The sequence below is a fragment of the Trachypithecus francoisi genome, unplaced genomic scaffold, assembly GCF_009764315.1.
Source record: "Trachypithecus francoisi isolate TF-2019V2 unplaced genomic scaffold, Tfra_2.0 Lachesis_group9, whole genome shotgun sequence".
In the NCBI taxonomy this organism is placed as follows: Eukaryota; Metazoa; Chordata; class Mammalia; order Primates; family Cercopithecidae; genus Trachypithecus; species Trachypithecus francoisi.
The window spans coordinates 22,155,198-23,100,676 of NW_022681474.1; the positions used below are offsets into that span (position 1 = coordinate 22,155,198).

The following is a 945,479-nucleotide window of genomic DNA, read 5'->3' on the forward strand; positions in this document are numbered from 1 at the left end:
ACTTCCATTTAACATTGTACCAGAGGTTCTAACCAGGGTAATTTGGCAAGAAAATATAACAAAAGGCATCTATCTATATGGGAAATGAAGACAAAAAAAGAAAAAATGATATTTGCAGATCTTATGCCTAAAAAAAAAAAAATCCCTAAGGAATTCTTATACCTGTAAAAAAACTATTAGACATAATAAATGCATTTGGCAAGGTTGCAAAATTAATAAACAAAAATCAATTGTATTCCTATCTATTAGCTGGTATATGCTGGATTTCTTCCCCCTCCAAATTCATATGTTAAAGACCTAACTCCCAGAACCCGAAAATGTGACTGTAATTGGGAATTGAGCATTTAAAGAGGTGTTCAAGTTAAAATGAGGCCATTATGGTGGTTCCTAATCCAATCTCACTGCTGTCCTTATGATAAAAGAAAATTTGGACACAAAAGAAGATGTATACACAGAGAAAAGATCATGTGAGAACATGACCATTTACAAGCCAAGAAGTAAGGCCTCGGAAGAAACCAAAACTGCTGGCACCCTGATCTGGGACTCTTAGCCTCCAGAAATGCAAGTGTTTACACCACTCAGTCAGTGGTGTTTTGTTGTGGAAGCCCAGCAAACTAATACGAGAACCATTCGGAATTAAGAGAACGATTTCATTTATAACAGCATCAAAAAGAACAAAATACTTAGAAATAAATATAACAAAACAAGTACAATGCTAGTACATTGAAGCTACAAAACTACATAACAATATTGAAATACATTAAAGAAGAACAAGATTAATAGAAAAACATCTCATATTCATGGATTGGAAGACTTCATATTGTCAAGATGGCAACAGTCCCAAAATTAATCTGGAGGTTCAATTAAATCCCAATAAAAATTCCAACAGCCTCTTTTGGAGAAATGGACAAGCAGATTCTAAAATTTATGTGAAAATGCAAAGGATTCAGACTAGCTAAATCAATCTTGACAAAAAGAACATAGCAAGAGGACTCGCACTTCCTTGTTTCAACTCTTACCAAGAAGCTACAGTAAGCAAAGCAGTGTGGTATAAGGATAGACAGGTATATTAATGGGATAGAATTGAGAGCACAGAAAGAAACCTATATGTCTACAGCCAACTGATTTTCAACAGTGATGTCAGGATCATTCAACGCAGTAACAATCTTTTCAACAAGTGGCTGAGACAATTGTATGTCTTTTTTTTTTTTTTTTTTATACTTTAAGTTCTAGGGTACATGTGCATAACGTTTATATCATGTATAACTCCCCAATGCAATCCCTCCCTCCTCCCCCCTCCCCCTGATAGGCCCCAGTGTGTGATGTTCCCCTTCCCGAGTCCAAGTGATCTCATTGTTCAGTTCCCACCTATGAGTGAGAACATGCGGTGTTTGGTTTCTCTTCTTGTGAGAGTTTGCTAAGAATGATGGTTTCCAGCTGCATCCATGTCCCTACAAAGGACGCAAACTCATCCTTTTTTATGGCTGCATAGTATTCCATGGTGTATATGTGCCACATTTTCTTAATCCAGTCTGTCACAGATGGACATTTGGGTTGATTCCAAGTCTTTGCTATGTGAGTAGTACCGCAATAAACATACGTGTGCATGTGTCTTTGTAGTAGAGTAATTATAATCCTTTGGGTATATACCCAGTAGTGGGATGGCTGGGTCATATGGTACCTCTAGTTCTAGATCCTTGAGGAATCGCCATACTGTTTTCCATAATGGTTGAACTAGTTTACAATCCCACCAACAGTGTAAAAGTGTTCCTATTTCTCCACATCCTCTCCAACATCTATTGTTTCCTGACTTCTTAATGATTGCCATTCTAACTGGTGTGAGATGGTATCTCATTGTGGTTTTGATTTGCATTTCTCTGATGGCCAGTGATGACGAGCATTTTTTCATGTGTCTGTTGGCTGTATGGATGTCTTCTTTTGAGAAATGTCTGTTCATATCCTTTCCCCACTTTTTGATGGGGTTGTTTGTTTTATTCTTGTATATTTGTTTGAGTTCTTTGTAGATTCTGGATATTAGCCCTTGTCAGATGAGTAGGTTGCAAAAATTTTCTCCCATTCTGTAGGTTGCCTGTTCACTCTGATGGTAGTTTCTTTTGCTGTGCAAAAGCTCTTTAGTTTAATTAGATCCCATTTGTCATTTTGGCTTTTGCTGCCGTTGCTTTTGGTGTTTTAGACATGAAGTCCTTGCCCATGCCTATGTCCTGAATGGTACTACCTAGATTTTCTTCTAGGGTTTTTATGGTATTAGGTCTAACATTTAAGTCTCTAATCCATCTTGAATTAATTTTCGTATAAGGGGTAAGGAAAGGATCCAGTTTCAGCTTTCTACTTATGGCTAGCCAATTTTCCCAGCACCATTTATTAAATAGGGAATCCTTTCCCCATTTCTTGTTTCTCTCAGGTTTGTCAAAGATCAGATGGCTGTAGATGTGTGGTATTATTTCTGAGGACTCTGTTCTGTTCCATTGGTCTATATCTCTGTTGTGGTACCAGTACCATGCTGTTTTGGTTACTGTAGCCTTGTAGTATAGTTTGAAGTCAGGTAGCGTGACGCCTCCAGCTTTGTCCTTTTGACTTAGGATTGTCTTGGCAATGCGGGCTCTTTTTTGGTTCCATATGAACTTTAAAGCAGTTTTTTCCAATTCTGTGAAGAAAGTCATTGGTGGCTTGATGGGGATGGCATTGAATCTATAAATAACCTTGGGCAGTATGGCCATTTTCACGATATTGATTCTTCCTATCCATGAGCATGGTATGTTCTCCCATTTGTTTGTGTCCTCTTTTATTTCACTGAGCAGTGGTTTGTAGTTCTCCTTGAAGAGGTCCTTGACATCCCTTGTAAGCTGGATTCCTAGGTATTTTATTCTCTTTGAAGCAATTGTGAATGGAAGTTCATTCCTGATTTGGCTCTCTGCTTGTCTGTTACTGGTGTATAAGAATGCTTGGGATTTTTGCACATTAATTTTGTATCCTGAGACTTTGCTGAAGTTGCTTATCAGCTTAAGGAGATTTTGGGCTGAGACGATGGGGTTTTCTAAATATACAATCATGTCATCTGCAAACAGGGACAATTTGACTTCTTCTTTTCCTAACTGGATACCCTTGATTTCTTTCTCTTGCCTGATTGTCCTAGCCAGAACTTCCAACACTATGTTGAATAGGAGTGGTGAGAGAGGGCATCCCTGTCTTGTGCCAGTTTTCAAAGGGAATTTTTCCAGTTTTTGCCCATTCAGTATGATATTAGCTGTGGGTTTGTTGTAAATAGCTCTTATTATTTTGAGGTACATTCCATCAATACCGAATTTATTGAGCGTTTTTAGCATAAAGGGCTGTTGAATTTTGTCAAAAGCCTTTTCTGCATCTATTGAGATAATCATGTGGTTCTTGTCTTTGGTTCTGTTTATATGCTGGATTAAATTTATTGATTTGCGAATGTTGAACCAGCCTTGCATCCCAGGGATGAAGCCCACTTGATCATGGTGGATAAGCCTTTTGATGTGCTGCTGAATCCGGTTTGCCAGTATTTTATTGAGAATTTTTGCATCGATGTTCATCAGGGATATTGGTCTAAAATTCTCTTTTTTGTTGTGTCTCTGCCAGGCTTTGGTATCAGGATGATGTTGGCCTCATAAAATGAGTTAGGGAGGATTCTCTCTTTTTCTATTGATTGGAATAGTTTCAGAAGGAATGGTACCAGCTCCTCCTTGTACCTCTGGTAGAATTCAGCTGTGAATCCATCTGGTCCTGGACTTTTTTCGTGGGTAGGCTATTAATTGTTGCCTCAATTTCAGAGCCTGTTATTGGTCTATTCAGGGATTCAACTTCTTCCTGGTTCAGTCTTGGGAGAGTGTAAGTGTCCAGGAAATTATCCATTTCTTCTAGATTTTCTAGTTGATTTGCGTAGAGGCATTTATAGTATTCTCTGATGGTTGTTTGTATTTCTGTGGGGTCGGTGGTGATATCCCCTTTATCATTTTTTATTGCGTCTATTTGATTCCTCTCTCTTTTCTTCTTTATTAGTCTTGCTAGCGGTCTGTCAATTTTGTTGATCTTTTCAAAAAACCAACTCCTGGATTCATTGATTTTTTGGAGGGTTTTTTGTGATTCTATCTCCTTCAGTTCTGCTCTGATCTTAGTTATTTCTTGCCTTCTGCTAGCTTTTGAATGTGTTTGCTCTTGCCTCTCTAGTTCTTTTAATTGTGATGTTAAGTGTCAATTTTAGATCTTTCCTGCTTTCTCTTGTGGGCATTTAGTGCTATAAATTTCCCTCTACACACTGCTTTAAATGTGTCCCAGAGATTCTGGTATGTTGTATCTTTGTTCTCATTGGTTTCAAAGAACATCTTTATTTCTGCTTTCATTTCGTTATGTACCCAGTGGTCATTCAGGAGCAGGTTGTTCAGTTTCCATGTAGTTGAGCGGTTTTGATTGAGTTTCTTAGTCCTGAGTTCTAGTTTGATTGCACTGTGGTCTGAGAGACAGTTTGTTATAATTTCTGTTCTTGTACATTTGCTGAGGAGTGCTTTACTTCCAATTATGTGGTCAATTTTGGAATAAGTGCGATGTGGTGCTGAGAAGAATGTATATTCTGTTGATTTGGGGTGGAGAGTTCTATAGATGTCTATTAGGTCCGCTTGGTGCAGAGATGAGTTCAATTCCTGGATATCCTTGTTAACTTTCTGTCTCGTTGATCTGTCTAATGTTGACAGTGGAGTGTTGAAATCTCCCATTATTATTTTATGGGAGTCTAAGTCTCTTTGTAGGTCTCTAAGGACTTGCTTTATGAATGTGGGTGCTCCTGTATTGGGTGCATATATATTTAGGAGAGTTAGCTCTTCCTGTTGAATTGATCCCTTTACCATTATGTAATGGCCTTCTTTGTCTCTTTTGATCTTTGATGGTTTAAAGTCTGTTTTATCAGAGACTAGGATTGCACCCCTGCTTTTTTTTGTTCTCCATTTGCTTGGTAGATCTTCCTCCATCCCTTTATTTTGAGCCTATGTATGTCTCTGCATGTGAGATGGGTCTCCTGAATACAGCAGACTGATGGGTCTTGACTCTTTATCCAGTTTGCCAGTCTGTGTCTTTTAATTGGAGCATTTAGTCCATTTACATTTAAGGTTAATATTGTTATGTGTGAACTTGATCCTGTCATTATGATATTAACTGGTTATTTTGCTCATTAGTTGATGCAGTTTCTTCCTAGCCTCGATGGTCTTTACATTTTGGCATGTTTTTGCAACGGCTGGTACCAGTTGTTCCTTTCCATGTTTAGGGCTTCCTTCAGGGTCTCTTGTAAGGCAGGCCTGGTGGTGACAAAATCTCTAAGCATTTGCTTATCTGTAAAGCATTTTATTTCTCCTTCACTGATGAAACTTAGTTTGGCTGGATATGAAATTCTGGGTTGAAAATTCTTTTCTTTAAGAACGTTGAATATTGGCCCCCACTCTCTTCTGGCTTGTAGAGTTTCTGCGGAGAGATCTGCTGTTAGTCTGATGGGCTTCCCTTTGTGGGTAACCCGACCTTTCTCTCTGGCTGCCCTTAAGATTTTTTCCTTCATTTCAACTTTGGTGAATCTGGCAATTATGTGTCTTGGAGTTGCTCTTCTGGAGGAGTATCTTTGTGGTGTTCTCTGTATTTCCTGAATTTGAATGTTGGCCTGCCCTACTAGGTTGGGGAAGTTCTCCTGGATGATATCCTGAAGAGTGTTTTCCAACTTGGTTCCATTTTCCCCCTCACTTTCAGGCACCCCAATCAGACGTAGATTTGGTCTTTTTACATAATCCCATACTTCTTGCAGGCTTTGTTCATTTCTTTTTCTTCTTTTTTCTTTTGGTTTCTCTTCTCGCTTCATTTCATTCATTTGATCCTCAATCGCTGATACTCTTTCTTCCAGTTGATCGAGTCGGTTACTGAAGCTTGTGCATTTGTCATGTATTTCTCGTGTCATGGTTTTCATCTCTGTCATTTCGTTTATGATCTTCTCTGCATTAATTAGTCTAGCTGTCAATTCTTCCACTCTTTTTTCAAGATTTTTAGTTTCTTTGCGCTGGGTACGTAATTCCTCCTTTAGCTCTGAGAAGTTTGATGGGCTGAAGCCTTCTTCTCTCATCTCGTCAAAGTCATTCTCTGACCAGCTTTGATCCGTTGCTGGCGATGGGCTGCGCTCCTTTGCAGGGGGAGATGCGCTCTTATTTTTTGAATTTCCAGCTTTTCTGCCCTGCTTCTTCCCCATCTTTGTGGTTTTATCTGTCTCTGGTCTTTGATGATGGTGACGTACTGATGGGGTTTTGGTGTAGGTGTCCTTCCTGTTTGATAGTTTTCCGTCTGACAGTCAGAAGGACTGTCTGTTGGTCTGTTGGAGATTGCTTGAGGTCCACTCCAGACCCTGTTTGCCTGGGTATCAGCTGCAGAGGTTGCCGAAGATAGAATATTGCTGAACAGCGAGTGTACCTGTCTGATTCTTCCTTTGGAAGTTTCCTCTCAGGGATGACTCCACCCTGTGAGGTGTGGGGTGTCAGACTGCCCCTAGAGGGGGATGTCTCCCAGCTAGGCTACTCAGGGGTCAGGGACCCACCTGAGCAGGCAGTCTGTCCGTTCTCGGATCTCAACCTCCGAGTTGGGAGATCCAGGGCTCTCCCCAAAGCTGTCAGACAGAGTCGTTCGCCTCTGCACCGGCCCCCGCTGCTTTCCCTATTGGACCTCAGGTGTGGGCTGTCCCCAGAGGTGGAGTCTACAGAGACAGGCAGGTTTCCTTGAGCTGCTGTGAGCTCCACCCAGTTCGAGCTTCCCAGCGGCTTTGTTTACCTACTTAAGCCTCAGCAATGGCGGGCGCCCCTCCCCCAGCCTCGCTGTTACCTTGCGGATAGATCGCTGCAGACTGCTGTGTTAGCAGTGAGGGAGGCTCCGTGGGCGTGGGACCCTCCCGGCCAGGTGTGGGATATATTCTCCTGGTGTGCCTGTTTCCTTAAAGTGCAGTATTGGGGTGGGAGTTACCCGATTTTCCAGGTGTTATGTGTCTCAGTTCCCCGGCTAGGAAAACGGATTTCCTTCCCCCTTGCGCTTCCAGGTGAGGCGATGCCTCGCCCTGCTTCAGCTCACGCTGGTCCGGCTGCAGCAGCTGACCAGCACCGATTGTCCGGCACTCCCTAGAGAGATGACCCCAGTACCTCAGTTGAAAATGCAGAAATCACCGGTCTTCTGTGTTACTCGCGCTGGGAGTTGGAGACTGGAGCTGTTCCTATTCGGCCATCTTGCTCCGCCCCTCGAGACAATTGTATGTCTATATGCAAAAGAATAATTTTTGTTCCCTTCCTCACATTTTATACAAAATTTATATAAGATGGATCGAAGATCTGAATATGAAAGCGAAACTACAGCATTCTTAGGAGAAAAATATAGGTATAAATCGACCTTGGAATAGGCATAGGTTTCTTATACATGACACCTATAGTAGAAGTAACCAAAGAAAAATATATACATTGTGCTTTATCAAAACAAAATAAAAGGTGCGTCAAAGAACACTATCAAGAAAGTGAAAAGACAACTCATATGATTTCATTTCTTTCAGAAAATGTTTGCAAATCCTACATATTTTAAGAACCCAACATCCAGACTATGTTGAGAACTTGTACAACTCAACAATAAAAAGGCAATCCAATTAAAAATGAGAAAAGGTTTAGAGAGAATCTTTTCCAGAGAAGATACACGAATGCTCAATAAGCCCAAGAAAAGATACTTACCATCAATAGTCATCAGGGAAATGCAAATAAAAACCAGAATGTCATACCACTTCACACCAACTGGGATCACTGTAATTTTTTTAAGTGAAAATTAACAAGTATTTGCAAGGATGAGGAGACATTGGAACCATCATGCATTGCTGGGAAAGTAAAAAGGTGCAACCACTGTAGAAAACAGTTTGTCATTTTCTCACAAAGTTAATTGTAGAGTTACCAAACTACTCATATGTTCACACAAATTGTGCTTGGATTTTTAAAGTCACGTTATTCGTGATATCCAAAAAGTGGGAACAACCCAAATGTCCAATAACTGATGGACTTCATCTTTTTCCATAGTATAATTCAATGGAATATTATTGGAAATAAAAAGGAACAAAATACAGATATAGTCAACAGCATGGGCGAATCTGAAAACATGCTAAGCAAAAGAAATCAGACACAAAAGGCCATATACTGTATGATTCCATTTATGTGAGCTCTCCGGAAGGAACAAATTCCCAGAGACAGAAAGTAGATTAGTGTTTGCCAGGAGCTGAGGAGAAAGGGGAATGGGCAGTGATTGTTAAAGGATATGGGGTTTCTTTTTGGAGTGATGACATGTTCTGGAATTAGATGGTCGTCTGGATTTTACCACCTTGTGGGCATACTAAAAACCACTGAATAGTGTACACTTAAAAAAGGTGAATCTTAAGCTATGTAAATTATATATCAATAAAAATTTTGTAGAGATGGAAATAAAAAGACTGGAAATCTAGGGCAAAAGAAAACAGGATGAATGCAAGATGAGGAAAGGAAATTCAGTACAAGTCATGTTGGCGGACACTAGCAGTGGTGGTGCCTATGGGAATCAGAGCAGTCCTGCCTCCAACCCAAGAAGCCCTGTGATCTGTGCCAGGAGTAACAGCCTCCACTAGGGGCTCTGCAGAAGCACAATTTCTCCTGGGGCTGATATTTGAGAGTCAAATTTCCTGCAGTTTAGATATTTCCATCAGTTTAGCAAAATCTGGATAGGCTATAAGGCTGACAACTGTGTCCAAAGCAATAATCACTTGAGAACTTTTCCATGTGCCCCATCACTCTGCATTGTACAGCATATTCTTTAACATGTTTATTTCATTTTTCAATTCACTAAGTGCTTGCTGAGCACTTGCCCATTTTCCTTTATTAGCAAAATGCAGGAATTTAACCTATCTTTGAGCACAATTTGGGAATAAGATTTAAGTTTCTATAATACAATGTTGCCATTTAAAAATAAAGATAACATAATGCTCCTACCCCCTTTTGAGAATATAGTGTTCCATTTTATTAACATCTTTTCTACTTTTTTTTTTTTTTTTACATTTTTATGCTTTGCTATTTACTGGTCAAAACCACTTTAGTTCATTCAGATTCAGAAAGGAGACTATAAGCATGTATGCCATGTTAATGCAGGATATTGTTTCATTATGAATGTGCCTATATTGTTAATTTCATCTAAATAGTACATGCAGTATTTATAGGAGGCTAAAAGGCATAAAGTATTCTTGTATGTGAAACGCTCCAATTAAAAAGAGTTATGTTAGCTGTTAAGTAAGTTTTAAAAAGATGTTTATTCATTTCAAATGCCGAATTGATAAAATTTTCTCCTTAAAACTGTAAAGAACAAAAAGCTGGAATTACCCATCAACAGTACAATAGAATTCCAGTTTATTCTCAGAGCAGATCAGCCAAGATGAACAAACGAGTCTTGTAATTGCATACCAGAGGTCAAAAATTAGCCCTACCAAATGAGGAGGGAGAGGAATTGCTGAGACCTAGAAGAAAGGTCATAATATTTGGACTGAATAAAAGCAATTCACTAATAGCAATTTCCCTTTATCTGACAGCAATTGTAGAAAGTTTTAACAAATCCTGTTAAAATGGACAAAAACTATTTCCTGAATAGTTAAGAAAAGATTATAATAAATGTCAAGTATTCTACAGCATGTATAGAATCTCATTTCCAAGGGAGTAAGCTGTTTTCTTCAGCATCCTGTTAGCCAAGTTCCAATTTTGGACAGGTCCTAGGAAACACAACATTGTTAAAGACAGAGATGAAACAAGGTGATTAATTGTAAGTACATTTCTATAGATAGTATTGCACTTGGAATGTGTAAAAATCTCTCTGAAGCTTGGTAGAGATAAGGGTTGTAAACAGATTTGAAATCCACACAGCAATAGGTCACATGCTAATCTTTGCCCAGAGTTCTATGTTGTTGAGAATGATTCTGATATATTATTTTAAAGGAGAGAGTGTCATATGAATTCCAGATCTTTGTCATGGACAAAGAATCTAAGTGCTATTCATTTGTGGTTCCTGATTCATTTGTTCTTTGAGAGATTAGCTAAAATGAAGGGAGTGGGTGAAAGAACCACTAATTCTTTTCCTACATCTATAGTAAATACAAACAGACCTCCAGCCATTACTATATCTCTCCCTCCTGTCAGACGGAAGATGTAACATCTTCCACGAACGCTTACTTTGTTACTACAAAATGGAAAGAGACACTTCTACTGTGGTGAAATGTATATGGCAAACCCACATAATTTAGGCCACAAAATACCCTACTTTAGCCAGAATGATAAGAGTAATCTACTTTTTCCATTTCACTCTGAGCATACTGTCCTACATACATTTCATTTATTCGTTCCTTGCTACAATGTAAAGGCAGAGTATACTTTTAAAAATAATTATTCATCAACATTTAAGACAAATGATCAAAGCTTGAGTTTATTGTTATACAATGTTGCTCTTTCACCTTTATTTCTGAACAGCAAATCTCATCAAGCATGATTGAGTTTGCTTACTTGTATCTTCTCCCATACTTCTGCATTTACTATGTGTATAGCTCTTCATAATAAAATTGAGATAGGAGTAAACCAGTACAATTCAGCAGCATCAGTGACTTAACCAAACATATAAAAGTCTTTCCCGACTGACCCTGAATGACCATTTACCCCCTTTCAAATTTTGACATCAAATTTCTACTTACAAAAAATATATAGTTTCAATCAGGAGGGCAGAGCATTGATGACCCCAAGTAACAAGAAAAATGAACGCTGCGAAGACGCACATAAAATAATAAAGGAAAAAAGAAAGAAAATGATAGCAAGGATAGGTGGGGATTTACTTGTTCTCAGAGGAGGATACACCTATTTTTCTACTGTGAAAGAAGGAGAGATAACCCAGTCTAAAAAAAGAGATGCTTTCTTGAAATGGTTTCTGCTGGATTCCCCATTATTTTAGATATCATGGGAGCTGGAGTTGTGCAGAATATTTTGGGATGCTTTCCACATGGATTTATGATTCTCAAAAAGAATCAGCATCAATTAAACTATAGTTGACCCTTGAACAGTATGGGGGTCAGGGGAACGGACCCCCTACACAGTAGAAAATTCATGTACAATTTCGACTTCTCATAAACTTAACTACTAATACCCTACTGTTGTAAGAAAATCATAAGGAAGATAAAATATACTTACTGTTTATTAAGTGGAAGTAGATCATCAGACTTTCATCCTCATTGTCTTCACATTGAGTGGGCTGAAGAGGAGGAGGAAGAGACTGAGTGGACTGAAGAGGAGGAGGAAGAGGAGGGGTTAGTCTTGCTGTGTTAGGGGTGGCAGAGGAGGAAGAAAATCCATGCAAAAGCGGACCCTCCCAGTTCAAACCCCTGTTGTTCAAGGGTCAACCGCACAATCAAGTTTTGATGAGAAGACTCAGTTTTCAAACTCGATTTTAAGCAGGTATGTATCTAGGTACTCAAATTCAGATGTAATATTACATGGAATTTAAACACTCCTGGTTAAGCAGAAATAGAAGAATTGTTACCTAAGTAGAAATCAACCTATGGGAGGAAAGCTCAGGGAAGAGCCAGGGTCCTGGCATAATAAAGACTTGTAGGCATGACATATGTTTGTGTTTATTCGTGTATATCTGTTGTTTGGAAATAAAGAGCAAATTGAGTATTGGATTAAGGGAAACACATTTCTTGTGAGAGAGCCATCCTTTGAGCATCACATTTGCAAAGGTAGATTGATTATCCGGATCCACTTCCAGTGGGTTTTGTTGCAAGCTGAGACATCTATTGACAGCATCCATAGACTCTTCAGAACTTGGAGTGGAAAGGAACTTGAACTTAGAACACATGGAAATTTGTTACGTGATTGAAGTCTTCTCTCACTTTTGCTTCAGAAACACTTAAAGCCACGTACTTTGCGGTAGGCAATGTTCTACATTTATTAAATATAGAGCTAACTCATCCAATCCGTTGCAACCACCTTATAAGGGCGTTACTCTAATTCTCTCCATTTGATGGATGGATAACTGAGGCTAGGAGATAAATTGCTCATTGCAGGGCAGGTGAAATTCCAGCCCAGGTTATCCGGGCTTTAGATCCTGTACTTTTAACCAATAGCGCGTTGCTTCTTTTCCTTGTATTTATCTCTTTCAAAAATGATTAACTGTATGCAAAATAATATAACTAACGAGAGGGCCGACAAGGGTTAACGCGGAAACAGATCCCCGAAGTGAAAAAACAAAAACAAACCGGGGAGCCAGATCCCCTGAAAGCCCTGGTAGGAAATTCAATGGGCCTCCTGTTCCTTTAAACTCTCGCTTTCGCCCCCGCTGACACTTTACAAAGCCGCGGCGGCAGCGGCGGGGACCACGCTGCGGCGCGCCACCCTCCGCCACCCTCCCGCGCAGGGCTGGGGTCCGAGGGGGCTTCGCGGAGTCGGTAACCTAACAGGCTCTCGTTTGCTTTCTCCACACCCAGCCACTGCCAGACCCAGCCTCCGGGAGGGAGCGAGCTATGGTTAACCCTTTCGTGCCCACGGAGACCCCGCCAGGGTTGGGGCGGGGCGCGATGGCCCCCCGCAGTCAGGCGCGAAGGCGGCCTGGACGCCAGGTGGGTGGGGGGAGCAGTTGGCGGAGCTGCCCAGGACGCGCGAGCAGAGTGCGGGGATGGCGCCCAGGCAGCGCGGAGGTACGGCTCCGCGCTCCCCCGCTAGCTCCCCGGACTCGTCCCCTCTCCCCGCGCTCGGGGGCAGCCGGCTGCCGGGGGCGCGCAGGGCTGGAGTGGCCCTCTCTCTCCCCTTCGCTAGGCTCCCCCGGCTTAATCTGTTGGCGGGGACTCCTCAGCCAGCCCCGAGGAAAGTGCAGTCATTGGACAGGTCGGTGCGGGCTGCCGGTTTCAGGGAGGAAGGTGGGAGAAGCCTGGAGGAGCGAAGGGGAGGGCGGAGGGAGGAGGGAGGAGGGTGCGGCGGCAGATCTGGCAAATTGCGAGCTGCCTTCCCTCCTCAAAGTGTGGAGCAGGAGCGCTGGGGAGCGTGGCGACGGCAGCGTCTCCTCCGCCACCAAACTCCTGGGGCTCCGCGGGGGCTTGGGGCCACCTCCTCCTGAGCCTGGAGGAACCCTCTCCCGATAGGTTCTAGCCTGACTCCCTCCCACCCCACCCTTTTCCTTTCTTCTTCCTCTCTCTCTTTTTTTTTTAAAAACACACACACACACACATTTTTTTTTTCCTGCCTTCGGACCTCAGACTGCTGCAGCCCGAACGTTCCCAGGGCTCAGCTCTTTGGAGCTGCCCATTCCTCCCGCTGCGAGAAAGGACGCGCGCCCTGCGTCGGGCGAAGAAAAGAAGCAAAACTTGTCGGGAGGGTTTCGCCATCAACCTCCTTCCCGCAAACCTAAAAACCTCCTGCCGGGGCCATCCCGAGACAGAGGAAAGTTCCTGCAGAGCCGACCAGCCCTAGTGGATCTGAAGCAGGCAGCAGCGGCGCTGGCTGTGGAATTAGATCTGTTTTGAACGCAGTGGAGCGCATCGCTGGGGCTCGGAAGTCACCGTCTGCGGGCACCGGGGTGGCGCTGTCCGAGTGGAACCGACAGTTTGCGAGCCCCGGCTGCAAGTGGCCTTTCCTCCCCGCAGTTGTTGTTCAGAGTCGGGTGAGGGCTGCGAGTGTGGCAAGTTGCAAAGAGAGCCCCACAGGTCCGGAGAGGGCTGCGCTCCTGCTCGCGTTCGCTTCTTCCTCTTCTCGGTTCCTTACTGTGAAATCGCAGGGACATTTACAAAGGCCTCCGGATCCCACCGAGACCGATCCGCAGCGCTTGGCCCGGTCGCGCCTCTTGAATCGGGAGCCCCCGAGCACCGGCGAAGGACTGGCGGGCTGGGTAGGGAGGTGGCGGCGGCGGCATGGCGAGGTTCCCGAGGGCCGACCTGGCCGCTGCAGGAGTTGTGTTACTTTGCCACTTCTTTACGGACCAGTTTCGGTTCGCCGATGGGAAACCAGGAGACCAAATCCTTGGTAAGTAAGATGCACTTTGGCTTTTTGATTTTGTGCGCAGCTGAAGACCTTCCTGGAACTCTCATTCCCCCTACTCTCTCCCCCTACATCACCTGTCTGCCCTTGGGAAACTTATTGCAGTTGCTTTTCGGGTAAACTTAGGCTTCCCAAATGGGGAAAAGAGGGTTAACAAGAGAAGGACGCCGGGGACTAGGGGTTTTCTTGAGGCTTTCGGGCTTACTTCACCTGGGCGGCAGGGGGTAGTACTGTCTCCCCCAAGTAGCCCCGGGAGGGCTCCATTGTGAGAGCAAGCTACTTCTGTGGATACATCTCCTAGGACCTGGCATCTCCAGGCTGTGTGCTCTACGGCTCCTCCTCCTTCCTCGCTGCTGGTTAAATTAAGCGAGTGTGTGATGTGGGGTGGGTGGGGGACTTGGTGAAAGCCAGGGATTGCCGGTCTCCCCTCTGCGTGAGAAAATTCCCTGTGGCAGCAGCTGCCTTCCCCTGGCGATCCCCAGTAGCTCAGTCTAGTGAACTGGGCCAAGCGGGCCCTGGAAGTGGAGTGGGGTAGGTGCGGCCGGCGCAAAGGTGGGGAGCAGGTGGGAAAGGTGGGGGCGGGCGCGCCTCTGGATGCTTATACCCCTGCTCCCATTGTCCTCCGCCTGCCAGCTTCACAGACAGGTCTGAACGCGCAGACGGTTCCTCAGAGTGCCCTGATTTTGTCCCCGAGAGGACCCCCAACCTCTGCATCCTCTTAGTGGCTGTCCTGGCAGGTGCGCGTCCTGCGGGGAGCCGCGCCCAGGGGACGATCGCCGAGCGGAAGGCACAGGGCTGCCTCCTGGGACCCTGCCCACCGCGAACTGGGTGCCTACTCCCCATTTCTGCCTTTCAGTGAAGAAAGTGAAGACCCAGGCAGAAAGAGATCTTGGCAGAAATTGGTGAACTCGGATGGACTTCGAGAGGAGGTGAAACGAGAAAAAAAGAAAAAACTTGGAGGGAAAATAAAAGAAAACGAGAACTTACTGCTTAGGATAATCAATTTGTTCTTTTCTGGTGTGTGTGTTTGTGTGTGTGTGTGTGTAATTTAAATGATTGCCCAGAAATTATGCCTGCATCCTCAACAGTCAAACTTGAGAGTCACAGATGGAAGGCTGGGGGTACACCTGGGGATGCCAGGCAAGGTGAATCTTGAAGATCTTGAAGGAAACCCTTGAGTGAAATTTACCAAGCCGCCACTTAGAAGACAGTCACAACACTTCGCCTGTCCCTGGTGTAAACTGTTCTAGATAAAACACAGATACTGACTCTGCGCTCTTATTTATGGTTGGAGGGGTGTGTGTGTTGGGGTGTATGTGTAGGGAGGCAATAGGATGACAATACTTTTAAAGCTGAGAATAAAATGCAGATTTCTTGGGTGTTGATTTGTCTTTGTCACATTTAATTGCTCTGCATTAATGGACATAGATTGTTCTTGACTGTGTATGATTTATGACAGTAGACTATACCTTTTGTTTATTTCTCTGATATGTTTCACTGGTCGGAAAAAAATAACACTTTTAGCTTTCCAGGAAAGAACACATTTATTTAAAAATTGCAACAGTAATTTTCATGTACTTATTCATGGTATGAATAGATGCTTAATGAAAACAATTTATTCCACCACAAACGAGGCTAAAAGGATATGTGTGCCAACATGCATCCCAAGTTGTTTATTTAAAAACTTCTTTGGCACTAGGAATAAAAACTGCATTTGCAGTAAAAATAAATAAATAAATAAATAAATGCCAGCAAATGTTTATCTTTTTATAAACCTTTTCCAGTAATGTTACTGAAAAAAGAATATATGTACACACACACACAGATACATACACACACACACTTGCTATGCCAGGAAGTTCAGAAATTGAGGATGAAATTCATCCCGAAGTAAGATTGGCCATATAATTAAAAGCTCTTGTTGTGGGAAATATAAAATACTTAAAATGTTCAACATCAATGTACTGGTATTTTAAGATAGTTGAATATTTCTGATGAGAAATATACTCTAGAAGCCCATATATTGATAGGATTGATTTTTAAAAGAATGATTTTAAATTCCTTGGCAAATTTTCAAAGACTTTTATAAACCAAAGTAGCTTCTTTCCTGGACATCAATTTACATGTAGTTTTATGAAGAAAATATTGTAATTAAATGGTTAACTTACTGAATATATAAAAATGGCAAGGTGAAACAAAAAATACACAATTTTTTTGTAAACTAGTCTATATAAAAGTTCGATATGGGGGGAAAGTCCAACAGTCTTGAAATTTGGCACACAACAATCAGGATTTTTATTACAGACATTTTGGCACTGGAAAAATATCTGATTTCGTAACAGGGACTTTTTATTATGCATTACTTTAGTAAATGCTGCAGTTGACTTTATTGCCACCAGAGGGCAGAGAAACTGCTAATTTCCTCTATTCCCTTTTCTGTTTTAGAGGGAAGTAGTTTATGTTTATCATATAATTTACACTTATTTTAGTTGTTCTTTCTCTGGTTAAAGATTTTTTTCTGTTATTTCCTGCTTTTGTTGGAGTTAAACAATTTACTTTGAATTATTACTAATTTGTAGAGTTTGTTATGAGTGTGTTGCTGTTGAGACATAATCACTAAAGTCTGTTTGCATATAAACCTAGAGCAAAATAGTATAATAGAGGGTTTAATTCAAGTGAATATTTATTATAAAATGGATATCTGTCCATATTCTTGGGCAAAGGACAGGTTAATTATTTTATCAATCAATGACTTGAGGCTACATGCAAAATTTTAAAAATATGAAATCTGAGTTTCTTTTTCCTTTAAAGAATAGATACAAGTTTTGAAGCTTGAGGTTAGGTAAGTTTGGACTGAGACATAATTGTAGTGTAGAACATTTATGTCAAAGATAATGTTTTTGTTTGTTCATGAATGTCTACATAGAGGTTTGGAATTATTATTATTATTATTCTGAGTAGGAGTCTCACTCTGTCACTCAGGCTGGAGTACAATGGCACAATCTCCAGCTCACTGCAACCTCTGCCTCCCAGGTTCAAGCAATTCTCTTGCCTCAGCCTCCCGAGTAGCTGGGATTACAGGCGCCCACCACCACGCCTGGCTATTTTTGTATTTTTAGTAGAGACAGGGTTTTACCATATTGACCAGGCTGGTCTCAAACTCCTGACCTCATGATCCGCCTACCTCGGCCTCCCAAAGTGCTGGGATTACAGGCTTGACCCACCGCACCCAGCCTGGAATTATTATAATCAGGAGAATTTGCACATTTCAATGTGATCTTCAGAAATAAACCCTTGCTCCAGACAGGTTTCCTTACTACAAGAATCAGATACTCTCATGCAGAGATGTAGAAAATATATGTCCTTATCAATTAGTTTTGTCATTTTTTCCTAAAACTATCTCCTATTGCAGAAACATTATGTTTTTAAAGAGGAATGAGTTGATCAACAACCTTGATCATGGGATCTAAAGTCTTCAGCTGCAGGCTGGGTGCCATAGCTCACACCTGTAATCCCAGCACTTGGGAGATCGAGGTGGGCAGATCACCTGAGGTCAGGAGTTCGAGACCAGCCTGGCCAACATGGTGAAACCCCATCTCTACTAAAAATACAAAAATTAGCTGGGCATGGTGGCTGACACCTGTAATCCTAGCTATACTTGGGAGGCTGAGGCAGGAGAATCACTTGAACCCAGGAGGTGGAGGTAGCAGTGAGCCGAGATAGTGCCATTGCACTCCAACCTGGGGGGGTGACAAAGGAAGACTCTGCCTCAAAAAAATAAAAATAAAAATAAGTAAATAAACAAATAAATAAATAAATAAAGTCTTCAGTTACTTCCTCATCACATTAAATACAGTCCCTTCTCCATGGTCTTCACGGCCATTGCAGTGTGGCCTCAAGCACTTTCCCACCCTCTCTCCCCTGCCTGTTCTTGAATGCTCTCACCAGATGAGCTGCTGGAAGTTCCCTGAGTGTGTACCATGCATTAACACTTCTGCCATTCCTCCTGCTCTTCCTTTTCTAAGTCCATCTCCATCCATCCATTTTCCAATTTTTCCTACAGATTTATCTCAAATGACACTCTCCACAAAAGGATGTGTTGTCTTAGAATTCTCAGTGCACTTTATGCCTTCTTCAAAGGCACTTGCTTGATACTGTAGGGTTTCCTTTTCTTTCCATTTCTGCCTCTCTCTCATGTATTCTATTAGACCAGACCATACGTCCCTGAGGTCAGGGTCTGCTGTCATTTATTTCTGAATCTGCTGTGGCAACTACCAATAAATAGTTGCAATAAATGGTTGTTGGACTTAATTGAACTGAATAGAACTATAGTTCAAGCTGAATTATTAATTTGAATGCCACCACCTTGGGAGACTTTTAAAATAATTCCCATGCTAAGACTTTGTCCATCAATAGGATAGAAATAAATTTAAAACTAACTTCAGAGAGTAATTGTTGAAACCGAAGCATAAGATCCAGAAGCCTGCTAAATTATCCTTCTGCTATTAGGTGGGACTTTCAAAAATTCATTCAACCATTCTTCTGTCCTGCTGGTTTCTGAGTGAATGTTCACTCACGTTCTTAATCTCATATCTTTTTTCTTTTACATATTTCTTTAAAAAAATTATTTGTTTTAATTTTTATTTTTAATAATATGTATTTAAGCTGTGCAACATGATGCTTGTTTATTTTCAAATTCTGTGTATAAGAGAAAACCAAATTGCATTTGTATTTCTGTGTCTGAATTATTTTACTTAGCACAACGTCCCCCAGGTTCATCCATGCTATCACAAACAGCAAGATCTTTTTTAAGGCTAAATAATATTCCATTGTGCATATATATATGCACTATATATGCAATATATAGAATACATATGCACTATCTATGCAATATATAATATATATGAAATACACATGATATATATGCACTAGATATGGAATATATATGCATTACATATGCAATGTATATGAAATATATATCCAGTTATTCATCATTGGACACTCAGGTTGTTGCCATATCTTGGCTATTGTGAATAATGCTTCAGTTAACATGGGAGTGAAGATACCTCTTAAAGGCGCTGATTTTCTTCAGGTATATATCCAGAAGAGAGATTGCTGGCTCATATGGTGGGTTTATTTTTAATTTTTTGAAGCAACTTCATATTGTTCTACATTCCCACCAACGGTGTGAAGGGTTCCCTTTTCTCCACATCCTCACCCACACTTACTATCCTATTGTCTTTTTGACAGTAGCCATCTTAATATTAGTAATTGTGACATGATACCTTATTGTGGTTTTGATTTGCATTTCCCTAATGATTAGTGATGTTGAGGACCTTGTCATATATCTGTTGGCCATTTTTTTTTGTCTTATTTGGAGAAATGTCCATTTTTAGGCCCTTTGCCCATTTTAAAATCAGTCATATACCTGAAGCCTTCTGTTGATAGATAGGACTTTCAAAAAGTGTATTCTACTCTTCTCCTATACTGCTAGTTTCTGACTGCATATTTCCTTATGTTTTTAATTTAATATCTTGAAATACAGTATACATATATATGTACATATGCATACATATATGGTGGTTGTGGTGTTTCGTTTCACTGAAGCTGAAGACTACTAAATCATTTTGATTACTTGTGAGATTGCTTTTGAATTAAACTGTCTTTAGGCCTTATGCCACTAAACTATAATGAAGGAGGCTTTAGAAATATTGTCTCGGCTGGGCGTGGTGGCTCACGCCTGAGATCCCAACATGCTAACACTTTTTTGGGGGTCCGAGGTGGGTAGATCAGGAGGTCAGGAGATCAAGACCATCCTGGCCAACATGGTGAAACCCCGTCTGTACTAAAAATAAAAAAATTTGCCAGGTGTGGTGGCACACACCTGTAGTCCCAGCTACTCAGGAGGCTGAGGCAGGAGAATAGCTTGAACCCGGGAGGTGGCAGTTGACAATGAACCACTGCACTCCAGCTGGGTGACAGAGCAAGACTCCATCTCAAAAAAAAAAAAAAAAAATTATCATAAAACTTGTTTTGAGGTGGGTTCAGTGGCCCATACCTGTAATCCCAACACTTTGGGAGGCCGAGACAGGGGGATTGCTTGAGCCCATGAGTTGGAGACCAGCCTGGGCAACATAGGGAGGAGACCTCATCTCTACAGTTTTTGTTTGTTTTTTTTTTCCAATTAGCTGGGCATGGTGGTACACACCTGCAGTCCCAGCTACTTGGTAGGCTCAGGTGGGAGGATGGCTTGAACCCAGGAGGTCAGGGCTGTAATGAGCTGTGATTACACCACTGCATTCCAGCCTGGCCAACAGAGTGTGACCCTATATCAAAAAATAAAATAATAAAAAACTTGCTATGGTAGCTGTTACAGGGAGGTAGATGAGGATATTCTGCAATACATTGCACAGTGTCTGCTCCCCGAGATATTATGCCATGAGAAAATGAGAGAGAGAAAGAGAAAGAGACAGAGACAGGGTGAGAGACCTTATATTTCAATAACAGACATAGGTCTTTTGAACTTGTTTGTATCTTCTGGACATTATAAATAGGGGCTAGGAGTTTTACCATTTAAATTTTGGTTTCTTGAAATCTCAGTGCACAATTTGTGGCCCACCTCCAACAAGTATATAAATGTTCTGGCCTACATTTGTGTGCTAGCTTACCTCTGTCTTCATCTTACCTTTCTCACTTAAAATCTCATTTGGCATTTATTTGGGAAAAAAGCAAATAAGATTGAATTGCCATAATACATAAGGTTGTGTATCACGAAGTTGCTTTCCGCTTTCTCTTCATCTGATGAATTCCAGCCCTTTGGCTTTATTCTGAGCACATTTTCCCAAAGCTTTAATTATCTCTGTAGAGTACTCCATTCTGAGAGGTCTTTCTTCACTGAGTTCACACAGGATGTCTTCCCTCACTGCCTCCCACACAATGATTCTGTTAAGCTAAGGAAGTTACTACAGAATGACAGAGTAAGTAGTGATGCTTTTATCAAGACAGTTTCTTCCACTATTTATTGTGTTATAAATTAACAGGATAATAACTGAAAAAAGATGAGAATATAAAATATTCCACATGTGTTTATAACCAGACAGTGAACTCATTTCATATTTATTGTTTGGTTTTATTTTCCTCTTTTTAATTAAAAAGGTGGTAAGCTGGGGAACGATAGTATAGATTTGTATATTTAAATAGAATTAGAGGTCTTGTCAGGGACCTGTTTGGAATTAGCCCGTTAAAGATTACAGATCTGAACACGGGGTCAGACACTAAGTGACCTTACTGGAAATGCAGACTTTTAATCTCTTCCTCCAGAGGCCATCAAACCAGATCTAAGCACTAGTACCTTTCCCCTACCCTTCAAATTAAAATAGGCTGTTCTCACTCTTTCTGCTTGAGGCCTTATCATAGATAGCGGTCTGTGATTTTTGTCAAGAGAGGGTCACAGGCCAAGATGTAGACTGACTTCCTTTTTACTTGTCTGGAATCTTATTACTCAATTCCTCAATTATTTTTTACTCAATAATTGGACATTTTCCTTAGAATCCATGTCGCTCGAGGTCTCATCCTGTAGGTAAGGTGTGTAGCTCATTGAGGCTTTGAGAATATGGAGAGAATGTTAAGAGTTTGCCCTATAGAAAAACTGAATAGGAATTCGAATATTTAAAAGTCAATTTTCTATATATTCCTTGGAGTGTTCAGTAATATAAAAAGTCTAAATAGAACTGATATATTCTCTTTGAGTATGATGCTTCGTAAGTACACTCTGGTTCATTTAGATTGGGATACTGTATTCTTGGGTCCAGCTGGAATATGGAACATTGGACATTCAATAACGTTTTTTGGGTAGTAGTTTTATGCTTCTGTGTGTATCCACTTGCAGTAGTAACTCCTACCGTTTTCTCTCTGAAACCATAATATGAACATCCAATAACATATTTATTTCCCTAAAGCCTAAAAGGGAAGTAAGATAGGCAGAATTTATCATTTAGAGCATGAAATGCACCAATAATGATGAGTTTTAAGATGGGAAAGTATCTAAGGTACATTTCAGGTATTGTTCATGCTGAATCTATTATATTTCTTTGCTTAATTCTTTCCGACATACAAACTTAAGCTGTAGCTACCACTGACCTAATGAACCTGGTTATTTATATGCTGTCTGTTTGTTCATTTGTCTGGTCAAAAGGGCCCACTCACCTTCCTGTGGGCATAGCTGGCGGTAGCAAGTCTGGTATTACAGCCGACTTCTCCTTTTGGCTTTCTCTTCTCCTTCTTCTTTTGCTATCTTTTCCCTTGAATTCATTGAGAAATGTCCATATACAAATTACATAAATACCATCTACATTGCAAAATATTCCAATGCAAAGTGTATGTGAAGTAATTTTTGGCATACTGAGTCATGTTCTTAGTGGATATGGGTTCCTGTGACTTCAAGGAGTCCTGTCCTGAACTTTTAACTTTAAGATATTTAACCTCCTCATTATTTTGCCAGTCCACAGTTTTATGTTAAAGATTGCCCAAAATGTACTGCCTGTCCATAATTCTTTCAAGAATTATTGCTTCTGATATTAGCCATTTTAATTCTATTTATTATTTATATAGGTCCTGGGAATATACACCTTTGAGTTTTTTGTTGTTCTTGTCATTTAGCCATTTAATTTGCTAATTCCAAGAAACAAAAATTGAACTAAGAGCCATACCACTGTGTCTTTGCACTTTTTTTTCCCTTGGTGCTTGTTTGGAGCAGAAACAAGAGGATCATTTTAGATTATTTTGTCATATAACAAACATTTGAAGAATATTTTAATACTTTGAAAACTGTGGATACCCTGTGAAAATCAAGTTGACTTGTGAGGTTAAAACAAATTTTATTTCACATTTTAGTCTGAGAGCATTCTTGCTATATTACAAAGATGTTGCTCAGTGCTTTATTTTCTTAGGCTGGTTTTGTTACACTGGCATAGGATATTATATTTCTTGTATAATGTATAGTTGTACCTAATTTGATTTGTAACCTGGCTTTAAAAGTTTTATGTAGCTTTAAAACATGTTTACTTTTTTGTTCAAAATGAATGAATTTTATGAAAACCTTTTGTTTTATGTGAAGTGTGAGTAAATATAGCTCCTATATCGGAATCTTGCGGTCACATTTGTTAATATGGAAAGACTTGCAAAATGCTGATGGTTATGTTGTGAAACAATTTTGGTGGAGACTGAGTTGTGTAATAAATCACATCACTTGCTGTTTTGTTTTTAGCAAATGCATCTACTTGGGTTGGTCTTAATTGTAATCTGCTCGTCCACAACTGATTTATTCAGTTTTCCATCCATGGATAATTAGTGCTCTTCTGAACGAGGGGGTAGGAGCATCCTTGCAAATGTATTTTCCTGTTTACATGCAGGAGTTGCTTGGCTTATATTTAGAGCTAGAATTTCTGGGTTATTGGGTTTGTGAAAGGTCTACTCCAAAAAGATAAATCCTGAAATAAGCCCTGCTGAGATAATCTACTTTGACGATAAAGGGGGTGGGGGAACCCATAATTATCCCTGTACTGATACACAGTCTTAATTACTATAGCTTTATAATAAGTCTTTATATCTGACAGGACAAACCCGTCCTTCTTGTTCTTGCTCTTCAGAAGCTGGCTCTTTCAGGAGGTTCTTTCCTTTTCCAAAGCCATTTTAGAATAAACATTTCAGATTTTGCTACAAACTTTTGGGCTTTTGATTGCAATCTTATTAAATCTCTGGGTCATTTTGTAAATAATTCCATTTCTAAACAACTGGGAGACTACGTAATTTCTTTTCTACAACATCTAATGGCCAGAGCAAGTACCACAGGGTTTCATAACAATTTTTTTCTTTTTTTAGACAGATTCTCACTCTGTTGCCCAGGCTGGAGTGCAGTGGCACAATCTTGGCTCACTGCAACCTCCACCTCTCAGGTTCAAGTGATTTTCCTGCCTCAGCCTCCCAAATAGCTGCAACTACGGGCGCGCCACCACACCCAGCTAATTTATGTATTTTTAGTAGAGATGGGGTTTCACCATGTTGGCCATGCTGGTCTCCAACTCCTGACCTCAAGTGATCCACCCATTTCGGCCTACCAAAGTGCTGGGATTACAGACATGAGTCACTGCGCCCAGCCATCATAACAAATTGTTAATAGTGACTATTTGACAGTGACCATTTTTAGTTGAAATGAAATGTCCAGATGGAGAGCCGGAGAGGTTTTCTTATCACATCATCAAACTAACCATACATCTAATTGTTTCCTAGGAAACAAATGGGGAATGATAGTTTAATTAAAATGGACAACTCAGCTAAGGGAAAGAAATGTTAACACCTGGCTTCTTAGGAACTATCACAATGGAGGAGTGAGCTCAAGGCAAGTAACACATAGACACGATGATATTTTTGCAAAGTGCCTCTTAGCATCCTGTCCCTGGACCAGCAATGCTCCAACAAAGACTTTGTCTTAAATTTGCTGCATCTTAAGAAACAGCTTTGGAAAGAACGGTAAAATCTCCAAGCTTTAGGATCCTCCTTAACATTTGCTCGCTAGCTGATTCATTTCTATCCCATTGGAGATTTACTTTGAAAGAGAGTACAGTTTGCAAGTTGCTACCACTCTGTAGATAATAGAATTTGTTATTTGATTTAGACTACAGGCATTTGCAAATGAAAGGGGTACAATTTCCTTGTTTGATTTGAAAATGTCAACTCCACCTCCAGACTGGCTATGGCTCTGAACTCAGGCTCAGTGATCTGAGTATTTTTTTAATCAGGAGTACGTGGAAAAGCCAGGCGGCTTGTTTTATTTCTTAGTTGTTTAGCCTTCTTTATCTTTTTAACATCTGTTGTTCATTTCAGATATTTTTAAAAACAAGCAAGATTTAAAGTCATCCTGCACATGACAGTCTCATTGTCTGGACGTTGCAAAACAGTTCCATGCAGGAAGCCAGACTGGTGCAATCTCAGTTTTGTCAAGCTGTTTTTAGAAGAAATGTTTGAAAATAGGCATGGCCAATAAGAAGCTGATTTTTTTTTATGCCAAGTACTTTTGTTTGACTTCCGATGGCTTTTCTCCAGCCCCCAGTTCTCCTGTCCTGTCTTCAACAGGCCTGGCCTTTCTAGCCTGGCTTACTGCATAGGCTTCCCACCTTGCCTCCAAAATTGCCCTGCCGGAACCCATTCTTCATTCCACAGCCAGGAAGATCTTTCTAAAATGCAAATCTGGCTGTGTACTTCCTCTGTTGGAACCACTCCTGTGCCTTTCTGTTGCTCTAATGCTGAAGGTATCTGGTCCTGTTTGACCTCTTCAGGTTCAAGTTCAGCACTTTCTGCCCTTCCCCAGGATCCCCGTACGTTGTCTCTGTTCTGAAATTCTGCACGTGCCTTTACCTCTTTTGGGCGCACACATTTTCCTCCTTTTTTTTTTTTTTTTTTTTTGGCTTTTTGGCTTTTTGTCCTTCAGGTCTCCACTTAGCCTTGATGTCTTCATCGTTTCACTGATTATCAGTAGTAATTACTTGTGCCTGCATTTGACTATAACCCGCCTTCTGTGACTGATTCCCCAATGCTCCCTAGCTCCAAGCATAGGAAGCTCTCTGAAAATTTGCTGTAGGATGCTTGTTAGTGTTCCACTTTTACAAATGGTGCTGTGTTTGTTCAGGTTTATCCCTCATGCAAAGAGTTTTGTTGATACTTTCTTACCACATGTTTCTTTGGGCAAAATGTCTAAGTCACAATTTCTGTAATGTGATGTCCTGGGTTAAAATATCAATGACAGGCCAGACATGGGGGCTTATGCCTATAATCTCAGCACTTTGGGAGGCCTCTACTAAAAATACAAAATATTAGCCAGGCATGGTGACAAACACCTGTAGTCCCAGCTACTCGGAGGCTGAGGCACAAGAATCACTGGAACCCAAGAGGTGGAGGTTGCAATGAGCCAAGATCATGCCACTGCACTCCAGCCTGGGCGACAGAGGGAGACTCCATCTCAAAAGTAAAAAATAAAAAAATAAAAAAAGACAAAATGTACAGAGAAGGTAGAGATGGAGTGACTGCAAAGTAAGAGAATTTGTCATACATATTTGTGAAGAATTGAGAACTCATTTACAAAGGATGATTTACAAATGATCCAGTCATATTACTAAGCTAGCAAGAACAAAGAAAGGGATAGTTTAACCGGTGTTATCAAGAGCAGTTTTAAATTTCTGAGCTTTGTAAATCTGAATAACATTTCAAAGACTGTGAAAGGACAAGATTTTAATCCTCTCTAATAATTTATAACCCACAACTTGAATTGTCTGATAAAATATTAAAACTGGTTACTTTGCTTCTCTGGGGAGAATTCCGTAGTTAAAAATGATATATGGATAAACAATGAATGAAATAGAAATTAGAGATAGAGCCATGAAATTTGCATAATTAGCTTTCCACCTATCTCAAGGCGAAAGAGTCCAACTGGGAAATTCCCCTTGGGAAATAGATATTTAAGAGATTTTTCAGGTACAGACCATTGGACAGCCTTTTAAATATTTTTCAACAAAACGATCAATACAATCTCTTAGTACCACACTCAGTGACTTGAGTTAACTCTTTTCACGGTTTTAATTGTGATCCACTTGCTCACGTTTTAATCCATTCAGGTCAGCTTCTTCCATGTAATCAACGGTTTGTTTCTCTTATATTCAGAGAACATTTTTTTTTTCTTACCTTGGCTTTTATTGTTTTTATTGAAACATTCTCCAGAGTTCTTTCTCTCTTCCATACTCATGGTACAGTCTGAACATCTGATATTTTTATCTCCTCAGTATCTCTTTCCCCTATCCTTTGGTAACAGCACCCTCCCATTATTTAAGAATGTCCTCTCCCCACTCTGTTATTCTCCTGGTTTCTTTTAATAGTGGCATATATCCCATGACCAGCTTGTGTCTTAAAAGTGGCCATGCAGAGTGTACCTTCACCCTTGGACCTCAGGCTAATCGGTCTTTCTTTAACTATGCTTTGGAAAAGGGAAGGTTTTTTTTTTTTTTTTTTTTTCCTGGGAGTTGCTGCATTGGGAAGATAAAAGTCTAGAGCCATCCATAGGCCATCTTGGACTGCCCAATCGGATAAAGCAGGAAATTCTGATTTTGAGTTGGGATTTGTTACTTGCCACTGAAAGAGTCTTGAGAGATCCATCAAAGTGTTCAACTATATTGCTATTTGTATAAGTATTCAATTGAGGACTATTCTTCCCACTAAATTGTAAGCTCTATGAGGGTAGGAACCAAGGTTTGTTTCCTTTTTTTTTTTTTTTTTTTTTTGCTTGTTTGTTTTCTTGGCCCCTTTCATAGTGCACCTTTTCATAGAACGCAATTAATAAATACTTAATGATTTTTTCTGCATAATTTCATTTGGTAGGACATATTATCAGTGAGCATTAAAATGATTCAAATCTCAGATGTCGAGTGACATTCACCAGATAAGTCATAATTTGTGACTGTGATAGATTCTTTCTTCTCTGTTGGTTTTCTTGGGTAAATTTTGTCCCATTCTGATATTACATATTCAATTCTTGTACCTGGGTCTTCTTTTTCTCATCTTTCTTGGTGTTTCACTTACTGTCTTCCTTTATTTGGTCGGCAATTCCTGTCGTCATTTTATTTTTCCTGTGGGTATAGGTAAACTTTCCAGGCACTGAAAAACCATGAAAGAGAAGGCTGTAACTCATTTTTTTTTAACTTTTATTTTAGGCTCAGCCGTACTTGTACAGGTTTGTTATACGGATAAACTTGTGCCACGGGGGTTTGTTGTCACCCAGGTAGTAAGCTTAGTGTTCCTCCCCTTCCTCCCACTCTCCACCCTCAAGTAGACCCCAGTGTCTGTTGTTCCCCTCTTTGTGCCCATATGTTCTCATCATTTAGCTCTCACTTATAAGTGAGAGCATGTGATATTTGGTTTTTTGTTCATACATTAGCCTGCTAAGGATAATGTCCTCCATCCACTTTCCTGCAAAGGATGTGATCTCATTCTTTTTTGTGGCTGCATAATATTCCATTGTGTATAGGTATCACATTTTCTTCATCCAGTCCACCATTGATGGACATTTAGATTGATTCCACATCTTTGCTATTGTAAATAGTGCTGTAATGGACGTTTGCGTGCATGTGTCTTTACGGTAGAATGATTTATATTATTGACCCAGCAATCTCATCACTGGGTATGCACCCAGAGCTTTAAGTCTTTTATGGATGACATATCATAGCTTTTGTTAGTCCAATAATCTGTACCCAGAAAGAAGAGGCAAAAATCCTATCAAACAGACCATCAGTGCTCCATAGCCAATGCTTATTCATTTTGTTTAATTTTTTTTTTATTGGGATTCTCCCGAACTTTAAAAATTTAAAAATAAAACAAAAATAGCATAACTACGCTCCAGACATAGCACCTACCACATAGTAGGCTCTTAATTTAAAAATTGTTGACTGACTTATTGAATAGCCCGCAAAGGTCTGTCTTGCGTCTAATAAATGCATTGACTCATTTCTCTTTCCATTCATTTATTCAATAACTAATCAGTAATTAAAAAGAAACACAGAGAAATGCATCAATGCACTTATTAGAAATAAAATAGGCTGTTGTAGGTTAATTGGAAACCTAGCCATTCTGTCTCATATTCTTTATACATAAGTTGGAGACTGCCATATGTTACACATGTATGTGTGATGTGTACTTAAAATATATGACGTTTCATCATATAATTTGAAATATCTCTGTGAAGTTCAATTTGCCTAATTTTTATATTAGTTAACCTTTTCCTCCACCAGGGTAACTTCAGTTGGAAGATGTTTCTACTGTCAATTGAATTTTGTAATTCACTGTGTGAGATAGAAAAAGACATGGTTTCTATACATAAGGGGTGTGATTTACAAGAGACTATATGCATGTATATAACGTGGATATAGTGCAAGGGACAAACCCATACTTGTAGTTGCACAAGAGAGCCGGGGAAGAGTCCCGCGGGGGTGTGCGTTGTGGGAAAGTTCTCCAGGGAAGACAACATTTGATTGTCTTGTGGTTGCTAAAAGGATGCTTTTGATGCCAGATGGGCTTGAGTCCAAATCTTGGCTCTGAAATTTCCTTGCTGCCATTTTGACCTTGGGCAAAAATATTAACCCCCAAACCTCCATTTCTTCATCTGTAACACAGCAGTAAAATTACTCGTCTCTCTAGTCATACTAACCGTTGTGAAAAATGTCTGCTCTCTGAAGGTTTGGTGGGTTTCAATAGAAAAAAATAAGGACGTTGGAAGTGGGAAGTTAAGGATGTCAGAGGCAGAAACAAAAATGGGCAGGGCAAGGCATGGCGTTTTCTCTGAAAACTTTACTTAATCTTATTAAATATTAGTTATCGATGTATCTATATTTCAAAGTGCCAGACATAGAGCCATATCACCTTCGGTCTAGTAATAGTCATGTACGGTGCTACTGTTGCAGGTCTGGGAAAAATTCAGGCCAATGTGAGCCTTTGATGGCCACTGGAACAGTAAATTGCAGCAGCAACCTCTAACTAGGAGTGCTGACTGCACCTCCAGCAGGCTCAGACTTGCATGGCTGCCTGCGGGAATGCAAAGCATTTCTCTTATTCACAACCCTCCCCCTCACTCATTGATAGCCTAGGGCCAGATCTGGATGTGGATAACATTATTCCAGTAAAACGTGCAGTACAAGAACACTCAAGGAGTTTATTTTTTAACAAACTCATGTTGTGTAAAATGAGATGAGGATCTCAGAAACAGTTTTGTTTTCTTGGCATGGGCTGAGGACACGAAATGAAATTCTGCTGCGTCATCTACTTTGAAGCAAGAAAATAATACTTTGACCTTATGAATGTATTTGATTCTAGGGATAAATAAACCACCTTAGGACATCACACAATTCCCTTGGATGACAAGTTAACTTTTTTTGGATAATGATGCTCTGTGTATAAAGGGATCCAAAATGCTACCTGTGCATTAGTGAATTAATCAAAAAGGTAAGCAAATCTATGTGTAAGAACAAGACAGCTGTCCTAAGATTGCATCAATGAGTAGAAGATAAGAAATGTCAAAATAAAAAATGAATACAAATCTTTAAAAAACTTGCAGAGTTCAGAGTTTCCTGGGCATTTCATATTTCGCTTTTTTGTTTTTTTCCTCCAGAACTGTATGGAGGCCTTTAGTGTTTTAGTTGAGGCCAGCCCTAAACATATGGACAGTAGAAGTGGACGTCTTCATGGTGTTACTTGAGAGCAATGGAACCAGTCCTTATTCCTGCATGAACTTGCAGGTTGTCACTGACTTACGGAGTCATTTATTTGGGTTTAGGTAATATATCTTGGGAAATGTGAAATATTGCAAGGAGGAGGAATGGTCATCCATATCCTCTGCATTTGAAACCTAGAACAGGTGTGCTAAAAAGACACGTATAGTGTCCAGGTTTCAATGGACTGGGAAAGGAAGCCTTTGGCAAGGCCCCTGATTAGACCAAGAACAGCACAAAATCACTGAGAGAGAGAGAGAGTGTGTGTGTGTGTGTGTGTGTCTGTCTGTCTGTGTATGTCTGTGAAGAGGCAGGGGATAACAAAGGCAGAGGGACAGATGTATCAAAAAGGGGCTGAGAGAAAACTGCTCAAGAAAGAGGTTAGGTGGCTCTGAGGACCGAATCAATATCCCATTTGCTACACTATCTGTATACCATCTGTGCCGCCATTTCAATACACATCTGGCAATAGACTGTTTGTTAATATTACCAGACGTTAGTAGAACTTTTTAAGCTTCCCAAATTATCTAATTGGATTAGCCTATAAACTAAACAAAATTGGCTCAAGATATAATTGTTTTGAAAGGACTGAGATGAGTGAATTAAAGTGACATTACTATGCTGTTAGGTTGGGGTTGATGGTGAGGTTTAGCTCTGCGAATAATTATTTATTCACTCTACAAACATTTGCTAGATGTAGCCTATCCTCCTAGCTTTGTGATGTGAAGGGATACAAAATACAGCCTTTGCCAGGTAGAGGTTACCATGAAGTATTGAAAATAGGAAAGTAAAAAGGACAGTTGTAAGAAAATGTGCTGTGTGTGTGTATGTGTGTGAGAGAGAGTGGGTGCATTCACTGTGGCATTGAGAAACGGGAGCATCGGTCTTAGCCTAGAGAGTCAGGGAAGACTTCCTAGGGAGGTATGTCTGGGTCTGCATTTGAAGTGTGAGTGACAGGAGGGCAGAGTTGCTGGAAGGGCATCCTGAACAGAGAGAACAATCCTGGGGCAGAGAACTGTGAAATCTTCAGGGAACTGCCCTTGCCTGTTGGGCAAGAGCAGGCGCAAGATTAGGAAGGGCCTTGCACACCCAGCTGGGTGTTGAATTCTCCCATGAAGTGGACAGCTGGCCTAAAGTGCTGACATTTCAGACGTGAGCAACCGCACCCAGACCGATTTTTTATCAGCTGAGTGACAAACTCAGATGGACTTTTAGAAGGGTCTCTCTAGCAGTGGTGTGGAGAGCAGCTAGGAAGGGCAGGCCCGGAGACAGGCCAAATTCAGCACTACTGGATCAATAAAGATGGAGTGTGATGCAGGCTTCAGATAAGAGGAGGACAGCTAAGATAATTCTCATGTTTTCCAGGTGCTTTAGGGAATAGAAAAATGAGCTCAACCTTAGACTTGGCGAGTACTGAGGTGCTCATGGCATGTAGCAGTGGCAACAGCAACTCTCCCAGGACTGGGGCTCAGCAGGGAGGGCTCAAACGAGTTCAGGATGTCAAATCATTGAAGTGTACCTGGTGGTGGTGGAAATCAGCCAGTGAGCAGGAATAATCAGAGAAGAGCAGAGGGTCAAGGCTAGAGTCTTAGAGAGCTGGTCTGGGAAGGGGAAACTGAGGAATAGGCCCCCAGGCAGGAGATACAGGAGGAGCAACGTAGAGTGAGAGGCAGATTAGGAAAAGCATCACTAGGGCAGATCAGGGAATTCAGTAAGAGTGGTTTTGGTGGAGGAATGGTGGCTAGCTGGTGGCAGATTGTGGTAGGATAGTGATGAAGATCAGAGAAGGATGCAGTAATGTGGATGACATACCACCCTTTTAAAAAGCATGGCTGGGATCTGGGTGTGTTGACTCACGGCCGTAATTTCAGCACTTTGGGAGGCTAAGATGGGAGGATCGCTTGAGCCTAGCAGTTTGAGACCAGTCTGGGCAACAAAGTGAGACCCCATCTCTCCAAAAATAAAAATAAAAATATTAGCAGGATGTAGTGGTGCACATCTGTGGTCCCAGCTACACAGGAAGCTGAGGTGGGAGGATTGCTTGAGCCCAAGAGGTTGAGGCTGCAGTGAGCCAAGACTGGTCCACTGCACTCCAGCCTGGGCAACAGAATGAGACCCTGTCTCAAAAGAAAGTAAAAAAAAAGTATGGTTGGGAAGTAAATGACAGAGAGGGAGTGGCCAGAGGGGAACATAATGGAAGAGGGTTTTTTTTTTTTTTGCTGGCAAAGGAAATTTGAGCTCATTTATAGGCATGGGGGAAAACAATCAGTAGGTGCATAAGTGAGTTGAGAATCTGTATGACCAATACAGGAAACCATGTTAGGATCATTGTCTCAACAAAAATGATCACAGCCCTCCAAAAACGCAACTTGACTTTGAGAAGGCGTTCTTTTATCACATGCAAGAATATTGCTGTGACATCCAATAAAAATTTAATTAAGGCTTAGATGATATCACATTTTATGTAACCTGAAATCCTTAAATCCATGAAATCACTCAAATAGAATCAAGTCTGTTGGAAAGAGAATCTCATCTTAAGAAGTGACAGCAGGAGAAATGAATAAGTTCCATTTTATTTTATCAGTGAAGTCTGGGGCTACGAAATGGTTCTAACAGCGTAAAGAAATAATAGCCACTTTCGAGAACAGGGTATGTAAAATAATTTGTTCAGTTTCAGCCACTTTTTAAAGCCAATTTTACACCCTGAAAGAAAGGCAATCCTGACTCCATTGTTTTTTCGCCAATAAGTAGATCGGGAATTACAATAATAAATAGAAGAATGTTGTTTTTCCTCGCTGTAATTAATTTTAAGGTTCTTGCGAAGATGAGTTTTTGTGGTGATTAAAATAGTCCCTTGCACATATTAGGTACTGAGTAAGCATTGTGAAATATGGATTTTCTAGCCTTTATTTGTGTTTAAGGAATCAAGGAATAAAGCTCAAAATTGACTTTCAAGAAATTTTTGGAACTTTCTTCTCCCTAGGAAACTGTAAAGTCTTATAAAAGAGGCATTATTTATTTTCTCCGACTATTTCCTGCTAGGTGAATTGAAGGTTTTTTGTTTTTTTATCAATAGTTGTTTTATAAGATTGTTTGAGGACTAAAAGGGCTGATTGTAATCACCTGTAACATGCTACCCAGCAAGACATTCCTGACCAGGTTGAAGTTAAAAAAAAAAAATGAAGAAGTGAAATATCAAGCTTATGCAAGTTTGAAATTACAAACAAGAACAAAAGTTAAAACCCATAAGCCCTTCTTATCAGTAGATTATCTTTCAGGATAGATTATATGGTTGTTTCTCTTAGTAATTGCAACATTGCTCTGTGTTCTCAGTGAGTGAGAGACAGAGAGACAGAGAGAGACAGAGAGAGAGAGAGAGAGAGAGAGAGAGTGTGTGTGTGTGTGTGTGTGTGTGTGTTTGTTGGTGGGCAAGCAGGGACAAATAAAGGAGTTGGAAAGAAGTAAAGATGATAAATGGGTGGCTTAGGTCAGGTTCTGGTAATTTTACATTTATGGATGAAGGCTAAGGTGGTTACATAGTTTGTGCTTGCTTAAATGTTCCGACCTAGTTTAACTTTGTAATGCATTGCAAACACAAAAAAACACCAAAATGCAAAATTAATGGATTTTGCAATTTGTTTTATAAGACATACAGAAATGCTAACATCGAATAAAAATGTGCATCGGTCTGCAGTGATCATTCAGCTTGTAGCTGAAATTGTTAGGTCATTTATCATTGTTTGTCTATGTAAATTGCTTTGTCACATGCTTCCACATAAGTCACCAACAGAGGCCTATCCTTTTTGTTTTGGTTTAGTTTATTTCTTGTTCACGTAAGACTTTTAACCTGACAAGATATTAGCAAAAAGTGACTAACATAAAACCATTTCCTCTGTCCATTACTTGCATTTTGGTGAAACAAGAAGGAAAAAATAGTTACAATTCAATAAATTTATATATTTATTGATTTATTTATTTTTGAGACAGGGTCTCGTTCTATTGCCCAGGCTGGATGGAGTACAGTGGTACGATCAGGACTCACTGCAGCCTGGAATTCCTGGGGCTCAAGCCGTCTTTCCACCCCAGACTTCCAGTAGTTTTAAATTTTTTTGTAAAGACAGGGTCTTGCTATGTTGCCCAGACTGGTCTCAAACTTTTGGGCTCTAGCAGTCCTCCCACCTAGGCCTCCCAAAGTCCTGGGATTACAAGTGTGAACCACCATGCCCGGCTAATAGATAACTTTACAAAATTTAAACATCTAGTTTCTAAATACTCACTTGTATTGCTAGAATAGTTTATGGAATTACTTATTTGCATATAAAAGACTGGAAACAACTCAAGCTTTTAATATTTTCTATGCTATTTGTTAACTTTACTCTGTGGTTTTCTAGCCCATGATAATAAATACAACATTGGAAATCTGTAATTAGAGGAATTTAAGTCCTAGTAAAACAGACAAATCACTTTGCTATAGTCTCCTTAAATTTATGGAGGTGTTGAAATGCTTTTGAAAAGTGTGAGCTCAGATGAACTTAAGTCAATTATTCAATCTTATAGAACAAAGATAGAAATATTTGTCTGCTATAAAAGCCTATTTTGGAAATTGAGTGTGACAGTGTACACAACTGCAGCCTGTTCAAACAGTTCCATCTGAATTATGCTTAATTGAATTTATTTTCATGGTTATTTCATAATTGGGAATAAGGATAAATAAGTGTGATATAATTGCCGATTTTAACAATGTGCTGGTTGATTAGAAAAGTGGTGACACATGCAAACTGGATTGTGGCACTCACCAGTGAATTCTGATGACTGTGGGTGTTACAAGTTTAAGCTTCAATTCCTTATAACCATTGCTTAAGATTACTGCTCTGGGGCCAGGTATGGTGGCTCACGCCTGTAATTCCAGCACTTCGGGAGGCTGAGGCCAGTGGATAACCTGAGGCCAGGAGTTCAAGAGCAGCCTGGCCAACATGGTGAAACCCCGTCTCTACTAAAAATACAAAAATTTTCCAGGCATGGTGGTGGGTGCCTGTAATCCCAGCTACTTGGGACACTGAGGCAGGAGAATCCCTTGAACTCGGGAAGCAGGGGCTACAGTGAACAGGTATCCCACCAATATCCCACCATTGCACTCCAGCCTGAGAGACAAGAGCAAAACTCAGTCTCAAAAGAAAAGAAAAAAAAAAAAAAGTTACTGCTCTGCTACCTTCAGCTTAGAAACAACAGAGAAAGGTCTAGAAAGCTTGTCCAACCCACGGCCCACGTGCCCTGGGCATGTGGCCCAGGACGGCTTTGAATGCATCCCAACACAAATTCGTAAAATTTCTTAAAACATTATGAGATTTTTTTTGCCATTTCTTTTTAAGCTTATCAGCTATCTTTAGTGTTAGTGTGTTTTATGTGTGTCCCAAGAGAATTCTTCCAATGTGGCCCAGGGAAGCCAAAAGATTGGACACTGCTCGTCTCGACTCAGCTCACAGGGGCCTTAGAGATCTCGCCTGGATTTGATTCCAAGTTTCATCGATGATTAATTCTGTGTCCTTGGGAAATTGCTTCACCCGCAATTCTTTGGTTTGGTCTTCTGTAAAATCAAATGATAATGCCCACCTCACATGTTTTTTTGTTTTGTTCTGTTTTTTGTTTTTTGTGATGATGAAAATATGAAACATAGAAAACTCAGTACCTGCTCTGGGGCATTCATCAGTGGTAGCTGTTACTTGTTTGTTAAACAGATTCTGGAGATACTCAACAGAGATGAATGTGTAATGGCAGACTCTTTAGAATGTAGATTTTGGGCATACATCCATTTACTTTCTTGCTGCCTGTTAAGGTTACAATATGTATTAACATCTTATGATAATAAAGGTTGAATGAAAATTTACTTGCTTTCATTCTACATAGCCATTGAGATCTTCAAACAATCTAAAATTTCATCATTTGAATAGGTTGGCAGTAGAATTTTTTAAAATCACTTCATGATAAGGAGAAATAATTGAAGACAAAAACTAAATGTTAACTAATTTCCTGTGTAATGTTACTGTAAGCCTAAAGGGTTTGTTCACCACTCTCCTTTCATCTTCTGATGCACTGATGTCTTGCAGATTCTTTTCCTTCACTAAAATCTATCTTGGAAATGCCAGTGGTCACCAATGTGTTTTGGATTGACAGTTAATGTGTATATATAATTGTGAAATGCTAATTTTTTTTCTGGAAAGGAATTTCTTAGGATTAAAACTAAAATAAAAGTTTTATTCATTTGACTACAGAGAAGGGAGAAGATTAACATTAACTAAAAACTCAAGTGTTTAAGCTTTAGATAAGTATGCAGCTTTCAAATAAGATTACAAAACTTTCCTAGGTGGAGGATTTAGGGGCTATCGGGTCCAATCTCTTCATTTTACAAATATAACCCAGGACGTTTATATGACTTTTGAAGGTCATAACCATAGTTGTGGCAGGCTCAGCCTTAAAATACTCTTTCAATCTTACTGTTATTAATATTAAATTTATCATTAAAAACTAAGTAAGTTCACAGTTCCAAGACAGAGTACATTGAATAGTAAGCTTTGGTAATAAAAATGCAATAAAAACACATTTTGTTTAAAAATTACACATCCTTATGCCTTGAGCCACAATGTATACATTCTTATTTCATCAAGGAACTTCTAATTTATATGACCTCATAAAAATTGAAAAAAAATTACTAGCAAAGGACAGTAAGGACTGGCCTATCCTCATTATTGCACTAAACATCATACCTGTGATATTACATGATTGAAGAGAATTTGGTAAGGAGTGTATATAATTGGTATATAATTTCAATTTTATTTTGGTGAAGCATTGAATATTACTGATTAGATATATACTATTCATGTCATTTGCTATTATCAAAGAAGTGATTATGACAGTGAAACAGATGTCAGAAAGCAATTACACTAATAACAACATGATTACCACCACCAATTTAATTCCAGAAACCTGCCTCGAATCCTTATGAAGCAAGTAATTTTCCTCAGCTGTCTAGAACAGGCATTGATCTGTGTCCTTCACCCATCACAATCTAAAAACATTTCAGCATTTTTGATTAATGGTACCATGGAACATCAGCGTTCGAATCCTTCTCTTTAAATCTTACATCGTTTTCCAAGTGATGTAATTTCTTTTTGAAGCTTGTTTTCACAGATGGAGGCTTGTTTCTTAGATTTGTTTTATATATTTGACCATGATCACACTTTGAAATGTGCGCATGATGATTAAAAAATCAGCCCATGCCTATTCTTTATTTTTCAAGTAACGTAAATTTCTAACTTGTTCTTCAGTATGTCTTTTGGTGTTCTACCTTTTTCACTAAATTTCAGTGTTTCCATTTTAAAATTTAATGCTTTTCCTTATTTCATATTTCTTTCAAGTTATGAAGGCAATTCTGTTCATTATAGATATTTTAGAAGATACAAAACAGTATATAGAAGAAAAAATCTTGTTTATCATCTAGCAGTCAGAAATGACCATTATTAGAATATTGTATGTTTCAGGGTTTTTTTTTTTTTTTATTGCTGCTTATCTATCTATCTATCTATCTATCTATCTATTGTTGTATCTATCATCTTTTCCCCCTCTATTTTGGTCACTAGCTGTGACCTCAGACAGCTAGACTTCTGTGCCTTTCTTTCTTCATTTGTAAAATGAGAATAATAGCAACCCCTACCTCGTATGTTACTTTGAGGATTAAATTAGTTAATTCAGGTAACGTGACTAGCAGAATGCCAGATATAGAAAACTTTCAGTAAGTGCTAATGATTTTTATTCAGCATTGCTCATTTATATCTTATGGGCCTGTACATCTTTTCATTTCTGTTTGTATTTTATAGTGTACATAGTAGTATATATGTACATAGCAGTATGTTTATAATGTACACAGTATTATGTACATTATAACATACAAAAAATAATACAAATGAAAAGAAACAAAACACCCCAATGGATAATCTGTCATGCCCCACATTAAAAACCACTTGGGAGCAGGCACAGTGGCCTGTGTCTGTAATCCCAGCACTTTGGGAGGCCGAGGTGGGAGGATCGTTTGAGGCCAGGAGTTCAAGACTAGGTAGAGCAACATCCCCAAATCCTCATCTCTACAAAAATTTAAAAAATTAGCCAGGCATGTTGGTGCATGCCTATGATCTCAGCTACTCTGGAGGCTGACAATTGTCGAGGAGAATAAATGATACTATTTACAGGTAGCTTCAGATCACTATATTTACATCGAGGTTTCAGATATACTGCAGTCATTTTGATAACTTGGTACTCTCTGGTGTTATCTGTGTCTCTTCACTGAATGGAAATATGAATCAAGGACATCTTAACATGTTTTGAGGCTTAAAATACTCACGGATGTACAGTAATGGGTTTCCATGCTGGGATTACTTTTAGGGTTCAGTTAAATGTATACATTTCCCACCCCTGTCCTTTCATAAGAAGTGTCCTGACAATTGCAGCTCCCAGTGTCCTTGCTCTCTGTTGATTTCTCCCATGTACTACCCACTGAAACCATGATCATTTAACTACCTTATTTTCCCACTTGTTTGAGTCACAGCATAATGAACATCTTTATAAGTAACACTCATGCTAACTTCAACTCAAAGGCCTAAAGATTATCTGCAAAACCTAAGCCAGTAAGAAGCTTTTATCTTGCTTGGACAAGGTGAATTTGAAGGCAGCTAAACACATTGCAAATTTAGAAGAAGGATGTAGGTCTTAACTTGTGGATAGACTTTTTCTCATATATGGGTTAATGAATATCCTTCTCTCCCTTGTGAATTCTTATTAATATAGGCCGTAAATAGCTGCATTCTTTTTTGCTCTATAAATGTTTATATTATCTGATATGATGTAAACAAATCTGATAGAAGTAACTAAAAAAAGCTGTGCAGAGCTGAGTTATAAGTGTATTTAGTGTTTATTAGCTGAGATGTTTTCCCCACATACCTTCAATTAAAAAATATATTTTTATTCTTTATTACATATCCTCCTTCTTAGTAATGCTTTTAACTTATGTCACATTTTTTTCTATAAAATTTACCGGACCCCTAATGTCTATGCAACAATCTGCCACTATATCTAGAGTATTTTGGTTTCCCACCAACATAGTTTTAAATCTTATTTAGCACAATTAACTTATTTATGAATACTGTTTGAAAACAAAGTGTCCATGTGGTAAACCGGCTTTTCACTGCTGCATTTTAAAAGATAACGAATGCAATGGAATACCTATTTTTTTGTTTTGTTTCACAATTTAAGGCTAAGGTATTAATTTGATAATTATTCAATATCAATTTATCCAATATCAGTTTATTCTCATGTTCTTTATTTGTAAAGTTTTTCTGGGTTTCCAAAGAGTCTACCACTTAATACCGTAGTATTCCTCCATAAGGGCTCCATCCACGGGTACCACTGGGAACTTCTGGCTGCATTAAGATATTTTCTAGTGAAGAAGAAAATCTGAGAGAGAAAAATAAAAGTTAGAAAATAAGAGAAGTGAGAAATATAGAGGAAGAATGAGTAAATAACTAAATGTGGTATATATACAAAATAGTTATCTGAAAGAATGAAATTTTGTCATTTGCAACAGCATAAATAGAACTGGAGGTCATTATATTAGGTGAAATAAGTCAGGAACAGAAAGAAAGATGCCACATGTTTCTCATTCATATGTGGGAGCTAAAAAAATCTGATCTCCTGGAGCTAAAGAATAGAATGACTGATACCAGAGCCTGAGATGGGTGTGTGGGTGGTAAAGGGGGATAAAGAGGGGTTGGTTAGTGGGTATAAACATACTGTTTGATAGAACAAATAAGCCCCGACATTCCGTAGCAGAGTGGAGTGACTGTAGTTAGCAAAACTGTATTGTGTATTTCAAATAGCTAGAAGAGAGGACTTGAAGTGTTCCCAGTACATAAAAATGATAAACACTGAAGGTGATGGGTGCCCCAAAAGCCTTGACCAATCATTACATATTCTACACATGTGACAAAATGTGGCACATATTCTGCACATATGTAAAATATTATGTATCTAAATAAATCAATAACAATGGAAAAAATTTAAAGAAGAGAAAAGACAGACAGGAAAGACAGAGACTGTAGCGGGCAGCAATCTCAACATCAATTACCTCAATTTCTCTCTTGCAGAACATTTTCTGACATGACTGTGAAAAGCAAAAGTATGATTTGTTGAAAAATTAATCTGACTTTTAGTGGAGAAACTGGATTAGGAGCATCGTTTATTTTGTAAATTTGTTTTTGAACCAATGGTTCCTATCCCAGTAGGTGGAGAGTTTCAGTCAAAAGGACTAAGTAACCAAAAACCTGAATGAAGCTGGACATTTTCCTCGATGCTCACTGAAGTCTGTGCCTGAGTGGGTAGAAATGTAGTGACTTAGTCAAAAGTGATGAATTACAAACCACTGTACACTCACAAATAGAGGAGGGCCTTGCTTTTCAAAGGCTACAGGAATGAGGGATTTTCTAATACGATGTTGAGGTCATATAAAAGATCACTGTCTTGTCTTTTCTTTTGTCTTTTCTTCCCTCCTTTTTTTTTCTTTTTGAGGTAGGTCTCTTAAAAGCTCTGTTGTCCGGGCTGGAGTGCAGTGGTGTGACCATGTCTCACTGCAACCTCTGCCTCCCAGGCTCAAGTCATCCTCCCACCTCAGCCTTCTGAGTAGCTGGGACTACAGGCGTGCATTACCACACCTGGCTAATATTTTCATTTTTTAACATTTTGTAGAGATAAGGTCTTCCTATGTTGCCCAGGCTGGTCTTGAACTCCTGAGCTCCGGCCTTGACCTCCCAAAGTGCTGGGATGAGCCAATACACCTGTCCAAAAATGTCACTTTTAATGGCCAAAATTCACAGGGTACTGGACATTGGAACCAGGAATATAGCCCCAGTTTGGGTTCAGGATCTAATTGTACAAGAAAATATCTTGCTTTGGTTATTCACTTCTTATGTGTGATAGGAACCCGCTGGGACATGACACAGGTTCTTCCTTAGCAAGCTGTCTGCTTCCAGACGTGGTTCTCATAGGGAGTTGCCCACCCCCAACCTGTGGGGCAGGTCATTTCCCTTCTCTGCTCTCCACGTTCCCTGTCTATGGAAGAAGGCCCTTGCACCAGGTCTGAAATTCTCACGAGGTATGCCATAACACAAACGTTATGCCAGTGTGCCCATAAATTGTAATAAACATGTAGGATTTGTTTTTTGCCGCAGCTTTGGAGAGACAATTATGGTGACTTCTTGTCAGATGAAATGTTAAACTGAACTGTAGAGAGTAGGGGTAATTTATCGCAAGCAGGAGGTGAAGTGTCACGTTAAGCCTGTGCCGCGTGGTGTTCCTTGGGATCTTTGAAAACTCTTCTTCTGGGTGTTAATGATAGAGCAAGGCCCTGGCAGGAAATCCTTCTCCCCAGGAAGTCATGCCATGTCAAGGGTGACCAAATTAGTAGTGATGCAGGGCAGGCGGGACCCAAAGTGGAGTTTACCCCATGAGAGTTTTTAGCTTTCCGCAGGAAATAATTCAAGGGCAAGCCAGAGGTAGAAGAAAACAGCTTTATGAAAGAGGCAGTGTTACAGCCCTAGTGATGTTACAGCTCCTGCAGAGCAGTCTAGCCCCTCAGCAGAGAGAAGCAGCTCAGGGCAGTTTTGCAGTGCTATTTATACCCACTTTTAATTGCATGCAAATTAGGAGGCAGTTCATAAAGAAATTTCTTAAGAAGGGGTAGTCTCTTTTGGGTCATTGGGTCATTGCCATAGAAAAGGGGCGGTAACTCCCAGGTGTTACCATGGTAATGGTAAATTGACATGCCATACTGGTGGGCCTGATTGAAAGCTGTTTCCTTCGTGGTCCCGTTTTAGTCAGTCTTCAATCTGGTCCAGTGTCTGAGCCCTGGCCCTGGAGTTGAATCCCACCTCCTGCTTCAGTAGGGCTCTATCTGTGGAGGGTATTTATTTAATTCCTTCAGGTCAATTCTCTTTATTTCCAAAATAGCCTGCCCAGGTCAAAAATTTACAAAGCTGCACTCAAAGATTTCTTGAGTCCAACCTTTGACTTATTCCTTCGTACCTCAAGTGTAGTCATGACAACGACCCTAAAGAATAAATATAAACCTGATGCCTGTGCCAAAGGTGAGTAATTTGGATCTGGTTGTGGCAGGAAAGCTGTTTTTAGAGGGGGAGGAGGAGGAGGAGGAGAAAATAAAAGGAAAAGAGCATTATTTTTCTCCACTAATCCCCTATGATTTGATGTTTTTTACCATAGAAGGTAAGATTAGAAAGAGAAAATGCGGGCTTTATGAAGTGATTAAATCTCAAGGAGGCAAAAAGAAAGTCAAATCTTACTGATGGGTTCTGAATCAGCTTATGAATTATCTTCTGGCTTTCAAAGGGACTGCGTTATTGATGTGATACCTTCCGTTTATCTTTTTGCATATATCATACCTCTCTTTCATTATAAAGAATAAATCCTACTATAAACTTTCTTGGTCCATTACAATAAAATTGATTTTTTGATTTGTCCATAATAAACCCAGCGTGGAAGACTTCCTTTATCTCACTAAACTTTTTTGGGGGGTCTGATATCAGTTACTCCATTGGGAGCCAATGTCAGGATACACAGCATGGGAAGAGGGTAACGTGGAAGGACAGTCTCATAGGCCAAGACCCCAAGTCACATAGTTGATCTGGCATCAAGTGGCCATCTCCGAAGTGTGACACATTTCCTGTATTAGTCTGTTTTCACACTGCTCGTAGAGATATACCTGAGACTGGGTAATTGATAAAGAAAAAGAGGTTTAATGGACTCACAGTTCCATATGGTTGAGGAGGCTTCACAATCATGGCAGAAGGGAAAAGGCATGTCTTACATGGCAGCAGGAAAGAGAGAGTGTGTGCAGGGGGAATTCCATTAATAAAACTGTCAGATCTTTTGAGACTTATTCACTGTCAGAGAACAACATGGGAAAAACTCGCTCCCATGCTTCAGTTACCTCCCACCAGGTCCCTCGCACAACACTTGGGGATTATTAACAGTTCAAGCTGAGATTTGGGTGAGGACACAGCCAAACCACAACACTTCCCCCCAAAATAATTTATTGGTCATTGTGTTCTATTTTACTTGAAGTTCTTCCTGAAAATAATTCAGCATTTCATAGGCTTTTGTATAAAATGTTTCAATGTGCATGCTTTCTGTATTTGTTTAGAGGGTAGAGGAAAGTGCAGATGATTCCAAATAGTGGATTTTCATGTGTGGCAAAATAAATGATCTGAGAACTTCTTCTGGGAACTCAGAAGGAGTCACTTTGGTTTGTGCAGGTCTGCAGAGCACATTTTAAGAACTACTGGCATAAGTCATTATCTCTGGTGGAAAAGGCTGCCTGGCATGTAGCTGTTAACTCAGTGGTTGCCCAAGTGCAGAGATTCAGCATTACCTGGGAATTCATAAGAAGAACTCTGGGCTTCAACTCAAATTTGCTAAGTCACAAACTCTGGGGGTGGAGCCCAGCAAACTGTACCTTAACAAGCCTGCGGGAAATTCCATACACATTTAAGTTTGAAGATCACTTTACTGCCCCCGTTCTCATTTTCTAATAATCCCAACCTCAATGTATTTCAGCCCAATGTTTGTCATAGCTAACATACATTCTGTTCTAAATGGTGTTATGGACTATGCTAAGCAATTCACATGCATGATTATGTTCTTGCAACACCACTATCACATAGAGTCTATATTTTGGCTTCATTTTAAAGATGGGGAAACTGATGCTTACAGTAATATACTGTACTGGGATTACACAATTAGTAAATAGCAGGGACTGGGATCCACAGTGTTTAACTCCTAAATCTGTGTGACTAACCATAGAACTATTCATTGTGTGTACCTACTGATTGCTAGGCAGTTAGATGCCAGTGTTAGAATAAAATAGTCCCCTACCCAGTGGAATCCCATTTTCATACATTAGAAATTGAGGTCGGGTGCGGTGACTCATGCCTGTAATCCCAGTTTAGGAGGCTGAGGCAAGAGGATCACTTGAGCCCAGGCGTTTGAGACCCCATCTCTATAAATTTTTTTTTAATTAAAAAAATTCTTTAAATTTAATTAAAAATTTTTTTTAATTAAAAAAATGCTTTTTCAGTGGAAGCCGTTTCACCTAGAATATACCATTTTTCTTCTCCTTTAATCCAGTTCTGTGGCCACTATGAAAATGAGACACAAGGCATACCTATTCCTGGAAGCATTCTCTGCTTTTCCTTATGGAATGGATCCCTTCTTTACACACTTTGCCTCCGTTTTTGTTGTCATCTGTTGCTGAAGTTTGATGGTTTTGCACTGTGTGTGTCTCTTACCTCTACTCCCTGCAGATGAATTGCAAATTCTTACAAGAGAGGGACTCTATCTGTTGGTGACTTCTCTCAGTTCCCCAGCAGGGTTCTTGACACAGGAGTCATCCAGTGAGGGTTCTTGAATGATAAGGATGTTTGTAAAATCTCTTCCATGCAAGTACAAATCTAGGTTGGGTGAGGGAGGGAACCACCTGAAGCACTGGAGGGAAATGGCTAAAATAAATTGAAAATACTTAGTAAAAGTACCGAAAGAAGAAATAACTGTTGTCATTGTTGTTAATTTGAATTTCCAAACATCTTCCATGTAAGTTAGTAGAGAATTTCAAATGTTTCCACAAAGTACCCAGTAGGATTGCAGTACTCCATCTTGTGGCTGTGTTGTACCCTCAGGCTGTTCTTTTTGGCTGCACTTGAATTTCATGAAGTGATGCTGTTTGCCTCTAAGGGCTTTGGAATGGGAGGATGGCAGGTTTTTTTAATGAACTCATTCTTCTTCCCATGAAAAGAAGCTTTCAGAAAAGACAATTTCACTTCATTGCTGTAACGTTGAGCAATGATACAAAAAAGTTTTTCACTTTAAGTGAGAAGTAAGATTTGATTATGTGAAGAAGGAATCCCTATTAATGTCCTATTAATATCCTATTAATATTTTGTGTCACATATATTTAGGAAATTTTAAATTCCTTTATGACCCTTCATTGCCCTTGTTTTTTATTTAATCATAGGGATTTGTGGAATTTATACAAGCAGTTTTGCAACCCACATGTGTACATAGTTTTAAAAAGGAAGAATAGTATTTTTGTTATAAAAGAAACAAGTTTATTGTAGATAATGGAAATTAAAAAATAAATAACAATAACGTAATTCAAATACATGTTTCTTTTCCATGTGGTGAATTTATTGATGTGTATTATAAACTAGGATATGTATATGTAGACAAGTATTCTCTCTTGCTCTCTCTCACACATAAACACACAAGTTGCCAAATTTTTTCATGAAAACCTACTTCTACAAAATGAAATCTAATATAATATGATACATGGTATAGTTTGACTGTAGCCCCACCTGAATCTCATCTTGAATCATAGTTCCCGTAATCCCCACATGTCTTGGGAGGGATCTGATCGGAGGATATTGGATTCTGGGGGAGATTCTTCGTGTGAACTCATTCACTATCTCATGATAGTGATCTGATGGTTTTATAAGGGGCCTTTCCCCCTTCTGCTTGGCACTTCTCCTTGCTGCTGCCATGTGAAGAAGGACATGTTTGCTTCCCCTTCCACCATGATTGTAAGTTTCATGAGGCCTCCCCAGCCCTGCACAACCGTGAGTCAATTAAACCTCTTTCTTTGATAAATTACTCGGTTTCCGTTATGTTCTTATAGCAGTATGAGAACAGACTAATACAGTACATATTATATCTGTTATCCTATTTCAATGGATGGGATGGGTTATTTTGAAGTTGAAGGACTATAAAGAGACATAGGCCCTTAGTGGTAGGAGAAAGTATAGGAGAAAATAAATTGCAGTAGAGATTTTCCAAAGTTCTTCCTAAAGGGAGGTCTGCTTCACCTGTGGTGTGGGCTTTGAGGATGGTCCAAGTAGGGCAGTCTCTAGCAGCATTAAATGTAGTTCTCTATGTTACATTTCCTTACTCCCTAAATTATATTAAGGTAATTTCATTGACCTAAGGTGGTAGTCAGTAATTGTCACCCACCTTAGCAACATTCATCAATATACTTTGCACCCTCTAAAGAGAGCAATGGTCAGGAGGGTGGGTGATGCTCTTTAATGCTAACCTCACTGCCTGACTTCACTGACAATAATTGCTTTACATGTCAATTTCCTTGTCCCGTATAGTTAAATTAGAAATATCCCTTATCTAACCTAGGAGAAAACTGCACCTGCCTAGCTGGTAGGATTTTTTTTTAGATATGCACACATTTTGAATAAGGAAAAATTAAATGTGTATTTTCCACAGCAGTAATTTTCAGTACGTAATACTAATACTTCCTTTAGTAAAAGTCTCTCTACTTCATAATAGTCAGTGAGAAGTTAGCTGAGTTGTTTCTAGATAATGGTCTTAAAACTTTTGAACATGTACTCCTTTTACTGGGCATTATAATTAAAAGGCAAAATGCAAAGCAAATTTGCTAAAAAGATTAATATCTCATGAATGTTTCATCACGAAAGACCCAACTAATCGTCTAATCGGTTCCTCCATGACCACTACTTACACACTCCATACTAAGAGACTCTAAAGCAAGAAACCTGCATTTAAATTACTATCTGTTAAATTCTTTATAAGCGCCACCAAAATATGCATTTTAAATAAAATACCCTGTACACTCCACTTTAGGAAAGACATGAATTTTAATGCATTTCCAAGGAGCAGATAAGAAAGCAAATCAGGGCTTACTCAGTGTTCTCAAATGACAACCCCAGACCTGGAGCTAAGTAAAAAATGGATTCAGCCGTAAAGCCCAGAGTCCTGTGCTGTTGGAGCTCAGAGGGCTTTCTGCCTCAAAAATAGGAGACCCTGCATATCATTCAGTTTGCTTTCACAAACATTTTGTCGAATGCTTACAACATGCCGCGCATTCAGATATGTAACCCCAGAAGATTTAAAGAATCACAAGACCTACTTTTTGCTTTGGAAGTGTTCAAAAGTAAAGGATTTTATGATAAATGGGCAAAACTAGATGTATAAACAAAGCATTTTACGACATTGATAAGGGTTATAGTGATGTCTTCACAGTGCTGTGTTTTTGGACGTAGATGGGGAACAATTATTCTTTCCAAAGAAGGTCAGATCTCGGGAAGATTGCTTTTCTCTTGCTCCCCTGTCATCATCCAAAGGAATAAAGTAACATAGATTAGGGCCTTTCCTATAATAACCTCTCAAGAAATATTTGTTCATTTGACCTGAATTGTAGCATTTCTAGTTCTTAAAATATTTAGGGTTTTTGTTGTTGTTTTTTAAGCAGTAGTTACACTTAACAATTCATAGCTTTTAACAAAGATTTCCTGCCTGCAACTTACCCCTCTTCACATGTTTTAGCTCCTCTCTTGTCAGTAACCGTTTATGACTCTGAGAAGCTGCCTTTGACGGAGCGTATGACTAATCAAGAGAGCTGGAATAACCCACGCTTTCCTTCAGCTCTTTTCCCTCATTTTTTTTTTTATTTTTTAATTTTAAATTTTATTTATTTATTTATTTTTTGAGACGGAGTCTCGCTCTGTCGCCCAGGCTGGAGTGCAGTGGCTGGATCTCAGCTCACTGCAAGCTCCGCCTCCCAGGTTTACACCATTCTCCTGCCTCAGCCTCCCGAGTAGCTGGGACTACAGGCGCCTGCCACCTCGCCTGGCTAGTTTTTTGTATTTTTTTAGTAGAGACGGGGTTTCACCGTTTTCCCTCATTTTTAATTTTTATTTTTACTTTTACTTTTTTGAGACAGAGTCTCGCTCTGTTACCCAGGCTGCAGTGCAGTGGCACGATCTCGGCTCAATGCAACCTCCACCTCCTGGGTTCAAGCGATTCTCGTGTCTCAGCCTCCCCAGTAGCTGGAATTACAGGCATGCACCACCATGCCCAGCCAATTTTTTGTATTTTTGGTAAAAACATGGTTTTGCCATGTTGGCCAGGCTGGTTGCAAACTCCTGGCCTCAAGCAATCCACCCACCTTGGCCTCCCAAAGTGCTGGGATTACAGGCATGAGCCACTGCACCCGGCATCTTTTCTCTTATTCTTTGAAGAAGCCAAGGTATTCAGACCTGAATGAAAGCTAGCAGATGGCGATAATAAGGAGCAGTGATTTTAATCAAGAAAGAGCCTGACATTTGCGTTCAGGGATAAGAGAAAATACTGGATCAGGCCACAAAAAGGTAATCTAGAATCTTGTTCAAAGTGTGGTCCATAGCAACATCGGTTTCACTTGGGAGTTATTGAGAAAGGCAGAATCTCTGCAGACCTACTGAATGAGGATCTGCATTGTAAACAGTTTCTCAAGGCCGGGTGTGGTGGCTCACGCCTATAATTCCAGCATTTTAGGAGCCTGAGGCAAGAGGATCACTTGAGCTCAGGATTTCGAGACCAGCCTGGGCAACACGGTGAGACCCCATCTCTACAACAAATTAAAAAATTAGCCAGGGATGGTGGCTCATGCCTGTGGTACCAGCTAGGAGGATCCCTTGAGCCCAGGAGGTTGTGGTCCCAGGTCCCTTGAGCCCAGGAGGTTGAGGCTGCAGTGAGCCCACATCACACCACTGCACTCTAGTCTGGGTGACAGAGCAAGACCCTGTCTCAAAAAAAAAAGAAAAAAAAAAAATTTCAATAAGCTCCTTTGCATATTAAACCTTGAGGATTGTTCCAAGTTCAGTGGAAAAGTTTTTAAATCATTGAAAAATGAGAAATACAAATGGATTCTAGCAAGTAAAGGTTTTCAGCCATCATGATACTGTTCCATCTCATATTCCACAAAGTCTGTTGACCATAGATAATATAATATGCAAATGATGGATAATTACATCAAAACACATATTCAGCCAAATGGATGATATTGTGGACTTTGTACCATTTAGTTAATTAAAAAATCTATGTTTTTATGATGGAGTTTATTATTTTGTCTAGTCTACAGAATAGTGCCCATTGCAAGACCCTTCTGAGGTGAGAACATTACCACGAGTCAATTATTAAGTAAAAGAATCTGATCATGTAAATATATTTTTTGATCTCTTCAAATTGTAGTGGTAGTTCTAACCCAATCATGTTCTTAGTCTGACACAATAAAATAAGCAATATAATCATCACCAGGCTGAGTGAAAATACTTTTTACTAATTTTGCAGACACAAGCTAATCAAGATAATTTGAATCTTGGACACAATTCAAGAAAGCCATTTATTTAACTACTCTGAGATTCATTCTTTCAATTGCTCAATAAAGGTTACAGATAAAGATAATACAGAAAATAGAGTACAGTTTTAAAAGGCTGAAGGAATGGACAAGGTATCAAATGTGGAACCTTTTATTATCTGAAACTGTAGGACTTAAAGTGAGTAATGCCTTGGTTTTGTTCTTAGATTAAGCATCACAGTTCATTAGAAGCAATACTAATTATTCCTATATTGCTTATTGAATAAGAACTGCAAAGAATATGAACATTACTTTCTCTTTGCTGAAGAGTGCATGTGTAATTAGATTGTACCACTTTGCTGTAACAAATATCCTTCTTCCTTCTGTTTCTCCTCCTTTATTTATTTATTTATTTATAGATATGAGGTCTCACTATGTTGCCAAGGCTGGTCTTGAACTCCTGGTCTCAAGGATCCGCCTGCCTCGCCCTCTCAAAGTTTTGGGATTACAGGTGTGGGGAACCACCCCCAACCTCTCCTTATTCCTCTTCTCTTTCCCCTTAGAGTTTCTGTCTCTGTTCAGGATCTCTAGAACACTGAAGTTGAGTTAACTTTCCATTACTGCTTTTTGGGGGGTTTGCAATTTCCCGAAAACTAGAGAGAAAACAAAGTGAAAATGAGGGATGAAGGGACACAGTAAATGGAAGGCCACAGTTTCATAAGGAAATATAGCTGGGTGCTTGATTCCACAGGTTGTGTCTCCTGCCAGGTTGTTGGAAATGAACATATCTTGGAATAGATCTTTTTGCGGATCAATTGCTTTTCTGACTTCTCTCATCCTTTGTGTCTCTTTGGTCCAAATTTACCCCAAAAGGCTTTGACTCCCCTTTACTTACTCTAGCCCTCTGCGTAGGCTCTGCAGAAACCAGCATTTCCATGGTTCTGGTTTGGTCAGACCTTGGCACTGGAGGTGTTGTGGCTCCCACTGTGGTGAGTGCCATGGAATCAGCACAGAAGGCTGACCCTTGACCCCTAGGGAGGCTGCGTCTCCCTATGGTGACAGGAGACAAGGCTATCATAGCCACAACTGGGTGTCTTACATGTGCTATCAGACTGGCTGGAATTTCTGGGGGCTGCTCTCCCCTGCAGCAGGGTGAGTGGGTGAGGCCTGGGAGGCAAGTGGCCTCAGCAGATCGGGACATCATATAAACTGTTTTTAGGACAGTCTCTACATAATTGCCTGAAATGATAGCATCTTAAAGGAAAACACCCATTTGTCTTTCCACAACAACCAGACTAGCCTAAACTATAGTATACAAAAGGCCTAGATATGTTGTTTTTAATATAAATCAGTGGCTATCAACCCAAGGCAATTTTGCCTCCCAGGGGCCATATGGCAAAGGCTGGAGACATTAGAGGTGGTCACAGCTTGAGGGGTCCTACTGGTGTCTAGTGAGTAGAGGCCAGAGGTTCTACTAAACAAGCTGCTATATACAGGACAGTGCTCTACAACAATTATCCAATCCAAAATGTCTTGGTTGAGAAATGTTCATATAGACAAAAACCTAGATTTTTTTTTTTTTACATTACAAGGTAAATTTAATATTTTATTTGGCGAGTGAAGTTAAAAAACCTCAGTTCCTGTCCCTTAGTTGCAATTCTAGCCTAGCCTGGCCTTCCACAAACACCAATGTCTTTGGGTAATCAGTGACCCTGGGCAAGAGGGGTCCCAGGACCTCCAGGGAAGGTGTTGGAGGGTGCCAGAGGCAAATTTCACATATTTAAAAATGTATCCTTAGCCAACTGCACAGTGATGAGAGGTTGGGCTTTGATCTTTACTCCCAACTCCTCTGTTCTACATCTTTATAATCCTTGTGTTCAAGACCAAGAATTCAGTCTAGAATCTTTAAGTCACCCCAGTGCTGAGAATTTATGGAGTAGACACACATCTGTGAGGCTGGCCGCCATTTTTATAACAGTTTTCCATGGCGAGAAAAATGTGTTCTATTAGAAACATACGTACAGTCATTAGAATCAGTTCAGCATTCATTTAAAATATTTTTACATATCTCAATTTGAAGAAATCTCCCACAGTTCTTTTTTTTTTTTTTTTTTTTTGAGGCGGAGTCTCGCTCTGTCGCCTGGACTGGAGTGCAGTGGCCGGATCTCAGCTCACTGCAAGCTCCATCTCCCAGGTTTACGCCATTCTCCTGCCTCAGCCTCCCGAGTAGCTGGGACTACAGGCGCCGCCACCTCGCCCGGCTAGTTTTTGTATTTTTAGTAGAGGCGGGGTTTCACCGTGTTAGCCAGGATGGTCTCGATCTCCTGACCTCGTGATCCGCCCGTCTCGGCCTCCCAAAGTGCTGGGATTACAGGCTTGAGCCACCGCGCCCGGCCTCTCCCACAGTTCTTAAAATGACTTTTGTTATTACTATGAATAGATTCAACTGTGTTAGAACTACAATGGAAATTACTTCAGGGCAGGAATCTTTGTTTTATTTATAGGTGTATCCAACAGTTTGTTGTACTACTAAGTAATTTTGGAGACTTAGTAGTAGAAATGACAGTTTTTATGAGAGAAATGTATAAATACACAAGTAATTAAAACTCAAATATGGGCCGGGCGCGGTGGCTCAAGCCTGTAATCCCAGCACTTTGGGAGGCCGAGACGGGCGGATCACGAGGTCAGGAGATCGAGACCATCCTGGCTAACACTGTGAAACCCCGTCTCTACTAAAAATACAAAAAACTAGCCGGGCGAGGTGGCGGGCGCCTGTAGTCCCAGCTACTCGGGAGGCTGAGGCAGGAGAATGGCGTAAACCCGGGAGGCGGAGCTTGCAGTGAGCTGAGATCCAGCCACTGCACTCCAGCCTGGGCGACAGAGCGAGACTCCGTCTCAAAAGGAAAAAAAAAAAAGAAAAAAAAAAACTCAAATATGATTTTTTTGGTTGTTCTGTGTTAATATATTGGAGGTACCAGGCCCACCAAAGTCTGGTGTCATTTCAAATTATCATCAATGGTTGCCTTTTGAAGTCCTTGAAATGGAGGTTTTTCCCACTTTTTCCCCCTTAGATATTTATATTCATGGAATCAAACAAAACTGGATTGGAGTCCTAGCTCTACCTCTTATTTCTGTGTACCTTCAGGCAATTTATTTGAACTTTCTAAACCTTCGTTTGTTCCTTTGTAAAACTTTTAGTACAGATCAAATGTTCCTTATCTGAAATTCTTGGGAGTAGAAGTGTTTCTGATTTCAGATTTGTCAGATTTTGGAATATTTACGTTATACTTAGAGGTTCAGCATCCCTAACCTAAACATCTGAAATCTAAAATTCTCCAGTGAACATTTCCTTTGAGCATCATCTCAGCCCTCAAAAAGTTTTGGATTTTGGAGTGTTTTGGATTTGGGATTTTCAAATTTGGAATGCTCAATCTATATTAAATAAGCTAATATAATAGGCATAGTTTAGTGCCTACAACAAAGCAAGTATTCAAAAATTGGGTGCTATTAGGCCAGGCACAGTGGCTCACACCTGTAATCCGCGCACTTTGGGAGGCCAAGGCGGGCAGATCATGAGGTCAGGAGATCAAGACCATCCTGGCTAACATGGTGAAACCCCATCTGTACTAAAAAAAAAAAAAAAAAAAAAAAAAGCAAAAAATTAGCTGGGCGTGGTGGCAGGTGCCTGTAGTCCCAGCTACTTGGGAGGCTAAGGCAGGAGAATTGCTTGAACCTGGGAGGTGCAGGTTGCAGTGAGCCAAGATCACCCCACTGCACTCCAGCCTGGGTGATAGAGTAAGACTCTGTCTCCAAAAAAAACCGCAAAAATAAATTGGGTGCTATTTAAAAACTGGTTATGTCAGATTTTATCAATCAGAGATATTTTGTCAATTAATATATTTACTAATAGTGTCGAATGTTTTGTGAACTATTTATTGTTTACATGTATATTATATGCTTTTCTTGATCTTTGTCTTTTTCTATTTTTTTGCTTTGAGGCTTTGGCTATGATAACATTATACTAATAAAAGTGATTTACACACACACACACACACACACACACACACACAATGTCAGCTCTCCTTATAATAAACTTGGTTTGTCAGACATCATCATCTGCCAGTTTGATGGTCTGTGATGAACTTGGACCCAGAGATGGGCATTGAGAACTTTCTCCAAAAAGTACACATTGAGTTTGAGAAGCATTTGTCAATCACTGTAAGTGTAGCAAGAATTCGAGCCTTGTTCAGAGTTTTGATGCTCACTTCATCTTTTTATATCCCTGTCTTCCCTGGCCCTGACAGCTCAATGCTGGCATTTCACACATTTCATCAGCTTTCTCCAAACCAAAAATAAACTGTTTCCAGACATAAATAAAAAGGGGAAATCAAAACAACTTGTACTAAAAATGTGAGAATTCTGAAGACTTTTTAATTTATTTTCCATTACTTCTTATTTCACAAACATTCTTAAATATCTTTTTTTATTGTATCCTCGAAGATACATCATACCATGGTTATGGGGATAAAGAAAACAATCATTGCTGAAATAATTTCCATATTGGAAAAATCATCAGGGAAGATAGATATGTACAATATAACTAGGATCATGCAAACTGAATTTCTGCTGTGGCTCTTTTATTTTTAAAGTGACAAATAATAATAGTCATAATTTATTAAACACTTGTATGCCAGACATTCAGCCATGCCCTTTAAGTAGCGTATTTTATTAAACTTTCACAATAAGCAACAGATTACCTAGTTTACAATTCAGGGAGCTAAGGGGTACAAAATTAAGTTACTTGCCTAAAGTTCTACAACTAGCAAGTTACAGAGCTAGTTGAGACCCTCACTAGAATAGGGAGTCATTTTATTATTTATTTCAGTTTCCCACAATATAATTAACACTATTTACTTTTTAGATTTCAATGACAGGAGAAAACCAAAATGGCCTACAACTAAATCCTCTCTTGCTGTCCTCTACATCTGTAACCCACACACTTCTTAAAGCTGTATTAATATTAAAATTGCAAACTGAACCCAATCAACTGAGCAATAAGATCATTTGTGCTCCTAATTAGAACTTCAGATAGAAATGAATCGTTTATATTTGTGTACTTTTTTGACTAAGAATTATTCATATACTTAAATATTCTTCTCTTCAGTTTAGAAGATATCTAGAAAAGGTATAGATGAACAACTTTTCAAGTTAGTGGCAATTGTCTGAAGGGTTCATTGTCAGGCCTCTCTTTTTCCAGTTTGTAAAGTTTGTATCCATGTATTGGTATGGCTGCACAGTTTGAAGAAGCAAATTGCCTCATGCCTCAGAGTTCAAACAGGAAACTAACAAAGACATTAGAGATGTATTAAAATATATGCCTGTTCTCCATTCCTTTCAGTGGCTGGACATGCTTAGGTTCTGAAGTATTATTTATGGGAGTAGAAAAATATCCACAGGAATAGATGTAAAGAAATCTTATTTACCCAATTTATAATGAATCAACAAATCCATGGGCAATTGATTCATTATCAGAATATTTAAAACACCATTTATTTTCTCTAAGAATTGGTGGTTTTGACGTTTTAAATCTATTTGTTGGGAGACTTTTAAAAATTGGACTTGCCTGTTGTTTGACTTACATAAATATATTCTTGAAATTATAAATGACTTTCTGTTCATCTGTTTGCTTTTATTACTGTTGTTTGCGAGCAACATGCAGCTAGGTTGGTCAAACGCTCATCTGGCCTCTTGGAGGAACAGAACCAACAGTGGAAAAAGGACAGAAGATATGAATAGCAACAACAGTTGAGAGTTACTGATTTCTGGGGACAAATTTTCAAGAAAAAATCCCCCTAGGGTGACTCTAGTCCCCCAATTTACCCTCCTTCGTCACTCATTCTTCCCATGCTCCTTTATCTGCCAGGGGCCTGCACCATGGAGCTAACCTGCTGTCTCCCGTTTAACTGTGGGCTCCTGAGGTGTACCAGGTACTCCTTCTTCAAAGCAAAATCCTCAGTGTTTGATTTTGATGCAGTTTCAAGAACAAAGTAGTGTTCAACAAATACTTGTTGAATAAATGAGGGGAGGAATTCTTGAAATCATTCTCCCTTTTACTTTAAGATTGCAGTGAACTTACACCAAATTAGGCATTCATTGAATTAGTTAATATTACTTTGTAAAAATATAAGTATCTTTAGTAGAGTCAGAGACTCTTGGGTTAATAGAAATGAATTGGTTTAGATTTCTGTCTTCTTAACATCTAACTGAAATTAGCTGCACTGAAGAAACATAAGTTTAATTGAGGGTGTAAGGTGTAGGGGAGAGTTTGGGAGAAGGAAAGTAAACAGTGTTGGGGATAGTGAGTAGTTTGCATTGTAGAATGGTCCAGTGGGCAGGAAGACGGGAAGTAGAAGGCTTCATAATGGCACTAGAAGCCATTAGGAAGGTAAGAGAGACTGGTAAAGAGAAGACTGAAAATGCTCTCTTAGTCCATTTTTGTTGTTATAAAGAAATACTTAAGGCTGGGTAGTTTATACAGAAAAGAGGCTTATTTGGTTCATGATTCTGCAGGCTATCAAAAAAGCATGGCGCCAACATCTGCATCTGATGAAGGCCACAGGAAGCTTCCACTTATGGTGGAAGGTGAAGGGAAGCAGGGATCCCATGATGAGAAAAGCAGCTAGAGAGAGAGAGAGGAGGAGGTGCCAGGCTTTCTTCAACAAAAATCTCTCAGGGAACAAGAGTGACAACTCACTTACTCCCACGAGAATGACACTAAGCCATTCATGAGGGATCTGCCCTCAGGATCCAAACACCTCTCACCAGGCCCCACCTCCAACACTGGGGACCAGATTTCACCATGAGATTCCACAGGGAAAAAAAAATAAAAAAACAAACAAACAAAAACCCCACACAATAGCACATGCCAAAGCAATGCTGTATAACCACAAACTCTCTAATGCCCCAGAGACAGCATTAAATGCTTTATATCCTTTCCTTGCTGTAATTTTTCTTGTTTCCAACACTCATTTTTCAGACTATACCTTTTGGTGTTACACTTCACACATATTATAGGTCAAGTAAGCTGTAGTGGGTTGACCTGAGGACCTATCCCCATTTGTTAAAGCCTTTCCATGTGGAAAATGCACAGGATAGCATTTTAGAATTTTAAGGAATCTTAGAAATCATCCAACTCAATGGATTTTTAACTTTTTAAGATTCAGAGTCCTATTTTTATTTTTATTTATTCTATTTTATTTTATTTGAGATGGAGTCTCTCTGCATTGCCCAAGCTAGAGTGCATTGGTGCAATCTCAGCTCACTGCAAACTTCCCTCTCCTGGGTTGAAGCAATTCTCCTCCCTCAGCCTCCTGAGTAGCTGGGATTACAGGTGCGCTCCACCATGCCCAGCTAATTTTTGTATTTTTAGTGGAAACGAGGTTTCACCATGTTGTCCAGGCTGCTCGAACTCCTGATCTCAAGTGATCCACCCACCTCAGCTTCCCAAAGTACTGGAATTACAGACATGAGCAATTGTGCCCTACCAGAAACCTATTTGTATTCAAAGAAAATCTTACTTTAGGTGAAATGTGTCATACAGATAAAAGCAAACCTGATCTGAGGGTGAGTATAATCACACTACTAACAGGACCCTCTTTCTCTCTTCTCTCTCTTTTCCCCAAGGGGGTCTGGCCTCTAATTAGACCTTGGCTTTGTCATGCTGGGTGCAGTTTGCAATCATTGATCTGAACAATTATGGTTGTTCACTGGTGAAGTAAATCCAGTGACTTTTATGAGCTTGGCAAAATGAGTTAAGAGCAAACTAAGTCTGGTCCCCAGTCCAGTGTGCTTGCCATAGTACTAAGATTTTCCAGCAGCAAGAATGCCTGGCATAGGGTCCAATATAGTGCCTAGTGCACTTCATAAATACATATTGACAAATGAGTGAAAGAAATGAATGAAAGAACACTAAACTCGATATCACAAGAGTATCTAAGAGTGCAATGTTCTGGCTGTTTTTGAATAGTCTGGGGGGAAATGAACCAATGGAGAATGAATTCACTCTCTGAAGGCACCATTTTCTCTACTCAATCTGCCTTTACACTGTGAGAAATCTAAACTTCCATGAGAATAGAAGGCATGTCTGTTTTGTTCATCATCAATAAATATCTACTATACCCAGGGCCCAGCACCACCTGAACAGACCAGATGCTCACTAAATATGTGTTGAATGTACTGTTTATGGATATTTCCATCTGTACAACTCTCAACTCAGCAGGTGGAACTAAGCTCATTCTCTTCTGTGTTGCAAGCATTTAGTTAAAAGTATGTACATAGTCTTCAGGACCAGAAAAAATCTGGGAGCCAGGTTTATCTAATCTTCTTTACTCCTATTCTGTGCAGCTAAAGGCTTGTCAAAGTCTGGTAATTTTACCTTCTCAACATCTCTTAAATTTGTCCCATTCTTTCTGGTCCCCAAGACACTTAATTACTGCAGGACCCTTGTATTGCTTTGTTGGGTGATTTTTCTTTTTTTCTTTTTCTTTTTACTTTCTTTTCTTTTCTTTGAAATGGAGTCTTGCTCTGTCTCCCAGACTGGAGTACAGTGGCATGATCTCGGCTCACTATAAACCTCTGCCTCCCAGGTTCAAGTGATTTTCCTGCCTCAGCCTCCCAAGTAGCTGGGATTACAGATGCCCACCACTACACCTGATTAATTTTTGTATTTTTTGTAGATATGGGGTTTCACCATGTTGGCCAGACTGGTCTAGAACTCCTGACCTCAGGTGACCACCCACCTCTGCCTCCCAAAGTGCTGGGATTACAGGCATGAGCCACCGCGCCCAGCCAGCTAGATGATTTTTCTTTTGCAGTAACCTCTCGGACAGACACTTCCAGTCAGTGTCTCCTTCCTCTTCTTGCCTGATTGGTCTTTCCAAAGTAAAACCTCACTTTACCACCTTCCTTGCTTAAAAGTTTAATGTCTCCCTAGCCACCGTGAGATTGTCTGAACACTTTTTTTTAGCATAACATTCCAGTAACCTTTTCAGTCTCATTTTATGCCTCTCCATTCTCAGCCTCCCCTAAATGACTCGAGTTCACCTACAGCACTATCGTCTCTCATATATATTCCTGTTCTTTTCATCCATGGTTATCTTCTGCCCCTGATTCTTTGCCTTGCAATTTCTTTCTCATCTTTCAAACCTCAATTCAAATGTCCAATCTTTTTGACCTTTTCTGCAGCTCCTCTGACCCCTAGCCCCACCTCATTTAGAGTTGGAGCACACCTTTTAGAACCCTTCTGGATGCTAAGATGATTGACTTCATGCTAATATCTCCACTGGACTCTGAACCTGATGGCTGGAACTCCTCCTTCGTAACCTGCAACTACATCAAGATCCTGGTCTTTTACTCAGAGAAGGTGTTATTTGTAGGCTACTCACATTGATTAACAAGTGGGATTGATTTCAACCACCTAGGGAAAAGCCAGCTCGTTTTCTTCAAGTTTAAATATAGGAGATATGTTAAATGGTGATATTTAAAGGTAAACAATTCTTCACATAGGAGATGAGGAAAGATGTTCTAAACATCTGCTTTTTTGGTAGAACCTATAGTGGCAAGTTATATATCAAAAGAATATAGTAATAAAAAATTATGAATTATAGATATAGTTATAATTGATGCATAACCTGACAAATTATTTAAACTAAAGTATTACAATCCAGCCAGCATCTTGAATCGGTTGTATTCTCTAAAAAGCTTTTGGTTCTTGTGACTAGGTTTATATCAATCACTCATGTGTCCCGTTCCTCAGATATGGTGTTTTTATGTAAAATGTGAAATTATGGAATTAGTCCCATTCAACCAAGAAGCAACAATTTTATGTAGCCAATACTTGTTTATTCATTAAAAATATTTATTAAATGCTTACTATTTTCAAGGCACTCTTTCAGGCACTGGAATTTCGCTAGTTATCTAAAGATTTGCAGTGAAGATAGCCAAGTGTTACAATAAGACAATAGAATTGTGGAAAGGGAGAAGAAAGAGGGTGAAGGTTCTTTTCCTTTCATTTGTGTTTTCTTCAAGTTTAAGAATTTGAATCAGCTCATGAACCATAAATGAGCAAGTTTACTGGGTTTATGTATAGCTGGTAAAGACATTTATAATACCTAAACTACACAACACGTATCCAGCAGCTACTCATTTTTCTTTTCTTTTCAACATGAAACTTCCCAGTCAGGGAAAAATGGAAATAAATGGTGTAGGATCTATTTACACCCTGCCAAGAGATACGCAAGCTTCTTAAACTTGTATAGGTTTGCATATGTTTCTTTTCATTGCCGTGAGTCCCCAGAGCCCTGATCTCTTATTCTTTCAGAATATAGAGGTGTGGAGGTGAGTTCTATGAAGCTGCAACTCTATGTAAATCTGCTCTGAGGAACAGCAGAAGTAGGTTGTAAAGAGCTTCCTATAATCCACGGAAGTGGCGTGTGTCTGTCTTTTATCAACCCTGTTCTGGTTTTCTTTTTAAATGACAAGAACACATGGGAGCCTTCCTTTTGTGGTTTTAATTTTAGAGGGTAAGAGGAGGCGATTTTAATCTTTACCATGTAAAACGAACCACATCGCTCATCGTTGAATCTTCATGTATTTCAATTTTCAATGGCATTGGAGACACCAAGGATGTGAATGTTGTGCTATTATGTTTTGGGGCCCTTTTCCCTCCGGGTTTTGTTTAGATGAATCTTGGATCTTGCATAGATGTTTGTGCAAAAGTTGTATTGACAAAGACATCTGTGCAAATCCCAGTTCAAAACAATGTTTAGTTCTGGGAATTGTTTAGAAACAGCTGCCGTCTGACATTACCTTCTAGAAGTGCTTGCAGGGCTGGTACGTTGCGTGGAGCATTTTGTGTTTGACTCTTACAAACTGATAACTGGGCTGCAAAGAAATTATATTTGATGTCGTGAGATGTTGTATATTAGACAGAACATCCTAGAATACAGGGAGCATCACTGCCCACTTCAAACAGGCCTGCAGAAAGGCAAGCGTGATACACAGCACTTCCTTGTGTGTAAGCTTTGTTGTACCGATAACTCCAAGGATGGAATTTTTGCTTGAATAAGTTAATGACTTAGTACCTGAAGGAAACAAGACATGCATGCCGTGACTTAATTTCATATTATTTTAATATATTTTGTAGCTTGTATATTAAAAGTTAACAAGCATTGTATATCAGTTCAAAGTAATAAATAAGCTATATGTTGGATGAGAGAGAGTAAAAACTTTTTTTGGAAGTTGTAGACCAAAGATACTATTCAAAATATTTTTTTAATATCAGCGGAAAAGAGTATTAGACTTGATAAATGTGTAATTTAGATACAATAATTAATGAAACATATGTTGGTCTCTGACTAATTAAAGCTAATTATCAATGTATAATACAACATACTACTTTCTTAGGTGAGGGAGCAAAATGCATAAATTGAGGCAAAATGCCATTTTAATTAAATCTGGGAAGATTAAAAAAAATTTTTTTGAGACAGGGTCTCACTCTGTTGCTCAGGCTGGAGTGTAGTGGTGTGATCATGGCTTGCTGTAACCTCAAGTGATTCTCCCAGCTCCTCCTCCTGAGTAGCTGGGACTACAGGCAGGTGCACCACATGTAGTTAATTACTTTAAAAATTTTTTTTTTTTGTAGAGATAGAGTTCTCACTGTGTCATCCAGGCTGATCTGGAACTCTTGGCCTCCAGCAATCCTCCAGCCTTGGCCTCCCAAAGAGCTGAGATTATGAATGAGTCACCTTGCCCAGCCAAGATTTTGAAATTTGAATATAAGAAAGAATGATTTCATGCTGATTAATCATATTTATGTTAGTTAGGCTAAAATAGGCATCTATCTGGCACATATCTTAGATTAATTCTGATACTATCACTAGGAAAGCCTATTTTGTCTCCTGATTTTGATTTTGGTCTCAAATTCTTTGTGAAAATATATGAAGTCTAAACAATGTGAAAATCAAAAATGGAACAATTTAAATATTTAATTTTTTATCAAAAAATATGATCTTTCTGCTAATAGTAAAGCTTCAGGAAAAGTGCTGATGAGATGCTGATATTTGGAAAAATGAGAGAAGATGGACACTTGATGAGAATTAGCTAATTCATTGTATTATACATGCTACTATTATTCATGAGGCAGCTATGATAAGCATTGTGCTAAGCAGTGAAGATGCAGTGATGAATAAGAGGCAGATCCTTCAAAGACAGCACAGATAAGTGAACTGGGCAAACAAGTAAAGAGGCTTTCTCAGGGGTGAAGGAAAACAAATCAGGAAGGAATTCACATCGGGCCATAGTCGGAGTTGAGAAACACCTATGGTAAGTTTAAAGGGTGAGTCAAATGGGGCTTCCTCCCCTGAGTTTGGGAGGGTGAGTGAGAGTTGGAAAAGCCAGAGAAGGCCAGGAAGAGAGGCATTCTTGCCTTTGAGGGTCAACTTCATCAGTATTCACAGAAGGGAGGATGATGTCTAAGGAAAAGGACCACAGTTCAATGTGGCTAGAGGAGGTTATAGGAGAGAGAATAGACAAGTAGGAGTTCTTCTTCTTTAGTTGTTTTACCAGCAAATTCATAGTTGTTAGATTGTCTCTCAATACTGTATTCTGCATAGAACCAGTGACGAAAGCAGTGGAGGAGGAAAGTAGATTTGTGTAAGACCATGGATTTTCTGAAAGCTGGGACATCTCAGTGACTCTTTGCCTGTAGCCAAAGTTAAACCTGCACAAATGACTTCTCTCTTGGGCGCTCTGCTGTTTCACTTTGGGTTAAAATCTTTTGCTTTCATTTTGAGCATAAGAGTCCAGAATGCTGATGGAAAAACCTTGGCTCTTTGTTATTTTTCAGAAATGTATTTTTCTACATGACAGTGGTAGAGGTGGGCTGCGCTTCATTTTGCAAATAGTGAAAAAACTTTACTGTACTCTGGAGGTTCTGCCCTCTCATTACTGGAAAGAATGGACCCAAAGATAGCCTCTTTGGCTTTGTGTTTTTATGTCTTTCCTATGTCATTATCATCTACTTTGCTACTTCTCTGCCATTTAGCATCCCAGAGTATAATGGGTAGTAAAAAAACGTCGAAAATACCTCCAAGCACCTGAATTTTCCTGTGAAAATTCGAATTCAAGGTTGTTCCTTTCTATTTCAGCCCTTGATCATCTTTGGAAGCTTCATAAACAACTGAGACTTTAAAAATGGAAAATTTAGAAAGAACAAACCATTACTGCAGTAGTAAGCGTAAAGTCAGTTTTCACAGTTGTCTAACAGGTTTCTTTAAGCTCTCTTTCTGGAAATACACAGTCTTAACTTCCAGCTGCCTGACACATGACGAACATTTACAATATCATGCCCTTAAATCCTCCTTCGATTTCCTAACAAGCACACAGCTACCATTGCCACCTTCCTGGTTATTATTTCAGCCATCTCAGAGATTCTTTATGCTTCTGCTGGCTTCACAAATTCACACCTTCCCCCCTCATTTATACTTCATTGCCAATGAAAAAAATAAATTACTGGAGTGGATACATTGCAAAAAAATTATCTTGTAGGCAATTTGTAGTTTTCTTGGCTCTTTAGAATGATTGAAAACAAAGGAAATTAGACATTTTGGGGGGGATGGAACTGCATAGCAAGATAATTGATTTCTGTAGTCTTAAGGTATTCTTTATTTGTTTAGTGGCTTAAACAATACAAATTTATTCTCCTGCATTTCTGGAGGTCACAAGTCCTCAAATCAAGTTGTTGAAATGCTATATTCCTTCTGGAAGCTCTAGGAAATAATTTGTTTCCTTCCCTTTTGCAGCTTCTAGAGCTCATCTGCATCCCTTGGCCTGTGGCTCCATCTTCCTTATTCTAAGCCAGCAAAGTTGCATTTCTCTGATCTTTCTTCCCTCCCGCTAAATCTCCTGTTCTGCCTCTTTCTCACACTTAAAAGGAACCTTGTGATTACACTAGGCCCACATGGATAACTGAGAATAATCTCCCTATCTTAAACTCAGTTGAGTAACTTTAATTCCATCTGCAATTTCCACCTGGAATTCCCCATTCTGTTCCCAAACTGATTTGGGGTTCATTCACCCAGTGCACAGAACAAGACAATACTGACACCAGGATTTGCAGCGAGAGAAAATGAACTAATTACTCATGGTCCCAAGCAATGAGAATAGGCTGCTACTGCTTAAGACTTGAACTTCCAGGTGGCCAAAAAGCAAAGAATTGAAAAGGAGGGGTGCATTTTAGGAAAGAAGAACTTACAGGCAAAATTGTAAATCAATACATGGAGGTTATACATTGGTTTGGCCCAGCAAGGTGGGATATCTTCAAGTGGGGGCTTACAGGTCATTGGTAAATTTAGAGATTCTTTGATTTGCAATTGGTGAAGGAAGCAAGGCTTTATCTAAAAAGTTGGGGTCAGCAGAAAAGAATATTAGTTTGGCCTGTGGGTGTGACCTATCCAGGTCCCTCAGGAAGAAATTTAGAACAAAGAATGACAATTGAAATTCAGTCCTCCTTTCCCTCTTTTTTTTTGAGACAGAGTTTCGATCTCGTTGCCCAGACTGGAGTGCAATGGTGCGATCTCGGCTCACTGCAATCTCCACCTCCCGGGTACAAGCGATTCTCCTGCCTCAACCTCTTGAGTAGCTGGGATTATAGGTGCCCACCACCACACCCGGCTAATTTTGTATTTTTGGTAGAGATGGGGTTTTGCTATGTTGGTCAGCCTAGTCTCAAATTCCTGACCTCAGGTGATCCACCAGCCCCAGCCTCCCAAAGTGCTGGGATTACAAGCATAAGCCACCACCCCTGGCCTCTGTTCCCTCTTGTCTGAGGCCTATGTGACAGGGCTCAGCGTTTTCCATCTGGTGGAGATCTGGATTTCTGTAAAACATCTCAGGGACACAGGTCAAGGAGGTATATTCAGTTTCTACGAGGAGCCAAACATCTGGTGACTTTAACTTACCGGGGGGCTATTTTTCAAGCTATTATTAACCTTCTTGCTTCTCAGGTTGCTCACTGACTCCTCAAGGCTAACTGGGTACGTGGAATTTCTCTTGAAGGGACTCACAATTTTTCCTTTATTTCCATGCTTGTGGGGAGGTGTGTGGCAGCCTTCTAGAGGCCACTCACAAACTGAGGCTCATGGCCTTCTTCCATATTCAGACCAACAGCATCACATCTTCAAATCCCTCTCTCACTCACCAGTCTCAGGGTACTCTCAATGTGAGAATAAAGACCTGGGTGGAGGTAAAGTTTCATCCTTGGAAACTGCAGAAAAAAATATATTGTGTGTGTATACATGTACCCTTGAAAAATCAGAAGGAGAGCCTGTCTGAAATTTGGTTATTTGTTGTCAACATTAGTAAATGCATTCCAATAAAATATCTGTAAGTTACCAGCATTCAAAATATTAGAAAGTTTCAACTAGGTTGAAACAAGTCCTTTGTCAATGCCAATTTAGAAATTTAAACTGTTATTTGGGGGCTATAGAACCTGTTTCAATGTGATAGGTGGCTTTGTAATATTTTTATTTATTTTATATTTTTGAATTGAATTGAAAAAGCTCTTTTTTTAACTTTTATTTTGGGTTTTGGGGCTATATGTGGAGGTTTGTTACATAGATATATTGTGTTTAATGGGGAATTTGTGTACAGGTTATTTCGTCACCCAGGCAACAGGCATAATACCTGATAGGCAGTTTTTTTATCCTCTCCCTCCTCCCACCCTCCACCCTCAATAGTCTCCAGTGTCTGTTGTTCCCTTCTTTGTGACCATTTGTCCTCAATATTTAGCTTAATAGGTAATTTTATATGAGATTTGAAAGTCTTAGTCTAGTGATCTTCATGTGCATTAAAATAAGGGAGTCCAGATACCCAGGAGTTCTGCCAACATTTAGCAAACTATTGGCACATTCTCAGAAATAGCAACCATTGTCCTGCAATGTCTGTACCTGATCAAAATGTAATGTAGTTTATTCATTTTCCGACTCTATACTTTATTTTATTTATTTATTTTTTGAGACGGAGTCTCCCTGTGTCTCCCAGACTGAAGTGCAGTGGCACGATCTTGGCTCACTGCAAGCTCTACCTCCTGGGTTTACGCCATTCTCCTGCCTCAGCCTCCCGAGTAGCTGGGACTACAGGCGCCCGCCACCACACCCGGCTAATTTTTTTGTGTATTTTTAGTAGAGACAAGGTTTCACCGTGTTAGCCAGGATGGTCTCGATCTCCTGACCTCATGATCCACCCGCCTCGCCCTCCCAAAGTGCTGAGATTACAGGTGTGAGCCACTACGCCCGGCCTTTCCGACTCTATAAAATTAGCTTGTAAAGAAAAGGTTAACTCTATACCATTGAAACAAAAAATATGACCCTTATTTTTAAATTCATGTTTAGTTAAGTAATTATCTAGTTAGTGTGTGGAGTCCACTGCTAGTGTATATTCTGTTGATTTATTTTTTTTAAATTGACCCTCTATTTAATAAAATACATTTGTTTTCCTTGAAAAATGTTGTAGTGTATTTACTCTATCAGCATATAGTTTTTGACCTTGACACTTTCTTCTTTAAATATTATTTCAAAACATACTAAGTATATAGGAGTTACCAAGATGAAGCATATTTGTGGTTAATTCAAAACTTTTAATGAGAAACTGCAAACCTTAAGTTAAAATATGTAAGATATTTTATTTCTTTTAAGTTTTTAAATGTTGACATTTGATTATACCCTCGGTGATAATTTTTTAGTTAAAAATATGCTAGCACCTTCTGCCCTATCCCACAGATTGTTATAGGCATATTAGAATGACTTGTCATGGGCTTTAGAGTCAGAGAACTCAGGGTTCAATATTTGGCTCTATACCTTTCGACCTTTAATAATTGTGAAAAGGGGCCTTGTGTGGTGGTTCATGACTGTAATCCCAGCACTTTGGGAGGCCGAGGTGGGTGGATCACTTGAGCTCAGGAGTCTGAGACCAGCCTGGGCCACATGGAAAAACTTTGTCTCAACCAAAAGCACGAAAATACGCCCTCTCAACAAAAAGTACAAAAATTAGCCAGATGTGGTGGCATGCGCCTGTGGTCCCAGCTACTTGGGAGGATAGCTGGAGCCTGGGAGGCAGAGGTTAAAATGAGCTGAGATGCTGCCACTGCACTCCAGCCTGGGCAACAGAACAAGACAAAAAAAAAAAAGAAAAAGAAAAAAAAAGGAAGGAAGGAAGGAAGGAAGGAAAGAAGGAAGGAAGGAAGGGAGAGAAGAAAACCAGTACATTAAATTTCTCTAAACCTACATTTTTTTCTCATTTGTACAACGTATTAATAGCTATATCATAGGAATCTTGTGAGGATTAAAGAATAAGCACAATGTGGTTAATGTTAAATTTAAACATTTAATTAATATTTAATATTATATCAAATAGTATTTCTTTGTATTTAGTTATCTGAAATGTTTAATTTTTATCTTATTTAATGTAATAGCAATGCTAGAACCATAGCTATAGCTTTATTAGTTTTTTTTTTTTTAACTTTTTATAACTCCCCCCCACCCACTCCCCCACCACTGCCAGCTCGCCTTATGTTTTTGGTTAGAAAACAAGTGCAAATATAATTTGGGATTAATTGTGGAGGAATATGCAATAATGCAATGGTCATCAAAGCCTTTAATAAGTCATCGTGAGCTTATCCTTTCATGTTGTTTTATAAAAGCACTCTATGGGGGTTTGGACATTCTCTTGAAGGGACAAGATAAGGGTAATTTCTGGTGAGACTCACATAGTCTTGGAGAGGAAAGCAGGATGATCCCTAAGACAGAGTAAGGATTTCTTGGCAATATTTTGCACAAATGAGACAAAGGGAACAAACGGGGTCTTATTCAAGCGACTATTATAAAATGATTGAAATGAATGAGATACTTCAACATAAAACCCAAATTAAATAAAGATAGACACGAAGGAGGAGAAATGCACATCAAAGGGAAAAAGTCAAATCACTAGGGTAATTCAGCAAAATTCAAAGTGGAAAATGTAACATCTGTGCTTCACCTTTGCATATAGTTAAAGGTGATGGATTAACTGAAATATTGTATGAAAAGTGCAAATGCTTGTATCATTTCCTGGCATTAGTAAGTACTAAATGGAACTTAGCTATAATTACTATTCCTTTTTTTAAAATTTTTATTTATTTATTTATTTATTTTGAGATAGAGTCTCTCTCTGTCACCCAGGTTGGAATTTAGAGGCACAATCTCAGCTCACTGCAATCTCTGCCTCCCAGGTTCAAGTGATTTACCTGCCTCAGCCTCCCAAGTAGCTAGGATTACAGGTGCCCACCACCATGCCTGTCTAATTTTTGTATTTTTAGTAGAGATGGATTTCACCATGTTGGCCAGGCTGGTCTCGAACTCCTGACCTGAAGTGATCTACCTGCCTCAACCTCCCAAAGTGCTGGGATTACAGGTGTGAGCCACCACACCCAACCTACTACTACTATTTGTACTTCAACTATTACTATTATGTTACATTTGTTTCTGTGTCATACCTGTTTGGTGTTAGGCTCAGATGAGGAGAGAAAATGTCATATATAACTTAATTACTACTTGCTGTGCACTGGATTCTCTGTTATGTGCTTTACATGCATGATCTCATGTAATACATACAGCAAAGCAGGTTCCATGAGGTAGGTTCTGTGATTATCTCCTTTATACAGATGAATAAGCTCAGATTTAGACTGAATGAATTGCCCAAGACCGGAGCTGGGATTTGACCTCTGGGCAGTTTAGTTGCTAGGAACCATTAGGAACTGATTTAATGCTTTCTCATCACAAGGGATTGGCAGGGACAGAAGGCAGGTGGAGATCCTCTTGGAAGCTGGAACATTATAGTATTTAGTGTCCCAAAGAAGAGAAGAACAGCAAAGCAAGAGGTAATGATACAGCACCATCTTTTCTTCCTAAAGAATTAGGACCTCATGAAGAGAACTGTTCACATATACTGCAAAGGGATTGATGAGGACCTTGTCATTCTTTTAACCACATTGTGTTGACTTGGGGACACACCATCATGAACCTTTTAATAATTACAAGATAAATTTAAAAAGCTGTCAAAACATAGAAGACAGACCATAGCATCATGTTAGTGTCAAATTGTATCACAGTGAGAAATTTTATTATAAGGTGTCCTTTTTTAGATTCTTTGAGCTAAAAGTCCTTTTCAAATATAATCTTATCAGTGAGGACCATCCTGATATTTCCCATTTAATTTTGCACAACGATCGCCCAATGTCCATTTCTTGTCTATTTGGCTCCGATGAGTCTTATCCCCTAGTATATCATAGAAATGACTTATATCGGGCCAGATGCATAATCCCAGCACTTTGGGAAGCTGAGGCAAGTGGATCACGTGAGGTCAGGAGTACGAGACTAGCCTGGCCAACATGTTGAAACCCTTTCTCTACTAAAAACACAAAAAATCAACCGGGTGTGGTGGCGGGTGCCTGTAATCCCAGCTACTCTGGAGGCTGAGGCAGGAGAATCACTTGAACCTGGGAGGTGGAGGTTGCATTGAGCCGAGATCGTGCCACTGCACTCCAGCCTGGGCAACAAGAGTGAAACTCTGTCAAAAAGAAAAAAAAAAAAAAGTTACATCATTTACCATATGTCCCTTTCCTTAAATGTACACCCTATAGAGGCAGGCATTTCTGTCTTTTTTATTTACTCTTATATCTCCAGAGCCTGGATGGCTTTAGGTACTTAGTAAGTCATGATTGATGAATGAGAGGCACCTTTTCAGGGTGAGTAGGCTGAGATGCTGGTTTGGAGCAATGGGTGAGTTATTTTTCTTCAGAAAATCCAACAGGTTCAAGAAAGAATTTCAGGGACCATTAGCCATAGAGTAGTCCAGGACATGAACGAAGGCATCTGCAAAGGCAACGCAGGTCAAGTAAGGGAGACATTGCAGAAGACAGCCGAGGCCATTTCATCCCTGAGGTGACGTTCAGCCCCATAAAGGTGAGCATCCAGATGTAAAGAATACACTCAAAGCAGGATTGGAAAGTCAGGGAAATCTCACTCACCTTGACAGTGGTGACAGCTCTGTTAGAAGGCATGATAGGTCAAAGTTGGCAAACGTAGCAAAAATGAAAATCGGGATCAGAAATCAGTGACCTCATAAGGAGAATCAGCCCAGCCGAGCAGGTGTCAGTCATTAATTATTTTGTCCTAAGGTCACTATGTACTTGAAATGTTTTTGTAGTTTTACCCTTAAGTGCTTAGTAAAGTTCCCTGAATAACTTTGACGTTGGCTTAGCTTAACTAAGGGGAAAAGCATTTCAGCCCCACCTAGACAAATGTGGTTTGGAGTTAGGATGTTCCAGAGGAAGAAGGGTGTCAGCTGTGGAGTTAAGCAACCGGGTGGGGTTCAGGGGAGCTGGGCAGAGTTAGAGACAGGGTGGGGGTGACTGGACTTGGGTTGGTGTCCATGAGTTCCCTCCAGGGTGTTGTCTGGCAAAGAGGGTCTGTGGTCATAGGACATATGTGTTCCCTGGGATAAGTCAACCCAAATGTAAAAAAAAAAACACTTGTTGCACCCTGGGACATGCTTTTAGAGTTTCTCTGGGTCTCCTTGAAGGTCACCACTGTGCGGGAAAGAGTCTGGACTGTTTGGTTCACTCCCGTTTTTCATATGTCTAATCTTTATGCTGATTCAAATGATTACAAAACTCCTAAGGGAACAGTTTGGCTATTGGCACCAAAGAATTGTTTTGACAGGAAATCTCCTAATACAGCAAAAGGGTCGGTACAGTTCAAAACAAGGGTGTTCATGCAGTGTTTTTATCATGTGCGCCAGAGTTCACCGACGTTCACGACTGATGTTTGTCCACGGAGTTCCCGGAGTGCTTTGTGGCAGAGATTTCAGGTGGAGAGAGCCTAGAGAATGATAAAAAATATATATATATATCTTCTATGGGATGCTGACTGATTCCATGCTTATTGGATGGCACACTCAACAGAGTAGTTTGTGGGTCTGTTTGTTTTGTTTTGTGGATTGTAGTTCTAGATTTAAAGGGAGTGTGTATCTAATCTGGCTTCCCACTACTGAATTATTGGGATTAACCGTCTCCTTCTCCCACTCCCCCACCCCTCCTCCCTTCCTCCTCCTCCTTCTCCTCCTCCTTCTCCTCCTTCTCCTCCTCCTTCTCCTTCTTCTTCTTCTCCTTCTCCTCCTTCTTCCTCTTCCTCCTCCTCCTCTCCCCTCCTCCTCCTCCGCTCCTCCTCCTCCTCCTCCTCCTCCTCCTCCTTCTTCTTCTTCTTCTTTCTTCTTCTTCTTCTTCTTCTTCTTCTTCTTCTTCTTCTTCTTTCTTCTCCTTCCTTCTACTCCTCCTCCTCCTCCTCCTCCTCTTTCTCCTTCTTCTTCTTCTTTCTTCTTCCTCTTCCTCTTCTTCTTCGAGGTGAGACCTTACTCCCTCAGCCAGGCTGTAGTGCAGTGACACAATCATGGCTCAACGCAGCCTCAAACTCCTGGGTTCAAACCATTCTCTCCATTCTCTCTCCTCAACCTTTGCAGCAGCTGGGACTACAGGTGTGCACCACAGTTCCCAGCTGAAATGACCATTTCTTTAATCTAGTGTTTGTCAAAGTATGATCCTTTGCACACTGAACCAGAAGTGTAGTTTTAGCAAATCTGGACTTGACCAAAACATTTGTAAAATATCTTAAAAAACATTATATAAAGTTTACTTTTTACCAACAAAAAAAGTACATGATAAGGAATTCCATTTCATTTATTTGGTATCACAAAGATCTATTTCCACTGCAAAGTAAGATTAGGGGTGTTGGGTGGCATGCAGTATTTGGTACTCCCTAAAATGATCTGGCATCAAAAGGAGGTTTGAGAGTAACTTCTGGGAACCAATTTTTGGTTCTTATGAGGACTTACCATAAATGATTTGTAAGGTTTTTCCTTTATGTTGAAGCCAGATTTCCATACTCTTAAGACTTCAAATATGCATCTGGGTGGCCAAAGAAGGCAGAGAGGGACACAGCCAGCTCAGTAAGATAGTGGGTAGATGTATAAACCTCCTCTCACTAAATTAGGCTTAACCCAATGCACAGCTTTCTAGCAAAGTTCAGCAACACTTATGATCATAGTGGATTATCTCTGTTATTCCTGCCAGTGAAATCAGTAGCAAGTGTAGGACTATTAATGAGCTTGCGTTTGTGATTTAATTTAGAGTGCAGGTCTAACTTCAGGAAAATGGCATGCAGTAGACCTGCAGAGTGTTTGAGATGAAGCCTTTTTTCTGTTTAGAAACAATTTCTATTAGGCAGACATGGAACAATTTTCTTTTAAACCATGGAATCTCCCCTTACTGGTTAGCATTGAGGGGAGCAACTCGCTTTCTAGAAATAGAGTCTTCCTAAGTTCCACAGGGCACGTCAGCTGCTGTCTCTTTCCTACTTTGCTCAACTTCGGCTGATCATTGACTCTCGATCATGTTCATTGTAAAAGACGTTGCAATGTGTAGGAATTGCAGAAGTAGGATCCCTGCCCTCAGAGGACTGTAGGTCTAATAGAGGAATAAGTAAAACACACAAACACTTGGAAAATAAGGTGTCACATGCTTGAGAACAGGACCATATTTTGCTAAAGAACTGAATGCGTCAGATGCGGACAAGCGAATTTTCTTTCTACGAGCTGGAGTATTCTTAGATAAGGCTTCTTGAAAGAAATAACATTTGAATTGAACTTTAAAGAGTATGTGTGATGTTAGTAGATACAGTTAGTGGCAGAAAGCATTTCAGTTAAAGGGATCACAAGGCCAGAAAAGCTGAGGGCTTGTCTAGGGGACCTGGGGGAAATCTGGCTGGACTGTCAGGGAAGTTGGAGGATTTCTCAGAGACAAGGATGGGAAGGTTCATTGGCACCTGTTCTTGGAGGTTCTTATGCAAGGCTAGGGAATGTAAGCTACTTATGATCTGGGGGAAGCAACTGTCAGAATTGTTGTAGAGGAAACCTCGTCATGGGGTAGATGATTCATCTGAATGACTTCTCTGGCACCCTCTAAAGCATCACTCCTTAAACCAATCATATCTTTCTCAGACTGAAGGTCCAAAAATTAAATCATACATGCAAAGCAGTTCGTCAGTGCTCCATAGTATATGGTTAGCCTTATAATCCTTCCTTAGGATCCAATATAGGAAATTGTGCAGAAGGCAGAATTGTATGCCGTTTAGTTTTTCAGTTAATGTTCAATAATATGGCTGCGATAGAAAATAAACAGGAAGGAAATGTTGCATGGAGTTAGTGGCTCTTTCTCAGTTTTACTCATTGATTGTGTCACAAAAAGTAGATAACTGAAGGTTGTAATGAGCATCATGGACATAATAGAATGCTATGGTTTTCATTCAAGAAGAACAATCCAAGAGGCCAAAAAGATAAAATAGAATAAAGTTCATTTTTAGAAATATTTTTAAGCAGAAATTTTGAATAACTAAGTTAGGATTAAGCCAGCTAATGACCTTAATAATTGACAGTCATAGAGGTGGTAAAAGGTCCAAAACTTGGCTAGAAAATAAAAGATAAATAAGATGGAAATAAAGGTACTGTATGGTGTGTGTGTGCACATGTGTGCACTAGTCAATGTTCAATCTCTTCCCAGTATGCTCAGCTGAGCATGAATAGGATTCAGAGTTCTTACTATGAATTTCTGTTTTATAGCAGAAATGGAAATCCAAAATGTGATTAATTCAAATTTTCTAAGACATCAACAGCAAAAATTGTTTCCTTCAACTGTCTATTTTCCTTTCAAAATAAAATAAAATGCAAGCATTTGACAATCAGAGCGATGAGAGATTTTTGTCATCTCTTTCTAGTTCAATGTCATGTAAAATATGGGACATTTTGATTAAGAGAGAATAGCTTGACATGTTGATTTTTTGTGATGTGTGCAAAAGCACACTACGCAAATTTACTTCTGAAATTTTTGTAACATTTTTCTTGAAAAAAATAACCCTAGCAGCATTTTTCTAGAGCATTTTCTTTAGACAGACTCCACAAAATTTGAGGACAATCAGTGGTGGGGATTGCAAGTTCAAACACTGGTTCCCAGTTTATCCTTCCCCATTTCTTATTTTCAAGTTCATTTGCACTATGGTTCTGGGAGAGTAATAAAGGAACCAGAAGGAAAAAGAAAAATAGGTCAGGAGGAAAGATTTGGGATTGCAGAGTAAGAGATCTCTTCTATTGTGGTAAAATGAGTTTTGCTATCTTTGAAACTGATTTGAAACCAGTAAGAGAAAATTACGCTTCAAAATTTGAAAATCTTTGCAGAAACTGGATCTTTTCCTCAGCTTGATTGTGGTGAAATGTATACAAAGATGTGATGTTGGTTTCTCAACCCTCTACGCACACTGTGCTGCATGTATATCTTCCTCTAAGAAAGGAAAACATTTTAAAAGCCAATTTTTAAAGAGGAAACAAAGCAATTAGCTGGGCGTGGTGGTGCGTGCCTGTAGTCCCAGCTACTCTGGAGGCTGAGGCAGGAGAATCGCTTGAACCCTGGAGGCAGAGGTTGCAGTGAGATCGTGCCACTGCACTCCAGCCTGGACCACAGAGTGAGATTACATCTCAAAAAAAAAAAAAAAAAAAAAGACAGAAAAAAACAAAGTATCACTACATCTGAGTAGTTACGATGGAATCACTCCGTATGCGTCTAGTGATAGGAACTCTGTATATCAGTATTTTTCAATTCAATTTCTAAGTGTTTCATAGATTTTTGAGCTATGACTGTTGCATAGCAGATAAAAGCATTTCTGTTTCTAACAACTGTAACTGTTATCAGGTTAACTATTATCTTTTGGCTAGCTTAAAGTTGTTCAACTCAGATGTTTCCTAGGTGTTATTACAAATTACATTGCAGGTACTTAAAAAACTCATACAAAAACATATCCGATCTTCTGGTAATTAATATTAGCCAGAGATTGCCCACATTGAAGGAAGCTTAGAAAATATGTGATTCTATCTAAAATGAAAATTCAATTAAAGATTTGGAGATGGCCTCAATAAATTGTTTGCATTTCACTGAATATAAGTTGATCATTGAATTCTGTGATGATAAAATAACATTTATTGCTATTTATTTTGTAGATCAGCAAAATAAGGGAGGGAAGGTGAAGTGAGATAGAATGAGAAGGAGACAGAGGGAGGGGAGTTGAAGGGAGATAGAATGAGAAAGAGAGAGAGGGAGAGGAGAGAGAGAGAGAGAGAGAGAGAGAGAGAGAATTAGATGATATAACTGTAGTAAACTGGGACTTGACCAAGTTTTTCTGGGTCACCATTATTTCTATTACTTTGTATTCAAATCCAACTCCATAGATTGTTTGTCGCCTCCATAACTCATTCTCCCTTTCTTCCAGGGTAATACAATTCTTAGTTGGGCACACAGCTGTTAGCTTATGAAGTATTTTCTCATGCACCCATGTTTCTAGATATGACTGTGTGTCTAAGCTGTTGCCCAATGTGAGTAGAAATGTTGTGTGCAAAATCTCTCTTACTTTTACTTTAAAAAGTAAAAGATTACTTCTTTTCCCTGTGGGCTGGAATGTGGACCTGATAACCTAGCTTGAAGTATGCCTTCAAGGGCCATGCCCTAGTGGATAGATGAAGTGGGTGGCACCTGTGTCCCTGAATGACCTCATGGAGCAAAACCACTCACTCAGCCTGGCCGCCTGCCCGCCTCTGGAGAAAAAAATAAACCTGTAACTTCATTAAGTCACTATTTGGGGCTTTCTTATAATAGTTTAGTCTATCCTTAATTATTTCAGCGCTTGAAGTATATTCTTTAAAGCTTCAATGTGTTTTCCTTCCCTCTTATTTGGTCCTCAGCATGGGTTTTGCATCAGTGGAGTAATGTGTCCTACTGAACAAAATGCCAGAAAGTAAGTGCCTTGGTGGGGCTTCAAACAGCTGCCAGCAGCATTGCCACAATATGTCCTATAAGGATCAACCCTGATGAATTTTGAGAATATGCATAGTAAAGACATTTAGACTGGGCTTGAGCAAGAATCTGTCAAGTCATTGAAAATAAGTAAGAATGTTCTATAAGCTATAAATGTACTTTTTACAAATTATTGGCTATCAGATATGTGGATGTAAATATTTGGAAAATATCAGATGGGCATCACATATTTCTTAATCAGACTCTAGATTTTTTTAGAAAGAGATAGAGTCTCACTCTGTCACCCAGGCTGGCATGAGATTATACCATTGTAGCTCATTGCAGCCTCAAACTCCCGGGCCCAAGTGATCCTCCCATCTCAGCCTCCTGAGTATCTGAACCACAGCCATGCACCAGTGTACAAAAATAAAATAAAAGCTTTTCCCCATCTCTTGGATTTAAACAATGTATCTTCTTGGAAAAGAGCATAAACATTTAAAGAAACATTAAGGTTGCAAATTCCATTAGTAAATACGATCTTGACTCTAGCCGAAGTGAAATAATTTTTTTTGCGAATGATAGAATTCCCAAAGAAAATCTTTGGATTACTATAGTAGTCAATTCTAGGCAAACTCCTTTAATTTCTAATGTGCTCATTGGCATTTGGATTATTTAATCCGTCAATAAGCTATCTTTAGCCCCGATAGTTAATTGAAGCTAAAATGGTTTAAGGTCTTTCTGTTTTATTAGTTGCATTGCATAGTTTTTACAAATTAATTTGTTTTTATTGCCAAAATAAATCATTTTGTGTCTTTTTTCCACTAACACTTTTCAGTTTCAAATTGCCCTGTCATCTCCCACATATTAGAGAAGATATATAAAATGAACTCTGGCTTTTTCTGGATGTCATACTATTTTGAAATGGCTTTCATTAGGCATTTTGATTTTCAACTGTAAACTTGAGTCATTCCATGGGGAATTAAGAACAAGCAGAGGGTTTCTCCTCCACAAATATATATATAATATATCCTTTTTAGCTTAGTCTAATCCCAAACTTCCTTAGTTTTGATTGATGCCACTGCCTTGCACAGGTTGACTGGTCTTTAAGTAAGTGGTCTTGTCTCTGCCTGTATCATTAGCCAGTGAATCATTGCAGAATCTAGGGATTAAAATTTCTTAAGCATGCATTAAGAGGAAAAATAACATCCCTTCAATTAGGGGACTAAAGCAATGATAGGATAGGTAATTAAGACCCTGAAAATGACAACTTCCAAAATACCCTAAAGAATAAAATGCGAAGTGTAAGCCTGATTACATTTGAAATATTTAGGCTCTGTTAGATTTGACGATTTAGAAAATAATATGAGAGTATCACAGTGCTGGGCACATAGAATGTACTCAGCCAAGGTGTGCTGATTTCTTGCTAAATATTATTCATCTAGAATGATGTGGATGCTGTTTTATGTAAATTCTGGCAGTCAGTGAGCTTTATATCTCTATGTATGATGGTGCGAATCAAATTGTGCCATTATTTTTTTCAATTTTAAATGCTCACTATGTACTAGACACTTTGCCAAGTGCTTGCATTTCGACAAACACACTTGTTTAGCGATTTATGTATTAGACATAGGTACATAATAGAAGGCCTTGCATTGCAGGTCGAGAAGGTTGTATTGACTTCAGGAGGTAGTGGAAATTCATTGCACACATATGATCAAGAAAATGCAGTAAACCTACATTTTAGAAGGATTAATTTAGGTATGTCTTATAGGATGAATTAAAGTGTGAAGGAAGTAAAGATGGGACCCCAGTTTGGAACTTATTGTGAGTAATTCAGGAGACAAGCAGATAGTGTAAAATTATGGCTGGTCAAACTCTGATTTTTGTGGTCAGTGAGTTGATTGGGTTTTCTTGGCCATTCTAAATGTTTGGAAACCCCTAATCTAGGGACTTCTCTTTCCTTCTGTTATATTATTGGAGGAGAAAAATGTTATGGTGAGTTTTGAAACAAACTTTTAGTTGTTTTGACTCATGTGGACTGACGTTATTTTGAAGTGGCAAAACCATTCCATGTAAGAAACCACAACATGAGATAACATTTTAGACCGTAACTTGAGGATTTCAAAACAATGAAAACACAATGTATGATTAGTCCTTTAAAGCTTGGGTGACTACTCTTTGAGGTGTATTTATGAATAATTTTTTGGTATATGATGGTATCTATTACATGGCAAAGTTGAATAGTGATACTTAAAAAATCATTTTCTATTTGGAATCAGTGAGACAGCAACCCTATTATACTTTTCTTAAAAACATACTTGCAGTAGTCCTCCCTAATCCATGGGGCATATGTTCCAAGACTCCCAGTGGATCCCTGAAAGCTCAGATAGAACCAAATCCTGTATGTACTATAATTTTTCTATACATACATGCCTATGATAAAGTTTAAATAAATTATACACTGTAAGAGATGAACAATAACTAATAATACAATAGAACAATTATAACAGGATACTGTAATAAAAGTTATATAAATGTGCAATCTCTCTCTTTCTCTCTCTCAAGTTATTTTATTGTACTGACCTCATCTATTTTCAGACAGCAGTTGACTGTGGGAAACTGAAACTTTGGAAAGCAAAACCCAAGATAAGGAGGACTACTGTATTAAAATTAGAAATGTTGCTGAAGTGATATTTTGGAATTATCTATGAAATAAAGCATTCAGGACTTTCCATGAGTTACCTATATTCTCTCAACATCATCTATCTTTGCTTTCATTATTCTTTTTCTATTTTCTTATTCCTTTAATGCCTCTACCTTATGTCATGCTGTTATTACCCCCAGGATGTTTAATTTCAATTACTGCATCTTCAAGAACCATTTAACATACTATGGAAATCAGTAAAGATGATTCACAAAAATAACTTTGCATGTTTTTAATTCTTAGGAGTTTGTAAAAACACTTTTCTATCAATTATCTCATTTTAATTTTCCTAACAATCTTATGAGATCCAGAATGTTATTTTCCAATTATTACACAAGAGTAATTTAAAATTAAGTTGTGCTCAAGTGAGCCTTGAGCCTGCCTACATCTTTGAATGAGTTGAGGGTTTTTTCCAATATCCCAGTTACCTCCCATTTCTCCTATTTCTGAAATTTATGTGTAAGATGCCATTTTTATTTATTTATTTATTTATTTATTTATTGAGATGGAGTCTTGCTCTGTCACCCAGGCTGGTGCACAGTGGCATGATCCCAGCCTACTGCAACCTCTGCCTCCCGGGTTCAGTAGATTCCCCTGCCTCAGCCTCCTGAGTAGCTGGGATTACAGACATGTGCCACCATGTCTGGCTAATTTTTGTATTTTTGGTAGAGACGGGGTTTCATCATGTTGGTCAGGCTGGTCTTGAACTGAACTCAAGTGATCCACCTGCCTCGGCCTCCCAAAGTGCTGAGATTACAGGCATGAGCCACCACATCTGGCCACCAAATTCTTTTAAGAATGGAGCCTTTCACTTTCTCCCCCATTGACTCCTTTATACTGAGAATCTTTCAATGCTTAAGGCTAAGGCTAGTTACAAAGACTTAATTAGTAACTGAGCGCTTTCTAATTCAATGGATAACCTACTAGATTTACTGATTGACATCATCTATGTGATGCCAGATAACAGAATTTTTAACAGAACGTTCCTACTTTTTGACACGACGTGGCAATAAAAATGTTAAAGATTTGTTACATTATTAAGAAAATGAAAAGGGTCAAAGAATTTCAATAATTACAGTACTAAATAAAAATTGCTTATATATTTCCTAATTATTGAAACTGCCAAAAAATTCTGATAACTTCTCCAGTTTCCTGTTGTAGAAGGCATGGTTATTTATTAGCAGTTTTAAGTGATTGGGTCATGACAGTTCATATATCTTATTATTATGCAAAGTCCATATTGACAGTGTACTAATTCTCAATGTCCTCCTCATTTAACTGAAAGAATGCCTAACTTAACTTAATGTTCTAGTTACTTCTTCATGCAATCATCTTATGTTGTTAGACATTTTGGAAAGGTTTTGACTGCTGGTTCCAGCTCAAGTTCATGTGTTAATACTTGACATGTTTCTGATAATGTTGACATTAAGTGCTTACTAAACGCCTAGTTAAGTGACTAGTAGACTTTTCTCGTGATGGATTCCTAAATGATGGAACTCCAGCTGATACTGAAATAATTTGAATGTTTAAAATAAGATTCAGGTTCATACAAAGTTAGAGTTGCTTGTTTTTCCTCCTAAGATATTAAACATTTCACTTATGTTTCCGCCACTACTCCACACAATAAACATCAATGCATTATTATCCATTATTCTAGAGTAGCAATGTGAACTTGAGTATACCAATAAAGATAAGGGGTCAGGCAATTTCCATTCTTTAATTAAGGAAAACAAGAAGCCCAGAAGAGGGTCAATATCATTAGGAAGCTGAATAAATGTTTAGGTTCATAAAGGAAATGCAAAGGAAGAGGTTAGTGAAATTTGAAAAAATCGGGCCAAAAACTAGTAGATCCAGGACTTATATCCAGTTCTGTCTGACTCCAAAGTCAGGTGCTTCTTTTTCAACTCTGCTGCCTTGCTTCCATAAATAGATGTCACGAAGCTATGTGGTAGAGCTAAATCGATGAATCAAATATAATAGCGTGAAAAGTTTCGAAGGACAAATATTAAGTTCTGAACTTGGATTCAAAGAAACAACTCTGAACAAATGGATGAGATGTGGATAAACAGTAGCATATGTCAGAAAGATTTGTTAAATGTAAGTTCACTATTGGCCAACATTCTGACAAGGCCAGCCAAGACTATGCCTTGAACAGTGTTAAAAGCAGAACAGTATCAAGAACAAGTAAAATGAAAGCACCGTTATAGAGTGGTTGCTTGTGCTTGAGTCTTGGTTTTGTTTTTGCTTTTGTTTTTCCTACACTACCAAGGAAAATTTGGCAACAAATATTTCTTTTTCTTTTTCTTTCTTTTTCTTTTTCTTTTTTTTTTTTTTTTGAGACAGAATCTTGCTCTGTCACCCAATCTAGAGTGCAGTGGAATGATCTCGGCTCACTGCAAGCTCCGCCTCCCAGGTTCACGCCATTCTCCTGCCTCAGCCTCACCAGTAGCTGGGACTACAGGTGCCCGCCACCACGCCCGGCTAGTTTTTTGTTTTTGTAGTTTTAGTAGAGACGAGGTTTCACCGTGTTAGCCAGGATGGTCTCGATCTCCTGACCTCATGATCCACCCGTCTTGGCCTCCCAAAGTGCTGAGATTACAGGCGTGAGCCACCGTGCCCGGCCACTAAAATTTCTTAAGAAAAGAATTTGCAAGTTAAAAATGCATATCTTATATGGAATAATGTAAAGCATGAGAGATATTTAGTTAGTTACAAGGTAGCCTTGGTGCTGTGATAGTTGCCATCAAAACTCCACCCTCTTCTTTTCGATATGCAGATTATTTTGTCCAGATTTAATGTTCATAGCATGAAATTCAAAACTGAAAATCATCATTCTCTCCCTGTTTTACGTCTGTATAGGTTACTCTACTTCCTACATGAGTTTATAATGGTTGACTTCAAATGAGTGGTTGGTCACAAGGAACACACACAAAGTAATCCTGAGAACTTACGTCCCCTTTTCTTTTCCTAGAATATTGAAATAGTTTGAATAGTGTCTCCTAGGATCAATCTTTTGGCTGCTCCTTTCTTGCTATTTCTTTCTGCTTTCTTCAAACTTGGAAAAAATTTCATAGAGAAGGATGGGTAACGAAAAGGAAAATTCAGTTTAAGCATTTTGCGTCAAATTCTACGAGCCTCTCAATTGTCCAGTGTTCCCTCACCTCCACCCTTGTTAGTGGTACGGAAGGGCATCTCTGTTTAGATCAGTGATGTGCAAATATTACTGTCTCTGGATCTGCTTAAACTTTTTTTTTTTTCTTGAGAGACAGGATCTCACTCCTGCCCTGGCTGGAGTGTGGTGGCGTGATCTATCTCAGCTCACTGCAGCCTCGACTTCCTGGGCTCAGGTGATCCTCTCACTCAGCCTCCTGAGTATCCAGGCCTACAGGCATGCACCACCACACTTGGCTAATTTTTGTATTGTTTTATAGAGATGGGGTTTCGCCATGTTGCCCAGGCTGGTCTCAAACTCCTGAACTCAAGCGATCCACCCAACTCAGCCTCCAAAAGTGCTGGAATTACAGGCATGAACCACAATTACAGGCATGCCCAGCCTAAACTTTTAAAAAGTATTGAGGACCTATTAACAATAATTTGTTTATTGTGAGTTACATCTCTCGATATTTACTATGTCAGAAATTAAAGATGAGCGTTTAAAAAATTGCCTAACAACTTCTTTAAAAATATAAACCCTTACATCTTTACATGAATGAGATTTTTATGAGAAAAAAGGTGAAATTCTGAAAAGAAAAAATCTTAGAAGAATCATAATATGTATGTTTTTGCAAATCTCTTCAGCATTCAACTCAATGGAAAATGACTAGATTTTCATATCTGTTTCTGTATGCAGTCTCCCATGCTATCCTAGTCATATAACCTCTGGACAGTTTCGCTGTATACTTGTGATAGAATGAGAAAGAAAAAGATAGTGTCTCCGTATTAATATGAAAAGAATTTTTGACTTCATAGCTCCCTTGAAAGGATCTCAGGAACACCTACAGGTTCCCAGAACACCCTACTTTGAAAACCACTAGTTAGGATATTAGTGTGTGTTTTTAAATCTTCTAATTATGCCCTTTGTAGTTACCAATAACATGTTCTGTATACTAGAGTATGGATCAGTTATTCATTGAAACATCTTATTAGAGAAGCTAGTGATTGAAACTTGGAAAATAGCCTGGGTGTGGTGGCTCACACTTGTAATCTCAACACTTTGGGAGGCTGAGGCAGGTGGATCACTTGAGATCAGGAGTTCGAGACCATCCTGGCCAATATGGCAAAACCCTGTCTCTACTAAAAATACAAAAATTAGCCAGGCGTCATGGCTGGTGCCTGTAGTCCCAGTTACTTGGGAAGCTGAGGCAGGACAATCGTTTGAACCCAGGAGGCAGAGGTTGCAGTGAGCGGAGATGCGCCACTGCACTGCACTCCAGCCTGGGTGACAGAGTGAGACTTTATCTAAAAAAAAAAAAAAAAAAAACCCCGAAAACTTGGAAAATAATTTATATAAGTGAAATGTTGCTTCAGGAGTACCTGGGATAAATAAAAAGTGTGAGTGCATGCATGTTCACAAATGTATGTCACACATGTAAAATCTAAACACGTTTTCTGTTAATCAACAGAGAATGAAATAATAGAAATCACTCAAAATATCGATGGTGGCATAGACAGTATTTTCTTCTGTCTTGGGTGTAAAAGTGTTAAAACTTATTCAGGTCACTTGACACAAAAGTAAGAGTAAAATAGATTATTTCTTGAAATAGTAATAGACAGCTTTTTATAATTACATAGACAACATTAGCAGGATGTAAGTCACTTACAAATGACATTAATGCTAAGCCAACCAAAAGAAGGAAGAAAATACAACTTTGAATTACTTCTGCACAGCCCACATTCTGTCATGTATAATTTTTTAATTGCAGTTTGCTGTGTGGTCTTGTGAAGGAACACGCCTATCACTCCACTTCTGATGGTGCAAGATGCTTTGGTGTTCAACTGTGAGAAATTATTAATGGATTTTCTATAATTAAAACGCTCCCTTTTTGAAGAGCTTTCCTTTCATACCTTTAATTTTAAAAAACAAACTAGGAGACTAGGCTATTGCTTTGGCAAAAGAATGATAAGAAAGTATCATTTAGCAAATATTTATTGAACTGGGTAGATCAAAGGTGATATGAATTTCACTCCCTGATTCTGGGAGTGTACAGGACAACTGGGAAATGATTCAAATGTATCTAGGATTTGGCATAAGTTCCAGATTTTATTTTACAGGCCAAGTTCTTTTTCTTCTGGCTATTGATTTCCAACAAATTGTTTGGCAACCTTCAAAACAGTAATAATAAAAATGAACAGGAATGGATTACCAAGAGCAGGGTGCAGTGGTCTAGAGGGAGTTAGACCTACAATGAGATCACTATCTAAGAGAGGTTGAGAGAGGGGTGGTCTGAGGAGTTGGGAGGAAAAGCAGGTTAGTGGACAGTATTGTAACCAGAGTATGGCTGTAGGGCACAGACCAGCAGTCATTATCAGGGAAGCTCATTCGCAAGTGAGGGATGCATTTTAAGTCAGGCAGATGGAACAGAGACAAGGACAACGTTGGAAGAGATGGTACTTGCACAGATCTAGGTGACCAAGTGACATACATCCAAGAAGTTCATCAAATGATGAGGTTTGAGGTGGGATTAGCCATCCTTATGAGATGTGCAGAGAGGTAGGGTGAAGCTGGTAAAATCAAGGAAAGCACAGTTCCTAAAAAATGTCATTAAAAAGGGACATAAGTTGGAAATCAGGCAAGATGTATTACCTGAGTATATAGAACAGAAATGTCACAGTTTTGACATTGCCAACCAGTATTGTTTGGTGACTACCTCCGAAGGAATTTCACCTGTTATGAACATAAATTAAATACTTTGGAGTAATTTGATATACATCTTTTCTCAAGTTTAGCCCATGGCTTAATCTTGCAGAAGGTACTAGAAAAAAAAATACCATTATCTCTGGGAAACATTTTTTATGGTAATATAATAGAGGCCAAATTTTGACCCATTGCTTTATTGGAAAGCTCATCCAGGACTAGTATTCACTTCCTCCTTGTTCATGACTTAAAGTGCTTGATCATTTTGGGACACGGTACATCCCATTTTATACATATTTTTTTAATTGTCTTCAAATTCATATGATGACAAGCTCTGTCTATTCTTTTCATTGCCAGTTATTTTTATTTCTCTTAATGGCCATGTCACTCCGGCTATTAATCATGCTCTTGGGACCATGAATTAACTCATTCAAGCCACTCGGGCCCCTCCGACTACACTGGAGCACAACTCATTAAATGACTCATTATAATTGTTTTCAAATCACTAGGGACTCATTTAATAACTTGCTGGAACCATTCAATTAAATAGTGTCCTAGTGCCCTCAAAATGTATCCCTGTTTAATGACTCAGGCACTCTTAAAAAGAGAATTTATTAAGTGACCACAACTATGCTAGGGTTATAAAGTGGAGTGGGTTATTTTCTTATTTGCTTTCTTTTCCTTTCCCTATCTGTGGCCTTCCCAACATGTCTTACTGAGGCACCAGCTATAAATATGTATAAATAGTACAAAAATCTTGGACTATTGCAACTATAAGAGATAGTATGTTTGTTGGCCTTCAGTTTAGACATCTACAGGCAGGAAAAACATAGATCAAGAGAGGCCTTGATATTTTGTGCTCTGAGATGAACTCCAAATAGTGCCAGCCAGCAGGTAACCCATATAATTAAAATGAGGACTAACTGTGTAGGCACTGGGTTAAGTCTTTCTCTGAATTTTCTCACTGAATTCTCACAAAAATACTATGAGGTTGTTGGTTTTTAGATTAGCCTGGATGTTACAGAGGAACCAATTGAGGCTTAGAGTAGTGACAGGTGGAATAAGTAGCAGAACTGGGATCCTAACAGAGGCAGGCTCACGTTTCAGGGCCCTCTCTCATTCATTCATTCGTTCATGTATTTATTCCAGTTTCAATTATTAATGCCCACTCTTGTGACAAATTTGATAGCCTGCTGTGAGTAAAGGAAAGGGAGTCTATTATGTCAACTTTTGGGGATAGTCCTGGCCTTCCTCTAATTCCTTTGAACTCCACAGTCATGATAGAGAACTGCGTTTTTCATTTTGTTAATTAATTTTTTAAAAAATTTAATTTTGTTTTAAATTTCTATTTTAGATTCAGTGGGTATATGTGCAGGTTTGTTACCTGGGTATATTGTGTGTGATGCTGAGGTTTGGGTTATGATCCCATCACCCAGGTACTGAGCATAGTACTAGTTAGTTTTTCAGCCCTTGCCCCTCTCCTTCCCTCCCCTCCCTAGTGGTCCCCAGTGCCTGTTGTTGCCATCTGTATGTCCATGAGTTCCTGATCTTTAGCTCCTATTTATAAGTGAGAATATGTGGCATTTGGTTTTCTGAGAACTGCTTTTTTTTTTTTTTTGGAGACGGAGCCTCCCTCAGTCGCCCAGGCTGGAGTGCAGTGGTTGGTGCCATCTCGGCTCACTGCAAGCTCCGCCTCCCGGGTTCTCGCCATTCTCCTGCCTCAGCCTCCCAAGTAGCTGGGACTATAGACGCCGGACACTACGCCCGGCTAATTTTTTGTGTTTTTAGTAGAGACGGGGTTTCACCGTGTTAGCCAGGATGGTCTCGATCTCCTGACCTCGTGATCCGCCCTCCTCAGCCTCCCGAAGTGCTGGGATTACAGACGTGAGCTGCCATGCCCGGCTTTTATATATATATATATATATTTTGTATTTTTAAGTAGAGACCCAGTTTCACTGTGTTAGCCAGGATGGTCTCAATCTCCTGACCTCGTGACCCACCCGCCTCAGCCTCCCAAAGTGCTGGGATTACAGGTGTGAGCCACCACACCTGGCTGCTTTTTCTTTTTTTTTTCAGTCAAGAACAGCTAAAACCCACATTTTAAACTGAACGATGTATAACGTAGAATAATTATTTAATACCATTTAGACTTCTTGTACTCGTGCAATATAGTTAGATGTGCGTGCATCTGTATATAATGTATTTCTCTCAGTGATACTGATAATTGCCAGCATAGATATGCTCCCTGCTTGTAGAAGTCTAGAATACATATAAGTCACTTGGAAATATTCAGCTCCAGGAAATTCCTGTCCCCCTCCTTGCTGCTTTCCTTGAGATTCCATCATTTCTGACTTTCCCATGTAGGGTCTAACTTCTGACCTCATTTCTTCGTCACTGATCTGCCATGCACTCTTCTCCCTATGCAATTGCCTAGACATCTGTGATTGCTTCTCTTTTATGTCTTTCTTTCTCTGTCCAGCGCCCCCACTCCCAAAAAATATAAGAACCCAGTTGAGGAGTTAGAATAAAGCAAAATATGCTGCATTCTCCTTAAAAAAAAAAAAAAGTATTGGGTACTTAGTATTTCTATTATCTGGATAGTAATACCAAAATGCAATATTATAGTGGTTTGTGTGTCACTCCATGTGAGTAAAAGCACATGATTTCTTGGCTTTCCATTTTTCTGTGTCCCAATTTAAAGTTCCACACACAGCTAGCTTTTTACCTTCTTTTCCCTGCGCTTTCTTTTCCCTCTTTCTCTTTTCTCCCATTTTTCTTCCACAATCTTCTGTAATTAGCGTTCACATCTATTGGATTGTGCTGTAGAGTTTTGAATGACATTATCCAGAGTCTAACATGGGAAATACTATTTTCTGAGCTGTGCTCCTTAACTCCTCAAGCACCTACTGCAGGTGTTGGAAAAAGAAAGCCGCGGCTCTCCGCCTCTGCCTCCTCCTTAAAAGCTTCCTGTGTCTTCCCTACAAAGAGATTGGAACTAATTTTAGACCAGTTGCCCTTGGGAGGTCGGTAACCTCTGGAGCGATTATAAAGCTAGGCATGATTGAGGAAACTTCTCTTTCGCTTGTAGATTAATTTCATTTAGCTGTTATAACTTATTTTTTGAAGTAAAACTCAAGTCTAATAAACCAAAGAATTGGTTTCACCTTCAAGTTCTCAAAAAGCCAAAGCCAAATAACATTACATGTGAAATTGCTTCTTTGATTTAAAAAATTGGATTTTTGTTTTTACAGAATAAGTCAAGGGATCCTTACTGAAACAGAGAATAGCCTAGTTTTATTCTCATATTAGATCATTCTCTCTTAATTTGCTTATTTATAGAAAAAAGAACTCATGCAAAAAGACACTTCTTTTCATTAAAGTAAAACAAGGGACTTTAGAATGATAGAATATTAATATTGACAGTGTGGAGAAATATTCAGGTTACATTATTTACTGTAAAAAACATATATACCTGGTACTCAGCAGCTACTTAATAAATGTTTACATATAACAATAATACTTAATAAATACGTAAATATTTCTTCTACTGTGTGCCAGCCACTGTCTAAGGGCTCTTAGTGAATTCTCACAACCACTTAAAGAGGTCTGTGCTGTTATCATCTCTGTGTTGGAGGCGAATGTCTGTGGCGTGGTGAATTTGAATGACCTGGTTTGTCCAAAGTCATTCAGCTAGTAAGAAGTTGAGCTGGATTCAAACCCAAGCAGCCTGGCTTCCAAGATCCGCTCTTAACCACTATGCCACACTACTAGCCCAGTGCTGTTAAATAAAGAACTTGCTTGTGGAATCACATGCCAAAAATGCTTGTTGAAATAATTCTACGCAGGAAGACTTCAGATGTAAAGTTACGACTAGGACTCCCACTGAAATTGCTTAATGCTGTGTACATAGTCATGTCTAGGCATATTGATTGCTGTAAATTCTTAACTCAGATAGTTCCTATGATTTCATCTTTGGCTATAAAAGCCCAGTCTATAGTAGAATTGTATGTAAAGGAAAATAGCTTTTATAAATAAAGGTAAACTTCTTATATTTTGGTATTTCTTCCGCTTTCTCCTGCAAACCATTCCCGTATTTGATGGTCACTTTCTGCAGCAATATATTTTGATGTTCTCTGGTGGGCTGGCACAATAAGTCTCAATAAGGATTTTGTTTATCTATAAATAAAACCCTTAGTATATAGTACGAGCTAAGACCCAATCAGACAGCAGAAGGAGCCTGGCTTTCTTACTGTTGGCCTAGTTGAAATAGTCTTTTTTTTTGCCACTGTTACAATTTGCCATTGTCATCACAATCAGGTTCACTCAAGGCAGTTCAATTCCATAGATATTTAGAGATCTAGGTTTATTTTATATTACATCCTTAGGACATGGCTCTGACCTTCATCAAAGAAGGATAATAATCCTGTTTCAAGGGGCCTGGCATAGGTGATTATATCAGCTTATGCACGCTATGGTGGGGGGATGCCTAGGTGTGGGGATTACTTTCATTCAGATGTGGCTGTGACAAGCACACATTTAGCTAGGAGTCCAGTGTGCTGAATTGTAAGCCCCACTGTGTACTTACTTCCAAGGCTGGATATACATTCAGAGTGTCTAGTATTCTCCATGTTTGTTGTAGGAAGCATTAAATAATATTTGGAAGAAAAAAGTACCATATCCAGTTATTTCATTGGTTGAAATAGCTGACGACTTATAATAAAGTAGTCTGTGGACTGCTTAAACATTTTGTAGTGAATTCCAGTGTGTGCATTTTTATAATGATATTCTCAGTCTTAAATATCTTTAGAAAGTCATCTAACATAAATAAATTGAGAAAAGTTTTCCTAGTATGAGGCTGGTCATAAACGCCACCTGATAACTTTGAGACTTGTTTTAAATCAGGTGGAAGCTCTGTGCAAAAAGGTGGATTTGTGACCAATATAGTAATGGCTCCTTTTGCAAGAAGCAATACTTCCGAAATTAAGGGGAATGCATTAGATGTATACGTAATAACAATTGAAAATAATTTTGGAGACAGAACTTATTGTAAGTGAAATTCTGCCATAAGTGAAATAGTCCTTTATAGCCTTTCGATTTTCTCATCACCATGTCATGTCAGAAATGACAACTCATGTCTCCTCAACTAGTTACACAGCCCTTCACAGCACTGTTTCCTTTGTGGAAACCTCATAAGTGAACTTTGAAGAAGGAATCTGTATATTCGTGAGTAGAGTTTAGTAAATGACTTTACCAGTTAGGGGGTCAACCATACTAACAGCTCAAATCCCTTGAACCCTCTTCAGTGCTCTAGAGTTGGATTTGGTGTGATTCTCTTCCCAAGAAAAGAATGAATTCAGAGAACCACCCAGAGGAGGAAGTCAAAGCCCAGTTTTGAGAAAGAGAAATTAGCCTGGACACAGCACCACAGGCTGTAGTGCAGAACTGTGAGAAACCTTCTGAATCATCCAAGGAAAAAGAAAGGTACACCTTGATGAGAAAAGAAATTTCTGCAGTGTCCCTGAAGTCCCCAAGGTCCCAGAAATCCCTTGCAAACACGACACAAAACAAAACAAAAACAAAAACAAAAAACTGGTGTTTTCCTTTTTTTCCATTAGCACAATCCTAGAAAGTTAATTTGTTTCCCAAACTTATCTATGACATACTGTAAAAATTCTCCTTTATGCCCTGGTGCCATGAATCAGAGATTCATTTTAATTTTAATTTTAACCACTTTCAATTTCAATTGGAATTTATATATTCCTGAGGGGACAAAAGTGGGTTGGAGGACATTTATTTGGCCATATCTATTTGTAGATCCTTTTATTTGAACTACTTTTCTTTTTTATTTGAATTTTTAAGTATCTATTTTGAAATTTTAAGTAATAAACAGTTGATAACCAAATATTTTCTAATTTAACTGGCGTAAGTATTTTTATTTTTATCTACAATCTTACACCAGAACTATCAGATTTTTATTATTATACATAAAGTTCTGGGGTACAAATGTTCAATATCACTTGTTATTAGCGAAATGCGAATCAAAACCACAATGAGATAGCATCTCACGCCAGTTACAATGGTGATCATTAAAAAGTCAGGAACCAACAGATGTTGGAGAGGATATGGAGAAATAGGAACGTTTTTACAATGTTGGTGGGGGTGTAAATTAGTTCAACCATAGTGGAAGATAGTGTGGCAATTCCTCAAGGATCTAGAACTAGAAATACCATTTGACCCAGCCATCCCATTACTGGGTATATAACCAAATGATTATAAATCATTCTACTATAAAGACACATGCACATGTATGTTTACTGTGGCACTATTCACAATAGCAAAGTCCTGGAACTAACCCAAATGCCCATCAATGATAGACTGGATAAAGAAAATGTGGCACATAATACAACATGGAATACTATACAGCCATAAAAAAGGATGAGTTCATGTCCTTTGCAGGGACATAGATGAAACTGAACTACTTTTCTTAACAACTAGGGGAAGTCTTGAAACAGGGAAGTCATAATTGTATCTAAGAGGATGATGATGGGTCTGGAGGTGTCACGGGGGCCAGGGGACAAACCAGCCCAGTGTGGTAGAACTGGGTGCTTTTAAGACAGGTGAAGGGCATGGAAGTGAACAGCATCCAAATGTTTCCACATTCTCCAGCAAAATGGTCCGATAGAAATTTGATGAAAACCACAAAAGTGAGCTTCCTGTGCAATTCTAAATTTCCCAGTAGCCATATTTTTCAAAAGTCAAGCAATGGATGGAATTAATTTAAATATATTTTATTTTAATATGTGGCATTATACATATCAAAAATGTTATCATTTCATTGGGTAACAAATATAAAAATTACTTGTGTGGTATTTATTTTCCATGATTTTCCATTTGATTCCATAATACATTCATTGTATGTATTTAAAATACATCCAGTGTGTATTTTGCACTTAGAGCACATCTCATTTTGGACTTGCCCCATTTTACTCACTCAGTAGTCACATGTGGCTAGTGGCCACCACCTTGGACAGCTCAGCTCTGAAATTCCCTTTGATCAGGCCCCTGAAGTAAGCTTTCCAGCCACCATGTGAGATCATCTTCTGCCCTTGAAAAATCATGCTAAGGGCTGAGCATGGTGGCTCATGCCTGTAATCCCAGCACTGTAGGAGGCTGAGGCTGGTGGATTGATTGAGGCCAGGAGTTTGAGGGTGCAGTGAGCTATGATCATACCATTGCACTTCAGCCTGGGTGACAGAGCAAGACTCTGTCTCTAAAAAAATTTTTAAAAGGAAAAGTAGGTCTGAGAAGGAAGCCCACTTCAGAATCGTGGTACCACTCCAGGAAGGTCCTGGAGCAGGTCAAGGTGGGGGGGGCTCTAGTTGACCCTGCAGTCTTTCACTTTCCTTCACTCCAGGCTTTCAGTTCAAAAGGTATCCAACTGCTCCTCTCTTGATCTGCCATGATCTTGGCTTAGTTATTTCACAGCCATTGAGAGCTGACTCAGCAACAATCAGGCTGAGTCCAAGAAAGCAGCCCCTGAGCTGACTATATAAACTAACTTTGCAAACACAGCCTTGACTTTGCATACACAACCTGAGCTTTGCACACACAACCTTAGCTTTGCACACACATGGAAGGGAAGGCAAATTCTGGCAAATCATGATGCTCAGTCTGGCACCAGAGAGAGGCAGAGAATTGCAAGAATTGCAGTTCAGAGCTTGAATATTGATACAGAGCTACTTGCATTTTGGTTGGATTATTTGATAGCTGTATAACCTTACACTAGTTCGTTAACTAGGTTTTCTGTATACAGTGGTTATTGTTGGGATGGAATGAAGGAATGAGTATAATGTGCCAGACATAAATAAGTCCTCAATAAATGCTTGTTATTGATATCATCGTAACAAGCTTCATGGAAATTCCTGTCACTCACTCTGGTAGGGAGATTTCTACCTTTGATTTTTGTTAGATTTGAGCTTCGTGGATAGCAGTTCTGCACAATCGTGGGCTTTTGGTAAATAACACTTATGATTGTGGAAGAGAGATAATTTTGGGCAGAAGTTTACAAGTGCCATTAAAGTAAAATAAAATGGCATCAGGAACAATCTTCCTTGAGGTGTCTGCATGGCTCAGACTCTCAGTTTCTTTGGGGCTTTGGTCAAATCTTAATTTATCAGTGAAGTCTTTCCCGAGCATTTTGTTACACGGTAGCTTCTCTGCCTCACAAATCCCAAAATGTCTCCATCTGTCTGCTTATTTTTTTGCATAGCTCTTAGTACCACCTGAGGTTCTTTATATTTACTTGATTATTGTCTTACTCCCTATTAAAACGTAACTTCCCTAAAAATGGGGAATTTTTGCCTATTTCTTTGCTGCAGTCCCCTGTCACCTAGAACAGTTTCTTGCACGTAAGTTTCTGCCCTAGGGAGTTTTACATTCTTTTCTTAGCAGCAAAGCTCTTTTTGTCTGTGAGTACACGACTCATCTTATTTAAAAAGCCTCTATATTTCAGAATGATTTAAGTCTGTTTCTTTTCTCCATGTATCTTCCATGATTCCCTTCTTTCCCTTCTTCTTCTTTTTTTTTTTTTTTCTTGAGATGGAGTTTTGCTTTTGTCACCCAGGCTGGAGTATAATGGTGTGATCTCGGCTCACCACAACCTCTGCCTCCAGGGTTCAAGCAGTTCTCCTGCCTCAGCATCCCCAGCAGCTGGGATTACAGGCATGTGCCACCGTGCCTGGCTAATCTTGTATTTTGTTTTTTTTTTTTTTTAAATAGAGAGGGATTTCTCCATGTTGGTCAGGCTTGTCTCGAACTCCCAACCTCAGGTGATCCACCCGCCTCAGTCTCCCAAAGTGCTGGGATTATAAGTGTGAGCCACCACACCAGGCCAATTCCCTTCTTTAGTCAAGAGGGAATTAGGAAAGCAGTTTAGGGAACAGAAAACATAAGTATATGCTTCTGTATTGTATTTAAATTTTTAAACTTTTTTAAGACTATATATAATGTATTTTTATTTTAAATAAACACTTTTACATGTGAAATAAACACTTTTACATGTGAAAAGCTGACACCATGAGAAATTAGATATGTCCAAGACCTTGGAGTCAGTTAGTAGCAGAGCTAGCAATAGATGTTGGATCTCCCTAATTTGAGAACGTGAGATTATATATGATAATTTTCAGATGTAATAACATTCATTATTAGTAATATAATTAAATAATTTTTAAGTAGAAAGACTAGCTGCAAGATTTGTTTTTGCAAAAATGAAAGTTCTACCATGTTTATCTTCTTCTGTAATCAATGAAACTGAAAAAAATACCTGTTTGCCCTGTAACATCAAACTCATTAAGAAATTATTTTATCTTGAGTACCACAAACTTGAAAGTTATATTTATTATTGATTTTTTGAAAAGAAAAATAAATAATATTATTTCCAAGTAGACAGACAGTTTGAAGCTTAACCTTGAATCATTTGCTCAATAAGTACAAAGAAGAGGGAAGCTAGTTTATTTTTTATTTGTATTTTTTTGTTTTGTTTCAATTTTTATTTTAGATTCAGGTGGCACATGCACAGGCTTGTTACTGGAGTATATTGTGTAATGGTAAGGTTTAGAGTGCAAACGATCCCAGGCAAGACAGTTTAAACTTGACATCAAAGAATTTAGATATAATAATCATCAGATTTGTTTTGGTTATATATAGGTAAATTCTCTTTCTCGTGCTGCACTTAAGAATTTTACATCTATATAGTGTCTGGAAACGTTAAAACAGGTTTTAATTTACACGTATGTCTTGCAAGCAGAACTGGTGGAAAATTAACGGTGACAACAAAAATTAACTTACAACAGCCAAAACAAACTTTCATCTAGTCTGGTGAGCCTAGCTGGTAGAAAATTAACAGCAACAGCAAACTTTAACGACAATGAAAAAACTGACGTTAATGTAGAGATTAATGCCTATGGCTTATATATTTATTTGTCGGGGAAGCAGAAAACGAGGAATTTTCTGGATCAATGGAAGTTGAGACCTGTCCCACTGTCAAATAATTGGAATTGTCAAACTCCAGAGTACTTACTTACTCCTTGCCCATAGACATGTTTGACCTAGAACAATTTCTTACATGCAACAGACATTCATGAAATATATATTAAAATAAACCTTGAAGGGTGAATTAAACAAATATTTGCTTAGAATCTACAATGGTATAGCCACTGGGCTGGATTTCGTATACAGAGTTCTTGCCCTTGGGAGTTTTACAACTTCTTTTCTTAACAATTTGTCTATGCTAGAAAACAAAAAGAGAAATAGAAATAAACAGATTATAAAATAAAAACAACCCAGAAACTCAAAAGATGGCCCATTAACCACATGTAGAATTCACTCAGGATTTGCGAAGGGGAAGGTAACCATTTTCTTTGCCTGTCTCCTGCTACTCCTCTTCCACCCTGGCTTATGTGTTTTCTGTTTTCATCCCAGAGAATCCCCTCCAGTCCCATTGAGGCCTCTCAGACCAGTTGTTTATCTGACTTTTGCCCTTAAAGCTGCTTCTCATAACTTTTCATTACGCTTATGTAAAATGTGCACACATCATTGATATGCCAGTCACTTAAGGAATAAGAATAAGTTATCATAAGGTCCAATTTCTTTTCTAACCAGGTGGTTTATGAAGATCAAACAACCTGCTTGCCCTTCATCTGCTACTAGAGCTGGTGATGTTCTGATAATTAAACATTTTGGCATTTAAATTACCAACCGTTGCCTAATTGAGACATCATTTCTACAAAATTAATGCAGGATTTTTTGATTGCACGTATTATATAAGAATAAGTACTCATGAACCTTATCAAGACTCAGAAAGGACCTTTGAAGCTGAGTCACCAAAATCAAAGCATAAAAGGAGCATTAGTTTGCTAGTAATTGTAAGTTTTAAATATATATTTGGTCTGAAAGTATCACTAAATTCTTATGGGGAAAAAGTGAAGTTGTAAAAATCTATAAATCATTCAACTTCATATAGTAGCCAAATGTGAAAAGATGATAGGATACTAAATTAGCAGTATATATTACTACAATAAATACTAGTTAAGTATTTTAGATTTCTTTAACACCTTTATGTATACATGATATGAAATGGGTTAATTTGAGTATTTTTTATTAATCTGGCTCACTAGTTCTAATTTTATGTTAATTTCAAATCTTGATATTTCTTGGGACAAGAGCATCTGGTTATTTAACTTTTTGCCATATTTTCCTAGATGGTTAGAGAATTATTACACTTAAAGTCTTCAAGATGCATCACAATGAGAAAAGATATAGATGTAAAAATAGGAAATGTATCACACTTCTTCGAATTTCAATTTGGCCACATTATTTTTCTATGTCCCACTTAAAGGAACTTTAATGATTATTTCCAAAGGCATATAGCCGGTGAGATTTCATGTGCCTACTTAATTATCTGATTATCTTCATCACTCCACAAAGGATTTTGAAAAGCACACAGTAAGACGGAAGTACAAATAGATGCAATATGAGAATTAGAGAAAATATAGAGAACAGAAGATCAAGGAGGGTCTGGGAGGTGTATGGTGGGAAGTGGTATTTGGAATGACAACTTATCAGACACCTCTTTTAAACAGTTAGTCAAGTTGAGATTTTGGTTCTGAACTTCTTGAAGAATAAAGCAAAAGAGAAACCAACAGTTACAGGGTTCTCAATGTCCATTATGAAAATGTATGCCATTTCTTTAAAAGGAACAAAATTTTTCCTCAACTTTAGGTGAGAAAAAAAGCAAACACTATGCAGTATTTCTTCAGGTTGAAATGTAGTGGTCAAAGGTTTTATCAACATCCACATAGTTTTGGAAATAATGGATACCTCATGGTTTTCTGTGTTCGGGTTTCTTATTTATTTATTTATTTCTTATTTCAATAGGTTTTTGGGTAGTAGGTAGTATTTGGTTACATGCGTAAGTTCTTTAGTGGTAATTTCTGAGATTTTGGTGCACCCATCACCCAAGCAGTGTATATTGTACCCGATGTGTAGTTTTTTATCCCTCACCCCCACCTGCATTTTGCCCAGAGTCCCCAAAGTTCATTGTATCCTTTTTATGCCTCTGTTTCCTCATAGCTTAGCCTCCACTTATGAGTGGGAGCATATGGTGTTTGGTTTCCATTCCTGAGTTACTTCACTTAGAATAAGTCTCCAATCCCATCCAGGTTGCCGCAAATGCCATTATTTCATTCCTTTTTATGGCTGAGTAGTATTCCATGGTATATATGTATGATGTGTGTGTGTGTGTACACACACACATATATGTATATATATACACACATATATATATGTATAACAATTTCTTTATATACTAATTGATGGATGGACATTTGGGCTGGTTCTATATTTTTGCAATTGCAAAGTGTGCTGCTATAAACATGTGTGTGCAAGTATCTTTTTCATATATTGACTTCTTTTCCTCTGGGTAGATACCTAGTAATGGGATTGCTGGATCAAATGGTAGATCTACTTTTATTTCTTCAAGGAATCTCTACACTATTTTCCATAGTGGTTATACTGGTTTACATTCCCACCAGCAATGTAAAAGTGTTCCCTTTTTACCACCTTCACGCCAACATCTTTTATTTTTTGTTTTTTTGATTATGTCCATTCTTGCAGGAGTGAGGTGGTATTGCCTTGTGGTTTTGATTTGCATTTCCCTGATAGTTGGTGATGTTGAGCATTTTTCCACATGCTTGTTGGCCATTTGTATATCTTCTTTTGAGAATTGTCTATTCCAGTCCTTAGCCTACTTTTTGACGGGATTGTTTGTTTGTTTTTTGCTGATTTGTTTGAGTTCTTTGTAGATTCTGGATATTAATCCTTTGTCGGATGTATAGATTATGAAGATTTTCTCCCACTCTGTGGGCTGTCTGTTAACTCTGCTGATTATTTCTTTTGCTGTGCAGAAGCTTTTAGTTTATTTAAGTTCCATCTATATCTTTGTTTTTGTTGCATTTGCTTTCGAGTTCTTGGTCATGAAGTCTTTGCCTAAGCCAATGTCTCAAAGGGCTTTTTTGATGTTATCATCTAGAATTTTTATAGTTCAGGTCTTAGATCCATGTTGAGTTGAGTTTTGTATAAGGTGAGAGATGAGGATCCAGTCTCATTCTTCTACATGTGGCTTTCCAGTTATCCCAGCACCATTTGTTGAACAGATTGTCCTTTCCCCACCTTATGTTTTCGTTTGTTTTGTTGAAGATCAGTTGGCTATAAGTATTTGGCTTTATTTCTGAGTTCTCTATTCTGTTCCATTGGTCTGTCCTATTTTTATATCAGTACCATGCTGTTTGGGAGACTATGGCCTTATAGTATAATTTGAAGTTGGGTAATGTGATGCCTCCAGATTTGTTCTTTTTGCTCAGTCTTGCTTTGGCTATGCGGGCTCTTTTCTGGTTCTATATGAATTTTGGGATTTTTTTTTCTAGTTCTGTGAAAAATCATGGCGGTATTTTGATGGGAATTGCATTAAATTTGTAGATTACTTTTGGCAATATGGTCCTTTTCACAATATTGATTCTAACCATCCATGAGCATGGGATGTGTTTGGATTCGTTTGTGTCATCTATGATTTCTTTCTGCAGTGTTTTGTAGTTGTCCTTGTAAAGGTCTTTGACCTCCTTGGTAAGGTATATTCCTAAGTATTTTATTTTATTTTATTTTATTTTATTTCATTTTATTTGCAGCTATTGTAAAAGGTATTGAGTTCTTTATTTGATTCTCAGCTTGGTTGCTGTTGGTTTATAGCAGAGCTACTGATTTGTATACATTAATTTTTTATCCTGAAACTTCGCTAATTTCATTTACCTGTTCTAGGAGCTTTTTGGAAGAGCTTTTAGGGTTTTCTAGGTATACAATCATATCATCAACAAACAGCAACAGTTTGACTTCCTCTTTACCAATTGGGATGCCCTTAATTTCTTTCTCTTGTCTAATTGTCTAGCGAGGACTTCTAGTACTGTGTTGAATAGAAGTGGTGAAAGTTGGCATCCTTGTCTTGTTCTAGTTCTCAGAGAGAATGCTTTCAACTTTTCCCTGTTCGGTACAATGTTTGCTGTGGGTTTGTCATAGATGTTTTTTATTACCTTAAAGTATGCCCCTTCTATGCTGATTTTGCTGAGGTTTTTAATCATAAAAGAATGCTAGATTTGGTCAAATGCTTTTTCTGCATCTATTGAGATGATCACGTCATTTTTAATTCTGTTTATGTGGTGTATCACATTTATTGACTTATGTGTGTTAAACCATCCCTGCCTCCCTGGTAGGAAACCCACTTGATCATATCAGATTATCTTTTTGATATGCTGTGGGATTGAGTTAGCTAATGTTTTGTTGAGGATTTTGCATCTATGTTCATCAGGGATATTCGTCTGTAGGTTCTTTTTTTTTTGTTATGTCCTTTTCTGTTTGGGTATTCGGTGATACTGGCTTCATATAATGATTTAGGGAGGATTCCCTCTTTCTTTATCCCGTGGAATAGTATCAATAGGATTGGTACCAATTCTTCTTTGAATGTCTCATAGAATTCAGCTGTGAATCTGTGTGGTCCTGGACTTTTTTGTTGTTGTTTTTTTTTTAAAAAATTACCATTTCAATCTCACTTATTACTAGTCTGTTCAGAGTTTCTGCATCTTCCTGGTTTAATATTTCCAGGAATTTATCCTCCTCTAGGTTTTCTAGTTTATGTGCGTAAAGGTGCTCATAGTACCCTTGAATAATCTTTTGTATTTCTGTGGTATCAGTTGTAATATCCCCCATTTCGTTTCTAATTGAGCATATTTGGATTTTTTTTTTTTTCTTTTCTTGGTTAATCTTGCTAATGGTCTATCAATTTTGTTCATCTTTTGAATGAACCAGTTTTTTTTTTGTTTCATTTATCTTTTATATTTTTGTTTATTTGTTCGTTTCAGTTTCATTTAGTTCTGCTCTCATCTTTTTTACGTATTTTCTTCTGCTGGGTTTGGGTTTGGATTGTTCTTGTTTCTCCAATTCCATGAGGTTTGACCTTAGATTGTCTGTTTGTGCTCTTTCAGACTTTTTGATGTAGGCATGAATGCTATGAACTTTCCTTTTAGCACTGCTTTTGCTGTATCCCAGAGGTTTTGATAGGATGTGTCACTATTATTCAGTTCAAATATTTTTAAAATTTTTATCTTAATCTCGTTGTTGACCCAATGATCATTGAGGATCAGTTTATTGAATTTCCATGTATTTGCATGGTTTTGAGGGTTCCTTTTGAAGCTGATTTTCAGTTTTATTCCACTATGGTCTGGGAGAGTACCTGATATAATTTTGATTTTCTTAAATTTACTGAGGCTTGTTTTGTGTCCTATCATATGGTCTGTCTTGGAGAATGTTCCATGTGCTGATGAACATAATGCATATTCTGCAGTTGTCGGGTAGAATGTTCTGTAAATATCTATTAATTCCATTTGTTGTAGTGTATAGTTTAAGTCCCTTGTTTCTTTGTTGACTTTCTGTCTTGATGACCTGTCTAGTGCAGTCAGTGGAGCATTACATCCCCCACTATTATTGTGTTACTGTCTATCTCATTTTTTAGGTCTAGTAGTAATTACTACTAGATTATGGCTGCCTCTGCTGAGTCATACAGGTCACTAGGGAGGTGAGGGAAACCCGGCAGTCACAGGCCTCACCCCACTCCCACATAGCCCACAGTCCCAAAAGCTGGTCTCACTCCAACCATGCCCCAACCCCTGACCACCCCCAGCAATAGCATCAAGTCTGTTTCCAGGCAGCTGGTGACCAGGGCTGAGAATTTCCCCAGACCACAAGCCTCCCTGCTGAGAAAGCAAGCAGACTCACAGTTTTTCAGTGTCTCATGAAACCTGTAGCAGTGACCCAGTTCCTTCAGAGGGTCTGTGGATTCTCTCGATTTCTTGGTATGTTCCTGTGGTTCTTAGAGCAAAAGTTCACAATGTGAGTCTCGACATGCTGCTCTGTCTGTCCAAGCAGGAGCTGCAAGCTTGTCCTGCCTTCTATGCACCATCTTCCTGTGTTAGGGTTTCTTAGCATAAGCCAAGGACGTATGTTATTAGGAAAAAGATTTTAGTAAGTAAGAATCCTACATTTGAGGGGACATCCTTGAAGTCTATAAACTACTACTTCTTGGGAAGTGAGACCCTCTTTAATCTCCACTTCAGTTAGTGTCATGTAGAAAAGGGACACCCTCCCTCTACAATGTGTGCTGGCCTTTTAGGTTATCAGACATCATTCCTGCAGGATGCTCTTTGACCCACCTCATATGCACAGAAATACTCTGTGCTGCTCACCACTTTCAGGTTGACTTTAAGATGTAGGCATAGGTAGCACCCTAAATCTTCATGGGAAGCAGAACCTCATGTGCTCTGATTGGTTCACTGTAATTGTTTCCTTGTTGATAGATGAGCACAGTTTCCTTTTCCCTTTGTTTATTTTAATTGGCATATGGATGGGTTCTTGGATGATTTCGGCATAGCCATAGCCATGAATCCAAAAGGATAGTCAGTGCAAATAATTTAACTAGAGGCCAAAAGAAACATGGCCCAAGCATCCAGCTATCTGATGGTTTGGGTTTATTGAGATATAAAACCTTTGGCAAAGTGATACTTTTAAGCCATTCTTTGTAAATATTATTTCTCCTAACTGGGTTTTTGATAGACTCTGGAAAATAAGCAATTAAAGGTTGTTTTGGGGTTCTCTTGTAAGAGACCCAAAGGAGGCATTCTGAGTAAGTGGTCTCGGGAAGACTCACACACTTAAAAATCAACAGAGTGCGGGAAAAGGTGGCAGGACTGGTGATATTTTGCAAACACTGAGGGTCCCTATAATGAGTGCTTTTTGGATTTGCTTATCTAACTCAACCAGTCAGCCACAGAAAATTCTCAATTGCACTCCCAATTAAATTATGATTTAGAATAAATAGCTCCTTTTGAATACCCCAGAATGAATTCTTTAATTGCAAAAGGTTCTCTGAAGTTACAAAATATTAGACTTTTTTTCGTGATGTCATTGGATATAAGCCAAATTAATTTAGGATGTATCTGCCAGATACCATGATTTTAGTTTTTGAGTAGAAGATTTTAAGACAGTCTTTCTGACAATAATTGACAAGTGGTAATGACCATTTATTGAGGCTATTTCTAGTTCATTCGTTTTTACAAGAAATATTTACTATGAACCTGTTATATATCTGGGCCCTGTTCTAGTGTTGAAGAGATACAACAGTGAAAAAAAAAAGACTCAAATCTCTGCCTTGATGGATCTTACATTTTAGTGATGTGAAACAGACACAAACTAAACTGAATGATAGGGCGTGTTAGACATTGATGAGTGGTATGGAGTGAAATAAAGAGGGAGGGACTAAAGTGTGAGTGTGTGCGTGTATATGTGTGTTCACGTGTGTGTGTGCATGTGTATGTGCACATGCGTGTGTGTTTTAAGATGTGTGTTACTATTATTCAGGCATAGGGTGGTCAGTGGATTAGGAAACAATTGGCACTGAGTGATAGTTTGTTACTCACACTCCTACAGGAGTAGGAGACACATCATGCCACAGCATGCAAGGTCACATGGGGAAGCACCAGGGTCAGTCAGGAGGAAGATGAGCAAAAGGAAAATGTGAACAAGAGCTTGTATTATGGTTTATGTAGCAATAAACAGGTGAGGCAGGGGAAACAGATTCTGGATTGGCTAGTGTGAATATTTTTAGTGGATTCTGTGGTATAGGGACTGTCCTTAGTTGCCCGTTACATAACTCTGGGGAGATTAGGGCAGGTGGACAGTGATTGTGTGAGAGCCCCATAGGGGAGGTGGTTGGGGGTGTGGGCCATAGATTGGTTGGTTTGCATATCACAGGTGTGCTCATAGGCCAGCGGATTTTACTATCCCTAGGGAGAGACTAATCCAGGAAGGGGCAGTTTCTCCTGAGTCAGCAAGGCCCCAGCACCAAAAATACAGATAATAAAGACATACTTAATGCTATGTACGTGTGTGTTGTTGCTCTTTTAAATGAGGTGGTCAGAGAAGATTTCATATATAAAATGACATTTGGGCATTATTGTTCCCCTAAAATGCTAAGCATTGCTCTTCTGTCTGCCTGGATCCCGGATATCTATGCCTCTCATTCTCCACCCCATGTTTGACAGTGAACAGACTGCACAGACTTGTGTGATAGCCTGCCTGTCACCTGTTTGAGGGTTCTGATATTTTCTTTTCTTCTTTTTTTTTCCCGAGCAAGGAAGCATGCGTGCAACTGATCAATAATTAAAGTTGGTCAGCTTCAAAGAGATGGCAGTGTAACTCCTAAAAAGATTTATTGTGGCATGGTAATCTTTTTTTTTTCCGTGGAAATGTATTTATTAAATTTCCCTTTGATTTTCAGGAAGTAGAATTTTATTTTCTTGAGTGCTAAGAGCCTGAAATTCTGGCCTTAGATGATAGTGGTGACTCTCCATGATCATTTCCTTTAAGGATCTTGCTGTTTCTAGTTCCAAGAAACACTTTTTAAAAAGCTTAAGGTTTAACCACTTGTGTCTTATTACCCAGAAGTAACATTGACTATTCTGTTGTTTGTCCCAAGATGTTTCCATCCTTGTTTATGATGTCCTCACCCTCTCCCCACCTTCACAGTAGATAGAAAAACCAACAAGTTAGCACAGGAACACAGAGAAGAATGGTGTTCTGGGATCAACATTATGAAAAGGCAAACCGAAGATGGACTCAGTCCATGATCTGCAAAACCAAACAGAACAGCAAAATAACCATACCTAAACAATAACATTAAATATGACTAAGGAGGTCATGGAATATTAAAGCAACTGCGACATAGATAGCATACCTTATTATGTTAGCTTTCCTAAATCTGTGGCTAAATCAGCAACACTGACATTTTTAGTAGAGAATGCTTCAACAGAAAACAGGAAATCAGCTTACTCCAGTGCTCTTCAAATGCTTTTCTTGTATATCACTTAAAAGAATGTGGAAACCTATCTATTTCCTCGGTTATTTTACAGTTGACATAAAAGTACCTGACTGCTAATAGCAGACTGTTCCGTCCTTGGCTGTAACTTTATTGCCATGAACCTCACACACACACCTCTCATCTTCAGAAAATCACGTGGACTTTATCGGCAAAACAGACACAGAATCTGACCAGTTTTCAGACCCTCACTGGTACCAAATGGGCCCCAGCTACCAAATCTAGTGTTTCAAAACCTTTCATTGTAAGATTTAATCACTGTGTTACAAAAGAGTAATTTATTGCTATAAAAGCATGATGTCACTCTTTAAAATAAATCAACTTTTAAAAAATAGCAATTTATAATTCACAATTATTTACTAAAAATGTATATGTAAATAAGATCCTAAAATAATTTTAGATGGTTGTTTTTATCCTTAAAATTATGTTTTCATTGTTATTGTACCACAAAATTTGTGTCAACATAATTTATTTTCAGTTGTAAAATCTTTTACTAGTCAATTTATTATCATTCTTTGAAATAAAAAAACATGGTTTTTTTTGTTTTTTTTTTGAGACGGAGTCTTGCTCAGACGCCCAGGCTGGAGTGCGGTGGCGCGATCCCAGCTCACTGCAAGCTCCGCCTCCCGGGTTCACACCATTCTCCTGCCTCAGCCTCCCGAGTAGCTGGGACTACAGGCGCCCACCACCACGCCCGGCTAATTTTTTGTATTTTCAGTAGAGACGGGGTTTCACCGTGTTAGCCAGGATGGTCTCGATCTCCTGACCTTGTGATCCGCCTGTCTCGGCCTCCCAAAGTGCTGGGATTACAGGCGTGAGCCACCGCGCCCGGCCAAAAACATGTTTATAAATTGAAATAGGACATTTTAAGAAGTTTTCTCTAGGGGTAAACTACAATATTTTGATTTATTTCTCTATATTGAGTGAGTTGGGATTACAATTGCTAGAAGTACCTAATTGATCAAAATATCACAAGTATTTTCTGTTTTCTGATAAGCAGTTATTAAACATAAAAGATAATGTACAGCTGAAATTTTATATCTAAAAGAGAGGGATGGGGGTGGGAGTTAGGGCCACTGATTAAGAACATTCTTCTAACATAGGAGTTGAATTGTCCTTTGCTTGGAGCCCAGGAGATGTTAACACTCCTAAAAAATGCACATATTAAGATTCTAATGAGTGAAAGGTATTCTCAGGGATCAGTTAGAAGACATAGTGAATGTAAGTTTAGGATCAAGATTATGTCTGTACTTCTCAGTGGTAATATGACTTACCTGACAATATACCCTACATATATTACCTCATTTATTCGGCACAGCAGTTCTTGAGACTACATCGGAATACTGTCCATGGGTCTTTGTGTATTTCCAGGGAAGGGAGTTTCTAAACAGAGGCCCCAGAAAGCTCTGTCCCTAAAATAAGGCGACAACCTTGCTTTTCTTTGCTAAGTATTGCTATATTAAGACCACCTAATTCTCCTTAATTTGAGTTTTTGATCACCAAACAACTTTGATTTCGCCACCAAAATAAAGTTCCCCTCAAGGAACGCATACACTAGCAAAGTAGTCCTTATGACGGTTTCCTATGATGTGTGTACATGAAAATGTCAGCATTCAGGTTTGTATATCAACCTCTCCTGAATTTAGATAGTGTGAGTTGTTACTCAGAAACAAAGTTTATATGGGCAAGAACTGCAGCTGTGGACCTGTAAATGAGGTGACTAGCCTCATAAAAGCTGAGAATCCCTGAATCAAAACCTCAGGGATGTTGGTAAATATTGTCTGACAATTTTACACCACACACTCACACACACACTCACACACAGATGAGATCATGAAGCTAATCTCATTTCTTTGTGTAGATTCATATTTATCTAGCCCAAACTAGACGTTATTTTCATTTTGTAGAAAAAACAGAATTTATCCCAGAGTCATACCACCTCAGCATTGCATTATCCACACGCAAGTTAGCAAGAAGAAAGAGATTAATAAGGCTTATAAAAGCCAGTATATATTTCACCAAAGTCACAAATCAGACTTGACAACAGCTTGGCAAGAGGTCAAGGAAATGATCAGATGACCACAGCAGAAGAGAAAAGGACCAACAAATCTATTTGCTCTTATTTACTCTCTCAATTGTTTTACTATTCATTCTTGCATTCATTTATGTATTGAATGATTCATGTATTAGTGAATGCTTTTGAGGTCAAGCAGTATTCAGTGTAGTAGAGATAGCAAGAAGAATAAACCATGATCTCTACTTCGGAGAAGCTTGTTGTCCAATGGCTAGAGAGAAGAGACACTGGTACATAGGTCCTTACACAAGTGATGGTGGTGATCATGACAACAGCAACAGATCCTTTTGTAACACTTACCATAAGCCAGGCACTGTTCTAAGAGCCCCTAGATATCAAATGCTGTAGCTGCTATAAAATGAGTGTATGTTCGATGTATTTCTAGAGGACTCATTAGAATGTCACCTTTAGTGCTGTTCATACTTGGGACCCTAAAATTCTACTTTCACATATTTTGGGAAATATTTAGTACAGAACATAAAATCAAAAATCAGTGTTGTGTTGTGTCTGTGTTAGTCTTTCACATACATTTTACAAAACCTGAGTGGTCCAGGGTGATGTTATAATTTTTGAAGTCACCTTTGTGTAACAGCAATATCATTGACATCCACAAACCCCAGGGACAAGGACAGAACAATGACTAGGGAATTGTACACTTTTATGTATATTTGCCTGCAAGTTCAGTGGATTTGTACTTGTAAACCTCTTTCGTCTTTGGAAATTAAATGTTCATTATCCAGGGAATCAGGATACTGCTGCTATATAATAATAATGACAATCAGAACAACAGCATTTTTATGACATGTAGTATGTGTTTCCCGCATTTTTCTAAGCTCTTTAGATGGATTATCTCATTTAATCTTCACAACTCAATAAAGTTGATACTACTATTATAACCACTATCCAGGTGAGGAAAATGAGTCACTGAGAGACTGTGGGATTACGGATCTGGTGCCTTCTGTGAAATGAGAAAGGAGTGGGTCCTTCCACTAGAGCTCTGATAACTACCCTTTCCCTTTTGGTCACATGAATGTTGGAGAGCCATCACTTTTTCAGTGGTTGTTTTTTTTTTTTTTTTTTTAATTTAATTTAATTTTTTGAGGGAGTTGTTATTAGAAGAGGCACAGGAATGTTGAGGAGCTGCTTCAAAGGTGGAATATAGAACATTCCATGCCTATCCTCACCAGCTGCCACTATCTAAGAATAGCCTAGTTCTGACCGGGTGTGGTGGCTCACACCTGTAATCCCAGCACTTTGGGAGGCCGAGGTGGGTGAATCATGAGGTCAGGCATCCAGGACCAGCCTAGTCAACATAGTGAAACCCTGTCTTCACCTAAAAATACAAAAACTTAGCCTGGTGTGGTGGCGGGCACCTGTAATCCCAGCTACTCGGGAGGCTGAGGCAGGAGAATCACTTGAACCTGGGAGGCACAGGTTGCAGTGAGCCGAGATCATGTCACTGCACTCCAGCTTTGGGGACAATGAGAGACTCTGTCTCAAAAAAAAAAAAAAAAAAAAAAAAAGAAAGAAAAAAAGAATAGCTTAGTTTGTGCCTCATCTCTCTCTCAAAAGTTTGGACCTTCTTGGGGGTGTGACTTGCTCACCAGCAAATGGGCTGCAGGTATTACCTGGTGTTAAGCTTCATTGATCGAAGACCATATAATATTTGAAAGTGTGAGTACAGATTATCTAGTGTGCATGCTTAAAAACTGAGCCAAAAACATGAAAGGAACCAGTGAGCATGTTGATCATTTTGAGATAGTGCTAAAAACTGAAATGTGTCTGTGGAACGGAATAAAAGTCTAAAGTTTACCCTTCTAGGTATATGTCATCTATCCACATTTTAAGATATAAATACTTAATTCCATTCTTACATAACTTTAAATACTGAATGCCTCCTGTAAACATTTTCCAATTTGCTCTAGCATAATTTTAAATAAAACCTCCTTAGCCGTCTCATTCCAGTTCTCTAAGGTTACTGTGTTGCCATATAAAATTTCCTATATTCTTTACATTATATTTGCTTCTGATGGTAAAAAAGTAGATATCAGCTTCAGTAGAGCCTTTGTCAAACATCCAAGGCATGAGAGGTGCTAGACTTATGGATTCATAGACAGAACTTAAGGGACCTCTGAAGTCATCTCGTTTCACCTTATAGTTGTGAAAACTGCAGACCCAGATAAATGAAATGACCTCCCCATTGAAGCCAGAGCCTTTGGTGAGTGAGCCAGGTAGAACCCAGTTCTCTTGTCTCTAGTTGAGGACTTTTTCTACCATGCCAAGGCACATACAGTCTTTTCTATTTTTAGTTCATTAAAAAAGAAAATTACTGTATCAATGAAGTATGTTACAATTTTTCTGGGTTACAGATCAGTATTGAATTCTGTGCGTATATAGATAGTGAATAGATAGACACATATTTAAGAGTGTATGTTCTTTTTTTTTTTTTTTTTTTTTTGAGACGGAGTCTCGCTCTGCCGCCCAGGCTGGAGTGCAGTGGCCGGATCTCAGCTCACTGCAAGCTCCGCCTCCCGGGTTTATGCCATTCTCCTGCCTCAGCCTCCCGAGTAGCTGGGACTACAGGCGCCCGCCACATCGCCCGGCTAGTTTTTTGTATTTTTAGTAGAGACGGGGTTTCACCATGTTAGCCAGGATGGTCTCGATCTCCTGACCTCGTGATCCGCCCGTCTCGGCCTCCCAAAGTGCTGGGATTACAGGCTTGAGCCACCGCGCCCGGCCAAGAGTGTATGTTCTATGTAAGCGAATTGTTTCTCTTTCTTTGAAATTTCTGTCTGTGTCTCACAATATTTCCCTGAAGCTATTTCTTTTCTCTAAATAGCCTCCACTCTATCTTGACTTATTACTTGTGCCATTTTCTTTTGACTTAGCTTACATTTCTCCGACTGATTCCACATGTTACTTTCAATCACAGCATCTCAAGACTTTGGACGAACAGCCCTGCAGCATTTCGCTTCTTTGGCATTCTAAAGGGAATTTAGTCTGAGTGAGCAGAACTATTAGAGCTGAGATGCTGAATGCTTTATCTTAGTTTTTTTTTTTTTTTTTCTTCTTTTTGCCTGTTTTTCTATAAGCCAGTTAATATTTTAAAAAGAAAAACAGGCCGGGCGCGGTGGCTCAAGCCTGTAATCCCAGCACTTTGGGAGGCCGAGACGGGCGGATCACGAGGTCAGGAGATCGAGACCATCCTGGCTAACACGGTGAAACCCCGTCTCTACTAAAATATACAAAAAAAATTAGCCGGGCGAGATGGCGGGCGCCTGTAGTCCCAGCTACTCGGGAGGCTGAGGCGAGAGAATGGCGTAAACCCGGGAGGCGGAGCTTGCAGTGAGCTGAGATCCGGCCACTGCACTCCAGCCTGGGCGACAGAGCGAGACTCCGTCTCAAAAAAAAAAAAAAAAAGAAAAAGAAAAACTTGTTTTGTTCTTTGTCTATGAATGTAGACTTTTATAAGCTTGTCTTGAAACCAAATTCATCAAATGAACAGGAATCAATCTGAACTTTCCCCCTTTGAACATTCTGGTAAATTGTTTAACAAAATGGGCTAGGACTTAGCTATAACATGAAGAGAATGGGACTATGGGAGGTGAATATACAAGTTAGTTATCAAACATCTCTTATGTAGGCTAGCAAGTCCTGCCTTAATCTTATGACACATATGACTTTGATATCACTTTTTTCAGATCAAATTTATTGGTCCTGGACAACAGGAATAATGATATTGGTAATATCTGTTGATAAGAGATATTGGTGCCATTTATTTTCTTTACTCCTCCTTAAAGATCCTTTTTCTACTTATTTTAAAAACAATAATAATTAACATTAGGAATAACTTTGAAAACTGCCACAAATCCTTTTAGAAGTTAGTGGTATATAAAGTCTGAGAACATAAAAATTGATAAATGACAGCAATTAAATATGATAAAATAAATTTAGGACCTCGCTAGCTCCTTCTCTAGCTAGACAGTGGATTTTTCTTCTGATTATCATCCAATGAGCTCATTATATTTTTTAAATTACTAGCTTTCCTAACTGTATAGTGCAGAAAACCAGGAGCTACTGGAGCTGTGTTAATCTGCACCTCTTTCCTAGGCAGTTTAATTATAAAAAAAATGCAGCTGAAAAGACGGTGTTTTCTTAAGCTTTGACTCGAGAGCATGAGTTTTAGTAGGCTCTAGTGTCCTAGATCTCACAAGTTGTTAAAGTATCTGAATGTTTTTGAATGCAGCTATACACAATGAATTGAATCCCCAAAAGAAATCTAGGAACATCAGTGATAATGGTTTGGATTTGTGTCCCTGCCCAAATCTCAAGTCAATTTGTAATCCCCAGTGTTGGAAGTGGGGCCTGGTGGGAGATGGTTGGATCATGGGGGTGGGCTTCCCCCTTTGCTGCTGTTCTGTGATAGAGGTCTCAAGAGATCTGGTTGTTTAAAGGTATGTAGCACCTCCCTTCTTTCTTTTTTTTTTTTTTTTTTTTTAAGGCGGAGTCTCGCTCTGTCGCCCAGGCTGGAGTGCAGTGGCGCAGTCTCGGCTCACTGCAAGCTCCGCCTCCCAGGTTCACGCCATTCTCCTGCCTCAGCCTCCCAAGTAGCTGGGACTACAGGCGCCCGCCACCTCGCCCGGCTAGTTTTTTGTATTTTTTTAGTAGAGACGGGGTTTCACCATGTTAGCCAGGATGGTCTCGATCTCCTGACCTCGGGATCCGCCCGTCTCGGCCTCCCAAAGTGCTGGGATTACAGGCTTGAGCCACCGCGCCCGGCCTCCCTTCTCTCTTTTCCTCCTGCTCTGGCCATGTAAGATGTGCTTATTTCCCCTTTGCTTTCCGCCATAATTGTAAGTTTCCTGAGACCTTCCCAGCTATGCTTCCTGTACAACCTGTGGAACAATGACCCATTTAAACCTCTTTTCTTTATAAATTACCCAGTATCAGGAATTTCTTTTTGTTTGCTTTTTTGTTTGTTTGTTTGTTTGTTTTTTATAGCAGTGTAAGACCGGACTAATGCCCTCAGTTTTATTCCTATTAGTGCACTGCTGACTTCAAACTTAGATGTTTCAAATTTCAACTCTTTTATTTGCAATTATTCATTTAGTAACTCAGTTGGTAACTGAGGTCATTACTTAAAATTAAGTCGAAATGTAGGGTAAATGTGTAAATCTCTTACTTCACTGTAGTGTTTTGATCAATTATGATGGATGAAAATAATGGCGCCTGCCAGCTTTAGGAGGCTGTGCTGTCAGCTATCAATAGCAGGTGATAGAAGAGTATGCTGGGGGTGGGGAAGTACATTCATTATTGTTTTCTGTTTCTTCTTTTTCTTAGAAAATGTTTATAGTATCTTTTGTAATATTACATTTCAACCTAGACCATTTACTGTGGAAATAGAAAAGTTAATTTCAACTACAGCTTTTTATTTTAGTTATACCCAAATCATCAATTAGAGTAGTTAAAACACACACACGCAGACACACACAGACACAAACACATACAATGGTAAGGATTATGCTTGAAAGGAAAAGATAAGATCCTCCATTTTCTACTGAAAAGGAAGATAAAGTAGGGAAGGAAGGAAGCGGGCAGAGGAAGGACAGGAGGAAGGGAGGGGAGAAAGGGAGGGAGCGAGGAAAGAAGGAAGGGTGGGAGGCAGGGAGGCAGAGAGGGAGGGAGGGAGGAAGGAAGGAAGGAAGGAAGGAAGGAAGGAAGGAAGGGAAGGAAAGAAGAAATACATCAAGTGAAATTACTTTGAGAATCATTTTTTCTTTTTTTCGTTTCTTCTTGTTTTGTGGAATATTAAAAAATAATTGCATGGTCTTATTAATCTCTCTGATTCCTTACTTTTCCATCCAATTTTAATTCTGAAAAGAAGAGCTAGGTAAAATATGTAATCATTGGGATTCCACTTCATTACTATATACAATCACTATATTCTGTCTCAGTAGATATTCCATTGATTTACTTGCATTACACAATGGGTTTTAAAGTTACTTAGAATCTGCATTTTTAATATCTTTATTAATTCACCAAATTGCAATCTTCCATAATGCACATGACCATTCACGAGAAAGAAATGATAAGTAAAGAGTTGAAAAGTTAAAGTTACTTCAAGGATTTCTTAGATTCTTTTTCAGGCCAAAGCATTTATAGCGTAAAGAGAAAAGCGAATATAAAACAAGATCTTGGTACTTTCATGTAATGACCTAATTTATACCTTTGAACAATTCTATAGCATAGGCTCCATCTTTAGGATAGGAACACAGAATCTGAGAGAAACTTAGAAAACTGAAGCCCAGGGTCATGCAAGTACAATCGTCAAAGTCTAGTCCCATACCTTTATGACCTGAAACCATGAATTAAAATTGTACGTCTTCTTGATGGATGGACAGTTTTATCGAGACAATTCCTTTCTGTCTCTGATAATTTTCATTGGTCTGAAGTCTACTTTATGTGATATTAATGTAGCCACTCTAGCTATTAATGTAGGCTCTCTGGATTTCTTTTGATTGGTGTTTGTATGGCACATCTTTACTTTCATACTACTTCTATCAATAAAATTAAAATTAGTTTCTCGTAGACACTGTATTGATGAGTCATATATTTTTTAATTTGCTCTACCAATCTCTGTCCTTTAACTAGTATATTTAGAACATTTACACTTAATAAAATTATTGGTAATTTGTTAAGGCTTAACTCTGCCATTTTAGTATTTGCTTTCTGTTTGTTTTCCTTGATGGTTGTTTATCTACTTTCCCTTTCTGCTTTCCTGTGAGTGATTTGAACATTTTTAGTGTTCCATTTTGCTCTACCTATAGTGTTTCTGAGAATATCTTTTTGTATATTTTTTAGTGGTTACTCTAGAGATGATGCAATACCTCTGAAACTAATCAAATTCTACTAATATTAATATTTTGGCACTTCAAATGAAATGTGTGACTCTTACTATCACTTAAGACATTTTAGCCATCTCACATTGTCCTAAATATCTTCTTTACATACATTGAGAACTATATTACAATACATAATTTTGCTTTCAATCATCAGACTTAATTTTTAAAAATCATGAGGAAATGAGTAGTGTGTTTTATTTACCCATATATTTTCCTACTCTGTTGTTCTCCCTTTGCACTAATGTTCCAAGTTTCTTTTTGTTGTCATTTTCTCTCTCTTTGAAGAACTTCCTTCAACAATTCTTTTAATTAGGCCACCAAGTTGTTTCTTGCATCTGGAGGTCCCTAGAAACTCAGTCTTCTCCATCTCTACCTTGTGGAATCTTCTGCTGCTTGATGCATTTGTTTTATCCAAGGTTTTAGGTACGATAAGAGGGGGGACTAAGGCAAAATATGCTAGCCCCATCATTCTGGAACTGGAAGTCCTCCCTATACTTTTTAAAATTTATTCAAGTTAAACCAAAAAAACGGCTGCTGTAGCCTCTGCAACTTGCTGAGAGCTCATTTAGGAATAGAGAGCTTATTTTTCCCTTCCCTCTGTCTCAGCTCGAGCCTAACAGCCAGGTGGTGCTTTCATGTGTACCTCTCTTGCATCCTAGAAAGTACATCTGCCTTGGAAATGCTCTGTGGGTAAGAATGTGAGCCGTATCAATGCAGATAAAATATTCATGGGGAAATTATGTGGAGGAAGTTGCGTTTTTTTTTTTTTTTTTTTTTAATGGAGTCTCACTCTGTTGCCCAGGTTGGAGTGCAGTGACAGGAGCGTGGCTCATTGCAACCTCCGTCTCCTGAGTTCAAGCGATTCTCCTGCCTCAGCCTCCTGAGTAGCTGGGATATACATAGTAAAATACACATATTTTTTAGTAGAGAGGAGGTTTCACCATGTTAGCCAAGCTGGTCTCAAACTCCTGACCTCAGGTGATCTGCCCACCTTAGCCTCCAAAAGTGCTGGAATTACAGGCGTGAGTCATCGGGCCTGGCCTGGAAGGAGACTTCTTGTCCCTTTTTCAACACACATATGGATAGATGAGCAATCGAAGTCTGAAAAATGCTCAAGTAAATATTACGATGGTAACAGTAGCCAACAATTATTTATAGGCACTATGATAAGCTATGTACTATTTAAAACAATTGTCACACTCTAGGAAATGATTATTTATTATTATCATCATCCCCATTTAACATACCAAGAAATTTAAGTCCAGAGACAAATCTCACTGAGCTACATAGTGGTAGAGCTGCAGTGAACTCAAACTTCCCCCCAAAGATCAGTGGATTAGAAATAAATATGTACGATACCTGGCACCTATTCAGTGCTTGAAAACTGGAGTAATAGTCATAATTACAATTTTCTATAATTTAAATAATCATGTCATCCAGGTATACTCATTTCCCAACATTGAGTCTCTAGAGCAAAATTCCATGTATATGCAGAGCAGAGATTTTTGTAGCAACAGTGGTTAAATATAGCTTTTCAGCCATTCGAAAAGAGGGATGATTAGAAATAATAAAAGTATTATGTAAAGAGTTTGAAGATCATTCTTTGTAAAGGGCTCACTGGTAAGGTGTGGCTTTTGACTGATTTTCATCATCTAAGTTGGAAAGTCAGTATCAACAATATCTCAACTCTTCTAGAAAACTGTGAAGTTTATTTAGTCAGGGCTTTTCTTGAGTCTGACTTTTGCTTTATGTTGCTAAGAGTGGGATAAGGATTGAGTCTAACAGTGCAGTTCTAGAAAGAACATCTTCATAGTGACTTGAACATTGCTCCGAGGCTGGGCACAGAGGCAGGATAGAACTGTGTTCAATTTTTTTGGTACTGCTATAACAACATTAAAGATATTTTATGTTTTGGTGGGCTGCAGTTTGCTTTAAGCTCAGCCGGGCTACCTTATAAACAAAAATATATTTTCCATGATACTTCAAATCCATCCTGAAATTAAGCATCAAAAGTATCACAAAAACTTAAATCATGCTTTATACTCATCAAATTCTATGACTTTCCTTTGAATTTTGGACATAAATTCTCGCAAATGGTTTTGAAATTCTTGAAAGTATCTGATTCAATTCAGCCTCGATCCTTTTTAGCAATGAAAGGGAATGCAGTTTCTGAATGTTAAGCATATATGTTCAGTCTGAATTTCAGTAACTGTCCTTTTAAGTTTAGGCTGTTTGTATTTCCTCACATCAGTAAGAAAGGGATTCAGACAATGTGGGTCTCTTAGAGGCCTTTAATTCTCCAAAAGTTCATGATATGTGTCAACAGCTGAGTAAACGTTTTAATGGGTATTTACAACCTCTCATCTGAATGCATTACGATCAAATAAATTAAATGCCTATATTCTGCTTCAGCTGCCTGTGAATAACTCAAACTGGGGGACTGGACAACAAAGAAAACACACAATCATGATCAGTTTTTCTCTCATGTTAAAGCAGTGAACCTACTTGCAAAGTTCACAGCACACACTCTCCTGGTGAGTTATGCAAAGAGAACCCACCGTATTTCTCCGTGGGTTTGAATGAATTAGTGGAATATTTTTACCCTTTCTATGCTGGTGTCCCATCACTGCGTTCAGCACTTTTGGATTGAGGTCTAAGTTCCCACACTCCATTTCAGCCATTGGACAGTTTGTGTATGGTAGCCTTATAGATACTATCTTCTTGCCAGAAGAGTTGAGCAGGTCAGGTATCCTAGTTTAGATGCGTTACCTCAGGCATGCAGATTTCATCTAGTCCTCCACTGTTTGAGAGAGATCAAGAGATCTGTGGTTTAAGATGTGTGGCTGGTTCATGAAAGAGTCAGGAAATTCCACCTGGTCTCTTCAAAAGAATGTGATTAACCTGGGTTGCAGGAGTTGAGAAAATGTTTTGCAAAACAGGTGGAGCTTCCTCCTATAAGCGTAAGTGACCAGAAACACAGGGCAGGTAGAGTTCAAGGTCAGTCCATTCTCTGCATTAAGGGAAGCTGTGAAAGGAAGGCCTTGGAAAAATTGAAAAGCACATATGGGCATGGAGGATCGTGAGCTGACCGATCTTTTCTAACGTCAAGTAAATTAAACACAAGCTGAGCAAATCAACGCAACTATTTTGTAATGAAATAAAGTTTTCAACTATGATGTATTTTAAAACAACAAAAATGGAAGCTTGGCCTGACCTCTAACTTTGGATTTGGGAGGCTTGGAAATTGTATAAGAGAACATATTAAAGAAAAGTAAAATATTAGCACAGGCAGTACTTTTCTATATGTTAATATCGAGACTCTTGACGAACGTAAGTAGGTTGGTTATGTAAGCTTTTCTTACCTCAAACAACAAATAAACTTTCTTAAAAGGGCATGGGTGAGAATGGCTTCCCTTTGGGTACCAGGAAATAGATTGCTAAGCATTTCTCAATTTTTAAGAAGTTATTTCATCATGTATGGAGTGCAAGTTGAGTTGCAGGGCATATAAGCATTATTGTATTAAGTATAAATGTGCATTCCTGCATCTGAGGGTCCTGTGAGGTCCATCTCCCAGGAAACAATCTGAATAGTTACTGAACACATGGGATGGGTCAGGGCAGATTGTGAGAAGCATAATGTTGATCATGTAAACTTAGATTTTGTACGTTTGTAAATATAGGGTATTTCCTGTATTGCACTGTGGCTGTAAACTAGGGAGAAATGTAAATACAGGGGCTAACTCTGTAAATAGTTTCTGATTATTCCTAATAGTGTGCTCCTTGAAAAGTGCTTTTCAATTAATGCCATATGTCAGATTCTTATCCAAAAAGGTGAAAATAAAAATCCATCTTATAAACACTTTGGTTTTAATCGATATTGGGTGTGCTTTTACAGTGTTGTGCTTATTTTGGTTTGCACAAAAACCTTATTAAAAAAGGACATTATCTTGCATGTAGGCACTTGCTAAGAGGAATACAGCTTGCTGCTGGAGAATATTCTAAACTGACAATCTTGTTGGGAGCCTGCTGTAAAAATATCTGCAGCTTGGAAGAATTGGAGATGGCTAATAACAATGACTGTAATTAATAGCTAATTTTTTAAGGAAAGAAATTAACAAATTGAGCTGATAACTGAACCAATTAAAAAACGAGAAGCAAAACGAATTCAGAGAAAGACAGCAATATGTATTGTCCTCACAGTTATTTCTTATGGACGTGTTTGGTGTTATATAATACATTTTCTTTCTGATATATACCTGCAGCTGAGAGTGGTGATTCTTGGCCCATCAGACCTTTGGTTTATTTAGCCTTTCTCTTCTGACTTTTATTATTAAAACTTGCCCTTTGGTCATGGTGTGTTCAAACTCTATCTAGACGATTCCATTCTAGACACAACACAACAAGGTGATTGTAAAAAGTTACTATGTTTAGTCTGCAAAAGAAAATGCTAGGCAAACACTAGGTGTGAACTACCTTCTAGTGTTTGAAAGGCTGTTTGAAAAGTCAGAGATTTATGGTACTGCAGAGTTCCCGAGTGTTGATTTAGGAGCAATGGAGTAAAAGAGAAAACAAATGACCACTTTACCCACCCCCAAACACACACTCAGATAATTTTATAACAACGACATTCTCACACAGCAGTCAGTGGCTGGAGGTGGTATCTGCTACCACTTTACCACTTTTAGATGGGGCAGTGTCTCTTGTTTCCTCTACCCCTGCTAATCCCCAACACTGAAGCCAAGCTCCTGTGGCTGTCGTGGTTGCATGTGATACGGCAGTGCCGGGAAAGGAAGAGCGTGATCCCTTTTAATGATACATAATGGGGGAAAGGAAGTGCTGAGTAGAGGCGGCTGTGGTCCCTGGCTAGGGCTCCACCCCCACAGACCTAGGTGAGGACAGGCATTTCCTCCCTTAATGTTGCATTTCCCAAGACCATCCTGGCCTGCCACAGCCCCATCCTGTGCCTATAAAAACCCCAGAGACCATGGCAGGCAGACACAGAGATGGCTCGATGTCCAGAGGAGCATGTATTCCTCAGTGGAGGAACACAGGGTGGCTGGATGTCAAGAGGAATGCACAAGTGTTTGCAGCATGCCACCAGGTCATCGACTGGTGGAAGGACGAGGAGTTTCGCTGGGACAGTGAGAAGGAGCGGCCAGGCTGCTGAGCAGCCCCACTCTAGGGGAAAACCCTCCCACACCATCCCCCTTTTAGATTCCCCCATCTGCTCAGAGCTACCTCCACTCAAACAACCCTCCCACTTCAGCCTCCAAAGTAGCTGGGACCACAGCCATGCACCACCACACCTGGATAATTTTTGTATTTTTTGTAGAGACAGGGTTTCACCTTGTTGCCCAGGCTGTTCTTGAACTCCTGGACTCAAGCAACCTACCGGCCTAATCCTCCGTAAATGCTGAGATTATAGGCATGAGCTACCATGTCCAGTCTTTATTCTGTTTAAGTGAACATTTAAATTAACTTTAGTTGGTATGATTTTTATGATTTTTATTACCTTATTTTATATATATATATATATATATAGAGAGAGAGAGAGAGAGAGAGAGAGAGACAGGGACTAGCTCTGTTTCCCAGGCTGGAGTGCAGTGGCATGATCATAGCTCATTGAAGCCTTGAACTCCTGGGCTCAAACAGTCTTCCCACCTCAGCCTCCCAAGCATCTAGGACTATAGGTGTGCACCACCATGTCTGGCTTTCTTTTCCTTTCTCTTTTTTTTTTTGCAAAGATCAAAGATGGGGTCTCACTATGTTGCCCAGGGTGGCCTCAAACTTCTGGCATCAAGTGATCCTCCTACCTTGGCCTCCCAAAATGCTGGGCATATAAGCCACTGTGCCCAGCCCCTAATTTGTATGAATTTTAAAAGCAGAACTTTGGTTTCATAATTTTAAAAGTATCACTTAGAATGTGACTTACAAAATCATCTTGATTTTTATGTGTTAAACTTGAGAAAGTATGTTCACAGGACATAATAAGAGACAATTAATCAAAAACCTAGAGGATATGTGATTCTGTAGATGTTTCAGAGGGACAGTTTCATTCCTGTTGGTCATCTTCCTCATAACTAAATAATGAGAACCTCTCTTCTTCTGGAAAGCTATGACATTAACTTAGGGATTTGGCAAGTATTTTAAGAAGACATGATTCTTGCTTTCACAGAGCATAGACTCTCAGATGATTAATTGACTTAGACCACGCATCATTACGTAACCAGACAAAAACAAAACATGCTAAGTTAATTTTACTCTTAGCTGCATTTTTCCCCATCAAAAACTCTGCTATGATTACAATTTTCCTCTTCCTTAAGGCAGCAGCTCTAGCTTTCATGGAGCCAGTGGGGCTACACAGGGCTGCAGTACAATTGTGTTGTGTGGTCTGGGGTCTGCATATAGGCCCTGGCCTAGGGAGGCAAGGGGCTGAAATCTAGCCTGTATTCCATGTGCCAAGCCCAGTGTGTTAGGGCCAGTTGGGACAACTGTGTCTATCTTTTATTATTATTTAATTTTTATATTTTTTAATTTTTTTGAGACAAGGTCTCACTCTGTCTCAGTCTGGAGTGCAGTGGCACGATCTTGGCTCACTGCAACCTCTGCCTCCCAGGTTCAAGTGATTCTCCGGACTTAGCCTCCCAAGTAGCTGGGACTAACAGGCATGCACCACCATGCTCGACTAATTTTTGTATTTTTAGTAGAGACGGGGTTTCACCTTGTTGGCAAGGCTGGTCTCGAACTCCTGACCTCAAATGATCTGCCTACCATGGCCTCCCAAAATGCTGGGATTACAGGTGTGAGCCACCGCTCTCAGCCAGGACAACTGTGTCTAAATGTTTCACCCAGAGGACACCCAATTCTGATGTCCACAAAAGTGCTCTACAGGCTAGCAGAGGCTCTGGAGCTAGACATATGCTTCTGCCTGCCCATTGTGAATTGAGGGATAGTGCTCCAGTGTGGTTAAAAACTTATCATAATTTGTACTTTATGGGGCTGTTCCTGGAGGGTAGGGTTATGTGTGTATGTTGGCGCAGAGAAGCAGTGAGACACACATCAGTGATAGCTTTGTTTACCTTCTATTTTTTTTAAGCACAGATTCTGGGATCAGGAGGAAGAAGATGGTGTTGGACGTGAGGTTTCCCTCTATGAATCATGATTCCACTTGACTTTAGCCTCTTGGAGTGTCCCTGGGGTTGAGCTTTTTGGAGGCTTCATTTGTGACCAGTACTGTGTGTGTTTTCACTCAGTACAGTTTTGAATAGATGCTACTGCATTTACTTTATGGCTTAATAGTATGGGACTCAAGAAGAAAGGATAAACGCTTGTCACCTTGGAGAGTATATTCAAGACTCAGCTTAGTGATTTGAGTGGCAAAATCCAGCTCAGTGGTTCAAAAAATAAAGTATGTTTTGAAAGCTCATAAAGTTGGTCTCCAGTGCCAGAAATTCCCATTTTGGACTGGCTTCAAGGCAATGAAAGCTCAGACACTGACTCATTGAACTATTTCCTTATTAACAGACATAGTACCAAGCATTTTTGAGGGTTGAAAAAATAACTGAACTGTCGTCCAAAACCTTTGAGCCTCTCAAATGCAAAGTTTTTTAAAACTCTTAATTTTGAGACTTTTGTGATTTCAAAGGAAATCTGATCTATCTCTCTTTATATGTTGTTTATTCTTAACTTATCCAAATGCTATTTGGCCAACGTTGGCTTATGTTTAAAAAAAAAATCTCTTAAGTCATTTTATAAGCTGCTCAGGGCTTTATTACTTTAGACCAGGAAGTTGTAAATTGCCAGCATTAAGCAGAAGATGTGTTGTTGAGTGCTAGTTTTATTTAAAAAGAATGAGATTTTATGTATTTTTGAGCAGATTTGCTTTATTGACAATCCACCCCAAAATATCATGTAACAGTTGAAATTTCCCTTAGATACACTGTTAGAAAAGTCTTGCCTAAAAAAAAAAAAAAAAAAAAACAACAACAGCAAGAGACATAAAGTATTGCTTAGTTAGAACAATGACCATCCAGATTATTTTGATGAAATATAGAATTAACACAGGGTTTATCAAAGAGTTATGTAAGAGTAAAAATCAAATGATTTTTATCATTTTTCTTCATGCTAATAAAATGTTATTCTAAGGGCATGGCATTATTATATATGTTTATTAAACTGAATACTTTTCATTTGATATGGGCAGAAAAACATTGCTTTATCCAATTGCTACACTGAGGCAATTAAGGATAATTGTAAAAATTCATGACAGTCAATAGAAAATGGGGGAGAAAAAGGATCTAACAAGCCTTATCTTTGATTCCGTGTGAAAAGATTGATTTGGATTTTTTTTTTCCTAGCAAAAACAGAGATATAAACCCTGCTCAAATTTTGTATAAAATCAAGTTAATAATCTTCAACTGATTCCCTCTATTACTATTTATCAATATACAATTTGGCCAGTCAGAGCTCAGGCCTGTAATCCCTGCACTTTGGGAGGCCGAGGCTGGTGGATCGCTTGAGCCCAGGAGTTCAAGACCAGCTTGGGCATCATAGCGAGACCCTGTGGCTACAAAAAAAAAAAAAAAATACAAAAATTAGCTTGGTGAGGTGTGCATGCCTGCAGTCCGAACTCCTCACGAGGCTGAAGTGGAAGGATTGCTTGAGCTGGGAGGTGCAGGTTGTAGTGAGCCATGATCACACCGCTACACTCCACCCTGGGTAACAGAATGAGACTCTGTGTGTGCACACTTCCCAAAAGTGCCAACTGGCCAGCACTTACCCAACCTCTCCTCCCCAGTAAAAAACTTTCTTATAAAAGCCTCAGCTTGTAAGCCATCAGGGTCTCAGCCAGACTCCTGACTGGGGCCCCTGGCAGGCTTATTCCTGTGAATAAACCTGTTTGGCCATTGAGTTGCCTCCTGTCTCTTACTCTCTTCGTTTACATTTTCCTAACATTGGGTGCCGAAATCTGGGGCCGGGATCTGGACTTCTTGGCAGAGAGGTTGTCTCTCGCAGCTTCCCATTCTCAGGCCCCTCTACCACCCTTCTTTGCACCTTCACAGCCCACTATCCTTTCTATATACCCCATGTGTTATATATTATGTATATAATTTACCGATTTCCTTTGAATTTTATGTACAGGCTGGCAATTACATTGACATTTCTGATGAGCGAAATCCTGTGATTCCTTGGCAAGGTTATGTAATAGTGGCCAATAAATGTCCTTATGTATTCACAGATGAAAACATTGAAACATAAATGGAAAACCATCTTTCCCAGCCACAACATGAGTAGCGTGGTTCCAGATAGAGTTAAAAATATATATATAGCTGTGCAAAAGCTCTTTAGTAATGAACAGGCAACCTACAGAATGGGAGAAAATTTTTGCAACCTACTCGTCTGACAAAGGGCTAATATCCAGAATCTACAAGGAACTCAAACAAATATACAAGAAAAAAACAAACAACCCCATCAAAAAGTGGGCAAAGGATATGAACAGACATTTCTCAAAAGAAGACATCCATACAGCCAACAGACACATGAAAAAATGCTCATCATCACTGGCCATCAGAGAAATGCAAATCAAAACCACAATGAGATACCATCTCACACCAGTTAGAATGGCAATCATTAAGAAGTCAGGAAACAACAGGTGTTGGAGAGGATGTGGAGAAATAGGAACACTTTTACACTGTTGGTGGGATTGTAAACTAGTTCAACCATTATGGAAAACAGTATGGCGATTCCTCAAGGATCTAGAACTAGATGTACCATATGACCCAGCCATCCCACTACTGCGTATATACCCAAAGGATTATAAATTACTCTACTACAAAGACACATGCACACGTATGTTTACTGCGGCACTATTCACAATAGCAAAGACTTGGAATCAACCCAAATGTCCATCTGTGACAGACTGGATTAAGAAAATGTGGCACATATACACCATGGAATACTATGCAGCCATAAAAAAGGATGAGTTTGCATCCTTTGTAGGGACATGGATGCAGCTGGAAACCATCATTCTTAGCAAACTATCACAAGAAGAGAAAACCAAACACCGCATGTTCTCACTCATAGGTGGGAACTGAACAATGAGATCACTTGGACTCGGGAAGGGGAACATCACACACTGGGGCCTAGCATGGGGAGGGGAGAGGAGGGAGGGATTGCATTGGGGAGTTATACATGATATAAACGTTATGCACATGTACCCTAGAACTTAAAGTATAATAAAAATAAAAAAAAATAAAAAAAAATAAAATAAAATAAAATAAAATAAAATAAAATATATATATATATATATAAAATCCCCAGACCTGTATTTAACTCTCAGGCAGTCCGTGTAAATCATTTGGGGGAGATCTGAAAAGACGACAGATACCCTGTGTCCATGCTTCGTCTCTATCAAGTAACAGATTTTGGTAAAGACAGTCAACTTCTTGATGGTTCAGTTTCCACGTTTATAAAATAGATATTGGTGTCTGTGTGTTCACCTGTAATAAAGGTGACAAGTTAGTGCTAGTAAAATGTACTTCACTCCCCAGATGGAAAATGGAATTTCCTAGTGCCCATTTCATTACCATCTACAGAGATCATCATGGCCTGTCCCACATCTCAATGAAGTTGTAGTTCTTATTGGTTACCTCGCCATGCTTTTTTGGAGGTTGACAGTAAATGGATTCAAAATTGGGGTGAAGTTAAAGGTCTGCAAACTGTGACTATATAGAATATAAATTTGTGAACCTGCTTGAGACAGCCCAGTTAACTCACTTAAGTTCCAGCTGTGACACCAGTGAGCTGTATTTAACATCAAAGTGCCAGAGAAGGTCACCTAGGTCCTGCAGGAAAGTCTGTCCAGCTTATTGCAGCTCAGCTGGAACCAGGAGGCAGCAGAAGGCACGGAGAGCCTGTGTGGCCTCTGCACACCAGTGAATTTATCACCTGGCATGTGCTGTAGCAGCCAAGCAATTCTGCTGTAAGTGGGCCTTGTATGGACAGTTTTGAAAGACATATGACAGACCTGAAAATAGTCAGGAGGGAGTTGAGCAATCCCTCATTTCAGTGTAGTTAATGACAGAAGGGCATGGAGAGGCTTTTGACCTGCTTTTAAAAAAAATTATGTTTTTAGCAATTAACATTTGCATACCTATCTTTGAAAATAAGGCCACTATGAAGTTTTATGCAAAATTATATTTACAAAACAAACATGGACTTTGCACAGACTTTGAGTAAGGGACCGCTATGGGGTGACAGAGAGGAGTTGAAGTCACAGACTGATGAGTTGACTTTTCTGTTTAGAATCTGCCCATGCCAAAGCGGGCTTTTATCAGCCTCTGTATGACAATACTTAGGTGAGGAATAACATTCACTGAGTTGAGGTTGCCTGCTGTTTTCCACACAGTATACTGAGAATGTGTGCAGTCTGATGAGTTTTTCTCAGTAGCTGTTTTGTACTGGGGTTGATCGTCTAAATTCTATGCTCATTAGATTGATCTGCTGGCATTAGAGAGCTCCCATGTATGAACGCTCAGTGTATCCACATGGAGGCATTAGGCAGCAACCTCGGGGAGCTAAAGTTGATATTTTTCTTTATTTTTTAAATATAGGCCAAATAGGAATAAACATAGAAAATTTCGAGAGTAAAAGAGGTGACACAAAATACCATTCTACCTGGTCTGGCTTAACCAGAAATGAATTTAGAGAAGCAGAATTGCCAGTTTCTCACACAGCAATCTCCGCCGGTTATGAATCTGTGACTTTCTATCATCCCTTGGTATAAAATAAAGGCAAGAAATAATGACTTTTATTCGTGCTTAGCCAATGATCCAGGTGAGATTACGTCCCCATTGGAGTGGACAGGGCCTCCATTGCAGCTTAGTTTTATGGAAATTACAGTTCTGTACAGGGTGGGTGGCGGGTTTTTATTGTCTGCAGTATTGCAGTATTACATTGTCAGAAAATCACCTAAAGGAGTAGAGGAGAAAGCGCTGTCTGCTTAATAGAGGCGTCAGCAGGCAGAAATCCACGGACTCGCTGCACTGTGTTCATCTTGCCAGAGAAGTATAATAGCCAGTTACTGGAAAGGGCTGATTGAATCACTTTCTCAAGAATCTCAGATGGAAAAAAAAAAGGGCAAATGCAGAGTTCCTTTCCATCTTTTCCCATTGTTCTCATGTTGTGGGAAGACATTGGTTTTGAGAGTGGATTCAATGTCAGTTTTGTTAAAAGCATGCTCTTCTCCCAGTTTCAACTGTGCCTTGGAGAAATGTATGGAAGACTTCACAGTGAAATGAGAAAGCACATGGTTTCAGTTACTGAAATAAGACACCACATGTGGTGTAGCAGTGAGATGGGATAATTATTTGTATATCTATAAAGACCAATGAGAGCCCTGGACATTTTGATCATTGCATCTTTTATTAAGATAGACTTCAGAAGTTCACAAGTAGCTCCTAAGAGTTTTCCTCAATGTGAATAATGACAGTTGTCCTAAGTCTTTCTGTCTCTTGCCTCATCTTCATTTCTAATGTTTGAGCCCCAGAGTCATCAGCCTCCCTTCTCGCTGACCTTATTGATCTGCCCTCTGATGTACTATGATGTCGTTGCTGACAAAATTGACTTATTCATTCAGTCATTTATTTATTCAGTAGTCATTCAGTTTGTTTGGAGTGCCTAAAACATTCATGGTGCTCTGTTAGAATTCTGGGAATAAAAAGATTGGGCAGAAAAATCAATCCCACCTTGTGAAAGTAACACACAAGACACTGAACTGCAATAGAACAGGGTAGGTGAAGAGTCACGGGCATTGGGAGTGCAAAAGAGGGAGTGACACCAACTAGGAGATCCTGGAGGAAGCTGACATTTCACTTGGACTCTGAAGGATAAGATTATTTTTTCTAATGAATTAGGAATGAAGTCAATCCAGGTAGAGAGACAAATTTATAAAAGCAGGGAATTGGCCGGGAGCGGTGGCTCATGCCTGTAATCCCAGCACTTTCGGAGGCCAAGGCGGGTGGATCACAAAGTCAAGAGATGGAGACCATCCTGGCCAACATGGTGAAACCCTGTCTCTACTAAAAAAAAAAAATACAAAAAATAGCTAGGCGTGGTGACATGCGCCTGTAGACCCAGCTACTTGGGAGGCTGAGGCAGGAGAATGGCGTCAACTTGGGAGGCAGAGCGAGCTGAGATCGCCCACTGCATGCCAGCCTGGGTGACAGAATGAGACTCCATCTTAAAAAAAAAAAAAAAGCAAGGAATCATGGATAGGTATAACATCCTCCTGGAAAAATGAGAACTTCAGTGTCACTAACTTCTTTTATATGTATATTTTATTTCAATAGCTTTAGGGGTACAAGTGGTTTTTGGTTTCGTAGATGAATCGTATAATGGTAAAGTCTAGGATTGTAGTGCACCCGTCAACCGGAGTAGTGTACAGTGTACCCAATAGGTAGTTTTTCATCCCTCACCTCCCCTACCTTCCTCCATTCTGAGTCTCGAGGTCCATGATGTCACTCTGTATGCTTTTGTGCACCCATTGCTTAGCTCCCATTTATGAGAAGATGCAGTATTGGGTTTTCAATTTCTAAGTTAGTTCATTTAGAACAATGACCTCCAGTTCCATCCAACTTACTGCAAAAGACGTTATTTCTATCCTTTATATGGCTGAGTAGTATTCCATGGTGTATACATGTGACATTTTCTTCGTCCACTCATCTGTTGATGGGCACTTAGGTTGATGCCGTATCTTTGCCATTGTGAATTGTGCTGCAATAAACACACATGTGCAGGTGTCTTTATGATATAGTGATTTCTTTTCCAACGCCACTAAATCTTAAGTCTGTAGTAGGTTGTGAAAGACTTTAGGTCTGGGGGAGGAAGTCGGGACAAACTAATGATGGACACAATATACCATTGTATGAGTTTTTAGCTTTAGATACCAGGGTAAATTGAATGCCTTAATTTAATTAAGGCTTTTACAAATATACCTTTTTGTAGTGCAAATAATCTGTGTTTATTGTAAAATTTGGAAAAACAGGTAAGTAAGCAGAAGAAATTAAGAGACCTATATCCTTTTAATAATATGGGGGCACTTGGGAGACCATCCTATGATGAAGTGTGCCAGAGATTCAGGCCACCCCTTGGTGGGGCTTAATTCTCAGGACCTTGCTGCATTTGAAAGAAAGGAGAGTAGACTGGAGTTTCACTAGTTTTTTTTTTTTTTTTTTTTTTTTTTTTGAGACGGAGTCTCACTCTAGCCCGGGCTGGAGTGCAGTGGCCGGATCAGTTTTATTGTAGAGATCTCATCTGTCCTAGATTGAGTGTCTTTGGTGATGGATGGAAGGGAAAACAGGACTTTTCTTTTCTTTTCTTTTTTTTGAGACAAAGTCTTGCTCTGTCGCTGAGGCTGGAATACAGTGGCCCAATCTTGGCTCACTGTAACCTCCGCCTCCTGGGTTCCAGTGATTCTATTGCCTCAGCCTCCCAAATAGCTTGGATTACAGGCGCATGTCACCATGTCCAGCTAATTTTTGTATTTTTAGTAGAGACGGAGTTTCACCATGTTGACCAGGCTTGTCTCGAAATCCTGACCTCAGCTGATCAGCCCACCTTGGCCTCCCAAAGTGCTCAGATTACAGATGTGAACCACCATGCCCAGCTGATAGGGCTTTTTATCATTCTAAAAAGAACCCGTTCTTGGCTGGGCATGGTGGCTGGCTCATGCCTCTAATCTCAGCACTTTGGGAGCCTGAGGTGGGCGAATTGCTTGAGGTCAGGAGTTCAAGACCAGCCTGGCCAACGTGGTGAAACCCTGCTCTACTGAAATAAAAATAAAAATAAAAAAGAACCCACTCTCTAGAGGGTAGGAGTTTTTTACTGGGAAACTCAAATGGGACCAGAGAGAGCCCTTGATTCATACCCAACCCTCAGATTTCTATCTTGGAGAGTTAGCCTAACTAAGCCTTCCGTGGTTTCAAAATTGCCTTTCTGCATGTGGAGTAATTAGGTTCTGGTTCAGCAACGTGAAAGGTTAAATAGATTGTCAAGAGAATCTCTATTTCTTTGTGGAAATGTGTCCACACCTTTTAACAACTGACTGACAAATACATGTTTTAACAGTAAATCTTTTAAAACTCATGTTCTAAAGTGCCCTTGGATCTCTTTCCTTCTGACTTGGAAGCTATTTGTACACGTGCCAGCACACACAGGATTGAGATCAATTTTTTCTCTCTTGTGCAGGATCAGAGTCTAAGCAATGACTAGCACAAAGCTATGAGTCAGGAAGAAAAAAATGAAACAAAGCTGTGTTTCCATCCAGGCACTCTGAAATATAACCACTGATATGAAAAAACTGCCTGTTGGTTGCATGTCCCAAGATAAAGGACAAGAGAAGAGTTTCTATTGTAATTTTATGTTAATGCTCCCCACATTCATTTCACACTGTCCATACTCAGTTCCAGAAAATCACTTTGTAGGTGGAACTGTGTTAGTGACTGTCATTCTGAAAGTGCTGTGGTGCTAAGTTTCGTTGGTCTGTTTGCATGATCCAGAAGGAAAATTTCTCCTCCATCCTGGAGGATGTGTCATTTGAACATCTTTTAGCACTCTCAGAAGAACATAGATGTTCATTTATTCATTTTTTTCTCCCTAGAATTTCATTACTCTAGCCCACATTTTTTCTTTTTTCTTTTTTCTGTTTTCAGATAAATTTTAAGTTGCCCAGATTCCCTTAATGTCATTTACACAGGAGGCATTATACTCTTCTTAGGCCCAAATTCTAAAATTCCATTTTGGGAGATTATTTCATTAAGAAACTGACTGAAATCAATTTTAAAATGAGGATGAAACGTCTCAGTTGGAAACAGTAGCACTTCAGTAGCAAACATTTATTGATTTATAGAAGGATAGAAACTTCCTTTTTTTCAAAAGCAGCTGGGATGGTTTTTTCCATTTGAGCTCTCTGCAAACCACTAATAAGGTCTTTAGCTCTGTGATCTTAGCATAATTCATGGTTGTCAAGAGGGATATTTGCCGACTTAAAGGATATGTTGACTCTTATCAATGAAATGCAATGAAGCTGATATTTGTACTCGGAATTTTTATTTCGGGCACACTGGGCCTGTTCTGAATACATAGGAAGACCAGAACAATAATACTTGCTCTGTGATAAACAGAATGGTATATTGATTTTGGAAAATATGTCAGCTCAATTTGGAAGATTGCTAAACCGTATAAAACAGAGCCAGTTAAAAAAAAAAAAAAAGCCAGCATGGTGGCTCACACCTGTAAATCCCAGCACTTTGGGAGGCTGAGGTGGGTGGGTCACCTGAGATTGGGAGTTCAAGACCAGCCTGACCAACATGGTGAAACCCCCGTCTCTACTAAAAACAACAAAAATTAGCCAGGCCTATTGGTCAGGCACTTGCAATCCCAGCTACTCAGGAGGCTGAGACATGAGAATCGCTTGAACCTAGGAGGCGGAGGTTGCAGTGAGCCAAGATCACACCTCTGCACTCCAGCCTGGGTGACAGAGAAAGAGTCCGTTAAAAAGAAAGAAAGAAAGAATGACTATATATATAAAGAGAGAGAGAGAGAGAGAGAGAGAGAGAGGAAGGAAGGAAGGAAGGAAAGAAGAAAGACAGATGGAAAGAAAGACAGATGAAAACAAAGAAAAGATGGTGTGCTTGTGTTTGCTGAATGATGGGATTCAGCACAGCCAGTGTTGTCTTCTGGAACCAGCAAACACCCACATGAAGGAGAGCCGGTCCGATTAGTTAGATGACTTTGGGTAGATGAAGAGTACAAATGCATGGCAGGAAAGAGGTTTTCAAGAGCATGATCTGTTTCCCCTTGCGAGCTGAACCTGGACTCTTCAGAAGTCGTGAGGACAGGCCAGCTTGGCACGTTTTCTCCTTTTCAGCTTCCAGCCTGCACTCCTCCTTTCCCCTGTCACCTCTGAATGCTGTGTGGAGGCGCTGATCTGCCTAAGACCCAGGCTGTGAGCCAAGCTGTTTTTAATGACCGTCCTTAAGCTTCAGCCCAACAGCTGTTTTACAGGTGCGCATGATTCAGCAAGTAACTCACTGTGAGTGTATGATTTAAAAGGTGCACGTAAATCATTTGAAAAGGTATTTTAAATGCTCCGGTGGGCTCGCTATTTAAAGGAATCCTACAGCCAATCTTTTTTGAAAGGGAAGACTCTCCTAATGCCAGTAAGGATCACCGCCCCCTAGGTTTGGCCTTGTGTATATATGATAGATTTAAAGTGGGGTGAGATATATTTTCAGGCCGTCATGCTCTGCAGAGTCCTAGATTGAACTTCACCAGCTTGTTCATCAATGTTGTCGCTGCCTTCCTGCCTCACAGAAGCATCAGCTGGTTTGGCAGGAGGAAAAGGCAGATCATCTGCGCCTCTATCTGACTCACCTTCCCAGCCATACAGAGCAGTTTCAGGCTTGTCTCCACATTCCTTCTTTCTGTGAATGAAGAATCACATGGTCACATAAAAAATATTACTGGAGTTTCAAGGATGAAAAATTCAGGAAATATACTTAATGAAGTTTAATTTCAAAACAGGAAATATCTTCTAATTTGGGAAGTATGGGTGTGTATGTGTGTGTGTGTGTTTAAGCTAAATAATGAAATCTTATAAAAACTTCCTGCCTGAAGAATTTTGCATGACTGTACAAACAGATTTTTGATACTGTGTATCACATGCTGTTCAAATAACCTGGCAGTCCTAGTGGGTCCTGGGTCCACATCCCTTCCTGCTTCGTTGCAATCATGATGACATAGTATTCGCTATTTTTGTCAAAATGTTGACAAAGTACCAGAAACCAACTCAGTTGCTGGTGTTATTCCTACTCCTAATTTGTTTCTCAATTCTTCCAAAGGGTCTGTTTTTCACTCCTCTATTTATTTTTTTCTCATCCTTCTCCATACTCCCTCCACTTTCTTTTCTCTTGGCACACATGTGTCTTTTCTGATCTTGAACTTATCTTCCCTTCCAGCCTTTCCTTTCTATATACCAGGACCATTCAGTCAGCCAACTGGAGTTATCAGGGTGACAAGGCTCCAAATATCTCTCAGCACGTATTAAAATAAACTTGCACTTTCATAGACCTGCCTTCAGCATCCTTCATTTATGTTTGTTTCACACACTATACAGCATTTTATTTCTCTTTATTTTTGATTTTCTCACTTGGGGATTATGTTTACTTCTGCAAAGCAAGACACCAATCATATGTACTGGCAATGGAAGGAGAGCAGAAGATAGCTCTCCATGCAAAATGACTTTTAAGTAAATCATAATCTTTGGATAGATTATCCTCATATCTCATATTGGAGGTTTTAGTTGCAGAACATAAAGTCAGAATGTTATGGGAATAAAAAAATAATGCACACATTCTTTCTGAGCATGTTTGAATGCTACACTTTCCAAACCAAATGTTCTGAATTTGTTGTGCTCCATTTAGGTAATATGTCGCCTTTGAGATATACAGAATGAAGTTCATGACTTTGGGTCAAGTAGAAAGTGATTTGGAAAACGGGGAGGGGATTTGGCCTGTTCAATTACCTTTTGTATTAGTCCTTTTATCTAGGACACTCTTGCTGCCACACATAAAACTTCCCTTTGCAAAAGAGAGGTTAGATAATACTTTGACAGCAGAAGAAAATCAGTGTCAAACAAACAAGCATGGTACCAAGCATGCAAGTGTTGTTAGTTAGGCCTGGGTTGGACTCCTGGGTAACTCACTTGGTACTTGGGAGATCTTTGGCAAACTACTTAACTCATGTCAAGCCAAGGTTCTACTTGAGCAGAATTACTCATTATTCTTTTCTGTTTCCTCTTTTCCTTAAATACATTTTATAGTATCTTTTATAATATTAAATTTTGGCATAGATCATTTACTGTGGAAATAGGAAAGTTAATTTCAACTACAGCTTTTTATTTTAGCTCTACCCAAATCATCAATTAGAGCAGTTAAAACACAGGTACACGCAGTGGCTCATGTCTGTAATTCCAGCACTTTGGGAGGCTGAGACAGGTGGATCACGAGATCAGGAGTTCAAGACCAGCCTGGCCAAGATGGAGAAACCCGTCGCTCCTAAAAATACAAAAATTGGCTGGGTGTGGTGGCGGGCACCTATAATCCCAGCTACTCAGCAGGCGGAGGCACAGAATTGCTTGAACCCTGGAGGTTGCAGTGAGCCGAGATCTCACTACTGCACTCCAGCCTGGGTGACAGAGCGAGATTCAGTCTCAAAAAACAAAAACAAAAACAACAAACAAAATACACACACACACACACAATGCTGAGGATTATGCTTGAAAGGAAAAGATAAGTTCTTTCATTTTCCACTGAAAAGGAAGATAAAGTATGGAAGGAAGGAAACGGGGAGAGGGAGGGCAGGAGGGAGGGAAAGAAGGAAGGAAAGGAAATGGAGGATGGGAGGGAGGGAAAAAAGGAAAGAAAGAAAGAGAAAGAAAGAAAGGAAAGAAGAAAGTAAAGAAAGAAGAAAGAGAGAGGGAGGAAGGAAGGAAGGAAGGAAGAAAGATATCAAGTGAAATTACTTTGAGCAATCTTTTTTTCTTTTTGTCAGTTCTTCTTGTTTTGTAGAATATTAAATAATAATTGCATGGTCCTATTAATCTCTCTCATTCCTTACTTTTCCTTCCAATTTTAAATCTGAAAAGAAGAGCTAGTTAAAACACGTGATCATTGGGATCACAATTTATTACCATATACAATCACTATATTCTGTCTTGGTAGATATTCCATTGATTTACTTGCATTACCCAATGGGTCCTAAAGTTATGTAGAATCTGTATTTCTAATATCTTTATTAATTTAGCAAATTGCCATCTTCCATAATGGTCATGACCATTCATGAGAAAGAAATGATAAGTCAAGAGTTGAAAAGTTAAAGTTACTTTGAGGATTTCTCAGGTCCTTTTTCAGACCAAAGGAAAGGAAAAAGCCAGCCTAAAACAAGGTCTTGGTACTTTCGTGTAATGACCTCGTTCACACCTTGGAACAACAGACCAACAATAGAGATGCCACTTTCTGCATAAGGGTGATAGTTTCAGACTCAACCAGTGTGAGGTTTCCTATTGTGATCACTGCATTGGTCACCTTGATGGGAAGCAAACATAAGTCTTGTTAATAGTCTTGGCCTGACTCCCTTCAATCTCCTAATCAAATTCGCCTATAATTTGCTGAGGTGTTTTGGTGGCGAAAGAAAGATTATGGGCATAACTTCTACTTCTTTTTCCATATTTTGGTATGGTTGATTAAAATAAACGCAGTGTTCTAGTTTAGCGGTTCTTCCTATCCAAGGCAGTTCCTAACTAGTTTGCTTTCTAAACTGTTTCTTCAGGGATTCCCTGAGTTTTTATAAGAGCCATCGAATCATCTATAATGATGGGGTCTTCCTCGAGACCTGTTCTTTTTATGTTTGTTTTACTAAGGTGAAACAGGCCCTTTCACTGGCTTTTTAGTAAAAAATATTCAAAGAAATATCTCTGATGTATCTCAGGACTTGTAGGGTCCACAGTATTTCAACATCAATGTTGGCCTTGCTAATGCCCCAGGGCTGCCCCTTTTCCAGAAAAAGTATGTATACTCCTCTTGAAAATTTAGTAGAAGAGTCAGAAATTCATTGTTCTGCTCATCAAATCATTGACCATTCATCGGTGGGGGCTTTTAGCTTCTTTGCAACTACTGCACACATGACCTGGTCTGGCCCTTCCTCGGAGTTCACGGGTGGTGGAGGCTGACAGTGGGAACGTAATGCTCTTTGATAAGAACAGTGGTCTCCTCAGATGCTCCACCATCAGCCACGTACTTCTGCGCTTGGCTTTGGTTAACAGGCTGGCCAGCTGCAAGAGAGGCACGGCAAGGCATTACCTTGACAGCTGACAGGTGGTGTGGGCCTGGAGTGAGGGAAATAATCTGCAATCTGGAAATTTGCCATACTGCAACCTGGCCCATGGAAGAACTCAAGGATGCACGAGCTCCAGCTCCTCACCTTTCATCTTAGAGAGAAATATGGGCTGTGAGAGTTGACCAGAGGAGGTGCATATGTCCAGGAAGCACACCTGGGAGCTCAGGCTGGACATGTCACCACTTCCTCTTTGGCTCCAATGCACATTTCTGGCTATTGTCATCAGTGGTTAGCAAGAGGAAAGAGATGCTTGGCTCAGCATCCGAGAGAATTCAGTCACCCAAGAGAATATTAACACTGATGCATTGACCTGCCTCCTATGTTTTAGTCCTGTTCATGATAATGACAGTGAAGTGTCACCTCCCCAAGGAAGTGCAGCAAGACCATAAACAGAGTCATAAATGCCACTCAAAGCAATTAGTATTCAAAAGCACACTTTAGGACAGTGAAGTTGTAACTACGACAACTCTGCCGGCAGACTAAAGAAATGAACATTCTAGTACAACCATCAGAAGAAAAGTGTGGGCCAGAATCACATCCATCCAATAGCTAGATCCTGTTACAGCGATTCCTAGTAGATATCTAAAGAATTAATCAGTATCTGTTGTAAATCAAACAGACAAACATGTCTTAGTTCTTAGTTCCATTTTGATATTAAAACAAAAAGTTGAAATTATTGAGAAACAAAATGTATAAATTTGCTCATGGAGTGCCTTGATTTCTTTTTAACAACATTTTTATTGAAGTCTAATTTGCATATAGAAAAATTGCAAATTCTAATTGTAAGCTTGATATATTTTCACTGGGTAACCAGAACCCACATTAAGAAGCAGGATTTTACTGGGACTCCAGAAGTCCTGCATACTCTGCTCTGGAAACTCCCCACTCATCTCACCTCTCTCAGGGTCTCTATTACCGTGAATTCTAATAGGATAGATTGTTTTTGTCTGCTTTATACTTTATTTCGGGCGTTGGCAAATGTTTTCTGTAAACAGACAGATGGTAAATATTTTAGGCTTTAGAGACTATAGAGTCTCTGTTGCTACTAGTCAAATCTGACACTGCACTGCAAAAGTAGCAGTAGATCATAGCAAAATAAATGGGCATGACTGTGTTCCAATAAAGCTTTATTTACAAAAACAGGTGATGGCTGGATTTGGCCTATGGATCATAAATTCGCCAACCTCTGCTTTATATAATGCCTGACAATACGTTTGTGAGCTTTATCTACTGGTGAACTGGGGAGGGCTCACACCAGCTTACGAGAACTGATCTCATTGTGCACATATCATCCCAACTATGCATGCAGTGATGTATTGTTGGTAACTTGAAATAGTGCATGGTGGAGTATTTATGCCAAGGAAATTGACAAAGGTTACAAATTGTGTGCCTCCCATCACGGACCATTTGCCTTAGAATGTGACAGGGTTGGATCTCAATGGCAATTCATTTGATATCCCCAAGCCTCTGTTTCTTCATCTGCATTGGGGATATGGAAACATCCAGAGATACTTTATATATGAGCTGCTTAGCAAATGACTGTTACATAATATCCTATTCTGATGCAATTATGGTCTTCTAAAATATTCCAGATATTGGCAGATATTGACAGCCCATCTCAGCACTTTTTATTTTTTCAATTTAGTTCTTTGATGTTCTTATCGACTTTGGAAATGTCTCTTGCATGTGTTCCTTGCTCTCCAATGACACTGAGACTTAGACCCGACCCTCAACATTTCTTATCTAAAATTGTCCTGATTTCCTTTGATCCTCCTTTCCTTCAGTTCATCCTCCACAATGATCTCCAGGATTATGTTTTTCAAAGTGTTACATTAATCTGCTTGTGGGACAAATTAATGGCTCCTGATGCCCTGAAATTAAATGTAGTCATCTTTAGCATGTCATGGAATGGTCTTAGTCCCACATCTTTGTGGTCATTTCCAGACCTTTGCTTGGTCTGCCCTCAGTCAGAATATGCCAGGGTTTTGGTCTCTGCACAGCATCTTCCCAGGTCACTTGTTCTCAATTTTAAGGGCCAGTTTACAAGATACCTCTTCACTCTTCACTTCCTCCTTTTCTAACCCCTGATGGCCACCTCATCCACAGCAGAATGAATTGTTCCTTCATCTGTGCTCCCATGGTTATAGGAGCTTAATGTTATCGGAATACATATCACATTATTATCGGAACACACACACACATTATGTGATATGTGTGTGTGTGTGTGTATATATATATATATATATATATATATATATGCAACTTCTATGAGGACAGAGGCTGTATTTTTCTTCAGAATACTGTCCTGACATAGCTTTTCTGGCATGCCAATAGATGGCTAGAATGTAACTCAGAAAAACAAGGAAACACAAGGACAGGGGTAATGGAGGTTTCTTGCCACCACCCGGTGGCAGCGCCAGCCATCTCTGGGTAGGTTCATCTAAACAGAATTTCTTTCTAGATGAGGAAGGGTTCCTGGTCAGATGGACCTATGAGAAAGAGGCAGAGAAGGAGGCAACGACCAGTCCGTGGTCACTATCCTGTCTTCAGAACACCTTTAGGGGAGCTCATAACTCACTTAGGTGGCATGGTATTGACTCTGTCTGATATCAGTGATAATCATGGCTTTAGGCACAGGGTAGCAGTAGCTAACACATTTTCCTTCAGCCCTGGATGCCTTTTGCATTTGACTTCTCAATGGTTATAAAAACTCATTACCTCTATTTGCATGGTGGCATCGCTAGCCCTCTTGATTTGCAAACCCATGTCCATAGGCACAAGATTGTATACATTACATACAGGAAATGTTGGTTATCTTACCTCGGCATAATCCCCTAGCACAGTGGGGAGGCTTGAGGCTCTAACTCAGGCATAAGCATTCAGTGGTTCCCGTGGCAGGCATCTGATCTCTCACAAGCAAGAGTTTCAGTGACCTGGTACCGTGGGAAGATGAAATTGGAAAGGTAGCGTATTAGGCCATTCTCATATTGTTATAAAGAAATACCTGAGACTGGCTAATTTATAAAGAAAAGAGGTTTCGCTGGCTCACAGTTCTCCAGGCTGTACAGGAAGGATGGCAGCATCCGTTTCTGGGGAGGCCTCAGGGAGCTTTTACTGATGGTGGAAGGCAAAGTGGGAGCAGACATCTTACATGGCAGGAGCAGGACTGAGAGAGGGTTTAGGGGGTGGCTATACAATTTTAACAGCCAGATCTCAGGAGAACTCACTCACCATCACGAGAACAGCACCAACAGGGAAATCAGCCCCTGTGATCCAGTCACCTCCCACCAGGTCCTACCTCCAATGTGGGGATTACAGTTTGACATGAGATTTGGGCAGAGACACAGATCCAAACCATATCAGGCAGTGAGACCAAGTTGTGGATGGTCTTGAAATGTAACTTCAGACATGGGCTTTACTGGGTAAGCAATCAGCAGTACATGAAGGCAGATTACCAACAGTGTTGTAATTAGAGTTAGGTCAGAGGAGGATTAAGCTGGCAGTTGTGTGCAGAATTAATTGGAGCAGGAAGAAACAGAAACCAAACAATCTGTAAGTAGTCTGTTGCAATAGTTCAGAAAAAAATGTGATGATGTTCCTAAGTGAAAAAGTGGCAGTAAGAATGGGTGTCAAGGATAAAGTGGACATGAAAAAACTGAGATAGACTTTTCTGAACTTCAGAGCCAGTTGTATATAACGAGGAGGGAGATGTATCCTGTAATCAAAGAGTGAAATGCAAACATATTTCAAGGTTTTATGCACCAGTGGCTGAGAAGGCTCAAATGAAAAGAAGATAAATACGAGATAAACAGGTGCAAATGTGTTGAATAATACAAAGTAATCAATTAACACATCTGAGTGTCCCCTCTGAGATATCTGTGCTGTGCTTCATAAATTAATGAAACAGTCATTTCTAGGCTGAGATGCAATAGGACTTTAACAATGTAAAGTAACATTAGTAGTGATCTCGACTACAGACTAAGTTGGGGGAATAGATTACACCCCCTCTGGAAATGAAGACAAATCTAAAGAAAATACTGCTTTAAAAGAAAGAATCTCAGGGAGTTATATCTGCCAAGAAGGGACAACCCTGGTCAGAGTTTTCTCAATGATAGTTAAATTACATCAAATTAGGGTTTGGGGACATGATTTTTCCAAGATGCGCCCTCCCCCCAAAAAAATTGTACAGTAGCTCTAGGATTTATCTAGCTACATGTTTAAACTTCTATTTCCAACTTACATGCAAGATTTCGTAACTGCAAGCTCACAGAAAGTAGAATTTAAAAGGGCTGAAAATTTTCTCCTCTTCCTTTTTTTCCCCCTTTGGAAAAATGTCACGTGACGATGTATTTGTACCTACCCGAAGAAAGCATAGGAAAGGACTTCCTTCATATAGTGATGTGTGGAAAGGAAAATGGAACACAGTAGTTGAAAAAGACCCGTTATTTGTAGGGTTCTACTCCAGACTTTTGTTGGAGGAAATGTGACAAATGTGGCATAAGTAACAGAAAATGGGCATGTTTTTGAATTATGAGCAGAAGGGAATTCTAATTTTCCACCTATATAGCTTATAAAATCTGAAAGATGTTTATATTTGGACTTGAGATGTCAAAGAAGGAAATGAATTCCATTGGTATGGTTGGCTTTTTGTATAATATGTCTATGTACATGGATGTTTAAGCTGGTTGCTTGAATAAATTCAAATTTTCATAATTTCAAAGAGTTTAGGTGATTTAATATAGTCATGCAAAAGAATCTCAATACTAGAGGGTCTTATCATTGGATCAATTCATATGCTGGAAATGGAAGATAGAGAAATAACATGATCTAATGTCATACTAATTCTACATTCTGGGAGAACTTACTTTATTTAAAATATAGTGAAGAACCTTGAACCTAGTGATGTGATTTGTACTAAGATGCCTAGAACATGGAAATATATACTCTAGTAAAAATATTTTTTTAATCTGCTAAGAAGTTTTAAATGCACATTAACATTCAGAATGATATATAGAATCAAATAAACCATTTGCATGATTTATACCTTTAAAATAAATCTGAATTTTGGCTACAATTAATGGAATACTTTTATTATTATTATTTGTATTTCCTAAGACACGTCATTCCTTCATTGTATGCTTTACTTGGGTAGGTATAAGCACATCTCATTACTTATTGAAGCTTATTTTATTGTGCAAAAAAAAAAAACAAAACCATTTTTCTTGGATGTTCAACCATTTCTAAAACAACTTTCTGAAAATAAATCGTCATTGTCTCCTTGAATAATAAGAAATAAAAGAATACATGCCAACTGCCTATTACTCTCAAATTAAGAATTTGAAGACATTTCAAATTCTATTAAGAATTTCTATTAAGAATTTGAGACATTTTAGTACTTTTGAGATTTGACAAGAATTTATGAGACAGAGAAGCAGTAGAATTAAATATTTCATGAGAAGAAATTCTGTCAGAGTAGCTGTTAATAATTCTTCTAATTGTTGTACCTGTAAATGTTGGATATTCCTAATTTGAGCTATCTCTGACATGTGGGGTGTGTTTAACATTTAAACAATTATCTTGTTTGGTTTCGGAAGCTGACATCACGCAGGAAGTAGACTGCTAGAATCATTTACTTGTAGAGCTAAAGAATTTCAGGGTGAGAAGAGATTAGTTCTTTAATTTTATAGGTAAATAAGCTAATAAAAGCAGAATTCAAATAGGATTTGATTAAATTTACACAGCTATGCAGTGAGAGAATTCTTAATCCCTAGTGGAATTTCCCATGCCTCTGCTTCATTTTATCTCAAGCATAAATGCTTCTGATTCCTAGTCATGGAAACTTCCAAAGACACTTCCCAAAGAATAAACATTCTCAAGTAACTAGATGTGCAAAAGGCAGGACTGTGTGAGTCTGCTCTGTATTTTCACTTTGTAGAGATAATGTGTTCTTATCATGGTGCTCCCCTCCCACACATGGATCCCTGAACCAAGATGAGCAAATCAGAGCCCTTTCTCTTGGACCTGGGAATTGTGACAGAGAGTTAGTGTCATATGACTGTCCTTTCCCAGTGAATGCAGGTGTCCTTGGTGGCATCGTGTAGCTCTTGGAGGAGCTGCAGCTGATTGTTTCACAGCGAGAACGTGACGGGCAGAGCATTTTGTTGGAGCATTGCTGGCTTCCAAGGTCTGGGTCGTGTGATTCGCAGGAACCAGCAGTATTGACTATATAGCACACCACTGAACCTTGTTTAGGAATTCATCTTTTTTGTTCTCTTTCTCTTAAGCCAGTTCAAATGGAGTCTGTCACTTTAAATAATGCCTAATCCATGTTTATCCTTTTGAAGATCTTTACAGAAGGGAGAAGAATGCCTTTTGTGACTATTGAAAGTACAAAGAACTTTACCCTTCACTCATGGAAATGAACGTGGCCACCCACGGTTTTCTTTTCCTTCTTTCTCTTTTTTCCCCCTTCACTTCATACCTTTTGACTCTACTAACGTGTTGAGTTCTCATTATGTACTGTGGATTGTTTCACATAGCTCTTCTCATTTTATTTCAACGAGCTATTCAGTATTTTTTTATTTTTTCATAAGATGAGGTACACCTATTTCCTAGTCAAGCCCATTTTGTATTGTATTTGTTTCCAGCCTTTGACATTTAGAGAAAGAAAAAAAAAAAAAAGAACCTTGGTTTTGGAGTGGAGCTTTTTAACGTGATTGAAGTGTTGTACACAGAAGCAGAAAGCCCAAGTATTATTTATCTTGAACTAAGGGGAAGATTTATTAACTATCTACAGTGACTATTTTGTAAAGGTAGTGGGTAATTTTGCAGTCATTCTCTATCTTTTCCAAAGACCTAAGCTTAAATGGACCTAAACTAAAATATTAGAGATGCAGTTGAAAAGAAAAGATTGTCCAGATGGTAAAAGCTGTCGACTATCATATAGTGTGCTAAATAGTGCAACACAATACCTTCTACTATGCTAAAAAGACAGCATATTTATCTGTCTGGTATTTTGTGGTTATTGTTTCCTCTAATAATTTTGAGTACACTGTCTTATGGAGGTTGCATTTAATAACTTCATACATTTCTCTTATGACAGGCAAATTCTGTAGTTACTATGTATTGTCTTACATGACTCAAAACATTTCTCATTAAATCTAACTGAGCCAGGCACGGTGGCTCATGCCTATAATCCCAGCAGTTTGGGAGGCCGAGGCGGGTGGATCACTTGAGGTCAGGAGTTTGAGACCAGCTTGGCTAACATGGTGAAACCCGTCTCGACCAAAAATACAAAATAATTAGCCGGGCATGGTGGCGTGCATGTAACTCCAGTTATTCAGGCGTTTGAAGCAGGAGAATCACTTGAACCCGGGAGGTGGAGGTTGTTGCAGTGAGCAGAGATGGCGCCACTGCACTCCAGCCTGGGCAACAGAGCGAGACCCTGTCTCAAAACAAAAAACAAAACAAAACCAGAAAACCAAAAAAACTAATTGGGTTCTTCAAGAAATACTATAAAGAAAAGCCAAATCTACTTTCTGGAGTATATTAAATCATTTTATCCTTAGTTGACTAAATGTTCATTTAAATATTTGCAGGGGAAAAGTCAAGCAGTTATTTTTAATAATGAGGAGATGTATATTATGAATAATTATGCCTCCAGTTAATTCAAAAGCAGCATTTTGGCCACTAATTGTAATCTCACCACTTTTAAAAGTCTGTTTGTCATGCACTTACGTAGAGAAGTTATAATAATTTTGTTCAGCTTCCTCTCCATCCTTATATACTTGCCATTAGAGTGGCTAAAGATCAGATGTAGGCTGAACATTTTCACATAGGAGGAGTCTGGAGCTGAAGTGTGGAGTTACCCCACAATTATTGAATAATCCAGATTTAGCGAACTTTTGCTGTTTGCTGATTTAATAGGGCTTTTTTTTTTTTTTTCTTATAAGTGTTCTGCAACGTTAGGATATTTTTCAGTGTACACATGTATCTTTACAATAATAGATGCTACATTTAAACATTTCTGTAATGTTCTGTATAATCTACTTTAGGTCTTGGGTGAATATCTTATGCTTCTAATGTAAGGAGTTTTATGTCTTCGCCATATTTCTCTCAGAAACAAGACCACACCCTTTGCAGAGTGAAAGTTCTTTCATTGAGAAGCCATTATGTAGAATTCATCTCATATAGTGCTTTAGCACATAGGCATCACCGTATACTGTTGGCATGGCTTTAATTTATTGGTCAAGACCTGTTGAAGCACAAAATTGCTGTGCATTGTAAAACATTAGACCACATGAAGCTCCCTGGGCCACTGGCTTTCTTCATACACTTTGCTGAATATTTTTCCCTTTTCCCCTGTATCCTACCAGCCTTCTAAAGAAATTCTTCAAGTAGGAACAGTCTCGTCTTGTCCTTTTAGATTTATTAAATCAAACTGAGCCATCCTAAGAAAGTGGGCTATTTCGGTGACGTGTTTACTTGAATGAACAGGTAATAATAAAGGTGATTCGTGTTCCATTTTGGAGGAAGTGGACTTTTGCTATGCATTGTTTGTTGGGAACATCACTTGCCACATTTGATAGAATGTTGCCTTTGCACCATTAAAATGGCTTGGTATTAATTCTTACTACTTTCCTCTAAAAACTTGTGGGCTAATTTTTACTTTCCCAAAGCAATGATGCAGAAGCAGCCACAAATTTCATAACAATTTGAAGAATTTTAGATGATAACTGTAATGTTCTCATGAACCTGAAATCAGTTTGGTATGCTTTTCAGTGGATCCGGAATTTCTCGAGTTTTCTGGCAGTCTGGTGGTAGTAAATATTCTCCTGAAGAATAGAGAAATGCATGGTATAATCCCACTGAGAAGCCATACCATTGACTTCTGTATTTAAAAAATGAAAATAAGGTGCAGATTAGGAATCTATTTTTTTTCCTTCAACTTCTGACATGAAAATCTTCAGAGTATGTATGAATTCACATGGATATGCCAGATATTATATACTTGGAATGCGTATTTCCTTATCTGTTAACTCGTGTGGTTGGTAACTTTTCAAAAAAACAAAAGATGTCTGCATTCATATTGTTGCATGTTTTAGTGAAGTTTATGTTTGTTAAAAGAAAATCCTTAGGCAAACTAAATTTAACAGAATTTAATCGAACAAAGAACCATTGGTGAATCGGGCAGTCCCTGAACAGGAATAGGTTTAGAAGCTCCAGGGCTACCATGTGATTGAAGAAGATTCATGGGCAGAGAAAGGAAAGTGACGTACAGAAAATGGAAGTCAGGTACAGAAATAAAAGCACTGGTGGCCAGAAGTGATGGCTCACGCCTGTAATCCCAACACTTTGGGAGGCCAAGGAGGGCAGATCACCTGAGGTCAGGAGTTTGAGACCATCCTGGCCAACATGATGAAACCCCATCTCTACTAAAAATACAAAAAAAATAGCCGGGTGTGGTGTCAGGCACCTGTAATCCCAGCTACTCGGGAGGCTGAGGCAGAAGAAGCACTTGAACCCGGAAGGCGGAGGTTGCAGTGAGCCAAGATCGCACCACTGCACTCCAGCCTGGGCAGCAAGAGCGAAACTCCATCTCAAACAAAACAAAACAAGAAACAGAAGTATTGGTTACCGCTTACCGTTTGCCTTATTTGAACCTGATTTGAACAGTTGGCCACCTTCGATTGGCCAAAACTGAGTGACTGGCACAAGAGTAGCTTACAGTCTGTTTAAACATCCAGTTATGTGAGGAGGCAGCTTCATGCTAAACTTAATTTAACATGTTCACATTTCTGCCCAGATAGATACATGAGCACCTGTGGACTTCTTGGCCTTTTAAAGGCTTCTTCTGCTGACCTAGTAACTGTACTGTGGCTCCTCACTGAAGAGTCTGTCTTTTTGTCAGTGTCCCAGGTGGTTTAACAAGGGAGTGTCTTGAGACAATTTAAAAAATCTTGACGTGCTTGTAGCCGACCAAAGTCATGCAGTCCTGCTGGTATTCTTCCCGTCCTGCAAACCTTCAATTTGTTTGGAAGTGGATACCATCCTGGCAACACTCACCGAGGATCTGCTTTGCCAAGGTCAGGCTGGCCTGGATTCAGCTCTCTTGGCCTTGGTTTTTTATGCTTCCTTGTGCAGCCCAGATGGAACGGAGGATGGCTTTTAGCCTTGCGGTTCTAGTGAAATCCTTGGCTGAGAGCGGTTTGTTATGTGACCTGAATTGTCTGTGGGTTCATCAGATCCGCAGAGGACTCCATAGTGTTTCCATATTATCTTGTCTGTGCTTCCCAAGTACACTCATATGCTTACGGTCAAGTCAATTGCCTCTTGATAGCAGTGAATTAACTGAGTCTTGTGGAGTGAGAAGAGCCTGTATCTAACTCCAACCGACTACTTTCATTCAATGCGACAAAGCCCCGGTTCACTCCAATCAGATATGAAGGATTTATATTATGCTGTTCCCTGTTAAGTTGAAAAAGGTTTCCAGAGGACTGTAAATGTATTTTCACACTCGCTTTCAAATCCCCTGTTATAATTTTGGACAAGACCATGCAAGACAACGTGGGTTCAAATTGGACCCAATACTGTGTCCTGCTCAAATTCTCTTTGCCCATTAAGGATAACAATGGATCAGGCAGAATGCTCCCAGTATTGAAATCACTGTTAACATCATTTTGAATTGGTTGTGGCATAACAGAGAATTTTCCCAAGGCAACTCAGTTGATCTGAGGAATCTGCTGATTCCTCATGGAATCCCCTGCCTCCAGTCATCTCCTCCTTTACGTAATTCTAGACACCACTGCCTGAGTGAGTAATCTTCGAAATTGTAGCTTTAATAATAAGGGATGGGGAAGCCTCTCATTGTTTAAATAAAAAAATACAAACTTATTAATATTCAATACTCTCTATAACTTTTCTTTCTGGCTCCAGCTTCCACTCTGTCTCTTTGCTCCAACCAAATTAAATATGTTGTGTGTGATAGGAAGAATGATGCCTTTCCCTCCGCTGACCGAAGATGTCCACATCCTATTTCCCAGAACCTGTGACTCTGTTACATTACATGGCTAAGGGGAAGGAAGTTTGAAGAGGGAATTAAATTTTCTTATCAATTCCTTTGAGATGGAGAGTTTATCCTGGATTAATCTGGTGGGCCTCCTGTAATCTCCAGCAGTGGTCCCAGACCTTTTTGACACCAGGGACCGGTTTTGTGAAATACAATTTTTCCATGGACGGGGCGAGGGAGGGATGGTTTGGGGATGATTCAAACATGTTGCATTTATTGCACACTTTATCTCAACTAGACAGTGCCATCTGTGTGTGATGGGAGACAGAGGCAGATCATCACGCATTAGATTTTCCTAAGGAGCACGCAGCCTAGATCCCTCCCATGTGCAGTTTACAATAGGGTTTGTGCTCCTATGAGAATCCAATGCCGTCGCTGATCCAACAGGAGGCAGAGCTCAGGCGGTAATGCAAGTGATGGGGACTAGCTGCAGATACAGATGAAGCTTTGCTTGCTCACCTGCCACTCACCTCCTGCTGTGCAACCCGGTCCCTAACAAACCACGGACTTACACTTGTCTGGTCCATGACCCTGGGGTTTTGGACCCCTGATCTCAAGGGTCCTTATAAGTAAAAAGGGGAACCAAGGCAGAGAGAATAGAGATTTAAAGATTCTCGACAGCTGGCTTTGTAGTTGAAGATAGGGGAAGGTCACAGCCAAGGAATGCAAGTGACCTTTGGAGGCTAAAACAGGCCACCAAAAAAAAAAGAATTATTCCCTAGAGCCTACAGAAAAATGCAGCCCTATGGAAACTTTGATTTTAGTTCAGTGAGACCAGTTTTGAACCTTTGACCTCCAAAACTGTATGGTAAGAGATTAGAATTGTTTCAGCCTCTGCGTTAGTGGTAACTTGTTACAGCAGCAATGGGAAACACACCATTGTTGAGTGCAGTAGTTGTAAAAACAGACTCGGAGCCCAGGCTCTCAGGTTTGAATCCTGACCCTGACCCTAGCTCTGTGTCCCCGGCATTTTCTAGGACTTGGATTCCTTTCCCTGCTCAGTGATGCTCAGATAATAAAATATCTCCTTTCTCCAAAAACATCTTGTGCTTTACTACTACTATGTTTGCTAATATTATTAGGTTCACAGTTCTTTTTGGAAAAAATTGATGTGTCTCATTTAATTTGGCACTAATATTGTATCTTCCCTAAAAACTTTCTGTAATACACCTCAGGGTAATTTATGTCTCTCTAGCTTTGCTGTTTAACAAGTTATAACTTTTCCTATAGTTAATTGTTATATTTGCTTTACTGTCATTACTAATATTAATAACTCTTTGAAGAGATGGATAGGTTTTTTTTATATATGAGTCCTTCCTTCCCTCCAGGGTCTAGAAAAGTCCCTTGCTTATTGCAGATGTCCCTCAATGCTTCTGAAATTGAACTTCACTATTGACATGCGTCTTGTGAAATTAAGGGTCCAATAAGATGTTTTATGTTTGAGACTATGTTACTCACTTTAATAACTAAATGAGATCATGTACAGTGCAGTAAGCACTTTAGAAATGTTAAAGGATGAAATGGTTAAATAATCTTATTTAAGAACTTCCTGTGAAATGGATTTTTAAGTTCACAACTGTCATTTGTACTACAATTCTTCATTAAATTAATACCCAAAGGTATCCTTGGCATGTGTTATATAGTAAAGGCTCCAGACATTCAGTATATTATTATTAGGGCCTCAGAAGAAGGTAAAAATGAATAGAGATGTGTTCTCATTCCCATTGCCTAGTTCTCTACGGATGCCATTTCTCAAATTTCAATGAAGGAAAATGGAGAAAATAAGACTATTAACAGCAAGCAAGTAGAGAATGGCTTTGCAGAATGATTTTTTTTTTTTTTTTTTTTTTGGTATAATGGAAAGAGTGCAGTGCTCTCAGTTAAGAATGATTTTGATCTTCCATTCTACTCTTACTCAGAGTAGAATGACCAACAGTTTGCTAGTTCCACATCTCTGTTGATGGCGGATAGTTTTTTCTATAAATGATGCTTGATTGTTTCAGTGGAAAACTATATCTGGGGTCAGAAAAATGTGTGACTGTGTGGCACTTAATGCTGTGAGCTCTGAAGGAAGAGAGACCTGAATGTGGACTCCAGCTTTGTCATTTAGTGCTCCTGTGCCTTTGAGCCATGGTTAACCTCTCCAACCCTCTCTTTTCTTGTGGAAAGGTATTAATAATAAAAGAACTTACCTTTAAAAATGGTAGTTACTATTATTTCAGATGCTCTGCTGCTCATATTGTGTTTCATTAAATAATAAAACATTGCATAATTATTTAATAAGTACATTAGAGTAGACATACATTGGCCGGGCACAGTGGCTCACACCTGTAATCCCGGAACTTTGGGCAAATCAGGAGGTCAAGAGATCGAGATCGTCCTGGCCAACATGGTGAAACCCCATCTCTACTAAAAATACAAGAATTATCTGGGTATGGTGGTGGGCATCTGTTGTCCCAGCTACTCGAGAGGCTGAGTCAGAATTCCTTGAACCCAGGAGGCAGAGGTTGCAGTGAGCCAAGATCGCGCCACTGCACTCCAGCCTGGCAACAGAGCGAGACTTCGTAAAAAAAAAAAAAAAAAAAAAAAATTGACATGCATTATATATTTACATTTTAAAGCTATTTTAATGTATAAAACATATGCTCTGATATTCATTCTGGAAGGGTCTAGGGCCTAAATTTGTAACAAAGCATTCTACACATCAAAATACTAATTTTTGGGTGTTTGAAGACTAAGGCTAGTTGAATACTTGACTGTTAGTAGTCTAGTGTGAGAAAAATTCTGATATGCAGAAATAAAAGCATTAACAGCTGTTCTGACATGATCATTTTTCAATGCTTGTCAGAGCAGAGGACTCTGAATATCTTCTGAGAATACATGAGGCTGGATGCAGTGAAAAACTAAAACTACTAATAGAAATATGAGGGGGTAGATCAGAGATGCAACTTCAACCTCACATGAAATGTGATCAACGAGATTAACATTTTAGAGCACTATTATAAAATAACAAGAATGGTACTTGGTAAATGCAGCTTATGTTAGAATGTATATGGAATATTCATTCCTTAATATATACGGATTTGCTGTGTGAATATGTAATAGAAAATGATAATTCATCTCGATATTGGAGACTTCTGGAACATTGGGACTAGAAAATAGCAATGCGATAATAGAGAAATTTTCTTGCTCCAGTTACATGACACTTTTTAAGTGAAAGTGTAGTTAGTAATGTATGTGTCCTGTTGGCCATAACACAATGGTATTGTTTAAAGAACGTTAACTGAGTCACAGAAGATGTACTGATCATTTTATCCATGCTCAATATATGATAGGCAGATACATTATTATAGCCTAACTTTTGGAGACCAAAGTGAATTATTGATGGGAAGGCTGTCTTTCAAAGTGATATTTCCCCTTAATAAAGTAGACAGCAAAGGAACATGCTTTAAAGTAATAAGAGCCACCTATGACAGATCCACACCTAGTATCTTACTGAATGAGAAAAAGCTGGAAGCATTCCCGTTGAGAACTGGAACATGACGAGGATGCCCACTCTCTCCACTCATATTCAAAATAGTACTACAGGTCCTAGACTGAGAAACCAGGCAAGAAAAGGAAATGAAAGGCATCCAAGTAGAAAAAGAAGTCAAACTATTTTTCTTTACTGACAATATGATTCTATTCCTAAAAAACCCTGAAGACTCTACCAAAAGATTCCAGAGCTAATAAATGACTTCAGTCAAGTTTCAGGGTACAAAATCAAGGTATGAAAATCATTAGCATTTCTATATGCCAATGTGTTCAAGCTGAGAGCCAAATCAAGAACACAATCTCCCCTACAATAGCCACACACACAGTATACCTAGGAATACATCTAACCAAGGAGGTGGAAGATCTCTACAAGGAGAACTACAAAATCTTGTTGAAAGAAATCACAGATAACACAGACAAAGGGAGAAACATTACATACTCATAGATTTGAATAATTAATATTGTTAAATATTGCCCAAGCAATCTACAGATTCAACTCTATTCCTATCAAACTATCAATGACATTTTTGACAGAATTAGAAAAAAAACTATGCAAAAATTCATATGGAATCAAAAAGTAGCCCAAATAGCCAAAGCAACCCTCAGCAAAAATAACAAAGTTGGAAACGTCACATTACTTGACTTCAAACATAGTATATGGCTATAGTAACCAAAATAGCATGGTACCAGTACAAAAACAGACACATAGACCTATACAACAGCCTAGAGAACTCAGAAATAAAGCCACATGCCTATAACCATCTAATTGTTGACAGAAATAAGCAAGGGGAAAAGGAGTCTTTGTTCAATAAATGATGCTGGGATAACTGGCTAGGCATATGGAGAAGAATGAAACTGGACTCTACTTTTGGCCATATACAAAAATTAACTCAAGATGGATTAAAGATTTAAATGTGAGTCCTCAAACTGTAAGAATCCTAGAAGAAAACCTAGGAAACACCATTCTAGACATCAGGCTTGGGAAAGAATTTATGACTAAGTCCTCAGAAGCAATTGCAACAAAAAAATCTATGAGTCAGGCTTAAGTAAAGAGCTTCTGCAAGGCAAAGAAAAGGAACCATCAACAGAATACCCAGATAACCTACAAAACAGGAGAAAATCCTCAAAAACTAGGATCTGACAAATGTCTAATATCCAAAAATCTATAAGAAACTTAATTCAACAAGCAAAACAAATAACCCCATTAAAAAGTAGGCAAAAGACATAAGCAGACGCTTCTCAAAACAAACGCATACACAAACACATAGGTAGCCAACAAACATATGGAAAGGATGCTCATTATCACTTATCATTAGAGAAATGCAATAAGGTACTATCTCACACCGATCATCACAACGACCATTATTTAAAAGTCAGAAAGCAACAGGTAGTGGCAAGGCTGTGGAGAAAAGGGAATGCTCATACGCTGCTGGTGGGGATGTAAGTTAGTTCAGCTATTGTGGGAAGCAGTTTGGAGATTCCTTGAACTTAAAACAGAACTATCATTCTACCTAGCAATCCCATTACTGGGTATATATCCAACAGAAAACAAATTGTTCTACCAAAAAGACACCTGTACTTGTATGTTCATTGCAGCACTATTCATAGCAAAGATGTGGAATCCATTCAGGTGCCCATCAATGGGGGATTGGGTAAAGAAAATGTGAGACATAAACACTATGGACTACTACATAGCCATAAAAAAGAACAAAATTATGTCCTTCGCAGCAACATGGATGCAGCCAGAGACCCTAATCCTAAGCAAGTGAATACAGGAACAGATAACCAAATACCGCATATTTTCACTTATAAGTGAAAGCTAAATATTGGGTACTCATGCACATAAAGATGGCAACAGTAGACACAGGATACTACACGGTAAGGGGGGAAGGAAGGGGAACCAGAAGTGACAGGCTACTTGGGTACTATGCTCAGTACTTGGGTGACAAAATCAGTCATACCCCAAATGCCAGCATCATGCCATATACCCATGTAGCAATCCTGCACATGTACTCCCTGAATCTAAAATAAAAGAAAAAGTGGTATTTTCTTCCCCTTCTCCCTTTCTTCCTTCCTCCCTTGAGTATCCAGATCTCTCTCTGTCCATCCACTTGGCTACTTAACAGCAGCTGTTGTTTGAACCATAATGTGAGTTATTCATTAAGTCAGCCTTTTCACCAGCTGACTGGCTGCTGACTTTCTGAAAAATGACACTGATTTCTTAAGATCCTCAAATAAGTAATAAAAATCAACGATCTAAATTCATTCAACCTTAATTGAATAAATACTGTATGGATTCTCCCACAGGATCTCAAAAGCAAACCAAAAATTGTTCAGCTGAAATTAAACAATCTTTGACTGTATAAAACTAATGGGAGTTGAAATGCAGGAAATTCCATTTAGCAGTCAAAAACCCCAGAGCATACCAGACTTATTCAGAGCATTGCATCCATCTTTTGTTCAGAGAATATACAGGGAAATGTTGAGTATCTGAATTTCTAAAATGATTGCTTGGGTGAAGAGGACCTACTTGGATGTGTAACTATTTAAAAAGCAGCTATCTTGGAAATACAATGAGCTATAAGTGAAATCTGTAGAAGAATTGGCTAGTTGTTACTTGCTTCAGATTGTCAAGAAAGAAAATAAGACTTAGTCATGAGGGGCACATTTTAAACAGGTTAACCTGTCTTTGTCCAGAAGGGAGTCAACCTAAGGAAATGTAATTTTAATTTTAATTATTTATTTATTTATTTTTTTGGTCACTCTCCCAGGCTGGAGTGCGGTGGTGTAATCTCGCCTCACAGAAACTTCCGCCTCCCGGGTTCAAGTGATTCTCCTGCTTCAGCCTCCTAAGTAGCTGGGATTATAGGCACGTGCCACCACACCCAGCTAATTTTTGTGTTTATTAGTAGAGACAGGGTTTGACCATGTTGGCCAGGCTGTTCTCGAACTCCTGACCTCAGGTGATCTGCCCACCTTGGTGTGTAACTTGGAATTCTATAGTTTCTGTACTTTTTTTTAGAAACAAATTTCAGATATTATAGCTATCGTTTTCAGACCTTATTTATATGACTAGTTAGTATAGACTGCTGTGTAGCAAATGAATTGTGGGGAGATAGCAGTGAGAAGAGAGTGACCATTGAGATTGAGTGGTTGTGATTCCGAATAGGGATGTGGAATGGAAGGGAAGAGAAGTAGTGTCATTTGATTTAAGTATTTGGGGTACAGCCAATAGCACTTGCAGCAACACTGGATGTATATACCTGTGAGTGTGTAAGTGCACACGTGCTTGTTTGTTAAGGGTAAAAAGTGTTCCCAGAAATGGGAGATGAAGCAGTAGGAGAAATCTGGGGTAACACCCTTTTGTTTTGAGCAATAAAACAGAAACAGGTCTAGCAAAAATACCAATCCTGTTTTCAGTTTGATCAAAAGTTCAAATTTCCAGTAGGTCTAGTAGTAGTATTTAGCATTAAAATCCATTCTTCTGGATTTGTCTAAGACTGGAAAGATCAGAAGGCAAAAGACATTTCAATTTTCAATTTCAGAGCTGTCAATGTTCTATCTTTCTTGAACTCTAAAATTATTTTTCTGACAGGAGTTTATGATCATCATGCTCAAAGTGATCTCTAAGAGTGATTTTAAAAATTTTATTACAAATTTTCCTTAATGTAAAATGAAAAGAAGCTAGCTTGTTTTTTTTTTTTTTCTTTTAAATATGACAGCAAACATACTGTTTTGATGAAATGATGTTCTTCTAAGCCTTGGTGATTGTTTTAATTTCAAAGAGTCTGGAAATGAAAGTGACAGCTGATAACTTTTGGAAGTGTGGGCGGGGTGATGAAATCGTGCATTTAAATCATGTTAAAAGCTTGGCTTGTGTCTTTGGAAGCTTAGTAATTTACAGTAGTCATATAAATCCAGCTGAATCTGATGGAAGAAGGACTGAGGAGGTAGACTTTGGAATAGGCAGAGATTATGAGAATAATAATCAAAGAACAATTGATTCAGTTAAGCAAAATGTGTGGGCTTATCTTTTAAAGCAATTTCTTTGTAGATAGTTGATGAAAAGTATAGTAAGCCTTTGGTGTATTGACTGTTTTCTCTATCAGCCCATTTAACACTGTCTCCTGAACACAGAATTTGGTGTGTATTATTAATCTTTTATTATCCTTATGGACATTTTGAATAAAATTACTCTCTAAGCCAATTTTATGTAATTGGCAGCTAATGTAATTGGTGAATGCTATTTGAGAAGAAACCCAGGAGTAAGCATCTAGCATCTTATAGCTTATTCAGATGTTTCAGATGATCTGCATTTTGTAAAATGAAGTAATTTATTATTTGCACATGACATCTGATTTTTGATGATACATTTGTAGTCTATATTGTCTATATAGGACTTAGAACAAAAACGTAGGATGAATGTTAATTTTGTTTTCACAATACAACTTCATTTACATGGAACTTATTTTAAATTTAATTTAAATGAATTATTTCAGAATGACTTAAAGACTATTATCTTGGGATTCTATTCCATTTATTGACTTTTTTGAACTTAAACATGATGTTTAATACAGATTGCTCACATAGAGAACAAATAGGCATGATGAAATTGTTTCAAGCTGGTTAGATGGTATTGGATGTAAGTTGGAAAAACATATTTCTGTCACAATTTAAGCAGTCAGCAAATAATCAGGACACCTTTTGGTCTACTTAAAGGAGAGTCATGTAAGTAATGCCTTAACCGGCACTCTTGCTTCCCCATCCCTGTCGTATCTGTCTGTACACCTCTTTCAGGACCCTTTTCCTAAAGCAAATGGGTGATTGTCCTACCTTCTTGCTCACAAATTCCTAACTCTCTGTTATCAACTAAATCAAGCCCAGATTGGGCTCCAGTTGGGCCTTTCTTGTTGCCTGTAATTATTTCTCCTTCTGCCTTTCCTTGATTTTTCTTTTTTTTTTTTCCTGAGACAGGGTCTTGTACTGTTGCCCAGGCTGGAGTGCCCAGTCTTCTGAGTAGCTGGGACTACCGACATGCACTATGCCCAGCTCATTTTTCAATTTTTTTTTTTTTAAGAAACAAGGTCTTGCTATGTTGCCCAAGCTGGTCTCAAACTCCTGGCCTCAAGGGATCCTCCCACATAGCCTCCCAAACTGCAAAGATGACAGATGTGAGCCATTGCACCCTGCCTCTTTCCTGGATTTTGTACCAAATTGAACTATGTTTCTAGAAAAATGACATCCCCCCACCCATCTCCAGGAAATGCACCCTCATCCTGATTCCCCCATCATCGTCTTTCTACATTGCACCCGTCTTCTCTAACCAGTGGTATCCAAGGTTAGGGAGAGAAAGCGCGTGGTGCCAGGTCCGAGGGCTATCTTCATTCAGGTTGAGTGGCTTTATTAGCCACAGTTTCCTCGTCTGTAAATGTAATACAGCACTTTTAATATACAATGGTTTTGGGGACCAAATAAGATAAAATACATAAAACACATACACAATACCTGGAATACATTGGGTGCTGGGTAATAAGATAAATTCCCAGCTTAAAAAAAAAAAAAAAAAAAAAAAAAGTTGTTCTCAACTGTTTTCTGTTCCCACACTGGAAATAAGCTCTCCTCCTTTGAGGCGTCACGGCACTTCATTTTAAATTTTCAAATATTCTTGGCTGGGTGCAGTGGCTCACGCCTGTAATCCCAGCACTTTGGGAGGCTGAGGCAGGCAGATCACCTGTGTCAGGAATTCGAGACCAACCTGGTCAACGTGGTGAAACCCCATCTCTACTAAAAATACAAAAATTAGCCGGGCATGGTGGCGGATGCCTGTAATCCCAGCTACTCAGGAGGCTGAGACAGGAGAATCACTTGAATCTGGGACGCGGAGGTTGCAGTGAGCAGAGATTGCAGCATTGCACTCCAGCCTGGGTGACAAGAGTGAAACTCCGTCTCAAAAAAAAAAAAAAAAAAAAAGCATCATTTTTTTCTATTAGAGTAGATGTCAGACTTATCATCTCTATTAGGCTGTAAATTCTTGAAACTATAAATACTTTATTGGTTTCTGTAATCTCCACAGCATTGAAACAATCCCTTTAAATGAAAATGAGTCTTAATTGACTGGAAATATTAGTGAAAGAATGGCAGCTGCTCTCAGGTGCAGATGTCTAAGCACTTGAATAAATTTTTTAAAAGAATGTAAAATATCTCAGTAATCATTTTTTATATTGATTGCATGTTAAAATGAACACATTTTGGATCTGCCGGGTTTACTGGAATATATTACTAAATGTAATTTTACCTTTAAATTTACCTTTTAGAAAATGTACAATTACATGGGTGTCTCCCATTCCATTTCTATTGTACAGCTCCGGAATCTCTGTATTAACACTCCTCAGCGAAAACATCAGCTCTTAAAGAAATCTGTGCACTTGTGAATTTACAAATCTCTGATTGATAATAGACATTAGCTGATTTATTGTGTGGATTAATAGGTAAATGAATGAATGAGCAAATGTACACATGGAAGGACAGAAGGAGAGATGGAATAAAAGATCAGTGAAGGCACAGATTGTATCTGTCTCACATATTTATGTGTCCCTAGCATCTAGAACATTCTCTGTCAGTTAAGTGCTTATAAGCATGTCTTACATATTAGCATTATCTAAAAGTTTAGATTGGCTTAGTCCAAGTGTATTGAACTACCTCAATACTGGAATGTCTATGACAAATGGCTTGCTTTACACCCATAGGTTACATGATTATTTTGATTTTATAGTGCAGATAGTGAAAACTTAAGACAACTTAGCAATTAAGAAGTGCTACTGGGAACAATTCTGTTTAATTATAAAAGGGCAGTTTTAGATATCTACTGTGTGAGCACTTGCATAATTTGTGAAACATCAGCACAAATGTTCCTGTCTTCATCTAGGGCAACCCAATTTATGAAATTCAACAATTTGGAAATTTTATAAATCATCAAAAAGATGTCCATACTTTATTTGAACACTGTGACTTTTAGAGTTCACAAGCAAACTAGTACCAACTTACTTCCATCTCTCATTCTAGTCTTTGAACTGGGACTGTGTGGAAATTAGTTTTTGAGCAGAGAGTTATATTATTGACGTGTGTCACATTTTAAGAAGGCTGTTGCTCTCTTTGTAGTTTTTTGTTGATTCTATAAATGATTTACTGTAAATGTTCATTGTGAGAATATGTGAAATACAGAATGTTTAATATAAATAAAAGATCTGAGTTTCTGATACCCCAAAGCAGCCCTTAAAGTAGTTTCACACATAGTTCCAGACAGCGTTTTAGTCGTGCCCACATTTGGATTACATATATACAATTTTACAAAAATTAGATCAATTTTGTAAGCTTCTTAACTTAATAATATGCTGGAAATATCTTCTTTTCGTATCAACACATGAAATTATCACGTTTATGCCAGGGTAATGTTGCTTTAAATTCATGCATCATAATATATGTAACCTGGCTCCTCATGATGGGTATGTCAATCTTTTCCAATTTTTGATACAAATGACACTGTGATGAAGTGACTCGTGCATTCATTTTTGTTCACTGATTTGATGGACCCTTTAGTAAAAATTCGACCATACGTTCTTGCTGGGTCAGGGTTATGCAGATATTAGTACATGTTGCTAAACTGTCTTCAAAGAAGTTGTACCAATTTACATTCTGTTTCCACATTCCTTGGCAATACAAATCTGGTTTTTGCAATGAAAGTTATTGGGACAGTAACGTTTATTCTTTAGAGTTTGAGTTTTATGCAAGATTAACCAATATAAATACTCTTCTGATTGTGATCTCCTCAAGGTGAAATAGTTAAATTATTCTTTTGAGATTGTCTAACTTAGATCTGCATATTCTTGTAAGTTCAGCTTTCCGCTAGAAGTTTAACCTGTTTTTCATTGTATCTAAAACCTTATTGGATTAACACATGTTCTTCTTAAATGAAAGTTGTTGTTTCTATGTATATTGTTGGTGTTTCACGTAGAGAAGAGCAGACGAGGATAATAACCCACTTCTTTATCACCTCAAGGCAAAATCAAGCTTGATTTTATAGCAGTGAGGTACTTGTTATATAGTATACTCTCTAAGAGAGACACAAATAAATAATTCCACGGTTGTATTCACACCTGTCTCATGCTATTGTGGAAAGTGAATGTTTAGATTCCTTTCTGAACTGAGAGAAATTTCTTGAGCACTCACTATATGCTTGAATAAATATGTAATAAAACCTACAGACCTAAAATAAATTATAACCTATTCGCTCTACTATTCTTTGACATCTAAACATGTAACTTTGAACTGGAAAACTGATGTATTCCCTTTGGCCGTGAATGAAATGTCTGAAAAGCCAAGTATCTCTGTAACCATATCTCCTCTTGTTCTAAATTTAATTGGAATTGCATGTAAAATATTATGGACCAGGGCATTTAGAATTAATACCTCAAAGGCTGCAACGTAGTTCAATACTTGAAGTTCAAATTAAGTTCAGAAACTCAACTAGACCTTGTTTCCAGAGAAGTAAGGCAAGCAGTTTGCCAGTGCCATCTAGGCACATTATTTTGTAGCTAACAGGAAATTTTGAGCCACGAGCAGCCACTAACAGATCATTAGATCAAGTTTTGTGGCCTATGGCAGACAGGCTTCTGATTAGAAGTTGAAACAGAAAGCAACATAGTTGTTACTCTTCTTTGTGATATCTGAATAGAAGGGAGAAATCAAGCTAAATTTGGACTGTCATTTCCTTAAATGTTCATTTTACAAATGAAGACATTAATGCTGAGATGTTGAGCAGTTTACCCAGGATTATCATCCCTTCCATAAAAATCCCACTATCCATCTGATAAGCCCTTTTTTAAAAATCTTACAAAACTGTTGAATGATTTTTAAGGAAAGGATAATAAAGATACCTGGAATGATCATCTTGGTGTTTCTGAGAAACACATTTCTAACCAAAAAGGAAGATGAAATCAAAGAGCTTATTACTAGAAATAATGGGGTCAAAGCCTCATCCAACTTTACCTTTTGATAAAAAGCTAAAAAACAATTCATCACTGCAAAGAAAACAGCAAGTAATAAAATGATATCTTTATAGCCGTGAGTTTATTTGGTGCCTTTCTTAGCAAGGACATTGTCCAAGCTTTTATTACATTTATGCTGACTGTGTGTTAAGAGTTCATATCTTAATTTAAGAATCCTGAAATGGCTTGTCTCCTTGATACTTACTTAAATTAAATTTGGAAATATTTGTATCTGAGATATATCACAGTGTAAATAGCATAGGTCTTTATTTAAATCAGTAATTTAAAACCTGGGGTCTATGCATCATTTATAAACTCCTCTCGCAGGGGTGCCAGATGTATTTAGAATGTAAAACGTCCAGTAACCCAAACGGAACCCTAGGTACCCACAGATTTTGAAGATCTTCTATGAAGAGCTTGTTCAGCACTTTCACCCCCAATTCTATGACCTATAGAAATACAGAGCCATGGCCAGGATATCTGAAAACATTCAGGACATTTTCTGTGTCTCTGTTATTTCAGAGTTCTGTCACCTACCTATTTTTTCTGTGTTGTGCTGTGTGGCACTGATGTGAAAATCCACAGCATCTTTGAGCCCCTCCCTAAATCACTCACACAAAAAGTAATTATTTCATAAATACTTGCTACAGAAAGGGAAATTTGGAGAAGGATTTTAAACTGCAATAACAAGGCCAGGCAAGACGGCTCATACCTGTCATCCCAGTGCTTTGGGAGGCTGAGGCAGAAGGCTTGCTTGGGCCTGAAAGTTTGATACCAGACTGGCAACATAGCGAGAGCTCGTCTCTAGAAAAGAAAACAAAAAATTAGCAAGGGTGGTAGTGCACACATGTCGTCCTAGCTACTGGGGAGGCTGAGATGAGAGTACTGCTTGAGTCCAGGAGTTCCAGGTCACAGTAAACTGTGATCACACCACTGCACTCCAGCTTGGGTGACTGAGTGAGACCCTGTCTCTAAGAAAACTAAATAAGAAGAATAAAATAAAATAAAATAAATGCAGCAACAAAAACTGGCAAAAGGAAACAGAGGTTACCTCTTTGTAGTGTCTTTTGGGCAGTTCAACCTATTACATTGGTGAGGATGGGGCCTCTTGATTTTGCTAGCTCCTCTCCTTTTCCTTCCTATTCTCTCCTCTACCATCTTTTATTCTTCTATCCTCCATGAAGGTAGAACACTACTCTCCAGATACTCTAAAGTTGAGTTGTTCAAATGTCCTACAACCCTGCAGTCATACCATCTACTGAAACACGTATTAAAATATCTTTCCAAGCAAAGGCAGTTCCTGTTTAATCCCTTGACCAAGGAATTGTGGTGCCAGATTACATATTTTTTCCTTGCATATTACAATAAAAATTTCATATTAAAACATGAAAGTGACACAGACCTTGAACAATGTTGCTATTTGCATAATCAGTTGCTATTTGCATAATCAATTGGGATACAAATCATCAGCGTACATAGCTTGCTGTCCCTGGAAACTAAGAATAGAAAATCAATGGAGGCTTAAGTGTAGCAGTTTATTTAGCGCCTCAGGAAGCTGAACAGCAGTAAGTTACTTTCCTTGAGTTGTATTTCTGTGTTGCCAGGTAGTTCTGAAAGCTGCTAGTTAGACCATACAGCATGGGCTGTTTGAATTTACTTAGCTGTTGTTAGCAGGATGCTTCCTGTGTGTTTTTATAACAAAATTCTGCAGTGTTTTGGGGTAGTACTTCTGTGATTTCTCACTGGTAAAATACCCCAAATGAAATAATTATTGCATTGTTCTCATGGAGATGGATGTAACCCCACGGCAGAGATGTACACTGTGCAAACTCATTATTTTCAAGATCTAAATAGAAGTCGTTGATTTTTCCTGCCTATATCAACAAGCATCATGACAGTCCAACCAAATGAGATGTGGTACTTTGATGATCAATGTGAGGCCACAATTGGATTGTTGTGGAGCTCTAAGCACATCTGAGTGTGTGTAACTTAAAAACCTTTTGTTGCTAGCATTCTGCCAAGTTTCTGACACAAGTGTCACATTAAAGGAAGCTTGTAAGAAAAGTAAAATTGTTAGCAAAATCTCACACACTAGAAGTGACAAAAATTGCAGAAGGAGGGTTCAGCAGGAATCGTTGTCCTATGACATGATCAGTTCTAGAATTCATGCAGTGAGCCAGGTTAACTTTCCGGGAAGTTATGGAAGACAAAGCCGATCTTGTTAATGTGTGCCGTTCACCTAAATGAGTCAAATGGCACTGATACCCACATCAGCCATTGATGATTGGGTGGTACCTTGCACAAAGGTCTTGGAAAAATGTTTGCCCTGGGGAAGCATCACAGTGATCTATGAGAGGAGTCAATTTGATCAGCCTCATCAGGGTTTGCCTCGACTTCTGAATTGAAGCTTGATTGCTTTGCATGGGCGATGTTTTTGCTGTGCTAGGAGGGCCCTCAAAATGATGACACATTTTCTACCATGTCATGCGCTTGCTTACAAATCTGAAGGATCCATTTTCTGTTGTGGCAATTGGTGTATACCAAGTGAGCAGAGAGCTTGCTCCAATTATAACATCTCCTATGCCTTTTTTTGAGAGAAAATGATACTGAATGTATTGCCTTTTATCACGTGGAAATGAGGTGTTTTTAGTGACTAGATACTTAGTTGTGTTTCAAATGTGGAAAGAAATAATCATGGATTTTTCTTGCCATAAAGCTAAAATTTAGGAAAAATTCTTGTATATGAGATACGTGTTTCAGGAAATAAAGGGATGAATGTTGCAAGTTAAATCTTACTGAGTTTAGTATACTTAGATGATTTTATGTCTTGTCATTTTTCCCTGGAGAGCTTACAGTGAAAATGCATCCCAGATCCTCTGTTTGAAACTGGGATTCTACCTTACAATAGTAATATGATAAAATGTGATGAAAAGGAGTTTTTTTGTTTGTTTGTTTGTTTGTTTGTTTTGAGACGGAGTCTCACTCTGTCCCCTTGGCTGGAGTGCAGTGGCGCGATCTCGGCTCACTGCAAGCTCCGCCTCCCGGGTTCCCGCCATTCTCCTGCCTCAGCCTCCCGAGTAGCTGGGACTACAGGCACCCGCAACTGCGCCCGGCTAATTTTTTTGTATTTTTTTAGTAGAGACAGGGTTTCACCGTGGTCTCGATCTCCTGACCTTGTGATCTGCCCACCTCGGCCTCCCAAAGTGCTGGGATTACAGGCGTGAGCCACCGCGCCCGGCTTGTTTTTTGGTTTGATGGAGTCTCGCTCTGTTGCCCAGGCTGGAGTACAGTGGCATGGTCTCAACTCACTGCAACCTCTGCCTCCTGGGTTCAAGTGATTCTCCCACCTCAGCCTCATGAGTAGCTGGGACTACAGATGTTCACCACCATGCCTGGCTAATTTTTATATTTTTAGTAGAGACGGGGTTTCACCATGTTGGCCAGGTTGGTCTTGAACTCCTGACCTCAAGTGATCTGCCTGCCTCAGCATTCCAAAGTGTTGGGATTACATACAGGTGTGAGCCACTGCGCCCAGCCCAAAACTGAATTTTATTCAAGACAACAAAGCTTGAGGATTTTTGATGTGGTTACTTAGCACTCTTTCAATTGATAAAGACAGCAAAGGTAGGCTGTTCATTCATGAAATTTTTACTGACTAAGGGCCAGGCACTGTGGAAGACCCTAATGATACAGTCATAACCAGAGTGACATAACCTTGCCCTCCCATGTACTACGTGTCTGTCCGGCTGATGCATGCGTCACGTTGCAGAAACCTTGTGTGAGAGGAGGAATATGAGTCCATCTTTGTGTGCATTAGAATTTACTTCAGTATATCTGTTATGTCTAAACCAGTGTTTCTCAAACTTTATGGGAGATCAGAATTCTCTTGGAGGCTTTTAAAACCATAGATTGCTGCATTCACTTCCAGACTTTGATTCAGTAGGTCTGAGGTTAGTCCCAGAATTTGAATTTTTATCAGGTATCTGGGTGATGCTGATGCTGCTAGTCTAGGATCACATTTCCAGAACCACTGCTCTGAAAATTTACAACTGCAAAAATATGGAATCAGCACAAATGCCGGTCAATCAACAAGTGGATAAAACAATGTGGTATATGTACATACCGTAGAATACTACTCAGCCATAAAAGTGAACAAAATAATTGCACTCACAGCAACCTAAATGCGATTGGAGACTATTATTCTAAATGAAGTAACTCAGGAATGGAAAACCAAACATCATATGTTCTCACTTATAAGTGGGAGCTAAGCTATGAGGACGCAAAGACATACAAATGATACAGTGAACTTTGGGTAGTCGGGGGAAAGGGTGGATGAGTGAGGGATAAAAGACTACACATTGGGTACAGGGTACACTGCGTGGGTGATGGGTGCACCAACATCTCAGAAATCACCACTAAATAACATAGTCATGTAACCAAACACCACCTGCTCCCTAAAAACCTATTGAAAGAAAAGAAGAAAGAAAGAAAAAGAAAGAAAGGAAGGAAGGAAGGAAGGAAGGAGAGAGAGAGAGAGAGAGAGAGAGAGAGAGAGAGAGAGAGAAAGAAAGAACCACTGATGTAAACGAAGGCCAAAACTGTCTAAATACAAATGATGTGAAGTGTGATGGTGTGACTATTAAACAACAATTCACTTATGTTACTGAATAAATGCTACAGCAGAAGAATCACTGTCCCAGTAAAATTCAAAAAAAGTCTGTTTGTTTTTGCTCTTAATGTTATCATGAAATTAAAATAAAGCATTTTTAAATTATTTATTCTGTAATCATATAATTTATCTTACATTCAAAAACTATCCAAATTGAGCAGTTGCTGATAAGACATTCAAAAATCTTTTTTTTTTAACAAGAGGAGTGCAAGTTACAGATTAAGAGACATAACTTCTTTATGACTGCATAATATTCCATTTACATGTGGTACATATACAAATATGTGCCACATTTTCTTTATGCAGTCTACCACTGATGGGCATTTAGGTGAATTCCATGTCTTTGCTATTGTGAATAGTTGCTGCAATAAACCTATCAGGGGCAGAACAATTTATGGTAGAACAATTTGTATTCCTTTGGCTATATAGCCTAGAATGGAATTGCTGCGTCAAATGGTAATTCTGTTTTAAGTTCTTTGAGAACTCGCCACCATGGCTGAACTAATTTACATTCCCACCAGTGGCATGTAAGTGTTCCCTTTTCTCTGAAACCTTGCTGGCGTCTGCTACTTTGCAGCAACATGGATGGAGCTGGAGGCCATTCTAAGCAAACTAAAGCAGGAACAGAAAACAAAATACTGCAGATTCTCACTTATAAGTGGGAGCTAAATGCTGAGTATATATGGACACAAAGAAGGGAAAAACAGCCACTTGGGCCCACTTGTGGGTGGAGGGTGGGAGGAGGGTGAGGATCAAAACATTACCTATCAAGTACTGTGCTTATTATCCGGGAGACAGAATAATCTGTGCACCAAACCCCCATGACACACAATTTGCCTATATACCAAACCTGCATATGTACTCTTGAACTTAATTTTTTTTTTAAAAAGAGACATAGCTTCAAATATTGAGAATATAGCATCTAATTTATTAATGGTTTATCCTGAAAAACTATTTATAAATCATCAAATAATATACATTACTTATATTTGGGAGTCCATTTCGACCTTTTCTTGAGTTTTATCTGAAGTGTCTGCAGCCATCTTTTTTTTTTTTTTTTTTTGAGATGGAGTCTCTGTTTCCCAGGCTGGAGAGCAGTGGTGCAATCTTGGCTCACTACAAGCTTCACCTCCCAGGTTCATGCCGTTCTCCAGCCTCAGCCTCCCGAGTAGCTGGGACTACAGGCACCCGCCACCTAGCCCAGCTAATTTTTTGTATTTTTAGTAGAGACAGGGTTTCACCATGTCAGCCAGGATGGTCTTGATCTCCTGACCTCGAGATCCGTCCTCCTCGGTTTCCCAAAGTGCTGGAATTACAGGCGTGAGCCACCGCGCCCAGCCATGCAGCCACCTTTACTTATAAATCATGTTTATTTTTTTATCTTTCCTGATTGTGTAATAGACTGTGGCTCAGAACCCTCCCTTCCCTATCTGTGGAGAGACTCCTTTGTCTGGATTCTTTCTGTCCGTAGCTCACTTTGTACATCAGGTTTACAATGTTTCAGAAGTAGACATTAAAGGAAGGGGAATTCCTTGCACATTCATTTCCCCTGAAATCAGAAGTAACACACTCCATTGAAACCTACTAGAGTATGAACACTTTTCATTACTGTTATTTTCATCTGATATCTGATGTATTTGACCCAAGAATACAGATTCTGGGGAGGACATGATGGAAAATGTCCAAAGACCCGTTTTGATGAGCGCTGATTAGAACCAAGCTTCTGTTTCTTTAGGCTTTAGATCCTGCCTGAAGTCAGAAAATGAGTTTGAACTCAGGTTCTTTGGGAAGGTACCAGTAGTTTTTCACCTTCTACATGCAGTGATTCTAAAATGTGTAAGTGCAATAATGGCAAATTCAGTATTGGATAAAATATAAAGAATATGGCAACTAGGAACACTTTGCCAAAACAGCATCATTGGTTATAAGCAATGGTCTGCCGGTGAACGTTTAACAACAGACTCTCTAAGGAAAGAAAAAGCCCCTGATTTGTAGCCTTTGCCAATTTCTTTGGCTACTCCCACCATGGCTGAAGACTGAAGTCAAATTACTGGCCAGACCACACTGAAATGGATTTGGTAAGAGATGCAGACCATGGATTCCTGGGAGCCGGCTCCAACTCACCCCTAGAGGCTTACAACTTTATTTTTTGTTGGTTGGTTGGTTTTCAGGTGGGTGAACACAGCAATAAGGAGGTAGGGAGGTTGTGCAGATGTTCCTCAGTCCTTTATGAGGGCAAAATGGAGTTTCAGGATTGGCCCTTTTCCCATCTCCAGCTTCCCATTCCTGCGTAATATATTAAATAGCTTTCCATTTTTCATCACTGCAGAAATAACTCAGAAATTCAAAAGAACAATACCCTGAAAGGAGTTAAAAACTGATCCCTATAGGAAAGATAATAAGCACACATCATCCTAGCTATATTCATGTAGCAATGCCTCTGAGCCTTGGGCGTGGGTTGCTTATGCAGATTCTCTGGCACAGGATCACACACTATTGTCACAGCACTTGTCCCCTTGCTGTGTTGTTATTTGTTTGCGTGTCTTTCTGCCCCAGTGGACAGACCCTGAGCTCCTTGAGGGCGGGTACCATTTGTTTTTGTTTTTGTTTTTCTTCACTATACCCAAACCTTAGCAGAGTGCCTGGTTAATAACAGGCTCCTTTCCTGCATTCTGTGCCTCCATAGGGGGCAACTCTAAGAGCCTTTCCAGCTTCAGATCTCCCTCTGGGAGCAACCCAGGCTTCTGCTGCAACCACTTTGCAATTAAATTTTCTCTTTGCTTAATCCAGCTTCCCTCATGCTTTTGTAGGTAGGAATTGTTCCTGAGAGTGCTCCATAACAGATATCCTGCTTGCAAGCCCCCATTTCAGGGACAATATTTCATTTATGACATTTTGAATATTGCATAGAGAGATTTGGAAATTCACTTGGCCACTTTTCTACAGTAATGCATTTCACAGCATGAAATAATTTGCATTATTCAAAATTGAGTATCACATGAAACCAGTCTCCCTTTGCTTGACGGTATTATTAAACTAGATGATCCATTAGAATCTTTGACTTCCTAAAAATGTTTCTAGCACTGGGCACTGAAATCACCTGACTTAGCTGTGATTAATGTGATTGACAGAGTTTCAAGGCAGACTCCAAACACTTCAAGAAGGAGTTCTACCATAATCATAAAGTTTTATCCTGGATATTTTTGAATAATTGCTATGGACTATTGCTCATTTTTTGGCAGGGGTAGGTACTGTCATTGAAGAGGTGGATATGTGCCTTTGGTCCCAAGGCAAATGCTATGCTTTTGCAAAAGAAATCATCTTTTAATAGAACTTACTTTCACATCACCTGAATTCCTTAGTATGTCGTCTGAGATTCCTGGGTACCAACAATTCTCACGTGTTCTGTGTGTCACATTGCCAGTACAATCAGACATCTGCTTCTGGAATAATAAAGCTGTGTTTGTGGTGCCAGCACATACCTCAGCTTCTGCGAGTCAGGAAGCGTATTGTTGCATGTACTGGAACCATCCAGGTCTGCAAGAGCACAGCAGATTTCTCTGGAAAACAGGTTTTCTTTTTTTGTTGTGTTTTTTGGCTTTTTTTTTGTTTGTTACACAATTCAATGAAAGTGTCTTAATGGATGAATCTCAGAAATCAGGATGATTAACTTTAGACTTTGGCATGGACTCAAACAGCCATTATTAACACTGCGCTTGTGTGCCCTGGTTTTAGAATGAAATTCCTAATTTAATTATATCCCAGTAGTCCTCAATGGATTGACAGTGCCCTTCTTATTAATAAGATCTCAGTCTCAATTCCAGAAGATGTTTCTTTTAGGTATCAGTAAAGTGGGACAAGTAGACCTTCAGCAATTTTCCTGAATTAGGGAAGACTAGGAAGTGCTATTACAACCACATTGTAATCACCAGTATTACAAATTAGAGAAATATGTAACTATAGAGCTGCAGGTACTAAAAACACAGAGTAAAGTCATATTTCTTTCTTTCTCTTTATATATATGGTATATATATAAACATACACACATACATATGTATAGTATATATGTACTCACATATATACTACATATACATATATACACATATAATTATATGTGCATATTGTATTATGTGTATATACACATATAATATATGTGTATGTACACATATATTATATATGTGTGTGTATAATATATGTGTATATACACATATGTATTAGCCATTTTATTTTATATGTATATATACACACATATAATGAATGTGTATACACATATATAATATATATGTGCACATGTATATAAAATATATATATTATGTGTGTATACATACACACATTTAGATAGATGAGTAGACCAATGTAGCTGTATGATATAGATATAGAAATAGATGCATATCATAATTTGGGTTACATTTTTAGATGGTGTAAACCAGAAAGTGAAATGTCATTAAAGGAACTTATTTTATTAAATTGTCTCATGAATTTAACACACAGTTTTGCATTTGATGATTGAACTTGTCTTTCTCTTCCTTTTCCTTCCCTTCACCTTTCTTAATGCCACTGAACATAAAGCAAGACTGTCGTCCCACCACACTAGGCCTGAGACATTCCCACTGTGCTGAGAGCCCCATAATTTGAGAACAGGCCTCCTGGGCAGATAACAGTTTGCGTTACCATTTTTTAATCCCTAACATCTTCTGTGCTTCCCTCACATATCCTGGCCTGAAATGCAGAGGCCAGCGGGAAACACTGGGGAGAGGGCTCCCTGGACCTAGCAGTGTGATTATCACAGCTGGTGCTGGGTCGCTGTTTTCACAGCCACTTCCTGGAGCTGTGAATAGTCTGCCCAGACATAAATCCCAGCCCCTCTCTGTCAGTGCTAACAGATGGCAACCTCATGGCGAGACTTGTTTTATGGCACAGATTTTATACTCAGTTGTAGCAGCCAACCTTGTATAAAATGTGACTATAATGACACCATCACAGTCCTCACCTCTATCTAGAAAGCAAAATGTGTAACATACATGCTTTGGCTGCGTATTAGCTGCGTCGATCTAAATTTTGTGGATGTGGAAAATCACCAATGGACTTGTTGAGCAAAAAATAGTAATTTAGGGAACCCATGTGAGTTCATTAACATTCGCATATTGGGCTAGATTTTTAAAAGATATGCCTAGAACATGGAAAGATGGTAACAGTATCAAAGACAAGTAAAATGAAAGGATAGGAACTTCATTGTATCCGGATGAAATCAGACAAACAAGGGAATTTAAAAAGACAAATTAAAAGAAAGCAACAAAATGGGCTGAAAACACAATATTATTTAGTTATTGGGGCTTAAACCCGGAAAAAACACTATTTCATTTCTTACTTTAATGAAACCTAATCTTCAAACTAGAAAAAGTAGAATAAACATACTAAGAGAAGACAATTGTAATAATAAGTATAATAATAAACATAAGAGGAGATTAAATATTTGAAAAATGTGTTAAAATCAGACCTTACCACTTAAAATCAGCTCAAGATTCCAGGCACAAATGAGTGATGTTACAGCATAGTGAAAAAACATTGCAGATACTGTGTCATGACCACTTTAGCAGCAGGACTTGCTTTCTTTCTTATTTTAAAGCAGACAAAACAGTCAAAGATCAGATCATCCTGCATCAAAAGTGAATGTAGCATTAGGCTATATTGACAGAAGTTTGGTTTCCAGAAAAATCAAAGATGCGTCCTAATTAAGACTTTGATATTGTGTTTTCAGAGAACATGTCTTACATTGATGTTGATGAAACAGATCTGATTTCTATCAACTAAAATTATGAAGAAAAGAGAACAAATATTATGTGCATTAGCTGAAAGGACTTGGAATATTTTAGCCTAGAAAAGACATAAAGAGAAAGATAAGTTAGTTCAAATCTTTGAAAGGCTCAGATTCAGGCCTCATTTATGTCATTGCATTGGACAATAGAACAATCAGTAAGTTGAAGTTACAAGTAAACAGGTCTCCACTCAGCGTTAAGACAGGTTTTGTACAATTGCCAGCTGTTTAATTGAAGTGGAAATGAACTGCTCTGAGACAGTGAACCCTGTGCAAATGGAAAGTGAAGTCAATTGTTCAGGTTTATGGTGGAAGGAATTCTTGTATTATATGAGTGATTAAATATGATGACCTCACAGATCTCCTTCATTTCTTTTTTGTTGTTGTTGAGACAGTGTCTCCCTCTATCTCCCAGGCTGGAGTACACAATCTCGGCTCCCTGCAACCTCCGCCTCCCAGGTTCGATTGATTCTCCTGCCTCAGCCTCCTGAGTCACTGGGACTACAGGCGCACACCACTATGCCTGGCTAATTTTTGTATTTTAGTAGAGATGGGGTCTCACCATGTTGGCCAGCTGGTCTCGAACTCCTGGACTCAAGCGATCCACCTGCTTTGGCCTCCCAAAGTGCTGGGAATATAGGCATGAGCTAACACACCCGGCCCATTTCTAAAATTCTGTTTGGTTTTGGGGCATAGTGTCATTTTGAACTTATTCAGCAACTATGCAAGGTTGTAATATTTGAGCAGTGCTATTCATTCAAGCCATTTTACTTTCATATATTGTAAATAGCAGCAGGATATAGGGGAAATACTCAAATAAAATGTCTTTCAGTGATGTAGATGGTATCCTGTAAAACTATTGATTAAATACCAACATCATTGCCACAGATGGCATAACCCAGTGTCAGACCAGTAAGCTTCATCAGGGTAAGGCCACCAATCCAAAAATTGAAAACAGGTGGCAAAAGTTCCCTGGGGGACTTGGCATCTGTAAGTAATCAGTTACTGTAAAGCCCTGGTCAGACACAAAGTAGCTTCATTGCTGATGACATTTTTAATAGCTGAAGAACCTCACCACTTTATTTAATTATAATTTTAATATACAATACACACGCAGTTGATCACCTTTGACAATTGTTTGATTCTCTTCTACTTTCTTAGCCTAAGTTACAATATGATAGCCAGACCTTTTATTTTGGCGACACCAACAGATCAGAAATGCATGATGGAAGCCAAGATGAACTTGTCTGTCTCTATAGCTAGAAGGTTTCCATGTTGCATTTTCTCTGGTTCCTCCATTCATCCGTAACTGATCCTTAAGGAGAAATCAAATACATATGTGCTTGGTTTCTGTTCAGTGGAAATTAAATCCCACAAAAACCAAACTGTGGTTTGAACTGAAAATACTCATTTTTAAGGTATGTTACCAACATTTCTGACATGATATTCCACCAACCTCCCCCTCCCCAATAGAGATGGAAGTAAATTAAAGTTTATTCATAGCAAAATTGACATATAAGACAATGGATAGAGACATAAATTGCTAACATTGTCCAAAATCGGTATTTTCAAAGCCTTGGATCTTCTACTTCAAAGCTTTATTGGAAAGTACGATGGAAAGTAAGAATTTAGTAGAAAAGCCAGACTACACCATTTGGAGAAAAATGAATAGCTTAGAGTCCTTTGGGCATACCATGGGAAGATCTCTGTAGATTTCTGAATGCTATTGGCCAGTATTTCAGTTAATACGGTAAGATAATTTTTCTTCTGACTGTACTCAGTAATTTGTCAGAAAAGCATTTGCTTTATGGAAACAGTAAGTTTCTGCACATATAACAATTGAGACAGGTCATAAAATAGAATAGAAATATAAAGGAAAACAGCAGAATGATTTAAAATACCCTGTTTTTGGAAAATAAATGCTATGTGAAGTCAAAATATACTGCATACAATCCAGAAGTTTACTCACCTCCACATTTTCTGTTTTCTCCATAGTTACATAGAGAACTCTAAGGCAGAAGTCTGCCACATAAAGTGGCTACAATTTTAGTTGAAATGAAGAAGCAATACAGGGCATTGGAAGAAGTTTAATCTCATGCCTACGTTCTTGAACATGCCTCTGTCCCCCAGCCTCTTCCCTACACTGGGAGAAATTTTATCTTCATATGCCGCATTGTTTTCTACTAGGCATTATTCTCTTCTCTAAAATGAAGAAAGCATTTTGCATTATTGGCTTTGGTCAAGGCTTCGGTTTGTATTTTATTAGTTCATTCTGGTCATGAATGGCTGATTTATTGTTTGAGAAAACCTTTCTGGTCATCATGGCCTTCATACTTGGTATACATCAACTGTCTCATCATCATAATCAGGAGCCTGGATATTTTTAAAGTTTAAGAAAAGTAAGCCCCTTGACAGATTACAATGACATTTCCAAGACACTTCATATGAGGCAAATGGAATCAAGCAATAGACAGTGAATGCCTTCCTGTGTATAACTGTGATGTGAACTTAAGCCTTCTATATATAATGAAAGCCCTGTTGGATTACACACATCACCCTTCAGATGTCATAGCTGTTGCTAACTGCAAAGCACAAGTAATAGTCTCCTCTACAGCCAATGGAGACATTATCTTGGCTGCCAATTTTTTTAATTCAGAAGATAGATATGGCATTTTCCTATTGATTTCATTGTGTAAACATAAAGACGTATTTTAGACCCTTTTGACTGTGAAATTCTCAAATCCTCAAGTGTGGCTTTGTAGCTCCCAGGGATACTGCCGTGGTTCAGGAAGGGATTTCTGGGGAGTGGGATGCAACATCAGGGTGGCACCTCCATTGGTTCAAGAACTAGGGCAGTGAAAAAGCAATAGATAATAAGCCTGGTGTTGCACTGATGCCCCTGAGTAGTCCTAAAACAGTCCCAAGAAATCTAGACTAAACGTATTCTACCACGGAGTCTCTCTCTGAGCTTCGTTCCAACCTCACAGAAGGATTTGCTGAAGTTGGCTTGGACGTAAAAAGCGTAAAATCCCCTAGGTAGGTAAAGATTAAACCATGCAGCTATTTCTAGAAACTTGAAATTCTGCACTGCTCCTGATTCTCTTTATCTTAGTAAGATTTTTGATTTTAGATATGATTTAATATAATATACAGTTAATTGATAAGACAGCCCATTGGTGATTATTGTTTAGAGTTTCAAGAAGCTGACTTATTGACTCATTGTTCCTCTTCACATTTTGTTGCTTACCTTTTAGTTATTTCTGTTTTTCAAGAAGCTCTTGAGAATGAGAGGAGCAAACATGCCTGTGTTTTTTATATGCTAATCATAACATGATGAATGAGTTATTTCAAGAGGTGAAAATCATTGGCCAAAACTAAATTTCCCAGTTCACTGTATATTAGGATTTATCACATAGCTCAGTTCCTTGTTACCATGGGTAAGCAGAAAAGTACTATAGGCTAGTTACTATTTTGCCCTTAACAATCAAAGTTGTTATACCAGAAATCAGAGGTAAGAATTAAATAAGAGGGCTGAAATGAGGGGGCTGAGATGTACATTGTTTATCCTGGTGAGTAAGAAGGCTGGATAGGGGCTGGATTTAAAGGTTGGAGTTTGAAATTCTTGGATAAAGAAAAGTGAGCAGCTTCTGGGCAAAAGAAATACTTTTGGGCTTTTCTACATTCTAAGATTTATTAGGAAACTGTTGTTCTAGGCTTTTCTGCTTATCATGTGTTCTTCCCATTTATTCATCTCTCGACAAACATTTATTAAACTCCTTTTTTATGAAGCAATGTGTCTGATCGTAACTTGTTATGATCATAACAAGCTGGGATTATAACAAGTTAGCTCAGCCCATCCAAGAAGGAATGGAAGATGTGTTTACATGTGATACAAGTCAGCATATGTTCATTGCCATGCCGAGAGGGAGAAAGTTCTTGTGAATGTGTAATCAAGCTGGGGATCTGATGCGGCAGGGGTGGCTAAAGCACAGGGCAGATGAAGGGAGAAATCCCAGGAACAGGGAGTGACATGCGTTCTGCATAGAGGGAGGAAGGTTCAGTAATTACTTGGGGAGTGGGAGAGCAGTTCAGTTCATTATAGCTACAAGGTTTGAAGGGTGAGTTGAGACATCATTTGAAATGGACTTGAAGATCAGACTAAGATGTCCAGCCTTTATCCTGTGGACAATTTACAGCCAGTATACATTTTTGAGCAGAACTTCTGATACTGTGAAGATATATCTGGCTGCTTATCAGTGTTGGACTGGATAAAGGAAATGTGGTACCTCTACACCGTGGAATTCCATGTAGCCATAAAAAGAATGAAATCATGTCCTTTGCAGCAACATGGATGCAGCTGGAGGCTGTTATCCTAAGTAAATTAACACAGAAACAGAAAACCAAATACCCATGTGGAATCAAGCTGGGGATCACTCAAAAGTGGAAGCTAAACACTGAAGACTTATGGACATTGAGTGAGAAACAATAGATACCAGAATCTACTTGAGGGTGAAGGGTGGGAGGAGGATGAAGATTGAAAACCTACACATCGAGTACTATGCTCACTACCTGGGTGAAGAAATAATTTGTACACCAAATTCAAGCAACATGCCATTTGCCCACGTAACAAACCTGCACACACATCTCCCACAAAATAAGTTGGAAGAAAAAAATGATGTATCTGGCAGTCGCGACCAATGGAGACTTGATTAAGGAGAGAATGGATACAGGGCACAGTTGAGCTGTTAAAATAGGGAAGAGATATTTTTTAAAAGCCTGAACTTTAATGTAATGTTGGAATAAGAAGGAAGTGGTACTTAATTGACCAGTTGGAGAAGTTTGAGCTAATTCGTGTCCTTAGGGTGCTTTTTGCTGCACTGATGAAACAAATATATTTAAAACCTCACTACTTCCTGTATACATGTAGTAAATAATCAGAATTACGAAAAATATCTAAAATTTTATGTTAACTTGTATTTTTGCTAAAGGAAAAACCTATTAAGATTTTAATAACTTTTCTTTTCTTTTTTTTTTTTTTTTTTTTTTTGAGATGGAGTCTCGCTCTGTCGCCCGGGCTGGAGTGCAGTGACCGGATCTCAGCTCACTGCAAGCTCCGCCTCCCGGGTTCACGCCATTCTCCTGCCTCAGCCTCCCGAGTAGCTGGGACTACAGGCGCCCACCAACGCGCCCGGCTAGTTTTTTGTATTTTTTTAGTAGAGACGGGGTTTCACCGTATTAGCCAGGATGGTCTCGATCTCCTGACCTCGTGATCCGCCCGTCTCGGCCTCCCAAAGTGCTGGGATTACAGGCTTGAGCCACCGCGCCCGGCCAAGATTTTAATAACTTTTCTATGGTGGAAGCAATGCAATAACTCTTTCAATCCACAGATTAAAATTTAGATTTTTAACTTAGAGTCCTAATGAGATTTAGAAAGAGTTCTTAACTTTGAATTTTAATTATATTTTTTCTTAATAAGCTGTGCCTATAATTAATTTCTATATCTTTGTAAAAATTTTGTCATTTTCAATTGATGGAGGTGTTTTGATTAACTTTCTTCAAGATCTGAGTGTGTGTGTGTGTGTGTGTGTATATATATATGCATATACTCATTGCTATTGTGCTTATTGCAATGCACAAATTACTTTATTGTTTTCATTACTGTCAAGGAATTGGTAGGAAAAGAAGGATATTTGTTCAAAGATACTTTAGGTTTTCCACTTCTAATTAGAATTTCGACTTTCTATTTAGAAGTTAAAATCTGTAAGTAGAAACATACAAAAAAAATTGCTTTGGTAGACCCTACAGAATCAGAAGACATGCGTTTTAGGCTTACCTCTAGAGAAACAGCAGTTTTTCCAGTACAGGAAAAAGTTATAATACTGGAATTTTCCCTCTGATTGCCAGTCTGAGAGGAAGTGGTTGGGGAATGGTGACCCACCAGCCCGAAAGCCCCAAGAGCAACCATTAATAAGCACTCTTTGGTTGAACACCCATCATTATGGGGACCAAGCTCCCTGGGAGAGCGCCACTGTGCCTCCATTTGACATTCAGAATTGTCAGTAAGAGAATGAATGGAAGTGTACAATGTCTTCCTGAAACAGACTGAAAAAGTCTTCATTTGGAGGAACGAATAAGGAGCTAAAATTAGAACATCTCATTTTTTCATGAGAGTTTTATAGGTGAAACTAGAATCATGATAGTTACTTTGATTATGCTAAAAAGTGAGACTTGGGATCTTTTATGTATACCATGTTTTAAGTGCCAAACATTTTCAATACCCAACTTTTGAGAGTCTAAAAGGACAGAAAGCAAGTTTGATAGAGAGCATCAATAGTTTGCCTTTTGAAGCTCTTTTTGAAAAGCTAGAGAAAGATTCAAATTATCTAGATTATGTGGCTGTTCCTTTAAGTAGGATTACTTATGTCACGTTTGCATCAGGAAGTAGGTAAGTGGCCAATTTCTCATGTAGTTCCACAATCTTCAACAAAATCAACTTATTGCTGGATCCTCATTGCACCACGAGATGTAAATTGTTAGTTCCACAACCAGCTGGTGGTTTCTGTGGCCCAGGGAGGGCTGTCAGCCAGTCTATGGGCTGAAATGTTGGTGACAAAGCAACATTAACATGGAAATATGAAGTCGCTCAGAGGCCATACTTCCCTGGCTGATGGCTGGACTCTTAGCTCAGAGGAAGAAGGGAAAAATAAATTGCCCTGGTGTTTACTGGGTCTGGAAGTGAAGTCAAGAATTATCTTGTATGTGGGGAGAAAAACTTTCAGGGAGAATGAAGGAAAGAAACAGATGAGTATACAATTAGGGGACTTAATTTCCAAATCTTGTGGTCTTCTCACAGATAGCTGTAAATGCCCTGTACTATCTCTTAGCCACTTATAAACTCTGTAAGGATGGGGACCGAGTCTGGTTTGCTTACTATTATACCCGTGGATAACCTAGTTGGCATTCAATAGATCTCTACTAAATAAATGAGAGAACAAATATCTACATTTGGCCTGTAATTATGTTTAGTAACAGAATCATGGCAGTTCAAATAATGAAACAATGAAATGCTCTGGTCTTGATTCTTCAAGGCAACTTGTTGAAGGACCTAGGAAAAGGTCATTTTCTGACCTTCATAATGAAAATGTTAGATAAGTTTATCATTATTCCATTTTCACAAAAGTCATATGAACACATAAAGAGTTTTAAACCATCATCGGCTCTATCATATCCCACTTCCCAGAGGCAACTGTTTTCACTTTTTTTTTAGCTATATTCTCATGATATTTTTCTACTTATATCTAAATAATATGGTAATAGTGCTAGCTCTGGTTTTTCAACTTTAATAATTATCTCTTAAAACATAATGGAAGGCCGGGCGCGGTGGCTTACGCCTGTAATCCCAGCACTTTGGGAGGCCGAGGCGGGTCGATTACGAGGTCAGGAGATGGAGACCATCTTGGCTAATACGGAGAAACCCCGTCTCTACTAAAAAATATATAAAAAATTAACCGGGCATGCTGGCGGGCGCTAACCGAGTAGCAGTCCCGGCTACTCGGGAGGCTGAGGCAGGAGAATGGCATGAACCCGGGAGGTAGAGCTTGCAGTGAGCTGAGATCACGCCACTGCACTCCAGCCTGGGCGACGCAGCGAGACTACATCTCTAACATAATATAATATAGTGTAATGTAATATAATATAATATAATATAAAAATTTTAGTTCTTTAAATTTAATCCAGCCCCCGTCACACACCATTCCCCCAACTTTCCAATAATAACATTGTTAGCTATGTTACTAATAAAAGCACTATTTAGAGATGAGAAGTTTCAGATATTATGTTTTCCTTTATCTCTCTTTTAAGTTTGATTCCCTGTTTCACAAATTTCTTGTCTTTACTTTTCCTTGATTTACTGTCTGATTTTGGTACAATATATCCTCTAGTAGTTTCCTGGAAAAGAATACTTTGGACTGAGATGGATGGATCACTTGAGGTCAGGAGTTTGAGACCAGCTTGGCCAACATGGTGAAACCTCATCTCCGCTAAAAATACAAAAATTAGCTGGGCATGGTGGTGTGTGCTTGCTATCCGCACTACTTGGGAGGCTGAGGCAGGAGAATGGCTTGAACCTGAGAGGGGAAGATTGCAATGAGCTGAGATTGTGCCGCTGCACTCCAGCCTGATGACAGAGCGAGACTCCTTCTAAAATAAATAGAGAGATAGAGAGATAGATAGATAGATAGATAGATAGGAAGAAAGAAAGAATATGTTGGAGATAAATATCTTAGTCTTTGCATCCCTAAGTGGCCTATCCCCATGCAAAGTTGGCTGCACAATGAATTTGAAGTTGAAATTCATTTCTCCACACAATTTTGAAGGCACTGCCCTTTTGTCTTCTAGTTTTCCTGTGTTATTGTTGAGAAATCCTAAGTAATTTTTTGTTGTTGTTTATTTTTTTGTTTTATTTTGTTTATTTATTTATTTTTTTGAGACTGAGTCTCTCTCTGTCACCAGGCTGGAATACAGTGGTATGAACTTGGCTCACTGCAACCTCTGCCTCCCAGGTTCAAGTGATTCTCAGGCCTCAGCCTCCCGAGTAGCTGGGATTACAGGTGCCCGCCACCACACCCGGCCAATTTTTTGTATTTTCAGTACAGACGGGGTTTCACTCTGTTGGCCAGGCTGGTTTTGAACTCCTGACCTCGTGATCTGCCCTTCTTGCCCCCTAAAATGCTGGGATTATAGGCGTGAGCCACTGTGCCTGGCCCTAAGTCATTTTAATCTTTGGCGTGCAATCTCTTCTTTCTCTCTTTCTCGGTCTCTTAACTATTTTTAGCTGCCATCAGTGTACAAAAATTTCATGATGATGTGCCCAGATGTGTGTATAATGCTTCCATTGCAGGGCACCCAATGTATTCTATCAGTCTGGAAACTCATCATTGCTGGGAAACTTTCTTGGATTATTTCTTTAATTTTTCCCTGTCTATTTTTTCCTTGTTCTCTCTGTTTTATGTGTGTGGGGGGTGGTCTATTATCGAGGTCTGAGGCCTTCTGGAATAATATTTTCTGACTCTCTTTTATTTATTTTTTTCATTTTCTTGTCCTTATTTTTTTCCATTTCTTCCCCTTATTTTTTTTTCTTTCAATATCTGCTTTTAATTTTTCTTTTATTGTAATACTGTAATTTCAATTTCTAGGAGTTATTTTTCCCCTATTTTTTATTTAAATAAAATCCTGTTCTTATTTCATGAATAAAATGTATTCTCTGATCTTTCTGAGGATATTAGTGACAGTGTCCATCTCATGGCATAATATCTGTTCCCTTCAAATTGCCTGTATCTGTTTAGTCTCACTTGTTTATATTAGATGCATTCCACAGATATTGTGAAGTCCTTGGCTGTTTGCTCGTATTGTGAAATGGGATGCTAGAAAGCCGACTGGCATCACTGTAGATTGATCCAACCAGGTCTTTTAATCAGTCTTTTGTGCTGGGGAGATTCTGGGACCTCCCACTACATGTATGGGCTCTGACCAACAGTATCCATGTCACCCAGAAGATTGTTAGATGCAGAATCTCTGTCCTAACCCCAAACCTACTGATAAAATCTTTCACAAGATCCCCAGAATAGGAGCATTGCCCTGGAGAACAATCTTCTATCCATCTACTTGGAGGGCCTAAGCCTGGGCATTAGCATTCTAGGAGGCCACTGGGGGAGGGGGCAGAGGGCAAATGTTTCCATATTCTGATGATAATCTTTCAGCTAATCTCGTGATTATAAGGGCAATGTTGCTGCTTTCACCATTGCACAGTATGTTAGTCAGTCCAGGAAGCTGTGACGATGTATCATATACTCCGTGGCTTAAACAATATACATTTATTCTTCATAGTTCTGTAGGCTGGGAAATTCGAGATCCCAGTGCCAGCTGATTTGATGTCTGGTGAGGACTCTTTCTCTGGTTTGCAGATGGCTGCCTTCTTGCTGTATCCTCACATGGCAGAGGGGGTGGGGCAGGGAAATCTTGTGTGTCTCTTTCTTTTTTTATAAGGGCACTAATTCCATCATGGGAGGCCCACCCTCATGACCTAATCTGAGCCTAATCACCTCCCAAAGGTCACACCTCCAAATGTCACCCAATTGGGGATTAGGCCTCAATATATAAATCTTGGAAAATGTAAACATTTAGTTAATAGCACCTGGTGTCTCTCTGTTTTACCGTTTCCAGATAATATGCCTCCAGTTTTCTGCTAAATTGAGTGGATCATCTGTTAGTCTAGTTGCTTCTTAATCTTCCTAAATTTCCTACCCTACCTTCCCTATGTTTCTGGTATATCCAAACCATGAACAAATCCGCATTCTATTTTTCTGGTTAAAAATAAACTTTGTATCTCTTCTATTCTTTTCCATTTTATTTGTTTTATGGATTTCCGGTTTTTAAAGGTCCCTATACCTGGATTTTAGTGAGTTTTATGGTAATAGCAGAAACAAATGCATAGATTCAGCTTACAATCTTTAACCTGAAGTAGCTTAATCTTTAAGATTCGTCTGACTCTCAAATTGTACATGTCAATTTCTCTATTATCTCTATAGACTAGATATATCTTGTTACTTGGATTTTTTTCTTACTTTTTTCTTTATATTTTATTTTTATTCCACTGTTTATAAAACCCTGAGCTCTTTCATTCCTACTTGATTCATATATGCAGTAAAGAGTGTTGTGTTCAAAAGGATTTAGTTGTATAGAAATCTTCTACATATTCTTTTTTGAAAAAGAAAATCTTCAGGTGTATAGAAGAAAGTTTTCGCGTTCAAATTTAATTTCAACCCAGTTCTGATGTCAAAGTAAGTTATCGCCAGCAGAATTCAGTGTTACTAATGGGTGTTAGAGTTTCAGAAATATAACAATAGCAGGTGTGTTTTGTTTCTAGATTCACCCCTCAGTAATTAGTTGGCATTTGAATTGGATTTTAAATAGTGTGCTACCAATCACTCATAATTCCACATAAAACTCACCACTTTAGTTTTGATTACAATTGGACCTGCTATTTGATGATTAGTAAATTGGAGGCGTGAGAGGCAAATAACTCATTATTACAATGATGGTTTATTGGTTACTCTGCAAAGTATTGATTACAAGATAAGAGTAAGTTCTCATAATTATTTCTTACATCTGTGAAAATGATGGAACAAGTTCAAAGTAATCTTGAGTATTATTATCTACAAGTATTTTCTTATATGTATGAATGTATATATAAAGTGTGTATGTTGTGCAACAGGAAACAAAATAAATGTCTCTTGATAAAAGATCTCCAGGTTGAAGATTCTCACTCCATGTTGACATAGTAGTTCTTCAGCTTTAAAATATATTTAACTTGATTTAACCAAATATTCATAAACTTTATTTGCTATGGGGCCTTTTCTCTCCCACTTCTGCATAAGACTTTAAATGCTCCCATAGAAAAAAGGAAGGGGGAGATTAAAGCCAATTTTGTGATACCTCTGCATGATACGAACTTTGTGCCTCCTGAGCCTAGTTCAGTACTTAGCACAGTATTCAATAAATAGTTTCAAAATAATCTGAGCCAATTTAGTTAAGCTTTACTTCTTCCTTTCATCTATCTATCAATAGATAGATAGATTTTTTTTTTTTTTTTTTAATTGAGTCTTGCTTTGTGGCCCAGGCTGGAGTGAAGTGGTGCGATTTCTGCTCACTGCAAGCTCCACCTCCCAGGGTCAAGTGATTCTCCTGCCTCAGCCTCTCGAGTGATTGCAGGTACCCGCCACCACGTCTGGCTAATTTTTGTATTTTTAGAAGAGACGAGCTTTCGCCGTTTTGGCCAGGCTGGTCTTTAATTTTTTTTTTTTTTTTTTTTTTTTGAGACGGAGTCTCGCTCTGTCGCCCAGGCTGGAGTGCAGTGGCCGGATCTCAGCTCACTGCAATCTCCGCCTCCTGGGTTCATGCCATTCTCCTGCCTCAGCCTCCTGAGCAGCTGGGACTACAGGTGCCCGCCACCTCGCCCGGCTAGTTTTTTAGTAGAGACAGGGTTTCACCGTGTTAGCCAGGATGGTCTCGATCTCCTGACCTTGTGATCCGCCTGTCTCGGCCTCCCAAAGTGCTGGGATTACAGGCTTGAGCCACCGCGCCTGGCCGAGGCTGGTCTTGAATTCTTGAACTCAAGTGATCCACCTGCCTTAGCCTCTCAAAGCCCTGGGATTACAGGTGTGAGCTACTGCACCTTTTAAAGCAACTTTTTCAAATTATCACCTGAATTGCTTGGGGTTTTGTTTTCCTTCCTGCTTTAGACTCTCTGAAGTTACCACTTGACCAGTTTGCGTTACTACCAGGGGTTAGTTATATGACTAAACGTGAGGCAATGTGAGCTCCATCTTACCACCTTCTAAAATAAACTTGCCCCTCGGCATTTCCACAGTGGAGAAATGACTAAGCCTAGATAATTCAGACTGATCTGGAGCCTGGCATTTGGTTCATTTTCTAATTAAATGTGTATCATTGAAAATGTCTCCTTAAAAAACCATTTCATTTTCTTAGTGTCATATATCCTGGGTACCATTTGAAGTAAAAAAAAAAACATCTTAAGAGTTACTCAAATTCTCTTTGATTTTCATAGAGCCTCTGACTTCGTGTTTCAATTATATTTTACTAAACTGTTGACATACAAGACATATAAAAGATGAGAGTGAATGTCAATTTGATGGCGTGCCTGCATTTTTTAATAGCAAGATGATCTTGTTTTCTTTGACATCTCTTTTATGCTTAAATGAATGGATCTTTGTAGTGGGTATATCTAGTTGAAGGGTTCAGAGTATTGACAGATTTTTGCAAGTCGTACTTAGGAAGGAAACTTATACTCTTGTGTATCCCTCCCAGAAGCTAATTAACCACTAATTAAACACACAGTAAAGGATCAGTTATGTTTGTGATGTCTTGTGTCAGCCTGTTAGGGCTGCTATAACAAAATACCATAGACTGGGTGGTGTAAACAACAGATTTCAATACAGTTCTGAAGGCGATAAGTCCATGATCAAGATGGCAGCCAATCTGGATTCTAGTGAGGGACCTCTTCCTGGTTTGTAGCTGGCCTTCTGTTTGTTATGTTCTCACATGGCATTTCCTTGGTTTGGGCCAGACATCTATGGAAATGATAGAGCAAGAACATAGTCAAGTCATCTATGTGTATGCACACATACGTATAAGAAAATACTTGTAAATAATGATAGTTAAGATTATAAACAGGGAGCGAGAACACGTGCAATCTAGTATTTCTTCTCATAAATGCACTAACCTTACTGGATCAGGGATCAGTGTCAAATTTCTAATCTCATTTAACTTTACTTAATTCCATAGATGCCCCATCCCCAAATATAGCCAAACTGGGTGTCAGGGCTTCAAAATACAAATCTTATGGAGACACAAACATTCAGTCCATAACATCTGGTTTTATAACTTTTGTTGTATTTTTCACTTTGAGTTGATCTTGATTAATTCATTAAGGTTTAAATTTAAAGTTGTCAAGAAAAATGCCAAATCCGTTTTATCTCTTTAGTTCAATAGGGAGAATTGGTGCCTAATGATTTTTGTGACAAGTATAAGATTTTTAAAAATCTTGTGTTATTTTTGTTTCTCAGCTGTTTGACAATTGCTGAACCATTATTGAGAATAGTTACTGACAATTACTGACAACTATTGAATCTTCAATAGTTGAATCTTCAAGAATTTCAATAGTTGCTCTCTGTTTCTGTGTTTTAAATTTACTTCGAAATTCTTTGAGTTTGTCGAAGAGACAATGCAATTTGAACAATTCAGTGTTTGCCTCTCTCAACCTCTTGTTTCACATCCTAGACCTTAAAAATGATACAGTCGTCATAGACTTTTACAGGTGAAGAAACTGAGGCCCAGAGGGAAGTGATACTAAAGTCTTGATACATTGGTTTGTAGTACATGCTTTTGTCTTTTGTCAATTTATGTAGCTTGAGGTGCAATTGAGACTTGAACCTCATTCCATTGGAGGTGATTTAATGGGCAAATTTAATCTACACCTGATGCAGCAGAAACTTAGCAGAAGGAGATGTCTGGGACTCACCCCGACATCTGACCTGTCTTTTCTAAGTAAGCTTACTCAGAACCTGGAAGCATCACTGCACAAAATGACGGGTCAAGATGGAGTTTCACAGAATTATTGAAAGTCAAGGCTGGTGGTTGCCAAAAATTAAAAAAAAAAATTTATTTTTCAGTGGTGGCTAATTCAGCATGTGCCTTTTTGTTAGGTTGCAGCCAACTCTTTGTAAATGGTATCTATCAATATAAACACAAAAAGTTGAAATTATGTACTCCACACAATAATGGATTATTTCAAATGAGTATGACACTGATTGTAAGGACCTACTGTGGAATCAGAGCAAAATTGCCCTTCAGGCCTTTCTGAAGGTGAAGTGCAAGCCCCAATTCATTGTAAAGCTTTCTTGTGACCACTAACCATCCAGAAACTCCTGACCTCCCTTTTCTTTGTGCTGGTCAGTCCAGTGAGGCAATGCATGTGAAAACCCACACCCCTTTGACAGAGTCAAATGGGAATCTCCAGTGCTGGTATCATTAGTCCAGAATATACGGTATTCATGATGCCTGCCTCTACAGATTGCTGCAATTCTACATTTTGGTACAAACGACAAGAAACTTTCCCCAAAGAGTAAATGCATTCCTTTTTCTAAAACTGAATTTTTGTAAAATCTTACGACAATGAAGGAGTCATTTGAAATAATATTTCAGAATATTTTTCCTTGAGGAAGAAATGACAGCATGTCACATGTCTAATTTTAATCCTGGGGTCCCTGAATGGTCCCGTGTGACTGATTGGTGGTAGGCACATTCAGAACCGTCCCCCCGTTCTGTAAGTCTTTGTCTATTTGCAAGTCTACTATTGCAGTATCCTGCTTCAAACACCTTCACAATCTTTCTTCTAGGATATCATAGACTCCCGGGTTTATTTCAGGTGTGGAACAGACTGCTCTTTGCAGCCTAATCCAGAAATGCCAGCAATAGTATTAACAATCTAATTTGGTTTCTTCAATTCAATGTTAGGACAGTAAAGTTAATTAACATACATGTTTTTATATAGGATTCGTAGGTGATATGACTGTTACTTCATTTTAAAATAGAAAACATGCTCACTAGCTAAATTTTTGATGGATAACAGCAGCAACAGTAAGCTCTTTCGTTGTTCTTTTTTGAGATCTCTACTCAGCATCTAGCATCTACCCAGCATAAAACATGCCTTTATATCTTTAAAAAGAAATGACCTGTAAAAATCACCTTATGTATTAGTTTTGGTGGATATACAATATAGGATTATAAGGAAATAAACTAAATCACCTTCATTCTTCACAGGTGGTCATTCATATTACGAGGGGACATTGAATCATTCATTATGCAGTTGCCTCTTTATTGAACAAAGAACAGTAGATCTGAAAGTCCATTTATTTCTGTAAGCAGTAAATCTGCTAAAATTTAGATATATTATTTTTAAAATTTCTTTTTAGTGCTTTGTGGTAGTCTCCAAAGAATCATCTATTTTCAATGTTAACATACTTTTTACACCATTTGTGTGTTCTTTAGACTGTTTTTAATCTAAAATTACTTATATCACATTTGATGATATAAATCCTCTTCTAAGCCCCATCTCTCTGTAGGTAACCTCCACTTAATCACTAAAGAGAAAATTCTAAATCTTTAGTATTTACTGAGCGAATCACTTGATACTTCTAATTATCGGTAGTAGATTTGATAGCAATCAGGTCTGCAGTGAGTAATTGGCGAATTCTATTTTAAAATTTATTCCTTCTTCTACATTAATCCAGCCAAACTGGGAAAGAAGACATACTGTTTATCTTGTGAAAAACAAAAAGAAAGGAAAGAAACATTTTTCTTTAATTCTCTAAGCGTTCTTACATTGATAGTGTGGCTTCCTAAGGTTCTGTGTTGTTTGTTTTGTTCTTAGAGGATAAATGCCTAGTTAACTTTTTTGGAAGTCAAAGTCAGCAGGAGGAATTATCCGCTGGACTAGAACAATGTACTGCTGAGGGGGTGAAGACATTAAGTCTTCTGATGTAATAGCTGCTCTTACTTAGTAATTTTAGGTAACTCCAAGGAAACTAACGCCCCAGTGAGATAAGAATATGTATGTAGCTTTATTTCCTTTTGCCTCCCTCCTCTATCCGGGTTCTTCTTTTGTTCCTGTTATTTTCTGGAATCCCAGGTTTAATAGGTCCCTCCTATAACCTTGCTGCTCAAAAAATGGTCCATGGACCAGGGGCGGCAGCAGCAACACCAGGAGGCTTGTCAGAAGTGCAGGACTCCGGGCCCACCTTGGACCTCCCGAGTCAGATCTGCATTTTAACTCTTAATAGTCCCTCACCTTCCCTCAGGTGAATCCTGGGCATGTGGGAGCTTTTCCCAGATTTTCCGTAGTACCTGGCCTGCCCAGCTCATCACTCCAATAATTAATCCTGATATTTACAATATAAAAGGCAGGCCCAAACTAGAGGGTGATACATCAGTTTAAATGTGTTACTGAGACTTGGTCCAGCAGTTTTCCATATGATGACGTATTCCCACAGGTTGTCAAAGTGTCAGGCAAGAAAAAGCAGAAGCTACCACTTTGAGTTTCACATATTTATTTCCTATATGGGTATAATTCAAGCTCCAGAAAGAATTCAGGTCCCCTGTATGCCTCACTGCCATCGTGTACCCCTATCTCAGGGTTCCCCATTTCTGGACGGCCACTCCAGCAAAAGGTCTGGTGTTGGGACAGGTGTGTCCTAGTGAAAGCAGGGGAGGAATAGGCAGGATAATGACACTGAACATCCCAGGTGGACTTCGTGTGGGAGCTGAAACTGGACCTGTGGTCTGAAGACCCAGGCTCGGGTGTCAGCCTGAGATGTGAGACGTGTAAAGTGAGGCATGGTGATGTCTTTTCCTTTCTTTATTCGCATGCCATTTTCTATAAACAGTACACTTGAAAATTTGTCTCAGAGCATTTTGCTTTTCCTCTGGGGAAATGTAAAAGAAAATTTTATGTGTAGGGTAGAAACATGTTAATTGTGCATTAATTTATTCTAGAAGGGATGCAAGATTATTACTTTTGAGTGGGACTAGAGTTCAAGGAAAATAGTGATTTCTGTGCATGGCTGATGGTGGGACCTCAGACAGGGCACGTTACCCACCTGCAGTTGAATTTATTCTATGAAATTGGAGCCATGACACTGCCTTACACAATTCAAGAGCTGTTGTGAAAAATAAAGTCGATAGTAAGAAAGCACTTTTCAAAGAGGTGTATGCCGCTAAGGAGTTAATAAAAGAAGTTGCAAATACTTGAACAAGTCTTTTCATTTTTAAAATAAAATCAAAACCAATATGTATAGATAATCTTATATATGCACTCATATTCCACATAAAATTTTGGCTGATGCCTTCAAAGTATACATTTATGACCTTGAACTTCAGAGACACAGGAGAAATAGAATTCTTCGGTGTTTTACTGACAGCGATGTTTCCCCAAGTGTAGTTCTCTGATCTATCTGCTTCAGTATCCCCTGGGGTCTTTGAAGGGTATAGGTTTGAGGAATCTTCAGGAACACCATTTGTGATTTTAGTGCATTCTAAAATTTGAGAAACTAGTTTATGTGTACTTTTATTATCAATGATAGGAAGAATATAGAGATTGTATTGATATTCAATGTGTAGGTTGTATAACAGCTATCCTTAATTTTTTCTTTAATTCTTACTCTCGTAAAAGGAAATTGTATTTTTGTTTTCTTCTTGAAATGTTGTTTGTTCATTCATTCAACAAAGATTTCTTGAGCATCTTCTACAGCTGTGAAGGCTTATTTTCTGTTTAGGAAACCAATTTCATTACTCTTTGCATTCCTACATTATCAGGGCAATACATACATTGCAAACTGAGATGCTTTGGTCAGGTTTCCGGTAAGATATGGACCTCAAACCCAGTCTCTGTTTATGGACAATAAGCCACCATAAATTTTAGGTTGTCTCCTCCCCTTCTCCTGTCTTTGATATTATTTGTTAAAATTAATTTGCTGTCCTTTCTACCTGTTGGAATATTAAACAGAGAAAAATGGGGATAGAACAAATCAGGTTATTTTTGCTCTTCCATGCCACACCTTGTTACATGAAGTTTAAATCCACTTTTTCTATAGTAGAGATTATTGTAGTGGATTATAGTAGTGATCAATTGTTTTCTTATTTCCACTTAGAGAAGTTGCTCATGATGTGGAAAACTCAGTCAAGTATTTCATATGTCTTGTTAAATCCATGAAATGGAGAATTAACAATCCTAGACATTAAAATTGTTACTCACCTGTCAGCCTAATTATGTACTTACTTTTCTTCTCTGAGTCCTCTCTTTATGCTAACAAATAACTCATCAAATTAGTCAATCCCTGACTGACTTTATGCGTGATAGCCGGATATCTTCAGAATAAAAGCATTGTTTGCTTTTATCAAGTGTACCTAAGGTGGTGAAAACATATACTCAAGCAATGTATTTTGAAGTCAATAACAGCAGAGGTGATCATGTTAAGTCATGTGTTGGATCAAGCCTTTTCTTCCTAAAACCCTTCCAATGACTTTCCAACTCCCTAAAGTAAAATCCAACTTCATTGCATTGTGCAAGGCCGTGGGGGATACAGTTCCTTCTCACCTTCCCTCCTTGTCTCAGACCACTTTGCCTGTGCTTCCTCCACTCCAGACACACTGGTCCTCCTTCCAGTCCTCCAGTAGAAGACTGATTCTTGCTGGTGCCATGTTTTGGCTGGGGCTTCTGCAAACCACTGGGAAGCCTTTGGAAAATTTGAAGCTGGCATGATTTGATTAAGAAGAAATGAATGAATGAATGAACAGATTTACATCAAATTGAGGAGAAAGCACTTTTTTTTTTCACAAACAGGAACTTAGGCATTTTGCAGAGCACTCTGAAACATTTTAAATGTCAGTGATTGATAAACGTATTATGAACTAGTGAGAGGTCTTTCTAAGTGTATTTACAATGAGTTTAAATACAGTCGAGTTAGGATTAGCATTCTCAGAAAAGACCTGAATCCAAGCTTAGAAACTGGAATTTACATATAAATAGAAAATTAAATCAGTTTTCTAAACAGGTATTTTTGAAAATCCAATAACAGGTTAACAAATTTAAGGTTTATACAAACACAGAATATTTTTGACTTAATTTTAATTAAACTTCATGAAGTATTCAACTGATAAATGGGAATGGAACAAAACATTCTCTCAGCATTCCAATTAGCATTGAAAGATGTTGATGCTTAAAAAAAAAAAAAGAAAAAAGAAATGATCCCAGGCTGCCTGTCTGTTACCCAGCCAAGTAATTCATAACAAAAGGCAGGTTAAAACACTTCACTCCAGAACAGTGTGTTGGGAGTTGTGAGACATTATGTAAAGTTAAAGTGAGAACATGGTGATGTCTTTTCCTCTCTTTATCCACACGCCGTTCCTTATAAGTAACATACTTGAAAATTTGTCTCAGAGCATTTTGCTTTTCCTCTGGGGAAATGCGAAAGAAAATTATCTTTGTAGAATGGGAACATGTTATTGTGCATTAATTTATTCTAGAAGAGATGCAGGATTATTACTTCTGAGTGGGACTGGAGTTCAAGGCAAATAGTGATTTCTGTGCATGACCACTGGAAGTGCTCAAGGCTAGTGATCACAGATGTTTGAAGTGGGAAGTGGTTGTGGGATATTTATTTAATTGAGAAAGGGAGATGTATGTTTCACTGATATCTCCCTTTCTCAATTTTCTCAAGTACTACCATTATTGTTTTTTTTTTTTTTTTGAGACGGAGTCTCGCTCTGTCGCCCAGGCTGGAGTGCAGTGGCCAGTTCTCAGCTCACTGCAAGCTCCGCCTCCCGGGTTTACGCCATTCTCTCGCCTCAGCCTCCCGAGTAGCTGGGACTACAGGCGCCCGCCACCTCGCCCAGCTAGTTTTTTGTATTTTTTAGTAGAGACGGGGTTTCACCGTGTTAGCCAGGATGGTCTCGATCTCCTGACCTCGTGATCCGCCCGTCTCGGCCTCCCAAAGTGCTGGGATTACAGGCTTGAGCCACCGCGCCCGGCCCCATTATTGTTTATATTACTTGAAATATAAATGGAGCAAAGCCATTACCCATGTTTCGGCGTTGGGTGAAAAGACAAGTGAGGTTAATCCCATTCGGCTGGAGAACCTAGAGCGATGACCCCTGCCCCAGGCGTGGAGCAGTTGATGCCTTCACAGAATAACCACATATTCGACCAGCTTATTTCCAAAGAGGTTCCCTCCGCTTTAACCAAAACCTGAATTATGATTATGCAACTTTGCCACCATTCTAAATGCCTACACCTAAACAATGTCGCTTTCTTTTTTCGTTTTCCTAGTTCGTTAAAAGTTTGTCTAGATTTTCATGGTCACGTGCATCCCGCTGTCCCGGAACATATTTTTGTACCAACTTAATACCCTTTCTTTAGTCCAGAGTGTCATGCATGCAAATCTGGATGTAAATGGATTGAAATTTAAATATTAAGGTACACATGCCATCCTTTTTTTACTCTAGGTTGATTCTTTGAGTGTTGATGTCATTTTATTTTATTTTTTTCCGAGATGGAATCTCACTCTATCACCCAGGGTGGAGTGCAGCGGCACAATCTCTGCTCACTGCAAGCTCTGCCTCCCGGGTTCTCACTATTCTCCTGCCTCAGCCTCCCGAGTTGCTGGGACTACAGGTGCCCGCCACCACACTCGGCTAATTTTTTGCATTTTTAGTAGAGACAGGGTTTCACCGTGTTAGCCAGGATGGTCTTGATCTCCTGACCTCGTGATCCACCCGCCTCGGCCTCACAAAGTGCTGGGATTACAGGCGTGAGCCACTGCACCCAGCCGATGTTATTTGTTTTTATTTTACATTTTTATTAACAGAAAAGACAGGAAAAGTTCATAATTTAACTTCCCTTTTAGATATAACTTACATTTCATACCCTATTCCCTTTCCCGTACCCTATCTTGTTTAAAATTTAGACTCTTACCACCAAGTAATTACACTTTTTCTTCTCCCAGCCTTTGTTAGTGATGAATAAATGTAGTGCTTTTTGTCCTTGGTTTGGCTGGAGGTTCATCATTTACATAATCACCATTGTTGGGGTAATGTCACATGAGCTTACTATCCTTTTATTAGAATTTTAGAAGCTCGATGATTTTGAAAGCCTTTGCAAGCCTAACTGATAACTAAGGAAATATAGAATTGGAAAATACCTGATATGTGTAACTTCCAGGAAAGATTAAGATATTCTAATAATATTTCAAAATAGGGAACGTCTCTTGGGTTAACTGACAACTTCCTACTATTTTTTTGTGCTATAGTTCATACTTTTCTTTTCCTTAACCATTTGTAGGTTAGAGAAATTATATCTAACCTTCACTCTCAAAATCAAATAATCCTCTTAATATCACTATCTCTAATTTGTGAGAAGAGACTGAAAATAGATAATATTTAAGATTAGGTCTCCAGTTTCAAAACTAAATATTTACTTAATACTGGATTCAAGGACTAGCATTCTTCAACCCATACCATAGACATATTAAAAAGGAAGTATTTAGTATATGATATTATCTCCAAAATTGTATAGTTTGTCAAAGATGAAACATTAATATTCTCACTGTACAGTGGACAAAATCAAATGTTGTAGTGCTTTCAGTATTGTTATTTTCTGGTCAAGATTTTTCCATCATTTGATAAGGTCTAAAATGTTTACATTGGCAAAATTTCAAATTAGGATTAAGTTAATAATGCCGCTTTTTTTTTTTGAGATGGAGTCTCACTCTGTTGCTCAGGCTGGAGTGCAATGGCGCCATCTCGGCTCAGTGCAACCTCTGCCTCCTGGGTTCAGGCGATTCTCTTGCCTCAGCCTCCCCAGTAGCTGGGTTTACAGGTGTCTGCCACCATGCCTGGCTAAATTTTGTATTTTTAGTAGAGATGGAGTTTCACCATGTTGCCCAGTGTGGCTGGTCTCAAACTTCTGACCTCAGGTGATCCACCAGGCTCAGCCTCCCAAAATGCTGGGATTACAGGCATGAGCCACCGCGTCTGGCATAATGTCGTAGTTAGGTGGCTAACAATACAAATCCAGTTTTCTGTGGTTTAGCCTGAGTAAGAAGAAAATATCTGGGAGATGCTTAACAAAAGGTAAATGTTTTTTTAAAAGCAAAAGTTTGTAACGTATGTTTTGGAACTTGCCCTATAAAACATGATATGCTATCATGTCCTGCTGCTGAGTGTGTAAACTGATACAGGCTGAGAGCATTAGTGCACAGTTTCTACTCAGAAATTGTTTCTGAGCAAAGAATTGCAGTTGTTCACAAAAATATAGCCTCTAGTATCAAATTAAAATTTTAACTATTCAGGAATAGTTTGTGGTAGGCACAAATTGTCCATTAAATATTATATACAGTCAATAACATGGAAATATATTTATTATGTAATGCTGAAATCAAGTTATATGCATATATGAACACACACATATGTACACACATGCACACTTGTATGTTTGAAGACATGTGCAGGCTTGAAGAGAAATATTCTGGAAGGATATTCATTAAGGTGATAACTCTGAGCCCTGCACCCAGGACAGAATAATATTTTAATTGTTTTCTTATTTAATGATTTGTTTTTTATATTTTTTAAAAAGTATTTTAATTTAATAATTTTTAAAGCCCTTCAAGTTATTTACTTATGTGAATTTTTTTTTTTTTTTTTGAGATGGAGTCTTGCTCTGTCATTCAGGTTGGGGTGCAGTGATATGATCTTGGCTCACTGCAACCTCCATCCCCCGGGTTTAAGCAATTCTCCTGCCTCAGCCTCCCAAGTAGCTGTGATTACAGGCATTCGCCACCACGCCCGGATAATTTTTGTATTTTTAGTAGAGACGAGGTTTCGCCATGTTGGCCAGGCTGGTCTCAAACTCCTGACTTTGTGATCCTCCCGACTCTGTCTCCCAAAGTGCTGGGATTACAGGTGTGAGCCACCACACCTGGCCAACGTTTTTAATTAGAATGAGGTCATGCTTAATTTACTGTAAGGAATTTTTTTATTTATACAATGAAATTCATCATTTAATGACTTTTTGAACTGCACCATGTTAAGTCCATATTCTTCAGGTGTTGCTTATTTATAAAATAAAGAACATGATTTCTCTCTTATTACTTTGTCCTGAGCATTGGTGGCTATCTATCAAACATAATTTTTAGCAAAATCCTGGCAAGAACTTGTTGTCCTATATGAAAGACATTGTTTTTCAATTATTTTATGAAATTCAGGTATTTTTCTTAGTCTTACACTAAAGTAGGCCACATCCTTAGAAGGAATTTATTCTAAATATATATTTTAACAACTACTTAAAGCAGAGAGTCTTCTACTTTATCTAGAATTTGCTTTTGTGAGTTATAAAAACCTTTTATAAAAATTTAATTCAAAAATAAGAGAAAGAGAAGCCATTGGATTCTAAAAGTGTCAGAGCACAACTAATCTACAGGTGTTGATAGATTACTTCTGAAATGTGAGTTTCTATCTCATTTTAGTGCTTAATTCTTAACTAGTTGTGTGTATGTTTAAGGAATATATCACAAAACTGGAAATCTAATTTTAGTACAGTTTTTACTGTCTCGATTTCTTTTTTTAATGTAGTTTTGTTGATTATGGATTATTTACAATGTTAGTTAAATTATATAATCAGTGTAAATATATGCAATCGTGAAATTTAATTAGGGAAAGTTATTTAGGAAAGTAATGTCAGGATTCAGACATTCATAGCATTTTAGAAATTCTTGGGTACTTATTTCAAAACTGCTAGTTGGATGAATAGTAGTTGATATCCAAATTTAAATGTTTTATTCCCAAAAAAGTGAAAAAAATCTTGCTAAATTCAGTGGAGTGAAATAGTATTTAAAGTATGATTCAGGCTGTGCACAGGGGCTCATGCCTGTAATCCCAGTACTTTGGGAGGCTGAGGCCAGCGGATCACCTGAGGTCGGGAGTTCGAGACCAGCCTGAGCAACATGGAGAAACCCCGACTCCACTAAAAATACAAAATTAGTCGGGCGTGGTAGCACATGCCTGTAATCCCAGCTACTTGGGAGGCTGAGGTAGGAGAACTGCTTGAACCTGGGAGGCGGGGGTTGCAGTGAGCTGAGATCGTGCCATTTCACTCTAGCCTGGGCAACAAGATTGAAACTCTGTCTCAAAAAAAAAAGTATGATTCAGTTTGTGAATATCCAATATTTGTTGCCATTGCACTCTAGCCTGGGCAACAAGATTGAAACTCTGTCTCAAAAAAAAAAAGTATGATTCAGTTTGTGAATATCCAATATTTGTTAAATTTATACTGATGTTGAAATTTCTATTTCTCATCATTTTCCCTTTTTTTTTTTTTTTTTGGCTTAAAGTTCTACCATTTTGAGGAAAGAGGCTAAATGAAAAGTGATTTTTTTAACTCAAAATCATATATTTACCTAGAGAAACAAGATTTTCATATCAAAATATTTCACCCCTAATACTAGCTTGAATTAATCAGAATGGGAACTGGGTAAGTTGATGATAATGGTATGATTTATCTGATTTAAATCATATGCAATTTATAAAACATAATCAGACAGAGGTACATCTATTGGCTGTTGTCTGTGGTCATTGAGTAAGTCAGTCTGGGCACAACGTTGCACCATTACGGATTCCGATCCCACAAACTGAATATAGGGTTATGACAATATGGAATGAGATTGAGTCTATCAGACGTCTGGAAGCCTGGATTTAACAGAAGGCCCTCAGTGATTTGGGCCCTAGACATTTGCAGATCATCCCTCACACTGGGAACCATTAAGACAATTGATTACATCTGGCCTCTTCTGCGCAGTCATTTCATATTTTCCATAGTGAGGCTGTTGGCCATGATTGGTCCTTGTTTACAGAATTTTCCGTCTCCCCTGGTTGGCGGACTCAAACTTTTCATGTGACTTAGCTGTTAGTTCGGAGCCCTCATTATAAAATTAGCCCAATATAGGAAACAAGAGCAGTTTGAGATGACTAAAGATGAATAGCAGTGTGAAAGTGTTTTACCAGGAGGTTTTAGTTAATTGTTGATACATGAATTTTCACAAATTATTATCATGCACCATAATATCATGTATTACCATAATACATGAATTTCACAAATAGAAAACTTGAAAATGAATGTAGAATATTTAATATATGACCCCAAATAGCCTAAAGTACACAAACAAGATACTTAGCTAAACTGTAGAATAGGAGACTTTTTATAGGTGGGAAGGACCATGTGGCTATAAAGCTGCACCCTCTCATTTTACCAACGGTGGGAGGTTACATCCTAAACATTTTATGTGGTTTCTGGGTTTACGATGCAATGTTCTTTGTGAAAAATCACAAGAATCTTATTATAAAATAGATTTTCAGATTTAATTAAATGCTCTTTTTCTATTCATAGGTTATCTGTGGATTGTGGCTCCTGTGGAAAGAAGCCTATTCATTAAATAAATCACACAGATTTTATATGAAAATTCAGTGGACACTCTGAGTTCTTTGATCATTTTCCTTTTATTATAAGATAAGAGGTTATCATCATCACAGTATAACAAATGCTAAAATCGTCTTGAATTTTTCTTTTAAATTCCTACTAGATAGTTAATAGAAAACCCTCAATTAATGCAAAGATTAATTGTTTTAAAGTACTTCTTAAGTATTTCAATATATAATAGGAAACAATAACCAATATTACTGTGCTATTACTTTCTGCTCTGTTTTTATCTTAACAACATTTCATTTCCTTCTATTAACAGAGTCAACATGATGGGATATCCTATTTCTTATTTGCTTTTCCATGCTGAATTGTTTACAGATTTTTGCTGTTTTAAATAGCACACTTGGCCTAGATTATTTTTTCTCCTTTGATTGTTTTCTTGCGTTATATCACTAGGCTTTGTGACAGATTGCTAAACTGATCCTCTGAGTGATTAATCAGAGGCAGATTAGACAGGAATGAAGACCCAGCCTCACGACTCGGCTCTGGCTGCCTCCCAGAACCATCACTGTACTTCTCTCATACGTCAATTCCCTCATATGTAAAATGGGATAATAATTCATGCCACGCCCAAGCCAATTAGTAACCCTAAATGAGGGTTGTTGTTATCATTATTAACCTATCATCAGAAGCAATGTGTAAAATACCTTTGTTTTATAACCATTAATACAGTTTTATTCTATTTATTTTTAATACTTTAGTAAAGATGTAGCAATACCTTAAAGTTGTCTTAAATTTTATTAATGATGGCTCATTAGGCTTGGCATGCTTTTTATTTTCCATAGGATAATATATAATCATTACAAATAAAATTACAATGTCTCTTTACTCTTTTATGTAATAGTAAAATCATAAACCATTACAATTTAAAAGTGTAAATTAGTTAAGTGTATATTTTTGTTTTATTTATTTATTTATTTATTTATTTGTGAAATGGAATCTCACTCTGTATCCATGACTGGAGTGTGGTGATGCGATCTCAGCTCACTGCAACCTCTGCCTCCCGGGTTCAAGGGATTCTCCTGCCTCAGCCTCCCAAGTAGCTGGGATTACAGACACATGCCACCTCACCCGACTAAGTTTCGTATTTTAATAGAGACTGGCTTTCACCATGTTCCCAGGCTGGTCTCGAACTCCTGACCTCAGGTGATCCACCCACCTCGGCCTCCCAAAGTGCTGAGATTACAGGCGTGAGCCACAGTGCCTGGCCAAGTGTGTATTTTGGATTGAGTGCCTGCTTAATTGGATTTTCCCATTCTGTTTCGTTATATATATATGTGTTTAAATTGCCAAATGTTTTTCACCAAAACAACACCCTACAATGGTCCAAATTCCTGCAATCACTTCAAAGTCAGAGAAGGGTAAGGACAGAGAATGGGGAATGGGCAGGGCACTTCCATCTTGGTCATAGGCCTGCATGGTTCTAATTATCTGCTGCCTCTGAGATTGAACCCTTATGCCTCGAACTTCCAGGGTCATTCTCTGCTCATTTTCTAGTTTTAACTTAAAATTGTTCTTTTTTTCATCTAGTTCATAGCCTTCAATCTCACCGGGCCATGCCCACATTCTCCAAAGACATGTGTTGTATTTCTTACTGATTTCATTAACCACAAAGAACAGAGATGATGAACTGCAATCATAAGTGAAGCTAAACATGACCCAGCTGGCCAGTGAGCTATTGTGGGGTTAAGATCCTCTTGGTTAACTAGAAGCTTTGATAGGTTGTTTCCCATTGTATTCTTTTTTTTTTCTACCATTTTCTCTGACTACTCGGAAACATGATTACATTCTTTTTTTTTTTCTTTTTTTTTGAGACCACTTCTTGCTGTCACCCAGGCTGGAAGGTTGGAATGCAGTAGTGCCATCACAGCTCACTGCAGCCTTGGCCTTCTGGGCTCAAGCGATCCCCCAACCTCAGCCTCCCAAGTAGCTGGAACTGCAGGCACACACCACCATACCCAAATGTTTTTCACCAAAATTTACTAAATTTTGCAGTTATAGTGGAGATGGGGTTTTGCTGTGTTACCCAGGCAGGTCTCCATCTCCTGGTCTCAAGCAGTCTGCTTGCTTCAACCTCCCAAAGTGCTGGGATTAAAGGCATAGGCCACTGCACTCAGTCTAAAATCTTAATAAGTTAGACAAGAGGTTTCATACATAAACTTTTAAGACACCATCTCAGATCAACTGTTAACCTGGTTAATCATTCATTTGTTGATTTTTTTTGTTTGTTTTTTTGAGACAGTCTCACTCTGTTACCCAGGCTGGAATGCAATGGCATGACCTCGGCTCACTGCAACCTCCGCCTCCCATGTTCGAGTAATTCTCCTGCCTCAGTCTCCCAAGTAACTGGGATTACAGGCATGTGCTACTATGCCCGGCTAATTTTTTTGTATTTTTAGTAGAGACAGGGTTTCACCATGTTAGCCAGCCTGATCTTGAACTCCTGACCTCAGGTGATCCACCCACCTCGGCTCCCAAAGTGCTGGGATTACAGGCGTAACCCACTGCACTAGGCCTCATTGAATTTTTATTAAACAACTTTAGATACCTATTATATACTAATGTCCATGCTTGTATTGATGGGACAAAAAATATAAATAAGCTAGAGTCTCTATTTTGAGACATCTCTGTATCAGTGGTCCCCAAAACTACCCCAGCTTTGGAGATTTGCTGTTGGGATTCACAAGACTCATCGTTATAGTCATGCTCGTGGTTATGATTCATTACAGCAAAAGGAGACAAAGCAAAATTGGTACAGGGAAAAGGCACATGGGGCAATCAATGTCCAGGGAAACCAGGGCCACATTTCCAAGAGTCCTTTCCACACACACGGTATGCATTTTAAGTTTTCAGCAATGAACTGTTATAACACGTTCACAGTGTGAAATCTTATCTATCCCAGAAGTTCATTAAAAATTCAGTCCCAAGGTCTTACTGTGGGCTGGTCATATAAACTACCTTTTGTCTAGCCTGTAGCAGAATTCCAGACTCCCAGAAGGAAAAAGGTGTTCAGCATAAATCCTATTGTTTGCCCAGTTTAGGCACTGTGAGCCAGTTTTAGCAGTTACGGAATGATGGGAACCCTCCCTAAATCTAAATTTCCAGATGCCAGCCATGGGCCAGCCTTGCAAATAGCACTTTTCTAAGGATAGCAGTCTCATGCCTGCTGTGTTAACTCTCCTCTGCACAGTCTCACATTCCAGTGGTGGTAGACATAAGAGTGTTGAAGGAGTCAGGCAAAGGAGTTACTGAATTATAGAAGAAAACTCAATTAACTCAGCCTGGGGGAGTCAAGGGAAGTTCATTTAAATAGACAATATTGAGCTGAATCTTGAAGGAGTTATCAGTTTTCCCAAAGTCCTGGGGTAAGATAAAGGCTTTCATCCATGCAACAGTAACTATATTCATTGTAGGTAAAGAGATTATTAAATTCTGTGTGGTGGGAGCATAGGCATGATGGGGAGAAGGAGGAGATAGGAAAGTAGCTGGAACAAGAGGATGGAGTGTCTTGTAGTTGAGTGGATATAAGGAGTCACTCAAGGCTTGTCAGAAAAGTGAAGTGAAAATTTGAAAGGTGCCTCCAGTAGCAAGTGGAGAAAAGATTGGAAAAGGAAGAATTTGACAACATAACACTAGATAGAGCTGGGCATGGTGGTTCACTTCTATAATCCCAGCACTTTGGGAGGCCAAGGTGGGAGAATTGCTTGGGGCCAAGAGTTTAAGACCAGCCTGGGCAACAAAATGAGACCCCCCATCTCTACAAAAAATAAAATTAAAAATTAACCAGGCATGGAGGCCCATGCTTGTAATCACAGCATTTTTGGAAGGTTGAGGCTGAGGAATCACTCAAGGCCAGGGGTTTGAGGCCAACCTGGGCTACAAAGCAAGACCCCATCTCTACAAAAAATAAAATTAAAAATTAGCTGGGCATGGTGGTGTGCACCTGTAATTCTAGCTACTCAGGAGGCTGAGGTGGGAAGATCACTTGAGCCCAGGGATTTGAGGCTATAGTGAGCTATGATCATGCCCATTGCACTTAAAGCCCAGGTGACAGAGCAAGACTCTGTCTCTAAAACAAACAAATAAACAAACAGGCTAGGAAGCCAGGAGACAAAAGATGATGGAAATGTGACCTAAGGCACCTGTATTAGTCCATTTTCACCATGCTAATAAAGACATACCTGAAACGGGGTAATTTATACAGGAAAGGGGGGTTTAATGGGCTTACAGTTCCATGTGGTTGAGGAGGTCTCACAATCATGGGGGAAGGCGAGGAGGAGCAAATCACATCTTACGTGGCGGGCAGCAGGCAGAGAGAGGTTGTGCAGGGAAACTCCCCTTACAGAACCATCAGATCTCGTGAGACTTATTCACTCTCACTAGAACAGCACGGGAAAGACCTGCCCCCATGATTCAATGATCTCCCACTCAGACCCTCCCACAACACATGGGAATTCAAGATGAGATTTGGGTAGGGATACAGTCAAGCCATATCAGCACCTATGGTGGGAATAGAATATGAGGCAAACTTCAACCTAGGAGACACAAAAGTCTTCCTCAGAGCTTTAATAAAATAGGGTGTCTAGATCCCATTCAACTCCTTAGTATCTCTGGACCAAGCATTCTGTAAGCTTTATCTTCTGTAGCTACCTTAGTCTGTAATGCTGCCAGTTAAAACCTCAAAGCTGGGGTAGTCCAGTTTATCGACATACCTAAGGATATAGCTATTTTCTATAGAATTTTATCTTTGGTTCTGCAGTGAATTGAGATGCAAAGACATATGGCAGTCTATCTTAGCCAAATATTTTCATCTAGTCTCAGATGCATCTATCCAGCCAATCTGCTTTCAGTGAACACTCTGAATGTTCCAGAGGATTTACAGTAGTGATTTGCTTCACTTGAAAAGTGCAGGTCAAACTGTTTGTCAAAAGGTGCAGTAAAGATGGATCCTAATGACATAAGATGCATATCAATTTATGAAGTTGCTTTTTGGTGGTTTCACATGTATTACATGTGTGCTTTGTATGTAAAACTCAAAAAATGTTCAGATGTTTTCAGCAAATAACTGTTAGTTAAATGCAAGGTATTTTAATAAAATCATTAGTATAATACAGAAACATACCCTTCCAAGCACAGCTTTCTTCCCTTTAACTTTTATGTTATATTATAGTATATGATGACAGCAGAGAGACCTGCAAGGTTTGCAAAGTATAATATGAGGATACACATGAATTTCCTGTTCTACTTTCAGATTAACTGAACACTGTGGGGTTTCCTAATAATGTTTATTGGAAAAACAATGAAGAACTTTCTATTATAATAGTTTATCTGCTATTAAGATCAAATAAAATATCTTAAGAATGTGTTAAGATCAATTGTATTTACAGATATGTGTTTTCAAAGCTTCCTCTTCTTATATTCCAATGGGAATCAAGAGGTGCGTTTAGTGTTTCCATGAGCTGTGTGATTAATGACTATAGCCAAATATGTTGGGGAAAATGATCATTGAAGGTTTTTCCATCAGTGTTTACTTAACATACAGTAGACAGAAAACAAACAATCTGTTCAGCCAGACTATTCAAAGATCCCTCTTATTGTTTTTGCTTTTACTACAGCTGGAAAGGGAAAAAGTATGTCATATCTATTCCTTCATCTTGCTTCTGAGTCATTTGTTTTGGTGCTGATTTAAAGAGTAATTTAAAATATTTGTATGAGTTTGAAAGTCTGTGAAATGCATAGGAGTAATTTACAATACAGATAATGAAGCTGTGATTTTTCCAATTACCCTGTCTTTATTCTGTAAAACATCCATTTTGACTTGTTTTATCTTCTCTAAAAATCATTTAGAAGTGGGATCAAAATCTAACTCAGTTTCATACTTTTCAGTCTTGATGAGCCATGTACTACCGAATTATGAACACATAATAGGATTTCCTCTATGCATGACCAGGTAGCCTTGTTTATTCATGACATAACCAGAGAGAAAGAATTAGGTTTAAAATGCCAACCAAAAGAAGCAACCAAATGGATATTCATGGATGCCAGGCCCTAAAGCTGACAAATGTTCTCATTAGAAAACCCCTCAGGTTTTTCCTGAGATCCTGTTTACTCTTTGCAAACACAATTAGAGCAAGCAAGTGATCTGTTTTCCAAGTTTGAGGTAGCAAATACTAGGACGCACAGAGATGGAGGTTTGTCAACATTTGACTGTAATAGCTGCCAGTGGTGACAGCAAGGGAGAGATACAAAATCATAAAATGCTGCTAAACAATGGGGTAAAAAATCAAACCTCAGCTATCTAGAGACCAAACCTTGTAAGTGCTAGAGTAAGGATATATGCTTATCTCCTACCTGTCTGCTAAATTTACTGTTTCCTAATAATCTTACTAAAGGATGAGATTGAATGTTCACTACGAAAACAAGAGTTTGACACATTCATCAGACTTCTCAAATTTCAACTTAAGTGGGAAATGGAGACTTCATCGTTTCTAAGTTTTGGAGTTCCTTTTCATTTGTTCTCTAGAGAAGGAAGACAGGAACTAAAATAGGAAAGCAACTTTGACGAAGTTGAGAAGTAGAATCCCATGCAGAAGGCTCCCCAGTGTTAGGCATTCCATTTACTTTCTGTTCTGTGCCAGGATCCCAGAAGCTAATTTAAAAGGGGAGGGAGGGTGCTAATGGGTATTCGAGAAAGTTCTGTTTTGTCCTATGTTATAAATATCTAAAAAACGGTAAAAACTAATATCAAGGAGGAAGAAGTAACACTTATTTAAAAGAAACCAAGAGCTGCTTTGAAATTCTGTTTTGAAGATTTTAATGAAGACAAATCCTTTGAAATTGTAGGTGTCTTTTTTTCTGATTTACATTTTGGAAGACTGATATGCCTCTGGTTGACACCATTCCCTTAGTGTGTATGTTTTTAAAATACCATTTTTTATCTGGAATCATTTAATCTATTCTCTGCATGATGTTTGCTACCATTTCTTATCTAGGTTGACATTCTAACACGGATCTTGCATGGGTTTTCAGCGGTTCCTACGTGACTCTTTGTGTTTGCATAGCTACGTCAGGGGTATAACTTGCTAAGAGCTACTATAGCAAGTGCAAGGAAAACGCAGGTATCTGACATTGCCCTAAGTGTTATGCTAGGAGGTCTTATCTGGTTGTCATAAAGTTTTATTGCTTACCTGGATTATAAACTGCCTCATATATTTTTGGTAATTAAGCAGGATATATAAATAAAGCAAGTAAAATTGCTTTGTGCAGCTTTGCCTAAAACCATAGGTCTTAGAGCCTGACACATTCTCCAGAAAAGCTGTCTGCTTTTGCAGGCAGGATATTTTCATTCCCATTTAAAATATAGGGTAACAAAAGCACTGAGACTTTTTAGAATTATGCCGGATCATACAACCAGCAAATCTACTGGAAAGAATTCCAGCCCAAGAGTCCTGGATTCTTCCTTGCACAGTAGTTTTTTCATTACTAAATTTTGCCTGGTCTGATGATGCTTGTTCCAGAAAGACTGTCAACAATTCATTCATCCACTCATTCAGTCAGTCAATAAACACATTTTGAGTACTATCCAATGGCCAGTAGGGACAACAGTATTACAAAAAGAGATATTTTCTACAGTGATGATGACAATACTGCTTAGATATGCTTATTAAACATTGTGTGGAGGGCAGGAGGGTGTCCACACTCAGCCCTTCATGAACATGAAATTTTTTTTTAAGCCTACAGCAATTCAATAAAATGAACACAATGCTACATTTCCCTTGCGCTTGGGTTTCTCCCTATGGAGTTTTGGCTACTTTGGTCTCTGTGGTCCTTTTGAGCTCTAACATTCTATGAGTTCAAGGAAAGGTCTAGATGGCAGACATCATGGTAGTGTTTCTCTCTGGGTTCTATGCACCAAAATGTCAGACAATAAGAGATCTTTTAAGTTTACTGTGAAACCAAATAATATCCTCTCTGTCTGGAAGAATTAGTAGCACCTTTCTGAGTTGAAAGGGAAGTAGTTTAGGTAATTTTGCCTGTGATTGGTAGTGGTAACCTTAAGTTAGCTATTAGAGTTCTAAGTAGCTGAATCATTGTATTATAAGCTGTATTAAATACATTTTGGATTCTTAGAATGTGATTGTACCAAGGGGAACATAATGGCTATAATTAAATTTCTTCTCCCTTTTTGAACCCATATCTTGCCAGTTCTAAAACCCGTCCATTCATATCTTTTAGTAATAGCTGGGGAGAAGAAGGCTATTCTTGTTCAGAAACTGAATTTCCAATACTTGTGGCACACCTTCCCCTGCTGACCTACCGAAATGAAAGACGGGGAGTAATGATTAAATCTCATTTTTTCCTCCTGGAGTAGCAGGATAAGCTGGGTCAGCAAGGCCAGTCCCTGCAGACAGCTTTAAAATGCCTTTGTGATTTGATCTCCTTGCCTTCCCATCCATTTCTATAAGTGCCCATCACTGTCATCCTTTAGACCCTGACAAGATTTCAAGGTGAGAACGGTGCAAATGAACAAAAGTGCAGTGATGACTCCTGAGGGTCTTACTTATTAAATGGGTCAGGCAATGAACCAAAACTGGCTTGTAAGCTACAAGGGAGTTTCGCCCGTTTACGCAAAGACAATTTCATGTATTATTTAACCCGTTCATACACATTGGTGTCTCTTTGCTGTCCAACATAACGCAAGTGAAATAAATATAAGCTTACAAGTTAATGAGGTCTGATTTTTATTTTCAAAATAATCTGACAGTCACTTGGTTTCATCCCTTTGGATTCTAGATTGCTTTTTCAGAACAGCTAGAGAATGTTTATGAAGTGTGCATGTGGAGGGGCGAGGGAAGGGAATAAAAATGCATTGCTTCAGGGCAGCACATCTGTTTTTAAAAACTCTGCAAGATCTGCCCATTAACCACTGTCACAACTCCTGGTGTTTCCTGCAATTGCATTCCAATCAGAGATGTTGGTACCAGCTCAAGATGTCACAAGTAAACAGATTTAACCCTTATAAGTTAGCTTCCTATTCTCGTGCCTCATAGAATTATTTTTTCTTCTCAAGCCGACAGCACGTGCATGTATGGTACACATAATGAGTGAACACATTTTCTTTCTTTTTCAAACAGATTGGCAGTATGGAGTTGCTCAGGCCTTCCCTCACACAGAGGAGGAGGTGGAAATCGATTCCCACGCATACAGCCACAGGTGGAAAAGAAACTTAGACTTTCTCAAGGCGGTAGACACGAACCGAGCAAGCGTCAGCCAAGACTCTTCTGAGCCCAGAAGCTTCACAGACCTGCTGTTGGACGATGGGCAGGACAACAACACCCAGATCGAGGTAGATAAATAGTCTGGGTAACTGAAATGGATTAGTGAATATATTTCATGTAGATGCCCAACTTTTATTACATAAGTTGTCTCTTCATCTCAATCTAGAACTTGATGACAGTGAGCAGCGAGGCAACAATACTGTGCCTGCTCTCAAGGAATTCATTGTGTAAGAGCATCTTTATTTATTTATTTATTTTTGAGACGAAGTCTCATTCTGTCACACAGGCTGGAGTGCAGTGGCACGACCTCAGCTCACTGCAACCTCTGCTTCCTGGGTTCAAGCAATTCTTCTGCCTCAGCCTCCTAAGTAGCTGGGACTACAGGCATGTGCCACCACACTCGGCTATTTTTTGTATTTTTAGTAGAGATGGCATTTCACCACGTTGGCCAGGCTGGTCTGGAATTCCTGACCTTAGGTGATCCACCCACAAAGGCCTCCCAAAGCTCTGGGATTACAGGCATGAGCCACCTCTCTTGGCCCTGTGTAAGAGCATCTAAGTGCCATAAGCAAATCATCCCAGTGCCATGTGACATGTACAATAAAAGTATACAGGCTGTAGTGTGGCATGAAGGAGAGTGCGATGAAACTACTTGGGATTGAGAGTTGGGGTGCTGCCAAAGAGGCGTAGCCTAGAACTGGGCATTTAGGTGGGGCTTGACAGATTGAGAGGAGTTCACCTAATTGATGACCTGTTGATGGGAGGAGGGAGGGGGCATGCTAGGCAGAGTCAATTTCCTCTGCAGTGGCTGAGGTGTAGAATGACATCTCCAGGACTGTCTCATAGGGTGACCGCTGGTTCCAGTTTGCTCGGGGCCAAGAGGTTTTCTGGAACGTAGGACGGCTTCCAGTGTTAAATATGAAACATTTCTGGACAAACTGGAATGACTGGTCTCTCTGACTGAGTTATTCTTTATTATGGTTGCAGCTGTGAAGTGGAGGGAGGAGAGTGGTCAGAGAACAGTTTGCGAAGTACAGACATGTGCAGAGGGTGCATTTTAGGCAGATTTGAAGGTTGCTCAAAGGCCTCAAAGGTGGTGTTACATTTCTTAAGTTTCTGTAGTCCTTAGCACTGTAAATCACAAAATACGACCTTGTTTGTAAACTAGGTACAACAGAAACAAGCAAGTAAACTGGCAAAAAGCGAAGACCACCGACATGAGAGCAAACAGAGGTGATTTATCCAGTTTGCTCGGGCATAGCTTCGGCTGCCATCACTTGTTTTCAGCAGAGATATAAAGGCAGGTTGGGGAGTGGGAAGGATTTTAGTGAAAAATAGAAGGTTCAGATGCACTCTGATTGGAGGTTGTTGGCATGGCAAACCTGAATGAAGGTGGGCTAATTAGAAACAGCATGTTTGTTTGTTCCTCTGTTTGTTTATTTGTTTGTTTTGAGACTGAGTTTCACTCTGTCGCCCAGGCTGGAGTGCAGTGGCACGATCTCGGCTTACTGCAACCTCTGCCTCCTGGATTCAAGCCATTCTCCTACCTTAGCCTCCTGAGTAGCTGGGGTTACAGGTGTGCACCACCATACACGGGTAATTTTTGTATTTTTAGTACAGACAGGGTTTCACTATGTTGGCCAGGCTGGTCTTGAACTCCTGACCTCAAGTGATCCACCTGCCTCGCCCTCCTAAAGTGCTCGGATTAAAGGCGTGAATCACCGCACCCGGCAAGAAACAGCATCTTATGTTATTAGTTTGAGGAACATCTTTGGCTTTTAATGGTTGGTCCTGAGAGAGATATGAAGACAAAGGAATAGAGAAGCTCTCAGTTACTAAGGAAGTCCTGATCTTTCCGGGCTCACTACTGCCAAGGCTGTGTTGTGGCTTCCTGAACTGGCTGCTGGAGAGGTTGCGTCAGATGCTGTGTAGATGCTGTCTTGTTTGGTCCTCACAGCACAGAGTTCTGTTGTCACGTATGGTCTGCTTATTGTCTGCTGGCACATTCTCTCTCAGCCTGAAGTTTCAGTTCCTACTTTCTCTGAGCTAACAGGCTTATGATTTTTAAGAACCAGGCAGCATCCTTTTTACTGCACCACAGTCCCTGAAATACTCATTATTTAAGAAAAAGAACTCAGCTTCCTGAAGCAGATACTACCTAGTCCTGCAAATAGTATCAAGGCATCATTTTGTTCCCTCACATTGAGAGAAATCTTCAGAAGACCTGAAGCCCAGGCTGTGGGAATTCAGTATATTGGAAAAATATAGCAATTTCTCAAACCCCGCTCCGTGGCATTAGCTATTATGCAGCTATGGTGTTCGCAGGCTGCCCCAGCCAGGTCCCTTACCGGGCAATGGTCGACATGTCAGGAGCAGAAGTCTTATTATATCTCTAAGAGGATATTCTGACTCCTGCAGAGTGACCTGCTATTTTGGCAATGATGATGTCATAGCAGCTTGGGGTAGGCAACATAATTGCCACTCTTTAGCTGGGGTGTAGGGTCAAGAAAGGAGCACTGAATAGAAGCAGAGGCATTTCCTCTCTGCCCAGAACTAGGACTCGATGGATATTGAAAGGGAACAACACATCACTATTCGGCTAAAAGCCCAGACTTTACCATGACGAAATGCACAAAATCTGCACCAGTACCCCCTAAGTATATAAAGATTTCTAAATTTTTTTTTAAAAAGAAAGAGGAGAACACAGATTCCAAGAACTCTGTGATCTCTCCTGTGGGGTGCTGAATTTTCTTAAACACAGATTGTGAGAACTCCGTGATCTCTCTCGTGGAGTGCTGAGTTTTCTTAATCATTTATAAAATAAGGAATTTCTTTGATCGGGGGTATATTAACACTCCTGAAAATACAATCCCAGGGGTTCCTGTAGCTGTAATTTTGTTATTCAGCCTATTTTCCCACTTCCTACCTTAACAGAGGGAGACCACGAAGTGTCAGTAGTTTTGAATCAGTAAAAAGAGGGCAGAAGGATGGCCCAGGGGACTGTTTGGTGGGTACTCATCCAGGGCTAAGATCTGCCAGGTACTGTAGATGCTGTCTTGCTTGGTCCTCACAGCAGTCTCGAGAGATTTGTGTCCCCATGTTTTCCGGGCAATTTCAATGATTCTTTTACATGAGGGCAATTTCAGATTTAGGTTTTAGTAATTTCCTAAGATTTCCCATTAATGAGTATTCAAACCCAGCTGGTATTCAAATGCAGGCTTTGCCAGGCTCACAAGGTCGATCCTTTAGACTTGACGTTGCTCTTTCTAGCAAAAGGAAAGACAAATGGCACTTGAGTTATGTAGTGATTTTGAACAGCGGCAGCCCCTGGGTATCCATATGAGGGTAATTGTGGAGTTTCAGTCTGGCTCAAAAAAGACTTGTCTTGAAGCTAGAGTTGCATACTAAGAACACTGCCTTTATTTCAAGATTCACTTATTTTGATGGCATTCTGGGGATTGATGGAGATTATTGGGATCTAAAGCTCCCTAAGTAACTCGTTGGCACTGCCACTGGTTTTGGAAACAAAAATCTACCTCTGAAAGTTTGGAAAGTGTACTAGGCTGTTTTTGCCTTCCTATAAAGAAATACCGAGACTGGGTCATTTATAAAGAGAAGAGGTTGATTTAACTCACGGTTCTGTAGGCCATATAGGAAGCATGGCTCCAGCATCTGCTTGGCCTCAGGTGTGGCCTCAGGAAGGTTTCAACCATGGCAGGAGGCAAAGCAGGAGCAGGCATGTCACACGATGAGAGCAGGAACAAGAGAGAGCGAGGGGCACAGTGCTGTACATTTTCAAACAACCAGATCTCTCCTGAATTCACTCATCACCAAGGGGATGGCACTAAGCCATTCATGAGGGATCTGCCCTCATGATTCAGACACCTCCACCAGGCCCCACCTCCAACACTGGGATTACATTTCCAAATGAGATTTGGAAAGGACAGATATACAAACCATATCAGAAAGGTTTACTTATCCTGGCCCTTGAAATGGTGTTTGTGGGCCAGGCACGGTGGCTCACACCTGTAATCCCAGCACTTTGGGAGGTCGAGGTGGGCGAATAGCCTGAGGTCAGGAGTTTGAGATCAGCCTGGCCAATATGGTGAAACCTCGTCTCTACCAAAAGTACAAAAATTAGCCAGGTGTGCTGGCGAGCGCCTGTAATCCCAGCTACTCAGGAGGCCGAGGCATGAGAACTGCATGAGCCTGGACGGTGAAGGTTGCGGTGAGCCGAGACCCCACCACTGCACTCCAACCTGGGCAACAGAGCGAGACTAAGTCTAAAAAAAAAACAAGGTAAAAAAGGTAATTGTGAACACGGTTGCATCTCTTTTGGGGAAAATAGTTTTGCCTAATTGTTAAACAGAAATAAGAAAGAAAGGAACTAAACGCTTTTAAAGTGAATACTCTGTGCCTGGCATTGTTACAAGATCTTGCTTCTCTTTTTGGTTTATATTGCTAAACACAAACAATAAGCTAGAAAAAATTCTGTGTGCTTTTTTCCTTTAGATGCTTTCAAAGTCGGTTTCAGGGATCAGAATTATTTTGTCCTGCAGCCCTAGCTGCAGTAGTGGCTGTTAAAATTATGTGTATCACAGTGAGACAAAAACCACCCAGAATGGCATTCCTCAGATGTTCTCCTCATTTTTTTCATTGCCTAGACTTTATATTCTACTTTCACTTAAATAGAACAGCAACAACAACAAAAATCCCAAACCAAAACAAGACAATAGCATGTTTACTGTTTTGACACAAAGGCTGTTATTCTCTTCACTTGGTACTTGGTGACAGTATTTTTTCTGGCTCTTCACAAGAACAGATAATGGAAGGATTGTAAAACTTGGTATCCCAGTTAAATAATTCTTCCAGTTAAGGTTTTGTTGTTGTCATTGTTTTCATTTTCTAATATTCTTCCCGTGAACATATAAAATCTCTAGAAGCCAAGTGTATATCCTGTTGAATACGCAGGAACCCAACAGACGGCAAATGCCACTATTGATCTGAATGTTGATTTCTGTGAGACCTTTCTTCTTATATTTCCTCTGTTCATTCATATGGACATATAACCACTTAGCCAGGTGAGAAGTAAAGTACCTTCCACTGATGTGTAGGTATTAAAAATGAGGTGTCCTGAAACAGTCACTGAATGTGCTACTTTGTATAATTATTTTGGGAATATAAAGGCTTACAGGGCTTTCAGGCAGGATTGGATTCCATTCATGACTTGGCCTTGTTGGAGCAGCCTTTGCTGAATTCCACAACCTCAGGGACACATGTGTAAATGAGCAGGGCAAGCATCTTCCCCTGGAAGCTGGCCACCTTCCCATTATCTGGCAAGAAGCTCTTGTAGCAAGGATAGCACCTCACAGGATGGAGAGAGCTTCAGCAGTGTTGGCTGAAATTATTGATGCTTCATAAAGCTCAGTTTCACCAGCCTACTGCTGTAGAATAGTGTTGGTCACTTACAGTTCTTCACTTTATAGAAATCAATCACAAAGTCCTTCGTGACATGCTAGACCAAATATGTGGTTTTGAACACTTATTCACATGCAATATTGGAAGTCTCATATTCCCACTCTTGGGACACTGATCGTGTTTATGAAAAGGACTTTACTGTGTGATTTTTGCCTTGATTCAAAAGCCTCTGGATGACTGAAGAAGGGAGGTTTTAGAAATAGGGATTAGGGATCATATTAGTGTAGTTTCATGATCAAAAATGACTCAGAGATTGGGAGCTAGGCCAATGCGTCTGAAACTTTAACAAGCTTTCAAATCACCTGGGAATCTGGTTAAAACGCACATTCTGATTTCTTAGTTCTAGGCTGGAGCTGGTCTGATATTCTGTTTCTAATAAGGTCTCAGGTGATACAGTTGTGGGCAGGCCACAGGCCACACTTTGGGTTGTAAGGATTTAGCTATTAGTTTTGAGAGTAGAAATCTTGGATTAAATTTAGGTGCCTGCCAACAGTATGTCTTATGGAGTTCTCATTCTGGTACCTAATTAAAACTTTCAGTTGTATCCAGCAACTGTTGTATTATTCATGTGCATTAGAGTTCATATCTGAGGAAAGTACAGTCAAGAATGATCAACAAGTATATGTGACAGATTTAGCTAAAAAGTAGAGATAAACAGTTTTTCTCTTAAATACATATCTAAAAACTCTCTTTGATCTTCGGCTATCACACATACACTGCCAGTTGTGTTGGCATCTTATTTTTACAAATTGTGCAATACGTTTCTTTAAAAATTTTACCAGTTGCTAATTGCTATATACAAGGTCATTGCATGGGCTCTAATAGCTGATTGCAGCCTTTAACTAGAAAATCTATTTGAGAGGAAATAAGTCATCAGCAAATACTTAATCTGAAAAAAGAATGTAGGCCAGGCATGGTGGCTTACACCTGTAATCCCAGTACTATGGGAGGCCGAGGCAGGTGGATCACTTGAGGTCAGGAGTTCAAGACCAGTCTGGCCAACAGAGTGAAACCCTGTTTCTACTAAAAATACAAAATTAGCCAGGCATGGTGGTGCATGTTGTAGTCCCAGCTACTCAAGAGGCTGAGGCAGGAGAATTGCTTGAACCTGGGAGGTGGAGGTTGCAGTGAGCCAAGGTCATGTCACAACACTTCAGCCTGGGCAATGAAAGTGAAACTCCATCTCAAAAAAATAAAAAAATAAAAAAAAGTGATGGTGTTGATGATTACTTTATGAAGAAAAAGCAAATTTTGTAATGTTGATGTGGACAGAATCTCCATGTTATGTTTGCAGTATAGAGATGATATGGTTTGGCTGTGTCCCCACCCAAATCTCTTCTTGAATTGTATAGCTCCCATAATTCCCATGTGTTGTGGGAGAGACCCAGTGGGGAGTAACTGAATCACAGGGGCAGACTCTTCCCATACTGTTCTCATGATGGTAAGCAAGTCTCATGAGATCGGATGGTTTCATAAAGCGGAGTTCCCTTGCCTGTCGCCATGCAAGACATGACTTTCCCCCTCCTTCACCTTCTGCCATGATTGTCAGGCCTCTCCAGCCATGTGGAACTGTGAGTCCATTGAACCCCTTTTTCTTTATAAATTACCCAGCCTTGGGTATGTCTTTATCAGTAGCTTGAGAATGGACTAATACAAAAGAGTACATTGGATCATCCTTAGATGTGGAAAAGCTTACTCCTCATCTGTATTTTAAGCCTGCAGATGCTCACTCAGTTTCAGAGATCTGAAAGTGACAATAATGAATATAACTATAAAGAAGCAGTAAGACATCATCCCAATTCACAGAAATGGAGTGATAAAATTTTGTGGAATGTTGCTATGCTGGTTCCGTCTTTACACTACTATCGTGCTCAGTGAGTTCTTAGAAGAAAACCCTTATGTATAAGAAGAATGTGATAGTGTAGATTTTTGACATTTTTCAAAAGTATCCTTTGACATTGAACAGTCCTTTTGCTATATCTATTATGAATGTGAAAATGTGATGGAGTTTTTGTGTGTGAAGTATTTCCTTTTGGGGGACTCTTAAACTGGTAGATGTTTAACATGTGGCTGCAAAATCAGAAAATTGTGCAAAGGGAAGGCAAAGATTAATCGTGAAGAAGCGCACATCTTGGACCTCAAAGTGAACTGAAATCTTCCAAATGCTTGTAGGTGTCAGAAGATGAGAATGAAAGCATGTGAAAGCATGCAGTTGAAAAGGAGAAATATTGCATAGGTTCATGAACAGGCAGAAGGAGACCTTTGTTCTATAGAGAGGCAGGATTAATGCAGCGATGAGGTGTCATCTGAACCAAGTCACAAAGAAAGTGTCAGAAGATAGCCAGGTGTCACGGTCATACTAGATAGCGTGTTTTACACAGATAACCAGGAGCAAGATTTTAAACTTCATTGTGTATGACACTAAGGTGTTTGAAATTTATCAGGAAGGTACTTGGAAACTGCTATACAATATTAAATACAGAAAGGCAAGTTGGCATTGATGCTCCTACCCGATAGCTATGGGAACTGGATCAGAAATCCCAAATCTAGCAGTGAAAAGATGAGTTCAATTTAGCTTAGTGTGACATGAGATAGTGGTTAGGGGAAAGGCTATGGATGAGCATATGAATTTCAGAAATATTTAGATTTCTACTCATTAATTTAAATTAATCAATATTGCTGAAATTTTGCCTGACGTTCTGTTTCTTGCTTGATTCTGAAGGTTAATTGCAGGTCTCTGCCATTGCCTTTCCTGGCAGAGTGGCCTGATGCTACCTTGACAGCCCCTATCTAATGTGGGTTGAGAACTGGCCTCGTTTCTTCCACTCTGTATTGCCAAAGGTTGTGTGTTAACTGACAGCAAAATCTATTTCAGTCTTTTCTGTTTGGGTAATTTGCAAAAACACATGGATTTTAAACTTCTGATTTTTCTCCCATTCATTTTCGTTTAGCATATTGATGAGGACTTTACTTTGCAAAGAAAGTGTACTGAAAATAGTAAATCAGACAGAAGTGATATCTGCAATTATTGCTCACCCTCTAAAAAGATAATGAGGATTAAAATAGAGTATCATATATCTTGCTCGATTATAGATTATTCTTAGTTTGACATGTCAGCTCTTTATTGAAACAAAAATGGAAAAAGATCCATAACTGTCCTTCAAAGAGTTTCATGAAGAATAACTGAATTTTCTCTTTGATGCTTCACTGTTAGCTAATTGAGTTTACTTATAGTCATGGCATGAAAATAGTCTTTAGAATGATACATGCAGGTTGTAGAATTATTAACTGCATTAGTCATATAATTTATTTTCAGAACAAGAATTATGTTTCAGGGTTTACATTCTCCATGTTCAAAGAGAAATCTCATATTTAATCTCCCCATTCCCCAAAGGATCCTAAGATTAATTATATGATCATCACATCAAGTTTTTTCTACTTTAATTCCATAGCCATATTCCATAGTCATGAGGACTTTAATATATCCTTACTCTGCATTAAATAGTGACAGTGATAGGGGAATTTGAATATAGAGAATGCCAGGTAACAGTTAATCAGCTGACTTTCTATTTTATCATTTTGCAAACATATTTCTCTTCTTTGCCTATACTAATTTCCAAGAGGACATATCAAATATACTCAGATGAAAATTATTTTCAATGTGAAAATTATAGTTCAGCCCCAATGTCATAGGTCTAAATATTTGTCTAGTTGATTTTTAAAAATCATGTTACAGTTAATTATTTTTGTAGTTCAGAATATGTCCATTCTTTATATGTTGAACAAAGGACTCAGGATGAAGGAGCAAGTGGCCATTGAGTATGGGCTGGAACTCAGGAGCAGGGAGGTCAGAAGATACAGGAGGCCTCCATTCTCCTGGTGGCTCATGGAGAAGTGTGCTTGCGCCAGAGTGCGGCTGGATGCACCCACAGAGGGAAGGTACTCCTGGGAAGGAATTCTTTGCTCTCCCAAGCATGGGAGAAATTCATACAGGGAAATTCACATTTGAGGATCCCACACAATATGGTCCAGGCTTAACTGCCAGCAGTTTAGCAAAGTGTGAAAAATGTCATCCACCAGCACCTAGACTGGGGTTACCATGTCTGAAGGAATATTGAATTCAGCTCAGCTCCTGTCCCTGTGGGGACCATAACTCATCTTCTTAGCTATCTATTTTCCTGGCAACAAGGAGAGAGCTTCCAGGATCATTCACTGGGCAATCCCATTCCGTATCAGTGGATTAGACCTTAAAGACTAGGTTTTCTTCCTGTGATTTTCAGAATCACAAATGGAATAATGAATTGATTGTACCTCAAGGGCTAAATAAATCTGAGTTGACACAGACATGCTGATAGCATTATTTTTATTACTGCATCTGGGGGAATATCAGAGCCGCTACTTATTTCCATGAAGATCCGTAGTATGATGAATCTACTCTGTCCGTGAACTTACATCATCTTTACAAGGACTGATGCTAGTTGGGTACACAAATCACAGTGAGTCTTTGCCATTTATTTTATCATACAAATTAATGTGTACTCAACAATTTAGCACCAATTCGTTGAAAACGTAAAGGATGACAGTGTCTGATAAACGGTGATGTTCTGTAACTGTATGTGACAACCAGAAGTTTCTATGAATCTTCCCTAAAAATGTCTCATGTGTCTTTGTCAAATATTGTGACTTAGATGGAAACACTATTAGGTCTACACATCGATAGGCCATTACAAATAGAGGAGGCATTTAATTTTTTCTCTGATTATCTAAACATATGTATGAAATTTTGTGTTTCTATTTTTAAGCAATGATGCATAATACACTCTGCTAAATATTCAGAGAGTTATACTTCACCTTGTATTTCTGAAGCAGATCTAAGATAGATAAGGGAATAAGGGTATCTCTCTCTCTCTCTCTCTCTCTCTCTTTTTTTAGATGGAGTCTTGCTGTGTTGCCCAGGCTGGAGTGCAGTGGTGCGATCTCTGCTTACTGCAACCTCCACCTCCCAGGTTCAAGTGATTCTCCTGCCTCAGCCTCCTGAGTAGCTGGGATTACAGTGTCGCCACCACACCCAGCTATATTTTTTTGTATTTTTAATAGAGATGGGGTTTTGCTATGCTGGCCAGGTTGGTCTCATACTCCTGACCTCAGGTGATCCATCCACCTCGGCCTCCAAAAGTGTGCTGGAATTGCAAGAGTCAACCACCACATCTGGCCTGATAAGGGTCTCTTTATAAAAACATTAGCATGTCTGATCCATGCATTGCTTTTGTGTTTGTGATAAAAACATTTGCTAATGTGTCACTCTATGCTCTATTAAAGAAGACATCAAATACTCAAATGTTCAAGAAAAGATGGTAACATTTAGAATGAAAAGAGACTGCCTTAGTTTCTTTTTGTATTTCCCTGAAAGAATACATTTCTGTTCATGCCCAAGCAATGCATAGATGTATAAATCTGTCTAGAAACAAAAGCAGTGAACTTGGCAGCCTTTGGGAACAGTTGTTTTTAGTTATTGTCTATATGTTATCTCAAACTTTAGCGATTAAATTGAAGTAATAGTTTGGAATCCATTGCACTGAATTGAAGGAATGCAATAAACTATTATGGCTGGAACTATTTTGCTTTTATAAGTAATTTCTAACTCTTGTAAACTTATATATTTATGCAATCTTTAGCTTAAAGAGCAAAGCTATGTAAATCACTAACATTCGCCTTTTAGATGATATCTAGAGATCTGTCCCTATCAATCTGTTTATCTCTCTACCTATGTATCTACCTGCCTACCTAGCATCTGTCTCTTTTATTTTGAATTCACAGTGCAGTTCCTGATTGTGCCCAAAACAATTGGAAAGAAAAACTTACAAAGCAAACTTCTATTAATTTGTTTAAATTTTTTAAAATTCACGTGTTATATCACCTCTTATTAAGGAAATCTTTTAGGTACTTCCAAAACTGAAGATGTTTTATTTCATGATAGGATTTTCTACCTAAAAGTAATGCTACCTGATCTTTTGTGGTTTAATGAAATTTTTTTATAATTTTCAAAGATGAATGCATTGATTTTGATTTTTGGATTTTTTCCCAAGAGTATTTAGGTTGTAATACTCCTTTTTCTAAGATTATAGTGCTTTGCACAGTGTTTATTATTTGAATGGAAATCTTTACTTGTTCTGTCATTTAAAACTAGTATAAAGTAAAAGCTAATTTAAAATTTTATGCCTTGAATATGTTTACAAAGTATCTCGCCAAACTTTCTCAAAGAACTGAAAACAATTCATTTGTCCATTGTAAATAGGATTATAGAATTATCTATTATATTAAAAACCAGGTATAAATGATCATCTTCTTTTTCTTTAATATATTTTAATAAAAATTGACTTAAATTCCCCTGTCCACTGAGTAATCAGATACTGCTTTATTTCTTTTACAAGTAAATGGAATTAATCTTCATCAAAATAGAAGAGTGTCACATTCAAATGGGAGAAATGTAGTTAAATAAGGCTTTGTAAGGAAACAACTATGAATAAATATAGAAATGTGCTAGAACAAAATTATAAGTATTCATTAGAAATTTTGCTCATGTTACCAATTGTACCAGATGATAGTAAAATTATCTCCTAAAGGCAAACACACTTTTTAGAGAAATCTTTGTATATTCACTGTTCCTCAAAAACTCTATGGAAAGTAATATTTTCTATCATATACCTAAGGAAATAAAATGAGTTAGTACATTCAGAGGTCTCCCCTTCCCCTTCTCCTTCCTTCCTTCCTCCCTCCCTCCCTCCCTCCCTCCCTTCCTTCCTCCCTCCCTCCCTCCCTTCCTTCCTTCCTTCTTTCCATCCTTCCTTCCTTCCATCCTTCCTTCCTTCCATCCTTCCTTCCTCTCTCTCTCTCTTTCTGTCTTTCTGCCATCAACCCATCCAAGGTAAATCGTTTGATTGCAGGAGGCCTTACTGAAGCAGCTAAGGCTCAGTTACTTATTGGTCCATAAGTAACTTAAATAGAAATTAAAATTACTTTTGCCATGAGAGTCAAAATGTTATTTTGCTCCCTTGAATAAGTTTGCTATGGTTTGAGCCGATTTAGAATGCATTTAATAGGCTTTGTTCAGATAGTTTTGTTGCTGAACAATAATTATAACAGCCATTTCAAGGATTTTAGAAAATTTTGCTTTGTCCATGCGTATCTCTTACCTTGTTACTAAAGAGAGAATGTGATATATTCTGCACACAATCAAAGTCATTTGCATAAAAGGACAAAAGAAAAAATAACTCTATTTTTATCTTTTCCTTAAGGACAATGTTGAAACATTTCAAAGGGAACTTTTTTTTTTTTCGGTTAGTGATCACTGGTGAATGTAAATTACAGTAAATGGTAAATGGCTGTGGCACTGTTCCTCCTGATTTTCTATTGATTTTTTAAATGTTGATCAGAAAGAATCAAGGAAGAGAAAATGATTTCCAATTTTGAAGCAGTCTGTGAGATAAAGCTAGAAGTGAGTTGACAGCAAGGAATCAGAATCTGGGACAAACATTAATTTTCTCACTTCGCTCCATTTTAATCCAATAGAGGTTTCTCCCAATCTCTGCTCAGTGGCTACCTTACCAATGTATCATTGTCTTCCTTTGGGCTGCAGTTGCAAAATTAGGAACTCAAGCACTTGGCATAGTAAGCAGTGCTTTTAAAAATCCTTATGTCTAGGCAAGGTTGGAATATACTAAAGTGGTTTTTTTTCAAAGCGTCTAAAGAGAAATTTGGTAATTTGTATGTGTGTGCATGTGTCTGTGTGTTTGTGAATTTGTGTATGTTTGTATGTGTATGTATGTGCACACTTAATGTGTGTGCATAATTTTGAAGGATTTTAATTAAAAATGACTTTTCTGGGAGGAATTAATGGTGGCTTGGATAGCCCTTATACATGATACTTATCGTCCTCTTCATTTAGATGTTATTTCACTGAGCATTACAATCAATATAAACTAAACAGGTACATGGAAGACTGGCCAAGACTCCATTTTGCTCCGCTGAATTCCTTAAACTTTATATGCTCTCTAGTTTGTGGCTCTGGAAGACAGGGAAGAGAGACAACGAAAAGAGACCAAGTATATGGCTCATGCCTGTAATCCCAGCACTTTGGGAGGCTGAGGCCAGCAGATCATGAGGTCAGGAGATCGAGACCATCCTGGCTAACACGGTGAAACCCCGTCTCTACTAAAAATACAAAAAACTAACCGGGTGTGATGGTGGATGCCTGTAGTCCCAGCTACTCGGGAGGCTGAGTCAGGAGAATGGTGTGAACCCAGGAGGCGGAGCTTGCAGTGAGCCTAGATCACGCCACTGCACTCCAGCCTGGGCGACAGAGCGAGACTCCGTCTCTAAATAAATAAATAAATAAGCAAACAAACCAAGTATAATTGATTAAAATAAAACAGAGATCAGAAAATTATGAAAAGGTAGAGAGAGGATAGGATGGTGAACCCAGCGGTCTGGGCACCATGAATGAAAATCTCCAATCCTCTCATCCTCACTGGCCTCCTTCCAATACAAGCACATAAATTCCCAGGAGCCTGGTCCACTTTGCTGTGTTCCAACCATCGTGTTCACTCTGTTTTCTTATTGGCAAATTTGCCCTCTAAACCAAGTGTTTCTTTTTACTAAGAACTCATATACTAGTAACGACTTGTGTCATCTGAAACCATTCCCCATGTCACCATTACAGTAAAGCCATCGCGAGTATAAAGTGCATTCTCTTCTGGAAAAAGTGAAAGGGCCTCTCTATTTAAATCAAGGTTTGGCAAATGAAACTCTCTGGATATCGCTTTAAACCGAGAAGCCATGAAATGACTGGACTGTTTCAAAAGACCAAGTATGGGGAAAATCTAACTCAGATTGAAATCTCCTTGAGAAAAGAAACAATGCTGGGTACTTTGCTGATGTTCATAAAGCATCCATTGATTTGAAGCAACTTGTATTGGATGTAGGGAAAGTAGTGTTTAACTGAGGGTTAGACATAAAACCCAGAAAGGAGAGAGAGGCTACTTCCTTTCTGACCAAGAAAACCAAGACTCATTTGTGGTTTGGACTGGAAGTAAAATGGAGTCCATGTGACAAGAAGTAGAACAAGGTTGCTAACAAAAGCCTGACATTTTTCCTTGACCATTTCCACATTAAAATGAATAGTGAAGTAGAATATGTGATTATAGCTTGGCCACTGGGATTCTTTGTCTAGCAGTAGATTTGTTTTCACACTCAAATTATCTGAGTACCATTTTCTTCTGCAAAAGAATAAATTGATGACAAACAGAGGAAAGGAAGGTAGTCATAGAAGAACTGAGAAAGTGTTTACCTGGTGGCCATGGTGTCAAAATCTGTCTACTCTTAGGCACAGGACAGTGCTTAGTACCTTCTGGAAATCACTCTTGTCTACTATAGTCCTCATTAACCTACGCTGGTCAAAGCTCAAGCTACCTGCACATATTTTCTTCTTCCTCCTTCTCCTATGTCTTGGATTAGTTACGGACTTGAGGCTGTCCACATACAAAATAAGAGTCAGAGGAAGCAGCATTTATATTAGCAACCTCGCTCCTTGCAAAATTCTGGAACAGAGCAAAGTGAAGCCAACAGCAGTTTCCAAAGACAATGAGGGGGCTTACAGGGAAAGCGTCTTCCTGGCTTTACACGCTGCAGCTTCTGTTCCACGTTGGTCATTTTGCTTCCGAGATGGGTGTTTTTACCTACTTTGCTGATTTCCTCTCTACTTTCTCTCCTAGGCAATCACAAATTGAAATGCTGCAAAGCACACATGCCTGGAGAAAGAGAGAGGCAGAGAGAGAAAAATAGGGAGAGAGAACAGAGAAGCACCTTACTCATTCCTGTCGGTGTCTAGAGTGACAGACAACCTGAAGTCACTGCTGTGAATCTTAAACTGCCCTCCCTGAGTGCTGATTGGACTTTCTCAGTAGGGAGTAGGCATCACAGTGCTTCTGGGTGGGCAGGGCCCATTGGGCAGCTAGGTAGAAGAAAGGGAACAAGGTTGATCAAAACACGGGACCCCTCCAGGGCTGTGCACCCACTTGCTCCTTGTAGACTCATTCACGACCCCCTCAGGTTCCTTTCATGCAGTAATCCATCTCTTAATCTCCTCAGAGTATCAAGAAATACCTGTTTCCAAGTTCCCTTGTGATGCGAACAATCTGAAATTTCTCTTTCCATCTTCCTGAAGTATTATGTATCTGCCTAGTTCTCACATGAAGAAATCGAATTCCAGTTTTAAAAAGGGCTCTATTAACCACTATTTTGGATTGATTACTCCCTTTGCCCTCACACAGACTTCCTCCGAACAGAATTCATCTGAACAAATAGTTCGGAGGAGGTTTCCACTTCCTCAATTACTAGCACATACCAAATTTATTTTCCTGAGTTCGTGAAAGTTACCTTGACTAGAGTTCTAAGGATTTCAAACTCTTCGGTTCCATTTTTTCTTTCATTCTCATATTTAAAGATGATCACTGCACTTAATTTGATGAGCAAATTCAAGTGGCCTTGGAGTCATGCAGGTAAATAGTCCTGGTGTTACAAGAAGGAGAAAGACAGAAGACCACACAGCATGAGTTATCTTAAGGGATTTTCTTTCTGGATGCAGGAAAACAGTGGGACTTGGGGACCATGGGGGCTACAAGGAGAACGCCCAGCCTAACAGGACAGCCATTAACCAGCTGCAGAGGATTAGGGGCATGTAGGAACCTGGGCCCAGCATGACAGATCTCCTAGTTTCTCCAGAGACATCCAAATGCTTACATAGTGGCTATTCATTCATTATTTCATAGTCATATGTAGCCCAACACAGTGATGGCAAAAGAAAATATTTCTACAGGGCCATCTCTCCAATGGGCCCCCAACTGCTATTGCTAGTGTACACCATGCAAATGACTCATCACCTTCCTCATGTAAACTTACTAGGCCGTCTCTCCAGAAAACCTTTTATTCCAGATTCCAGGAGACACTTCACTGCTGTCTACCTGTTTTCCCCATACTATGTTGAGTTGAAATCAGTAAGATACATGATTCTCGGATATATATATTCCAGACTTCTTCTCTTCTATTGTCTTATACTTATTTTATATAAGCACTATCCAGATGAAATACTTCATTTTTCTTCTATTAAAAACAAATCATTAAAAATAAGAAATGGAAGATAGTTTTAGAGCTCTCATCTCCACTAGTGATTTTGAAGAGAGTTTCCAAGATCATGTTCATATTTCTCTGAAATGTTAGTTTTTGAAATTGCAGTCACAGGAAATTTACTGCTTGCTTATAATCAGTTTGCTACTCCAAGTTTGCAGAAGTATTTAAACATATGGAGAAAAAAGCTCACATCTACTATTAACTGCATATAAATACTGTCATTTGAACAATGATATTTCTTCACATAATCATTTTTTGTTCTTTATTAAGACTGAAACATTTTAGACTTGCCAACAAGACTTTAGAAAGTCAGCATGATTTGAAACATTGGCAAAAGATTCAATTTCTAATAAGACAGTAGCTCTTCTATGGTGATTACTAGTTTACTAAAAATAAACAAATGGGGTTAAATTTTAGGATCATATAAACACCAAGTATGTGGATCGAGTATATATAAAATAGCTATAAGTATTTCTAAATTGTGCATAGATTTGAAGGGAAAAAAAAGAATGCTACTCAGCTAAATAAAAAGTAATGAAACTTGGCTGAATATGGGGGCTCATGCCTATGATCCCAGCACTTTGGGAGGGCAAAGCAAAAGGATTCCTTTAGCCCAGGAGTTCGAGACCAGCTGGGGTAACATAGAGAGACAGCATATAAATTTAAGAAAACATTTTTAAATAATGAAGCTCAACCAAATAAAAAAGAATGAAAACTGACTGTTTTAGGGGCAAACTTTGATTCCGAGAACTGATGGCATTTCTTTTCATGATTATAACAATTTCTACAGATATAGCTAGCTGGTATCTTACACAAGAGACTGGTTTTAGAGGTGTGATGAAGTAACTCGGTCCAGTGTAGACTGAGAAATTACAGGCAAGGCCGGGGTCGGGACCCACATCTTCTATTTGTAGCTACTGATTTTAGCAGACTCTTTCCCCTGCACCCTCGCACTGCAACCCTTTGTGCTGGTTCCTGGTAATTGAGGCCTGGTGCTGTGAACTGAATGTTATTCACTTAAATTCATATGTTGAAGCCCTAGCCCCCAGTGTGACTGTATATAGAGATAGGGTTTTTATGAGGCAATTAAGGTTAATGAGATCACAAAGATGGAGTCCTAATCTGATAGGATTGGTGGGCTTATAAAAAGAGAGGGAAAAAGACATCTCTCTCCGTTCACACACATTGAGGAAAGGCCATGTGAGGACACAGTGGAAGAGTGGCCACCTGAAAACCAGGAAGAGAGTCCTCACAAGAACCCGATTATGTTGGCACCTTGACACTGAACTTCCAGCCTCTAAAAATTGTGAGACAATGAATTTATGTTGGTGAAGTCATCTAGTCTATGGTATTTTGCTACAGACACTAAGCTGCCATGGCAGCACAGGCATATTAAGACTTATATATGTGGAAAAATGTTCTATTACACAACATTTTTCCAAAAGAGATCCTCATGAAATTTCTATCTGTTGAGCACCCAACCTGCCAATCTGATCTTAACTATGAGTGTAGGGTACTTTTTCAAAAAGAAAACAAAAATCTCTTTTCTTTTCTTTCTTTCTTCTTCTTTGTTTTTCTTTTGAGGCAGGGCTTGCTCTGTCTGCCCAGGCTGAAGCACAGTGGTGCAGTCAGAGCTCACTAGAGACTTGAATTGCTGGGCTCAGGTGATCCTCCTGCCTTAGCCTCCTGAAAAGGTGGGGACTACAAGCACATACCACCACATACAGCTTTGTTTTTTTTGTTTTTTTTGTTTTTTTTTGTAGAGAGGACTTCTTGTTATGTTACCCAGGACTGGTCTTGAACTCCCAGCCTCAAATAATCCCCCTGCCTCAGCCACCCAAAGCACCTTTTTATTAAAAGAGAATACAACTCCTCTTGAATCCTGTGACTGGCTGCATGAATAGCCAGCAATACCAGACTCCTAGTACATCTTCACTCCCAGTTCCCCACGGTCCATTTCCCAGTAAACTTGTGATCATTTATCTCTTAGAGAAAAGAAGCCTCTTCAGTTTTCCAGACTGCACGGTTTCCCTTTCTTCATTCATATAGACTCCCTCTGGTTATGGTGCTGGAGAGATTTCATAACCTCTTATACGTGTGTATCTCTGTTCGTGAGATATGTATATATATAAGTTTATTCATATATATGTGTGTGTGTGTATCTCTGTTCATTATCTATTATTTATAAACACTATTCCTTAGTGTTCTTAAAGTTTTAGGCTATTTTTGAAACTGATTTGGGTAGCTAAATCCTTTATATCTCTAACACATTTTGCATATGTCAACAGAACTACTCACAATTGCATATATTATTCAATAAACATTTATGCCTGATGAGAAAATTGAACCTCAATTAGCAGTCCTTTTCTTCCTTATAACCAAGATAATCCTATTTAGAATGAGATATTGCATAAGATAAATAGTGTCCTAAGAGCTCTGACCCAAATAACAGAGGACAAGCCAGAAATAAAACCTAGAAAGGAAAGGTAGAGGAGAAGACAAAAAGTAATCTGGAGCTTTTTGGAAAATTCAGACCAATTTCCTGTTATTTCTTGTCTGAATAGCGAACTATTGGTCATCAGTTTACTTCCAGAACTATGTTCAAACATCACTAAACAAAATATGCTAGACAGTTAAGCATAGTTAAAATGATGTCAGATATTATAAAATACATTTTTTATCCACACATAGGAAACATTTGCACATTCTCAAAAGCCTTTGTTCAAAATCTTCTTACGGTAATTTTATCCTGTTTGTTTTTGTTTTTGTCTTGTTTCATTTTACTTTAAATTCTGGGATACATGCACAGAACATGCAGGTTTGTTACTTAGGTATTATATACATGCCATGGTGGTTCCGTGCACCATCAACCCATCATCTAGGTTTTAAGCCCCGCATACATTAGGTATTTGTCCTAATGCTTTACCTCACCTTGACAGGCCCTGGTGTAATTTTATCCTATTTTAAGTGAGAAAGTTCTGTTGTAGACATCTTAATTTAGTAACTTGTTTTACAATTCTTAGCCAAATTTTTCATCCACAGATTGTTCACATATTAATCCTCATCCTAACCTCTGTATACAATAAGGCCACCCCCTCTTGTCTTGCTGTGGTCTCTTCCCCATTCATTTCTCAGATGACACAAATCTCACTCATTCTGATCTTTCTCCTCCAGTCACATTTTATTTTGTAGACATCTGCTTGAAATGTTGAACTTACAATTGTACTCAGCAAGAATGCATCACAGAACTGTACTGTAGCAGCAGCAGACTAGCAATGATGGCTCATTTACTCTCGGATTCTTCTCTATACATCTATTTATCAACTGTCATCTAAAAATTCAGAGTGTACTTTTTTACACGTTAAAGCAATAAGGTTCTCAGATAGATTGTGTTCATCTATTTATTCATTCAACAACTCTTTCATGAGTGCTAGTTGTCAGTAGTTTTTAGTAAATGAAGCAGATACAGATGGAGGCTTCTTGCAGCTTACAATCTAGTGGGGTTGGATAGAAATAAAGTAAACAAAGAAATCTATTATTTTTTTTTTTTTTTTTTTTTTTTTGAGACGGAGTCTCGTTCTGTCGCCCCGTCTGGAGTGCAGTGGCCGGATCTCAGCTCACTGCAAGCTCCGCCTCCCGGGTTCCCGCCATTCTCCTGCCTCAGCCTCCCGAGTAGCTGGGACTACAGGCGCCCGCCACCTCGCCCGGCTAGAAATCTATTATTTTAAATATGAAAAAAGAAAATGGGTGCAGAGACATGGGGTATTAGTGGAGGGTGAGAAAGACCTTTTAAGATAGGATGGTTGGGAAGATTTGTCAGAAACACTGAGTTCAGAGCCCAGAGGTCCTTGAAGGCCACATGAGGGAATCTGCATTTCTATGGAACCTGATGTATTCCGTGACCATTATTCATATCATCGGTAGCTTGATCCTCAGAGGACCTCGCAGGCTGCTTTCTAGAATAAGGATTAGAAGATTAGAAATGTGAACAAACTCTCTCCTCTACACGCTTTGATACATTCACTGTGGGTCCTTTTGCTTGCATGATTGCGTCCCAGCCTCCTACAGGTAACCAGAATCAGCTTAGGAGTTCTTGAAGGCTTGTACCAAGGTGAAGAAATGTGATGTACATGCAAATAATCATTTGCTACATTCATTATTATTGTTACTGGGATGAGGGAGTTGTGAATTTGAAGATGAAAACCTTGCAACTTTCCTAGAGTTTTTGTGAATAAAATATGTTAATACTTGGCAGAGTATGAGAAATACTCTGGACCTCAGCTCTGCAATTTAATGACCAGTATCTTGGATTATTTAAATATGTTCTACTCCACCTCCAAAGGGGGAGACAAAGTAAACATTATGGCAGTGGCCTCTGGAGCTTGGATATTATTATAACCCTCCTCTCACCAAAAAAAAAGTCTCTTAATGTTTTTTGGAAAAGTAATGGCATTTAAATATATATATGTATATATATATATACACACACACGCACACACAATATTTTAAATATATATGTTTATATATATTTTCTACAATTTATATTGTTTCAGAAAAAGAAAGCATTAAAAAGAAAGAAAACATAATGGACAGGCGCGGTAGCTCAAGCCTGTAATCCCAGCACTTTGGGAGGCCGAGATGGGTGGATCCCGAGGTCAGGAGATCCAGACCATCCTGGCTAACATGGTGAAACCCCGTCTCTACTAAAAAATACAAAAAATCTAGCCAGGCAAGGTGGCGGGTGCCTTAGTCCCAGCTACTCGGGAGGCTGAGGCAGGAGAATGGCGTAAACCCGGGAAGGGGAGCTTGCAGTGAGCTGAGATCCGGCCACTACACTGCAGTCTGGGCGACAGAGGGAGACTCCGTCCCAAAAAAAATAAATAAATAAAACATGATAGAATAAAATATCAATAAATAACTAGATGTATCTTACCAAATTATCCTCATTCATTCACATTTTACTCTTTGGGAACTACTGCTTTACAAATTCTTTATTGTAGATCTAAAACATTTCTCGATGTCATAAATACCTTATAGGTATGTGCTATGGTTTGAATGTGTCCTCCAAAAAGCATGTGTTTGAGACTTGACCCCTAAGGCAACAATGTTGGGAGGTGGGACCTAATAAGTGGTAATTAGGCCATGAAGGTTCTGCCTCATGAATGGATTAATGCTGTTATTGATGGACGGGCTTCTGATAAAAGGATGAATTCGGCTCCCTTCTCTTGCTCTCTCTTGCCTTCTCTGTGCCCTTCTTCCATGGGTTAACACAGCAAGAATGCCCTAATCAAATGCTGCCCCTTCCTTCTTGGACTTCCCAGCATTTAGAATCATGAGCCAAGACATTTCTGTTCATTATAAATTACCCAGTCTGTGGTATTCTGTTACAGCAGCACAAAATGGACTAAGACAGTCTGCAATCTACAAAAGTTATTTATAAGCAGCCACTTTCAAAACAGGTTTTATTAAAAACCTGCAACTTATTTGATTGCTCAGTATATTTCTCAGTTTGTATCTGCTGCATTTAAGATGGCATATGATGACAAAGACAGGGTAGAAAAGAGGATTTATTCATTCTGGATCTCTGGGGCCAGGCTTCATTACCCTAGAAATAGCAACAATTAAGAATTCTTATTTCAACTGCTAGGACATTCCTTTACATTGTTTCTATTCTGCAGACCAATACGTTGACTGATCTTATATATGAGACGTATTGGTCAATGTAATGGTCTGCAGAATAGGAACGTATGTGATATTCTGGGGGAAATTTCCACCTACCGTTTCCAAGGCAATCTGCTTATTTTGCCTCCTTGACTTTCAGAAACATTCCTTTTATTCCTCTATATGTTTTGAAAACTGTTGTTGACATTTTTCTTGTAATAAAAAACTTTAAGCCATCACAAGTTTTGTAAAATCTCAACTACATAAGGGAACCAAATATGAGTTGAATTTGACAAATAATGTCCTTCATATTGGACTAATTAGTAAGAAATCATCAAGTCCAAATAATCTAGTGCATAGACCTAGATTGAACTTTGGATTTTATGCTAGTTGTAGCAGAACAGTGACATGCTATTTGTTCATGCCTTTTCTTACTCATCTGATTCCAGGGAATGTTTATTAACAATCTTTGGTCTCCAACAGAACATATTAATTCTTCTCATTATTCTCTTCCCCCACTGTCTCCATTCTTGCTCTCTGGAGTAATAAACTTTTTCTCCAGAGGAAAACCCAAGGATAACTTTTGTTTTTGCTTTTCTTTTTTAAAAAATAATTTCTAATTTTATTTTAGATACAAGGGGTATGTGTGCAGGTTTGTTACCTGGATATATTGTGTCTAATACTCAGTTCCTGAGCACAGTACCCAAGAGTTAGTTCTTCAACCCTTGATCCCTACTTTCCCCCATGTAGTGGTCCCCAGTTTCTATTTTTGCTATCTTTAGGTCCATGAATACCAATTGTTTAGGTCCTACTTATAAGTGAGAATATGCAGTGTTTGATTTTCTGTTCCTGCGCTAATTCTTATAGGATAATGGCTTGTAACTACATCCATGTTGCTTAAAGGACATGATTTCATTCTTTTTCATGGTTTCATAGTATTCCATGGTGTTATATGTAGCACATTTTCTTTATCCCATCCACCATTGATGGAAACCTAGGTTAATTCTGTGTCTTTGCTATTGTGACTAGTGCTGCAATGAACAGACAAGTGCAGGTGTCTTTTTGGTAGAATGATATGTTTTCTTTTGAATATATACCCAGCAATTCCACTGCTAGTTGGTAGTTCTGTTGTAAGTTGAATGGTAGCTCTGTTTTCATTGCTTTGAGAAATTGCCAAGTTGTTTTTCACAGTAGCTAAACTAATTCACATTCCCACCAACAGAGTATAAGGGTTCCCTTTTTGTCACAACCCAGCCAGCATCTATTGTTTTTTTGACTTTTTTTTTTTTTAGACAGAGTTTTGTTATTGTTGCCCATGCTAGAGTGCAGTGGTGTGATTGCAACTCACCGCAACCTCCACCTCCCGGGTTCAGTGATTCTCCAGCCTCAGCCTCCCGAGTGGCTGGGATTACAGGCATGCACCACCACGCCTGGCTAATTTTGTATCTTTAGTAGAGGCAGAGTTTCTCCTTGTTGATCAGGCTGGTCTCGAACTCCCGACCTCAGGTGATCGGCCTGCCTTAACCTCCCAAAGTGCTGGGATTACAGGCGTGAGCCATAGCGCCCAGTCTCGACTTTTTAATTATAGCCATTCTGACTGGCATGAGATGGTGTCTCGTTGTGGTTTTGATTTGCATTTCTCTGATGATTAGTGGTGATAATCTTTTTTTAATATTTTTTTGGCTGCTGGTATGTCTTCATTTTAGAAGTTTCTATTCATGTCTTTTGCCCATTTTTACTGTACTTGTTTATTACTTATTCAACAGTTTAAGTTCCTTATAAATTCTGGATATGAGACCCAAGGATAACTTTGACATAAGCTTTTTTTTCACTTGTTTTCCCCTCCGGATTATTATTAATATTTTCACCATTGAGTAATAATTTTAATTTTATATATAAATTCACTAAATTTATTATGTTGCTGACAATTCTAAGCAATTTGTATTCACAATACAGATTAGTGAAAAGAACTATGTAGATAAACTCAGGCAGAGGAAATCTATGAGCAAATGAAACTTGTCTACTTTTACAAGCATTGAACTTTACAAGTATATGGAGTTCTAATATAGAGTATTCGATTATTCAAGTGAGTTCCTTTCCTGATTTCTTTTGAACTTTTCATCTGAGATGCATAGGTAAATCTAGTCGTTTTAGGTTATGTTATTAATGCGATCACTTAATACGTATGTTTTCCACTAAACTATAAGCAGCGTAAATGCAGAAACTATGGGTTTTTTTAAATATTGCTGTCTATATATTTCTTCAAATGAAATTCTCCTGAATAAATGTTTTTAATATCCTAATAGTGAATGGCATTTAATCTAAAAAGGCAGCTGGTTGGTATTTCAACTGCAAAGACTTGGAAAGAGAATATTTTCCTTCTGTGCATCAAATACCAGTAAGAAGTCCAAACTGGTCAATTTGGTCACGTGATTTATCTCCTTGAAGGAAATAAAAAATAAGCGAAGTGGTATCATTTCAGGAAAGTGGTTCAACTTTTAGCTTTTTAAGGATAAAGTATGATGGATCAAATCACCTGAAAATCTTCTAAAGATTCCAAAGCCCATGCCATATTTTAGAACAATTAAATGTGAATCTGGGCTGGAATGCAGGATATGATTCCAACGTGCAGACAAGTCTGGAAACCACCAAACAAGAGCAGAAACCACCAATTAGCCAAAATTTCTAAACTGATGGATGCACAAATTTAATCTTCCCCAAACTAAATATAACCTCTTTCTACTAAGTCCTATGTATGATTAGCATTATATTCTAATATATATAATTCTATAATATATTCTAATATATACAATATATTCTAATATATGTAGTCACACCCAATTTAATGCTTTGCATGGCATAGTTATGCAAAGCCTAGTTCTAATGTGCGGTGGTCTGAATGTGTCCTGCAGAATTCATGTGTTTGAAGCTGAATCCCCAGTGCAATAGAGTTGAGAGCTGGGGCCTAATGGGAAGTGTTTAGTTTATAAGGGCTCTGCCCTCATAAATAGATTGATGTTGTTATGAAAAGGGCTTGCATTATTGGATTCATCCCCTTCTCTCCTTCTCAATGTGAGGATACAGTGTTTGTTCTCTCTTGCCTCCTGCCTTCTACTATGTGAGGATGCAACGAGAAAGCCCACACAGGTGCCAGTGCCTTGATCTTGAACTTTGTAGCCTCCAGAACTGTGAGAAAATAAATTTCTTCTCTTTATAAATTACCAAGTCTGTCATAGCAGCACAAATAGACGAAGGCATTGTGCTTGCAGTCTGATTAATGATCTTTAAAATTGTGTGGATATCTCAACATGATGCAGCTTGTCCATGGCACTTTTGAAGATACTTTCTCTTGACACTTGTTTTGAAGCTGGGATAACCTGAAAAATAAATAAATAAATAAAATTCTACATCAAATCAATGCAGAAGAAACCATGACATGAAGATTCCATATTTATATTTGGAACATGTATAGGTGCAACCTGTGAAACATACAAAAAAATCTCAGAAATTGTCTAGATCTGATATGCATTAAGGAAGAGAAATCTGGACACAGCCTATTTACCAAGATTGATTTCAACACGGGTAGAACTTTAAGAGTCACCATTTCAAAAACAGATTTAGGACTATTTGTTTTCCTACATTTTTCTGGAACATAAACCTTGCTGTACATGATGTGCAAAGTGGTAAGCTCTACATTGACAGAAGTGAAATTCTTATATTTTGATCATTCTTTAAGGATAAATTGAAATACTTCATAGATTTCTAAAGTCTTGGCTTGGGCATGGTCATGCAGAGCACAGTGTGTTGCAATTTGGAAGTTTCAGCTAATTGGTGTTACTTGCTTTTAATTCAGTGGTTCCCAGGCTGGTCTGCATGTTGGGATCACACTCTGCATTCCATCTCAAAGTCTGATTTAATTGGTCTAGAGCGTGGCCTCGGGTTTGGAATTTTTCAAAGTCTCCAGGTGATTCTAATGTGCAGACAAATTTGAGAATCACTGCTCTAGTTCAAAGGGATTTGTTAGGTCGTGGTGTGTCCCACTTTAAGCATGTATCAAATAGAGAAAAATAGAAAGGCAGGTGTTATTTGAATATGAGAGGGAGAACTCTCAATTACAACTGATTACTCCTAAGACCTTGCTTCTGTGAGTGGCGTATGTACTGTATTTGGGAATCAATGGTATTATTTTCTCGTATTTGATTTTTAGTATTTAAAATGATATATAGATATACCAGGTTCTGTTTTAAAATATTAACTGACATTAGTTACTCTAAACCTTCTGGACTGTCTCAGTTATACTAAGTACTACAGGATTATTTCTGAGTGCTCCTCTCCCTCTCAAATACCAGCAAGTCCTTTGGACTTTTCATAGCCCTTCTTATAATAGCCTCTTTCTCTTGTTCTTGTTGGTAACCCAGTTTGAGCTATTATGAGTTTTATTATGTGCCTATTGGAATAGCATCCAAACCAATGTCTGATTATAATTTGTACCTTCTCTGGTCCACACCATTTTCTAGATTGTTCCTTCTAAGTCCACATTTAATCCATTTCTTCCAAGGCTCTCATCTTATACAGAATCAAGTTCAGACTTTCTGGACTGACACTCGAGGCTTTGTGCATTCTAATTTCAGCATATCAAACTGTCCTCAGTTCACATTACTCCTGTGTATGAGGTTTCGTTCTAGAGAGTTTCTGGATTACTTCTAGATTATTTCTGCCCTTTTCCCCATGATCAGACCAGTCCCTCTGACTAGAGTGACATTCTCAAATTCTAAATCATTTTTCCAGGGCCAGTTTTAATGCTCTTACTTCTCTGAACCTTATTTTTCTTACCTTTAAAACTGAATGAAATTTCCTTTCTTAGAAGGCTTATAGACTGAGTCCTGTCTTTAGTTCAGTAGTTATCTTCTCCTGGTTTGGAAAAGAGATATTTGAATATCCGTATCATTTTACTAGGCTGCAGACTTCTAGAGGGCAAAGACTAGATCATAAATACCTACTTACCCTTCATACCTCCCACATACATAATCCATGCATCATGAATACTTGTTAACTTAAATGCATGGCATGTAAAAGAAATGCTTGTAAAAAAAAAATAGGCCATTTGACGGCATCTTCTTATATTAGACTATAGTCTCTTGAATGTTTTCCCTGTATATTTATTTTTCTCGGGTCTTTCCAGCTAGTTCTTAGGAAAGTGAAAAGCTAATAACATTGATTCCCCTTCTCACCCCTGGGAAGTTGCAAGACAGAAGCAAAAAAAGAAAAAATAAGCAAATAAAAAAGAACAAATACTTCTTGGGCTGCACTGAAATAAAATATCTTCCAGCTATCTTGTAATTTTATTGCAAAGTATAAATGCCAGTTTTATAGATCCGAAAGAGAATATTTCTGCAAAATCAGCAAAACCGTATTATGAAAATATTTGTCTGCATGTATCATTGGTAATTTTAAAACAAAACCGCTCAACAGCTTGTGCTTTTTCTTCTTGCTTCTTTATTTTTAATAACTCATGAAAGGATTGCAAGTTCTCTTCTTTCGTTCTGCCCTTACTTACCCTCCACATCAGCTACCTGACATTAAATGAGTTGGCAACAAGGTTTTCCCTCTTCTAAGATGTGATCCTAAAAGAATTTGTCATTTGAATTTGGCTTTTAAATTCTTATTTAGAAAGCAGTAGGAAGATTTATACTGCTAAAAGTTCCTCTATGCCAAATGAAGGCACTCTTAGAGATTATTTGAAAAAAAAAAAAAAATGGATGCTACTTAAGAGTATTATGAAAATGATCTCTCAACAAAGTGAAAATGTGTACAGCATCTCTTTGGGGCAGAGTGGCCATACATATATAGTTATAGGTAGCCAGAGAGCTCAACAGCTCAGGAACAGGAAAACAAACAAACAAACAAAAACAACAACAAAGACTGGATGGCATTGTATTATACAAACAGCCATGAATTCCTGCAGTTCCTTTTATAAGGAGATAGGATCTCTCTTCTCACCTCTTCAATCCAGGCCATGCCTTGTGACTTGTTCTGATGAAAACAGTGTGAAGTGACATTGTGTACCTTGTAGGCAATGCCTCGAGAGGCTGTACAGCTTCTGCTCTTACCCCTCTTAGATTCTGTCACTTTATGATGTGAACAAAATCCTCTGAAAACGAATTTGGAGGAAAGAGACTTTATTCCAGTGAACAATTTGCAAACCAAGGAGATGCAGCCACCTCTGGTGTAAAACAAAGATACATTCCAGAGAGCAAAGGGAAGGCTCAAGTTTTGTAGCAAAAGATTCCTGCCACAGTTCTCAATCAGGTCTGTTTATGTAAATAAAGGATCAAAACTTGCTTAACTCTGATTGGTAGATACAGCTGAGCCCTGACTGGCTGAGAGAGGTGAGCGCTGATTAGTTGGTTCAGGTGAGCTCTGAAAGTCCCAAAAATAAAAAGGTGTGGGTTTCTGGGGAACTCAGAATATGTGTGTGACCCCTTATCAGCCAATGGCCACTTGGCTGTATTTTAAATTTAGGCCCAGTTAACAACTTGAGATCTGCCTTGAAGAACTGGCTCTTTCAGATTCATATTTGTTCATTGTGAATAAACCCGATCTATCCCACTTAGAAATGAGACAGCAAGTGGAGATAGAGACCCTAAACATGTGACCAAGACTGACTGGGACCGACCAGGCCCAGCTGACATACCAACTGATTGCAGGCCAGCAGTAAACTCAGCTGACACAGTGTAGAACAGAAAGAATTGGGCTCAGTGGCTTATGCCTATAATCTCAGCACTTTGGGGGGCTGAGGCAGAAGGACTGCTTCAGGTTAGGTGTTCAAGACCAGCCTGGACAACATAGTGAGGCCCCGTTTCTACAAAAAACTTTAAAAAGATAGCCAAGCATGTGTCATGTGCCTGTAGTCCCAGCTACTCAGGAGGCTAAAGCAGATGAGTCTTCTGAGCCCATGAGGTCCAGGCTGCAGTGAGCCACAATTGTGCCACTGCTCTCCAGCCTGGGCGACAGAACAAGATCCTATTAAAAAAAAAAAAAAAAAGTCACAGAGCTGGATTCTTCATAACAGCAAGGAAGAAGTAGCAGCACATTACAAACCAGTCCAATTTACTTATAAATTTGATTCACTATTCAGTTTTTGATTCTTGAAATGTTCATGCTATATTACAAAAAGTCCCAAGCCACCTCTGTTGGTAGTCTATTGGTAAGTAACAAACAACTCCAAAATTTGGTGGCTTAAAACAACTACCTCTTCATTCAGTATTCTTTGGATTGGTGAGGTGCACTGGGCTCCATGCCCAGACCATTATGACCTTTTTTCTAGGAGGTGACAAAGCCAAATAAATTAGCCTTGTAAAGTGTAAAGAAGTGCTAACATCAACAACTATGTGTTGAATATCTATTACGTATTCGGCAAAGTTCTAATCACTAGAATACAGAATTGGACACAATACAGAAAGTTATTTGTATTATTTGTTTATTTATTTATTTATTTATTTACTTTGAGATGGATTCTCACTCTGTCACCCATGCTGGAATGCAAAGGCATAATCTTGGCCCACTGCAACCTGCCAGGTTCAAGAGATTCTCCTGCCTCAGCCTCCCAAGTAGCTCAGATTACAGGTGTGTGCTATCATGCCCAGCTAATTTTTTGTATTTTTTGTACCGACGAGGTTTCACCATGTTCGCCAGGCTGGTCTTGAACTCCTGACCTCAAGTAATCTGCCCGCCTTGGCCTTCCAAAGTGCTGGGATTACAGGCTTAAGCCACCATGCGTGGCCCAGAGAGAGATTTTAAAGAAGTTTAGTGGAGGTGAAAGAAGAAAAAAGATCTCATGATAAACAATGTTTTAAAGGAACTTAAAACAATGAAAGCAGACTAAGGGAGGATTATTTCAGAGGCATGAAACAGCAGATGCAATGTATGATGTTGGAGAATATGGACATATTCATGGGACAACAAAAAAATCAGTGTAGTTGGTGTGGCATGTGAGATGATGAAAATGAAGTTGGAGAGATGGTTGTGTCAAGCACCGTGTATGGTAAGGATATTGGACTTTATTCTAAAGTGTGATGGGAAGCAGGGGCACGATATGATTAGATTTCTGGTTTAATAGGTTTACTTTTCAAAAGGATTACTCTACTATATAGAGAATAGAGTGGGGGAACTTGTATGAGAAACGGGGAGACCAGTGAGAGAGCTCTTACAGAAGGTCTGATAAGTAGCCTAATAGAAACAATTTGAGCAAGCGTGATTTTTTTTTTTTTGAGATCCTAAAAATTTTGATAACTACAACATATTGTGGAAGTGGAGAGAGCATTGACTCTGGAGTTTGTATGTGTTATATAGAACTGGTTTTATATCCCCGGGATTTATGTGGTGCTAGGCAAGCTACTCCATATGTCTCAGCTTCAGTTTATTTATTTTGAAAGTGGTATCTAATTCTCTGGTTTGTTGGAAGGATTAAATATATATTATGTGCCAAGCAAAGGCTTTCAAATATCATAGGTGCGTAAGTGTTAGTTACACTTATTACCAAGTTTTTGTAAATATGTGATTAATCGTTTTCTTGGTTTTAAAATAAAGGATCCAAAAGAAGAACCAAGCACCAAAATCCCAATATGATAGATGGCAGGGATTAAGCCAATGGATTAAAAATAGAGAGAATGATCGTTTCCAGCTGCATCCATGTCCCTGCAAAGGACATGAATTCATCCTTTTTTATGGCTGCATAGTATTCCATGGTGTATATGTACCACATTATCTTAATCCAGTCTGTCACTGATGGACATTTGGGTTGATTCCAAGTCTTTGCTATTGTGAATAGTGCCGCAATAAGCATATGTGTGCATGTGTCTTTATAGCATGACTTATAATCCTTTGGGTATATACCTAGTAATGGGATGGCTAGGTCATATGGTATTTCTAGTTCTAGATCCTTGAGGAATCACCACACTGTTTTCCACAATGGTTGAACTAGTTTACAGTCCCACCAACAGTGTAAAAGTGTTTCTATTTCTCCACATCCTCTCCAGCACCTGTTGTTTCCTGACTTTTTAATGATTGCCATTCTAGCTGGTGTGAGATGGTATCTCATTGTGGTTTTGATTTGCATTTCTCTGATGACGAGTGATGATGAACATTTTTTCATGTGTCTGTTGGCTGTATAAATGTCTCAGCAAACTACTATCGCAAGAACAGAAAAGCAAACACTGCATGTTCTCACTCACAGGTGGGAATTGAACAATGAGATCACTTGGACACAGGAAGGGGAACATCACATACCGGGGCCTATTGTGGGGAGGGGGGAGCAGGGAGGGATAGCATTAGGAGATATACCTAATGTAAATGATGAGTTAATGGGTGCAGCACACCAACATGGCACATGTATACATATGTAACAAACCTGCACGTTGTGCACATGTACCCTAGAACTTAAAGTATAATAAAAATAAATAAATAAAATAAAAATGGAGAGAATGTAGAACCCTAATTCAATATTTTTGATACTTCTTGAAGCTTGCTGGAAATATTTTTACATAAGGGAATGCTGAAACACAGAAAGTAAGTGACCCATTTTTTCTTCATTTTGGCATTCCCAGTATTATAGCATATTTATTCATTTCTAGTTTACTAACCAATATGGCCCCCTTTTATCAATTATGCATCGTATTAGTCTGCTCTCATGCTACTAAATAAAGACATACCCAAGACTGGGTAATTCGTAAAGGAAAGAGATTTAATGGACTCACAGTTCCACATGGCTGAGGAAGCCTCACAATCATGGCGAAGGAAGAGCAAAGTGACATCTTACATGGTGGCAGGCAAGAGAGAGAGCGTGTGTGGGGAAACTCCCCTTTATAAAACCACCAGATCTCATGAGACTTATTCACTATCACAAGAACAGCGTGGGAAAGATTCACCCCCATGATTCAATTACCTCCCTCAAGTTCCCTCCCATGACACATGGGAATTATGGGAGCTACAACTGGAGATTTGGGTGGGGACACAGTCAAACCATATCATGGATATATTTGTAGGTTGTTTTAAAAAATTGATTGGCTTTAAAGCTATGTTTTCTCTTTATTACTGTTCTTTTTCTCTTCACGTGTTCATCATTCCTCAAAACAATGCCATAAACTTTGAGGGTGAGACAAACTAAGATAATATGAAATCTATTGTGATTTTGTTTTTGACTCTTAGTACCATGCATCCTGTTTTTAAAAAAGGTTTTATTGTGCAAGATGTGCAAAAGTTGATTATGAGAATTTTTTACCCCAAAATAAATACATAAAGAGAGATTCCATCAAGGTTTAGCTATACATTGTTTTACCATTTTGAAATATTATGAGTTTGAAAACAATTGCCCAACATAGCATATCCTCTTTACCTGTCCTTCCTGTTAAGTTTTTAAAATGCAATCCCAGAATTTCAATTACATATATATGATTTCATTTTAGAGGTAGCTGTTAATCCCATTAGACAGAAATCTATTTGGATACTAGGTTTACTATTCAAAGTAACAGTATTTTCATAAAATTAGGTTGATTAAATATTCTCTTTATTCTCTTTAAGGTAATAATTATGCTAGCATAATATATGCTATTAATGGTCAGATTAATTTATTTGATTGCTACTCTTTCTATGCTTGTTCTGTTTGAGACATATTTTCATAATTAAAGTGATATGCTTAGAGGCACATACAAAATTCAGTAAAAAGGGAGTTTTCAGAATATCATTTATTTGTAAAACTGTTTTCCAATATTAGAGGCTATAGAACATTGCTCACTCTGTAAAGTCTGGTTTGAGATCTCTAATGTTTGAGGAGAATTCATGCTTCTATTAATGTTAATAGCATAAGAATGTAGAATGCCTGATTTTTGTTGTTGTTGTTGTTGTTGCCATGGTTTATAATCATGTGATACACACAACATTTCTGTCAAGGACAGGTAACATATATGACAATGATTCTGTATTTTTACTGTAACTTTTCTGTTTAGATACACAAATCATTACCATTGTGTTACAGCTGCTTACAGATTTCAGTACAGTAACCTGCTTTACAGATGTGTCGCCTAGAACAGTAGACCATACCACATAGCCTAGGTGTGAAGTAGATTATACCATCTAGGTTTGTGTAGGTACACTCCATAATGTTTGTACAATGATGAAACTGCCTAATAACACATTTCTCAGAAACTTGTCATTAAGCAACCCATGACTGTTTTTGTTAACAAAAGTGATGTCTAACAGCATTTTATAGTTTCCAAAATATATTCACATGTTTTTCTCAAGTAGACATTAACTCCAGTGTGGTGACACTAGTTTTATTCTAACTTCCATTTTGTAATCTTGAAGATAGAGGCTAGGAAAGTTATCTTTATTTGCAAAATGGTGTGCAGAGGGGTAATGTAGTACTAGATTCTAACTCTATGGCAAACGACATCAAACCTCCTAGAAAGAATCCATTTACAGCTGATTAATTGCTTGTTAATCACTTCCTGAATCTGGGAGGCTAAGATTTTAAAGACTTGGAGAAGTTAGACACAAAGAAAAAAGACTAAAGAAAAGTTTCGTTCTCTGACATTAAATGAGTAATAGTATTTTAAAAATCTGACTCATTAGAAGTATATTAGGCAAGATGTGGTGGCTCATGCCTGTAATCCCAGCACTTTGGGAGGTCGAAGCGGGTGGATCAGTTGAGGTCAGGAGTTCAAGACCAGCCTGGCTAACGTGGTAAAACCCTATCTTTACTAAAATACAAAAATTAGCTGGGCATGGTAGTGCGTGCCTATAATCCCAGCTACTCCAGAGGCTAAAGCAGGAGAATCGTTTGAACCTGGGAGGCGGAGGTTGCAGTGAGCCGAGATGGCATCACAGCACGCCAGCCTGGGTGACAGAGTGAGACTCTGCCTCAAAAAAAAAAAAAAAAAAAAAAGTATATTATTACCTTTCACTGGCAATACCAGACTAAACAGTAACAGTTACTTTAGAAATGAGATTATTGGCCAAGTAGTTACAAGTAGGTAGAAAGAAAACACCCAGTTTTTCCACAGAAGTTGATTATGTGAAATTCTTAACTGAGTTACAATTTTTAGAAGTTGATTCTGAATAAATTTTTGCAAAATTCTTTTAAAATTATAAATAGAAGTCAGTTATCAGTTTTTTTGCTAAGAAATAGATCAAGACAAATAACTGGATTTTTCCAAAAGCCTCCTTATATTAGAAAGCTTGAATGACAATTCTGATTCGTACTAGAAAATGACATGGGTTTTTGAAAATAATATATCTGGCATCTGGGGCTTTTTTATAAATCCAAACTTAATAAAGGAACTGTTTGTGTGTTCTGTGGAATAAAACTGTGCCCCCCATGCACTCCAAATGCATAGGTTGAAGCCCTAGGCCCCCGCGTGACTGTATTTGGAATCAAGGCCTTTAGGAAGTAAGGTTAAATGAGACTATAAGGGTGGGGCCCTAATCCCATGAGATTTGTGTTCCTATAAGAGGAGGAGAAGACTCCAGGGAACTCTCTCTCCATCTCCTGAGGACACAGGGAGAAATCAGCCCTTTACAGGCCAGGAAGAGAGCCCTCAATGAAAACAGAATCAGCTGGAACCTTGATCTTGGACTTCCAGCCTCCAGAACTATGAGACATAAATTTCTGTTGTTTAAGTCATCCAGTCTATTGTACGTTGTTATGGTAGCAGTATGTTATGTTAAGGCAGTATGCAAACAGTACCCAATTTCCAGCCCTGTTAAATGTACAACAGAAATTTCCATCTTTTACAAAGGGTGAATTTTTTTTTTAATTATTAGAACATTTTAAGGCCTTCCATACCATAGTAGTTTTTTTCCAGTGGATTGGAAAATCATACTATCAAGAATTAACAGAAAAAATCAGTGGCTGTGAAAAATGAACATGCATTTTACCCACCACAATTATATTGTGCGTTTGAAAGATAGTTGTGCACATATACACAAGACCCATAATTTACTCCACTTATGTTGATAATGTGTAGGGTCTCCAAGATTCTTATATTCCCTGCAACACATTCGTGAATTTTGCCTCCAACTTTGGGGGCAATCTACAATTTATCAACAAGAATGATTGTGTACCAATGGAATTGATACCAGTGCTAACTGTAACTAGCTACCTGCACTTGCTATTCAAATACATGCTTTTATCTCTCTTAGTGAGGACCACTTAAATCAGGCAAATGGTCTTCTGATCTATACCTAGCAATCACTTTCTATTTGCCTAGTGGCCAAAAGATCTTAGAAGCTTAGTTAAAAGACATTCCATGAGAGATCTAGTTCAACTCCTTCCTACACAGACTAAAGCCCAGAACTTACAGTGGCTATTTAGAGTCAGAACCTGTACTTCAGCTCAAATCTCCTCTGAGCTACATTATTTTAATGTTAATTGTATGTATTTTAGTAGAAATCACATACATATTGTAAACATTTTTTTGAATCACACTTTTTGTTGAGTTTGTGAAGCCCTCAGAAATCCCTTGTAAGTTGGCAGTGCACCCTAACTCTGCCTCAGATTCTTTTTCTGGCATCTTCTATCTCATCACTCCATGCCTGGGAATAGTCTATGGGGCTCATTCTTGAAAAGGTTCAAGGTTTGTACCAGGGAGTAGATAAATAAGGGTGTAGCATACCCAAGTCAAAAATACATTCTATTTCATTTAGTAAATGAACCAACATAAACACATACTAATATACCTCAAAATGCCTGTAGATCTAGGCAAGCACTTAACTGTGCTGTGTTAATTCTGTTATGAATTTGAAAGATCACAAGGGTATTGTGTTTTCACGGCCATATAGCTCCCCCAACTCAGCATAGCAGAGAGGACAATCTCATCTATGAGAGAGATTGTTACTGGGAAAATGGAAACTGTTTTATAATGGAAATACCGCTAGAATCCTATCTTTAATGTATTGTACAGTATTCTGACCTTACAGTAAATTCACACACATACACACACCCCACTCTACTACATTTTTAGGAGGGTCACTTAACTTTTCTGAAGGACACGCCTATAATCCCAGCACACTGGGAGGCTAAGGCGTGCAGATCACGAGGTCAGGAGATGGAGGCTAACATGGTGAAACCCCATCTCTACTAAAAACACAAAAACATTAACTGGGTGTGGTGGCACGCGCCTGTAGTCCCAGCTATTCAGGAGACTGAGGCAGGAGAATCGCTTGAACCCAGGAGGCGGAGGTTGCAGTGAGCCGAGATTGCACCACTGCACTCCAGCCTGGATGACAGAGACTCCATCTCAAAATAAAATAAAATAAAATAAAGAATAAAATAAATCATACCTAGAAAAGTCAAAGATATCGCTAGAGGGATAGACCATGCTACAAATAGATCAAGTAGGTGAAAATTCTTGGGGAATTGTGAAGATATGGGTAAACAACTGTAACAACACAGAAAAAATGTGCATAATGAGAGCTGGTGCAATAATCTGATATAACCAAGAGAAGACAGATGGATTGATTTTAATTCTTCTGACACTCTATCAGTAAACTGAATTGTGCACCATGTATTTGTTCTTAGTGTCTGAAGAAGGTATTAATGTAGTATTTGTTGATGGATACTGAAGTCTATTCAAAGCTAATATGTAATTGTTCTTATCATGCTGAAATTGGGCTTGATTTAAGGATGCTGAACACTTTATATTCTGTTCTTAGGCTTTTCAAATGTGTTTAAATAACATTCATTTAATATAATTCTTTAGCAACCCAGTGAAAGAAAGCTAAATACTATCATTCACTTTTTGCTGATAAAAAAAGTAATGTGACTTAATTATCTGCCCACACCTCACTCCCTATAGGTCACCTTCTAAGGTAATTGAAAAAGGTGGAGATTCAAGGGTGGAACCTTTATCTCACGTTGCTTTCAATGAGGTCTGTTTCCAATCCAGCTAGGAGTCGTTACTTATTCCACTGGTCAGCTCTTTAAGTCCAAGACCCCTGCCTTTTTCTGTATGATTTTACTTCTGGCAAAAGAGGGAATCTATGTGCAGGAAAGGCCACACTGAAATGAACTGAATGGATAATTGACCTCACTAAAGTGACAGCTTGTTAGGGACCAAGCCAGTGAGAACTAGAGATCAGTTCTCCTGTCTGCAAGTTTAATGTCTTCAACCACAGGCTATCTTCCTCCTCACCTTGGTTCCTTCCTGATCTACCCACAACTATGTCAGAATGTAGCTGTGTGTCCAGTTTACTGTCTATATAAATGACTGAAAAAAGGAGATGGTTTGGTGATGTTTCTGTAAAACACTTACAACAAGAAATCACTTTATAAAGATTTGAACTCCAATCTCTTATTCAAAGTTTAGCGGAAATGAATATTTTACTGCATTTCTCTTAATGCTGATTTTGTTTATGGCAATTAGTAAAAAAAAAAAAAAAAAAAAAAAAAAATTGCATTCTACAGCAGTTAAGTTATCAAAGCTGGCATCCGAAAGAAAAGGTAGTGGAAATTGACATATCAGCTGTTTCACAGAGGGATTTTAAGTTACTGACCTTGAATCTCCATATTGAATATCTGATCTATGGTATGTTAAAGGATTCTTTTTTGGAGAACTTTACAACATACTTATGATAGAAATTCTATAGAACTACTTACTGTGTGTAGCATATGGCCTTGTGTCTCTTGATCTATGTTGGCGGTTTGATTCAAAAAATCAACAATTAATACCCTTGAGCATCTTCACATATTTTCTAAAGCTGTATATAGAGAAAAAGAAAAAAGTGGTTTGCATATAATGTGTTTATTGTAAAAAATCCAAATAATACAGATGAGAGGGAGGAGAATGCTTCTAAATTCCATCATCTGGAATTAACCAGTCAATATATGGTAAATATCTTCTACTCATACCTTTAGGCAAATTTTCAGAGAGGGTAGAGAAATCGGTGAGTACAAATATGCACATTCATATTTGAATAGATGTAATTTTGTAAAATTGAGACTATAGCATGAGTGCTGAGAAATAAAAATAAAATTCTAAGCTTCTAACCAGCTGAATTGACCCATTTTGGCCAAGAGGACCTCGGAGAAACCTTAACAGCTGAGTTCCCAGCCGTGGTGGGATGGAAGGTCAGTCATGCCTCAGTGCACCCCTTCCTTATTAACCCTTAACCAGAATTCTTTCTAAGGAGTAAGCAGAAATCAGCTCTGGAAAACAATAAACAGATGACTGGTTCCTTTATCACCCTTAGCCAGTCATCTGAGGCAGGCACTGGACTCCCCCTCCCACTTCACTGTTTCCGCATGACCACTCGCCAGTTTCCCAGTGCAACCCTTCCCGAAACTAGACTGCCACGTCTGGACAGGTTTCCGCTGACTCAAGGAGGATGCCCAGTGAGAGTTTTGGTGTCCTTGGCTTCACCTTTCGATGTCAGGGGGGCCAGATCTCTACCCTTGGATCATGCTAACACCATTTTTTGTACACGTGACCCTTGAAGAGGCACAAAACTCAATTGCACTTGTGCGTGTTTCTCCTTTCATAAATACTCAGGACTCCTCCTGTAGCTTATTGAATACGTATATTCAGCTACCCTGATTAACATAAATCCCCGTATTGCTCTCGACTTTTGCTGGAGAATACCCTTCCCATTGCAGGGTGGCCAGACTGTAGCTTGCAGGAGCTGCCTTGCAGAAGGACTGGTAGCTCCCAGCTGGTTTGTGAGTGGACTATTTGGAATGCAATGTGAGATAAAGATCCTATCCCCTCCCTCACCTTTCCCAATTTTATTAAAATTTGGAAAGGAGAAATAAAACTTTCTTTCCAAATTTATGAACCTCATGATTCTTCAGTTGACAATACTATGTTTGAGGAAAATAATGGGCTTTCAGTGCCTGGCATAGAACCTGAAGGCCACTAGTTTCAGACTTTTACCTTAAACGGTTACCTAAAACATTAAAATTTTGAGTTTACCATTTTTAAAACTATATTTTTATACTTTCAGATTTGTCTGTTAATTGCCTGCTATGAAACATTAGATAGTTATTTTTATATTTTCATGGTTGATAGTAATGGCATTCTGATTCATAACCATAATAATGAAATTGTCCTTTTTCCCTTTACATGATTTTCATGGATACAGTGCTCACCCACCAGAAGATTTGCTATAGTTTCTCTCTTCCCATAGATAGCCACATGCTGAACACAGCTAATACTTACAGAATTTTTCATTAGAGGTGCTTTGATTCACCCATTGGTTGATTCAGTGTATAATTAGGCATTACATTTTTAAGAAGTTCTTATTGGTGGCATAGTCTCTGTATATTTGTATGTATTAAAAATATGTTTGTTTCCTATATATTTAAATTACAACTTGACTGAACAAAAAAATTCTTGAGTCACAACTCTATTCTCTGAGATTGTATAAACATTGTTAATATCAGACGTTACAGAGAGGTACCAGGTACAAGCTTATGGAATTTTTTTCCTCCATATAGATAGCTCAATTTATCATTCTAGATGCCTATAAGACTTCCTTGTTTAATCTATTCAAAACCTCATTAGGAAATTTTGTGGTACTCAAAATTCTATGGCAGATTTTCTTGAGACATGATGTGGAAATTCAAGTCTTTATCTCAGAAAAATATTTTTCTAATATATCATTATTTTTTTTTTGTAAGACAACTACATATGCACCTGATCTCCTTTCTGTTCCCCTGCAATTTCTGTGCTGACTTCTGTCTTGTCAGCTTGAGATGCCACAACAAAATACGATAGGCTCGGTGGCTTAAAGAACAAAAATATTTTTTCTCATAGTTCTGGCAGCTAAAGGTCCTAAATCAAGGTGCCAGCTGTTTGAGTTCTTAGTGAGGGATCCCTTTCTCGCTTATAGACAGCCTTCTTGCTGTATTCTCACATGAGAGAAAAAGAGAATTAAAAAGAGAGGGAAGGAGAGGAAATGAATTTCATATCTCTTCTTGCAAGGACACTAATCCTATTGAATAAGGACTCCAATCTTATGACATTATTTAGCCTTAATTACCTTCCTAAAGACTCTATCTCCAAATACGGCACATTGGGCACTGGGGCTTCCACTTAGGAATTTTAGCAAGGGGACACCAACATTCGATGCATAGCATTTGCCCTAGACATTTATCTCACTGTTCTCTTCCATTTCATGTTGTGTGTGCCTCGGAGCTATTCCCTGTGTCCTGACTGGTAATTTAGTCATGCTTATTCTGGCTAGTAGTGGGTTCGTCTCTGTAATTCTTTACCTGACTACTGCCAGTTCACACTTTCTCTCCTCTTGTTATTTCATTGTGTGCTTTTGGTTTCTTATACCAGCATGTTTTTTTTTTTTTTTTTTAGATCACAGGGAACTCTTTTATTAACTCTTTATTTCTGAGGAGTGTAGTATTCACGAGTAATATTTTATTTATTTATTTATTTTTTTTTTTTTTTTTTTTTTTTTTTTGAGACGGAGTCTCGCTCTGTCGCCCAGGCTGGAGTGCAGTGGCCGGATCTCAGCTCACTGCAAGCTCCGCCTCCCGGGTTTACGCCATTCTCTCGCCTCAGCCTCCCGAGTAGCTGGGACTACAGGCGCCCGCCATCTCGCCCGGCTAATTTTTTGTATATTTTAGTAGAGACGGGGTTTCACCGTGTTAGCCAGGATGGTCTCGATCTCCTGACCTCGTGATCCGCCCGTCTCGTCCTCCCAAAGTGCTGGGATTACAGGCTTGAGCCACCGCGCCCGGCCAACACGAGTAATATTTTAAAATAGACTTACCTTTAAATGAACTGCGTAGCTCTTGTGAAATCACTCTTATAAGGATTCAATATATTTGTTAATACTTGGCAAGAACCATTCAAATTATAATCTTCCTTTATTAATTAAGGAATGATCTTCAAGAGGTAGCCGATGCATTCAATGCTAAATAATCTTACTAAGAATTTTGATTATGTTTTAAGTATCCATGTATATCAAATGGCTACTACACTGATAGTCATATAATCTATATTTGATCTTTTTTATTTGCTTTTAAGTTCTAAATGAAATGAAGCTGGAGTTCAAATATCATTACTGCATGAGGCAATGTGAGGCATTCATAAACATTATCCATCATAAAATCCACACCCATGATAGAAAAGAAGGCAGCATTTGGGTTAGGAATTATATAGATTGATTGCTGCAGAACAGCTAAGTTGCAGCGATGGTAACTTTTCCTCCGTATTTTTGGTGAAAGTCCTCTGTTTGTCTACAGCTGCACATTTCCATGCATTTTCGAGAAACATGGATTTATACGATTTAATACCACATGTTGTGCCATCTACTTTCTCTAACAGTCGCTTTCCTAAATGAATTGGCAACTAGGCTTATCACAGTAGTGTTTTGTTTTATTCTCTATGGTGTTAGAAATAGTTTGCTTTTGAACAGAAGATGAAAATCTTTGCACTCAAAGTGGCTTTTGACAACTCCTTAAGTGCCATTGCTCCTAAAAAAGGATAAGACGTGTTTTGAATAATTTACTAGTGCTAAAATGTCACATTTTTGAGAAATCTATTTTATGGTTTTTCTGAATATCTGAGCCAAACACCTCTCTGGAATTTAATAACTTGTGTCTCTGCCTTCCTAAGTAAACAATAAATTGTCTTCCTTTTGGAATAAAAGTTGCCATGACAACTTGGCAGGCGTGGGCTACAGAAGTCAGATACTGAGCTCTAGTATTTCAAAGATGTGATATTGTTTTTGGCAGCTCTGATTTAAGAAAAACTGAAGGTGTATTTTCACATAGTATATCAGTGGTGGACTTCGTAATTAGACTAAATTGTGTATATTTTTGCAGGTAATTCATTATTTAAGTACAATGCTATTCTTGCTCTTTATGGTAACTTCAAGACTCTTTCTTAACTAATCACAGAAATCCAGAGATTAAGGAAAATGCCAAGGTTATTTTATAAATGCTGATTTCAAAAATTATACTGAACTCAATTCTGAAATTTTGACATTTTAAAGAAAATATCTATTTAGTAATTACAGGGAAATTTTGCAGCATCAAAGAATCTGTTATATAATTCACCTAAAGATTACATCTTTAACTTCAATGTTCCTGAAATCTTTGTAATAATACTGTCAATAGGGATAAAAATTAAATTTTGATTTAATTGAGTATTTTCTTCAAAACCACCCTTTTATACCATTCAGTGAAAAAATAAATGAATTATTATTTTACATAATAATTTAATTTTTAATTTTATAAAAATTTCAGTGAATGCTATAAAAGGGTGGCTTTGAAGAAAATATTCAATGAAATGATTTCTAGTTGGCCTTGCTCAAAGTTGCTTAAGTTTGGTTGCCAGTAAAAAGGCCTGTTTTTTCAGTTATGATTCTTTCGGTTGACCATAACCTAATTCAAGGTGATTTAACAATAGAAAAAGACTCAACGTTTCATGGAAATGAACAAGTCCAGTAACAGGTCACATCTAGATAGACTTGCTCAGGGATCTGGCTCTTCTTTCTTTCCTTCCTTCCTTCCTTCCTTCCTTCCTTCCTTCCTTCCTTCCTTCCTTCCTTCTTTCCCTCCTTCCTCTCTTTCTCTCTTTCTTTTCTTTCTTTGATAGAGTCTTGCTCTGTTACCCAGGCTGGAATGTAACAGCATGATCTCAGCTCACTGCAAACTCTGCCTCCCAGATTCAAGCAATTCTCCTTGTTCAAGTGCTATGCCTGGCAGTAGAGACGGGGTTTCACCATTTTGGCTCGGCTGGTCTGGAACTCCTGACCTCAGGTGATCCACCCGCCTCGGCCTCCCAAAGTGTTGGGATTACAGGCATAAGCCACCAGGTCCAGACTGCAGTTCTTTCTTTAGCTATGTGTTTGCCTTATCTTCAGACAGACTTTCCTCATAGTAGCAAAATGGAGCCAGTGGTTCCAGGTCTCACGCCTACATATCTCAGCAATCAGAACAAGGGAAATCATCTCTTCTCTACCTAAATTCCTGAATGTCTCAGTAATTGCTCCTTCTTAGGTTATCTGCTCATGCATGCCACCAACCACTGTGACCAGTGTAATAATAACATGAGCAAAATGGCCTGTGCCCAATGTTAAGGAAGGTTCCCACCTCCAAATCTTCTGGTTGTGAAGCCCAATACACACAGATGAGTTGAATACATACCAGAGACACATCCACAGTATGTTTTACCCTCAGACAACCCAAACTATCAGTGTCATTATGAGATTCTGGAACAGAGGGAGGGCTGGAAACCCAATGAGGTGTCAGAGCCTTTGGGGGCTGCATGATCTTCTTTCTTCTTTCTTTCTTTCTTTTTTTTTTTTGAGACGGAGTCTCGCTCTGTCGCCCAGGCTGGAGTGCAGTGGCCAGATCTCAGCTCACTGCAAGCTCCGCCTCCCGGGTTTACGCCATTCTCTCGCCTCAGCCTCCCGAGTAGCTGGGACTACAGGCGCCCGCCATCTCGCCCGGCTAATTTTGTATTTTTTTAGTAGAGACGGGGTTTCACCGTGTTAGCCAGGACGGTCTCGATCTCCTGACCTCGTGATCCGCCCGTCTCGGCCTCCCAAAGTGCTGGGATTACAGGCTTGAGCCACCGCGCCCGGCCTCTTCTTTCTTTATATTTACTTTGTTCTTTCTCTGTAGACCTTTCTTTTCTTTCACCAAGGTGTACATATAATTCGTGTCCCATACCCAGAATTTCATTGCAGATATACTTAGGGCGTTTTATTTGTTTGCTTTGTTTTTATTTTTGTTTTGTTTTTTTAAAATGGAGTCTCACTCTGTCTCCCAGGCTGGAGTGCAGTGATACGATCTTGGCTCACTGCAACCTCCGCCTCCAGAATTAAGCAGTTCTCCTACTTCAGTCTCCCAAGTAGCTGGGATTACAAGCACCCCCCACCACACCCGGCTAAGTTTTGTATTTTTAGTAGAGATGGCATTTCGCCATGTTGGCCAGGCTGGTCTCAAACTCCTGACCTCAGGTGATCCGCCCGCCTTGGCTTCCCAAAGTGCTGGGATTACAGACATGAGCCACTATGCTAGGGTCTTTATTACATAAACAAAAAACTTACTGTTAGCATTTAATCACTATTCTCAATATTTATATTTGGGTCATAGTCTCTCTTTTAGGCACGAGGCAAAATCTATTTAGAATACTATATAGAATATTCCTTTCCTTTTTGTAATAAGTTACGTATATATCTCAATTGATGATTTGCTAAAAAATACATGAGATTCATGTTTTGACTGGATTTCAAGAATAATTTTATTATATTTAATTATCACTTAGATGATAAATGAATTAGACAAAATTCACATCCCAAACCTTATTATTCAAATCATAGACCTATTTATTCAACATTTTTTCTTATACTTACCTGAAGGCTTTAAAATATTTTTTGTCGGCCGGGCGCGGTGGCTCAAGCCTGTAATCCCAGCGCTTTGGGAGGCCGAGGCGGGCGGATCACGAGGTCAGGAGATCGAGACCATCCTGGCTAACACTGTGAAACCCCGTCTCTACTAAAAAATACAAAAAAAGAAAAAACTAGCCGGGCGAGGTGGCGGCGCCTGTAGTCCCAGCTACTCGGAGGCTGAGGTAGGAGAATGGCGGTAAACCCGGGAGGCGGAGCTTGCAGTGAGCTGAGATCCGGCCACTGCACTCCAGCCCGGGCGACAGAGCGAGACTCCGTCTCAAAAAAAAATATTTTTTGTCTACTAACTCCTCAAATTGATTTCATGGTTATAAAACATTGCAATCAGAATTAGCCAAGAATCATATAATTTTTCTGGGTATTTCTTATCAAAATTGCTTCTTAAAACATTTACATCTCTTCACTGAGTGGGAAACATGGTGAACAAAGGTTTTGTGACAGGCACTATGGTAACACCAACGATGAGAACTCAAATAAAAGTAGAATGTAGTAGCTCAAATTAAAGGAAAAAATATATTGTCTTCAATATATTCATTTCTAGGACCATTAGCTGAAAGCAGGCCCTGATATAACCTTATTTTTAAAGAAGAGAAGTTTGAATTTGTTATTACTAATCATAATTATAGCATAATAGGTTTTTAGTAAAAATTTCAAAAGAGACATTTTTGTTCAAAAGGACCTTTTTGTTCTGGTGGAAAATTAGATCTTTACACCCAGTATATATTTCCTTCTAACTCTTGTATATTTAATAATTTCCTCTAAAGAAGACTACTAATTTTACACATACACACACACACACACACACACACACTCGTGTAAAATACAAAACTTAGAAGGAAATATATATTGAAATTGTTAAATATACAAAACATTTAATCACTATTCTCCACATTTATATTTGGATCATAGTCTTTCTTTTAGTCACAAGACAAAATCTACTTAGAATACTGCATAGAATATTCTTTTTGTTTTTGTAATCAATTACATATATATCTCGATTGATGATTTGTGAAAAAAAATACATGGGATTCATGGTTTCACTGGATTTCAGAAACCATTTTATTTTATCTAATTAGCACTTAGATAATAAATGCACTAGACAAAATTCACATTCTAAATTTTATTATTCAAATCATAGGACTATTTATTTATCTTTTTTTCTTACAGTTCATGTGTATGTGTGGGTGTGCACATTTATTTATTTAATCCAAATTCATTTCTCTTAGAGTTTAGTTAATTCATTTGGCTCTTTTAAAGACTATTAATACTCTTGAGTTCAATAGGATTTTCTTTTAAGAATTGTAGTTAAAACATCTCTGTTCTTGATATATATTATTATCTGTTATTGCAGGAGGATACAGACCACAATTACTATATATCTCGAATATATGGCCCATCTGATTCTGCCAGCCGGGATTTGTGGGTGAACATAGACCAAATGGAAAAAGATAAAGTGAAGATTCATGGAATATTGTCAAATACTCATCGGCAAGCTGCAGTAAGTGTTTTGACATTCAGGGTTCGTTTTTCCTACTGTGAAAAAAATGGTTGCTTTAATTGGCCTGTAGCCATTTCTTTTATAAGTTTGATAATTAAATATTAAAATGGCCCAACTGTGGTAATCACTTTTCAAGTGTATTCAGTTCTGTAATTGTAATTTAGATTAATAATTGCATATAAGATATGAAAGAAAATGAAATAGAATTGTTTTGATATACTGTCATTAATTTAACCAATTTTCTTAGTATATCTGATGAACGTATATTGGATTCAAAATTGAGTTTTATCTTGGATTATTTTTAGTTTTCTTATAATCCATGAGTGTATAGAACATTTTTAAAAATTACTTGCATTTGGTATCTTCCCATTTACGTGAGTTTATTCCTCTTCGTCTTGGATTTAACCAAAGATTTAACTGAAGTCATTTATGACTTAGATAACATATATAGAACAAATTATGTTCTTAAATGAAGACGTTTAATATAAAGAAAAATAATAAAATATAGAAAGCATCACATTGGTATTTTAAGCCTGGGCTCATTATTTCCTAACCGTGCTCCTGAAATAAGTAATTTAACTATTCTGAGATGCTTTCTGCGTGTGTAAACTGAAGATGAGAGGGAATATTAATACTAGTCTCCCTTTCCTTACATGGTCATGAATAGCCTATTGAAGGGCCAGCCTGAATGCTCAAATGCATTAGCTTTTTCAATCTTCACAACAATCCTATGATTTAAATATTATTACATCACACATTGCAGAAAAGAGAACTGAGGAGTCTTGGAAAATTCAGATAACCTGTCCAAGGGTCTCCACTAGAAAGTGATAAACTGGGATATTAACCTGGGTAGCCAAGCTGATGCTCAAATTTTGTGTGTAAAATTTATCACACTTGGTTCTCAGAATGTTCTTTGATCATCATTTTTTGATAAATGCCGGATTTCACATTTTAACAGGTGTTTGGTTTTGCTGGCCTGGGTAACGGTGGTGATAGTGTCATCGATGAAACCATGAGATGTTCACTTCAGTATGACCTGAAGTGAAAAGAAAACAGCTTTAACCTTTCAAGTGCTTTTGTCATTATTGACATAAAGACAGGACTAAGAGAGTCAATGGCTGAAGTTATTTAGAGAGGCATTGATTTGATAAATGTTAAATATCAAAATTTTTGGCAGTGGCCTTCCTTGTTTATATGTAGATGTTCCTGTTTTCAGGAGATCAACTGCTAAAAGCTAAATGGAAATTAAGAATAGTATACCATGATGATTCATTGAATTTTCAGTGTAGAGCACATGCTTCCTGAGCTGAGAAGCAAACAAAGTAGCTGCCTTTCCTTGCTAAATTCCATCATCCACCCCCACCCCACTTTTTTCTATATTCAGGCAACACCAGGTAGGCAACATGACAGATTTAGAAATAATTCACTGTGGAATTTCCAACAAATGTTCAAGAGAAGAGAAAATGGTAAAGAATAGATTCGAACAATGTCTATCTGAGATCTATTGCATTTGACAACCTTCCTACTATAGCACAGTGGTTAATAGTATAAAATATACTTTGTGGAGTTTTGAATGTTGGTGTGTGCACATGGGGATTCGGTGACGTGGCCTAGTTCTAGTGTCAGCCACTATGGGTGACATCTATAAGCAGAGAAAGAAGTTCCTCAGTTAAAGTATTAGCTGATTTCTTCCTCTATATAAATATGGCTACCATCTCTCTCCTCTGTGCTGCCCCCCAACGTAAAACAGTTTGTGTCCTGCCTCTCCTTAAAGAAACCTGTTCTCTTTGCAATAGGGTTTACTTGGTTGCCTTGTGACAGCTCTCTGATTGTCTCATGAAAAATGATAATACTGTAGACAGTCCATTTTTTTCTTATTGTTAGTATGGCAGTGACATTGTTTGTTGCTTTTAACACTTGAGGTCGCCTCAAACATAAATGGAAGGACTTGAACTTCTGGTTGTAACTTACCTAGTGCTCTTTATGTTGATGGTTAAATATATACAATTGTTAGAGGCTTTTGTTTTAGATAATCTGCCATTGTCATAGCTTGGGCTCTTGGTTATCCACGAGGAGTATTTAAGCCATTAACAAACATTTCTTCAGAGTTAGAAATTGGTGGAAAAAGCTATCAACAAAATTCAACACACTTCATATTAAAAACTCTCAAGAAACTACGCATAGAAGGAACATACCTCAAAGTAACAAGAGCCATCTGTGACAAACCCACAGCTAACATTATACTGAATGGGCAAAAGCTGAAGCATTCCCCTTGAAAACTTCCACAACTCTTTCATCATTCTTATTGAACATAGTATTGGAAGTCCTAGCCAGAGTAATTAAGCAAGACAAAGAAATAAAGAGCATCCCTGTTTTCAGATGGCATGATTCTATATCTAGAGAACCCCATAGTCTAGGCCCAAAAGCTCCTTTAGCTGATAAGCAACTTCAGCAAGTTTCAGGATACAAAATCAGTGTTCAGAAATCACAAGCATTCCTATACATCACCAACTGCCATGCCAAGAGTCAAATCAGGAAGGCAATCTCATTCACAATTGCCACAAAAACAATAAAATACCTAGTAACACAGCTAACCAAGGAAGTGAAAAATCTCTGCAATGAGAATTACAAAGCACTGCTCAAAGAAATCAGTGAAGACACAAACAAATGAAAAAAAAATCACATGCTCTTGGATAGGAAGAATCAATATCATTAAAATGGCCATACTGCCCAAAGCAATTTACAGATTCAAGGCTATTCCTATCACACTACCAATGACATTCTTCACGGAAGTAGCAAAATTCATTTACAATTCATATGGAACCAAAAAAGAGCCCAAATAGCCAAGGCAATTCTAAACAAAAAGAACAAAACTGAAAACATCACATTCCCCAACTTCAAATTATACTGCAGGGCTGAAGTTACCAAAACAGCATGTTACTGGTACAAAAACAGTCACACAGACTAATGGAACAGAATAGAGAGCCCAGAAGTAAGGGCACACACCTATGACAATCTGACCTTCAACAAACCTGACAAAAACAAGCAATGGAGAAAAGACTCCCTATTTAATAAATGGTGCTGGGATAACTGGCTAGCCATATACAGCAGATTGAAGCTAGATCCCTTCCTTACACCATATACAAAAAATCAATTCAAGATGGATTAAAGACTTAGATGTAAAACCCAAAACTATAAAAACCCTGGAGGGCAACCTAGGCAGTATCATTCTGGACATAGTAAAAGGCAAAGATTTTATGACAAAGACACCAAAAGCAATCACGACGAAAGCAAAAATTAACAAATGGGATCTAATTAAACTAAAGAGCTTCTGCACAGCAAAAGAAACTATCAACAGAGTAAACAGACAACCTACAGAATGGGAGAAAATATTTGCAAGCTATGCATCTGACAAAGCTCTAATATCCAGCATCTACAGGGAACTTAAACAAATTTACAAGAAAAAGAAAAAAAACATTAAAAAGTGGGCAAAGACATGAACAGGCACTTTTCAAAAGAAGACATACATGCACCAAGAAGCATATGAAAAAAAGCTCAATATCACTGATCATTAGAGAAATGCAAAACAAAAACTCCAGTGAGATATCATTTCACACCTCTTAGAATGGCTATTATTAAAAAGTAAAAAAAAAAAAAAAAAAAAAAAAAAACAGACGCTGATGAGGTTGCAGATTAAAGGGAACACTTATACACTGTTGGTAATGCTGTAAATTAATTCAACCATTGTGGAAAGAAGTATGGCAATTCCTCAAAGACCTAAAGACAGAAATACCATTCGACTCAGCAATCCTATTACTGGGTATATACCCAGAGGAATATAAATCATTCTACCATAAAGACACATGCATGTGAATGTTTATTGCAGCACTATTCACAAAAGCAAAGACATGGAATCCACCTAAATGCCCATCAATGACAGATTGGATAAAGAAAATGTGGTACATATATACTATGGAATACCATGCAGCCATAAAAAAGAACAAGATCATGTCTTTTGTGGGAACATGAACAGAACTGGAGGCCATTATCCTTAGCAAACTAATAAAGGAACAGGAACCAAATATACCACGTTCTCACGTGTAAGTGGAGCTAAACGATAAGAAGTTATGAACACAAAGTAGGGAAAAACAGACACTGGAGTCTACTTAAGGGTGGAGGGTGGCAGGAGAGAGAGGAGCAGAAAAGGTAACTATTGGTTGCTAAGCTTAATGTTTGGGTGATGAAAGAATCCATACAACAAATTCGTATAACATGAGTTCACTTGTGTAACAAAGTTTCATACATACTGCTGACCCTAAAATAAAGGTTAAAAAATCTGTATGTGCTATTATGGTTATATTGTATCTCAAAACCCAATATACACTTAGGGTTGGATTAATGACAGTGGAGGTATAAACCCTATTTTAAATACTCTTTCTCTTAATTTTGAATATTTTTGGCCTCCATCTTGTCAGATCTGATTCCATCATTATAGTTTTTACTTCATGATGTGTTTCATACAAGGCTGATTCAGCACAGAGCTTTGCTAGCCACAGTCTTGTGCACTCCTGTGCTTTCATTTATTAGTATAAAAACCAAATCTCTTATTTGGCAGGTCTAGATGGGCCAGAAAATTTGCATTTCTACAAATTCCAAGGTCATGCTCATGCTGCTAATCCAGGGACCATGCTCAGATTCTATAGCAGGGGTTGGCATCCTGTTTCTCAAAAGGTCAAGATAATTAGTTGTGTCAGGCCTTATGGTCTCTGTCACAACAACTTGACTCTATTGTTATAGCTTAATAGCCATAGACAATATGTAAATGAACAGGCATGGCTGTGTTCCAATAAAACTTTATTTATGCAAATAAAGACGACATTGGTCCTGTATCAACTTTGTTATTACTCTCAACAGAAAACACACACACACACACACACCATACATGATCACACAAACACACAAAAAAAACACACTGACACACACTTCCATTTTAACAATAAGATTGGTAATATTAACTATTTTCCATTTGAAGAAAAATGCTACGTAAACTCCTTCATTTAAATTTACAGCCTAAATATTACAAATTTACTTGCTAGAATATTTTTAAAATTCCCCACATTCTCTTTTCATAAATGTGATTACTAAATATTAGCCTGAGCTTTCCAAACTGTACAGAGTAATCCATGTTCTAGCATTTCCTCAGTTGGTCTTCCTACCTTTCCAATCCTGCCTGGTTCTCTGTTTCATTTCCATTGCACTTTTCTCAGAATAAAATCAAGTTGTTACAAAAGATGACAGAATTGTAATATTAAGGTGATATCATGACCAGGGGCTGAGTAATGCCCACATACACGTCTACATGCAACACACACACATACTTCATGTTGCTGAGGTGGTAAATAAAGCACAAGGGAAAATGGAAAATGGCAAACATGAATCCACCTTATTAATTAGCTTTGCTCCTGTTCTCATTGACATAAAAAGCTCTCTAGTAATTTGGCTAGAAACAGGATTTAAATTTAAGCTCCAAGGGGAAGAAGGGAGTTTCTCGAATCTTATCACCAGTTCATATAATTTGCATGCCCACGAGTATATATTCTGTCAACAAATTATGCAAAAAAAAAAAAAAAAAAGATTTAGCTCGGGATAGTCCCAGGACCAGAGGGCTAACAATTTAGCCCTGAATAAACAAGAGGTAGAGTGAGAAGGCAAGAATGTTGACCCTCCCAGAAGAGGCAACTTACCACCCACTTCCCTGTTTCCTGAAATGGAAAAGAGGAGGGTACAAGAGATATTTTACCTAGGAACATTTTTTTTTAAAGACATATTTCCCCCTTTACCATCACTGCATATAAATGTGGTCCAAACACTATTTTGGAATCTTAGATAATATTCTTGAAAGAGGAGGAGGGTGGAAATAAAGTAAGTTTTTCCTTTTCTCCCATCCACAATAATATCTTATAATTTCAGAGCAGAATAAAACATAGAAATCATTTAATTCACATATTTGACATGCCCACACACATTGGTATCTCTTTCTTTTTATAATCTCAGTCATAATCATTAGTATTTACATGACATATGTGTATAGTGGAATTTGATTACATGTGCTTTCAAATCTCTCCATTGTCATTTTTGTTTAAATAACATTTCTTAAATCATTATTGCAAAATAAGCAGATGCTAAAACCTAGTTTTGCAGTTGACAAATTAAGGCAAAGACCATGTCTTTCTAGCTAAAGCAAAGTGAAGAACTGGTATGAGTTCCTGCCAGATGGTAAGCAATGAGGCGGGCACTTTATATTAAAATTCTCACAGTTATCTGGGTATTTTGTCCTTCATTCAGAGCCGTACAGTTTTCAGGTTGCAAATCTAAAAGTTTCTGACTATAAAGCTAGAAACCAGCCTGGACTTGTTCTTTTCCCTCTTTCTAGACATTTGAAACTCCACATTTTTGTGATTTTTCTCTATATTTCTACATCTATATTATTTAATTTATTTCTGGACACAGTTTGATTCAACTGCCAGACATATTAGAATTATTTTGTCTTCTGAAATGACATTCTGATTGATAACTCCTAAAGATATATCTCTGTCCTGGTGGAAGAAGTCCAGCGTTTGATGTTAGGAAACCTTAGCTCCAACACTTATTTTTGTGGATTCTGGCCTCTTTGCACCTCAATTTTGTAACCTGGAAGAAAGGGGGTAAAAATGCCTGCCTTGACTGCCTCCCAGTGCAATGCTGAGAATAAAAATGAAATAGTTATAAAAGAACACTGAAAACCTCAACAAAACAATACAGTTGCTGAGCATTATTATTTGAGTGTTCTAATTCTTGACAACAAAAAAATAATAACCCTGTCAAAGAAAGTAGTTAAGGCAGTAAAAACAGATTGTATTTAGGGTTATTGCAATAAGGGAAAGAATCTTGATGCAGAACTGGGCTCAGTTCTGAATGTAGCATGGGCAAGACGAAGATATGGCCAAGAGCAGAGTGGGCATCAGTGGAGGGAAAGTTATGAGGAGACGTGAGAAGTAAGTGACGATTGTGCCTAAACTGAGTTGTTAGGATTTTTACTGAAGGAGGGTCAGGGTAATTAGATAGCAAGGGTGGGGGATGAGGGTTTGATCAGTATTGAGGATGATCAGACATCAAGGGTGGGGAGTCTTGCTAAACTGACTTAGCATCTTGTCATTCCCAAATAAGTTAATATCTGAGTCTCTCTAAGAGTCTCTCTCAGATAGATAAATACATAGATGCATAAATATGGATAGATGGATGGATGGATGGATGGATGGATGGACAGATGGATGGATGGATGGACAGATGGATGGATGATGGGTGGAAGAATGACTAGAGATCTAGGTATAGGATAGATGGATGGGTAGATGGAAAGATAGGTAGACAGATATATTAATAGATGGATGGATGGATAGATAGGTAAAGATGATTGATATATCTCTATATTTCTATCTATATCTTTCTATTTATATATTTTATGCCAAGCAATTGCCAGTATACTGTTTGCTAGACACAAACATACTCTGGCTTAAATATTTTTTAATCTTTCTATATGTTGGTAGGAAGATTGATTCTTTAAATATGAAACAGCAGCAAAATGAAATGGTTGAAGTGCTATTCTCTGTCTATCTCACTCTATCTCTGTCATAATGCAGGTAAGGTTTTTGATGAAACTTGTTTGACTTTTTATGTGTTGATTGTTTAAAATGTTTATATTGAACTGTCTTTGATGACATTTCTGACTACTTGAATATACATAGAAAAATTCATTTAAAAATTAAGTTTTCTGGAGATTTCCTTTATTCCCTTCAGGAAAATAACTCTGCTTCAGTTAGCAATGAGTCTCATATTTGCATAATGTTTAAGTTGGGAGAACTAAATTTGGCTGCTGATGGTGACTTTAGTAAGTTGGTTTTTCATATTGGACACATTTATTTTTTTCTGTGCATCAACAAATCTGTTGATAAGTGCTTATTTTTCAAAATGATTACATTGAAAGGCAATATAATTTGCTTTCTCTATTAGGCTATTATCTAGACTGTATGTTTTTGCCTGACTTCTGTTCGTAATGTCTAATAATAGGTTGCTTTTTATTTACTCTTACATTTGACTGGTTGAATAAACTTGCTGCATGCTGTCTTTTGAGTTGCTTCAATTCAAATGAGACACAAGTTTATCAACCTGGTCTTACTTGTCTTTGCTCGTAGGATTTTCCTCCAGTTTGATAACAGACTGGGATAAGGCGTATCTGCATATGTCTCTGTAGCTTAATTTCAGTTGAATAAAGTCTTCTACTTTTAGAAGTTTTAGACATGGAAAGGACTTTGGAGAGCCTTAAGGACAGCTGCCTTAAGAAATTCACATTGATCCATTTCTTCTTCATGTAAGAAGTCTTAGCTTCCCAAAGCAAGAAGTTGCCTTCTTATTTGACAGATCATATTTGAGTTCCTATTTCATTATAATTTAATTTAATCTTTATTAAAGGAAGAAGAAACATACTCGACATAGTGTAATATTTTTTTGAATACTATTCATATTTTTGCTCTAATCAAATTCTAAATACTCAGAAAATTCGTAGTTGCAAAATAGTAAAGGAATTCTCTTTGGATATTTAAAAGGTGTGTTCTAGTCTTCAGTGTCCTACGAAACAGATGTACACTCCAAAGTAATCATGGATTAATTTGTTTAAAAAATAACAGGGATTCAAAAGCATAGGATTTGGCATCATGAGATCCAAATTCAAGTTTCTTACAACTATGAGACCTTGGGCAAATCCCTAAATTCCCTGTCAATTTCTTCCTGTACTAAGTAGTTGTGATACTAATGTCTGTCCTGCCTACCACATACAATATATTAAAATGAAATGTTATGGCACTTTATAGTTACTTATGTAGTTTAAGAAATTCCACTATTAATTCATTTTACTTGAATTATACTTAGTTCACTTACCAAACTTGAGGTTAATCCCTTTTGTCCCAAGTATTATTCCAGGGCCTGACTCTTTTTCATTGCACAAAAGTAACATGATTTGAGTGGCTGAGTTGTATTTCTCTGCATGCCTGGGAAACGGGCTGGTCCACCGGCCTGGAAGCCAATAAGTACATGGAACAGTCTACCCCTGTCCTGCCGATGGCACTTACGACAGATTAAACATTCCCTAGGCCCACCTAATATGCTGAAGTTAACTCCTTTTACTGACATAATTACATAAATACATGCATATTACTAATAATTTAATCTACTCTTACTATTCTTCCTGAATCTAGGAACCAAATTTTAGACATAGAAAGGACTTTGGAGAGCCTTAAGGACAGCTGCCTTAAGAAATTCACATTGATCCATTTCTTCTTCATGTAAGAAATCTTAGCTTCCCAAAGCAAGAAGTTGCCTTCTTATTTGACAGATCATATTTGAGTTCCTATTTCATTACAATTTAATCTTATTTCTTCATCTTGGGTGTTTAGTGAAGGATGAGCACCATTTTTTATGTAACATTAGTCATGGAAGGTAATATAATACATTCTCTGTTACCAGTGATGGATATAAAATAATTCTAGATAGATAAATATCTATTCACCTTTTAAAGTCACAAGTGAGGCAAACATTTTAGGTTTCTGATAAACCCTGTTAGAAGGTTTCATATTAAACTTTTTTATAACCATAAACGCTGCTAAAAAGGAGACCCCTCAACCATGTCTCAGGTGCAATAAACAAGTGTATTTACTCTGCCTTTCACCTGAGATTCTCTTTTCCAACTTTTTTCTTATCATCTTTTCTGTCATCTCTTCAGGAGCCTATGAAGACTTACGACAGTTTAATTTTAGATAACATGAGTGTAAAACATATTCTCATCCTAAAGTTATTAAATGATAAAGATGTTACATGACTCCTTTGAAAGAAAATGTTTCATAACAGAAAATTTAGCAAACTGTAAATGGAATATAACTTTTTTTAGAGTAAATACATCTGAAAGCAGATAATCTTAATTCTTGTGAAAAATCTTAAATTATAAAATATTGTGTTTGAGGACTGAGATTTCCTGGGCAGGTTAGTATTTCAGTATTTTTTAAAATATTTTTTATACCTGGTTCCAATATCTTTATTTTTGTCTGTTCCTTCCTACCTAACTATAGCATATCACTTAGGTGATGGATGGATAATACCCTATGGAAAATGGCCAGGTTTCTATGTGGATTGTTTTTTCTTTTTTTCTTTTTTTTAAAATTATTTATTTATTTATTTATTTTTATTATTATACTTTAAATTCTAGGGTACGTGTGCACAACGTGCAGGTTTGTTACATATGTATACTTGTTCCATGTTGGTGTGCTGCACCCATCAACTCATCAGCACTCATCAACTCGTCATTTACATCAGGTATAACTCCCAGTGCCATCCCCCCCGCCGATAATAGGCCCCAGTGTGTGATGTTCCCCTTCCCCAGTCCAGGTGATCTCATTGTTCAATTCCCACCTATGAGTGAGAACATGCGGTGTTTGGTTTTCTGTTCTTGCGATAGTTTGCTGAGAATGATGGTTTCCAGCTGCATCCATGTCCCTACAAAGGACACAAACTCATCCCTTTTTATGTGGATTGTTTATAAACTGCCTTCCCATCAGAATGTCTAGTATGCCTGGAATTCCCAGCCCCAGAGAATAGGCATCTTTTTTTTCATTTTGCTACAGGTGCTCTGTTAGAATTCCAATGGGGCTAGAAGTGAAACCCTATTAGCCACTCTCTATTAATGATAGATTGCCAGAAATTTCCTACCCTGCAGCATCTGTCTGTAAAGAAATGCCAAGTAAGGTTCAAGTTTAATAACTGGGCCAAGGTAAAGCACATTAGTCCTGATTCCATGTGGGCTAAACTGTAGGATGCCAAGGATGTCATAAGGGAGCAATTCTTGGACGCTGTGTTGAGAAGCATCAATTTACTTAGTTTTTCGAAAAAAATCAGAAAGTTGACAAATGTGGCCAATGGAAAACATGAATCTGCATTTAAAAAAAGAGGTGGGGGGCTCTTTATATTATTTTTTGTAACTTTTCTTTCAATTTGAGATTATTTCCAAATAATTTTTTTTTTTTTTTTTTTTTTTTTTTTTTTTGAGACGGAGTCTCACTCTGTCGCCCAGGCTGCAGTGCAGTGGCTGGATCTCAGCTCACTGCAAGCTCTGCCTCCCGGGTTTACACCATTCTCCTGTCTCAGCCTCCCGAGTAGCTGGGACTACAGGCGCCCGCCACCTCGCCCGGCTAGTTTTTTGTATTTTTTAGTAGAGACGGGGTTTCACCGTGTTAGCCAGGATGGTCTCGATCTCCTGACCTCGTGATCCGCCCGTCTCGGCCTCCCAAAGTGCTGGGATTACAGGCTTGAGCCACCGCGCCCGGCCAATAATTTTTTTAAAAAAGAGAAGTTAGCAAAGGAGGATGAAGAAGGAAAATTGAACTTGGTCTAAATTTCAATTTCAATCAGCAATTGAATTTTGAATTATTTAGTCACTTCGCTTGTGAACTTTACCCACTGAATTTCAAATATTTTCTAATTGGTACATAATATTTTACATATTTATGGGGTGCAGGTGATATTTTGTTACATGCATAGAATGTGTAATGATCAAGTTGGAGCATTTGGGGTACCCATCACCTACAGGATTCATCATTCCTGTGTGTTAGGAACGTTTCATCCTAATATGTCAGGGGAGTAGTGTCAAAACGCATGGACTTGGAACCAGACTGCCTGGATTTGAGTCCTCACTTTGCCAACTGTGAGGTTTAACGCTGAGCATGTTATTAACTCTTTCTTAATCACTTCATCTATTAAATGGAAGTAATAACAGTACTTACCTCCTAAGGTTGGTCATTAGGACTAAATAATTTAGCATTTGTACAATGCTTAAAGTGATACCTGGGATAGTGTCCAAGATACCTGTTACATCGATAATAATAATTACTATGCAAACATTTACCTTTAAAAACAATCATTTTCCACTGACTGGAAATTAGGGAGTTTGTTCCCTAAAAGGCAGATTGTTATCAACTGAGAAAAGGAAGGACCTTTCCATTATCTGAACGATAAACACAATGAAATTGTTTTTGTCTTGCCCTGTTTGAGGATCATTGATCGAGGATGTCACAAAAACGTCACAACCTTCAGGCTTTGCGAACCGTAGTTTTAAAGACACTTGGCTAGCAGGAACCTCTAGATTTCAGTTGTGTCAATGGAAAATTTTAGGGTATACAAGTGCTACCTGGTAAAGTGAGATTATGTTTTCCAGAAACAAGTCTATTCTTCCTTTTAACCTAGTTCACTCTTGCCAAAGTTTCCTTACAGCAATGATTTTGGAGTTTCAAAGACCACTTATATAACACAGAGCTTTGTTACTCAAAGTGGGGTTCAGGGGGCAGTATCAGAAGCACCAGGAGCTTGCTAGAAATGCAGGATTTCTGCCCCCTGAATCTGGATCTGAATTGTAACAGGAACCCTAGGTGATTCATTCGCACCTTGAGGTTTGAGAAGCCTGGATAACTCTCTTGACTTGCTTCTAGGGTAGCATGAAAAATCTAGAAGCAATTCCTTCTGGCTCTCACCCAAACCCCATGTGTCCTTGAAGGGTTCTTTATAAAATCCTGTCACACTCTTTCTGTATCCCTGAACAGCTGGACTCTCTGAACTCTGCCAGAATTGTAAATATCACATAACTAATATGAATAATTCTCAGCGTTTGCAAGTACAGGCAAGCTACTGTAGCCACGTGTTTGCTGGGAACCACGCAGTAAGAGAGGTCAAAAGATATGGTGATTGTTCACTTATTCTCAAGTTCATGTGCACCAGCATCAGCTAATTGCAAATGAAATGTTTACGTTTTGTTTTCCAGTTCATGAATATTCCCTTGAAGAGCGCCATTCAATAGCCAGGATTAATTAAGTTCTAAGTTCTGCTATGAAAAAAGTGCTGAAGAGGTTAGAATTTCTAACTCGGAAAATCAATTCAATTGATGGACTTTATTCTCAAAGAAGTAGCCAGTTCTTTGTTTGTACATTTGTATATTGATCAGCCCCTTTCCATGAATATTTTGATCTTTTAATTAGGTTTCCAGTGTTTTCAGGGACTGGATTAATGACCCATGTCTGTCAACTCCTCCCAGAGTATAAGAATGGTTAAAATCCCATTAAAAAAATTCTACGTGGTAAAAGCACTATTATGATCCTGCCCACTGTGCTATTTTATTTTGGGATACACTAGGCTCACTTAGGGCCTGGAAGCAGGATCTTACTTTATGGTATAACAAAGAAGTTTGCAATGCTCTTTTTCAAATATATGCCTCTCCATGTTTTATTTTCCCTCTTTGATATTCGCTTGTTGTGAAAGCCTGCCAATTTTAATGTTTTTCTGCCAACCACGTTTTAGTTTATATTACTTTTATTTTTTATATTTTTAGAGACATGGTCTTGCTCTGTCACCCAGGCTGGATTGCAGTGGCGTGATCACAGCTCATTGCAGCCTGGATCTCCTAGGCTCAAGCAATCCTCCTGCCTCAGCCTCCCAAGTAGCTGGGATTGCAGGCCAACATGCCTGGCTAATTCTTTTTTATTTTTGTGGAGACAGGGTCTTGCTATTTTGCCCAGGCTGGTGTCAAACTCCTGGCCTCAAGCGATCCTCCTGACTCCCAAAGCACTGGGATTACAAGTACGAGCCACCGCACCTGGCCTATATTACTGTTATAAGCAAAGTTATTTCAGTTTAATAGGGGAATAAAGCACGAAATGACAACTACCATTGAGAATTTTAAATAAGAAAGTAAATGTTTTATACATTTAGAAGACATGCTCCTGGAACTATCCTTAGAGAGTAAGAAATGAAAACATCTGATCCTGGAATGTGAAAAAAAAAAATGAAGTCGTTGAGACTGGGCTGGTCACTGGGTGAGCAGGGACCCCCTGTTGTGCCTAGGCCCAGATGTGGCCAGTGGTGCAATGGCTCAGCCCAGCTTGGTGCTCTGTTAGCCCAGTCCCTGTGATTTGGTGCATTTGATCTAATTCGACTGCTCTGCGCCTTTCTCAGATTTTCTCTCTTTTGTGTCTCTGGCCTCATGCGTCTAGGTGCTTTCGAATGATGTTTTACTATTACTAATTTTTAAAGAAAATTATGTTGTTATGTCTACCAAGAGTGAAAGACTGACAATATTAAAGATTCCATATAGAAAACACAGTCACTGAAAGCTTATAACAGGTGGGAAACGAATCACGTAGTATAAAAGAAGAAATACAGAAAATATACAGTTGTCAAAACGCAGGGTTTTGGAGCCCAACATGTTTGGATTGAAGTCGTAGCTCTAATGCCTACTGGTGATTTGAATGTATCACTCATCCTTTATTTTTGTAAAATTTTGTTTTGAAATAATTTCAGACTTATAAAAAACTTGCAAAAAATTTTTAAAGAGTTTCCATGGGCCGGGCGCGGTGGCTCAAGCCTGTAATCCCAGCACTTTGGGAGGCCGAGACGGGCGGATCACGAGGTCAGGAGATCGAGACCATCCTGGCTAACATGGTGAAACCCCGTCTCTACTAAAAAATACAAAAAACTAGCCGGGCGACGAGGCGGGCGCCTGTAGTCCCAGCTACTCGGGAGGCTGAGACAGGAGAATGGCGTGAACCCGGGAGGCGGAGCTTGCAGTGAGCTGAGAGCCGGCCACTGCACTCCAGCCTGGGCGGCAGAGCAAGACTCCGTCTCAAAAAAAAAAAAAAAAAAAAAAAAAAAAAAAAAAAGAGTTTCCATGTAGATTTCACCTAGTGCTGTAAATTTAGCACCTTATATACCCACGGTACCATTGACAGTCTCAACAAATTTGCATTGGTACTATACTCTTAAATAATCCATGGGCCTTATTCCAATTTTCCTAATTGTCTGCAAATTATTTTTTCTTATTCAAGATCCAACGTAGGACCCATATAGCATTTATTTGTTAAATATTCTAGCCTCCTTCAATGTATAACAATTCCTCAGTCTTCGTCTTTCATGAACTTGGCACTCTTAAAGAGTATTGGCCAGTTATTCTGTACAATGTCCCTGATTTTGAGTGTCTACTGTTGCTTCATGATTAAATGTAGGTCTCTGTTTTTGGCAATACTATAATGGGGATGATATTTTGTCCTTCCTCGTGCATCATACCAGGAGGTACATGATGATAATAAGTCTCATTAGTGGTGAGGTTAATTTTGATTACCTGGTTAAGGTGATGCCTAACAGGTTTTGTCTTTTCACTGTAAAGCTACCATTTTTTCCTTTTGTAATTAAAAAAATCTTGTTGAAAGATGCTTTGAGACTATACAAATGTCCTGCTTCTCATTGTACCTCTACCTGATTTTAGCATTCATTATTGCTAAATACAGGCAAAATACTTAGCATAGGCCGAGACAGGCGGATCACAAGGTCAGGAGATCGAGACCATCCTGGCGAACACAGTGAAACCCCGTCTCTACTAAAAATACAAAAAACTAGCCGGGCGAGGTGGCGGGCACCTGTAGTCCCAGCTACTTGGGAGGCTGAGGCAGGAGAATGGTGGGAACCCGGGAGGCGGAGCTTGCAGTGAGCTGAGATCCGGCCACTGCACTCCAGCCTGGGCAACAGAGCAAGACTCCGCCTCAAAAAAAAAAAAAAAATACTTAGCATAATGTCTGATATATTAAATGTTAATTTCATTCTTTTAACACCTGCATATACAATAATTATGATTATTTTAATATAACAAAAATGAAGACATCATAACATTGCCTAGAAACATGTCTAATTGAGATAACGATTCTATTAGAAAAACAATTAACCAGAATTGGTTTAATTCTTTAAGAGCTGTGATAATGCACTGGTGTATTTGAAAGAACATAAATCATGTTCAACTATTTATTAGGAATCAAATAAAGAGCTATACTTGTTTGGGAAACTAGTTTTAAAGAACTATTGCTAGACACCTTCATGTACACAGTATATTGTTATACTTCATTGACTCAATGCTTATGATGGTCCAGGTATTATTTGGTCATTTGATCCTTATGATAACCTTTTGAAAAAGTGTCTTGACCTTACAGATGAGCAAACTATGGCTTTAAAAGATTAAATAGTCCGGGCACGGTGGCTCACACCTGTAATTCCAGCACTTTGGGAAGTCGAGGTGGGCGGATCACGAGGCCAAGAGATCAAGGCCATCCTGGCCAACAAGGTGAAACTCCATCTCTACTAAAATTACAAAAATTAGCTGGGTGTGGTGGCGCATGCCTGTAGTCCCAGCTACTAGGGAGGCTGAGGAAGGAGAATCGCTTGAACTTGGGAGGCAGAGGTTGCAGTGAGCCAAGATCGTGCCATTGCATTCCAGCCTAGTGGCAGAGTGAGACTCCGTCTCAATAAATAAATAAATAAATAAATAAATTTAAAAAATAAAAAAGGTTAAATAATGTATGAAATCACACAGTTACTAAATACCAAAGCTGAAATGTAATTTCAGGTCTCTGCGACTCCAAACCCATGCTAAAGCATTCAATAATTTGGAAAGAGCGATTAAATATTTAAAAATACAGTTCCATATACCTCCATTAAAAGAAGACTATAAAATATGTGTTTTATGATGAATAAAGGAGCAAGACAACAATAATCTATTCTAAGCATTTATAGGTGAATAACTTTTATATGGACCTTACACAGTTTCAATAAAGTTAGTAAATTGTTACATGTATATTGGAAGAAAATATCACATCCCAGTTAAATTTATCATAGATATATGGTGTTTGTTGAATCATTTTTATGTATTAGAGATGTAAATATTACTGGAAATACACCAATATACTAGAAATATTTATGTAAATAAAGCAAATGTAATTTTTCTTTTATTTTACAACTCACAAAGTTAATACTTGACATAAATGAACTGAAAATAATGTGACAATATTTATTTGATCTTATATTTGAAATTGTTTTTTGAAAAAAAATTATAAATACCACTTTACCAATAAGAATAACACCTCACCTATTTGAGAGTTTTAGGAGACAAATACGTGCCCCTCAAACATAATTATTTGAATGAATAAAAACAGAATATTAAAATATGTGTGTAAAACCTAATGATTATTAATTCATTCTTGAATAAGTGGTTGCTCATTGTATTCTTTTGATCCTTTGCTATGATAAACTCATGAGATCAGCAATTATGAAAACCACGGTGACTACTAATTTTCTTCCTGCAAGCCACTTTCAGCAGGCTTATGTCTTGTAAAGCTGAAATAAAAAGACTTGGGGAGTCAGAAAAGTATGACTTTATGACGGTAAATAAGAAACTGTCCTAAAACAAAAAGAAGTTTTTATTAGTGACATTTTAAAACATGACTTTGAGGATTACAGATGTGCCCATTCCGGATTCCTAACTCTTTATTCAAAGGTTTCTGTATTCAAGGTTTTGAGGCGTTGACTAATTAATTCATCCTTGCAATACCACTGAGAAATAGGCAAACAAGTCAAATGGGAATAGAGTATATTTTGGATTATAATTCCTGTGTTATTAAAAAAGAATTAGCAGAGATTGTAATAATTAGTGTGAAAATGGATAGCAATTAACATAGGAAAAATATGTAAAGAAGGCCAGAAGAGGTGTAGACACACTCAGAAATCTAGGAGTATGACCTGAACGAGTCTGATAGTCTGTTGCCCCCAGAAATTGTAATAGGATATGTTTTGGAAAAGCATGATGTGGCCTTAAGGCACAGTAATATATGGATGTAGGTGCCATAAATTTACTGCAAACCACCTGGACTCTGTACACTTCGACCGAGTCTTCAAAAAATGTTTCATAATTTTATTTTCTACCATATGAAAACATAATACTTCTTTTGTTCGTCTCAAAGTTACCATTCCCCCTTCTTTCAAATAGCTAACTCTTTTCCACAGATTTTAAGAAAGTAGTTAGCAAATTCAGTTGATTTTATTTATGCCTTTTATGTTCTTTAATATTTTACTTCAGAGTTTTTATTTTCTATTTTGTCAAGACTCTTAATCCATTTGTTGGGTCTTCCCACCACCATTTTCTTGAATATTTCTTTTTCTTTCATGTTAAATATTTCTTAAGGATGAAATCCAAGAGCACACAATGTTTAAGCTGTAGTAAATACACCATTGCTTCAGTATTACATTTCTTTTCTTTTCTTTTTTTTTTGAGACAGAGTCTTGCTCTGTCGCCCAGTTTGGAGTGCAGTGGCATGATCTCAGCTCATTGCAAGCTCCGCCTCCCGGGTTCATGCCATTCTCCTGCCTCAGCCTCCCGAGTAGCTGGGACTACAGGTGCCCACCACCACGCCCACCTAATTTTTTGTGTTTTTAGTAGAGATGGGATTTCACTGTGTTCGCCAGGATGGTCTAAATCTCCTGACCTCGTGATCCGCCACCTCAGCCTCCCAAAGCGCTGTGATTTTTTTCATTGACATTGCTTTTTATGACAATGCCCAGGGTTCTGTTAGCCTCTTTAGTTGCAGAAGAGTCCTTTGTTTTACATAATATTTGGGGTCATTTATTATTTAATTAAAGGATGCATAACTAATTAGTGACACAGCAAGTTTTCTTACGGCTATCCAAAATGGCTCTTCTTCTTGCATTCATAATCTCAATGGGTGACACTGTGGTTCACCAATCAGCTAGAAATCTTAGAAATCTGTGCTTGACTCCAGATGTCTCTCACTCACTCCAAACTTTTGAGTCCAATTAATCACAAAGTCCTTCCTGTAGGATTGGAAAGATGAATGTCCCAGCCTCTTGACCTCCAGTTAAATGATTCTGAGGCATGTTTTTGTGTTGTTTTGTTTTTTTCTCTACTGTTGCTCAGTCCATGGGGACTGAGGCCCAATTGGTTATAATGATAACATGTCCAAAACTATACCTGCTATTGTTTTTTTTTTTTTTCCTTTTTCCTTGTCTCACTTTTCCTAGTTCCTTGAGCAAGTGCCATCTGGGATCACCTTCCAAATAAACTGTCTGCCCCTAAGTCCAAACATCAAGATTGGCTTTAGGGGTAATCCAAGCTAAGCCAAGGCTTGAAGAATATGGAAGCCATGACCAACCAAGATTGAGAGAATATTGTCATCAGAAGGGATGTCACATATCTGTACCACAGACAAGAGCTAAGGGTAGCAAGTGCAAGGAACTAAAAGATGTTGCCTATGGCTGATTGGAGCAGAGAGTATGAGGGCAAAAGTTGTCAAATAGCAGGGACTAGTTCATGGTGTGCCCTAGAACTCATGTTCACCATGTTGGCATGACTCTCAGCGAGAATGGGATTCTAGATTGAATGATTTCAAGTGGGGGAGTGATATGCTAGGTAATATACAGCAGCAAGCCCCAACCATTCTGGCACCAGGAACCAGTTTCATGAAAGACAGTTTTTTCACAGAGGGTAGGAGGAGATGGTTTTGGGATGATTCAAGCATATTACCTTTATTGTGCACTTTATTTCTATTATTATTACATTATAATATATAATGAAATGATTATACAACTCACTATAATATAAAATCAGTGAGAGTCCTGAACTTGTTTACCTTTAATGAGAAGGTCCCATCTGGGTGTAATGGATGACAGTGATGGATCATCAGGCATTAGGTCTTATAAGGAGCATGCAACCTAGATCCCTCGCCAATGCAGTTCACAATAGGGTTCACGCTCCTATGAGAATCTAATGCTGCCACTGCTGATCTGACAGGAGGCAGAGCTCAGGCAGTAACACAAGCCATGGGGAGCAGCTGTAAATACAGACGAAGCTTCCCTGGGTTGCCTGCTGCATAGCCCAGTTCCCAACAGGCTATGGCCTGTGGCCTGAGAGTTGAGGCCCTGGCATACAGAATGAATTTAAAGAAAAATAGAGCCATGACACTTACGAGGAAGTTATTGCAATGATAGTGACTGATGTTTGGAGAAGAGTTATCAGTAGTGACTGGCAAGAAATGAATGGATTACACAACTGTTTAGCAGACAGTATCTTCCTTGATTGCCATCGTGATTCCATATCAGAGTGAAGCAGGCAATAGTGGTAACTAAGGAAAACTTGTCATTTCAACAGGGAAACTTCTCAGTCAGAATTATTGATGTATTTGCGAATTTCCTTTGAAGATCTATTTGTCCTCAAGAAAAGGTCTTTAGCTTAAATCTGTATCTCTGTATCTTAATCTAATTCCAAACATATTTGAATACTTACAGTGACTGAGAAACTCATATCCTAGTCTTTTGATTCATATTTGGTGGTAATTGTTAGGGTTCATTAGCGAAATATGTTTAAATCAAACTCTGACTCTAAAAGTGAGAATGCATAAGGTAAATTTTACCAATTTACTGATGAGCATGGAAATAAATTAGAATGATGGAAAACAATATATTAAGCAAGTGCTTTTATAAAATTATTCCTGACATCTTTGAGATAAATGATCCTGCCATTGAATCCTTCCTTCATTTTAGGGTTCTTAGTGACCACTTATTTCAGTTAGCTCCATGAAAATGAGTTTTGCTGCTCCTGTTAGCACAAAATAAAAATGATCATAAATCTTTTATAAAGATGAGGCTTGCATTAAAAAGAAAATCTAATTGAAAGTTGCTTTAAATTTTGAGTGATTACTTTTGTGTCAAATAAGTCATTAGAAATCGTAATGGCTATAAAAAAGCAATCATTTGCAAAATTGGAAAAAGCTAAATTCAATATAGATACACTTTTCTACTTTTAAAATGTGTATATTGGGAGAGATACAATATAGCAATTGTGGAATTTTAATGTAATAGCCTGTTATTATAGGTAGTTTGTACATATGTGCTGTTGGGCTCTCAACCAACTAATTACTTTCCCTCTGGATACTTCTATTTCAGTTGATCATCTGTATTATATTTGGTTGGTGCAAAAGTAATTGCGGTTTTTGCATTACTTTTAGTATTTCTCTTGTTTCTTGTCTAATAATATATCTACTTAATATCATTTCAAACATATAACAAAGATTAGGATTTTTTATGTTTTGGGTTTTAACAGATATATATATATACACACATATATATAAATATATATTTAACATTTTTGTATATACATATATGTATATATATTTTTAAAAATAGGCACTATATACCTGTATAGTTAAAAACTAAGAGCTAAAGCTCGTGGCCCCATTTTATGAAAACAAAGGGTGCAATCTAGGAACTGTCTTCCTAAATATCTGTAATGTACTCCAAACCAAGTGAAAGTAGCTCTCCAGTAACCAATATTGTTTATCCTACAGCTCTTGTATTTTTAAGAGTGGACATAATATGCTAAATTTGGAGAGCTGATTGTATTTGAAAGATAAAAATGTCTGCAGGTCAGCCGAGCGTCGTGGCTCATGCCTGTAATCCTAGCAGTTTGAGAGGCTGAGGCAGGTGGATCACCTAAGGTCAGGAGTTCGAGACCAGCCTGGCCAACATGGCGAAATCTCTCCTAAAAATATAATAAATTAGTCTGGCATGGTGGCAGGTGCCTGTACTCCCAGCTACTTGGGAAGCTTAGGCAAGAGAATTGTTTGAACCCAGGGGACAGAGGTTTCAATGAGCTGAGATTGTGTCACTTTCACTCCAGCCTGGGCAAAAGAGTGAAACTCTGACTCAAAAAAAAAAAAAAGTCTGCAGCTCTAGATCCATTGGTGCAAGACATCTTCCATGAAACTGCTTTTCATTATGGGATGTACATAAAACAAATTAAATATGTAATGATGTAACATAAAATCACTTTTGATTTTTAATCCAATGAAATCTTGACATAACATGCTCTATTATTTTTGGAGGAACTAGTCAAACTAAAATGAACCTCAGAATAAGTTGCTTATCATCAAGACTGAACTGATTATTCAGTGGACAACTAAAATGCAGTGGTGATGTGAACTTTATTCTTTTCACGTACTTCAAACTTTTAATTGCCAGAAAAAAATATTATATTATTTAGTACCACCGAGGACTCAGGTTTTAAAAGCAAACTATAATAATTGTGGGGTAAAGTAGAAGCATCATTTTTGTTTTAAGTGAAAGACTCTTCATTTCACATTTACTATGCTACACATTATTGATTTTCTTCTCTGGTGTTGTGTTTTGCAGAGAGTGAATCTGTCCTTCGATTTTCCATTTTATGGCCACTTCCTACGTGAAATCACTGTAGCGACTGGGGGTAAGTGGTTTTCTACCCATTCAGCTTAAGTAATCTATGGTTTGACTGCAGTTATTATTTTTAATGTACTCTATATTTCAAGATGGGTATTTATTGATAAAACCGTTGTGTTTTATCACAAAGCCATAGGTATAAATAAAACCAAAGAAAGGGTATTGTTATTGGAAAAACTTCTCAGCAGGAATAAAAAGTATTTACAATAATTTTCAACCTAGATCACCTCTGCTTTTCTTCGAAATTTTAATTCCTTTTTGGTAGATTGGTAAGACTGTCCAAATGGCAGAAGTTGGAATAGAGCTAGAAAGAAAGGCTGCTTAATGAAGCTGGTGATCTTAAATTTTCTTTTAATGTATATATTTGCTATATATATGTACACATATATAAAATATATATAAACCTATATAAGATAAAAATATATAAATATAAACATATAAAATATATGTACATATATATACACACACATGTATACACAAAAACACACAACCATATGCACATTAGCTTTGATCATTTTTTTCCTTGAGTGTTACCTGTTTTGATTGACAACTCATTTGAGAGTCTTCAAATAAAGGCTGAAATTCAGCTGAAATGTTTTAAATTTTATTTTTCTCCACCAGCTTAGAGGTTAGTTTAGAGATTAGCAATATCCTAGCAAAGTAATTATCATTCTTTATTGTGTATCTCAGAAGTCAGAAATATTTTAATCTTCAAGTGCTAGTAGAAGCGATAAGCAAAATGCCAGGGAATATCCCTGTAGGCTTTATGATGCAGGGGTGGAAGAAGGAGAAAAACACATAAAAATGGAACAGTAAGTAAAGAAGAAATTAAAAGAAATTCTATAGATGTACAAAGAGGCTGTGAGCATCTATACCCAAAGCACCATAGACAGAGTCTCTTTCCTTCACTGAATCTTACCAGGGGTCTTTTGGATGGTGTGGAAACCATGTTAAGCATTGCCATTTTTTTTGCCATACTTTAATATAAGACCTAGAAGATACTTAGGATTCAGAAGAAGAAGATTTGTAATCAGAAATATCAACAAGTAAATGGAAGTTTTTTGCGCACCTACTCTGAGTGATGGTAAGTAAGTCTACCTCTGCCTTAGAGTTGTGTAGCTTAGTGAAATATTAGGTAAAGGGAAGCAGAATGTGAGGAATTGCTTAGGAAATACAAGTGATGAAATATGCCCAGGTGCAGTGGCTCACACCTATAGTCCCAGCTACTTTGGAAGCCCAGGAAGGAGGAGTCCTTGAGCCCAGGAGTTCAAGACAAGCCTGGGCACCACTGAGAGACCCTATCTCTACAAAAACATTTAAAAGCTTAACCAGGCATGGTGGGGTGCTCCTGTAGTCCCAGTTACTCAGGAGGCTGAGGCAGGAACACCGCTTGAGGCCAGGAGTTTGAGACTGCACCGAGCTGTGGTCATGCCATTGCGCTACAACCTGGCTGGCAGAGCAAAACTCTATCTCTGAAAATAAAATAAATAAAATAAAATAATTAGCTGGTATGGTGGCATGCACCTGTAGTCTCAGCTACTTGAGAGGTTGAGGCAGGAGGATCACTTGAGTCCAGAAGTTTGAGGCTGCAGTGAGCTATGACCACACCACTGCACTCCAGCCTGGGCAACAGAGCAAGACCCTATCTCTAAAGAAAAAAACAAACAGAAATCAGAAAAAGAAAATACAAATGATAAGCTATGGGTTTCCGGGGATGATATTAGTCAAACATCTCTGAGTCTTAAATGAGAGTTAAGACTACAGAAAAATTGGTGTTTAAAGTGTTTCTTGGAGGATGTCAGAATTTCTATTGTTGTGTAGAGAAGGAAGAGAGGATCACAGAGTAGAAGATTCTGAGTAACTATACAGATGAGGAGAAGGGTAGGGTCTGTTTGGGATAGCAAAGAATTGAGTTTGAGTTATGTCAGTGGTATCTTTATAAAAAATATGCCATACTAAGATTGCAAAAGTAGGTTGGGACCATTTTACAAAATGCTGTAAGGGATAGTTTGAGTCACTAGTCCTTAAGTAAGAAAGTTTAGGAAGATGAATATAGATGTGTGGATAATACATTAAAGTGTAGAAAGACTGAAGTTAGCACATTTAACTGGCAGAATATTGCAACGATTTGTGTGAAAAATATTGAAGTCCTTGGTGATTTTGTTGCTTCAACCCAAGGAAAAGGAATCATACTATTGGTACCAAATACAGAGTCAAGAAGCATTGGCTTTAAGGAGAACCAGTGACTTCAATAGTGAAACTTAAATTTTCTGTGAAAATAGAAAGGAATATATCTAAATAAAATTGCTCACAAGAAGTATGTCTTTTGACCTCATCGTGTATATCCAGTATAGTGCCAGGCATTTAATTAATTTTGTTGAAGGGTTAAATGAAAAGGCGAAGAGGAAAATTGAAAGGTGGCCCCAATAAGCCATGAATCATATCCTGTCCTCTCATGTGATAAAATATAATAGAAATATCATGATTCTAAACTACCAACATTAGGCATGTTTTCTGAAATTTAGGTGAACAGTGTTCTATTGAATTTTTCAAAAAGTGAACTATGAACCACATATGCTTAAAATGTGTACACACAGTGGTAAAAATAATGACAGCTTTGCATTTTCAACTTCTCAAATTGTTTTACCTTTAAAACTCATGTAGCAATTCAGCCAATATGAAGTAAGATTTCCCCTAGCAGAGCCGGTAGGATCAAACCCAACCAGATGGTTATATCATCATTGTGACTTCAAAGTGCCATTTTCCTTTGTAAAGAGACTCAAAATAAGTGAAAAAAATCTAGTGTCCTGAATGATCTCTATCTTCTTCAAAGAAAACACTACTATAAAGACACTCCTTTTGTTTCTCTACTTAAAACATACTAGCATGCAACTTGCATATGACAATCTGTGCTCTGTTTAGCTCTGTTTAAAGAGGCAAAGCCAAGATAATCTACACATTAACCTGAGTTTCTTCAAAATGAAACCTGAGTCTCATGTAAAAGGTTCCAGCTAAATACATAGCTTGCTTGCTCTTTCCTTGTTCATTTCAGTCAATCAGTATTTCTTGAGCCCCTACAAAACACACAGCACAAGATGCTTCATTATATACAGAGAAGGATAAACTAAGTTCAGGAACTTAGAATCGAAAACGAGGAAGGGGTATTGATATGGTTTGGCTGTGTCCCCACTTGAATCTCATCTTAAACTGTAGCTCCCATAATTCCCATATGTTGTGGGAGGGACCAGGGACCACGTGGGAGATAATTGAATCATGGGGGCAGGTCTTTCCTTTGCTGCTCTCATGATTAGTGAATAAGTCTCAGGAGATCTGATGATTTTATAAAGGGGAGTTCCCCTGCACATACCCTCTCTTGCTTGCCACCGTGTAAGACATGCCTTTGCTCCTCCTTTGCCTTCCACCACGATTGTGAGACCTCCCCAACCATGTACAACTGTGAGTCCATTAAACTGGTTTCCTTTATAAATTACCCAGTCTTGGGTATGCCATGAGAAAAGACTAATACAGGCATGCTGCGAATAAGCACTAGGGAAGGCTGACTGCAGGTGCTGAAAGAGCAGAAGCTTGTTGAAAAAGGAGATCATGTTTGTTGGGCCAATTAAGAACAGTCTGGGAAAGTGATAATCTTTGGCCTTGGTCTTAGAGGAAGGTAGAATTTTAGTAGGAAAAGAGGCAGTTGAGAATAAGTGGAGAAGGAAGAGGCACTCCAGACAAGGGGATGCTGAGTCAAGGGACAGTGCTGAGTCCATATTGGGTATATTTGGAGGGCTGTCAAGTAAATTAGTTTATCCTGAAAAGAGGGTTTGAATGAGTCTAGTGAAGGGGAGTTGGGAAGAGTGATGTGTACTACTTTGAACATTAGAAATCTGGCCAGACATGGTGGTTCATGCCAGTAATCCCAGCACTTGAGGAGGCCAAGGTGGGCGGATCACCTGAGGTCTGGAGTTCAAGACTAGACTGACCAACATGGAGAAACCCCATCTCTACTAAAAACACAAAATAAGCCGGGCGTGGTGGCGCATGCCTGTAATCCCAGCTACTCGGGAGACTGAGGCAGGAGAATTGCTTGAACCTTGGAGAAGGAAGTTGTGGTGAGCCAAGGTAGCACCATTGCACTTCAGCCTGGGCAACAAGAGCGAAACTCCGTCTCAAAAAAAAAGAAAAAAAAAAGGAAGAAAAGAAAGGAAGAAAGAAAGAAACGAAAAGAGAAGAAAGAGAGAAGGAAAGGAAGGAAGGAAGGGAGGGAGGGAGGGAGGAAGGAAGGAAGGAAGGAAGGAAGGAAGGAAGGAAGGAAGGAAAGAAGGAAGGAAAAAGAAAAAGAAAAGAAAAGAAAAGAAATCTGGATGACAATCAGCAGGCACCGGGTTTCTTAGAGAAGTAGATCTGGCCTGATCTGTCAGTGGAAGGCAGGGTAGGGTGAAGGGGATGAAGGCAGAAAAAACAGTTACCAGTTGTTTGAATACTTGCTCATGGGATACGGTGCCTGAACTAGGATGGGTGCAGTGGAAAAAGACACAGGGAGCCAGTGCAAGCAAGACACATCATTTGAGTTGTTAAATCACTGTGGTTGGAAAGACTTACAGACAAAAGAATCCACTAGGATGCAGTGAATCAAGCTAAGAACAGCTTCAAGGACTTCTGAACCACAGAGATAAATGGATCTCTTCTGTGATTGACTAGACAGACGTCATAAGCAGATAGACCTATCTGACAGATGCTTGCCATCCTTACAAATCTTAAAAAGGTTCTTAACCACAGAAGGCTTGGAAGGAAAATGGAAACCACGAGTTGACTGCAGGCCATTCTCAATAGACCTGGGCTGGGAGTTTTAAGTAGAAACACAAAGATGCCTCTTTTGTTGACTGTCAGTTCTTTTTGTGTTTACAAATTCCTCTTGAACCTGTTTCTACATTGGGTGTGGGAAAAATTAAAGTGATAGGTTTTCATGGTGAATCCAAGCTGTGCTAATAAATAAAGGGAATGCTTTAAACCATAATCCTCTTCATCTGACTTCATGGTTTTGCCATTTCCCGTATTTCCTTGAAATCTCTCTATCTCTTTCCACACAGACGCAAATTTAACATTGAAATTAAGTCAACATAATGTCTCATGTTATTGCTAAGATCAGCACAACTTAAAAATGGAAAGTTGTTTAACAGTATAGACATATGCATAGTTTACCATGGCCCCTCTTTGTATATGTATTTTACTGTGAATAAGCTTAAGTTTCTAGTTTAAAATGTGAATTACAGCTAAAACATCTGGTCATTTATCTTATAAACTATAAAAATAAAATCTTTGCTTATTAAACATTTTAATATTCGAAAGCTTCAATAATCCATATGTACAATTGAATTGGAAATATCATCTATTTTCTGGTTCACTGATAGTGGAATCTGAAAGCATTCATTTATCTTTCTATATAAAAAATACTTCAGAATACAAATATTTCAAGCACTAGAAAACTAGTTCTCTGTGAATTTCATCAAAACAGTTTCATTAGTGATACCACCAAGATGTGTTTTTTGCATACCACACTGCATTATTTTTTTTCTATTTGAATATTTTAATTGGTTCTTTTTTACTATTAGACTGCTAGTGTGATCTTTTAAATGTTCAAAAATATAGATTTAAGTTTGAGGATTTGATTTGTAGTCAAATAGCTATCCTAGGAATGATATTTTTACCTGAGTCCGTCATGGGTACCATTACGGTGATGAGATGGGAGTATGTGAGATGGGTTAATTACTACTTTATGTAATGGGTAAGAGAAGAGGTAACGTTATACAGATAATTTTGGTCCCAGTATGTAAGTATGTAGAGAGATGGTGAGTCTTAATTAAGATAATGTGTGGAATTGTGGGAAGTTGGACATGAGATTGAAAAGCAAAGGTGATATGAATTTAAAAGCTAATAATGAATGTGTATTACTTACCTTGATCATAGGACAATTTGCCTTCGCTTTCTACACAGGTTTCTACTTACAGATTTCATAAGAAAGCTGTTTAAATTTTAGCTCTGTTTTATTTCATTTACTATGTAAAATACTAAAATGTTTATTAAGTAATATATTTACATATCTGAAAAATTATTAACGTGGACATTTAAAAAGTGAAACAGACAAAAGTAAAATGTAAATCTCCCTTCTTCCTTTGCCTCTTAGCTCACCAATTTCCTGCCCAAGAAAAAAAAATCTTACTTTTTGAAGTATGGTATATTAAAATTCAAACTTGGAGTAGTTTCCTGTATCTGGCCAATAATCATTAGATTTTTTTCTGTTTAAATTCCCACTAAGAGATTTTGTAAAAATTATAATGCATGTTATCTTCATTAGGTTTTCAGGAAGTATATTACCAAATCTCCCAGCTCCTTTTTTGTTCTGGCTTTCAAGTGGTAATATTTTAATTGTAGTCCCAAATAATATTTCATACTCTTTATAGGGACTTGATTAATAACAGGAATAAAAGTCTTTTTAGGAGAGGAAGAGAGTTAGTTATTACTCATGATGATTGATTTGTAAATACCAACCACATCTTCTTTCAAGTGTATAACCCCATAAAACAAAGTGTGGTGTATCCATTAACTTTCTGCATCTAGGGAGAAGGTGAATGGAGTTTTTTCGTATTATTATTATTATTATTATTAACAGAGATCACAGGTTATGGTTATCTGGAGATCTATGCATGAATGGAAGACACTAAAGAGATAGATGCTGGATGAAAGTAAATCCATTCCAACTGGCTTCAATAATTTAAAGTTATAAGCTCAAGTCTCAAGGATTCCTAGACAGAAAGATAAATCGCGTGATGTCTAATATGCTGCATCTAAATAATTCTCTGAGATAGACCTCCAAAAACCTGAGAGTTCGTCTGAGCTGTCTTCTTTGATAATTTACTCCTCCCTCAATCTGTCCAGTGTCAGCAGTAGATTCAGTAGCTTGAACATTATTATATATTTATGTATTTATTTTGTAGACAGGATCTTACTCTGTCACCCAAGCTGGAGTGCAGTGGCACAATCACAGCTCACTGTAGCCTTGACCTCCTGGGCTCAAGTGATCTTTCCACCTTGGCTCCCCAAGTAGCTGGGACTACAGGCATGCACCACCATGCCTGGCTAATGTTTAGATTTTTTTGTAGATATGGGGTCTCACTATGTTGCTCAGGCTGTTCTCAAACTCTTAGCCTCTAGCAATCCTCCCATCTCAGCCTCCCAAAGTGCTGGGATTACAGGTGTGAGACACTGTGCCAGGCTATATTGTTTTGTCCTTCACAAATTGCATATTCACAACCACTTTTGTTTCTCCTGTATGTCTGTTCATACATGCTTTATTTCATTAGCACTGGCTCCTTGCGGCAGGGGTGGGAAGCATAATTGGAAATTAAGTCATTAGGAGACCCAAAGAGGAAGCACCCAGGAGCAAGAGTTGACTCAATAGGAATCAGCAAGAAAAATACAAGACACAGAAACATGGGTAGAATGAAGGAGGGGCCATTAGACATAAACAAACGAGAGCAGAACATTGGCATATGATGGATAAGTCATGATTGGAGGACAGGAATAGGGTGAGGTGGATCAGCTGAGACAAGGGTGTAGGTAAAAAATAAGGTCTCCAGGCTCATCCCCTTCCATTGCCATAACGGCCACTGAAGTGTCCACTGATTGCTAGTGCTAGAATACCCCATTAGGGATGTTTATACCAGGAAAACATCATTCATCTTCTTGCAGCAGATCCAGGCTTTCTTGGAAACACTGGCAGTAATATTTTTGCTTGTAGCCTTTCCTAGTCACTGCAGCAGTAATTCAGATAAATAGCAATTTTACACAGATGCTTAAATACATCACCCAATTTAAAATAAAGGTTGTCTAAGTGACTCTGTTTAATTAATAAAGTAACAATGTATGCCAGATGCTCTAACATTGTCCAATCCTGGAAGATAAAGGAAAGAAATACTAAATAGTGTAGGACTGACATTAGACCCTGGCCATTTCAGAAGTGAGTTCAAAAGAGCTCCCTCAATTCCTACTTAAGCCAGAAATTGAGTTGCATTTTCTTAGAGAAGGTGTCAGGCTTCCAGGTTAAGATAAATAGACATTTGAATCTGAAATACTTCATCAGTTCCTAAGCCAAGCCAATCATAACTGTGTGATCTTCAGCAAATGACTTAATCTCTCTGATCTCAGTTTCCTTACCTATAAAATAGCACAATAGAAGTACCTGGTTCATAAATTTTTTGTGATGATTAAATTAATTAACATATGTTAATGATACCTGTTTAGTAGAAAATGCTACATAGATAGCATACGCTATTACTGCATTTTTTTCCACATGTACGTTTTCTCTTTTATTTCTTTTCAAAATGCTTTTTCTTTAAGGCCTGTGCTGTCTTTTTAGGTTGTCTGTTGTTTTCTCTGATGACCTCATTCATTAGATTTCTCTCCATAAAGCATAGAAAGGGTCTCAAGGAATGTTTAGGAACATAACCCATTGTCATCTCTAACTGCTCCTATTAAAGACTGGCTCAACCATTCGTGTCTAGGAAGTAGAATAGCATGTAAATAACTTGGGAAGTCCGCTTGATCAGCATGGCTATATCTATCATTTCTTGGTGCTGTTCAGAATCTCTCTAAAGACTGTCCCATGACGACATTTTGCGACTCTGGGACACCGTCTGGAAACCTTAGAAAATTTAGCAATTTTGTAACACATGGTAGAATCTCGAAATCTTTCTCTAATTGTGACAGCATAGTTTATAACTGGGTAACAAGCATTATAATCAGTAAGACATATATATTATTATACCCACGTATTCATTCTATCCTTTGTATAGCAAGAATTGTAGGGCCAAGTTATGAAAGCGTAAAGATAGTCAAGGGTGAAATGATTGGGATGGGAATGGACATCCCCCTTGGTAGCAGCCAGGTAGCCTTGAGGTTTATTTAATTGCTAACAATCCAGTTTAAAAATGTATTCAAGATCCAACCCCAAATGCAAAGTTAAATGTTAGTCCAATTTCTGTGTAACATTTTGCCTTTGAACTGGGAAACAGATTTCTCTATATTTAGTCATTATTTCATTACTACCTTTATTTTCAAGATCTTTTTCTATTTTTTTAATACATTACAGAAAACTAGTTGGTATAAAGTTAAAGTAGCTAAAAAAATATGCTCTCACTTAGAGCTATATAGCTCTGGAATTGAGACATAGTCATAAAAAAAAGATCTAAATATTTTGTTGGCTAATTCTAATGGGGTTATGATGGGGTTAGATTACTCTGTTGATGTGAATAGCCTGAGGGCTACAGAGAAATTTTCATTTAATCTAATGCTGGAATTATTGTTCAAATGAGAAGCTTCTCCTGAAGGCAAAGAAAATGGAAGAAAATGTCTTTTAATTGGCTTATTGTCAATTTCCAAAGCTAATTTTAAAAATAAGCACAATTTAGTTAATAGCTCATAAAGAAAATTCAAAGCACTTTTAGTTGACTCCAGAAAAAATGTAAAATTAAGATAATTTAGAGCAATTAGATTTTGTAAAAAAAAAAAAATGTAAATTATAGGGTGAAAACATTAAAAATATTTTAATTGTAGCAAAATATGCAAAGCATAAAATTTGCAATTTATGAATGTACTGTTTATGAAGTTGTAGTCAATAAGCTCTGAAAAAAAATTGGTTTTCCCCCTTGTTCTCCTTCTCCTCCTCCTTCTCCCCTTCTTTTTCTTCTTCTTCTTTGAAGCACGGTAATCTCTTCAGGTAAATTACTAGTTTCTTCCAAAATGCCTTGAAAACACAACTATTTTTCAAATCTTCACTCCAATGTATTTTTATAAGCCAGGTTTACTGTTCTCACACTCTTTACCTTTGTACCTCTTAATAATTAAAGATTATCTTGGAGAAATTTTTTAAGCTATTTATTTTATATTAGATAGAATCTAATAAAACTTGAGACAAGCCTGGACAACACAGTGAGACTTCATCTCTTCAGAAAAAAATATTTAAAAGTTAGCAGAGCATGGTGGTGTGCTCCTGTAGTCCCAGCTTTTCAGGAGGCTGAGGCAGGAGGATTGCTTGAGGCCAGAAGTTCAAGGCTGTAGTTACCTATGATTATGCTACTGCACTCCAACCAGAGTGACAGGGCAAGATCTTGTCTCTAAAAAAAAAAAATAAATCTAATAACTGATAATATAATTTGGAGATAATTGAGTACTCCCATTTTCTATACAGTTTGAAAAATAAGAGTCATGGAACATTATATATGTAAAAATGAAGTATAAGATTATGTGTTAGCAGGGAAAGAATGTTTATCATAATAATCAAGATATAATATTGTAAGTATACTGTGATGGTAATTTTTTAGAAATACATAGCAATGGAAGGAAGAGCTAATACTGATTGCTTTGAAATGATGACACTGGTCTTATGTTTCTATTCCCTAGTTTCCAAGAATTCAGTTGAAAAATGTTGTTTATATTTCAGTCCTCTTGTAATAATGATTATAAGGAGTGAGTAGAAATCTGGTTTCTACCCATTTATTTTAACAGAGAAGGGTACCCATATGTTTTAACACTACTTATCAGAGTTTTATTTCTCCCACTGGTATATAATACTGCTTATATTCTGAATTCTCTTATTTTCCAAAAGGCTTGAAATGTATTATTTAAATTAACCTGATTTATTTTATCATAAAAATAAAATATAACAATGCATTAAGAAGAAAACTAGAGAAGGACTACTTTATAATCCTGAGATTAGAAGCATTTTTCTAAGACTGATACAAAGCCCAGAGCCCATAAATGAAAATATTGGAAAAAACGCATACAATAAAATTTTCATTTACTAAAAATTCATGGCATTTAAATACGCTCACTTAAGAAAAGAGAAATAAAAACCTGGGAACTATTACAAGGAACTTAAATAAATTTACAAGAATAAAACAACCCCATCAAAATTGGGCAAAGGATATGAACAGACATTTCTCAAGAGAAGACATTTATGTGGCCAACAAATATATGAAAAAAAGCTCATCATCACCTGTCATTAGAGAAACGCAAATCAAAACTGCAACAAGATACCATCTCATGCTGATTAGAATGGTGATTATTAAAAAGTCAGAAAACAACAAATGCTGGCAGAAATAGGAATGTTTCTACACTGTTGGTGGGAATGTGTATTAGTTCAACCATTGTGGAATACAGTGTGGCAGTTCCAAAGGATTATAAATCATTCTACATAAACACGAATGTTTATTGCTGCACTATTTACAATAGCAAAGACTTGGAACCAACCCAAATGCCCATCAATGATTGATTGGATAAAGAAAATGTGGCACATATACACCGTGGAATACTATGCAGCCACAAAAAAGAATGAGTTCATATCCTTTGAAGGGACATGGATGAAGCAGGAAGTCATCATTCTCAGCAAACTAACACAGGAAAAGAAAACCAAACACCGCCAAACACCACATGTTGTCACTCCTAAGTGGGAGTTGAACAATAAGAACACATGGACACAGGGAGGGGAACATCACACAATGGGGCCCATCAGGGGGTGAGGGACAAGGGGTGGGAGAACATTAGGACAAATACCTAATGCATACAGGCTTAAAACCTAGATGACAGTTTGATAGGTGCAGCAAACCACCATGGCACATGTATACCTATGTAACAAACCTGCACATTCTGACATTCTGCACATACATGTATCCCAGAACTTAAAGAAAAAAAAAAAAAAGAAAAAAAAAGAAAAAACAAAGCAAAACAAACAAACAAAAAACCTGGGAAAGGAAATATTTAAAACACATATGACAGTGAAAGGACTGTTCTCCTTAATATATAAAGAGCTCATGTAAGTAAAAGAGAAATGTAGCAACTAAGCAATGAGCAAATGACAAAGAAAAGAAATTGCAGGAATTTCTGGTTTCAGGTATTTATTATAAAGTGTTTGGAGGTTGTCACTCCCATTCTATCGAGAAAAAGCTAAACAAACTGAAAATTGACAATTTCTATTAGACCCACGAGAGAGCTGAGATTGCAGGGTGTATTAGGGTTCTGTAGAGATACAGAACTAATAGGATAGATGGATATATGAAGGGGAGTTTATTAAGGAGTATTGACTCACATGATCAAAAGGTGAAGTCCCCCAATAAGCCATCAGCAAACTGAGGAGCAAGGAAGCCAGTATGAGTCCCAAAACCTAGAAACTAGGGAAGCCAACAGTGTAGTCTTCATTCTGTCCCTGAAGGCCTAAGAGCCCCTGGCAAACCGCTGGTGTTAAGTCCAAGAGTCCAAAAGCTGAAGAACTTGGAGTCTGATGTTCGAGGGCAGGAAACATGCAGCACAGGAGAAAGATGAAGGCCAGAAGAGTGAGCAAGTCAGCTTCTCCCACCTTCTCCTGCCTGCTTTATTCTAGCCTGTCTGGCAGTTGATTCGATGGTGCCCACCCCCACTGAGGGTGGGTCTGCCTCTCCGATTCCGCTGACTCAAATGTTAACCTTCTTTGGCAACATCCTCACAGACACACTCAGGAACAATACTTGGCATCCTTCGATCCAATCAAGTTGACCCCATCACAGAAGGCAAACCACTGTCCCCAAAATGTAGAGACACAGGCACATCCAAAGACACATGGAGGAGATCTGCTCATCTGGGGCAGAAGCCGCTGCAACCACAGATTGCTGATAATACTTAAAATGTGACTTCCGCAAAGCTAGAATTTCAGTGCGGATGAGCCTCAGGGTCGGAAACTCCTGAGGATTCTAGTCTTAGGAGGACCTTTAAACTTCTGTCGGCTTGACCCCCAGGAACCCCAGAAGGTTCTCCCAGTGAAGATCTATGAAACTCCCAGATGGCTCTGCTAGAGTAAGAGAAGAGTAATCATTGTGAAATATACCTGGAGCCTCCTCCAGAACAAAGACCTTCCTAGGGCCTTGTCCTAGCTGGGGGAAAGTCATTTCTCCCACTGGAGCGAGTCCCTTGAGTCTTCTAGGCTTACATAAGGGAGAATTAAAAATTCATAGTCAACAAGAGTCAAGACTTTAGGGAAATACATCTGGAATCCTATATCCAGGGAGGGGAGTAGGAGGCAGGGAGGGGGAAACCCTATTCCACTAGAGACACCCTTAAGAGAGTCACAGCCCAAAGATACAGACCGACTAAATACTAAAGACTAAGAAACTTCTAAACTTGAAATGCAAAGAAAAAAAGAATGAAAGAAAATAAAACAAAAGCAGAACAGAGTATCAGAGACCCGTCAGATAATAGCAAAAGATGTAACATCCATGAACTTCATTGGAATATCAGAAGAGAAGAAAAAGAGAAAGAAGAAATGTTTGAAATAATAATAGCTGAGTGCTTTCCAAAACTGACAGATATCAAACTAGGAAGCTTGGAGAAAAACAACCAGAAGATCACCAAAAGACCACACATAGGCATATTATTTGCAAACAAATAAAACAAGCAAACAAACAAGCTTTAAATAAACCAGAGTAAACTACAGCTCCCTGCAAAATACCCAATCAGTATTCTTCAACTGTCCAGGTCATTAAATAAAAACAGGAGAAGTCCAGCCGGGCACAGTGCATCACGCCTGTAATCCCAGCACTTTGGGAGGTTGAGGTGGGCGGATCACAAGGTCAAGAGATTAAGACCATCCTGGCACAATCTCTTGAAACCCCATCTCTACTAAAAAAAAAAAAAATTAAAAAAATTAGCTGGGCATGGTGGTGCATGCCTGTAGTCCCAGCTACTTGGGAGGCTGAGGCAGGAGGATTGCCTGAACCCAGGAGGCGGAGGTTGCAGTGAGCCAAGATTGTGCCATTGCACTCTAGCCTGGGTGACAAGAGTGAAACTCCACCTAAACAAACAAACAAACAAAAACAGGAGAAGTCTGAGAAACTATCACAGCTAAGAGGAACATAAGGAAACATAACAGCTAAATATAATGTCATATTCTGGATAGAATCCAGGAAGATCAAAAGGGCATTATGTAAACATAGAGAAATCTGAATACATTTAGTTAATAATTCAGCTAATAATTATATATCAATATTCAATATCAATAATTCAGCTAATAATTATACATCAATATTGTTTCAAAAATTTTGACAAAAGCATCATACCTTTGTCAAAGTATGTATGATGTTGGTAGTATGGGAAATCAGGTGTGGAGTATATGGGAGGCCTATACTGTCTTTGCAACTTTCTGTACATGTAAACCTATTTTAAAATTAGAAGTTTATTTTTTAAAAAGGAAATACAAGTGGCTGTTACACATATTAATACATAACCTCACTCCCAATAAGTGAAATGCAAGTTAAAACTATAGAGGTGCTGTTTTTACTTGAGCGATTTTAAAAGGTTTTTAAAAAACCTTTTAGTAACTTTTGTAGCTCCATATTTTCTTTAAGGTATGGAGAAAAATAAAGTCTCAAGATTTGCTGATGACAATGTATTATTATCCACTAAAATATAAAATGTATAACTAACACTATGATTTCTACTCCTAAAAATGTATCTTATAGGTGTATTTGTGTGTGAACAATGTGTATAAGGATATCCACTGCTAAAGACTGAAAACCACTTGAACGCCCATCGTTAAGGATGTTTAGGTTGTGGACAGGTTAAATAAACTACAGGAACCCACAGAGTAGAATACTATGTGGCCTTTAAGCAGAATGAGATACTTAAGGTATGTTTATTAAAAAAAAAAAAAAAACCACAGGATGCAGATAAATGTTACTTACATATATATGTATATATGTATGTGTACAGACAGATGTAGCTTATACATGTATAAGCTATCTCTAAAATAATTTGGAAGAAACATAGATATGCTTCCAAGTGAGCAGAAAAATCTCTGGAGAGATATACAAGAAACTATTAATAGTGGTAACCCGCCAAGAGACTTGGCAGACAGCTGGAGATTAGGAATAGGAAAGAGATGTAATTTTCACAATCATCTGTGCTTTTCAAATTATTACGATGTGCATGTATTACTTTTCAAACAGCATTAATATTTAAAATTCTTATTGGTAAGAATGGATACGAATAATTTCTGCAGTGTATGTATTTGTTTTTATTTGATAGCATCTTATAATATGTATTTGTCAAACAAAATTAACAATATTTAAAAGAGTATGCAGTATAAAGCTTTCTTCATAATTATTTTATTTCAAAATTTTTTAGAGCTTGAAGCAGTATAAATTGCTCATGAAATTGCCTATTTTGTTGAGGGAAAGTATTTAAATTGTTTATTAAGGGGCTTATGAGTACCATTCTAAAACAAGGGATCCACAACTCTAGTTTGTTACATTCAAGGTTCCTCTGGATAAAACTGAATTAATACCAAATTGCTGAATGTTGCAGTGAAAGAAGGGCAGAAAAAAGATTTTCATGATTCTTGGTTGAAATGTAACAGTCCCACTAGGAATAGTAAGTATCCCCATTTAATTAACCAGTATATATTTTTATGTTATTGGCAACTATTTAATTAACAATATTATAATTACAAACTAAAAACAGATTCCCCAGAGTAAGGAGAAACAGGAAAATCTAAGTGGTTTGTACGTGTTTTCGCCAGTCTTACGAATTTGGCAGCAAGAAGCACCAGGGCTTCAAGAGTAGACCCATGCGGAAAAGGAGGTGGGTTAGAAATGGGTAAGGCCAAGACTGGCGGACACCATGTCCTGATTGGAGGCACCCTGTCGTTGAGTAAGGCTCCAAAAAGCAGGAGCCAGCCTTACAGCCGGAAGGTGGCGTGAGAACACACAGTAACACCTCTAGGAAGCCACAGTGGAGAGTCATTCTGGGCTGACCTTACAGCAGGCCCTATAACAGGGTAGTGGGATGGGAAGACTCAGTAATACCTTCATGAAGCTACAGTGGCGAATCATTCTGAATATCCGAGATTCCTTGTGGAAGGCAGGTAGGAGGCAGTTACCCAGTTAAGGCGTAGGGCCAGAGGCTAGTTTAGGCAAGAAGGAATAAACTAAACACCAAAAGCAACGGCAGCAAAAGCCAAAATCGACAAATGGGATCTAATTAAACTAAAGAGCTTCTGCACAGCAAAAGAAACTACCATCAGAGTGAACAGGCAACCTACAGAATGGGAGAACATTTTTGCAATCTACTCATCTGACAAAGGGCTAATATCCAGAATCTACAAGGAACTCAAACAAATATACAAGAAAAAAACAACCCCATCAACAAGTGGGCAAAGGATATGAACAGACATTTCTCAAAAGAAGACATGCATACAGCCAACAGACACATGAAAAAATGCTCATCATCACTCGCCATCAGAGAAATGCAAATCAAAACCGCAATGAGATACCATCTCACACCAGTTAGAATGGCAATCATTAAAAAGTCAGGAAACAACAGGTGCTGGAGAGGATGTGGAGAAATAGGAACACTTTTACACTGTTGGTGGAATTGTAAACTAGTTCAACCATTATGGAAAACACTATGGCAATTCCTCAAGGATCTGGAACTAGATGTACCATATGACCCAGCCATCCCACTACTGGGTATATACCCAAAGGATTATAAATCATGCTGCTATAAAGACACAGGCACACGTATGTTTATTGTGGCACTATTCACAGTAGCAAAGACTTGGAATCAACCCAAATGTCCATCTGTGACAGACTGGATTAAGAAAATGTGGCACATATACACCATGGAATACTATGCAGCCATAAAAAAGGATGAGTTTGCGTCCTTTGTAGGGACATGGATGCAGCTGGAAACCATCATTCGTAGCAAACTATCACAAGAACAGAAAACCAAACACCTCATGTTCTCACTCATAGGTGGGAACTGAACAATGAGATCACTTGGACTCGGGAAGGGGAACATCACACACTGGGGCCTATCATGGGGAGGGGGGAGGGGGGAGGGATTGCATTGGGAGTTATACCTGATATAAATGATGAATTGATGGGTGCTGATGAGTTGATGGGTGCAGCACACCAACATGGCACAAGTATACATATGTAACAAACCTGCACGTTATGCACATGTACCATAGAACTTAAAGTATAATAAAAAAAAAAAAAAAAAAAGGAAGGAATAAACTAGCCTCTGGCCTTATACCTTAACTTCCAGACCATGAGATTCCTCTAAAAAGACAACTGTGTAGAACCACGCACAGCTGCTGGCTGCCCTTAGTAGATACACCCTTGGACAGAAGGAAAGGCTGGCGTGATAGAACAGTCACAAATTTCCTCTCTCTTATATTTGGGCAAGAATGTGCACAATGAAGGCTTTCAGGACCAGATGCTGAAGGTGCTCATGAAGGCTGTGGCAGAGGAAAAAAAAAAAAAAAATCCCATGAGTTTTGGTTCTGGAAAAGTATTCCTATCAAAAAAGCTATACCTTTTTGATATGGTCCCGGTGGCATCTTTCTTTCAGTGTCTTTCTTAGGCAATAAATATCTTGCCTTTTTCATATGTAAATGGCACAACCCTCGGGTCAAGGACAAAAGCGTGCGTTTCTTTTTTCCTCTAGAGTTGCTGGGTTGCTTTGTCGAATGGCACCTTCTACAGCATTTCTACAAGCAGCTTGGCACCATTAGTACCAAGCTCTCATCTGTGGGCTTCCCCCCAAAAAAAGGGGGGGTGCTATGCGATTTAGGTTTTTTGTTAAAAAAAAAAAAAAATCTTACTTTCATAGACTAAACTGCAACTGTGTTTCTCAACAGTTTGTGTGCAGCAGGTGGCTAGCACAGAACTGATAAAATGTTAGAACGCATTGCAGACGCTGCCTCAGAATTGCCTGGAGTGTTTCTCTAAAATGTCCTTAGCTGTTTCCTGCTTATAGGGCCTGCTCTGGAACTTCCATGAGGTGCTGAGGGTCAGTAACCTGGTTAGAAGGTGAGGGAGGCTGGGCGCGGTGGCTCAAGCCTGTAATCCCAGCACTTTGGGAGGCTGAGACGGGCGGATCACGAGGTCAGGAGATCGAGACCATCCTGGCTAACATGGTGAAACCCCGTCTCTACTAACATACATACACAAAAAAAAACTAGCCGGGCGAGGTGGCGGGCGCCTTGTAGTCCCAGCTACTCAGGAGGCTGAGGCAGCAGAATGGCGTGAACCCGGGAGGCGGAGCTTGCAGTGAGCTGAGATCCGGCCACTGCACTCCAGCCTGGGCAACAGAGCGAGACTCCGTTTCAAAAAAAAAAAAAAAAAAGAAGGTGAGGGAAAGGGAAGGATGATCTACTAAATGATCTTTAAGCTGAGTTTGCATAGCATCTACATTTTTGTTGCTAAGATTCTGATTCATTTTAGTAAAAGCAGCAACATATTCTAATGTTTCAAATTTCAAACTGTATACAAGATTGGTGCTTAGAATTAATTATTATGATTTGATTTGGGGAGACATGGGAAAGCGATATGGATATGGGGACCCAAAGCCCATCTAAGTACCTCTGGGTACCACCACTCCTACACAGCTGAGACCTTCTGACACTTGAGCCAGGCATGTCATTCTTTCAACACCTCCCTCAAGATGATTCTCTTATTTAATGTGCACGCCTACAGAAACAAAATACACTTTAAGAAACAGACTGCCTTTATGTAACATCTGGTCAGTGAGAACTACATAGTAAAAATGTAGTTACAAAAATCATTCTATTTGCACCATCAAGAAAGCAATTAGAGGTTTTAGGCATAAATTCCTACAGCTGCCTATAAATGGTAAAAGGAAAAAATAAGCCACTACTCATCCCTTAATAGAATCTAATTACTTTCTTGTAATGGTTTGCTTGACAAGTTAAGATTTAGACTGCAAAGCAGGATATTGTTCTTACAAGGCTCAATGTCACCTCTGTTTTATTTCCATTATCCTGAGTTTTTCACTGGGGACACATACTTGTTATTTTCACTGGTTTGTGGTCTGATGGTATTTAAAGATAGCTAGTACTTGTTGACGAGACAGAGTTTCACCCTGTCTCCCAGGCTGGAGTGCAGCGGGGTGGCCATAGCTCACTGTAGCCTCAACCTCCTGGACTCAAGAAATCCTCCCATCTCAGCCACCCAAATAGCAGGGACTTTAGGCACCAGCCAGCACACCTGGCTACTTCATTTTTTAAATTTAATTAATTAATTAATTAATTTGTAGAGACTGGGTCTATGTTGTCCAGGTTGTTCTCAAACTCCTTGCTTCAAGCAATCCTCCCACCTCAGCCTCCCAAAGTGCTGGGATTACAGGCATGAACCATTATGCCCAGGCGTGTTATGTTGTATTTTGCAGAAATGAGGGCATTTTGCATGTTCTTTTTGACATTTTGCTAAATGCAAAGCATGGGCTTACAGGCAAGCCTCTCAGCTTCTTCCAAATGCAGAATTTGCGGCGGCCTCTTCAAATGCACATTACTGCTGCCATTTGGATAAGATACCAAAATGGTACATAGAAGGTTTTCTTTTTCCTCCCCTTCGAGAACAAGATTCAGAGAGACAGCATCTGTCACAATGACCTCATTAAAATCACCCATTCTTGAAGTGAACATTTGTAGCAGCTCCTTGAAAAATCAAGCCTGTAGCATGCCTAAGAAGTTAACTTCAAAAAAGCAATGTAAGTGCCAATCTGAATAACTGCTGTGCCACTTATACATGGCTTGTATTAAAAGCAATGTCTCTCCAAAGATTAAAGCCTACTGTATAGAGCCTGTTGGATCCTAAATCTAAGGCAAAAGAACATAGAAGATATTTCTCCCAAATTTTAAAGGATAAAGAATACATTCATAATTAGTAAGGATTCTCTGTGATCCCCTAATTCTAAAGAGGCAACAAAAAGAAAAAACATCAAAAAGATCATTTCAAAGGTTTTGAATTTTGTGACATACAAATCTATTTCAGGTTGTTAGTTCAAATGCATGGCCTCTCTTTCCTACGGGAGTCAAACCTGCTTTGCTTTGTAGCAAGGCTAGGCAGGTCTACACAGGCCCCAGAATTATATCTGAGAAGCACATATTAAATTTGCAGATACCACCCTCACCTCCATACTCTGACTTGCAGAGGAGGTGTTCGTGTGAGCTGTTTAGTTCAAAGATATTGAGGATCTACCTGTAACTCAGAGAATATTTAAGATAATTTATTACTACTAAAAATGGTTGGCTTGCTGAGTAATTTTTAAAAATTGCCAAGTTGTCCATTTCCATGTAGTAAAGCATAATCCATCATTCTCATTCCATTTGCCTTCCATGGAGAATAACTTCCAGCCAATAAATACTGATGTTACCCAGGGAGGTATTTCTTGAGCTACGTATGTAAAACCCTGAGTGGTTATAGATCCATCAGGAGCTTCTAACCATATGTAATTTTTCTTCCTCCAATTGATGCAGTTTAAATAGTTAAGCTCTGACTTGTTGGCAGTTGGATATACTATCTCTGATGAAGAGCCACTTGCTAGCAATGAAAAAGCAATTTCTTAACCTAATGAAGTAGATAATTTAAAACCAAGGGCTATATATTTGCAGTTTGTTTTAAAAGAAAAATAAACAGGCTACATTTAGTAGTAACATTTCTGTTATGGGACTGTGGTTTTCACGGCCCATATATATTTCATCCAAAGTTTTTATTACTAATTTCCCTACCACTTCCAACATATTTGTGAACCTTCCCAGTGTTTTAATCAAGGTCACAAAGGACACATTGGTTATGACATTTGGTCACACTACCATCTTCATGCCTTAACTTAAACGCTAATGAAGTGCATTTTAGCCCATATAGAATGAAAGAAATGGAAGGGATAAGTTCCTGTGGAGCAGGCTGTATAATCATTATTCCTTTTTCTCCTAAAATCAAAATGATCTAAACAGCCATGGGTCAAAGAGTGAACATTCAAATACTTCAGAGCACTAGAGACCTAAGCAGCCTGGAGATGTTTCAAATCTACTTTAACTCTGCTTCTGACAAGTGGTCCCTAATGTGTAGAGTAAAGATATCTCCTAATGCTGCAATTTCTGTGCCAATGCTTATTTTAAATAGCTGCAATGAAGGAGCTAAATGTTTCCAGTATGTATTAAATTATTTTAGTGAAGATCCCCAAGGCAAATGAGAATTTGTAGCCTTGCATTTAAGAGGAAAGCAGAATTACGAGTGAATAAGGTATTTTTCTTGGTTGAGAAGAATTACTGGAGTTCAACATCTTAGTGAACAGCTGTTACTCTGGGATAATTACGATTTCATAATAGTTGTAAAGCCTATTGTTAGCACTAGAGTCTGCTATTTACATGGGACACTGCTGGGTACTGTTGAGGAAACAAACCAAAAGGCATGATCTTTGTCCCCAAGAAAGGTAGAGATAGATTATAAACACCACCCATAGGAAACTATTCATAATTTCCACCTGTTAGGTAGGCAACAGAGTATGTTGGTTAAAGGGCAATCTATGAAATAATATGGCCTTGGTTCACATCTTGTCTCTGCTATTTAAAGCTTTGTGTCTTCTTTTCCTTAGCTGTCATATCTAAAAATTGGGTATACTAATCACATCTATCTTAATTATCATGAGGACTAATATTATACTTAAAGTGCCTAGAGCAGTCCTTAGCAAATGCTAAACACTCAATGAAAATTTGCTACTTTTTATGTTTGCTAAGGAATATATCTACTCTATGATTTAGTAGTATTAATACTGCATATCATTTTTTTCTCCAAATTTTATATTCGACCTTGTCTGGATCACATTGCTTCTGGGATACTCAGGCACAAGCTGGGCTCACAACTCATTGTGAAACTCATTCCAGCGTCTGTCTTCTTTCAACAGTGGATGATTGAATCTGAGCTTTGTCAAAACTATAAGTAATACATGTCATGGATCTTCAGAACTACTTAGAGTCAAAATAAGGAATGTTAACATTAGTAAAATTTAAAGGTCTGCTGTTAAATTTTAAAACACCTGTATATACGTGTGTGTGTGTTTAAATACAATGTAGAGATGTTAGCAAAGGCTTTGTAAGCCCAAACATAAAATCAATTTCCAATGGATGAGTCATGAAAGTATGTACGGAAGAAGTAACATTTGGCTGGAATCTTGAAGCAAGAGTGGGCTTGTGGTAGGCTCAGAAGCTGGGGAAGGGAGTTGCAGGCAGTGGAAGTAGAAGTACAGGTAAACTGCACACATGTGTTTGGAGAATGTTGAATAGTTCAGTGACTTGTCCCTAAGATTCATGGTGAGAGTTACTAAGAGAGAAGGCCAGGAAGACAGATGAGGAACATTATGTATAAGTCCTTGATATTAGAAGAAGGTTGAACTAACTTTATTTATTAACCAGTAAGCTGGGGTCATTGAGGGTTTTATGGAGAAAATTACTATGGGTTTTTTTTGCTTGTATCATGGAAGACAGATGGAAAACAGGGTCCTGGTCATAACTTTCCTAGAGTGGTTAAAAAACAATGGTGTATAAATTGGGCCAAGGTGAAAGACTAGAAAGGAAGGGCTTGAGAGAGAAGAGTGCATTGACAAAACTTTTACTATATGCTAGTTCATTGCAGGTAAAAGCCCAAGAGAGAATAATAATTAACTGATATAAGAAACATAGAACAAATAGAATTCATACATTTTGTGATGGTCCCATCTTTTTTTTTCTAACACAGGCTCCATCTTGTCTTTGTAAGGATGACGTGGACTTTTATTCTAACGGAGACTCCATCTTGACTTTGTAAGGATGACGTGGACTTTTTTTCTAACGCAGGTTCCATCTTGACTTTGTAAGGATGACGTGGACGTTTATTGTAACGCAGACTCCATCTTGACTTTGTAAGGATGAGGTGGACGTTAGGTTCAAGTCGTTTTTTGCGTATCAGAGGGAAAGCCCATCTTTGCCTTGACTTGGGCACCCTGGTAAACCATGGCCTTGGTTAATTAGCATTGCCAGTGGCACCCGCCGAGTGTCAAGGAAGCTGGCTCACCACAAACGAAGCTGAATCTTCCCGATTGGTAAACCACTTGTCCTAAGTGCTGGGTACACAGAGCCCACAGATGTTCATGGTGGTTCAACAGTGGTTCATATGTCTATCTTATGCCTTCCTCTGGAAGATGACAGGAGAATTAAATACAAAACAGAAAATGCCCATGTGTATTATCAGATACCAGGTTATTTTTTCAAGTTCAAGTACAATTCCCACGAAAATCAAGCAATAGTAACTCTTTCTCACAGAATGTAAAGCAACACTCTTATGTTCACCGGCAACATCTGAAATGATAATAGAGGATTAGGAAGCCACAAAAGCCAAGCAAGAGGTGGCTCTCGTGGTGAGAACAGTCAATTAATGAGATGGAGGGGAAGATACGCAGGGAGATGAGTTGTGGAGTTGTTCTACCCCCATGCCCTAGAGACAATATTGTCCCTATATTTAACTTTATTTTTCGAACTATATGCATTCTTCTCACTAGCTCATCTTCCTTCATATTGTGCCACATAAATATAATATTTAAGGTACATTTAATGCCTCCAGTAGAGTGATTCCTTAGCAAGGTAGAAAAAAATTACAGAAAAGTGCTGAAATTCTGAAGTTGAATATTTTCTCTGTGCATAATACGTGTGAATATTCCATTAACATTGTACACGAGCTGCACATTGAATACAATATGGTTTTGACAGAAACTGACATTACTTAGCTATCTTATTAAAAGCTCCAGAAAATACCCCACAAAATATATCTTAAAAGGTAAAGATTTACCAGATGTTAATACTAATTGAAAAAGCATACTTTTAAACAATATCAGTAGTATCATGAATGCACTATCCCACTGGCACAATTCTTATATTAAGGTATTTTCCTTAGAATATTCAATCAAGTGTCTAGTGAATAAAATTTCAGACACAGTATCCTGACTAATAGGTAACAAATGTTGCACACAGGAAGAATGTAGCTTTGTAAATTTAATTACTGCCAGCTCCTCCCGGTTTTAAAACATCAATATGTGATATGTTCAGCCTAGAACAGTATAGGAATTCAGTTGTATCTGTCCACCAGCATGTTTGAGCATCTCTGTGCTGAGGCCCTACATGGGCAGTAGGTTCAAGGGGCCTTGAAGGCCACATTGAAATTAGCATCACACTCCCCACTTCTCACCACCAGCATACCCTTCCCCCTGTGAACTGTATTTTTATCCACCCCTTTGTCCAAACCTGAAATCTTACTGTCATTCTTTACTCTTCTTCTCACTGGCTTTCATCATGTAGAACAATGACCAAATCTTGAACAGATGTATGTCTAAATCTTCCTCTAATGCAAAATATTTTCTACATACTTTCAGTCTTCACCTTCCCCTCTCTCCTACATAGCTCATATAGTTTCCTGACTCATTGTTATTATTCTAATCTTACCTTTCCAAACTTTTTTTCACATAAGAGAGTAAGAACCTTTTTAAGATGAGGCATGACCTTTCTGGCAGGAATTTCATGAAATGAAGGCTGTTCATTTCTCTTCCTCCTGCACTGAGTTTCAGCCATTTTTAAGTACTTCCAGGTTCCAATAACCCTCTTCTTCTTAGCTCGGCCCTTTTTAAGTGCTTGAAGTTTTAAAATCTTTAAGTCTGCGAGGGCTCCTCCTCAGATTCCTTACCTGGATTATCCCTGCAGGTCCTGGGGCTTCAGCTTGATGCACTCCTGCACAGAAAGCACCCCAGGCCCCCAAGACTGAATTCCGTGTCACTGGACTACTCTCTCTAGTACATGGTCCTCACACCTCTTGTAAAACATCTGTTCCTCTGTGCTGCAATTCCCTTCCTTTACCTCCATGGCCTTTGACGGCTTTGTTGTCAGCCAAGCACCTAGGCAAATGCCTATCGTAGTAAAGGCAGTGAATACGTATTTACTGGATAAATACGTGAGTGAATTTTATGCATCTAACCACAACCTTAGACAAATATTTACTAAGCGAAACTTCATTTTACTACCTATTATATCCCAGGGAATTGAACACATGGACAATTTAACAAATGCCTTCTATGGAGAAAAGAAGGAAAGGATCACAGTCCTTTCAGTTTGTGGTTCTGTAATGTATTTATGAAATACAACATAAATGATTGAGGAGCAGGGCTTTTAGCTTTAAATTAAGCCTTAAACTGATCATATGATTTTTAAAACTTAAAATGTGTTTACTTTAAACCTTATCCAGTGATCCATTTTTCAGAGTCTGTAGCATTGACAGGATAGTTAATGTTAGGAAATGTATGCTATTGACTTTTCAAACTAAGATTCCACTTTGCTTGAATAAATCTTTTTATAAACTCTATACTATTAGTACCACTTGACCCATAGTAAGTGCTCAGTTAATATTGGTTCAATGGCCATGACTACAAAGGTTTTAGAAATTCAAAAAGATGTTAAAAATGCTTACAAGGTATTTACATTTGGGAAATACATTTTGGACAAAATCTCACAGAAGTTGATTGCTGACAAGGAAGTTGGGAAGTGAATTAAAATATTTATTATCTGTAGTGGGTTGAATAATGGCCACACAAAGATATCCAGTCCCAATTCCTTAGAACCTGTAAATGTTACCTCATAAAGAAAAAAAAGTCAATGCAGATGGGATCAAGTTAAATATCTTGAGGGAAGATTGTGCTGCATTATCAAGGTCAGCCCTAAATGCAGTCACAAGTACTTTATAAGAGGAAGCTAGAGGGAGTTTTTACCAGTAGAACAGGAGGAAGCAATGAACCACGGAGAAAGAGATCGGAGTAACATGGCCGCAAGTCAAGGGATGGCAGCCCCCAACAGAAGGCAGAAAAGATAAAGAACGCATTCTCTCCTAGAGCCTCCAGAGAGAGTCCATCTTTTTGGCACCTTGATTTCAACCCAGTGATACAGATCTTGGACTTCTTGCCTCCAGAACTGTGACAGAATAAATGCATGTTGTTTTAAGCAAACATGTTTGTAGAAATTTGTTACAGCAGCCACAGGAAATGAATATAATGTCCATGTTATCGTTTCTTGTGTCCTTATAATCGATAAACCTGAGTTTATAACTATATTATTGATACAAGTCTCGGTGAAAAACAAGTAGATTTTTGGATTCCATCATCACTTTATGGAACAACTTCGTGTATAACATAAATTACCATAATATTTATTTTAGTTTTCTTTCTCTCTCCCCATTCTTCGTATTAGACCATAATAATTTAGGAGAATGTATGATAAATATTGGGAGAATATTAATCCTAATATAAGATGTTAGGATTATCAATATCTATACTAATATTTGACTATATATCTCTTGTTTCTAATGGGCAAGCCATTGGCAAATTTGAATTTCACCCTTGCTGAGCTCCATATGATCTTTGGTTTCCATAGCCATGATGCTTGTTGTCATGATAGTAGCAGTCTTTGGTGGCTAGTCACTTATGCTCTACCAAGTTCAGGAAAGTTTATTGTTCAGTTAAGGAAATAAAGAACATTTTTTTTTTCAGAAAGAGTTTATACATAAGTTACCACAAAAACCACATGAAAGAAAATAGCTAAAAACAAAAAACAACTTATCTTGTATTTATTTATTTACTTGAGACAGGGTCTCACTTCACTGCCCAGGCTGTGGTGTAGTGGCACAGTCTCAGTTCAATGCAACCTCTGCCTCCTGGGCTCAAGGGATCTTCCCACCAGAGCCTCTCAAGTAGCTGGGATCACAGGGATGGACCACCATGCCTGGCTAATATTTTATATTTTTGATAGAGATAGGGTTTCACCTTGTTGCCCAAGCTGGTCTCGAGCCACTGAATTCAAGCAATATGCTGGGCTTGGCTTCCCAAAGTGTTAGGATTACAGGCATGAGCCACCATGCCCGACCAACTGTCTTTTCAATTCAAGTGAAATTATTGTAAACAGCAGCTTACTCTCCTTACTTCTCATGTTAATTGGAAACAGTATAAATGGCTTTAACAGAAATTTAAAATACATGGAGAAAACCTAGGAATAGAGGAAATAATTTACAAAATATTTTGCCATGTATTAAATCTTTTGTAGATAAAGTCTTCTTCTGTATATGAAGACACCATTTCGATTTTTAGCTGAAGTAAAGGAACATCCTACCATGTACACTGGTTGATAGTAATTTGGATATGGCTTAAAATATCTGAGAACATCATCATCAGCATTAGATTGTTTCAATTGCTTTATAGTTTTCAGAATTATTGCTTTAACTCTGGCATATCCTAAGACACAGACAGTAGGCAACTCACCTAAGGTCATACAGAGAGTTTTCACTAACACAGAACCGCATATGGGTTTGATTTTCTGTCCAGGCTTAGACCAGAGTTTCTATAGCATTTCCCTCTGGAATTATGCTCTCAAAGTGATTCTTAAAACAAAATTTATGGCTGGAAGTGATAGAGAACTTGAGCTTGCTTACTACTGAGTTTGGTTTTCTTTCTCTTTTTTTTGTGCTCTCATCAAAGTCTGGTAGCATGCATTTCATAGAAAGTTGTAGAGGCTGTGACGTCGTTTTACATGCATCCTAACCTAGAATAGTTCATGGTATAGGCCTTATTTAAAAGATCAGTATGATCTTGGACCTTTTCTTTCTTTTCCTTCCCTTCTCTTTTCTAAGAAAAGTGTATTGTTGCTGTTGCTGCTGACATCATTTAGAGCCATCAAATATTGAGATCATTCACATAGAAGGCTTTTTTCCCCTGGGATTCACATCATGCTAACAAACTGCAAGAATTTTATTTTATAAGACAATGTAAAAACACTGCTGCTAATTTATTTCTTCATTGATTCAAGAAACATTTGCTGAGTATTGATTTCAAGTGATAGCTAGATCCTGTAATTATAAGAGAAGGTGCAAGCCTTCTAGAACTGCACAATTAGAACAGTCTAATAGAAATGTAATGTGGTCCACAAATGTGACCGCACATGTAATTTTAAAAATTTCTGATAGTTGCGTAAAACGTAAAAAGAGACAGGTGCAATTAATTTAAGAATATATTTTATTTAACCAAATATTTCCAAAATATCATTTTGACATAAAATCAATATGTTAAATTATTAATGGTATAAGTTTATTGTTTTTTTCTTTTGAAATCAGTGTGTATTTTATGCTAAAATCATGTCAGTTTAAACTAGTTACATTTCATGTGCTCAGAAGTCACATAGTAGCTAATTCTATAATATTAGACAGTGCAGGTCTACAGGCTTGCAATGTCCTAGGTGCAATAAATCCAGTGGGATTCATGTTTCTAGAGATATTTACAAAGTGGTGAGGAAACACAAGGCAACGAACAGTTAACTCACTTGGACATAAAGGAAAGTGATCGAGAAAATGTGTTTAAAAGGAGCACACATAAGAACTATGGAAAAAATAGGCAACAGTCTATCAAGGGAGAGAAGGGAAAGGATCAGGTGTAAGTGGGCATTTTAAAGATTTTAAGTAATTTGGTTATACTACAGTATTAGGTAACCTGAGGGAGAGTGGATTAAGGAGTAGTTCGTGGCAAAAAAAAAATGTGAAAGCAAGGAAGCTGAAGACAGAATTACGGAAAATCCTCTGCTCTACTGAGGAGTGCAGATGTTATCTTGTATAGAGCCTGGTGCCACTGGGTTATTTTAGGCAGATGAGTTATGAGGTGTGATTAATGTTTTAGATCGATGATCCTGCTGGCAGTTTCGAGTGGACTGGAGAAGGATGATACTTAAAGAAGAAAATAGTTAATAGGTTACTGCAATGGCCAAAGGAATGTTTCTGAAGATGAGATGACTTATTAAAAATGTTACAGAATCAAATGAGTTTGTGTAATGTTGGGTTAAATGCAAATAAATATATCTCTTCTAAGATGTTTCAGTTTTTACAATGTTAATGTTCATTGAAATTCATGAGGGAGACATGGTATGCAGTATTTCCCAAATTAATTTGGCCATAGAACTCCTTTTCTTCTTCTTCTTTTCAAGAGCCATTTTGCAGAACGAGTGCTCCCTGGAATACTTCTGGAATGCTGATTTAGGAAAAGCCTTAGCTGGAAGAAAAGGAGGGCACTGTGTGACCTTTCAAAGGTTTCTCCACTCTGTTTCTTGTCCTAATTAGTATCTTGTGCATAATGAATCTCTCCGTAAATGTTTCAGTTTTGATTAAATGATTTGGGCATGCCTCCCCGTCCCCCACTTTTTAAATCAGGACTAGAGAAACTAATTGCGGAATTATTACCTTATAGATAATAAAATCACCCTGAAAGAAAATAAGATTGTAGGAGAAAATTGGGATAAAAATAGAAGCCCAGAAATGGGATGAACAGAGAAGAGAAGGGAAGGAAAGATGAGGGAAGGGAGAGGCGTATAGGATGGTGATAAAAAGAAAGGGCAGAAAATTAGGAATATTTTAACAGCCAGCAGCAGCAGAAGAGAAAATGAAGCAAATTAAGAGGCAAGAGACAAATGGAAGAGAAAAAAGAGGACAAGTACTCAGATTTTAAGGCAGGAAGTGGACTCAAAAAAAAGAGAGAGGCCAACCATGCCAGACACAGAAACGAACCAAGTAGGAGCAATAATTTCGCCATAAGGACCTCAAGCTTACATTCTATGTGAATTATTAATTTGTAAAGCTAAGTAATTGTTTTGTATGTCTGATGACTGAGATATATTTTGTTGTAATGTTGAAGCTTGAAAATCCGAGCAGATTTACAGATGCATGTGTTTAGGACAGAAGCCAAGCAAAAAAAGTGTTCATTGGTGCCACAAAATTATTACAAGTATTGCGCAAACAACCTACTTTTCTAAATGTAGGGTCTATTTCTTTCATACATTAAAAAAAGCAAAATTAATTCCTTCTTAGGTTACTCTGAATAAAAATTTCAGAGACACAGTTTTGCAGTTTTCCGTGTGGCTGGTTTTCAGATCTATCTAGTCATTTCTGTCGGATACTTGGCACATTGTTTTCTTCTTGTGCCTTGGGATTCGAGTTCTGATGGACCCACTGAGCGAGGTGAGTGCTTTGAATTGATCTAGGGACATTTGTCTCCTGTGAATAAGTAATTTAGAGTTGAGAGCGTATGTAACAGTCGAAGTTAAGAGATGTCTTATTTCACCAAGAAATAGGTCATTTGAATCAGGAGACACTGAGTGTGCTTATGGTAATTACTGGAAGCAGGTGGACTTCACAGCCGGTACTGACTTTGATGAAAGAGACCTCACAGTCTGAAAATAGCCCATGTCGTGTTGCGTTCTGCAGGGAAAAATGAAAAAAAATTTAATAACTGACTTTGAAGTGAAAACCAATATTCTGTCAGCCCTCATTTATTTTCCATGGCCGGTTAGAGATACTATTACTATTTTAACTTGTTTCTGTAGGAAAATTGAGAGCAAGGTCTTTTTCCCATTTCCTGGACGTAATCCTTAAAACTTTCCTCCTGTTATACCTTTTGCAGTTTGCATGAATTGTTTTGATTTTACTTGAAACTTTTCTTTTTCTAATTTTAAAGTTGTAATTGAATAGAAAAACACCGATGAATTGAAAACCAGTAAGATATCAGCCACTTATACCGTACAGCCAAATCTGCTTTTGAAAACACTCAGGTAGTTTCTGCAAAAGTGGAAATTTGTTATAGGTGCCTGTGGACCATGGGAAGATATATTCAAATTTGAGGCAACATCTTGCCGAAAATATATCATTCTCTTGAAAATGGAAATATAGGAAGAGTTATTGCTTTGCTTTACAAATTATTTAATTTTAAAAATATGTCGTCTAAAAGTGATTATTACTTTCAAGTTATGTTTATAGAGTATTAAGTTATATATATTTATATAGCATTATATTATTTATAGTATTATATACTTATATAGTATTATTTATATTACTTATAAAGTTGTGTGTTGTGTGTGGTGGAGCGAGACTAACTATATAGCAGATATAAAATATTAGTTTCCTATCAGTTTTATTGGGTTTTTTTTTTTGGTGGGGGGTGGGGGGTGGGGGCGGTGCAGCTGCTGTAACAAGCTACCAAAAACTGGGTGGCCTAAAACAACAGAAATTTATTCTCTCACCATTCTGGAGGCCAGAAGTCCAAAACCAGTGTCCCTTAGCTGAAATCAGAATTGGCAGTGCTACCTTCCCCCTGCAGGCTCTACAGGAAAATGTGTTCCTTGCCTGTTCTTGCCAGAAGAACTTTACTTGTGACCATATCACTCCAGTCCTCAAGACCTGTATCTTCTCTCTGCTCTGTCTTCACATCATTTTCGTGTGTGTATGTGTGTATGTGTGTGTACGTATGTAATCTCCCATCTCCCAGTACCTCCCTCTTTTGAGGATACATGGATTGCATTTAGGGGCCACCTTGGAGAATCCAGGATGCTCTCCCCATCTCAAAATCCTAAATCTAATCACATCTTCAAAAACACATTTTCCCATATAAAGTAACATTTGTGGTTCCAGAGATTAAGACATGAAGATGTTTATGATGGAAGAGCATGGTTAGGGCATTTTGCAGCCTAACATTCTATTCAGTACACATTCTCACTCTCTTTCCTGCTAATAGCATCCTGATATTGTTCAAGATGGCATTGCTCCCAACGTGTGTAGGCGGTGGCTTATGATGAATCTAAACCAATTATGGGAGTCTATCTCTACACTCCGTGCAGCTCTGATGGACCTGTAATCCAATTCTGACAAATGAGACACAAGAAAAGAATCAGATTGTGAGTTAGTCCTCTGAAGAGAGCATTGGTAGAAGCATTGAATGCAATAGGCATGACTCACATTATCGTGGATCCTGTTCTCCACCTTGAAAGTAGGCATCATCCTTGTTACAAAGGCAACCATTTTATAAATCATGAAGCCAAAAGCTGATGAGCGAAGAAGTGACAAAGCTAAGAATGGGAAAACTGAAATAAGAAGATCATTATTAAGCAGCTTAAACAATAACTGTCATTTTCAGACTTTTGGATATGAAAAAATATAGAAAATAATAATAAATTAAAAAGTAACATAAACTCATGTTTGTTTAAGGTGCTGCTGAGTTCTCTATTACTGTGGCCAAAAGCATTACTAACAAGCACATTCTAAAATATTCAGAAAATACTGAAGAACATGAAGAAGAACAATATCGCCATTAACACCAACAACCAGAAATTATCCCTGTTAACATTTTGTAGTAGATTCTTCCAGCCATACAGAGGAGATCTTCTAGTTCATACTGTTTTAGAAAGTGCTCTTTAAGGTCTGATTATATTATGACCGTATAAATATTAATTTGCAAAACTAATATCTGCCTGATGGCCCATCTTTTTGATAAGTCATAGTTTTAAAAATCGTCCGCCTAACATTTATTTAGAAATGAAAATTCGAATATTTCACATACTTTCATTCCACTTCTCACAGATCCTCAAAAGAATTTTGTTTCAAAGTTAGTTTTTCTTTATATTGATTGTGTGGGGGTTTCTTTGCTCAGCAAGAAAATATAAAATAACAGTCCATGAAGAGCAAAATAAGAAAAACAAGTGCTAAATTGTGTGAGTGAGGGCCTCTGAGTCATCAGAAAATGTTGTTTTCACAGAACTTTTCTCACTTAAAGAGATCTGCTAGGAAGGCTCTGGGAGGATAAGGCCTAGTTAGAGTTGCTGAGGGAGTGATTATGTTGCTAGGGAGATTCTCTTAATTATGTTTAATTGGTATCTTATCATCTCTTTTACTGTATTTTTGTTTTTAGTAATTCATTTTAAAGTACACATTTTAAAAAATCAAAAGACCTTTTTGCAAAAGTAGTACTGCACAGTTACGATTTAAGGGGCCTAAAAACACAAACCAGTATGTATTATCGATGCAAAAGAAAAATAAAATATTATGTTTCATATGTCACCTATTCAAAAATTGCATTAATGGAAAGTATGAGTCTAACAACTTATTCCCTGTCGCAAAATTTATAGGAGGAATTTAGACCAGTAGCTGAAAGAAAGCAAAAAATGCCCTTCTTGTCACTACACATTAAGAGCACAAACTTTAAAAGAATCTCAGTCTAGCAAATGCTGATTATATCCACGGAAATAATTCCGATCATGGAAAACAGTACGTTGCACTGGGGAAAAGTGTGGAATGATTTCTGGTTAAACCAGTGATTGACATAGCGAGAATTGAGTCCTGTTCTTTCTCACTGGAACTAGTTACCAGAGGAGTTTGTAATGAAGTGTTTATAAATGTGTAATTCCATTTTTGTTTTGTGTGTTTATGTGGGAAAGAGAGAGAGATAATGAAAGGAAATGATAGATTTCCATGGTAACATAACAGAAAATCCATAACATGGAAGCGATGTGATGTCAGTGATTTTTTTTCCTCCAAGGGAAAGGGCAGAAGTACAATAAACATTGTGTTGTCATCAGCCAAGTGCAAGCATTTTGTGTATTTCAGAAGACACTTAATTTAATTCGTAGTTGACTCTAACATGGTTGTTCTGGACATGTCATTTGCGTCGCCCTTCTCCTCTCTCCCCAGTATGTAATTTCAGGTGAAATTGCCTTGGCCTGCAGAGTAATTGATAACAGCTTAGCAACACAGGTGACAGAAAGGAAGGGGAAGAGCATCTTTTGGTTACTTCAATATTTTTTGCCAACAATTTGGTACACTGTACCTTCTGATTCTCTGTTCAATCAGGTGATCTTGAAAATGTCCATTACCAGAACACAGTGTTTGCTGAGTACTCATGTCAACTGAGATGAAAATTGCATGCTATGTATTAACAGCCCTAATTATATCCACCCATGCTAAAATTTAAAAAAAAATTAACAGCAAGTTGTGAATTGTGTTGGCAATTAAATGACAATCACCATATGATGTTGTATGTTGTTCTCACTTACTAGTTTGGTAATTTAATTTGAACTTGTTATTAAGATTTCAAGCCATTTATTGGCCAACAGCTGTGATTCTTCCTTTCTTTTTAAAGTTTTCTCTCCAAATGATGAAAATATGTCAAAAGGAAAAATTGTGATACAGATAAGTATTGATGGCATCTGGTTTGGGGGTACAGTGGCTTCTAAAAATGATGTGTGAGGATAAAGATTTGAGAGGATGGGGGTAGTGTTGATCTACTCATCCATGTTCTTCCAAAGTAGGTGGATGGCTCTCATTTCAGTTCAGCTCAGCCAGTATCAGAAAGTTTGTGTGATTATGAGTCAAGAAAGAAGAAACCGAATTATGCACCCAAATAAAGCAAACTCCTGTCAACCGTCATTAATCATTTTATTCTTTAGACTGAGACTTCTAAGGAATCTACTCTCCGGATCAATCCTTTCTGCTTCTTGAAGTTTCCTGTTTTCTCTCTTCAGCTTTTGTGCACTTCATATCTCAAATCTTTGTATTTCAAAGCTTGAAAGCTGACTTCACCTAATTTCCGTCTTCAGTCATTGTGCTACTTCTTCTACTAAAAATGTCTTTGATTAATACTTATCATTGAAAAATCCTTAATGTTCTTACTTTGCTTTCTGGGTTGATCATCAAAAATCTTCAGCTACTGAAGTCAGTAGTGCCCCCCGACACCTTAACAAATCTAAGGACCGCTGACTGACGTGCATTCTTGACCTCTTTGTGGGATTAGGTTCTACTGATCCTCTCCTCCTCAGGAAACATTCTCTTCTTCTAGAGTCTATTAAGTGACAATATCTTGTTTTTTTACCAACCTTTTTTATACGAAAAAGAATTTATTTTTGAAATAGAATCTCACTCTGTTGCCCAGGCTGGAGTGCAGTAGCATGATCTCAGCTCACTGCAACCTCCACGTCCGGATTCAAGCAATTCTCCTGCCTCAGCTTTCTGAGTAGCTGGGATTACAGCCCCCCTCCCCACCATACCTGGCTAATTTTTGTATTTTTAGTAGAGAGGGGTTTCAACATGTTGGCCAGGCTGATCACAAACTCCTGACCTCGAGTGATCCACCTGCCTCGCCTCCCAAAGTGCTGGGATTACAGACAGGAGCCACCATGCCCAGTGAGTTTTTTACCAGCCATTCTAAGAGATCCTTGTCTATTTCAGCTCAGTGACTGCTACCATTGTGGTCTAAACTGCTCGTTGTTTATTTCTGTATTTCAGAAGTTTTCTGTCTGCTGTAATACCAGATCCACAATCTACATTCCATGTTGTTATTCTGCCTAGACAACATCTTACCTATATTGATTAAATTATTTTGATTTAGATAACTCGGTGTTTCCTAAATTGCACTACATTTACATAATTATCGTTACCTGTCTGAGGGTAAAAAGAATACTCTTTCATGTTTTTTTTGCACCACAGTCTTTATCCCAAGATATAACCATTGTTTTTATTCCTACTATCCCTTAGCCCATAAATTGAATCACTCTTTTATTTCTATTAAATGGACTATATGTCTGTCCTATTCCATCACCAGCAGCAGAAGGATTCTGGATATATTTTGAAGGGACTGGTAATAATATTTGCTATAAATTATGTAAGGGGTACGAGAAAATAGAGAAGTCAAGGGTGGTTTTAAGGATTTTGCTTGAGTAACTGAGCAAATGGCAGGGCCCTTTATTGTGGTACAGAACACTACAGAAGGACGAGATGAGGGAATCCTGTTTTTGGCATGGTAAATTTAAGATTCCCATAAAATATTCCAATGAACATGTCAGATAAGCAGTTAAGATCTTTGAATACAAAGGCTAGAGGAAAAATGGGGTCTGGAGTTGTAACGTTAGGAGTTTATCAGTTTTTAAAGTCATGCAATAGGACAAGAACACCAAATGATTGAGTGTAGGCAGCTGGAGAAGGTATCCTAGGCCCAGCCCTGGAGTACATCCATGTTTACAAAATAGGAAGAGGCAGAGCATGCTTCCAAAAGAGAGTGAGAAACAGCAGCCAATGAGGTGGGAAGCAGTGTCTTTGAAGACATTTGCTAATAGGTTTCAAGAAGGACATAACTATGTGGGGTGCCTCTGAGAGTCTAAGAAGGTGAGGACAGAAATCTCGCCATCAGGGTTAACGCAGCCATCAGGGACCACAGTGCTAAGGACCTACAATACGTTTAGGGGCCCATGAAATATTTTAATTTCTGTTTATTTTCAAATCAAAAGAAACACATAAATATAACGGCAATGCATATATAAAAATGAAACCCGCCTGGGTTGTATTTGTGTTGGTAACAATGCAGTCATATAGTTTTTAACACTGTTTTATGGAAGATCAGGCCCACAAAGGACTTCAAGTGCTCTGATGAGCATTAGATAGGCTCTATAGATGTCACTGCTCATACTGATAAGAAAAGCTTTGAAAAAGTCCTTGGCACCTGGGAGTTGTGGGTTCAAGGAAGAGGTGGAGAGGAAATTGAATGTGGATCTGGAGATAGTATTTTTAACCATTAAAAGAATGTTGTAAAGGGATACAGAGGAATAGCATCATAGCTGGAAGAGATGTGGGGTTAAAGGAGGGGTGGGGTGTGTGTGTGTGTGTGTGTGTTTGAGAAAACTAGGAAGGTACATTTTTTTTTTTTTTGAGATGGAGTCTTGCTGTCTCCCAGGCTGGACTGCAGTGGCACAATCTCGGCCCACTACAACCTCCACCTCCTGCGTTCAAGCAATTCTGCCTCAGCTGCCTGAGTAGCTGGGTTTACAGGCATGCGCCACCATGCCCAGCTAATTTTTGTATTTTTAGTAGAGACAGGGTTTCGCCATGTTGGCCAGGCTGGTCTCGAACTCCTGACCTCAGGTGATCCGCCCACCTCGACCTCCCAAAGTGCTAGGATTGCAGGCGTGAGCCACCATGCCCGGCTGACACATCTTTCATAAGACATAATTGAAAGAAGAGAGATTTTCAGAGCAGAAGGACATGGGGTCCAGTACCTGAAGAAAGGAGTTGCCTGAGATTGGAGCAGGTTTTTCCTGATTATTTCTGTGTTCACAGTGAGATAAGAACTAAAGTCATTAGCTGACAGTGAGGAAGTCTGAGCATAGGTGGTAAATCTGAGGAGAGAGGACACAATATGAAATAGTCACATTTATCTTGAAAGAATGGATTGTCTAGGGAAACGTAACGAGATTGCTGACAGAAATAAGGTAAGAAAATTGAAAATGTTAACAGCAGTAGTTATTTCTGGGCAATAGGATCAAATATTATCTTTATTTTTATGATTTTTGTTGTCAAATGTTTTACACTGAAGTTTTCTCACTTCAAAAAACTATTGAGATTTTTAAGCCTCCTATTTTTAATATCTTACAGTGGTTTCTATGTTCTTTAGGAATTTTCTGTAGACCAACTCCAGCCCCTTGTAAGAATTCCCTGAATACTTAGTCTCCAGTGTATGATAGCATTCTGTAGTACATATTTTTATAGGTTATTTCAACTGCTCACTGTATGAATACGTTGTGTTTCTAATGAAAGTGGCAACTCTTTACTGCAGCAACTATGTTCTGTGTAGGTATTCGTTGCTGTTAATGTATTAGTTTACATGAATGTCATAAAAATATTTGTTGGCACATGGGTTTTCTCTCACTCTCTGTTTCACTATTAACATTGTTAAATGGCAGGGGGGAACACATTTTCAGCAGTAATCTCTCTTTCTTCTTGCAATGTTGTCAACTCTAACATAAGAGCTTCCAGATCAGGCCAGGCGCAGTGGCTCACGCCTGTAATCCCAGCACTTTGGGAAGCTGAGGCGGGTGGATCACAAAGTCAGGAGATCGAGACCATCCTGGCCAATATGATGAAACTCTGTCTCTACTGAAAATACAAAAATTAGCCAGGCATAGTGGCACGCACCTGTAATCCCAGCTACTCAGGAGGCTGAGGCAGGAGACTCACTTGAACCAGTAAGTTGGAGGTTGCAATGAGATCACGCCACAGCACTCCAGCCTGGCGACAGAACTAGACTCTGTCAAAAAAAAAAAAAAAGGAGCTTCCAGATCTTCTTCGTCCTGGACTCAGGGGGGCACCACCAGCTCAGTATCTGAATGCTTGACCTTAGAGAATGAGGTGAAGCTTATGTTTCCTGAGACTCTCCACCCGCCTTTTCTTGGCATATGGTGAAATAGTATTCATTTTCATATCATTGCTGCTTCATTCTGTTCAAGAAACGTTTTACATGTACCACAAATATTTGTGCCACATAAAACAACATCCTGTTTTTGTACAATGTCATTTCCATAGAAAATATCTTCTGACTCTCAGGTAAAATGATTTACAACTAGTTGTAACACTGACAACCTCGAATGACTATTTTGTTAAACATGATCATCCATATTAATGGCAGGAAGCAATGACATATGCATTAAAATGCAAATATTTGCTTTTATTTGGCTTCAGCAAGCATTGTGCAATTCAGTTCTTGTGTTCTCCAAGCAGCTGGGAGGGAGGAATGAGTGGTGAGGAAAAGCCCGTCTGCTGATAATTTACAAAGTGGATTGTCAAGAGTAAACCCAAGGCTGTAGTCTCTCCTCCTGCCCCCTACCCCCACCCCACCTTTCTCTCTGCAGCAACCCAGAGCAAGTTTCTCAAAGGAAACTGAAATGGGTATCACCATGGTTGTCAGGCTCTCAGCATCATCATTAAGAACCTTCTAGTGAACAGCCTGGTGCCCTGAGAGATCATCACATTCAGAGCCACATTCGGTGCAAATCCTTAAGCTACTCTCTAGTGATGTGGACCAGAGCATTATTTAATCTCCACAGATTGATTTGCTCATTTCTAAATTGGAGATTAAATTATACCATCAATAAAGCCTTGAAAAATATGATTATTTAAATTAGTGTTGGCCTTGAATAGTTTAAAATATCCATTAATTCCACATTTAATTCCACATTTAAAATTCCAGTGGTTATTTTGTATCAGACATTAAGCTAAACATCAGGGTTTCAAAGATGAAGCAGAATTCCTGCCTCTAAGTAGTCACACAACTATGTATGGAATTGGATGATAATGGCTTTGTTGACCACATTCACTTCCATGGCGGGAGGAACTTCCTTCTGTTTTATGTTTTGTAAAATTTATTTGTAGGTTGAAGACTCTTCACTTAGACATAAGTTTAAAATCAAGCCATACAGATCATATGACTCACGGGTTGAGTTATAAGAAAATCCCAGGTCTCCAAGTAGGCAGAGTCACTGCTGCCCTGAAGCTCCTTGATTTTATCATGGGGTTGGTCTGGTCTGTGTTAGGGTCTTTGTCTCTGTCATAAAGCCATGGGAGGCTGGAAGGTTCCTAAGCAGAGGAATCCCTGATTTTTGGATTGACTTTTGAAAGATAACTCTGACTGACACGTTGGCCAGTGCTGGAATCTGGCCTGTGATATCCCTCAAGATGGTCCTTAGAGATAGCTTGCTCCCCTCTAACCCCCTTCACCAAGCCTTTCATTGGCAATGTGCACATGGGATTGTGCGTGTGGGAGGAACAGGAGTGGGGAATTGTCATAGGATCTTTCAGGCTCTCAAAGGAGCCATATTCTGTATCATCTCAGAAGTGTTCATAGTCTATTTTCTTTGTCCAGAACTCTCCTTCACCTCTCTATTTTTTTCCCAATGAACCTTAAGCATCCTTCAACTCTCGGCCTTTCAGAACACTCACTTAGCTGTCCTGTGCTGTATTCTATATACTGTAGCTGACTTGCTGTATGCTATATAGTATATACCACGTATGTTATATGTTTTTTACTATATACCATATGCTGTAATATACAATATACTATTTGCTATATACTGGATATATACTACATGTGGTATAAAGGATAAAGTAACAGTAAAAATTAAAATGAATAAATGCTAACACTCAAAAAATGCTAAACTCCTTTATCCTTTATGTTATGTGTAGGAGACACTGTAGTCTATATATACTACATGCTATATACTATCTATATACTAGAATATACTACGTATTCTACATCATATACTGCATACTGTACTCTTTACACTGTACACTGCATACTGCATGTTTTCTCCATAGAATAGCATCTATTACTATTCCTTGGTATATGTCAATGTGTCTGCTTATTTGGTTACATATCTTTCATCTCCAGTAAAAGGCTTCACAAGGTTAGAAACCATGTCTGTGTTGTTTCCCGTTATCCATCTAGTCCTTCCACAAATATTTCTCAAAGGTTGAATAAAGGATAATAATCTTCTAGAAGAGACTAACTTTGATATTTCTGAAAGAAGGTCTATGAATTGATGGAAAATTGGGGAATTGAAATAACTTGGATTAAAAATGAAAGGCAGAAAAAAAGCACCTATCAGGCAACATCTAAACTTCTTTTTTGTTTGTTTTTTGAAGGGGTGGCCTGCCCCTCCACACCTGTGGGCAGTTTCTCATTAGGTAGAACGAGAGACTTGAGAAAAAGAAAGGAGACACAGAGACAAAGTATAGAGAAAGAAAAAGTGGGCCCAGGGGACTGGTGCTCAGCATACAGAGGACCCACATAGGCACCGGTCTCTGAGTTCCCTTAGTATTTATTGATAATTATCTTTACCATCTTAGAAAAAGGGAAGTGACAGGATAATAGGATCATCTTAGGGAGAAGGTCAGCATTAAGACATATGAATAACGATCTCTGACATGAATAAGTTTAAGGAAAAGTGCTGTGCCTTGATATGCATATGCAAACATCTTCATAAACCTTTTTAGTGCATAAAGAGCAGCATTGTGCTAGCAAGCCCCACCTTTCGCCCTAAGGCAGTTTTCTCCTTTCTGGGTAAACAGAACATACAATCGGGTTTTACACCGAGATGTTCCATTGCCCAGGGGCGGGCAGGAGACAGATGCTTTTCTCTATCTCAACTGCCAACAACCGCCAAGAGGCCTTCTTTCCTCTAGTACTGGTCCTTCTCAGCACAGACCCTTCACGGGTGTCAGGCTGGGGGACCATCAGGTCTTTCCCATCCCATGAGGCCATATTTCAGACTATCACAGAGGGAGAAACCTTGGACAATACCTAGCTTTCTTAGGCAGAGGTCCCTGCGACCTTTGGCAGTGTACGTGTCCCTGGGTACTTGAGATTAAGAGAATGGTGATGACTTTTAACCAGCATACTGCCTTCAGGCACTTGTTTAACAAAGCACACCCTGCACAGCCCAAAATCCTTTAAACCTTGAGTCACCACAGCACATGTCTCTTGCAAGGACAAGGTTGGGGGTAGGGTCACAGATTAACAGCATCTCAAATACAGAATAAAATGGAGTCTCTTATGTCTACTTCTTTCTATATAGACACAGTAACAGTCTGATCTTTCTTTTCCCCACAGTTTTTAATTGTAATCAATTGTAAGATTAAATCTGTCTTTATGAGACATTGTCCTAAGAGTAGTGATTTTTACTGGCCTTCATAGACTGTCAGAATCTATGTCCTAAAATTGTTCTGGGAGAGTTATTATGCAAAGGTGACTTTCACCAGTCTTCCTGATATACAAATGTCAATGTAGAAAAGAGCTATTCAGTTTAGGGGTTTTTGAGTATTAGAGTTTATTCAGTTGATAGTATTTTAGCTTCTGCTGTTTCTTTTTCCTCAGAATGAAAATTATTTCAAGACATTTAACTCTTAGGCATAAGGGTGCATATATTTATCTGAAACAAAACAATTTTACCAATAAATATGAGCAAACGAAGGAAAAATTAACAAGTAAATCTAGAAGATTATGCCTAAGGAAATTATTTTTAATAATTCTTTTAGATTAATCTTTGCACCAGATTTTATAAATGATTCAGATACAAATTAAGTATTGTGCAATTCTTATTATTAGACTTTTTGGACTACTTTACATAGATATCATCCCCCAACTTTGAAATATTTGAAGTAAATCTTCAATACAGTATTAAAAATTCACAGAATAAAAACTTCATCTTCCAATAAGCATTGACTGAAAACTCCGTCGGCATAGCAAGGCAACATTAGCAGTGACTGTTTCTGGATCCTTTGGCTCAACCCCTTTCTCTCTAATGTGGTGTTTCCCAAGTTGTGTTCTGTAAGGCTTAGAAATTGTCAGCAATGTAATGAAAGATTGGATCCCTTCTCAAATAAGTCTGGGGATTACCACATACCAATTTTCCTTCTTGGAAATTTACATTAGATTAAAAACTCTAAGGCATCCTACAATTCTTAGGAAATGTACTAAGGTGAAGTATTACAGCATTAAAGGGGAAAATCAAGGCACATGAAACAGAAATAATAGCATTTTTTGTTTATTTGTTTCTGTACCCTTTTCCCAATATCACGTGTACAGTAGATAGTGGATGCGTATTATGTAGGGGAGAGGAGAAAATTGTTAGTAGCAATTGAGAAAATCAGTGCATGGTAGATCAGGTAAAAATCATATAATGGCAGAAAAGGACTCGTACCACTTCGCCAGGACTTGAAAAGGGGTGGATATAGTTATTATCAGTATTAAATTTGGGAGAAATCTCATCATCCTCTTTTTTAAACTGAGGTTGTACCATTTGATAGCTTTGCAAATTACCATTCATCCCCAATCTTCTAATCTCTTTGACTCTAAAACCTTCCAGGTATCTGCCTTATCTTGATTTATCTAAAAGAAATATTCAATGAATATCAAGTTGGTAATAGACACAAAGTAAGATTGTAGGTGAATAAAAATGTAGGGTTTTGCTAAGTGTCTTTAAATGTTTTGTGATGCAGTCAAGGGCAAGTTATATGGACATTTGCTTATGTATAAAATAAAGGCTGTAAAGATCAAATAAGAACTGAAATCAACAAATGTCTTGAACATTTCTCCAAGGAGAAAAAGAAAAACTTTGGATCTTGCCTAATACTGGGACAATAAATTGCTTAGTAAAATAAGTGAGAGGAATCCCATTCGTTGTTATTTGAAATGCTAACCTGGCACTCAGGGAGGTGGTTATGATATTTATTTATTTATTTATTTGTCTTTGTGAAATAGAATATTACATTTTCCCAAAATTTTGCTTACACCAGTTAATCTTAATATGAAGATGTGTTTTCATCCTCTTGTTACCAGGATGCATTTAGCAATAGCTGTTGAGTGTTGCATATTGTCTCAGTGACACACTGTGTCATCCTTTTGTTATAAGGCATTATTTTTATAAAGTAGCATCTTGCTGCCTGCCATGGGAATTGTGGCTATGCATTGGCTTTAAATGTTTCCATACAAATTGGTAACTTGAGTATATTAGATATTTTTGTTACTCCCTGAGAGATAAAGCAGCTTCTCTCTTAAATTGATAAATTACACTATATTTCCAGTGATACACTGAAAACATTAAGAGCTCATTATACCAGAGTCTTTCTTCATCTAGGACATTCTGCTCCAGTATTTGTAAGCTTAGCTCCAAAGAATTAGATCAGTTTGATTATTTGCTATGAGAAAATATCTTCTTATATCTGGCTTCTCTTCTTAATGATTGTAAGCATTAATTTTCTATTTGAAAGTCATCTTTCAGATATCTTCTCTCACATGGAAGATTATTATAAGGCCATCTCAATGAAGAAGGTTTAAATGTTTTTTTAACTACTGTAATTAGAAAACGACCCCGATAGCAATACATCTTCAGAACTCGAATGACTTAACTAGTCAATTAACTTCAAACATGGAAAGTAACCTTCCAGAGGGCAGGATCCTCCCTGTCATTTTACTCTTGAATCCAACTCCCAAAACAACATCCCGCATCAAGTCAGCCCTCAGATTGCTAAACAGAGGAATAAATGAAATGTGTGAAGCACAGTTCTCATTCCCAAGCATTCATGGAGAGGTAGTAAAAGCGGAATCGGATGCTTTTTCTCTCGGAAGGCATATGTCTAGCAAAGGAAACAAGGTAACACAAAAAATATATATATGTAGGCATCCAAAATATTCCACGTGCCAGAAAAAAAAAGATGAAAAGTGACAGGAAAGTTCAAGGGAACACAAGACATCTGCCTGGCAGGGATGGAGACTGCTCAGGAAGGAGACAAAGCTGGAGAGAAGGTGGAATTTTTGGCAGGTGTTGTTATGCAAGGAGGGGTGCTTTCCAGAAAAGGGAAGCAGAGATGAGAGCATGTAGGAAGGAATTGGAAAAGAATGAAGAATAGAAGGCCTGCCCTTGCCTACTCTGGAGAGAAGACAGGATAGATTAATTAGTGCTGGGTCAAGGAGGGCAGTGAATGACAGACAGTGCCACTTAACACTTATCCTCCCCTTTCACCATAAATTTCTTATCTCTCCCACAATCTTTCTCACAAGTAATGACAGGGAATGGCTTGGTCAGAAATTGTCTCCTTATTTATTTGCCTCAATGGTAGTATTTATACTGTGAAATCCCCTTTTTTTGGAAATCACCTGCATTGATTTCTGTAATACCATCTTTCCTGGCATATTCCCTCCTTCTGTGGCTCCCTCCCACTCTCATGCATCACCAAGACTGGTCTCAGCAGCCTGCGCCCTGGCTTGGCTCTGAATGCTGGTCACTGCCATAGTCAACCCCACCTTGTGCCCCCAGACGGTTCCTCCCAGCAGCCGACCTTGGAGGACTTCAGGATCGGGGAATCAGCATCTCCTCTCCTAACCCTTGCTCTCTAGTTCATCAATTCTTCTATTTTTCTCCCAGTTTTGCAGGATCTCAGCATGTTACAATTATCTTTGTTTTGTTTTGTTTTTGATCAGCCTTGCTCTTTTATTCCCCGCAGAGACTCTGAGCCATCCCTCCCTTTTCATTCTCTCTGCCAACAGTCAAATTCCATGTCACCTCACACTTGTGCTACTCCAGTCACCTCTGACACTTATCTGGGCTCCCTTGTCTATGCTAACCCCCGACCACGGTACCCATATAATTCTACCAAACTAAAATAGTGTCTTTACTTTCTCTCCTGCCTACTTATACAGCGGAAATCAACCAGCATTTGTGGAGAACCGTGGTGGGCTACACAGAACACAGGGCAGATGGAGTTACGATGACAAATGCATCCCTGCTCTAGAGGAATGTTCAGTTTTGTGTGGGTGATAGACTTGCAAACCTAAGCTACTCACAGTGGAATCTATTCTAAAGTGCCTTAACATGTCTCGTATCATTTTTTAGTACTTTCTCATCAGCTTATTCATTTTAACCTCGATGGTAACTCCATAATGTCATTTTTTTAATGATGCAATGAGTCTCTCTCTCTCTCTTTTTTTTTTCTTTTTGAGACGGAGTCTTGCTCTGTCGCCCAGGCTGGAGTGCAGTGGTGCGATCCCGGCTCACCGCAAGCTCCACCTCCCAGGTTCATGCCATTCTCCTGCCTCAGCCTCCAGAGTAGCTGGGATTACAGGCGCCCACCGCCATGCCCTGCTAATTTTTTGTATTTTTAGTACAGACATGGTTTGACCGTGTTAGGCAGAATGGTCTCGATCTCCTGACCTCGTGATCTGCCTGCCTCAGCCTCACAAAGTGCTGGGATTACAGGAGTGAGCCACCGTGCCCAGTCTCAGTGACTCCCTTTACTTTAAAAAGAGAAGTATTTATTTTACATACACCAGCAACTAATATTACAATATCATATCATTTTACAGATAAGAACACTTTTTAAATTTTATTTTAAATTTGGATTTCTGAAAATAATTATCTTGTGATTCAGAAAAAAATATATTTTCCTTGGACCATAGGTGTTCTCTAAGTAAAATATACACATATATAAGCTAACATTTGGTTTAGTTTAGTTGAAAAGATAAAAACAAAATGTCAAACTGAAATGTTTGTTTTCTCAGTAAACAATGTAAAAAGAATCACACTGTAATCATTGCAGGAAAGACATGTTTACTTCATTTTAGAGCTAGTTAAGGATGACCAAATATATTTTGCAAACTTTGCATGAAATCCCAAGATGCCAGTCTCACAGTTACTCCTTCTCATGAGAAAGTTCATTCTCTCAGAGGACAAGTATTTTGAGATGGTTGTAACATCCAGAAAGTTCCCAGAGCCTAACGTATACTTCAAATAATTTCTAACACTCTGTGGCAATATTTTGATTAACATTTTATTAACTAAATGTCTGCATTCTTCCCAAATTCATATGTTGAAGCCCCTTTCCCAATGTGACAATATTTGAAGATGAGACTTTGGAGAGGCAATTAGGGTTATATGAATTTATTGAGGGGGAGACTCATGGTGGGATTAATGGCCTCTTATGAAGAGTCATCAGTGCCCTCTTATGAAGAGTCATTGTCTCTCCATGTGCACATCCCATGTGAGGACACAGCAAGAAGGTGGCCATCTGCAAATCAGGAAGAGAGCCCTCACCAGAACCTGACCATCCTGGCTCCCTGATCTCTGACTTCCAGCCTCCAGAATTGTAAGAGAATACATTTCTGATGTTTAAGCTATCCAGTCTATGATATTGAGTTATGGCAGTCTGAAAAGACCAAGATAGCAATTGAATTCTATTTGAAAGTAATTCACAAAGTTTTTCAGTTACTGAACTTACATAGGAACATTTTTAAAAAGGTCCTAGTTTCCAATCAGTATTCACTCTGCCACTAGCCTCATTTTGTGTTTCAAATTTCTCCTCCTCAATGTACAGACTTGATCACTGTTTTCCTGAAAAAAAGAATTCTCCCTTGAGCTCTGACTGCATGTCCTCCTCTCCATCATCCCCTACTTCAGTGAGACAGTATCCCATGGGCATCTTTAGTGAACTTTTTAATTTGTTAAGCTGTCATATTTGTTTGTCTGTGTTAGGTTGGGAACCCTTAGAACACAGTTCTGTCAAGGTGGATTTATAACACTTGGAGAGTTCTGCTTTATAGGTTTTTAAGTATAGAAATTTTCTTACTTTGCATTGATTTAACATCATGTTAATACTTAGGCTACCTGAGTTTATTCGAAAGATAAAACCACATGAAAGTTGGAAAGAAAATTTTTACCGTGGAATATAAGTGCTGTAGCTCTTTATACTGTACTTATGAAGTACTAATATTGTAGAAATACACATCGTCAACAGGAAAGTTAATGCTTTTATCAAATAAACTAAGCTCATTGCTTAAGGTTTTCTTGAGACTATGGAAAAATAAGTCAAAATGAAATAAAATGACCCTTGAAGTGATATCTTTTTGTTTCATTGAAGAGTAGTTTACCAATGTGTGTTCATGCATCTTTGTCTTATCAGGTGCAGAGATGCAAATTCAGTTTCATGGTTGGTTTAGCAGGGAATCCCTCCCATCTGTAGGCTTTGCAATGGAGAATACTGATCAGAGGAATCAGATTCTTTTCCCAGATTTCCATACTTTTCGCTTCAAAGTGCAAGTGCTTAATGCAAGGACAACTGACTCAACAGGTAGATGATCAGTGATGGCAAACCACCAAATGACCCTTTTGATTGTAATACCTAACACTGTATGGTACAGAAATTGGGTTAGTTAGCTTTCTTAGCTTACTAGCTAGCTTGCTTGCCAAGATTCGGTTAACTTTTACTCTAAACCAGCCTTCAAGCCCAAATTTCACTTTTTTTCTTCCAGTTTCCTCGTGGTAGTAACTGGTACCATCATCTTCCATTTAACGCCTTTCTCAGTCCTTTCGCCCTGTATCCAATAAGCCATCAGGACACTGGTTCTACTTTTAAAAACCCTCTGATGTGTCTACTTCTGCCCACTCCACTCCTAATTAAAGCCAATTCCATCCTTCCATGGGTTTCTGAGAGAGAGAGAACTATTCTCTCTGTTTCACCAGTGAACCCCTCCTTACTCATTTTCTACACATTCTGGCTGAATGAGCTTACTGTGTTTTTTTTTTTTTTTTTTTTTTAATTTTTGAACCACTTCAGTTGCACAAACAATATAGATAATGTGGAAAATACTAGTGTACCTATTCCCTAGTTTGAAGAGGAAAAATAAAAAAAGAAAGACACAGTTGATTTTGCCATGTACCCTTCTCAATTTTTTCCTCCATTCTTCTTTGGAAGAAAACATTCTCCTTAATGTGGTGCTTATCAGAATGCTCTTCCAATTAAGCAAATCCGGCTGGGCGTGGTGTCTCATGCATGTAATCCCAGCACTTTGGGAGGCCAAGGTGGGTGGATCACTGAAGATGAGGAGTTAGAGGTCAGCCTGACCAACATGACAAAACCCTACCTCTACTAAAAATACGAAAACTAGTCCGGTGTGATGGCAGGTGCCTGTAATCTCAGCTACTCGGGAGGCTGAGGTAGGGGGATTGCTAGAACCTGGGAGGCAGAGGTTGCAGTGAGCCGAGACTGAACCACTGCACTACAGCCTGGGTGACAGAGTGAGACCCCATTTCAAAACAAAACAAAACAGAAAGCAATTAGGCAAATCTGGTCAAATCTTTGTTGAACTCTTTAGTGTTTGGCCATTGCCTCTGAAAAACATCCCCAAAGTTTTGCTGTGGACTGGCACAGCCTTCCACCATCTGACCTCGGCCTGTCGCTCTCTGGCCACATCACACACCATTCTCTGTGAAGTCTGGAGAAGGCTTTTCTCTCTACTTTAGCCCTAATGCCCAGCACAATACTTCAAACATACTAAGCACTCAGTGATTACTTGTAAATCCAATGAGTACATGGATCAATGTCAGATGCTGTGTTAAAATACAAACATGAAAATGTTATAGTCCCTGTCCTCTGGGGTCTGTAAGAGGTGGTGAGAGAGGGGAATAGGCCTAGGAATGGATGTGAAAACAAACAATTTTTACTCAGTGTGAGAAGACCTGTAACAGACGTCTGGATGAGCACAGGCATGGAACACAAAGGGTGTAATCAGGCTTTCTGGGTTTGTGGAGAATGAAAGAAGTCTTCACAGACGAGGAGAAGCTTAAAAGATGAATAGGATTTTTCAGGGCACAGAAGCAGGAAAGTATATTTCAGGCAGAAACAGCAGCCTGTGAAAATGCATAAACCCATGGTACCTGCAGAGAACTGTGAGTATCTGGAGCACAGGATACATGTGGAGGGGTGGTGAGAGGTAAAGTTGAAGAGCCAGGCAGTGACCAGACCAGGGAGGGCTTTATATGGCAAGCTACTGTGTTTGAAAATTCAGCAATTCACACTTGAAACCCAGTGTATGACTTATGTATTGTGCCAAGTAAAGCACTGAATACAAAGATGAGTAAACTATCCTTAAAAGCTAGCTCATCTAACCGATGAGGAGATGAAATAAATCCACAATGCAATTTTTTTTTTTTTTTTTTTTTTTTTGCCGCTTTCTCTTCAAATACAGTTGTTTCCTGAATGGCTAGATTCTGATGACATTGGGGATTTGTCATTTTTGTCGTCATTGGATAGTAGTCATGTTGCCCTAAACCAGAGCAGGTCGCTCTTTCGCCTGTCACCAGCACATCCAGGAGGAGTGTTCATGTCAAGTTTTTAGAAACCCTCAGCATTGCAAAGCTTATGAAGGATAGCAAAGGCCACTTGAGAGGCATTAGCGACCTTGACTCGTGTCAGCTTGTCCTCTACCTTTTGCGAGATGGTCTGGGCTTAGTGTGGGGCACCTAAGCTGACCCCCATCCAAGGCCAGAAATAAGTAGCACACGGTAGAGTGGTTTCAGCCCCATTTTCGTAACAGCAGTAGAGCCACTTCTTTAGCTTAATGAGGGTCATCTTTCTCAATAATGTGTAAATACTCCTACAAGTGATTATGTAATAAATATATACCCTTCACACGTTAGTACATAATAACCCATTATATCTTTCCTGAGAGAGGATTTAAATAGGAAGGAGAGAATTCATGGTCATATTTACCCAGGTATATTTTCTGACAATGGCAATGTAAGAAATGTGTAGTGCTGAGGATTAGACAGTGAACTCTGGAACATTTTTTCTATGCCTCCCCCGTACTTCCCATATCTAAAATTTCTGAAAAGGTTAAAATACTATTACATTTTATTTAAATGATTTAAGGAAGTATTATTTTAGTATGATTGAGTGTCTTCTCTAATATAGGCTTGCCCCAGTTTCATGAAGCTTTGGGTACTTAGACAAGGTGCACTGTCATGGCCAGGTCAGGTTATCAGGACAAATCCTACCTGCAGCCATCTTGACTGATCCACTCACACATTAAATGGGAGCTGCAGATAAATGTCCATGGAAATAATTCCTCCCAGCACGATGAACCTCTTTATCTCTTCTTTAGCCGATAGAAAGTGGAATTTTTAAAAAGTCATCCTTCAGTTCTGATTGCTCTGAACCAGTTACACAAAAGTGCGTTTGAGATGTGGATTCATGCTGCTCCTCCACAAAAGCTGCATGTTAGGAAACCAGGTTATCAATTACAAAAGACCTTCCATGCCTTCCCACAGCCCCCTTTCAGAGGTGCCTCTTTTCATCCTAAGGAGATCATGGCTTTGCCCCCACGTCTTTTTGTAGATGTAAATGTAAAGGTGCTGTGGGAAAAATAGCTCTAAGATTTTTTTTTTCCCTCCCTGGAAAACAGTAAAATATTGAAGCTGCACTTGGAAGGTCTTTTTCTCTTGGTTGCACCCGTTAAACTAAGAGGAGATGTAGCGTTGTTATTACTTGTCTGCTCTTGGATTGTCCCATAGTTGTGGTTCTATTGCCTGCCTTTCTTTGCTACATACCCATTTCTCCCTGTTCTCAGTAATCTTCTCTGGTCAAAGTCACAGGAAATCGAGAAGTTAATAAGCCATTTTTTTTGAAGAGCACTTTCTAATGCTTTACTTTGGTTGGATAATCAGGTGTTAAGGTTTAATAGGAGTAAAAATGTTGGGAAGGGAATGGAAAAGGAAGTTATGTAATGAAGTAGCTTTAGAAGTAAGGTATTTGGCTACCTACAGATTGGTGGCTTGAAAGAAATGTACCAGTTTCTCTCTAAAGTGTGTATGACGTCTCTAGAAGTAAGAAGACATAGAAAGGAGAAATTTGAAGTCAGAATTGTTATTTGTAATCAATGACATCCCTTCTAAATGTTTTACAAAATATTTTATTCAGTCTTATAAAAAATTTTTTGGTAGTTGTTTTAGTTAGGTCTCTGACTTGTATTTTGCTTATTACGTAATTGCAAGTAAATTATACAAATTGTTATTGATCATTTAGGTATCAATTTTAAAAGAAGAGTTTATTGTTTCTGTATTTAAATAATGCACAATGAATAAAAATGAAAAAATAAATAAAATATATAAAGACTGGAAGAAAAAATATATTCTCATTTTCAGACAATACAATTATCACATACTAAAGCCCTTAAAAATGAAAAAAAAAATTAGTTCAGCAGTTGAGTGAGATTGTAGAATATAAAATCAATATATAACGTTAGTTGTGTTTCTGAATACATAGTCAGAAAATATAATTGAGCATAAAGTTTTCAATAACAGTAGCTTCAAAAGAGCTAAATAAATCAGAAGACATATAAAGATTATGTGAAGGACGTTGTGAAAAATTTCATAAAAAATTGAAAGATTTCCAAGAATATATAAATAAATAATGATAAATACCATGTTCATGGATTGGGAGATTCAAAATTAAAAGAAGTGAATTCTTCTCAAACCAACTTATAACTCCAATGCAATTTTGGTCAAAATATAACATGATTATTTTATGTGTGCACGTGTGCATGTGTGTGTGCCTGCACATGTATGTTGACAAAGTTTATATGAAAGAACAAAGGAACAGTGATTTTCACACATTCAAGGCAGACAGTTGATGGACTCTCAATTCACCCGGTCTGAAGACATAACAAGGAAACATTGAGCCATCCACGCAGGGATAAACAAGTTGACCGATGAATCAGAGTTGACTCCTGAAAAAATCAATCATTTTCAAGTTTATGAAAATTCAACTATGTATTGTCCAGCAGAAAGAATGGGATGGAATTTTCAAAAAAAAAAATGAGTCTGTTGTATTTGCTATCTCTACTAAAAAAAAAAGCATCAAATTTATCTGTGTCTAATAACCTATAAAAATAATTTCAGGTGAAAGAAAAACCTAAATGTGTTAGGAAAATTTACAAATCATTTAGAGAACAATTTAGAAAAAAATATATTTATTGCATCAGAGTAGGAAAAAATATTTTTCTGACTTTAGGGTAGGGTAGGGAAGCCTTTTAGGAATGCACAAAAAGCACAAACCAGGTAAGTGTTTTCCACATACCCGGGAAATTATCAGGGCATCTATCTATCTATCTGTCTATCTGTCTATTTTAAAGCTAAAAGCCATACCTAGACATCAATAAGAAAAGGTTAAGGTGTTTTAGTCACTTCAGAGAAAATGAAATGGCAATGGCAAATTAGCTTCTGGAAAATATTCAATTTTATGTTAACCTCAAGGAGATGTAAATAAATGCCACATGAGATATAATTTCACAACTACCAGTGATATGGTTTGAATCTGTGTCTCCACCCAAATCTTGTGTTGAATTAATCCCCAGTATTGGAGGTGGGGTTTGGTGGGAAGTGATTGGATCATGGGTGTGGATCCCTCATGAATTTTTTGCACCATCTTCTTGTGACTGAGTTATCTTGAGATTTGGTTGTTTAAAAGTGTGTCGCACCTCCTCCCTCCATGTCTCTTCATCCTGCTCTGGCCAAGTGAGATGTCTTGCTCCTGCTTTGTCTTCTGCCATGATTGTAAGTTTCCTGAGGCCTCCTCAGAAGCAGAAGTTGCTATGCTTTCTGTACAAGCTGCAGAACTGTATGCCTTGCTCTATCACCCAGGCTAGAGTGCAGTGGTGAGATCTTGGCTCACTGCAACCTCCACCTCCATGATCAAGCAATTCTCATGCCTCAGCCTCCTGACTAGCTGGGATTACAAGTGTGCACTACCATGCCCTGCTAATTTTTGCATTTTTGATAGAGACAAGGTCTCACCATGTTGGCCAAGCTGGTCTCAAACTTCTGGCCTCAAGTGACCCACCTGCCTCAGCCTCCCAAAATGCTGATATAAAGGCTCAGGCATTTATTTATAGCAAAGTGAGAATGCACGAATACCAAAAATGCCCAGTACCACAAAACATCGTATTTTGATGAGAATATGAAACAATAAGAACATGTACTTAGTGATGATAGATGTGTCAATTGGTATATTTATGAAAACAATTCAGCATTATCTGGTGAAGTTTAATATGCACATGACCTGTGACCTAAACATATAACTTCTAGGTTTATACTTTAGAAAAGTCTTGTACATGTGCACCAGGGCATGTGCAAAAAAAAAAAAAAAATTATGGAAGTACTGTGAAAGAGCAAAAAAAAAAAAAAAAGAAAGAAAAAGAAAAAAAAGAAAAACCCAAGGACAATAAAAATATAATCAAGAGTCTAATGAATAAATTAATTATGGCATGTTTATATAATGGAATGCAATACACCAGTGAAAAATGAGTGGAACACAGCTACATGCACAACAGGGATGATTCTCTTAGCAGTGCAGATTGAATAAAAATTTAAAAATTTAAGAAGAATGCTTACAGCGTCCATCAATCCTTTTGCAATCTAAACATAGGCTATACTATAGGGACATAAATGTATAAAGTAAAACTATAAAGAAAAGAAAGGAAATGGTAAACAAAAGTGAGTAAGAGTCATTAGCTCTCAGTAGGAGGGAAGCACTGCATCTTAAAGATCTTATTGCTTTTTATTAGATAAGCCTTTTAGTCTGGATGGTAGGTAAACTGACATACAGGTGCCCATTGCCTACTTAGTCATATGTGCATAAACACAAATTCTATGCATATATTGTGACTTTTATGTTTTTAAGAGTTATTTCTAAAAATTATTAAAACATGTAAATAAATAGAAATTAGATGAACATCACAAGATATTTTGATGTGTATGAATATGTATTTAAGAATTTTAAAATATCAGTTGTCCTTGCAGTGGCTCCCAAGGTCAAGGGAAAATGCTTTATCAGTATTTTGATCAAAATCAGTACTGTCAGTTGATTTTTTTGTTGTTGTTGTGGTGGTGAAATTATAGAAAGTAGAATCTCTAACATTTGAAAGTGGATATAATTTGGGAGAAAAATAGTAATGCTAAACAAATTCTACTCTTATTTTTATTTTTTAAAAACTGATACACAACAGATATATGTATTTTCAGGGTGCATATGATAATTTAATACATTCATCAAATTCTACTCTTTTTGGCCTCTATGAACATATTTCAAATAAATACAAGTAACCATGCTGGAAGAATGTACATTCTAATAAACCTTCCCTGGAGTCTTCATCAGGAGGAAATGACTGAGTAAAATTGATTTTTGCTTATTTTTTATTTAGAGTGGAGGATGGAGTAGGGAGAGAAATATAAGGCATGGATATGGTTAAAAAGACTTAGGGCTTCTTTCAGTTTCTCCCTGCTCTCAGCAATTGCAGTGCTTCCTAAAATAGAGTTGATGAATTTTATAAGGAATGCATTATATCTGTGAAAATAAATGCATTTTTGAAAATCTCAGTCAAGATGAAATTAACCAAGATATTGAAAGGTATGTGCATCTGGGTCAGCAAAATGAAAAAGACCATGGCTGAAATGCTTTTAGACTAAGTAAGCTGGATGCTTCCTGGATTTTATTGCAGTTCAGATTTAAAGATACTCGATATGTGTTTTGTATTGATTTATAAAATCAATGTACTTTAACATGCCATCTCTTTCTCTCTGTCTCTGTCTCTGCTCTGTCTCTATATATGTAGCTACATGTATACAAATGTGTCTATATAATAGATACTCATGTGTCTGTATATACATGCATCCATATATGCCTACACACACACACACACACACACAGACACACACATCTTTTTATAAAAACAAAGCCAAATGGAGTATAAATTCCTTTCTTTTCTCAAATAAGGCGAGTTTTTCTTTCAGTATGCAGTGTCTTATGTGTTCAAATTGTAGAGCATATTGAAAGTACAAAGAGTGAATTGCAATATGAACATACAGCTAGGTCATTGCTGTTTTGTTATGGTTATTCTGGCACTCTCACTGACTACGGTATCTCATGGTTCCTGGCCTGGAGGAGAGAAGGAGGAGTATATGGCAAACACAGCAGCAGTGGGGGACAGATTATGAACTAGTAAATAACCCAAAGTTGTCATGTCAAGGCATAGAACTAATTCTTAAACACCACATTCTGGCCATAACCAAGGGACCAGTAGGACATTTCAGTAGTACTGATAGGAGTGGCAGTGCAAAAAAGTGAGTTGTTTTTCTAAATCCATAGTGTAGATCTTCTTTAATCCAAAGCCAGTCCCAGGAAACTGTTTTCAAGAAATGGGGTCATGATCAGCTCCTATTTAGAATATTGGGTAATTTTAAGGAAATTACGGAAACTTTAGACAGGGAAGAAAGGCAAAGAAGAGAAACCAAACATTTAATGATAAGCTACCATATTCCAGGGACAGGATTGTATTGAGTTTCTTTCATTATTTATCTCATGTAATTCTCACAGAGGCTATTAGTATCACCATTTTGAAGCCAGGGAACCAAATATCAGAGCATTTAAATAATCTATTTGTAACAATGCATACTAAATGGCAGGGCCACAATTTACATTGAAGGCTTTTTTTTTTTTTTTGATTCCAAAAGCAAATTCTGCCCCCTTATATCTTTTCCAATATAAACTCTTTGGGAGTTAAATATTGCTTAAAGGTAAATGAATCTCATGGGAGAAGTGATTTAAGAGTATGTGTCAATAATAAATACACTCATGAGGAAACCATGAAGCTGAGGGTAGAGGCATCCAGGAGAGTATTTGAGGATGGGGAAAACAATCAAGTAATGAACATGTAAGAGACATGTGCTGAGTTGAAGGGAAAGGGTGATGCATTCTGAGTAGTAATGACATTTGGTTTAGAAAGCTATGACAGGGTAATATAGTGGCCGACTGCCATGGAAACTAGCAACAACTTGCAGTTTCTTAATTGTTTATAACTATTGCAGTTGGTATTTGGACAGGACAACTCTTCATTGAGCAGAAATACAGAACATTTAACAGCTGCCTCCCCCAGCTTGATCCCAGTAATGTCCCCCAGATATGGTGACAATCAACTCCCTACCCATATACCTATTTCCTAATATCCACTGGCACTTGAGAAGCAGAGTATTGGGGAAGTGGTATACCACCTGGCAGTGGGACTCTTAGGAGAATGTTGTAGAGATCTTGACTTAACTTACTAACAATTCCATATCCGAAGAGTCAAATGAAGCACTTAGGGAAGATTGAAATGAATCCTATGAGCCTGGTCCTAGCTGAGCAAACATAACTGGCTGTGTGTTTGAAGTGATGTAGAAGTGATTGAAGGCTTGAGCAAAATCCAACCTGTTTGTACTCTTGGATGAAGGGTTGAATAGAGAGATTGTATACCATCACCTTGGGGGACCAGACTACTAAAACATCTGAGAAAATGTAGTCACGATCACCACTCTGAGATTGCAAAAGGGCACATGTCTCAATAAGGGTGGAAATATCACAGAGGTTTGAGCCTGACCATAGGACTGCAAAGATCAAGAGCAAAGAGAGGAATCAATGCAGCTAGAGAGAGCCTCTATAGAGCTCTGACTTTAAAAGGATGTCAGAGTTCAGTGCAATGCTCCTTGTATTTGTGTTGCTTGGAGCAATTGCAGCTGCATTTATGTTGTCTTTTTAAAAAACCGATTAATGCACACAACAGTGTTATTTAAAGGGATTTGTATTAGCCTAATTTTATAGAGGAAATTGCAACTCAGTGACAGTAAGTGATGACATGAGGTCATACAGCTTGTAAGACAGAAAGGAAAACTCAAATCTGAGCCTTTCCACTGCATTTTTACTCCTTGCAGAAAGAAATGAACATATATATGATATTTATAACATATATTTTACATGAACTATACATACAACCTATTATACATACACTATATATACACATACATTTGTACATTTGTGTATACATATATACACATATATTTAATATACACAAAGATGTATATATATAACATATATATATATATAAAACACTAGGTTGGATATATAAGGATATGACACTACCTTGAACCTACAAGGTAAGTGCTAAGGCAGTTAAAACCCAAACCATCTAAGGAAATTATTGGGATACATTAGGTATTCAGGTGGAACAAAAAGAAAGAAGGAAGGAATAGACCCTTGATTTGGGACTGTTGGTACAATGCAGATGACTGTATTTGAGAAAGCAAAGCTCTTCCACTCTCTTTGAGTTTCTTTTCCTGTCTAAATGAATGGGATTTATCTTGCCATGAAAAGAGAAAGACAATGGAGAGATTGTCAGCACATTCAGCTTCACTGAGATATAATTGGCAAATACAATTTGTATATATTTAAGATGCACAATGTAGTGTTTTGATATACATATATGTTGTGAAATGATTACCACTATAAACTTAATTAATATATCCATCACCTCACATAGTTACTTTTTTTTTGGTAAGAACACGTAAGATCTATTCTTTTAGCAAATTTCAAGTATGCAATACAATATTATTAACAATAGTTGTCTATGCTATATATTAGATCTTCAGAATGTTATTATCCCGAAAAACTGAAACCTTATACCCTTTAGCCAATGTCTCCGTATTTACCCTATCCCCCTGCTTCTAGCAGCCACCATTCTACTCTCTGATTCTGTAAGTGTAACTTTTTATATTCTACATGTAGTATTTGCCTTTCTGGGACTGGCTTATTGCACATAAGATAATTTCTTCCAAGTTCATCCATGTTGACACCAACGACTTCCTTCTTTTTAAAGGCTGAATAGTATTCCATTTTGTACATATACCACATTTTCTTTATTCATCCACTGATTAGCACTTAAGTTGATACTATATCTTGGCCACTGTGAAGAGTGCTGCAATGAACATAGAAGTTCTGATATCCCTTCCACATAATTATTGCACTTCCGTGGGATATATACTCAGAAGTGGAATTGCCGGATCATATAGTACTTCCACTTTTAATTTTGTGGAAATCCTCTGCGTTATTTCCATAATGACTATACTAATTTACATTTCCACCAACAATGTATAAGAGTTCTCCTTTCTCCACCTCCTTGTCAACACTTGTTATCTTTCACGTTGTTCATAACAGTCATCCCAAATGGTATATTTTATTCTGGTTTTTATTTGCATTTCCTTAATGATTAGTGATGCTGAGCATTTTTTATGTACCTATTGGCTATTTGTGTGTTTTCATTCGAGAAATGTTTGTTCAAGTCATTTTTCCATTGTTTAATTGGGTTATTTGTTTTCTTCTATTGAGCTGAATTCTTTATATATTTTGGATGATGACCTCTTAGCAGATATGTAATTTGTAAATGTCTTCTCCCATTCTGCAGGTTTTCTCTTGACTCTGTTGATTGTTTTCTTTAACAGCTTTTCAGTTTCATGAAATCTCATTTGTCTGTTTGTGTTTTGTTTTAGGGGTCATCATATATATATATAGGGATCATCATATATATATAGTTTTGCAGTTTCTGGTCTCACATTTAAGTCTTTAATCTACTTTGAGTTGATTTTTGCATATGCTGTGAAATAATGCTCCAATTTTATTTTTCTACATGTGGATATCTAGTTTTCTAACAATATTTATTAAAGAGACTAACTTTTTAGCCATTGTGTTCTTGCCACAGTTGTTGAAAATCAATGACCATAAATGCTTAGATTTGGGGCTGGGCTGTCTACTCTGTTCCATTGGTCAGTGTGACTGTTTTCATTCCAGAACCATTCTGTTTTTATTTCTGTAGCTTTGTAGTAGATTTTGAAGTCAGGTAGTGTGATGCCTCCAGCTTTGTTCTTCTTGCTCAAGATCCCTTTGGCAGTTACAGGCCTTTTGTGGTTCCATATGAATTTCATGATTTTTGTTCTATTTCTTTGAAAATGCCATTGGGATTTTTATAAGAATTGCATTTAGTATGTAGATTGCTTTGGGTCACATGGAAAGTTGAATATTTTTAATTTTCAATTCTTTTAATCTATGATCACAGGGTATCATTCCTTTTATTTGTGATTTCTTTAATTTTCTTTCACCAATGCTTCAGTTTACAGATCTTTTATCTGTTTGGATAAAATTATTTCTAAATATTTTAATTTTTGGTGCTATTGTATATGAGAGTGTTAATTTCTGTTTTGGATAGTTCATTGTTAGTGTATAGAAACACAACTTGTTTTCACGTGTTTATTGTGTATCTTATACTTTCACTGAATTTGTTTATTAACGCTAACAGTTTTTTGGAGGAGTTTTCAGGGTTTTGTATACAGAGTATTATGTCATCTGCAAAGAAAATTTTATTTCTTCCTTTCTGGTTTGTCTTTTATTTCTTTTTTCTTGATTAATTGCGCTGGCTAGAATTTCTAACATTATATTGAATAGAAATGGCAAGAATGAGAATCCTTATCTTGTTACTGATCCCAAGAAGCATTTAGCTTTTTATTGTTGAGTGTGATACTATCTGTGGACTTGTCATACATATTCTTTATTATCTTAAGTTACATTCCATCTGTACCTAATTTGTTGAGAGTTTTTATCATGAAAGGATGTTAAATTTTGTCAAATGCTTTTTTGCATATATTGAGATGATCATATAATTCTTAATCTTCATTCTATTAATGTGTTATATCACATTTAGTGATTTGTATATGTTAAAACAAGGATAAAACCTATGTGATCATGGGGAATGATCTTTTTAATGTGCTGTTGAATTAGATTTGCTATTATTTTGTTAAGGATTTCTGCATCTGTATTCATCAGGGATATTGACCTGTAGTTTTCTTTTATTGTAGTGTTTTCATCTGACTTTGGTATCCAGGTAATGCTGGCCGTGAGAAAAGAGTTTGCAAGTGTTTCTTTCTCTTCGATATTTTTGGAAGATTTTGAGTAGTACTGATGTTAAATATCCTTTAAGTGTTTGGTAGAATTTACCCCAGTAAAGCCATGAGGTCATGAGCTTTTTTGAAGGTTTTTCATTACTGATTAAGTCTCTTTACTTGTTATTTGTTTTTTTCAGATTTTCTATTCTGTTTTTTTGTTCTGGTTTCTTTTATCCATATTTTCGATTCTATTTAGAGTTTCTATACTGTTCTGTTCAGACGTGGTAATATGTATGTTTCCAGAAGTTTATACACTGCTTCTAGGTTATCGAATTTGTTGGCATATAATTTTTATAGTAGCTTCTTCTGATCTTTTATATTTTTATGGTATCAATTGTAATCTCTTCTTTCACTTAAAAATTTTTTTTCACTCTTGTTGCCCAGGCTGGAGTGCAATGGTACGATCTTGGCTCACTGCAACCCCTGCCTCCTGGGTTCAAGCGATTCTCCTGTCTCAGCCTCCTGAGTAGCTGGAATTATTGGTGCATGCCACCATGCCCAGCTAGTTTTTGTATGTTAAATAGAGACAGGATTTCATCATATTGGTTTGGCTGGTCTTGAACTCCTGATCTCAGGTGATCCACCTGCCTCAGCCTCCCAATGTGCTGGGATTACAGGCATGAACAACTGCACCTAGTCACTTACAATTTTATTATTCTATTTTTTCTTAGTTTAACTAAAAGTTACTGTTTTGTTTATTTTACAAAAAAAAAAACCAACTCCTAGTTTAATTAACTTTTTGTATTTTTTTTCTAGTCTGTATATCGTTTGTATATTTTCTGATCTTTTTTTATTACCTTCCTTCTGCTAACTCTTTATTATTTCCTTTCTTAAGCTTAGTTTGTTCTTTTTTCCTGTTCCTTGAGGTGTCATATTAGGTTGCTTTTATGAAGTCTTTCTTTTTTCTTCATGTAGGTATTTATTGCTATAAACTTACCTCTTAGGACTGCTTTTGCTGCATCCCATAAAATTTAGAAAGTTGTATTTGCATTTTTGTTTGTCTCAAGATATCTTTTAAGTTCACTGTTGATTTCTTCTTTGACTCATTGGTTATTCAGAACTATGTTATTTAATTCTCACATATTTGTGAATGTTTCCAATTTTCCTCCTCTTATTGATTTCTACTTTCATTTCATTGTAGTCTGAAAAAATACTTGATATTACTTAAATCTTCCTAAATCTGTGAAGACTTTTATTTGACCTAACACATGGATCTATCCTAACAAATATTCTGTGTGCATTTGTAAAGAATGTATATTCTGCTGCTGTTGGATGAAACATTCTGTATATCTCTGTTAAATTCATTTGGTCTTCAGTCTTGTGCATGTCTTCTGTATACTTATTGATTTTTTTGTCTGGTTGACCCATCCATTGCTGAAAGTGGCAATATTGAAGTCCTCTACTATTATTGTATTGGTGAACTATTTCTCCTTTTAGCTCTCTTAATATTTGCTTTATATATTTATGTTCTTTTTTTTTGAGGCAGAGTCTCGCTCTGTCGCCCAGGCTGGAGTGCAGTGGCGCGATCTCCGCCTCCTGGGTTCACGCCATTCTCCTGCCTCAGCCTCCTGAGTAACTGGGACTACAGGTGCCCGCCACCACGCCCGGCTAATTTTTTTTTTTTTTTTTTTTTGTATTTTTAGTAGAGATGGGGTTTCACCGTGTTAGCCAGGATTGTCTCGATCTCCTGACCTCGTGATCCACCTGCCTCGGCCTCCCAAAGTGCTGGGATTACAGGTGTGAGCCACCGCGCCCAGCCATATATTTATGTTCTTAACATTGGGGGCATAAATGTTTATAATTTTATGCCCTTTGGATGCATTGATATCATTATCATTGTCTCTTTTGACAGTTTTTGATTTAACATCTATTTTGTCTGATACAGTTAGGGCTATTCCCGGTTTCTTTTGGTGCAATTTGCAGGGACTATCTTTGTCCATCCTTAACTTTCAGCATATGAGTGTCCTTAAAGCTAAGGTTAAGTCTTTTGTAGAGAACATATAGTCGGATCTTTAAACAAACAAACAAACAAAATCAATTCAACCACTATATGTCTTTTGATTGAAGAATGTAATCCACACATTTAGAGTAATTATTTATGGATAAGACTTACTATTTACATTTTGTTAATTGTTTTCTATTTTATAGCCCTTTTCTTGTTTTCTTCCTCTCCTGTTGTTTTCTTTTTTATTTGATAATTTTTTGTTGTGATATGCTTTAATTTCTTTATCTTTATATCTGCCATCAATTTTTCCTTTGTGGTTACCACTAAGCTTACATAAGACATCTTCAAGTCGTAGCGTATGTTTTAAACTGATAACAACGTAGCTTTCTCCACATACAAAAACTACACTTTAATTTCTCCTCTCCTCATATTTTTTGTAGTTTATTTCACAATTTTATCTTTTTTATTATGTATTCATTAATAAATTATTATAGCTATATTTCCAATACCTTTGTCTTTTAACTTTTATACTAGAGTTAAAAGTGAGTTGTGGAGCACTATTGGAATATAAGAATAGCTGAGTGTGATTGCATTCTGACCTTTACAGTGAGTCTTATTCTTTCATATATTTTCATATTGTTAGTTTCTATCATTTCACTTCAACTTAAAGATTCTCTTTACCATTTCTTATGAGGTAGTTGTAATGGTGATGAACTCCTGCATCTTTTGTTTGTCCAGGAAATTTTGTCTCTCTTCTACATTATAAAAGTCAAGTTGGCTAGGTATAGTATTCTTGGTTATTGCTGGTTTACTTTAAACACTTTGTATTTATCATACTTCTTTCTTTAGCCCTGTAAGGTTCCTGCTGAGAAACACCCTGATAGCCTTACAGACATTCCCTTTTATGTCGTGAGTACATTTTTGTCTTGCTGCTCTCAAAATTCTTGTTGTGTTTTTGACTTCAGAGAATTTGTTAATAACATGTTTTTGTGACGATCTGTTTCTGTCTAAACTTCTTGGGATTCTTTGGGCTTCATGGATCTGGACGTTCATTTCTTTCTCCAGATTTGGGAAGTTTTCTATTATTGTTTATGCATAATAAGTTTTGGCCTTTTCTCTTTTTCTGCTTCTTTTGGAACTCTCATAATGAATATATTGGTTCACTTAATGATGTCTCATAATTCCTGTAGGCTTTCTTTGCTCTTACAAAAATTCTTTTGTTGTTGCTCCTCTTACCAGGTAATTTTAAATGCTCTGTCTTCAAGCTTGCTGATTCTTTCTCCTGCTTTAACAAGTCTGCTGTTGAACCTCTCTATGGAATTTTTCTGTTCAGTTAATGTGTTCTTCCATTCCAGAATTTCTGTTTGCTTCTTTTTTTCATGGTTTCTATCTGTTTGTTACACTTCTTGTTTTATTCTTGTATTACTTTCCTGATATCAGTTTGTTTTGTACTTGTGTTCTGTAGCTCACTGAGCTTCAAGATGATTATTTTCAATTATTTGTCAGGCAGTTCATAGATCTCCAATTCTTTGAGGTCTGTTATGGGTGCTTTATTTGGTTATCTTGATGCTGTCATGTTTCCTTGATTATTTCTGAGCCTTGTTACCTTGCATTGGTAATGTACTCTGCATTTGAAGAAGTAGGCACTTCTTTCAGTCTTATATACTGATGTTGACAAAAAATTACCTTCACCACTCAGTCCATCCAGAAATTCTGTGCTGGTGGCTGATAAAGTCTATGTTCAGGCTTACTTCTGGAGTTTCTGGGAAGGCTGGCTGGATCAGCGCTTGGGTGGGCCTACTGCCTGGGTCCACAGAAGTTAAGCTGGTGCCTGGGTCTGCAGATGTATGCCTGGAGCCTCGATTAACTGGGCAATCCTAGTGTCTGGGTCTGCATGACAGGCATGGTTCCTGGGTCAATGAGTTTGGGCCTGCATCTTGGGTCTATGGGAATCAACCTGGCACAAGGGTTCACAAGGGCTTACCTGAAGCCTAGGTTTGTGAAGGCCAAACTACTTGGTACTGGGTACCACATCATCCAGCCTGGAGCCTGGAGCCATGTGGGCCAGCCTGGAATCCAGGATTGCAAGTGCTGGTCTGGTGTCGGGGTGGCCTGGAATCCAGGATTGCAAATGCTGGTCTGGTGTCAGGGTGGGCCTGGAATATGGAGTCACATGGGTTAGCTTGGAGCTTAGTTCTCTATGGGCCTGCCTGAAGGGGTTCACTGGGATGGGCCAGTGTCGGGGTCTACAGGAAGACTTGGTGCTGCTCACTTTACTCACCCAGAGGGTATCTTTCTCTGCACTGGGTTGCATAGGCTTGGAGAAGACTTGATGTGGGTAATGTGAAATTTTCTTACCTATCTTCTTCAATATGTCTTTTCTTATTTTTGGGCTCCACTTAGGTGCTATAATCTCTCACCTGGGTTTCTTAGTTCTTGTGAAGGTATTTTTGTCTATGGGTGATTGCATAAATTGATTTTTCTGAAAGCGGACAAGTACTGGAAACTCCTATTCTGCCATATTGCTACCATTACTCTACCTGCAGGATTAAGGCTTTTAAAATATTAGTTGGTTCTATTTTGATAGAGGAAATAAACTTGACGGCCAGTTCAATGTTTCCATGAAAAGCCAGGTGCCTTGTATACTATAAAACTCCAAGGGTTGCCATGCGTAGTCTGCAGTCTAGATATGGTTTTGAATGAACCCGTATCTAGAAATCCTAGACAATCAGAAACATTTAAGGAGGTGGTGAGGGGAGCTGTTGACAGTGATCACTAGGAGGAATTAACATTAATTAAGAACATGTTACATGAATTTCTTTTAGGAACAAGATGGAGGAAACAAGAACTGAAATCAACAATTTTGTTGTTAGTTCAAAATGAAAATTCAGGAAGAAGGTTTGGGCTTTTTGGTGTTTGATTTTTGGCTTTTGTTTGTTCGTTTGTTTTTTGTCTATCTTTCCCTCTTCATCTACACATTTCAACTCCTGTTCTTTCTGGAGTTGGAGAGAGACTTTTTATATGGTCAACACAAATTTTTATATTGGTAATTTTATGAACATAATTTGCAGCTGATAACAGAGTGGTCACTTGTTGCTTTTTTCCCCCCAAGGAATGGTTTTGTTGTGGTTTATAATCCCCAATGCTGCCTTATGTCAATAAAATTAAGGCGTCTATGACATGTGATATATGTTAACACATGTAAATATATTTTGATTTTGTATACAAAATCTGTTTGATGTCTTTTACCTTGACAGCTGGTTACAAGTATAAATATGGTCACTGTTTGGTGATTGACACTATTGTAGGTTGCTTCCTAAGAACTAATGAATATATTTTAATATAAAAGACCCTTGATACATTTTAACTTGACAGCTGGTTGGAATTCTAAAGGGAAAGTATTTGGTGATTGATAATATTATGGGTTTCTTCCTAGGAGCCAGTGATTAGTAAACTCACATGAATTTCTGAATGCTTCTATTTCTTCCCTTCATTTTATTTTACTAACCATCTAGTTTGCAAATACAAGCCAATATCCTCATAGTGAACTATATGGTCCACTAGCACCAATTTTATTCACAGGAAGTCTGTTACACAAAACCTGTCATTGCACTGTAGCAGCTGGCGGACCGTTACATTACCAAATAACTTACCACAACTTTTCATTTTCAGATGATCAATTGCTGCCACACAGGGTTTTGTTTAAAAATCTGACAAGTATTTGTATTAAAGAAGGTAGTTTATAGCATGTGAAGCGTATCATGATTTACAAAATAGAACTTTTGCAAAACATAATTTGAATTGTTCTGAGACCTCATCAAGTTGTTCAAGCAACTTGTCCACCAACAACACTGAGCTACTGACAAACAATAAATGCAAACACGCAGTTAAATAATTCAGTTCTTCATGAATAGAAGAAATGGAACACATACAAGGTTAGTCAGAGATCACGATGAGGAAGTGGGTCTTCAAATCCTTATGGATAAAAGATCATAAATTTCAGATCTATTTGATTAATGTGTAGAGATAACAGTACATATGTCATATAATAAAGATGGCATATACCATTATCATTTGCACTCTAAAGACAACATTTAGCTACAAATGTTCAATGCCCTACAGGCATACCCATCAACTCCAACCTTTCCTCTTGGGTCCAAAATATTAACTAAAAGATGATGAAGTAGAATATTTTATGGAGTACCTTACACATTAAAGTTTTACGGAGTGTTTCACAAGCAATTATAGTGTCTTTGTGCTTCCTTTATTATGATGACACTTCCAATTAAACAAAACAACCACTTGCAACCCATAGGAGGTTAACATTTTTACAAAGTGCTTGTTCCATCAGAATGTAAGGAGAAATATATCAAACTAAGAATTTTGGACACTCAGGTTTTTGTTATCTATTATCCTGTAGTTAGGATCAATAGTCTACCTTAAACAAGAATGAGGCAGGTAAACACATGTTGTACATTTAGGTCTGAAGCACAATTTTAAAGTCATATAAATATCCTAGCATAAGTCCAAGATTAACTTGTAACGCTTCATAGAAAAGGCCTCAAGGGGTAAACATTTGAGCAAATATAAGTGATTCATTGGTTTTCTGCAAACTTTTAAGCATTTGTCTTACAGTATTCACTCTTTCAGCCATCACAACAACCCAATGCTATTGACTCCGTTACACTCCCATTTAGCAGATTAGGTAACTGAAGTACACAGAGTTTAAGTAATTTAGTCACATCACTAGGAAATAATTTTCTTCTACTAGGAAATGAATTATCTCATCGTGTGTGATTCCCATGTCAATTTATGTCTCATTTGGTGAATTGCAATAGAGGAATATAATATAAATCTATTTATGAAATCTTCCAATTAAAATAAAGAGCCTTTAGTATTTCAATAAAAGTGTCATGATTTGAGGTGGTCAACACCCTGCTCTAAGGCATAAGTGCTGGAATTTTCACACAGACAGAACAGGTCTTTTCTTCCTCAACCTCCTTGTTTAAGTATAAAATCCAATGAGGGAGAGTATGTAGCAGATCCTTGAATAAAGTTGTTCTGCTCAACATCATTCTTCAATGTTGATGAGAAAAGAAACACAAAAAACTGACTCCTGGTTAGGGCCACTGTCTGTGTGGAGTTCGCGCGTTCTCTCCATGTCTGCGTAGGCTTTCTCTGGGTACTTTGGTTTCCTCCCACATTCCAAAGATGTGCACATCAGATTTATCGCATGTCGACGTGGTCTCAGTGTGATTGAGTGTGCGTGTATGTGGGAATGTGCCCTGCGATGGGATGACATCGGGTCCAGGGTTGGTACTTGCCTCACTCCCTTAGCTGCCAGGAAAGGCTCAGGCCACCTGTGACCCAGAACCAAAATAACTGGATAAATAATTATCTGTTTTTATTCACCTTCCTTAAATGTATGTAGAGCTCAAGTTTATTTAAATAAGTGTTTTTGGAACACTTTATTTCGAAGTTTGGTGAGGTTTTGTATCCAGAAATATGCCATAGGAACTTCATTCTTACTGATATCAATTAGCCAGTGCTGAAATTGGTTGCCTTACATATTTTACCTTAAAGTCACAGTTTCCAAGAACCTGGAGATGTTAAGTGAGGCCTTACTGGATAATTATGGAAAGTGTCATCCGGTGGCAATTTTAACTTGTTTATGGGGATTGTCAGCATTCCTAGAGTGATTGCCTTAGAAATGACGTCAAGATAAGTAAAAATAATACTGCCTAACTTTCTGTCTTCTAATGTATCTGTTGTAAGGCTGGACACACAATGACTGCAAAAATATATTGTAAAGAGTCCATAACATTTGGAATCACAAGACCTATTCTAGCCATGCGGCTTTAGGCAAATTACCCAGCCTTATTAAATACTTCATTTAATAAATGGAAATAATACTAATTGCACCATTATTCTTTTTTAGAATTGTGCAAGAACACAATAAAAAAAATACATGAAGTTTGGGTGCAGGGGCTCATACCTGTAATCCTAGCACTTTGGGAGGCAAAGGCAGGTGGATCACTTGAGACCAGGAGTTCAAGAACAGCCTGGCCAACATGGTGAAACCATGTCTCTACTAAAAATACTAAAATTAGCTGGGCATGGTAGTGCATGCCTGTAATCCCAGCCACTTGGGAGGCTGAGACAGGAGGATCGCTTCAGCCTCGGAGGCAGAGTTTGCAGTGAGCCAAGATTATGCCACTGCACTCCAGCCTGAGTGACATAGCAAGACTCTGTCTCTGAAAAAAAAAAAAAAAAGAAAATAATATAATTAGCAAAGGCCTATATAGATACTAGTTAATTTCACCATTATCAGAATAATATTTCAGGTTAGTAAATACATAGTTATGGTTAATAAATCTATAATGATTGAATGGGATTTATTCATGACAAGATCTACAATGATAGAATCCCCCAACGGACTCGATGAGGCTTACAGATGTAAAAACAGATTATTCACATGACCAGAGACCACCTACGGAAAGCGGCCCAAGGAAATTTTTCAAGGTACAACAACAAAGCTGTTGATTACAACCGATCTCAGAATTTGACTCTGGTTTTACTAATTGCTAAGGCAAAAGGGAGTGGCCATGTATTCGCTATTATTTGAGATTCAAAGAACAAAATATACTTGCTTCTCTTACTTGATTCTTTTACATGAAGGTATCTTTCTCAGTCCCAAATTTTCTGCATAAATGACCACTTTTCTGCAAAGGCAGATGAGCAGATGAGTGCTATTTATAGTAGAATCATATAGTAAGCAAAGGCGACATTGTATGATTAGCTGTTCAAATGGCTACAGAGATGTGTAAACAAAATGGTTAAAACATATACCTGAAGGATTATAAATCATTCTACTATAAAGACACATGCACACATATGTTTATTGCAGCACTATTCACAATAGCAAAGACTTGGAACCAACTCAAATGCCCATCAATGATAGACTGGATAAATAAAATGTGGCACATAAACCGCATAGAATACTATGCAGCCATAAAAAAGGATGAGTTAACGTCCTTTGCAGGGACATGGATGAAGGTGGAAATCATCATTCTCAGCAAACTAACACAAGAACAGAAAACCAAACACCGCATGTTCTCACTCATAAATGGGAGTTGAACAATGAGATCACATGGACACAGGGAGGGGAACATCACACACAGGGGCCGGCCAGTGGGTGGGGGGCTTGGGGAGGGAGAGCATTAGGGGAAGTACCTAATGTAGATGATACATTGACGATTGCAGCAAGCCACCATGGCGCGTGTATACCTATGTAACAAACCTGCACATTCTGCACAAGTATCCCAAAACTTGAAGTGTATATATTAAAAAAATTAAAAAATTAAAAATTAAAAATTAAAAAAATTAAAAAAAAAAAAAAAAGGCCGGGCAAAGTGGCTCATGCCTGGAATCCCAGTACTTTGGGAGGCCCAGGCAGGCGGATCATGAGGTCAGGAGATCGAGATCATCCTGGCTAACACAGTGAAACCCCCTCTCTACTAAAAATACAAAAAACTAGCCGGGCGAGGTGGCGGGTGCCTGTAGTCCCAGCTACTGGGGAGGCTGAGGCAGGAGAATTGTGTGAACCCGGGAGGCGGAGCTTGCAGTGAGCTGAGATCCGGCCACTGCACTCCAGCCTGGGCGACAGAGCAAGACTCCGTCTCAAAAACATAAAAATATAAATAAATAAATAAACATATTGCTTAAATTACGCCAAACCATTAAGAACCAGAAAAATAACATATATATACACACAAAATATACATATGTATTTATATAAATAAATATATATTTTATATATCATCTGTAGCTGGGAATGAATGCTCAGAACAGTCAAAGAAAAGAAGTAAATGTCTAATGGGGTGTTGGTAGCTATGAATGCCTTTAAAGCTTTGGAGTTTTTTTGCATTAATTTGCATAACGCTTTCTTATTTAACACCTAATTACATTCCCCTGCAAGCTTGTAAGGCTTGTCTCCACTCAATTATTAACCACCACTGAAGTGATATTTTTAAAATCTAGAAACTTAAGGAGAACTAGGTAATGCCTGTCATTAGATGGGCTTCACCAAGAAGTCAAGAATTTTATTTCTTGGTCGTTAGAAGCTAACCTGAGATATTGATATAATTAACTTTCAATATGGTGAAGAAAAACAAACAAGTATTCCCTGAATTAGTAAAATTAAACTCATTTTGCAGAGTAGTGGGGTTTTTTTCCTTCTTGGGGTTTTATTTTTTTTCATAGTAATTCTTCGTGGTGGTGGTACTAATAGTGGTAGTAGTAATAGAAGTACCAGACATGCTAGTAATTGTGGTAGCAGTTTCTTGTTCACTGTGGTTGTATCAACCATAATACTCGTAGTAACATAACTTATTTTAATAGTCTAGTAACAAAATAATTAAAAACTATATCTGTGGCTTATACATGTTAACAAATTCTTCTGTATTTCTACTTAGTTCTTTGGAAACAATTTGAAATTTCACCTTTGGCATTTGATAAATTATAGATTTGGGAAACATTTTCCTGATCAAAAGAAACAATAGTTAATGGTTTCTGTCATCTGAAAACTGGGTTATTGAGAGTGGAGAGAAGTTTCTTAGCAACTCTATGAAAGTACATGTAGTTTCTTAGCAAATCTATGTAGAAACATTGAGGGGAAAGTATATATATTTTATTTATTTAAATACTAGCAGTAAGTATGAAGTGTCTGAAAATCATCAGTGCTCTTACATTTTGCAACAGTGTATTTCTAGGGATTGCTGCTGTTCTTCTTACAAAGTTGTCTTGGAGAATGGATTTTGTACTTATTTAAAATTATCTTCCTTCCTTGAATAACTGACCTCCATCCTCCAAGTTAAGCAGTTTCTTCTATTTGTACTTGGAGAATATAAAGAAGAGAAATAACCTACTTGGAGCTATTTTCTCAGAAATAACACTTTCAGCGTCTAATTCAAACCTTTCCCTTAAGAGATGGTATCTACAGAATTTTTGTATTCATTTTAATGATAAATTATAAATGCATGCTGGTGAGGATAGGAGAAAAAATAGAGACCCTGGAAAACAGTTACTCTTCATGCTTATAATGTTAAGGATGTGATATTGTACTTTGAATATTAGGAGTATGACTGAAAATCTAGAAGGAAGTATAATAAAAGCAATGACCTTATCACCATAATATTTGTAATACACTTCAGCTAGGTGAAATTACAAATGTACAAAATTCTGCTTAAAGCATCAGGTATTTATTTTGAAAGATATTGCTTGGTAAATAAGAAACAGTAAGTCTTATAAGAAACAAGAAGTCATGATGATAAAAGTACACATTGAATATTTTTCCAGTTAAAATATTTTTTAAGATGAATAGCTACAGTTCAATTATGCTTTTGATGAAAAGTTAAACGGTAGTCAAAGGAAAGAAGATATTGCCAAAAAGAGAGAAATTAATTTCTAAGTAAATAGCTACAGGTTTAACTCTGCAATATCTTACCTAGGCATCACAGTTTGGAATTTGAAACAATGAAGACCACAATCTGCCAATGAAATATTTATTCAGACCATAAAATGAGTTATCAAAGTTTAACACTTTTTGAGCTTTAAATATCATTATCTTATTAATTCTTGTGAAAGTAGAAAAATGATTTATATTAGTGCCGGGTATCTAATTAACTCATGACTGCCCAAACATTACAATTGCGTTGTCACAAATAATTTGCCTTGCATTTTATTTGTATGTGTGCATTTGCATATGTATCTCAATTGTGTATTTCTTAGATTAATATTAAAATTAGTTAGCAATTCCTGAGCTGACTCTCCTTTCGGGCAGCTAAAGACTTTGAAGGCAAGAAGCCAGCACAGGATTAACAATTTGTCATGGATAATCCACAAAGTAAATAAACCTACTGTGAATAATAGAAAGGGAGTTAGACTTGTAACATAGGAGCTATTGAAAGTTAATTCAAAGCCAAAGTCCTCCACAGTAAATTCCTTCTCATTATCCAACTGCTAGAATAGACTGGCATTGATTAAATCTCTAAATAGGGAAGCATTTGTGCATTGTCAATGTTTTACCACCTTATCTGCAAACATATAGACTTTATCTTCTTGATAGCATGCTGATAATATAGAGGCTTGAGCAAACCAAGAATGTGAAAACTTCACCATGGGTGTTTAGCCCCCTTTCAACTTCCAAGAAAGAAAGAAAAAAAAAAGGATCAAAACATTTTCTACATTGTACCAGATGTCATTTCTAAAATTCCTATGCTGAGATGGTAGCTTAAATATATATCATGAAAATGAAATCACTCATTAAAAGGACTTGTGTGGTAAGCTAGTGTTAAAATAACAAGGGATTAATAACAACAAATTGAATATTTGAATTACTTATAATGCTGTATTAGCATTTTTAGTCTAATAATCTCATCCAGATAATAGTCACTTTTCCCCCAATTAAAATTGTACATGTTATAGATTTTGGATTTGCAAGGTTCTACCAAATTATACAAGAATTTGTTACTTAATCCAGACCAAGTATTGTTAATTAGATACTAAGATATTAAATATGTTCCTTTTTTTCCAGCTACCATGACATTTTACTTTCATAATATGACTGTAATTGAGTTTGTAGTATTTTAATCATAATTTTATATGGGCTTCTTTTTCTGAATATGTTTCCTATTTTTCTAATTCTAGGTTTCATATACACTGGAGAAGTTGTACATCGAATGCTAACAGCCACACAGTATATAGCACCTTTAATGGCAAATTTCGATCCCAGTGTATCCAGAAATTCAACTGTCAGATATTTTGATAATGGTATGTATTGAATAGCCTATTTTTTGCTGCAGGTATATTTTTAAACCTCAAGCATCAGATTCCTGTTAATGTTTTTGTTAACTGTTTATTTTTTGGTGTGTAAACTGCTTGATGCAAATGGTCTGAGATGACAAATGTTATTCTGCTAAGATTTATCAAGTACACAAATGGCATTCATTCATTCATTCAACACGTTTATTAACATCTACTATACGCAATAAAAATGAGTTGCTGTAGACAAGACCTCAGACAAAGCAAAGGCATTTATTTGATGCTATTTCAATAAGTCAGTTTTCCAATTTTCCCATCAGAAAAAATGGAAATAGGAATAATTTTCTTAGTTCTGATCTTCCAGTAGAGGGAGGTGGCATATATTGCCATTAAATTTCCAGAACTTATGACTTGTATGTATTCATAAGATGAACACATATTTTAGAAAGTATAAAGTAATTAGTTGTGGGTAGTTCAACTGAAGAAAATGAAGTTTTCTTGACTTTAAAAAATGAGTGAGAGCCTGTTAAGATTTATCAAACATACCAAGAGCAATATATCCCTGCTATTACTATTTTGGGACATATGAAATAGAGAAAAAACTAGAATATATCATTAAGTGCTGCCAAAATCCAAGCGAGAAATTCAAGGCCTTGGAGACCTAAATGAGTTTTCATCTCAACATCTTATTGAAAGCTGTAACTTTGGTAGAGAAAATAAATTATAGGTAACAAAGAGTTTATATTTGAACGATTAATTAAGTATAGAATTTTCTGTGTATTTATCATTCACAAATGATATTTATTTGTTCAAATGACAATTTTATGCCTGCAAATAATACAAGCAATTGGGGTGAACAGAGTTATTTCTACTCTTGTCTTATTTGTGATGATCAAGGAAGAAATTTGCTCATGGTTGGAATAGACTTGATGGTAGCCGTAGCCTTGGAGAAATACGATCATTTTGCTAAGAGCAATCTCCTGACCAGTGTGATGAAAGCCATTTTACAGGTCGAAATAGCACAATGAAGAAACTAAACATAGTTAGATATTCACCTTAGGAAATACACTTTGAACAGTTTGAGGAACACCAAGGTATGATCCAATATGAAGTAACTCTAAATGTTAGCTGTAATAATGATTCATCTCTATTATTTTAAGAAGTATTATATTCTCTTCCATTTTTTAAAAACTCATGAGGTGCTAACACCCAAGGATGTGCAAGTAGACTGTAAATACAGTATTCTTGAGGCAAAACTGCAGCCAGAAACTTATCTGAAACTTACTCTATCATTCCAATACAAAATTGCCTTGGGAATCTATCCTATGGAAATAATAAAAGATTCAGTGAACATTGGCTATTTTCCAAGCTCCGACATTCACTAGATGATATTAGGGTCATTTACTCATGGGCACATGATTCTAATGACCAGGACTTTATACTGTTGCTATCAAAATCATAAGGCATATTAAATAAGTCTCTCTACATATATTCTCATATACCTTGTTGCTAGGTAGCTCTTAATATTTGAATTTTACTTGTATTTTAGTGATTGTTAAAAATTGATGTATACTACTCCAACTGAATTCTAGGTTCTTTAAAAACAAAGACTGTGGCCATTTATAAGAAATCATTTTATCTCCAGTACCCTGCATAGATACTTAATAGGCTGTACGTCCTAAATAATTATTCAATGAATGAATAAAAATAATTACATATGTAAACTGAGTTTTTATTTCTGGGAATTGTAAAAGTATTAATACTCAAGAAAGTATGTATTTTTTACCCATTGAAATATCTTCTGTGTAATGACTTATTCCATAGGAATCTAATATTGAGGAATATTGAGTTCAAACAATATGATAATGAAAGCCTGTGTTTTATTGAATGAATGAAACATTTTTAAATACTGTAAGGCTCTTCACAAAACCCTTTTAATACCACAACAACATGCTGAAATATTTTCAAGTTTGGCTAGACTCACTGACAGGATACTTAAAGATTGGAAATTCAACAATTTAGGAAAACAAACTTCTCTAGAGAAGACAGCAGCAGTTACAAAATTTAAATCAGCAAATGTTGAGAGAGCTATGCTATTACATAATAGAAAATTGAGCATGTGCAAACAGTATGCCTTTTTTTTTTTTTTTTGGAAACGGAGTCGTGCTCTGTCTCGTTCTGTTACCCAGGCTGGAGTGCACTGGCGCGATCTCGGCCCACTGCAAGCTCTGCTTCACGGGTTCATGGCATTCTCCTGCCTCAGCCTCCCCAGTAGCTGGGACTACAGGCACCCGCTACCGCGCCCGGCTATTTTTTTTTAATTGTTATTTTTAGTAGAGACGGGGTTTCACCATATTAGCCAGGATAGTCTCGATCTCCTGACCCCTGATGCACCCGCTTCGGCCTCCCAAAGTGCTGGGGTTACAGGTGCATGAGCCACCGCGCCGGGCCAACAGTGTGCTTTTTAGCAACCTGCTGCTAACAAAATATTGGGAATCTCTCCCTCAGAATTTGCATTAAAAACTTTAATTTATATAGCCCTCTTATTTTCATAAATAGTCAAGGGTAACTATATTTTCTTGTATTTAATGCAGGAATCGCTTGAAGGCAAAAGCTGTACTCCCCATGTTACAGGAAAGGAAACGGTTTCATGCAGATTAGTTGTGTCCAAGTTCACATGGAAAGTTTTATAGAGACAAAGTGCGAGTCTAAGTCTTCTGCCCTCTGGTTCATTGTTTTCACTGCATCACCAGAGTGCGATAGAAGCTAGAGGATAAGGGAGAGACTAGAGCTTGAGGGTTGTAGACATGCGTGAAGGAAAAAGAAGCTAGGAGGCATTTCACAATTAGAAAATTCCTGTACTTATAAAATCATGGGAAGTTTCCTGGCTATTGTCTTCTTGCTCTTTCTTTTTCTTTTTTCTTTTCTTTTCTCTTCCTTCCTTCTTTCTTTTCTTTTTCCTTCCTCCCTTCCTCCCTTCCTCCCTTCCTCCCTCTTCTTTCTCTTTCTTTTTTTCTTTCTCTTTCTTTCTTTTCTTTCTTTCTTTCTTTTCTTTCTTTCTTTCTTTTCTTTCTTTCTTTCTTTTTTTCTTTCTTTCTTTCTCTTTCTGTCTTTCTTCTTTTTATTCTCTTTCTTTCTAACGTTTGTTTCCTTCCTTCCTTCCTTCCTTCCTTCCTTCCTTCCTTCCTTCCTTCCTTCCTTCTTTCCTTCCTTCCAGGACAATATAGACACAGAGATGCCCGTGGAAGGAAGAGACCTGGGTGGTCTTCACTCATAGCTGTGATAATGGCTAAAAGCACCAAGGTCAAGTTAAAAAACTTTTTTTTTCTTTTTCACTTTTAAAGTTTTGCCTCAAAGTACATTTCTATACTTCAACATCCTTTCAGGACTTACAATTGGATATTCAAAATATTTGAAATAAAGTGTCTATTTAAAGTTGTCAGCTATCTCAAGAGATATTACTAATAGCACCAAATAATTACTGAATATTAATTCTTCTATGCAGTTGTAATTTTTAAATAGATCAGATATTTATTGCTGGGAGATAAGATTTGCTCTTTTAGTTCTATGATTTTCATTTTCAACACAACATTTTTGGGCAATAATTTTTTTTTTAACCAAACGGAAAAATCTAACAGAGTGAAGAAAAAGTCTCAGCAGCTCTTTTCTTTTCTTTTTTAAAAAAGAGAATACACAATGTCAGTTAAAACAAAAATGTGATTTCTCACTGGTGACTATTAAACTATGTTTCGGTTTTTATTTCATGTCAATTGTTTATAGTAAACACTGACAGAGTGAGTTGGAATGTAATATACAGCACTGAAGTTTCATCCCAGTGTGCTGCAAGGGGCTTCGAAATCTTAGCCCAGGGCCCTTTGAGCTTTTTGCAGCCTCCTGGAAGAAACACAGCAAAGACAGAAATACAAGCGTTGTGAACTCAAGGAGAAAATTCCCGTTAGTGTTAAAGGAACTCCTTCAATGTGGAAAAGTATATTTCTAAGTATGGAAAAATATTTTCAGGTCTTTTGTACGTGGTCCTAACTTTTTTCATGTGTTTTTTTCTCTCTCAGCATTTGTCAAATGTATTTGAAGTACATTCAATCCACTTGGGCTGCATTTTGAAAGTGGCTTATGGAAATTTAAGCAGACAGTATCTATTAACATTAATAAAATTCCAAAGGCAAAATTTCCCCACACTGAGTTAGCTCAATTATTGACCTTAGTATGAGGTTATATTTTAGTAAATATTTAGAGACTACTCAATCCTTTAAAAAAATTCCAGGCCAGGCGCGGTGGCTCAAGCCTGTAATCCCAGCACTTTGGGAGGCCGAGACGGGCGGTTCACGAGGTCAGGAGATCGAGACCATCCTGACTAACACGGTGAAACCCTGTCTCTACAAAAAAAAAAATACAAAAAACTAGCCAGGCGAGGTGGCGGGCACCTGGTAGTCCCAGCTACTCGGGAGGCTGAGGCGAGAGAATGGCGTAAACCTGGGAGGCGGAGCTTGCAGTGAGCTGAGATCCGGCCACTGCACTCCAGCCTGGGCGACAGAGCGAGACTCCGTCTCAAAAAAAAAAAAAATTCCAAATACTATTTCAATGACAGAATTTGATTAACCACATAAAATTGAAATTGTACAATCACCGGATTTGAAGGCCAGATGCAAAAACATTTTTGTGAAAACTCCCACCAGAATTGATAGGTATGTTTTCCTCATTGCATTTCTTCTTTTTACAATGGGTGTATAGGCACAGCACTTGTGGTCCAGTGGGACCACGTACATCTCCAGGATAATTACAACCTGGGAAGCTTCACGTTCCAGGCAACCCTGCTCATGGATGGACGCATCATCTTCGGATACAAAGAAGTAAGTGATGTATTGCTAATTTCTTTCCCTTCCCCTTGTTCATGACTGCTGCCTTTCCTCCAAGTGTCAAGAAAGGGACATTTTACAGCCATGATCCTCGAATCATTTTCTTGCCTCTTGGTTTCTTTTGCTTAATAAAAAATGTTTTAGTTAGTTTTAATCTTCTGGGTGCATTGATTGTTAGCTCTTTTGTTTTGTTTTCTGATATTGTTGGCATCAGGACCCATCAATTTCATGAAATTATTGAGTAATTATATTGAGTAATTATTGAGTAGAGTGAAATGCATCTTAGAAAAAAACATCCAATTTGGAGGAATTTCTCATCTAAATCTAAATGTTTGTATTTATGTATTTTGCTAGTGTTTTTTCACCTTGTTGATTTCTGTGTTATATTTTGGTTCTAATTTCAAAAGCATTTATAGACACAAACACTTATGTAGCTCAATGATCCAGTACTGAGATAGTTCCAGGAGAGCTGAGCTTACAATCCCTTTGACTAATGTTTATTGAAACTGGATAGGAAAGATAAATTAGAGATCTAAGTGACAGAAAGAACAAGAGAATTTAAACTTATGGTTTGTTTCATTTTAACAAACTGACAAAGTAAAGAATGAAAATTTACTAAATTGTAGCCTTAAATTTACAGAATATTTAGACTGGAATAACTGTGTGATTTCCAACTCTTTTGACAAAGTAATTAAGACCTGTTGGACTAAGAATATTAAAAATAAAGTTCCAGGAACTACAAATGTAATGTTTTAGATAGTCTCTAATTATGAGAGAAACCTGAACAGTGAGAATTAATAATGAGCATTATTAACCCATAGGTTAATGGATATTTATAATAATACAGACTCGATATCTTATGTTCAACTGAGGGATTACTTTTTCCTTGAGAAATGAATCCCAGATTATAAAAGGGATATTGAGGATCAAGAAAGAATTCACTTTGGTCAAACCTTCTGAAATTCATCTCTTCTGTAAAGTGCAGCATAATTTAATTACAATCAAATAGGCCAACTCTAAAAATTCCATAACCACGTCAGATATTTCTATTCCTTTAAAACATTTTTAATGAAATTTTTCATTTACTTGGGGCAATTGGGTAAGTAGGATATAATTATAGACTGTGTCCTACTTGGTGTTTATTTGTCCAAGTGTATGGTTTTGTTTTTTTTTTTTTCAATTTTTATTTCAGGTTCAGGAGTACATGTGTAGGTTTGTTATACAGGGAAACACATGTCATGGAGGTTTTGTTGTGTAGATTATTTTCTCACCCAGGTACTAAGCCTGGGACTCAATAGTTATTTTTCTTTCTTTCTTTTTTTTGAGATGGAGTTTCACTCTTGTTGCGCGGGTTGGAGTGCAATGGCCGGATCTTGACTCACCACAACCTCCGCCTCCTGGGTACAAGAAATTCTCCTGCCTCAGCCTCCATTGTAGCTGGGATTACAGGCATGCACCACCATGCCCAGCTAATTTTTGTATTTTTAGTAGAGACGGAGTTTCTCCATGTTGGTCAGGCTGGGCTTGAACTCCCTACCTCAGGTTATCCTCCCGCCTTGGCCTCCCAAAGTGCTGAGATTACAGGCGTGAGCCACCGCACCCAGCCCATAGTTATTTTTTCTGATCTGCCTCCTCCCACCTTCTACTGTCAAGTAGGCCCCAGTGTCTGTTGTTCCCTTCTTTGTGCCCATGTGTTCTCATCATTTAGCTCCCACTTATAAGTGAGAATATGTGGTATTTGGTTTTCCATTCCTGCAATAGTTTGCTAAGGATAATGGCCTCCAACTCCATCCAGGTCCCTGCAGAAGACATGATCTCATTTCTTTTATGGCCTCATAGTATTCCATGGTGTATGTGTACCTGATTTTTTTATCCAGTCTATCATTGGTGGCCGTTTAGGCTGATTCCATGTCCTTGCTATTATAAATGGTACTGCAATTAACATACACATGCATGTGTCTTTGTGGCAGAATGATTTATTTATTTTCTTAATTAATAGACTTTACTTTTTAAGAGTAGTTTTAGATTCACAGCAAACTGATGCAGAAAATACAGAGAGTTTGAACATACTCTTCTTCCCCTGCTGAACATCCTCCCTTATCATCGGTGTACCCCACCAGAGTGGCACATTTGTTGCAATAGATCAACCTACATTGACATTGACGCATCAATGTCACTCAAAGTTCTTAGATTACATTAGAGTTCCCTCTTGATGCTGAACTTTCTAAGGGTTTTAAGGATGTATAATGTCATGCATCCATCATTATAGTGTCATACAGAATCCTTCCTGCCCTAAAAATTCTCTTTGCTCTACCCAGTTTTTTGTTTCAATAGGTTTTGGAGAAACAGGTGGTGTTCGGTTACATGGATTTATATTCCTTTGGTTATATACCCAGTAATGGGATTGCTGACCTGAATGTAGTTTTACTGGTAAGGTTGTGGAGGAAAGGGAACGCTTATACACCGCTGTTGGGAGTGTAAATTAGTTCAGCCATTGGGGAAAGCAGTTCAGCCATTGGCGATTCCTCAAAGAGCTAAAATTGGGGCTATGTTTTTATATCAGAGCCCATCATATTTTTATGTCACACTCCCTGGACGCTGAGAGAATAATTCTCAACAGGACTTATTCATTTCTAGTTTTCATTGCAATCTAGTATATTGCTGGAACTGCACAGTGATGTTTTGAAATGTTCGTTTTCAACGGTTTCAACCAACAGTGGTCAAGTTTCTGGAAAGGCGCAAGGTCAGTAAGTGTGAAGACTTAGGTCTCACCAACTGGAGGCTCTGTCAAAACAGAGGTGTGTGTTCTTGTTGTGGTTTCGCTTGCTAGTCTTTATTATCAAAATTGTCATCTTTCTTTACACTGTTCTCAAAGGGTATCTCACATTGCAGAGTAACAGTTGATTCTTCCTATTCTCTGGTCTAGGTTGGTATTTTTAAAGGCCTTTTCTTCATTTTAATCAAAGAAAAAAGTTTCATTATGGCTTTCCTGTTTTGTTATGGGGAATTTCAAGATGACAGGCAAATTTAATGCTTTCTTGATATTCCCAGGCTCTTGTCATGAAGAATGTCTTCCCTCTGCACTTGGAGTTCAAAGAAGTCGTTTTTACTTTATTATTCACTTTACTTTAATTTGCCTTTCTCATCTTTCTTTGTTCTAGATAGAAAGTAGTTTCTACTTTTCTAATCTACCACTTTTTTTCTTTTTTCTTCCCAATAATTATTATGTATTTATTTTGCTAAGGCAAATAATCATTATGCTAAGGCAAATGATTATTTGTAAAATGTGTCATAAGAGAGTCCCCTTGCATTTGGGGTGACAGCTAGAAACTCCTGGTACTGCTAGAAAAATATTCCTAATCACATGATAGCATAAAATAGTAGTTTGCATAATGTATTATCATTTACAAAGTACTTTCATATGCATTATAGCATTTAATTCCTCAACAATTTCCTATAGCTTTAATATCCTAGGCATTTTACAATAGCAGTGGTACATTGAAGCTGTTCAATGAATGTTTATGACTTAATTATGGAAATAGATCATATATGATTATCTTCATTTTATAGCTGAGCAAGCTAAGTCAGAGAGATTAAATGACATACTTGAGGTCACAGAGCTAGTTAAGGATAAATCCAGAATTTAATTTGATGATCCCAAGACATCTCAACCATTTTCCCTGCCTAAAGAGATTATGTAAAACAATTCACAAATCTATGTCTCATTTGTTTTTCCAGTAAGTATTTCTTAATATTGGCTGTTTAAGAATCTTGCTTGTTAGACTGTGTCATATCACACAATTACAAGTATAGATAGGAGAGGTATTCCTGCTTCATTTAGAGAGCTAACCAAATTCTAAGAACATATAATTACAAGGAGAAAATGTTCTGTTCCTGTCCAAGCTAAACTTACTGAACTATAGATAGGGAAGTAAGTGTAATTCTTTCTGTAATAAGTTTCTTCTAATAGGCTAACACCAGCTTTGTTTTGTTTCATTATGTTTTACGTGAATGAGAAGAAAAATTCTGATTTACATAAAACCCACCACCAATTTGGGACTTGTTTTAAAATGTAAATTTTAATTACAATTAAATTTTACTTTAAAATTAGTAATGGATTGAAAGAATTCCGTTAGGTAAATTTCATTTTCAATGCCTTCATTCAATTTATCTCAGTATTTAAATGTGCCAACCATGCTAAGCACGTACATGACCTCCAATCCTTTCATGCTGCAAATATTGCCTTTTCTTCAATAGCATAATTTTTTTTGCAGTGCAAACTAAATGATGAACGATCAATAAATAAGAAAACGCATTTACAGTTGTAACAATCTTGCTTAGAGTGGGATTGAAATAGGGAAGTACGACTGCTGCTTAAAATAAGAATGAATACAGATTTGCTCATAATATTCAATGTTTCTTCACCAATACCCTGTTGTTTTCTAGAATCATATTGGAGAGAAGACTTGTGGACGCATGGATTCCCTTAAATAATTAAGTTATTTTTCCTGAGGTTGTAGCTCCTGTGTTTAACTAAAGATTCAAAATTCTGTTTTAAATTATGGGCCCTTATTGTTACACAGCCGTATATTTTAATTAACTTCAAAGATAGAGTTTGCTTAGAATTCAGTCAAAATACAAAAAGAATATTTTTTAAAGTTCTTTTTCTCAAATTACCAACTGTTCATTATAGTGCATTTTTCAATTTTAGAGTATCCAGTTTTTTTAGATAGCTTTAATTACCTATGAAATTAACTATGTCATCTATTTCCTTGACTATATTAATAACAATTATTTTAAATGTTGTAACTAATAACTCCAATATCTACATGTCTTATGGGTCTGTCTCTATCACCTGTTTTCTTTCTATTTCCTGTAGATTTTTATTCATTGGTCATGTTTCTTTGCATGCTAGATGATTTTTTAAATAAAATTTTGGACATGGTTTACAAAGTTCCAGAGTACTTTGAGAATGTAGATAATGTTTTCTTCCTGCAAGTCAGTTTACTTTATTTTTTTGGCAGTTAGTGCAGGACAGATTACCTTAACACTGTGCAGCTAAGCCCTTTCAAAGTTGAGCATCAGTCCTTATGAGACCAGAATATTTCTGGTAAGCCCTTACTCTTCTAGTCCTTCAGGGATCTCCACTAAAGATCTGGATTTTTACTATGGACCTTTTCCTTAGTGCCCCTGAATGCACGTATTTTTCTTCAGCACCATGAGACAGCCCAACAGCTGTGGAAAGGCAAATCATTCTTACCTGTGATCCCAAGTGGCTGTGATATGATTGATATAATATGATGTGCTAAGCTGTGGAATCAAAATGACTAGCCAGCAAAGACAGTCAAGGATATCAGAATGAAGCACGGAACCGTTCAGTCATGTATTGAAAAGAAAGTGTGTAGGGTCGTTACTTAAACTCCGTGAGCTAAGTCAGTGAGACCTTCTCACTCTCTGTCACTTGCTTGTAAATTGGCAAATGCTTTGATGAGAAAAGTGGTGTTGGGTTTATGTCTGCATTTTCCGTTCTTCGGGATTTTGGCTTTTCAAGACCTTGCTTTTTGATAACTACCTGAAGTTTTCAACGGAAGCTTTCCCTATTTTATTCACATTTCCTGCTTGATTCAAGTAGTAGAAATGATCTGAATCTTGTATGCCATAACCAGCAGTGAAAGCCACATTCACATTTAATAGTAACCTCCAAAGTTGATAAAATCTGGCGTTTCTTGAGCTCTTCATATATGCCAGCCACTGACCTAAGCATTTAAAATAAATTATATATAATTCTCACAAAAACCAGGAGTAGCTACCTTGGTCATTTACAGAAAAGGAACCTGAAACACCCAGAGACATTAAGTAACTTTTCTAAAGATATGGAATAAAGATTTATCCAAAGAAATACGACTCTAAAGCCCAAAGGCCTAGCTACTGTACCAGAATGCCCTCTTACAAACTTCCTTTTCAATAAGTGCTGAATCAATTCATTCATTTTGATATCCTTGACAGTCTTCCTCGGCCAGTCATTATCATACCATTGGCTAACATATCATAGCATAGCATATCATGGCTACTTGGGAGCAAAGGGAAGGTTTGCCTATCCACAGCATTATATTATTAATCTATAATTGTTTTAAATGAAAGAACCTGTACGTAGGCCAAAAAATGGATCCTTTCTTAAATACATGGAATTTGGCAACCAAACTCTCATTTTCCTATTCTGTTAGCAATTAGCTGTAACCCTCAATCTCAGCGTCTTCATATTAAGTTGCCATTAAATAGTGATGACTTTTTGCTTGATTACAATAGATATGGCTCTACTATTTCTGGTCTATTGATAATGTAACAAGGAAACTAACAATTCTCAAAAAAGTATTGTATTCCAGTGACCGGGTGTGGTGGCTCACGCCTGTGATCCCAGCACTTTGGGAGGCCAGATCACTTGAGGTCAGGAGTTGGAGACAGGCCTGACCAACATGGTGAAACCCTGTCTCTACTAAAAATACAAAAATTAGCTGGGCATGGCGGTGCACGCCTGTAATCCTAGCTACTGAGGAGGCTGAGGTAGGAGAATCGCTTGAACCCTGGAGGCAGAAGTTTCAGTGAACAGAGATCATGCCACTGCACTCCAGCCTGGGCGACAGAAGGAGACTGTCTCAAAAAAAAAAAAAAAAAAAAAAAAATGTATTTCAAACATGCTGGAGATTTGAAATAAGGGTCTTTACAGTCCTTGATGCTGTCTATCCTAGAATACTCTTACTTTGTAAAGTTGCAGTTTCTCTGACTTGTTTTATCTCTATTCTCATTATATACTTGGCATTTATAATCACTCTGGACACAAACTATGGATGGATGTCACTCTTTTTGTGTCAGTTGCAAACTCGGGTCCTTTTTTTTTCGTTAGCTTATGTAAGGGATAAAGATAGTCAGTAGGTTAGGAAACTGGTAATTTAAATAAAAATGTCATATAATCCTACTAGATGGCAATAGGAGGAAAATCACAGAAGAGGCAGGCTTAGCCCAGGAGTCAGCCTGTTCTGTCCATTTTCTTGGTTGAATACTTTACCATCTCCTTCAGCAGCAAATTTTAGAGGAGGTCAATATAGAGGAACTTTACTGTTTATTAAGTAAAATCACTTTTTAATCCACTCTACCATTTAAGTATTTAAACCTATGTTCCTTGGTGTCACATTTGCTTCTTCTATGGAAGAATGCATAGTTAATAAATCACCATTGCCAATTAGTTGTAGGTTTCAATGGGGCGGGACTCTTAATGCATTTTTGTAAAATTCTTTGAAGATTATTTATCTTATTTAAACTGTAATGACCCTTCACTCATGGTTAGCAGCCTGAAAGCATTAAAAGATGAACATTGGCTGAACTTGTAGAATTTATAGAAAAAAGGTTAATTCAAGAAAGTTAGAGAAGGCCAAAAAGAACGCAACAGTGAGACCACCACCATTTAGATATAAGGTAATTTCCTTCTGTAACTATTGCTACGTCTGTGAGAAAACTTGATGTGTGAATACAGTATATGCATCCAAGACATTTGATAAATGTGTGAGCAGAAAAGAATAATATATATGTACATATATATCTAATACAAGGATAAGAAAACCAGATAGAATAAAATGCTGATTTAAAACTCTCAAGAAATAATTCTAAGGAAAATATAGAGACAGATATTTTATATCACAGGACTTCCCTGTATTTTAAACAACTAAAGTATTAAAATTTTATCTACACAGTTTTATTTGAGATCTAATTCATTTGCATTCGTAGAGATATTTTACTTTTTAGCTATCTCACATATAGAAGTGCCTGACATTTTAATTGTTTCTTTACTTTTCCTAGTGTAAGAAAATGGTAAGTTGAATTATTCTCCCTTGATAATGTTCCAATGACAAATCCTGTGTATAAAAATAAATAAAGTAGCCAGGTAGAAAGATCAATGTCCCAGAGGAAATTATTTTATTTTATTTTATTTTACTTATTATTATTATTTTTTAAGACAGAGTCTCATTCTGTTGCCCCGGCTGGAGTGCAGTGGCGTGATCTCAGCTCACTGCAACCTCTGCCTGCCGAGTTCAAATGACTCCCCTGCCTCAGTCTCCCAAGGAGCTGGGATTACAGGTGCCTGCCACCATGCCTAGCTAATTTTTTGTGTCTCTCCCAAACCCAGGGTGTAGACTTTCCTTAATCTCCTTTCTTTTCTCTTGACGTCTAATTCCCAAACCATGTTTAGGTAAGTTTCCTTATCTAGCTATTGTCCCAGGTAAAATCCATACCAGAGTCTTGACTATCTTGAGTCCAGTGGCACAAGCTTCTTCAAGTGGGCACCCTGCATCGCTGTCTTTTGTATGAAGCTCAGACTCTTCGTGTGCCAATTCCATGTGAGCAGTCTTAACTCAGAGGGCACAGTTTTTACTCTGTGTATGTTTTTATGTTTTATGTTACACATGTGTTTGTAAACCAGATATGTTGCCAACATCTAAACATTAAAATATTTCAAGTAAAAATGTAGATTTGCATTTTTTCCTTGAGGACTCAGAAAGCCCTGGAAGCCCTTTGCTTGCAAATATTGCCTGGAAAATTCACTCATAGCGTGCACCCTCCAATATCTCCCTCATGAATTTCTTCTTTCTTACCCGAGGCACACAGTAGCTTATGTAGAAAGGAAGTTTGAAACCTGTTTTAAAGTGGAGGTGGATTTTACTTATCACCTTCATGCTGTTAGTTGACTGCTTCCAGATTTTCTACAGATTATGATTGTGGAAATGGGGGCAGGAGGCATGTTAGGAATTGATTGTTTGATGATAGCTCACCTTGACTTTCATGCTGTTAGATGCATTGCTCAATACCTGGCAGACGAGAGTTCAGGAGCTGTACACTAAAAAAAGGATTGAAATAATTGTGCAAATTGTTACTGATACTCTGGAAAGCAAATGAATTTTTACATTGTCAAATTTAACTGAAAGCCCTTCTATTCAAGTGTAGTTTACAGACAACTCAGCATTAATATTTTGGACTTTATGTGTTTGTTTGTTTTTTAGAGACAGAGTCTTGCTCTGTTGTCCAGGCTGGAGTGCAATGGCATTATCATAGCTCACTGCAGCCTCCAACTCCTGGGCTCAAGTGATTCTCCTGCCTCAGCCTCCCAGGTAGCTGGGGCTACAGGTTGTTATTTTGATAATAATAAAAGAGATCACGACTCTTAAAAATTAAATTCACTGCTGATAATACTGAAGCCAGATCAGATACTTAAGTAAAACGAAGGAGAAAGTTAAGGGTTACAGACAGATAAGAATGGGTAAAACGGAAAGCTTTGAGTTTATTGTGGGATTTTGTTGTTGCTGTTGTTTTTGATGTTAAGCTACTAAATACCATATTGCAAATTAGCAAGGAAACAAAAAATGAGTTTGGAGTAATTCTTTTCCAGTTAAGGTTTGATAGGCATATGATTCACATCTTGGAACACATACTACACAATCAAACCCTTGCTGAGATGCTGTGCTGCCTAGTGGATAGAGAGCTGGGCCTGTAATGGAAACAAATGAATGTTTTGGTGATGTTTTCAGGGCAGAACAAAGAGGAAAATAAAATTCCATTAACCATTACTTAAGCGGCATGCTGTTATCTCCCTAGTTTAGAGACAGATGTAAGAACCTCAGGTTTAAGGGATTACGTGGGGTTCCTGTGTGCTGGAGAAAGATACCACAGAGTGGAGAAGAGAGGAGCTTCTGTCTTTGACTCTCCTTCCAAAGGCCAGTGTGCTCTGCTCTACTTTTGCTTGCCCCTGACATCTTTTCCTGCCTTGATGTTGTGTAGCGATTGCAACCACTTTCTGCTTCTATGCTTACTTTGCTTTGCTTTAATATCTCAGTTATATAAAAATGTATACCAAGTAATAAACCTATCTCTATCTTGTCATATAGAGCAAAAATTATACTGTCGTTTAAAAGAAGTATTCATGAATGCTCTTAGGGGTCAAAATGGAAGTATGTTTTAGCCAGTGTGAAAGCTCCTTTTATTTCTCTCCTGTGGAGAGAATGTAATTGTAAAATCAATTCGCCAGAAACGTGCTATTCAATACAGATCATACACAGGCTCAGTTAAAATTCAGCTTTACTTTAATCTTAAGAAGGCAACTATTATAGACACTTGAAAATAATAAAGCTACATTGTTTTAAAAATAAAAAAAAAACTTCTGTAGTTGAGAGTTTTTATTATTTCAGTTTGGCTTCCTGACATCCCCAGGATCTCGTGATGACTCATGAGACATTTTGAGGATAAATATAAACTTGCGGAAAGGATAAGAAAATAGCTTCCCGTAATCAAAGTTTTGAAAGTTTTGGTGTTTGACATGTTTTTGGTCCATATGTTCATTGACTTTGGCACTTCATACCCTTCTAAATACAGAGTCTTCTATAAAATAGTTGATCGTGACAACAACATGTTCATTCTTGTGCTAATTTGCCTAATACTGGCTGTACTTCTAAATAGCTTGTTTATACATACACATACACACACACATAATCTCTTTGTTAGTAGTTAAAAAGAAGTTCATTTTACAGCCTGGATAACATAATGAGACCCTGTCTCTGCAAAACATAAAAATAAAAAAAAAGTAGCCAGCTACTCGGGAGGCTAAGGCAGGAGGATCACTTGAGCCATGGAGGTTGAGGCTGCAGTGAGCTGTGATTGCACCACTGCACTCCAGCCTGCGCAACAGAATGAGACTCTGTCTCAAAAATATATATATAGTAGAATAAATAAATAAATAAAATAAAAAATTTTAAATCGTTTATTTTAAATATACCTTTTAATAATACAGTCTCTAATTTTATGCAGACAGAGGACCCTGCAGAGTGGTTGGTCTCACTTGCTCACGGAGAGCTCACACAGCTCCCTTACTTGACTGCCTGTAATATTTTGAAGTTAAAGAGATCACAGTGCAAGAAGGCAGGGTAAGAAAGATAGGAAAATATCAGGTGTGGAGAGGCAGACATGTTCCATAGGAAATTTTAGAGAAAGTCTGGAATTGTTCATCTTTTCTTTATTAATCTTTGATGACATTAGGCATGTAATTCACTTGGCAAAATCCGTTTTTTGAAAATCTGGCATGTAATGGTTTCATAAAAGCCTTGGGTGGCTTCTAGGAAAATATAAGGAGTTGAAAGTTGCTTGTAAATTTTCATTTTAATATTTAATCAGGACAAAGAATACCGTTTTAGAAATCCTGGGCGTCTTACTCACAAGCTCTATGAAATTTTAATGGAGAGCATGTGAAGCCAGTGGTTTTGCCATAAAGTGATCATCCGTCTCCAGTGCTTCCTCTCCTGGTCTCTGAATGTTTCAGGACTGCTCTTGAGAGCTGCATATGTTGGTCCCTGCATATCCAAAGGACGCTTCTGATAGACCGTGACGTGAGTCAGTCCCCTGAAGTTGTACAACCTAACATTCCTGATGAAAACACTGTTTCGTTGCTCTTGCTACTGAAACCAAAAGGCTTCGTGGTATCCTTTACTCTCCTTTTGTCCCTCACTGTCCTTATTAAATCTATGGGGAGTGTCGATAGCAGTGCCTACATAATTCTTCCAGAATCTGGCCTCTGTTCACTTCCACCACTGTTACCACTTTGGGGTGGGTCACGGCACCTTCTCTTACCTGGAAAACTGTGATACCCTCCTAACTAGTTTCTCTGGCTCCCATGGTCCTTCTACAGTCTTGATTTACCAGCAGCCAGTGTGATATTTTCCCAAAATAAAGGAATGTCCTTCCCTCTGCTCAAAACCTCCCAAATCTTTCTGTGTCTTTTGGACTAAAATCCAGTGTCACTGTCATGCCTTGCAAGAAATACACGCTCCCTATGATCTGCCCCTACTACCTCCCATCGCCTTTGACACTCGTTTGGTACTTCTGCTCCAGCTGTAGAGATAACCCTTTAACTCCTAAAATACACCAAAAGCAATTCAGTCAAGCCCTTTACATGTGCCAGTGCATCTACCCACCGTTGCTTCCCAAATATCCACATGGCAGATTCTCTTACTTTGAGTTTCTGCTGAAAAATCACTTTCTCAGAGAGAGCTTCTGTGACCTCTTTTCTCCTAGAGACCCCCATTCCTCTCTATCTTTTTACTCTGTTTTAGTTTTCTCCTTGGTACTAACCACCTTCTAGTATGCTAAAGGTTTTACGTTCGCTTGTTTTGATGCCTGTCCCTGTTCTCTAGAATGTAGGCTCTGTGAGAGAAGGGTCTTTGTATTCCTGTCTGCTGTAATTCCAGTGCCTACAAAAATATGGAAAATATATCCAATTAATATCTGATGAATGAATGAATGGATTCTATCTTATCAAACAGCATGGACAATGTGTATGCCTTTGGGGGAAAATAATTTATAGGTAGTAGACGTCATTCTTAGGAATCTATTTTCTACTCTATAATCCTCAGTTATATTAAGACTCCTAGTAGAGTTATATGGTAGTAGTGGTTTGACAGATGCAGTCATCAGAAATCATTAACTCAAGAATATGTACATTTAAAAAAACTGGCAACAAGTTAAAGCATAACTCTTGACTGCAAATGATGATTTCTACCTAACTTCTGCTCTCTTTACATATAGGTAGAGTATTTCACCCTTATCATTTGAGTTTGTATCGTTGTTAACAATTTACATGTTGAAGCTTGGAAAAGTCAAAATCATTTGAAAAAAATTTAAGTTGATAACTGGAAGAATCAAAGATCATTTATAGTGATCTTCCTAGAGGGTTGGTCATGTCAGATAATTTTCAGTGATAGAAAACTGTACACCATGAAGCTATCCATTTTGGTTTTGGCTAAATTTTCCTCATGTTAAATGAATCTACATCTAGGTAATTTATATATTTTGGGCTTCGTATTTGAAATGCACAGACAAAAGAATGAACTAAAGAGACACAGAAGAATGAAAAAAAATGCTGCAGAAAATGAAACTTTTCTACTGGAACATTCCAATCTTTCAAGTTTAATTGTACCTAGAATTAGATATTTATCTGAAATCTGGGCATGATGATGTGTACCTGTAGTACTAAGGAGGCTGATGCAGGAGGATTGCTTAAGCCCAGGTGTTTGAGGCTGCAGTGAGCTATGATTATGCCACTGCACTCCAGCCTGGGCAACACAGTGAGACCCAATGTCTTAAAAATACACATTTATCTGATGCCCAGAAAATTAGGATGAGCAATACTACCTCATTTTATGGAGAAACACCCATATTCTATTCTATTGGCTATTTGATATTTAACAGAGAATGTACTGATTGATACTGCTGTTTAATAAACCACCCCAAAAGATAGTGGCTTAAAACAACTCCATTTCTTATTTCTCACAAGATGCCTATGGATCAGCTTGTTGGTTCTACTGTTATGGGCTGGACTCTGCTGATCTCAGCTGAGCTTCTGAATGTGTAAGCGGTTATCTGGTGGACTGGCTGGGAGCTGGCTAGGCAACGATAACTTCTGGTGCAAAAAAAAAAAATCCTTCATGTGTCTTGTATATATCTGCAGAAGACCAGCAGCATATATTTTCTTGACTGTAGCAAGGGTTCAAGAAAGGAAGCAGTAAGCAGATTTTTTAAGTTTTGTTTGTTTGTTTGTTTTTTGCTTCAAGTTTGCTGCTGTCCTCTTTTGCCATATTATTGAGCCTGGAGTCCGAGAGGGAGAGGACCGCAGAAGTACTGGGCAGAAGGAAGCCATTGATTGAGGCCATTACTGCAATCGACCCACCACCAATAAAAAACGTGGAGGAGAGGGCTTGACACAGACACAAAACGTAAAGGAAGTGGGTTGAAAGGAAGGAAAGAGATGGAGAAAAAAATAAAAATGAAAGATGGCTGGGCAAGGGAAGAAGAGATGGGGAAGAGAGATAGAAAAGTTGGAATGCGGCCAGGTGCAGTGGCTCACACCTATAATCCCAGCAATTTGGGAGGCCGAAGTGGGCGGATCACCTGAGGTCAGGAGTTCAAGACCATCCTGACCAATATGGAGAAACCTCGTCTGTATTAAAAATACAAAGTTAGCTGGACATGGTGTCACATGCCTGTAATCTCAGCTACTCAGGAGGCTGAAGCAGGAGAATCGCTTGAACCCAGGAGGTGGTGAGCCGAGATTGCACCATGTCACTCCAGCCTGGGCAGCAAGAGTGAAAGAAGAAAGAAAAGAAAGAAAGAAATAAAAAAGAAAAGAAAGAAAGAAAGAAAGAAAGAAAGAAAGAAAGAGAGGAGGGAAGGAGGGAAGGAGGGAAGGAGGGGAGGAGGGAAGGAGGGAAGGAAGGAAGGAAGGAAAGAAGGAAAGAAAGGAGGGAGGGAGGGAGGGAAGGAAGGAGAAAGAAAGAAAAAGGAAGGAAGGAAGGAAGGAGGGAAAGAAGAAAGGAAGGGAAGGTGGAATGCATAATCTGAAGAGAGGAGAATGCTTCTGGGAGGGCTGCAGGAAACAAGACATGTGACTTAAAAAACAAGCTCTGAAATAAACATGTACTATGCATAATGATATAATAGGATTTTCCAATTGATAGCAGTATAAACTCAAGTACTGCTGTGGGTATAGGAAAAGAAGACATACAATAAATTACCACAGAATTATCTGGTAAAGCCTTTTGCAACTTGCAGAGGAAAACTGAACTCATAGATGTTGGAGAAGGGGGTCAAACGGCAAATGACAGGAACAGTGGCATTTATATGATGGTAACAATAACAGATGCTTGCTTCTGTTAATAGATGCTGCTTAAAAATGGGATGATCATGTCTTATTAGGATACAAAAATATATAAGTGAATTGGAATTTTTCCCTATGCTTTTCCATCTTCTTGTATGCTTTAACTGTAAGTCTGTCTTAAATACAAATTACTTTCATATTAGAGTCCTCAACATAGGGTGTAAGACTGGGAAACAGTATAATGCTCAATAAGAAAGGGGATTTCACATATTGATACTGAACTTAGATTAGTAAATCAGTAAATAAAGTATATCAGCCGGATGCAGTAGCTCACAGCTGCAATCCAGCACTTTGGGAGGCAGCGGTGGGTGGATCACTTGAGGCCAGGAATTCCAGACCAGCCTGACCAACATGGTGAAACCCCATCTCCACTAAAAATACAAAAAAAATCTAACTGGGTGTGGTGATGCATGCCTGTAATCCCAGCTATTTGGGAGACTGAGGCATGAGAATAGCTTGAACCCGGGAGGCAGAGGTTACACTCCATCCTGGGAGATGGAGTGAGACTGTCTCAAAAATAAAAAATAAAAAATAAAGTACGTCAGACTGGGATATAAATCTTTGTTTTGTTTTGCTTGTTTTGTGTGTTTCTGTTATCCAAATACCAGAAGACTAATTTATATTGGTAAAGAATTGAGCATAGTGACACAAATTGGTTAAGAATTGAGCATACTGACAAAATTTGCAAACACTTTAACATTGTTTAAGAGAGACCTGAAATAGTACATTAAGGGAAAATGTCATCTTCTTTTTACTTGTTTCAAGGTAATTGCACAAATTCCAAAAGCAATGAACTTTTTTCTTAATTTTTCCATTTCAACAAAATAGCTCTTTTCACAGTTTCATGATGTCTTGGTCAAAAATAAGTCAGAGAGTTTTTATTATATTTTATATTATGTTATATTATATATTCTCTCCAACTTATCCCCTTCTTATTGTTATGCTGTTTATTATGGCTTATACAGCAATATCTGATCTAACATATTATTTAATGAATTACCCACAGATGGCCCAAAATCTGCTTATTCTGCCTAAAGACGTTTTTGGTGCATTTACTCTTTTCTTTTACTGTCCTGTTTCTTTGTTTATTGAAGATGGTTTCATTCCCATTTTTGTTTCTATAAAACTGATAATAAAGAGAGTAATCATATCTCCAGTGAATCTTTTCTGAATCTGGAAAAATGGACCCCAAGAGTTCATGTCATTTATAACTCTCTTATCATTTTTCATATATTCTCAATGTATCATTTTTTAACTGTAAATCTGTAAATATTAGAAATATCTATCGTATTCAGATCTTGGTTTCATTGAGCTTCAAATACAAGAACTGTCACACTGAGATGACCATAAGAGCTTTAGAAGTCTTTCATAGTAGTTTCAACCAAAATGGTGAAATGATTGCCAAATTTAATTAGCTATGAATCAGTGATGATATTGTCAAATGTATATTTAACAGTGCATTTATTTGTTTTTCTCTAGGTTTTATATCTATAAGACTGCTTATAAACAAGGATTTTCTCAAATTGTATAAAAACAAATATACAATGAAGTTTTTTGTGGAAAACAAAGAGTAAGAGGAGAATCTCTGTTTCCAAAATTATAGCCAGCACTAAATGCATTCATGATATGCCTATATGTGTAATAAGTTTGTAGCATCTAGCATCAATTATATTCTCTGATAATCTACTACTTTCAACATCAAGTAGCCACCTTTAGAACCAGGAACTATCTGTCTCTTCTATTCATTCAATAGCACTAAACTAATGTAATTTTTTGGTTTTATATGTCCCTCTTTTCTAATACTTTGGGCTCCCTCTCTAGTCTTTTATCTCCTTCCCGCGGTTTTGTCCATGAAACAAGAGGATCCTACTACCTTTCTTTCCTGTAAGAAATTCAGATCTAACATGTAGCAACCTGCTTTTTTTTTTTTTTTTTTTTCCAGATTCCTGTCTTGGTCACACAGATAAGTTCAACCAATCATCCAGTGAAAGTCGGACTGTCCGATGCATTGTCGTTGTCCACAGGATCCAACAAATCCCCAGTACGTAGAAGAAGGGCGGTCACAATGAGTGAGCCTCTCTGGAGATAAATTTAAAGGAGATTGATCTCAGGCAGATGTACCTGAAAAAAAAAATGGCTAATTAATTAGCCAATTGATGCTTGTTAATTCTGTGGTTTGGTTTATAACTCCTATTGGGTTATTTCTGTCACCCTTGAACTGACTCAGGTAAAGAGAAATTAAATAGCCAAGCCAAGAATGTGTAATTTTGGATTCTTTTTCTTGTTTCTTTTTCCTGTCTTCTGATTTGGGGTCTTACTCTGTCACCCAGGCTGGAGTGCAGTGGTGCAGTCACAACTCACTGCAGCCTTGACCTCTCAAGCTCAAATGATCCTCCTGCCTCAGCATCTTGAGTAGCTGGGACCACAAACATGTGCCACTATCCTTGGCTGTTTGTTATTATTGTTGTTATTATTATTTGAAGAAATGAGATCTTGCTATGTTGCCCAGGTTGGTCTTGAACTCCTGAGCTCAAGTGGTCCTACTGCCTCAGCCTCCCAAAGTGCTGAGATTGCATATGTGAGCCACTGTGCCCAGCCAGATTATTTGGGATAGTTGGCTTGACTAAGCAGATATAGTTCTTTTATTAATAAGAATGACATAAACAGTGACAGATTATTGGATTGATAGACATATGACGTTTATGTATGTTTATCTTAAGTTTCTGAGCAAAACCACAGCTTTGTGCTATCTTATATTTAATGTATTTGTGTAAAACTGTTTGGGAGTCTAAAGGAAGATGCAAGAAAAAGTACAAATTAAATTTTTTTAAAAGTACAAAGAAATAAAAATCTGGATGGAGCTATACTTACCACCAGAGAAAATATATATTTTCTTTAAATTATGGTTGCCTATCTAGTCTAGTTTACATTTTATGGAATAAAAAGGGATGTGTTACTTTGGATAACTGTTTGTTATATCAGAAACTGAAATGCAGACTGAATTAGCCATTCTGACCCTATAAATAGGCATGTGTTGAAAGCTTCTGGTTTTTGAATCTCCTTCACTCCAAGAACAGTCCTGAGAGATGCTTTGGTGTGGTAGTAAGCGAAGGTGGGGTGGGTGTGTTTGTGTGTTCTTATTTAAAGAAAGGGGAGATAACAAAATATATCTCAAGATGAGATCGTTTTTCTCTTTTGTTCAAAGTTCTTTTTCTTCTTTTTTTTTTTTTTTTTTTTTTTTTTTTTTGAGACGGAGTCTCGCTCTGTCGCCCAGGCTGGAGTGCAGTGGCCGGATCTCAGCTCACTACAAGCTCCGCCTCCCGGGTTCACGCCATTCTCCTGCCTCAGCCTCCCGAGTAGCTGGGACTACAGGCGCCCGCCACCTCGCCCGGCTAGTTTTTTTGTATTTTTTAGTAGAGACGGGGTTTCACCGTGTTAGCCAGGATGGTCTCGATCTCCTGACCTCGTGATCCGCCCGTCTCGGCCTCCCAAAGTGCTGGGATTACAGGCTTGAGCCACCGCGCCCGGCCCTTTTTCTTCTTTTATTTGATTACAGTGGTAGATAATTTATCACATGCTCATGTTCTTCGGTTGTGACTTGAGGTGATTGTACTTAATGATGCCAACTCTCAAATATAGACAGCAACTGGAGTGGAAGCTATACTTTTTAAAGCAATGTTTAATCAGCAGAAACATTATAGGCGTTATCTCACCACTGTGAGATAGCTTAGAACTGAATGCTTATCTTATAACTAAATGGCATTGATATCTGGTGGTTCTGTTTGGTGAAGAACATGGAGTTTCTCCTTGTTAGCCGAGAATTTGTGGGAGGCAATATTCAAGGGAATTGTTAAATCAAAGCAGGTTTTCCAGAAACTAAATTGTACTGTGAACAAAGCAAGGATACATGAGTATGTGTAGGCAACATAAAGGCATCCTGACAGAGCTCTTAAATAAGAGGCCGAGCCCTGGGACAGCTAAAGTTGGTTTCTGTCTGAGGACGGCCGTTCTCACATTCTTTCTTTCGGAGTTGTTAAATCAAGCATGGTTTGAGTCAATTATTGCACAAGTAAAAAGAAACACTAGTTTTAGTTTATTTGTTGGTTCTTTTTTTTGTTGTTGCTGAAAAAAATTATTTGCAGCTGACTCAGCAGGGCTTTTAGTCCATATTGTTGTTCTGATATATTATTGCTTAAAAAATAACACCAACCAAAATACCAAAAACTTTTCTTACAAATGTATTTTAATATGCAAGTATTATGTTGGTATATTCCCAATGTTAAAATTGTACTTAGATATCCGGGCCCTAAAGTGTAATTTTGCGTCCCTTGTTAGGCTGTCAAAGGATAACTATTATGTATTGGCGGAAAATATTTTCAAATACAAATCTCATTTAATAAATTGGCAAAATTTATATGAATTTTCAGACCAGATTATGTCTAAAGTTTGGGACTCAGCAGTTATCCAAAAGAACTTAATTCAAACTTAGAGTTCAGAGAAAAATGTCCCTCAGATAATTTGCATACTGAAAAGCAGTCACATTTTCTGTTAACCTTACTGTTCCATCCTGAGAAAATTAGCCAAGAAGGAATGAAAGATTTGGGTCTCTAGTTCTGCCATTGTTGCTGTTAGATGGGACCATATTTATGCAAGAAAATTAGAATCAATATGTTCTACTTAAAAATCATTTGGGAACAAAAAAATTTATCTCCTTAAAAGTCTCTCCCATATTTGTAAAGTATAACTGTGTCTGTTACATGAGCTTCTGTATAACAAGAGATATATGGTTGCATTGTATTCTCAGCTAACAAAAAGCGCATCTTTATGCCAAAGATTAGGATAACTCAAGATTAGCACAATGCAGGTTATACAAGTACAGTTCTTTTGTGAGAAATAAGTTGATTCCTACAGACCTATGTTACATATTCAACAATCAGAATTTAGACCGATATAAGTCCTTTTCAAAATTCAGTTCCCTTATTTAGCAACACTCGCTATTAGGAATTGTCTTTGTAGGGAATTTAAATACTTTGCCTCTGTTAACATTTTTCCCCCCACCAAGTGGATCTAGGGAACAACTGATGATTATCCTGAGTAGTGAGTAGTTTCATTTCTTCTGCATTGCAAGGTGTGTTACATAGAACCCTATTCCCATAAGATCAATTTTCTATTCTGTTAATCATTTTGGTTACACAGATTATATTACCTAAACCTCTGGCTTCATGTAGCCATGGGAACATGGGAATGTGAGCTAAAGCCTGGAAAAGAGTATTTCCCAGTAGATCATCATTACTATACCATTCTTATCAGATTTGGTGAAGGTTTGGTAAAGCATTCAAAATGCTGTAAAGCAATTTTAATTTATTTATTATTAAAATTTCTCCCCATTCATTCTTCCTCACAACAACAAAACACTTGCTTTTCAGTTTTTAAAGACCCCCAAATAGTAAATGATTTCAATGTAAATTTCAAGTGTAATTAATTAAAGCAGCTTTATTTTCTTTCATAAAAGATCAGGTGATCTGATAGTTTCAATATCAAAGGGAATTCAGGCATTGTTAGTAAATTGATAAATCCTTCTGAGTTTACAAGAGAAATACCTTTGCCCCCTCAAAATGAGAGGGAAAGGTCTGTGGTAAAACTAAGGCTTATGTTTAAAAAGGTGGAAATTAAAAGTAAAGAAAGTATAAGAAATATTGTCATTTGATTATTGGTCATGAAACGTTAAACTTTTATTTAATTTCTGTAACTTTCTTTCTACATAAAATGAGCATCTTAGTACCTAAAATGCCATGTATACACAGCATGCATTACCTAGCAGAGCGTATGTAGTATACTTGTACTTAAAGTTACTGTTTTTTCCATCATCATTATCACCTTTAAAAACAGCGATACTAGCTTAGATGTCACTGCCAAGTCCGGGTGCCCATCAGAGTGGAACCACAGAAACACAGTGACGGTGTCTCTCTGGAACTTCAATGCTTTCTGACTATGTGGTTGTGTGTTGCTTTATATCTCTTCATAAGACTTGAGTCTGCCTGTCTGTCCATCTGTATGTCTCTAAATCACTGTTTTTCATAAAATGTATTTGTAAAACTTTAGAAACAGAAAGAACCATAGAGATCAGCTAATTCAATATCCACAGGTACAGCTATGAAAAACAGGTCTAAGTATAGGACTGACTGTGGTTGTTCATTTCAGAAATATGAATGTAAAAATATACTTATGATTAGAAGCATAGCACATTATAATTCTGAGTAATTTGTAAATTAACAGGAACCCCAAGAAGGAAAATTTTAATTACCTAGAAATCTACTACAGAGAAATCGCAATAAATGTTTTCATGTATCTGTATCCAACTATTTATTTGTAATATACACATATATGAACATACACACACATTAAGAAAATTGGCATTATGCTGTAAAGAATTCTGCCTCCTGTTTTCACCTTCATATATAAAACATATTTTACACTGTTAAATATCTGTCCAAAATGTCATTAATAGCTATAACGAATTTCTTTGTTTCATAATTTATGTAACCTGTCACTAAAGAGGTTGGTTACATGGTTTGCATCTCATATTATCAGTAAAATGGTGCTAAATATCCTTGCTTTTACATTTTTGCATGTATCTGATTCTCAAAAAGTGAATTTGTAGATGCTGAATATTAATATTGTTTTGAATGTATTTTGACACATTGCTTCCATCAAGGTTGAAGCAGTTTACTACCCATCGTTATGTTAGAAATATCCCATTTCCTAAAGTGCTTTCTAATATTCATTCTTAACTCTGCAAATTTGATAAGCACAAAATAGTATTTCATTGTTGCTCTAATTGTCTTTCAATTACCAGAAAGTTTTAACACTGTCATATATTCCTATGTCGTTTGTAATTTCCATAAGTTCTTGGTGAATAGCTCTATCAAGTAATTCTTTCTCAGCCTCAGCTTATGTCCTTCCACATCCTTACACAACATGCAGAGGTCTTCCTGAATACATGCACAATTCTCACTAGTGCCACTTGCACTAGTGTGTTTCTCTCTCCTCCAGTGTAACACTTTGAATTTCAAGCATAATCTCTGGGGTGCTGACTTACCCCATCAGGCCTCACTGTTTCTCTACCTTCCGAGCTTAATGAGTCTAATCTTCCCAGCAAGAAACTCGGAAAATCCACTCATGCCATGTGGTTCTTTAATCTGGAAAAGATAAGGCCATGCCATTTAAGTAAAGAGAAAGTTACGTGAACACACACATGCAGGGCCTTGTTCCAATCTGGAAAGCAGCTGACCTCATTTAAAATGCTTCTACTCCAAGTTATGATGGTGACTATATCTGAATCCCTTAGAATATTCCTTTATTTTTCTCACTCACAGTGTATTATTTGGTACTTTCTTAAGGTCAAGCCTCTTTGTATCAGTATCTGCTGTTTTAAATGTATTGACATTGTTTGTGCTACAATGCACCCTTGCTTTGCTGTTTATTATTCATAGCTCCATAAGAAACATTAAACATTTTCAGAAATAAAACTGACAACTAGTAGAGCAAATATATTTTAAAAATACTACAAAGAGGATCATTGAACTCTTTGAGGAACAATTGTAGGTGTATATTTTGCTGTATGTGGTCTTTTGATAAGCTTACAGACCAGGCACCACTTTTTTTCTTTTTTTAGACGGAGTCTAACTCTTTTGCCCAGGCTGGAGTGCAGTGGCTAGATCTTGGCTCACTGTAACCTCCACCTCCTGGGTTCAAGCGCTTCTCCTGCCTCAGTCTCCCAAGTAGCTGGCATTACAGGTGTATCCCCATGCCCCGCTAATTTTTGTAATTTTAGTAGAGACAGGGTTTCACTATGTTGGCCAGGATGATCTTGAACTCCAGACCTCAAGTGATCCACCTGCTTCAGCCTCCCGTAGTGCTGGAATTACTGGTGTGAGCCACCATGCCCGACCCAGGCAGCAATTTTTTCATATTACTTTTAGACAGTGAACAAAATAACCTTAACAAACAAAAACACAGCTTTGCCCATGAAATATACAAACTATCTTAAGCTTTAATTAAAAATAATAATAATAGCGTAGACCAGTATGCTATTCAGAACTTCCTATGCTAATAGAAATGTTGTGAACCTGAATCGTATCATGCGATCTCACTAGTCACATGTGGCTACTACGAACTTGCAATATGACTAGTGAGCCTGAGCAATTGAATTTTTAATTGAATTTAATTCATTAAGTTTATGTTAAATAGCCATATGTGCCCAGTGGCTATCATGTTGGATAGGGTAACCATAGACCATATCCACATATTTAAGTAAAATATTAAACGCCAAGCATAATACTTACATAAACATTGTTTTTATTTCTTCTTTGCTTAGGATAAAGGCCTTAGAACATTAACTGTGATTAAATAATAAATTTTCAAATATAAGTATATTTATTAAATAACAGCATTTCAAACATAATCATTTTAACTAATTTTTCCCATAGAAAACAATTTGCAATTTTGATTCAGTGGTAGGACACATTCACTATAATTATGTAGCAGCCATAATGAAAATATGTGGTCAAAACTTATGAAAAATATAAATAATCTTGAAAAAACTTGACCTTTTTTATGTTATAATATTTTCTAGAACCCAGTTCAAGCCCTTTCAGAGGAACTGGGCCTCATTTGTTATTTTCAGAGTTGTGGTCTTCTCATTCGCTTAAAAACAGATCAATCAACAGGTCTCCAGTAAATTGTGTCATCTTACCTTTGCTCACCTCAAAATGGAAAACGCTTCAAAATTATTCATTTTTCAGAAGATAAAATTGCTTCTGTTTATAGCACAATTTCATTAGGTGCTTACATTCTCAAGTATGCGCTAGCTCACCAAAGGCTCAACAAAAGCAGAAATAAATAGAAATCATGATGTTTGATAGAGGGCATTGCATAAAATGAGATTTTATTAGTTTAATGCATACATTTCTAATGTAAGCTAGTTGACTGACCCTGACTTGATTTTTAAAGACAAGCAAAATTCTAAAAAGTTTCTGGACATAGAAATCACTGATTAATCCATTTTTACATATTTGAGAATTTTTCTAAAATTGTTACGAACAAGAAAGGCTTTCTTCAGGGACTTGTGGTTAAATTCTTTCTTTTATTTCATTTTCTTTATTTATTAACATATAATCCTATACAATACTCTTAGAGAAAGTAAATGTTTAACAATTTAGAACTGTGTTTAGCTGGGAGCAGTGGCTTGTGCATGGAATCCCAGCATTTTGGTTGACCAAGGTGGGAGGATCACTTGAGCCCGCCAGTTTCAGACCAGCCTGGAAGGAAAATATTGGAGACTGAGAAGGGTGGGAGCAGGGACAGGGTTTTGGGGATGAGAAATTAGTTATTGGGTACAATGTACACTATTTGGGTGACAGGAGCGCCAAAAGCACAGACTTCACCACTACACAATATATCCATGTAACAAAACTGCACTTCTACCCCTTACATTTACACAAATTTTAAAAAAGAAAGAAAGAAAAGGAAAAACATTTGCTTCAGAAGCTGCCTCTAAGGCCTTCATTTTGGGATATTGTTTTCTGAGCCTCAACACACCCAATTCAATTTAATGAAGTCACAGTCTCCTTTGTGAAAAGAAAAAGAAAAAAAAAAAAAAGAGAGAGAGAGATGTAATGACTTGGCAAATACATATCACGCCTTCTTCCTGTAAGTCTCAGGAGCAGGGAGGCATGTCCCCTGCAAAAACACCAGGTTCAGAACAAGCAGCCCTCAGCAATGGAGCCATGGTATTGTCACTGGCCCGCAGCCCACCTGCCACACTGGCCCACTGTGACACTGCATGGACCCTTTACTGTCCCACTGCTGGTTCTGGTTCTCTTTTTGTTCCTTAATCATTTGTTTCTTTTACTGATGCCTAATACTTTACATATGGGGACATGTGAGTATTTGCTACCTGCATAGACTACGTAATGATCTTATCGGGTCAGGGTGTTTGGGGTATCCATCACCTTGAGTATTTATCAGTTAATGTCTTAGGAACATGTCAAGTCCAGGGCAAAGTAATTGTCAAAGGAAGGCAGGAAATGCAGCTGGTTTAAGCCATTAGTAAAATATACGTGAGAGAAAAAGAAATTTGAAGGTTGTTTTAGGTCATATTTTTTATTTCCTTTATGCTTACTCAAGTAACTTAGGAACTCTGGCCATGTAAGTTTTACCAGTGTCCTGAAACTTTGCCAGCAATGAGGGCATGTTGACAGGACAATCTAAAAGGCTTAAATTAGCATTTCATGCTCAACTAAGGTTTGTGTTTTATTGAATGCCTAATGACGTTATTATTTCAGAGAATTAGAACTACAGAGAGAAATTTTTAAAATGATTCTGGCAAATGCATTTTTTATTTGACAACTCCAATTAGCTAATTCTGCTAATGCATTGCACTTTTCTGAGGAAAGCCTGTAGCCACTATAATAGTGTCAATTGTATCTCAAGAGTCTCTTTTTTCCTGAGTCTTCATGCTGGAAATGAATCTTGTGGTTATACGATACAGGCTATTTCCATTAAAGAGTATTCAATAAACGGTGTTTGTGCTGGACTCGATTTGAATCAGAAAAGAAATAAGATACAAGCATATGGAGCCAGTCATTAAGCATTGGCAACACATAAATAGGGAAATGTTAGCAAATCATTCATTTGACAATTCAGACAAAATATTATAATATTTATACAATATAAGAGTAAAACAAGGCCGGGCGCGGTGGCTCAAGCCTGTAATCCCAGCACTTTGGGAGGCCGAGACGGGTGGATCACGAGGTCAGGAGATCGAGACCATCCTGGTCTACACAGTGAAACCCCGTCTCTACTAAAAAAAATACAAAAAACTAGCCGGGCGACGAGGCGGGCGCCTGTAGTCCCAGCTACTCGGGAGGCTGAGGCAGGAGAATGGCGTAAACCCGGGAGGCGGAGCTTGCAGTGAGCCGAGATCGCGCCACTGCACTCCAGCCTGGGCGACAGAGCTAGACTCTGTCTCAAAAAAAAAAAAAAGAGTAAGACAAGTTAGGCGATTTCTCATATAGTCTCTATGTGAATGTTAAGCTTTCAAGGCAGGAAAATGAACTAGATCATGGCTAATCATGCCTCAGAGTACTCATTAGTCTGTGTTCACTTCAGCTAGAGTGGATATTGATCAAGGAAGATTCTTGGTGTTTCCATATGATCACATTGTCCTTTCTGCTGGTATTGATCAGGCTTTCTAAAACATGCAATATTTGCACTTTGCTACACATCACTGTAAGATTTTGATCACATTTTCTCTATGTTAATCTACTCAAATTTAATTTTTCTTAACTTTTAAAAGGCACTGATGGGTGAGTATTGATCTATTGAAGTTGAATCACCATCACTAAGACTGAATGTTTAATTCAACTTTATTTTGGCTTATTCTTGGAGAAGACCCATGAGTAAAATATATTTTTGGAATCATATGAAAGCTTCTAGCATTGACAGGGGTAACCAGAATTCTAATTACTTGTTTCTTATAGAAGTATCTCTGAAATACTACATAAATGAGCATTTGGAAGTCGTCGTTAATTGGCAGGTCATCGAACAAAAGTAATTCTCATTAATTTGGATTTTGTTCAGTTCATCTCCTCACAATATGTAGAGGTCTCTGAGCAGGTAATAGAACTAGCATAGCAAAAGGAGGTCACACTTTCTCTTTACTCCATATGCACGATCAATAACTCTCAGAAGCTTCTCAATCATTGTTAGTAGTTGAGAATTTCAAAGTGTAACATGAAATAAAAGGAATACTAGTATTTTAAGCACCAAGTAATATGACAGATTCTGTGCAAACTTTAGTGTGAAGACTCAAGAACCCCCATCCTAGTGATCTTATGGAAAGGCCACATTATTTATTTATTTATAAGAACTTGATGCTTTAGCAAAATACATGGGAAAGCAATACATAGGAATGAATTCTATTTAGACACAGACAGAAGATGAGCCATCTTTTTATTTGTTTTAAAAGCAAAAAAAAAAAAAACAGATGTGATTTATATACTTCGTGAAACCTTACTATGTACCATGAAACCAGTATTTCCTCTGTTTTTTTAATGAAGTCTACTTTTTGAAGAATGTATATGCATCTTTCAGTTATACCAAAATTTCACTGTATTAGAGTTCTTAAACAGTGTTTTTCAATCTGATACCACTGAGATATTTTCAGGCAGTGACCCACAGCCACATCAAGTCACAGAAGGGTTTGCTTCGACCCTTTCCCCACCCCTTCTGCAATACAATTTCATGGTGAATAATTAGAAGTGGATAAAAATATATGAGTAGAGAAAAGGAGAGATACTTGTAGAAGTAAACATTTGACAGCCTCTGCAAATTCTCAGATGAGTAGGTATCTTCTTTTTCTCAACAATTCTACTAAAAGGTAACTCACTATCATCTGGGCCACCACATTCCCTGCTCTATATTTTAGAGAAGGTCATCGTTGGGTCTAATGATTTCGATATAAATTTAACTTTCTGTAAGTGAAAAATGGAGAAGAATTACTAGAAGTTTGATTCCAGGATTGTAGTGTGATTTCAGTAGGTTTGGATCTATCGACATTAGATTATTAACTGCAGCATGTAACTTGTATGATCTGAGGTTGTCATATTAAAGTTAGACAAAAATTGTATCTAATATGTAATGAGCATTTACAGTGTGAAAGGGACTGTCTAGCAATTTTCCTATATTATCTCATTTTAATCCTCAAAGCAATGCAGTAATATAGGTGCTATTATCCCTATTTCATAGATGAGGAAACTGAGGCACAGAAAAGCTAGCAAAGGAGCCCAAGGTAACACAGATTCCTCACAGCAAAACTGGGGTTTGAACGTAGACAGAATGTTTCAGAGCACATATTATTAACCACTATGACATTACTTCCCCAAATTGGATACTGTGATATTTTAAAAATAACTTATGGACAGGCTTAGTGGCTCACACCTGTAATCTCAACACTTTGGGAGACCAAAGTAGGAGGATTGCTTGAGCCCAGGAGTGGGCTCAGCCTGGGCAACATGGCAAGACCTTGTTTCTACCAAAAACAGTTCTAACAAATTAACTAGGCATGGGAGTGCATGCCTGTAATCCCATCACTTTGGGAGACCGAAGCAGGAGGATCACTTGAGTCCAGGAGTTCAAGACCATCCTGGGCAACATAACCAGACTCCATTTTTACAAAAAATAAGAACAAAGTTAAGTGGGTATGGTGGCAAATGCCTGTAGTCCCAGCTACTTGGGAGACTAAGGTGGGAGAATCGCTTGAGCCCAGGAGGTCCAGGTTGCATTGAGCCATGATTACACCGCTGACTGGGCAACAGAGGGTGACCCTGTCTCAAAAATAAAAATAAAAATAGTTTATAGCCTTATTAATTATCCATAGATGTGCTGTTATTCCAGAAATGCATTCATATCACTACAGGCATTTCAGGAGTGGAATAAAATCTTGACAACATTATTTTTACACTTACATTGACCAAACCCGGGCGAGCACATTAGTATAAGGCTTAAAAGGGCATTTTAAGTATATTTGAATGTTTTGTTCTGGTTTGGTGTTAAAATATGTTTGCTTATATTTACTGGATTTTAAATGGTTAGAGTTCTTGTCAAAGTCTCCATCTATCTTCTTCCTCAGGGACATTGATGGATTTGCTAATGATTTATAAACTACATTGTGCAATATAAATGCTAATTAACCTTCTTTAGATATTATACTGTGTATTTAATACGTAGCAATCCTTATTTTTAAAGTGATTTAAGTTCCTTTTTTCCCTCCAGCTTTATGGAGATATAATTGACAAATAAAAACCATATGTATTTAAGATATACAGGGTGATGATTTGATATATTTATGCATGCTGAAATGTTCCCCACAATCAAGCTAATTAACGCATTCATCACTCACATAGTTATTGTGTGTGTGTGTGTGTGTGTGTGTGTGAGGTGAGAAGACTAAAAAATCTATTTTTTTAAATTTCATGCACAATGCAATATTATTAACTATGATCACCACGAAATACAAGAATGATTTAATGTATGTTTTACTTTTATTGAAGAAGTTTATTCTAAACTTTTAAAGCAATCACATTGTTATTCTCCGTTAACTTTATTTAGATTGTGAAACATTTTTACCCATTTCTCAACACTTCAGCTTTAGTATTGAAGAAATGATATCATTTTACCTTCTTGATTTCATGAGTCAACATCTTTGAAAATATGTAAATCTATCCAAAAAATGTTTAGTATAGTCTGAATGGCAATGAGTTGAAGCCTTAATAAGCAAGTGAGAAATCTGAGACCCTAATCAACACTTTCGACTTCGTTGATAAAAAGATTTCCGGTTACTTGGCATGTGATTTTTATGTATTTTATAATCAGTCTTCTCACAGGATGAGGCTTAATTTTAAAACCACATTGGACCATTTGTATATAATTCTATATCCATTATTAAAATGCTGTTGTTTTGTAAGCAGGGAAATGTTAAAAGTTGATTTTTTTCCCATTTTTTTTTCTAGATGTTCGAAGAAGAACAATTTATGAATACCACCGAGTAGAGCTACAAATGTCAAAAATTACCAACATTTCAGCTGTGGAGATGACCCCATTACCTAGTAAGTGAATATGTAAACCTAGGTGGAAAACAGGATTTGCAAATTTAGTGGTCTGATCTGTTCAATGGTTATAATAATCGTATTAAATAATTACCATTATAATTGTGTTTGGCATGCATGGGCATTTTGATCCTGAGGATTGGGGGACAGTGATTTTTATTTTAGTTGAGTCATCTCTTTGCCCCCATGTTGCCTGCTAGTCTTTGTGAATCTGAATCTGTTCTTTCCTGTTTGCTAGCATGTCTCCAGTTTAACAGATGCGGCCCCTGTGTGTCTTCTCAGATTGGCTTCAACTGCAGTTGGTGTAGTAAACTTCAAAGGTAAAAATATAATAATAAGAATAATAATAAAATTTTAAAAGATATTTTGAAAGATTAGAAATTAAAAAGAAAAAAAAAAAACTTATGGACAGGCGCAGTGGCTCACACCTGTAATCCCAGCACTTTGAGAGACCAAAGTAGGAGGATTACTTGAGCCCAGGAGTTCAAGATCAGCCTGGGCAACATAGTAAGACCCTGTTTCTACCAAAAAAGTTTTAACATATTAACTGGGCATGGAGGAGGGTGCATGCCTGTAGTCTCAGCACTTTGGGAGGCCAAAGCAGGAGGATCACTTGAGCCTAGGAGTTGAAGATCAGCCTTGGCAACATAGCCAGACCCTATTTTTACAAAAAATTTTAAAAATCCCATTGAGTTTGAAGTGGATGTCAACTGTGTAGCATATGTATGCATTAGCACTATGGTATGTATAAAATATGTAGATATCATGATCAAAATGCAAAACAAAACTCATAAGTGGGGATTTTACTATTTTCCTTTGTCTGAGAGCTCAAAATGACTAAGAGCCTTTATATTTAATAAGGTCATTATCTGACATGTATTTATAATTCTCTGTGGGACTTAAAATACAGGATGATTATAGAGGAGTTGACGAGCCGATAAACCTACAGAAGCATGTTATGAGATATATTTTCATAGCAAGGGTAGTTTATAATAATCACATGAACATTCTTAGTAAATTCCTACGTAGCATCTCAAAGCTTATTGGTCGAGATTGCAGATATAATCTAATACAAATATAGAACATGTGGTTTTGACGTCACATTGTAATTAGCTAACTGTGAAACTTAAGCTACATAATTTACTGGTGTCAAAGAGGTTTACTGATTTTGATAGGTGGCAAAGATGGTTTTCCAGTTACTAGAGCTTTTCAGAGACTGAATAATCATTTGTTGGAAATACAGGATGAAAACTTGTAAATTTGTTTTGTTATTTACTCAACGATTTTGTGCATCGGTGATGTTCCGGGTACTGGGAACACAGCAGTAAACAATATTGACACGGTCCCTGTCCCCTGTGGAGTTTACAGTCCGCCTTTCTCGCCTTCAGAGTCTATGAAGATTGTTTCCCCAGGAGGAAAACTGAATATTCATGCTGTTAATCCGTGTATGTTATACCCGAGCTTTCGGTTGTATGAGCAGTCTGTCTTACCATCTTCTTGCTATAGCATTTGCTGTAACGATAAAGACATGCTCCAGGAATCCTTTAAAACTTATTGAAGAATTTGGCTGGGCGTGGTGGCTCAAGCCTGTAATCCCAGCACTTTGGGAGGCCGAGACGGGCGGATCACAAGGTCAGGAGATCGAGACCATCCTGGCTAACACGGTGAAACCCCGTCTCTACTAAAAATACAAAAAAAAAAAAAAAACTAGCCGGGCAAGGTGGCGGCGCCTGTAGTCCCAGCTACTCGGGAGGCTGAGGCAGGAGAATGGCGTGAACCTGGGAGGCGGAGCTTGCAGTGAGCTGAGATCCGGCCACTGCACTCCAGCCTGGGTGACAGAGCGAGACTCCCCGTCTCAAAAAAAAAAAAAACTTATTGAAGAATGCAAAAAAAAATGCCGATATTTCGATCACAAGCTTTGGGAAATATTTTTAACTCACTAACTTTAGAGCAACTACTGTAGTATTATGGGTAGAAAAATATTATTTATGATAACTTCTGTTTTGTTTTCAATTTAACGGGGCGTTCTAGTAATTTCCTTTGTGAAATGAATTCCAAATAATACAAAAGCAAGCAGGCAGTTTGCGTTTTTAAAAGGAGATTTTTAAGTTAGTTATATATCTAAAGTAGGAGGAACTGCTATAAAAGCAGGGTTTATGGTTATTTATATTGATATTTTACTAAGTTTTCCATAAAGATTATATGCATATCAGAAGTTATTCAAAATCTGTTTAGATACCGACATAAGGGAATCTAAAGAGATAACATTTTAATATGTATATTTAAGGAAATCTGATCTCAGAATTGGAAAATGTCCAAAGGAATTACATAGGAGGCACTGGTTTGAGCTGCATACCTACTTCAGATCCATTTCAGTGATCACCTCATCCAAGTCTGCGTGAGGTGCCTATCAGCTGTTTTTCTGCATCCTGGGCAAACCGCCATCATTAGCGTTTTGTGTGGGGCCTGCTGATGCTTGTTCATTTGTCTGTCTTCTTTGCTAGGCTCTAAGTTTATTAAAGGCAGAGACCATATCCAATTTGTCCTTATATCTCTGAAGCCTAAGAACATACGTGGGACTGCAGACAAAAAAAAGGATGAACACATGAATAATGATTAGCTTCCAAACGAAGGAATCATACTAAAATTTGTCTAGCCCAAAGGGTTTCCCAAGATGAGGGACTTTCAATGCTAAAACCAGGAAAGTCCAAGAAAAAAACAAGGGCCATTTGACCACCCTAACCAGAAGACAATTAGGAGAATTTTTGACTTAAATTGTGTTATGGTAAATGGAGGTTTTGAAGGTTCATCTAGAAACCTGCTTACCACTGATCGTTTCATCTTTTAATATAATTTTTGATGAAATATATGTTTAAACTTCCAAACAAGCAATTTTGACAATCAAAACATATCTGCGAGTTAGAATCTGCTTCTACTGTTAATACTTTCAGTTTATTGAGAGTTGTCTCTGCCAGACATTAAGCCAAGGAATTTGCAAATATCACGCTTAACATTTTCACAGCAGAGGAACCTGAAAGTTTTAGGAGCTCAGCTACGTGTACAGGGTCTCATAGCTCTTAAGTGATAAGTTTGGAGTCAAACCTCCATCTTTGTGATGCCCAGCTTTTGGTCTTGTTTTTTCGACACCTGTTCTGTGTCACACCTGCCAGGTTGCAGGTGCATCAAGCAAGATAATTTTCATTGCTTTCTGAAAAACTGTAGATGTATTACTGAAAAATAAATCTGTCCTAGTTGATGCCACAAGAAAGTATCATCACTTTGAAACTGGCATAAGAAGAATGTAGAGGATAATCGAGCAAAGTCTAAGGCTTTTGCATATTATTGAAAGCATAGTTTCTTTAAGATTACTGAGGGAAAGAGAGTTGGTGAGGCATATGAATGAGAAAGAAATTCTTCAAAGAACACTACTCAAAAAAAACTACAAGTTATCTGAATGTTACTGTTGGTGTTTTATTGAATACCAAACACTTATTTAAAATCTTGAATTTATTTTTAATTCTTCGGCAACCCCATTATATACATATCAAAACCTGTTTAATTAATCGGTTTAACTATGCCTCATGCACTTTTGTTCAACTTAATTTCCCCACTGCATTTTATAAATTTCTCCTTAGACCTGTAAGCTTCAGAACTTTGCTTTGCTGCCCAGAAGCATTTCCCCAGACTTTACAGCTTTTATGAACAAATTCAACAAAACAAAAGAAGTCTTAACCTAAGCAGCACAAAAATTGCCCCTCTGGTTTTTTTTCTCCCATCGCTCTTACTTTCTTCTTTGTGCTTACTTATCCCTGAATGATAATCAGTTGGTGGTAATTACTGAACTCTCAAGTAGGGCTTGCTCTAAAAAGATAAGATAATTTTAATTGGTTTGTTTATTTCATTTAATTCCCATTTTTCAGGGAGCAAAAACTAAGGCAAAATGTTTGCAATGGCTTTCCCAAGCTCTAAGAGAATCTGAGTTATAGAAACATAAAGAGATCCATGATCTCAAGTGCTTACTTAAATTACTTGGTCCATTTCTTTGAACTAAGAGTGCTTTTGTTTCCTCATTGCAAACTGAGAATACCTAATCAATCACTTTCAACTGCACCTTATAGCTTCACTCATTCCACAAAAATTTGTGAGTGTCTCTGTTCAAGTCAGTCACCAAGATTGTGTGTTCAGTAGTGAAAAAAGACAGACAAAAATCACTACCGAAGGAGAGCTTTCTATTTGGTATAGGGAGACAGAGTTCAAGCAAATAGATATATAGAAAATAGAGTTAATCGTGATGAGTGTTATGGTAAGAGAAATAAACAGGAAAATGTAAGGGGAGAATATACCAAAATTGGTAACAATAGCAGGAGTTTACTTTTTGATATTGCCTTTAAGTAACCTTGCTTTTTGAAGACAGCATGGTTTGATTAATTTTTAAATGAAAATATATTTTTTGCACTTATTCATTCACTCATTTATTTACTTAATGTATAGAATGCATAACACATGTCAGGCATTGATCTAAACACTAAGGTAGTTAGAGCAATAAAGTATTAATCAAAACCGTAGCTCTCATGGAGCTTGGAATTTAGCTTAGTAAGCCAGAAAATTAATGAATTAATAATTAGGCAGAAAAAGTCAGATAGTGATGGGTTGTCTGCTGGATTTGTAAGAGCCAAATTGCTCTTGGCTGGGTGGCCAGGAAAGGCTTTTTGGAGGGGGTAATAAATAAACAAAGATCTGAATGATGGGTAGGCAGCTACAGCGAGGTGAAAGCAAAGAGACTTGAAATGCCATTTGAATGGCCCATGCAGTGGCCCTATGGTGGGTCCAAGTTTGACCCAATGAGGAAAGGAAATAAACCTGGTGCATTGGGAGAATTCCAAGCTGATTTTGGAGTGAGAGTGACATCAGATAAGCTCAGAAAGCTACCCAAGTGCTGGAACACAGATGGCTCTGTAAGCTAGGGAGAGTTTTATCCTCAGAATCATGGAAAGCATTTAGACTTTATCACTTATGCAAAGAAGGCACGTGATTTTACCGTATTTAAAAGTGGAACTTTGGCTGCTTCATGGAGAACAGAGCTTTTGTTGATTTGTTTGTTTGCTTGTTTGGGGAGTGGTCCAGAATGAAAAGGAAGAGGCTAGTAGTGAGCTTGTGCAATAGTGCACAGGAGGTAATAAGAGTAACTTGGGGCCGGGCGCGGTGGCTCAAGCCTGTAATCCCAGCACTTTGGGAGGCCGAGACGGGCGGATCACGAGGTCAGGAGATCGAGACCATCCTGGCTAACACTGTGAAACCCCGTCTCTACTAAAAAAATAGAAAAAAATAGCCGGGCGAGGTGGCGGGCGCCTGTAGTCCCAGCTACTCGGGAGGCTGAGGCAGGAGAATGGCGGTAAACCCGGGAGGCGGAGCTTGCAGTGAGCTGAGATCCGGCCACTGCACTCCAGGCCGGGCGACAGAGCGAGACTCCGTCTCAAAAAAAAAAAAAAAAAAAAAAAAAAAAAAAGAGTAACTTGGACGAGTGTGATGATTCTGAGGATCAGGAGAGATCAATCAATGCAAGGTATTTGGGAAGGAAACAGATTATGTGTGTGTGTTTGTGCGTGTGTGTCTTAATCAAGTTTATTGAAGTATAATTTACATACAATAAAATATGCACATTTTAAATGTATGAGGCAGCTTTAAAAAGTGTAAATTCCCATGTAATGATCGCTGCATCAAAATATAGATTTCCTTCATGTTCCTTTACAGCGAATTCCTCCTCACCGCCACTACCTTATGTAGCAACCACTGATCCTATTCCTATCATCATACATTTATTCTGTCCAATCTACACCTATATATAAAGGGAATCACATGGTATTTACAATTCTGAATTTAGCTTTCTTTCACTCAACATAACATTTTTTCAATTAATCTATACTATACTGTTCAAATATCAGAAATTTGGTCCTTTCAATTGCTGAGTGAGTGAATACACAACAATTTATTTACTATTTGCCTGTAAATGAAGATTTGGGTTATTTTTAGAGGCTGTTATGAGTGATGAATAAACCCACTATGAATATTCATGTACAACCATTTTTACAGACAGATGTTTCCATCTCTCTGGGTTGGGTGGTAAATATATAACTTTATAAGGAACTATGAAATTGGTTTTCTATATGGCTATTTTGGATTTCTTTTTAAAAAATTTTTACTTTAAGCTCTAAGATACATGCGCAGAACATGCAGGTTTGTTGCATAGGTATACATGTGCCATGGTGGTTTGCTGCACCTATCAACCTGTCATCCAGGTTTTAAGCCCCGCATGCGTTAGGTATTTGTCCTAATGCTCTCCCTCTCCTCGTCCCGTACTACCTGACAGGCTGTGGTGTGTGATGTTTGCCTCCCTGTGTCTGTGTGTTCTCATTGTTCAACTCCCCTTATGAGTGAGAACATGTGGTATTTGGTTTTCCGAAACAGATTATTTACTAACAAATTAGAAGTGAAGTAGAAGGGAAGAAGAAGAATCAAGGATATTTCTTAGATTTTTGTTTCAGCAACTGGTGGATGTTGGCACTCTTTTGAGATGGGTAAGACAGCACAAGAAAAAAGACTAGGATGAAGAGAAATAAAGAGTTTGCTTTGGGACAAGATAAGTCTGGGATGCCTATCAGACTTCAAGTGGAAATGTTGAGTAGATAGGGGATATGTAAGCCAGGAATTCCAAGAAAGACTAGAGGTTCAGATTGGAGAGTCATTATCATATAGATAGTGTTTAAATTTGTGGGACTGAATGAAATCAGCTATGGAGAGAGTATAAATTGAAAGCAGCTTAAGAGGTTTCAGAAACTAACTTTGTGGCATGGCATCATAAGGTATGATGCTAATTTTTCATTACGTAGAATTGTTTTAAGTACATTTACATATGCATATGTTTGGATAGACATAGAAAACCTTTGAAAAGATATGTGAGAAACAACAGTATTTGTCACTCGGGAAACAAGTGAACAGGGAGAGACAAGAGACTGTTACTGTTTATTACAGACTTTTTGTATGAGTTGAATTTTTGCCACCTGAATTGGGAGACAGAAGGAGGAACCAGCAAAGGAGAAATAAGGAAACATTAGCTCTTTTAAGGAGTAGAAATGCACTCTTACTCATTTTAGCATCTTCCACAGTACCCAACACAGTGTCTGGGCAAATACAGATCTTTTACACGTATGGTTGGACTGAATTATGCAGATAATTAAGGCCAGGAATTTCTACTTTCCTGAGAACTCTGATTGCCCATTTTGGCTATTACTATCCACTGGGTTTTGTCAGTATTGACCAAATTGCTATAGAGAGAACTAAGCTTGTGTACGGCATAAGATGTCAATAATCACAGTGAGGCATGTTGAACACTTAACCTCTTGGTGTTAGTCTTTTGGTGCCTCACTTTCAAACAAAATTTTCCACCTTATATTTTCTTTTTTTTTTGAGACGGAGTCTCGCTCTGTCGCCCAGGCTGGAGTGCAGTGGCCGGATCTCAGCTCACTGCAAGCTCCGCCCCCCCGGGTTTACGCCATTCTCCTGTCTCAGCCTCCCAAGTAGCTGGGACTACAGGCGCCCGCCAGTTCCCCCGGCTAGGTTTTGTATTTTTTAGTAGAGACGGGGTTTCACCGTATTAGCCAGGATGGTCTCGATCTCCTGACCTCGTGATCCGCCCGTCTCGGCCTCCCAAAGTGCTGGGATTACAGGCTTGAGCCACCGCGCCCGGCCTCCACCTTATATTTTCTTAGATCCAGTCAAACTTATAAGCTTGCTCCTGGTAGAAACATATAAATAAAAGTATTCCATGATTCCATCCATTAAAAGAATAAGCAGAATAAGCCCCTCCTTATTCATGGTAAAGACATGTATTTACATAACAGCAGTATCACATCATTATTTGGGAAAATATATGAGATGATGGAAAAAGATGTTTCCTAACAACTTTTCTACATTTTTCGACTTTGTTATTTCTACTGCATTTCCCTGAGTGTACTCTGGAACTGCTGTTATTTTCCATTGAATGAACTTAATTCCTTTGCAGTAATGAAAAGAGAAACAAAAAGAATCACCTATATTTCATAAATTAATTGATTTGAAAGTAGGTGCCAGTGTTATACTTGTTTTATATATATATATAACATATAATATATAAAAATTATATGTAATATATAAATTATATATAAAAATTATATATAACCTACATATAGGTTTACATAATGAAATCTAAAAAAATGTGTATTTCAAAAATTTTGAAAATTTATCAAGTCAGAAATGTTGGCTAATTGGTTAATAATATGAAAATGTATTATCAATTAAAATTAATTAAGGATAAAATAATTCCTTCTTACTTAGCGGCAGCTAATTTTTGCAAATAAAATGTACTCATATCTTATGCTTATTTAGCTTATAGAAATTAAACTAAGTTTGGAGACAGAGAGAGACAGAAAACAAATTTAAGTAGTAGTTCAACCTATCTAACCTTTCCGGAATCACTAGTCTTTTTCTTCTGAATGAAAGTAACAGAGAGACATAAATATGCCTTTCTCCTTTGGTTTTGTCTCTATGTGCCCCTTTAAATGGGAATATTTGCAGCAGTAAGTGTGACTTTAGTGCTTAAAAAATACTGTGAGTATGTCCTTTGCAGGGATATGGATGAAGCTGGAAGCAATAATTGTCAGCAAACTAACACAGGAACAGAACACCAAACACTGCATGTTCTCACTCATAAGTGGGAGTTGAACAATGAGAACACACAGACACAGGGAGGGGAACATCACACACTGGGGCCTGTCAGGGGGTGGGAGGCAAGGGGAGGGAGAGCATTAGGACAAATACCTAACAGATGCAGGGTTTAAAACCTAGATGGCGGGTTGATAGGTGCAGCAAACCACCATGGCACATGTATACCTGTACAACAAACCCGCACATTCTGCACGTATATCCCAGAACTTAAAGAAAGAAACAAAACAACAAAAAACCTTGGGTATTTTCCATACTGTGAGGTTTTAAAAGTAAGCCAACAACTTTATGTAAGGTCAACCCAAGGCCTCACAGTCCATTCTGACATTGCAGGAAAAACTGGGTGTATTAAGAGACAATGTATCAGGCTCCTGAAGAATGTCATACCAAGGGAATTCCAAGCATATTTTGACTCTATCTGAGTTTTGCCTACTTATTCACCACAGTGCCTAGCCCTCCAACAAGGAGCGGCTTCCATGCTCATCCTTTGGGGGCGTATAAAGCATTCTTTTGGACTAATTTAACTATAAGAATTTTAAGACTGAAAGGAGAGAATCAGGACACTACAATTGTTGAATGACAAGCCAGATATTCTTGGAACAAATGGCCAAGAGTAAAAATTGTAAATTAAAATAAATCAGTAGTTAGAGTCAGTATAATTGTTCCTGTTCAAAGGTACCTTGTATATCCTAGAGACAAAGCATTGCTTATAACCCTTTGGCCATTATGGTCTAAGTTCATATTTGAAGCTACTTTTAGACTATACATTTACATGTTTGTTTCATATAAGGAAATTAACTCGCTTTAGTGATTAGTTGTGAAATTCATACCTGATAATCAAATAGAAAGCTATGTAGGAAATCCAAGAGCCCTGTTCCAAAATTAGTTACAACTTTAGGCTTATTTTCATGGATTGGGATAGGATAAAGTTTTGCTTGCCAAAGCACCTAATTTCAGATAGACATTTAGAACTCACCAAGCATTAAGAGTTTTACAAACTTTTGTTGATCCAGGTTCCAATATGCTGACTTCCTTGTAAGTTGATGCCACTTCTTTTTGCTCATCAGAATTACTGATTAGTAATATTCAGATAGTTAAAATGTTATAATTTTCACCATATAAGTTGAATGCCAGGTTTAAAATTAAAAATATGAATCTATTTATGATTTGGATAAAATCCATTTTTGTCTTTGCTGAAATATCAGATTCAACAAAATTATTTAATTGAAAGATTAATTGGAATACTTTATTGTCATGCTACCTAGACATCATAGACAGAAAGAGAGAGAATTGCTGTCATTTCTAATGGAAGACATCAAAGAAAAATTAAACTTTAATTGTTTGCAGTTAGCAACAGTGCATACATTGCTCATAAGTCTGAAACTGATGACCACACTAGAGTAGGTCTGGACTACATGAGATTCTTTCTCTATAGTGTATTCTTTTTCTCTTTAACTTTTATTTTAGGTTAAGAAGTACACATGCAGGCTTGTTATATAGGTAAACTCATGTCATGGAGGTTTGATATACAGATTATTTTGTCATCCAGGTACTAAGCCTACTAACCAATGGTTATTTTTAATGATCCTCTCCATCCTCCCCCCCTCTGCCCTCTGGTAGGCCCCAGTGTGTGTTGTTCCCCTCTGTGTTCACGTGTTCTCGTATTTAGCTCTCATTTATTAATGAAAACATGCAGTATTTGGTTTTCAGGTCCTCAGTTACTTTGCTAAGGATAATAGCCTCCAGCTTCATCCATGCTCCTGCAAAGCACATGATCTTGTTTCTTTTTTATGGCTGCATAGTATTCCATCGTGTATATGTGCCACATTTTCTTTATCCAGTCTACCATTGATGAGCATTTAGGTTGGTTTCATGTCTTTGCTATTGTGAATAGTGCTGCAATGAATATATGTGTGTATGTATCTTTATTATAGAAGGAGTTATATTCCTTTGGGTATATACCCAGTAATGGGACTGCGGGGTCAAATGGTTTATTCTATAGTAAGTGTTTTTGGGCTTTCTGTGTCAGGAGGTACTCAGCTGCCAGGTACCCTAGGTTCAGGAGCGTTCAAGAATTTAGGAAGCCTTTGTGAGTTATTCAAAAGTTTAAAAAAAATCCCAAGAATACCACTGGAAAGGGCGCCATGTTTTATGACCTTAGGTGAATTACATGGAAATGTCTGGTTGGACACCTAGTGGCCCAGCCAGCAATAAACAGTCTCACCTTGAACAAAGCAATAAAGCCTGCTTACTCTATATCCTGAAGTGGAAAATACATCTGTCATCTAGATGTATCAGATTCTGATATTCCTTAAAGCTGAATGGACCCAATTTCAGTAGTTCTCAAAGTTTCTTTTTTGTAGATCTTTTTGCTTTTATTATCTTTAATTGACACATAATAATTTTACACATTTATGGGGTACAGTGTGGTAGTTTAATACAGGTATACAATGTGTAATGATCAAATCAGTATAATTAACATATCAATCACCTTAAACATTTATTATGTCTTGGTGTTAGGAACCTATAAAATCTGCTTTTCTAGCTATCTGAAAATATACAATAAATTGTTAATTATACTTATTAACATAACTGTAATTCCTAGCACATCATTTACTTCAAAACTCTTTGCAGGCCTTCTTAATGGGTGAGGCTGCATCTCTGACTCAGAAATGGATAGAAAATAAATGCTTTAGCATTTAGAAAACATCATCAAAATCTTAAGTAGGATGTTCCTATGAAGAAATATAAAATAGTCATCTTTTCACTTTTCTGGGGGATAGCTTTTAACAAAAGTGGAAAAATCAGAAATGATTCCGATGACATTTTCATAATTTTCTTACATAAATATTGAAAGAGCTGGGTTGTGTATGAACATATTGAAAGAGCTGGGTTGTGTATTTTAAATGTCTTTCTATATTTTAGCATTACATTCCCCACAAAACAAATAACTAAACTGTGAACTAGTTTTGAAAAATCTTCTCATTTACCATCGTATCAGCCTTTTCAATAGAGAACTGTTAATCTAAGGTTCTTTTTATATTCAATACTCAATTAAATATATATCTAGTAGAGAAGTACATAACAGATGCTGTATGTCCAGTGATAATAAAAGGATATTCGACTGGTTGCCCCCCAATTAATATGAGTGTAAATAAATGTGAGTGTTATTAAATATATACTAAATATATGATATTAAATATACATTAAAAAGTTAATTGCCCAAAAATAGAACACTAGAACTTATTCCTTCTATCTGGCTGTACTTTGTATTCATTAACAAACTTTTCAGTATCTCCCCCTTTCCCCAACCTTTCTTACTCTAGTAGCCTTTGTTCTAGTTTCTACTTCTATGAGATCAACGTTTTTTTAGCTTCCACGTGTATGAGAACATGCAGTACTCATCTCTCTCTGCCTGGCTTATTTCACAGCATAATATTAATATTAATAGAGTTAAGAATTGTCGCAGGATTTTGTCAAGATGCAGATTGCTCTATAACTCACTAAAGATTCATTTTCAGTAGGTCCAAAGTGGTTCCCAGGGATTCGGCTTTTTAATAAGCCTTTTTGGGGAATGCTGAGATACTCTAGGACTAGGGCTGATCTTGTATGTCAGAGCTAAGGGGCCTGGAAGCTGCAATGATTTTGCCTAAGTTGTATGGAAGCACTTATTCATTCTTAACTTGGAAGTGAGAAATATAGAAAAAAATCTGTAGATATATTTATTATCAAAACATGTTAAGAGATAATGAAACTGAGCCTAATAAAAGAAAGCAAGAAGGTTTTGAATAAGTGTAGTATATATGATAAGTAAATCAGAAGATTTCAGAATATTGTGAACTAGTTAAAAAGATTGGAATTTTCTTTAGTTCTGAGTTTATATTAAATTATTGCTATCCAAGTGGTAATCAGTGTTTTAAAGAAATTTAAGGAGGTTCTAAAAATACCATACAACTAAGATGGTTGTTTTTAGCTTACAATGCTATAAGAGATAAATTGAACTTTGAATTTATTTTAGTTCAAGACCCTTTATAATCAGTTATTTTTTGCAAATTTTAATAAAGAATCTTAGCTTTTCTATTAAATAGCTTGTCCTGAAATATAGCATAAACAAGATTGTCTTTTAAGAATGCAAAGTAAAAGTTTATTTTTACCTCCTTTTAAGCATTCCAAACCTAAGTTTAACAAAAGTGTACTAATTACTTTTGTATGGATTAATTATAACAATACAGTGAGGTATGATGTTATTTTATCCATAACATGAAAGCATTTTGAAATATATATTTTGATATGAAGAATACTTTTGAAAAAATATGTAAGGTACTAATAACAGGGCTTCCCTTTGGAGAAACTGTCATGAATTGGAAACTGGCATAAGAAAAAATACATATTACCGTTTCATCATAATCAGATCTTTGAAAGACTTGAATTTTTACCACACACATGTATTATCTATAATAAAACCATCGATAAACAAAGGAACACACTTTTTAAAAGAAAGGAAGGCTGTATATATGTATTTATATATTATATATAATATATAAGTTTATATATATTATATATAAGTTTATATTGAATATATAATATATAAGTTTATACATATATAAGTTTATTAGGATATATATAAGTTTATTAGGACAATTTGGGCACTCAAAAAATTCAAAACTTTTTAGAAGCAGAAAATTATCAATGCTGAATCTATGTGCTATATAACTTTCCTCTGGAAAGATAATACTTGACTTACTATATGTTGAATATAAAATGCATGTACTTCTTGTCTTTTATCAAAATATGAATAGTATTGAACTCTGTATATTTATAGCTACTTATATTATCTGTCTACCTATTAATAATCTATTTTGCATTTTGGTCTCTGTCTTCTTTTGGCCACTGAGTCATCTACCAGTCTTTAATGAGGGCCATGGATAAAGAATAGAAACCAGTTTTCTTTTTTTCCAAACACTAAAGCAATAGGTGCTTAAGCCAAGCCTCCTAATAACTAAGTCCCACCTGAAAAATCAAGACATTCTTTTAAGTTGTCTTTGATTTTCCCATCAGCAAATGCAGTGTTTGCTTCCCATCTGAGTACCGTTTGGCAAACTGGAGATAAAGTCTGCAGAATTATTTAGCATCACATATATTTACAATTGCTTTTTCAAGATGATCCGAATGATTTTAAAGTTTTGTTTATGTATTAACCAACTGTGGTGGCTGCACTTTATATCATAATACTTTTATAATGTAGAAAGGCTAGACTTCAACAAATGTAATCTAACAAACGTATATGGACTATCTAAAAATGGAGCATTTTAGTGAAAATTATATATTTCATTCCTTTAGCTTGCTTGGATTAATAAAATGAATTCCCCTAGAAATAAATAAAAGTTAATTGTCCAAAAATGAAATTGGATTTGTTCACTTTAAAAACAGTAGGTGCTAAATTGGTATGGAAAAAAAAATATGAGCCTTACAGGACAAGGAAATGAAAATTTAGAAACAAAAGGCAAAGCTCACAATTGGCATCTGTTAAAAATTTAGTATTGAATGTAAAAGGAACATTCCATTAACAGTTTCCTACCATAAAGGCTGATAAGAGGGTAAATGAAAACATTTTTTAAAAGTAGTTTATAGTTTAGTTATTTGTTTTGCAGAGAATCTAATGGTAAACTATAGAAAGACATTTAAAATACACATTAATACTCAAGCCAGCTCTTTTAATATTTACGTAAGGAAATTATTAAAGTGTCATCAGGATCATTTTTGATGTTTCAGTTCCGTTAAAAGCTATCCCCCAGAAAAATGAAAATATGACTATTTTGTATTTCTTAATAGGAACATCCTAATTAAGATTTTGATTGTGTTTTCTAAATCCAGAGAGTTTATTTTCTGTCCAGTTCTGAGCCAGAGAGGCAGTCTTATCCATTAAGAAGACCTGCAAAGCGTTTGGAAGGAAATTATGTGCCAGGAATTCTGTCATTCATGGAAAAGTGCAAGAAATCCAGATAGATCATTCTGTATTATTCAAAGCCAATGTGATGAAGTTAGTATACATTATTAGGCAAAACACAGATAAAGATAATTTAGCATAATAATAAGATTTATTGCTTGAACAGAGGTCAACATTCAAATTTTCCTTTTCTGGGATATTATAGATAGCAATTGGCAGATTCTGGATTAATAAGACTAGTTTTTTTCTCTTTCCTAGAAAGCCACTTTTACTTTTACCCTCAGTTCTTCAGTTTTTTCTTCAATGACATTTCACAGTCGAGGAAGTACTATTCTTATTCTCTCCATGAATCATGACCTTGGCTGCAACAATTTCTAATGATAGGTTTTCTTAAAAATACACAGATTTTATGTTTCTAAAATCATGTCTTCTGACCACCAGCGAAGACCTCTGTATTGGCCCTCATCAGAATTATTCTATCCTTCCCTGCACCCTGCTAACACATCGGTTTCCTTTATCACTGCCCAGATTTCCTGCTGCTTTTGCTGATTTTAAATCACAGGGGCTTTGTAATAAAGGACAGGAGGGTTGTTTCAAGGGTAGGCCTGACTTATACCTAGAGATGCTTAAAATATTTATAATAGCTACCTTTTATTTTGTATTTACTATGTGCCACGCACTCCATGAAAGGCTTTACTGTCACTAAAGTCTATTAATTCTTGGATCTAATTCAAACCTTGCAACTGATTAAGAGTTAAGAGTTCGGATCCTTGTTTTATAAATGAAGTAAATGAGAATTAGGAAGGTGGTAAAGCTTACCCGAGGTTATGAAACTAGGAATTGCTGGAGGCAGAACTGAAAATAAGTTTTGTAGGCCGCATGGATTGGAGAAGAGATGAAAAAGCAAATGCTAAGGTTGAAATTTTTGCTGCATGTAGCCTTACCAAGTATGTGCATAGACTGGCTAATCAATCCTCAGTAGTCGTGTCCGTCAGGAAAAGGGAAGAAGCCTTTCCTGGCCTACTCTAAAGATTTGACTAGCTTATTTGTACTAACCTCCATTCCAAAATTATTCCAATGGCTTGTTATAAAAGATACGTGTAAAATTGCCTTTGAAAATAATTGAGGTTATTGCAAAGTACATAATTGACGAGGTAGGGTCCTCATAAAAATATTAAAACCACAGACTGGACAAAGTAATAAAAATAGCACACAGAGAATTACAAAAAAAAATTTCTGAATAATTAATTAAAATGGCAGGTAGCAAAAATGGTGTTTGAAAAATTTGTTATTTTGCGTGGGAAAATTATTTCTATATCACTTTTACCGCAACATTTTCTACTCATAGTTCAGAAAGTGGAGCACATATTTATATTTCTACAGCACCCACATAGAGCCAGACATGTGACCTGTGAAAAGAGAGAATAATCTTTGATATTACATTTTAGAAAAAATGGGCTGAAAATACTTCAGACATTTAAGATTTTAGTATGCAAATATAAACCTAAATTATCTAAAATAAAAAAGTGGACAAGAATGCATTTATAATAGGAGATAAGTATACAAGCAAACTTGACTAAAAAGACTGTCTGAAATTGAATACGGTATCTATAAAGAGACAAATGTTGTCTGTGAATCATGAGAATCAGATTAATCTCCTGTATGCCACATGCCTTAGGTTCATTGTCCCAATGTCCCATTTAGTCAGTGAGTGCTTCCTTCTCTTACAAACATATAATGGTTTGTCCCATAAATTATATGGCCCCCCTCCTTAGCACTATTCTGATACTCCTGGACATCCTCCAGTCGTCCCTGCTCTTGTCTAAGTTTTTACTTCGTTTGGTACGTTCAGAACCTAAGACAGAACTAGAATTTCTATGTTAGTGCAATTATTCTCCATAACGGAATTCTTGTGATACACACCATATGGCCTGTAAGCCCAGAATATTCACTGTATGTGGCCTATTCCAGGACAAGTTTGCCAGATAAATGGAGGATACATAACAAATGTATTAATGGGAAAAAAGTCAAACATGTAATCACAATAATCTAGTTTGAAAAAAATAGTGACTGTCTGGTTTTAAGGGGTTTAATGGTGTAAACTGTGATATCGTGATATATAAACATTTTTAATGAGTATTACTTAAAAGAAACAGCAGACAGCCAGTGAAGGACCAAGTCAGACTGATACAATAATGTTTGCAAATGAATAATGCAGACGATTTTGAAGGTGTTGTGTTGATGGGTGTTATAAATGGAAGGAGAGATAACATGAAAATTTAACACTATATATGCATTTTACATATGCTTACATAGCTTTTGCTAATAATGTTTTTCTGTCTGGATAAAAGGGGTGCACTCTGATATTCTAAGTCAGTTTCATTAAAAGCAAATTTTTAAAAAAAACTACAAGTCTAAGAATGCTTCTGTTAACATGAGATGACATTAAGTGTGTTTTATGAAGCAGAAAATTGCTTCACACCCAAATTCTTAAAATTCGTTTTTTTTTTTTTTTTTTGGTGCTGTCTTTAATAAGATATAGAACATTGGTACACATGAGCTGCATAACACTCTAATGGAATTAGCATTTAGTAATTTGATATTTTATATGCCTGACAAATCTGATGTAGAAAAACCAAAGAAATATGGAAGAACACTGTTTTATGACCAGAACCATGCTTTAAAGTGGAATTAATTTACTAATTCTTTGTTGGCAATCTACTTAAGGACATGAGCCTGGTGCAATGTTAGAAACTGACCCAGGCAAGCTCACAAATTTATAATAAAGAGGATATAACAAGAATTTTAAAAGAAAACAAAGCTTTATTTGTATTAAAGGCACTACTAAAATATATATATATATGTTAATCATTGTTATTAGACTTTGAGAAGCAAGTTGAACTCAGCTGTGTGTGTGTGTGTGTGTGTGTCTGTGTGTGTGTGTAGTTAAAATTCTCAAGCATGAAGTGTTAATAATATTAAGGGTATTATCTTGGTAACCTTGTAGCAAACTCTATAAGCCTTGATTTCTACTGAAATCAGTTTACTTCGACTAGAAATAATCAACCTTAAGGGTTCAGATGACAAAGCTGAATTTACCATGAACTCTAAATATGAAGGGAAAAACATAATTTTTTTGATCAAAATAAATTAATGAAATTGAACAATGGCTATTATTCAAATTTGAATGATTACTAGAAACTAATGTGGATTACCACATATTTATTAAAAGATACTCTAACTTAATCTGGTGCTTAGAAACGTTGTCTCACAAATATTATATCTTTTGAAAGATGTAGAAGTCAATTTCATTAAAGAAATATCTTTTAAGAGACAATGTTCTGCTGATTTTTGTAAGCTTTGCTCAATTACCATTATCTGGCATTATACTCCCTTGCATTGCATCTTCTATGGAAAAAGATGCTTCTCTTCTTGTAGTCACCTATCAATATTACATTATCATATTTTAAGTTAGCACATAGTGTTTATCTGAGAGATTTTATTACGTTATAAAACATAATCATAACAAGCATAGATGAATTAATTGGGTGAATCAAACAAATGATTTCATAAAATGGTTCTCAAATTGTTATTTTCCTTAAGCAGGAGAAACATTTTTGAAAAATAAAACTCCAAATATAAAACAGATAAGATGAGATCACCTTGGGTACAGTCTGCGGTCTGGGCTTCACAGCCAAGTCTATCTCTCCTCCACTGAAAGGGCTACCGCAGCCCCTGAGAGACTCTGCAAAACCGAAACTTGGACTCTGGACAGAGCTCAAAGATCAGTGATTCATGCATGTTTTCCTGGTTAAAAAATGGTAACCTTCCTAATCCACCCAGCCATTCTTTCTGCAGATCATTTCCAAGGACCCAAATCAACTGTGATGAGAAATACTTTGTCTCTTAAGCAACGAGCTGGTGGAGGGAGTGCAAATCAAAGGCATTTATTTATCTGGGGCAGTGTATTGGTTGCCTTCTTTAAGAGATAGGGGCAATGATAATGGTCCTCTCTATTCATTTATAGTTCTTTTCTAAATGTGTATGGTTCAAAAACAGAGTAAAGTTTATGCTAGTTCTCTGAGAAACGAGAAATACTGTCTTTATCCATCTCTCTGTAATTCTCAACACTCCAAATTAAATTCTGGAGCTTATTTGTAGTTAACTAATAAATTTGGAAAAAAAGATATTTCTTTGATGAGGCAATTGGCTCATCTAAAACAATTTCTAGTTCTGCTCCACAGTCCAACTTTGCTATCTTGGCAGAACAGAGGTGAGTTGATTCATTCATGGTTGATGTTCCTAAGGAAGATAGACAACCCTGAAACACCAGAAGCCATTAAAATGAACAGCATTGAAAAAAATGTATTGGTGCCAGGATAGCATTTCACAGAGGCACAGCACACCTCATCCCCTAAGATGTTCCATTCCTTTTTCCGAGGCACCAACAAGATAAAAGTTACAGCTCTTTCTTGTCTCCTTGTATGCATGTAAAGGTGCTATTCAAGTATAACGTTTGTATGAAGTCAAGAATTCTTAAGAAAGGGTGTCTAAAATGGAATCCTGACACTTCCACTAGTTTTATTTGTTATGGGATGTTTTCTTCAGCAACTCACAGCCAAGAGGAGAGATCTTCTTCTCCTTCTTTCCTGGAAAACTCAACTCTCACTTCCGTTCTACCAAGATAGCAAAGTTGGATGCTGGAAAGGACCTTTTAGATTTTGATAGAATTCATCTATAAAAAAGAGAAGATTTTCCCTTCCTGTTTTATAACTGATTTCTGTGGCTAAAGAGGCTGAAGTCCTGACTTAGAGGATTTCATGTAGATTTTCTGTATATGTCAAATGATAATATCTTATTTTTTCAATAAGCACTTCTCATAAGCACTTCTCGACCTGTGCTAGGTTCCACGGAGGGTATAGAATAACTGACATTTGTTGAGCACCCTCTATGTAAAACACCAAAAGAGTGCCTTGTCTACATTATCTCATTTAATACACACCCAAACTCAGCAAAGTTAGATTTCAGAATCTATCCTACTGAAAGCGAATCTCAAATAATAGCTTGCTGTAGATACCACCCAGTAATCTCCAATAGATGGCAGAGAGAGATACCGGCCCCAGTTTTATGCATGCAATTGTGAAGTTCATGTTCCTTCCACTAAATAATACAGCCTCATGTTTTGCAGTTGTTAAATGGGAAAAATTTTAAGAAATAGTGTCAAGTTGAGGTGAGACTTATATAAGAGACAATTGTTGAACACGTTTCATGTCAACTATTTCATGTTCAAACAGTGTTAGTAACTTGCACTTTTTCCCTCTCTTCTTCCCATTTTAGCCATATGAAATGTGGCATTTTTTTTTCTGGAAGTAAAAATGTTGGAAATTACTAATCGACTTGTTATTTGTTAATTCACGGCAGGAGTCTCCATTGTTCTTAGTGCCTGCACTTGAAAAGAAAGTCAGGTGTGGCAAAGTTGGATGTCTTTTTCTAATATGATGCAATGTGCTCCCAAATTCTTCAGGATGTGCTAATTTTCTGCCTAGAACAAGACTCAGAAGTTGTACTTTTAGTTAAGTGGAAACATAGCAATGTTGTTTAATGGAGTAGTCACTTTTAATCATAGGTGCCAAAAGCTATGAAAATAACTGATTTTACTCTTAGAAATAAAATAACAATAAATATAATCATCTTTTTCTAAAGTAAAAAATATGCAACATTTCATTCATGTATATGTAATCAGAAGAAACAAAACAATTTACCTAATGACAATCATAGTCTTCCTTCAAAAGCTATACCTCAGCTTGATTATTATTTATCTTTGAAGATCTATGTTTTGTTGTTGTTGTTTGTTTTGTTTTTTTGTTTTTGTTTTTGTTTTTATTTCTGACGGAGTCTTGTTCTGTCACCAGGCTGGAGTGCAGTGGCGTGATCTTGGCTCTCACTGCAACCTCTGCCTCCCAGGTTCAAGTGATTCTCCTGCCTCAGCCTCCTGAGTAGCTGGGACTACAGGCGCGTGCCACCATACCCAGATAATTTTTGTATTTTTAGTAGAAACGGGGTTTCACCATGTTGACCAGGATGTTCTTGATCTCTTGACCTTGTGATCCACCCACCTTGGCCTCGCAAAGTGCTGGGATTAGAGACGTGAGTCACTGCACTCAGCCTTTATTTTTATTTTTTTTCTTGAAATGGAGTCTCGCTCTGTTGCCCAAGCTAGATGCAGTGGCGTGATCTCAGCTTACTGCAACCTCTGCCTCCTGGGTTACAGCAATTCTCCCCACTCAGCCTCCTGAGTAGCTGGGATTCTATGGTGTTTCTAAAGAGGTTGAAGATCTTTCATAAATAAAAAGGCAAATTGTTAAAACATGTTTTCAGCCACACTCTGTTTAGTGGCCCAAGTCATAGTTAAGAACAATCAATGAAGAAATATTTTCCTAATAATATTGGAAAAACTAGCTGGATTTTAAATATTACTAGTTCTTGATAAACAGGAGTTTTGTATTCGTATTTCTAATTATTAAACTTCTGTTAGATAATAAATTTTCTGTCCCGAAGCTGGGTGCTGTAACCTTGATTGGAGTTCCAGTTAAGAGAAGAATACTCCTTGATCAGAGAACATTTCCCAGGGAAGACATCCTGAGTTGATTATCTCTGAGGGTGTGAGTAGGATGGCGGGGGTAAAAGGGAATGCAGTAAAACAGAAGGCAAGCAGCTAAAGTATGTTATAAATCAGAGGGAAATGATTTGGAAAGTAGTTTGTAGAAAGGCAATGCAAGTTGTCAGTGACAATGTGTTTATTAATTGTTCTTTGAGTTTCACTCTCATCTAAACCCCCAGCAAATAACTCTTAGTTATTTACAATTTCCACCTTACTACAAAAATTTACCTGACTCTGAGCATTTAACTCTAAGATATCCTTTGGGTTACAGCTGACTTTGTATTAATGAAATTATTAGCTTTTCAACTTTCTAACATCATAAAAAAATTATATCTCTAATGAGGATTATTAGGAGTCTCAACATTTCAACAATTCTGCTATAACCTGATGTGGTTGCCTTGTTTTTGTCGTGTAATCCAGCTATAAGTTAATTTATCATTTTACTTTGCATTCATATAAAGAAGACACAAGGCAGAAAGCAATTAATGATTTATTCTCCCAAGGCTTCACTTTCTTGGGTTCTTAACTTGCTTCTTCACACTGATACAGTACAATGTTGATTAGAAGTGGTGACTGGCCGTTTTGTCATATTTCTAACTCAAAGGGAAAATAGTCTTTCACTATAATGTATGAGGTTAGCTATACACTATTCATGGATATCCTGTATTATTTATTCTGTATAGAATTTGAAAACCTCAATAGTTAAAAATCCAGTCAATAGTTAAAATAACTAAAACATAGTCAGATAATAAATCTATTTTGTGAATACAAATGTGGTTTAATTTAAAGAAATCTATTAATGCAGTTAGTAGCACTGGTACTGAAGATCACTTGGTCATCTTGACAGATGGAAAAAATATTTGATAAAATTTAACCTTTTTTTTTTTTTTTTTTTTTTTTGAGACGGAGTCTTGCTCTGCTGCCCAGGCTGGAGTGCAGTGGCCGGCTCTCAGCTCACTGCAAGCTCCGCCTCCCGGGTTCACGCCATTCTCCTGTCTCAGCCTCCCGAGTAGCTGGGACTACAGGCGCCCGCCTCGTCGCCCGGCTAGTTGTTTGTATTTTTTAGTAGAGACGGGGTTTCACCATATTAGCCAGGATGGTCTCGATCTCCTGACCTCGTGATCCGCCCGTCTCGGCCTCCCAAAGTGCTGGGATTACAGGCTTGAGCCACCGCGCCCGGCCAACCATTTTTTTTTTAAGTTAACATTAGCAAACTGAGATAGAGGATACTTACTACATACAATAATAAATATTATTTTGCAACATAAAAATATACTAAATGCTGAAGCCCAAGAAATATTAAAGTAACAAAGAAGGCAAGGATGAGATCACCATTATTATGTAGCATAATTCTGTAATTCTAGTTACAGAAAAAAGAAACATAAGTAAGAAATAGGACTCTTGGAAAGGAGAAAGAAAAGTTATTATTTGTAAATAAAAGAATCAGTTGCTACACAGCAGTCAATAGTGTTCGACGTCAGACATGACTGTTTAAAAAACGCAACGATTTAAGCTTCTTGCCGGGCGCGGTGGCTCACGCCTGTAATCCCAGCACTTTGGGAGGCCGAGGCGGGCGGATCACAAGGTCAGGAGATCGAGACCATGGTGAAACCCCGTCTCTACTAAAAATACAAAAAAATTAGCCGGGCGCGGTTGCGGGCGCCTGTAGTCCCAGCTACTCAGGAGGCTGAGGCAGGAGAATGGCGTGAACTCGGGAGGCGGAGCTTGCAGTGAGCCGAGATCCGGCCACAGCACTCCAGCCTGGGCGGCAGAGCGAGACTCCGCCTCAAAAAAAAAAAAAAAAAAAGCTTCTTAACATTAGCAAAAATAGTTACTAACAAAATTAGTAATATATGGAAATTATATAAGGAGAAGAATGAATAATGAGGCACTTGACTAACACCTGAATAAACATTTAATGGATGTAAAGTTGCATTTAGTAATATGTCAACTATTTCCACATCTATTCTCTCAAATTCACAATAGCGCTATTATTTGGAACATTAGAATGTGATTATAAAAATTGCAGAGAAGAATTAAATGTGTATGACTAGTCAAGGAAAAAATAAAAATCAGGACAAGGATGGAAGATTTAAACTCTAGGTATTATTCAACAGAGGATTCTGAGAATGTTAGTCATCTATCTGGGAAAAAATATATATGTATTTTTAAATTTGGTTCTTACTTCTCACCCTATTCCAAAATAAATTTAAAAGAGTTTAGAGAATAAACTAAGAAATGAAATAATGGGGTAGCTGGGAGAGAATCTGGCAGTTGTTTCTTTAATGCTAAAGTAGGAGAGGCTTTTCTGAGCAAAAAAGCAATAAAAGAAATTTTAAAAGAAAAGGTTGGAAAACTTCACTATGTAAATATGCAAACTGCTGTATGGCCAAAAACAAACAAACAAAAAAATTTGAATTAAAGGGAAAATTACAGACACATGGTATATTTGACAGAGATTTAATGCTCTTAGTGTATAGAAATCTTTGCTTTAACAGAAAGAACAACCCAATCAAAAGAAATGCGGAAAATAAGTGATTGTACAATTTAAAAATGCAGAAATACAAAGAGTCAATGAACATTTAACCTCACCAGTAATATAAGAAATGTTAATTAAAACATGAAATATCATTTTAATATAAACCCAAAAAAGGTGAGGTTATATATTTTATAAGGCTTAAAATGACGTATGTAATCTCATATATAGGTTGAATAAATCTCCATAAAATTATCTCTATATAATGGGGTATATGCTGTCATTAAAAATTACCTCTTAACAACAAAAACAAACATAAACAAATGGCATTGCAACAAATGAAAAAGCTTCTCCACAGGAGGGTAAACAGCAAAGTGAAAAAAACCTACAAAATAGAAGATATTGATGAACTATTCATCTGACAGAAGATTAATATCTAGATGCAAGGAACTCAAACATCCGAATAGCAAAAAACCAACAACCTAATTAAAAACTAGGTAAATGACCTGAACTGATATTTCTCAAAAGATGATATACGAACGGCCAACAAATATAATTTTAAAAATACTCAGCATAATTAATCATCAAGGAAATGCAAATCAAAACCACAATAAGGTATCATCTCACCCCAATTAGGCTAGCTATCATCAAAAAGATAAAAAGTAACAAATGCTGCTGATGAAGACATGGAAAAAAGGGAACTTTTTTACACTGTTGGTGGGCATGTAAACTGGTACAACCACTATGGAGAACAGTATGGAGGTGCCTCAAAAAACAATAGAACTACCAGATGATCTAGCAATCCCACTACTAGACATTGATGCAAAGGAAGGGAAATCAGCATGTTAAAGAGACATCTCCACACCCATGTTTATTGCAGCACTATTCACAATAGCCAAGATATGGAATTAACCTAGCTGTTCAACAGCAGATCAGTGGATAAAGAAAATGTAGTGTATATACACAATAGAATACTGTTCAGCCTTATAAAGAAGGAAATCCTGTCATTTAAAGTAACATGAATGGAACTGGAGGACATTATGTTAAGTGTTTCACCGATTTCAAGTCCAGAACAGAAAGTTTAATGCCTCACATTCTCATTCAGATACAGAAGCTTTACAAAAATAAAAGGTGATTTCATGGAAATAAAATGCAGAACAGTGGATATTCGAGGCTGGGAAGAGTAGGTGAAAGAGGGAAAAAGGGAGAGATTTGTTAAAGGACGTATATTATAGCTAGATTGAAGGAGTAAGTTCTAGTGTTCTATTAAAACGTTATCTATATCTATTATAATGATATAGAACATATAAGAGTATAACATATATAATAACATACAATAACAATATAACTATTTAACAATAATTCTATATTATAATATAGTTAGCAATAATATACATTTTCAAATAGTTAGAAGGATAATGTTGAATGTTCCTAACACAAAGAAATGACAAATGTTTGAGATGATGGATATTCTAATTAACCTAATCTAATCCCTATACATTATATGTATTAAAACATAACTACATACCCCATTAAATGTGTAAAATTGTCATATGTCAATTAAAACGTTTCCTCTCAAAGGATATTTATGGACATGGAAAAATGCCTAGACTATCTACTTGGAAAAGCAAGCTATTACATGTTGTGATTCCAATTAATTGATTAATTCATTGGTACAAGTAAATATACATTAAATAAAGTTGAGGTTGAATGTAACACTAACATGATCTTAGCATTAGGATACACCTACTTTAGTTTGTTTTTGAATTTTTTGTAAATTTCCTTCAAAATAGTTATTTTTAAAACCAGCCAATGCTATTTAACATACACGTATTATGTAGAGTTCAAATTATTTATTGGACAATATTTTTCAAACTGAGCACTGCAGGTCAGCGTTTTTACCTAGTGGGTTACAACCAGCATTTTTTAAATGAATTATAATGACATAGAAAATATATCTGTGCTTTATGTGGATCTTTAGAAAAAAGGAACAAAAAAATGAAACATTGTGACAAATATTTAGCTTCAATATGTGCACACAGATATACACGTAAATACCCAAACACAATATTAAATATACTTGCTAGTATGGTTTTTTCTAAGAGGTTCAAAGACTCTATATTGGAGAAATTTTAATTGAAGATTTCAGAGATGTTGTACTTTATGTTGCCAATGCATTTCCATCCACCTGATGCAAGTGAAACCACACTGAAAGTCACTGAGGAATTCAGATTTCACTATTTCCGCAACTGCTGGTTTTTAAAAATGTAACAAGCGCAATAACCAAGTGGGGCTTAACTTTGTGAAATTATTGAAGCTACAATGCTCTGTAAAGAATGACTGTGTGAGTCAATACACAGCCAAGCTTGCACCATTTAAAATCCCCTTAGCCAGCATATTTCAATATGTACTAGCATCACTTAAAAAGTTTCACAGGTAGCAAAGATAGAAATTGGATTTTACTGTGAGAATAGTATTGTAAGCAAATCAGTCAAGTCTTTAGAGTCAAACACTGTAACTTTTAACTATTTTCAAATGAATGAATACTTCATTTTTTCCCATTCTAAGTGTTCTAAGAAATCTTTAAAATTTAGACATAAAATAAACACCAAAGCATCTAATAATCTAGCTAGAGTTGCTGTTTCCTAAACTGGGCTTAGTGGATTGTCCCATTGTATAATTGGCTTTGTTTTAATGCATCACAATTTCAACTTGTATTTCCATCTACCTTTTTATATGTTTGTCATCCCTGTAAAGCCCTGCACATGCACAACTAAGAACATTTTGCCAACATCATCAGTGGCTTTTAATCAGAACGATTTCTGAGAAAATTCACCTATTTCCAGATAAGACTCAATATTGTAGCTTCACCCAGTGTCAACTCTTTCCTATACTACACACTCCCAAACTGAAAACAGACTAGATATAAAGAAGTGACATTCACAGGAAGAAGAACTGCAGCATGCAAAGCCAATTGCAGAAATCATTTTCCTTGTTGGAAATTTTATCAGTGAAAGATAGGGTAACAACTCAAAAGTAATGGAAATACCTTTTTTGCCTATTATTTGGAGGAGAGTGAAATAAGATATGAATTTCTTTTTTTTTTTTTTTTTTTTTTTGAGATAGAGTCTCACTCTATTGGCCAGGCTGGGTTGCAGTGGCGTGATAACAGCTCACTGCAGCCTCAGCCTCCTACACTCAACCTCCTGCACTCAAGCAATCTTTCCACTTCAGCCTCCCAAGTAACTGAGACTACAGGCATGCACCACCATGCCCGGCTAATTTTTCTCTTTTTTTGTAGAGACAGGGTTTTGCTCAGCTACTCAGGCTGATCTTGAACTCCTGGGCTCAAGAGATCCTCCTGCCTTGGCTTCCCAAAGTGCTGGGATTACAGGCATGAGTCACCGTGCCTGGCCCAATGTGATTGTGTGTGTGTGTAAGAGAGATGACAGAATTAGAAGAATAAAAGTCCCTGATGTTGTTATGCTTTATGAATACATACATATTAGGGCCACTCTAGATTCTAGAAAACTAGAGGAAAGATTGAGCTCTTACTTTGGAAAACCTTCACTTTCTGGAGATTAGATAATGTGATCCCAGTTTGCTATTTGAAACCCATCTCTAAAGCAAAGTTCTTGTATTGTGCAGATAACTATTCTTATGAACATTGGATTATGATTTCAGCTACAAGTAGCATCAAGATCTTTTATCAGAAGAAAACACACTCCACCTTCTTGCATACTCTAATGATGTAAAATTTCATAAGTGATCCTACAATATTGTCTCTGTAATAGGTTATGAATAGATTCATCTATCATTCCCAGAGCAGTATATAATAAATAGTTCAGGCATGAAAATTCTGAAAATTTTCAGGTCAAGATAGTTGATTCTAGGAGAAAAGTGTTTAGAAATGGTCTTGTCCATTTCATGCCTGAGGCCAACTAGGAGTAAGCATGCCTGTATGAGAAATGAGATATGATATTTTACTAATTTATAATTTGAAATAAGGATAATTATAATTAACAGTTTAAATTTTATGACCATTTTTCAGTTAAACTTTTTCAGTATTTCTAAAGAAAATTATTTTCCCATATCTTATAGCTCCATACTACCAGTTACCTATTTTGTCATAATAAAACATGTTATTGGCTATAATCACTGCTGTTTATCATCTCCTTTAAAATACTGATGCTTCTTTTTAAAGCGTCTTCCCACTTCTTTGATGCCGGAGGATCATTTTTTATACTTTTGCATAATGTGGCAAGAAAATTTCCTAAATGCACAGTTGACTTTTCCATTAAGATAACACACCCCGATAAATACCCTAAGGCTACAAGGATCATATAAATCACCAGATAATTCGATGTAGTATTTGTCCAAAAATCTTAAGATTTTTTTTTAAAAGATTTTTTTAAAAATCTTAAGATTTAATTTTACAGAGCTTTATTTTTACATATAGAACATAGTTAAGCAAACTACAGTAAGTGAATTAAAAATATGACCTACTTCCTGGTTTTATAAAGTTTTACTGGCACACAGTCATACCCAATCTGTTTACACATTTATCTGTGTCTGTTTTCAAGCTACAATGGTGACTAGTTGGGACAGAAACAACATAGCCTGCAAATCCTACAATATTTACTATCTGGTCCTTTACAAAAAAAGTTTGCAGGCCCCTGGTCTAGAAACTGATTTCTAATAGGGTCTTAAGATTCTATGTAGTTTCTTTGCTAAATTCTTCGTAGAAGTTTCATTTCACTGGTGGAATGAAACGTTCAATTGCTGAGTAAGACAAGCACTTCATTTTTAATCCTTATGTATTGCTTATGTATGTATTTTAACATTTACTCTATTTTCTACATAGGAATATATTACTCTTGCAAAATAATTCCTATTTCTGAAATTCTTTCTACAAAACTGACATAAGTTAGAGATACGATGAGATTTATACTTTCATCTCTTGAATCGATACATGCCACAAGCTGGGAGAATATTGTTTGTTTTCTAGGCTACCTTATTTAATGCAATTCTCTTAGTATGTTTCCTGGGGGCTTTGAAATCAACACACCATTGAAATTGAGTGGAAATTAGTATAATTAATTTGAAGTACTTTATAGCTCTCTATTAATTTGTTTTGGAATCAGATAATGGTGAGAAGAGAATAACTTGGACAGGAAAACATTAAAAACCTACTGTAGTTAGGAGTTCACATTTTGTTGAAATCAATTATGTGAGAAATAATTACAAAACCATGTAATTTCTGTACATTTTGAATAAAGATTTGGCCCATATGTGAGAGCAAGTTAGATTTTCTCTCACAATATTCTATGATATTGATTCCCAAATATGATGATAAAGGACTTTATATTATAAAACACATTTCACATTAATATGGTACATAGAATTAATTCCTAAACATTTTCCAAATCCTGTCTATGAAGTGAAAACCTCATTTACTCATTTTTCTATGATAGTCAGATTTGGTGCATGCATACTATGTACCAAAGTTATTATTAGATATAAAGGTATGATTGGGTATTAAACCAGCTAACACTTACTTAATCTTTACTAGACAAGTACTGAACTTTTAATCCTTACATAACTTCCCCCACCTCATCTTACAGATGAGGAAACAGGCTTAGAAAGGAAAAATAACTTAAGAGTACAACGTTTCAGTCAGACAGAAGGAATAAGTTTCTTGAGATATATTGCACAACACAATGAGTATAGCGTATTGTATCTTTTGTATATTTGTATATTTTAATTTCAGTTAGACAGAAGGAATAAGTTTCTTAAGATATATTGCACAACACAATGAGTATAGCATATTGTATCTTTTGTATATTTGTATATTTTCGCTGTACCTATCTATTACATATTGTATATAATGACTACATTGTATATATAGTATAGTGTATGTTTCAAAATTGCTTACAGGGTAAATTTCAAATGTTCTCATCACAAAAAGAGCAGTATCTGAGATGACGGCTATATGAATTAGCTTGATTTAATCATTTCACATTGTATACATATATCATAATATCACACTGTACCTCATAAATATATACAATTATAATTTGTCAATATGCAATGCGATCATTCAAAAAAAAAGGGAAAAGAAAAATAACTTGTCTAAGATCACACACCTTTTGTGCCCAAGCCAAAATACTAACTCAAACAATTGGATTCCAAAGCCTCACTTTTAATCATGTTCTCCTGAAAGCTTTGTAAGATAAATTCAAAAGCTACCAATTGTATTATAATAGTGGACATTTGCACTTGGTCTTGGGTGGTCTCTGAGCAAGGGTGGCTGAATCTGCTTCTTGGAGGAGATTGGGGTTGAGTTGGATTGGGTTAGCCAGTTGGGTAGGCCAGCCATATGTAATAGTGTGCTCAGAGGCAGAGTCATGAAAGAGCATAGCACCTTCGGGGAAGGGAAAACAATTTGCTGTGCTTAGAGCAAAAGGAGGGTATGAATGGGTTGTAGAGCATGGGCTACAGGAGTGAGCAAGAGGCCTGAATATATGGTAGAGGAGGTCAGTGTGGGACGAATGCCTTGAAGGTGTTTATTTACAATAAAAATTGCTGGTTTCCAATTACCAGAGAATCTTATTCAGTTAGACCTATGAATCTGCATTTGGACAGGCATCCCAGGTAATTCCATTGTGGGAGAGCCTCTTTGTGAATCACCATTAAAAATGTTGGAAAACAATGTGCTGGATAGTGATATGGTTAATGTCATTGTGCTTTACAACACACACACACCCCTACAGCACACAGCAGCTCTGTGGGGACAGGAAGGTGTTCTCAAAAGTGATTTTGGTTTACTTAGAATTCAGAAATAATGTAAAGGTGGCTTTTCCTGGTGGTTTATACAACTCTCTCTCACTCACACATTCTTGTGCTTATAATTGCTTTGGGATGCTATTTAGATTACTGGCCTCTAAAAAATGATAAAATACCAGGATCCAGTTTTATTCATTTTTAAGGCACTATATGCTGCAAAGAAGTATGAGCTTTTCAAACCAAATTTCACTTGTTTTGTCATTCTCAGTCCTTTCCATTCTAGCCCTCAGTAAATTTCAATTAATAAGAAATTTTTGTCAATAAATAAATGATGAATTACTTAATTGATTTATATTTTCAGTAAAACCTAATTCATACAACATAACTGGGGGATTATTTAATAAATCAAGCAAACTGCATTTCTGCACTTTTCCCTGGGATTAATTTAATAATTTAAAGGACTAATTATTCCAAGGTAAAATTTCAGTTGATATGCAAATTTAAGATTTGACACTGTCTTGTTAAAATATAACGTAAAATTTCGTACGTCCCATTGACTTGAGATACATTTGAAACAAAGTAAGTGAAAACGAACCATGTTTTAGGAACGATCTGTTCCATTGAATTACTTATGGATATGGTCAGGTGGCTCCCAAGAAAATTTTTTTTTCTGAAGAAAATTGATACATCCCCATCTTCCAAAACAGAATGTCAGTACATTCTTCAATGTTTAAACAAACTTGAAAGGAAAATATAGGAGGGAGCACTCATGTAATTCATCTGGAATTAAATAGACACCACACGTCAAAATCTCATTGGGTAACCAGAGATGGCCTTGACCAACTGGGGATTCTCAAATTTAGGATGCCAAATCCCACACTAATGTTTACTCCACATTTAAGCTTGTTCAACACAGATGGTAGGCATAAAATAGCTTAACTTCAATGGACCATGCCCTGAGAGAATGAGAGAGACAGTCTTCTGTGTTGACAGGAGGGTTGTTTTCACATTCCACTTGAATTAAATTATGCTTGTTCATCCCATGGTGCATAATCTCTGGCAAGGATTCTTAGAAAGAGCTATCATGAGGACTCACTGCAAAACAAGTTAAAAATAATAATAAAAAAAAGAAAGATTGCAGAGTAACGCTGTGAGCACTGTAAGAAAATATAAGGTCAAAGTTGAACAGTTTCCATTTATTTTGAAAAATATATGAGTATCTATTTAGAGTAACATCATTAACATGGATTTTTACATATTATATGTAGATATATTGTATTAGTCCATTTTTCACCCCTCTGATAAAGACGTACCTTAGACTGGGTACTTTATAAAGAGAAAGACATTTAATGGACTCACAGTTTCCCACGGCTGGGGAGGCCTCACAATCATGGTGGAAGGCAGAAGACACGTCTTACATGGTGCAGACAAGACAGATTGAGAACCAAGCAAAAGGGGAAACCCTGTATAAAACCATCAGATCTTGTGAGACTTATTCACCACCATGAGAACAGTATGGGGGAAACTGCGCCCCTGATTTGATTATCTCCCACTGGGTCCCTCCCACAACACAGGGAAATTATGGGAGCTACAATTCAAGATGAGATTTGTGTAGGGACACAGCCAAAGTGTATCATGTATGTTTATATGTTAACATTCAGAGGCAATGTGTATCTTTAATTTCAATGAACTGGCAAAAGTAGTTTGAATTTCTCATATGAAAAAGATATGATGTATCAGATAGAGTGGATAATAGGATCAATATAAGACCCTAGCTTTCAAACATTCTCAATTAAATTTGATAATTAAGACATAAGTACATGAGATTTTTACATAAAGGAGGAAAAAAATTAAAGTAAGATGTATTCACAGCAATACAGTAGCCCCCCTTCTCCAAGACCTTTAGTGGATACCTGAAATCAAGGATAATACCAAACCCTATATATACTATGTTTTCTCCTGTATATACATACCTATGATAAAGTTTAACTTACAAATTAGACACCATGGAAATTAACAACTAGTAATGAAATACAACAATTATAACAATAGAGTGTAACAAAACTTACATGAATGTGATCTTTTCCTTTCCCTCTTAAAATATGTTATTGTACTATACTCACCTATTTTCAGACCATAGTTAACCATGGATAACTGAAACCTCCTGAAAGGAATGACAGTAGTAGCAATGCTTTGTCAGAATGTGCTCTGGATAGTAATTTCTGGGTCTTAGAAAATGATTGGGCTGTGTAAGAGTACGTAGGGAAGACAGAAAATTATTCCAGTCAAGGAAGACAATATGAGTGAACACAGTCTAATTAACATGATGCTTGTTAAATTAGATCTTTTAGACCTGACCTATTTCTAGTGCAATTGGGTGTCCCCAAGAAGATACTCGGGTTCCATGGTTCACTAGACAGACTCATAGAACTCAGAAAAGCTGTTATACTCAAGGTTGCCACAGGAAAAGGAGATGAGTTAAAATCAGCAAAGGTGAAATGCACATAGGGCAGAATCCAGGAGAGACCAGGACAAGTTGCCAGTTGTCTTCTCCCAGTGGAATTACACAGATAGTACTTAATTTCCCCAATGACAGTGTGCAATAATACACAACAAGTATTGCTAATCAAGGAAGCTCACCCAAGCTTGGTCTCCAGGGTTTTTATTAAAGGTCCATTCATTGGGATAGAATGCTCTTGTGACTAATCTTATCTTCCAGTCTTCAGCTCTCCCAAGGGTCAAACTGTTACAGCATGGCCCAGGGTCCCAAGTAAATGAAGTCAGATATTCACAGTAAATCAAATTGTCAGCATAAACTATCTTCATGGCACAAGACCCACGGTAGACACTCTTACTAGGCAGGGTAGTCCAGGAGTTCAGAGGTTACTTCTCAAGAGCAGGTCAAGGGCCGGTTTTGTCTTTGGAACATGCAGGGTCTGAAAACTCCACAACTGCCAAGTTAACATTTTACTGCACAAAAGAGAAAGAGTTTGTGTGATGGTGGGTCTTCAATGAATGAGTGAAATGAACGAATGAATGAACCTGCAATCATGAAATACAATGTTTGCAAAAAAAAAAAAAAGTCTGTATTTATTTGTTTTAATGATGAGAAAAAAAGTACAAGGTAAAAGAAAATCCACTTCATAGAATAGCAATTGGTCTTACCTTTGTGCAGGGATCTAGGTATTCCGTACAGGGCAGTTTGCTTTAACAGTGATTTGGTTGTCATGTGTGATCCTAACAGTGACAGTCTAAGGAGTGAGTGATTACTTAGCAAGCCTCTAAATCTTTCACTGCTTCTCTAGTTGCAAGTTCTATAGAAGAGTTAATGTTCTGCTAAACTGAAAATGTGAGAATGAACTACCTACTAATCTTTTTCTTTTAATTTCTGTCCACCACCCTGCACCCTATCCTTCCTTTTCTGAACTGCAATGTGGTCTTCTTTGAAGATGTTCCAGTGGATTTGATCGTCATCGGCAGGACTGGGTGGACAGTGGATGCCCTGAAGAGGTACACATGCTTTATTGTGACAGAATCCTGGACCAAGCTGTCCTATATATGTGTTTATAACTGTTAATAATTTCTATTCAAAATTCATGCCCTAAAACTTAATGAAAGGAGAAGGATCCTTCTATAAGCCGGATGTCTGCACATATTAGGGGTTCAATAACTGCTGGCTATTTTTGTTAAATTAGATACCATTTTCATTACATTGTAGCAACTTGCTACAACCTGTAATATATGCAGACATTGGGCTTAACTATTTTTATGTATTATCTCATTTCATTCTCATATTCATTCTATGAAAAACAGTGCCTGCACTGTCACTACCCTCATATTACCAAGGAGAGAAAGGGGAGGAGTAAGGAGAGCTTGTGGGGAAGGGTGGAGTGTGGGTTCTTGGAGAGTCAGGTAAGTGGCTAGGGAATAGTAAAGCCAGGATTGGAATCTGTATGAGCAAAGAGCAGTTCTCTTAAATGCTTGCTATTTCTCTAGGAAGTACAAATCCATTGTTTCTCTTTGTAACTCAAACAGCAAGACCAGTGGTATTGTGGAGGGTGGAAGACTGCAGCAAATTGGTGTGCTGTAATAAATGAGAAATTGAAAAACAGTAGTTGACATAGAGAAATGGTATAATGTTAACTCTGAAGGAAACATGACGGAGACGAGAGTGCAGTGAACTCATTTAAGCAATTGGATAACAGAAACAGTTTTAACCCGTTTAAAAACTTTGCAGTGAATTGCATTTACACTATCATCTCCAGATCATATAAAGTTATCCTGTAAAGTTTGTGAAGAAAAGTTTTTACTTCTTCTGACTTCATTAAGTTTTGCGGTATGAATTTCTAATTAAAACTGCTAACAATTACGGAAGTTTTTTATTTAGCAAAGCAAGTCATGCTGAAATGCTGTTTTAAAAACTCTTCGTTCAATGGTTACTTAGAGGCTTTTTAAATTCATTTTTGGGGGGCATGTCTCATAAAGATCTTGAGCAATACATTTTTAAAAAATTCTTGAACTTTAAATGCAGTATTGCCAGTGTAGCTTTAATCAACCTTTTGACATTTCATTGAGAGAATGACAGCAGTGTGTACTCATCCATCTCACCTCACTTATCTAATAATATTGTTCAAAAGAATATTGACAAAGCCGTAGTTGTGTTTTGAGACAATCATTTCTTTCATATAATCAGTTATCTCAATATAAAATGTTAAAAATGAATATCTGTATATGTGTAAAGATTGAGAATGTAATTCAGACATATATATTTTTCTCCCAAATTTGGTTTATCTTTTCATTTTCTCTATGATTTTATTTCACTAACTTTATCAATTTGATCTGTCAAATGTATCAATCTTTTATTTTTATAAGTTTTATATGCCTGTGCATTTTGTTTTAAAAGAATTTTCCTACCAAATTTCATCTAGGTGTTATTTTTATATATTTTTTCTGAATGTTTTAAAGCTTTGTCTTACACATCAAAATCTATTCCATTTGGAATTGGTTTTTATGTGTTATATAAGATAGAGATTCAGTTTTGTGGGTTTTCTTTCCCTGATGGATAGCCAAATTTCAAGCACTATTTGTTAATTAATCCTTTCTTTTGGCAATATCTTGCAAAGCCACTTATTTTACATATACTTTCTGGGCTCTCCTCTTCTGAAGCTCTGTCAACAGCTAGATCAGTGTCCCACTGAATTAATTAGTATTGCTTTATAAGAAATCTCACTATATACAGGACACATCTCCTTACTTTTTCTTCCTCACAAGTGTTTTGGGTAAAAGGGCTTTTGTCCTTCATATAAATTTTAGACTCACCTTATCAAGATCTGTAATCCATTAGTCAATACATCTTATTAACATTTTATTGGAAATACACTAAATTATGAATTATATCACATTTCCTAATTATGGAAGCTTTTAAAATTTACCTTTTTTACTATTGACTTCTAAACTAATTGAGTCATCATCAGAGAACATGTTATGATCTTTAAAGCTGATTGGAAATTTTTCATGAACTAGTACATGGGCATTTTGTACAAAGGGTCTATGTGTGTTCAAGAAAAATGTGTGTTTTCTTGTTGGCTGGGTGTCAAGCTTGATAAATGTGCTGTTCAGCTATACTTCTCCATGCTCTTTATTTTCACCTTCTGACTTCTTTGAAAGCTTGACATTTTCATCTTTTCCTCATATTTTTAAACATCCATTATATGTAATCTGTTTCCTTATTACTCTGTGCTGTATTTGGGACAATTTCTTCAGATATATTTACCGGTTTATTAATTCTCCCTTCATCTTGTTTAATATTCTATGTAATCTACTCACTGAAGTAGAAATTCCAACAAATACGTTTTTCATATCTAAACTTTAAATTTGACACTTATTACATCTGCCAAGTATTTTATAGTTTCATTTGAACAGTTCATTTCTCAATTTTATCTTTTATGATTTTAAAAATTCCATGTATGATTTTTATATGTTCCATATTGGATGATCCCATTATCTAAAGTTTTGGTGATCTAAATAGTATGGTCATTGTTTTTACTGAGTCTTTGTCAGACAGCTATTTTTTTTTTCTTTTTTAGTGCATATTTGTCTGATCCTATTCTAAGATCTAAATAGGTAATGTTTTCCACCAAAGAGGATTTGATGATGGGATCCTTAGGATTTTCGGGTTACCATAAGTCTCTGCCCTAATATGAGGAGGAGAAGTTCAGATTTATCTCCCGTCTACTGCTGTTGCAAGGCTTGTTCTCTTTAGAGCGATATTGATTTTGGCTTTTTTTCCTCAGGGCAAATTTTGCTTTTTTACTTCCCTTAATGTATACAGCTCCTACTGTCTTTATAGCACATTGCTTTTGCTTTGTTTTATTATTATTATTATTATTTTTTTTTTAGTGGGGAGGGGAATAAACAATGGAAAGGCACCGTTGCGATATTCTTTACCTCCTGCAAATCCTGATGCTTTAAAATTCAAGTTTTATTCAGAATTTATTTGTTTTGTAATAGGAGAGCTATTTAGTTCCTTAGTCTGCAATTACTGTCTAAAAGCAATCTGAGTCCGGGATTTCACTTAAACATTAGGGTGTTTACTGAACATGGGATCCTGTTTACTGAATACTAGGTCCTGTTCATTGACAATAGAAACACAAGGAGAGAGTAATATCTGGCAAGTTCCATTCTATACTCCTTGAGTTTGAGATGTATGTGACATTCACATGCATACACCTGGTCAATAGATGACTTTTTGGGCCTGAAATCCGGAAGAGGAATGTGGACTGGAAATATAGATTTTTGAATAATCAACATAAAGATGTTCATTGCAGTCATGGGTGTAGAGGAGATTGCAAAAGATAATGCATAGAATGAAGTGGCAGATCAAGAATGATCCATAAATAAGAACCGCCCCAACACTTAAGGGATGGACATAAATAAAAGGAAATCGAGATGGAGTTGTGAGGGAGGTGTCAGAACATTGGGGAGAGTGTGTGTCACAGAAACCCAAGACAAGGGAGTGAACATCTCCACCATAGACTGATGAGGTGTCAGTGGGACACCATGGAAGATGTTGGATATTTAGCTAAGAAGATATTTAGAAACATGGGTATGAGAAATTTCAACTCAGTTGGATTTGTAAGAGCAATATTGTTATAAATGGGGAAGCTGGGAGTCTGAGAAGACCAAGGCAGACTGATCTCTCTGCAAATATGACTGTCTATGAAAGGAAGGAAAGCAGTATAATATCAGGATGCATTGGGGAGAACAGGGAGGACTGGGTTTGCAAAATAAGATTAGATATGCTTGCGTACCTTTAAGTGCTGTTGGTAAGGAGCCAGCAGAGAATTAGAGGTAGCAAATATTGTAGAGAAAGGACTATGATCACATAAGCAAATTCACAATACCTGTGAAGGTGGGCTGAGTTGAGCTAGGACATAGGTTGAAAGAAAGGCTATAGGGAAAGGTCCCCATCCATTATCAAAGAAGGAAAGAATAGATCAGCCCAGAGTCAAATAAGTATGCTGATTCATGAAGAAATTTAAAGAAATCTTGCTGATCATGTCTCTTTATCAAGGAAATGAAAGGTGAGCCCAAGGAATAAAACTGGGAGGATCATGATGGGATTGCAGTTTTAGGTAAAGTGGAGAGAGTTTGAAATTCATACTGAGCATAATGGGAGAGGTAATTAGCAAGACACAGCAGGTCTGTTGTGCCAAGTGGTATGCACAGCCCTGCTGAGGATGCAGGAGATGAGTTTGTGGACCCCCCATGGCGGGTCTGTGTGATTATTCTCCAGCTGTGCCTGGCTTTGGAGCAGACAGGGATCTTTTACTATACTGGGGATCTTCTTTAAAGGTGTTGTAGAAAAAAACTAAAAAAAAAAACAAATAGAGCAAGGTGCTTGAAGCTGTTGAAATGAGAGGTTGAAGTAATGGGGGAAAAAGAAACGAAAAAAAACAGAATCATTTTGCTAGGCTTTCTAAGTAGTCAAAGAATAAGAAGAATTGGAGTTCACAGGTACAGGGATAGACTGAAAAAGGATAACTGGGCTTATGATTTCAGATCTCAAACATTTTCCACTACAGATATGGTCCAGGGTGTGGGGATGACATCTAAAGTGGTATCTGAAAGGAAATAATTAGATTAATGGGGCTCAGAGGTGCAGGAACTAGAATTTGGGGAATTAAATGAGGCCCAGGAACTGGAATTTGGGGAACTGAATGAGAACCTAATATGTTTGGACTTGAAGTGGAGAATAAACCTGTTTCACATCCTATTAATGAAAAGGAGACTGTCTCGGGATGTCTTCATTAACAAAGGGAAAGGCGCCTAGCGCTCCACTAATGATGAGAGAAGTTTAAGAATGATATTTATTTAACAATAATTTTTAAATGTGGGGTGAGAACTACTCATGTCCAGAATAGTTATTTTCTCTACTCAAGGCCCACCCGAGAGAGGGGGGTCCATTGAGGCACAAAAGGTGGATAGAAACACCAACTTCTAAGCTATAAAAGTTTGGATGTTGGAGGTTGTTACCAGTGCAGGTTGTGGGATTTATTTTCACAAATTAAAAATTAAAAATTCAGTATGTCCCATTTCCTGATGTTTTCAATATAACTCTGCTAGGAAGAAGATGAGCTGAGTGATTACATGAGTTCTGTTCAATCCTTTTCTTATGTGGCTTTGAATATTTCATAAAGCAAAACAAAATCTTAAACATTCATTCAACTTGTGACAGATGATTTTTGAAACAGTGAAGTAGTATGGGGAAGTTAGCAAATATTTCGGATTTACCATTTTTGGTTTGATATGAAAGGAATGCACTTTTTCTCCACAAACCTGAGTATGTTTTAAACCTTATCTTTATGCACATTTTTTTTCTTCTGGTATAAATTTTCCCTTTTAACAGTGGGTCTTTCATAAATATGCCAATATAAAATTTAGGGCAAGGTAAACAGTAATATGAAAGCTTAACAGCAGTAAATGATGAAACCTAAATATCTAAAAAGGGAAAAGCCTTGTTACATCCATCCTTTTTTCTTTCCTATTTTATAAACTTCATAAATTAGCAAAATCATTAATATAGCCTTGTGCAAAAGTAATGTATTCCTTGTCTTGATGTGAGAGGCTTTTGTGCCTTATAGCCCAGCTTCTTTGATGTAAGTTCTAAAAATAGATTTACGGTCATTCAATTTGTTTTCCTTTTCATTTCTCTTACTAGTCAAAAGAGAAGATGTGTGAGAACACAGAACCAGTGGAAACTTCTTCTCGAACCACCACAACCGTAGGAGCGACAACCACCCAGTTCAGGGTCCTAACTACCACCAGAAGAGCAGTGACCTCTCAGTTTCCCACCAGCCTCCCTACAGAAGGTACCCAAGAGATAGTTTGCTTGTTTTTTTTTTTTTTTTCCCAAAGGAAGGAAGGAAAAATCACTGTGTTGACATGTACTGCAATGGTTCCTACTCTCTAGATCTCTCTAAAGTTTTTCTTTGGCAAACTGGATTTTTAAGGGATATCCAAAGGGGAAAAAGACAAAATTATTGTGAACTAAAAGTAAATGCTGGGATACTTTTAATGCACTGTGCCTTTTTTTTAAGGCACACCTTTTACCATTGATTCTGGCTTCTTGTCCTCTCCTTCCTAGAAAAGAAATACAGACTTCTTCCTGTCTGGCTAAATTTTGTAGTAAGCAAATCCAACTTCACAATCACAGGTTAGAAAGGCAAGCCCCTTGATTCTGGATTCTGAACAATAGATAATTCTGTTCATATATAATTCTAATGTTTTCCAGAATGCAGTCAATAAAATATATTGGTCTATAACCTACACAGAAACACTGTATGTGTCATAGAAATTGTCCTTGAAAACAACTATTTCGTCTTCTAGGGAAGGCAGAAATACTAGAGAGTGTTAATGCTTGGGCACAGCTCAGGAGGAAGAAAGTGTATTACCCAACATACGTTAATTTTCTGTTCTGAATGATACCCCCAGGAGGGAGTGGGCAGAAACGTAAGAGTGGCCACGAATCAGGTTTGAGGGGGATAAATGGGTCTTACTTGTTTATTATTATAAGCCTCACTTTCTTTGGCTTGAATAAAAAATTAAATTAAATTAAATAATATGAAACTTTTTCTTTTAATTGGAATTTAATTTGATATTATAAGGTGAACTAGAATAAAGTGAGGTGGAGAGCAGCCACTAAGTGCATTTTGCTGCTTTTAAAAGCAACATTATCTTTTAATCCACATTATTTTGGATTAGTATATTAAAGCCCACGAAAATATTCCTATAATTTAAACCCTACCCTTTAGAGTGAACTATAACCAGTAAAATAAAAAAGCATATCCTACATTTTTGTTCAGTCAGGATAAGATCTCTTTATATAGAATTTTGGTCATCTTTTCTAGCAATGGATAAACATTTAACTTTTGGATTTAAGTTTGTAAATATTGACAAATCTTAACTACCACAATTAATTTGGATTTTCCTTGATCTTGATTTTTAAAAATGAATAAATAAGGTCATAACTATAGGTTCTAATGACAATAAGTGATTTTAGAGAATTAAAAATAGTTGTATTTTAAGTTTTAATTATAATGCTTACTTTTCTTGTAGAACTTAAGAATCATTCAAGATGTTACCAAAATCTTGACATTACAATCTCTGTAGGAAATTTTAGAACTACATCATGTAAAGCAAGGACTTCCTCTCATTGTAGTAGAAATTACCTCAAGAAATTATCAAAATCCAGTCATGTTCCAATCAAAGCAGTTAGTAGACAATTACTAGTCATGAGATTTATGCTCCTTTGAAATCTTTTTCTGTTATAATAACTTTGAATTTCTCTTCCAGATGATACCAAGATAGCACTACATCTAAAAGATAATGGAGGTAGGAATTGACACTTTTCTTTCATAACCATTTTTAAAATATGAATTCATTTCATTTATTTTAATATAAGAAAGGCCATATGGACTTCTAAATAAAAGGTGAGGTTGTGTTTTATTCTCTGTTGGTATTTAACATGGGAAGGAGTCAGTGGGTTGGCTTCAAAGTGAAATGAAATCCTCGTCCTTGTGTTTGTCTATAAAACTATGTGACACCGATTCCCAATGATAAAGTGGAAAATTCAACTACACATCTTGCTATTCTTTGTTGGTCTAGTCCTTGCTGTATTATAGTGGTGTGTAGTTATCTACACAGCTACAGGTATTGGGTTCAATTGTGTTTTGCTAAATTGTCTGCTTCTTCAGCAGCTTCTATGCATAAAATTAGAAATAGAGCAAGTATGAAAACATATTGTCCTAGGTCTTTTTATCAGCTCTATGAAGTAAAGAATAAAACTTAGATATTTGAAAGAATACCTCGTTGGTAACATACTTAAAGGTTTTCCAAGACAATTCAGAAATATCTATAATGGTACTTGAAAATTTGAGGGAAAAAAGTTTTACTGAAACGATATTGTGAATGACATTGACTATGTTTTTAGAAATCGATCTTTTTCCTTTTAAACTATGTTGGCTCATGTTTGCTGGGTCTTAATAAAAGAGATTTTCATTAGTAATTTTTTATTCAGCTCAGGAAAAGGGTGTCCTCTTCTTGGTAGCATCTTTTATGTAAGTGCGAGCCCGTTTTGACATTGATCTAGGCATGGTTTTGCCTTTAAAGCCCTAGACAATTTCTTGAGTAAGTCAAAATCCAATGTGTACACGTTAGGCCTGTTTTTCTTATAATGGTAGAGAATAGTTTCAAAATCCCTCAGTTTAGGTTAAGTAGCTAGTGATTTGCTTTCTAGGAAGCTGATTTGCTTTCTAGGAAACCAGGGCGAGTATTAAATGACCAGCGAGTAGGCAAGGCTAGGAGCAAAACTGCACATTTATTTTTGGTCCCCCAGCTTCAGGAAAGAAGGTGTGGGGGAGAGGTGAGGTCCGTTGGTCTCCGGCAGGGGAGGCCGGGGGAGTCACCCGGTGGAGCTCTCGGGGCGGAGTTCCTACAGTCCCGACAGGAGTGAGGGGTGAGGAAGTGCGCCCAGCGCACCGGCCTGGAGCGCCTTTTATGTCCTGGGCCTGGGAGTGGGAGGGCAGTGGGCGGGACATAGGCGGGTCGGGCCGGGCGGTAGGCGTGGCTAGGCGGGTTCCGGTTTTTCTCTGACGGAGGTCGGGTTGCGCCTGCGCAGTCGACCCGTGCCTTTCCCAGGCGTGGGAAAGTTAACGGTGAAGAACCCAGAACTGCACCATCTTGCCTCCGTTCGTCCAAACAGCTAGTACTTCTATGCCTTTTTAGGACATTATTTATATCCCTGTATGTCTTTAGAGTTTATATCAATCCATCTGAAAGAGAGACCAGTTAGCCTCTTTATAAATACCATTATTATATCAATTTTCTACTGTCTTGCATCATTTTGTAGTGCTTTATTTCATTCATTTCTTATTCATCATTGTATTAATGCAGTAAGTGAATAGTTTTGGAAATGACCATCTGCAAAATATATACTAGCTAGAAATATATTAAAATCTTAGGGCATAAAGGGACTTTAGCAATCCTTCAATTCAGAACTGCCCAGAGGAGGATGTTAGTAGCATGTAGACATAAACCCTGTGTTGGGGTTACCTCATTTTGAGGGAAGAGATGTGGTATAAAGTTAATGGAATGGGGGGAAGAGTCCCCAAGAGACTTCTCTTTTACTTGTTACATTTAAATCTTAATGTGGGTGGTCATTATATTTGTTCGATTTTTCTCTGTGCTTTCTCTCTTCTTCCTGTCTTTCCTTCCTTCCCTTCCTTTCCTTCTTTCTTTATTTTGTTTATCTAAAATATTCTATCCTGCTAATAGGGAAAAGAAAAAAAAAGGATTCTTGTGATCAAATAAGTGTGAGAGACTCTGGAAAAAAAAAAATTAAAGAAATTTCCCTGCTGGAAAACTGATCATTCATTCATTCACTGATTTCTGCTCAATGCTTGCTAATTGCCAAGCGTTGTTGCTGGCTTGGGGCTACAGAAGTGAACAAGGCTTACACAAATCTCTGCTTTCAGAGAACATGCATTCTGAGTAATCCTCAACACGGTTATAAAGAATTCATACAGGCATGTCTCCACTGCTTGCTCTTAACACTTTTTTTCTGTTTGTTTTGGTTTTTTTGAGACAGAGTTTCACTCATTGTTGCCCAGGCTGTAGTGCAGTGGCACGATCTCGGCTCACTGCAACTTCCGTCTCCCAGGTTCAAGCGATTCTTTTCTCAGCCTCCCGAGTAGCTAGGATTACAGGCGCCCACCGCCACACCTGGCTAATTTTTGTTTTTTTTGTTGTTGTTGTTGTTTTTTTTTTTGAGACGGAGTCTTGCTCTGTCGCCCGGGCTAGAGTGCAGTGGTCGGATCTCAGCTCACTGCAAGCTCCGCCTCCCAGGTTCACACCATTCTCCTGCCTCAGCCTCCTGAGTAGCTGGGACTACAGGCGCCTCCACCTCGCCTGGCTAGTTTTTTTTTTTTTGGTGTTTTTTTTTTTTTGTATTTTTAGTAGAGACGGGGTTTCACCGTGTTAGCCAGGATGGTCTCGATCTCCTGACCTCGTGATCCGCCTGTCTCGGCCTCCAAAGTGCTGGGATTACAGGCTTGAGCCACCGCGCCCGGCCAATTTTTGTATTTTTAATAGAGACAGGGTTTCACCATGTTGGACAGGCTGGTCTTCAACTCCTGACCTCAGGTGATCCGCCCACCTCGACCTCCCAAAGTGCTGCGATTACAAACGTGAGTCACCATGCCCAAACAACATTTTTTTATGAATAGTATGTCATGGACTTCATGTTTTTGTGGAATATACTGTGATAAACAGTTTTCTAGAACATTACCAATTATCCCAATGAAAATACTTAGTTTTGTTTGAGCCATCGAAGAATCATAAAACTTCGAAGATTTTCTTAAAGCAGTGCCTTATGATGCCAAGCAATTGTTAAGTAAATCCTGCGATTTGAGCATAGGATTTTTGGTATACTAGAGAATCAACTGTCAGATTCTCAGATGATATTTACATAATTGATATGCAGCAGGCGATCATGAGAATTCCAAAATATCACAATTAGACTTCAAACTCTTTTTATGTCTATGGTTGTTAACAGAGCACTTTTCCTAAAAACATTCAAGTGCAGTTAGAACAGACCAGCCTGACTAGTATTAAGATAAATGCTTCTTCAAAAGGGTACTTAAGGGAAATCACACATTGCTTTTTATAGCATCCTTACTAAGTTAGTGTGCTATTGTTTTTTATTTTATGGAATGTGGAGATGCAGGAAGGATTACCAATTTAAATCTAACTTCATTATTTAATTAAGCATATTGAAAACAATTCAGTATTGTCCTTCCACTCCAATTGAATAAACATTTCTGCAAGACTGAGGTAATAATGAATAAGTGTGCCTAATTTAATGTTTTCTAACATTTACTGAGGTTGATTCTTAAAAACATGCAAACTAATACATTTTTGTAAATTTATCTGTGTTGTTGCAAAGAACTTTAGCACATTTGATTTCTTGATTTAATTTATTTAATTGGGCCGTTGTTTTTTAAATTAAGTTTTGTTATGTATATTTGAGGTTTACAACATGAATTTATGGGACTACGTATAAAAAATACCATGTTACAGTAATAAAGCAGATTGACAGGTCTGTCATCTCACATAGTTACTTTTTGGTGACTAATTGACTGTTTTTAAAAGCATTTTTATTTAGGGGCCTGTACTTTTCTGAAAAAAGGATGCCATTTTTCAAAGTAGTCAGTAAGTAGCTGGAAAGAAATGACTGAATTTCCCAACACTGTCTTTTTTAGTTATTGCATTACTTTCTCTGAGTGTTTCTGGGTCATTTCCATGGGTTAAAATAGTTGATTTTCTTAGTGGGATCCACTGCTGACATGATTATACATTCAGTTTCCAGAAGATTTTTCTTTCATCTTTGATATGAAAGCATTAATACTTCTGAGCAGCTGGACACCTAAGTCACACAACAGGGTTTCTCATTGAGAAGACCCAGACTGAGTTACAATCTGCTAAGTCACTCTTGATGAATCTTCAATTGTGCAGTGAGTTTCCTGATACATTTATATTAGGTCCAGTTAGAGTCTCTTAAAGTTTCAGAATAGTTGTTTGATTGGAGAAGTTTTATTAGTCTTCAGGGTTGAGTGGAAATTCTAAGCTCTCTAAATAATTTGGAAAAAGGAACATGAAAAAAATTGAAACAAAGAGATACCTAATACATTCAGGTCTCTTTAGTAAGATAGAGCTTTGATTGACCATTGAAATGGCTGGTTCTAAAAATGCAGATGATCCAATGAAGTCCCAGCTACTCAGGAGACTGAGGCAGGAGGATTGCTTGAACCCAGGAGTTCAAGGCCAAACTGGGCCACATAGCAAGACCCTGTCCATAAAAAAAAATTAAATAGAAAAATTAAAAAGAAGATCTTATGTAAAGACATCATTTTATCTCCAACTGAAATATTGCTAGTTACATGTGTAATATTAAGTTTAGAGTAATAGGTAGTTATAATCAAACAGCTTATCTTTCTCTTGTTTATGTGAAAAACAGAAGAGGAGGAATAAGAGGAGAAGGGAGAGGAAACAGAAAGGAAGAAAAAGTAGCAGAAGAAGAGGAGAGAGGAAGAATGTTTATTGAATTGAATGGTTACTATGTTCCAGGCACCATTCTAAATGCTATATCTTTTTACTTCACGCAACACCCCTGACTTGGTCTATTATTACTTATGCTTTATAGACAAGGAAACAGAGGTACAAAAATGTTACGTTATCTAGCTAGCACATGGCAGAGCCGGGATGTGATTCTATTTAGCCTTGATGCAAATTCCAAGTCTTTAACAACATCATGGTCCTTCTCTTTCACAGAACTGATTTTTTTTTGAGACGGAGTCTCGCACTGTCTCCTGGCTGGAGTACAGTGACATGATCTCAGCTCACTGCAACCTCTGCCTCCTGAGTAGCTGGGACTACAGGTGTATGCCACCACACCCGGCTAATTTTGTAGTTTTAGTGGAGACAGGGTTTCCACTATGTTGTCAGGCTGGTCTCAAACTTCTGACCTCAGGTGATCCACCTGCCTTGGTCTCCCAAAGTGCTGGGATTATACAGGTGTGAGCCACCGTGCCCAGTCTAGATCTTTTACAATCAACCTTCCCATGGGAAATGCCACAATAAGCTATTTTACTTATACCTACTGTAGTGCACCTTTTCTATAACAGCTGATTCTACTTAAAGTATTTGAACGTGAAGTTTCCTATTCTCATGTAATTGTGTATTCATTTCCATTTAATCCTTTCTGTGAAAATCACAATGCATTAATTCTCTTGTGTGTTTCAGTGTTGTCAGAATCCTTGGCATGTAACCTCTAAATTACAGGGCTGTAATTTACTGTAAATAATTTACTGTAAATTAGCTGTAATAAACTACAGGGCTGTAGTTTATGTTCAAAATCTGATTTAAGGTTCTTTAAGCCTTCTTGGTTTCTCTAGAAACATGGATTTAATTCACCTGTAAGGGGTACCTAGAATCCTAGAATGTATATATATATATATATATATATATATATTTATGTGTGTGTGTGTGTGTGTGTGTGTGTGTGTGTATGTATGTACGTATTTTGAGATAGAGTCTCGCTTTGTCATGCAGGCTAGAGTGCAGTGGTGCGATCTTGGCTCACTGCAAACTCCACCTCTTGGGTTCAAGCGATTCACCTGTCTCAGCCTCCCAAGTAGCTGGGATTACAGGCACACGCCACCATGCCCAGCTAATTGTTGTATTTTTAGTAGAGATGGAGTTTTGCCATGTTGACCAGGCTGGTCTCAGACTCCTGACCTCTGGTGATCCACCCTGCTTGGCCCCCCAAAGTGCTGGGATTATAGGCGTGAGCCACCGCGCCCAGCTATATTTTTTAAATATCTGTATTTCTTTGAGTAATGGTTATATGCATTTAAAGCCACATTTTCTTTGGATTTTCAAATTCTAGCAGTAGCTTGCTGGAAGAGTTACGTTTTTTAAAAAATGACCTAGCTATATATTTTAGCAGGTACAACTATTAAATGTCTTCTTTGACATTTGGTTAGGTTGCTTCCAAGTGCCATTCACTTCCTAATTAGAAATGTCAATATCTTCAAGATGCAAACTGGATAAAACTATGCCCAGGACTGAGAAGAGGTTTGCAAGTTGAATCAATGGCACAATTTTTAATTGAAGACTAAAGTCTTCAACCAGATTCAACTCAGTCTAGCAAATTGAATTGTGCCACTCTGCTATACTGCAGATGTTAAAATTATTTCAAGCTCTGAAATTCTGATTTGATTTCATTATTCAAAATTGGTTAACGAGATTTATCAAAGTACTGAAAACTGCATTGTCTCTTGGTTCATTTAAATGTTCTTCTCTTTGATAGAGTTAAGGATGCTTAAAAAATATGTAAATATAAGTTCTTAATTGTTGATAATATTTAAAGTATCAGCACTCCAGATAAGCATGATATCCAATACAGGTGATAGCATTTTTATCATTCTTCTTATTGCTGGGAATTTTATGAAACCTGAACTCTGAAAGGCTGCATTATTAAGTCAGAGGATGGTGTCCCCATCAAGGAGATGCCAAAGTTGATACATTAAGCAGTTTGAAGATCATGATTAAGTTAATTCAGAGGTACAAATCTGCAAGGTGATTGATTTCTAAGAACTGAAACAGATACACTTTGAATGAAGTCCTATGGAATGGCTGGTCTAAATTCTATTTCTGTTGTGTTCAGCTTCCTATTTCTGAAGATATTATAAGACTTTTTCATCCCAAGATAAAATGTTAGAACATTATTCTGCCTTTTCCCTGGAATACTTCTAAGGTTATATTTTTATTACCATGTCTGTAGTGATAGCTCAAGTGTCTAGTCATTTATCATTCAGTCAAATTATTTTTTGACTTTCATACATAAATCATCAAAGCAATGTATCTTTCCCATTTTTTTCCTACTTTTCCTTGCTTTTTTTCATACACTTCTTTTGTGTAGCTCATAGTCCTATAAGCAAAGGGAAACTGTTATTTCATTTTGACAGGCTATTGAATATCTATCACTTTTTGTTTTTAAAACTGTAAAACATCTTGACATTTAGTTTTATGTTTTGCTTTTTTTGACTACTTTTCATGACAGCACTAACCCTATTCTAAGTGTATATGTATCATCATACTGAAAAGTTCTTCTACTTTACAATGTTAATTTGAAATTTCCCTGGAATTTAGGATTTCTCTCCCAAACTTTTATCTAGAGTTGTGGTTCTTAACATTTTCTGTACATTTACATCACCTGGTTCCAGTCTGAGATGTAATTGTTATTTTATTATTCCAGCTTATAAAATTTTTACACTCAGACTGTTCTCCATAATAATTAAATATTAACCTCTAGGGCTGGAACCAGAGCGCCAATTTTTTAATTCCCAGATTATTCCAATGTTAGGTTGATAATAAATGGTCTGATTCAATGTTGCATAAATATTAAGAACCTTCAGAATCACTGTGGTGGAGAGTCTTGTTAAAATACATATTCTGATATGTAATTCTGGGATGAAGCCCAAACCTTTGCAATACATTTTTTACAAGCACATTGATAATGCAGTTGCCACCAAGCCACAGACTACACTTTGAGTATCAAGAGTTGAATGGATATTTGACCAAAAGAAGAATAACGTATTTTACTCTGACTCCACCCATTGGTCCATTGGTCCTCACCTATACCTCCAGGCTCTCCTGAAACAGTATTTTAATTGGTGACAACAAGAAATTATGTCTATCTACATGTAGAAAGTGCATCTTACTCTGCCGACAAAAGAAATCCAAAAGCATTATATCCATTATACCTCCTAAATCATGTTAATACAGAAGTGAAAATGAATTCATTTAAGCCAAACTTGCCCAACCCGTAGCAGCTATTGTTGGTGTCAGTGTATTTTATGTGTGATCCAAGACAATTCTTCTTCCAGTGTGGCCCAGGGAGGCCGAAAGATTGGACACCCCTGATTTAAGCTGTTGACAGATGTATTTGTTTTAGTAAAGATCGTTAGTATTTTGTATTGTGTTGAACCATATGAAATTGCTGATTTTTACAAAACACTTTTGACCTAGAAAGGTTGCAGTTTCATTGTTCAGCCTAATAGCTTGACAAATTGTTGTCCAGCATAGGAAAATAAAAGAAAAAGAAAAATCACATCAGGATACACTTTTTCCACTGTAAGTTAATTTGTAGCTAGAATGCGTAGTTAGAGTTTTTGCTGCTGATAGAACACAGAACAAGATGATATAGCAGAGTGCCTCTTAGGAAATGCACATGAATGGCTTCCACAAAGTAGCTCTAAATGCACTTTCCATTTGCCATCAGCAAAATGCTTGACCACCTCCCTCGAATGGATACCTACTTTCCTTTCCGTGTCCGCCTCCTGTCTCATTTTCTACCTGCCCTGTTCCTATCAGAAACCTAGACCAGGGAACTTCTACTGGAGGAAAGAAACTTCCATATTCCATTAGATTTTGGAATCTGAGACATATGAGGGGCTCCAGGAACAGGTTTTGTGTTACCCAATATTTCTTATGCCCCTTCTCCGTGTGTTCTCCATGTGTGAAGTGATTCTTTTTTAAACGTGAAATGTATAGTGACTATGGGAGATGGCCCTATACTACTAAAATATGTATGTCACTAAAACATTAATTAACTTTGATGCTGAATTGATTCAACTTGGTTTTATTTGCTTGAGAAACATTTCTTCAACTATTGTGTGCCAGACCCATTGTTAGGTGATGAAGATGCGAAGACCTACACACTCTGACGCCTGTCCTAAAGAAGCAAGTGGCCTAATGGGATGACATAGAGAAGTAAATTGATATTTAAGTATAGTGTGAAGAGTGCAAAGATAGAATCAAGAAAAACTATAGAAGAACAGAGAAGAGGTATCTAAACAAAAATAACATTACAAGAATAGGTCATACTTGATCCAAGTTTTGAAGTATGGGTAGAATTTCTGAGAAAAGGGATAGAAGAAAAGAATTTCAGGAAAGGGATTGATGTAGAAAGAGGTTCAGAAGCATGAAACATCAAGATCTGGTTGGGTAACTCTAAAGAGCTGCCAGATTTGATTTCCCTGGGGTAAAGATAGATACATAGTACTCTATGGCTGGTGAGGCTGAGAAGGTGGGCTTATTTCTCAGCCTCACCAGCCATAAAGTATCAAAATAAGTGCGGTGTCAGCATTCACAGTCTTTTATGCCAGACAATGGAGTTTGAACTTTAACCTAGAGACCTTGGGAACCATTTGTGTCATTTTGATAAGGGAGTGTCGGGACATGTTTTACATGTTAAGTAGTTGACCCTTGAAGTATTGCAGGGAACAGGAGGGACCGGAGTAAGAATGAGAGGCCAGAAAATCTAGTTAGGAGGTTATACTAGTAATCCATAGAAGCAGTGGTCAGAGGCTAAAATAAAGTAGTAGTTGACAATGGGAATAAAAAAGGAGAATGCACATGAGAAGTATTTACTAATGAAGTAGAAGCTACATAAGTTAATATCTGATTGGATGTGTGATTTATGTCATAGGAAAGTGACGAAGGTGGTTCCCAGGACATGGGTGTAAGTTATCTGGGTGGACAATGGTGCCATTGAATAGGAAATACAGGAAGAGAAAGGGGGTAAGCAATGAATTTAATTTGAGCATGTTAATGTTGACATCCGAATGAAAATGTCAGTAGACATTTTTCTATATAAGCCTGAAATTCACTTAGAAATGTAAGCATAAGATACAAATTTAGGCATCAGCAGCATATAAATGATAGTTGAATTTAAGGAGAAGAATTAGGTATGGGAGGATAGTATCAAGATGAAAAGAGTGGCCAGGCATGGTGACTCATGCCTGTAATCCCAGCGCTTTGGGAGGCCGAGCCAGGTGGATCACCTGAGCCCAGGAGCTCAAGACCAGCCCTGGCAACACAGGGAAACCCCGTCTCTACAAAAAAAATAAATAAATAAATAAAAAAAATAAGAAGACAAAAATGAGCCAGGCATGGTGGCACACACCTTTAGTCCTAACTACTGGGGAGGCTGAGGTGGGAGGATTGCTTGAGACTGGGAAGTCGATGCTGCAGTGAGCCATGCATGATTGCACCACTGCACTCCAGCCTGGGTGACAGTGAGTCTTCAAAAAAAAAAGAAGAAAAAGAGGAAGAAAAAAGGAAGAAAGGAAGGATGGAAGGAACGAGGGAGGGAGGAAAGAAGGAAGGAAGGGAGGAAGGGAAGGAGGGAGGGAGGGAGGAAAGGAAGGAAGGAAGAGGAAGGAAGGAAGGAAGGAAGGAGGGAAGGAAGGAATGGAGAGAGGGAGAGAGGGAGGAAGGAAGGAAGGAAAGGCCAAAGACTAGGAAGGGAATACAGGATTTAAGGTTCTATGAATAAAATCAAGAGTGTCATAGAGACAGCAAGAAAACAAAAAATGTTTGGTATCACAGAAACCAAAGGAGAAGAAAATTTCAAGGAGGAAGTAGTGAATAGTGTCAATGTTGCAGACAAGTCAAGTTAAAAAAGCACACACAGAAAAGTGACCATGAGATTTGGTGGCATAAAGACATTTATTGATCTTGACTGGATTGCATAACAATCCACCATTGTACAATCTCCAGGCAGAATTTGAAGATTCTGTGGACAATGAGGAAATTGGAGTCCCCAAGGACAGACTACTTTTTCAAGAAAAAGGGAAGAAGGGAAGTAGAGATTCTTAATTTTACCCGTCACAGGTGCTGAGGAGAAACACCTCATAAAGAAGAAAAAGAGTCATGGAGTGAAGTGATATATCCACACGCATGGGTGGGGCCAATCAGCATGAATGAGGGTAGGGAGACAGGAGGGAGAAGTTCAGGGCATTTTGTCTGAGATCGCTGTTTTCTCTGTATAGTGAGACACAAGTAATATGCTGAGAGTGAGTGGGAAGAGGGCAGAGGTCACGGTGTTTGGGAGTTGAAAGTCCCATAAAACATGAAATAGGAATGGGAAAGAAGCCAACTGCTAATGTGTAAAGGGCTCATCAGGGTCTGTTTGCAGCCTCCTAAACTTGGTGGCATTCCTTGAGGTTGTATGACTTCACCACTACATTTTGTTCACGCGTGCTTGAATTAGCCATGTGTATAATTCATGTAATACGTTGATGTTGACGGTTGATGGGGAGAAAAGATATGCTAGTCTCAGAATGGCATAGTGCTTTAAAGACAGTTTAATCCATGAGATGGCAAATTTAGTTTAATCTTCTTCTAAACAGCTAGGTTTTCAATGGCTTGCTGCTCGCAGTAAGACTAATTTTTGCTTTAGTTTTATTCTTCAGAGCTCAAAATTATTATTTGTGCAAGCTTTTTAATGTAACTTGGGTAGTAAGGACAGCAGTTAATTACGTGAAACTAATTTATAACAGTTTTGTAAGCTACTGTGACCAAATAGTACTTCAGTTACAGTAATAAATTAACAACTTGTTGGATAAAGTGTCAGCCATAAGTGATTTTTAACACGGTTAACATACTCACCAACCACTAAAGGAAAAAAAATGCAAAAACATACAGCTCAAAATTCATAGAAGGAATTTAAATGGAATTCTAAGAAATATTTGTTTAACCTGAAAAAGACAGGAGAGAAGGAACAAAGGACCATAAAACAGATGAACACAAAGAAAACAAATAGCTAAGTGGCAGACCAAATACAACCACACCAGTAACTATTTCAAATGTAAATAAAATAAGCACTTGTATTAAAAGCATAGGCTATCACACGGACTTTTAAGAAAGCCAGACCTAGCTCTACGCTGTGTGTAAGAAATGTATGTGAAAAATGAAGACAAAGATATAAAATGCTTCAAGATAAAATTATAGAAAAATATATATACTGCAAACATAACCACAGAGAATCTGAAGGTCCTATATAAATATCAAATTAAGTAGACTTAAACTAGATTTAAAGACAAGGAGAATTACCAGAGGAAACTATAAAAAGGTAAAAAAGGTGTCGGGCATAGTGGCTCACACCTGTAATCCCAGCACTTTGGGGGTCCGAGGTGGGCGGATTGTTTGGTCCCAGGAGTTTGAGACCAGCCTGGGCACCATGGTAAAACCCCATCTCTACTAAAAATACAAAAGATTAGCTGAGCATGGTGGCGTGCACTTGCAGTCCCAGCTACACGGGAGGCTGAGGTGGGAGGATCTCCTGAGCTCAAGGCTGCAGTGAGTCATGGTCACACTAGTTCACTCCAGCCTGGGCTGCAGAGTGAAACCTTGTCTCAAAGAAAAAAAAAAGGAAAAAAGTGCCAGTTCATTAGGAACCATTATAATTTTTTTTAAGTTAGACCAAAAAAAAAAAAAAATTAAGAAAGATATAGATGTGAGCAATACTGACAACCACTTTGTCATGATTGGTATTTATACAGCAGGGTTCCTGGAGGGTTTTTTTTTTCAAGTCCGCATGAAATGGTCACCAAGGTAGACCATATGTTGAGCCATAAAAATTACTAAATTTCTAGATTGTGGTCTTGTAGACTACATTCTCTGACTGCAAAATAATCAAACGAGAAGCAGTAACAATATAATGTCTATTGATAAGAAAGTAGATCTTAAATGTTCTCACCACATACAAAAATGATAAGCATATGAGGTGAATAGATATGTTAATTACCATGATTTAATCATTCCACAATGTATATATATATATATATCAAAAAATTATTTTGTGCACTGTAAAGATATACAATTTTTATTTGTCAATTATGCTTAATGAAGTTGGGGGAAAAATATATCTACAAAATCCTCAAATATGTGAAAAGCAAATCAAACTTGTAATATATATATAAATATATATAAATATTGACAAATATTGGCAAATATATGTAAATATTTGATATACATAAAATATATATTGAAGAAAAAACTGTAAGGAAAATTACAAAATATTTTGATGGAATGATAACTGATACAAAATACCAAAATTTATAGAATGCTGCTAAAAAGTATTTAGAAGGAAATTTATGGTTTTAAATGTTTATATTAGAAAGCATTAGAAAGGAAAAAAGGCTTAAAATTAATAACTCAAATGTCCAATTTAAGTAGATAAGTCAATTACAATTGTCTCAAATTAATTGTGTCTAAAATTGTGATATTTTATTAAAAATATTAATTTTAAAAGAAGGAAATAAGAGTAGAAAAATGAAATAGAAAATAGAAGGCTAATAATAGAGAATTTAACACAGTCATAAGCTGCTTTTTTGCAAATTTTAATAACTTTAATATCTCTAAGAAGACTGATTTTAAAAAAATTATAAACATCAAAATTCAAAGCCTGGAGCTGGGGACAAGTGGCTCATGCCTGTAATCCCAACGCTTTGGGAGACCAAGGCAGGAGGATCACTTGAGCCCCGGAGGTGGAGACCAGACTGGCTAACATAGCGAGACTCTGTTTCTACAAAAAAATTTAAAAATTAGCCAGACATAATGGCACATGCCTGTAGTCCCAGCTATGTGGGAGGCCCGAGTCAGGAGGATCACTTGAGCCTGGGAGTTTGACACGATCACCTCACTCCAACTCCAGCCTGGGTGACAGAACAGGACCCTATCTAAAAAAAAAAAAAAAATTAAATTCTCTGTTCATCCAAAACTCTGTTAGGAAAATGAAAAGGCAGGTTACCGATAAGAGAAAATATTTACAGTATGCTTATATTACAAAGGACTTGTATCCAGAAAATATAAATAACTCCTAAAAAGTAATAGTAAACATCCAAAACCTGAATGGGATACCATATCATGCCCATTAGGATAGCTAAACACTACACAACGCTAATATTGATGAGGATATGGTGCACTTGAACTCTATACATTGCTGATTGGAGTGTGATATTGTGCAATCACTTCAGAAAACTCTTTGGCAGTTCTTACAAAGTTCTGGCCTTTTAAGTCAGAAATTCCACTTCTATGTATTTATTTAAAAAAGAAAACATGTCCATACACACAAAAAAATTGTAAGAGAATATTCATAGCAACTCAATTCATAATTATCAATAACTGGAAATAGTTCAGATGTTTATCAACAGAAGAATAAACAAATTGAGCGCATGTTACACAAATGATTACTATTCAGCAGAAAGGAAGTATGAACTACTGATACATGCAGTAACACAGATAAGTCCTAAAACATTGTTAAGCAAAAGATGCCAGAGACAGTTGAGTATGTGTAGTATGATTCAATTTATGTGAATTTCAAGTAAAGTCAAGCTAATCTACAACAATGGAAATCAGCACAGTGGTTGCCTATACAGTGTTGGTCGGGGCTGTTAGGACGGACTGTAGGTGGAGACAAGAGAACTTTATGGGGAATGGAAGTGTTTCATATGATTTGGGTGATGGTTACTTGGTATATACAGTTACACAAATTTGGTAAATCGCACATTTAAAATTCCTGTATTTCAAACATGCAAATATGGCCTCTGTAAAAATAAAAATAAAAGCAGAAAGAAAAGAGAGGCATTTTGATATGCTTTCATAAACTAGACATAGTTTTTTTAAAAAATTCCTATGAATAAATTCTTCCAGTCTTCTTAAAATTCTCAAAGCAAAAAAAAAAAAAAAAGAAAGAAAAGAAAAAAGTGTATCCTTGGTGAACCAGCATCTTTAATTAGAAGGCATAAAATGTAACATTTCTGATCATGTGATTCATGTTTTGCTTTAAAATATTCACAGAATCTTCCCATGTAGTTGATAACGATGATAAAATTATCTAGCAATTATTGGGCTATTAACGATATACCAGGCAATCTTCTGAGGGCTTTACATGTTTAACTAGCTTAATCCTCACAGCACCCTAAGAAGAAAGTACTACTTGTAATCCCATTTTTCACTTGAAGTCTCAGAAGCCCAGGGATTTAAGTAATTTGTTCATAGTCACATAGTTTCTAAGGAATGTAGCTGGTCTATAATACCAAGGGCTCTGATTCCAGGCATGCTCTGTGCTCCTTATCACCCTGCTGTCCTGCCAGGAGGGTTGCTTCTAATATGGTCCAGTTTAGTATATAGTCATTTATTTGCTATTCTCCTGTTAAAGCCATCCAGTGTCTCAAAAAAAATAGCAGCACCAACTTTCCCTAATCATAGAGTTATTTTTATTTTTATTTTTTTTAGAGGAAGGCATGGTCTAACTCTGTCACCCAGGCTTGAGTGCAGTGGTGCAATCACGGCTCACTGCAGCCTGGAACTCCTGGGCTCAAATAATCCTCCCACTTCAGCCTCCTGAGTAGCTAGGACTGCAGGTGTGTACCACTATGCCCACCTACTTTTTTAAAATTAATTTTTGTAGAGATGGGATCTCACTATGTTACCCAGGCTGGTCTCAAACTCCTGGCCTCAAGTGATCCTCTGGCCTCAGCTTCCCTAAGTGCCAGGATTACAAATGTGAGCCATCATGCCTGGCCAGCAAATCATAGAGTTTTAAAGTCCAAGGGAACCTTAACTTCTTCTCTAATCCCATCCCCCAACACTTTGAGACCAAAGCCCTTGCAACTGTATATAACTTGTGGAAGTGTCATATGCCCACACAGCAGAGTCTGTTTGCGAAGGTGGTTTGGTGGAACAGGTTAGGTCAGGACCAGTGCGCACTCCCTGGACTAAACGTGTTCTGTTCCACATTCAAGACATAGAGCTTTACATTTCAGGAGACTTGGTGCTCCAGTAGCTAAGGGGTGGTCAGTGTGATAAATACAGCTTTATAATGTCCATTCTCCTAAGCAGCGTGATTCTGTCCGTGTTAAAGGCAAGTATTGGTGCAAAGCAGTGAAATATAAATACCCTGTACAAATGTTGCTCGGTGTTTTCACTTTTTTTTCTTTCTGTCCTGTGTGGCACAATTTATTAGTTCTCATAATACAAACTAAAATGAAATTCAAAGCTCTACCGAGCTGTTGTTTTTGTTATTTTTTGTCTTCAGGGTTTCTTTCTTTCTTTCTTTCTTTTTCTTTCTTTCTTTCTTTCTTTCTTTCTTTCTTTCTTTCTTTCTTTCTTTCTTTTCTTTTCTTTTCTTTTCTTTTCTTTCTTTTCTTTCTTTTCTTTTCTTCTTTTTTTCTGGCTTCTGATTCTGTCTCCCTGAGCTACACAGCACACACATAGAATTCTGCTCATTTACTTTCCTGGAGAGCTATAATATGCATCAAACCACAGCAAATAGCAAAAGGATTGTATGGTTGTTGAGAATATCGGTGTCTAAGGTTCCAGTACTGAGGCACACACACACAGGCTACCAGCAACTAAATTAATCCCTGCTTCCTTGGGAGATGCAAAGGTTTTTATTAATGTTATGCATAAATTCAGACACCAAAGAACTTGAGGTTGATTTAGTATTCTGCAGTTTTCCAAAGAAGCTGCTTACAGATAACCATTGAAGGGTTGATCTTATTTAGGTAGGCTACGAGACCTCAGAAGCTAGGCTTTTGTTTTCCAAATAGTGGCTGTGGATTCTATATCCCATGTCCAAGCTATTGTTTGGGACAACATGTTCCCCTTCAGGTGGTTGCAAGCACATGAGAGGCTGATCTTGGCCTTTCCGCTTGAAAAACTATGCACTGAAATGTCCTTGCTTTCACTCGCCATGCCCATAAGCTTCCGTGAGGGAATGGATTCCTTCTTTCCATGAATAATTTCAAGAAGTCCTCTCATTGCCCTGGTAGTGCAGCCATGATTGAGAAGAATAAGGGTAGTAATCAACAGAATATTAATGAGAGTTAATAATAGTATTAACAATAATACTAAAGAATCAGTATAACAAAGTATACTCATCAGTAGATTAACAAGTAGTATGAGTGGCACTAACAACATTAGTACAGCCATTCCATTGAGGATTTATTATATTTTAAGCACAATGCCAACCACTTTATAAGCATCCTCTCAGATCTTCACAACCATCAGGAGATAGCCCTTACTATTATATCCATTTTGCAGAAAAGAAGACAGGATTGAAGGGATGCTGGTCCTTGAGGTCCAGCAATGTGAGATCTGATGTTATTCTTGGAAACCCCAAAGGTTCCATATTTATGTTAGCCCAGTGGTTTACACACAAATCTGTCTTTCTACACTGATAGGAACAGAGTGAAGGGGATTTTTCTTCCATGTTCAGGAAACTTGATGGATTTGATAAGTAGTAAACATTCATCCTTATCATGTCAGGTTATGCATATAAATGATCTGTTTGAATGTAAGTGACTATTCTGAAATTGACAGAATAAATGGCACGAAGAGTCACTCTGCTCTGTACCTCCAAACCTTGAAATTGCTTTGTTGGCCTATTTTTGGTATTCTGTAGTCACTATGAATATCCTTGTTAGGAAAACTCTACTAAGTTTTTTCTGTAGTCAGAATCCCCAATATCTTAACCATGCAAGAGCTCGGCCTGAAATTAAAAGAGAAAACAGTTTATGAACTCCTTGGGTTTCATATTTAGCTGAAAATTTTAGGTACTAGGATTTTTTTTCCCCTGTGGATTCTTTGGTAGAAGCCGAGACACATTTTATTTTTATTTTTCAAAAATAATTTTTGGCCGCACTCAGTGGCTCACGCCTGTAATTCCAGCATTTTGGGAGGCCTGAGGACAAGAGTTCCAGACCAGCCTGGCCAACATGGTGAAAGCCCCTGTCTACTAAAAATACAAAAAAAATTAGCCGAGCATGGTGGGACATGCCTGTAGTCCCAGCTACTCGGGAGGCTGAGGCAGGAGAATGGCGTGAACCCGGGAGGCGGAGCTTGCAGTGAGCCGAAATCGCACCACTGCACTCCAGCCTGGGTGAAAAAGCGAGACTCCGTCTCAAAAATAATAATAATAACAATCATTTAAAGATATATTTTAAATAGGGAAAAATGATAACTTGATATAGAAAGCTGATGTTAGGAAAAGTTTAAAAGTTAGGTGTCATAAAGATCTTGACTGCTGAAAACACATGCGTAGGCAGATTATTACAAAGAAGAGCACATACAAGAAGTGAAAAATGATAATGGGTTATTCCAAATATTTGTTTTTGGTCTTATTTGTAGTATATATAAATACCATAAACCTTCTCTTTTTTAATTTTTTTCTTAAAGACAGGGTCTCGCTCTGTCACCCAGGCTGGAGTGCCGTGGCAGGATCAAAGCTCACTGCAGCCTTGATTCTTAAAATTTTCCCTTTAAGGTATCTGCACATACACATGCATAAAAGCACCGATCTTTGAATGAGACTAGAATCAGCCTATCATTTGGTGACTGTTATCCAAAATCCCTCATTTGGATAGAATTAAGTATTCCTTTTAATATTATTTCATAGAAATTTTATTCAGCTTCATTTTTCCAACATAAAAGGTAAGGGATTATCAGGTTGTTGTTTTTTTAAAGGATAGTCATACTCTAAGATCTTCCAGCCCAGAGCATTTTATATATTTCCCTGAATGAATTTCACAGCTGCCGACAGTAGGACAGACTGTAAAAGGAAAGCTGCCCTTGCCAGATATTGGTCTCACCATACATAATGCCCTTAGATGTGCTTTGTGCACCTGCTTTTATATCTTTTCACAGTGATTACCCAAATCCCTTCTACAGCAATGTCTTAACGTGAATTGTGAATGTATTGTCACAGTGATACCTAATGTGAATTAGGTACACCTTGTATAATAGTTTCAATCCATTCCAATGCCAGAATAATATTGACAGGCTGGTAAGCATTTAAAAAATAGTATCACTCTGATTAAGAAAATGAAAGAACTAAGAGGATTATGAAAAATTACAAAAGACTTAAAACACCAGAAGAAACTCTGAATGAAGTCAAAGTCATAATTGTGTATATAGAAAGTTAAAGACGTAAGAGAGAAAATAAATGAGCTACAAAATGAGATCAGTTGGAAGGGAAACTTACAAAGGGAAGTACAATTCACTTAAAACTTTTATCATTTGATTTTCCTTCATTACATGCTTTAGCTTGTAAATGGGTTAGGTACTATTCCACGGGGAAAGCCATGTCTATGTACGTTTTTAATCCCAAAGCGGAACGCGAACATTTTAAGCATTTATAGTTTAACTTTATTCTGAAGCTTTAAAAGAGTACATTTTGGCATCATCTGAGTAAGATTTATGAATTTTGAGCAAATTTGTGCATGACTTTGTCCAACCCATCAGCCTCTCTATCCCACAAAGGATATTAATATATTATGGAATTTATGGGCTGTAGTGTTTCACTTTAAGCCCAGGAGAAGAGTTAGTTCTAAAGTGAATAAAATTTCAGACAAAGAATATTTCTATTTTAGTTTTTTCTTTATTTCTCGACTTTAATTGTTGGCAGTATTTAATAGTAGGTACGGATCATTTTGGCAATGCATTAAAATATTTTACCATATTGGAGAATTATACTTCTAAATACAGAATATCAATGTCATATGCATGTAAATCCTAAGAGAAAATAGCAGTCATAGAAACAGCACGGAGACATAGAGTTTTAACATTAAATGCTACACTTTGAAAAAATAAATAAATATGTGTATACACATATATACACATATATATACATATATATGTGACATTTTCTTCCTTCTTTCCTCCTATCTTCTTTTTTTCTACCTCCTTTTCCTTTCATCTTTCCTCCTTCTTTATTTTCCATGATTCATGGACTGCTCCAAATTAAACACCTTGACGTGAGGTCTTGAATATTTTCTAGTATGTACTTAATATATTTTAAAAATATGTTGTCTTGGCCATGTGCAGTGGCTCACACCTGTAATTCCAGCACTTTAGGAGGCTGAAGCACATGGACCACTTGGGGTCAGGAGTTCAAGACCAGTCTGGCCAACAGGGTGAAACCCCGCCTCTACTAAAAACACAAAAATTAGCCAGGCGTGGCAGCCTGTGCCTGTAGTCCCAGCAACTCAGGAGGCTGAGGCAGGAGAATTGCTTGAACCCAGGAGGCAGAGGCTGCTGTGAGCCGAGATGGCGCCACTGCACTCTAGCTTGGGCAATAGTGAGAGCAGACAGAGACTCCGTCTAAAAATATATATATAGATATATATATAGATATACACACACACACACACACACACATATATATATATATATGAGTGTGTATACATTGTTTTTGCTATTATGGTAGCAAAAACTTTCCCAAAAATAGCAGATTGTTTTCATAGAATCGACAGTTCTTACAGTCTTCTCTGTGTCTAAATATTGATCTGCATTTCATAAAGCGTTGAAAAGCAATGACACTCACTGGGTCAGATTAGAGTATATTATATTGGATACTATTGATTTTCTTTGCTTCATTTATATATTGAAAATGTCTTAAACACAGTGCAAAAAAGGCCTTTACTTTGGAGATTTTTAAAGTATATTCCTGTATTTCCTTTTTTGGCTTGGAGACTCTTTTATGGCTTCTTGTTGCCCTTTATTAATTTCTCTTATTTTAATACACAAGATAAGGCTTTACAAAGACTAAAGATTTGAATTCTTCTGTGTGTTATGTTTTACTAAGTGTGTGAGAAGGATGCTTGTTTAGTTTTTGTTTGCTTTTGGACATGAATGGCAGCTCATAAGATGTTTGTATGAATAGAGGAAGAGTTTAGGTCTTAAGACTAGATTCCTTCTCATGTTTCTTTAATTTCCCTTAAAACCTACTAGACTCTGATGAGCTTTGTATTAGTCCATTTTCACACTGCTAGCAAGAACTCCCTGAGACTGGGTAATTTATAAACAAAAAAGGTTTAATTGACTCACAGTTCTGCATGGCCAGGGAGACCTCAGGAAACCTACAGTCATGGCGGAAGGCAAAGGAAGAGCAAACACCTTCTTCACAAGGTGGCAGGACAGAAAGAGAAAGAAGGGGGAAGTGCCACTTTCAAACCATCAGATCTCATGGGAACTGACTGTCACAAGAACAGCATGGGGGAAACCACTCCCATGATCCAATCACCTCCCACCAGGTCCCTCTCTCAACACATGGGGATTACAATTCAAGAAGAGATTTGGGTGGGGACACAGAGCCAAACCATATCAAGCTTACTGAGAAGTTTCTCACTGAAGCAAGTTCAGAATTCTCTTTGACATACTTCTATCTGCCAATTTAAAAGAACAATCAGTCGAGCCACAGATTGACATCTTAGTTTATTGTATATTTTGCAGGAGGGAAATGAACATACTCAAGCAGTCTTCCCTTGAGGTGAATGAACTAAACTTCAGTTATGGGAATTAGTAAGCATTTACGTTTTCTAAATTTCAGTTTTGCATTTGAGGTGCCTATTTTTTTAACTTTTATTTTAGGTTCGGGGTACCTGTGTAGGTTTGTTTTATAGGTAAATTATCACAGGAGTTTATTGTACAGATTATTTCATCACCCAGGTAATAAACATGGTACCCAATAGGTAGTTTTTTAATCCTCACCCTCCTTCCTCCCTCTACCCTCAAGTAGGCTCTGGTATCTGTTGTCCCCTTCTTTGTGTCCATATGTACTCAATGTTTAACACCCACTTAGGAGTGAGAACATCCACTTACGAGTGAGAACATAATATATTTGGTTTTCTGGTCCTGTGTTAGTTTGCTTAGGACAACGACCTCCACCTCTTTCCATGTTGCTTCCTTCAGAGAATAGGATCTCATTCTTTTTCTGTGGCTGCATAGAATTCCATGGTGTATATGGACCACATTTTCTTGATCCAGTCTACCGTTGATGAGCATTTAGGTTGATTCTATGTCTTTGCTATTGTGAACAGTGCTGCAATGGACATAGTGTATCTTTATGGTAGAATAATTTATATCCTTTTGAGTATATACCCAGGATACTCTAAATTCTGTCCGCAGATCTCCATAAATATGCAAAATCTGTACAATTTGATCAAGCATGATATTAAACTGGAAACCAAGTAGTGAAAGAATTTAAAATCAAAGCATATCAATGGAATGCTTCCTGCACCTTTAGATTTAATGACCTCTAATTAAGCCATCGTAATACCTGCCAATATACGCTCACCTAAAGACCATAGAAAGAAGCTGGAATAGAGATGCTTGTACTGTGGAGGAAATTGTAGAATCATTGCAGTAGCCAAAAAAAAAAGTAAATAATATGAGAGTAGAAAAATGCTTTCTCCAAAACTATGTGTGCAATTTTGGTCACTCTATTCGGATGGTCATTCCAAAGCATTTTGAAATAGTCATTGGTATGTGACACAAAGAAACTCTTGTAATATTTTGGAATTGTGTATGCTACATTTTTCCTTAAATGACTTGCTCTGTTAGAACACATCAAGTCATGTTGTACTCACAGATCTCAAAATATTTATTTTGTCTTCTGGTTAGTATTGAGAATCCATGAAAGCTGTTTATTTTATTAAAACAATCATCATCCAAAAATGTTATTAAATGGTTATTTGGCTAGTAATAAACTAGACTGTACAAATTGCATTATTAGATATGGCCGCAGTGTCTTGGCATCTAAAACAGAAATGTAATGGAACATTTTTAAAAGGAGATAATATAACTAAATTATTGTTAGAAGTGTGAATAAATAATAATTGTGAGAGTAAGTATTTATGTCTAAATAAAGGTAGTGAGATTCACCACACTCAAGGTGCAAATCTGGTTCTGACTGTTATATTCCAAAGATTGGCAACTTATGTCCTGCAAGACAAAAATAATTTTATTTCTGACAAGGACTCTTATTTAGTAAAATATGACCCTTGCACTCTTCTTCCTTCCTTCCTGGGAAGGGCTGCCTCCTTAACAGGTGCTGGTCCTCCAGCCCATTTGGGAAGTAGCAACCTGAGGTCAACTCACAAGTACTTTAATCTTCCCTCTCCATTCCTGCATACACAAAAGAAGTAAGACTAAGTCAGGTGCAGTGGCACATGTCTGTAATCCCAGCACTTTGGGAGGCTGAGGCAGGAGGAATACTTGAGCCCAGGAGTTCAAGACAAACCTGGGCAACATAGTGACAATCTGTCTCTACAAAAAAAATTAACCAGGCATGGTGGCACATGCCTGTAGCATCAGCTACTTGGGAGGCCAAAGCAGGAGGATCACTTGAGCCCAGGAGTTCGAAGCTGCAGTGAGTCAAGATCACACCACAGCACTCCAGCCTGAGTGACAGCAAGACCCTGTCTCAAAAATGAAAAATAAAAGAAGAGGAAGTGAGGCTGAAATTTGTGAGGCTAAAACTTGGCATGCTGTGTATAAAGGACTGTTTATGATGGTAGATACTGACCTAAAACCCAGCCCAAAGACAAACCCCAGAGATAGAATCAGACACTGAATGGTTGGATAGATGGATGGATGGATGGAGAAAGGGAGGATAAAAAACAGCAAGAAAGAGAGGGATGGAGGGATGGAAAGATGAATGGAAGAGGGAGGGAAGGATTTGAAGAAACAGTCAAAGCTTCGTTTTTGACTCAAGTAGATATTTTTGCTACATTTTCCCTAAAGCCACATTTTCAATTAATCCTGTTTTCCCAGGAAAGCAATGTGTCATACTCTTATAAAAAATAAGAAAATAATCAAGTCCACAAGATGCAATAATACAAGCATACTTAAGGATGAGGCCAAATTTTTAAAAGCAACACATGTTAAGGGCAAAAACATAGTTTACATATTGTCATGAATCTGACTGTATAATTTGCCTCAACCTGCCTCATATAAAAAGTACGATAATATAATATCTCAATATTCATTAAGTGCTTATTGTGAGTCACATACTCTCCTAAGAACTTCATATGTATTAAATGTGGAATTCTCATATCAACCCTGTGGGGTAATTACTGTTATTGACTGCGTTTTGGAGATAAGGCTAACTGAAGACCAGACAGATGAGGTCATTTATTATAGCCTCACTTGATTTTTATTGGCGATGTGGTCATTCTAATACTGTAACCTATTTCCAAAAGCCTTTATTTTTATCTTTTTGCTTCCTCTCTTTTCCTCCTCCCTTCTCACCAAATATAGATGAAAATGTTTATGATGGCAGATACTGACCTAGGACCCAGCCCAAAGACATAGCCTCTGTCATCTTGGAGGTGTAATGTTCATTCTTTTTTATAAGGCAGAGTCTTGCTCTGTCGCCCAGGCTGGAGTGCAGTGGCAGGATCTCGGCTCACTGCAACCCCCGCCTTCAGGTTCAAGCAATTCTCCTGTCTCAGCCTCCTGAGTAGATGGGATTACAGGCACCCACCACCACACCTGGCTAATTTTTTGTATGTTTAGTAGAAACAGGGTTTCCACCTTGTTGGCCAGGCTGGTCTCAAACTCCCGACCTCAGGTGATCCACCTGCCTCGGCCTCCCAAAGTGCTGGGATTATAGGCGTGAGCAACTACGCCCGGCTCCAGTGGTAATTCTTTAACTGTTTTTCACATTAGTTTTTCTTTGCTTGAAGTTACCAGATTCTTTTCAGAATTATTTGCTAGAAGAACTCACAACATGAAATAAGAGGAAATAGCAGGACCTACAGCCCAGTGTTCATTGAGGAGGCATTGATCTGAGGTCCAGAATTCAGACATGGAGGCCAGATTGCTAGTGTGTGAGCTCAGTTTTACCTTAATAGTTTTGCAACCCTAGCTCATGTTCTGATTATCCTGTGCCTTGACTTCCTTATTATAAAGCAGAAATAATGGTAGTGCCCACCTCTTAGGGTTGTTGGTTTGGTACTTGCAAAGCAATACAATGATCCCTGGCACAGTGTAAATGAGCTATTATATAATGAATTACTCTAAATTTGATCTTGTTTCACTAATGAATTTCTGTTACATAAGGGAAACCTTTAGAATTTTCAGCCTTACTAGATTTGGAGAAGGATTACTGAACACCAACAGCAGTTCTCAAGCAAAGAGTTAACAAGAGCAATAAAAATGTAGAGGGGAGGTAGAAAGAATTAGGAGGTCATGTTTTTCCACTTTATCTGGAATTCCATTCGTTCATGTGGACCATACATTGTGATAGACATCCATGTTTGGTTTTTCTTTAAAAAAAAAAGTAAAATAAAAGAAAGAAATCAGTGCTTATTAAATGAAGTTTAATAGACAAAAAAATGTTTATAACATAGAGGCAAAGGGTAAAAATAACAAAGAGGTAAATTGGTCTTGAAAGTATTGAGGCCGGGTGCAAAGGCTCACGCCTGTAATCCCAGAACTTTGGGAGGCTGAGGTGGGTGAATCACTTGAGGTCAGGTGTTCAAGACCAGTCTGGCCAACACGGTGTAACCCCATCTCTACTAAAATTACAAAAATTAGCCAGACGTGGTGGCAGGTGCCTGTAATCCCAGCTACTCAGGAGGCTGAGGCAAGAGAATTGCTTGAACCTGAGAGGTGGAGGTTGCAGTGAGCCGAGATTGCACCACTGCACTCCAACTTGGGCCTGGGTGACAGAGCAAGATTCCCATCTCAAAGAAAAAAAAAAGAAAGGATTGAGAGCCACTGTTCTGAAACTTTTGTACATCTTAAAGAATAATCTCATAATTTAGAATACCAGTCATATGGTGTGCTTAAGATACAGTTACTGCTGTACATAATTCAGGAAGATCTCTAATTGCCTGAGTAGTCATCAACAATTACAGAATTTTAGAAAAAGATAAGACTTTAGACATTAGTTGTATTTGGCTGGTTGGCTTTGGTTAGGGTAGTTATTACTTTAGAAATTTAATTCCTCCCTTTGCTAACTCAGAAAAAAGAAATGTGTATTATAGTGAAAAACATCTCAGTAAAAGTTAGAGGAAATGATATTGTTCTGAGGTGTAGTGGAATGTTTTCCTTTGCTGTGGCGTTCCCTTCAGATAGTGATCAAAACTATTTGAGGGTCATAGAGCATCCATCTGTTACACTTTTAAAAAGTATTTTTGCTTAACACAGATTTTTCACAAATTTTGCTTGGAGTTCATGTACAAACTTTCTGAAAATGCTCATGTAGCTTACCAAAAGATGTCCAGTACTCTTGAATTTAAAATTTCCGTGAGAGGAGCTTTCAAAATTAATCAGTTTTTCCATAGGTAACTTTGTTGGTTTAATGAGAAAAATCAAGTTAAATTTAGTGTGTAGTTAATTAGAGTTTGAGGTTTCCCACAGTACTTTGAGAATAAAAACTATTCATTTTGCTTATCCAACTAGAAATTTTAAAACACAGGCCAGGCACAGTGGCTCATGCCTGTAATCCCAGCACTTTGGAAGGCTGAGGTGGGCGGATCACCTGAGGTCTGGAGTTCAAGACCAGCCTGACCAACATGGTGAAACCCTGTCTCTACTAAAAATACAAAATTAGCCAGGCGTGGTGACTCACATCTGTAGTCCCAGCTACTCAGAAGGCTAAGGCAGGAGAATCACTTGAACCCAAGGAGGCAGAGGTTGCAGTGAGCCAAGATCATGCCCTTGTACTCCAGCCTGGGCAACAAGAGCAAAACTCCATCTCAAAAAATAAAAAATAAAAACAAAACACAGTGACAAATGTATTTTGACTCACGAATCCTGTGGATTCTTCATTGCCCACATGAAGAGCACCTCACCTGTAAAATTGGTGTTGTGGAAAAGTTGTCCAGGAAGTAAAGATCCAGTCGTACTTTATTAAAAACACAAATATCTTCTCAGATGAAAATGCAAACTTAAGGGTAAGCTCATGACGGTCCTGACAGCTGGGATGTTCTTTCAGCTTCTACAGATGACAGTGCAGCTGAGAAGAAAGGGGGAACCCTCCACGCTGGCCTCATCGTTGGAATCCTCATCCTGGTCCTCATTGTAGCCACAGCCATTCTTGTGACAGTCTATATGTATCACCACCCAACATCAGCAGCCAGCATCTTCTTTATTGAGGTAAGTGTTGAGTTTAACACATGAAAACCATGCCAGTTGATGAACTGTATCCGTTTGCTAACACCACCTGGATTTAATATTTACCGCATGATTTCTTCATTTTTCAGTTTCAAGGTTTCTGATTTCACACACATGGATGCTCTCACCCATGCACTTTCGTACATATTGATAGATTGCTTTCAGATGATGGGTTCAGTTACCTTATCTCTGGAGCTTTGAAAGATATAAACTATCTTGTCTTTCTGAGATCTGAAAGAAAATGGGAACCATACTTTTTGGTCCTTTTACACCAAGTATGTTAACCAGCTGCTCTCCTTGTCCTAGGAGGAAATACTACGTATCTGGGAGGCTAAAGACTTAGCTTAAGTCAATTGCTCAATGAATGCTAATTGAGTATTGGCTGTGTGCATGATACAATATGATGGGCCTCTTCTGAAAATGCTCACAAACCATTTGGAAAAAATATAGTTTTCACTACAAAATGACAGATATAAAAATAAAATAATGGTATGTGCTGTTGCCATTTTGCATAATGTGTGTATATTTGTACATTTATATATAAATGCACAGACACACATATCCACACAGACACGGAACGAGAGCACCATGCTGAATAAGTGTTATGTCTTCATGTACAGAATGTAGGTGTGGTGCCAGTGCTGAGAAGGAAACAGGTGGTGCCAGTGCTGAGAAGTAAAAAGGCAAGGGGCTGTGCATAAGGAGCCATGGCTAAGCCCTGGGGTCTAAAAGGCTGAAACCAGGAAGCCTGAAGACCAGTGGATACAGTCTGTGTGTCTGTCTGTGTGACCAAGTCATCTCTGTCCTCCAGAAGGTTGGGTTTCCTGGGCCCCATGCATATGATGCAGTTTTTTGTTGTTTTGTTTTGTTTTTTGTTGTTGTTGTTGTTTTGACAGAGTCTCACTCTGTCGCCCAGGCTGGAATGCCATGGTGCGATCTCGGCTCACTGCAACCTCTGCCTTCCAGGTTCAAGTGATTTTTGTGCCTCAGCCTCCTGAGCAGCTTGGACTACAGGCAAGCACCACCACACCCAGCTAATTTTTGTGTTTTAGTAGAGACAGGTCTTCAGTATGTTGGCCAGGTTGGTCTCAAACTCCTGACCACAAGTAATCCTCCCGCCTTGGCCTCCCAAAGTGCTGGGATTACAGGTGTGAGCCACCATGCCTGGCCACATGTGTACCTTTGACTCTAACATCTGAATGGAACCACTCCTCTTCCAACACCAAATAAAACTAGAAATACTAAAGCAATAAAGGAAATCATCTCTTGCAGAATTTCAAGCACATAATTAGAATTATTCATTGTATGACGCATGGAAAGGTTGCTTGGAATTATGGTCACTTGTTGAGCGAGAAATTATAATGCCTTTTAAACTATGGAGTTAAAATTACCTATGCTCCTTATAATGGGGAGAGGTGAATAAATGCAAATCAAACAATTGCTTAAACGTCCTAGATGGCTCACAACTGTCTATAGAAGAAACTGCCATCTCCTTTTCCTTCTTCGGGGGCTCAAGGCTTTGGCACTCTCAATCTTACGTGTCATTTCAATCTTTATTCTCTTGGCTCCCTAATCTGGAGTTGGCATTTCTGTCAAATTTCATGCTTTGTTTGTCTCTGTACACAGCCCAGATTCTCCATGTCACAAAAACATTGCTCATTCTAGTTCCTCCATCAAAAATTCCTCCTGGTCAGGTACAGTGACACATCTGTAACCCCAGCACTTTGGGAGGCTGAGGCAGACAGATTGCTTGAGCCCAGGAGTTTGGGACCAGCCTGGGCAACATGGTGAAATTTCATCTCTAAAAAAAAATAGAAAAAAATGAATGGGGCATGGTGGCATGTGCCTGTAGTCCAAGCTACTTGGGAGGCTGAAATGGGAGGACTGCTTGAGCCCAAGAGGTCAAGGCTGCAGTGAGCCATGACTGTGCCACTGCATTCCAGCCTGGGTGATAGAGAGGCCCAGTCTAAAAAAAAACAAAAAATCCTCCATTCCCATATTAGTTCTTGAATTCAGAAGCCAGAAGGCCTTTGATACGGTGTACCCCATAAGCTTCTTTAGACCATCTTCCTGCTCGACCTCTGGGTATAATCTCTTTCTCTTCTGAAACTCTACCTACAGGGATACCTCCCTACCTTTCTCTGGCATTCATCTTTCTGTTTTGCATTAGAGTTCACTATGCGCATGATTTATTCCACCCTGCAAGACTCGTAAGTGCCTTAAGATTTGTATTAAATCACTTACGTTTCCTTTGAAAAATAGGGATTCTGCCAATATTTCCTGGAAAAACGTTCATAATAAATATCCTAGGACATTTCAGACTTTCAGTGAAATTTCATATAAAACATATTTCAGAAATGGCATCTTCATTTGATTCAGTAATTGAGATATTATCAGGCATTGCCTTGAACTGAAAATCTGTTGTTAAGTTCTGTTAATGTGCTTGGTTTTCTCGGAAGAAAGTAGACAACCTTCTCAAAGTTACAAATGCATTCTTCAAAGAGCTGCTGAGTGACAAGCTAGAAAGCCTCAGGGACTAGCCAGACCTCAGGCTGCTGCTACTGCCGTAACCCCCTCACATGTTTAAGCCTTTTCAAACTGTGCAGTTTATTTTCTGACATAGTGAAAAAGAAGACGCTGTGAAATATCTGATGGTGATGGTATTAGCGGCAAATTGCACAGTATGAAAGATCTAGTTAAAGCTGGTTCAAAGCAACCCCCGTATGACTGCAAAAATAGTGGAATATTGTTTTGAGTATTAGTCTCATTGTCTTATGTCTCAGAGCCTGTATGTCCATATGTGTGGAGTGTTTGCATATGTATACATGCACGTGTATTTATAGAATATGACAGCTAGATGGAATCTTAGAGATAATGTAGCTGTATACTCTCCTAACACAAAAGGAGACTGAGTGAGGCTCAGAGGAGTGGAATGACTTATCCAAGGTCAAAGAGCCATAGTTCTAAGAATAACTCTTTCTTCTTTTCACGTGTAAGCAAAGCAGAGTCACTCAGCAGGTCTCCCAGCTTTTCTCCTCTTGACTTTTTTTCCTTCCTGTGGAGTCAATTGCCAGAGTCTGCTTAAATCACTACCTATCTGACATGCTGCTGGGATCCTGCGGCTCACAGTGGCTGGGCAGCAGCTGATGTTTGGAGGTGATAGTCATAACCTTACTATTATTAAAACTGACCACTGTTTGCAAAATCAAAACAGATCCACGATGACCATTCTGTTTGTGATATGCAGACGTGTAAATTTGAAGATTTTAAATTATTAGTTACATTAGAATCGTTGTTGCATAAATGAGGGAACTGAATATAACATTTTTTTCATTGCCTTTGATGTTCCATACTATATTCCTATCTACTTTTGAAATGAAATTGATGTGCTTTCTTCTTTTATGAAAATGATACCATTCTTTATAGAAAATTGAGATAATACAGAAATGTAAAAGGAAGAAAAAAGAAAGTCATTTCTAGGTTCCAGCATGCAGAAATGATGACTATTAATAGTTTCATTTATTTTCTTCTGGAATTTGTATGTACATAATTTGATGTTTGCCCATTTGATACAGTGGTGATTTCACTGTAATACACATAGGTATTCTTTTTTAAATAACATTTTCTGTTTTATTATGATGGCTTTGTAAACATAATTTTAATGTTTGTATTCTATTCTATTCAACATTCATTCAATAGTTTTATACTGACTGCCTCTGATGCAGTCAAGTGGTAACTCGGAATGCACTGAGAGCCTAACATGTGCCTACAAGTCAAAAAGGACCTCCTTTCATTCAGAAAACTAAGACTGTGTGTTAGTTTTCTACTGCTGTTGCAACAAATTGCCACAAACCTAGTTACTCAAAATAACACACACTTGTCTTACAGCTCTGGAGGTCAGAAGTGCTAAAATCAGGATATTGACAGGGCTGGTTCCTTCTGGAGGTTTCAGAGCTTAATCATTTCCTTGCCATTTTCAGCTTCTACATGCTGCATGTGTTCCTTGGCTCATGGTTTCTTCTCATATCATTCCAACTTCTGTTCCCACCATCACATCTCCTACCACTAATGTTGACCCTCCAGCTTCCTTCTTGTAAGGCCCCCTTGTGACTACATTGGGCTCACCTGGGTAATCTAGAATAATCTCTGCATCTCCAGGTCTTTAACTGAATCACACCTGTAAAGTTCCTTGTAAGGTAACATTGACACCTTTTGGAGATTAGGACATGGACATCTTTGGGAGGCCATTATTCTTTTGAGCACAGAGTGTGTCAAATGTGAGATGCATCGCACACTTCCAATTAAACTGTAACACACCCTTGACTATAAGATATGTCCCAGTTTCAGTTATTAAAATGTAACCCAATGGATATCTTGAATATTTCACAGTGAAATCCAGACTTCACTAAGCACTTGTATGAGTTAGTTCCTGTGCTAAACACTGTATATAATGTGATGAAATTGAATGACTCTAGGCTGGGAGCGGTGGCTCATGCCTGTAACCCCAGCATTTTCAGAGGCCAAGGCAGGCAGACCACTTGAGGTCCAGAGTTTGAGACCAGTTTGGCCAACATGGTGAAACCCCGTCTCTACTAAAAATACAAAAATTAGCCAGGCATGGTGGCATGCGCCCGTAGCCCCAGCTACTCGGAAGACTGAGGCAGAAGAATCACTTGAACCTGGGAGGCGTAGGTTGCAGTGAGCCAAGATTGCACCACGGCACTCCAGCCTGGGTGAATGAGTGAGACCCTGACCCTGTTTTAAAAAAAAAAAAAAAAAAATTCATGACTCTGCCTTTGAGTGTATATATCAGAGCTCATGCACCCAGTCTCTTATCGCAGAGCAATGGGGTTCTTCCTACTTTTTCTTATTTTTAATCAACCCCGTTATAAACATATTAATAGTAACAGCCAACATTTATCAAATACACTAATAAAGTGATTGACACTTATTACCTCATTTAATCCTCATGAAGACCCTGAGTGATACAAAGGTTATCTTCATCTCATAGATGAGGAAGCTGAAGCATGGGCCTTAAGTAAGTTCTCACCATTACGCATTTGGTCAGTAGTGGAGTCAGGATTTAAGCCCAGGCTCTCCAGCTCCAGAGACTATGCCCATAATCACCAAGCTGTGCTGCCTCTCTATGTGTAAAGGGTTTTTCTTCATATGCTGTATGTAGAAATGTCGGCTGATATATATACAAGGACATGCATTATGTCCTTGGAACAGATTTCCAAAAGTAGAATCAAAGGAAGGAAATGAATGGTATAAAAGAATGTAGTAAATATTGCCAAAAGCATGACAACAATTCATGTAGCTGTTGCTATTATTGTCTATTTTTAGTGATGATAATGTCAGTGACTGTTATCTGTGTCTTTTGTTCTTTCTGAAAATATACACCAGTTACTATACATTTTGTGGACACAAACACCCTTCCTTATATAAAATACTTACATGGGCTTTAGCTTTTAGATTTCTTATTGTAGAAAGGAAATGAGATAATTAAGCAAATCATCACCCCATAAACAAGTGAATTAACTATTAATATCCCGTGTCTTCTTATACAAGATTAGATACCAGAGTTCCATTCTTCTAAAATGTTCCATTTCTATTCAGGCAAGCCGAATAGCCTATTTTTTATTAACTTATCTTGTATATTACTCCATCATTCTCAGATCTTAGACTGGGTAGTTTCTTTGACTGACTGGCTTGCATTTCATGTTTATGTGTCTAGCTTTTCACATTAATTTTCTAAAGGTATCTGATTTTGGCCAAAATCTATCACATTATATACAAGAATGTCTACACATGCTGTAAGTTTTTTTTTTTTTTTTGAAAATGAAGTTTATTATCTTGAAACAAAATGGCAGATAACACATATTTAAATAAGCATGAATTCCTTAATTTTTAAAAGATCTTGATGAAACTGGTATCTTTTTGGAAGAGTCAGTGTGTCTAGGTTCTACATTAAATTTAATGATTGTCGAACATTGCTAAGCATAAATTTTGTGACTTGTAATATATTTTATTGTTTCATGAATATGGGTCACAGAGATAAATGTTTACACTCTTGAATGGTATTCTACACATATCACTATTCAAGATTTTTAAATAAAATACTTAAAATGTAATCTAACTGAAGGTCAAGAAAATAATATTACAAAGTGATAATCACACAAAATCAACATTCCTATGAAAGGATTCTATTTGGACTATAACAAATAGTTTAGACTAGCCATCTTGCTGAAAGTATTAATGTTGAACATTGTCCTTAATTTTTCTTAGTATACATACATAATTGCTAATATTTGGACACTCATGTGCAGTTTTGATTGTTCTGTGCACATAAAAATGAAGAGAAATTGATAAGAACCTAATGATAAAAATGATTACAACCTTGGAAGATAGATTCTATAAGTAAAATATTGGAGGATTTTTTTTTTTTTAAATAGAAAAGTAAAAACTAAGAGTACCTAATCCTGCCACTTATGCTGCAAAGCTTTGAAATGTCCTCAGACAGAAAGGAGTCAGTTCAAATGATTACTTTAAAATGAAATCGGAAGAAGCAAAAGTTGTAGGAACAATGGCCCTTGTATTTCGGGAGGGGACTGAGATGGTGCAATGGCAATGGAGTTTGCCTGTAAATAGTAGTTATAGTTCCTACCCTGAGGACTGGAGAAATACAGGGTACAGAACTGTGCTGTCAATATGTGGCTGCTACCTATATGGACTTTGAGCTCTTAAAGTGCGACTTGTCTAGAACAACGTACGTGTAAAACACACATTGGATTTTGAAATCTGAGTACAAAAAATAATGTCAATATCTCATCAATAATTTTTATATAATTACATGTTGAAATGATAGTATCTTGGATATACTGTATTAAATAAATGTTATTACAATTAATTTTATTCATATTTGCTTCTAAAATGGACACTAGACACTTTTAAAATTATATACGTGGCTCATACTATATTTCTATCGGATGATTCTGGTTTGTAGAGAAAACCTTGCAGAGAGAAAGAATTAGAAAGAAAAGTTTGTTCCATAGTTTTTTAAAGTAGGAAATCAACTGGTTTTTAGTAAGAAGGAAAGGAGAAGCTTATGAGGAGGCAGAAGGCTGCCAAAGCCAACTGATAAGTTGACCAGTCACTCATTCATGTATTTAATATTTGTTGAGCTTCTATTATGCACCAAGTCCCCAAGGTACATTGGTAAACAAAATGAACAAGATCATCTTTGCTTTCATGGAGCTTACATTCCAGTGGGTGGAGACAGCTGATAAACACATTTTAAGTTATGTGTGGATTTCAAGTTGAATGATTAGTTTTACAGAAGAGGCAGTCACCATAAAATACTTGATAAAATGTTACCTTTTTTAATTGCTTGAGCAATGTTACCTTTTTTGATCACTTGAGCTCAGGAGGTGGAGGGTTCAACTTGATAGTAAGTGGCATTCTTATTCGTATCATCATTATCTTTATTTATTTATTTATTTATTTTTTTTTATTATACTTTAAGTTCTAGGGTACATGTGCATAACGTTTATATCATGTATGGAACTCAAGATATAGATTGTGTGTGTGTGTGTGTGTGTATATATATAAAATAAAGTAAATGTATAAAAAAAGACTACTCTCCAAAACAGTTTATTTTCCTAGGCCAGGTGCGGTGTCTCACGCCTGTAATCCCAGCACTTTGGGAGACTGAGACAGGCGGGTCATTTTAAGTCAGGAGTTCGAGACCAGCCTGGCCAAGATGGTGAAACCCCGCCTCTACTAAAAATACAACAATTAAGTAGGCATGGTACTGTGTGCCTGTAATCCCTGCTACTCAGGAGACTGAGGCAGGAAAATCACTGGAACGTGGGAGAAGGAGGTTGCAGTGAGCCAAGATTATGCCACTGCACTCCAGCCTGAGCAACAGAGTGAGACTCTGTCTCAAAATAATAATAATAATAATAATTTGTTTTCCTGATGGAGAAACACTCTCACCATTCTTAAAGTGTGCCTGAATTAGAAGTTATTAGTTATTTCCATAATAAAATCTGGACATAAATGTCTAAATACCAGTCATTGTTCATACCACACTTTTTAAATTCTTATTATTTCCAGAGCACCAAAATATCTGCTTTTACTGGGAGTGCTTTATATTTTCTATCAGCAAAATCAGGATACCAAAGCAAAAACAAACTTCAGCCTGTGTGCAACCTAGGGATTCTGTCACTTTTCCAAAATAAGTAGATGAATTCTCCAAGTATCTACCACAAGTAAATTTCCTTGAGGACTCATGTGTTATCTTAAAAGTGTAATGAGTTTTGCATTATTCTCTTTAATACAGACACGTCTGATATAAAAAATGATTCCACACAATCTTCAACTAATATTAACATTTCAAAAGGTGATTCATATCACTCTTGTAGCTATAAAACCCCAGTTGTATGGTTGTAGATATAAAATCCAAATAAGTTCAAACCAGCAGAGATAAGACCTCTGTTCCTGGAGCCTGAGTGGGCAGTATCCTTTCTACCCCTTTCTTGGAGTCAAGTCCAAGGTAGAAATACTCAGGATGGTGAAACAATTGTTTGGATCCTATGGCACCTGGTTACAGAGTCAAGACATCAAACTAGAATGCCTCACCCTGGCCCTCTAGCCTGAGCAGCTACACAGCATCATAGCAAGAGTCTTTTAAGTTTTTTGCCACTCAAGGGGATTCCCCATCCCAAGAAATATTTCTGGATCACAAGAACCCGTGGAGAATAAGATTAAAGACACACAGGCAGCTGTGGCCCTCAACTTTTCCTGGCAACTAATAGTACCACCAGGAAGCAAGCCAGAAGAAGGAGCCAGGCAAGAATTCAAAGGCTGCTGGGGAGAAAAAAAGCGTTTGCTAAGAGTTTGGCATCTTGCTTTGCAGCTGCTAGATGGATCGCACTTGGGGAGTTAGGAAGACGTGATCTGTGGACAAACCTATGTAGTTCATGAGAAATCGCTTCATAGCACCACAAATCTTTTTTTGTCTTGAAGTCACATATTTTTAATAACTGAGTTTTGCTCTTAAGGTATTTCTTAGTCTTAATTTCAGTTTTAAAGAAAACTCAAGGGGAAAAAATGATTCATTGAAATAAAATACTTTTTATTTTTATTTCTTAGGTGAAGCAAAAGATGGTGTTCATTTTTTATGAACTGCTGCAAGGAAAGTAAGATAAGGCAAAACACATCTGACATGGTTTGATATAACTCCCATTAAAGAAGCTATATTAGTAGATGACAGCTTTCCAGAAATATAGTGAAATGCAGAGAAAAGTAGGTGAAATTGGGTCACTTGAAAAAAAGAGACACTCTATGTATGTCAGTGGTTTTCTTTTCTCAATTTCTATTCTAAGATGCTAGAATTTTTATTCATGAACATCACTGAATGTTTTTGAGACATCAGTTGAAGTGCATCATGATTGCCTTGTACATGTAATCATCAAGATAAGATTTCTTTTATAGATGTCAGCCTTAATTTACTCTTCTAAGTAACACATTTTCATTTAAATTCCTAAAACTATAATAGTGTTTCTAATTTAATGAAATAATTTCTTCCCTTCATTGGGGAGAATTATTGAAAATACTGAATAAAATATCTCATACTAATCTGCAGTAATTTCTTTTTACTAATTAATTCCCTAATTATTTCAATGCTACATAAGACAATGAAAATCCATAGATGGATGGATGGATGAATAGATAAATAGGTAGATAGATAGATAGATACCACAGAAAGGTTCTTAATAGATGAAAGAATCAGATGGATAAATAAATGAAAATCTGCAAAGCTACAATTCACTTGGGCATTTGTAAGCTTGAATTATGACATTTTAAGGACATGATATATGTTTTAAGTATCCCGATTCTTCTGTTCCTCTTGAAGAGACTACTCTACTGACAGTACCAACTGTTGAGTAATTTCTTCCTTGTGACATTGGTAATTGTTCAGTGTTAAAATAAATACTTAAGCCTTTCTATTGTGAAAACAAATAATAGAAACTTTAATTTTAGCAATAATTGGTGCTTCACAGTAAAAATTAATTTATTCAATTACAAGATTATCTTTTCCACCAATTCCACTTAGTGTATTCTTTTCTAACAAACATACAAAACAACTAAACTAAATTAGTTTATTATTACGGCATGCTGTGGTTTATAACTAATACTAGAGTTATTTGTGATTGTAAGAAAAGTAAACTGTAAAATTTTCAGAGACAAAAACATTAGCAATCTAGGGAGAATGAATGTAAATAATGTATTATAAATGATGGTAGTAATCATACTTTTTGTAATTTTATTGGAAGTGAACAATCAATGGTATTTTTAGTTTGAAAATGGATTAAGGTTATTTTACTATATGATCTTGTGGTAATCCTTTTATAAAAGCTTTCTTAATAGAAACAAAGTAAATTTTAATGCAAAATTCATACGTCCTGTCTTACATCATGCAGTAAGTGAATATAGGGTCAGAATTATTCTATGTCTGTACTTTCTACTTTCAGCTAATTACTATATTCGTATTCTAATTAACATAATACTTAAAATTACTATAGGTGAGATAAATTTTAAATAGATGAAAAGCCATTTTTCTATTCAATTTTTTTGTTTGTTTGTTTGTTTGTTTGTTTTTCTTAAAAACAGAGTCTCGCTCTATTGCCGAAGCTGGAGTGCAGTGGCGCAATTTTGGCTCATTGCAACCTCAGCTTCCTGGGTTCAAGCAATACTCTTGCCTCAGCCTCCCACGTAGCTGGGATTACAGGTGCGCATCACCACACCTGGCTAATTTTTGTATTTTTAGTAGAGACGAGGTTTTACCATGTTAGCCAGGCTGGTACAGGGATCTTCTTGTTTCTTTTTATTATTTTATCTAATAAATCTCTGTTGTCCCTATCCTACTCATTACTCATTTTACTCCCAGGATTTTCTCCTAGTGTGGGTCACTGTCATGGTAGATGGCCTTGGCAAGTCAGTTTTGAGAATTCCTTGTGCTATACTGCTCCCGCCCCTTCAGAAATTCTTACACAGGTCCCCTGCACTCACTTGCAACTGGAGTGGGCACTTGCCCCTCTCACTTTCTGCTGCACTTCTCACATGGGCCTGCTGTGTTTTCCAGGCAATGCTTATTGGCTTACTTTGTGGTTTTCCTGTTTCCAGTCCTGCTAGACACCTTGTGGATTCCTGTAAAATCTGGGGAAGAGAAGGGACTCAAGAAATACTAAGAGGTACCCAATCCCTTACCTCCTCACTGAGTGGGGCCTCCCAACCAAGGCCTCTTTGCTACCATCTTTACTGTTTCATAGCTTTCACTCGTGACACCTACAGGTTCTGAAAAATCTGAGGTGACTAGGGACTGGCATGGGCCCAAAGCATACCACAGCAGCCTTAGAGAAAAGTGGCCAGACTGTTAGGTTGGACCCATTCCCATGTCTCCTCACCAGGCAGGTCCTGCAGGCCTGGGCCTCCAGGCACCTCTTGCCAGACCTATTGAGCCAGTACCAATTCAGCAACTCCCTGGACAGAGCCTCCAGGGACAGCTGAAGGCCTCTCTGCTACTGCCTCTGCAGTGGAACTGCCCTTGCCACCCCTGGACTAATGAAGGAGCAAAGAGTCTAAGTACCTTATCCATACCTCCAACAAGCAACTGTGAGCAAAAGAACAAAGCTGGAGGAATCACGTTACCCAACTTCAAACTATACTACAAGGCTACAATGACCAGAACAGTATGGTACTGGTACAAAAATAGGCACACAGACCAATGGAACAGAATAAAGAGCTCAGAAATAAGGCCACACATCTATGACCATCATTTCTTTGACAAAGCTGATAAAAATAAGCAATGGGGAAAAGACTCCCTATTTAATAAATGGTGCTGGGAGAACTGGCTAGCCATATGCCCCAGATTGAAGCTGGACCCTTTCCTTACACCATACACAAAAATCAACTCAAGATGTAGTAAAGACTTAAATAAAAACCAAAAAACTATAGAAACACCTGAAGACAACCTAGGAAATACCATCCTGACATAGAAATGGGAAAAGGTTTTACAACAAAGACACCAAAAGCAATTGTAACAAAAGCAAAAATTGACAAGTGGGATCTAATTTAACTTAAGAGTTTCTGCAGAGCAAAAGAAACTGTCAACAGAGTAAACAGTCAACCTATAGAAGGGAAGAAAATATTTGCAAACTATGCATCTGACAAAGATCTAATATCCAGCATCTATAAGGAACTTAAACAAATTTACAAGAGAAAAACAATCCCATTAAAAAGTGGGCAAAGGAGATGAACAGACACTTCTCAAAAGAAGACATGCATGCAGTCAAAAAGCATATGAAAAAAAAGCCGCATATCACTGATCATTAAAGAAATGCAAATCAAAACAACAATGAGATAGCTACCATCTTACACCAGTCAGAATGGCTATGATTAAAAAGTCAAAAATAACAGATGCTGGTGAGCTAGTAGAATAGTGGGAACCCTTTTAGCACTGTTTGTGGGAGTGTAAGTTAGTTCAACCATTGTGAAAATTCCTCAAAGAGCTAAAAGCAGAACTACCCTATGACCCAGCAATCCCATTACTGGGTATATGCCCAGAGGAATATAAAGCATTCTATCATAAAGACACATGCACTCAAATGTTCATTGCAGCACTCTTCACAATAGCAAAGACATGGAATCAGTCTAAATGCCCATCAATGACACACTGGATAAAGAAAATGTGGTACATATACACCATGGAATATTATGCAGCCATAAAAAAGAACAAAATCATGTCTTTTGTGGGAACATGAATGAAGCTGGAGGCTATCATCCTCAGCAAACTAATGCAGAAACAGAAAACCAAATACTGCATGTCCTCACTTATAAGTGGGAGCTAAATTTTAAGAACTTATGAACACAAAGAAGGAAACAATAGACACTGGGGTCTGCTTGCAGGGGAAGGGTGGAAGGACGGAGAGGAGCAGAAAAGATAACTATCAGGTACTGGGCTTAATGCCTGGTGGATGTAATAATAAGTACAATGAATCCCCATTACATGTGTTTATCTATGTAACAAACTTTCACATGTACCCCCAAACATAAAATAAAATTTTTTTTTAAATCTAATAAAAACTCTAAGGAACTAGTTTAAAACTAGCTAAAAAGCATAAAGAAAGTGATTTAAAACATGAAAGAACAACCCAAATTAGCATTAGAACACCTAAAAAATGAAATAGATGTGAGAATTAGAAATACAGAAAACATAATAATTTTGAAAATAAAAAACTAGATAATAGAAGAGCAAATAAACACAGTTATTAATGGATTACAAGAAGTCACAGGTTTAAAAGTAGATTTTTAATTGAAAAGAATTAAATCAGATAAAAAAATCTGAGAGGTAATGAAAAATAAGTTTGTCAAAGAAGGTTCAACATCTGGATAATAGGAAAGAAAAAAAACCAAAGCAAAAGAAAAGCCACAAACTAAAAAATGTTTAGTTCTTGAAATAAAAAAATTAAATATTGAAAGAGCATGCTATGTACCTGAGAATATTTACCCAAAACAATGAACATTAAGACTTATTCTAGTAAAGTCACTGGATAATATTTTTAAAAAAAAAAAAGAAAGAAAAAAATTTTGTGCACTTAAACACTTGAATTAAAAGCATATCTGAATTAGATAATCATCAAGTTTTTAACAGCAACATTTTGTGCTACAAAAGAAAATGGAGTAACCTTGTAAAAGGATGGAAAATGTCAGCCAAGAGGTTATATCCAGCAAAACTGACCGTTGAGTAGAAAGGGCATAAATAAATTATTATTCATGTGCAGGAACTCTGCCAATATTCTTTCCATGAGTTCTTCCTGAAAACTCTTTCCGAGATGAGCTTCAGATAAACAAAATGACCAGAAAGACATCCTACAAGCACTGGTGGAAGCGGTGCAGCCTTCTGCCAGAACTCAGAATGCATGCATGCATTTTTGCCTTATGACTATCCTTTGTGCATTTGAAGGTACCTATTGCTGTAACACACATCTCATATTTCAGCTTGCTTCATTTGGCAACAAACGTTTTGGAAATGTTTGGAACATGCTTACAGTTTTTTTTTAATATGTTACTCCATCTATATTTATTAAACAGCGACTGGTAATTTACACATATATATATACATGCACATCCTAAGCACTCATTTATTGAACGTTAAAATAATAATAATGTTTCCGGTGATAATACTACATATCATTTAGTATTGTATATATTGACATATAAAGTACTAGATGCTTCATAGTTATAGTCTCTGAACCTCATGTAAGTCATTAAAAAGAGATAGATATTTGTAGCAGAGCAGGCTTACTACTTACTATAATTCATGTTCCCGATTCTAGAGTAGAGGGTTGTGACTGGTAAGTAGTTGCACAATTAAAGATCTTTTTCAAAGTCTCTTGCACCTAAAGATGGACAGGTGACTACTTGTCACTCCAGAAAGTCACATTTAAGCCAAAGCTTTTACCAATTACGTGTGCCTTTGCCACACCTTCTCTCCTGCCCCAACAACTGGATATACAGTCCCCGGAGAATGGAAAAGTCAAGATGGAAGAACTGGGATTCACACAGGGAAAGAACTTGCCTCCCTTAAAGGGATTATTAACATAGCAAATAGTCACCATCCAGTGCATATAAGGTCACATAAGACATTTATTAGAGTAATGAGAAGTCAGGGAAAATCAATGGACTGGGTGTGTTTTAGCAAACAACATAATTATATTCGAATATTTCTTTGTTTAAAAAGAGTGGTTTATAAAAAGAGAACCAGGTGGGTTAAAAGCCATTGAAAATTTTGAGCAAAGTAAAATCAAAGACAAATTAAGATTATAAATATATTTATAGTGAGTAACCCAAATGTAAATTAATGAAATTGTTGGGGGAAAAAAAATAATGACCAAAAGTGATACAAGAACAATTGTTTATTGAAAATTACAACAGTACCCAAAAAGGGAAAACAAAATAAAATACATTTTTAAAATCTAAATAATTATATTTTTGGCCTTAAATTTTTACTCCCAATCAGTAAGAGCTATTCAGCAGAATAGATTTAGGACAATTGAAAATTTAGTATATGTCTATTTTTTAAATGAAACAATTCATGGTGTTTCAGTGAGAAAAGTAAATAACCAGAGATTAGGAGATTTAGAATTCTTTTTCATTTGTTAGAGTAGGCAGAACACTGGTTAATAGGTAGAATTGACTGATCAGTTCTCTTCTAAGAACTGGCTTTAAAATTAAATCGAGAGACTTTCCTCGTTGAGATATCATTTTATTCTTGGTGAATTCTAATAACAATATAGGCGCTCCAGAAAGCAACACTATCTGTCTCATTTCATCGCTTTTATCCCCAAGGGCAAGCACAATGCTTAGTAAATATTTGCTGAATAAATGCATCATCTAAAATAATCCAAGTGTAATATCAATAAACAGCATCATGAAATGACGGAAAATTAATAGTTAGCAGAGAACTTAAGGGAACATCAAATGCAGTCATTTATAACGTTTTGCGTGATACGTCTCACCTAAAAAGACATAAAACTCTGTTTTCCCGAAAGAACATTTGTATGCTTGAAAAGATAAACAACTCTTTAAATTACAATATTGATTTGATGCCCTCAGACATTTTTATACAAATCTTATTAGAAATGTTTTAGTTGAATCATTCACAGTATGATTTAAATGCATAAAACTAAAGTGGTGTGATTGATAAATAAATATTCGCCCCTTTAAAAATTATTATGATGTAGTGTTTAGTTGTTAAGGCTGACTGAAGGCCGTAGCTTTGTACTAAGTAGAGAATCAGTATCTGTCCTTTTTCTTAGTTTATATATAAGAACATGGAGAATGTGAGATAAGAATTGACTTGCCAAAGGCCTTAGTGCTTACCAGAAGCAGAATCAGAAATCAGTAAAATGCAGTAGGAAGACTCTAGCACCAAGAAGGCAGCAGATTTTGCATAAATTCCAGCTTTTACTAACTTTGTGATTCTGGTCAATCCTGAACCATTCTGTGTAACTCAACCAGGAGTTAAAACCAACTTTGCTGACTCTCCCAAGCAGCCTTCAACTTTGTTAAAAGTGCTATTTTAAACAGTAGTCAGTTTCAACCAAAAATTATGTAAATAGATAATTTATTTGAGGGATTCCTTTATTTCCCACTCCTACCCAATTGTCTTGAGCTATTGTTAAGTTATTCAAATGAGAAGAGGAAGGGAAAAAGAACAAATGATCTAAATAATTCACAAACCATATTATCAAACCCCTAAGTATTATACCATTGATTATACAAAACAAAACAAAACAAAAACAACAAAAAAGTTGTTTTTATAGGTTCTAATTGTTATATCTCAGTCATCTTGCTTTTTTATCTTTTTTTTTTTATTTTTAAAGTGTTGCAAACAGGATGACTTCCAGAGCTATCATCGGATTCACATGATATGATTACCATGGTTATCAGCACTTCTTTATCACAGGATGAATGCAATGCACTCTCAGGAAAACTTTTGTGGAGGTTACATGAATCTGTCTACAGCACAGTAATGAATATCACTGGAGCCCTAAGTAAGGAATGATTAAACACTGTTAGTCAGTTACAACATTGTTTGACAATATAATTACAAATGCATCTGTAAAGCCTCCACAATTGATCCTCTAAATTACATATATAGTATGTGCCCAAAATAAATAAATCAATTTCCTCAGATTTAAAAACATACACCATTTTGGATACTCATTTTTCAATGTAGGACCTTAAATAGGTAAAAAGTTTGCTATCTGCCTTTTAAAGTTTCTTTAAAACTTTTAATTTTATTCCAACATATACAAATTAAAAACATATGATGAAACCGGTCATATATGTAAGTGTGGTTTTGCCCTAGTTTGACTGATAAGATCACTCTGTATCTTCAAATGAATGGGTCCACTCTCAGATTTGATGACATAAATCATTCTCTTGGGTTGTTTTTTAATCATGTGATTAAATATGGAGTAAAGCACACAATTACTTTAGGATAGAAAATAACTCACATTAACCATTCCAAAGGTCACTGCTGATTAGACCTTAACTTTCCAGATTTCTGTAGCTTCACTTAGAAACACATTGGCACTCTAGACACAGGTAACTTGACAAGAACAATGTCTTAAGGAACATGGCCAGTCTGCTGTAAGGAGGCAGCACTAACTCACATTCGACTTTTATTAGGATATTTATGACCAGTGCAGCATTATCTTGTGTTTTAACTCAGTCACTAGGCAGCAGTGAACTGGCTTGTTTTCACACCCCCTGCAAAGTACTTTTCTTTAGAGTAAATTGCCTGTCTAATAGCAAATTATTACATGATTTGGGTAGAAAATAACCACTTGTGGCAATGTGGCTCAAAAAATAAAGAGATGCTGCTCAAAGCATTATTAACATATTATGAACTAAGGCTAATGTTGAAGAATATTCTCAGCTCGTATCACAGAAAATTAGTCAAAACCAAAGAATCTGTCTGTGCAGTACACTCTGCTAGAGTCTCTTACACTCACAGAGGGGTATAACTAAGGTAAACATACTTTCCACTTTGCCCAGAACCATTCTAGTTTATGTCTGTTGTCTGATGTAATTATTAATAGTTTCTCCATTTATTCTCAAAACTGTCCTAATTTGGACAATAAATCATATGGTCATCCTATGTGTGATTATATTTTCCAGCTTAGTATGCATCTAAAGACATAGGACACAAAAACTTTAAAGGCCCAACAGCCACATGAGAATTCAATAATAATGAAAGGAACATCAAAGGTATGATCAATATTGAATAAAGGATTCAGTCAAATGCTATAAAATACTTAAGAAAGAGAGAGATAATTAGGAGGAATCTCATTAAAGACATGATATTTGTGCAGGGTCTTGAAAGGGTGCTATGTTCTGGCTAAGTGAAGAGGAAGGGGAGATACCTTTTCAGATGGAATGGGGATATATTATGGTTTTAAAAACATTAAATCGGCCTGGCGCGGTGGCTCAAGCCTGTAATCCCAGCACTTTGGGAGGCCGAGACGGGCGGATCACGAGGTCAGCAGATCAACACCATCCTGGCTAACACCGTGAAACCCCGTCTCTACTAAAAAATACAAAAAAACTAGCCAGGCGAGGTGGCGGGCGCCTGTAGTCCCAGCTACTCGGGAGGCTGAGGCAGGAGAATGGCGTAAACCCAGGAGGCAGAGCTTGCAGTGTGCTGAGATCTGGCCACTGCACTCCAGCCTGGGCCGCAGAGTGAAACTCCGTCTCAAAAACAAAACAAAACAAAACAAAACAAAAAAACATTAAATCAAGAAAGGTCAGGGTGAATCAACTTATTTAACTATGTGTTAATATCTATGAGCAAATATTGAAAATGGCTTTAGTATAGATGGAAAATAGATATGGCAGGCTTTGAAGGACAAACACAGAATCTGACTATCATTCCATAAGCAGTGAGAATCAATGATGTAATAAAGAAGTGGGAGTTTAGGCCTGGCACGGTGGCTCACGCCTGTGATCCCAGCACTTTGGTAGGCCGAGGTGGGTGGATCACTTGAGGTCAGGAGTTCGAGACCAGCCTGGCCAAGATGGTGAAACCCCATCTCTACTAAAAATACAATAATTAGCCAAGCATGGTTGTGTGTGCTTGTAGTCCCAGCTTCTTGGGAGGCTGAGGAAGGAGAATCTCTTGAACCCAAGAGGTGGAGGTTGAAGTGAGCTGAGATCATGCCACTGCACTACAGCCTGGGCAACAGAGACAGACTCCATCAAAAAAAAATAAATAAATATATACATAAAATAAAAAAGAAGTAGGAGTTTAAAATGCTTCTGGGGAAGGAGTATAGTGAGCCAAAAGAAGAATGAAAGGACAGTCAGAAGAGAGTTAGAAGACTATCAGTATTCTATATGTGAAGTGGTTGCTGAGAGCTGAATTGGGGTGTTTATAGAGGGACAAGAATGAGGCTAATCCAGGAGCCATGTGGAGGAAGAAGATAGAATTTAGCAATCTTTGTTTGTGTAAAGGTTTATACGTGAAAGGGTTTTCAAACAGTTATCTTCGATTCTCAGCACTCCCCAATGAGCTCAGTAAATACAGAATTGTTAGATCCCTGTTTTACAGATAGGATGACTGAGATTCCAAGAAAGTAAGCAATTTCTGAACATTTCCTATATCTAATTAGTGGTAAAGGTGAGGAGGATGCCCTGATTCATTACATTGAATATGTAGGATGAAGAAGAATCAAAGATAACTTCAAAGTTCAAAATCTGTGTAACTGAGAAATTGAATTTTCTTTTTCTTTCTTTCTCTTTCTCTTTCTTTCTTTCTTTCTTTCTTTCTTTCTTTCTTTCTTTCTTTCTTTCTTTCTTCCTTCCTTCCTTCCTTCCTTCCTTCTTTCTTTCTTTCTCCTTCCTTCCTTCCTTCCTTCCTTCCTTTCTTTCTTTCTTCTTTTTTTCTTTTCACAGAGTTTTGCTCTTGTTGTTCACGCTAGAGTGCAGTGGCATGGTCTCAGCTCACCACAACCTCCGCCTGCCAGGTTCAGGTGATTCTTCTGCCTCAACCTCCCAAGTATCTGGGACTACAGGCGCCTGTCACCACGCCCTGCCAATTTTTGTATTTTTAGTAGAGATGGGGTTTCACCATGTTGGCCTCAGGTGATCTGCCTGCCTCGGCCTCCCAAAGTGCTGGAATTACAGGCGTGAGCCATCGCACTTGGCTGAAATTGAATTTTCTAATGACAGTATTAAAAACATCAGAAGGTAATGTAAGTTTAGGAAGGAAAGTGACAGGATGGATTTTAAGCAGGTTTGGTTTGAGCTGATGGTCAAGAAATTGGGTATCTTAAAAAAAAAAACTGAAAAAAAAGGGAATGGATTTGGGAAAACAATCAGGTGAGAATTGGGTTGGGTTTTGTCAGCACTAAACTTTAGGACGTGTTGACAGTTAATGCTGATGAATCAGAAAAGGGGACCGTTTAAGACAAAAACAAAACAGACACACACACACACACACAAACATACACACACACAAACATACACACACACACAAACACACACACATACACACAAACACACACACACACACACACACACAGAGCAAGATGCAAGAAAATATACCATCCTAGAAAGCCACAAAAGGGAAAGGGTCAAGATTGAAGAGACAGGCAGCAGCGTTAAGTGCTCTAGAGAAGTCACAGAAGAGGTTAACGACTAAGTCATTGGTAACCTGAGAGAATTAAAGCGGGGAGCAGGCACTGAGGGTGAAAAATGGTTTTGTACCGTGAAGCCAGTTGATGGAGCCGGACATTTCAGAGAGATATAGTACTGAGAGTTCGAAGAAACATCAAGTAAACCCTTTTCCCTGATGTTTGGTGTAGGTAAAAGGTAAAGAAACAATGGAAGGGGTGTTTTAAGGGTCTTGGAGAGGAGGGAGAAATGAAGTAACTTCCTAACAGTGACAGTATTATTAAACAGGGAAAGCAATTAACCATGCAACTGAGGAAGACTTTTGAGGACATGAAGGAAACATGCGTAGATATAAAAGCATTGACGGGAGCAAGGGATTAGTATCTTCGAAAGGGCTTCATTGGCTCTGTAAAAGTAGATGGAGAAATACATAATTGAGAGAGGGCAGCCTGGGATTGGATGCTAGAGCAAATAGATGGAATTTGGGTGTATGAAAATAATTCAACAAGAGAAGAGTAAATGAATCACTGACTTCCCAATGGAAATTACAGTGTGATTCTTTGACACTGGGTGAACCGGAACTTGTGACTTTTTTCTCCACTAATTGGTTCTGCTTAGGATCTGGAATAGGAAAATATAGAAGATAAGGATCTGTGATGAGGACTGGGGAAACTTACCCAGAATTGATGGTCAGATAAAGGAGAGAACAGACAGTAAGTTGGCTGAAGAGGCCCTCTATGGAATTCAGGCTGGCAGGAAGTTAAGTGAAGCCTGGGTGAACTGTAGAGGCTAATTGGATGTGATCTTCCACCATCTAAAGGATTTAGAGGCAGCGCAATGCCATGTAATAGCCAGGCTCTGGAGGTACCAGCTTTGAGGTGAAGTAGAAGGAGGAATGTAGAAGGGATGGAAGTGGATATTATTTTAAATATCCAGGAGGAACCCTGATCAAGGGAACGCTCAAGTCATTGAGTTGCTGGAGGAAATACAGGAGGGAAAATCAATGCACACAAAACCAGTGGCTGGCACTTTCTAAAGACCTGGAGTGAGTCTTGCATGCAGCTTCAGGGCTGCACTGATGGCGAGTTTCATTCTGTCTTCTGTTCCATTCATTCTGCCCATGCAGCCATCTCCGATAACTCCAAATGAAGGCATTTTTCTTTGAAACTCATAGCATTTATTGTGGAATGTTTCCAGTGGATACTTGATTTCATGCTGACTCTCAAATCTCATTGGTTAGCTCCTGTTCAAGTTTTTATATACAAATATATTATTTTCCCTATAAATAAGATAAATGCATAATTGCCTTACTTTTAGTACTGTTTTACATAAAGGTGTGCAAATATTAATTTTATCGGATGACTGAATGCATTTATCGCATAGTCATGCTCGGTTTGAACAACAAAGTGGCCAATAGTGGGCCGAAGTCAAAAAAGGAAAAAAAAAAATATTCAAGAAAGACAGCTTGTCACCATGAGTCTGAGTGTCATGCCTCTCATGGCAGCATAAACTATAAATAAGATCTGTGCAAGTGAACACAAGCACTTATTGTGAATCTCCGTGTATATAACACTTTGCCAGCTGTGGTGGATCAAATCTATCTGTTCCCAAGTGCAAGTAAAAAGGGGTTGCATCGTCTTGAGAGAATGGTAAAATTATAATAAAACTGACTCAAATAAAATTGGCTTTTTATTATCACCATGTACTAAAAATTCTAAACTCTGTTAGTGATAAAATATTCCTCCCTGATAGAAACTTTTGCTGATCTAAGCATTAAAAAGTGGGCTCGCTTATTGTTGAGTTTTACTGATGTAATATATAAGCTTCAACTTAGTCCAATGTTATTACTTATCCTTTGGTAAACATTGCCTTCTACATGGAAGTTAATTCAGAGAACTCCCAGTAACACACTTGGCTCCTGACAGTGAACTCAGCTACATGCATGCATTTAGAGAGTAAAAGTTAATCAGAGTTTGGAATCCATTGCATTTGTTTTGGGCACACTGATGTCTTCAACCTATAAGGTACGTTATATATCTGTGTTAAAACAGTAGATTCAAAATAAAGAATGATAGCATTGTGGTTGTAAAGACAGAAAAATAGAACTTAAGTCACTTCAATTCTGCTATTGCAAGTACAAATCATTCTCTGAACGTTGTGAAGTTCTTCATTTGGCGATATGCCCCTTTTTTTTTCAAAAAGTGCATTCATTCACTCTATTTCCCCTTTTTTATGGCAATATTTTATTTTTTTATTTTTAATGGTTTTTAGTGGCATAATTATATATCGATAAAGTTCAAAACAAGAAAATGTTCTCTGCATTTCTTTACTGCCATGATTATTAATTTCCTTTCATGATTATTACTGAGAATAATGTTGTCTTCTAGAGGAGCAGATGTTACAATAAGGATTCACTCCTGGTGTCAGATAGCTTCAATATCCCACTGCTGTGCATATTTCAGCATTCACAGGATATCACATTTGACTTCTAGAACATATATATAGAGCACAATATAGATAGATGTACATACATAGACACACATATACATATATATGTATGTTGACTACATCCCTGCAATCACAGGAACAACCACAATATGTGAAAAAATGTGACAAGAGATATTGATAAAATACCAGGAAACACCTGAAACAGCACAGGAAAAATAGAAGTGACTTGTAATCTGTAGGTGGGGATTCAGAAAATTTGCATGGGCAGGTGCAATGGCTCATGCGTGTCATCCTCACACTTTGGGAGGCCAAGGCAGGAGGATTATTTGAGGCTAGAAGTTTGAGACCAGCCTGGGCAATGTGGTGAAACCCTGTCTCTACTAAATAAATACATAAATAGATTAATTAAATAAATAAAAATAGGAAAAAATTTAGCCAGGAATGGTGGTGCACTCCTGTGGTCCCAGCTACTTAGGAGACTGAAGTGGGAAGATCACTTGAGCCTAGGAGGTTGAGGCTGCATTGAGAGTTGATCATGCCACTGTACTCCAGCCCAGGTTACAGAGCGAGATACCGTCTCAAAAGAAAGGAGGAAAGAAAGGAAAAGAAGAAAGGAAAGGAAAGGAAAGTATAGGAAAGGAAAGGAAGAAGGAAAGAAGCAAAGAAGGAAAGAAAAAAGAGAGAGAAAAAGAAAGAAAGTGTTCTTGGAAATATGTGAAACTAAAGAGGGAAAGAAAACAATACACATTAAGTGTTTGCAATGGGTGATTGAAAGATATTTATTCAGCCATTGGAGAATCGTTGACTTTGTGCTTTAAAGATGTTAGCTTTTGGAAAATCACACAAATTGTATGTTTTTTGTTGTTGTTGTTAACCCTAGTAGATAGCTGATCTGTATATGCTTGGGAACAGTTTTCATCTTGCACATGAACTGACTATGGTTATTACTAATTCTTCAGGATCATCCGTAAGACAGTTCTAGAATGAAGGCAATATATCAATGACAGGTGGTAATGGGAGACTAGAGAAGAGCTGACACAGGAAAATAAGGCAACTTCCACACCAGGAAGAATCAAAAGAGGGCGAGCAGAAAACACGCAAAGATCACCCAGGCTTTGCTTCCCACACGAGCAATTAGAATGCTCCTGCTTGGAATTTTCAACCACACCAGAAGACCAACAGATCAATTTGAGTGACTCTTTTTAAGGAAAAAGGGACGTATGTTTCATGAAGCAAAGCGATACAGTCACACACAGGAGCTGTTTATTTTAATAAGATTGCTAGATTCCCTGGCCAGGACCCAAAACCATTGTATTTCCCCATAGATAAAATTGGCAAATAAAATACACGATACTCATGTGAATCAGAATTTCAAAAAAAAAAAAAAGCCATAAAAATTAGTCTATGTCCAATTAAATATATATATTTTTAATGACTGGTTGTTTATTTGAAATCCAAACTTTATGGGTGTCTCATTTATTTGCTAAATCTGGCAATCCAACCTTTAACTTGTTAAGACTAAATAAATATTCAACACAAAATAAGGAAAATAGAGAAAAAATTGTATTTCAAAGAATGAAATAGAGAGAAAAAAATTCCTTCCCTTGGACAGTCAAACTTTATCAAAGCTAAATATTGAAAGGTTGACCTGGGTGCAAAAGCAAGCCTTCAGTTCCCATGAAGGTGTGCCAGAGACACAAGGAAGGCTGAGGTTCAATATCTTTTCTTCTTCTGGCTCCCGGAGGATGTTTCTGTTAGAAGAGACCTTAGAAAATCATCACCCTTGCTCTTCGAAGTGTGCTGTGTGGATCCACAGCCTCAGCATCACCTGGGAGGCTGTGAGAAAGGCAGACCCCGCCAGGCCTCCCTGAGACCTGTTGAATCAGGAGCTGTAGTTTAACAAGATCCCTTGTGATTCGTGACACGGCCAGGCAAGTTTGAGAAACGCAGATTTAGTTCTATAGTTTCCAAAACACATGTTTTAGAAAGCATAGGATTCGTAAACTCCATGAGGGCTTGGGGAGCGCACGCAAGCGGGAATCTGTACACCACAATTAAAGGAGACCGACCCTGTGTGCTTCACTCTGGGCTTCAAGGTAAGATTTTTATTAGAAAATAAAAAGAGTCCGTGGCTTAAAAATTAAAAGGAAGGAAGGGCCGGGTGCTTTGGCTCACGCCTGTAATCACAGCACTTTGGGAGGCTGAGGCGGATGGATCACTTGAGGTCAGGAGTCCAAGACCCGCCTGGCCAACATGGTGAAACCCTGTCTCCACTAAAAATACAAAAATTAGCTGGGCGTGGTGGCAGGTGCCTGTAATCTCAGCTACTCAGGAGGCTGAGGCATGAGAATAGCTTCAACCCAGGAGGCAGAGGTTGCAATGAGCTGAGATCGTGCCACTGCACTCCAGCCTGGGCAACAGAGCAAGACTCCATCTCAAAAAAAACAGAAGCAAACAAATAAACAAACAAAAACAAAACAAACAAGAAAAACAGAAGGAAGGAAGGGTAGGTTTTTTTGAAAAGCAATACTCTCGTTCATTTAGATTCGGAAACTGAGTAAGGAGACGTGACTTTCCCCAAGTCCTACACTGGGAGGTAATTCCAGCCTCTTTCTCTTCCCTCACTGTTCATGGAGGAAGACAGCCCCAAAATGGCAGAAATTTCTAATCGGCTGCTTGACGAGTGCCATTATGCACCACAGGTGTTTTCTATCTGGGCTTTTAATTTCAAAATCAGTCCCTTTTCTTTCATACTCATGACTGTAACTTCCTTTGGAGGGCTCATCTAACCCAACACAAACCCCTCTTTGTGTTGCTCTCTGAACTGGAAGAAAGGTCTCCAGCTGCAGTTTTGTGTACACTGCTCACTGAGGATGCCCTCCAGGTTCGTTTGTGGATATTTTAGCTAATTATCTTGCCATGGACCATTGAGTCAGACCTGGATGACTGTTCAATTAGTAGTACTGAAGCAAGAATTAGGGAGAATTCCTGACTGCACAGCCAACCCCCGTGCCAACATTATTGCTGCGAACATTTTCTTCTGAATATGATTAATCACATAAATAATTCTCAGAAATGAAATTAGAAATCACCCACGCATTGCACCCAGTAATGTTTTAAGACATTACATCCTGAAACTCTGTAATGAATTAACACTACAGTCTGGTTTGAATTCTTCGATTTTTAGCATATATCCTGCCCTGTTAGCAAGTGACCCTGTGGCCTTGATGAGTTTCTGTAACAATTTGAATTAGCCATTCTAAAAAGAACACAGATTTGGAACTGTCTGGGCCTGGAGAAAGAACAACATATCCCTTCTCTGAAATCCCTGGCTGTGCTCAATCATGCTTGCAAGTTTGTGGCAGGACTGGACATGAGGCTCAGGTTTTCAGATCCTTCCATCCAAGCCCGTCCCTGTACTCTGGGTAGATGGCTTCTATTATGGCATAGATGTTAAGGACTTTTCTATGCTAACTAAATATTCAGTTATTCTGTTAAAGAATGTAATTTCAGCACTTTGGGAGGCCGAGGTGGGTGGATCACAAGGTCAGGGGTTCGAGACCAGCCTGGCGAAGATGGTGAAACCCCCGTCTCTACTAAAAATACAAAAATTAGCCGGGTGCTGTGGCGGGCGGCTGTAATCCCAGCTACTCAGGAGGCTGAGGCAGGAGAATCACTTGAACTGGGGAGGTGGAGGTTGCAGTGAGCCGAGATCATGCCATTGCCCTCTAGCCTGGGTGACAGAGTGAGATTCTGCCTCAAAACAAAACAAAACAAAACAAATGCCCCATTCTTTTCATTTATAAAGAATAATCTGACTACATGCAGCTTGACATGGGAAATCAATTTCAGTTAGGGCCGATTTATGTAGATTTTCCTTAAGTGTAGGAATTTTAAAAGTTAGCAGAAGGAGGCAGAAGGGACAAGGATCAGAAAAACCTCAACACAGAAGGTTCTCTTTAAAAATTATGATCTTCTCTCCACTTTAAAGGCAATTATCTCAGGCAAACAAATAGAAAGATCCTAGAGTTTTAGAGGACAAATTAGCTATTATTTCACAGATGAAGAAACAAAGGCCCCGAGAAATCAAGTCATTTATTCACAATCACATAATTGCTTTGCGATGTGAGATGACATCTCCTATTTCGTTATGAAAGTGTTCTAAAAGAAAGGAGAATTTTGGTGAAGTTGTTACTCTTTGCTCGGCATTGTTATAGCTAAGACTGAGATGTGAAGGGATTATAAAAGAATACAAAATGAGATCGAATGTTTAAAACCCTAGCTACATGACATTTGTTAGATTTCATTGTAAATTTTAAGATATTATTATGAAAAATGCTTTTTAAAAATCCAGTAGAACTTGTTTATGAATTTTCAGTTTTTCCTGAATAAGAGAGCAGCCTTGAATAATTTTGTAGCTGGATTATACCTATTTTGTGCATCTTTAGTCATGAAATTGCATGAGTGACATACACTGATAGTTTAACCCAGGGGTTCCTGACCCCTGGGCTGTGGACCTGTACCTGTCTGTGGCCTGTTAGGAAATGGGCCACACAGCAGGAGGTGAGTGGCAGGCAAGCAAGCATTGCCAATTGAGCTCTGCCTCCTGTCAGATCAGCAGCAGCATTAGATTCTCATAGAAGCATGAACCCCATTGTGAACTGCACATGTGAGGGATCTAGGTTGTGTGTTCCTTATGAGAATCTAATGCCTGATGATCTGTGGTAGAACGGTTTCATCCCAAAACCATCCTCCTACCCTGTGCCCCCAACACCAACCCATGAAAAAATTATCTTCCACAAAAACCAGTCCCTGGTGCCAAAAAGGTTGGAACCACTGGTTTAACCAATTGTGTGTTTTTGGTGGGATCTCTAGTGATTTTAAATCTTGTTGGGATATTTCTGTGTTTTTTTCTACTCACTTTTTACTCATTTTTTTCTACAATGAGTAGAAAAAATTACAAATCAAAAAAATCCTTAAGGATATATGTAATTAGTTTGGAAAATATGATTGTACTCCGTTAACACGGGAAGCTTCACAGCCAACATTTTGTATTTTCTATTCTGAGGACCTTTGTGATACACTCACAAAGCACATGAGACTCACTATCAATAATCCTGCAGTCTTTTCACCTAAGAAAGAGTTGTTAATTCAGTAGCTCTGACTTATTAACAGAATACCAAAGTTGTTGGTATATTGTTAAGATCGAAATAAAACTACAGCCAGGTTCCCAAATGTTGGGTGAGTTATGTACAAACCATTGAATTTTAAGGAATAATTTCCATCATGGGAAAAATTAGCTTTGGAAGTAGGTAGATTTTTATTTTACGTCTTGGCCCTGCCATTTGCTAGCTTTGCAGGTTTGCGCAAAACGTAAAGGATGGAGTCGTGGATAGTAAATGAGATCCTGCATGGAAATCACCTAGTATAAAGCATGAGATAGGAAATAAAAGCCTCTTAAAATGTAACTTTCATGCCAGTCATCTGCAGTCCTTTTTAATGAAGAGCCACATATAGCACCATTTCTTTTTTCTCATCTTTAGTTTTTAATTTGTGTGGGTCCACAGTAGGTATATATATTTATGGAGCATGTGAAATGTTTGGATACAAGCACGCAATGTGCCATAATCACATCATGGAGAATAGGGTCTCCATCTCCTCAAGCCTCAAGCATTTATCTTTTGTGTTACAAACAATCCAATTATACTCTTCTAATTATTTTTAAGTGTATAAATTATTATTGACTATAGTCACCCTGTTCTGCTATCAAATACTAAGTTTTATTCATTTTTTCTATTTTGGGGGGGCCCCATTAACTATCCCCACCTCCTCCCAACCCTGCCACGACCCTTCCTAGCCTCTGGTAAGCCATCCTTCCACTCTATCTCCATGAGTTGAATTGTTTTGATTCTTAGATCCCAAAAGTTAGTGAGAACGTGTGATGTTTGTCTGTCTGTGCCTGGCTTATTTCACTTAACATAATGATCTCCAGTCCATCCATGTTGTTGCGAATGACAGGATCTCATTATTCTTAAGGCTGAAGAGTACTCCATTGTGTATATGTACCACGTTTTCTTCATCCATTCATCTGTTGATGGACACTTCAGTTGCTTCCAAATCTTGGCTACTGTGAACAGTATAGCACAATGTCTTTATGTGGCTGTAAATTCGTGCTAGGCGGCAGGGTTGTTCTTGCTACCAAGTGGCCCTGGAAAGGTGGAGTTTCAGAGCAAAATCTCAGTGGTGCTGCTTGCCCAAGGAAGCCGTAGCTTTGGAGAAGCTCAGCTGTGAAGTCACTAAAACCAGAGTTGGGGCTATGAGTAGTGAGCACTGCAACATGTCATCTTTATCCTGCAAACAGGCATAACCATGAGTTATGGTACCCACCTCCCTAGGGGTGCTTTGTATGGTTCCATTGTTGATTATTTCAGCCTCACCATAGACATGTTGTTTTGTTGTGTGGCTCTCTCTTTAGTTTTAAATTCTTCTTTTGAAAAATAGGGATAATTCAGTTTCACTTAATGGAACTTAATCAGCAAATAAATTTAAGGCATTCTGACCACATAATGTTACAGAGATCGCATTTAATATTATTAGTAGGCAGAATGTAATTACCTTGATTTGTATGTTTTTCTAGAATGTAGAGCTAATACTCATCCCTACTTGATGTGAAAAATTTTCACAGCCATTAATCATCGACATTGGCATGTAATTGGAAAATCTAAAAAGATACCAAATGCCAGTATGTGTATACTGATATGTAACCTTTTTTGCATTAGAATTCTTTAGATAGAAATGAACTTCTTTCAATATTTATCATCTTATTTACCCCCAAATTGCAGGCACTTTGATAAATGGAGTAATAGTTTCTAGTGTCACTATGGCTGTGAAATGCATTTTAGTGTCTTCTGCTGTGACAACTCAGTAATTCATTTCAGCACATCTATTTGTAAATCACAGGTTTGTTTGATGGACGGAGTGCTGAGGAGAAATGCTATCTTTTTGTCAATACAAATAACCTGTATTTTAGGACTAGTGTCTGTTGTACAATATTTGCTTCATAAGCTCACAATTGGCCACATCCTCTGATAATAGATTCCATTTTTAGGATATAACAGCTTTAATTTTCAAGCACAAAAAAAATCATAGATGGGTATGCTTAGCTAAATAAATAATTTCTTAAGACATTAAGTGATATTTCTTTTAGCTTATTTGCTAGGAAATTGGGTGCCTAATTGAACACACTTCTAGGAACAGCAGAATTTTATGATCTTAATTTTTGAGTGAACGAGTGAACCAAACGAAGTGATATCAGTATTGACTTGTAGAGAAGAGAGTGTCCGTGGCCATACGTTAAAAAATATGTTTTATTACAGTTCCTTTTTTGCCTAGTTATATTTGGGCATTTCAGACATACACATACACATCCTTTGAGGGCAGGTGTGACAAATGGTCTATCCTGTGACAGGGGTAGATAGCGCCATCTTGGAAATGCAAGCACAGGGCTTGGAGGGTTGATAAGGGGAACACTTAACTCTGACTGTAGCTATAATAAGAGATAATTTAACATGTTAATTAATTTAACATTTAATCTAAAATAGCTATCAAATAGATTTTTGTGGTGCTGGAATCTTACCCTGACGCACATTTTTTATTTTCGTGTTTTCTGTTTCAGAGACGCCCAAGCAGATGGCCTGCGATGAAGTTTAGAAGAGGCTCTGGACATCCTGCCTATGCTGAAGTTGAACCAGTTGGAGAGAAAGAAGGTTTTATTGTATCAGAGCAGTGCTAAAATTTCTAGGACAGAACAACACCAGTACTGGTTTACAGGTGTTAAGACTAAAATTTTGCCTATACCTTTAAGACAAACAAGAACAAACACACAAACAAACAAGCTCTAAGCTGCTGTAGCCTGAACAAGACAAGATTTCTGGGCAAGCTCAGCCCAGGACACAAAGGGTAAACAAAAAACTAAAACTTATACAAGATACCATTTACACTGAACGTAGAATTCCCTAGTGGAATGTCATCTATAGTTCACTCGGAACATCTCCTGTGGACTTATCTGAAGTATGACAAGATTATAATGCTTTTGGCTTAGGTGCAGGGTTGCAAAGGGATCAGAAAAAAAAAAAACTATAATAAAGCTTTAGTTCATGAGGGATCGACACCTTTGGTTCAAATGTTCTCTGATGTCTCAAATGTAACTGTTTTCCAAAGGCCGAACCCTTTCACTCAAAAGAGCAATGATGAATATTTCAAGATTGCTAAGAAAAACAGCTCATGCAGGAGTGAAAACAAACACAAAATAAGAAATTTTCTATATTTTCAGAACAGATGTGTGGCAAAAGGATGTTGTTTTTCTGGTCTAGATCCATCTGTACCAACAGGTTCATCACTTTACAGAACGAATCTTTTTATCTGTACAGGAGGTTCATACTATGTCTGCCTCTTCCTTCATGATGAATGACCTTTCTATGAGCTGTGACAAAATTTCTGAACTTTTAGCTAAGGATTTGGGAAGAGGGGGTGGCAAACGGGGCTTTCTATTCTCCTGCCTCAGCATAAAAACATCTGATTTATGCTTTAGGGAAGCCTTGCCTCCATTCCCCAACTGTGAAGTCCCATGAAACCAGTTGCTCTGGGCTGATGGAAACAAAAGGAAACAGTATGAAGAGTTCCTTAATCATTTTTGAAACAAAAATGTTAAGGGATTTCAAACTTATGGTTATTTTTAATTTTATGCCATTTCAGTACTAAAGACCCATTTCATTGCCGATTCCTGTCTAAGAAGCCATTCACGTCAGCATGGCGATAAAAAGAATGAAAAACCCTGCTGAATCATACAGTAATTTCCTTTAAAGCACATAGTAGTTACATAAATATATATATAAATATATTTTTGTTTATAACTAACACAAGGCAGGATCTTGTGACTGTAAGAGTGCATTTTGTCATCAAGACAAAACAGATGCAAGACGCATCGCTGCATTACTTCCATAGAGTTGTAAAATAATCCTTAATATTAGAATATTTTTCTGTCACTTAGCAAAAGTGGTTCAGTTCATTACCACGCCCATCATGTTCTTGACTATTTGATCCACTTTTTCATTCATGTCAACCCCTTCCCTCTCTGGCTAAATCAAGTGGATGCAGAAAGCTCCTTAAATGGAGGTATCAATTGCCCTGGAATCACAGTCCTGATTTTGAAACTTCCCCATGAATGAAGAAAGGAATGGAATGGCATCCCTTGAGAAGGAAAGTGGTTAATATATACACTGAGCTCCTAAAGTTTAAATTCAGGTACTGAGTGTACAATTTCGCCAACATTCCAACCCATGAGACTTTTACACTCTGTGCCAAGAAACTGTTGGCTTTTGTAAGGTACGGTGCTCAACATTTGCAGATTCAGGTCTCAAGAAGCAGAGATGTCTCATAAGCAGCATTTTCCCAACAGTTTAGCATCTGTACACATCTGCCTTGGACATCAGTCCACTCCAGAGTAGCATACTTTATCATCACAAGTGTCTGACATGAACCAATACCATTTTCTATTCCATATATTTTGCTTTACAATTTTAAGTATTTGATGAAGGTGGTAACTTTTTCCTAACTTAGTTAACTATTGCAAAAAAAAAAAAAATGGAAAAGCAAGGTGATTGAAGGATTGTGATGACAATCTCTTTGCAGCAGCTATGTTTGGTTTATGTGAAGTATCCCGGCTTATTCTTGTGGAGTAGGTTTGGTCAGACAGCAATAACCAAATGACATGCCAATATTACTGGTGCAACTGGTATTCTACAAATGCATAAGGAACACATAGACGACTTCCTTTTAGGGTAAAATGATGCTTCTTTCACTAGCTTTTGTGGTAGCCATGGCTTCCAATAGCAACTGTTTGACAGTTATAGAAATCTTGCATGTGCATCCTTAGTTTGTGTCCCTTAAGTGCTACTTAATTCTCAAGTAGTAATGTTATTCTTATACCCTTCAACGTTCATCTTCTATTTTGATTCAAAACAACTGATAATTCTATAAAAAACCATAAACACTCTGAATTCTTCAGTGAACCAAAGCACCAAATAATAGAGAAAACTTTTTGGAACTAGAGTGTTGGAAAACTTCTTAACAGAACTAAGAGTTAAAGGTAGTGAGAAGTGTGTGGTATATGAATTCTTTAGTGGTAAGGGGAAATGTTGGCTAAATCCTTTTCTTTCATGATACTCTCATTCTGTTTTATATTTCCGGTTTGTTCTTGTCCCCATTTGAGAGAACATACACACAGTTTCTGAAAATTCAAAATGGTTATCAATGCTTTGGACTTTATATATATTATGTATTAGAGAAGGTACAACTGTACATTACTTAATATACTATGAACATAATAGAATAACAAAAAAATTAAAGATAGCAAAGAGACAAAACTTCTGGATAAATCAGATAAATGGTGCTACAGAGGACTTTAGTTATGTCAGCTTATTTGTAAAAATAATAATCAGTGATTAGGTAAAGATAGTGAAACTCAAGAAAAATATCTTGACCCATTTATGTCTAGTGTTCCATTATTGGAATGCTAAGTTTATGGGAGTTATTTAGATCCTACTGCTCAAGGTCATCACCAAGGTCTGGTTGCAAAAATTCAAAAAATTGCAACCTCAGGCATAAATGGGTTAAGCCCAACAGATGGCACTGATCATAAATGATGGCTTGGGTGTGAAGGGTTTGGACATGAAGATGCACTAACACCTAGGAAACTAAAGACAAAGTGCAGTTGACCCCCAATTACTATTTTAGTTTGAGGTATCAAGGGCATTTGCCAATCCCTTATATGTAGCTTCTAGAGTTGTGCTGTCCAATATTATATCCACTAGCCAATGTGGCTTTTGAAATTAAAATTAATTATAATTAAATTAAAAATGTAATTCTTCAGTCACATATCAAGGGCTTAATAGCCACACCTGGCTTGGGGCTACCATATTGGACAACAAGAAACACTTCTGCGGTTGAAGAAAAATTTTTTTTTTTTTTTTTTTTTTTTTGAGGCGGAGTCTTGCTCTGTCGCCCGGACTGGAGTGCAGTGGCCAGATCTCAGCTCACTGCAAGCTCCGCCTCCCGGGTTTACGCCATTCTTCTGCCTCAGCCTCCTGAGTAGCTGGGACTACAGGCGCCCGCCACCTCGCCCGGCTCATTTTTGTATTTTTAGTAGAGACGGGGTTTCACCGTGTTAGCCAGGATGGTCTCGATCTCCTGACCTCGTGATCCGCCCATCTCGGCCTCCCAAAGTGCTGGGATTACAGGCTTGAGCCACCGCGCCCGGCCGGTTGAAGAAAATTTTAATGAACAATGCTGTAGAGGTGTTTCCTTTGAATTCCTTGTCCTTGGAGAAAAGGGAAGAGGAGGAAAGAAACTAGATTTGGTAGCTCTTGGGCCTATCGAAGCATTTTTTATCTTAGAGAGGCCCCATGGAGTAATGAAAAAAATACAAGCTGACATAGCTTTGAGTCCCCACTGTGTTATCTTGGGAAAATCATTTCAACCTCCATGAGTATCAATTTGCAATTTTGGAAAAGAAAAACATTTTTTGTCCTGTCTTTCTTGCAAGATTATTATGCAACCTGATTGAATGTACAGATGTACAGACTCTTAAAAACCTTATGTTAATGTAACCCATATAAAGTATGACTATTAGTCGAGTACCAGCACAAATTTGCATTCAAAGGATCAGTCCAAAAAGCATCCAAAGGTAATCAGTTCATCACATATCTGGAGAAAGTGCAAAAAGAGAATGCATTCAAAACACAAAGCAAAATTTTTCAGTTTCTTTTCTGTGCATCTGAATATTTCCTTTAGTATTTGTCCCACATGACATCCATCCCATGTATTTCTCCACTCTTTGCCAACATTGCCCGTGAACATCCTTCAACTGGCTGAGTTCTTTATTGCACAGAACCACTTAGCTTCTCTAGTTTCTTATGATTTCCTATTTTACATGTAACAGCAAAAGGAGGCTTCCATTTAGAAGGCAATATCTCGAACATAAATAATTTCATATTTATTTTATCACTGTAACACTAATGTAAGGAGCTATGGCATTAAAGTATAAAACTATTTGGAACTTAATGTAAACCTTTGCACATGCAGACTATATAAAGGGAATAAAATTATTTTAAATTATGCTAATATCCAGATACATATTCTAAGGTTAGTATCATTTATCAGTTTTTGGCAACAGATTCTTATGTTACGTCTTCATGAGGGAGTATAAATTTGATCATGTCCCTAATGTCTATTGCCCACTTGAGAAAGGTTTTGCCAGGATCCACGGATTGGTTCAAGATGCTTTCATTCATGATAGGAAATTAATATTTAAATAAGACTAATCGAAAACTAGATTCTCTGGTTTTAATTTCTTCCTCCTGTGAAATGTTCTTTTGGTTTGTATTTCTTTAGGCATTTTCCAAGTTACTGCTGCTTTTACTTCACCACTTCCAACCCCACTTTTGTTATCAGCGTCATATGCCAGAATCATGGGAGATCCAGCCTGGACAACATAGTGAGACCCCACCTCTATCAAATATATACACAAATATACATGTATATCATATATATGTATATTTGATAGAGATAGTAATATATATATATATATATATATATATATATGCATGCCAGGCATGGTTTCCCATGCCTGTAGTCCCAGCTCCTCTGGAGGCTGAAGTGGAAGGGTTGCTTGAGCCCATGAATTAGAGGCTGCTGTGAGCCATGATTGTGCCACTGCACTCCAGGCTGGGCAACAGAGCAAAACCCCATCTCTAAATAAAAAAGAAGAATCGTGAGACATCATGTAATCCAACCTCTTAATGTTACAGATAAGTAAACTGAGGCCCAAAGAGATATAGTCATAGTCCCAGTGTCAATAAACTGGGTCTTGAACTTAAATGTTTGTTTCAATTCTTATTGCCTACATCTCTTAATTGTTGGTACTTAAGGCCAACCAAGCAGCTCAGACAGCACAGTCCACTCAACGCTAACTTTATTCGCTATATTGACGATCTGCTCTGTCCTGTAATATAGAACATTGGATCAATCTTTCTCTATCTTGTTGCTGACTTAAGGAGGCTGCTATTGTTACAATATCCAGAGATTTCAAGTTCTAGCCATTGTGGGGTCTTTGTTGGGTTTTCAATGTCTCGTGTCTCCACCTCTGCCCCCATCTGTGGTCATCTAAGTTAGCAATATGATTTATTTTGGTCATTTAAAATTTGTCTACCTTTGTTTTATTTCTTCCCAAATGTATTTGAAAATGAATGATCTGTATAGCTGATTTTCTGACTACATATATAGTTGCAATTTTTATTTGCTCTTCAAACTATTACAACATTTTTGTCCTTATAAGGTTTTTTGGGCAGATAGTGCAAGGTCTGTGGTGTTACCTTTTATATACTCCTATTATCTTTTGTTTGTGAAGGATTTTACATTTTACAGAGCACTTTGATTCATCTCCCTATTTGTTCATTTATTTAACTGCTCAATTCACTGAAATATTTATTGAACACCTGCTGGAACCAAGTGACTGTGCTAGTAATTTGTGATATACAGTAGTGAGAGTCCAGGCATGTAACTGATCATTATAATACAATAAAATCCCTGAACCAGACTTTACAAGGAGATAGGATCAATAACACTCTATCAATTTTCAACTCTGTTCTACTTAAAAAGGGAGCTAGAAAGTATTTGCCTGAAGAATGTGTCCGAAACATAATACATCCCTGCATGTCTGTGTTTGCTCTGTTAGAAAGGACCTGTTAATTTTATTTGTGCGAAGAAAAGTTACTCAAAATTCTCCCTGACCTAGGAATACTTTCTAGTTCACTGCAGTCTTACTGGCCAGATGCAACAATTGAAGTGTGATTTCTCGAACCAATATTTCTATTGGGTTTTGAATTATTAATATCACTGTTTTGAGGTATTCAAAAACACGAGTGTATCCAAAAAGCATTTGCACTTTAGGCGTGTGTGGTGGTTATGTCATTTATTAGACCATCCCAGACATAAGACAATCAGGGAAATCAGAAAACTCCAGCCTCAAATGTGTCTATAATTTCCTGTTCTACCACTGTCATATCATAATATGGCATTACTTCTTAGGGTTTTGATTAAGTTGATCTTCTAGCCTCAACTTAAATTGTAATACATCTGCCTAATTATTGCCTGGAATAACTTTTCCACCATCCCATGCCCACTGCTCTCGCAATGATTATTGCAGAGAAGTAAGATGGTAATTATTCAAATAAAATCACATAACTTCTGGAATCAGTTTTTCCTAACAAGTTTATGGAATACATCATCATTGGCTTCTTCATGATATATTTATTACGAGTGACCAAATTATGCCTAGAGGAGCAAAATGCTCAAAATTTGTTATTATAGGTTAATTTCCAGCTCACTGTTGCCACTAAAAGATTCCGTGTTACTTTAAATCCAGGATAAAAGACTGGAAAAAAATTAAATGTAAGTCATAAACTGATACTCATCTTTTCCTAGTTTCTAAGGCTTATTAACATTTGCAAATTACTCAGTAAATGTCTTTCATAATGGAATCATATAAAAACTTTTGATTCGGCAGATAGTGATATTTTCTTTATTTTCATTCTGGTTGAAAAAAATCTCAATGAGTTCTCTTCATTCCACCAGAATTTTGATTTTTAACAGCAGTCTCTCTTTTTCCCAGCATTACAAATATGTATGTCTATATATTCATGACCAAAGTATCGCTTACTGACCATGCAGCTGTAAACCTTCTGTGCCTATCAAACAAATACATAGCATGAAACTAATTTTAGAAGTTTCATGGGGGAATGGTAGGGGGAAGTACAAACCTAAGAGTGAGTGAATGGAGATGATTCATGGGAAAAAATAAAAATCTAAATGTGCTATTAGGTAGAGTTATTAACTTCTTTTTGTTGTTATTGTCTGAGATGGAGTTTCGCTCTTGTTGCCCAGGCTGGAGTACAATGGCATGATTTCAACTCACCGCAACCTCCGCCTCCCAGATTCAAGCGATCCTCCTGCCTCAGCCACCTGAGTAGCTGAGATTACAGGCATATGCCACCACACTTGACTAATTTTGTATTTTTAGTAGAGATGGGGTTTCTTCATGCTGGTCAGGCTGGTCCCCAGCTCCCGACCTCAGGTGATCCGCCCACCTCGGCCTCCCAAAGTGCTGGAATTACAGGCCTGACCCACCGTGCCCGGCCAAGTTATTAACTTCTTAAGAGCAATGTGCAAATAAATATTCATTGATGACCAGTTCAAATTTAGGTCATTCAGACATCCAGACACTGGGGCACATGGTCTGCAAGTGATGCTGAGACCCCTGACGTAGAGAAATCAAAGGATATGCCCAAATAGTCTAAAATGCAGCCATCACCCCCCCATACCTCTTCTATGGCATTCATCCTAACATCATGGAGGCCTTTGTCCTTGAGAATTACATGACTTGCCCTAGAGAATTAGTGAACGACCAGAAAGAGACTTTCCATTTATCTTCCTTTGACTTAAAAGGCATGAAAATAAGGCAAAATAAATAAATAAAATAATTTTCCTGAGGAAAGCATAAGAGATGGCACTTTCCTTTCTGGGCTCAGAGCTGGATTTCTCTGAGGTTTGACCATCTCAGGACTCAGACAGACTCAAGTGCTCTTTTCTGGACATTTCTGGTGAAACCTCAGCCACCATGTTCAAGGTGGTTTGAGTGAAAACATACTCAGATTGTCACATTTATAGTAGGGAAATAAAAACTCAAATTAAGCATCCTGCAGCACGCTACTCTAAAAATAACATTAAGCAACATCAGAGCTTCACTTGCAAAGAAATGTTAAAATCGTTTTAGGGAAATCGGTGAAGTCTCTTTAGAAACAGACATCTTGTGTGTGGCGTAACCCAGTCTTGGGGCCCTCACGGAGAAGAAGGGGAAGTCTTTTCATTGGTTGGTCAAAACAAATCTCGAATTTGCCTGATTTGAGGCATTTGAACAGTGCCTGGAGAGTACATTATTTTCAGGGGAAAAAAAGGAGAGTCTTTTTTATATGCCAGCTGGGATCATGGGAACTTCGAATGCCAGGAATTTACTACTGTTTCTGGTAATTCTGTTTCTAGTCATTTGAAATGTTGAAGTGTGAAAAGAGAAGAAGTTGGGCACTTTTGCCGGGGGAGGCTTTCCATATTTTATGCCAGTTGCACTAGCATGCAGAATATTTGTAACGCATTTCAAAGTGGATATAATTGTACCCTTTGTCAGAATCACAAAGCTCACTGCAGTGCTGCTACAAGAGAACACTGAGGAAAATCTGACCCTGTGAACTGAGTCAACCCCAAACAAAAAGAATGACTATGTGTGTGAGTGCAGCACATGGCCAGTTCATTTCTCACTGTTTTGGAAAGTCCTGTGTGCCAAACCAAGGACGTGTCTTTCAGGTGAAGGTTAATTTTCCAAAGCTTGTTAAAATAGAACTTGGAAAACCAAGCATTTTGAATTTATTCCAGTCCTCTGGGCATCATTCCTATTTCTTCTGCCATGTCAAGGAGAAATTCCAAGCCTGCATTCTGTTATGCTAAAATAACAAGCCCATACTTCCTGATGACCTTCTGTTGAACGTACCTGAGCCTGCAAATGTAAAAATGATTGTATCTGAATTTGCACTAATGGTGTCTGAGAGCAAAAAGAGTGTGACCTCTATTGGAAACCTTTGTTCAAATTCAATAATTCAGAGATGCTACATACTTCTGCAAGCTTCCTGATTATGTTCACTGTAATATTAATGACCTAAGTTTGAATGCATTTCCTTACAGTCCATTAATTTGACATCCATCTTTTACCTGGGGATTATTATGATTGCAATAATTCATTAATGTTTTCTTCACATAGCTTCTTAAACCAAGTTTTTCTGCAACTCTTTCAGTTCTGCTTACAGTGTGTGGGAAATCTGATTTTTTTTTCCCCTAGTAATAGTTTGATAAGAAATTTAGTGTATTGACTGCCTCAGTGACACAATTCATCTTTAAAGGTGTGGAAGCTGGTGGGGACCAAATGTTACCTGTGTTTTCGCTGTTGATTGCTATTTTCACAAGTGAACCATGTTTTTCACTTACAGTAGGAGTCAACAAATTTGGGATTTTAGAAGGGGGAGAAGGGAACTATTTGTGTAATACTGCTGTCATATTTGACTACATATTAAAAACAATAAATGAGCATTTTGTTTTAATTTCTTAAATACCTTGTCTTTCAACATACTTTTTGTTTCCTTTCTTCCATTAGTGTTCAAAAGGTTCTACCCATTGTGGAAGAAATTCTGTGTGCAGAATTCAGAGGTGCAAGGCTGATGGCAATATAAAAAATTATTTTGCTTCTAAACCCACCCAGATATGGAAACTGATATTAGCTAGAGTGAACTGTAGAAAACAAAGATTTCAGGATTGCACAGTGTGTGGGCAATGGGGTGGAGACTTCTTCCCCTATTCCCAACCACAGTGCCCAAATGTTCAAGTCTCCTGGATCAGACAGATGGGATTTTAGCTGCTGCTTTAAAGCCTAGTGCTGGAATAAGTCAAGGTGCTTCAGTTCAGCTCTTGCCTCTGTCACTAATCTTGCTTTATGAACTCCTTTGATTTTCTGAATAAGTTCCAGAAGGTTCTCTATTACTCTATTCTTCTTCCAAACTGAAAATGATTGTATCTAATTCTCAGGATATTTTGGATGTGTGCCTCAGGTAATTTATGTGGAATGTGTAAAGTGAGATGTTTCCAATTCTGAATATTCCTTCCCCGTTTCCCAGTCGTCCACTCTTGGACTACCTTTATAACAACACCGAGTACGTACAGACCTGAACCCACGCCCAAGAAGCACACACAATGACTGGAGCTATCGGGAATTCCAGTCAGTGGCATTCCCTGAGCAATGGCTCTGTAAAATTCCATTATAATTTTTTTAAGAATCATACCTCTGTATAGATCTTTTGGACTGTATTGATTAAACTTTGATATTGTGGAGTAAATTCAGAAGTGCAATTTTAAATGGTGTGAATTGTCTTTATGATGCCAAAAAAAGAAAAATTATTAATGTGAATCATGCAATCTTCCCTAACAATGGAAAAACATTAGGCCAATGCTTTTAAAAAGGACTTGGTGTGTACCATTTCTTCAAATAAGTCAGTAGAAATTTATTCAGATATATGTTAAAGAAAAATATACTAATCACAATCACACAACTCTTAAATCAGCTGTAGATCAATGTCTTCTAAATAAAGAGAACAAATCTTTTCCTCACAGGTTCTCTCTTCCAAAGCACTATTTCTAGAATCAGAGTCTTCTGATATGCAGTTTGAAATTTTTCCCCTTCAGTTTATTTTATTGAACACTTATTAAATAGCTACTCTGTGCTATGTTCCCAAGTGTCAGTATTCTTGACACCAGGGTTACAAAAAAACAAAACCAAACAAAAAACAACAAGGTTTTTGTTGATTTTTCTTTTCTTTTCTTTTTTCTTTTCATTTTTTTCTTTCTTTCTTTATTTTATGTTTTATCTTATCTTTTTTTTTGAGACAGGGTCTTGCTCTGTTGCCCGGGCTAGGGTGCAGTGGTATGATCCTGGCTCACTGCAGCCTCGACTTCCCAAGTTCAGGTGTTCCTCCCACCTCAGTCTCCTGAGTAGCTGAAACCACAGGCATGTACCTGGCTAGCTAAAATAAATATTTTTTTGTAGAGACAGTGTTCGGCCACGTTGCTCAGGATGTATCAGACTCCTGAGCTCACCTGATCCTCCCGTCCCAGCCTCCCAAAGTGCTGGGATTACAGGTGTGAGCCACCGTGCTCAGCCAGAGTCTTTGCTTTTGGTTAGCCTTCAGTGCATTCAGGGAGACAAACATTTAAATAAATATGGCAAACCAAAGACTGTAGGTCCCAGGATAGAAATTTTACGTAATGCAATTAAATGGCAGAGGAGGGAAGAGTTAATTCTGGGTGGAAAAGGCCAGGAGCTTTCATGAAACAACTGGTATTTGAACTTGGTCTTGAAGGGTGAGTAGGCCTTCCCCAGGCAACGACCCATGCTTACCAGGGAGTAGGTGGACTAGGAGCTAATGGACCGGCTGTGTCAGAGGGATCCAAAAGGCAGGCAAGAGAGGAAGTCTGGCGAGTCACTGAGGCCAGAGAATTAGACCCTCGATGGCTTCCATGACTTTAGAGTTTGCCTTCTAAGCACAGATGCACTTGATAACTTTGAAGAACCCCAACTATTTCAGAAAGATCACCTCATAAGCACCATAATGGATGAATTGCACAGGAAAAAGCTGGGAGGCCGTTCTGGACACAACTGCTCAAATCCAGCTACTGCTTCCTGAGGACCATCCCTTCCTAGTTCTCTGATTTTCCTCTTCATGTCTTCAGTCCTCTATTAATAAAAACCCATGCCCATCAGGACATGTGCACTGCCTTTCTCCCCTCACAGTCACCCCTTCCAGCAAAATATATATTCCCTTTTCCCCAAAGTCATGGCACAACACAACTGGACAGATTTTCATGTGAAATCAGCCAGATTTGACCAGGTTTACTTATCTCTTTATGCAAGAACTCCCTTTTTCATTTTTAAACACCCAAGGCAACCCAGACAAGCCACACAGCCTGAGGGGGAGATTGACTTTCCTCCAGATGATGGTAAAACAGGAAAATGACATATCTCATCAATTTCCTTCTGGTCATTCCAGACATCTTATTAATTAAATCACTTGCAATTTGGGTAGAGAGGTTTGAATTTAAGATGTGGTTCCTGAAATCACCTAAAAATTTATTTCATTTTTTTAAATATTAGCACTTACCCCATTAATTTGTCCTCAGAATTAATGACTTGGCAAATGCTCATTCAGGAGTGTCTAGGGTTATTACAAAGCTTAGAAAACCTGCAGCCAAGAAAGGAGTTGAAAAGGTCAAATAGCTTCCCACTGAAGTGCATGGTGAAGTCTCCACCATGGAGACACTCAAATGTCTGTTAAGGGGAGAACTAGACTTCAGAGGGGATCTGAATGTCAAGATTGACAGGAATGAAAGACAAAATCTCCAAGATTTTAGGCAGCCCACAGCCTGCAGCCAGAGGATTTCAAAGGGTGAATGCAAAGTGCTTTTGGATAACTTGAGAGTACATTGAAGTGTTTCAGAGCTCTCTGAGGAGGCAGATAAATACCTGATTTAGTCATCAGGGAAATATGAAGATGTCAGTCGTAAAGGAAACTGATTGGCTCCCATGACCCTGGTTCTGTGTTTAAAGATAACAGCCCTGCGAGGTCCAAGTCCATTCACGCTGCAAGGGAGCTTGGTTTGTGCCTTGGAGATGTAAAGAGCTGGTGGAAGAACAGAAACCAACCAGTTTGTTATATGTTAGGCCTCCCATTTATGGGGAACCAGATTTCATATGTGCACTTCACTACCATAGAGTCTAGCATAAATACAGGAAGGAGGAGGAGAATGCAAAAATGGAGAAAAGCTAGAGGTGCAGACAGGAAGCTACTGCTTCAGTTGGTGCCTGTTTCCCTGCTCCAGGCAGTGGGCATGTTAATAACTATCATCTACACATCTGCTTCTCCAAGTCTAAAGGTTGGACAATTGTAAATTTTGGAAATTTTAAAAATGTGTCAAAGAGAGAAAATCCAATGAGAGTCTCCTAAGAGTTTGCAACTTCAGGACAGGTAGAGACCCCAGCCTCCACCCGGTAATGCACCTGTTATTTTCTGTGAATTGCTATCACTTTCAAGACACACAGATGTACTTGGCCTCCCAAAGTAAATACACTTTAGAAATGCCAGCATCTCTTGATAAATGTTAATTGACCCCTTTTTAATGTGTATTATTTTAATGGCTGCAGCAAACTTTACTTAAAGCCTTTGATTGTCTACCAAATATTCCCCTGACATTTTTTTATGGTAAACTTTACAAACATTTGGAGGTTGCAGAATCATGTTCAGCTTTCTTTCCAGAATTTCTTTGTACAATTGCAATTTAGCTTTCTTTCCAAATGGATTCACTGTGGCGTGAGACTTGATAGAATGTGAAGCAAATTGTCCTCCTGGAATTTGGCTGTAAGCCTAGAGGATGGGCTGCATAAATTATTCTAAATGCCATAGAATCTTGCAAGTTATTTCTTTCTAGATTGTTTTAAATCTGCCTCAAGATGCCTGGAAGTGAGACACTCAACACGCAACAGCTCATTGCACAAAAGAGAAATAGTGACTTGCAAAAAAAAATAATAATAAATGAAACATCCTTTTTGTAAAATGCTGTCACTTGGAATTTAATTAAATGTCATCTTCTTGAGGAAATGCATGTTATTTGAACTAGGCCAGATCCCAGCAGGTTAAACAGCAACAGGGTAAATAAGAAAGGAACACCCCTGTTAGAGAGAAAAGTTAAAATGAGGTTGTTGAGATCACAGGAGACTCCTCAGTCACCTATGAAGCAATAAACTCCAGCAGAAGGGGTGTGTTCCTGGAAGGGGGAAGGCATCCATGTGGATTACCATTTTAATGTTAAAATTTTATTTTAAGTTCAGGATGTGCAGGTTTGTTACATAGGTAAATGTGTGCCAAGGTGGTGTGCTGCACCTATCAACCCATCACCTTGGTATTAAGCCCAGCATGCATTAGCTATTTTTGCTGATGCTCTTCCTCCCCTGACCCTCCTTCAGCAGGCCCCAGAGTGTGTCACTCCCCTCTCTGTGTCTGTGTGTTCTCATTGTTCAGCATAAGTGAGAACATGTGGTGTTTGGTTTTCTGTTCCTGCATTAGTTTGCTGAGGATAATGGCTTCCAGCTCCATCCATGTCCCTGCAAAGGACATGATCTCATTTCTTTTTATGGCTGCATAGTATTCTGTGGTGTATATGTAACATGTGGATTTTCTATTGTTTTGCTTCATGACCTGATGTGAAGCTTTATTAAGGCACTAGGATGAGAGTTCATTTACTTCAGATACACTGCTGCAGTCAGATTCATTTCCTTGTCATAAAATCACAACAAATACCTAACCTGGCAGTTGTCATCCAGAGACAGGAAAACACTCAGCTCACCTCTAAAACTGGAAGAAAGGTCCACTGCAAACTTCTCTCTGCCTCTCTCATAAGGATCAACTCAAGACCCCTGGATTATAAGAATCCAGTCAAAGTGCATCTGCACTCATGGATACATATATCAGTTTCTTGAGAAAAATTCTCTCTCTGCCAATAATACATCAGACCATGGGATACTTGCCCATGTAACAGTTATGGAAGCCAGGCCAGGCGTCATGGCTCACACCTTAATCCCAGAATTTCAGGAGGCTGAGACAGGCGGATCACTTGAGGTCAAGAGTTTGAGATCAGCCTGGTCACAACATGATGAAACCCCATCTCTACTAAAAATACAAAAATTAGCCAGGCTTGGTGGCACACACCTATAATCCCAGCTACTCAGGAGGCTGAAGTAGGAGAATTGCTTGAACCCAGGAGGTAGAGGTTGCAGTTAGCCGAGATCACACCACTGCGCTCCAGCCTGGGCAGCAGGATGAGACTCCGTCTTTAAAAAAAAAAAAAAAAAAACAGAAACAAACTTTGTGACATCGTACATGTGACTTCTCAAAGCCCAGGCTACTTCCTCTATAAAGTAAGGACAAAAATAGTACCTGATTCCTAGAATTATTATGACAAGTGAATGGTCTAAAATATTTAGCTTAGTGTTCTGCCATTAAACCCAAGAACAGTTTGCTATGCAACGATTATTGTTGCCAATGAAAGATCCGTTGATTTTGGTAGCAAGAATGCTGTCTTAGTCCTTGAGGAGATAAATTGAAGGCAAAAAAGCCGAGAGGAACAATTAACTGGATGAACAGATTGCAAAATAAGCAATTCCAACTAGAAATTGCATAGGAGGAAGACCATTTCCCCTACAGTCTTGTTACTCATTCTCCCTCAAGCCTCATTTCTTTCTAGCATTTATGTCAGTATTTTTCATTCCCCATTCTAAAATATAAAAAAGCAAAAAGAAGGGAATTTCAAACATCAAGTGATTAAAAAAATTAAAAATTAAATACCAAAACCCAAGTCTATATTAAGAAAAGATAGTGGGTTACGGAATTTAAGGAGGTAACTGCCTTCTATGTTCTTTATTCATTTGTTAATTTATGTATGGTTTTACAGAAAAATCAAATCAGGCTGCTGAGTGTTATTTTGAAAACTATTTTTATGTTTCTGTATCGAATTTCCCTGTTAGCAAAATGAGGAAAATGTTTCTGACATCTCAAAGTCGTTTAAAAGAGAATTCAGAAGTATAAGATGTTTTAAGCATATGCAAACAAACTTCATACGGATAGCCTAGGTCACAGATTCCAGCTTCTGAACTTGTTTACCCACAGACTATTTCTGACACCAAATGTGTGGTGGGTTTTTCCCACACCAGCCAATTCTCCAGTTTTCCAAACAACTGGATTTCCTACCATCCACTCAACTCCACTAACTACCCAGGGTGAGCAGAGACCCCAGGGGTGAAGAATTCAGTCTCACAGGACCGCCCCCACCATTTCAGATGCCAAAAGCAAGTCTCCGGCCACCCGTATTTCTAGCTGACCAGGTAAAATTTGCAGAACCCCACGACACACTTTTCAGTCCCAGTAATTTGCTGGAACAGCTCACAGATCTCAGGAAAACCATTCACTCACTGTCACCAGTTTATTGCAAAGGATATAACTCAGGAAGAGCCAAATGGAAGAGAGGCATAGGGTAAGATATGGGGGAGGGCACGGGGCTCCCACGCCCTCTCCGGGTGCTCCACCCTCCCAGCACCTCCGTGTGTTCCGCATCTGGATGCAGGTGTTCTTATGGAGGTCTCATTACAGAGGCATGATTGATTAGTCATTGATCATTGGTGATTGATTGATTGGCTAGCCCCTCTCCCCTCCTGGAGGTTGTGAGGTGGAGCTCAAAGTATAACCCTCTAATCAGCCCCCATCCTGAAACTACCTAGGGGCCCAACAAGAGTCACTTCTTTAGAACAAAAGATGTTCCCATCACTTGGGAAATTCCAGGGGATTTAGGAGTTCCGTGTCAGGAACCTGGACAAAGACCAACTGTGTGACACTAACTGTGTCACACAACTCTGTGAGTCAGGGATCTTTGCCATCCCCCTCTCCTTCTGTGACATGTGCTCTTGCTTACAACAATAGGAATGCACCTGGACCAGGTGTGATGGTTCACACCTGCAACCCCAGCACTTGGGGATACTGAGGCGGGAGGATTGCTTGAGGCCAGCCTGTGCAACACAGTGAGACCCTATCTCTACAAAAAATTAGGAAATTAGCTGACTGTGGTGGTGCTCGCCTGTAGCCCCAGCTACTCAGGAGGCTGATGCAGGAGGATTGCTTGAGCCCAGAAGTGCCAGACTAACAGACTAAAGTGAACTATTATTGCACCACTGCACTACAGCTTGGTTGACAAGCAAGACACTGTCTCAAAAAAAAAAAGAAAAAAAAAGAAAGTATCTGCCCAGATACTCCCATCATTCCTGAAGCAACTCCAAGCAGATGTCTCTGTAATGTGATAGTAAACTCACGTGGGAAGAGCAAACAAAACAAATTCATTTATTCAATGCATGTTTGTTGATCACCTTCCAACGTCCAAGTACCATTTTACATGCTGGAAGTAGAGTGATGTATTTATTTCACAAATAGTGTTGTTTTGTGCCAGGCACTGGTCTAAGCACTTTACAGATATTAGTTATTGAATTCTCTTATTATCCTTGTGAGGCAGGTGCTCTTACTGTCACTATGTTGCAGAAGAGAAAAGCAGTTACTAAGTGGTTGAGCTACTGATCTATGGCCACACAGCAAGGAAGAAGCAGAGACCAAATACAAACCTGGAGACTTTGCTCTTGGCCACTACTCCGGGCTGTCTTTGGAACAAAACAGTAAACAAACAAATACATGAAAAAACCAGCATAAATCCCTGCCCTCATGAGTTTGTATTCTAGTGAGGAGCTACAATCAGTTATCTAAGTAATATCTATGTATATATATAGTAAGTTAGAAAATGAATGCTATGTAGAAAAACAAAAGAGAGGAATGATCAGGAATGAGAAGCAGATTTCTCTTTGTAAGTGGGTAATCAGGAAAGGGAACATTTGAGCACTGACCTAAGAGTATTTCAGACAAAGGGAGCAGCAAGTAGAAAGACCATGCAGAGGAAGCCTCCCAGCACTTTCAGGAAGCAGCTAGGATGTCACTGTGGCCGGTGAGGAATGAGTTAAGGAGAGTCCTATAGAGGTCAGAGAGAAAATGCGACCGTGTGTTCCTGAGAAAGATGGAAAACCAGTGGGGAGTTCACAGCAGTCCAGGGAGAAGATCTGACTTCCTACTGAAAAGGATTACTCTGAATTCTGAGCAGGACAAAGGAAGAAACAGGAGACCAATTAGGAGGAAGCAGCTGTCATCCAATGTCCTATAACAGGGACCTACCATACCAGTCCATGGCTTAGGAACTGGGCCACACAGCAGGAGGTGAGTGGCAGGTGAGCAAACAAAGCTTTATCAGTATTTACAGCCACTCCCCATCACTCACATTACCATCTGAGCTCTACCTCCTGTCAGACCTGCAGTGGCATTAGATTCTCATAGGTGGGCAAATCCTATTATGAAATGTGCATGTCAGGGATCTAGGTTGCGTGCTCTTTATGAGAATCTAATGCCTGATGATCTGTCACTGTCTCCCATCACCCCCAGATGGGACCATCTAGTTGCAGGAAAACACACTCAGGGCTCTCACTAATTCTACATCATGATGGGTTGTATAATTATTTCATTATATATTACAATGCAATAATAATAGAAAGAAAGTACACAATAAATGTAATGAGCTTCAATAATATTGAAACCATCCCTCCACCCCTGTCCGTGGAAAAATTATCTTCCATGAGACTGGTCTCTGGTGCCAAAAACGTAGGGGACTGCTGTCTTTTTTTTTTTTTTTTTTTTTTTTTTTTTTGAGACGGAGTCTCGCTCTGTAGCCCGGGCTGGAGTGCAGTGGCCGGATCTCAGCTCACTGCAAGCTCCGTCTCCCGGGTTTACGCCATTCTCCTGCCTCAGCCTCCCGAGTAACTGGGACTACAGGCGCCTGCCACATCGCCCGGCTAGTTTTTTTGTATTTTTTTAGTAGAGACGGGGTTTCACCATGTTAGCCAGGATGGTCTCAATCTCCTGACCTCGTGATCCACCCGTCTCAGCCTCCCAAAGTGCTGGGATTACAGGTTTGAGCCACCGCGCCCGGCCAGGGGACTGCTGTCTTATAAGATGTGAAGGTTCTTGATGGTAAGAGACACAACACAATGACAATATGACAGAAGGCAGAACTCTCTGCCACTTACAGCTCACAAGGAGAGGAGGCTGCCAGGCAGGGCCACACAGGGCTGCACCCCAGAGAAAGCAACAGCAAGCTGACAATGGAGGGGATAGTTTACATGTACCAAGTGGGGTAAGAATAGCTAGGGTTCTGGGCTCCCTGTGGATGGGTCAATTTGAATATGGTGGAGGACTCTGGAACATAGAGGCTGCTCCTACTTGTCAGGCAAGTGGCCCAGGGGCAATTAGGGTGAATGTATAATAGTTTGAATGTGAGCCCAGATAGGGAAGTGGTTGCAGCATAGACTTAATAGGTTATTCAAGAAGGGAACAGACCAGCCTCCAGCAAGGACCTCAAAACTTGGTTAAGATGTAAAACAAAAACATAAATAAACTACATATATTACAATGAAGTAATGAAGATGGTGAGTATTGGTCCGATAGTGGTTCTATCTGAAGAAAGAGCCAACACTGTTTGCTGATGGGTTAGGTATGGGGTGTGTGAGAAAGAGGAGTCCATAGGATCTCCAAGTTGAGGGCCTGAGTCTGGATGGCAATTGCCGCTAACAAAGATGAACAAGACCACAAAACGAACAAGTTTGTAAGGAAAAGTTAGAAGTTTAGTTTAGAACATTTGGTGTTTGAAATGTCTTTTTTTTAAATATAAGATATTTAAGTAAACTTGTTGAGCAGAAGATAAATTTATGGCTCTGAAGTTCAAAAGAGATGTCTGGACTGGAGACATAAATTTGGGGGTGTTTGACATAAATACGGTATCTAAAGCCATGGGACCCAGTGAGATCATCCGAGAAGTGAATGTAGATAAAGAAAAATATGTGGCCTACTGACTGCATTTTGGGGCAGTCCAACATGAAGAACTTGAGTCAAGGAGGAAGAAACAGTAGAAGAAAAAGAAAAGTGGTGGAGTAGAGGGTTTAGGATCCGAGTGAGCAAAGTGTTTCAAGGATATAGAAATGTTCAGACTCACTGACAACCAAATAGGTATATTGACAATGACAATAAGATATTCTTGACCATCGAATTAGGAAGTCATTTACAAAACAGACACTTCATGTTGTCAAGGGTGCCATGCAGCACTTGTACCAATTTACACCACAATTAGGAAAAAAACTGGATAGAAGTTTCTGGAAAGCAAGTTAACATTATATAAAAGGAAAATCTATACAAAGTCTGCACACTGACATTCTGTGGTTCCTCTGCTAGGAATCTACCCTGAAGAAATAAGCAGAAACATGGACAAAGTTTTATACACACAGATGTTCTGTGATTTGTTACATAACAAATCATTCCAAAACTATTTATACTAACGAACAACTAAGAAAAAAATCAATTTTGAACAAGGAAAATTGTTCAATAAATTATGAGCCTCATACTAGGAGGATTGTGTAGCCCAGAAAAATCATGGTTCAAAAGTATATTTAATGACCTGTGAAAGTCCTCACGATACTACATTCATTGAGGAAAACAAGGTATTGCTTTTCTTTCTCAGTTATAACAAAACTAATAATTACCACGTATTAGACACCTACTGTGTGCAAGGCACTGTGCTAATCGTTTATATGTGTTATTTTTAATTCTATAAGTATGATGAGAAGGCAGAGACTCAGAAAGTTGTTTTGATCATACTGTGTTTGATATTAACACATTTGGGATCTGAAGGAAACATACAATATACACAGAAGGAAATCTGATGGCCTCTCCTAAAAACTCCTGTGTTCCTAAAGAAGTGTTCATGACCTACTACAGAAATATAATACAAACTGTGAGTTCATGATTCTTTTTTTCTAAAGATGGATTCTAAGAATGACAACAAAACATAGAAGTAAGCACTGATTTCTTCCTGTAGATTTCATTTTCTCATAATTTCATAATTCTAACCACTCACCTATAAAAATAAGGATCACTATAGAAACCCCTAGCACTGCCAGATGCAGTTGATGCCTGAACAACTTGGGGGTCACGGGCACTGACATCCTCAGAGTTGATGATCTGCTTATAACTTTTGATTTCTCAGAACTTAACTGCTAATAACCTACTGTTGATCAGAAGCCTTGCCAATAACATTAACAGCTGATTAACGCATAAACTAGTATCTACATATATTTTATCCACTCATGACAAACCTAAATTTTTTCCTAAATTTTTCTATATTTCTAGACTATGTGTCTTGTCTGCCAGCTTATTTCAAATGTAACATTTCTAAAGAAATGTTCCAATATATTTATTGAAAAAAAATCCATGTACAAGTGGACCCACACAGTTCAAGCCCTTGTTGTTCAAGGGCCAACTGTATTTTTTTATTTCTTCAGCAGTGGAGTTAATTTGTTGTGAGGCAAAAGGAGGAGTTCAAATACTTCTGGAAAATGTATTTTGAAGATGAACAGTGCTTACCTTTCCAACACAATATCTTCCCCCTTCATTCTGTAACACAGATTTTTCAAAGAGGTTCTTAAGGAATGAAAATTAATGTGCTTAGCATTCTAATGTATTCATTACTGTATTTCATGATGGCATACTATGTGTAGACACTCTGCTAGTTCTTTGAGATGTGGTTAGAGGACACTTGAGGAGACTGCTTTATAACCTAAGTCATACATAGTTTCTGTTGCAGATAAGCTCACTGTCTGGAGGAGAAGACAAACACATCACACATACATGCAATACAGGTAACAAAATGGAGTTCACTGCTTCCTGATGGTTATCAGCAAAGTAAAAGAGACAGCATTCTAAGCAGAAAGCAGCAGGATCAAAAAATGAAATGTGGCAGCCCTAGAGTGGGCTGGATATAGCAAGTAGTTCAGCATGGCAGGAATGGAGCTGTGCACAGGGTTAACATAACGGTTAATGTAAAGATTATTAAACTCGGCCGGGCGCGCTGGCTCACTCCTGTAATCCCAGCACTTTGGGAGGCTGAGGCGGGTGGATCACAAGGTCAGGAGTTCAAGACCAGCCTGGCCAACATGGTGAAATCCCATCTTTACTGAAAATACAAAAATCAGTTGGGCATAGTGGTGGGTGCCTGTAATCCCAGGTACTCAGGAGGCTGAGGCAGCAGAATTGCTTGAACAGGGAGGCGGAGGTTGCAGTGAGCTGAGATTGTACCACTGGACTGCAGCCTGGGTGACAGAGTGAGACTCTATCTCAAAAAACAAATTAAAAAATGAAAAAATAAGATTATTAAACTCTTTTTGTGCCTGGAAACTAGGAAGGCACTGAAAGATTTTATTGGGAAAAAATCATCAAAGTTCTATTTTAGCTGTGTGTCTATGACAGTAGTGTTCAGCAGGCAGCATCGAATGCAGAAACTTAGGTCAGTGTTCAGAAGCACAGACTGCTTGGATTCAAGTACTAAAGCTGTATGACTTCAGCAACATGCTTACTTCTTTGTGCCTCCGTGTCCTCATTTAGAAGAATGATACAAAACCAGGCAGATTCAAATTTAGAGAGCTGATGTTAATAATGCATACCTCATAATATCAGTATGAGGATTAAATCTGAAATAGACACAGTGCTTTGAACAGAGACAGCCATATAGAATGCATTCAATAAAAGTTAGCTATCATTTACATGTGTCTTTAGAAATCTGTAGCAGCTAGCTATTGTTACATAACAAATCATTCCAAAACTTAATGACTTAAAGCAGTCATTTATTTGTTCATGATTCTTCAGGTCAGCAATTTAGTCTGGGCTCAGCTGAGCAGTTTCTCTGATCTAGCCAGGCTAGGTTTGTTTGTATGCCTGAAGTCAGCTGTGTACTCAGCTGTTCTACACAATCTTCCAACTTCCAGCAGGCTGGCCAAGTCTTGTTTTCATGGCAGTGACGGAGTTTTAATAGGAAGAATTTAAGACCAAGGAGGTTTTAGACTTAGCTTAGAAATTACACACCATTATTTCTGCCACATCCTGTGGGCCAAACAAGTTACAAAACCAGGCAGAGTCAAAGAGGAGAAAAACAGACTTTACCATTTGATGGAAGGAGCAGCCAAGCCATGCTACAAAAAGCAAGGGGACAGGGAAAAGTAAAGGATTGTGGCCATTTTAGCAAATCTACCACAAGGTCTGAAGCTCAGGATTAAGACTGAGATTGTTGATACTGATTCAGCAGTCATCATCTGTAAATAAATGATAGTAAAATCTTGAAGCGGATAAGCTCATTAAGAGAGTTCTTCTCATCATGAGAAAGAAAAAAGAGGATTCAAGGCAAAACTCTTATAACATCAATTGTTAAGACTGGGCAGAGGAACAGAGAGCACAATGGGCCCTGAGCGACGTTGAACACAAACATGGAGAAGGTAACAACAGCCAATGCGATGAGAATAAAGAGGATTTAAGAAGTAATCTTTGGATTTAGCAGCAACCTTAGTGGGTTTGCCCATGGTGGAAGTCAGCATTTCGCAAACTGAAGAATGCATGGGAAATGAGCAGACCTGACTGGAAACAGTTTGGTGATATCAAGGAGGTGAAAGATACCATTGTACTTGGAGGAAGATGTGGAGTCCAGGAAGGGATTTTTGTTATGTGTTTATTTTCCTTTTTGTTTTTTTAGGATGGGGGTCATTTAAGCTTTTAAATTCTAATTAATATGGAGTGAGGAGAGAGTAAACGTTTAAAATTTCAGGAAAGGAGAAATAAGTGAGCCAGTGAAGGCAGAAGGAAATGTGATAGAGTTAAGGAAAATATGAACAAATATAGAAATAAGTTTGTTGGTTTTGTGGCAGTGGCAGGGGGCTTGTGGAGTCCTCATTGAATGGATCCTACTTTCTCTGAGAAGAAGAGGATGAGAGCACATTCTACACCTTAGAGGAAATGTGGCTCAGTGGGAGGTTTCCAGGGCAAGGTTGATGAAGCTGTGATGGAAACAGGAGATAATTTAGGGAATCATCAAGATCTGTCAGGTATCATAGCAAGGTCAGGTGACACTGGGTCCCAGGATGTGGAGAGGCCCCAATATGCATGACTGAAGGATTTTTCCCCCAGAAGTAATAAACTAAGGTGTTGATATGGATAAGATAGAGAATTGGACAGCTTCAGAGTTGGAATATTTTTCCCCCTGGTAAATGGAACAGAAAACCAACTGAGCCAAGCATAATTGAAGTGACAGGTAAACTGAGCTAAAGTGCAAAAAAAAAGTAAAGACAGCAGGGGATTGAGGAGAAGAAAGCAGTGTAACGTCAAGGAGCTGAATAGTTGTAAGATCAAGAACAAATGCAGTGACAGTGACTAAATGATGGAACTAGAAGAGTGTGTCACAGTCAGGGAGAAGAATGTATGAAGTTAACTTTTTAAGGTGAAGGCATCTCAGATTATAACAAGACCTAGGGTGTGGTTGTGACAAAGTTGAAATAGGTGGATGTTTACTAAAGGTGGGAAGGTCAAGACAAAGAGACTCACACACTGAAAGGGTCACCATGCCCTAGAGTCACCAGACAATAGAGGTGTTGAGGAGAAAAGAGGCACATGAATGAATCTTGTGCCAAAGTCTTCAGTGTTTGGGCGATGGCAGTGGGTTTGGGGTGGGAGTTTAACAGCTAACCAGTAGATGAGAGTGTGAAAGTCTTCAGAATGAAAATGGAGTCACCAATGTTAAGAAAATTCTGTCAAATAGAGCTAGGGAAGGCCAGAAAGAGAGGGTTCTCAGGCTTGTATACTTGATAACAAAAACAATCACAAAAGACTGTAAAAACCACAATCTTGTGCCAAGGCCATCACAATCTTACACAAAACTCACTTCTGCAAAGACATCTGCCCAGCAATTGCCTGTCCAACCTTGGACAAAAACCTTGTTATTGATCTTAGTAGCCAAGGATCATTATTTCAAAACACATGGCTTATGCACATAGATTGCTGTGGTATGTGTATTCCCATTGCAATGCTCTATTCCCAGATGAACATAATTTTCGTTTAGAGAGCCTCTCTTTGTTTATTATTTAGGTTGACAATAGTAGTGAGCATGGATAGAGGGTGGTAGAACTGGCTATATGATGCTATCAAGAAACAGGGTTGAGCTAGGTGTGGTGGTGCATGCCTGTAGTCCCAGCTACTTGGAAGGCTCAGGTGGGAGGATCACTTGAGCCTAGGAATTTGAGGCCAGCCTGTGCAAAATAAAGAGACCCTGTCTTTAAGAAAAGAAAGAGGCCGGGCGCGGTGGCTCAAGCCTGTAATCCCAGCACTTTGGGAGGCCGAGATGGGCGGATCACGAGGTCAGGAGATCGAGACCATCCTGGCTAACACGGTGAAACCCCGTCTCTACTAAAAATACAAAAACTAGCCGGGCGAGGTGGCGGGCGCCTGTAGTCCCAGCTACTCGGGAGGCTGAGGCAGGAGAATGGCGTAAACCCGGGAGGCAGAGCTTGCAGTGAGCTGAGATCTGGCCACTGCACTCCAGTCCGGGCGACAGAGCGAGACTCCGCCTCAAAAAAAAAAAAAAAAAAAAAAAAAAAAGAAAAGAAAGAAACAGTATTTATGAGAGAATGAATTCCCTCTTTCATTAAAAAAATTACAAATGAACAAACTTAAACCTGGCAGGGGACATGCCTATCCATTTGGTAAATAATAAAAGACTAATGTTCATTTTGGGTGCAGGTGTGAGAAAATGGGCACACTGACTCACTGCTGGTGGGCATAGATCTTGTTATAATTTTTTATTCATCACATAATTATTTATTTACAAAACACCATTAGAAACCTAGACATTTACTTACTCTGAATTAGTGCAGAGAAAACTCACTTTGATGTAAAACTCCTAAATCTGGCTTTAAAAGATTCAAACCCTAGAATTGGTCCAGTTTTGTACAGTTGCTGTATTACTCTGTTATCACACTGCTATTAAGAAATGCCTGAGACTGGGTAATTTATAAAGGGAAGAGGTTTAATTGACTCACAGTTCTGCAGGCTTAACAGGAAGCATGGCTAGAAGGCCTCAGAAAACTTATGATCATGGCAGAAGTTGAAGGGGAAGCAAATCACATCTTTCATGGTGGCAGGTGAGAGAGAGTGAAAAAGGAAACGCCACACTTTAAAGCCATCAACTCTCTTGAGAACTTATTTAGTATCATGAGAACAGCATGGGGGATACCACCTCCCATGGTCCAATCACCTCCAATTAGGTCCCTCCCTCAACATGTGGGGATTACAATTCAAGATGAGATTTGGGTGGGGACACAGAGCCAAACCATTCCACCCCTGGCCTCTCCCAAATCTCATCCTTTTCACATTTCAAAATCAATCATGCCTTCCCAACAGTCCCCCAAAGTCTTAACTCATTAATCCAAAAGTCCAAGTCCAAAGTCTCATCTGAGACAAGGCAAGTTCCTTCTTCCTATAAGCTATGAAATCAAACACAAGTTACTTATTTTCAAGATACAATTTGGGTATAGGCATTGGATAAATGCTCCCATTCCAAATGAGAGAAATTGGCCAAAACAAAGGGGCTACAGCCCCGATGCAAGTACAAAATCCAGTGGGGCAGTCATAAAATCTTAAAGCTCCAAAATAATCTCGTTTGACTCCATGTCTCACATCCAGGCCATGCTGATGCAAAGGGTGGGCTCCCAAGGCCTTGGATAGCTTGGCCCCTGTGGCTTTGCATGGTTCAGCCCCCATGGCTGCTCTCATGGTCTGGCATTGAGTGCCTGTGGCTTTTCCAGGCACACAGTGCAAGCTGTAAGTGAATCTATTCTGAGGTCTGGAGGACAGTGGCCTTCTTCTCACAACTCCACTAGGCAGTGCCCCAGTGGGGATAATATGTGTGGGGGTCCAAACTCACATTTCCTTCCTGCACTTCCCTAGCAGAAGTTATCTGTCAGGGCTCTGCTCCTATAGCAGACTTCTGCCTGGACATCCAGGCATTTCCATACATCCTCTGAAATCTAGGTAGAGGTTCCCAAAGCTCAACTCTTGTCTTCTGTGCACCTTCAGGCCCAATACCACATGGAAGCCACCAAGGCTTGAGTTTTGCATCCTCTGAAGCAATGGCCTGAGCTGTACCTTGGCCCCCTTTTAGCCACAGCTAGAGCTGGAGGGGCTCGGACACAGTGCTACTCAGCCTAGACTTCATTGTTCACATTTCTATCTGCATTTTGGTCAAGACCATTCAACAAGTTTCTAGGAAGTCCTAAACTTTAACACATCTTCCTGTCTTCTTCTGAGCCCTCAAAACTGTTCCAACCTCTGCCTGTTACTCAGTTCCAAAGTTGCTTCTACATTTTAAGGTTATCTTTATAGCAGTTCCCCACTACCTTGGTATTAAATCTCTGTATTAATTCATGTTTACACTTCTATAAAGAAATGCCTATGACTGGGTAATTTATAAAGGAAAAAAGGTTTAATTGACTCACAGTTCCATAGGCTTAACAGGAAGCATGGCTCAGAGGCCTCAGGAAACTTACACTCATGGCAGAAGGTGAAGGGGAAGCAAAGCACATCTTACATGACATATGACATAAGGGGAGAGAGAGGAGAGAGCGAACAAGAAAGTGCCACACTTTAAAGCCATCAGCTCTCAAGAGAATTCACTCACTGTCATGAGGACAGCATGGGGGAAACTGCCCCTATGATCTAATTGCCTCCCACTAGGTCCCTCTCTCAACACCTAGGGATTACAATTCGAGATGAGATTTGGGTGGGAAACGGAGCCAAACCATATTAGTTGCCATCAGTGCCATTAATTGGAGATGATTTCTAGAGTGTTTGTTGTCAGGATTCCTGGATACACTGACCAGGACTCTCTCCACAGCCAAACTAAATCTAAACATTTTCTAGCCATAATCTCATAGTGCCATTTCACTCCCCCGAAAACACCATTGCTAACTTGTTGAAAGTTCTGCCTGATAAAATGGCAGCACTCTTAAGGAGATGGAGGTAGACCCCTTATTAGTCCCATGATCTTCCCTATAACCAGTGTCAGAAGTGCTGAAGGAGGTTCTCCTGTGTCAGCAGCAACATCACCATACACACAAGGGTAATGTGGGATTGTCATCCCTTTCCCTTTACTTTTAAATGCTGGTCACCTCCCTAACACATGTGTACATCCAGTCAATAAAACCTTAATCCTGTCACTTTCCTGCATGTATATGATGTGCTTATTACTAAACTATGTGCTGGGGATAAAGTGGCAACGAAACCTGAACCAGCCCCTACCCCAATGGAGTCCACAGTCTAAGGTAAGGAGCAGCTTTTAAACAGATGACTAAACAAATCACCCTATACATAAACATATGCAAAAAACTGGTAAGAGCTATGGCGACAAGTACAAGTTTCTAAGGCAGCATTTAACAGAAGATGCCATCCTAGTCTGGAGTCAGAAAGGTTTCAACAACAACAAAATGACATTTGAGGTAACATTCGAAAGATGAGTGTGGGGAAGAACTTTCCAGACAGAAAACCCAAATATGGGAAGACTCTGAGGCAGGTTGAAATATTGCATATTCCAGGATCAAGAATAAGGTCATCCTTGCTGAAGTCCAGAGAGAAACAAGGCTAGAGGTGGGGAATCTGAATGGATTAATGATAGATTCCAGACTGTGTGGAGCCTTCCAATCCTAAAATCTTTTACATCTGCTATTCACACCCACCCCCAGCTTTAACTTCCTATTTGGATTGGATAAATCCTAGTCATCTTCAGATCTCAACTTTCGCTGGGAAGACTTCCCTGATGCACACATTAAACATACTCCTTCAGCTGTTCCTCCTGTTTTTTATTTCCTCCCTCAAAACAATCACCTCGTGTAATTTCAATTATTCATTCACATCTGCCTTCCACCAGATTCCGAGCTCCATCAGAGCCGGGTGTGAATCTGTCTTTTTCACTGCTTTCTACAGAACTTAGCACAGTGCCAGGAACAAAAACGAGTATGTTGAAAGAATAAGTGTCTTGCCGCGTGCAAACTGTCCCTGATATTGCATTTCTTGTTTCAAGCTAAACTGAAAGAACAGTCAAAATGGGATGTTTGTCACGAGAAATACATTGACAACTCTGTAAGAAAAAAAGAAAAGGTGTTTCTGCCTTAATCACACATTATCAAACTAGGTATCATGTTACTTATTCAAATAACAGCTTCTCTGGATAAAATTCTGAAGCCCGAAGCCCGTGTCAAAACAGAAGCAACACAGCCAAGCATCTGCTCTCTCTTCTGGCTCACCAGCTTCATTGCCCATGGAGGACGGACCTCCTCCATCAACATCTCAGGTCTTATGGTTAAAAAGCTCTGGAAAGTTGTTGACCTTGTTGCCTATTGATCAAGAGGTATCTCTGGCTGTGACATGGGATATACCATGGTCCTAGTTTGGGTTCCCTGAAAGACAAATTTGACATGGGTTTAAGAGCAAGAAGTTTATTTGGGAGATAATCCTAGGAAACACCATGAGAAAGTAGGGAAATAAGGCAGGGAAAGAAAGCAAGCCAAGAAAATATGTGATAAAACGCAGTCACTGCCGTGAGCTCAACCCCACTGAGGATTCACTGAGAAACTGTGTGGGACTCGTCTTGGAGCTGCCCCAGTGCTGGGCAAAGAAGCTGAGGTAGTTGCCACCCAGAAGGTAGTGGTAGTTACCACCTTGGTGAGGTAGTTACCACCAAAGAAGCTGAGGTAGTTACCACCCAGACTCATTTGTGGGTGGTCATTCCTTAGCATTTCTACCCTGCCTCTGTGATGAAAAAAACAAATTCTTTTTCCTCTGCTCTCTAACCACAACAATCAACACAGATGTGTGCTGTGACCCAATGCATGGGGATTTCTTCCTATCAACAGCAAGCAATCAATTCTGTAGCAGACACCAGCTGGGCATCATCCAATTCAGTTCTGACTCTGCCTACCTGGAGATGACAGTGGATCCCATAGTCGAGGGCTCAGTCCCACAAGGCTGCCCCTACCTATACACACAAGCTCCAGGTTGTTTTACCTGTGCTTCTGACCAACCCAATATAAATCAGAGACCCCATGACCTTCTCAGGTTCAATTAATTTGCTAGAGCAACTAACAGCACTCAGGGAACGCACACTGGTGTTCAGTTTATTATAAAGAATATTACAAGAATACAGATGAAGGGTGCATAGGATGAGGTATGGGAGAAGCAGTGCAGGGCTTCCATGCCCTCTCGTGGCGGGCCACCCTTCGGGAACCTCCAGGTGCTCAGCTATCTGGAAACTCCCTGAACCCAGTCCTTTTGGGTTTTTATGGAAACTTCATTGCATAGGCATGATTGATCAAATCATTGGTCACTGGTAATCAACTTATCCTTCAGCTCCTCTCCCCTCCATGCAGGTTGCTGGGGAGGTTGAATGTCTCAACCCTCTGATCCTGCCTTGGTCTTTCCTGTGACCAGACCCATATTGAAGCCACCTAGGGGGCTGCTAGCCATCAATCAGCTCATTGGCATACTAAAAGACACTTATCGCTACAGAGAGCCCAAGTATTTTAGAATATGCTTACCAGGAGACTGGGATGAAGACCAAATATACATTTCACAATATCACACTTTCCTTCTACACTCCAAGTACCCCCATGTGCTAAAAGTGCCCTCAGCCAACAAGTCTTGAGCTGAGGCACCAAGATAGTGGTGCCCATAAAATACTTTAGAATTCTTCCTTTTAAGATAGAATTCTAAAACTCAGTTGGCATGTTCTCTTCAAGGTGATTTTCCCAATACTCTGGTTATAATCACTCAGTGTCCGATTATGTTTATATTTCTCACTGTGTACAGATCACCAGCTTGCCTGAGTCCAGTGAGATAGAACACCCACACTAAGTTACATGAAGCAGACTTATTATGTAGGCAGCAAGGGGCAACAGAAGATGAAGTTTCATGACAAGCTGGTCTGCCAGGCTCAGGAAATCTACCTGCAGTGAATGGAGTCTCATCCGTGCATGTCCTGCTCGCACTGCAGTAGAGCACCCCAGAAATCAGTGTGCCCTGGGTTTTATGCTTCAGGGGTTACATGATATGCTAGATTAAGGCACTGAAGGTCATCCTATTTCTAGAAGAGATTGGGTGAGGGCCTGGGCTTTTCTAGCTCCTCCCTATCTGAGGGTATTGCATTCCCAGCATACTGTAGAGGTATTCTTGAAAATTACAGGTAAGAAAGAGGGGAGAATTGGGCTGATCCAAAGCTATCCGAAAAACAGTCCTGTAGGAGGTCATGGGGATTTTTCTTTTCTTTTCTTTTCTTTTGAGACAGGGTCTCACTTTGTCACCCAGGCTGGAATGCAGTGGCACCATCACGGCTCACTCCCCCCTCCACCTCCAACGTTCAAGCAATCCTCCCACCACAGTCTCCCAAGTAGCTGGGACTACAGGCACATGCCACCACTGTCTAATTTTGGTATCTTTAGTAGAGATGGGATTTTGTCAGGTTATCCAGGCTTGTTTCAAACTTCTGGACTTAAGGGATCCACTAGCCTCAGCCTCCCAAAATGCTGGGATTACAGGCTTGAGCCACCGCCCTCGGCAGGGGTTTTCTGATAATCTGTCAATGAAGTCGTTCCAAACTCTACCAACCCCCCAAAATATGTGTTTTTTCCCATTTTTATACATTTGCCCCATTTACTTATAATACCTTGAGCTATTATGTATCATAATTCTTAAGTAATCCAAATGTTTTTAGTACTTTGGGATTATTAACCAGATCTGTTGAAAATTTCTAGTAATTAATATTATACTCTCCATTATTCTTGGTACAGACTCTTCTGTCCATTTTCATACAGAGAGCCTTCTTTATTGTGGGTTAAGGAAGGAAACTAGCTCCTGAGCTCCAATAATTCTATCAATGCTTCTCAAGTGTCAGGTAAGTCACATTGCTGTCACATTTTCTGTGTCAGAAATTAACCAATGTTCAATGGCCTTGAAAAAGAATGAGATTATTGACTTCATCATTGATTTAAGCAGCAGGGGAAGTAAATGAAGAATGAATTATGTCTTTAATCTCTTCCATAGGCCTGGAAGACTTATTCCAGGGTGAAATATCAGACAGGAATTCTTTATTTCCAAGTTTTGAGATTTCTCAATCTAGAGACTTTAAAAATATCAGTAACAGAATTTTTCTAAACACTTTACCACATAGGATTCCCCATAATTTGTAACATATAGTTGAAAAACATCTCACTTTGTAAAAAGCAGGTACAGAGGATGTACCAAGGTGTCTTCCAGGCCAGGCGTGGTGGCTCACACCTGTAATCCCAGCACTTTGAGAGGCCAAGCCAGAAGGAGCAATTGACCTCAGGAGTTTGAGACCAGCCTGGCCAATATGGTGAAACCCCATCGCTACAAAAAATATAAAAATTAGCAGAGCGTGGTGGTTGCATGCCTGTGATCCCAGCTACTCAGGCAGCTGAGGCAGGAAAATCGCTTGAACCTGGGAGGTGGAGGCTGCAGTGAGCCGAGATCATGCCACTGCACTCCAGGATGGGCAACAGAGCAAAACCCTGTCTTTAAACAGAACACAACAACAACAACAAAAAGAAGCAGGCCCAGCTCAGCATTCCTCAATCTGAGTGCTGTGGGACCCAAGATATCCTTCCCCCTCTTTCCTGGTCTTTTAAGTAGATGGTAAACACTGCCTATGGCAATCTTGACCTAGAGACTCACAGTCCACAGTGATCTGTTAAATGACTCTCCAATGGCTTCCTAAAGCACCTTGAATGAAATACAAAACCCTTATTGTAACCCCTGTGCATGGGCCCCTTCTCCCCAGGCACACAGACCTCCCTGCTATTGCTCCTACAGGCCCACCCATGCTCAGGCCTCAGGTCTTTACCAGCACTTGCTGCCCCTCTGTCAGGACCACTCTTCCTCTCCTCCAGGCTCCTCTCCTCTACCAATCCCTTCCTGCAATTCAATCACAAGTCATTTCCTCACAGTCGCCGTCCCTGAAAAGCCTGTATTTAGAAGCATCTCCCTTTCCTTTCCAATCACCAATCCTTACTTTTCTTCACTGCACTTACGGTTTCCTGGCATGCTTTAGATTATTTACGTGTTTATTGGTGGTTTCCCCAAAAGAGTAGAAGAGCCATAAGGAGAGGTTCTATGTCCAGTGCCTACAAAAGTGCCTGACAGTAGTAGGTATTCAGTAAGTATTTGTTGAATTAATTAAAATGAATGAAGAAACTGCTTGGCTTTCATTGGGCAAGGTGCTGTCCATTGTTCATGATATAGGAGTTAAAAAAATATTTAGGCAGATAATGAAGGTAAAGAAGTCCTCAATAAAGTTTCCTTTTAATAAAAAGCATCCCGAAAATCATTTCTTTTCTAACAAAAAGTAGCCTGAAAAATCAAGCTGCAAGCATAGATATGCAAACTAGAGGCTTGCATAGGTAAATGCCGCAGCTGTGCCACTAGGAAAAGGCTACCTGGGGGCCAGGCATGTTCAACCTGGTGGCTCCATCTTTCCTTTTCTTTGTCAACCATGTGTACGGTGAGGAACAGACAACATGGCACTGGCCAGGTAGGGAACCCATCTGCATAATAAAAGATTAGGGTGGGATGGCCAGCTTCTACACACGCTATGCAAACATCACACCTGGTCCAGCCAATCTCTCAGGCCCTATGTAAATCAGATATGGCCTGCTCAAGCTCCTCTATAAAACCCCATGCATTTCATTACAAAATCAGAAGTCCCACTTGGGAGCCCCTCTCTCTCTTCGAGAGAGAGCTATTCACTTTTCTCTTTATTTTGCCTATTAAACCTGCACTCTTAAAGCCACTTCTTGTGTGTCCACATCCTTCATTTCCTGGTGTGAGACGACAAACCTCAGGTGTTTATCCCAGATGACGACACTGCTTCACTTCAATATTTTCACTACCTTTGACAGGAAGGATATTGTGTATGTTCTCCGGAGAGAGGTCATAGTCAAGGCTGCTTATGTGATGGCTAACAGCAGAGGAAGGGGTCATCCTGTAAACTGTGACTCAGCTACCTCATAACCCTGGGTACCCAAAGACGTTCCTCCCAAGGTCTTTTCCCTTGACATACTTGGGTCTAGTTAGGTGTTGCCAGGCGGCCTGTAGCCCCCAGACTGGCATGCTTGGGGATGGCCAGCTTTTTCCTGGGTGTAGCATGTGGCCATTGACTCTGATCTTCCTGACTCTGGCAAGCTCTGAATCTTCCATTTTCCTATCCACCACCCAGCCAAAGGAATCTCTTTATAGATTGGAGAAAAGCTCTCCTAGTGTTTCTGGCCATGATTCTTTGGCTAGTTACAATCAGGAATTCTGTCCTTTTTATCTCACTGTGAAAATCATCAAAATGCTCCTAAGTGCTTAGGCTTCTGGAAGATAAAAGTTGGAAAGGGAAGTATTTTACTTCCAAACTTCAGTTTTCTTCTCTGTCAAGTGCATGAAATGAGCTAATGAGCATAGAGCAAACTCTTTGACGAATTGGGGTGAAGGAAAGGAGGGAAGCAAAGAGTCAGTACAGTGAGAAGAAAAGAAAGATAGATTCATAACTTGGTGAAATGTTCACCCGTCTCCCAATAAGCTATAGCCAGGACAAAAATTACTTGGTGCATGGCTCTGAGTTTCAAAAGAAAAGGAAGAATGAACTCACTTTTGACTAAGTGTTTGAACACTAAGCTTAGTGTCAAATATTGAAGCTTTGTGGTTCCAGATAACCATTTTCTTATAAAAACATTTTCCTATAGTTATATAGCTTTCTAGAAAATTGCCCTTATTTTTGACGTATTAGCTTTGTAAAGTGTTACTTAAAAAAAAAGAAAATTTTTGAAAAAAGTAAACACTCTAGAATACTAAACCTTTTTGTTTTGTTTTATTGTTTTAAATCTTCAGGGTGTACTGTTTCTGTTATTGGTGTGTTCATTTGTTTCTTACTATTCTCTTAGGGATACCTTAAAAGCTGATATTGTAGCACCAGCTGTTGTTGATAAAAATTCTAGTTTAATCCAACCACTTTAAAAATACCTAACTTAAAAAAATAAACAAAGAACAAAAATCTCTTGGAATTTTTAGTTTTAAAGAGATAAATAAAAGATACATAGCAAAGTATATGCAGTATCTACCCTATGTCTTTATGAATGTTTAGGAAATTTATTTGTTCATTATCATTGGTAACCACATTTAAATGAAGAATAAGACTCAAAATGCAAATTAGTTTAAAAAAATGTATTTGCTTCCAGAAGGATGATGGCTTTGTAGCCACTTAGGTTTGGGGATTCACTAAAATGAGAGGCATTGATCATTTTCCCATTTCTCTGCCTCTATGTTCAGCCTAGGTTATCTTAAATCTACCAAACATTGTACTTCAGATGCCTTCGTATTTTATAGCTGCCAAGACAGCTACAAAAGAACATTTTGTTAAATTTAAACTGTAGTTGCCTTTTTCTTTAATTTTCTGAAGAATTTGGTAACTATAATGTGCTTATTTCTGTGTTTTGATTTTATTCTGTCATGCTTTGGATTAAAATTCCTAAGTAACAGATAACAAAGATCTCTTCAAAAAGATAAAGGTGGCTTCTAGAACAATCAGCCTTGATTTGTCAAGTAGGGAGAGGGCTGAGTAGAAAGGAGACCTGTGGTGATTTGGTGGGGTCTGAGCTGGGGAGACGGATTTCAAAGAAAGAATCTGAAGACCTGTGTATCAGTGCAAACACCTTCAGCTCAAGGGTTGGCTTGGCTTTTTCAGAAAATGATTTGTGATCTCATTTGAAATCGTTGTTTATGATCCCAACACCTAGTCCAATTCATTCTGGCTGATAACATAAATGATTGTGTCCTGTAGATAGGAAAATCCAGCAGTTGGAATTAGCTGCAGAGCTATAACGTATCATTGGCTTTATTAATCAAATCCACAGACAGTCGTTTTCAGGTTAAAGCTTTGCTTGTATACTTGCTACCTACCATAGTTGGAAGAAGAACCTAGAAAAACACCACACCTGAATGTTGCAGTTGTTCAACAAATGTACATTTTATTCCCCCATCGAGGTTTATAAATTAGTGAATTATGAAGAAAATGAGTCTAGTTAAAAGAAAACCAGTTAAGCAAACAAACAAACAAAAAACTATGGACAAATTAAAGTTTTCAGAGTTTAATTGAGCAAAGAGCAATTTGAGAATCAGCCAGCCACCTGAACCAGAATAGGTTCAGAGTGACTCTCGGGTTGTCACATGGTCAGATAATATTTATGAGCAGAAAAAGGGAAGTGACATACAGAAAACAGAAGTGAGGTACAGAAACAGCTGGATTGGTTACAGCTCAGCATTTGCTTTAATGGAACACATTTTGACCAGTTGGTCATCTGTGATTGGCTGAAACTTTGTGATTACTACAGGAGAAGGTTACTGTCTGTTTACAGACCCTATGCAATTGTGTAATCATAACCTAACTGGTTGTAATTCACCATGTATGGAGAAATCTTTAGGCTGAACTTAAAATATGAAAGGAAGCAGCTTTAAGCTAAACTTAAGTTAAATTAACAATTCCTCTCAATTTGAGAGGTTAACTAAAACTTGAGTCATTGATGCTACCCTGTCACCATCATAAATGGACTTGTTTTGTCTGAAATCCCCCTGGGAAATAGCAGAATAGTGGGTTTTGTAAGGTGAGAAAAAGGAAACAATATTTAAAAAAAAAAAATGATTACTTCAGATTACGTTTTTGTAAGGGTTAGAGCAGAGGGGACTTTCTTATTATGCTGGAATCTTCTGTTTTCAGGGAAAAGCTACTGGTCTGTGTTGAGATCAATGTACTTCTTTATGGTCTCAGTTTGACTATACGGCATTTAACATGAATTACTCCGATTTGGTTTGGTCTGGTCTGTTGGGGCTGAGTGCTAGAGTTCAGTCCAGAATAATGGAATCCCATAATTTTGTCTAACAATTCACACCTCTTGGTCAGGTCCTCACCTGGATTAGAATGTGGCCAAAACTTAAGGCTTTAACATTACTTCCAGTTACCATCATTTTGCATTTTCAGTCTTAGCACATCCTACCTAAGTTACAGTGTTCTCACGGTTCATTCATTTCTGAGTTTTTGTTGTTCCAGTGAGAGAAAGGCCATTTGACAAGCTATGAATGACTGCATAGAAACATTTAATACCTTTGAGAAAACACACTGCACTGGGGAGACTATTATGATTATCAGGGGGATAATATCACGAGTTTGGAGCGTGTTCCTTAGCCAGGGTACCTATGAACCAAACCAACTAACACCAAATACATGAAAAGATAAGCCGCATGAAGAGTCTACTCATTTTAATTAAGCAAGGTATTTGTTAATCCCTTGCAACTCATTTTCTATAATATCCACTGCATTCATTCATGTGCAACAAAATGTTTTAGCAGCTGCAGGTTCTTCCTTGTTCGACCAGTAGGTAATCAAGAGCAATTCCATTATCTAGCACAACTTTAACTAAATAACTTAAAGAAGTTGTACAACAATAGCTTTTGCAGTAGAATATTTTATAGAGCCTTTTATGAGGGATTTCTAATCATTGCTTCATAGATATTTACAACAAATCATGGAAAAAGAACCCTAACAAATGATGATCATCCAGAACTGTGAAAGCTCCCTGGTGATATTCTCTTTAACCTATGATGTAGGTTAAGCGTGGATCAATGCTCTGTTTCTGTCTGTGGAGCAACAAAAATACCATTAACATTCCTAGCCCACCATGGGACCTTCTTCTTCCATCTATCAAAGCATAAAGTTGCTCATATATAAGATTGGCTGTAAAGTCCTCCACAAATAAAATTATACCCCATAGGTGTACACAATATTGGCTGCAAAGTCCTCCATAAATAAATTTATACCCCATAGGTACACAACATACCTTTTTCCAGTTCCATTGTTCACATCGGCATAGGCAGGGAAAAAATTTAAGATAGGTAAAAGGTTTATGATGTCAGAGAAATCTTGATCCATGATCCTGGGAAAGCTGTTCATGTCTAGGGTGCCATCTGCTTCTGGAAAGAAACTTCCCTGGTTAGCCTGACCTTAAAGTCTTAAATGGCTGTATAGTTCTAAGAGTCTGGAGGGCCCCTTTTGAGTTGCAAGATTATGGACCCTTGCAATGTGTATGGCAAGGACAGTCTTTCTTTGATATCATTTCCAGAAGACTCAGTTTACGAATTCTAGAACATGAAAGGTTTGATTATCCTCAGTCACTGGATGATGGAAAGCTTATTTTACTTGGCAAAAATACATTCCCACATAATGCATTAAAGCATTGCAGCATTTAGTCATATCAGAGTTTAGGAGTGGAAGATACATGAGGTTCTATTATTAGTATTATAAGCCTTCAAGTGACCATTTCATAAGGAACCAACTGATGTTTTCCATTGGAAGTGGATCTGATTGTATTCAGTTAGCTTTATCCAATGCTATTGTATCTATAACATCTTATTTAGATGCTTTACAACTTGTCAAGTGAAACGAGTGCTTCTATTGCTGGAGGTCCCTCCAGGAACACCACATGAGGGAAAAACACATTTTTCTAAAAAGCGTTTGGCTTTTAGGGGAATGTTATAGCATTCACCTTCTTGCATAGATGGGAAAGCTTCTACACAACTAGAAAATATGTATTGAAAACAGCAATTGAATGAAATCCCTTTATAAATGTTAAAATGGTCCATCAGGTGGCAGAGATATATCTGAAATTTTGATTGTCTTCCCAGGATTATGGATTTGACAAACCAAACATTAGTCACAAACCATATGATATATAAAATATATTATATATGATATATAATATATACAATATATAAAATATATTATATATGATATATAAAATATATATGACATATAAAATTTATATGATATATAAAATATATATCATATATAATATGTTGTATATTATATATAAAATAGTTAAAACTGGATTTCGATCCTCTTAAACATCCATTTTGTTCCTCCAACTCAGGTGTATAGCACTGTTTATTAAATGGGTTAACTTAGGTAATTTGACTTGGACCACAGAGCTTATTCAAATTGCATATCTTAATTTCAGTACTGGCTGATTTAGCATAAAAATCTAGTAAAGTATGTCCTTGATGTTCAATTAATTATTAATTATTGTCTTGATTGGGTTAGCAGTTTTATAAGCCAGTAAATCTCTTTATTAGTGTTATGGAAATACCCATTTGGAAATACTTACTCAAATAATATGATTCTAAAGTTAACAGAAGCCTGTATTCAAGAGTGCTTATCAGGTTTCTTTCCATCCTTTCCATGAAAATCCTTGAATACATAACACTCTAGGATTTCACTTGCTTATGAAAATCTAGTAAATACATCAGAAGTTAGAAAATGCATCAGATTTAAGCAATTAACTGTGAATGAGACTTAAAAATCTTCATTTTTAAAGACCCAGTTAAAAAAATATTTGGTTATTTTTGTGGCCTACAACAATAAGAACCATAAATATCGCTGATCACATATACCAAGATATATCAGAATTTTAGAAATCTCATATAATTTTGGAATACATATTAATAACATATCCAAAAAATATAACTCAAAGTTAAAAATAATTTCTTATTTGACAATGCCTCCCATATAATTTAACATATGAAATAAGCCTATTTAGTGTCTCCCTTTTTGACACTTCAGGGGTCCTTTGTAATACTTCAAAGTTAGTTTGAGGTCAAAAAGACATCATTTTACAATTTGAAGTTTGATATTTGGAAGCTTGTCAAATATGTGAAAGGTTTAAAGCAATTAGAATAGGAACACAGATTACTGTAAAAATAACAAGCATTTATTTAGCCAAAGTGATAATTAAAAGGGTTTAAAAACAAACAAAGGAAACTTTACTCTTCTAGAGGAGATTCAATTTTTCAAACAAGACAGCATGAAAGAGAATTTGTCTATCCTTCTCTCCACTCACTCTCTCTCTCGCTCTCTCTGCAGTCTACACAAAAGGTGAAAAGAATATTTTACTCTCTCTACTAATACTACGTAAAATTCTTCTTCAAAAGAGAAAAACAAATTTTACTTTTGTATCTGTGTATTATCAATACTAAATCAAATAAATCCTTATGAATAAATCCATCCAATCTCAGCCAGCTTTTGACCATACAAGTTAAGATTTCCATAAATCTTTTATAACCTCTTACAACAATTTTTTCTATTTGTTCTTTTCCCAACTTTTTATATCTATTTAGTTTTATTTATGTCATCTTCTCTTCATTTTGAAACATCTTTAAATAACCTCTCAACTAAACAACTTTTCCTATAACAAAAACCACATCTTTTATATTTTTAGATGAAAAATATTTTATAATTTTTAAGACAGAAATATTTCCTCAATTTCTAAATTAACAGACTCAGTAAATATTTATTAATAAATATTTAATATATATATTTATAATAAATAGTATGTATTATAAATAATACATAATTAATGCATTTGGCAAAGTTTTTCTATACCATATAAAAATAATATGCTGAAGTATACAAACTTAAAGTTACTTTTATGTTTAATAATTAATATTTTGATATTGTAACTTAAGGTATTTTATGAGTATATACTACTTAATTTAAAATAGCATGACCTTAGTATTTTAGATTATTAAAAATTTTTTGAAACTCTGATATAGGTGCCCTCCCTAATGTCTTCCCCAGTTGTGGGTACCAAATACCCACGTGGTGCCCAGGATGACTATGAAAAGCAGAGGTCATCTGGATCCTTACATGTAGCTCAGGATAGAAGACAGAACTGTGAAGACAGTGCCTGTAGGATCTAAAGCCCCCCGGAATGGCCAAAAGGCAAAACTGGGCCAGGAAGGATACGGCCATATTGGGCTTATCTCTGACTTGCAGCTGATGTCACAGGTGCTGTGGCCACACATGTCCCTAGGCCTCACTATAGCCATCTGCCTAGATTTCAGAATCTAAAGTCTCAAAACCAAAGGCATAAGATCATAAACAAGACAAGCATAAAAAATATTACAGAAGGAGCAGTTTTATACCCTTAAAACATCTATCAGAGACTATATAAACCTGTTGGATCAGTAAATCCAGGCAAAAATGTCTGCATTACATTTAAAAGTAACAATTTTGAAGACATTCCTATTTTATTTTACCAACAATTTTAAAGATAGTTTTATTTACCAAATATCATCTTAGATCACATAGAAATATCACATACATATAACACATATAAACATACAGACATACAGACAAAAGAAAACCTTACAGCTTTCATGATGATTTTTCAGTTGTCAGCTTTCAAATTTTTTTTCCCCATTTACACTATCACTCTTGAATTTCCTGTTTCATTGTCCTAAGCAATTGTTAGCTGAGCAACCCTAAATTTGCACTTCTAAACAAATAAGTCTTAGGTAAAACAAGGTAGAAAATCTATATCTCAAAGACACAGAGCTGAAACTTCAGGCCTAAATATTGTATCATTATTTGCTCAAATTAAGAAAGGAGGGTGTAGGTAAAAGCCCAGTTAAGAAAAGATGGTCAGAAAATACATGTTAAGCAAAGATAAGACTCGTTATGTAAATTTAAATCAATAGTAACAGTTTCTAGGGGCTCAGTTCTCCCTCTCTTCAGGATGCACAAAGGCAAACACTCTTATGAATGGAGGTTTTCTTTATACATAAATTTATTTTATGAAAGGAGTAGCCAACTAAATGCCAGAAAGTGGTATTGTGGAGATTGATTGAGTTCAACAGGCAGTCTTCTTAACTCCTGTTGCTTAGAAAAACTTACTGAGTTTAGGGCAAAGCCCATTAAGCAACAGGGCAAGAAAAGCATCCTCTATGCATGGACTCAGCATAGATAGTTCTGAAAAAATAAGCAAGCCTACCTTGCTTGAGGGCCTATATTTTGTAAACATTTATTTTGCATTCTTCTAGCCTCTAGAGTGGTATACTAACTAACACAAAAACTAACAGAATTAATTTTTCTTATCCATTAGTTGTTTCAGCTGTTTATTTTACTTTCATAAAAAGCTTTTTAAGAGTGGCAACAAAAATACTGTAATTTTTTAAGAAACTTCTGCATATCAATAGATATATCTGAGTTAAACTAATTTGGGAGCCCATATCCATACTTTTTAAAGTGCACTGTTGTTCATTTGGAATGTTTTGCTGTACTTTTAAATTATCTTTAGTAGGATTTTACCAGTTCTGCAAACATTTGGTGTTTCTGGAGCCCAGTAAAGGTAGATGTAGCCAAAAGGTATAGTGCTTAGTTATTCACAAATTAAGGATTCCATTCTTACATCAAATCTTAGCTTTGGCTCTCAGATCTCCTTGATCAATTTAGCCAATAATTTTTCCCTTCCTAAGCACACAAGAGAAAGAAACACAGGGGATAAAATACAAACATTTCTGCAAACTTTTGACATCTAGAGTTTGCACCTTTCACAGTATTGCCATTTACTGTCAGTTTCCTTCCGACCCAGTCAGGCATCTCAGTGTGCAATTGGATACAGTATAGCTAATTATCAGATCCAATCTGATCCTTGGCCCAGGCTACTTTCTGTCACAACTTCTGAGCCCAGTTCAAATCAAAAGTTTTCTCAAACAAATTCAGATAGTTCAAAGCACAAATTCATGGAGCTTTGGAATCCAAAAGGGGAACCTAGTTGCTGTGAGAAAGCAATGGGCACAGTGGACCTGGCAGTTACCTCACTTGGTCATGAGGTGCTTCAGGGGTCACTGGAAATGCTACTTCATATTCAACTTCTGAAGCCACCTGTTAAAAGAAAAAGTAAAGACAAATTAAGTTTAACAGAGTTTAACTGAGCAAAGAATAATTCATGAATCAGGCAGCCCCCTCAACTAGAAGAGGTTGAGGGTGATTCTGGGATTTCCACAGAGTCAGATCATATTTATGAACAGAAAAGGGAAAGTGATGCACAGAAAATGAAAGTGAAGCATGGAAGTGAGGTACAGAAACATTCGGATTGGTTACAGCTCAGTGCTTGCCTCATTTGAACACGGTTTGAATAGTTGGTCTCCTGTGATTGTGTGATTGGCTGAGACTAGGCTACTTGTCTTTTTTTTTTTTTTTTTTTTCTCTTTTTTGAGACAGAGTCTTGCTCTGTCACCCAGGCTGGAGTACAGTGACACAATCTCTGCTCACTGCAAGCTCCACCTCCCAGGTTCATGCCATTCTCTTGCCTCAGCCTCCCGAGTAGCTGGGACTACAGACACCCGCCACCACGCCCGGCTAATTTTTTTGTATTTTTAGTAGAGACGGGGTTTCACCATGTTAGCCAGCATGGTCTCCATCTTCTGATCTCGTGATCCACCCACCTTGGCCTCCCAAAGTACTGGGATTACAGGTGTGAGGCCCCGTGCCCAGCTCAGCTACTTGTTAAAAGAGTAGGTTATAGCCTGTTTATACATCGAGTTAGGTTACAGTTCATTATGTATGGGGAAATCTTTAGGCTAAACTTAGAATATGTAAGCAAACTGTTTTAGGTTAAACTTAATTTTACAAGTCCCATGGATGTTCTGCAAAAAAAAAAAAAAAAAAAAAAAGGATTCTATGGTCAGGTAAATAGATGGAACTGCTGAGTCAAAGGTCAGGCTTTAAGCTGTCTATTAGCATATGAGGGTTAAAAGTAGAGACCAGGAGCCAGATTATCAGGGCTCTTCTTTCTTAGCTGTAAGACCTTGGGCTATGAATTTAACCTCTCCATTTTCTTACCAGTAAGATGAGGATAATAATATCTTCTGTTTCATAGAATTAGTATATTAATACTAATTAACATACACTGCTTGGAACATAATAAGGACTAAATAAGTACTTGTTAAATAAATAAGGTCTCTGAGAAATTCTTCAGAAAAAAGTTTGACGTAGAGTTTTCCTAACTTACTGCTCTCCTTTCTTCCTCCCTTGCCCCCGACAATAACTTTCACTGGGAGACCTATGCGTTAAAACACTCATTAAAAAATTCACTGAAGAAAATTTATTGAAATTACTTTTCTTTATTTTTTTATTTTATGTTATTTTTTTTTTTTTAGAGACAGGGTCTCACTATATCGGCCAGGCTGGTTTCACACTCTTGGCCTCAAGCATTCTCCCATTGTAGCCGCCTGAGTGGCTGGGATCACATGCATGAGCCACAATACCCAGCTTGAATTCACTCTTAATAAAGGATTACAAAAAAAGTTTAAAAGGGATCTCCATTGTACATTTCAATCATAACTCTAAAAGGCTCAGAAATTAAAAGAGAAAATTCCAGAATACGTCAAGGAAAAAAGTTGCCAGTTAATGAAGTGCATGTAATGCCGTTGATTTTTATCTGGGTCTCACTAAGGGGAATTGTAATAACAGCATTTAGCATGTGCTGAGTGCATCTGTACACCAGACACTCACCCAGCCTATTGAGAAGCCATTTCTGAATCCTAACAATTTCAAGAAGTAAATACTGTGGTTTACCCCTACTTTTTAGAGACTGAGGTTTAAAGAGTCTGTGTTTCTTGCCCAAGGTCACTTAGCTAGACATTGGTTGCTATGGTTTGAATGTCTGCTCCAAAATTTGTGCTGAAATTGAGTTACCATTGTAATAGTGTTGAGAGGTGGAAGCTTTAAGAGGTGGCTGGACCACGAGGGTTCTGCCCCCATGAGTGGGATTACTATCATTGAAAAAGGGCAAGTTTGGTCCCTTTTTTTCTCTTACGCTTCTGCCTTCTGCCATGGGATGACACAGCAAGAACGTCCTTGACATATGCTGGTGTTTTGACCTTGAACTTCACAGTCTGCAGAACTATAAGCCAATACATTTCTGTGCATTATAAATTACCTAGTCTGTGATATTTTGTTGTAACAGCAAAAAACAAACAAAAACAAAACCTGGGACCAGAGAAGTGGGGCATTGCTATAAAAATACATAAAACTGTGGAGGCAGCTTTGGAACTGGGTAATAGGTGGAGGTTGAAACAGTTTTGAACTGAAGGCTGGGGAAAGCATCAGTTGCTATGAATGGAATGTTAAGATGATTCTGGTGCAGGCTCAGAAGAGAATATCTGTGGGGAAAGTCTGAAACTTCCTAGAGATTACTTAAGTGGTCATGATTAAAATTTTGGTGGAAATAGGGATAGAAAAGGCAATTCTAATGAGGTCTCAGATAGAAAGAAGAGACAGGTATTGGGAACTGTCATAAAGGTCAACCTTGTTATAAAGTGACAAAGAAATTGGCTGAGTTGTGCCCTAGGACTTTACATAAGACAGAATTTGAGAACAATGAGCTAAGGCATCAAGTGGAAGAAATATCAAAGCAGCAACGCATCCAGGATGCTGTGTGGCTTCTTTTAATCATACATCATAAAATGTGAGCAGACAGAAACCATTTAAAGATGAAATTTATAATTAAAAGGGACTCATCACATAAAGATTTGGCCATGTGAGGAATAAAAAAGTCTTTTAAAAAATTCTCAGCCTGGCTATGTAAAGAATTAAAAAGTCTGTTTAGGAGAGAATATCCGGGGTGCAACCAAGTGGACCTTTGATAAGATCACTATGGATAGAAGGAAGCCAGCTGCTATGCATTAAGACAATGAAAGAATGTCCCCAACAGCATTTCAGAGATCTTTGAGGCTGCTTCTCTCGTTACAGACCCAGAGAAGAGGCTTGAGGGCAAGGTTTCCAGAGAGGAGCCTCAAACCACCTCAAGGGCCTGTTTCTTGCATTCTGGTACAGTGCTCCTTGGCTGCACCAGTCACTGCTCAAGTGGGCCCAGGTGCTGCTCAGGTCACCCCTTCAGAAGGCACAAGTCGTGAATCTTGGTGGCATCCACGTGGTGCTAACTCTGCAGAGGTACAGAGTGCACAAGCTGTAGGGCCATGATGGTCTTCAGCTAGATTTCAAAGGATGTATCTGCCTGGGGGCCCAGGCAGAAATCTGCCACAGGGTCAGAGCTGCCACAGAGAGTCCCCACTATGGCTGTGCCTGGTGGAGCCATTGGAGTGGAGCCACTCCCAAGATCTCAGCACTGTAACATTGCCTGTGTGCAACGCCAGCCTGGGAAAGCTTCAGGCATGTGACTCTCATCTGTGCAATTAGATGTGTGGGCTGAGCCCAACAAAGCCATAGGGGTGGGGCTACCTGAGGCCTCAGGAGTCCCAGCTCTGCGCCAGTATGCCCAAAGGTGAGACATCGAGTCCAGGAAGATTTTTCTGGAGCCTTAAGATTTAATGTTGCTCGCCCTGTCAGGTTTTGCACTTATAAAAAGTTACCTCATTTTAAAAATTTTCTTTACTCCTTTTTTGGAAATGAGAACGTCTGTCCTATGCCTGTCCCACAGTTGTGTTTTGGAAGTACATTGCTTGTTTGATTTCACAGGCTTGCGGCTGGAGAGCACTTTGCCTCAGAATGAATTGTGCCATGATGTTTAGGTGAGCCTTCTGACTTTTCAATTGATGCTGGAACTAGTTAAGGCTTTGGGGGCCATTGGGATGAAATTCATCTATTTTGTAGGTGAGAAGGACATGAGTTTTAGAGAGCTAGAGGCCCTTTGGAATGCCATGATTTGAATATTTTTATCTCCTTCAAAATTTATGTTCAAATTTAGTTGCCATTGCAACAGCATTGAGAGGTGAGACTTTAAAAGATGATTGCTGGGAAGACGAGTTAGGCCCATCTTTCTGCTATGGGATGACTCAGCAAAAAATCCCTCACCAGATGCTGGTCCCCCATTCCTGAACTTTTCAGCCTCCAGAACTGTGAGCCAACACATTTCTGTTCATTATACATTACTCAGTCTGTAGTATTTTGTTATAGCAGCCCAAAATGAACTAAGATGCTGGTGGAACCAGAAATACAAACACAGGTTTGCAGACTTCAAGTCCCATACCAAGAAGACTATCATCTTCAACATGTAAATTACTTCTCCCACCCCTACCCTCTTCCACCTGGGGCACTCATAGATCCCAAGCCCAAAGTTTTGTCCTAGGATCAATTGCTTTTGTAAATGGTTTGTCATGAGTTTTAACTTGTGAGAAATAAAAACAAAACCTGAAGTCACTGAATTGATTGAATGGACTCCCTCTTGGTCAAGGGGAACCCAAAGAAACCTTAAAAATGGAGTTCCTGGCCATGATGTGATGGGAGGTCAGACACATCTTAAAATGCCCATTTCTTATTAACCTTTAACCAGAATTCTTTCCTAAGGAGGAAGCAGAAACCAGCTCTGTAAAACAAGAAACAGATGACTTATTCTTTTATTGTCTTTAGCCAATCAACTGATGTCATCACCAGACACCCCCACCCTCTTCACAGTTTTGACATGACAGCTTGCCAGTTTCACAATGCATCCCTTCCTCATAAGAGACCACCCACCACAAAGGGGTTCTGTCCAGTGTATAGAGGAAGCACAGCAAGAGTTTTCGTATCCTCTGCTTCACCTTTTGGGGTCCAAGGGCTGAAAACTCCACCTTTGGATTATGCCAACACTGCCATTTTTTTTTTCATACATGAGACCCACAAAGAGGCATGAAACTCAATTGCACATGTACATGTTTCTCTTTTCATAAATATTTATGACTCCTCCTACAGCATATTGAATATGTATATAGCTAGCTAATAAATTCTCCATAAATTCCTGTCTTATTCTTTCCTCCCTCGAAGTGCTTGCTCTCAACTTTGGCTGGAGGTCACGCTTCTCAGTCTTCAGGATGGCTAGCCTACAGGCTGCAACCCTCTATGAGAACTAAAGGTCTCCTTTTCAAATTTATGAACCTCCTCATTCTTCAGTTGACCCTTGCATCATATGGATAACTATATACAGTAGCTATTGTCATCCCCAGTAATAGACAACACTCTGAAACATTAGGTAATTAACATGAATATATAATCCTGCTCACCATCTTTTCCCCTCCAAGATTTCACATTTTTACACAAGTAATAAATAGAGGAGACAGGACCCAAACCTAAATGTTCTCTCTGCTAGTAAAGAGCTCTTTCTACTGCATCTTACTGCTATATCCAGAACTTTGCCAATCCCACTGAAATCTGTCTTTGTTGTTCTTTCTTATTGCTGACATTTAACAAATACCACTGGTGGGTTTGCTCTGTTTGTCTCCTAATGCTGAAATATGTTGTAGAGTTCTCAAACACTGGTGGTATGTGCCTGCTTTGTTTCTATTTGGCCGGCCATGCTGACAGCACATGTACCAGCATGTGGAGAGACAGAATAAGATCCAGCCCTTTGACATGCATCTTGCTTCACTTTGGCACCATCCAGGCACCACCACATTCAAGAATCAGTCCAAATGGGCCTTTTTGTAAGAAAAAAAAGTAGCCGTTTTTAAATCTGTTATTGTTCAAAACCACTCAGTACAATGATTTTAACTAGTAAAATTCAACCCAATCAAGAACTTTTTTTCTTCTGTGTGGCAAATACAGCAGATGGGTCAAAAAAAAAAAAAAAAAAAAAAAGCAAACAGGGTGTTCTCAGAAGCACAGAGTAAAATGTACTTTTTAAAAGAAAATCTATAATGTGTACATATCTAAGTATACAATCAAGTTTTTAAATTTCTCATCCATTGATATGAAACAGACCCCTATTTTCCATATTATCTTGATGTAAATATCAGTATTATTCCTATTTTTGAAAAATAGTGTTCCCTTCAAACACCATTATACATGTGCCTGCATGTAGATACCACACACACAAATTATACATACACAACATATTTCTACTGTTAAATTTAGCAAGATCAACACCAGCCTGGGAAAAGCACCATCGTCTACCAATGGTCACAAGCATGGTGGGATATCAGGGATATCAGACAAGATACCAGGACCTCAAATCATCTTGACTTGAACGTCAGTAAGAAATGTCACTGAATGTGCCTCCTATTGGACATACAGCTGACAGAAACACCTGGTAATAAATAAATTAACATATATGCTACACATTAGTTACATAATATCAGTATCCTATTTGTCTTCCCAAATGACTTGTGATGGTTCATGTTACATGTCAACTTGACTGTGCTAAAGGGTGCCCAGACAGCTGGTAAAACATTATTTCTGGGTGTGTATGGGAGAGTATTTTCAGAAGAGCTGACCATTAGAATCAGGAGACTGAGTAAAGAAAATTGCCCTCACCTATGAGGGTGAGCATCATCCAATCCACTGAAGGCCTGAATAGAACAAAAAGGTGGATGAAGGAAGAAGGTGTTCGTGGCATTAGCTGGGACACCCATCTTCTCCTGCCTTCAAATGTTGGCACTCCTGGTTCATAGGCTTTTGCACTTGGATTGTTATTTTTACCATTGGCTCCCCTTGTTCTCAGGTGTTCAGACTAAGACTGGAATGACATCACTATTTTTTCTGAGCCTACAGTTTGCAGACAGCAGATGATGGGAGTTCTCAGCCTCTATAATCATGTGAATCAACCCCACATAATAATTCTCTTTCAATCTATATATATCCTGTTGGCTTTATTCCTCTGCAGAATCCTGAGTAACACATTTACTTTAGTTTTGGGGCATTTGCCACTTTCACCTCTGTTTTAGACTTTCTTTTCCCTAAAAAGAGGAATCCAGATAAGATATTCATCATTTATTTCTTTGCTCATTTATTTATGTGACAAATGTTTATGGATCACCCACAATAGCCAGAACCTGCTGATGTTCCAGCACTGGAAAACAGGTTATATTTCCTGCCCTTGCAGAAATAGAGGAGATAAACATTGGAAAAATAAACACATAGGTAAATATTTAGAAGTAAGCATTGTGATAAGTGCTATGCAGAAAGTGCATGTGGTCAAGGTGAAAATAGGGATATGACTGGGTTGGCTGCAGGGGATCAGGGAAATGATTATAAGATCAGTGTGCAACATTCTCCTAATCTAGCATGAGATACAAGTTGTTTAACCATGTATTCTGTTGAAAGAAGAAACACTCATAGGAAGTTGCATATTTTTCTAACAAATGCTAGGGAAGAGCCCTAACCTACAGGTCCCTTTGAATGAAGAGGACAGAAGATCTTTCTTATATTAGTCACCATGCCACACTGTGCAGTAGTGATCTGCCTGGGAGTCGACCCCTGACACAAAGGGAGCCTTGCATATGGGTGAAGCATAAATGGAGCCAATGGGCTATGACAGGACATGGCCAAGTTATCCAGGCAGTTAGAGAGTAAGTTCATGCATTAATAATTATTCATAAATAATTAATACATTAATGCATTCATAATGTAGACTTTAGATCCAGATTTGAATACTACTCTTTTGCTTTTAGTTGTGTGACCTCAGGTAAATTATTTAAATTTTATAATTGGCTTACCTATAAAATGAAGACTGTAATAGTTCTTAACTGGTGGTAACCATTTTGGTGAGAAATAGATGTGTTAATATGAATTAACGTGTACAAAACAATGCACCCAGCACATAGTAGATGCACAGTAAACAATTTTAAAAGCATGTGTCTTATATATAACATAAAATATTATTTTTATATTATATCATATCATATTAAAAGTATATATGTTCTTACCTGGAGCACTGTGTACTAAGCCTGCTTACTTGGTCATATTAAATAACCCACTCAGACCTGTTTAGTTGATCATATTAAATATGAAAAATATATAACAGGACACAGACAGCAGAGGAGCACAGAAGCTAAGACACAAGTAGAGAAAAAGCAGCAATTAAAAGTCATGAGTAAGCAGAAGGCATAGAAAAGGAGAGTAAGCCCACAAAAATGTCAGCAGGGTCAGAGACCATGAGAAGCTGAGAACCAGACTGGCAGCCCTGTGTTAGTATATTAACACGATGACTTTATTCTGTCAAGTGTTTCCTTCCTTCATGGGAAGTTATGATGCTACTAGATTTCCATATGTTAAGGGCATGCTCCATCAGTCACCCTCATGACTGACAGCATGGCTTCATCATATGGAAATGACAGAGTAGCTGCCAACAGCTCTAGGCTTGCATCTACACAACGTTAAGTCCAATAGAGAAAGATAACACATCTTTCTTTCAACAGGTTCTGCAAGTGTCAAGAGATATCATCTCATTGGTTTTGATTGGGACTCTTGCCCATCCCTCAGTCAATCACTGTGACTAGGAGAACAATAAGTCAGACTTGAGTCATGTACTGTCCCTGCAGCCAAAGCTAATATCAATAATTCTCAAATTGAATTAACTGAGATTGGTGATAGGATGGTTCTCCAAAGAAAAAGTCAGGGTAGCAGTGGATACTAGCAACAAAACAATCATCTCTACCATGGATGGTATCAGGGATACTTAGGCAAATTTGCTTTTCTTGATATAAACAGAGGGCATATAACATGTCATCTGAACAGGTACATGGCAAAACCGGGTTCCCTCTTTATAACCTCTCAGACATGTGTAATTCACATTGGAAGCCGAACACGTTGACTCTGCAGACCACCTCTATACATTCCTGCCACCACCACCAGGAAATCTACTCTTTATCTTCAACACTGCCTTAGTTGTAAGGGTTTGCTTTAGAAGTGTCTGCCAAAGTGCTTTGGGTAAAGTGTTACAAAGAAAGTGACATTACACCTGAATTTTATGAAGGATAGATCTGGTACAATATTGATTTCCATCAAATGAAGAGTTCTTGTGAATATATTTAATCAGAGCACTTATATCATCATTTCAATGAACCTTTCTTAAAGTTAAATAGTTATGTTATTAAATTCCTAGCTGCAATGAGCATGACTTTTACTGTTCAAAGGGAGAAGACATCTGAATGTTTCAGGCTCTGAGAAGAGATATAACATAAAGGTGAGGGGTGGTGTCTCATGCCTACAATCCAGCACTTTGGGAGGCCCCGAGTGGTGGATCGCTTGAGTTCAGGAATTCAAGGCCAGCCTGTGCAACATGGTGAAACCCCATTTCTACAAAACAAACAAGCAAACAAACAAACAAAAAATAGCCAGGCATGGTGGCGCATACCTATAGTCCCAGCTACTCAGGAGGCTGAGAACTGGGAGGATCACTTGACCCTGGGAAACCAGGGCTGCAGTGAGCTAAGATCACACCACTGCACTTCAGCTTGGGTGACAGAGTGAGACCTTGTCTCAAAAAAAAAAAAAAAAGTAAATAAATACATAAATAAAATAAACAGAAATACAATATAAGATCCCCTGGAAAATATTTCCTGTTACTGTTTAGGAGAGAATGCATGGAAAATTGAAATATTCAGAGTCAGAAAATTAGAGTACAGAATGCCAGGTGAAAACACTTTTTAAGAAGTAAAGAAGAAATTAAATAAAAGCATGTTAGAAAATACTCTTTCACAGTACTCCAATGTACTATCTTATTCTCCATTAATTCCAACATTGCTTAGGAGCAAGGATCCAGCTTCTGTTTTTCAAATTCTAGAGAAGCCATCACTTCGAGCTTTTCCACCATTTCTATGTTTTTGCAGGATAGAAAGCAGTGACCATCATTTATTTACCTACATCCAAATATCAAAATACTGAACTTTAAAACTTGCATCTCTGCGCTCAAAAATGTAATCGGATGTCTACTAACATTTAGGAATCTACTTACTCTATTAACAGGACAAGCTGTCCTCTTCATTTTGTCTGTAGCACCGAATCAGGCACTGTTGTAATAGAAGTCCTGTGCTTGTGTCCTTTGGCGTGCACAAGCTGGGGTGCAATATAGATTGTTATCACCACAGCAAGAACACAAAGAATTCTAAGCCCTCCAAGGAAGAATTGGTCTTCAAATGCAATGATGGGAAAAAAAATGAAAAATCCACACACCTCTAGATCTTTTCTTACATTTTCCCTCAGGGTCTATTCTTCCTATATACCTTCTGCAAGCAAGGTGCCAACTCTTCAATTTCAGCAGCTGCTATTATCTCTAAACTTCCTCCTTTTTTTTTTTTCCAGTTTAGAATCACATTTTATTTCCTTACACTAACTGAAATAACACACTTCACACTTTCCACTTTTGCAGCTGGGTCTGTCACATGTGTCTACTCACAGGGTTTATTTTATCTGTATCTCATCAACTTGCTCTTCACTTTCTGTTTTCTGATGAAGCACCACAGTGGGATCTGCATTCACCTTTTCAAGGTTTTCCTGCAAGGAATTAAGAGATGATTATCCAGTCCTATAAAGTCATCTTGGGAGCTTCTGTGTAATAAAAATCTAGTGTTGTCAATTTGATCGAAAGCTTTCTTAGGAAGAAATAAGAATTTTCCTTTCTCTTTTTTGAATCAGGGAAGTAGGACTGTTTCTTTTCCCTTTAATCATGAGTTTGCCATGGATGTTTTCTATTTTCTAATATGAAAAATCAAATTTCAAAACCTGTAACTTGAATGGACTATTAAATGCCAAGACTTGCTTTAGGAGTTTCACACACACAAAAAAAATAAATAAATAAAAAGGAAGTAGAGACTGGAAATGGGGCATAAGGGGCATAAGAAAGGGGTATAAGAATGTCTGAATGGAGTCAACAGTTCACTCTGTTAAAGAGATCAAAAGAGAACTCACTGAAGTCTTGGGAGCATCATCTGCAGAATGGCTGAGGTAATGCCATAAAGCAAAGTTTAAATGTGCTGTACGTGGTTGTGAAAATAAAAAGATACACACAAATCTGTGTCCTGGAATGCTGGAATCCATAATGCTACCAAAGACCACCTCTCAACCAAAGGACAGGAGAGGTAAATTGCAAAAACGAAAGTATAAATGAGATTGAAAATGGCATTCCCAGCCAGGTGCAGTGGTTCATGCCTATAATTCTAGCACTTAGGGGAAACCAAGGTGGGAGAATTGCTTGAGCCCAGGAGTTCAAGACCAGCCTGGCCAACGTAGCGAGACCTTGTCTCTACAAAAAATTTAAAAATCAGCTTGGTGTGGTGGCACGTGCCTGGGGTCCCAGCTACTTGGGAGGCTGAGGTGGGAGGATCAATTGATCCCAGGAGGTTGAGGTTGCAGTGAGCTGTGGTTGTACTGCACTCCAGCCTGGAAGACAGAGCAAGACCCTGCCTCAAAAAAAAAAAAAAGAAAAAGAAAAAGAAAAAGAAAAGAAATGAAAATGTCACTCTCTGTATGCTTTGGGAAAAAACTTCAAATAAATCTTAGGTAGACTTCCCTACCCATTTCGAAAGGCTGTTTCCTGCTCACATCATCATCCCCTCAAAATGTGTAAAAATTACATGTCCTTTCTCTGCCATTTCTTTCCCTAATCCTTCCTCATCCTGTCAGTCTGACTTCTGCCTCCAAAATACCCAAGGGGTTCATCATTCTTAATTGTCCTGACCTTTTCTTTCCCCTTACCTGATACTTTTGTCCCTAACCCTGTCTTCCTGGAAACCCCTTCATCCAAATCTCAGTGGCACCAAAAGACGGGGCGCTCTTTCCTCTCGTCTCTCTTTTCTTCACTGCTTCTGCTTCATGGCCTCCATGCCCAGATCCCTTGCTCTCACGCAGCGCACCCAGACTATTTCCCTCTGAAATCTCAGTCTATTGGCGTCAATCCCGCAAAGTAAAAGCGTGCCCATATTTGTATCCAAGCTCACTGGTTTCCCCAAAGCTGCCGTTCACCCCTCCACCTGCATTCCAGAAGATATCTTTAACGTCTTTTTCCTCCTAAGCCATTTACCTCTCTGCACATTCTGACTTCTGGCACTGGCACCCAAAACTACAAAGTTATTCATATTACCTTTTATAGTCTTTTTTTTTTTTTTTTTTTTTGAGACGGAGTCTCGCTCCGTCGCCCAGGCTGGAGTGCGGTGGCGCTACCTCCACTCACTGCAAGCTCCGCCTCCCGGGTTCACGCCATTCTCCTGCCTCAGCCTCCGGTGTAGCTGGGACTACAGGCACCCGCCACCACGTCTGGCTAATTTTTGCATTTTTAGTAGAGACAAGGTTTCACCGTGTTAGTCAGGATGGTCTACGATCTCCTGACTTCGTGATCCGCCCGTCTCGGCCTCCCAAAGTGCTGGGATTACAGGCGTGAGCCACCGCGCCCAGCCTATAGTCTTTTTCTTCTCCCTTTTGACTTGTAGTCACCAAGATCTTATTTTCTGTGTTCAACAACTCTAGTAATCTCCCGGTTCTCTTCAACGCTTACAGTCTCTCTCTATTCAAGCCAGGTATATTCAACATGGAGGTTCCCTCTTCCCTTTCCTTTGTCGCCACATGTGCAGTAAAAAAGCAGGCAACGTGGTGCCGGCCAGGTGACCATTTGCATAATAAAAGATTAGGGTAGAATGGCCAGCTTCTTCGCATGCTGTGCAAATGGCACACCTGGTCCTACCAATCTCACGTGCCATATATAAATCAGACATTGCCTCCTCAAGCTTGTCTGTAAAACCCCATGGATTTCACCATGGAACCAGACGACCCATCAGGACCCCCTCTCTCTGCAAGAGAGAGACCTTTTCTCTTTTCTCTCACCTATTAAACCTCCACTCTTAAACTCTCTTCTTGTGTGTCCACATCCTCGGTTTCCTTGGTGTGAGATGACGAACCTCAGGTATTTAGCCCAGACAAACGACACCGCTTCATTACCAATCAGAACCTGGAGAGGAAGGAAGCCTGTGGCTCAGGCCTGTAATCCCAGCACTTTGGGAGGCCAAGGCGGGCGGATCACCTGAGGTCAGGAGTTCGAGACCAGCCTGACCGACATGGAGAAACTCCGTCGCTACTAAAAATACAAAAAATTAGCTGGGCGTGGTGGTGGATGCCTGTAATCCCAGCTACTTGGGAGGATGAAGCAGAAGAATCGCTTGAACCCTGGAGGCACAGGTTGCAGTGAGCCGAGATTGTGCCACTACACTCCAGCCTGCGCAACAAGAGTGAAACTTCATCTCAAAAAAAAAAAAAAAAAAAAAAGGAAGCCTGAAGTTCAACTAGGTCAGCACCCCTGAACACAGAGTGCAGGATGAGAAGAGGAGAGATGGGATATGACTTGTGGGTGAGGGAACAAGCATAGGTATTTCTGGGTGGGTAATTCCAGAGTTTGTATTTCTAGCTTGTTTGGCATTATGCTTTATAATTATCTCTGCGTATTAAGATATTTCTTTTGTTGGATCATTTTTTTCATGTCTTGCCAACCTTATCCTGTTTAAGATTAATTGGTAAAACAAATCATGGATGCTGCCATGAGTTTCACTTTAACATAATGTTAAGATTTCGGAACCTGTTTTAATTTATGAAGTAATTTAAAACTAATATATGTGTCTTTTAGGTCACATCAGTATGTCAGCAATAGGTTCTAACCTTTCATTTAATCACTTGGCTTAAAGAAATTTTATATGTAGGTATATTATGACAGAAATCTATGGTGAGCACTCTCTTTTCCCAGCATTCATCCCAAACCATCGACTTTTCTCTTCAGCATGAAGTAAATGAAAGTGGGGAGGAAAATCACACAGAAGGAAGAGCTGTCTCATTTGATAAATGGAGTAAATGTGAATCGAATTCCATCTATTTGACAAATGGGCCTAATTTAACTCATGTCCTATGTCTGGTGGATTTCTCCACTTGGTGAACACATTAGTGTTTGTGGATTTTCTTGCCTCACTATGTAGAAAGGAATCCACAAGGTGACTCCTAGCATTTCAGTTCAAATATTCTTAAGGTCTCATTAAGTGATGAGATATCACACACTGCCTAACAAACTGACAGATATTAAAATTATCATTCGGACATTTCAGGAGTTTGTAGGGATAAGAAGAGAGTAGAGGGACAGGTTTAGGCCACATACCAAAGGGATCAGAATGGCATCAACTTACTCCATAACTGCCCTAAAAGACAGAATAGGAAATTACCTACAAAACGTATAGGAAATGGTTTATCATTTAGAATTCTATTTCCAGTCAAATAATTAAAAGTGTAAGTATAGGCTAGACATTTTCAGACATGCAAGTTATCAGGAGCAGTGTATTCCCTATGGACCATTTTTCAGGTTTTGGGAAGATATGTTCCACCAAAACGACAGTAAAAAGAAAGAGAGAGAGCGAAAGAGAGAGAGAGAGAGAGTAGATCTTACGAACAGAGTACACAACGCAGAAAAAAGTGAAAAGAATTCTCAGGATGCTGTTGAACTAAAAGCTGCAGAAGGCCAAGGGTGCACCCAATCCCAATCCAGACTGGAGAAAAATAATGAACATCTCCAGAGATCAGTCTGCAGGACTGAAAAAGTAATAATAAAAATAAAGGGAGCTGACTTGTGACCTGATGTGTTTGATTATGTGAGAGGCAGCTACTCTTATACAATCTATTTCAGAAAATTAAGATAAGGAGAAACTAACCAGTTTGCATAATCTAACTAGAATGACACTGATATCAAGAATGCACAAAGACTGGCAGAAAAAAAGATAATTGTAGATTATCTATGAGTATTATAAAATTTGAGAGAACATATTAGTGAATAAATGCGACAAAGTATTAAACTAGCACTATCAATTGACATTTATTCCGGGAATTTAAGGTAGTTCAAAATTTAGAAAATTTGTATATGATCAGCCACAATAACAGATTAAAGAAAAAACACATAATTTAAAAAGGATTAAAAAGGCATTTAATAAAACTTGGCATTCATTAATAATTGTAAAACAGAAAAATATTTGCAATGTATATCTCATAAAGATATTGTATCCAGACTATATCAAGGAATATAATAATAACAAAACAAGCTAATTAAAAAAACATAAAATGTTTGAACAGATATTTCAGTGAAAAAATATGCAAATGGCAAATACGCTCATGAAAAGATGCTTGCAAATTAAAACCACGATGATGTGTCAAATTTTTTTTTTTTTTGAGACAGGGTCTCACTCTGTTGCCTAGATTGGAATGCAGTGGCATGATCTTGGCTCATCAACCTCCACCTCTCAGGCTCAAGAGATCCTCCCACCTCAACCTCCTGAGCAGCTGGGACTACAGTCAATACAGTTCTTGAATGACTAGAACTAAAAGAAAAAAAAAAGGCAATACCAAGTGTTAGCATGAATGAGGAAAAACTGTCATGGCTGGTGGTAACACAAAATGGTATAGCTACCTTGTCTTATTTTTAATTTTAATTTAATTTAATTTAGAGACAGAATCTCTCTCTGTTGCCAGACTGGAGTGCAGTGATGCGATCTTGGCTTACTGCAACCTCCATCTCCTGGGTTCAAGCGCTTCTCCCGCCTCAGCCTCCCAAGTAGCTGGGACTACAGTCGTGCGCTACCACACCCAGCTAATTTTTTTGTATTTTTAGTAGAGACGAGATTTCACCATGTTGACCAGGATGGTCTCGATCTCCTGACTTCGTGATCTACCCGCCTTGGCATCCCAAAGTGCTGGGATTGCAGGCATGAGCCACCGCGCCCAACCTTTCTTAAAACTTTTTACTTTTATAGATTTCGGGAATACAAGTACATTTTTATGACATGGACATATTGCATAGTGGTGAAATCTAGGTTTTCAGTGTAACCATCACCCAAATAATGAACATTGTACACAACAGGTAATTTTTCAGCCTTCCCCCTCTTCCCACCTTTTGGAGTCTCCAGTGTCCATTTTTCCACTCTCTATGTCCACGTGTATGGTACAGCCACTTTGAAAAAGAGTTTGGCAGCTCCTCATAAGTTAAACACACACTTACCGTATGACTCATCAGTTGCATGATATTTATCCAAGAGAAATAAAAGCATGCACCCACAAAAAAAGCTACATGCAATGTTTATAGCAACTTTATTAATAATACTTACAGTAATCATGTTTTTAAATCTGTCTATATTCTATGATGCTTCGCTATCTTGGGAATTTATGGATTCAGGGAGAGACCTTCCCTTCTTGGGTTAGCTAATCCCTAGAGACGGCAAACAACTCATCCTGGGATACTACTCCACTGCTCTAAATCAGCCCAAAGCCAGATATGAAGACAAAGAGAGACCACCCCTGCGGCCTAGAGCCTGCTGAAATTCTTCACTCGAATCCTAAACCTGCCCAGCTGCTCGGCCTGTCTTTCTCATTCCTTTCTGTGAAAACTACAATCAAGACTGTGCCTCTGCCGTCTCCTCTCTGCTTCTCCCTCCTGACTGACCCAGGTGCTTCTCTGTGTGGTCCTGCCTACCATGGCATGACCCCTTCTCTTGGAAACTGTGAATAACAAAGTACCTTCCCGATGGCAGTTGTCTCCTGATCTGTTGGCTTCACCAAACCTGAAAAAAAACAATATCATTGGTACCTTTTAAGGCAGTACTCAATACTGGAAACACTCAAATGTCTGTCAATCGTTGAATAGATAAGATACTGTGGTGCATTACTACAATGGAATCCTGCCCAGCTATGAAAAGGCACAAGCTACTGACAACATGCAACAAAACGATGATGCTAGGTGTAAAAAGAGCCATTGAAGGTTGGGCATGGTGGCTCACATGTATAATCCCAGCACGCTGGGAGACAGGTAAGGAGATTGCTTAAGTCCAGGAGTTCAAGACCTGGCTGGGCAACACAGTAAGACCCTGTTCCCCCGCCACACACACACACACACACACACACACACACACACACATACACATACACATACACATGCATTAGCCAGGCACGGTGGGTAACACCTGTAGTTCCAGTTACTTCAAAGGCTGAGGTGGGAGGATTGCTTGAGCCCAGGAGTACATGGCTGCAGTGAGCTACGATCACCTGGGCATTAGAGCAAGACTCTATCTAATTTTTTTTAAAAAAGCCATTCACAAGGGGCTACATGCTCTTTGATTTCATTTATATGATATTCTGGAAAATGCAAAACTAGTAACAGCAAGTAAGTCAAGGATTGCCAGGAGTTAGTGGGGACAAGTTTAACTGCAAAGTGCCATAAAGGGATAGTTTAGAGTGATGGAAATCTATATCTTGAATGTGGTAGTGATTACGTAGCTGCATGCATTTGTCAAACTCTGTAAAGACAGGCGAAAAGGGTGAATTTTACTAAATATAAATTGTATTGATTTTCTATTTCTGCTGTGACAAATTACTACCAACTAAGTGACTTAAAACAACACAAATTTATTATCTTACAGTTTTATAGAAGCCTGACATCCATGTCCGTGGACTAAAATCTGAGTATTGGGAGCATTTTGTCTCTTTCTAGAGACTTTACGGGAGAATCTGCTTCCTAGTGTAAGCATGACCACCTGTATCTTTCCTTATATTTCTCTATATTCATATCCTTTAGTCACAGCCTGGAAAGTTTCTCTGATTTAAAAAACTTATGTGATTATTTGAGCCTAAAAAGATAAGCCAGAGCCAGGCGCAGTGGCTCATGACTATAATCCCAGCACTTTGGGAGGCCGAAATGGGTGGATCTAAAGGTCAGGAGTTTGAGACCAGCCTGGCCAATATGGTGAAACCCTGTCTCTACTAAAAATGCAAAAATTAACCGGGCATGGTGGCAGGCGCCTATAATCCCAGCTACTCTGGAGGCTGAGGCAGGAGAATCGCTTGAACCTGGGAGGTGGAGGTTGCAGTGAGCTGAGATTGCTCCACTGCACTCCAGCCTGGGTGACAGAGTGAGACTCCATCTCAAAAAAAGGAAAACAAACAAAAAAAAGAGAAGCCAGCATAATCTGCCCATCTCATGTTTCTTAATGTAACCACATCTGTAGTTTCTGTTTTGGTGAGCCAGGTTGAGCCTGTAATTTGCATTTTGAACAGTTTCTCAGATGATCCTGCTGCCACTCATCAAGAGACCACATTTTGGGGAACACTTATGGAGACATACAAGAGAATCTATGAGCCACTAGAAATAAGAATGTTTAGCAAGGTTGCTGAATACAAAACCTAAATAGAAAGTAAATCACATACTATCCGACAGTAATGTACAATTAGAAACTGCAGGCTTACACAGCATGGCTGGTGACATTAGCTAGCACTCACTCTTCTCTCTCTAATGAGGATACAATGGACTACAAGAGACTGAACTATATCTTCTTCTATGTCCAACAGACTTACATTCAACTTTCGCTCACACACACACAGCTGGAAAATTTTGTTAGTCTCTATCTATTTTATTTGTGTGGGTGTATATATATATATATATATATTTTTTGAACAGTTTCTCATATATGTGTGTGTGTATATATGTGTGTGTATGTGTATGTGTGTGTGTGTATAAAATGTGTGTGTGTGTTTTTAGAGATGGGGTCTTGCTCAGTTGCCCAGGCTGGAGGTACAGTAACATGATCAGAACTCACTGCAGCCTCCAACTATTGGGCTCAAGTGATCCTCCTGTCTCAGCCTCCTGAGAGGCTAGGACTACAGGCATGTGCCACCATGTCTGACTAATTTTTATTTTAAAAAACATTTTATAGAGACGGGGTCTTGTTATGTTGCCCAAGCTGGTCTTAAACTCCTGGCCTCAAGTGATCCTCCCTACTTGGCCTCCTAAAGTGTTTGGCTTACAGGCATGAGTCACTATAACTTGCCAGTTTTTTTTAAGCAGTTAATATAAAATTATAGCATGAAAATAAAGCAACCTGAATTTAGTAACGCAGCTGGAACAATCTGCAGTAGTGGTGGCAGTGGTGAGAGAAAAGGTCTAATTTAAACAATTTTCTGAGTTGTTGGTTGTTCACTTTTCTCATGGTGATGAAAGTAGACATTTTTTCAAAGGGGACAAGAAGCTGCTGGAGGTTTGCTGCTCCCAAGGATCTGGGGATCTTTGCACTACCCCAAGATCTGAGTGAGTCGTATTAAAAATAATGTAAGTCGCATTAAAAGTATGAAAAGTAACGGCAAAAACTGTAATTACTTTTGCACCAACTGAATACATTTGAAAAATGTCAATGTTCAATCCTAAGCCTGACAAAACTGACAAATAGGAAGCTTATGTAGTCAGTGAGAGTCTCCTGTTTGTCTCCAAGAGACGTCTCATTTTGCAGACATGTGGAACTACCCTCTTTCCGCAAGCACTGATTCCCATGTTGAAGCTTGCTAGACATGACAATGGGTTTGACTCAATTTAAAACTTCTTTTATTCGCGTAAGAATTTCATGAAGCTTCTTAACCAAGGATGCCAGAATTTCCAGGAAGGAACAGAGATTCTTAAGGCAATTTTCCCAAATGGAGCAGAATGTTGTATGAGATGTATGAATTGTGATGTTGGTACTTGTATGTACTGAGTTTCCCAGGGAGTGGGGTAATCAGTCAGACAGATTAAACCCTGGAAATTCTGATAAGTGTGTTTGACGCAGCAGTTATGGACCAGTCCTGCATGAAAGATGGTGTCACTGTAGATGATGTCACTCTCTAGAATGAAATTCATGACTTGATACCAGATCCTGTCATTGATGCCACACTGTTCAATTCTTGGGGGAGCCGATGAATGGAATGAAATAAGATAGAACTTATTGGACTATTCGTATCACTCCAGAACCTTACGTTAGTTTTAAAAGAAACGTATGTCATACCTCCTATGATGACTTGATGAGGACAGTTGTGAAAGTCTCCAAGCCAGGAAAATTTGTGACAACCTTGTTAGCTAATCAGAGCTCTAAATGTCACACCATGTTTTCTTCACCCCAGAATATTGAAGGTTTTAAATGTCTTGATTGCCAGAGTGCTATGTTCAATGATTACAATTTTGTTTTTACCAGTTTTGCAAAGCAGCAATGACAACAGAGACTTGATTAAGAAAAATGAAGAAAGAAATGCAAAAAGAGAACACATGTAGAAGGGAGTGGCTGCTTTCTAGATGTTCATACCAGGGACCATGCTTCTATAACCATCACCTTGTTGTTGCAGAAAGCCTTAGATATAATCATAGTGCAATCATTTTGAACTGTTTGCATTATTTTTCTTTTTTTTTTTTTTTGTATTTTTTAGTAGAGACGGGGTTTCACCGTGTTAGCCAGGATGGTCTCGATCTCCTGACCTTGTGATCCGCCCGCCTTGGCCTCCCAAAGTGCTGGGATTACAGGCTTGAGCCACCGCGCCCGGCCTGTTTGCATTATTATATGAAGGAGTTAGATATCTTGCATGAATGCTCTCTTCTGTGTATAGATGTTCTCCATCACTCTTGCTGTGAAACTGAAGTACGTGTAGTAAAAAACACCTTTTATGATATAAAACTTTGCAACACTTGTGAAAACAATTCAATTTAGTTTATGTGCATATAATATTTCTCCAAGTATCATCCAAAATTTCCTGCACACGAGGCTTTTGTCCCAATTAGGTGTTGGTCTCAGCCTAACCATCTGAGACTGTTCTGTTAAATTGCTGCCAGAATTTTACATCCAGTTGCCTCTACATTCTAACACACGTTCTTTGTTGTTACTGAAGCCAATTTCTACTTTATACAGAATTTTTTGCCACTGTAATTAAATTTTTTCTTCCATGAGTCAAGCCCTCTTATGAAAATGATTTCAGCTACTCATTTTGTGTATGCCTCTTTTAATGTTATTGGTCCCTGCATCTGTAGTACTTTAATTGATTTATTCTCTCACCATGATGTATTCCCCAAGCCCACCAAATAAAGCAATGCACTTAAAAAAAAAAAGAAATTGCACTAACAAAAAGATCACATTCACGATAAAAAAATAAGGTACCTAGAAATAGACTTAACAAGAAATATGCAAGATCTCTGTTGAGGAATGTATAAAATATTTGTGAAGGACATAAAGAATCCAAATAAGTGAAAAGATAACATGCTCCTGGTTTGGAGGAAATATGAGAAAAGTGTTCATTTTCCCTGAATTACACTGTAAGTTTCATGCAGTCCCAATCAAGATCTCAACAAGGTTTCTGTCAAACTTCAAATGTACTTCTAAAATTTATACAAAAAACTTACTTACCAAGAATAGTTACCACAATTTTGAAGAACAAACAAAATTGGGGAATTTTAACCAACAAAGAATTAGTTTTCTGAATATCTAAAGAATTTGTATGACCCAATCAGAATAAAACATCTCAATAGAAAAAAAAATAAGCAATTGATGCAAAGGAAACTAGCATAGCCAAAGCACTTATGAAAGATTGCATCAGGAAAACTCCAGTTAAAACAACAGACTATTATGTCCTATTCATCTTTCAGGAAAAATTTAAATGTCTGACAAAACTATGTTAGTGAGAATTTGGAAAAACAGGAGCACCAATTCCTGGTGGTGGATGTATAAATGTATACAAATGCTTTGGAAACTGTATAAGTCTATTTTCATGTTGCTAATAAAGACATACCCGGCCGGGCGCGGTGGCTCAAGCCTGTAATCCCAGCACTTTGGGAGGCCGAGACGGGCGGATCACGAGGTCAGGAGATCGAGACCATCCTGGCTAACATGGTGAAACCCCGTCTCTACTAAAAATACAAAAAACTAGCCGGGCGAGGTGGCGGGCGCCTGTAGTCCCAGCTACTTGGGAGGCTGAGGCAGGAGAATGGCGTGAACCCGGGAGGCGGAGCTTGCAGTGAGCCGAGATTGCGCCACTGCACTCCAGCCTGGGCGACAGAGCGAGACTCCGCCTCAAAAAAAAAAAAGACATACCCAAGATTGGGTAATTAATAAAGAAAAAAGGTTTAATAGGCTCACAGTTGCCCATGGCTGGGGAGGCCTCACAATTATGGTAGAAGGTGAAAGGCACGTTTTATATGGTGGCAGGCAAAGAGAGAATGAGAACAAAGCAAAAGGGGTTTCCTCTTATAAAACCATCAGATCTTGTGAGATTTATTCACTACCATGAAAACAGTATGGGGAAACCACCCCATGATTCCATTATCTCCCACCAGGTCCCTCCCATGACACATGGGAATTATGGGAGCCACAATTCAAGATGAGATTTGGGTAAGGGCACAGACAAATCATAACAGAAACCATCTTGAACAATCTAATTGTTGCAAATGCTCTTGCTCAATGATCCAGGAATCCCACTTACAGGTGCAAATCCTGAAGAAACTGGCCTTCAATAAGATTTGTCCTCATTGTGTATATTAGTGAATAAACAGAAACAACCTAAATGTCCATCCACAGGAGAACAGATAAATAAATTGTGGCATAGTTATCTAATGCAATATTACATAACAGAAAAAATGAATAAATTGAATCTGTAAGGATGGCATGAGTAAATCTTAAAAAGTATAATGTTGGGAAGAGGATTAAAAAGCAAATTTCAGAGTATATAAATTTATCAAATTTGCATAAAATTTAAAATGTTGCACCTAATTTATATGCACTGTTTACACACATAAAAATATGTTTATCAATGCAAAACCATGGATAAGAATGATAAACATGAGGTCCTCTTACTGGTTAACTGAGGAATGAGTGAATAACATGGATTCAAAAACGATGATGTGACCGGGTGTGGTGGCTCAAGTCTGTAATCCCAGCACTTTGGGAGGCTGAGGCAGGTAGATCACCTGAGGTCAGGAGTTCAAGGCCAGCCTGACCAACATGGTGAAACCCCATCTCTACTAAATACAAAAAATTATCCAGGCATGGTGTGCATGTCTGTAATCCCAACTACTTGGGAGACTGAGGCAGGAAAATTGCTTGATCCTGGGAGGCAGAGGTTGCAGTTAGCCGTAATTGCATCATTGTGCCCCAGCCTGGGAAACAAGAGTGAAACTCTGTCTCAAAAAAACAAAACAAAACAAAACAAAAAAACAGAACAGTGATGAGGGCCTCAACCATATTTGAAATCTTGCTTCTGTGTTTAAAATGTCTTACACTCAATGCAGCATTGAGTGTAGATTTGACAGAATTTTTCAACATATTTTATAGGTTGTTTTCTGGATGTTTGATATACTTCACAATTAAAACTGAAATAATTTTGTTTCCTGCTTTTCCACTTAATCGTACATTGTAATTTTTTTGTATAACACAGTAATATTAATACAACTGTTAAATTTCCCCTGATGTTTCATTGGCTGAATACTAAACCTTTCTCCTTTAGTTGGACAACTTTCAACTTTCCATTTGGTTTCAATTTTTCAGTATGATAACACTTCAAGCAAATCTTTTCAAAAAGGGCATTTTACAGTTTTTTAAAAACTGAGTATGAAATGGAGCACTTGAAAAGGGATGAACATGGCAATTGAGAAGAAAAGACAAGAGAAAAATTTTTCTTTTTAGTTGAAAGTTTTAAATCACAAATCAACTATTGGAAATAATTTGTAGACATATCCAAAGAAAAGGTAAATAAGGAACATTTAATTATCCTACAAGGAAGCATATAATTTTACAAAGAAATATTAGAGACAAACCACAGCTACATGCAAGTCACTGAATCACAACACAAGATTTCATGTTGTTCATATTCAAAGGCTATGTTTTCAATTGTTTATCAACCACGTACTCAGCTTTTCCATTGTACATATGCCAACAGTCTCTTCCTAAGTAAAACTGGGCATATGGAATCTTTCAGCTCTAAAGTCTGGCCTTTCAAGTTCTTCAAATATAAAAATAGCCAAAGAATGCAGTTAAAATGGGGGAAAAAGTATTTTCCATTCATGCATTGCTCTCAATTATATGTTCCAGAAAAAAATTACCTTCAGGCTGAGAAAAAGCATGAAAAATTTCAACCTCAAATCTAAAGATCAATACTTGTGAAAGTAAAAGGCAGGGAAATATGGTGGGGGCTAACAATTATCCATGAACTCTTCTGTTTATTTCCTAGTCTTATTATCTGCCTTTACTCTCAGAGACACACACAGGCACTAAATATTTTCCCTCTACAAAATGAGTTTTAATTCCACAAACATCTGGGAAAGAGAACGGATTGCAGAGTCAGACTTTAGTTTGAGTTCAATTTTTTCCATTTTATGTTCTATAAACTCAAAAAAAACCTAAATATTTCTGAATTTCACTTTCTCCCATCTCTAAAGTTAGAAGATGACTACTTTTATCTTGCTTTAAGTATTATTTGAAATAAAGTGTGGTATGAAATATTAAGTATTAATTAACAATCATGTTGCTGTTTCTCTACGGATTTAGCAAGCTGTGTGAAAGCTGTCTAGCCTACAAAAGGCTGTCAAAAGGTGTTTGTCTTTTTCCCCTTTCTCTTGGAAAACAAAAAGACATAAAATTATCATCTGCAAAAGCTGTAGTAGTTATGCTACTATGGTATATGCCATTGCTTTATGGAGCAACTTATTCGTTTTCTTTAAAAAATTGCAATGATAGACTGAATAAAGGAAATAAAGAAAAGTGGTACATATACACCAAGGAATATTATGCAGCCATAAAAAAAGAATGAGAATATGTTCTTTTCAGGGACATAGATGGAGCTAGAGGCTATTATCCTTAGCAAACTAACATAGGAACAAAAAACCAAATACCACATCTTCTTACTTATAAGTGGGAGCTAAATGATGGGAACACATGGACACATAGAGGGGAACAACACACACTGGGGCCTACTGGAGGGTGGAGGGTAGGAGGAGGGAGAGGATCAGGAAAAGTAACTAATTGCTACTAGGCTTAATACCTGGGTGGTAAAATAATCTGTATAACAAACCCCAATGACAGAAGTTTACCTATGTAACAAACCTGCACTTGTACTCCTGAACTTCAAAGAAAAGTTAAAAAACTTACAGTTGATACCAGTGCTTCACATAGCTCTTTAAATTTACTTGCTCTGAGAGGAGTACTGAATAGCACCTGCATCAGAATAAGCTGCGATGGTTATTAAAAATGCTAATTAATGGCTCACCATAGATCAACAACATTAAGCTCTCTGGGAATGTGGCCTAGGGGCATGTATTTTAAAACAATTGCCTGGTTTTTTTGTTTGTTTGTTTGTTTGTTTGTTTTCTGGCACGCAGTGGCATTTGAAAAAAATGCTCCTTCAATGTTTGGGTGAATATGGTCAACAACAACAGGGTTACTACAGATGCCTCCCTGTGCTGCACTGGGAGTATTACTACTATTCTATTGCAGACATGAAAGATTCAAGGTTCCTGTGGTAAGTCTTTTATCAAATACTGCCAGGTATTCTCTGGGGAAAAAAAAATGTGCCTGGCATAGGAGAGCACTCAGCCGCATGGATACTTAATAAATTACCAAGAAATGCCTAAACGTTCCACATACCAGGATAAAGCTTGCGCTTAGAAAGTCTTGCATTCAGCATGTTTCTTCGTGCAGATTCATGGTTGATTACACCTCGTAGGGGTGGTTTCCATGTTCAGAGCAGGCCTAGCCAATCATCTCACCAAGAGTCCAGGTCACATGTCACAACAGTGAAGGGAAATACCTTCAGAAAGGTTTATTCCAATAAGCAGAATCCATACTCACTGAACACTGCTGAGCTTCACTTCCCACAGGTGAAGGGCAGGTTTGGGAACTCTTCGTTAAGATTTTTTTTTTATTCTTACAGACAGGGTTGCTCTGTCACCCAGGCTATATAGTCCGGTGGTGTGGTCATAGCTCACTGCAGCCCCTATCTCCGGGGCTCAAGCCATCCTCCCACCTCAGCTTCCCCAGTAGCTGGAACCATAGGTGTGCACCACCAAGCCTGGCTAAAGTATTTTACTTTTTGTAAAGTTTGGGTCTCACTGTGTTGCCAGGCTGGTCTCAAACTTCTGGCCTCAAGTGATCCTCCCCTCTCAGCCTCCCAAAGTGCTGGGATTACAGCCATGAGCCACTGTGCCCAGTCCTTTGTTAAGATTTTTATATGCTTTGTACTAAAGTAATACATGTAACCACTTTTAAGGGCAAAGAAGGAAGTAACTGTCTCCAGTAAGATTTTAACAGTGTCAGGCTGGGTGCAGCGGCTCACGCTTGTAATCCCAATACTTTGGGAGGCCAAGGTGGGTGGATCATTTGAGGCTAGGAGTTCGAGACCAGTGTGGCCAACATGATGAAAACCTGTATCTATTAAAAATAAAATAAAATAAAATAAAATAACAGAAGTCATGTGCTTATAATCCTAGCTACTCAGGAGGCTGAGGCATGAGAATTGCTTGAACCTGGGAGGTGGAGGTTGCAATGAGCCAAGATGGCACCATTGCACTCCAGCCTGGGCAACAGCAAGACTCTGCCTCAAAAGACAAACAAAACACAAAGTAAAAAATAAAAAAAGAGAATGAATTTTAACGGTGTTATCTGATCGTTTGGAATAGCTGAGCTGGGACCCACGCATTTTTATTGCGCACTCATTACCCCACCTCCCTACCTCCCCACACTAGGACCTTTTATCTGCTTCCACCTCTTTGTATGCTTAGGTGTTTTTGTTTAGAAACTGGAGGAGAAAGAAGTTTGTGTGAGTGGAGAAAGATGGAAGAACTGCTGTGGTGTGTTTTTTGCTTCTTCCAGTATCAAGATACTAGACTATGCGTCTGTCTAGAGTAGAGAGATCCTGAGAGGGAGAAAAAAGGCACCTCAGCCGGGCGCGGTGGCTCAAACCTGTAATCCCAGCACTTTGAGAGGCCGAGAAGGGTGGATCACGAGGTCAGGAGATCAAGACCATCCTGGCTAACACGGTGAAACCCCATCTCTATTAAAAAATACAAAAAAACTAGCCGGGTGAGTTGGCGGGCGCCTGTAGTCCCAGCTACTCAGGAGGCTGAGGCAGGAGAATGGCATAAACCCGGGAGGCGGAGCTTGCAGTGAGCTGAGATCCGGCCACTGTACTCCGTCTCAGAAAAAAAAAAAAAAAAAGGCACCTCATCCTAAGGGAACTTCTTTGTTGTGAGGCGCAGTATTTAATTAGGCCTCACTCTAGCCTGGGAGAAACAGTCATCGGTGCCTTACACCTGCCTGCACCAATGACATGATTTCCAAGTCAGCTTCCTCAGTATCATGGTCTTGGAAAAGCAGTTGCCTTCAACCATGGATCCACACATTTCTGTAACTGTAAAGAGATGTTGTCTTTTGACTATAAATAAACTATCAGTTTGATGTTTTTAAGATCCATGTGGTTAAAAAAAAAGGGGGGGCTTCAAAAGAGGTACCCTATGGCATAAAATATTGAAGATGCATTGGAGAATGTGGACAGGCAGAGATGGAATGGCTCTCCAAAAAAGAGGATACCATAGAAGAAAAGGTGATGAGCAAGATAGGCTTTTTTTTTTTTTTTTTTTTTTTTTGAGGTGGAGTCTTGCTCTGTCACCCAGGCTGGAGTGCAGTGGCGCCATCTTGGCTCACTGCGACCTCTGCCTCCTGGGTTCAAGCGATTCTCATGCCTCAGCCTTCCCAGTAGCTGGGATGACAGGTGTCTGCCACTACGCCTGGCTAATTTTTGTATTTTTAGTAGAGACAGGGGTTTCACCATGTTGGCCAGACTGGTCTCAAAATCCTGACCTCAGATGATCCACCCACCTTGGCCTCCCAAAGTGCTGGGATTACAGGAGTGAGCCACTGCACCCAGCCAAGATGAGCAATTTGAAACAAGGCTGTTCTTTAAGCAAGGAGTCTGGTCGAGGTTAACTGGGGCCCTATGTGAAGGAAAAGGCCCAGCTAGTGAGGATTGGGGGTTACCATCCAAGCATGCACAAATTGTCAGGTTGACAGAGTCATTCAAAACTTCATGAGTAGGGAAATCGTACGGAAGAGTGCAGTGAAAACATACTAGTCCAGGCTAGTTCAATAATCCAAGCAGAAAGAAATGAAGAGACACCAGTGAGATTAGAAAATGCAGAAAGAGAAAGGCAAATGCTGCTGCCACTTTCAGGACTACACAAATCAGGAGACGGGCTGAACTGGAGATCCCAGTGAGTTGTAAATGGGAACAAGTCTAGAAGACACGTGAGACACAAACCTAGGAGTGAGGTGGAAAGAAGTGGGAGGCAGACAAGGTTAGAGATAGCAATTTGGGAGTTACTGATCAGCACATGGGAGTTTCTACTGCTCAGTGCCAGGTATTTTTCTCAGCTCAAGACTGATACTCAGCTTTTCTTTCCTCTATGAGCAGTCTCCCAAGGACTCAGCCTTCATTTCTCCTGTTCTTTCATAAACAGTGCTTTTCGTTCCCCCGTCGTATCTGCTGATATGATTTGGCTGTGTCCCCACCCAAATCTCATCTTGAATTGTAGTCCCATAATTCCCACATGTTGTGGGAGGGACCCCGTGAGAGATAATCTGAATAATGGAGGCGGTTTCACCGTTCTTGTGGTAGTAAGTCTCATGAGATCGGACGGTTTTATCAGGGATTTCTGCTTTTACAACTTCCTAATTTTCTCTTGCCACTGCCACGTAAGAAGTGCCTTTCACTGAGCACCATGATTCTGAGGCCTCCCCAGCCGTATGGAACTGTAAGTCCAATTAAACCTCTTTTTCTTCCAGGTCTCAGGTCTGTCTTTATCAGCAGCATGAAAATTGATTAATATACCTGCCTTCCCTATTCTGTAGCCTACTGAGGAGTAGAATCTAGTCTCTACACATTCACACATTCTCACATTCTTTTTCTTGCCTCTGTGTTTTAAGATTTTCTTAACAAATTTTTATAGGAAAGAAGACACGGCCCAAAGAGGCTCAAAGTCTTTTGAACTCTTGCTGTGGAGATTCCTGGTGTATAATTTCTGATGACCTCCAAGAAGGTAAATGAGAAGCTTCTAGGAGCCTTTATCCTTCCTCGCTTTTTTACTGAGCTTTGGTTCACAATATCCTCTTCCTCCCAGCCTTATTAAAGACTATTGTCCCCTCTCCTTAGCCTCCAGGTGCAATCCGGGCTGGAGATGTTGGCAACTGGAATTCCTCCAGACCATCAGGATCTGTGTCCTGTTACAGAAAGTTCCTTCTGTGACCCCTCCTCCCAGAAATAGCTGTCTCACCATTATAGTCTTACCTGCAGAATCAAGTGGTCTCTTCCCAGAAGAGACTGCAGATTTAATTCCTGAATTCTCCAAAATATCCAAAGCAAACACGGAACTGCTAGATTTAAACTATCTTTCTCGGCTTTTGCCAAGTTAAATTACTGCCATATACTAACCACGCCCTGTGGCTAAACTCAGAGAGCAGACCTGTATTTCAGTTTTTACCCCTATAAAATTATTGTTTGACTAATATTCCTCCTGTTAAGTTAAATAAACAATGACAGTTTTTAAAGAATTTAGATGTCGTTATTTTCCATCTTTGTGGAATGAAGGCTCAGTGTGCACTGCATCTTTTTACAAATCTCTTAACTTTCTTAAACATTGTGCTTGTTTGTGGTTCTCCCAATAACGACCACATCATTTCCTGAACATTCCCAGGGTGAACTCAGTGCAGATTCTTCAAATTTTAGGGAAAATTGGATTGGTAGAAAAAAACAAAAGCGACAATGGTTTTCAATTTTTTTTTTTCTATATTCTTCCCCACTGACGTACTGTACTGGTTAAAAGTGTCCTATTACACTTTATATTGAGACGTTAAGCATAAAAACTTTCCTTAGATATGTTCCTATGACATTTCATCCATTTCCAATACAACATGTGGGTAAGTAAGATATAGTGGATGTCAAGACTAATAGATTTATTTTATGCAAAAATATATAATCTAATAGCCTTCCTTATTAGAAGTGACTTATAAAACAGACATTTATGCAGTGATGTGCGGTTTCTGTGTTTAACATTTAAAATTATTAAATGGGCCTGGCTTATACTTTGTATGGAAGTTTAAAAGGTTGTCAAAAGTTAGAGATGAAGGCAATTTGAGGTTTTATTACCATACTGGTGTTTTGGACACAAGGCTAAAACACACAAAGATCAGGGCCCAAATAAACTGAGGACTGGCCGTACAGTAAGTCTGAGGAACTTCTGTGTGAGTGACAGGCACATAAGTCTTTGAGTATCAATGCTCTGTCCTGTAAAACTAAAGCATCTCAGTGGTTGTTTTGAGTCTCAAATGAAATAATGAAACTGGATGTGTTTTTGTAAACTGTGCCACACTAGGTGAAAAGCCAAGGTCATTCTGCTCTGTGGTTAGTAGTTCAGTTCTCTTAATGTGTAAGGCTTGGTTCTCCAGATTCTTGGTTGATAATGCCAACTATTCAACTATTTTCATCCAAGGACTTAAATAAGAAATATCATCTGTATTAGTCTGTTCTCATGCTGCTAATAAAGACGTACACAAGACTGAGTAATTTATAAAGGAGAGTTTTAATGGACTCACAGTTCCACATGGCTGGGGAGGCCTCACAATCATTGCAGAAGGCAAGGAAAAGCAAAGCCATGTCTTACATGGTCACAGGCAGGAGAGCTTGTGCAGGGGTACTTCCATTTATAAAACCATCAGAGCTCATGAGACTTATTCACTATCACAAGAACAACATTGGAAAGACCTGCCCCTCATGATTTAACTACCTCCCACCAGGTCTGTTCCAAGACATATAGGAATTATGGGAGCTACAATTCAAGATGAAATTTGGGTGGGGACATAGCCAAGCCATATCACTATCCCAGCTTTTTGGGAGGCCAAGATAGGAGGATCACTTGAGCCAAGGAGTTTGGGGTTACAGTGAACTATGATTGGGACACTGTACCCCAGCCTGGGAAACAAAGCAAGACCCCAACTCAAAAAAAGAAATACTAATGTTTTGGAGTACCACCCAGGTCAAGCCTTCAGGCTCCAGGTGTCCATTCCCCCAGCTGCTGTGAGTGTTGGCTACTGAGAGCTCATAGCTGAGTTCCTTTCCAGCAAATGCCCACATCAGAAGGAAACAGCCTTCCCTGGAACAGTCTGCTTCTAATGACCAGCTGATGTAAGAATACACGGGCCCAGCTCTCTGTCTCCACTGAGGACAATTTTGAAGAGTCTTCCGAGGTTTCATTTTCTGCTGGGATAGTAGAGGCCCCGTTTGCAAAGGCCTCATAGTTCTCAGTCACCCTCTGTCCAATCCTGCTTCCCCCGCCTCCTTACAGGGTTATTCCCAGGTGTACTGCCTAAAAAATTCTTCTTCAGGCAAATCTCCATTTCAGGAATTGGTGTCACTTAAAAGCTCTCCAGATAATTGCCGTCTATCAAACACAGAAGATCACTAGTTTAACCTCTGCATCAGGCAATATTGTTTCTAACATTGAAAGGCAGTGTGCCAGAAATTAAAGTGTAACATTTCCGATCTCTGTTCATCTGTCAGATTGGAATAACTCCCTTATGGAGTATTTGTTATAAGACATACATAATGTGATAATACAGTGTCTACAGCATTGTGAAAACTCAATAAATATTGTTTTTACTATTTTTATGGGATGCCAGAAAAAAGAGTGAAGGTTACAGTTCCATGTGATTGGGACTATATTAGATGTTCTCTAATGAAATCTTCAGACAAGTGATAGTACTAATAATAATGTGTAATTCTAGAGAGATTTAAGAGTAATTTATTTGGGTGTTGATATAGCTTGGCTATTTTTTCCTTGAAATTTCATGTTTAAATGTGATTCTTAATGTTAGAGGTGAGGTCCAATGGGAGCTGTTTGGGTCACAGTGGGGGATTCCTCATGAATGACTTGGTGCCCTTCTCACAAAAGTGAGTGAATTCTCGCTATTAGTTTCCAAGAGTACTGGTCATTGGAAAGAGCCTGGCACCTCCTCTACTCCCTCTCTTTTGCTGTTTCTCTTCCATGTGATCTGCCCATGCTCACTTCCCTTTGCCTTCTCCCATGCGTAAAAGCTTCTTGAGGTCCTCATCAGAAGCAGATGCCAGCACCATGCTTCTTGTACTTGCCTGCAGAACTGTGAGCCAAATAAACCTCTTTTCCTGGTAAGTTATCCAGCCTCAGGCATTCCTTTATAGCAATGCAAACAGACTAAAACAGATAGCAACCAAGAAAAGGGGCAGAGTATTATACAAAATGTAGGAGTCATTTTATATTTACAGTGGAGATATTTATGTAGGAAACACACCCACACCCACATGAAATTTATTGTTAAATAATGTTTGAAAAAATTCTGGCTGAAGTGTGTGACTAACATGATAGCATAAAATATTTGTTGTCGGCTGGGCACGGTGGCTCACGCCTGTAATCCCAGCACTTTGGGAGGCCAAGACGGGCGGATCACGAGGTCAGGAGATCGAGACCATCCTGGCTAACATGGTGAAACCCTGTCTCTACTAAAAATACATAAAAAAAAAAATTAGCCGGGTACAGTGGCAGGTGCCTGTAATCCCAGCTACACAGGAGGCTGAGGCAGGAGAATGGTGTGAACCCAGGAAGCGGAGGTTGCAGTGAGTGGAGATTGTGCCACTGCACTCCAGCCTGGGCAACAGAGCATGACTCTGTCTCAAAAAAAAAAAAAAAAAAAAATTTGTTGTCAATTGGTGCAAGTCACAAGATAATTAAAAGGTCAAAAACAGTAACTGGAAGGGTGAAGCAAAGCTTTGGGGGAGAATTGTTATCTATTATTTATGTAGAATTTAAAAAATCACTGGTGACCAGCTTGTCTCATTTCAAGAAGAAGAAAAGAATCAAAGTCCTGGATTTACACTGGAAGGTAGGATTTGTATAGAGAAGCTATTAACATTTTCATTTTTCTGCTCAAACACCTTTTAACAAGGGTCATGGTACTCTTACTCTACATGAAACAAATAGTCACCATGAGAAACTGTTGAATTATTCAAAGAAAAATAATAAGAAAGAAATTATCCAAAGAAAAAATAATTTCTTTATCTTAAATAGGATTGATGGGGCAGAACACTGTCAGGACTAATAAAGCATCATTATCCACTGTATCATCCCATAATCCAAATCAGTTTAAAGTCTTTAAAGTGCCTGATTCAGAATTTTTCCCCTTGTAATGGTTTGAAAAATTACCATCCAACACTATAATCAGAGAAGAGCTGCAATATCAGAACTGGATTATTTGCACTAATGTTTATCTTCAGTTTAAAAAAGAAATCAGGTAAACCAACTATGTAATTGGTAAATCAACTAATTAGTAAACCAACTAATTTTTGTACTGCTTCTAAATTTTATATACCGGTGTAAGTCAGTATTTCAGACCTTTGTAATACAAAATAAGATTGCAGTTAATACTTTTGTAACTTAAAAATTGTTTTTAAATATTTCAGATTGACAAGTAATGAAGGCTCTTACTCATAACACCTTATTGTATAAATCCTTGATATTTGTCACATTTATCTCTGATTACTTTAAGGCATAAAATGTGACTGGGTGTTTTGAAGCCCTCTGTGTTCCTCACTATAATTTCATTTTTCATTCTCTCTCCCCAGAGGTACTGCCTACCCTAGATTTGTATTTATTATTCAGTAAATACTTTTATAATTTTAATAACATATATTGGTAATCATTAATAAAATACATTTTTAATATAAATGATACTATTTTCCAACATGCTTTATTCTGCTTAGATGTTAAACTTTTAAGATGTATCTGAATTGCTATTTGTAAATTTAATTCATTCCATTATGTTAATAATTACAGTATTAGCATAATTATGTTACAGTGTTCCATTATATGATAGAAAACAATGTATTCATCCAGACTCTTGTCTTTGTGATCCAGCTTGTTTCTAATTGTTCTCTTTCACAAACATCCATTGTGCCTTGTATGAGGGCTTTTCTGTGGTATGTACCAAAAGTGGCATGGCTAGGTCCCAGGGTCACAAGCATTTTCAGTTTAACTCAATCTTTATAATTTGCTCCTGACAAATTATAAAGATTTAATCATGTTGACTGTCTCTCCAGCACTGTGTAAGAATTCCCAATTCCCTACAATCTGATCCTCACTTAGTAATACAGATTTTTAATCTTTCTCTATCTGGTTACAAAATTGTACCTTCTTGTGTAAATTCTCAATTTTCTAATTATAGTGAGTGCAAGCATATGTATTGGCTTTTAAAATCTTCTCTTCTGCTACTTGTCAGCTCATAGTTTATGCAGATTTGCTATTGGGTTATTTTTCTTGTAAAATTAATATTAGGTCCGCACATTTTTTGGATAATAAAATTGTCCAAGTATTTGCTAAAGTAACATTTAAATCTATTTAAGTTTAATAAAAATCTGGAACAATCTAGTTCTGATAGTTCAGCTCTTTTCTGATTTGTGTTGGGGGGTCATTTCTAAACTCTTTAGGGAGAAAAAATCTAAGTTAAGCTTTTTAAAGAAGAAAAAGCTCAAATATCTCAGTAAGGAAGTCGGGTTGAGAGGCAGGGTATGTACTTCATTTAGTATATACTTTAATTTTCCACTGTGAGGTAGGAATGTGTGTGTGTGTGTGTTTTTAAATTTTTCCATAGGTTATTGGGACACAGGTGGTGTTTGTTTACGTGAGTAAGTTCTTTTTTTTTTTTTTTTTTTTTTTTTGAGGCGGAGTCTCGCTCTGTCGCCCGGGCTGGAGTGCAGTGGCCGGATCTCAGCTCACTGCAAGCTCCGCCTCCCGGGTTTACGCCATTCTCCTGCCTCAGCCTCCCGAGTAGCTGGGACTACAGGCGCCCGCCACCTCGCCCGGCTAGTTTTTGTATTTTTAGTAGAGACGAGGTTTCACCGTGTTAGGCAGGATGGTCTTGATCTCCTGACCTCGTGATCTGCCCGTCTCGGCCTCCCAAAGTGCTGGGATTACAGGCTTGAGCCACCGCGCCCGGCCTGTTTACGTGAGTAAGTTCTTTAGTGGTGCACCCATCACCTGAGCAGTATAAACTGCACCCGATTTGGATAGTCTTTTATCCCTCCCCCACCTCCCAACCTTCCCCCCAAGTCCCCAAAGTCCATTGTATCATTCTTTTGCCTTTGCATCCTCATATCTTAGCTCCCACATATCAGTGAGAACATATATTTGATTTTCCATTCCTGAGTTACTTCACTTAGGATAATAGTCTCCAATCTCATCCAGATGACTGCAAATGCCATTAATTCATCCCTTTTCATGGCTGAGTAGTATTCCATCATATATATATATACACACACACACATACACACACACACACACACACATACCACAGTTTCTTTAACCACTCATTGATTGACGGGGATTTGGGTTTGTTCTACGATTTTGCAATTATGAATAGTGTTGCTGTAAACATGTGTGTGCAAGTATCTTTTTCATATAATGACTTATTTTCCTCTGGGTAGATACCCAGTAGTGGGATTACTGCATCGAATGGTAGTTCTACTTTTAGTTCTTTAAGGAATCTCCACTTTGTTTTCCATAGTGGCTGTACTATTTTGCATTGCTACCAGAAGTATAGAAGTGTTCCCTGAACACTGCATCCACATCAACATGTACTGTTTCTTCATTTTTTTTTTTTTTATTATGGCCATTCTTGCAGGAGTAAGGTGGTATCACGGTGGTTTTGATTTGCATTTCCCTGATGATTAGTAATGATAAGCATTTTTTCACATGTTTGTTGGCTATTTGTACATCTTCTTTTGATAATTGTCTATTCATGTCCTTAGCTCACTTTTTGATGGGCCAAGGATTTAGCCCACTAAAGCAAACTAAACAACCAAACCAACTGAAACAACCAAAATGCCCACTTTTTGATTGTTTGTTTTTTTTTCTTGCTAATTTGTTTGAGTTTGTTGTAGATTCTGGTTATTAGTCCTTTGTCAGATGTATAGATTGTGAAGATTTTCCCCCACTCTGTGGGTTGTCTGTTTACTCTGCTGACTGCTCCTTTTGCTGTGCAAAAGCGCTTTCGTTTAGTTAAGTCTCGGCTATTTATCTTTGTTTTTATTGCATTTGCTTTTGGGTTCTTGGTCATAAAATCCTTGCACAAGCCAATGCTTAGAAGGGTTTTTCCAATATTATCTTGCAGAATTTTTATAGTTTCAGTTCTTAGATTTTAGTCCTTAATCCATCTTGAGTTGATTTTTGTATAGTGTAGAGATAAGGATCCAGTTGCATTCTCCTTCATGTGGCTAACCAATTATCCCAGAACCATTTTTTGAAAAGGGTGTCCTTTCCACACTTTATGTTTTTGTTTGCTTTATCAAAGAACACTTGGTCCTAAGTATTTGGGTTTATTTCTGGGTTTTCTATTCTGTTCCATTGGTCCAAGAGCCCATATTTATACCAGTATCATGGTGTTTTGGTGACTATGGCCTTATGGTATAGTTTAAAATTAGGTAGTGTGATACCTCCAGATTTGGTCTTTTTGCTCAGTCTTGCTTTGGCTATGTGAGCTCTGTTATGATTCCACATGAATTTAGAATTCTTTTTTCTAGATCTGTGAAGAATGATGGTAGTATTTTGACAGGGATTACATTAAATTTGTAGATTGCTTTACGTAGTATGGTCATTTTCACAATAGTGATTCTACCTATCTGTGAGCGTGGTATGCTTTTCCATTTGTTTGTGTCATCTTTGATTTCTTTCAGAAGTGTTTTGTAGTTTTCCTTGTAGAGGTCCTTTACCTCATTGGTTAAATAATACTAAGATTTTTGATATTGTTTTTTGCAGCTATTGTAAAAGGGATTGAGTACTTGATTTGATTCTCTGCTTGGTCACCATTGGTGTATAGAAGAGCGACTGATTTTTGCACATTAATCTTGTATCTGAAAACTTTGCTGAATTCTTTTATCAGTTCTAGGAGCTTCCTGGAGGAGTCTTTAGGGTTTTCGAGATAAAGGATCATATCATCAGCAAAGAGTGACAGTTTGACTTCCTCTTTACTGATTTGGATGACCTTTATTTCTTTCTCTTGTCTGATTGCTCTGGCTAGGACTTTCAGTACTACGTTGAAGAGGAGTGGTGAGAGTGGGCATCCTTGTCTTGTTCCAGTTCTCGGAGGGAAAGCTTTCAGCTTTTCCCCATTCAGTATTACATTGGCTGTGGGTTTGTCATAGATGACTTTTAAAACATTGAGGTATGTCCCTTGTATGCCAATTTTGCTGAGAGTTTTAATCATAAAGGGATGTGGGATTTTGTCAAATGATTTTTCTGCACCTATTAAGATGATTATGTGTTTTGCTTTTAATTCTGTTTACGTGGTGTATCACATTTATTGACTTGCATGTGTTAAACCATCCCTCCATCCTTGATATGAAACCCACCTGATCATGGTGGATTATCTTTTTGATATGTTGTTGGATTCAGTTAGCTAGTATTTTGTTAAGGATTTTAGCATTTATGTTCATCAGGGATATCGATCTGTAGTTTTCTTTTTTGGTTATGTCCTTTCCTGGTTTGGGTATTAGGGTGAAGTTTTCTTCATAGAATGAATTAGGGAGGGCTCCCTCTTTCTCTATTTTGTGGAATAGTGTCCACAGGATTAGCAACAATTCTTCTTTGAATGTCTGGCAGAATTCTGCTGTGACTCCATCTGGTCCTGGATTTTTTTTTGGTTGGTAATTTTTAAATTATCATTTCAACCTTGCTGCTTGTTTTTGGTCTGTTTAAGGTATCTAATTCTTCATGATTTAAGCTAGGAGGGTCATATTTTTCTAGGAATTTATCCATCTCTTCTAGGTTTTTAGTTTATGTGTGGAAAGGTGTTCATAGTAGCCTTGAATGATCTCTTGTATTTCTGTGGTGTCAGTTGTATTATCTCCTGCTTCATTTCTTATTGATGTCATTTGGATTTTCTCTCTTTTTTTCTAGGTTAATCTTGCTAATGATCTATCAATTTTATTTATCTTTTCAAAGAACCAGCTTTATTATTCATTTACCCTTTGTTTTTGTTTTTGTTGTTTCAATTTCATTGAGTTCTGCTCTGATCTTGGTTATTTCCTTTCTTCTGCTGAGTTTAGGTTTGGTTTGTTCTTGTTTCTCTAGTTCCTTGAGGTGTGACCTTAGAATGTCAGTTTGTGCTCTTTCAGTTTTTTTGATGTAGGTGTTTAGGGCTATGAACTTTCCTATTAGCACCTACTTTGATGTATCCCAGAGGTTTTGATAGGTTGTGCCACTATTATCGTTCAGTTCAAAGAATTTTTAAATTTCCATCTTGATTTCATTTTTGACCCAGTGATCAGTCAGGAGCAGGATATTTAATTTCCATGTATTTGCATGGTTTTGAAGGTTCCTTTTCGAGTTGATTTCCAGTTTTATTTTACTGTGGTCTCAGAGAGTGCTTGATAAAATTTTAGTTTTCTTAAATTTATTGAGCTTCATTTTGTAATCTATGGTCATATGGTCTATCTTGGAGAAAATTCCACGTGCTGTTGAATAGAACATGTATTCTGTGGTTGTTGAATGGAATGTTTTATATATATATCTGTTAGGTCCATTTGTTCCAAGGTATAGTTTTAATCCATTGTTTCTTTGTTGACTTTCTGTCTTGATGACCTGTTTAGTGCTGTCAGTGGAGTATTGAAGTCCCCCACTATTATTGTGTTGCTCCCTATCTCATTTCTTAGGTCTATTAGTAATTGTTTTATAAATTTGGGAGCTCCAGTGTTGGATACATATATGTTTAGAATTGTGATACTTTCCTGTTGAACAAGGCCTTTAACCATTTTGCAATGTCTCTTTGTCCTTTTTTTTTTAATTTTTTATTTTTTGAGACAGAGTCTCGCTCTGTTTCCCAGGCCTCTTTGTCCTTTTTAACTGCTGTTGCTTTAAAATTTGTTTTGTCTGTCTGATGTAAGAATAGCTACCCCTGCTCACTTTTGGTGCCCATTTGCATAAAATGCCTTTTTCCACCCCTTTACGTTAAGTGTATGTGAGTCCTTATGTATTAAGTGCGTGTCCTGAAGGCAGCCGATAGTTCTTTGGTGAATTCTTATCCATTCTGCAGTTCTGTATCTTTTAAGTGGAGCATTTAGGCCATTTACATTCGATGTTAGTATTGTGATGTGAGGTATCATTCCATTCATCATGTTATTTGTTGCCTGTATACCTTGTTTTTTGTTTTTGATTTTGCTTTTTAAATTGTATTTTTGTTTTATAGGTCCTGTGAGCTTTATGTTTTAAAAAGGTTGTTTTGACATGTTTCCAGGATTTGTTTCAAGATTTAGAACTCCTTTTAGCAGTTCTTGTAGCAGTGGCTTGGTAGTGGCAAATTCACTCAGTATTTGTCTGAAAAAGGCTGTATCTTTCCTTCATATATGATGCTTTGTTTCGCTGGACATAAAATTCTTGGTTGATAATTGTTTTGTTTGAGGAGGCCGAAGATAGGGCCCCAATCCCTTCTAGCTTGTATGGTTTCGGCTGAGAAACCTGCCGTTAATCCGATAGGTTTTTCCTTTCTAAGTTACCTGGTGCTTCTATCTCACAGCTCTTAAGATTCTTTCCTTTGTCTTAACATTAGATAACCTGATGACAGGCAGTAATCTTTTTTTTTGATGAATTTCCCAGGTGTTCTTTGTGTTTCTTGTATTTGGATGTCTAGGTCTCTAGCAAGGCTGGGGAAGTTTTCCATGATTATTCCCCCAAATATGTTTTTGAAACTTTCAGATTTCTCTTCGTCCTCAGGAACACCAATTATTCTTAGGTTTGGTCATTTAACATAATATCAGACTTCTTGGAGGTTTTGTTCATATTTTCTTATTCTTTTTTCCTTGTCTTTGATGCACTGGGTTAATTCAAAGACCTTGCCTTAGAGATCTGAATTTCTTTCCTTACTTGTTCAATTCTATTGCTGAGACTTTGCAGAGCATTTTGCATTTCTACAAATGTGTCTAATGTTTCCTAAATTTTGATTGTTTTTCTTTATGCCCTCTATTTTCTTGAATATTTCTCCCTTCACTTCTTGTATCATATTTTGGATTTCCTTGCATTGGGCTTCACCTTTCTCTGATGCCTCCCTGATTAGCTTAATAACTAGCCTCCTGAATTCTTTTTCAGGTAAATCAGGGGTTTCTTCTTGGTTTGAATCCATTGCTGGTGAGTTAGTGTGATTTTTTTTGAGGGGGGATGTTAAACAGCCTTGTTTTGTCATATTACCAAGTTGGTTTTCTGGTTTCTTCTCATTTGGGTAGGCTCTGTCAGAGGGAAGGTTTAGAGCTGAAGGCTGTTGTTCAGATTCTTTTGCACCACAGGGTGGTCCCTTGATGCACTACTGTTCCCCTTTTCCCATGGATGTGACTTCCTGAGGGAGCCAAGCTGTAGAGATTGTTATCTCTCTTCTGGGTCTAGCCACCCAGCAAGTCTACCAGGCTCTGGGCTGGTACTGGGGGGGGTTGTCTGCACAGAGTCCTGTGAGGTAAACCATTTATGCATCTCTCAGCTGTGGATACCAGCGCTCAGCTGTGGATACCAGCACCTTTTCCAACGGAGGGGGCAGGGGGCTGAAATGAACTCTGTGAGCATTCTTAGCTGTGGTGGTTTAATGCTCTATTTTTGTGCTGGTTGGCCTCCTGCCAGGAGGTGGCGCTTTCCAGAAAGCATCAGCTGTGGTAGTATGGAGAGAAACCAGGCAGTGGGCGGGGCTCTAGAACTTCCAAGTGTATATACCCTCTGTCTTCAGCTACTAGGGTGGGTAGGGAAGGATCATCAAGTGGGGCAGGGTTAGGTGTGTCTGAGCTCAGACTCACCGTGGGTGAGTCTTGCTGTGGCTGCTGTTGGGGATGGGGGTGAGGTTTCCAGGTCAATGGAGTTGTGTACCTAGGAGGATTATGGCTGCCTCTGCTGAGTCATGCAAGTTGTCAGGGAAGTGAGGGAAAGCTGGCAGTCACAGGCCTCACCCAGCTCCCATGCAATCCAAATGACTGGTCTCTCTCTCACCATGCCCCCTCTAATAGCACGGAGTCTGTTTCCAAGCAGTGGGTAAGCAGGGATGAGAACTTGCCCCAGGCTACACACCTCCCAGCTGTGAAAGAAAAGGGCTTTCATACTTCCCCCATCCGTGGAGTCTACATGCTGGATTTGTGCCCTGAGCTCTGGCCAGGAGGCTTCTCCACCTGTTCATATTGTTACAAAGTTCACTGGAGACTGCCTTCTCTCTGTGGCATTTTCCCCATGCCTCTGGCCACCCTCCCAAAGGATCCCTGTGAGGCCAGGCAGGAATGGCCTGCTTGGGGACCCAGCAAGCTCCCGGGGCCTTTTCTGCTGTTTCCTCTACCCTTATATTTCACTCGGCTGTCTAAATGGACTCAGCTCCAGGTAAGATCGGGAGCTTCTCCTGCAAACTAGATCTTCTGTGTCCGTAGCGGGGGGGTGTGTTCAGAGGCAAAGGATCTCCCTTTCCCACTTCCCCAGTTTGGGCACTCACAGTATTTGGGGTGTCTCCTGGGACCTGCAGGAGCAGTCCGCCTCTGAATGGGTCCTCTCAGGATTCCTGATTTATTCCTGTAGTCATTCAGGAGCTAAAATTCATGATGCGAGCTTTCGCACACTGTTCTGTCTGTCCAAGTAGGAGATGCAATCCAGTCCTGCCTCCTGTCAGCCGTGATGATCACCTTTAATTTTTTTCTGATATGAATAACCAGTTCTGCTAGAACTATTTTGTAAAAAGCCCATCATATCTTGCTATCTTGCTGATATGTAATACTAAATCTGTTATATATCAGTTCCCATGGATTTGAGGGTATATTTTTGACCCAATTCTGTATCTTTTATTTATTGCTAATGTCTTTATCTTTTAATTATCTTGGATTACAGTAAGTCTTAATTTACTGTAGAGCGTATGTTTCCACCTTATTCTTTAATTAAATATCTTCAATATTTTCCATTCTTTATTCTTCTGTATTAATTTTATAAGTTGTTCATATTCTTTGGAAAAATTTAAAAGAAAAATCAATTTGCCAGTGATTGAAATGACATGATTTTTATTTCAAGTTAGAAGGAATAGGCATTTTTATACCATTGAGTATTTTATCATAAATATTTTTATCTCTTTTATCTACTTACTTTTTTATTTATTTCTATCTACTGAAAACTTTTGTTGCTTTCTTTAATCTACTTATTTAGAGTGGTGTTTTGTTCATTTATGCCTATATACTGAGAACTTTTGTTTTGTAATAATTTTTCTATGGTATTCATTAGAGCAATATTGGAGCTTTTGATACTTCCATATTAACTGTGTGTTCTGATTTCTATTTTTAGTAAAATAAAAATTGTCTTCTGTTCTACATTCTTTGTTTTTAGATCTACTGTACTAGCTAAAACTTAGAAAAATAAATTGAACAGAAATGGTGACAACAAGTATCCTTGTCTTATTTTTGGCTTAGCTTTAAAGAACTTCCAGTATTTTACTATTAAATATTATATGTACTACAGATTTTTGGCAAATACCCTCTAGCAGACTAAGAAAGTTTCCTTTTATTCCCAGTTAGCTAGATGGATTTTGTATTTTGCTTTGTGTTAATTATATATTGATATTGAATTTTTCAAATGCTTTTTTAAAAATCTATATAATCACATAAAATTTTCTCTTTAAAATGTTAATGTGATATGTTAATGTGGCATGCTACTTTAATACACTTGTACTGGGAAATATATAGAGGTATAAAAAATAGAGAAATGCTTGGTCATATGTCTGTCACATGTATAATTTTATCGACAAATCTGTCCCCCCGAAGATGGACTTTTTCCAGGTTTGGTGTCACCGAAGCCAATATACAAACTTGAAAGGGAGCATCAACCAGTGAGGACTTGATTCCATAGCTACAGAATTGAAAGGCAGAAGCCTGGCTCACAAATCAACTTTTGGACAAGTGAGGAGTAAGGGGGCCAAAATGTAGGCTCTCTCTAATGAAGGAGTTGGCCATTAAAAACGAGGCGAGGAATATTCATGTCTTTTCCAGAAATGAGTGGTGAACTGGAGTCCCGCCTTCCTTTTGTCCTTTAATGGCTTCTTCTGGTCATTGTCATGGTGATTGTAAACCGTCATGGCGATTGTCAACTGTCATGGCACTAGTGGGAGTGTCATTTAGCATGGAAATGAGATTATAATGAAACCTGAGCTCTTCTTGAAGTTGTTAAGTCCTTTGATTAGCTACCATGATTCTAACCAGTCTTAGGTGGTCTGGTTATAAATTGAACTTTTTGTCACAGGCATCCTGTTTCTCTTCTTCTTCTTCTTCCTCTTCCTCTTCTTCTTCTTCTTCTTTTCTTCTTTTTTTTTTTTTTTTTTGACGAACTTTCACTCTTGTTGCCCAGGCTGGAGTGCAATTGTGTAATCTCAGCTCATCGCAACCTCCACCTCCAGGGTTCAAGTGATTCTTCTGCCTCAGGCTCCTGAGTAGCTGGGATTACAGGCATATGCCACCATGCCTGGCTAATTTGTGTGTGTGTGTGTGTGTGTGTGGTGTGTGTGTGTGTGTGTATGTGTGTGTATTTTTAGTATTTTTAGTAGAGACAGGGTTTCTCCATGTTGGTCAGGCTGGTCTTGAACTCTCGACCTCAGGTGATCCACCTGCCTCGGCCTCCCAAAGTGCTGGGGTTACAGGTGTAAGCCGCCATGCCTGGTCCCTGTTTCTTAAAGATAAGAAGTTAGGATGGGGTAGAATTCAGCTAGGTCACATAGGCTGGGTTACATGAGGGGCGTCTTTGGGAAATAGACATAGAAATAAAATTCCTGGACAAAAGATATGAGTATCTATGAAGTTACTATTGAATGTAAAATGGTTCTTCCAATTAATTGCTTCATCACCCCTTAACCCCCTAACCCCTGCCCTCTCCAGGCCCAATCAGTGTGTTAGAATTACCATGTTTCTATATCTTCTCTAGTACTTCATCTTGTGAGGCATTTTGATTGTTGCCCATTAAACTAGTGTGAACTAATATCTACCTGTTGGATAAATTTACATTCTCCTGATTTTCACTTATTCATTTTCATACACTTATTGGAATTAAAATATTTCTATTAACAAAGAATTCTTATATTTCTAAAATAAAACCTATGTATTTTATGATAGCTTTTATTTAGACTATTTGGATGCAATTGGCCAATATTTAAGATTTTTATATCTCTATTTATGTAATATTAAACTATAAATTATACTCTCTTTTCCCAAATTTTTGGATTAAAGGTTACCATAGCATTAATAAAAACTTGTGAAAAATTCCTACTTTTTCTATTTTATGAAATAATTTCTTTAATATACAGATTATTTGTAAGCAAATTTTGGTAAGCTCTTCTGTAATACTATTTGGGTGTGGTAACATTTTGTCAATGTATTTCGGCTACTGAATCAAGTTTCGTAAATGAATATAGACTTATTTGTATTTTCAATTTCTTCTCAGGTAAATTCTATAAATTAATATTTTCCTAGAAACTTAATAATTTTATCCAAGTTTTCACATCTGTTGGCATAAAATTAGTCATGGTAATCTCTCATATGTTTAAATATTTTTTATTAGCTATACTGCTTGTCCCTTGCTCATTATCTTGATTGTTTTTATCAATCTGCACAAAGATTATTCATCACGTTAGATTTTTCAGAATCAAGATATTGGTTATTTTTATATTCCTTTGTTTTATATCTCATTAAAATTTTCTCTTATTTATTACTTTCTTCCTTTTACTCTCTTTGGATTTACTCTGTGTATTAGTCCGTTTTCATGCTGCTGATAAGGACATACCCAAGACTGGGTAATTTATATGGGAAAAAGGGTCCATGTGGCTAGGGATGCCTCACAATCATGTTGGAAGGCAGGGAGGAGCATGTCACGTCTTACATGGATGGCAGCAGGCAAAAAGAGAGAGCTTGTGCAGGGAAACTCCCCCTTATAAAACCATCAGATCTTGTGAGACTTATTCACTATCATGAGAACAGCATAGGAAGGACCTGCCCCTATGATTTGATTGCCTCCCACTGGGTCACTCCCACAACACATGGGAATTCAAGATGAGATTTGGGTAGGGACACAGCCAAACCATATCACACTGTAATTTTTTTTTTTTGAGTTAAAGTTAGTTCATTAATTTAAATTATTTTATTCTCTAACATATACATTGGAGGATAAAAGTGTAGTTTTATCTAACTTAAACTGCATTTCATAATTTTTAACAGCTTTATTAAGGTATAATTAACATACAATAAATTACAATATTAACTTGTAAATATTACACATTAAATATTATGAAATGATCATTCCTGTCCCCAATTTCCAGCAATCAATCATCTACTTTCTGTCACTGTACCTAAGTTTATATTACCTGGAATTGTGCAGTATATCTCCCTTTATTGTCTGGCTTTGTTCACTCAGAATAATTTTTTAGTCATTCATGTTGTTGTGTAGATCAATGGTTCATTTCTTTTTGTTGCAGAGTAACATTCCATTAGAGAGATACACAACATTTTTTAAAATCGTAAACTTGTTGATGAACATTTGGACTATTTACAATTTTTGGCTATTACTAATAGTGCTGCTGTCAACATTTGTGTACAAGTTTTGCTATGTACATACAGTATCATTTCTCTTGAGTGAATACCTAGGAGTATTTGGCTAAATCATGTCAGATTTACAATTTCCAATTGTACAATTTCTTTCCAAAGTAGCTTGGTTATTACCAGTCTACATTTTGACCACCAGCATATGAGAATTCCAGTTCTTCCACATTCTTGCCAACACTTTATTTATACTTTTAAAAATGTAGCTACTTTCATGAATGTCTTGTAATATCTCATAAGGAGTAAATTTGCATTTCACTAATGAATAATGAATAATGTCAAGCATCTTTTTAACCATCTGTCTAGCTTCTTTGGTGAAGTGTGTGTGTTCACAAGTTTTGTCTGTTTTTTAGTTGTTATTTTTTTTCTTACTCTTGATCTTTGGGAGTTTTCATGTATTGTGGATATAAGTCTTTTATCAGATATATGCTTTGTAAATCTTTTCTCCCAATATGTGACTCATCCTGTCTTCTTTACATTGTATTTAGAAAGCCATGTTTTAAATTTTGATATCTAATTTATTGATATTTTTATTTTATGGATTATGCTCTTTGTGTTATAGCTAAGAAGTCTTCACCTAATATAAAACCACAAAGCTTTTCTCCTACACTTCCAGAATTTCATAGATTCAGGTTTATGTTTAGTAATATATCAAAAACAAATCATGTATTATAAAGATCTACTACATATCACAATGCATCATACATTATGAATGTATGGCACAATAAGAAGAAAATGTATAATATATTTAAACAGTATAATATATTTAAACAGTGTAAAGAATGAACAAAAACACCTATATGCCCATAAACCAGTGTCTAAAGGAGAACATTACAATGCATATTCCTCTCTAATCTTAGCTCTTCTGCACACATCACTAGATGACACTTTCTTTTGTTGTTTAATGCTTAGGTCCCTAAACAACATACTGCCTTTATTGTTGCCCCTCCTTATCATTTGTAAAAATATAATCAAACTGTTTGCATTCCTGACTTGCTTTTCTTGTTTAACATTGTGTTTTGGAAATTCATCCAAGGTGTTTGTAGAATATTAATTTTTATGTCTATTATCTTATTTTATATATATATGTTTACTGTGTATTTAGGCAACCCACCATTGCTGACTTTTGATATTTTAGGGTTTTTATTTTATACCATGTTGAAATAAATATTTTTATGTTATATCCTCTTGGACATTATATGCTAATATATTTTCAATTGTTGTGTCATTTTATATACATATATTTTATATATATATACTACATATATATTCAACTTTATTAGATTATGCTAAATAGTTTTCAAAGTAGTTATAACACATTACACTCCCACCAGCAATGTATGAGACTTTCACTCTTAAACATACTACCATCAGTTAGTATTATAGGGCCTTTTCATTTTTAGCAACCTGGCTGGTATGTAATTGTACCTTATTGTTATATTAATTTCACTTGCCTGATGATTAATAAAATTATACATCTTCTAATATGTTTATTAGACACTTGTATTTCCTTCTTTTTTTGAATACAGGCACCTAAGAGATATTGCAGTGTTAATTCCAGACCACTACAATAAAGCAAGTATCACCATAAACGAAGTCACACAAATTTGGGGGTTTCCCAGCAAATACAGAAGTTATATTTATACTATACTTCATTAAGTGTGCAATAGCACTGTCTTTTAAAAAATAAATACTTTAATTTAAAAATGCTTCATCGCTAAAAAATGCTAACGATCATCTGAGGCTTTGGCAAGTCTCATCTTTTTCTGGTGGAGGGCCTTGCCTTGATGTTAATGACTGCACACTGGTGAGGGTCATGGTTGCGGAAGGTTGCGGAAGCTGTGACAGTTTCTTAAAATAAGACAACAATGGAGTTTGCAGCACTAATTCATTCTTCTTTTCATGAAAGATTTCTCTATAGCGTGCGACACTGTTTGGTAGCGTTTTACCCACAGTAGAATTTCTTTCAAAACTGGAGTCATTCTTCTCGAATCCTGCTGCTGCTCTATCAATTAAATGTATGTAGTATTCCAAATCCTTGGTTGTCATTTCAATAATGTTTAGAACATCTTCACCAGGAGTAGATGCCATCTCCAGAAACCACTTTCTTTGCTCATCTGTAAGAAGCAATTCTTCATCCATTCAAGTTTTAGTGTTTTTTGTTTTGTTTTGTTTTTGCACAAAGGTACTATGTGTAAATCACTTATTTATTTGAGGGAAAAAGAAAGGAATTGCAGTCATTCCTTCAATGAGGACTATTTGCTTTATTATATATATTCACCCTGCCACTGTTTCCATGTTTTATAGATATGCAATTTTTTGTTTCAATATGAAATCATAGTGTAATCTTTTAAAAGACATTTTAAGTGGCAAGCATAGATGCATCTATGACCAACTTTACCCAAGTACAGGAAATGGCATGTGGTGACACTGCCTGGCCAGCAGCTTTTGTGAAGCACTCTAGATTGTGTAAAACACTACAACCTTTGAGATGTTAACATGCAAAAACTATGTACATCTCAGTAGTGTGGACAAGTGTCGTAGTTTTCCAAGGACTGATGAGGTTCTCAGAACATGGGACTTTCAGCACAACTAGGAAGCCCCGGATAAACCTGCTCTATTTGATCACTGCAATCAGAATCAATTCAGTATGACCAGTCAAAGGTACAAACTTTTAGTTAAAAGATGAGTAAGTTCTGGGGATGTAATGCATATTATTACAACTCTAGTTAGTAACATTGCATTGTGTATTTGAGACTTGTAACGAGAGTATTTATATATATATATATATTTAAAAAATTTTTTTCTATTTTTATTTTTTTGAGATGGAGTCTCGCCGTCTCCCAGGCTGGAGTGCAAATGGCACCATCTCGGCTCACTGCAACCTCTGCCTCCTGGGTTCAAGCAATTCTCCTCCCTCAGCCTCTCGAGTAGCTGGGATTACAGGCGCCCGCCATCATGCCCGGATAATTTCTGTATTTTTAGAAGAAAAGGGGTTTCACCATGTTGGCCAGGATGGTCTTGAACTCCTGACCTCAAGTGATCTGCCTACTTCGGCCTCCCAAAATGTTGGGATTACAAGTGTGAGTTATCACGACCGGCCATGTGAAGAGAGTAGATCTTAAGTGTTCTCACCACAAAAACATGATAAGTAAATATGTGAGGTAGTGGATATGTTAATTAATTTGATTGTAGTAATCATTTAATACAAAATGTGTATATTATATGCATATATTATAGATGTATATATGTACATATAATATATAATATATATTTTATATTATACATATTTTCTAGCATATATTATAACTCATTGAGGTATAATTGACAAAAATGTTGTATTTGAGGTGGATAATGTATATATTTAAGATGCATAATGTGATTTATACATCACCACCTTAAATATATACATTTTTGTCACTTATACTTCAATGAAGCTGAAAATATGTTATGGTAATTTCAATGACGATTGTTTTTCACTTCTGTAAGTTTTATTTGTTTTTTCTTTTTTTTTCCAAATCAGCCTGCTGTTTTTTTAGGGTGTAACTATGGGTTACTTTCTTTCTTTTTTATATCAATTTCTTGGCTTAGGGCCTCTGTGCAATGTGAGTTTGTAAATCTATACCTTCACCTGCATGTGGCAAAGACCTGGAGTTTTGATTTCTCATGGGAAATTATGCTTCTCCCTCAAGCGTGCCCCTCCAGAGCTCAGGCAGAAGACAAACAGAGTCACAGGTAGGCAGAGTTCTGTAGTCTGTTTTCACTAACACGGAGTTCTTTTGGCAGTCTAGGCTTAACATAGGGGTCTCTGTTTCCACTCACTGCCCTATATGGATCCATGGCTACCTGGACATTTTCTCGTAGCCATTAACTCCAGCATTTGCTGTAGGCCCCATGTCCAGGCCAATACACCCCTGCAACCACCCACCATCTGTAACAATTTAATTTCACATTGATGTGCCCACCACCAGCATCCTCAGTCTGTCTCTGTCTTATATCAGTTCCATTTCACACTTCTGCCTCTGAGTTCCCTCTTTATTTCTAGCACCTAGAGGTTTCCCTTTCTTTCTGTTTGGCTTAAGTTTTAAATGCTGCTGTTACTGTATTTTATCTAGCAGTTTGGTATGCCTATTAGAGGTCATGGTCTGCATCAACTCAGGCAATTGTCAGAAACCGGTGGAAATTATCTTTGTCCTCTTTAGCTTCATAAACACATACACACACACGTGCACACACAACATGGACAGAATAAAAGCTTCCCTTCTCCTGAGAATCAGTCTTACAGCTTCTTCCTTATGTACATGAATTATAGAGTTTTGATATTTTCTCAATTATGGTATGCATTCTGGAAAGAGAAATAAAAGTCAAGCCCCTTTCTTTCTGATTATATCATGAACTCCATCATTAATGTAAATGGATGAGTGACTTGATTCCAGGTTTACAAAGAGAGGCACTCAAGTCTGATGCATGAGCCTGAAAGGGCTTCTCTCCTCACAAACCCATGGACGTAATGAAGGGGCTTGGAGGAAGGAAAATAGTCCCTGCTCCACCTGACCTAAGTACATCTTCAGAATTCCAAAATCAGTGACAGATACCACATCCTAGGTGGATAGGATCTGCAGGAGGCACTTGGTGTCCTGTGTAGATGAGTAATGGTTACAATATCAGGAGTCTTTCAGGCAGACACATGAGCACTTTATGAGTGAGAAGCGGTAAAGCATTGTGGTTATAGTACTATACTTAATATTGGAAAGACTGAAGTTCACATTCCAGTTTAGCAAGAGTTCTTATATTACCAAAGCCCTTTGAGATTGAGTTTTCTTATCGTATAATAAAATATTTACTACTCAAATAATTCTTTATTTAAAATATACATTAATTATGGAGTTTATGATAGCATCAGAATTTTACCATAAATAATAAATAAAGCATAATTTTTATTATTATTTAAATAATATTTACTTCATATGTCTCTTAAATTTTTAAATAAGAGTGCTAACCCTTAGCGTAAACTAAAACATTTCAAAGTATTTATTATTACCTCTATTTATAGTATATTTCATTGTAATTATTACTGGCACATTTCTCTTACTACACAGGGAGCTCCTTAAATTCAGAGAGTTTGTCTTGTTCATTATTGTATCTTCAATGTCAAGATCAAGAAGCACTTTGAAACCTTTTGAATTAATAATCAAGGTAATACATTAGAAATACTAATCTAGTAAAGTCACACATCATGGATCAGAACTTACAGGACTAGAAATTGGAAGGTTAAGAAATCATGACAATATGAGGAAATTTGATGGGAACATGTCCTTAGAAATGGTGGCGAAGGATAAACAGAGGTCAAAGACTTCTAACTTTGGTCCCTGAGGGAGTCAGTTTCTGTAGAAAGAAACTTAAGTGTAATTTTTGATATCTTCTTCCATTTTTAAACTAAGTAGCCTTCATTAAATCCCCATAATCATCTGAAGTAACCTAATGTATCTCTGATCTTTGAAGTCCAAAGGCTCCTATGTAATACAAGTGCTCTGGAGTGCATCCGTGTCTGTGTATGTGTGTGTGTGTGTGTGTGTGTGTGTGTGTGTACATGAGGCAAGTCGTTAATTTGCAGATAATTTTGGTAGAAACCACTCAGGCCTATTGCTTCTTCTGAAGATAGTATTTTTTCACACCTTCTCCTTTGGGCATATTCACCTAATTATTCATCAAGAACTTACTCTTGTCAACATAATAGCATGGAGAGGGACAATTACTTAATTTGTCAACTGAATAGCACTGTCTTTGTTTGGTAGAACATGGCCACAAAACAAACAATTTCCATTGCTGTTTTAAAATCTGCTGATTGAATTAATGCCTTTCTTGAGTATTTTGTTTTCAGGATTATCTCTTCTAATTTACTTTTTCCATTTTGGCAACAAGTCAAATCTCTGTTGAAACCCTGCCCATCCTAAAAAGCTCTGGTGATATGCAGTGCTACAGCATCACTGTCTTGCTCAACAAGCCCCTTGGGAGTGAAAACTTCCAAGGGCTTGTGGAGAAATGGGGCCTTATGCAGCAACATCTGATGGTTGTCATTTACATTGCCTTTGGATTTTGCTCCTGAGTCTCACTGCAGTTGATAGACTGTATTAGCTTTTTTCCATGCTGCAGATAAAGACATACCTGAGACTGGGAAGAAAAAGAGGTTTAATTGGACTTACAGTTCCACATGGCTGGGGAGGCCTCAGAATCATGGCAGGAGGTAAAAGGCACTTCTTATATGGTGGTGGCAAGAGAAAATGAGGAAGAAGCAAAAGTGGAAACCGCTGATAAAGCCATCAGCTCTCATGAGACTTATTAACAATCACAAGACTAGCACGGGAAAGACCAGCCCCTGCCCCATGATTCAATTACCTCCCCTTGGGTCCCTCCCACAACACATGGGAATTCTGGGAGATATAATTCAAATTGAGATTTGGGTGAGGACACAGCGAAACTATTTCACAGGACTTTTGTCTAGGGTGCAGTTGGTGGCCCAGGAGATAACCTATGTAGAGCCATATGCCTGCATAACAGTTTTCCTGGGAATCACTGAATACAGCTTGAGCCATTGTGCTCCTAAGAGCTTCTCTGCGCCCTCAGGAGTATAAAGACTGAATTAATTTTCACTGCTTGTGAAGTGCAATGTTGATTGCCCACACACCACCTTATATGAGGTTGGTGCAAAGGTAATTACTTTTGTGGCTAAAATCACAAATACCTTTGCACCAACCTAATATCTTATTGCTGCTCTCAGTCTCATCCTTTATTCTTAAAAATATTTTCTATTGATACTACCAACTATTCAAAATTAAGCATGAATTCTGTTTCCCATTCCTGCTTACTACTGGCATTTCACGTTCTGAAGTAGAATCAATAAAATTTAAAGAAATACTCTTTTCCAATTTATTCCTTGATACTGCCAAATACAAAGGTATGTTGAGCTTGTCCCCTTGTCTCAGTCATACTTTACCAAAGAAGTTATTCAAAGGAAGGATAAAAATCTCTCTCTTCCAGAGCCAAGGCAGCCTTTTTCTATTGCCTTTGGATGTTAGAACTCAAAGTTCTCCTATCTTTGGGCTCTGAGACTTGCCCCACCAGTGGCTCCCAGGACTCTTGGGCCTTTAGCCTTGGACTAGGGGTTACTCCATCAAATGTCTTGGCTCTAAGACCTCTGGACTTGGAATGAACCACACTACTAGCTTCCCTGTTTCTCCAACTTGTAGGTTGCCTATTGAAGGACTTCTCAGCCTTCATAATCAAGTGAACCAATTTCCCCTAAAAATCCTTTTTCATATATAGCTCTCTGTGTATATCATATTGGTTCTGTCACTCTGGAGTACCCAAACTAAAACAGAAATTGGTACTGGGTTGGTTGCTATAATAAATACCTAAGAATGTGAAAGTGGCTTTGGAAATGGGTAATGGGGAGAAGCTGGAATGAATTAAGTGCTGGAAAAAGCCTATATTGCAAAGACGGGAGCATTAAGGGCATTGTGAGTGAGGGCTCAGAAGAGGAGAGCTGTAGGGAAGAGCTTTATTCTTGGAGATTACTTAAGTGGTTATGAACAGAAAGTCCACAGAAATATGGACTGGAAGGGCCATTCTGATGAGGTCTTAGAAACGAGAAACAAAGTATTGGAAACTGGAGGAAAAGCAGTCCTTGTTATCAAGTGGCAAAAAATTTGGCTGAATTATGTCCCTGTTCTAGGACTTTGTGAGAGTGTTCGCAATGCTGTATGGCTTCTCTTAACTGCTTATAGTAACACATGAGAAAAGAGAGTGATTTAAAGATAGAATTTAGAATTAAAAGGGAAGCAGAACATAAAGATTTGGAAAATTCTCATCCTGGTCTTGTAACAAGTAAAGAGTATGTTCAGGAGAGAAAATCAAGAATGTTGCCAAGTGATTGTTTGATACAATTGGCATGGATAGAAGGAAGTCAGGGGCTAGTCATCCAGACAATGGGAAAATTACCCTGAAGGCATTTCAGAGGTCTTCTAAGGCGGCCTCTCCCATCACAGGTCCAGAGAACCGTTCAAGGACACCGCAGGGACCAAGGGCACCAATGTAGTCATGGGGCTTGCTGCCAAGGACCTCCTCAGGTCTCTGCTTCCTGCATTCTGGGAAAGCTCTGACTAGCTGTGACTCAAGCAGGCCCAGGTGTAGTTCATGCCACCTGTCAGGAGCACACAAGCAGTGATCCTTGGCGGCATCCACTTGGTCCTAATTCTGCAGGTATGCTTCTTTCACTTAGATTTCAAAAACAGTATTTTCTGTCTGGGCGCAGTGGCTCATGCCTATAATCCCAGCACTTTGTGAGCCCAAGGCGGGTGGATCACGAGGTCAGGAGTTCAAGACCAGCCTGGCCAAGATGATGAAACCCCATCTCTACTAAAAAGACAAAAATTAGCCAGGCATGGTGGTGGGTGCCTGTGATCCCAGCTACTCAGGAGGCTGAGGCAGAGAATTGCTTGAACCCAGGAGGCAGACGTTGCAGTGAGCTGAGATCGGGCCACTGCACTCCAGCCTAGATGACAGAGTGAGACTTCATTAAAAAAAAAAAAAAAAAAAGAACATAATAATAATAGTATTTTCAGAAAGAATGTTTTCAAAGAATGTTTTATTCAGAAAGCCTCAGGGACCAAGGAGTGACTTGCCACAGGAGTGCAGCCCCCGCTAGGGCAATGCTCAGAAGAGCTGTGGAGTGGGGGATACCGCAGAGAGTTCCTACTAGGGCAATGCCAGGTGGAGCCATGGGAGCAGGGCTGCTCCTGAGACCCTAGAACTGTAGAGCCACCAGCATGCAGCACCAGTTCATGACAGCCACAGACATATGACTTCAATGCATGAAAGGTAAGGCATGGGCTGTGCCCTGCAAAGCCATGGGGATGGAGCTGCCTGAGGCCTTGGGGCTGCAACCTCCACTCCAGTGTGTCCAAGAGGTGGGACATGGAGTCAAAGAAGATTCTTCTTCAGCCTTAAAGTTGGATATTGCTTTTACTGTTGGGTTTAAGACTTACTTGGGACTTATTACTCTTCTCTTTTTTCCTATGTCTCCCTGTTGGAATGGAAAAATCCATCCTGTGCCTGACCTACCAGTGTGTCTTGGAAGTAAATAACTTGTTTGATTGCACAGGCTCACAGCTGAAGGGAAATTTGCTTCAGGTTGAATCATGCCTTGAGTCTCATCAATATCTGATTTAGATGAAACTTCTGAGCTTTAGGATTTTGAGTTGATGTTGGACCAAGTTAGGACTTCGGGGACTGTTGGAATAGAAATGATATATTTTGCCTGTAAGAAGTGCATGACCTTGAGGGGTCCAGGGGCAGAATGCTATGCTATGGTTTGAGTATCTTTGTTTCCTCCAAAATTCCTGTTGAAATGTAGTCCCCAAGGCAACAGTATTGTGAGATGGTGGCCTTTGTGAGGTGATTGAGTCATGAGGGCTCCCCCTCCATGAAAGGGATTAGGTGACCTTAGAAGACAGCTTGATGGAGTGAGTTTGCCCCTTACTGCCCTTCTGACTTTTGCCACACGAGGACACAGCATTCCTGTGCTCCAGACAAATCATCTGCACCATCTGGGAAGCAGGGAGCAGCCCTTACCAGATGCCAGTGCCTTCATCTGGGACTCTCCAGCCTCTAGAAATGTGAGAAATAAATTTCTCTTCTTTAAAAATTACCCATCCTGTAGTATTCTGCTGTAGCGGCACAAAATGGACTAAGACAGTTGCTATCATCAAACCTTGTTTTCATTATTAAATTTGGAATTCCTTGAGATCAGAGGCAAAAATATGCTTGACTTGTTTGAGGAATAGCAGAGGTCAGTGTGACCAGAATGGTGAGAGTTAAGGGGAGAGTAGAGATAAATGAAGTCAGAGGAAGCAAGGGGCCATGATAAGGACTTTGTTTTGACTCAGAGGGACATGGGAAGTCAGTGGAGGATTTTTATCTGAGAGTTGAAATGATTTGACTTTCACATTAAAAAGGATCACTTTGTCTGTCATAAGAATAAACAAAGGGAAGACAAGGGCAGGAGAATATAGAGCAGATGGGAGGCTATCGTTTTAAACCAGGTGGGAGGCTACTGCTTTAAACCAGGCAAGAAAGGTTGATGGCTTAGACCATAGTGACAGTACTGTTGGTAAGAGGTGCTCAAATTCCAAATCTATATTGGAGATAGATCCTATAAGATTAGTTGATGGATTGAAGGTAGAATAAGAGAGAAAAAAAGGCCATCAAGGATTCCTCCAAGATTGTTGACCTGAGCAACTGGAACAATGAAACTGACATTTGCATAGAGGGGAAGACTAAGGAAACCATATTTGAAAGATGGATATAGGGAAGACTGAGAGATTTATCTGGGGCATGTTTAAGTTTTTTGATGCCTATTAGACAACCAAGTAGAGGATAAACAAGTAGGATAAACAAGTCTGGAGTGTAGAAGAGTTTCATGCTGAGACATTAAAGTTTGAATGTTATCAGCAGGTGCAAGTCACTAAAGACATGAGAGTGGATGAGATCCCTGGAGAAGGGTTACACATAGAGAAAAGGAGAAAATCAGGGCAAGACATCTAAACTCTGATGCTCAGGGTGATAGAAAGGAGGAAAAATTAGGAAAAGAGATTACTGGCTTATGGCCAGCAAAGTCAGAGGAGAGATAAGAGAGAATGGCCATGACAAAGTCAAGTGAAGCAGGTGTTTCCAAGAAAGGAGGGAGTGAAAGATTAAATATGATGAAGATTAGCAATCAGCCCTTGTATTTGGCAACAGGGAGGTCATTGGAGACCTTGACAAGAGCAGTTTATATCTAATTGTTAAAATATGAACTTGATTGAAGGGTATTTGAGGTGAGAAACAAGACAGTGGATAGAATGTGTATAGACAGCTCTTCTCCTGCAGTTTCACTGAAAAGAGAAGCAGAGAAATGGGAGGTTGGATGATGAGCCTGTAGTCTCAAGTAAGGTTGTTTATTTCCCCAAAAAATAATTTTGATGAATTTACATCTATCAGCAGGGTGTATTAATAGGATAACATACAGATGACTTCATTTTGGTAAGAAGCAAGCTCTTTTACTTTATCAAATTGCTTTTTAATCTCCTGGACTCATCTGGCATTAAATTTGTTAGAAGATGTTGTTATGTTAGAATCTTATCACTGAAATATCTTAAATTCCGATGAGCTATTTATTCCAAGTATTCAAGATACTTGTCATAAAGGGAAGTCTTCCATCTTTTGGGGAACTGCAGCAGACACCTCCAGTTTTAGAGTCACATGACCTTATTAATGTTACTCTAAGCATTCCTTCAAAGTAATTAATACATTTTCATTTTGATCCAACACTAGACACTTCAGGATCAAGTACAGGGAACTGGGGTGGTTCTGGAAGGATTAGGATACATTCGCTTGGATTTTCAGTGAGTGCAGCTCAAGAACAAATACCAAGGAGTAAACCAAGCAGTGGGAAGTCAGGAGGTCAGAGACTGATGGTGAGCCAGGAAAACCAATAGTGTGGTGGAGACAAGGGGACTGCATGAACTAAGCCCATCATGGTACAAAAGAGCACTGGGTGATGGAAGAATGACTCAGGGCTCAGATAAGGATGGAGTGTGCAAATGTGGAAATACAGCTGCTTTTTATAGGCAGATTGGTCTGTTCCTGCTGGGCTTGGCCTTTCTTATTAAACTACTGCATCTGCAGTGCTTATACTCCAGTCAGTGTGTTCAGTATTTGAGGTGCATGAGCTTATTCAGTGGTTACCACATCTCTGCAAATGCAATATTGTTTATTTCATAAACGAGGAAGCTAAAGTTCAGGGAGGTTATTTGCTCAAAGTTATGCACCTGTTACACGGTTGAATCTGATTCTCTCTATTATAAAACACACCTTTAAAGTTTTCTGGTTTACTATCTATAGTTGTACAGATCACACAGTCCACCAAATTTCCTGTTAGCAACTAATAGAAAATAAGACTGGTGGGTGAGCATGGGCCTGGATGATATTTCATGTTGAGAATTGAAAGAATAGAAATAATTGCAAATGAAAGATTTCTGAGGCAAGCTGCAAAATGGAGAAAAGAAAGTTTATTTTAATTGTCAGTCTTCATTGTTGTTTCTGCAGTTAGCTTTCTCTACTTATTTTGCTTCTAAGCAGGGATATCAGTTTCATCTATTTCTTAATTTGCTCTGTCTCCAAGGCAGACATACGGTTCAAGCAAAGACTTGCAAGCATGCCAGGTGAAGTGCCCACAGCCCACCTTTCTGTTAGGTGATCATATAAGCTTTGAGACTGCAATGGGAAGAGTGGACATAAACAGAAGAAAAGGATGGAAGGACAATTAATAATGTAATTTACTGACAACTGTCGACCTTTTATGCAATTGTAACAACAAGAAGAAAAAATCCAGGTGAATTGCGAGAATTGAAAACAGATGAGAAGCATTTGGTATTTACATAGATACATTTCCTTAATTTTGTTTTTCAAACATGCATAACTATAGTTTTCTGATACTTGGACAATAGCTTTATACTGTAATATTTGTTCACTCCACAGTCTAAAATTTTATGTTTCCAACAGACTTCAGCTAATCTATAACATCATGAAGTGTTTGTTAGTTCATTGCCAACAAAATGTCATACATGTACACCTGTGAACTTATTGAGAACCTGTATTCCCCGTGTACTTACTAAGAACAGTGGGTTTTCTAGGCTCAAAGTCACAAAGACAAATAAGAATAGTGTGAGTATTACTTGACATGAAGTTATGAAAAAGTGCAAATAAAACTTATAGTGGGAAATATCCTCATGTGAAAAGCAACTTTTTTATTTAGATATATTATGTTGCTGGTGTCTGACACCCCCCTTTGGTTTAAAAGTATTTGTAGGCAGCAATTGCATTTATTGAAGACATAAGTGAAACTGATTCTTAAGTAAAGAAATGAATTTTATTTGGGAAGTACTATTTTAAGTCACCGGTGGATATAGAAATGAACATGCCTTATCAGCAAGTAGACATGTGAGCCTGTAATTCAAGGGAACAACGTGACGTGAAGGCAGATTTGGGAGTCATGATCACAGAAAAGATCACGGAACCATGGAAGCACACACAATACAAATAGAAGAGAAACAAGGACAGAAAATGTAACATAAAAGGAATAGAAACCAAGAAGATCAGAGAGGGGATATTTAGAATAACAGAGTATCAAAACAAGAGAGTTGTTTTATAATATATCATAGAAGAAATATTTTTTAAAGGTGTGAAGATGTTGATGAGGTTAGGAAATAGGAAGAAGAGAAGATGAAGGAGCACAACATGCTAAATTCCTGGCATTGCAGTGAGAGGAGGTAAAAATAATTTCATCCTATTTTGGACAACCAGACAAGTTTGTTAAGGAATATTTTCATTTGTTCAAACTTAATAGGATTGAGCTGGATTCACTGATTAATTTCAGTAGAACTGGAATCTTTGGTGTATTGAGTCTTCTCGTTTATGAATGTACTACATCTCAATATTTGTGCAGGCCATTTTTGTGTTTTTTAATAATATTTTATCTATTTTTTCATCCAAATCTTGTGCATATTTTGCTAGGTTATTTCTAGGTATCTAATCTTGTTTCCCTCATAAATATTATCTACCTACTATATTTTGTGATGAGTTGTGATGGTGCGAAGGAGTGTTCATGATTTCTATAGGTTGATCTTGGATCCAATGCAAGTCGAATTCAAACACTACCTGGACAAAGATAGCAACTTGATTTTAAAATTCAAGCCACAGAATAAAGAGCTAGGAACAACAGAGCAGTAATGATGGATTTTTTTTTCTACCACATGTCAAAACTTGCAAAGCTGTAGTAATTTTTAGTAATTCCTCTTACCATGCAAAAAAAAAAAAAAAAAAAAAAAGTAAATTCTACATGGGTGGTAGATCTCAATAGGAAAACAAAACTTTCAAAAAATTATAAGAAAATAAAGAGACCTTATAAAGGATTTATTAGACAAGACTCAAAATATTTGATTCATAAAAGTAAATGATACATTTGATTATATAATTTGATGGATACATTTGACCACATCGAAATTTAAAATACTGGTATAATAAAAGACAAACATAAAAAACATAGGCTAATGAAAGATATTTGCATATGTTAAAAAGAATTAGTGTTTGTAATATAAGAATAATTTCGGCCGGGCGCGGTGGCTCAAGCCTGTAATCCCAGCACTTTGGGAGGCCGAGACGGGCGGATCACGAGGTCAGGAGATCGAGACCATCCTGGCTAACACGGTGAAACCCCGTCTCTACTAAAATATACAAAAAATTAGCCGGGCGAGATGGCGGGCGCCTGTAGTCCCAGCTACTCGGGAGGCTGAGGCGAGAGAATGGCGTAAACCCGGGAGGCGGAGCTTGCAGTGAGCTGAGATCCGGCCACTGCACTCCAGCCTGGGCGACAGAGCGAGACTCCGTCTCAAAAAAAAAAAAAGAATAATTTCTACAAATCCATAGTAAGTAAATAAGCTGCTTATTATTGAGAGGAGAGCAAACCAACAAGGCCTACAAGATCCCAATCTCCTCCCATCCCTGTAGGTGTCATGAAAGTGAGGGGCATGTATGTGTACCTGAAAAATAATTTTAAAATAACTCAAAATCATCAGGGCATCAGGATGCAGTTATCTGGCATGGAAAGGAAATAGAATTCCAGGGGAAGAGAGAAGAGGGTAACATGGTCAAGGGATAGATTGTGGGAGAGATTTCTTTTGCTCAAAACTGCCTGCATGCATTGTTACCTACTCCGTCATCCTAGAAAGGCATAAAAAAAGCAGTAGCAGCTACAACTGTTAAACCCTGCTGCATGGAGCAGCATTTATCAACAGATGCAGCAAACTGGACAGCCATGGAAATTTCTTCTAATCAACTCAAACAGTGTGGAGGGAAAGGGTGTTTCCATGAAGGCAGAGGTTCATAGAGAGGGTTTTCCTACAGGTGAGGGAGTTCTCCACGCTGGCATGCAATACCCTTCTTTCTGCTCCAGAAGGGGAAAATGTTAAGACCTGGATTATGGTCCCTTTCCCCAAAGAAGTTGCTAGGGCACCTCTAAGGAATATGACCTCAGAGAGAAAAACAATGACCTAGCTAAGATCACATACCTAAGATCTATCTCTAAAATCTATCTGACACCTACAACTTACATCAAAGAGAGATAACAAAATTGTACAACCTCTACCAGATGGAGAAGCATCAATACAGCAGGGAAACATTTAAAATAAGCACGATAAATAAATATCCTCCAAGAAATAAGGGCAGCTTCTAATGACATAATGCAGAATTAAACATCTGTTTTTTAAAAATCAAGGAAAATTATTGACTTGAAAATACAAGAGTTGAAATAACAAACCCAACAGAGGGAATAAATGGCAAAAGAATTAAAGCAGAAGAGAGAAACAGTGAGGAGAAATATTACGTAGAAAAACTCTTAGAAGTCTTCAGGATGGCATAAACAGGAGAAAGATAGAAAAGCTAAGAGATATGGCAAAGAGAAATAGAAATGTCCGTATAATAAAGACAAATAATAGAAAAGGAAAATCTTTTTAGGAAAAACATTGAGACATTCCCAGAATTAGAGATTAAAACGCTCATAAAGGACCAACATAGATTAACAAAAAATCCCAAAACTGGACCCTCTGGTAGTTAAGTCAAATTTGGAAAAGAATATCAAAGGAAAAGTACTTGCTCCAGCAAATATGAATAGATAATATAAGGACATAATAAATACTCAATGGTGCTGGAAAAGAAACTTCTAATATAGAGAAGAACAGGACAGAGAATTAAAATGCTTCTGAAATATGGATAGATTGCTTTAAAATTAAATGAGGAGAGATTCCACTGTTTAATACGTAGTGCTGGGAGAACTAGCATTTTTAGAGAAAATAAACAAATAAATAAAAAGCTGGGTCCTTTTTTCACCATAACAAAGTTAATGGATTCCAGAGACTTTAAGCTTCTAAACATGAGAATTGAAGCCATAAAGCTAATAGGAGGAAACAGAGAAGTTCTTGTAACCTAAAAATGGAGAAGATCTTCTTAAAAACATGAAAAGCCAAAAGGTTTTCATAGCATCAGGTGGCAAAATATTAATGAATTTAACTGTGTCACATTAAGGATTTATATTTACCAAAAGAATGGATATATAAAATTAGAAGACAACAACTGACCATTATTTTCCATTCCCAAGACCAAAGCCAGATGAATACCTAGAATTTACATGTAACTCCTAACAATTAATAAGAAAAATATGGAAATTTTAAGAGAAGAAAGTGCTTCTTGAAAATATATGAATCAGCATAAATCAGAGAGGAAATCTGAATAGTTAACAAGAATGCATTATAATAGGAAAAATAAATAGTTAAAACATCCACTTATCATTTTATGTTCCTATTGTTGGCAAAATTAGAATGATGAATAGTAACACGTATTGGTAAAGATACTGAAAAAAGAGTGCTTGTATATCACCATCGGGAGCCCTAACTGATGCAACAATTCTAGAAGACAATTTGTTAATATCTACTTTGCTTAAATATCTATATACCTGACAACCCAGTTATTTTACTCTTGGTATATATATTGCAAATATTTCTCATAAGACATAAGTGAATATGAATAAGGACATTTATTTGGGTTATTGGCTAGCTGAATGTAAGCTGGGTCCCTCTTACTAACAGAATAGACCATTAAAAGTTGGTGGATGCAGTTTAGGGAAAACTATGAAGCACTGAAGCAACAAAATAAATTTAGGCAATAAGGAAGAGGAAGATGTCAAGAACTCCATCCAGTGTCTTGAGTAACGTTTATTATGGCATCAATTACTGTGATGTTGTTTTGGTAATCTATTGCTCCATAACAAAGCATCTTCACATTCAGTGGCTTAAGACAACAATCACTTATTTTGCCCACACATTTGCAATTTGGGTTTGAAGGCTAAAAGGGGATGGTTCATTTCATCCCTAGTGACATAAATTGGGTCACCTTGATCTTTTTCCAAGACGATTCCCTTACATGGTTGGCAAAGTGGTTCCGGCTGTCAGATGGAACCCAGGCTTCTTGGTCAGTGACCTCAGTTTCTTCCCATGTGGGCCTCCCCATGTGGCCTGGCCTTCCTTAGTATTCCGAAAAACAGGAAGTGGAAGCTTCCAATCTCTTAAAACCTGGATCTAAAAATTGCCACATGATTATTTCTGCCATATTCTAATTATCAAGCCTACTCAGATGCAGTGGGAAAATAGTCAAAGAATTTGTGGATATCATTTATCATCATAAACAGGTATAACCATCCATTTCTACATCCATATGTATCATTTGTTTGGCTACAAACGATTTACTCTCCTTCCATGTGAAGAATACTCTTATCCTTTCCCAAGGCTCCCCCAAATCTAATGCCATTATGGCGTCAACTCAGAGTCCAAGATCTCATTATCATTGAAATCAGGTTCAGGTGTAGATGAGGCTCATTAGGTATAGTTCCTGTCAGTCTGAAGACTGGCATGTTCCCCACAAACTCAACATACAATAGTGGACTAGGCTTAGCCTAATTGTAATAGTCCCATTCAAAAGGGCTGGAACACAGCCATGTAGCAGTCACTGGTCCTTTGCAAGTTTACAATTCACAACAGCGCACATTGCAGTTTCCTGATGAGGGCAATTCCTATTCTATGGAAATTATCCTGCCGAGCTATTGGCTCTGTCTTCTAGGTTTTTAGTCCTAGCTGTCAAGTCATACTTCATCTTCCGTAAGAAATCATTTGCCTTGCAGCTAAGTACTTTTCTCAGCCTGCTCCCTTTCTATGGACATTCGGGAGTTCTAAGTATCTCTTTTTACTTTGTACTATCTTTCCATTTCATTCTTAACTGACACCATTTTTTAAAAACATTTGTGGGTTTCTTGTTTATCAATTTATAGTCAATTTCATTAAAATAGAAGTCACGCCCACATTTCTTTCCAAGACAGACCTTGTGTGCCTTGAGTGGCTGGTGACACTGCTGTGGAATATTGCTCTTAACACCTAAAAGCCCTGTTATTTAAGCTAAAGCATCTATGATTCTTAATCACAGGTCTTTTGATTCTCAGAAGTCCTACTAGGTACAACCTTAAATTTTTCTGAAGTCTTTACAAAAAATCTTAAAGCTATACTCTTGAAATCTTTGCCCTAAGACCATGGTTTACTGATAGAGACCCGGAATTGGTCTTGGACCTAGAGCCATTTTTCACTTTGAACATTTCTTTCCTGGGTAAAAATGACAGTGAGAAACTTTATTTTTGAACACAGCAAGTCCTGTATTCTTTTATTTCCTCTAAACTTAGATCAAGAGCTTAACCGGTTTTTATTTAAGTTTATCTCTCTCTTCTTATATTTTATCACATGCAGCTAAAAGAAACCAGATGGCCCTTTTGACATTTTACCTGGAAATCTCCTTAGCCAGATCCATGAGCTTATTAGACATTTTCTCTACTATATTCTACAGGTGACAGTTTTGCTACACTTTTCACCACTGCCTAATACAGGTTATTTTTTCTGCAGCATTTCCCTTGCTGTCTTTCAACTTCAAATCCTAATCAACAATCACTTTCAGCTTCCACCTGCCACCTGGTCTCAGAGCTGACGCTATATTTTGATATTTGGTTATGGCATCATCTTACATCTAGGTAACAAATTCTGGTTCTAGATACAATATATATCAAGCACTCCAAGAGACAGCATGTGGGAGGTGCCAGCCTCTTAAAAGCTGGGCCCAGAAACTGCACAGCATCACTCTGAACAAACTTGTTCAGATTTAAGGGCAGGGGATGAAACTAGTGTCAAGAAAATTACTTCTCACAGATGGGGAAGTAAGAAGTGAGAGCAGGTTTGAAGATCAGAGCTCAATTCAGCCCACTGAATTAGAGATAGACAAGTTAAAATTTTTAATAGGCATTTGGATGTGATTCCAAATCCCCCCAAAAAGAGATCTGGGCTTGAGGAATAAATCTGGGAGCTATGAAAATGAATACTGTTAACCCCAAAAAAGAGTCTAGAGTAAGAAGAAAAGAAGACTCAAGACTAATGCCTGAGAAATTTTAACACAGAAGTGTCAGATAGGGGAGCATCCAGCAGTGTAGACAAAGAAAGAGTATCCAGAAAAGCAGGAAGAAAACCAGGCCAGCGTGGTGTCATGGAAGTCAAAGAAGAGAACGAGTTAAGAAACAGTGGTCTGGCCGCGTGCAGTAGCTCACGCTGTAATCTCAGCACTTTGGGAGAATCATTTGAGGTTACGAGTTCGAGACCAGCCTGGCCAACACGGCAAAACCCCATCTCTACAAAAAAACCCCACAAAAATTAGCCAAGTGTGGTGGCTGGGTGCTTGTAATCCCACCTACTCGGGAGGCTAAGGCAGGAGAATCGTTTGAACCTGGGAGGCAGAGGTTGCAGTGAGCCAAGATCGCACCACTGCACTCCAGCCTGGGTGACAGAGGGAGACTCTGCCTCAAGAAAAACACAAAACCACCAACCAAAAAACCCGTCATCTCATAACATGTGTGCACTTCCCCTCAGGCCTCCTGCCAACTTAACGAAATAAAGCACATAGAATAACAAATAAAAACAACATATTTTCCTACTGGGTTAAGGCTACTGGTAGGGTTTTGGCCAGATTATGAAATATGGTTTTATAAAAGCCAAGAAATATTTAGATACTGTGACTTTCCATATAAAAAATTATATATATATATATATAGAACCAGAAAGCTTGAGAGCTATGATAGTTATTGTCTGAGTGGAATCTACTGAATTTCTAATAAGGATGATATGCAGGAAACAGAAAAAGGAACTTCAAACCATCAGCATACTTGAGAATCATCCCTGCACACCATGGTCAGCCATTTTGCCATGTCATTTGTTTATTTCAAAGGAGAAAGATTGTCTTTCTGGAAGATTAACAACCAAGATATGATATGTCTTTTCACTAGCTATAAATTAAATACTAATACTGCAAAGAAGTAGAAATTTCCTTTTGAAACCAAATTCATGAAACCGAGTTTTGGAAATGATGGCTGCCTGGGTGGTACTGCTGGATCAGTTCAAGTTGGCTTATATTTATTGGAAGGGAACACTGCAATTTTCTTAAAATACTCTCTTCCATTCTAGAATGTTTTATTCACCTCAAGTCCAGCTCCTGGACACGCTGATGTCAGGATTCCATCTCACTTCCTTCTTGGTCTCCTCTCTCCTTCAAGGGACACAAAGCATTTGACCTAAATCAAGGACAAAACTCAAGAGTCTTTTTTTTTTTTTTTGAGAAGCTCTAAAACCCACTCTATGGATGACTACCCTACTGTGGAAAGAAATACTAATACATGACATGAAGCATTGTCAGTGCCTTTGAAGATGATTGGTTTCTTCTCTTGTGGGGAGATAACTGTAAAACCGCTCTTCTACAGATGTTTGCAAAATCTGGAAGTTCTGGAGGAAATGTCAAAATCTTCCATGTTTAGCACTGTATAAAAACTAGCTCAACACTTTGCTGGCATACCTATAAAGGCTGGAGTCACCTACTTCAGGTTGGTTTTCTCTGAAATATCCCAAAGAGGTTAACGAAATCCTGCCAGCAATTAAATATAAAAATGTAGAGAGATGAGCAAAAGAGAAAATATTCTAAGAGAGATGAAATATAAAGATTCCAGGAAGGATCTGGAAATTGTACAAGTTTTTCTAGGAGATTGATTTGAATTTTGGAAAAGTCTTCTAACTGCCTGGAGTTTATGCAAATCCAAGCTCTGAATGTTTTTGAGGTCTGCCCTATCAGTCATAATATATAATGGAAAGAACTAATTATCTTAGAACTGTGCAGCTGCATGCAACCTTCAGATTAATATCAGAGTTCAAAGAGAGAAGCAGATGTGTAAAGCAGAAGCAATGCCAGCTATGTACTTTGGCACATTGGGATATATTTGGTTTGATGAAAGAGTCTTATTCAATAATAATGTTCCATCTCTTAACCATGGAGATGGGATTAATATATATGAATCTGTCAACTAAGTTGCTGTTTTTCATTGTATTTGTTATTTTTCCATTTAGGGTTTAATAGACAGGAAATTGTAGCTTTTTCAGAGCTCGTGTGGATCTTGTAAATCCCAATGGAAGCCACTAAGAATAACAAATCCAAATAAGGTGCCTGTACTGTTGTCAATTGCAATTTATTATTATCTTTTTAGCAGAACTGAGAATAACACTATACAAGTCAATTTGCTGAAACTTGTCTCTTAACTTTTTAGCTAAATAGTTGAGGTTTAGAGGCACGTTTTTTAAGACAGTGAGTGTTTGTCCGCATTGTGCTTTAAGCAATCCTTCTAGATGCCTTGGAAAATAAGGCCAGTTTTCACAGGCTTGGAAAATCCTAAAGCGAAAGATGCTAAGTACTCATTTGACTCTGGAAGGGGTCTAGCTTTGTGACATTCGCATGTCTTTACTATAAGCCAGCCTTCAGCAGAAAAGGACAAAAACACACTTGGAAATGATCTAGTTAAAACTGTCCACAGAAAAACAACTGGAAATTAGTACAGCCATATGGAAAAACAGTGTTGGAGTTCCTCAAAAAGAAAAACAAAAATAAAACTGCCATATGATCTAGCAATCACACAATTGGGTATATATCCAGAGGAAATGAAATCAGTATGTCAAAGAGATATCTAAACTCCCATTATGTTTTTTAAGAGTTGAGATCTCTCTCTGTCATCCAGGCTGAAGTGCAGTGGTGCAATCACAGCTCACTGAAGCCTCCAACTCCTGAGCTCAAGCGATTCTCCCAGCTTAGCCTCTGTAGTAGCTGGGATTAATGATGCAAGCCAGTGTGCCTTTTTTTTTTTTTTTTTCGTTCGTTTGTTTTGTTTTTGGAGATGAAGCCTTGCTATGTTTCCCAGGCTGATCAATCTTGAATTCCTGGCCTCGAGCAATCCTCCTACCTCAGCCTCCAAAGTCACTGGGATTACATATGTGAGCCACTGTGCCTTGCTTGCACTCTCGTGTTTTTTGCAACTCTATTCAACATAGCCAAGATATGGAACCCACCTAAATGTCCATCAACCAGTGAATGGATAAAGAAAATGTAATTAGATACACAGTGGAATACTATTCAGTCATAAAAAAGGAGGAGGTCCTGTCATTTGCAATGACATGAATAAGCATGGAGGACATTACGTTAAGTGAAATAAGCTAGGCACAGAATGACAAATACCACATGACCTCACTTATATGTAGAATATAAAGTAGTTGAATTCACAGAAGCAGAGAAGAAAGTAGTGGTTACCAGGGCCTGGGGTCAGGGGAGTGGGAGTGGGAGACTGGGGAAATGTTGGTAAAAGGATACAAAATTTCAATTAGGAGAAATACGTCAAGAGATCTATTGTACAACATGATGACTACAGTTAAAAGCAACATATGGTATTTTTGAAAAGTACTAAGAAAGTAGATTTTAAGTGTTCTCACCACAAAAAAATTGTAAGCCTGTGAGGTCATGCATATGTTAATTAACTTGATTTAGCCATTCCACAGTTTGTATATATATCACAACATGTCATACACCATACATATATAGAATTTTTATAAATTAAAACATAACAAATAAAGAGAAAAAAGACTGAAAAAAATACATCAATGTACATGGTCATCATCTGTAAGTGGGAGGACTATGTTTGACTTTAGATTGTTCTTCCAGCATCACTTTATTGTTCTAAATTTTCTGTCATAGGAATGGAATAATATTTAATTGAGATGAAACTAAATGTCTTTAAATGTTTTAATTAAATTTTACTTCATGTAACATCTAACAGGATGCCAACTCCTTTATAAAATGAACACATTAGCTCATAAGTGGTGTGAATTTTTTAATTCTCTACCTTCCATGACATGTTTTCTACTGACAGAGAAAAGAAAAAGTTATGGCCCCTGATTTCCCATGTTTGTGGAGTATGAGCTTTATTTTCATATACCAATCAATAATGTGTTTTTTGGCTGGGTGTGGTGGCTCACACCTGTAATCCCAGCACTTTGGAAGGCCAAGCTGGGCAGATCACTTGAGGTCAGGAATTTGAGACCAGCCTGGTCAACATGGTGAAACCCTGCCTCTACTAAAAATACAAACATTAGCTGGGCATGGTGATGCACACCTGTAATCCCTGCTACCTGGGAAGCTGAGGCAGGAGAAACGTTTGAACCCAGGAGGTGGAGCTTGCAGTGAGCCGAGATCGCGACACTGCACTCCAGCCTGGGGGACACAGTGAGACTCTGTCTCAACAAAACAGATAAACAAAATAATAATAATAATAATAATATGCTTTTTAACCTTACATTTGAAAACAGAGCACATTGCTAGTGATTTGTTTTCCCTCATATCAACCAATGAGAGCTACATCCTAGCACATCCTAGCTGCCACCTGCAAAGATAAGAAATGATGTAGGGTTATATTTCGGACAGTTATTAGTGAAGAGGCAAGGATGATCTTCCCAGACTCAGTGTAATCCAGATATTATCATGCAGAATGAGCCACTGGAGATACTAGCCGGTGGAGGAGACACAGAAGAAAGGTAATGGCAGAAACTCTTTTCTGGAGTTTTTACTATTGCAAAGCAGCATTGGACATCAACAGCAGAAGGGAGAGAATAGAAGATAATGAGTGTTCAGCAACTCTATGACCAAGGGTCAAAGATATCAGCAAATTTCTAGACAATCTCCTTGGTACAAAGGACAATGTAAAGGCAGAGGGTATCCTTCGCCACTACACCGATCGACCAGTGTTGAAAAGCCATGCATAAGAATAAAACCACCTATCATATTCTGGAGGCTTTACTCTGTGCCAGACCCTGTGCTAAATGCTTGACATTCCTGATCTCATGTAATACACACAACTCTAAGATAGGCACTATTACCTAACTTTTCTAGGAATACCTGTAGCTCAGGTGAAAACTTTCCTAGAAATACCTGTAGCTCAGGTAGTACACACAACTCTAAGATGGGGACTATTACCCAACTTTTCTATGAGTATCTGTAGCCCAGGTGAAAAAAAAAAACAACTTAATCAAGATCACACATCTAGTAAATGATAGAGTTGGAATTGCAACCCAGGTCTGTGTGACTTCAAAGCCAGGCTCTTCAATGTTATGATGCATTGCTTCCTCCCATCTGTTTCCCAGAGTAACAGATGTATAGCTCTTCGCAGCTTGATAGCATTATCACATGGCATTCTCACACCAGCACTGGGATGTAGATGGAGCAGATGCCACCCTGGTACTATACATGCAAGAACGAAGAATAGACTGAGTGTCCAGCCCAAAGCAAGAAACCTGGCAAACAATGGCAATAGGTCACAAACCTAGGATTTCTTCCTTTCTTTTTGCTTCCTTTTAATGTATAACACATTGCAATTTCTCATTGCATCAGTGAAATGCCTCTGTGTAGCAGTGAAGTCTATGTTTTCTGTGAATTGAACAGAAACAATAATGACCCAGGCAGAACATAGCCAGAATGAAAATGTGATCACTCCCTCTGAAGGGACACAAAATAGCCAAACTGTGATCACCGTAAAGAGCTAGATTTGCATCTTCTCCTAAGTATGGCTTTAGTCAGTTACTTTATCTATTGATTTCCTGTGAAAATCTTGAGCCTATGTTTTGTGAGAAAAATGCCTGAAAGGCTTTTGATGAATTCCTTTTTAGCTTTAAGTACAACCATCAGGACAACAGAAGTGTTTCTCAGTGATGTAACTGCAACCAATTCTTTCTGCTTGTTTGAACCAAAGTACTTTTTGATTGAAAACTACCTCGTTCAGACCTGCTTTGAAGAAAGAAATGGAGCAGGATGGGTTAAAGTACTATACTGATCAGTTATTGCTACAATAATGCTGGGTAGTCACCTACCCACCAAGACAGTGGTATACAGCCCCGCACTTTGATTCCCAGGCTAAGTCTGCAGGTTGACTATGGTTCTGCTGATTTAGGGTAGGGTCTGATGTGCTTCAGACTATGGTGTAACTGGCCATGGTACCAGGTCAGTTTTTGTGGGTTAGGCTCATGTCTATCCACATATGTTTATTTTGGAGTGGAGGCTGAAGGGGAAGCTAATTGCTAAACTGAAAAGGCTCTTGAGAGAGCAGGTAAGCCAGCTTTCAATGTTTCCAATGTGGTCAGACTTGGTCCCCAAGGATTCCCCAGAGGCTTGGAGCTTTTACAGCAGGGCTCTGGGGGTCATAAACCAATTAGAATAAAAGTACCTATAACAGGTTGGACACGGTGGCTCACGCCTGTAGTCCCAGCACTTTGGGAAGCTGAGGCACGTGGATCACTTGAGGTCGGGAGTTCGAGACCAACCTGGCCAACGTGGCGAAACCCCGTCTCTACTAAAATTACAGAAATTAGTTGGGTGTGATGGCACACACCTGTGATCTCAGCTGCTCGGGAGGCTGAGGCAGGAGGATTGCTTGAATCCGGGAGGCAGAGGTTGCAGTGAGCCCAAGATCGCACCACTGCACTCCAGCCTGGACAATAGAGCAAGACTATGTCAAAAACAAACAAACAAACAAACAACCTATAATAGTGCCTAAACTACCCCCACCTTCTGTTGGAGAGAGAAATGGGATGGAGAGAGAAGAATGCAACATCCCGTACACCAAACCCAGTGCCAGACCTGACTTTATGACAAATACCAAAGCAATGAGAATAAAGGAGTACACTACACTCTCTTTTTTGTCCTAAAATTCTACTTTACATGGAGAAAGTCATGAGCATCTGCCATGTACAGTAGATAGAAAAAAAATTAATGAATAAAACATTGTCACTTTGGGTCCTATTTCCAAACTAATTAAAATGACAGAGACTAAAAAGAACCTTAGTCAATTTTTTTTCCATATTGAAACACTCGACTGTGATTACGTTTTGTTCTGCATAATGAAAAGATAGCATCTACTCCAGTGGTCTAAGTTTACACTTACATGCTTCAAATATCAGCATTCATAATTTGTGATCAACTGATTTATACTACTTTATTCTAGTAGACAGAAAATGCTCTTTATTAAAAATAAATTCCTAATACATGAAAGTTTTATCTCTTCTTTTTCTGTGTTAGATTCTTACTAGTTATTGGCTAAATCTTACTATAATACCTAATTTTGAATTCTGATATATTTTATGTCTTTATATTAAGCTCTGAATACATATTCTTATATCTGGGGATATTATGACAGGTACAGAAAAAACCCCCAAAATATAAAATAAACCTATTTCAGATACCTAACAAGAAAGCATGGAAATTCAATTATCATGGAAAATCTCAATATATTATAATTCAATTTGGTCTAGGTTCAAAAACCTACTTTCTGGTAACTGAAGTTATAGCAGGCCCATCTTCCAGTGTTCACTTTCTGCTAAGCTCAATTTGGTTGGCCCCTTCTGATCCACAGTTCTGATAGGACTACCATTCTAATATTGCCCCTCTGAGATACTGCTTTTTTTTTTTTTTTTCATGCTAAGTTTATCCACCGTAGACCACGGGAATGCAACCCAAGACTTTGCAATGTGCTCTGGCTTCCAGAAAGATACAGACTAACCTGGGTTTAAGCCCCCAGGAAGTGCTATGTTTGCTAGGAGAGGATTCCAGGAGCAGTGACACCATCATGGAGTCCAGCTGAAGAAAGAGATGGTTGTTGTCTGTAATCACCAGCTCTAATCAGGGCATGTCTCATCTTACCTGCTTTTATGTGAGTTCCATATATATCTCATTTGAAAACAGGGTTCTGGCCAGGCACGGTGGCTTACGCCTGTAATCCCAGCACTTTGGGAGGCCAAGGCAGGCAGATCACGAGGTCAGGAGTTCGAGACCAGCCTGACCAACATGGTGAAACCCCGTCTCTACTAAAAATACAAAAATTAGCTGGGCATAGCGGAGCGTGCCTGTAATCCCAGCTCCTTAGGAGGCTGAGGCAGGATAACTGCTTGAACCCAGGAGGCAGAGGTTGCAGTGAGCCGAGATCGCGTCACTGCACTCCAGCCTGGGGAACACAGCAAGACTCAAAAAAAAAAAAAAAGAAGGAAGGAAGGAGGGAGGGAGGGAGGGAGGGAGGGAGGGAAGGAAGGAAGGAAGGAGGAAGGAAGGAAGGAAGGAAGGAAGGAAAGAAGGAAAAACAGGGTTCTGCAATTCTTAAATTCCTTTTGATAAAGCATTGCCTTATATACCATCTCAGAAAATAGGAGGAAATAACATTCCCTGGTGTGCTTTTCAGGGTATCATAGAAGCCTCACTTCCCAGATCTATCTGTATCCCGCTATCTAAAATCACCTGTACAGGGAGAGGAGGTCCTCAGTGGCCTGTCTGCAGTCACTCACTTGGAGTTTCCCTCAAGTCAATGTAATCATTTGCAAACATTTAATAAGAGGCAAACTGGTTACTGGGGAGACTGCATCATCTTGTCTTGTATTAGCGTCTGCCCCAAGGCTTTCTCCTCATTCCTGTCTGCATTTTTGCTAAGCACCAAGCAGCACTTTACTTCCAATGGTCATGGGCTTCTCACATAGCCATAGCAGAAGATTCTATGAATATCTTTTTTTCCACTTATGTATATCTTTATGAATCTTCATATAATTTTGGTAAATCATTTATTTGTGCACTTTGCTGTTGAGGCCATGCTTAATTATTGCTTTTACATACACTTTGAACAGAAAATAGACCCCCGTATTGTGGCACACAAAGGAAGGTGATAGATAAAAGTTCCTTTTATCTCTGAAGAACTTAACATTCTCAAAGAACTTTGATGTTGATTAATTCACGCCATCTTCACAAACATGTTGGGTGAAAATAAAGGTGACGGCAGCAACAGAAATGGTTAGACTTGGATAGGAGCTGGTGTTTAAAGCAGATGCCTCCAAGAAAGATTTGTTTTGCCTTTTAACCATCAGTCAGTTATTTGTCTCACAGACCAGCCTGGTTTCATCTGCCCTGACTGTGGGCCCAGCTGTGGGAGTCTCCTATCTCTTTGTCTATTGACTCTCATTTCTCTAAGCCCTGGTCCTGGTTTAGCCTCCTGCTCTAAGTTCCTGCTTCCATTACTTCAATTGTTTTTGTTTTTGTTTTTTGGTCTATTTCAGTCAGGATTCCAATTCTGTCTCCAAATCTGGCTGCTGAATTGGAGCTGCTTATTTCAGTATAGAGAATTAAAAACAAAACAAAACAAAATCTACACCATAGAAAGACCAACACACAATTATCTTTTTTATTAAGGAAGATTTTAGAGAAGCTGCAAATCTAATAACATACTATTTATTTTACTAATTGTCCTTCACTTGCATTGAAACTACCGTAACTAAAAATTGGTTGAACCTCTAAATCCTCCTCTGAACTTTTGTCAAGCTCTTTAAAGTCAGTTCATTCTGTGTGTGTGTGTGTGTGTGTGTGTTTTAATTAGAGAAATATTACCAGTTATTAACTCCTTACTGTTCGCCTTTCAGGTCTCAGTTTAAATATCATTTCTTCATAAAGCTCTCCTGGGCTGCCCTGACCAGGGTTTGGTCACTGCTGTGGTTTGATTGCGTGTCCCCTCCAGAATTCATATTGAAGCATAATCCCCACTGTGTTGAAGTTAAGAGATGGGGCCTTTGGGAAGTGATTAAGTCATGAGTTCTCCACCTTCACAATGGATCAGTGCCTCATACAAGGGCAGGGGGAGCTAGTGTAGGAGCTAGTTTTTTGTTCTTGTGTCTTGCCAGGTGAGGATACCTAGACAGCACCATTTATGAGGAACAGGCCGTTGCTAGACACTGAACCTGTAGGCACCTCGATTTTGGACTTCTCAGCCTCCAGAACTGTGAGCAATAAATTCCTGTTGTTTATAAATTACCCAGTCCCGACTATTATGTTAGAGCAGCAGGGATAGACTAAGACAGTCACATGGTAATGTACACTTGTGTAGCACTGCAAACTTCATTACTTACACATCCTGCAGCTTTAACAATCCATACCTTTCTTCCTCGATAAGTTATAACTTCAAGGAGAGTAGAGAATGTCTTATTCACTTGCAGCATCCTCAGGCCTAGCACAATAACCAGTAAGTACATCACAGATCTAATGAAAATGTTGATCAATATGAATAGAGAGCAGTGTATTAACCATTGAGGATGTCAGGATCTAGACACCATCTCAGGCAATTCAACATCTAGCTGGGGATGCAGGTCATACAAATACAAATGCAAACAGTATCAGAATAAAATAAAGAATAATCAAATGTATCATAAATTCCAAAAAGCTATACTTTGAGTGAAATGTACAAGGTCTTAGAGGCATGAAGACAGTGGTTTGGGATGGCCAGCAAAGGTTTGTTTGTTTATTTGTTTCAGAAAGGTGACAACCAGAGAAATGGAGTAACTTAGTGGAAAGGATGCCTTCTTGGTCTTTTTGGCAAAGGAGATGGTGGGTAGCAAAGTAAAGAATTGCATGCATAATGGATTTGAAGAACACATCTGTATATTTTCATTTTATTCTATAGGATACCCAGGGCAATAGGGAATTCTTTCTCTTTTCCTTCCCCCTTTCTCCTCTCCTCTCCTCTCCTTTCCTTTCCTCCCCTCCCCTCCTCTCCTTTTCTTTCCTTTCGTTTCCTTTTAAAGTGTTATAGTCGATGTAGTAAAAGCAACTTTTGGGAACACTCAGTAAGACAATATGTATAGGTAAAAAATATGATGGGAAGGAATGGAATTTTGTGGTCATCCATGTGGTAGAATAAGGGTGACTGTAACCATGAGAAAGATGGAACAAGGACAAGACCAACAGGACCTGATGCCAAACTAGATGGAGAGGGGGAAGGAATAGGGAGTGTCTTAGGGCTCCCAGCTTTTGAAGGGGGATGAAGAATACTAGCCATATGTTAAAAGAGAGAGAAAAAGCCAAGGAAAGGTGACTATGTTGAATTTGAAGGGACAGCAGTACAGCCCAGCTATAAGAAATCACTCATGGATGGGTTTGATCTTGAGGCTTGGTTTGTGGCATGCGGTGCTGAAGAATTTGGTTTGAAGGACAGCTGCATACGGATGTTTTGCTTCCCTGGGGAACTTACAGAAGAGAGTCTTTAGTTAGGGAGGAAAAATATTCATGTACTGGCTTTGCTTATAAACCTAAAGGACAATAATAAAAAATATTAAATATTCTCTTGTGGAGTCCCAAAAAGTGATACTGACCTTTTTGGTTCAAACTTTTCATTCCCTATCAGTGACTTCCAATCTTCATAAAAATATGAAATATGAGTATAGGTCAATATTTTGACATTTATTGTTACTACTACTAATTTCAGATATTAAAGATGAAACATCAATAAGTAAACATGATTAATGTTTACACCAACTGGATCTTCAAGGCTAATCTAATAATGCAATCAGTGCACAAGTTTCAGATCACCATTTTCTCTCAAAGAAAAGTTTCTTACTAGATGTGAACTTTTGCAGCATGAACAGTCCTGAACAAAAGAAAAACTGGCTTGGCTTTTAGAATTGAAGATCTGAGTGTGCAGGAAGCAGGCCAAATTAGCTGCAAATAAAGTGCCTGCGCTATAAAAACAGTTCTGCAGCTTTTTCCAATGGCGCTGCCTTTGAGTCATCTAGGATGCACAGTGCTGTAGTTATTGGGTAGGTTTTTAGTTGGATGTTTCACAGGTTCTTCAAGAAATTAACAGATAGTCTGCAATGACGGGGCCAGCTATGAAATTGCTCCAACTTTTATTGCTGAAATGTTGACCCTTCTGTGAATGTGCCAGTGGCGGTGACAAGACTGCAGTTTGAAACCAGTCTGATGATCCCCACCTCATCAGGCTCCCATCTGACTTTAGCAAATTGGCACTGAACACCGACGCCAGCCTCTGTCCAGCACAGGAAGCCCTCCTGACACTTGGCAGTAGGTGTTGGGAGCCATATTGAGAAAGCCAGGAGTCTGACCAGATGGTAGCTCTCCCTTAAACTTCTTTAGAGATTTATTTTCTCTATGAAGCAGAGGGAATTGGCCAAGTCCGCCAAGCACATGGCCTTTTTCTGTACTTTCATCAGATGAGGAAGCCCTGGCTAGTCTTTTGGAAGCCGAAGACTTGGCAGGCTAGCAATCTTGGCAAAGCCACACAGCTCACAGACTACCAGGGGGCCCTTCAGATCACAAAGCAATCCTTGAAGTTTGCAGAGTTCCTAGATGAGGGGTGTGGGGACAGGTCAGGAATGATCCATCACAGACACCTAAAGGCATTCTGGAAATATAACCAGCTCTGCCAAGATAGAGGGTGAAAGAGAATACATTTAACAAGTCTTTCCAATAGAAAACTTATTTTGCAAGTGTTTAAATGCATAAATGTTGATTGGGCATTATGGCATTCCATCCAGGTATTGATTCCCACACATTTCCTAGAATGTGCTCAGACTCCGTAGGTTTTCATAATGAGGTTAGCAACTTTTATTTTCATTTAATATTAGTATTATTCCCATCTATTCTTTTAAGGAAAGGACAACAAGAGCACTAAAGGGTCTTACGCTCCTACTCTTCAACCTCCAACTGACTTTGTTTTGAAACAGCTTTATGGAGATATAACTCATATACTGTGCAATTTGCACATTTAAAATGCATAATGATGGTTGATGGTTTTTTATATATACATCATTATTCAATTTGTGGTAAGACTTGTGGAATGTTATTTTCCATTTTTACTATTTTAAAGTATACAATTCAGTGGCATTAATTATATTCACAATGTTGTGCAACCATCACCACTATTTCCAAAGTTTCATCGCCCTAAACAGAAACTCTGTAACCATTAAGCAATAACTCCCTATTCCCTCTTCCCATAAGCCCCTGATATCCTTTCATGTGCTATTTAGCTCTATGAATTTGCTTATTGTGGGTAGTTCATGTAAGTGGAATCATATAATATTTGTCATTTCATGTCTTATCTCACTTTGCATAATGTTTTCTGGGTTCATCTGTGTTGTAGCATGTGCCAGAATTTCATTCCTTTTTATGACTGAATAATATTCCATTGCATGTATATACCCCATTTGTTTATCCATTCATCTGGCAATGGACATTTGGGTTGTTTCCACCTTTTTTTGGAAACGCTTTGACTACTGTGCTCAACTGACTTTTGTATGCCTTTCAAAGGAGAGAACGTGTGCCTGGTTGCACTTTGCAATCAGGTGCACATGCATTCTGAATGCTTTCCAATTGTAAATGCTCTAAGGAGAGGCATCCCATGATAGACCTCTCACTGCCTAGCATCAATAAAGACTGGCTGGTAAAAATTGCATACATATAAAATAAAGGGCAGAATCACTGAACGCTTTCACTAACATAATCTATTTGAGAAAAGGTTATGTGGTTTTCCTGAGCATAAATCATGCCTGACTAATTGAACAGACTTCTTTGAGATGATACATATTTATGTGGAAAAACAGACACTGAGAATATGGCTGGTTTAAGCTTCCAAAATGTCTTGGAGGAAGTTTTACACCAAGGCTATTATGTTTTAATTAAATCACCATAGGATTGGAAATAGGAGCAAACAGTTTTACCATTACAGAAAATTGACATTCCATTCAATGAATATTTATGATGTGCTTAGTTAGGAACTATGGAAAATACAAAATAAGACATACTCCCTGTGCTCCCCCAAATCCACCTCCCAAGGGAAAAAGGAAGCACAAGTAATAAAATAAAATGTGTAGGACATGAAGGGTCACATCTTTACAAGAAAAAAATATAAACAATGGGTTTCCTTAGAGATTGTGCTCTAAGACCACTTCTATTCCAAATATATTTTAAGTAATGTTGTGGAAAGTATCTAGGGGAAAACTCCAAGCTTATGTAGGCCAATAAATCCTTCAAGGAAGGAAACTACAAATGAAACCATGCTTTGTGAATGAACAACAATAATAAAAATGATGAAAACATTTCATTGAGCATTGAAAAGGCTAGTGAACTAATACAAATAGTACAATCCATCCTAAAGAATAGGTTTAAATATAGCTATTATGCTCCATAAAATATGACCAAGTATAAATACCTAAATACATTTTTACCACATCCTAATTGTTATGGTGGGCTCATATGATTTAAACAACAACAACAACAAAAAAAAAACCAATGGTGTAAGATAATAATATGATGACTATTTGGGAACAAACCACAGTAATATCTCCTAACCTAATCATCATTTTAGAACAGTCATACTTAGAACATACACTGAGTTAGATGTTAGATGTTTAAAATTATGGGATTATAGAATGAATATAATCCTGCAGTCTCACAAGGTCACAAAGTCCATTGACATATTGAGAAATACCAACTTACTGAGAAATAATTTTTTAAAGAAAAATAAATTCTATATTCATATTTTATGTAGACATGAACAATACTATGATATGACTATGAAAAATTTTTGGTTAAAGTATGTTTAAAAAATTTCACAAGAGAAATCCGAAAAACACATTCAAATTAACTGGAGGAACACCAAAAGCAATAGTTTAGCTTTTATCAAATGTTATTCTCAACATTAACAACTTACAAGTTATTACCAGGTGGCAAAACATGAGGTACCTAATTGTGGAAATGCTAGTGTGAAATAATGTGAAAATGTCATTTAACTAAAAGAGAATTTAAAACATATCAGAATACTCAAACAATGCCAAACTTGTAAAGCTCAGTAGATATAATACTGATTGATCCAAATTAACCATGGGCCTATTTACTTCCAAGCTCTACCTCATTTTTCTTCTTTCTTTCTTTTCTTCTCTTTCTTTTCCCCTCCCTCCCTTTCCTTCCTTCCTTCCTTCCTTCCTTCCTTCCTTCCTTCCTTCTTCCTTCCTTCCTTCTCTCCTCCCTTTCCTTCCCTCCCTCACTCCCTCCCTCCCTCCCTCCTTCCTTCCTTCCTTCCTTCCTTCCTTCCTTCCTTCCTTCCTTCCTCTGTCACACTCTTTCCCTCTCTCTGTTTCCCTCCTTCCCTCCCTCCTTCTTTCTTTCTCGGACAGGTTCAGGCTCTGGAGTACAGTGGTGTGATCATGGCTCACTGCACCCTCGAATTTCTGGGCTCAAGCTATCCTCCCGCCTCAGCTTCCTTGGTAGCTAGGAATACAAGCACATGCCACTTTGCCTAGCTAATTAAAAAAAAAAAAAATTCTGTAGAGATGGAGGTCTCACTATGTTGCCCAGGCTGGTTTTGAATTTCTGGGCTCAAATGATCCTCCTGCCAGTTTTCCCTCCTTTTTCTGTTAACTAACAAAGATCTAATAGATCAGTTTGTAATGGATAAAGCATAATTGACCTGGAAAAAGTCCAGTGAAGGACAAGTAAAATGATTAGAGGCGTGGAGGGGGGTATCCATGAATACAAATTTTAAAGTTTTGAAATTTAGTTGCAAAGGTAAAGATAGAGTGAGGCTATTTTTGATGTTATTAGAATTGTAAAAGCAGAAACTAGGGAGAGGTATGGCTAGTTCATCACATTCTGGAATGCTAGAATGAAGAGAAAATCTCTTCAATCATCAGCGAGGAAAGTTTTAAGATAATTATTTGGGATAGAACTTCATAGTGCAAGGTGGACACGTTGTTATAGAGTTTAAACATGAAGAGAAAAATAAAAACAATTGAAATAAACTCACAAATTGACAAGTTCATGATGTGAGAAGACAATTAGTAGATTTAGAATTTTCCTTACCTTTAAAGGAGATGCTCATGCAGTCAAACATTATCTTCCAGAATTACCTTTATTGATAGTCAATTTTAGAACGCTAGACTGAATAAGGGCAATAAGTATGACCTACTCTTGTGAATCTTATGCTCTTGTGTTTAAGGCCAACTCCAGAGGGGAGACCTGACTGCAATCATGTTGTCATTTGTAGGTTAAAGAGAAATTAAGCAGAACAGGTACTTGGGAAGCTTTCTCCTCTAGAGCCTTGGACCCCACCTGACCATAGACTTCAAATGACTCTACAGGAAGCTACTAAACAACATTCTTCTTTACTCCAAAAGAACATGTAAGAAAATCTACCGATTTTAGAGAAAAAAATGAGTAGAATATTCTGAAATCGTAGAGATCCTCAAAATATGTATGTGACATTATCACACTCTTAAGAAATGCTAGAAAAGAAGTATTTTTTTTTCTGGAAAGGAAACCATTGATGAATCTTTTAATTTGTATTTATTATTAAAGCATAATAATAAATGAGTTGAACTGTAAATCACACCATTTCTAATTTCTTTTTTTCTCCTTTTTTTCCAAAATTAAAGCTAAATCCAAGTTGAAAAAGTGCATTCTCAGTAAAAGTTGGCTAATTTGTAGTGACCATTGTCTTTGACAAAAACAGATCAAGAAAAAGATCAGTTCATACAGAATTTGGATCAGGATTCACCTGGTTTCATGAAAGTTTCAATAACCATATCTAACACATTTCTCCTGTTTTACAAGCCAGAATTGTATTAGGTTAATAAACAAATGAGATTAGTAAAATGCAAATAATTCTTTATTATCAGGAAGTCACCTTTCATTCTACAATGTTGCACTGGAGCAAGAAGGATGCACAGAAGACTCCAATAACTTAGGGATAAAATAATGATTGATTGAATTTGCTTCAGAAATGATTGCCCTTTATCTTCTTGGGAAGAGATGCACTAGGTACCTCCAATTATGTAACTAGGATCAAAATTCATTCTTCCCTCTGGTAAGAAAATTATAAAGTAAAATCCACATCTCTCTTCTCTAGGTGCAATTTTGAAATATGCCTGGAAAGAATGCATTGGTAAAAAAAAAAAAAAAAAAAAAAAAAAGCAGCATATGGGTAAAAAATATGCTTCCGTTGAAGTGTTATATCAGAAAGCACCACCATGAGATCTATCATTTGATAGTTTAAAACCTGGATCAGATGGGCTCACTGCCTATTCACAGGCCAAATACTGAAGTGATGGAAAACTTGCAATAACACGGGAAAAGAGTCCCATTTCTTCCTCCATGCCTGGTACATATAGAAGTTGATATGTAAATTATGTGTTCTTTGGAGGGTTCTGTAAAACAATGATGGGCTTAGTTTAAGCTATATCCATTGGAGGCCAAAGGTTGTGATGAAAAATTATTATTTTAAAGTAAAATCCTCAAAATGTTCTTGAAGTGCTACAAATAAATGGGACCTGCATGGCCTGCTAGGTTCTTTCCTTTTTCATCTGAATGTCCTGGCATTGGATGGACCAATAAGTGCCTTCTTAAACTGGACTTGCTTCTGCACATTCTTCCTATGCACAATCACAATTTCCTATTTTCTCTTACACAAGTTTAACCATTTAAACAGATTTGGTTTTGCTAACAAATCATAGCTTTTGTTATCTTTTTAAATTGCTTGTTTAACCCTACACAAAATCTACCCCTTGATTTGCCGGAAATTTTGTATTCTGAATCAGGAAGTTGATTAAGCCAAAATTTCATGTGCATACAAATAACCCAATGATCTTGGTAATGAGTAAATTCTGATTCAGTAGGTGTGGTGTAGGGCTTGAAATTATGCATTTATAACAAGCTCCCAGGACATGCTGAGACTGGTGGTCTGAGGACCACACTTTGAGTAACACTGTTAAGCAACTATCATTTAACCCATCAATTATAACACTTGAGTGTCTTCTGGAGATATTCTGAGAGTGCCATTGAAAGTCTACATTTTTATGCACACACACACACACAAAAAGCCACATTTCCACTCAGAAACTGCTTTTATCTTTGCCTGGCTCATTCAGTATGCAGGCCCTACACTGAATTCATAAAATCAAACTACACATTTGAAGGACTATGTATCAGCCAAATAAGGTCACCCAAATACAGAGACACACACCTTCAATGAAAGAAAAATTACTTTTTGTTTCAATAAACTTCGCACATAAAGACGGAAAGTTGTTTTCTACTTTCAAGAACTTCTTACCAAAAGGAATGACAATTACTATACTTTGAAAAGGTCAAGAGATTTACCTTGGGTTTCTATAGCTGAAGAACTCCATCACTGTTCTGCGGAAGGTTGAGCTGCTTGGACTTTGAAATGAAATAGCTACTAGTGCAAAGATTTATCTCAAGCGTTATAGTCTTTCATAGGTAATTTTCTAGCTGGAAAAGGATGTGAAATGTTGGCTGGCTGTTTAGGAATATTGCTACAGTCTACCAAAGTGTTTCAACAAACTTTTTTTTTTTTTTTTGTTTTGAGACAGAGTTTCGCTCATGTTGCCCAGGCTAGAGTGCAACAGCATATTCTCAGTTCACTGCAACTTCTGCCTCCTGGGTTCAAGTGATTCTCCTGCCTCAGCCTCCTGAGTAGCTGGGATTACAGGCATGTGCTACCATGCCCAGCTAATTTTGTATTTTTAATAGAGACAGTGTTTCTTCATGTTGATCAGGCTGGTCTCGAACTTCTGACCTCAGCTGATCCACCTGCTTCGGCCTCCCGAAGTGTTGGGATTCCAGGTGTGAGCCACCACGCCTGGCCCAATAAACTCTTAAGAAGCATAAATTATGACATAGAATATAACACATAAGAAAATATATTAACAAGGTAAATTTAAATATAAATAATTTCTATAATTTAATGAAATAAACAAGTTTCTATACTAAAATATAGATTTCTCAAAAAGAAAGATATTCATTAGAATTCTAAGCAAATAAAGAATTTTAAGTGGGAAACATATAGGAAATAGAAAATAGGTAAGGGAGAATAGAAGAAACATTATCAGGCATAACATGAAAGATAACAACTGTATTAATTATGGCAACTTCATACATTCTCATATCCAAGTCCCCAAATTCTATGGATATAATTTCTTTTGTATTAGAATTTCAAAAATCTATGCTTAGTGAACAGACCGTGGGAAGATGGAAATTGACAGCCAGACAAAGATAAAGTAGGCAAAGCATTTAGGCCCATATTAATCCTGATTTCACAGAATCTATTCAAAATTGGAAGTAAATGCATTATCTGCAGATATAAAAATATCTGATTTTAATTAAGATAAAGCATCTCTCTAAGTAGGAAAACATTGATTTGTATGATGTCATAGCGTAATCTCCTTTTTTATGGTTTAGTAATTGGGAAGCATTAAAGGCAAATAACATTATGTATTTGTTCATATTGAACAATACAGGTGAATGGATTCAACAAATGATAGTGACAAATAATCTTCAGTCACACAGAAATTTTAAAATAAACAAATCAGATCTAATTAAACGAAAGAGCTTCTACACAGCAAAAAAAACTATCATCACAGAGAATGGACAACCTACAGAATGGGAGAAAATTTTTGCAATCTATCCATCTGACAAAGGTCTAATATCCAGAATCTATGAAGAACTTAAACAAATTGACAAGAAAAAAAAAACCATTAAAAAGTGGGCAAAGGACATGAACAGACACTTCTCAAAAGAAGACATTTATGTGGCCAATAAACACATTTTTAAAAAGCTCAATACCACTGATCATTAGAGAAATGCAAATCAAAACCACAGTGAGCTACCACCTCATACCATTAAGAAGGGTGATTATTAAAGAGTCAAGAAACAACAGATGCTGGCATGGCTGCAGAGAAATAGAAACACTTTTACACTGGTGGTGGTTGGACCATTATGTTAAGTTAGTACAACCATTGTGGAAGACAGTGTGGCAATTCCTCAAAGACCTAGAACCAGAAATACCATTTGACCCAGATATCCCATTACTGGGTATATACCCAAAGGAATCTAAATCATTCTATTATTGAGACACATGAAAACATATGTTCATTGATATATTCAATAGCAAAGACATGGAATCAACCCAAATGCTCATCAATGATAAACTGGATAAAGAAAATGTGGTCCATATACACCATGGAATACTATGCAGCCATAAAAAGGAAAAAGATCATGTTCTCTGCAGGGACATGATGGAGCTGGATGTCATGATCTTCAGCAAATTAATGCAGGTACAGAAAATCAAACACCACATTGTTCTCAATTATAAAAGTGGGAGCCAAACAATGAGAACACATGGACACAGTGAGGGGAACAACACACACTGGGGCCTACCAGTAGGGTAGGGGATGCACGGGAGGAGGGACAGCATCAGGATACATAGCTAATGCATGCTGGGCTTAATACCTAGGTGACGGGTAGATACGTGCAGCAAACCACCACGGCACACATTTACTTATGTAACAAACCTGCATGTCCTGCACATGTATCCTGGAAGTTAAAATAAAATAAAAAGCAATGTGAATATCTAGCCCTAAACATAAAAAAAAAGAAAATATATCAACATTCTCTATACTACTTAACAACTGGATTTTAAAGTTAACTTAAATGATCTCTGTGGACAGAGAAAGTACCGTTGCAACATAATGATACTGCCAGTAGTTTAAGAGGAATGATAGGAGAAAAAATTATCATTTGGACAGTAATAGAAAAGAAGGATTAAATATGGTAATAGATGCAGTGGAGATAATCCCAAAGAGGGTAGCAGTGCCTCAAGGCTCAGTCATATCCCCAGGATATACTTATTTCTAATAAGATTTGACAACGACTGTGCAAAGGAAAAGCCCTAAACACAATGAATCCTTAAAAAGTTCCCTTAGTCAGCCGGGCGCAGTGGCTCACTCCTGTAATCCCAGCACTATGGGAGGCCAAGGCAGGTGGATCACCTGAGGTTAGGAGTTCAAGACCAGCCTGGCCAATATGGTAAAACCCCCGTCTCTACCAAAAAATACAAAAATTAGCTGGGCGTGGTGGCGTTCATCTGTAATCCCGGCTACTTGGGAGGCTGAGGCAGGAGAATCACAGGAAACCGGGAGAGGTTGCAGTGAGCCAAGATCGTGCCACTGTACTCCAGTCTGGGTGACAGAGTGAGACTCCATCTAAAAAAGAAAAAAAATTCCCTTAGTTATCTTAGATAACAGCTTATTGGCAACATTGCGCTTTATGCCTTCAAATACATCTCTCCAAATGCTCTCAGAACTCACTTTTGTTTGTTTTAGCTTTGGTATAACAGCACCAGCCTGGCTGATGTTATGCCAAGATTCCAGTTGGTGGAAATGTAGAGTTACTCATAGCTATGGCTATTAGAAGGAAGATGCTTTGTCATTTGACTAATAAGGTTTTACTAAAGTTACAAGAGGTCTTCAAAGCTCCGAGATGTAATTCAGCAAAAAGTTAGGGATATTCGCAGAAAGCTGACCATTACATAAGCACCTTGACAGAATGTTTAAAATCTTTTCACCACATTGCATTATCAAATACTGCCACTCATGTTGCTATGTCCACGGACCATGGAAAGACTATAAAGACTTACTTGGTTTATTTCGGTTCACTGGCCTATAATTCCTCTCAGCTCCCTATTCTTTGGCCCTTTCCCCAGGATCAGATCTACTTAAAAGAAAACATCCTAAAATTAGCTTGACTGTGGTTCAATTTCAATACTCATACCTTAATTTAATAAAGGTATCTTCTTGTTGACTTCATTTCTCTTTTCTATCTCACATCCTCTGGACCCCAAATATCTTTCTGCTTCTGCTTCTCTTATTTCAGTGGCATAAACGACACCATTTAAAAGAGGACTTTTCTAATGTTTCATTTACACTGAGGGCCAATGAAAGCAAGATACCTGCACCCACATACATGCATAAGACGTTTTAGGAACCTATCTTTCTTCCTGTGCTCCTTTAGGTGTTCACTTTTTTAGCTGCTTATTAGGGGTTTGTTTTGTTTTGTTTTGTTGAGATGGAGTATTGCCCTGTTGCCCAGGCTGGAGTGCAGTGGCAGGATCTCGGCTAACTGCAACCTCCACCTCCCCGGTTCAAGCGATCCTTGTGTCTCAGCCTCCCGAGTTGCTGGGATTACAGGTGCCTGCCACCAAGCCTGGCTAATTTTTTATATTTTTAGTAAAGAAAGGTTTTCACCATGTTAGTGAGGGTGGTCTTACACTCCTGACCTCAAGTGATCCCCCACCCAGGCCTCCCAAAGTGGTAGGACTACAGGTAAGAGCCACCATGCCCGGTCTGCTCATTAGTTTTTCAGCAGTGAGAGATAAATCAGTTTCCCTTTGAGGCCACCCCTGCCTCATGTGATAAACTGAATGTTTATGCCCCCCCTCATTCATATGTTGAAATTTAATCACTAACGTAATGGTATTAGGAAATGGGGCTCTTGGGAGGCAATTAGATCACGAGGGTGGAGATCTCACAAATGGGATTAGTGCCCTTATAAATGAGATTCCAGAGAGTTCTCTCACCCCTTCTGCCATGTGAGGACACTGAAAAGGCAGCTGTCTAGGAACCAGGAAGTGGGCCTTCACCAGACACTAAATCTTCTAGCAGCCCCTTCATCTTGGACTTCCCAGCCTCCAAAACCGTGAAGAAGAAATTTCCATTGCTTATAAGCCACTCGGTCTATGGCATTATGTTGTAGGAGCCCAGACTGACCAAGATCCCTCAGTTTATTTATTTATTAATGTTGAAAAGGTTTATTGGGTGCTATGCTTTGGGCACTGTGCTGGGAGCTGGAGGTATAGAGAGTGGGACAGCATAGTCCTTGCTTTGAAAAGACTCACGGAATAATAGAGATTCTCCAATATTGGCTTTAGAATTAAAATAGAAAAGTGTATAGATCTCTTCATTCAGGTAATCATTCATTCACACATGAGCCACTTATTCATTCATTTGCATATGATGAACAGGAACTATAAGGTCTCTGCTCTTGGGAGTTGGGAGATTTTAGAGTGCCCACATGTGACTGGGTATGGTGGCTCATGTCTGTAATCCCAGCACTTTGGGAGGTCAAGGTGAGAGGACAGCTTGAGCCCGGGAGACTAGCCTGGGAAACATGATGAGACCCATTTCTACAAAACAAAAATTGTAAAATATTAGCCAGGCACAGTGGCTCACACCTGTAATCCCAGGTACTCAGAAGGCTGAGACAGTAGGATCACTTAAGCTCAGGAGGTCTGGGTTGCAGTGAGCTATGGTCATAGCACTACACTCCAGCCTAGGCAACAGAGCAAGACCCTGTCTCAAAAAAAAAAAAAAAAGAGTATGTATATGTGCGTATATGTGCTCATGCATGCATGCACACACACACACACGTGGACAGGGGATATGCAGATCCTGAGTCAGTGAGAGTTTCATTTTTAAAGGATATGTTTTATTTTGCCATCACACACAGTCTGCAAGATTTGTGAGTGCCACTTCATGCTATGCTGTGAATATGCCCCGATATCAGGCCTAATACAAGTCTTGTAGTTTTAATTTAAAATACTTTTTTGCTGAATATTTTACTGACTACAGCTCCACCTGAATCTCATTATGCAAGCAAGCAGGGCACTCTTTGAAAAAGGCATCCTACAGTGTCAACAATGCCTGTGGGGACTTAAAACTTCCACATTTATCTATGTACAAGAGACCTATGGTCATGCTCCATAGAGGGTTACAGGGAAAATATAGGCAGAGAGAAATCTTGGACTGAGAAATTTTTCAACATAAATGGCTTAGCGAGATAACATTATAGAGGAAATTCATTAGTATAATCTCACATTGATAAGCAGCTATTTCCGACTCTTGTCAGGTTTACACATTCCTCAGCTCTTTGAAACAAATGAATCATGCCTGAAAAGCTTTCATGATCGGCTTGAACAAGGTAAGAAGGAGCTTTCAAAATTCATTAGTAGAACTATGACAAGCTCAAGCCCCTTAAATGAGTCGCAAATATTTTAGAAAAGGATGTATGTGGGTGTGTTTATTTTTTATGTCAGTGGAGCAACAAAAGAAAAAAAATAAAAGTCTGTAACTCACTATGCCTCCAGAAATAAAAAGAAGACAATTGAATCACAAGGATCAGAAAATAAACCATTTTAAAAAGAGAGTTAACCAGTTAAAATCACGGCATGTTAATTTGTAGATATCAATAAATGGATTGTAAGTTGATAGGGAAAACAAAAGACTTAAAATAGCCAATGTAATATTTCAACACAATATTTAAGAAGAACAACAAAGCCAGAGGGCTGACACTACCCAACTTCAAGATTTGGTATAAAACTAGAGTAATCAATACACTGCAGTATCAGCAAAAGAACAAACAAATAAATCAGTGCAATAGAACAGAAAGCCCAGAAATGGACCCAGATGAATACAGTCAAGTAAGCTTTGATAGAGGAGCAAAGGCAATTCAATGAACGAAGGATCATCTTCACGGTTATAGTGCTGACACAACTTGGCAGCTACATGCAAAAAAAGATGAATATAGACATGACCTTTTACCTTCCAAAAAATTCAACCAAAACAGATCATAGATCTAAGTGTAAAGTTTAAAACTATAAAACTACTGGAAGAAAACATAAAACCTAGCTTACCTGGCTTTAGTTATGATTTTTTTAGCTACAACACCAAAAGCAATATCCATGAAAGAATAAAGTGATATGTAAAACTTCACTAGAATTAAGAATTTCTGCTTTATGAAAGACATAGTTAAGAGAATGAAGACATGTCGCAGACTTGGAAAAAATATTTGCAAAACACATACCACATAAAGGACTTGTATACACAATATACAAAGAACTCTTAAAACTCAGCAATAAGATAAGCAGTAATTAAGTTATTTATTTTTCCTTCCAACTTTTAAGTTCAGGGGATACATATGCAGGTTTATTATATGGTTAAGTTGCACGTTGCTATGGTGTGGTGTACAAATTATTTCATTACCCAGGTAATAAGCATAGTACCCGAGAGGTAGATTTTTTATCCTCACCTTCCTCCCACCCTCTATCCTCAAGTAGGACCTGGTGTCTGTTGTTCCCCTCTTTGTGTTATGAAAATAGGCAGTACTTGGTTTTCTCTTCCTGTGTTAATTCCCTTAGGATAATGGCCTCCTGCTGCATCCTCGTTGCTGCAAAGGACATAATCTCATTCTTTTTTATGGCTACATAGTATTCCATGATGCATATGTATCGCATTTCCTTTATCTAGTCCACTGTTGAGAGTCATTTAGGTTGATCCCATGTCTCTTCTATTGTGAACAGTGCTGCAATAAATACTTGATGCATGTGTCTTTATGATAGAGTGATTTATATTCCTTTGGGTATATACCCAGTAATGGGATTGCTGAGTCAAATGGTAGTTCTGTTTTAAATTCTTAGAGAAACCTCAAAACTAATAACAAATTACTTTAGCCAGAGTGGCTAATTTATATCCACAGTGGCTAAACTAACTTACACTACTACTGGCAGTGTATAAGCAGTTCTTGTCTCCACAATTTCACCAGCATCTGTTATTTTTTTCACTTTTTAATAACAGCCATTCTAACCAGTGTGAGATGGTATCTCATTGTGGTTTTGATTTGCCTTCCTTAAGTGATCTTGAGCATTTTTTTTCATATGCTTGTTGGCTTCTTTTGAGAGGTGTCTGTTCATATCGTTTGCCCATTTTTTAATGAGTTTTTTTGTTATTTGCTTGTTGTTTTAAGTTTCTTATAAATTCTGGATATTAGACTTTTGTCAGATGCAGTTTGCAAATATTTTCTCCCATTCTGTAGGCTGTTTACTCTGTTGATAGCTTCTTTTTGTGCAGAAGCTCTTTAACCTAATTATGTCCCACTTGTCAATTGTTTTGTTGCAGTTGCTTTTGGAATCTTCGTCATGAAATCTTTGCCAGGACCTATGTCCAGAATGGTGCTTCCTAGGGGGTTTTTCCTACAGTTTTTATAGTTTGAGGTTCTCACTTAAGTTTTTAATTCATCTTGAGTTGATTTTTGTATATGGTGAAAGAAAGTGGTCTGATTTCAATCTACTGTATATGGCTACCCAGGTATCCCAGCATTATTGAATAGAGAGTCTTTTCCAAATTGCTTTTTATTGTGGACTTTTGTTAAATATCAGATGATTGTAGGTACGCAGCATTACTTTTGGGTTCTGTGTGCTGTTCCATTGAACCATGTGTCTGTTTTTATACAAATACCATGGTGTTCTGGTAACTATATCCTTATAGAATGATTTGAAGTTGAGTAGTGTGGTACCTCTGGCTTTGTTCTTTTTGCTTAAGATTGCTTAGCTATTTGGGCTTCTTTTTGGTTCCTTGTGAATTTTAGAATAGTTTTTTTTTTTTTTTTTAATTCTGTGAAAAATGTTGTTGGTAGTTTGATAGGAATAGTGTAGAATATATAAGTTGCTTTGTGGAGCATGGCTATTTTAACAATATTGATTTTTTGAAACTATGAGCATGGAATGTTTTTCCATTTGCTTGTGTCATCTCTAATTTATTTCAGTAGTGTTCTGTAATTCTCATTTTAGACACTGTTCACCTCCCTGATTAGCTGTATTCCTAGGTATTTTATTTTATTTTATTTTTCTGTGGCCATTGTGAATGGTATTGCACTCTTTTGATGTTATTGGTGTACAGAAGTGCTTTTTGGTACCTTGAATTTGTACCTGAAACTTTGCTAAAGTTGTTTATCAATTCTAGAAACCTTTGGACAGAGTTTTTGGGGTTTTCTATGTATAGAATCATATCTGCAAGTGAGCTAGTTTGACTCCTTCTCTTCCTATTTGAAGGCCTTTTACTTCTTTCTCTTGCCTTGCTATCCTGGCTAGAACTTCCAGAATTATGTTGAATAGGACTGGTGAAAGTAGGCATCATTGTTTTTTTCTGGTTCTCATGAGGAATGCCTCTAGCTTTTGCCTAGTCAGTATGATGCTGGCTGCGGGTTTGTCATAGATGGCTGTTATTATTATGAGGTATGTTCCTTTGATGTTTAGTTTGTTGCGTGTTTTTAAGATGAAGGTATGCTGAATTTCATTGAATGTCTTTTCTATGTCAATTGATATGATCACATGATTTTTGCTTTTCTCTTTTTATGAATCACATTGATTGATTTGTGTATGTTGAACTAACCTTGCATTGCATGGATAAAGCCTACTTGATTGCGGTCAATTAAGTTTTGCTGTGCTGCTGGATTAAGTTTTGCTAGCATTTTGTTGAGGATTTTTGCGTCTAAATTCACCAGGGATATTTTCCTGAAATTTTCTTTTTTTGTTGTTGTGTCTCTGCCAGATTATCAGAATGATGCTGGCCTTATGAATTAGGAAGGAATTCCTTGTCCTCTATTTTTTGGAATAGTTGCAGTAGGACTGGAACCAGCTCTTCTTGATGTGTCTGTAGAATTTGGTTGTAAATTCATCTGGTCCAGGGCTTTTCTGGTTGGTAGGTTTTTAATTACTGTTTCAATTTCAGAACTCATTATTGCTCTGTTCAGGGTGTCAATTTCTTCCTGGTTCAATCTTGGGAGCTTGTACGTTTCCAGGAATTTATCCATTTCTTCTAAGTTTTCTAGTTTATGTGCATACAGGTGTTTGTAGTAGTCTCTAGGGGTTTTTGTATTTCTGTAGGACCAATGCTAATATCCCTTTGTCATTTCTGCTTGTGTTTATTTGGATTTTCTCTCTGTTTTTGTTTATTAGTCTAGCTAGTGGTCCATCAATTGCATGTATTCTTTAAAAGAATCAGCTTTTAGTTTAATTGATTTTTTGGTGTTATTTTGCATCTCCATTTCATTCAGTTTAACTCTGATTTTGGTTATTTACTTTCTTCTACTAGCTTGTGGGTTTGTTTGCTCTTGTTTTACTACATCCTGTAGGTGTGATGTTAGCTTGTTAATTAGAGAGCTTTCTATCTTTTTCATGTGGATGTTTAGCACTGTAAGCTTTCATCTTAACAATGTTTTAGCTGTGTCCCAGAAATTCTGGTATGTTGTATCCTTGTTTACATTAATTTCTAAGAATGTCTTGATTTCCACCTTAATTTCATTGTATACCCAAATATCATTCAAGAACAGATTGTAGGTTGATTTCCATGAAATTATAGGTTTTTGAGAGTTCTTCTTGGTAGCAATTTCTATTTCTACTGTGCTGTTGTCCAAGAGTGTGGTTGATAAAATTTCATTTTTTTAAATTTGCTGTGAATTGCTTTACGACCAAATGTGTGGTTGATTTTAGAGTATGTGGCATGTGCATATTAGAAGAATGGATATTCTGTTGTTGTTGAGTGGATTGTTCCATGGATGTCTGTTAGGTCCATTTGCTCAAATGTCAATTTTAGATCTCAAATATCTTTGTTCATTTTCTGCCTTGATGATATGTATAGTATGGTCAGTGGGGTGTTGAATCTCCCACTATTATTGTGTGCTTATCTAAGTTTCTTTGTAGGTCTCTAAGAACTTGTTTTATAAATCTGGGTGCTCCAGTGTTAGGTGCATATATACTTAGGAGAGTTAAGCCTTTGAGTTGAACACTTTACCATTATGTAATGCCCTTCTTTGTCCTTTTTGATCTTTGTTGGTTTAAAGTCTGTTTGGTCTGAAATAAGAGTACCAATCCCTGCTCTCTTTTGTTTTCCATTTGCTTAACAGTTCTCCATTCTTTCACTTTGAGCCTATGGGTGTCAGAGTATATGAGATGTGTTTCTTGAAGACAGCATACAGTTGGGTCTTGTTCTTTATCCAGTTTGCCACTCCGTGCCTTTTAAATAGGATGTTTAGCACATTTACATTCAAGGTTAATATCGATTTGTGCAAATTTGATCCTGCCATGATGCTGTTAGCTGGCTGTTATGTAGACTTAATTGTGTCCATGTTTTATAGTGTCAATGGTCTGTGTACTTAAGTGTGTTTTTGTGGTGTCCTGTAACAGTCTTTCATTTCCATGTTTAGCACTCCCACAAGGATGTCTCTTAAGGCATGTCAGGTGATAATGAATTCCCTTAGCATTTGCTTGTCTGAACAGGATTTTGTTTCTCTTTTTCTTATGAAGTTCAGTTTGGCTGAATCTGAAATTCTTCATTGGAATTTATTTTCTTTAAGGATGCTCCAATCTCTTCTTGCTTGTAGGATTTCTGTGGAAACGTCTACTGTAAGCCTGATTAGGTTCCTTTAGTAGGTGACCTGCCTTCTCTCTCGGTGCTAATATTTTTTCTCTCATGTTGACCTTAGAGAATCTGATGACTATGTGTCTTGGGGATGGTCATCTTGTGTAGTACCTTGCAAATGTTCTCTGAATTTCCTGAATTTGAATATTGACCTCTCTAACAAGGTTGGAGAAGTTTTCACGTACAATATCCTCAAATATGTTTTCCAAGTGGCCTGCTCTCTCTCCCTCTCTTTCAGGAATGCCAGTAAGTTGTAGGTTTATTCTCTTTATATAATCTCATATTTCTCAGAGGTTTTTTTCCCTTTTTTTCTTTATTTTTGTCTAAGTTGATTGAAAGAACTGGTCTATGAGCTCTGATATTCTTTCCCCTGCTTGTTCTGTTCTGCTGTTAATACTTCTGATTGTATTACGAAGTTCTAGTAATGAGTTTTTCATCTCTATCAGATCAGTTTGGTTATTTCTTAAAATGACTATTTCATCTTTCAGTTCTTGTATAATATTACTTGATTGCTTAGATTTCTTGGATTGGGTCTTAACTTTCTCCTGAATCTCTATGATCTTCATTATTATCTAGATTGTGAATTCTATGTCAGCCATGTTGGTCTAGATAAGAACCATTGCTGGGGAGCTAGTGCAGTCATTTGGAAGTAAGAAGACACTCTGGCTTTTAGAGTTGCCAAAGTTCTTGTGTTGGTCCTTTTGCATCTGTGTGGACTGATGTTCTTTTAATCTTTGAAGCTGCTGTCCTTTGGATCGGGTTTTTTGCTTTTATACTCTTTGATGTCCTTGAGGGATTGACTATGGTATAACATGAGTTTAGTCAACTAGCTTCATTTCTGCATGATTTCAGAGAACCAAGGCTCAGCGCAGCACTCCTGGGCTGTGTGTCCTAGCCCTCTGGTAATAGGACCAGGTCCATTCTTCTCTTCTATGACCCCTTGAGGTTAAACACCTGCTGTGATGGAGGTGCCAAGGTGTTTTTGGTCCACTGCCAACAACAGTCTAATGGGAGGTGCACCACAAGCACTTCACTGGGGTGGTGGCAGTGGGGTCTGTGCTCACAAGTGCATGGCAGTGGCAGCAGGGCTCAGGGTCTGCATGCATGATGCATGTGTGACAACATTGGTGGGGTAGTGGCATCCATGTGCTCATGCATGCTGGCAAAGCAGTCGTGGGGAGCCTGTGGGCAAGTGAACACTGGCAAAGTGGTGGAAGGAGGCTGTAGGCAGGTATGCACTGGCAGGAGCTCATCTGCCAAAGCTCTCTGATGGTTATGCAAAGTCTGTCAGCAAAAGAGCTATGGCAGTGGCCACTGGCATGTGCCCTGGTTGAGCATCTGAGGCTGTGCTGCAAGCAGCTGCAGCCAGGCAGGGACCCTGGGAAAAGCCAGCAGATAGCAGGGCACTCAAATTAGACTGGCCCCATCCTAATTGCAAGATAGCCCTTTTGCATTCAGCTCTGACACTCAACAAATGCCAAGGCCACCCACATGAGTATTGCAAGCCTTTGAAGATGTCCTCCACTGCCAGCATTCCTGTGTCAAACCCTCTGAGCTCTGCGCAGACCAGAGTCTTTTCCTTGCCACCCCTTCAAGCAGCTCTCCCTTCCAGCTTAAATGTCCATGGGTGCCATCGGGTCTCCTGCAGCTAGGATTCTGGAGGTTTGTCGTGAGAGTGGGCCATTTCACACCTATGCAACTCATTCCTTCCCCAAAAGCCAGTTGGGGCCAGGAACAAATCCTGGTGCTTGACAACCCTGTGCAGGCACCCCAATTTCCTTCTCTTTCAGCCCAGGGTCTGAGTGCTCTCACCATTCAGTCTCAAAGTCTGCCTTCCAAAGATCTGCCCAGAGTGTGCTAGTCTTCTTGATGATCTGGTCTCTCAGTGGGAGAAGCTCTTTCCAGCCGTATCTAGTCAGCCATATTGGTTCCTCTCCCTATTCCAATTTTAAAATGAGCTAAATACCTGAACAGACATTTTATCAAAGAAGATATACAGATGACAAATAAGCACATGAAAAGATGTTCAACATCATATGTCATTGAAGCATTGTGAATTAGAACATCATTGAGATACCACTAGGCACCCATTAGACTGGCTAAAATTCAAAATACTGACATAATCCAATACTGGTGAAAATACGAAGCAATAGGAATCCTCATTCACTGCTGGTGAGAATGCATAATGGCACAGCCACTTTGGAAGATAACCTGGCAGGAGGGAGGGAATAAATGAGAATTCACTGTGGTTTTACTCAATTTTTTTGTAAACTAAAAACTGCTGTAAAAAATAAAATGTACATTTTTTTAAAAAGAGGCAGTATAAAACTATTCCTGAAACAAAAATCACATAAAGATATACACACAATAAAAAAAGAAAAATATAGAAGGAGAGTCTTACCCTTTAGAAGAAATTACAGGACAAGAAATTAAAAGTGACATAAAATTGCCAACAGAATTTAAATGTCTGTCAATAAGACAATTATTTTTAAATGGAAAATAGGCACAGTGAACCCCAGATAAAAAGTTCAGGGACATTCAATTTCATGTTACTTTCTTATCCAATCCCATTAGGACCTCATGATTATGCTATATATTCTAAAAGTTCATTTGTCTCTTTTAACATAGGCAACACTCATATTCAACTCTAATTGACATTATAGCAATTAGAAGTCTAGGATATTGGCCAACCTAATCTAATTAAAGTTTCTCAGGGAATCATCATCATTATTTTTTAATTGTTGTATGCTGCAGAAGTAAAATAAGATTCATGATTCCATGTTATAACGATTACTGACATCTCCATGGTATTTGAAGAAATGTTACATTTTTGCTACATGGCCAATTGGGAAATGAAAAAGAGAATGATGTAGAATTGCACACAATGATGTGTGAATAACTCAATGATGAACAGTTATTTACGGATACTGACAAATGGCATAGTATTTAAGCAGCCAAGTACACTCCTAATGAATGAGTGCAACACCACAGCAGAAAATTGGTTTGGTCTTACATGCCAAAGAGTACTATAGTTAGCGTTTTGTTTTTGAGGGTTCCTTGGGCATTGGTAACTATGATTTAGGGGAGTATTAGCCTTGTGGCAACAAAAACTCTTTGTTTGAAGGTCTGATTGCTACTTAGTCATTAAATATGATGGGGTCTTTTCTGTCTAAGATGGATTTTATTTTAGTTGAGCTGTGGATAGTACAAACTGATTCTCAGTTAAAACTTGTATGAAATTTACCATCTTTGAGACCACTAATACTTCCTGTTTCAATACACAGGAGAGGCAGCAAACTCAAGTATGTCATGCTAGCCATTTTACTTCCTGGTCTTTCTGTGTTTAGAAGTTTTCATTCTACCATGAAGCAGACAAGATAAAATGTCATTCTGTTGCTGAGCCTACAGGACATAGATACTCTGTCACATTTTCGCTGAGTAGTCAATGTCATTTATGTGAGCACTTATGTGAGCATCTTCATCTGCTCATCTTGAAATTATTCAAAATCATCTTTACTTGTCCTCCTTTTTCTCAGTTTCTGAGACAATATATACTGTATATTTCTTTCTAATCTGAATAAGAACCAGGGATATACAAAGAAAAACCCGATAAGATGCAGCATTTTATCTATAGGATTGGTAATAAATTATATTCTGCCAGCATCAGGGGTTGGTGAGGATGTTGATGGGATAAACTTAGTATAAAACCTTGGTAGTGGCCGGGCGCGGTGGCTCAAGCCTGTAATCCCAGCACTTTGGGAGGCCGAGACGGGCGGATCACGAGGTCAGGAGATCGAGACCATCCTGGCTAACATGGTGAAACCCCATCTCTACTAAAAATACAAAAAACTAGCCGGGCGACGTGGCGGGCGCCTGTAGTCCCAGCTACTCGGGAGGCTGAGGCAGGAGAATGGCGTGAACCCGGGAGGCGGAGCTTGCAGTGAGCCGAGATCTGGCCACTGCACTCCAGCCTGGGCGGCAGAGCGAGACTCCGTCTCAAAAAAAAAATAAATAAAATAAAATAAAAAAAAATAAAAAAAAAAAACCTTGGTAGTATGGCCAGTTGTGGATAAAACTCCTTTGGTCTCTTCCAGAGCACACAGTTTTAGGTGGGAAGTGGATGCTGAACTAATGACTGACTATATTTCCAGCCTTTCTTCCAGCTAAGTGTGGTCTTGAAACCATAGAAGTTTCCTAGGTCATTACACATACAAAAAAATGTCCTATCCCCGTTGACAGTCACTTCTCATGTTTTTCTTCCTCCTCCCAGGCAAACACTGATCTACTTTCTGTCTCTATAGATTTGCCCATTCTGGGCATTTCTTACAAATGGTTTCATACATGTGATCTTTTGTGACTGGCTTCTTTCCATCAGCATAATGTCTTCAAAGTTCATCCATGTCATAGCATGTTTCGGTACTTTATTCTTTTTTTAGTACTGAATAATATTTCATTGCATATGTATACCATGTTGTGTTTATTACGGACATTTGGGTTGTTTCTCATTTTCAGTTATTATGGATAATACTGCTATATGCATTTACAAGTTGGGCCATGTAGTAACTCTATGTTTAACATTTCAAAGAACTGCCAAACTAGTTTTCTAAAGTTCCTGCAACATTTCACATTCCACTAGCAATGCATGAGAGTTTTCAATTTCTCGATATTCTTGCCAACACTTGGTATTGTCTATAGTTTTTTATTACAGCCATACGAATCAGTGTAAAGTGGTATCATATTGTGGTTTTAACTTACATTTTTCTGATGAGTGATGATGTTGAGTATCATTCCATGTGTTCATTAGCCATTTTTATATCTTCTTAGATAAATGTCTATTCAGATTCTTTGCCCATTTTTATTGTGCTTTTTTTCATTATTGAGTTGTCTGACTTTTTATATATTCAAGATACAATTCCTTTGTCAGATATGTAGTTTGCAAATATTTTCTCCCATTCTGGCTTCTCTTTTCATATTCTTGATGGTGTTATTTGCAACACAAAATTGTTTGAGGTTTATGAAGCCCACACTGACTTTTATTATAAGAATTTATCTTTATCATTAAGATAAATGAATAGCATCATAGTGAACATCAGGCCTGTATCATACAATGACCAAGAAACAGATGAGTTTGCTAAGAATGACAATTTTGATTAACAGTGAAGAACCATTTTCCAGGATAAATTCACTACAGAAAAAAAATTTTGGAACAGCTCCTGGGTAACTATCTGGTATAATCATTTTTCAGTTACTCTTCTGAGAATTCTCCAAAGCAATGAAACTTCTCTGGCCATTATAACTTGAAGCACTTACTAGATTTTTCTATCAGAATTATCTTTACCGAAAGGGAACTCTCAGATTACCTATCTGTTAATTAAAGATACTGTAATATTGTGATGCCAGTGGTACAGTGGCTTAGTGTTGTGTGTTCTTCCTTCTAAAAATCTTAAGATTAAAAAGAAAGAAAGCTAAGCTCGTAATATGGGCCAGGGACTTCAAAAGTCGTTTTACTACATGGAAAAATAATTCATAATACAGTCATTCAGGAGAAATTCTGCAGCCACAAAATATAGCCCTCCTTTGTTTTCCAGTTTCTGTAACAGAAAAGTGAAGTATTCCTTCAATTTGTCTTAAAGAAATATTAAATGCCTACTATGTGCCAATTATTTTACCAGATATTACAATGGAAAATGTGATCTATTTATCCTCAAGGGGAGTGTAGTTTGAGAAGGATGAGAAGAAAGATGTAAACCAATAAATATAATAAAGTGTTATAGGAACAGAGTATTTATAGGGTACAGGGGATGAACAAAAGACAACAATATGAGTGAATATATAGGTGCTTAATGTACATTGTTTCATCTTAATACACACAACAGCCCTGTAAATCAGATATTTCCATCTTCACTACACAAATGAGGAAATTAAAGCCCAGGAAAGTTAAAGGACTTAAAAAAGATTAGAAAAACTAATAAGTAACATGACAGAAAGTCAAAGCAAGGTCCCCTGATTGCAAAACTGTGTTTATTGCAATCTGTCATGTAGACCCTCAAACGCTCACTACACTTATCCTGTTAGTCAAGCTAATGATACAGTGGCAAGAAAAGTGTGGCTCTGGGAGCGTCAGTCATTCTGTGGGCTCATCAGTCTGCATTATCTATTGATTATTAATATATTCTCAATACAACTCTTCCTCTTCAAATTTAGATCTATCCTAATACACTGTCAGATTACAATAGCTATTAGGAATATGTAATTGCCCCCAAGAATCCTTACTAAACATAAGATTTTAAAGCCCTTATTTTTATCTTACAATGTTAAACCTTGTGGCAAACTGAATCATTGTTTACAATTCTTTTTGCCTCCCCTTCTTTACACCTTATACATCTGCAACCCTTACCACTTGCTCTTTTAATTCCAACTACCAAAATGGGCAGAGTTTAGTGCCCAATCCCATCAACATTGGGTTTGACCATTGTCTTGCTTTGAACAACGGAATAAGGGTAAAAGCAACTATGTACAGTTCCGAGGCTGACGGTGCAATGCCTGTTTCTCCTTGTGCACACTCTCCATGTGTACTTTATGTTTTCATGCATATTAATGACTGCTATTCAAAAAAGTTCCTCTGTAACTGTGTATCTTCAGCCTGAGCTCTACAATAAACATAGGCTGGAACACATCAGAGGCAAATCCACACCAAGAAGCCTAGTTCAGCTTAGATCAGCTGATCTCCAACTGTCCCGCAAGAGCATGGGAAATAAATACTTATGGTATATGCCACAGAGATTTTTATGGTTGTCGTTTACACCACAATAGCTAACAGAGACAAGCCTCATTCTCTTCCTCGTGGGGAATTTAGGATATAAGCACTCCAGACTGATTTATCCAGTTTGTAACATGAAACTTCAATGGATAATATGGTCAGCCTATTTGATCTCTAAGTAACAAGAAAATCATGATTACGGAGAATTAAGACCTGCAGCCATTACTTCCATTATAAAGTAAAAGTAAGGTATCCTTGAATGCATCAAACTTAATAGGTCAAAATTTGGACATTTTGTTTCCACCTCTGAACTTAATTCCTCTTTCAGTTTCCCAGCACAGTAAATGCCACCTTGGTCCAGCTAGAAACCCAGGAAGTCATCCTGAACTCTTTCCACTTCATTGCTCGCCACATCCAATCCATCAGCAGCTTTTCCAAAGATTTTCTAGGATTCATTCACTTCTCTCTTTGGCCCCTCTACAGTTTCCTAACACTTGCAAGCACATCAATCTCTTCTGCTCATCAAAACACACCATAAAGAGATTAGCAAAGACAAACCACAAAAAGCAAAAAATAAAAGCTAAAAGGATTTGCTGCCTGCCAAAAATTGTTATAAGGTTAGAACAGTGCTGTCCAATAGAAATAATGCAAAACACACACGTAATTCTATATTTTCTAATAATCACATTTAAAAATGTTAACACAATTATTTAAAATACTTTTAATAATATACTGTTACTTAAGTCAATGTATCAGAATTTCATCAACGGTAAATAAATGTAAAAATTAATTATGAGAACTTTATACTTTTTCATACTGTCTTCTTCAAAATTTAGTTTTTGTGTTACTTTCACAAAACACCTCAATCTAGACTAGTTGGATTTCAAGTGAATATATGATCACTTATGAATCAATGAGAAAAAGACAAAACATCCAAAAGAACAGTGAGAAAAAGATGTGAACAAAAATGAGTACATTCTGCCTTCGTTTTTCTCTTGTGTTTATAGTCATAGTACATTTAAAGTGCGTTTTCTGTGATCAGACTGAGACACTGTGGAGACGGCAGGGAGAGTTTTCTTCCTCTCTTGAAGGAATAAAAATGAATGCAAATCTTAATTATTCATAGTCATGATTTTATTTGTTACTTAGAGATTAAGCAGACTGACCACATTATCCACTGAAGTTTCATGTTTAATTCTATTATACTTTAACGGTGATCGATGTTTGTAAAATTTTAATTACCCAAGGTACTTTTGATTCTGATAGCCAATTCATTCCTCTTTGGAAAAACAGTGCTTCTATATCACAGAATCTTCACTATCAGCATGGCAGCAACCCAAAAATTGGTGGACAAAAGGGAAAAAAATCAAATTTACTTATTTTCTAAAGTATACAAATGTACTTACTTTCTAAACTCATAAGAAAGAAACTAAGCAACCAAGTTTAACTTCTAGTTCATTGCAGACAGCATCCTTGATAAAGGATTTTTTTTAATCTCTTAAAAACATTCACCTTGCTAAGTCCATTGTTTCAAATATACCTGAGAGTTTTGTCCTTTCAAAAGAACAATTACGGCAGTAATTTTTCTGTGCTGTTCATGAGCATGCTGAAAAGGTTATTCATTTCATAAATGATACTATTAGACTTCCTGGTGTTTTTTGTTTATAGAATTCCTGATAAGCTTCCTCAGAGAAATAAGAGTATAAAGGAAATAATTACTGAGCCTCAAGAAATAAATTTTTGACAGTCTGAGGTGGGAAATTGACTCATTCGGAAGAAGGAGGGAGTTAAATATTTGAGTCCCTCCAAGGCTGATGGCTCATTAATAGCAAGGAAAAAGGGCTCTGAGAGATCATGTGAAGTCCTGCCACTCACGTGTCCCATGATCCTGATATAAGAGCTGGCATGGATTTTCTCAAAATAGGGAGTAAAGTCAAATAAATAAAAGCCATAACATCACCTGAAGATATGGTAAAACAACATAAACGACTGCAATGTTAAAAACAACAGCAACAAAAACAGAACTAAAAGGAGTAAGACCACTGATGTGGGTTGGAGGTTTGTGACCCTGCAAGCCTCACGTTGAAATGTAATCCCCAGGCCGGGCGCGGTGGCTCAAGCCTGTAATCCCAGCACTTTGGGAGGCCGAGACGGGCGGATCACGAGGTCAGGAGATCGAGACCATCCTGGCTAATACGGTGAAACCCTGTCTCTACTTAAAAAAAAAATACAAAAAAAACTAGCCGGGCGACGAGGCGGGCGCCTGTAGTCCCAGCTACTCGGGAGGCTGAGGCAGGAGAATGGCGTAAACCTGGGAGGCGGAGCTTGCAGTGAGCTGAGATCCGGCCACTGCACTCCAGCCTGGGTGGCAGAGCGAGACTCCGTCTCAAAAAAAAAAAAAAAAAGAAATGTAATCCCCAGTGCTGGAGGTGGGGCCTGGTGAGAGGTGTTTGCATCATGGGGGTGGATCCCTCATGAGCGGCTTGGTGCCATCCTCTCAGGGTAATGAGTGAGTTCTCAGTCTCTGAGTTCACATGAGATACGGTTGTTTATAGAAGCCTTGGACCTCCTCCCTGCCTCTTGCTTCCTCTCTTGCCATGTGGTACATTGGCTTCCCGCCTCACCTTCCTCCACGACTGTAAGCTTCCTGAGGCTCTCACCAGAAGCCAAGCAGATGTTGTTGCCAAGCTTGGACAACCTGTAGAACTGTGAGCAAATTAACTCTGCTTTCTGAGTTATTCGGCGTCGAATATTATTCGAGTTATTTGGCCTCGAGTAATATTCAGCCTCGAATATTATTTGAATATTAATCGAGGCCATATATTATATCTGCTTATTCAGCCTCGAATATTATTTTACAGAAAGGCAAATGGACTAATACCCTCACTATATTAAGAAATTCAATAATTACTTTATAACACTTGGGAGGTCCAACTCCACCAACATGAACAACCAAGGAAGGAGAAATGGCATGGGGGCCAAGTCATGATGACCACACAGCAAGTCTGTGAGTGATGTTAATATGGGAGTAACCACTAGGTCCAAGTCACTCCCAGCCCCTAGTGTGAGCATCAAGGTGGATACTAAAATGAAAACCAATTGAGGCTGCATCCTATCTCAAGGGTTAGATGATATTTGGCACCAGACGCTGGAGAACTCTGGGTGAACCATCCAGATTTTTCTGCCAAGGGAAGGGAAGTTGTTGAGTGATTTGGGAGCCTAGAGAATGCACTCTGTGGGAGGAGAGGGAGACAATGATTGTGTTTCTTTCCCTGGAGACCTCATCCCCACCCTACAGCAGCTTAGAGACTAGCGGCAAGTCATCCTGCTTTCACTTGCTCTGAGCATTGCAAAAGTTTTCATAGTTTCGAGAAGCTTACTTTCCCTTCAGCACTTTTTAAAACCTACTTACCGATTTTATGGCCTACTTATTTCATGTTGAATATGATTTATAATGTGAAAAATCCCAACTGGTCTACTTTATGACCAGGAAGATGGTCCTACTGAGCTTTGGAATTGCTGTGCCTGTTCTTTGAGCTATAATATATAGCTCAGGTATTTTGGGGACATTGCATCCAAATCCAAAATGCGAGGTTAAAGAAAAAAAAACAACAAGCACATTACTTGAAATTGAGTCTCAGAAAAATGTTTCTTGAATTTTATTTCCTATTTCTCAATTTTCCTTTAGGCAATTAAAAAGCAAAACATCACTTCAGAAGATATACATTTAAACTACATTGTAGGGAGCATGTAATTTGAATTTAAATCCCCTAAATTATCTGTCCATTAGCAAAAAGCAGAGTTTGCACTCCAAAAACTATTTTGTTTAATTGAAAGTGCTCAAAGGCAACCCTTCATAAATATTCAAATTCAGTGACTTGAATTAATTTATAAACCTCCATTTAACTATTCTGTCCTGGGATACACTTGAAAGTAACAAAGCTAATAAGTAAAGGTAATAGACTATTCTCCACCTGGATTAATGTAGATTAATAAATTAATCCACCTTGGTTAATATAGAAAGTCTATCTTAGAAGTTTAAGCAAAATGCCTTATTACTTTTCTTCTTGGTAGCAAGGATATTTTAAATTATATCCTATATGATATCCTATTATGTTGGTGTTTCCCCCTCAATTTTCTATTTTGAGAAATTCTAAATTTATATGAAAGTTGTAAGAATAAGGACAATTAATATCTGTATACCAATTATCCATATTCATCAATTATCAACATTTTACTGCATCTTTCTCCTTTCTCTTTTGTGACTTAAGAGTACGTTTATATCTTGACAACTTCACTTCTGAATACTTCAGCCTTTATTTCAAAAGAACAAGAATATTTTCCTGCATAAACATAATTCAGTTATTCTAGTCAATCAAATTAACATTGGTACAATTCCATCATTTAATATTTACCCTATATTCAAATTTTCCTTATTTTCCAATAATGTCCTTTATAACTTTAAAAAAAAAAAACAGTGGGGTAAAGAATCATGCATTGAATGTAGTTGCTATATCCTCACCTATTTTATTCTAGACAAGTTCACTTGCTTTTAATTTTTATTCTTTGTTTTCTAAACAATCCTGAGAGGAAATTGCAGAGATTAACCAGAAATATCTCAGCATTTATTTCTAGAGAGCAAAGTTCTCCCCTTACTGAAGCAGTGTGCTTTAAAAACTTTGTGTGTGTGTTTTTGTTTTACTATATTTATTATAAAAACGTATTACTTCTTTTTACAAAAAATTGAGAAAAGAGAATAGGAGAAGAGAGGGAAGGTCATTAACATCACCCAGCGAGAAATTGTGACTGTTTTTTTATATTTCATTTTAGTCTGTTCTTTCTGTCTGCTTATTTGTTGATTTCACATCAGTTATATACAAGGAATATAACTGAAAAAGTTAAATAACATGCTTTAATTTCCACTTAAAAGCATCTCTCAAGTCAAAACACAAACACAAATACTGCTAGACCAGTAAGACCAAAAGATTCAGGTCAATGAGTCCAAAAATCAACATCAAGATTCCCCGGAACCCAAAAGGTTGCCTAGAGTCGTGGCAGTAAATTGACACACAAAATCTTTCCATTATATTATTCTTCAGAGTTTCAAGGCAACTCTTGGTGGATAAAATTGTAACTTCAGCCAGACTAATCTGAATTCCAGAATTTTCCACTGTGGCATTTAATGGAAGACATTGAAATGGCAAGGGAGCCTGAGATGGGGTGAGCATCAGAAGGGAATTTTCTCAACTGTGTCATGGCAGATTAGCTGAATTCCTCTCTAAGTGCCTAGGGGACATGACCAAGGTAAGAGGAGAGTTTTAAAATGAACTTGAGGGCAATAAAGGGCATCAGATGATAAAAAATGAGTTGATGTAGTTTTGGCACACATTCAAAACCTTCAGCATTTCACTAGATTTTTTTTTCATTATCATTGAGAATGCACTTTATATTTCCCAAAGGGAAAGTGTCCTCAAACAGAACCATTCAGAACACATTTCAAAGGAAATGAGGGTATCATGTTACACGTATATTGACCTGAAAAGGCACTGCAGAGACTGGCAGAACTACCTGATTAAATAAAGAGTCTAGAGGTTTTTGATATTTCTCTCAGCCAAAACTCTATGGGAAGCCAGACACAGACATCTGAGATTAGAATATTGCTCCAATGTGTAAGTTTATTACCAACTGGTATGAGTTTTATAGACATGCTTGATAAAAGTCTGACAATTTTTTTAAATGACTAGACTTTTCTGAAAAAGCAAGAAAGGAAAAGTTTAACAGTCCTTATGTCTCTTATAACAGCAAAGACAAAATGTAAAATGAATATAATTTATTAACTTATAGTCATGAGCCTTCCAAACTGTGGAAACAGGACCGCACTTTGAAATTCTCCAGAATGATTTTACATGACTACTCTTTTGATGGGTGTTGAAAGGAACAATTCATTATTATATGCAATATAATAAAAAAGATTAATTAAAGTAACAAATAAGAAACAAGAACTGCTTGTTCTTTGGGAGAGTTATTATTTTTTCTTTTTTTGTAAATATTATGCTCAAGATCAAGTTTATGCTTTTATGATACCATTGACTGTAATTGATAGTCTCCATTTTTCCTGTTTTGTTTATTTAAAAAAGAAAACAGCCATTTGTTAAAAATTAAGTTTGGGTTGTACTAACAGCTCATGTGAAAATTATAAGCCATGCTTTTTATATTGTTTTACTTTAAAAAATCAATTTGTAGCATAATAATTTAATTGGTTAATTTTAAATGCAAATGTAGCAGTTGTTGCTATAAAGTAGCATAACAGCCAGACCACATTTCAAGAAGTAATTTTAAAACTTTAAAAGTGCATAAAACTCTTCCATATGAGTGTAATAACATCATAAATTAAAATTTCATCAAAAGATATATATATATACACATATATTTATAGTCATTTTTACATATGTGTATATAGATGTAGTACAAATTCAGAGTCTTTTCTGATTATCAATATCAGGAAATAATAAAGAAATAAATATATTCAGTATGAATTGTTATCCCAGCCCCCCCACTACACACACAACTGCTAAAATATTACAGATCTGCTGTGTGACTGATGATAGAAAGTAAGTGTGCATGTTATCTTTTCTAATAAGATACCTCCTTCACTTTACATAAAGGACTTTGTCAGGCTATTTTCAAATTATTCCCAATTTTTAAAAAATGAAATGTTTTTCTGAACTCTGGACTTTCCATGTTCAGTGTTGATCAGACAATTAGGCCTTTTGAAATGACACTTACAGGAACTTATATCTTCTAAAAGGACAAATTACTACTTAAAAAGAGAATATGCAACAGTTAGTACTCCCAGATGTTCATTGTTAAATTCATGGCAAAGGCATGAACTCTGAAACTTCTGTATTTTGAGCTGCAAAAGATATCACAGGGGCCCAGCGCAGTGGCTGATGCCTGTAATCCCAGCACTTTGTGAGGCCAAGGTGGGCGGATCATGAGGTCAGAAGATCAAGACCATCCTGGACAACATGGTGAAATCCCGTCTGTACTGAAAATATGAAAATTAGCCGGGCGTGGTGGCACACGCCTATAGTTCCAGCAACTCAGGTGGCTGAGGCAGGAGAATCGCTTGAACCAGGGTGGCGGAGGCTGCATCAAGCTGAGATCATGCCACTGCACTGCACTCCAGCCTGGGTGATAGAGCAAGACTCTGTCTCAAAAAAAAAAAAAAAAAATTATAGGAAGTTGATACTAAGAGATTCCAAAAGTTGTCTCCATGCTATACAACACTGAAGACATGCAAGAGTTGGAATTATGAAAATATTAATATGTATCTTGTATTTAACGCAATAGTCATGAGTGACAAAATGTGATAGTAAGTAGTGGTGATGGTGGGACATTAGTTAAAGCAAGGCTAGGAATGAAATACCCTAATTCTAACCCCATTAGTAAGTGACTACCCCTGTTCTATTAGTGAAAAAAAAAATATCTTCAAAAACAGCATCTAAACCCCAGCCACTTGTACCCATCACCCAGTGTCAACAACAGAAATTATCACTGTGAGTATAAATGTTCTTTGGATTCAACCATTTCTCAACAAACAGCTCTGTGATTCTCCCAAGCATCTTTAGAGATTGAAACGGTGCTGAACTCAAAGTCAGAAACAATGGGTTCAAGTCCAGTTAATGCCACTTCTCAGTACCTTGAGGTTTTTTCTGGCAGGGTGGTTGCCTATGTCTGTTTTGAATGGTCAAACACTCCCAACACTCCACACCAACTCAGGAAGTCTAGAGAGTCTGAGAAAAGGATTCCTATTCTTGGTACTTACTTGCTATGGACTGAACGTTTGTCTCCCTCAGAATTAATATGTTGAGGTTCTAATCCTCAACATGATAGTATTTGGAGGTGGAGTCTTTGGGAGGTAATTAGGTTATGAGAATGGAGCCCTTATGAACAGGATTAGTTCTCTTATTAGAAGAAACAAAGAAATTCTCTCTCGCTCTCTCTGTCTCTCTTTCTGTACCTTGTGAAGACACAGGGAGAAGGTAGCCATCTTTAAACCAAGACAAGGGCCCTCCTCAAGAACTCCATCATGCTGACACACCTTACTCAGACTTTCATCTTCCAGAACTGTGAGAAACATATGTTGGTTGTTTAATGCACCTAGTCTGTGATATTCTGTGATAGCAGCCTGAACCGATTAACCCATTACTCAATTCTCAAATCCCTGTGATTTTGGTATGAAATTTGTTTCTTTAATGTGAGAAACATTCTGCTTACATCCTCTTTTTTCTATCTCCCTCCACTCTCATCACTTTTACTTCTTCCTTGCCTCAATCCCTACCCAAATCTATCATTAATTCTCTATACACTCATACCCTTGTTTGGTTGTTTGGTAAATTCTCATCTTTTATGAAAATTCAATCTGAGGTCCCATATCTTAATACTCTTTGGAAATTTAGAATAATTGAGTTTTAACATTTTCCCCTTTATTTTTGAGATTCAGTGGTCATTTTTCCTCACACAGTCATTTCATCTTTACCGGCATGCGGGAAACTAATATTTCTACCCAGTTAGCATTGTGCACCACCAGCATTGACTCTTCCAAACACACAGTGACTTTGCCTTCTAGTTCCCATTGCCTTTCGGCAAACAACATGCTTCATACCCAGAAGGAAGAAGTACAATCTTGCAAGTATGAAGAATTCAGAGTCCCTGAAATCTGACCAAATCTTCCTTGCATTTTTCAAGCTTTACCAAGAATAACTGGAGCTTGCTGTGAGAATTTTTGATGTCTTTGAATTGTTTCTCTTCTTTCAATAAAGACTGATTCAGTTACTCATTTGTAGAACTTTTATTTTCATTTCTAAATATGCTATAGTGGAATTCCAAATAAACAATTCAGCCAGAGTCCATAAAATAATTGATATCTTCCCTTCCCTATAGTGGAAAAAATATTGAGAAAAAGTAAATGTAATTCAGCCTCAAATGTATCCTATATCCCACACCATAAGAAAACTCTTAAGTATGACCTTACAATAAAGGCGCATTAAAAAGTGGCCTGTAGCAAAGACACTGTTCCAACTAGTGTCATCATGCTCGTTAGTTTATTTGTTCTTGTGACAAGCAAATATATTTTGTTCTCCCTGTATTTTTCCAGGCACCAAGCTAAGCACTTCTGTCTACATTATCTCATTTAATATTTATAATAACTTCATATGGCATTTCCATTTTTACAGATGAGCCTACCAGGGCTAAGAGAGCAGAACCATGATATAAAGTTCCAAATCTACTAGTTGCTTAACTGAATTTGACTCTGGTTATCTGATTTCTGGTGCAGTCAGCACTCTCTCATTCTCCTATACCCCATCAGTTCATTCTCTTGTGGTACCACAATTTGTATAGTGACTCCTTCATGTCTGAGTCACCCTTCTATTGTCCACATAGGAGATGCTTATTAAATGTTTGCTAAATAACAATATATACCAAGGTACATGTGCCAGGCACAGCGCTAGGTAACACAGCAGTGAATAAGGAAAAACCCTAATCTCATGGAATTTACATACAGCAAGAGGAGACATGAAGTTTATGAACACATAATTATACAGTAGAAGGTACAAAGCCAGACAAAGTGAGAGAGGGACAGAGCGGAGCTATATTGTGTGTGAATAGGGTATTCAGAGAAAGCGCTCTCCAGTAGTAGCATTTAAGCAGAGGCCTGAGTGAAGTGAAAAAATGATCCATTCTGATCTCTGGGGAAGAACATTCCAGGCAGAAGACACGGCAAGTGCCAAGGCCCAGGGGCAGGAATTTGTTTGATGTATTTGAGGGAAATTGAGGCTACCTGAGTGGTTGGAGCACCACGAGGAACGCAAAGAGTTGCTGGAGAAGACATCAGAAACAAGACTGGTTGGCAGATCAGGAAGGACGCAGTAGGCAAGGTGAGAATTTTACAGTTTATTCTGAGTGAGATGAGAAGCTGCTGAAGGGAGTGACAGTCTCACTTCAACCAGATCCCTCTGATCGCATGGAATCCTCTGAAGGGCAGGAGTGGTGGACTCTTTGGTTGGAGCATAGAACCTTCAGCCAAAACCCAGAGGGGTAGCAGCTCTACCTAGAAGCTGGGGCTGGTGGTGGCGGCGGTGACCATTCCTATTAGAGTCAATAAGAGGGTTTGGTGGGTCATTTCGGCTACTTGTTAACTCAGAAAACAGTGATTTTTCTCCAGTAGATGAGGAAAGGGTGGTTGATGTTTTGAGTGGACACAATTAAGCTGAAAGAAGGAAGAGCCCAGTGGGTCAGCACAGCCCAGGGTGGGCGGGGTGGGGGGGGGGTGTCCAAGTTAAATAGATATGAAGCCAGGCTTAAGGGGGCGGTCAAGCCAGGCTTACTGAAAACAGACTTAAACCATTGCACATTTTAATTAATAATTGGACTTCTTAGTTGATAAACTTGAGAACTCATGGCTGAAAAAGTAATATCACTTTTGGAGGCTAGGGAGAAGATATCACCAAATCCTTTGACTTTAAAATGACTGAGGGCAAAATGGGAAAGTTTTATCATTGAAAGAATCCTCCAACCATTGCAAGTGATTTTATTTTTAATGCATAGAATCAGGGCCTTCCTTCCCATGTAATTACCTAAATAGACATAAATGTGTTTCAAAATTGTCCCATTTTCCAGACACCATTATTCTGAGCATGCTTCTGATGTCCTGAAGCCCAGAGTACAATTATCTTTGATAGTGGGGACAGTTTTTCAGACAGGTTTCCTTTGAACAAGAGAAGGAGTTTTCCCTAGGTTTCCATTTCAAGAAAATTAAATTGAATTGGATTTTGAGGTACCATTAATTGATGTAACAGACAGAACAGAAACCTGATGATTTGGCTCAAGGCCTTAAAAAAAGAAAAGAAAAGAAAAAAGACTTTGGTGAGAATAGCCTCCAGGCCCAAAATGTCAGACTTCTTACTGGTTCGGCAGCTATACCTGCAGTTAAGAAAAAAGGAAACCATAGGGTTGATCATTTCCCTGGAGACTGAGGATTTTTAGCTGCAGTCTGTATATTTTTCAGAAGTGCCAGAGATAGATTATTTATAGCAAGTGGATTTAAGAGATAGAAATATTGAACAATCTAGACTAAACTTTTAGGTACATATCATTTTTTCCAGTCTACATTTCAGTACCTAGTATTTCTAATGATTACATGGAGAAATTTCCATTTGACACTATTATAAGCCTTTTAGGCTAACTGGATAGCTTAAAGGTTCTTAAAGAGAGCAACAATGGGCCGGCTGCGGTGGCTCAAGCCTGTAATCCCAGCACTTTGGGAGGCCCAGACGGAGGAATCACGAGGTCAAGAGATAGAGACCATCCTGGCTAACACGGTGAAACTCCGCCTCTACTAAAAAATACAAAGAACTAGCCGGGCGAGATGGCGGGCGCCTGTAGTCCCAGCTACTCGGGAGGCTGAGGCAGGAGAATGGCGTAAACCCGGGAGGCGGAGCTTGCAGTGAGCTGAGATCCGGCTACCGCACCCCAACCTGGGCGATAGAGCGAGACTTCGTCTCAAAAAAAAGAAAAAAAAAGGAGCAACAATGTATTCGATCAACAATGAGATTTTCTATACTGAAAAAAATGGGAATGTTGTTAATGTTATTTTTTAAAGTGTGCACTAAGATGCATATGTGTACTTAGAAAAAATTTTTATAATCTAGTAAGAACTTTTGTGTGGAGGGATATTATATACTGGCCTGAAAGTCCAAAAATGAAGAGAAGAAGAGATAACGGTAGAACCAACTGGTAAGCATGGATTCTCAGCAGGAGATGACACTGCTCCCACGGGGGTAAAAATTCATTCTTAGGGGTCAAGAAAATTTCAGGTATTAAAATGGTTTATTCCCCCTTTCAGTAAGCAGAATAATGCTTTTCCAGGGCCTCACCTTACCAAAGAAGTCCATTCTTCTGTCCCTAGAACCTCTGACCTCATTATGGTAGGTGAGAAAAAGGAATTAAGATTGCAGGTGCCATTAAGTTTGCTAATGAACTGACCTGGAAAGGAGAGGGGAGATTAGCCTGGATTACCAGGTGATACAGTTTCACCGTGTCTCCACCCAAATCTCATCTTGAATTGTAGCTCCCATAATTCTCATGTGTTGTGTGAGAGACCCAGTGGGAGATAATTGAATCATGGTGGCGGTTTCCCCCATACTGTTCTTGTGGTAGTGAATAAGTCTCATGAGAGCTGATGATTTTACAGGGGAGGGGGGTTTCTCTTTTGCTTGGCTCTCATCCTCTCTTGCCTGCTGCCATGTAAGATATGCCCTTCACCTTTCACCATGATTGTGAGGCCTCTCCAGCCACTTGGAACTGTGAGTCCATTATAACTTTTTCTTTATAAATTACCCAGTCTCGGGTATGTCTTTATCAACAGCATGAAAATGGACTAATACACCAGGTGTGCCCTTGCAAACGGACTAATACACCAGGTGTGCCCAATGTAACCACAAAAGTCCTTAAAAGTGGAAGATGAAGATGGGCTAAAAAGGCACAAAGAGATCCCACGTTTGCTTTGAGGGTGGAGGAAGGCGATCACAAGCAAAGTTATATGGGTGGTCCCAGAAGCTGGACACAGATTCGCCTCTAGATTTCCGGAAAGAAATGCAACCCTGGTGATCCCCTCACTCCAGCACAATGAGACCTGTGTCAGACAGATATCCCTGCACAACTGTAAGATGACACATTTGTGTTGCTGCTGCATAGTTTGTAGGAATTTATTATAGCAGAAATGGTGAGACAATTAATATACCCTCCCAAAGGTCATAGAATACAAACATAGTGTAGCTGTACCATTAAAATGTCATTGGTGGGCAATTAGGAAAAACATGTCTGAACAGTAATAACAAAAAGAAATTGGGGGGCAATAACAAAAATAAATTGAGTAATATTGCACTAGAAGATGACAAGCAGGCTATTTGACTCCAGAATTTCATAAAAGGGGAGCATTTTATGGCATTAGTGTTTGGATGAGTAAATTTTACAGCACCAAAAGCTGTTGCTTTAATCTGGAGCAGATCAGAGAATTAGCAAAAATAGAGTTATTCTTAAAAGTGAATAACTAAGAAAGTATTCCACAGGAAAAAGACTTAGGAAACTCTAACAGAAACAATATAGTTGATATGAAATGAAATCTAAAAATCGCAGATACAGAAGAACGCTTCTCTAACTACATGTGTATAGTTGCCTGGAAGAAAAGTTTGAAGGTCGATAGGTCAAATGCTAAAAGTGAGTTCACTGGATGGTCATTCTATTTCTATTTATTGTTGTTGTTATTATTGTTGTTTAAGACTTTCCTATAAGAAATATATATATATGATATTATAGGAGGCTTTTACTATATGCCAATAGTTTGTAACTGGATGGGAACCAAAATTTCATAATAAACAGTTTTCACAAAATCCAGTTTGGGTTGAGTCTTAATCTTAAAATGAAGAACTGGAATTATAAAATAAGTTTATTTCATTTTATGTAGTTATTACTAAATTTATGTTACAGATGTAACTATGTTGTTAGAGCTGTTTTTAGAGAGTAGAGAATTGAGAAATTTAAAGTAGTGGCAACTTTGGTCTTCTTCTTTCTCAAATTTATATAATTACTTGATTATATACTTCATGTTTGATTTCTGCAACATAATTATAGAGAGGATCATATTTGAAGGTTGCATCCGTTTTCCCAGGAGTTTTGCCTAATCCTTCAATAATCTAATTATTCGCTTTTGAAGTAGCTGTTGTGTTGTCATCATTGTGTATTTTTTCCCCTTAGTTTAATCGGTGAATGGGGCCAACTTCTCATTTGTCAATGATTTGGCTTGTAATCGGAACAGTGCACCAACCTTCCTTTCCATCAAATTTTTAAGTCCTGTATTTTTTTCCACAAGATTTTCAGTTTCATTTTGCAATCTATGTGCATTGAATAACTAGATATTTAAGAGGTTAGGCGTGGAAGAATGTTTGAGTGAGTGCTAATTTTATCATTGTTTTGCTCATTAGTTAATAATATTGATGACTTGTTTTCCCACACAACTTTAAGTTGGCAAGAACTTAGATAATTTGATCATATTGTACATAAACAATTTTATCATATTTTATCACACACATATACAAAGACACATACACTCACACATGCACTCTGTATCTTTCAAAGATTTGGGTTTAAAACTTGAGAAATCTGGCCAACTTTGTGGCTCATGCCTGCAATTCCAGCACTTTGGGAGGCCGAGGTGTGAAGATCACTTGAGATCAGGAGTTCGAGACCAGCCTGGTCAACATGGTAAGACCCCATCTCTACTAAAAATACAAAAATTAGCTGGGTGTGGTGGTGCATGCCTGTAGTCCCAGCTACTAGGGAGCCTGAGGCAGGAGGATCGCTTGAACCCAGGAGGCAGAGGTTGCTGTGAACCAAGATCATGCCACTGCACTCCAGCCTTGGTGACAAAGTGAGACTCTGTCTCAAAAAAAGAGAAAATAAATAAAATAAAATTTGAGAAATCTGCTGCCATTGCTTTCAGGGAAGAACTCTGTGCAGTTTTGCCACATCACTTGTAGCACAAAACACAGAGTTTAGGGGCTTTTCATAAAAATGCTTTAAGTACATTATACTAGTTGATTTAACAAAATGAAATTTAAAGTTGGGAGAACAAATGCACGATGGTTTCAGCATAGTTTGCCTACATATGTATATATCTTGATGGATAAGAAACCAAATACACATCTATGGCACCAACACATAGGGCATTTGTCCAACTAGCAGGGACCACTCTGGCCTAGGTTCTGGGGGCACAAAGAACTTACAGGGCAGTGGGTCAATGAAATAGTCTATCTCTACTAGTGGAGCGTTCTCAACATCCTTGTTAGTCAATTCTGTTTTTGAACAACCTCAGAAAACACGTGTCTTCCCTAAAGCATTGAGGGTTTCAAAATCAATGTCCTGCTCCCCAACACATACACATATATCATCTCTTCCTGCAAGACATGTGCCCCTGGCCATTGACAGTCTTGCAGCTGTCTTCATTCCTTTCTCCCCCAGTGGATGTCACTGCTGAAATTCTCAAGAGGTCCTCATCCAGGCCCTGTGTGAATAGTCTCAAAGCAAAGAATGTTGGAACTGAAAATTTCCTATAGTTCACTAGGCCACAGGTTATCATTTTATAAATAAAGAAACAAACTTCCAGTGCATTTCAGAGTTGTATATTGGCCCTACCAGAGGTACCATTAACAGTAGACCTCGTCAGGTGTAAATGCTTCCATAGAAAATTCCTCAGAGAAAGCATACTGTGAAAATGTTACCATTCTGTGCTCCTCTTAATCCAGACATGACACGATCCCTGCAGCTAGGTACTCACAACAGCTCTATGAAGGGGCAGAGCCCTGGAGGATGAATTTCAGAAGAAAAGGTTGAGGGGCTTCTGAAGACCTCACGATGGCCTTGGCCTTCTCTGTAGGACCTCAGATATGTCCCAGAGTGACCAGGTAAACAAAAGGTTATGGGAAAGTTGAACATTGTTGACTTAAGCAAGCAGGACTGACTCTCCTTGACTGAGCTCTTCCACACAGGTCAGAGTGGGCCACAAGCTTTGGTCAGAACCACAAATCCCATCAGGACACGTGCTGACTTAGACATCCACTTCTCTCATACCCAGGACTCCCCGATCTGTGGTATCCATTCTGAATGAAGTGCCACAACCTCACACACCACTTATCCCAACCATACCTCCTGCACCTCCTTCTACTCCAGGTGACGGTGGCTCAACCCCTCCAAAAATTCAGAATAAAGTGCCACAATCTCACACACAGTTATACCAACCACACTTCCTATGCCTTCTGGGAGCAAGGGACTGTGGCTCAACCACATCAAAATGCCTCCCTTTCCTATTCATATTCATATTCACCATGTCCGTTAAAATACATTTCAAGAAACATTCTTTCAGAAACTTCTCTGATTTGTCCTATGATGCTTTTCATCATCACTTTACCCTGTTTTCTTAGCTTTTGGGAAAAGATTTTTAGATAGATGGATAAATAGGTAGATAAATGTGGGGATGTAGATATGGTCACCTCAACTTGGTTTTAAGCTTCTGAAGCTTGAACACCACATTTTTGTTTCTTTTATGTTCTCCTTCCCCAGTTTTCTCCATTTGGTTTCGTACCTTCTCCCTCACCTTCTTTGAACCACTGTGATCAGCTCTGGCCCTGTATAGACACTCCGGTGTGTTTTCCAGCCCCATTCTTGCTGACAGTGCCTTAGACCCATTGCTTAAAGTCCATGCCTGCCTGGATGCAGGTTCCTTATAACTCAAAATCTCTGCTTTGGTTCAGGCATCCTTGCTCCTTGTTCTTGGATTTCATGACATGCTGGTCTTTCCTGGCTACTCCTCTGTTGTCTGAGCCCATTAGATTAACTTCCTGGTCCACCAATGACATGAAGCACCCAGCCAAGGGACAATCAATGGTACATCAGGTCCTGACTAACCAGCCTGCGCCCCCGGACCAAGCTGATGGCCATTGGGATGATGTTTCAGAATGACGGTCAGAGTGAAATAGAGGGCTTCACTAGCTGTAATGCCCTTATTGACTTCCCTTACCTAGTAGCCATGCTCTATTTCTAGAGACTGGAGGTCATTTTCCTTTAGAATATTTTGGACCTTGGATATCAGATATGATTTCTCTCACAGAGGATCACTTTTTGGTTTGTATCTTCCTGAACCTGAAAGTCTCTATTCCATAAAGCATAATAAAAAATATACAAATTTTCCTTGTCTGTTCCTAAAGGTCCTTTTAAACCTATCTGAAATCTGTCACCTACCTGCACACACACACACTTCACTTCCACTTTCACTAACCAAACACTATTACCAATAAGTAGTTCCTGAAACTGGAGCCTAGAAACATCTGTCTTCTCTTGAGCCTCAGGAGTGACTTTCACCTTGTTCCGCTGAATCTAGGGCTTCCTCCACAATAGACAGTAAGAGAAGTAGCAGAGAACTGTATGGTTTTCAGTATCTGGGCCAAGCGCTTTGCATATGTTATCTCATTTAATGCACACAGTCCTCTAAGACGGAGGTGGTGTCATGTCTATCTGATGAGGTAGAATATGGAAGCTCAAAGAGCCTGGGTAGCTTACCCGAGGTCACACAGCCAGTGAGTCACACATTGGAGATTCAGCTATACCTGAACCCACTGAGCTGAGCTCCCAGTTAATCCTCCAAATCAGAACCCTTTTGTGGGGTGAGCTCACCTTTCCTCAAAGAATGCAACAAAGAAGAAAACCCCATATTCAAGATGAGGCCACCATTGACAAAATGAATTTGGAGAGTGACTCTGAATAAAATATCCTCCAATGTACTATGCAGCCATGAAAAAAATGAAATCATGTCCTTTGCAGCAACAACGATGCAGCTGGAGGCCATTATCCTCAGCAAATTAACACAGGAACAGAAAACCAAATACCACATGCTTTCACTGATAAGTGGGAGCCAAACATTAAATGCACATGGCCACAAAGAGAGGAACAACAGACACCAGGGCCTACCTAAGGGTGGAGGGTGGGAGGAGGGTAAGGATCGAAAAACTACCTATCAGATATTATGCTCACTATCTGAGTGATGAAATAATGCGTACACCAAACCCCAGCGACATGCAATTTACCCATATGAGAGACCTGCACATGTACTCCCTGAGTCTGAAAGCTGAAAGAAAAAAATAAGATAATAAAATAATCCGGAGTCTATCTTCTAAATAAATATACATTCTCCAATGTAAACAACAGGCTTGGCAATCATTAGGCTGAGTATTCATTCGGAGAAAGATCCTGTCATTAGTCAGGCATGGTGGTGTGTGCCTGTAATCCTAGCTACTCAGGAGGCTGATGTAAGAGAATCACTTGACCCCTGTAGGCCGACATTGCGGTGAGCCGAGATCATGCCACTGCACTCAAGCCTGGGTGAAAGAGTGAGACTCTGTCTCAAAAAAATAAATAAATAAATAGATAAACAAATCATGTCATATCTTCTCCTCACTGTAGTACTTGAAAGAAGCTCTTATCTCCCTGTGTCCCTGTTTTACGTCACAGAGTTGGCCACTCCTTGTGGGAAGTTAAGCTGTTGGCAGGGGAGCTGGGTGCACCACTGATATTCTATTCTAGGTGTAACACCAGTGAAAACACAGTCTCGCCTATCAAAGTGATGAAAACAAAAGCCACACCTATTTCAGTCCAGGTGGCCAGGCTGCTGCAGAGGAGCTTTACATCTGAAGACTAAAAATGGCTGTTGTAGTGATTGCCCCCAGCTCTGCAGACTGGTAATGGGGAGGAGATGAAGTTTCTCTCTGCTGGAGAGATGCAGGATTATGATGAAGAAGCCCTGCAGTATCACGTATCAGGTGGCCTTGGCCCCTGACTGACTCTGTTTTACTTTATTATTTTATTTTTCAGAGATGGGGTCTTGCTATGTTGTCCAGGGTAGTTTTGAACTCCTGGCCTCAAGCGGTCTTCCTGGGTTGGCCTCCCAAAGAGCTGGGATTATAGGTGTGAACCACTATACCTGGCCCCTTGACTGACTCTTGAGAGCTCTGGGACCCTAGACCTTCCCTGAGTCTGTGCTCCCTTACCTATAGAACAGGACATCTGGAACCCCCACTCATATGCAAACGTGTAGCTGATCTAAGTGATGAAAACGTAAGCATTATTTTCTATTTTTCTTCTAATTGCTGGTCAACACTAGGGATCTTAATCAACTGACAAAATGGTATATATGCAACAAAATGAGATCTATGCAGCAAAATGTGATCTATGCACCGAATCAGCACAGAACAAATTTGACAAAACTCATGTTAACAAGATTGTGGAGAAATTTGCACTCCCATAAAGAGAAGATGGGAATGTGTTCTTTGGGAAGGGTGGTATGGCATTATATATTAAAATCAAAAGTTCACTTACCTTTTAATGCTGCATTTCTAGCAATTTTATCCTAGAAGATATATATATATCTCTCTCCTTATATATGTTATATGTATGCATTTCATATCAATATATCCTTTTTAAAAATAGTTGTATAGTACCCATCATTTACACGTGTATCATATATATCAAATATATATGTTCTGGCCGAGGGCTCACGCCTGTAATCTCAGCACTTTGGGAGGCCAAGGCGGGCGGGTCACGAGGTCAAGAGGGTGAGACCATCCTGGCTAACACGGTGAAACTCTGTCTCTACTAAAAATACAAAAAATTAACCGGGTATGGTGGCAAGCGCCTGTAGTCCCAGCTACTCGGGAGGCTGAGGCAGGAGAATGGCGTGAACCCGGGAGGCAGAGCTTGCAGTGAGCCGAGATCGCGCCACTGCACTCCAGTCTGGGCGACAGAGGGAGACTCCGCCTCAAAAAAAAAAAAAATATATATATATATATATATATATGTTCTAAATGTGCAACAATAAGGGTCTAATTTTTAAATTGTACAACATTCCTAAAATGACTATCATACAGCTATTTTTAAAGGATGTATTGATATGAAATGTGATCAAAATTATATTAAAAAACTAGTTGTTCAATGAGAACACATGGACACGGAGGGGCACAGCACACACTGGAGCCTGCTCAGGAATGGAGAGCAGGGAGGGAGAGCATTAGAAAAATTAGCTAATGCATGCTAGGCTTAATACCTAGGTGATGGGCCGATAGGTGCAGCAAACCACCATGGCACACGTTTACCTGTGTAACAAACCATCACATCCTGCACATGTATCCCAGAACTTAAAATTATAATGTGAAAAACTAGTTGTTCAATGTAACATACAGTATCAATACATTAAATATATATACATATATTTATTTATGTAAAAATATCTGAAGGGTTATTTAATATAGCTATGATTTGCCCTGATCTGCTTGCTCCTAAGTCCTTGTATTTTAAAAGAACGAGAAATCCTAATTAACTTCAGAGTGGCATGGGTCAACTACAGTTAAACGATATAGAGATTCAAGGCTCTCTGAGGCAGGGAATACATAGAAATTCACATGGTTAGATATTATGCAATACTTGCATTAATAAAGTCACAATCATAATTCTAGTATATAGTCCTTGACATCTGGGTTCACTGACTTCATACCATACAGTATTGGCAATAACCCAAGTTTGCCTAAATGTAAAAGCAATGCCTTTAGGAAGAAGCTTCAGGGAAATACACGAGTGGTAAGAAACCCTCGTATCAGTGCAAACACAGAACAATTGCTTCTATCCTTCATTTATTTATTAGGGACCAGCTTTGCCTGTAGAAAATAAGAAGAAAGTCTATTAATATTTTCTAACTTTTTATTTGACTTCTCAGTGGGAGAGAAGAAATATTTTTCTTAAACTCTGCAGTTTATTACCCTGCAATTATTTATGGCTTTTGCTACACCAAATTTCAATAGTTGAAATGTATGTCAATATATTTAAAAAATGGCTTTACTTAGGTGACAGCTTATATAACTTTATTCCTGAATTGGCATCCCTGGCAGTATGGAAAATAGTGTTACTTAATTAAGCCTCCTTTTTTTTATTATTATCATAGCTTTGATGAACTGGATATAACTGTGGGAGGAACTGGCATGAAGAGCTATGAACCTCACTGTTCTCCTGACTTTAAAAGTGTTTTTGGCTTATTTTAGAGGCATCGTATATATCTAGAATATTTAAAACATGTTAAAGTCATGAATAGGGAAACACAAAGCCAAAATAAAGTAATATTCTAGAAATGGATACAATTTGAAAGACAGGTAATTTGGCAAGGGCATAGAGATTGAAACCTTTAAACCTTGCAGGTGGGGCTGTTCATATGTAACCATTTTTGAAAAATAGTTTGGCAGTGTCATAAAGTGTGAAACACAGAGTTTCCATATGATCCAGTAATTCCACTCCCAGATATATACCCAAGAGAAGGGAAAACATATGTCCACACAAAAACGTGTACATAAATGTTCATAGTAGCATTACGCATGATAGCCAAAAGGGCAAAAGAAATCTAAATTGTGACCAACTGGTGAATGGATAAATTTCATATCATGTATCAATGGAATGCTATTCATCAACAAGAAAATGAATAAATATAATATTGTGTGTCTTTACAACGGGACACTATTCATCAATAACAAAAAAATGAAGTACTGATACAACATCAATGAACCTTGAAAACATTATGATAAATGAAAGAAGCTAGTCACAAAAGACCACATTTTTCTTTTCTTTTCTTTTCTTTTAGATGGAGTTTTGCTCTTGTGTGCAATGGCATGATCTTGGCTCACTGCAACCTCCATCTCCCGGATTCAAGTGATTCTTCTAACTCAGCCTCCCAAATAGCTGGGATTACAGGCATCCATCACCATGCCTGGCTAATTTTTGTATTTTTAGTAGAGACGGGGTTTCACCATGTTGGTCAGGCTGGTGTCGAACTCCTGACCTCATGTGATCTGCCCACCTCGGCCTCTCAAAGTGCTAGGATTACAGGCGTGAGCCACTGCACCTGGCCAAAAGACCACATATTGAATGAATTCATTTATATGAAATGTGCACATTAGACAAATTTATACAGAGAGAGAATAGATTAGTGGTTTCCTGGAAGTGGGGCTGAGAGGAAGGGAGGAAGAATGGGCAGTGACTGCTAATTGGTACAATATTTCTTTTGTTTTAACTTAGATTGTGGAGATGGTTGCACAAGTCTATCAATTTACTAAAAATCATTAAATCGTATACTTAAGATGAATGAATTTTATGATATGCAAATATGATCTCCACCAAGCTGTTAAAAAATAGGATGTGTTTACCAATGTGCAAAGGACACCAGCAGAAGTCAAGAGCACAGTTATTAGAGAGATCTGGACCTACATATGTTAATCAAAGAGACTTGTGCATCAACATTCGCATATAAAATGTTTAATTTTTAACAATACGTAAGTACAGAGGAATTGGTCATCTTTAATTAGAAAATATTTCACTGCTGAGTTTTCTTTGCAATAATCTACTGAAGTGAGAATGAAGTTGGAATGTTCACCTTGAAAGGTTGCTCTCCATCTTATTTTTTCTTCAGAGCAAGTCAAGTCATTTCCTTTTTTCTTAAACAACCATAAATAAGTGAAAATTTTTGACATACTATACAACGCAGTTTTGTGGTTTTGTTTTTTTGTTGTTGTTGTTGTTTGTTTTTTTTTAAGACACTGAAGGAAATGTTTGAGATTTTTATTCCTTGTAGACTTCACAAACAAATAAGAAACATAATAAAGAAAACCTTTTCAATCTTATCCACTCCTTGTAACTTTCTCTGAAAGCCTGCTAAGAGACACCAAATCTGATTTTCTTTTATCTGCCCAAAGGCAACAGTCCTCATTAGCAGGGAAAAAGCCTACAAAGTTAGGACTGAGTGAAGAAGGTTGATGGTTATGTCATTAGGGCATGCAATACTCACAAGGCACCCAATGGACAGACAGCATTAAGAAGCCAAATGTCAAGGTAGTGAAACAAAATGTATCACAGCCCTCCACTATCACTGGCATAATCCCTTTATTAAAACTTCTGCTAATGAATGATTACAGAAGCCTGGAAAGTGGGCAGGGGAGGAGAGTGGAATTGAACTTTTGCCTTAATCGTTAGAATGGCAAGAAGATTACCTTAGAAATCTTTACATCAAACTAATCATTTCAAATCCAAAATAGCATTAATTATTAATCTGAGAAGCAAATGAGTTCTATGATGTATAAATTATACCTCAATGAAGCTGTTAAAAAATAAGGCAAGGTTTCTAATGTGCAAAGAGCATACAAAGAACATTTGCACATCGGTAACCTTCCCATATTTTTGTCTTTCTTGAGGTGTAATTTATGTATCATAAAATTTTAAGTATACAATTCAATGATTTTTTAAGTAAATTTATAGAGTTGTACGACCATCACCAACAATCCAATTTTCTCTGTAGAGCACATGTTTAGTATGTAAAAAACTGAACAAAATTCAAAAAAGGAATTTATAGAAGGTGCAATGGTCTGTTAATAGTAAGAATACAATGAGTTCAGGAACTTAAGCTTTAAAAAAATTACTCATGTAAAAAATGTTACAACTTTTATGCGTGGGTTTCATACTTGTTTTAAAATTGAAGGATGTTGTTACTGATATCTTAGGAATGTTACCAGGCACAATGTAAGCTATTTTATGTTTATCACTGAAAAATAAAAATATTTGGTGTATACATTTTTTAAATATTTAAAAACCTGAGGTGTTTGGACTCTGCCTTAAACGTAATTAAAAAAAGAACAGCCTCTTAAGGATTACAGGATGTGGCTGCTTCTAATAATAATGTCTTCCTTTAAGGAAAATGAAAAACAGATTCATACACATAATCAAGCAAAGTTGGCCAATACGGCAATTATTCCCATAACGAGATACTAAAGGAAATTCATACAGAAGAAACCAATGGGCTCTGTATTTCTTGACTTGTATCAACTGGGTGTGGAACGAATGCATGCTTCTCCTGAATTCCCTGGTTAGCTGCTTTATTAAACAAAAAATCTGTCTACTTTTCCACTCTCACCCCCAGCTGCCTCACAAAGCAAAAATACATTCAATCCAAATATGGCAACACAAGGTTTATGCAATCAACCTTGAGGCTGGCTGCAAACACAATGCCTGTAGCAACAAACTGTGTGTGTACCTGACAATGATGTCAGATGGCAAAGTCCTTGGACCACCGAGGCAGCTCTTAAGATCATTTCAAGGTTGTCTATGGCGACCAAGAGTATGACAAAGTGATGGCAGTTTTCCAGGTAACTAGATAATTATTCAAGAAATGAAAAGGATGTTAGCTCTAAATTATTCTAATACAGCATCCAACATCTGCCTTTGGGGTGGATAAAAGAAAATCAGATTTGGGGTCTCTTAGCAGACATCACAAATGACTTAGATAATGCCAACAGTACTATATTATATTCCATAAAGTCTGAGCAGATACAGTTTTATTCATTCATTCAATTAGTCAGCCAAATGGTATTTACTAAGTTTCTATGTGGCCCAAGAACTTTGCCTCATAGAGTTTACATCTAGTCTTCCTATTTGATCCAATAACATACGAAGATTATGAAAAGATTTCTTATCCCTGTAATAACATATATTTAACAATTGTAAATGTACAATTACCTATAAGTGAAGAAAATGCACTCAGTTTATATGACAGCATACATACAATGAATAGCCAAATAAGTCTATTATTTCTAATTCAAATCGAACACATTTCCTCAATTCTTAATTACTATTTTTCCACAGAAGACATTTAATTACTTTAGTAAATACTAAACAGCCCTAACTTTTGGAATAGTCATAACTATTATTTTCTAGTTGCTCACAGGCATGAGATCTCTTACAGGAAGTTGGGAAGAGAAGACCCTTGGTTCCTTCTAACTTTTCTGAACTTCATAAGTAAAAGGAGAAAAACAACATCCACTTCAAGAATCATAAAGAGGAATAACTGAAATAAGGTGAAGAAATGAGCCCAGCACTGTATCTTGCTCAAGGCATGTGTTTTTAAAAAAATAATAATAACAAAAGACAGGGTCTTGCTCTGCTTTGTCACTCAGGCTGAAGTGCAGTGGTACACTCATAGCTCACTATAACCCTGAACTTCTGTGCTCCAGTGGTCCTCCCACCTTCCAAGTAGCTGAGACTACAGGTGCACTCCACCATGCTTGGCTAATTAAAAAAATATATATATATTTTTAGAGATGGGGTCTCACTATGTTGCCCAGGCTGGTCTTGAACTTCTGCCCTCAAGTTATCTTCTTACCTCGGTTTCCCAAAGTTCTGAGGGCCTTTATAGATACCTTCCTTTTGCTTAAGCGGCACCTGGCCATTCACCTAGTCACTATAAGGACAGTATGTAAAACTCATGAGACACTGAAATATGAGACATAGTGACTAGTGACTGACAGGAACAGAGCCAGTACCACTCACATAAACCTTAGTGAAACCGGAGGAGAAACAGCTCATGATGAAATTTACCTGCAGTCTGAGAAATGGAAGAAAGTACAAGCAAATAAACTAAGGTTATACAGTGAGCCAATGTGCAGTCCAAGTTAATCCATCCTCAGTTCATTATTAAAACCACTAACTTCCACCAACTACACCTCACATTGAGTTTCTGGAGTAGTCTTCTTTTCCAGATGATGCTCTTCAGAGTTTTATAGTGATTTAAAAATTATGACATGGTATCTTTTATTGGTTTTATGATATTTTTGTAATTTATCAGAATATATCTGAAAACACTTGGTAGATTTGGATGTCATTAATGACAACATTTATATTCTTAATAATAAACACAATAATGGATGTGTCTTATTATACTATTGCTCTTAGGTTTCATTACAACACATGTTGACAAAGGACATAAATGTACCAAAAGTTTTACAAATCCATCACTTTTCTGTTCAAAGGTGCATGGAGCTGTACACAAAATGCAATTCTCAATCAAACATGCCACATTAATCACTGCAAGAGGCTGAGATAAAAGTCCAACTTTTGTTACTCAAGGCCCATCAAACTGCTAAAAATGACTCAAAATCAGAAAAGTTAATTTAAAAAAATAAGCTTCTGCTCTGATTCCTAGCAGCCTGTGTTCTTTCTTAAAACCATATGCTGCACATGGAAAGCATAAGCCCTGTTGTGACATTTCAGCGTTATCTAGTAAAATGGGTTCCATCTGTATGTCACTTCCAGGCTGGAAACAAAAGATGAGGTTGGAGGCATTTTTCCTTTTTCCAATCTATCCTCCCATCCTCCCACATTCCCATCCCGATACCCACTCAATTCTGGAAAAGAAAAAAGAAAATCTTACAAAGCAAGTGCATATTTCTGGAGACCACTTAAAATAGCAGCAATTCTGGATTGAAATTTTCCATATATTACCCACTGGCCCCCTCCTTCTCCCCTTCAATATATGTGCTTCCAAGATGCCTGCTGTGAAATCCCCAGAACCAAGTACTAGAGGTCAGCTTCATTTATAACCCACCAATGAGAAGTAAGGCTCCACATTTCTCCCTGCATTCCTATGATTTCACTAAATAATAGAAAAAGAAACCCCATGCACAAAAGGATCAAAATGCCTGTGGAAGCTCATTGTCAAGTTACTGTCAGGAGCATTGATGCTGCCTGTTGCTAAGGTCACAGCAGTGACACTAAGACTTGCGGAGAAAGAAATTCTGAAAAGAGGATATAAGGGATATTTTGCTTAAAATGTGCTGGCCCCACACAGACAGGCTTTCTTTTTTCTCTTTTTTCTTTCGTCTTCATCTTTTTTTTTAATGCAGCTATATTTGTTGAGCACAATCAATTGCTCTAAAAGCAGGATGAATTAAAGTACAATAACAGAATGCACCAAATCCATTCTCTCTGGCAGTATACTACTGTGGATTCTCAAAGTAACTCAAATTTAAACAGGAGCAAGCTGAGACTTAAAATTCCTCTGAGCAGAAGCTCCTAGTTCCTTCAGTAGCAACGACTGTTAAGGTATACCTGAATAACTAAGAATAAGAAATTTAAAAGACACGGACACTTATCCAAGACTGATATGTTTGTGATCTTGGTTTACAAATCATGGCATCTTTATATTGTGACTAGTAGCCTTTAAAACTTCCTGTCTTTTCCCTGGATTGGAAAATAGCTGTTAAGGGATGCCAGGAATATGTGTTAAGACATTTACATCTTTATCCAATCACATCTACTTGGGTGAGATGCAGTGTCATCCCAATGGATATTAAGTATTTATGTGAAGCCAAGAAGGAAATAAACATCTAGGAATTTCAAAACATCATACAGACCAGTAAAGCAATGGTCCATAAACTGTGATCAACATCAGGACGCAATTGCCCAGGGCCATTGACTGAACATTAAATATTATTAACTCATAGATTTTGATGACAAGATCCTGTAAAAGATTCATTTCAGTAATTTTTCATGTGAGTTTAATTCTTCAAAATAGAAAATTACTACTAGAGTGATATAAATATGTGAGATCAAAGGGGAGAAGAAATAATTTGGAATTTGTAGGAGTCACCACTGCTGTGGAAGCCTGCTAAAGTTTGTGTTATTAATATTTTTCATGTGTCACCACCGAATGAGAGAAGTACAGACATAAAGTGGTAGGTACCATTTTGAAAGACCCCAGATGGAAGTAGGACAACTGGGCCTTGAAATACAGCTGTCAGTATGCTTAGTTACCTTGATGTAGCACTACACTACACGAGATTGTGGTATTGAGTACTATTTGACGTTTTCATTTAGAAAATCATATAGTTGTGATCCAATGTAGCCTGCTTTCTACTTAATTCCAAGTTATAGCGGGTATTTTATAATCTATACCTCAGTAATTACGACCTCAGTGCTTTCATAGCCTCACATTTTTGAAGCCATTAATAATACATTTAGAACTCAGATCATAGCTGTGCAAAAGACAGACCATTCAGATGAATGTATATATTACCATAACTTTAAAAGTAGTGATTAGGAAGCCCACAGAAAAGGGACAGAAAAATAATTGATATTTTATCAAAATGGCTTATTCTTGTTGATTTGCTTCCTCTTACCCTAAAAAAAAGAATAGTCCTATAGTTCATAGAAAATCTGAGCAAAACACCCCAATTTATTTTTTTAATTAATTAATTTATTGATTGATTGATTATTGTTTTTTTTTGAGACGGAGTCTCTCTCTGTTACCCAGGCTGGAGTGCAGTGGCGCAATCTTGGCTCATTGCAAGCTCCGCCTCCCGGGTTCAAACCATTCTCCTGCCTCAGCCTCCCTCCCTAGTAGCTGGGACTATAGGCACCCGCCACCATGCCCGGCTAATTTTTTTTGTATTTTTAGTGGAGACGGGGTTTCACCATGTTAGCTAGGATGGTCTCGATCTCCTGACCTCGTGATCCGACCGCCTCGGCCTCCCAAAGTGCTGGGATTACAGGCCTGAGCCACCGCACCTGGCCCCCAATTTAATTTTAAAGGCACTCTGAGGTCAAACCAGATTGATAGGTGGTGGGAAGAATTTATAGAATTTATAGGATAAGATGATACCTAAAAAACATTCTAAAGGCAGCTAACTTACTAATACTCCACACGGACACAACACTGGAATAGTAAGAGTAAGTCTCTATATTATGATTTCAGAAAGGGACAAAGTGATGTAAATTTATCAAGAATTCTGTCTAGAAATTTAATTTAATCAACAGTCTTACAAAGTAAAAAAATAGGTAATTGAGCACATCATTGGCACAACATTTTAGTCCAATCTCATCTGAATTTACCATACTGCACAGTAACATCAAATGCAAAATTGCTATATAAGTATCCTGAACTTTATTCTTATTCTTCCTGAATGAACAACACAATATAAATACCAGGACTATGTGTTAAGACATCTACAACCTTATTCAGTCACATCTGCTTGGGTGAGATGCAGTGTCATCTCAATGGATAAGTGTTTATGTAAAGCCAAGAATAATTAAATATCTAGGAATTTCAAAACACCATACAGACCAGTAAAGGAATGGTCCATAAATTGTGATGAATGTCAGGACACAATTGCTCAGGGCCATTGACTGACCATTAAATATTATTAACTCATAGGTTTTGATGACAAGATCCTGTAAAGGATTCATTTCACTAATTTTCCATGTGAGAATACTTTAATTTTTTGAAATAGAAAATTAGTACTAGAGTGATATAAAGATGTGAGATCAAAGGGGAGAAGAAATAACTTGGAATTTTTAGGAGTCTAACTAAACTAAACAGACTTGTGGAAGTCTGCTAACATAGACTAAAATAAATCATACCGAAATGTAACAATTCTCCCAGGACTAGTCTTCTGAAGTTTCATGATGATGTTTACTATCATCTTTTCTTAGGTAGACAAATACAGTTTTTTCAGTCTTGGAATGCCCTCTAGATCCTGGATCTCTAAGATTGGTTGTTTTTTGTTTTTTCATTCTAGGGCAATGGATGCTTTTTACTAATGACTCACTGTGATTCCGTGACTTCTTGGAATTCTTTCTCCTGTCATGTCATGCAGTACAGCATCTAGTGTAAAGCCCTGGCACTAAGATCTCCCATGAGGGCCAGCAGGAGAAGCCTGAAACAAGGACCAAAGGGATTGCAGTTAGAAATGTCTCATTTGAATGTGATGTTCCAAATGACATTGCACCAGAACGCCACTGGACTGCCTGCAATAGAAGTTGTGTTCTGTGGAATATAGCTGTCAGAGTATAAATAAGATGTCTCAAGAAAATACCTTTATTCATGTTGGGAGAAAAACAATCCTCTGTGTTTGACTACCTATCTAAGATATTTCTCAGTGAATGATATAATTCTATTTTTTTTTTTTTTTGAGATGGAGTCTCGCTCTGTTGCCCAGGCTGGAGTGCAGTGAGTGAACTATATAATTCTAATAGTGATATTTGTAAATGCAAAAACCACTCCCGCTGTGTAGAATTTCATTGATTTAAGAAAAATAGACTTTTAAAAATACCTGTGACTTCCTGTGTGTTTTTTCTTTAACATTTGATGCTCTTTTCTCTTTTCTTTGCTTTTCATTTCATTTCTTTTCTCTTTTGAGACAGAATCTCACTGTGTCACCCAGGTTGGAGTGCAGTGGTACGATCTCAGGTCACTGCAACCTTCGCCTCCTGAGTTCAAGAAATTCTCCTGCCTCAGCCTCCCAAGTAGCTGGGATTACAGGCATGTGCCACCATGCCTAGCTAATTTTTGTATTTTTAGTAGAGATATGGTTTTGCCATGTTGGCCATGCTTGTCTCGAACTCCTGACCTCAGATGATCCACCCACCTTGTCCTCCCAAAGTGCTGGGATTACAGGCAAGAGCTACTGCGCCCGGACCTTGATGCTCGTGTTTTTTTTGGTGTGTGTGTGTTTTTACATCATTCATTTGAAAACTTTTTCACAGACTTTACTATGCTTACCCTGTCACTGGATGTAAACATATTTGTAGAGCTCCATGAAAGAGCAATTAGCTGCCCTATCAGTCTAGAAATCTAACATCCCAGAAGACAGGAATTTGAAAGCACTAATGGACTACGAAGAGCTAATTATTTTCAGAAATACAGAAAGTATACCTCCAACAATCTTCTTGAAGTTAGGCAACAATTAGGGACTGAGGTCTTTTTCTAAAGTTATAGACCGTACTGGCTTTTTTTTTTTTTTAAATGACTATATCTCATGCCTTTTTGTATGTTTCAACATGCTAACATGAAATAGACTCCCAGATATGTGTTAAATGTTGCTAATTTGTTGTTAAACGTGTAAACCCTGCAAGTTCTTAAAAGGAGAAAAATCTATTTTTTATAAAAAATAACAGTTCTCAAAGCACATTAATTTTTCTAAAAATATTTTCTGAAATTTATATAGCAGTCATCAAGTTAAATATTTCACTTAATTTTCATGGAATTGTTATTGAAAACAGTACCACAATAATACTGAAAAAAATTGAAGTTGAAAAATGTAAAGATCTTGCCCACGAATAAATAGCTAAAAAATAATAAAGCTGGGATTTTAAACTAAATCAACTAAACTTCATAGCTATTATAAACCCTGCACCCATAAGGGGTGCTCAGCAAGAACATACATGACAAGAAACTACTTGCCTCTAGAGGAAAAACAAAAAAATCACTCAAAAAGACCACAGGCAAGAAAGAATTCAAGGACTTAAACAGGGCTGGAAATACTATTCATAATTCATAGGACATAAGGAGAATACTCAGAAGGCTTTTGCTTAGTAAAGGGCCTGAGTTAGCTCCACACTAAATGTTGCTGTGGTCCCACCTAACAATGCTTAAAAGTAAAACTCAAAAGGATCAGACTGCTTCCAATGAACTGACCTGTATTCCACAACAAAGCTTCTATGAAGACAAAAATATCTAGCACCCATCAAGTTAATAATGGCAATAAGTGGCATTCAATTAAAAAATACCAGGATGTCAAAGAATCAGGAAAATATGACTCACAAAGGAGATATATATATATAATTTTTTTCAATGTATGGAATGTATTTTGGGTTCTAGCCCTAGAACCAAAACAAATGATAGCATTAGTAACATTTGACATTAAAACTTAAAAATATTCCATACATTGAAAAAATAAGAGGAAACATTAAACATGTCAATTAGAGATGTAGAAAATACAAAAAGTGCAAATAAAAACATTTAAAAATAAAAGCACAATTTCTGAAGTAAGAAATACACTGATAGGATTAACAGCAGATTTGACACTACAAAAGAAATAGTGAACTAAACACAAAAAGAAGAAATAACTGGGGAGAAATATGAACAGAGCACCATCAAGCTTTGTGACAATTTAAAGCACCCTACAATACTTGTAATCCTCACAAAAAGTGGATGTACATGAAAAGTATTTAAATAAACAACGGACAAATATTACAAGTTTTATAACAACTATAAACTCACAGATCCAAGGAACTCAATGAATCCTAAGGAGGAAAACATGAAGTAAACAATTCTAAGATACAGCATAACCGAATTGCTCAAAACTAGTGATGAAGAAAAAAATCTTAAAAGCAGCCAGAAGAAAAAACAAAACAGAAGAACCAAAAAAACGATGAGAACAGATTTCTCCCTGGAAACAAAGCAAGTACAAAGGGAGTGAAGCAGCATCTTTAAAGAACTGAAATGTAAAAAAAAACTGTCAACCTAGAATTCTATACCTCGTAAAATGTCTTTCATAAACAAAGGTGAAATTACAACTTTATCAGACACATAAAATCCAAATAATTTATTACTAGAAGACTTGTACTATACGAAAAGTTAAAGGAAGTGCAGAATAGAAGAAAATGCAGAATAGAAGACCATGGAAATAAAGGTCTACATATTTAAATAAAGAGGACCAGAAACAGTAACGATGTGGATTGTGAATATAGGATGTTTCTTTCTTAATGTTGAAGTCATACTTTTTAAATTGTCTGATCAGAGCAAAACTAAAAAGAAAATATTTATTAAGTTTGGATTTTAAAATAGGTAGAAGTAAAAAATATGATAATAGCACAAACACTGAAAAGATTGAAATGGAAGTATAGTCTTGTAAAAATACAGGTAAACCACTTGAAGGTAGAGCTATGATACGTTAAAAATGTGTACTTTAATCCTAAGGCAAGAACTAATGTAACAAAAAAAAATTAGCTACTAAGTCAAAAAGTAGAATGAAATCATAAAAAATACTCATTTGGGCCAGGCACAGTGACTCATGCCTGTAATCCCAACACTTTGGGAGGCCAAGGTGGGTGGATCACGAGATCAGGAGATAGAGACCATCCTGGCCAATATGATGAAACCCCGTTTATACTAAAAATGAAAAAAAATTACCTGGGCATGGTGGTGTGCACCTGAAGTCTGAGCTACTTGTGAAGCTGAGGCAGGAGAATCACTTGAACCTGGGAGGCGGAGGTTGCAGTGAGCTGAGTTCATGCCACTGCACTCTAGCCAGGCAACAGAGTGAGACTCCGTCTCAAAACAAACAAACAAACAAGCCAACAAACAAAAAACTCTATTAATCCAAAAGCACATGGGAAAGAAAAATAGAATGAAGAATAGACTGAAAAAGAAAAAATGCAGAGCAAAAACGTATATTTAAAACTAATTATGTTAATAACCCTTTCAGATCAAAATCATGTAAATATCCCCATTAAAATGCAAAATTAGATTAAAAAATAAGACCCAACTATACACTGCCTTCAAGACATGGACTTTAAATATAAAGAAATAGCAGGTTAAAAGTGAAAGGATGGAAAAAGATAAACCATGCATGCTAACATTATTCTAAAATAGCTGGAATACCTATATTGATATTAGACAAAATAGAATTAGAGCAAACAATACTATCGGATCTTTAAAAAGTCGGATTTGCAGGCATAAATTGACAAATGATAATTATAGTCAGAGATTTCAATATTATTTTGTCAGTAACTAGTAGAACAAACAGGCAGCAAAGATTTTTTTTTAATTTCCACAAAAAATTATCCAGAATCGGATGGCTTTACTAATGAATTCTACCACATATTTAAGAAATAAATGTTATCAATTCTATACAAACCTTTCTAGAAAACTGACAAACAGAAAATAGTTTTCAATTTATTCTATGAGGCCAGTATTACTCTGATACCCAAATCAGATAAAGATTTCAGAAAAAGATAAAAAATACAGACCAATATTTTCTTTGAACATTGATTTAAAGATTCTTAACATTTTAGCAAACTGAATTTAATATATTAAAAGGTAATATCTCAGCTGGCTGTAGTGGCTCACACCAGTAATCCCAGCACTTTGGGAGGCTGAGTTGGGCAGATTGCTTTAGCCCAGGAGTTCAAGATCAGCCTGGGCAACACAGTGAGACTCTGCCTCTACAAAAAAGACAAAATCAGCTGAGAGTGGTGGTGCACACCTGTAGTCCCAGTTACCTAGTGGCTGAGGTGGGAAGAGCCCCTGAGACCGGAAATTTTAAGCTATAGTGAGCCCTGATGGTGCCACTGGAGTCCAGCCTGGATGAAAGAGTAAGATTATGTCTCAAAAAAAAGGAGGGGAGGGGTGATATTATCTCAGAACCAAATGGCGTTTAAATATTTAATATTTAAATAATTTAAATGAGAATAAGAAGAAAGTTGAATACTAGCTCAGCACAGGAAACACTCACTGTATATAATCTGCTGGTCACACATCCAACGCAGGCTCAAGGAATGCAAGATTAAACATTTGAAAATCAATCATGTAACTCACCATAATAATAAACTCTAAAGGAAAAATTACCAGGTCATCTCGGTAGATGTAGAAATAACGTTTGACATAATCCAGTATGCATTCCTGATAAGAACTCTCAGCCGACTAGGAACAGAGGGAACCTTCCTTATCCTGATGAATGGTGGTATGAAACTACAGCAAACATTGTATTTAATGGTGAAATATGAAATGCTTTCTTCATAAGATCAGGAAGAAGACAAGAGTCTCTGCTCTTACCACTTCCATTCAACATTTTCCTGGCAGTTCTAGCCACTGTAGTAAGGTAAGAATAAGAAATCAAAGGCATTCAGATTAGAAAGGAAGAAGCAACTCTCAGTTGTATGAACGTTGTTGGACATATTAACTTCACAATGACTTCTGAGCTGTTTTATCAAATTTGGGACTATTTAGAAAATGCTGTCATGACACCCAGGAACTGAGAGTTGATGATATACGTAGAAAACGCTGTGTAATTTCCAGAAAAATTACTAGAACTAATAAACAAATTTAGGACGCTTCAGAATATAATCCATATAAAATATCGATTTTTAAAATATATTACAATGAACAATCAGAAATTAAAAAATAAAAACACCATTGAAAATAACATAAAGAATATTAAATATTGAGTGATAAGTCTCACAAAGGTGTGCAAAACTTATGCACTTAAAATTATAAAAATTGGTAAGAAAACATTTTAAATATCTGACCAAGAATAGCAATATAGTGTGTTTATTGATTAGGAAACTCTGTATTGTTAAGATATTATCCTCCCTGAACTGATCTATAGATTCAATCCAAATTCCAGCCATGATTTTGTAGAAATATTTAAAATAGTTCTAAAACTCAGGTGGAATTCAAAGAACCTAAAATAGCAACAACAACAACAAAAAAGACAAAACGAAACTTTGAAAAAGAACAAAATTTGAGGATGAGACCACTTGACTTCAAGACTGATTATATAACTACAATAGTCAAGACAGTGTGGTGTTGATGTCAAGATACACAAATCAATGGAACCAAATAGAGAATCCAGAAATAGGCCCAAATGTGCATGGTCAGCTGTCTTTTTTTTTTTTTTTTTTTGAGACGGAGTCTTGCTCTGCCACCCAGGCTGGAGTGCAGTGGCCAGATCTCAGCTCACTGCAAGCTCCGCCTCCCGGGTTTACGCCATTCTCCTGCCTCAGCCTCCCGAGTAGCTGGGACTACAGGCGCCCGCCTCGTCGCCCGGCTAGTTTTTTGTATTTTTTTTAAGTAGAGACAGGGTTTCACCGTATTAGCCAGGATGGTCTCGATCTCCTGACCTCGTGATCCGCCCATCTCGGCCTCCCAAAGTGCTGGGATTACAGGCTTGAGCCACCGCGCCCGGCCTTTTTTTTTTTTTTAACAAAACGTTCTTTCTGTCATAAGGCAGAGCATAACTAAGTGGTAAAAGTATCCTCTGCTGTATGTCCAAAGTACTGTGAGGGTAGTCCTCATTTTCTCACTGTGCTTATTTTTCTTTTGACTTTCTTCAGATTTTTAAATTTGCTTCCTGGAAAGAGTCATTTGTGACATAGTTCTGAGATGAAATGAAGTTCTGGTTTGGAAGCTGCTTAGCCCTAATATTTACTGTTCTCCCAAACATGCACGGCATGTGAGGGAATCTGCTGAAAATAAAAAGAAAGTTGAATTAATAGCTTATCACAGGAAACACTCACTGTACGTAATCTGCTGGTTACATATCCAATGCAAGCTCAAATTATGGACAGCTGCTTGTTCACCCGGTGTAGATAAATTCATCCCAAATTTGATAAGACAGCCCAGAAGTCACTTCACAGAAACAAAGGGCTTGAAACAAATCCTGGATTGTAATCCTCGGTGATAGCGTAAATCAGCCACTGTGGAAGACAGTGTGGCAATTCCTTAAAGATCTAAAGACAGAAATACCATTCAACCTAGCAATCCCATTACTGGGTATATACCCAAAAGAATATAAATCATTCTATTATAAAGACACAAGCACGTGTATGTTCATGGCAGCACTATTCACAATAGCAAAGACATGGAATCGACCTAAATGCCAATGAGTGATAGATTAAAAAATATATGGTACATATACAACATGGAATACTACGCAATCATAAAAAAGAACGAGATCGTATCCTTTGCACGAACATGAATGGAGCTGGAGGCCATTATCCTTAGCAAACTAATACAGGAAACAGAAAATCAAGTACAGGATGTTTTCACTTATAAATGAGAGCTAAAGGATGAGAACACATGGACACATAGAGGAGAACAACACATATCAGGACCTTTCAGAGAGTGAAGGGTGGGAGGAGGGAGAGGATCAGGAAAAATAATTGTCACTAGGCTTAAAACCTGGATGATGGAATAATCTGTACAACAAACCTCCATGACACAAGTTAACCTACGTAACAAACCTCCACTTGTACCCCTGAACTGAAAATAAAACTTAAAAAAAAAAAAAAGAAGCACTAGATGTGCAAAGGAGAAGGGCAAAACTGTCACAGTTTGAGGCTCCAGAACTGCTGAAGGAGGGTTCCTGTCTTAATCCTGAGTTGAAGACAAGCTGGCAGCTCCATAGTCTCTGTCAATAAAAGTATTACTTGAAATAGTTTTTGAGGAAGTATTTTTTTCAAAGAAATTATATTCCCTTAAAGGAAGGAAGCCTATTGTGTAATGCAAGGTCCCTTAGCCTTTAGCTTTACTTTATGCCTTTAAAATGCCCAAACTGTTTGGCATGTAAATAAGGAGTGATGAGTGATGTATGTGCCAAGCCTGATGAAGCTCTGTTACAAACGCATAACTTACAGCTGTTGCTAACATCGCAAACACTTCTAGTCCAGCACAGCATTCCAGAATTATTGTCATCAGCAGTGTTAAAGCCAGTGCAGTACATCATTAATAATAATAATTATACAAAGGTGATTCTACTCTTTAGTCATTGTGATGGTTTAGTCATTGTGATTGGGACTCAGACTGGCTCTCCTTGCTCCTCAGCTTGCAGAGAGCCTATTGTGGGACCTTGTAATCACGTAAGCTAATATTTACTAAGCTCATATATATATATATATATACACACACACACACATACACACACACACACTCCCATATATATATCATATATATGATATATATCCTATTAGTTCTGTCCCTCTAAGAGAACCCTAATACAGTCATTAAATAAGAAACTATTAGAGTTATGAAATGAGGTATAACCAATGTAATCATTTCTCTCAGACCACCCATCCCACAATGCATACATTGAATCTTTGAGGGGCCTTCTTTCACAGTTACCATGTTCTCCTACAAGAGTAACCCATGTTCACACAGGCATTGCAGCATTGCATCTCGTATGTTGAAGTATCTGGAATGGTTTTACGTGCCCGACACAGGTACACGATGTTGCTTTGGTTGTTTTTAATGCAAGTTCTTCAGGATTTTTCTCTTACTAGTTTTCACCATCTGATCAACTCAGTTCAGCTGAGTGGCTTTATTCTAAGGCAGTGTGTAGCAGTCCCTTCACTGGATAACAAACAGGAATGTGTGCATAGCCACAGCAAGATTCAGGGAGCTGAGTTTCTCAAGCATTCACTATTGATTATCTGCAGAATGACAGTTGGCCACAGAAACTTCAAAGATACACTCATTTACTCTCACGGGTTGTGTAAACTCGTTGTGTATCTAAGCTCCTGCAGCTTGGAATCCACACATCTGATTTCAAAATGAAACATTTTCTGACACTCTAGTGCCATTCAAAGGCTTGGACATTTTGACCCTCAGAAATTTTGTCTTGGGAGAAATGGGGCAGTGGAATATTGATTAAGTATACAAAGATGCCTTCACGGAAATGAGTTTCCTTCTGAGATATTCCAGTGGTACATCAAAAGGAGAGAATAGGGACCCATCCTGGACGTAGTCAACTTTGAAATGTCACTCTTTTAGAATGGTTGATACTGGATGTTCACTTTACTGTTAGAAACACGAAGTTTGCATCATTCCATTTAGACTTTTATATTATCACAATTTTGAAAGGCTGCTGAGGAACAGATTTCTATTTACTTTCTTCATGAAAAAGCATCTGTGATACTTTTCAAAAAGTAACTTGGGCGAGTATAGGAAAGAATAAGAAATAGGAAAATAATTACCCATAGTTTTATTATCCAAGGGAAACCTCTGACATTTAAGTATATTCTTTTTAGTCTTTTTCATTGATCTTTTTGAAAGATTAAAATCATACAGCAGATACAGAAACAGCTCGTTTTATTGCACTTTGCTTTATTGCACTCGACAGATACCATGTTTTTACAAATTGAAGGTCTGTAGCAACACTGCATCAAGCAAAGTCTATCAGTGCCATTTTTCCAACATCAGGTCCTCAGTTTGTGTCTTTCTGTCACATTTTGGTAATTCTCACAATGTTTCAAATTTTTTCATGATTATTATGTGTATGGCAATCTGTGATCTGTGATCTTGATGTCATTGTAATTGTTTTAGGCACCATGAGGCTTGCCCACATAATACAGTGAGTATAATCAACAAATGTTGTGTGTTCTGACTGCTCTATTAAATGGCGATTCCTCTATCTCTTTCCCTGTCCTCTGAGCCCTTTGTTCCCTGAGACACAAATATTGAAATTAGGCCAGTTAATAATCCTGTAATGGCCTCTAAAATTTTCAGGTAAAAGAAAGAGTCCCACATCTCTCACCTTCAGTCAAAAGCTAGAAATGATTACGTTTAGTGAGGAAAACTTGTTGAAAGCCAAGATAGGTGTGATGGTTAATACTGAGTGTCAACTTGATTGGATTGAAGGATGCAAAGTATTGCTCCTGGGTGTGTCTGAGGGTGTTGCCAAAGGAGATTAACATTTGAGTCAGTGGACTGGGGAAGGCAGACCAACCCTTAATCTGGGTGGGCTCCATCTAATCAGCTGCCAGCAAATATAAAGCAGGCAGAAAAACATGAAAATAAAGACTGGCTTAGCCTCCCAGCCTACATATGTATCCCATGCTGGATGCTTCCTACCCTGGAACATCGGACTCCAAGTTCTTCAGCTTTGGGACTTGGACTGGCTTCCTTGCTCCTCAGCTTGCAGACGGCCGATTGTGGGACCTTGTGATCATGTGTGTTAATACTACTTAATAATATCCCATATATACATACACACTCCCATATATATCCTATATGATATATATCCTATATATGAATATATCCTATTAGTTCTGTCCATCTAAGAGAACCCTAATAGGATGAGCTATATATCTATATCTATATCTATATATAGATATATAGCTATAGATATAGATATACAGCTCATCCTATTAGTTCTGTACCTCTAGAGAACCCTGACTAATACAATAAGCCCAAAGCAAGGTATCTTGCATCAAAGAGCAGAGTTGTGAATGCAAAGTAAAAGTTCTTGAAGGAAATGTAAAATGCAACTCCAGTGAACACATGAATGACAAGAAAGTAGAACAGCTTTATTTTGGATTTGGAGAAAGTTTAAGTGGTCTGGATGGAAGATCAAACCAGGCACAACATTCATTTAAGTTGAAGCCCTAATCCAGAGCAAGTCCCTAGCTCTCTTCAATTCTGTGAATGCTGACAGGGGTGAGGAAGCTGCAGCAGAAAAGTTGGAAGCTGGCAGAGGCTGGTTCATGAGGTTGAAGGAAAGAAAGCTGTCTCCACCAGGCACGGTGGCTCACACCTGTAATCCCAGCACTTTGGGAGGCCAAGGCGGGCAGATCACTGGAGGTCAAGAGTTCGAGACCAGCCTGGCCAACATGGTGAAACCCTGTCTCTACAAAAATACAAAAAATAGCCAGGCATGATGGTGGGTGCCTGTAATCCTAGCTACTCTGAAGGCTGAGGTGGGAGGATTGCTTGAACCCAGGAGGCGAGGCTGCAGGGAGCCGAGATGGTGCTATTGCACTCCAACCTGGACGACAGAGCGAGACTCTGTCAAAAAAAAAAAAAAAAGCCATCTCCATAACATAAAAGTGCATGATAAAGCAGCAAGTGCTGATGCAGAAGTGCAGCAAGTTATCTAGAAGATCTAAAATTACTGATGAAGATGATGTAGGCACATTAAACAACAGATTTTCAATGTAGACCAAACAGCCTTTTATTGGAAGAAGATGCCATCTAAAACTTTCGTGCCTAGAGAAGTCCAGATTTCAAAGCTTCAAAGGACAGCCTGACTCTCTTGTTAGGGGCTAATGTAGCTAGTGATTTTAAGTTGAAGCCAATGCTAATTTTCCATCTAAAAATCCTAGGGTCCTTAAGAATTATGCCAAGTCTACTCTGCCTGTGATCTAGACATGGAAAAACAAAGCTTGAGAATGACAGCACATCTGTTTACAGCATAGTTTACTGAATATTTTAAGCCTAGTGCTAAGGCATAATGCTCAGAAAAAAAAGATTATTTTCAAAATACTAATGTCATTGACAATGCACCTAGTCACTCAAAGGCTCTGATGAAGGTGTACAAGGAGAATAATGTTGTTTCCATGACTGCTAACATGACATTTATTCTGTAGCCCATGAATCAAGGAAAATTTTGACTTTGAAGTATATTAATTAAGACATACATTGTGTATGGATATATCTGCTGTAGACGGTGATTCCCCTGATGGATCTGGGAAAAGCGAATTGGAAAATTTCTTCATAAAGCTCACCATTCTAGATGCCATTAAGGACTTCTATGATTCATGGGAGAAGGTAACAATATCATTAACAGGAGTTTGGAAGAAGCTGATTCCAATGCTCATGGATGACTTTGAAGGCTTCAAGACTTCACTGAAGGAAGTAACTGCAGATGTGGTGAAAAAAGCAAGAGAACTAGAATTAGAAATCCAGCCTGAATATGTGACTGAATCCTGCATTTCATGAGCTACTTTGAATGAATGAGGAGTTGCTTCTTATGGATGAGTAAAGAAAGTGGTTTCTAAAGATGGGATCTACTGCTGGTGCAGATGCTGTGAACATTATTGAAATGACAACAAATAATTTAGGATATTCCATAAATTTAGTTTGATTAAACAGCAGCAGGGTTTGACACAATAGACTCCAATTTGAAAAGAAGTTTTACTGAAATGTCTATTCAATTGCTTTGAAACTATGGAGTAAAAATGCTATCAAACAGCATCACGTTACAGAGAAATATTTCATTAAAGGAAGAGTCAACCAACGTGCCAAATTTCATTAGTATCTTGTTTTAAGAAATTGCCATTTTAAGAAACCACCCATCCCAATCAGTTAGCAGCCATCAACATCAAGGCAAGACCCTCCACCGGCAAAAAGGTTATAGCTTGCTGAAGACTCAGATGATCATTAGAATATTTTCGCATTGAAGGATTTTTAAATTAAGATATATAATTTTTTAAGACATAATGCTATTGCACACATAATGGACTACACTATAGTGTAAACATAACTTTTTATGCACTGGGAAACTAGAAGATTCATGCAACTCATTTTGTTTCATTATTTGCTACATTGTACTGGTCTGAAACTGTACTGGCACTATCTCTGAGGCATGCCTTTGAAACTTTGATGCATGCTTTCTTGCAGTATATCATGTTTTTACTCATACCATTAAAAACATTTCAGAAACACGACTTAGTATCCCATAAATGGATGTATCAGAATTCATTAATTGATCCTATTGTTAGACAGTTTAGTAATAATTTTCTCACTTATTACCAATCTTTAGTAAATATCTTTAGGCATAAAACCATGACAAATACTCAATTTTTTTCCTTATGGTATATAGATTTGCAGAATTCAAAATACTGAATTAAAATTGTTGAAAATGTTTTATCTTTAATGTTCTTCATACACATTTGTCAAATAACTTTTCAGAAAAAATGTACTTATTTAAACTCTCACAAGCAATGTATGAGGATAGACAATTTCACTCTTCACCCTCTCCATTGAGTCTTCTCACTTTAAAGATATTTGCTAATTTGACGGGTGAGAAGAATATTTGTTAAAAAGATATCTGTTTTTTGAAGATCTCTCAATAGTTTCAGAGCAATTCAATAGAAGTTCAATTGGGTTTTTCTTGGCACTAAAGAAACTTTTTCTAAAATGTAGATGGAAGAGTAAGTAGCGACATGGAGTCTAAATATTTTAGAAGAAGAAGGATAAGAAAGGGGTGTCCTAGCACAGGACTCACTTTGAAGCTCAAGTGATTGAAGCAATGTGGGAGTATTGCAGAGATAGTCACATTAACCAATTAAATAGGCCACCCAGAAATAAACCCATTAATATATAAGAGCTGAAGTGATGGCGGTGAAGGCACATGCATGGGAAAAGGAATTTTCACAAAATAAAACTAGATAAATAATATATAAATTTTTTAATGAAATGGGATTCTATTTCTCTAAAAAAAAAAAAACAAAAATCAATTCCAGATGGATTAGGACTTAACAGATAAGTACAAAACCTTTGGAAACATTTAGTTTTATTGGCAAATATCTTGCTGACTTTGGGGAAGTTAATGGTTTTGGAAGCAAGACTCAAAAAGCATTAGCTATGATAGAAAAAATGATGAATTTAAATGTATTAAAATTAAGATCTTCTGTTCATCAAGATCTAATCATATTTCTTTGAGGAAGTGATTTAACTTCTGTGTCTCAGCTGCTCATCTGTAAAAGATAGTAAAACTATCTCACAGGGTTGTTGTGAGATTTAAAAGGGTTAATTATTACATAATAATTTATGTAATACATTCAGAAAAACTACCTGAAATTTAGCACTGAATAATTATTAGCTCATTAAAGCTAATAATTTAATGGCTAGTGTACATGTTTTGCATAGTGCAATCATGATCTTTATCACTTTTCTGTGATATTGATTTTATTTTTAAATGACTTATTGAGATATGATTGACATGTAAAAAGCTATACATATATAATATATATAATTTGATGAGTTTGGGGATAAGTATGCACTCGTGATACCATCACCCCATCAGGGCCTTTGACACATCCATCATCTCCCAAAGTTCCCTCCTGCCCCCTTTATTATTATTCTGCGTGTGCACAAGCACATCTGTGTGCTGAAAACATTCAACGTAAGGTCTGACCTATCCTCTCAGCAAATGTTAAGTACACAATATAGTATTGTTATCTATGGAAACTATGCTGTGTAGTACAGCAGTACAGCAGTCCCCAAACTTTTTGACACCAGGAACCAGTATTGTAGAAGATGATTTTTCCACAGACCAGGGTACAGTGGGGTCAGGGGTCAGAGGAATGGTTTCCAAATGAAACTGTTCCACTTCAGATCGTTACACATTAGACTCTCATAAGGCGTGTGCGACCTAGATCCCTGGCAGGCACAGTTGCCAGTAAGATTTCCACTCCTATGAGAATCTAATGCCGCCACTGATCTGACAGGAGGCGCAGCTCAGGCGGTAATGCTCACCTCCCGCTGCGTGGCCCCGATTCCTCACAGGCCATGGACTGGTACCAGTTTGTGGTCTGGGGACTGGGGACCCCTGCTGTAGTAGATCTCCGGAACTTGCGTCATCCAAACTTTGTACCCTTTGACCATCATTTCCTCCTTTCCTCCTCCCCTTGTTATTTCTTCCCTGGCTTATTTCACTTAGGATAATGTCTTACAGGTTCATCGATGTTATCATAAATGCCAGGATTTCCTTCTGTTTTTCAGGCTGAATGGTCCATTATATGTATATGCCACATTTTCTTTGTCCATTCATCTGTTGATGGACACATTTAGGCTGTTCCATATCTTGGCTACTGTGAATAAGGTTGCAATGAACAAAAAAAGTGCAGGTATTTTTTCAAGATCTTGATTTTAATTATTTTGGATAAGTACAAAAAAGAAGGATTGCTGAGTTATGTGGTAGTTCTGTTTTTATTTTTTAATTTATTTTATTGTATTTTTGAGATGGAGTCTCACTCTGTCCCCCAGGCTGGAGTGCAGTGGTGCCATCTCGGCTCACTGAAACTTCCATCTCCCGGTTCAAGCAATTACCCTGCCTCAGCCTCCCGAGTAGATGCGTTAACAGGCAACTGCCACTACATCAAGCTAATTTTTGTATTTTTAGTCGAGACGGGGTTTTGTCATGTTGGCCAGGCTAATCTAGAGCTCCTGACCTCAAGTCATCCACCTGCCTCAGCCTCCCAAAGTGCTGGGATTATAGGTGTGCGCCACTGCACCTGGCCAGTAGTTTTATTTTTAATTTTTTGAGAAACTTCTATGCTGTTTTCCATAAAGACTATCAATTTACATTCCACCAGCAATGTATCAGGATTCTTTTCTCCACACCCTTAACAATGCTTGTTATCTTTTAAAAAAATTATTTATAGCCATTCTAACAAGCATGAAGTGATATCCACCATCTCACTACGGCTTTGTTTACATTTCCTGATAATTAATAGTGCTGACAATCTTTTCTATACGTGTTGCCCATCATTAGTCTTTTTTGGAAAAAAATGTCTATTCAGGTTCTCTGTCCATTTTTAAGTTATTTGTTCTCTTGCTATTGAGTTGTAGGATTTCCTTATGTATTTTGAATATTAACCTCTTATCAAGTATATGGTTGTAAATATTTTCTTCCATGCTGTATGTTGCCTTTTCATTTTGCTATTTCCTTTGCTATGCAGAAGCTTTTTAGTTTGATGTCATCCCACTTGTTTGTTTTTAATTTTGTTGCCTGTGCTTTTGGTGTCATATTCAGAAAATCACTGCTAAGACCAATGTCAAGGAACTTTTTACCTATGATTTTTCTTCTAGGAGTTTATGATTTTAGGTCCTATATTTAAGTCTTTAATCTTTTTTTAGTAGATCTTTCTGTATGTGCGCAATACAATATTTTCCTTTGCATACAGATACCAAGTTTTCCCAACATTTGTTGAAAAGACTATACTTTCACCATTTGGTATTCTTGGGACCCTTGGTGCAGATCAATTGATCTTGTATGTGTGGGTTTATATCTAGGCTCTCTCTGATGTTCCATTTTTCTATGTGTCCATTTTTAGGTTAGTACCATACTGTTTTGGTTACTATAGCTTTGTAATGTAATTTGAATCAAGAAGTGTGATGTCTCCATCTTTTTTTAAGTCAAGATTGCTTTGGCTATTTGAGGTTTTTGTGGTTCCATATGAATGTTAGAATTGTTTTCTATTTCTGTGAAAAAATGGCATTGATATTTTGATATTTGAAATTATGACTGCATTGAGTCTGTTTATTGCTTGGGTTAGTTTGGACATTCTAAAAATATTAATTCATCCAACCCATGAACATGAGATATATTTATTTGTGTCATCTTCAATTTCTTTCATCAATGTTTTATAGTATTCTATTGATTAACTTTCATTTGTCCCCATCCAGTCCCCATTAGACATAAAATACTCATGAACATTTGTGTTTAATTTTTAAATACTGTTATTAATATATTTTATTTTTTAATGATGTAAAAGTTTACTTTAATGCATACTCTGAAAAGTAGATCTAAACATTTAGCTAATTGTCTAGGTATTATTTCATAATCAATTACTGTTTCACATATGTGTGATGACTACATTACTTAAACTTATGTTTTGCCTTTTGTTTTTCTATTAGCATCCCATGAATTTACTTTTTTTAGCTCCATAATAACTTAGAGGGTAGTTGTTTTGACAAGATTATCAGAGCAACTTCTATACCTCTTATATCATTTTCATATTTATAAATTACAACTTTAATTGTGGAGGCTACCTTATTTCCCAAACTTTGTTTTCAAAACACACCAAATAAAAGTTCAAGAAGTCATCTAGTCATTCAATTATACATCCAATTTTAACCCACATTACTCATTCAATTATAAGCAAGCCTGAGTCAGGCCTCTCTACTACACAAAGCTGCTATAAAATATATACTTGACAAGTAGAGTCTGGACCTTTCCTATAAAAAGGCATCTTATTATTTTGCATAAAAATAAACAAGTTATATAATTGCTGGATGTCAGGCTGTGAGATTAAACATCATAACATAAGCCCCAAATCATGATTATGCAAAGCAGTTAATACTTACAGTTCTTTCTTGCTACTAGAACCAAGTGGCTTGTTACTTCTTTTTTAGCAATACCTTATGCAGAACAGTAACAGCATACCTAAAATAAATGTGCTTGTATGTGCCACTTTCTTAGACATTTATTACAAGGCACGGTTTATAGTCTGAAGAGTTTCAAGAAGTTTTATGAGATAAATGCGAACAGACATAAAAATAACTATGTTGTAGGATCCACATAGCTGAGATTAAAAAAAAAAAAAGAACGCAATGCATAGTTCAGCCGAAAGCTTTGAATGGCATGATTAATAAGCCTAGAAAACATAAAGTAGTGGAGTTAGCTTAGCTAAGCTGAGAAATGTGGAGATAACAGGAGAAAAACACTGAAAAGCATTAACCCAAAGTGGTCAACCTAGTTCAGTGCACTCTTTTTCTTAGGGACGCGTACATCTTGCCTCTGGGAAGTATCATAAGCCATTATAAGCACCTAAGTATAACAAGTAACTAAATAATGTCACTTAGTTTTGGTTGATTGCAAACGTCTCCCTGTTACACTGGACTTTTGAATTAGAGATGGTAGCTCAAAATGTGATCACTGCATGGTATAGTAAAAATATCTACCAGTTTCCTGAAACTGGGAAACCTGGATTCTAGTTCAACCTCTGCCCTTAACTCCCTGAGTGACTTTAGCCAAATTATAAAACGTCTTCACTTCAGTATTCTCATGCTTAAAATCAAGAATCTAAATCAGCTGTTATCAAACATAAGGGTTGTTAAACATGTGAAATGCTTAGAACATTACACACAATGAAAACAATAGGTTTTATGTATTTCCAACACTGAAATGTATGATTCTGCTGTTCAGAGTGCACACTTAATATGCACCTACCCTTAGCATTTCAGATTGTTCCAATAGGATTATCTGTTATTAGAGGTGTTTGTGACCCTCTTTACCCTTTGGAATGAGACTGCCTTTGGGATTCCTCGAGTGGGCATGAGGCTCAAGAAATCTATTCTGTCTGCAACCATACCTGAGACACCCTGTAGGTTAAGTGAGGAAAATTGAGCGGCTTCCCAGGGAGAGCCAAACATCTCTGAGACTAGATAGTGTGTTCAGCAGTTTTCTAGGAAAATGCCATTCTAATACCTCACTGTACCTCCCATTCTTATTACTCCATCATTCTGGGGTTAAAACTAAGCAATTTGAAATCTTAGATGGTCCTTCCTTTTTCTTGAATCCACTGTTTTTGTATACCCTTGACATAAGTGACTTCATCTTAGAAAAAGACTCCATCTTACATTTTAAAAGGCATCAAGCCAACGGGTCCAGGTGCTCACCTAATGAATAGAGACAACAGTCAACCAGATAGAGGTGTAACCATTTACTACTAGACCTTGCCAGAGGGCTCAAGGGCCATAAAATGAGCAGGACTTCACCAGCTACACGTGGCCGTCTTGATAGACCCTGTCTTGCTGCCACTGGTGATCAGTACCCAGCATCTGCCATCAAAGGTTCTGACCAAATCAAAGACTTTTCCTTGCAAGATATTAACATCCATCTGGATCAAGCCAGGATACTCTCCTTTTCCATGTGACTCTCCTTAGACTGGCTCATTAACCCCTTTTCCCTATTCCCTTTTCTCTTGATGTTAAATGTTAGTTTGTTTGATGTGGATTGTTTGACCTGTATTATTTATGTATTGATTAAGTATACGATTACCTACACTTTGTAACATTGACTGATTTGTGGAGTGGCTTGAGCATGTATACCCACAGCCCTGGCTACCGAGTGAGTGGCTGATACTAAGAAGTGCCTCCTTGGGAGCTCAATGTGGTTCACGGGTTTTATAATTAAAATAGCATCAGTACAAGTCTGACCTTGTGGAAGGACACAAATGTGCATGAAGCTGGTTATGTCTGAACTTGTGCCACTCATGGAAGTTTTAAATCTACATATTATGTTATTTCACAGTCGAGATTTTATTTAGAAAGAAAATGCAGATCATTAGGGAAGCCTGATGGATTAACATGAGCTGAAAGGAAGTCATCCCAAAGACTTCCTTCTTCCTAATGATGCTCAAATTCAGGGTTTGTTTTTATATAAACTCAGTGTCCTTCCTGTAAAGAGCCTGTGCTCTCTCCACCTCAGAGAAGTGGGGATCTACACAGGAGGGGAGTCAAAGGGGTTCTTGGGTGAGTGATCAGTATCTACGAAAAGTTTTAAAATCCAATTTAGTTTAGGTAGCTTAATTATTCCTGAAGTCTGAGCATTTCTGACAACCTGCTGAAATATGTCAAACACAAGTGACAGAGCTGGAGATAAGATTGAGTTGAGACTTTTAACTACAAAATGATGGGACAGTGAGGGCAGAGGAGTTTTCCCAGAAGGATTAAGAAATAGAAGAGGAACTCCGGACTTTTATCCATAATGAGGGCGTTTTAGACTGGAGGTGCAAATAGAAGCCTTCTCTCCTGAACTGGACTTTGTTTCAATTGCTAATAAAAAGATTCCACTAGCTGAATTTCAGGACTGTGAAGCAAAGTGGGATGGTGGTGGGGAGCCTGAAGAAAACCAGGGAAATGAACCCCTTCTCAAGCAATGAGGCTTTATAAATGCTGAAAAAGCACTTAAAACTCCACAGTCTGCAAAGGAATATCACTTCCCAAACCTCTTAAAGGTTTGCTTAGGGTACTTTTCTGCTATAAGAGAAAATATTTCCTTCCCAGTGATCAAATGGGAGACCCAGACTGACTGGCTTAGTCTACTAATCTCTGTTCAGCACTGGACAAAATGACTGACTAAATTAGAAGCACTGGAGGATTTCATCAGTAAATGAAATGCTATGTTAGGGATTAATGATCTATTTTGTTTTCTGACTTGGAGCAGCAAAGCATTCCCACCCCTAATACAAATAAAATTATTAGTAGAGGTTAGGACAATGAACCTTGTCAGGTTTAAAAGCAGGTGGAATGTTGAAAATTGTACATCCTCTTTAACTTAATAGCATTTATTGGTTTTTTTTTTCTAAAAGTATATATATATTTCCTTTGTGGAAATATCGGAAAATGCAACTGTGCACAAAGAATCTAAAAAAATGACTTAGTACCTCAATATACAACGGGGTTTTAGGTGAATCTAATCTGTTATTAAGATATAAGACTTGTTCCAATTTATTCATTCCTTCTACCACCACCAAAATCACTCACCACCATCTGTTTGCAGAAGTATTATACTGATTATTTAATCTGATCAGTGTGGATAATGACTAAAAGATTAGAGGCCTATCATTCTTAAGCCTGATCCACTGCCATTTGATAAAATATCAACTGTTTATGAAAACAAGATCTCAACCAATCATCAAACATGGAAGTGCATCAAGATAAATTTTAATAGAATGTTTCAGTCTCTTCTTTGTCTTTGTACCAGGCAGAAGCAGCCAGAAAAAGAAACAAGTTTTTATTGTATTAGATCAAGCTTGCCCAACCCGCGGCCCACGGCTGCGTGCAGCCCAGGATGACTTTGAATGTGGCCCAACACAAATTCGCAAACTTTCTTAAAACATGAGATTTATGCACTGACCTAGTTTTTAATTCATCAGCTATTGTTAGTGAAAGTGTATTTTACGTGTGGCCCAAGACAATTCTTCTTTCAATGCAGCCCAGGAAAGCCAAAAGATTGGACACCCCTGGTGGGTGTGTCCCCACCCCTGGATTAAAAATAATCACATTTCACAAGGATATTTCACTAGACTTACTGACCAGAGAGAAGTGGGGTGGGAGAGAAACAGAGAGACAAAAAAAGAGAGTGAGAGAGAGAATAGTCAGACCATCTGAGAGGCCAGTGGTTCATCAGTAGCATTATCTTGGTAGAGTTGTCAATTTTGTGGGATTCAAATGGATTCTGGGTGGGGGGCACCCTGTGTACCCACCCACAAGCATAGACCTGCAAGTACACATGTTTCTGTGTACAACCATGGTCCTCAAACCTAGGTTAGCTTAGACTCTAGCTGTGATTCCATCAGCCAAGCCAGGAGCTGGGGAGGGAGCCTGGCAGCTGGGACCTGACCACACAGGGAGAGGCTGGGAGGCATTTACTCATATTGGAAAACAGAACCACCATGGTGACCCTTTGAGGTATCCCAGACAAGGCTGGGCTCTAGGGCCTCTTGGTGTCTCACGTCCTGGGAGGGGACCACAGGTTCACAGGCAGTGAGGTGGGACCACCCTCACTGTCCAGACTCCAGCAAGGTCAATGTATAGCATGGCTCTTGCTCAGAAGAATAGGCTAGAATGCAGGCTAGAAGGTAAACTGCAAAAGGGTAGGAATCTCCATGTTTTCACTGAAGTATTCCAAGGTACATGGTACACACTTGAAGAATGTTTGCCAAATGAATGATTGACCTTAATGACACTCAAAAGAAACCAATTACATAAACCAAAATTCTGTTAAAAATGGGTAATAACTTTACAAATAAAGAATACCTTCATTATAGAAAATGAAGAGAAAATAAATAATTATTATTATTATTATTTGAAATGGAGTCTCACTCTATCACCCAGGCAGGAGTGCAGTGGTGCAATCTCAGCTCACTGCAACCTCCGTCTCCTGGGTTCAAACAATTCTGCTGCCTCAGTCTTCCAAGTAGCTGGGACTACAGACGTGCACCACCAAACCCGGCTAATTTTTTGTATTTTTAGTAGACATGGGGTTTCACCATGAAGGCCAGGCTGGTCTCGAACTCCTGACCTCAGGTGATTCACCCGCCTCAGCCTCCCAAAGTGCTGGGATTACAGGTGTGAGTCACTACACCTGGTCAAGAATTTTTTGATATAGATGTTATCTTCACTCTTTTTCTATGAGAATAGATATGTGTTTTCTAAACTAAAATTTACTGCACTGTAAAGTGATTATTTTACTTGAAAATACACTGTTTCTAGCTCTCCATGTGAAAATAACATTTATAATTCTTAGAGTTATTTCTGAATTAAAACTTCATTTTTGTGATATATAAAAATTTACATAATTTATTTCCTTTTATTATATATTTATAGCAACAGAAACAATGCAATAAATATCCTCATAGGAAAAAAAATTGCATGGGTTAGTTATTTCCTTAGATTCTTATATTTGAAATTAATCTATGAAAATTCACATTTTTGAAGCCTGTGATAACATGGGCCAATTGCTTTCAGAAAGTTTGTGTCAATTTACAATCTTGCTAGCAGTGTATGATGGTGAATAAATCCTCAAGCACCAGACATAATCTTTTCTTTTCCAATCAATTGGCTAAAAAATGGTCCTCTAAACAAAATAAAATTAACATTAAAATGGCATTCTATCATTGTTTTGATTAATGCATCACCTTTATCATGGGAATAAATGAGAGCGGAAATTTGGACAATCACCTCTTTGGACAGGGCCTAGAGGCATGCCAGTTCTTCAGACTGCTTTGATACTCTGACTCCACGTCCTTTAATGCCTTCTCAGTCCTCACATTATTTCCTCCAGATTTTTATCCCAGTAGCTTTATTTCATACTAGTTAAACATCAATTACATTTAGATCCTGTGAGTGCAGATTTTTATCTGGGAGGTTTTCCACTTTCTAATGAGACATTGACAAATGTAATGATCTTATCTGTTATGTTAAATTATAAGATCAAATTATAAATTTAACTTTAAGTGAGCAGCCTGATTTCCCTCCATTGCAAGTTTCTGAGATCAATTCACTATTGTTGCTAAATGACCTGCAGTATGTGAATAGCATGTCCTTGCTCGGGATTGGCAGTGAATGGAAGTGATGACAGAAATGTAACAGAAACAGAACATAAAACATAGGAACTGGACAGGACCTTAGAAATTATTCCCTGGTCAATGACTTTCACATTAAACACAGGAAATATTCTTGGGAAGACGCATTTCCAAAGCTTATGACAGTGTTTACTTGCACGGTGGATGTCTATTTAGGCTAAGATACAAGTAAGAGTTTAAATCACAGCCTACCACTTAGAAATATGTCCAGAGAACATTTTATTTTTAAAGCTGTGTCCCTTAAACTGTAGGTTACATATCTAAAATGGATCACAAGGGGTGCTTGTTACAAATTCAGATTCTTGTCCTCACATCAGGGTTAAATTAGAATCTCTCACTGCACAGTCCAGAAATCAGCACTTAACAAGTGCTTCAGATGATTCTTGGGCAAAAAGAAATTTGGGAACCAATGCTTCAGCCAAAAGAAAATCGTCGCAGTTAAATGGGTACTTCACTTTATAAACTGGATTTCTGCTTTCATCCAACTCTAGCCAAAGGGAGTTTTAGTTTGTATTGCGTGTTTTTTTCTGTTTTGGACTATACTACGAGGTGGTTATTAGATGTGTACAGGAGCACCTATGTACTTTTTTCCTTATGGTTTGTAGATGCTCTAAAAGAAGTATCTATCCAAAAAGTGTATTAATGACATACTTTTTTTTCCCAAACATCAGATGGATGGAAATGCTGAAGTATGGAAAAACGAATTCTTGGCCAGGAAATGAGGAAAAATGAATTCTTGTACTTGACTAGTGAGAGTGTTCATTGGTGTAATCACCAGGGACAGAAATTTGGCAGTAGATAGAAAAATTGTTAATGTGTCCCTTAGGCCTTGGAAATTCTATAACTAGGTACATTCCATTCATTCATTCATTCTAGATAGGGTCTTGCTCTGTCACCCAGGCTGAAGTGCAGTGGCACGATCATAGCACACTGTAGCCTCCAGCTCCTGGGTTCATGTGATCCTCCTGCCTCAGTCTCCCAAATAGCTAAGATAACAGACACATACCACCTTGACCAGCTTATTTTTTAAAAAATTTGTGGTAGAGACAGGGTCTCACTTTGTTTACCAGGTTTTGAGCTCCTGGCCTCAAGCGATCTTCTAGCCTCAGTCTCCCAAAGTCCTGCAATTACAGGCATGAGCCACCTAAATCAGCCAAGGTACATGTTTAGGTAGACTCTTGTTAATATACACAAGGATATCTAACAATAACTCATTTTGAGTGAGGCAGTTTTGGTGCTTTATATGTAGCTCCCTTAATAATTACAACAACTCTGTAGGATAGATTGGTATTATTGTTGCTGAGTTGCTGCAATGTTGAGCTGCTTGCTAAAGCCCCATGGCTGGAATGTGGTGAGTCAAGACCAAACACTCGCAGACCTGATACCGGAGCCCATGCTCTTAACCTTCAGTTTAGACTGCCTCCTATGGTTCTGTTACGTACTGAATTGTGTCCTTCAAGATTCCTGTGCTGAAGTCCTAACCCCCAGTATGCCCATATTTGGAAACAGGACCTTGAAAGAGAAAATGAAGATTAAATGAGGTCATAAGTGCGGGCTATAATGCAACAGAACTGGTGTTTTTATAAGAAAAGGAAGAGACATCAGGGAAGCTTGTGCACAGGGGAAGGGTTTCGTGAGGATACAGTGAGAAGACAGCCTTCTGCAAGTCAAGGAGAGGCCTCAGGAGAAATACAACCCACTGACACCTTGATCTTGGACTTCCAGCCTCCAGAACAATTAGTCAAGCCATGCAGTTCATGGCATCTTGTAATGGCAAAATATTTTGTAATTAGCAAACCAATACAGGTACTTACAAAGATACAAAGGGTTATAAATAAGCTAGAGTGAACTCTTAGAAACAAACTCAAGAGCCATCAATAGGAGAATGAATACATCAAATGCGGTATACTGATATGATAAAACCCCGTAAGGATATTAAGCAGAAAAGACTTGATCTTTATGCATTCATATGGATAGATCTCAAAAACCATGCTGAGTGAAATAAAGTTAAAGAATGATACATTGTAAAGTATGAAATCACTTATATGGACTTACAATACATGTGAATACAACACATATATAAATTCATAGAAATTTATGATGTAGTTTTTCCACTGTTTTGTGGGATTGACTCTGGAGACAGAAAGGTATCTGTGCAAGGGAAAGAAATGGGAATTTGAGCTTACCTGGAATATTAAAAGTAATATAAAAAGGACTTTAAATGTATATAAAATGTTAATACTGTCATTTTTGGTGGTAGTTATATAAGCATTCATTAATTTTTCTTTGATCTCCTTTGTATTTTTAAAATTTCTCAACATCAAGATATTCTTATAAAGAGAAAAAGAATATATTAATTGGTAGAAGATATGAGTAGTCCAAAAATTATTGAGACTGCATAAAGCATATAGATTTTTTAAATTTTCATCATACCACAAGTGATTTAAACAAATTTATAAAATAACATACTGGCCAATAAAACTTTAGGAACATTCTGGTTATCAGAGATTTTTCATTTTGTTTTCATTCTGTTGTTGACATTCATGTACCTAAATCGACTTTCTTGAGAACCATTTGAGTCTTACAGATTTCTAATGGTAATCCTGAAACTTTTGCCATGACAGCATACTTGTTAATTAAGTAGAAAATGAGGAAAGGCTGTCATGAAATAAAGCATTAACTTTTGCACTGTTTGATGATTTACAGAAAGTGTGATAACTGTGTTTAGGGTCTTTTTTTCATGTTAATTTTTTCCCACTCATCCAATACATAGGAGAAACACAAAAGTCTGGAAGCCACCGTCTTCAACAGCATGACTTATATACAATACATATTTTCCTTAAGTGGAAAAAACAATGTTTTCACAGCCAAATATTACTGGGATTTATGTACTCCTAAGCTTCTCCCCTAGTGGAAAGGATTATTTCTTCCCTTGCAGCTTAGAAGAAAGAGTGGGCTTGGGAGTCCAACAGACTTGCTTCAATTTCCTCACAAACTAGATGACTTCAGGCAAGTTACTTCATCTCTCTGTGCCTTAATTTTTTGCTCTGAAGTATATGAACAGTTATCATTATAACTCATATAAAAGCCATGTCATGTAGGGAGAAAGAGAGCAAATTCCTGAGCAGACTCCTAGGTTTGATGTTGGATGCACAGCTTGACAGTTTCGGACATCATTCATGATCTTCATTCTTGGCTATGCTCAGTCTATAAGAAAAAGATTATAGGCAGTACCTATACTGTACATAGTTGTGATATTCACTGGGTAAACATACATGAGGCACTCAGAATCATACCTGGTACATTCTTACTCTTTACTATATGTTTGCTACTATAATCATTGTAACAGTTATTGTAGGATTAGAACTAATACATGAAAAAGATGGGATACTTAATAAGGGTTTTATAAACAACCACTATTCAGCCCCAGCAAAACTTGACAGTTTGTATGAGAAAGATAGACGGAGTGAGAAGCTGGCTGTAAAATAAATACAAAGTCATGAATCAAAAATGTCAATGACTCTCTTTCCCAGCCTTTAAACAATGTCCTCATCTTTTAACCAAACTTCCCTGGATGTGTGGTATTAACTCCTCACGTTGCCAAAGTTACCTTTAAAACACAGAAATGATATCAGCCTCTGTAAAAAGAGATTCAAAACCTCCAAATGAGAATGTAATAACTCAAGTTACCCATGTTCAACCCTTCTGGGGATTAGGGTTGAGATGTTGCAACTTGCTGAAAGTGGATGAGTCCCTTTGAGAAGCAGTGATGTACAATGCCCTTGTGGCCTGGCAGAGTTAATGCAGCTTTCAGCAGCCCCTAATTATCTCCTAGAAGTAGTCTGAGCTCTGAGATAACTGGACTTACTGAGAACACACAGAGAGGTAAGGGCATTAATTACCCCCACAGGGCATTTTGGCTTCTTGTTGGCATGGCTAAAGTATATGCCAGACCTCACTCCGTGTTCATCAGTGTGCCCTGCTTATTTAAAATTCCATTCCCAGGTTTAAAGGCATAGATCAATGGGAGATTAAAAGAAATCCAGGTAGAAACACAGTTGGCAATTTCAATTTTAAATGAAAATTAATTTACCCTCTTTCACTCCAGCCAGGTGTACAAATATTCTGCTTGGAACTTAAAAATGACACAGTAAAAACGTGGAAGCCCAACTATTATCACATGAGGAGAACAGCAAGGTGGTAGAAATACAGACCCTGTAGCCAAACTCTCTGTATTTGAATCCCAGCTTTGAGTCCCTGGTTGCGTGTCTATGGGTAATATACACAATTTCTCGGTTCCTCAGTTTATTCATCAGCAATACGTGGATAGCAAAAGTAAATTACTCATGGACTCCTCACGAGTTAAAACAAAGTGCTCAGAACAGTGCCTGGCACGTAGTCAACTCTATGTACATGTTAGCTTTTGTTATAATGTAACCATATCTGAAACAGAAACATGGCATTTTGTTGCTGAATCATGTACTGGCTGGCCCCATGTGTTGCATACCTATTAGACCTGTGCTGTCCAATATGGTAGGCACTAGCCACATGATTTCATGGGCATTTGCAATGTGGCTCGTCTAGACTGAGATGAGCTGCAAGTGTGAACTATACACAGGCTCTCAAAAACAGTACCAAAAAATAAAAATAAAATAAAAGAATGCAAGATATCACTCACTAGCAGTGGAATCTAGTCACTTCACCTCTCTGACCCTCACTTTTCTCATCTGTAAACAAAGATGAATCTATAACATCCATCCCAGGGTAATTATGGAGAAAAAAATGACATATTACACGTAAAGAATACCAGCAAATGGCCAAGCACAAATTAGACTGGTAAATTATGAATAGTCATTTTCTAAAAATTCTTACCATTCTGACATTAAGAGGTGACATTATTAAAAATGGAACACCTGCTCTGCCTCCCCAGCAAGGCACAGTGTGGAACCCCCTTTTGAGTAGGCATGAGTAACTGATGTTACTCTAGCATAAGATGACTTCAGAAAATAATATCATCTTGGGTTCTGACACATTTATATTTAAAAATTAAAGTAGATTAATTCATAAGATACTTAATAGTTTGTTTCATTTTCAGGTATGTCAAGATTCCACACCTCAAGATCTATGATTTAGGACTAACCCAGAGAGGTGAGGATGACATTAAGCACAGAGTATAGAAATTATATAATGACTTACAAGTATTTTTCCAACTCTTCCAAATTAAAAAGGGAGACTTCCTAGACTTCTGGTTTTCAGTTCAACGTGTAAGGAGCTTAGAAGTCATGTTTCATCCTTACAACAAGAAACAAGCTAAACAAAGTGAAAATCAGCAAGCCTTTTTACATCTAACAGAGAACTGAAGTCACAAGGAAAACCACTACACCAAAAGTTAAAGAGACAGACAGGCAGATACAAAGAATCACAACATACTGAAACAGAAGCCCAGGAAAAGAAAACACCACTGCAACCAGTAGTAAGGAGAAAACAACTGAAAGAGCTGCATGGTGCAGACCTTATTTAAGAAGAACTCTCTGGGGAAACCCAAAGACAACAGAGGAGACAAAAAAAAAAAAAATCCAAAGAAATTTTAGCCTCTAATCCTTACAGCTAAAGCAAACAGTAAAGATGGCCTAACCCTAACCCTTATCTTAATAAAGATAAAACTTTATGTTAAAGATCCATTTGCCTCAGTTCCTTTTACCCAGTACATCACATTCAGCTTTCAACAAAAGAAATTACAAGGCATACTAAAAGACAAAAAAACAGTTTGAAGAACGACAGCAAGCAGTAGGACAAGACTCAGATATGGATGAGATGTTGAAATCATCAGACTGGAAATTTAAAACAACTATGACTAATATGCCAAAAGCTCTAATGGAAAAAGTAGACAACATGCAAGAACAGATGAGTAATATAAGCAGAGAGACAGAAATTCCAAGAACAGATGAGTAACATAAGCAGAGAGATAGGAACTCTAAGACAGAACTGAAAAGAAATGCAAGAAATTGAAAACATTGTACAGAAATGAAAAATATCTTTGATGGGCTCATTAATAGATTGAACACAGCCAAGGAAAGTCAGTGAGCTTGAAGAAAAAGAAGTATTTTTAAAAGAAACTACACTTACTACAAAAGCAATAAATGCTGAAATCCAACATTGAGATTTGTGGAAGATTATACCTGAGAAAAGATGTTTGACATTATATCAATTTGTTGAACATGAGATACACTTTGGCATGATTGCTAATTAAATTTCATAGACTTATTAAAGCTATACTTTTAAGTTTTATGGAGTAAGCACTGTCAAAATGGAATATTTATGACAAACATTTAATGACAAACACATAATGTTTGTTAACTGATGAAATGATGTTTGTTAGATGATGAAATAATTTTTAGAGAATGCATTTGTTGGAATGGTTTACATTAATGTGTCACCTGCCTTTTATTTATTTAGGATAAAACACCTGTCTTTGTCATTCCCGCTTTAATTTATTGCCCCTAAACTAACTAGTGCTCTCAAGAAAGCTACTTCCAGTAAAATTTTATGATATCCAATTCCTGGGCTTTAATAATTCATAGTTAAATCCTGCATTTACTTGTTTGGAATTTATTTCTAAACTACTTTCAACATCCTTCTCTTCACTCTCTATACCAGTCTTATGTTGCCAATATACATGCTACTGCATTTATATTTGGAGAAATTATAAACCTAGAGAAACTGTCCTGGGAAACTTATAGATAAGACAATGGTTACCTGGAAAACTCTAAACAGATAATTACAATTATAGTTGAAATTACAGGACTCCCTTATAGGAACTTCAAAGAAAAAAATTTGTAGGCAATTTAAATATCTTGAAAGCTCAAGATAAAATGCATGGGAAAGTGTTTAGTATTCTTCATAGGCATGGTGTGCATGCTGTCTGGAATGAAGAAAACTTGAATGACTGAATTATTTAATTATTTGCAACATATAGTGTTATTAGTATTGATATTTAAATGCAATACAAATGCTTCTTGATCATTTGTTAATTTTCTTTAGTTTGGGTCTTCCTGTAATTTCACTTCTCCTTGTCCCCTGAAAATGACAAAATACTGAAATTTTACTGAGTTTTTACATGTGCTTTTTCCAATTTGTTCTTAGAGATTATCAGAACAGCCCAGCACTGCAAGAATCTCTGCATGATTTTTTTTTTAAATAAAATGAATGGGTGTTTTAGTAGAGTGAGTATTAAGAACTCACAAGCAAGGCACAATATATGGAATATGCAATGCCTTCTTGCTTGTAAACCTCTCCAAGAGCCTCCTTGACAGATTTCCTCACCTTCTATCTTCTTTGCATCAGTGTTAAAACTGTTCCATCTCTACCAGATGCCTCACTGTTCCCTGATCATTCAGGGGCTGGATCTCCACTTTTGTCTGTCCCACAACACAGACCCAGTGTTTTGGGCACAGTACATACTCAGTAATCATTTATAGTATTAAATTGGAGAGGAGACACCAAAAGCATTTGACTCTCCCTAAGAGGTTTGTATAGTGACCTTTCCATACAATCATCTTTCTTCTAGTAATAGAATTAGAGACCACACTTTCCTCTACAAACTTTCCTGCTCCCCTAGCTTGCAAACTGGGTAGGACTGTCTCTCCAAATGTCTCTATCTCTCCTGGCCAAGGTATGGACACACAACCCAAGCTAGGTCAATAACATTGCACTTTCCAGGGATGTTCATCTGAGCTACGGAAAAATTGAAAACAAATGGTCTACTATCTATTCCCACCCAGCCCAGCAACACGGGACCTCTGGGACTTCTTAAGTTCATTTCTGCCTTTTCTGCCTCCAGTTTGCTTTTGTCAGTCCCTCTAACCAGATTGTTCTTCCTCCAGACACTTACCTGGTTTCACCTCCCATTGTATTCCCATCTTTGCTCAAAAGTCATGTTCTCAGGAAGAACTTTCCTGAGAATACCATGTTAAATAGCTGCATCTCCCTGCCTTGTCACTTTCTACTTTATTTCTTTTTTCTTTTTCTTTTTTTTTTTTTTGTTGAGAGAGAGAAAGAGTTTCACTTGTGTCGCTCAGGCTGGAGTGTAATGGCACAATCTTGGCTTACTGCCATCTCCACCTTCCAGGTTCAAACCATTTTCCTGCCTCAGTCTCCCCAGTAGCTGGGATGACATACGCCTGCCACCAAGCCTGCTAATTTTTGTATTTTTAGTAGAGATGGGGTTTCACCATATTTGCCAAGCTAGTCTTGTACTCCTGACCTCAGGTGATCCACCCATCTTGGCTTCCCAAAGTGCTGGGATTACAGGCGTGAGCCACCATGCCCAGATTTCTTTGTTGTTTTTTATTGCTGTTTTTGCCATGTAAAATTTCTATGTGCTGTTACTGGTTTACTTGTTTTCTCCCTCTCTCAATCCTATAGGAGGGGGTAGGTATCTGTTCTGGCTTGTTAACGAAGAAGACATTTGCCTAGCACATGGTCAGATAATAGAAACATATTTATTGATGAATGATTAAATAAATGCTACTACATTTCTGGAATTCACCTGGTTCCTGTCCTTTCTGAAATCTCATTGGTTGTTGAACTTTTCCCTTTTGCTTTTCCAGCACATTTCCTTTCCCTTACTCTTGGTTTTCTTGCCTTTAAGAGTTTAAGTTTCTGATGCTGATAGTTAAAGAACCCCATTGACAGGATCCAAATGTAAAAGCACATTTAACATGGCTCTTGGAAAAGCATCTCACAGCATTTCTGATACATAAGTAGGGCACACAATTTGTATGAGTTCCCAATCCCATTCTTTTTGTACTCTCTTCTACCTAACCTCAGAGATAGCTTGCAGCAGACTAGAAAATATGTCCAACAGGACTAGATACATGCACTCGGTGCTTAATAAATATTAAACATTCTATTTGAACTGAAAAGAACCACAGCCCACTGCCCTGGCCTCTAGAAAAACTATTCCCCTGGCACAAGAATTGGGACATGACAGGTGGCTTGGAACTTCCATCTCTCAACTGGCATTCGGGCAGACATAGGCAGCAATACTGCTTTTATTTTTTTTTTTAAAAAAAAAACCTCCTTGCTTCATTTACTCAAACCATAAACCATAAAACGGATGATAAAACAAACTGCCAATTACACCATAAACCTCTGTGTGCACCTGAGTCAGTCACTATAGGAGGAAGCAAAGATGTGAGAGAAGGAAAGAATCCAAGCGTGAGAAATGACCACAGCCACGTAGGTCTCTGCTCATCACACAGACATCATCAGCAAGAAGTGCTCACTGAGGGACCGCAACATGCACAGCAGGATGCTCGGATCTTTGGGAAATTCAAGAGTCTCCATCTTCCAGGAGCTTCCCAGATTTCAGGAGAGACAGACAAGTAATCAACTCATTGAACATCAAAGTAAACAGCTGGAGTATTAATAGAAGCAGGTTCAAACTGCCAGGAGACAGCAGTGCCAGCTGATTCATGTGCATGCCCATTAGTGCACTCATCAATTTGGCTTTGACTGCCTGCCTAATAAGCTTCATGCTGTGTGCGAGATCCTGTCAGTGTGAATCTCATACACCCTGATATGGTTTGGCTATGTCCCCACCCAAATCTCATCTTGAATTGTAGTTCCCATAATTCTCATGTTATGGGAGGGACCTGGTGGGAGGTAATTGAATAATGGGGGCAGGTCTCTATGTGCTGCTCTCATGATAGCGAATAAGTCTCATGAGATCTGATGGTTTTATAAAGGGGAGTTCCCCTGCACATGCTCTCTTGCCTGCCGTCATGTAAGGCGTGAATTTGCTTCTCATTCACCTTCCACCATGATTGCGAGGCCTCCCCAGCCATGTGAAACTGCGAGTCCATTAAATCTCTTTCCTTTATAAATTACCCGGCCTCAGGTATGTCTTTATTAGCAGCATGAGCCATATATATACACACATATATATATATACACATATATATGTATATATACACGGATCTGTTACAAGAAGTCTGGAGGAAAGGATGATTTCATCTGGAAGAATTTAGAGAATGTTGCACATAATCACAGTAGTGAACATTTGCTCCCCACTTTGCACAACCAGACCCTCCTTGAAGCCTGTCATGTGCATTAACTCATTTATTAAGTATCTTATGGTTATACTATTATTCCTATTAAAGAGTGGGTGACAAATATTTTCCTGAAGAAAGTAGGAACATTTGCACATAAAAATAATAGTTAACATCTTTTGAGGACTTTTTATAGGTTGGAAAGTATTCCATGTGCTTTATATCTTCCAGCATGTTTACTAAAACTTCTACAGTTATCCCCATTTTTGCACAGTAAGCTGAAGTCCAGAGAGGTCAAATCACCTGACCAAAGTTTTTAAAAACTCATTAACCCACCTATCCTGGAGGCTGCAAAATTTTGTTGTGAAAAATCAGACCTTGGTGATTACCTTGAGCAGTAGGATATAATCAACTCTCACAAGTTTAGCGTTCCAATAATGGAACACTAGGCATAAATGGGTTAACGGGCAGAAGTGGGATTTGAGTCCACATAGCCCATGCTTTTAACCTCTACCTCTGCTTCCTCTGCTAGGTAAATAAGATATTTGAGTTGAGTCTTGGGGAAGGCATTTGCCTGATGGAGAAAAGGTGCAGGCATCCTAAGCAGAGGAGAGATGTATTCGTTATTTAGGGCTGCCATAATACATTACCTAGGTAATTTATTCTTTCATGGATCTGGAGGCCAGAAGTCCAACAGCAAGGTGTTGGCAGGGGTGGTTCCTTCTAACTGCTAAGGGAGATCCTGTTCAATGCTTCTCTCCCAGCTTCTGATGGCTCTTGGGAATCCTTGGTGTTCTCTGGATTGTAGGTGCATCACTCTAGTCTCTGCCTCTGTCTTCATGTGGCCTTCTCCTTCTGCGTAACTCTGTTTTCTGTCTTGTAGGATACGTGTCGTTGCATTTAAAACCTACCTAATTCAGGGTGAAACTCGAGACCCTCAGGGTTTTTTTTTGTTTGTTTTTGTTTTGACTTTTGAGATCGTGTCTCACTATGTCACTCAGGCTGGAGTACACTGGTGCAATCTCAGCTCAATGCAACCTGCACCTCCCAGATTTAAGCAATTCTTCTGCCTCAGCCTCCAGAGGAGCTGGGACCACAGGCACATGCCACTGTGCCTGGCCAATTTTTGTATTTTTAGTAGAGATGGGGTTTCACCATGTTGGTCAGGCTGGTCTCGAACTCCTGGTCTCAAGTGATCAATCCACTGACCTCGGCCTCCCAAGGTGCTGGGATTACAGGTGTGAGCCACCACACCTGGTCAAGATTCTTAGCTTTATTACGTCCAAAAGACCCTAATGCCAAATAAGGCTGCATCCTGAGGTTCCTAGGGGAAATGTATTTCGGGGGTCGTAATTCAACCTGCTACAGAGGGCACATGCAAGGTGTGGAGCCACAACACAGTTGGAGGAGATGAGCTGTTCATGTAAGCTGTGAGGTTTCATGATGCTCTGGCCAGGTGGAGATGGTGCTGGGAAAACACTTTAAGCAAACAAGTGGCATTATTTGATTCCCTTGTGGTTTCGTGACCATAGAAATAAAAAGGAGGATGGATTAGAATGCAGAAAAACTGATGGCCCAGGGAGTCGGTGGAGACAACCCTGGGACATGGGAGAGACCTGGACAAGGGTCACTGGCTTCAAGGCTGGTTCTGCTTGACAGAAGTAAGCAAAGCCCCATGAACAGGTTATCATTGGAGCTGAGAATTTCCTTCCACAACTGTTTGTACCTCTCAGTCTCAGACACATAAACATATTCTAACTAGGTCTAGAAAATAACCTAATACATTGTAAACACGCTTTTTGGTTTTAAACTAATGGCCTGGTATGGTGGCCCTGGCTTATAATCCTATCACCTTGGGAAGCTGAGGAGGGTGGATCACTTGAGGTCAGGAATTCCAGTCCAGCCAAAATGGTGAAATGCCTTCTCTACCAAAAATACAAAAATTAGCCAGGCATGGTGATGTGTACCTGTAATCCCAGCTACTTGGGAGGCTGAGGCAGAAGAATTGTTTGAACCCAGGAGACAGGGATTGCAGTGAGGGGAGATCACACCACTGCACTCCAACCTGGGTGACAGAGTGAGTGAGTTTCCGTCTCAAAAATAAATAAATAAAAATAAAATAAAATAAAAACTAATGGGCAAATGCTAAACCAGTGATGGAAATCATGTCTATTTTACCCTATGAATTCATCATTGAATGAGGGTATCAATATGAAGTAGGTTAAACAATATCAGTTGATGTAAACTGTAAAATAAGTTGATTCCTGAGGAATTTCCTTGTGTAGCTATTTCACATACATGTCTATGCCTTCTGATCAGTTGTTTATATGAACAAATAATTGACAGAGCTTCATAAAATGATTACACTACTCCCTCATTCTTGGCATACCTAGCATTTATCAGCTGCATAATGAAACTTCCGGTTGCATTCAAATTAATACATTTGAATGCTTAAATTTTCATGTCGTCAAAAAAGTGACATTATCAAAGGGAAATTAATATGATATAAATATATATACTCACTTTTAGAAAAATGTACAGCATTTCATTTCCATAATGAGAGATGACAATGTGCTAGCAGCCCTCACTCTCAGCACCTCCTTGGCCTCCCGCCTTGGCTTCCACTCTGGCGGCGCTTGAGGAGCCCTTCAGCCTGCCATGGCGCAGAGGAAGCACCTCTCTGGGCTGGCTGAGGCCAGGGCCTACTCCCTCTGCTTGTGGGGAGGTGTGGAGGGAGACGCGCGGGCGGGAAGCGGGGCTGCGCGCTGCGCTCGCGGGCCAGTGTGAGTTCCGGCATTCGCGGGCAGGGCGGGCCCCGCACATGGAGCGGCCGGCACCACCGCCCCAGGGCAGTGAGGGGAGTGACACCCGGGCCAGCAGTTGCGGAGGTTGCGCCGGGTCCCCCAGCAGTGCCTGCCCGCCTGCGCCGCACTCAAATTCTCGCCGGGCCTTAGTTGCTTTCCCGTGGGACAGGGCTCAGCACCTGCAGCCCGCCATGTCTGAGCTCCCCAACTGTGGTGGGCTCCCGCATAGCCTGAGCCTCCCCGAGGGGCGCCGCCCCCTGCTCCGTGGCGCCTGGTCCCATGGACAGTCCAAGGGCTGAGGAGTGCAGGCGCCGCTAGAGACTGACGGGCAGCTCCGCCTGCAGCCCTGGTGCCGGATCCACTGGGTGAAGCCAGCTGGGCTCCTGAACTGGATGGGGACTTGGAGAACTTTTATATCTCCCCGGAGGATCATATGTGCACCAATCAGCACTCTCTGTCTAGCTCTGGGTTTGTAAATACACCAATCAGCACTCTGTGTCTAGCTCAAGGTTTGTGAATACACCAATTGGTACTCTGTATCTAGCTAACCTAGTGGAGACTTGGAGGACTAGCACTCTGTGACTCTATGTCTAGCTCAGCGATTGTAAATGCACCAATCAGCACTCTGTGTCTAGCTCAAAGTTTGTAAATACACCAATCAGTACTCTGTGTCTAGCTCAAGGTTTGTAAACTCACGAATTGGTGCTCTGTATCTAGCTAACTCTGTATCTAGCTAACTGGCACTCCCTGACTCTGCATCTAGCTCAAGGATTGTAAACGTACCAATCAGCACTCTGTCAAAACGAACCAATCAGCTCTCTGTAAAATGGACCAATCAACTCTCTGTAAAATGGACCAATCAGCAGAATGTGGGTGGGGCCAGATAAGGGACTAAAAGCAGGCTGCCCTAGCCAGTCAGGGGGATACGGGCTCTGGTCACCTTGCACAGTGTGGAAGATTTGTTCTTTCAGTGTTTGCATATATCTTACTGCTGCTGACTCTTTGGGTCCACACTGCCTTTATGAGCTGTAACAGTCACCGGGAAGGTCTGCAGCTTCATTCCTGAAGCCAGTAAGACCATGAACCCACTGGAAGGAAGAAGCTCCAGAGACATCCAAACGTCTGAAAGAACTGTAACACTCACGGCGAGGGTACGCGGGTTCATTCTTGAGAATTAAATTTCAAATTAAAAAGAGTAGTTCTGTTCACTTAACAAAGCTTTGGAGACCAGAGACAGAGTGGCTTAAATTTTGGGCAAATAATTTAAAATATTTTCAAAGAGAACTGCTTTTTTAAATTCGTTTCTAAGAAACATGCCTTCTTATTAAAAGAATTTTAATGGTTTTCTTGTTCCTCACAACAGATCAAACTTTAATTAGAACATTAAATGCCGATGTTTTATTTCATTATTTGTGCTTCATTTAGTTGCCTTAATAACTGAGAACACTTAAGAAAAAAAACTTTATAATTGCTTCATAGTTGGGCTATGAAAGAAAACTTTTTATTTTCAAAAGTTTCCATATAACTCTGATACTGTATAAAAAGAAAATTACTCAGCTTGTCACATTTTTGTTATAAATTCCACGTTAGGCAAATATATGTGTGTAAGACTTTTTTCTTCAAAGTCCTTTAACTTTTCCCTTTAATTGTAATATTCTTTTAGTTTTAATTCTTGATAGTTTTATGTTAGCTTCTTTAATCAGTTTTCATTTTAGATGCAGATGAATAATTTTTCATGTTGCATCTATAACATGCTTGTAAAATTCATCAGCTTTGCTTTTTGATAGTGAAATTAAAATGACGGTTAATTTACAACAGGTGTTCATTCCCGTTTTTGAAAATTGAAACTGTCTATGGATTGATAAATGCATGTACCAGAAAACTATAAAGAAAAGAAAGAAATGGTAGATACAAAGTTCAGGTCAATGTTACCTCTGGGAGAGGTAGTGGAGAGAGAATATGATAGAGCTGAAGAAGGGGATGTGGGACTCCTAGACAATTCCTACTGTCCTGTCTCTTAAGCTAGATGAGAAACTCACAGGGTATGTACGTTACTTTTAATCTTTAGACACTTCACATATGTTAGAAATATGTATTTCTATGTATTCAATCTTTAGTAAAGATAATTTTACAAAAAGAACAAGCGTGTAACAGGTGGAAATGTACTAAGCTCTTATAAGAAAGTAACATAAATGGCCCCCTTGCTTACCAACTCATTTGGGAGTTGAGTAAAAATTATCATTTTTAAATATTGTATGCTCGGTAATCTCAGCACTTTGGGAGGCCAAGGTGGGAGAATTACTTGAGGCCAGGAGTTTCAGATAAGCTTAGGCAACATAGCAAGACCTCATCTCTACCATTAAAATATTAGACATCCAAAATATTAGGTGTAGTGGCATGCACCTGTAGTCTCAACTACTTGGGAAGCTGAGGTTGGAGGATTGCTTGAGCCCAGGAGTTTAAGGCTGCAGTGAGCTATTGTTGCACCACTGCACTACAGCCTGGGTGGCAGAGTAAGACCCTGTCTCTACAAAAGATTAAAAATTTAAAAATAAATATCTTCGTATAACTCTACTATCCTCTGGTCATTTAATATTAAATGTGTTCCCCCCAAAAGCAGTAGGCTTCCATATCAGATGAATTTCACTCTTTGGACATCAATCTAAAAAGAAATAGTTACAACAAAATTAAAAGAACTCATAGTTCTTTTTTGTTCCTATTAACAGATTTTCAAGTTTAAAGCACATTCTTAGTGTTTTACAGCATTGCAATGGTCCATTTATAAGAGATAATCATCATATATTTTGTTACAGGAAGGGTGGGTTTTACCACTGCTCTGGCTTGTTGAGAAATTTCCAGCTTGTTCTAATTATTCTATTAATACTTATTCCTAACACAATCATGTTTGAAGTTTTCCACTTATACCATCACTACCCTCTTCACCCTTCATTTTAAGGACCTAAAAGTGCCTTGAGTTCTTCAGCAAAGGGTAGTCAACATACCAACCTGCATCCTGAAATCAGGGAAAGATGAATATAACAAGAACAAAGACAATAAAATAGAAAAGGTTCTGAAATTCTACTCCCTTTTCAAGCTAAAAAGTTAGGCTTCCACTGTTTCATAGATGTTAGGAGATATGAGACTCCAAGGTCAGAGAGGAAAGGTGTTTTCATTCTCAGCACAGCAGACAGCACGAGCTTCATGTTCACATTTGGTTCCTCTTGTCCTTCATGTTCCACAGGGCCAATGAAGAGGCAGGTCCACATATCTGTTGTGTATACAAGGGGGTCTGTGTCACAGCTGAGGAATTCTAAGTGTAGGAACTCTTGAATCTTATAAAGTGGTCTGCAAGCAAACCTGCCCAAGCATTGCCCCAGAGACATAGTGTTTATTATACTAGTCATGAGACAAATAAGCCTTCTGACCCAAAGGAAGACACTGTCTCTTCCTTCTGAAGCCATCTGCTATGTAAACACTGCTATGTAAAAACTTTGTAAACACTATGATGAGTTTGCCTACAACACAAATAGACACAGTCACGTACCATATAATGATGTTTTGGTTAGCTATGGACCACATATATGGCTGTGTTCCCATAAGATTATAATGGATCTGAAAAAATCCTATCATTTAGTGTTACGGTTTGGTTATGGTTTATCTCCACCAAAACTCATGTTGAAATTTGATCCCTAGTGTGGTGGTGTTGGGAGGTGGGCCCTAGTGGGAGGTGTTTGGTCATGGGGGCACATCTGTAATGAATGGCTCAGTACTGTTCTTGTGGTAGTGACTGAGATATCACTTTGGCAAGACTAGGTTAGTTCTCATGAGACTGTATTAGTTCCTGAAGAGTGAGTTTTTATAAAGCCTTTGCTGTCTCTCTTTGCTTATGTCTACTTCTCCTTTTGACCCCTGCCATGTTTAGATGCACCATGAAAGCCCTCACCAGAATCCAGAGCCATGCGCTTGAACTTCCCAGCCTACAGAACTGTGAGCCAAATAAACCTTTCCTTTATAAATCACCCAGTCTCATAGATTGTTATAGTAACACAAAACAAAGACATCTAGTGATGCAGTAGCTGTCATAACATCATAAAGCAACACATTACTCATATGATTATAGTAATGCTGACATAAACAAACCTGCTATGCTGCCAGTCATAAAATTATAGCACATACAATTATGGACACTACATGATACTTGATAATAAGTAACTATGTTACTGATTTATGTATTATTCATACTATACTTTTTATTGTGATTTTACAATGTACTCCTTCAAATTATAAAAATAAGTTTACTGTGAAACAGTATGCTGTGTTACACCAGCAGCAGCTTCATACATCTTGTGTTTACCATGCTTGTTGATTGCATCATTTTCTCTTCTGCATAATTTAAACTCATGTTGCTTTGTTTAACATGGCCCCTAAGCATACAAAATCCACTGCTAATGTTGCCAGTAAAAGACCACATCAAGTGACTGATGTTGAAATGAAATTAAAAGTGAAGTAAGGACTACAAAAGTAGGAAATCAGTGACGGTTATTGCTTGCCAGTCAGACCTGCCCCATTCCACTGTAACTATAATCTGGAAGAACAAGAACAAAATGATGGAAGCTGTTAGAGGATCTGCTTCACTGAAGGCAAAGAGACTGACAAAATTTCAAGAAGGGCCTATATCAGACATGGAGAAACTTCTAATGACCTGGACTGAAGACCAGACACACAGGTGTATTTCTCACAGCATTGTGATAATCATGGTCAAAGCAAAAAGTTTGCCTGGGATGTTGAAAGAAAAGGCTGAACCCCAGTATGATGTTGAATTTGCTGCAAGCTGTGGATGATTTAAATATTTCAAGAACTATTATTATTACCTAATTTAAAAGTGAGTAGTGAGTTTGCAAGAAATAATGTGAAGGCAGCTGAAGAAGTTTTGGAAACTCTAAATAAGTTAATTGTGGAGGAAAATTACTTGCAGGAGCAAATCTTCAGTAGGAATAACATTTCTCCATTCTGGAAAAGGCTGCCTGAAAATATTTTCATCTGTAAGGAGGAAAAGTCAATGTTGGGTTTCAAGGCTCTTAAGGAGAAGATAACAGTCCTGATTGGGGGCAGTGGAACAGGCTATAAATGGAATTCTTTTTGTGATATGGCACAGTGAGAACCCCAGGTCTTGAAGCATGTAAATAAGCACCCACTGGCAGTGAGCTACAGGAACAATAAGAAGTCATGAATGACCCAAGTCCCCTCCTAAGATGCCCGTTCAAATTGCTATGCCAGAGAAATGGAGGTACAAGTGGGAACTTATTTTGATAGATTTTGCTTATTGTTGATAATCCTCTCACACATCCTCCTTTATTGGTGATCTTCATCCCAGTACAGAAGTGGTGTTTCTCCATTGGACAATCAGAAGACACTGATGCAATTTTGGAGGGATTATGACATATATAATTGCCTCAAGAACTTGCATGAGCTTGGCATAATGTCACCAAGGAGTGTGTAAACGGCATTTGGAAGAAGATATTCAAGAGGATTGTTCATAACTTCAAAGTATTTTTCCAAGGATGAGGAGGTTGCAAAAATCAATAAGGCTCTCTAGTTGAGACGGCAAAAATTTTATTAAGCTAGCTGTAAATGAGGATGGCATTGAGGAGCTCACAAATAAAGGTGGTTTCTGATGAATTGACTAATGAGGAGTTGTTGGAACTGGAACAGGAATACACAGCTGAAACGAGAGGCGAGAGAAAAGTAAACTACATGAGAAGATAAAGAAGAACCCTCAAGAAAATTCAGTGGCAAATTTAGCAGAAGCTTTTGCAGACTCAACAAATTCCTTAGAAAGTTTGAAAACATGGACCCCAACATCAAAATGTTTTCATTAATAGAGAAGAACATTCATGGTGCATTATCTGCTTACAGGCAAATCTCTGATAGAAGAAAGAGAAGCCAATCAAGCAAACCACCATGGACACATTTCTGGAAAGAGTGACTGTTCGCAAAAAGAGCTTCAGGCGGGTGTCTCAGGAGATCTTCCAGAAGAAGAAAGTGCTGTTATAATAGATGGCAGCTCCACACTGTGTGTTTGTGTCTTAATTTTTAACAAAATGTTTAAAAAATAAAATATTTTAAAAATAACAAAAAGCTTATAGAATGAGAATATAAAGAAACCATCTTGTACAGCTGTGTAATAGGTTTGCATTTTAAGCTAAGTGCTATCACAAAATAATCAGAAGTTTTAAAAGTTGAAGAGTTTATGAAGTTAAAAAGTTACAGTAAGCTAAGGTTAATTTATTAAGAAAGAATCTTTTAAATAAATTTATTGTAGCCTAAGTGTAGTGTGTATAAAGTCTACAGTAGTGTGCAGTAATGTCCTAGGCCTTCCCTTTCACTCACCACTCACTCACTCACCCAGAGCAACTTCCAGTCCTGCGAGCTCCATTCATAAGTACCCCTATATAGGACACTTATAGGGGTGCCTTAATTGGGATATCTTTTTAAAATATTTATACTGTATTTGTACTGTACTTTTCCTGTGTTTAGATATACAAACACTCACCATTGTGTTACAGCTGCCTACGGTATTCAGTACAGTAACCTGCTGTGCAAGTTTGTAGCCTTAGAAGCAACAGGCTATACTATGCAGGGTAGGTATGTAGAAGGCTTTGCGTAAGTACACTGTATGATGTTCGCACAATGATGAAATTGCCTAATGGCACGTTTCTCACTACGTGTCCCTGTTATTAAGCAACTCATGTCTGTATAAAAAGGTGAAAGGAATAGGCAAATGCATTAAGGAAGAGAAATGGAAATAAGATTGATTATAAAACATCGCTTTAGATTGTCACTTGACTGACTTCATTAGTGACTATTCTGCTTCACACCTAAGTCACATTAGTAATTTGTTTCCCTTCATCTGAAATAGTCATGTGTTTTATACTTGCTGGCAAAGTTCTTTTGGAGCCCTTTTTCTCAGGGAGGGTTCAAGGAAAAGAGAGAGGTTGTTAGAGATATTTTCCACAGCTCTGGTTTCATTACTGCAGTAGTAAATAAGAAACATTAAAGTCTTCAACTTATCATTGCTCTCACTAATCAGCAGCTGAAAATTCTGTGCTTACCATTTAAGAAGCATTCCCTTAACAATAAAAATCTGTTTACCACGGCTTCTCTTACTGAAGAGTGCATACAATACCCTCCCCCAAGAGACAATGGGATGTGCATGAACAGATAAGCATCCTCCGTAACTTCCGAACACCAGCACCAAAACGAAAATCCAAGGAAAAGCACATTTGCCCCCTCTCCGCCCTCTACCCACTGGCTGGACAATTTTAGTTCTTGGGGATATCTGACGACTCCCTGCTTTTTAATTTTTAATTTTTTTAATTTTTGTATATTTAGGGAGTACGAGTGCAGGTTTCTTTCTTACATGCATGTATTGCACAGTCGTGAAGTCTGGTCTTGTACTGCAACTGTCACCCCAATAGTCAACATTGTAACCAACAGGTAATTGTTCAACCCTGGCCCTCCCTCCCACCTTCCCACCTTTTGGAGTCTCCAGTGTTAATTATTCCAGTCTCTATGTCCATGGGTACCCATTGTTTAGCTCCCCCTTGTAAGTGAGAACATGCAATATTTGATTTTCTGTTTCTGAGATATTTCACTTAGAATAATGGATCCCCTAAGTGTTTCTCCCATACAAAGGAATTTTAAAAATCTTCCAAGCTGAAAATCAAGAGCTATTATTTTGGTCTTTTTCTTCTCCTGGGGCAGCTACTTCCTGAGGTTGTACACAGCATCAGACCAGGTGGAAATTAGATGTACTAGGATATGAGTTGAGGTTCCTGAATCAATATCACATATGGTCCTAGAGGCAAGAAGTTAAGAACTTGTCTCATTCCAGTAGTAAATCCTTGGGTGTTCTTAAAGCTGCTAATCATCAACTAAACTTTGTAAAAATCATCTGGAGAGATTTCAGAATGAAAAGAAACCAATACTATATTGCCTTGAAAACTACTCTAACAAGAAGAAGGTCAAATGATGGTTGATTGAAGACAACATTGGAGTAAGTATCCATAGAGCTATGGTTTTTCATTCCCACCTACAGGCTTTATATTATTTTTCAAGTCTCCGCAACACCAACAGCTAGTTCACCATTTGGTTTGATATGGATATTTGTGTGTATGTTGGGGATGATGGGGAGATAAATACACACAGCTCTTTTGATCCGTTAAAGAAAAATGTGACTTAACTTGTGCTATTTGAAGTGAGTTTAAAATGGTATCTGAATTTCTTCCACATGTATCTTTTCACTTCACAAAAGTGAAAATTTTTACAAACTAAAAAATAATCACAAAAACTCTGTGGATTGGAATCTAATCCTGCTTTAATTCAAAATGAAAAACTAGTTTTACTCAAACATATCTAGTTTGAGCAATATTCCCATATTAAAAGAGCACACAAATTAACTAAGTCTTTAATATCAGTGTTAGTTAACAGATAATCATTAAGATTCTTTTACACATACTATATGGCTTGATAATTCTGACCTTGGCCACTTCCTCATACTGCCTGGAAAAAGCAGAAGGAACTCAGGAGCAGATATTATTTTTAATAAAAATAACAAACAGTTCCCAACATTAATTTTAACTATTATTGGTTGCTATATAGGAAAGGTCAAAATAGCATGAACTCATTTTTCGCTACCCCTTAGAGATATGTGAGGATCCTTCCAATTTTTCTCTCGATAGTAGAGGAATACAATGAAAGTTATCCATCAATAATGGTGAGTTTTACTTATATATTTTCAGCAGACTATGGGTCACCATTTTTCTACTCTTCTAAATGAGTCAAGAAAATACAATGTGTCTAACTGATCAAACACAACACAGTAGGGCAAAAAAAAGATTTTTCATGTCAGCAAACCAGGAAAGTAATTTGGTCCAAAGGATTTTTTTAAAATCCTGATTTGTGTGGTTTGTTCACACTGGATTTATTTATTTTTAATTGAATTAGCTCTATCTACTGGTGTTCACCCAGTCTGCCTGCGTTGACATTCCTGTCCTATCTACCATTTACTAGTTGTATGGCCTTGATTAAGTTAATTCTCTAAATCTCAGGTTCTTCAACTTTTAATAACATCATAGTATTAAAATTTATTACTAATTTAGAGTGAAAAGGAACTGATGCTATAATCTCGCCAGATGATTTTTGCAAAGTTTAGTTTATGATTGGCAGCTTTAAGAACACCCAAGGATTTACTACTGGAATGAGACAAGTTCTCACCTTCTTGCCTCTAGGACCATAATGTGATATTGATTCAGGAATCTCAACTCATATCCTAGTACATCTAATTTTCAGCTGGTCTGATGCTGTTTACAACCTCAGGAAGTAGCTGCCCCAGGAGAAGAAAAAGACCAGTATAATGGCTCTTGATTTTCAGCATGGAAGATTTTTAGATTCCTTTATAAGGGAGAAACACTTAAGAGAGCCATTACCCTAAGTGAAATAACTCATTAATTTATTTTTATTAATAATAAACAAATTATCACTTATTTATCATTAATTTATTTTTACAACATGCTGGTTACTATTAAAAGGGTTTTGTATGAGTTAATTCATTCATTATTTATAATGTCTCTATGAGATAGTGTATTAGTCCATTTTCACACTGCTGATAAAGACATACCCAAGACTGGGCACTTTATATAAGAAAGAGATTTAATGAATTCACAGTTCCACGTGGCTGGGGAGGCCTCACAACCATGGTGGAAGGTGAACGGCACATCTCAAATGGCAGCAGACAAGAGAAGAGAACTTGTGCAGGGAAACTCCCCTTTATAAAACCATCAGATCTTGTGAGACTTACTCACTATCACAAGAACAGCACAGGAAAGACCTGCCCTAGGATTCAATTACCTCCTACTGGGTCCCTCCCACAACACATGGGAATTGTGGGAATTACAATTTAGGATGAGATTTGGGTGGGGACACAGCCAAACCATATCAGATAGACAGTACTATTATCACCATTCTATTTTTTCAGATGAAATTCAGAAAAATCAGGTCATTGTCTGAGGTCCAAGTACTATGTGATAGAGCAAAGATTTGAACCCAGGTAGGCAGCTCTGATGCCTTGACTTCTGATGACTGTGTTAGGTTCTCTGTCAACAACACTTCTTTAGGTTATCAGGAAGTTGTGAGAAAATGCTGGTTAGGCGCATAACCCAATGTCTGGCATATAGTAAGTACTTCAGATTCTTACAAATAATTGTCATCCACACAAACTTCCTCAGAATGATAATTAAGTCTCTACTATAAATGAGTTTACTAAGTACAACACAGGTGATGAATAACATGTACCTTAAGCAATGTGGATGTCTACCAATTTTCCCACTGAGAAAGCTCCATTTTTCTATTGCTGGTGACATCATTCTCTCAATCACTCAGAATTGGTTTTTAAAAATACTTTATATATACATATGCAATAAATAATAATAAGACCATTATCAGTTTCACTGGGCTAAAATTCAGATATTGGCAGGACTGGCTCTTTCTGAAGAATCCACTTCCTTGCCTTTTCCATAATCTAGTGGCCATCTGCATTCTTTGGATCCTGGCCCCTTCCTCCATCAACAAAGCGCATCACTGCAATCTCTGCCTCTGACATCCCATCATCACCATCTCCTCTGGCTTCTCATGTGTCCCTCTCGTAAGGACCACTGTAGTTATCTCAGGCCCACCTGGGTAATGCAAGCTAAACTGTTCCATCTCAAAATCCTTAAATTAATGACATTTGCAAAGTCCCTTTTGCCAAATCAGGTTATATTCACAGGAGCCAGGGAGTAGGGTATGAACATATTTGGGGGGCCATTATTTAGACTACTACACTCCCATCCTTTTTCTTTTCTTTTTTTTAAATTAGTGCTAGCCAGCTCTGTTTCCTTATGCATCTAATCTAATTGCCTCCTAATTGGTCTGCTAACTCAGAGGTGACGCAAAAGTGATATTGAGAAGCATACACATTCTATGGGCACCAATTTGTGGGGCTGTCAAAAGATGCCAGGGAATGTTTTTATTGCAATTTTGCACTGACTTACTAACTTTACGTTTGTTGTCCATGAAACATATAAAAGTATCCCTAGTATTATTTCTGTATTTATTCATGTCTAGGCAAATATCAACACCAGATAGGGAGAGAGAGCGCAAATGCATTGCATTGTCTTTGGGCAGCATTTATCTTCAATGTATCAGTATACCTGCCTCAGTTGTTCTCTGTTACCAGCTCTACACTGCAATACCAAATCCAACCTTTCAAAATACAGGACACTGGATTACTTAACAACAACAACAACAAATGCACACACAATGAGGAACAAAGACAGTCAGTGGCTCCCAGTTGCCTACAGTCATGATTCTCAAACGTATTCAAGTTCAAGAATAACTAAGTCACATTGCTCCAAGAATGTCATAAATTAAAAAAAAAAAAAAAGTATTTTGGCTTCAGACAAGCCTGGGGTTAAATCCTGATCCTACCCTTAGTAGCTATCTATGCATCTTTAGGTAGAGTGCATGTCCTCTTGGAGACTTTATCCCCTAATCTGAAGCATTTGTGGAGAGAATAAAATCAGATATTACATATATGGCATTTAGTGCAACACCTGGCACTTGATAGGGGCTCAAAAATCTTATATCCTTTAGATAAATACCATGCTGTTCACAGACAACTATGAAATGTTAATTATTCAAATTAGAAGCAATATTTTTTAACAGACTGTGTGATATGTACTATAAAATATAAACTCTGAGGGGAAGATCTCAAGAAAGCAAAAGCTGTTAGACCAAACCAAATCAACTAAGTCTATATTTTGGAATAAATCATCCTTGGCTATCTTCATGTATTGACATGGACTAACATTTGCTAGCAGATGAGCAGAAGCAGTGGGTGCCAAATTTCAAGAAAAATATTGTGGATAGAAAAATTGCAAAAAAAAATGGGGTGAAGAAAAGCCCCTATTAATTATGTTTTGCACAAGTTGAAAAAGTCTGGCATTTGATTTTAACCTCAGAAACTTCAGCTCAAGTCATAAATAAGAATAATCTATGGGGACATAGTGGGAAGAACCTTTCAGATAAATCCAAATTGCCTGCCTTGAACTTCCAAATGCCTTTAGTTTGGTTCCAACTGATCTTTTCAAAGTTTTCTCCCTGAAAGTCCTCCATCCAAGTCAGATTAGTCTGAAGGCCCCTGGTGAATTTCCTTCATGCTTATCACTGCACCTGCTTTTCTGTTATTTCTATACCAAGGTGACAAACTCCAATGCTATAGCTCCAGGCCATGACAAAATGCAGACCCAGAGTGACCAGATCTTATAATTTTTTAAGAGAAGCTGGTACTCTGGAATTTGGTGTGCAGTTTCCTAATTTTTAAATACATAAAACTAATTTAAAATGTTTTTAAAAAATTGAATTAGCTAAAGAAAACATACCTGCAGGCTAGATTGAATCCCCAATAATCAGCTCTGATCTCTGCAAGTCATTAAGGTACAGCTCAAGTCTCCTTCCTCAGTGCTGAGTGTCTGGAGTGAGTCCATCTTCCCACACATATGTCTTCTTTTGGACTCAACTTCCTCTTGTACTTTCATTCTTTTCTCTCTTTAGAACGTATTTATGCACTCGTTTAAGCCGATGTTTAACGTTATTTCAAGTTTCTGGAGGCAATGATTATTTACTGAAAGAATTTTTTTTTTTTTTTGAGACGGAGTCTCCCTCTGTCGCCCAGGCTGGAGTGCAGTGGCCAGATCTCAGCTCACTGCAAGCTCCGCCTCCTGGGTTCACGCCATTCTCCTGCCTCAGCCTCCCGAGTAGCTGGGACTACAGGTGCCCGCCACCTCGCCCGGCTAGTTTTTTGTATTTTTTAGTAGAGACGGGGTTTCACCGTGTTAGCCAGGATGGTCTGGATCTGCTGACCTCGTGATCCGCCCATCTTGGCCTCCCAAAGTGCTAGGATTACAGGCTTGAGCCACCACGCCCGGCCAAGAATTTTTTGTCTTGTACTATTTTTCTAAACGCAGAATACACTCAATTGAGTAAATGAATAAATTACATCAAAGCTTCTTTTCCAATTTCTATTGACATAATGATCATCATCTGTTTATCCAATAAATGCTTTTTTAAAAAAATTTTACTTCTCCATATGTTTGGCTGTGGAGCAGGAAGTCATCTACAATTTTTCTTTCAACCCAATTCAAGAAGGGTACAATCAACAAATATAGATGAAAACACGTGAATTTGGACATAAGGCTTATTCTAATCAGTCAAGTTGAGGTATTCGCCTATGCACATTGGGTCTAGAAAAAAAAAAACCCTGATCGGTGGAATTGTTTGGGGGGATTTTTGTGTTACTTCTTCATTAACTGCCTTCATCATCTTGTTTGAGGTATTGACACTTTCTGTTATATCATAAAGGAAACTATATTTAATTATAATATCAAAAATCCTAAACTGAATCCAATTTAAACCAAACTATTTATGTACCATAGCATCATATTTTGGTTTGGTTTTGGTTTTAATAATTATTTTTTATTTTTATTTCAATAGTTTCTGGAGTTTGGGTGGTTTGGGGGTGCATGGAGAAGTTCTTTGGTAGTAATTTCTGAGATTTTGATGCACCTCTCTCCCAAGCAGTGTAGATTGTACCCAATGTGTAGATTTTTATCCCTCACCCCCATCCCCACCTTCTCCCCCAAGTCCCCGAAGTCCATTATATCATTTTTGCCTTTGCATCCTCATAGCTTAATTCCCACTTATAAGTGAAAACATACAATATTTGGTTTTCCATTCCTGAGTTATTATACTTCACTTAGAATCATGGCCTCCAGCTCCATCCAGGTTCAAAGGGACAAAAAAAAAAAGCATTATTTTGTCCCTTTTTATGGCTGAGGAGTATTCCATGGTGTGTACATACCACATTTTCTTTATCAACTCATTGGTTGATGGGCACTTAGGTTGGTTCCATAGTTTTGCAATTGCGAATTGCGCTGCTATAAGCATGCATGTGCATGTGTGACATGTTTTTTGAATTTCATAGCCCATAGGTGGCTTCCATTTGTGTGAGGAAATTGAGAAATGTCTATGTGTTAAAACAAAAACTCCACTTCTGTTTTGATTCATGTCTTTTCTTCCCTAACCATGTCCAATGCATCCCTTATGGAAGTTTTTGTTGTATCAGTCCATTATAGGCCCTAGTGACTTTTGTCTGTAGTTCAAATTGCTGTCCAAATTGTAAAGTAAAGTACTGCTGCTGTTATGACAACTCCGGGCTATTGCAATTGATGGATGGCAGCAAGACACAGTTTGAGAACATCGGCTTCATACAAAGTACTGCTTACCAGCAGTTATAGCTGAAGAGGACTAATTAATTTCTGGAGCTTCTGTTTTCTCACCTGTAAAATGAGGATAGTAATATGTAGTTAGTGGAAGCATTAAGAGAACTAAAAGGTATATATAAACTACAAGCACTAAAAAACAAAAAATTGTAGCTATTATTCATTTTCCCTTTCCCTTCCCCTCCTTTCTACCCTTCTGATGTGAGAATCTACAGGATCTGCCCACTTTTCCTCCAAAAGGATGTGGACTCTCAAGAAGATGTTTTTATTTGGTTCTGAATCCCATTTTTAATTTCTCTCCACAGAGGTACTTTAAATATTGTTAGATATTTATTTCATCCATTTATTAATCCGACAAATATTTGTTTTTCCTTCGAGTCATCTATAGAACGAAAGGAAAGTTGAGTTTATGAAACTTACAATATATACTGAAATATAATTTATTAATCAGAGGGATGCCATCAGAGTAAATTATGCTGTTCTCTAAACGGGGAAACTTTAAATACAAGAAGGAAGAAGGCTTACTGGTTACAAGGTTAAAATTTAACAGGAAATCTCTGAGTGATCTAATTTAGCCATGTGTTAACTACACGGCCAGCACTGGAGACTCATTAGAAAAGGATATCAAAATTTTATTAAGATGTAAAGCGCAAGACATAATTATATAGTGTTTTACCTTATAACAGATACTTATAAGAGCCTCAGCATTCATTCATTCAAGAATTAGTTACAGGCATTGAGCACCATTCATATACTAAACAGGTGGGAAACATCTTTAATTAGTAAATATAATATTGTATCCAGAGGAGGCAGTGATTCCTTGAGAGAAGGTGGAATCCAATAGACTTACTAAGGGATTCCTTGTCTTACCAATGATAGGAGAAAATAAAGGATTTATGTAGGTTTGCCGCAAAAAGAGAAGGCTAAGGAATAAATCAGAATTGGTTTCATAATACAAAGGATTTCAATGAGAAAAGAAATGAAAGGTTTTGAATGACCATTGTAAAGTCAAGACAATAAAACTGACCTAAAAAGAGTGAGAGAGTTTTCTGATGAGTGGATAAAGAAAATTTGTATATAGACATAATGGAATATTATTCAGCCATAAAGAGATAATAAAATCATGTCTTTTGTAGTAACACAGATGGAACTAGAGGCCATCACTGTGATGGAAACAACTCAGACATAGAAAGACAAATATTGCATGTTCTCACATATAAGTGGGAGTTAAATCATGTGTACATATGGACATAGAGTACAGCATGGTAGACACCGGAGACTCAAAAGGTTGAGGGAATGGGAATGGGGTGGATGATGAGAAATTGCTTAATGGATACAATATGCATTATTCGGGTGGTGGATACTCTCAAAGCCCTGATTTCACCACCATGCAATCTATGCATGTAACAACACTGCACTTCTACCCCATAAATACATATACATAAAAATAAACTAATAAGTAAGAAGAGAAAATGATTCTTGATGAACCAAAGGAAAAACTAGAGAGATGCTAAAGCACAAGAAATTCTTTTTTTTAAATTTTTTTATTTTTTATTTTTTTTATTATACTTTAAGTTCTAGGGTACATGTGCACAACGTGCAGGTTTGTTACATATGTATACATGTGCCATGTTGGTGTGCTGCACCATCAACTTGTCAGCACCCATCAACTCGTCATTTACATCAGGTATAACTCCCAATGCAATCCCTCCCCCCTCCCCCCTCCCCATAATAGGCCCCGGTGTGTGATGTTCCCCTTCCCGAGTCCAAGTGATCTCATTGTTCAGTTCCCACCTATGAGTGAGAACATGCAGTGTTTGGTTTTCTGTTCTTGCGATAGTTTGCTGAGAATGATGGTTTCCAGCTGCATCCATGTCCCTACAAAGGACGCAAATTCATCCTTTTTTATGGTTGCATAGTATTCTATGGTGTATATGTGCCACGTTTTCTTAATCTAGTCTGTCACTGATGGACATTTGGGTTGATTCCAAGTCTTTGCTGTAAGCACAAGAAATTCTTAGGAAAGTTTTATATTTTTTGCCTAGAAGGTCTCAAGACAAAACAGTCATTCACCGTCGAGAGGATTTCAACGTTAATTGACATTGAAAGTGTGTGACATGTAACTATATATGTTGTAAGAAAACGTCCAAGATTCTTCCTTTGTTATCACTCCCACACATACCATTCAAAAGATTGCTGAAAACCAGCTATTCATCTTTTACTTTAAAAACTTCAGAGAAATCGTTTACTCACTGCTTTTTGATAATCTATCATAGCATATTTATTTCTCCCAGCTATGGTGTTTCTTGATGTACACCCTAGATTACTAGGTAGAAGAAACAACTGACCTAAGCTCTTCTGGGTACCCACCTACTATGAAAAGTCTGAAGTGTTAAAATCAACTTAGAGGCTGCTTTTCTTTCAACTTTTATTTTAGGTTCAGGGGATGCATGTGTGGATTTATTACGTGGGTATATTTTGTGACATTGAGGTTTGGGATATGAATGATTCTGTCACCCAGGTAGTGAGCACAGCACTCAATAGTTAGTTTTTCAGTCCTTGCCTCACTTCCTTTCTCCCTCTAGTAGTTCCCAGTGTCTATTGTTGCCATCTCTATGTCCATGTGTACCCGATATTTAGTTCCCACCTGTAAGTGAGAACCTGTAGTATTTGGTTTTCTGTTTCTGCATTAATTCATTTAGGATAATGGCCTCCAGCTGCATCCATGTTGCTGCAATGGTTATGATATTGTTCTTTTTTATGGCTGCATAGTATTCCACGATATGTATGTACTACATTTTCTTTATCCAACCCACCATGGACATCTGAGTTGGTTCCATGTCTTTGGTATTATGAATAGTGGAGCAATGAACATATGAACGCAGGTATCTTTACGGTAGAATGTTTTATTTTCTTTTGGATATATACCCAGTCATAGGATTGCTGGGTCAAATGGTAGCTCTGTTTTAAGTTCTTTGAGAAACCTCCAAACTGCTTTCCACAGTGGCTGGACTAAATTTTCATTCCCACCAACAGTGTACAAGCCTTCCTTTTTCTCCATAACCTTGCCAGCATTTGTTATTTTTTGACTTTTTAATAACAGCCATTCTGATTGATGTGATATGGTATCTATCTCACTGAGTTTTGTTTGCATTTCTCTGATGATCAGTGATGTTGAGCATTTTTGCATAGGCCTGTTGGCCACATGCATGTCTAGAGATTGCTCTCTCAACTCTGGTTTCATCTAGTGAGTTCTCATACCCAGTACACTAAGGACAAAGATCATTTGCTTTCCTTTTATTCACTGTTGGAAACAATTTATGCCAGAAAAAAAATATACGCCTTCAATTTTTTAAAATTTTTTAATTTTTGTGGGTACATAGTAGGTATATATATTTGTGAGGTACATGAGATGTTTTGAGACAGGCATACAATGTGAAATAATCCCATCATGGAGAATGGGGTATCCATTCCCTCAAGCATTTATCCTTTGTGTTCCAAACAATCCAATTACACTCCCTTAGCTATTTTAAAATGTACAATTAAGTTATTATTGACATAGTCACTCTGTTGTATTATCAAATAGTATGTCTTATTCTTATTCATTGTATTATCAAATAGTATGTCTTATTCATTCTTTCTATTTTTGTACCCATTAATTATTCCCATCTCCTCCCACCACAACCCTCTACCAACTTCAATTAATTAGAGTCATTTCTACTATTTTTATTGGAAAAAATCTTCTATAATTAAAGATCAGATTTTTACAAGTGGGAGACATGGACTAGGAGAGAAAAGTGGCATGTAATTAAAAGTTAGGACAAGACCCCTGGTGAGCTACAGAACAGTTGGGAACATCTTCTGTAGACTCCCAAAACCATATAATTCATTACCCAAACTAGAATACTTTTGAGAGTGAAAAGCTGAGAAGCTGTTAATCATAATAGTAGGACAATAGGCCTAAACTGGAACTGTCCCAGACAAACCTGGATAGAGGGTCACCCAATCTATAACCAAATTTCATACACAATAAAAATGATGGGACCGGGTGCAGGCGGTGACTCATGTCTGCAATTCCAGCACTTTGGGAGGCCGAGGAGGATGGATCACCTGAAGTCAGGAGTTTGACACCAGTCTGACCAACACAGTGAAACCCCGTCTCTGCTAAAAATACAAAAATTAGCCAGGCATAGTGGCGTATACCTGTAATCCCAGCTACTGTGGAGGCTGAGGCAGGAGAATCACTTGAACCCAGGAGGTGGAGGTTGCAGTGAGCCAAGATTGTGCCATTGCACTCCAGCCTAGGCAACAAGAGCGAAACTCCGTCTCAAAAAACTTTTTAAATAAATAAAACAATAAAAAATGATGGTAGGACCTCTTTAAGTTACACCAAAATTGAGCTTCCCTGTGCGTGTTTTACAGACTCCTAGAATGACTACTTTGACAATGTGTGACCATAAAACGAGGAAGAATACTTACATGACTTAAATTCATTCTTACAACTGCTACCAAAGAAAATGCTGAACACCCAGGATATCTCTCTTACATTCTTTCTTTTGCTCATAGGATAGTTCAAAGAAGCAGTGTTAGAAAAGAAACATGATAATTAGACTGCCACTGTTCATGAATGAGAACTTTCGGAACTCATCTCCCATCTCAAGAGTATGCTTCTTAGCCTAACACAAACAGCAAACGTTACATTCGCTCTGCACGTCATGGTATCTTGTGTTTGCCAGAGAGCTCAAATCAGGAAATTAGCCCTCATAAAGTTAGATAATATATTTCCATTGCTTATCAGAAAGCAAATTTTCTTGGAGCTTGGAGACCCTGACACAGGATCCTTAAGAGCAATTCTTCCAAATTGACGTTATTTTATTTCCAACATGTATTACTCTTCTGACAGAAGTATTTATTGTAAATATCAGATGCTCTTGCTAGCTGGTGCACAGAGTTACTCTCAGCTGGTTCTAATCGTTGTTCTTTTATTCCCCTTTAACGCTTTCCTGTCCCTCCCATTTCTCAGGTTACCATACCCAGCTAAACATCTAAGCATCGCTTAAGAAACTCATTTTCCTCATCTATAAAATGAAAACAAAACAGGCTAAACAATGCTTAAGAGGCTTTCCTAGCTTTAAATTTCTACAATTAGATCTCATTGGTACCATTGCAAGCGTGTCCAAAAATAGCATCCACCTTTTACTCCCTGCTTTGATTCACCATGTAACACTACAACATTCTGTTATAAACACCATTTGTTTTTCTAAGTACTCTGCTCTCAGAAACCAGAAGGACTCTTTACTGCAGAACCTAACCAATCTAGATTTTTTTATTGGAGAATATAAGACTTCCAATGACTGGGTTTCTAATAACTTTCTAGACCGTCTTTGATTATTCTTTCACAGTCCCTCTCAGGAAGTCAGTCCAAATAACTCACCCTGATGAAACATAGTTTTTCAAGGTTTCGACAGTTTGTTTCTGCTTCTTTTCTAACATATATTACACTCACTTTACTTTATAGTTGACATATCTATTACATACTTCAAGATTCAAAATATTTTCTTCCAAATATTTTGCCTTAATCCCCTTTCTCGTGACTATTTATACATTTAATCAATTTTCTATTATTTTTCATATAATGATAGCCTTCATTCATGTTTATTCAACAAATATGGGGGGGATAATTATTTTGTGTACAAGACACTGAGCCAAAAGCTATGAACAAAGTTCCTGCCCTCATGGAGCTTAAATTTTGTGGAGAAGACAGACCATTGACCTTAAATGAACGCTAAGTAATAATAGCAATAATAATACTACTGATAACGAAGCAAGGAAGAAAGTGACCAGAGGAGTGGGAGAGGCCTCACTGAAGAGATGGCACCTGAGGGTGGCATTTGAAAGAAATGAGGGAATAAATCATCTGAAAATCTGGTAGAATCATTTTCCAGTGAAGATCAAGGGCAGGGGCCTAGAGGTGAGAACAAGGTTTAAGCAGCAGCAATAAGATGGATGTGGCTGGAGCCAAAATCCTACCTCACCTGCTTATCTAACTGTTGGCCTTCCTGTTCCTCACTGTTCCCCTCATTCACTCTGATTTAGCTGCTCTGGCTCCTGTACAATTTCTCAAACATGTTAAGCATGTTCCAACCTCAGGGCCTTTGCACGTGCTGTTTGCCCCACTCAGAATGCTCTTTACAAGAAAATTTCAGGCTGCTTCTATCCATTTGGAGTTCTGATCAAACATCACTTAACAACTTTCTCTCTTCTTGCTGGCTTTACTTTTATCTGTAGATATGAGTCCATGTGGATTTGCAATTTTATTTGCCTGCCTCCATCTGCTGGAATATAGTTCTAGCTGTTTTGTTCATTTCCTCAAATTTCAGGACATTTCCTAGTAGATAGATGGCACTCAATAAATATCTGTTTGATGTGTGTTGCATGAATGGTTATAAAATCCAACATGAATGGTTATAAAAACCAGCATGAATCCAACATGAATCCTACCAACCTGGCAACTTGAATTTGTAGTATGTCAAAGTTTTAAATCTTGGAAACAATTTGAGAAGCAGAGCATCCTAATGATTTTCATAACTACCAAATAATTTGAATTTAAACACTAAAAACATCCCAGAAAAGAAAGAGACTATTAGAGAAATTCCAGTGATCATGAAATGGAAGTTGTAACTATCTAGGAAAATAAAGAAGAAAAGAAAAAGCAGGCAATTCTCAAGCTGTTATTGTGGATGACTGTGGTCAATAAAAAAATGGCAGTGATACTGCAAGGTCAAGTCACCACAAACAAAAATAAATTAAATACTAGGAACATGTTTCTCAACTGAAGAAGACTTTTGAACTGCAATTGAAGACTTACATGAAAGCCTTAAGGATCTTCTTATAGATGCAACTTTTTTAAAAATACAGTTAAAGGCACAGCAATCTTCCAAAGTAGTTATCATTGTTACAGCTTTGCAGATGAGGAAACTAAGGCCTGAGAAGTGTAAATCACCAACAAAAATTTAAATCTAAATCTGTCTGACCCAAATGTGATATTATTAATACCTGACCTCTGTCACAAAAAACGAGGTTTAGAATTAGAAGCCAAAATCATCAAGCAAAGGTTGACTCTCCCTAGTGTTGTCTTTAAGAAGAGAGGGATTCAATCATTTAGAATAATTTAGGATGTTCATCAGAAACCCTTTACAACTTTTGAAGCTTCAAGGGAGTATTTTTTAGTACCTGGAAATTTCACTTAGACAAAGTGGACACAACTTTGTTAGGACTTATTCAATATATTAAAAAGAAAAACAAAGCTACCCCTTGAAATAAAGAATATAAACATTTATCTTTAGCAGAGTGAAAAGTATTAAACACCATGATCACAAACTCACCCAGTGATCCAAGCAAATTCAGAAATAATCACAAGCCAGGTGAAATGTTGGCAAGCTATGCAGAGGGGAGGGCTAGGAACAGATTAGAGAGAAGGAAGGGACATTTGCAAATCAAAAGGAAAACCATTTGATCAGGCTACTTATGCCAACAAATCGTTTCTGAGACCACAGGCACATGCCACTCAACCTTGCAAATTTTTAAAACTTTTTTGTAGAGATAGGGTCTCTTTATATTGCCTAAGCTAGTCTTGAACTCCCGCGCTCAAGTGATCCTCCCACCTCGGCCTCCCAAAGTGCTGGGTTTACAGGCCTGAGCCACTGCGCTTGGCCCCATTTCCATAAGTCTTATATTTCATCCACTTCTCTAAAAATCAGCAGTGATTAAAAGCATTAGATTTGTTGAAGATAGGTTCAGGAGGCCATGGTTCCTGAAAGCATGTATTCACAAGGATTGCAACAGATACCGCAGAGTGAGGGTATAGACAAATTTGAGCTCCCGGATGATACATATAAGCATATATGGAGGTTAAACACTCTAGGACCCTTCAATTGTCAATGTGTCTAAAACTTGATTCTTTCATTTCACACCAGGAGTGAATTTAATTTATATTCAGAGTTAAAAGACATCCTTCAATTCAATCTTTCAACATAGTTGTTAAGCACTTACTATAATCCAGACATGGTGTTAAAGATGTGCTGGTGTTAGAATTGCCAAATAAAAATGTAGAATAGCCGGTAAGTTTAAATTTCAGATAAACATTCAAAGAGTGCATTGGGCGTATTTATTGTTTATCTGGAATTCAAATTTAACATCCTGGATGTTCTTTGTTTCTTTCCTTTTTTAGAGAAAGGGTCTCCCTCTGTTACCCAGGCTGGAGTGCAATGACATGATTATAGCTCACTGCAACCTGTGCTCAAGTGATCCTCCCACCTCAGCCTCCTGAGTAGCTGGGACAACAGGCATGTGCCACCATGCCCAGCTGGCATGTTCTGTATTCTTGCTAAATCTGGCAACCCCTGCTGGTGTACAAGATGGGCCCAGGCACTGCTCTCAAGCTGCTCAGTTATTTTGCTTTTTATTTAAACTCTCATGATTGGTAGTCACACAGTGCTGGTACTGAGATATCCTTGCCTAGAACACTGAGTAGCTAATATTAATTACAAAATCAAATTATTAAATTTTGAACCCATTAGCTGTAGATATTTTTATAGGAAACACAAGGTTTATTTTCACCTAGATTCTTAAGGCCTGCTTCAGGTCCACCAAAACAAAATATTCCAGGTTAGAGGCCAAGAAATATTAATATAGGTGAAAAGAACTTCACTCCTTTCTGATGCCACACAAATACTAGTGGCCAGGGCTTTTCCATTCACAGTCCTTGTTATGAACTAAATGTTTGTGACTCCCCAAAATTTGTAGGTTAACATCTGATCCCTATTGGGACAGTGTTAGAAGGCAGAGTCTTTATTTTTATATTTATTTATTTATTTATTTTTGAGACAGAGTCTTGCTCTGTCACCCAGGCTGGAGTGCAGTGGTACAATCTTGGCTCACTGCAACCTTCATCTTCCAGGTTCAAGTGATTCTCATGTCTCAGCCCCCCAAGTAGCTGGAATTACAGGTATGCACCACTACGCCTGGCTAATTTTTGTATTTTTAATAGAGACAGGGTTTCACCATGTTGGCTATGCTAATCTTGAACTCCTGGCCTCCAGTGATCTGCTCAGCCTCCCAAAGTGCTGGGATTACAGGCAGGAGCCACTGTGCCCAGTGGAGGCAGTCTTTAGAAAGTGATTAGGTCATGAGGGTGGAGCCCCCATGAGTAGGCTGCATCCCCACCCAAATCTCATCTTGAATTCTCCCAGTGGGAGTTAGTTGAGGTAATTCTCCCAGGGGGCAAGTCTTTCCTGTGCTGTTCCTTATAGTGAATAAGTCTCACAAGATCTGATGGTTTTAGAAAGAGAAATTCCCCTGCACAACCTCATTTTGTCTGCTGCCATCCATGTAAGACGTGACTTGCTCCTCCTTGCCTTCCCCCATAATTGTGAGGCTTCCCCAGCTACGTGGAACTGTTGAAGTCCATTAAACCCTTTTTCCTGTATAAATTCCCCAGTCTCAAGTATGTCATTATCAGCAATATGAAAACAGACCAATACAATGTCCTTATAAAAGGAAACCCAGAGAGCTCTCTCTCCTCCATTTAGGGACACAAGAAGAAGTTGGGCAGTCAGCACCAGAAAGAGGGTCCTCACCAGAACATGACCATGGTGGCATCCTGATCTCAGACTTCCAGACCTTAGAGTCATGAGAAATCAATGCCAGTTGTTCATAACTCACTCAGTCTGTGGTACTTTGTTTAGTGGTCTGAGTTAACTGAGGTACCATATCTGACCTGCGCATATCGAGATCGTTAGACAGCATCCTGGCTATTCCCATGAGGCAGCCCAGGTAGGGCTGACAAACCCTCAGAATACAGGTATATTCCCCAATGCTTGACAATCCTGGTGTCATTCTAAATGCAAAATGTATTCCTACCCCTCCCTTGAGGCTCAAGACGTTTTTAAAAAAAAACTTCTCTCCCTGAACTGCAGAGAAATTTCACCAGTACTCTACAGGTGACAATTTCTTGCTCTTGTCCCCACAGATTAAGGATTTTGTTTCATAGGAGAGAAAGAGGAGACGAATTCACTCCGAGTTTCTTGCCTCTGATGCCTCCATCCCCATCCTGCAGACTTTCCTAGGATTTTCCCAGTCTTCTGTGATCGCCTGGAGGAGTTCGTGAAGAAAAAGCCTGCAAGCATGGGGGACCCCCCCCCATATATTTATAGTCCCCTTCCTCCAGAGGAATCACCCTCCCATTGAAGTGTACACTCAGTCAGGCTCCACCTGTTTACCTACCAGCCCTAGCAGGAGTCTGCTTATGGAGTCAGCTTCATCTTCCCAGATAAGTCAGTGTTTGCAGCTCTTGTCTCTCCCTGCAGGCACCCTTCTCTCCCTAGAATCTGGGCAGGTTGGTTGCCTCTCCACTATTCCAATGAGTAGGAAAAGGAACGTTCAAGACAAGTTCAAAAGCACTGTTTTTCTGGTTTTTTAAAAACTGTCATTTGGGAGCAAGGGTCTTTCCAGCTATCTACATCTAAGTGGAAACTAGCAATGTTTGGATATTTTGTTTTGTTTTGTTTTGTTTGAGACAGGGTCTCACTCTGTCACCCAGGCTTGATGGAGTTCAGTGGTACAATAACATCTCACTGCAGCCTCAACCTCCCAGGCTCAAATGACCCTCCTACCTCAGCCTTCCAAGTATCTAGAACTACAGGTATGTGCCACCATGCCTGGCTAATTTTATTTTTTGTACAGATGGGGTCTCACTATGTTGCCCAGGCAGGTGGGAACTCCTGGGCTCAACCAATCTGCTCACCTTAGCCCCGCAAAGTGCTGAGATTACAGGCGTGAGCCACGGTGCCTGGCCAGATACGTCTCTTAAAGCTTCTCTACTAGTCCTTACTATTGTGCCTGCCCAGCTTCTGACCCCTTTTCTGTGAACTATGCCCGCATCTCACCCCTCCCCTCACACAGTTAGTGTATAAACAACCATTTTGCAACCTGTGATCATCTCCCTCATGACCAGAATTGGTCTAGGGTTGAGCAGTTGAGTTAAAATGGGCCAATAGGTCATTCTCCAGAAATGTCACAACTGGAATTAGGAGAAAGAAATTCTTTTTCTCTATTTCTCTCTCTCTCTTTTTCTCTCTCTGTCTCTATGTCTCCACTCCTCTTTCTCTATGATTAAACTTTTGCTGGGTTTTCTGCCATACAGACTGAGAAGTAGAGAAAGTCACGTGAAGACAGAGAGGGAATGGCTGCACAGAGATCAGAGAAAAGCACAGAGGTCAGACCATTCTGGATGCTAAACTCCTATCGTGTCTTTGAGTCCATTCATTGCTTAAGTGATTGTGAATAGGGTCTTTTTATAAAAAATTAACCAAATAAATCCCAACTCCAATAGCTCCCCAGGCTATTTTGATCCACATAGAATTTGAAGCCGTTATCCTAATTATCATCTCACTATTTCTTGACCACATAGTGGCATCCACAATCACCTTAAAACTTTTTAATTTTCAGTCCATAATTTGGCAAAGTGGATTATACATTCCTTCCCCTAGTTAGGCATTGAGAATTAAAAGTAAGTTCATATCCTGCTGTTTTCATCATTATTACTGAATCGGGGAATCTTTCCTCTCTTCATCTTCTATTTTCCATTAAAATCTAAAGTGATGGCTATTAGAGGAAGAGCAGAGAATCAGCCAGTGAGCATTGGTGAACAGGGTTCCAGAAAGAATAATTTCCTGTTGTAGCTTTTCTTACACAAACCTTGGCCCAGATGATGGCTGAGGTGTTTTTTCATCAAAACAAAATTATACTACCAAATAAAAATACAATTATTTTGCCTTTTAATAAGAAGAACTTGCATTCTCTATCCAGGGAAACAGCTTCTAGAGTTAAATATCTCCCAAGATAATAAAGAACTAAGATGAAGGCAATTTTAAGTAATTGTGTATATGATAAAATGGATGAAAATGCTCAGAGACTTGCATAATTCATACACATTTTCTACAGATTGCAGGCAGGAGTAAATGTTTACTAATTAAGTTGGTAGCCTATTATTCGAAAAAGCAAAACTTGATTATAATAATTGTTACTCATTTATCCTGCAAAAATCTTCCAACTGCCAAAGTAAAAAGTCTTTTTCAGGCAGTTAATAGTTGCTCATTTCATACACTTGGTGCATTCTGTTTTCCCACTAGAGACATATCTATGCTGCTTGGTAGATGCTGTGAGATGATAATGACCAACTGGGATCATTTGGGCCCTTATGAAATTTACAGGAACATAATTTTTTCTCTAAATTGACTGAACTTGGAATGGAATTGTAATGATCCCAAACAGATAAAAATAGAACATATTTTCCTTTTGGGTTCCTCAACAGTTATTTAATTTAAGATGCATTGCATTTTGGTATTTAAATAAGTTCACTGTTTGCAAATATCAATCACCTTCCAAACTACTATATAAGTGATTTCTTACAACTTTATTTAAAACGTAAGAGATCACTTATATAATAATTTGGGAGGTGATTGATATTTGCAAACAAACAGATACCAAAAGATATACTGCAGAGAAAGAAAAAAAGAACATTTCCACACAACGTTTTTCGACAATCACTTTTTCTTCCTCCTTGAAACGTAGGCCCCAGGGAACTATATTCTCCTTTATCCTGACTAGTTGTACAGCTGAACAGACATCCTCACGAAAGGAAGCTGTCGTTCCTGATGCACTTTACAGAATAAACAATATACTTCCTTGTGACCACATTATGCACTGCCATGATCTCCTCCAATTTGGTGCATTTGAGCCAGTAAGCCCCAGGAATCAATGTCATTGAACAGTGGGAGGTAAATGAAACAATTGTCCACCAGTTGTTTTATTAAAGATTGGGCAGCTGGAATAGTCTCCAAGCAAAGGCATCTACAGCCCCTATGGATTGCTACAGATGAATGTTACAAACTTTAACCTAAAGGAACACCCTTAGAGGAATACATTTCTTTTTTGACTTAAGCATCAATAATAGATTTTGCTTTCCTCTAACATGTATGTTGCCTGAGGGAAGCAAAAAAAAAAAAAGTTTCCCTGTAAATAAAATCCAAAGTGAGGTCAACATTTCCATCCCCAGCAGGTTACTCCAGTTTGAACTCTCCTCTTTTTAATCATGGCACAGCAGTCCTGCTAGTTCACAGAAGATGAATTCTCTGTTTTCCTAGTTTGATGATTGCCTACTATGGTGTTGATGTGATGTGGATGCTAATGTTACTTTTCTGTAATTTATTGTTGAAGGAGGAAAAACATTGTCTTGTTTTCCTTACAATGTGTAATGTTAAACCAGAAAAATAATGACTCAACACTCACATTTCTTCCTCATGAATAGAGATTGGCATGCCAGAATTAAAATGAATGAATAGTAATTACATCTTGCTAGGGAGAAAGGAAGGGGATGGACACCCATTGTCCATGGCTAATATACGACCAGCCTCCTAAATCCATCAAAATCCCTTTAAACAATTAAATAACATGGTAATCGTAAAATACGTACATATTGATGTGCCCTCTTAGGTATCCCCAAATGGCCCTCCTGGTAACAATTTTATTGTATTGACCCCAATAAATAAGTAGCAGGAAACACAAACACAATGGTCCAATCCATGACCTTGAGCCCAAACTCAAGGAAGCCTTAAACTCAAAGATGAAGCTCACTCCAGGGTCTCCCATCTTTTCACTACCCCTTAACTACAGAGTATTAAGTTAGTCTGCAAGATGCCAGACACTATTATGTATTGGCGAAGAAATATAAAGTCTGGGCCAGATTGCCTGGAGTTCTAACTCACCTTATTTTTAACTAGCTGTGTGATCTCCCATGATACTCATCTGCTCTGAGCTTCAGGTTCTCTGTTGGTAATGTAGCAGTAATAATCATACCTGCCTCTTGGGGTTGTTAGGAAGATTAAATGAGTTAACGCTTATGAAATACTTAGAGTAGTACCAGATGCCTTTAAAGCAGCAGCCCCCAACCTTTTTGGCACCAGGGTCTCATTTTGTGGAACACAGTTTTTCCATGGACTGGGATCTGGGGATGGTTTCGGGATGATTCAGGCACATTACATTTATTGTGCACTTTATTTCTTTTATTATTACATTGTGTATAAAACACTTATACAACTCACCATTACAGAGAATCATTGGGAGCCATGAGCTTGATGGTCCCATCTGGGGGTGATGGGAGACAGAGACAGATCATCAGGCATTAGATTCTCATAGGAGCATGCCAGCTAGATCCCTCACATATGCAGTTTCCAATAGGATCCACGTTTCTATGAGAATCTAATGCTGCCACTGATCTGACAGGAGGCAGAGGTCATGCAGTAATGCCAGTGATAGGGAATGGCTGTAAATACAGATGAAGCTTCGTTCACTTGCCTGCCACTCACCTCCTTCTGTGCAGCCCAGGACTGCTACTGGTCCATGGCCCGGGGGTTGGGGCCCCTGCTTTAATGCAGTTATTAAAACAGATAGAAGCTTAAATTAAAGACTTCCTAGGGGAAATTGTGACATCCTTAGCTTCAGAATTATCCTGTATTGTGTGGAACTGGGTCAGATTCAGGAAATTTTTAAACCAGTCCAGCCTACGCACATTTTAGACTTAATCAGATATTTTAAGAATATTTCTAGAGAGTCTCAAAGTCATCTGATGTTTTGAGATTGCCTAACCAAAAGTTCTGTTTGCTGACTTGGTACCCTCTTAACACACAGTGACTCTAGCATGCAATATCCTAGGGTTTGAAGAATCTGCATACATTGATACTGCATTTCAGGGACTTATGGCATGTATGTGAATATGGTGGTTTGTTATCCCAGTATCTTATTGAAGTTAGGAAGTATGGAATAATGGAAGGGACATGAATTAGGACTCAAAATAAAACTGGGATCTGACACATCCCCTATTGAAAGTGCAGATCGTGGTTTGCCTACCTGGGATTAAATCTGTGAATCACAACCAAAGCTTTCCTGATTCTAAGGGTTTCTAAAAAGAAGTACTCTGTAAACTATTTTCAGCATTTCAAGTCTCCAAATGGAAAACTGCATTCACTCAAGTTAACACTGTGGGGACTTATGGAAACATTAAGTTTTATTGTTTTTATTTTTTTTACTTTCTCTATTGGCAAGAATTTTATCACCTTGGTGCAGTAACACAACCAGTGACAACCAGTCTTTCTGTGATGAGAAATTCTGAATAGCAATCACATATGTCATTGGTAGCAAAAGGTAGAAAGAAAACTTAAAGATTACTAAAGTAAGTGCATTGTTTTGAGACAAAAGTCTTTCAAAATACAGAACCCAAAGGAGAAGGAGAATTAATAAAGGAATCCTAAATAGTAGAGAAGTTGAGATTCTGAACTCTGTGAAGCTCCTCTTAGCTCCAGAGTAATAAGATTATATGGCTCCAGTGACCCAGGACAGAGAGAATAAAATAAAATGAATTTAAGTGATAGAGATCAATACAAACTCTAATAAAGCAGGAAAATAAGACATAAGGACCAGTAAGAAATACACATGAGAAATTATAAAACATAAGGATTCATCTTTTTCCAAAAGAAAAAACTTGAGAAGTGATAATAATAAATTATTAGGAAAATGGGTTTCAATGAATAATTTATTGAAGTTGACATAAAGTATTATCATGACAAAAAATACTAATATAAACTGAGAACCGTACACCAAAAATCCAACCGTCAGTCAACAAACAAGAGCCAACATTTCAACAAAAGTTCTCAGGGTTCATGAAGCCTGACTTTTCTGTCCTGAGTTCAAAGATGCCATCCATAGTGTATAAGATAAAGAAGAAAATACTACCAAGCATAAAATAATAAGGTGAAATATGTAAAATTTGGTTTAAAAAGTTACATCCAATTTTCATTTTCTAGTTTACAACATCCCCCTTTGATTTGTCCCTAAATATAACAAAACAGACAGAAGAGACTCCAGTGAAGAAAGACAATATTCAAAACTGTAAGTATATTATATTTATATTTGGGGGGCCAGAACAAAATGTGAGATTGTTCAAAATGAGAAATGACTAGCAGCAGTTAATGGCCTGACTTTCCCAAGTGAAAATATGTTTAATACAAATTATTATCATTAATAGATCAAATATATCAAATAGATCTTCATGATTTAGTGGAAAGAGTATCAACTTGAGAGTCAGATGCCTGGAACATTTTCATTAACTGGTTAAATGATTTGGATTGAGAAGTTCTATGCACTCTTTTCAGCAAATATTTATTGGTTCCTTTTATGTAATAGTTATTATTGGTCATTATCCTGTTTATCTGTATGGTGAGTGGGATGGACCAAATGATTTCTGGATGTCTTCCAACTCTAAGAATCTTCATATAAAATGTTAATCGACATAGTAATTCCTTATTTTCTTATCTCACAACAGCACAGCAGTAAAGTGTGATGAATTTGCCAATAGTATCTCCAGTTATAAATGCCAATTGTGTACATAGAAAGTTGACAGAGAAGAATAAAAAACACAAAACACAAATACTAACATGATTTAGTTAAGTAATAGAAAATATTGCTTTGAACAGGGCTGTTTGAGAAATGTATCATGAGAGTGTAAAATGCAGATATTAAAATTCCTTACAACATTTCCATGGAGCACTGAAATGAGCAATAATTGTAATTTGTGATGACACCAAATATTCAACACATGCTCAGAATATCAGCCTGTAATTAATTTATCTTAATGTGGAAATATTTACTGGTTCAAATGAATGCTTTTTAGAAAATATTGCATCAATTTATAAGTTTGTTTCCTCAGTGCCAATATCATGTTTACATACAGCTGGAAAGTCTGAACTCCTCTATTAGTAAGGTTAGAATGAGCGGACATGCTGAACTGTGAAAGAGATATTGGACTGGATGTCCAGGGACGTGGGCTCTATTTCTCACTCTGACATGTGATCCTAGACCCATCGCTTTCAACTTCTAAGTGCCACGTTTTCTCATTGCTAAAATGACATTAGACCAAATGGACTCAGGATTTTGAAGGGTGACAACTCAAAATCCCCCTCAGTTACTGAATCCAGCTTAAAGTCCAGGATTTTCAGGTGATGTTTAGTCTTGTCTGTCAGTTCTGGAAGGGACTCTATGTCATCTGGTGACTTCTGATTAAAATGGCAACATATCTGTCCCCACTTGTGCCTCCTCCCTGACACATGCTCAAAATGCAGTGGCAAATCAAGGCTAGGATGACGATGGCAAACACTTTCATTTGCAAAAGGAAAGAATGGGGGGGTGCAGAGCGGTCCCTGGCCCATAGCAATAATGGAATCCTGATGGCCAGGCATTGTGCAAAGACCCTGCTTTGGCGGTGCGGGAAGCTTCTTGATTAGACTCTGATTCTTATTTTCTGAAAGGAACTCACTTACCTGTTCTTCTCTGTGCCTCTGGCTCTGCCCTCTGGGAAGATCTAATCTTTTGTCCACTGAAGTCACAGCTGAAACTGGGATCTGGAAAGGGGCCCCAATGAAGAACCTGCAGCCGCTAGTGCAAGTTTGAGATTTTAGGAATATTTTCAATCTCAGTTTTTAGTCCAGGCTTCTCCTTTCTTGGCAATAGTTTCCTAAAAAGCTAGTAGACTTTTAATCTATTTTTTGACTTCCCAAATTTCTTCCTAGACACAATACTCAAGCCAGATTTTTTTTCTTAATGCCCAGCCTCCTATGCCTCTCAATCAACTTAATGACAGCTACTTAGAAGCCATCTCAAAAAATAGGTACAAAGGCCACCTTGTTAATCTGATGTTTGCTGAAAGCTGAGTCAAGTCATCTGTGATCCCTTCTTGGTCTTTGTTACTCAGTAAGGCTCTTACTAATTTGTGGCTCTTCTGTTTGCAACACGGCACTTCCAAGTTTTTGACGGCAGGGGAAAGAGATTGAATAATTGTATTGGGGAGGTTTTATGACCTGGTACACTACCTTACTTCCCATTTTTCTTTGATTACAGGTCAATAACTGGAAAGAAAACTGGTAAATGAAGTCTTGCTCAATATTGTCCAGTAGTTTTGGCAATGATGCAAATATTCTATACCTGCTCTGTGCGAAGTGGTAGATATTCATCACACGTGGCTATGGTGTACTTGAAATCTGGCTAGTGTAACTGAGGAATTGAATGTTTAATTTTCTTTAATTACTAGTCATTTAATTTAAATAGCCACATATGGTTAATAACTACCATATTGGATAATGCAGATTCTTATTTCCCCCCCCCAAAAAAAGAGGAAATAATTTCAGTGAGTGGCGAACCAGTCTCTGCCCAGCTGGGTCACTTATGTCAGTGCTACTGGAGAACACTGAAACAGGTGCATCTCAAGTGGATTCCTTATGTTATCTTCCAAACACTATTAATATCCAAAGATACAGAAGTCATCCTCACCCTTTTTTCACAGGCATACTAGTAAAAGCTGAGAAAAATGTACTAGTTATATTTATAGTGGATTGTTTTAAAAATCTTTTGTGAGACAAATCATTCATGCTCTGTTTATAGAAACAGGAATCGGGATGTAATAAGAAGGACCTATGCTGATCACAAAAGTTTCTGATTTTGCCTTTTCTCCAGTTTCATGAATAAGAAACATGTTAATCTTCCCATTTTCAATTCTGAAGGAGTTACAGATAGGCTTCAGTCCATTGCAGCTTTCGCATTGACAATATTTCGTACGGGAGAATGTCGTAGGAAGGTTATTGGGGCAGTGAAGTGTGATAGCTCTTCTCTGGGAAAAAAAATCAAGTAAATCCTACTTGATCAAAATGCAAAGCCTCTACAATAAAATGTGTAACAATAATTTTGAGTAAGGAATTAACTACAGAAAGAAATTGTTTAAAAATGTAATGGCTTCTTTATTGAAAGACCCCATTTTTATTTTATTAGTTATATTTCATTCTAAAAATGAAATAAGCATCTTAATAAGCTAGAAGTCTTTACAACAAAATTAAATTTTAACGTTAACATAGTCTCATTGTCCCCCAAATCTTTGCTGCTTGTTCACACAGAATTTACAATCATGTGTTATTTTGTCAAAACAGTCATGTACTTGAAAAACAGAGAGAATAATGTCTTTCTTGGGAGTTGGCAGCAGTGTAAGGTGAGTGGAATTGAGGCCTCTTAGAGCAAATACAGAAACCTTGCATATACCAACTTATGCAAAGCATACACACCCTTCTCCCCATTTGTAGTTCAAGATGTAATATTTTAGTATTCCATGAATACCTCAATTAGTAATATTTTTGCTCAGTAAAATGCAATTATATGAGTGATTTTCTTCATTTCCCTTGTTATCTTTTCCTGACTGTCTCGAGGCAATACTTTGGAAGAACAACAAACAGAGCTGGTTCTAAGCAAAGTTGTAAAGCAAAAAACCCCATGTGTCCTTTCCTCAACCATCTCTTTCTTAGATCTTTCAGTATCTTTGCATTCCACTGCCTTATACCAATCAAAACCTATTCACTTTAAAGGATTGGATGTGCCAATTTTACAATCATCTGAAATTGTTTGGATGAGAATATTAGCCCTTCTAGCAGCTATTTGTACTTTAAGCATATCACCTGTTCCTGTACAGAATGAAAATGATCTCTGATGAAGGAATTCCAAGTACCAGCAAGAGGTTGGAGAACTTCTTTAAGTGGTGGTCTCTGGGGCTGCTAAAAATCACACAAAATACACAATCAGATTTTATATGGACACCCAAGGCTAGGCTTATGAAAGAAGGAGAAAGTCTCTTAGTAGATGATTCCCTGCTTCAGAAAGGGTGATGGTGCCAGGCATGGTGATTCAGGCCTGTAATCCCAACACTGTGGGAGGCCAAAGCAGGAAGACTGCTTGAGGCCAGGAGTTCAAGACCAGTCTGGTCAATATAGCAAGAACCTATCTCATATGTATACATATTAGCTAGGAGGCTGAGGCAGGAGGAACACTTGAGCTCAGGACTTCAAGTCTGCAGTGAGCTATCATCATGCCACTTCACTCTCGCCTGGACAACAGAGTGAGACTCTAGAGCCTATCTCTAAAAAAAAAGAAAAAGAAAAAGACAAGAAACAAAGAAAAAGGAAAGGTAATTGCATCTATGCAAACAATCCCCTTCATTTGTGAAGACTTCTCTGAAGGTTCAAAGAAAAAAAAATGTCTGAAACTAAAAATGTGTGGATTATTGATTAGTTGTTAACTCATAGAAAGCCAGAAACATGGTTGCTTCCTTTTCCTTCTTAGCCCTACCTTCCAGTTCCATCTATAATTGCCAAATAAGTCTTAAACTTTCCTTCCCAAGTTCCCTCTGCATTGGGACCAGAGCACAATAGCTCTGTATTTACAGCAAATTTCTTCCAGAAATTTCTTGGAGATTTCCATCAAATGAATCATCATGTCAAAAGATCATGAATCTCTTGATCATCAAGAGACTATGAATCATTATCTCCTAGTGGATGAAGACAACGAGTACTCGAGGGATTTTTCTAAGGCCAACTGACTTTTAAGGTTATTTGTAAAACGACTTTATTTTCTCCTAAGTGGTTTCATCTGAAGCCTCCAGAAAAACCTACTGAAATTTCAGAAAGGTGATCGTTTAAAAATCACTTTAGTTATTTAGTAATTCAATCATGTTAGTCATTTAGTTGGTTGACAGCATTTGTTCAATTTGAATAACACTCATTCAATTTGCATATTCATTTAATTTTCACTCTCACACGGGACCGCCATGGTTCTGCTGCACATGAAGTGGGGCAACGAGAGCCAGTTCCTTGGCGCCAGGGAGCACCAAGCGGGAGGAGCTGATGGTGCAAGCGGGCCAGGTCTACAATGGGCAGCTCAAGGTGCAGCGCCTCTGCTTGGAAACGGAAGAATTAGCAGAACATGACATATTTCTCCCTCCCAATATGCAAGGACTGACCGATGATCAGATTGAAGAATTGTAGTTAAAGAAGAAATGGGGTGAAAAATGTATGCATACACACACGCACACACACACACACTCACACACACACACATCGTAGGCTTAGCACCGAAGACCATAAGTCACAAACTCAGACCTCAGGCAACTCACAAATTAGTAGTCACTTTTACATTAATGATGTAAACTTCACCCATAAGATGCTGCTGATGTTTTTTGAAGTTTCAGGTAGAGTAGATCACCCTTTCTTAGACCAGAATGGCCACACAATTTATCATCCAAATACATACAGTTTCAACGGTGAACAGGGGCACTATTATTAATTATGCCTGGACCACAGGCTCACTTCCTTTTCTGAGACACATCTGCACCCTATCTGAGCTTCTCACTGTACCTCATAAAGACTGACCACAGAACCTGTGGCACTTTACTGGGTATGCTGGTTTATATACAAATTCATCCTCCTCCAGATCGTAAGTCTTTGGATCTTGGCCTTTTCATCACCAGATCCTGTATTATAGTAGCTATATAGTATTTTTTTAAAAAAATAAGTATTAGCATCCCCCTAAGGAGGAGATTGGGCTGGTAGTGGCATGACTTTCAGAGAGAAAGGTGCTTTTGAATTGCAGTAAGTATGGTCTACCCAGGAAATATTTATTCTTTCTATAAACACTTTATTTAATGCACACACAACACTATTCATCTTGTCCAACCAAAACTGCCAAAGCGATTTTACATATACAGTATCATAACAGTATAATAAAGAATGTCTGTAATATTTTGACTTAATAACATAAGTTATTTTGCTTTTAACCGTCAGTTGCCTAAGATATCCAAAGCTATTCTCAAGGATCAACTTGCCTAAAGATTTTCACTTACTATGGGGACAATATGACAGAGAGTTTGGGGTTAGTAAATCTCCTTGTAAACTATATGCAATCCCAAAATCTGAGTGACCCTGCTAGAAGCTCAGATGGGGTCCAGTTTCTGCACTCATGATCTCACTCCAAAACTACAGTGATGGCGCAACCATCGTCTGAACATTGCTTGTCACTGTGGTAGAGGGTCAGAATACTCTGAAGGTCCTACACTGGCAAATACTCCCAAGTGGCAGTGACAAACCTCACTGCTGCTGACCATTTATAGACCAGAACACGTTACGTGGCTCCACCTATGGACAAGGAGGCTAGGAAATGCAATCCTACGATCACATACCATCAAGAGAGCCAGAAATATTTGTTAAAAGAACATTACTGTTTATCACACTTAAATTCCTGAGTTGAGATCTTACTGGCTAAAAGAAGAACCCTAGGAAAATATGAGAACTGATAGAATTCTGAGGTAACACAATTGTCAATGACTTTGGGCCCTGAGCTAAGGGTAGACACCTCATGAACTTGTACAGAATTTACTTGCATAAACTCTGAGTAAATTCCTAAAATGAGAGTCTCACAAAAGAGCTAAGCTCCCTGGACCTACTAGCTGCCATTAGAAACAGGAAATCTGCTACTTATTAGCAATTCTTCAGAACTCCCAAAAGAATCAAGCCACAAGTTACATTAAGAAGAATGAAATACTAGGTGTCATGATTAATATTGATGAGCAGTCGGTGAACATCAGAAGCTGGGCACAAAGAAGAATGTATTGGGAGATGCCAATTTGCACCTTATGTGAATCAGCTCTGTTGGACTAGAGTTTAAAAGAAAATAATCACTAGGATGGGAGACACAACGAGTAAACTCAACTCTGAACCACTTGAAGAGAAAAATGAGACATATCAATTATACTTGTTCATTTTTAGCAGGTTGAATAGTGCCCCCAGGACAGATATGTCCAAGTCCTACTCCTAGTAACTGTGAATTTGACCTTGGAAATTAGGTCTCTGCATATATAATTGTTAAGAATCTTGAGATGAGAACATCTTGGACTGAGGGTAAGCACTAAATCCAATGATAGGTATCCTTGGAAGAAGAGAAAAGGAGAACAGAGACAAGAGAGAAGGAGGCTATGTGAAGATGAAGGTAGGGATTGGAGTGATACATCTACAAGCCAAAAAAAGCCAAGAATTGCCAGCAGCCACGGGAAGCTGAAAGAGAGGAGTAGAACAGATTCTCCCTCAGAGCCTTGGGAAGGAAGCAACCCTAACAGCGCACCCTTGTGTAAGACTGCTTATCTCCAGAACTGTGAGAGAAGAAATTTTCTGTTGTTTTAAGCTATCCAGTTTATGGGATTTTGTTATGGCAGCCCTAAGAAACAACAATACCTTTAAGTGGAAAAGAGGTTTTTTTAAGCTTCAAAAATCCTAGAAGTTGGTGATAAAAATCCTGATAAAGAGATGATCTTAAAATCATACTGAAGGTATGATGGTAAGTATGATGGGAGCATCACAAGTGTGTGACGGCAGATAAGATGGGATTATGGTGTGTGTATAATGGCAGGTGTGATGGGAGTATGATGGTGTTATAATACAGGTTTAGTGGGAGTATCATGGAGGTATGATGGCAGGTATGATGGGATTATGATGGGAGTATAATGCAAGTGTGATAAAAGTATGGTGGGGGTGTGATGGCAGGTGCAAGGGATTATGATGTGGGTATAATTGCAGTTGTGATGGGAGTGTGATAGCAGATGTAATAGGGGTACACTGAGGGTATAATGGCAGGTTTGATGGTAGTATGATGGGCATATAATGGCAGATATGATGGGAGTATGATGAATGTATAATGGCAGGTGTGATGTGATTATGATGTGGGTATAATTGCAGGTGCAATTAGAGTATGATGGGGCTATTATGGCAAGTGTGATGGGATTATGATGTCAGTATAATGGCAAGTGTGATGTGATTATGATGTGGGTATAATGGCAGGTGTGATGAGAGTATGATGTGGGTGTGATGACAGATGTCATGGTAGCATTGTGGGTATATGATGGCAGGTGTAATGGGATTATGGTGTGGGTGTATGGTAAATGCATGAGCGTATTATGGTGGTACAATGGCAGGTGTGGTGGGAGTATGATGAGGGTATAATGGCAGATGTAGTGAGAGTATGATGTGGGTGTGATGACAGATGTCATGGTAGCATTGTGAGTATATGATGGTAGGTGTGGTGGGATATGATGTGAGTATATGGTAAATCTAATAGGAGTATTATGGCGGTACAAGGGCAGGTGTGACGGGAGTATGATGAAGGTATGATGGCAGGTGTGATGAGAGTATGATGTGGGTATGATGCAGATGTGATGCGAGTGTGATGGGGGTGTGATGGTGGATATGATGGCACTTGTGCTGGGGTTAGCTGGGAGTCCTACCCCACATTCCCTCCAAAATGTATGGCAGGCTGGGCTTCAGGAACTGGATCAGGACCATTCTCAAGGCCTATGATCCAAACGATTCTTTTACAAGACTTGCCTGTAGGCAAGAGGCAAGATCCCTGATGCTCTAGTGGTACAATTTAAGGTAAATTCTAAGAATAGGAAATAAATAAAAGTTATGTTCAAACCTAAGCACAAAAACTCATAATAATGTTCCAAAATTGAATTCATACCCAGCATTATGACACCAACATATCAACATGACAATTTTTACTGCAGTCCACCCTCTCTTATTCTTTCCAGCCCATGAGTCATATTGGGGTCACATTAATATCTGTGCTGATCTAAGCTCTTAAATTGCATAACCCAAAATCACCTCCTAAAATTTCTCCTCCAAGTATTGTTGGATGTAAGTGAGGTGTTTTATATGTGTTCTCCAATATTCCATTTTTATATTTTTCCCCTCTTTGCCCATTAGTTAATGTCCTTGCTGTCACAGCTACCGAGGACAGGGATTGACATTGCCACTCCTGCCCAGGCTCCGTGGAACAATGTTCCTATGCCTGTGCTGCTTTCAGAACACTCGCAGAACTAGCTTCACATGCAGTGAGAACTTTGCAGAATTCTGCTTGGCTTTGACATGTCACTTCATCTCACATACAATTGTGAGACACCCCTACCCAGCATTTAGTGAGGTTGCAGAAAACAGCAGCAATTGCTTTTGTTGCCATTGTTGCAGATTTCAGAGCCTCCCTAATGAACAGGAAGGTAAGGCTTCCAGGAGTCAATTTGTAAGAGAACTATTGGTTGCAAGAGACTGAGACAAGGGATTTTGTACACATTTTTAGGGGAAAAAAAAATCAAAATGAGAAAGATACATGCCCCGTTTCCATGGCAACCCTGCCACCTGGTACTATGTGCAAAAAAGCAGCACGGCATCTAATCTAGTGTTTCATAGGGCTTCTAGGGACAACAGCTCCACCCTCACAGGAGTTCAGATTCAACTGAAAGAGGCATGCAGGAGTTAGATTTATGAAGGTTAAAAAGTCAGCTTTATAACTGATAAAATCTAGATTGAATTGGACAGACTCACTCCGTGAGAAATCCTGCTGGTCAACCATAGCTCGGGTCAAACTCTCCGGGGCTGTGATTGACCAACAGGACTTCTCATGGAGTGAGTCTTGGAGCCCTCGCCAAGCAAAAGGAGAGTAGAAGCAGCTTACTCAACCACGGCCTAGTTCTTCTTCCCACATCAGGAAAATCACTTACCTGGAGAGAAATAGGGTGTGGGCAAAGAGCTTTACCTTCTCCCAGGAGAAATTCCTCCAAAGGAAAGGAAATCCCCACTATTCACCCTTAGAATCAAGTAGGGAACACATTCCCCCATTTCAGTGTTCCTTTTTGGGAAATGCACAATACCTTTCAAGGCCACAATCCACATCTGTTTGAGACTGAAGCTCTTATTTTTTGGCATTATGTTACACTTCCTCCCGGGAATCCCTGGTACAAGTATCCAATAAATATTTACTAAAGTCAGAATAATTATTCTCACTATCATCATTCTTTCAGTCATAAATAAGTTGGAATTACTAAATGTATCTTTTCTAAAATGGGTGTTAAATATATGCAAATAAGTATAGCTGAAAACACTTGCCGCATTCTTCCTGCAACATATTTCAAAATGAAAGCCGATGTGGAAATTTATTCAGTTCGTGTGTCCCACAAAGCGAGTATGCTAGAAAAATCCTCTGTCATCAATCTTGATAGTAGGTCAGGTCTGGAACTGAAAGCTATAAAAAAAGCTTGCCTGTGGTTTGGAGATGTAATGTTAACCAGGTCAAATTCTCAAGAGTGCTTATTTTTAAAAAACAAATCTATACTGAATAAAGAAATTTGCACTTGATATAATTGCTTATTAGCCTGGGTATTTTCATCTTTAAAAATCAGTAACAGAATTTACAACATCTTTTAACAGTAGCTTGAGAAGTCACAGTAAAGGATAATGTTAAAGTAGCCTGTAATGCTGGAAAAACTCTCCTTAAATCTTGAAATCAATAGCTTCACTTAGAATGCATTCAACTGAAGGTTATAGAGGACAAAATTCAGCTGACTGAACCAATCTAGGAACTTTATTTATTATCTTTAAAAAAAAAAAAGTCTACCAGTAAGGCCCCTCACAGCGTTGGTTGATTCAGTAGCTCAAATACACCACCAGGGACTGTTTTTCCACCTTTCTCTTTTGTCATTACATTGGCTTTTGCACTCAGACTTGTCACTTCCTGGCCACAATATGGCTACCATCTCCTGGTTAAAATATAGCTGTCACAATATGGCTACCACAGATCCAAGCATCTGTGTCCAAAGAATGGAAGAAAGTAGGCCTTGTTCGCAAATTCCTTATAGGAATGAGAAGAAGATACTTCCTTCTGTCTCACTGGCAGAATTCTGTTGTCTGCCTTTCTGTAAGCCAACCACTAGTTAGAATAATAGACTTTCCATGACTGACTAATGGTAATTAAGATTCATTTTCTAGGATTGTGAGGACACTCAGTTCCCATGAAGCATAAGGTGGCAAAAGTTTGGACAAAACTGGTTTCCAGTTACCAAGGGAGGGAGACTGGAAATGGCTGTTGGAGAGGAAAAAAAAAAATTGTATCTGATGCATAAGCAATAACAAAATGTCTTAATTTGATAAGCTATCAGGAGATGCCTTCAGTGTCAATGTGTTTATAAGTACCTGTCAACATGGTTTTGATTGCAGCTGGTACACCTTGTACCTCAATCAATGTTGCCTTGGAATCAGGCAACAATAACAAAAAGGGGTTTTTTTTGGTTAATGAATGTATTTAGAAAAATTCCAGCTGTTCAATCTGTACATTATCCAAGTCCCACATTTCTGTTTCTGAGAGGTGTTGGACTATTGTCTCACTTCGTCACTGTGCTTATGTTAGAGCAGAGCTAATTAAAATCCCTTTGTAACTTTAATCGAGTGACCATAATTCTCATTGCTCTAGGGTTTGACATTTCAACATCTTCAAATGGGCCTATATATTTCCTGAGACTAACCTATAGGCTGATTTTTAAAAATTGAACTTCGTAAAAATTATCTAGCTTTGGAAAAGCAATATTCAATAGTTTTTTCACTCAGTTGATTTAGTAAATGGTTTTTCACTGCCTCCTATGTCCTGAGCACTGTTCTAGGAGCTTGATACAGGCAGACACAAGGTTTGCTTCCAGTCCAATGAGGGGAATTCAGACAAGCACACACTGTGATGGTAATGAATTTGCTAAATGCTTCAGAAGGCATAAGAACACAAGGTTGTAGTGGTCTTTGGGAGGCCATGATGGATTCTGCCTTACAGAAAAGCAGACTTCATGATGGAAATGACGTTGTTGATAACTCTTGCAGGAGGAGTGGGTGAAAGGACACGTCAGAAAGCAGTAAAACCGTAAAGACAAATGTGAAGAGATAGTGAAGGCACAACATATTTTGGGAAGGGTGTGGAGCTCTTGGGGTGAACAGGTGCACAATGGTTGGAGAAGTGGGTATATCTTGAAGGGAACTAGAACCTTTCTCAACAGAAGAGCCATTCCTTTTCTTTCTGAAGTGTACTGTATCCCAACCATTGTTTCATTCATCTATTAAATATTTCTTATGGGTCCAGTGAACAGAAAATGCTCAGAATTTTATAAGATTAAGTCTCAAAAAATTATAAATCTTGTTTCCTACATCCTTACTCCATCTCTCTCCTCTGTCTCCTTCTTTCAACCTATAAGCATTTTCCAGCTTACTTTACTTAAAAATGTCTCCCTTCATCCTTCTCCTTCTCAGACCAGCACTGTACTCACCTTTTTCCCTTTGCCACTGCAGTTCCTGAAAAACTGTTGAAGACATACTTTCGTATTTTATTAACTCCTCAACCTATTGCAATGCTTTCTACATTCTGATAAATGTTACCACCAAACACCATCAAATCTGTTTTCAGTTTTCAGTCCACTGATCTCTCTGAGTCTTACCGTTGTTATCCATACCTTCCTCCTTGAAACTCTCTTCTTTTGAGTTCTAAAACAGCACTTTTTTCTTCTCCTATATCCTATGTCATTTCTTCTCAGATATTTGCAGTCTGCTCCCTGTCAGCCCACCTCTCGAATGTTAGTGTTCCCTGCTCTATTGGCCTCATTTTTTCTGTTCTTTCTCTCTGGTTTCTCCCTAGATGATCTTACCTGAAATCACAGCTTCAGTTAGTGTGGGCTCATGATTCCTAAATCTATTTTCAAAGACCTAACCTTACTACCAAACCAGGGACCTCTATTTCCGACTGATTCCTACATAATTACCGAGGATTCTGAAGATGTCTCTCGTTTATCACATCTGAGGTCAAACTCCTCATCTGTCTCATACACATTTTCTTCTTTCCTATATTCAGTCTTCATTAATAGCATAATGTAGATTAAGAAGTCTAACTGTGCACAGAAAGATGACTGGTTTGATTTCTAAAAATCTGGGTCAGATCAGATAACAAAAGAGATAAAATGGCAAGGAGGTCATGGGTGCTTTGAATTTAATGTTATGTCATATCCATACTCAAGGTGTCAGACTTGTGAAGAGTTCCTACAGGCCTTCTCATTTAGAATGCATTAGAATCACCTGGTGGGATTTGCTACAACAGAGATTCCTGCTCCTGGGATTCTAATTCCTGGGGTCTGCTGTGAGGGGTGAGAATTTGCATTTCTGGATAGTTTCTAGGTGATGCTGATGCTATTGGTCCATGGATTACACTTGGGTAGCACTGCCCTAGAGAACATCAACTTTAATTTTGATGTATTATCCAGCCTATGACTTGTTCTCATGGTCCTGTTTACCATAGTCTTAGTCTTAGATGAGAAAGGCATTAAAGTGTAGCAGCTAAGAGTGTGGTCAGTGGAGCCATGCCTAGATTTGAATCTTGGCTCTCTTCATTACTGTAGTTGTGTGACACTGGGAAGTTACCTAGCCACTCCTTTATTTGGTACCCTTAAGTGTAAGATCAAAATGATAATAATAATAATACTATATATTATTTGTATAATATTACAAAATAATAATAATATAATAATAATAATAAATATAATAATATTTCTTAGGTTGTTAAGAGGATTGAGGTCATTCATGTAAAGTACTTGGTGGCACAGGGGAGCCTGCCTCACGGTAAACTCTCAAAAGATGTCTGTTTTTATTCATGGTTATAGTTTGGATGGGGAAGAATGGTAAGAAATTAAGCTAACAATCTAGCTCTGGCTCTAGAGTCTTTAAATTATATCACCCACTACTCTACTACTCACCCCAGAACATTTCCCCTCATTTCTTGATGATTTTAGCATCTGGCTCATTGTCACTCTATAATATCACAAGAATAGCTTCATTCTTGGAAATTCCAATGTTCTCATAGATGATCCTCCTAACATTCAGTCTTCTCTGTTCCTTGAACTCTTCTCTGCCAGTGATCTGTCCTCCGCATTCCCTCTACTCCTCATTCTCATGATCATACTCTAAAATTTATTCAATAGTCTCCACCCATCCCTAAACTCGATTTCACATACTCTACCCTGACCAACACTTGTACCTTCTCAGCTCACCCCTCCTGGCACCTCAGTTCCCTTCAGTCCTGTGACTCCTAAGAGCTTTCCATTGATCCTATCATCTCCCATTCTCTCTTGTCCTTCTGATGTCATCTCTCTTCATCTTACTTGGGTTCAGTTTCATAGGCAATTACTATAATCACTACTGTTGCACATTGCGTCAATTCCCTGCCCAGTCCATGCCACACTCATGCAGTTGAACTTGGCTCTGGCAAAGCTCACAGCCACACTAACAGACTTTACTCTCATGTCTCTGAACCTTAACTGGCTCAGCAATGTTTCCATCTTGCACTAGTCCATCCACTGTTCTACTCCTCTAGAACATGCTTTCTTTACTGGATGCTTTCTTTATTTCAGGACACTTCAATGTAGATGTTGTTTAAATGCCCTGCTCATGTTCCTTGGGCCTTTCCCCTTTAGTCCACCTTCCATCTGCCAGTGTCTGTACTCTTTGACCGGTGGCTTTTCACCAAATAAAAAGCTGCTCTGCCCATGTATATGCAGGCTGACCATGGTGAGAAAATGAACAGCACCCAGGCACATCACCACACTTCCTATCATGGTCCAAGCCTCCTAGATTACTGCAGCGGCCATGAACTTGCCTCCCTATTTCGTCTTAGTTCCCCAATTATCTGCAGAGGAACTCAACAGAGTGGTTAGAAGAATGCATTTAAAACTTAAATCAGACTACATCATTTCTCTGCTAAATATTCTGCAATGGTTCCCCCTACTCTTCAAAGTGATGGTCTAAGTTGTTACAATGGCTGGCAGTCGTATCTGATTCTTATAGCCTTTCTGGCCTTATTCCCTAATCCACACCCATTCATTCACTCTGCTCAGGCCACGTTGACCTTCTTGGTGTTCTTCCAACATACCAGGCACACTCCTACCTTAGAGTGCTTGCACTGGCTGTTTTCTCTTCCCAGAAGCCATTCCATAGAAATCGGAGAACTCCCTTACTTTTTTTTTCAAGTTTTGCTCAAACATCTCCTCAATTAGACCTATATTGGCCATCCTATTTAAAATTACAATCTTCCATGAACCCCTTAACATCCCCCTTTACCCACACCCTACTCAACTTTCCTGCTCAACTTTTCCTTACTGCCACAGCATGTATCTCCTTCTGCCACTCCATAAAAAGTATTTATTTCTTCTATCTCCACCTACCCAAAGCAGGAATCTTTGTCTGCTGATGAATTCCTAGGGATTACACAGTGCCTGGTGCAGAGTGTATGCTTAATAAATATAGTTAATAATAAAACTCCCCAGTTCAGATTGTGAAGAGTTTTAAACACCCTGCTCCACTATAATTCAGATTTTACTCTCTAGGCCATTAGAAGTTATTCCAAGCTTTTGAGTGTGCAAATGAGAGATCAACTGCATATCTTAGAGTCCTAACTCTGTTGCATTGGGTGAATGAATGGAGAATGGATTGTAAGGGACAGAGAACGTAAGACAAGACCACAGAAGGAGCAAAGGAACATTGCTGAGCACTTATTATGAGTCAGACACATCAGCCAGTGCTAATGACACAATGGTGAGTGATATGGTTTGGCTATGTGTCCCTACCCAAATCTTATCTTGAATTGTAATAATCCCATGTTGTGTGTGGGACCAGTGGGAGGTAAATCGATCATGGGGGCAGGTTTTTCCCATGCTGTTCTCATGATAATGAATAAGTCTCATGAGATCTTATGGTTTTATAAAGCAGAGTTCTCCTGCACATGATCTCTTGCCTGCTGCCTTGTAAGACATGACTTTGCTCCTCTTTCACCTTCTGCCATGATTGTAAGGCCTCCTCAGCCACGTGGAATTGTGAGTCTATTAAACCTCTTTCCTTCATAAATTACCCAGCCTCTGGTATGTCTTATTATCAGTGTGAGAACAGACTAGTACAGTAAACCAAACTCGCCTGGTTCTCAAGAAGCTTGCGTTGAGGGTGGCTAGGTGAGTGGTTGAACAAAGGAAGAGTGGCAGTAGGCGGAAAACAAAGAATTATACACATATGTAGGCAGAAACTCCAAGTCCAAGTATAGAAAGGTAAGTGATGCTATGAGAAGAGACAGCAGTGAAGCTAAATTTCACATGGGGAATGAGGAAAGGCCTCTTGAACACATGATGTTTCAGGGAGAGCTGAAGACTGAATAAGAGTGAGCCAAGTTAAGAAGGGAGGGGAATGCATTACAGGAGACAGTGGGCAGGAATGAGTTGTGGAGCAAGAACCCTTGGCACTTTCTAGGAGCCGAAGGAGGCTGTGAGCTGGATACCAGAGAGGGTGGTGGTGGGAGGTGAGCCTGGGGAGGCGAGTGGGTCAGATTTCACTGTACATCATGTTTATTCCAAATCTAGTGAGACAATGGGAAGAGCCAGAACTCACTTGAGGCTTCTGGCCCCATCTGTGCTTCACCATACCTGTGTCTCCATGGCCTTCTCTGGTTCTGGGCCCAGGGAGATGCTCTGCCCACATCTGTGGAACCCAGGAACACATCAGCCAAAGCAGAGAATACACAGTGGGCTTGAGTTTACTCTTCATTTTAGTTGTCTGAGTTGAAGTGACTCCCATTAAATAGTGAAGATTTGAATAAAAGACTTCTGTACTCCCATTTCAGTTTCTTTACCTTTACAAAGTGGAAAACTTCTCAGGATACCTGAGACCAGGAGTTGCCAATAATAGTTCACAGCTGCTTCCTCCAAAAAGTGCCCAAAGCGCACACTGTCCCCACAGGCCAAGGCTTTCTGCTGTAGTCTGAGCCGTACTTCAGAACTGGGAAGCTTTGGGCCCCATTTGTTTTGACTAATGCTCTCTGAGCGCTCTGAACACAGCCTAGAGTAAAAAATGTTGATTATCTTGACTGTGGATATGGTCTTATGGGTTTATACACATATCGACTTTTATGAAATTGTATTTCATGTCACTTAAACTTCAATAATGCTTTGAAAAAAGAAGTTTAAGATATGTTTTTGGCACTTCTATATTGGGTGCTTCAGTTATATTAGCTAAGAAAATAATGAATGAAATCATGCTAAAAGGGTACCAAAATGAGAAATCAAATCTCTTGCCTATATGAAACACAAACAACAGGTCTAAAAAATGAGTCACAGAGTCACATTCTCTTTGCTGCATTTTCCTGTAACACTACTGGGAGTAAACTGGATTAGTGACATTTCATTGAAAGGGAGAACAAATCCCAATATAAGCAAAATACTAAAAATCAACTATCATATCATTCTGTTGTTCTAAATAGTGTGGATATGCTGAATAATTGCTTGTTATTTGAGAAGCCTTCTGCTTCTCAGAAGACTTAACCTGCGCCTTATGAACCGGAAGTATTTAAAGCATTTGCTTTCACTGGGGACTGGCGGGCAATGGAGAATGTAGATGCTGGAAATGGAGCTGGAATTTAGCGTAGCTCCTTCCCTACTCCCTCCCACTCTTAAGCCAGAAGAAATGTTTAGTCAGTGAATTTCTAATGTTGGCAGCAAGTCTGTTGGTTAAGAAAGTGATTTGAAGTAAACCTTAATTATGCCCAGGGTTGTCCTCTCTTTACTCACGTGGCCTCTCCCCTCTTCCACCATCCAGGAGAAGGAATTCTCTTGCACCTTATCCAGGGAGGAAGACAAAAAGAAGGATAGGAGTCCCTGGGAAATCTTAGTGCTCAGCATCAGACAGATCACTCTTTAATTTTCCAAAGGAGAAACTGCCCTGAAGGGATGCAGTGAGAGCAGAGGAGGTTAGAGGCTGAGGTCCCTTCAGAAAGAAAGCCATCAGGATTTAGATAGGAAGTCAGGGTCTAATCACCAGGTCTAAATCTGAAAATGACCCAATCTTAGGAGAAAATAGGAAATAATGTCGGAACCAAGTCAAACTCACATTGTCAACATAAAATCCAGGAAGATGCAAACCCATGCACAGAGTTTACTCTAGAAGGAGCCTCACATGACACAAGTCATTTAGAAGTAGAGAACACCCCCACTGGGCAGGTACTGCTAATATCTTGTCTTTGACTCTCAGGGAAGAATCCAAGAGATACAGCTTTGATATTCAATAGTTGGGTAGGGGAATGTAGGTTGCGATCAGGAATTATTTTATGAGAATATTTGTAGAACTCAGACTTGGCCAGGAGAGCATAGGCTAAATTTCCTTTCTCTCCCCTAATTTTCATCTTTTTAAAATTCAAAATAGAATAGAAGAGGTTTACATTAAGGGTTTTCTCTCTTAACTTGTGATATTTAATTTTGTTTATATAAATGTAGAAAGACGGCAGTCTAAAAAGACCCAAAAGATAGTCTTAACATTTTTGGAATACAATATATTTCTTTCTGGACTCAGAATCACAATGTTAATATAACAACCTCTAATGAGGACAGAATCCATTAGTTAAATAAATAAACCATTAGAATGGTAGCAAAAGTGCCAGTTTAGGTAAACTTACTCTGAGGCAGATGGCAGCTGATTCTTGGACAAAAGATAGAGAATAAAATTACCAACACAGCCCTGAAGCTAAGAAAACTCAGGACAAATTTGGAGCAATTCAGCAACTTCATTATACGATAATGTTTCATATTCCTAATTAGTACCCTTTCCATTTCCCACAGAAGAAAAACAAAGTTCATTCTGCAGAGAAATGCTCTCAATTTTAGTATTCATTAGTTTAAAAGCTAAACTTGAGTGTTCTGGTTTTCTCTGGTAAATTCAAAATTTATCAGTTTTCTTATTATTTGGTCAAATATGTTTCTTATTGATTTTTTACTTTAAAAAATTGATGTTAAATTACAAAATATTTTTATAGTATTACTCAGAACAGTATGTTCAGATTTTGTTTGAAAAGTTTACCCCACAGATTCTAATTGTTGGAAGTTCATTCTAGAAATCAAAATGTTCTGGGATTTAAGTAAAATTAACCTTTGTTAATGGGCTATTATTGAAACACAATTGTGGTTTAGTTTCAAAGCTCACCCTTGCTTTAAACGGGGCTTTCTCATTTGCATCAGATTTCTGAGCTCTTCCTGCAGTCCTTTTTTTTTTTCTCTGAGAAGAAGTCTCAGTTTGGAGTGCAGTGCCATGATCTTGGCTTACTGCAACCTCTGCCTCCTGGATTCAAGTGATTCTCCTGCCTCAGCCTCCCAGATAGTTGCGATTTCAAGTGCCAGCCACGATGCTTGGTTAATTTTTGTATTTTTGGTAAAGACAGGGTTTCACCATGTTAGCCAGGCTGGTCTCAAGCTCCTGACCTCAAGTGAACTGCCTACCTTGACCTCCCAAAGTGCTGGGATTAGAGGCATGAGCCACCACATCCAGCCAGGTCCTTATGATTTATACAGACATAAAGCAGATGGAAACAATTTGCCTGAAAGAAAGCTGGGTGGGATTCATTTATATACTGAGGCTCTTATTCTCAAAATAATTATGTGCCATTTGTGTACTTCTACATGGTTTATGGTAAAATGGAAAAAAAGATGCAGTCATCCAGTACATATGGAAAACCCTTTTATTAAAAAGTGCTGTTGGTACAATGTGGTAGGCAGAATAACAGCCCCCTCAGATTGTGTCCTAATCCTTGAAATCTGTAAATAGGTGACATGACAAAGAAGAATTTAAGTTACAGTGGGATTGAGGTTGCTCACTGGCTGACACTGAGTAGAGGGGATTATTCTGGTCGAATATAGTCACAAGAGTATTTGTAGGCTGGGCGCGGTGGCTCAAGCCTGTAATCCCAGCACTTTGGGAGGCCGAGACGGGCGGATCACGAGGTCAGGAGATCGAGACCCTCCTGGCTAACACGGTGAAACCCCGTCTCTACTAAAATATACAAAAAATTAGCCGGGCGAGATGGCGGGCGCCTGTAGTCCCAGCTACTCGGGAGGCTGAGGCGAGAGAATGGCGTAAACCCGGGAGGCGGAGCTTGCAGTGAGCTGAGATCCGGCCACTGCACTTCAGCCTGGGCGACAGAGCGAGACTCCGTCTCAAAAAAAAAAAAAAAAAAAAAAAAAAAAAAAAGAGTATTTGTAAATAGAAGAGGACGGTGGATGAGTCGGAGTCAGAGGGAGATTTGAGGATGCCACGTGGTTGGCTCTGAAGTTACAGGAAAGGGCCATATGCCAAGGGATGCAGATTTCTTCTAAAAGCTGGGAAAGGCAAGGAAAGATTGTCTTCTAGAGCCTCCATAAGGAACAAAATCCTACTGACAACTTGACTTTAGCTCATTGGGACCCAATCAAAAACTATAAAATAGTTTAAATACAAACTGTAGGATAGCTTTAAATAAGACAGTTTTCAATTGGGTTTCAATGAGCTAAAATCAAGCCCACTAAATTTGGGGTAATTTGTTACAACAGCAATCGGAACAGCAATCAGAAATTAATACTGATAATATATGGTAGCATCTTGAGATGCCCACCAAACCTGCTAACATTGTTCATTCAAACCTTCCATCGTTAGCAGTCATGTTCTGAGCTCCTGCTATGAGCCAGGCAGGGTTACAAAGAGGACAAAAAAAAATTGTCCCTGTCTCCCAGGAAGTTTACAGTCTCACATGGAAAACAAACTCATAAACACATAGATACAACCATGTGAAATAACTATTTTATTTACTTTATGTGTATTTTTAAATTAGAAACAAGATCTGTTTTGCCCAGGTTGGTCTCAAATTCCTGATCGCAAGCAATCTTCCTGCCTTGGCCTCCCAAAGTGCTGGATTACAGGCATGAGCTGCCACACCTGGCCTGAAATAACTATTTTGGGAATGACATTTAACAAACTTCCAAAGAGTAAGTGCCTATGTAATAACATGGGCTTCTGAAACAAAAACAAATCATTTAGCCTTTTGCTCCACAATTTATCTGAATAAACAAAGAACAATACATTTCACCAAATGCAACTTCAGAAATAAAGATGATGCCCTTGAATGATGTGCCCAATTATTGATAATCAGGCCCTTAGATCTAGGACCAACTTTGCAGGCAAAAAGTGGAGCAGAAGATTCATCAGAGGTGACCCTTGGGCCAAGCAAGGATCCCCAAGGCCTTAGTTGGTGCTTTGTGGCAAGGTTTCTGTTTTGTTATCAGGGATAACTTCATTCCCCTCATAAGTTATTTTAGCTGTAGGTGAAACTGTAAAGAAAGCTAGCTTTGCCCCACATTTTTACCCCTTTCAAAAATCTTCTTTGCTAATCTAACCTTCTTGCTTACCCACAAATTCTCTTTACTGCAGTTCTACCACTGCAGTAAAGTTATCTGAACGTAATCGACACTCATGTTTCTGGTTTGCTATGTCACACCTTCAAAGCATACTAAAGGTGACCAATTCGGAATTCATGCCAAAGCAATTAATTACTGCAGGTAAAATAACAACCACTGTGATCAAAAAGGGAAGGGAAGAGCTAGGTACAAACTTTATGTGGTGGAATCAAACTACATAGCCAATCTCATCAGGTAATCCTGAGGCTAGCCATTCCAGCTAGATCTAGAAAAAGATTGTAGAACAAGAGCAATATTGAAATATGTTTCCATAAAATGAAATACTATGTATTTTAAAAGTGAAAAATACTGACTATAAGCTAATCATAACAATCTAATTCTAAAACTGGGGAAAAAAAGAAATTGGAAACTGATTCACATTCAGAAAACAATCATATGTCTTAGGAGAATTAACTGCTTTGAACAATTTGGAGTACTATACACTCTTCTTAGAAAAACACCAAAGCCTTGTGGTCAAGTTTAGAAGAATTGTCTTCAAGATCAATTAACACAATTTTCTCCCTGTTTCTTTTTTTGCAAACCGGTTCAGAAATTATACTCGTCAAATTATTATTATTTATTTATTTATTTTTTTTTTTTACCAGAGTCCCATTGGGTTGCCCAGGCTGGAGTGCAGTGGAAATCTTGGTTCGCTGCAACCTCTGCCTTCTGAATTCAAGCGATTCTCGTGCCTCAGTCTCCAAGTAAGTGGGATTACAGGCACCCACAACCACGCCTGGCTAATTTTTATATTTTTAGTAGAGATGGGGTTTCTTCATGTTGGCCAGGCTGGACTCAAACTCCTGACCTCAAGTGATCCATCCGCCTCTGCCTCTTAAAGTGCTGAGATTACAGGTGTAAGCCACCGCACCCAGGCACATTACTCTTTTTTTTTTTTTCAATTCTTTTTTTTTTTTTTAATTATACTTTAAGTTCTAGGGTACGTGTGCACAACGTGCAGGTTTGTTACATATGTATACGTGTGTCATGTTGGTGTGCTGCACCCATCAACTCGTCATTTACATTAGGTATATCTCCTAATGCTATCCCTCCCCCGACCCCCACCCCACAATAGGACCCAGTGTGTGATGTTTCCCTTCCTGTGTCCAAGTGATCTCATTGTTCAATTCCCACCTATGAGTGAGAACATAAACTATTTGGTTTTCTGTTCTTGCAATAGTTTGCTGAGAATGATGGTTTCCAGCTGCATCCGTGTCCCTACAAAGGACACGAACTCATCATTTTTTATGGCTGCATAGTATTCCATGGTGTATATGTGCCACATTTTCTTAATCCAGTCTGTCACTGATGGACATTTGGGTTGATTCCAAGTCTTTGCTATTGTGAATAGTGCCACAATAAACACACGCGTGCATGTGTCTTTATAGCAGCATGACTTATAATCCTTTGGGTATATACCCAATAATGGGATGGCTGGGTCAAATGGTATTTCTAGTTCTAGATCCTTGAGGAATCGCCACACTATTTTCCACAATGGTTGAACTAGTATACAGTTCCACCAACAGTGTAAAAGTGTTCCTATTTCTCCACATCCTCTCCAGCATCTGTTGTTTCCTGATTTTAATGATTGCCATTCTAACGGGTGTGAGATGGTATCTCATTGTGGTTTTGATTTGCATTTCTCTGATGGCAAGTGATGATGAGCATTTTTTCATGTGTCTGTTGGCTGTATGAATGTCTTCTTTTGAGAAATGTCTGTTCATATCCTTTGGCCAATCCTTTGGCCACTTTTTGATGGGGTTATTTGTTTTTTTCTTGTAAATTTGATTGAGTCCTTTGTAGGTTCTGGATATTAGCCCTTTGTCAGATGAGTAGATTGCAAAATTTTTCTCCCATTCTCTAGGTTGCCTGTTCACTCTGATGGTAATTTCTTTTGCTGTGCAGAAGCTCTTTAGTTTAATTAGATCCCATTTGTCAATTTTGGCTTTTGTTATCATTGCTTTTGGTGTTTTAGACATGAAGTCCTTGCCCATGTCTATGTCCTGAATGGTATTACCTAGGTTTTCTTCTAGGGTTTTTATGGTTTTAGGTCTAACATTTAAGTCTCTAATCCATCTTGAATTAATTTTTGTATAAGGAGTAAGGAAAGGATCCAGTTTCAGCTTTCTACTTATGGCTAGCCAATTTTCCCAGCACCATTTATTAAATAGGGAGTCCTTTCCCCATTTCTTGTTTCTCTCAGGTTTGTCAAAGATCAGATGGCTATAGATGTGTGGTATTATTTCTGAGGACTCTGTTCTGTTCCATTGGTCTATGTCTCTGTTTTGGTACCAGTACCATGCTGTTTTGGTTACTGTAGCCTTGTAGTATAGTTTGAAGTCAGGTAGCATGATGCCTCCAGCTTTGTTCTTTTGGCTTAGATTTGTCTTGGCAATGCGGGGTCTTTTTTGGTTCCATATGAACTTTAAAGCAGTTTTTCCCAATTCTGTGAAAAAAGTCATTGGTAGCTTAATGGGGATGGCATTGAATCTATAAATTACCTTGGGCAGTATGGCCATTTTCACAATATTGATTCTTCCTATCCATGAGCAAGGTATGTTCTTCCATTTGTTTGTGTCCTCCTTTATTTCACTGAGCAGTGGTTTGTAGTTCTCCTTGAAGAGGTCCTTTACATCCCTTGTAAGTTGGATTCCTAGGTATGTTATTCTTTTTGAAGCTATTGTGAATGGGAGTTCATTCATGATTTGGCTCTCTGTTTGTCTGTTACTGGTGTATAAGAATGCTTGTGATTTTTGCACATTGATTTTGTATCCTGGGACTTTGCTGAAGTTGCTTATCAACTTAAGGAGATTTTGGGCTGAGATGATGGCGTTTTCTAAATATACAATCATGTCATCTGCAAACAGGGACAATTTGACTTCTTCTTTTCCTAACTGAATACCCTTGATTTCTTTCTCTTGCCTGATTGCCCTAGTCAGAACTTCCAAGACTATGTTGAATAGGAGTGGTGAGAGATGGCATCCCTATCTTGTGCCAGTTTTCAAAGGGAATGCTTCCAGTTTTTGCCCATTCACTATGATATTGGCTGCAGGTTTGTCATAAATAGCTCTTATTATTTTGCGATATATTCCATCAATACCAAATTTGTTGAGAGTTTTTAGCATGAAGGGCTGTTGAATTTTGTCAAAGGCCTTTTCTGCATCTATTGAGATAATCATGTGGTTTTTGTCTTTGGTTCTGTTTATATGCTGGATTACGTTTATTGATTTGCATATGTTGAACCAGCCTTGCATCCCAGGGATGAAGCCCACTTGATCATGGTGGATAAGCTTTTTGATGTGCTGCTGGATTCGGTTTGCCAGTATTTTATTGAGGATTTTTGCATCGATGTTCATCAGGGATATTGGTCTAAAATTCTCTTTTTTTGTTGTATCTTTGCCAGGCTTTGGTATCAGGATGAGAGACTTAGACTCCCATACCATAATAATAGGAGACTTTAGCACCCCACTGTCAACATTAGACAGATCAACGAGACAGAAAGTTAACAAGAATATCCAGGAATTGAACTCAACTCTGCACCAAGCGAACCTAAGAGACATCTACAGAACTCTCCACCCCAAATCAACAGAATATGCATTCTTCTCAGCACCACATCGCACTTATTCCAAAATTGACCATATAGTTGGAAGTAAAGCACTCCTCAGCAAATGTAAAAGAACAGAAATTATAACAAACTGTCTCTCAGACCACAGTGCAATCAAACTAGAACTCAGGACTAAGAAACTCAGTCAAAACCACTCAACTACGTGGAAACTGAACAACCTGCTCCTGAATGACTACTGGGTACATAACGAAATGAAGGCAGAAATAAAGATGTTCTTTGAAACCAATGAGAAGAAAGATACAACATACCAGAATCTCCAGGACACATTTAAAGCAGTGTGTGGAGGGAAATTTATAGCACTAAATGCCCACAAGAGAAAGCTGGAAAGACCTAAAATTGACACGCTAACATCACAATGAAAAGAACTAGAGAAGCAAGAGCAAACGCATTCAAAAGCTAGCAGAAGGCAAGAAATAACTAAGATTAGAGCAGAACTGAAGGAGATAGAGACACAAAAAACCCTCCAAAAAAATCAATGAATCCAGGAGCTGGTTTTTGGAAAAGATCAACAAAATTGATAGACTGCTAGCAAGACTAATAAAGAAGAAAAGAGAGAAGAATCAAATAGACGCAATAAAAAATGATAAAGGAGATATCACCCCCAACCCCACAGAAATAAAACTACCATCAGAGAACACTATAAACACCTTTACGCAAACAAACTAGAACACCTAGAAGAAATGGATAATTTCCTGGACACTTACACTCTCCCAAGACTAAACCAGGAAGAAGTTGAATCCCTGAATAGACCAATAGCAGGCTCTGAAGTTGAGGCAATAATTAATAGCCTACCAACCAAAAAAAGTCCAGGACCAGACGGATTCACAGCCGAATTCTACCAGAGGTACAAGGAGGAGCTGGTACCATTCCTTCTGAAACTATTCCAATCAATAGAAAAAGAAGGAATCCTCCCTAACTCATTTTACGAGGCCACATTACTCTTAACTGCATGACTGATATGGCTGAAAATATAGTATTTGATAACTACAATAATGTACCTCACCGTTTTTTTAAATGGTTTTCTCCTTTCAGTTATGCAGTGCCCTTAGAAATAATCTTCTATATGGAAGGCAAATGATTTGCTTCTCATAGAACTGAATAAATGACAGCTAAATAATTCACCAAGTGTTTGTAAATATTATATTATTCCATCACTAATTCTTTGATACATACATTGACTCCCAGAGAGTCTTTTGCTTTTTGATAGAATTTGTTTTCATAAAATAAGTGGGAACAATAACTATATCATGATATTGTATCAACAAATACTGAGAGGCTTAAAGAATAAAGGTTTCTATTTAAACTATAGAGTTACAGCATGAAAATGCTGTACCTCTTTCTAATCTAAAAGTCCAGGAGACAATAGTAGGAATATGAACAATGACTAGATAGTCTTCCTTTTACTTTAAAAAAAAAAGGAACAAAATGAAACACAGTTCACACCATTTTTCAATTGTTCTAACTTGGTCTTCAGAAGTTCTGAACAGCAACCATTGTCATGAAAATCTTGTGAAAGGAAAAATCACTCCAAGGAGAAAAGTGGTTATATGGCCTTTCTACACTGGGAACAAAAAGGGGAAGTGCTAAGGAAGGAAAAGGAACCAAGGTGTTTTTGTTAGATAAATAAGGGATATGGATGTGAAGGAATTGACCCTTTAGACATATTTTGTTCATCTTTTTTTTTTTCTTTTTGCCAAAAAAATCACACATTTATTTTTGGTAAAAGTCACATGGTAAAATCTTTGTGAAAAGAAGAATATATGTAATAGTTATTATAGATTATGTACCTTAAATTCAATACCTGATAGGATGGAAAGGGTAGATGTCATTGAACACCAGGGACAAATAATTGGAAAACAAAAAAGCTATGTGTGTGGCAATACAGCAACCCAATTTTCTTCTCTGCTAGCCTGTGTAGAAAAAAAAGCCTTTTATAAGAGACAAAAAAAAACAAAAAAAGAAGCATAATCGATTTTCCTTACCCCTGCATTGTGAGTTGGGCTTGTGACTTGCTTTGGGCAATAGACGGAGGCAGAAGTGACAGGGGCCAGTTCCTGATTAGGCATCAAAGGACTTGAGTTCTGCTTCCAGCATCATGAGAAAGACAAGCGTAAGCCAGTCCACCAGCCCCAGGAGGAATGAGAGACACGTGGGGCCGAGCTGCCTACCAAGCCTGCCCCAGAGTAGAACTGTTAGCCAATCCCCAGATCACAGGAAGGAGCCCAGCCACAATCAGCTATGCTCAGTGGAGAACAACCAAGCCCCACTAGACCAGCTGATCTCCAGTCAATCCACAAATGTGTAAGTTCTAATAAATAATTGTTTAAGCCAGTAAGCATTGGAGTTTGTTATGCAGTAATAATTAATACATGATCCCTAGATATTACACCTTCTGTTTTTCACCACTAGGCTAAATTAACTGATCTATATTATAAAAACTAGATTTCATTCCATCCTATTTTTGCTACCAGCATCTGTGGGGAAAGTATTTCAGTAATTTATTGTCACGCCTGTTCTGCCTCAGGTAGCAACACGGCTTACAATTATGAAAACTTAGAAAATAAATGATTTGTGCAGCTATTAAATTCCAAGATCTGAAATCTACTCACATTGGCTTCTAGAATAAAAAAAAATCCTCCAAATCATAGGCTTTGATGAAAAAGGAAGTAAATCTGTGAATACTCAAAATCTCTTTATAACTTTGCTATTCTCTTTTAAACATTCAAAAGTTATTTATTTTGCATAAAATAGCGACATTGTTTGGGTAATTTGAATATGGAAAGCTTTAAGAAAATAAAATAGGTAAATGGCATCATATTTGAAGGAAGAGAGGATTATATTGTTAATTTGTATAATGAAAATGGCAAGGATCAATCTCTCATGAGGTTACACAGCTGGTATTACTTTCCCTTTAACTGTCAAATACATAAGTTCATTTTATGGTTACTCTTCATCAACAGCTCATTGTAAATTTCCTACAAATCAATTTTCTTCCTTCAGGACAAGAGATTTATAGAGTAAAAATATTGAGGCAACCTATCTCCTATCCATGTAATTAAGAGCTCAAAAAAACACTTAAGAAATCAAAGAGAACCTATCTGAAAAGTACAAACATTTCTCTATATGTCAAGCCTATTGACACAAATCAAAACAACAACCTTTTACAAGAGACTAAAAATATATACACTATTAATACACAATATGATGTAAACCAGTCAAATGATTTCTTTAAAATTCATTCCTGAAGAGTAAGTTAAACTAGTCTGCTTCAATCTTTATTTACCTTTGACTTTATATATTTTTCAATTCTTGGTTCTCAGTATCTAAATATTGCTACTTAATAGAGGCCAGAAGAACTGCTTGTGTATGCCATTCAAGCTCTCCTGATAGATTTCCAATGAGCCTCTATATTTTGGAAGGGAAAACACATCACCATAAGCATGGCTTGTATTTCGTATTTTTCTTCATATACATCATAGTGAAGGCAGCAGTGCTTTCTTCACATAATTTCGGTCAAATCCTTTGAGGGGAAGGGTTTGCTTTTCCATAAAGCACACCTGGGAAGACAGTGTTGATCACAATCAACATGCTTCACAGTTATTAAGTTAATTTATCCATCCATTCTTGTGACAAATATTTATTGAGGACATTTCTGTGCCAGAAACATTTTTAGGATCTGGGAGACATACCAGTGACTAAAACTAAGTCTTTGCTTTTCTGGATAGACTAACACACACGTGTTTCCTGATATTATAGCTATATGGGGGTATGAAGAAAAATAAAATAAGAGAGACAGTCACTTATCCCCTTCAAATAACTAAAAGGATCTCAGCACGTTGACTAATTCAGCATGCCATTTGAAACAGGGATGCTAAAAACTTAGGGTATACAAACAGAGCTGACTTTGCTACATGAATAAATGCCAAAGAGAAAAGCAATTTCAGGATACCAAAGTATGCAGAGCCCATCCACTGACATCTAGCCTTCTAGTGCCACTGATTCTATCAACTGGAGTTAGAAATGAATGTTTCTAGGCGTTTGGGAAATGAAGGAAGAATAAGAAGCCATGGCCTCTGTTCAGGCAACTGTGTGAGGTGACAGTGGGAGAGGTTTTGAAAATGAGAATTGTTCAACTGGGTTCCATTACTCTTATCTTCTCTTCCTTTAACATCTTTTTATATTCAAGAAAAGCCTCCTAAAATAAATAAATAAATAAAAGAAACAGCTTTTACCAGTGACTCTCGCACTAAAGTTTAGATGAAATCAAGCCCTTGTTTTAAAATCACACTTAAACACTTCAAAGTGAAGAATAACTTTAGCACAGGTTCCTCCCAGGAAAGTGGAGCTGTTGCTGCCTTGATAGTCAACAAAAAGCAACTGCAAAGGTTGCTGACATGGACTACGCCTGGTCCCTAGGTTCTAGCATATGATTGCACCCCATGATGCAACTGACAGAGAGCTACAAAGGTGCAGGAAACCAGCCATCAAGCGGGTTGGCCTCCTGGTACCCCTGCACCCAGCTGCTGTCATCAACCAGCAGCCATTCTGCTTCTATCTCTATTTCTCCAGGCAAATATTCAAGCCTCAAGAACCATGGCATTGACTCAATGAACTTGAGAACATCATTGAAAATTATTAGTATGTTATTATGTTTTTAGGAAAATAATAGCATTTACTTTATAAGGTTATTAAAAGCGTTCAATGAACCAGTATTTGTAAAGCTATTAAAACAGTGCCTGGTATACAGTAAGCGCTAATGGACTTGCTAAGCAATGTACTTAATGAAATAAATCTGTAGCAATAGTTGGCTTTCTTTGGAAATTAAGTGAAAAATGAGCTGTGATACTTTCACTTAGTTTCTCCCTTGGATATGATAGGTACCTTGTAGGGCACCTTCATAGCACAAGGGCTCTGTTTTATTAATGCACCTGCATCTACCCAGCTCCAATGTTTACCTAGTGCAGTGGTAGCCAGAAAGGAATCCATGCACCTTAGGGAGTGCACAAGACAATCCACTAAACTGGGTGAAGAAAATATTAAAACTTCTATCGATACCTATTTTTAAACCTAAAAGTAAGATTGAAATCATGCTTTTCTAATTTTGCACAAAACGACAGGAACACCTGGGTATCAGTTTTATTTTATTTATTTGTTGAGACAGGATCTTGCTCTGTCACCCAAGCTGGAGTGCAGTAGTGTGATCATGGCTCACTGCAGTCTTGACCTCCTGGACTCAAGCGATCCTCCCACCTCAGCCTCCTGAGTAGCTGGGACTACAGGCACATGCCACCACACTAGGCTAGTTTTTGTATTTCTTGTAGAGACAGGATTTCGCCATGTTGACCAGGCGGGTCGTGAACTCCTGGCCTCAAGCTATCCTCCTGCCTTGGCCTTCCAAAGTGCTGAGATTACAGGTATGAGCCACCACACCCAGCCTGGTGTAAATAAATATATATTTATTGGCAACATTTATTCAAAATGTTTTACTGATGGGTGTGATTTTAAAAGTTTGGAGACCAGTGAAATTGATGATTTCTTCCTGTCTTGAAATTGAATGTTTTGGCAACAGAACTGTTTCTAGTTGAACAAAAAATAACTTTCCATTGAACTGATGACTATCTGGCAGAAACCTGCCTGCATCTCTGTGAGTGGATTACAACTGACTCGTGCCACCAAAGGTAGAAGGCTTGAACCTTACCGAGCAGAAACCTCTCAAGAGACAGTCCCTCTATATGTTCTTCCCCAGTTCCAGTCTCATTAGAGAATATATATGTAAATTTTTATTTTAAAGCACAAAAGATAGTGTAAGCTTTCATAACATGGGGTTCATGGTTCTCTGGAGGATTCAGGGATGGATGCAGGAGATGCGTGGGCTTCTTTAAATCATATAACACATTTTATAAGGCTGGATATTTATGCATTTTACTGGAAAGTGAACTCAGAGTTTTAACATGACTTTCCAAGAGCAAGTGACTCTCCAAAAATTAGTGGCTGGTATAACTTTTTAAAGTACAGTTAACCCTTCAACAACACAGGGCTTAGGGGTGCAAATCCCTGATACAATCGAAAACTTGTGTATATGTTTTGACTTCCCAAAACTTAACTACTATTTAGCTACCGTTGGCCAGAAACTTTACCATTACCTAAACAGTTGATTAACATATATCTTGTATGATATATATATTTGATATACTACATTCTTACAATAAAGTAAGCTAGAAGAAAGAAAATGTTAAGAAAATCACAAAGAAAAAAGTATATTTACTATTAATTAAGTGGAAATGGATCATCAAAAGTCTTCACCCTACTATCTTCATGTTGAGTAGACTGAGGAGGAGGAGGAAGAGGAGGGGTTGGTCTTGGTCTTGCTGTTTCAGGGGTGGCAAAGGCAGAAGAAAAGTCACATGTAAGTGGACCCGTGCAGTTCAAAGTCTTGCTCACAAGTCAATTGTACTGAAAGTCTATTTTAAGGTATGTATTTAAATGCTAATATGGTTTGGATTTGTGTTCCCACCCAAATCTCATGTTGAATTGTAATCCTCAGTGTCGGAAGAGGGGCCTAGTAGGAGGTGACTGGATCATGACTGCAGACTTCCTCCTCGCTGTTCTCCTGATAGTGAGTGAGTTCTCATGAGTTATGGCTGTTTAAAAGTGTGTAGCACATCCCCCTTCACTCTCTCTCTCTCCTGCTCTGGCCAAGTAAGGCGTGCCTGCTTCCCCTTCCGCTTCCGCGATGATTGTATAAGTTTCCTGACGCCTCCCCAGCCATGTTTCCTATACAGCCTGCGGAACCGTGAGTCAATTAAACCTCTTTTTCTTTTTATAAATTACCTAGTCTCAGGTAGTTCTTTTATAGCAGTGCAAGAATGGACTAATGCAGATGTCTGCTTTCAACAAACATAATTTGATTGGTGTTTCAATGGTTTTTAAAGAATTAAAGCACTTCAACCAGGGCACTGTGGGCAGAAAGAGGTCAGAATATTGTTTGAGAAACTGGCACACAAGCCAGGAACAAAGAAAACCCCAACTTATGCTTCCTTTTTGGAGGGACAGGGGACAGAGAAATTCTACCCAGAAAAAGGAGGGTCCCTGGCGAAACCCCACCCTCAAGCCAAAAAGCTTGAAACCATGGCCCAAAATGCTAACTTCTATCCCTGTTTTCCTGCTCAATGTTGCCTTTTCCTAAACTACACATGGCCCTGCTCTGTCCCATCCTGTGTCTATAAAAACGCCATACCACCCGGTAGATGGGACTACAGCTGGATGTCAGAGAGAAGTGGTTTGACTTCAGAAGGACAGCTTAATGGCCTAACTCCGGAGAAGAATCTGACCGGTGATGGCGAGACTTCAGGGAAAGATGACCCACCTGCCCAGTCCCCTTTTCAGCTCCCTTTCCCACTGTGAGCCTCTTTCACTGGCAATAAAATTCCCCACATTTGCCATCCTTCAATTCATTCATGTGACCTCATTTCTCCTGGATGCCAGACAAGAGCTTGAGAGCCACAAGTGTGGATACAAAAGGCTGTCATCACACTGGCCCTCTGCCCTTGCTGGTGGAGGGCAGCCGCCTCATGCAAAAAGGCAAAGGGCCCAGTGAGCTGTTAACACTTAAGCAATCCATGGACGGCAGAGCTAAAAGAGCACTGTAACACATTCCCTGGGGCTTTGGGGTTGCAGCATCCCCACCTGAATGCTGCTGTGGGGCCTGCACAGAGTTTGCTCCTGCTAGAGCCCAAAAGCGGCCGCTCTACTACCTGCATCCACTCACCTGTGCACTCCCCCCTAGGACGGGTGGAACATAACAGGTCTGAATGAGTGGAGTTTGATCATACCAGTGCCAAAGCGACTGGCTAGTTCCGGCACTTGTCCACTCCAGTTCCTGCACTCGTTTACTCCTGTGCTCTGTGCTCTGTCCGTCAAGGAGTTGAGAGTGGTGGGCTGAGTAAATGAGGCACCCCTGTCGCGAGTCCCGTGAAGGGGTCAAGGAAATACCGTGTGTCACCTTTCCCCTCACCCTCCTGCTTTCTCCACTTTTAACTGAGCAGAGCACTTTACTTGATTTCATTTTCTCTCTTCTCTTAAAATATCAGTTATAATTTTTTTTTTTTTTTTACTTTTTCAGTGATTTCCCTAGAGCTTGCAGTATATATTTACAATTAATTTAAGTCCACTTTTGAATAACACTACACCACCCCACAGGTAATGCAAGCAACTTATAACAAAGAATTCCTACTTCTCTTTCCTGTTTCTTATAACATTGCTACTCATTTTATTTATCCATATCCTATAATTACCCAATACCTTGTTACTATTAACACTCTGAATATTAGATCAACTAAGAAAAAAATTATTTTACCTTCACTTATTCCTTCTCTGATGCTGTTTTTTTTAATGATTTTTAATTTCTTTTCATTTTTGTGGGTACATAGTAGGTGCATATACTTATGGGGTACATGAGGTTGTACAGGCATGCAATGCATAATAATCACATCACAGGAATGGGGTATCCATCCCCCCAAATATTTACCCTTAGAGTTACAAACAAGCCAGCTATACCATTAAGTTATTTTAAAAAGTACAAGTTATTATTGACTATAGTCACCCTATTGTGCTATCAAATAGTAGTTCTTATTCATTCTTTCCATTATTTTTTCTTTCTTTATGCACATCCAAATTTACGACCAAAATCCTTGCCTTCTTCCTGAAAACTTTTAACAGGCCAGGTCTACTGATGAATTTCCTCAGCTTTTGTTTATCCGAGAACATCTTTATTTCTCCTCTACTTTTAGAGGATAATCCCACTGGTTACAGAATTCTTGATCGGTGGTATTTTTCTTTTGACCCTTTTAAATATTTTATTTCACTCTCTTCTTTCTTGCATGGTTTTTGACAAGAAGTTGCATGTGATTATTATCCTTGATCTCCTACAGTCAAAGTGTTTTTTTTCTTTTTCTCTTTATTTCTTTCAAGATTTTCTTTTTGTCTTTGGCTTTCTGTAGCTTGAAAATTATATGGCTAGGAACAGAGTTTTTGATATTTATCCTGCTTGATGTTTGCCGGGCTTCGTGGACCTGTTGTTTAGTGTATACCATTAATTTTGGAAAATTTTCAGCCATGATTACTACAAAACTTCTTTTCTTTTCCTTCTGGTACTCCAATTATATAAGTGTTACACCATTTCAAATTGTCCCAACTTTCCTGGATTTTCTGTTCTGTTTGTCCCATTGTCTTTTTTCTCTGCATTTCAGTTAGTGAAATTTTATTGACATTCTCTTCAAGCTTATTAACTATTTCCTCAGATGTATCCAATCTCCTGAGGAACCCATCAAAGGTATTCTGCATTTCTGCTACAGTTTTTTAAATTTCTAACATTTCCTTTTTATTCTTTTCAGTTTTCATCTCTCTGCTTATGTCAGATTCATTAGTTCTTTCATGTTGCCCACTTTTACCAGTACAGCCCTAGCGTATGAACTATATTTTAAATTCCTTGTCTGATAATTTCAAATTTGTGTCATATCTGATTCTGACATTTGCTTTGTCTCTTCAAAATTTGTCTTTGTTTCTTTTTAGCATGCCTTGTAATTATTTTATTGTTAAAAGCCAGATACAATGTGTTGACTAATGGGTACTGAGGTGAATACATCTTTAGTGTGATGTTCTATGTTAATCTGGCTAGAAGGTGGACTGGTTTAATGTTTGCTGTAACTGAAGGTGTCAGAGACTCCAGTTTTCTCTAGGGTCCTTATTTTTGTCTCTTCTGTAGTCTTTAAATTTCCCTAAGGACTCCTTCTCAAATAAAGTCTGTGCCTTATAGCTCTTTCAGCTGTAATCCACTGCTATGATTTTGGAAACCTATTGATTTGGTGGTAAAGTGTGGAAGAAAACAAGCCTTCTCTAATCTCATGATTAAATCCCAGTCTTTTTGGAGGCCTATGTCCCTAGGATGTGACCTTCACAAGTGTGTCTTAACTTTAATCTACAATTCGTTAAGACAGGAAGTCTAGAGGGTGCTGAAGTTGGGTAATTGCCTTCCTCCCAGGTGTGAATAAGCCTCTGAAAGTCTTTTCCCTTAAGCAGTGGGCCTTCATTGTAGCAAATGCTCTGGGTATACTTCAAAGTGGTCATTTCTCCCCCTCTCTCTTCCAGAAACATGAGAGATTTTCTTGGCTATTCATCATAAGAAGCTATTGGGGTCCCTGGAGGTAAAAGTCATAAAAGTGTGCTTCTCCTCCAAGAATGTGGTCCCTGAAAGTTTACTATTCTCATGCTAGTTCATACTCAGCCTTTAGCAAGTTGTCAAAATGATCATTTTAGTGTTCCTACTGGTTTATGGCTCCAGTGGCTTCTACTCCAGATAAGCTGATTTTACTGTGATTCTCTGCATTCTCCTGTTTTTGCAGATCTGAGTGGTGATTTGCCCTACAATCTCAGATCCCTAATAGATCCAAGACAAGTCCTTGATTTTCATATTATTCCACTTATATCTTGTTGTGAGGATGGGAGTGAGGACTTCCAAACTCTTGACTTGTCAGAGCTGAAATCAGAAGTTGAACATATGCTTCTTAAGCCCCTGGTGCCCTGAAAACCAAAAAGCCTTCCCTCTTCAACCCTATCCCGGAATAATTTTAGCTGCATGCTGCCTGCCTTTTCTGCCTGCCTTCTGAGCCTCTCTCAACTACAGCTCAGCTCTGGGATCATGCTACAGCAGAGTGACAAAACAGGCACTTACAGAGGTCGTGCATTCTGTCCACCTCATCCTCAGCCAGTTATCCTGGAGAGAACTCCTCTCCACTGGATTAGCATATCTATCCTCTACACAATGGGCAAAGCTGTCCTAGGTGAGAAGGAACACGTGTGCATTGGTGCTCTTTAACTCCATTTTCAGTGCCAGCACCCAAGATGCTTACTGCCTTCATCCTACTTGGGGTGCCCTCACATTAAACCCTACACAGACTAGCAGCCCAAATAAAATCTGGGGTTTAGATCTCTACAATCATTGTTTTAAAAAGCCTCTGAGACAAAAGTCTCCCAGTAGAAACAATTAAAATAACATCGAGTTGTTTGAAATTGAAAGGTCACAGGCAAAGGGCATTTTAGAAAGAGTAAGACTGAGATCTTGGGCATCATGGTAACTATAATTTTGTCAGCCACATGAAACGTAGACATAAGAAAGCGTAAGTAATACAATCCAATGAAGAGTTCAAGTGGGGAAAATTGAAAAAGATATTAAATGTACTTAGGATTACATTAACTAAATGAATCACTTAGAAGTAATAGTAATAAAAATTCAGAAGAAGGAGCAATTGCTTCAATCTGGGGATGTTCATTAACACCAGATAATCTTGCAACAACCTTCTGAGTTTCATTGTAAGCCCCTAGAAGAATATCAAGAATGCTAGAGAATTCCAATGGGTAAAGTGAGAGGTAACCCTGACTTTATTATTCTTGATGTTCTCAAAGAATTCCAGACAAACTGGATACGTCACCTTCATAATTGACTCCACTTCTATGTATACTCAGAGAGTCAGATGTGTGATAGAAACATCCATTCCATTCAGGTCCTGTCAGAAAGTGACAAGGGACAGGACATTTTGTTCCCAAATGACTGGCTAGTCTCATAACTCGTTCCAGAATTCAGAAGTCTTGTTTTATCTACAAAGCTGTGCCTGTGTTGGAGGTGTTCACAGTTCTTATAGACTCATTTTTCATTTGTATGTTAGGAAAACTGATTCAGGGAACCATTTAGCAGAATCTGTTATAGAAATTATAGGTTATTTCAACATTGAAGAAGCATCACCACTCTGGAGTCTTTGGTAAGACCTAGAGCTTTTGCTATATGATTTAACTTTTTAAAAAATTAAATGGCCATCAACTTTTATTGCTATCATTATAAGCCACAACACCGCCCCAAGGTTATGTTTGGCCCTTTATAGATATGTGAATAATTCTGGCTCTGCCTTTGGGGAGGATCTCATTATCTTTCTCTCTCTGTTAAAGTTGAGATCTGAATGGCTGAAAGACCTGAGAAAAATATACTGCTTTGGTATCTCAAGATCCATCCTAAATACCACTTCATCTATGAAATGATCCGTCTTTTAACTCTTGTAACACTTTGCATATTTTCCTATTGATTCACACCTACTTCACAGTAACCTGCTTATGTGAATACATGTCAGATTTCCCCATTAAACTGTTGAGAGATTGGATGGTCCTATTCTCCCTTGCACCTCCAAGACAAACACTGTTTCTCAAAAATAGAAGTACCCAGTTAATGTTGAGTGAACACACTTGAACGTGTCCCTTCCAATTATTTGCTTAAATTTGACACACAGCTATTTTTCCCTCCTATATCCTCACCACATATGCAACTGCAGTTAGCACAGAAATGCAAGAAGCCAGGCTAAGCATGGGCCAGCTGAGGCTGGCCAGTGCGGGTGGGAGGGTAAAGTGGAAAGTGTCTACACCCACTCTATGGAGTCATACTGGGGTCAGGAAGATCCAGGGAGAACACTTCTGCACAGTGCATCCATACTTGATCTTGTAGTTCCCTTTCTAATTCTTCAGATGTTCCAAATTTTCTCTAGGAACCATCTTTCAGTTTTATGATTGAACAAGTATCAGAAATTTTCATAATAAACTTTTTGTATGAAATAAAATCAAACTTCCAAAGAACAAATTTTACAATGTGGTGACCACTGTACAGCTGACCACTGTACAGCTCTGCCTGCCTCTATAGTATTTTTTCATGATGTCTTAAACTTTGAGAAGTTACATAACCAAATAAAGGTGTGGCTTCCCAAGGTGACTACTTTAAATGGACAACACTCATCCATTATATGCTATAATTTTTAAATATTGCTAGAATGCTGTATAATTATATATCTTGAAAACAATCTAGAGAAACCACCCTAATACATCTGAAACAGTAAGAGCAATGCAAAACAATATTTAAAGTATTCAATTAATTGGTGATGGCAGTACTTGTTAAAGAAGTTGAGACTTCAGGATAAATCCTAAAAGGATTTCTGATTTGTCCCTTGGGGCTTCATGCATCTCCACACATGTCTGAATGGTAACAAAGGCCAAGTAGACAAGCTCCCTTGGATGAGGAGTCAAACAGGGAAGTGTGCTGGAGAGTGCAAAGACATATTGTTTTCATCAGTGTGTAGCTTTTAAACTTGTGATATAAAAAAGCAGGGATGGGGAGGGAGTTAATTAACTGACTTGTTACCTAACTGTTACCAAGCAACTTGTTAATTGCTTGCCTATATCAGGGATGACTGTCATCTCACTCTTTTCAACATTCAGATCTTCCCCTCCTTAAAATTGAGGGTCATTTTCCCCATCTATGGTTTTCAACTGTTATTCCCTTAAAAGACACAAGCACAAATTGATTTATAATAATTCAAATCTGAGTTAAAAAGACAAAGTACACTTTCAAATTTTACCTCACAGTGCCATCAAACAATGAATGGGAACAAAGTGAGCATACTCTGGACTATGAATGTGGGATAAAGTTTCCTGAAAGAAGCAAGTCTTGGGATTAGCCAATTATGAAGAATGTAGATAAGTGGTTAAAGTCAGTGTTTAAGAACAAAAGTATTGGTCAAATATTTCTAAAGTAGGTTGTCCCTGTCAGGCATAGCTCCCTTATCTATGTTTTTAGGATGGATATTACAGTGTACAAGTCAGAGTCAAAGTGGTCGCCCACACTTCTCTCTATCCTTTACCAAGGCAATGCTATACAACACACATGTATTACATACCCTGTTTCACAGGCCACTGACAAAGGTGTTTTCATTCCAAAAGTCTCAGGAGGAGAATTTTGAGCTGGCATAGTGTGTCTGTCTTGAGGAGCAAACATATTGAGATTGTTTGCATCTCTTAGCCAAAAGGTGGGATATGATAGAAAGATCCCTGAAAAAGATGCACCTTTTGTTACTTCCCTAAAAAAGAAATGATGAATATGGTTCATCATTTTTGATGGTATGGGATAGCATCATCATTTTTACTATCCCATATTTGCAGGGATAGCAAATTATGGGTAATATTTAATTATAATTTCATTATTTTAGAGGGCAGAACCCCCTTATTCACTAAGAGCAATATAAAACTCTTGATAAAGGGATTATCTGCTGGGAATTTCTAAATATTAAATGGTTCCCCTGTGGTAATACATATGACTGCATTCTACGGAAGTTACACACAGATATTGGCATAAGTGATAGGCAAGAGTCATAATTTGCTCATTCTTTGTGTTTCCAGCGAGAAAGGGCAAGAAATTATTGGAAGAGAATTGGGAAGACTCAAGCCTACAAAAGGAATTTTACTAAGAGATCCCTGATCTTTCTAGAACACTCCCATAGAGATAGGTTCCAAAGGCATGTAAGTAGCAGTTTACATTGGGTAGCCATTTTTCCTTCCTGACTCCTGGCCTTTCTTGGAGGTTTGACCCACCAGTTCTGTGATTGTCATATTGGTCCCCATTAAGCTGAATACATAAACTTAGCTGTTCTCATACAGTATCAGTTCCATCAGGAAACAAGAGTCCACTAACCCACTGACTAGTGTCTCATTCTTTTCAACTTTCAGAACTTCCCCTTCTTAAAATTGAGGGACATTTTCCCTATCTATATTTTTCAACAGTTATTCCCCTAATAGATACAAGCACAAACTGACTTGTAATCATCCAAATCTTATTTTTTTAAGGCAAAGTATACTTTCAAATTTTTATCTCACAGTGCCATAAAACAATGAAAGGAAACAAAGTGAGTATACTGTGGACTAAGAAGGTGGGAAAATTTTTCACAGAAGGATTAAGTCTTGAGATTAGCAAATTATAAACACTGTGGATAAGTGATTAAGATCAGTGTTTAAGAAAAAAGTTATTGTTCAAATGATTCTAAGGTAGGTGGAATTTCTATGCCAGAAACTACTCCATTTTGAATTAGATCTAAATATATATTTGCCATTCTACACAGGCTTTTGAGAAAATGACATGAGCATATACAATAGTGGGTTTCTAGCAGAAAGGAAGAGATGCCACGGTTGCTAAACCTACCATTTAAAATACATATCCACACGAATATCAAAAGATTTTCACATCACGTATAATCCAGTGAATATTAAATCACCATATACTTGCCATAGTAAGACTTTATGATGTTATTAGCTGCATATTCATTTAGTGGCTTAGAAACAACCAGCTTATTCTACTTTACAATTTTAGCTTGAGCCATTCTGAGCACATTAATGTAAAAATTGTGCTTACTCACCTATGAAAAAGTTACTGACTACAGCCAAATGTATTTTTAGAAAATTCTCTTTCTGAAATTTCCCAATTGCTAACCAAGGTCAGACTCTAAAGACTAACTTTTCTAGCAATTCTCTCGAGTGCCCAGTAGCAAAGCCAGTAACTGGGCACTCTCACAGTGTAACTAAATTCTGTCTTTTATTTAGAATATTCTTCCCCCTTGGCATTTGAGTCTGGTGGTGCTGGTTCATTTAAATAAAGTCTTGCACACATAAAGAACAAATTTTTATTTTATTATACTTTATAAATAAGTATAATAACTATCTGTGTTCGGTTCATTTCCAAAGGAGGTTAAGACTATGATGATACTACCTTCATTGTTTAAAAAGACTTTGAAACTTACTGAACTATTTTTGGTGGTACAAATTACAACTGCCGATTCACTGAAGCTACCTCAGCACTGACAAACTGAAGAAAGAAAGTAATCAATTATCCACTGAAATCAATGTGTGACAACTAAGAAAAATCTTTCAGTTTCTAAACATTTCCAAAATGTTCCACTCTCACTTCCTCATCTACTAAAAGCTTACCAATCATCAATGGACTATCTAATCTCATATGATCCATACAAATCTTTTCTTTAAATTTTTATTTCACACGCATTGTATTTTAAATCTTACTACCTCTTTCTCAGGCATGAAAAATTCCATTGCTAGGTTGGTTCCCAAGGGACGTTTGCTGAAATGTTGGTTAACCTTTGAATTGCATGTAAATCAAGCCAACAACTCCTGGTCTAAAAACATCTAAAAGTTAAAGAAAATGTCTTTCATAAAGAGCAGACACAGATGTAAAGCAAACAGGAAAGCCCTGTGTGCTTGAGCACACAATAATTCTAGAGATTTTGGATTATCTAGTACAGATACATTCTTTGCAAGGGGCGGGGGTGGGAGGATATTGGGAGAAAATGTGGCTGAAATTTTTTTCAGCTTTGTTAAAGTATAATTGACAAAAAATTTACATGTTCAAGACATACAACATGATTTGATATACATTTATGTTGTGAAATGATTGCCACATAAAATTAACTTCAATCACCACACAAATACCTCTTGTGCATGCGTGGAGGAGGGTGAGGACACTTAAGATCTACTCCCATAGCAAATTTAAAGAAAAGAATTTCAAATAAAATTAAAAATTTGAAAAGACATTAAGGTTAGGGCAAGTGTCTCACACCTGTAATTCCAGCACTTTGGGAGGCCGAGGCAAATGAATCAATCATTTGAGGCCAGGAGTTCAAGACCAGCCTGACCAACACGGTGAAACCTCGTCTCTACTAAAAATACAAAAATTAGCCCAGCATGGTGGCACACGCCTGTAATGCCAGTAACTCAGGAGGCTGAGGCAGAAGAATCACTTGAATCAACCAGGTGGAAGTTGCAGTGAGCCGAGATCGCAACACTGCACTCCAGCCTGTGTGACAGAAAGAGTAAGACTCTGTCTCAAAAAAAAAAAAAGAAAGAAAGAAAAGAAAAAAGAAGACATACAAATAGCCACCAAATATATGACAAATTGTTAACATCACTAATCATAAGGGAAATGCAAATCAAAACCACAATAAGATATCATCTCACTCCAGTTAGAATGGCTATTATAAAAAAAACATAAAAACACACACAAAAAAAACAGATGCTGGTGAGGATGCAGAGAAAAAAAACTCCTGTACTGTATATTGTGGGTGGAAATGTAAATTAGTGTAGGCATTATGGAAAACAGTATGGAGGTTTCTCAAAAAGCTAAAAATAGAACTACAATACAATCTAGTAGTCTCACTACTGAGTATTTACCCAAAGAAAAAGAAATCAACATATCAAAGGAATACCTGTATCCACCCCTGTTCATTGTAGCACTATTCATAATAGCCAAGATATAGAATCAACCAAGTGTTCGTCAACAGATGAATGGATAAAGAAAATGTGGCACACACACACACACACACATATATATACATATACGTACAATGGAATACTATTCAGCCGTAGAAAAAATGGAAATCTTGTCATTTGTGGCAATATTGATAAGTCCGGAGGACATTGTGTTAAGTGAAATAAGTCAGCCACTCATATGTGGGAGCTTAAAAAAAAAAAAAAAACCATCTCATACAAGTAGAGAGTAGAATTGTTGATAGTAGAGGATGGGAAGGGTAGGAGGAGGGGAGGATGAAGAGAGATTGGCTAATAGATAGAAAATTACAGCTAGATGGGAGGAGTGAGTTCTGGAATTCCGCAGCACTGTAGGATGAATATGGTTAACTACAATTTATTGTATATCTTCAAAAACCTAAAAGAGAGGATTTTGAGTGTTCACAGCACAAAGGAATGTTAAATGAGGTGATGGATATGCTAATTATCATGATTGGATCATTAAATATTGTATGCACATATCGGATATCACTCTTCATCCCATAAATACCTACAATTTTTTTGAGACAGGGTCTCACTCTGTTGCACGGGCTGGAGTGCAGTGGCAAGATCACTGATCACCGCAGCCTTCCCCTCCCCAGGCTCAGGTAATCCTCCTACATCAGCCTGCGGAGTAGCTGGGACCACAGGTATGCACCACCACACAGGGATAATTTTTGTAATTTTTTTGTACAGACGGGGTTTTGCCCTGTTGCCCAGACTGGTCTTGAACTCCTGGGGTCAAGCGATACTTTCATCTTAGCCTCCCAAAGTGCTAGGATTACAGGCGTGAGCTACCATGCCCAGCCAATATGTACAATTATTTGTCAACTAAAATCAAAAGAAAAAATAATCAATATAGCATTAACTATTACGTATGTGTTATGTTATTACGCATATTATTAATTGCATACTATTAGTGAGATCCATTGTCTGTGAGGCTTTTCTTCATGCTATCTGAAAGAGGGAGAGTTGCAGAAAGAATCATAGAAGAACAGAATCTGAGTTCAAGGTAAACTGACAGAAGAGTTTCTATTGATATCTCAAAAATAATGAACCAAAACAATCCTGGTATCTTTTATGTCAAGATTAATAGGAAAAGACAAAATCGAGGAAACAGGAAAAAAATGAAGTTGACAGTAGTTAAACATGGCAGTTGTCTAATGATCTCCTAGGGCTGTTGACTTTCCAAATTTGCTCTATATTTGAAGGTCAAGTATGATTTCATAAAACAAGACTTTATTGCACATACAATATTTAATAGAGAAAGATATTTTTCTTCTCCTCACACACACTGACTAAGGACTAGAGAAGATGGTAAAGGACAAAGAGCCTCCGGACGGATTCCCAGATTAGTTTCAAAGTTCCTTTCCTTTATATTGTGTAATACTATGTTCCCTGCTAACAGCGTTCCCCAAATATAGGAAACGAGGGAAACAAATCCTTTCGGGGGAGCCTGATTTGCAGAATTAAGTCCTAAAATGATACCACCTGCATCTCTGGGCACACAAATCGTTATGGACGATGATGCATCGACGTCTAATGTCTTACGGGTACAGTTCTTGTCTCCCAATAAGTTCAAGTTTCATGAGTGTTCGGGCAATGTCCCATAGCACTTACAAAGCCCTATTGATGTACAACACAATCTTAATGACATGATAACCACTTAATACATACTTATTGAATTCAACTGAATTGATCAAGCTAAATTTAATAAATAACAGGAAATAAAAGGGAAACTACAATTTTAACTTAGGAAAACATCCCCCAGATGTCCCCTATCACCCCTCTCTCCTCCCCACACCCCACACTCAGCACCACTGTAGCTATTTTGCTTCTGTAATGATTGAGAAAATTCTATGCATATATTCAGAAATTCCTTGCAAGGACAACTAACCCACCCTGCATGTCCCCACTGCTCGCTGTCAACACTGGGCCTGGGTGATGCTGCCAGCATTCCAAGATTCCTGTGGGGAGGCCTTGTGAAGGTGGCATTTCCTTCCCAGCCTCAATCCTGCCCCTGGGTTCTGGGAGAGGGAGAGCCAGGCCTCTCTAGAGTTGCCTGGAGTCTTGGACAAATAAGGTCTCCTCTCAACCCTCTATCCCCAAGACCTGAGCAGCCGACCTGCTGCCTGATGCGCGTGCACATACTCGCCCACTCCATGACCTCTGTCCATCCACTCTCCTGTATCTGTGTGGCTTCCCGTCCAGGTGACTGTGTGTCCTTGTGTCTGTCTCCTTATGCATGTGGCTCGTGGAGACACCGTGGCGTGCATGTAGGGACAGAGTCAGCCTTATGGCATCAGAGAGGTGCCTCTCCCTGCCTCTGGTCTGAAGTGAAGGATGTATACTGAGAAGTGCTGGAATAATTTTGGGAGCATATTTTAAGAATAGATCAATTGGAGATGATCAATAAAGATTCCCAAGGTATCTTTGAACTTCTTGCAGGGGAACATTTAGAAACTTGTTGAAGGAGCATATGTGATCAGGGATAAATTACTAAAGAAATAGAAAATTACAAGAGCAATAGGATAATTGAGTTGGACTTTACCAACTGCTGACAATTGTCCGAGGACCACCAGGAGAACTGATTTGCATGCTGTGATGTTTGCTGACGTTCTTTATTGTAGTTCTTTGTGTCTCCCCATGCACCCTTGCATAGTTCAGAGTCCTTGAAATAGTTTTTCTCATCCACAATAAAAATAGCTCTTTTTTGAAGATTCAATGACTACACACTCATTATATACAACTCACACCCTAGATCAAGCAATTTTAAAAAGTAAAAATTGCCTGAAATCCCCCTGACCTGATATGAATCAATATCATTTTAGTCATGTGTTTCTTGACCGCTTGATCTTCTATGATTTATTCATAAGCTTTGACAATTTTTATTGTCTTTTGCTTATCAGTTTGTAAGCACTATCTGTAAAGTACTAATAATATTTTTGTTAATTGCCTTGCAAATATTTTTAGTAGTTTTGCTATATGAATGTTTTTATATTTGTAGTATCTACATAAATATATATATATTTTGTGTGCTTGATACTTTTGCCATATAAAACCTTTTATATTTATAGAGTACAGTGCATCTGACCTTTTTTAAAAATATCTTTTGGATCTCCTGTTACAGGGAGACAAGCTTTCTGGAATACCGTTAAGCTGCAGGCAGTAGAGTTGGATATAGCTCTTGAAGAACTATATTTCTTTGCTCATAACTGTCTTGAAATATCACCTTCATGTATACACCAATACTTATTTTTTGTTTGAAATAATCACAGAGATCACATAAAAATTGTGTTCTTTTCCATAGCTATTAAATACTACTAAAAAAGACACTGACAGGCGAGGCACGGTGGCTCATGCCTGTAATCTCAGCACTTTGGTGGGCTGAGATGGGCGGATCACCTTAGGTCAGGGTTCGAGACCAGCCTGGCCAACATGGGAAAACCCCATCTCTACTAAAAACATAAAAATTAGCCGTGCATGGTGGCACATGCCTGTAATCCCAACTACTTGGGAGGTTGAAGCAGGAGAATCACTTGAACTCAGGAGGTGGAAGTTGCAGTAAGCCGAGACTGCACTACTGTACTCCGGCCTGGGCAACAGAGTGAGACTCCATCTCAAAAAAAAAAAAAAACAAAGAAAGAAAGAAAAAAGAAAAAAAACACACTAATACCCAGGAGCAGTGACTCACATCTGTAATCCCAGCACTTTGAGAAGCCAAGGGAAGCAGATCCCTTGAGCTCAGGAATTCAAGATCAGCCTGGGCAACATGGCAAAACCCCATCACTATTAAAAAAAAAAAAAATTTGCTGGGCCTGATGGTGCATGCCTATAGTCCCAGCTACTTTGGGGGCTAAAGCAGGAGGATCTCTTGTGCCTGGGAGGTTGAGGTTGCAGTGAGTCATGTTCCTGCCACTTTACTCTAGCCTGGGTGACAAAGTGAGATCCTGTCTTAAAAAAAAGACACTAATAGAGAATGAAACACATTCAATAAAATAATATTTTTCATATTTCTTCTTAATTTAAGTGTGGTCGTGTAGAAAATGTGTGAAAATCCATTTCAAAAAGCCTTGAAATAATGAGAATATACTACTTGATATGAATTTATAGGTCATTTACTTAGGTTTATACATCATTTATTGATCCTTAGACTTTAAGTTTGAGAAAAAGTTTAAGACGAGTTATTTAGATGACATTTATCTTCCTCTCTGTTTTCTTTGTCTTATATGGAAATACATTATTTTTGCCTATCACTTTGGTTACATCTATTAGCTTTATCAATAGGCATAAACCGTATAGCAAGCTGAAATAATTGGATCTTATGTGGTATCTTTTAGCTGCATCATTTAAGGCAGTAGATATTTCCATACACAACATTTTTATGCACTTTCATGTTTCTGGTTAACCTGTTAAAGCTATTCCATTTTCTATTTCTCTGTGTCATTATAAGGTAGTGTGTAAAAAAAGATACAATTGACTGATAAATCAGAAGTTATCCAACATAAGAAAAAAACATATATATATGCCAAAGTTTCACTTTAATGATATCAGGATCTAGGAATGAGGAGCCTGATCCCATAAACCCCTTGAAAACAATACATTTGATGAGGAACTTTTAATAACCCTCATCCTCAGTGATCATTTGTAGGAAGAGTTCAGTGATTCATAGTTGGCCAGGGAAATATCTCACAATAATGCAGTCTGATAGCCAAGCACCCTGCTTTCATTCCTTATAAAATAAAAAACACTTGTCTAAACACTCTGAATGTAACACCATTATTCTGTCTCCCTTTTTTTTTTTGGAATGGTAAATGACAGTATCAAAAAATCATAGAATTAAAATAGCAGCTCCTTTCTTTTATGTGCATTTTTATCTAAATGAAATCTATCATACTTCAGGGCCTATGTTCAGTGTGATACTTTTGTGGAGGCTCAGTCTATAGCCAAAACTGTGTGTGTTGATACTAAGATTCTGAAAAACTTCATTTTTTTTTCTCTTTCAATTCTATTCATTATACTGAGACATTTATTTTCTAGAAGGAAAAAGGACAGATGTTAAAGTTTTTTTTTCCGATTTGTACTTTTGATTCATGATCTGATTTTTCGTAAGGAAGCCTCGACCGGGTTCGTTTTCCTATTGAAGATCTCTCATTTCTGTGAGTCTTCACTGTCAAGAGCAAGCAGGGGATAGAATGTACCAAGTAACTTAGCAACCATCCAAATTCCATCCACATTCCAGGCCTGTGCGCCAGTTCTACGGGAAACACCATTCAATCCAGAAACAGACAAGAAAGAGGGTTGAAACCTTCATGACAATGCTAGAGAATTAACAGTGAGAGACGCATTAAGCAGCAACACAGTTTTGCCTTTTACAAGCTCCCTGAGGTTTTATTTCAGTCAGAGGACCAAGATTTCCGTTCAAGTTGCTGGAAGAAAAGAGCTGTCATTTATGGAAAGAGAACAAGTTTAAGGAGCAGAGGGAATTAAAAGTTCAGTTCTGACATGTTAAGTTCCAAACAACTTAATGGGTGTTTTCTCCGAAGAAGGCTTATAGTCAGCAGGTAATTTTCAGGTGAGAAGGTGAGCGGGGTGAAGGAGTGGTAAAATGCTTGAGCCCCAAGGCATGCCAGCCTTTAGACACCTAAAGATGAGCATGAATGAGCTAAGGAAACTGAAAAACAGGTCAGTGATAGAGATATGCTCAAAGTTAAATAAATTAAGTGTAAAAAAAAGAATGATCAACTGAACAAGTACTGAAATTGGTAGACAAGATGACAACAATATTGATTCTGGTAACAGAAAAGTCCCTGGGACATTAACAAGAGGTTTCAGAGCAGTGCTAGGGACAAAAGCCTGATGGGAAGGCCTTCTAGGGTGACTGGAAAGGCAAGGAGATCCCTTTTGTTACTTCCTGTGCATAGCAGGAAAAGTAATTAACATATGGAGAATTCAAAATCTTGCACTGCCTTTAACTTTGTGATTCTTGATGAACATTTACAATTAAAAAGTTAAGCTATATGATCTTTACCCTTCATTTGAACATTTTCTAGTCTATAATCCCTCCTTAAATAATGCTTTCCCAAATTTGACTTTAGTTTCTTAACTATATTTTAGATTTAAATATACCTGCTTTCTCTACTTTCCGTTCCCTTTCTCTGTCTCTCTCTCTCTCTCCCCCAACTCCCTCTGTGTGTGTGTGTGTGTGTGTGTGTCACTGAGTCTCCCTTTAAGTCAGGTAGAAGAGGAAAACTACCACACTACCATTAATAAGTCCATTATAAATATGAGCTAATATTATTTAAAACATAGATGAAAATGAAAAATTCACAACTTTTGAAATGGGAAGCAATCATGACATTTCTGTCCAGGCTATTTTCTAAATTATAAAACTAAATAGTCCCTCCTGAATTTAACGTTGCTATTTTGTTTTAGGCTTTTTAAAAAATACAGATATGGAGGCAAATAATTCTTTTAATCAAACGTATTCCTACTTTATAAGGTGGCTTTCGTGCCATTTACTGAATAATTTTATATTTGTGAAGTGCTTTGAGCTACTCAGGAAATCTGTGAAAAATGAATACACAGAGAACCAGCTATGTCTTCAATTTGTTCCAAGATGGAATGAAACTTTTCATCCTGATTAGGGAATAAATATGAAATACTGATAATCTTGGATTCATGTCATGATGCTAACCTGTATGTCTCTCTTTCACTGATAAAATATACAGAAACCCTTTATGGGATGTTAATTGTTACAAACCATGTCAAAATATAAGTCCATGGCGGAATCATTCTAAGGTGGCTCTCCAGTGCATCCTGCAAGGGTACGGTAGGCAGGAGGCCCCCCAGCCTCTGTGTCCTAGCCTGGTAGCAGCTGTCATCTGGGCAGCAAGGATGATTCACAGGGCTGAGATACCAGGAGGCTCTTGCAGGGGCAGAGCCTTGGGGAGTTGAGTCAAGAGCCAGGATAATAAGCCAGAATTCACTTCCAAATCTGACTCAGAGCATAGGAGCTACCAAGACCAAAACAGGTGGCCACTTGGGTGTAGCATTTGGTGCCCCTTCAAATCAATGTTCTTTAATACATGGTAAGAGACAGAGCATTATCTTCTATTACCCAGAGCAATTTAGTTCTGGTAACACCCTTAAAATCTCACCCAGCAAAACTGAAGCACTGAAACTCTGTTCCTATCCTCCTGAGAAGGTACTTTAGGAATAAGGGTCATTTATTGTTACTAAAACATGCCTCTACCGTGACCAAGGCATACTCCTCTTATTTCCTCTTTTACATAGACTTTAAACTGTAGACTATAAAGAATAGACTTAATTTTTCGAGCTGTTTAGGTTTATAGAAATATTGAACAGGAAGTATAGAGTAATATACCTCCTCCCCTGCCCCAATATAGTTTCCCTTATTAGTATCTTGCACTAGTCTGGTACATTTGTTACAAATGATGAATCAATATTGATACACAATTAACTAAAGTCCATAGCTTAAATGAGAATCAACTCTTTGTTGCACAACTCCATAGGTTTTGAAAAATGCTTAATGTCACTCATTCATCATTATAGTATACAAAATACAGTATACAAAATAATTTCACTGTCCTAAAAACCTAGCATGCTTTACCTAATCATTTCTCCATTTTCCTTTTGATGTAGTTTATCAAAGTATTCCTTACAAAAATTATCCCTATCATCACATTTTCAGTGATGTTTCATTACCTGGGTGGTATTTCAGTATCCCTTACAGAGAAACAACTGTCCGGCTGGTCCACTAGTAATCAGATTCTCACTCTATGGATGGAAAAATTGCCAGCTTCCATCTCAGTCTTACTGAAATAGAATTTCAAAAATTATGTCTAACAAGTGAGAAGGTGATAGGTGATTGCCATGGTGGGAATATGTCCACAGAGTTCATGTCTTGGACGCTTAGTGCCACATGCAACATTGTTGGGAGGCAGGGCCTAATAAGAGCTAACTGATTAGGTCATGAGGACTCTGCTCTCATTAATGGATTAATGTCATTATTGAGGGAGTAGATTTGTTATTATAAGAGTGGGTTGTTATAAAAGCAAGGTTTGCCCCTTCTTGCTCTCTCTTACTCTCATACTGCCTTGCCCTTCCACCTTCTGCCTTGGATGACACAGCAGGAATGCCCTCACCAGATACCATTACCATGCTCTTAGAATTCAAGATTCCAAGATTCTGGATTCTCTAGAATCATAAGATGAATAAAGTTATATTGTTTGTAAATTACCCAGTCTCAAGTATTCTCTTATACAGAATACTCAAGTATTTCTTTAAGCACAAAATGGACTGTCTAGTATTTATATGCAAGTTTGAAGAACAGCAAGAAAGATGAGGTACAATACTCATTAAAAATTTTTAGCATGCTAAATTCACAGAAATACTGAATAGAAGACAGAAAAAGGGGCAATGCCATCGTTAAGGCAAGCTTAAGTTACACATCAAATTCTGGTTTCTTTTTACTAAGTTCTCTTGAAGAAGAGTGGGTCTCTTCCTAAAGCAAGTTCAGGTTTCCTTTCTCTGTAGGGAGGTATAAGTTCCAATCACTTGCCACAGTTGTATTCAGGACATGAGTTAGGTTTTTATAAGATGCCTAGGCCTAAATATAATGGAAAGGCAGATCCGTAATTCAGAGCACACAAAGAGTTTCCCAAATTACTCAAGCTTGGGATACTCTGTGTCTTGCATTTTGAACATCACGCTTAAAGGAAAACTTTGATGGAGGGGGATAGGAAATGAGCTGAAACATTTGGGTTGTGAAATATCAACGTAACTCAAGCTTTTCAGATTGATTTAAAATAGCATGAAGGAGAGACAGAGTGTAGTCACACCAAAAAAAGATATTTACACTCAGAGCTGAATGCAAATCCAACCCCAGCCACTTAGTAGCTGTGTGACCTTGCCTAGCTTATGAAATCTTAGAACATCAAAGATTTTCCATCTTTAAAATAAGAAAATAATTATTTTGATAATTTAGATCAACAATACTGAGAGCTTGGCTCCCAGTGGGTTAGAACAAAAACATGAACTACTATTTCTTTTTGTGAATAAAAATAATTTATTACCATATAGTCTATTAAGTGTATATTTTTTAACGGAAGCTTTTTGCTTGCTATAGAAAAGCTTCACCACTGAATTATCTGTTTCTTAGCACAATGTGTTTTGTGTTTGGCTGATTGTTTGTTGTGCTTGATGAAAAATGTTTTCATCATATATTTAATTTGATTGAACTATTCTATTGCAATAAATAGACAGCTTGCAGTGAAATAATGATTCATTTCTCATTAGCAGAATTGAGTTTTGTTTCACAAACTTTAATTATTTTTTGAACATAGAGAATAGCGTTTGAAAGAAATGATGGTGATAGCAGAAGTATAGTAACTTTCTAAGCCGACAAAAAGGAGGATTTCAAATGTAGATGATTATTTTTTGGGAGAAAGAAAAAGTAAACGAGTAGCAAAGTTTTCATTTTAGCCAGCTTTTCCTTCTGTAGGAAAATAGGCTTGGAGCTCACCCTTAACCTTCCCAAAACGTAAATGGCAAAAGAGGTCTGCCCAAGGCACAGAGAAGCATGAACAGGACCTTCTTAAAGCCAATTGTTTTATTCTTAGTTTTCCAGCCCCTTCCTCCTCATGGGAATTGTTGCTGAACTTTAATTTCCCACATCTACAATGAAGTTTAGAAAAAAAATTAAGGGATCAAAGAGAACTTTCAGATAAAATGAAAATTTTCCCTCATGAAGCAGCAAATGTTTTATATAAAACAAGTAAACAAAGAGAGTTAAGAAGAAAACATTATGTGTTAGCCAGAGAACTCAAAAACAGCAAAATTCGTTTTTAACAATTTACTTGGCTTTCATCAAAAGCATTTTTATTGCAAAATCTGTTTTTCATTTAGCTGTCACATTACTGCTTGTCATTAGTTTATTGTTTATGAACCCCAAATCAAACATTTTTCTGTATGTGGGCAAATATTATTGGCAAATTAACACATCACCAGGGTTGGCACAGAGAAATAGCTAATCAATTATTTATAACTTTTCTCATGATCATTCTTGTTTTTCTGACTTTAATAGATCTTGACCAAAAACTATTAATAGAAATATGAGAATTGAAGATATACTACAACTAAATGAGAGACATCACAACCAAGTCACTGGATCAAGTGTTTGATCACTGTGGTGACTGAGAGGCAGAGAAAAACTGAATCAATTACACAGAGCCACAGAACACTGTAAGAGGGAAAAGAGAATGGACAAGAGCCAGGCTCTTATTCAAAGCCAGATCAGATACACTTTCTGTTTCCTTCCTTAGAAATTCAGCCATTGGTCCCATGTTGGTTCTTTAAACATTTCATTATTCACTCAATAAATAAATTATGCTGGGTGTGGTGGCTTACATTCATATCCTAGAGGATTAGGAGACCTGGGTGGGAGGATTGCTTGAGGCCAGCAGTGCCAGACCAACCTGAACAAAAATTAGCAAGCATGGTGGCACACACCTATAGTTCCAGCTACTTGGGAAACTGAGGCAGGAGGATTACTTGAGTCCAGGAGTTTGAGGCTTCAGTGAGCTATGATTGCACCACTGCACTCCAGCCTCAGCAACAGAGGGATGCCCTGTCTCTAAAATAAATCAATAAATATTGACACCTATGATGTACCAAGACTATTGAAAGTACTGAGAAGACAGTAGGGAAAAAAAGTGATAAGTCCTCAGTTCTCAGGGGCCTTACATTCCAATGGAACTGGAAGAAAAAAAAATAACACATAAATATACATTTCAGGGAATGGAAAGCTCTAAGAAGGCAGATAAAAAAGAGAAAGAGATAAAAGTGCTGGAATGTGCTATTTTAGGTAAGGTGATAGGGAAGGCCTGTTTGAGGAGACCTTTACAAGAAGCCTGAATGATGTAAGGAAGTGAACCACACACATATTGGAGGGAAGAGCATTCCAGGCAGAGGGAACCTCAAGGACCAAGATGCTGAGGAAGGAGCATGCGTGGGGTATTCTAAGACCATCTGAAAGGCTGAGGAAACTTGGCCACAATGAGCAAGGGGAAAAGTGATCAAGGTTGAACATCCCACATCCAAGCTCTGAAATGCTCCAATGAGCATTCCCTTTGAGCATCATGTTGGCGCTCAAGACGTTTGGATTGGGGAGCATTTGGATTTCAGATTTTTAGATTTCGGGTACTCAACCAGTAAGGATAATGTAAATATTCCAAAATCAAAAAAAAAAAAAAAAAACCTCCAAAATCTGAAACATTTCTGGTCCCAAGCATTTTAGGGAAGGGATTCTCAACCTGTGGTAGGTCTTTTGATCTATGGTGATTTGACTCTGATTGACATGGGAAACCTTGGAGGAGGGTCAGCAGGCAGTGACTTGCTCTGATGTTGAGTATAACAGGCTGTTTTTGCTGCTGTGTGGAAAATAGACTATTGGGAAGCAAACAGGGAAATCAGAAAACAAGGTGAGAGGCTTGTGCAATTGACAGACCATAGGTGCTTGGTGGCTGGGACTGACAGTCATGAAGTCGGTCAGTAAAGGTCATACTGGGGATATACTTTGAAGGCAGAGCCAACAGGAATGGATGCAAGGTATGGAAAGAGAAGACTGAAGGATGACTACAAATTTATTGACCAGAACAATTATAAAAATGAGGTGGCCATTTACTGAAAACGTGATTGTGGGCAAGGAACAAGTTTGGGTACTGGGGAATCCAGGATTAAGTTTGAAACTTGTTTGTTACACTGGATTATCTTATTAGACATCCAAATGGAGTGTCCAGCAGTCACCTAAATACACAAGTTAGATGTTTAAGGGAGTGGTCAGAATTGGATAACTTCATGTTGGAGACATCAGTATGTTGGTAGTATTTAAACTATGTCATTACCCAGGAAATGAGTTTTGATAGGGATAGTTATCAGCCTGAATAACTGACCTTACTGACAGAAGACTTCCTTTTCTGTCCCCCCCGCCCCCACCTTTTTCTGTATGACCACCAATGTAAAGACTTTTAAAATAATGTTCCTGGAGAAATGACTACAACCTAGAAATTCAGTAGGTACTAGGAAGATGCATGTCTTTGTAAGTTATAGCAACTCCTTAGAGTAAAAAGTGTTGTCATAATTAACAACCAAAATCCATCTCATCCTGTAAGTATATAGTGCCATGGAAACTGCTCTGGACTGGATCGTCAGAATCCAGCCACTTCCATTCCCAGAGTCCCAGTTCTTCATCTGTAAAATATAGTGGTGGGATACTAAGTTTCCTTCGTTTCAAAAGCTGATTCTCTTTTATTTTACTCTTTACTGTATGATAGTAGATAGACTATTTAACTGTATTTCACTCTTTATTTTACTACAAGAATCAGTAAAATATTATGTGTGCGTGTGTGTGTGTATACACTCATACCTCACTTAACAAGGATACATTCTGAGAAATGCATCATTAAGCAATTTCATTGTCATGCAAATGTCATAGAGCATATTTACACAAACCTAGATGGTATAGCATACTACACTTCTAGGCTACATGGTATAGCCTATTGTTCCTAGGCTACAAACTGTAACGTGTGTTACTATACTGAATACTGTAGGCAATTGTAAGACAATGGTAAGCAGTTGTGTATCTAAACATAAAAAAGATAAAGTAGGCTGGGTGCAGTGGCTCACGTCTATAATCCCAGCACTTTGGGAGGCCAAGGTGGGTGGATCACCTGAGGTCAGGAGTTTGAGACCAGTCTGGCCACCATGGTGAAACCCCATCTCTACTAAAAATACAAAAATTAGCTGGATGTGGTGGCGATTGCTTGTAATCCCAGCTACTTGGGAGACTGAGGCAGGAGAATCGCTTGAACCCAGGAGGCAGAGGTTGCAGTGAGCCGAGATCATGCCATTGCACTCCAGGCTGGGCAATAAGAGTGAGACTTTAGGAAGGGAAGGGAAGGGAAGGGGAAGGAAAGGGGAAGGAAAGGAAAAGGAAAGGAGAAGGAAAGGAGAAGGAAGGGGAAGGAGGGAAGGGGGAAGGGGGAAAGACAGGAAAGGAGGAAGGAGAAGAGGAAAACTTGATGTTATAATCTTATGGCACCACCACTATATATGCAGTCCATTGTCAACTAAAACTTTATGGAGCTCATGACTATACATATATTACACAGAGAGGGGGGTCTAATAAAATTCTTTTTAGAATTTATACATCCTTTCTTACCTTATGTTCACACTAAAAACAGTTTTCTTCTTCCACTTTCACCTATGATTTTCTGGACATCAAAGCTATCATGGATAATTCAATTGATCAATAGACTTCTGTTCGTTACACTGGAGCTGTGAGTCTAGCATTCTGGGAATTCCACTGTCAGTAATTATGTGCTATTTCTCTCCACAATTTAACAACTGATTTTCTTCTATAAGTTTTAGCTTGTACAATATGCAGTACTGTATCACCTTTCATTTTATCAAAACTGTAAACATAGAATTATATACAGTCCCCAAAGGCATTGCTAAGCTATGTGGAATTCATGCTGAGCCATCAGGATACATTAAATCAACATATTCTTATTCCCTACCCTACCCCTTTCCTAAATATTGATACCAAGATTTCCTGAGGTCATAGGGAGAAGGAATATAGGAATATAAAGTTAGTCAAGTAAATTAAATCACAATATTGAAAAACCTTCAACACCTATATTTAACCACAATGCATTAATTATTTCTAAACCTCTACATTTTACAAAACATAGTTAAGGAATGAACAAAAGACAACTTGTTTTAAAGCATTTCTTAAGCCAGCTCAAATAGTTATAAAAATTGTAGGAATTTTTTTCCATTTAGCCCCTATCTTAGGCTATTTGGTGTGCCCTCATCTCACACGCACACATATACATCACCACAGTTATGTACTACATTATACTAAAGGGGAACCCTCAAAAGGAATTATTACCTATAAGAACAATAGGAACAAGTACAATACAATAGGTATAATAGGAAGGAAATGGGGGAAAATGGTGCTTCTATACAATAGAATAATGGGTACTAAACATCAGGCCTTGAGTATCATTTAATGATCTTAGGAAATGTTTCTGATACAATGTTAAATGAAAAAAATTTATAAAAACAATATGATTTCAACAGTTTTACAAAGAAATATATATACTTCAAGCTAGTAATAATTTTAAGAGGCCAAAAGGAAATAAGATTCTCTAAATGATAGAATTATAAATTTTTACTTTTATTATTTATTCTAATAAGCATGTATTATTTTATATTAAGAAAAAATTTTAGATGGGTTAGAAATGTAAAATCATTCAAATATTGAAATTACATTGTAAATCATACTATGGAGGTGGCAGATTATCATTTGTTTTTTCAATATTGCTGTGATTTTATACTCACCATTGTACCTAATGTCCTACAGCTCTCTACTTATAGGTAAATTGTCTTGTTATTATTTCCACAGAACTCTGACTTGGATAAGGTGAGCTATGCTGTTACATAAGTCTAAATAAATAAATCTTCACACAAATCATAAAGGTTCATTGAATTTAAATGGTGTGAACTCCAGAATCCAGTTCATAAAGTTTTATCCTATATCTACTTATGGAATAATCGGGACCAAATGATCAAGGATACGCAGATTAGAGGCCTGGTTTGAATTAACCCAGAAGGAAAGCCTACACTTCATGAGTCTGAGATACTAAGGAATGCACGTGTTTACAACAATTCTTCATGATGTGTATTTCACATTAATTCCTAAAATACAATATAATATGTAGCAGGTGTTAGTGTGATATATTTGTTTGTAAGTATAAAGATTGCTGCATGTTTATTAACTGAGGCAGAAATTAATCTTAGAATGCATTATCTCTGATTTTACTTTTATTTTAAAAGGAAAACTAAGAATAATTTCTGGTCTGGTTACGCTTAGAGGAATAAAATCTAAAAATTGAAACATAAGCAATCCAAACACAGAAATGGTAGAGGGAATAATTATACAGAGTCCATTTTAAATATTGAAAAGTGAAACAGATGATCAGAAACCAAAATTTGTAAGCCTGCAATTTTTTCTTGCTTAATGTCATAAGCTTTTGACACTAAATGAATGTACATTTAATCTCTTGATGTTTATTAAATTATAGACTTGTATCTGTTTTATTATGATGTTCTTCTTTTTTACAATTGAGTTCCCCAGAGGGCAAGACAAGGTCAGTTTAATCTGAAGTCTTTAGTACTTGATAAAAATGTCACTGTGATGAAGACTTGACCGCAATTATAAAGATGACATCATTATGATGATAATCATCATCATAATGATGACAATGATGATGACTTTGCCATTGCTTTGCAGAAAAGGCTGAAGATAATTCATCCTATAATCCTAAAACATAGTTTCACTGAGATAATATGGTATTATTAGTTCAAAGTCACTGCACCCATTTTTCAGGAAGACCCCAAATCATTGTGAAAGTATAGACAAAAGAAAGAGGGACTAACAGTTTCCCTACAGGTGGCTTTGAAGCAACACAGTCTTTTTTCTTTTTTTTTTTTTTGTTTAAGATGGAATCTCGCTTTGTCACCCAAGCTAGAGTGCTGTGGCTAGATCTTGGCTCAATGCAACCTCCGCCTCCCGGGTTCCAGCTATTCTCCTGCCTCAACATCCTGAGTAAGTAGAATTACAGGCCTGCACCAACATGCCTGGCTAATTTTGAATTTTTGGTAGAGATGGGGTTTCACCATGTTGGCCAGGCTGTCTCAAACCCTGATATCAATTGATCTACCCAGCTCAGCCTCCCAAAGTGCTGGAATTACAGGTGTGAGCCACCATGCCTAGCAATTCTTGAATGTGAAAATAAATAAATAATAAATAAAACTGAATTCCTCCCAATCTATCATAGAAACTCTTTGATAACATAAGAGTCAGCCAAATAAATCAGAATCATAGGACTTTGACAAAAGAAGACATTTATCTATTCCCAGAGAAACATTGGTCACACAACTTACAAATTGCCAGCTGGGTTTCTCCATCCATCACCAATATTTCCGTCTAATGACAGGGAAATAATTACCATACCTCTCCCATGTCATGCAATCTTTTGATGTGTCAGGAAGTTAAATGATATGTAAATTCAGCCCTCAGTGTGTGGACAACACCTGTGGGGTGGGCAGATTTTTTTTTTTCACTAACAGCAGCTAATTTATCTCCTGAGTAGGCATGGAATCTTTGTAGCAGGTCTACGGCTTCTGGAAAAGCTGCAGAGAGCTTTCCCTGGAAGAGCAAGGATGTTTAATCTTGAACGTTTCAACAAACTATCACAACCCTTTCTCCACTAAAACATCCAGAAAAATGTGCTAATGTTTGTTTTAAAAAAAAAAAATCATAGATTACAAGCTCCAGATTCAGCTCCAACTCACTGGTGCTCTTCAACTTAAAAATAGAATTTTCTCTTACCTGAAACCTACAGGCATCTATTAGCATCAAATTTGAGTATTTGAATAGATGACAGGGTCTCTGCTCCCAAATGATACGTATTTTTTACATCTATATAATTTTACATTAAAATGTAAATATAAAATATACAAATCGTATAATATACATCATTGATATAAAATATAAATTTTAAATATATAGAGAAAGAGAGAAAAAGAGAGAGAGCGAACCTATCCAGAACTGAAAGAGTGAAAATCAACTCAGACTGAAAAAGCAGCAAGGAGCCGTTCTGCTAATCCAGTGGAGAAGACAGCTACATAAGGCCAGCTGTGTAATGAACAGGAAACACTGTTTCTCCCAAGGTCACGCAGCAGCTGCTCCATGCCATAACAACCCTCTTCCTGAATGACCTCTGCCTTGTCACTAATGATGCTCACAGACGTGCTTTGCTGTAACTCATCTATTCCTGGGGATCCCGAGTTGCTAAATGCCCTTGCCTCATGACTTGGCATAATCCCTAATCTTCATTTGTCCTAATCCAGAACTGATCCCCACTGGCTTCCGCTGGATCCTCCTCCGAGCTCTTCAGTAAGAACCCAGACCTTGTGAAAGACGCTTCCTCCTATCATGCAGCACTCCTGGCTCCTCCCAAAGGCCACCACCCCTTGCTGCATTGACTCAGGACATCTGATTTTGTCAGACTCTGGGTTTGTTGGTAGTGATTTGTGACTAACTCATCAGCCTGTCACAAGTTGGAGGTTTTACGGAGAGTTGGCTAAGACCTTCGTTGCCATGAACGGAGACCCTAACTCCATAATAATGTGTATGTGTGAGACTCCCTGAATCTCACCTACTCAAGACTTCCCTGTCACCAATTGTATGAGTTTTTCACTGGACCAGGGGTCTGATGATCTTTTTGTCTCTTCTGTGTCAGCTTTATTATTTGTCTCCCAGGATTTGGTGGTTATAAATCTGACTTTGTCAGACTCTTTGTTCCTGGTGATCTAGAAAAAAAATGTACACACACACACACTTTATATATACATTTAATTATTTCTTCGGTTCAAAGATAATTTTGGGGGATGAAAGTAAATTTAAAGCACAGATTAAGGCACAACTTTCTAGTTATTCAACTGCTTTAACTAACTTACCATAATAGATATATTTGCTATAATTTTGCTAGAATAAACTCTTAATCACACACAAATTAGAGAAGTGAATACACATATATGTAAGAGTGGATATAAACACAAAGAATAAAGAATTCATGTGGTGAGCTTGTGAACCTTTCTTGAAAAAGTCTTTTGTGCAGAATGTATCACTTGCTGAGAATTCTTGATCACCTTTATAAAAATAACATTTATTGTTCTTTTAGGATGATATCTTTTGTGATGACATGAATGATACATCTTAGCCTCTTTACTCGCTAGATGACTTCTCTTTATTTCACAATCAGATAAGAATCGAGAAGACTCAAGCTGATTAGCAGATTTTTTGTTTTCCTCTCAAGCTACAGATACCTAAGATCAGAACCCTCTGATAATTTGTGCTGCTATTTTAAGATCCAGTTTCATTCTACAACTGGCTGAAGCATGAAATGAACTAAAATAAACTGAATTGAGTGGAACTGAACTGAACTGAAGTGAAATAATGTGATTTCCAGTAAACCTGACACTTGAAGGACAGAACATGAGCCTCACCCATCCTCCTCCCAGAGGTGCGAGCACAATCCCCGACTCACACAATATTCTCAGTGCATGAGTGATGAATTTCACTAACAGCGACCCATCTCTCTACATAATCCACTCCGGTTTCACCAGAGCTGAGAGTACCATGAATTACATCTACAGATAGCTGTAAGCTAATGGCCAAAACACATAACTGAATTCAAACATATTCTTTATTTCAGTCAGATGTGAGAAAACAACATTTAGAAGACAAGCCAGAAAGGAAATGAAGAACATAAACAGCCTGAATTCTCGTCGTCAGTTTTTCCCTGACTCACTGCATTTTCCTCTCTTCTTTCCGTTTACGTTTCTGTTCCCGTCCCCATGATTTTTGCAGTGTTTATTGAGTGTTTGCTGCATGCCAGTCAATGTGCTGAGTGCTTTCATGCATTGTCCCATTTGATCTTCACAGCAGCACACTATTATAATTATGAATATGATTCCTCATACTGTATGTAAAATTTAACTTAATTTTACTTAGGAGGAAGCTGAGACTTGCCCAAGACTACTCCATTAGTAAGACATGAACCACGTGAACCGTGTCTGACTCATACCTAACCCCTGATTGTCTGAATCCACATCACTGTAGATCGCAACAGTGAAATATTGGGATAGAGGTAATGTTATTCGTACACAAACTAGGCACAGATTTACAAGCAACTAAGCAGGAACTCATGGCTAGGTGCAGTGGCTCATGCCTGTAATTCCAGCACTTTGGGAGGCCAAGATGGGCAGATCACCTGAGATCAGGAGTTGAAGATCAGCGTGGCCAACATGGCAAAACCCCATCTCTACTGAAAATACAAAAATTAGCTAGGTGTGGTGGTGTGTGACTGTAATCCCAGCTACTCAGGAGGCTAAGGCAGGAGAATTGCTTGAACCTGGGAGGCAGAGGTTGCAGTGAGCTGAGATCACACCACTGCATTCTGGGCTGGGTGACAAAGCAAAACTCCATCTTAAATAAATAAATAAGAAAAAACAAACGAAAGAAAGCCACGAGCACTACTTCTACCTCCCCCTCCATCTTTTCCATTGTTCCCTGTCTCTCTGCTTAAAAGCAATCCCAGTGACTCCCACTTTCTCCTTGTGTCTACCTCCCATCTACCCTACTTTTGCTCTACACAGTTAAGGATTGTTTTGAAATTCTATGGGGAAAATTATAAAATTTATAATCCCAACGAGTCCATCCAGTAGTCTGTAACAAGACTTAAAGTTCAGTATTATCTCAACCCAAAATTTGACAAATGAGAGTTTCATTGTTGCTTGCACACACATCACTCCACATAGCTGAAAAGCCAGGATGGATATTTACCAGTAACTTCCTCGCAGAGGCCTTGATAAACTTAAGCATGATATATACCAATAACCTAATAAATATATTGAGGGTTTCTTCTTAGCCATATAAACAACCCTCATATAAAGTGGCATCTGAGTTTCATGACATTTAAGGTTTTTGCCTTTTCTTCTGTCTTGGTGGCTATTAACTGAGCACATTTCTGTTTGTGAATCATCAGATAATGTATTTACATTTAGGAACAGAAAAATCATGTCACTTGGTAAGTATGGAGGTGTCATAAACTCCAGAGCACCAGCATAACATGCAGGTGGTGACCACTTTGTTTCATGGCAAAATTCACTGTCTGAAAATGCTCTGTGATCGTGAGGCTCATCAAACACTCGACATTCAAAAGAACTCTTACCACATTCACATAGCAAATCAGCAAATCATTCTTTAATCATAAATCATCTTTATTTGAAAACAATTTACTCACTTGAATTCTAGGTAACATTCTAGGTTAGATGTTCATTTAGATGCTCTTCTTTTCCATGGAAATCAATTAAAAATAAATGCACCATCTTGGGAGATGAGCCAAAAGATTAATGTCAGACTTTTTGAAAAAACAATTACTTGGGGCCGGGCGCGGTGGCTCAAGCCTGTAATCCCAGCACTTTGGGAGGCCGAGAAGGGCGGATCACGAGGTCAGGAGATCAAGACCATCCTGGCTAATACAGTGAAACCCCGTCTCTACTAAAAAATACAAAAAAATAGCCGGGCGAGGTGACGGGCGCCTGTAGTCCCAGCTACTTGGGAGGCTGAGGCAGGAGAATGGCGTAAACCCCGGGGGCAGAGCTTGCAGTGAGCTGAGATCCGGCCACTGCACTCCAGCCTGGGCGACACAGCGAGACTCCGTCTCAAAAAAAAAAAAAAAAAAAAAAAACAATTACTTGGGCAGAATTATGACTGAACAACATGTGATGTTTTTGTCCTTTTTTTTTTTTTGGTTCTTTTATTTTGCATATTTCAGTTTGGTTTTTAATTTCATCAAAATTGTAGATGTACATAGTTCTTTTAAGCACATTAGGAAGACCATGGGCTTTCTCCCCTTTCTAGAGGCAACTGTTTTAAATTCTGATAGATTTTTTGTTACTGTTGCTCATAGTTACTTCCATAACTCTAAATACAACTCATGCTATTACTTTCAATATTTCTATTTTGAGGCTATCTAATGGGTTCTCTCTATGAAAAATAAAGATTCGCTCTCATTCACTCTCCCTCAACCTGACTGACCCCAAGTTATCATCTTAATTAGTTTAGTTAGATTACTATACAAGATTTACCTTATGATAGTTAGGTCAATGCTGGGTCATATATTAATCTATAATAATTTTTCCTGTTTGTTGAGCAACATTTTGGTTTTACGTGAAGTTAATCATCACACTTATGTTTCAGTTGTTCAAATTTCTGTCACTAACTTTGCAAACTTTTCCTCCAGTGTCTAAGCTTCACACATGAGCTAATTTTATTGATTGCATATTTATTTCATCTCTGGTGACATCTGACCTGTTCTAGTCTGAACAAGTTTCTTCCCAGTCCCCAGCTGGCTCCTTCTTAACCACCAACTTGGGGTTGGATTTCCTATCACCGGATCTTGTGTCTTTATTGCTAGTTTAGTTCATAGTTTTGGTGGAGCACATTCTCAAGAGCATCCATGTGTGGAGAACTAATTTGACAAAGACTTGATGTGAACATGTCTCTATTTTCTAATGTAAATCATTTTCCCTTGGGATATCAAAGGTTTACTGCACTGACTTCTTCCTTCCAGTATTGTTTTTGAGGTATCTAAAGCCATTCTGATTCCTGATCCTTCATAAGAAGGATGCTCTGGGGAGAAGGAGGTTCCTCCACCTGATAGCTTTTGGGTACTTCTCTTTGCCCCCATGGCTGAAATTCACAATGAAGTGCTTGGAGTCGTTTTATTTTTATAGATTATGCTGTACACTCAATAGGTCCTTTTTATAGGGGAAAAACAAACAAACAAAAAACAGTATTTTCTTCTTGATACGTCACTTTCAATGCATCTGACAAGAGATAGAGGAGGAGTGTTATCACACCAAGCAATTCTCCACTTCTTGGCAGACACCAACTAGGTGCCCCCCAATTCAATTCAACTCTGACACTAACAGAATCCGTGTAGGCCCCAAAGATTAAAGGTTCAGTCCCACAAGACTGCCCCACACTTTGGAGGCCAGTTGCAAACAGCAGGTTCCCAGGTTACCCACAACTTCTGTCCTACTTGGCTACAAACCAGAAGTTCCCACACCCATCTCTGTGGGTCTGATAATTTGCTAGAGTGGCTCATAGAACTCAGAAAAGCACTTTGCTGTTATCAGTTTGTTATAAAAAGATACAGCTCAGAACAACCAGATGAAGAGATGCATAAGGCAAGATATGAGGGAAGGGGCAGTCAGGCTCCATGCCCTCCATGGCTGAGCCACCCTTCCAGGACCCCTACACATGTTCAGAAATCTGGATGCTCTCCACACACCATCTTCTTGGGGTTTTATGGAGGCTCCATTTAGCAGGCAGGATTGATTAAACCATTGGCTGTTTGTGATGTTCATCTCCAGCCATCTCTCCACTGGTGGGAATTTGAAGGGTATGGCTGGAACTTCCAACCCTCTAATCATTTGCTTTAGTTCCTCTGACAAGCAGCCCCATCCAGTGCCTGTCCAGGAGTCTCCAGCCACCGGTCATCTCATTAGCATACTAAAAGATGCTTATCATGTCAGAGGTTCCAAGGGTTTTAGGAGCTACATGCCATAAAATCAAGTATTTGGTGGAAGACTAATATGGTTTGGCTCTTTTGTCCCCACCAAAATTTCATCTTGAATTGTAGCTCCCATAATTCCCATGTGTCATGGGAGAGACTCGGTGGGAGGTAATTTAATCACGGGGGCGGGTCTTTCCATGCTGTTCTTACGATAGTGAATAAGTCTCATGAGATCTGATGGTTTTATAAATGGGAGCTCTCCTACCCAAACTTTCTTGCCTGCCACCATGTAAGATGTCCCTTTGCACTTCGTTCATCTTCCACCATGATTGTGAGGCCTCCCCAGCCATGTGGAACTGTGAATCCATTAAACTTCTTTCCTTTATAAATTACCCAATCTCAAGTATGTATGTATTAGCAGCACGGAACAGACTAACACAAAGACCAAAATATATATTTCTTATTCTATTACAATATCACAGCCCTCTTAATATACAAACTCATTTTCTACAATTCTGGGTAATATCTTGAATACTTTTTTCTCTGATAATTTCTTTTCTCTCTTCTTCTTCCTATTATTCAGATAGATGTAACTGCTTCTTGAGCTGACTTCTCACCAATCCCTCATTTCTGGTCATTCTGAACCTTTCTTCCAGATGTGCTTGGTCTACTGTAGACTTCAGATCCCTTCTAGGGTTTGCCTTAGGAATCAGCTTTCTCAGACCTGTGGGATAAAATGGCATTTATCCTGCTTTCTAGATTCTGAAATTTGATGATTCTGTTCTCCTCTTTCATCTCTTCTTTCTTAAACCCTTTTAAAAAAATTCTGTAATTGTCATTTACTGGAACTTCAGAAAGAAGCAGAGGTCAATACCTGTGTTCAATGGATACAGGAGATAAAAAGAAATTATTTAGGCAGTTAATGAGGGTAAGAGAGTTCTTGGTAAGGCTTCCCTTTCAACAAAAGCAGCTCCAAAATCATTTCTTTTCTAACAAAGAGCAGCCGGTAAAATCAAGCTGCAGACATAGATAAGCGAGCTAGAAGCTTTCACAGGTAAATGTGGCAACTGTGCCAACAGCAACACACTACCTAAGAGCCAGGTATGTTCAACGTGGAGGTTCCCTCTTCCCTTTTGTCGCTACATAGGCAGTAAAAAAGCAGGCAACATGGAGCCAGCCAGGTAGAGACCCCATCTGTATCATAAAAGATTAGGGTGAGGTGTCCAGCTTCCTCACGCCCTGTGCAGACAGCACACCTGGTCTGACTAATCTCTTGGCCCCTATGTAAATCAGACACCACCTCCTCAAGCTCCTCTATGAAAGCCTATGCATTTCACCAGGAAACCGGAAGACCCACTTGGGAGCACCCCCTCTGTCTGCAGGAAAGAGAGCTTTTCTCAGCTCTTTTCTCTCTCCTATTAAACCTCAGCTCTCGAACTCACTTCTTGTGTGTCTGTGTCCTCGATTTCCTTGGTGCGAGGCAACGAACCTGGGATGTTTACCACAGACAATGTAGCCACTTCACAATCTTGTACATTTTCACAAAGTCCTTTTCATTATGATGTAAGGAGTTGGAACTAACTGATGAGGGTTTGATCGTGATTGCATCTAGTTCTCCCTAATAGCACTTGGATGAGCTGGACAGATGCAGGATTAACAAAGGCCTGTAGGGTGGAGCAAATATGTCTTATTACCAAGGGTAAAATTTCAAGTGAAGAGACTCCCGTACAAGAGCAACCACCACAACAAAATAAATAACCGTGGATTTGGGACTGAGCACTAGGAAAGAGTGAATATATGTTTTTGAGGTCAGCTGTGCTGAAGACAAGAGAGGAAATTTGCCAAATAACTTCCAAATGTGACACTTTTCAACCTTGGTTTATGATTGAAAAGCCAAGAAAGACTAAGCTAAAATGGAATTCAGCTTCCCAGCCTAAACAGATACGTCCAAAATACAGCTAAGGAAAATTTTACTGGGAAAGCTAGTTGTATCCATTTACCCTGTTCTACACATATCAATTAGAAATTTCAAAAAGGTAACTTTGATTTTATTCCGACATTTGAAAACATTTTTATAGCAATATTATCTAGAGAATACATAGATAACAATAGAGATATTTCAATTAATACTTGCTTTAGAATGCATCAGGGACTGTAATCTTTATGCTATATATACTAAAATGTATTCTTTTGTAACCAGAAAAGTGAGAGTATTATTGAGTTTAATTCAGACTCCTGTCTTCAAAAGCTATTCACAGCTACCACACAGTCAACATCATTGGACTTTTTAGTACATGGTCTTGTTTGCAAGACAAGAGAATGAGTTTGTTGATCAGATTAGGAAATTACTCATTGACCTCAGCATGAATAAACTGTTACTCTTCCTGCTCATATAGAGACAGTAGATTGGATTCCGCAGTCAAGTACACAAATATTGTTTCAAAGGAGGTCCCAGAGAGCTGTGAAGGCACCTGAGAAGGATTGACATTTAGCTGCCAGTTACTGCAATGCAAACGAACAACTTGGTAAAATTGCACCTATCTATGACTTACCTAGATCATGCCAGGAATGAGCAAGTCTAGGCCATGGTGCTAACAGAATCAATCAACACTGCATGTTCAACAACCACACTTTGACTCTGGCTTGAGCTTCCCATTCTCTAACTTTTCTCTTTTTACCCAGAGCAGTGCTTTCAAATTCATTTTAGTTCTTTATTGTATTTTCTAAAAGTTACATTATTAAAGCAATACACAGGTTACAATTGTAGAGCTAATGCTTTTCTTTCCCAACTGTTTACATTTCCAGTCATGCTCTCTTCTGTAAAATCTGGAATATGGGATATGTGGGAATATTGAAAATATAGTTAGTTCTGATAGAATGGGACATATGTTTCTAAAACTTATCAGTGCTATCCAAAATTGTGCAAATAACACCACAGAACTTATAGAAAAGTCGGAGTTGGGGAACACCACTCAGAAACTTTGTCAGTGACACATAAAAGAAAGTAAAACCTAGTAACAGCAGCAGCACAGTTTTACACATGTTAAGTGGTTAGGAAGTATATTTAAGTACTACAATAAATATGGTGCCTTATCTTTAAAAGACCTGCAGTTTGCTTGAGGAAGTGGGTGTGGGAAGTGTGGCAGCTTGTGAACTATCATGAAAGTGAAAGGAAGGTTCTCAGAAATGGGAGAGAATGTTGTAACATCCCATGTGCATGAGAGTGACTCCTGACACACATTGCTGGGAGAGGTTTGAGGTGCATTTTATGTATTTGTAAGTGGCTTTGTTCAGATGGTGCAATTTTTTGCATTCAACTAGTGTTTCTTGTGGATGAAATTTTGCACAATCAAACACAAAATTCCCGTGTTCAAATTGTTCACTAATCACACGATCCATTGTGAAACAAACAGCACTCAGGCCTTGTTTCCCTTTGCCATCACCAATTCCCCTTTGTCTCTGATTCTGCACACGAGCCTGATGATTCATCCATCATTGAGCCCTCCCCTTGAGAAGACGTCACAACTCCATAGTGTGCAAGGGCAAAGACCAAGTGCAATCATCTAATCACAATTTTCATCTGATCTCATTTTAAAAATAAACTGATGCCACTAACCTCTAATTCTGTTAAGGAAAGAACTGTGTCTTTTCTGTCTCTATGTCCAATACATTGCAGTGCATCTGGCACATAACTGACACCTGATGATATCTGATGATGGATTGCAGGAGTCCACATTCCACTAGAATAACAGCCATATTATGTTTCCTAAGACCCTTATTCTGTTTCAGATTCTATATATATAAATTAAGTTTTAAAAGGAATAAACTGACAAAGAGGCTTGGCCACAATGTCTCAACATCACAACACCTAACGATGTAGATCATCAAACTTTTTAAGCTAGTCCTCCTATTTTATAAGATGAAGGAAGAAAGAGCATGGAATCTAAAGACGTACGGCAGGACTTAAGAAAGCGTATTTTGTAAATGATAGACTCTAAAATACCAGGCCCAGAGAGCCCTTTATTACTTTATTTCCATGGCAGGAATTTTTGCCATGAAGTTTGCACCATCAAAATTTGCAAACTTAAGTTTTTGCTTGTACCGATTTGTGTGTGTTCCAAGTCTTTACCAAGCCCTTAAGAACCAAACAGAAAGGTAGCTGCTTTGCATAGATTCAAGAAGTAGGTGGCAGTTCCTAAGGTGGAAGAGAAAGCAAACTAGCTAAGCCAAGGAGACTTTCCAGAAAGAATGTTCTGTGATATTCTTTAACTGAAGCACTAAATAGAAATTGCACATTCAGGCCGGGCGCGGTGGCTCAAGCCTGTAATCCCAGCACTTTGGGAGGCCGAGACGGGCAGATCACGAGGTCAGGAGATCGAGACCATCCTGGCTAACACGGTGAAACCCCGTCTCTACTAAAAAAAAAATACAAAAAATTAGCCGGGCGAGATGGCGGGCGCCTGTAGTCCCAGCTACTCGGGAGGCTGAGGCAGGAGAATGGCGTAAACCCGGGAGGCGGAGCTTGCAGTGAGCTGAGATCTGGCCACTGCACTCCAGCCTGGGCGACAGAGCGAGACTCCGTCTCAAAAAAAAAAAAAAAAAAAAAAAGAAATTGCACATTCAGATGTCTCTTTCAAGAGGCACCTATTTAGTTGAGTAACTAAGCTGTTTTATTCTCTGTAGTTCATAATATTTACTTGGTCTCCTCTATTTTTTAAAACACTTCAAATGAGATTATCAGACAGTCAGCAAATTTTTTACATGAGAAGAAGTTAAACTTTAAAGTAGCAAATGGAAAATTTTCAAGTTATAAGGCTTATATGAAATTATAAGACCACCATTTAAAATTGCATAATTTGGAGAAATTTGTTAATAAATATTTGGAAAGATAAAAATCTATTGAAAAAATGGTCATTTCAAATAAACTTGCAATGAAATCAACAAATTGAGGATTGAATTATATGCCAGTCATCACTTATCAATTGCAAGACTTACCAAGGTCATTAAATGCCTTTATTTATAAAAGAAATGATTAAATACAACCCCTTGCACTAAAATGTAGATTTCAATTAGGAAGAAAAGGATGTACAATGTACCACTTCCCAAAGGGTCTATTTGACTTCAGTGATCAAAATGCTTAATACAGAGTAGGAAGGACAGGTAGGATGAAAGAGCCCCTAAAATATTGACCTAGTTTAAGGACTGGCACTATGAAAAACTAAGCTACAAATTAGAAGATATTCTAGTTACACCCTGCCTTTGTTACTACCCAGTTTTTATTTTATTTATTTATTGTTTTGAGACAGAGTCTTACTCTGTCCCCCAGGCTGGAGTGCAGTGGCACAATTTCAGCTCACTGCAACCTCTGCCTCCTGGGTTCAAGCCATTCTCCTGCCTCAGCCTCCCCAGTAGCTGGGACTACAAGCGTGTGCCACCACGCCCGGCTAATTTTTTGTGTTTTTAGTAGAGATGGGGTTTCACCATGTTAGCCAGGATGGTCTCGATCTCCTGACCTCATGATCCACCTGCCTCGGCCTCCCAAAGTGCTGGGATTACAGTGTAAGCCACCGTGCCTGGCCTACTCCCAGTTTTTAAACAAGAGAACACTCATTTAACAGAAGAGTAGTAAGATTCAACACACACATGTCTCTTTGCTATGAGAGGTATGCATGACATACACTCTGCCCTCCAAGAATTTATAATCCAGATAGAAATACAGAAGATCAACAACACAAGAGCTAACTATAAAACAACTGTTCCAGCAATATCACAGAGCAATGTGCTGTTATTTACAAAGTCTTTGTATAATCCCAACATTTGCCTTTGGAGGGGCAGGTATATATAAAATCCAATTATTCTTATAGTTAACACCAAACACTGCATTATTGTGTTTGCAGTACAATAAAATATTAACTTATTACAATATGAGATTCAGAACACTGCCAGACTGAGAAACACAAATAATTCAATAAAAAGAAAGGAATCTTTTGTCTCTGAGCCACAGTAACCCTACAAAGGATTCGTATTTCTTTTGGCAAGATGAATTTCGGAAGGCTTAAACAGGGAAGTACAAAATTGATTTTGAATAAAACAACAAATACTTAAATGAAGTGATTAAATGCTAATCACTGAGAAAATAAATAATGCAGCATTCCTTCAGATCTGCCTAAGAACTTGGCTCTATGTGACCAACAAGGAAAATAAATCTCAACAGATGTAATAATTCGAGTTGATCCCTTCATGCTCAGCCCCTATCTGCTTTCCTCCACTGCTCCTCACTTTAGTGAATAACCTTTTCCTTTCCACCCCTTCCAAACTTTCTCCCCCATGACAATTCCAAAACTGCTCCCCAAAAATCATTAATGACCTTCATGTTGCTACATCCAGTGATCAATTCTCACTCATTGCACTTGACCTCTCAAGAATGTTCACAACAGTGGGCCACACCTTCCTTAATACATTCTCTTAGATGAGCCACATCCTCTTGGCTCTTCGGCTTCAGGGCTTCCTTTGCTAGTTCTTTGCACTGCTTCTTACTGTTGGATTACACCCAGGGCGCAGCTTGACTTTCTATCTCCATTCACTCCCTAAGTGGGCTCATTCACTGCCCATGGTTCTCAATATCATGTGTATATTTCCACCTAAGAATGCATATCTCCAGCTCAGAACTTTCTCCTGAGCTCCAGACTTGAATATCCAACCACCAATATGATTCCTTCACTTCCACTAGACATCTCAAACCTAAAATATCCAAAACTAAACTATGAATCTCCCCCACCTCACATTCAAATAGGATTTTTCGCCATCTCAGTCAAGGGCAATACCATCCTTCTAGTTTTTCAGGCCAAAAAATCAAGGTTCCCTAATCTGTCAGGAAATCAGGAGGGTTCTACCTTTATATATATCTAGAATCCGGTCACCTGTTACACTCTCACTGCTATCACTCTCCACCGAGCCACCATTAGCTCTCAACTGGAATATTGCAATAGCCTCAGAACAGATCTCCCTGTGTGATCTTTGCTGCCTGTAATATGGTCTTAGAGGAGCAGCCAGAGTGAGACTTTTGAGCATAAGTCAGACCATATAATTCCTCTGCTCCAAATCCTAAAATGGCTCCACATTTTAGAAGGAATGACAACCCCCCAAGTGGCCTTCAAGGCCCTGAACAATCAGGCCTCCTGGTTTCTCTGGCTCCATCACCCACCCTATCCTACCTCTAGCTCACTGGGCTGCAGACACACTGGCCCCTTTACCCTGGCTCAGATTCTGTGGGCCCACCCTGATCACCTTAATAAATAAAGGAGCTTGTTCTGTTGCCCACTCCTCTTAGCCTTCTCTGTTGGTGTCTCTTTCCACCACACGTATAACCTTGGAACATATTTTAACATTTATTTATGTTCAATGTTATTGTCCTTTTCTTCCAGAGATTTTTGTCTGTTTTGCTCAATATGTTTTCCAAGCACCTCTTATTGCCTCCAGCACAAATTGTATTTAATAAATACTTGAGAAAAGAATGAATAATTGGCTCAACCATTTCCCAGGGGCTCAGACTAAGTACTTCGGAATCATTCTCAATTCCTCACTCTCTTTTACACCTATTCAATCCAGCAGAAAAGTCTTAGTTTTCCTGACTAGGAAGTACATCCAAATATATCGAAAAGCAAACCACTTCTCAATCCATGGCTAAGCTCTGATACAAATGACCATCATCTAAGGCCTAAGGCCAGTACTAGCACAATAACCTTCTGCTTGGCCTCCCCATGTCATCTTTGTCCTCTATGCAGTTTGTCTTGCACAAAACAGCCAGAGAAACTTGTAAAATCCTTAATTACATAATGTCACCCTTCTCAACATTTTTCAGTGATTCCCATCATTGAGTCCTAATTCTTACCTGAGTTCATAGCGTTCTTCTTGATTTGGACTCTACCTATGCAGCAACAACTTTAAATTTAATTTAATTTAATTTTTTATTTTTTTTGGAAACAGGGTCTTGCTATGTTGCCCAGGCTGGTCTCAAAATCCTGGCCTCAAGCAATCATCCTGCCTTTACTTCCCAAAGTGCTGGGATTATAGATGTGAGTCACTGTACCCAGCCCTACGCTCTACATTTCTTTCCTCTCTCAACTTTTCACTTCACTCCAGCAACATTGACTTGCTAGAAGTTCCTCAATAAGGCAAATTTAGTCCTGCATGAGAACCTTTGTACTCGCTTTTCCTTCTGACTCTTCCTCCGAATTCCAGACTTTCTCATGGCTCACTCTCCTTCACTGAAGTTTCATCTTAACTATTGGAATCTCCAAGTCTTTCCTGATCACCCTGTATGAAAGAGTTTCTTTACCTGCTCTCAGTATTTCCTTTCTAGCCTGCTTTTTCTTTGCAATATGCATAATATATGGTAACATCATATCACATATATGTTTATTAATTATTTTCTCCAAACTATAATCTCCATGAAGCTGAGACTGTGTTCTGCCCACTGCTCTATTTCTGGTGCCTAGAACAGTCCTGTGAATTAATAGGCACTCAACAAATACTTACTGAATAAATGAAGGCTATATGAAGAGATTGACTTTAATCCTTGAGCTGCATAAAGTAAAAAAATGAAATTGTATCCCAATCCATTCATTTTTGTGTTAATAAATACTAAGCTAAGTTCTATTCAATGGATTGAGCTTTAGTCACCGGAATAAAACATGAGACAGCTTAAAACATTCCATACCATTACTTGGTTACAAACTGTAAACAAATATACTTTAAGTTTTAGGCATAAAGATTGTTAAGTCTTTTTATGAAGACCTGTGACTTCTTTCTGAATGTCATAACTGCACTCTGTAAAATTAGAAAGGTTTTTATTCTTTTCTATTCAGCTATTACCTTATATAGAAATTCTACTACGTAAGTGAATTACGGAAACAAGAACAAATAATCCCAGAACAAGGCTTCGCTTGAGATTAGAGTCACAAATCATAATCACTTGGATTTGATCCCATCATCCAGATGCACTACTGAAAGATTTCTCTTTGAGGTTTCTCCCACTACAAATTGTGGCATCACAGTCAAGGATTTGTTATGTATTTACAGCTAAAGACAAAAACACCCCCAAACATTTAGTAGTATTTTATCTACAAAACTTCAATGTGTTATTTCCTGTCATTTTATCATCCATCTACCTAGGTCATAACCAGAAAAAAAAAAAAAAATAGTGATAAGGAGAAAAAAGTGTGAGAAAAAAATACATTCTGACATATCAGATGATTGCATCTGTTGGTTTTATCCTGTGTTGGATTTTGGGTTTTGACTGTGCTGTCGTGAATGTTGATTTGTGATGAAGATCCATCAAATGTTGACCTTCTTCCCTCAGGTTTTGTCTAAGTGCTAACCATGTGGAAATAATTACAATGTACACCATTGTATATACATGAGTTATTTTATTAGCAGAGCATAGAAACATCTTTGAGAATTGGCTAGAATTTCGACGTGGTGTATGCAAGTAAGCCCTGAGCTATTTGCTAAATATTTGAGCAAACAGAGCATTGTTTATTTAGTTCTTGTTAGCTCCCCATGTGCGTTCTTGGAATGCGGTTGTAGATTTTCTGTTTGATTTTAAGGGAGGCCACAACCAGAAAAATCATAAGTCTAAACTATAGTTTCTTCTTTCTTCACTCTTTGCAATTTTTTTTTCTCCGATTCCTTGCCTGTTTCTGGTGACTTCTTTAGTTCCATGGTGCTTTTCCTGGTTTCACTCTTAAATGTGAGCTCTGAACGATTCTAACTTTTTTTTTTTTTTTGGTAACTACTGGAGTCAATGGCCTGTGCTGGCCCTGAGGATTCAAAAGACTTTTAAAATTGTGTATTCCAGAATAAAATGATCTCCACACAACTGGGTCTAAGAGGTCCCAGGCTTGCTTCCGATTGTTCCTTTCTCTGTCTTCATCTGTAAACACCCACCTCCCCGTTCAAAATGTCAGAGAGAAGCACTTCCTGCTGAGGTTCCTGTCTTTGTCCTCCTGAACCCTATTCCAAAGACAATCAGAGCTTTCTTTAGGGTGAATGAACCTAAAGAGATTTTTCTAATCCATTTCCCTTCTTGAAGCAGGATCACTCCTTAATGATCTCAAGGGAACAGTAGCCTGGAACTAACAGAGCCTGATAGCAATTTAAGATAGTCCATCCTAAGTTATCCAACCAAGTTGATTGTTTTACAATCTGGGCCTCTCTCAAGCTGCGTTCATCAGGAAAAAATTCACAAAACTTTTCATGGAAAAAATCCTTGAGCAACATATTTAACAGCAATATGCTGGTATATTATCTTAATTTGATATTATTTAAAATTAAGAATATTCAGCAAGAAAACTTTGTAAAACAGACTCATGTTTTCAGTGTTTGGGTCAAGGACATTTATTAAGTAGTGACAACTCATATCTTTTGCAATACTGTGTCCTCAAGCAGTTTCTAGTGGAACTGTGTAAATAATTAAGATCTTTGGAGCAGAAGCGTCAGTGAGGTTGCAGAATGGCTTATGGATCAGGAACTTTGCCACTGAGATTTTCAATTTATTTCTTAAAAACAGACAGAGATAGAAGGAAAATTTATACCAATATTCCTATCACTAGTAGGTTATTTTTAGTTATTTCATTTTTAATGATTTAATATTTTATAATTATAGATTTAGAGCTACATGAATAAATATTTTATCTTAGATACCAAATCACTTTTTAATTTCGGATCTGTCATTTGAATGGGAACGATTAGTGTTTTAGGGGTGAAATATCGGGGAGAAATTAACCTATTTGATTACAACCTAAGTATATTTCAAACAATACTAATATATAAAAAATATCTTCCAGAGTTTTAGAAATCACAATACATTTGCTACTAATATACTTAAATTTTACTTTTTTCTTTTCTCTGGATTTACTATTCAGAACTATATGATTTCCCTTCTGTTTCATATTCATTTTTAAAATTAGGTATTTTAGCTTACAAGCTCTGGAAGAATTAGAATAAGAACAGAGCTTTGTAACCCTCATGTTAACTGGGAACACTTACTTCTTAAAGTCTAAATAACATTTGTTTGAAAGCCCATGCCATTCTATCTGGGAGAGCTCTGCAAATTCATGGGGAGCAGACATTTTCATGGTTCCCAATTCCACTACTTTTGAATCAGTTCAGTTTCTGGATGTGTCACTGTCTTGTGTTTGCTGGCCAGACTTCCAGCCATGTCGACATAACTATGGAATTTTCCTCAAGCTTCTCTTTCCCTATCCTTTCCTTCTCACAAAATATCCACTCACCAAGACATTTGGGGTGTGGAAGATTTTACTGAATAATTGAGGAAAAAGACGGCAATGATGACCCTGTAAAAGTTTTCTGCGTGCGCACACACATCTACATACACACCCATGTTCACACATACACACACATGCAGAACCATTTGAAATATAGAAAGCAGACTCCTAAAGCAAGCCCTGGTAAATTTTACTATTTGATTTTATTTTTAAGAAATAGAATCACCTAGTTCACAAATAAAATCCATACAGAATGTCATGCGTTGAGAAGACCCACTTCATCTCTATCTGCATGCATCCTGTCCTCTACATCCACCTACCAGAGGTAATCACTTTTATAAGTTGTTTGTATATTCTTTCTGTATTAGTCCATTTTCAAGCTGCTGATAAAGACACACTGGAGATTCAGCAACTTACAAAATAAAGAGGTTTAATGGACTTACAGTTTCACGTGGCTAGGGAGCCTCACAATCATGGTGGAAGGTGAAAGGGACTTTTTACCTGGTGGTAGCAAGAGAGAATGAGAGCTAAGAGAAATGGATTTCCCCTTATAAAGCCATCAGATACTGTGAGACCCACTCATTACCAAGAGAACAGCACGGGAGAAAACACCCCCATGATTCAATTGTCTCCCACTAGGACCCTCCCACAACACGTGGGAACCGCTGGGGCAGAATTCAATATGAGATTTGGGTGAGGACACAGAGCTAAACCATATCACTTTCCAAATCTGTTTTTGTAAATATAAGCAAACATATAAACTCATTATCCACTTTCTTAAATAGTATATTGTATATATCATTTGCACCTTGCTGTTTTCATTTGTTAATACATCCTGAAGACATTTTCCAACGTTACATACAGAGCTTCTCCATTCTTCCTATACATGCACAGTATTTCATTATGTGGATGCACTACAGTTAACCAGACTCCTATTATTGGACAAATTGAGTAATTTCCAGTCTTTTTTTTTTTTTTTTTTTTTTTTTGAGACGGAGTCTTGCTCTGTCGCCCAGGCTGGAGTGCAGTGGCCAGATCTCAGCTCACTGCAAGCTCCGCCTCCTGGGTTTATGCCATTCTCCTGCCTCAGCCTCCCGAGTAGCTGGGACTACAGGCGCCCTCCACCTCGCCCGGCTAGTTTTTTTTTTTTTTTTTTTGTATTTTTTTAGTAGAGACGGGGTCTCACTGTGTTAGCCAGGATGGTCTCGATCTCTTGACCTAGTGATCCGCCCGTCTCAGCCTCCCAAAGTGCTGGGATTACAGGCTTGAGCCACCGCGCCCAGCCAGTCTTGTGTTATTGCAAATGTTGCTGCAATGAATAATCTTTTATATTTGCCATTCTATAAATATACATATATGTGTAGGATAAATTCCCAGAGATAGAATTGCTAGGTCAAGTGGTAAATGCATTTGTAATTTATATAGATATCTTCCATAATGTTTGTGCTGCTCTGTACACTAGCAGGATATCTGAGTGCCTGTTTCTTCACAGCTCTGTCAAAAGTGTGAGTTGTAAAACTTTGGGGTTTTGATAATCTGATGTGTGAAAAAAGTAGCCTTTATGTGTCATTTTAATTTGCATTCTCATATTACCTGTAAGCCATTTGTATTTTTCTGTAAACTATCTGTTCAGGTTCTTTTTACTGCTTTATTGCCTCATCAGTCTTTTTCTTCTCTATTTCTAATAATGCTTATATATTAGGGAGATTAGTTCTCTTAGAGAAGAATGAGTTGCAAATGTTTTTCTAATTTCTCATTTGTCTTTCAAGATCATATAGCCATGCAGAAGTTTTTTGGTTGTTTTATTTTCCCTCTTTATAAAGTTTGGGTTTGTTTTTATTGATTTGGGATTATTTTTGGTTCTGTTTATATATTTGTTTTTAATGGCTACTGGATTTCAAATAACTAGTAGGAAAGTCTTCACTTCGTTTGCTAAAAAGGAATCAACTCACGTTTCAGTGTGGTGCTTTAATCTTAATGTAATAGATTGAGGTATGAATACAATTTTATCTTTTTCCAGATACCTACATGGTTCTCCTAACCCTATTTTTAGGGTATGGTGAGTCTATCTTTACTTCAATTATTTGTCACCTTAATCATATACTAAGCTCCAAAATGTGTTGGTATCTATTTATGGACTTTTCTTCTGTTCTTTTGCTCTGTTACCTTTTCATGCAGTGACACAATATTATTGAAGCAACAGTGTATTTAATTATCTTCTAGGGATACATATTCTTATTGCTTTTATTTTAAATAGTTTTCTGGGTTATCCTTAGTCTTGGTTACTTTTCAAATGAACTTTTGCTGTCCTTGCTTAAGCATTGTTTAACTATTGTTGCATCCTATTTTAGCATTAACTGATGCCATAAAGAAGTCTGATGCCAATCTAGTTTCCTTCTACTTCTGAGAGATGTGATCCTTTTGGCTGGCTTCTCTTTAAGCTCATTGAATTTGAAGTTCAATAGTTTTATTAGGATATATCTCATGTTGGGTCCACAGGGTTCATTTTTCCTGAAAAGTGGCATGTCTATTTACATACATATGTTCGAGTCAGGAAATTTCAGAAAAGTTTTCTTATACTTTTCAATATTCACCCCCCAAAACCCTCCTTTCACTCTGCTATACTGTGTTTCACATTTATATGATAATTCACTGGCAGACTATACCATTTAGAAGTGTATATGAGGCTTTGCCTGAGCTAGTTTACATGTTGCTATAAGAACAAATGTTACCTACTGACAACCCCATGTGATAGGCATTAATATTTCCATTTTACATATGACGATCGAGTCTCAGAGCTGTTAGGTGCCAGAACTGAGGCTTAAGCCCCAGAAAAAGGTGGGTTTTTTCCCACAAACCATTATTTTCCAGTGTATCATCAAGAACAAAAAGTACACATACACAGATTGCATAATTACATTGAGAAAAATATACATATATTCATTTTTAGATGTTCAATTTTCTGAATACAAGATAACATGAAAAACTTTTTTAAATGGCCAATATAAGCAGGAGTTTTTTGTTGTTGTTAGCCAATTGGTTATTTCCTTAATTTTGGACCACATAGAACATCTGTATAAGATTTTAAAAACTCCCATTCAGAGAAGAAAAATGGTATGGAAACTGATTTCTTACCTATAGAAGTAGACCTTCCTGGCAAATCACAAGTATAATACACTTTTATTTGAATAAACAAAGCTATCCTAGGTGACCTATTTGTTGACCTTTTGTCATAACTTACTTTTAAAAGGAAAGATGCAACAAGATGACGTTCTAGGTATATCTGAGTCAGGAAAAAAAAACATTTACAATGATGTAGTCCTGTCTCCTTATTCCATAGATGAGAAAAACTAGGACCAGAAAATTGGAGGCAAGAGTCCAAGGTTCTGGAAGAGGTGGCTACATTAGGAGCTGCACTTCTCTGAGCACTGGAAACAGTCCTTAATATGGGAAGAGAGAGAGATTAAGAGGAGGAATCAGTTGAACAATTCGCCTTTCAGATATATTCAAGTGAACACATTGCCCCTAGATTTTTTTACTAAAACATACTGCAATCAAAAGTCAAACTATCATATTAGCTAATAAAAAATTGGTCTGCTATATGCAGTAAAAGGGAATTGAAAGCATTATTTCCAAATTGATAGTGCCATATAAATTCACCCACATGTGAGTCCAACATATTGTGACAAACACCCCTCATGGTCTTGCACTTTGCTTTACATTTGTTCCAATAGGAGTTGATGCTTTAGGTATACATGCCAAAAGGTAACATGAAACAGGCATGAGGATAATTACGGTTTACCTCAGCATATTGAAAAGCAAGGAGAGGCCAAATGTTATATGCAGACCCATGAACCAGAGTAGATACGAAGCATATACAATAGATTGAAGTGTGTCTTGAAAGCATATACAATAGATTGAAGTGTGTCTTGAAAGCATATACAATAGATTGAAGTGTGTCTAAACACCTATTCAGGGGAGAGGTGAAATGCAATGACAACTTTCTCAAAACCATCAAAAACATTAAGTTTGAATTTGACCCACAGAGACTGATCACAATGGAAGAATTTGACCTCCAAGGACAAACTGTTCAATTGATCCAAGGGGAATTCAATATAGTTTGAGACTATTCTCACCTTACAAGATTATTTGTCTTTTTAAACTAATTTTGACTTTCAAGAAAATGAATAGAGAAATAACTCATTGTAGCACCTGCCAAACATTTGTGATGTTCATTGCTTTAATAATAAATTGTTAATGCCATAAAGACTTCTACTTTGACCTTTTGTATAAAGGCTAGCAATGGATAGCTGGCTAAGCCACCCTGCTTATTTCACTCATGGGTGTCCTAGTGATTGGTTCACGTATCCCACTGTCTCTTTATCAGTAGGGGACAATGTGATGTAATGCACATCCAGACAGAATAAACCATATTGTGTCAGCATTCTCCAGAGCATTAGAAGGCCTGGACAAATTCGGTGTTTATAAGCAAAAAATGAGATTCCTTAAGAAAGTCAAAACCCACTGATAGAATGAGATTACAGCTTATAGATCTAACATTGTCAAACTTAAATATGTGATGTACTTCTTTGATTGATTTCCCATAGGTTCTCAGAGGAAATAGTTCCTCTTTGGTCTGATATTATCTTACCTAATATTAGGTAGCACCCACTATTAACAAAAGAAGAAAGAAGGGGCTGAGTCCAGGAGACTCAGTGGCTTGGCGTTTCTCTTCCACCAGTGGTATCTTCTCCCTCACTCCCCAAGGCATAAGATTCCATGGAAATCTGGAATTGGTTTCACTAACCTCTGAATTTTACTCTTGTTCATATAATAACATTTTATACATTAATTTACATTTTGTAATTATATCCAATTTAACATGAGTCCTTTCTAATTCAAATATTCTCTTCTTGTATTTCTAATCATCTCTGGCTGCCTCCATTCCAACTAGGTAGGATACTTCTTGAAATGTCTGCACTGTGATATTTTCTATATTCTTAGTACGACTGTGATGAAACAAATTTGAAAGCAAATTTCTTGGAAATAGTAATTTGCTTTTTTAGTATGCAGTATTCACAGAAGGTTGTAGACTTCTCTTTCAAGCAAGATGTATGCATGCTACTTTCTCTCTACGTTTGTAATTATATTGTGTTGTCAATATGTCATATTGCTAATATATCTAATAAGATATAGTAGCATTACCTACTTCAAAAAATAGAAACATAGAATAACGTTTCAAATTTTTGTGAAGGGAGTGTTGAAAACTTTTTTTTTTTTTTTTTTTGAGACGGGGTCTTGCTCTGTCACCCAGGCTGGAGTACAGTGGCACGATCATAGCACACTGTAATGTTGAATTGCTGATGTTAAGCAATATTCCCATCTCAGCCTCCTGTGTAGCTAGAACTACAGGCATGTGCCAACACCCTACTAATTTTTATTTTTTGCAGAGATGGGGATCTTGCTGTGTTGCCCAGGCTGGTCTCAAACCCCTGGCCTGAAGCAATCCTCCCACCTTGGCCTCCCAAAGAATTAGAATTACAGGTATGAGTCACTGTGACCACACTGAAAACTTTTTCACTGTGAAGTTGTTTTTCAGTATAAGACTAACATACTGAAACAACAAGTTGTTGTTACTGTTGTAAGAACAGAAAAGGATATGCATTCAAATCTGTTGTTATCCAAAAGAACGGAGTAATACTGTTTAAGAGTAGAAGATACATCGAAATATCTCTATCCCTAATTTCCAGTTCTCAAGATACCCATTAAATAGTCATTTACTTACCTCTCACTCTGTTTACTCCTTAGACAAGCTGCATAGAGGTTGTAGCATGAATGTAGATATTGGAAATTTACTGGAGTTATGATCAGACAAACTGATCGAAGTGGAGAATAGAATCAATCAGCCAAATAATTACAGAAGTTGCACCACTGCCTGAAATACCTTGACTGATTCTATAGAAGTTGAATTTTTGCCAACTAAATTTTGAAAATAATTACAAGCTTCCTTTTGAGTTGAATGTTACACATAGAGTTCTAATAAGAGCTAATTTGACATCATTGACACATAATAAAATAGAAGGAACATGTTGCTTTGACGTAAGGGCACTCCAATGTCTAGGAATTTAACCATTTTGTCAGATCAGTAAGGTTTAATGCAACTAGCCAGACACCTGTCCCTCAGCCTCTCAGTCAAGGAGCAGCTTCTTTCTTCCTTTGGGCTGAGCTTATTCAAATTAGTGAAACCAGTCTGGTTTCCTTTAAATCATATCCCCTGCCCTGCTCATCTGCAGTGAAGGCTGCTGGCTTCATATTTCCATTGTTTGCATTTATTCTGAGCAGCAGTATCTGGACTAGCTAATGTATAGCTTCCTGATAGTTAAACATTCCTTCTAGAAGCTAATCTTTAGAGGGAAAAATCTTTATGTGATTTAATGCAATTTGGGAAAAATGAGCATGTTTCCTGAGATCTCTGAGGAGATGTTATCTTATAATGAGAGAAACTTGAACCAGTTATCTGAGGCATACACACAACTGTCAGGAAACAGTAGTTGATGTGCTATTAGCTGCTCTTCTCATACTCCCAGTTGTATTGCTGTGTTTTTGTCAGCATCTTGGGGAAGAAAAGGGATATTTAGGTGACGATAAATCTATGCAAACTTAATAAGCCAAATGTTAATCTATCCCTACAATTTTCTCAAAATATTCTAAAATACCTGGTACAATTAATCTATTCTTTAGCATCACAGGAAAGAAGTTTGTTGGCTTTATTTTATATTTATTCTATTAATTGGGGTAACAGGCTATCTAAAATAAAATAAGCCAGATTTTGAATTATTCACACTTTCAGGTACATTTTTAGTCAAAATGTTGCCTTCCTGCATATAAGGCTTTGGTAACTAATAATTCTCATTATGCAGGAGGCATTTTCCTGTCTCAAATGTCAAAACAAGAGATTATGGCCACTATAAAACCTGCACACATAGTCCAGATTTCAATTATCTGTGGATGACTCAACACATTATACATGGTGTGTATGGCCCAGGATGCTTGTCCTCATAATTTAACAGTTTCAACCAATTATCCAGCACATTCTCTGTCATTCTGCAAAGTGTCTAACTATGCAATGACAATGCATCCTTAAGGATGCTCCAGGTGACTGCAATATGTGTTAAAGGCCACACTGAAGTCATAAGAATTTAGAAGTATGCTCTCTTATGGCGACTCTAATTCTAAGACTTTGACTTGAGAAAACCTCCTGAAAATGCCCATGAGTAACAAATTTCTCCTGATCACTAGAGCTATAAATAATAGGTGGAACTATCCAGGTCTAGACTCACAGCTCTTAGAGTGCTCAAAGGAGAATACATTCCCACGAGCTCATGCGTTCATTCTTTCAACGAGCATTTAAGCTTTTGCTATGTATCAGGTACTACTTGGTACATACTAATTGGATCTGAAAATCTCAAAGCTTAATTTACAAGTTGATTCCAGTAAGAGGTTAAAAACCTGGCCTTCTTCCTAATAGAAAATGTCTGAGACCTTTATTAAAGGAAATGAATACACACATACACATATGCATACACACATGTACGTACACATACCCAAAGTTTGTTGTGGAGTGGGTAGGTGTAAAGATGTCTTATGACCACGTAAAAATGTCACATGTAGCTTCAAAGACATACCTAGCTATGAAAATCTGTTTTTGTGAGATTTTTTTCCCTCTTGGATAGATAAGTCCAAAGAGGCACTTTAGAAATATAAAATGTTTTCCATTCAAGATGTGTCTCAACAAAATTTATGTCTCTATTGTCAGGATGCTTCTAAGTATATTTATGGGCCTGTGAGCTAGGGAGATGTCCCATGGGATAATATTTGGAAATGTTTATTTCTCTTTCACCTCAAAATAAATAGCTAGATGGACCCCTTGCTGACTTCCGGCCAGAACATCAGATGCATGGCTGCCCACTGGAGAGCTCGAAGACAGCAGGAAGTGGTATCATCTTTCTAAAATAAGACTATCACTTTAGGTACCCAAAGGGAGACTCAAGAGTTCACTCTAAGTGGTGGCAGCCCAGGGAGGTGGACATTGTCAATCCTGAAAGGTAAGGAATGGCCCCCAAATATCCTCTTAATTTTTCTACTGTTATAATGTTGGATTTTTCAGTAGTGATATGATTCAAATGTCCTCTTTATGTTCATGCATCATTATCTAATTTTACATTCTGCTTCAGGAAGTTCATTTCAGTCACCTAAATAGGTGGTTGACAAACTCAGAAAAGACTTTTAAAAAATAAGTTCCAAATGATATGACAGTTCCCTTCTGTCCTTTTGACCTCTGTTGTGCTGATGCCAACCTTCACATTCCTAACTGCCAGATTTCTGAACAAATCTGTGACTATCAAAGCAGCATTTGCACCTTGATGTTTCCCATTAGCATTTCAGTGTGGCTAGTCAAACTCCTCACTCTTCTTACTCACAGTGATCCCAGGACAAAATCATGATTTGTGGGCAAACACCACAGATAGAGCCCACTGGATCTCCCTCACAGAGACAATAAGAAGGGCAGCCTCACTTGGCTACTCTGCTTCCACCCAAGAGAGTTTCTACTTCCCAGAGAGCAAAATATGCTCCAGCCATAAAACGTGAATGAAGAAGTTGAATATTCCTTCAGCCAACAGTTGTAAATAACCACAAATTGGCAAAATGCATTATTTTAATGAATAAAGGTAGATTTTACAAACAAAACAAAAAATATCATTCTCTCTTTGTAGAAGTGTTTCTTTGGTTATTTAGTTTCTTTCCTTCACCTCCCCAAACCTTCTCCACTGTAAGAAGCCTGCCATAGAAGCATAAATGTTAGAGTAATACATCTGGCTGCAAATTCTTCCAGGAAATAAAAGATGAATTTGCCATCAGGACAAAGAAATAAAAGGAACTGGATTCAGAGTCACTCAAGCACCAGAGAACAAGTCTTCGTAGCTCTACCCTCTGCTTGATTTCATTACCTCCCTAATGGGAATTTCAGTGACAGCAATGGAGTAACCATTTAGGTATCCGGTATTGTGAATGAATAAACTTATGTGAGAGGGAGTTGCATGCTTGCATTTAAAAAGCTTCCAAGAAAAATATGACTTTTTTACATTTTAAGAGATAAAAAATGTATAAGCAAATACTTTACTATTTGTCTTGAATGTTAAATCATCACGGTATAAAAGCACATAATGTGTTTGCTATACTGGCAACACACATGTTGAAAACAAACTTTCTAAAAGTCATTTAGATTTGCACAACTGACAAAAAGGTTGTCTTCTGGATCGGGAATCTCCTCCACCACTTATTAAATATTTGACCTTGAGCCAGGTAATAACACTCTAAGTCTCAGTTTCCCCATTTGTAGGATGGAAATAATCATGGTGCCCTATCACAGAATTGTTTTATGTATTATATTAACCTGAAAAACAAAATCCTTAGCAGAATGCCTAACACAAAATGAGTTTTCAAACATTAGTTCTATATGAAAAAGCAAGTGGAGACAAATAAAACAGGCTGGGGCTGGAAGGATTGAGGAAAAATAGTCCTACTTTGTTGAGACAAACACCAAATATTTAAAATCTGGTTCAAAATCAACTAAGAATGGATATAATACAATTTTTAAAAACACACTCCAGAGAAGTATGGACTAAAAATATATTGAGGAAATGTGTCAAGATGACAAATGTATGCAGTAGAAATAGATAATAGTCTATTAGAGAAAAACCAAGATGCGTTTAAGGCCTACTTATTTCATGCGAATGTTAAGAAAAAAAGAATATAACCCTCTCTCAAACTCTTCTCCAGCACTATCGCCAGAGACAAATAGTTCACTTAATGCACAAAAGCAACTTTTGTGTCCATAGATGAAATTAGCATGAGGCAAAAAGAGAGTTCTGGTGAAAAAAAAAAATGTTTTTTCAAGACAGTGCTGAGCCAAGTTATTTATTCATAAGTCAACAACTATTTACTGAGTACCATCCTTGTGCAGATGTAGCACAAGACACAGGGGATAAAAACAGTGAACAAAGTCAAGCATGGCCCAGACTCTTATGATGCTCACATTCCAGTGCAAGAAGCTAGTCATTAATCAAACCATGATCCAAATGGCTGTTTATTGCCAACCAAGGGAAAGTGCTATGAAGAGACAACAGATGTAGCCTGCAGTTCTGAATGGCTTCAATGAAAAGAGGGAATAAGTAGTCGATGGTTGTTAGAGGGGGTTACAGATTAAGGAGTTTGTGGTTGCTTTACTATCTTTTAAGGAAAAGGTTGGAATAAAGGAAATGAACTGGAGTCAGGATTCAGTTAGTCAATAAGCAGGTGAGACCACTTAATTCTTTAAGAACTGATTAAATTTTCTCGTTTCTCTAATTAAATATATGTCTGTATTCTCTTCTGTTAGAAAAGGTCAGCACTCATGCCAGCGGAACCTGGGGTAGCTATTTGTGTCCTGACAAAAGAGATTCTTCTTCCATGTTTTGAAAATAAATATTTCCACCCAGAGACAGTAAGGAGGCTGAAAACAGCTCAATATTAACTCTAAGAGATCAAGCCAAGTAAAGCCTTTACCCAAGCTCCAGAAAACCCATTTCTGGAGGATAATCATGTCCAAATACATGTTTCTAAGGGGGACAATGTAATTTTCTCCTCTAGGGAGTAGGGATTTTTGCCTATTCATCCTTTTTTCTAATTGTGAGTTTCATTGCATCTCATCAATTTGAAGGCTTATCTCCAGTTGAAATGTGTCTGTTTGTCAGTGCTCCAATTTTGTGTGTCTGTGATTTATCCTGCATTTGCTGACCTCTGAAAGAGACTTGCCTGGACTAGGTCGTTTCCTTTTCACTGAGCCTGTCTTACTGGAATTTCTTAACCAATGGCTCTCCTAAGCATGGAGGATGTCCTTGCTCTGGGAGGTTTCTGTTTACTTTTGGCCTTGGTGGCATTTCTCTAAGACTGGACCCCATTCTTTTAGGGCCCCTGGCTTCTTCATTTTATTATGTTCTCAAGGCTACTCCTTGGTTACGGGCAGATCTTTTGTCCCAACTGATATTTGTTTAGAAAGCTTGACGATTTACCAAATGACCTAGACAAAAGGTCTCAAAACATCTGTTTGTTGTCCAAAGAACTACATTTTTTCAGGCCTAACATGACTATAGATCAAAATTATGAATGTACCTTCTTGGAAGTGTTAGAAGGTCATCAAAAGAAAAAGAAAAAGAAAAAAATTACAAGGTTCTGTAAAGAACAGACTGTAGTTGACTGAGAGACAAGGTAATTAGTATATGCTGGAAGGTTTAAATCCCTCAAAAGAGCTGACTTGGATTTGAAGAAGATAAAATACAGATGTATGCATACTTTCTGGGATGTGTTCTGTAGGTAACTCCACGGCACTGCTAATGTAGATGAATGACAACCACAGTCAGGTCATTTTCAGATCATTAGCAACCTTCGGTTAACATGCCATAGAAATTATACTCATTTGTTATTTGACAAATATTAATTGAGTACTTGCTGTGTGCCAGGAGCTGTTCTGGGTTCTAGATTTAAAGCAGTGAATAAAAGTCTTCATGGAGCTTACATTCCAGTTGCAAAGGGTCTGCAACAAAGTGAGCAAATATATAATGTATCAAGTTGTGGTAATAGATATAAAGGGAGGGAGGTTGGTAGCCATGTGCCCTTTTATGAAGTGTGGTAAGTGGAGGCCTCAATGAGAGAATATTTTAGCAGGGAAGTGAAGGAGATAAGGAAGCAAGCCATGCCAATATCTGGGGGAAGGGCTTTCAGGTAGAAGGATCAGCACATGCGAAGAGACTAAGGTGGGAGACAGCCTGGTGTGTGTGAAGAAGAGAATGAATGGGGAGGAGGTAGGGTAAGAGGTCAGGTAAGAGGTTGTCGAGGCATATAGGGCCTTCCAGGATGTGGTAAGGGCGTGGGCTTTTATCCTGAGTGACATAGGAAGCTGTTGGAGGGTGCAGAGTAGCAGAGTGGTGTCACAATCTAACTCATGTGGTTTAGGAGCTCACCCTGTACACTATGTTGAGAATATAACTGTAGAGGCACAGGGGGAGAACTGAAAGAACAATTCAGAGGTTACTGGAATCACCCAGAGGTGGTGGAAGCTTACACTAGGGTAGTGGCAACAGAGGTGGTGAGACATGGCTGCATTCTGTATATATCGTTAAGAGTAGAGACAATGTGATCTCTTTACTAGTTGGCTGTAAGGCATAAGAATAAATATAAGTCAGGGTAAATCTAAACTTGTGTCCAGAGTTACTAAAAAGATGGTTTTCAGGCCGGGCGCAGTGGCTCACACCTGTAATCCCAGCACTTTGGGAGGCCGAGGCAGGCAGATCACATCAGGAGGTCAAGACCATCCTGGCTAACATGGTGAAACCCTGTCTCTACTAAAAAATACAAAAATTAGCCAGGCATGGTGGCAGGCGCCTGTAGTCCCAGCTACTCGGGAGGCTGAGGCAGGAGAATGGTGTGAACCCGGGAGGCGGAGCTTGCAGTGAGCAGAGATCGTGCCACTGCACTCCAGCCTGGGCAACAGAGCGAGACTCCGTCTCAAAAAAAAAAGATGGTTTTCCATTAACTAAAATCAAGCTATCAGGAGGAACAGTGTGGGTGTAAAGGGATTACCAGGAGCTTGATTTTAAACATGTTCCTCTGAAGATCCTTGTTAGAGTTCCACAAATAGACATCATTAGACAGTTAAATAGACAAGTCTGGAGGCCAGGGGGAGGTCCAGTATGGAGAAATACATTCGAGAGTCTTCAATATACACATGCAAGTAGGGTGAGATTACCTAGGAGGTGACATGAAGAGATAAGGTCCATGGACTAAGTTCTCGGCCACTTGGACTTAGAAGTACAAGGAGAAAAAACTAGTGCAGCTGAGGGAAAAACAAGAGTAAGGAGTCCCAGGTGAGGTAAGTAAAGCATTCAAGGTGGAAGTGTTTAGTGCATGTGTAAGCATAGTTACTGACAGAGTGAGAAAATACTCAAGAGTTGACCCTTGGGTTTAGCCATATGGAGATCATCAGAGACCTTGGTGAGAGCAGTTTTGGTGAAGTGATAAGGGCCAAAGGCAATTGGAGTAGGAATAAGTGACAATAAAAGGAGAAACCTGGAAACAACACAATGTATAAGTCACGATTCTCCAGATAAACAGAGCCAATGGGAGGTATATGGAGAGAGAGGGAGAAGTTTATTTTAAGGAACTGGCTCGTGTGACTGTGGAGGCCAACAGGCTGAAGATTAGGGAAGAGTTGCTGTTGCAGCTCAGTCTCAAGGCCATCTGCAGGTAGAATTTCTTCTTCTTCTGAAGAGGTCAGTCATTTTCTCTGAAGGTCCTCAACTGATTGGATAAGGCCAACCTACATTATGGAGAATAATCTGTTTCAAAGTCTACTGATTTAAATGTTCATTTCATGTGAAGGTACCCTCACAGAAATATCTAATGTTTTATCAAATATTTGGATGCTATGGCATAGATAAGTTGACATATAAAATATAAAATTTACTATCCTAGAGAAGTCCAGGAGAGACTGTGTGTGTAGGAAAGAGAGAAATTGGGCAATAGGTGGAGGGGAAATTAATTTTAAGATAAGAGAAATAGGCCAGGCACCGTGGCTTATGCCTGTAATCCCAGCACTTTGAGAGGCCAAGGCAGGAGGATCACCTGAGGTCAGGAGTTTGAGGCCAGCCTGGCCAACATTGCAAAACCCCGTCTCTACTGAAAATACAAAAATTAGCCAGGCGTGGTGGCATGCGCCTATAATCCCAGCTACTCAGACGGCTGAGGCAGGAGAATTGCTTGAACCCAGGAGACAGAGGTTGCAGTGAGCTGAGATTGTGCCACTGCACTCCAGCCTGGGCAACTGAGACTCCGTCTCAAAAAATAAATAAATAAATAAATAAGAGAAATAACAGTATGTTTTTATGCTAACAGCAATGAAAGTGAGGAGAAGGTAAAACTGATGATTCAGAAGCGAGAGGGGAGAATTGCAAGAACAATGTTCTTGAGTGAGAGGACTAAGATCTATGCACAAATAGAAAGGGTGGTATTTGATAGGAGCCAGGGAAAGTCTTCCGTGTTCCAGGAAAATGGCTAAATAAGTGTGTTAGTAGGAGTTTATCAACATTATCTTCCGAATACTTCTATCTTCTTACAAAATAGGAAGCAAAGTCACTGGCTAAGGGTAAGGAGGACAGAGAAGCAGAAGAGGCTTGAGGATCCAAGAAAAGACAAAACATTTATCAAGTAGAATATGGGATTGAAAAGATGAGAAATTGAACAGAATTTTCAGGTAACACTCAGGAAGGACCTGTAAACATTCATTATCATGAGTTTAAGGTGTGATCAGCCTGCATGGTTGTGTTTGTCTGCAGCCATGTTCAGGTGAACCATTGTAGGGGCAGAACAGGCTAAGAGCATAAATTAATTGGACCATGGGGCTTTGCTGTCCAAGGACAATAAGGGTTAAAAGGGATGAAGGAGTTGAGAGTTCACTCAAGAAAGTGATTATAATGATAAGCCATTAAATCTAAACTGTTTAAGACAACGGGTAAGGGGTAGATGAAGGATAGCAAAAAGCTGGGAGGATCAGTATGGATGGTGGGTCTTGTTGGGACTGAGGAATCTTTCAAATATGGATGCTAGAGGGAGTGAACTGGAAAGCTAGCTGGTGATGGCTGGAGAATACTCGAGTTGAGATTACAGAGATGTTTTATTGACAATGGTACCTTCTAAAGTGAGCATGGCTGAGGATAGGATCATTGAGGGAGAGGAGACAAAAATTGCAAATAGCCAAAATATTGAAATCCCCATAATTTTGACAAGAACAAAATTGGAAAGTGACAATGAGTGCAGGCTTTCATCCCGAGTGAGACAAGAAGCCATTGGAGGGTTCTCAACAGAGTGGTGTCATAGTCTAACTTAGGTAGTTTAGGAGTTCACCCTGTACACTATGTTGAAAATGCAATCATAGAGGCACAAGAGGGGAAACAAAGATAAAGATAAAGATCAGAGGCTACTGAAATCACCCAGAGATGGCAGAACCTCGCAATGGGGGAGCAGCAATAGAGGTGATGAGACATGGTTGGATAATTTTGACGAGAACACAGTTGGAGAATGACAGTGAGCCAGGAGCTGAAATCTCTGAGAGTCAAGGGAAGTGGGCTGGGGATTGTGGTTTGGATAGTCTGAAAACATGGTGCACACACTTCATGGGATGGTGCCTGCATGCCCCTCACCATAGACTGGAGCAGACATAGGGTCTCAAACTCCTGAAAAATAAAAATAAAATCCTAAGCCCCCCAGTCAAGTGAATTGGACTTCCCCTGGCCAAGGGGACCCTGGAATAACCTTGAAAGCTTGACTGTGATGAGATGGGGGTGTCAGACACAGCTCCTTATACCCCCTCCCTGGCTTACCACGATTGAGCTTTCTTCCCTAAGGACTAAAAAGAAGTAGCTCTTTCAAAAGACTCTGCTGCTGATATTATACAACTGCCTGACATAGCCCCGTGTTTTTTGTCTGATAAAAGAGCAGACCAGAGTGGTTCTGGCAGTCTACAGAGGATACACAGTGAGGGTTTTGGCGTCTTCTGATTCGCCCTTTGACACCAGAGGGCAGAAAACTCCACCCTCCAATCATGCTAATGCTTTTTTGTACATGGGACCCATGAGGGGCCATGAAGCTCCATTAACATGTGCATATTTCTCCTTTCACAAACATTCATGACTCCTATTGCTTCGTGAATATGGATATTTGGCCACCCTGCTCAGCATACATGCCAGTTCCTCTTGCACCTCCCTTAAAGTATCTGTTTCTGGCTTCTGGCTGCAGGCTTTGCTCCCCAGCCCATCAGAATGGCCACCCTGCAGGCTGCAACCCCTTATGAGAAATAAAGGTCTTTTCTCCAAATTTCTGAACCCTGCCATTCTTCAGCTGACACTCCATTGAAAGGTTTTAAGGAAGAAAGCATGACCTGGAAGTGACAAAAGGAGTAAAACTCCCAAATCCAGGCCCACTGAGATGAGGGCTGTGGGAAAGAATATGGCCACCACCTGAGGAGGCTGCCAGGGAGGACGCCGTGATCTCAGGGCTGGGCCAGGTTTCAGATAGAGCAAGCAGGTAACAGTCACTGTCAGAGAGGGGGTTGCAGATGATTGGCTGGGAGATCTAGAGGGCAGTAGAATGATGGTAGGACCTGGGACAGAAGCACATGATGTGCAAGGAGATAACTTATGATTAGAGTCCGGGGATAAGGAATTCTGTGCTGCTTGTGGGGATGGGTACAGGGTATAACGACAATATCCTTGATGTTCTCAAGGTAGATGATTAATATCATTCATACGTATTATTAGGAAATTCTATATACTACTGTTAGTTTGTATTATTTATATTGGGGGCAGGAGGTGAGTCTGGGCAGGAGGGAACAGAGTTTGAAGCCCGCCTCCACTCCTGCCTTTGGTGACATGAGGTAGAAGAGGGGTCATCCTTGAATTTCAACTTCAGGGGTTTTCAGTGGTTGTTTTCCTGCAGCCACATTCAGCTGCACCTGTGTAGGGGTAGAAAAGGCTAAGAGCTCAAGCTAACTAGACCACGGACCTTCAGCAGGCAAGGACAATGAGAGTAGAAATGGGTGAAGGATTGAGAGTTCACACAAGAGGGTGGTTCTAATGACCTGTCATGAAATGTAAGCTGGTTAAGACAGGAAGTATGAGGGTGATGAAAGACACCAAAAAGGATATGATCAATGGATGGTGGGTCTTGTTGGGGTTGAGGAATCCCTGAAATCTGGATACAAGAGGGAGTGATCTGGAAAGCTAGCAGGTGCTAGATTTACAGTAGAAATTGTTTCTCCTCTTGTTGGTGCCTTAGCCTATCTTGACTTGGACCCAGTGCCAAAGATTTCTGTGACTATTCCAGATAATGGCCAGCGCCTTAACTTTATCAGAACAAGTGTATATCTCTCAGCATATTTTTAGAATATGCTGAATTTGGAAAGAATTATTTCCATGCTCAACTCCTGCTGCATCTACATGTGTGCTGAGATAAAATTCCAGAGTCAGGCCAAATTGGAAGCCACAGCACTGATGGAGGTCAGAGGAAATGGGCTTCAGTCCTGCCTTTGTCACAAGGGGAACACCCCACCTCTCCCTCAGCTTGTTTCCTGCTATTGAAAGCAAACACTGAGCTGTGAGAATAGAGTCAACATACAAATTCTGTAATGGTACCTGTGCTTAATGGGATAGACACACTAGATAACTTTCTTAAAAGCATTAGTAAGGAATGAAGATAATTTTTTTAATGCTGTGCTCTACTTCAAAAGAATGTTAGAGAGTTTTGAGACCATCTCACATGGACAGGTGAGTTCTGCGGAAGAAGCCCCAAATCTTCAACCGAGGACATTAGGAATGGTCTGGAGCTTGGGAGAAACACTTATGAACCTAGTGATTGAGAAACAGGCCACAAATTGGAATGCCTACAGAGGCCTAGAAGTAAAGTAGGTCAGCTATCATGTAATAGGGCCTGGTGGGGACTGTGGCAAACTAGAATGGGTACTGATTTTCAGGACAGCCATGAATTAGCTCCAGGTGATTTTTTCTTTCACAAGTGCAGGTCTTGTGTGGCCAGAAGACCACACCAGACCTTTCTATTTCCGAAAGCATCCAGGATCTTGGTTTTATGTGAAATGTCCTCATTTTAAAACTTTGTACCCAAATCACAATATTCAAGCCACTGCATGGATCATAAAAACACACTTGCAGGCAGATTTGACCTTCAGTTACCAACGCTCAGTGTTCTAAGGTTGTGTATGGTTGGTGACTCGAAACAGACCATGCAGAAATTCAAGTTTAGTCAGTGTACCCTGAGTCTTCTGTCAGTGTTAACAGATCATGTAGTTCTTAGCACATAATGGGTTCTTGTTGAGTATTTTATTCAAGAAAAATTCTCTCTCTTGAATAAAAGAACATACTCAATGTGAAAAAAACTGCAGCATTATTAATCCAGTCGTTTTCACGTGTTTTAGCTGCTGCATCCCCTCCACCACCATCCCCTGATGTCCTGGGAAACTCTCTCACAGCTAGAAATCAGTGTGCAGGTGGCTTACCATGGAGGTACTCAGCAGTAACACCTGGAAGGGAAGGCGGGCAGTGGGGCTGCGCAGGGAAGGAAGGTAAGTTGTGAGACAGCTTGAACACAGGTCTCTGCCAGTCCTTGAGGGAGCTCTGTAGCTGGGATGGCCCTTCAGTGATCTCCTGAATGGAGGCTGGGGACTAGATCTTTGTCACTGAATGTGATCTACCCCTATCACTGGGATCTCAGCCATCATCAGGCATTGCCCATCCATAGCAGCTGGGGAAACGAGTGCCCCAATCCAAAAAGCAAGAGTCTAGGCAGCACACCACAGCATCCACTATACTAGTCAATCCTTAGCATAGGAAACTGCACAGGGAAGTCCAATATAAAGCACAGTCAAGCAGAGATGCTCTGGTCCCACTCTTGCTTTTCCTATCCTCACTTACCCCAGGGCAGCTTTGAAGAATGCATATTCATCTCAGAGTCTAGAAACAGCCCTCAGAAGTGCTTTGCCTTAATCCTCAAGAATCCCCTCATCTGAGACCCTAGAGAAGCCCCTTTGGGGAGTGTATTAGTCCGTTTTCATGCTGCTGATAAAGACATACCCAAGACTGGGAAATTTACAAAAGAAAGAGGTTTAATGGACGTACAGTTCCACATGGCTGGGGAGGTCTCACAATCATGACAGAAGGTGAAAGGCAGGTTTCACATGCAGCAGACAAGAGAAGAGAGCTTGTGCAGGGCAACTCCCCCTTATAAAACCATCAGATCTTGTGAGACGTATTCACTGTCACAAGAACAGCATAGGAAAGAACTGCCCCCATTATTCAGATTCCTCCCACTGGGTCCCTCCCACAACATGTGGAAATTCAAGATGAGATTTGGGTGGGGACACAGTCAAATCATTATCAGGGAGGCTACTCCCCACCTTCAAACTAGAGACTAGTCCTGCTGTCATTCCCTCTCTGCCTCAGCTAGCAAAACCCATGCACCACTACCTCGACTCTCCTCTTGGAAAGGAGCCACACCACCTCAAGGGAAGCACTTAAATACCTCATGTCACCTCTTCAGAGAATATTTTGATTGGAATGAAATGATCTGAAAATTAGGATCAAAGATCCTTTCATTTTAAATGGTTCATTCCTGTGGAGATTATTCAGGTTTTCTTCCTCAGACATCTCCACAGCATACTTGGCTTCCTCTTTGAAGAACAATATAATTATAGAAAAAGAACAGAGAGCACCACGCAGATTGAAATGACAGGTTCTTAGTCCTTATAGAAACCTCAGTGCTGAATCCAACAGCATTCAGATGCCCTTTCGTTCACCTTCCAATGTAAGCCTTCTCAAAACTGGAAACTTTTTCAAGGAGGCATAACACCTGATTAAACTTGCCTTTCTTTCAATTAATCAATCACCTTCCCTGCCTCCTGTTAAAGAGGTCATTATGTTGCCTTCTTACCCATTTGTTTTCCTCAAAAATCGCCTCTTTTGCCCCACCAGTGAGTTTCTCTGAGAACTTTGTTAAAATAGAGAATAATATACTTGAGTCACTTCTATGATATATTTTTTAAATGCTACTGGCTGCCCCAAATGGTTCATATATCACATTCATCATGTATGAGCTTTTTCCATGAAATGAGGCCAAATTTATATTCACAGTACTCCTCTTTTCTTCTTCCCTGGCCATTTCCTCACCTGTGCTCACCCTTCTGCCTCACCCCCTCAACCATCACACATACCCAAACCGCTAAGAGCAATTCCAGGAGGGAATGTATGCTTCCTTGTCCCAATGGAGCACTTTTTGCTCATTATTTTTGCTCTACAGTACATTTGGCTGGACGCCTACTTATTCACCCTGCTTGCTCAGCTAAAGCATGTCATCTGGGAAGATTTAAATTATCAAATTCAGGAAAGTGGTTTTAGGACAGTGTTCGAAAAGGGAGACACATTTGTTGACACGTTACAGATCCACAGTTAATGTCATTTCCAGGCCTCTTGTGCCAGGTTCTCTCCTTCATCAAATACCACAATAAAAAGAGGTGACACATGAAGGCACAAAAGCATCTCACATAACCCAGAAGCCAACACACTTAGCAAGGACTACAGAAAAAGTGCCATCTTGCCTGACACACATAACTTTTTCTTCTTAGTTCTGTTCTTTTCTAAAAGGATAGGGAATGATTGCTTATGTTACTTAGGTTTGTACATTAGAAATTCTGGAAAATAGAATGCAAAACATTCAGTTGTGTAAGTGGGAAATTTAAAAATCTCCATTAAATAATATGGCTCCTAAGTGCAGTGATCTTTAGTTCTCTATAGAAGCCCAAGACTCCACTACTTCTCCAACTCTTCATTCAAGGGAGAATCTCTTTTTTTTTCTTTTTTTTTTTTGAGACAGAGTCTCGCTCTGTCGCCCAGGCTGGAGTGCAGTGGCACTATCCCGGCTCACTGCAACCTCTATCTCCCGGGTTCAAGCAATTCTCCTGCCTCAGCCTCCCGAGTAGCTGGGACTACAGGCGCATGCCACTACGCCTGGCTGATTTTTGTATTTTCAGTAGAGATTGGGTTTCACCATATTGGCCAGGCTGGTCTAGAACTCCTGACCTAGTGATCCTCCATTTCAGCCTCCAAAAGTGCTGGGATTACAGGCATGAGCCACTGCGCCCGGTCTCAAGGGGGAATCTCTATGCCTACTTGTTAGGATAAACTGAACAGACTCAATAGTCAACAGCCTTTGTCTTTACTTCCTTACACTGATAACTTATGAGGCTGTTTGACAAGAATCATTCAATGACGTGTCAATGCCATGACCACATGCCACCGCAGAATGAAACATCTTCCCAACACCATAGATTTCTTTCCCCTAAGGGCTAACACTTTTAATTTTATGCATAAATAATTTGTAACAGAGACATTCAAGCTCAGGTTCAAAAAGACTGGAAGTTAAGTTCTTAGAATTCATAGAGGTAATTTAGTCATATGGAGATCAGATAAAAGCAGAAAAGGAGTATCTATTTACCGCCGGCCTTTTTTTTTTTTTAACTAGAAGTTTGATCCAGATTTAAAATTAGACTTTAAAGCTTACTGAGGATTTTGTCTTCCTTTTCTCAGCCCCCATACTTTCTACAACTGTGTCTACCAAGATTTGAAAGGCATATTCTTGAAAGTCGTAGACATCTAGTCCAATTTGTGTAACTTAACTGGAAGAGGCATCTTCATCATACTTCATCAACCACATAATCAAATTAATTTTACAAATACCATGTAGGAAACACTGGTTATTTAAATCAAAGTTCATAAATACATGTCACCTAGAAATACTTACAGAAATACATCTAGAAATATGTAGAAATACGTTACCAGGTCTAACTAAAGGAAATATGGAGAGGTGCTTTGCATTTTCAAAGAGACAATGGTTGATTGTCTACACTAACAGTAAAAAAGAAAACACGATCTCTTTATAAAATGCATCATGCATAAGCCCAGACTGAGTGGTGTTTATAAAGCAATGTTTTGAATAAGCCAAAAATGAAAGACTTTCAGAAATAGAAGGGATTTTCTAGTTATATCCACTTTATTTTTTCAGATGAAGCAATGGAGAGCTAAAAAAATGAGAGAGGAAGCATTTACCCCTACTTTCAGAGATAAACTCAACACACCCAAAAGCCAAGTCTCTTCTTCTCTCTACTTCTGCTGAAATTTGTGAATCTATTATGACAAGAGTCATCCAATGAAGAGTCAAGCTGTGACTACATTCCATGTCAAGCCACATCAGAATGATTTTCCCCAGGTCCCCTTGTTCAAAGTTCAGTGAGTTTTATTTGGTACTACTCCTTTAATAGCATTTATTTTCCATCAAATAATACAATATCCTGCTTTGCAAATGAGCAACAATGATGCAGATAGAGAATATTAAGTCATCCACAAGAAGTTGCTTACTTGGAGACGTGAGTGGTCAGAGACTTCTCGTATCCTGTGGTCTGATAGTAATTATTCCTCTTAACGGGGATTGAATATCGATTCTGAAGGAAGAAATCAGAAAGCCATATTCATGATGGTTTTAAAAAAACACGGACAATTGTAGAGTGCTTTTTTTATTTTTAAGAAATATCAACTGAATGTGTACTTTATTATATAATTAAATAGCCACTGTAATTTGCATGTCTTTTGGTAATTTATTTTCTTCTGCATCGTAGGTTAGATTTAATAACAAGGCCACCTAAATGAATATCTTGTGACTTTCCTGTTTAAGTATTTGCCAGATCTAAGTTATTTGAGATATAAGATTTTCTAACAGTGAAGAAAAATCAAAATCAGCTCTTATCTAGTAAGCTCACTTTAACATGAATAGAATCTGGAAGTCAGTACTTTCGATGGGGAAATTCTTGCTGGTATGTCTTCTAAGCCACAATTATTGAAAGATGAATACTTCTTATTTCCATTTAAACTACTTTTCTAGGAAATGGAACAGTAAAAAAATAAAGTTCAGCTTGTCTCATACAAATAATATAAAAATGCAATACATTTGTGGATCCAGTGGTGACTGACATCTGAAATTATAGCAATGAAATGAAGAAAATAATGTGAGTCCCTCAAATTGTCAAGATCCAACTGAGAAAAAGATCAAAAGTGAGACTGAAGGTACATGCTAGATTATATTCCTAACAGGCAAGGTTAAGAGTTGACGGTCAATCGCGGCCACTATCGCTTTTGGATTTTACCTCATTTTTTAAAGTTTTTATAAACACAAGGCTATTGATACAAGGGCAAAGAAAAGCTATAAGGAGAAACCATAAAAACTGAAATTTACAACCTATAAAAGACAGTTCAGAGGAAATTTAGTTTTGGCATATAAAGTCTTAACCAGCCTATCAGATGCCAAACACAGTGACTATTTCTTCAAAAGATAGATAAGAAAGCTCTGAGCTTAACTGCAAAATAAAGCAAAATAAATTTGAAACGGGTGTCATAAAACCACACCCCCTTCCTTTGTTTTAATTATAGAAAAATCAGGAGTTCGTGTGTACAATAGCTTGCCAGGAAAAGATAGCAAAACTTAAACACCAGGAGACCTTTCAAGAAGCAAGCACTATAACTGAAGTCTTGAGGGGAATTGGAGTATTAACAGAAGATAAACCTTAATGAACTTCAATTATTCTGATTTTTTAAAGTTTTCTCAAACTTTAAATGTTGTACAGTGAAAAATAAATTAGAAGGATCCAAGCAAAGCTATTTTTTTCCCCGTAAAACCAAAGTTCAGATCTATATATTTTTTAATATTTGAAAGACTTAATTCTTTTTCTTTAGGAAAATCCAGTGGCCTCGGCTTTGGCCTAAAGTTGATTCAGCTGTTCCTAATAACGTTTTAATGCTGGTTTCTTAAGGCATCTGGGAAGCTTCCAGAAATTTCAGTAAATGTGAAGATCCTCACTGTACACCAAGAAAAAGAGACACTGCTAATGCCAAAATGTACTCTCTTCACACTGAGTGTCTAAACAGCATGTTTTCACATCAATATTTTGCTTTGAAAGATTTAAGAGATTCAGAAAAAAAAAATTCACTACATTAGATTTTATTTCCCACATGAAAACTGTTAGCCAAAAAAAAAAAATTGTCTTCATTTTTGGTTGAGTTAGTTGGTAAAATTTAAATTAAAATTACATTTAATGGCTGGATAGAGGGACAGATGAATAAATTAAGAATAGATCAAATAGAACAATGGTAGAAAGTAGGCTGTGGAAAAATGTGTTCACTATAAACTTTTTTCCAATTTTATACTTGGACATTTTCGCAATTAAATGACGGGGAAGAAAAATCACAATTAAGAAAGAATGACCATTCTGAATTTTATCAACCAAAAAAGGCTTATTTCACCAGCCACAAACCAAACTAAACTAAACAGCAAATAATTTTCCAATGAGTTCATAAGTGAATAGCTCACATTGTTATCGGATGGAAGGTGTTGACTCTGAGTTGTCCAGGTTCTTGGCATGTTCAACAAAGAATTGAACAAAACACACAAAGCAACAAAATAACAAGGCAACGAAAGACAAAGAAACACAAGAATGGAGTAAGGAAAGTATAGATTCATTGAAATGAAAGTACACTTCACAGAGTAGGAGCAGGCTCAAGCAAGTGACTCATGACCTTGCCAATTACAATCTCCTTTAGTGTTTTTATTAGACTAAAAGAATTTGGTAACACCCCTAGATTACCTTTAGAGGCCTCCAATTGGTTACACCCTATGAAGGATTGGCCCAGAACCAATCAGAGGCTGAAGTGAAGACTTGATCCTTGGCCAATCAGAGACTGAAGTGGAAACCTCTATCTTCTTGTCACAGGGGTGAGGATGTGGGCTGTATGCTGCCCATTCTTGCCTAGAACTGGCTGCACCTGCTGATCTCTTGCTTTTGTGAACTGGCTGCACCTGCTGTTCTCTTGCTTATGCCTTAACCCTGGGTTTCCCTAATTCCCTGTTCTCCTGCCTCAACATTATGTAGGGATATTAGATCAGTAAGGTTGGGTCTGAATTGAAGATTTATTTGGCAGATATTCCAGGTCAGAAAATAGATGGAATGTGGATAAGGGATGAATAATACTCATTCAAAAAAATGTATATCTTAACCTACCTCCAAAACCTGCACCCTGGAGACAGATTAAGTACTTAGAAGACCCAGTGATGTCTAAGGAAGAAAAAGAGTAGACAGGTCCAAACAAATTAGGACCACAGGGGTTCATGACTCCCTCCCCAGGTACCTCTGTACCAAAACCAGGTTGTTCTCCCTTTACCCATGATTGGAAAGGTCTCTATCAGTTGAAATCACCTGGCAAGGACCGCAGTGTTCAGCAAACAACAGGAAAACACCCAAGGTTTGCAAAACTCCAGATGGGGAGGACAAATTCATTGGTAGATAGGGAGAGCTGGGGTCTACCATGAGATCAGGTACATCAACAAGAGCCTGAAGCCCACACTGGCCAGGGAAAGTAGTGTAGGCAAACAGGTTGTACCTTCTGATCCTAAAGCTTTCAGCCACAAATCTTGTTGTTTGGCTATCTGAGAGAGGTAAGAGTTTTGGGATGTTTTTGCAGGTAGAGAAAGGCTGAGCTCCGTAGAAGTCAATGATACCAGATAACTGCAGAGCAGCAGTTCTCCATGATTTTGACCTCAAGACCCCTTTATGGGCTTAAAAATTATTGAAAACCTCCAAGTGCTTTTGTTTACAAGGATCACCTATCAACAGTTACAATATTCAAAATTAAAATGGAGATTTTTTTTTTTTTTTTGAGACGGAGTTTCCCTCTTGTCCAGGCTGGAGTGCAATGGCGCAGTCTCTGCTCACTGCAACCTCTGCCTCGCGGGTTCAAGCGTTTCTCCTGCCTCAGCCTCCTGAGTAGCTGGGATTACAGGAGCCCACCACCAGGCCCAGCTAATTTTTGTATTTTTAGTAGAGATGGGGTTACACCACATTGATCAGGCTGGTCTCGAACTCCTGACCTCAGGTGATCTGCCCACCTCAGCCTCCCAAAGTGCTGGGATTACAGGCATGAGCCATCACACCTAGCCTTACTAATTTATTTTTAAGATGACAATAATAAACTCACTATATGTTAATGTATATAAAATGTAAGACAAAATATTTTCAATATAACTTGTAGTTTCTAGACAACACTGTTATTCACTCATAAAAGAAAGAGAGTGGAGAAGAAAAGTAAATATCTTAGAATAATTATAATATTGTTTTGATCTTGTGGACCGCCTGAAAGAATCTTGGTCCCCAACCCTGTATTTCCTGGAACATACTTTGAGAAACACTGTCATACAGGCAATGGCTAAGACTTTGAGAGTTCTTTGTAACATCTGCCATTGTAAAAGTTGTCTTCATATTGATAAGTATAGTTTATATATATAAATAAAAATCTTTGTAATAGTAATGAGCTTCAAAGAGGTGAGTGACTAAGTTAATTTGTGTATGATACCAAACATAGCTTAAAAAGATAGTTTTGAAATAGCAGACAGATTATTCAAATTTGAATTCTTCACGGCACTTAGCTGTCTTCCCCTTCCAAGCCTTTAAAAGTTACTTTTTAATAGTTTAGCAGCTTGGAAACACAATTCTAAATGATTTCCTTTTGTCCCAAACTTCGTAATGTAAACAAATTGATTAAACCCAACCCAAGTTGCCAGTGGCTGGGAGACTGGTCTTTACCATTCAATGGACATCTAGACCTAGCCTGCCTCTCTGGGCAGGTCTCACAGAGCCCACAGACTCCCCAGACACAGCAGGAACCAGGCTACTATTCCTACATTCATGCTCGCTCTCTCCATAGCAAACTCCTACTTATTCTAAAGGCCAGCCAAAATTGTATTTGGTCATTTTTCAGCATTTCTCATTTTAAAACTCAGAAATTCTCAACCCTGGTTTTCAGAAAGAACAACCTGAGCCACAGGAAGGAAGTGACTCTCCCAGGATCCCAGACAATTAATTGGCCTAGACAAGAATAATATGAAGGTCATTTTTGATCATTGTCATTCACAATTCAGTTGTCTCCTGTGTCTCCATATACAAAGAAGTCTACATTCCTGTCTCAAGAAGTCAAATGTATTTGTCTTTCATGCTAAAACTAGAAGGACATTCATTTATAATATATTTTGTTTTCGTACCTCACCAAAACAATGCAATGTTCTGTGACAAACACGAGTTGTGTTTAAATTTGAACTCCAAGTTGTTCCAGAGCAAAGGTTATGTCCTGTATTTCTTTGGCATTTCCTCTGTGGATTTATATAGTGCTCTTTCACAGCAGTGACTCCTGAAAAGTTAAAGAATCACTCTGTTTTTTTCTCCTTTTCAGAATTATTTAATTTTAGCCCTAGTTTTGGTTCATTCATTCAACCAGCAAGCATTTATTAGATCCCAGTCACATGAGTGAGACATTGGAGATATATGATCTTCATGTGCCTTTCTTACATCCACAAGGAGCACCAGAAGGTCGTGTGATCCTGATAACACTGCTGTACCTCCTTACCCCAAAACCTCAAATCCTCACCACAACTACATACTAGAAGACCATAGGAAGGGCCCCAATGGATTTACATCACTCATGCAAATAGCCACTTTCTCCCATACAATTCCACCCTATACGAGTTACCACTCTTCCCTAACTCCTGAAACCATTCTGCCAGACCTTCTGTAACTTATAGCAAAATTAGCCAATTTTTCAGCTATGCTTAGAACATTCCTTTCCAATGACAGCCATTGAACGATGGCTTCCATAGAGCCCTCCTAAGAGTAGACTGCATTCTCCTCCACACCTATGGATCTCTCAGCCTGGAGGTGAGGTCATGGTCTTCATTGCTCACCATTGCTGCTGCCAGACTTTTGTCCTTCCAACCTCTTTGTTGTTTAGACCCTGTTTTTTATACTTATATATTAATAATAAACATTTCTATTAATTTAATCTGTAGTTTTATTTTTAATGTTGCCTGAATATATAGCAGTTTAACACCTATTGTTGGAGATCTACACTATTTTCAGTTTTTAATCATATAAACTATATTGCCATGAACAACTTTGTGACTAAATTTTAGCATAGTTTTTGGTTGTTTCCATAAGACAAATTACAAAAAGGTAATTACCCTTGAGCCTTTTACAACTACGTCCAAGTCCTAAAACCAGAATTCAGCCAAATGACATCAAGTGTGAATCATCCTCTCATTGGAGATACTAGTACCAATAATTTCTGTTGTTATAATTAAAGATTATTTCAATAAGCTAATATTTATTGAGTACTTTCCTTTCATATATATACACACATATATAGTGTGTGTATATATATATGAAATATATATGTGTGTGTATATATATATGAAATATATATATATGTGTATATATATATGCACACACACAGTTCTGGGATACATGTGCAGAACATGCAGGTTTGTTACATAGGTATACACATGCCATGGTGGTTTGCTGCACCATCAACCCATCATCTACAATAGGTATTTCTCCTAATGCTATCTCTCCCCATCCCCCCATCTGCTCACAGGCCCTGGTGTGTGATGTTCCCCTCTCTGTGTCCATGTGTTCTTATTGTTTAGCTCCCACTTATGAGTGAGAACATGTGGTGTTTGCTTTTCTGTTCCTGTATTAGTTTGCTGAGAATTATGGTTTCCAGCTTCATCCATGTCCCTGCAAAGGACATGAACTCATCCTTTTATATGGCTGCATAGTATTCCATGGTGTATATGTGCCACATTTTCTTTATCCAGTCTATCATTGATGGGCATTTGGGTTGGTTCCAAGTCTCTGCTATTGTGAGTAATGCTGCAATAAACATACATATGGATGTGTCTTTATAGTAGAATGGTTTATAATCCTTTGAGTACATACGCAGTATTGGGAGTGCTAGGTTAAATGGTATTTCTGGTTCTAGATCCTTGAGGAATTGCCACACTGTCTTTCACAACAGTTCAACTAATTTACACTCCCACCAACAGTGTAAAAGCGTTCCTATTTCTTCACATCCTCTCCAGCATCTGTTGTTTCCTGACTTTTAATGATCGCCATTCTAACTGGCATGAGATGGTACCTCATTGTGGTTTTGATTTGCATTTCTCCAATGACTAGTGATGATGAGCTTTTTTCATATGTTTGTTGGCTGCATAAATGTTTTCTTTTGAGAAGTGTCTATTCATATCTTTTGCCCACTTTTTGATGGGGTTGTTTTTCTCTTGTAAATTTGTTTAAGTTCCTTGTAGATTCTGGATATTAGCCCTTTGTCAGATGGATAGATTGCAAAAATTTTCTCCCATTCTGTAGGTTGCCTCTTCACTCTGATGATAGTTTCTTTTGCTCTGCAGAAGCTCTTTAGTTTAATTAGATCCTATTTGTCAATTTTAGCTTTTGTTGCCATTGCTTTTGGTGTTTTCGTCATGAAATCTTTGCCCATGCCTATGTCCCGAATGGTATTGCCTAGGTTTTCTTCTAGGGTTTTTATGGTTTAGGTCTTACATTTAAGTCTTTAATCCATCTTGAGTTCATTTTTGTATAAGGTGTTAGGAAGGGGTCCAGTTTCAGTTTTCTGCATATGGCTAGCTAGTTTTCCCAACACCATTTATTAAATAAGGAATCCTTTCCCCATTGCCTGTTTTTATCAGGTTTGTCAAAGATTAGATGGTTGTAGATGTGTGGCATTATTTCTGAGGCCTCTGTTCTGTTCCATTGGTCTATATATCTGTTTTGGTATCAGTATCATACTGTTTGGGTTACTGTACCCTTGTGGTATAGTTTGAAGTCAGGTAGCATGATGCCTCCAGTTTTGTTCTTTTTGCTTAGGATTGTCTTGGCTATATGGGCTCTTGTTTGGTTCCACATGAAATTTAAAGTAGTTTTTCCTAATTCTGTGAAGAAAGTCAGTGGTAGCCTGATGGGGATAGCATTGAACCTGTAAATGACTTTGGACAGTATGGCCATTTTCACTACATTGATTCTTCCTATCCATGAGCATGGAATGTTTTTCCATTTGTTTGTGTCCTCTTTTATTTCCTTGAGCAGTGGTTTGTAATTCTTGGAGAGGTCCTTCACATTCCTTGTAAGTTGTATTCCTAGGTATTTTATTCTTTTTGTAGCAATTGTGAATGGAAGGTCACTCATGATTTGGCTTCTGTTTGTCTATTACTGGTGTATAGGAATGCCTGTGATTTTTGCACATTGATTTTGTATTCTGAGACTTTGCTGAAGTTGCTTATCAGCTTAATGAGATTTGGGGTTGAGACGATGGGGTTTTCTAAGTATACAATCATGTCATCTGCAAACAGAGACAATTTGACTTCCTCTCTTCCTATTTGAGTACACTTTATTTCTTTCTCTTGCCTGATTTCCCTGACCAGAACTTCCACTACTATGTTAGATAGGAGTGGCGAGAGAGGGCATCCTTGTCTTGTGCCGATTTTCAAAGGGAATCCTTCCAGCTTTTGCCCATTCGGTATGATATTGGCTGTGGCTTTGTCATGAATAGATATTATTATTTTGAGATACATTCCATCAATACCTAGTTTATTGAGAGTTTTTAGCATGAAGGGGTGTCGAATTTTATCGAAGGCCTTTTCTGCATCTATTGAGATAATCATGTGTTTTTTGTCATTGGTTCTGTTTATGTGGTGGATTATGTTTATTGATTTGCATATGTTGAACCAGTCTTGCATCCCAGGGATGAAGCTGACTTGATCATGGTGGAGAAGATTTTTGATGTGCTGCTGGATTCAGTTTGCCAGTATTTTATTGATGATTTTTGCATCAGTGTTCATCAGGGATATTGGCCTGAAATTTTCTCTTTTTGTTGTGTTTCTGCCAGGTTTTGGTATCAGGATGATGCTGGCCTCATAAAATGAGTTAGGGAGGAGTCCTTCTTTTCCTATTGTTTGGAATAGTTTCAGAAGGAATGGTACCAGCTCCTCTCTGTACCTCTGGTAGAATTCAGCTGTAAATGCATCTGGTCCTGGGCTTTTTTGGTTGGTAGGCTATTAACTACTGCCTCAATTTCAGAACTTGTTATTGGTCTGTTCAGGGATTCTACATCTTCCTGGTTTAGTCTTGGGAGGGTGTATGTGTCCAGGAATTTATCCATTTCTTCTAGATTTTCTGGCTTATTGGTGTAAAGTCGTTTATAGTATTCTCTGATGCTAGTTTGTATTTCTGTGGGATCAGTGGTGGTCTCCCCTTTCTCATTTTTTATTGTGTCTATTTGATTCTTCTCTCTTTTCTTCTTTATTAGTCTGGCTAGCAGTCTATCTATTTTGTTAATGTTTTCAAAAAACCAGCTCCTGGATTCATTGATTTTTTGAAGGGATTTTTTCGTGTCTCTATCTCCTTCAGTTCTGCTCTGATCTTAGTTATTTCTTGCTTTCTGTTAGCTTTTGAATTTGTTTGTTCTTGCTTCTCTAGTTCTTTTCATTGTGATGTTAGGATGGTGATTTTACATCTTTCTTGCTTTCTTCTGTGGGCATTTAGTGCTATAAATTTCTAAACACTGCTTTAAATGTGTCCCAGAGATTCTGGTACATTGTGTCTTTGTTCTCATTGATTTCAAAGAACTTATTTCTTTCTGCCTTAGTTTTGTTATTTACCCAGTAGTCACTCGGGAGCAGGTTGTTCAGTTTCCATGTAGTTGTGTGGTTTTGAATGAATTTCTTAATCCTGAGTCCTAATTTGATTGTACTGTGGTCTGAGAGAGACTGTTTGTTATGATTTTCATTCTTTTGCACTTGCTGAGGAGTGTTTTACTTCCAATTATGTGGTCAATTTTAGAATAAGTGTGATGTGGTGCTGAGAAGAATGTATATTCTGTTGATTTGGGGTGGAGAGTTCTGTAGATGTCTATTAGTTTCACTTGGTCCAGAGCTGAGTTCAAGTCCTGAATACCCTTGTTAATTTTCTATCTCATTGATCTGTCTAACATTGACAGTGGGGTGTTAAAGTCTCCCACTATTATTGTGTGGGAGTCTAAGTCTGTAGGTCTCTAAGAACTTGCTTTATGAATCTGGGTGCTCCTGTATTGGGTGCATATATATTTAGGATAGCTAACTCTTCTTGTTGCATTGATCCCTTTACAATTATGTGATGCCCTTCTTTGTCTTTTTTTATCTTTGTTGGTTTAAAGTCTGCTTTATCAGAGACTAGGATTGCAACCCCTGCTTTTTTTGCTTTCTATTTGCTTGGTAAATATTCCTCCATCCCTTTATTTTGAGCCTATGTGTGTCTGCACGTGATATGGGTCGACTGAATACAGCACACGGATGGGTCTTGACTCTATCCAGTTTGCCAGTCTGAGTCTTTTAATTGGGGCATTTAGCTCATTTACATTTAAAGTTAATATTGTTATGCATGAATTTGATCCTGTCATTATGATGCTAGTTGGTTATTTTGCCTGTTAGTTGATGCAGTTTCTTCATACTGTCGATGGTCTTTACAATTTGGCCTATTTTTGCAGTGGCTGGTACAGGTTGTTCCTTTCCATGTTTAGTGCTTCCTTCAGGAGCTCTTGTAAGGCAAGCCTGGTGGTGACAAAATCTCTCAGCATTTGCTTGTCTGTAAAGGATTTTATGTCTCCTTGGCTTATGAAGCTTAGTTTGGCTGGATATGAAATTCTGGGTTGAAAATTATTTTCTCTAAAATGTTGAATATTGGCCCCTACTCTCTTCTGGCTTGTAGGGTTTCTACAGAGATATCCACTGTTAGTCTGATGGGCTTCCCTTTGTGGGTATCCCAACTTTTTTCTCTGGCTGCCCTTACCACGTTTTCCTACATTTCAACCTTAGTAAATATGACGATTATGTGTCTTGGGGTTGCTCTTCTTAAGGAGTATCTTTGTGGTGTTCTCTGTGTTTCCTGAATTTGAATTTTGGCCTGTCTTCCTAGGCTGGGGAAGTTCTCCTGGATAATCTCCTGAAGAGTATTTTCCACCTTGGCTCCATTCTCCCCGTCACTTTCAGGTACACCAATCACATGTAGGTTTGGTCTTTTCACATAGTTCCATATTTCTTGGAGGCTTTATTCATTCCTTTTCATTTTTTCTGTAAACTTGTCTTCACGCTTTATTTCATTAGATTTAACTTCAATCTCTGATATTCTTTCTTCTGCTTCATCAGTGCAGCCATTGATACTTGTGTATGCTTCATGAAGTTCTCATGTTGTGTTTTTCAACTCTATCAGTTCATGTATGTTCTTCTCTAAACTGGTTATTCTAGTTAGCAATTCCTCTAACCTTTTTTCAAGGCTCTTAGCTTCCTTTCATTGGGCTATAACATGCTTTTTAGCTTGGAGGAGCTTGTTATTACCCATCTTCTAAAGACTACTTCTGTAAATTTGTCAAACTCACTCTCTGTCCAGCTTTGTTCCCTTTCTGGCAAGGAATTGTGATTGTTTGGAGGAGAAAAGGTGTTCCAGTTTTTGGAATTTTCAGCCTTTTTGTACTGGTTTTTCCTCATCTTTGTGGATTTATCTACCTTTGGTCTTTGACGTTGGTGACCTTCAGATGGGGCTTTTGTGTGGACATCCTTTTAGTTGATGTTGATACTATTCTTTTCTGTTAGTTTTCCCTCTAACAGTAAGGGCCCTCTGCTGCAGGTCTGCTGGAGTTTGCTGGAGGTCTATTTCAGACCCTGTTTGCCTGGGTATCACCAGTAGAGGCTGCAGGACAGCAAAAATTGCTGCCTGTTCCTTCCTCTGGAAGTTTCGTCCCATGAGGGCACCCATCAGATGCCAGCCAGAGCTCTCAGCTCTCCTGTATGAAGTTTCTGTCGACTCCTGCTGGGAGGTGTCTCCCAGTCAGGAGGCACAGGAGTCAGGGACCCACTTGAGGAGGCAGTCTATCCATTTGCAGAGCTCAAGCACTGTGCTGGGAGATCTGCTGCTCTCTTCAGAGCTGGCAGACAGGAACATTTAAGTCTGCTGAAGCTGCGCCCACAGCTGCCTCTTCCCCCAGGTGCTCTGTCCCAAGGAGATGAAAGTTTTATCTATAAGCCTCTGATTGAGGCTGCTGCCTTTCTGTCAGAGATGCCCTGCCCAGAAAGCCTTCCAACATCTTTAAAACTCAAAAGCATTGACACTCATGTCATCCTGGCATCAACATATATTTATTTATGTCCTTGACACTGACCTGGGCAAGCTAGAGTTAAATAGTTCTGCTACTCTGGAGGTTACAGCCTAGTAATCAAGAAGCATAAGAAGTAAATTACTTAAATATATAGTATGTTAGCAGATGATAATCCCTATAGGGAGAAAGAATCCAGGAAATAGCACATTAAGGTGGATGGGGAGGTTGATTCTGAGAGCATGATCAGAAATGATGTTACTAAGAAAATGAAATATGAACAAAGACCTGGATGAGGTGAAGGAGGTGAAATGGTGTTAATATCAGAGAAGACTAGCATCCAAGTATAGGGAATGGAAAAAGCCAGGGTCTTAAGAGGAAGGTGTGCCAGTGTGTTCAAGAGACAGCAAAAACACCAGGAAGAAGTTTGTCTGCTCACCTCCTTGTTACAGTCACCTGGGTAACACAACTGTTTCATTCCTAAAAGATTTTCTCCTGGCCCTTTGATACTGTCTTTAAAACCATCATAACTCTTGATGATTTCAATACCAGCATAAGTGCTACTTCAGTACACTGCCCTCTCAGTTCCTTGAGCCCCTTTTCTCTTATAACCTTCTCCTACTCTGCCGTCCTCAGAACCCTACTTCTTTACCCAAGTCTTAGCTTGGGTTGCTCTTAAAAGCAGGTCTTGAGAAAAGGACTTGGATGCAAGTAGCTTGTTGTAAAGCCCACCTCAGAAACATTATAAGAGAATATGAAAGTGATACAGGGAAGAGAAAAACACCACTAAAGAAATGTTAATATGGGCCGGGCGTGGTGGCTCATGCCTGTAATCCCAGCACTTTGGGAGGCTGAGGCAGGTGGATCACCTGAGGTCAGGAGTTTGAGACCAGCCTGACCAACATGGTGAAATCCCTTTTCTACTAAAAATACAAAAATTAGCCAGGCATGGTGGTGTATGCCCAGCTACTTGGGAAGCTGAGGCTGGAGAATCACTTGAACCCAGGAGGTGGAGGTTGCAGTGAGCCGACATCATGCCATTGCACTCCAGACTGGGCAAAAAGTGGAAACTCTATCTTAAAAAAAAAAAAAAAAAATTAACATGTTGGTTACCTCTTGGGCAACTGAGGCTGAATGCCCCCCTGGGGATCCCTTGAGAAATGAGATGGGTAAGGATAACGAGGTACACATCATCTATTTCTGCCCCTTATTAACAGAGATTTCCTCCTGGATCTTTAACTTTCACAATGCAGAAAGCCATCAGCAGGAGCGTGTTTAAGAACTGTCATAGTAGATCAGCAGAGTAGGTTGTGTCCTGACATATCCCATATTTATTATTTGATTGCTTGCCATCATCTACTAGAATGTAAGCTTCACAAGGGCGAAAACCTTGTAAGTTTTATTCATTGATATATCCTCAACACCTAGAAAATTACTTCCAGCCTGGGCAACATGGCATAACTCCATCTTTACCAAAACAAACAAACAAACAAACAAACAAAAAACACGAAACTTAGCTGGGTGTGGTGGTGTGTGCCCAGCTACTTGGGAGGCTGAGGTGGGAGGAGCACTTGATCCCAGTGAGCTATGATTGCACCAGTGTACTCCAGCCTGGGTGGCAGAGCCAGACCCTGTCTCAAAGAAAGAAAAGAAAAGAGCAGTGGATGCAGTTGCTCCTACCTGTAATCCCAGCACTTTGGGAGGCCAAGGTGGGTGGATCACAAGGTCAGGAGTTCAAGACCAGCCTGGCCAAGATGTTGAAACCCGTCTCTACTAAAAAGACAAAAAAATTAACTGGGCATGGTGGCACGCACCTGTAATCCCAGCTACTCAGGAGGCTGAGGCAGAGAATTGCTTGAACCCAGGAGGCAGAAATTGCAGTGAGCTGAGATCATGCCACTACACTCTAGCCCGTGTGACAGAGAGAGATTCTGTCGAAGAAGAAGAAGAAGAAGAAGAAGAAGAAGAGAAGAAGAAGAAGAAGAAGAGGAGGAGGAGGAGGAGGGAGGAGGAGGAGGAAGAGGAGGAGGAGGAGGAGGAGAAGGAAGAAGAAGAAGAAGAAGAAGAAGAAGAAGAAGGACGAGGAGGAGGAGGAGGAGAAGGAGAAGAAGAAAGGAGAAAAGAAGAAAAGAAGGAGACAGAAAGAGAGGGGGAAAAAAGAAAGAAAGTAGAAAGAAGGAAGGAAGGGAGGGAAGGAGGGAGAGAGGGAGGGAGGGAAGGAGGGAAGCAGGGAGGGAAGAAGGAAAAGAAAGAGAAACAAAAGAAAGAAAATTACCTGGCATATAATAGATAATCAATAGGTAAATCAATGATTGGGTATGTCTCTACTATTCTGGATTCATTATCTTCTTTTTATCAACATTATTATGTCTATGCAATCAAATGCACAGACTTTAAGTGTATACTTTGATACATTTTGACAAATGTATAACCCCTCATCAAGATACAAAACATTCCCATCTCCCCAAAATTCTATGCCCCTTTCCAGTCAATCCTCTAGACTCAGGTGACCACTGGTATGATTTCTGGTGCCACAGCTGACGTGTGCCTGCCCCAGAGCTTAATGTGATTTTCGGAAGTTAGGCTCTGGTGTGTAGATGTCTTCCTAGGTGTGTCTTGGTGTTTGGATGTGTCTAGGTATGTTGCTCATCATGATCATCCTACTTAGCCTTCACTTACCATTGAGTTCTTATTTTTCATCAAATTTGCGGGATTCTCAGGCAATATTCCCTTAAATGTTTTTCTATCCGTTCCCTTTCTCCACTGTTCCAAGAATCCTAATTACTCATAGGCTCAACTGCTTCATATTGACCTACAGGTCATTAAGATTCTTTGCATGGTTTTCCATCTTTTTTTCTCCATGTACTTTGACTTCTATTCGTCTGTTTTCAAATTCATTTATGTTTTCTTCTGTTGTGTCCCGTCTGCTGTTAAGTCTATCAACTGAATTCTCTATCTTTCATTTCAGTTCTAGGGTTTCCATTTTGTTCTTTTTTAGCTTCTAAACTACTTCTGAAGGAAAATTGACTATATCTTCATTCATTATATCCATCTTTTTCTACATATTCTTTAAATATTTATCATGATTATTTTAAGTTCTGCTAACCCAGTGTCTGAATAATCTGTGACTCTACTATTGAGTAATTTTTCTCTTGACTATGAATGACTTCTGTGTTTTTATAACTGTTTTTTTAAATTGCAGGCCAGACTTTATGTCTGAAAGACCAGTAGAGGCTGAAATCTGGGGCTGGGATATGGCTTTATTTCTACTAGCACAGCTTCTGAATATGAAGTCCAGGAGTCTAAGAACTGTCTTTGTTTTTCAGACTACCCTTTATATTTCTGCACTGTCACAGGACAAGTGCCTTTGATCTTAGCATGAGGTGAATTGAGTGGGGATTTGGTTACAGCTTTTTTTAGACTCAGATCACATTTACCTACAAACACTTTGAAGATGAGTCTAGGCCTCTCCCTCTAGTAGCATCCTCGGGCCAAACTTTGCCAGACTTTGAGATGTCAACTATGTGAGATGTTTAGCCTGCTACACCTTGAGGCTGTGAAACTGCAGGAATATAAGACTATGAAACTCCGAGACCACTTAACGCCTCAAGGCTGTGAGAATGCAAATCAGGAAGGTGAAGAATTGTGTTCAAGAGTAGGGGATTTTGAGACTGTGAAAATGTGAAATCATAAGATTGCCTTCCATTCTTTAAAATAGATGTTCTTTCTTAGAGCAGTTTTAGATTCACAGCAAAATTGACCAGAAGGTACAGAGATTTCCCATGTGCTCCCTGCCCTATACACATACAACCTACCCTACTATCAGCATCCCCAACCAGAGTAGTACATTTGTTACAATCGATGAACCTACATGGACACATTATTATTACCCTAAGCTTGTAGTTTACTTTAGGGTTCACTCTTAATGTTGTACATTCCATGAGTTTGAACAAATGTATAATGGCATGTCTCCACCTTTATAGTATCATATAGAATATTTTCATTGCCCTAAAACTCTTCTGTGCTCTGCCTAATGAATAGTGATGACACTCTTTACCCTTCCTAGCTTCAACCCCTGGCAACCACCTATCTTATGTTTTCCACTTTTCAGCCATTGCTTAATGGTAAAAGTCATCTCAGAGAGTTTGGAACTCTCTATATCCAAATCTAACACAATATCATGCAGGTCTGTCAAAGACCAGTTGCTTTTTCCTAAGCTGAATAAAGATCATCCTTCTCTAGCCGGTTTTCTCTGCCCAACCTTCTCCAATCTCAGAAACTGGTTCCATATATGAAAGTATCCTCTGTCCCTTGGTTACCAGGAAGGTCTTGTTACTGACAAAGCTGGTCCCCTAAAAAATAGAATCTTTCCCTTTTGGTGTCATGAAAGCAATACACAATACCAAAAGTGTCAAGCAGTACAGGCTTTATTCAATGACCATGGAATTCAGAAGAAGCCTCAGGCTCATAAATCAACTTATCAGATCATGAGAGCCAGGAGCCCACAAATAAACGGCATCTTCAATGAAGGGTTTGGGCATTAACAGCAAAGGGAGGAATATTCATTTATGACTTTTCTGGGAATAGGCAGAGGACTTCTTGGAATTGGAGTGCTGCCTTCCTTTTTGTCCTTTTATAGTTTCTTCCAGTCTTGTCATGGTGATTTTCAACTGTTATGGCAATAGTGGAAGTGTAGTTTAGCATAGAAATTAGATTATAATGGTGTCAGAGGTTCTTCAGATGTCAGATGAGCTGCCATCTTGGATCCCTTGATTTCAGTCAATTTGATCACGAGGAGGATCACCTGACTGCAGACATTCTGTTACTTAAAGATAAGTAGAGTTAAGGCAGGGTAGAAATTCAGCTAGGTCATAGAGTCCTTACACTGGGTAACAGTCTCATTTTTTGGGAATTTAATTCTTTTAGATTTCTTTGCATTCACAGCTAATTCATAGTTTAAAGAAAAGTATAATTTTGGGGTATATATAAACATTTCTTGTTTCATCAGGAAAACAGGTCTTGCACACACTCCTACATTTTAACCTGAAGTGAAAGCCAATTGTTCTTGATAATAGGTTAAAATTTAGTGTAGGGAAGATGATGTATAATTGACTCCTTGTAGCCTCCTAAATGACCAAGCGTGCTTTAGTAACAAGAACCATTTTCACAAAGGGATAAAAATGACATATGGTACTTTTTCAAGACAAAGAAAGAGGAATAAATGCTGCTTTGCAGTCTAGTAATTGAAAAATGGCTACATTGCTGCTGCTGCCACTGGAAACGCTACATCATCTGTCTAAAGTAGAGACCTCTATTGTTATGTATTAAAATAGCATTTACTGTAAATGGAGTTGGTTATAGGCAGTAACTGTTTGTAATCAAACTTTCATAAAGATTTTTGGTCAGTGAACTGAAAATAACCACAGACGTAGAATGCACGGGATGGGCTCTAAAACTTATGATCCATCTTGGTCAAAGTTTTCCTTCTTTAGCTTGCATTAGCATCATGGATTTTAATGTAAATGCAGAATGGTTATCAGTCTATCAGTATGTTCTACAAATAGCTCTGAATACTTTATGGTTTAGAAATACTCTTTCAAGAGACTGTCATCTGGAGTAATTTGCCACTATGACAGCAAAGTACTCCCTCCCCCAAGCTGGATGGAGCTGAAAGAGGTGGTTTCTCTGTATCAGAACACTAGACTGGGATGTAAAAACATTTTAAAGCATCATTAGTCTGCAAAAATGCTTTCTTGCCCTGGCATGTCCATGACCATCCAATCATATAGCATCCCTCGACAAGGAAAAATACAATTTTTTTTAATTGTTGTCATAGAGGAAGACTTCTTTCCATGATATTTGTGAGTGCTAGCTGAATCAGTCTCATAATTATTTTTGCGAATTTTTTCAAAGAAAGTTTTAGTTTCATTGGAAAATAAATTTTGTGCATTCTAGGGATATTGATCTTCTAGGAATTGATGGCAGAAAAAAAAAAATACCCTTCCCAAGATGTCATCATTTTAAATGGAAATTCTTGATCTATGATCAAAAAAAAGAAAAATAAATTGTTAAAAAGTTTTTCTCTTATTTATTAACTTCCGTGGTGTATTAAATTAGAGTCTTTTACCCTAATTACCCATCAGCAACCCTCTCATCCAACACAAGCACACACACATACTCTTTCTCAGCACTATGGTATGGCAGGCACTGGTCGGGCAATATTAACACCAGTACCCTAGATGAGGAGTCCCTGAGTTTGGAAAGTGAGATCATTTCCCTCCCTTTCCCTGGTCACACTCTTCATTCCCTCTTTAAAGTATTTAGTAACAGAGGAGTAGTTTGAATATTAACACATCAGTCTGAATTTTGTCCTAAGCAAAGCTCAGCATACATCTAAATAAAAGTTATTACCAAGAAAAGTATACTTGCAGGAGGCTTTGCTTCTGCTGTGTAAAGATTTTTGTCACGTCTCACTGGGGGCAAAGCCTTTGGGGCTACACTTATTTCAACAGCAGCGATGGGACAGCACAATTTTCCGTGAGTAGATGTTATATTTGAGTACCTTTGTAGTGGAGAACTGTCTTTTGTTTTGGAAAGTACCTTATAGGGCACATATGGATGGAAAGATAGTCTGTGTTCCACAGCCTGCAACAGTGGAGTTCAAAGTATTTTGACTATTATCTACAGAAAGTAACATGTTTTACAACGTAATGGAATCTACAACAAAATTTCACCTTACAATGAGCAACACACTTGAATATTCTCTATTTGATTCTTCTTTTTTCAATGCTTGTTTCTACCCACATGCAATACACTGAATATTTGTGTTGCCCTGAAATTCATATGTTGAAGCCTAAATCCCCAATGGGATGGTGTTTGGAGGTAGAATCCTTGGGAGACAATTAGGTTATGAAGGTAGAACCCTTATGACGGGACTACTGCCCTTTAAAGAGGGACCTGAGAGAGAAAAAACAGGGGTGTGGGAGAAGGAAACTCCCCAGCCCCTTCCACCATGTGAACACACAGCAAGAAGAGCTCAGTCTATGAAGGAAGCAGACCCTTGCAAGACATGGAATCTGCCAGCACCTTGGATGTTGAACTTTCCAGGCTCCTGTACAATGAGAAACAAATTTCTGTTGTTAATAAGCCACCCACTTTAGCACTTTTTTATAGCAGCCCAAAGGGACTAAGGCATCATGGAACAAACTTCTCAATCCACTAATTGGTTACTACCTGCAACTTGAAAAGCAATGGTCTAGAAGAAATCAGCAAAGCAAAGAGAAATCTAATCTGCTGTGAATAAAGAATTGACAAGAATTTGGTGGTGAAAGGAGGAGTGGGGAAAATGAGAAAAAAGACAAGTGGAAACTGAGGAACGTGATCAGAGGTTAGATGCTAGAGAAACCAGCCAGGGAGAAATTCGCAGTGACAAAATGCATGATGACTTCTAAGAGGAGGGTTAAGGTTCCCTTTTCAACTACCTAGAAACAGTATTATAAGTGACTACCCCATTGCTATAAAATGTCATTAAAATTGTGCTGCATTTACAATTTTGTATTGGTTGCATTTTGGAGACATAGAATGGGGCTGTATGTGCATAAGGCAGAAGAAAAAGAACCCGCACACTTGGCAAGACCACTCAAAGATTGAAATAGTTCAGTCAAGTAAAGCCCAGAGCAGCAGAGATCACAGAAAACAACCTCTTCTCTGTTCTGATGTTCCTCTGAAAAAGAAGGAAGGAAGGAAGGAAGGAGAGAGAGAGAGAGAAAGAAAAAGAGAAAGAAGGAAAGAGAAAGAAAGAAAGAAAGAGAGAGAGAGAAAGAAAGAAAAAGAGAAAGGAGAGAAAGAAAGAAAGAAAGAAAGAAAGAAAGAAAGAAAGAAAAGAAAGAAAGAGAGAAAGAAAGAAAGAACAAAAAATCCTTCAAAGATATTTCAAGGACACTGATGTTTTAGGACTTGTGGTGTGAAGACAAGTCTATTTTCTTTGGATCTCAGAGGGTAGAGTGTTTGCAGATAGTATGTGAGTTGCACACCCTTAATTTTATTCAGAGCCAAGTCAAGTGATGGAGGACAATTATCAAGCTTCATGTTTCTGTTTGGAGGAAAATGTTTCACAGAAAGCACACTGTCTGTTGAACTCTGTTACAATGAAAGCATCAAATACAGAGACTTAGTTCAAATCCAGGTCTCTGCTTTGCACAGACCTTCCTGAATACTTCAGAACCTGATGGCCAGCCTGCCTTTGTAAAGATAAATTCTGCAGAGCAGTCTTTGAGCTCAAATAAACAAATCAACTTTGTCTTCACTTGTGCTAGTATAGTTGTCTGACGTTTGGTTTTGATATTTGGTTTCTACATAAGAGTAGAAAAAAATCTGTTGGAATCAATATTTATTCTTACCACCACTGACCGCTGTGCTGGTTTAACCCATCTAATCATCTAGTTCCTAAATCAATCTTGACCAAAGTGAGCCAGAGATCAGTAGGCTTTTATTTACCAGCTGGTGCCAACTGAAACTACTCACTGCTAGTAAATCCAGCATCCGGGAAGGCCAGGGCGAACCCAGATTGTCTATCTGCCCATCATACCTTGACCGTCAGGTTACTTTTGCTCTTCTGTCCCAGTCTGTCTAACAAGATTGTCTATCTGCCCATCGCACCTTGACCATCAGGTTACTTTTGCTCTTCTGTCCCAGTCTATCTAACAAGAGCTCTGCCTAAATTCTTAGGGAGACCCATCCAAAACTCCAGTCAGCTTGACTACATCCCTGATCCCCTGCTTAGCCCCTGGGTCCTCAACTCAGCTACAAGCAGGAATCCTCCCAAATTGCATGGAATCTGTCCCTTCCCCATGCCACACACACATCCTCAACTAACACTAATTGATACCCTTCCCAAGAGCCTGGAGTATCAACTGTCATATCCCATGCCAGGATCAGATCTTCTTCGAGGCCAGCATTGGGGCAGATCAAGTCTGGGCATGATTATTTTAAAGGACACCCTTCCCCACCCCACCACTTTCAACCACAAGCTGGCCCATGTGACCTTGCTCAATTTTCTTCACTTCCTCAACCTCCTCTTTTTTTTTTTTTTTTTTTTTTTCCAGAGCAGGAGCCTCATGGAACCTGTTCATGCCTGAGTTTGCTCAGGGGTAAGAGTCAACATTAGGCCTTCTTTACCTGTTTTTTGAGAATATAAGAAATACTAGACCTTTTCTATTTCTTTTTTTTTTTTTTTTTTTTTGAGACGGAGTCTTGCTCTGTCGCCCGGGCTGGAGTGCAGTGGCCGGATCTCAGCTCACTGCAAGCTCCGCCTCCCGGCTTTACGCCATTCTCCTGCCTCAGCCTCCTGAGTAGCTGGGACTACAGGCGCCCGCCACCTCGCCCGGCTAGTTTTTTGTATTTTTTTAGTAGAGACGGGGTTTCACCGTGTTAGCCAGGAGGATGGTCTCGATCTCCTGACCTAGTGATCCGCCCATCTCGGCCTCCCAAAGTGCTGGGATTACAGGCTTGAGCCACCGCGCCCGGCCGACCTTTTCTATTTCTTTCTCAAGCTTTGGTAATATCTTCATAGAAACATTTTTCATGCTCATCGTGTTCTTCCAGAACAAGTCTGTTTACCTAAAGCTTCTACAGTGTGGTGGAGAAATCCAAATCTCTGACCTCTGGAGAAAGCAGCATCGTCCCTCACCATAGAGGACAGCCCTTCTGCTGCAAAACCCCACACCCATCAAAAGCCCTTCCAGCATTCAGCTTTCTAATTGCTCCCTTGACCTTGTCATGGGAGCTACTCAAAGTTTTCTTTTTTCTTTTCTTTTTTTTTTGAGACAGAGTCTCACTCTGTTGCCCAGGCTGGAGTGCAGTGGTGTGGTCTTGGCTCACTGCAACCTCTGCCTCACAGGTTCAAGCAATTCTCCTGCCTCAGCTTCCCAAGTAGCTGGGATTATAGGCATCCACTATGACGCCCAAATAATTTTTGTATTTTTAGTAGAGATGGGGATTTCACCATGTTGGCCAGGCTGGTCTTGAATTCCTGACCTCAGGTGATCTACCCGCCATGGCCTCCCAAAGTGCTGGGATTACAGGTGTGAGCTGAGCCACCATGCCTGGCCTCAAAGATATTTTTAGTTTTATCACTTTAATGTACATTGTTTGCTTTAAAGAATAGATATTTATTTTTATGCTAATATGAAACAGCACATATAAAGGAACATAGCATAAGATGTTTGGTCAGCACTGCAAATCAAAGCAAGTGGGATCCTCTCCGTCATATAATTTACATTCTTCTATTGTAAGTATCACCTATTCACATGTTTCTTTTTTTTTTTTTTTCTTTTTTATTGAAACAGAGTCTCTCTCTGTCACCCAGGCTGGAGTGCAGTGGTGCGATCTCAGCCCACTACAACCTCCACCACCCAGGTTCAAGCAATTCTCGTGCTTCAGCCTCCCGAGTAGCTGAGACTACAGGCGCATGCCACCACACACAGCTAATTTTTTTGTATTTTTAATAGAGACAAGGTTTCACCATGTTGGGCAGGCTGCTCTTGAACTCCTGACCTCAGGTGATCTGGCCACCTCATCCTCCCAAAGTACTGGGATTACAGGCGTAAGCCACCACACCCAGCCTATTCTCATGCTTCTTCACCCTTGTATTCTATATACCTTTTTTAAATGCAAGTATTTTTAGATTAATTTTAGTCTAACATTTAGTACCTCTAATAGTCTTGAAGATTATTGGTAAGGCCTTGGAATAATACTATACAATAGGACATGATGAATGTCTCTCACCCATGTTACCAACTCACAGAGACTCAGATGTGAGAGAGCCAAATGTTGACAGAGGAATTGCTTCAGAATCACTGATCTGTCCAAATTTCAGGCCCCACAGACATGTGGGCATCCAGGACACACTTTTTCTTCACAAAACCTTCTCACCAATTTTCTAAGGAGGCAATAATTCTGTTTGTGTTTGAAGGCAGAACTGTTGCTGTAGTTTACATGTTTGTCTCCTCCAAATCTGATGCTGAAATTGGATTCCCAAAGTTGGAAGTGGTGCCTAGTAGGAGGTGTTTGGGTCGGGGGGTGGATCCCTCATGAATGGCTTGGTGCTATCCCTATGTTAATGAGTGTGTTCTCTGTCTATAGTTCAGGCATGATCTGACTGTTTAAAAAGAGCCTGCCTGGCACCTCCTTCCCTTCTCTCTTACTCTCTCTCTTGGCATGTGACACACGTGCTCCCTCTTCACCTTCTGCCATGAATGGGAACTCCCTGAAGCCCTCATCAGAAGCAGATACTGCACCATGCTTCTTGTGCAGCCTGCAAAACTGTGAGCCAAATAAACCTCTCTTCTTTGTAAATTACCCAGCCTCAGGTATTCCTTTATAGAAACATAAGACAGACTACATGGCTGTAAATACGAATTTCTAATTCAATAAGGAAAGGGAACATCACTGACCTTTTTAAAATTTCTTCTCTAAATAGAGAAGAAAGTTAAACAGCATCTGTAGTGGTAAAATATATACTTTTCTCAAAAACTCTGTACCTAATTAAAGAGGGTCAGGCACAATGGCTCATGCCTGTAATCTCAGCACTTTGGAAGCCAAGGTGGAAGTATTGCCTGAGGCCAGGAATTGAAGACCAGACTGGGCAACATGGTGAAATCTCACCTCTACAGGAAAGTTTTTAAATCTTGAGTAGCTGGGACTGCAGGTATGTGCTACATAGTGGTGCAATGCCTGTAGTCCCAGCTGCTCAGGAGGCTGAGGTGGGAGGATAACTCAAGTCCAGGAGGTCAAGGCTGCTGTTAGCCATGATTGTACCACTGTGCTCCAGCCCGGGCCAAGACCTTTCCTCAAAAAAAAAAAAAAAAAAAAGGAAGGAAAATTAAAGAGGTACATGACTGTCATTGTCACTTTAGTTTTCTTCCAAAAGGGCATAATCACTCTCACACATATTTTTGTCGGAGCCCCTGCTGTTTGAGGCCACTCACTATGCCAGATTAGTTTGGGTGGCAGCATTAGTGGAAGCGCAAATAATTACTCAAGAACCGACAAGAGACACGATCTATTTTGCTAACGCTGACTGCAATTCATCTGTCAAAGCCATTTCACTTTCCCAATGTGTGTGCTATTAACTTTGTCACAGGAAAATTAGTCTAAATGATTTCTAGAATTATTTCTGAATTTTAAGAACAGGCAACAGAATTGTATATACATGTAAGTTGACTTCTTGGAATTCTACACAAGATTCTAAAAGCATCACAGATTGAGAGTTTGTTTTCTCCCACTTTCCTACTTGAGAAAAATTTGCACATCAGGAAGGGCTGACCTCAAATAACAAAGCAGGAGACAGTAACCCAAGGAGGAGAATCTGGCCCCACCTGCCCTTTCTCTAGAAATGAAGGTATCTACACTAAGATTTCTTCATTGCTGCCAGGGCAGAGAGAAGCAGAGGGTTCAAAGGTATAAGAGCTTCTTCCTCTATTCAGAAAAAAAAAAAAAATGTAGCAAGATGCAGGTGAAAATTACTATACAGAGAGATTTTTCAAAATTTCAAATAGTGTGGCTGACTGCACAGAAGGTTCCCACAAGGTTACATCTACCTTGATGAATTCACTACACCCCAAGGTCTGGTCTCAAGCTGGCAAGTTAAGAAACTTGATTTTACTGAGTACACTGGAAGTAGCTCTGTCACCCCTCAGAGGCATCATTTGCCTTAATCAAGTTACAGAGACCAAATGCCTGCTTATGGTGATATAATGAGAGGCAAGCATATGGGAAGTCAAGTTATTAGAGGGTTTCATGGTGCGCATGGAAGCAGAACACAGGAGTGAGATGATATGAAAATGAATCTCCCAGCACAAGGTGCTTCAGGCCCTCTCACCAGCCACAGGAATATCTCTGCTGATTGAACCATAATGTCAATTTATTGTACCGAAGCTTCCTCCTCCCTGGATAGTATTTGGATGTCTCAGCATTGACTTGAGGGATACTTTCTTTTGTCTCTGCTTTCATTATAGATCAATTCCTTTGGCTTATGCACTTACGGATAGTAACTTGGCTCTGCTCCTTCACAACCACAGCAAGCAACCGCACCTGCTGCATTTGACTCCCAAGTCCTTGAGATGGTTGTGTAGTGTATGCCTTACGTGTGTGCAGGGCTTACTTGCTGTGGTTCCTCTGTGCTCACAGCAGCAATTATGTCAACTAATAAACCTATGAACAGGGCTGGGCACAGTGGCTCACACCTGTAATCCCAACACTTTGGGAGGCCAAGGCAGACGGATCACCTGAGGTCAGGGGTTCGAGACTGGCCTGGCCAACATGGTGAGACCCCATCTCTACTAAAAACACAAATATTAGCTGGGCATGGTGGGTACCTGTAATCCCAGCTACTCAGGAGGCTGAGGCAGGAGAATTGCTTGAACACAGGAAGCAGAGGTTTCAGTGAGTCGAGATCGTACCACTGCACTCCAGCCTGGGTGATGACAGCGAAACTCCATATCAAAAATAATTAAATAAATAACCTATGAATGGATCATTAGTGAGCACATACTGTGTGCCTGAAACTCAAGCAAAATGATGTACACAGGAAAGGTATGTATTCCAAGCCCCCAAATACTTTTGTCTGTTGGTGAAGGGCAAACTACCACATGTTAAAAAAATAAAAATTGAAAAACCATAGATGGTAGCATAAAACCTCATAAGTGCAACACGAGTTTTTAGAGATGGGAGAATCAAGTTAAAGCCAAAGTGACTTTATGAAGAAAGGAGGATTGAGCTAGATTTTGAATGGTAGGTAGGAGAAAGAATAAGATGTGATTTTCCAGTCTGAAAAAGCCAGAAAGACTAGTTCAATGTAAAGTCAGATCCTTAAATTAGGAATAATAAACAAAGGAAGTGAGATGGAAATTATTGCCAAGTCTGGGGAGTATTGGAACATAGTAGGTACTCAAAAATGCATGCTGAATAAGTGAATTAAGTTAGGTGGGACCACAGTGAGAAATAAGATTCATTTAGTGGTATGGGAAAGAGTAGACATCTTGAAAGTGAGGAGGAGCTATATAGATGTGATATCTTATCCGAGATATGAAATATACCAGAGATTCCCATAGAATAATTAATTTCTGAGTTCATTTTTTTCTCAATTAAAGGCTAAGCACTTTTATAGTGGCGTAATTCTACCTGTAAAGAGGTTCTGTTCAAAACACACATGTTGAACAGGAAATTTCCCAGACAAATGGCACACAATGAACCAAGTAGATAGTCCTGCATAATAACCATTTACCTATACCATTGTCTATTCGTTCCTTCTTTTGAAATTCAAAAGCTTTTTCCAGCATTCACATTTTTAGGAGAGTGAGGCCCATTTATTCTCATTTTCTTCCCATTCTCTTTTCTCCTCTTCCTCTATTTCTTGTTCATTTATCCCTTCCACAAATACTTAATGCCTATTATTTGTCAAACATGTGTTAAGAACAACATATGTCTGGATTTTTCTTAACAACTGATGTGATGCCTATCTCATGGACAAAATAGAGAGAGGTCAGTAAACAAGAAATACCGAGCAGCAAAACTGCAGAGCCGATGGGAAATAAAGGAGCAAGATGCAGTGGTAGAGAATAACAGAAGGGAAAACACCCAGACACAGCAGCCAGACACGGAGGCTAAGACCTGAACGATAGGAAGGAGCCAGCTGTGTGCGTGTATGTACATGAATGTGTATCTGTGTGTGCCAGTGTATGTGAGTGTGCATCTGTGTGTGTGAGTTGCATGTGTGAGTATGCACGAGTGCACTGGCAGGGAGCGGGTGACAGAAGCCTGGTGCTCCAAGCAGGAGTGGTATGCGGGAAGACCTCGAGACAGAGAGCGCCTCAGCACGTTCACAGACCCTGGAAGGAAAGCAATTGCCCAGCGTATGTGGGGTCGAGGGATAGGGGGAGCATGGAGATAGATGAACTCGGTGTGGTTCACAAGGCACAGCTCATAAAGCACTTCCTAGGCTAAGTAGACTTTGGATTTTCAAAGACTAAGTAGGATGGTGATAGATTCATGCAACAGTGCCCTGGTTTCCAGATGGAGACTAGGTTTGAAGGATGCAATGTACCAACACTAGAGCTGTAGGTAGAAATGCAGTCACCCTGGTAGAGCCATTGGTGGCTTAAACTGGAGAGACATCGTTCTGGAGAAGTGGGTAGACTTCAGACATATTTCAGATGTAGAAAGACAGGATTTGTTAATGGACTGGAGTTCAGGAGGAGGGAAAATGAGAAAACAAAAATGTCTGCTTATCTCTCTCCCATCTCTCTCCCTATTCCACAATCTATTCATGATTTTTTAAATTCATGGTGTCATTTTCCCATCTCAGGTTAAAGGAGAGTTTAACAGCAGTAAATCCCAAACAAAAGCATTTTGATTTTAGACAGTGCTACAGATAAGAAGTAGATATATCTCAAATACAATTCTCAAATGATGCTTTTAGTTGTATGAGAAAGAAAAGCAGTAAATACTAGCATAACCAAATGAAATGGTTTGGCTCTGTGTCCCCACCCAAATCTCATCTCAAACTGTAATCCCCACATGTCAGAGGAGGGGCCTGGTGGGAGGTGAGTGAATCATGGGAGCAAACTTCCCCCTTGCTGTTCTCATGGCATTGAGTGAGTTCTCACAAGATCTGGTCGTTTAAAAGTATGTGGCACCTCCCCCTTCATGCTTCCTCTCCTGTTCTGCCATGGTAAGACATGTTTGCTTCCCATCCTCTTTCTGCCATGATTGTAAGTTTCCTGAGGCCTCCCAGTCATGCTTCCTGTTAAGCCAATTAAACCAATTAACTGTGAGTCAATTAAACCTCTTTTCTTCATACATTACCCAGTCTCAGGTAGTTCTTTATAGCAGTGTGAGAACAGGCTAATACACCAAACCTTTGTCATCAAACCAGAAACCATTATCTGTCATTGAAACTGCTAAAGACACCACAGTCAAAGTTACAACCTCTATCCACTGGCGATTTAATTAATGTGAAAGATTTACTCATATGAACCAGTGTGATGTTGAAGTCCCCACACACACCCTTTCTATAAAGTAGAAGTTTGGTCACTATATCCCCTGATGGCAATATTTATTGAATGTGGCTGTGCAAATAGGGGAAGAGACAGCGAGACAGCACATGCCCTGAGTGCAGAAACCATATTACAGGACCAGAAGTCCTGGCCCAGTCTCTCCCACACCAAATTCAGTCCCCAAATATGCCTTCCTCTGTCTCCAAGCTGCAGGGCATGGCACAAAGTAAAAACAAGAAAAGTCCCACTTTTGAATACATAGCCAAGTATGTTGGTAGAAAAAGAGCATATTTTGGCCAGGTGTGGTGGCTCACAACTGTAATCCCAGCACTTTGGGAGGCCGAGGCAGGTGGATCACCTGAGATCAGGAGTTTGAGACCAGCCTGGCCAATATGGTGAAACCCTGTCTCTACTAAAAATACAAAAAAATTAGATGGACATTATGTCAGGTGCCTGTAATCCCAGCTACTCAGAAGGCTGAGGCAGGAGAATCGCTTGAACCTGGGAGGCGGAGGTTGCAGTGAGCCGAGATCGTTCTATTGCACTCCAGCCAGAGCAACAAAAGTGAAACTCCATCTCAAAGAAAAAAGAAAGAAAGAAAGAAAGAAATAGAGCATATTTTAAAAAATGCTCCCTCGAAATCACTTTTCAAAACATGCTTTTCCCCTTGAATGTAAATGTAGCAAGTTGAAAAATTAAGTCTGTAGGTTCCTTCATCTCCTGAGTCCTTGCCTTAATGTGGCCAATACCAGAAAGGGTTGTTCCATTTAAAGTCTGATCATCAAATTAGAAGTGACTTAAAGGAACTAATTGCTCATGGGAGATTTGTTCTTTTCAAAGCAGTAGAACACAGAGCTCTGTAACATCCTGTGTTCTAAATTATAATTACGGCCAAAATAGGTCCTGATCCAAGCACAAAAATCCTTCTCATATTTTGCAGTTCTTAATTAGAAGTGTCTGACCTAATGTAATTTGATTCACAAATGTTAGTAATGCAAGCAAAACTCTTGTTTTTAGAAATTGGATTTTTTTGGTTTGTGTGGCTGATTTCTCATTTTTAGTTACCTCTGCGGGGTTGTTGCTTTTAAGTAGTCCATTGGTTGCATGACAAATGTATTTTAGAGATCTGTCTTCTGTTCTGGAACCGTATTTGTCTGGGGGAAAAATGTCAGAAATTAAGAGTCTGAATCCTGTGTCTGAACAGCACATCTGCGTCATGCCTTTGTCAAGCAAACAGAGACAACAGTTTTATCCTGGTTTGACTTTCAGTCTAAACTGGCTCCACATCCAGGAATAGAGTAAAAAGAGGCGGGTTATGGATTGAATTGTGCCACCCCAAGATTCATACATTGAAGTCCAAACCCACAGTATTCCAGAATGTGATTTTATTTGAAAATAGGGTCATTTCAGATGACACTATTTCAGTTAAGATGAAGTCATCCTGAAATAGGGCAGGCCCAGTCCAATATGACTGGTGTCCTTATGAAAGAGCACCAGGGGAACAGACAGACATACACGGCAGGGAGAACACCATGCCAAGATCAGAGTTAGGCAGCCACCAGCCAAGGACCTACCAGAAGCTTAGAGAGAGGCCTGGGACAGACGCTTCCCTAGGGCCTTCAGAGGGAAGGGGTGGCACTTTGCCACAGCAGCTCTAAAAGACTAATGCACGGAACTTGTAAATGTCCCGCAACACTTACCTTCTTTATGGACTGCTATATTCTTCATTACAAGACCTCTTTCTTTCAAAACTCTACTTTCTTCTTACTCACTAAAACCTTGGCCAATTCAGAAGTACCTCCATGCCTTGCCCAGGGGGGTCTTCGTTCTAGGCTCACATTAAAAACCCTCAGGTGGTGGGTAGAAATCACTAAGCAACTTCTCAGTGGCCAGAGTACTCTGTCACATGACCAAGTAGACCATATTCAAGCAGAAGATCACCCTAGCAAGGCTATGGATGCAGAGATAGACCCCAGACTTCCATATTAAAAAGACGGGTGAAATGAATGCTATTACTTGGATGAAGTTTCTGCCGTAGGATTTGCAGATTAACCTAAGTTCACTTTTGCATCTGGAACGACAAGAGACATGGTAGGGCAGGATCTTCAGAAGATGAACCAAGGAGCTTCCTGTGATTCGTGGGAGAATGGAACAATCATCCTATTGACAGAGAGTTAGGGTGCATATGTTTGGTGACAGCAGAGTGGCCTACCATTGGAAAGGAAGGACCATTTGAGCACAGTGGATCTTCTGTTTTGCAACCTACCTGATAGATCTTCACCCATAGATGCATGGGGGAAAGTATAAAATACAGGAATATGATTTAAAGCATTGAGGGCACTGAGAACTCAAGACCCAAGAGCATTGGTACAAGCAGTCAGGAATGGAAGACTTCACCAGACACAGCGGTCCTGACAATGGACACAATGAGCCTCACTGAAGGCATCAGGGAGCTGCTTCTGCAGCATCTGCAGTCAACAACAGCACCAGGAATGACAAGCAAATCCTGCAGCGACAGATAATCATTATGCCACAGGGCAACCAAAAAGAATTGTGCTCAGAGCACCGTATGATACATCATCTAGGAACTAACTTAACTTGTCTGGAGGAATTTAAAGAGGGGCAATGGCAGGGCAGGTGAAGGAGGAGCCGGAGAAAAACACGTATTAGTGTTGCTTCGTATTGTCCTCATTTTATCCCCGGAAAAGTGTGGCCTGAGAAAAAAAAGGGATGCAGTTTCTTCTTCACTGTATTTGGCACTAATAAAGACACATAGATGAGCATAGTATCAATCACAACAAACTCAAATCAAATTAAGAGTTCTTGTGAGAGCTCTGATGATCCAGGATATTTTAGCTAGTAAGTTCACAGCATTATTATTTAAAAATCAGTTTCATGAATGAGTGCCTATTTGCTAACACTCTCACCTTGTCAAGGGAAGGAAAGATGTGAATATATGATATGCCTTGAGAGTCCTTAAAACTTGGTTCATTGCTGCAGAAAAGACAGCACAGGAGAAAGGAAGTGTAGATGGAAAGGTTGAGATGGCTCCGGGAGAAAAGATGGTGCAATGCCGTGGAGATGAATAGACCAAATGCAGAGGAAAACCAGCCCAAACCAAATCAGCAAGTCAGAAAATGTCTAAAAGCCATACGACATGTTTCCAAGTTCTCTAACAATGTAATTTGCGTTTCTAATAAGTACCCCAGTTATGATTCTGGGAAAGTTGAATCTCAGAGGAAGTTGCTTAAGATCAAATAAGTTATTAAAAGAACTATGAAAAAATGCTGAAATTCTTGAATTCCATCTGGCCTCTTGCCCTCACCAAAACACTAAGTTTCTGATTCCATTTCAAGCCCCCTGAATTCAAAGTCTAAAAGCATGACAGGGCATGAAATAGCCCTCTCTCCTAAGTGAAAGGATTTCCTTTCCCTAGCACCAATGACTCCAACTGTTTCCATATTTTCCCTATTATAAATTCTGTCACCATCCTACAGAAGCTCTACTTATGGGGCTAAATGTGGAACTGTTGGCTTAATACCTTCTGATTGAAAAATGGGTATGTGTTTCTTACTTCGGGCTCATTGAGTTTGGACACAACTCCCCTGTGAGGAAACGCAACTCCATGTCTGACGGCTTTTATAGCTGTAAGAGGGTGTGGAACCCAATAAGGACCCACAGGATTAAGGAGGAAGCAGGGGATGTCCCTTAAAGCATGTGGAGATGTTCCCAGCTGCATATGTGGTGTGGGTGGAATGGGGAAGTTATTGTACAGGAAAACATGGGCACGCTTGAAGCATTGTTCAACGGAGAAGGAGCCAAAACTCTGGGGATTATGTTGGGATTCAAGACCTCTACACCAACCTATCAGAACATCGATCCACAAGAAGAAATGCAGAGAAAGAATGTGTTGACAAATTAACCATTATGTTCAGTGTTCTTTACACTTAAAAAATAAAATAAAAAGTTCTTACTATATCTCATCTTCATCATTTGTGTCACTTTTGAATTTCCATGGTTGATACTATTAAAACAAAGGCAGATGAAAAAAAAGTAACTATAAATACCTCCCTTCCCAAGGCTGTCACAGTCTCTCCTGTTGAGATTCTCTTCTGTGTATTTAGAGAAGAATACAGTAGCTGTGTCTGGGGATACGATGTTGCTTGTTTAATGGTAGGCGTGAAATTGGAAAAAATGTTAAGTGTCCTCACCCAGAGATGATGTTGTAGTGATGCACGGGCATTGTCGTAAAATGGCTTCCTGCCCCACAGAAAATGTTTTCCACTTGATCTCAAAGTTCAAATTATTCTTCCCAAGAAAATAAAAATTAAAACCACCGCTCCCATCACTGCTAAGTGGGTGAATCAATGATGCCTTTGAGCAAGAGAGCCAGAAAAACAGAGAAGAACTGCAATACCATCAAATCAAGGATGCTATTGCCAGGGTGATAAATCACAGCAGTAGGTGTTTTTGCAGAATGCTGAATGGAGCGTAAACCATTTGGAAAGCAACTGATAAAAACTCTGTATTTATGGTGAACTTCCAGGGGTTTTTTTGGGGGGGAGGGACAAAAGTACAAACTAAGGCTTCCGAATTTTTTTAAACAGTTTAAAAGAATAGTTATTTTTAATCTCTATGTACGTATATCAGTGGGTTTCAACACAGAGTAACATAAGAGGAATCTGGAGCAGGACTCTCCAAAGAGAATCAGAACATGAATCACGTAAGATGAAACAGGAGAATTCCCCAGCCCCAATGGGTTGAGGACATCATCAATTTTTATTGAGGACAGATCAAAAGTTTAGAAGTTCATATGTGAACGTTATTGTGTATTATGTCTGGTTTGTGCATAATCGTGTTCCAGTTAACTATATCATGAACTATTATTCTCATTTCCAAGTTTAATTCTGTTTCAGATAAATTTACTGGAAACCTTTTATGGACCAGGGTGTATGCTAGATAGGCCCTGAAGATATGAAAAGTATGAGTTCAATCATTCTCAAAATCCTTTTATCTTTTTACAATTCCCAAATCCCCCTCCAGATATTACCATAACAAGCCAGGTAGAGCTCAAAAGATTAGTCACAATTTCAGTGGTCAGCATCCCAGCTTAAGAATTCTGCCTTCAGCTGTGGGCACTGAATATTAAAAACTTTTTCTCTAATTGGATGTTTCCATAAAATGCTTTTCTGATTGTTTTTAGAAACTATTTGGTAACCATATAATCCACTAAAATGGAATTTTCGAAGTTCAAAGGAACTCTCGAAACCAGACGCTTGAAGTACATTTCGGACCCTCTGAAATTTTAAAGTGGATATTTTTGAATTGTGCTCATTAAAACACTGCTCTACTGAAAATGAAGCAGCCGTGGTTGAACTGCTGAAGTGATCTAATGACCTGGAAATCTGGGGATTTCTAACACCTTGCTTTCATCTCTGGGCAAAGCTATGAGCTTTCATTAAAATGAAAATCAAACTTAAATAGCTTGGACACTTTCAAGCTGTGAACATCCACCATATGTGCAAACCTGGGCAAGTTCTGTCTCTGTGGGGTTTTGTGAGTGGGAGGAGGAAATGGATGATCAGATGACTACACAGATGTTCAAAAAGATCCTGGGACGGCAAGACAACTTGCATCCATCTCAGCTTCCTTAGAGGCAAACAGAAAGGACAAACAAAAGCCTGGAGGTAAAGCAAAGCAAGCAAATTACAGGCCTGTGGCCAAAGCAACTTAAAGGCACAAGATTCCATTAATTGCAAACACATTTTCTCACGAACAAAACACTCACTGATAAAGGAAGCAAAAGTATGCTGTTGGAACCCAGCAAATTTGTAATCACAACAACGGTGCTTCAAATTTAAAAAGCATTGGAACTTGAGACAGTTTCTCAAGTCTATGCAATATAGCTGATATAAAAACAGAAGACTGAGATTTAATCTACATGAATCAGAAGGAACGTTTCCTCCGTCTTCGATCTCCAAAGAAATATCAGTAATGCTTTTTTCTGCTTTCAACGGCTTGCAAATGCCTTTGTAGAAATCGGTCCATATAAAAAAGCTGAGGAAGGGTGCATGGAAACCCAAGAAAATGGAGAGAAGAAAATAAAAGAAAGTCTCAAAAAAACATTTTGTATATGTTGCTCTGTAGGGATCTTGTTCACTGAGTTTTCTTACTCTGGGCATCAAATCACTGTATAACGCTGTTAGACTTTACAGTGAGCCCCACTGGATAGAAACCTAGCTGCTGTGACATGTAACATCATTAAACAGCATCCCCTGTACCAACTGGTTAGGACCATTTCACACTTGTCTTCTTGGGATACACACTTATCGTTGATCAAAACCAATCAACTTCTAGCATTTATGGATTACATGGCGAGAGATACTAATAGATAGGAAGTGTTGTTTCTTATTTATTTAAATTGACCTCATACCGGCAACAGGCAGTGATGAGGATTAGTTGAAAAAGATGTATTTTACCAAACCATTTGGTTGCCTATTTTACACAAGACATCTGTTCTAGGAGCTCCCTTCACTTGGCCTAACACCTCTCATTGCTTTAATTCAAGAATCTAGTTCCAAAAATATTTTTGCCAAAATAAATGCTGGCAGGTTCAGTTGGCAACTAAGAAATGCAGGCCTAAATTAATTAGGTTCTCCTGTTTCCCTGTTTCCCCCAAGGGGTTTATCAACTAGGTACCTATTTCTCATTTTCGTAAATAAGCTGTTACAGAGTATTCAATAAGTTAGAGATTCTCCGCTGCTTTTAATTGACCTAAGCATATTTCACATTAAAAACAAATAAAAAAATGAAAACTCATGTTCACACAAAAACCTACATATGCACATTTATAGTGGTTTTATTCATAATTACCAAAAACTAGGACCTTCACCTGGGGAGTGGGTGAACAAACCTTTGCCTTCATACGATGAAACACTATTCAGCAATGACCTTGTTAACACTACAGAAGCCTGCAAAAACATGGATTAGCCTCAAATGCATTAGCCTAAGTGAAAGAAGCCAGACTCAAAAGGCTACACGATTCAATGTATGTGACATTCTGGAAAATGCAAAATTATAGGAGCAGAAAACAATTCAGTGATTGCCAGAAGCTAGGGAAGGGGTTGACTACAAGGTAACATGAGGGGTTACTAGAACTTCTCTCTATTGATTGTGTTGAATATACACCGGGGTGCTTTTGTCAAATGGTGACATATATGTATACACGTGCAATATCTTTAAAATATATGTATATTTATCTATAATACCTTTATAAAGTATACGTCTAATACCTTTAAAAATGAAAAAATCAATAACTGGACTCCTTTTGAAATGAAAAAAATGAGAAATACAATATAAGGGTTAGGACACATGAGAACTGAAGAGAAATATGATTTGTTCCACATCTAACTTACCTGTGGTTGACTGCATCCAAGTCTCAAGGATGTTACTAACATTAAAAGAAAAATGTCAGCCAAGTTATACGTAAGAGAGTTTAACTGAGCAAAGAATGATTTGAGAATCGGGGAGCCTCCTGAGCCAGAGTAGGTGCAGAGACTGTAGGGCAGCCTCGTGGTGGAAGAGGATCCATGGACAGAAAAAAGGGACATGACATACAGCAAGTGGAAGTGAGGAACAGAAACAGCCAGATTGGTTTTGGCTCAGTGTTTGGCCTATTTGAACATGGTTTGAACAGTTGGACCACATTTGACTGGCCAAAATTCAGTGATTGGCACGAGAGTAGATTACTGTCTGTTGACAATTCCATTTAGGCTATAGTTTACAATGTAACACAGAAACCTTCAGGCCACATTTAAAATATGTAAGGAGGCAGCTCTAGGTTAAACTTGATTTAGCACTAATGAGATCAAGAGGTTATAAGAAAAATTAGGAAAAAAATAGAAAAAGCGAATATAATTTCTGCCTCTCTCAGTGTTTGCTCCCCATCAGAGGCTGCTTTTAGCTTGTCTTCTTCAGACAGGGCTTGCATGTGGAGCTACACTTAATGAATGGGCTGTACTCCAAGGACAGTTGTAAATGGGAAGGTTTGTTATTGTCTCAGTCCATTGGGACTGCTGTAATAAAATACTTTAGACCAGGTAATGTATAAACAATAGAAATCTATCACTCACAGTTCTGGAGGCTGTGTTCAAAATGCCAACAGATTTGGTGCCTGGTGACGGCTTAATCTCTGATTCAAAGATGGAAACTTCCTGTTGCATGCTCCCATGGCAGAGAGGTGAACAAGCTCTCTCAGGCCTCTTTGTCATAAGGTCACTCATCCCATTCTAATCACCTCCAGAAAGCCTCATTTCTCAATACTATTTGCTTTGGGGTTAGGTTTTAATATTTGAATTTCGGGGGAATGCATTATTCAGACCATGGCAGGTCACGTAAGAAAAGGTTACAACTGTCAGATGGATTTATAGGCAGGCCTTCAAAACCTGCCTGTCCACAGTGCATGTCAATAATGGAACTCTTGGTTCTAGCGTGAGAATGTAAACAAGCAGCCATGAGTTGTGCACAGAGGGAAGCCAGTGGGTCACGATTTACTCACCCTTTCCTCATGGCAAGGCCAGTTCTAGGCAAGCTTTAGAAGCAGATGACTTGAGTCTTTGGCCTGTACCCTTGCATAATTATCTTCTCAATCTCCTTCACCTAGCCATTGTCCTAGGTGACCATTGACTTCAAAAGTTCTCCATCCTTAACGGATGGCCGTACGGAGGTCTGCAGTCCTCCCCATCAATGTCGCCAGCTAAGTTTTAGACAGAAATATCTTAATGAAATTGCTTCTCATTAAAATATAAAGAACAAAAAGAGTATTTTGATTCTTTCAGGGGTATTCATAATTAAAAACAAATGTATTTCTGAGTCAGAAGGAAAATGTAATTTATCTAGTTTAATATAGGTTATTTTAAATAAATAAACTTGAACCAAAGGTAAAGTTTTTTGCCTTGTCTATTACTGTATATTGCAACTTAAAAAATAAATAAGAACTAATTAATTAAAATTAGAGCAGGCACAGTGGCTCACTCCTGTAATCCCAGTACTTTGGTAGGCCAAGGCGGGCAAATCGTTTGAGCTCAGGAGTTCGAGACTAGCCTGGGCAAAGAAGTGAGACACTGTCTCTACAAAAAATACAAAAATTAGCCAGGTGTGGTGGTATGTACCTGTAGTCCCAGCTACTCGGGAGACTGAGGTGAGAGAATGGCTTAAGACTGAGAGGCAGAGGTTGCAGTGAGCTGAAATTGTGCCACTGCACTCCCGCTTGGGTGACATAGCCACGCCCTGTTTCAAAAAAAAAAAATTAATGATGACTCTTAAGATAAAATCTGAGAGAGTGAAATCAACCCTATTGATGGTCAGATCAGGATGTTCCTAACAGAACAACAATATTTCTAATAAAACCCATACAAAGCCACGAGGCAGCTGCAAATTGACCAACAATTTTTTCTTTTAAACCATCAGTGCATTCTTACAATTAATATTCCCAGAGCCCCCTTTTTCCTTCTATCCTCTGGACAAAGCTCACTGAGACACCAGTTTGCTGAACTGATGGCAACCAACCCAGAACTGAGCTCAGCTCCTTGCACCCCTGTGTTCATTTCCAGGGGCTGCTGTGACCAGATACCAAAACCAGGTGTCTTAAAACAACAGAAATGTACTGTCTCATAACTCTGGAGGCTGGAAGCCTAAAATCCAGGTGTCAGAAGGGCCCTGCTCCCTCAGATGGCTCTGGGAAAAACTCCGTCCTTACCTCTCTGGCTTCCAGCGTTTGTGGGCAATCCTTGACATTCCTTGGCCTGGAGATGCTTCACTCCAGTCACGTGGCTGTCTTCTCCTTGTGTGTCCTCACATCATCTTCCCTCTGTGCATCTCTGTCTCTGTGTCCAAAGTTCCCACCTTTCATAAGGACACCAGTCATATTGGATTAGCATCTACCCTAAAGACCTAATTTTAACTTGATTACCTCTGTAAAGACCTGATAAGGTCAAATTCTGCAATAAGGTTATATTCTGAGGTGCTGGGGGTAAGGATTTCAACACATCTTTGTGTGTGTGTGTGTGGCAGGGGGTGCCATAATTCAAGTCATGACAACGCCTTCTCAGAATCATTCAGCATAAGCCCAACATGTAGAGTAGGTGGCTCCCACCTTCCTCTACTGGGTGTTCCTCAGTTGCTCTGTATACTCTCCCACACAGCAGCAAGATGAAGAATCTCAACTCTGACTTCAGATGTGTTCCCAGTGGACTTTGACAACTGGGCTCCAAAAGTTCTAATGTCGTTTTAGAGGGTCTCACATACTGTCATAGTAGACACACCATGCTTTGCTAAACTCTGCTCTAACGAGCCCAGTCTAAGCTCAGTATTAACCAAATATTTATTTCCCGTGGGTAACATTACACAATGGTTAGAACTTATAACCAAATCACAAAATTACGTAACTAGCATTCAGTTGGAAGCAACTTTATTTATTTCTTTATTTATTTTTGAGACAGAGTCTCGCTCTGTCACCCAGGTTGGCGTGCATTGGCATGATCTCAGCTCACTGCAGCCTCTTCCTCCCGTGCTCAAGCGATTCTCATATCTCAGCCTCCTAATTAGCTGGGATTACAGGTGTGCAACACCACCTCTGCCTAATTTTTGCGTTTTTAGTAGATATGAGGTTTCGCCATGTTGGCTAGCCTGGTCTCAAACTCCTGGCTTCAAGTATTCCATTCACCAACCTTGTCCTCCCAAAGTGCCAGGATTACAGGTAGGAGCTACTATTCCCGGCTGCACCTCTATTTATTAGCAGAAGTTTCAGATTTTTTCTAAACTTCAGTCATCTTATCTGTAAAATTAAGGTACAATAATGCTTTCCTCATTTGCGAGGAGTGTTAAATAAGTAATGTATACAAAGCATTCACTCAGCACAGCCTGGCCACCTGCTAATTACTTAATAAATTTTGGCAAAAATGATGGTTGATAGTGATGTCAGTTACTAGATTAAAATTATTGGGAGAATATCAGAAATACTAATTTCTGCAGCTTTCCAGGGTTCATAAAATTTCACAATAAGAGCACTAGACTGGTCCTTAGAGATCCTGATCTAACCTTCTCTCGCGTTGGAGGAAAAACCCAAGCACCCGATGGAGTCGATGTCTTGCCAAAAGTCACATGAGACCAAGTTGAAGCTCCTGTATTTCTTGTCATGTCAATAGCACCCAAAATTGAAGACCTTTACTGAACTCTTAAATTAGACACAACCTTACACAGGCCATCTTTCCTGAAAATAAGTCACAGGCTAAAGACTTGTTTCTTATCTGCTTCCAGTTCTCTATCAATTTCCTTCAAATGTCAGTGCTAAATCCTCTGTAGGAGGACTTAATCATATTGAAGACAGAAACAGAAAATGTGGTGACAATCCTACTCATATTAGGCATAATAAAGTCGTTTTTAGAAACGAATTAAATTGAAATACCACTTATTTTGATTCCCCCACCTGGCCAAGTAAATGAATGAAATTAGATTTTATAATTAACTTTATAAATCCTAGATCACAAAGTTTTTCTAGTTTTCTAAATTTAAACACAATCCAAAAAGAAATGGCAGAAATGAATATTCTTAAAGAGGGAAATTTAAAGTTATAAAATACAGCCAGGTGCAGTGGCTCATGCTTGTAATCCCAGCACTTTGGGATGCCAAGGTGGACGGATCACTTAAGGTAAGGAATCTGAGACCAGCTTGGCCAACATGGGTAAAACCCTATTTCTACTAAAAAAAAAAAAAAAAAAAAAAAATGCAAAACTTAGCCAGGCACAGTGATGTGTACCTGTAATCCCAGCTACTCAGGAGGCTGAGGCACGAGACTCACTTGAACTTGGGAGGTGGAGGGTGCTGTGAGCCAAAATCATGCCACTGCACTCCAGCCTGGATGACAGAGAAAGACTCTACCTCAAAAAAAAAAAAAGTTATAAAATATGTCAATCTCTTTGAATGTTGTAAACTCTCTATACTGAAAATAATCTTTTATAAAGTGTAAGGTAATTCTTAGTGTTTTCCCCCATTCCTGGCCTGAAGAAGTCAGAATTGAGCCCAGCACTAAATTTGATGTGAAGACTTAGCAATGAAGCCTTGAGTTTCTGGTATGCTTTTTTGACACCTTCCTTCTTTTCTCCCTCCTCCCTCCTTTCTGATCACCTTCTTCTCCATGGCCTTGAATCTCATATTCTTTTATTTATCCTTATGTTTTTGAGACCCTAATTAAGGACTAGGTATTGGGAAAGTGCAAATGGAAGGTTGTCACGGGCTGAACTGTGTCTTCTCCAAATTCATATGTTGAAGTCCTAACTCCCAGAACCCCAGAATGTGGTGGTATTTGGAAATAGAATCTTCTTTAAGGAGGTAAATAAATTAAAATGGGGTTATTAGGATGAGCCCTAATCCTGTATGACTGAAGCGATTAGGACACAGGCATGTACAGACAAGAGGTGTGACACAGCAAAAGTGAGGCCATCTGCAAGCCAGAAAGAGAGGCCTCAGAAGAAACCAAACCTGCAACACCTTGATCGTGGACTCCCAGCCTCCAGAACTGACAGAAAACAAATGCCTGGGTTTAAAACACCTGTGGTATTTTGTGACGGCAGCCCCAGCAGACTAATGCAAAAGCACAATGTCTATATTGAGAGCCTCACAATTTAGAGGGAATGATAGGTAGGAAACAGAAAATTACAGAGGGGCCATTGCTCTGACATACATAAGCACGAGAGAAAAAGCTACTGCCCAGATTAAGGGTGGGAGATATCAGAGACGGCTTTCTGGAGAAGAAGGAGCAACCAGGCATTCCAGACTAAAAGAACAGCATGTCCCTTTGTCATGTTTAATCCAAAGACAGAGTTAAAACACACAGGGTCTCTGAGAGAGCACAAGAAGTGTGTTACAGCTGAAGTGTGAGTACAGGGTGGGAGAAAAAGTAAGAGAACAGATTGGAGAAGTAGGAAAGTCAGTAGAAAAGGCTAGATCAGAAGAGGCCTTATATGCCCTGCTGAGACTTTTGGCCTTGCTCCAGAGGACAAAGGTCAACCACAGAGGAATTCAGCAGGAGAGGAAGACAGTCAAAAGGTCACTGCAGAAAAAGTGTGGAGAATGCTGGAGTGTGGTAAGCCTGAAAACAAAATGACCTGCTGGTATGGTTTGCTGTGTCCCCACCCAAATCTCATCTTGAATTGTAGCTCCCATAATCCCCACATGTCAAGGGAGGGAACTGGTGAAAAGTAATTGAATCATGGGGGCAGGATTTCCTGTACTGTTCTGGTGATAGTGAATAAGTCTCACGAGATCTGATGGTTGTATAAAGGGCAGTTCCCCCGCACATGCACTCTTGCCTGCCGCCGGGTAAATGTGCCTTTGCTCCTTCTTCACCTTCTGCCATGATGGTGAGGCCTTCCCAGCCATGTGACACTGTGAGTCCATTAAGCCTCTTTTTCTTTATAAATTACCCAGTCTCGGATATTTCTTCATAGCAGTATGGAAATGGACTAATACACCTATTAAACCAATCTAGCAGGGGTTCTGAAGGCAGTGGCACCAGAGATGGAGAAGTTCCATAACCAACTGGAGGTTGTAAAAGAGGAAGAAGGAGTTGCCTATGATGGTCTCCAGGTTTACAGTTTGCGAAACTGGACACCACTGACTGAGAGTGGGGATAGTTTTGGAGGAGTGTGGGTGAGATCAGTTGAGGCATAGGCAGGCTGATTAAGCTTATTGTTGGAGAAAGAGGTTTCAAGCTCAGGATGAACCTTGAAGACATTATGCTAGGTGAAAGAAGTCAGACCCCAAAGGCCACATACTGTATGATTCCATGGAAATGAAATGCCCAGAACAGGGAAATCTATAGAGACAGAAAGCAGATTAGTAATTCCAGGAACCAGGGGTGGGAACAAGGGCAGGAACCAGGGGTGCGAACAAGGGCAGAGAGACTATATGTGACTGCTAATGGGGACACAGTTTCTTTCTCAGGTGAGAAATGCTTGGAAATGACACAGAGGTGATGGTTATATAACCTTGTAAATATGCTAAAAACCGCTAAATTATATTCTTTAAAGTGTAAAATGTATGTTTCTGAGGTTATATATAATTTTTAATATATAAATTATATCTCAATTTAAAAAAAGAATTTTGGACACCAAGAAAAAATCAATGATCAATCAAAAATGAAAAATCAATCTAAGTTATTGTTGAAGTCATGGACTTGAGTGAGTTTCCCCAGGGAAAGTCGGAAAAGAAAAATTCATCAATTATGATTTTATTATAAAAATCTTAAGTCACCTTTAAAGTAGTCAAGATATAAACAAACAAATAAATAACACAATGCTTTCCTTATCTTTTGGATAACTTCAATTCTTTCCAAGTATCTGTTAACTCCTTCATAATTTATTATGACAGATTTGGTGAAAACAATATCCCACAAAACCAAAACTGGCAGGATTCAGCCCTTGCTTGGCCAGCAAGACTTGCCCCAGTGTTTGCTAGGATGCACCGTTTAGCTCGTGACAAATGTCCATCTGTGATGGGCAAGTTGGAATCTCATTGATTTATATTCTTATTTCAGTGTAATAGCTCATTTCATTTCATTTAACTATGGGTTAGTATCCCCACTAGGGGCTCTTAGCACTTCAAAACACTGATTGCCCAGGGCTCTTCATTGTTTAGAATTAGCATCTAGCTAAGCGTTGGCTACGTAGGAAAGACAGTCGGTGCCGGCTAATTATTAATTCATGGACATGCAAGTTTTGCAGGTGGACTTCTTGACTTTAAGGCTGTAATTTTATTAGTGAATACCCATTAAATGCAATATGCCTTAGAGCAGTGGGTTTTGCCCACCTTTCATTCCAGGACATTTGGCAATATCTGGAGACAATTTTAATTATTAAGAATAGACTATTTCATCTAGTGGTGGAATCCAGGAATGCCGTGGTAGGTCCCGAAATGCACAGAACGACCCCTCACAACATATTATTGAGACTAATATGTCCATAGTGCCAAGGCTGAGAAACTCTGCCTTAATGTTGGCATATGATAGCCATAATATTAACAGGAAATCTTCCATGTTTCAGAATCATATGTGAGTCAATCTGGTGTAATGATTTGTCATGATGAGATTAGATAGGGGCAGGACATATGCACACTCTTACCAATTTTTTCAAAGCTTGCACATTAAAAAGCCACGACATTCATTTTAAATAGCCCAGAGGGGACTACGGAAAACACACACGTTACCTCATCAGGTGTTTTCTCTTTTTGCTGCCGCTCTCACATCATCTCTATCCACATCACAGGCTGCAGAACAAGGGGAAAAGTATGACAAGCAAGAGAGAATCCCCTTCATCCTGGATCTGCGGGCAGATCCTCAACCAAGGCCGATCAACGTGCACAAAGCAAACAGAAATCACGTGTGTTTTATTTTATTTTTTTCTCTATTCATTTAAACTGTAAAAGAAGAAGCTGGTAAAATGAGTCTCTGGCTGGCCAAAGTTTGGCACATCTGTAAAAGTGTCACCTCGTTGTATGGGTTTATTATGAATATGAAATCAACTTAATTAATCTTGGCCATTAGAGCTATAAAAATTCTTCCCGATAGGATTTCCCATAAGCCCTGGGGCTGATGTAAGGCTAATTTAATCAGTTAACTACCTTCCTCCTGAGCTGGAACCCTGTGACCTTCCAGTCATGTCCCCCTTCTCAATAAAGAATAAGAGAATGAGCATTCAGACCATGAATGGGTAGAAGTAGACAGATGACAGAAATGCACTCTGTTTCATGTTCTGCAAAGATAATCCATCACTCGGAGTTTCAGCTCCTTCAGAACAGAGCAGTCTGTCTGCTTTCCAGCCCTTAGGGCCCAAGAGGATTTTAAATATTTCTCCTCCAATTTTCTGTCAACTGAGATAAGGCAGGGTGTGAATGCTGACAGTTTGGAGACTTAAGACAAAGCCTTTTCCCATGAACCAGCCACATTTCTGAGCTTCTCTTCCTCTGTTGAAGCCATTTGGCTGGAGCCTTCTCGCTTTCAGGACAGAGAAATGGGATGACCTGGGGTCCAGGTTTTTTTCCAAAGAAGGAAGAGGGGGTAGCTACAGCCTCTGATTTTTAATTTATCTTTTTTTTATTTTTACCCATGTGACCACCAGCTATTCAACACAGTGTTTTATAAATATGAAAATGAATAGTAGAACTAAAAGAATAGTGGTTCCACTCACAACTGGCCATCAGTGACCCAAGAAATTGGAAGCCAACTGCTTATACAAGGAAAAAAAAATGCTAACTGCTAGATAGGTTTAAAGGTAAATCCATATCCCATGTCAATTTATTAAGATGAAACACATGAATATGCATTCTTTACATGAGAACAAGATTCCACGCGGCTCATTGCTTCTTTTATTAATCCAAACTAGCCCCAGCAAATCTGCGATTGGCAAAAGGTTTTGGTAAACTCTGTAGAAAACACAGAGATGAAACAATATAGCTAACCATGAGGAGGATAGTCTCATTTGGAAAAATTCGTCTATCCATAAGTAATTATAGCATAAGGTAGAAAAAAGGTAATAAGAGAAACAAAATCTTTCAACTGCTTTCACAGCTTGCCGAATAAAGTCCAGATCCCACAGCCCACCTACAAAACTCTTGATGATTTGGCTCCTGGCTCCATTGTTGGTCTTATTGCCTGACACTTCCCTACATGCTCCATTTGCATCAACCAAAATGAGCTACTACCAACAGGCTTTTGAACCTATCTTTTCCCTTTCATCTAATCAACTATTTTTTCTTTAAAGATAGGATCTTGCCAGGCTCACGCGTGTAGTCCCAGCACTTTGGGGGGCTGAGGCGGGTGGATCACTTGATGTCAGGAGGTCAAGACCAGCCTGGTGAAACCCCATCTCTGCTAAAAATTCCAAAATTAGCAGGGCACGATGGCACATCCCTGTAATCCCAGCTCCTCAGGAGGCTGAGGCAAAAGAATCACTTAAACTCAGGAGATGGAGGTTGCAGTGAGCCAAGATCATGCCACTGCACTCCAGCCTGGGCAACAGAGCAAGATTCTGTCTCAAAAAAAAAAAAAAAACTATACTATACTATACTATACCATACTATAAAAAGATAGGATCTCCTCTATCGCCCAAGCTGGAGTGCAGTAGCGCAATCATAGCTCACTTCAGCCTCAACCTCCTGAGCTCAAGCAATCCTTCCACCTCAGTCTCCTGAGTAGCTAGGACTATAGGTGCACACCACCACACACAGCTAATTTTTTTATTTTTTGTAGATGTAGGGGTCTCACTATGTTGCCCAGGCTGGTCTCAAACTCCTAGCCTCAAGCAATACTCCTCCCACCTTGGCCCCCAAAGCACTAGGATTACAGGTGTGAACTATGATGTCAGGTCTTACCTAATCAAATATTTGCCTTCAAAACTCATCCCAAGCATCACTCTTGTAGAAAACCTACCATGATCACTCTCTTCTGCCTACCACGATCACTCTCTGCAGCCTGGCTTTGGCTTCATCATTGTACTTGTCATACTATAAACACAATTTCATTTGTCTCCCCAACTTAGTCCTTGAATGTCTCTCCCAGACTCTGAGCAGTGAATGAACATAGAGAATAAGGAGATTATAAGAGATTTAATATATCAGTCAAATTATATCTAAAAGAAGGTAGGATTTCCATATTCAGAGGTCAGAAAAGTACATTCCACCCAGACGGATGGAATAAGAGTGAAAGCAAAGTGATGTAAAGGATGGAAGCAAGTGCAGGTACAGCACCTTGCTGCCTTCCTAGCATTAAATGAAATATTGATTGCTCCTGGGATATGAATGGGATAAAAATTGTTCCTTTCCTAAGATTAAATGGGATATTAGTAAAGCAATTCATACAGTGCATTGCTCCCAAGTGCCAGGAGCAATTCACCACACAAGCTGCTTTACTAATATCCTATTTAATCCTCACAGCAGCAAAGAGCAAATACTATATCTGGAAATAGTACTCACCCAGTGGAATAATGGGAGTATAAGTGGAAAAGGTAAATTGGGACCATATTCTGAAAGGGTGGCTCTGATCGGGAGCATCACCCACCCCTAGGGATCATTTGGAAATATCTGGTTGGCAGAGTGACAGGAAAACCATGTACCCTACACATTCTGCAAAGTGCAGGCCAATCCCTCCCAGTGAAGGATTGTCTAGTTGAAATGTCATTATAGACCAGTTGAACCTCCTTAGAGGCTTTCAAAGTCAGGCTAAGGAGTGGGAATATTATTTGGTAGCTAAGTGACTGAGGGTTTCATAGCAGGTGCAACATATATGGAGAACCAAATCCTTACCTCTTCCACCTCTCTGTGAGGCTCTGGTCATCCCAGGGGTAAGCCAAGTAGCGATGGCCATGACAATGGAATTACTCACTTATCCTTCTCAAGTGTCACTGAGGATCAAAGCACCCTGGCCAAGAACGCCTTTAGAAACTTGCTCCATGATATTCACCCCGCCCCATGTATGCTGTGTGAACAATTTGAAGCCCCAGCAGGAATACTTCTTGAGCTGCTCAAGCCTCTCAGAAAGATTAAGCTTGATTTCAAAAGAAAAAGAAAACAGTTTGCTTGACTTTGAGTTGAGATTGAAATTGAAAGACGGTTTTATTGCTTTTGGAAAGGACTTCAAATGAGCAACTTTTCAAAAAGAATACATCAGTAAGCGGATGTTAGAAATTTAACCCAGTTCCAGAAATGTTACAACAATAATGGTTTAATTGTACCATTGGTCCCGAGTGGCCCTGCCAGGAGATATAGTCATTAGCCTTCAAGTGCAAAACACGGTAATATTCCAAGCCTCTGATACAAGAAGAGCAGGACTTCAGTGATGTTTCTGAAGTAATTAGAGCCTGTATATTAGTTGGAGGCACAGTCCTGAATGCCTCAGGTCTGGACACTTAACAGTGGAAACTTCAAAAGTAATGGCTATGTTCCTCTAACTTATGACTCAGAAAATGGGGCTGAACACGAGAATCAGGAGAATAATTTAGTAATTGGATCATTTTTGGTGGACAAATTTATACCTCAGAGGGGCCCTAATGGCCCATTTTCAATGACGCTGTGAGGCGATATAAACCTCACACATCTGCACACTGAAGATACAAAATATTCCACCTGGGGAAAGCAAATGGCAGGCACATTCCAGGATTTTATACCCCAGGCTAGATTTTGCATTTTGCATTTGTCCAAATGATGACATTCTGTCTGTTTTCAACTCTTTTCATTGGTTCTTTGCATCACCTGCTGCTAGATATTTATTTGTCTGGGTTTGGAAGGGAGCTCTGAAATAAAAATTGTAAATGTCCTTTTATCCCCACCTGAATCCCGGTAACAACAGCTGGCTCAGCCAGCTGCAAAATATCATGTGCTAATGACTTGAGTTGGGTGAACTGGGAGAGGATTATAGATGTTAATTTCTGTAGTTAAGAAGTCAGATTTCCTTTTCATGCTTCTTTTATTAAAGGCCTTTACCTTTCTTTGCAGATGTGAATAATACTGAATTTGTGGAATTCTCAGCGTGATGCTAAAAGAAGACCTTGCTTTTCATTCAGGTGTCCAGAATCAGAGAGTGGCAAAATAAAAACGAAACGAAGACTGGTTTTGATGGGATTACTTAGCTACATTAAGATTTACATTGCCAGAAAAGCACAGTTACATTTGAACTTCAGATCCACAAAGAATGTCTTAGTATAAAGTATGCCACATGCAATAGTTGTCCAATTATTGCATGGAACATACTTGTACATAAAATCTCTTTGCTGTATATCTAAAATTGAGATTTGACTGGGTGACATGTATCTTTGTTTGCTAAATCTGGCAACCGGAATTAAGATGAAAAGTTGAACAGAGATATTCATTCAATTCCCAAATACCAATGTGTTGAAACGGAATGGCAATGCCATTATTAACCACAGCAAAAGCATAATGTTCTAAAATTTATATTTAGCTTGAGGCAAATTTGGGCATTTATATTTGAACATGAGTATTCACATCCGTTTTCTAGGAATTCACCTCACTAAAAACTGTCATGAGGCCCCTGCAAGAACTGAATGCTGTCGATGTTTCCTCACACTCAGCTTCTCCCATTCAGTTATCCCAAGAACAACTATGGACTCTTTCTCAAACTAACAGAATGCACGAACCTAAGCAGGAAGATGCCTGTTTGCCAGTCTTTCCAGAACTTACAGCTGAATTCCATTTCTAAGGCTTAAATATGATTTTTTCCCCCTTTCTACAGTCTACACTTAAAGTCTGGTAAAAGTAGATAAGTAGATAGTATATAATTTGGCATCAACCAGGACGCAGTGCAACAATTGCCGGTATCAATGTGGAAGAAAAAAAAGTGAAAAAAAAAAATGTCCTATGGGTATATTGAAATTTCAATAGTCTGTGAAAATAAAGTACTGGCTTTGGTTTCCAGTGGTGTGTCATGTAGCTGTGTGCCTCTAAAAAAGCAGAGGGAAAAATGCTATCACCTACTGGAACCTGTATATCTCCTATCTTACGATGGGCTAGTTGGCTCATGAACAGAAACACAAGACAGCATGTATGGAAATCAACAAACATGGTTTTTAAACCTTCCCTGAACATCCTGAAGACGGTCACAAAGATTGAAACACAGGGCTGTGATGCCAGGAAAACTGGATCATCACAAATTCTGCCTCTCAAAGTTAGGAAGTCATAGCATTGCAATGCAAAGCAACGTGAACTGCCTGTGGTGCTGGCTGACTTGTACCCTAGCCAATTACACACGGTGAGATCCAGCAGACAGTGTAAACAGTATTTACCAACCATATCTCCTCAAGATGTTGTGAAGAGAAGCTACAGCTGTGGCTTTTGAAGGACTCGGATGAAAGCCTGAAGATTTCAGAGCAAAGTTATTTGATATACAAAAGTGGATTCTAAGAGCTTTTGTAAATTTTGGGACTGTGCTAGAAAAGTCACACTTGTGGAACCAGGTGAAGACCAGAAATGAGCCTATGGAGTGGGTTATATTGCTTAATGGGGTAATATACTAAACAGATGCAGGAACAGGAACATGATCCCAGAACTTTGACTGTCACATCATTTGGCAGGGATGTGGCTGGGAAAACACTATGATCTCAAAACCCATGAAAACAGAGTAGGTGTCAATGTGAAATTCTAATTGCCCAAATATATACCTTCTTAATTTTATACAATTCAGTTCAACAAGCATTTAGCAAAGCCTAGATGAGTTAGTTATTGTAGCACTAACCAGACTCCTAACTGAGCTGTGGCCTGAAACGTAAGAAATTCCCACCTTCATTTTTAATCCTTTCCCTTTGAAAAATAAAAATGTTGCCATTTGGGGACTTTACACATTAATTTAAAATGGATTGAAAAAGAATCCAGTCCAAAAGGGTCACCTATGAATTAGATTTAGAAGAATTTGCTAATCTTATTCTTGATCTGAGAAAATAAAAATAAACCAGTCCTCAAGATTAAACCTCAAGATTTATCTACAGGATAATTTTTCTAATTTTCAATGTCTTCATAGCCTAGTGGGCAAAATGGGAAGTCTAAGAAAAAGAAATTTAAAACTGTGACTCTGATAATTTAAAAACAAAACTTCAAGTAGGATCCAAAAATATATAAGACATGATTGCTGATGGCAAATGTTAGTACACTGAGGCTATAACACACCAGAGACCCAGGCATGCTTTCCCATGCTCAGCTTGTACATAACCCTGTATCTCCACCTGCGAGTCTCTGGGAAAATAACTGGGAGATTCCACAGGCAATGAAAGTAAGTGGTAGCAACTAAATGAGAATGGAGTGGGTAATAAAATATAACTGTGATCTGGGAGAGAAGAGCTACAATTCAGCCTGGCTGTGCCATTTGTGAGTAATATGACTCCCTGACACAGGTGGCAACGAGGACTTTATAGGTTCCGGTGTTATTTTTCTTTTCCCAGGATGGTGCCGTATTGAGATAGAGAGACCCATGCAGTCATCCTTATTTACCACTTTAATCAATATTCATGAAGCACTTTACTGTCATCCTTTCAGGCTCCCACACTGTAGGGGTGGTACAATTAAACTATTCCCCAAGTCCCCTTTCCTAGAAAATGCGGTAATGTACATCTGTTTATAACCTGTATGTTTTGTAGTTGGATTTCTTAACTACGATGTTTATAGCTTAGCTCTAAAAGGAAATGTCGCCTCCCATTTGCGATCAAGATTCAGGATTGAGTAATAAAAGAAACCTGGGCTTCATACAGAAAGCATATCCATCAACTACTGCCCCAAAGGACCTACAACCGTTCATTTTTCCCTTTCTATTTCTGTTGTCTATAATGGAGAATTAACTAATTGACTTTTCTCCTGGCAGCTACAAAAATGAACTTTTAATCAAATACAAGTCTATGTAGTCATTTAATATAAATTTGCCAAACCATGGAGTGGGCTTAGACTTGCATCTATAAAGGGTAAAATATTTGCAAGAACTTGATATCATAAGGAATTTTGCTCCCATTAACAAGATTTTCAACAGCAAGGCATGTGCAAACTGCTAAGTATTCTAAATCTACAATTCAGCTGCTTGCTGATGTTTTTTTTTTTTTCCTGCTGCCAGAATCATTCTTCCCCGCACTCGATACTTTTTCTGACATCTAGTTTTTCATTTACATTCCCATGACTTCGTTTAGTTGGTTTGTTGCAGGGAGGAAGGGGAGGGGAGATTACTTTCTCTTTCCCTTTTCCTTCTGTTTCTTTTCAGAATTGCTTTCAAGTACTACATTGACTCCTTTTCAAGTTTTTTGATTTGGGGGTGTGTATTTACAATTGCCAATTGTGTCTGACACCTACCTTTTGTAGTACATAAATAAGATTTTTCTCTTCATTGCAGTCTATATTTTGCCTGTTCCTTACTTCACCTCACAACATGTCTGCTTCAGTACTGAAGAGAAAATAAACATAAACAATTTCCACTCTGTAACTGGATGACTTTAAATTGGGACTCTAAATATTCACTTTTAAATTCTATTTCTATACTTCAGTAATCAAAGATTTCCAGGTAGTTCAGCAAGGAAGTATTAGTTGTCATTGTTATTTAACTAAATTCCTACCTTGGGAAGATGCCTCCCCCCAAAAAAGCAAAACTTAAATAAAAACTAAAATTCTCACTTTTCAACAAGGAGATGAGCAAAATCAGAACATGGTGTCTTCTCCTTCTGTTTCTTCCTTCCAACTCTTTTCTCATACTTTTCCATTTTTTACCCTGTAGTGATTTCTCCTTCCTCCCGTACTGTCTTTACTTCTATCGACCTCAATCTCCAGCTATTCAGTTGGAAACATTCAGAAACAATAAATTCCCACGTCTGTGACCTAAGATTAAGGTATTGTCTCTCTCTGAGGATTTCCTCCTTAGTGGAAATACTTCTTAATCTAACGGAATGACTCTCTATTGGAAGAATTTCAAGTATTCCTGATAAGTAGAAAGGCAAGATATTTGGGGGCAGAGGGAAGCTTCCAGGAGCTTTTCATATTATGCCACGTTTAACACTTCTTTCATTTGTACTCTCTCTCCTTTAAAAACATGAATTTGAGGTGTCTTATAAAAATATACAAGGTAACAAAAAATTAATAGATGATAAAATTAGGGGTGAGAGTATATAAAATGATAGAAGGCAAAATAAGTCAAGGATAATATCAGCACACAAAATATACATGCAATAACAATTGTATGACTGCTATAACTGGTCAGCACACAAAATATACATGCAGTAACAATTGTATGACTGCTATAACTGGTCCTCAAATTTACCTCTGAACAGTACAGAGAAACAAATCAAAGGGAAAAGTAAAATTAGTCACAGATTCACAGGTTCAGAGAGCTGAGAACAGTTGCTGATTCTGAAACTACATTGAGGAGTAACCAACTGACCTCTCTGCAGGGTTAGTTTCTAGAGAACTCGTAGAAGTACAACTTTTTAAATCAGCACAAAGTTATTCACAGCTATTCCCAATAACCCCAAACTGGAAAACAAACAAATGCCCATTAAATGAATAAGCAAATTGTGGCATATACATTTAGTGGAATACTACTCAGCGACAAAATGGAATGAAATGCTGATAAACACCACAGTAGGGGTGAATTAAAAAAATCTGTGCTGAGGTCAGGAGTTCAAGACCACCCTGACCAACATGGTGACATCCCATCTCTACTAAAAATACAAACATTAGCTGGGCATAGTGGTATGCACCTGTAATCCCAGCTACTTAGGAGGCTGAGGCAGGAAAATCGCTTGAACCCAGGAAGCAGAGGTTGCAGAGAGCCAAGATTGCACCAGTGCACTCCAACTCGGGTGACAAGAGCAACACTCCGTCTCAAAAAAAAAAAAAACAGATCTATACTGAGTAAAAAATAGGCACAAAGGCATGCATACTTCATTGCTCCATTTATATCAAATTCTTGAAAATGCTAACTCATCTTTAGTGACAGAAAACAGATCCTTGGCTGCCTGGGATCTGGGTGGAAGGAGAGGTGGACTGCAAAAGGCCACGAGGAAGCATTTTAGAATGATAGAAATGTTCTGTATCTTGATTGTAGCAATGGTTTTGTGGGTTTATCCGTCTGTCCAGACTCACTAAATTGTATAAAGTGTTTTATTTTAAAGAGCTCTTAGCAACTTTACCTGTAATAGCCCCAAATTATAAACCCCCTAAATTTCCATCAGCTGGTGAATGAATAAACAAATTGCAACACATCCGTATAATGGAACAATATGCAACAATAAAAAGGAATGAGCTAGTGATACGCATAACACCAGAGATGAATCTCAAGATGATTATGAAGAGGAAAATTCTAAAAATTGGAAAAAAAATCCAAACAATGGATGGCATATCTATGGTTACCTGGGAATATGGGGGAAGGGTTAAATGGAGGAATTCTAAAGAGTCTTGAGAAAACTTCTGGGAATTGTGGAATGTTCATTATGTCGTGATGATAAGTTCCTGAGTATAGACATATGCCAAAACTCATCAAATTGTACACTTTAAAGATGTGCAATTTATTCTGTTAACTGGATTTCAAAAAAGCTGTTTAAAAAAAAAAAAAAAAACCACATGCCTTCTGTGCATAATTCTATCCCTGCATGTACTTCATTATACAACAGTCATCTTTTCTGTGTCTGTCCCCACCACTGACCATAAACTCTAGCAGGGAAGGAGCCATGTCAGTCTTGGTGTGCACCTCCAAAGGCATGGCCTGGCTCATGGACTGCTCCATAAGGATCTGTTGAATTGTACTGTGAGATCTGATAGCAATTATTACTGTTTCTGGTGTTTATTTGCCATGCAGTATTCTAAATACTTTTCATGGGTTAACTCTTTAGTCCTCACAATGCAATAATTCTCTGAAATTGAGTCCTGTTCTTATCCCACTTTACAGGTAAAGAAACCCAGGCACCTGGCTCCAGAGTCCTTGCTCTCTTTAATATGAATCTGATCTTGCTTTTTTAAAAGATGCTCAAAGTAAATGAGACTCATCTAGGATCTCAAGCTAACACCTTAGAGGCTGGGGTTTGGGGGGTGCCAGAGGGTCTAGGAACTAAGATGATAAGCCCAAAAGACCAACGGAATAAGACTGGACTTAGAGTTAGAAAATTTGGTGTTGAGCCCTAACATGGCCACCTGACAGCTACTGCAAAGATCAAATGAGAAAATGAATAGACTCTTGATATAAATTGAATGACATCATAATCACACTCTAGGATAAATCCATTTGGATTTTAAGAATTCAATTATGAGAAAAGGCTCATTTGATTCCTAGTTCTAATTTCAGCACATTACCTCTCAATAATGAGGAAAAAATCAGATTTTACAAGTCAGCAGCTTGCCCAGTAAAACAAGAGCCACTTCCTATCATGCTCTCAATTATATGGTTGCCACAGGTCACCTATAATCCTTCTTTCAAAATACTCATGCTTTGCCCATTTTATATTCATGAAAATCTTATAGAATGGGTGTCTTGCTTTCACTGATTTCGTTGGCCTTGACTGTTCTGTTTGGTTCTTTTTGAAATTAAATGTTTCATTATAAAGACATTGTGCATCATTTTTGTCTCGGTCTATTTGGGATGTTAATTTTAAAAATGCCATAGCCTGGGTAACTTATCAACAACTGAAATTTATAGAGGCTAGAAAGTCCAAGATCAAGGCACCAGCAGATTCAGTATCTGGTGGGGCCCGTTTCCTTGTTCATAGATGGCATCAGAAGATGCCATCTTCAGTGCGTCTTCACAGGGTGGAAGAGAAAAAGCAGCACCCTGGGATCTCTTTTATAAAAGCATAAATCCCATTCCTGAAGGCTCTGTCCTCCTGATCTAACCATCTCCCAAAGGCCACTCCTAATACCGATCACCTTGGTGGTTAGGCTTCAACATATGAATTTGGAATAGACGTGAATATTCAGACCATAGCAATATGTATTCAGTTTTTGTGTGCATTGTCCTGGCACCCTGCATGCTGCATTTTACTTACTGCCTGTGTCATCTACACAAAGCTGGATGAGCAAGCCGGGAAGACACCACAGTGCAAACTCATCACAGAAGGTCCCCTGCCTGCTATGCCATCATTGCCAATTATGAAATTCAATGCCATGTTACTATAAATGGGTATTAATTTAAGGGCCCAAAAATGCTTTAAATGCTTTTCCACAGAAATTAATGGTGATTATATACTTGACTTTAAAATTTACTCTTAGATGAGTTTTTCAGAAAAAAAAATCAATCCTGAAAAGACAGGGCAAGGCTAACAACAAATATAAGAAATTAAGATTATGGCCTTTATTTTTAAAATCCACAATGACCTGCTTCATTGGGCACTGTTTCCCAAACTGAGTTCTATGAAACAATCATGGGTCATTGTTTGTATGGAAAACACTGGTTGAAATAAGTTGTGAGTCACTACAGCAAGACTTCTCATAATATGTAATACCCAAGAAGAAGACATAGTATAGAGCATTTCCTCAAAATATTTATCTTCCACTAAATGCTTCCTGATTAGAAACATTCAAGAATTTTTAAATTTGCTTGGTTGATACTGAGAGATATTTAAGGATATAATCATTAGGCAGTGGTGAAAACAATAGTCTTTCAGGTCAGAAGACCTGGATTCAAATGATACTCAGGAGTTTATTAGTAGACAAGTGATTTGATGTCTCTATTCCTTAGTGTCTTCGTCTGTAAACTCGAAACAATAACAATAAGAATATCTGTTTCACAGGTGTCTTTATGCAAAAGCAAAAGCTTGTGCAAATGAGAGTTGATTAGATTAGGGAAGCATTCAGATTTTCCTAGTTCTTTTAGTCTTTGTTGTTGGGGTCCGCGTGTTTCCTGAACAAAGGAATGAACACACAAGACAACATAAGACAAGACAAACATGGCGGCTGCCCCGAACTACACGCTCCGCTTTATTTTATACCTTCGTTTGTGGAATGTTACCAAGTCACAAGACACATTGTTGTTTTTCTGACCTTTCCCTGACTTTCTGGATTTCCAAGATGTTTACATATAAACAAGCCCCCAGGGTCTGCTATTTGCAACTGGCTCCTTTGTCCTCCCTGTTTGTAGGGGAGGAATGTCCTGCTTCGTTTGCAAGAGCAGGACTTACCGGAATGCCCTGCTTCCTTTGCAAGCACATAGTCCTCTACACTTTGTCTCAAACAACTTAGCTCAGGGTCAGTACACATTTCACTAAAATTTGCAATCTATTTTAGATTTCTAACATCCTTGGACTAATATTTAAAGTATTTAGCATAGTTAAATAGAAAATGAGAAAATGTTCTCATGTTGGAAGTTTTCTGCTCAAAGGTAGGGTTGGTTAATTAAGGTGAAAGTCTCCAAAAGCTAAGGCAGGTTTAACCATCGGAAAAGTCATGAATCAGATAAAGTATTGTCTGTTTTCCATCCCTCTGTAAAACAAATCCTTCCCTTTAATTCCCCTCCTCTCAGATATCATCGTTTTTTAATGACTTAAGAAGAGATACTAATAGTCTAAGAAAAAATTTCCAAAGATAATAAAAATTATTTTTTAATTCTCATTATAATCTCATTATAATCAAATTGGTATTCATATGCAAATGAGCTTGTATAATTAATCCCATCCTCACCAAGTCTTCAAAATATGTAATACATTAAGAGAAATAGAGAAACATAAGTCACAGTGTTAAAACTCTAAGTCGTCAGAATACACACATGCCTGGAAGCCTGGAAATATTGCTTATTCCAAGGCTAATGAATGAGCCAAAGGGATTCAAAACACAGACAGTTCTTGTCACATTGAATAGCAACAGAAAAGAATGATGTGTATTATTGGCATCAGAAGAGTTAACCAAAACACCATTGATTGTCAACATTTACTGTGGACCATCATTTTTATTCATGCTGCTAATCCAACACGTTTAAATAGCTTAGATTCTGCAGGACCAACTGTGGTGCTATGTGGCTGTATTATTATCTAGTTGCTTCACCTATACCAGTGAATAAACCTTCCCTAAGTAGATAAAAACTCTCTGAAAGTATAAAAGACGTATTTGCTTTCTAAAGGTATTAACAGGCATGCATTAGGTAATCAGGAAGTAGTTGTCAATTGGTTGACTGATAGAGTGAATTTGTTTCCTGCGCAGATTACCCTGTAACCTATCACCTAAACCAGGACAACACTGAGAGTGAAAATAATCAATACAATAATTTTTTAATATGTTTTTATCAATCAAGGAATATTTATACTGATGAACCTAAAACATAGCATGCCTTTTAAAAAAATAAAATTACTTTTTAATAAACAAAAACAATCATGCATATTATAAAAATGTTAAATGTCTTCTATATGATTATCTGACTAGTTAAAAATAACACTTTTTTGTGTGCTTTTAACAGTTTTGTCAACATTTCTGTGTCAAGTACTCTTTACTGGTAATTTTTTCATGAATGCATGTTATATCATCTCTTTATTTTTGTTTATAAGATTTCCTGGCCGGGCGCTGTGGCTCAAGCCTGTAATCCCAGCACTTTGGGAGGCCGAGACGGGCAGATCACGAGGTCAGGAGATCGAAACCAACCTGGCTAACACGGTGAAACCCCATCTCTACTAAAAAATACAAAAAACTAGCCGGACGAGGTGGCGGGCACCTGTAGTCCCAACTACTTGGGAGGCTGAGGCAGGAGAATGGCGTGAACCCGGGAGGCGGAGCTTGCAGTGAGCCAAGATCTGGCCACTGCACTCCAGCCTGGGCGACAGAGCGAGACTCCGTCTCAAAAAAAAAAAAGATTTCCTAAAACTTGTTCAAAGTTTCATTTTATGGTTAATAAATGTGAAATTGTCTATACTTACATGACCCTACTCTAAAGTGCTAAAGTACATTGGAAGCCCAGAGGAAATTCTGCTAAATAGAAAATACTCTCATTATTATTTTTTCATATAGAAATATGTAAATATTTAAGCCCTAATATTCTCATAAGTACTGTTAACCCCTTTTTAAGCACCTTTCTTTCACTTTTTAAAGACAAAACATGTCAAATGAATTGCCTCTATTTACTAATTCTTTTTTAATATTTTGCTAAATTTAGATACTGCATAATCTTAAGTCTTTCAGTTTTACTTCATTGTTATGAATAATATAAATTTAGCCAATTAAAAGTAGAAGACACATTCCAAGAGTCTTGCCATAAATCAGGATATTCCACAGAACAATTATAGAACTTTAAAACTGGTAACTACTTAAGCTCTTATCTTTTAAGTTGTTATGTTCCTCCTTTGCTTCTACAGGGATAAATTTTAATGCCTTTCTGTTTGCAGCCTTTATTTTAATAATTAGAATCAGCTAATATCTTCAAAATTCAAACTTTTTTATGCTTTATTCATGGAGTGCTTTGATTAAAGACTTCCAACTAATTATAAGGGCATACACATTGCAGATTATAAAGTCTTCCTGATAACTAAACTTTTTATAATTATGAAACATCTCTCTGAATATGATGATACACATTGTCTTTAAGTCTATTCTTTCTGACATTAATTTCATCACATCAATGTTCCTAAGCTTACTCTTTTATGGTATATATATTTTCATCATTTTACTTTTAACTTATCTGGGTCTTTGTATTTAAAGTAAATTTTATATAGACAGTGTATAGTTGGATATTACTTTTCATTTAGATCTTACTTAGTCTGACAATATCTATCTAATAATTGTAGTGTTTAATTACATTTAATGTAATTACTGATATGGTTAGGTTTAAGTCTACCAGATTGCTGTTGTTATCAACTTGTCCTATATTCTCCTCCCATCCTCTTTTCCTTTGTATTCTATTATCTCTTAGTAATCCATTTAAAAATTAACTATTGATAGTTTAGCTATACATCTTTGTGTTATTTTTAGCGGTTCTATTTGGGATTATGATATAAAGTTATAATAGCACAGTCTACTTAAAGTTAATATTTTCCTACTTAATATAAAATACAGGAATCTTAAAAGAATACGTTGTAATTCCATTTGTCCCTCTTTCTTTGCTGGCATTGTTAATTCATTTTCAGTTTTGCACTGGAGTTAGCAAAGATGTGATTCATTAAATTTTCAGAAATTTTGCAAGCTGATTGACATAACATTGGTTACTCAAAATTGGTAGTAGTCATATTTACATCATGTCACTTGGCAACTGACTTTTTTCTTCAAAGAGCCAGTTATTAAATATTTAACAGCACAACACTATACATTTTACTCTCACATATAATCACACACAAAAATATTATTTTTGTTTAGTTTTTAAAGAAATTAACAAAAAAGACTTTCTTATCTGTTCATATATTATGTTCATCTTTTCCTTTAAGTCCTTGAACATGTTTGTAATAGCAGTTTTAATATGTTTTTAAGCTAATTACAATACAAGGTCATCTCAGGCTCTGCTTTATTAATTTTTTTCTTAATTATGAATCATATTTTTTTCTGCCCTTTGTCTAGTAATTTGTGAATATATGCTGAACGCTGTGGGTGATACACTGCAGAGAGTGGGTTATGTTGTCTTCCTTTAAATTATATCAAATTTTACTCTGCTAGGCAGTTAATTACTCACTGACCTTTTCAATTCTGTCAAGTTTTATTTTATTCTATGTTAAAGCAGGTCTATTTCAGTCCTGTCCTTAGTCCTAAGGAATAGACACTACTCTAGAGGGTGATCCTTACTCTAAAGGCACACACACACACATACAAATTTAGAATAGCCATTTGATCGAAATGAAAAGTTATGCCTCTCAGAATCTTCTGCACTGCATGTGATACCTTGTCATCTATGGGTATAGCCTCAAAATAACTACTAATTTTTAAATAGATAAAGATGTTTCTTTAGCAGACTTGTGTCTTTGGGTTTTCATGTGGTCACCATCATCTAATTAGAAGATCATAAGTTACACATTCACTAACAGCATACCTGAGGAAATAAAAATTTACTGTTTAATTTTTCATATTTCCTTTTTTCATAATTTATTGCTCTGGATGGTTTGTCACAATTTTTTTAAATTACTGAACAATTTTTTAAGGTTTATATTGGTACTGCAGAATAAATGACAGTAGTAAGAACATTCACATCACTCCCTAAATTCTCTGTGGTAGGAATGCTCAACCACTAATTTTCATACAAATACATATATATGCACATATTAATGTACATATCCTATCATTTCCCATTCCCAACTGACTGGCAGCCTAATGCTTCTATGTACCTTGAAGGTCATAAGGCTATAGCACAACTAGCTGACGCACCAAGCAGGAGTGGACAAGCAGCGTCAAATATTTAAACAGAAAGAAGTTAACTGCTCCTCACTTTTTGTATCCAAGAGCACTTGGTCTTATCATTGGATGCCCTGCAAACTGTCCCTGGAGGGCGATACTAGTCATCTTCAGTCTGGAAAGGTTCATAAAGGTTGATATATATATATCATAATTATAATATAATATATTAATTTAACCATGCATTAAGATGTAACCTTGTATTGACCAGGTGCAGTGGCTCATGCCTATAATCCTAGCACTTTGGGAGGCCAAGGTGGCTGGATCACCTGAGGTCAGGAGTTCAAAACCAGCCTGACCAACATGGTGAAACCCCCTATCTACTAAAAATACAAAAATTAGCCAGGCATGGTGGTGCATGCCTATAATCCCAGCTATTCAGGAGGCTGAGGCAGGAGAATTGCTTGAACCCAGGAGGCGGAGGTTGCAGTGAGCCGAGATCGCACCATTGAGCTCCAGACTTGGCAACAAGAGTGAAACTCTGTCTCAAAAAAAAAAAAAAAAAAGATGTAACCATGTATTAAGGTTATTAAAGTAAGAACTGTATACCTAAGCCTTTAACATAATGTGAAAGAGCCCATAGCAGAAACCAGAAGGATAAACTGAAGGACTACACAACCTCCAGTCTTATTTTAAACACAGCCGTTAATAGTAAGATTCCTAATAAAACATGAAAATCATATCGACACAGTTATCAATTTTTAAAATAACTATGTTTAAAATAATTTAGACAAATGCTAACCTGGATGGGACTCCAGAACAACTGGTATAATCCAGAATTCTGCCAGGCGAATTAGGATCACCCAATCGATACTGCTAAATGAGTTATTTAAAGAAAACTGAAATGGTCAAGTAAAAACAAAACAAAACAAAACAAAACAAAACACCCTAAAGGCTATATGAGGAAGAAATGGTGATTTCAAGGTGACTTGGGAAAGTGGGACCATTATTAGACATGAAAAGAGGCTGTTTCTGTTCTGGATTAGCCCCAAATGGTGCTTCTTTGACAAAGTTGAATTTTTCTTCCTACTTCTTTTGGAAAATGATTAGTGCTTACTCAACTGCCAAAACGGATGAAGCAGATAATATGTAACATCTCCTATATCTGTCACATGTGTGGTCTCCTTCCTGCCTTTTTTTTTGGCCTAATATATTAAAAATCAGAAATATTTCTGTTCTTTAAAACAGGTTGAAAGTCAATATTTTTCATTATCATCTTTTTCATGTTAATAATTCATCACACATGATATATTGAAATATTACATAATTCAAGTGCCATGCAGCAGTCTTCCTAAGTGAGTTAGGTTTTATTTTTAACTATGAATTCTAAATGTAATTACTGTATGTGTGAAAAAAAGAAGAAAATTCATCTTTTCTTTACATACTACTTGTCATCCCCAAAGCCATTACTAATGAAAGTGACTCTTCTATTTCTTAAAAAGCACAGTTGTCTCCTTCTTTACCTCTTTCACTGTATTTCAAGCTTATTCAACATTTACAACTTACACTAATTAATTTGTGTAGACTTCATTAAATGTTCACTGATTGAAGGCAGCAGTTAAGAGCTGAGAGGCTCATCCAGCAATTACATCTCCTTGCAGTATAATGAAGCCACCAGGAGTATCAGCCATTTTCTGAACTCTGGACTTCAAAGACTACCACCCCTGGATCCACTTCAGGACTGGCCACTGAACTTGGACCTTGTGGCTAGTTCCAAACCCTGATCCCAGCTCCTGGCTCCTGGTGTGGCTCCTATCCCAAGGGCAATGCTCATACCCTAAGCATTGGAGATGTGGGAATGATGCCTATGAAGAAGGGAGACTTATCAGTTCTTAAATTGTGGGTTTCTAGGACTATAACTGCCACCCCAGAGCACAACTATGGGCAGCTGCTTTGAGCTCTCACTCAACTTCTGGGCAGCATCTGCTCAGCCTTACCCCATTGCAGCCAGCCATATGCCCATAAAATGCCTAGAAGGCATCAGTAAAATATAAGTCAATTGATCTCCCTTCTACAAGGTCAAATGCACACTAAAAATGCATTACAGATTTCACTTTCAATGTCAGAATGTCTTAGAGCGCCATTTCTGAATTTTAGCTACAATTGCGTTCCAGTCCTTGGACTAAATCCAGGAACACCTCGAGCGGTGTCTCCCAAACCCAGTACTGTGAGTCACTTAGTGGATTGTGATGGATCTAACAGTCTTGACGAGGAAACTTTCTTAATGAAACAGAAGAGAATTGAAAATACCAGAAAAATGTGCCTGTATTAAATGTGTGTTACAGAAATGGAGTCCGGATCCAGACCCCAAGAGAGGGTTCTTGGATCTCACATAAGAAAGAATTCAAGACGAGTCCATAAAGTGAAGGCAAGTTTATTAAGAAAGTAGAGGAATAAAAGAATGGCTACTCCATAGACATCAACCCCAAGGACTATTGGCTGCCCATTTTTATGGTTATGCTTGATAATATGCTAAATAAAGGGTGGATTATTAATGCTGCCCCTTTTTAGATCATATAGGGTAACTTCCTGACAGTGCCATGGCATTTGTAACTAACTGTCACGGCGCTGATGGGAGCATCAGCAGCGCCCATCAGCTGATGGGAGTAGCAGTGAGGACGACCAGAGGTTACTCTCATTGCCATCTTGGTTTTGGTGGATTTTAGCCGGCTTCTTTACTGCAAACTGTTTCATCAGCAAGGTCTTTATGACAAGTATTTTGTGCTGACCTCCTATCTCATCCTGTGACTTACCATGTCTTAACTGTCTGAGAATGCAACCCAGTAAGTCTCAGCCTCATTTTACCCAGCTCCTATTCAAGATGGAGTTGCTCTGGTTCAAACGCCTCTGACATGAGTGAAACATTTATTTAAGCTTTGTGTGTGTGTCACAGGTTGTGATGTAAAATATGTATCTTTTACTCGGAGCCTGACTTACTTGAAGGCCCAGATGGGAAACAGAAAGACAACTTATGCTATCGAGGGTAATACAACTAAAGGAAGAATATGGAAGCTACAAAAGACACATTGTGGTTCAGTGAAAGAACAATTTATTTCCAGTAATAAAACATCCAGTCTCTTGAGAAAGTGAGTTTCTATTTAAGAAGTAACTGGATGGCCTGCTATGTGAGCCATGGGAGCAGCGATTCCAGACATTACTAAGAAATGGCTCTGGATGACTTTTGGGTGCTTCTTTGGATGTCTTCAATCCTCGGCAATTATTTTTCTACAATGATCACAAACTCCCAAGCTGCTAGTTTGTGCTAATGATCTCTAAGATTTTAAGCTATTAAGCATTTTTTTAAAAATTTATAACTTGTACTTTTTCTGTAATTTTATACAATGTCCTTACGTTAAAATAGCACTTTCAGGGTTTGAGACAGACATTTCAAAATGGTAAAAAACAGTTTCTTTGGTTGAAGAGCAGTGTAGATTTTGTTCCATTTTATATTCCTTTCTTTTCTTGCTCCAAAAAATAAAAAATTAACCCTGTATTACAAAATGGGCAAGAACAAATAAAATAACACCCATTGCAGGGAGAGCACTTTAAAATCAGCAGTTATAAAAATAGCTTTACTTTCCACAGAAGACTATTTAAAAATGAGAGACTCTGTAGAAGTTTTCAGGATCAGGATACTTGCATTTTCCAATTAGGCCAGCCTATAAATTCAGGACAAATGTGAGAAAAAGATGCCATCCAGTAAAATAATACGGCTATATATGTGGGTTTTGATTCCTAATCTCAACCTTCGACATGTTGGATTTAGAGATTTTGGATACAGTCCTAGACCTGGTATCTGGTTATAAAACTTTAAGCATTTCAGATAAAGAAAACTTCCTATAAATAGGATAAAACTTCACCCTGAGGTCAGGTGTGGTGGCTCAAGCCTGTAATCCCAGCACTTTGGGAGGCTGAGATGGACAGATCACAAGGTCAGGAGTTCGAGACTAGCCTGGCCAGTATGGTGAAACCCTGTCTGTACTAAAAATACAAAAATTAGCAGGGTGTGGTGGCAGGCGCCTGTAGTTCCAGCTACTTGGGAGGCTGAGGCAGGAGAATCTCTTGAACCTGGGAGGCAGAGGTTGCAGTGAGCCAAGATTGCGCCGCTGCACTCCAGCCTGGGCAACAGAGTGAGACTCCATCTCAAAAACAAACAAACAAAAAAACTTCACCCTGGGTCTTACAGAGAGCATTTGGTAGGAGAAATTTACAGGTAGAGTACATTTAAACTTTACCACATGTTCCTCAGTGAAGGAAGGTTTCAGGAGGATGATTTGCTAAAGAGAATACAGACTCAGACTGCTGATCTTCTGTTCTATCTTCTGTTCTATTCCCTCACCTCAATTCTATCGTATTTAAGTTCATGGTCCCTAATTGCCAAGATGAATCCAATAATTCATAATCTACAGGGAACCATATACTACCACATTGGTCATCAGCGTTCCCCATGGGTGAAAATGGAGCAGATGGAAACAAATGAGTTACTGAGGCAAACCAGTGACTCACTCTAACATGGGATGTCATGGAAGACATTCATATGGTCACAAGCTTTCCAAGGCTGATCTGCTTTGGCTGTGTCCCCACCCAAATCTCATCTTGAATTGTAGCTCCCATAATTCCCACATTTTGTTGGAGGGTCCCAGTGGGCTATGATTGAATCATGCGGGCGATTTCCCCCATACTGTTCTCCTGGTAGTGAATACGTCTCACGAGATCTGATGCCTTTACAGGGTGTTTCCCTTTTCTCTTGGGTCTCAATGTTCTCTTGTCTGCTGCCATGTAAGACATGACTTTCACCTTCCGCCATGATTGTGAGACCTCCCCAGCCACGTGGAACTGTGAGTCCATTAAAACTCTTTTTCTTTATAAATACCCAGTCTCGGGTATGTCTTTATCAGCAGCATGAAAACAGACAAATACAAAAGCCCAAATTCATTTTACACTAAATCAATTAAAAAACTTAAGGCCAGAAAGTAAGCTATGCCAATTAATTCAATTACAGGAACCATGAAAAACAGACATTCTTCTATATGTTTCATCATGGGCATTAAACACTAAACTACTTCAAAACCATAGATAATTAAACATGGTTCTGTAGAGAAGCCCAAACTGCTCACTTTGTTCAGTTTTCCATCAGCAATGAAATGTCCATTATAGCATAAAGGAAATCAGGTGGCATAATGAGTAATAGGTACGGGATCTAGAACATTCCTGGTTTCCTTTTCCTTTCTCAGTAACATAGAAGCCTGTATCCCCATCACACAGAAGAAGGACGCAGAGTTGGTGCAGGGGACAGTGCTCCAGGAGGGAATTTAGGAACCTTAGTAATTAACTGTGGCCTATTTATCCTCTGAGGATATGGAGTTAACACACTTGTCTTTAAAAACAGGTTCAAGAGTTCTCACAGCCTCATAGGCAATGGTTCCTTCCTGTCACAGCAGCTTATTATATTAATGATTTTATGAAACATATCCTCATCTCTGACTTTGGTTCTTGCCAATTGGTAGAAAAGCATCGTTCTCATTTAGCAGAATTTTCTTTTCATATCGTCAACATCTTTCTTAGCCGTTAAAACCTCTGCTAAGAGAGAAGCGTATTATGTCTGAAGTCTGTCTCCCTGTGGTCATTATTCTTTTATAGCACTTGTCATTTGCAGCTTCCTTTTTGTATTCCCTAAACTTTCTGGTATCTTTTCAGAAAAATTCTTTTTAATTTCTTGAAATCTCACAGTCAGCGCTTCAGTTCATGTCTACATTTTACCCTCGTTGCTCTCTAACAAATGAATCTTTTCAGGTTGACCTCTCCCTAATCTCTGATGCTTTGACGGGATTTTCAGAAGTTCAGACTGAAGCAATAAAGGCCGTCCCACTTTTCTTCACTTTGCTGTGTAGAGGGAGAACGTCTGCTATGTTTGATTATGCCGCCTCTTAGAACACTCGCAAGTTTCCACTGCACTTAGGAATTTTAACTCTTCTTTCTACTGCACCAAGCTGACTCTGTTTCTAAATCCACTTCCAAAAGAACTCCTACTAAGTATAACATCCTCACTTGCTGCCATGTGTAAAAACATGTTTATGGAGCACCTTATGGGCTCTTGTTCTTTTTTGTTTCTCAAAGTCCTAACCAGGCTTTTCTGATTTTGTGTCTCGAATCTACAATTTGACGCGAGATGACAAATTGCCGTTCTATAAATGACATCATGAGCCCTAAATTGTGACTTTTCACCCCAGAATATTCTGTGCCAGTGGGATGGGAACAGAAGTAAAAGACAAATCCCAGTCCGGCTATGGACCTGCTGCTGGAAAACCAGACATACTCAGAGGCCCTGCGTCTCCCAGGACTGCCTCATTTTAGAGTTTTACAGGCAGTACATGTAGAAAGTAAAGTGCAGGCTCTCATAGGTCTGCATTCTGGCTTCACCTTTTACTACCTGTGTGACTTTAGGCAAATTATTAACTCTTCAATCCTCAAATACCGCCTAGGGCTGTAGTGAGGACAAATGATGCATATAACGTTCTCAGGCCTGTCACATGGAAGTGTTAGCTATTATCTTTATCAATAGGACCTTAGTAACACCTCAATGGCTTCTCATTCATGTATTTCAGGATCCTGGGGTTTTAGAACACTTTTGGGGTTAAAGTACCTTCCTTCGCGGTTAGAGTAACTTCCTTGAGTTCTCCTACAGCCCCATCTCTATAGAACCATTGCTTTTATGACACTTACTGTCAAGTGGACCATTTGAAAGAATGAAAAACATTTCAAGATTAAACTATGAAAAATAACCCTTGTTACCCAGAGTAAGTTTCTCCGGAATGGAGATTTTGTTTTGCTTTTCTTTTCCATAAAGCTGATCAATAGTGATTGTGGGCAGTGCTACGAAAAATCAGGAGAAAAGATAACCTGATCTCTGACTCCTATAGATTATAAGAGGATTCAGGAAACTAGACTAGAGCACAGAAGTGAGTGTCAGTAGCATACGATGAAATATAATCGTCAGCAGGGTGAGCTAGAAATTAGGAGGGCCTAGTTTGGGGCTAAGAACACAGCTGATTCTCCACCAGTGCTCATTAACTAATACCACTAATAACTTACAACCAATAACATCAGAAATTGTATGACAGGCATTCTAAGATGATAATTTTCATAATGTAAACATGAATTCACAATGCCACCAATACCGATAGAGTCTGTAAAAATTGATTTCTTGGCCGGGCACGGTGGCTCATGTCTGTAATCCCAGCACTTTGGGAGGTCAAGGAAGGCAAATCACTTGAGGTCAGGAGTTCAACACCAGCCTGGCCAACGTGGTGAAACTTTTTCTCTACTAAAAATATAAAAATTAGGGCATGGTGGTGCAGGTCTGTAATTCCAGCTACTCAGGAGGCTGAGGCATGAGAATCACTTGAACCTGGGAGGCAGAGGTTGCAGTGGGCCGAGATCGCGCCACGGCACTCCAGCCTGGGCAACAGAGTGAGACTCCATTAAAAAAAAAAAAAAAAAAGGCTTAGTTTTATTTTAATTCACAAATACAACAAAATAAAGAAAGTGAAAAAATTAGCCATAGGAGACTTGTTCCAGTACAGAGTAGGAGAAAGATGAATGGAGTGAGGACTATTGTGCTGCTCCTGGTCCTAGTAATTGCAGTAATTCATACATATTTGAGATCCTGTGATACTCCTGTGCCCATGGAACAATCTTATCAGCAAGGTTCCTGCTGAGTCTTTCTTCAGTGTTCACCTCAACAGAGGCAACTTCTTCCCCTAAATTCTCGTCATTGTTCTTGTCAACTGATGCTGAGAGACCAACTGCCCAAATATAACATGCAGCAGTATCTACCTGGGGCAGAAGATTCACTAGAAGGCTAAGAGAACAAAATTTTTTCTTCTCAGATAAGCACCTCTCCTTTGATACTTTATCCTCATGTCTATAAAATCCTATGGCTTGAAAAAAAAGAAAAACCCTCTTAAGAATCTTTATATGAAATGAAGCCAAGAAAATACTGCCATTTACAAACCTGAAGCAATATTCAGTTATTAGGACAAAGGCAGAGAAAATCTGTGTTGGACAGAAATTCATTATCCCACCGGATATTAAAATCCTGATATCAGCATTGTCAACATTGTGATAACAAATACAGCCCTAAAAGTAATTGCTTCTTGGAATGTATCTTTAAAGATCATTTATAATTTAGTAATATCTCCACTACCACAGGTGCTAATATTGATTAGCAGTCAACTACATTAATCAACTGCATGCAATGAAAGACTCAAAGAGAAACACAGAAATGAAGAGAAGCTCAGAAGCAACATTGGCAGGACAGTTTCTGCCAAGGAAAAAAATCACTTTGCTTTTCTTTGATTTCTGATCTCTTTGTAATAATAATAACAATCAAAAGGAAGGTGCAAATTCAGTAGAGAAGAAAAGTAGAGAAAATACACTAGAAACTTACTAAATCCTTACCTGACTTCCACATGCTAAGTTTAACAACAAATAAAATAAAAGATTACAAAGAAATGTTTCTGGCACGTTTAGTAAGAAGCCTTATAATGAGATGCAAACTGGTGAAACTTTCTTAGAACATTCCAGTATGCATTTCCCATTCTACAAGAGGTGAACACTATGTTAAAAGAAAAACTTTGGACAAATTAAATTTAACAGAGTTTAATGGAGCAAAGAACAACTTGTAAACTGTTCACCCCGTGAACTAGAACAGATTCAGAGCAACTTTAGTGCTGCCGCATAATCAGAGAAGATTTATGGGTAGAAAAAGGAAAGTGACATACAGAAAATGGAAGTGAGGTACAGAAACAGCTGGATTGGTTACATATCAACATTTGCTTTATTTAGCTTTATTTGCTTTATTTAGACATAGTTTATTTAAGCACCAGGCACGGTGGTTCACGCCTGTAATCCCAGCACTTTGGGAGGGCCAAGGTGGGCGGATCACCTGAGGTCAGTAGTTCAAGACCAGTTTGACCAACATGGCGAAACCTCATCTCTACTAAAAATACAAAAAAAGTAGCTAAGCAGGGTGGTACATGCCTGTAATCTCAGCTACTCAGGAGGCTGAGGCAGAAGAATTGCTTTAACCCAAGAGGCAGAGGTTGCAGTGAGCCAAGATCATGCCACTGCACTCCAGTCTGGGGGACACAGCGAGACTCCATCTCAAAAAAATAAAATAAGTTAAAATTAAAATAAAAAAAATAAAAACAAAAACAAGCACGATTTGAACAGTTGACTCCCTGTGATTGGCTGAAATTCAGTGATTGGAACTAGTAGGTTCCAATTTGTTTACACATCCAGTTAAGTTACAGTTCAGTATGTACAGAGAAAACTTTAGATGGAACTTAAAATTTGTAGAGACAGACTTAGACTGAACTTAACAGTCAGTATTGTTGAAACCTGCAGACCAATATTTACAATGGTATGTAACACCCACCCCTCAAACTCCCACAGGCTTAGGATAAGGACCAGTCCTGGAAGAGTAATTTGCTTGAGTGTAGCTGTAAAAGCAATATTCAACAGCAACGCTAAAGCAAGTGACTGACGAGAAAGACCTGAAACTGCTCTGTGCTACTTATGCAATACAGTCAGGCATGTCCCCTGGAATGTCTGTTTCTAAAACGACTTCTACCATGCCTTGCTGTGAATATACTGGCTGCCAGAGAATACTTTAGCAAATGCCAGGATACAGACATGTGGAAAATTTGGAGGATTATATTGTTAATTCTCCCAATCAGCAATAGCCCCACCTCTGGTCCCATGTTGCAGTTCCAGACCGAGAATGAACACTTGTAAGTCTCCAAATCAATGACAGTTGTCTCACCCACCAGAACTCAAGGATGGTTCGTGTTTGAGCACCACTGTGTAAGTTTTCTTGTCACCAGTCCACGTTTCATGTTCCTGTTTGGAAACAATTCTTTTGATTTCCAGATAATCGTTCGTGTCCACCTGGGTCACTGGGCTGTGGAAACTGTCACCAAAAAGAGACAAACTCTGTAAAATATTTGAAGACATTTATTCTGAGCCAAATATGAGTGACCAATGGCCTATGACACGGCCCTCAGGAAATCTTGAGAACATATACCCAAGGTGGGCTCAGGCCACAGCTTTGTTTTATACATTTCAGGGAGGCAGACATTAATAAATACATGTAAGATGTACATTGGTTCAGTCCCGAAAGTAGGACAACACAAAGTAGGGAGAGGTGCACCCAGGTCATAGGCAATTCAAATATTTTCTGATTGGCAATTGGTTGAAAGAGTTAAGTTATTGTCTAAAGACCTAGAATCAATAGAAGGGAATGCCTGGGTTAAGATAAGGGGTTGTGGACCCAGCATGGTGGCTCATATCTGTAATCCCAGCATTTTGGAAAGCCAAGGCACGCAGATCATTTGAGACCAGGAGTTCAAGACCAGCCTTGGCAATATGGCAAAACCTTGTCTCTACTAAAAATAATTTTTTAAAAAATTAGCCAGGCATGGTGGCAGGTGCCTGTAGTCTCAGCTACTCAGGTGGCTGAGACTGCAGTGAGCTAAGATCGTGGCACTGCACTCCAACCTGGGTGACAGATAAGGGGCTATGGAGACCAGGGTTCCTATTATGCAGGTAGAAACAATAGAAGGGGCTGTCTGGGTTCAGACAGGGTGTTTAGGAGACCAAGGTTCCCATTTTGTATAGGAAACCTCCAGGTATCAGGCTTCAGAGAGAACAGATTGTAAATTTTTCTTTTATATATATATATATATACTTTATGTTCTAGGGTACATATGCACAATGTGCAGGTTTGTTACATATGTATACATGTGCCATGTTGGTGTGCTGCACCAATTAACTCATCGTTTACATTAGGAATATCTCCTAATGCTATCCCTCCCCCTTCCCCCATCCTCCCTACCCACAACAGGCCCCAGTGTGTGATGTTCCCCTTCCTGTGTCCAAGTGTTCTCATTGTTCAATTCCACCTATGAGTGAGAACATGGGGTATTTGGTTTCAAAGAAATGCAAATCAAAACCACAATGAGATACCATCTCACAACAATTAGAATGGCAATCATTAAAAAGTCAGGAAACAATAGGTGCTGGGGAGGATGTGGGGAAATAGGAACACTTTTACACTGTTGGTGGGACTGTAAACTAGTTCAACCATTGTGGAAAACAGTCTGGTGATCCCTCAAGGATCTAGAACTAGAAATACCATTTGACCCAGCCATCCCATTACTGTGTATATACCCAAAGGATTATAAATCATGCTGCTATAAAGACACATGCACACGTATGTTTATTGCAGCACTATTCATAATAGCAAAGACTTGGAACCAACCCAAATGTCCATCAATGACAGACTGGTTAAGAAAATGTGGCACATATACACCATGGAATACTATGCAGCCATAAAAAAGGATGAGCTCATGTCCTTTGTAGGGACATGAATGCAGCTGGAAACCAACATTCTCAGCAAACTATTGTAAATGTTTCTTATAGATTTACAGCGTGTTCTGTCAGTCTTGAGGTGTCTTTGTTGATGTGAATGCTGGTCATCTGTGCCTGAATTCCAAAAGAGAGGAGGAAATAATGAGGCATAACTGACCCTCCTCTCCCTGCCACATCATGGCCTGAACTAGTTTTTCAGGTGAACTTTGGAATTCCCTTGGCTGAGATTAGGGTCCATCAGTCAATTGGGGGGCCTAGAATTGTATTTTTGGTTTATAAAACACTACTTTACAAAAGCAATTAGGGGACATTTTCCAGTCAAAAAATGAATGATAGAGTAAGAGGTGTTTGGGAGGAACTGATGAAATACTGTAAGAACGCATATAATTAACCTTCAGTTTAAGGACGTGTGTGTGCACGTGCCCGGCCTCTGCCTGCACAGGCATCAGAGAGCAGAATATTTGTCCTTTTCTTCTCTTGCTCGTTCTTAATATTAACTCACAGGGATCCCTCTGGTCTCTTCTGGCCTCCAGATCCCAGTGAATCTTTTGAAAGTTTCTAATTCTTCAGTCTAATTATCTCTCAACACCCTATGCTCAGCAATTTGGAGAGGCTGTCTCTCTTTTCTCTTTGTTTTGAAAGTGAAGCTAATAATTTCTGTGAAAAGGGTTAAAAGGAAGACTCTTCTTAGAAACAATAGGTTACTTATGGGCACTCTTTTCCTTTTTTTAAATAACACTTTCTCACCTCACCCTTCCCAACCCACCCCCGACAACTATGGTGCTAGGGAAAGAGGAGCAACCATAAAATATAAAGGTAAAGACACTAGCAGGGTGTTAAATGAGACGACATTGTGTGATCATCAACAGAGTACTGGCAAAGGCCCCAGGGCTAAGAATACAAACAGCAAAGAAAGGGGCCGGTCATTGTTACTCACGCCTGTAATCCCAGTACTTTGGGAGGCCAGGGCAGGAGGAGTGCTTGAGGCCAGGAGTTCAAGACCAGCCTAAGCAATGTTAGCCTAACCTTATATCGACCAAAAAAAAAAAAAAAAAAAGTGGTTTTTTTGTTGTTGTTGTTGTTTGGAAATAGAGTCTCGCTCTGTCACCCAGGCTGGAGTGCAGTGGTGTGATCTCAGCTCACTGCAACCTCTGCCTCGCTGATTCAAGCAATTCTCCTGCCTCAGCTTCCCACGTAGCTGGGACTACAGGCGCATGCTGCCACACTGGGCTAATTTTTTGTATTTTAGTAGAGACTGGGTTTCACTGTGTTGCCCTGACTGGTCTCAAACTTCTGAGCTCAGGCAATCTGCTCGCCTTGGCCTCCCAAAGTGCTAGGATTACAGGTGTTAGCCACCACGTCCAGCCTAAAAACCTTTTTTTAATTAGCTGGGAGTTACAGTGTGTGCCTGTAGTCAAAGCTACTCAGAAGGCTGAGATGAGAGGATTGCTTGAGCCCAGAAAGTTGAAGCTGCAGTGAGCTATGATAATGCCACTGCACTGCAGCCTGGGTAACAGAGCAAGACCTTATCTTAAAAATAAAAAATAAAAATCAGACAGAGGACCTTAAGCCCTCATCTCCCACCTCAATTTCAAGTAAGGAAGAATTCCAGAGAACCATTCATAGAATGTGGGGTGCTTTTCAGGAGGGAAACATCTCCTGGTTCAATGCTTGCCAACCTGCACAAATATGTGGGACCCTCCCTATTAAGGGAGCAAGAAGAGTGTGCAGACAGTTATTTTGGGATATGTGTCCCCTTGCATTTAGGTGACTCAGAGACTGCGCCTGACACTCTCTTGGAGAAAGTATAAAGATAAGAAACTTGCTAGAATTGTCCTGATAGCATGGTAAGTAAAGAGGCTTGAGAGGCACACCTCGGCAGAGTAAGTAACAACACATTAGTCAGAGTACATCAGGAGATCTCCAGCCAGGTGTTTCCAGTGGGAGAATCTCTGAAGAAATCTTTGTTAGTTATTTAGTCATACATTGCTGTGCAAAAATAGTACCACCAACTTTTAAAACAACACATATTTTTTAAGCTCAAAGTTTCTGTAGGTCAAGGATCCAGGCATGGCTTAGCTGGCTTCCCTGACAGGTGGCAATTGAGGCTTGGATTGTGGTCTCATCTGGAGCTCAAGTGAGGAAGGGTACATTTCCAATCTCATGTTGTGTGAAGCAGTCACTTCCTTGTGAGTATGATACTGAGGTTCTTGGTGTCTTACTGGCTGTTAGCTGGAGGCTGCTCTGTTTGCCATGTGGCCCTCTCCAGAGGCAACTCACAACATAGCAAACTAGTTTCAAAGCCAGCAAGGGAGATAGAGTCCTCTTGCAAGGAGGGGGTGGGAAACAAAGCTTGCCATGAGATGCACAACCGGCCTTAGGATGTTTACTGTCAACAAAGGCATTTGAGGACCAAAGGAGAGCCACAGACAACACCAGCTATCTGAGACTGTAGCACTCTTTCTCTCTCCCATCCTTCTTCCCTTTCACCCAATCCTGGGCGAGCCAGAACCAGCAGAATGAAGGACAGGGAGGGTAAGACCCAGGAGTAATGCTGAAATGCTAACCACAGTGCCTTCCCTACTGCAGGCTTCTAATCCTACATCTGACAAGAATTTGGGGAGCAGAAAGGGGGAAAATGTCAAGATAAATGAAAGATTTTTTTTTTTCTATTACAGCTGGCAGAACATTTTAAAATTTAGAAATAAAACTCCATACATTGCACTCCAGCCCAGGTTACAGTCCAAGACTCCATCTCAAATAATAATAATAATAATACTCTATATAAATGCATGGAAAGTTACTCAAAAAGCTGTGAGATCATTGAAGATATCATCCTGGGAATATCATTAAGAAAATATTTTGGCCGGGCGCGGTGGCTCAAGCCTGTAATCCCAGCACTTGGGAGGCCGAGACGGGCGGATCACGAGGTCAGGAGATCGAGACCATCCTGGCTAACACGGTGAAACCCCGTCTCTACTAAAAATACAAAAAATTAGCCGGGCGAGGTGGCGGGCGCCTGTAGTCCCAGCTACTCGGGAGGTTGAGGCGGGAGAATGGCGTAAACCGGGAGGCGGAGCTTGCAGTGAGCTGAGATCCGGCCACTGCACTCCAGCCTGGCGACAGAGCGAGACTCCGTCTCAAAAAAAAAAAAAAAAAAAAAAAAGAAAATATTTTATAGCTCTAATTCTACTGGGTTCAGTTTGTTCACGAAACTATTTTTCATGAGCTAATTCAGGAGGCCTCAAGAATCAATAAGAAAAGAGATATGCACAGGACTCATTTTAAAAAGAAGGAAAGGAAGAAGAGAAGAGGTAGAAGTAGAAGAAGGAGAAAGAGAAGGAGACTGAGGAGGAGAGAAGAAAGAGAAGAAGGAAGGAGAGAAGGAGAGAGAGAAGGGAAGAAAAGGGAAGTGGAGGGAAGGGGAGGGGAGGGGAGGGGAGGGGAGGGAAGGGGAGGGGAGGGGAGGGGAGGGAATGGGAGGGGAAGGGAGAAACTTACTCAGAGGAGACTTGTTTTCATGAGACATTTACTTCAGACATCAGAGGGGCAGGAACAGGTGAAAGACCAGTGACAAACAGGCTGTTTCCTGATTCGTACCTAAACAAGCCTAGTTTGTTCATAAAATAGTTTACAACTACATTCATTTCAGTAGAAAGTAAAATTAATTACTCCTAAATTATTGAAGTATTCCCCGCTTTCTTTTGGATTACATTTGTTCCTCATTTTAAATGTCATTCAAAAAGCCAATCAGGTCATGTCTCTTAGCAGCAGTTTGTCTGAAAGATACATTATCATTCTTTTTCAGTTTACATAAGCAAATATAGCTCAAATTTTATTTGCATGATTTAGTCTTATTAGCCAAAGGGAAAATAACCAAAGAGTAGGAGAAATCTTCAATTCTTTTCAGTCTATGTCACCTACAGGCATAGTTCTCATTTCTGATTTTTTAAAATCCCTAGGTTATTTCTTCTTATAACCACCATTTTTCTAAATATTATGCTTTATTTTTGCATCTTAATTTTAAATGTTAGACATTATAAACTGCTATTGTGATAAAAAATTCTCTTTCTTACACTACTGAACACCATCATGCCTCAGCCGTTCTTTCATTATACTTATTACATTGCTATTTTCAGTTAAGTAACTGGTATTTATGTTATTAATTTATATAAATATATATGTAATATTTTTCTGCAGTTAAGTATAAATCTATGATTACATTTTCTTTCTTGTATAGCTTTTTATTTTTCCTAGAGTTTTAAATTGCTTTTCTTTTTTAAAACACCTAAGTCTAATTAGTGCTCTTATATTTTTCCAAAATAATATGTTATATCAGGTACTCTCATAAACAACACACTTCTTTCCCAGTGTCTCCTTTTTGTCTAGGGAACCTCTCTTCTGGAGTTGTCCATTCTCCTGCTTCAAATTGGACTGGTTGCTTCCTAAGCTTGCTGCACCCTATCATTTTGGGTCTTCTCCTTGCTGGTCCCCTGGGTTGGATATGCTATTTTCACATATCAATGTCTTTCTCTATTTTGTTTACTTTCTTGTTTTCCTGAGTCATATCTTCACCTTCCTTCAAAAAGATGCATAGCAGGAAGAAATTTCTAACTTTATACTTCATCATCTTCAGATGAAACTCAATTTTATGGAACAAAGACTTTTAAGTATGTTTAAAGCACTCAAAGAGATACATAAAGTTCCTTGACGATGACTGACCTATTAAATAAACCTTGGGAACACCTTGCCTGTGGATTTTTTTTTATGTGATAATAAAAGTGATCACTGATTGAGCCAGGTTTTTGTTACTTATAACCAAAAAGCTTCCTGACTTCTACATAATAGCTCAGAAACTGTCAAGATGATCCAAGGCTAGAGAAGAATCAATCTGCAGTCCAGTAGTTGTAAGTTTTATTCTGAGTAACAATAAGATGTGAAATCGTTCAATGTGCAATTAAATCATTTTGAGTTTTATTTCATGTAAAGAAGAAGAAGAGATAGATTTAGACTTTGGTAAGAAGATTTATGGTTAAATATGTATGTTAAAATAACTGCTAAAATAACAGGAATATATTCTATCAAAATCATTTGATAGGAATAAAAAAGGAATGTAGAAAAATTAAAGATCCAACAACAGTCAAAACATGCAGAAAACAAAGAAAATAAAAAGGATATTATATATACACAACAAGGTAGTAGAAAAAGTCCAAATATTTCAGACTAAAACTACTAATTTAAAAATTATCAAATAGGTTTTTGTTTTTTTTAAGTATATGCTACTTATAAAGAAATACAACTAAAAGATAGCCAGGCGCAGTGACTCACACCTGTAATCCCAGCACTTTGGCAGGCCGATGTGGGAGGATCATTTGAAGTCAGGAGTTCGAGACCAGCCTGACCAACATGGTGAAACCTCGTCTCTACTAAAAAAAAAAAAAAATAGGCGGGCGTGGTGGCACATGCCTGTAATCTCAGCTACTCGGGAGGCTGAGGCAGGAGAATCACTTGAACCCGGGAGGCAGAGGTTGCAGCAGTGATTGCTCCACTGCACTGCAGCCTGGGTGACAGAGGGAGGCTTCATCTCAAAAAAAAAAAAAAAGTACAACTAAGACAAAACTCATAGAATGGTTGAAAATAAATATATAGGCAATAGCACACAAATATATGAAAAGAAAGCTATTGTAGCAATATTAATATTAGACAAAGTAGAATTTAAGGCAAAAAATATTAAGAATAAAATGATACTACATAATAATAAAGAAAACCTACCAAAAGAATACATTAATTATAAACTACTATACACCTACTAATGTAGTCCCTAAATACACAAAACAAAACCCAACAAGGCAGCAAAGACAAAGTAACAAGTCCATAGCCACAGTGGGATATTTTAACATTAACTATCTATCTTAGTTCTGGCTACTATAACAGATTACCATAGACTAGGTGACTTAAACATAAACATTCATTTTTTTACAGTTCCAGAGTCTAGGAAGTTCAAGATCAAGGTACCTAAAGCTCCAATGCCTGCTTCCTGGTTTTCGGATGTCCATCTTGTTGTATCCTCACATGCATCTCACAGCAGGGATTATTTATTTCGTGTCTCTTGTAAGAGCACTAATCCCATTCGTGAGTTTCACCCTCATGACCTCATTAACTCCCAAAGGTCCACCTCTTAATACTGTCAAATTGTGGGTTAGGATTTCAACATTTGAATTTTGGGGGGGACATAAGAATTCAGTCTATAACAATATCTGAAACTGATAAATTAAAAAGACCAAAATAGGACATGGAAGATTTCAACAGACAAGTAAAAATATATGTAAAAGTCTATACTATCCAAAATAAATATACATTCCCTTCTAGAACATATGGAATATAACCGGATTTTTATGTGCCAGTTCATAAATAAAGTCTCAAAAATTTCAAATAATTTATACTATATAAATTATATTATCAGATATAATAAAGTTAATTTAAAAATCAAAATAAAAGGTTTACAATCCAAACAAAAAGTGAAACTTAAACATGTATTTATAAAGGACTCATTCTTAAAAAGGAACTCACCGTTAAACCTGCCAAATATTTAGGAGTAAATGAAAATTAAATATTATACGGAAAAATTTATAGAATTCAGTAAAAATGATACACTGATTAAATAAATGTATAGTATTAATTACAGCTATTACAAAATAAGAAAGCCTTAACTTCAAGAAGCTAGAAAAATAAAGTAAAAATATGTAATATATAAAATATATAATATATAAATAATATATAAAATATATATAGTATAGAAATAATATATAAAATAAAAATATAAAAAATAAAAATAAAAGAATATAACTAGAGAAAGCAGAAACAAATATTAAAAATAGGAACATATTTTAATAAAATGAAAAAGAGCATCAGAATAACTAAAATACGATTCTTTAAAAACACTAAATCTACAAAAAAACACTTCTTGCAATACTGACAGAGAAAAAATAGAATTGACAAAAATAAGCAATATTACCAACAAAAATAGGCATCAGATACAGATAAAATGAGACTTAAAAATCAAGAGGACACATTTTAAAACTTTATGCAAATTTATTCCAAAGCTATAATATAAATAATCTCATGGAATTCCATATAGCCTCTCATTCTCAGGAAGAAATTTAAAAATCTTAATAATCCAAAGTCATTAATGAAATTCAACATTGAAAACCGTAACTAAAATAGAAAACGTAAACGATTTTACAGTTAAACTTCATTATATGCCCATGGAACAGATAATCTCTTATACCTGCTATGCTAGAAAATAGATAAAAATCTTTCTTTGTTGTTGTTGTTGTTGTTGTTTTGGATACGGGGTTTCATCATGATGCCCAGGCTGTTCTCGAACTTCTGAGCTCAAGCAATCCGCCCACCTGGCCCTCTCAAAGTGCTGGGATTATAGGCTGGATCCATTGCGCCTGGTAAAAATCTTAATTAGTATCAATCTTTACTCTAATTTCAAAAACATGGGTAATCAAGAAGCATGAAACAGGCAGAGGAGGGTCTTGGATCTGCATTGCTGTCCAGAACTTTCTCCCCAGACCCACTTCTCTGGCTCACAGTTCTAAGGAAGCCTTTAACGAGGTATACACATTCTTACCTCCCATGGCTGGGAGCATGTAGGTTGTGAAACATCATCAGATAATTCCTGTAGTTTACATACAATCTCTATGCCTCACAAACCCATAGATTCTAGGTTTACTTACTATAGATGATCTTCAAATACAAACATCTTGCTAAGAGCATAGTAAAAAATAAGAACTCTAAGGAGCTATCATTAATCTGTTTACCAGGATATCCAGTTATTAGTATGTTTATGAAGATTTACGAACATGAGGTCACCTCTCTTCTTTCCCTGGGAGGAAGAATGACAGTAAGCTACTTTAACTCCTTCCTGCCCAGTTGCCATACTGATTTTATGAGGTTGATATATACTTGAAGGTCTGCACAAACATCATACAAGAAAAGGAAATATTGAGCTCAAACTCATTTATAAACATAAACACAAATAATGTAAATAAAATACTAGCCAATTAATATAGCAATACTTTTAATTAGGTAGCAAAACAAATATGGATTTATCCCAGGAATGCAAGATGATTCTACGTTAACAAATCACATTTAAAAATTAAACATTTTTGAGCATTATCTCAATAGGTTCAGAAAAAGCATTCCATAAAAGTAAAAACATCATGCATGTATCCAATAAAATACTAATGACAAAACATATTTTTCAAATTCCTACACATTGTTTCTTACATGCAGGTTTGAAACATTTTTATTTACTCAATGTTTATTAATTTTTAAAACTTATAAGGAAAGAAACAGTCAATTTACAGAAGAGCTATGAATGGCAAAAAAATAAAAAAATGATCAATCTTACTACTAATAGGGGAAATGTAGATTAAAACAAGTGATCTGATCAGCGGGATAATGTTTACTAGAATTGAAGATACGCATACTTTGAGACCAACAGTTCCACTTTTAGATGCTACTCTAAATAAATGCTTTTATATTTGCACAAAGAGACCTGTACAAGTATATTCATTGCAGCATTGGTGATAATATTTAAAAATTGGAGAGAAGACAATAAAAGGAGGTTGGTGTGGACTGAATGTATCCCCCCAAAATTCGTATGTTGAAACCCTAATCTCCAATGTGATGTTATTTGGAGTGGGGCCTTTGGGAGATAATTAAGTCGTGAAAATAAAGTCCTCATGATCGGATTCGTGCCCTTACGAAAACAGACAGGAGAAAGGCTGTTTCTCCCTTCTCTCCATCATGTGAGGTTACAAGACCAAAACAGTCATCTGCACACCAGGAACCCGGCCCTCACCAGACACCAGATGTACTGACACCTTCATCTCAGACATCCAGGCTTCAGAACTGTGAGAAACATTTGCTGTGGCTGGGCGTAATGGCTCAGGCCTGTAATCCCAGCACTTTGGGAGTCTGAGGTGGGAGGATTGCTTAAGCCAAGGAGTTTGAGACCAGCCTGGACAACATGACAAGATCTCATCTCTACAAAAAATTCTAAAAATTAGCCTAGTGTAGTTGCATGTTCCTGTAGTCCCAGCTACTCAGGAGGCTGAGGCAGGAGGATAGTTTGAGCCTGGGAGTTTGAGGCTGCAGTGAACTGTGGTAGTGCCATTGTACTCCAGCCTAGGTGACAGAATGAGACCCTGTCTCAAAAAAAAAAAGTTTACTGTTCAAGCCACCCCGTCCATGGTATTTCATTCAAGCAGCCCAAGCTGACTAAGACAGGGACAGTGGAATATTCCATTTACATCTCCTGGGTGAGTCAGACACATTTGCATGTTTTAGCACGCATAGCCTGGCATATATTATCCAATAACCCAAAACCTATATGAAAAAGAGGAGTTGTAAATTTCCTCTGGAAATGTGTAGAAGTAATTTCCCTTGGACAATCCCTGCCGCAAGTCCACGGAGCACCGGTATTTTTGATCTTGTGTTCCTTCCACAACCGTCCTGCTCAGGCTCAAGGAAGTCTCAGTTAACTTTCTGGTCCGCAAGGTAGCTCGTCATGAGTCACTGTGTATCCCAGATGGAGACCTCATGATTGGTGAATATTTTATACCTAAAAAATTTTAAATGCCAAAGGAATATTTTAGCAGCAAAAAGAATACCAAACAGAGGAGTTTCTAATGACAAAAATCACTATAGAAATGAGTCAAATAAATTCAAAAATAATTCAATAGAACTTTTCAAAATAAACTCATTTACCTTTGAATTTCTAACCTAATATATAGATTAGAAATACAAACATACCTGCTAGAAAATAAACATTCAATAAGGAAAAGATAAAAGAATCTTAGGTAGTAAGAATATTACAGGCAGCAGCTTAAATATAATTTATGCATACTTTTTGAATTTTGTAAAATATTTTCATTGATAGCTGGAGAATGAATTTTCCATAAACTGCTCTAATAGAAAGCCAGCTGGGCGTGGTGGCTCACGCCTGTAATCCCAGCACTTTGGGAGGCCGAGGTGGGTGGATCACCTGAAGTCAGGGGTTTGAAACCAGCCTGGCCAACATGGGGAAACCCTGTCTGTACTAAAAATGCAAAAAAAAAAAAAAAAAAAATAGCTGAGCATGGTGGTGTGTGCCTGTAATCACAACTACTTGGAAGGCTGAGGCAGGAGAATTACTTGAATCCAGGAAGTGGAGGTTGCAATGAACTGAGATTGCGCCACTGCCCTGCAACCTGGGTGGCAAACTGAGACTCCATCTCAAAAGCAAGCAAGCAAACAAACTAAGAATAGAAAGCCAGATTATCTGGGCCACATATGACCCTCAGAGAACTCCTTCACACTATTTGGATGCTGACCCCCAGACTGGAAAACTGAGTTTATCTAGTGTCAACTTGTCACATAGCTCACTGAGACAACATTTTGGTTTTTAGCAAATTTGGCATCCAAAGTATGAAATGCTTAGTTTTTATTATGTCCTTCTCCCCCACTTACCTCTCCCATATTCATAAATAAGCAGCTAATTATCATAGGAGGAGTTCTTGAGTGTGTGTGCAGGTACATGTGTGTATGTGTCTGCCTATGTGTGTGTGTATGTGCATGTGGATGTGTGTGTGCATGCGTGTGTGTGAATGTGTGGTTTCATTGCATGAGGCAGGATGAGCCAAACCTTCCTAATGTTGCAGCTGTTCAATCATCTGGAAAAAAAACCCAAAAAAGTAATTTACATTTTCTGTTTAAAAATGCAAACCCTCTCATCAGAAGACGACAAATGGTTTATGAGCAGCGTCTCTGACAAACACTACAAAATCACCCCCTGTTTGAGAATAAAAATACATGCTGCACACAGGTCAATAACTCTTCCAGCATAAGTGAAGAGAGAGTGGAGTAATTCCACAGTGTGCTTGATTCCTCTCCCATCAAACTGAGAAACAGCCATGTGCTGATTGTGTGGATTTTGCTGCTAGTTCTCCTCACGAATTGCAAAGCATTGCATTGCCAGGGACAGATTTGATTGCACATTATTTATGCTCAGCGTGATTTCCCATTCATTCTTTGCTTAGATTCCTTCATTTTAATCTTGCAGGTTCTTTATAATCTTTCAGCGTATGTCTGTCTATCACTACAGCCTCTCAAATATCACAGGACTTCTGCTGAAGGGTAAGCTTTTGAAGAATTAACTTGCTCAATCTTTCAACATTTTCCAAGCCAGTTATCGTGCATCCTGATCCCTATAAACATGCACCACATCCAGGCTGATGTGAGGTGTGCTTCAGTATCAGGTAGGTTCATGTCCCCTAGTACCTCTTTCACCAAGGAGAACTCCATCCTAAGATTTCTGTCATTTGTCACCACAGCAGTGGAGGTTGAGCTGACTCGCTCTCATCTATTCTCCACACTGTCACCATTTCACATCATTCCATACCATTCCCTATATTCAGGGCCAAAGCACTGAACTGAGAGGACTAGGGAAATAACACCTTATTATTTTGTAGGGCCTAAAATTTGTACCAAATGCTGCTTCACTGTTGGAGCTGGCAAAAAGCTAGATCCTAAATCCTGGTGTATTAGGATCTTCCAGAGAAACAGAAACAACAGTGTGTGTGTGTGTGTGTGTGTGTGTGTGTGTGTAAGGATCTGCTCACACAGCTTGCTGGCGGAGAAGTCCCAAGACCAGCAGTCAGCAAGCTGTAGACTCGAGAGAGCTGATGATGTAAGTTGTAGTCCAAAAGCCAGTACACTGGAGACCCAAGGAAAACGAATGTTTCAGTTCCAGTCCAAAGGCAGGAAAAGACTGATGTCCCAGCTCAAGCAGTTAAGCAGAGGGAGTTCCCTCTTACACAAGGAACATTCAGCCTTTTTGTTCTATTCAGGTCTTCACCTGATTGATTGAGGCCCATCCACATTACGGAGAGCAATCTGCTTTACTTCACTGATTCAAATGTTAATCTTATCTAGCAGCACCCTCACAGACACACCCAGAATAACGTTTGATCAAATATCTAAGCACTCTGTGGCCTGGACAAGTTGACACATTAAATTAATCATCACACCTTGATTTACAATCTAGGCTGCACACTAGAAGCACTTGAGGGTTTTAAAAATTCGGATGTCAAATTTGTAACCCAGACCAATTAAATCAGAAGCTCTGGAATGAACCAGACATAAACATGTTTAAAGAATACCCAGGCAATTGCAATGTAAGTTCAGGGTTGAGAACCATTGCCCAAGGGATCACGCTAAATGGAACTACCCTGTTCTTTTTGTACCTGAACAAGACCTGAGCTGGGTACAGAAACAGGCTCTGTTTCTGTTTTCACTACAAATTATACATGGCAGCAGAGATATGTAGCTCATACAAGTAGGAGTGGTTGGAAGGTGAAGTTTCCAGTGCAGAAGTGCATGTTACTAGCAACAGTAGAGGTCGCAGTGGAGTCAATGGCATTTACACCCTGGTTGGTGGTTTCCTCAGGCCAATTCTTGAACCTGTTCTTGAAAGCTTAGCCTGTGTCTGTTTCCCCAGCTCTCTGAATGATTAAGAGGGCTAATTAACATTTTCAAATAAAGACCTTTTCTCTATGAATCCTAACCTGGGATAAATGTCCCTCCCCTGTGCTCCTAATATGTCTTCCTTTGTTTTTAATATGTCAATGATCAATTGCATTAGGTTAACAGGATATATCTATAAATTTGTTTTTACTGCTCACCAGTAAGCTACTTCAGGGCAAGGATTATGTATTATTCATTTTTGAGCCCCCATTGCCTAGTCCAGTGCCTGGTTTATATAATGAGCATTTAGTGAACATTTTCTAAATGGAACTGAATATTCCTCTCATAGTTCTGATCACAGTCATCTCATACATGAGTGTTTACTGGCACACTGTAAACTCGAGGGTTAAAGCAAGTTTCATCGTTGTTTCATCATTGTATTCCCATGATAACTCCTACAATTGTGTAGAATTAAAGACAATCATTGTTTAAGTAATGACCCCATTGAGGCATAATTTTAAAGTTCCAACACAGAAAAGGCAATGATACGTTAAGAGGTGAAATTGTCACACGGCAAAGTTTTCTAGAATAAGTAACTACAGTGTTTCAGCTTTGTACAAACTAAATTCTTTAAAAAATTTAGAATAACTAATTAGATCAATAAATCAAGTGTAAAGTTCACTAACTTGAAGAGAGAAAAGCTTTGGAATCCTACTGATGCTACCTGTAAGGTATTTAACCTTGGGAAAACCACTGAAAATTGTCAGCCTCTTTCATCACTTAGGAGAAATTTTATCCGTTCCAGAAACTGCCAATTTCTTTCACACCTTAGGTCCCTTGCAGCACCCCATACCTTCATCTCTCTCCCAATTATGTTGCCTTCTATTACACCCTGTCTATTCTTCCTTTACAGTGTCAATCACAATCACAATGTGAGATTGTTTTATCTTTTTCTGTTCTTATTTTTCTCCTCAACTTAAAAGAGGGCAAGAATATTCTCTATATTGATGTTCTCATTTTTGTGGTGCCTCAAATGGTCCCTGGCATACAGTAAGTAGTGTCAATAAATATTTATTAAAAGAATGTACGTAAATTTTAAAACATACTTTAGGTAAGTAAATCTGCTAGGTCACTACAAGAAACAAACAGACATGAATAAGAGGAAAGCAGCAGGTTGATTGCATATTCTTCCACCATATTTCTACAGTTTATCTCTCTCCGGTGTTTGCAGATGTCCCCTCCTACCTCTTCCCAGCTGCCATCAGCTCAGGAAAACCTTCAACTCAATTAAGCACCAAGACACCTGACCAAGATGGAGATGCGAAACAAAAAAAAGGTGATCCCTATGATTGCCCCAAATTACAGCCTTGAGAGTGATTCTAAACAGTGGATCAGGGAGAAGGAACCCAGTCAGAGCCTGGTAAGCCCCACACATTGAGGAGCTGGATCTGAGAGTCTGGAGAGACAAAGGCAGCCAGAGTTCCAAGGATGTGCACAGGGAGTAGCACAGTGGAGACAGCTGCACAGAGACAGAACTTTATAGAGCTGCAGAGGGTTCTTCTATAGAACTCGGCAGAGTTCTAGTCAACACAAAGCATGCAGAAAAAGCTACCTGGGGCCAAGAAAGAAACACCGAAAAGGACAGAGGGAACAGTATCCGATACTCACACAAAGTTATAATTGTGCTTGTTCCTACCAGTCGGACTAGAAGACATAATTCACAGGGAATCCAATATTGTACTTAGAAGCCTCTTGTCTCAGTCATGAGGACTAACTAGCTTTAAACTAAACACTGCTGTAAATCTGTCTAACAAAATTTAAAAACAAGACCCGAAAGGACCAAACTGTGTCCAAGGATAAAGCTCAAGATTATTCACAGGAACCTAAAACTATCAAACATTATGCAAAGTAAAATTCACAATGTCTGGCAGCCAATCAAAGGACAATCGGACATTCAAAAAGCAAGAAAATACTATTTATAACAAGGAGAAATGTTTTAAATGAAATTGATCCATAACTGAAACTTGTTAAAATTTGCAGATAAAGACACTAAAATAGTTACTATAACAGTATTCCTTATATGAAAATGTTAAGTATGGACATAGTGAAAATAAAAAATTAAACTTCTAGAGATGTCAGCTATAATGCCTGAGATGAAAACAGTGAATGGGGAAAATGGCAGATAAGATATTAAAGAAGAAAATATTAGTGAGCTCTAAGACATAGAAATAAAATTACTTAGAATTAAACACAGAGAAGAAAAGAACATGTAAATATCAGCAGAACACTAGTGAGTGATGGCACAACTTCAAACAGCCTAATATATGTGTTATTAAAGACCTGAAGAAGAAGACATAAGGAAGGCACAGAAAAAAAATTGAAGAAATAATTACTGTAATTTTTCCAAATTTGATGGAATCTATAAACTCACTGATTCAAGATGCTCAACAAAACCCAAGTACAAGAAAAATAAAGAAAACTATACCAACGCACATTGTAATCAAATGACTCAAAACTAATGAAAAAAACCCATAATCTTTAAATCACACACACTACATACAGAGGTACTAAAGATAAGAATGAGAGCACAGTTTTCATCAGAAGCAATGTAAGTGAAAAGACAATGGAGTAACATTTTTAGCATCCTGAAAGAAAGAAAACATTATCAGCCTAAAAGTCTATAACCAGCAAAAATATCTGTCAAACACAAGAGTTGCAAGAATTCACTAACAGGAAATCAGCACTAAAATAAATGTTAAAAGAAGTGATTTGGGCAGAAGGAAAATGATACTGGACCTACATAGAAGAATGAAGAGTACCTTATGTGGTAACTACATAGGCGAAAATAAACAATTTTTTCTTTTATTTAATTCTCATTAAAAAAATCAACTGATTAACCAAAAACAATAAGAATGTACAGGGGAATTATAATATATGTATATGTAAAATAAATGATACCAATAGCATAAAGACCAGGAGGTAAAAAATGGAGTGATACTGTAGAGGACTACGTGCTCGCAAACGAGACGTTCCGGATAAGTCCTCCTCTTGCAAACGAAGCAGGGCGTTCCCGATAGGAGCCAGCTGCAAACAGCAGACCCTGGGGGCTTGTTTATGTGTAAACATCTTGAAAATCCAGAAAGTCAGGGAAAGGTCAGAAAAACAACAATGTGTCTTGTGACTTGGTAACATTCCACAAATGACTGTATAAAATAAAGCAGAGCGTGTCGTTCGGCGCGACCACCATGTTTGTCTTGTCTTGTGTTGTCTTGTGTGTTCATTCCTTTGTTTAGGAAACACACGGACCCCAACACTATACGGCTGTAAGTTTCTTCACTATAAATGAAATAGTAGAAAGAAGGAAGACGGTCAAAATTTAAATATGCATATTGAAAACACAAATGCAATCACTAAAACAAGGAAACATATATGGCAAATAAGACTCAACAATGGAGATAAAATGGAATCATGGAAAAACATTCAAATAATCAAGAGAAAGTAGAAAAGGAGGGAGATAGAAAAAAAAACAGGTGAAACAATAGAAAACAACTAGCAAGTTGATAGACTTAAACCTAACCATATCAATAATCACATAAAATGTAAATGTCCTAAAGACTCCAATTGAAAGGCAAAGGTTGTCAGATTGAATAAATACCCAAGACCCTGCTCAATGCTACCTGTAAAAGAAAAAAGAACATTAAATATAAAAATACAAACCTTGATACAATTTGCTTTTTTCATACTATCTCACCAGAAGGGTTATTTTTGGAGCGCTAAATTCCATAATATTGACATGATTGATTGATCAGATGAGATTATTGATTGATATGATATACTGATTCCCATTAAAACAATAACTGCTATAGTAGAACATAGTAAGCAACTAATGATGCCCATTTTCATTTCATCTTTGTGTGCATTTTATCAGGTCTGTTCCAGTGAACATTTCAATAAATGTATATGTTGGAATATTGGAAATGGTCTGATAAAAGCTCTTTACTAAGGGATAGGGACATATAGATGTTTCTGGACTGGAAGGATTCATGGTCTAGAAGGTACTAAGAGAATATAAATCATTAAGCGAGGCACAGTGGCTATCACTTATAATCCCAGTTACTTGAGAGGCTGAGGCAAGTGGATCACTGAGCTCAGGAGTTCAAGACTAGCCTAAGCAACACAGTGAGGTCCCATCTCAAAAAAAGAAGAATGAATGAAATGTAAATCATTGCTTTGTAACTGTTCACATTCAAAGATCTACAATAAAATAATATAGAAAGCCATGTAGAGACACAGAAGAGTCCAAGAAAGTTTCAAACTAGGCCAGGTGCAGTGGTTCACATCTGTAATCCTGGCACTTTGGGAGGCCGAGATGGGCGGATTGCCTGAGCTCAGGAGTTTGAGAGTTTGAGACAAGCCTGGGCAACATGGTGAAACCCAGTCTCTACCACAAAAAAACAAAACAAAACCATCCTCGAGTGGTGATGGGTACCTGTAATCCCAGCTACTCAGGAGGCTGAGGCACAAGAATTTCTGGAACCCAGGAGGTGGAAGTTGGAATGAGCCAAGATTGTGCCACTGCACTCACACAGCCTGGGCAACAAAACAAAACTCTGTCTCAAAAAAAAAAAAGTTTCAAAGGAAATGACAACAGAGGTCATTGGAGGATTGAAATAGATGCTGTTGGGTCTCTCATGAAGAAATGTGAAACAAACAAACCTGTATTCTTCAGGGTTGAGAGTCTCAAGAAGGAAAAAAAGACCTCAAGTTGGGTATTTTGAAAATACAATGTAGGGACAATTTAGAAAGCATGGGCACATACAGGAACCCACTAAGGATGGTATACTGCATCAGGACTAATTATGGTCCTATGATACATCAACACCCCTAGGCCCGAATGGGGAAAAGGAAAGAGTGGTTCTTGAATATGCAGAGAGCATCACAGACACTGTGCCTGCAGTGAAGGGAGGCAGCCCACTATTTGTGAATGCATTTGGAAAGAAGCATGAAAATAAACCCCTCCATCTCACTCTTCCCTCTCTCCCTTTAATTTCTTGCTGGAACTCTCTATTGGCCAAACTCAACCAGAAGCCAGAGATTAAAGGAACTAGTTGATGTAGCTTGAACAATCCAGCCTCTTAGAAAAGAGAGGAGGGTAGAAAATGAATCTGGATGGGCGAATTGAAAAGTATTCAGACAGGAAGGTAGAAATGTAGTTTATAAATGTCCTGCACAACAAGGAAGCAGGCCAGAGCCTTAGGTAGCAAAGCCTGGGCCTGAATCCTAGCTTTTTAAACTTGTAGAGCCCTTGTGGAATTTTAAAACCAACCAACCAACAAACAAAACAAAACAAAACAAAAAAACAAGGAGCAAAGATCTTTGATTGCAAGCCTGAGGCTGATGGATCGATCTGCACAGTTCATGGAAAAGACTTCATCTTTTTGAGGAAACCATTTAGGGGGAAATGATGACCCACTTCTATTTGGAGAAAGAACAATAATGTATTTGAAAGCCCTTTATAGAATGGAAAAGAGAACAATTCAGAAAGCTATGTTCCCACCATCTATATTCACATATATAGAAAGGCTGCCAACCAAATTACCAGAGCTGAAAAGAATTTGTGCAATCATTACATTTTCTTAAGCCTAAAAATACACTTTCCCCAGAAACTAAAAATAATAATCGAATAAAGACTTAAAACAGAGAGTCAGAGACTTCAGAGATTGCCCCAGTTGCAGTCAACGTTTAAGTGATGTCAGATTTAAAAGTTTTATCATTTCATTGAGTTAACTAGAGTCAACAGGCACTTGCATTTCTCTCTTTCACTCTCTTTAAGCCTTCCCCACCTTCATATGGAAAGAACGCATACTTTTCTCTAGGCATTTAGGCATCAATAAAGATGAATGACTATCCTATCATCAGATATTAACATTTAATTTGTGATCCCATCTCTAGCTTGTAGCCTCCTCCACAGCTCAGAGCTTATTCAACTCAGAAACATGAAGTAGGAATTATTTTTCTCCTCCCTCTGTGATTTCCCTCACCTGGAAGCTACTGGGGACCTTCCGGCATTGGAGGAATCAAAGGACAGAGGATGAAGGGTCTTTGTGGGGTGGTGCTGAGGTATCCAGGTGTTGCTGTTTTCTCTGTAGAAATGGCTGCACTGCAGCTCTTCCACCACATAGCTTGAGGTGGCTGCAGGGCTGTCACCATTCTCTTAGCCATCTATTAGGAAGCCCTACCAATGGGACTTCTCTTTAGAATGTGTTATTCTCAGCTAAAAATACAAGACCAGAAAAGTCCCAGTTAACATTCCATTATAGCATCATTAAAACTGCCTGTGTGCTGAAGGGAAAACATTGAAGTTTTAGGTGACATGATATAATGACTGCAGTAATTGTCCTTAGCATAGAAGATCTGGACTCCAGCCCCCATATAATTACTGGCTGCAGTAGCCTGGCCAAGTTGATTAACTTATGTAGGCCTTAGTTGCTTCATCTATGTGATGTATTTGGTTGGATATAGAGATCTCAGAATTCTTTCTTGTATCTAGTATAATACTTTTTATGAAATTGGCACTGCAAATATTATATACAATCATGCATCACATAAAAATCTTTCATCAACAATGGACTGCATATATGATGATCATCTCATAACATTATAATACCATATTTTTACTATATTTTTCTTTTTTTTATTATACTTCATGTTCTAGGGTACATGTGCATAACGTGCAGGTTTGTTACATATGTATACTTGTGCCATGTTGGTGTGCTGCACCCATCAACTCGTCAGCACAGCTCAATTCATCATTTATATCAGGTATAACTCCCAATGCAATCCCTCCCCCCTCCCCCTTCCCCATGATAGGCCCCAGTGTGTGATGTTCCCCTTCCCGAGTCCAAGTGATCTCATTGTTCAGTTCCCACCTATGAGTGAGAACATGCGGTGTTTGGTTTCTCTTCTTGTGATAGTTTGCTAAGAATGATGGTTTCCAGCTGCATCCATGTCCCTACAAAGGACACAAACTCATCCTTTTTTATGGCTGCATAATATTCCATGGTGTGTATGTGCCACATTTTCTTAATCCAGTCTGTCACAGATGGACATTTGGGTTGATTCCAAGTCTTTGCTATTGTGAATAGTGCCGCAATAAACATACGTGTGCATGTCTCTTTATAGCAGCATGATTTATAATCCTTTGGGTATATACCCAGTAGTGGGATGGCTGGGTCATATGGTACATCTAGTTCTAGATCCTTGAGGAATCGCCATACTGTTTTCCATAATGGTTGAACTAGTTTATAATCCCACCAACAGTGTAAAAGTGTTCCTATTTCTCCACATCCTCTCCAGCACCTGTTGTTGCCTGACTTTTTAATGATTGCCATTCTAACTGGCGTGAGATGGTATCTCATTGTAGTTTTGATTTGCATTTCTCTGATGGCCAGTGATGATGAGCATTTTTTCATGTGTCTGTTGGCTGTATGAATGTCTTCTTTTGAGAAATGTCTGTTCATGTCCTTTGCCCACTTTTTGATGGGGTTGTTTGTTTTTTTCTTGTAAATTTGTTTGAGTTCTTTGTAGATTCTGGATATTAGCCCTTTGTCAGATGAGTAGATTGCAAAAGTGTTCTCCCATTCTGTAGGTTGCCTGTTCACTCTGATGGTAGTTTCTTTTGCTGTGCAGAAGCTCTTTAGTTTAATCATATCCCATTTGTCAATTTTGGCTTTTGCTGCCATTGCTTTTGGTGTTTTAGACATGAAGTCCTTGCCCATGCCTATGTCCTGAATGGTACTAACTAGGTTTTCTTCTAGGGTTTTTATGGTATTAGGTCTAACATTTAAGTCTCTAATCCATCTTCAATTAATTTTCGTATAAGGAGTAAGGAAGGATCCAGTTTCAGCTTTCTACTTATGGCTAGCCATTTTCCCAGCACCATTTATTAAATAGGGAGTCCTTTCCCCATTTCTTGTTTCTCTCAGGTTTGTCAAAGATCAGATGGCTATAGATGTGTGGTATTATTTCTGAGGACTCTGTTCTGTTCCATTGGTCTATATCTCTGTTTTGGTACCAGTACCATGCTGTTTTGGTTACTGTAGCCTTGTAGTATAGTTTGAAGTCAGGTAGCGTGATGCCTCCAGCTTTGTTCTTTTGACTTAGAATTGTCTTGGCAATGCGGGCTCTTTTTTGGTTCCATATGAACTTTAAAGCCGTTTTTTCCAGTTCTGTGAAGAAACTCATTGGTAGCTTGATGGGGATGGCATTGAATCTATAAATAACCTTGGGCAGTATGGCCATTTTCACGATATTGATTCTTCCTATCCATGAGCATGGTATGTTCTTCCATTTGTTAGTGTCCTCTTTTATTTCACTGAGCAGTGGTTTGTAGTTCTCCTTGAAGAGGTCCTTTACATCCCTTGTAAGTTGGATTCCTAGGTATTTTATTCTCTTTGAAGCAATTGTGAATGGAAGTTCATTCATGATTTGGCTCTCTGTTTGTCTGTTACTGGTGTATAAGAACGCTTGTGATTTTTGCACATTGATTTTGTATCCTGAGACTTTGCTGAAGTTGCTTATCAGCTTAAGGAGATTTTGGGCTGAGATGATGGGGTTTTCTAAATATACAATCATGTCATCTGCAAACAGGGACAATTTGACTTCTTCTTTTCCTAACTGGATACCCTTGATTTCTTTCTCTTGCCTGATTGCCCTAGCCAGAACTTCCAAGACTATGTTGAATAGGAGTGGTGAGAGAGGGCATCCCTGTCTTGTGCCAGTTTTCACAGGGAATTTATCCAGTTTTTGCCCATTCAGTATGATATTGGCTGTGGGTTTGTCATAAATAGCTCTTATTATTTTGAGGTACGTTCCATCAATACCGAATTTATTGAGCGTTTTTAGCATGAAGGGGTGTTGAATTTTGTGAAAAGCCTTTTCTGCATCTATTGAGATAATCATGTGGTTCTTGTCTTTGGTTCTGTTTATATGCTGGATTACGTTTATTGATTTGCGAATGTTGAACCAGCCTTGCATCCCAGGGATGAAGCCCACTTGATCATGGTGGATAAGCTTTTTGATGTGCTGCTGAATCCGATTTGCCAGTATTTTATTGAGGATTTTTGCATCGATGTTCATCAGGGATATTGGTCTAAAATTTTCTTTTTTTGTTGTGTCTCTGCCAGGCTTTGGTATCAGGATGATGTTGGCCTCATAAAATGAGTTAGGGAGGATTCCCTCTTTTTCTATTGATTGGAATAGTTTCAGAAGGAATGGTACCAGCTCCTCTTTGTACCTCTGGTAGAATTCAGCTGTGAATCCATCTGGTCCTGGACTTTTTTTGGTTGGTAGGCTATTAATTACTGCCTCAATTTCAGAGCCTGCTATTGGTCTATTCAGGGATTCAACTTCTTCTTGGTTTAGTCTTGGAAGAGTGTAAGTGTCCAGGAAATTATCCATTTCTTCTAGATTTTCTAGTTGATTTGCGTAGAGGTGTTTATAGTATTCTCTGATGGTAGTTTGTATTTCTGTGGGGTCGGTGCTGATATCCCCTTTATCATTTTTTATTGCGTCTATTTGATTCTTCTCTCTTTTCTTCTTTATTAGTCTTGCTAGCGGTCTGTCAATTTTGTTGATTTTTTCAAAAAACCAACTCCTGGATTCATTGATTTTTTGGAGGGCTTTTTGTGTCTCTATCTCCTTCAGTTCTGCTCTGATCTTAGTTATTTCTTGCCTTCTGCTAGCTTTTGAGTGTGTTTGCTCTTGCTTCTCCAGTTCTTTTAATTGTGATGTTAGAGTGTCCATTTTAGATCTTTCCAGCTTTCTCTTGTGGGCATTTAGTGCTATAAATTTCCCTCTACACACTGCTTTAAATGTGTCCCAGAGATTCTGGTATGTTGTATCTTTGTTCTCATTGGTTTCAAAGAACATCTTTATTTCTGCCTTCACTTCGTTATGTACCCAGTAGTCATTCAGGAGCAGGTTGTTCAGTTTCCATGTAGTTGAGCGGTTTTGATTGAGTTTCTTAGTCCTGAGTTCTAGTTTGATTGCACTGTGGTCTGAGAGACAGTTTGTTATAATTTCTGTTCTTTGACATTTGCTGAGGAGTGCTTTACTTCCAATTATGTGGTCAATTTTGGAATAAGTGCAATGTGGTGCTGAGAAGAATGTATATTCTGTTGATTTGGGGTGGAGAGTTCTATAGATGTCTATTAGGTCCACTTGGTGCAGAGATGAGTTCAATTCCTGGATATCCTTGTTAACTTTCTGTCTCGTTGGTCTGTCTAATGTTGACAGTGGAGTGTTGAAGTCTCCCATTATTATTGTATGGGAGTCTAAGTCTCTTTGTAAGTCTCTAAGGACTTGCTTTATGAATCTGGGTGCTCCTGTATTGGGTGCATAAATATTTAGGATAGTTAGCTCTTCCTGTTGAATTGATCCCTTTACCATTATGTAATGGCCTTGTCTCTTTTGATCTTTGATGGTTTAAAGTCTATTTTATCAGAGACAAGGATTGCAACCCCTGCTTTTTTTTTTTGTTCTCCATTTGCTTGGTAGATCTTCCTCCATCCCTTTATTTTGAGCCTATGTATGTCTCTGCATGTGAGATGGGTCTCCTGAATACAGCAGACTGATGGGTCTTGACTCTTTATCCAGTTTGCCAGTCTGTGTCTTTTAATTGGAGCATTTAGTCCATTAACATTTAAGGTTAATATTGTTATGTGTGAACTTGATCCTGCCATTATGATATTAACTGGTTTTTTTGCTCGTTAGTTGATGCAGTGTCTTCCTAGCCTCGATGGTCTTTACATTTTGGCATGTTTTTGCAATGGCTGGTACCGGTTGTTCCTTTCCATGTTTAGGGCTTCCTTCAGGGTCTCTTGTAAGGCAGGCCTGGTGGTGACAAAATCTCTAAGCATTTGCTTATCTGTAAAGGATTTTATTTCTCCTTCACTTATGAAACTTAGTTTGGCTGGATATGAAATTCTGGGTTTAAAATTCTTTTCTTTAAGAATGTTGAATATTGGCCCCCACTCTCTTCTGGCTTGTAGAGTTTCTGCCGAGAGGTCTGCTGTTAGTCTGATGGGCTTCCCTTTGTGGGTAACCCGACCTTTCTCTCTGGCTGCCCTTAAGATTTTTTCCTTCATTTCAACTTTGGTGAATCTGGCAATTATGTGTCTTGGAGTTGCTCTTCTGGAGGAGTATCTTTGTGGTGTTCTCTGTATTTCCTGAATTTGAATGTTGGCCTGCCCTACTAGGTTGGGGAAGTTCTCCTGGATGATATCCTGAAGAGTGTTTTCCAACTTGGTTCCATTTTCCCCCTCACTTTCAGGCACCCCAATCAGACGTAGATTTGGTCTTTTTACATAATCTCATACTTCTTGCAGGCTTTGTTCATTTCTTTTTCTTCTTTTTTCTTTTGGTTTCTCTTCTTGCTTCATTTCATTCATTTGATCCTCAATCGCTGATACTCTTTCTTCCAGTTGATTGAGTCGGTTACTGAAGCTTGTGCATTTGTCACGTATTTCTCATGTCATGGTTTTCATCTCTGTCATTTCATTTATGACCTTCTCTGCATTAATTATTCTAGCTATCAATTCTTCCACTCTATTTTCAAGATTTTTAGTTTCTTTGCGCTGGGTACGTAATTCCTCCTTTAGCTCTGAGAAGTTTGATGGACTGAAGCCTTCTTCTCTCATCTCGTCCAAGTCATTCTCTGACCAGCTTTGATCCGTTGCTGGCGATGAGCTGTGCTCCTTTGCAGGGGGAGATGTGCTCTTATTTTTTGAATTTCCAGCTTTTCTGCCCTGCTTCTTCCCCATCTTTGTGGTTTTATCTGCCTCTGGTCTTTGATGATGGTGACGTACTGATGGGGTTTTGGTATAGGTGTTCTTCCTGTTTGATAGTTTTCCTTCTAATAGTCAGGACCCTCAGCTGTAGGTCTGTTGGAGATTGCTTGAGGTCCACTCCAGACCCTGTTTGCCTGGGTATCAGCAGCAGAGTTTGCAGAAGATAGAATATTGCTGAGCAGCGAGTGTACCTGTCTGATTCTTACTTTGGGAGCTTCCTCTCAGGGATGTACTCCACCCTGTGAGGTGTGGGGTGTCAGACTGCCCCTAGTGGGGGATGTCTCACTACTCAGGGGTCAGGGACCCACTTGAGCAGGCAGTCTGTCCGTTCTCAGATCTCAACCTCCGTGTTGGGAGATTCACTGCTCTCTTCAAAGCTGTCAGACAGAGCTGTTCGGTCTGCACAGGCCTCTGCTGCTTTCCCTGTTGTTTTTTTAGCTGTGCCCTGTCCCCAGAGGTGGAGTCTACAGAGACAGGCAGGTTTCCTTGAGCTGCTGTGAGCTCCACCCAGTTCGAGCTTCCCAGTAGCTTTGTTTACCTACTTAAGCCTCAGCAATAGTGGGTGCCCCTCCCCCAGTCTCGCTGCTGCCTTGTGGTTAGATTGCAGACTGCTGTGCTAGCAATGAGGGAAGCTCCGTGGCCGTGGGACCCTCCCGGCCAGGTGTGGGTATAGTCTCCTGGTGTGCCCGTTTGCTTAAAGCGCAGTATTGGGGTGGGAATTACCCGATTTTCCAGGTGTTGAGTGTCTCAGTTCACCTGGCTAGGAAAAGGGATTCCCTTCCCCCTTGCGCTTCCCAGGTGAGGCAATGCCTCGCCCTGCTTCAGCTCTCGCTGGTCGGGCTGCAGCAACTGACCAGCACCGATTGTCCGGCACTCCCCAGTGAGATGACCCCAGCACCTCAGTTGAAAATGCAGAAATTACCGGTCTTCTGTGTCACTCACGCCGGGAGTTGGAGACTGGAGCTGTTCCTATTCGGCCATCTTGCTCCGCCCCTCTTTTACTATACTTTTCTATGTTTAGATACACAAATACTTACTATTGTGTTACAATTGCTTATAGTATTCAGTACAATAACTTGCTGGATAGGTTTGCAGCCTAGGAGCAATAGGCTACACTATACAGCCCAGGTGTGTAGCAGGCTACACCATCTAGGTTTGTGTGAGTACACTCTACAATGTTTGCATGATGATGCAATTACCCAACGATGCATTTCTCAGAAAGCATTTTCTTTGTTAAGCAATGTATGACTATAATTCCATAGTATTGAGAAATGTCCCAACCCACACAACAAGAGAGCTGCACATAGTATTCTTCTGTCATGTCAGAATCCATGTCCAGGCAGATGTAAGACACAAACCTATCAAACCTACGGCTCTACACTTGGTGCTGTTTTTTAAAACCTCTCTGCCTACCACATCCAGCTCTGCTTCCACAAACATCTTTTATCAATATTTTCTTCTCCCATGCTCTGCAAAATTTACATGGGTTTCTACCTGAGACTTTTCAAGAAGTATCATCAAAAGGTAGTCAAGCCAGATTCAGAAAATAAAAATCACCCATGGACTCAGCCTCTCAGAAAACATAAAACTCTGCAATGCTCAGACACTAGTGCTTTCTGGCCTGAAACTGTCAGTCAATCCTTTTCCAGCTACCTCAATGTTCAAGTCTACTTTTACCCTGCTGTAATTGATTAATTATCTAAGTAGGAAAAGTGGACAGTCTGTTGACAGATGTTTTTAATTGCTCATTTAAGGAGCTTCATGATAGAAGTAAAAGACTCAAAACAAAAAGATACTAATGGCATTAAGATTGTGCTAGGTAAAGACAACACTTGGGAGAAGTCCCATTGTGGGGGCTTTTGATTAAATTAGACTATAGCTCATGTGGCCAGCTAGATGTGTACCATTCTAGGGGAATACCTGTTGTTAAATCTCAATATTCCTTTGTAGTCAAATAGGTCCCAGAAACACAATGTGAAACTTACCTGGTTACATAGTCTCAGGCTACATTATATACAAAATAAAGACAAATGTACCAAATACTGTCAAGGGAAGCATTGTGAGCCTTACAGACCAATCCAAACTACCGATTTAGGAGTTGTTGGCTCAGCTGTGTGATTTTGAGTAATTCATTTAACTTCTCTGAGCCTCTGTTGCCACCTTCTTCAATTTTCTCATCAATTTATTCAGTTTATCCAGTTGTTCCTACACCTTTCTCCATGAAGTGCTTTGGCACCTTTGTCAAAATCAATGGACCATACATTTGAGGTTATTTCTAGACGCATTCTATTTCATCATCTATTTTATGCCATTATTGTAATGTTTTGATTACCATAGTTTTTCAGTCTTGAAATCAAATAGTGCAGATCCTCCAACTTTATTATTTTGCAAGATTTTTTGGACAATGTTAGGCCCTTTGCATTTCCATATAAATTTTAGAATCAGTTTGTCAATGTCTGACCCCAAAATACTATATTTTGATTGGACTTGTGTTTCATCCATAGGTGAATTTAGGGAAAACTGATGCTGTCCACAATATTGAGATTCCCAATTCATGAACAGCAACATTTTATAGTTTTCAATAAAGCAATCCTGCCCATCTTTTGTTAAATTTGTCCCTAAGCATTTTTAAGTTTTATGCCACTGCAAATGATTTTTAAGATTTTGTTGAATTTGCAGGCTTGCTGCTCATACATGCACATTTCCATGTCCACAGATTTTTGTGACCACCCGATGGGTTCACCTTGCCCATTGCCTAGACAGAGCCAATTTATCAAGACAGGGGAAATGAAATAGAGAAAGAGTAATTCACGTAGAGGTGGCTGTGCAGGAGACTGGAGTTTTATTACTCAAATCAGTCTCCCCGAGCATTTGGGATCAGAGTTTTTAAAGACAATTTGGCGAGTAGGAGCTTGGGAAGTGGGGAGTGTTGATTGGTCAGGTTGGAGATGGACTCATAGTGGGTCAAAGTGAGTTTCTCTCACTGTCTTCTGTTCCTGGGTGGGATGGCAGAGCTGGGTGAGCGAGATTACCCATCTTGGTGGTGTCAGCTGATCCATCCAAGGCAAGATCTGCAAAATATCTCAGGCACTGGTCTTAGATTTTACAGTAGTGACAGCATCCCCAGGAGAAATTTGGGGAGGTTCAGACTCTTGGAGCCACAGGCTGCATGACCCGTAAACTGTAATTTCTTTCTTTTTTTTTTTTTTTTTGAGACGGAGTCTTGCTTTGTCACCCAGGCTGGAGTACAGTGGCACGATCTCCGCTCACTGAAAGCTCCACCTCCCAGGTTCCCGCCATTCTCCTGCTTCAACCTCCCAAGTAGCTGGGACTACAGGCGCCTGCCACCACGCCCAGCTAATTTTTTTTGTATTTTTAGTAGAGACGGGGTTTCACTATGTTGGCCAGGATGGTCTCGAACTCCTGACCTTGTGATCCTCCCACCTCAGCCTCCCAAAGTGCTGGGATTACAGGCATGAGCCACCGCGCCCGGCCCCCTAAGCTGTAATTTCTAATGCAAAGGCGGACTGGTTCCCTGGAAAGAAGGGATCTTTTTGGGAAGAGGCTGTTATCAATTTTGTTTCATAGTCAAACCATGAACTGAATTCCTTCCCAAAGTTAGTTCAGCCTACACCCAGGAATGAACAGGGACAGTTTAAAGGTTAGAACCAAGATGCAGTCGGGTAGGTCTGATTTATTTCACTGTCATAATTTTCTCAGTTATAATTTTGCAAAAGCGCTTTCATTTTCCCCATCCGGAATGCCCTTCTTTCCACCCCCACATATCAAAACTCACCCATTCTCCAGATTCTGCCTCCTTTATGAGAGCCACCTTCCCTTCCAAAAGAAAGTTACGACTCTCATCTCTAAACTTCCACAGCCCACACTTCCCTCTAACACGTCTTACTGCCTGCCTTTATTATGTGCATGTGGTCTCACCTCTACCAGAAATAAATTCTTTAAGGGCAAAGTCTCTACCCCATTTATCTTGTATGTTTCTCCTGGAATCTAGGGCATAGTGGAAATATAATAAATGTTAAGTAAAAGCAAATTTTTCACCTCCATAGGTACGATATGTGCATATCTGTCCTACCTTTGGGCATAATTCCCTATCCCCATGTTCTATCAAGTCGACGGCTTTCATTTCACTACAAAACCCACAGCCTCAGAGTAGAGCATCCTAACCTTGACAGGAAATATATAACTGCTCTTACTAGACTGTATAAATCCCTTCTCTTCGAGGTTCTAAATCTTCTTTGGCTGGACTACAGAGCCTACTCCAAAGATATTTAACTAAATTGCTAGTCATTGTGGCAATATTTGCTGAACTACATTTTTCATAATTTTTAATATCTCCCAATGTTTACTTGTGATAGCTATAAATAGCCAGGTCCATATTTTATTATGGTTAGAGGCATCTACCCTTGATTTATTACCTTCATGTACTAGACCATCAAATTGGCTGGAGTTCACGGTGTTTCAAAGTATCGTGCAGTCCTGGAACTCAGGCAGGGAGATGATTGGTAACAGAAACCATGCTTCAGGATGTCATTGATTAATACATGGCATCTGTCGGCCAGGTGTGCAATGGTCATAATGGGTGATGGGGGACGGAAGTGGATCTTCAAATCTCAATGTTTTATCCTATGAGATGGGTGCTGGGATGATTGTGTCTTCTTGTAACATGTGATTACTTTGAGAACACAGCTGAAGAAAACTCAAAGTAATTCTATTTTGAAATGGAGTCTTAGCCAGGAAACTCGATTTGGTATCACGAGTCATTTTCCCAGAGAATGGCTCCCAGGTGATCCTCCTCTGTTCACTGGACTATTATGCTTTAAGGGACTGGCTCAGGATGTCACAGTGTCTGTCTCCCCTGCCTTTGACACCTGTGGTCTGGAAGGATGACTGCATCTTCCAAGCATGTGTAATTTATAGCCAGGAAGATTCAGGGCTACAGTGGCCTTATCTGTATAAACAGCTGCAGTAATAGTCACAGAACACCTGAGTGCTTTTATCAGCTTTGTCACTGACCAGCTGTTTCATCGTGGGGAAAACACTTAAGATTTTTGTTAAGCCAGTTTCTATTCTAGAAGGATTCCCATGCTAGAAATATCTCCTAGAAAAGTGTAGAGGTAGTTATACTATTCCAGGCAAATGTATTTGATCAGAAGAGGATTTTTAAAATTAAATGTTGCTTGAGATATCTATTTTTGGGATATTGGTTTAGGAAACACTAACCTTTCCAGTTGCCATGGCCCAGCAATAGAACTGAGTTATCAGTTAGACATATAAGTCATAATATCAATATTCATAAAGCAAACTTAAATTATGAAGGGTTCAGCTATTACAATCTCAAGAGCCTGGTTACTTATCATTTGGTCTATAGAGCAAAGGAAAGTTCTGTGAATGCCATCCTTTCCGAATATGTTAGAAACTGAAGTTACTGATATAGTTTGGCTGTGTTCCCACCCAAATCTCATCTTGAATTGTAGTTCCCATAATCCCTACATATTGTGGGAGGAACCCGGTAGGAGGTAATTGAATCATGGGGGTGGGTTTTCCCATGCTGATCTTGTGATATAACTTTCATTATATCTGATGATTTTATAAAGGGTAGTTCTCCTGCACACTCTCTCGCTTGCCTGCTGCCATGTAAGATGTGCCTTTGCTCCTCCTTCACCTTCTGCCACGGTTGTGAGGCCTCCCCAGACATGTGGAGCTATGAGTACATTAAACCTCTTTTTCTTTATAAATTACCCAGTCTCAGGTATATCCTCATTAGCAGCATGAGAATGGACAAATACAATTACCACAAGAAAGAGCAAAGCAGAAGAAAAGATAGCAGGACCTTGTTAAATCGTATTTGAAGGAATGAGAGTGTGACCATTGATGTACAAGACAATAAAAGAGAAGACAGTCCTTGCCAGGATTTAGACAAGCAAATGTTTCTCCATCCTCCTCAGGAAAGCTCCCTAGGGGACAAAAATCAAAGCTATACTTCTCTGAAGCTGCAGAATGACACAGTGGATGAGATAAGGGCATTAGATTCAGATGAACCCAGGGGAGAACTGATCTGTGTCTCTTACTGGAGCTGTGTGATATAGGTGTGTTTTTGTGTTAGGGAAGTGTGAAAGCAAGCCTCAAGGCAAAAGAGTCACCTCTACTAAGACCTAGAGGATGTGGACAAATTAGCCAACAGAGGAAAAAGGAGAAGTTGTGGGCAAAAGGAACAACACAGTTGAAGACCTGAAAGTAAGAAAGAGCATAGCACGTTTAAGACACTGAGAGTAGCTCAGCAGGGCAGGAATGCACCGAGGGAAGAAAGTGAGAACAAATGAATCTGGGGGAGAGTCAGAGCTAAGAAAATTGGGCTTCATCTCACTACAAGAAAAACTTCAGGCTGGGTGCAGTGTCTCACGCCTGTAACCCCAACACTTTGGGAGGCCGAGGCAGGCAGATTGGTTGAGCTCGGGAGCTCAAGACCACCCTGGGCAACTTGGTGAAACCGCATCTCTACAAAAAAAAATACAACAATATTAGCCGAGCGGGTGGCCGGCGCCTGTAATCCCAGCTACTCAGGAGGGCGAGGCAGGAGAATTGCTTGAACCTGGGAGGCAGAGGTTTCAGGGAGCCGAGATCATGCCACTACACTCCAGCGTGGGCTATGGAGTGAGACTCTGTCCCAAAAAAAGAAAAGAAAAGAAAAACTTCAGACAAATTACATTTAACAGAGTTTAACTGAGCAAAGATCAATTCATGAATCAGGCAGCCTCCTGAGCCAGAGTGGGTTCAGAGAAACTTCAGCCTGCCTCATGATCAGAGAAAATTTATGGGCAGACAAAGGAAAGCGACAAGTGACATACGAAAAAAATGGAGGTGAGATACAGAAACAGCTGGGTTGTTTACAGCCTAGCATTGGCCTTATTCAAACCCGATTTGAACAGTTGGCTATCCTTGATTGGCCAAAGCTCACTGACTGGCATAAAAGTAGGTTCCAGTCTGTTTACACATTTAGTTAGGTTACAGTTCACTACATAGGATAAAACATTAGGCCAACTGTAAAATAAGTAAGGAGGCAGCTTTAGGCTAAACTTAATTTAATAATCCTAAAGATGATAGGTTTCTAAAGTGGAAATGACGTCACTAGGACAGGATAACAGAAAGAAATAGCTCACTTGTCTACATGAGCCATTAGATGCAATGCAAAGGAGAAGGAGAAGTCAAGAATGATGTCCAGTTTTCTAGATTAGGCAATTGAGTGAATAAAAGCAAAAAGCTGCAATGTCAGCAAGGTGTCCAAGAGGCAAAGTTGCAAACAAAGTCCAATATCACTATCTGCTTCCAAAGGAACAGCTGCTGGTGGCTGTAGTAGCAGAAAGAATTTCAGATAAACAAATCTTTTTCAGCCCCATGTAAACAACCACAGCTCATCAATAACCTTAAATAAGAAAAGAAATGCTTGCCACAATGCTGTATTGAGTGGCATTCAAATTAAGTACTTTAAATAATGGGGTCAGGTTGGATCCTTCTAAGAGACTCCAGCCCAGGCCCAGACATCTAGAAAATATTTGAGGCATGACCGAATATTTTAGAAGCCAAATGTCTGCTTTGCCTTCTTAGCACAAAAGAGTCTAAGAGCCTGGAAAAGTTCAGCTTCACCAGCTAGTGTTGCAATACCCAAAGGGTGGAAGTCACTGAAGGTCAAAGAAAAATTGTAGGCACTAATTGTTAGGTTTAGTAATAGTTCAATTAAGGACGCTAGGACCCTTAAAATAGAATGTTGTGATGATACCAGTGGTGACTACAATTTCTACAGGGTGTTGCTTTCAATGAGATTTAGGGTCTCTTAAAGACTTTGTTAATTTTTTTTTTTTTAATGTGGCCATTTAAACAATTTCAAGGTTAGGGGCTTAGAAACCCCTCCTTCTTCCTTTGCAGAAATTCCAGGTATCTATTTCAAGAGGTAAGGACCTTTGAAAAGTGAGAATGAATGTAAAGCCAGCTCACTTTCCATCACTTACGTTGCATGAATGTTTTGGGATGAGATCAAATCAAGCTAGATATATGCGGTCCAGCCAATATGCACAGTCCCAAAACAATTTCTGAAATATGTGGCTTCTCTCTTGTCCTTTGTCATAATCCTACTGTTTCAGCTTTTGATGTTCCTGAGGCTTAGTTATATTTCTTTCTTTATCTCACTAACGGACGTAAGGTGCCACCGATTTTTACAACGTGGATTCTTTTTATCGCTGACTCTTATCATGAAGGCACATTCAGGCATCACTCGCATCCTGGTTCTGCGTGCTTTCTTCCTCTTCACAGCTGCCATCCACAGTGCCTCCAGCTACTGTCACATCAAATTACACTAGCTACATAGAAAGAAGAAGAGTTGGTCCCGAGTCAGCACTACTTCAGTGATGATGGTTGGCTGTATTTAGTGGGCATTTATTAGGTATCAAGTCACACTGAAGGAAACATTCATTTATATCATGTTTAGCAAATTATTGAAAAACAGACATATATATTTCATTGCTTTTTGGAAGAATTAAACATGACAGCCTGATGGAAATGCAGTATTTAAAAACAGTAATATCTAGAGTTTCATACAGTGACTTTTATCTGGTGAGTTTTTAGGTTTCCTTCCCTCACCACACATTCCCATGTGCAAGTTCTATCTACTGTCTCTAATCATTAGGCTCACGATAAAGAGATTCTAATTGTAGGATATGAGGCTAGGTAGCTGTTTCCAGTGCCTCCACAGTAAACCTCAATGAAACAATCAACCGTTTAGTAATTCTTGTTCCCTGAAAAACATGAAGCTGGCAATAAATCTACAGGCAGAGGCCAGCTCCACATTAGCAAAATGAAGCAGAGAATTAAAGCAATTATCTAAAAAATTCATCATGAGCCTGGGGTAGGTAGCTAAATTACTTAAATGAATATTTCAGGGGGAAAATGCATTTTTGGAAAAGGGCTTTTGAAGACTCTCTTGGCTCACTGATTGCATGTAGAACAGAAAAGTCATTGTACCAATGACATCCACGTATAAATGGAAGGTATCCCCTACTGGAGGCTTGCTTTGAAACTGCAAAACTGTTCAAAAATGTTACTGTGGTTTAAAATTTTTGCCATTTGGCTTTAAAATCAAAAGAGACTGAGGAGGACTAAACAATAATTCGTCCATTGGGGATTTAGTCCTCTCCACCATTGTTTCCTGGGTTCCACACAGTGAAGGCTCAAAGAAACTTCTAGGAGACATTCCTTTCCCTGCATTCATCTCAAGATCAGCCAAGATCAACACTTACCCCAACTGCCAGAGACAGGGAATTTTAAAAGTTTCCCAAGGTAGGCAGTTCTTTCCCTTCCTTCAGTGCAAAATAAGCCTTAGAAAGGTTTGTATTGATCTGACTCTGGTCACTTTGTTCCTATATGCCTGTCTTAGAGGAGCATTGGTGTCAGGCCCTCTGAACTGGTCACAAGGATTCAGGGCAGAGATACAGGCTCTCTTTCCAAGTAGGGGACTTCAGATCCTTGCAACTAGAAGTGTGAACCATGAACCAGCAGCATCAGCATCACCTGGGAGCATGTTGGAAATGCACTGTCAGGCCCACCAACCCGCTGCATCAGACGCTGAACAAGTTCCCCAGGGAATGAACAGTTGTGAAGCGCCAATCTCCATGACATTGTGGGTCTAGGAGAGCAAGGAGTAAAATCTGAGCAAACCTGCAAAGTAGGAGAGAAGAATCAATTCTGTAGGTTCACAGAGGGCTGAAGAGTCCAGAGATATGAGATCTGAGAATAGGTAGAACCAACACAAACAGACCAGTTTATGGGATTACAATCCCAGGGACTGGGGCTTGCTGTCTGATGCTTCCAGCTGAGTGCCTGCACCTTGGGATCACAGGTGTTAATTATGGCCACAAAGGGCCCAGAGACCTAATTGCGAATCCATCACTTTAAGAGGAATACCTGCATCCCTATTAAGGGTTTCCCAAGAGACATGTTTCTTCCCCCCAAAGGCAGATGCTTTATATGGAGGGCAGCAAGTCCCATGACATTCACTAGGAGCTGGGGGAGCTGGGCAGGAGCAAGTGAAGGGTTAGATGAGAATGCCCCACTTTTAAAAATGTCCTCAGCCTGAGCAAAGCATGATGGAAACATGCTCTTTCCACAGTACATATTGTGTTGGCTTTTATTAGAACGTGTTGTTGCTGCCATTAATTTAATTATTTTATCGATTGATTTTGCAGAGCTTGCATCCTGAGGCTACACATTTTTTTTTTTTTAAAGCAGAGAACTCACTTAAGAATGAATGTACAGATTGCACATGTGGTTGAAACCCATTTGCTCAGAAAAGATGGAAAGCAGCTGGCTGGCTTCTTGCACATATACTTAAAGAGCATGCCTAATTCACATGAATGTCCTCGTTTCCAAACTGAAGAACTCCAGGACTATCTTTCTTTCTTAGTAATATCAATAATGACCATTTACAGAGTGCGCACCCATCTTAAGCACCATGCTAAGTGCTTTGCATACATTACATCTTAATTCCATAAAACACCCAAGTTCCCACTGGGTTCTAGTCTCAGCTCCAAATGGTCCACCATTTACCTTCTCTATATCTCAGTTTACCCACCCTTGAAAAGGTGGCAACCACCTTCTCGGGCTGCATACAAGAGTTGTCTTGAGCAGGGGTCCCCATGCTCCAGGACAGGGACCCATACCAGTGCATGGCCTGTTAGGGAACCAGACTGCACAGTAGGAGGTGAGTGACAGGTTAGCGAGCATTCCCGCCTGAGCTCCACCTCCTGTCAGAGCAGCAGCAGCATTAGATACTCATAGGAGCACAAACTGTGTTGTGAACTGTGCATGTAAGGGATCTAGGTTGCGTGCTCCTTATGAGAATCTAATCCCTGATTATCAGAGGTGGAATACTTTCATCCCAAAACCTTTCCCCTCCCAACGCCCCAGTCCAAGGAAAAAAAATCTTTCACAAAACCAGTCTCTGGTGCCAAAAAAGTTGGGGACAGCTGGTCTTGAGGATCAAACAAGAATGCCCAGGTAGGAGCAGTCTATGATGTAAGGGCTTAATATTCCTGTGGAGCTTTTGTTTTCATCTGGAACTTCTTCTTCATGCACTCCATAAAAATTTATGTGTAGGAACAAGAAGCAGTGCTGTTACCTGTGTTGCAAAGCAGGGGGTCTGCTTCGGAGTGTTTCCTGCTGCTGCGCTGGCCAACTGCACTAAAGCATATCCTGCTGAGCGACTGCTATCAATAACTACTTCTTCCTGACTTCTTCCCCACTAGTTTGCACGGAGCCAGCCCTCCCATGTTGGGCGACTCGGGCTCTGGCTTTTCCTCCCTAAACGAATTACACTTTCTTGCTCCTTATTAAGCTTGTCATACTTTATATTTAATTCCAGTTCTGTCCTTCACACTATTGCCCACACACACCCAAATTGGAGCTGTCAGCAAGTTGTCCCCAGAGCCTTACTGGGTCACATCACCCAAACGCCCTCAGGTACTTCCTTTTCTTACAAACAGCAAGGGAGTTTAATTTATCTGAACATTGAATGTTTGGTGAAGTCTGACTGCACTTTAATGTATCTAATCAACACTTCAAATGCTCTATGATGAAATTCCCAATACCAGATAACCAGTCTGGTGGCTTAAATGTCAGTTTCAATATGATGCTCATTAAATAGCATGTCCTCTTCATTAGACCCTATGCCAGGTGTTTTACCTATATATAGATATTTAATCCTTACTTTAGCTTTGTGAGATAAATATTAATATCTCAGTTGTAAAGTTAAGGAAACAGAAGCTCAGGAAGGCTAAATCCCTTGCCCAGGGTCATAGAGCTACTTGGAAAAACTGAAGTTCCAATCCAGGACTTCCAATTCCAAGTCCAAATGCCTTTCCAGCATGCCACAGTTCCCACTGAGAGCAATGTGGAAGACACATTTGCAGAACTCTTCAGGGCAAGTGTTACCATTATTACATCCTGGAGCTTGGTAAAAGCATCTTCAGATGCTTCAAAAGGAATGTCACTTGCTTGATCTAGCTGAATACAGTATCTATTTTCCTGTCACCGCTTCCTTCGTATTGGTGTAAAACACATGAAGTCCTGACTGCAACGCTTTGTAGTGCTCATTGAAAATGACTAAGTGTTATTTTATGTTTGGCAGGAAATAGCACATTTTGTCAGCCTGAAAGAATTTTTTGGCCAACAGATTTTGTTCAGATCCACAGTTGTTAACCATTAGAGATGCCTAAAAAAAAATTCAGATTAGGGTTGTTGAAATATTTAACTGATGTCTAGGGTCCATAGAAACTGAGAATCTTGTTTCTACAATGTCACTAGTGGCCCCATAGTGAAAGAGAATTTCGTTTTCTTTCACCTTTCAAAAAAATATTTCTGGATATGAATTAAACCTTTCTGTTCTAAAGATGAGCTATGTGTGCTATACCATTCTGCAGGTTTACACTCTCCATCCTGTTGAAGGATTTATCATTTATGAGAAAGCCAAATTAGTTGTATCATTTAAAAGTGTAATTCAACTACTGCCAACAAAACTAAGAAATAATGTTGACTTTTTACTTTTTACATTAGAAAAGCAATTTAGGGTGTGGGTGGCAGCTCTACCATCACATCAACAACCTAGGTGACTCTTATCTTTCTACCAACTTTTGTATATGACTTCCATTGTTAATATGATTTTGAGGTTCATGATGGCTGCTGGGGCTTCAACCAGTATTTTCACATTTCATGTAGGACAGAGAAGAAAGAGTTCCAGCTTCAAGAGGAACCAAGAATAAATCTTTGTTACCAGGCAGTAAAAGCTGAGTTTCTTAGGAAGAAAGAGTGGATGGATTTTAAATGGTTGACTAAGAGTCTCAGTGAGTTGCCAAGAGATGAAAGACTCCAAGTCCATTTGGAACCTTCTTTGGGTGGATTACAGGCATGATTCATAAGCTTTTAGAGCTAAAAAACATAAGAGATCAACTAGTCCAACATCTGCATTTTAAAGTTGAAGAAACTGAGGGCCAGGAAAGCCACTGGACTGGTTAAGGCAGCAAAGCCAGTGAGCATCAGAGCTTGGACTGGGAATGAGGTCTCAGCCATTCCAACCTAAGATGGTTTTGACCACAGCACACTTCCTTACTAAGCTCGCTTTATAACTGTGACACATCCTTTTGTTGAAGTTTTAGAGTATCTATGCATAACATTTCTGTCTTCCCTTTCTATTGAGAAATAAGACAGAAAGGTCAAACAGAGTCCGATCAAATACTGGCTTTATTATGGATGCATGCAATTGAACAGTATTGTTATCCCGCAGTAACCAAAAAGGTTTCCCTTTGCCCTTCAATCAGGCCAATGTACCACCCACTCATTGGCAGCAGCACTAACTACCACAGGCCTCTTCCACAAGACAGGCTCTTGGGGGTGGAGACAGGGGTAGGATACAGAAGAGCACACCAGAATTCAATTCCCTGCAATAAAAGTTGCTCAGAAAAAAGGGACTGGGCTGAAAATGTCCTGTCCCTTCTCCCAGTGACAGAAATCTTTCCTCTGCACTGCAGAGTACATGGGGCAGCAAGGAGAGGCCAGAAGTGGTTCTCTAATGAGTTCTTCCAAATGAAACTTCCTCTACATAGGGCCAGAGAAAAACGACATCCCCCTTAACACTTAAAATATGTTTGTCTGGCCAGGCGCGGTGGCTCACGCCTGTAATCCCAGTACTTTGGGAGGCAGAGGCGGATGGATCACGAGGTCAGGAGATCGAGACCATCCTGGCTGACACGGTGAAACCCGCCTCTACTAAAAACACAAAAAATTAGCCAGGCATGGTGGTGGGAGGCTGTAGTCCCAGCTACTCGGGAGGCTGAGGCAGGAGAGTGGCGTGAATCCGGGAGGCAGAGCTTGCAGTGAGCCAAGATCGCGCCACTGCACTCCAGCCTGGGTGACAGAGCGAGACTCTGTCTCAAAAACAAAAACAAAAAAATAAGTTTATCTTTATCATATTTCCTACCATAGTATTTGACACAGATACTTGAACATGGCTTCATTGACTTACTATGAGGTTTATTATAAGGATGGGGCAGACTGGAGTCTGGAAAGTAAAGCACAGAAAGGTTATGTAACTTGTTCAAAGTCATATAGTAAGTTGGGAACAAAACCAAAACCAGGACCCAAGTATCTGGCCCCACTTCCCTGGGTATTTTGTCTAAACCTGGCTGTCTATCTGCATGACCTCCTGTTCTGACAAAGAAATCATACCCTAACTAACTGGAGACCATCTGGAGCATTCAGAATAGCTTCAGAGACTTTTGCTGGATTAAGACTAGTGTTCCTCGCAGTGACAAAAAGTCTTTGAGGGTAAAGAATACTCAAGCCTTATGAAACAGGTCGGTGGGTTAGAGGAATAACTCAATCAATCAAGAAACTTTTAAAAAAGAGAAACAGAGAAGACTCAAATAAAATCAGAGATGAAAAGAGAACCATTGCAACTGGTACCATAGGAATACAAAGGATCTATCATAAGAAACAATTATGAAAAATTATATGTCAACAAATTGGAAAACCTGAAGAAATGGATAAATTCCTGGACATATGCAACTACAAAGACTGAATTATGAAGAAATAGAAAATCTGACCAATGAGAAAGATTGAATGAGTAATTAAAGATATCCTATCAAAGAAAAGCCCAGGACCTAACGACTTCACTGCTAAATTCTAGGAAACACTTAAAGAAAAACTAATACCAATTTTTATCAACTATTCTCAAAAAATTAAAGATAAAGGAATTCTTCCAAACTCATTCAACAAGGAGAGGATTACCCTGATATCAAAACCAGACAAGGACACAACAACCAAAAAGAAAACCATAGGACAATATCTCTGATGAACATAGATGCAAAACTCCTCAACAAAATACTAGCAAAGCAAACTTAATAGCACATTTAAAAAAAATCATTCACCATGATTAAATGGGATTCACCCCAGGAATGCAGGGATGGTTCAACATATGGAAATCAATAAATACGACACACGACGTTAACAGAATGAAAGACAAAAATCACATAATTATTTCAATAGATGAAAGAAGAGAATTTGAGAAAATTCAGCTTCACTTTATGCTAACTATTCTCAAAGAAGAAACGTACCTCAACACAATAAAGGTAATGTATGACAAACCTGCAGCTAACATGATATTGAAAGGGAAAAGTTTAAAGCTTTTCTCCTAAGGTCTGGAACAAGACGAAGCTGCCCACTTTTACCACTTCTACTCAACATAATACTGGAAGTTCTAGCCAGAACAAGAGAAAGAAATCAAAGGCATTCAAATTGGAAAAAAAGGAGGTTAAATTGTCCCTGTTCACAGACAATATGATCCCATTAATAGAAAACCCTAAAGATTCCATAAAAAAAAAAAAACATTTGAACTAATAAATTCAGAAAAGTTACAGGATACAAAATGAACATACAAAAATCTAGCAAGGCGTGGTGTCTCACACCTGTAATACCAGCACTTTAGGAGGCTGAGGCAGGTAGATCGGTTGAGGCCAAGAGTATGAGAACAGCCTGGGTAACATGACAAAACCCCATCTCTACAAAAAATACAAAAATTAGCCAGGTGTGGTGGCACACACCATAGTCCCAACTACTCGGGAGGATGAGGCAAGAGAATCACTTGAGCCCGGGGAGGCAGAGGTTGCAGTGAGCTGAGATCATACCACTGCACTCTAGTATGGGCAACAGAAGTGAAACCCTGTCTCAAAAAAAGAAGAAAAATCAATAGCAAACTATCTGAAAAAGAAATCAAGAAAAAATACCATTTACAGTAGCTACTAAAAAAACCAGCCTAGGAATAAATTTAACCAAGGGGGCAAAATATCTCTACAATGAAAACTATAAAACATTAATGAAAAAATTGAGGAAGCCCAAAATAAAAGGAAAAATATCCCATAATCACAGGTTGAAAGAATTAATATTCTTAAAATGTTTATACTTCCCAAAGAGATCTACAGATTTAATCCAGTCTTTATCAGGATAGCAATGGCATTCATCACAGACATTTTTCATTTCAAAAATATTAGTAGACATTTTTCTATGTTGAATAAACCATCTGAAATTTGTATAGAACAATAAAAGACTGAATAATCAAAACAATTTTGATCAAACAGAACAAAACTAGAGGCATTACACAACTAACTTCACAATACAGTAATCAAAACAGCATGGTATTGGAATAAAAACAGCCATATAGGCTAATGAAACAGAATACAGAGCCTAGAAATAAATCCATGCATTTACAGTCAACTGATTTTCAACATATGTATCAAAACACATCTTGAGAAAAGGACAGTTTCTTCAATAAATGGTGTTGGGAAAACTGGATATCCACACACACAAAAATGAAATTAGACTCTTACCTCTTACCACATACACAAATCAACTCAAAATTGACAGACTTAAATGTAAGACCAAAACTATGAAACAATGAGAAGAAAACATAGGGAAAGTGCTTCATGACATTGGTGTAGGCAAGGATTCTATGGAAAACCCTCTAAAGCACAGACAACAAAAGTGGTGATAGATAAATAGAATTACATCAAATTAAAAAGCATCTGCACATCACAGGAAACAATCAACAGAGAGAAGACACAACACACAGAATGGGAGAAAATATTTGCAAACTACACATCTTACAAGGGGTTAATATCCAAAATTGAAATAACTCAGAAAAAAAAAAAAGAAATGGGCAAAAGATCTGCATGGATATTTCTCTAAAGAAGACATACAAATGGGCAACAGGTATACAAAATAATGCTCAACATTACTAATCATCAGGGAAATACAAATCAAAACCACAGTAAAATATCATCTCACCCCAGTTAGAAGGCTATTATCAAGAGGACAAAAGACAATGTGTTGACGAAAACGTAGGGAAAGGGGGATTCTTTTATACTGCTGTTGGGAATATAAATTAGTACAACCACTATGGAAAAAAGTATGGAGTTTCCTAAAAAAATTTAAAAAGATCAACCATGTGATCCAGTAATCCCACTACTGGGTATATATACAAAGGAAATGAAACCAATATGTTGAAGAGACATTTGCACTCCCACATGTTTTTGTAGCACTATTCACAATAGTAAAGATATAGAACCAACCTAAGTGTCCATCAGTGGATGAATGGATAAAGAAAATGTGATATATATATATGTATATGTGTGTGTGTGTGTGTGTGTGTGTGTGTGTGTGTAGGACAAACCTGGAGAATGTAATTAAGTAAAATAAGACAGACATAGAAATACAAATACTGCATGATCTCACTCATATGCAGAATCTAAACAAGTTGATAGGATGGTGGTTATGGGGTGGTTAGGGGGAAGTGGAAATGGGGAGATGTTGGTCAAAGGATACATAATTACAGTCTGGAGTACATTTCAAGAGATCTGTTGAACAGCAAGATGACTACAGTTAATGTTATGTAATAGTGTTATGTGTTATCACCACAAAAATAACTATAGAAGTAATGCATTTGTTAATTCGCTAGAGTTAACAGTGTATATATATATTTCAAAAATCATGTTGTACAAGATAAAAACATAATGTTATCTGTCAAATCAACATACAAACATTGTTAAGCACCTTCTGGGTGCCAGGCTATTACTGGGATAAATGGTTGACAACATACCCGTTGAAATCTGTCATAACCTAGTAGGGAAAACAACCAAGAAGACACAAGCAGGCTTAGAGTGATGTGTGTGTTTGCAGGGTGCTAAGTTGGGGAGGGATGGCATTTCAAGTGGAAAGCATGAAGAGATGGAAGAGTATGTCTTCTTCTAATAACTTCAGGTCACTTAGAATACCTGGATCACAAGGAGCAAGTCAATGTTGTGTGAGGAACAGAAGGAAAACAACTTTCCTAGAAATATAGGACAGGCTGATGTTGCACCTACATTAGGCCAACCATGAAACATGAAAGCCCCCACAAAGTTATAAGGTCAGTGTTTCCCAAGGGTACCTGCCACTGGGATAAGAATAATTAAACGACTTGTTCCCTAGCATATCATTTCCTTTAATGTGGACATATAAATGCACTTAGGAATGTAGTTTCTGTAATTCCTTCAGATGGACTCTTCTATTTGAGCTTTTAGCATCTTTACTTAAACCGTGTTCATAGCTCTCCTTTCTGAAGTAGGCCAGTTGAAGTCTGAAGGAAATTTTAACAGATTTGGCACATTTGAGAGCCTGCAGCTGAACAGGTTGAATCGGAACCAGTGTTGCTTTACTCTTAGTCTCTGTTTCAGGTTTAAAGTTTTCAAAATGGCTTTCTACATTTAATTTTTCAATATTTTCTAAGTCACTAAAGCTTTTTTCAAAAGCTATATTGTCTAGAACCTCACAGAAGAAGCAGATATCTATCCTGCTGCACCTACTCAAGACTCTCTTTGGAAACTCTTGAGACAGCTTTGCTGACCCACCACCACTTCCTGGTGGACACAGTGAAAACCACTGGTCTCTGTGCTGCTTTGAGAGCCCTTGCCGTTTTAACAAATAGACAAAGCCCAGCTACTTAATAGTCTTGGCACCTCACTCCCAGCTGAGCCTGTGGATGTGCAAAACAAATGCCCAGACACCCCAACTCCCTCTTCAACTCTTCAGATTCCTTTGGTCAAAGCATCAACTCTGGACCCCAGCAGCGCTGTTGAGAATTCAGTTCCAATCCCGTCAGAGTGGATGGAATTACAAGAGAGATTCCACTTGCCTGAGACTCCCAAGCCCAAGTCAAAGGCACACATTTTTAAAATAGCAAATGTAACACATCTCCTGTAACTAACTGTTCCTTGTATAATGTGGATCCAAGATTGCTCACCAACTTGAGCATTTTCTCCTGGGCATATTCCAGAGTGTCAGAGTCTGTGCTAAGAAAAACAAAACTTTGAGAATGCAGTTTAATTCTCTAATACTGGAGGGCAGAATTTTAAGGGCGTTTCTTTTCTTTCTTTTTTTAATGGAAGAGGCATGGAAGAAAACACATTCAGCTATGTGCTGGACATTTCATATAACATCTTTTGATTGTTATGTAACAAGTAAGAAGACAAGGCTAGGCTGTCCATAACAGAGAAAGTCTGTGTTGATTTATCTCTCCGGTAAAAAGGGCAAGCAATGAGAAAACAGAAAAACAGTATTCAGGCCCAGGGTGTTTCCTGGATTCCTTAGAAATCAGGCTCCTTTCAGCTCACTATTCTGCCATCTTTATCAGGTGGTCCTTGCCCTCATAATCTGAAGAAGCATTTTCCTTCCAGGTGGCAATTTTGAGAAAGACAAGAAAAAAGGCAGGAAGAAAGAGAAGTTGCCAGCTGTCTCTTAAGGAAGGTTCTCAGTCGCTGTCACACAACTCTTCTCTCATATCCTATTGTTCAGAACTTTGTCACAGTATGACACCTAACTGCAAAGAGCCCAGGAAATTTATTCTTTTATTTTATGGTCATCAGCTCAACTAAAAATTATCTTACTCTGGAAGAAGGGGAGAAAAGGTATTTAGAGACAATCAGCAGGGTCAGTCACAAGTTATAACTCCATGAAGCAGGTATTAATAAACTCATCAAACAAATGAAGAAACCAAGTCCCAAATGTTTCAGTAAATCGCTGTAGGTCATACAGCTAGAATGTGCTATAGCCACTACCTAAATTGAAATCTTTTTATACCAACAGCTGTTCTATTTCCTCTATATGTCCATACTAAGAGTAAGAAGCACCCTTCTATAAATACATTCTGTTCGTTGTGTTATATCCTTGGCTTTCCTATGGTGAACTAAAGTATGTCAGCTTTCTCTCATGATTCTCTTGATACTGCCACTAGGCGAGTACAAACTACATCATCTAATTATTGTCATTGCCTATCAGTTAGATTCCCTATTCTCCTCTTGTCCCACTCCAGTTCAGTCTCCATACAGCAGGAAGAGTGGGCTTTTAAAAACTCAAGTCTAACAATTTTATTTCATTGCTTAAAAACCCATAATAACTGCACATGGCTGTTTAGATAAAGATCACCACCATTAATGTGGTTTTCAGGGCTTGCAAGTTGGGCCCTACCCACCTCATTGGCTTCCTGTCTTATGATTCTTCTCCTTCTTCTCCACAGTACTCTGGATTTCTGTAGACCTATCTTGGGGGCTTTCTGATGCTGTTCCCTCTGTCCTGAGTCTCTTCTTCTGATATCTTTGTGTCCTTCACATTTCAGATTTTGACTCAAGAAAGACCTCTTTGACACCTCATACTATATCAAGTCTTTCTAGTGTACGCTCTCAAAGCACCTTATTTTTCTGGATTCTGAAGACAATTTATAACTATACATATATTTTAATATACTTTATTTCTATTTCTTCTACTAATCTGTAACCTTCCTGAAGAAAGTACCATTTTCCTCACAATGGCATCTCCAGCATCTGGCAAATAGACATTTGTTGAAGGAAAAAGAAAACAGCTCAATTTATAACCCTTCTAATTTTGTTTGTTTGTTTGAGGAGTCTTGCTCAGTCACCCAGGCTGGAGTGAAGTAGTGCAATCTCTGCTCACCGCAACCTCCACCTCCCGGGTTCAAGCAATTCTCCTGCCTCAGCCTCCTGAGTATCTGGGACTAGATGCCCGCCAGCACGCCTGGCTAATTTGTATATTTTTAGTCAAGACAGGGTTTCATTATGTTGGCCAGGATGGTCTCAATCTCTTGACCTCGTGGTCCACCCGCCTTGGCCTCCCAAAGTGCTGGGATTACAGGTGTGAGCCACCGTGCTCGGCCCTAATTTTTATAGTTAATTGTATAGTATTCCTGAAATGAGGAATACTGCATGTATCCATTCATCTGTTCAAAATATTCATTGAGCATCTACTGTGCTGTAAGTACTAGAAATAAAACTGTGAACAAGACAGACTATGTCCCTGCCTTCACCGAGATTACATTCTTAAGGAAAAAAATTGATAGATGACTGGATGGATGGGAAAAAGGGATAAAGAAAAGAAGGAGAAAAAGAAAACATGAGACTTTGTCAAGTGCTAGGAAGAAAAGTAAAGCGAATAAGACAGAAGACTGATGGAGTGAGGCAAGACATACTTAGGCAGGATAGCCAGGGAAGGCTTTGCTAAGGAGGTGATATTTGAATTGAACTAAATTATATTAAAGGGAAACCATGTAAACATATGGAATAAGAGCATTCAGGTAAATGGAGCAAGGAAAAAGCCTTTGAGATGGGAACAGTGAAACCACTGTGGCTGAAACAGAGAGAAATCAGTACTGAAGTAGAGCACTTCAATCTGCTGAGATAAATGTAACATTGATTCCTCAAGAGTAGAAACTAACTTTCAGCTTTAAGTTCTCTATAAATGTGGTAAACATCCCATGTACAATGATAGACCATGGTGATCCATCACTTTAGTCTACCTCCTAGGTCACTCTTGATTTAAACAACAGTGTGTGTTCAAATAAGTAACTTTTTCTACCAAATGTGTGAATAAAGAAATAAGAGCAATTTCTTTACTATCTATTCCAGGAAAAAAAAAAGATAGAACACTTCCTAAATCCTTTTATGAAGCTAACATCACATTGATACCAAAACCAGAAAAAAAAGTTTTTAAAGGAAAATTATAGACTGTCTCATGAATATAAATGCAAAAAGTCTTTTTTTAAATATCAGCAAATAGAATTCAGCAATATGTAAGAATTATACACCACGTTCAAGTGGGATTTACCCAAACCTGGCTCAACATGTAAGAATCGATGTAATCCATGATATTAACAGGCTAAAGAAGAAAAATATAATCACATCAATAGGTGTGGAAGAAACAATGGACATAAATCAATATTGATTCATAATTTAAAACACTCAGAAAAATGAGAGCAAAGAAAAATGTGTTCAACTTGATAAGGAGCATCTACAAAAAACCTAAAGCTAATATTATACTTAATGGAGAAAAACTGAATACCTTCACTGTAAAATAAAGAAGACAGCAAGGGTGTCCACTCTTATTCAACACAGTGATGAAAGTTCTAGCCAAAGCAAGAAAGCAAGAAATGGAAACAAAATGCAAACAGATTTAAAATAATTATTTTAGATCATCTGTACTAGCAAATGACATCATTGTGTACCTAGACAATCCCAAGAAATCTACAAAAACACATATGACTAATAAACTCAGCAAGTTCTCAGAATACAAAATAAACATACAGAAATCATTTGTATTTCTACATACTAATAATGAGCATCCCATGTTCATGGATTGGAAGACATAACATAGCAAAGATGTCAGTTCTCCCAAAAACTGATATATAAGTTACATGCAATTCCTAGTAAGATCCCAGCAAGATTTTTTGTATATATTGACAATATTTTTCTAAAATGTATATGGGAAAGCAGAGGAACTAGAAGAGCTAAAACAATTTTGAAAAAAATAACAGTCAAGTGAGATAAATCAGTTTATTCAATTTCAAGGGTTATTATATAGCTGCAGTAATTAAGATTATATTTGGTACTAGTGAAAGGATGGACACAAAAATGTATCAGAATAAAGAACCCAGAAACAGACCCACATGAATATGCCCAACTGATTTTCCACAAAAGAACAAAAGCAATGCAATAGAGGAAATACTGCCTTTTCAACAAATGGAGCAAAGGGACATACATAAAGAAAACAAGGAACCTTGACCTAAGTCTCACACCTTATATAAAAATCAACTCAAAACAAATCACCAACTTAAATGTAAAAAATAATATACAAAATATAAGACATTTAGAAAAATATATGAGAAAATCTTTGAGATCTAAAGTTAGGCAGAATTCTAAGACTTGATATGAAAAAGCACAATCCACAAAATGAGAAATGGACAAATCACATATCAAAATTTTAAACTTTTTGTTCTTTGAAATACCTATTAAGAAGATTAAAAGATAAGCTATAAACTGGAAGACAATATTTGAAAACTACATATCCAACAAAGGACTAGTAATTAATATATATATACATAATATAAATATTGAAACACTCAAAATAATTTTTAAAAAATCTAATTAGAAAGTGAGCAAAAGACATGCATAGACATTTCACAAAGGAAGATAAACAATGGCAAATAAGCTCATGAAACTATATTCAATATCATTAGTCCACAGAAAAATGCAAATTTAAACTATCATAACTTAGATATCAATACACATCTACCAAAATGGCTAAAATTTTAAAAAGGAGTGACACCACCAAATACTAATGACAATGCAAAGAAATTAAGTTAGTCATACATTGCTGGTGGGAATGTAAAATGGAAAACATCTGGAGAATCATTTGGGAGTGTCTTAAAAATTAAATATGCAATTATCATATGACTAACAATTACACTCTTGGGAATGTATCTAAGAGAAATGAAAAACTTTTGTTTGCACAAAAATCTATACCTGAATATTACAGCAGCCTTATATATAACAGCTAAAACTAAAAAAATCCAGATGTCCTCCAATGGGTGAATAAACTGTGGTAGATCCACATCATGGAATACTATTCAGCAATAAAAACAAATGAACTGACTGAGCCCAGTAGTTCACGCCTGTAATCCCATCACTTTGGGAGGCCAAGGCAGGAGGATTGCTTGAGCCCAGGAGTTTGAGGCTGCAATGAGCCATCACACCACTGCACTCCAGCCTGGGTGAGAGAGCCTTTAAAAAAAGAGAGAGAAAGAAATGAACTATTGATACATCGAACCATTTGGATGACCCTTCGGAGAATTATGCTTAGAGAAAAAGGCCAATCTCATTGTTTACTAACTGTACAATTCCATTTATATATCAGCATTGAAATTACAAAACTAGAGAAATGGACAAGAGATGCATGGTTAAAGATGAAGGGAGGGCAGGAGAGAATTGGAGTGGCCATGGAGGGGCCACATGAGAGATTCTTATGGTGATGAAAATGTTCTGTATTGTATTTTATTATAGTTTTGCAAAATGTTCTCATTGGAGGAAACTGAATGGTACATACCATCTCTCTGTATTATTTTCTTACAAATGAATGTAAATATATAATTACATCAAAACAAAAAGTTTAACACAAAAAAAATTTAAAATCAAGGTTTATATTCAAATAAATGGCTTTTTCTGGGTTGCAGGTTTATCCACTGCAATGTGATTAGCTATCCTTCCTCATTCCAACATCTTCAAATATTCATCTATATTCTCTTCCTTTTGATTATTTAAATTTTTGCATTTTATTCTTACTTTTACTTCAGTTCATGGTAATTTTAAAGGCTCTAACTTGATTTTTTTCAAGTGGGAAATGGTTTCCAAAATTAATTTTTTGTTGATTCATCCATTTTCCACTGGTTTATTATATTTTCTTTATCATATGCTAACTTCTGAAATACACTAAGAACAATTTTCTTAATCATTCTTAGTATTTATTTGCTAAATGCTCTCAGACTCTGTCAAATTCAAAAAAAAGTAGGGTCTTATTTATAATCCATTAAATGTATAATTAATTATGGAAGGATTAACATATTTATAATATTTAATATTTCCATTCAAGAATAGGGTTCTCCATTTATTCCTATTCTTTTGTATCTCTCAGCAAAGTTTCATAATTTTCTTTATATAGGTCCATTTATTTCTTGCTAGAATTATTCCTAAGTTTTATTGATCTTATAGCTGTAGTCTTTGTTTCCATGCAAAGGAGACAGATGTCCAGTTTCCTAGTTTTAATACATTCCATATTTCTTAAACAGGGGCTAAACAATGGGGGAGGAAAGGAGGGGTCTCTCAATCTACATGTAAGCAATCATTTTTAGATGACTGATTGTCATTTTCATCAGCCTTGAACTTAGTAGAAACTCCTCCCTGATACTAGCACTAATGTGGTGGTCAGTCCTACTTTTGATTTTCTTCTTTCCTATGTCTCCATAGGAACTCTAGTAAGAATTTGTGAGAGGCAACATGGGCACTCACCAAATGTCATTGTGAACTGAATTTTTTATTCTTCCATTCTGAGCACAAAGTTTTCAAACAGGTCCCAGCCACCCAACAGTACTTTTATACTATGTGTATTTTCGCTATATCATCATAGTGGTATTTTGGCATGCCAGATATTGCCAAGTGTTTTCGTAAACCCAAGAAACACTAGATCTATGTCGCTCCCAGTGATCTATCAACTCAGTAAAATGCTTTCACAAAAGGAGGTCAGGTTAGTTTGTCATGATTTGTCCTTAGTGACTCCGGGTCTTCTAGCAGTCAACACATTCCTTTCAAAGTACTCATAAGACATCTGCTAAAACTTCATTCTATAATTTGACCAAACTTTGAACAAATTTATTAGTCTGTAGTTTCTGGAGTCCACCCTTTTTCAAAACTTGTGACATTTACTTGTCATCAGTCTTCTGGTTCCCCTCTGGTTGTACATGATTTTTTTAAGATTACCAGTAGTGACTCTGATTACACATCTAAATTCCTTCAGCACCCGGGGATGAAACTTGGCTGCACCAAAAGACATGACCTCATGACATGAATTAAGTCTTGCTCTCCTTTTCCAGTCATCCTGGGCTGGAATTTCTTTACTATATATATTATTCTACTTTGCTAGAATCTGTGACTCTTGAGAGAACCAGCAATTGTGGGTAGTGTTGTCCTTACAGGGAAAATTGTTTCAAAGCAGCACAGAAGGCAAATCACTTCTTGATGTATGATCAGCAGTGACGACCAGATACATGGTGGTATGGGTGTGTGTGTGGGTGTGTGTGTGTGTACACGTGATCCCGATGCTCTTCCTGGTTTCTCCATTTTAGACTGTTACCTGCTTGTTTTCTTGTGTTGAACATCCCTATGCACCATGCTGATTTTGAATAGCATGCCTATTTGGAATCTCCAGCTCATACCGCTGAACACCTATCTTGTCCTTAATGATTGGATTGGAACAACATTAAGACCTTAAGACACACAGCCTTGCCCTGTTGTTTCTGGATGAACGGTCCCACCACCAGTTCTTGAGTCTCTGCCGCTCCACCTTCCAGCCTAGTCTGCCCTTACTCCCAGTATCAGTTTCACTGTACTTCTCTCTGTAACTGTGTCTCAGGAGTTCACCCCAGGCTCCACTGGTATCACTATGAACCAGCATGCACTGCAGTACAAACTGACTCAGGGGCCACAGCACCTGCTCTCTGGGGATATACTGAGTCCCACGACCCAGTTGCTTAAACCATACCCCACCCCATGCCACCTCCTCCTTGATCAATTAGTTCCTACCAGAAGACTCTGTATGGCTTCTCTGTACCCACCATGAACTGGACCTTGCCATGTGTAGATAATTAATAAATGTTTATTGAAATGAATTAAGTAACAATTACCTATCCACATTCACTTTGAAGGAGGCTCGGTAAGTTTTGTAAGGGCCTATTTGTATAAAGTTTTATACACGTCCAAAGCCAATTCCATTCTTGCTAAAGCCCAGGGGATCCTTAACAGCTCCATTCCTGATCTGTGCTGAGACAGAACTCTTTCTTCTGCTGCCTCCACGCAACTCCACAAAACCCTTAAATTGAACGCAATTCAGACCTGGAAGATTCTCGCATCTTCTGAATCCCTTGGCTCAGAGTATATTATCCTAGTGCCCAGGTCCTATCTGCCCCCCAGGACATAATTCACTCATAGAACCCACACCGCAGCTCAGGCAAGAGACCTCCAATATCATACAGTATATATACTTGCCATGAATCTCAAAGGATGACAAGAAGCAAATCAGCTTCTAGAATATGTGTGAAAACAGGAGCTGAGACATTCCTGTCCAACTCTGCAAGATTGCTAAGCTCTAATGCACAGGATACACCATTCATTCTAACATATACACCTCCCATGGGGACCAGAATACCCAGCAATTGACACTTCCATCCATTCCCCCAACTTATTTGCAGTTCAGTCAAGTGATTGTCAAGACATCAATAGGAAGTTCTGTGTAAACACAGGCACTATAGCTAATCAGTAGGATGTTTATTGTGTCATTGCTTGTCAACCATTGTCAATAAGGATTTCAGTGGTATAAAGGAGAATTAACTGGTTTCTAATTAAATAATTATATTACCTCTATAGAATAAGAAATTCATTAAAGACAATTTCCGATCATTCTGATCGTTCACATATTTGGTTTTAGCCCAGTATATTGTAGCAAAAGGTATTCAGAAATAGTACGCAGCTGCCCTCTTGTGTTACTTTCATATAATTAAATCTATTAATGTTTAACTACCAGTGATTCAATTAGCTGTGCATTTTTAAAGGTCACCATATACCACTACCCTTCCACTTCTGATAATAATATCCTAAATGGTCATTTACAAAGTAGGATATGTGGAAAGATACCAATTCTCTTTACCAATGAAACTTAGTGGCATAAACATCTAAATATTGAAGAGGTAATATAATTTACTCTGTCCTCCAGGTCCTCTCCTCATCCAAATACCCAGATGTCTTAAAATGATTTTGTATCATCTCATTATACTTAATACCTAATCAATATTTAATCCGTTCTTAATGAGTATATGGATTTGTACTAATCCTTCACTACTGGCCACTCAATGACCCCACAGGAAATGAAATGGAAGCAAGTTCTCTTTCATAATTGCTAAGGGCATCCCTCACAAAGGGCCCCTTGTGGTCTCTGTCACCATTTATTAACCACCTATTATGAGCTAAGTACTGTGCTAAGTTCTTTACAAACAGAATATACAACAATATGCATAAAATAGAAAGCTTATCTTCATGTAACAGAAGAAACCCAGTTGCCAGAGTTAGACAATGTCTTCCCAGAAGCCAAAGGATAATGATGGTCTCATTCTTCACACTGTAACTTGGCAAACCAAGGCTTATTTGTTCTATTCTTTCACATCCCTCTATGATAATAAGCCACCATCCACGAATTTGCAGACAGCCAGCTGCTCAGTATACCAGAAACTATCTTATTAAAGTGAGAGTAAGTTTAAACAATGAAGATAAGCTTAATGGATGTTCTGTTTCTTTATTAAGTTGTGTTTCCTTATTGAGCACTCTACAGTTCCAACTCTGTACCACAGTTCTCTGCATTATGGAAGAGTAGGTACAAAAAAATGAAAACAAGTCATATTGGTTTGGGGCAAGTAGGAACTGTACTTTTGCACAAATCAACACCGGTTTGGTGGCTACACCCAATAGCTGGCTAGAGAGAGGATCCAGTAGTGACATAAGAAGATGAACCAATTATACAGCCTCAGTCCCTCATCTCCTGGGAGGTAGAGCCCCTGGAAGCACTTATTGCAGACATAGGAATAAGGTGCAATGCACAAAATGTAAGCTGAGATGTGACATCCTGTGACCAAAACCAGACATCATGGGAGTGGAAAGGGGAGGTTCTAAGGGTGCCTTGAAGGTGGGAGCAGGGTGGGAGATGTAGAGTAAGGAGGTGCCTGTGTTTTTTGTTGTATTAATGCACACATTGGTGGTGGGCTCCCTCTAGCGAGGGCACAAAGTGAAATGGATCCTGTAACATTGACTCCAACTCCACAGAGAGGGGAGAGATGTCTGCAGGTGGGATGTGTGGAAGATGGCTCTTCTGGAGACTGTAACATAACAACAGTGATGTGGGGCATGCAATAGTGAATTGCATGGCTCAAGATCATTGCCTAGGGTTGGAGTCAGAGGAGAGACACAGGGGCCCAGTCTAGCTCTGGAGCTGAGCTTCCTGAGGCAGGGTGGGGCAAGAGGAAAGCCTTGAGAGTCAAAATAAGTCCTGGGCTCTGGTTCTAGCTCTGTAATTAACTCGCTCTGTGAGCTTGAGCCAATTACCTCACCTTTCTGGTTCTGTTTCTTCATCTTTCAAATGTCTTCCTTGGGCACTCAGAAAGTCCCTCCATTCCTAATGCTCTCTTCACTCAGTCCCTTCCAAGGTAGCCTGGTTGTGTGTGGCCACCCACAAGGACCGTTTTTTTTTTTTTTTTTGAGACAGAGTCTTGCTCTGTTGCCCAGGCTGGAGTGCAGTAGAGCAATCTTGGCTCACTGCAACCTCTGCCTTCTGGGTCTTAGCTATTCTTGTGCCTCAGCCTCCCGAGTAGCTGGGATTACAGTCATGTGCCACTACGCCCAGCTAATTTTTTTTGTATTTTTAGTAGAGATGGGTTTTCTCCATGTTGCCCAGGCTGGTCTCAAACTCCTGACCTCAAGTGCTCTGCCCGCCTCAGCCTCCCAAAGGGCTGGGAGCCACCGTGCCCACCCAGATTTTTTCATTCCTATTGTGAGAGTTGTCAGAATGAAACTGAAATCACTGATGTTAAGGAAACCCTGACAAACAGAGCTGCGAAAGGATATGGAGGGAGGGATCTCAGTTTTGCATGCCTGATAATTAAAAAGACTCTACAAAAACCACAACCTTGCACAAAGGCCATTGTAGCCTAACACAAAAAATACTTCTGCAAGAATATGTGTCCAGCAACTGCCTGTCAACCTTGGGCTGGCGCCACCCTTGTTTTTGTTCTCAGTAGCCAAGGATAATTATTTCAAAGCAACTATGTAATCCTCCTCATTTCTGCCGTTAGAAACCATTGTCTTTCTTTCCCTCCCCAAATATGCACAAAGTTTACTATAGCATGCAGATTCCCATTACAGTACTCTATTCCAAAATAAACATCTTTTTCTTTTAAAGAGACTCTGTTAGTTATTTGGGTTGATGTTGTTATGGGATAAACTGTACACCCCCTTAAAATTCATGTTTTTTTTTTTTTTTGAGGCGGAGTCTCGCTCTGTCGCCCAGGTTGGAGTGCAGTGGCCGGATCTCGGCTCACTGCAAACTCCGCCTCCCGGGTTCACGCCATTCTCCTGCCTCAGCCTCCCGAGTAGCTGGGACTACAGGTGCCCACCACCTCGTCCGGCTAGTTTTTTGTATTTTTTAGTAGAGACGGGGTTTCACTGTGTTAGCCAGGATGGTTTCGATCTCCTGACCTCGTGATCCGCCCGTCTCGGCCTCCCAAAGTGCTGGGATTACAGGCTTGAGCCACCGCGCCCGGCCAAAATTCATATGTTGAAGCCCTAGGCCCAAGCTTTCAGAGTGTGACTGTATTTGGAGATACGGTCTTTAAAGAGATGATTAAGGTAACATAAGGTCATAAGAGTGGGCCCTAGTCTAATATGACTGGTGTCCTTATAGGAAATTAGGACACAGGTAGAGAGAGAAGGCCATGTGAAGACACAGGGAGAAGACAACCATCATGCTAGCCAAGGAGAGAGGCCGGACTCTGAAATAACCAATCCAGCTGCCACCTGGTTCTCGGACTTCTAACCTCACTGTGAAAAAAATACATTTCCGGCCGGGCGCGGTGGCTCAAGCCTGTAATCCCAGCACTTTGGGAGGCCGAGGCGGGCGGATCACGAGGTCAGGAGATTGAGACCATCCTGGCTAACACAGTGAAACCCCGTCTCTACTAAAAAATACAAAAAAACTAGCCGGGCGAGGTGGCGGGCGCCTATAGTCCCAGCTACTCGGGAGGCTGAGGCAGGAGAATGGCGTGAACCCGGGAGGCGGAGCTTGCAGTGAGCTGAGATCTGGCCAGTGCACTCCAGCTTGGGTGACAGAGCGAGACTCCGTCTCAAAAAAAAAAAAAAAAAAAAAAAAAAAGAAAAAAATACATTTCCATCCTCTTCTGTACTTAGTTCCCCCTCTGGGTTTCCCATTCTATTTATATTTTCTCCCATTTAGCTACCTTAAACACTCATGGGAAAAGTCCCCATTGCACCCTCTCCCTGTCCCTCAACACAATTATCTTTCTCCCTCTGATAGGGTTTGGATATTTGCCCTTCCAAATCTCATGTCGAAATGTAACCCCTCTTGTTGGAGGTGGGGCCTAGTGGGAGGTGTTTGGGTCATGTGGACAGATCCCTGACAACTCTCTTGGTGCCATCCTCACAATAATAAGTGAGTTCTCACTCTCTGAGGTCACCTGAGATCTGCTTGTCTGAAAGAGCATGGTACTTCCGCCTCTCTCTCACCATGTAACATTCAGGCTTCCCCTTCACCTTCCAACATGGTTGGAAGCTTCCTGAGGCCTCAACAGAAGCAGATGCCTGCACCATGCCTCCTGTACAGCCTGAAGAACCATGGGCTAAAATAAACCATTTTACATCATCAATCACCCAGCCTCAGGTATGCCTTTATAGCAACACAAAAATGGACTAACGCACTCTCTCTCTCTGTTCTATAACACACAGCAATTGTATATGGGGAAATGAAGCCATTAACACACAACATACACAAAGCTGTGTCTGTAACTAAAACAGTACACATGAAAAGTAACACACACAATAGTATCCAATGCCAGGAAGGGTTTGGTGAAATAGACACTCACAGAAACTGTTGGTGGGAGTATATATTTGAGGTAACTTTCTGGAGGTAAATTTGGCCACATACATCAAAAGTTTTAAAAGCATTCATACCCACATGCTGAATATCCCAGGAAACAAAATGAAAGACGAGGATGTGGGGTGGGGGGAGGAACTGAACTTCCAATGGCCAACTTCACTAGAAATCACAAAAATGAAAATGTATAAAAGAGGAACACTCTATGAATGGTGGGTAGCTAAACTGGTTAATCTTGCCAAGAGACGAATTAATCATCATTATTAAGAGTCTTAAAATTATATTTTCCTTTTGTCTCAGCAATCTCATTTTAAGGAATTTAGCCCAGTGAAATAATAATGAAAGTAATAGTAAGAACATATTTACTGCAATATTTTAAGAGGGAGATTATCTTTTCTATTAGTTTTATTTCCATAGGTTTTGGAGGAATAGGTGGTGTTTGATTACACGAAAAGTTCTCTAGTGGTGATTTGTGAGATTTTTGATGCACACATCACGCTAACAGTATACACTGAACCCAATTTGTAGCCTTTTATCCCTCACACTCCTCCCACCCTTTCTCCCAAGTCCCCAAAGTCCGTTGTATCATTCTTATGCCTTTACATCCTCATAGCTTAGCTCTCACTTATGAGTGAGAACATACAATGTTTGGTTTTCCGTTTCTGAGTTACTTCATCTGAATGTCCAATGAGAGAGTTAAATAAATAGCAATTTGTCCATATGATGGAATCATTTCCAAAAATAGTTTAATGATCAAAGAAATTTTTCTTATACAATGTTAAATGGGTAAAAACTACAAAAAGTTTCTATAAGTATTCCTAAAAATATATGCTTGTGTGTAAAAATACTCCGGAAAAATATTCATCAATACCCAAAATTCCTGATCATGAATCTCCCCGCATATTTTTTTTTCTTCTCTGTACTCTTCTGAATATTCTCCAGTAAGGCAGGATTACTTAAAGTAGAAAAGCAACACATCATTTTAAAAATGGAAAAAATAGGCCAGGCACAGTAGCTCACACCTGTAATCCCAGCACTTTGGGAGGTCGAGGTGGGTGGATTGCTTGAGTCCAGGAGGTCTAGACCAGCCTGGGCAACAAAATGAGACCCCATCTCTACAAAATTGTTTTAAAAAATTAGCCAGGCATGGTGGCACACACCTGCAGTCCCCACTACTCAGGCGGCTGAGATGGGAAGATCACTTCAGCCCAGGAGTTTGAGGCTGCACTGAACCGTGGGCATGCCACTGAACTCCAGCCTGGATGACAGAGTGAGACCCTGTCTCAAAAAAAAAAAAAAAAGAAGGCATGGGAAAGAAAGAAAAGGAAGGACAAAAATGAAGCACACACACGTGAGAAAGGGATGATCTATTGCAACGTGCCACAAATCTGCCTTACAGACCCTAGTCTGAACCCTGCTGGCATCACATGCAGAAGAAACATGTATTAGATGTTTAAGAAATCCAAGTTAAAATGCCATTAAAAAAAAAAAACAAAAAAAAACAGATTAGAAGTCCCAAGGCAGTCTAACCACCCAGTCTACAAGAGGACCAGATGGCAGCCTAGACCGCCATACTACATTCCACTTGGGAGAAGGAAGGACTGGACATGGAACTGGAGAAGATATTCTGACTTCCTATCCATCCCGTGAAGACCTTGTTCTTCTTTTATCTTAATTGGCAGTTGCAGAGTCTTAAAGAAAATGCGACACTGACTTCCTGGCCTGAGATGGGAGAGTCTAGACTCCATCAAGACTTCTGGTACTCCAAAGCATCCTTGCTGCGGTTTGGGTGATCAAAGTCAGGCCACTGCTTGGGATCACACTCCTCAGGGCATATAGCTGGGCTGATGAGCCTACTGGGACATTAAAGGAACAAGAAGGGCAGCTTCAGATGGGCGCTCATTCTTGTCCTCCCTATATTAGGTAGATTCAGAGTATAGCATGGGAAGCAGACTCTGGGATGGAAGGGACACGATGGCAAAAGACAGAGAGAGGAGCTGGGGTTTTATCTGCCCTTCAAATCAAGTGCCGTTTGACTAAGTTCCCAGTTGGCTCATGTCCTCGTCTTCTACCTATAAAATGGCACACTTATGCAATGTCCTTCTGAAGGTGGGGGTGGACTAAAGTCCCCTGATTGCCTGAAAACCCATGAGTCTGAGCAATGTGCCTGGAAGCAGAGAGAAACTGCTGGCCAAAACTCATCTGCCTCAGTAGTACTCAGCAGAAAGCAGAGGGTCTGCTCAGTTTCCCTCTGATTTCCATAAGTTTCTCAGACTTAAAAAAAAAAAATTGACAAATGGCTGAGGCATTATAGAATCCTAAAATCAAGGAATGTATCCCAACTTGTACACTTGCATGAAGTCCATTTTCATCATTTTCCCAATGCTTTCTAAATCAAGAAAGGCTAAGCTACAAAACAGAGTGCAGCATTATTTTGGAGACGTCACTAAACTACAAAGGCATGAAAAGATAAATAAGGATGATGTGTGGAGATTCTACTTCCTGATCCAAAGATAATTATTAATAAGTAATGAATAATAACTTCCTGATCCTAAAATAATTTTGAAAGATACATTTCCGCTTGAAGCTAAAACTTTGAATTTTTCACCAAAGTGAGACATTGGGAGTTTCAGGTCTGCCTTGGCTTCAGATGTTTCCTTCCTTCTCTTCTCTACCAGAGATGATCCCGTCCTACAGATAATCACTTACCTGTCAGGGTCACCTTCGGCATTAGGACTTTTTACTTACTGCTAAGCCCCATCCTCTCCAGTGGATCATAATCCAGCTCTTTGATCTGTGCATGAATATAAATGACTCTGTCAAATTCTTAAAGGTTATATATATTATGAAACTGCTATTGAAGCGTCTCAGTGACAATCAAGCAACTTATATCAAGACCAGAAGCCCTGTTCAAAGCTCTGAAAGTGTTTTAGTGTTTTCCATACATGAAACTTTTGAATGATCCTAAGAGGCTGCACAGTATAATTATGGTTTTCACACCATAAATACGTTTTGTTTGCCGGTTTTGAAAATAAATCATCCCAGGGACCATTCCTACTCAACCTCCACGTCTTTCTGGGACATAAATCATAGGAGATGGAAAAATCCCCCTGGGCCTGCTCCTTGTTTTCCCAGCTAGAGGATGGTTGCAGGCAAGAGTCATGTTGAACTGCTAGAGTTGTGGCCCAGACACTCCTGGAAGGAGCCTTGGCAAGTGAAATGCACAAAACAAGTTTATCCTGCAAGATTTTCAGGCTCCTTTCCTCCCAGTCCCACCGAGATGAACATAAACAGTGAGAATATGTTTGCAAACAAACCCTGAGTTACAATATAGATGTGACACTATAGTTAGATCATAAGAGCTACCCTTTTAAAATTTTTACAAAAATCAACATACCAAAAAAGATGTAGAGGTCCAGAAATCATTTTATGCAGCACTGTTTGGGAAAGCCAAAAAGTTTCTTTCAAAAGAAAGAAGTACATGCAACCAGGAAACGTTTTATCAATGACTGTTCCCACAACAAGCATTTTGTTAGGCATTGATTATGGGAATCAAATATGTCAAAAATATTCCCAATTATTAATTTAAATGGCCCACGTTTAAGTGTGCAAGCATACAGTTAGACTTTTAAAGGAAGCAGGTGTTCAAAATTCTTGCTAGAATTCTATAAACAAAGTTGTGACTTACCTCACAACAAGGATGTATTCTAAATGATTACAAACAACTTCCTTGCATTGCAAGTTATTTTTCTGTGTGTTGCCCAGGTATTGTAGCATATCTAACTCATAACACACATTAGATGGGAATGACAATCCCTGAATGTTAAATCTAAAATGGGAGAGTACAGTATTTTTAATCAATGGTTCTGCTGCAGACTGGACCATAATAATAAACTCCAGTAAGCACACGCTGTCCCAAAATGTTCAGGGAGGAAGTAAGGATACACAGGAAAGCCTATGTAATAACCAATTATCCAAAACAGGAAGTGAAGTATTCCACATCTGTAGTGCTTTGTTTATATAATTAACTCTTTGCAACCTGCTGAATCTTATAAAAGTGAAATAAGTCATAATTAGAATAATAAAAGGGTGTACTAACACATAAATGTGTCCATAAGCATGTGCTGACTTTTGTCTACAAGGAATTTAATGACATTAAAAATACAAAACCTAGCATTGTTACTGAAATTAAAATTTGGGAGAAGACAGGAGTATTTCTGTCACTAACTGCTGATGACTAAATTTTCCCATGTGTCTCATGCTTACGTGAATTTGGACGGCTCTCAGGGTTCAAATAGCAGTTTCTCAAAGAACTCTTCCAGGCCCTCTCTCCCGAGTCCACAGCTCATGGGTTCCAGCTACAAGGACTCGCGGCACACTAGGCTTCCCTTTCATGACATCTCTTAAACTGTAATTAAGTAATTAATTGTATAAGTATATAATTAGTTGTTTGATGTCAGTCTTTCCCTAACAGTATGAACGCTTTATGAAGAAAGTGCCTGTGTTCCGTGCCTTGAATCAAGCAAATACTGAATAATTATATGTCGAATGAATAAATTATAATTACTGTTTCTTCTGTTTCATTAAGTGCCATCACTGAGTAAGCCTGGAAGAATTAAGTACTTCTTAATAAAGCTCTGCTAAAACAACTCGACTTTTATCATCAGAGCCTATGACACTCTCTAAGGTGGTCTCTGCTATCCCCTTCTTCTTTGCCAAACATTCAAAAATCAATAAGAACATTGTCTAAACTCCCAAATTCTTCCTTTGTACATATGTACTGGTAAAAGTGAAATTCATTTGATATTATTGATGCCCTTCCCAGGGCCCAGGAAAACAACTTCTAACTACTAAAGTGATTTTAGATAGGATATATAAATATGATAAAGCAAAACAGTAAAATTTAAAACAACCCTGTGACATTTTAACATAATAATGTAATTGGCATTGCAATCACACTTGCCATTTAGTGGTTTGGCGGGCGGGGAACATTGTGCAATTCTCCTGCTCACTCATAAAATTTGTTCCTTGCCAAAATGTTATCTTTTTACTTTTTATTTTGTCAGATATGAAAACTATGAAGCCAGAAATGGTGACGCATGTCTGTAACCCCGACAATTTGAGAGGCTGTGGCAGGAGGATTGCTTGAGCCCAGGAGTTCAAGACCAGCTCTGGCAACAGAGTGAGACCCCATCTCTACAAAAAAAAAAGAAAGAAAAAAAAAACTTAAAAAAAAAAAAAGATTAGTTAGGCACAGTGGTGTGTGCTTGTAGTCCCAGCTACTCGGGAGCCTGGGAGATTAAGGCTGTAGTGAGCTATAATTGTATCACTGCACTCCAGCTTGGGCAACAGAGCAAGACACTGTCTCAAAAATGTGTTTAAGTAAATAATAACCCTATAATCTGTGCCAATGAATGTATATGGCGGCTTTGTTAGTCTAAATCTCTGATTGCTTGCAAGCCATAGAAAGCCTTTCAAAGGCACCTCCAGGAAACCTTACGTACAGGTGTGGAAAGGAGGTAGGATTTGGCCTTGTTGGGGGCCCTAAGGGCATGCAGGACAGCAAAGGGGGCAGCCTCCTGCACTCAGGAGGCTCTCCTGAGCTCAGGCCTCTTCAGGGAGATCTGAGCAGGTTCAGCCACCACCATCCCTGTTAGGCAAAGTCTTGTGCAGTCCTGCAGAGTCACTTTAATCCAATCAGCTGGGACCAGGGAAGTGACAGCATGTAGGACAGAGCATGGTTATCCACAAAAATTAATGAAAAAGTTAGTTGGGGCCATATAGCCTTGGACAGTAACCCTCTGGAAACATGGCAAGAAGTGTGACTGTCCTGTGTTAAGAATCAGAAACCAGTTCCCTTCAAGAGTGATCTGATGACTCAATTTGGGGTGCAGAAAAGTTTCCTCTTTCCTCAGGTAGAATAACAGGAGTTTAGATGTTGTCCATTTCTCTATTTTAGTTTACTATTCCCTTTCATGTTTGCTGCTCAAAACAGAAAAGGAACTGGGTATGTGGAGGGGAGGGGGGAGCTACAAAGATTAAAATGCCATAACGTAAACACAAAATCAGCAACTAGACCCTTGGCTCTAATATTGACTTTGCAACTTTTGAATCCATTTTCTCATTCTGCTTTTCTTTCATTAGAACTCTGCAGCCCCCAAATACAAACATGATAGACAAAGGCCTGAGAATTTTGCTTAGAATGACAGAAAGGAGCTGAAGTTCACAAATGGACCATATCCAGTTTTCTGCCATAACAAAACTCATATTCAAACCCTCTGTGTAGGAGAAGCATATATTAGCCCATTTTCACACTACTATAAAGAACTGCCTGAGATGTGGAAATTAAAAAGGAAAGAGGTTTAATTGACTCACAGTTCAGAATGGCTGGGGAGGCCTCAGGAAACTTACAATCATGGTGGAAGGCGAAAAGAAAGCAAGGCGCCTTCTTCACAAGGTGGCATAATGGAGACTAAACACAGGAGGAACTACCAAACACTTAGTAAACTATGACATCTCGTGAGAACTCACTCACTATCACGAGCACAGCATGTGGGAAACCGACCCCGTGATTCAATTACCTCCACCTGGTCTCTCCCTTGACACGTGTGGATTAGGGAGATGATGGGGATTACAATTCAAGATGTGATTTTGGGTGGGAACACAGCCAAACCATATCAAAGCAGATTATATAAAGAAAAGAGCAAAACTTTCCCTTTTTACTTTTTAGTTTATTATATATGAGTATTTTTATAGAAAGTTATTTTGGTAGAAAAGTTGTTTGGTGGGTATGTCATAGTTACCTGTACACCTAACCTCACAAACGCTTAAGATAATAAAATTATAAGCATAGTCTATTTAAAACCTAAATTATTTTTTGTCAGAAAAAAAAATCTAAGGTATTCATTTACTCTGTGGCCTGGGTTGCAAACAGTAAATTTATAATCGTGAATGGAAAAAAAAAAAAATAGTCTCAGAGGGGAAAAAAGGTAGTAAATTCTACAAATAAATAACTGTGCTGCCTTGTAATTTCAAATATGGTGTGTTTAATTCATAATACTATCAAAATATTCATTTCATACTTATGGAATATAAAAAACAGAAAATCCAATATTTGGAAGAAGTGTTTATTCTATGAGATGTCATCCGCAAAGTTTATCAATTTACAATTAGGAAGGATTATGAACCAAAGAGCAACTTTTACAAAATAATACAGTAAGACTAGCATCCAAATCGCATAGATTTATATGAGAGTGAAAAATAGGGAATCACTCACCTTTTCAATTATCAGAAGCGTAAGGGGGAAAAAAAAGCAACTGTGTTCTATGATAAATGAGCCTTTCTTAGCTGAGAAATCAGTTTCTTCCCATTTTATGTACTCAATTTGCGCACTTTCTATTCTATGCTCCAAGCCATTTCTTTCATCTTACGAATATAAGGAAATTAG

At 38.3% G+C, this 945,479-nt stretch overlaps 1 protein-coding gene, 2 long non-coding RNA genes and 1 pseudogene across 3 annotated transcripts; 3 read left to right on the top strand and 1 right to left on the bottom strand.

Moving 5' to 3' along the window:
• Window positions 1-9,333: 9,333 nt before the first annotated feature.
• Window positions 9,334-15,022, bottom strand: LOC117082589. The gene is made up of 3 exons (XR_004436689.1): window positions 14,707-15,022; window positions 11,265-11,325; window positions 9,334-9,805 (listed from the first exon to the last, which is right to left on the bottom strand). It is a non-coding gene; the product is annotated as an uncharacterized LOC117082589 (long non-coding RNA).
• Window positions 13,099-478,285, top strand: PLXDC2 (plexin domain containing 2). The gene is given in 15 exon segments (XM_033209382.1): window positions 13,099-14,087; window positions 202,083-202,294; window positions 248,329-248,475; window positions 270,619-270,688; window positions 343,032-343,154; window positions 347,895-348,013; window positions 364,708-364,771; window positions 364,774-364,806; window positions 377,339-377,434; window positions 377,673-377,754; window positions 411,511-411,571; window positions 417,282-417,432; window positions 418,916-418,954; window positions 445,758-445,918; window positions 476,307-478,285. Coding segments are annotated over 15 exon segments (1,587 nt in total). The 5' UTR covers window positions 13,099-13,975; the 3' UTR covers window positions 476,424-478,285.
• LOC117082591 lies at window positions 14,480-15,038 on the top strand. The gene is made up of 2 exons (XR_004436697.1): window positions 14,480-14,633; window positions 14,959-15,038. It is a non-coding gene; the product is annotated as an uncharacterized LOC117082591 (long non-coding RNA).
• A 51,115-nt stretch (window positions 478,286-529,400) lies between the features above and the next one.
• LOC117082227 lies at window positions 529,401-538,576 on the top strand (annotated as a pseudogene).
• Window positions 538,577-945,479: the final 406,903 nt, after the last annotated feature.